The 1,153,433-nt window shown below is 45.1% G+C and overlaps 3 protein-coding genes across 6 annotated transcripts; 1 reads left to right on the top strand and 2 right to left on the bottom strand.

Moving 5' to 3' along the window:
* Positions 1-180,877: 180,877 nt before the first annotated feature.
* On the bottom strand, positions 180,878-230,155 carry LOC147750649 (uncharacterized). Its single transcript, XM_086936643.1, has 5 exons — positions 230,060-230,155; positions 185,216-185,653; positions 183,499-183,714; positions 182,323-182,538; positions 180,878-181,169 (listed from the first exon to the last, which is right to left on the bottom strand). The coding sequence occupies exons 2-5, from the start codon at positions 185,651-185,653 to the stop codon at positions 180,912-180,914; spliced, it is 1,128 nt and encodes a 375-aa protein (XP_086792769.1). The 5' UTR covers positions 230,060-230,155; the 3' UTR covers positions 180,878-180,911.
* A 17,515-nt stretch (positions 230,156-247,670) lies between these two features.
* Positions 247,671-768,395, top strand: CELSR1 (cadherin EGF LAG seven-pass G-type receptor 1). Of its 4 annotated transcripts, none has more exons than XM_086967271.1 (35): positions 247,671-251,297; positions 423,704-424,342; positions 471,161-471,383; positions 511,988-512,103; positions 546,150-546,238; positions 617,949-618,106; positions 619,473-619,636; positions 620,842-620,967; positions 633,389-633,555; positions 648,236-648,421; positions 649,761-649,874; positions 651,819-651,993; positions 652,802-652,943; positions 663,493-663,613; positions 666,764-666,947; positions 671,567-671,668; positions 686,635-686,729; positions 688,988-689,197; positions 697,056-697,239; positions 698,334-698,477; positions 711,304-711,499; positions 712,700-712,867; positions 716,631-716,757; positions 722,005-722,205; positions 725,307-725,481; positions 737,230-737,342; positions 737,836-737,915; positions 739,568-739,694; positions 750,240-750,365; positions 752,620-752,714; positions 753,110-753,219; positions 755,426-755,593; positions 758,192-758,440; positions 760,870-761,134; positions 767,492-768,395. In XM_086967271.1, exons 1-35 carry the CDS (start codon positions 247,769-247,771, stop codon positions 767,514-767,516), a joined length of 9,093 nt encoding a protein of 3,030 aa, XP_086823397.1. In that variant the 5' UTR covers positions 247,671-247,768; the 3' UTR covers positions 767,517-768,395. The 4 variants fall into 4 exon arrangements, with proteins under 4 accessions (XP_086823397.1, XP_086823393.1, XP_086823400.1 ...); XM_086967267.1 differs by having other exon boundaries at positions 752,620-752,756; XM_086967274.1 differs by having other exon boundaries at positions 767,525-768,019.
* A 208,879-nt stretch (positions 768,396-977,274) lies between these two features.
* On the bottom strand, positions 977,275-1,092,912 carry TRMU (tRNA mitochondrial 2-thiouridylase). Its single transcript, XM_086967264.1, has 11 exons — positions 1,092,769-1,092,912; positions 1,069,964-1,070,129; positions 1,067,931-1,068,037; positions 1,051,273-1,051,395; positions 1,037,221-1,037,393; positions 1,033,016-1,033,069; positions 1,031,984-1,032,050; positions 1,021,634-1,021,734; positions 1,006,956-1,007,100; positions 991,954-992,036; positions 977,275-981,278 (listed from the first exon to the last, which is right to left on the bottom strand). The coding sequence occupies exons 1-11, from the start codon at positions 1,092,848-1,092,850 to the stop codon at positions 981,123-981,125; spliced, it is 1,257 nt and encodes a 418-aa protein (XP_086823390.1). The 5' UTR covers positions 1,092,851-1,092,912; the 3' UTR covers positions 977,275-981,122.
* Positions 1,092,913-1,153,433: the final 60,521 nt, after the last annotated feature.

The following is a 1,153,433-nucleotide window of genomic DNA, read 5'->3' as shown; positions in this document are numbered from 1 at the left end:
TTTCACTTCTCCCGGCTTTGGCTAAGATCACTGAGAAACATGTCCATGGCGTCTTGTCGAGCTTCTTAGAATCCAACAATCTGCTCCATCCATCCCAATCCGGTTTCCGTCCTAATTTTAGCACGGAAACGGCGTTGGTGGAGGTCTCAGAGATCATCAGGGAGACCTTGGATGTGGGTGGCAAGGCCATGTTAGTCATGTTGGACCTGTCGGCGGCCTTTGACACTGTCCCCAATGAGGCGCTCCTCGCCAGGCTCTATGACATCGGCCTAAGGGGGACGGTGCTCAAATGGTTTACATCTTTTTTGGATGGCCGCCGCCAGACGATCTGGGTTTCCCAGAGCTCCGCCGAGATGCCGCCATTGGGAGTCGGGGTTCCACAGGGTTCTGTGTTGAGCCCGTCGTTGTTTAACATCTTTATGTCCCCTCTGGCGGCTGCGGTGGAGGCTTACGGAGCCCAGATCGTGTCCTACGCCGACCACGCGCAACTCCTCTTCACATGTGGTAAAGATCAGCCATTTGATGGGGAGAGAATTCGGGATTGCCTGGGAATGGTTTTTGGATGGTTCCAGCGGAACAGTCTGAAGGCCAACTCCAGTAAGTCGGAGGTTTTATTCTTCGGCTGTGCCACCGACCCCGAGTGGCGGCAATGGTGGCCGGCCGCCATGTGTCCCCCGGCACAATCCTCTTTGGTTGCCAAGAACCTTGGTGTTAAGCTGGATAACAAGCTCTCATTGAGAGCGCACGTTCTTGGCCTGTCCGGCACCTGTTTCGGCATTCTGAAGATGCTCGGCAAGTTCCTTCCTTTATTATCTGCGGAGCACAGGCGGATTACGGTGCAGGCGCTTATTGGATCCAGGCTAGACTATGCCAATGCCCTCTTCCTGGGCCTCCCGGATTACTTGGTCCAGCGCTTGCAGGTGGCACAAAACTCTGCAGCCCGTGCGATTTTTGGTCTGCATAGGCGAGCAGGAGCTTCTGGGCTGCTGCAGACGCTCCACTGGTTGCCTATCCGGAAGCGGATTATGTTTAAATCCCTGACGCTGATGCACAAAGCATTGTTTGGCTCAGGTGCGGGATATCTGCAGAAGAGACTGGCTTTCTATCGCCCTGCCCACTCACTGCGATCTGAATCCCTCTTCACTGCTGTGGTTCCGAGTGTGAGGAAGGCCCGCATCGGGGGGCGTTCTTTCAGCCTCAAGGCCCCCCAGCTTTGGAATTCGCTTCCGTTGGCACTACGCAGTACCCCCAATCTGCTTCAATTCAGGAAAAATCTGAAGACCTGGCTTTTTAATCTTTCTGTTTAGGTGGGTTTCTCTTTCTTTTGAATCTGCTTTTTCTTGTTATGTTGTTCTACACTTGAGCCGCCTGTGGAAAGCGCCGGGACACTCTTTTAGAGTAGCCGAGCGCTATACAAATGCAATTTAACATAACATAACATAACAGTAGAATATAATGAAAGCAACATTATTGCACTGTTTTACTTCATGTGGCCATGATGACTTTGTAATGATGTTGACATAAATGATTTGTGTTTTTTATGAAAATTGTTTGGTGCATTTTGGGTTCAAAGTTGTACGTACATAGGTAGGGTGTTGTGCAGTTCACGCAAGCTGTTTTTTATATGCATTGTATGTGATTATTATATGTATTATTGTTGATTTTTTTAAATAGATACATATTTTATATGTTGTCTGTATATTTTTAAAATTCATAGCCCTGATGAAGTCCTATTGGACGAAGCGCATTCGCTGGGCTGATTCACTTTTTGGTAAAGGAATCAATAAAATTGGATTTGAATATAAATACACAACTCCTGACGGACTGAATCTGAATGGATGTTATTTGTGACTTTTGGGTGGCAACATTTCATATTATGAACTCATATTACTCTTATTGAGACATACTAATTGTGATTATTTGCACTCTTTTTACAGATGTTTTATAAATGTTTTGATAGAGTATGATTTCTAAGCAGTGGGGTCGTTAATAGTAGAGTGTAACAGTTTATATATATAAAAAACAAAAACACACTATTGCGATGCTAAATAAGCTACACTTCATATGCTCAGTTTCTCATTATAAGGTGGGGCCGAGTTTACCAGGTTAAGTCAATGCTCTCTGACCAGGATGTTGAGATAGACGTCTCAGCCTAGGAAGTACTTGCACCAGTGAGTGCAAGTCACAAGGCAGAGCTTTCATTTATTTATTGGTTTATTCATTTTTTAATTATCTAGTTATATTAGTGTTTCTATTAAGCAAATAGCAGGCTGCACAGTGCATCACAGCAACGTGTGATGATTCAAGAGGTAATCCAAGATAAAACATATGACAGTATTCAAATTTTAAGTATGACAGGTGAATAGGTAAAATGAAATATTACACGGAGCAAAAACTTTAATTAAAATTCCAAAATGGAATGTAAACAATTTGAAAACAAGCATTGGCAAGTGCAATACTACTGGCCGGCTCAAGCTTGTGCGATCATTATATTTCTATTATTATTTTTGTAAGCTTTTGTCACAAACATAAAAAGTGGTGAAAAAGAAATGCTGCAACCTCCTAAACAAGATGGCCATACACTTGTATTAAATATTAAAAACTCAAAAATAAATATACCATTTATTATAATATAAGAATAGGCCATGTGCTTCATGGCTAGCAGATATACTTAGAGCAGATAAGGAAACCCTTATTAGTTTTAATGTTCATCACAGGGAATTTTGATTGTTAATGGTATAAAGAACATCTACTTTTGGTTTTCAATTATGGTAACTCTAGGACTACCCTGTGGACCAGTAGGTCTCACATCCAGCACCTAGTCGCGAATCACGAATGGCAGAGCCCACACCAGTAGTTGCACGGAGAGGAGTAAGAGGAAGATGCGGCTCAGTCCGGACAAAAGCCTGGTCACAGTCATGGAGGTGACTGAACACCTGGTGCCACTGAACCTGAACTACACAGGCCGGTGGGGCCACCAACCTATATCGGCGACACTCGGTGAAAGGCCACTGTTGAACGCTGCCTCCGGCCTACACTGCGGTCCAGTAGGTCACAGAGTCATGATTTAGCAACGACGGAGTTTGTATAAGTGTACCGGCATCATCGCAGACTGCATTCCATCTCACCCCCAGTGCCACTAATTCTGTTGCCCGACATTCATGGACACTCATTCATTGGTGGCGTCTGAATCTATGGACTAGGGCTAGTTTTCATCCTCATGTAGCTGATACCGAATTGGTTGTGAAAACGAGGCTTGGGCTCTCCACCCAACAATCTGCTGATTCCGGATTACTTATGGTAACTCCAGCCAGAGTATTTGTGTGCTCTATAAGTACAGGTCATTCATTCATCCGTTTGTTCAATCATTCATTCATTCAATCATAAGGCACAGGGGAGCATGTAATATAGGCTATATTTTCCCCTTCCCTCTGTACTGGCCCCATTTGGTCCGAGTTTTTCTGGATGAAATTCCAGATGCTATTTCCTTTAGACATTAACACTTTTGTTCACCACCTGCACTTTCATCCAGAAAAACTGGGACCAAATGGTTATTCCTCGTACTATGGGGATTAATCATGCTAGGCAGCTTTAGGTGTGTAGATACTAGGTCACATCTTAAATCCCAGCCACACTATATCTGCACCTAAACCCACTCTACTAGTCCTTGTGGCAGAGGTGGGTTATGGAAGGGCAACTTTGGAAGGTGTGTTAATGTGAGTGGGATCATGTAGATTCTCGGGTGTGTAGGGAACAAGGGTTGAAGGTAAAGACATCTGCAGAGTCAAGGAAGCCAGTTCTGCTTTGGTAACGTGGTCAGCATTGTTTTCTGGATCCTTGTGGCTTGAGATGAGAAAGCGTGGACAAGTATGTGGTGGGTGGGGGACTGTGCACACTGTTCTTTCAACCCCCTATGCCATTATTCATTTTCTTAGTGGATGACTCAGGGGGCTTTTTCTGCTAGCCGAGGAAAACCACTGAGCTGCTGATCTCAAGATCAGACGTGTCATGAGTTGCCTGTTCTGCATTCTCACAGAAACCTGTGTGGGCATGAACACTGCCTCCAACAAAAGTTAGGTTTTCTTACTCAGACGTTCTGTAATGTCACATTCAGAGACAAAATACTATGAATCACACTTTCGAAACATTTTGATAACCAGCAGAATTTGATTGTTTCTAGATTACAGACTCATTTAGATACAGTGGCAAATAAACGTTGTGCTTTCGGGTCTGCATTCTGTTCTTTTGCCAAGCTGGGGAAAGCAACCTTCAGAAATTTGGCCTTTCTAAATCTTGAAAATGACTGGTTGTACCAAGTTGTGTTCACATACCACAATTCCAAAATCCAGCCAATAGGGCCTCTGCCTTCATTTCATGTGAATTTTAATATATGCTCTAATCTGCTTAGTTACATCAAACACAAGGCAGCTGCCACTAAGAGGAAAAGTGTAGGACCTTCCTCTCTGCCTGGTCCAGGGGGGGGGGGGGGGGGGGGGGGTTGTTGTCGATTCACCGGTGACCAAGGACCATTTCCATCTGGGGTCATTAGCATCTAAGTGATCTATTAGAGAAAAAAACTGTTTATTGGAAAATGCCTTAGTCAGAGTAATGCATAGTGCATAGTAATAGTGGTTACTAAAGCAGCAGCAGGAGCAAAAACATGAACAACCGAAGCTCAACTCCTGCCCCAAGTCTGGTCATGCCTTGCACCCATCCATTCTACACCCTGCACAGTATCCACAATTGCTGTCCAGTGGGAGCAATGTGGGGCCTTTGTCCATGTGCACATTACAGACCGCGCCCCTGCCCTCCCATTGACCCCTAGACACATCCGATGAGGGCCCAATGGGCACTGGGTGTGACCTTTGGCCATGCCCTGTGCCCCATTCCAGTGCCCTGTACCATAATTCTCACTGCTCTTGGTCATGTCCATTGGGTTCTGAAAGCTGAGGACAGGACTTTTTGGCCTCATGCTGTTACCGCTCATCTTGATCCAACTGTACTGCCACAATGTCGGATTGTGTGTTTAGACGTTGCCCAGCACGCCCTGAAGCAATCCCAGCTAGATATGCCATGTGGCAATGGCCAGCAATTGCTAAGCCCAGCTTGTCACTGATAGTGGTTATCCTTGCCCTGTACCAAGCCTCAGGTGCACACCATGTGCCCAAGCTTTGCATGCACTGGGCTCAGGGCTTTCCTTTCAGCCACATCCTATGACCAGTCCCTCTTTACCAGTATCACTTGCATATGGTCTTCCGTGCTATTTTTGTGCATTATCTCTTACCAAGAACTTCACATACAAAATGAATTGAAATGCACCTCCGTGCCCCTTTTAACTCCCCCTTTGAACAATCTTCATAAATGTTCCAAAGATAAAACATAACTACAATAAACACATCTTTGGATAGTTTCATTCAAATGTACAAAGTTACAGGCAACACCAGTTCAGTTCATGAACCTGTCTGCAGTACAGACGAGAACCAGTGAAGGGACTTGGTCATGTTTGTTTGTGGTAGTTATTGTGTTAGGGTTACACTAAATGAACGCCATGGTACATTTTACGTGTAGTCTTTCGGCTGTTAGCAACCCATGGCTAAATATAGAATCTTTCATGGGAAAGCGGTATGACTGACTCCTCTGGAGATGTCTCAGACCTCATGGGGGTGGGCCACCCTGACCTTCCCCACTCCCCCTTCCCCATAAGCATAGTGAAAACCCAGCAGCCAGATTTACATGAATCCACTTTCAATTTAAAACCTCAGAGAGACTATGCAGGATAATATTGTGTTGGTTCTAATGACATAGTAGGGTTGCAGACAATTCACAATTTGACCAACATCACCCCAAATGTCAAATTCAGGAGTCTTTAAGGCTATATGTTGGAGAAAAGATGAATAAACTACTCCGAAGAAGCCCTAATCGTGATGCATTTCTAAAATACCTATGTGTTGCCAGAGTTTTCCTCCCTCAAATACAATCTTGTAGTGTGTGTTTACCTTGAGTCACGCCCTGAAGGGAGCGCCCATCTGTTCCGGACCTGGTGATCCTCCGGAATACGAGCCACTCCTCTCTGCGCGCGCTTTGTGTATGAAAGCGGAAGTAACCACGATAATATCTTATCTCTCATCGTTATGATATGACTGTCAAATATTTCTTTTTTCGAACTATTAAATTAGTGTAGCTTTAACAATATGGGGAACAGACCAGTGTAATACAACAACCAGCAAAGCTCACACACATTTTGCTATTATGTAAGAAGACATTTTCACTTTCTCATTTCTGCCTTGAATATATTTAGCCCTTAATATCCACAAACAGACTTGGTTAAACATAGTGTAATTGTGCATCAGACAAACACATGATTTAATTAGACTTCGGAGAATAAGTGCGGCCGTTTACAGATCTCTCAGGAAGTGTGTGATATTAGAGAGGTTTTGAGTCCTAAACGCTTCTTAGAGACACAAGTCACCAATTAACGCTAATGGACAGCTTCTTGACTCATAGAACGGTGCACTGCTTCCTCGCAGTGTAATAAGAATTGGTATAAATAAGGGTTTCAACTGAAACGTCAGCATGGTGAGTCATCCCTATGTTGTGTTTGCAAGCAGCAGTACCATTTCCCCAGAACCACTCAGTAGCGGAAATGATGTCATGCATTGACCCCGACAACATCATAGGAAGTGATGTCTCATAAACCTTGACTCTATTTACCTCATAATAATGGTCATCACTTAGTCCTAGGCCTTGGTTAAATCACTGAAAGGAGATAAAATAATAAAACTTGTAGATAGATTTAACATCTCGCAGAAGCAAATAAAAAGTAGGCACCTGCATTACGAGGAGGCACAGAGGTATCTAGTAGATAGATTTAACATCTCGCAGAAGCGAATAAAAAGTAGGCACCTGCATTACGAGGAGGCACAGAGGTAGCTTTTGCAAAGTCTGGTGAATTGTACATGATAGCCGTGTCCCAGGATTTGGTGCCAAAAAAGGCTAGCTCTTGCAGCTGGTGATTGAGAGTTTGCACATAAACACGGCTATTTCTATTATTTTGAGAACCACAGACTTAGGCGTTTGCTCACCTCAAGGCAATTTCTCATTGGGAGGTCACTATTATCACATATGTATCTTTCATGTACAGTAATATACACCGCTTAAATTGATCTCACATGCACTCTACACCTAACGGATCCAGTACCACAACATTATAGAGAAACACAGGAGCATATTCACAATGAGCCATCGCCGAATAAACGGCACTGTAACGCAGCAAAAGCCATGATAAATTAACCTCCCCATTCACAAATACAAGCTGGTGAGAACAGCCCACAACACCAGTTTACATGCGAAAGCAGCCGCAAAAAACATCACCACAGAGAATTCCCCCAACTATTGCTAATGAGATGCAGAGTAGGCGTTCCCGTGCAAAAAGCCGCGACAACACAACACCTCAACTTTAACAACGACCAGCCAGCTTGGCGGTAAGAACACAAAACCCGCGATAAGGCGAGTTAGCAGGAGGAAACTAACACCTGCTTTGACCCGGTGTAAAGTCGGACGGCAACCTGCACCACAAAAAGGACCCCAGCCCTGGGTTTCATCGGAAGGGCAAAAGATGCCATGGAGCCACTCATCATGCAGCCCGGACACCCAAGAGGACCCCAACACCCACCCGGAACCACCCCCCGCCTGACCATCACAGAGGCAGCGCAGACAAAGACAGCGGCTCCCCATGAATCACACCTGCCTCCCAGACCCAACATCTGACAATGTGACTGTCCACAACAGTCTGAAAGGGACAACCATCCTAGGCATCCTGACCATCATGGCCTAACAGGCCTATGGCACCAACACAGCGGACAACCAACATAACCACCCCACACCAAGCTGCTGGCTGTGCTGCACCTTTTGGCACCTGGCACACCTCAACCAACAACCGCTAGAGTTGGAGGAGTCTCACAGCCAGCCACATCCAAGTCCCCCACATCTGTCCTGGACATCACCATCACCCTGGCACCCCAGTCCCCATACGTCCAACACAATGCGCAGGAATCGCTGGAGACCAAGCAAGGACCATATGCCATAGCAGGATGCACGCACGTGTTGGGGGGCAATCCACAGCACACATTCCCTACCTGCGCCCCCTGGTGACACAGCACACAATCACCGCAACAGGAAGCACACGTCACACATCAATGAGCAGGCAAAATCAGAACACTGTGGGATCTTCACCAATGTCGTCTCCTAATTCACAGCCAATGTGCATGATCCCTTCATCAGTTCATCAGCAACCAGCTTTCCCACGATGGCACCAAGAGACATGCACAGCTCCTTGGCAAGTTCCAAATTAACACCCCACTCACCTCAACTCCACAACCATGCAATCCACAACTCTGGCAATGCACATGTCACAAAATCAGAACCAACATGCCCAACAACATGCCCACCCACCAGACACGACCGAACAACTTGCAATGGTAACCTGGGCAAACTGTGAATATGAGCCATCAAAGGCATGGCACCTCAGCCACACAATAGCCGAATGTGGGGAGAGGAGGTAACCAGGCATGTGAGAAGGATGCAGTAGAACCATGATTGGGAAAGTACACAGTGCCAAGAGTGGCAGCGATGTGCTGGACAGACCGCAGTATGCAGAACACACCCATATCCACGGTGAAATACACTTCTGGCGTATGCAGTGTAGTGTACAGTGGACGCAACCACGTCACCCCAGCCAGTGGGGGTCCTCTTGAAAAGGCTGCCTGTTACGCCCCCGTAAGCGTGAGCAGAGTGGGATGGCCCAGCGTACGCCAGGCCAGCGTAGGGATGTGAATAAAAAGCACGTAGCCCTGGGCGTGGTCCTCTTTCAGAAAGCCCAATGTCTCTGCCAGGGTGGCGCCACTCACATCGCCACAAGGCCTCTCAGACCTTCGCTGGCCCACATTACTCCTTCCTCATTCACATACACCACCTGCGTCCTCTGCGGCCCAGTAGGTCTCATATGTGAAACTGTGTCCTGGGTCCTGAATGGCAGTGACCCCAAATCCAAGCTAGCAGCAACAGCACCAGACTGCCGCAATTAGTGAGGCATAGTTCCATATGGGCATCTTAAGACAAGTGGTGCCACTAACCCTGTTCAACACCAGCTAACAACACATGCTGCCACAAACTCTGTTTAATGGCAGCCGGCGAGACGTGCTGCCACTAACCCTGTTCAACACCAGCTAACGACACATGCTGCCACAAGCTCTGTTTAATGGCAGCCGGCGACACGTGCTGCCACAAACCCTGTTCAACGCCAGCCGGTGACACGTGGATTAGGGACCAGTACTACCATGTGGACTAGTAGGTCTCACATCCAGCACCTAGTTGTGAATCACGAATGTCAGAGTCCACACCAGTGGTCGCACAGAGAGGAGTAAGAGGAAGATGCGGCTTAGTCCGGACAAAAGCCGGGTCACAGACATGGAGGTGAACGAACACGTGGTGCCACTGAACCTGAACTACACAGGCCGGTGAGGCCACCAGCCTATGCCAGCGACACTCGGTGAATGACCACTGTTGATCACTGCCTCCGGCCAACACTGCAGTCCAGTAGGTCAAAGAGCCATGATTTAGCAATGGCGGAGTTTACTGGCATCATCGCAGACTGCATCCCCTCTCAGCCATGGTGCCACTAAGTCTGTTGCCCGACATTCATGGACACTCACTGGTTGTACATTGGTGGCATCTGAATCTATGGACTAGGGGCTAGTTTTCATCCGCATGTAGATGACCCAATTAGTGGGGAAACCGAGGGTTGCGCTTTCCACCCCACAATCTGCTGATTCTGGATAAAATCATACCTTCCGCATCATGCTCTGGAGGACACCTTCCACTGTCCACTGCAACCCTCCGCAACATACACCTCGGTCATTGATGGGGACCCGCTCAAGTCGAATGGCCCATCTGACTGCAACGCAAGTCACCGACCCGTGGCTGGGTGCCTGTGCCAGCAGCAGTGCAACGGGGCCACTAACTCTGTGCCGGTCCGGGACCCCATCTTCTGAAATATTGGATGGCCACTGAAGCATTGGCCTTGGGGTCATCAACGCCATTTCTCTGTGGCCTTGTGCTGTACACAGCCTCCGGGCCCAAATGCGTCCCACCAGGGCTCACACACCAAAGCAAGTCCAGACCAGCCCGGACGTCGCATCACCGCAGGAGGCACACGCCACCACTGCTAGGACCACCTCAAACTGCCATCTGCCAGAGTTGAAACTGTGGTCCTGACAGACTTACGGAGTTGCTCAGACCTGTCGTGGATGCCATCATCGGCCTGATACCCTGCAGTGACTCAGTGCACCGCAGGCCATTGTCCGTTGCTGATTGTGTTTTGTGCTGTGGAGCGGTTGCGCAGCTATGTCACCTCAAACAGTGTGGGGGCCCTGAGACATTTATGGGGAAGATGATGCAGGTCTAACACACCCCACTGCATCTGCATTTGGAATATATCGAAGGGACACAATCTGAGACTTTTTCTTCACAGTGTCCCAACCCCAATGCACTGCGACTCACAGACACTTCTGTTTGCATGTCGGCTGTCCTCTGTCTTTCTCGGGCTCACTCCATGTTGCTCAGCAGTTGGCTCTGTTATGCAGATGTTTTCTGTTTCTGTTGCACTGGTGTACAATGTTCAAGTGGTTGCCAGCACCAGACATTCTGTGCGGAATATCTTACACTCACCCCACACACATCCAGCACAGGCATCACTATACATGTGACCCTGCCAATAAAGGGGCCAGGCGCATCTGCCCGTAGCCAGTTCAGCATGACATATGCGTGTGTCCCTGTGGTCTTGTATGCATGAGGGCCCTGGGCACTACGACATTACATTGTGCTGTGTACATCAGACGCAGACTTGTCACAGCAGGCAGTTGGTTGGAGCTTGGACAAGTAGCTTTGTCGTCACCCACTCAATTCGTAAGGTGAGTAGCCAGGGCCATCGTACGCAGAGCCAACATGGGTGTGTGACTGCTATTTAAGTGCCCCTGGGCGTGGTTCTGTACTGTGAATGTACATCTGCATGTGTCTTTAAGGCAGTGTGAGTCTCCTTAGTGGGGTGTGGTTGGGCCCTGAAGGGGATTGACACCTACGTATGTGTCCTAGTTCGCATTCCATGGGTTCAGCCACCACCAACACCTGTTGGACCACCTCCTTATGGCATACTGACACATGGCATTGGGGTGCCATGTGTGGCTGGGTAAAGTGTCCTGAGCCAGCTGTGCTTGCAGGTGCTTCCTGCTGTGTGGTCTGTTGTAGGCTCGGTGTTCTCCTCTGAGTATCTTGGCTGGCTGGCTCGTGCTGGGGGGTTGCGTGGGAAATCCATGAGCTGTTGTCGACAGTGTGGTGGTCCTTTCCGGCATCACAGATGTGCTGTATCTATTCTCTGCTGAGGGTGTTGTGTGCCCCTCTGCGATGTGAAGTGTTGACATGTATGTTGGCTCATTATGCTGGTTTGCATGCAGACTTTATGACAATGTACATCGTGACTGTTTGTCAGTTGCTGGTAGTGTTCTTTCACCTCTGTGACGCTGGTCTTGTTTTCCTGCGAGCTGCACCCAGTCTTCCTCTCCCTCTTCTCCTTGGCCTTCCCCGACCCCGTTGTTCCTTGATGGTAGTCTGTGGGGGTTGTGGGGTTGTAGTTGGCCTCTGCGCTGGGTCAGGGTGCATCCATGTTTGCTACGTGCTTTGGCTTGTTTCTGGTGTGTTTTTTCGGTGGTTTTCATGGTGCATTGTCCCGCAAGTCACGTGGAATTTGCAGGCCTATGGCTGGTTTTCACTACTTTTTTACCGCGGTTGGCCTCATCGCATTTTTTTGGGCCTTTGCGTATCACTTTTTTGCGGTGTGGCGTTGATTTAAACACGTACATTTCACGTGTTATCACACGTTCAGGACCACATATATATTCTCCTACACACATAGAATACAAAGATTAAAATCTGTTGAGTGCACGTCGTAGTTCATAGGCAGGGTCTATGCCAAAATATTGGTATTCCAGAAGGACTTCTTGTCATTGAAACTCTAAAGCCCTTATCAGGTCTGGTGGTGCTTCAGAAACGAACTATCATCCTTTAGTTAATTTCAAATTTAGCTAGGCATTCTCCAAATGGGGACAATGCTTTTCCTGTATGTGGCCACTTAGGCGGTCCCTTCTCAGTTGTAAAAACTAAGATTAAGCCACAGTTTCTTTCCTTAACTTTCATCAGCAGGGCAGATGCCAATATGTGTTTCTGTTTGCAAGGCAGTATACGGGGTGCTAAGGAAGACACAGAGATCCCAATGTCGACCTTTGACAGCTTCTACATGATATTAATGTTTATAAATATGAGCTTAATATTCTGCTTTTACTGTGGTCAGTATAAATACACAGGGCTTCTTCTGCATTTAGGTGTAAGTTAAGCTGGTATGGAGATGAACTTCATCCAATGTGTCCCTCAAAGACTTCAAGGAAGAGATAAGATTCTAGAGTGTGCTTTCCCAAAAACCTGGATGGCATTAGAGCGCGGAAGAAAGATGTTATGAGGTTTCCTTTTGGGGCCAGACCAATCTACTGAATGTAAGTCAATAGATTTAATAAGATTAAAATGGAAGTGGCTGGGTCACAATGCTGTCGATAATGAACTATTGTAAAAAAATAGGCGCATTTCAATTAAAATATTTTGAAACCTTAGGCAAAGGAAGCACCCATGCAGGCTCGTGCAACATGGCGCAAGGGAGCCTGTATTATCAGCAGGATTGTTTTTGTGAAGAAATTGGCACCTTCATGCACATAAACAATCCTGAGAGGCGTTTTCCTCTTTCTACATGTGTAGCATAAGGTATATAAAGAGGAAAAAACTAGGAGAAATAAATATATTTCTGCTTGTTAAGCCTGTCTTGGGGAGGCATAAGATGTTAAATCATTCCCAGGTTTACAAGTCCATGTAAATCTGGGAATACCGCAAAAACCATGGGCGTTGCATGGGAACACCCACCACAACGCCCATGGAACGTCTCCCTTCTACAGACTAAGGCTACACGATTTGAGCTACGTCGCCCTGCTCAAGATTTATGAGGCCACTCAAAGACATGCAGGGTGGCTTTGTGTGGCTTCATAAATCTAACTCAGAACCTTGCGTCACGCATGTACCACTTTGTGTGGTGCAAACATGACACAAGGTTCTCATAAATAAGTCCCTAAATATTTAGTGGGGCCAATTAAGTGAAACGAGTGGCAGCTGGCAACAATAATTAATGGTGAGGCACTCGCCATAAATGTTGCCGGCCTCCTGTCTCTCCAAACCGATGCACCTCTTCCTGCTCCGATCCTGGAGGTGACAAGCAGCAGGAAGGAAAGGGAAAGACTTCCCTCCTTGTGCAATGTGAATCTAACTGTGCAGCTCCAGGTTTGGTTGGAGCAGGCTAACCAAGCACTCGTTTTGAGGCTGGGGGCCTGTGCCTGCAATCCCTTGGCAGTTTTACAGCCCTGGGATTGCTGGCTTTGAAGTGCGCATGTCAGACTGGCCGGCTGTGGGCAGCTGGCCAATCTGACATGCGTACTGAGCACCTACAGCGTCATCCTGCAATCTGCAGGAATCTGCCCCAGCCCCAAAACATCCACTCGATACGGCCAACAACACATAAAATAATAAAATGCAAATGACCATTTTATTATTCCGTGTTTACCACTGCGCTTACAGCACGTAGGGCAATGTTCTTCCACCCACGAAGAAAAACTGCCCAAGTGAAGCACACCTGCTCACTGCAGGTTATTGGCATAGACGGCAAAATGTAGAGCTCAGGGCTCACAGGGCGGCACTTACTGGTGGGGCTGCGCGACGGAGAGCCGGCACACTGACCAGGTCTTGCACGTCCAATTACAAACACACAGTGGGGCACACACTTGGTCCTGTCCTCACAGAACAAAACAGCATTTCCTACAGCCACACCACTGAACTTCTTTGGACTGATGACCACTGCATCCACTTCTCCTTCAGAAAACCCACTGTGAACGCGCACCGCCTTCCCACGCAGAAGTTAGAACAAAGTCACTGATGAACATCTCAACTCTGCCTTCGCCAGCACTCCACCTCCAATGACACCAGACTCTAACAACGCATCACGCAACCTCCAATGATGGACCACAAACTGCACCGACAGACTCACCCCCCTCAAGAAAGCTACAGGACGACACAGCAAGAAAGCAAGCTGGTTCACCCCTGCACTCCAAAAATCTAAAGCTCCTGCCGACAACTCAAAAAGACATGGAAGAACAGCAAAACCCCAGAAACATGAACCGCCTACAGAACAGTCACCACAGCACACCACCAACTCATCAGATCCACAAAGAAGAACTTCCTCCTAGACAGAATCCTCACTAACGTTCACAACTCCAAAGAACTCTTCTCCATCATCCAAGAATTTGCCAAACCCGATAAGAGACAACAGACATCCCACCCTCCCAAGACCTCTGCAACAGACTCAGCACTTTTCTTCAACCTCAAGATTAAGATGCTCTAAGGCAACTTTGACAGCCAAGACCTCTGCATCGCTGTAGACCCCACCCCCAGCAATGCCACCCAACAGACCCTGCTCACAACAGAAGACACCCTAAAGACCATGAAGAGCATCCACTCTGGAGCACCCTCAGACCCCTGTCCTCCCCACATCTTCCACAGAGACACCTTGGTCATCGCATCCAAACTACACAGGGCGATCAACTGCTCCCTCAAGACTGCCACTTTACCCAACAACTGGAAACACGCCAAAGTCAACTCCCTCCTGAAGAAACCCTCCGCAGACTCCACAGAACTCAAGAACTTCCAGTCCATCTCCCTGCTTCCATTTGCAGCCAAGATTATTGAAACGGCCATCAACACTCAGCTAGCAAACTTAATTGAAGCTAACAATGTACTGAACATCTCCCAATCCGGATTTTGCTGCAACCACAGCACCAAGACCACCCTACTCGCTGCCACCAACAGCATCCACTCCCTCCTCAACCAGGGCCAAATGGCAGCCCTCATCCTCCTGAATTTCTCAATTGCCTTCAACACTGTCTCCCACTGCACACTAGGCACCAGGCTCCACAACGCAGGCATCTACAAAAAGGACCTTGGCTGGATACTCTAATTTCTCACAGGCAGAACTCAGGGAGTTAGACTCCCACCCTAACGCTCTGAACAAACCGAGACCAGATGTGGAGTACCCCATGGATCCTCCCTCAGTCCCACCCTCTTCAACATTTACGTGGCCTCCCTCGCAACCTTCGTCAAAAACCATGGGTTCAACATCGTCTCCTACTCTGACGACACCCAGCTCATCCTCTCTCTCACCAAGGAACCCATCATCACCAGGTGCAACTTCAAAAAAGGGATGAAGGCATTCGCCACCGTGATGAAGAAGAGCTACCTGAAACTCAACTCCAAGAAAATAGAAGTCCTCATCCTTGGCTTAACCCCCTCTGCATGGGAGGACACCAGGAGGCCTCCCGCCCTTGGAAACCCCCTCACCCCGATAGACCATGCCTGACACCTAGGCATCATACTAGACTCATCGCTCATGATGAACTACCAGATCAATGCCGTATCGTGAGACTTCTTCTACACCCTCCACATACTCCTAAAAACATTCAGATGGATCCCTTTGAATGCAAGAAAGCGGTCATGCACGCCCTCATAAGTAGCAGACTGGACTACGGCAATGCTCTCTACCGACCAACAAAAAGCTCCTTCACAAGCACCAGACCGTCCAGAACGCTGCAGCCAGACCGATCCTAGTCATTTACTGTCACAACCACATCACCAAACACCTCCGCAGTCTCCACTGGCTCCCCACCGAATGAAGAATAACCTTCAAGCTCCTCACACACGCATACAAGGCCTTCCACAACATCGGACCAGCATACCTAAACAACCGTCTCTACTTCCACGCACCGAGAGAAACCTCTGATCAGCCAACCTCTCCCTGGCCACCATCACACACATTTACAAGGCCAGAAGGGGTGGAAAGTCCTTCTCCTATCTGGCAGCCAAGACCTGGAACAACCTCCCCCTCCACCTCTTGCAAAGCCCTACACTGTTCTAGTTCAGGATGGACCTCAAGACCTGGCTCTTCAGGTGACCCCAGCACTAAACGAAGCTGCCCCACCCATCAGCAACTTGAGAACCTCACGCATGAGTATCTGCACTTTACAAATGTAAATGTAAATGTTTTTGTACTTGTATAGCGCACAGCTACCCGCAATGGGTTTCCCGGCACTTGTACGAATACCGCAAGGGAACCCTTCCTGGCTTTCCCTGTGAAGTGTCCACTACTGGGCACCCCAATGGTGCAGACCAGGCATCCCTCGCGTTGTGGGGGCCGTTGTGGAGACTAAACAAGCTATTGCCCAGAGTTGCAGCGTGGGACCCATGATCAGAATAGGCACTGAGGCGAGAATATCCGGTCAGGGGAATTAATGAGCCCGAGACCCGCTGGGGCAGGAATCGAACCCTGGTCCCTGGCCAGAGCTCTGTATCGAGGTCTGCCTGCTCTAACCATTGAGGCACACAAACCCCTGATTGATTGATTGATTGATTGATTGATTGATTGATTGATTGATTGAACGTAGCAAATTTGTTTGCATAATAGAGTTTTCATGTTTTGCACATGTACATGTTTTGCATATGTATGCAATGTTGTATCATTATGGTAAGATGATATACTGCATCCTATGGTGATCTTTTGTATGTTCTAGAGTGTCTCTTCATTGATGGATGTGTAGTGCAGTATTGGCTACTTTATAGTGAGGGTACAACTCTGTATTTAGCTCTTTCTCCAGGATGTTTCCTGTCCCAACAAATTCTAAATCAGCACAGAAGTAATCCTGGTCGTTTTGATATAACACAGTATGCATCTCTACGCTCTGTATCACTAAGAACCAGGGCTGGCGCTTGCTTGTTCCATTCAGTCAGTTGCAGACGCGTAGAGCTGGGTGCTGTGCGCGCCATATCTTCCACTCGATTATTCTCAATATCCTACTGGTTTTGACCTGGAACAACAATGCACTAAAAGCTAAGATGGGGAATGATGCATCACTTGACAAAGCATCAATGATTAAGACTGAAGATGTGTATGACTCATAAAGTAGGGAGGAGGAGTGGGTGTAGTGATTGTGCTTTCAGGATGAGATCTTTCTGATGTACCAAGATGTTTTATGTCATATAATGTAGCAAGGGTCACAGCAGTTTTTATAAAATCAATGAACAGGGTCACTCTGTAATGAGTGAAAGTTACAATTCTCAAGAAGACTGTCCGCTTGATAAATGGTACGCAGTGGTAGAGTTTAAAGCAACTAAAGCATGTATGCAAACTTATTATCAAGTTGATCTCGTTGGATAAACAATTGCAGGAAGATTGGAATTCAGCTCCATGGTATAACTGATCTGTGAACCATGATGAACAATGTTCCATGGATTGGCCTACGATGGGAAAACAGGAAATGCATGGGAAGATTACAATAGAATGATTGAAGTCACTGAAAAGCATAGACACTGTCTTGTCTTTTGTAACGAGACAGGAGTTTATGCTTTGGAAAATTACTTTGTCATTTGAATCCTTTCAAGGTACTCTCTGGCATATTATCAAGGACTGGCAATACATTATCACCGCTTTTATGGGCAGGAAACTGCCGATAAAGTGGCGATAATGGGCTTGATAATATGCTCTATGAATTCCAATCGAAGCCGATGTTAGATGTGAACACATCTAACATGGGCTTCGATTGGAATTCATAGAGCATATTATCAAGCCCATTATCGCCGCTTTATCGTCAGTTTCCTGCCGATAAAAGCAGCGATAATGTATTGCCTGTCCTTGATAATATGCCCCTCTGTCTCTCCTTATGGGGGTTGGGGGTATAATGCAGTGATCTCCCTCCAATGCGCTGTACTTAAATGATTCTTTTCTGGCCTCCATTTCCTGTTTTATGCACATAATATGATATCACGGCCAGTGTCAGCAGCGTTCATGCACTTTAAGGTCACTGCCTACTAGCAACACCATGGCTACCTCTTCTTGAAGATTAATTTCCCAGATGCTGCCTCCCCTGTAATTATATATATATATTTTATAATTTTATATAGCGCGAACTAGACTCGAGACATGAGCACCAGTTTTGTTACAGATGGACACATTCATTTTTGTTAAACACTGGAGATTAAGTGATTTGCCCAGAATCACAGGATGTTGAGCGTCGTTGCCGAGACTCAACCCCGGTTCCTCAGCTTCGAGACTGACAGCTCTAGCCGTAAGCCTACATCCACTCCCGTCTTCTAGAACAGAGACCACCAACTTTGATTTTAAGAAAAGGATCTTGCAGTCACTAGGGTCATGAAAAGCACCAAATCACACTTCTGCCTGGAGATGGGGTTAAACTCATGTTGTCAGCTAACACTGATGGAAGAATTTGATGACGAAGTCCTCACACGGCAAGGAAAGCTGTGCCATCTTGTCTTCTTTCTGATACTTCTGCGGTGTCCTGCACTTTTTCCTTGGTGAGTTCTAGAATCTTAGAGTGCGTTGCTAGTGCTCAATGTTTTCCCTGTTCCGCAAGCAGGGAATAAGGTCCTGTTGAGCAGGGAGTATACCCAGAGTGTATCCACAGGCATATTGGAGGGTGACTAATGCCCTCTTGAACAAGGCCTGTGGGGAGCCTATGATTTCTGGCAACTCTGGGTCCAGTGGAAGATACAGGCCTGCTCATAATCACACTGATTGAGGAGTATAGTGACCTTCTCCATGTAAAATTAATGAATGTACCCCTGAATGGGGCTCATCACTTACACATGAAATGCATGTCTCAGCTTGTGTGGGGTGTGCATGTAGACTGTATGTGGTATAAATGCTGTCCGCTCGCACCATATATTGGATGGGCACATGAGAGTTGGTCCTTGTTTATTGTAAGGCCATTCAAGATTTCCTGTATTTAGAGCAGTGCCTGAACTGTGCCTCAGTATCCCCATCGTCTGCCGGTGAGATTGCAGTATACTTTGAGCCTAGAGCCGAGCCTGAATAAAAATGGTGGTAAAATGAAATGCCTAATCAAGTATGCCTCCAGATATCTGACCACTGCTACCCCTATCTCACATAAGTGAAGACCAATCCACTTGCTGTGGTAACATGTGCCCACTTTTGTGGTCTACCAAGAACTCTATATAAATCCTTGGGTTCACACTCAGAGGGTCTACACTGCCTTCATGGGAATCCACATTTTCTTTCCAGGTGTAACCTTTCCTTACCCTCTTTGATTAGCTATTAGATAAATCAAGGTCCCTTGAGCAGTAGATTTTATTCATCTTGGCTGGTGCAACACCAGAGATTGACATATGCTCAGGAATTGTAGTTAATTACTGTTTTCCCAAAGGGTGGGAACAAGCCTCAGACTCTTGAGAAACTTATGCTGAAATACCCGGTGCATACACATAGCCAATCCCAAAAAAAGGACAGGAGGTAAGATTTGGCTCAGTGAATCCTAGGAACCTGCAACTCAGACTACAAGAACCAAGATGGATGCAAGACTGTGAGTGTGTTGAGCGTACATCCAAGGATGCTACTTGCAACCCTGGCACTGTCTTTGCAACACCTGACCTCAGATGTGACAGAATCAAATCCAAGAACTCAAGGGCAGCTCACCCTCATGGATACCTGGGCTCTGCACCCTTGTTTTCTACCTATTTGTCATTACACTAATTGTGGATAATATTCTGTGTAATAAAAAAATGGAGCATCAGGAGCTTGAACTGTACCTTTTCTGGCAGATGAAGTAAGTAAAGAAATGTTACTAAATGTATGTGCTTGCAGGTGAGAGTTTGTGTGTGTGCGTGTGTGTGTGTGTGTGTGTGTGCACGTGCATGGGTGCGTGCGTGTGAGGGTGTGTGTGTAAGTGTGAGAGAAAGTGAGTGGGTGACAGTCAGTGGCAGGTAGTGAGAAAGAGAGAGACTGGGCGAGTCCAAGTGAGTAAGAATGATTGAATGAGAGTATCAATAAGTGAGAATGAATGAGTAAAAATGAGTGTGAGGGAGCGTTAGTGTGAGTGAGTGTGTGTAGCTGTATTTAAGAATGAGTGAGTCAGAGTGAGTGTGTATAAGTGAGAATGAGTGAGCTAGAGTGATCTGGAAGATCTTGATGCAGGAAACTGCACTACCAAATCCTGGTGCTGTAGTCACAGCATGAGAGCAGTGCCAGGATTGGGTAAAGCAGGCTCCCTCAGCACTTGTAAGAGTACTATAGACCTGGGTTTCTATAACCCAGCTGACTAAGACCACTATGTTAGGCAGGCGCGCAATGCCCAAAGGGCTCAAAGGGCCTCAGCCCCCACGTCGTGTGTGTGAGCCCGGGCTGAGACAGCTTCCCGGGCATACACACAAACAGTTTTTGAGCTGCTGTAGACTGGCTGGTCTGGCGCCCGTCTTATTGCAGCTGCACCCGAGTACTTCACAGGTCTTTAAAAGACCATTTGCTTGTTAACGAGGCTTTGTTGTTTTTTTCACCCCTTCTTAGAGCCCTTGCATCTCCACTCTGCACATAGCTGGAGGAATTAGCCCCCCCCAAAAAATGTATTACCCCCCTCGAAATGTGGTTCTAGTTGCGCCTCTGATGTTAGGGAACTTTAAAATGTGCATGTCTGGTTGGCTGTCCAAGACGGCTGGTGAAAGAGGCATGTGAAAACGCTACAACGGAAGACGCCACGCGATGGAGCCGGCCGAAATCCACCTTTAAAATTTCAACCATACCGGGCTACCTTACCTGAGTGACTTTGATACTTGAAAATACATTCTCCTTCATTAAAAGTGAATAATAAAACATGAAGAAGTAGGGGAGATTTCACTGAAGATACCCAGTATTAATTGGACTGGACGCAAGGATAGATTCCTACATTGACATTGTAAGAAGAGCTTTCTTTATTTGCCCTGAAGAAGTCTGTGGAGGACGAAACGCGTTGGCTACAGTGCGTTATGAAGATTAAATAAAGATTGAACTTCAAAAATAACATCGTTGATTCTGCTACTGAATGCTTCACTACTTTGATTTTCTAAATTGTGGTGACCATTGTATATATTTTATAAAAAAGAACTTTGTGTGCTGGATCAATATTGATACAAATTGAAAGTTGGGACAATTAGTTGTTCTTGGAGATTTAGGGGACTTAGAATCTCCGATCCATGGCACCAATAAGATTGAATAAGGCAATACTTTGGATAGGTGCAATCGTGCTTGGACCCCTTTCCCCAGCATGGTCAGCGACTGGCTGCCGCCCCCTCCCATATGACCACACCAACCCCCGGACATATGAACATGAAACATGATTATCTTTAGAAGGCGGGGGGTCGCAAGACCCCCCGGCCGTATTTATTAAGGTATAAAATTAATACATTTTTAATTGCATGGTAAACAATTTATACAAAAATCAACAGGACATTAGATACACTATTGTCAACAAGTTTGAGACTAACCTTAACAGAAACTCTAATACAGATTGTTTCCTAACCGAATCTAACATCCTCATCTAGATTTTTGTATACTACATTTCTGGCCATATGGCAAGGTCGCTAACCGGTGGCAGGTCCTACTAGCTGCGCCTCACCTAGAGATGTGTGCATGCGCAGCCGGGCCAGGTAATTACCCGGTCCACGCCGTGAACTCCATTTACCCACTAAAGGAGGGCCCTTACTCTGCGCCATCTGGTGACGTCTTGAGTATGCGCGCGTGGGGTGGCTACCAGCCTAAGGAAAGCGTGACTACTCCAACCCGCGCTCCTTTGAAGCACCAGTTACCTTGCCCCTGAAGTTCTAGGAGGGTCCAATGTCCTCCTCCCCCTGGGCGGGAACCTCCATAGGATGATGCCCGCCCCCTCAGACCTTAAAATAGCTGCTCACCGGTCATGACCTTACCGCATGCCCCATACCTAATAAATACGACGACCTATGGAAAAAGATTCTAAAGGACAACTACACTGGCTAAATTATGCACGCATCAATGTATCGCTACAAAGGGAGAAAAGGCCTAAACACAATTGCAACATCAAAACACGTTTGCATCAATGTATCGCTACAAAGGGAGAAAAGGCCTAAACACAATTGCAACATCAAAAACACGTTTCAGCCCAGTTCACTAAAAGGGGAAAAATTCCTAAAGAAAGCATCATCAGCGTAATATACAAACCAGATAAAATTCACTTACGCATGGAAAATTATGGTCACAATATCCTAGCAAGTTACACCTAAACCAGACTAGTAAAGCATCAACCATTTAGTTCCAGGGATGGTGGGTGGGCAAACAAAAAGCCCCGAGCGCGGGGCACGACGCGATGTGGGGGGCGTCCAGGGAACAAGAGGGTCTCCCGGGCGCTCCCCGCCTCTTTATCCATGAGGGGCCGGATGGGGAGTGCTACGCCCCCAACCCAGCCCCTCCTGCGGCCCGCCCCCCTGACCCGGATGTCCTATAATGCCATCCGGATCAGGGAGGGCGCCAACCAATCAGTGGTGGGGCGCGCCCAGGAGGGCACGCCCCACCACCGAGAAGCACGGAGGAGGAGGCGGTCGCCGCGCCGCCATGCGGGCGGGGGGGCCAAGAGCCCCCCCATTTCATTCTTTTGCTCTCAATGGTGAAAGGGACATGTACATTTTAAAACGCACAGCTCCTTGCTGTTACCACTCGGCAGCACTGGCCCGCCCTATCCTGACACTTAGTTCCAGACGGGGTGCTGAAAAATAAAATGGTAATAAATAAACTTTATTTCCATTTAATTTTTCAGCTCTGGGGCTTGTTGGGCAATACTTCTCCACTCAAATGGAAGAACCGCCCCTGTGCTAAGAAATGTGTATGAACGGTCTAATGTCCTTTTTCACAATAGATGCGATTATGATCATACTCTGACCAGTGTGCAGATACTTACACCACACTATCTTCAAGCACATGTGACATTAAGGACAGAAGGATACAAGAAAGTACCTAGCCTGCCTTACCTCCATTGAAAACCAGCAGACTTTTTCAAAAGCAAAAACTCAATAAAATTCCATCATTGTTCCTTTGGCCGCTAGATGGCAACATAGTTACGTGTTTTGAAAAGTCAAACGCATAGTGGTGCTACTTCAATCTGTGACTTGGTCTCACCCTATTAACTGTTCTAATTATCAAAGTTCTTTGCAACATATTTTGTGCTGAGCGTAGAGATAAACATTATAAACAGAAGGATATTTTTAAGGTAAAAACTGTATTTTCTCTCTTGCCTGGTCTCTCAGTCTGGTATTAATTGTGCGATTGTAGTGGAATCGGGCGAATCATTTCGTGAGAAGAAAAAGACAGTTCTGTTAAATTGATGCACATTTACGTTTTTCCAAGAAAGATATGAGATATAATGCCAAGCCACATGAACAGGCAACCTCATTGGCTGAGAAGAATCTGTACTTCTAGTACCACAGATGCAAAAATGATGGAATATGCATCCTTTTCACTCAAAAGGCTTCTCTTGGACAATAGAAAGAACAGTAGAGAAAATGTCTGTAATGTTGTTGCTCTTTAGTTATGTCCAAGACGCACAGCTCCAGTCAATATTTAATAAACTCTTTTGCAAGCGCCAAGCTGAAAAGTCTGTAAATAGTGGATTGTGATGTGTTCGTTAGTACTTTAATTTGATTTGTAAAGGGAGTTCCACTTATCAGTTATTTCTATTGTTGAAATTAAAAATTTGAACAAAAAGTGATTTAGTGATTCTCTTGTTTTAGAAATTGAATGGCATGGCTGAATTCCAAGCAACTAAAAGACTTTTAATTGCTTGGAATTAAGTCATGTCATTGAATTTTTAGTAAAAGTGGTTGAAACATTTGACTTAAAAGCCAAAAACATCAAATCTATGCCATCCCTGTCGCGGGTAAACCACCTGCCCCAGCAAACGAGAGAGGGGAGCAGAATATTTAGCCGTCACTGATTGGACAAAGTAGTGACCAATCAGGAAGCATATAAGAGTAATATATATTTTTAAGTTTGTCCAGGAACGGGTGGACAAGAAAATTACCATGGTAATGTACCAGTTTGCTACTGCAAGCAGCGCACTTATCTCATACGTAGTGTGCCAAGGGTCTCGTCCACCGAAGGTGCCCTTGGTGGGATCTGGGGTCGGGGAGTGGGCACAAGACATGGTCTAAGGGCACACTCCGAACAAGAACACACTGGGCATGGCTAGTGGCCATAACCAGCAGGTTCTGAGGGCAAAGGGAGTGGGCACAAGTTATGGCATAGGGCCACAAGAAATGCCCGGCTGGCAATATGGGCATTGAACAAAGGTTATCATAAAAAAAAAAATACTATGATTATACTTTGTTGAGCTACAAACAGGGCACAAGTCGGGGGTACGCGCAGGCACACGGAGTCCACCCATTCTTTTCACAGGGTGGACGCCGTTCCTGCTGCCTAGAAGTCGGGCCCCACAGAAATATGCTGAACACGTCCTGGAGTGATTTTTAGACACCGGGACACGTTCAGCAGCGCCTGCACATTGTCTGCTTTCGATTCCCAGCAGCAACGTGCAGGCTGCAGGGAGCTTTTTTTCACCTCCAGCTGGGCCGAAGTTAAGGGACCATCAGGCCTTCTTTCGTTTGAATATCCTGACTGGTGGTGGCCTAGAACCTCACACTTCGACGTAAATGCCAGGGAGGGGAAACAAAAGCACACAGCTTGTTATCTCTTCACAAGTACTTAAGAGAGGCAGTTTTTGCCTTTGTTCTGTCCATGTATATAATAGATGCATGCACTGTAAGAATGTCAGGTGTGTTTGTCTGTCCCAGTATTTACACAAATAACAATTTCAATAGCACTATTTGATTTCTTTTATAGCGCTATGTAACCGGAGCCCTTTACGTAACATACACATTATAAATTGACAATAAATCATGTACATGTGTAAATCAATGTACAAGATGAGTTACATGAGACAGTGAGAGTTACAAGGTGTAGGAGCCACATGTCCCTTATACTTCACTGTGGTCTTTTAGAAGGTTTACAATTTATGAACCGCAGGCAACAAAAGGATATCTGTGTTAAAAGCTGTAACCCACTTTACTGTCTACATAAAATACAAATCTGTCATCTGCGTGTTAGATGATGTGCCTTGCAGGAGACACATTTACCTTCTCTACTACTTGAAATCTGGGACTTCACAAAACACAGACCTCTCCAGCAAGTGCATTAACTCACCATTATTACTATTCTCTGAGATTTACTGGGCACCTTCGCAGCAGATACATTAACCCAATCAAATATTTTAAAATGTAGACTTTGCAACTAATTAAGCATAACCTCTACTACCATGCTTCTCCTTGTTGCCAGTTTCCTTGTGGCCGGTTTAAGAAAAAAATGTATTGGTTGAGGCCCAGATTTTGAGTCAGGATTGTGCCACTTTTTTGGCAAAACCCCAACACCAAATCTCATTTGTTAAATCTCATAATGCACTTAAATGTACGCATGATACACCTGATAAACATGTGTGAGGTCCTAATATCTGATGCCACTTCTTGTGATGTCACTTCCAGTGAGGTCACATCCTGTGATGTCACGTGCAGTGTTACGCGTCATGACATAATGCGCTGTGATGGCACACGTCATGATTTCACTTGCATACTTTCTAACTTCTTTTTTTTAGGACTTGTGCCCTGGCTACAAAGTTTTCTAGTTAATGCATGTGAGAAAAAAAATATTTAAAAACTTAATTTAAAGGAACTTATGTTGGTGGATGTGAATCATAATGTAAAAACCATTGATAATTAAGGTTAGCTGTGCAACCAGAACACTCTCAAGTGCACTGGTCCGGACTTTGCATGCAGTATCACAGAGGACACCACAAATGGCACTTTCATATGTGATGCCACTACTCACATCACATATGACTTCACCAGAGATTTCTTGTACACCAATAGACAAGCTGAAAATATTTGTACTTTTTATATGGATTTGTTGGATTTGTTGGACTTTTCCTGTAATTAATCTCTGCAATGACATCTAGGGCTTTATGGTGGGACTGAGACCTGCCAGATAAATTTCATGTCTTTATAAATATTTATTGCTTGTGAGAATAACTGCAGCCGCATTTTCTCCCTGTGTAAACGCAGGGGGAGACATCTAGTTGCTGACATTGGTACAGCAGACTTGCATTTGCATTTAAATCCCATTCATATTTGTATTACTTTTGAGTGGAACAGCAGCATCATTTCCTCTCTATACAAACTTTGTGAGGACAGGAAAGAATACAAACTTTGTGAGGACATATAGTGATTAATAGTGGTATAGCAGGATGTATTCTCCATGCAGTATTCATAGGCATATCTATGCAGTGGAAAGGGTTTCTTTCCTCTCCATATGATCCCTCTGAGGACACACTGTTGACTGTAACATTCATCATATGTGTCGCCACTAGAGATATCAATGATGAGGCCATTTTTTAGCATTATCTGTGATGTCACAGGCAAGGTCTAGAGCAGTACATGAAGGAATGTGTTTGCATATCAAACCATTATTGAGATTTTTTTAAGTTTAAGGTTTTGGATCCCATCATTAGTCCCATTAAGTTGAGCTGTTTTAATATAATTCTTTTGTTAATGTGTGAGAAACATATAACTGTGTACTGTTGTTCCACGTGTACTTCACGAGTTACTGAAAGTAATTTTTCTGGTACACTGGTTTGAGTAAAAAAGATCAGTAAAAGTGAGAATTGTTCGTAATTGAGTGAAAGAGAGTGATTCTATTGATATTGGGGCAAAGGAGTGAGTGGTAGATGAGTTTATGGGTTGATGAGTGTGTAAGTGAACAGGGTATTTTTTTTTATTTTTTATTTGAAAGGTTTTATATAGCGCTGGCTCGACCCGGGGGTATCAAAGCACTTTACAAGAGTACAGAGGATTATAAGACAAGGCACAGTTATTCAATAGCAGAGCATTCAAATAAAACACAAAAATAAAACAAGAAGGGCAAGGAACAATATACTCGGAGGGCTAATTTAAACAGTAATCAGAGGCACAGGCTATATAGCAGCATATTCAGAGAGGTAATATTAAAAGGAGTACGTTCAGACAGAATGGGCAGGGAGCAATATATAAGTGAAAGCTCTCACGGAGGGCTATTTTGAGCAGTAACAAGAAGCAGGATAAGGTTACATAAAAGTGAAAGTCGGAGAAAAAAGATTGTGGATTGGGATAAGGAGTAGAAATAAATAGATGAGCATAGGGGGTGAGGTAGATGGCAAGAGATTTTTGGAGGAGTGGGGGGATGGTAGTAGACGGGTGAGAAAGGAGAGACGAGGGGAAGGGAAGGAGTGATAAGGGTGAACAATAAGAAAGAGCGGAGGAGAGGTGAGAGAAAGGAATGAGGTACGGTAGAGTCAGGAGACTAGGGATGGGTCAAAGGAGAGTCAGGATGGGGGAGGATGAGTGATAGAGATGGGGAAGAGGGAATCGAGGGAAAAGGGACGAGATAAAGGATAAGCGAGGCGGGGTCCCTGGGTGTAGGGTCGAAGGTGCCATTTATAGACCCCAATATTGGTTGAGAAGGTGAAGTTTGAGGTCTTTTTAAAGCTGAGGTAGGGGGGTTACATCTCAGGTACTTGAGGAGAGCATTCCAGATGATCGGCCCATTTCCAGAGAAGGAGTGAGATTGTCTGGTTCTCTTTTTAGACAAGGAGGGGGACGAGGAGGAGAGCGTTAGTACTTCTCATCGGTCTAGACTAGCCTGCTTTTTTGAGTTTGTGTGAGAGGTAAGATGGTGTATCTTGGTGGAGAGCTTGATGCGTAATGCATGCTGTCTTGTAGAAGGATCGACCTTCAATGGGCAGCCAATTAAGGGACTTAAGGACTGGGGAGATGTGGTCAAAACGCTTATAGTCAGTGATCAGTATGGCTACTAAGTAGAGCACAGATCTGAGAGGGGCTAGGTGTACTTTAAGGATTCTTGTGAGGATAGCGTTACCATAGTCAATTCTTGAGAGTACTAGAGATTGGACGATCCCTTTGAAATCTTCAGGTGGAATGAAGGGTTTGATTTTCTTCAAATGACGTAGAGTGAAGAGTGCTCATTTGGCTGAGTTTTTTATGTGGCCGTTGATAGTTATGTTTTTATCAATGGTGATCCCAAGAGATTTTACTGAATTAGATAGGGAGAGCGGACAGTTAAGGGCATTAAGGTCAGAGATCCAGGATTGGATAGGGAGCTTGTTGTTTTTCGGAGAGAAGAGGAAGATTTCAGTTTTTGGGGGGTTTAGTTTGAGATGATTGGAGTAGAACCAGGATTGGATCTTGCCCAGGGTATTACGAAGATGAAGTATGTCAGAGTGGGACCTAAACTTATAGTAAAGTTGGTTGTCGTCAGCATAGAGGTAATAATTGATTCCAGCTTATAATAACCTAATAACATAGTGAGTGAGTGACCAAGAAAGGGATTGATAATGAGGTGAGGGGGTGAATGTGCGTGTGTCTGTGCATTGATACACGGCATAGTCCCTGGTTATAAGAGGGCCAGAATTCCGTTCAGGGATATCAGGGGGCTAGAATTTACAATCTCGCCCAGAAACTCTGCACCAAATTCTACCAATCATGATTTGTTTTTTAACTGGGAATGGGGAATCACTGCTCAGAACTGGAGATAGCATATGCCTAACCAGGTATTCTTTTCCAATTCTGTGAAAAAACACTGAGATTTTCAGCCTGCTTCAAGCAGGGAGTTTGGGATCTGGACAGGCTTCAATCCGTCGAGGGTAAACATTGTCTGCTTCCCCTGTGCAGCTGCAGCAGGGGTCAGTCAGATCAAGTCTGTGCTGCTGCCCTGAGCCCCTGCACCCAGGGATATCCTAAGGATTTTTGGGGCCCTAGGCCAAACGTATTTTGGGGGCTCCTGTTCGGATCAGCTTTGAATTTATGATCCAGTCTCAGCTCTTTCCTGCCCTCCTTGGCCAGGTCACTAACAGTGCACAGGCACACTAGTCCAGAGTCTAAATGTGTTTATATCTAATATTGAGGGATAGTCACTTGTTTTCAATATTGTAACACAGCAGCAGCTCACTAATATTAAATGCAAATAATCTCTGTGACACCCTCCCATTTTTCATATGTGAAATCCTGTTTGCATCTAAAATAAACTTTTTTATGGATTGTGAGAGGTCACCCCCTCTCCCCGCCAAGCCTCCAACTTACCTGCAAACACACCGCTATGGTCTGCATTACTACCTGGTCCCGATGACCTCTACAGGGGCTGGAAAAATAAATCAATAGTGAAGACGGACTGTTGTTCCTCCCCACAGGAAAAGAAAGGACGAAAGAGGAACCAATCAGGAGAGCCCTGAGCAGGAGAAAAGGAGCCAGGAAGGAAGCAAGAGAGAAACTCATCATACGAAGGAGGAGCACATGTAACAACCCCAGAGGAACCAGAGACGACCCGGGAAAGCGAAGGAGTGCAGGAAGCAGGAAGCAGAGGAGGAAACCGAGGAATGGGGTGAAGAGTGGTGGCACTCTGGAGCTGACGCGCAGGAGCCGTTGCGGCAAAGGTGGTACGTGGCTTAAAGGGGAGCACCCTTGGGCTGGTTGGGAGTGAGGTTGGGGACTAGCGTTATCCCCTCCGCGTTCTCCTCCATTCCTCATTCCCACCCATATTCCATAGCCCAAAACCTCCCTTTTTCTTTTCTCGTCCGCATTTCATAGCTCAGAAAAAAGATCGTACTTTATTATTCTTTAATTTATGTATATGTGGGTGTCATTCATGAGTCCACCCAACACTGATGTAAAAAGGGAGTATAGCAGCCAAAAGAGAAGGCGACTCTAGGGGAATCCGGCCACTGATAGAAAAGCCAGGAACCAGGCACCAGAAGAATAGCCGAATTGTTTCATTTTGGCTTTTTCACCTGGGTGTGGTGACGGGATTCACGCTGCATTCCAAGAACATCCCCAGTGACTAACCCCTCATTTTTGTTCTTCTGCTCCTCTTTACAAGCTCCACAGGACCCCATCAGAAAGCCGGAACACCTGGAAAAGAGAGACAAATCAAATCATGAAGTGATTGAACCCTCATCAGTGAACAATATTGAGTACATTTCAATTAAGATTGTGTTTGCAATAAATAACCCCAAATATAACACATATCTGGCCTCCTCACTTCTGTTTCCGCCCATCCTTCCGACATGAATGTTGCATGAAACTTAAACACAACATTTGTCTGCAAAATGTCTGTAGGAGACTCTCACCTATTACCTAGATTAGAAATACATTAAAGGAAAATGTTATTTGCAACAATCTGTTTAAGAAATATTCAAGGTCATCAAGGCAAGACTCTCTACAGAACAGATCTGGCTCTATCAGTGGGCCCTGGGCCGGAGCCCACTTTGCCCATGCTTTAAAACATCAAGTTGGATCAGGTGTATGGCTCAACCAGAACTATCGGGACCAGAGGCTGTGGACCCAGTATTCTGGGTCCATAGAGACTTGTTTCTTAGTTGCAGAACTTTACCGGGAATTATAGCTCAACGCGAAATATCTAAACTTGTAATAACTAACGGCTTTAGGATAGAAACAGCTTTTTGCTGTGCGCATTGGTAATTGCTTGGAATAGAAAATATAGATGTGAGGGTCTGGGCAATCCTGCTCATGACAATTGGGTTATTAGTCAATTTGGAAACATTGATTTATTCATTCATGTTTAATCAAAATGTAAGGTATTTCCATAAAGGAAGACCCAGAACGTACAGATGCAGGATATTGCTCAATAAAGTATTTTGGGCTTTTTTAGACGTGAAATGTCACCTCAACAAAGAGGTTCAAAGTAGAAAGAATTTCTAATGCAATCTTTGAACAATATGGAGAAAAGTAACTTTGATACCCAGCTTGCTAAACAGCGAGCCATTCCAATGGCAGCCAGAAAAAGCCTGAACCACAGACATACAGTCTAGCTGTGTGTAATCTGCAGATGTTGCTAAAAGTAGGTGCATTGTAGCTCCAGATGAAGCGCTTTGATCATGTCTTAAAGTGAAAGGCTAAGTAGACAACTTAAGTGGGCTCTAGCATTCAGTAATCTGCAGAACACACGTTTGAACCCTGGGAAAACCACTTCTGCCTTCCATCTTAGGATGGTCAATTGAGCGCCATTTAATTGGGTAACAATAACAGTTATTATTTACCGTGCCTAAAAATCTCAAAAGTGAATTATGAAGGGCTTATAAAAACACATACTAGTATCTATCATACCGCACACATTATACATAATTGAAACATTCTTACAACTCCAAAAGACCCATAAATAATTCTAAAAATATTGTATGGATTAAATAGTCTTTTTTACACATTTATTTAATTTCATAAAGTGGCGTAGAAAGCTCACACAACTGAAATTATGTTGAAATCTTGTTTTAATAACGGTTCTAGTCCTGCTTCCAATTGTAGCCTTCAAAGGCCCAAGGCCTTTGTGGTGTATGGAGTATTATCAGCCATCGGGAATATTGGAGTATTGTTAGTCTGGTACCTTTAATGCAAGCTTTCCTCAAAACTATGGTTATTCTCCTTTTCAATAAGGTGCTTAAAATAGGACAGAGGATTGGAGGTATCTCCCATACTATTTTCTCGCCTTATATCCAAGGCAGTATTCAAATTTTGTAGGATCTACCATGGTCAAATTAACACCAATAAGAATGCAGTTTACATCAGCTAGGACAAAGAGTGTTTTCTCCTGTAAACTCATCGGAGTTTGCAGAGATTTTCAAATCTCTGTGGCAGGGTATTGGGTAAAGTGTACAATAAGCATTAATCATGCCTCGTTTAAACATCATCGCCTAAGATACTGCCATGAGAGTTCCCAGATATGATTGAGATAGCTCGAAATGTCTCCCTATGAATTCATCCCATAGTATTGGTCTTATAAAAGCCTACTTCTCGCTTTCTTTTTCCTCCAATGCACCTTGAGAACTACCATCTGTTGAAAACACAACTGCTGACATTTGACACAGACAAAAGCACTATCTCTTTCAGTGCCTGTTGGCTGTGTTTACTCCTAGCCTCCTAAAGATATTCTGTTTAATACTGGGATGGAACCAAATCATATTCTGAAGCCAATGTTGGAAATCAATGGCACACATTTAAAAAATGTCCACTCAAAAATGCCTACTTATGTATTTTAATGGTCCAGATCCCACATTTCAATGCCATATAAGAAACCTGCTCCCCCACACATACCTCTGAAGGAATGATTCATTTATGTAGGCAGGGATTTTATTCCAATGTTTAATTGCACACCTTGAAATTGCCATTGTATCTGATATTGCCTTGTTGAATGCCTTCTGCATAATGGTGTTCTAGTTTTGGTTTCGGAAAAACCAATGCCCAAATGGAGAACACTTCACTTCATTCATTTCATATTTATTTGATTCAGACCTCAACTGAGATCAACAAATACATACATACAATTATTATTAGTATTAAGATAACATTTTTAAAACTCTTTCTAAGATGGAGAAATAACAATGTATTCCGGTCAACTTATACAGCGTTTGATTGTATAAGTATATTAAAATTATGCACTTTACCTTTAAAACAGCTTTTAAAAACTTTTCAAAAACGTAAAAAGATTATAGCATACAAATTCATTAACTGGAGAATTACACAGCAAGATTAAATCATTTAATAAAATAGCATTGTACTTTAATTGAATTGGAATTATGTATCGTATCCGAGCCTCTACCATACTTGAGTTAGGACAAATTAATAAAACGTGATGCAAATCTTGTCGTCCACCATGACACAATTCACATATGCCTTTATGAGGAGATAATTTGATTCTCGTACATTATCTACACCTGAAGACTTGTTTAGTTTTTCCTTCCAAAATTCATACATTTTTTCGTTCATTGTTTTATATGTCTTCTTTAAGCGTCTATCTATTGTGATTTGAGATTCTTGCAGGCATTGTTGAATTCTCTGTATATTTGAGGACTGGTACCACAAACGTATGCTCCTTTAGGGTTTGCTTTGAGACGTGAGGGAGTTTTTTGGGTATTCGAGTAAGAAAAGTCACCACAAAAATGGTAAAACAAGCAATACTCTATCGATAGTGGAATTTCGGTATTCTGCAACATTTTATCCACGAACAGATGCCTGTACTGCATGACTGACCCAAGTTATTGTACAAAATACATCCGCATTTACAAACAAGTAAGTTCATCACGGGTCCGCTAAGCACGTTTTGCATGCGAACTGAAATCCATTACTAATTTTTTCCTTCCCCAATTTTACAGATGGTCTAAAAATATTGCATAACACATTGTAAGTGTATGCACGTTTTTCATACGTTTTTCTTCACCGTGTTTTTTCACGATTGAGGCACTAATGGGGGATTATGCAGGATCACAACACCATTCCATGAGCACAAGGGCCATGATAACCATTATGACACCCTGCACAGACAGTGATACTCTATACTGATTGTGAAACATAATACATGGTATGTATTAAAAACAGATGCTATGATTTCGTTTTTTAGATATGCTCCCCGAAGAAGGGCTTTCGAGCCCGAAATGCATAGGAGCAAAATACCAGTGTATGGATAATCACAGGAATATGGATCATTGATAAACATGAATAATGAAATGATGAAATTTCAGATAAAAGTTTGTGTATGAAAGGCATTAAAAAGAATTCAAACAAAACAAGAAAAGAAGTGATGGAGTCCTTTTACTCATAGGAACCCACAGGTGTGCCCAAAATGATGCAACCAAATTAGTTTGGAAGCACAGCACTAACCTATTGTACAAAATATAACATATTCATAAAAATATGCAGATAAAGTGAAAGTAAAGGGCATTTGTTTCGTGACAGGGTCTGTTTACACGACCCATGCATTCACACCCCGGAAATCATCCTATATTAGGATGCCTGTTTTTGGTCCCTTCCCTATCAATGATAATCCTAGAATGAAAATGAAGTTACCAAACCATCCGGTTGTATTTGTCCCTTTTGAAGCATTCTGATTCTTGTCACTTCATGTGTCCTCGACACCCTTCTGTTCTTGTTGATGAGGCACATCAAATCAAGGTCTTGATTTGGAAGGGAGAAACGGATCTGGCTTAAATGGACAAATCTGGGGTCTTGCAAGCACTTTTTCATGCATCTCAGACAGAGATGGCTTTAATAATTCATGACCCGTACTATCTACTAAAACCAGATTCCGATATCTTGTTCTTAATGAGTACATGGGGTGAGTGAAAATTGTAATTTCTCGTTTCCTATTCCATTTCCCAGGTGTTTGCTTTTCTCAGTGCTACTTATGTCGTTTTCTGGTATGCCTTTTGTACTAATAATACAGTATCATTTGCTTAGCTGTAAGAAACCTTCATCCTTTTACCTATCCATAGTGAGTGTTTGGTGCATTCTCCTGGCAAGTGTCAGGAACAAAAGCCTCGGGTCACAGTGCACATCCAAACACAAGTCACGCAGAAGCATACATTACCATCACAGTGGTTGTGGAAGCAGGGAGGTTGGCGCTCTAGTGTTCTGTGCTGGGCTGGTCTACAGAAAGCGGGGGCTGCTCACTTCCAGGTTACACAGAGGAGGAGTTCTGGGGCAAGATGGATATAGACACAATATGAATCCTCACTCACTTGGGTTGAGGGCCTGCCAACCGCACTTGGTTGGTCTCCCTTGCGCTTTGGCTAGTTCGCACCTGTTTAGAGCTGGTGCATGTTTTGTTCTACCTGGGGCTATGTCTGCATTTGGTTTCCGAACCGTCTACTTTTCCTCCACCTCCAGTTTCCTGATCTGTGACTTACTGAGGATACTGGGTCCTCTTCCCCTCTAAGAACTCCGGTCCAGAGTTTCTGAGTGCTGCCCGCATTCCTCTGTTTGGGTCTCTGGCTGACTCCAGGCAGGTAGGGGGGTAGTTACAGTGGTATTCCCCATTTTGGGGTGTCAGCGTATGCATGCATGCAGAGAGTTTCCAATCTTGCCTCATTTACCTCTCCTCATTTCTTCTTCAGACTGTCTACACTCAATACCCACTCCTCTTTCTCGCTGATCTGATGCTCCTGTGGATTCCTGCTGAAGGCAGTGCCGCTTCTCTCTCCTGCATGTCCCTTTGTCCCTTTACTGTTATCCCCGTTGTCTTGAGAATACCAAGCATAGGGCATTACCATCACAAGGCAAAAGAGGGATTCACTTCCCCCTGAGCTACTTACAAGCCCCTTCGGAATCCTGGCAGCAAGATGTCTCAGTGAGTTAATCACTGACTGCAGGCATTTATGTGACCTACAGATTACAAGTACACTTCCCAGCAGGGCTAGCCCAGCCTTTCATGTTTTCAAGGTAGATTGACCATGATTACATTGGACAGAACTGACATCTGTCATATTGCTCTCCCATTTCTGACAGCCAGTAATTAGTAGCATTTGAATAGGTGAGAATGAGGTGTGATTGGGTTCCCAGTACCGGGACAAAAGGCCTTGGGTGTGGGGAGGAGTTGTTGAGATCTTGACAGGATGACCTGTGGGATGGACCCAAGCTGGCACCCTTCTTTTGCCCACCCCCCCCCCCCCCCAACAGCTAGACCAACCCAATCACATTGGGCCGCTTGTTGACATTACAGTGTTGACGCTTCATCCATACCACTGATCATGGGTCCAATCTCTTGTATGTATTAATTGCTCTGGAATAAAATCTCAGAAAGTATGTGTAGGTTCCAAACACCATACAGCTACTAAGTTTTGAAGGTGCATACTAATGTAACTAAACCGTGAGCCCATGTGTGTGTCGGCGAGACCCACAAAAGAAATAGTGTTGGATTCCCATCAAATGTCTTGCGATGATCTATATTCTCATCTGGTCATTCAGAAAACATGGGGTGGAATGTCCCTCAATCATTGGGACAGTTTTCACACCCTAGTTGTCATAAGATCTCAGTGGGTCAAACCCACACACACTGTGCTGACCAAGAGACAAATGACAAAGTATGGGAATGTGTGCAGTGCAAAGGGAAGTGATTCGTGTGAAGGATAAAATAGAGTGGTGAGAACATAGGTTGCTACATTTTATTTAGATGATTGTTTCACCCTCTAATTAAAAACAAGAACAGTGCAAAAAGGAAGGGGGCAGCCCTAAACAAATATCGACTACCACCCAGACAAGGCCAACATGTTTCAGCCATTAGGAAAAAGAGGTTCCACTGGCTTTCTTCAGGGCCTCTGTTCTTAAAGAGATTGCTACTGCTATAGTAAGTGTCCTACCAATAAAGGTGAAAACAGAAAAAGGATATACGTGGACAATTTAGTCATTCATAGGTTCCACCCGTGTCGAAAACTGGAGTAGTCTCACATCTATAAAACAAAAGACAAACACAAGGCTCTCAGTATAAAATACATAGCACCGGTGTCTTACTACCTAAAAAACATTTCATTGAGGTGTAGCTCCAGTGGAAACATGAGAGGCTCTATGAGCAATTTAGTTTTACTCACCACACCCCATACTTCTCTCCCATAGAGCGGGGCCTCCGTCTTCCTGAGCAGGGTCCAGGAGAGGTGAGGTTTATTCCCCGGCCAAACTGGGTGAGTGCTAAATCAATGAAATGTTTTTTAGGTAGTAATACACCGGTGTTTTCCCTTATTGGCGAAGTTTATATAAAAAGGACAACAGAGGGATATAAAACTGACAATATTCGCCAGTTATACTTGGTTTTCCTCAGACCATGATTTAATCTTGGACTACACCACAGTTCCTTACTGATGAATTTACTTTCTATTTCAAATTCAAGGCGACTCCACCTCTTGTCTCGCCGGGCCATCAAGAAACACAATCCGTTAATCCTGCAAATTTGCCATTTGTACAAAACCAAATTTGAGATGAAATTCTTCCACTAATCACTAAACTGTTCCCTCAGTGGGTAACCATAGCTGTGCTTATCAAATCCCCATGTTGTCTAGGCCGCACCTGTTTTCAGGAGTCCAAGACTCTCTTTTGTAAAAATTATTCGTATAGCCTTCCCATAAATTGGTCTACTATTTTCCCTGCCCCAAATGTTGATAACATTCCAGTTTTGTGCGCCGCGTCTCCCTGCGTGGGCTGCAAAAGGTCTTAAGCTGCCACGGACCCTTCCTGAATCCTGATTGTGCCTTGCTGTGTGGTACTTGAAGTTCTGCATTTATAATGGGAAAAGGAAATCTGCAAGTCCCAGAATGTAAACATTTGCTATGACACGGAGTAAGATACAGCCGACATGATGATAATTCTACAACCACTAGAGGAAATAATAACAAGCATTGGCACACACAATAGATCTGGCCTTAGCAAACTTGTGCGAAAAAATGGCCACCTAATTGTTCCCGCCATAAGCTTGCATTATTAATTTTAAAGGTACAAAAAAATCCATTGAGTCAGCCATTTTACTGGTGATGTATTGTTATATAAAGGGCTTTCAGTTGTGCAGGACATTGTATTATTATTAGTAATTTGTGAAGGAGACAAGAATAAACCACCACCTAGCCAAGCACTCAAATCGCAGGCAGCTACAATTCAGTGGCGGATGGTGAGATTTGAAAGAGGTGTGACGTAAAATAATTATTGTACTGCACTCCAGCGAGCAAGTGAGCCCGCACAACCTACAGAGGGTTTGGGGGGTTCTCTCCCCGAGAAAAGTTTGAAAAACGGGTTGACAAATGGTTCATTTTCAAGCAAATTTGATAAAGCAGAAAGGTTAATAAAGCAATTGTTAATTGCCTTTCTATTTCCCTGTCACGCAGCATGACACCTCTGTACAGCTCCCTTCTATGTCCTTGCCTTGCTATGTCCCTGTCAAACACCAAGGGATTCTGTTTTTGAATCTGACTCAATAATTTTTTCTATTTTTTGGTTCACGCATTAGAACCTAACGTATCCTTAGGATAACTCATCAAAATAGTTAAATGTTTTTTTTTAAACAAGTAAAAAGCACACAGCAGTGGAAGGTTATGTTTAAAAAAATTTGTTTATATTGGTATAAATCACAAAATGAATTAATGGGGATAAAGGTTGAGCAAAACTATACATTAACCATCATGAATAGCAACATATACATATTTGATTGACAATTCATAACAGTAAGATCAACTCCAGTAAATAAATGAGGAAACCAAAGTCAAAAATGTATCCTGGTATCCTGTAGTAAAAATAGCTGAGGAGATGATGCTTATGTCGACGTTTCGGTCTTTTGGGTTGTCATCAACAAGACCATCATCAGGACTAGATTTTTCAAATGTAAACCCCTGTACAAAAAATTATATACAGTTAAATACAATTCGTTGATGTGGTAACAAAAAAAGGAACATCAACTGACTATTTACAATTCAACCCTAACCAAACTGCTGTGTGCGTCACATCCTATTGATGGACAACTAAACTAAAATAATATAATTTCAGAGAATTAAAAATGCTTTGTTTTTCGTGTCAATCATTTACACATGAATTTATTTTACAAAACAAATCAACTATTGCATTCCGTGACAAAGGTGGTATTTCACTCACTTGGATCAACACAGAATATATAGTGGATCTTCAGATTTGTACGGAAATTCAACCTGGGGTTATTCTGGATGTAATCTAGAGAGATATATACATTATGTCAATCTAAGAATTCAGAAAGAGGCGCTATTATTAGTAGCTACCATAGTGGCTGCTGTGAAACATATCTGAATTCAATCTCTTGTACAGTCAACGCTTGTACCTTCAAAGTGGACCCTTATCCGGCTAGTTCAAAACAATTATCAAACGGAAAAAGCAACCTGAAATGAAATGAATAGGGTTCCTTATGTCTAGATGCTCATAAAGCGATGAGCGTATCTTATAATGCAATCTCACAAGGACATACCTGTTTGATAAAACATTATAATACAATTATGCACAGCATTTTCTTCGAAAGTTCAGTAAAATAGCATTAAAACATCAAACAATATGAAGCATGCCTGTAGGATTCTGTGGGGAATGTAAATCTTTATAAATATGGTTGCACAGATGTCTTTTTCATTTTTGGATTTATTTTTAAAATGAAAAAAGTACGGTCTGATTTTTGTCTTTTGCAGTTTTGCCAATTCTGTGGATAAGATGAAGTGATTGCAACTGTCTGGCTTTTCCCACACCACAGCCCCTAACATTTCCATGTGTTGTTTTTCAGAAGCATTTATTTTAAAGCAGAATTACAGAATGACTGCTGGGAGTGAGTCAGACGTGGTGCATATGGATTCCTTCATTTAACGGTGCACTCAGTCAGACAGTATTACCAGAGTCACACCTGACTGTTGAGTGAACTGAGTGCAAATTCAAAATGTAGTTGTAGCACAACTACTGTATATCTTATTAAATAAAGTAAGCATTGGACTTCCTGCATAAGACAGAATCAGAACTGAAACGCCTCCAGGTGCCCCCATTTTGTTTTGGTACAAATTTGTAAACAGAGTTTACCTATTTGTCAGCCTATTTTGGCCGGGTTCACAGTTCATAGTTTGCTTTGTGGAAACAGTCAAACCTAGTTACCCAGGTCTTTAAATTAGCCTCATCAGATCTGGAAATCCTGTCTCATCATCACCAATAATGCAGACAGGCATCATCCATTCACAGAGGGGTGTGCTAATCCCCTCCCAGCTTAATGATGATCTACGGCAGTAAGAGGTCCCTCAAACGGATGAGATCCTATCTTCATTGCAAGGAAGCAAGCAAATACCTCTAAGAAAAAGAAACCAGGGCTTGAAAAATAACACTACTGCACATCAGACATCTTCTAAACATGTCTGATGGCGCCATGCTGGCTTGTTGCACCAAACACCCAGGGAGCTTCCTTACATGGGGTATTCCTCCCTCACCCCTTCGTCCTTGGGCCTTTTCAAGGCTGTATCTGTATTTCAGGTATCGTTCGCCCACAACACCCTGACACACGAGGAGGACAGAATTGTTTTTGTTATTGGCAGCTGCACACTCATGAAAAGAATGTAACTTTATGTTCTTTAGTTAAATAGCTGTATTACTTTTTACAGATCAGAAAATTGCAGGCTGATATTTGAGGAAGACCTCTACAGGTTATCTGCTCAGAATGAGTGGGCGCGGTCCAAAAGCCCATATTGAACTAGCCGCTGCTGCCTTTACCAGCAATTACGAAATTCCACACCTAAAATAATGAAAAACTGATATGCTGAAATCAATGTTTCCATGCTTAATACAAGCTAGCATTCGCCATTTTTAGTCATATTATACTTGGATATTTGACCTGCATGCAGCAGATAAAATATCTGGGGGTAACATTCCCGATAAATGGTGTTCCTGATTCAGCTGCTAATTCCGGTTACCAGCGGACTTTGATTTGCCACCGACTCTTCTCCTTGAGGCCTTCTGTAGTGCCCTGTTACCAAACAACTCAAGATAACGGGCTGACTAATGTTGCAGACTCTTGTGGTGAACCGTATCTAGCAATGCACATATGCTATATTAAGCTGCTCTGTCTTGTGAGGCTTTCATTGGTATGATAGATTATGTGGCAAATGCGGAAAATCTATAATTATGTGAAAAATGCTATGGCCGCAAAATCGCATAATTCCAGTGGCCCTGTCTGTGCTTCACTCCCATTATGCAGAGAGAATTGAGCCCTTCCCTTATGCCAGCACTTTTCACACCGGAGGGGATGTTTCTTCTAGAGCGCAAAATGTCTACCTAACCCCATCGCCTCGCCTGCCGTCCACACGCCAGGCGTGTTAGACTTCAGGCTGATCGTCTTCATTCTGCAATCAGCAGGAGATTGCTGCATACTCAGTGGTCCTTGAAGTTAACGTTCCTTACCGTGGAAACGTTGTTCATGCTGGACAAAATGCAACAATGGGATATGTTTTTGATGAGGCTTTTTATAGCATAGGAGCCTAAGAGGATCTCCAAAGGGTGGCTGTGGAGCCTCTACTTGACTGGGGATCAAAGGCCTTTGGTTGATCAAGCTTCTGAGCTGGCACCACATCAAGTCTGCAGCATTATAAATTGATGAACAAGTCTGCAGAAGAACCAAAGAAGGTTTTGCCTTTGAAGGCTTCAATATTTAGAAGCCACCAACACAGTCGCATGTGAGATTCATCGTTTAGAAGGATGATGTCCATGTACGGGAGGCTGTCGAAGAGAGGGTTAGTGTTCCAATACAAGAGGACTCAAAAGTGCAGAGAGGGTAGAAAGATTTCAAGGATGTAGCCTGCTGAGCTGGTACAGAAGGCAAGCCGAGGTCATCAGAGGAAGAGTATGGACTGACAAGATAGCTTTCAATTCCCTTCTGAAGAGGCACAAAACATTTTCTGTAAGTTTGATTGCACAGATGACTGTGCCTTCCAAAAAACCTAAAAGGTCTGTACTCTGAAATGGTATGCAAGATGACTTTTCATAGTTGAACAAGAGGCCTACACTGTAGAGAAGGAAACTGTCTGTTCTAAATGCTGAGAGGGTACGTGGAGATGCATCAGAAGGATTTCGTTCAGATAGACAACGAGGCAGATGTCAGGTGGAGGAAAGGCAAGCAGTACAATTGCCATCTCAAATGTCTCCATATAAACTTTATAAATTGGTTGATGGTTTCGGCAGATCATAATTAAAAAATAAGCACCTTTGAGGACTAGTCTAGATAACCAGTTCCCGGGGAAAAGATAATTTAGAAGAAGGTGGACACCCTTCATCATGAAGTGTTTGTAAGTGATCCATTCGCTGATAGCCAGGCCCTTCATGATGGTGCAGAGGCCCTTCTTTTTTTGTGGATGAGAAAAGATCAAGCTAACAGAACCACCCTCGAAGGATGCAGGCATGTTTGAGTCTTTCTGCACCATGTCTGAAACTTTCTGATCCATAACCAGACATCTGTATTGTGGGATTATGTGGGTCACAAGAGTCAAGCATTTAATGCTCTCCAGAATTCCAGGGGGATTGTAAATTCTTCTTATTCTTGCAAATTTGAAGATCTATAACTTGGCCTTTGGGCTTGAGAAGGAGCTTCTCCCAGTTTCTTGCCTTTAGGAGGGAGGACTGGTCAAAGAGAGTCCAACAGGGAACACAACAGTCAGTCCTGTTGAAGGAAGAATGGTGATGCGCACTGTCATGATTACCCTGATCACGCATAAACCATACATGGTTTCCCTTGTATTAAGCATAATTTAAAGTGTAGAGAAACCCACCCCATTCCCATGCATCCAGCACTACCACTGGTATGTGAAGTTTAACATATGTGTTGTGTTGCATTGCATTTGTATATATACGTCTTAGTACGTGATGTCTGTTTATGAAACTTAAAATGCTTTTGGGGAAATGTGTTTTTTGATTTGAGACACTGTTCAGGACATTGGACATTATTTGGTGAACTCAATAGTTGAGCCTTTGAAATCACCCTTGCGCGTGAGGAAATACAGTCGCAACATTGCCAAGAAAACAGACGCTCAACAAGACTGCAGAATCCAGGATCTGCAAGGGAAAAGTGCTCGCGAGTTGAAACGCTCCGCTTTGGTGCCAGTAAGAATGCTGTTTAGCCGCTTGTCACGTAAAGATGTGAACAGGCATGACGGCCATGTTGGGTGTGGTCTTCCTATTTAAGACCACACCCATCTTCTAGAAGTTGCTTAGCCTTCTTTGCGCCTTCCAGTGCAGACCTGCCTTGTGGAACCGCTCACCTGTAATCCATCTCTGAAGGTTCCGGATTTTGGATTTCTATTTCCTAGAGACTCTTGGAGCTCCTCACCGCGGTGAAACCTGTGACAAAGGGACAGAGAAGAAGAAAGTTAAGTACCACTTTTGTTTCTTTGGCGCCCATCGCAAGAAAGATCTTGTTAGTAAACAACATTCAACAGAATTTTGGTACACTTGTCTCATGAGTGGAAAAATACTTATTTTTTTCTTTTAAAGCAAGAACAAAGGACGTTTGGGAAAGGAGACTCTTTTTTTTTTTTTTTTTTTTTTTTTTTTTTTGGAAAACCTTTATTTATAAGAAAAAGTACACCGCTATTCAGCCGTACATCCCGGAGGCCAGGCAGCATTAAGGCAATAGGATAGGTCATGTACCATATCGGAAGCAGGAGCAATCAGGTTTAATTTTTAAATAACATCAAAGCTGTAACAAGTAAACCATAAGGTAAAAGGGCCCAGAAGGCCAAGAAAAAGAAGTGTGCAAGAAGCACAGGAGAAAAAGAAGGGAAGAGAGGGTAGGCTGAGGACAATACAGGTTCAGCGGACTTGCGTGGCGGCAGGAGGTCGGGGGCTGCACACCCAAGGTAACACACTGATAATGACAACAATGAGGCATGTGGGAAGTAGTACCACAGGATAAACAATCTGGAGCCACAGGTAAGGGGCACTACGGGGAAAGCTGGATCTCGGGATCAAGTTCAACGGGGGGGTCGCAAATATCACCTCTATAAGTGTTCCAGGCACCCCAAACAGACCTCCACATTTTAGGTTTACCCCTGGCTACATACACCGTCTTTTCACGCAGCATGCACCAGTCCATATTAGATTCCCATAGGCTGAGCGAGGGAGGAGCAGGCGCACCCCATTTCTGGGCAATGTCTCTCTTAGCCACCATATTGCCCAGGGTGATCCAGCGGGTCTGTGCAACATTGTAGTCGGTCGGGCCCCAGATGTTAAGGAGGCATCTCCGGGCCTCTGCCGGCAGGGCCACACCAGTCACTCCTTCCATAACCTCATGCACACGCTTCCAATACCGGGCCACATCCGGACACTCCCATATGATGTGCAGGAAGGTCCCAAGCATACCACACCCCCGCCGGCACATGCCGTCCATAGAAAGCCCCATACGTAGAAGTCTGGGGCCGGTGACATACACTCTGTGCAGTATCTTCAGCTGTACCAGGCGGAGCCGTGCAGATATGGCCACCTCCCTAGGGGAGGAGATCGCCGATTGCCACTCCTCGTCATCCACCTCTATACCGTCATGCACCCACAGCTCTCTCAGTCGCACCAGCAAATCCACTCTTACATTAATAAGTTTTTTATACGTTAGGGAGATAGCGCTGTCCGGCATATGGCCGTCCAGTACCCGATCCTCCAGGGGGGATGATTCAGGGATAGGCTCCCCTTCCACTACATAGGGAGAGAGGGCATGACTAAGCTGGGCGTGCCGGAAGTATTCCGTCGCCGCCAGTTGGTGTTCAGACTGCAGCACTTCAAACGACTTGACCCGTCCTCTGGACACCATGTCCCCCACCTTGGAAATCCCAATGGTGTCCCACCTGTCGAAGCCCTTAGTATGCCACAGCTTCCCCAGTATATCCGAATCAAACAGCGGGGTGGCCATAGTAACCTTATTATGCCAGCCCAGAGTTTTAGTAATTGTGCGCCATATACGCACCATCGTCATAGGACCTGTCAGCTTCCGATCCAGAGATCCGGAGTACAACGCTCTATAGTAATTCCCATCTCCCACTAGCCACCGATCCATAGCATAGCCCGGGTTGACCGCCGGGACGTAGAGGCCATGATTAATTGCCGCCAGCTGGGACGCCCAATAGTAGCGCCTTACGTCAGGCAGGGCAATGCCCCCGTCATAACTTGGTATAGTCAACTTAGCCAACGAGATTCTCGGCCTACCATCCCACAGCAACGCCCGCTGCAGTGATTCGATATCAGTAAAGTATTTCGCCGGTACAGGATCCTGTGTATTCTGCAGGGCATATAAGAAGCGAGGCAGCGCCATCATCTTAAAGAGCGCGGCTCTACCCATCAGGGAGATCGGCAACTTCCTCCAGCCCTCGACGTCCCGGCGCAATCGCTCCAACGGCGGGAGGAGGTTGTGCGAGTACCGGGCTCGGGGGTCCCGCGACACGTAGATGCCCAAGTACCGAAAGCCCTGCTGGGCCACCTGAATTGAGCACCCACGGGGGAGGCGCGGCGTGTCTCCGGACAGTACATACAACGAGGATTTAGACCAATTAATCGCCAAGCCCGAGTGGGTCCCGAAGGTCCGCAAGAGTTCAAAGGCCATTATGAGCGAGTGGCATGGAGAGGAGAGGTATAGAAGGATGTCGTCCGCATAGAGCGATATCCGGTCCTCGAAACCCGGGGACCACGGTATCCCAGAGATATCGGGGTGCGTTCTAATCCAGGCCGCCAGTGGCTCAAGTGCCAAGGCAAATAGGAGCGGGGAAAGCGGGCAGCCTTGCCTAGTGCCCCTGTGCAGCGCAAAGGAGGCAGACAACCGACCATTGACCGTCACATTGGCCAGTGGAGCGGAGTACAGCAGTCGGACCCAGCCGATGAAAGCGGGGCCAAACCCCAACTTGGCAAGAACTGCCCACAGGTAGTTCCACTCCAACGAGTCAAATGCCATAGTGGCGTCGAGGGAGGCGAGGACAGCGGGTTCTCGGAGCAGGTGGACACGCGCCATTACTGCGTGGAGCCGTCTCAGATTGAGCGCCGTATTCCGATGCGGGATGAAACCGGACTGGTCCGGGTGCACCAAGTCCGAGATCACTCCCACTAACCGATTAGCCAGTAGTTTGGCCAGAATTTTGGGTTCGGCGTTTAAGAGGGAGATGGGTCGGTAGGATCGACAAAGATCGCGAGGCTTCCCCTCCTTATGTATCACCACAATGGTGGCCAGCCGCTGGTCGGGGGGGAGTTCTCCCACCTCGCGGGCCTCAAGAAACATGTTCAACAGAGGTGTCGCAAGTGCGTCGGCCCTGAGTTTGTAGAGCTCAACCGGGATGCCGTTTGGCCCCGGCGCTTTGCCCGAGTGTAATGATTTAATAGCCAAGGCCGTCTCATCCACCGTTAGGTCCCTATCCATATCGTCGCGCTCGAGGTCCGAGAGGCAGGGAAGCTCAATGTTCTCCAAGAAGGATGCCGACGCAGACTCCGGGAGGGGGTCCGCCGAGGCGTAAACCTCCCCAAAGTAGTCCGCGAAGGACCCAACTATAGCCGCCGGGTCCGTGAGGGACAGGCCCTCCGCACTGGTCAGCTCCGGGACCACCCGAGACGCGAGTTCCCTTCTATCTAGCCACGCCAGGAGCTTGCCAGCCTTGTCACCCGCGTCATAAATTCTGCCTTGCTGCTCCCTGCTCAGGGCTTTCGCCGCGTCAGTGGCGGTCGCCCGAAGCTCAGACTGCTTGAGGGAGAGAGCGTGGAGTAGCTCGGGAGACGGGCCCAGCTCCAGCTGGGAGTTTAGTGCAGCAATGTCAGATTCCAATCGAACCACGTCCTCGTCCCGCCGCCGGCGGACCTCCGCAATCAGGGAGAAGGCCTCGCCGCGAAGCACAGTTTTGAAGGCCTCCCAAAGGGAAACAGACGAGGCAACTGATCCTGTATTCTCGACGAAGTACCGATCCATAGCCTTAGCCAGGAGCGACCTAGTCTTCGGGTCGCGAAAATACCAAGAGTTGATGGGAGCCACCCGCGAGGACACGGGGGTTCGAAAGTCAAAGGAGACCCAAACCGGGGAGTGATCCGAAATGCCCCTAGCCAGGAGACGCGCAGTGGACACGGACTGCGCCTGGGCAGCCGGAGTGAGGACGTAGTCCAGTCTAGAAAAGCTACCATGGGCGCCGGAGAGGAACGTGTACTGTCTCTGGGAGGGGTGCAACAGACGCCAACAGTCAACCATCCCCATGGAATCTAGGAAATCAGACAGCCAGGACTGGGAAGGACGCAGATCTCTGGATGGGAAGCTGTCCAGGTCCCCGGAAATGACAGAATTAAAGTCGCCACCCACAAGCAGCAGCCCCTCAGGGAGACCCAAAATGGCGCCAGCTAGATCCCTGAAAGTAGTCTCTTGTAGCCCCGGGGGAACATAAACCGAAACTAAAACTAGCGTGCGGCCCTCCCATTTGCCCACCACAGCAACATACCTGCCCCTCTCATCCGCAAGCACCGACTCCGGAAAGGAGACTCTTGATGAAAATTGCACTTTTTTTTCTTCTTTTGTCCTCATACACCATTAGATGTACCCAGAGTCCATTTACCATTTAAGAAGTCTTTATTCGATTGCTTCTTCATAAAAGACATACATACAGTATATACATCATAAAAGAGAATATATAATTTTGATAAAAACATCTAAAAACATATTAAATCAATTAACAGACTTTCTTATAAATGAGTACAAGAATTTAGGAAAACACAATAAATGCCAGGGAGACCAGAAAAATGCAATAAACTAATTACATATGGATAAGCATAAGTCATTAAAAGGGACTAGTTATTTGCTTTTGGTGAACCTGATTCTGAGCGTCCACGCCCATCCTAAGTATTTTGCCACACCTACTACAATTAATGGGGTTAGGTTAGTTGTTAGAATTCTACTGGCCTCAATAGCTGAGCGAGTACCCAGGCTTCTGCAGACCGGGCTAAGCCATTTGGACCTAGGGGTGGCATACAAGGGGCATACAAACAAAAAGTGATTTAAACTTTCACCCTGGCCGTGACAGTTTGGACAGAACCCTGACCCGCCAGAGCCCCATTTTTTGGTGAACTCCCTTAATGGAAGTGAACCACATCTAAACTGGTGGAACAATTTGCGATCCACTGGTTTAGTAATCAAATCCCAATATTTTTCAAGCTTGGGGGCATCTTTAAAATCAATAAATGAACTAGTAAGATTGCTTGAGGGCAGTCTCAGATGTCTGTTAGAGGTCACCCAGTCCCAATAGAGCACTTTTAGTGTTTTCTTTGAGGGAAAAATTGTGGATTCGGGAGCTAACCACAGTTCACCGTACCCTAGAGCATAGAGGGATGATCTTAAATCCCTAAACCAACCAATGTTCGAAGAGCCAGGAAGATCTCTGACATCTAAACATGCCCTAGCATAAAGGTTGAGTTCCGGCGTCGTCCATAGGCGTCTCCAAAACGCCATTGGGCAAAATCTTGCCTGGTCTTCCACCGGTTGACACCCTAGATCATACATAAGCAGGATCCGTGAAATACACTCGCAACATTGCCAAGAAAACAGACGCTCAACAAGACTGCAGAATCCAGGATCTGCAAGGGAAAAGTGCTCGCGAGTTGAAACGCTCCTCTTTGGTGCCAGTAAGAATGCTGTTTAGCCGCTTGTCACGTAAAGATGTGAACAGGCGTGACGGTCATGTTGGGTGTGGTCTTCCTATTTAAGACCACACCCATCTTCTAGAAGTTGCTTAGCCTTCTTTGCGCCTTCCAGTGCAGACCTGCCTTGTGGAACCGCTTACCTGTAATCCATCTCTGAAGGTTCCGGATTTTGGATTTCTATTTCCTAGAGACTCTTGGAGCTCCTCACCGCGGTGAAACCTGTGACAAAGGGACAGAGAAGAAGAAAGTTAAGTACCACTTTTGTTTCTTTGGTGCCCATCGCAAGAAAGGTGTTGTTAGTAAACAACATTCAACAGAATTTTGGTACACTTGTCTCATGAGTGGAAAAATACTTATTTTTTTCTTTTAAAGCAAGAACAAAGGACGTTTGGGAAAGGAGACTCTTGATGAACATTGCACTTTTTTTTCTTCTTTTGTCCTCATACACCATTAGATGTACCCAGAGTCCACTTTTGTTTGCTCTGCGGGCCCCCATTCAGTAGTTTGCACCCATGGCAGGGAGGCTCTGATCTTAATGGATGCACTTTACACATGCCTCTCGTACATGGGCATTTCGATTATTCTAACTGGATGACCCCAGAAACTGACCTGAGTGGTAAGTAAGACTGTGCAAAGGCATAATCATAGGACTGATGAATCTCTAACGTCACAGATTATCAAGCCAGCCCATACATGGGAACCAAAAATCCTTTTTCTTCTTCCAAGTAGCCCTGTCCAATGTTACTGAATATTTAATCGAGTTTACCCAATCCAAGAATGTTGGGGGGTCGCTCCTAATCTAATGTTTACAAATTTCTCTACGGGCAAGCAATATTAGATAGAGAGACAACTTGCTTATATCTCGAGGAAGCAAATCATAATTCGAAAAAATTCTAACGTTATGCTCACTTGTATATCAAAACCGAACATGGCTTTCATACCTTCAATAACCGACCCCCAAAACAAGTGTAACTTTGGACATCTTAAAAACATGTGTATATCATCAGCTCTTTCCTGCTGACACTTCGGACAGCAGGGTGTGGGTCCTCTCGCGAATTTGGAGAGCTGGAGAGGGGACCAGTAAACTCTGTGGAGAGAGAAGAGATGATTTCTCTATAAATTGGCAGCTGATATTGTAGAGTGTAGTAAATCAAAAGATACTTGCCATATTTCTTCTGCACTGGAGTCCGACAAGCATTCTCCCCACAGTAGAGATGGTAATGTCAGGTCGCCATCAGCCAGATCAATCATCATCCAATATAGGTTAGCTGTCTCTTTCTTATTCCGCGTCCTCATATTTAAGGCCTTCTCCAAATCATTTGAGCCACCCACCTTTACTCCAATTGCCTGGCTCCAACTTCTTATTTGGAAATATTAAAATTTTGATAATTTACTGTCTGTAATGTTACTCAGTTCTTCCCATATTAGCAAGGAGCCCTCCGACATGAGTTGAGCCCATCGTTCAATCCCGACCGATTTTAATGGAATTGCCAGTGTATCTTTAGTCCACTCCGGTGACCCCGGGGATTCCCATATAGGTGCCATAGCGCTATAATAGCTGATCTTTAAAAGTTTTCTAACTCTTGGAGCTCCTCACAGCGGCGAAACCTGTGACAAACGAACAGAGAAGAAGAAAGTTAAGTACCACTTTTGTTTCTTTGGTGCCCATTGCAAGAAAGGTGTTGTTAGTAAACAACATTCAACAGAATATTGGGACACTTGTCTCTTGAGTGGAAAAAGACTTTACTTTTCTTTTAAAGCACGAACAAAGGACTTTTGGGAAAGGAGACTCTTGATGAACATTGTGCATTCTTGTTGCTAAGGAAAGGTTCATTATATATATTTGAAGAATATTGTTATGCACAAAGGAAACAGATTTTGTGGAATTGCGGATTTGTTTTTTTCTTTCTTGTATTCTTTTCTTTGTATATTTTAGAAGCAGAACGCTCCAGTACAAGATTGAGGAATGTAAGCAGCACACCTAAAGGATAATAATTTCACTAAAGTGTATGTTAGCTTTTATCATTGTAATGAGAGTTATGCTTTGTTTCTTCAAAGGGTGAATCCTCACTAAATCACATCCTCACAACTCAACCGGTGTGCAATCAATCTTCAACCCCTAAAAGACATACTGGGACGTTAGTCACATGAGCAAGGTCAACAGCACGTGCCCACCAACGCCCAGTGTCCGACACTCTTCCCTGATTCCTATCACGTAACTTTAGCGGGCTAAATCACTGGTTATAGAATAGGGAACTGGGAAGTTGGTCCATTGCATCTCTGTGAAACCTCAACTACTCACACATAAGGTAAGAGTGCTTAGTTACCTGACAGAAGGCTAAGCCCACGAATTAGGTTTTGCCCAGACGTAATGGAACAACCTCAGCAAATTTCGTTACAGGATATAGCCCTTATTTTAGCTGATATAAAAGCTGAAAATGCAGCATTACATAGAGATTTGGTGTTCAAACCTGTTCTTAAGCATCCTAGTTTTCAGCCAAATTTCCAGTCCACCTCCCAAACTTTGCATAGTTCTACCTCTACTACGCCAACTCAAATTCAAGTGGTGACTCCAGTTTCCGTACCTTTAGCACCACCTGAGAGGTTTCATGGCGATAGTAATAAATTTACTATTTTCTTAAATCAATGTCACCTCCATTTCATTGGTAAATTTACTGCGTTCCCTGATGACTCTTCTAAAATAGCTTTTATCTTGTTCTATTGAGGAGAGGAAGCCGTATTATGGTCAGTCCCATTGGTAGAACGTGATGACCCATTGCCATGTGATTTCGGACGCTTTAAAAACATCATGAAAAAATGATTTGCCAAACATGTGTTTATATAATCTGTTGATAATGAGTTGCTTAACTTGAAGCAAGGCTCATCTGATTTGATACATTACATTTCTCAGTTCAATTGGTTAGTTATAGAAGCTGAGTGGCCTGAGGAAACAAGCATTGGAAATGCAATAGGTCTCGCACCATTAGAGTTAGTGCTTTTAGAATTGTTTATGGGTTTTTTTTGTAAATGTTTAGCATTTTTGTTTCCTGTAGCCAATGCTAAAGTATTACAAATAAAAAAAGCCATAAACATTTCTAAAAGCTCTAACTGAAATGGTCTGAGAACTATTGCACTGTGTGAGGGTGAGGGTGAGTGAGGGTGAGTGAGGGTGAGGGTGAGTGAGGGTGAGTGAGGGTGAGGGGTTGAGGGTGAGTGAGGGTGAGTGAGGGTGAGTGAGGGTGAGGGGTTGAGGTTGAGGGTGAGGTGTTGAGGGTGAGTGAGGGTGAGGGTGGGTGAGGGTGAGGGTGAGTGAGGTGTTGAGGGTGAGTGAGGGTGAGGGTGAGGAGTTTTGGGTGAGTGAGGGTGAGGGGGAGTAGTTGAGGCTGAGTGAGGGTGAGTGAGAGTGAGGGTGAGTGAGGGGTTGAGGGTGAGTGAGGGTGAGGGTGAGTGAGGGTGAGGGGTTGAGGGTGAGTGAGGGGTTGAGGGTGAGGGGTTGAGGGTGAGTGAGGGTTTGAGGGTGAGGGGTTGAGGGTGAGGGAGGGTGAGTGAGTGAGGGTGAGGGTTTGAGGGGGAGGGTTTGAGGGGGAGGGGTTGAGGGTGAGTGAGGGTGAGTGAGTGAGGGTGAGGGGTTGAGGGTGAGTGAGGGTGAGGGGTTGAGGGTGGGTGAGTGAGGGTGAGGGTTTGAGGGTGAGGGTTTGAGGGTGAGGGGTTGAGGGTGAGTGAGGGTGAGGGGTTGAGGGTGAGTGAGGGTGAGGGGTTGAGGGTGAGTGAGGGTGAGTGAGGGTGAGGGTGAGTGAGGGTGAGTGAGGGTGAGGGTGAGTGAGGGTGAGGGGTTGAGGGTGAGTGAGGGTGAGTGAGGGTGAGGGTGAGTGAGGGTGAGGGAGGGTGAGGGGTTGAGGGTGAGTGAGGGTGTTGAGGGTGAGTGAGGGTGAGTGAGGGTGAGGGTGAGTGAGGGGTTGAGGGTGAGTGAGGGTGAGTGAGGGTGAGGGGTTGAGGGTGAGTGAGGGTGAGTGAGGGTGAGTGAGGGTGAGTGAGGGTGAGGGGTTGAGGGTGAGTGAGGGTGAGGGGTTGAGGGTGAGTGAGGGTGAGGGTGAGGGTGAGTGAGGGTGAGGGGTGGCCAACATCGCTATCCTCGTTAAACCAGTTGGCTCATCAGTGTTTGTCAACAGTGCGCCTTGCTGAGTAAGCAGAAAGAGATCGACGGCGGTTCGATAATGCCACAGCTCTGTGCTAACAAAAATGCGGAAAAAAGTAAGCATTTAAATCATTGGCAAATTCTACGGAAATGATTGCAAATGGGAGCAGCTCTGCTTGCAAATCCTCCCTCCGTCGCCCAGGCTGCTGGACTGGAATTGCAGCAGCTAGAAGTGAGGAAGAAAAAAACAAGCAGCAGAGCACGGCGTCAGTGTTGGCATTGCTGGGGGGTAGGGGGGAAGTGGGGATTTAAAAAAAAAATGCGACACGGCGGGCAGGGGAGGGGGCGGAGCGGGTAAAATAAACAAAGCGCAGAAAAACACACAGAACCAGGGCTACATTTCACACATATTAAAGAAACCAGCAAACAACTACAACATAATGCAAGGCAAAATAAATACTAATTAGAGCAATGGTGCCAAGTACTAATCCTGCGTAAGCATGTGTACTACACTAAACAAGCATATGTAAAATGAAGAATGAAGGAAACAGTCCCAAATTTTGTGAAACTTATTAGTAGCAGCTTGGGTTGAAGACCGGAGATACAAGAAGAGAGATAACGACCAGGAGTTAGATGGTGAAACGTAATCCTCACGCTGCATCCAACACCAGCAACAACCAGAGGCCAAGCGTAGCCTGGCAGCCGGTAGCACGAGCCAATAGAGAGCTTGATTACAGACACAGGCAACAGCAGACAACCGCTGCAATCGCAAAGGACCCTGAGCTGAAAATAGCGTCCACAACCTCTACCTTCACTCTCATTTCAAAATCCTTCTTGGTTTAGTAATCCTCTGAGGGAAAAATGCTTGTGACGTGTGTTGTTACTATGTGCACGACGGGTGGCTGTGCGGTGCTCTTGCGTGCACCGTGGCAGACTGTTACTGAGTGCACCACGGGCTGGCGTGACTGCTACTGAGAGGACCAATGGCCGGGCAGAGATGAAGTGTCACTGAGTGCACCCAGGTATGTGTGCGGTGCTCTAGAGAGCACGACGGGTAGACGTGAGCTGTAGAGGTGTTCATCCCAGGTGGACGTGAAGTTTTCTTTTACTCACCACGGGCAGATATGATGTATTTTAATGATCCCTATCTACACCACGAGTAAACATGAGGTGTTGTAGTGTTTGCAAGACCAGACTTACCTCGCTCCCAGTGTAGACACAAATGTAGTTGAACCGTTAAAAGGGGGGAAGTGGGGATTTAAAAAAAAATGCGACACGGCGGGCAGGGGAGGGGGCGGAGCGGGTAAAATAAACAAACAAGACGGAGGGAAGTGAGGGGAGGGGGGAGGAGAAATGCGACACGGCGGGAAGGGGAGGGGGCGGAGCGGGTAAAATTTTGAGGTTGGGTAGATGGTTCCTGGACAGTTTGTTCAGTCAGTATGGAGGGGATCAGGTGTGTTTCTGGGGTTATGATTGGTGTCAGAGGTGGTGTGACGCTATAGTTAGGATGAATACTATATGTGTTCAGCACCAGGAGTTGACAGGGTAGTGGTAAGTGCTGTGTAACATAACTTCGTGGAGTGGTTGACGAAGGGGGGTTTCGGATTCTTTGTTGGCCTGGTGGCGATGGTAATGGTCGTTAGGCGCGTAGCACTAGTTTTAGGGTACTGCTCGTGTACCTTAGTGCCACTCCAGATGCTGATGAGTGATTTTTGTTGATCCATTCTGTCTTGTTCTGTGTCTTTGGGTGCAAGGTACCTACCCATGCACCAAGCCTTCCTGTTCGCTTTTAGGCTGCGTGGGGTCTCCAAGTACAAATGAGAACTGCGGGTTACGCCTGCCCCTCCTCCCCCTGGTGCCAATAGTCGTCGATTTCTCTGGACAGCATGCGCGCGACCATAGCCTCCAGCAAACACACAGGGTGGCATGTGCGAAGTGAGAGTCGTGGCTGAGCTGTGATCAGAGCATTCACGGAGGGGGCGGAGAGTCAGTCTGGCGAGCAGGGGGAAGCCCAATGCTGCCCGCACGACAAATCACTGCAGACTTCTGTTGTCTCAGTCCTAGATGAAATTAATAGAATCGAGGTGAACGGGGCAGGCGGGAGAGGATTTCCCAACCCTACGAAACGGGAAGTTTAATTGAGCTCCAGAATTTTGCCAAACTTGCTGCTTTCCCCTTCTTTGACACACGATTGTTGTGAGGGGAATGACACTTGCTCAAAGTCGTTCTTTGTAGGTTTGGCCTTAGCCACACCATATTATTACATTAACAATCTGAAAATGGTTGATTTGTGTTCTTGTTTTTTTTTTAATGCATTGTGCTTTCATGATTTAACACTTTTAAATCGAATAAAGCCTATTTTGATTGATTGTGTTCTTGTTATGAAGAGAATTGTTTGAGAAAGGCCTGTCTGAGATTTAATGCCAGTGTAATCTTAGGTTTATCGTGGCAATTGCATACTGTTCACTTGTTAAAGAAGAATGGAAATGTCACGCTGTTTAGACCATTGAACCGCAAACGTTACAATAGTTCATGTTTGAACACAATGGTCACGGTTCGGTAGGGAAAAATACTGTTCACTTGTTAAAGAAGAATGGAAATGTCACGCTGTTTAGACCATTGAACCGCAAACGTTACAATAGTTCATGTTTGAACACAATGGTCACGGTTCGGTAGGGAAAAAAACAAGACGGAGGGAAGAGAGGGGAGGGGGGAGGAGAAATGCGACACGGCGGGAAGGGGAGGGGGCGGAGCGGGTAAAATAAACAAAAAACAAGATGGAGGGAAGAGAGGGGAGGGGGGAGAAGAAATGCGACACGGCGGGAAGGGGAGGGGGCGGAGCGGGTAAAACAAGACGGACGTGCACGCGCTTTTAAGCTCAATGCGCATGCGCATTGAGCTTAAAAGTCACGGGCACTGCAAGGAATCGCCACGATTCCTTGCAAGTTGGGGAAAGAGTGGATAAGTCCCAATACTCTCGCTTGCTCGATGCGCATGCGCATCGACAGGCGAGACCTAAAAAGGGTGTTTTTGTTTTACAGAGGTTTACGAGATGAGCTTAAGGACATAGTGACTCAAATGTTAGATCCCCCTGATGATCGCAGTGAATTCATAGATTTAGTGGTTAAATTGAACAATTGTTTATTAGAAAGAATAGGAGAACGAGGGAAGTCAAATTAGTAAATATTGTTGTTCAAAGAACAAGGTACTCTTAAAAGAGAAACCACACATAAAACAGATTTAGGTGAACCCATGCAAATCGGTACAATCAGGGGACCCTTTACCAAAGAAGAAAAGGAGAAACATCCCAAACTTAATCAATGTCTTTATTGTGGGAAACCGGGGCACTTTGTAAAGGAATTTCCCACACATCCAAATAAGAGTAAAATAAAAATGCCTGAAGTAGCCATAGTCCAACAACAATTGGAAAACTAGGGAACTCGATAAAAGACGAGGTCAGTTTGTGGAGTCCTTCTTATACTTTGGCCTCCACAGTACCCACAGTAGTTTTTCAACATTTTAGCATTCTAGTAACTTTAAAAACTTCAGAGAAATCTACACATACCTGGAGTGTTGATGCTTTAATTGACTCCGGGGCTACTGGAAACTTCATTGACACCCAATTTTTATTGAAGTTAGGTTTTCATACAGTGCCAAAACCTCAACCTGAAATAGTACGAGCTGTGGATGGAAAAGAACTAATGTCAGGATTGATACAGAATCATACTGAGACTTTAATTATGATGAGTTCCACCATTCTCCAAGAGAATATAACATTCGATATTATAGATGCACCCCAGTTTTATCTCTTTTTGGGAATCACATGGTTAATGCAATATAACTCTCAGATAGATTGGGTTCAGAAAACTGTAACATTTACTTCACACCATTGTCGCAAAATGTGTTTTCAACACAACACAGAAGAGGATAGAGTTCAGGGATATGACTTACCTAAAGATTTAAAGAGTGTGTTGCTCATAGATTTAGTACCTAGATAGTATTCTGATCTTTTGGATGTTTTTGATAAAAAGGCAAATACTTTACCACCCCTTAGAGATTTTGATTGCCGTATCGATTTGGTTCCCGGGGTGACAATACCGTGTAGTCGTATACACGCCCTAACCAAAAAGAAAACGAATATCTGAGAACTTATTTAGATGATTATCTTGCAAATGGATTTATGCGGCATTCCAAGTCCCCGGTCTCGTCCCCTCTTTTTTTTATACCAAAACAAAGGGAGTGATTTACTTTTGTGTATGAATTACCGTGCCCTTAACAATGTGACGATTAAAAATCGCTATCCGCTTCCATTAGTTCCAACTTTATTAGATCAAATCAAACAAGCAATCATTTATACAAAACTTGATTTGCGCGAAGCATATCATCTTGTACGAGTCCGAGAGCGTGCTGAATGGAAAACCGCGTTTCGCACTAAATTCGGCCTATTTGAATATCAAGTTATGCCCTTCGGACTCTGCAACACTCCAGCCGCTTTTCAATTTTTTGTAAATGAGATTTTGCAAGAATCTTTGGATATTTGTTGCATAGTCTATATAGATGATAGTCTCATTTATTCCAATTCAGTATCTGAGCATGTAAAGCAAGTACGAGCCATTCTTGAAAAACTGCTGCAAAATTCACTATATTTTAAATTGGAAAAAAGCATGTTCCACATGACTAAAGTAGATTTTTTGGGGTACGTTATTAGTCCTTCTGGAACTAAAATGGATCCTAAAAAGATCGAGTCTGTCCTTACTTGGCCTAGCCCAACCTCAGTGAAACAATTTCAAAGTTTTTTGGGCTTCGCTAATTTTTTATAGGGGTTTCATTCGTGATTTCTCCCAGACCATAACGGCAACACAAAACTTCTTCAGAAAGGAGTGAAATTTGAGTGGACTGAATCTGCTAAAAAGGCTTTTCAAGACTTAAAAAGGCAATTTACTTCAGCCCCCATATTGAAGCATCCCGACCCTTCACGCCCCTTCATAGTAGAAGCTGATGCCTCACAATTTGCATTGGGTGGAATTTTGTCACAAAGAAATAAAGATACTGGACAAATGCATCCTATAGCCTACTATTCTATAAAATTGTCTCCAGCAGAGCAGAATCATGCTAATGCGGACAGAGAACTAAGGGCATGTATGAGCGTCACATGACACCTTTTGATTTTTCAAATAATGCTTTTTTGAAAGAATTCGCAACTTACCACCAACTAGAAGTTGGTGGTAATTTGCGATTCCTTAATGGCATTTTGGAATGTTTTTTTCCTCAATACATTGCATTTAAGAAATCGCAAAATATGCAATTCCTTAAATGCAATCTCAAAATAAGGAATGGCAAATTTAGCGATTCCTTATTTTGCAACCAAAATGTTTCATACATACCATTTAGCGAAAATGGGTTCGCAAACGCCAGAATTCTGCGAATCTCGGCGTTTGCAAACCCATTTTGCCTTGATACATATGGCCCTAAGAGAATTAATGGAAAAGTGTTTTATTTCGTGGACTGGAAAGGTTATGGTCCTGAAGAGCGCTCTTGGGAGCCTCTTGCTCATTTACAAAACACCCCGTGCTTAGTCAAAAAGTTTCATATTCATTATCCAAATAAACCAAAGCCCATCCCAATAGTTTTAGGGGGATCTTGAGATGGGAGCACTATCATGATTACCCTGATCACGCACAAACAATACACGGTTTCCCTAGTATTAAGCATAATTTAAAGTGTAGAAAAACCCACCCCTTTCCCATGCATCCAGCACTATTGTATTGTATTGTATTGTATTAGGTTTTTATATAGCGCTGCTATCGCCCTACGGGCATCCTGGCGCTCAGACAAACCCGGGACAACTGTACCTGCAGCTCAAGTGATGAGGACAGATTGACTAACTTCTAGGAAATAATAGGGTTTTCAGACCCTTCCTAAATTCCATCAGAGAGTCAGCTAGCCTAAGATTCTGTGGTAGCCTATTCCATAACTGTGCAGCTGCTACACTAAAGGCCCTACCCCTCATTCTGGCTCGTTTAAATCTGGGAACCGGTATTAATCCTGTATTGGCAGACCGTAATTGTCTAAAAGGCTCATACCAGTTGAATTTATCCTGCAGGGGCAGTGGTTCATATCCATGAACCGCTCTAAAAACAATGCATAGTGACTTGAAGCTTATCCGCTCTTTTATTGGCCACCAATGGAGATCAGTCAGTGCCATAGTTGTGGAGGAGCTCCATGATCTATTCAGAGCCACCTTAGCTGCTGCCGACTGCACCCGTTGCAGCCCCTGGATGATATACTGGGGGCCCCCAAATATAGGGAATTACAGTAATCCAGTCTGCTTAGCACTATGCTCCTCACTACCAATGCTCGGGAATCATCTGACAGAAGAAGAAGGATCTTTCGCAGCATGCGAATTAGAGCAAAGCAGACTTGAATGGTATGTGAAGTTTAACATATGTGTTGTGCTGCATTGCATTTGTAACTCTTGGAGCTCCTCACAGCAACGAAACCTGTGACAAAGGAACAGAGAAGAAGAAAGTTAAGTACCACTTTTGTTTCTTTGGCGCCCATCGCAAGAAAGGTGTTGTTCGTAAACAAAACTCAACAGAATTTTGGGAGACTTGTCTCTTGAGTGGAAAAAGGCTTCTCTTTTCTTTACAAGCAAGAACAAAGGACTTTTGGAAAAGGAGACTCTTGATGAACATTTGGCATTCTTGTTGATAAGGGAAGGTTCATTATATATCTTTGAAGAATATTGTTATGATTTTGTGGAATTGCGGATTTGGTTTTTTCTTTCTTGTATTCTTTTCTTTGTATATTTTAGAAGCAGATCGCTCCAGTACAAGATTAAGGAATGTAAGCAGCACACCTAACGGATAATAATTTCACTACAGTGTATGTTAGCTTTTATCATTGTAATGTGATTTATGTTTTGTTTCTTCAAAGGTGATGCCTCACTAAATCACATCCTCACAACTCAACCGGAACCCCTAAAAGACATACTGAGACGTTAGTCACATGAGCTTCAGATCGCTGGTAGGAAATCTCAATTAAAGGAATAACAGTTGAGTGTTTTTCTAAAGATTTTCTAAAAGTGACATTTTTCAAACATAGAAGTGATGTTTGTCTTGTTGCCTCGCAGGTCGACAGCATGTGCCCAACAATGTCCAATATCCAGCCCTCCTCCCCGATTCCTATCACGTAACTTAAGTGGGCTAAATCACTGGTTATAGTATAGGGAACTGGGAAGTTGGTCCATTGCATCTCTACCAAACCCCAACTATGCACACATATGGTAATAGTGCTAAGTTACCTGACACACACTGCTTTGAAAGATATGGAAGACTATAAGGGCTGGTGTGATGTGAGTTTAAATGATTAGATTGAGTTGCAGCACAGCAAAATGAACAACAGTAAAAGTAAAATTAAGAAATTTTGATTATGCCTGGTTATCCAGGATTTGTATATTTAATTTACTGGTAAGTCCTTAGTAAAGTGCACTGTGTGTGCCTAGGGCCTGTAAATGAAATGCTACTAGTGGACCTGCAGCCCTGGTTGTGCCATTCACATGAGTAGCTAGGTAAACTTGTCTGAGGACTTCCATTGCAGTGTCTGTGAGTGCAGTTTTAAACTGCCATGACGATCTGGCAAGTGTGCCCACTTGCCAGGCCCAAAGCTTCCATTTTACTACATGTAAGGCACCCCTAAGGTAGGCCCAACATACACCCATGGGCCGGTTGCAGTGTATGTGAAAAATAGGACATGTACTGGTGTGTTTTATATGTCCTGAAAGTGAAATACTACCAATTTCATTTTTCGCTATTGGAAGGACTATGTCTCCCATAGGCTATCATTGGATCTGCCTTGTAACATTTTACAAGTGTAACTTTCATTTGGGAACAGCTAGTGATTTAGAGTTTGGGCTCTCTGAGCTCCAAATTGTAAAACATATCTTTTAGTAAAAATTTGTTAAATTGTGTGTTTAAAAATGCCACTTTTAGAAGTGAGCATTTTCTTATTTAACCGTCCTGTTCCTCTGCCCGCCTGTGGAATCAACGTCTGGTTTAGACTCACAAGGGCTTGTTCGTGAATTGACTCTAGACAGTCATGCAAAAGGGGTTATGGTGTGCCCTACATATCCTGATGGTCCTTCACCAGGCTGATGAGCCTTCCTGAGCTAAAGTGGTGGAAGGTGTTGTCACATACACCACACTGCCTGCCTCTCAAAATGCTGTCTCCATTCCCCTGGAATGTGTCTGGAGCTCAGGCAAGGCAAGAACTTGTGCACTACAAAAACAATCATTTTAAGTAGGCCTAATTCAAAGGCCCAAAGGATATAAGTATTGGATCTAAAAACCCAGACTGGTAAACACTTCTGAATAAAGAGGAGACCCTGCAAAGGAGAAGAGCTTGAAGGAGGAATACTGCCCCTTTGCTGTGTGTTGCTTTGCTAGTTTGGCCTGCAGTTGCTGCTTCTACTTTGGAGAGGAAAAGGACTGGACTTTGCTGTGTATCCTGCTTGTGAAGTTTCTCCACGTGTGTGTGGTAGCCTCCTGTTAAGAAGTCTTAGGGCCGGAGGAGGAGTCTAGCCTGCAACCATGATGGCGCCTGACTCCTCGGCTCCGCCGACCCGCCCGCTTTCTTTCCGAAACACCGCTGATCCTGACATCCATCCTGATAAAGCGTCGGCGTTTCGGAACCTGGTGGCGATCCTGATTCCGATGGTGTGCTCCCCGCTGTATATCTTGCGGCAGAACTGGCGATACGTCCCTACTTTCGTTCCAGCGTGGCGCGTGAGCGACCGGGTCTTTGTTCCCGGAGACGGCTGTCCCAGAACTCGACAACAGCGGATACTTGCAGCGGGAGGGACCGGCGGCTAGCGAGTTACTGTTGCAATTCCTTTCTTGCTACAGTGTACCGCCCGGCCCTGCGCACCTCTACGCTTGCTACCTGCAATTGTTGCCGGCGCTTTATTGTACTTCCCAATTGACTTGTGGCCGGCACTGGGAGCCTTATTGTTCTTTAGCGCTACGGTGGGTGCCATCTTTCACCGAGCGCTCAATATTTGGGACTGCCGACCCCGGAGGACTGATCGGAGAGCCCATTACGGTGCATGCTACATTGTAGCCGGGTCTTGGTGGCCAGGGACAGATTTGCGGTTGTCAACCCCGCGGCTGCTGTGCTTCGTGGATCTAATACTGGCGCTCTGTTATTGCGATGGACACCGGTGGACATTTTCGAAGACAACAACATGGCGGCGCCCTGTGAGTGCATGTAACTGCTGCTGAGGAACCTCTTGGGATTGCTGCTGTTCTGGGCGCTCTGAATAACGTGCGAGCTTCTATGCGTTTAAATGCCCAGGACCTAGTGGGCCGACTGGACACTATATTGCCCGCTGTGCTCCCGCTTGGCGGTGCTGCTCATCATGCTCTGTGCGCCTTGCCCCATCCTGTGCTCGACGGTGGTTCCCAGTCTACCCAGACGTATGTGACGGCACTTGACGCCCAGGGAATAGTGGCCGCTGCGCTACCCATTCAGGATGTGGTGAGTTGCGGGACTCTAGATCCTATCCGTCGGCTGGAGGTTTCTTTTTGGACACCATGCTTTGCGTTTACTTTGTGGCCCCCCGGTGGGTCCCTTTGTATCATCATGGGATTGTTGCTATGGTCCTGGCCGGTCAACTTTCAGGTACTGCTGCTGTGTTTCCACTGTTACTGGGTAGTTCTGCACTGTTTGGCTTCGCGTTGGACAGACCTCTGTGGATGGTGTTTGGCTCGGTTATGGTCCTTACATTTGCGATTCCCGTCTAAGATGGCTGCTGCTCGACTGGACTTTATTGACTGGCTGGAACGACAGGGACAAGGCTGAAGATGTTTTCTCTTTCCTTACTTTGTTCTGCTGCGGACATTGCTGGTGATTAAATTGGACAGCTGGGGAGGTGAACGTTGGTGCGGTGTCGGGTTGGGGTCTGGGGAGGGGTGGCCGAGGGCGAATCCATTGATTGCTTGTTTGTTTTATCTGGCCCTCCTCCGGTCTTCCTTCTCCTCCGGGGGTTGTCTCTCCCCCGTCTTTTCCCTTATGTGGGTACTCTTGGGGCGACAGGCACGTTAGTAGGGGGGGTGGGCCGTAGCCTCTTCGACGTGCAGGGTGGGGGGGTTGGGGCTTGATTTTCCTTTCTCTTTTTTGTTTCTATGGCCTCTTCTTATCTTTTCTCTTATTTCTCTTTTTCTTCTTATGTATCTTGGGTCAGACGGGAGGTTGGGTTTGGTTCTTTACAGGACGTTTTTTTGTGTTTTGCGTCTATGTCTTTATCACATGGTTTATTGATTCTATGATCAAGATATCGATTTTAATACATAGTCACTGAATGATTACAGAACTTGCTTTTCCTTCCTTTTTCCACTACCGTTTGAGGGCGCATATCCTGTCACGAATTTTCCCATGTAATAAGTGTCCTTTTTATACGTCGTTAGATCCTTTATTGTTGCTATAGAATGATCCCTTCTATATCCTATCATACCGTGGACAAGCTAGATTGTAACTCCTGATGCGATATATTGATTGGGCGGGCGCTAATTGGGGCGACATCTACTTCTGTGCTTGTGTATCCTTATTGTAAATGATTCACGCCAGTATTTTGATAACAATGTATCACTTGTGGATATCCTTTATGTGGCTCGCCCACTCAGCTACCCTGTCTGACTTTAGGACGATTCGTCAAAATTATAAAATGAAACCCTCTTTATCCTTTTCCTGTGGCTCCTTGCAAGTCCATCGTAGTGTTCTTATTTTTGTCATCTGTTGCAGCGCAAGGTACCTCGGAATGGTTGTATATTGTCATAGCGGCCGGCCCGCAGTGGTTGTAGGCAGACGCTGTGTACTATGTTTACGGAAAATAAAGGTTTAAAAAAAAAAAAAAGAAAAGAAGTCTCAGGGCCATCAAAGACTTCACCTGCAGCATCCCTCAACTCCGCTGCTGGGAGTTCTCGCCTGCCAAGTGGTGGCAATTCCAGTTCTGCGCCCTTGGAGGTGGCTCCTGCTGCAAAAAGCTACAAAAGACTTGAAAATCAATGCTTTGCCCTTCCAGCTCCTGTTTTTCTGACGCAGCACCACTGTGCAGCAAAGGTTTCCATGCACCGCCGCAATGCGGTTAAAGAAATAGATGCAACACCTGCCCGCGGCCCAAGAAACAGCAGCATCCGAAGTTCAAGGCACCATGTCTCTGAAGTCAGAGACTCCCACACTGACTTTGACGTAGGCCCTGCTAGGTGGCTGAAATAATCAACACATCGTGGGGCGGCAGCTGAAGTAATCGACGCAGCACCTGTTTGCCGCCGCCGCATCGACCTCCAGCATGTCCGGATTTCCACACATTGCACCCGAGTGTCAAGTTTTCCACAGCATCACCCGCAGACCAGAACAATTTTAGATTTCAATGCATCGCTTCCCCTTACAGTCCGGGTTTGAGACACCACATCTCCTGCATGTAGCAGAACTGACTCTTCACCTTCCCAAGGACTCAGGAATCGACCCATCGGTGTGTTTTCCGAAATTTTTTCTTTGTGAATTTTGACCCCTCTAATGAACTTTCTGTAAAATCACCATTTCAATAGAGCTCTCTGGACTGAATTGCTTATTCATTTATTATAAGTGATATTTTGAGTTGTGTATGCTGGATTTTTGTCGTTTTTAACTTGTTTTGGTTTAGAATTTAGATAAATTTTCTAAACTGTTTTGGTATCCATTTGTAGTGTCTTCATTGTGTTACTGTATGTGTTATGTACAAATACTCTACACATTGTCTCTGAGATAGGCCGACTGCTCGTGCAAAGCTACCAAGGAAGCAAGCAGGGGTTATTTTGGTTGTGTAACTCCCTTGCCCTAACTAGAAGGAAGGGTCCTTACTTGGACAGGGTGCAAACAACCGCCAACTAGAGACCCCCATTTCTAACAATTAGTAATTCTAGAAATGTAGGTAAAATTGTATAGGCAATGCAAAGCTCTCAAGTTTCAGAAGGCCATGCGTGAATTACTTAGACTGTCAAAAAAATCGGTGGGGTGGGGGTTATGAAGCATTGTAAGTATATCACCTAAAGATAGATTAATTGTGCTTTACATAAAGGAAATGGCTGTGGTCCATGAATCAAAGTCATAATGGCGGAGTACTGTGAACAAGCATTAAACTATAATGACTGCTCATGTGGTCCCTCATCCAAATGTTGCAGGTAAAGCCTTGCAAGATTCAACGATGAGCAGGCCTGGGAAGTTGAAGGTGGAAGACCGCCTTAGACCCTGATTATGAGTGGGCCGTTATTGCATTAGGTGCAAAGAGTCCATCCTTATCTTATCTATCCTGCGGCAAACTCAGAATTCCGCTACCACTTGTGATAATTAACGCACCTGATGAAAGCCGACACCGGTGTTAAGTATTTATCTTAAGTACTGCCTGTCATAAGGTTTTGTGAAATAACATGCTGATTTCGGTGTAGTATTTACCAGGCATTTTTCCCACTAAATATTGATGGTTTTGACCTGCGGAAGAGAGACCGAGGGATCATTAACAGGGGGTACTGCCCATATCGGAATTTATTGGCCACTGGCAACTTTGTCCTTTGACCTCTGATTGGTAGGACAACAACGCCAAGTGGCGGGCGCACGGATAATGTGTTCAGAGAGAAGAGAACTATAGATAAGTCGGTTTATAGTCCTGATTTTAATGAGGGGTACATAAGACTGTGACACACAATCACACGCGGACATTAGAAACCTGAAGTGCCTTGGTAATCCCAGATCATTGGAATTCTTCTAAACGCTGATGCCCTTGGAACAGTACAACAACCATTAAAAAATACCATGATCTTGCCAGCAGATGGCGAGATTGCATTAATGTTCTTCTTTTATTCTAGTCGATGGTTCCTTTTCTCCCTATTTTGGTTTTTGACTGCGGACATTTTTGAGCTACTGCAATTCTTTAAGTGGAATGGCTTTAACCAGGGCTTTAGGTGGGAAGAAAACAACCGGGAAGTCTCTCAAACGGGCGTGGCCGATGTAATTAGGGCGTGGCTTAAAACACAAGCTAAAAATCTGTGTTTCGCATAGTGTGCCCCCTACTGGAATTTTGCTTCTGCTGTCATTGCATCCAGATATATAACACAACAAGTAACATTATACCTACAACAAGAAAGAACTACTGGCTGTGCCAATGGTTGTTGGTTGCTTAAGTTAAGTAATCAGCAACTATGGCTTCTTGTATGTATTGAAAACGCTTCAGTTCTGTATTGATTGAGACTGTGAAAGAGCTAAAACGAGTCTCTTCGAAGTTGCATCACAGGCACTGAAGGGTGGCACTGCTGCAGAGTTAAGATTTATTTTTCACCTTGAGGGTGTAGGCCAAAATGGAGAGCCCCATAGGGACCCGTCTCAGCCACTGCTTTTTAGAACTGTCCGTGCTGAGCACCGGCGGGACCCGGCTCACCTAATGCCCTGGTTTTACGACGCTCCAGTGCATGCGTTTCACCTTGGATTGTGTTTTTTAGTAGGCGGGTAGAAGTGGAGGAAAGGGTAAAGGTATCTGTTCTTCCCTTGATTGCTACACTCGAGCTTCAACTGCCCCAAAATTAGATTTTGACCGACAGAGGCGAAGCCCCCACATCCTGTTACATGTAGCTTGGCTGATCTTAAATGTAAAACCTGAATAACACATAGAAGTGCAACAAACAGTGTGCACGATCCAGACAAGTCAAAAATAAAAGTTCTGCCTAGGAGCGCGCTGCCAGTTCTGCGACTGAATAGCCCGAATGGCTTACTTTTAATCTTAATCTTTTTAATTTTTAATCTCCCCTCACCTCCGCTTCCTATCGTTTTACACTTGCCGGTTCCTCTTCCCCATTTCTGCCTTTCTCTCGCTCCCTCTGCATTGAGAAGGGGTTGGAGACCCAGTCTGGAATGTAACACATGGTCACAACGTGTGGCAGTTTTCTGATTTTTCCTTTATTTTGTGGCATGTTTAGGCATAAAACAGCATGTCAGAAATGGGAGACGTGTTGTGTGACACGTGTCACATGAGCTATAACGTGTTACATGCTAGAGTGATCCATGTCACCATTGGGTTTCTGCCGTCACTTTGTCAAGGTCTGATGACATATTTGTCGTGATCCCCAAAAGAGTGCGTGTGCCAGCCGTAAGCCACCACCTGCAAAAATCAAGCACCATTTCAAAGGAAAATTCCAAATTATGCGAGTTTTTCATCTAGCTGCTACATCAGAAAAAGCAATAATTCATCCATGGGGCTAAATATGGAAGAAAGTCGTCATGCAAAGTAATGGAGAGGGTCTGCTGATAAAAGCGCAAGGGGCCCTTGAGGTCTATGCAGACGAATGTTCGAGAATCGTGACGTCATGTTATTCTCGAGGTGGGAACTGGGAAGGTTCATAGGTGGGGCTGCCTGGAGGCCACCAGGCCGGCATGAGGTAGAGCTGGGGTCACTGCAGATAGCCATCTTCGACCTTCCAGATTAAGACGGGACAGAGATCTCCCAGGGGAGGGGCTAGCTGTGTGCAGACAGTGCACGGAAAGTCGAGCCTGCTCTGTGTCGGCTCAATGACTGGAAGAAGTCCGCAGACACAGAGCTATGGAATATCTTCTACACAGAACCGTCTGTGAACCCGCTGAACCTTATTGCCTTTTGTTACAAACAATCACTAGTTTTAAAATAAAACCCGGAAGTGAGGAAGAGTTTGCTCCGATGTCTCCCGGAGAATTTACTTGCTCTGCCCGCTTATCAGTGTAATATGGGGATTGTGGGAACGCATTTCCCAGCACTGCTATTAGAAGCCAGGCCCAGTCCTTCTTGTAAAGGGATACCAGGCAATTCCCTGGTCAGAGAAAATACATCATCACATACGTTGCCTTATGCATGCATGCATCGCACAATTTTACGTAATCCGCATTTAATCAGACACATTTTAGCTCAAAAAACAAATTATGAAAAGTTTTGGTGTTCAAGAAATGCAGGAACTAATCTTGCACACTGGGTAGTCCGGTGCAAAAAAAGGCCCCTGCTGTCCGTGGTCCAAAAACCCTTGCACGCGGCGTGCAAATCGGTGCCCAGCAGTCCACTGTCAGCAGACAAGGGTTTCACTGGCAGCATCCCAACATGATGGGTCATTGTAGCTCAGGCGCCGATGTAATCAAAACGTGCACCCCCATATTTACAGGCCAGCCACGAAACAAACGATGGACTATAATATCATTAGTAATTTAGGTCATTGCTGGAGTGAAGGGAGATTATAGAAATTCTTACTGGCTATGGGAAACCACAAAAAAACAGTGTCAATCGACAGAAGCACGAGAATTTTCACAAAGAAAGTCACCCGAAAGTAAGTGAAATATATTACAATCTTGAAGTTACAGGTTTCACAAAAATTCAACAAAAATAACACTGGTGATAGGATTACACAGTGACCAGTAGAATTCATGGCGTGTTATACTGTGCAGCTACACTCTTGTTTTATGCTGCTGTCATTTCAGAGACATTTGTACAGTCAAAATGGAGGACAGGATCAAGGGAGGCGATTCTGCAGGGGAGACGTGGCCGACGTAGACACTAGACGACGCACCTAATCCCTCGGCAGTAATTACAGTGATGACTCCACTCATACAGAGTGATAATTACTGGCTCTGTATCCGATGAGTGGGCTCAGCTACATTTTGTGATCCATGAAAACACAGACATGGTCTTACTGTCTCATCACTGTGAGAGCCGTTGAACGCCACCTTTACAAATTTGCTGTTTGTTGTGGGAAGTCCTACCTGGGCGCGCTGGCGCAGGCGTGGGTGATGAGAGAGCTGGGTCGCCAGGTGCATGTCCCAGAAGGCACACGGTTCAGCAAGCACTGCACTATCCGGGTGGTATTTCTCTTTAAAGTACAAAACCAAGGCAGGAGGTCTGGCGGACAGGTTGCAGATCAAGGATGGCAAAGCGTAATAAGTACATGAGGACACCATTGATCAAAGAGCAAATCACTGACAAGAGATTGACATGCAGGAAAACAAATAAACAAATAAAGGTTTGTTTGCCTGATAAGGAACAATGACAAAGGGATGAGTTATATTTAATTAGCAAGAAATCAGTTCATCACTTCACAACTCATTGAAAAATCTCGTGGAAAATCCCCCCGTTTGTAGATCAGGTGTTAAATCATCCATTGGAAGAGTCTCCTCCACTTTGGATTCCACGAGGAAATGGATCCTGTGGCGGAGGGAGTTCTGTGAGGGATTCCTCAACAAAGCGAGCGAATCCTCCAAATGAGTCTTTAGCACTTTCACTAGACATTGAAGGATTTATGTTATCAACCATAGGTGAAATCGATCCCGCTGTCAGTGGAATAACTTGGTCAGGTCGGTGATCATTGCAGTTGTAGATAGTTATTTCGTATTCTGTGGATTTGTTTGGTGGAATTTGTGAGCGACTTAAACCGAGCCACAAACTCCCTCATTCTGCCGCCAGCACCACCACCACCATGGACCTCCATTAGACACCACCTAGAAAATATTTGTCAAAGTAAAGAAAGGGTGCCTGCGCCAAGCATGATGTGTACCGTAGTAGAGGTTTTATTCTATGGGTAAACATCTTCCTCTTCTTTTGCTGTACAGAGTGAGGGTTTTGACGGGGATTGTGCAGGAGGAACAAATGAATGCACAGAAGTAGGTCTGTGCAATATCTTTTGGCACTTTAAGAAAACTTACATTTTGCTGCCTGCCTTGCTCAGGTAATGGAGACATATTTAATGCTTATATGGGCAATGTAGCCCCTTCTTGCTTGTTCTTACTACGCAGCAGTCTAGAATAACCATAATGTAAAAGTTGACCCTGAAACCAGGAACTGCTGCCACATGACTTTGAGCCTGATGCCATCACAATTATTGATGTCGCTATAGCCTAATGTACAACTCAAAGAGAACCTTTATTGATAAACCACTGGAAGATTAAAAAAAGAGCTTTAAAAAGCAATTGTGGTCGTGCCCACTAATATTAATGCATGTGGACAGTCACACCCACTGTTTTTATACAAAAACATCAGTGGGCGAGGCATAGAAAAGCGTTAGCAGTTTTTGTACCCTTATGTAATGAAAAAAATCATGCATAAAAAATGTAAATACCTATATAGAGGAGGGGCTTTGGGTCAGCTCTCTTGATCCACTGGTCTGGTAACAGTCATTCACATTGTGCTTCCCTCCTCTGCAGCGTAAAGCTTGGGGCTGGTGTTCAGTTCTCTTCATACATTACAAGCTTTGTCCTCTAGATGGCAGCATTCTGCCTCATCACATATGCACATACGCACATCTGCCTAAAAAGAAGTGAACCTTTGTTCCAGGAATGGTGGGCCAATGCTTCACCAACTTTTTTCTTTCAAAGGCAAATAATTCCCTTATTTCCATGGGACCACAGCATCATGCAAATTAGAAACCCCTTCGGGAATATGGTGTCCCACACTTCGCTCCAGCGAAATCCAAATAACAGAAGGGACAACACAATCATCTGTGGCCACTTCTGTAATAAACATGGTATCCCGGGGAAGCAAAAAGTGGGCCCAAACACCCGCTGTGCCGCTTAGGCACAATGTATAACATGGCCACAAGTGATCTGACCCGTCTCTTTCTGAGGTTGCAGTTCTTCTGCCACGTTGGCTATTGCAAAGCAAATCTTCATGCATGTCTGCATTATCATCCTCACACTAGTCTTCAAGTGAATATTTAATGCTTCTATTAACCCCTCCCCTGCTGGTGACGGAACCACTCCGTCATCAGCCGCGGTCGCGCTGTGCTGATGACGGAGCGGTTCCGACACAGCCCGCTCGGCATGCCTGCGCGGCACGGATTCCGCGCCTGCGCTGAGCGTTCCATTGAGCGGGCGGGGCCGTGACGGAACTGCTCCGTCATGAGCACAGCGCAACCGCGGCTGGTGATGGAGCGGTTCCGTCACCAGCATGGGCGCGCCGCATGGCCCCCCGCCCCCTTAGCACTGCGGCAGAATAGCCGCCTCAGTGAAGGGGTTAAACCACTTTAGCTCAATGCTGGGAATACCACCTGTGGTATAACCTCTACCAAGCACCTGCTTTAACCTTGCCTAATCATTTCCACTCATGTTGGGGTAGACCTCACCAATAGGAATAATTCTGGAGTTGAAAAGTAGGATGATATCAACCTAAGCAATGCATTTGTTTTCAGAGAGCTGGATTGGAGTCGCTTCGAAATGAGCACAGCTTTTAACTACAGGAGGAAATCTACAGCTAGTAAACACAACATAAAGCGTAGTGGACAACTTTCCTTGGAGCTTTTTGGAAAAAAAAGTGAGGTAGAAAATATACAATTGTGATATATTCAGGCAAGGGAGGGGGCTGTATGAAACCTCACAAGGATTCATAGCAGATTTATACCTCCTTAAGACTCTCCTAATAGATCACCTCACTGCCTTCTAAGATGGACTCCAAATCTATTGTCAATAAACCATAATGTTGAATAAGAGTCTTGCACAAGGCACTATTGTTATGCAAGTGTAATACGGATTTACTGAATGTCTCAAAACTTTCACAAGGCAAGACTTTGAGTCATGGGCTAATTGTCTTCCCAAATTTGAGAGTTTCGCTTATGATTTGCTGGGTTGAGGAATCATTTTTGTTCTTTGATCAGACCATTGAACAAAAATGGTAATATCTGAGGCAGGACATTTTTGAATCACTTAGAAAATATGCTGAAAATATATATATATTTTTAAAACTTTTTATTGATAATAAAAGTAAACATTGGACAATTTCAAGGAGTACATTGTACTCAGCAATCGTTCATAGGTAATATGATGACACATAGTGGACACACTATAAGCTCACAAGAGAAAACAATTATCACAATCAGCCCATCTCAGCAGCAGCAGCCTCTCAATCCTGAATACCCCCATCTTTGCTGAAAATATTTTTGCCTCTCTAAACTAAATCACCTTTCTAAATTTTAGATAGCCTAATTTCTCCCATAAGTTTTCCCACTTTGGGGGCGTGGCTTGGATGCCGAGGAGGTAGGCAGCGTGAGCTCGGAGCTCCGCGCCCGATCCTGAAAAATATCCTGAATATCTGGTCGGACCCCGACGAAACTGGTATAATCCGATACTGGAAGGTGCCACGGAGGGTCCGGCGCCGACGGCGGACGACTCGAGACCATTCCCAGCCCGGTACCTGAATCTGAAGGTTGGACTCAGGCGTGAAGTCATCGAGCTAAGATGGCGGCGGTGGCATGAGGCACGGAGACGACGGAGTCGCAGGCCCGGAACCACTTTAAGGGCTGCCACTCTTCTCCGATAAGAGGTGTAGGCGGCTGCATCGGACCTCTCTCGGGGTTCTGGAGTGGACCTTTCGCGCGCCACCGGCTGTGGATGGGAGCCGAACCCTTGGTAGTGGCGGCGACAACGTGGCGACAACCCAGTGACGATGACCCCGGATCTCTGAGCACGACTGGCGCCAGCCGGCTTAACGGTCAGTCGGAAACCCTGATTCCGAGAGGCAGCCTTGGCCCCAGAGACTAGAGTGGTGCTCAAGGCGTGGAACTCAGCGGGCCTTTCCCACTACTGCTACAGGGGGACCTTCCCAGGGGCGAGGCCCTGCGAAGTGCGGAGCGGGTGCAGAGGCAGCTTTGGAGGCCACCACTCGTTCCAGCCCAGATGGGGAAGCCGAAAGGGAAGGGGGATGGTGCGACTGACACCGAAGCCACAGAAGGAACGGATCGAGACCAGTCGGCGCTGCAGCGTATGCAGGACCGTATCCTGGAAGCCATCGCTACCACAAAGGACGCCTTGCAGCAGGACATAGCCCAGGTGGCGACGGGCTTGGGACTCCTGAAAGCTGACCACGATAAGCTCAAGGACAGGATGAAGTCCGTGGAAATCACGGTTCAGGAATTGGCCCCGAGCCATGCAGCGGTGAAGGCGCAGATGGCGGATGTGATGGATCGGTTGAAGGTGCTGGAACGGAGGGCCGAGGACGCGGAAAACCGGAATAGGCGCAACAACGTACGCCTCGTAGGCCTGCCGGAAAAAATCGAAGGAGACGATATGGTGGGCTATCTCGACAACTGGTTACGAACTGAGGTGGCACCAGAGGGATTGTCCCCCTTCTTCTCCCTTGAGCGAGCACATAGGGTTCCAGCGCGTCCGCCGGCCCCGGGCCTCCCGCCTCGCCCGGTGGTGTTCAAGTTGCTCCATTACAGGGACAGAGACTGGTTATTGCAGAGAGCGAGGGAGGCAGGACCCTTTCAAGTGGACAACAACAGGGTCACTATGTTCCCAGACTATACGTTTGAGACGCAGAGGCTCAGGGCTAATTTCCTGTCCCTTAAGCGGGAGCTCCGTGATGAAGGCATCAAGTACTCCCTGCTCTTCCCGGCGAAGCTGAGAGTGGTGGTAGATGAACAGACACTCTTCTTTACGTCCTCGGCGGACGCCTGGGCCTGGTGGGACACTTACAAAGCGGGAACAGATGGCGCCAAGGCCAGGGAGGAGGAGGCTAAGGTGGCACAACCGATCAGGAAATCTCAACGGATCAGGAAGAACCGCAGGAGGACCGGCAGGCCTTCGGTGTCGCAGACGGAGACGGAGAGGCAGGCGGCCCTACAGGCAGTGGCGAACTTATCCAAAAATACCAGGAGCCAGTCCGGGAAGGGCACGGAATCGGAGGACCTGGGCACGGGCTCAGAGACGGGACTCTCGGAATTTGGTGGAGCCCGAGGCCCCATCGTGACGCCGCAGACTTCGGAGGAGATCCTTGAGGCGTGTTAATCTGGACTAGTGGAGCGGACTCGCTGGTTGGACACCGGGGCGTTGGGCCCGTGGCAGCGGAACACTGTTACATGAGGTTTCGGGGCGCTATGATGTGGGGATTGTGGGGTGGAGTATGCGGGATTGATTTGCTTTCACAAACTTTTCGCATCGAACCGCGCCCTACTGGCCCTTAAGGTCATCGCAGTGGAGACTGCGAACATTACTGCCTTTCTTTGAGGGGTGGTTGGGAGTGTTGGTTTGGATGGGGATACTTCCATTTGCGGGGGGGCCTGTCCTGGGGGGGTGGGAATTGAGAGCAGTTGGGGTTGCTCTGGGTGTTGTTGTTGGAGGGGGGGTTTGGCTTCCTGTTTGGAGAGGGTGGGTGGGTCGGTCCGTGGTCGAGGAGCGTGCAAGGTCAATGATCTCTATTGTTCGGTCTGGATGGGCGAAGGGGAATGGCTAGTCACGGGGAATTGAAATGTGTGTCCTGGAACGTGCGGGGTATGCAGTCCATGACACGTAGGCATAAAGTTCAGGCATACCTCAAGCGTAGGGGGGTGCACATAGCGTTCCTGCAAGAAACACATCTTAATAAGCAAGAAGGGATCGCGCTACAGAGGCGTTGGAGGGGACAGCTGTTCAATACGACGTTCTCAGCTTTTGCAAGGGGGGCACTGATTTGGATACGAGCGGGGGTTCCCTTCCAGGTTACTAAAACATTGGTGGACCCTGAGGGCAGATATGTGGTGGTGGAGGGGAGGCTAAGAGGCAGGGTAGTGTCTCTCTGCAGTGTGTACGCTCCCAATGTGGATCTGCCCGCATTTTTGTCCGTACTCTCGGGTAAACTGGCGGGTTATTTGGCGGGGCCGGTGCTCCTGGGGGGGATTTCAATTCGGTTGAGGATGTGGTTTTGGATAGGTCCCATCCCCCACTGCGCGCGTCCCCAGCGCATAGGGTGGCCAAGCGCAGGCTGGAGTGGCAGGAGAGTTGGGCCCTCACGGATGCATGGAGGGCGTTACACCCCACTACTAGGGACTACTCCTTTCACTCGCAGTTGCATGATCTACATGTTAGGCTGGACGCATTTCTGTGTTCATCATATGTACTTTCTGCGGTGGGAGGGGCGGAATATTTGGCCCAGACGATGTCGGACCACAACCCTTTGTTGTTATCCCTGAACTGGATGGTGGCCGTTAACTGCGTACCAACATGGCGCCTGCAACCTGATACCATGGATGACTTGTTGTTCAGGGAGGCCCTTGGAGACTGCATAGAGTGTTATTTTGAGGAGAACAGTGGCTCGGCCTCCACGAGGGCGGTGGAGTGGGATGCGTTTAAGGTGGTGGTGCGAGGGCACTGTATTGGACACACGGCTCGGGCTCGCAAGACTTTGATGGATGATTTGGATAAGGCTGAGACGCGGTTGAGGGATCTGGAGAAGGGTCGCCCGAATCACCCTGAGTTGCAGGAGGGGCTTAGTGGGGCCAGGGAGGGGCTGGCAGTGGAACTGGAACGGCTGCGCAGCTTTGATCATAAAGCGTACATGACGAGGGCGCATGCGGAAGGCGATAAGGCGGGGTCTATGCTGGCGTGGCTTGCTAACCCAGTCAGGAGGGGTATGCCGATCATGATGATCCAGGAGACAGGGAAGGAGCCCTGCCATACCCAACCCGGGATACTGAATAAGTTTCGGGCGTATTATGAGGGTCTCTATGAGAGTGGAGAAACAGGGGGGATGGATGAGCTGGGCGAGTTCTTGGACGGCTTACAACTGCCGAGGGTGGAAGACACAGAGGCAGAGGAGCTGGGTCGGCCCATTACGCTCGGGGAGATAGGGTGTGCAGTAAAACAAATGGCCAGAAATAAGACCCCGGGTCTCGACGGACTTCCGATCGAGTTTTATAGTAAATATCTGGAGTACCTTGCTCCCCGGCTGCGAGCAGTCTACAACGAGGCACAATCGAGGGGTCGGCTCCCGGGCTCCATGTGTGAAGCCATCATGATCCCGCTCTTAAAACCGGGCAGAGAGGGAGCGGCCTTATCCTCTTACCGTCCGTTGTCCATGCTGACAACGGACTACAAGATCCTGAGTAAAATTCTTGCCAACAGGCTGCTGGTGCACATGACTGGCCTTGTTCATAAGGACCAGTGCGGCTTTATCCCAACGCGCAACACCGCCCACAATATCCGCAGGCTTACGAGATTGATGGGAGCAGACTGGCCGGGTGCCGTCTCTCCATTTGTTCTCTCTATTGACATAGAAAAGGCCTTCGACAGTCTTGAATGGGGGTACTTGTATGAGGTGATGCGGCGCTTCGGGCTGGGGGACGGATACATAAACTGGACCAAGGTCCTGTACACTGACGCGGTAGCGAGAGTCCGGGTGGGCACTCTGATCTCGAGGCAATACCCTGTCCGGCGAGGCACTAGACAGGGGTGCTCCCTATCTCCTCTCTTGTTTGCCCTGGCGATGGAACCCTTCGCTGTGGAGGCCAGGTCGGGCCGCCACTATGCCGGATTATCGTATAGGGGCAGGCCACACTTCATTTCTTTATACGCAGACGATCTGCTGATGTTTTTGGCTAACGCGGGCCCCGAGCTTGTGGGGGCAAGACGGTTGTTGGAGCGGTTCGGCCGGTTATCAGGCTTGAGGGTCAACTGGCCTAAGTCCTGCTTATTCCCCCTGCGATCAGGAGAACCGTGCCCACTCACGGCGCAAGAACTCCGATGGGAACCGCGCTGTCTGCATTATCTGGGAGTCTATATCTATCACACCCCGGCGGATCTGCTGGAAGGTAACATCACCCGTTGTATTAATGCTCTGCGGGGGAGCATGGATTTCTGGTCTACACTGCCGCTATCCCTGGCTGGTCGGATCTCCCTGCTTAAGATGGTGGCCCTGCCCAGGCTGTTGTATTATTTTAGGACGCTCCCGGTGTGGATCCCGTGCTCTATTTTTCGGCGCCTGAGGTCTCTGGTCATAGCGTTCTTATGGGGCACGGGGAGGAGGCGCATAGCGCTGGACACTCTGCTACGCCCCAAGGATGAAGGAGGATTGGCGGTGCCTGATTTTGAAGGGTATTATCTGGCTGCGCAGCTGCAGGTCTTCACTCAGGAGGTCGCGAGAGTGTATAGAGGCCCTGAGGAAGCGAGAGCAGAAGGTACCCCACGACACGTGCTGGCGTACATCACACTGCACCAGAAGCTCCTGGTTGGGGACCTGACGGTTGAGGAGCAGACGTTCCGACTCTGCTGGAACCGTGCACGTAAGCGAGCGGGGGTCCGCCTTATGTATGCTCCTGAAATCCCGTTGGGGATGGTCACGGCCCTCCCTCATGGAGGGGACTGGTCGCGCTTGCTGGTGTGGGAGGAGGCGGGGATACACATGCTGGGCGACTTATATGAGGATGGGGTACTGCTGCCATTTCAGGAATTGCAGGAGAGGTTTGACCTGCCGAGGGGCGACTACTTGTTGCACGCGGCAGTCACGGGCGCCATGCAGGCTCACTGGGGGGAAGGATTGCAGGAACCGGGCACCTCTATGGCATGTCAATACACGATGATGGCAGCAGGGACCTTTAAGGCCGTCACCTGCTTGTACTCCAGGATGCTGAGGGAGGCCCTACAGCCTCTGGTGGTTCTGAAGGCCAAATGGGAGCTGGACCTCCAATTGGAGATCCCTGATACGACCTGGGGCCAGTTGCTGAGGCGAGTACGGAAGAGCTCGAGAAACGCCAGGTTTCAGTTAATCCATTTCTACATCATTCACAGGGCATACCTCACGCCGGGGAAAATACGACAATATTTTGGGGTGGAACAAGCTGCTTGCCCCAGGTGCAATACAGTTGGGGCGGATCTGGGTCACATGTTATGGGATTGCCCCTCTCTGGGAGACTACTGGCAGGAAATTGGGAGGGCCCTCAACAGTGCAACAGACAGGGACATTCAGTACACGAAAGCAGTAGGGGTCCTCCATTGGTTTCCACACACGCCTAGAAATAAGACTACCAGCAAATTTATAGACTTGGGGCTCATTCTGGCTAAGCGGGAGATAACGAGAAATTGGAAATCAAGAACGGGGCCCACGTATAAAAGATGGTATGGGGAATGCCTGCGGTGGGCGGCGTGTGAGAGCACCTTGAGGTACCAGGTGGCCTGGAGAACGAATGATGAGAAGGCTATGGAGAGGGCGACTGCGTGGGAAATGATGGTGCAGGCGCTCCGAGACACAGCTGACGAGGAGCGGGAGGGCGAGGAGGAGCTGGATATGGCTAACCCTGTCACCTTACCGGGGGACACACCTTAGTGAATGTATGTACTTCCTACACCACAACAGACGTTCTTACGACAGTGATTTAGCACAGCGCGACCACGGGGGGGAAGGAAGCTGGAATTGGCGGGCTGTTGGGGATCGAAATTATGGGGCGGGGGAGGGGTGAAAATCACAAAAGCAACCCAGCATTACTTTGGTAATACTAGTGTCGGGCAATGTAAGGTATTACAAGGACTACTAATGGACGGAGGCCGAGCTGCGCCTAAGGAAGGGGCGGGCCTCCCGGACTGTAGTAAAATGGACATTGTCATTTCTTGTTTTAGGTGAACTTATAACTCTGGTACTACTGTCTGTACAATTATATTGGTGATGCAATAAAAATGATGTTAAAAAAAAAAAAAAAAAAAATAAGTTTTCCCACTTTTTAGATGGATACAAGCATTTTACACACCATACTGCTTCCCAAACAAGTTTAGATTTGGATTTGAAAAGGCATGTACTGGTTGATATATGTTTTGTTATTGTGGAATCATGAACAGGTTTTGTCACATCTCTAGACTTAAACGCCTTTTAGCTTTCTAATTTGTTTAGACTTTTTTCAGCATTTACATTTTTCAACTTTATTTTGTTCAACCCTCTTTAGTTTCATTCTATACATTTCAGTTATTCAGAATGGAAGTATCTACTATGAACCAATTATTGAAAATACAATTTGTAGTGAAAATATAAATGTGTCACAAAAATCCTGACGTCAAGGAGGTATATGCTTCAACTTCTGAAATGCTAAAACTACATGAGTGACTACATTGCCTGGGACATGATTGGATAATGAATTTCACTACTTTGGACTGGATCTAAGAAGCTGAACATTGGATTTCTGTATCCAAAGCATGAGTTACCCTTGCTCCATAAGTCAAAAGGTGACCTTAGAAATTAAACCCCAAAGACAAACATATGAATATATGTCTTTCTAGAGAATCATGATGGGCAAATGGATGCAGACGAGTGATATCCTTAGGTTATCTTTATTTAAGAGCAAACACCAGAGAACACTCAGCTATGCATGAATAGGCAGTCTTTTTGCAGACAGTCAATGAAGCATTTTTCAGCGCATTGACAATGGGGCATCTCATCTGCTACACTCCCAGGGACAGACGAGGGCATCCTCGGTTCCTGTTCTACTTCAGAACCTTGTGTCATGTTATGCAGTCTGCCTCAAATCTTGTGGGCTGGACTTTTTTGTTACATAGTTCTTCTCTTCACGTGCTTGTTTGTTGTCCCACAGGTGTGTGATTGAAGCGTTAAGCACCTTAAACCTCCCGCCCACCCCCGCATGACAGATGCGAGCAGGGGTGCGACTTTTCTAGACAATATCTCTCAGTTTCTTCCATTGATGGAAGACGCTGTCATTTAAATCCTAAAGGAGGCATCACAGGCAGGGCAGGGGTTTCCTCTAAGAGAGATACCTGGGGCCTCATTTATGAATAGGGACGCATCGCTGCGTGAAAACAGTGATGTGTCACTTTTCACTGCGCCCTCCTTGCAAGACCAATGATGCGTCATATTTATAGTATGACGCATCATGGCGCAAGGAGTTACAGATACGTCAGTGTTTCTGACGTATCTGTATGGCGCAAAAGTGACGCATTGTTGGAGTGTGTCACAAAAGTGACGCAACTCCAGCAATGTGTCCTTTCACATGGGGCAAGCCCCATGTGAAAGGGCCTGCATCAGTCTTACGCCTGCTGTGAGGCAGGCGCAAGAAATTGACGCATTTGCGTCCTAGAAGTGGCGCAGTGAAATCTTATAGATTTAACTGCGTCACTTCTATGACGCTGTCTTGCGTCAGAACGCCCCCCCTGCATACATTATATCTGGAGTAGGTATAATGTAGTGCAGGGGTTAACAAAGTGACGCATCTATGTAGATGCGTCACTTTGTAAATATGGTGCAACAAGGCACATTTTTTTACGCTGCTGGTGCGTGACAAAAAGTAATGCACCGGCGGCTTAAAAGTTACGCACGGCATCATAATTGAGGCCCCAAGTGAGTGGAAATTGTCCCTGCTTGATCCAGTGCAGATTGTGTAGCATCAACTGGTGGGTCGTCGGAGTAGAGGGAGCAGAAAGGTAGAACAGCTTCCATGGACTCATTTGATTGCACAAGCAGGGACCCTGGTATACATATGGAGGAGTGGAACCTGAGCCCCGATAAAGGGGATGCAGGGCACACCTGCCCCCCCCCACCTCCCCCCCCCATAAAGTAGGATATTTGAGGTCAGTGAACAAATCATTACACACTTGACTTGACTTGGTGCATGTGACTTCATTCCATCGCAAATCACTCAAAATTGTATCCGGGACAAAAATTGATATTTAGAGGACATATACACTGGAGTCATCTGCGTAATTTCCTCAAATGCATAGGGCAGGTATTCCACACTCCCACATCCACATCCAGGCAATGAATATAATTCACACAGCTAAAGATAGCTACAGGCGACCAGACGCAGGAAGGTTCATTCTCAGGAGCAACACGTAGGAAACTGTTTCTGGACCCCAGACTCAAATGGGTTCAATCAAGGTCAATGCTGGAGGCAAGACTATGATCTGACGATTTTAACATCTTAAAAAATAAATACACATGTCGAGGATGGATGCAATGGAGGTCATCTTCAATTGGTCCTAAATGCTCATCAGTGCTTTTTAACCAATTAAAATGCTGTTGCTTTATACGTTTTTGTATTTTTTTTTCTTTTTACATGACTGATATTTACTGAGTTCTGAAAGCAAGGGTCATATGTTTTGATTGCCCTGTTAAGCAATGTTTGGTTTTCTTGCTTTGCATTTTCGAAAATGTATTAAGGTGAATCTGTGCAGCAGTAAGGGACACCTGACCCAGCTGTAGCAGCATGAACAGCCTCTCTCAACTTAGTTTGGTGCGCTACTTATCTCACTTGCTGGTTTTCTTTATTTTCCCACTTCTCTGACCCATTTGCCCTTTTTACAATTCTCCACCACACTGCTCTATTTCTGCCTGATGTCAGTCATTATGGCTATTGTTTGCATTTTATGTATTTTCGTGTTTTATTGGCTGCCCCAAATTTGAACAATCATACACCCTTGTCTGGCGGTGGCTCGTAACCTCATCGCTGCTGCCGACCATCGCGTGCACTACCTTTAGAGTGCTGCGCTCGTCCGTTGGCCATCACGGCCCCGCCCGCGCAATAGAACCTTCCGCACTAGCGCGGAACGCTCGGCGCAGTTAAGAGTTAATGTCCTCAGAATCCCAAATTCGCCATTTATGGTGCACATTTAAGCACCTACTTGAATGCAAACCTACATACATCCCATCTCGTTTCAAAAGGACATTGATTGAGATATTAACTACATCAATGTTCCATTGCTAATTACTAGAACCTCCTTTGTCCTTAAAAGTCTCCCCTAGAGGAGTACTTGGCTGGGTAGCTGAAGTCCCATTTTCGAAATCAGATCATGGTAGGAAGGGCAATGCAGCTGCTCTCTTTACCGACCTCCCTTGCAGATCCTGTGAGGCCTCTCTCATAGAGCTGAGCTGTGATTCTCAAGATAGATGGGAAGCTAGCTCTGGTAATGAAGACGATTCAGAGGTCATTCTGGATAACTTGTGTCAGTCCAAAACTTCCATGTAAGAACCTGAATGTAGGTGGATCTTAACTAAGGCTATCAAGATACCTTGAAGCCATATGGAGCACCATACTCACGTCCTGGCTTTTACTTAGCAATCTGATTCATTCTGGGAGTTGGAGTTCAAGTTCACTTTTATCGAAAATATTATTCTAAAGTTTTACATTATCACAAAGAAAGGGGACCGGGAGCACTTGTAGGTCCAGCATACACACTCCTCAAAAATATCCTGATGAATTGCCACTTGATCTCTCTAAACCCGTGGTACTCATAGCATTGCCCACTGGCTGCCAGCAGTCCGGCAGGCCTTCCTTGGCGGCCCTTGGACCTTGCAGGTTATGTACCCATGGCAACCCAGAGAGAGAGTGGAGAGAGAGAGAGAGAGTGGAGAGGGGGTGAAGAGAGAGAGAGAAAGAGAGAGTGGGGAGAGAGAGAGAGAGAGACTGGAGTCTGAGTGGAGAGAGAGAGAGGGGGTGGAGAGAGAGTGGAGAGAGAGAGTGGAGAGAAAGAGAGAGAGTGGAGAGGGGGTGAAGAGAGAGAGAGAAAGAGAGAGTGGGGAGAGAGAGAGAGAGAGAGAGAGAGAGACTGGAGTCTGAGTGGAGAGAGAGAGAGAGGGTGGAGAGAGAGTGGAGAGAGAGAGTGGAGAGAAAGAGAGAGAGTGGAGAGAGTGGAGAGAGAGACTGACTGACTGACTGAGAGACTGACTGACAGAGAGAGAGCCTGACAGAGAGAGAGAGAGAGAGAGAGAGAGATAGACTGACTGACTGAGATTCTGACTGAGGGAGAGAGAGAGTGACTGACCGACTAAGAGAGACTGACTGACTGAGAGAGACTGACTAACTGAGAGAGACAGACTGACTGACTGACAGAGAGAGGGACTGACTGACAGAGAGAGACACCGACTGACAGAGAGAGAGACTGGCTGGGAGAGAGAGAGAGAGAGAGAGAGAGAGAGAGAGAGAGAGAGGGAGAGAGACTGTTATGGGATTGAGGTCAACGTGTGTATGAAGCTATGCAATGCCTCTTAAGATTGCTTTTGTCTGCTAATAAAAATGTATTATCAAAATGTGCGCTTTGTAGTTACATCTGCTTTTGAAATACAGCATTGTTGCATTGTCTGTTTTGAAACTGGTTTGATTTTTTTTTACTTTAGCCCTGCTGCCTCTGATCCGCCCCCCCCCCCCCTCACTGACCTGACCCCCCTACCCCACCTCTACTGGTGCGGCCCTCAGCCACAAACCACACTGTAATTTTGGCCAGACAGAAAGTTTGTGAGTACCCATGCTCTAGACAAACAGGGCAAGAAACATGTACACCTCAATTTGTAGCTCTCAGAGATCATCACATCCACTGCTAGCCACATTTAATCAGACAAAATAGACTCACTTATTAAAATTCCCGTTAGAGACCTACCTAGTCTATCTTATACATCACCACGCTTCTATTCACTCAATTACATCACTAATCTACACTTACTAGCCCTACACTTCATTTCACATAAGGCATTCAGGACTAAAAGATCTCCAATAAAGAGCCCCTTTGCGGGTGCCCATTAGGCATTGCAGCACTGGCCCGTCAGGCATTGCAGCACTGGCCCGATGAACAGCATTGCCCTATGATGAAGCATGACACCTCCTGGGGTGGGAGCGAGGGCTTCAGTTCCATGTACTTGAATTTTGACCGGCCTGCTAATCTTTCCCTCCCCTCACATCTTTTTAAAGGAACTGAATACTCTTCTTGAGATAATTAAAGTTCTACATAATGTAACTTTCTAGAAGAAAAAAATGGATTTGTATGTGGTAACCATAATGTCAAGGAGTCCTGTGCATCAATATAGCATATCATATAAGATGTGTGCCATGGACACTGATTCAGATAAGGAAAATGGACCCCCTGAATCCTGGTTGGGTATTACAATAGAATCATAATTGTCCTGCAGTTGGGCCATCCCATTAGTGTGCTATAGTGCCACTGCACCTGCTGCACCAATGACAGCTGTGCCTCTGACTATCTTTAGTCCTAACTGAACTGATGACATGCATGCCAAAGCGCAGTAGCCTTCACATGCACATGGGTTCCCAAAAAGTTCTAGAATTACATAAAATGTTGAAAACTAATTAGTATGACCTTATGTGTCAAATTCAATGAAGGGAGGGTTATAATCTAATGTTCATCCGATGCCGTAAGAAAAATCTCTGGGTACCTTTAATTACATTTCCATTTAAACATACTACTGAAAGCAACATAATTAAAAATACATGGCTTTTTAGATAACTATATTTTTTATTTCAATAATAATAGTTTTGTAGGAGGTTTAGGGAGAATGAGGCATACCTTCTATGAATTAACAGATAATTATTTAATAGAACCATGGTGTTCAAAATTTAGAGTCACAGATGGGTAGCCTAATCGTTTATGTTACGTTATGTTATGCTAGAGATGTTTGTAATGCGCATGTACACCATAAGGTTTCATGGCACTAAATAGCAAGAGATAACACAACAGCAGGACATGCTGTATCGAAAGAATGCACTAGTTGTACAGTTGTTGAAATAGTCAGGTCTTGAGTGCCTGTCTGAACTTTATATAATTTAGAGCCATCCATATCCTGATAGGAAGTGAGCTTGAGATATGAGGGTCCAAGACAGTGAATCTGATACTGCCGATCCTTTTCTTTTTGAACTTGGGGATGTAAAGGAGGTTCTGAGAGGTGGATCGTAATTTCCTATCCAGGTGTATTTCATAAATCTGGAGTCTATGAAGGTGGGACCCTTCTCAGCAAGGACTTTAAAGAGATTACACTCTGTTTTAAAGACATTCCAGCTATCTAATTTACTTTTGGTGATAACGATCTCAGTGTTATCCGCGTTGAGATTAAAAGGGTTGCTATTCATCCAGTCGCGGATGAAACTCGTAGGGCCATATTCATGAACACATTTTCCCTTAGACACAGAATGGGCAAAACCCTTTGATGCCTGTGGCCCATAGTGTTTTGAACATTTTCCTTAGACAATGGGGATTTGTCTACCCTAAAAAGTAACTGCAGGTCATTTGTGTAATTGTAGATTGTACAATTCGTATTTTTGTGCGGCTGAGTTGGCAGATATATATATATATTGAAAAGATGCGGTGAAAGAGCGGAATCTTGAGGTACTCCACAGTCTAGGTGAGCTTCGGTTGCCCTAAAAGGGGCAAGCCATACTGACTGGGATCGTTCCTTCAAGAACGATTTAATACAGTCTAGTGCAGAGGAGCAGAGCTCCGCAGCCTTGACACAGTCCACCAGGATATTATAGCCAACCATGTCAAAGGCTGCTGATAGGTCCAACAGGACTAACGCCAGGGTGGAATCTTTATCACATTCTCTGTGTTTTTCACCCACCACTGATAATATTACTGACTTAGTAGAGTGTGCTGGATGAAAACAAATGGGATTGGCACTGCAATGGAAATGTTGACTCCTCTAGATAGGAGCATAAGCACTGTGCCACATGAGACTCCAACAGTTTTGCCAGAAATGGCAATAGAGAAATCGGCCTATAGTTTTTCTGCAATAAGGGATCCTCACCAGACTTTTTCTGGAGTGGTATAACCCCTGCATCTTAAAGAATCTAGGCACACAGTCTCGAGAAATGGAGGAGTTCAAAAGGGGCAGAGCAAGATCCGTGAAAGTTGAAAAAACTATTTAAAAAACCTGGGGAAGGGGCACAGATTTTTTTATGAGCTTGAGTTTCAATGCTAATTGGTGAAAAGATAGCTAGTGTGGTGCGGTTCCTATACCGCAATTTGTGTTCTTACTAAAAGTTATGCTGTTTTTTATGGTTTTAATCTAGTCAACGAAAAGGCATTAAGTAAGTCACAAAAGTTCTGGGAGTGGCAGAAAGGGAGGGTCAGCCTATCAGGGTTGTATAATTCTGACACTATTTATAAAGACCCCCTTAGATTTGTTTGTGGATTGTAGAATTCTGTTGGTGAAGAAGGACAACCGGCCCTGGCAAAGTGCTCGGCCGGCTCCCCCACCCCACTCGGGGGAGCTGGAGGTGCCGCCGAGCTCTTTCCCGGGGCCGGTTTTCGGACGATTTTGGTACAGAGCCGATTTTGCAACTATGTTGCAAAAACATCCTTATAACAAAATCTGCCCCCACCCGTGTGGCGCACCGGGGAATTGCCCAGTGCCCGCTATGGCCAGTCCGGCCCTGAGAACAACTTTGCCTGCATACGTCGGGCTTTGTAATCATTATAGGTGTTTTTTGATAGATTTCTTTTTTTCAATAGTGTAATCTTTCCCCCATTTCCGTTCACTTTGGCATTATTCTAACTTGGCTAGCATAAATTCTTCCGAAAACCATTTAGCAGAATCATGGCATCTAACCAGTTAAGGTTCGCTGCATAATTTCCTATCGCCTTGCTTGTGGGTCAGGCTCTGTGGCAGCAATTCCCAGGGTTTGACCTTCAGGGAATATCACTGTTTTGAAGTTCCCTTGATTTACGAATGTCAAAGTAAAAGAGTCACATCGTCCGTAGTTTTCTGTCAGCATAAACCAGAAAAAAAGAAATATTTTACAATTTTCGATAAGGATATTTAAGGAACAAAAAGCAAGGGAACAATTAAAAATTCAAAAAACTTCTACAAAAAGTGTACGTTTCTAAACTGATCATCAATACAAAAGTGATCACATACTTGCTAACATTTTATAATTACACCTGGTTTGAAAAGTTTGCAGAGAACCAGTTAATGAAATATGAGGTTTCTGTTGTCATATATATATATATATAAGCAGAAACTCAATGATTAATATGAGATGAAGCTGTGTTGTGACCTTTTAATGCATTGGGTTGTAGTATTCTCTTTAAAGAGGGGAGCCTTCAATTCTTTCCTACATTTGAGTGGGGTTGGGGGCGGTTCTGATGGTATGGGGAGTTTGTTCCATATCCTGTGTGCATAGATAGAAAAGGCCTGCTGTCTATCTTTTCTTTTTTTACTCTAACAGTCTGAGGGTGCCAGGGCTGTGGGTGTACCGAGGACTGCTGTAGATAGTGTGCTAGGCTGCAAGATAAGCTGTGGGTTGGTCTTAATGGCTTTGTAAATGATGCAGCTGGTATTGAAGAATGTAATCGCGAAGGGAGCCAATGGAGTTCCTTCATGATTTTTTTAAATGGTTCAACGTTCTTTAGAAGAGACAGCTGGTACATTTTTGTATTTTTGGCAATGAGTTCCTTGAGGGCGGGGTTGGCGTTCTGGGTGAATCCAAGTGACTTGGAATTTTTTCAAAGTTGGCTTTTGTAGCCATCAAAGTTCATGTCATTGAGAAAGGCTTATACTGTATCTTGTTTGTTCTTGGCAAATAACAGGAATTCAGTTTCAGTTGGGTTGAGCTTCAGGTAGGCATTGGACACCCCGGTTTGTATAATGTGCAAGCTGTGTTTGAGACGTTGGCTGTCAGAAGCAGAAGAGACTTTCAAGTACAGCAAGTAGCCACCTAAGCTTTTACCTACATTTACCGTACAATTGCACAACATAATGGGTTTTGGTATTGACCTTTTACCTAGTTAAGCGGTGCATAACTGTTGTGTGGTTTACCCCGAAAACTATCCTCATTAATTATGCATGAGGATTCACAGAATCACAGCAGGATTACCATCTTCTGCATAATAACTATGTATAAGGGTCATCCCTTCCGTCATCATCGGCTGACATGACACAGCAAGGTAAAATTCCCTGAGGGTACCTTTTGGGTACATATACACCACACCTTTGCTAGTGTAGGAAGAGGAGAAAGACTTCCATGCTGACACACTGACGCAAGATGCTGAGATTCCTGCACATAGACACTCCAGCTTGCAGTGGTCTGACATCCCTCGCTGGGTGTCCATCTCAAGGCCAAGACGGGGTCCCACAGTCTCTCACTTCAAGTAATGGGGTTGGCCTCATCCTAGGGGGATTCGTGGCTTTACACCTACACACTTACTAGGTACCCTTGGGTACATATAGTTAAGGTTGCATCGTAGAAGTACGCATTATCACTGTCATGTATTTATATGCTTGCATATATTTCTTTGTTTTAGCACAATGGTAGAAATCTCCTATCCATTTACTCTATTGGTGCTTAGTATGGTTTATGTCTGTTTCTGTCTTATGGTTGTTTCAGCACACCTATTTTACACTGGAATGATGTTGGCTCAATAAATACTTATTGAAAATGTCCTCACTGTTTATTCTGTGTATCTCTCTGAGACCAACGTAAGCACGAGTGACTAAGCGAAAATTACTATACCGTTTCCACAATCCCTGATGGGACAGGGTTGTCAAGTTCGATAGTTGCCAAGAACTATTCTCCCCTTGGTAAGATGAGTTTACAGTGGCATTGTGAGCTAGCTGGTATACAGGCAAACATACCCAGCAGGAGTGTATGAAACCAGTCTGGACACCAATCGAGTTTGAGTTTGAGTTTAAAGCATTTGTAGAGCGCACGTTCACCTGGCGGTTTCATGGCGCTGTGGTGTACAGAACCCAGAGAACAAGAAGATCAGGAAGGAGGCAGAGAACAAGACAGTTACAGTGGAAAGGTTTGTGTAAAGAGAAAAGTTTTAAGCGCCTTTCGGAAGAGTATTGAGTAGGAGATCTGAGGTGGGCGGGGAGAGAGTTCCAAAATGCAGGGGCAAGTGCGGAAAATTTCGAGCCCCCCACTTTTTACGCCTAAAGCGGGGAACTATCAACAATTGTTGGGAGGATGAGCGCAGTTACCTAACGGGGGCGTAGGCTTTAATTTCTGAAGAAATAAAAGCAGGGGCTGCGCCAGCCCGAGCCTGAAAAGTAATAAAGCCCATCTTGAACTGAGTTCGTTCTCGGATAGGGAGCCAGTGCAAGGACTTGAGGAGAGGAGTGACATGGTGGAACATGGCCAGGTTATAAACCAGGCGGGCAGCCTGGTTTTGGACCAGCTGTAGTCACCGCATACTGTAAGCGGGCATGCCACAATATAGAGCGTTGCCATAGTCTAGGCGAGAGATTACCATCGCCAGGACTATGAGTTTTAAGGCAGAAAAAGAAAAGAACCGGGTAACTTTACGAATGGTGCGGAGTGAAAGAAAAGAAGAGGACACCACTAAATTAACCTGGGAGTGCAGAGTGAGTTGGTCGTTCAACTTAATCCCAAGTGTTTTCACAGAGGAAGATGGAGAAGGGGGGGGGCTAGGGAGGGGGGCCAGAAAAGAGAAGTCCAGGGACTGGAGCAGCCACCTGTCAAAACCAGCTCAGTTTTGTCTGGGTTTAACTTCAGGTGGTTGTAATTCATCCACGTTCCCACAGTAGTATATATTGTCTAAATGTGCAGATCCTATTTAAGTTTATAGGAACTACACAACGAAATTGTAAAGGATACAGTTGACAGGAGGCAGTATGGACTGATGAGGGACTCCACAGGTGACAGGGATCTCTTGTGAACTGGAGGTTCACTTATGAACATACTGGTGTTGGTTGGAAATGTAGGAGGAGAACAAGTGAAGGAAATTGCCAGTAAATCCCTTTCGAGACTCCAGTTTGCATATGAGGGTGGAATAGTCAATTGTGGTCAAAGGCACCTGCAAGGTCCAGCAATATCATGGGTCATCTCCAACTGTGGTCAAGATGGCATAATTTACGATGTGTAAAATTGCTGTCTCAGTGCTGCAGTGTGATCGTGGAAAAGATAGTTAGTTTTGGTGTTTTAAATTAAAATAGCTTTTTATTTTACTACTTTGTAATGGTAAAAAATACACATTTTAAAAAAATCACGAGTGTCAGTACTATCACTACTTTAGGCCAAAATAATACAAATGTATTTATGAACTTTGTATATGAAAAAAGAAACATACATTGAATGCAGAAAAATATATAATAAAAGAGCTTTACTTTAGGGGAGGAAACTCAGCATTTTACACATTAGAAATCAAAGATCCAAATTCTACTAAAACTAGCATCTGCCAAGTCGGGCTGTGTAGTTTATTTTACTGAGCTGTAAAATCTGGATAGAGAGGGATGGGAAAAGTCATCCCTCGCATCCTTGGTGGCTTGGTGGGTAACGGATTGCCTGAATTAATAGCTCTTCTTGGAGCAGAGATGTCTGTCCTCCCCAGTGAGAGGGCCTATGTAACTATCTTCTGGTGGTAAAAGTGGTCATCCTGAAACCCTCATATCCCAGCAGATCCTACAGAGACCATACACCAGAGACACTCCAATGCCACGCATACACCGCCTGCATTTAGGCCTACATGTGGGTTGTTTTACCACAAAATATTGTAAATAGCTTATTGGTTCTGAGTAGCAGCAGTAGGCAGATCTTATTAGAATAGGGTAGGTCTAAACACAAATGAGACCACACCCATCCGCCAGGTGTGAAGGGTGTTCGTTACATAATTGGACAGTGTGCACCACCCTGCTTTGGGCTCACATATCCTCCCTGTGGTGTACCACGCCACCTTTTTCCATAATCTGGGCCAAGACCTGTCAAAATTGCACTGTTTAAACTGAAGACTTTTTTGTTGAAAGGAGATTCAGTGGCCATTTGCAAATTACAGGGTAAATAAATTGTGTGTCATAATAACACAAAGCAGGAAAAACCTGCAGAAGCAGCGGATGGATTTCACTTAAAACCAGTAAAGGAAAGAGCCTGAAACAAAACTCCCTCTAACAGGATTAGAGCGAGGACCTTACCGTGACCCACCTCTTCACATTCGCAAGAGTGGACACACCAGCCTGTCAGAGCTCAACAGCCGAGGACCACAGGCGCTTCCTCCATTTCCCAGACACGTCTTCTGCATGTCAAGTGTGCTGACCCGGCCTAACCTTCAGGTATCCTACCATGCTGGAGGGCAGCTCACCGATGTCAGCCACAGTCATTCAGTCACAGAGCACATTTGTGGTCCAAACCGCCACAATGTCTCTATCAGGAGTGGCCTCCTTAAAAGGATTTAGAACGGTTTCCAAGATGGCCACATCTGCATGTGCACGAATGCATAGTGTCATTTTTGGAATGGGGTTTCTTATGTTTTGAGAAAATCCTTTCCAAGATGGCCAAAGTGCATGTACATGCAAGCACATTGGCCATATGTGAATGGTTTTTCTTAGAGAAAAAGATAAATCATTCTAGGATGGCCAGTGTGCATGTGCTGTTCAGGTATTGTCAGAGCAATTTAGCATTCCTCTTTCCATTTACTTAGTATTCAGATGTCTGGTTAAGCAGCCAGGGGCCGTATTATAGAGAGTGCCCCGGGGGCGCAATGGGCATGCATATGAGGGAATCTCTTTGCCTCTGTGTCTGACACTGGCGCAGAGGCAAAGAAGCTGATAGAAGCAACATGGACAGTGCGCCCATAAAAGGTGGCACACTGCCAGTGCTCCTCCCCTGATAGCACAATTTTGCTTACACTCACATTAGCACACAGCATGGAGCATTGTGTCAGTCCACTCTAACCAGTGACTCCCTTAATTTTAAGTACCTGCACAAAGTCTCTGTACTTTGTTCACAATCACAAAAAAATAGTTCCTTTCTCTTCCTTGATAACCCTGTTTCCAAGTGTCCTTTTTCATTGTAATTGGTTTTTTATATCAATTTTAAGTAATGGGTATTTATTATGCATGGACTTCTGATGTCCAAATAAATGATAATGTTGTACCTGCTTTTTAAAGGAGTTGGCCTAACGGCTAGGGCGTCGACCTCGAACCTGGCGACTCGGGTTCGGGTCTCGGCAATGACGCTGAACATCCTGTGATTCTGGGCAAATTAATTAATCTCCCTGTGCCTAAAAAATAAATTTTAAAAAAGGAATGTGTCCTCGTGTAATGCAACTGGTGCTATGTAAAGCGCTCTGATACCAAATTCGGGTCAAGTTCCCGCTATATAAAACTCTAAAATAATAAAAAATAAAAATAAAGGGCAATTTGACTGGTCACTTAGCTTGTGATTTAGCCTTACCTTCTTCACAAATACTAATAATAAAATGCATGGAAAAATGAAAGGATATTATATAAAAATACATCTCTAGTAGTGTTGATACACGTCAGTGAATGTTTTATAAATTTTAAAAAATTAAGTCAAGCACCTGGCAGCCCTGTTTAGGTGACCACATATTTTCATTTTTTTATTACGTTTTGTGGCTCATTCTTGGAATAAAAAAATTGAAAATAAATTAATCAATCAATCAATCAGTCATTTGTTAAGCGCACTACATACCCGTGAGGGTCTTTAGGCACTGGGGGGGGAGAGTTGGGGCTGCTACTGATCGAACAGCCAGGTCTTTCGTGTCCTCCTGAAGGTCAGCAGGTCTTGGGTCTGTCGTAGGCTCAGTGGGAGGGTGTTCCATGTCTTGGCGGCGAGGTGGGAGAAGGGTCTCCCGCCAGTGGTTGTTCTTCGGATGCGCAGGACGGTGGCGAGTGAGAGGTCGGGGGAGCGTAGCAGGCGGTTGGGCATGTAGAAGGAGAGCCGTCTGTTGAGGTAGGATGGGCTGGTCTTGTGGAGTGCATTGTGTGCATGGATGAGGAGCTTGAAAGATATCCTCTTGTTGACGGAGAGCCAGTGCAGGTTTCTCAGGTGGGGGGTGATGTGGCCGTGTCGTGGTACATTGAGGATCAGTCGTGCCGAGGCGTTTTGGATGCGTTGTAGTCGATTGATGAGCTTGGTCGGGGCTCCTGCGTAGAGGGCGTTTCCGTAGTCGAATTTGCTGCTGACGAGGGCCTGGGTGACTGTCTTTCTTGTATCTGTCGGGATCCCTCTGTAGATCTTGCGGAGCATGCGGAGGGTGTTGAAGCAGGAGGAGGAGATGGCGTTGACTTGCTTGGTCATTGAGAGCGTTGAGTGGAGGATGATTCCCAGGTTGCGTGCGTGGTCGGTGGGGGTTGCACCAGTGTGCCTAGGCCAGACCTTTTGGCGCTTGCCATGAAATGCAACCGAGTTCTAGTCCAAGGTAGCCCCCGCACATGCTCAGAGTGAACAGGCCCATAAGCATGGGAAGGTGGTGCCAGTGATGGCCACACGAAGTGAGAGGGGCTGCTGGTGCTGACCCCTCATCTGAGGACAGAAGAAGGCAGGTGTAGAATGTTTGCACTTTACTTCCCATCAAAGAGGGGTGCTGGGCCTGTTATGCTGGGGGTTCCGGCAGGAATGGGGCAAAGTCTGCAACAAAGGATCTGGGGCCAGCAAAGCTGCTCACCCACTGGGTTAGGTCCGCTTCATTGCATCTCTTAACATCGCTCCTTATTAACATCAATAGACAGAAAGACAAAAACATATCACTACAGATGTGCAAATGAAGATGAGGATGGGGCTGGGGGACATATGAGGATTGCTGCACAGTGGGGAAAGAGGCTATTCCTATTGCTCCAGGGCGCATACTACACACATGTGACTAGGTGTGGGGTTTCGGGTGGGATCTCAAAAAGGTTCGCAGACAAAGGTACTCTGGGTAGAGAGGGTTTTATTATTTTGTAAAGTCTCCGCTTTTGTACAGGCACTCTGTAATACGGGAGGGGATTGTCTGTGTCTTCCGTCGTGTCTCTTGCAGCTCCCAGCCGCCGTTCCCGATGCCTCCTGGGAGTTGTAGGCCGCTCTTCCGCCGCCTCGAGGGCCTCCCGATACCGATAATGAAAAGAAACCAAAGTCAGCCTGGTTTTGACGTAGTGTTTCCTCCGTCCTCCGATCTTCCTCCGCTCTTGAATACCACTCAGCTCCGTTCTCTCGCCACCAGTCTCCTTCTCCTCCTCCGGGTGTCTCGCACACCTGGTCCGTTGTCGGGCTGGGCTTTACCTTGGTCAGGTGGGCGGGGTCAGGGTCCAGCTCCGCCCAATTAAAGAAACACGGCTCATTGTCAGCCGTCCAGGGACTGCATGATGTCTCAGGTGTTTTCCAGGTGTCTGTGTGCTGTTTGAAAAGAGGGGAGACGTGAACAGGCAGTCCAGGTGGCCCCGCTTCCGGGTCCACCTCGTCACACCCCTCCCCCATAGGATTCTCCCGATCGGGGAGAGGATACCTAGACAGATAGTCGGCGTTGGGGTTGTCCTTACCCTTTCTGTGGCGTACCTGAAACCGGAACGGTTGGAGCGCCAGGAACCACCTCATGACCCTGGGGTTGTTTGACATGTTGCGGCTCATCCACAACAGTGGAGCGTGATCAGTGTATAAGATGAAGTAATGCCCCTCCAGGTAATAGCGGAGCTTCTCTACTGCCCATCGAATGGCCAAACATTCTTTTTCGATAGTGGGGTACCGCACCTCCCTAGGGAACAATTTACGGCTGAGGTAGAGTATGGGTTGGTCAACCCCATCCTCGGTCTCTTGTGACAACACTGCACCTATGCCAAAGTCAGACGCATCTGTGTGTAGCACAAAGGGTTTTGAGAAGTCTGGGGAGGTAAGGATGGGACTTGTGGTGATGGCCCGTTTTAGGGACTGGAAGGCTTTCCACATAGCTGGGGATGGGTTCTGTAGGTCTGTTTTTTTGGTTGTTTTCTTTAACGCGTCTGTTAGCGGGGCAGCTACGTCTGAGAAGGATGGAATAAATCTCCTGTAATAACCCACTAGCCCTAAGAAAGCCCTCATTTCTTTCTGGTTTCTTGGAAAAGGGGTATCTGCTATTGCTCTCACTTTTTCATGTTGGGGTTCGATGACTCCGTGTCCTAGAACGTACCCAAGGTATTTGACCTTCTGGAATCCCATCCTTGATTTTTTTGAATTGATGTGTAGACCGGCAGTGTATAGTTGGTGTAGTATTATGTGTAGATGCCGCAGGTGTTCCTCCCAGGTCGGGCTGAATATAATGATGTCGTCGAGGTAGGCTGAACTGTATCCTTGGTGTTCCCTCAAGACCTCATTCATTAATCTTTGGAAGGTGGCCGGGGCCCCATGGAGACCGAAAGGTAGGACGTTGAACTCATATAGTCCATCAGGTGTGGCGAAGGCTGTTTTCTTTCTATCTCTTTCTCGCAACGGGACTTGCCAGTACCCTTTGGTCAAATCGAGCGTACTGATGTACTTCGCCTCCCCTAGTTTCTCAATGAGTTCATCAATCCTCGGTATAGGGTAGGCGTCAAAGGACGATACTGCGTTTAAGGCCCTGAAGTCCATGCAGAATCTGCTACTTCCGTCCGGTTTAGGTACCATCACTATGGGTGACGACCATTCACTCCTAGAGGGGCGGATCACTCCTAGTTTAATCATCTCCTTCACTTCTTTATTGATAGCTTCCCTCTTGGCTGCTGGGATTCTGTAGGGTCGTTGTTTCACGGTGACTCCTTCCTGGGTCTCTATCCGATGCTCAGCCAACGTGGTCGTCCCGGGAAGATCAGAGAATATAGAGGAAAAGGGCTGAAGGACCCTCAGTAGTTCATCATGTTCTTTCTGGAGTAACTCGTCGTTGATCACAAGATCTTCTAATGTTGTTCCTGGGTTGGGGTCTGTGACGTCTACTAGGTTAGATGCAACAGGGGGAGTACCCAGCCATTTTTTTAGAATGTTTATGTGGAAGATCTGTGTTTTCTTTCCGTTTAGAGTTAGGCGATAGGTGGTTTTCCCTATTGTCTCAATGACTTGGTAGGGTCCTTGCCACTCATTATGAAATTTCTTTGTGGGGGAGGGTAGTAACACTAACGCCCAGTCGCCGACGTTGAGACACCTCCATTTCTTTCCCTTGTTGTAGTGTTTTTGTTGCTGATTTTGTTTGTTCTCCAGTTGCGTAAAGGCCAGGTCGCGTATCTTCCCGAGTTTGTTCTTGAGGTTTTGACTGTATTCCAACAGGGTTTTGGTTTCCCTTGAGGGCTCTGCTTCCCATACCTCCTTGGTCAACTCCAAAAGGCTCCGGGGCTGTCTCCCATACAGCATCTCAAAAGAGGAGCAGCCCAAACTACTCTGTTTCTGTCCTCTGATGACGTATAACGCCAGTGGTAGTAATAGGTCCCAATCATTGCCGTTTACCGCTAGCATTTTCTTCAATACGGATTTCAGTGTCCCATTATAGCGCTCCACCAGTCCGTCTGTCTGGGGGTGATAAACTGACGTCCGGATCTGGTGGAGACCTAACAATGTACATACTTCCTTCATTACTCGTGACATGAAGGGGGTCCCTTGGTCCGTAAGGACTTCTTTGGGAAATCCCACTCTAGAGAACAACTCCAGGAATTTCTCAGCGATGTTCCTTGAGGTGGGGTCTTTCAGAGAAAACGCTTCCGGGAAGCGAGTGGCATAATCCACTATTACCAGGGCGTATTGATGCCCCCTTCGGGTCTTCGGTAGGGGACCTATTAGGTCCATGCCGACTCGCTCGAACGGCGTTCCGATGGTAGGAAGGGGTTGGAGGGGCACTGCTGAAGGTCGCTGGGTGTTTTTTCGTTGGCATATGTCACACGTCTGACAATGGATCTTAATATCCTGGTACACCCCGGGCCAATAAAAGCACCTCAGTACGTTCTGGGTGGTCTTCTCGCTTCCAATGTGACCTGCCAACAAGTGCGTGTGGGCATAGAACATGATTTGTTCCCGGAAGCAGGTCGGGACCAATAGTTGCATGGGGTCTTCCTCTTTCGCTTGTCTATGTGAGAAGTTGGCCTGATATGCAGTGCTCACTATTCTAGTGATCACTATGTATCAGTCCAGACAACCCTTATTGATGATTGGTTGTAAGTCAACCTTATAGACCAGCTATCCTAGTAGCATGGATACGAGCAGTCTAAGGCTAAAGACTCGAAAGGGCGTGTTAAGCCAGCTGTTATACCACACATATACCCCTTGAACACCAAGTGAAAGGACACCGCACAAGTGTTATGAAAATAAACAGTGTATTTATTAAAATCACAACAGCCCTGTACTCTTTATGAGGACAGGGTACTAAGCACAAAACAAAACTCTTACGAAAATACTTAAGTTAGCACAGTATATACAAATGCCCGTGGGGCACGGAAAACCATATACTCTGGAAGTGGAATGCGAAATTACTAACAGGTAAGTACAGTACTAATAGGCTTTGGAATCGCTAGGTCTTGACTATAGAATCGTTAGATTACTTCTAGGAGGCCCAGGGGACTCGGGTGCAATGTGTGCACTCTCACGCGAGATGCGGGACAAAGTCTATGGTAGCTAGATTTCACAGAGTTAGTGTTCTCGGGCGAACCCGACCTGGTAGGAGGAAAACGAAAGTGGATTCTGACCCTTGGATAGTGAGGCTATGCTGGGGCACCGAAATGCCGAAGTTACCTAGCCCAGGGGCTGCAGCTGCATATGTCTCAAAAGACGTCGGGAATCCTCGTAGACGGACCAGGAGCCTGGAAGAAAGATGCTGGCAGGCGACCAGTGAAGAGAGTTCGAAGTGATCCAAGCCTGGATCTTGAAGATGGACGATACCTGAAAGCAGAGGGGACCAAGTTCGAGACTACTAGCCAGTAGTCAGGTGGCACCAGGAGGGCACCGGATGGTAGTCACCTCGACTAGGTGAGTGGGCGACGCTGGGCTCTGCAGATCTCACGGACCAGGAGGCGTTGTCGGCGACCAGGATGGAGGAGCGAGCTGTCCCACGATGGATGAAGCTGTCGGCGTCGCTAGACCCAGGATTGGGCAACAAAGCCTTGGAAAATTCAAGCCCACGCGGTGGACCTAAAATGGCGTCTTGAGTGGACCAGGAGGGTCCTGGGTGCTCCTCTTTTGGAAGGGAGCAAGGGCCAGTCTGGAGCAACCAGACCAGCAGCAGCGATGTCGTCGGGCGTGGTGAAGAAGGCCACAAGCCAGCGGGCTAGTAGCCAAACAACGCGGTGAGCAGGCAAAAGCAGAAGGGCCCCACGCAGATCGTGGAGATGCTGGAGGGCTGATCTTCGGTGCTGGAGCTGCTCAGGGTTGGGGCTTCTCGGACCCCAAAGCACTCACCTGAGGGACACTCGGCGGGCTTGTTGTGAAGAAGTCGTGCAGTCTTGGCGATCGTCGGTCCCACGAGGTCTCGTCGCACTCACGGTTCTCAGCTTGGCTGTAGAGGTGAGTAGAGGTCAGAGGTGCCAGGGAAGCCGGGTCTCGTCGAGCTGTGTCGTCGGATTCCTGAGGAAGGACTTGCAGCAGACCGCAGTGTTTTTAGGATGGTGCCTGCGGATGCAGGGTGACTACTCCTTAGTCACAAGGGAGAATCTTGAAGAAGAAATCTTGAGGGGCTTTCGCAGAAAGTCGTGTCTTGATTCCAAAGATGATCTAATTTGAACAGGGGGCCCGCTCCTATCTTTATACTAAGAAAAGGGGCTGACCCGGTGACTAGGTCCTGTCTATGGGTGGGACTAGGAGGGGCGTGGTCACACCCCTCTCCCATGCCGGACTTTCCCCAGGCCAGGGGCTGGTGTGCCCTTGGAACTGGTTCTGACCGGCCTATGCATAGTGAGCACCGGGGTGCCACTCAGCAGTCACCTTCCTGTAAAGCCCTGCCTACCCAGGATACACAAAACCCTGCCTGGGATGGTGCTAGCACCGCCCCGGACAGGAAACCTTTTGTCCAGGCTCTCCTCGCTGGAAGGACTCCCAGCAGCAGGAGGTCAGACTCGTGTCTATGGTGGCAGCATCCATTTTGTGGAGCTGAGGCTTCGTTTAACTTTAACCGGGGTTCACAGTTACATACATGTCGTGTCCCTCTAGAAGGGTGGAAGGCTAACCCCGTCGCCAGAATTGGCGAGGGGTTAGTATTCCAATTCGTATGACACCTTACTCGACATGTTTTGATAAAGCAATACCAAAGATAGCATTTAACCGCGAGGATTATAATGCACTTAAGAGTATATGGTATGCGTTATCATGGAACAGCTATTAGGACTTGGTTCCGCAAGCTGCAAACGGGCTCAGCTCATGCCAGAGCACCATTTCACACGATTCCACGCACTCTGCCTTCAGGATTGTCAAGGCCTGCCATAGGAGTGACTGATAGGAATCTGTGTGTCCATTTTTAGGGTTAGATATAGGTATACTATATCTATAGCAAAGGGTGATTACACGACTTTGCCCCAGCTGTCATGCAACCAGTTGTGTCAAATTTAGGAGGCCAGCCAGGGGTGGCATAATACATGCTTCAGCCCCTGGTAGGCCCTGGGTACACCTATGCCCTGAGTTACAGGGTCTGATAAGGTGGCCCAGTACCAATTGGTAAATGCACCTAGGGTACATGTTGTAATTTAGAGAGAGAACAGCCAGGCTGTGGGTCTGATTTGCAGGCCCACAGCCAGAGAAAGTCGTAAACCAGTGAAACAAATGCAAAAAAATCTGGGTGATCATAGGATTGCAGACCCTACTCTCCTACAGTCTATATAACAGGTCGTCTTTGATCACGAATCGAGGATAAACGACCGGCGTCATGTTCTGTCCCGCGTGTGCCTGCTCCCAGGCATTGAAAAGGTTGGAGTCATTGGCTTGGGCAAAACGAAAACTACGGTCTCCCTCCCAGGGATCAGGGGATAGCAGGGCCGTAATCGGTTGCGAGTCAGGGGCCCTGTCCCTTAGTTCCTGGCCCTTAAACATGTCTAGGAAATGAGGGTTGTCTGTCCCTAATATGAGTTTCTCTGGAAGGGAGTCTAACACACCCACCTTTACAACCAAAGTATCCTTTCCTTCTAGATCAATGGGGACGTATGCTACCGGGTAACCTTTGATGTCACCGTGGACACATTTTATGTATACGGTCGCATCTGGCATTACCTGGAGGGGTCTTACAAAACATCCCTGGATCACGGACTGCTTGCATCCTGAGTCTAGGAGGGCACTAACCACGGTTCCGTTGACTTGTACACTCACGTGATAGGCTCCTCCCAGTTTGGCGGTGAACATGACTGCTTTTGGTATATATCCGACTTCCATGGGTTCCTCTTGATTCCGTTTTTGGGGACACAAGCGTGCGATGTGCCCCCAAGCTCCCCAGTCAAAGCATTGGGGCCCCCGAAAGGGTTTTATCTCCGGATTAGGAAAACGGGGCCCAGGCAGACCAGGGGGTGGTCGAGGCCGCCGATCCGGCCGGTTTGTTGGTCTGCTTGTTTTCTCGGGTTCAGTGTTATGTAGACGCGGTTGAGCCCTGACAAACGTGGTTGCCATTTCCATGGCTTGTTTGGTGGATAGGTTAGAGTGTTGCCTCAGCCACCTCTGTGTCCCGTAAGGCAAGGCCTCAAGGAATTGCTTGAGGTAAATCCAATCCATGATTTCCTCCTTAGAGCTGGACATGGGGTTGAGCCATTTGTCGGCCGCGGTTTTTAGCCTGTAAAACAATGTCTTTGGATTGTCCCCGGGGAGCCCTCTCTCCTTGCGGAAGCGTACCCGGTAGGCCTCGGCATCTAGGCAGAGGTGGTCTAGAATGATCTCTTTAATCTGGGCATATGGGGTCTGTCCATTGCTGTTGGTGACTTGGTATGCCGCCTGTGCCTCGCCTGTCAGCAGGGGCGCGAGAAAGAACGGCCATTTCTCCAACGGCCATCCGCACGCTAACGCAACTCTCTCAAAGTTGGTCAGGAATGCGTCTGGGTCTTCGCCGGCGATGTACTTCTGGAGGGAGATCCCCGAGAGGGTCTGTTGAGGTCGGAAGTCCCTGGCCTGGGGGGTGGCAAGCGCTCCTGTTTGCTGTATCCCCTCTAGTCTTGTCACAACAGTATTTCTGAAAGTGTCTCTATCAAGCTGGGCCGAGGCGAGCTGTTGTTCCACAGCCCATCCTAATTGTTCCTGGCCCTTGACCAACGCTTGTAGCATTTCCTCCATCTTTGTATCCTGGATGGTTACTTCTGTGCCCGCATTCTCCACCACTTGTGGGGTTTCGGGTGGGATCTCAAAAAGGTTCGCAGACAAAGGTACTCTGGGTAGAGAGGGTTTTATTATTTTGTAAAGTCTCCGATTTTGTGCAGGCACTCTGTAATACGGGAGGGGATTGTCTGTGTCTTCCGTCGTGTCTCTTGCAGCTCCCAGCCGCCGTTCCCGATGCCTCCTGGGAGTTGTAGGCTGTTCTTCCGCTGTCTCGAGGGCCTCCCGATACCGATAATGAAAAGAAACCAAAGTCAGCCTGGTTTTGACGTAGTGTTTAGACAAGGGAAGGGGGTGAGGAATTCACACGTGCACAAACAATCGTATCCCAGTATTGGTGTAGGTAAATCGTGAGGGGGGGAAGTGCAAAGGGATCCGCGTGATTCCTCAGGGAGGTTTGTTCCACTTACGTCCTGCCCACCCACTGAAGCGTGACCGTACCTGCTCTAGCCACACTTCTCGGGAAGTGTGGCTGGGCGATGCGCTATCCCGTTGGCCTCCTGGCTTGTCGCGGTAGTCGCTGTCTCTGTCTTCTGCCTCCTCCGACCTCGTCTGCTCCTCCCTCGCTGCCTCAGTTCCGCGCTCAGCTACCCTCGCTTCCTCCGTCCTCCGATCTTCCTGCTTTAACTCTTCCGTCCTCCGCTCCGCTTCACTCGCCTCCTCCGTCCTCCGATCTTCCTCCGCTCTTGAATACCACTCAACTCCGTTCTCTCGCCACCAGTCTCCTTCTCCTCCTCCGGGTGTCTCGCACACCTGGTCTGTTGTCGGGCTGGGCTTTACCTTGGTCAGGTGGGCGGGGTCAGGGTCCAGCTCCGCCCAATTAAAGAAGCACGGCTCATTGTCAGCCGTCCAGGGAATGCATGCTGTCTCAGGTGTTTTCCAGGCGTCTGTGTGCTGTTTGAAAAGAGGGGAGACGTTAACAGGCAGTCCAGGTGGCCCCGCTTCCGGGTCCACCTCGTCACACTGGGCTATTTTCTGACTCCTCTACCGACCTTCCATAGGCTTACTGCAGCAGAGTTTCAGGCACGGGGGCTATCGGAATACTCTCCAATGAGGGTTACTCTCGTGACGACCAAACCGAGGGGAGCGTCATAATGGAGGATGGCGTCATGGTGCCTGCTAAATGAAGATGGACTGCCCTGGCTGAACAAGGCAACGGAGCTCTGCTTCAACGAAAACTCTGCATCAGTGACAAATGCGCTGATTTGATGGGAGGCATATAAGGCCATTCTCTGGGGGATTACTATTGCACATGAGGTGGGAGGCAAAAGGGAGCGAGCTCGCCGCCAATTAGATTTAGAGCAGAAACTTCTGGACCTGGAGTTGGACTATCAGACGGCGCCATCTGCTGGCAAAAGACTGGGCTTCGTGGCCAAGACGGAGGAATTTCGTGCATTGGTCACGGTGTGGTCAAGAGGGCACATATCGCTAAGCAGAAATGCACTTATGAGCTGGGAGATAAGGCAGGGAAACTTCTGGCATGACTGATCGAAAACAACCAGGAATGGAGCCATATTGCAGGCGTTATTGCTCCAGTTGGGTCAATAGTTGTAGTACGTGAAGCCGTTGCAGACATGCTGGCTGACTAGATTCAGAAGTTTTTTCACGAGAGTCAATTGGTGGTCCCAGAGCCAGAAATGTGGGTGTTCGTGAAGGACTGTCCCTGTGGATGATTAGGGGGTGCTGTGGTTCAGGAGCTGGTGGCTGAGCTTACACAGGAGGAAATTCTCTTTGTACTCACGCTGCTCCTTGCTGGGAGGGCCCAGGACCCAAACGGCCTTCGGTTCACACTGTTCGTGTGAATCTGCATTTAACAGAAACATGGCCAATCACTGTAAAGCTTAAAAATAAAGCCATACGGTGATTTGGCATGCAGTACTCCCACCCTCGCGCTGCCTTCTGAGCACCGGTCAATGGAAACAGGCAAGCCTAAACTGCTGTAAACACAACCAATCCGTGCATTGCTGTCATGCTGTTTTTAGTTGTAAAGGGCATAAGTGCAATGCAATGACTGGTGTGAGCAGGTGACCCCAGCGCCCTAAAGGAGACTTTGGGAGCTGTGCTGTGTTCCCCAGGCTCCTTTGCTGCATGGGTTCATGAAGCATAAAGCTCGCTTGTCGGGCTGGTCAGAGAAAGAGACCTGTCCAACCTGACATGCGTACTTGGCTTAATACCTGCTGTGTGCCAATCGGCAGGACTGGCTATGCCCTGCCTTGACACCTGACTTGTAAGCAACACAATGCTGTGGTAACAAAGAAGCCAAAAGGATGGTGGAACCTTCTTTACCAATGCACCTGACCACAATGACCAAAGTAATATTTTCCCTTTAAATCAGTTAAATTTATAAGCACAGGTGCACCACACATAGGAATTGTGCAAACTAGGTCACAAGTTTGTGACAAAAGATACTGAGAATCAATTCCAAAACGATTTTTATCAAAAAAGATTTTTCTTTATTATTCCATTTGTCAAAGAACACAGCCGACGCGTTTCGTCCCAGAGGGACTTCTTCAGGGCTGTATTTTAACAAAAAACAAAACATATAAACAAATCATTAAAATTGTGAACCATCTGTAAACTCAGCCGAGCTACACATAATTACATGCTTAAAACATACGAATGTCAGTGTTACTTTGTCTAAATCATATATTCTACATCAAAAAAGAAACATATGACATCAGGCCCAGATAATGGCCAAAGCTTTCACAAACCCCTTGTGAAAAAGTGTAGGCTAGAAATACCATTAACTATTGCCAACATACACTAGGTGAGGTCTCATAGGTAGATATTTACAAATACAGGGCAGATCCATTTGATGTGCCCACATCAGGGTCATCCTATTACTGTATTTGGAAGTACAAGAGTTGGTGTAATCAACACATATAAGAATCAGGAGAAACAATCCTAATGAGACAGCAGCGAAATTGTCATATTTCTTTATAATTCGATGCAACCGTCAATGTTTAAGTAAAAAGGAATTATATGTACAACATACAAGCAATGTCCTATAAGAAAAGCAAAGGTTATGGGAAAATTCAGTTCAATCAATGTCATATTTAATTTATGGTAATGCATGTGTCGCTCAGAGGGGGATGGGGCAAACACCCCTTTGCCCTAAAGAAGGAACCGCTCCTGTTCTCGGCCCTAGAGGAGGTATAGGACGCCGACGGGATGGTTCAATTCACATATATGCAAGCAGAATATGACATGGCCACTTCTCAAATATTGAAACACTTGCAGTTAAGGCATGTGCTGCAGGCTAGCATTCCTAAGGACGAGGAAACAAGGGAAGATTCCTCATTGGAGCTGTGGTTGCTGGATGGTCGCATGGTCACCAAGGCCATCGCCCTCAAGTATGCTACATTGATGAGGGTCACGCAGGGTGAGCTCACACTCTTACGGGAACAATGACAGGCTGATGTGGTGGAGCTAGAGGACTGGGACTCGGTGATGCCTTATAGTTTCTCTGGGGGTGGGTGTCTGGGCCAACTTTGGTCTTATTCAATTGAACATCCTGCACAGGACGTATTATACCCGGGTCCTGCTCTATATAATAGGTAGGGCTTCGGAAAATCGTTCTCTTCAGCAGTGTGGCCAGCTGTATACTTTCCTTCACATACTGTGGGGCTGTCCAAAACGTGGCCCCTTCTGGGAAGGGGTGACGATGTCCCTTGCAGAGGCCTCAGGACTCCGCTTGCCACTGCCCACATCAAGGGTGTTGCTGGGGTCACCTCTGACACTAAGCTCATGACCAACTTGGACCACATTGTAGCTAAGAGAGACATTGCTAGACATTGGGGCGGTCCGCATTGTCCGGAGCTGGCGGAGTGGCGGGACGGGATGGAATTGTGCAGAGTCAAGGAAAGAAAGATATATAAGAGTTGGGGTTGCATGCGCAAATGTGAGAACATTTGGGGAACTTGGGTGGGGATTGGTTTTTGCGCAGGTCATGGGGATAGTTAGGTCCGGGGTGACTGAGGCAATGGGATTAGGACGGGGGGGGGGGGGGGGAGGGGGGCTGGTTGGGTAAATTATCCATCTGTGAGAAAAGTGCCGGGGGTGGGACCCGAGCTTTGGTTGTTCCATGATGACTGGTGAGTTTGTTTTCTTTTGATATTTCACGGATGTTTTGGTCCTTAAAAAAAATCAATGAAACATTTTGGGTTAAAAAAGGAAGATGAGAGAGTGTCTGTGTATAGTTGTGCATATTGATCTTAATGTGTGCTTAATACAAGTGTGTAGTACGATGTTAATGTGATGCCCACGTACCCAGGAATTTGAACAACATCAGCTATTTGTAATCTGACAGGCATTTTTTTTAATTTTCCATGACTAACAATTTCTCAGTGTTTATCAAGTCAATATCCTAGTCACATCGAGGCATGTCACATATGCATTTGGATTTATCCAAACAACATCTTAAATATTGAAAAACGGTTCTTTTCATTTCTTTGCCTTTTTTAGGCATCACAGCCGCCTTGCCCTATGAAGGAGGGACACTCTTGTGAAGTAGTCAAACTACTGAAGTTTTAAGTTCTACTTACAGTGAAAGTGAATGTGATGCATGCGCACGTGGGCACACACACACTCTCTTTCTCCCTCTCTGATGGAGTACAACATTATGTGCATCACCTGATGTTAGAACGGCGAAATAAAAATAGTATGCATTCGTAAACACTGGAAACGTTTTTGGAAGTGAAATGCATAAACACCAATAACTACTTTTTTTTTAAAAAATGTTAAAACACTGGATACACACCCTACAATTAACGCAGACACGAGAACACCCTCTCAAATACTAAAATGTAAAGTTCGATTAAATTCAATATTTCTTGGGCAAAAATCTGGAAAAATTGTAGTTGGTCTTCACACTTTTCCTCACAGTTTAACCATCAACAAACTGGGAGTTGAAGGGTTGTGAAGTCAACCCTTGAAAAGGAGGTCATTGCAAGTGCAGAGAAATGATGGTTCGGAAGGCTGCATTTACTCCACACCTTTCATGCTGCACACCCATTTATGGCCACGTAAATATGTTTTATCCTGCCTTGTCAGCAGGATAGCTTACCTCCTGCTCTTCGGTGGAGTAAAAGTACAATTAAAGTATTTTAAGTGCCAACATTCCTATTCAATTTGGCAGTAGCGCACACTATTTCAGTGGGCAGCTTTCAACTTGCTGAGTCAGTGTTTCAGAGGCCCTCTTTTATCTTACAAAGACAGAACACCCACTTCCAAAATTAATTAGATATTTGGCAGTTATAGTTTAACATAACTAACTTCAAGAACCTATTTCTCTAACACTTATAAATCCAAGAGCAGGCACGCCACATGTTTCCTGCTACCAGTGGCACTAGCAGAGAACATCTGCCGACTGAGCACATTGCTCAGGATCATCACAAAACTGCATCCTCCTTCAACTAAGCATTGGCAACAGGTCTGACTGGTAAATTAAAGTGCCTCTTCAGCCACCTGTGAGTTAAGGCACCCAGTAAGTCGCCATAGTTTAATTCACCCGTAGACACATTCTTGCATTCAGCCACTTACACATGGACAATAAAACACACATACACAACCTCAACATACATGTGCAAGCTAGAAGTAGCAAAGTAGAAAACATAGATGCTGCCACCAAACATGGCGGCACATGCTTGCAATACAATATAAAATTGTGCCTTGCAATGATACTGCACTTATTTTTCATGGCAGTCATGTTAACAAGCAACGTGTTTTCCATCTTAAAACGGTGAAACAATAGTAGAATTTGTTAGTACCATTTCCTATCAATATGGCTACGCAGTAAAACTTGCAATGGGTAGCCATCATGGAGTGGTATTATGTATAGTATGCCTTTTTTGTACAGACCTATTTTGGCCAACATAATGCTTCTAAATGTGTCAATGTCAAGAACTGGATGGAGAAAAGAGGCGAAGGCAATATGCCTGACTGAACGGACGTGTCTGAGCGAAGCTCCGGCAACCTACCATATGTGTAACCCCACCTCGATCAAGTGAGCTTCTTCAGGGCATTGTAATATGTAATTTAGCGGTCCCCCATAAGATGAGCTACGTGGCAACAGAGAGTGACAAGTTGCGCTTTGGTGAGGCTTTCTTGAGAATATACAACATGCGGACCGGAGTGAGACTACAGCCGCCGATGAGGTACAAATTTGGCAGGATGCATGGCTAGCGTTAGCGGAGCAGGAACAGAGGTCAGCAGACGGTGAGTGACTCCGGCCGGGTCACAGTACGGTATGTAGACAGTGTATCGAGCATGGCCACTGTGGCCTACATCAAGGTCCGGAGATTGCACAAACTAGATTAGGGCCTACCTGGCCAATCCCGACATAGGAGGGAGGTGGGGAATGGGATATCGCCTCCTTTTCTCTTTATATGGCATTTACAGAGTGCTGCTTCTGGCGTTGGCCCAATACTGAGAAGCCTTGCCTTGAAGGGTAATCAGACATTGGGAAGAATTGGCAGTGTGGTCACAGGAATCAGCCTACTTCACATAAAAGACATCTATTGGCTTTCTTTTTTAGGATGAACATAGGAGATTGTTTCCCAGGATTACTGCATGAACTATCAACCGGATAATTTAGTGCTTTATACCATGGTGAATGAAAATGGCTGTGACAGACTGCACTAATGGCGAGGGTGATTTAGATCCCTAGAGGTAAGCCCTGGTCAGCGAGCTTGTCTATCTCGGCAAGTTTCTTGTGTTTAGTGTCTGGAAGGGATAGGGGGACCATATTGAACTTTGCGCTGTCTAGAAAGGCGCCTAGACCGGAATTGGATGAGTTGTGCTGTGTCGAGGAGTCAGTGTATGTATTCAGTGTACAGTGGAGGAAGTACATTGTTGAAAGGACACGCTGATTTATGATCAATAATAACAGAGCGGATCAAACACTATCCGATCCTGGTTGGGGTGTATACGCGACATAGAAAGGGGGTTTTACCTCTTTCCTTGTCTGTCTGTTGCCAAAACCTAAAGGGGGCTCGGACGCCACCTCGAAGACCCAGAATAATATTGAGGAGAGCATGGCTAAGATAGCGCAGACGTGGGTGGCAGGTGACAATGGTGCTGATGGAGAAGTTGCGCCAACCTCCAATTTGGACCTCAAACATCTGATGAGGAAAGGAGATAAAACCATCACTGAAAAGATAGATGGAGTTGCAGTCGCAGTAACTTTGCTCAGGCAAGTAATGGATAAGCGTGAACGAGTTTAAGATCTGGGATCAAGAACAGACATTTTGGAGGAAACATTGGGTGCTCACACTAGTCAATTGAGAAACCAGGAGCGACGTCTACAACAAAAGGAAATAAAGGCTGCAGATTTGGAAGATCAATCTAGGCGCAATAATATATGTATTCTTGGATTACCGAAAGGAACAAAGACGACACCGGTAGAACTGTTTTGGGAGAACTGACTTCCTAAGGTACTGCCGGGGCTTAATATAGAGGGGGAGATGCATGTAGATAGAGCACACAGAACCCAGGCGACAGACCCAAACCTGGTGCAACTTCACCTATACTGATTGCCCGCATGTTGAGATACCAAGACCAAGTGGGTATATTGGCAGCAGTACATGCTCAGGGTTAAATAGAATAAAATGGCACCAGAAACTCTTTTTATTGAGACTATGGTGTGGCTACAAAAAAAATGTAAATCCTTCGTGGAGGTTAAGCGGAAACTCAGAGAAAAGGGATGGGATTACCGCTCTGTTACCTCCGGCGTGCCTGAAAGTAGATTTGCATGACAAGAGATACTTTTTTTAATGATCAGGTGAGGCATTATAGTTCATGGGTAATCATTGGCCAATATGTCATTGGTGAATGTTTTGCTGGCTATATATTTAGTTTCTGATGTATACTGAAAAGGGGGCTAAACTTGTACCAAATCACAGCGAGAGGGTGTGTTACAACTGAATGAGACTAGAAGGGGCGTTAGCCGTAGCCTAGATAGGTAAGAGAAATAGAAGGTTCTCGACATGCCTGTCAGAGACTGTGATGCTGTTCCTGGGAGGATTCGTAAATGGAATTCCAGAGAACATTGCGCTATCATGGGGAAGGTTAATTGTGTTCTTGTGCCAGGGAGGGAAGACCCCCAGAGTGTCAGATGTGATGACCAAGTTGGGGTAGGTCCCACTGTAGGTGTCTAGCATGCATGGAGGGAGCAATTACAGATTGGAAAGACTTCAATATCAGAAGTATGGGTGCCAATGCATCGGCTAATTTACTCATTTACTCATGGAGGTAAAAATTTTGTCTTGCATTGTAAAGGGGATTTATAAATCAATTAAGTGTCAAACAATATGCTCTTATGAACGTAGGCAGCAGGCTACATGAAACGCATCTACTACCTCAAGAGGCTGAAAAACTGCGAGCCAGATTGGGGGGGAAGGATATGGTATTCGAATTTCACCTCCTCTGCAAGAGGGGTGTTGATATGGGTGGGTAATAGTGTTCAATTGCATGTAGATAAGGAGTTCAAGGCTGCTGATGGTAAATATGTGGGTGTGGTGGGGGAGATTGGGAGTAAACCCACAGTGTTGTTTACAGCATATGCACCAAAAATAGATACTCCTGTCTTTTTTGGGGAATTGACGAGTATCTTAGCCCTCTATGCCCATTATGACATTACATGCATGGGGGATTATAACTACGTGTTAGACAAAGACCTAGATAGCTCTAGACAGTAGACACGACCACTGGGCAGGGCGTCTAAAGCATTATCAGAAAGCATGGATATGTTACATGTAATAGATCTCTGGAGGATTATTTTCCACCATATGGTATGTTTTCTAGAATAGATTATATGTTGATACACCCACAACAGGCCACCAAGCTTGAGATGATAAGGTATTTTGACCATACATCAGATGATACCCCTTAATTAACTAGAATGCTGGGAATGACATCACTCACCCCAACATTGCAATGAAGAGTTCCAATACGTGCATTACATGATCAGGCCTATAAGGAGACAAATCGGGAAACAGTGAGGGAATATTTTGATATAAACACGGACACAGTCACCTCCTCTGGAATCTTGTGGGAGGCTTTCAAGGTGACAATTCGGGGTAAATGTATGGCCATTACTTATGGGGTGCGAAGGTCACTAATACGCAGGGGCCCATTAGGATGTAGGGCGGATCGCCACTGCCCCATGGCGGTTGTGATCCGCCCTACATCCAAGCCCGACCACCATCCATTTCCCCCGTCATATTAGTATGGTGGAGGGGACCGCGGCGGCGGGAAGACCGTCCACCACTATTCCACCCGCTCATTTAGTTGACCGGGCGGAAAAGGGTTTCATATGGTGGCGGTGTCTGCTAGACACCGCCATCCATATCAGTATGCAGGCGGGAGGGAGCCTTTCCGTGGCGGCGTTGCCGCCATGGAAAGGCATGTGGTTTTTGTGTTTGGGGACCAGTTGTGGGCCCCCAGGATAGTGGAGGGTTGGGGGGGCACATGGTGGGTACCTATGGTACCCCCAGCAGTTCCATGCACAACATGGCAGGCACCGCGCGGTGCCTGCCATGTTGTGCATGGAAGTGGACAACATGCCTTCCTGGCATTGTGGCGGGCGGTGCTGAGTGCACCACCTGCCACAATGCCAAGAATTCAGTATGTGCCCGCCACTGTGGTGGGTGCATCCTAATTGTCCTCACGGGACCCCCGCCCTTATGGCAGGCGGTCCCTTTTACCGTGAGGATGGCGGGCGGATAAAGTCTGCCTGCCAATCCTAATGATGCCCACAGTAACTAAATTGGAGTGCCAAATTGGAGGTATTGAAGGCAGGCACCACATACAGATCTGGTATGGGAAGAGCGGAGTAAATTACAAGGGAAACTTGATGAGACAAGGGATGCCCTGGGACACCATGATTACAAGACATGTTATTGGCATGGTGAGTCAACAGAGAACGAGGAGGGAATCCAGGGGTAGCGATAAAAGATGAGCAAAGCCATACCCATACTAAAAATGATGCTGTATTATAACTATTTCCCAGATTTTATTCTAACTTATATGTACAACCAGGTGAACATGATGAGGTGGGCATTACATCAATATTAGATGAAGCCTAGCTCCCAATATAGGATAATGAGTTGAGAGAGTTACTTAATACCCCTTTAGATGAAACAGATATATGATGGGTTATCAACCAAAGGAACACAGGGAATGCACCGGGCAGTGGTGGTCTGGCATTCGAGATTTACAAAGAATATGTTGATATCTTATGCAAATCGCATTAAATATGTATTAGGAGGCGTTGGAACAGAGGACACTGCCTGCTACACTGCGAGAGGCATATATAGTGATACCTAAATCAGGGTGCGATGTAACTGAGTGTGAATCCTGTCGACCACTATCGATGATCACTGTAGATGCAAAATATTAAGGAAGATTTTGGCTCATCGTTTAGCTGGAGAGACCCTGATCTGGTGCACCCAGACCAGGCAAGGTTTGTGGGATGCCGCACTATCACCACTAATATACGAAAGACCTTTCTTATATCAGAACACATTTTCAAAAGTAATGAGCCTTATGTGCTGGCAGGTCTCCATGCACATAAAGCATTTGACACTGTGGACTGGTGTTTTATATTGAGTGTATTATGGCTTTATATTTTAGGAGATACTTCTTTACAATGGGTGTAACTACTTTATACAGACAGAAGCATAGCCTGGGTGAAGGTGGGTAGCAGGATTTCAGAAAGCTGACCACTGGAATGAGGGACTAAAGAGGGTTGCCCCGTATCACCATTGATATTTGGTTTGATTTTTGAACCTTTGGCAAGATTGATTCGAACTGAATATGAAGGTGAGGGAGCACAGATAGGTCATATGTGGGAGATTATTTCTTTGTACGCCGATGACTTTTTGTGACATCAGAACAAAACATTACCAGACTCCCGGTCAGAGAGAACGCTACTCCAAATTGAGAAGGAGAATCGACCACAATTTAATAAAAAACGGTTAACCATATTCCATCGACAAAACTAGTTGTGGATGAAACAACAGGAGATGTACCAAAGAAAGAATTGATTAAACTTTGGGAAGACAACAAAAAGACAGAATACAACTGAATTGTCTAAGAATAAAAGCTCTGGCCTTGATCCAAGAGGCACTCCTTCAATATTTTAGAAATAGGAAATGCTGTATATGGAAAAGTCTATAAAACCATAGGTGTGATCGTGATTACCTCACAAAGTCAGAATTGGGATATTGTTGGTCTGGGGTTTTGAAATAAAGAATGTAAATAAAGTCCTGGGGAAGGTGTAGAAGAATAAAAAGGGACACCGAAATGCGTCGACATTTGGACAGATAAACATTGATTTTTAAAAATCTCTAATTGTGATGAAAGATATATATTGGTTTTTTAACAATTTTTAAATGTGTTATATGAAAATGGAGTATGCATTAACAAACTGAAGTTGGCCTTTTATGTATTAGGGGAAGGTCTTTGCTGGAGCAGTAAAGCTGGGCTCAAGCTTCGGATTTTTGACCAACTAAAGACAATCATTAATGTATTTGACTTTTTATGCAATTTCTTTTATATTGTGTATTGATTTTATGTAGTGAATTGTATGAAAATTTTGTAATTATAAATGCAACTTGAAAAACGTGTTAATAAAATAACATTAACTAGTGAAAAAATGTGTAATGATATTTAATATCAGTGATATTCTTTGTTTCAGTGGAAACTTTACTTGGTACTGTGAATGAATGCAGACACAAAAGTGAATTTCTTTTGACTGGTATTCAGTGCGCCCATTCTACCAAGAAGAACTCCAGCACTTTTCCCTCCAACACCAGTTACATTAAGCAGTCATCCAAGAAAAGCTGTACGTTTGGACTTCAACTCATTCGGGGAAGCCCAGAAACCTTACATTGTTCCGTCTTGAGCGGCCTTCTGTGTCCTACACTTGTTTGTGCAGGCAGGCAAGTTCTGCTCGCATGTCATCCACTTGTTTCCGAGGTCTTGCAAGTTGGGGCGTATGGACGACAGGGAGAACTCGGAAACATCTAGTTTAGGTGTCAAAAATAGTTTATGGTCGACAGCGATGGGAGGATGAAATTGGACACCCATTGACCGACAAAGAATGGGCCTTTTGTCTCGAACAAACTCACAGGATGTCCCCCAATCATTGACATAAATTGCTTCATTTCAAATTCATCCACAGGATGTACGTTGCCCCTAGTCAACTAGCTAAATTGGACCCCTCTAAACACACAAACTGCCCCAAGTGTAATGCCTTGGATGCCGATTTTGCTCATATGTCATGGACCTGTCTTCCTATTTTAGCTTATTGGCAGGAAGTGTTTGCTTCACTGGCACAAATAATTGAAACACCCCTTGTACCATCCCCTGAGCTAGGGTTGTTGGGACTGGTTCATCATATTAAACTTTGCTATCGGCGCTTTGCTGCGATAGAGTTACTGCTAGTGAAACGTGAGATTGCGGTTCTGTGGGGGGCTAGGGCTCGTCCAACTAAAACCACCTGGCTTCGTAGTCTGGCGTATTGTAGCGTGCAAACTTAGATCTATGCTACACTCTAACCCCCAACCTCCAGCCCCGGGACATTTGGTGAATCTACAGCACACACCTGCAATGCACACTCCTTGCAGCACAGGCTGCTCCCTCCTCACCAGTCTCCTTGAATGCTGAGTAGGCTGTAGTTAGGCTCCTTTCCAAGTTTTTTGGACAGATATCTCCCCCTGTACACCCCCCATTAACTGCAACACTGATATAGCACATTCCTTCTAGACACCTCCCCTGCTCAACAATTTGATGACTTTCGCATTTCAAGTACTGGAACCCAAGCATCCATTTGTTTTCTTTTCACTTCGAATGGTTTTTTGGTTATAGTTTTGTGTGTAATATTGCTTTGGTGCTTTATTGGTGTATTTATCTTTTAGTATACTTTTATGTTTGATATCGCACTGATTCATGAGAAATGTGGGTCATACATCATTGGAGTTTATTTCTCTTGATTTGCTGTCATGGGTGTCTTGTATTTTTGTTTCTAAATTTCAATAAAAACTTTAATTTAAAAAAATAATAGTTTATGGTGCCTTCTTCAATTCGGTGGAATGGTTGCGGAGAGTGGCTTCCAGTTGAGTCAATGCACCCAGATTATGATTAGAGGGAATGTTTGGTGTGCTTGGGCTTTACCATCAGGACTCCTTCCTATAGCGTATAAAATGTCCACGGACTCTTCCAATGAAGGCTCCAAGTCGCCAGGTGGAGTCGCACCTTATGGACTTGGGACCACCAAGTGACCATCGACATGGGGTCTCCAGGACTCTAAAGTGACGCTATGGCAGTGGTATGGGCATCACGGTAGGGAGTGAGGCTCAAGGCAACATGTCAGCAACAAAGGGCCCAGTCCGACAGCCTGGTAGTGTGGTCTCAGTTGAAAAAGTCTGGTATCCACAGGAATCCAACCCGGTCTCCAGGGACATCCTGTTACTTGAACAACCCCTATGCCCTCCAAACAGGGAGAGTGAACCACCAGTGTCCATCTCCCTTGCCCCAGACGCAGCCCAGAAAAAAGAGTGGGCCAAGGCCCAATTCACCTGCTAATGGCCTATACACGTTTGATTTTGCTGCAAACACAGGGTAAAGCAGTGCCCCCTCCTTCTCGGGCTCCCACTCCCTGAATGTGTACATTGGGCCTCTGCACAGCATCTCTCTGTTTACGCAGGCGTATCAGCTGATCACATGCAGGGGGCCTCTCAAGCATTTAGGCCACTGAAGCTGAGCCCTCTCAGGGCACAGGGGTTGGCCTGGTGCCTCGCTGGGCTATCTGCTCCCCAGCTACATATGTTTCTGGTTCTCTGGTGGTCTGTCAACAAGCACTGTTTGGCTAGGCACCTCTTCTCACCGCAAGCCTTGGTCAACATCACAGCTCAGTCCACTCCCTCTCACCGCTTGCCTCACCCTACCAGCACAAGTCAGGGCTCCCTGGTGCCGTCATCCTCAGGCGGTACAAAAGGGGTGGTGATGGACGGAGCATCTGAACCAATCAAACACTCACACCCAGTCAACAGATCTGGGTTTAATTCATCACCGTTCATTAGCCCACTCTTGCCACCCCAGTTCAGACATGGCCATATGCAAATCAGTCTGACCCTGTGCCTCATGGGAATAGTCCAGCCCTGTCCTAGGAAGCTTGAATCCGGTCATGGGAAGGCATGGCTTGGCAGTTCGGGCTGGACTGTTCCCATGAGGCACAGGGTCAGACTGATTTGCATAAGGCCATGTCTGAACTGGGGTGGCAGAGTGGGCTAAAGAACGGTGATGGATCAAACCCAGATCTGTTGATTGGGTGTGAGTGTTTGATTGGTTCAGATGCTCCGTCCATCAACACCCCCCTTTGTATCGCTTTGTTCACCATAAGTTGGCAGGGTATGCTCAGACGTGAGTCCCTTGCTCACTTTGCCACTGGATTCAAGCAAGCCTGGCTGAAGACGGCTGTAATGCCAGAAACCGGTCCTAGGAAGCTTGAATCTGGTCCTGGGAAGGCATGACTTGGCAGTTCGGGCTGGACTGTTCACATGAGGCACAGGGTCAGACTGATTTGCATATGGCCATGTCTGAACTGGGGTGGCAGAGTGGGCTAAAGAACAATGATGGATCAAACCCAGATCTGTTGACTGGGTGTGAGTGTTTGATTGGTTCAGATGCTCCATCCATCACCACCCTCTTTTGTACCGCTTTGTTCGCCATAAATTGGCAGGGTATGCTCAGACGTGAGTACCTTGCTCACTTTGCCACTGGATTCAAGCAAGCCTGGCTGAAGACGGCTGTAATGCCAGAAACTGGTCCTAGGAATCTTGAATCCGGTCCAGGGAAGGCATGGCTTGGCAGTTCGGGCTGGACTGTTCTCATGAGGCACAGGGTCAGACCGATTTGCATATGGCACTGTCTGAACAGGGGTGGCAGAGTGGGTTAAAGAACGGTGATGGATCAAACCCACATCTGTTGACTGGGTGTGAGTGTTTGATTAGTTCAGATGCTCCGTCCATCACCACCCCCTTTGTACCACGTTGTTCCCCATAAGTTTGCAGGGTATGCTCAGACATGAGTCCTTTGCTCACTTTGTCACTGGATTCAAGCAGGTCTGGCTGAAGTCGGCTGTAATGCCAGAAACCGGTCCTAGGAAGCTTGAATCCGGTCCAGGGAAGGCATGGCTGGCAGTTCGGGCTGGACTGTTCCCATGAGGCACAGGGTCAGACTGATTTGCATATGGCCGTGTCTGAACTGGGGTGGCAGAGTGGGATAAAGAACGGTGATGGATCAAACCCAGATCTGTTGACTGGGTGTGAGTGTTTGATTGGTTCAGGTGCTCCGTCTATCACCACCCCCTTTTGTACCACTTTGTTCGCCATAAGTTGTCAGGGTATGCTCAGACGTGAGTCCCTTGCTCACTTTGGCACTGGATTCAAGCAAGCCTGGCTGAAGAAAGCTGTAACCAGAAACTGGTCCTAGGAAGCTTGAATCCAGTCCAGGGAAAGCAAGGCTTGGCAGTATCGGCTGGACTGTTCCCATGAGGCACAGGGTCAGACTGATTTGCATATGGCCATGAACGGTGATGGATCAAACCCAGATCTGTTGACTGGGTGTGAGTGTTTGATTGATTCAGATGCTCCGTCCATCACCACCCTTTTTTGTACCCTCATCCTAAGGCAGCAGTGTTGGTGCAGCAAGCCGTGACTCAGATCAAGTCTTGTGCACCGACTGAGGCAATTATGGGCCATATCTGACAGAATGAGTAATTCACTGCAGTCAAACACCATCAGGTCACAGGGTTCAACCTGGTGCCTCACTGGGCCCTCCGCTCTGTAGCGGCATCTGTCGCTGGGTCTCTGGGGGTCTGCAACTGGCCGTTCAGCATGGCGCTTCTTACCGGTAGCCTTGGTTGGCCCAACGGTGTGGCCCACTCCCTCTCGCCAGGTTGCCTCGCTGTACCGGCACACGTGTCAGGACTCACAGGGGTCCTCAGCCCCAGGCAGCGGGGTCAGTGCAGCAAACCATGACTCCGTTCGAGTGTCATGTTCTGTCTGCGGCGATTACGGGCCAGATTGGGTAGAAATTGGATGATGATTTTTAGCAGGCCAGAGGCTGAGCTCACAGGGGTACCTCTGATACGCCTTCCACCTTGGGCCCTTGGCCACGCCCCTCCGTCATGACATTTCATTGTATTGTAATTGAATAGCAAACAAATCAGTCCTAAGACCTCTGATATAACATTTCCCAATCAAGCCTATTGCCGCTTACTACAGTAATCAGTGATAATCTATTTAACAGTATAACTTGCTACAGCCTTTAACATATCGTAATAACACCCCAGTCTTAAAGGCATGTTGGTTTTAGTACAGGCTTTTTACAATAACTATGACAGACCAACTGCTTTTGTTGTGACATTTCATAGCAAACAAGCCAGGCCTATGACCTCTGACATAACATTTCCAAAAGAACCAATCAAGCATATAGCCTTCATCGTTGGCTGATCATTATAACAAACTCAATGCGAATGAGCATTCTCATAAGGGAAGCATCAGGCATACCATCATAAAATTATAAACATGTACAGAAGATTACAGTTGGTAAGCTAATATTCAATCCTTCTTAATCTGTCATAAGAAGGATTACTACAAACTACCTTGGTGGGTCAGAGGGTTAACCCTGAGAGGTGTGGTGCAGCGGCCAGGGCAGCTGACTTAGGAGCACAGGGCTCACGGTTCGATCCCCGGCGGCAGCTCCTCTCAGCACCATGTAACTCTGGGCAATAGCTCACTTAATTTCCACAATGGCCTCCAGGGCCTTGAGACCCGTAAGGGTGAGTAGTTCACGCTTTACCAATACGGATTAACATTTACATTTACAACCAGCAAAAGGATCACTGACAGAACATCGACAATACTAATACCGACCTACAGAAATATTGGGACATAAATATCATTGTCAAAAATATTGACCTCCTATCTTCATAATTGGTAAGTACAAAAATATCGAAAAAAATATATAAGTGTTAAAAATATCGAAGTACATAATATTGTTTTTTTAATATGTATTATAAATAATGTAAAATAAATGAAATAATACATTTTACTTAAAAATGTTTTTAGATTTATTTCTACATTTTAACAATTATAAGTAATAAATGTAATTTAAACATACATAAATAAAATGTCATTTATATATATTTACTTAAAAATTATAAATAAATAATCATTTTAATTAATTATAAAATGTTAGAAATATAATAAAAAACAAAGATAAATATATATATATATACATACACCTGCAACATAAAAATAAAAACTACAAAACTATAATATAAATTAAAATATTAAAATATGTAATATTTTTTAAACCTACCTTTTACACTAAATTTAGTGCAACAGTAGGGAAAGTGTTGGATAGCGGAGGGTAACATTTACTATTCCCACTCCAGCAATTGCACCAATAGGGAAAGTGTTGGATAGCGGAGGGTAACATTTACTATTCCCACTCCAGCAATTGCACCAATAGGGAAAGTGTTGGGAAGCGGAGGGGAATAATTTACTGTTCCCACTGCAATGAGTTCAACAGTAGGGAAAGTGTTCAATAGCGGAGGGTAAAAAATGACTATTCCGACTCCAGCGAGTGCAACAGTAGGGAAAGTGTTGGATAGCGGAAAGGAATAATTTACAATTCCCACTCTAGCAAGTGCAATAGTAGGGAAAGTGTTGGATAGCGGAGCAGAGAAAATGACCATTCCCACGCCTGCAAGTGCAACAGTAGGGACAGTGTTGGATACCGGAGGGTAAAAAATTACTATTCCCACTCCAGCGAGTGCAACAGTAGGGAAAGTGTTGGATAGCGGAGGGGAATAATTTAGTATTCCCACTCCAGCAAGTGTTACAGTAGGGAAAGTATTGGATAGCTGAGGGGAATAATTTAGTATTCCCACTCCAGCAAGTGCAACAGCAGGGAAAGTGTTGGATAGCATAAGTATAAAAATTACTTTTCCCACTCCAGTGAGTGCAACAGTAGGGACATTGTTGGATATCAGAGGGAAATATTCTACTATTCCCACTCCAGCAAGTGCAACAGTAGGGAAAGTGTTGGATAGCGGAGTGATAAAAATTACTAGTCCCAGTCAAGCAAGTGCAACAGTAGGGAAAGTGTTTCATAGTGGAGGGGAATAATTTACTATTCCCACTCCAATGAGTGCAACAGTATGGAAAGTGTTGGATAGCAAAGGGGATACAATTAAAATTTCCACTCCAGTGAGTGCAACAGTAGGAAAAGTGTTGGATAGTTGAGGGGTACAAATTATTATTCCCACCACAATGAGTGCAGCAGTAGGGAAAGTGTTGGATAGTGGAGGGTATTAATTTACTATTCCCACTCCAATGAGTGCAACAGTTGGTCAAGTGTTGGGTAGCGGAGGGGAGAAAAATACTATTCCCACACCTCCAAGTGCAACAGTAGGGAAAGTGTTGGATAGCGGAGGGGTAAAAATTACTATTCCCACTCCAGCAAGTGCAACATAGGTAAAGTGTTAGATAGCATAGGGGTATAAATTACTATTCCCACACTTGTGAATGCAACAGTAGGGAAGGTGTTGGATAGCGGAGGGGTAAAAATTACTATCCCCACATAACAAAATTGAAATGTAAAAACAAACAAAATAACTACAATACAAAATATAATTAAAAAAGCATAACAAAAGATATATGAATATAAAAATTTACAAAAAACATATAAAAATATTTTAATGTAGCAAAAATCTACAATTGACGTAAAAATATACGTTTTTAATTTAAGAAACAATTTACAAACAAATAAATATTGTGTAATAGAAATCTTTCTTAATCCCAAAATTTTAAATTACATAAATGTAATATTTATTTTCCTACCCTATACCACCACACAGTTTACAACACCCGTCTAAATTAAACAAAAAAGTGTACCTCCATAATTACCACAATTAATTCTCAATTAAACAAATATTAATCATTATAAAACACATTTAAAATGTAAAAATGTATGTATAAACCAAACATTACAGCTATTGAACCTAAATCCGCAAACAAAATAAAAACTAAACAATTACCAAAAATATTCACCAATTAACAAATGAATATCAATGTTCAAGTAATGAATAATTAATTTAAACTAAATTACTTTCCACACTACACCCCAATAAACACCAAAACACACACCTAAAATATTTACGCAATTTCCATTACTAATTTTACATTAAAAAATTAATATCAATTAACAACAATCATTATTTTTTTTAAAAAATGACTTCACACCATTTACCACTATAACCCCCACAACCCACGCATCAAAAGTATTACACAATTGGCATATTTACATTTTTATTAATTAATTAGCATTAATTAACAAATCATTAAATAATTATAAATAAATTACCTCCCACCATATTCCCCTATAAATGCCACCACCAATTTCGTAAAACATTACAGTTAACATAATTTATTAACAATTAATTAATTAATACCAATTAACAAGCAATATATAAATCATTATTAATACATTAATTCACACAATTACTATATAATAAATTACATAATGATATTAAAAATTATAATTAATGTATTAAAATGAAATTACTTCCTACCCTACTCCCCTATCAACCCACAACCCGCTCCTAAAAAAATAACACAACTAACATAATTACCAATTAATTAATAATTAACAACCAATTAATAAATAGTTAATAATAAATTAATTCCCATAACTAATAAAAAAAAAGGAAATAATAAAATTTTAAAAAAAATTAATTATAATAAAAAATTACTTCCCGCCCTATTCCCCTATCAACTCACATTGCGCTATGGAACTAAAACGCAAAATTTTATTAGAATAAAATAAATAACACGTATATTAAAAAACAAATGCAATACTTAGACAAAAAAATAAAGCACATACATTTAAAATACATACTAAAATACATAACACTAACTAAAAAAACGATATTTTTCACAACTATATTTTTGCAAACGATATTAATGACTTTGATTTTTTCTTACCTCAAAATCGATATTCTTGACCACAATATTCTTGCAGTAGATATTTACGCATCTCAATATTTTGCACTCGATATTAGTACAAGTTAAAATTTACTACTTGATATTCTGACTCTTTACCCCAGCACAACAACCCTTTCTTACTACAGTAAACCATGTAACCAAATGCCTGTCTACAGGCCTTTACACAGTAGGATAAAATCCACTCTGAAATGTCTATTGGTTGAACATATGTTTTTCACAATAAATAATCCACGCCTCCTGCCTTTATCATAGCTTTTCATAAAAAGCAGATCAAGCCTATAGACTTAACCATAACCATCTCAGTTCTGCTGTATTGAGCATTCATTTTCCCACAAGGCAGAAAGTGCCATACAAACACTCAGTGGAAGCACACACCTTCTGTCCAATCAAATTCTGTACACAAGAAAATCCACATGTGGTTGGAAACAAAGGGCCTCATTATGGGTTTGGCGGTGTGGAAGCGGGACGATTTACTACCAAACCCGAAACGCTGCATGCCTGCCAGATTATGATACAAATCGTTGTCTGGCGTTGAGGCAGTGTGGCGGTCCCGGGGTTAGTGCATTAAAAAGGCTAAATGCACCTTTAATACTGCCCCATCGTGGGACCACCACAGCGAGTTCCAGCATGGCATGGACTATAAAGTCCATTTCGTGCTGGAACTGGGGGGTGCTTGCACACAGGGGGCACAACACGTGCCCCCTTGCCTGCACCCACCTGCATGGGGCAAGGGGGATCCTGTAGGACCCCTTTGTTCCCCTGCTGCTACCTTTTACATGGCGGTGCTGACTGCCATGTAAGGCTGGCGGTCGGGATACTGAAAATATGCATGAAGGTGCCGCAGCAGCACCACCAGCATATTCTAAGTCCCTGAACGCAGCTCCCTGGAGGTTGCTGCAGTCAAATGGTGGTCCAACCGCCAAACTTATAATACGGCTGTCGGACTGTCACCACCACCCCCGGCAAGTCTGGCAGTCCATGAACCGCCAGACTCGTAATAAGGCCCAAACCCATCTCTCAGAAGTACTTCATATAACTGCCCAGGGTCACACTATTTGGCCAGGGTTCATCCCAGGTTTCCTGATTTCACATTGCGCAAATGAATTCAGCCAGTAGATATGCATGTTTGGCTTCCCCTACACCCACTTTACAACCCTCTTTCCCCCGCTGGCATCAGTGCGGCCCTTGTTCACACCAAAGACCAAACTTTGTGGCCCCCAGACAAATGTTTAGGAGTACCCATGGTTTATATACTGCAGCTTTACATTCTAAGTTCATGCACAATTGGAAACCCCAAATGAAGGAGGTAAAAATGAAGTGTCCACAGCACCAGTAAATGAGGGTTCATGTGCCTCTATCCGACTTCTGATTTTGGATTCCCCATTCTTTTCATTATATGGCTGGGGATGGGAATCCCACCTGCCAGGTGATAGTTAATTGTGTCTCTGAGATCTAAGGTGGGATGTTTAAGTAAAGGTCTTCTAATGGCTTGTTTAATAGTGAGCTCCATCACGTACTATTGGTTGGACTCTGTCACATAATCTGATCAGGCACAAACGCAGAAAAATGGAGGGAAGATGGCACTATGGAGGGGTGGTCATGAAAAATAATGTACCACAGGTCATTGCCGGCATTCACAGACATTTACATGGTGGTACCACCCTAGCATTACATGGGAAATTACTCCTGTGAAAGGCCGGTTCCTAGAACAGGAGAAGGCACATCTTTCTATTGAATGGTAGTGCTTCTTCACAGGGAAAACTATTAACCGACTAGAGAATGAAATAACTTTAATAAAAACGTAAGATGCACTTCACACCCTATATTAAAATTTTAAAGTTGTCTGCCGTCTAACGATCTACCTACGTTAAATTTAGGGAAATCAAGTTACGTTTGAAAAACTATGAGAGTATTGATTAAAGGTGTGATACCACTAATTTGTTTATTAAAGGTGTGATACCACTAATTTGTTTATTAAAGGTGTGATACCACTAATTTGTTTTTTAAAGGTGTGATACTACTAATATGTAAGTTCAGAAGCAAGAGTAAATCCAGGACAAATAGACCTATTTCTACCCTCCATGATTTACTCATTGTTTTCTTATTGATGCCATATGTGAATATTTTGTACATATTAGATTTATACCCGACAATCTAGTAATTTTCAGAAAACTATGTTAAACCTCCAACCTCTTTTCCATAATTGATAGACGTGTGTCCAAAAGATGATGCTTTTGTGCTTAACGCCAGGAATGCATTTTTACACTTTTTTTAACTGACATTTAAAAAATAATCTGTTCTACTAACAGAGTAAGTGCATTCCTTTGTGCATTGGATTCCTCACAGCCTAGCTACAATAGAAAAGTCATAATCTCTTAAGATTCATGCTGTTGAAACATGACAAAAAGCCACGGACTTGGGCCCTTAGGAAATGTAGAAGTAATTCTGTTCTAACAAGAGCCTGTATTCTCAGACACCTTCTCGTTAAATTTTTCTGATGATTTTAATTCATCACAGGTCTACACATTATTATGGCAAACAGGTATCTCAGCAATGTAAAGAATTTCATATCAAAGTGGATTACCCCACGTACAGAAGTTCAAAGTGTGGCCTGCAAGTTCACTTTTGGCACATGCGTTATAAGAGTGTCATTGTTTTCACTCTACACCTGGGGCAAAACAATTCAGACGGATTGAATGACTTCACAGAGTTTCACACATAGTTCATAAAATAAACCCAAACTGTTTATTCAAATACCACATTTTAATTAATGGCAAAAAAACCTGGAGTGCCAAAAAATATGAATGCAGTCAAGGTGAACAACATTGATGCAAGAGGGTGGGATTCCTACTACCTTTTCAGGAAAACCACAAAAAATGTGACTGTGTCTTATTTAAATTCATTTGGACATATTTACTAAAGTAAGTTTAAAAGTGTTGATTTACTCATGTGGAAAGTTACTCTTCACTTAGGGGTAATTTTGTACTTTGTGCCATTCATCATTTTTGAGTGTAGACTTACCCCTAGCTGTAGACTTACTTATCCTCACCCCCTGAAACCAAGGCGCAAAAGCTTCTAAGAGTAAACTTACTACTAGTAACTTTTCACAGCAGGAGGAGGTCTCTGTCACTGTGGTGGAGATCTCTGCCAACGGGGTGGAGATCTAATTTCAGTAAAGTATGGGGAAAATTCATGAAGCTCATTCTTTTTTTTAATTGAAAAATTACTGTTAAATACAATTATGAACCAATTTAAAACTCGAAATAGTAAAATAAAATTGTTCATAGTTTCATTTTCTTTATTAAATATTTAAATAAATAATATGTGGATTTATGTGATAAATATTTTTTTTAAACAAAATGTACAAAAAATCCAACTCATACCAGCATATTATTAAAATACATTATTTATTTTTTGATCTACATTTGAACACTAACAAAAAAGAAATAAATATTTAGGGCCTGATTACCAATACAGTGATCCCAAGACTGTCACCTCCATGTTGGTCTGACCGCACAAATACGAGGTTGGCAGTCGGACCACCCCAAGCCCGATGCAAGACAGCCGCCACTGCCAGGATTCTTGATCATGACGGGGTGGCGATGGGGAAAGCAACGGTCTCTGGCATCGGTGCTGGTGCCGGCACCACTGTGACGATTATGACCTGCATTACCGCCGACTTTTTCATGGTGGGGATCCTGCCATGAAAAATTCATCTACAAGGACAAGACACATTTTTTTCTTAACCCGGAAGAGGCTTGGCAATGGCTGGAGGAACAACCCCTGTTGGCACGACCCACGACTGGTGCTCAAAAGTCACTTGCAGTAGAGAGGCCTCCAGGAGGCCCCAGAGGTGCACCCAAATCGCATAGGTCGAAACAGAGCCGAGGAGAGCATCTTTCAAGTGCAACCCCTTACCCCAAATCTGGAGCTGAACAATGGAGTCAACGAAGGGACGGATCCCTTGGCCTTAGTCGGTTGTCGGGGTCACGGTTTTCTTGCCTGGCTGAGAAGTCACGCTCAGATGTGGAGAAAGAGCCTCAGGGTTCAGATGAGGAGGAAGAGTTGGACAGGCAGTCACTGCATCCCTTGGCAGTTGAAATCAATGAGATGGAATAGGAGCCCACGTCAGAAGCTGTGGTGTCTCCGGGGGACCTCCAGGACTCTAACTCGTGAAGAGGGGACCGAAGTGGCTGCCCAAGTCTAGATAATGTCTTGCCTGGAGTATGCAATTTGGACACCCCCCCCCCCCCCCCCACCCCCCATTTCATTTGATTGTTTATCTAGTCTTTATCTATTTTAGTTCTTGCTTGCTATTGTTCACACTTTTGCATGTGGTGACTTTGAAGGTTTAGAGCGGGCCTCTTTTCTTTTGGGTGTTTGGGATTGGGTGGGCGACAGACATCCATCACCCGATCAGCTTATTCTTTGCCACTTGATGGAATATGGGACAGCGTGGGAGAGGGAGGTGGGGAGGAGGGAGATTGCAGGGGGGACGTCGACTGTTTTCAGGGGAGGGAAGGGGGAGGGAGGGGCTACACGTTGGTTGGAGCTGATTGTTAAATTTTTTAGGCATGTCAAAGTTGGGATCACTCCATAAAGGTGTATATTGAACACCCGACTCCTGCTACCACACGCGTATTTTACACCTGATGTCCTCTACAATGGTGGGTAGCCCCCAGGCGGCTGTGCAAGTTAGTGGCTGTGCCAAGATCCTTACATGGAACGTGAACGGCCTGGGCAATAAAGTGAAGAGGGGGTTAGTCTTGGCATACGTGAAGAGGGTAGGGCCGGATATTGTCCTATTGCAGTAAACTCACCTTCAGGGCACTCGATGTGGGTTCCTGGCGAGAGGACCATCTAAAGTTTTGGCCCATGCAGGTTACACCACAGGCTCCAGAGGGGTTGCTATTCTGATCAAGAAATCAGCACCCTTTGTAGCTACTCAGACATGGACGAACCCACAGGGGACCTACGTGGGGATAACAGAAACCTGGGGGCGCCAGAGACTCACGATAATCTCAGTATATGCACCACCAAAACTACAGACTAGAACCTTATCTGGTGTAACTGATATCCTCCTGAACACACCAGATACATTACAGGTGGTGGGAGGGGACTTTAATGATGATATGTCATCTCTGCAGGACACGTCAAGGAATCGACTCCACAATAACTCCCATAGCTAAGACCATCTCTACTCTTGGTCTAATAGATGTTTGGTAGGTGGCTGCATCCAGACGCCAACACTTACTCCTATTTCTCAGGGGCCCACAGGGTGTATTCCAGGTTGGATTATATCTTCCTGCCGCATTGTGCCCTTAGCGTGGAGAATGTGGTGGAGTATCAAGCACGAGGTATCTCGGATCATTCACCTCTTCTGGTGCAGCTGGGGGGGAGACATGCATCAGGGGAGGGGGATGGCATCTGCCGGCGTGGGACCTGCAGAACAAGGAATTGGTGAAGGGATTCAGGGTAGATGTAAAGGTATACTTTGCGGAAAATATAGGATCGGTCTCATCAGGTGTGGTTATCTGGGAAGCTTTTAAGACAGTTGTGCGAGATAGGGCCCAGAATAGGATAGCCTGGGAAAAAAGGAAAGTGCAGGAAGAGCTGAATACTTTGGAAACGCATATCCTGGAGCTAGAGCGCAGGCATGTGATAGACCAGGATGCACAGACTCTTAGACTTCTAGTGGACAAACAACAGCAATACAAGGCCCTAGTGACGGATGAAGCCAAAACGCAGGCACAGGCGACCTTTCATAGACTGTATGATGTAGGGGATATGTCTGGAAAGCTCCTGGCGTGGTTAAGCCGGAGAGAGCAGGATGCCGGCTGGGTGGAACAGGTGCTTGACAGGCACGGGCAAATTAGGCGGAACGACATCCAGATAGTTCAAGCATTGGCCGCCTATTATAAGGATTTTTACAAAGCTAGGGATCTAGGAGCGCTAGCAGATGCACTGACATACATTGACAGCATAGAGACCCCCGTTTTATCTGAAGAGGATCAGTTGAGCCTTGAGGGAGAGATAACAACCACTGAGATTAAAGAGGCCTTGGCCAGACTCCGCCCGGGGAAATCTCCTGGCCCGAACGGATTTCCTGCTGAATTTCTTTTAGAACTGCGAATCTCCTTGGTGGCCACCTGTTGGCCATGTTCGAGGAGGCAGTCCAAGAGGGCATCTTACCGCCTGATCTTCGTATGGCCACAATTATTCCGATCTATAAACATGGTAAACCCCCCGAAGAATGCGCGTCTTATCGCCTCATCTCACTCCTGAACGTGGAGGTCAAACTCTTGGCGACAATTTTGGCCCTTTGACTATGAAGGGTAATTCCCGACCTGGTCCATTTGGATCAGACAGGTTTCCTGCCGGATAGGGCAACTAGGTTAAATCTCAGGAGGACACATAACTGGCTGATGGAGGTGCCCAATCGCATGTTTTTATCCTGGGACGCTGAAAAAGCGTTTGACGCCGTGCATTGGCCTTTCCTTGAGGGAGTGTTAATCAAGTTTGGATTTGGTCCCAAATTCCGGAACAGGGTAAGACTCCTCTATACGGACCCACGAGCCAGAGTAAAAGTAAATGGGGTGCTGTCAGAGGACTTCCCCATAAGGAGAGGGACCCAGCAGGGATGTCCCCTGTCCCCGTTGCTTTTTGCCCTTACAATAGAGATAGCGGCATGTGAAATTAGGCAGGACAAATAAATAAGAGGGTTTAAAATTAAGCAGATGGACACGTATGAGGAAAAAATATCGCTACATGCGAATGACGTCCTCTTGTACGTCACCCACCCAGACACTACGATCCCAGTGATGTTTACCCTGTTGAGTCGCTATGGTGCCGATGCAGGTTATAAGATAAATTGGCATAAGTCGATCTTATATACCCCCAGACAGGGAGAGGACTGGCCCCTCTTGCCCGGTGCTCTTAGGGTCACGGACGAAGGGTTTACATATCTCAGGATAAATTTAACTATGGATAGAAATTTCTCAAACCAGAGAAACGTCAAGCGGGTGCTCGCAAACTTTGCTGAGGCCGCTACTAGGTGGAGGACACTCCCCCTCACGATTTTAGGGCATGCTGCAATGTTCAAAATGATAACGTTACAGCGGTTCCTTTATGCCCTACAAAATGAATATTTCCCACTCCTCCTGCAGGTTTTTAAAGATATAAATGCTGAGCTCCGGTCATTGCTCTGGTTGGGGAGACAATACAGGATAGCCCTAGGTACATTGCAAAGGAACCAGTGCAATGGGGGGAACTCCCTGACGAATATTGAAGCTTATTATTGGGCTGAACACTTATCGACGATCAACGATTGGCTTCACGCTCCAGCAGACCACCCCACATATAACTCCGAGAGAAGGACAATGGCACAGCGCACATGTTCAAATTATATATACGGGGGTCGAGGGAAGGAAAAACTGCACTCAGCAATGCAGGTTACAATGGAGGTATGGGAGAGAGCAACCAGAACGACTAGATGGACTCACAAACCAACGAAACAGACCCCGATATGGCACTGTGCGTGGTTAAAGGAATTGAATAAGCAGTGGGGGTTGAAAGGATGGGATGACATTGGAATTTCCGTACTGGGGATCAGGTGAAAAGGGGAGCCTAAAGTCATTCCAGACCTTGACAGACACTCCAGCATTTCACGATTTCCCGATTCACAAAAAAATAGCGAAATCAGCTAGCAAACGCGATGGCCGCGATATTTACCAAACTGGCCGCAAAAAAAGGTCTCCCGGCAGGTAAAAAAAAATAAAGCCAATTTATTGGCTGTAAGCGCCTACGTCACCACGTGAACGGCGCTGTACAACCGTGAGAGTGCCTACTTCCTCCATTACACTATTTATGAAATACGAGTGAGAAACGGAAAGTGTCGCTTCTCTGCGCTCCAGCTTTGCCGCTCGACTGCTGTCCTGTAATTGCAGTAAAGAATATAAAAAATTAGGATCCCGGCACGGGGACGGGCGGAAGGGCAGAGAAAGAAAAGGACTCTTCACTTCTGCTCTGCCGCTTCAGCTGACCTCCCCCTTTCTTTCTTCCTCCCTCTTATTCCCTCTGTTTGTCTAGCAGCTCCTCGTCTCTTCCTGAAAACCGTGACTCTACGAAACGGTTCTCACCCTCCCTTTCCTTCTTTTGTTAATTTGTTCCCCTGTGAAATGGATCTAAAACAGGAAAACACAGGGATTCTTTAATCTGTTTTCTAAATCTTCTCTGCATGTTTTTCACCCTCTGCATCTGTAAGTTTAAAGAGGGACTTGAGTTATACGCGTTTGGTAAACAGCCCTCCACTCCTCAACAATATGCAGAGGTGTACTGCTTGCTGGTACCCTCATAGGGCAGATTCACAAAATCAAACACTGATACATCTGAAATTTACTCCCATTAGTTTACCCTACCTATGGAATAGTTTTCTGACTTTTTGGAGATTGGCAAACATATTGAGGATGAGTTTTGGAAATCTATAGCAGTCTGACACAATTATTCCCATGAGACAATATTTACTCTCACCTAATTTCCGCTACATATAAAATCCAAGACTAAGGGGGTCATTAGACTGGCGGGCGGGCGTTGTCCGCCCGCCATACCCCTGGGGAATGGGACCGCCCGCAATGCACGCGGTGGTCCCGCACATACGATTAAGTTGCGCCCGCCACACTGGCGGGCGCATCCCGCATTTCTAACACTGCGGCGGGCGGTGCTGAAAGCTCCGCCCGCCGCAATGCCACAAATGCAAGTTAGGCATTTGAATGTACAATGTGACAGGCACCGCGCGGTGCCTGCCACGTTGTACATTCAAATTCAGGGGGTACCATAGGTAGCCCCCATGTGCACCCCCCACACCCAAAATACCTGGGGGGCCGCTACAGGCCCCCATTCGGGGAATGTCTTTTTCTGACATTTTTCTAGTCCAAACTCATGCAAATCAAGACACCAAATTGCCGACAGAACAGTCAGTGGCGTAACGATAATGGAGGGGGCCCCCCTGTAAGGTACCTCTGTGAATTAACATATACTATTCAAATCAAAGAAAAACTTTCACAGGGAGTTTAGACACTGCAGAGTCAAATTTTCTTTTTTGGGTAAGGACATGTTTTTCATTGTAGAAAGTAGATAATTGTGTGAGAGTGCTCTTATGTGCATCTCCTAATTATTTGCTGTTTCTGCAATTTTCGTTGACCATGCCTTCTATTTTCGCTTCAGCCCATCAGTGCTTCTGTTAAATGGACCACTCTTTAACCCACTCCTACATCATTTTTAGGGAACGACCCTTATTATCAGTCTCACAAGCCGTGCACAGTGCTTGAGGGGACCCCCTGGAGTTCGGGGACCCCGCACCGCAGGTTCTGCTGGGACTATTGTTACGCCCTTGCTAAGCGGAACTGTGTGACTGCACCTAGAGAGTGAAGGGAACTGTGTGACTGAAGCCAGAGAGTAAAGGGAGGTGAGTGACTGAAACCAGAGTGAAGGGAGGTGAGTGACTGAAACCAGAGAGTGAAATGTGCTGCATGACTTAATCCAGAGAGTGAAGGGAGCTGTGTGACTAAAACCAGGGAGTGGTGAAAGTGGTGCGCCGCCAGGGGGTGCATACATGGGTGCTAGAACATCCCAGGGAGAAATATGGCCTGCTCCCACGAGGTTAGTAGATTTGAGCTGTGCTTCCGCAGAGCTGCAAAAACTAAATATGCCTATTTCAAAGTGGAATACTATGCTAAAACAGGTTCCATTGATTTAGGGATGAAAAGGAATGATTACGAGTAAAATAAAGTGCTGCAATAATGCTGCTAAATTTTCATTTTTGTGCCGCTAAATTTAAATTTTTGTGCCGCAAAATTTGCAAATTTATGCCACAATATCCTGGGGGGTCTGCCTTGAGAGCGGAATACGGACTGCACCGCACTCAGTAGCTGAAGTATGCGCAACTACGCCACGCCTGGCCGGCAGAGAAGGCGATTGCCAGAGGAGGCCCCCGCTTGAGGGTCGTTTACTGCAGGAGCGCATCCCTTGCAAAGTAGTTTCCCTGACTTCTAAAACTCTGATCAATAATACACTGGATGGGCTAGTGAAGCTTAGAGATACAAGGGAGCAAAATTTGGGGGAGATGGATACAGTGGACTGGGAGACAGCCTTGATGCATCCAAGGGAAGACGCAATTAAGTCCCTTCTCCGGCTCATCCAATATAAAATACTTACGACTGACTACGGCTGCACCGTATGGGGCGCGCTAGCGACACTAACTGCCTGAGATGTGGTCAGGTGCAGGGGGACTTTTACCATACAATCTGGATGTACCCTATAATCCAGACATACTGGGCTAAGATTCTGAAGGAATTAGGTGAGGTGCTGAAGGTGGGTCTCCCGGTGGACCCCAAACTGGTGCTGCTGGGCATAACAAATGATGAAGACTTGAATTGCCCACTCTTGATATTCGTAGCACTAGCTCTGGTGGAGGCTAAGAGGGCCGTGGCCCGGGTGTGGGGTGCTCCCATACCTCCTCGGATAGATGATTGGAGAAGGGGCATGGATATGTATATGGCAGTAGAGAAGGTCACATACAAAGCAAGATGCCCTAAGAAATTCAATAGAGTATGGGGGAAATGGAGACAATATCATGGCCTAGACTGGGGACTGTGAATTGGACAGGAAGAGTTACCTGGCTAACCAGGTTGCATGAGGGGCGGTTTCGGAACGATTTTTGCACTTTACAGAATTATGGGGCACTAGTATATAGCCCTGTGGTGATGATATTGGGAGTGTGGGTTTGGCGGGAGGGAGGAGGGTGAAGGGGAGACTGGGTATGGGAGATGGTTATATGTGACATGCCTGTTATGTTTATGCACTTTACAAAAGAAAATAAAAATATAAAAATAAAAATAAAAGAATATTGGGATGTCAAAAATATTGTGGAAAATAATTTCGCAGGCAACAATATGGTTTTAAGTGTTGTTTTCAATATCGTTGTAAAAATATTTTAGATAAAATATCATTGTATAGAACATCGTTTTTATGTATTTGTGCTATCCATTCTTAAATATTTTCTTTTATTTTATTTATTTGTTAATCTGTATGATTAGCGTGATTATGTTGACAATTTATTTAGGTAAATTGTAAATGGATTTTTATACGTTTTATTAATGTGTATAATTAATTTTGTGTGATTGTGTTCTAGGAGCAGGGTGTTGGGTTTCAATGGGATTTTCAAAATGTGTATATTTAAATTTGATTTTACTTGTAATTTTTATTAATCTGCAAATTAATTATTTCATATTTTTGAACTGATTGTTTTCCTTTTAAAAATAATGTATTTATTTCCATTTTATAAGTATATTAAGTTTAAAACATGGAAAAATAAAATATATACATTTAAATTGCATAATGTAAATATGTATTTGAAATGCATTTAATTATTTATTTAAAAAAATAAATTGATAAATATATTTATGTAAACTTAAGTGAAATATATTTGTTTTGCTTTTTGATTTTAAAGTTGAAATATTTTATTTGTATTTTTAATAAGTTATGTGTTAAACGTGTTTTCTTTTAAATGTAAATAGTTTACAATACATGTATAAATTATTGTTAGCATACAAAATTTGAATAAATATCTATACTCAATGTGTATTAATTATGTTTTTAACAAAATTATATATAGATTTTTTAATATTTTACAATAAAAATGTGTTTATTTTTTATGACCAATGTTATATTTATTTCTAAAACAAGTAATTGAGAAAATACTTTTTTATGTTAAATGAATATATTTTATGAATTTTTATTATTTTTAAGCATGTTTTATGTAGTGTAAATATATTTTAGGAATTTTTACAGTTTCTTTATATATATATTTGTGTGTTTCTTTTTTTGTTTACATTTCGTTTCTTTACTAAATATTAGGTATAATTTAAAAATTTTGATTCAATAGAAAAATATTTAGGGCCTTATGACGAGTTTGGTGGTGTTCCACTGGGACCGCCACCATGGCGGTCTCAGGAAGACAATCAAGCCTGTGGTGAACCAGCCTGCCGGATTATTTGTTAAATCCAGGGTGGGAGGGCATGCTGCAGTGGTCCTATGGTGGCGGCAATCTGTGGCTGAGGCATACAGCCAGCAGTCATGCCGCCACCGTGGGACGGCAGCCACGTTAAGTGCACTGTGTGGCATGCACTATGTTGTGCATGCCCCACAGTGCATGCAGCAGTATGCACCTGTGGGGGGGGTGCATCTTGTGCCCCCGGCACCAACCCCCATGGCAGATTTGCCCAGGGGCCCTGTTGTGGGCCCCTTACCCTACTGTTTCACCAACTATTTAATGATGGGATCACCACCATGAAATGCTTGGTGGAAAGGCAGGGCATAATTTGCTGGGCAGTGCTGTGAATCTAGCCTCCTTTCCATACTGCCACCACCGCGGATTCCAGGCGGAGATCGCGGTCCCACCGCCACCATCATAATATGGCAGGCAGACAGCTGGGGTGGTGGTGATCAGACCGCCACCGCGAGTACAGCTGTCCCAAGGACCGTCATACTCGTAATAAGCCCTTTAATTTCTTATTGGTTCATTTTAAATATATAGATTTATTTTGGTAATAGTATGTTAGAAGTAATGTTTTTTATTTTATAAATAAATAGTTATTATGTTTTACTATGGATTATATATTTAGTAAGTAACTCTTGTAGTGTCGACTACCTGTGTCTATCTGTTTTCCTACCTTCCCTAAGATGTTTTATTTCGAGTGGGAATAGTAAATGTGACCCCTTTAGTGTCCAGCACCTTTCCCAAAATGGTTTACGTGCAAGTGAGAATAGTAAGTGTGACCACTTTGGTGTTCAAATCCTTCCCCAAGTTGGTTTTGATTGGAGTGACAATAGTACATGTGACCACTTTAGTGTCCAATCCCTTCCCAAAATGGTTACGTTTGGAGTGCGAATATTACATGTGTGCTCTTTAGTGGCCAACACCATCCCCAAAAGGTTTAGACTGGAGTGTGAATAGTAAATGTGACCCCTTTAGTGTCCAACACCATCTCAAAAATGATTTATATTGGAGTGGGATTAGTAAATGTGACCCCTTTAGTGTCACTCTTTCCGCAAAATGGTTTAGATTGGAGTGGGAATAGTAAAGGTGACCCCTATAGTGTTCAACAACTTTCCCAAAATGGTTTAGATTGGAGTTGGAATTTTATTTTATTTTATTTTTTATTTTATTTTTTTCGATTGTTGTGGGGCAAGATGGCGGCCGCTTACTTGAGGCCGAAAGCAGCTGAACAGTGGAGCCCGTGAAGAACCCTGCCAGACTCTACATTGTGCAGCTATGACGGCGGAAAGCAGAAAATAAACAGAAAAGTAACGATGGCAGCTTCAGAAATTTAATCTATGGCTCGAACGACTCGAACGGCTGGGAGAAACTGATGATCCTCCTGCTTAGCCGCGGCTCGGCGCTGCAGTTGATCCGCGAGCTGATCTGACTCCCCATCGCGGTTCATGCCTGTGCCTGTGATCGGGCTGCCAGTGAGATACTGCAGAGCCGTACGGAATTGGAGGCAAGGCGGAGGGTCGGGAAAGCTGATCCGGGGCGGACTGGAAGGAGCTCTCTGGTATCGACGCGGTCGGCTCGCGCTGTGTCCCGGCATCAGCAGTGGAGGAGGAGGATGAAACTCCGCGTAGTGGATCAACAAGTGCGAAGTCAGAAGCCGATTCAGGAGCTGACTCAGAATCGGCAGAGTCTGGAGCGGAACAGAACGCGAGGGAAGCAGTAACAGAGAATATTAAAAAGAACTACGGAGCAGACAGCAAAGTCAAAGCAATGGCTCCTAAAGTAAATACTGGAAACAAAACAGCCACAGAAAAGAAAAAGAAGACAGGGGGTGAGATGGCACCAACAGCACCAGCAGAAACAGAGCTGAAAACGTAGTCCCCTCAGGTATAGAAACAAATTGCATCCAGAACAAGACAAGCCATGGCTGCAGCCCCCACTGCCCCTATTGCTGACTTTTTCCCAAAGGTGGTTAAGGAAAAGGGATTAAAAAATACACCGCCGGCAATGGAAGGAGGGGGGAAATGACCTATCGATAGCTGAGAATGTAGCTGCGCTAACATCAAGTGCTCAGGAAGTGGCTCCTATGCCCCAAGGCGGACCAGAACAAGTGAAACCTGGGCAAGTAATAAGTACCAAGGCATTAAAGTCCAACGCTATCGAGAGCTCAGAAAGAGATGCTGTGAACAGCAACAAAATTATTGAAGGTGAGGTAATAGATATAAATGCCAGACCTCAGGACTTTGGTCAGTCAACCAACCAGGGTAGTCCGGAAACAGGGGATCCCAAGGAAGGAGATTTAAGTCAAGTGAATCGGGCTGACAAGGATGAGGATGAATGCACATCAGATGCTCAGGCGGAGCAGGAATCTGCTGAGGCACCAAAAGTATGCCAGGGGCATCCGGGAGGTCGTCCTGAGACTGAAAAATGTAAGGAGAACAAAAAAGTCCTGAGTGAATGCTTCTTATCTGTGTCGGAGGGGGGCAAATGGTCAGAGGAGGAGGACAGCTCCAACCTGGGATCAGATCTGGACTCAAAGAGCGATCATGAGCTGGACTTACCAGTGACGGCAGTAAAATCACATAAAGTTCGAGAGCACTCTCAAGGCGAGCTAAGTTGGGACCATTCGTCGGCAATGCCCCTGCAGGGTAGTCCGGGGGGAGCGGCGGCCCAGATGTCGCTTCTGGAGACTATTCACAAAGAGATCTTGGCCTATAGGGAGGAAGCCCGGCAGGATAGTCGAAAGTCTAGAGCGGCAGTAAGAAAAATGCAGGGTGTAGTAAGGAAGTTATCCAAGGTCTGCATCAACCTGGGGGATCGAGTGACTAATCTCGAAGATAGAGTGGTCTCGACAGAGGTGGAGGCCGCAGCAGCAACCAATAAAGTCGAAGCTCAAAGCTCGCAAATAACAGACATCCAGTGGAAGCTGGAGGACATGGAAAATCGGCTCAGGCGAAACAACCTCCGGATTCTTGGGATACCCGAGGGAATGGAAGGGTCCGATACAAGGGCCTATGTCATTAAACTATTCTAGCAAGCAGGGGATAAAGCAAAAAAAATGGAGATAAGGAGGTTTGAAGAAGAAATCGTCAGAGCTAGTAGTTTTTCGCAGAATATAATAACAATCCAGGCTCTACAGGGAGAATTAGATCAAAAGCATGGCAAGCACAGCAAGTATGGCAAGCATTAATATCTGCACAGCTAATGTAGGAGGCCTGAAAGACTTGAGTAAACGACATAATGTGGAGTATTTTGCAAAGTATAACAATATTGATATCCTCTGTATGCAGGAGACCCATCTCCCTTGGGCTAAACAAAATATGATGAAAATGAGGGGGTATGAAATCCTATCTTGCTCCACACAAAAGTCAAACATTAGGGGGGTCGCCATATTGGCTAAACCTTATCTGGGGGGCTAAACGACACAAAGCTGATAGTGGTGGTGGATGAGCGATAGCAGAACTCAACTTAGGGCTCACTATTTGTGTGGTTTATGGGTCAAACCAAGATGACCCAGATGTTTTTGATTTTCTGGAGGGAGAGCTAGCTAACTGGCCAATACCCATAATAATCTGTGGGGATTTAAATATATCAGTGGATTGGAACGATCCGGCGGGCTATTCCAGGCAGAAACCAAGGGTGTTCCGAGCCTTAGACTCCCTTAAGAATTCCCATGGGCTTAAGGACGTCTGGGGGGATAAGGAGCCTCTTGACCCTAACGTGAAATACACCAAGCTAGATTACTTTTTGATCTCCTCTTCGGAAATGAATAAGGTTGGCATCAGGAAGCTCCCTAAATCAATCTCAGACCACAATCCCTTGATTATAACCTGTGAAATACCAAGTATTGAGAGGAAACAAACCAGCTGGTCTTTTGAGCGGAAGTTATTGTTAGATACCAGATTTGTAGAACATCTTAGAAAATGGGCAGAGTAATTTTATGATGCTAACCGGTATAGCTCATCTAGGAATTTGGTATGGGAGGCCTTTAAATCCTCTCTGAGGGGAGAAACAATTAGCTGCTCAGCTAGGCTTAGGAAGGAGGATAGGAGAGAGGTCGAGAAGCTGATGGATGGGCGTGCTATGGCAGAAAAACAGCATATTAGGGAAATCAGTCTAGGGCAGGAGGGCCAGGGAAGCCTTACAAGAATCACAAATATCAAAGCTAACCTCCAGAAAACAGTTATGGAGAAGGAGGCTAGAAGCTATCAGGTATCAAGGGCAAGACGGTACGAAACAGGGGAGCAGGCAGGAAGAGCTCTGGCCCTGCATATAAGACAGGAAAGAACTAAAAACCTAATTTCGTGTATACAGGAAGAGGGAATCGAGTTTACAGAGCCCAAAGAGATATTGAGAGTATTTCATGATTTCTATCAAAAACTATATGATGAAGAGGAGCAGACCAGCAAGCTAAGTCCGGGCTATGCGGACGGTGGTCCCAGATTAAATGTGCAGGGTCGGGAAGAACTGGAAAAAGATCTACAGATTACAGAGGTAACAAAAGCCCTACACGAGTTAGCTGCGGCTAAGGCTGCAGGTCCCGATGGGATACCCCTTGAGGTATATGTGTGTTTAGAAAAACAGATTGCCATATTCTGCTTGACCTATTTAATGGGATTCTACACACAGGGAGAGTACCAGAATCATGGAAAGAGACGAAAATCATTATCTTCCATAAAAAGGGGAAACCAAAGGAACTACCAGGATCATACCGCCCCATATCACTGATTAACGCAGACACAAAGCTATACTCTGGGCGAGTAGGTTGGGGGGGATCATTGGCCAGCTCGTATCCCCGTGGCAGCATGGGTTCGTGCCAGGGAGGGGCACCACGGACCATATTAGAAGGGCAACAGCATTGTTCGATGCTCAGGGTGCCGCGGGGGAGGAGATGGCCATGATTCTCCTCGATGCGGAGAAAGCCTTTGACCGTGTGGTCTGGGACTATCTCTGGGGCATTTTGGTAGGCAGAGGGTTTGGCAGCAATTTTTTGAGGGCAATTAAAGCTATGTACCTTAATCCGGTGGCTAGGGTTTCAGTTATGGGGCATCAATCAGACAAAATAATAATTAAGAGGGGGACACGCTAGGGGTGCCCCTGCTCTCAGATTCTATTCTCTATGTACATAGACCCCTTTATACAAAGAATCCTGGCCTCACGACAAATAAGCCCGGTGGTGGTCAATGGATTCACCACTAAACTGTTAGCCTACGCAGACGTTCTGGAAATAACAACCGTGGACCCCCACCAAGCAATGTCGGAAATAGTACAATTGGCCAATGAATTTGGCGGCTGTTCTGGGTATAAGCTGAATGAGGGGAAAACCCAGATCATCTGTACAAAAAATATCAGGAAGAGCGATCATAGGTTTGCAGAGTGTGCCGTGTATCTCGGGGTCAAAATTAATTCATCTGTCGAGAAGATGGTTGAAGAGAACTATCTTCCACTGCTGCGCTCAATCGAAACAGAGTTAAGAAGAATTGATGTGCTGCATCTATCCCTGATAGGTAGGTTGAACGCCCTAAAAATGACCATGTTCCCCAAAATATTATATCTCTTTAGGGCTATTCCCCTATTTTTAGGGGAAACAATGATCAAGAAAATTGAATCTACATTTGTTAGGTTTGTGTGGCAGGACGGTAAAATTAGACGCTCTATTAACTATCTATCACTACCGGCGGATAGGGGCGGTCTGTCATTGCCGAACCTAAAATGTTACCATCTGGCATGCCTTCTTACACAAATGAATATATTGATTCAATCTGAACCCCTGCCAGCAGTAGGATCTAATGAGAATCAAGATCCCCTTCCATATTCGAGCTACTGCTGGGTAGAAAGGCATATGGATTATTGCAGTGCAAAGTGGATCGGAGATTCTATAGCAGGACAAAATATAAGATTATTGAAGGGGTTTGGTGGACGTGGAAAACCATTTGCAAAACCCTGGGAATCCCTAAAATAAATGCTAACACAAGTCTGTGGAAATCGAGCCTATTTGCTCACCTAGGCCAGAATGAGAATTGTTTAATATGGAGAGTACAGGGGATAAGATGTGTGGGTGATATCATGTTGGGCGAGGATATATTCAGCTTCAATGAACTACAGCGGAGGTTTGGGATCCCTGGAAATCACTGGCTGTTATATTGGCAAGTTGCTCAAACTATATCTGCAATAAGACCAAAATTAGTGTTGACACCAGATAGTCAACTGATTGATTATTTAAAAAGAGGGGGAAGGAAGATTGGTACTGCTTATAACTTTCTGGTGTCCGGGCTTCCAGATGATCTGGATAAAACTGAGGTGGCGTGGTAGCATAAGTTGGGGGACCCGGATGTAGACATAGATCTGGTCTTACTCTTAAGTAATAAAGTATTCCGAGCTTCAAACTTGAGGGCCCAACACTACAAGACGGTGTTTAATTGTATTATACACCCGCGAAACTGTATGGGTGGGGTTAAGGGAAGACGATAAATGCCCAAGATGTAATACAGGTCCAGCAGACTTGGTGCATATGTTTCATGGCTGTCCCAGTCTGGCCCTAATCTGTAGTGAGATAACAATGTTTTTGAGGAGTCTGCTAGGTAATAACATCAACCTATCCCCCACTTTGGTTCTTTTATGGTCGGACGCCAAACTCAAGGTTGGGAAACACACACAAGCATTGTAATTTATTGCTGTTGCAGTACTTTGAATGCAGATTTCTGCTGGGTGGAAAGATTCTAATGCCCCCACGTTTCAGATGTGGCTGTCTAGGTTGTTGGGTATTCACAACCTGGAAGCCTGCCTATATGAATTTAAGGGAAGAAAGAAGCAGGAGTTTGGTAGGAATATATGGGGACCGGTGAAGATCTGGAGGAATTTAGATTCTTGAGTCATGCTGGGATGAAATTCTTATGAACCCTGATTGTATGTTATTAACTTTTGCACAGCTCTGATTAATTTTATTGCATACTATGAATTTCTATATGTATATATCTCAATATGTATGGTATTATCTTTGAATAACGTCAACTGACTTATTGCATATTATGAATGTTGTATTTATATTTTTCTGGATATGTATTGGTTTTTTAACTGTAACTGCCTTATCTCTTAATAAAATAAATAAAATAAAAAATTAAAAAAAGGAGTGGGAATAGTAAATGTAACCCCCATTATCTTCACACTCTTTCCCCAAAATGGTTTAGATTAGAGTGGGAATAATAAACGTGACCCCTTTGGTGTCCAACACCTTCCCCAGAGTTGCTTAGGGGCTGATTACGATGTAGGGCGGATCACCACCACCCGCATGGCGGTGGCGATTTGCCCTACATTTCCCTCCACCCGCCACCCCAGTGGACGGAAAGACTGTCCTTTGCGACCGGGCGGAAAAAGATCACAATATGGTGGCGGTGTCTGTGGGACACCACCATCCATATTATGATGAATGCGGTAATGGTTCTTTCCAGGTTCTCAGTCTTTGCTGTTGGGGGCCCGTAGCGGGCCCCCATGGTATTGGGGGGCACACGGGGGTACCTTTGGTACCCACCTCATTGCCATGCACTACGAGGGATACATCTGAACTAGACCGCCTAATTTGCGTAACAACTTTCTCTACAAAGAGCAATGAGATAAAAAAAGTTGTGAACAAATATTGGAATTTGATCAGTGAAGATTTGGAAATGAAAAACCCGCCCATGCATTCATTTAAAAAAGCTAAAAATATACGAGAGCATGTGGTTTGCTCCTTCCTAGAGACACCTACACCACCATCACTTACATCTATATGGAATTTACAACCTATTGTAGGGCACCACCGATGTGGTAACTGCAAAGCTTGTGATTACACCTCACAAATCAAGGAGTTTGTGCAGAAAGATGAGAAAATTGCTCTTAAATATTACACTAACTGTAATACCATGAATGTCATCTACTGCATTGTTTGCCCCTGTCAGTTGATATATATAGGGCAGACCAAACAGAAAGTTAAATCCAGAATTCTACAACATTGTAGCCGTATCAGATGCGAAACAGTAGGTGCCCCCCTGGTGGACCATTTCAAAACGTTAAGACATACGCCTAAAGACCTCAAATGGACTGTCCTAGAGAAAGTCAATCTCGGACCAAGAGGTGGTAACATTTGCTCCTTACTGAATGTACGAGAAATGAAATGGATAACCCATTTCAATTCTATCAATGAAGGACTGAATGAGTTGGATAGCAGTTTCATACAGATGGCCACTATCTAGGATTAGGGTTACATTCCACAAAAGTCTCTGTAATTCCGAGTGAGATCCCAGCTCTCCATGTAAGAGTCCACTATGTAGCACTGTAGGGACCACTATAACACTCTGTGAGGTAGTTACGAGGTTCCGGAGACAAACTAATATTCTATAATGAGTGCACTCCAGACTATGAGGTGATTTGGATATGCTGTTCAAAATGTTTTTGTTTATATGAAATATGGGAAATGATGTCTATTCCAATCTTGACCACTTTAATACCCTGTGATGGTAATTACGTGGCCTTAATCTAATCTAATTCCAATGCTGAAATGATATATTGTGTTTCTAAAATACCTCCATCGACACAACACAGGATATTGGAAATGCTGTATTACACCCTATACCCTGTGATATTAATTACCTGGTCAGCAGACCTGATGTTCCCTGCAACATAATATAATTGTATTAGTCCAGCTGTTTAAGTCATCCCTAACCAATTGTAATTACTACATAATTCAAGCTACCGCGTTATTTACCGGCAACGCAATTTAATTTTAAATTTCAAATGGTGCAATTAATGCTTTACAAAGGCTAGTTTCCATGAAACTAGAACGCCGTACGAACGCGTCCCGGTAACCACGACAACAAGCGTAGGCTTTCTTCCATTGCCCTCGCGGTCACGTGGTGCGGAAGCGCCTTCATCGCAATCCCCGGCTAACTCGAACGCCACTCTTCCAAATGTTATGGGAGTTGCAGGATGCCGGGAACGAAGTAGCCTGACCCGCTCCTTTAGGAAAGAGATGCCCCCTTGCAATTTTAACCTATTCCATCGAGCCCACTGGTATACTTTGTACCCGACGCGGTCTGACAAGCTCCTCCTTTTCGTTTACAGCGACTGAGTCAGGAATGGACTAGGACCTGTGTCTTGATCGGTACGCTATTATACAGGTAACGACTGGGGCTTTTAATTTTAATTTTCTGTTCCTGTAAATTGTGAACATCCAAGTAATTTATCTTATGAGGCACACTATATCCTACCCCTTTCTAGATTGTCTACCCATGAGGAGCCTCGGCCATAGGATAAATGGCAGAGTGCTTAAACTAATCCACACTCAAAAAGAATCTATCAACTGTAGACACTCTGCCTCTCTATCGGGTAATTGTACCAATAAGGTGCCTTTAGCCCTTCTAGCGGAATTATCCGCAAAATATCCATCTCAAGCTATTGTATTTGTCTATCCACTTCTGTAGGAATGACTTTGTCAATCAAGTATTTTGTCTAACGACAGACCATAAAATGATCTGAACACAAGGTAATTCTATAAATTTTGTTCATGTATCAACAGCTTGATGTTTTGATTTGAACGCCCCATGTCTCCTACTATAATGCCGTGACCTTTTCAACTCTATTGAATTATAAGTTATGTCACCTCAGACTTTTCCCAGTCACATGCCGCAGTTTTGAATAATCCCAGTCGTGACACTATTCGCACTAGCCCTATGTGGGTATCGTTTATCAGTGATCCCGTACGGACAGAAATTAGCCTGCCACTCCATCCTATGGTACTCTTGGACCAATCATTGGATCTACCAATGTATGTTGTAATTTAATGTACCGCTGTGTAAATAGTCATCATTTAGTGATCACTAAGTAATCCCTTGTAAATACCTCTCTCCTTTAGGAACCGCCCACCCCAACACCCCCCCCTCTCACTGTCCTGAAGAAGACCTGCCATGTAAGGGGTAGTATCCCTACAATGAGGGTCGAAACATTAACTACCAGCCGCAGCACTTGATCGGAGTGTGACTTTGTACACCTGTCATTTATGATGCCATACTAATGTTATATATGATTTTTGATTAATTCCGGCTAGGCTCCCCTGGGAAGCCATTTTCAAATGTTGAAAGCAATTTACAATTGGATTGTCACTTGAACCTACCCACACCTTCCCAACACTGCACCACCCCCTTCCCCTTCCCTGTACAGTGGGCACTGCTAAGATGTGTATCAATTATTTATATGTATATACACCCTAAAAATGGAAAAATACAGTGAAAAACGTATTTACACTATCTGAATAAACAATAGTGTTTCATAAGTAATGTGGTTTAATAATTTTACTGAATCTAAATCAATCCCAATAGGTCTGGGACCACTCTTTCTATAACACATGCACTACATGGCAGGCACCACGTGGTGCCTGCCATGTAGTGCATGGGAATGCCATTTACACTGTGAGTGGGTCTGCAGCCAGCAGACCCACCCGCAATGTAAAGGGGCCAGGATGCGCCCGCCAGTGTGGCGGGCACATATAATTTACATGGCGGGACCGCTGCGACTTCGGCGGTAGGTCCCTGGCTCCCCTACGATGCATCATAATTTATTTATTTATTTTATCATTTTATAGAGCGCAAACCAGACCCCTGAGGGTATCAGAGCGCTTTACAGTATTAAGGGTGGTGTACAAAGCGATGGGAAGGGAGGGATCAATTGGGTAAAATAGGGGATACATAATGCAAGAAAACACGTAGTCTAAAGTCCCGGCTACACGTGGGAAAGAAATTAAAACAGGTAAATACATTGTACAAGAAGGCACATAGTCTCAACTCTTGGGGGAATGCCCAGGAGTGCAGGAATAGGTATCGTCCATAGAAAGATAAAAATGTAACGTGTTCATTAGGCGAGGTATTTACCCATTAAGAAGGTTTTGGTCTCCTTCTTAAAGTGTGCCAAGGACAGAAGTCTTCTAATGGCGAATGGGAGAGAGTTCCAAATCCTTGGCGCAGCCCCAGTGAAGGCCCGATTGTAGTTTTTTTTTCTGGAAGCGTGCAGGTTGCAGCAGTAGGTCTTTGGCAGAATGGAAGTTTCTCGGTCCTCCTAATATCACGGGTTTTTGTGCCAGGAATGTAGGGAAGTTGTTATAAAGAGCTTTGTGTGTAATGCAGGCCAGGTTAAATTTGATTCTGGCCTCTAGGGGAAGCCAGTTCAGCGCTTTGAGGTGGGGAGAGATGTGGTTGAATTTCTTTGAGCCGGTTAGTAGTCTGGCAGCGGTGTTTGGGCAGGCTTTCAATGGGGCCAGAGTTTCTTGGGTAGCCCTGCAAGAGTGGAGCATCTATATTCTAATCTGGAAATGACTAGTGCCTGTACTGCCGTTTTATGGTCGGACGCATCGAGGAAGGGTTTTAGGTTTCTTAGGTAACTCAGGTAGAATCTAACCGTTTTGTCCATCAAGTTTATATGGCCACACATGTTCAGGCTGCCATCCAGGGTTATTCCAAGGGATTTTGTCGAGTCAACAAAGGTAGGAGGGCAGTTTAGTGCTGACATGGTCTTGATCCATTCCTGGATTTCTGGATTGGGTTTGGGTGGAGAGATCAGAAGAAATTCAGTTTTATTTGCATTGAGTTTAAGCTGGTTGGCGGTGAGCCAGTGGACTGTCAGCTTCAAGGCCTCATTCAGGGAGAAAATGTCCTCAGGGGAAGAGATTTTTATGTAGATTTGTGTATCATTGGCGTACATATGGTAGAAGATATTGGCGGCACGTAGAACCTCAGTGAGAGGTTCAAGGTAAAGGTTGAAGAGGGTGGGGGAGAGGGTTGATCCTTGGGGGGACTCCAACAGTAACCAGAGAGGGGGGCGGATAGATTACCGTTGATGAGGACTCTCTGTGAGCGGTTTTGGAGGAAGGATCTAAACCATTCAAGGACGGTGCCCTCCAGCCCATTACTGAGTTTGAGGCGTTCAAGGACAATGATGGTTAACCGTGTCGAAGGCAGAGGAAAGGACAGGTTAAATTTGTTGATGTGTAGGCTCAGTTGCTGTTGCACACATTTTTTCAGAACTTTGGCTAGGAGTGGGATGTTAGATATGGGTCTATAGTTCTCGGCGGAAGCAAGGTCCAGCGTGTTTTTTTTAGGATGGGGACAACTTGGCCACGTAAGTTTGGAGAGGGGAAAGCAAATGTGACCCCTTCAGTGTTAATGTAATTTAATTAGTGGCCCCAGATTTTCAGAAAAATAATTCACAAAAGAAGTTGGCTGTGCACTTGTAATATACCATAGTTCTATTTAGATTCCTTATTATAATGAAGATACATAACACAGTTTGCTATTTTTATTTTTCTCTCATATTTAATGCAGTAACATATAACATTGTAATTATACAACAACATGTTATATTTATATATAGACAATATTTCTATACAATTTTAGTATTAAATAAGCCATATACATTAAGGGGTCGATTACAATGGCGGGTGGATCGCCACCGCCCGCACGGCGGTGGCGATCCGCACGCCATAATTCACCGTTTGCCACCCAATTCCCCCCGCCATATTATAAAGACCGTCCACCGGTTTTTCGGCCGGTCGATGAGTCGACCAAGCGGAAAAGGTTTTAATATGGTGGCGGTGTCTGGTAGACACCGCCATTCATATTAGGATACATGCGGGGATTTGCCTTGCCGTGGCGGCAACGAGGCATAAGGGCCTTGACATTGGGGGCCCGTAGCGGGCCCACAGGTATTTTGGGGGGTGGGGGTGCACATGGCGGGTACCAGGTACCCCCTGCATTTGTCACGGTCCAACGGCTCCTCCGGATCGAATGATGCTATATGGGTTCCACCTCCAGCTTTCTCCGTGCTCAGGGAATAATATCTAACAGAGCACGATAGTAAGCAGGCGAGGGATAAAAGGTCCGGGACTGGAAACGAAGGTAGATGAGGTCTCTGCAAAGATACAAAGAACACACAGTAAGACGAGAATCCTATGCTTCCTGTTTCCTATGAATTCTCTACCTTCTGACCTCTTTCCTACCTGATACGTCTCAGGACCTCTCTCTTCTACCTGTGAGATACTTTCTCTCAACGAATACGTTTTCTGGAAAACACAAGAATGTGCACACAGGTTACATACACTTCTCCCCCCCGCAAAGCTGAATACAAATCTTGGCGTGGTGTTCCTATACCTACCCGTTATTTCCCAGTCCCTTGCTTTAAAAGGTTCTACTAGGGTGTTAAGATTATGGATACCAATGCCACAATTCCCTCGGAAACCAAGAGAGGAAAATGTTCGACGGTTCTGGTTGGATATCAAGCACACTCTTCACCAGCTAATACGGATGGTATGTTTGCCCACACCCCATCAATTTGGCAACTCTTACCGGTTACTGGATCCGAAGAAATGTTCCTCCGAAACCTACCATGACCCTTTGACCATGAGAGGGTGCAATCCAGCGTCTCTCCCGTCAAACGGGTTCAAACGGGTTCCAGAACCGATCAACCTCTTGTCAATAGAGAGGGTGCAAATCCAGCGTCTCTCCCGAGAACTACAAACTCCCAACACCAGTGAACAAAATAATATTTCCCAAAACAGTGTCGCACTCGGGAGGGTGAAATCCGGCGTCTCCCCGAATGCAAAAAAAAGAATCGTGTCCAAACAAAGTTCCCGAAATTCACGAGAGGGTGCAATCCTGCGTCTCTCGGTTCGGGTAGATTCAATTTCCCAGGATAGGTAACCCCGCAGCCGCGGGTTACGATGACACACTATGGAGCACTAGTAATCCAGAACACAATCCCTGAAGCTCTCCGAAAAGACAAAATTACGTGCACCGCACTCCGGTTCTCACGGGTTTTTATGATCTCATCCCGACTCGATGCTCGCTGAGCTTTCTGGGAGTTGTAGTTCCACTATCACTGGGTAGGCACAGGTCGGATCCTGACAGTATGCCCCCCTCCACCGTGCCTCCTAGCGCCCGGCTTCCCGGGGTGTCTGCGATAGAAAGCACGAACGGCTCTTGGAGCATGAACCGCCGTACTCGGTTCCCACGAATCATCCTCAGGTTGGTATCCCTTCCACGAAATGAGAAACCACAGCTTGCCCTGGTGGAATCTCGAGTCAAGAATCCTCCGGACCTCGTACTCCAACTGCTCATCCCTCAGAACCGGAGGAGCGGCTGACATTTTCGCCTTCCCAGCGGGCTTCAACAAGCTGCAATGGAATACTGGATGTATTCTCAAATGCCCCGGAAGTTTGAGTTTGAATGCCACCCTATTGACCTTCCGAAGTACAGTATAGGGCCCAATGAAACGAGGATGGAACACGCTGTGATAGCGGAACCGGATATTCTTAGTCGAGAGCCATACTCTGTCCCCGACTTTGTATTCGGGCCCATCCTGCCTATGTTTGTCCGCCCAAACCTTATAAGTTGTTTTCGATCTTTTCAAGGTGTTTTGGATGACTTTGTGGATTTTGACCAACTCCTCCACATGGGCCGCCACAGAGGGATGATTCTGCACTTCACCCGGTATCACAATGGGCAAGGTCTTAGCATGAAACCCGTTGTTAGCCCTGAATGGTGTTTCCTGGACGGAACTGTGCCAGGTGTTATTATAAGACAGTTCCGCTAGCCACAACATAGAGACCCATGATTTTTCCGCCTCCTTTGCATAACACCTCAGATATTTCTTGAGCGTTTGATTCATCCTCTCCGTCTGACCATCTGATTGAGGATGGAAGCTGGTGGACAATGCATCTTCCACCTGTAGGGCTGTGCACCACATGTGCCAAAACCGGGCGATGAACTGGGGCCCTCTGTCAGATATAATGACTCGAGGAATCCCGTGCAGACGCACTACCTGCGTCAACAGTAGCTGTGCTGTTTGTTTGGCTGTTGGAAGATTGTGGCATGGTATGAAATGCGCCATTTTCGTAAGGCTATCCACTACCACTAATATGGCGTTACATTGTTGATCTGTTGGCAGCCCCACTATGAAGTCTACACTGATGGTATGCCAGGGATGGGAAGGAGTTGGAAGTGGCATGAGTTTCCCTTTCGCCCTACACTGCTCCCCCTTGGCCCTTGCACACACCTCACACTGTCCTACCCAGTTCTCCACATCTTTACCCATCCCCTCCCACCAAAAGTGTCGTTGTATCAAGAGAAGGGTCTTCTTTATCCCTGTATGGCCTGCCACTACAGCATTGTGACACCAATTAAAGGCTTGTAACCTGAGGGAATGCGTGGGCAGGTATAGCTATCCGTTCCATAAGGGCACCCCATGTGTCAAGGCTCGATTGGTATTCTGAGTCGCCCAAGTAACCCACTGCTGAGGGCTTTTCTGCTTCACCACTTGGGACACAAACTGCTCTATTGCATTCGCACATAACACTTTCTCTACGGGTATGATGGCCTGTGCTTTTTGTAGCGATGTTTCTTTTTCTGTCTGTCTTGACAGTGAGTCAGCCTCCTTATTGTCCGCCCCAGGACGGAACGTGACCACAAAATCAAAACCCGCAAAAAACAACATCCACCTCATCTGTCTCTGTGACAAATGGCGAGCAGTTTTCATGTAGACCAAATTCCGGTGATCCGAATACACCGTGATGGAATGTCTCGCACCCCACAAATAATGCCTCCACTCCATGAAGGCCTTCTTTATGGCGAACAATTCCTTCTCCGCCACGGTATAATTGGCCTCAGCGGATGACAGCTTTTTCGATAAAAAAGCCACCGGGTGCAATTGTCCAGTGTGCTTGTCCCTTTGTGAGAGGATAGCTCCGACCGCGGCATCCGAGGCATCCGCCTCTACCACAAACGGAACATCCATTTGAGGATGTTTCAAAATGGGAGCCGTACAGAACGCTTCTTTCAATTTATTGAAAGCCACGTCCGCCTCATTCGTCCACTCAAATGAAGTTCCCTTTCTCAGCAATCGAGTAATCGGAGCCGCCACTGCTGAGAACTGTGCAATGAATCTTCGGTAATAGTTGGAAAACCCCAAGAAACATTGCACTTCCTTCACACTCTTGGGAGTTGGCCACTGCTGAACTGCCTCCACCTTGCGATCTGCCATGCGGAAACCCAAGGGGCTCAATATGACTCCCAGAAACTCCACCTCCTCCACTCCGAACTCGCACTTACTAAGCTTGCAATACAAGCTGTTGTCCAGTAGCCTCTTCAGAACCAAAATGACGTGACTGGCATGTTGAGGGATAGACCTAGAATACACCAGAATGTCGTCGATGTACACGATGACAAACGGGTCTATATAATCCTTCAACACGTCATTTAAAAAGTATTGGAACGCCGCAGGGGCATTGCAAAGCCCGAACGGCATTACTAAGTACTCGAAGAGCCCGTATCGAGTCTTGAAGGCCGTTTTCCACTCATCCCCACTGCGGATCCTCACCAGATGGTACGCACCCCGGAGGTCCAACCGAGTGTAGATGTTGGCCTCCCTTACTTGATCCAACAGTACAGGGATGAGTGGTAACGGATACCGATTCTTAATGGTCTGTCTATTCAACAGGCGGTAATCAATACAGGTACGTAGTTCCCCGTTGGCTTTAGCTATGAAAAACAGAGGTGAGGCCGCTGGGGACCGTGATGGCCGAATAAACCCCATGGCACAAAACTCTCTCAAATACTCCTGCAGGTGTTTGGTTTCAGGCTCTGAAAGGGCGTATACTCTACATGAGGGTATCGCTGCTCCTTCCACCAGATCAATACGACAATCGTATTCCCGGTGAGGCGGTAAGGACGCAGCCTTGATTTCACTAAACACCTCACTATACTCTTCGTACTCCGAGGGGAGGCTAACCTCTTTCTCAACAGCTGTCGCTACGTGATACCCCTGTGATAGAGCAAGGAGATGATGGACCTTTTCCCTCATGCAGGTTTTTTGGCATTCTGTCGACTGAAAGCTAATGGTTTTCTGTTTCCAATCCATAGTAGGATTGTGCAGACCTAGCCAAGGCATGCCTAGAATAACCTCATATTGAGGTGCTTCGATAATATTCAGCACAATGGTTTCTACATGCTCCATAGGATCTCCCGGGAGGTGCAGCTCCACTTCCTCCGTGTGTTCGATGATAGGGCCGGACTTCAGCGGTGTGCCATCTACTGCCAGCACTCTCTCGGGTTTCTGCATCGCCACTCTCACCAACCCCAAACGTGCTACCAAACCTTCGTCTATGAAGTTACCCGTGGCCCCAGAGTCTACCATACTATGTACTGGGTATAGAGTCCCTCGCACCCGCAACAACATAGACAGGACGATGTGCGCTTCCGTGGTCGTGGCGGAACCCCCCGCTAGCGATGGCAACCGCCACCCTTGCTCCTCAGGGTTTTCCTCCAACACCAAGGATGCACTCTCTGAATCCCCCTTTACAGCTGGAACAGCCTGGGTCCTTCCCATCGAATACGGACGGCCTTTCTTGGGTTTTACCGTACAATCCTTAACATAATGGCCCTTTTTTCCGCAATACATGCAGAGGCCCAAGGTACGGCGGCTCTCTCTTTCTGCTCTCGATAAAGGAGCCCTAACCGCCCCCAACTCCATAGGCTCGGCTCCACCACCCTTCTCCGGGGGTATCCCACCTTCAACTTTCTTCTGACCCCCAAGGGGTTGATACCCACGTCTCCGTTCACCCACACGATCCGCTCGACGATGGTCAAGCCTCAGCGTCAGGTTAATAAGATCGGTACAATTAGCAGGCTGCGGATCGATTTGCGCCAGAACATCCTTCAACTCGTCTGAAAGACCATGATAATATAAGGCCATTCTCTTCTCCTCTGGCCAAGCTGTTTCTGCTATCAGGCGGTTAAAGGTGGTCATGTACGTAATTAAATCATTCCGCCCTTGTTTCAAATCTAGGATATCCGTGTCTGCACTTAGGGTTGTGGCTCTTCTATCGAAAACCCTTTCGAATTCTCTCCGAAAAGCCCCCCAATCCGATAGGAGAGGGTCATCATTTTTCACTAAAGGCCCTGCCCAATTCGCCGCATCCCCTGTTAGATACGAGATAGCAAAGGCCACTCTAGACATATTAGTGGGGAATGACGCAGGGCGACATGAGAAATGTAACGTTATTTGCGTCAAGAAATTTTGGACGGATGTAGGACTACCCGAATATCTCTCGGGACTGGCCAATGGAATAGGCTGAGGGACTGTGACCTGAACCTGCTGCACACCTGCAGAAGCATTAAAGGGATTCCTGCCTTGTCTCTCTACCTGTTCTTTCAGAGCAGCAGCTTCTGCTCGTGAAGTGACTAATTCTTGTTGTACCAGCAACAAGGCAGCCATTACATCTTCCAATGTAGCCATCACTACCCGATCAAGAGGAGGCTATTTCGTGGGCACGTAATTCTGTCACGGTCCAACGGCTCCTCCGGATCGAATGATGCTATATGGGTTCCACCTCCAGCTTTCTCCGTGCTCAGGGAATAATATCTAACAGAGCACGATAGTAAGCAGGCGAGGGATAAAAGGTCCGGGACTGGAAACGAAGGTAGATGAGGTCTCTGCAAAGATACAAAGAACACACAGTAAGACGAGAATCCTATGCTTCCTGTTTCCTATGAATTCTCTCCCTTTTGACCTCTTTCCTACCTGATACGTCTCAGGACCTCTCTCTTCTACCTGTGAGATACTTTCTCTCAACGAATACGTTTTCTGGAAAACACAAGAATGTGCACACAGGTTACATACACTTCTCCCCCCCGCAAAGCTGAATACAAATCTTGGCGTGGTGTTCCTATACCTACCCGTTATTTCCCAGTCCCTTGCTTTAAAAGGTTCTACTAGGGTGTTAAGATTATGGATACCAATGCCACAATTCCCTCGGAAACCAAGAGAGGAAAATGTTCGACGGTTCTGGTTGGATATCAAGCACACTCTTCACCAGCTAATACGGATGGTATGTTTGCCCACACCCCATCAATTTGGCAACTCTTACCGGTTACTGGATCCGAAGAAATGTTCCTCCGAAACCTACCATGACCCTTTGACCATGAGAGGGTGCAATCCAGCGTCTCTCCCGTCAAACGGGTTCAAACGGGTTCCAGAACCGATCAACCTCTTGTCAATAGAGAGGGTGCAAATCCAGCGTCTCTCCCGAGAACTACAAACTCCCAACACCAGTGAACAAAATAATATTTCCCAAAACAGTGTCGCACTCGGGAGGGTGAAATCCGGCGTCTCCCCGAATGCAAAAAAAAGAATCGTGTCCAAACAAAGTTCCCGAAATTCACGAGAGGGTGCAATCCTGCGTCTCTCGGTTCGGGTAGATTCAATTTCCCAGGATAGGTAACCCCGCAGCCGCGGGTTACGATGACACACTATGGAGCACTAGTAATCCAGAACACAATCCCTGAAGCTCTCCGAAAAGACAAAATTACGTGCACCGCACTCCGGTTCTCACGGGTTTTTATGATCTCATCCCGACTCGATGCTCGCTGAGCTTTCTGGGAGTTGTAGTTCCACTATCACTGGGTAGGCACAGGTCGGATCCTGACAGTATGCCCCCCTCCACCGTGCCTCCTAGCGCCCGGCTTCCCGGGGTGTCTGCGATAGAAAGCACGAACGGCTCTTGGAGCATGAACCGCCGTACTCGGTTCCCACGAATCATCCTCAGGTTGGTATCCCTTCCACGAAATGAGAAACCACAGCTTGCCCTGGTGGAATCTCGAGTCAAGAATCCTCCGGACCTCGTACTCCAACTGCTCATCCCTCAGAACCGGAGGAGCGGCTGACATTTTCGCCTTCCCAGCGGGCTTCAACAAGCTGCAATGGAATACTGGATGTATTCTCAAATGCCCCGGAAGTTTGAGTTTGAATGCCACCCTATTGACCTTCCGAAGTACAGTATAGGGCCCAATGAAACGAGGATGGAACACGCTGTGATAGCGGAACCGGATATTCTTAGTCGAGAGCCATACTCTGTCCCCGACTTTGTATTCGGGCCCATCCTGCCTATGTTTGTCCGCCCAAACCTTATAAGTTGTTTTCGATCTTTTCAAGGTGTTTTGGATGACTTTGTGGATTTTGACCAACTCCTCCACATGGGCCGCCACAGAGGGATGATTCTGCACTTCACCCGGTATCACAATGGGCAAGGTCTTAGCATGAAACCCGTTGTTAGCCCTGAATGGTGTTTCCTGGACGGAACTGTGCCAGGTGTTATTATAAGACAGTTCCGCTAGCCACAACATAGAGACCCATGATTTTTCCGCCTCCTTTGCATAACACCTCAGATATTTCTTGAGCGTTTGATTCATCCTCTCCGTCTGACCATCTGATTGAGGATGGAAGCTGGTGGACAATGCATCTTCCACCTGTAGGGCTGTGCACCACATGTGCCAAAACCGGGCGATGAACTGGGGCCCTCTGTCAGATATAATGACTCGAGGAATCCCGTGCAGACGCACTACCTGCGTCAACAGTAGCTGTGCTGTTTGTTTGGCTGTTGGAAGATTGTGGCATGGTATGAAATGCGCCATTTTCGTAAGGCTATCCACTACCACTAATATGGCGTTACATTGTTGATCTGTTGGCAGCCCCACTATGAAGTCTACACTGATGGTATGCCAGGGATGGGAAGGAGTTGGAAGTGGCATGAGTTTCCCTTTCGCCCTACACTGCTCCCCCTTGGCCCTTGCACACACCTCACACTGTCCTACCCAGTTCTCCACATCTTTACCCATCCCCTCCCACCAAAAGTGTCGTTGTATCAAGAGAAGGGTCTTCTTTATCCCTGTATGGCCTGCCACTACAGCATTGTGACACCAATTAAAGGCTTGTAACCTGAGGGAATGCGTGGGCAGGTATAGCTATCCGTTCCATAAGGGCACCCCATGTGTCAAGGCTCGATTGGTATTCTGAGTCGCCCAAGTAACCCACTGCTGAGGGCTTTTCTGCTTCACCACTTGGGACACAAACTGCTCTATTGCATTCGCACATAACACTTTCTCTACGGGTATGATGGCCTGTGCTTTTTGTAGCGATGTTTCTTTTTCTGTCTGTCTTGACAGTGAGTCAGCCTCCTTATTGTCCGCCCCAGGACGGAACGTGACCACAAAATCAAAACCCGCAAAAAACAACATCCACCTCATCTGTCTCTGTGACAAATGGCGAGCAGTTTTCATGTAGACCAAATTCCGGTGATCCGAATACACCGTGATGGAATGTCTCGCACCCCACAAATAATGCCTCCACTCCATGAAGGCCTTCTTTATGGCGAACAATTCCTTCTCCGCCACGGTATAATTGGCCTCAGCGGATGACAGCTTTTTCGATAAAAAAGCCACCGGGTGCAATTGTCCAGTGTGCTTGTCCCTTTGTGAGAGGATAGCTCCGACCGCGGCATCCGAGGCATCCGCCTCTACCACAAACGGAACATCCATTTGAGGATGTTTCAAAATGGGAGCCGTACAGAACGCTTCTTTCAATTTATTGAAAGCCACGTCCGCCTCATTCGTCCACTCAAATGAAGTTCCCTTTCTCAGCAATCGAGTAATCGGAGCCGCCACTGCTGAGAACTGTGCAATGAATCTTCGGTAATAGTTGGAAAACCCCAAGAAACATTGCACTTCCTTCACACTCTTGGGAGTTGGCCACTGCTGAACTGCCTCCACCTTGCGATCTGCCATGCGGAAACCCAAGGGGCTCAATATGACTCCCAGAAACTCCACCTCCTCCACTCCGAACTCGCACTTACTAAGCTTGCAATACAAGCTGTTGTCCAGTAGCCTCTTCAGAACCAAAATGACGTGACTGGCATGTTGAGGGATAGACCTAGAATACACCAGAATGTCGTCGATGTACACGATGACAAACGGGTCTATATAATCCTTCAACACGTCATTTAAAAAGTATTGGAACGCCGCAGGGGCATTGCAAAGCCCGAACGGCATTACTAAGTACTCGAAGAGCCCGTATCGAGTCTTGAAGGCCGTTTTCCACTCATCCCCACTGCGGATCCTCACCAGATGGTACGCACCCCGGAGGTCCAACCGAGTGTAGATGTTGGCCTCCCTTACTTGATCCAACAGTACAGGGATGAGTGGTAACGGATACCGATTCTTAATGGTCTGTCTATTCAACAGGCGGTAATCAATACAGGTACGTAGTTCCCCGTTGGCTTTAGCTATGAAAAACAGAGGTGAGGCCGCTGGGGACCGTGATGGCCGAATAAACCCCATGGCACAAAACTCTCTCAAATACTCCTGCAGGTGTTTGGTTTCAGGCTCTGAAAGGGCGTATACTCTACATGAGGGTATCGCTGCTCCTTCCACCAGATCAATACGACAATCGTATTCCCGGTGAGGCGGTAAGGACGCAGCCTTGATTTCACTAAACACCTCACTATACTCTTCGTACTCCGAGGGGAGGCTAACCTCTTTCTCAACAGCTGTCGCTACGTGATACCCCTGTGATAGAGCAAGGAGATGATGGACCTTTTCCCTCATGCAGGTTTTTTGGCATTCTGTCGACTGAAAGCTAATGGTTTTCTGTTTCCAATCCATAGTAGGATTGTGCAGACCTAGCCAAGGCATGCCTAGAATAACCTCATATTGAGGTGCTTCGATAATATTCAGCACAATGGTTTCTACATGCTCCATAGGATCTCCCGGGAGGTGCAGCTCCACTTCCTCCGTGTGTTCGATGATAGGGCCGGACTTCAGCGGTGTGCCATCTACTGCCAGCACTCTCTCGGGTTTCTGCATCGCCACTCTCACCAACCCCAAACGTGCTACCAAACCTTCGTCTATGAAGTTACCCGTGGCCCCAGAGTCTACCATACTATGTACTGGGTATAGAGTCCCTCGCACCCGCAACAACATAGACAGGACGATGTGCGCTTCCGTGGTCGTGGCGGAACCCCCCGCTAGCGATGGCAACCGCCACCCTTGCTCCTCAGGGTTTTCCTCCAACACCAAGGATGCACTCTCTGAATCCCCCTTTACAGCTGGAACAGCCTGGGTCCTTCCCATCGAATACGGACGGCCTTTCTTGGGTTTTACCGTACAATCCTTAACATAATGGCCCTTTTTTCCGCAATACATGCAGAGGCCCAAGGTACGGCGGCTCTCTCTTTCTGCTCTCGATAAAGGAGCCCTAACCGCCCCCAACTCCATAGGCTCGGCTCCACCACCCTTCTCCGGGGGTATCCCACCTTCAACTTTCTTCTGACCCCCAAGGGGTTGATACCCACGTCTCCGTTCACCCACACGATCCGCTCGACGATGGTCAAGCCTCAGCGTCAGGTTAATAAGATCGGTACAATTAGCAGGCTGCGGATCGATTTGCGCCAGAACATCCTTCAACTCGTCTGAAAGACCATGATAATATAAGGCCATTCTCTTCTCCTCTGGCCAAGCTGTTTCTGCTATCAGGCGGTTAAAGGTGGTCATGTACGTAATTAAATCATTCCGCCCTTGTTTCAAATCTAGGATATCCGTGTCTGCACTTAGGGTTGTGGCTCTTCTATCGAAAACCCTTTCGAATTCTCTCCGAAAAGCCCCCCAATCCGATAGGAGAGGGTCATCATTTTTCACTAAAGGCCCTGCCCAATTCGCCGCATCCCCTGTTAGATACGAGATAGCAAAGGCCACTCTAGACATATTAGTGGGGAATGACGCAGGGCGACATGAGAAATGTAACGTTATTTGCGTCAAGAAATTTTGGACGGATGTAGGACTACCCGAATATCTCTCGGGACTGGCCAATGGAATAGGCTGAGGGACTGTGACCTGAACCTGCTGCACACCTGCAGAAGCATTAAAGGGATTCCTGCCTTGTCTCTCTACCTGTTCTTTCAGAGCAGCAGCTTCTGCTCGTGAAGTGACTAATTCTTGTTGTACCAGCAACAAGGCAGCCATTACATCTTCCAATGTAGCCATCACTACCCGATCAAGAGGAGGCTATTTCGTGGGCACGTAATTCTGTCACGGTCCAACGGCTCCTCCGGATCGAATGATGCTATATGGGTTCCACCTCCAGCTTTCTCCGTGCTCAGGGAATAATATCTAACAGAGCACGATAGTAAGCAGGCGAGGGATAAAAGGTCCGGGACTGGAAACGAAGGTAGATGAGGTCTCTGCAAAGATACAAAGAACACACAGTAAGACGAGAATCCTATGCTTCCTGTTTCCTATGAATTCTCTCCCTTTTGACCTCTTTCCTACCTGATACGTCTCAGGACCTCTCTCTTCTACCTGTGAGATACTTTCTCTCAACGAATACGTTTTCTGGAAAACACAAGAATGTGCACACAGGTTACATACACTTCTCCCCCCCGCAAAGCTGAATACAAATCTTGGCGTGGTGTTCCTATACCTACCCGTTATTTCCCAGTCCCTTGCTTTAAAAGGTTCTACTAGGGTGTTAAGATTATGGATACCAATGCCACAATTCCCTCGGAAACCAAGAGAGGAAAATGTTCGACGGTTCTGGTTGGATATCAAGCACACTCTTCACCAGCTAATACGGATGGTATGTTTGCCCACACCCCATCAATTTGGCAACTCTTACCGGTTACTGGATCCGAAGAAATGTTCCTCCGAAACCTACCATGACCCTTTGACCATGAGAGGGTGCAATCCAGCGTCTCTCCCGTCAAACGGGTTCAAACGGGTTCCAGAACCGATCAACCTCTTGTCAATAGAGAGGGTGCAAATCCAGCGTCTCTCCCGAGAACTACAAACTCCCAACACCAGTGAACAAAATAATATTTCCCAAAACAGTGTCGCACTCGGGAGGGTGAAATCCGGCGTCTCCCCGAATGCAAAAAAAAGAATCGTGTCCAAACAAAGTTCCCGAAATTCACGAGAGGGTGCAATCCTGCGTCTCTCGGTTCGGGTAGATTCAATTTCCCAGGATAGGTAACCCCGCAGCCGCGGGTTACGATGACACACTATGGAGCACTAGTAATCCAGAACACAATCCCTGAAGCTCTCCGAAAAGACAAAATTACGTGCACCGCACTCCGGTTCTCACGGGTTTTTATGATCTCATCCCGACTCGATGCTCGCTGAGCTTTCTGGGAGTTGTAGTTCCACTATCACTGGGTAGGCACAGGTCGGATCCTGACAGCATTTACATGTACAACGTGGCAGGCACAGCGCAGTGCCTGTCACGTTATGCAATCAAATGCACAACTTGCATTTTAAACCTTGCGGTGGGTGCTGCTGGTACCACTGCCTGCCGCAATGTTAAAAATGTGTGATGTGCCCACCAGTGTGGCGGGCGCATCCAAATTGCAAATGCAGAACTGCTGCATGCATAGCGGGCGGTCCCATTTCCCGGGGCTATGGCGGGCGGCGGGTGGATAAAGTCCGCCCGCCTTGCTAATCAGCCCCTATATTTGAACAATTTTGTGTTTTGTACATTTTTGTGTCATTTTTTCATTTTTTATAAATTAATACAGTTCTTTTAATTACTTTTTTCAACATAATGTTTACATAATTTGTTTCGGATATATTAAATATTTGTACATTTTAAATACCATTATTTGATTTAAACGTTACACTTTTTCAGATATTTTTACGTTTAACATTTTTTAAACATTTTTATATATTTAAATTTTTTTGATCTTTTAAAAATATATTCCCATTGTTTTCTTTGGGAAGACAGTCTCTGGTCTGTTTCATTTACCTGACATATTTTTTCCGCTACCTTCTTTTTTGTAGTCCGCTTGTCTAATTTTTAGTCTTTTTTCCTAGAAGAGGTTGCGGGAAGTTGCTGCTGTTTGTCTGAACAGCTATGACCATTTTAAAGTTTGTTTTTAGGGATTTGAAGATAGCAGGATATAAGGGGGAGTTTAGTTATAGTGTTGTTTTTGGGTTTGTTATAGATTTACTTGTATTTTTTGAAATTTTGTTCACTATTGTGTTGGCCCAAGTGTAGGGAGAGTTTGTTAGTAATATGTCATTGTGTTATTTTATATTGTGTTATGTTATCTGCTTTTTGACAATTAAGATTCAGAAAAGGGGGTGGTGATGAACAGAGTGTCTGAATTAAGCAGACCACTCTTACCCAGTCCAAAGATCAGGGCTTGATCCATCACCGTTATTTAGCTCACTGCACCATCCCAGCTCAGAACCTGGCTATATGCAAATTAGTCTGTCCCTGGCCCAGTGCATCATGGGAACAGGGCAGACCAAACTACCAAGCCAATTCTTCACCAGAAAGGAGACAAGCTTCCGGGGACCGGTTTCTGACATTTCAGCCGTCGTCGGCCCGGCTTGCTTGAATCCTGATGGTGCAGTGAGCAAGGGACTCATGTCTGAGTATACCCTGCCACACCTATAGTGGCCAAAAACGATTCAGAAAAGGGGTTGGTAGTGAACAGAGTGTCTGAATTAAGCAGACCACTCTTACCCAGTCCAAAGATCAGGGCTTGATCCATCACCGTTATTTAGCTCACTGCACCATCCCAGCTCAGAACCTGGCTATATGCAAATTAGTCTGTCCCTGGCCCAGTGCATCATGGGAACAGGGCAGACCAAACTACCAAGCCAATTCTTCACCAGAAAGGATACAAGCTTCCGGGGACCGGTTTCTGGCATTTCAGCCGTCGTCGGCCCGGCTTGCTTGAATCCTGATGGTGCAGTGAGCAAGGGACTCATGTCTGAGTATACCCTGCCACACCTATAGTGGCCAAAAACGATTCAGAAAAGGGGGTGGTGATGAACAGAGTGTCTGAATTAAGCAGACCACTCTTACCCAGTGCAAAGTTCAGGGCTTGATCCATCACAGTTATTTAGCTCACTGCACCATCCCAGCTCAGAACCTGGCTATATGCAAATTAGTCTGTCCCTGGCCCAGTGCATCATGGGAACAGAACAGACCAAACTACCAAGCCAATTCTTCACCAGAAAGGAGACAAGCTTCCGGGGACCGGTTTCTGGCATTTCAGCCATCGTCGGCCCAGCTTGCTTGAATCCTGATGGTGCAGTGAGCAAGGGACTCATGTCTGAGTATACCCTGCCACACCTAAAGTGGCCAAAAACGATTCAGAAAAGGGGGTGGTGATGAACAGAGTGTCTGAATTAAGGAGACCACTCTTACCCAGTCCAAAGATCAGGGCTTGATCCATCACCGTTATTTAGCTCACTGCACCATCCCAGCTCAGAACCTGGCTATATGCAAATTAGTCTGTCCCTGGCCCAGTGCATCATGGGAACAGGGCAGACCAAACTACCAAGCCAATTCTTCACCAGAAAGGAAACAAGCTTCCGGGGACCGGTTTCTGGCATTTCAGCCGTCGTCGGCCCAGCTTGCTTGAATCCTGATGGTGCAGTGAGCAAGGGACTCATGTCTGAGTATACCCTGCCACACCTAAAGTGGCCAAAAACGATTCAGAAAAGGGGGTGGTGATGAACAGAGTGTCTGAATTAAGCAGACCACTCTTACCCAGTCCAAAGATCACGGCTTGATCCATCACCGTTATTTAGCTCACTGCACCATCCCAGCTCAGAACCTGGCTATATGCAAATTAGTCTGTCCCTGGCCCAGTGCATCATGGGAACAGGGCAGACCAAACTACCAAGCCAATTCTTCACCAGAAAGGAGACAAGCTTCCGGGGACCGGTTTCTGGCATTTCAGCCGTCGTCGGCCCGGCTTGCTTGAATCCTGATGGTGCAGTGAGCAAGGGACTCATGTCTGAGTATACCCTGCCACACCTATAGTGGCCAAAAAGTGGTGCAGTGAGCTAAAAAACGGTGTTGGATCTAGCCCCTGATCTCTTGACTGGGTGAGAGTATTCTGCTTAATTCAGAAACTCTGTCCATCACCACCCCTTGTTGTTAAATATTTTGTCCACCCTAAGCGTGGAAGGCTATACTCAGATGTGAGTCCCTTGCTCATTGCACCATCAGGATTCAAGCAAGCCGGGCCGACGACGGCTGAAATGCCAGAAACCGGTCCCCGGAAGCTTGTTTCCTTCCCAGTGTAAGAATTGGCTTGGTAGTTTGGTTTGCCCTGTTCCCATCATGCACTGGGACAGGAACAGACTAATTTGCATTTAGTCAGGTTCTGAGCTGGGATGGTGCAGTGAGCTCAAAAACGGTGTTGGATCTAGCCCTGATCTCTTGACTGGGTGAGAGTATTCTGCTTAATTCAGAAACTCTGTCCATCACCACCCCTTGTTGTTAAATATTTTGTCCATCCTAAGCGTGGAAGGGTATACTCAGATGTGAGTCCCTTGCTCATTGCACCATCAGGATTCAAGCAAGCCGGGCCGACGACGGCTGAAATGCCTGAAACCAGTCCCTGGAAGCTTGTTTCCTTCCCAGTGTAAGAATTGGCTTGGTAGTTTGGTTTGCCCTGTTCCCATCATGCACTGGGACAGGAACAGACTAATTTGCATATAGCCAGGTTCTGAGCTGGGATGGTGCAGTGAGCTAAAAACAGTGTTGGATCTAGCCCTGATCTCTTGACTGGGTGAGAGTATTCTGCTTAATTCAGAAACTCTGTCCATCACCACCCCTTGTTGTTAAATATTTTGTCCACCCTAAGCGTGGAAGGGTATACTCAGATGTGAGTCCCTTGCTCATTGCACCATCAGGATTCAAGCAAGCCGGGCCGACGACGGCTGAAATGCCAGAAACCGGTCCCCGGAAGCTTGTTTCCTTCCCAGTGTAAGAATTGGCTTGGTAGTTTGGTTTGCCCTGTTCCCATCATGCAATGGGACAGGAACAGACTAATTTGCATATAGCCAGGTTCTGAGCTGGGATGGTGCAGTGAGCTAAAAAATGGTGTTGGATCTAGCCCTGATCTCTTGACTGGGTGAGAGTATTCTGCTTAATTCAGAAACTCTGTCCATCACCACCCCTTGCTGTTAAATATTTTGTCCACCCTAAGCGTGGAAGGGTATACTCAGATGTGAGTCCCTTGCTCATTGCACCATCAGGATTCAAGCAAGCCGGGCCGACGACGGCTGAAATGCCAGAAACCGGTCCCCGGAAGCTTGTTTCCTTCCCAGTGTAACAATTGGCTTGGTAGTTTGGTTTGCCCTGTTCCCATCATGCACTGGGATACGAACAGACTAATTTGCATATAGCCAGGTTCTGAGCTGGGATGGTGCAGTGAGCTAAAAAACGGTGTTGGATCTAGCCCTGATCTCTTGACTGGGTGAGAGTATTCTGCTTAATTCAGAAACTCTGTCCATCACCACCCCTTGTTGTTAAATATTTTGTCCACCCTAAGCGTGGAAGGGTATACTCAGATGTGAGTCCCTTGCTCATTGCACCATCAGGTTTCAAGCAAGCCGGGCCGACGACGGCTGAAATGCCAGAAACCAGTCCCCGGAAGCTTGTTTCCTTCCCAGTGTAAGAATTGGCTTGGTAGTTTGGTTTGCCCTGTTCCCATCATGCACTGGGACAGGAACAGACTAATTTGCATATAGCCAGGTTCTGAGCTGGGATGGTGCAGTGAGCTAAGAAACGGTGTTGGATCTAGCCCTGATCTCTTGACTGGGTGAGAGTATTCTGCTTAATTCAGAAACTCTGTCCATCACCACCCCTTGTTGTTAAATATTTTGTCCACCCTAATCGTGGAAGGCTATACTCAGATGTGAGTCCCTTGCTCATTGCACCATCAGGATTCAAGCAAGCCGGGCCGACGACGGCTGAAATGCCAGAAACCGGTCCCCGGAAGCTTGTTTCCTTCCCAGTGTAAGAATTGGCTTGGTAGTTTGGTTTGCCCTGTTCCCATCATGCACTGGGACAGGAACAGACTAATTTGCATTTAGCCAGGTTCTGAGCTGGGATGGTGCAGTGAGCTCAAAAACGGTGTTGGATCTAGCCCTGATCTCTTGACTGGGTGAGAGTATTCTGCTTAATTCAGAAACTCTGTCCATCACCACCCCTTGTTGTTAAATATTTTGTCCACCCTAAGCGTGGAAGGGTATACTCAGATGTGAGTCCCTTGCTCATTGCACCATCAGGATTCAAGCAAGCCGGGCCGACGACGGCTGAAATGCCAGAAACCGGTCCCCGGAAGCTTGTTTCCTTCCCAGTGTAAGAATTGGCTTGTTAGTTTGGTTTGCCCTCTTCCCATCATGCACTGGGACAGGAACAGACTAATTTGCATATAGCCAGGTTCTGAGCTGGGATGGTGCAGTGAGCTAAGAAACGGTGTTGGATCTAGCCCTGATCTCTTGACTGGGTGAGAGTATTCTGCTTAATTCAGAAACTCTGTCCATCACCACCCCTTGTTGTTAAATATTTTGTCCACCCTAAGCGTGGAAGGGTATACTCAGATGTGAGTCCCTTGCTCATTGCACCATCAGGATTCAAGCAAGCCGGGCCGACGACGGCTGAAATGCCAGAAACCGGTCCCCGGAAGCTTGTTTCCTTCCCAGTGTAAGAATTGGCTTGGTAGTAGTTTGGTTTGCCCTGTTCCCATCATGCACTGGGACAGGAACAGACTAATTTGCATATAGCCAGGTTCTGAGCTGGGATGGTGCAGTGAGCTAAAAACGGTGTTGGATCTAGCCCTGATCTCTTGACTGGGTGAGAGTATTCTGCCTAATTCAGAAACTCTGTCCATCACCACCCCTTGTTGTTAAATATTTTGTCCACCCTAAGCGTGGAAGGGTATACTCAGATGTGAGTCCCTTGCTCATTGCACCATCAGGATTCAAGCAAGCCGGGCCGACGACGGCTGAAATGCCAGAAACCGGTCCCCGGAAGCTTGTTTCCTTCCCAGTGTAAGAATTGGCTTGGTAGTTTGGTTTGCCCTGTTCCTATCATGCACTGGGACAAGAACAGACTAATTTGCATATAGCCAGGTACTGAGCTGGGATGGTGCAGTGAGCTAAGAAACGGTGTTGGATCTAGCCCTGATCTCTTGACTGGGTGAGAGTATTCTGCCTAATTCAGAAACTCTGTCCATCACCACCCCTTGTTGTTAAATATTTTGTCCACCCTAAGCGTGGAAGGGTATACTCAGATGTGAGTCCCTTGCTCATTGCACCATCAGCTAAATGAGCTAAAAAACGGTGTTGGACTGGGTGAGAGTATTCTGCTTAATTCAGAAACTCTGTCCATCACCACCCCTTGTTGTTAAATATTTTGACGATTAAGGGCCTTATTACGAGTTTGGCAGTCCAACCGCTGGAGAAACGCATCCACCCCCGCCAGTAGCTAACAGCGGTGGTGGTCCACAGACGGCCGTATTACGCGTTTTGACTTCCTGTGCCATGGTGCTGTCATAGACATTCCAGAGCGATGCAGTCTGCCAACCCAAGGGGTCTATTAGGATGGAGTGCGGACTCCAGTCCGCCTACCACCCTAGCGGTGCTGGGACCAGCTGCCAGTAGTGCAGAGGTCCTGCACCACCAATTAGGATGCCGCAGTGGCAGTGGCATCCCGTATATATTACATTGTGGCAGGCGGTGCTGTAAACAGCACCCGCCACAATGGAATATATGCTTGTTGTGCATTGTTATGTACAACGTGACATGCACCGCGCGGTGCCTGCCACCTTGTGCATGCCAATGTTGGGGGGGTACCATGGGTACCTCCCAAATGCTGCCCCCTATCCCCCCTCACCTGTGGGGGCCCGCAACAGGCCCCCAAAGAAAACTCTGAATGCCTTTCCATGGCGGGTTGTTTTGGTGGGTGGATCACCTAAGTGTCTTCAAAATAATCCATTAGGTGGCTTAGGTTGTGTCCTTTTCGTTAATTGAAAGGACATTCTATAGGTAAATTGTAGTTACCTCTCTGACAGGGACATAGGCTAGTGCAATAATTTTCTTAATTTCAAAGGCAAACTGACTGTTTGAACTATATCCTACAATTAGTACAGATTGCTGGAGATGTCTTCTCATGCTTTGATTGAAATGGAAATACCAGTGTTGTATAGCTGTGTGTGGATAAAGTTTTACATTATTTTGAAAAATGGTTTGTTCAAAATCCATTATTACTTTATGTGGGCAGTGTTAGAATTGAGGGTCTCTAGTTGGCAGTGGTATGCACCCGGTCCAAGTAGGGACTCTTCCTTCTAGTCAGAATAAGGAGATTGCACACCTATGATAACCCTTTGCTCGCCCCTTTGGTAGCTTGGCACAAACAGTCAGGCCTATCTCAGACGCAATGTGTAAAGTATTTGAACCAAACACCAAGAGTAACACAGTGAAATCACTACAAATGGACACCACACCAGTTTAGAAAAATAAAGTATCTTTACCTATACCAAACAACACCAAAACAACAAAAATCCAATGTACACAACTCAAAATATGACTCTTGAAAGGTTTCAAGCAATTCTGTCCAAAGGAATCTATGGATGTGTGATTTTTACACAAAGAACCTCAAATGCGTCAAAATCCACAAGGCACACGGCGGAAGAGGAGGAAAGTGTTGAAAAACACAGCAATGTGTCAGTTCCTGAGTTCTTAGGGAGGCTATGTCACAAGTCTGCTACACACAGGAGAAGTGATGCACTGCATCAGAACTGTAGGGAGAAGTGAGGTGTCGATTTCCCAGTCAATTCTGGTCTGCGAGTGTTGAGTCGGAGAAAATTGGTGCACAAGTGCCATGCATGAGAAAATTCAGGAGCTGCGGGTGCTGCGTGGATTTCCGTATGCACTGACCGGGGATGCATCGATTATTTTAGCTACACAGTGGGCCTGCTTTGAAGGTGGTGTGCAGCAGTTTCTCGGTCCGTGGGCAGGTATTGCATCGATTTCTTCTGCTGCAAGGGAATATCTACTGCGCAGCAGTGCTGCGCCATAAAATTCAGTCGCAAGAAGAGCGAAGTATCGATTTTGGAGATTTCTTCATTTCTCCACTGTTTTTTGTAGAAGTAACTACCTTCATGGCCCAGAACTGGAATAGGCGTCTCCAAGCTGGTAAGAACTCCCAGAAGTGGAGCTCAAGAAGGCTTTAGGTTAAGTCTCTGTGTCCCTGAGACTTCAGAAGAGGAGGAAGGCCTACACAAGCCCTTGAAGGCTCTTCTTAAGAAGGTTTCACAGCAAAGTCCAGTCTAAGTCCTCTCCTTGGCAGAAGTAACATTTGCAGGCCAACCCAGCAAAACAACACACAGCAAAGGGGCAGTTTTCTCCTTGCAGTGTTACAGCTCTTCTCCTTTTCAGAGGTTACTCTTGACTCCAGAAGTAATATAAAGTTCCGGGGTTTTAGGTCCAATACGTATACCCCTTTTTCCCTCGAAGTCTCTGTTCAGAACATCTCTCTTGCTCAGTAAACCAATTCTGTCCTCCCTGGTCCAGTTTCAACACAGGAGGTGGAGACGACATTGTGTAGAGCAGCCTATTCAGGTGACAGTGACAACTCCTCCCACCCTGCAGCCTAGGATGGCCCATCAGAATATGCAGGCACACCTCAGCTCCCTTGTGTGAGTGTCTGGAGTGAATGCACAAACGGCCTCTGTCATTCTAAAACCGGAAGGTTAATCCACAAGTAGGCAGATGTACACAGGATGGGTAAACAAAAAATGCCCACTTTCTTATGGTCCATTAAGTGTAATGGGGTAACCCTGTAAACCTCAGAATCTGGGCAGGTAATTAAACAAACAACAATGGTTCTGTCGGAAAACACGATTCAGATAAACATAGTACTTAATACATGGCTATAGTCATAGTATCCCATGAAGGATATATGCAATAATTACACACTGACCACAAATAAAAGGAAAAAATACGTCTTTAGTATTCAATTTCTTTCAAACGTTTTGTTTCTGCAATGAATCAGATATGCTGTCCAATTTACATTTATTTACATAGGTTGTGAATACATAAAGTGTCTCGGTCGTGATTGGGACTGAGTGTTACAGGTGACAAAACATAAATAGATAAAACAAAAAACTTTTTCAGAATATCCAATGTAGGGGAACATATTCACAAAGAGATTTAAATTGATCCTTAAGTTCAGTGGGACTTTGTGTAGGACTGGTATATGACATAGAACGTCGCCGTTTCGACCCTGGGGGATGTGCTGATTTATGCGCATCTAAGGCTGGTCTTCATCTGGACTGGAAGGTGGTTGACAGCCTTATTATTAGCTTTATGATTCGTCTGGTCTTCTAATGTTGATGGTGCATGTCAGCCGACAAGCACCTGAGGTACTCCCTGGTTCTTATTATTTCATGGTGGTTCTTCTGCACCAGCGGGTGTAACGTATTTAAAGGTTTGCGTCGCCTTGGCGATTACTCTGGTGTGCAGAAAAAGACATCTGACTCCTTCGGTCAAGAAACAGACCGAAGGAGTCAGACGTCTTTTTCTGCGCACTAGAGCAATCGTATTCACAGAAACTTCAGTGGCAGATCTGAGACACATTTGAAAAGCTGCTTGTGTGGCTACCAGTGCTGCTGGCCCACATGTATCAATTGATTTATGACCCTGGGCACACACAGTGCACTTTACTAGGGACTTATCAGTAAATCAAATATGCCAATTATGGATAACCAATCATAATCACAATTTACACAGGGAGCTCTTTCACTTTGGCACTAATCGGCAGTGGCAAAGTGCCCAGAGTACCTAGACCAGCAAAAAATAATCCAGCACACAGTCAAAAATACAGGAGGTAGAGGACAAATGTCAGTGGAACCCATGTCGAGAAGGCCAGGTCTAAAAGGCAGTAATTGTTTGTTTCAAAAATTAATGTGGTTTTAATAGTGCTTAGTGAGTGCTACTTGTTGATTAGATAGTAGGGCATATATGATTGGTATACTTGTGTTTTGATATTCACCATGTATAGTGTATTTTTCAGTGAAGGGTTTTGGGCACATTTGTAAGGTCCAATCCATCATCCATGTTTGACAATTGCTTAGTTTTTTGTAAGAAATCTGTTGTAGAAAATATAAGATTTGTTAATCATTGTTTAGATTATCATGTAAGAGGGAGAGTTCCTCGCTATGAGGCTGATTACAATTTCGAGCGGTTGGACCACCAACGGCTGCTGCGGCAGTCAGGAGACTGCCCGACAAACAGTTGGCAGTCCGACTGCCTAACTACGACTTGACTGTGGAGGTGGCGGGCAGAACGTGCATTTTTACAGTGTGGATTGTGCTGCCGCCCAGGAAAAGAGCTAATATACAACATCACCTTTTGTAGTGATCCTCTCAGAGTAATATTTTTGCTTGTAGGTGTAGCCCATGAGAGATAATAATTACTTTCCTTTTTATGATGTGCTGCATCTTGCACTTTCTGACATTATGTCATAAAATTGTGTAATAGTATAAATCATTATAATTTAAAATGCATAATGTGTTTATTTTACAAAATTATGCATCACTTTTTTTCTGTTTTATACACATGTAAGTTCTTGCTAGATGTTGCACACTTTCTTTGCAGATTTTCCTTTGATAGTGTTGTAATGTTAACCAGGTGATTTATTTTCTGTTGGTTTAAAAAAAAGTGCACTATTTCATTTTAAATGTTTGTTGATAGGTAGCGGTGGTTGAGTTTGTTGGATTTAATTTTTTTTGATGTGTTAGGGTGATTTCCTGTTTAGTAATACATTTAATTTACTTACCTTTGACATGTCATATTCCAGATATGTGACTGGTTTTGTTTTTCGGTAGATTAGCAGTTTAACGATGCTGTAGTAATTTGATTATAGTAAGTGAACTTAAAGAAGTAGAAGTAGTACAGTGTTTTTATTAAATATTTGTTATTTCACATGTGTACCTTCAATTCATTTTATTTTTTAGCTTACATATTGTGGGTGGGATGGATAGAAAAAGAAGTGAGGAGGCTGTAGGTGTTTCTTAATGATGGATTATTTTATCGTTATGACAGTTTAACCCTTCATTTTAGTTGAACCCAGGTCACCGAATGGAGAGCTGAGCGTGTCATGCTACTGCCGCTGCCTGTGCTGAGTGCAAGCACTCAGCGCTCTTTGGAATTCATTCAGTGACCTGGGTTCGACTAAAATAATTTACCATCCCTGATTTTCGTAGCTGAACAAAACACAGCTGTTCCTCGAAATTCATTCAGCTTTCCCATCTTTACAACGCACTAACGTGAAGTCTACTATATTTCCTTGTTGTCCATTCAAACTGCAACAACACCCGAGTAAGTCTCTGATCTATTCAGCTTGCTCACCTGTTACATGTCCTGAAGATGATCTCGAACAATTGAGATTGAAACGCTGTCGACCCCCTACAACATAAACTCCCTCACTCCGAATTCTTTTGGGAGAAGCCATTATTATTGTTGTCAATGCGATGTCTTTATTTTAATATCACCATCACCTTTCACGTCACGCTTATTTTCACTTACTGTGTGAGCACCTGAATACTATTGTTTTGGAAATAAATATCTGTCATAAACGGACCTATATGTCCCTGTGTACATTGTTCATCGCTCCCTAGAGGAATTCACTTCCTATTCTCAAACACAGTGCCCCCCACAGGGTCACTTTTTGTATGGACCTTTTGGCCACACCAGAACCATTGTTTTTTTAAAGCACATGGTCAAAAGCCATGCATAGTGGGGGGTTTGCTACCCAGAGGGGGTATAGGGCTTGGCCACGGGCCAGGTCTCATCAACCAACACTACGCTGTACAGAGCAAAAGGTTATGCCAAAGGCTGTGCGCAGTACTGGGTTGGCTGCCTGCCGGGCGATGGGTGTAGGGCCTGGCCACATGCTAGACTCTGTGGCCAACCCAATGCAGCGCACTGCTGAAGGCTATGTGCAATGGGGTGTGCCCGCCCAGGGGATGGGCAGGCCCTCTGGCCAACTTCCTACAGCACAGCGGGTGGTTGGTCTAGTTATATACTGTAACTCCAGAAGCTGTGCATGGCACTGGTTGGTATAGTTACACATTGTGATAAAATATTACTTTAAGTTAAAAAAAAACTTAGAAATACACTGAAACCAACATGGGTTAAAGTGACATTATAGTTAAGTTAATATATCAGTTTAAATGTAACAATTTAAAATAAAAAACACTGAAATTCACTAGTTATATATCACTAAATTAACTGTAACTCGCGCCCTTGCCTTGCATTGATTATGACCTCACATATTATATCACTCATGACATGTTTTATGATATCAATGATATACCACTAATGGCAACTGAAAATACATACTTTATGACAACAATGTGCATGGCAGGGCGCAACGTATAGTTACTTCAGTAAAAATGAAGCTTAGCAACAGCGCATAACCTGCATCCTGGGTGATGAAGTTGCATCTGTACTCTGTATTCTGGTCTCAAATTGACCTAAAAAAACACTATGTTTTATTTTTAGCATATCATGTATTCCTGCTACAAGGATATGTTCCTGCTATAAAGATGTTTTCTGTAGTGAACAGCTGTTGTGGATAAGTGTGTGGAGTCTCAAATAACTATGACAATAGAACAGTGTGCATTTTATCAATTTGATTGAAAACCTACCTTTCTCGGTACTAGATTGCATTTTGACCGCCTTAGACATAGAATCATTATACATGAATATACCACAATCAGAAGAGATTGAAGTTATGTGTACTGTTCTTAGCACCAAACCTAGATCACATCAAGTCCCTACATACTTCATTATCTCTTTACTCGACATTCCAATGAACAAATATTTCTTTCAATCTGATGGGGAATTTTCACTCCATATAAAGGGGCTTCCATAGTAGGGGGTTTTGCTCCCACTTTCGCCATTATTGATGATTTAGAAAGAAAATCATCTTGACAACTTTAAACCCTTCAGAGACGACATCCTTTTCTGGAGAAGATATATTGGTATTTTCTTTATTTGGAAAGGGACACACTCTCCCCTTTTACAATTCCAGAATTGGTTAAATCAAAACTGTGATGTTTTGAGATTTACTTTGCAAAGCCATAATACAGAGATGTATTTTCTAAACCTTACTATAAATGTTCAAAAGTATACACACTGCTTTATACTGAAAACCAAGTGAAAAAACACTCTGTTAGCATACAACAGCATTTGTCCTCATTCCTTACAAGACTCATTACATTACAGCCAATTCTTGCAAATCAGATGTATCTGTAAATGTAAAGAACATTGCTTTCAAGAAGTTGAGACACTAGCTATTAAACTCCTGGCACGTGGCTACCCCAAACAGATGGTAGAGTGTTCCTGGTACTACTCTAGAGACACTTTATTAAAAGTCACCCCAAAATAAAAAATAACCCAGAGAAGCTAGTGTGTCACATCCAGGGCACGAGTCGAGGGTACACGCGGATGGACAGCGTCCACCCACTATTTTCACAGGGTAAACGCTGTCCACCCTGCCAAGAATTTGGGCCCCACTGAACAATGTGCTGAACTCGTCCTGGTGTAATTTGCAAACACCTGGGAAACTTTCAGCAGCGCCTGCACGTAGTCTGCTTTCCATCTGCAAAGCAACAACATGCAGATCTGGACAGGCCTTTTTTATTTAAGACTACTGCTGGGCCCATAACAAAGTCTGAATTTAAGGGGTCATCAGGCCTCCTTTTGTTCGAGTCTCTTGGCTGGGAGCAGTCAGGAGCCTCACACCTGATGCAAATGAAGCGGAGGGGAAACAAAGGCTCACAACTTGTTAGCACCTCACACATAAAAAGAGAGGCAGCTTTTCACTTTATTCTGTCCCTGTTTAGGGGATATGCACTCACTGTAAGAATATCAGATGTGTTGGTCTTTCCCAGTACTTACACAAAGCAAATTGCTTTGGCCAATTTTTGGCTTAGAAGAACAACATTAGGCATAAAGGTCTTGGCTGGCTACCTCCTTAAAAACATTAAATACCAAACTAAATGGACCATCGATTCTGCTTTTGGTACAGCTACTGCCAACAATCACCTATGGCAGTGGGGCACAAAAAGGAAGAGATACCACAATACTTGATGCCACAGTAACAACTGCATACAGGGGTATCTTCGGGCTACCTAAATACACCTCGCTTGAACAAATTAGATTAGAGTTTGGCATACAGAAACAATTGATTGCAAGACAAGGGGCTTACATCATCACCTGGAACAAGGTGCGGAAAGCCCCCCAGGGAACTTTAAATAAACAGTTATGGAAGGAGATACAACTACACACTGCAACACCTGCTGGGGTGGCGTAGTGAGCAAAAGAATGATGGATTTAACCCAGATCTTTTGACTGGGGGAGAATGTTTGCATTGTCAGCATTCCGTCCATCATTTGTTTGCTGTAACACTTTTCGCCCTAAGTGGGATGGGTATGCCCAGACATGGGTCCCTTACTCACTGTGCCACTGGATTCAAGCTAGCCTGGCCGAACAAGGGGGACATACCCTGAAACTGGTCCCAGGATGCTTGTTTCTGGTCCAGGGAGGACCTGGCCTGGCAGTTCGGTATGGATAGTTACCATGGGGCACATGGTCAAGGCTGATTTGCATATGGCTGGGTCCAAACTGGGGTGGCGTAGTGGGCAAATGAACGATGGATTTAACCCAGATTTTTTGACTGGGGGAGAATGTTTGCATGTCCGCATTCCGTCCATCATTTGTTTGCTGTAACACGCAGAGTATCTCAACAGCAGCTTACATAACATGGGGCTAAACTAGCTTTGAGAAACACCTACAACAGCCACCACTTTAAAAAAAACTGGTGTAGAAGACAGTGAAAAATCTTTCATGGCTGGAGGACAAGGCTTCTTTATAAAAAAGGTCCCATGGATGAATGACTTTGAAAACCTATACGAAGCCTACAGCGCAAAACTACTTTAACCAGGGCTATGCAAAAAACATAAAAATCAGCTTCATGAAATATAGGCTCGGTCTGCTACACTGTATACAGCATATACCACCTTGGCTAAAGGAGAAAGTGGGCTCTACGTGCCGCTTATGCGGATCAACATCAGAAGACCTGTTGCATATACTATGTTCTTGTAAAGAACTTTTAAAAGAACAGAAGCAATTGCTAAAACGACAATTTAATCTACGAGGGGTTTGCACCAGGAGGCAAGCAGCACTGGCATGCTTTGCATCTAATGATCCACAACTGAATTGCCGTCAAAAGTAACTGAGGTTATACGAACAGAAAATGCCAGTAATGCAGTTATAAAAGAACCTAGCTGTATGAAAGATAAGCAAGACCGCGAGAAGGAGGTGATAAGAACTCCTCTATATTCATCGCTTTCACAGGCACATCTGCGCTCTGTTTCCGGAGTCGAACTTCTCCTAACCAAACTAGTGAATAACCAGAGAAAGAAATAAATAACTGGAATACGTTATACCCCCCTAGTGAACTAGAACTGATTTGCGGGACATTATAGATGTCGAGGTTATTGCCACAAGGAGGTGACAGCATATTTAGCCGAAAATGACTTTAGCTGGAGAAAAGTGAACACATACCCTGTCGCTTTACTTGCTGAAGTAGAGCAATGTTTTTAGAAACAATTTATAAATACAAGCAATGTGAAGAAAGGAGTTTTATGTATGTACATTTCTGCTTTTAGTTGAAATTTTTTGTATTGCAACGGTTTTAATTAACTATGAAAATAAAATTAAACCAAAAGCATTTATATAAAGCTTACTACACCTAAGTAGGCATTGAAATAATGTAAGTACCACTATTTTTCTTCTATAGCACTACTCATTCCAATGCAGAGTGTCAGCGCGCTTTAGGTGAACACGTGCATATTACATGTACAATAAATTATATGAGTGTGTAAATTAATCTAAAGGATGTGTTACATAAAACTTGGGGATTACAAAGCGTAGAAGTCACATAACATCTTCCATAGCTCACTGTGCTATTATACCCGCAATGTCCTCAAACGTACACATGATAGACCTACTAAACATATATGTTAGGGCTTTAGATCTGATGTCACTTCTTGTGATGCCACTTACTGTAAAGTCGTGGCTTGTGATGCCACTTTCTATGATGCCATGTGTGATGTCACGTGCTGTGATGTCACGTGCTGTGTTGTCAAGCGCTGTGATGTCACGCTCCGTGATGTCCCTTGCATACTGCCTAACTAGGTTAGTCCTCCCCACTTCTTTTTTTAGGACTTGTGCCCTGGTCACAACATTTCCACTTGTATCAAATGTGATCTGTAAATGCACTTAAAAACATTGGAAAGTGCTTGCAGCAGGGGGCCTTACATTTTAGTCTCTGGTGTTTACCTACAAAAAAGAAACAATATTGAATGACCATTTAGTTTGTGCTGCCATACTTAAACGGAAAAGAGTGCTGACTCTCACTAATCATTAAAGCATCCCTCCTATCATCGACCATTACAAATGTGAATGTTGCAGCATGTGTCAATTTACTCTTGAGACAAAGGTGTTCAGTCACAACACTGCAGTACAATTACAAACATTCTCTAACTGCAACAGCACCAATGTCATATACTCCATACTCAGTCTGTGTCACTTACTTTATATTGGTCAAACAACAAAAAAGGTAAAAACGTAAATATGTCAGCATTGGAGAAGGATCAGATGCCATGACCTCACTGCCCCTTGGTTTCTCATTTTATTGAATACTAGCAGCCCGTCCCGACGTTGTCCGGGTATGAATTGCTGCCGGCCAGTAGTATATTGTTTTGTAGGATTTCGTTTTGATAGCATTTCTTATTCGATTCACAGTGCACTGCTGATCCACTTAAGAGTGCGCGTTCAGTAGTGTGTGAACTCGAGTTTCCCTACTTTATTTTTCCTTGCAATATTATATGGCGCAAACTCGACAACATGGCATGAGCACCATTTACATTACAGAAGAACACATTCATTTGTGGTAGGCAGAGAGAGACAAAGCGATTTGCCTGGAATCACAGGATGTTGAGCTTATGCCGAGATTCGAACGTAGCTCCCAGCTCTAAAGTTCGCAATTCTAGAACTTGTGGCGGGAGGTGTGTCTAAAAGTGTATGTCGGTGCTGGCCATCAATGAGAGAGACCTGTGCATTTTTCTAATCGGTGGTGAAAAAATACGAGTATGTTGCTGGAGATGTGGGCCGCCGTGCCACCAATGTACTTACCGGGGGGGGGAGGGTAAACACCCATTATTCCGCAACTTTCTTTCCGCATACCATCACTCCGCATACTTTCATTATGAAAGTACCATGACTCCACAAAGCCATTATATAGCATTGCATTACATTTTATATGCTTTTACCACGCATACATTTACAACAAAATTTGTTGTAAATGCATGAATGGTGAAAGCATGTGTTTTTTTAATGTTTGGATAAGGTAAGTATGGGTTTAGGGGTATAAGTTTTTGGGTACTGAGGTATATGTTTTGGGGTGTTTGGGTATTTTAAGGGTTCAGATATAGTTTTGGGGTATGGGGTACAGGGGTAGTTTTAGGGTTTAGGGAAAGGTATGGGTTTTGGGGTAGAGGGGTACTTTTAGGTTTTAGGGCTAGGTTTGGGTTTTGGGGTATAGGAGTATTTTTAGGGTTCAGCGGTAGGTTTGGGTTTTCGGGTACAGGGGTATTTTAAGGGTTCAGGGCTAGTTTTGGGTTTTGGGGTACAGGGGTATTTTTAGGGTTCAGGGCAAGGTTTGGGTTTTGGGGTACAGGGGTATTTTAGGGTTATGGGGTAGGTTTGGGTTTTGGGCTACAGTGTTATTTTTATGGTTCAGGGCTAGGGTTGGGTTTTGGGGTACAGGGGTATTTTAAGGGTTCAGGGCTAGGTTTGGGGTTCAGGGGTATTTTTAGGGTTTGGAAGTAGGTTTGGGTTTTGGGGTACAGGGGTATTTTAGGGTTCAGTGGTAGGTTTGTGTTTTGGGGTACAGGGGTATTTTTAGGGTTCAGGGCTAGGTTTGGGTTTTGGGGTACAGGGGTATGTTTAGGGTTCAGGGGTAGGTTTGGGTTTTGAGGTACAGGGATATTTATAGGGTTCAGGGCTAGGTTTGGGTTTTGGGGTACCGGGGTATTTTTAGGGTTTAGGGATAGGTTTGGGTTTTGGGGTACAGGGTATATTTATAGGGTTAAGATGGGTTAGTGTTTAAGGGTGTTGGGGTATTTTAAGGAGTAAGGCTGGGTTATGATTATGGGGTGCAGGGGTATTTAAAGGGAGCAGGGTGGGATTAGCACACGATAAAAGACATGGCATGAAGGGCGGAACATACCACACGCCCCCAGCATTTGTCACGCCCCCAAGCACACGCCCACAGCACAATGCAGACACGCCCACAAGGGACTACTTTGCTGGCATGGTTCTTTTACCTTTTAAATGTATATGGTGGGCGTCTGCATACCCTATGTGTGGCTCAATGATTAGAGCGGCAGACCCTGATGCAGAGGTCTAGCCCAGGACCAGGGTTCAATTCCCTGCCTCGGCGGGTCTTGGGCTCAAAATTCCACTGACCTGATAATTCTCGCCTTGGTGACTATTCCAATCATGGAGTCCCACTCTGCAACTCTGGGCAATAGCTTGCTTAATCTCCACAACGGCCCCAACAACGCTAAGGATGCCTGGCCTCCACCTTGGGGGTGCCCAGGAGTGGACGCTTCACAGGGAAAGCCAGGATGGGTTCCACAACGGTATTCGTACAAGCGACTTGAGACCCTTGCGTGTGAGTAGTGCGCTATACATGTATCAATTTACAATTTATGTCCTTCTGCTGCAACTGCCCTTTCTAACGCTGTATTCGGTGTTGTGATTGGTGCTGTACTTTTTGATTTTAACCACCTCAAAAGTTTAGACTGTCTATTTATATTATTAGTATGGATGGACATTCTGAGGATGATTTAAAATGGTGATCTGCCCTATGTTGGTACCAGAGAGAGACGAGGAAATTTGGAAAAACTCCTGAAAAATAGGGTGCTAGAACGGATATTAAAAATGATGGACTCCCAAAATTGTTTTTGAAAAAAATTAAAAAATGGTGGACTCCTGGGGGCCAGCCTGCTATGAGCACTGCACATCATGGCCTAGTTCAGCTCAGCCACAATATAAAGAGTTTTTTTCTAAAAAGTACTACTCGGCCATCACTTGACTCTCTAGGGTAGAGCAGGTAGAGGAGTCCGAGTCTTTCAAGGGGGAGGTAGGGTGTCACTGTAGGTGCAAACACACAACTCAACATGCCATCAGGAACCCTAAAAAATCTGGTCCAGCCCAATACTGAGTTTTAAGGGAAAACAAATATTTATTAAACAGGACACTTTAAATCTACCACATTGAAATGTGTACTCCGGTGATTTGAGCACTGGGATGGAAGTGCTGTGGGCTGATGTTGGGCAGAGTACCTTTGGTAATGCAGGAGCCTTCTCTGGAGGAGAAGGACCCCTTCGGCAGGAGTCGGCAGTCTGGCAGGAAGGCAGGAGCCTTCTAATCATGTAGAATACTCTTGGCAGGCTGGTCAGCAGTGGACGCAGGTAAGCAGCTCCCAGGCTCCTTCGGCTTGGGGATACACACATGGGGTTTCATTCTGTGACCCAGACGTCTAGCAGGCCCCTCTCCTCACAGATGGAAGGGTCTTCACTAGTCCGCTTGATTCCTTGGCCGACAACCCCTTTGAAGCACTTGGGCAGCGATGCGGTTGCCCTATAGCAACATCCACAATCTGTGCGAACAGCTGCTGGCCCCAAAGATGTCTCTGGGTGATGGCCCACAACACACAAGCAATCAGCCCTTGGTGCACTGCAGCAGGCCCATAGGAAAGGTCAGTCATGATGGACCTTCAGCCTCACACCTCACTCAGTGGAATCCAAGGCTCTGGAAACCTGCTAGGCCTCGCTCCCTCCAGGCTCTCCTCCTCCAAAACAAGGCACACTAATCTTGGCAGGCAGGCAGGCTGGTCCAGTTGTTCTTGACATCCTAGCCAGTGCCCCCCCGCCCAGCTCGTAGACCGTCAGACTTCAATTCCTGGTGCTGGTTGCAGAAGCTCTAGTTATGATAATCTTATAACAGCTCTGAACAAGTGGAGGTTTTCAGCTTCCACTTTTAGACTCCAGACACAAATGCGAGTTAGGGCTTGGCCCTTTGAACTTCATGTTGTGGGTGTCAGCCTCTTTCAAGTGCCCAATCATGGTTCCATTCTTTGTTCAGGGGCCAGTCTGACACAGCATTGGTGGCCCCAGAACTGATGGACCCACAACTCAAGACATGGATGCAGCAGATTTACTACTGGGTGTCAGCCTTAAGGGCACATATGCTTCTCGAAGGTTGAAAGGTAACCCTGGGCACAGTACTACTCTACACTCGCAGAGCGTGTGTAGTTTGTGCTACTACGGGCCACGCGAATTGCACATAGCAGAGTGCAAAAACGCGTAGCATAGCGGGCATTTTTTGCTTGCTCGCGGTCTTAGACTTCAAGTTGGCAAGCGAGAAAAATCTACATCCCGACAAGACTTTTTCCTCGTTCGCGATCAGCCACATCAAGTAGCAGATCGCGAGCGTGGAAGATAAACCTCCCGACGAGATTCCCAAAGTGGGGAGGTCAGGTTTCTCATTGCCAGTGGTCGCGTATGCTCACGACTGCTCGCGATGAGAAACTACCAGTCCACATTGAGAAAGCTGCTGCTCAAGCACAAATCTACTCGAGCGGCAGAAAACAACTGCTTGCACTGTGCAAGATGCCATTTGCAATGATTGCACAGTGCGGAGAGGCATCCCGCACTGTGTAATCACTCTCTGCAAAGCGCTTAGAGACCCCTGGGTGATAAGGCGCTATAGAAATCAAATATACAATACAATACAATACAATACTACATTTTCCCTACCGCACTACGCAGTTTGTGTAGCTACGAGTAGCGTGCGTAGTGCGAAGTGCACTTTGCGGAGCTAAGTGTATCGCAACTAAGCAAACTACGCCCAGGGTTATTTAAAGGATCAAACTTCAATTTTTTATGATTCTGTGTTCCTGAAGTGTGAACCTTAGCAGTCCCACGCTCTACCATAAACACTCTGCTCTGGCCGCCCTGCCCAGTATCCTTCCTGAATCATAATGGGCCTTTGATGCTCACAAGGGATGCTCTGCTCCCTGTCTTGACCAGCGCGACCAGCACAACCTATATCATATACCCCAGTAGTAGTCCATCTCAAACTCCACATTTATGTTCACCCCAGATTAGGACCCCCACTTTCATCAAGAAAATGGAGATCGGCACCCAAAATGCCCCCTTTTAGCCCCACACTCAGATACCATACCTTTTCATTTTAATGTTTATCTTTGAACTGTATCACAGGCAAATCTTCCATGATTTGCCTTGGGCCAGGTGAAGCCACGCCCTACAGCCACACTCTTACTTGGCTATAAAGACGGTAGGACAAGTAAGGGACTCAGGCAGGTGCAACAAGCATCAAGATAGTTTCCGGTGCCGATTGCCCAATTCTCCATATCAGCCTGGGCCCCTTCAGATGAAGCAGCTTATACCAGTGAACAATCAAATAATGCATAAGATCCCCAGGCGGTTTGTAACGCACATCTGAGTCTCAACAGCGGCTTGGAGTGATCCCATATGTAGCCTCCACATCGTGGGCATATATTGCTATTCCACCCACACTAGTGCCATCTCCCCTGGGACACCAACTTATACTTGCTGTACTGGCATCATTTACTTTATCTGGATGGCTACAATATTATCAAGGTCACGTATAGTTCCATGATATCTACTGCGTAATAAGCAAAGATAGTTCTAGTTCTACGACAACCTTTTACCCAACCACATCATACTCTCTTCCTCAACTGAATCATGTGCATAATAGTATGTACTACGACGAATTCCTGACAAAGGCTTTGCCGAAATGCGCTTAGTGTCAACAAACCGCCAGCTTTTGTCCATCGTTTTTGAAGAACCTTCATTGGTTCACAGAATGATGTGATGTAAAAGTTAAAAAAAAGTGATAAGATTGATTGTTGTAGTCCAAATGCAAATATTTATATATTCACTGTGTATTTGGGCACTTAAAAAAACAGTACTGTAATTAGAGAAAAAAAAATTGACACGTTGTGAGCAGCCGCGTACACCCGGAGCACTGCTCTACTGTCCCGCAGCACTGTTTCCGCCCTACCTTAGTTCTGCTCGATGAATCCCCGGAGAGCCAGCTGAGCCTTTTTTCGGTTTCTTTGAGGATTTCTGGGGATGTGCATGAACTTTGTCGGTCTCCTCTCTTCCTGCCTGCCGCACTGGTGCGAGGCTGCCCTGGAGCTTAGGAGGAGCTGCAGAGCAGCGGCATGCAGGCTCCTCCAGGTCAGCAGAGACGGTGGGGGCAGAGTCAGCATCAGCCAGTTTTTGGATGTGGGGAGCCGGGTGGAGGAGGAATCTTTTCCGGCGTCCAGCGTTGGCTTTTTCTCTGCCGTTTCGGCCCCTCCTGAGTGTGTTGCGGCAGGGGGACCATTCCCAGAGGCAGAAATGGAGCTACGGCGGGAGCCGCTTGGGTTGGAGGGATCCCAAATTGTGCAGGTTTGCACACCATCGCAGGTGAGAGGGAGCTTGGATGGTCTTGGGGGCCCAGTGGTGGCTGAAAAGGAGAGAAACAAAAGAAAAACAAGCATTTACAATGCAATGGTTTCGCCTTTGGAAAAGTTAGAGCTATTGGCATTGTAAATGTTAAAATTTGTATTTATGATTTGGTTTTGAATACAGATAAATAAATGTAATTGGCATTTACATTGTCATTAGCTTAATCTTTTGCAAATGTGAGACCTATTGTACCCTACGGACGAGCTCAGTAGACAGCAATTACTACCACACACACATCCAGAGCCACACACACACACACACACACCCAGAGCCACACACACACACACACACCCAGAGCCACACACACACACCCAGAGCCACAGACACACACACACACCCAGAGCCACACACACACCCAGAGCCACACACACACACCCAGAGCCACACACACACCCAGAGCCACACACACCCAGAGCCACACACACACACATACACCCAGAGCCACACACACACACACCCAGAGTGACACACACACACACCACAGAGCCACACACACACACACACCCAGAGCCACACACACACACACCCAGAGCCACACACACACACCCCAGAGCCACACACACACACACCCAGAGCCACACACACACACACACACACAGAGCCACACATACATACACACACCCACAGCCACACACACACACACACACACCCAGAGCCACACACACACACCCCAGAGCCACACACACACACACCCAGAGCCACACACACACACACACACAGAGCCACACATGCATACACACACCCACAGCCACACACACACACACACTTACCCAGAGCCACACACACACCCAGAGCCACACACATACCCAGAGCCACACACACACACACAGAGCCACACACACTCAGCCAGAGCCACACACACACCCAGAGCCATACACACTCCGAGAGCCACACACACACCTAGAGCCACACACACACCCAGAGCCACACACACACATACCCAGAGCCACACACACACACCCAGAGCCACACACACACATCCAGAGCCACACACACACACCCATAGCCACACACACACACACAGAGCCACACACACACACACACACACCCAGAGCCACACACACACACACACCCAGAGCCATACACACACACACCCAGAGCCACACACACACACCCAGAGCCACACACATATCCAGTGCCACACACACACACACACACACCCAGAGCCACACACACTCACCCAGAGCCACACACACCTACCCAGAGCCACACACACCCATCCAGGGGAGTAAACACATGCAGGGGAACCAGGGGGCAGATGGCCATTATGTGCAGTGGCACACCTTTGCTGTGTGCCGTCACAGATACACGGTACAGGACAAACAAGAACCAATTAGTAGAGTAGTAGTAAGTAAAGCAGTAGAGAGTTGTAAGAGAAAGGAATGTGACAATACTTATGTACTTTTTTGAGTGCAGGTAATGTTAAACCTGGATGTGTTTGACTTTAACTAGAAAGATCTATTGCATTTGCAATGCAATTAGTTGCAGATGCACAGTGAATGAGAAGACTAGGTATTTCAAAAAGCATGAGAGCATTTGTTTTTGAGTTTTTACATATATATATCCTTACACAGTTATATATCTTTATGTAGTTTGTAAATAATAATGACAAAACAACATAAAAAGTTTAACAAGTTTTATTAAAGTAAATATATTTATTAAATTTGTTTTCTTCAGTTTTTAAAAAAGCAAAGTAATGTGCACTACGTTATTAATCAAGGATTTGTATGATGTATCCATTTTGGAAAATTACATGAACTGTTTTTGGCAGGTATTGTATTAGAGCTTCTTCAAAGTCGTCAATGTCGGGTGGGATGTTGAAGTAGTCCATTAGAATTGTATTATTTATTTCAACTGATTGACAGTTTTCTGCGTTTTCAATTTGGACAGTAATCGTACTTTGTTCTGTATTAGAACTTTCCAGTCCATATATGGTTAGATTAATTTCTTCCTGTGGAGGTTGTATTTTCTGTGAAGAAAAAAGAAAAGTGTTATTTTGTTAAGTCTTTTCCTGTTTTTTTTTCTTTTGGATTTTGTTTGTGTTGACCTAAATAGAAAAATGATTGTTATATGCAGGGACAAATTAAGTTAATAACTGGTGAAGGTAATTGAAGATAGCATAGATGTGAGTAAACATAGTAGAGAGGTATTATTGTAGAGTGTATAGTAGAGGAGTAGAGAGTGTGCTGATAATGGTAGAGTTATTAGTCGGTAAAAGAGTTATTAATAGAGAGTGTGTAGTAGGTAGTAGTAGTGAGTTTTAGAGTAGTATAGTAAGTAGTGAGTATAGTGAATAGTGTATTGTGAGTAAAGAGCAGTTTATTTATTAGTAGAGAGAGACTAGTATAGTTGATACTGATTTTTTGAGTGGTGTATAGTAGTTGAGGGACTAGTACAGTAATTTTTAGAGAGTTAGTATTAAAGTGTGAGTTTATATTTAGGAGTACTTTTGAGTGTATAGTAAAGATTGAGTAGTAAATAGTTAATAGTGGAGTGAGTAGTAGAGAGTACTAGTGAGTCTAGTGGTATGGAGTAGTAAAATGAGCAGCATATATTTTCAGTTGTAAATAGTGAGTAGCATATAGTGTTGATTTATTAGTAGAGGGTGAGTAGAGAGTAGTAGCAAGTTGTTAATAGATTTGGTAGAGAGTGAATAGAATTTTGTGTATGGATTATTAGATTTTTGTAGTGTATGTAGTAGAGTGAGTAGTATAGAGAGTATTAGAGAGGGAATTTAAAAGTGTGTGTAGTAAAGTGTGAATATTAAAGTGTGAGCAGTAAAGTAAGAGTAGGTAATTGATAGTTGTTAAATGTGAATATTAAAGAGTGTTTATTACTTTTAGTGTAGTAAAGTGTTATTTTGATGGAGTGAGTAGTAAAGAGCGAGTAGTAAACATTGAGTAGTGGATTTAGTAGGAGAGAGTATTAGTGATTTTTGTAGTAGTTATTAGTAGAATGTGTAGTATATAGTTATAGTTGTAGTTATAGTTGTAGATAGTGAGTATTAGATCGGAGAGTTATTAGTAGTGTGTTATTTGAGTATTAGAAAGTGGTTAGAAAAGTTAGCAGTATACATTGACTAGTAGAGTAAGGTATAATATTGTTTAGCATTTTGTACTTACTTGAAATTGTGTGTTCTGCGTCGTATTTAATATTTTATTGTTGTTGAATTCGTGCACTGTTAGGTGAGTCATTTTTATGTAGGAACCGATTTCTACAGTGAAGTCTGTGGCATCTCTCCAAAGCGTTATTTTGACTGAGTCTGTTGTATCCTTAACAGTTATTGATTTTAGTTTTGTTTCTTGCCCAGCGATAAAGATAATTTTTGTTTCTTCTTCCTGTAAGACAAACATAAATATTTTATAATTTTTTGTATAATGTTAGAGTGTTGGTGTGCAAGAGTGTGGGTGTTAAAGAGTGGGTGTGAGAGTGTTGTTGTGAGAGAATGTGATTGTGAGAGAATGTGATTGTGAGCGAATGTGGGTGTGAAAGAATGTGTGTGTTAAAGAGTGGGTGTGAAAGAGTGCAAGTGTGAAAGAGTGAAAGTGTGAAAGAGTGTTTGTATAAGAGTGTGTTTGTTAAAGAGTTTTGTTGTGAAAGAGTGTTGGTGTGGAAGCATGTTGGTGTGGAAGCGAGGTGGTGTGGAAGTGTGTTGGTGTGGAAGCGTGTCGGTGTGGAAGCGTGTTGGTGTGGAAGAGTGTTGGTGTGGAAGAGTGTTGGTGTGGAAGAGTGTTGGTGTGGAAGAGTGTTGGTGTGGAAGAGTGTTGGTGTGGAAGAGTGTTGGTCTGGAAGAGTGTTGGTGTGGAAGTGTGTTGGTGTGGAAGTGTGTTGGTGTGAAAGATTTTAGGTGTGAAAGATTGTAGGTGTGAAAGAGCGTGGGTGTGAAAGAGCGTGGGTGTGAAAGAGCGTGGGTGTGAAAGAGCGTGGGTGTGATAGATTGCAGGTGTTAAAGAGTGTGGGTGTGTAAGAGTGTTGTTGTGAAAGAGTCTGTGTGTGAAAGATTGTGTGTGTGAAAGATTGTGGGTGTGAAAGATTGTGGGTGTGAAAGATTGTGGGTGTGAAAGATTGTGGTTGTGAACGATTGTGGGTGTGAAAGATTGTGTGTGTGAAAGAGTGTGTGTGTGAAAGAGTGTGTTTGCGAAAGAGTGTGGTTGCGAAACAGTGTGGTTGCGAAAGAGTATTAGATCGGAGAGTTATTAGTAGTGTGTTATTTGAGTATTAGAAAGTGGTTAGAAAAGTTAGCAGTATACATTGACTAGTAGAGTAAGGTATAATATTGTTTAGCATTTTGTACTTACTTGAAATTGTGTGTTCTGCGTCGTATTTAATATTTTATTGTTGTTGAATTCGTGCACTGTTAGGTGAGTCATTTTTATGTAGGAACCGATTTCTACAGTGAAGTCTGTGGCATCTCTCCAAAGCGTTATTTTGACTGAGTCTGTTGTATCCTTAACAGTTATTGATTTTAGTTTTGTTTCTTGCCCAGCGATAAAGATCATTTTTGTTTCTTCTTCCTGTAAGACAAACATAAATATTTCTATAATTTTTTGTATAATGTTAGAGTGTTGGTGTGCAAGAGTGTGGGTGTTAAAGAGTGGGTGTGAGAGTGTTGTTGTGAGAGAATGTGATTGTGAGAGAATGTGATTGTGAGCGAATGTGGGTGTGAAAGAATGTGTGTGTTAAAGAGTGGGTGTGAAAGAGTGCAAGTGTGAAAGAGTGAAAGTGTGAAAGAGTGTTTGTATAAGAGTGTGTTTGTTAAAGAGTTTTGTTGTGAAAGAGTGTTGGTGTGGAAGCATGTTGGTGTGGAAGTGAGTTGGTGTGGAAGTGTGTTGGTGTGGAAGCGTGTCGGTGTGGAAGCGTGTTGGTGTGGAAGAGTGTTGGTGTGGAAGAGTGTTGGTGTGGAAGAGTGTTGGTGTGGAAGAGTGTTGGTGTGGAAGAGTGTTGGTGTGGAAGAGTGTTGGTGTGGAAGAGTGTTGGTGTGGAAGTGTGTTGGTGTGGAAGTGTGTTGGTGTGAAAGATTTTAGGTGTGAAAGATTGTAGGTGTGAAAGAGCGTGGGTGTGAAAGAGCGTGGGTGTGAAAGAGCGTGGGTGTGAAAGAGCGTGGGTGTGATAGATTGCAGGTGTTAAAGAGTGTGGGTGTGTAAGAGTGTTGTTGTGAAAGAGTCTGTGTGTGAAAGATTGAGTGTGTGAAAGATTGTGGGTGTGAAAGATTGTGGGTGTGAAAGATTGTGGGTGTGAAAGATTGTGGTTGTGAAAGATTGTGGGTGTGAAAGATTGTGTGTGTGAAAGAGTGTGTGTGTGAAAGAGTGTGTTTGCGAAAGAGTGTGGTTGCGAAACAGTGTGGTTGCGAAAGAGTGTGGTTGCGAAAGAGTGTGGTTGCAAAAGAGTGTGGTTGCAAAAGAGTGTGGTTGTGAAAGAGTGTGGTTGTGAAAGAGTGTGGTTGTGTAAGAGTGTGTGTGTGTGTGTAAGAGTGTGGGTGTGTAAGAGTGTGGGTGTGTAAGAGTGTGGCTGTTAAAGAGTGTGGCTGTTAAAGAGTGTGGCTGTTAAAGAGTGTGGCTGTTAAAGAGTTTGGCTGTTAAAGAGTTTGGCTGTTAAAGAGTTTGGCTGTTAAAGAGTTTGGCTGTTAAAGAGTTTGGCTGTTAAAGAGTGTGGCTGTTAAAGAGTGTGGCTGTTAAAGAGTGTGGCTGTTAAAGAGTGTGGGTGTTAAAGAGTGCAGGTGTTAAAGAGTGCGGGTGTTAAAGAGTGTGGGTGTTAAAGAGTGTGGGTGTTAAAGAGTGTGGGTGTTAAAGAGTGTGTGTTTGAATGTATGTTTGTGAAAGAGGGTGGGTGTGTAATAGTGTGTGTGCTGAAGAGTATGTGTATGAAAGAGTGTGTGTGAATGAGTGTCTTTGTGGAAGTGTGGGTGTGAAATAGTGTGTGTGAAATAGTGTTTGCGAGTGTGTGCGAAAGAGTGTTTGTGAAAGTGTGCGTGTGTAAAGAGTGTGTGAAAAATATGTGCACTTTTATTGAGCCTACCTCAGATATTGTTCCTGATATGCTCATTAATGAACATAGTTTTGCTTCTCTGACAGTTTTTATGGGCGAAATTGGTGGAGCAGGTTGTTGTAGTATATATTCTGCCTCTTGCATAATTTCCTGAGGAATAGTTAAGGGTATCATTCTTGATAGTTTTGTTTGCTTTGTGATGATTAATACATTGTTTTTTGTTAGGAAATTTCGAATTATAATTGCATTTCCTTCTTTTGTTAGTTGGTAAAAGTCCTCATTGTAGGATGTTGCTTTAATTGAAGCACTTTCATCAGCTAGAGCAAGATGGTATAATACTTTGTATTCTTGTTTTGAATTCTTATAGTTAGTTTTGCTCGAACATTTCACAATGTTAGCTCTGATGGCTTTTTGGTACGGTTTGCTTTCTTCTTGTTTTGTTTGTTTGAGTTCTTGTATGGAAATCATCTGAAACGAGAGTAAATGTTAGTACACATTCTGGGCAATGTTTTCCCCTTTATAATTATCTGGAATAAAAGAACATGTTAAAGGATGCTGTTTGCATTTTAAACTGCTACCCATAATGCTTTGCGATCACTAAAATATGATTCTAATGTACCATAGTGCATTAAATCTACATTACTATATATATGATCTAGTGTTGAATTGTAGTCTGTTGTGTATTGTTGTATTTTTTGGTGACATTGAAATTGTTCTAGCATATATTCTAATAGTAATGTTGTGTTTTGTGACATTTGTGTTAAATCTATGTTGAAGTCTCCCATGATTACATATTTATAATTAGGATAAAAGTTTATTATGCTAGTTAAAACTTGTAATAATGTCTGTAGACGTACATGTGGTGGTTTGTATAGTATAACAAATAAGTAGTCACAATTATTAAGATGGTGAGTAAAATATAAAATGTCAATTTCATGGTGTGTTTCATATATTGGCAATAAGAAAATGTTTTTCCTGTAATAAATGTCAATTCCATGTTTTGTTTGCTGATTATGAAATGTATCAAATATTATTAGATGATATTGTTCTAGTAAGAAACTATTGCTATCTGCTTTTCTAGTTGTGTTTATTTCAGCGAGGCATATAATATCACTATTCATGATATTTTTGTCTGATTTAATAGCAGTGTAATTTCTTTGCAAGGACCGTATGTTTTATGGACAATTATATTACACTGTTGGCTATAGCTATCTAATTGTGGTACTGATATTTGCAATTGCATGTCTGTTCGTAAGCGCGTCATTTCTTCATGTACTTTTGAATGTACAGCTATTTTGTCTTGCTGAAAGTTTTTAATATATATGTTGGCTAAAGATTTTGCTCTGCTTAAAACTACGTAATGCAAATGATGTACCTTGCTATTGTTAAAGTGGATGTAAAGGGGTTCAATAGTTTCTCCTTGTGTTCTATGTATAGTACGTGCAGACGATTGTCGCAATGGGAATTGTTTGCATATAATTGTTATATATGTTTGTGTAAATTGAAAATGTTGTGTTATAGCATGAATTTGTGTCCAATGAGGCAAAATGTTACTGTGATATATGTGTCTATTTTCTTGCCTTGTTAATTTGCCGACTGTTTCTTTATCAAAATTAATCCAAATTACACTTGGGCTGTTATTGATAGCTTCTACAAATTCCACTATACCTGTTGCCCCATTTGTTAATCCATCATTGACATTTATATCGCTAGTTAAATCATACCTTAATTTTAATGCAATATGTAATATGAATGGCAGGCCCATTGTTTTAGTTGTGTCTGTGGGTAACTGTTTTAGTATTTTTTTGACTACTTCACTTAGGTCTGATGCAACTGTATCTATTGCTGTAGCTGTGTAAACTGGGTATTGTGTTATATGTTCCAATAAAACTGCACTATTAATGTTATTCACTTCATTGTTAGATCCCATAATATAAGGGATAGTTTTGCTAATGTTTTCAGGCGGTTCTATTTCTCGTGTTTGTATCTGTATTATATCTTCATTAGTTTGTTTCCCTTCTCTTAATCTGTTTAGTAGTTCAGCAAATGCCAAGTCATTTTGTTGTCTCATTATTTTAGTTAACTCAAATAACTTAAAATGTGTTTGCCATAAATTGCTACTTACTGGCCTGTATGAATGTCTTGGATTTTCAAATATGTACGAGTCAAAAACTGGCTTTAATTGGTAAAAATTTCCAATTGCTAAAATTGATATTCCGCCAAAAGGGAGATTAGACATTTTTATTTCTTGTAATCTATTATGTATGAAATTGAATACATTAGCCCCTACCATTGATATTTCATCAATTATTAGCAATTTAGGATTTTTTAGCTCACTCTGTAGTGTACTTCTATTCTCATGAGTTAGCTGTTTATGAGTTAGTGTTTGCGAAACTGGTATTTTAAAGGTACTATGTAGTGTCTTTCCCTGAATGTTATGTGCTTTTTTGCCTGTTGGAGCAGTAAGCAATACATATATGTTATCTGGATTTTCTCCTGCTTTTGTATTGTAATAACGTAGTAATGTTTGGTATAGTGCTGTAATAAGGAAGCTTTTGCCTACTCCTGCACCACCTGTACAAAATGTGTAGCAGGGTGTTTCTTTTGTTTTTACCCAATGCAAATGATGATATATAAAGTTAAGTTGTTCTGCTTTAAGATTTTGCATTATACTGTCATATTGCTCCTTTGACATTATGTTATTGGTTAGTGCTTCTTCTATATTTGTACTTCTAATGCCTAAATCAAATGATAGGTCATATAATGGCCGTTCATTGTCTTGTACTTCATGGGATATGGTGTTATCTGTTTCTATATCTATTGGTGTAAGTAATGTATCCAATATACTGTTTTCATTGCTATCAGTTGTTAGCTGTTTATTATGCTTATTATATTTATTATGATTAGAGTCAACTAAGTTGTAGATATCGTTCATACTATGTTTCCTTATCATTAATTATCTAATCTTCATTTCGCCATGGGTAATATAGCATTAACAATTCTCAATAGTAATTTTCTGAGTCATTTTTGATGTTAAATCTGCAATAGCGAATTACTCTTGCTTTTTTTCTTTTTATGTAGTCTGTTTCATGTTGTAAATTAATCTCAAGTTCTTCTTCATCTGAGCTATGAAAGTTATTTTCAGTAAGGAAATTGTCATGTCCTGTTTCTTGTTTTTTCTTACATTTCTTCTTTTCATTATACATAGATGCATAGTCTGCTAATGTACATTTTTCTAATTTTTCAGGGCGTTTGCTGTACCTCACTATAATATTATCATATTGTATTTTACAAGATGCATCTGGTAACACATTTATAGTTTCTATGTCTTTTAATAAGTATGTACGCTTTTCATTCGGACTTGTATTAATAAATACAAAAGATCTAGAACTTTTCCGTAAAGGAATTTGTAGTATAAGATAGGCTGCTTCTTGTGCACTTATTTCTGTACAGTTTAAGAATTTGTTACCTATATGCTTAAGTTGTTCTTTAATACTTGGATTGTGATATACTTCTTTAGCAGCTTGGGCAATTAATTTGCTCATTCCTCGCTGTGATTTACTAATATATGAAACAATATACACTGCACATGCATATGCATCTAATATGTATTGTATATCTATATTTGCTTGCCATGCTTGCAAAATAGTAGGATTGTAGTTATTTATAAAGCATTCAGCTGGTGTCCTTTTTAGGAAAATAGTATTTTTTTCTATAACAGATTGTATACATAAAGTATATTGTTTTAGATCTATATTTATTGAATGTAAAAACTGTTCAAAAGTATAAGTTTGGAATTCTTGGGTGTTTATAGTTAGATGTATTAGTTCAATTTGCTGTAAGAGCTCTCTATCTGTTTTGTCTAGCTCTATTGGTTATAGTATCAAAGTTTCAGGCATTGGATATCTGGGATAATGATATTTGCATTTTCTTTTATGTTTGATACGGCAGTTTTTTGTATGGCTGTGTCTTTGTAGGGGTAGTAAAGGCTCTATAGCTGGATCTTGTGAGTTTGCACATGTAACATACTTATTTATAAAAGTAGTGACTTCATTTATATCAGAACTTTCATATAATGGAGCATTTTCTATCCATATTATAGCATGTATATGTGGTGATCCACGTTGTTGGAATTCCACTCTATAAAAGTAATCAATAATCTTGCCAATTGGATTACTTTCATGCAATAAAATACAATTGAATAATTTCCTAACTTGGAAGTCGAAATGTCTTGCACATGTAATGGGATTTTGCTGTATTAATTTGCATTTTGTTTCCCATGACATATTTTCAAATTCTTCTTTTGCGCATTCTGGTCTTTTTTCTATACGCAATAATATGTTAATTAAGTGATACCATTTAGTTTCTGCAGCTGATAATGTTAAAAAAAAGGTTGGTAATCCTAATTGTCTAATCATAGCAAAGAGGTATTTTTTGCATTGTTCCCAATATGGTGGTGAACTACGTATTGTTTTAAGTATTTTGTACCCTTCATTAAACTGTAAAATGGTATCTAATTTTTCTTTTATGTCTTTGGCAGTTATAATGTTTCCATTATTAAAGTATTTTCTAAGAGAGATAAATATTTTGCTCTGTATTTGTTTAATGTGTAATGCTTTTACTTTAAAGAAAATATTAGTAATAGACTTTGCTACTCTTAGATCATTACTTCTTACTTCTGCTTGACAGATTGTGCTGTAATGTATTGGGACATGCCTTTCTTCATTGGTTGGCCTTCGTTTCCCGCAAAATATAGTTGGGAATGCTAAATATTCTGAATCTTTGTCTTCATATAAGCCTCTTGGTGTGTTATTTTCTGCAGGTGCTAAACTTAAAATATTATTTGTTTCAGTAGTAATTGTTTGATTATCTAACATAGTATCTAAATTTCCTGCTGGAATGTTGTCTGAGGAATCAGATGTATTACTTGTATCTGAAGTCTCATCACAACAATGTATATCTTGTGTTGTATAATCCCAATCTTTATTAATAGTGATTCCATATTCTTGAAACAAACTGCTAGTAGTTGCCAAATATAAAGCTGCACATTTTACTTTGTTAGGTTTAACATTTTCAAAATGGGTATAAGATTTATAACTTAATTTCCTTTTTAATTTTATTGGAATTGTCATGTTATCATTAATTTGCCTTGGTAAAACAGTTACAGTTGTCATAACATCTGCAGGTACATTTACTACTGCACCTGATAGAGATTTTTGGAATCCACGTGGTAATGTTCTAATTTGTAAAAAAAAAAGGTATTCTTGGTGATACTAATCTTTCTTTTAAGTTATGCAAGTGTAAGACTGCTGGGATATCAGGAAATGTCATCCCATTATAAACTGAACATGGAGGTATTTTGTCCTTACAAATATATGTGTAACATGTTTGCCATATCTCATCTGTTGTGTATTTACTAATGTTACTTTCTATGAATCTTTGCTCGCTTACTGATAAGGTTTGTTTTTTGTAGACTTTGCTTATGCCATAGTTGATTGCAAATAGTGCAAGTGTACTCAGGACCATATCTTATTTCTGCATGAAATATACTAATTATATAATTTGTTGTTTGACCTGTAATATTTATAGTATTATTAAGTGCATTTTCTCTGTCTTGTGTATGTTTTCTTTTCCTATTACTGATATTTTGTAGAATTTGTATACTATTTGTTGTTTGAGTTTGTGATTCAACATCAGGTGTTACTGTGTTAATTGTATCAGTATTGCTATTAGTTATGTGTGAAGCCAAATAACTGTGTGTTGTTAAATGCAGTCCATTGGCTTGACTATTACTGTTTTGTGTGTTAATAATTGTACTTTCTACTTGTAAGTTTGTTGAAGGAATCTCTGGTAATGCATTTAGAGATATATGTGTCGTATGGACATATATGTTTTTTATAGACTTAACATTTCCTTTTATATGGTTTTGTTGTGTTTTCTGAGTTTGTAATCTTTTCTCTATCAGCTAACTTTATGATGTATTCCATAATAAGATTAATAGAGTCAATTGGTATAGCAATACATGTTCCATTAGGATGTGGTATTGCATTTTCATTTTGGCTATGTGAATCAAATATAAAGTATGGATGTATAGTTTTAAATACAGAAATTGTATATCTACCTATACAGATCAATACACCAGTTTGCAAATTAATTGTAGACGTTAATGTTGATATAAATTTACTTTGTAAAGTTTGTGCTGATTTTGTTATTTCTTCTCTAAAGCAATTCTTGAGCTTAATTGCATATATTATGTTATTGCTATGTATGTAATTTGGTAAATGTTGATATTGCATACAATGTTGTTCATTAACAGAGTGCATTTCTGCGTACAAAGCATCTCCGAGATTAATAATACAATGTAAATCTACACTATCCCAAATATATGCTGGTTTACAGTAGTTCTGTAGAATCGCAAATGTACTATTTTGCAGAGAATGTGTATATTGCATACTATTTGTAATATGTGTATTTTTTTCCTGTGTATGTGTGTTATTTAAAAAATCTAATTTTTGTTGTGCTTGTGTTAAAATATTTGCATCTATGTTGGTATTATGTGTGTTAGTTTGCTTGTTGTGCAATGTGCTATTGTCTATACTATCAGGAAGTATTATGGCATTTCTTTCAGTAATCGGTGTATATGTATGATAGCAATTACTTGAACATGTGTTGGTATGTAAATTACTTGTTGATATTGTCTGTTTTTGTACATTTATGTGTGTGTTATTAATATGTTCTCTTTCTGTGTTGCCCTTAAGTGTTTTCTGGAGTATACTTGCATATGTGTTAGTAGAAGTAGTCTCTTGTGGTGTATTAGTATATTGTGTTGTACTTATGTTCCTGCTGTTGGTTGTAGACACATTCTTAGGTGTTGTTGTTGAAGTTAAAAGTGTACTGGAATATGTACTAGTACTGGGAGTATTGTCAAAAGATGCTAATGGCTGTTTCTCATAAGAAAATATGTTTGCTTTAGATTTAGACCCCTGAATGAATTTTTTTGCAGCTTCTATTCGTGCTTCAAATGCCTGTGTGAAAAGAATTTGACATGCTTTAGTAGAATGCACATACAGATTTTTGGGTGCTATTGCATTCCTATTTTGTTAATTAATCACCATTGCTTTTTGAAGTGACTTTTTTTGAATCGTACTCAGTTTTATTGGAGTTAATTCATAGAGTACGCAATTCATATTTGGTTTCTTTAGATAGTGTGCGAGTTTTGTGATGTACTCTATACGTTTTTCAAATATGAATTGTATGGTAATACATGTTCCATTTGGGTGAGGCATCCCAGTGTTATCACGACTATGTGAGTCAAATACAAAGTATGAATTGTTATTTTAAAAAATGGATATTAAATAAATTTCCATGCAAAGTAAAACACCTGAGTTTAAATCAAGTGCCGGTTTTAATATTTTTTGCAAACTTGGAAATGAAGGGTCAAATTGTTGTCATATGTTCCCATAAGAAGGTTCTTTAAGCTTAAGTGAATATATAGTTGTATTGTGTTCTAAAAAATATGGTAAATCATCTGGATGCATAAGTTGTTCTTTATTAATAGAATGCATATCTGTATATAAAGCATCACCTAATTCCATAATGTAATGCAAGTCTTCTTTAGTCCATGTATTTGCATCTTTGTTATAGTTGTGTATAATTGCAAACGTACTATTTGGCAAGCATTGATACCCTCTTGAATTAGCTGAAAATTTGTAATGCCCTTGATGATAATCTGCTGGCAGTATTGGCATCATATTTTTTGAAATTTAGAAAATATTTTGTTTTTAATCTAATTTTTTTATTGCTAGAAGTTTGGTTATAGCTGTGTCCTAGCCTTTTATTTTGTTACATATTTATACAATATTTTAAACAACTTATTTGGCTATATGTGAAGTTAAAGAAAATATTAATCTACTTTATTTGCAAATATGTTTTGCCAAATCTTTTTTTAACGTATGGAGTTTAATTTTTTGGGTAAAAACGGTAAATTAAGGATTTAGTAAGAATATATATACATTTGATCTACCATTAAGTATGTATATATATATATATATATATATATATATATATATATATATATATATATATATATATATATATATATATATATATATATATATATATATATATATATATATATATATGTTCATCCAAAGCCCTTGCGCTTGAGAGGGCACTCGATGCTGCTGTGTCCATAAGGGATTGTGTAGCTTAAATATTGTACAGTGGCATGGAGCCTACTAAGGAAATACAGTACTCACCTATGGGACTACGAGAGCCATCATGCTATGCGGCATTAACAACAGCCACGCCCACTAAAGGCGGTTCATGTTGATTTAACTAATAAAAACAGGTGATGTTTTTTCCAATGCCTCTGCACAACAGCTCATGATTAAGAGGCGAAATGCCTCGAAACGCGTCGAGCATGAACAATAATTGGACGACAGGAGGGTGAGCTGCAGCGAGGCTACATAATCCCTGATGGGCACAACAGCATCGAGTGCCCTCTCAAGCGCAATGGCTTTGGATGAACAGAAATATGAGGCTGCCCGAGCCGCGGGAATGAGATGAGCACCATTCCTGGCGTGTCAGGAAGGCTGTGGAGGACAATGTTCCATTCCAAGAAGCATGCTGTTGTTTCTGCAAAAACGAAGCCCGCCTTCCCTGGGATCCTTTCCTACTAAAGGTTTTTACACAAGCTTAAATATTGTACAGTGGCATGGAGCCTACTAAGGAAATACAGTACTCACCTATGGGATTACAAGAGCCATCATGCTATGCGGCATTAACAACAGCCACGCCCACTAAAGGCGGTTCATGTTGATTTAACTAATAAAAACAGGTGATGTTTTTTCCAATGCCTCTGCACAACAGCTCATGATTAAGAGGCGAAATGCCTCGAAACGCGTCGAGCATGAACAATAATTGGACGACAGGAGGGTGAGCTGCAGCGAGGCTGCACAATCCCTGATGGGCACAACAGCATCGAGTGCCCTCTCAAGCGCAAGGGCTTTGGATGAACAGAAATACGCGGCTGCTCGAGCCGCGGGAATGAGATGAGCACCATTCCTGGCGTGTCAGGAAGGCTGTGGAGGACAATGTTCCGTTCCAAGAAGCATGCTGTTGTTTCTGCAAAAAGGAAGCCCGCCTTCCCTGGGATCATTTCCTACTAAAGGTTTTTACACAAGCTTAAATATTGTACAGTGGCATGGAGCCTACTAAGGAAATACAGTACTCACCTATGGGACTACGAGAGCCATCATGCTATGCGGCATTAACAACAGCCACGCCCACTAAAGGCGGTTCATGTCGATTTAACTAATAAAAACAGGTGATGTTTTTTCCAATGCCTCTGCACAACAGCTCATGATTAAGAGGCAAAATGCCTCGAAACGTGTCGAGCATGAACAATAATTGGACGACAGGAGGGTGAGCTGCAGCGAGGCTACACAATCCCTGATGGGCACAACAGCAACGAGTGCCCTCTCAAGCGCAAGGGCTTTAGATGAACAGAAATATGCGGCTGCCCGAGCCGCGGGAATGAGATGAGCACCATTCCTGGATTGTCAGGAAGGCTGTGGAGGACAATGTTCCGTTCCAAGAAGCATGCTGTTGTTTCTGCAAAAACGAAGCCCACCTTCCCTGGGATCCTTTCCTACTAAAGGTTTTTACACAAGCTTAAATATTGTACAGTGGCATGGAGCCTACTAAGGAAATACAGTACTCACCTATGGGACTATGAGAGCCATCATGCTATGCGGCATTAACAACAGCCACGCCCACTAAAGGCGGTTCATGTTGATTTAATTAATAAAAACAGGTGATGTTTTTTCCAATGCCTCTGCACAACAGCTCATGATTAAGAGGCGAAATGCCTCGAAACGCGTCGAGCTTGAACAATAATTGGACGACAGGAGGGTGAGCTGCAGCGAGGCTACACAATCCCGATGGGCACAACAGCATCGAGTGCCCTCTCAAGCGCAAGGGCTTTGGATGAATATATATATATATATATATATGTATATATATATTTAATTCCAGTCTCCCGTTTCAGGGAGTTGATTCCTCGTGCACTCTCGTGATTCTTTTTCGGAAATATACCACACGTTTTGTACATCAATCCAGTTTATTTTCTTGTATTTTCAGCAAGCCAGCAACACGAGGTGTCATCAGTGATGTCACTGACCATGTCATGAATGATGTAATATGTGACATCATCAGCAGTGGATTGTGGGTGCGCGATATATAGTTAGTGCAACTAACTATATATGCGAATTTCAATGGTTTTGTGTGAGTAAAATAAGGTTTTGTAAATGCTAATCCCTAACTATATATGGTCTATAACCTTTGGTTTTTTAATTGAATTTTCAAGGTTTTGTAAATGCTAATTCCTAACTATATATGGTCTACAACCTATGGTTTTTTCAGTGAATTTCAATGGTTTTTTAATAGCAAATATCAAAAGCTGTAAAATGTATTATTCTTTTAAATAAAAAATATATTTTATATGTTTTTAATATAATTTGTTTATGCATCTGCCAAACCCTGACCTCTTAGTAGTGACTGTGGTGGAAATGATTTGGGCACTATGACTGGGGTTGGTCTGGAAATGCTTTTAAAGGACACCTTTCATCAATTGATGACACTTTTTCCCCAAACTTCCTTGGTATATTCCAATATATACCAAAGACAGAAATGAAACTGGTCCAACCAATTTTGTCCACAATTTGAGAAATCACGGAAACATGTGAATAAATCTGTTTCTGCTTACATGAGAGACTATGGAATGGGTTCAATAATCAACAATAACTTGCGTTTCAACATGCAAGACATCTACAGAGGAGATGGTGTGCACTTGTCAGATGAGGGGAATAGAATATTCCTCCTGAATTTAAGACTGTGCATTGTAACCTACTTGAAGGTACCTAAATCAGCCACAGAACCCAATAGCTCTTTTCCAGAGCTACCCTACCTCTGATCATTCTAAACATTTATCTTTTTCTAAGTTTTATCACTATTTTTCACCAAAGTACGCTCCCCGGTACGCTTACCGGTGCGCATACCGGGCGCTCCCCACACGTTTTTTTTTTTTTTTTTTTGCCTACATGAGCGTCCTAAGCCCCACTCAGAAAACCTAGAGGGTCAGGAAGTGTCTACCGTGCCCCCTTCTACCCATTCCGAACATTGTTTGCCCTCCATCTTGTGTCTCAATTCTACCGAAACACAAAATGGAGGACTCCCGTAACGCGAACTGGTAAGCGCTCGATAAAAAAAGGTGGGAAAATAATTTACAGAAAAACCACTTGAGACACTTTCGTCAAATATAGAATAGGCCCTACTACATAGCACTCCCTACCATTTACCCAAATTTGATGGAATTCCATTGAGACATTTATGCTGTAGGCCTGACTAAATATCCTGAGGTAAATTACATGACAAAAACACATATGAAGTGTTAGAATTGGCAACCAATTAAAATGTTACTTTCATTTTCTACTATTATATCATGACATTTGATTGGTTATGTACCTGAATATATATAAAGAAAGAGAGAGAAACACAGCCATTTTGACTACTACTTTCTGAAGTACATTTGATGAGCATTTTCACTGACAACTTAAACTTCTTTTTGAAAGGTAAGAAGTTATTTAAAAAATTTGAAATGAGAACTATGTTATGGTAATTTGTGAAAACGTTTTCAGATAGTTATATACTGTTCCTCTGTACGAGTTAGAGATTGAGATAGGCTTCTCTGTTATAATTATGGATTGAGTTTGGCTTCTATGGTATAATTATGAATTTACTTAGTCTTCATCACAGGCACTTTTTAATAGTTCTACTTCCTGCCTGAATCCATACAGTGCCCAAAGATAACTTCACTGTTAAAAACTCACAAGTACCTGTCTGAACTTTAACCCAACAGTAACCTATCTCTATTGATATGTTTATTTTTTATGCAATTTACAGCAAGAAAATGGAAGAACAACAGAAAGAAAATAAAATTTCCTTTCAAATTAAGATTGAAAACAATCCAAATGAAGAAAATGATGAAATTGACTTTTTGGATGACACATTAGACGAAGAATTAATTGAATGTGTAGAAGAATATGAATCATGGAATGAAAAGGAGGACATACCTGATGAATTGATGTTACAAATTCTTTTAGATTTTGAAAAATCTGAACAATAAAATTAAATTTTAAAAGTTAAAATTGTTTGAGACATTATTCTTTTTTATTTGAAAATTATGAAATAGTACCCAAAAAGATATAATAAAAAGTGAGACTTAAAATATACTGTGCAACTTTTTTGTGTTACATAGTAAGTTTGCTCATAGTTACTTCCTTTCTCCAACTATATTATCTCCAATGTGTATTTAACATCTCTTTATCATCTCCTGCCTCCATATTGTTTCTGCTTTCCTGACAGACTATGGTATGAATTCCATATACCACAAAAACTTCTGAAACAACTTGCAAGATATCTACAAAGGAGACGGTGTTTATTTATTTTTAGACTCTGCATTGGTACCTACATATTGCTACGTAAATAAATAAATAAAAAAAAAAACAACAAAAAGAACAATCAATCAATGATCAATCAATCAATTGGCTGAAATTTTCAGGAAAATGGCACATTTTGTTTCTGAGCAACCCCTGAAAATTTGTCGGGGTTTCGTCAAGGGGGGGCCGAGGAAAAAGGGGGGTCCCAAAACGCATTTTTCCCATTCATTTTTCCATAGGGCGGTTGGACTCACTTTTAGCTCGAACGGCTGAATGGATTTACATGAAACTTGGCAAAATTGTAGATATTGTTTGCCTGACGTGCCTTTGCTATGTCTCAATATATGTGCTCCAGTGGATTTTGAGAAATTAACGTTTTAAAAAATATATATATCTGTGACAGCGCTCCGGTTAGCGCCCCGGTTCGCGTAAAGGACGCGTCACGGAACTTCGCGAAGCGAAGCTGATTGGCTCTCCGGTGTCTGTCAACATTCTAAACAGTCCGGAGCGGCCGCCATCTTGTCTCTCGGTAGGATCGAGAGACAAGATGTGGTGAAAAACGAAGGGGGAAATGAAGGAAAGGGGGCAAGGTAGACCCCTCCTGACCCCCTAGGATTGATGAGGGGATATTAAAGTGCCCCGCGGGGCAAAAAATAAAAAAATGTTTGTGATTTTTCGCCATAGAGGCGCGTCCCGGTACGCGAACCGGGCAGCTCACCGGGCAGTTAACCGGCAGCGTAACGGGAGTCTGAGGAGAAGCTGATTGGCTGTCAACATTGTAAACAGTCCGGAGCGGCCGCCATCTTGTCTCTCGGTAGGTTCGAGAGACAAGATGTGGTGAAAAACGAAGGGGGAAATGAAGGAAAGGGGGCAAGGTAGACCCCTCCTGACCCCCTAGGATTGATGAGGGGGATATTAAAGTCCCCCGCGGGGCAAAAAATAAAAATAATAAAAAATTGCGGTTTTTCGCGGTAGAGGCGCTTCCCGGGACGCGAACCGGGCAGCTAACCGGCAGCGTAACTGGAGTCCGCCATCTTGTGTTTTTAGAGCGTCCGGTTCGCGTACCGGGTAGCGTCCCGGTAAGCGTAACAAGGGGAAAACCAAGAGAAACAGTAAAAAAAAAATTAAGGGAATAGATTTCCAGCAAACTTGGCAAAATTGTAGGGACTGTTTGTTTGAGGTGCCTTTGCAAGGCCTCAAGATATGTGCACGTGTGGATTTTGTCTAATTAAGGTTAAAAAAATATATATATCTGTAAGCGTGCTCCGGCGCGCTTACGTTACGGGTTTTGTTTGCGCTGCAGAGCCGATACGTCACGGTTATGCGACGCGTCATGAGGCGTCTCACGTGGCTACGTGATACGTCACGTAATAAAGAATATATTTTACAGCTATAGATATTAGCTTTAAAAAAATCAATGAAATTCACTGAAAAAACCATAGGTTATAGACCATATATAGTTAGGAATTTGCATTTACAAAACCTTGAAAATTCAATGAAAAAACCATAGGTTAGAGACCATATATAGTTAGCTGGACATTTTATTGACATAAAACCAATGAAATTCCATATATAGTTAGTTGCACTAACTATATATCGCGCACCCGCAATCCACTGCTGATGATGTCACATATTACATCATTCATGACATGGTCAGTGACATCACTGATGACATCACTGAAATCGGTTAGGCCTTCTTTGAATATTTTCAGGACATCTACCAGGAAGATCGGGTAGAAAATAGTTCTGAAGTCAAAAACTGGTTGGACATCTATGAATCTTAAACAACAAGAGGATTTGGAACAAGATATCACTCAGGAGGAAGTGGAGAAGGCTTTAGCTGCCTGTAACCGATGGGTTACCTATCGAGCTATATAGATCCTTGGGCTAGACGATAATACCAGTATTGACACAATTATTCAACATGATTTTAGCAGAGGGCATAAGGCCCCCTAAATCTTGGAACAATGCTACTGTGATTCTGATCTTGAAACCTGGTAAAACCCCAGTGAGTTGTGGATCATACCGGCCTATTTCGCTCTTAAATGGGGATTATAAAATCTTCACCTCAATCCTGGCAGAAAGGTTGGGGTTTTCGACACGTATATAGAACCTCTTGCTCAGAGCCTTAGAGAAGATCAGTGTGTTTTCAACAACAATATCTCAACCGGATTCAGTACGAGGGGCAAGTAAAAATATATGTACAAGGCATTATGAGAACACAGTAAAGAGAGAGAGAGACTGGATTTCAGTTTTTAGAAAGTGCATGTAGCATCATACATTTGAGAACACATTTCATACAGGACAGTTGAAACAGCACCGTAGGCATAAAATGCGGTGGCAACCCAAGGGGGCTTTGTGCACTAGTGTTAGTGAAACAAAGAGTGACGGCGCGAGTGACAAGTGGGTGAATACAGCGAAGGACGCAAGGTGACAATGTGACAAAAACACAATATGTACAAAGGTAATGGTTCGTCCTCAATCAATGAGTGATGATTATTTGCTTTGAGAACCAATGTTGATGGTGTGCCATGAGTCGCGCTGTAAAAAGGTCGACAGCGTTTCGATCCTATCTATTCAGGATCTTCATCAGGGCCGGGTTGCCAGTTAGGAGAGTGCTGCATGGGGAGGAAAAGAAACGATGAGGGCTGGGTGGTGGACTTGGGGCGCTGTGTGGCAGCAGGGGAAAAAAGGGGCGTATGTGGGAAGAGAAGGTGTGGGTGCGCAAAACCAGGTTCATAGGGACCCTCTGGCAGGGATAGGTAAGGGAAAACAAGGGTCTATGTGAGCTGGAGTAGACAAGGCACTGGGAAGGGGTAGAGGAGGGAGTGAGCTTGCTATATAGGAAACGCGGAATGAGCAGAGGTACTCTGAGGTACTAAGTAAGAGAGGGGGAGGCAAGGGTGCACAGGATGGTTGGTGATTGACTGCGATGTTAAACTAGGGAAACTAGTGTGGGTCAGTGGCCGTCCAGGATGGTGGTCAAAGGAGCAGACCCAAATCAATGTCAGGGGGTGTGGTCATTAACTAGAAGATAGGTGCGTGGGGAGAGAGATGGTACATGGGCCCAGAGGCCATACCTTAGATGTGGCAGACAGGTGGGGCAGTACGAGTACCAGCGAGCGTGGGTGTGTCAAGGCAATGCGGGGAAGCGCGGTCAAGCGGCAAAGGAAACTTACTGTGGCTATAGTAGGCGGGCGGGGTGATGTTGGAATTCAAGGTGATATGAAGGAGTTGGTACGGTGGCACAGCATGAGGTGGCCTCAAGGGTCCACAAGGTTAATGCCTCGGCTGGGCGGCGTCCGGAGCACGTGTTCCTGGAAACCGGGGGTGAAAGGGCAGGTGAATCAAGGCTCGGTAGCGGTGAAAGCGAAAACAATGTAGGAAGGTGCGAAAGAATGGAAGCGCGGTGCAAGAAAAACTCACAATTAAACGCGAAGCATGGGCACAAATGCGGAGCCCCGATCTGGCCTGGGGGAAGAAATGTCTTTGCTGGCTTTGTGATCAGAACACAGGGTCGTGCAAATTAGATACCCTCGTCAGTGGTTGATGCCAGATACCTGGAATCATGAGAGAATGAAAGGGTCGTTATCAAAAAGTGGGGGACACTTGAAGGGGAGGGAGTCCGCACTCGGGTGTGCAGGGTGCTTACCTAAAGTGTGTAGAGGTCTGCCGTCAGAGTACGGGAGCCGGGACATGGTTCCAAGTCAGATTAGTTGAGGGAATCCGCGTTGGGCAACAGGGTAACGGGGAATGGTGTGTGACTGGTTTAGTCAGTTCCGGGGTGGGCGTGGCCCGTGATGGGTGTGGGAAAGGGGGCGTGGCCTCGTGGGGACAAAAGAGGCAAGAGAAAAAGGACTGTGGGGAGTCTCTCTGAGTGAGTAAGCGCGCCTGTGCAAGAATCTGGGGGATGGTTTAAGCACTGGTTCCTATGGATACACAATGTTTACACAACGAGAGGTTCATTAACGGTGCCTGTACGCAAAAACCCACAGCCTGATGCATTAGGCCATTTACGGAGTGGTATGCAATACAGTAAATCAGTGGTATTAAACGAAATATTAAATTGCTGAATTCACAATTGTTTTCGAGTGATTTACATTATTGGGTTTAGTAAAAGGATTCTAGGATTCTTTGGACGAAAATGGTGGTACAGACACGGCGTACAATTCACAGTTTATGCATACAAACAAGGCAAATAATTTACAATTTTGTTGACATGGTATATGATACAAAAGTGAGGGAATCTAAGGATGCTGCACACTGATAGGGTCAGAGAGGGCCCCGGGCGTAGCTGTGACTGGGAAGGCTAACGTGTTGTATTATACACAGGATAGGGCAGAACCAAGCCGGTATGGCGTGGTGTGACTCAATAAACAAGGGGGCAGAGCGGTCTGGTCGGTTAAGCGTACAGCTTAATGCTGGTCATGTGGAATGTAATTAAGAGAGGGATGTCAGAGGGTGCCAGGCGAGGGCATAAGCCTGGGTCAAGGGGACCGCAGGGGGCCTGGGTCATAACGGTGGTGAGGTTGGTGTGTTGAATTTAGATGGTACTGTTCCACTCATCAAGTGTATTTGGTCCAGTGTGCACAGAGTCACAGATCGTGATCCATTTGCATTCTCTGCAGTTTAAGAGGCTTTGGAGATTGCCTGCCTCTGAGGGGCAGGACTGGTTGTTCGACCACTTGCCAGGACATTTCGAGTTCAGTGTGATTCTTTTTGAAGTAGTGGGAGACCAGTGGTGCAGTCAGAATCTTGCAATGGATTCTGCTCTTGTGTTGTGTTATCCTTTGTTTGATCATCTGCATGGTCTGGCCGATGTACAACAAGTCACAGGGGCAACGGATAGCATAGATCACGTTTTGAGATATGCAGTTTGTGGGGGTTTTCAGGGGATAGGTCTTGTTGTTATGTTTGAACTCTTTTTTTTTTTCTTTTTTTTTTAAAAAATCCTCATATTGCGAAAATATTATGTATTTTGGAAAATATGAATTCTACCTCTGAAGCTTTCCCTTTTGTACCGTCACTGCCCAATGGTCTCTCTTTTCTTGGGAGTTTTTTTTTTTTTTTTTTTTTTGCTTAATCAGAGGAGAACCTTTTCCAATTACATATTAACATATCTGTAGTCGAGAGGGGGGGAGCTAGCCACCTTGGCTACTTCTATGAGTATCATACTCATAACACAGAATACGCTTTCGCATTAATCATAGGACAGTGTGTTACGCTCGATCCTCGGAGGTCAGATGTTTCTCCATGATTTCCCAATACTTAAACCTCTTACTAATTTTTCCCCTTCTGTCTAATTTATTTATTCTGATGGCTGAGTTTAACCACTCTGCATGTGTCGGGGGAAGAGGACCTATCCACTTAATGCAGATCTCCCTTCTGGCTATCACCATTAGTACAAAGAGTAGTTTTGCTTCCATTACTGTTAGTTTATCTACCCCCGTTGTGTTATCAATCCCGAAAAGAATAAGAGTTGTACTTACATTTAGATGTTTTTGAAATATTGAGTTCAACGTCTTACCCACTCCTTCCCAGAATGTTCTCAAAGATGGGCAGTTCCAGAACATATGGACGTCGTCCGCCTTCTCTTCCCCACATTTAGGGCATTTTTTGATTCCCGCATTTTTAAATTTTGAAAGCTTTTTCGGTGTCCAATAAGCTCTATGCAGGGTGTACAGATGATTTCTTTTTAGTGCCGCTGTTTTTAATGTTGACCAACACTTCTCTATGGAGTTTTCCCATATATTTACTAGGTCTTCTGAGACTAGATCTTTTCCCCAGATTTGCTCTGCCATCTGGGAGCTTTCCTCTTCATTATCTATAAAAGTCCAATACCATTTCGCTACCTCCTTCTTCATGGGTAAGATTTTTATAATTTCTTTTTCTACAGTTTTGTTTTCTTCATCGTCCTTTGGCAGTGTCTTTGCCCAACTGTTTAGTTGATAATATTTGAATTTTGATATTCTTCTGTTGGAAATCTTATTCAGTTCTTCCCATGATATTAGTGTTGTTCCCTTCAGAAGTTGACCCCAATATTCGATGTTGCATTGTTTTAAGGGGGTAGCCATGACATCTTTTAAACATTCCGGAGTTCCGGGAGAGTTCCATATCGGTGCCATTGCACTATAATAGGGGATTTTTAAGATCAATCTAATTTGCGTCCAGAGTTTAGCCGCCTCCTTCAGAACTTTTAGTTTAATTTTCTTGAAGTACTTTTGGTGACCAAATTTGAAAAGAAAATGATCCTCAGCTTCTGTCATTCCTTTCAAATGTTCCGGATAATATTGGTGTATTCTAAGAAGAGACCGAATGTTTTTAAATTGAAATGCTCTGCAGTATTCTGTTAAGTCGGGACTTGCTATTCCTCCTTTCTCTTTTTTCCTCCTAAGTTTTTTCCAGGAAATTCTAGTTCCTTTGGAGGCCCATATGAAACTTGCTATTTCCCCTTGCAGCTTTTTTAGCTCGGTTTTTTTAAAATCCAAGGGGATAGTGTTAAAAAGGAAGGTATATTTTGGGAGTATACTCATTTTATGACATTAGATCTCCCTATAAAGCTTAAAGGAAGGCTAGACCAAACTTTAAGCAATTTTCGCACCTCTCGAGCTACTTTATTCAGGTTAATTTGGGTTATTTTGTTAAGGTTTTGATTAATCAAGATACCTAGATATCTTATCTCTTCCCTTATATTGGGGCTATCAAACTGTGTGTTCCATGTCATTATTTCTGTTTTTGTATGGTTAGCTAAGTAACCTGAAACTTCCCCGAATTTGCTGATTATATTTTCTATCGCTGGCTTGGATTTTACATATTCGTCTGTAAATAGCATCAAATCATCTGCATAAAGAGCCAGTTTTTTCTCCCAACCTTGATATTCAAAGGGAGAGATTTCTTTGCACTGTCTAAGTTGGTTTGCTAGGGGTTCTATATATAGATTAAATAGCAGGGGTGAAAGAGGACACCCCTGTCTAGTGCCTCTACCAATTTTGATATTGTTAGTAAGACTACCATTAACCAGAATTCTTGATCTTGGATTTTTATAGATTTCTCCTGTTGCATATAAAAAAGAATCCCCTAAGTTATTTTTAGTCATTATGTTGTTCAGGAATGACCAGTTCACTCTATCGAATGCCTTAGCTGCATCTATTGTTAATATTGTTAAAGGAATATTCTTTTCCGTAGCTATGTCTATAGCACTTATAAGTTCATGCGTTAATTCGTGTAATTGTCTTCCTTTTGTGAAGCCTTTTTGATCTGAATGTATAAGTTGAGGCGTAAATTTTCCCAGTCTTGTTGCCAATATTTTAGTAAAAATTTTATAGTCTGCATTAAGCAGAGATATCGGTCGATACGATTCGCATTTTTTGGGATCCTTCCCTGGTTTTAAGATGATTGTTATTATAGCATCATTCCAGGTGTCTGGCATCGTTTCTTTTTGCTTAAAAACCATATTTATTAGCTCTGTTAGATGTGGAACTAAAGTGTTTATTAAGGTCAAGTAAAGCTCGTTGGGCAGTGCATCTGGGCCTGCTGCTTTTCCTTTTTTTAGGGTTTTTATTGTGTTTTTAACTTCAGTTGGTGAAATTTCTTTATTTAACTCCATCTTCTCTTCTTCCGACAATTTTAACACTGGCATGTCTACTAAATATCTCTTGATTTGTTCTTCAGATGGGTTGACATCTTCAGTGTATAAATTTGAGAAGAAGGTCATAAATTCGTTTCTAATTTCGCCTTCTGCTGAAGTTAGAATTGTCTGATCTTGATCTTGTCTTGTTAGAGTTTTTACTCTATTTCTTGCCGTATCAGTTCTTAACTTCCATGCAAGCCATTTTCCACAGCCCTCCCCATACTCGTGGTTTGCCAGTTTGCTTGCTTCCCACTTGGTTTTTAATTTTTCTTCTAGTATGTTACTCAGCGAATCTTTTTGTTTTTGTCTGTCTTTTTGTAAGCCTTCTTTTCTGTCTGGATCTTTTTCTGTTAAAATTTGAGTATCTAGGGTTTTTATATTTTTTTCTAAGTCTGTTATCTCTTGTTTCTCCTTCTTTGATTTATGTGCAGCAAGACTAAGTAGTTTTCCTCTCAATACGGCCTTATAAGTGTCCCAAACTATTTGTTTTGAGGTTTCTGTTTTATTGTTTTCGAAAAAATCTTCTGTTTCTTTTATAAGAGTTTGTACAATTTCCTGATCTGAGAACATAGCCCTCTCCACCGTAAACCTTCTATTTATCTGGGCAGTTTTGATTTGTAATGTTAATTGTACAGCGGAATGGTCTGATAGGTGGGCTGGTATATGACTTAACTTTGTTACATTTTCCATTAATCTTCCTTCTACTAGGAAGAAATCAATTCTAGATTTATGTCCCAATCTTTTATTGTGAAGAGTGAAAGGTAGGCTCTTATCTCCTTTTTCCTTCCATATATCCATTAGATCCAAGTCTTTTTTATAAATACCGATCCACTCCCTCATTTTTGGCAAATTAGGAGAATTCGTATTTCTTCCAGGGGGGGATCTATCGGTTTTAGGATCTAGGATGATGTTAAAATCTCCTTCTAAAATTATTGGGGCGTTGGTTAATAGTAACTGTGTATATAGTTTCTGTAAAGGCTCAGAATCATCAAGATTTGGACCATAATACCCTGCTATTGTCAATGCTGAATGTCCCACTTTTATTTTCGCTATTGCCCATCTGCCTTTGATGTCTACTTCCGAAGATTCCAAAGTTGCATTTAGGGATTTTTTTAAAATGATAGCTACACCTTTGATATTGCATCCTTGATTTGTGCAAATATGTATATCTGCCCATTTTACTTTTTTCATGATTTGGTCCCATTCCTCTTTCACTAGATGGGTCTCTTGTAGGATTAAAATTTCGCTCTCAGATAATTTAAGGTAAAAATAAAAAAAATAAAAATGTTTGAACTCTTTTGTGTTGTGGGTCATTTCACAAACAATACAGTATTGGCACCGATAGTGTCCGATCAATGGCAGCAGTCCCCAGGCCGCTGTGAGTGAATCAGGATTCATTGGTTTGGTCTGCCATGTGATCGCATGTACAAGGTGATTGGCAAGGTTTTGGCCACGTTGGTAGGAGAACAGCGGGGGTTCAAGGAAGGGACCTTGTGTGCGTAAGATAGGCCAGTTACGAGTAATGATTGTCTTGACTTAATTGCTGCAAGGGCTGAACTTGGTGACAAAAAGAATGCGGGTGTTGGTTCTTTTGGGTTGTGGTGTTAGTAGGTCGTCTCAGTGGCAGTACCATGCCCTCTTGCATGCCTGTTTCACGAGTCGTGCTGGATAGGCCCTGGGGGTTAGTTTGTTCTGTAGGATGTCTGACTCTCTGAAATAGTCCTTACGCCATTTACAATTTCTACATATACGTAAAAATTGGCCGAAGGGTAGCCCATCCTTGAGTCCTCGTGGGTGATAGCTCGAGTAGTGGAGCAGTGTGTTGCGTTCTGTAGGTTTGCGGAAGAGGGCAGTCCCGATCCTCCCATCCTCTGCGTGGATGGTAATATCTAGGAAAGGGAGATCGTTAGTTCTGCATTCTATGGTAAATTTGAGGTGGGGTTGGGAGTTGTTAAGCCATTCCACAAAATTGTTCAATGTGTCAGAGTCACCTGCCCACAGCAGCAGAATATCGTCAATATATCTACATCAAAGAAGTATTTGGGCCTGGTGTGGATTGGTGGGGGTGAGTATATGTGTAATTTCCAGGTTATAGACGAAGAGGATGGCAAAGTTGGGGGCAAAACAAGCGCCCATAGAGACTCCTTTGATTTGAATATGGTAGTTGTCCTTGTACAGGATGTAGTTTTCTCCAGGGCAATGCGTAGGAGGCTCATGGTGAAGGAGGTGTGAATCAGGGTTGGTCGTGGCTTGGATTCAAGCATATTCTTGATGACTACGAGTCCCTCCTCATGGGGGATGTTGGTATAAAGGGACTCGGTGTCGAGACCCACCATGAGTTCTGTGCTGGGGTCGAATGGCCAGTCTTCTATGGTTTTGATGAGGTCCATACTGTCCCTGATGTAAGTCTCGGTGTTTGGTACGAATTCCTTGATGACAGCATCTATATATTTACCCAGAGGTTCCAATATAGACCAACAACCGGAGACAATTGGTCCTGATGGGGGGTTGGGGCTGTCATTATGGATCTTCGGGAGGACATAGATAACAGGGGTCCGAGGGTTTTGGTTGTTCAGAAACAAATGTTCCTTGTTTGTGATAATCCCATCCAGTTTAGCTCGGTTGGTTAAAAGTTGGATCTTGATTTTCAACTCTGGTAAGGGATCCCTCGGCAGTTTGCAGTAATGGAGTGGGTTGGAAAGTTGCCTCTTTATTTCAATGTCATATTGGTCCTGATTTATCACAATGCCTCCGCCCTTGTCCGCTGGTTTGCTAATTACGTCTGTTCATTCCTTCAGATGTTGCAGGGCTTGTTTCTCGACTAGTGGGAGGTTGTATGGGATGTATTCGAACTGTTTTTGGAGGTCCGCTACCTCACGGAGTACCAGTCTTTCAAATGAGAGTATCTCAGGAGGCATCGCTGAGGATGGTGGATTAAAGGTGGAGGGAGGATGGAAACTGGGTCTGGCTGTGAAGTCGGAATACGGACTGTCCTTGAAGAATTGTCTAAGTCTGATCCTTTGGAAGAATTGAAGTAGTTGGGTATGAACTTCGGAAAAATTGCTGCGTTCAGTGGGTACAAAACTGAGGCCTCTGCTGAGTAAATTGATTTCGTCACTGGAAAGGGTATGGCAGGAAAGGTTAAAGATGGGAATGAGCTGTTGATTTTGTGTTGTTGTGATGGTGTTGACTGCCAGTGTGGGAGGAGCCTGGTCGGGTTGTTGATCTTCTGTTGTTATGATAGCGTTAACCGCTGGTGTGGAAGGAGCCTGGTCGTGGGGGGTGTTGTTTATTATGGAGGCCACCATTGGTAAAACTTGTTCCTGGTTTGTCTTTCTCTGTAGTATTGAGATTGGTAGTTTGTTCTGGTTCGTGTCCGGTTCTGGCCACGTCTGCCTTACCCTAGAGAAGATCAGAGCATTGTTCCCTTTAGATTTGGAGAGTGGGAGAGAAAGGTGGCCCTGTATGCAGACGACATGTTGGTCTTTTCAACAGATCTAAAAACAACCTTTCCGGCAGTGATTAGACTGGCACAGGAATTTGGGCAGGTCTCAGGATACGAGGTGAATGCCAGGAAACTGACATTATGACGTGAAATCATGAGACAGGCCAGCAGCAGGTCAGCCCTAGTATACGATGCTTGGGAGTAAGAATCATTCAAGATATATCTAAGATAGCAGATGTCAACTTAGCACAAGTCACAAGGGAGTGTCAAAAGCTGATGAAATCTTGGGCTCTCCTCCCTTTAACCATTCTGGGGAGGGTGAATCTAGTTAAGATGGTGATACTACCCAAAATAACCTTTCTCTTCAATTTGATCCCCCTACATTTTGATAAATTAGACATCGACAAAATTCAGCAGGCTGTAAATTCTTGTGTCTGGGACTACAAATCCACTAGAATAGCCTGGAAAAAGCTAAGACGTAGGAAGGGGGGTCTTGCATTACCCGATATACAGTACTATGAGGCTTATTAGGATGGAGGATTTTCCGCATCCTCCGGGCCGGCGGAAGCCACCGCCGGCCCGGAGGATGCGGAAAATCCTCTGCGGACCCACCAAGACCCACCGCCACATTAGGATGGCTGGTGGGTCCTGTTTTCCGTTCGCAGCTTTTCCGCCGTGGCTGGCTTACAACCGCGGCGGAAAAGCATTAATATGGTGACGGTGTCTCTCAGACACCGTCAGCCAGATTAGGATGTGCTCGGAAACATGCTTTTCCGCGGCGGCTTTTCCGCCGTGGAAAAGCATGTGCAACTTCACTGCGGGGGCCCGTTGCGGGCCCCCTAGGTGAAGGGGGGCTGGGGGGTGCACATGGGGGGTACCTATGGTACCCCCCTGCATTTGTATGCAGTAAGCGGCAGGCACCGCGCGGTGCCTGCCACTTTCTACATACAAATGCAATGCGTGCATTTTTAACATTGCTGCGGGTGCAGCTTGAAGCTCCACCCGCCGCAATGTTAAAAATAGAGGATGTGACCGCCAGGGTGGCGGTCACATCCTAATCTGCACAGAGGGAACGCCGCAGCCCATGGGGACGTTCCCTCCTACTCAGGTGTCGCGGACGGACTTGACTCCTAATGACCCCCTATGTTTTGGCCTTTCTGTTTGCACACTCGCGAATGTTGTTAAAAATTCCAGTAAATACCAGGGCAGGAAATATGTTTGTGGCCATGTTAAGAGGGGCTAGTTTACCCATGGAGGGCTTTATGTTTACGTTCGGGAATCCAACCTTTTTCAAAAAGGTTAAACTCAAAGTCCTCCAGTCAATGGTCAGAGCATGGGTTAGATTAAAGCACCTGGTGGGCCTTAATTATTTTTCAAGCTTAGCCCCACTCTGGGACTCACCAGGTTCGCCCGAATGTTTGCAGGATAGGCTGGCACTACCACTCAGAGAAGCTGGCTTGAAGGTATGTGGGGAGCTGGCCTATGAGGGCACTCTCCTTTCATGGGAACAACTAAGAGAGAAAGTAGGAGTGGACCTTGCAACTTCAGAGCTGGATTAAAACCCAAACAAACCAGAAGAAACCCATAGGTGGGGGCAATAGTCTATAACAACAGCTCGTAGTCAGGCCAGTAGGAAGGCGAGAGGTCTCCTATAGGTACTGAGCAATTGAAGAGGCCATGTATGGTGGATTTAAACTCGCAGATGAAGTATGGAGTGAACATCTTTCAAATGTACAGTGTGAGCATTTGTGGCAGAACTCATTTAAGACTCTTTTTGGCATAGTGAAACCTGCTTGGCTGAAAAGAAATCACATATTCACGGTACACTAGGCCTATTTGTCTCCTCTAAGGCTGTCTAAGTTATCAAGGGGGAGGCAAGTATGCTGTAAAAAGTGTGGTCTTGTCGAACCCTCTGACATCCATATGTTCAAAGACTGCCCTGCTATCGCTCTGTATTGGGATGAAGTCTAGAAGTTGTTGGAAAGTATTTTGAAAGCCCCAATTCAAATTGACTTGGCCCTGATAATTTTCGGCCTTACAAATCAAGTTACTGGCCTTTCCAGCTCCCTTGTTTTCTATGCTATCTTGTTAGCTAGGAGGCAAATATGTAAACACTGGATTGATCCTGCCCCTCCTACACATTCTGAGTGGTTGGCATCGATGTTTGAGACTTCTAAGATAGATCGGTCCAGAGCCTGTAGCAGGAACAATACAGCATTTTGGGATCTGTTTCTGAATTGGGTTAGGACATTAATATAGGGAGGCACACCTTCGATTTAATTTTTGTTTTTGTCTCTTGTCCTAACAATATACCTAAGAACATCGGGCCCTACGATTATGCAGTAGTAGTAGTAGTATGAGCTTTATTCAATACATAAAATATCATAAAAGCATATGCAAATATTTACAAGATAAAAAAAATATTAAAAAGGATTATACAACAATTCAAACTACACATACATCATACTATACTATACATTTGTAATTTACAATATAAAATACCTCATTTTAAAAAGTGAAGCAACACAATATAAAACAGCTGGACAATTCATAACCCAGAGCACTATAACAAGAGCATAGCAACAGTTAAGGTGGACATCTGGCACTCTAAACCCAAACTCTATTCTCATGAAGGGGCTGAGCTGGTAAGGCATATTGTCTTTTTTGTCAGAATCTTGTTCCTTATCAGCCATGCACATCCTAGAAACTTTGCCACCCCGCAGATCAGTGTCAGTGAAGATATGTCTGTACACAAAATGCGGAGTGCGGCTCTATGATTCATTGGGCCAATCAGTTGACAAACCGGTTTGAGACACTTGGCTCTAGCCGATCTGTAGGCGAGGCAGGCAAATAGAAGGTGCGCAGTTGACTCGTTGTGATAGCCACAACATGGACAAGGCAATGGTGTCATATTTGGCCCTTTCCAGGAGGCACTCACACTGTTAGTGGGGAGAGTCCCTAGCCTCAGCTTCGCATATAGTGTCCTGTCCCTGGGCACCTGTATAAAGTCCAGGTAGGGTTCCAGTCTGCAGATCACTTTGTGTTCGAAGAACCCCTTGGTAAGTTTCCCTAATTGGGGTTCAAAATCTCATATGCCTGGACCCAATCCCAATACGCCCTTTTCAAAACCTGCTTTGCGGGGGGGACCTGACTCACCTAGGCTTCCCTGAGGCCTATATCTGTTAGAAGCTGACGGAGGTCGGATATCCACTTGATCTTGTCCCCTGTATCGGCTACTATCAGTTCATCAAGGGCTCTCGCATAGTTGGACAATTCAGCGGTCCTTCATATGCGTGCCCAAAAGAGGAGGGGGCGCAATCGCGCAATATCCTTGATGGAGCACCTTCCCAAATCATAAAACAAGGGTTTCAAGGGGGTCGAGACCGAGAGGGAAATAAGTTCTCTCATCAACTTATTTTCAGATTTGGCAATCTCATCAACGTTCTCGAAGCCCCAAAGTTCAGACCCATAAAGGGCCGAAGGGAGTGCCTTGCCGTCGTAAATTGCAAGCACAGGGGCTACTGGCCTACTTCTAGCTAAACGATTCTCTCTGCCGATGGCCCCTGAGACCCGCTTATGGTTTAAGAGCATCTTGGCTAGTTGAGAACCCCACTTCATATTGTGAGAGAGACAGATTCCTAAATAGTCAAAAGACTCTACAGTGTCCAAGGGGCAGTCGTTCAGAGTAATTCCATTTCTAAAACATTTTGATGGGTTGATACTAATAATTTTTGTTTTAGCCATATTAATTATCAACCCCAGAGAGCTGCAGAAGTTAGCAAACCTGGTCCAAAGTTTTTGGAGTCCACCCGGGGTTTTAGAAATCAGGAGGGTATCGTCGGAGAACAGGAGGGTTGGAGTTTTCTCCCCCGCCAGAAGAGAAGCGTTGGCTGGATCTTGTCTTAAAAAAAATCAACCACCCTGTTGGGGTGGGAGCCAGCATGCATCCCTGGCGGACCCCCCTGTTCACCGCGATCCTCTCTGTCAGTTGTCCCTGGAGTCCCCACCTGATTTTAGCATAGTTGTCGTTATGCATACGTTGTATAATGTCAAGAACCAGGGGGGGGGGGGGGGGGTGTCTAGTTGTTGAAGCACATGCCAGAGTTTCTCCCGGGGTACCAGGTCGAACGCGGTCTTCAGCTCTATAAAAGCCATGTACAGACTACCTTTCCCTAAGATTATGATTTTCCAGTAGATCATGAAGAATCTGAACACCTGGTCCATTGTTCCCACTTTTCGTCTAAACCCCGCTTGGAAATGGGACAGGATGTTGCTGTCCTCCAACCAAGTTCGAATCCTAACAAGGAGGACCCTGCCAACCACCTTCTGTATCACATTGATTAAACTAATCAGACGGTAGTTTGCTGTCACAACGCCAATGGTATTTGAATATAAAACCACTAACCTCGGAGAGATATCAGCAGGAACGATGGTACGTAGAAATTCCCCCTTCTTCCCCAGGAAGCATGTACCCATAGAGTGACGCTAACACTACTACGTACACAAGCACCACGGGGAAAAGGGAAGTGGATAAAATAATAAACGACTGCCGATGAGGACTTCTCCTGAGGATAGATTCTGATGTCATCTAATTCGGACCCTTGCAGAGGCACTAGGAGTCGTCTCCCATAGGGTAACTGCAGGTGAAGGATAAAAAATATATATATATATTAGAGATTCTTAGTAGTAGCAGAAAACCCCTGATATTATAAGTCTTGCAACACTCACTATGGATGAAGGCAGTATTCCAATGAAGGAGGGTCTCTTTACTGGCAGAGCTACTTAGATTCAGGAAGTAACTTAGATATAATGGTTTGTATTGAACTCCCAAATAACTTGCTTAGGGACTGCACACGTGTTATGAAGCACTCTTGCGCTTTAAATAAAGAACAGCCTCCAAATCTCGTAACGCAAAATCAGCAAGGTACAAAAAGGTATAAAGCAAAATCATCAATGGCAAAGGAGGTGAAGCAAAATCATCAAAGGCGATAAACGTGGAAGCAAAATCATCAAAGGCAAAAAAAGTGCAAAGCAAAATCATCAAAGGCAAAAAACGTGCAAAGCAAAATCATCCAAGGTAAATCCACTAGGGCGGAGCTGACTGAACTTCTATTCCTACAAAGAAGCTCAAACTGATTCACTCGTGCATAATGCGGGTAATATACCTGATACCCCACGACGAGTTCTACCCTGACTTTCAGTGACGGTGAACAGCAAACGCGCTCCTGCGCGGTTCTTGCAGTCACCGAAATCCAGGTAATACCAAGCAGGGCTGGGGAAACCGGAACTGGGACAGGTAGAGTAACAGAGGCCCCTAAACCCCCAAAGGCAGCTCCAAATTACCGCCGCTGGGAAAGAAACAGTAGAATGATGCAGAGGCAGACTACGCGGCTCGGTGTCTCTCCGGTCAAGAAATGGAAATACCTGGACGCCGATAATTCCTCGACGGACGTGTCCTGAAGCGGGAAATCCTCTGCACACAAGGACGCAGCAATACAGGGGAAGGCTCTGCAAGGTTCAAGATTGGCAAGCCCCGTATAGCTGACATGGAAGGGCTTTGTAGGAAATGCCGATCCTGGTACTTCCGGGTTGGAGACCTCGAGGCTTCTGGGTAATGTCGTTTTTTATGCTTCTTTTGGCTTTTGCTTGCCGCAAAAGCCTTGCGATCGCTACAGAGACCCCTCTTGAGGACCGACTGTAGGAGAGTAGGGTCTGCTATCCTATGGTCAATCCAAATTTTTGCTTTTTGCTTCACTGGTTTATGACTTAATGTGGCTGTGGGCCTGCTAATCAGACCCACAGCCTGCTGTTCTCTCTCTAAATTACTGCCAATGCACTTTAGGTGCATTACGAATTGGAACTGGTTCACCTTATTGGCCCCTGTAACAGTGTACCCTAGGTACCCAAGGCATAGGTGTTTCCAAGGCCTACCAGGGGCTGCAGCATGTATTGTGCCACCCCTGGCCTGGCCTCCATATTTGACACAACTGGCTGATCACTCAGCTGGGGCAAGTTGGTGTAATCACCTCTTGCTTAGGTATAGTATCCCTATATCTACCCTTAAACTGGACACATATGTTCCTATCATCCACTCCTATGGAAGGCCTCATCAATCCTAGAGGCAGAGTGCTTGGAAATATGTGAAATGGTGCTCTAGCATGAGCTGAGCCCGTCTGCAGCTGTCGGGAACCACTCCCTAAGCGGTTCCGGGATATTGCCATACCATATACTCTTAAGTGCATTATAATCCTCGCAGTTATATGCTATCTTTGGTTTGGCTTTATCAAAACATGTCGAGTAAGGTGTCATACGAATTGGAATACTATCCCCTCGACAGTTCTGTCGACGGGGATAGCATTCCACCCTTCTAGAGGGACACGACATGTGTGTAGCCTTAACCCCGGTTAAAGTTAACCAGAGCCTCAGCATCACAAAATGGATGCTGCCACCACAGACACGAGTCTGACCTCCTGCTGCTGGGAGTACTTCCAGCGAGGGAGGCTTGGAGAAAGGGTTTCCTGCCTTGGGAGGTGCGAGCACCACCTCAGACAGGGTTTTGTGTGTTGGGTACGACAGGGCTGAATAGAATCAGACATGCCCGGGGCACACAAGGTGTCCCCGTGCATAAGCCAGTCCAAACCGGTCCTGGGACTTTCCAGACCCAGGCCTGGCGAGGAGCTGGACAAAGGAAAGGGGGTGTAACCACCCCCCTTCCTGGTTCCTCCCAGAGGAGGGACCTAGTAGGTGATCCACCCCTCAGATTGGGAATAAGAGTGGGAGCAGTGCCATTGCACAGCAGATCATCCTGAATCAACTTTAAACAAAGAAGAAGACTGGACTTCGACATTCTGCTGTTCAGAAGACTGAAGAGAATCTCCCTTGTGGCCTAGGAGTGGCCACCCTGTGAACACAGGCACCAACCAGCAACTCGACGTCTGCTTTGCCGCCGCCTCCCGCCGGAGCCCGAGCCCAGAGCCTGACAAGACCCAGATTCCCAGACTTCTCAGAGCCCGATCCACAGTCCCTGCAAAGAAGGGACCCGTGGAGGCACCGAGAGACGTGGGACCGGACATCTTGGAAGACACCCGAAAAGCTGACAGCGCAGCAACCGAGGCACCCTCGATGTTGTGCTTTGGGGACTGAGAACCCCTACCACCGAGCAGCTCTTGCACCGAAGATCAGCCCCCCAGCATCTCCACGATCTGCGTGGGGCCCTTTTACATTGTGCCACTCGACGCACCATCCCGGCCACTAGCCACGTGGTCAGCGGCCATCTTGGCGATGAAACCGACAAACTACACTGCGGGTCTGGTTGCTCCAGACTTGCCCAAGCTCCTGTGAAAAGGAGCACTCGCTCTGACCTTGCTGGTCCGAGTGTTAAGCATTTTATTTATTTATTTTTTAATTTTTGGAAGACCTTTATTGACAAAAAAAAGGGGGGTTACACATACATCCAGGAGCGCAGCCCGAAGGCGTTGAAATACAATACAGGTCAATAAGGCAAATCCGTCAGGATCAATTACAGGATCATTGAGGTCTAATTTTTAAATTTAAAGTCTGAAGGAAAATTGGTATCAGGATATCAAGAACAAACCATCGGTCCGTTTACGTGTAAACAGGATTAAACAGTATGCAATACAGTATGTCGCCGGAACCACTACCCGCCACAGTTAGGAATCGTCCTGGGAAGGGCACGAATCAGGAAGCCAAGTGAATCACAAGTAATACTCTAAAACACAATGGTCTACCTACAAGTGGCTACAAATACACCAGTCCGCAATGGCTCAAGGTGGACACCCTCCCAGATTACGCGAAACCCAGTCCCACTGGAGAAGAAGACAGAGAAGAAAAGACTAGAAAGAAGAAACGTAGGGCCATAGAGACAAAGAAGCACAAAAAACACGTTATACCCCAACCCCCCACCCTGCATGCAGCGGAAGGCCACGGCCCACCCCCCCCCCCCATAGGCATGCTTGGTACCCCAGAAAACCCACAAGAGGGAATACGAAAGAAAGGCTTAGCCAAGAAACGGGCCATAGAACATAAGAAGAACTAACCCACAGGTCCCTAACCCCCCACCCTGCACGTCTAACGAGGCTATGGCCCACCCCCGACTAGCGTGCCCGTCGCCCCAGATGGTCCCAAAGAAGGGAAAGAGAACGGGGGGGAAAGACACAACAAATAGACCCCCCCCCCCCCGCCCGCACTAATTAGCTCAGCGTCGATCTTAAAGAAGCCAGCTCTTTGAACAGAAAGCAGCGGCGTCACCACACAAAACAATAATCAAGGTCTTCACACTAGTCATCCGGGGAGCAGTCCTGGTTACACCGATGGAGGGGTCACCCCTGGCCCGTTTTGTCCCTGCCATCGAGGCGCAGCAGCTGAAAGGCGGCAGTGCAGTACATTAGAAAGTCAGGGTGGTCGGGCAAGCAAGGCAGGACCAACCGCACGGGTGATCTCTCCACCCAGAGGCCAGGAAAACGATCGATCCAGATATGTAGGGACCGCAGCAAAGTATCAGGCCATCTTGCCAAGTCACAACACAATAAGGGCAAATCGAAGTTGGTTGTCCCAGAAGCAGGGCCGTGAACGAGATCCACCTGCGGCGCTGCTGCGAGTCCCAAGGCCACACTCACACAGTCAGGCTGCCCAAAGCCACCACCATCACTGGTCCGGGTCTCCCACAGGGTCAACCGCGAAGTCGTAGTCGGTGCATCCACCTCTTGCACAGAGCTGTCCGTGACCCCACTCTCCGCCCGATCCTCGGGGCTATCATCCAACGGTGAAACTATAATGGCATCCAGCCGTTTCCCAAGGTCTTCGGCTTCCCTCACCCAGGCGACACAGAGAGAGTTCAATGCATTCAGGACGTGTCGAAGTGAGGGCTCCATCTTGCGACGCCGGTCCGAGCAATACCCCCACAGAGAGACGCCCTCGCAAGACAGCGTCGGAAGTTGACACTGTGTCTCCCAGCCAAGAGCCCCTGGTGGAATCAGCATGCGGGAGCCGGCAAAGCACACATTCGTGGGGTACGAGTCATCACGCTGACCTCGGCCGTGGGCAGGGAGTGTTAGTCAGCAAGCAGTCCATGGGGTTCTCCGGAGGTATCCGCTATTCACGGTATGGGGTCGCAATATACAGGGTAAACAGCGCAGGAGGGTCGGTCCCCGTGCCACTGAAGTCCAGGCACTTATAGCTCAGGGCTCACTCCGACAGACGAGGTCCACACCGGACAGTCCGCTCCAAAATGGCGCCCCACCAGCCTCTCCGAGAACAAAGGGACGACTCAGCAAGCCGGTGCGGCGGGCTTCGCAATATGTGCGCCCGCTCTCGGGGTTGCGCCGGTCGCCGCGCTCACCCGTGCGTCCCCAGTGCCATCAGCGACATTACGGACCTCCGGACGTCCCGGCCTGCACAGCCGCGGTCTCTAGTGCCTCCAGCAGCCGGCGTCAACCTCCGGACCCTCGGCCAGCTGCCCGTCTCCGCAGCGGCCTGAACAGCAAGGAGCAGAAAAGGGGGATGCCGGTCACTTCAAGCCCCAGGATTTCGGCCAGTAACTCCCCGGATCTTCCGACGCCGCAGAAGATCAGCACCAAGCCGATGCGAGCGGGGGAAGGCAGGAGAATTTCAGGATTGATTCCGTGGCGAGCGGAGCTCCCAGCCTAAGCGGCCATCTCGCTTCGCGCTCGGCCACGCCCCCCTGTTAAGCATTTTTTGATTCCTGCGTGGCTTGCATTAGCCAAGGCCGGTTTGCTCCGATCAAGTTGCCAACACCGCCAACAGCGAGAAGCCTGCGTGGGACAGCTTGTGATTGACTCCTGGACGTCCTCGACCCCCGGTGTCCACGTGGCTGCAGAGAGAAGCTACACCTCAAACGCCTGTTTGCACCCGACATCGCCTGGTTCCAATCTGGTTCCACGGTAGTCACTGGCTAGTGACTTTGAACATTGTCCCCTCTGCTTTCAGGTCTTCACATCTTCAGATCCACCCTTGGATCCACCGGAACTCTTCACATCGAGCCGCCTGCAGCATCCTCAGCTCCAAGCACCATCGACCAGCGTGACGAAACCCGACACTACTTCGACCCTGTGCACCCGCTTCCTGTGGGTGAGGTAACTCAGCTCCGCCAGTGTTCCTACACTGGTACACATCTCAAGGGCCTGTGTCTTAAGTTTCAGCATTCTAGGTCACTCGGAAGGTTCCAAACTAACTAACTTTGTACTTTTTACGCACCATAGACTTTACATTGGAAAGTGCGTGCACTTTAGACACTGCACCCGAGTCCCGCGGGCCTTTCCCGACTTAGTCACTGCTAGTCTCGAATAGCTCCAGCGATTCCCAAGGCCCTAGGCCTGTTCCCTTTCTGATTGGTATCTCTTATACCACTTTCTTAGTATATGGTTTAGGTGGCCCCTAGGGCTCATCCATATTGTGCAGCTTTTGTGTATTTTAAACTGTCTTGTGATTTAACGCTTGTGCTTCTGTGCTCATAAAGAGTCCAGGGGATTTTATAGTTAATAAATCAATATATATTTTCAATATATATCTGTGTGGTGTCCTTTCATTTGGTATTCAAGGGAGTTGTGTATGGTAATACAGCTGGCTTCACGTGCCTTTCAGAGTTTAGCCTAAGACTGCTTTGTCCACATTACCACTAGGATAACTGGTCTACAAGGTTGAATTACAACCAATCATCATAAGTGTTGCTTGGCATGGTACAAAGTGATCACTAGAATTAGTGAGCATTATATACCAGGCCAACTTCTCACATTGGTGAGCAGCGGATTGGGATCTGAGCTTGCTGTTGTTTTACCATTACAATCTTTGAGATTATCATTTGAAAGATCATACAGGTACCTGCTAGGTAAATATAAAACAAGACTTGTATACTTAAGTTCTACTGAACTTAGTTGTTGTAGAGCAAAGGGAGTAGCACACCCTGACTACAACTACTAGATAGGTTTAGTAGGTAAACACCAGTGTAGGTAGATTGCAACACATCCACCCACACTAGAGCAATGTCTGGAGCAGAGGGTTCCACTGGGAACATCCCTGTTGAGAGTGACCCTCCAAGGGCACCATCCAAATTTGCTATTTTTTCCTTTAAGGAATTAAGACAGCTTTGTGTCTTAAGGGGTCTGAAGACAGGGCCTTCCCCGACTACAGACCACCTTAGAGAGCTCTTAGACCAGTCTGAGACTCTAAAGACCTCTAAGGCAGACCCCACAGGGAATGCTGAAGGAGGCCATCCTTCTGAGGATGACACTGTAGAAACCCCTGTCCCTATAATCCTAGTAGATGAGGAAGCCCCCATCACTGGAGCTCCTCAGGTAGATCCAGAGGAGGAAGAGGAAGAGGAAGAAGAGACAGAAGGGGGGAGCAGTGAGTCAGATGATGACAGAAATAGTCAGGTGCTGGTCAGTAGACTGAACCAGGCTAACTTAAGCCTATTTGGGACTGAATCAGGTAACAACCCATTCAGACCCCCAGGTGGACTTAACCAGAAGCCTAGGAGGAGAAGGACTCACTCAGGTGACTCTAACAACTCCCATGCTTCTAGAGGCTCTCATGGTCACTCCAGAAGGGAGATGACTAGCCCTCAGAGAAGGGAACATGAGGCCAAGATGAAAGAGGCTGAGCTTAGGATCCAGAGGCAATAATTAGAGGTTGCCCTGGCCCAGGAGAAACTTGCTAGAGCAAGACAGCCTAGAGAGAGTGGGGTAATAGAACCCACTGGTGGCAGCAATATCTACAAGGATAAAGACAGGTCTTTTGATAACAGAAACCTGAGTAAGATTGTGCCCCCCTACAAAGCTGGGGATGATATCCATAAATGGATAACTGCAATGGAGAGAGCCTGCAGAGTACAGCAGATCCCTCAGGAGCAGTGGGCAGCAATCTTGTAGCTCTCCTTTGAGGGTAGAGGCCGAGACAGACTCCTCACAGTTAGTGATGGGGATTCTAGAAACTACCTGGTCCTGAAGAGTGCTCTGATTGATGGGTTAGGCCTAACCACTGAACAGTACAGGTTAATGTTCAGAGATACCCAGAAGACACAGACTCAGGACTGGTCTGAATTTGTTGAGTGTGCCACTAAGGCTCTGGAGGGATGGTTGCTGGGAAGCAAGGTTACAGACTATGAAGGATTGTATAATTTGCTGATGAGAGAACACATTTTAAATAATTGTCAGAACCAGCAGTTGCATCAACATTTGGTTGACTCAGATTTGACCTCTCCCCAAGAATTGGGAAAGAGGGCAGATAAATGGGTAAGAACCAGAGTTAAGCAAAAGAACCAGAACCAGAACCAGGGTGGTGACCAGAAGAAAACAGACCAGAAGGGTGGGGAGCAGAAATCTAAAGACCAGAAGTCTTCAACAGGGCCCCAAACTGATACAGAGGGTGGGTCCCAAACTTCCAAGAAGAAGAAGAAAGAAGGTCAGAAGAAACCCTGGTGTAAAACTTGGAAAAACACCTCTCACTGGACAAGTGAGTGTAAAAAGGGTGGAGCCCCCAGCACTGCAGCCCCTTAGGCACCTGCACCCACTAGTACAGCTAGCAGTGCTGGTCCACAAGCCAAGGGGGTAGTGGGTATCACCTTGGGAACTGAAGGAGAATCTGACCTAGTCAGAACCCTTACACAGGCTGTTCTGATTTGTGAAGGGGACATAGATTTGACCCCTGACATCAGTCCCAGTAACCTGGGCAAATACAGACAGACGCCTTTGATTAATAACAAAGTGGCTCAAGCTTACAGGGACACATGTGCCAGTGTCACAATGGTGACACCTAACATTGTGGACCCTGGACAATACATGCCAGGTGATAATTACCTGGTGACCAATGCCAGCAATGTCACTACTACACATAGTGTGGCACTTGTTAACTTTTCCTGGGGAGGGGTAACTGGCCTAAAAAGAGTTGTGGTTAGTGCTGATCTCCCAGTTGAATGTTTGTTGGGCAATGACCTGGAGAACTCTCTATGGTCAGAAGTTGAGTACAGGACTCATGCAGAGATGTTAGGGATATCATCACATGTCCTTGCTGTGACCAGGTCACAGGCCAAAAAGTGCCTCTCTGAACCTCAGGTCTTGGATCCTGGAACAATGGACCAAGCACCTTCCAAGAAGAAGAACAGGAGGGTCAAGGCTGTGCCTTCCCAACTGCCTACAAGTGAGGATCAAGCTTCACAGGAAGCTGGTCTTGAGACCCCTGAAGGAACTGTCTCTGAAGAACTTGAACCTGATCAGGTTGAGTTTCTGGGGACAGGGGGGCCTTCTAGGGCAGAATTGGGGCAGGCTCAGTTAACCTGTCCTTCTCTTGAACCCCTCAGACAGCAGGCTGCTGCTGAGGCTGCTGGGAATGCTCAAGGTGCCCATAAAGTTTATTGGGATGAAGGACTCCTTTACACATTATAAATCCCCTTCATAACCAGGAGGTTGGTTATACCTCTGCAATTTAGGGGTTTCCTTCTCACCTTAGCCCATGATATTCCTTTAGCAGGACACTTAGGCCAGAATAAGACCTGGGACAGGCTTGTCCCTCACTTTCACTGGCCCCACATGTCTGAAGACACCAAGGAGTTTTGTCGCTCCTGTGAAACCTGCCAAGCCAGTGGTAAAGCAGGTGGAACAACAAAGGCCCCCCTGATACCACTACCTGTGGTGGGGGTTCCCTTTGAAAGAGTGGGGATTGATATTGTAGGTCCAATGGATCCCCCTACAGCATCTGGGCACAGATTCATACTGGTGGTGGTGGACCATGCCACCAGGTACCCAGAGGCAATTCCACTTAGGACCACAACAGCTCCTGTTGTGGCCGGGGCCTTACTTGGAGTTTTCTCCAGAGTGGGGTTTCCTAAGGAGGTAATATCTGATAGAGATGCCAACTTCATGTCAGGATATTTGACAGCTATGTGGAATTAATGTGGTGTCAACTACAAGTTCACCACTCCTTATCATCCACAATGTAATGGGCTTGTTGAGAGATTTAACAAGACCCTAAAGGGCATGATCAAAGGATTACCTGAAAAGCTCAGGCGAAGATGGGACATCCTACTGCCCTGCCTTTTGTTTGCTTACAGAGAGGTCCCTCAAAAGGGGGTTGGCTTCAGCCCCTTTGAATTGTTGTTTGGGCACCCTGTAAGAGGACCCCTGTGTCTGGTGAAGGAAGGATGGGAGTTACCTCTCAAAAAGCCTAAGCAAGACATAGTGGACTATGTACTTGGTCTCCGCTCCAGGATGGCAGAGTACATGGAAAAGGCATCCAAAAACCTTGAGGCTAGCCAAGAATTACAGAAAGCTTGGCATGACCAAAAGGCTGTCCTTGTTGAGTTTCAGCCTGGACAGAAGGTATGGGTGTTGGAGCCAGTGGCCCCAGCAGCACTCCAAGACAAATGGTCTGGACCCCATACAATTCTGGAAAAGAAGGGAGAGGTTACCTACTTGGTGGACCTAGGAACTCCCAGGAGCCCCCACAGGGTGCTCCATGTTAACAGACTAAAGGCATATGTCAACAGGGAAGACATGGGCTTGCTCATGGCTACAGATGAGGGACAGGAGGAAGAGAGTGACCCTCTCCCAGACCTGCTCACTCAGAACCCTGAGGATGGCTCAGTTGATGGTGTGGCCTTAGGTGGCAGCCTCACTGAACATCAGCAACATGACTGCAGACAAGTTCTACAGGCATACAGGCATATGTTCTCATTGACACTCAGTCAGGCTAACTGGTGTACCCATGTGGTGGACACTGGTGACAGTCTTCCTGTAAAGAGCAAGATTTACAGGCAACCTGACCACGTCAGGGACTGTATAAAGACTGAGGTGCAAAAGATGCTGGAATTAGGTGTCATTGAGCCTTCAGAGAGCCCCTGGGCTAGCCCAGTGGTTCTGGTCCCCAAACCTCACACCAAAGATGGCAAGAGAGAGATGAGGTTCTGTGTGGATTACAGAGGACTCAATGCTGTCACCAGGACAGATGCACACCCTATTCCAAGGGCAGATGAGCTCATTGACAAGTTGGCTTCTGCCAAATATTTGAGCACATTTGACTTGACAGCTGGCTACTGGCAAATCAGGTTAGCTGAGGAGTCTAAAGCCAAGACAGCATTTTCTACCCCTAGTGGGCATTATCAATTTGTGGTAATGCCCTTTGGTTTGAAAAATGCACCTGCCACCTTCCAAAGGTTGGTGAATCAAGTCCTCACTGGGTTGGATGACTTGTGCAGCTTATCTGGATGATATTGCTGTCTTTAGCTCCACCTGGGAGGATCATCTGGTCCACCTGAAGGAAGTGCTTGAGGCTCTGCAAAAGGCAGGCCTTACTATCAAGGCAACAAAGTGCCAGATAGGGCAGAGCAAGGTTGTATACCTGGGCCACCTTGTAGGTGGAGGCCAAGTTCAACCACTGGAGAGTAAGATCCAGACCATAAAGGACTGGTCCCCTCCAACTACCCAGACTCAGGTCAGAGCTTTCTTGGGCCTGACTGGGTACTACAGGAAGTTTGTTAAGAACTATGGATCCATTGTGACCCCTCTTAATGCTCTGACCTCTAAGAAGATGCCCAAAAAGGTTCAGTGGACAGAAATCTGTCAAAAGGCATTTGATGACCTGAAGAAGGCCATGTGCTCTGCACCTATCCTGAAGAGTCCTGACTACTCAAGAGAGTTCATTGTCCAAACAGAGGCTTATGAGTTGGGAGTGGGAGCAGTGCTTTCACAGCTTAATGTAGATGGCCAGGACCAGCCCATTGCTTTTATTAGCAGAAGGCTGACCCCCAGAGAGAAACGTTGGTCAGCTATTGAGAGGGAGGCCTTTGCTGTGGTGTGGGCCCTGAAGAAGTTGAGACCATACTTATTTGGTACTCACTTCAAGATTCAGACCGACCATAAGCCCCTCTTATGGCTTAATCAGATGAAGGGTGAAAACCCCAAACTACTCAGGTGGTCCATTTCCCTACAAGGGATGGACTTTACAGTGGAGCACCGCCCAGGGACTGACCATGGCAACACAGATGGTCTCTCCAGGTACTTCCACTTAGAACATGAAGACACAACTGGTCAAGGTTAGTCTAATGTCCCTGCGTTTGGGGGGGGGGGGGGTTGTGTAGGAGAGTAGGGTCTGCTATCCTATGGTCACCCCAAATTTTTGCTTTTTGCTTCACTGGTTTATGACTTAATGTGGCTGTGGGCCTGCTAATCAGACCCACAGCCTGCTGTTCTCTCTCTAAATTACTGCCAATGAACTTTAGGTGCATTACGAATTGGAACTGGTTCACCTTATTGGCCCCTGTAACAGTGTACCCTAGGTACCCAGGGCATAGGTGTTTCCAAGGCCTACCAGGGGCTGCAGCATGTATTGTGCCACCCCTGGCCTGGCCTCCATATTTGACACAACTGGCTGATCACTCAGCTGGGGCAAGTTGGTGTAATCACCTCTTGCTTAGGTATAGTATCCCTATATCTACCCTTAAACTGGACACATATGTTCCTATCAGCCACTCCTATGGAAGGCCTCATCAATCCTAGAGGCAGAGTGCTTGGAAATATGTGAGATGGTACTCTAGCATGAGCTGAGCCCGTCTGCAGCTGTCGGGAACCACTCCCTAAGCTGTTCCGGGATATTGCCATACCATGTACTCTTAAGTGCATTATAATCCTCGCGGTTATATGCTATCTTTGGTTTGGCTTTATCAAAACATGTCGAGTAAGGTGTCATACGAATTGGAATACTATCCCCTCGACAGTTCTGCCGACGGGGATAGCATTCCACCCTTCTAGAGGGACACGACATGTGTGTAGCCTTAACCCCGGTTAAAGTTAACCAGAGCCTCAGCATCACAAAATGGATGCTGCCACCACAGACACGAGTCTGACCTCCTGCTGCTGGGAGTCCTTCCAGCGAGGGAGGCTTGGACAAAGGGTTTCCTGCCTTGGGAGGTGCGAGCACCACCCCAGACAGGGTTTTGTGTATTGGGTAGGACAGGGCTGAATAGAATCAGACATGCCCGGGGCACACAAGGTGTCCCCGTGCATAAGCCAGTCCAAACCGGTCCTGGGACTTTCCAGACCCAGGCCTGGCGAGGAGCTGGACAAAGGAAAGGGGGTGTAACCGCCCCCCTTCCTGGTTCCTCCCAGAGGAGGGACCTAGTAGGTGATCCATCCCTCAGATTGGGAATAAGAGTGGGAGCAGTGCCATTGCACAGCAGATCATCCTGAATCAACTTTAAACAAAGAAGAAGACTGGACTTCGACATTCTGCTGCTCAGAAGACTGAAGAGAATCTCCCTTGTGGCCTAGGAGTTGCCACCCTGTGAACACAGGCACCAACCAGCAACTCGACATCTGCTTTGCCGCCGCCTCCCGCCAGAGCCCGAGCCCAGAGCCTGACAAGACCCAGACTCCCAGACTTCTCAGAGCCCGATCCACAGTCCCTGCAAAGAAGGGACCCGTGGAGGCACCGAGAGACGTGGGACCAGACATCTTGGAAGACACCCGAAAAGCTGACAGCGCAGCAACCAAGGCACCCTCAACGTTGTGCTTTGGGGACTGAGAACCCCCACCACCGAGCAGCCTTTGCACCGAAGATCAGCCCCCCAGCATCTCCACGATCTGCGTGGGGCCCTTTTGCATTGTGCCACTCGACGCGCCATCCCGGCCACTAGCCACGTGGTCAGCGGCCATCTTGGCGACGAAACCGACAAACTACACTGCGGGTCTGGTTGCTCCAGACTTGCCCAAGCTCCTGTGAAAAGGAGCACTCGCTCTGACCTTGCTGGTCCGAGTGTTAAGCATTTTTTGATTCCTGCGTGGCTTGCATTAGCCAAGACCTGTTTGCTCCGATCAAGTTGCCGACACCGCCAACAGCGAGAAGCCTGCGTGGGACAGCTCGTGATCGACTCCTGGACGTCCTCGACCCCCGGTGTCCACGTGGCTGCAGAGAGAAGCTACACCTCTAACGCCTGTTTGCACCCGACATCGCCTGGTTCCAATCTGGTTCCACGGTAGTCACTGGCTAGTGACTTTGAACATTGTCCCCTCTGCTTTCAGGTCTTCACATCTTCAGATCCACCCTTGAATCCACCGGAACTCTTCACATCGAGCCGCCTGCAGCATCTTCAGCTCCAAGCACCATCGACCAGCGTGACGAAACCCGACACTACTTCGACCCTGTGCACCCGCTTCCTGTGGGTGAGGTAACTCAGCTCCGCCGGTGTTCCTACACTGGTACACATCTCAAGGGCCTGTGTCTTAAGTTTCAGCGTTCTAGGTCACTCGGAAGGTTCCAAACTAACTAACTTTGTACTTTTTACGCACCATAGACTTTACATTGGAAAGTGCGTGCACTTTAGACACTTCACCAGAGTCCCGCGGGCCTTTCCCGACTTAGTCACTGCTAGTCTCGAATAGCTCCAGCGATTCCCAAGGCCCTAGGCCTGTTCCCTTTCTGATTGGTATCTCTTATACCACTTTCTTAGTATATGGTTTAGGTGGCCCCTAGGGCTCATCCATATTGTGCAGCTTTTGTGTATTTTAAACTGTCTTGTGATTTAACGCTTGTGCTTCTGTGCTCATAAAGAGTCCAGGGGATTTTATAGTTAATAAATCAATATATATTTTCAATAAATATCTGTGTGGTGTCCTTTCATTTGGTATTCAAGGGGGTTGTGTATGGTAATACAGCTGGCTTCACATGCCTTTCAGAGTTTAGCCTAAGACTGCTTTGTCCACGTTACCACTAGGATAACTGGTCTACAAGGTTGAATTACAACCAATCATCATAAGGGTTGCTTGGCATGGTACAAAGTGATCACTAGAATTAGTGAGCATTAGGCAAAAAACGTGCAAAGCAAAATCATCCAAGGTAAATCCACTAGGGCGGAGCTGACTGAACTTCTATTCCTACAAAGAAGCTCAAACTGATTCACTCGTGCATAATGCGGGTAATATACCTGATACCCCACGACGAGTTCTACCCTGACTTTCAGTGACGGTGAACGGCAAACGCGCTCCTGCGCGGTTCTTGCAGTCACCGAAATCCAGGTAATACCAAGCAGGGCTGGGGAAACCGGAACTGGGACAGGTAGAGTAACGGAGGCCCCTAAACCCCCAAAGGCAGCTCCAAATTACCGCCGCTGGGAAAGAAACAGTAGAATGATGCAGAGGCAGACTACGCGGCTCGCGTGTCTCTCCGGTCAAGAAATGGAAATACCTGGACGCCGATAATTCCTCGGCGGACGTGTCCTGAAGCGGGAAATCCTCTGCACACAAGGACGCAGCAATACAGGGGAAGGCTCGGCAAGGTTCAAGATTGGCAAGCCCCGTATAGCTGACATGGAAGGGCTTTGTAGGAAATGCCGATCCTGGTACTTCCGGGTTGGAGACCTCGAGGCTTCTGGGTAATGTCGTTTTTTATGCTTCTTTTGGCTTTTGCTCGCCGCAAAAGCCTTGCGATCGCTACATTTGCAGGGTCCTCCCTGTTCCCCATTTTAAAGATAGGAACAACCTCAGCTCCTTTCCAGGAGTCTGGGACAGGTGATCCCCTCGCTATTAAATTCTATATCACTAAAATGAAAATGGCCCAGGGTTTCGGATCATATAGAAGGAGGTCTCCGGGTAGGCCGCCGGGACCCGACGCCTTACCGGGAGCAATGCCATTTATTGCTAACTCCACCTCTTGTAGCTCAAAACAGTCTGCGCTGGAAGCGGGCCCAGTGGGAATTACAGGGAAATCAAGTACTGAAAGCAAAGGGATTTCATCATTACCCGAGTAAAGATTAGAAAAGTGTTCCTGCCACTGTCTGGACGTGATGTGATTGGGGATTGGGACAGAACTGCTTCTAGTCCACTATTAATTAGATCCCAAAAATATTTAGAGTCCCTCTGCTTAGAGGCCTGCTTTAATTCCTGCCAATGGTTCTCTTCCCAATTTGGTTTGACTTCCACCTGCGCCCTAGAGTACTCCTTTCTTGCTATTCTAGTCGCTAAAGAATCTTTACTCCTGACTGCACGGTTTAAGGCCACCCTCTTTTCCCTACAGCCCTGCGAATACCAGGGATTAGAAGGCTTCGCATAGTCTGGTCTTGGGCCCACCTTCCCTTCCACAATGAAAAAGGAGCTAAGCTAATCAATAGATTCTTGATAAATCAATTGGAGGTTAGGGTGTGATCCCATTACCCTAGAGAGCACCGCGAGTTCCTTATTCTCAGCCTCTAAAAATCCCTTAATACTTTCCAGTTTGTGATCCTGCTTTGCAACTTTAAGCCATTTAAGGCGTCTGCTGCAATTGGAGGGTGTAACCTCTCTGGTAGACAGGGTGGGCATAGGTCTCTGCACCAGGTAGCTGCCAGATATTATTAATTTCTAAACACAAGGGGTTATGATCACTATCCAAAGTGGATTTAACTTCCATATCTATCAAATCTCCCCAAAGCCGAACATCCATAAGAATGTAGTCTATTCTGGACAGGGAACTTATCCTATTAAAGGTATTTGCCCTATGAGAGTCCAAACCTGTTCTCCCATTTACCACTCTTAAATTAAATTCCAGTGTGAGGGCATTAATTTGGATAGCCCTCTGAGACCACTTCTTAATAGGGGCTAAGTTGAGAACAGGTATACCCCATTTTGCATCCACCTTGGCTAGGATTATGCCTTTTTGTAACTCCTTGGATAACGTTGGGCACCACCCGTCCATCAGTCAACGAAAGATGTCCACCAGGTTCTTCTGGCCTAGTAGGAGAGTAACCTCTTCCCCTGGTTGGGGAAAGTAACGTTCACATCTGCTAATGTACTGTATAGGCGGTAGGTACCGTAAGAACTCAATTGAACGCCTATTTCCCCTCAGTTTGAGGAGATATGTTACGGGTGGCTTGTGCATTCAATGAGGTTTGAGGCAAATGAGGATAAAAAATAAATTTAAAAAATGTTAATAAAAAATACATTTTTCAACAAAAGGTCAACAGTATATTCATATACATTTTAAGAAATTAAAAACTTTTTCTATATATAAAAGAATGACGAACGAAACATGTAATAATAAGAACATATGTTACATTGTATATGTGTTTTAACTTAGTTGCAATTGCATTATTCACACACTAGATTTTTTGCCTACATATATAGATTTATTGTGATTTGCCTTGATTGCTTTTCCAGTTTATAAAACCATGCCCTACAGTCAAGTCCTACTGCCATGCTCTACAGCCATGCACTTGTTTGGTTTTGGCTATATAATCCAAGCCCTGCAGCCACACCCTTGCTTGGCTTTGTGAAACCTGGCTGAGAGGAAGTCTCTCTTACCTGAACTCCTCTGTCCCTCGATCCTCGAATCAAGTATGAACTCAATGGAGCGATTCAACTCTCCTTCCAAGATGGGGGCGGCTCTCGCCCAATACATCAACCCTGTAAAAAGAAAAGACAAAACAAAAGGCAAGGTTAGTGGCTCATGTTTATTTCTGATGGCCTCACAATGAGGAAAGATTTTCAAACATGCTCACTTGAGTTCTCTTAAGGAGAGAGATGAAGGCCGGTTGGGTGTTCTTGGTTTCTTGGCTGCCTTTTGGACCGTTTTGAAGCTACTTTTGCTAATCATGTCTCATCTGGAGACAGAAAAGGAAGCTGGAGGATGCAAAAGAAAATTTTAATTCAGTGAGAAGAAGGTAGAGGTTCTCACTGAAGAGCGTGTGCTTCATCATGATGAGCTATTTGGCAAAAGCTCTCTCTAGGCTGCAGGTAGAAAAAAAATATGAAAGAACATTCAAAACCAAATAAGTGCATTTGGAGTGTCTCAGTCAACCACCAAGGACATAAGGAATTGCTGGTGCGATCTGTGTTCGAGTACATAAGAAAATGTTCCATCTCAACTTGCTGGGGCCTGTGGAACAGGTAGGGAGGGGACCCTCAACTGAGGCCCCTAAAACACTTCCAGAAGAAATGATTGAGAGCACCTTCGAAACCATAAACCGTAGTTGGACTTTCAGAAATCCTTATCTCTGCACCGGTAAACAACCTTTACAACAAAACTTTTACAACGCACTACTATTACGACGCAACTTTTACAACGCAAACCATTACAACGCATTGCGCTGGGGGGCGCTCTAGGATAGGGAATAGGTTTAATGTACTATCCAACACCTTCCCTACTATCCACGGGGACTGGAGTTGGAATAGTAAATTAAACTATTCACTATCCAACGCCCCAAAGCACTATGCGTTGTAAAGGCATGCGTTGTAAAAACCGAGTTGTAAAGGCATGCGTGGTAAAAGCATGCGTTGTAACGTCATACATCCCTCTGCACCACCTATTAATTCAAAAGGTAAGTTAGTCAATTGAACAATATTTTTAAATGTAATTTTTTTTAATGCTTGTAGGAAAACACTTCTGGTCAATGCTTAATATCACCTTTATTATGATTTATTGGAGGTGCATTACATACAGCTTATACTTTTAAAAGACGTTAATATTTTAGATATGTTTACGAAAAAACGTTTTTCAATAAAAATATTTGATTAAAAAATGGCATTAGATTCTGCATCCTTGTGTTTTTTTACATAACACAGATGTGCCACCAAGAAGACCTGATGATTCTGAAATTAAGGCACATCAAGACGCTTTGTCAGACATTGAGCAAGGTAGTGCTACAACACCACCACCACCCAGGGACATAGCTTGGTCAGTAAGATTGGAGGGGTGTGAGCTTCAGATTTCTCAACATTCACACTACATATCTTGTTAAAATACATTATGAGAAGCAGGACAAGATGGGGGCTTAAGAGGCAGTGGAAAAAGAGAACGCAATAGTTTTTTCAAACTAATCAAGTTTTAAGGCAGAGGCGAGATAGAGAGTGTGTGTCTTTTTTTCTATGTAAGTAAGAGAGACTGCCCTGCTTTCTTGTTTTCTTTTTTTCTATGTGTGCATGTAAAAATCCAGGTTGAAATCTGACAGACCACTCACCATACTTGACTGAAAGCACCTGTACCCAACTATTTACTAAAGAATACATTTTTGAGGGGGTGTAACCAGCGGCGTAGCTTGAGTAGCCAGCACCCAAGGCAAGGCCAGTATCCTTCCACTTTTCTTTTAAGATGTTGCACCCCTAAAAATGCCCCTACGAATTTTGTGCCTGAGACAACCGCCCCTATTGCCCAGCCCATGCTACGCCCCCGCCACCACTTGTGCCTGCCAGGCTCAGAGCAACAGTCCCTCCACTGCCAAATTTTACGCAGGACTCAGCGGACCAATCAACAGGCATGGATATATAACAACATGTTACAAGAGGCAGACACATGGGTAGGAGGCTTCTTGAGTGCATAAACCATGCTTCAAGATAGATTGATCCGTCTCTGTTTTTAAGCTCCGTTTTTAGGCTGTAGATGATCGGCACACATCCATACTTTTTGGTGGTTTGGAGAAATAAATGTTGGCAGTGCAAGATAACATCTGTTAATACACAGTTATTGTCAATGACTGCAAATGTTCTTAACTTGAAAGATGGCTTACACAAGCTTAATAAAACTGTTAAGCGGTGACAAAAACGTATTGCTGAGAATTTCTAACAACTTACAGATGCTGTATCAAATGTATGTACAGTATGACAACAGAATAATATTAATGGTAGGTGCACCATCGTCACCTTCTGTGCCGATTAGATGGATTCACAAGGTCTATTCATACGCTGACATATAGAGATGGGTCACTACAGTGCAAATGTTGCACATGGACTTGTTCGAGTCAGCAGTGCCCTAGAGAATATCCACACTTCAAATATTTCTGCAAAAAGTGAATTATGGGGGAGGGGTGAAAGTGAAGAGGCCTCAAGCCTCTTTTGCATCTCTATACCAGGAGCAATAAGTCTATGTCGCACTCGCAGACAAAATACTGGAAGTGATGTAATAAGCACACATCATGTTCAAAGCACAAAAAGATCAAGCTTTGTAAGAGGGAGAAAAAAGCATTTAAACATGTTAACAATTTTACTTATTTTATTTTTTCACTGTAAAAATATTTGTGAATTTTGTTTTTATATTTCTTTTAAAACCATTTCAATAATGTTTGAGAATCAAAAACATTTAGAAGAAACATAAAACCTCAATCAACATAATAAAATGTTACGTTAAAAGTAATATTGCTGTGTGGTTTTACTTTTTACATTTCAATGTTCAACTTTAAAAATAATTTCAAGTGACCTCTGCACTTTCAACAATGCTGCATGTTGAGTTATGGGCAACATTGTTGACGCATTCACTTGGCATTGTAGGGTTCATAAAAGGGGTTAAAATCCAGAAGTGCAAAGCATATCAACTGTATCCTAGAATGTTAAAGTTTAAAAAGTATATCAAACATAATTTATGAACATATCTATCATACGCGTATGTAAATATATGTTAATTTACTAAGCAAATGTAATCTCCAAAATTCTCATTTTAGAAGGCACGATGAGTAAATCTCACTATGTGTAAACAAAAAGGAGTTATGGGTACTACCAGGAAATCTTACAACTATATCTATTATGAAGTTACATGCATTGCAAACATCTTGAATGTTAAGTGAATGTGTACATATTGGAACATGAGTTCCATCAATACAACAAATTACATGCATAAAGTGTACAACATGATCAAAGTGAAACTTAGTTAACTGCAATTAATGAGCAGCTGAAGAAAAGTTATATAAGTATTATTTTCAAGAACATTGCTTCCAGTATAGCTCTGAAAAAACGTGAGGGTGCACTTTGGGATACTCCGCCGGCAGCAGTAATCACACCTTGGTAGCTCCCAGAGGCTAAAAGGTGCAGTGAACATAATACCGGCACATGGGTAGGAACAGAATAGCTCCTTAGAGTGTCTATCTCTAGGTGAGGCTCTTACTTTCAGAAACAATATCTAAAATAACTGTACTGCTCAGCCTCTATTTATCAAAGGTGTCCTCCTCTGTCTGGTGCACAAGACTCAGTCTGACTCTAAATATGCACTCATGTCTCCTCCTCCTGCTCTGCAAAAATGCCGGTATCCTCCTCCTCCTCCTCCCTGCCATCACGTACCAAGCAGTGGTTAATTTGTGAAAAAATAAATGCAGGGGCTTTCGTCAGGAGGCAGCTTCCACCAGCCCATTGCTCCTACTAACGACTAACTGTGAAACCCTACAAGTGGAGAGAGGATTTATTGATTCAGAGCGTTCACGAACACAAAACGTTTTGTACATCTGCCCTTAGTTATTACTCTCACCTGCAGCAGCTTTGGCTATTTGGGCTCCATTGCCTCTCAATGGAATTCACACCAAAAAAAATCAGGAAGTACTCTTGAACAGCTACAACTAGGGCAAATCTCCAGGGGTAATCCTGTTTATCTGGTAAACTAAGTTAACTGCAACAAAATGTGGAAATGTACCCTAAAATTAAGAGGAAATCTATGAAAGTAAACTTCAACGATTTTTAATTGTTTTCTGGGGGGGTTCTATCTGCAATGCTCCTTTCGTTGCAAACTGCTGCAGGGGCAAATTTAGCCTATTACACAATATATATTTTTAGAGAAAGACCCCCTACTCTCCTTGCATTAGGGCCTTCTCGTTCAGGGCGCTCCCCTCACATGAGTTGTTTGGTGGGGAAAGCTGCACCGCCGGTTGCGACCGCTAGGTTCCGCTGTAGAGCTGTCAGCCGTCTGGCCCGCTCAACGGGAAATAAGTTGATTTGTAGAAACTCAGTGATTTAAACTTTGTAAATGCTTTCCATGAGACACGTTCTAAGAAGAGACAGAAATAGTATTGCAATGCAAAAACACTGCATTCGAGTCAAAATCAATATAGGCTTGTCACGGGGTAGCCACTAGCCACTTGACAAAAATGACATTATTCAACGCCTCGTCGGGGTTAATAAACGCTATTTTTAAGCACTGTATGCATATATATATCCACAGACGGAGACAATCATTTCAGGTGTTCGCGTTGAAGTGGAAGCGCTAATTATTTGAAATACGCTCTTACCGAGTTACAATATGTGTCTGATTTTCGGGATGGGTGTTGAGAGTGAAATTGTTTATAATGAACAGCGTCCAATTGAAACAAAGCATTTGCTTTTCCTAGAGCAGCACCCTATTGAAAGTGAACGAAATATAGTGCGTAATAAATATTGGACTTGAATGTTTGCTATCTTTCGAGAGTCTCTTCTGGAAAGAAGAGCAAACATTATTATTTGTAAAACACATAGTGAGTAAAACGTTGTGTCTGCTTTCAGGGGGCACATGTTGGAAAGGAAACAAAACATGATAATTGCAAATATACCCTGTCCGAAAGAAAGAGCTTTGTGTGCGTTGCATTAAGGTGAAGCCGGAGAGCTGGGGCAGCGGAGGTTCTAGGCTCATGGCGGCCCTGGGCAGGGAGCGCGGGTAGGGGGCCCCGAAAGAGGGGGTCTGGGCGGGGCGGAGCCCCCCCCCCCCCACCCCCCCAGCTCAGGAAGGAGGAACAGAGCCAGAGGCTGCCAAATCCCTGCCAGGGGCCGCCACGCAAATATGTATCCATCCTCAGAGGATTATTATATTAAGGATATATATTGGCGTGGGGGCCCCTGGGGTTTGGTGGCCCTGGGCAGGTGCACAGCTTGCACATGCCTAAGGCCGCCCCTGGCTGTGGGGCTGAAGCGGGGGTTCTGCACTGTGCACTAAACTGTTTTCGCGGATGTAAATAAGAATGTAATAGGACAGAAGTTATCTTGTATGTTACATTAGCAAACGCACAAGACATACAAAAAGACACGCCTACAAAGAACAGTAAGAACAAAACACAATACAAATCCATAATACAGACAACATACTCACGTGGACGCATTACTTGAACAGCCTCGAAGTCAAGACCGAACAATAGGTGGCTGGTCGCTCTGAACCGTTTCATTTTAATTAAAATATGGACACTGAGGGGCAGATTTATGTTAACTGGCGCATCCCCAGGGATGCGCCAGTTAACGTGCGCCACAGTGCGCCAAAGCTCCGCAACCCATGGTGCGCGGCATTTATAATGCGGCGCACCATGGTGCAAAAACGGCACAGATGCGTGACGCATCTGTGCAGGAAATGTGGCGCATTCCTGGAGTTGCGTCGCTAGAGCGACGCATCTCCAGCAAGGCTCGGGGGTACACCATCTACACAATGCTGCGTCAAGACCTACGCCTGCTTCAAGCAGGCGCAGGGTTTTGACGCAGCATTGCCCTGAAAGTGACTGAGTGAAATCTCATAGATTTCCCTCAGCCACTTTCAGGAGGCGTCCTGCGCAGGAACGCCCCCCCCTGCGCAGGAACGCCTCCTTATGGTGCAGTGCTTTACAACGTGACGCATCTCCTAGATGCGTCACGTTGTAAATAGGGTGCATTGTATGCGCCGCAGTTGCGTCAAATAAAGTGACGCAATTGCGGCGCAAAGAGGCGCAACGGCCTCATAAATCTGCCCCTGAGTATTCTTGCAAGGTGTGCACCCGCAGTGCATGCTGTGGTCTCACACTCCAGCTGTGTGCAAGCGCGTGGGACACGGACAGCACCCGGGAACCCTTGGACAGGTAGGAGCACTGTGGCGCTGGTGACCCACCCAAGGCTGTGCAGAGCTGTGCCATATTACCACCGGCTCTACCCCCTTTACCCGACAGCGAGAGCTGCCATGGGCGAAGAGCCTGGCGCTGAGACTGTTGCTGTGCCAGGAATGTCCGGGGTGAGAGTCGGGGTCTTAGGTGCCTTTGTGTTCGCATGGGCTCAGGCCCCAGGGGTCGAAGTGGGTGGGATCAGAGGGGCACGATGTGCCCATATATTTTTAATTTATGTAAAAACGTTCCCCTACTTTTTGCGTCATTTGTTGTAGTCTACCTTAAACTGTGTAAAATGCAAGTTTAAAATAATGACTTACATATTCACGGTGCTTTCTTAGGCTGCATCAACCAAGATTTAATTATGTGGCTCTCTGGTTACACCCATGCCTCTGCAGTGCATTAACTACTAGAGGTTTTATAGTGTACTATAGTGCATGTGCCACAATGAACATCTTAATGTTTTAAATGTGCACTATATTATATGTAGCTACCTGGCGGTAAAAGACTAAAAACACTTACAGAATATTTTGGGTTTTTTAGCCACACCTTTGACTCCGCCCCTTCGCTCACCTACCCACCCTATTGCATGCAGCATCACAGTTCCCCTACTTTTATTTAATGCACTTGGATCACTGCGTGAGCTACACCTGTATGGAGGAGGTGTCTCAGGCACCACAGAAGGGTGTTGTGGAGGATATGTTGCTGAGGCGCAGAGTGACTGCTAACCGAGGGTAGTGCTGTTCCCTATAGAGCATGTGCTGGCTGGTGGAGCACACTGGGTGGCTGCTGGCTGGTGGAGCACACTGGGTGGCTGCTGGCTTGTGAGGTGCACTTGTAGTTTGCTGGCTGGTGGAGCACACTGGGTGGCTGCTGGCTGGTGGGGTGTACTGCGTGGTTGCTGGCCGGTGGGGTGTACTGGGTGGCTGCTGGCCGGTGGGGTGTACTGGGTGGCTGCTGGCCGGTGGGGTACACTGGGTGGCTGCTTGCTGGTGGGGTGCACTGGGTGGCTGCTGGCTGGTGGAGCACAATGGGTGGCTGGTGGAGCACACTGGGTGGCTGCTGGCTGGTGGGGTGCACTGGTAGGCTGCTGGCTGGTGAAGCACACTGGGTGGCTGCTGGCTGGTGGGGTGTACTGGGTGGCTATTGGCCGGTGGGGTGTACTGGGTGGCTGCTGGCCGGTGGGGTGTACTGGGTGGCTGCTGGCCGGTGGGGTACACTGGGTGGCTGCTTGCTGGTGGGGTGCACTGGGTGGCTGCTGGCTGGTGGAGCACAATGGGTGGCTTATGGAGCACACTGGGTGGCTGCTGGCTGGTGGGGTGCACTGGTAGTTTACTGGTTGGTGGAGCACACTGGGTGGCTGATGGCTGGTGGGGTGTACTGGGTGGCTGTTGGCCGGTGGGGTGTACTGGGTGGCTGCTGGCCGGTGGGGTGTACTGGGTGGCTGCTGGCCGGTGGGGTACACTGGGTGGCTGCTTGCTGGTGGGGTGCACTGGGTGGCTGCTGGCTGGTGGAGCACAATGGGTGGCTGCTGGAGCACACTAGGTGGCTGCTGGCTGGTGGGGTGCACTGGTAGGCTGCTGGCTGGTGGAGCACACTGGGTGGCTGCTGGCTGGTGGGGTGTACTGGGTGGCTGCTGGCTGGTAGGGTACACTGGGTGGCTGCTGGCTGGTGGGGTACTCTGGGTGGCTGCTGACTGGTGGAGTACACTGGGTGGTTGCTGGCTGGTGGAGTACACTGGGTGGCTGCTGGCTGGTGGGGTGCACTGGGTGGCTGCTGGAGCACACTGGGTGGCTCCCGGTTGGTGGAGCGCAGTGGGTGGCTGCTGGCTGGTGGGGTGTACTGGGTGGCTGCTGGCTGGTGGAGCGCACTGGGTGGCTGCTGGCTGATGGAGCACACTGGGTGGCTGTTGGCAGGTTGAGTGCACTGGGTGGCTGCTGGCTGGTGGAGTGCGCTGGGTGGCTGCTGGCTGCTGGAGCACACTGGGTGGCTGCTGGCTGATGGAGCGCACTGGGTGGCTGTTGGCTGGTGGAGCGCACTGGGTGGCTACTGGCTGGTGGGGTGCACTGGGTGGCTGCTGGCTGGTGGAGCACACTGGGTGGCTGCTGGCTGGTGAGGTGTACTGGGTGGCTGCTTGCTGGTGGAGCACACTGGGTGGCTGCTGGCTGGTGGAGCACACTGGGTGGCTGTTGGCAGGTTGAGTGCACTGTGTGGATGCTGGCTGGTGGAGTGCGCTGGGTGGCTGCTGGCTGGTGGGGTGCACTGGGTAGCTGCTGGCTGGTGGAGCGCACTGGGTGGCTGCTGGCTGGTGGAGCGCACTGGGTGGCGGAGCGCACTGGGTGGCTGCTGGCTGGTGGAGCACACTGGGTGGCTGCTGGCTGGTGGAGCGCACTGGGTGGCTGCTGGCTGGTGGAGCACACTGGGTGGCTGCTGGCTTGTGAGGTGCACTTGTAGTTTGCTGGCTGGTGGAGCACACTGGGTGGCTGCTGGCTGGTGGGGTGTACTGGGTGGTTGCTGGCCGGTGGGGTGTACTGGGTGGCTGCTGGCCAGTGGGGTGTACTGGGTGGCTGCTGGCCGGTGGGGTACACTGGGTGGCTGCTTGCTGGTGGGGTGCACTGGGTGGCTGCTGGCTGGTGGAGCACAATGGGTGGCTGGTGGAGCACACTGGGTGGCTGCTGGCTGGTGGGGTGCACTGGTAGGCTGCTGGCTGGTGAAGCACACTGGGTGGCTGCTGGCTGGTGGGGTGTACTGGGTGGCTATTGGCCGGTGGGGTGTACTGGGTGGCTGCTGGCCGGTGGGGTGTACTGGGTGGATGCTGGTCGGTGGGGTACACTGGGTGGCTGCTTGCTGGTGGGGTGCACTGGGTGGCTGCTGGCTGGTGGAGCACAATGGGTGGCTTATGGAGCACACTGGGTGGCTGCTGGCTGGTGGGGTGCACTGGTAGTTTACTGGCTGGTGGAGCACACTGGGTGGCTGATGGCTGGTGGGGTGTACTGGGTGGCTGTTGGCCAGTGGGGTGTACTGGGTGGCTGCTGTCGGTGGGGTGTACTGGGTGGCTGCTGGCCGGTGGGGTACACTGGGTGGCTGCTTGCTGGTGGGGTGCACTGGGTGGCTGCTGGCTGGTGGAGCACAATGGGTGGCTGCTGGAGCACACTGGGTGGCTGCTGGCTGGTGGGGTGCACTGGTAGGCTGCTGGCTGGTGGAGCACACTGGGTGGCTGCTGGCTGGTGGGGTGTACTGGGTGGTTGCTGGCTGGTAGGGTACACTGGGTGGCTGCTGGCTGGTGGGGTACTCTGGGTGGCTGCTGACTGGTGGAGTACACTGGGTGGTTGCTGGCTAGTGGAGTACACTGGGTGGCTGCTGGCTGGTGGGGTGCACTGGGTGGCTGCTGGAGCACACTGGGTGGCTCCTGGTTGGTGGAGCGCAGTGGGTGGCTGCTGGCTGGTGGGGTGTACTGGGTGGCTGCTGGCTGGTGGAGTGCACTGGGTGGCTGCTGGCTGATGGAGCACACTGGGTGGCTGTTGGCAGGTTGAGTGCACTGGGTGGCTGCTGGCTGGTGGAGTGCGCTGGGTGGCTGCTGGCTGGTGGAGCACACTGGGTGGCTGCTGGCTGATGGAGCGCACTGGGTGGCTGTTGGCTGGTGGAGCGCACTGGGTGGCTGTTGGCTGGTGGAGCGCACTGGGTGGCTACTGGCTGGTGGGGTGCACTGGGTGGCTGATGGCTGGTGGAGCACACTGGGTGGCTGCTGGCTGGTGAGGTGTACTGGGTGGCTGCTTGCTGGTGGAGCACACTGGGTGGCTGCTGGCTGGTGGAGCACACTGGGTGGCTGTTGGCAGGTTGAGTGCACTGGGTGGCTGCTGGCTGGTGGAGTGCGCTGGGTGGCTGCTGGCTGGTGGGGTGCACTGGGTGGCTGCTGGCTGGTGGAGCGCACTGGGTGGCTGCTGGCTGGTGGAGCGCACTGGGTGGCGGAGCGCACTGGGTGGCTGCTGGCTGGTGGAGCACACTGGGTGGCTGCTGGCTGGTGCAGCGCACTGGGTGGCTGCTGGCTGGTGGAGTGCACTGGGTGGCTGCTGGCTGAGGGCAGTGCTGTTCCAGCAGATGGGGAATAGTAGAGATGTGTTCTGATCTCCGAAATTTGGCTGATGCCCGTTATAACAAGCATTTACAATGCAACGGTCTCGCCTTCGGAAAAGTTAGAGCTATTGGCATTGTAAATGACAAACTTTTTATTCATGTTTTGGTTTTGAAAACAGATAAATAAATGGCATTGTCATTTACAATACCATAGCTTAATCTCTCGCAAATACGAGATCTATTGCATTTGCACCACACCCACACACAGAGAGCCACACACAGACACACAGAGCCACACACACATAGAACCACACATACACACAGACCCAAACACACAGAGCCACACACAGAGAGCCACAGACAGAGCCACACATACACAGAGCCACACACACAAAGCCACACACACACAGAGCCACACTTTCATTTCAAAAAGCTTTATTCGATCATTTAAAAAAATCATAACAGTGCACAGAGAAATATACCAGTATTACATAACAGCTATAAAATTTAAAGGTAAAAAATTCATTACAATCAGTAAAAGGGAGTGATATCAAATGAACAATAGCAACTAATTTTAAGAGAAGCGGTACATTCACATTTGGGTCGTAAAGTCCATACTTTTCCTGGTGGACACGGATTTCAAGATAAATATTGCTGTGAAGAAACACACATCCGGTACATCAAGTGCAAATAAGACTCTCATGGCAGTTGCAACAGTTGACACAGAATATTTTTTTTTAAAGCGGTTTAAGGTAGGCAATACGGAGATGCCGATACAAAGGACAAATGAGCAGAAAGTGCAGAGTGCTCTGCTTCGAAATCCTGTCACATGGACAGGGGATTGACGTATGCTTTTTTGTCAGAGGGAAAGCCACCAGATTATGCACAATATCTAGTCTTAGTCTAGTAAAGACATACTGGTGAGATTGCTTAGTGACCACTTTTAAATACTTTGAGAAGCCATAGCTTGCCACGTTGTTAGAATGGTAAAATTGGTGTGTTACAAACAGGCAGCTGGCTTCACTAAGCAATTTTGCTTTAACCCCCAGATAGACATGTTTAAGCTCCTGTTTTGAAATGTCAGTGGCACTAGCTGGGGACTCAAAAAACAACCATATCAAACACGTCTCTAAATGATGATATAACGTATTTGAGCCAAAGGATCAGACTATATTTATCCAAGCGGAGGCAGTCATTAATGATTCTCCTAGTGAAAGCAGTTTCTTTTTTGGCCCAGATAGATCTCCAGAGCCAAACACACACAGAGCCACACACACACAGAGTTCTCAGATAGGAGCGCGCAGTCAGTAGTTATCTTGAAAATCTGCTATGGATCAGCCTTGTGTAAAAACACGAGTTCTAAGTGTGATGCAGAAGCTTGTATGTGCGCTCACTTAGCAGCATTCGAAATCTGGATGGAAATAAAGCGACATGTTTTACACCTATGGGAGGGGTTTTGGTTGTACATTAACGTTTTTGAATAAGCAACTGTAATAATGCAAGGCCCTCTAGCAAGCGAGTTGCGTTGTTGGTGCAAGGTTGCCTTGCCTTTGAAGTTTGTGCGGGAACAGCGGCCTAGTACTCAATGACCGAAGAATGGAAAATCTAAGGTTTTAAATCACACGAGCAGACCCTCGCTGATAACACTGTTAAAGTAAAACGTTAAAATGTACACAAACGTGGATGAATTATAGGTTTGAAAATTGTCCTGCCTGTCACACACAGGGAAAACAGTATTAATCAACTCTCCAAGGACATGACACAAAACTTGCCACTGTGCAAACCAAAATTTGTAAATGGCGGATTTTTCTCTACTTCAAAACACAGAAGTGTTTGAATGAATAATACCGAAAGTCAAATAATAAAAATGCTTTACATAATAAAAATCTGGGACTAGACCTAAAGACAGGGAGGCGAAAGTTATCCGGCGTGTTCTCACTTTTATAATTGTTCAACACCCTCATGCTTAAACTGGATCTATGTATTATGTTACTTGGTGAAGACAAGGAGGGTAACTCGGTACCTACCTTTATAGGTAGGAACTGTGCGACGGTTATTGATTACCTCATCGTCTCCACCAGTATTACTGCTCTGTGTACCACCCCTGAAATAGTAGACATAGCCCTTAGTGACCACAACTGCTTAACAATGTACCTATCCTTGTGGGGGGATAAGATAAAGGCGTCACACGGTACAGTGTCAGACGTAATTCCACACAGACCAAACGGCCCCAGAATCAAATGGGGTAGGCACAATGAGGAACGCTTATTAAGTACCATAGTGTCAGCCTGTTTAGTTGAGGTAGAGTGCTGTCTTGAACCTGATATAGGTAGTGCTGACATATTAGCTAGCTTTGACACTATCAATAAAAATATTGCAAAAATTTTAACTGGTACAAAACCTAAGGGCACCAGGTCCACCTGCGGGTGGTTCAATAAGGAATGTACCAAATCCTTACAAAAATTAAAAGCTGCTCTCAACTGTAAACCCAGGGATAGGGAAGTAGTCAGGGCCCTGAGGAGGAACTATATAACTCACCTGAAGGCTAGAAAACGGGAACTAAGGGAAGAAGCCTGGGACAACCTGACTAAGGCCGTGGATCTTAGGGATACTAAGTTATTCTGGTCCACGGTCAATAGTCCTTTTCTTCAGAAGGATGATTTCCCGGTACTGTCTGCACAGGTGAGCGAGGAACAGTGGGTGGCTCATTTTTCTAGCATCTTTAACCCCGATGGATTAGATGTAGGGAGTGATAAGGATGCTGTGGGTGACACCCCCCTACCCCTTAATATTACAGTCACCGAGGTGGACGTAGCCATTCGGTGTAGTAAGGGGGGGAAGGCACCGGGCCCGATGGGGTACCTGTGGACCTTTATAAAGCTGATGTATCCCTTTGGAGCACACTGCTGACTAAGGTGTTTAATGCAGCAGCAACTACTTCGGCCCCACAGGTTTGGGGGGAGTCCATCATTATCCCTATCTACAAAAAAGGAGCGAGAGGAGAGGCAAAAAACTATCGCCCCATCTCACTCCTTACTACCTCCCTCAAAATCATGAGTAGGGTGTTGAGTCGTTTGGAGGACTGGGTTGAAGAAAATGGTGTCCTTGCGGACTCCCAGTTTGGATTCCGTAAGGGGTTAGGCACAATAGAACAGTGCATAAACCTGGACCTTATTATAGGCAAATATACACGCACTAAGCAAGGCTCACTGTTCCTTTGTTTTGCGGACCTCTCCAGTGCCTTCGACTTGGTCGACCATGGTCTTTTGTGGACAACTCTATTGGATATGGGCGCCCTATGGGAAATCATTTACTTTCTGGCACAATTGTATAGGAAGTTATCGGCAAAGATACGGTATGGGCAACAGGGTGAGTGTTCGGCTAATATCCCTGTAGGCTCTGGTATCAGGCAGGGATGTGTCCTTGCCCCCCCTCCTTTTCTCCCTTTTTATCAACGCCATTGAGTCCGAACTACGTGCTGTCAGTGCTGATGCACCGACTGCTGACGGCATACCCATTCCGGTATTGCTTTATGCCGACGACACGGTCCTACTTTCCAGAACCCCTGTCGGGCTTCAGAAACTCATGGATAAATTTGTGGATTTTATCAATGGGAGAAAATTTTAAATTAACAATTCAAAAACTTTTATTATGGCCTGTGGTAAGAAAGTCAAAAATGTAAGACCTTTTACAATTAGGGATCAAATAATACAAGTGGTTGACAAATTTTGCTACTTAGGTATCACTTTTAATAGTGGGGGCATATGGGCATCCGAAGTGACTAATGTAAGAGCTAAAATGGGCAAGTGTGCCTTTGGCATTTTTAAGTTTGCATCTAAGCTAGGCTCTAGGCGGATATCCGACATGTTGTATTTATATCGCCATAAATGTGTTGCCTTGGCCCTCTATGGTTCAGGGGTATGGGGCCACTGTAATCATAATATGCTCCAGGTGGAGGAAAATAAATTTGTTAAAAATCTTCTTTGCTTACCACCCTCTGCCTCAACCAAGCTGATCCACCTCGAGGTTGGTCTGGAACATCTTTCAGATTTGATAAGTCTTAGACCACTTTTAGTATGGAGATCTATTTGGGTCAAGGAGCAGACAGGGTTTACAAAGAAGATCATCCTAGATTGTCTCCACATGGACAAATGTTCCTGTATCCCCTGGCTCAATTACATTATCTGTGTATTTAAGGATGTCTTCAAATTGCATGTTTGTGATAACCCACTTGGTGTTATAGACATCCCTAAGAAAGAACTTAAATATGTTTTTATGAGGGCTAGTATTCTAAAGCGTAATGCTGTTACTTCTCTGTACTCTACACATGTGTTTTATGATAAGTATAATATGTTGGGACCGGGCTTTGCAGGATACCTTAAAATGGTTACCATTCGTTCTCACCAATATGTATTGACGAGACTGCGGATGGGGACCGTTCATTTGCTTGTTGCGTGTCCGCATATTAAGACTCACACTATTGCCCCTTGCCCATGCGATGGGACATCAAAGCAAAGCTCGGACCATTTTTTATTGATTTGCCCATTTTATCTTCATCTCCGTAAAACCTATTTGAAACCACTTTTTTAAAAATATAATGTATCCACTATTGAATCTGCTATGAGGCTTTTATTTGGACTTGACTCGCAGGACATTTGTTTTTTTACCGCTGTTTTTATTCTAAAGTCGGTGCACCTGAGGAAAAATATGTCCTTTGTTACATGAGTATTTATAAATTAGCCGCATTTTATATGTATTTTATTGTATCATGTATGTATGTACTTTTATGATTATTGTTAACAAATGATCGAATAAAGTTTTTGAATTGAATTGTTCAGTTCCTGGAATGGTTACTAAACCAGGCAAGCCACTTCAAGGAGATTAATATAGGAGGGATAAGCAAGCAACAAGGATGTGGAACGTGGGTAGAATATGCAGAGGGAATTAGAACCTGCAAGCGATAACGACAGGTGCGAGAATTTAGGGAAGAGCGGGAGGGAATTCCCTGGCCGGGCGTGCAAGCACACTGCTGCATGCTCCGCGCTGCTGCCTTGTGGCGCCGCCGCAGTGTGCGCAGCACAGGCCGGGGGAGGGGCCGCATGCAGCCCTCACACCAGCGGAAAGGGAGCGGGTGGAAGACCACCTGCGAGGTTTTGTGCAGTGCGAGCGAGTTTTGTCATAGGGGCGGTCGGCAGGCCACGGAGTCCTGGGCCCACCGCTCGCAAAGTGGGGATGCGCAGCGGCAAGCCGAAGGAGACGATCCTGGTGGCACTGCCCCTCCCCCCTCAAGCACTGCACTGCCTGCCTCTTGCTCCTCCAACAACTTGGAGGCCGCACACCCTGCACGGCCACAATCCCCGCAGTACTAAAGATGCCTGAAGCAGCGTGGCTTGCGTCCCAAACAAGGGAAGCGGGTGAGGGCGGGCACCCGCCCATGTGTAGCGCACTGCGGCAGCCCCGCCGCACAAAAAAACATTGATGTAGATTTCCAAAGAGGGTACAAATGAAAGCATGTTACTATTTAGAAGAGTAGTACTGGGAAGGGGATGAGGCTCCGCAAACGAAACACGTTGCCAGATAAGCTTTTATGTGCAAGTTCCATTTGCGTGGGAACATGAAACTAGAAATGGCAAAACAGCCCCATCCTTTTCAGACTGGGGGGTGTGTTTTTCTTTCTCCCCTCTTCTCCATTGGCTGGAATGTAAACAACGGGTGTGTTTTTGACTTGTTGTTTACCATTTCAGCCAATGGAGAAGAGGGTAGAACAAACCTAAAAAATACGCCCCCCAATCCGAAAAAGACAGGGCTTAGAGCGAGAGAATGACGTAACTGAGACCTGTCCTCCAATGGCTGGCCGCCGTTTAGGAGGCCAGCCAATGGAGAAGAGGGGCGGGGTTTACCCTCGCTACTCAGAGTCATTAAATCTCGCCAGCGAAACTGTGCATTTGCGCAGCCTACGCTAGCCGAGACCTAAAAAGGTGGTGGATCCTTGCGGCTGCTGCAGCGCCCGGGGTGCCACTTGTGTGCTGTGGTAGTCCTCTTGACTGCTTATTTTGCCAGGACAGTCCCGGGGAAGGGTGTTGTAAGGCACGCGGGTGTCCAGACTGCAGATGGCTACTTACCCTAAAAAGGTGTGATGAGTGACCAGGGTGAGGTAACCCGCCAGCCTGCCATGACTGCCATTGGAAGACAGTGGTGAGTAAAATACTCTAGACATGAAAGGTGGCAGTTGTCTTGGGGGCTTCGGTGAGTGACTAGGGTGAGGAACCCTGTGCGCCTATTCTGCCCTAGATCTCCTGGAGAGGGCAGTTGCGAGCGAGGTGTCTAGACACTAAAGCTGGCTGGTGAGGTACCCCGTGCGCCTGCACTGTCCCGGTTGTCCTGGAGAGGGCAGTGGGGAGCGAGAGGTGTCTATACTCAGCAGATGGCTACTTACTCTCAGAAGCTGCGATGAGTGACCGGGGTGCAGCCTGCACTGGACAGGGCTGCCCTTGGAGGACGGTAGTTAAGAAAATATTCTGGACGTTTTTAAAAGGTGGCAGGTGTCTTGGGGGCTGTGGTGAGTGACCAGAGCGAGGTGCCCCCTAAAGGGCAGTGGTGATGAGTGAGGTACCTACAGGTGACTTCTCCCGAAGAAGTCTGTCGAGAGAGCACCAGGGTGAGGTCCCCCGGGCGCCTGCAATCCCAGGGCTGTCCCGAGGAGGGCAGTGGTGGCGAGTAACCAGAGCGAGGTGCCCCGTGGAGGGCAGTAGTGGAGAGTGAGGTACCTACAGGTGGCTTCTCCCCAAGGAGTCTGTCGAGAGAGCACCAGGGTGAGGTCCCCCGGGCGCCTGCACTCCCAGGACTGTCCCGAGGAGGGCAGTGGTGGCGAGTAACCAGAGCGAGGTGCCCCGTGGAGGGCAGTAGTGGAGAGTGAGGTACCTACAGGTGGTTTCTCCCGAAGGAGTCTGTCGAGAGAGCACAAGGGTGAGGTCCCCCGGGCGCCTGCACTCCCAGGGCTGTCCCGAGGAGGGCAGTGGTGGCGAGTAACCAGAGCGAGGTGCCCCGTGGAGGGCAGTAGTTGAGAGTGAGGTACCTACAGGTGGCTTCTCCCGAAGGAGTCTGTCGAGAGAGCACAAGGGTGAGGTCCCCCGGGCGCCTGCACTCCCAGGGCTGTCCCGAGGAGGGCAGTGGTGGCGAGTAACCAGAGCGAGGTGCCCCGTGGAGGGCATTGGTGGAGAGTGACTGAGGTACCTGGAGGTGGTTGTTCCCACGGAGGCTGCAGTGAGAGAAGGTCCCCCGCGCCTGCACTGCCCCGGCCGTCCCAAGGAGGGCAGTGACTGCGCAGGTGCCTCTGAGTCAAGTGTCCCGCAGTTTGTCGGCCGGGCAGGTTTCTATGCTAATCCGCCCTGAGAGGAGGCGGAGGGGGCGTGCGAGCCGCGGCTCCGGAGCCATTTTGAATCAGTTTAAAGTTTGCTGCTCTGCTCCGAGGGTCCAGGCTGCTCTGCTCGGCTCTACGGGACGGGCGGGGGCGCTGCCGCCCCGGGAGGTGGATGGGTTGTGCGGCCGCGGGGCAGGGCTCCCGCGGCGGGCTCTGGAGATGCGGCCGCAGCTCCTGTGCTGCGGTCTCTGCCTGCTGCTGGCTCTGCTGCCGCCCGCCGCCTCGGACCCGCGCCCCACCAAGGACCGCACACTGGACTGGCTGCAGCGCATAGACACCGGGGGCCGGCCGGTGGGGCTGGACTGTGAACTTTGGCGCCCCGAGCTCCCCCGGCGGCCGGACACGTTCACCTGCCTGCGGCTTGGGGTGCACATGCACGGCCAGGACTGCTTCATCAAGTACCGGCGGAAGCGCCTCACCGTCCGCTGCCTGCTGCAACCCGGCTGCCTGCGCGCCGGCCGCCTGCTGCGGGGGGTGCTGGCCGCCCTGCCGGCCCTGGGGGGCGCGGGCTGCCGCTGCTCCGGCGGCTGCGGGGCGCTGCGGGGCCGGGACACCTGCCTGCCGGCCGGGGCCAGGGCGCAGGTGGATCTGCGCTGCGGCGAGCACGGGGACGTCCGGCTCCGGCTGAAGTTAAAGTCCGTGCACGGCGGAGGGCAGTTACCACTGGTTGCGGCCCCCCGGGCCCGGCTGAGCAAGAGGAGCGCCAACAGCAGCCCCCAGTTCCAGCTCCCCAGCTACCAGGTGTCCGTGCCGGAGAACGAGCCGGCGGGCACCCGGGTCATCACCCTCCGAGCCTCCGACCCCGATTCCGGCGAGGCCGGGCGCCTCGAGTACTCCATGGAGGCGCTCTTCGACAGCCGCTCCAATGACTACTTCGAGATCGACGCCGAGACGGGGGCCGTCAGCACCAGCCAGGCCCTGGACCGCGAGACCAAGGACACCCACGTGCTGAAGATCAGTGCCACCGACCTGGGCGCCCCGCGGCGCACGGCCACCACCTACCTCACGGTCACTGTCAGCGACACCAACGACCACCAGCCGCAGTTCGAGCAGTCCGAGTACCGGGAGCGCATCCGAGAGAACCTGGAGCTGGGCTACGAGGTGCTGACCATCCGTGCCACCGACGGCGACGCGCAGTCCAATGCCAACATGCTCTACCAGCTGCTGGGTACAGGCGACGGGCCGGCGGTCTTCGAGATTGACTCCAAGACCGGGGTGGTGAGGACACGGGCGGTGGTGGACCGCGAGACCCAGGCCAGCTACCAACTCATCGTGGAGGCCACCGACCAGGGGAAGGACCCAGGCCCCAAAAGTGCCACCGCCACAGTCTACATCACGGTGGAGGACGAGAATGACAACTACCCGCAATTCACAGAGAAGAGGTACGTGGTGCAGGTGCCCGAGAACGTGCCTATCAATACCCAGGTCCTGCAGGTGCAGGCAACTGACAGAGACCAGGGCAACAATGCCCAGGTCCACTACAGCATTGTCAGTGGCAACATCAAGGGGCAGTTCTTCATCCACTCCTTCACCGGCAACATCGATGTGATCAACCCACTGGACTACGAGACGAGTCGCGAGTACAGTCTGCGCATCAAGGCCCAAGATGGCGGGAGGCCGCCTCTAATCAACACCACGGGGATGGTGGTGGTGCAGGTGGTGGATGTCAATGACAATGCACCCATATTTGTCAGCACCCCCTTCCAGGCCACGGTGCTGGAGAATGTTCCCATTGGCTACTCTGTGGTCCACATCCAGGCCAATGATGCGGATTCTGGGGACAATGCCCGCTTGCAGTACAGGCTCGTGGACACACCGCCCAACTTCCCTTTCTTCATCAACAACCACACTGGCTGGATCAGTGTGTCTTCTGAGCTGGACAGGGAGACCGTGGAATATTACAATTTTGGGGTGGAAGCAAGAGACCATGGGGTTCCAGTCATGACCTCCTCGGCTAGCGTGACCATCTCGGTCTTGGATGTGAATGACAACAACCCCACGTTCACGGAGAAAGTCTACCACCTGAGGCTGAACGAGGATGCTGCGGTGGGCAGCAGTGTGCTTACCCTTACCGCCGTGGACAAGGACGTCAACAGTGTGGTGACATTCCAGATCACCAGCGGTAACACCAGGAACCGGTTTGCCATCACCAGCCAGAGTGGAGGTGGACTCATCACACTGGCTTTGCCGCTGGATTACAAGCAGGAGCGGCAGTATGTGCTCACCGTCACTGCCTCCGACGGGACACGCTCCGACATGGTCCAGGTCTATATCAATGTCACTGATGCCAATACCCACAGACCTGTCTTCCAGAGCTCCCACTACACGGTCAGTATCAGTGAAGACAAGCCTGTGGGGACACCCATTGTTACCATCAGCGCAACGGACGAGGACACGGGTGAGAATGCAAGGATCACGTACATCATGGAGGACAACATACCCCAATTTCGCATTGACCCAGACACTGGAACGATTACCACCCAAATGGAGTTGGATTATGAGGACCAGGCTTCATATACGTTGGCAATAACCGCCAAGGATAATGGCATTCCTCAGAAGTCAGATACCACCTATGTTGAGATTCTTGTCCTGGATGCCAATGATAATGCCCCTCAGTTTTTAAGAGACCGGTACCAGGGCTCTATTTTTGAGGATGTGCCCACATCTTCCAGTGTGCTGCAGGTCTCTGCCACTGACAGGGACTCTGGGCCCAATGGGAGGGTGGCATACACTTTCCAAGGGGGGGATGATGGGGAAGGAGACTTCTACATTGAGCCTACGTCTGGGATCATCCGGACTGCCCGCAAGCTGGACCGGGAGAATGTCCCTGTCTACACCCTGAGGGTTTTCGCTGTGGACAAGGGCAGTCCACCGCTAAAAGCTCCTGTGGATATCCACATCACTGTCTTGGACATCAACGATAACCCACCCGTGTTTGAGAGGGACGAGTTTGACATCTACGTTGAGGAGAACAGCCCAGTTGGGTCGATTGTGGCAAAAATTGTGGCTTCTGACCCCGATGAGGGGACCAATGCTCAGATCATGTACCAGATTGTGGAGGGCAACATTCCAGAGGTTTTCCAGCTGGATCTCTTTAACGGAGACCTTATTGCGTTGGTGGATTTAGATTATGAGTTGAAAACGGACTATGTCATCGTGGTCCAGGCCACCTCGGCACCCTTGGTGAGTCGGGCCACCGTCCACATTCGTCTTTTGGATAAAAATGACAACGATCCAGTGCTGGAAGACTTTGAAATCCTCTTCAACAATTATGTAACCAACAAGTCTAACAGCTTCCCATCTGGAGTGATCGGGAAGATCCCGGCATATGACCCAGACGTGTCGGACAAGCTGCACTACACCTTCATCCAGGGGAATGAGCTGAACCTGTTGATCCTGGACCCAGTGACGGGGGAGCTGAAGCTCAGCCGAGACCTGGATAACAACCGGCCCCTGGAAGCTTTCATGAGGGTCTCCGTCTCTGGTAAGAATTCTGACTTTTTTTCATGGTAGAGGTGGGTGGAGTGGTCTAGCTCAGACTGACCTATGGTGAGGAGAATTTCAAAAGGCTGTTAACTGTGCCCTAGCCACTATGGATTCGTCAAACATTTACGATATTCGTGTAAACCTTTCTGAAATGGTTGAGTGTGAATTTCATATAAATTAGTTTGAAGCTTCTCTGTGAGCTTAGCTGGTGAGACCAGAGACAATTGTCTGATCATCAAAGTGAATTAATGGGCTCTGCAGTAAGCAGGCCTTGTTATAAGTGCATTTCCTTGTGATCTGTGGCTTTTCTGCTGTGGCACATGGAGCGATGGCAAGCTAGGCTCGATTGGAAGCTTCTAGAATCCATCTTTGCATGCTTGGGCATTGAAGACTCAGGTTAACCCCAAGCGAAAACCTCTCAACATCAGGAAGTCCTCGGGGATTGCACAATTGTTAGAGAAGTAAGTGTTTTTTAGCTTGCAGCAGAGTTATGTGGTCCGGGTTTGAGCACACTTATGTGGTTTCAACACATCTAATTGAAACACGCAGAGACTCCCACGTGGGTGATTATGTTTTTGTTGATGGTGATGACGCTGTTGCACTTGGGCTAGTTTCTGTTGAGAATGGCAGGCAGCCATTATTCCCCAGGAAGTCGTGGTATGTTGGTTAATGGTACAGCTAAAAAAAACATGAAGTGCAATGTTTGAATCAATCTGAGAAACAGGTGCTTATTCAGGAAGTATTCCATTTCATCATTCTTCAATCTATTGGTCCCATGAATCTATCGGGGATCACCATGTGCAATGGATGCTCTGGCCACTGTTTTCATATCTTTACTTCTTTCTTTCTCTTTTACCTGTCTTTCTCTTGATTTCTCTGGGTCAAAGTCTGGTGATGAAAAAGATGTCCTGGTGCCCACCACCTGCCCAAAGTTAGCACTGCTTAATATACCAAAAATGTTAGACTCCATGATGCAAAGTGCCTTTGGCTACAAAGTCAGAACTGGTTGACGGTGCCATACATAACTTGGGGCCACTTGGCAGCACATAACTGCTTCCCACGTCTGCCCAGAAAGTGTGGCTTTTGCTGAGTTCTCGGGATAAAGATGTCGCGAAGAGAGCTTGATGTGTTGCCTGTTTGTCAGATGGAATTCAGACACGTGGCACCTGAAATAGCAACATTGTGAGCTAAGTTTTCTGTCACTGGGGGTCAGCTGACGCCACACCCACCCCTGCACTGAGTGATTGTGTTCGGAATCAGTAATGCTGCAAGTACCAGTATGAAAAATGGAAAAAAAATGCCAGTAGCCACCTGGCAGGAGGTAATTGTGGGTCTCTGTTGCTCAGTGTTTATTTCGCATCACACATTTCCTGGTAAACACTTTCTTTAGTCCCAATGTCCACTTTCTCCATTCCTATGCCTTTCGGCCTGGGGCACGTGTCACTAGTTCAGCCAGATGTAGTGTTTTACCCACCAAATGTTTTAGGTTGTGAAGTCATAACTATTATGGACACATTTATTGACAGGGGTAAATTGTACCTTTCCACTGTCACTTTGGGTGGTTTACCGGGGTGAAAAAAGTCCCAGTTGACCTGTCACAAATGGACTCTACAGGACCCAGTTGTCCCACGTGGATTTATAGATCTGTAAAAAGTGCCAGGTGCAGCCAACAGACACCAGCGAGCAGGTCTACCACCCTAAAAGCTGCAGACTTGATTCAGTACCACTCTCTGGGCTTACCAAACTCCGAGGGGGGGGGTGGGGGGGGGGGGGGGAATGCACAGGACCGATAGGAGGCTGAAGAGAAAGAGGGCAAAACCTTCAGAAAAGTAGAAAACAGGAAATTCCTGAAGTGGAATAATGTGGAGGGAGTGTCCGTTGGTGGATTAAAGCGGCTGTTTTAAAACTTCCAGTCCTGGAATTACACGCAACGACATTTAGATGCAGCCGACTTCTAACGAGTTTCGGGCATCGGCACTTTTTCTTTCACAATGAAAGCACTCGGTTGGTAATATGGTTTTGTTAGCAGATATCGTGAAATGGCGACCATGGAGCGATTCCCTCAGTGGGGGCACTCTCTCCGACAAAAAGTTACATTTGGTTGGACCAGATTTGAGCAAAACTTGACTTTTGGAAGAAGCGCGTCAGTAGACTTTCTGTGACCCCGTGCTGGTGGTAAGAGTTTCAATTGGCTGGCTCTGATAAGTTGATTTGTTATTTGTACAGCACGCGTTAGCTGCTCTGGCCTTGAACTGCCGCGTGTTTTCTGAAGGCTGCGAGAGACTCGTAGGTGCCAGGTTGCCCCATGTAATTTGTGGCATCATCACATGGGCATACATTTTTTTAAATCGATTTTTAAGCATAAGCCCTTTATTGTTTCATGATAGTATAATTTGCATAGCAATTGTAGAGTGTCGTAGCACTTGGGTATCCGGGCGAGCCATTGCATTGTGGGACTCGTAGTTTCTTATAATATCATTGTAAATGTGGGCTGCAGCATGCAGGAACGGAGTTGGTGGGCGAAACGTTTAGAATGGCAGAAGGCAGGTAGATGGCGTGGGCCTCCCTGGTAACACCCTCGTCTGGTGATATTGCCCGTGCCACCCCTTATCTACATGTCACTGCTGTGGCTTTGCGAGTCTGCCAACAATAAATTTGGGTCCTATTTCCCTCAGCCTGGTAGTAAAATAAGACTCTTCGGCCACCGCACCTGCTGCACTAATCCTCACTATGCAACCCTGAGTTAGTGGCTCCAGGTGTGCATGTGACTCCGTGTCTGTGTATGGGTCCATGTCAGAGATGGACAGAGTTTTCCAGTCTTGCCGAAGTTTCTTGGCTCACTGTGTGATTCCGGCCTGGCAGAGGCATCAAAAGAGTGCCTTTGCTGCAATTCAATTGTATAAAATGTACTCCTACCCCCTAATTTGGTAGTAAAATACAGCTATGATTGGGGTCCAGTGGCCCCTCGGATCCATGAGCCCGGTGCCACTGAACCTGCAGCACTCCTGATGGCTACCCCTCTCATGTCATGTCTCCTGATCTTGTCGGTTAGCACCCACCCCTCCACGCCGTCCACGTCTGACGAAACGCAGTTATAGTGAATGTAATTTTAAATGGTATTTAATGTGTGAAAGACTGACACCTGATGAATACTGTGCAGAGGAAGCACTAAACCTTTATGGCCGTCGTTATCATCATTGCAATAACTGTTTGCCTTTCCTGGGGCGAATATTGCTTTTGCTGAGTCAACTGTTTCTTCTTATGTGCCCCTTGCTTTTATCCAGCTCGAACCAACCCGACCGTCCCGAGCGAGGAGCAGGTCTCCGCCTTCTTCGGGAAAGCTGCAGGCTTCTCCCTGCCCCCATTCCCCAAACCAGGGTGCACCGGACCCGCTCATGGCAGCAAGGGGACCGGGTCGTCTGGTGGTTCATGGGGATTTACAGAAACACCTGATCCACTAGGCACCGCACCAGCATCCATAATGGCACTCGGGTTAAGTGACCCCAAGTTCCGCAGCTGTGGAACTCTGCGCGCGGGGCCTCCCTGGACACCCTGGGCGGGCGCGCGTCATTCCAGGCTCCACCTGCCTATCAGGAGCGCGCGCGGCGGGCTGATGCGTCAACGTGCTACTGTTTTCTCTTTCCACTGTTTAGGCTATGGGTTATATAGGCACAGTGCCCGCGGGCGAATCCAAGTAAATGCGCCCTTGGAATGCACGTTTGCACACGTGAAGCTGCCCTCGTTACACAAGAACAGGCCTCTTCTAGTGACAATAAAGGTAAAGGATAGCTACAAGGGATTTTGTTTGTTTCTTAATTTTGTAGAATTCTTAGGTTAATTGTCAAAGATCTAACCCCAATGTGTCCATAGGACAACACTCAAGCTCTTGTATGCTTAAAGCAATCAATACCAAGCAGGAAGATGGAAAACAGAAAAACAAGGAACACACATACACACACACACACACAGGAAAATGATTTTCAAAAAAGGTATTGTATTGAACAAATCAATGGATTAATATACGGGGATAAGGAGAACAAATCAATGTTAGCAAAAATGTTATGGACAGACGTTTGCACAAATCAACATGTCGGGTAACAACAAGTCATCATCTCTCTAGATTGATGAAAGAAAACCAAGTCCAATGATGTGCAATGGTTTGCTTTTGATGCAGATGAAATGCTTTGGAGTTGATGATGGGGTCGACGTTTCGGTCTTGTTAGCTGAAATCTATGAGACCATCATCAGGTCAGAAATAGTTTTTGCAAAAGATGCCCCCTAAGTAAGAACAATGTATTGTAATTACTAAATGTGCCAACTCAAATGAAAACAGATAATACCAATACATTTCAAAATAATACGAAACCGTGTGCTGCACATCCTAATGATGTGATATTAAAATATTTACATTCCCATTTTATTTATAAACAAAACAATTGTTAAAAATTAGTATCTCTGGTCAATTATAAATCAAGAGACACTGGTGACAGACACCGATGCCACTTGTTTCCAGCGCACCAGGTGCTTCCTTTCTGCTCCATTCAGACACACAAGGTTGTACTTGGCATAGAAGTGGCGGGGAGAGGTCTGATGTCTCATTCATGGACCTAAACACGGGGAGAACTGAGGCCCACTCTCGACTTCCCTCCCCTACATAGCCAGACTATGTCATCCTGGGAATTTCGGTTCTCCTGCCTTTTGCCTCGCTTCTGAAAAAGTGTTGACTACTCCATTAGGTCGCATCTTTGTGACCTATGGCTTTGCCAATGTTTCTTTTAGCCACACCGCACAGCATACGTAATGTTGTGTGGATAAAGTTTTTAAAAAATACCTTTGATACAGACTAATATAAGAGACACAATAATAAATGGTCAGGAAGAGTTCATTGTTAAACCGAGTATATGAGAGAGAGATGGATGAAAAAGAGAGGGGTGATATGGGGACAACAAGGAGGCACGTAAACTAGAAAGAAAACGAGACCACTGGAAAAAGTGACTGAAAGGAAGAGAAAAGTGGACAAATGGGAGGCAGAGATACTGAAAAGTGAGAGCAAAATAGAGAAAGAAAGCAAGGGAGTGATTTAGACTGGGAAAGTGGGGTGAAGGGCAAAGAGAAAGAGGGAGTGATGGGGAAAAGATAGAGAGAAGAAGCAAAGGGGGCTCAACATCTAGAAAGGGAAACCTTTTATGATGTATAGCACTGTACGCCACAATGTTTCATCTGTTTAACACGATGGGAACTTTGATCTGTCTATTTAGTTATACCTTGGTCATACAGAAACTGGAAATACACCAACGTGCCCCTAGGTGGGTCCGCAATATATTTTGTGCTGACTACTGTTTCTTTTCGGCTTGGTTTAATTGAGCGAGAGGGAGGGACAACATCTGTAAGTTCTTTCTTTCCACCTGTGACACTTGCAGTGCCTACTTTTCATTGCCCCGTCCTTAAATTGTTTGCACTTTAATCTCTGCCATGACAGCAAGAGTTTCCCGCGGCAAAAAGCCACTACTTGCCTGTTTCCGTCGCAGAGCCACAGAGGAGCAATTTTACCAACCATCAAGGGGAGGGTTCTTCGCTTCACGCACCAAGGGGCTCTGACACAAACTTACCTCAAACGAGGCTGGTGACAATAGAAATATTGACACGTGTTTCCCTTTGGGGCAGGGTGGCATCACCTGAGAAGAAAACTTGGAAGGAGGTAAAGTGCCCTAGCTTAAATGTACATTTAGTTTAGTATCTTATTGATACAGCTCACTGACAGCCAGGCCGAACTCTTCCAGGCACTATAGGCCTATGAACCTCATACAAATCATAAATCAGATGGGTTAAAAAATCAAGGAGGTGAAAAGTCGTGGAGGGAAGGCTAAAATATGCCCTGCGGAAAATCACCAGTGCGATTTTATGAGCACCAGGAAGTCAAACACGAATATTAAACTGTACTTAAAGTGCCAGGCAGTGACGTCCACACCAGCTTCTTTCAAGTCTTAACAGTAGCTTATCTTTCATCTGCTGATATGTGTCTAGCCACCGGGGAACGAAGCCACGTCTAATAAAAAATGATTCGTGCTGGCTTGGTTTTATTCCAGCTGTGCATGCGCGGTTACATAAAGCAAAACGACGAAAAGTACAATGATCGAGTTTCCCTTTAGGGTGCGCGCATGTACATGCTGAGTTCACAACAAGCATTGACAAGGCCAATAGCTCTTACCTAGTGAAAGAGCAATTGTATCCGTTTTTTTAGCCATGTTGCGCAGCAGCCCGGATGCTCTGCAGCATGGCTGAAAGTACAAAAACCACTGTCATAATTATAGCAATTTTTTTACTAAGTAAACCAAATGTCTTGCAAACGACTTTCCATGTGAAACGGTTGTGCAAAGGGCTTGTGCAGAATTTGCTGACTCGTGTAGTTCGCCTGGCACTCTCTTTTCTGTCTGTGTTTGTCAGACACCCATGCCTAGTGCTGAGTCCTGGGCGGAGCGCTACCTCCCTAAATGTACAAGTCATTTCAAGGCAGATATTTTAAGCTGCAACCCGCTTTCAAGAAACAAAGTAGGCCTACATTATTTATAATGTTTTAAATATGTATGGCGGTACACTTTTGTTTCTCTTGCTCTTACCTTTGTATGGAGGTATTAGGTCAGGCGTGCGCATTTAACTATCACACCAGATTGTTGTGATATATTTCATATAGGTCCAGAGGTATAGTCTAGACGTTTTTACTTAAATAAAGTATGTTGCTGTTACACAGACAGGGGAGTGGGTTGCACTACTTACACCACATAAATAAATGATGTTGTGCGGCACTTGAATTAAATTCACTTTTTTGTGTTTAGTTGTAGAGTATGTACCATATTGTTTGGATGACAAGCAGTACTGCCAGTCATAAGCTTTTTCTCCCTTCATAACACGTTTGTTTATAAGTAGGCGTCTGGAGACGGAAAATGGTACACTACCAGAAAATTGAGGTCTAGATATTGTACTACAAAAAAAGGATGATGTATGTCTGTAAGAGAACGTAGATGGTAAGTTAAGAATAACACATCTATACTTGTATACACTGACAGACCTAGTTGCACATATATGGCACTGCTTTCTCTCCAATGCCACTCTTAGAAGTGCCAATTTAAACCTGTGCTACTGCTCACACTTCACTCAGTTTTTTCGAACCACATGGCTAGCATTTACCTCCATTGTTACTACTTACAGGGTGTGATTTTACTCCAGTATAGAGCATTCAACTGCCATCTTGAATTTTAAAGTAATCATAGAATGACTATTTCTGTTATTGAGGCCTTGTTTTCACTTGGTAAAAAAATACATGGCTTTCAGGCGGTTTTCTATTGTTTCCCAACCACTGCCATGTTGAAAACGCAGTTTGTCTACTGAGTGCTCACTCTCTTTTCATGGTGTTGCTGTGAAAGGGAACACAGGTTCTCACATTTGGCAGTACCACAGGATGCTGCCAACCAGAAGTTATGTGCAGACTAAATTTAGAGCTATGAAAATATTGTACTTTCAGTATGTCCCTTCATTTAGCCTCTTTCCAAAAAGTATCAAACTGAGGAATACTGAGGAGTGTGCGATGACCAAACGATGACCGCAATTAGGATTGTCGTCTTGGTCAAGCTAACCCAATGGCCCCAGTTGACTATTCCAACACTGACACAATAGTGCAAGTGTTTGTCAGCTGTTTTACTTTCCATCCAGACGTTCTTTAGGTTTTTGGAGGAGGCCTGGTTGTGCTGTTATAGGGACAGGGTACCAGTGACTCACCTGGAGTAGCTGAGTGCCTCGCTCTTTCCTGGACAGACTGTCCTGCCCTCCCCGACCTGTCCCACCCCCTGAAACTTTACTTAACATGTTCAGGTCCTGCACAAATTAGCCAGACTGAATACACCCTTACGCTTCATTCAGCGGATGCCCGGAGGTCTTGAATGATACTTCATCACTTCTTAAACTCAATAGTGGCAGGATGGAAGCTGTTGAGGTGAGATCATCCTACCTAGAACGGTAGCCAGCCCAAGCACTTTTCTACGTCTCTGGCCGCACTTTACCTTTCCTTGACGACCAAGGCACTATATATAGATGAGGACCATTTATGTGGCACATAAAAGATGAGAAACTCCTCTTCCCACTTGTGGTGGTTGTTACTGTCACCCACCTCCTCAAGGGTTCATGAACTTCATAAAGATGAAAGGCTGAGTCAAGCATGAGTAGATTCAAACATGAAGCCTTTAAATTGCACGGACATCCAATCAGCGTGTGCCTTCACCCGGTGCTTCACCTTGCAGGAGGCGGCCCTGAATGAATCCATCTTGAAGTTGTCCTTCTTGGGACAGAAGATTGTTATTCAGAGTGTTAAAGTCTGCCCCATCTGTTTTCCTTGCTTGAGTGTGTGGAAGGCTTTTGTACTCTCAAAATTCCTGAGCACTTAAGCAATTTCGCCATGCAAGAGCTGCATTGTTGTTCCTACAGAAAGCTAGTGATACCCATACTTTATTTGCCATTTTAAGCTTTTTAAAAGTAGCCGTAAGATTGAGGAACACAAGAAATTAATTTATCTTTGTAAATAATCAGACTCTCTTTATGGATTGTACCCTCTCTTTTTCAAAGTTTTTATTTACTAAAAGTTCAGGAATGATCTATAATGAAATTTTATTATGTAATGTGTTTTTATGAGGAATTTTATTCTTCGAAATAAAGATTTACTGAAGTGCTTCACCTGTCATTGGTCTGAACGCTGCTTTGTGGTCTAAAGGTGGAACATCTGTGTTGGAAAATCCCATCGAGTGGTGTGCGTATTTGTGTGTGAGACCTCTGTTTGTCCTAGAGAGGGATTTGGTATATTTGTACACATTAGTATCATCTGTTGTAATTATGTTACAACGACTTAATTATTTGACATGCAGCATTGATGTTGAAGTAAATTGTGCATATATGACCTTATTAAACATGACGGGGACTCTTTGGCGTATTGTTATTAATGATAATGTGAATAAAGGTTTTACAAAAATGCAGTTTACGACTATGAAGCCGCCAAGAGAATAGTTGTGGTCTCGGTTTTGTATAACTACCACGCCACCTTGACTGGGAGACCCTTGGGAACGACAGACGTTTTTGGTCGCCGCAGTAGAAGAATAATTAATTCCATTTCCCACTTAAATGGCTAATAGAATTGTATGGTTCACTGACCTGCATTAGATGCTTATGATAAATTAGAGATAATAAGTCTGTTCACTGGAATTGTACGGCACTGAGTGGCCAAATTATGCAGCAGGGTTGGCTAAATTATGTGGGATGAAAAGGCAAAATATGTGGCACATTTCCGTGGCAGTATTATTTCAATATTTTAGCACAATTAATTCTGTGTGGGCGAAAGTTTCACCCCACTATTACACTTTCAACACATAAATACAGCAATCAGCAAATGAAGTGGGACCAGTTGACTTTTGCAGTGGCTTGGCACTATGCATCACCACTTGTGGCGCCACATTTTTTTTTCTTTTTTTCTTTTTTTTTTAGTAACTTTTGATCGGTTTTGAGCTGGAATTTTTTTTGTTGAAATGAGAATTACATAGAAGATGGTGAATTATGTGAAAAGTGTGGCAATTTCAGAACTATGCACTAAAGGCCGCTGGCACAGAATGACGTTATACCAATTTTCTTGACTAGAAGTAAACCCCCCCCCCCCCCCCTTATCAGACTTTGCCAGCTGTAAGAAGTGTTTACTCGTTAAAGGAACTTTTTGTGCTACAGTATTACTAACTCTTGGTCCGGTTAAATTGGTATTCCTTTTAAACACATTCCAGGTGCACAATTTGTGCATGCTTGGCATACATTACACCCACATTTCGCGCATTCAAGCGAATGTTCTTAATTCGGACTAACTTTTCAATTCTAATTGTATTGTATTGCAGCATTTACATAACGCTTAATACCCCTACTTGGGGCATTGAAGCACTTGCCTCCATGGGTAGCATGTCACACCGTGTAGGGTGTGTGATTGGACGTATGTTGTCTTTGTTTTGGTCCTATGTGGGAATTGCTTCCATGACCTGCGTGATGACCACGGGGTGCAGTTATCGTGTTATGGGGTGCAGTGCACAGCAGTTTGGTGGATGGTGAAGTGTGAGAGAGACGTGCAGTTTTATGGTTGTCCGTTTTCTGGTTGCTTTGAACCGCTAATGCTGCGGGGAGTTCTTGCAAAGGTTGGTGGTGGTGGGAGGGCGTAACTTCAGCTACCTCAGTTAAAAGGTGTGATGAGGTAGGGCTCGAACTCCTTGTCCTGCCCTACTCACCATGACCACCCCTTCCAGCTGCCATGAGTATCACCCGTGGGCACTGGAAGCCGCTGTGGGACATGAGCATCTTTTTCCCCATCCACCCATCCCTTAAGTCAGTGGAGTTGATGGAGCATAGATTTGTCATGTTAATTTATATATATCATGATGTTTTTCAAGTGCTGAAAGGCTATATCATATTTTCTGTTCTATTTGCAGAAAAGTGCTACATTATATTTTTGCCTTTTGTCGTATTGGGGTGGGGTACATTCATGGTTGGCTGAGACAGTTCAGGTCCCCTGGGCATCTCACATGGATTAAGGCACAGAGAATACCGGTGTCCCATGGACCTCAAAGAGGGTGCTTGCGGCAATAGGTAAAGAAGCTGCAACTTTGCAGGGGGCTGGGCGCCGTCGTGGACCTTACCCACCTTCCCTCGCATGCACAGTTGCACTAAGGGACAGTGGCCCTTTGGAGGATTCGCTCTGTGTCAGGGGACCAAGACATGGCCTGGCTGCTTAGGGTAGCTGTCTGGTAGGAGGTGGGGGTACCCCAGGTAATGTTTTGCTCTGGGGTGAGCGGGCCTCCAGCAAAAGGAAAGATGGCAGGGATTTGCATAAGAGCGATTGTCCTTTTCCTGCTCTAGGATAGGGCCTTAGCGGGCCCAGAAAGATCAGAGGTGCTAGGGTACCTGGACGAAGTGCAAGCAATGCATTTATGCTAATGGTTCTTTATGCACGGGAATGTGGTGTTGTAGATCACTTGAATGTTACGAGTAGACGGGGTTGTGTCAAGTGAGAGGTCATTGACGTGTCCCCTTCATAATAGTCTGCTTAGTTTTTAGGTCTCGCCTTTACCATTCCGCAGGAATGGGAAATGGGGAGAATTCAAGTCGGCTATTTTCTCTTCAAACCAAAGGGCTTTCAGCCGCGGTTTTCTTGCAGTTCATGTGAATCACATGATCAAACATGCACGAGCATTCACGTCCAGGGCTTCTCCTCCCCTAGCAGCACTCCTCCCACACCAGCAACTCTCCCCTCCCACACCAGCACCTCCCCTCTCTCTCTCCGCAAACACAGCCTTGCCCTGGCAGCACTCCTCCCACACCAGCAACTCCCCCCTCTCACAACAGCACCTCCCCTCTCTCTCCGCGACTTCCCCCTCACACATCAGCACCTCCTCTCTTTCTCCCCGCCAACACAGCCTTGCCGTATCAGCACTCCTGCCACACCAGCACCTCCCAGGAAAAAAAAATGGCGGCCGCGCATGTAGTTTGTTTACATCTCTGCCACATGCGTTCTTAAATAGCATACCCTTCGTCACTACCTTTTATCTACACAGTATACTGCTACTGTCTCTTCCGAACCACACCTCTACCTGCAGCACATTTCTGACACATCTTTGTATTTATTTTCACATTAAATAATGTTGGACGCGCATTTCTTTGGAATATATATCTTATGCTGACTTGGCCTGTCACCTACAACGCCCTACATGTTACTTCTGAGTAAACACCAAGCACAACTCACCATGCCTCTCCCCTCTCCCTTGCACACACTCTTTCAGAGACACGCTTTCCGTTCGTGCAGCAGGTGCAGTGACACCGGACTCAGCAATCCATACTATCAAATTATTTCTTACATCTCTGCCACATGCGTTCTTAAATAGCATACCCTTCGTCACTACCTTTTATCTACACAGTATACTGCTACTGTCTCTTCCGAACCACACCTCTACCTGCAGCACATTTCTGACACATCTTTGTATTTATTTTCACAGTAAATAATGTTGGACGCGCATTTCTTTGGAATATATATCTTATGCTGACTTGGCCTGTCACCTACAACGCCCTACATGTTACTTCTGAGTAAACACCAAGCACAACTCACCATGCCTCTCCCCTCTCCCTTGCACACACTCTTTCAGAGACACGCTTTCCGTTCGTGCAGCAGGTGCAGTGACACCGGACTCAGCAATCCATACTATCAAATTATTTTACAATATTTAAATGGCTGGGACACATACACGAATAATACATCTCTGTTCGTGTCTCTTTGTTATCCTATCCCAATCACGGACGACAACATGCACAAACAGACAACAGACTTTCTCTTTTGCATTCACGCACAGAAACACGTACACCACAGCCATCACACTCTATCTCTTTTCCTTTCATCCACGGAAACATGCACACGTTCACAACATTTACACGTGCATCTTGCAAGCATACCCACCCTGCCTTAGCTTATCCCTCCCTGTCTTAACTTCAGTCTTTTCATTCATCTGGCCCTTTCGTCCTTTTACTCGCGCAAATACGCACTAAGACAAACAGGGTAGACTCTTTCACTTTCATGCACGACTTTCTTTTCCCCTCTGTAAGGTGGGGAGGGGGCCAGAGTCTAACGTCTGGGGCCTAACCACCCCAGGAGACTAAATTGCTTTCAGCAGAGTCGTAAAGATTGTAATCTGTTGTAGGCCATCCGCGGGGAAATGCAAATGTTAACTACAGAGACCGAAAGGCGCCTTTTTTTTCCGCCAAACCATAAAGCAAGGGAAGCAACTTTAGAAACAAGCGGCACGTTCTTTTACACTGTCGATGACATGCACGTACAATGGTCTTATTGTTGTTTATTATTTTTTTATACTTACGTTTCATAGTGGAAACTTTCACGTTCACAACATTTACACGTGCATCTTGCAAGCATACCCACCCTTCCTTACCTTATTCCACCCTGTCTTAACTTCAGTCTCATTCACAACACACATTCGTCACATAAATGCACACCCTCGAAAAACAACACTGCTGCTCACTCAGTTTGCACATGCAGATCACACAACTTCGCAACATCTTGGCAAATATTTTGCGTGAAAAATAACAGGAAATATTACACGGCATTTTAGATACATTTGTCCCATGACTCCATAGGCCATCCTTCCTACTACGCTATTCCATCCTTTCGTTTTACATACAACTCACAACACTTTCAATAAGTGAGGCATTTGACGACAAACAAATTATTTATAACATGCATCTTCAATACTATATACCAACTACAGCTGTACGTGCTCTTAAATAGCACACCCTTCGTCACTACCTTTTATCCACACAGTATATTGAGCCAATTCTGCTGCTCCCTCCTAATGCACGCACAGATCACAACACTGCGACACATATATAAAAGTCTGTGTCATCGGAATTGACAATGTTTGCCAAACTATACACAACTTGGCCATACATCACACTAAATGTACACTACTTCTCAACACACATTAGTGACATGCATCTACACAATCGTGATCCGATTCGGCTACTCACTCATTAGGTACAGGGAGCTCATACCACTTTGCCACATCTCTTGAAGGATTTGACCTGCAAATATGAAACGAAAGTGCCTATGCTTTGTACATATAATAATTCCATGCCTGCATACACTACCTTTCAGAATCCGCAGCTCACTCCTTTTGCAAACACACAGGGCACACTCATTCTAAACATATCACTAACGCATTTCAATCAAAATAAAACTGTAAGCAAGTGCGTTACTCAGTGAAAGCACCTCTCAGTCACTGATCACAGCAATTACTCACACTGCACACAGGCCTCACTCAAAGTGCACACAGCCCTCACTAACACTTTACACAGACTTCAGAAAACACACTGCATACAGTACGCTATCAGTGCGTACTGCACACACTTACTGCACACAGACAGAACTTACAGTGCACCCAGCACTCACTCAAAAGAACGACACACGTCTTCAATACTATATAGTAACTACAGATGTATGTGTTCTTAAATAGCACACCCTTCGTCACTACCTTTTATCTACACAGTATATTGATCCAATTCGTCAGCTCCCTCCTAATGCACGTACAGATCACAACACGCCGACACATATAGGAAAAAATCTGTAGCATCGACATTTACACGTGCATCTTGTAAACAAAATCCCCCTGCTACTGTCTCTTCCGAACAATACCTCTACGTCTAGCACATTTATGACACATCTTTGTCTTTATTTTCACAGTAAATAATGTTGGACGCGCATTTCTTTGGAATATATATCAAAAAACAAGCATGCTTTGCTGCTGTACAGTACTGCAGTACTATATCTAAATGACACTGGGGTTGTGCTAAATACGGCTCTAGTGGGCAAGAGTGATGATCTGATATTGCTCAATGGTACTGTGGGGGTGCCGAATGTTAATAATGTGCGATTGCTGCGTGCTGCAGTAATGGACTTCAGGGATGCCGTGGAAGAGAAAATTACTAAACACAAGCCAAGTGCGACCGAAAAACACGTACAGGCAAAACGGAACTCAATCCATGGCAACAAATAAACCGAAATAGCAGCCATTGATAAAATCCAAAACACACTCTAATGAAAGGAGACAGACAGAAGGTAAATGCGAGCAAAACAAGACCTAAAACAATAATGACATTACCTTCACAATAAGCACATTCATAAACAAAAGTATAAGAACTCACAAATACACTCTTTAAGAATATGAAAATAAAATTGTCATTACCTGTCGATCGTAGCAGCTCATTCACTGAAATTTAGAAAATATAAAAAACAAAAACACAAAGAGAACAGAAACAGTGCATACATAATAATTTTAACTACAACAATCAACAAACAAAAAAAATGCATAGCAGCGAAACAAGTCGCATACGGGTCCAAAAAACACAAGCAAAAGCCAAGTCAGAGAAAAAATAAACATCAGAGTGCGACCTCACTACCTCACCCTCACTCACCCTCAACACCTCACCCTCATTCACCCTCAGACCCTCACCCTCAACAACTCACCCTCACTAACTTCACCCTCAACACCTCAACCACAATTACACACCCTCACTCACCCTCACCATCACTCACCCTCACTCAACCTCAAGGCCTCAACCTCAGTAAGACACACTCACCCTCAACATCTCACCCTCAACCTCAATCACCCTCAACACCTCACGCACACTCACCCTCAACACCTCACCCACCCACAACACCTTACCCTCACCCTCACTCACCCTCAACACTTCACACTCATTCACCCTCAGACCCTCACCCTCAACAACTCACCCTCACTAACTTCACCCTCAACACCTCAACCACAATTACACACCCTCACTCACCCTCACCATCACTCACCCTCACTCAACCTCAAGGCCTCAACATCAGTCAGACACACTCACCCTCAACATCTCACCCGCAATCACCCTCAACCTCAATCACCCTCAACACCTCACGCTCACTCACCCACAACACCTCACCCTCACTCACCCACAACACCTTACCCTCACCCTCACTCACCCTCAACACTTCACACTCACCTACACTCACTATCACCCTCAACTTCACTCACGCTCACTCTCACTCAACACCTCACCCACATTCACCCTCACCCACACTCACCTTCATGAGCACAAAAACACACCCTCACATGCTCCCACACTCACACACCCCCACCCTCACACACACCCGCCCTCACAAACAATAACACATCCTCACACACCCACACACATTCTCAATAAGTCTCACACACTCACACTCGCCCACCATCATTCACCTTCACCCTCACACCATCATCCCTTAACACTAACTCACCCTCAACATGACTCACCCTCAACACCTCACCCTCAAAAACTCATTCACCCCTCATCCTCACTCACCCTCAACTCCTCACCCACACCCACCATCAACATCTCACCCTCACTCACACTCAACACCTTACCTTCACTCACCTTCAACACCTTACCCTCACTCACCCACAACACCTTACCCGACCCCTCACTCACACTCAACACATCACCCTCATCTACACTCAACATCACCCTCACTCACCCTCAACACCTCATCCTTAACACCTCACTCACCCTCACTCACCCTCAACACCTCACACTCACTCACCCTTAACACCTCACCCTCAGTCACTCTCAACACATCCCCCACTCACCCTCAACACCTCACCCTCAATGACCCTCCCTCACTCACCCTCACTATCACTCACCCTCACTCACCCTCAACACCTCATCCTCACCCTCAATCACCTTCAACACCTCACCCTCACCTTCACTCAACATTACACTCACTCACCCTCAACGACTCACCCTCAGTTACCCACACTGACCCTCAAAAACGCTACAGCACTCTGCCTCTCCATCATTCACCCACTATCCATCATTCACCCACTATCCATCACTCACAAAGTCTGCATCATTCACCCACTCTTTATCATTCACCAACTCCCCATCATTCATCCACTCTCCATCATTCACCCACTCTCCATCATTCACCCACTCTCCATCATTCACCCACTCTCCATCATTCATCCAATCTGCTTCATTCACCCACTCTGCATCATTCACCCAATCTCCATCATTCACACAATATGCATCATTCACCCACTCTGCAATTTTAGGAATATTAGGCCTTTTTCATACACATAAAAAAATTTCACAACGGAAAACAAGGGGGTCGACGGAGTACTGCATCAGATACGTTAGACACAAAAAATACTTCAAAAAATTGACCTAAAAGGATGCAAGGATGGTAATCAGGCTTCGGCCCAAAAAGAAAATCTAATTCGTACAATATTACAACAATATTACACAAAGGAAACACATACAAATATGTGCCAGGAAGCGAGGACGAGGATGTACAAAGACAAAAGTGAAACAGCCAACTTTTTCGTGGGGCAATAAACGAGCACTATTCATCCGGAGAATGGGACAGATTAAAGACAATAGTCAACTCTTACACTAAAAACCGTACGCATACAACTATAGCAATTCTTCACACAGAATTGCATCTAATATAAAACTATTTTACAAAAATACAACTATTCGGAAACAGTCAACTTTTTCTGAGGGCAATAAACAAGAACGATTCATCCGGAAAATGGGACGGATTAAACACAATAGTCGACACTTACACAAAAAGCCATACGCATACCACAATAGCAGTTATTCACACTTAATTTGTTCTAATATAAGAAAGATCTTACGAAAATAGAACTATTCTTTCACAAAAAGCAAACAAAAAATACATTACATCACTGTACATGTAATTCATACATTGCTACGAATACTAAAGTCAGCAAAGACACAAATTTTCATTTCATACATCAAGTACGTCAATAACATATTATCCGACTACTTCAGCATCACACTAAAACATAATGCAGACACAACTTACATCAATATATTACAACAAATTTAGCACTTCAAATTTAAAAAAAAAATCTTTTGTACGTCGAATTAACAAAAAACCAAAAAAAAACATTACATTACAGTTGAACAAAACATATACATTACATATCGCCAATAAAAAAATATACTTTACGTTACATTACAAACATTTACAAATATTACGATCGAAATAAAAACATTTCGCAAGTCTTTAACTTAAACATAGTATATATACTACATTACATTACATTAAAAAAAACTTAGGATTACATTCTTACCTGTCAAACGACGCAGCAACACCACAGGAACAAGAACACGCCTTCCGCGCACCAACATTCTCGAGTTCTGGGGAATTCCACCGTTGACGTATGCAAATCGGAACGCTACGTCAAAAACGTCGCGCTCCGATTGGCTAAAAAAAAACGTAAACAAAAAACACACACAACTCAAAAAAAAACTAGACCGCTAAACAGAGCCGACGTCGACGTGACGCAAAACGTCGGCCATTTTGAAAAAAAAAACAAAAAAGGGACTCCACAAACACGTTAAAAACAGAACACACAGTTAGTACAAAACATACACACTTACATTACATACAAATATACACATAAGACAGAACGAATACAAAGGGAACATCTGACACCTTTTGTTAAAAACAACACATTACTTAATTAATATTAAAATACACACACTCATAACATCACCCTCACACACCAAAACTATCACACTCCTTCACACACGCTCAATAACGCTAACACAACATCTCTCTCATACACCATCACACACCTTCAACCTCACACACACTTACTCACCCTCACACTCACACACTCACACCCCCTCACCCTCACACACCATCACCCTCACACCCCCACTCAATCCCAATGACTCAAAATCACCCTCACACACCCTCACCCTCACACACCGTCAAACACCTTCAGACACACTCTGAATAACAACACCTCACACACCCTCAATCACCCTCACACACACCCCCTCATCCTCAAACACCTTACCCTCACACAAACACGCTCCCCTAAAACTCATCACAACACTCTCACACTCACGACACTTCACACACTCTCAGACGCAAACAACATCACTCATCCTCACACCCTCACACCCCCTAACACTCCCACCCTCACCCTCACCCCCTCAACATCACCCCTCACACACTCACACTCACTCCCTCAACACCCCACCCACACCCACCCTCACTCACCCTCACTCACCCTCAACACCTCACTCACCCTCAACACCTCTCCCTCAACACCTCACCCACCCTCACCCTCACTCACCCTTACAATCACTCACCCTCAACTCCTCACTCACCCTCAACTCCTCACTCACCCTCAACACCTCACTCACCCTCAACCCCTAACTCACCATCACTCTCACTCATCCTCACTCACCCTCAACACCTCACCCTCACTGACACTCACTCACCCTCACTCATCCTCACCCTCACTCACCCTCAACTCCTCACTCACCCTCACTCTCACTCATCCTCACTCACCCTTAACACCACACACTCACTCACCCTCACTCACCCTCAACTCACTCACCCTCAACACCTCACCCTCAACTCCTCACTATCAAAACCTCACCCACCCTCAACTCCTCATCCTCACTCACTCACCCTCACTCACTCACCCTCACTCACCCTCAACACCTCACCCTCAACACCTCACCCTCAACACCTCACACAAAAAACCTCACCCTCAACACCTCACCCTCAACACCTCACCCTCAACACCTCACTCACCCTCACTCACCCTCACTCACCCTCACTCACACTCACTCTCACTCACTCTCACTCACCCTCACTCACCCTCACTCACCCTCACCCTCACACACCCTCACTCACCCTCAACTCCTCACTCACCCTCACTCATCCTCACTCACCCTCAACGCCTCACCCTCACCCTCACCCACCCTCAACACCTCACCCAAACTCACACTCACCCTCACTCACCCTCACGCTCACTCACTCTCACTCACCCTCACTCACCCTCACGCTCACTCACTCTCACTCACCCTCAACACCTCACTCACCCTCAACACCTCACTCACCCTCAACACCTCTCACCCTCAACTCCACAGTCACCCTCACTCACCCTCACACGCACTCACCCTCAACTCCTCACCCTCACAATCACACACTCACACCCCCTCACCCTCACACCCCATCAGCCTCACACCCCCTCACTCACACTCACTCACACTCAATGACAATAACTCACACTCAGACTCACACACCCTCACGCTCACACACCCTCACCCTCACACCCCATCACCCTCACACCCCCTCACTCTCACTCACACTCAATGACAATACCTCACACTCACCCTCACTCACCCTCAACGCCTCGACCTCAACTCCTCACCCGCACTCACCCTCACTCACACTCAACACCTCAATCACCCTCAACACCTCACCCTCAACACCTCACCATCACTCACCCTCAACACCTCACTCACCCTCAACTCCTCACTCACCCTCAACACCTCACTCACCCTCACTCTCACTCTCACTCATCCTTACTCACCCTCAACACCTCGCCCTCATCTACGCAACGCCACTCATCTACTAAAAGACACTCAACTACCCAACGCCACTCAACTACCCAACGCCACTCAACTACGCAATGCCACTCAACTACGCAATGCCACTCAACTACGCAATGCCACTCAACTACGCAACGACACTCAACTACGCAACGACACTCAACTACGCAACGACACTCAACTACGCAACGACACTCAACTACGCAACGACACTCACACATGCAACGCCACTCACACATGCAACGCCACTCACACATGCAACACCACTCACACATGCAACGCCACTAAACAACGCAACACCACTCAACTACGCAACGCCACTCAACTACGCACACATGCAACGCCACTGCCACATGCAACGCCACTGCCACATGCAACGCCACTGCCACATGCAACGCCACTGCCACATGCAACGCCACTCACACAGCCAACGCCACTCACACAGGCAACGCCACTCACACAGGCAACACCACTCACACAGGCAACACCACTCACACAGGCAACACCACTCACACAGGCAACACAAATCACACAGCCAACGCCTCACACACACGCAACGCCACTCACACACGCAACACCACTCACACACGCAATGCCACTCACGCAACGCAACGCAACTCACACACGCAACGCCACACACACGCAACGCCACACACACGCAACGCCACACACACACAACGCCACTCACACACGAACAACACTCACGTTGCCAATAGATCGCGCAGTACGACAGGTGGAACTATTACAATGACAAATAACAATGCCTTTCACTGTTGTTATCATTTAGAATACATAAAGGGCTTTGTCATTTACACAACCAATAGCTCAAACTTTCCTACTGCGAGACCTATTGGCAACGCCAGTGCTTGTTTAATTCAGTGGGGTTTCCAATGAGATTTTGTATGTTGTTTTGGTGCTGACCTGGCATGGCTGGAGGGAGAAAGAAGTGGAGACATCTGTTGGAATAGACACTTTTATTTTCACGGCATAACTTGAGTCATTATGAGATGTAAAGAAGTGGTTAACTTGTATAGATATTTGGGACCTGCAGTGGTGGAATATAATAAAGTCCTCCAAATAGTCCATATGTGTGTTACAGATCGCTTCAGTTTTATTCCTTGTCTGTTTGTTTGGAGAGATGTTTTTTGCTTGTACAGTGCTGGTGATGGACTAACGTCGTAGCATGTATATGCACATATTGTAATAAGAAAGGGTTCCTGTTACTAATCAGCCATCCCCAATTTTCCATGGTCTTGCTCCTTAAAGCCCATTCTTCTGCACCATGAAGAGTTTGTTTCTCTAATTTTTTTTCATATATTGTCACATACCGTAATTTTTGCTGTATAAACAGCAGGTGTTACTGTCACTGTTACCCAATTTAATAGTGTTCAGATTGTCGGCCTGGGAAGCGGGACATTTTGATTTACCCCTGCTTGGATCGGATCTCTGAATTCTCAAGTCATTAGTCATTGCAAATGGATTTATAGAAAATGCTCAATCACTACTTGGTTGTGACTAGTTCTTAGCTGTCCTAAGTTCGCTTAATTACAGCAGATTTTCAAACTTCATTTCTACATTGCAGATGTAGTGGAATCATGTAAAAATGAGCTGTGACTGTCACGCTGTGGTGACTTTTTTTTGTAAGGGTTGAAGTTTAATTTATTGGCTTTCTGAAAATAATTGTTGCTAATCTTTTAATAATATTTGGTTAGTGACAAATGACTCAATCTAGTTATGTTAAAATGCATGTAGTGTAATATAGTACAGACTTTCTATTGGTTGTAGTTTGTATTTATGATTTCCACATACATAAAATAGTGCTCCTTGAAGAATTGGTGACAAAGAATTATTCAATTGGCCCAATGACGTCTAAATGGAAAGAAAATGTGATTACTCATGGAATAGTTCTATATAATTAGAACAAATAGAAAGGGCTGCTCCCTCTTTGCACTTTTACTAATGTTTGACGTTTTAGATAGAATTCATAGAGGTTCTTAATACTTAAGAGTAGCTAAGAGAGTACTCCTTGTTGGGCTCGTAAAATGCTTTCTTAAATTGCCCCCTTATGCACTTTGCTGTTTTCCGTACTATGCACCTGCTAGAGCGTGAGTGCTCATTAATTCTGCAGAGTAAGGCGATAATATTTGCTAAGAGGGAGTTGGCCGTTTCAAAGTCAATTCACAGAGAAATGTAAGAATACATAAGAGTACTCCATTCCGTACTCATAAATGGTTTTGTGAATCACCCGCTTACTTTTGCCTTTTGATGCATTTTGCTGTTTTCCGTACTAAGCTCCTGATAGACCGCCAGCATTCATTAATTCTGCAGAGTAATGCGATCACATGGCACCACACAGCAAGACTTGTATTCAATAATTCACCAAAGGCCTTAGCTTCCTCAGTCCAGAAAAGTCAGTCTCGGAAAGCTGATATAGGATACTTTTTCTGCAGAAATATTATTTGTTATGGCGGGCCTGCCAGCCAGAAGTCTCTAAATATTGATTGTTTATTTTCTGCACTTCTAAATGTTATAATGAATAGATATGGCCTCGTGTTTCCAGAGTATGAAGATCTCTTGTGAAAGACAGGCCTGGTAGCCTGCAGACAACAGACTAACTAAGTATCTCGTACCAATAGTTCTTCACCTAGTGCCACAAGTTTATCTTCTCACTGTCGCCTGGAGGGATAGCCAGGTGGATGGATGGACATGCTGCATAGACCAGTGTGCAATCTATGGGTTAGACGTTCAAAACATGCTGATGCCCATTCAACCCTTTATCCTTTGTGACGTTGTACAAATTACTACCATTCACTTGGGTGATGGTACATGGTAGTGTCTCTTATGTGTTCATAATGGAGTATTTGACTTGGGTGCATGATGGCTAAACACATGACACATTTTCTTAACTGAATCATTTGCATTGTACTGGAATCTCCCTAAATGGCTTGCACAACAAAAATCTTGCAAACAGACTTCTGTTAGGTCTACCTCTTCTCTCTCCCTCTTCTCTCTCCCATTTCCACCATCTTAGAGCACTCCATTGGCTTCCTGTGTACCACCACATGACCTTCAAGGCCACGTGCATACGTCACAGAGCTCCCTATCTGTATATATTGTTTTGGATTTCTTTATGTTGTTCGTGTGATACTTCGTATACTGTCACCTTCACTCATTCACGTTACGCACCTTTTTCACTCATGTGAGCACCTGATCCTATGTATGTAAATATCTATCTGGAAATTAGAATGATTAAAAATACATATGTTGCCCTATCTGACCTGCTCCCCAATTGATTCAATCATTAGATAATAAAATAATACATAACCTTGTGTTACTGGACCTAGTCAGGCCACCTTGAACCATTGTTCTCCCTATAAATATACGTCACAGAGCTCTGCACAACTGTGTCACACCATTATTCGCTCTGGAATCATCCGCTGCACTCCCAGACATACACTTTGTTCTGTTGGATCTTTTTTTTTTAGCACTGTTTCCTTGTATTCTCCAGTCTTGCCTGGGAGGCAGGACCTTTTCCTATCTGTCCCTTTAATTTTTGCTTCACACTATCTATCCATTTGGGGACGAAACCTATTATTTCAAACTTTGCAGGGCTTTGAAATTCTGATTATTCTGTTAACGCCCTGTAAAGCTTTCTGATGGGTGGAGGGCCTCAGCACCTATTTTTGAGTAGCTGCCACGTGCCAAGAATATTCATTCTCAATATTCACATGGTGGTTACACTGAAAACCTAGTGAAATTGTGGCCTTTTGCACCATTTGTTTTTAAATTCTTCTCGTCTACATAGTCACTCGGTTTCCTTCCCAGCATATTGTCTGCTGGGGGATGTCAGTTTATGATCTTTAAAGCAAGCCAGTTTAGAAATGGGAAGCATTCCATAATTCTCAAAAACAGGCATTAACGCTTTTGTGCGCTCGAATAACTTAGCACAGAACCAGCCAAGTATGCTGTGCTTGCTAAGACTTCATAAACCAGGCCCAGAAGCCGAGGAGGCCGTATTGCTTTACTGCGCATGTGCGTGTGAGGTGCGAGGAACCCAGCAAGCTCCTTTTGGGCGATTGAATAAAGCTCCCACATCAGAATGATTTAACAATGGCTCTAAACGACGCCCCCCTTGGCTACGTCTCACCCAACACTGGGGCCTTTGTGTAAGTGAGAGAGCACAAATTTGAATAAAAATTATGTATAGGCCATATTTACAAGCATATCATGAAATGTAGGAATGAAATGTATATCGTAACATGAAGTTGACGCTTATAGTATAAAGGTCAACGGAAAGTGACAACATGGTATAGGAAATGTATAACTGTATTCATATTAGAATGTATTAGATCTAGAAGGCCCGTATACGTAGTGGGCTAATGTAGAAATGCCTACGAATAGTAGAACGTGCAGAGCAGAATTCATGTACGTGTGTAACTTTAAATGCAGAAACGGCAAGAGAAATGTAACATGGAGAAATGTGCAAGAGTATATATAGCATAATGTAATGAAGAATATAAAGTTATGTTCTATATATTAAGGTTTATATTCTACGTAATTGTATTCTAGGTAAGATGTATTCACACATGAGCAAAGTATTTGCTAAAAGCAGTCATATATGAATGTATGTTAAAGGTTATACAGTGTAGAAGAAGTTTGTAAGTTTGTTAGAAGAGTTTAGGTCATTTGTGATTATAACCTGACTAACCAAGAGTTCGCAGGAGCATAGTACAATGTATGTAATTTAGTGGACTCGCAGGAGTCGTGAATAGTCTTCACTTGAAGGTGCGAGCCGAAGAGTCTAGCATTTGTTAGATTTAAGGTGACAAATGTCGAACGAAGTTTATTGCCTAAACATGAGAGGAGGCGATTGGAATTTGAGCTTTGTTTTGAATGACCATTCACAGGATCTAGTAAGGTCAAAGAAATAATTGTAAGTTAAAGTCTTGTTTAAGTTCATATGACTTTTGATCTGAAAGTGTCAAACTAAAGTCACCAACAAGAAGATGAAGATGACATCTAAGGAGAAGGGTCAACCTAACGGACGACGCAAAGAGATGAAGCAATGGAAAGAGCCAGAAACTGACATCATCGGGGAAAGTCCATGGTGGGCGTCAAGGGGCGTTCCACCCACACTGTGATTGTGTATTTTAGGGACAGCACCCCGGGGAGGAGAGAAGAGAAGAGCAATGAGCAATTGGGGATTAGGAACAGTGAGGTGAATTGCTCAGAGCGAAGGCAAGGGTAGATGCCTTGAGCAGATGCGCTGAGAGAGATCAGAGCGCAAGGGAGCAGTAGGCCGAGGACCCGTAGAAGAGCGGATGGGTAGGCAGAGAGGGTACTGCTTCTTAAACTTAAGTTACCTTTAGAGGCTAAGAGAGTTTGAACTTCTTTGGAAGTCAAACTGCTGACACCTTTTTAGGGAAGAAACTTGCGACATAGGGATGTCACCTAGTATAGAGTAGGGACAGATTTAACTTGATTATTTTTCTCTTTCTGTAGATGACGCAAAGGAACCACTTTACATCGAAGCTTTAAATTGCTGAGTTTGGAATTGATTTTGTATTCTTTGTATACTTTGAGATTTATCCTGAGAGGATTGTAATTTGCATTCAAATTCGATTTTATATAAAACTTTTAAACTTTATCAGTTGTAAGTGGTTCTTCAGAGTGGCGCCATTTAATGGGGCTGAACTAAACCTGTGTGGGGGTGGTCTTTTACTCAATGACAGATACTAGCGGTCCAAAATTAACGAATGAGATAAATTATTAAATTGATTATAAATTGATACCAAAATCTCATTCCCCGCAGTTGGTAGCAGAGTAATGATGGTTATCTTCTTGAGGAAGACGACCTAGGCCAGGTTTAGTTTACCCCAAGGTCCCTAGTCATCGACGACCAGAAGAAAAATCCCTGCCGAAGAAGGTGCTGACGGTGCGTCGAGAGAAAAGCAGCAGAATCGGTCGAGAGTGAGTATAAGGGTCATGCGTTGTAAGATTGCGGTGTTTTATGTTGTTCCTGTGTTGTAATGTCAAGCGGAGTTGAATGCCTGTAGTGTGATTGAGGGAAGGTTGTGAGCGCGCGCAACCGGATAAAATCTTATGTCCAGAGGGCTTAAGTGGTTCGGGTGTATCGAACACCCAGAGTAATTTGTCTACCATTTAATGGGGGTCATGAGGTACCATTGATCGCCCACAGACCGATGATAGGGGGAGCGTTTGAGTGAGTGTATGAGTAAACGCATGCTGGTCGTACGTTTACTGTGTGTAAGTAACCTATCAGTTGAGGTGAACGTCTGACCGTACGAGGAAAGACGTCTCGCTAGTTGAGGTGGCAATTACAGTTAGACTGTGGCCGTACAGTCAGAGAAAAGTGATCGCTTGGACGGAAGTAGTCATTTTTCGGCATATGAATGAAACGCATGTGAGATCGCGAGACGAGTTGAGAAACGAAGGAAACTGCTGTAGAGGGAACAAGTGACGTCAGCGTAGAATCGCGCTGAGATTGGTCGGTTAGCGTAGAACAGCGTTGGGATAGGCTGATTAGCGAGAATCGCACAGGGATTGGTGGTTGTCATCAGGACGTAAATAAGGAAGAGAATTAATAAGAGAAAATCGTAGATCAAAAATGAAGTGCTTTAAGGGTTTAAGAAAAATCTTTAGGAGGAATAGAAGAAACTTATATGCTGGAGAAGAAGCTCCACCAGAAGGCACACCAGCTTATCATATGGCAGTAAATGTCGGATTACACTCGATAATGTGGATCTCCGAGTGGAATAGGCTAACGGAAGGGGAAAAGGAACTGACGTTTCCGAGATTCGGAACGTTTAAACTAGACGTGTTGAACCAACTGAAAGCGGTAATGCTTGCAACAAGACCTCTACCGAGGCCAACACAATTCGAAGCTCTTAGTGCATGGTTTAGAGCAGCACACGAGAAGAGTTTAAAGAGACGTCAGGAACGAGTGAGACGATCAGTAAAGGCAGTGCAGGATGCCAAATGGGATGAGGAAGCTAAGAAGTGGAGAGTGCAAAAGATAGAAGCAGACAAACTGTTCACGATGATAGAAGCCACGGGAGAAAGGAAACCTCTAGAGGAGGAAGATGAGGAAAGCGAGACGGAGGAGGATGTGATAGAGAGGCTATTAACAGATAGACCACCTCCATATAGTGGCGAAACCGCAAGTCCCATATTACAGCAAGGGGACGGAGCTAGATGGGGAGAATATAAATCGATCCCAGTAACAGAATGGGACTCCAACAAGAGTGAGGAAATACCCCAAACTAGTTCCGAACAGAGAGTAGTGGGAAGATTCGTGGTCCAGAAGGTGCCAGAGACGCAACGTGCAAGGTCGTACCAAATGCCAGACGCTTTACAAGTACCTGTTACCATAGGCCCTATAGTGTCAATCTACAACCCAGAGGGGGTCCAGCAGGAGGAACAGGCACGATGGGACAGGGAAAGGGCAGAGATGGAGAATAGGAATAACACGATGAATTCTCAAAGACAGAGATTAGCACCAGTGAGTCGGAGTACCCCATTAGATTCCGCAACGGGTCCCTGGATAGAACAAGGGGGTCAAAGAGGATCGATGGATTTGAGGGGACCAAAACCGAAATCCTATAAGGAATTAAGGGAATATCTGAAAGAATGGGATACTGCCGAAGAGGCTCGTAATAAAAGTTTAGAAACAGGAGCTGAATGGAGAGATCAGGATAACAAGATCCTCTCTCATTGTGGAGCTGGCGAAAGCAGCCCGGAGTGGGAGAGAGGGAGTCAAGGAAGCAGAAGAGATACGAGTCCTACCATTAGCGGCAATAGGCAAATGTGCGATGACAGGAGTGCAGGGTGTGGCGAAGTGCCTCGCGTCACTTTTAGTGAGGGAGAACGAAGGACGCAGGAGTACCGGAATACCTTTAGGTGCACACACCATGCTCCGGATGAAAATGTCCAACATTGGAATCACGGGAACATGGAGAGTCGCGAAGGGTCTCGCCATGCGTCCGGTGATCAAGAACAAAGTCATGAGAATATAGGGAGTCGCGAAACGTCTCGCCATACATCCGGTGATCACGAACGAGATCGCGGGAGCATGGAGAGCCATGAAGGTCCTTACCATTTGTTGAGCGATACCAGACAGCAAGCAAGTTACAGTGGTTTAGAACAGCACGGAGGATCCTATCTTGTATCTGGAGAAACCGAATCGAAAAGACGGAATGTAGGGTTAAAAGATGGAGCATTGTTCCACCACACCCCAAGGGAAGATGGAAAGGCTTGGGATTTAGAGAGGTGGGAACAAAGAGATGGAAAAAAGATTCCTCAAAACTCACCTGTGCTTAGGCGTAGGGCGCATAGTGGAGGAGAGAGGGATGTAAGAGAACAACCTAGGACTGACGTATTGAGAGCCGAAATAAAAGCAAGACGCATAGATGTAATGAGTTTAAAATCAGACTTAGACGAAATAATTGACGGCACAGTGGCAATCGAGAGGTTAGAGCTGTACGCACCAGATGAGATACTGTTTTTATCGAAGGACGTTACTCGGAAAGCGAGAGCAGCTCATGAAAAGTTATCTGAATTGGCAGAAAAGTACATGATAGACATATCGCGAACTAAAGCTTTGCAGGCCAATCATAGGTTGAATTGCACGGATCTAGATCTAGATGAGCGCAGAACGATTGGGCTGAGAGTACACATAAGGGAATTGGTCATGTGTATTAGAATATGGAGAGATCTGGATAGATGGGAGGAAAGATGGTCCAAGAAGGGATCTGTCAGACGGAGTACACTTGTGAAGTCTCAGGATACAGACCTAATGCGAATGGAAGCTTTTCCTTTGCGAGAAATCGCGAACGGAAACTACGTGCATGTACCATGGAGTAGGGGGGATTTAGCGGCATTCACTAATTCCTTCCCGAAGCTTAGAGAAAATCCCGTAGAGTGGTACAAGCAGGTAGAGAGATTCGTGAAGATCTCTAAGGTACTGTGGATCGATTTGAACACATTGTTCGATATCGTAGTACCCGGAGACTTGTGGACGGCATGCAAACTTAGTATTGAATGGCCCACTTGTGAGCCTCAGAGAGATACACAGACAGGTGGTCCATCAGACAGGGTCATGGAAAAATACGAAAGAGTAATAACATGGCTAAAAGAGAAAGTGCCGGTGCAAGACATAGACTGGGTTAAGATAGATCGAACAACTCAGGAGCCTAAAGAGACAGTTCACGAATTCTATGAGAGGTTACTGAAAGCATTCAAACAGTACAGTGGATTAGACGTAATGGATCCCAAAGACATAGGACAGTTTGTGTCAAAGTTTGTTCTCGGATTGAGACCAGACATAAGCCTAATGATTCAACAGCACTTGATCTGTTGGCAGAACAAACCTTTAGACGAAATTCTGAGGTATGCAACATACTGTAGCGATGAGATAGACTCGAAGGCAAAGAAGCTCAAGGAAAAGTTAATGTTAGTACAGATGCAAGCAGCTGGAAAGGGTGGACAGCGACAGCAGGGAACAGGAGCGCAGGCAAAGAAACAGAATAACCAGAGCAGAGAAGAGGAAGAAAGACCGAGACCGAGAATGGATATCGCAACACTGAAAAGGACAACCAGGTGTCATCAGTGTAACGAGGTGGGACATTGGAGACGCGAGTGTCCTTATAATATTGAGACAGGGGAATTAGAACAGGAGGAGGAAGAGGTACAGAATAACGTGGTTAAGGGAGCGACAGTCCCGAAGGGAAAGTTTATCAAAGGGGGGACTCAGACTCCTCGAGCCCCGTTTCCTCAACCACCTCGCATTACGAATGGAGGGAAAACCTACAGACAAATGCCATTATTCGTAGGAGGGGAAGAATGCTACTTCGTTGATCCTCTTACAGGGCAACGAGTGAATAGGGAAGAAGACTGTACTTTAGGAGCAGCCCTGGAAGTGGATCAGAGAGGACCATACGTAGAGGCTGAAGTAGCTGGATGTCCTACGACCTTTTTGGTGGATACGGGAGCCACTAGATCCACATTGAGATCAGCGGTAGTCCCAGGTCTGCCGATATCAGGAGAAATGATTCAGGTGGTAGGAGTCGCAAACAAGAGGATGACGAATCCTCTGACGGAACCAGTGTCAGTAAAGATAGGGAATTACAGTGACGAACATCAGTTTGTGATCTGTGATTCTAGTCCGGTGTGTTTGCTAGGAAGAGATCTGTTGTGTAAACTGAATTGCACAATACATTGCACACCTGAAGGAGTAGAAGTACAGACCAACGATGAAGATGCCGACTTCAAAGTTGTAAATTCGCAGGAATGTGTGGAACTATATCCTACCCTGACAGTGGAGGAGCTTCCACAGGATTTGAGGGAGAAAGTGTCAGCTGAGGTGTGGGATTTTACTGGAGAAGAAATAGGCTTGATCAAAGGAGTAGAACCAGTAAAGATCATGGTAAGACCCAATGCCGAATACCCAAGAACACCACAGTACAAGTTGACACCAGAGACGATTGCAGGAATAAAGCCTGTGATCGAATCCATGATTAAACAGGGAATACTGAAGGAGATCGTGGGTAGCCCATGTAACTCACCGATTATGGGTTTGCAGAAGCCTAGTGGAAAATACAGAATAGTGCAGGATCTTCGAAAGATCAATAATATCGTTGTCTCATGTTGTCCAGTGGTACCGAATCCATCAGTGATATTATTTCAGATACCGTTCCAAGCTGAATGGTTTACAGTGATAGATTTGTGCCAGGCTTTCTTTTCGATACCTTTAGGTGAAGATAGCCAGTATCTTTTTGCTTTTAAGCTGGAAGATCGCGTTTTAACATGGTGTCGTATCCCTCAGGGGTATACAGAAAGCCCATCGATTTTTAACCAGCTATTAAAGAGAAATCTCGAAAGTCTAGTACTGCCCAAGAACTCAGTTCTAGTCCAGTACATAGACGACCTCCTAGTTGCGTCAGAAACAGAGGAAGCTTGCAGAGAAGACACCATCACCTTGTTAAATCACTTGGCCGAGAATGGACACAAGGTGTCACCAAGTTAATTGCAATATTGTAAGACTGAAGTGCAATACTTGGGCCACAGGATTGAAAAGGGGAAACGGAAGGTGTCTCCAGACAGAATAGAGGCGATTATGAAAATGAACGCGCCTACAACTCAAAGAGAGGTCAGGATGTTTCTAGGCATGGTCGGTTATTGTCGACAGTGGATAGCCAACTTCTCACTGAAGGCAAAGCCGTTATTACAACTGACGCACAAAGGAGTGAGTGATCCGGTACCATGGGACAAAGACTGTTTGATGGCGTTTTTGCAGCTGAGGGAGGACTTATGTCGTGCCCCGGCTTTAGGAATGCCTGATTACACAAAACCATTTTTGCTTTACTGCTGCGAAAGAGAGGGATGCGCTTTAGCGGTTTTAGCCCAGATTCACGGAGATGCGCGTAGGCCAGTGGCGTACTTTTCGGCTACATTAGATCCAGTAGCCGCAGCGTTGCCCGGATGTCTCAAATCCGTAGCTGCAATGGGTGTCAGCATTGAAAGATCGGAAAGTGTGGTAATGGGACATCAGTTAGTGGTGTACGTACCGCATTCTGTGGAATTGTTAATGACCAGGACTAAGACTCAGCATCTGACGAATAGCAGGCTCACACGCTACGAGCAAGTCATACTGGCTGCCGAGAATGTGACCCTAAAAAGATGCTCTGTCTTGAATCCTGCTACGTTGATGCCACTTCCAAATGAGGTGGATGATGAAAATTGTACAGATCATGACTGCCTTGATGTGACTGAACTATGCACCAAACCGAGACCCGATATCGTAGATGAGCCATTGACTGACCCTGATGAAATTTTCTTTGTTGATGGTTCATGCGTAAGAGACGATATTGGTCAGCTGAGAGCAGCTTATGCAGTTTGCACAATTACCAGAGTTATAGAAGCCGCTTGCCTGGAAGGAGTACACTCCGCTCAGGTAGCTGAAATTGTTGCTTTGACTCGTGCTTGCTTAGCAGGCGACAAACTTCGAGTCACCATATACACCGATAGCCAGTATGGTTTCGGGGTAGTTCACGATTACGGGCAGTTATGGTCTCAAAGAGGTTATATGACCTCCTCGGGTTCTCCCATCAGGAATGGAGAATTCGTGAGACTATTGTTAGACGCATTGCAAGGACCGTCAGCTATTGCGGTTGTCAAATGTGCTGCGCACACGAAGAATGTAGACTTTGTGTCGCAGGGCAATCGTTATGCTGATGAAGTAGCGCGTTACTGCGCAGAGCAAGGATATTCTCACACTGATGTGAAAGTGGGGGGAGTACAGGAAAGAACTGAATTGACAATGTTGTTAGACACTGTAGATACGTGGGATGAGTTAAGGAGTGTTCAGGAGAATGCACCAGATGTTGAGAAAAAGGGCTGGGAAACAGCGGGTTGTGTGAAAGGCGAAATGAATTTTTGGGTCTCTGCCGATGGGAGAGCAGTTTTACCAAATGAACTTGTTAGTCCAATGGCAAGGAAATTGCATGGATCAGCACACATAGGAAGAGATGCCATGGTGAGAGTATTCAGACAAACGTGGTTTAATCCTAAGTTTAGAGTAGCGGCAGAAGCAGTATGTCAGCGATGTGCGATTTGTCAGCAACTAAACGTGGGAAAAAGAACACCAGTTACATTGAGTCACATTGGGAGGTCTGGGGGGCCTTTCAATAGAATGCAGCTTGATTTTATAGAAATGCCTCCATGTAACAGACTCAGATACGTTTTAGTGATTGTCTGCATATTTTCTAGATGGGTTGAGGCTTACCCTACACGTAGATGCGATACACTTACAGTAGCGAAACTGTTACTTAGAGAGTTAATACCGAGGTTTGGGGTGCCATCCTCTTTGGAATCGGACAGAGGAACTCATTTCAACAGCGAAATAGTGAAGATGTTGTGCTCAGCTTTGAATATTGATCAAAAGTTACACTGCAGCTATCGACCCGAAGCTTCAGGGATTGTAGAGCAAATCAACAGTACAATCAAGTCCAGACTGGCTAAAGTTTGTTCATCGACATCCCTGAGTTGGCCAGACGCACTTCCAGTGGTTCTTATGAGCATACGTAGCACACCTGATAGGAAAACAGGCCTCTCTCCACATGAAGTGCTAATGGGGAGAGCTATGAGATTGCCATCGGTTCCAACTGCAGCGCTATTGAACATCACAGACGACTTGATTTTGGACTACTGCAAGGGACTATCTGATGCCATTAATTCTGTGTCCCTCCAGGTCCAGGCTGCAGAGGTTCCATCAGCACAGGACTTGTGCCATGACCTGAGTCCTGGAGACTGGGTCCTGGTGAAAAAGCATGTCAGGAAGAACTGCTTAGACGTGCGTTGGCGAGGACCATTTCAAGTTATACTTGTCACGAACACTGCGGTGAAGTGTGGAGGCCTGCCAAACTGGATACATGCCTCACACACCCGAAGAGTGCCAACACCTCTAGAAGAAACAGCTCCTCTCTCGGATGAGAATCCAGCGGAAAACGGAGAAGCCACAGAGGGGGAAAGCCAAGCTGTAGAGGTGATCGAAGAAGCTGAGACTGTGTCAGAACAAGTCGACGAAGGTCAAGACACTAGCGAGACCGAAGTCGCCTCAGGAGAAGAAAGTAACTGGGAGAATGAATCGGATACCGAACAAACTGAGAGTGACCAAGAGATAGGTCCCAGAACAAGGAGTAGAAGAACAAGGAGTGACGAAGCCAGTTGGCCGGAGAGAAAGAAAAGGCCAAGCTCGGAAGAAAAGCAAGAAAGGACTCTTGTCCCGATCGCTGAAGAATCGGATCAGGAGGAAGAAACGACAGACTCAGGAACTGAGAGTCCACGAAGATCGAGAAGGGTACGTGTGCCCTGCAGAAGGTACACCACCCCAGAGTGGACTTATCTAGCAGATGTCTTGGGGACAGAAATCTGGGAGAGTGAAGAGTGTGAAAGTAATCGATCTCGATCCATTTGTGGCAGTGGAGATATGGATGTTGACGCCTGGACTCGAGACTGAGGGATTACTGACTTTCACACTTCCCATACCCCCATACTTGAGTCGGATTAAGGATTTAGTGTTGAACAGATTACAATTTCCAACATTTGGTCATCAAATATCAGAGGAAGAAGACAAAGTCATTCGTTTTGAATTATTGGAACTTGTTGCAAGAGCTGCAGGTGCAAGAATAATTGTTGATGTATAAAGACTTTTGTATATAAGTTATAAAGAAGAAAATAACCTAGCGCCGAGTGGAAAGAAGAAAAAATTAGGGTTTACATTTAGAGGACGGAGAAGGGTTAGGGTTGTCTGTTGTTAAAAATAAAGAGACACTGTTGCGAAAAAGAGACTTTGTTGATAAAAGAGCTTTACAAACTGAGAAGAAAACAAAGCAAACGAAGGACTGAACTGATAAACTTTTTCGCAAAAGAAAGAGTCACGCTGTTTTGACAACATGGAGAACGGCAACCCAAACAGAAAAGCTAGATGTATAATAGGTACACTTATAGCGGTAGTGATATTTCTCATAATTACCGTAGTGACAATATCATACATAGTAGGACATGAAGCAGATAAAGAAATAGCAGATGTTAAGCTTGTAACGACTTTGAAACCTGCTCTTGATGGAAAGAAGGAGGAGAGCAATGTTATACGCGAAAAGACGTTACTAGCAGATGAAGTTCGTAGATTACATGTAGATGAGTCACAGGGAAACTTTAGGTCAAACGCATATGCTAAACTGTTGTACGAATATATCGATGCCATGGAGGCCAAAGATTGCTACGTTTGTATGCAATTGCCGGCTTCTGTAGATGAGGGCATCCGATATCATCATCTCCCATTGACTTATGGGATAACATGTAGTTTACTGCTAAGTATATTTTATGGTAGAGAAGGGTTTGAGTACTACTTTTCAAATTATGATTCGGTACTGCCTGAAGTTCCGAATTATAAGCAAATGAATAAGTGGGACTATTACAAAAAGGAGGATAGACTAGCCAAATTCTTTCTTCCTTGGGATACACTAGATACTTCATATGCACGCAGAAATAATCTAACTTGCAAAGTGTCAGAGACTGAGAAAAAGTTTATAGCACAAGTAGATGACCGATACAGAAGGCAAAAGATTCTAAAAATGTCAGGACAGTGGAAAACTGATTGGACCGAAGAAGAGAAGGCACATAAAAAGAAAGGTAGCAATGGTCCAATAGCATTGGATAGAACGCAGAAAGGAAAGTTATGTTTAACTCGAAGCAAGACATATTATGAGAGTGAATTCGTAGGTGAAGTTAATTGTGAGCATGCTTTTAAATTAGAGTATTATACGAAAGATTTTATGAAAGGGATGCAGGCTATTCCTAATGTATATTTTGTATGTGGGAGAAGTGCCTATGTAAAACTGCCTGACAATTGGTATGGTTCGTGTTACTTGGCAATTGTCTTCCCCAAAATATATCATGCAAGGGATCTAGCGGTCATAGAAAGACAGGCTTCGATAAGAACGAAAAGAGAAATGGAAGATGCAGAAGTAGTAGGAGACGTATTTGGAGCGATGTTTCCTATGTTGGGTTTAATACTTAACGATGTTAAGATCAGGAGACTAGCTACAGTCGTAGATAGATTATCTGCAAGTACTGCAAGGTCATTAATGCTAATAGAGGGTGAGATGCAATCGATTAGAGCAATGGTTCTTCAGAATCGACTTGCTCTTGATGTAATATTAGCAAAAGAAGGCGGAGTTTGCAAGGCTTTGAAGGTTCAGGAATGTTGTACTTATATTCCTGATAATTCAAAACCACTAGAGAAGGTTATAAGAAACATTACACAGATTCATAAAGAAATCGAAGACATGACAAAAATAAATGTTTGGGAAAAAGTAGGTAATGGAGTAGGAAAAGTTGGAAGTTGGTTTGCTAACCTTGGCAAAAGTATAGTGTGGTACATATTAAAACCTGTATTAATAGTATTAATTTGCATAATTACATTGTTAGGATTTATGAAACTATATAAATGGTATAGGACGAACCGGTTACAAAGATCTATGAGAGAGCAGGAAAGGAGATTAGCTGCTTTACAAGATCAACAGTATAAAAGCTTGAGAGCACTTGAAATGATGAAAAGAGGGAATGATATAACTAGTTCGGTTTAAAAAGGTGTTATTCAAATTGCTTTTAGTGATGACTCCTAAAAGTCATCAAAGGGGGGACTGAGAGAGCACAAATTTGAATAAAAATTATGTATAGGCCATATTTACAAGCATATCATGAAACGTAGGAATGAAATGTATATCGTAACATGAAGTTGACGCTTATAGTATAAAGGTCAACGGAAAGTGACAACATGGTATAGGAAATGTATAACTGTATTCATATTAGAATGTATTAGATCTAGAAGGCCCGTATACGTAGTGGGCTAATGTAGAAATGCCTACGAATAGTAGAACGTGCAGAGCAGAATTCATGTACGTGTGTAACTTTAAATGCAGAAACGGCAAGAGAAATGTAACATGGAGAAATGTGCAAGAGTATATATAGCATAATGTAATGAAGAATATAAAGTTATGTTCTATATATTAAGGTTTATATTCTACGTAATTGTATTCTAGGTAAGATGTATTCACACATGAGCAAAGTATTTGCTAAAAGCAGTCATATATGAATGTATGTTAAAGGTTATACAGTGTAGAAGAAGTTTGTAAGTTTGTTAGAAGAGTTTAGGTCATTTGTGATTATAACCTGACTAACCAAGAGTTCGCAGGAGCATAGTACAATGTATGTAATTTAGTGGACTCGCAGGAGTCGTGAATAGTCTTCACTTGAAGGTGCGAGCCGAAGAGTCTAGCATTTGTTAGATTTAAGGTGACAAATGTCGAACGAAGTTTATTGCCTAAACATGAGAGGAGGCGATTGGAATTTGAGCTTTGTTTTGAATGACCATTCACAGGATCTAGTAAGGTCAAAGAAATAATTGTAAGTTAAAGTCTTGTTTAAGTTCATATGACTTTTGATCTGAAAGTGTCAAACTAAAGTCACCAACAAGAAGATGAAGATGACATCTAAGGAGAAGGGTCAACCTAACGGACGACGCAAAGAGATGAAGCAATGGAAAGAGCCAGAAACTGACATCATCGGGGAAAGTCCATGGTGGGCGTCAAGGGGCGTTCCACCCACACTGTGATTGTGTATTTTAGGGACAGCACCCCGGGGAGGAGAGAAGAGAAGAGCAATGAGCAATTGGGGATTAGGAACAGTGAGGTGAATTGCTCAGAGCGAAGGCAAGGGTAGATGCCTTGAGCAGATGCGCTGAGAGAGATCAGAGCGCAAGGGAGCAGTAGGCCGAGGACCCGTAGAAGAGCGGATGGGTAGGCAGAGAGGGTACTGCTTCTTAAACTTAAGTTACCTTTAGAGGCTAAGAGAGTTTGAACTTCTTTGGAAGTCAAACTGCTGACACCTTTTTAGGGAAGAAACTTGCGACATAGGGATGTCACCTAGTATAGAGTAGGGACAGATTTAACTTGATTATTTTTCTCTTTCTGTAGATGACGCAAAGGAACCACTTTACATCGAAGCTTTAAATTGCTGAGTTTGGAATTGATTTTGTATTCTTTGTATACTTTGAGATTTATCCTGAGAGGATTGTAATTTGCATTCAAATTCGATTTTATATAAAACTTTTAAACTTTATCAGTTGTAAGTGGTTCTTCAGAGTGGCGTCATTTAATGGGGCTGAACTAAACCTGTGTGGGGGTGGTCTTTTACTCAATGACAGATACTAGCGGTCCAAAATTAACGAATGAGATAAATTATTAAATTGATTATAAATTGATACCAAAATCTCATTCCCCGCATAAGTGCATTAGGAGTGCCCAGGCTACAGGGGTGCAGCTTTTACTTTGGAGAGTCGGCTGAAATTAGATCATTTGTGGGGCGGTAGTTCGCGGAAATGATGTACATGGTTTTTAGGCCTTCCAGTGCTTCAAGAAAAGTGGCGCGGGTTGGAAACGGCACGCTAAGGCTTGAACTCTGTGTGCAGGGGTTCTGCGCCTGCAAGGGGCACGAAGAGCAACCCCAGGGGCAGGGCGAGGCTGCTTGTTGTGATAACAGAGGTAATGGCATTTCTGAGGTAAAAGCATTTATTCAAGATGCCTTTGTCGGAGAGAGACTCCAATAGAGTACTAGAACGAGGAGCAGTCGAGCCATGACACCCCCTTCTCCCCACCCTACATTTCATTCCCACTGCAGTCATTCTACGTGGATACGATATTTAGGTGTGTGGCAAATAATGCACTTTCCCCAAGTAAGCATGGCCAATATAGAGTTTGCAGGGCGATGCAGGTGCTATAAAGTACTTATTTGTCAAACTTCTGAGTTGTTGAAATATTGAGCTGTAGAAACCTTCAACACTGTAAATATTGAACTGTAGAACTATTCTCAGGTTGTCCATCTATAAGGCTAGCAAAGCAGGAACTCTGAAAATGTTAGGGTGCTTGAGTATAAGCCCCTGACACTGCATATTAAGGAGCTGAGCATTACGCACTGGCTTAAACCTGTCTGTTTGGGTCCATAGTAGCCAAAGACTTCAAGGCTCGTAAAGTCTATGATGAATTATCTAGTGATCACGAATGTGGAAAAAGAACTCTACAGATAATACAGCCCAGATTGTATTCTACCCTATCACCAGCCAGTGCAACATTTGCATTGGTTTGACATGTTCTTTTACCTGATACAGGCTAGCTTTAACCTGAAGTGGGCAAGCTTTGCTAATGATATGCTCTCTCTGGCACCCTCTTGTGGTAGTGTTCTATGTGGCTGCTACGTCTTGACATGGACATAGCTTTGGTATGGTAAGAATTTGCTATAGTGGCTAGTCTACAGAACATTGCACACAATTGGGTGTGCTATTTACATTGTGCTTCTGTGTCCATGTGGCGTGCTTCCCCAAGGCATGTGTGCCTGTATATAGGGGTATTTGTATTTGTGGGCCTAGCTGGGGTGCCACGGACGCTAGAGAAAAGTCAGTCCTGTTCAACAAGTAGCCAGAAAATGTTCACGTCAAAATTAGGTTCCACTGTAACTCTCTCTAAGTATGAGTGAGCAATGTAGTCGCTATCCAGTGTTCCTTATAGAATTTGTTAAACATGTTAAGGTATGGGCATTGGCTAATATTTATAGAACCAACGTAAGCCAAGACTTTCTGATTTTTTCCAAAAACATTTATATATAATATACTTACATAAAAGGGCTTTCAAGCAGCCCTATTCATCATTTGGTCTATTCTACTCTCATTCACATTTTAAGTTTGCCCACAACAGAATACAGCCTGAGGAAAGGTCAGAAATTGTGAGCCTTTGGTACCTTTCTCTCAGAGTGACAGAAATGTATCTAAGCTCAAATGTTTCCACCTACTGAGAAAAAAGTATTTTCATTAAAAAGATAACCTTTTTTGTTTTTTTCCTAATTTTCAAGTTTGCAAGGGCCTGGTAGCTCCCCAGACACTTCCACTGAGCCTTCACCATTGCTTGATCGCAGTGGGTCGCTTTCCACGGTGCATTGCTTGTGCCTGTCCTGTTTTAAAATGGGCTTTTCACTCATCCCAAATTGTCCACCATTGTGTGTGCATGTGTGCTCATGGAAGGACGGCAGTCTTTGAATGGCTTTTTAACCCATTGAAAAACTGGCAACTTGCAAGCGCGCACGAGCACGCAAAAGTAGCCATCTTTGTATGCTTTTGTGAAAACTTTATTACAAAAACATTTAACATAACATTAAAAGATGTTGACTTGTGGACACTCCTGCAGATGCAACGGTGGGCCATTCTTTCCATGTTCTTGTTAATCTTTATTACAAAATAAATATTTTTTAAACATTTTTTAATTAAGCTTTGTAAAAACATTTTTTTTAAATAATGGCAAAGTCAAAAGAGCTTTGTCAATGATTGTTTTTTCTCAAAATGCTATCAACAGGGCCAGCGTGAGATCTGCGACGTTTGCTCTTATCGGTTCAAATATTCCTTTGTTCATAATAATATCAAAGCCGTGGGCAGTTGATAATGAAGGCCATTAGGAAGAGAATAACTGTAAAATAACCAGGTCTGAATTGCATAAGAAATGCCAACAGCAGTAAATTACCACTCTCCCCACTAGAATGCCCCTGCAGTTCCGTATTGCTGTCAGTAGTGTGTAATTAGTGCCAGAAGTATTTTCTGTGGAGTGGTAATAAATACAGCCGGCGAATTGCTTAATTATTTATTTACCAGCTCAGTAAATGCTGCAGTCCCATTTCCTTCATAGTTTTAAACCTTCAACAGGCAAAGTATGCATTCTAAAAACAGGCTGATTTGCATTGTAAGGGCAAACTATTCCTTCTTCAGGGTGTTTTTTGTTCTTTGATCATGTACTAACCTTTACCTTGAGGAAGTTGGAGTATTCCATCTTTTTTGGTAGCATTGTTTCCTCTCATGAGGGCTGCTGGTAGCAGTGGAATTACTTGTGATGATAATTTTACAGTCTGTTGTGGTCTGGAGGAGTGAATTGCATAGCCAGTGCTGTTTTCTCCTTCTATAATTGGACGTATTTACCATCCAGTGGTAATTGTATGGTGCTGCCAGTTGTACGCGAGCCTGTTCCGTAAGAGGTGAAGTGTTTCCGCACACTGATGAACTAGCTGCCACACTTGTTTTTACTACGTTGTTTAGTTTGATAAGTGCCAGTTTCATGAAGGAGGTTAGAGTAGCGACCTTTCTCTTTGGAGTGGTTTCTTTATACTGGATTTCAGATGGGGAGGTGGTTGTTTTTAGGTTTTGGATATTTTGTTCAATGATGAAGTGATTTGCCATTAGGACACATCATTTTTGGGACTGAGAAGTTGACCAGCAGGTGCATTTTGGATTGTGCAATTCTAATAGTATTTTGTGAAGTTCCTTTGCGGGGCACTTGGTATTGGAGATCGTGTTTGTGCGTAGTCAGCACTTTTGATATTTATAGATTCTGGTGTGTCATTGGAGACATGATTTAGTTCAGAACAGTCCAACAAGTTCTAAATTTGAGACAGGCAACAAAAGGAGGTGTATTTATTACTAAACATGAAAGTAACAGAGAAGTGACAAAGGCTGTGGATTTCATAAGGTCCATAAAGGAAGAAGAATTTTGAAAAATGCATAGCTGGTTAGTTGAATGAAAGTTACCCCCGGGCTCCTGTCTGACCTTCAAGTGCAAAGGTTATTGACCTTCTGTAAGACAGATTGTGGGTTATCCATTTCACAGTATGTTGGCTCCATTACCGTGCGTAACTTAGAATGCAAAGCAAGCCATGCTGAGATTGTTAGTGTGATGAGGAGGGAAAGAAGGATTAAATAGGGCTGAATAGTGGTTCCGATGGACCTCCCATGGTTACCAGCCCTTTAAGTCGTTCCTGTTGGCTGTTTCATTGGCTTGTCTGACTTGTTTACTATATTATTACTTAATGTAGCATTTTATACTTATTTTTTCCATTTTTGGGGGGGAAGGGGTTTATCAAGAAGGTGCGTATTGCACGCTGTTCTATTTTTTCCACCGTATTTAGTCATAGTATCCCATTGAATCTCATTGATGTTGCTGTGCATCACAGCAGTGTGGGAATATCTTCAATTTTGCTGATGTCACATCAGGCTTGGTAGGATTGTACATTATTCTTTTAAATTTAATGTTAATCTAGGTGTAAAACATAGAATCTAAATGCAAGAATTTTGGGGGGGGGGAAATGAAATAAAAAACTTACATGGTTAAAAGCAACTAAACTTAAACGAATATAAAAGTGTGCGAACGGATAAAAATAACTATAATTTATAAACACATTTAACTTACTATACTTAATCACTTTAACAATTTATACAAGAAATACCAACATTTGCACTTGAATAATGGGTTTTCTGATCTCTCAGCTCAATGGTGCTTCTTTTGCAGTCCTCTAAGTGGAGAGGTGATTTGAGCCCATTGATCAGCTAGATATATGGCGATCTCTATAGTCCCAGTCAACCAGCGTGTCTATCCTTACTGACCTAACTATCGATGTATTGTGTTGCATATATGCCAAAAATGGCATGATGTGTATTCGTGCTGGTAGTTTATTACCAGTCTGTCAGGGACCCTCTTGATCTTAACCATGTATTCATCCAGCTCTGTAAAGTCAAGCGTTTCTCTGAAGCGAGCAAAGTCATTTAAATTCGCTTCAAGAAAGGCAGTCCAAGTGAGCAAATTGTGGAACTCCTCTCCATCAACATACACAAATCACAAAGCCACCTTGAATTCCGGAAGGCCATAAATACATGGCCCTTCAGGATTCTGATTCTCTGCGTGATCGTCATCCCACCACAACGATAATGACCAAGTTATGCTGACCTCTAGCAGAAATGAGGGTTTTAGATACACCATGTGATTATTCGAGGACCATCTTCGTTAAAATAAATGCTCACATGGCTTAAAAACATCAGCACACATTGGAGATACAAGTTTGCTGCAATATGACTAGAACGCATGCCAGGGCCTCACACATCACACACAGCTCTTCCTTCATACATCAGACTACAGACACACACTTTGCACCTGCAGCTGAGCTGCAAAGTTTCAAATAAAAAGATTACACGCAATTGGCAACTGTGCACCGAAGATAAAGCTAAATACCATAGAAACATGACCTGATAGGTGAAATTAAACATTTGCGTGAAGAAACCCCTGCAAGTGTGATGTAATTTAATCAGGCATTGGTGCAGATCATGATTATGTTCGTGACTGGATTAAAGTCAGTACTACAAAAAATATAATTGATTTTTTTCTTTAGTCATAATCATGTATTATTTAAATATCAACAGCCCCATCGTCTAACAGTGATACCCGGCTTGTGTCATCTACCTGTTGCATAGTAGTGGATGTATCCATAATTCCTTCTCTTATTTTCTATGTGTAGCTAATCGAAACGCCGGCGATGGGAACAAATATGAAAACTGATTACTAATATAAAACTGAGATCTCCAGTTTAAGAAATGAGGTCTATTTTGCTTATCATGGTTTATTGAAGTTAGACTATCCCACGAGGTGTCTGGATACAAAGATGCCCAGCCCCTTGTGCGGCTGTGATAGCCACTTCATGGCAACATTTTGACTGTACTTTGAGGCCCAAGTTTGAGAGGATGCTGACTTCAATAGCCCATGAGCCCAGTCGGGGTCACACAAAGCTGCACCAGGTGGGTCAAAGGTCTGCGTAATTCGTTCATATGTGATTGGTAATGGGTGGCTATTGTTTTTCGCTCCTATTAGGTGATTGAAAATACCACAGAGGAGCGCGTCATGGATTAAAGAAACTGGAGGTGTGCGGGTAATCTGCCCAGGAACAGTTTTTAGAGACTACTATCTTGTGTGCGTATGAGGGTATGATGTGCCACCGCTTTGGATGTCTATGTGTACTTGACGTTCGTGCACTGGCACCAGTAGGTCTGTTAACATCCACAGACACTGATTTCCTCATGCTACTCCATGCCTGCACAAGCGCCTCTCTCTCTCTTGACTACGAGGGCGTCTTGTCTCATGTCCTCCTCGACCTCTTCTAGAGATCCATGGCCAATGTGCCGACTGTGGTAGTTGTGGCGAGTGGTGAAGTTGCCTCCCGCTCACTGGACTGGCTGCTACTGTCACAAGGCTGTTGATGAGAAAATAGCTATACATTCGAGCCTAGTTCTTGAGCTGTAAAGTATCTTGTGTGACGTCTTCAAATGTTGGGCCATCTGGTACCCGCCATCTTGAAGAGCACACAGTGCTGCAGACTTGTTTAGGGCGCTGTAGAACATACTTGTCTCAACACAGAGAAAAATGCAGGTGACCCTGTGACGGGTGTGATTCAGACTGACTCAGCCGTGATCTTTACCAGAAAGTCCTACTACGGGAACACAGTTTCGAGACCAAAGGCAAAGCACTGGGCTGTTTTATCTCTAATCTTGAAGACGCCTTGATGTTTAGTTTCTGGTCTCTGTGCAGCACTCAGGGATGGTCTTTTTTTACTGAAAGATTTGTGTTTAGAAGAGGATTGTATTATGCAGTGGTAATTAATCTGCTAGACAATCTAAGGGGTAGAAAAACCAGCGTGAATCTGATTGAGTGTGCAATATTTTATTACACTGTACTTCTTGTAACTTTATTTGCCCTGCGTGGGTCGCTGCATAGTTGCGATATTTGACTTCTGTTTTGAAACAAGTATGTTTTACAATGATAACTTCAACATTTTACAACAGTCTTGATAGAGATGACTGCAAACAAAATAGTGATGTATGATTTAAATATAACTGTCTACTGAAGCAAATAGTATCTCTAACACTTTGGTAGCAAGTCGCCACCTCATTTTGGGAGGGGTCTCGCCATAGTAAATAGGTTACCACCTGTCAATCCTTTAGTTCACTAAGGCTTTTACTGTCTCCTTTTCCAGGATAGCCTACCTTGTTCTCCCTACTGTAAGAAACCACGTTTAGCGATGTTATTTATTCTGTGTAAATGCTTTCTACGTTGGAAACCCCACCTCCATCTAATCTGACTGCTATCCAGTGGCAATGTTCATATTGTAGGTATTTGCCGTCTCGAAGTTTACATAATTCAATGATATCTGCAATGCCTGCCTAGTCTCCTCATTGCCTACTCAACCAGAAGGTAGAAGGTGACTGTCGGATGAAATTTGGACCAGCCTATTTCAAGGACTCCGGGCCAATGGAAATGTAGTGAGCCACAGCCCCCACCTAATCAATGATGCACTGAAGAGTTGGTGCAAGGAGATAAGAGCCAAATACTTCTGTGTTGGCATACATTGAATTTGTGGACTGCAAAAAAGAAGTGACTTGACTTGTCAGCCTTTAGTCTGCACCTGAGGCATCATTTATAAGGAGGAGTGAGTGATTATGATATTCTGGCAATCCACATTTTTATGAAGAAGCATCAGGGTATTGGCCTCCACTTTCTTGAGCAAATTCAATCATGGTCTCCAAGTGTTGATACGGAGCACCTGTACAGCTATGAAACGTGTATCACCGAAATAATAGACAACTGATAATACACAGACAGGAGAAATAAGGATGATGCATAGGATAGCGCAAATGGAATTCTCACAAGACAAGGAAATAGGTCCCCCAATCTCGCTATCTAATCGAAACTGCTCAAAAAACCCAAGTTAGTTTTACCGTTATTTTATAGACTGATTTGCGAAGATTCAGGTAACCATCGTGGACAGGGCTAGGGTGGGACCCGGGAGGGGGTGGTTTTATGGGGTTGGGGGGGGATCGGGTACTTCAAAGTTAATGTCTTATCCTGTTTGTAGCGTTGATTGCTTTGCATTGCCTCTTGATTATCTGCTCACAGCCCCTCCGGTGTTCGGAGCGCTGTGAATGTCTTGCAATCATATCTGAAATGCCAATAAAATCTAGTTCTGAAAAAAAAAAAACCCAAGTTAGTTTCTCATCCAACTCCTTAGACACTCGAAGCTCCAAAACAGTGTACACTAGGAAGCCAATCTGGCCCTGAGTGTTAATTCATGATGGTGGGTGTGGATTTTCAAAAGCGTTTGCAATGAAACCTAGTGACTATCCAGCTTGAAGATAAAAATGAATCCGTCTGGAGAACATTATTTTTCTGGGGATCATGGAACTAGCCATTTTACTCTTCTCATAAACACACCTGGCATCTAGTCAGTTGGATGATATTTTTCCTGTTTCTCTTGAAAAAAGGAGAAGCCTCCTGAGGTGAGGATGAATGTTCCATTAACACGCAAAATCGGTAACTCGACTTCCTCTTACCTTATCTGAACAAAGTTCTGGATAAACATGACAGCAAACATTTATCTGATCATATCAAAGTGGCTGGTTACTTGGACCCGGCTCAATCGGGTTTCCGACCCAAATATAGTACAGAATCGGCCCTAGTGGCAGTCACTGATACCATCAGGCTTGCTCTAGATCAGAGCCAACCCACCCTCCTAGTGCTGTTAACCACTTCCTTTAGCTGAATGATGGAAAAACAGAGTTCCTGCTCTTCGGAGACACCCTACTTCTGTGGACACCTCACTGGTGGGCTTCGGAACTGGGTAACGCCCCAACCCCCGCTTCCACAGCCAAGAACCTGGGAGTGTGCCTCGAACAGACCCTCACCATGAAAAAGCATGTAACACACACTGTGGGCTCATGCTTTCACGTAGTGGGCCTGCTGAGGAGAGGCTTCCCCTATCTTCCCGACACCGTGAGAAAGACCATGATTCGGACCCTAGTACTGAGTAAGCTAGACTATTGTAATACTTTATTGATTGCAGCCAACAAGGCCTCATTTAACCGTCTACAGATGATACAAAATACTGCTGCACGTTCAGTCTTAAATGCGACCCACAGATCAGCTTCACTCCCCTCCCCCTCCCCCCCCCTCCTCCACCAGCTACATTGGTTGCCCATACGGAAGCGTGTGAAGTTCAGCATCTGCTGCCTAACACACAAAGCAATATGGGGAAATGGACTCTCCTACCTGGCGGAGAGGCTCCACCAGTACACCCCACACGAGCTCTGCGATCAAGCTCTAAATCCCTACTTAAGATCCCCAGAATAAAAAAAACGCAAACAGAAGGCAAGACCTTTCCATACCAAGCGCCACTAATATGGAACCAACTCCCTATTGCCTTAAGACAATGCCCGGACCATCGAAAATTTAGGAAATCCCTGAAAACAGCTCTGTTCTAGACCAGCCCACTGCCGTTACCTCTGTTGCATGTCCCGAGTGCTGAGATACCCTTCTGAGGGCGCTATTTAAATCTGTAAACTAAACTTAACTCCACCTATTCAACCCATGGTGAGGGTTATTGATTTTAGCAGTGTGACCTCTAGGGCAGGGGCATGTTAGGCGGTGGCAGAAGAGAAAATGTATTTCAGTGGGAGGCTGAAGGCCAGAGTAGTACCAGTGGCTATTCTCATTTACAAGATGGGAATGCTTGTAGTCGTAGGTGACTGGGACTGTCGAAATGAAGGCTGAATATTATTCAGCATAATTGCAAAATTTAAATTTCCGTGGAGACTGTAATAAAAAAAAGAAACAATTGGAAATATATATTTCTACGGTGAAGAAAAGGTACCCTTCTATATGTCTTGGCAAATTGCCTTGCACCGTAGTAACAACTACTGGCAATTTTTGAAAGCTTCTCAAAATGACTACAGATTAAGTTTTATTTCAAGCACAGGGACCTGCTTCTCAATTTTCCCATTATGTATTGTATACCGTACTATGCTGGCAAGTGACTAGATATTAAGGTTTGAGAAATCTGAAGACATTCCAACATACACCACATGTTAGAGAGACTCTAGTAAGACCTGCAAAACAAAACTACTGATTGGTTGCGGCTAGATACATTAATATACATTTATTTTTTTCAAAGTTTGTGTTGTCTAACGTGCAAAAATCGAATTTTGCAGTCATTGATAGGTGCAAACATCCGTGCCAAAGTCAGTACAAAGCTGCATCTGCATTTGTGGTGCAATCTATGTAATCCGGCCCTTCAAAGCCAAGTTTAATTTGTTTTGGCAAAAAGAAAAACGTGTGGTGTAAACGTTTTTTGTAATTAGTGTTTGGGTAAAATTCATCGCATCTGATTTTTTTATTTACAATCTAATAATCTCTGTATGTAATGTCATGTATGTTTAAAAAGAAAAAAAAGGACATGGCTAAAAAAAATTATATTATATGTACAAAAGATGAAAGAGGGACGCAGCAGACCATAACAAGATTAAAGTTTATGAACCGACAATCCCACAGTCCTCGTACTGCACAACATCAGATTTAAACGAAAGAAAGTATTTAATAGCTCTGTTTAAAAAAGAAGGAAAATCACTTACGAGCTGCAGAGCAGTTCAGAAGTATTGATTTTTGTCACATGCGGGTGCCCTGGTTTCCTAGTGTGAGGCCTGGCAATACCCTTGTATTTGCAGTCGGGACCAGGCAGACCAAGTTCTGTAAACCAAAGACGCCACAAGTCCACAAACAAGTAATTAACACTGCAGATGTTTTTGTAATGGTAATTTAAAATGGCTGCATTATTTTCCTAGTCTGTGTGCCACCCTTTAATCTAGCTAGTGACAGTGGTGTCTTTGTCTCCTGCCACATAGTGATTAGGCTGGCATGTGTCCTCCCGTGCAAGTGAAGGCCTGTGCCGGAATTATTCTGGCTCCCTCACAAAAAGCATTTTAGTTGGAAAATTCATTTTCCCCCATTGCGCCATCCAAAGATCCTTATTGTGAGCAGTCTTACTCAATGCTATGCATGCAGTTATTTAATCACCCTGCAAATAAAAACAGCAATCATGAATGTTATGAATTTTTTGTTGCATTTTTAAAAGAAAACAGGGTGTACGCACATGCATGTTCCTCCCTCTTTACCAGTCGCCTCGCAGTGGGTGTAAAAGTGCATGTGCATCTTTGTGACTTTGAGAAAGCTGTTGAAGTGAATCCATTTGTTGCGGGTCTGGGAAGGGCTGACCTTGCCCTCATTGCTGGAAATGCAGAAGACCATGCATTTATGTCATCTTGTGCCCTCTGAAGTCTTACAAGATACAGGTAATCGCAGAGTATTGAATACTAAACAGCGCATGCATTACTGTATGATTCTTGCAGTGCCTTCCTGTTTACAACAAAAATTGGTAATGGGGATCAGGGTATTAACACATTTTTATAGTGAAAGTGAAAAGCACTTATAGGAGTCAATGGGACATCCAAACTCACTGTGAGCCTATAAGGAGTGCGTGAAGGGGTCCAGGATCCTTTTGTAGCCAATTGCGATGTAGACTGGTGGGATGCAGTCTAGTGATTTACACTGGTATGCAGTTTTAGTTTTGGAACTATTCGCTCAGAAGGAAGTCAAAATTCTCCAGAAGACTTGACCAGGGCATCGGGAGGTTGAGTGTCTTGACTTTGTAACAAGTGCGGCCTACTTGAAATCTGCAGCTGCCAAGGTGGATCGTCCCCTTTTATTCATTGGTCCCCTTTGCCAACTGTTACGCTCTCAGTTCTGTCTCAATACTTTTCTGGAGCTCGAAATCCATTGTGGTAGTAAGACCAGATGTAGTGACCAAGAATGGAACCATAAACTGAATGTGTCCGAATCGAAGTTCTCGTGAACACTTAAGTTTCAACACCCAAACCTCCTCGGCAGACTCAAAAATGTTAACTTCTCATTGAGATCAGCTATAACCTTTGCCCCTTTCTCTTTCGGCGATGCAGCAAGTGAAAGGTTAAGTGGTTTGTTTATTTATTTATTTATTTATTTATTTACTTTTGACTAACCCCTCGTATGTCGAATTGCACCACCACCCACCCTTGCCTCAACGCGTTTACCTGTACGAGCCGCCACTGTTAGTAGTCAACAGCTGTGTATTTGCTGCTTTCATAACACCGACACTGGTAGGGAAAAAGTTTTTTTTTCTGAGTGAACTTTCTCTTTCCCATGAGATGAAGAGTATGCTGGGTGAAGATAGCCCAGAGTGCTGCTTCTTCAAGTACCTATATTCCTTTAGAAGCCAAAGCTACAAAAGACTTTTTGGAACCTGAGCCACAATGAAGTTGTTCTTCTGCTTTTAGGCACCAGAAGCAAGATCTGTGGAACGTCTTATGTGACACTACAGACGGATACGCATTGTTCCTTTCCTCCACAAACTTACTATTTTACCTTCTGTGTTTTGGCAGCTGGATTATGCTATAAGTACAGTCAGACAAGCGAAGGCCATGTACCTCTCTAATTAATGCCTTTCTTCAGAAAAAAATAAAGGCAGTTTGTGGAGTGAGTTGGCCTGAAAATGAGGAGCTGAGGTAAACAGCCAAATGAGCTGTAATTTCTAGATGCGTATGCTATACTTCTCGTAAGTACAACTGCTAACTCTACAAGTCGTAGGCTAGCAACTACGATTTTTATAATATTGCTAAAGTTTATGGAATCACAAGCCTATATCTTCCTAAACACGACAATCAGAGGTGGGTTGACACATGCCTAATTACTAACTGGTTAGATATGCCCTCCCACCCCCCATAAAGTCATCAAACTATGTTTAGAGGTAAGGTTACATGAAAACGATTTCTCCCCAGTAAAAAGAACTCCCTTGCCCCAAATGGTTGATGATTACAGAGAGTTTGAGGCAAATTCATTGCAAATGTGGATACTGATTCCCAGCAAGTAGTGTTTTTCCAGTGCAATCCAGTAAGTTGAAGTATCCTAGGATCTTGGCGGACACACTTACATCTTAAGAATCTGTAGTGACAACAGTGTTTTTCATTATTTGTATTTTTAGGATCACTGGGAGCGGTGCATAGTGTGTTGATATCTGACAAGGTCCGGATGAAGGTCTAATCTCCTCTATACCACTGAAACGCGCGGCGACCCTGTGCTGAGCCTTGTGCTCTAAACTTTTATAAACTGGGTTATGCATAGGTCTCACAAGACATCTGATTGCATCTACCATGTACAGATGTAAGGTGTATGAGGTTTTGTGAATGTGTGAATGTGTATGATTGAGTAGGAGATGTATGTATTTATTGTATACAGTCCAGGGATAGTGTTGATTGTGCTTTTTGTATAGGTTTGTTCAAATAATATTGTATGGAAATGATTATCTTTTGTATCTGTTAAATTTATGACTTTGAAAAAATAGAAAAAAGATAAAAACAAAAAATAAGAAATGAAATGAAAAATAGAATAATGAAGTGACATTAAAAAAAATAAAGACAATGGGTAAAATAATTTTTATTGTTGTGTGATTCCATATACAAATGATTAATAAGAACTACGTCTGGTTGTAAAGCATATATAGACTATGAGGGAGTATATTTAGCAGCAAGGTGCGGTGCCTTCAACCAGGGTTAAGTGAAAAGAAAGTTGCCTTCCATTGCTGCTAGTTGCAGTTTCCATCACAAGCACTGGATTTAAAATCCCAGCATGAAAGAGTTGTTGGCTGATAAACCAGGAGTGGTTTCTATTCATGACATGGTGCTGCATGGGCAGCTTTGAACTCGGACTTTCAAGCTGCTGTGTCCTGCTGCGGGTCGGAACTTCCGGCTTCGGTATAAATCCCGCCCCTCCCTTCAAGATCACTGCTTTGAGTTAGTCAATGTGAAAGTGATGTATTAATGGCCTGATGGTGACGCAGCACACGGTGCCTGGTTGAGAGCTCCCGCCAGGCCTGACTGATCTGGGCGCGCTCCTTTCCTCAGCCTGTCTTCGTGCTTGCGTGGCGTTTAACGCTTTGGTGTTAAGTACACAGCTCTGGCCGTTCTCTTACCTTCGCGCGTTTCATTATTTGTTTGCAAATTGCCATTCTCTCAGCTGTCCTGGTAAAGAGAAGGAAGAGTGTCTCGGTATTTTAGTTTACTGTGAAATAAAAACACAAGTGCTTCGCACTTGCACAAAACAAGTTCAGAAAGAGACATTTAAAACTAAACTATAGTTGTAGTTGATTGGAAACATGAAATCGTCCGGATGGTGCTGAAATTCAGGAAAACAAACAGGCAGAACAACAACGTGCGCGTAACCATAACTGCCTGTCTGGGTCCTCTGGCCTCGAGCAAGAGCCCTCCCCGTGACCCCAGGCAGGTGATCCGGAGTTCGCCGCTAACCCCTCATTAAAACCTCATTGGAAGATGACTCCTTTCAGGAGTATTTGGCGGGGTTGCCGGGCGCTGCAGCAGGGATGCTGACGGCTGGGTTTGCCCCCAGGCTGCCCAGGGCCCCTTTCAGTTTTCTTTTGTGGTGGAACTGAAGAGATTAAGTATTGCTTTGAAAGAAATTCTGCTTTCACTGTACTGAATTAATCGAGTTTGAAGTGCTAAGAAAAGATCACAAGAATGACGTTACTTTCCTTTTTCATAGTTTCTCGTTTTTTCTTGGATGTGTGAAAATGCACCTTTTGAACTGTGCATACCTTTATATTTTACTACAGGTTATTTGTCAGGAGGCAGTGGTAGAAGTCCAGTGCTTAATTTGTAAAAAATTTAAATTAAAAAAAGTGCCAGGCCCCTCTTTAGGAGGCGACTGCAGCTTGTATCACCCATTGCCCCTGCCAGCGCTGCCAATGAACGTACTGACCCAACTACTTAATATCACACTATGAGTGTGACAATTCAGACTATTCCAGGCCGCAAAACATAGAAGAATGAAAGTGGCGGCAGACATTAGTCAGTTTTAATGAACATCGAATTAACAAACATCTGTTATTGTACTCGTCTCTAAATTAAACGGTGCCACCATGTATGTGTCAGACCATCAATTAAGGGCCAGTACTGAGCCGCACCGGCTCAAAGTAAACACTGGGTAAAACTGTGGCATTATCTGCCAGGGCTGATGGATCAAAACACTAATGCATCCACTGCAGGAATCTATATTTGTAACCATTTTCTAAAGTTCTAATCCTGATGGGAACACTTAAAATCCTTCCAATGCCAGTAACGTGAGAAAAAGCTTAGCGCTGGGATGCTCTAGGGTTACTATGCGCTCTACAAAACCTTAAAATAAATAAATAAAAAATCCAGGTGGTAGTAATAGACAGCGGTTATCTGTCTGTAGCACCAAGAGATACCATTGGGAGTGAATGTATGTTATGTCAATATGGCTTTAGCTAGTAATCGTGGAACAAAGGGTCTCATGTACAGCACTCTTTTGCAATGATAAAACTGCAAATCTCAGAAAACAGGCTTTAAAACTGCAGAATATATATATTTTTTAAATGTACAAATCTGTTCTTAGTAGTGAGTAGTATGCAGGAGTGGACTGGTCATTAAAGAAACAGAAAAAAACAACAGGAAGCCTGAAATTGGCAGCCCCTTCATCCCAGAAAGCTACCATGTAACAGCTGCTTACAATTCTTTTCCAAGTTCATATGTGGCTTGCTGCTGTGGCGATAGGTGCTTCTGGCTGCTCCCTTTTCATTTCGTTTAGTGTACATTTCTAATGCAGTTTCTTTGCAACACATTTTTTTTAATTGTTCATAATTTGCTAATGTGACATAGAGCCTTTGAAAGTTTATAATTGTGACACTGTGGAATTGCAGGGTTTAAAGGGTAAGACTAAAAGTTATTTGATGCTATATTGCAAGAGGATGGGAATCGCTTCACCGAGGAGGTGATGTGGGTCTGAAGATGCTCAGAGTGCCGAATGTAGGTATTGTTGTCAAGTCGCTTTCTTAATTTTGATTTGAAACTAATGTCCCAGCGTGGGATTTCAGTCCCACTGTGGGAATGTGATTGTGAAATGACCTGTGTTTCTGATGACCCACTGGAGGGAAGAGGCTTCCGTAAATGCACTTCTTTCTTAAATCATCTAATTCCCTTTATTAGGGTTGGGGGTATTATTAGATGCAATGGTCCATATTCCACAAAGTAGAGTCTGGAAAGGCATTTTGATGTCTTACTCACAGTAGGTAGATGACTCTGAATGAGACAATCCACCCCATGCTGGATAGGGCCAGAGATTCTTGGGAGTTCGGGAGAACCATGTTTACCACCGCCACTCTAAATTCCAGTGCGCGCCCCCGAACAGGAATGCAGTCCCTTTACTGAACCCTCTTGTGAATGCCACGCCTACTATTCCTCTCCTATTCAAAACCAACTGATATCACACACTCCATCCCCCTGTGTTGAACATCCCCTACATTTTTATTTTCCTGTTTGCAACCAACGGACAAAGTAAAGTCTAAACCTTTCTCCACAACGATGGCGCGATGTGTGTCCGTATTTAGGGAGGAGTTTAGTGCGCGACAATTTCAGCAACTTTCTTTGTCAATGTTACTGTGAACAAGACCATGACTTTGCACAAAATGGCACACTGACAACTAAAATGGTACCAAAAGGCAGCCAAACATCTCATTGTCTTCTTTCGCATTATGGGCGCAGAGTGGTTCTACAATATAATTTGCTGCATGTTAAGTGGGCATCCCAAAACCGTGTATCTTCCAGAACTGGAAGATGGAGCATCATATGCTGCAATTACTAAATGTAATGTCCGTCATAGAAAGCACTTTTTAACAAGGGGCAGTTTAGGAGCTCTAATAAATACTTTAGTAGGCACTCAAAGCTTAATGGGCCAATAATATTTGTTAATGGAACAATAATTGTTTCCTCCCCCATGTTCTTTTTCTATTAGAACAATTTAATGACTCATTATCTGGAAGGGGGCGTTTCCTTTTGAAAAGATCTTTTAGAAACTATTTCTGTCTCTTGTTCGAAAATGTGTCCCTTGGGTGTTCCACCAAGAGCTATGATATTATGCTTGCATCTGTCTGATGTGGCATATTGTTCTACATCAATATACAACAAGCATTTGCAATGCAATGGTCTCGGCATCATTAAAGGTAGAGCTATTAGCATTGCTCATGACATTTTTTTTCTTTAAATCAAAAATAAAACTCTGCCCTCACCACTCTGCACTCACCACCACTCTGCACTCACCACTCACCACTCTGCACTCACCACCACTCTGCACTCACCACCACTCTGCACTCACCACCACTCTGCACTCACCACCACTCTGCACTCACCACCACTCTGCACTCACCACCACTCTGCACTCACCACCACTCTGCATTCACCACTCTGCACTCACCACCACTCTGCACTCACCACCACTCTGCCCTCACCACTCTGCCCTCACCACTCTGCCCTCACCACTCTGCCCTCACCACCACTCTGCACTCACCACCACTCTGCACTCACCACCACTCTGCACTCACCACCACTCTGCACTCACCACCACTCTGCACTCACCACCACTCTGCACTCACCACCACTCTGCACTCACCACCACTCTGCACTCCCCACCACTCTGCACTCACCACCACTCTGCACTCTGCACTCACCACCACTCTGCACTCTGCACTCACCACCACTCTGCACTCACCACCACTCTGCACTCACCACCACTCTGCCCTCACCACCACTCTGCCCTCACCACCACTCTGCCCTCACCACCACTCTGCCCTCACCACCACTCTGCCCTCACCACCACTCTGCCCTCACCACCACTCTGCCCTCACCACCACTCTGCCCTCACCACCACTCTGCCCTCACCACCACTCTGCCCTCACCACCACTCTGCCCTCACCACTCTGCCCTCACCACTCTGCCCTCACCACTCTGCACTCACCACTCTGCACCACTCTGCACCACTCACCACTCTGCACTCACCACTCTGCTTGGTCTCTGTGGAAGTTTGTACTCCCTCTCAGACAGCACACAGCGTAAACTTATAGACACTGTTGGCTGATAAATCGGCATGGTGTGTATCACTTTCACCTACCGAATTAAGTGATTTCTATGGTCTTTTCTCTTTCTGTTGCACGAACCGGTGATACTAAGTGTCATCTTTCAACCTTCCGTGAAGTGAGGGGCGCTAGGTGATGGCCGCACTGTAGTGAGGCTCCTGCTGTACTCCGAGAAACACGCATCATAAACCCCATCCCGGCAGCAAAACTTGGACCCCCGACATCACTGATCGAAGCAGGATACTGGGCTGCATCTGTCCCCCGACATTGACGCCGATCAAAGATAGCGGAGGGAAGCGACGAGCAGCGGAGTCTGGTGGCGAGGTGAGGGGAGGATTGACTGGAGCGCCTGCCTGGGAACATCACGCGAGCCCGAGGAGGTGTAGGCCGTGCCACGAGGCAACCTGCGGCCTGGTGTGCCCATCGGGTGAAGTCTGAGCTGCTCGCTGAGGTTGGTGTTTCTCCCCCCCACCCCCCCGTGGGGCACAGAGACCTACCCGCAAGCCCTGAAAGAACTGCCCAGGGTGCCGATTGCAAATTCGGCCCAAACTGGTAGATGGAGCACGAAGCTAGCTGAGGCCTACTCTGCAAAGGAGGTGAGAAGTGGCGGCCGCTAGGCGTGTGGAGAGAGCCATAAAGCGAGGCAAGCTACCGCGAGTGGGTTGGGCATGGCGAGTATAAGGACCTGCTACAGGCCCCTGGGACCGGACATCAGCAGCGCAGCTTTGAACTCGCGGCCGCCCCGGAAGTCAGGCACGCTCGCCTGTGACGGGGGCGGGGCCACGTTCACACCGGAAGAGGAGGCAGGCGGAGTCGTAGCGTCTCGCGGCCCGGGGCTCCTGTGAGCGGTGTAGAGCCCCGGGGCCGCGCCAGCAGGAGGTTGGGCGCCGCGTGCTGAGGTAAGGTAAGTTCTGGAGCGCGATTGGTGCACTTGTGTGTGTGTGTATGCTCGTGTGTGTGTGTATGTATGTGTGCGACGGTGACGGCGGGGGAGGGGGGGGCCTCGGTGCACTTGTGTGTGTGCGCGCGTGTGTGTATGAGTCAGGGGTGGTGTCTCTGTATGTATGTATGTATGTGCGTGCGTGCATGGGCGCGTGTGTGTGTGTATGCGCATGCGTGTGTGGTGCTTGCGCTTCCCAGGAGACAGCGCCTGGCCACAGCGCGCGTTCCAGTTACAAATCGCCTGGAAGGATGCGCGTGGCCAGGACTGTCTCCTGGGAATGATAGTCGCTGACAAAAGATCTCGGCGGAGACGCGCTTCCGCGCGTTGACGCCGAGACCTAAAAAAGGGGGACTGCGGGGCTTTTTCCTCTCTCAACATAGAGGGGGTCCAGCATAAGCGCCCCAGTTGGAGTTTATAAGAAAAGAAAGTTATGCTGTTCCTCAGTAAAAAAAAGTGTCTGTGCAAGGGAAGTGATACCAACCTGACCGTTTGGTTCAGAGTTCGAAATCCATTTGTTGGATTGTAATGCCCTTACACACCCAAATGGGTGTCATGCTTCATCATCTGGGCTGCTCCTCGTTGGGTCGGCGGTGCAATACCCAACCGGCTGCCTATAATAGGGGCACTTTAGCTGAGATCTTTTTCCAACTGCCGTATGGAGAAGTGTGGGTGTGGGACCAGAACTGTGTAGATGTATGATTTATGTGTGTGGTTTAAAATAGGCTTAGCTAAGTATGTCTCAGGTCAAAGCATCTCTATTAATATAATGTTGTCCACATGTTTCTCGCTCTACGTAAAAGTCTACATGCGGTTCATCAGGACCTCTATCGTGAAGACTATTTACAAATATGGTTGGCGATATGGCAACAATCTCACATCAGCCAAACAAATACCTATATGTACACCTGTCAGACCTGGAACTACCTATATGGGCAGAAAAAGGTTGACAATGATCATGCTCATAAGGTACATATTGCAATAATTAGGCAGTTACATTTCCCTTGTGACTCTAACTTGGCTTATCTGTGAATGTGTAAGCAAATTGTGAAGAAATTAAAAACAGTAAAAGCAGTGCCACACAGTGATTGCCGGTAACGGATTAGTGTGTGCTCTAACCCTTGTGGCATATATAAAATGCAGCAGATCTATTGCAATCGAACTCACCCAATGTTAACCAGGTGTCATCAGCACCCGGTAGGTCAAACCGGAGAAGTTCCTCTAGTATTAGACAAGCTCTGTTTAAGCGGGGGCGGTACGGTGCGCAGAGATTTGGTCACACTGGTATTGTTATACATCCCATCACCTAAATGAAACCTCTAGAGTAGGGCCTATGTATCGTTTCCAAAGAATCTATTTAAAGGGCTATATATCGATGATGGTGGATACATTAGGAAACTCTTCTGACCAGTGGCGGCCTGCAAGGATTGGGGTTGGCGGGCGGGAGGCTTTAGGCGAGGATGGGGGAGAATAAAAAATTATTTAAAAACGTACCCTTTCCTGCGTCTCTCCTCCGCATTGGGAACGGAACAGGAAGCACCCAGGCTCCGCTGACCAATCGCAATGCAGCATTGTGATTGGTTTGAGCCCACGGTTTGGCTTTCAGCCAGGAAATGAGAGCCTGAGCATGTTCTATACCCAGGCTGCAATACCTCCTGGGTGGTAAACATGTAAAGTGTGCATGACTGTTTGGCCGGCCCGAGATGGCCGGCCAATTAGTCATTGCACACTCACAGAATGCCCACCATTCCTCCCCCTGCTCTGAGAGCAGAGCAATCCCGCCCCACCCTGCAAGGACGTCTCAGCAGGAACAAATAAAATGATAATAACGTTGTGTTAATATCATTTTATTTTTCCTTTATTTCACTGCTAAAAAAGCAGTGGGCTAATGCCACTGCTTCTGACCTTTCCCAGATCAAAATTTAATTCATTCGGCTCAGGAAAGCATCTGACACGTACTAAATGAATCTCATCAAAAAATGTATATTTGCTGATCATAATTATGAACATTATTTCGTAGTATTTCAGAACAAACTCCTTGTTTTGGAAAGTAAATACACACTTATTAGGTCTGGCCTTAACCAAAACCTTTTGATTTTAAAAATGTATTTGCACGATTACTTACTGATGGAGGGTTTCAGCTAGACCTTTCATTCATTGTTCATTTTTTGTCATTCACTCTTTTCTTCTGCCCACTGCAGCATGCACCATGGAGCAGTGGGCCGGCACTTTTTAGGCATTAGCTTACTTCACTTTTATTGATGGCATGCTGCCATTTCAAAAGGGAGAAAATTACAAAAAACAATTTGATGGACAGAATGTAGATCAATGTCTTACATTCACCCCAGTACAAGGATCTGGGCCTAAATCCATCGTTTTTTGCACTCCACACCACCCTGGGTCAGATAATGGCTTTATGCAAATCAGCTCTGACCCTGTGCCCCACGGGAACAGTCCAGTCCGAAATACAACAGCCATATCTTTCCCAGACCGGAATCAAGCATCAGAGGACCTGACCGGTTTCGAGGTAACACCTCTCATCAGCCCGGCTAGCTTGACTCCAGTGGTGTGGAGGCTCTGGGACCCACGTCTGAGCTACCCCAGTACACTCAGGGAGAACATTACAAAAAACAATTTGATGGACAGAATGTAGATCAATGTCTTACATTCACCCCAGTACAAGGATCTGGGCCTAAATCCATCGTTTTTTGCACTCCACACCACCCTGGGTCAGATAATGGCTTTATGCAAATCAGCTCTGACCCTGTGCCCCATGGGAACAGTCCAGTCCGAACTACAACAGCCATATCTTTCCCAGACCGGAATGAAGCATCCGAGGACCGGACCGGTTTCGAGGTAAGGGCCCATATCTTTGGACTGGGGTGAGTGTGTGACATTGATCCACATTCGGTCCATCACCTGTTGTGTTTTCATATTCCGCCCTAAGTGCGCTGGGGATGCCCAGACGTGGGTCCCAGGCACTCCACACCACTGGAGTCAAGCTAGCCGGGCTGATGAGAGGTGTTACCTCGAAACCGGTCCGGTCCTCGGATGCTTGATTCCGTTCTGGGCAGGACATGGCTTTTGTAGTTCGGACTGGACTGTTCCCATGGGGCACAGGGTCAGAGCTGATTTGCATATCGCCATTGTCTAACCCAGGGTGGTGTGGAGTGCAACAAAAACGATGGATTTGGGCCCAGATCTTTGGACTGGGGTGAGTGTGTGACATTGATCCACATTCGGTCCATCACCTGTTGTGTTGCCATTTCAAAAGGAGCACATCCACACATAAAGTAGTTTCCTTCAGTACCATAGACCACAATGGCAATGTGTGCCGTTAGAGAGAAAAACATATTTCAATTTTTAGCTGCTATTTTTTTTTCTTCAGTCTGACGAGGGTTAAGCAGCTTCCTCAACAAAAGGTTTTGCAAAAACCCTGGCAAAACAAGCATTGACAAAGCCAAATTAATGGCATCCTATGCCGAGCCTATTGACTATTCAATGCTTGTGATAAACCAGGCTTAAAGGGAGAGGGACAGAGTCTTATTAATTGCCATGGGTGTTCTGCTAAGCATCTGAGATACTGGGACATGTGAATAAACTTCAGAATATTGTGGCCTACAGAAACTAGGCAGAACAGTAAAATTTGCCCATGCAATCAAAAGGCATTATTGAGATAAGCACTGTTGATCACTAGTTACGCAATGTGAATAGCCCAATAAAATGTTATTCACACTTTTACTGTACTTGGAAAATTCTCAGTTAATCTGTGACAGAGCTATGGCATTACGGTGGACAGTACTGAAAAGAGGATGCACAAGGGATGTTGGACATATGGTGGGTTGAAGTATCCATTCAAAGAACTTTCTATGCATATATAGATAGATAGATATAGATATATACCCTGGACAAAGGGAAGTGACTTAGTTGTGGAAAACCGTTCATAGCAAAGATCAAGAAGAAGGGATGGGTCATATATTATTTATGTTTAAAACCTTTAAAACACCTTTTTCTACTGAACCATAATAGTAATGTCCTAGTCTCCTGCATTAGGATTAAAACTGAAAGTTAAACATTGGAATTCGACGTATGTGACTCAAGGCTGCATGTGACTCTTAGCATAAAAACACTTCCCATTGCGAGAATGATTTATGACTGTAGAAGAACTATTGTTGCTTCTACCTGGTCATCAAAGAGGACAAAATATTCAGTTATGCACTTTGGAATGTATGCGAACTCCTTCACAATTTGTAGATCATCCACCAAATTTGTTTTCATACATCCTTTCAGAAATGTTCCTCGACCAACCAGAAAACTTGGGAACACCCTTGCCAAGCCTGTCTCCCTTACTCCATAAGCCTTATGGTTACATTGACTAGGATTGTGAGTTAACAAGGAAGCACCACCACGTCTCCTGTGCATTGATTTCCCCCATCAGCCCACACTTGGGGAGATTAAACAGGACAATGCAATATAGAATTGATTCTATATGATAGCCACGGTGCAGATAACAAGGCCCTTGCCCAAAGGAAATAAAACAACATTTTGACCTTCCCACTACCAAACATTTGACCTAAGCAGTCATCTCCATCATTTACAATGAAGGAATGAGTGGGTGGGGAAAAAGGGAGTTGCCCAATAATAATCCCACACCCACACTCTACTTACAAAGGTGGCCGAATTGGAGGTGGTGGCCATGCAATATGCTGGTAATAGGGACTGCTGCCGGTTGTATTGTAGTGAAGCATTGCAAAACCACACTGTCCCTCTTGCTAAGGACCCACAGTGCTCTCCAGCCTGTGCAATAGGCACATATTGAAGAAAAGTGGTGTTCGCATCGCCGTCCATTAGTGTTGAGTTCTGATGTGTGTGAAGTCCAGACCGTGTCTTCCAGACTAATTACAGACAAAGCGTATATATGGTATAGCTTCATGTGCTGCTTCAATAAACTGCTCAAAGCTGGAGTGTGGGAGTCACTTGGGAGTTCAGAAAGCGAGGCCATTTTGGGTTTTCTGAATTCAAAAGGTTGTGAGTCTGTATTCTATTTGAAAGCATATTTCACAGCTTCCACGTCTGTACTGTGAAGGAGTTTCTACCCTTGCTTGTGTTTTTTTTTTTTTAGGGGGGAGTGAACAGGAGGGGAACCATTATTGATCTGGTGTTTTTTGTAAGTACAGATTGAGTTTAGATTTCGGGAGAGTTAGTCCTAATCCATGGACCATAAAGTGTTCTATACAGAGGGATTTGAATGACCAATTTCTTGCAACTAACTCCCTGTGCAAAGCCTTAAGCACCTATGTAATGTGGCCCCTGTGTTCATGCATATGACTAGACTGGCTGCAGCATTCTGGATTATTTGTTGCTTGCACACTAGTTAGTTTCCTGGAGAGCCCAGTCTATAAGTCCTTGGCATCATTGAACCATGGTTTCAATTTTCACTGGTGATAGTGAAGTATGCATCCTTGGAGAGTCTTGGTAAGGGGAGATATATCCATGTATTCTCATGGTGTACAATATGTCTGTTTTCTGAATTTTAATTTGGAATGAAAAGCCGGAATCCATACCTGCCCAAGGTTTTTCAAATTAATAAAAAATAGTGGGGAGAAGGGTCTTATTTTATGAGGACAAGAGGGTACAAAGCTGCGATTTGCAAGGATGCAAAAGTTCATTTCAGTATTTTAGTTTCAGAACTATTCTCTTTATGATGGTTCTTTTGCATTCGCTGTTCTACTGCCCTAGGCATGTAACAACTCTTGATGTTTTGACTTCATATGGTCTTTCCAATTTAATGACGATCTGAGTGTCATCTGCATAGATTTACCCCGTAAGGTTGAAGGAGTTTGCCACATCAGAAGGATGGGGAAAGGTACATTTTTAACAGGAAGAGGCTAATGCTGACCACTGTGGAACATTTACCAAAGAGGTGACAGATGAAAAAATGAACAGAGGTAATGTGATCTCTTGTGGCCTATCCTGAAAATAAGATTTAATTCAAGTAAGGATTCTGCCCTGTATTCCTGCGTCATATAGTCTTTGGACTAGTTGTTCGTGGTATACAGTGTCAGATGCCGATGACCGTGCACTCCACCAAGGCAAAGGAAGCTTCCACAGCTTCTTACAAACGTTTGCTGTTTCTGAATTCTGCACGTCATCCACATGGGCAACTCTGCTTACATTATGATCACTGCGGTTATTCTGTTCCTGGAGTACGTCCACATGATGCCTTCTCAAATGATCAGTAATCTCCTGATCTTTTCTCCTTGGTTAGTTACTCCATGAGATTTAGGATCTGCATGCAAGTTAAAGAAAACTTACTCGCCTCTATCCCCAGTTAGCACCACCTTATCACCTTCCTTTCCATACCATGGGCCTAGCCAGCGGTCTATGGCCATGATTTACAACTACTAGACAATATATGTCAAAAATGATAAATCCAGTGAAAACATCTATGCTAGCCAGTTTTTAAGTATTTTGAACTTCCCAACAATTTTTAGGACTAACCAGTGTGAACGCTGGTTCTGCTGTTTGTTGCCACTTGAGTCCCCAGTGCAGCGAAGATTGTTAGAGACGAAGGCTCCTGTAGAGGCTGTACTCCTTTTCGTATTTTAATGGTAGAGTTGCATGTTACCAGCACACCTCTTGTTAATTTCTTGGAAGTAGTTGGAGTGATTCAGTTGCAAAGATGACGAGACCTTTTTTACTTTTGAACAGTAGCAATAGTTGTACTTGAGGGGGTGTGTTCAAGCTCAGGGATGGGGCACAAAGTGGTATGAAGAAGATTTTTTATTGAATGAGACTATTTTCTGCAGGCTCAACAGTGATTTGTTAACAGAAAAGACTTCTCTGCCTTTATAAACGAAATGTTTCCAGTTTCCTTAGTTTGGACTGATTGTGTTTGCCTTCTGGCTATTTATATCCTTTATTAAATGTTTTTTTTTCTGTTACTGGTGTCAATAATAATCCTATTTAGGAGTTTTATCCAACATTTCACTGGCAGGGAGCCACCTCGTTATGTAAGGGGTACTGTAAGATATTTAAATTAATTCAAAAGTCCTGGGATATAGATTGGAACAAGTAGGGTTGTAAGGTAAAGCTGGAGACCATGTAGATTCTCCTTAGTGTGAGAGTGGTGCCAGTAGGCAGACTGAACAGTCTTAAGTCTCCTTGTTGCCTGTCACATCCTATGAATGTGTTCAGCCACTATTCCAGGCTTTGCCAATGAGTAGCTTATGAGCTACTGATAGCAGCTCTCCTGCGTGCAGCTTAGCCTAGTAAATTAGACCCTTTTACTTGTTTGCATTAATTAGCGTAACAAATTATTTTCACGCATTGGAGATGAAAATGGGTGTATTTTCAGAGCTCATTAGCTGACGTTTCGAAAAAAATGGTTCAATTTTCAATTCCCATTTTAAGCTGATATTTGAGTGATAAATCAAGTGCCTTTGAGAAGATTTATTATTACTATTATCACAAACCTTGGTGCCAGGGGCATATCAGCCATCGCTGCAATGTAATACCCATGTTGAGACATTCCAAATTGATAAACACCTTTTTAGGTCTCGCCTGTCGATGCGCATGCGCATCGAGCAAGGCGAGAGTATTGGGACTTATCCACTCTTTATCCACACTGCAAGGAATCGTGGCGATTCCTTGCAGTGCCCGTGACTTTTAAGCTCAATGCGCATGCGCATTGAGCTTAAAAGCGCGTGCACGTCCGTCTTTGTTTACCCGCTCCGCCCCCTCCCCTTCCCGCCGTGTCGCATTTCTCCTCCCCCCTCCCCTCTCTTCCCTCCGTCTTGTTTATTTTACCCGCTCCGCCCCCTCCCCTTCCCGCCGTGTCGCATTTCTCCTCCCCTCTCTTCCCTCCGTCTTGTTGCCTATGGGCGGCTGTGCTGGCAAGCAGCGCTGCTTCCTCTCCTCTTTCTGTTGAAACAAACAGCAGGGCAGGGAGGCGTTTCCAGGGCCAGCTCACTCTCGCTCTCTTCGTCTTGTTAGGGTTTTCACCACCAGAATCAAGGAGTGACAAACCAGCCAGTATGTACATTTTCAATTCAGAACGCCACCTTTTTTATGCACACTGATTTACACAATATTTCAGCGCAGTGCCCCGTTATTATTTCAAGGCGCTACATTTGCTCGTGACAAACATCTCGCAAACCATTTCAGCGAGCAAAGACGCGCCTCGCGCTGCCTGCGTCTATGTGACAGCGCGAGACGCTTCTTAAAATAGAGCAGCGGTCGCTGAGCTCCGGTTCAAGCCCTCGTAAACTTTATTTTTTCAATGCAATACGTCTGTTCCAAAACAAGCAGGCCCTCGGCCCGCCGCTGCCGCTGCAGGAAGGCTTGGCGCTCACCAGCGCGCCCTGTTATGAATGCTGCCTGTACCCAATGTGCCCTCGTTCCTCGCCTGTGCCCGGACCCCGTCTTTTGCCTCTGGCTGTGGAGCGCTTCTCTCTGTTTCCACCTCGTCTCCCCGAGCGGGGGCCGCACCTGGTACCCCCTCCAGCCTCACACCCTTTACGCTTCCTGTCTAATGAACTGTGTTTCCATCACTGCTCTCTCTCCCTGCCAATGTCGCCTTTCTCTCCCATTGCCCTCTGTCTATGACCCTTCACCAGTCGCTGTCTCTTCTTCTCTGCCCGTCACCTCTGCAAGGGGGTCTCCTTTCTTCATGCCCTCCCGTCCTTTGTTGACATTGTCACTCTCAGCTCTCCTCACGCGCCCTCTCTCCTGAAGTGTCAGTAATCGCGGCCGCCGTTTCTCCCTCCCCTCACCTCTCTCCCTTCTTCCCTCGATCTGTCTGTAACAGAGTCACTGCTCCTCCCACTCTCTCTCTCTGTCTGCCTGACGCCCTCTCGCCTATCCTCCTATCCTGCCATTTCTCTCACACTCTCTCCCATCCTGGCTGCTCTCTCCCATCGGGCCACCTCCCTCCCATCCTACCATCTCTCTCCCATCCGGCCATTTCTCTCCCATCCTGCCATCTCTCTCCCATCCTGCCATTTCTCTCCCATCCGGCCATCTCTCGCTCCCATCCTGCCATTTCTCTCACGCTCTCTCCCATCCTGCAATTTTTCTCTCCCATCCTGCCGTCCCTCTCACCGTCTCTCCCATCCTGCCATCTTTCTCCCATCCTGCCATCTCTCTCTCTCCCAACCTGCCATCTCTCTCACCCTCTCTCCCATCTCTCTCTCCCATCCTGACCCTGCCGTCCCACTCACCCTCTCTCCCATCTCTCTCTCCCATCCTGGTATCTCTCTCTCACCCTTTCTCCCACCCTGCCGTCTCCCTCACCCCCCTACCATCTTCCCGTCTCTCTCACCCTCTCTCTCATCCTGCCGTCTCTCTCACCCTCTCTCCCAGCTCGTCAGCCAGGCTCCCTCTGACAGCCTCCCGCCTTCACTGCCATCTTCTCTTCCCCCCACCCCACCCCTGTTATCCCCCTCTGCTAGCCCGTCTGTCCCTCTTTCTTCTCAGGGCCTTTCTTTCCCCTCTGTCCCAGCATGCCCCCTTAACTCTGCTCAACCCCTCACCCTCACTCACCCCCTCACCCTCACTCACCCTCAACCCCTCACCCTCACCCTCACTCACCCTCAACCCCTCAACCCCTCACCCTCAACCCCTCACCCTCACTCACCCTCACTCACCCTCACCCTCACTCACCCTCACTCACCCTCAACCCCTCACCCTCACTCACCCTCAACCCCTCACCCACCCTCACCCTCACTCATCCTCACCCACCCTCAACCCCTCACCCTCACTCACCCTCACCCTCACTCACCCTCAACCCCTCACCCTCACTCACCCTCAACCCCTCACCCTCAACCCCTCACCCTCAACCCCTCACCCTCAACCCCTCACCCTCAACCCCTCACCCTCAACCCCTCACCCTCAACCCCTCACCCTCACTCACCCTCACTCACCCTCACTCACCCTCAACCCCTCACTCACCCTCACTCATCCTCACTCACCCTCAACCCCTCACCCTCACCCACCCTCAACCCCTCACCCTAACTCACACTCACCCTCACTCACCCTCACTCACCCTCACCCTCACTCACCCTCACTCACCCTCAACCCCTCACTCACCCTCAACCCCTCACTCACCCTCAACCCCTCACTCACCCTCAACCCCTCACTCACCCTCAACCCCTCACTCACCCTCACTCACCCTCACTCACCCTCACCCACCCTCACCCTCACTCACCCTCACTCACCCTCACACAGTGCAATAGGTCTCGGAGCATTTGAGTTAGAGCTTTTAGAATTGTTTATGGCTTTTTTTATTTGTAATTCTTTAGCATTGGCTACAGGAAACAAAAATGCTAAAGATTTACAAAAAAAACCCATAAACAATTCTAAAAGCACTAACTCTAATGCTGCGAGACCTATTGCATTTCCAATGCTTGTTTATGTTATTGTTGGCAATCCTGCCTGATGTAGTGACATGATCACAGCTTGCATATGGTGGCCACTAATGTCATTGTGTCTGCTTCGGTCACTATTACAACACTAATAATAGTAGTAGCGTGGGATGATACATGTTGAACATAAGTAGCTCTTGTTACAGAAAAGTTTGTAGACCCCCTGCTCTAATATAACACGGATGGCTGTCATAATGTTAGTTATCAAACATGTGTCTGGTTTTTTTTGAGAGCTTACTTTATTAGGAAGTGCTTAAAATGTTTTTTTTTTGTATATGGTCCGTTTTTTCATTCATTCTGCATGGATATCACTGTACCCAAAATAAATAAATCAACATAACCACGCACTTCTAAAAATAACCTCCTGTTAGTTTGGCAGTTATGTAAGGAACTTTTCTTTGACTTAAATGTTGCTATTGTTTCCTGTGCCAAGCGTTCAGCGCCTTCTTTTGTTTTTGTTCATTAGAAACCGATGTCAAGTCTCTGGTCTTGAAGAATGTGAGCATACGTTGTCGTCATTCTTTTAATTGCTCAACCCTTAGGTTACTTTTTTTCTTTCAACACTAGGCCCGTGACAGCCTAACCCAACCTCCTTGGCTCGAGGGATCTTTCTTTCCAAACACGTGAATCTCCCAAGCTTTTTGTGCACACAAGAAAAGGGTCCCTGGTTTGCCAAAGCTGTCACCCCACAGATTGCACCCTTGTCAATAAAGCTTTCAGCCTCCTTTTGGCAGCAGCCCGAATATTGCCCTTTCTCAAGGCCTGGTTGCCCAGGCTGGCAGAGGGTTGGCATGAGGGCGTGTTGTCATGGTAACCAGTAGTCTTCAGGCAAACTTCTCTCGCCCTCGCCGAGCGCAGGATGTCCCTCTGTGGGAGCAGGGCCCCCTTTACACTGAGGAGCTCTGCGCATTGTCCCTATGCAGATTCGGTGTCCCCGAAGACAAAGGCTCGGCGGAGCACTGTTTGTGTATCAATGCGCATTTTAATTACTCCTGACAAGAAGTGCCTGAATGGGAATTAGGCTGCCGTTTCCACAGTGGTAAAGAGCTTCGTGAGTTTGGGGGTGACAGATTGCCCCTTCACCCCACCCCCTCCAAACACTTAAGTAAAAATGTTTCCCTTTAAAGCGTGCTCATAGTGTGCCGCTCAGTGCATGAGTGAACAGAACAGCCTGTGCACCGCTCAGTGCGTGATGACGTTTCCCCCGAAGGAGACAATGGATTGATTGCAGGCCTACGATTTGTGGGCTCATTTACATTGAGAACGAGCAGGACTTCTCTGGTAGGGAAACCGGTTTGGGCCCCTCCCCCGCTACTATGACAAGCTCTTCTTTAGGCACCTTTAAAAGATTGCGCAGAATCTTTCTCTTCGAACGCAAATTCCAAGTACAGCATCTCTTCAATGGTTGCACAGTCTGAATGTGGACAAAGTTCTACTCTAGAATTTGTGTTTAGAAGATCTGTTCTCTTTGAAGTTATTTTCTTTCTCCTCGGTGTGCTGTCCATTTTGGCTGACCCTTGGGTGGCCATTCTGCTTCTGTGTTGGTCAGTAGGATCCTGAAGCCTTGAGTGAGTGTTTATGCTAAAAGTGTAATAGAATTGCACCTTATGGACGGACATGGTCTTGGCATTCCAATAGTGCATTGTATACTCTGCAACCGGTCTAGAGTGCTCTGGTGGGTCTGGGTTGCACTCTATGAAATCTATAAGTAACCGTGAAAAAAACTTACTTGCTCTCTGGTACCTCGGGCACTGCTCTTTCTTTCCCTGGTATCGGCCTCGCCTCCCGCTTTTCTTTTCCCTGCACAGGCAGTGTCTGCACGGCCGGCCACGCACTCCGGCACTACCAGAAGGGCCAGCATCAAAGGGCCAGTGTGGGCATGTTTCTGGTCCTTTCACTGCCCATGGGAGCACAAAAAGCGGCCCACTTTGAAACTGGCTCACTTGGCAGTGCCCGAGAGGCCGGTCCAACACGGAGCTCGAGCTAACCCCAGCAGACTTGCAAGGAGGGCGGCGGCACCAGATGGTGGGCGGTCGGTATGTATCATCCTCCAACTGCTGGCGGGTGTGTAGATTCCCACTGGGAATGCTCGATTTATTATTTCACAAAAGAAGAACTCTGAAGTGGGGCAGACTGTGGCAATGGCAGTAGATCTTTACTCTGAACCTGAGTTTTATATACAGGTATGAAATGTTTTAGGCATGCTTTAACCAAACGTTGCCACCCTGTGGGCACACATTTAAGTCTGTTGGCAGTGCATAGCTCCTTTCATTCAGTGTCCGGCCTCTGGTAATTTGAACCCGTGTTCCGCGAGCTCCATTGTCTCCTAGTTACTCATAAACAGTGGCCCTGGCAGCCCTGCCTCGAGGACGGGCCCGAGCTTTCAGCGGGCTCGCGGTCACTATGGCGACCGGCGTGCTGCGCCACATTTGTAAATGTGCTCTCTGACCGAAATTAAGAGGCGTGGAGGAATGTTGACGACCTTGGGATGAGACGAAACCTTTTAAGAGCCGAAGTGTAACGATGTGATACACACCGGGCGAAATGCAGGCGGGGCCCGTTGAAATGTCAGGACAGCAGTCTGGGCAGAGAACTCGACAGAGGCAGACTTCTCCTTGTGGCTCTGCATTTCACCCATTGACAAGGTAAAACAAAAGTTTCTACTCTAAAGCCAACGGACATGCAACTTAATGTTGTTGCAACAACATCCGTCAGTCATGTAGAGTTACTTACTAAGGAGAATTTGGCCCCTCTTGCCAGAGGATTATGGAGCCGCCAGAACTGTGAAACTCCAGAATCAAATACTGCAGTTTTGTTTCACTGAACCGCAAAAAAAGAGTATTAAAAAAAGTTCACATTCCGCAAAACACTGCAGCCCCAGAAGTTAATACAATCCGAATAACCTTGTGAGAATAAATTCCCCCAAGAATAAAATTGAAATCCCAGCCACTAGAGCAAAAATCCTATGATTCTTACATAAAATTATAGCTAGTCAGGGACCCAGCATTTAGTAACCGGATCGAACTATGCAATAGTTACTGAAATTTAAGATCACGTGGTAAGATGCTGTTAGAAGTGCATAGAATAACAAGCATTTGCAATGCAATAGGTCTCGCATTTCCAAGATTTTAAGCTATTTGTATTGTAAATGGCAATGCCTTTTATCTGTTTTGATAATTAACACATAAATAAAAGGCATTGTCATTCACAATGCCAATAGCTCAAACTCTTGTAAATGCCAGACCCAATTCACTTCCATGAAGCAGTCACCATTGTCCAGGGCTGCTTGGAGAGTAAAATCGCGCATGGCCCGGTGAATGTTTGCAGGAAAAGCAAGCAGGAAGAGAAACTCATTAAAGAAAATAGCGTTTATAGACTAAATAAGACATTCCGTGTAACAACAGAAGTAAAAGGGCCAGGTCTGGTGGGGTTACAAATGAAGACAAGGCAGTACTAAGGAGGGACTCCCAAGTCTATTAACGAATCAGAAGCCAACATTTACAAAGGACAATGACGCAAGGCAATGTAAAATACGGCCAGAGAGTGATCGTAGCTTCAAGGCTATAATCGAATACAGCATGACTCGCAGTGCTTGCGCTGCCCAGGCTTGACCTAAAAAGTGCTAGGCAGGTGGGAAGTCCTTTGTTTCACAGGCGCCTAACTCTACAGGTTTTTGTCTGTATGAATCAAGGAAACACAATACTTTCTTTCAGGAAGCTGATCATGGCATAATATTCTAATCGCACATCTCCATCTAGAGTATACAGGCCACTAAGATAGCACCGCCAAATACATTTATGACGATGGAGAAAGTTAGTCTTATAATGTGTTGGACTGGATGTGCTGGAGCTGTTTTTGTAGTTGTCTACTCTGTCCATGTTGATCTAAGCACAGGGCCGACATGCCCAAACTTAAAAGGTTTCTCTGCATCAAGTGGTTGAAGATTGTAGCATACCTGGATGTCATTAGCTCAGTGGAAATCCAATCTAGACCCTGTTGTTTTAAGTTTTGTTAAATCAATCACTACAGATGTAGGAAGCCTAAAGTCTGACTAGCATTAAACGGCATCCATATTTGATTAGAAAACATCTAGTGCTTAATGTGTAAAAGAATGAGTACAGATGCCAAAATATCTGCTCCATTGGTGCCAAATTCAGTTGGCGGGTTAAATGCCAAGGCAGTGCTGGATTGTATTCACCTCCACTCTTTAATCCATTACCACACACTCTAGCACCACCGGCTCAAATTAAGCACTGAAAGCATCAATACATTATTGATCATATATGTAAAACAGCAATTCTGTAATACATAGGAAAGAATAGGAGTACGATACAAACACGATAGGCTTTCAGAGTCTTAATACGTTTCCCTTGGGGGCAAGAGGCTGCTTGAAAACTAAACATAAAGGCGCCTGTCCCTGTAACAATGTTAATTATAAGCTTGGTGGACTAGGGTATATTGAAGATTTAATACATTTTATGCCCTTTATTCTGCAATATAGGCACAATGATGCACTTGGATATCCACTCCTAAGACCTGTTTTGAAAACATTGAATTTGTGTTGTAGATGGGAATCGGTGTAATTTCTTAGCAGCAATTCACGCAAATGGAACTTTGAGGGAAGTATTTTTAGTCTACTCTAAATGCTTAAATATCTGCTCTGCCTTGTTGTATTCCTGCCAGCAAGATATTTAAGAAAATTGAATCTGATCATGACTATGTTCTGCTTTCAACTTGATTTTTACTCCTCTTTAATTAACGTGTGTCTTCTTTTATCGAGCAATCCAAAAGATCTTTTTTATATTATTATTGGGCCTGATGTGATGGATCAATTCCATAATTTTCAGGACACCGACTGACTATGTGAACAATTCAGATTCAGATGTATTGGATGCGATTTTATGCAATTGGAATAACTGGAAAATCTGGTATTGCTCTGGCCCTCGTGACCTGACATAGAACTCCTTCTTCTTGGGAGACAAAGTAGGCCCAAATGTGGTTGTGCACGCTGTGGCGGGATTATCATAGTGTATTTTGCCAGTGTATAGTGTTAGCCACGTCTTTCCATCTTACCTGGAAATGTAGAAATAATGCCACCTGGCAGTAACATGTTGGGTACACTAGCTCCTATTGTGCTCCTTGATAATGTTGATAGGTTACATGAATATCCAGTTGTCTTTACTGACCTGCATTTTTGGAATCTTGCATGCACATTTCTCTTTAACATGATTTCTAAAAAAGCACATAGTAGTCATTTCCTGTTGTATACATTTGTGTGCATTCTTTTTTCTCAATAGGAAGGAGCATCCATATATCTATTTCAGATTTTCACTCAGAAATATTGGAAGAAATTGAGGGAGTTGTTTATTTTGACTAGAAAAGACCTACTTTTTCAACTGGACTTTTATTCTGTATTTAATTCCCTTTCTGACGTTGACATCATTTTATGGTGGGCTAGTTTATTCTGTACTTGGGTAGCCTTCTATCTACATACACGCATACACTCTTTGAACACTTTTCAAACTTGAGTTTCTGGTGTCATCTAAGGTACTTCACGTCAATTAAGTTGCAAATTGATTGGATTAGTAAGGAATGTTTTCACAGCCATCACAGTCTGCAGTAGAATGGTAAGAGTGTTGCTTTTAGATGAACCTTAAATAAGGTGGAATGAATTATTAACCATCTCCCTTTAGACAGGTGATCATGTTCCAATTCTATATGTTCATTTCTATTAGTATCATGATCACTATTTTAGTGTTTTTATTAGCTCTCTCCATACATCTATTGCAAGATTAAATCTTTTTTTGGGATAAGAAGATTGCCACTAAAGTCCCAGGTGTCCTTTCTCTACTCATGTCTTTGTTATAAGAGCAACATTGTGTCTAAAATGCCTTTATTTCCCCTCAGTGTCTATATTTGGTATGCTGAGCCCTTTATGTTCATCACATGCCTTTAGAAACCTGAGGTTTGTGCTGATGAAGTAATTTTGCATTTATCTTTGTAGGCAAAGGCCCCACATTCGAAACAGTGTTTTCTAGGAGTTGCTCGAGCGAGCACAACGAGATAGCTGCCTCCCATTAGCTGTCTCCGATACCTGCGTTATTGACTATATTTTTTCATGTTTGGCTAGCATTACTTCATTTCATTTTTTTTTTTTTTTTACCTCTTGTGACTGTCTATGACCAGCGCTTCATAAGAATTCCGCAGCTGGTACATTTCCATGGTTTTTTCAATGCGTATTCGACGAGACCCGGTTCTGAGGGCGATCAGGTTTACCTGCAGGAGACGGACGCCGTGGGCGATGTGCCAAATGCGCCGTCCCCTCCCTCCCGCGGTCTATGGGGTGGATTTTCATCCCTGGTCAAGTGCTTTTATTTTTGGTCTCTAAAATTTAGAGCCTGGAGGTGTGTGCGTCCTACCTTCGGGTGGTGAAGCCCGCCCCCCTTGTTTTTAGCACTTCACAGACTTTTAACTTTCAAGTCCTCTGGTTGGGTGGGCCTTAGAGTGCCCATACCGCCAAGGTTTTACACCATAGGTCCTGACGAATGCCAGGTTAATGATACCACACCGGCTGAAACATGCTCATGTTGACCATTCACATTTTCACCTAATGCTAGTGGGAGTAGACCATTCAATTAGTTGGCCCTACTCACCAACACATTTTTTAACCTTGCCCTTGATGATCTTTGATTAAAATAAATTTTTGATACATACAAGGCAATTTTAAAATCACCACTTCACACTACTCACGTAATTTCTCACATAGCCCTCCCACCATCACAAAACCAGCTCCGCAGTAATTCTGGCGTCGCAGCACACCGGGGTGGCATTCGGTCACACCCGGTGGGGCCCGATGATGAAGCAAGTCACCGACCAGGTCGGTGAGTGAGGGCTTTCCTAACAAACCAATGGGCTTTGTTGTTTTCTTGTGCTCTGTGCCTTTTTTCCACCCTAAACAGAACAGGAACACTCTTTTGTTGTTGATGCATATTTCCTCCTGAGCTCATCACTGCTCTCTCCTCCATACTGCTGCTGAAGTTTTTGTTAGGAAGGCGGGACTGCATGAACGAAAGGGTGCGGCTGGAGCCTAGACCACTCCCACAGCTGATTTTAGCTACTTCAGCTTCTACTATTGCGGTGACGTTATTTTATTCCTTTTATCATCTTGTATTTTCTGTTTTCTTGACTTTATTGTAGTATTTTATGATATGGAAGGGAATAATGTGCATGTTATTAACAACATACCAAAAAACAGGAGAATGGTCCTCCACACCAAAGGGACAGGACGCGATACTGACACCAAGTCAAAGCAAATTCCCTTTTGGGACTCCTCAATAGCATACAGTGGAACCCAAACCTCATTCACACCCTACTCATATGTTAAATTATTGAAAATGCCAAAGTGAAGTATATAAATGTTTTATTCACCAAGTGAATGCAATAAAAAAAATATATGTTCTACTATTTCCTATCCAGTAAGATAAATCAGCTGATATACAAAGGACCAAACATATATTATGGCACACAATCTTAATAATGACTAAATAAAGCACATCAAAAGGATGACTATTTCACAATTCAACATCATAATCAAAAGACATTTAATACACAGTTAAAAACTTATTATATGTAAGTGAACATTTCATATAAGAGAATCATAAAAAAGAATATATACCATAACAAATAATTTAAAACGACCAAAGCCAACGCGTTTCGTTGGTAGTAACTGGTCCAAACCACCTTCTTCAGGCTTTGTTAAAAAAATGTGTCCTGGAATCCTAACCTCTATAGAAAAAGAAGATATGTGTATACATAAGGATATGACACTTGGTTAAAATACAGCAACAGTATTGCAGTTAAAAAGATGGCAAACCATCCCCTTTCAATAAACCACCCATATACAACCCAATGGCATTTATATGTGCTGTAACTTAAAACCAACCAGGGTTTTATCCATTTCACTTGTGCTAACTCACCAATCTATTCACACACATACATGAATCACTTGGAGCATTGGAACCAATGCTGCTGAGAGGTTAATAAAAAACTCCCTCGGTGCATAAGCTATCAGAATATAGCTTATTTACTTATATTCCCAGTATCACTGCCATTTTCTTAAAGACCGCATAGGAAACCATATAAACCCACAGTAAAGTCAGCGTGTAGAATCAATTGCAGGGGGACATCACTATCTATCTCCTCCTGCTTACCGATAGCAGATTGGTTACTAATGCGGGAATCTAGTTTAAAAAACATATATATAGCAAGATTAAATCCCACATAGATCTTAATGTCCAATTACTGACTGATACTTATCCTACTGGCAATGATAGACAACACACCTCCCACAATCAAACCGGACAATTGAAACACTTGGTGGTCACGAGTAATCTTTTCAAGTGTCCTGTCCAAAGAAATGTTCAATTAAAATATAAAGTGGGCACAAGACCCCTCCATGGGTTGTCCTGAAAAATGATATCAAGAAGACATGTTTTAGGTCTAAAAAGTGAATCCTAGAATTGGATCAACAATAACTCATAATACTGTTGCTGTATTTTAACCAAGTGTCGTATCCTTATGTTTACACATATTATCTTCTCTTTCTATAGATGTTAGGATTGCCGGACACATTTTTTTAACAAAGCCTGAAGAAGGTGGTTTGGACCAGTTACTACTACCGAAACATGTTGGCTTTGGTCGTTTTAAATATGTTAAATATTCTTTTTTATGATTCTTTTATATGAAATGTTCACTTACATATAATATGTTTTTAACTGTGTATTAAATGTCTTTTGATTATGATGTTGAATTGTGAAATAGTCATCCGTTTGATGTGCTTTATTTAGTAATTTTTAAGATTTTGTGCCATAATAAATGTTTGGTCCTTTGTCTATCAGCTAATTTATCTTACTGGATAGGAAATAGTAGAAAATATATTTTTTGAATTGCATTCACTCGGTGAATACAACATTTATATACTTCACTTTGGCATTTTCAATATTTTAACATATGAGTAGGGTTTGAGTATTAAATGTCTTTTGATTATGATGTTGAATTGTGAAATAGTCATCCGTTTGATGTGCTTTATTTAGTAATTTTTAAGATTTTGTGCCATAATAAATGTTTGGTCCTTTGTCTATCAGCTAATTTATCTTACTGGATAGGAAATAGTAGAAAATATATTTTTTGAATTGCATTCACTCGGTGAATACAACATTTATATACTTCACTTTGGCATTTTCAATATTTTAACATATGAGTAGGGTTTGAATGAGGTTTGAGTTACACTGAATGCTATTGAGGAGTCCCAGAGGGAATTTTGGTGTTATTAACAACAAACAACTTCACCAGTCAAGCAAACAATTGTGGATTCTAATTAACTTTTTTTATCCACTTTATTGGAAGAATTACACGTTGTTTGTTCGAATACTGGCAATATTGCTTCAAAAACGAAAAATATTTGTAAATATATGGAAAGTCTCTTTATGAAAGTCTCTGACTACACAACAAAAATTCAGGCTATCAAATCAGTTTACAGTATTATGCCCAGTAAAGCAAAAGTTGTTCTGATGAGTAATCCATTTAGAAAATCGCAATCCGCAGTATAACTTGCAAATTTTTATTTTTCCAGAATACATAGAAAGCAATGACTGTAGGTGCTATTTGGAAAACTTATTACCTGGTCCAGCTCCTTTTAAAGTTCCCTGAAAAATTTGAAATTGATAAGGCGCACAGAATTCCTTTGCAGCAAAAACCAAGTCATGCTAAATCTTGTCAAGTGATTTTTAAAGTACTTCATCATTATCACTAAGCAATGATCTAGAAAGCGGCAAGAGAGATCCAGTCTCCAATGGTTATTGGTAACAAAATCTTCATCCATCAAGACTTTGCCAAGTAAACAGTAAATATGCACAAAGAGTTTACGGCGCTTTGACCATGGCTAAGAAGCTCTGGTTTTAAATACGCCCTTTTTGATCTGCCTACTATGAGAATTTCGAAAGATGGTTTCTCCAAATCATTTCAACGTCAAGAGGATCTTCGTCCCTTCTTGGACCAACACTCTTCACTCATGATGAATATGAATGAGACTGATACTTGGTTCTTTTGTTCTAATAGTATTTTTTATAGCTAGCCTATTTTTACAATTTTTCTTTCGTAGGGCATAGTCTCCACTGGTCACTCTTACACACATGCATGTATGCAATTATGTTAAATTATGTATGTTTTTATGTCATCTTTTCTATGTTTGCCCTTATCTTTTCTTTTTCTTTATTCCTAGAGCTACTTTTTACTTTTGCAGCTTATCGTTTTTCTTCTATCTTGTTCTCTCTTTTTAGGTCTCGCCTGTCGATGCGCATGCGCATCGAGCAAGGCGAGAGTATTGCGACTTATCTACTCTTTATCCACACTGCAAGGAATCGTGGCGATTCCTTGCAGTGCCCGTGACTTTTAAGCTCAATGCGCATGCGCATTGAGCTTAAAAGCGCGTGCACGTCCGTCTTTGTTTACCCGCTCCGCCCCCTCCCCTTCCCGCCGTGTCGCATTTCTCCTCCCCCCTCCCCTCTCTTCCCTCCGGCTTGTTTGTTTATTTGACCCGCTCCGCCCCCTCCCCTTCCCGCCGTGTCGCATTTCTCCTCCCCCCTCCCCTCTCTTCCCTCCGGCTTCTTTTTTGTTTATTTTACCCGCCGTGTCTCCGATCCTTTCGCTTGAGGAGAAAATATCAGTTATCGAAACCTTACTCTCCATTCATTGCCTAATGCAAGTCCTCAGAAATCTCAAAGTCTACACTGCAACTCTGTATCTGTGATCCCCTCAACAAAAGAGGTAGGTAGTCAAATGGAAATGCGTCCGAGCACACATTTAGCTTCAAACCGTCTCCTTTCCATCGTTTGAAGTACTCACAGGTCAGTGCCACTTACAACTTCCAAAACTGCCTCCCTCATCCGACATACAGTCCCCAGGCCAGATAAAGATTTCACTGACCAGGTCACGAAATCCATCTCCCCTACTGACTTCTTCCAATCCGCTCCAACATCCCAGGGCATTTCAATTTCTCCACAACTCGTCCCAGAAATGTATTGGAGACTCTCCTTTTAACACTCGGAGCTTAGACAACTTATTTAAATAGAAACCCATCCCAAAAAAGTCAATCTCTAAGACCCAGTCATCCCTCCAAACCCAGTCTCTAAATTTGCCTCCCACAACTTCCCTGTTGCTCCCACACATTGCTCTTTCTTCAAACACACTGTAAGCTTGCTCTTCCACCCCCCCCCCCGTCTGCCCGAGGCGCGTGAAATACGACCGCCTGGCATGCGTCCGAGCACACATTTAGCTTCAAACCGTCTCCTTTCCATCGTTTGAAGTACTCACAGGTCAGTGCCACTTACAACTTCCAAAACTGCCTCCCTCATCCGACATACAGTCCCCAGGCCAGATAAAGATTTCACTGACCAGGTCACGAAATCCATCTCCCCTACTGACTTCTTCCAATCCGCTCCAACATCCCAGGGCATTTCAATTTCTCCACAACTCGTCCCAGAAATGTATTGGAGACTCTCCTTTTAACACTCGGAGCTTAGACAACTTATTTAAATAGAAACCCATCCCAAAAAAGTCAATCTCTAAGACCCAGTCATCCCTCCAAACCCAGTCTCTAAATTTGCCTCCCACAACTTCCCTGTTGCTCCCACACATTGCTCTTTCTTCAAACACACTGTAAGCTTGCTCTTCCACCCCCCCCCCCGTCTGCCCGAGGCGCGTGAAATACGACCGCCTGGCATGCGTCCGAGCACACATTTAGCTTCAAACCGTCTCCTTTCCATCGTTTGAAGTACTCACAGGTCAGTGCCACTTACAACTTCCAAAACTGCCTCCCTCATCCGACATACAGTCCCCAGGCCAGATAAAGATTTCACTGACCAGGTCACGAAATCCATCTCCCCTACTGACTTCTTCCAATCCGCTCCAACATCCCAGGGCATTTCAATTTCTCCACAACTCGTCCCAGAAATGTATTGGAGACTCTCCTTTTAACACTCGGAGCTTAGACAACTTATTTAAATAGAAACCCATCCCAAAAAAGTCAATCTCTAAGACCCAGTCATCCCTCCAAACCCAGTCTCTAAATTTGCCTCCCACAACTTCCCTGTTGCTCCCACACATTGCTCTTTCTTCAAACACACTGTAAGCTTGCTCTTCCACCCCCCCCCCCCCCGTCTGCCCGAGGCGCGTGAAATACGACCGCCTGGCATCCAAGGTTATTAAAAGGAGCGTTTTCTTTAATTACCGGAAAACAGGGCGCGATCGGCCTTCCTCACCTCTTTCCTACGCGCAATCTCTCTTTTGCTTGTAGTCAAGGTATGGGGAAATATGTCCTTTCGATATACAATTAATAAAATATATCGCCTGCATCGTCATTCATGGTATATTTCGCAATATCAGCAAGGGAAACTGCACATGCAAAATATGCCATTCCATTTGTTTCACGAAAAGATCACACGATATATATCTGATAAAATGCATATTTTTATATTAGCAGGCCGTTTTAGTTCGAAAATATTTCCTATAGGTGGATGTACATCTCTCTCGAGCAGGCGGTGCCGTCTCCCACCCAAAACTCACATTGGTGTACAAGCTCCAGCCACCCCCCCCCCCCCCCCCCCCCACCCCCGTCTGCCCGAGGCGCGTGAAATACGACCGCCTGGCATCCAAGGTTATTAAAAGGAGCGTTTTCTTTAATTACAGGAAAACAGGCGCGATCCGCCTTCCTCACCTCTTTCCTACGCGCAATCTCTCTTTTGCTTGTAGTCAAGGTATGGGGAAATATGTCCTTTCGATATACAATTAATAAAATATATCGCCTGCATCGTCATTCATGGTATATTTCGCAATATCAGCAAGGGAAACTGCACATGCAAAATATGCCATTCCATTTGTTTCACGAAAAGATCACACGATATATATCTGATAAAATGCATATTTTTATATTAGCAGGCCGTTTTAGTTCGAAAATATTTCCTATAGGTGGATGTATTATATTCTCTAGGTTCTGCTTTTTTTCTAAATAAAATAAAGTACAAGAAAGAAACGCGAGGGTCTGCCATGGTTCTTCAGGGAGGCTGCGGTGGGAGCAGGGTATGGATTGATACAATGCAGCACACCTATCCAGTCTGAGCTGGCTGCAAGGCTCTCTAGGGGTGCCTGCGGGGCTGCCCAATATGAATGCGGGGGCTGCAGCACTACACCTACAGAGACATGTACGCAGACGCACGCCCTCACTCACCCTCAACTCCTCACTCACCCTCACTCTCACTCACCCTCACCCACACTCACCCTCCCTCACCCTCAACCCCTCACCCTCACTCACCCTCAACCCCTCACCCTCACCCTCAAACCTTCACCCTCAACCCCTCACTCACCCTCACTCTCACTCACCCTCACTCAGCCTCAACTACTCCCCCTCACCCTCACTCACCCTCAACCCCTCACCCTAACTCACCCTCACCCTCACTCACCCTCAACACCTCACTCACCCTCACCCACCCTCAACACCTCACCCTCAACCTCAACCACTCACCCTCACCCACCCTCACCCACCCTCACTCACCCTCACTCACCCTCACCCTCACTCACCCTCAACCCCTCACCCTCACTCACCCACCCTCACCCTCACTCACCCTCAACCCCTCACCCTCACACAGTGCAATAGGTCTCAGACCATTTCAGTTAGAGCTTTTAGAAATGTTTATGGCTTTTTTTATTTGTAATTCTTTAGCATTGGCTACAGGAAACAAAAATGCTAAACATTTACAAAAAAACCCATAAACAATTCTAAAAACAATACTCTAATGGTGCGAGACCTATTGCATTTCCAATGCTTGTTTAAGAATATGGATAACTTTAAAAGAATTAAAATAACATAACGTGTATTTTTAAAGCGCACATTCACCTAAATATATATTCTGATGCAGATGGGCGTGCTCAAATTAGGTAATGTTCTGTTTGTTGTTGTGTGTGATTTTAAGACACTATTATTCCCCAATTAGACAGAACATCCTTAGCTAAAATATCGTCATGCAGAGCTTTTTATACATTCAAATGCGTTCTTTAAAACTACCAAACCAGTAGATATTTGGCTCTTACGTCAACCAACAGATAAAAATGTTAGTTTTCTCCAATTCTCATAATTCTTTTTCCAGAATAGATTTATTACGATCCCGGCAATTAATCAATTCAATTTCTGATCCTATTATTCATCTATACTACTAGTATAAAGAGAGAACAGAAACCTTTTGGCAAGGTGAACTCGGGAACCACAGCGCCAATCCACACACCCAATACATTGTTGGAATCCTCAGGGTGTGTAGATGGACATAGGCGACCTAAAATAAAAATAAAACATAAATTAAAAAATTAAAATTTAAAAACAAAGTAGCCCCCTAAAACTTGCGCCGGCCGCGACGTAGCGCTGACCGCGACCTAGACGTGCGTGATGACGACAGGCGGGGAGGAGCGGTGACGAGCGGCGAGGAGTGGCGGTGAAGGAGCAGTGACGAGCGGCAAGGAGTGGCGATGAAGTCCGGAGCGCGGGGAGGAGCGGAGGCTTAGGTAAGGCAAAGGCGAGGCGGGAGGCGGTCTGGGCAATGTCGGGGTGGGCGGGGGCCCGGGAGTGGCGGTGAAGTCCGGAGCGCGGGGAGGAGCGGCGGCTCAGGTAAGGTAAAGGCGAGGCGGGAGGCGGGCGGGAGGCGGTCTAGGCAATGTCGGGGCGGGCGGGGGCCCGGGCGGAAGTGCACAGAAGCCTAAAATGCTGCCCCCAGCTCCCTTCTGCCCCGGGCAACGCCGGGGCGGGCAGCTAGTAATATAGATATTTTCGATCATGCAATCATTTAGTTTGTTTTACATCTTGAGTCCACTCAACAATTTCAACGTAGATGGCTTATTACTGTGAACGTTGCCCTCTGTGACAATATTAAAACTATTATTTGCAATACATTACTATTTTTCTTTTAATCTAGAAGGCTCTACTTCGATTGTAAATCTTTGTGGGCACTCGAAGCGCACATCATAGGTGTAACCATATCTATTATGGCCCATGATAATAAGTCATTTAACTGTAAACTTAAATATTTGGGTAAACAGATAGCTAAGTATGAATGACTATTTATCACTTCAATTGATATCATTTACAAAATACACTTACAAAAACTAAGTTATGAATTAAACTCCCTATTAAGGAAAAAGGCTGGCATTCATAAAACTGCACTAACACACAAAGAAATTGTTAATGAATTTTTGAATTATTATTCAACTTCGTACAGTAATCCCCTATCTACTGATACTCTTAAAATTAATAATTTATTGGAGTTTTGTGGTTTACCAAAATTAATAATTTATTGGAGTTTTGTGGTTTACCAAAATGTTTTCAAACAGAGTTCAATCAGATTTACTGATCTCTCTTGAAGCGATTGAGTCAGCCATTAAATCCCTTAAGTCACTTAAATCCTCTGGTCCTGATGGTATCCTTGCTGAATTATACAAAGAATTTTCTCCTTGCCTTCTACTTCATCTACTCAAGGTATTTACTCACTATAGTAGTTCAGGATCAAGTTGTGAATCCTTCACTGACGCCTTGATTAGCATTCTTTCGAAACTTAAAGATCCCACCTAAAGTTGCAAAGTGTTGTCCTATATGTTTAATAATCAGGACTGTAAGCTTAATGCGAAAATTGTACCAACCAGGTTAGCATCTTTTCTTGACTCTATTATTCATGTTGATCAATCTGGTTTCATGAAACTTCGACACTCTGTGAATAATACTAGATTATTATTCCATGCAAGAGAAGCTAGTCCATCCTTTTTGTTTTCCTTCCAGAGTAATGGCACTTGATGCTGAAAAAGATTTTGATAAAGCCCATTGGGTTTATTTATTTCGTACTTTGCATTTAATTTTGGTAGTGCGTTTATTCCCATGATGTCTGCAATCTATTCAGGTCCTTGAGCCAGACTTTTCATTAATGGCCAAATCTCTAGTAATTTTTAACCTTGTAAATGCACCAGACAAGGATGTCCCTTATCGCTATTGCTTTTTCTCCTTGCTGTTGAACCTTTGGTCACTGCCCTCAGAAATTCTACTGAAATAAAAGGCCTTATTATTAGTGATGTTACTATGAAAACCTCTTCCTATGCTGACGATGTACTACTTTATATTTGTCAACCTGACTCTTACATTCCTCCTCTGCTAAACCTAATTCAAATGTACTCATATGTTTCAGCTTAAACTTTAAACACTAATAAAACAATATTATTTCCTTTGAATGTTCCCTGTACCCCAGAGATGCTTCCCAACAAAAATATAATACAGTAAAATTAAAAGCATAAATATCTTGGTATCATATTTTCTCACACTATTAAATCAATTACATTGAATTGTGAATACATTCTTAGGCATATCAAAGATACATTTCATAAGTGGTCTGTCTTATCTCTAATTTGGTGGGGAGAAATTAAATCCATAAAAATGATTATTGCTCCCCCCAAAAATATTTTACCTCCTTTCTATGATACCTACTCAACTTCCTTTTCAGTTCTATAAAAATTTAGGTAAACCCATATCTAAATTTATTTGAAATAACAAAACTCCTTGTAGAAGTTATAAAACATTAAAAACTGCTAAAATTAATGGTTGATTTGACTTGCAAGATTTTCTTAAATATCATGAAGCTTTTGTTTTTAAAGCAAGATTCTTTTTGGTCCAGTCATACAGATCTCAATAAATCACCTTTGTGGCTTCTCATTAAACAAGCCTTTGCAATGCAATAGGTCTCGTATTAGGAAAGTTTGAGCTATTGGTCTTGTAAATGACAATTTTTTTATTTATGTGTTGGTTTTGAAAATAGCTAAATTAATAGCTTTGTCATTTACAATGCCAAAAGTTATAACTTTCGCAAATGTGACACCTATAGCATTTGTAATGCAACATGTTTTGTATTTACGTGACTTAGATGTATTGATATTACAAATTACAATGGCTTTTAATTTTTTAGAATAATTAATACTTAAATAAAAGTGATTGTAATTTATAATGGCAATAGCTTAAACTTTTGTAAATAACTTTTGTGAAGATTATGTTCAGTGTATTTTATTGTGACAAATTCAAGAACAGAAGTGAAATATTAACATCTTTTTGTGACATTTGTAATAAAGCTTGAAACATTGAGAACATATTTTAACCAGTTGTTGAATGGTTGCGCAGATTGATGCTGGGGTGGCACTGAGTGATGCTGTGGTGGTGCAGAGTGGTGCTATGGTGATGCTGATTGGTGCTATGGTGATGCTGAGTGGTGCTGAGTGATGCTGGGGTGGTGCTGAGTGATGCTGGGGTGGTGCTGAGTGATGCTGGGGTGGTGCTGAGTGATGCTGGGGTGGTGCTGAGTGATGCTGGGGTGGTGCTGAGTGATGCTAGGGTGGTGCTGGGGTGGTGCTGAGTGATGCTGGGGTGGTGCTGAGTGATGCTGGGGTGGTGCTGAGTGATGCTGGGGTGGTGCTGAGTGATGCGGAGTGGTGCTGTTTTGGTGCTGAGTGGTGCTGTTTTGGTGCTGAGTGGTGCTGTTTTGGTGCTGAGTGGTGCTGTTTTGGTGCTGAGTGGTGCTGTTTTGGTGCTGAGTGATAATGTGGTGGTGCTGAGTGATCATGTGGTGGTGCTGAGTGATAATGTGGTGGTGCTGAGTGATAATGTGGTAGTGCTGAGTGATAATGTGGTGGTGCTGAGTGATAATATGGTGGTGCTGAGTGATAATGTGGTGGTGCTGAGTGATAATGTGGTGGTGCTGAGTGATAATGTGGTGGTGCTGAGTGATAATGTGGTGGTGCTGAGTGATGCTGTGGTGGTGCTGAGTGCTGAGTGGTGTTGTGGTGGTGCTGAGTGGTGTTGTGGTGGTGCTGAGTGGTGTTGTGGTGGTGCTGAGTGGTGTTGTGGTGGTGCTGAGTGGTGTTGTGGTGGTGCTGAGTGGTGTTGTGGGGGTGCTGAGTGATGCTGTGGTGGTGCTGAGTGGTGGTGCTGATGCTGAGTAATGCTGTGGTGGTGCTGAGTGATGCTGTGGTGGTGCTGTGTGATGCTGTGGTGGTGCTGTGTGATGCTGTGGTGGTGCTGTGTGATGCTGTGGTGGTGCTGTGTGATGCTGTGGTGGTGCTGTGTGATGCTGTGGTGGTGCTATGTGATGCTGTGGTGGTGCTGTGTGATGCTGTGGTGGTGCTGTGTGATGCTGTGGTGGTGCTGTGTGATGCTGTGGTGGCACGGAGTGATAATGTGGTGGTGCTGAGTGATGCTGTGGTGGTGCTGAGTGATGCTGTGGTGGTGCTGAGTGATGCTGTGGTGGTGCTGAGTGATGCTGTGGTGGTGCTGAGTGATGCTGTGGTGGTGCTGAGTGATGCTGTGGTGGTGCTGTGGTGGTGCTGTAGTGATGCTGTGGTGGTGCTGAGTGATGCTGTGGTGGTGCTGAGTGATGCTGGGGTGGTGCTGAGTGATGCTGGGGTGGTGCTGAGTGATGCTGGGGTGGTGCTGAGTGATGCTGGGGTGGTGCTGAGTGATGCTGGGGTGGTGCTGAGTGATGCTGGGGTGGTGCTGAGTGATGCTGGGGTGGTGCTGAGTGATGCTGGGGTGGTGCTGAGTGATGCTGGGGTGGTGCTGAGTGATGCTGGGGTGGTGCTGAGTGATGCTGGGGTGGTGCTGAGTGATGCTGGGGTGGTGCTGAGTGATAATGTGGTGGTGCTGAGTGATGCTGGGGTGGTGCTGAGTGATGCTGGGGTGGTGCTGAGTGATGCTGGGGTGGTGCTGAGTGATGCTGGGGTGGTGCTGAGTGATGCTGGGGTGGTGCTGAGTGATGCTGGGGTGGTGCTGAGTGATGCTGGGGTGGTGCTGAGTGATGCTGGGGTGGTGCTGAGTGATGCTGGGGTGGTGCTGAGTGATGCTGGGGTGGTGCTATGTGATGCTGGGGTGGTGCTGTGTGATGCTGTGGTGGTGCTGTGTGATGCTGTGGTGATGCTGTGGTGGTGCTGTGTGATGCTGTGGTGGTGCTGTGTGATGCTGTGGTGGTGCTTTGTGATGCTGTGGTGGTGCTGTGGTGGCACTGAGTGATAATGTGGTGGTGCTGAGTGATGCTGGGGTGGTGCTGAGTGATGCTGTGGTGATACGATAGAGTGTAATTATGTGGCTTGTAACTATGTGGCACTGAGTGGTATTGTTTGAAGTGTATGTTGCATTGAGTGCATTGTAATTATGTAGCATATAATTATGTGGCACTGAGTGGAATTGTGTGGAGTGTGTAATGCATTCAGTAGAGTGTAATTATGTGGCGTGTAATTATGTGGCACTGAGTAGTTTTTGGAGTGTATGTTGCATTGAGTGCAGTGTAAATATGTGGCGTGTAACTATGTGGCTCTAAGTGGTATTCGGAGTGTATGTTGCATTGAGTGCAGTGTAATTATGTGGTGTGTAATTATGTGACACTGAGTGGTATTTGGAGTGTATGTTGCATTGAACGCAGTGTAATTATGTAGCATATAATTATGTGGCACTCAGTGGTATTATGAGGAGTGTATGTTGTATTCAGTAGAGTGCAATTGTGTGGCGTGTAATTATGTGGCACTGAGTGATATTGTTTGGAGTGTATGTTGCATTGTAATTATGTAGCATATAATTATGTGTTCACCCAGTGGTATTGTGTGGAGTGTGGTATTCAGTAGAGTGTAATTATGTGGTGTGTAATTATGTGGCACTGAGTGGTATTTGGAGTGTATGTTGCATTGAGCACAGTGTAATTATGTGGCGTGTAATTATGTGGCACTAAGTGGTATTTGGAGTGTAAGTTGTATTGATGGTATTGTAATTATGTGGCATGTAACTATGTGGCACTGAGTGGTATTTGGAGTGTATGTTGCATTGAGTGCAGAGTAATTATGTAGCATATAATTATGTGGCACTGAGTGGTATTGTGTGGAGTATGTTTTGCATTCAGTAGAGTGTAATGATGTGTGTAATTATGTGGCACTGAGTGGTATTTGGAGTGTATGTTGCCATCCATCTGCGGGGCCCTGATTTCCGAGAGCGCGTGTACAGAATCAGAGCGCGTGGCACTCCCAAACGCAGTAGATTGGTTGGAAGCGCACACCGAAGCACAGCACAAATGCGTGCGCACAGGACACTTCCTGTGTGTAAGTGCATTGGGTTTCTAGATTACGTATTCACAATAGTACCAAGTAAAGATAATCATTCACCCATTGTGGCTTCCAAAAAGGATGTGCGTCATCTGGTAGGATACAAGGTCACACAAACCCTGGAAAGGGTGGAGAGCGGCAGGAAGATTATATGTTTTATGAAATGCCTGAAGCACTGTAGAGACGAACATTAAAGCAATACTGAAAAAAAGAGTCGACTACGTTTTCTGCATTCCTCCTGGCCTCAATGTCTGACTTACCACTGGAATATTATAATTACAAAGCTGGCATAAAGCAGGCTGAGGATCAAGTTACTAATTTCTTGCGAGCAAGCGCTGTAAAGCGGTTTCTGCCAGTAGCGGCTCTCCAGACAAAAAACGTGTGTCTCGTTCATGATGTGACCTGTGGGGAAAACTGGCTTTAATCAAGCAACCTAAAAATGGTATGCAGTTGTGGTCCTGGCTCAAATATCTGACAGCAGGGGAAGAAAATGAAGGGGTTGGAAAAAGCTTTCAACGCAGCAACATATGAAAACAACGTTCTTAACCCTCTCTGCCGTCCGTGCTTGTACAGAAACTGGGACGGAACATAGGCCAGGGCCAAAATGAAAGTGGCCCCTGTTACAGAATTAGATAGTTTAAAAGTTGCCTGCGTTTGCAAATCAGTGCAGTTTTGAATATGTTAAGACAAGCGGTGTGCGTGTTTTGCAAGGAATGGGAGGGTGTATGCATTTGTCCTCGCTGCGGGCAATATTTATGTCAACAGTAAACCAGGCACGTCCTGCAGCCGTGAATAAATGACGGCGGGGGGCGGGACAGCTGAAGCCTTTGATGTGGCAAATGCTGCTGGCAGGGGGAAGCCTGTGGGGAAATGCGAGGCACGGCCGTGAATAAGTGACGGCGGGGGGGGGGGCGGGGCAGCTGAAGCCTTTGATGTGGCAAATGCTGCTGGCAGGGGGAGGCCTGTGGGGAAATGCAAGCTTGTGCACGAAGGAGCTTGTGGTCACGTGATTTCACGTGAACTGTTGAGAATCCTCATCATAAAAAAGTGGATGGATGGCAAAAGGTCTCTCTACGAGACCTAAAAAGGGTTGATATCACCCTTCCATTTAGCTGCATTATTAACTATGTCCAATTCTACCAACGTAGTAAAAGTGTGTATGTACCCTTCATAAATCAAAACTAATATTATTGGACTTAGACAGTCTTTTTCAATCTCCTGTTTCGCATACCTCAAATCTGTTATGGTATAACCCACTAATAAAACTTGCTCGAACTACAAAATGTTGGCAATCTTGTATAAAAGTAGGTATTTTATACTTAACCGATATATATCATAATAATAATTTTAAAACTTTTGATGAATTGCAACAACAATTTATTGTACCTCCGATGGATGATTCCAAATTTGAGCTTTTGTGTAATTCTATTCGAGATTAATTTTCTAACAATTTACAGCTGAGTGCCAATTCAGATTTAGAAATGTTTTCGAATGGTAGCTACAACTTCACATGCTGTTTCAAATTTTTTATAAAAATAAAAATTAACAATTTTTTGGGGAATAAGGAGCAAGACATTTGATTCTCATGATATATGGATGAATACTATTTCTGGCTGGCTTCCTGTTACTTTATACCATACCAATTATTTTATACAAATTAATTGATTATGGACTCCTTTAAAGTTATACAACTCAAAGCTTTTAAATTCTCCAATTTGTTGGCATTGTAATATGAATCTTGGCCCTCTAAGACATATGTTGCTAAACTCTGGAAGGAGGTTTGTGATGTTATTACAAAAACCTTTAAAATCTCAGATAATCTTCCTTCTGATATGTTGATTTGTAAATCTATTTCACTACCCGTAAATATGTCTGCTTTAAATAACAAACTACTAGACTTTCTAGTCTCTGATGCTTTAAAATCATTTATAACTAATAGGGAAAAGGCTTCATTATTATCAATCCATTAGTGGTGGTCAGGGATACGTTTTACTAGAAGAGGAGCTAATTTAACTCTTTTGGATGTTGTTCATAATATTTCTACTAGTTATATAACCTGTTAATATTTAATAGGTTTTAGTTTGAAGTTGATAGCTCTCTTTTTTTGTTTTATTTGTATTGAAATTTTTTTCTTTATCCCCTTTTATTTAAAACATTACAATGCAATTTTTAATATAAAGGTACGTTTATCATAATATTGCTATTTTGCAATTCTGTATGCATCTCTTTAGGTGCTCTTTTTTGTACGGTCTATCATCCTATCATAAAATTCAATAAAATATTTTGAACACAAGAAGTTGTGTTTTCTGTATTGAATTTCAGTGTAGTGGATTCTCTGCATTGTGGAAATGTGCACATTACAATACTATAATGGAGTAATGGTTAGACATGTAATTCATTGATTGAAACAGAGCGGTAAGGTTGATATGTCATCACCCACAGACATAAACCTGACTACATATGTAAGCTGGGCTTTACATGGTGCTACAGTATATGGTAGGCTGAGAATAACGAGAGTTATGATTAAGGCTCTCAGTTTTCTGTTTTTACTGATTTTTACAGATAAATATAGACAGAAAATAATGTGTTTCCTGTCCGTATTTATTCTTAAAAGCAGAAAGATATTGAAAAGTGTGCTCCTTATGTGTGACCTGTCATGTTGTCTTTTGTGAGTTCTAGGCCAACAGCTGAGCACTTAGACAGCACAAGGAATTAAAAAACTGGATGAGACCCAATCACCAGTTACCTTTTCTTTGAGAATATTTACTTTCTTCCTGGATTAGCCTAAAAGGCAAGGTTGAAAGGCAGAACAATTTCAAATGTTGGCAAGACTGCAGCTGGATGGTTAAATATTTAGGACTTATTTTTTTGTTTGGTTGAAGTGAGGGAAAAACATATAAAGAGGTTTGTGTGTCCAAGATCTCAAAAGGAATTGTGGTTTTCTCACTCTGCAAGCCAGGTAAATAGTACTCATGACAAATATCAATGAAACCACATACAGCATTTTGTGTGAAATGATGGGAGAAATCTGGTTTCTTATTTGCATGTCCACGACGCATCCCCAGGACAAGAGAAGAGGATCTGACATTAAAGTTTTGGTTTGAGCAGTATCTTTTTTTTGGGGGGGGGGGGGAGTTTTATATAGCGCAAACTAGACCAGAAGGTACTAGAGCCCTTTGGGAGCAGTACAATTGATTCCTTTAATTTGTGTAAATTTACATGGCATGGTCTGTGCCTTGCTCTGACTGCCAACACTTGCATGGGGCACAAGAAAATTGTTTGTTTTTAAATTTTCCATAATATTTTCAATTTCAACCAATAAATAGCTGTAGTATCTCCGGTCTAAATCAGTACAACTCAGTTCCTCTCAACTAATTGCCCAAAGGTTTTGAACAATTTAAAACATTGAATAATTGGATCTGTAGGATTCAACTAGACAGTGCATCCAGTGTCTCTGTGAGACATGCAATGGGCTGACACCGTCACTCTCTTTTCCTTCGACCCCATTTGTCACAGCACCGAACGTGTCTTATTCTAGTGTTCTACTGCTTCTGCTCTTGGAGCTACGTTTTTATTTTGTGTTCAGCACTCCATATGAGTACTTGTTTTAACAGTCTGTTTCCAATATCCCTGTCCATGTAGCATCAATTCCCTCCCACCTGTCCCCCTTCCATATTGCTTCTTTTCCCTTCCACCCCTACTCTCTACTCTGCGCAACTGCACTCTACTCTATGCCACTGCACTCTACGCCACTGCACTCTATTCTATGCCACTGCACTCTATTCTACGCAGCTGCACTCTACGCCGCTGCAATCTATGCTACGCCACGGCGCTCTGTCGCTGCTCTCCACTTTGCACAATTCTACTCTATGCCACTGCACTCCACACCACACTACTGTATGCTACTTCACTCTACTCTATGCCACTGCTTTCTGTGCTACTGCACTCTACACCATTGTACTCTGCACCACACTACTCTACAACACTGCACTCTGTTACTGCACTCTACACCAATGCACTCTACTCTACTATATTCCACTGCACTCTATGCCACTCTGCTCTGTGCACTGTATTATGCATCAATCTTCTCTGCTCCACTGCACTCTACGCCACTATTTGCCACTGCACTCTGCACCACAGCACTTTACTCTGCACCTCTCTATGCCACTATACTCTACGCCAATCTTGTGTACTCTGTATTATGCTATGCCACTGCACTCTTCGCCACTACATTCTACTCTTCAACATTTTTCCACTGCACTCTATGCCACTCTACTCAGCACCACTGTACTCGGCACCACTCTGTTCTGCACCACTTTACTCTATGCCACTGCACTCATCTCTGCACCACACAGTGCCACTAATCTGTTAATCATTTTTTCTTACATTAGGGTACAAGCATTTATTTTAAGGTAGCAATTGCTGTATTACTATTTATTGCCATTTTTAAATGTGGAGTGGGTATATGACTCTGAAGAGGTGAACCTCGTTGTCTGGAACCCCCCAACATCAGCAGTAGTAATAGAGAACTTTCTCTATCCATATCTGCATATTGAGTCTGTCATCTTCTTTTCATGCTTGTAGAAGTTGAAGCAAATATGTTTGACTAGAATCAAGACACACGGTTTAAATTTGTCCTGTGACAAAATAACACTTGAAGTGGACTTGTGAGTTATAGCAGGATTGTTTTCCCCCTGAATGGTAATTATAAAGTGCAATATGTGAGTGAGCAAACAGTGTCTCCTCATAGTACTTACGCTTTCCCTGGAGTTTGACCCTATATGTGGACGAGTGTTTGTTTATATCTACATTTATTCCTAATGACGTTTAATTGAATTGCATATATTTTCACTAGCACAGAAACGCACACACTCCACCACACATTGCTAAATTATTGCTTGTCGGAAATGTTACATTTCAAGCTGGAGTACATGTTGAACTTGGAAGTGCCTGGTGGTGTGTGTACGCGGTAACATATGCGTTAGATTTCTGTGCAGTTAACTAGTGTTTCACAGTGTCTGTCTTTGCCTGTATAAGTACTGGCTGTTTATGTAAGGTCTCCAGTACGCACACTTGGGGCCCCTTTCCACTTGTTACATGCACGTGGACACCTTTATTGACAGGTTTAGTGTGTGTTTCTTTAGTAAGCTGACCTCAGCTGGCGCGAGTGCCTCAAACCAGGTCCTCGGCTTCCTGGGGTATCTTTGCCACATGTTGGGAAAGGAAACTTTCAGAAAGGGCTGACTTTGGCAAACAATATAAATTAAAGGCAGCACTTCAGTTTCACACACTTTAAGCATAACTAACCATACAGGCTGGACGTAGTTTCCCTTCCTAGTTTGGTATGGTTCATGGCAGGATCTTGTTGATAAAGACAGAGGGAGGCAGTATTTTAGGGCCTGTTAGCTATGAAATTGTTCGAACGGTAAGATGGCAGTATTTTCGACTGAAAGGAGGCTCTTATTTTTATGCCAGTTTTTGCTATATATTTAATATGATTGTGAATTGTAAATACTTTGTTATTAGTCTTATATGTGTTGTGTTTTAATGTTGTACTTTTTATGGTTATTGTAACTGAAATTAAAGCGGTTTGATAAGATGGCAACTAATTTAACTGTTTTTGGTGCTCACGCTCATAATGGAAATGGCCTTTTTCCCATAATTGCTAATTAATAAGAACCACAGGAAGTTTGGGGTCAGCGATTGGTCTTTAGTTTATTGACAACCTAGCTTTGATTGTAACCAGTGTCCGCAGTGTGACCAGGGCAATACGAGGACGTGCTTACACTTTTCAGGTCCTTTTTGGGGCATTTGTGTTTTAGGGATGCTTTATACTGCTTTATTTCCTTAATTGGAACACCAAGATCAAAATAATGCAAATTTTCTGTCAGTGGGCTTGTTTAAGGCAGTAGTGATGCAGTTTTCAAGTGAACCTTTTGTAAATGTTAAACAAGGGAACAGGAGCTCCAGTTAGAGGGGATTGTGTTAATGAAGGAATATTGGGGCAATTTGTAAGTCACAGAAGGAATATCTGTGCCATACTTACATTTCCGCTCAAATATTATGGAAGCATAACTGGTCAGACCATAAAAGGGAAACACCAATAACATCGAAGTGAAAACATCGCGGTGCCATCGCACCGTGACTTTTACATCGCAGGATCGTTTGCATCGCATGCGAGCAGGGCGCGATGACATTAACATCGCATGCCATTAAAACGATCCTGCGATGTGAAAGTAAAAATAGCACGGAGGTCACGGGAAATGTCACTACTTGCAGAGACACGGATGCACAAAAGTTATTCAAATAAACACCATCTTGCAGAGACACGGATGCACAAAAGTTATTCAAATAAACACCGTGTTCCTGAGTAAAAAGCACGGAGGCACTAAAGCGATGGGTAAAAGCAGGTGTCATTCTTCTCATGGGCTTTATAACACCATGTTCCAGAGTAAAAAAAGCACGGAGGTCACGGAAAATGTCACTACTTGAAAAAACATGGATGCACAAGAGCCAAAGCTCGAGCCGAGACATCAAAAGATGTAAATCAGGCAACAAATGTCATGAAACATATGACAGACTCTTTACATTTGAAAAAAAGAATGGTTTTCAAAAAATACCCTGTCAAGTACGGGAAATACCCATCGCATAGCACAGAAATAGCTGGACTGCCTCTCAGAGCACCTTAATCATTAGCGAGCTCAGACCCAATGCAAGCAAGGTAAATCCTTCATTGCACGCTGGTACTTACTTCATTACCCTGAGGGGTGATCTGCTTTCTCAGAAGAGTAGCTTTATGGTCTAACTCGGAGAAGGGAGAAGGGTCAAGCTGTTGCCGCCGGGAAACACCCATTACATCGATGTAAATGTCGCGCGATGTAAAGTCGGCGATGTGAAACGCTGGCCCATTACATGCCCACATTTGCGTCGCAACAACGTTCGATGAAAAAAATGCCGCTGTGATTGCCGATGCGATGTAAGTGCCGCGATGTAAACGCCCGCGAAGTAATTGTCGGCGATGGATCTCATACAAACTTTTGGTTTTATTATTTTGGTTGTTCTAGGTTATTTTGTCCATGAAATATTGGAAGCTTTTGGTCTTTATCATGAAAGAGTTGCACAAGTTTAAAATGTGTATTTTTGGCATGATCACACTCTTTATTTCTGAAATCGAAATCTGAGGCGCAGGCACTCCGGATCCCTCCTGCACTGGCACTGGACTCCCCACCCCCGTCTGAGAGGAACGATGAAGTTTCTCTCACTCCTCTGGTCGCTTCGCTGCTATGCCTCCTTAAAAAGAGCCTTTTGTGGTAGATGTGGCGTCGATGCTTCAAATGGCTATACATAATAATCGTAAATATATTCTTGAATAAAAGAAGTCCTAATCCCTCTCTGAAAAGAATTTCGGAGAAGGTCATTAGTGGCGCCCAAACTATGCATGTGCGCACCCTGAACAACAATGGCATATTAATCTGTGATATATTGCTTGTTCGCAACTCTGGTGATGTCAGACTCAAGACCGGCTGCCAATTTTTGTCTTATTTCTTAATACATCCGCTTACTTCACTTTTACAGCATAAACTAGATATTAAATTGCTTCTAGGCACTTATCATAGCATAAAACAAAACCAGAGAGAAACCAGCATTGGCATAGCTCAATGTCTGGCCTTGGCAAGATTGTGTTTTTTTGTTTGCAAACAAACGCAATTAAAAGTGGAAACGAAATAGAGAAACAAAAACTGCAGTTTAGAAGTGGTATGCATTTCCCCTCAGAATAAGTGCAAAATTAAACCTTCATAATCATTTTAAAAAATGGCCTACGAGACCTGCTGTGTCACAGCACTACTACTACAGATGTGGATATGCAGGAGTACATAAGGCCACCACTCGCAATGCAGAGAGCCAAATGGCGAAGTCAGCCAAACCATTGTCGCAGTCTGTAGGTTGTGGTGGGATAAAGCAAAATATAAATGACACTTGAGCAGTGTCAACGTGTGTGGGTGGGTTTTTTCGTGGAAAACATGAAACTGTTGAGAAAGCTAAAGCTGTCTGTAGGCCAGATCTAATGATGCCATGCTACACCAACAATAAACCACATAAAACGATGAAAACCAAGGCATGATAAAGCACCTTACTGCAACACCTAGCAGTCAATCTCTGTGCAATAAAGAAGGGACACTTCTCTTTGGTGTATGTGGAAGCATATTCGGGGTAAAATCAAGCAACACAAAAGCGACAATCCTCTTAAAGTACAAGGCCACAGTCACTTGTAGCAGAATTCAGGCTGGCAATGCAGTATGTTTCCTTTTTGGATTTATAGGTTTATTGGTATTAGGATATGAAGTAATCATCCTGACTTTGGGACATCATCTGTGATGACATGTTACCACAAGCATCTATCGGGAACTGCAGAACTCATTTGTAAAAATTGCTGGGTTGTCTTTTTTTAAATAATTGCTCGTGTTATTCTGGCATTGAGAGTTTTGGTCACTTGATGATTTATACATTTAAAATGAAGCTGGGGAAGGAGGGCTGGATCCCTACTATATTGACCGATATCAACAAAGGCGCACTCATAAGATTAATATAACTACTTTATTTAGTAAGTATTTCCATGAAAACAGTGCGGCTCCTCTGCTATGGCGAAGGAGTATCACCTCACTGCTTTCAAGTAGTGCGAGAAGCAAAAACATAATATGATAACTTTCAGTTATTATCATTTTATGTTTGTGCTGCTTTGCAGGCAGGTGGGTGGCGGGCTGCTCTGCTCTCGGTGCAAGGCAGGGGAGAAGTGGTCTGCCCACTCCTAAGTGCGCAGTGACTGTTTGGTCGTCCCTCTCGAGCCGCCCAAATAAGTCACGCGGACTTTCCGCAAACATGCCCACCCCTCCAGCCCCTGGTTGAGTGCTGTGTCGAAGCGCTCAGACCAATCCCAACGCTGCATTGCAGCATTGTGATTATCTTCGGGAAGGGAGCCTGGCTGCCTTCTTCATGTTCCTGAAGTCGAGGCAGGAGAGCATAAGCAGCAATGCGGGACCCGGCGGCAAGGTGTCAATTTTTTTTTATGCTCCCTCCCGCAATTGCGCCCCCGCAACCCCCCTGCAACCTCCTCCCACACAATCCCCCTCCCCCTAACTCCACCCGCCTCCCCATCTGCAAGCCATGCTGGCCGCCACCGCATGAAAATATGACCTGGATCTGGACAACATGAACCTGCACTAGTCAACCCTGCTAAAATCAGTCTTGTGTATGACCCAAAAAGGGACAGGCCAACCTTGCACTTACCCTACTCCATTTCATCGAGATTGTCTGGGTCTTAATGACCGCAAACTAAAATAATTGATGGACATCCAGTAATGGACTGTTTTACCCACATTCCTTAGCCTTGTCCCAACTCTATTTGATCAGAGGGCACAGGCACCCAAATCCTTGAGCCTTGAGTCTCTATTTACTCCAGGCACATTCGAATTCATCTTTCATTTCTTGCTTTCATTAAAAACCGGGGCTGACCCTAGGCAAAACAGTCTTAGCCCATCCCCGAAATGGAAAATGTATCCAGAACTGCTGTGAATTGGAGCTTTGGCAATCCCAAACTACCACCATCCACAAATAAATAGCATGTCTAATGCTACCTCTGTGCTCGGTTTCTTATAAATGCAAAATTCTCTGTTGTCATTAATGTGCCCCATTGTCCATATTCTGGCTGCATGGAATTGTACTTTCTCCTGCAGATTGGAGTCTCCCACTACCTTATTCTTGATTTATAACCCAAGAAACAAGCTTTGACAAAGCGAATCGTTTTGGCAGTTCACAAAGATCCCAAATACTGTACAAGTTTCCCTCAGACCAAGACCATCGTCGGAAGATGTGCACGGTTTTGCATGTCAGGTGGCTTCACCTCGTATGCGATTCCCTTTGCCTTAAATCTACCAGCTTTTAGAAGGGCAGGTATTTTGGGCACATGGAACTAATTGTTAAAAACAATCTTGAGTGGTGGGGACTACCAAAGTGGACCTATTACCTTTAAGCACAAATATACCTGCAATTCGCAAGTCATTATGCTAAAGCATGAACGTTCGAAATACACTGTACAAGTGTTGCCACTGGTTCAAGTCATGTCATCATTCACATCCGCAAAATGTACAAGAGGATGTGTGAGGCGCTCGTAAAGGTGGAGTGGCCATTTCAGAACGCAATAGAGTCTTGGGCTGGTATTGGAAAAAAAATTGAAGGTTTGTCACCATAAAGTGTATTGTGGGAAACCAGCTTTATACTGTATTTTTTTTTTTGTACCAGCTGTGCGCAGTCTAGAGGAGTCAATCACAAACTTGTACACTCTTAAGTGAGCAGAGGAAACCTTTGTGTCCCAGTAAATAAACACTTTGTATTAACTTCCCTTCGAGATTTCATCGTGTGTCAATAGAATAATAAAAGAGATTTGAGATTTTTGAGTGGTCTCATTCATGAGCAGCTTTGAGAAACTAAACCTCCACATAATAATGGTTGCAGAGCCAGAGTTGGCTACTTGCTGGTTTTCCACAACTTACCCATTCTGATTAGAAGCAAGTCTTTGATTTTAGTTTCCTATGTCTTGGATGCGAGAATTCTCTGGCAGTGCCGGATATGTTCATGGAGTTCTTGCTAAAGGTAGATTCACCATAGAAGTAGATATGTAATCAACAAAAAGATGTCACGGATTATGTGAGAGACAAAGTCCATGAACTATGAATATTTAATAGAATTTCCTTTTAATTGTCACAGATAAATATCCAATTTGACATCGTTCTTAAAAAAAAAAAAATATGACCACCATTATTCTTCACACAGAGTACGTGATAATAGCTAACAGGTGTTTCAGGAATAATTGTTTCTTCAGTGTTGCCACAGTGGATGCGCTATTTTCGTTCTGAGTCTGCTTTAGAAAATGAAGCGTTCCATACACGTTGAGTTCTGTAGACGTCATCCAGCACTCTTAATGAGTTTAGCACTCTAGACGTTCAAAATGTTTGCATTGTCATAAGCACAGCCAGGTCCTTATACTATTGACAAAGGGAAAGCCCTCCCTAGGGATTTTAAAGGGCATGACTGATTTGCCACTTGAACGGGCTAAGGTGCCCAAGAGATTGTTCGAGCGATGTGGCTTACCGTCGCTGGGCCAGAAGTGGTATCCCATTGTTAAGCATCTCCTATATTTAGGCCACAGTGTGGGTATATCTAGAGGGGGTGGGGGAGGGGTGCCCACCATTACAACATTCTGCTGGAATATTTTTCGTTGAAGGAATCGCTATCTCATGCTTGCACCAAAGTGTGTTGTGATGACACGATTTGCTATGGGCAACCTTTTTGCGTTGCCAAAGGCATAAATGAATACTTGGCCACACTGCATTGTTGCAGTATAGTTGAACTGGTACCTCTAATGCACCACCACACGAAGTGCTACAAATCAGGCCTGTTTTTAAATTGCCTCCTACATTTAGAAACGCATAGGCTCCCAAACACTGAAACACTCGAAACGTGGAGACACTCCAAAATGCAAGAGCAGGAGACCTGTTCATTCACGAAAAGGCAAGTTTTAACTCTGCTTTGAAATCTTGGCAGCTGAATGGGATTTGAAGAGGGACAAGGAAGAAAATATTTGAAAATGATCAGCTCTTTGTTCCAAAATCATGATCTCTGAGGAGAAACATCATGGGAGGTACCTCACTCCGCTTCAACTCTTGTAAACACTTAGTAATCCTGCTTAAAACCCTAATCATGGTCGGATTCCCAGTGCCTGTGGTGCTGCTGTCCTTCCTGATTGTGACTGACAGGTGAACCGAGGCGTACTCTCCAACGTCACACGAGTGATGAGGGCTCGCGTTAATGGCCGGCTCAAGTACCTGTCAACCCACAAAAACATGACGCATGTGCTACCATGCAACGGAGGCCTGTCTGTACTTCCGGGCGGATAGTGGAGTTCTGTCATTGTTATTAATTCGCGTTTATAGCCATGGCCGAAAACTGCTATCTTGTACCATATTCCACTACAGGCAGGCACCCTTACAGCTCCGCCTTAACAGGATGTAGAGAAATTCTGTGGTTTGAGCTACCAGCACGTTTTCCAATGTTGCCATGTCTGTGATTTGCTGCTGTGGCGAAAAACTATGCTCATGGCTACAGTGTCTTCTGCAGAAAATGGGGTCAGATTAAATCCCATGTGCTCTACATAACGCAGCAAGGCTATTAAGACACTTTCCAGGAACTTTTTGTACCACCCACATATGCATGTTAAACATGAAAATAGAAAAGGCAATACACAGTTTTTACCTGACTGGTTAAAATTTGGAAGAAATTACTTGATTTGTGAGTCCCACCCATTTGTTTATTTATTGTTTGTGTACATGGACGCTGGGCAATGCTAAAGCATAAGTATGTCTAATTTCAAATTGACAGTAACGGGGGCTGCAGGCACTCTCTATCAGGTTACTACAGTCAGCCAATCAAAACCTCTTGACTTTGTGACTTCTGTGAACTTTTTTTTTTGTTAAATATTTTTTATTGAAGGTAAAAACATAGGAATAGAAATAAACAATGATCTATTCTGATATAGAAATTAGTATACAAGTAAATATAAATAGGAATCATAAATTAGATGAAGTAAAAAATAAGGAGGCACACTAAGTTATACATCTCATACTAAAATGCCATAACAACGACCAAGTAAAACATTAATACATAATAGACAACCATATATCATATTTTACTAATATAGAAAATAACCTGTGTAAAAACTAGAGTGAATATAATGCGAAGAGAAAGAAAGTTATTTTTTTATAGAGAAAGAAAATAGGAAAAAGAAGCAAAGAAAAAGAAAGACAGAGAAAGAAGAAAGATAGGAAAGTGAGGAAAAGAGAAGGGCGAAAAGGGAGGAGATATGAAATGTAAAATAATAAACTGTAAAGATTAAGATGATGATGATGATGATAGAAAAGTAGTGAAAGGTAACCATAATAAATCAGATTTAATTTGTAAATGAATTAGAGATTGAGCTACAGAAGCAATTCTATGTTAATCACATATTAAGTTCCACCAAAGTAAAAAAAAGATAGTTTAGAATTATCTTTCCAGCTAGTTAATATAATTTTAAAAGCCACAGCAAGAAATACATTGAGTAACATAGATTTGGAGGTAATTTGATCAAAATCAGGAGACATAGTACCTAGGAAAACATTGTGAATGTTAAATTGAATGGTTTACGAAAAAATCAACATACGTTTTGACCATATAGCTTCTCAAAAAGTATACACCTTAGGGCAATAAAATAATAAGTGAATTAGGGAACCTTCAGCATTAAGACACGACCAACAACTTGATGTGATAGAGTGGTTGAATTTATTTAAAATTAGGGGAGTAAGAGCAACTCTGTTATAAATAAAATATAAAGATTGCGTGATAGTTGCAGCTTTGGCAGTCTTGAACAATTTTTGCCAGAACCTGTCCCACTGAGATACAGATAGTGTGTGGGATAGACACTGTTCCCATTCCATATCAATCTTTGACTTACTCCTTGTGCCATCTGGTGTAGATAACATTCTATATATAAAGGAGGCACTAGGAATAATATCAGTAGAATTTTGATATGAAGGAGTATCGGGTGTGAAAGAAGTCAGGATTGGGTGACAAAGAAATTTGTGTAAACAATCATGTAATATTGGAACTAGAGTATTATACGAAGTGAAAAGACTCCTGTAGCTGATGGAAGGATAAAATCACATTATTAACAATCATTTGATGGACATAAAAAGTCCCTTTTCTTTCCATTGTTTGTAGTAGAAAGATTTGTAACAAAACTTAATGATTTATTAAACCATAGTGAGGAGGCTAAAAAGGATTGGTACTGGTCAAACCTTTTAAAGAAAAGAGTATTCAAGAGGTATAGAGAATGTTTTAAAATTGGGTATCTAGAAATAAAATTACAATTAGTCATATATGCAATATCTTGCATTGAAAAATATTTTAGCAACGAACATTCCACATTAATCCATGAATGTTTAGGTTAATCTTGATAGTCTTTAGATAGAGCGTAAACTTGACGAATGTGAAAAGCATTGTGGTACATCTCGAAATCAGGAAATCTTACACCCCCCTCGTTCTTGGGATGAGTCAATTTGGCTATAGCAATACGTGCATGTTTATTATTCCAAAGAAATTTAATACATAACGAATTGATCTGAGTAAAGTAATATTTAGGGATTTTGAATGGTAGCATAGAAAATAAAAACAGTATTTGGGGAACAAGCAACATTTTAATTGTATTGAGCCTGCCCCACCATGATAAAAATAAAGGTGACCAAAGATTTAACAAATTAGTAATTTTAAGTTTTAAGGCAGTAACATTATAGAGTAATGTAGCTCGAAAGAGGAGAACCAAGTGCCTAAATATTTAATGTTTTGAGAACACCATGTGAAATTGGTCAAATCAAAAATATGTTTGTAACATGAAGGGTTTATGGATAGAATCTCAGTTTTAGAAAAATTTTAATTATAGCCTGAAACCTTAGAAAAAGATACGATCTCCTGTAGAAAGTGGGGTAAGTAGGATATAGGATTGGACATATAAATAAGAACATCGTCTGCATATGCCGACAATTGAATTTGATGGGATTTTATTTTAAAACCAGCAATGAGAGTATTACTTCTGATGCGTTCCAAAAAAGGTTCTAAACACAATAAAAAAAAAAAAAACGGGAGAGGGGACAACCCGGACGAGTACCTCTTTGGTGCGAAAAATAAGAAGAAAAAAGACCATTAACAAAAACACAAGCTTTTGGATTCGTATATAATAATTTGACATATGGGATACATTTTGGGCCAAATCCAAACCATTTTAGTGTATGAATCATGAAGTCCCAATTAATTCGATCGAAGACTTTTTCTGCATCCAAAGATAGTGCTGCCAGTGGAGAAGGATATTTTTTACTAAGGGCAAGAATATTGGAAAACATTCTAGCATTATCTGAAGCCAAACGCCCCTTAACAAATCCAGCTTGATCCGGGTTAATGATATAGGGTATGACTTTCTCTAAACGAGAAGCCAAGATCTTTGCAAAAATTTTACAATCATAATTGATTAGGGAAATAGGACGAACATTTTTGCAAAAAGATGGGTCTTTATCTGGCTTAGGGATTACAATAAGGGCTTACAAAAAAGAACCAAATGCTTTAGAGTTGGATATGAAAGAATTAAAAAGTTCTAATAATTTAGGGATAAAGATTGAAGAGAAGGCTACTAATAATTCCACTGAGAAACCATCAGGGCCAGATACCTTTGCTTTTTTCAAGGATTTGAGAGCATCAGAAAGTTTTTGAAGAGATATATCCTCCTCAAGTTGTTTGAAAATATCCGGAGGGGTATTAGATTTGGGAATATCTTGGTAAAAAGAGGTAATCTCTTCTTCAGAGGGATTAGTAGTTTCTGTATATAAAAGATTGTAATTTGATTGGAATGTAGTAATAATAGGAGTGAGTTATTCAATTCTGAGTGAATAGGTCCGATAGTTTTCCGTTCTGATTTGATTTTTAAATAATTTGCTAGCATTTTCCCTGCTTTGTTCTGACCACCGTGATATTTCGATTTAATCTTAAGGAGGATGTTACAGGCATCTGTAGTAAGTATTTTATTTAGGGTGGACTTAGCTTTAATTAATTCTTGTAGAGAAGAAGTGGATTTGGATGAGTGATAATTGTGTTCTAATGTTTTGATACGAGCTAGCGTTTACTTATATTTAGCCATCATTAGTTTCTTTTTCTTTGAAGAATATGCAATAGAAAAGGCTCGGAAAGATGCTTTAAATGCATCCCAATTGTTATGTAATGATGTATCGGACGAATTATTGAATACAAAATATTCCTTAATAAAGGATTCGCTTCTGACATAAAAGTACAATCTGATAAGGGGTGGTTATTCAAGCGCCATCAACCTTGTTTGCAGGTGGAGATAGAAAGGTCAATAGAGGTAGAAACAGGAGCATGGTCGGAAATAAAAATAGAACCAATTTCAGATGTTTGTAGACAAGGTAACAGCGATTTGGAAATTAAAATATAATCAATGCGAGATCTAGTATGGTGTACAGGAGAATAAAAAGTAAACTCTGTGGTATCCCGATTACACGTTTTCCATGTATAAAATAGGGGACGGAAGGAAATGTCTGATTGAAATGATTTATGAGTTTTATCTGGTTTAAACTTGCATTTAGATTGTCTATCTGAAAACGGGTCTAGTTGTTAAAATCACCACCAACCACAATGTTAGAATTCAATACAGATAATTTCAATTTTATAGATTGCCAGAATTACGGATCTGGTTTGACAGGTCCATAAATATTAAAGAAGGTAACTTGTCTTTTGTTTATGATAACATCAGCCATTACCCAACGACCTAAGGGATCACAATCTGATGAGACAATCTGTGCATTGATAGATTTATGAAACAATCTAGCAACACCACCGTGACTATCAATAGCAGGAGAAAAAACAAGTTGATTAACCCATTGGTGTTTGAGTTTAAGAGACTCTTTATCATTACAGTGGGTTTCCTGTAAAAAAGCAACTTGGGTATTCAGTTTAGCTAAATGAGACAACACCTTTTGACGCATGACTGGATGACCAAGACCACAAACATTCCACGAGACCCCATTAACCATGATGTGTGAGGAAGGGGTACACAAAGAAACGGGGACACGAAACTGCATAAACAACAAGAGAGAAGTTGGAAAGAAATTGTTCAATATGTAAGAAGGATATATTGTTAAAAATAAAGCCGGTATTAAAAAACAGGAGTAAAAGTGAGAGAAAATGTGATGTAATTTCAGAGGAAAAACATTTATCAAAAGTTGAAACTAATAGTGAGAGAACGAGAAAAGGAAAGAAGAGAGAAGGAGAAAGAAAAGAATCAGAAGAAAAAAGCAAGCAAACAGATCAAGGCATAACAGCCAGATCTGTAAAAAAGAGAGAAGGCGAAAAAAGAGGAGCATAGTGGCGCCGGAGAACACGGACCTCGGCAATAGGTATAAAGGAAAAGAAAAGAAAATGGAGCTTCATGAAGAGAAGGAAAAACAAATAATTTGAGAACATTGAATGAAGATATACTTTGGATTCAAAGCATTATTCCTAAAAAATAGAAAAGTCCAAGTATTGGTATCCATTCCATTGGATAAAAAATTCTGGAGATAAAGTTTGTTTTTCCGGGTCATCAAATGAGCGTGACCGTCCACCATTTGTAATCTTGCAGAGACAAGGATGGAGGATTCCATATTGGATGTTGAGGTGTCTCATTTGAGGATGTAAAGCAAGAAATTCTTTGAGACGAGCGTTTGTTACATTAGAGATATCCTGGGATATGAAAAGATTATAGCCAGACCAAATGAGACGACGTTTAAGTCTTACCGCCTTCAGCACATGCATCCGCTCTGTAAATTCTAGACAAAGCATGATAATTCCACGTGGTTTGGTAGTGTTAGGGTCTAGACGTCCCAGGCGATGAGCTCTTTGTATGTTGAGGGGACTTGCTGACACTTGAAGAACTAGAAGTTCTGGAAGGAATTTATGTAGAAAGGATCTGCACCTTCAGTGTTTTCCGGAAGTCCATAAAGGCAGCACATGTGTATTTGGCTTTTTCCATCCTATGTTGTATATATTATGTCTATATTTTTATTTATGTTTTGTGTGTAGTCATTGTATGTAATCAATGTTTTTATGGTTGTTTCAGCCCTGACGAAGTTCCGCCATAGGAACGAAACGCGTTGGCTGTTTGTTTTATCTGGTATAATTACCACAATAAAGAAGATAACTATTTGGACTAAAAGCATCGTCTCCGAGATATCCTAATGAGTGCGCCTTCCGTCATTTGTTAAAAAAAACCCCATATTTTACATGTGTTCGGCACTTGCGTAGGGCGAGAGCACTTTCGGTGGGGGGGCACACATTCGCGGGGTGACGTAGCAGCACTTCTCTGGAGGAGTATGTCTCTTGCAAGGGAAGGCAGCGTCCACTGATATGCTGTGTCGTCGCGGGCGTGGGTATGCTGTGAGCAGGCCTGAGCTGAAGCAGCAGGGAGGGCAGCCTTCTTTAGGTGAGAAAAATGCACATTGATTAGCACTCTATTCCGAACCCATTAGTCAGAAATTCATTAGGTTTACAAAATAAAACCTACCACAGGCCAAATTTAGCAATTCGTATACAGATTCCTTACTTTAGGAGCGTGAACACGCATATTACGTTATTGATCCCAAACAGACGACAAATAAATATTTAAAGCAATCCCCAAGTGAAACAAGCTGCTGAAAGTTAAAGTTTTGCCACACTTGGCAGGAGACCCAGGCTGCTTTCCGTAGAGAACACGTGCGGGTTCAGATGCTAGGGCACAGACGGGCGAAATAAATGCAAAATTTATTGAAAGAACAAATACTCTAAAAGAGAGGCAGCGCAACACGCATTCCTGTGGCCTGAAGCAGAAGCGAGCATGGGAGCAGTCTTTGCACCGAGGGCCCCTTTTACATGTGTTCGGCACTTGCGTAGGGTGACAGCACTTTCGGGGGAGGACAACACATTCGCGGGGTGACGTAGCAGCACTTCTCCGGAGGACTATGTCTCTTGCAAGAGAAGGTAGAGTCCACTGATATGGCCGCAGCAGTGTGGTCGCGGGCGTGGATATGCTGGGAGCAGACCTGAGCTGAAGCGGCAGGGAGGGCGGCCTGAACTGAAGCCGCAGGGAGGGCAGCCTTCTTTAGGTTAGTAATATGCACATTGATTAGCACTCTATTCCGAACCCATTAGTCAGGAATTAATTAGGTTTACAAAAAAAAACTACCACATGCCAAATTTAGCAATTTGTATACAGATTCCTTATTTTAAATGAAGAAACGCCATGTCGGAGCCCTGGGAGCGTGAACACCCATATTACGTTATTGATCCCAAAATGACCACAAATAAATATTTAAAGCAATCCCCAAGTGAAACAAGCTGCGGAAAGTTAAAGTTTTGCCACACTTGGCAGGAGACCCAGGCTGCTTTTTGTGGAGAACACGTGCGGGTTCAGATGCTAGGGCACAGACTGGGGAAACAAATGCAAAATTTATTGAAAGTACAAATACTCTAAAAAAGAGAGGCAGCGCGACACGCATTCCTGTGGCCTGAAGAAAAAATGAGTAATGAGAAAGGAGGAAATGAAGGCAGAGGGTGTTCAATGTGGAACAGAGGGCAGAAACCGAACAAGCTCTCGGCATTGCGTGGCGTGGGGGGGGGCGAGGGAGGGGGAGGTGCTTCCTTTGAAGTCTGATGGTGTGGGATGTGGCTGGTGATGTGCACGCGCCTGGCTCACATGAACTGTATCGAATCCACAGTTTGGGGAGACTTTTCGGAAGCCTTACTATAAATCTCGCTTGCCATCCCGGGGAGACTTTTCGGAAGTCTTACTATAAATCTCGCCCACCATCCCTACGGGATGGCATAGGCTCGACCTAAAAACCTATTGGAACAGCGGACACTTGTGTAATAGGTTTTGTCACTATTCACAATTGGATGTATTGCTCTTAAAATATCTTCAAAGATGTCTTTTCGAAGGTCTTCAAAGATCTCATTTTTGTGAAGGGTGGCCTTAGTTGAAGTGCTTATAGTGCAACAGGGTGCATTTACCCTGCCGTATCAGGCGGCTCTCTAGTGTGCCTTGTACCGTGAGGTGGCCACACTCTCCTGACACTCTGGCAGCCCTATTGTATGTAGAGAATTGTGAGAGCAGAACAACCTTTTAGCTAGCGTGACACTGCAAAAAAGGATGAAATAGAAATTAGGAATAAATAACTGACTGAATAGTTCAAACCACCTAATTATGCGGAACTTTCAGATTTTACAGTCTGAGACCACAATATAAGAAAACCTTTACTCTTTATTGAAAGACAAACTGCGAATTCCTGAAATTTTTGACTCAAAATGTAAATTCCAGTGATGGGGGAACCTCATATTTAACATTTCTTCAGATGAGGTGCTAAACACAGTGGATGTTTAAAAATGTTATTTTGGTCAACTACATTTCAAAACCAATGTATAATTTATGAGACCAATCTGGAAGATTTACTGCACAAAAAATCCTTTCACATCCACAGGGTTTCTTGGTTGAGCTTTGAAGCACCAACAGTTTTCTCCAATCTTAAACTTTAGATTTCTAGCAACTTTGGAATGCGGAATGGGCTTGAAGGATAGAAATTTTAGAACTAATAGTTTTACTAGACGCTAAGAATGTATTGCACTGACTGCACATTATAAAAACAATCTGGGAAATGGATCTCTTGAAAGCACTTATACACAAACAATAATTGCTGCTGCCAATTTAAATGTGGCCTATTGCTCGCCTGTAGAAAGTGTTCATCTTATGTTTTTGAAAGCTTGTAGTGCACAACAAAGTACTCATTGTTTGGGGCACCACAGGCACCAATTATATGTTTGAAGAAGTTGTCCTGTTGTTTGAAAGCCAAGAGCATTGACTGACTGACCTGTTGGTGAAGAGGGTTGTTCCCCCTACTTATTGATCTGTAGGAATTATCAGGCTATTGCTTGTTTAAAAACACATCTAACACGCTACCACAGTGATGCACCTAGGCGGGGATAGACTTTCACTTAGCACAATAAAAATAAGTTATGTTTGGTCCCTTCAAATTGCCACTTGTGGCTCCAAACAGATAAGTGAATATGGTCATCCTATGTGCTGAACTATCTTTTCCTTTAATGTGACCGCAAGATTACTCTGCACATGTTCAAAGGCTTGTACGCCTGCGAGCTCCAGAGGCCTGATGCAGCCATAATAGGGATGTCTTTGTGGTGGAGCTTTATGCCTCCATCAGCACAGCTGTGGAGCTCGTGGCCTGCCACATTCCATTATTGTCCTCATTTGCTTCCTGGAACGTGTGTTGCCTGTGCTGGACACTTTTAAGTGGCCAACTTGGCGGCAAAGTTGAACTGAATAGAAGTTGTGGTGGCACTATTTTCAAATATACTGTTCTTCAAATGTGCATATCTTGTCCCTTATTGTTAAAATTGAACCCAATTGGTTATTGTCCTACAAGTTTAGCGTTATAAGATATTGGATAGTAGCAAGCTAGATCCTTCTATAGATCCGTGTGTAGCATTATGTGCAAAGATGCGTGTTTCTATGGAAATTTATTTTTGGTTGTTTTATTTTTGGTTGTTTTATAGAGCGCGAATTAGACCCAAAGGTATCAGAGTGCTTTACATGAGCACCAGTTGCGTTGCAAATGGACATATTCATTTTTGTTTGGCACAGGAAGATTAAGTGATTTGCCCAGAATCACAGGATGTTGAGCTCCCTGCCAAGACTCGAACCCGGTTCCCCAGCTCTGAGGTCGACCGCTCTAGCCATTAGGTCACGTCCTTTCCCCATACCAATTGTTTTGTTATGGCATCCTTGTCTATTGCAGGACATTGATATCATTCTACGGTTATCTGGTGTCGCTGAATCCTTTAACCATTACCCAAGTAACATAAACCTAAATGCTTAAAACATTTCTCACTCTTGTCCATCACTGAGAGGGGAAAAGAACGCCACCTGAACATATTCTTCTTTCCTTGTGCAAGTATCCCTACCCACTCCTCTCAAATATTAATTTTAACATACCGACTTCCTGGTTTACCAACCATACCAAATCCTAACTACTTGCCCTACTCTGAAATACCATTTGCTTAGTTTGCAAACTTTTTTTCATGAGTTGGTGGCAATATACATTGAATGCTTTTGATGCAGTATGCACATGAGCAGACACAAACACCTTTGTTCAGTAGTACAATCGCTTATTGTTCTTATTTTTTATAATAAATTGTTTTTTTCACAGTCAAGTTTATTGCGAAAGATTTTCAGGTTTGTGTAATGTCTTGGGAGTGACGAGTGATGTGGTTTGTCTTGAAAGGTAATGGCACCGCCTATGTATGCTTGAGGGGTGGTGAGAGAGTGCTAATTTATTGTAAGTACACTCCTTATCAGTTTGTTAATCTTTTATAATTTAATATAATGAGTGATGGAGGATTGGAAGTCCGGGCCCCCTGGGATCAGATTTCACATTTAATAATTGTCCTTGCAATTATTTTATTTTAACTTCCTTTCTGCCTCATTGATGTCATCTGTTCTGCTCTGACTTGTTTCCTCCTGCTTTCTCTGTTCCCCAGTCTTTTTTTTCTTACGAGTTTTGTGCCAGGTGCTTGTATATGTGGTATAAATAGGTAACCTGTGTACACTGGTGAATGTAAATGTAATCTGTTTATCTAACCAATGTCTGTCTTTTAGCCAACATTGTAAACCTGGTGTTTCAGACTTCCTTCTCGATGGCATGCTTTGGACTCAGTGCAGACCCTAGTTGTGTAGAGAAACATACTGAATATCAGTTTGAATTGGTGCATGGACATCTTTGACCATTGATAGCATCATGGGGTTGACCAGCTGTCGAGTCATGAGCCTCACAGCAGCCTGCCATTTGCAGCTGAGGGGCTAGCGGATGAGCAAAGAGTGCCATTCACAGAAACTAAATTGTCTACTTTATGTTCCTGACGCTGCCTTAATGATCTGTGGGTAGCACTATAGCAGGGCGATACTGTGGGCAGCAAAGAATCACCTAATTGATGCCTACAATATTCCTCTGATGTGACCGAAAGGACTTTGCCAACTTCTTTAAGGCCATAGACCGTTTGGTATATTGTTTGCCTTTGGGTCTCTTTACTTCTGGCCACTTGGTTTGTTTTTGAATCGTCCCACCTCACCTATTATTACACTAACTCATTTTGGGGGTCCTGTAGCCTCATTTTGTTTGGAGGATCCTTTCTGGCTTATGGTGCTTTATACTATGTGTTCCTTCCCATTGTATTGTATTGCAGCATTTATATAGCACTTACTAACCCTATTTGTAGCTCAGAAGTGCTTAGCAATCTACACCATCTAGGTTGTGTAGCTGAAAGGGTCTGCCTTTGTTTTGTGATCCTATGTGGTAAGTGGTTCCATATCATAAGTGAGGATCACAGAGTTGCGGTTAACATGTTATGGGATGCAGCACTTAGCCATGTGATGGATGATGAGTGAAGATTGTATTGTTTTCACTCTGCTGTAGTGACCGCTTTGAACAGCTCTGTTGAGCCCTTTATTGTATTTCCTGAGTATGGTTACTGCACTGAGTTGTTCAATTTTGTGTTTTTGTATATAGTTGTGGTCTTGAGCTGGCATGGTTGGAGGGCGAGGGAAGCGAAGAGATATGTTGGGATGGACATTTTACTGTCATCCTATATCTGACTGTCATTGTGAGATGTAAAGAAAATGATCATAGTCTATAGATTAAACTCCTCCAAATTGTCCAACAGTGTGCGACAGATCTCTTTTATTCTATGCCTGCTCATTAGGTGAGGTCTGTTTATTTTTGGCTGTATAGTGCTGGTGGTGGATAACCCTTGTAGCAGCTATGTTTAATGTGAATGTAAGGGGTATAATTATCAATTGGCTACTGACCACAGAGTAGTATGGTCTTAGTATTATTAAGGGTAATACATTTTATATATGAAATTACATAACCATATCATGTCGAACCATAAGCCAGCCCTTCTTACATTACCTGCATGTCGAAAGCAGTTTGCTGGTTGTTTCCAGTCTGTGGTTTGTAAGCCGATGACTGTGATTTAGGGTGCACTGTCTTTCTGGGTTCTGTAGGCGGGATGTGGGAAGATGTAGTTATCTTGGAAATAGTCATGTTTTCAGCTGTCTTCTGAATTGTATATGCTCCTGGATGTTCCTAATGCTGGCTGGTAGTTGTTTCAGAGCTTAGAAGCTTGTAGTGAGAAAGCGCTGCCTCCTCTGTATTTCTTATGGTTAGGTGGAATGATGGATGATAAGTGATGCAAGCTTGGAGTGCATTGTTCGGTTTTGTTCATATTGCTTGAGTATAACTTGTAGATATAGTGGTCCTTTTCCTTGGGAGGGGCTCTGCAGACAATACAGTGCCTTGATAATTGTCCTTATACCTATAGGTAGCCAGTGGTGCAACTGCAGGACCAGAGGCATGTGTTCCCTTGGGTGAAGGTAGAGAAGAAGCCTTGCTGCAGCATTTTGGATGAGTTGTATTTTGTTTCTGATGAATACGAGTGGGCCAAGTTATAGGTTGTTGGCATAGCCAAGCATGGAACTTACAAGTGAGTATGGATTGCAGTTTATAATGATATAGAAAGTTGCAACATAGTGTTTTCATTGTGTAAAAAGGCACTCTTCCTGACTTTGCTAACAACTGGTATTAAGGATAGATCTGACTCCATAGTTGCTCCTAGATTTCGAACTTCTCGATGTTGTTGGAGGAGCCTCAAGTTCCATTGGCCATAAGTAGGAGGTATTTTTGCCACTGTCCACAGCTGAGGCATTCTTCAAGTTTTGAATTGTAGAAGCCATCCTGGATATCCATTAAAAAAAAATGGTTCCCTCAATGTATGCACCTTTTAACTGATCTTATGCCCTGTGTTTGTTACATAAAACAATAAAAAAAAATGTTTGTAATTGGGTTCCATCTGCATAATTGTAATGTGTGATGTTGAATGATTTAGTCAAATTTGTTAAGGGGGTTAGGTAGATAGCTAGGGCAGTCATACCAGTATTTTGTCTGTTGTCCTTACACATAATTTGTCCAACCTTCCAAATATTGCTTCACAAATGATATTGGACAACGTGTTAATGGAGAAACATCCTGTACATTGGCTGCCTGCTGTGACACTACAGCGTGGTTAGAGCGCTAATACCTCATAATTTACAGAGCCAAATACTCTTCTACTCTGCTTCACACATTGCAAACCGTTGACTTTGTATCTCGTCTCATCCCAGAAGTAGGCAGCCAGACGTGCTTCAAAACCCAGATCTGTGACTGGGGGTGAATGTTTTGCCATTGTCCAACATTCCGTCCATCATCTTGTTTGTTTTTCAGCCACGTAGTAGCCACGACTCTTTATGCAAAGTTCAGCAAAATTGTGCAGTGTCATTTACCGGCAAAATCCCCAACAGATGACACTCCTCCGCTTTCCTGGATGGTTGAAAAGATGTCAAAAACAAACTTGGTGTCATAGACCCACCAATAGAAGGTGCATGGCCTAAGTTTAGTCAACCATTGTTTGGACTAATTCCCAAAATGTTGTGCAGACGCACTAGAGGGTCTTCCATTGTTCTTCAGAGTTATAAAGGGTGTAGTCCTGACCGAAACGTAAACTTTCTGACCAGCCCCTTTGCTTAATCTCAGTACTCTGGTAGAAGAACTAGTTCAACAACAAAAAAATCTGCCCACGCGAGTGGAGATAGATTACTTCCTGCGATTCCTCTCAGAGGTCAAAGGTATTTCTCACATGATGAGGACATAAACATTTGCTTCTTCAACTGGATGGTGTAAAATCCTCGTGTTTACAGTCTGTTATTTCCCTTTCCCACGAGTTTTACAAAGTTTAATCAAGTAAGGAAAGTCTGGCTAGTTATTGATCCGGCTCACGCATAGTAGCTTTTGTTGTTTCTTTTTTTTAACTTTACTGAGCAGATCAGTGTTTGGGCAAGCTGAGGCGGGTAGCTTTCAGACAAGCAGTGTTTCGTTTAGCATCGTGCCATCGTTGGTACAAGAGTGTACTCGTGCCCTCCGACGCCCCTCCTGTTCCCACACATGTCCCTGAACTGCTTTTAACAATGCTGCTGTGCCCCAGTAATTTATGCAATCCTGGGAGAAGCTGAGAGCTCGCAGGCGTCGGGCAACATTCGCCCATTGTATTTTTGTGTTTCAAAATCTAGGAAGGCAAGACGAGGCACGCGCCCTTCCCACAGGTGCCACAATCCCACCAGTCTCGCTTCCGGGTGCAGCGTGTGCAGGGAGCCTCTGCCTTTTGAATTTCAGGGAATTTGTTAAATTGTGTGATGTATACTTCCGAATGGCCCTTGTCCCTTTTATGTGGCATGAAGTATATCCTCGTTCGTTAAATGAAATACAATAAATTGTGAATGCAAATATGCTTGCCTTCTACATGAGAGAAACTAACATTTCACAATTCATTTTTTTTTCTGTCATACATTAAGGGTTTGCTTTTGTTTGTTTTGAGGGTGTCCACCTGTCACTGTTATTTCTTGCATATTATTATCTGAATGGAATTGGTCGACAGGAATGTGTTGGGGCATGTCGCTCCTTAAATGTTTGTTTTTCATTATAAATGAACGCTGCCACTCCCGTGTCTAACAGAACAGTATTCAGATAGTATTTATCTGTTAACGTATAAGATATGAAATCCATCGAGGGGGCGTTGATCTCCTGTCAGAGAACGCAGCTCCTCCCATATGCAGGATGAAACTGGAAGATGTCACAAATGTCCACTTTTGTTGAGAGTGGACATGCTAGAAGCTTGCAAACGGAGATACGTATACTATGCTTTAAGATTAACGAGGCTCTGAGGATGTGTCTGACCCACTCATGCCGGGACGCACCTGAAATCAGAAACCAAACCTATCTGGTGAAGCATGCTGCTTCACAAAGGATCCCTCACACTTTGAGATTAATGGACGTGCCCTCGAGCACTAAGGGTGGAGAGCAGTGCTTGCCAGCAAATTGCAGTGCAAGGGTTACCGGGGACTGTCATTTGCTGCACTAAGAGAACTGAAACCCGAGGAACAGCTCCACTAACACTTTTCATCACTTTGCCTGCTCCTGTATCCTCAGATGTTCAGTCTCAGGACTTTGAATACATTTTGTCTTTACAAGAATGTGAGGACCAGTTCTCTAAAAATTGCATATCCACACCTGTAGAGGCATGATAGTGTTTGAGTAGACCCGCAACCTCTGCATCAGCCTTGACAACTATTCATGGGAAAAGCAAGTCGTCGCTATCTCCACCGCCTGCTTTTTTCATGCTCCATATGCTCAGGATGGTTTTCAGATGGCTCTCAACCAACACCACCAGGCAAACTGTCACGCAGGCTCTCGTCACCATCAGACTTGACTACAACAACTCCCTCTACTTAGGAATAACAGCCCAAACTCATGAGGCAACTCCACTCTGCTTACTGATGTCATCCCTCCTTTATTAAAACAGTAACAATTATTGTGAACTCAAGGAAACTACATTTTGCTTTACCATTTGTTGAGCATCTCTTTTTATTTATTTATCAGACCTAAGCAGGAGTAACTGGACCCAGTAGTCTGCTTTATTTTAACCCTCCCAACCTGTTCTTTGCCGAGCGCTACGCAACGCTTCATGGATGAAGCCATGACTGCCGCCCCATGGTGGGTTTTTCAAATCCAATAGGAAAACGCCTGCAGATCCTCTAGCCTTGAGAAGGATCAGCTCTCCAGCACACTCTAATGTGGCTCTACCCACTGTGGGCAACCTCAACTGTACAGCATTTCAATTCTTTTAGAAGGTGCCTGCTAAACTGAAAATTGGGGCTATATTGGAGGATCTTCCCGGTATTTTATGAGTTTATCTTTTCACACTTTTTAGTTTGTTTGTATTTAGATTCCATTATACTTATCTGATAGGGGAAAGGATGAGCCTTTGAGAATAAGTAGGAGTAGCTGGTTGCCCTTTATTTCAACCGCCACCCCCTTGCTCTTTGCCAGACGTGACACATCATACCTTAAGCTACCCCCACTTGGCTGGTCGCTTTTTAAACCCAATGGGAGTGCGCCAAGTGCAAGAACCCCTAGCCCTTTTTAACTCAGCCTGCCCACGGAGAACTACCTATTGTAAACTAGCACTGATTGAGATGATAAATTATGGTAAACTAATATGTGTTGTCCTGTTTTAATTTCTCTTTAATGACCAGATCATAGAATGCAATTTTTCTGGATTTCATTTTTTCAGTTGATCAAGGGGGAGTTTGTCCTCTTGTAGTAGGCTTGTTTCTTAAAACAAACCCTCTGCTGACCCTAAATAACTATAGAGCCATATCGTTGTTGCCTCTTCCTGCTGAAATACTGGAGTAAGCTCTGAATTAACCAGAATATGTAGAGCAACATTACCTGCTGATTACATCATAATCAGGTTTTATAACTGGATATAGCATTGAATCTGCCCTTGTGTCTGTTGCCGATGATATTAGACTTATCCTCCATCAAGGAAGTTTTGCTACCTTGATTTTACTAGACCTCTTGTGGCTTTTGACACTGTATCCCATTTACAGTTATCTGCCGTCTGGTCTGGACCATCTTGACATAAAAGGTAAGGCTTTAAAGCTTCTCTTTTCTTGTTTATCAGACAGACCCGAAACAGTGTCATGCCCCCGTATAAGTCTAAATCTCTATCCTCACCATGCGGGGTCCCACAGGGATCCTCTCTCAGCCCTACTTTTTAATCTGTGTATGTCTCAATTGGCCAAGTTGGTGAGATCCGTTGTGGTCTTGGTATTGACATACATATAGGATACCCAGAATGTGATCTTAATCACTGAAGACATTCAGACCACATCACCTAATTTTCAGAAATGTATGACCGAGGTAGCGATCTGGATTAATTCAAACTGTCTCAAATTAAATGGGGAAAGACAGAGGTCTCGATTTTTGGGAATGACCCAACATCGTGGTCCAGCTCATGGTGGCCGCACTAACTAAAACACTCCCAGCATCAGTTAAATCAGCTCGCAATCTCTGAATAATGGTTGACAATCTGTCTTTACTAAACATATCAGTCAAGTCTCTGCCACTTGCTTCTTTATTTCATCCCTATTTCTTCATGTAAGTCAGTGGTACAGGCATTGATAGCTATGCACCTCAAACTACTGAATTCCATCTGTTTAGGCATCATTCAGACCCTTTGTTAAATGATGACAGGAGGTTTAGAATTCGGCGGATCCCTCATCCTTAACACACTCAAGCATCATTCTGTTTCGGGGGCTGTCAAAATGTTGCGCTGGCTTCCAGTCTTATGCACGGCCCATAAAACCTTTCATAATGGTGGACCTGGTGTGATTTCTGCTAACTTTTCCTGGTATATGCCTGTATACAATCCAGGTTTGCCACCTCTATGCTTCCCTCTAAACTGGGAATCATTTTTCCAGGCTTCGCCTTTGAAAACCTTTCTAGGGACTTGATCGGTATTGTTGCCAATGTATACCAGAATGGCTCCCGTGGTGTATCCAGAAGAAAAACACAGTTAATTTATGAGGGTTGTGACTACCTGAGTTACCACATTGGTGACCGCACCATCCTCTTTCTCCAGCTCTCGCTCCTTTGCCTGGGTTTAGGCATCTTGGGAAGGAATGTGACAGTGTAAAGTGTACATCTTAATGTGCCAGGCCTGGAGCTATAAAGCGGTACATGCAGCCCAATATGGGCAAAGGGTGGAGAAGAAGGATATGTTGAAGGGATCAACTTTCCCAAAAGGACTAAATATAGTAAAAGAATTGGATATTTATCAGAGTAAGAACTCCAAAACCCAAAGGTGTGACTTGTGACTGGGGAGAAAAGCGTCCATGAGCAAAACCACAAAGGAGGAGAATGCATTGAAAACTCAATCAAAACTCAGTGTACCGAAATGTTAACATGCAGAAAATCTCCAGTGTTTTAAACTATATTTTCCTGCAGGCAGGGTCTGACTGTGAGAGAAAATAGGCCCAGGCTTCAAAATAAAAGTTGCCCCTATTAGCTAATCATAGGGCGAAAAAAGTGCCACACATTTGCAAATCGGGAAGTTTTCAGCTTGTAAACACTGTGTAAGTGTTTTGCATGGTACAGGAGGCCGCATGCATTTATGCTTGCTGCAGGCAATGTTTGTAGTAATATGAGGAGATCAATTTACAAAAAAAAAGACAAACCAGACCATAAAACAGGCCCACAAACAGCCAAAAACTGGCCCACGAGCTGGCCTGTCAGACCAGCCCTCCTGGTACTGCCAGACTGCCCTAAAGGCTAGTCCAACCCTCCCTACAGTGCCTTGTGTAGATCTGTTTTTGAGGAGTGTTGTGTGTAGAGACATCCCTGTGTTCCTGCGTAGATTTCAGGGTGAGGCCCCTACCGATGGCTGGTGATAAATGACTTTGCAGCAGCACCAATCTTTCTGCCTCGTCTCCTCTGAAAAGCTTAGAATGCACGAACAGCAAGTCTTCAAGAATGCAAAAATGCATGGAATGCCTAAGATGCCAGCCGCTCCCCTGACCATTCTGTGTCCTGCCCCATAGCTGCAGAGTTAACGGACAGGCTCTGATCTGCGTCATGATGTTGTGTGTAGAGGTCTGCTGAAGTGAGCGCTACGAGGCCACACAAGTGGCAGCTGTGCGCTATGCAGACGTCGTGACAATAAAAATAACTTTGCCCCTACCTTCTTTGATTTACCCTCGTTGACTCTGACCCTTTGATGACTGTGCACTTCCACTATGCCTTCCCTGACTCCCTATGACCTTAATGACGTCATTTCATCGATTTGCTAATTTACTAGTTCAGACAGAGTGGGGGTAAGGATGGTTGAAATCGCAGTGGCTGAAGCAAAATGGTTAAAATGAAAGGGAAGCACTACTGAGAACTAAAATTCAAATAATTTGTCGAAATTTTAATTCCGGCGGTTTGAAAAAAGGATTCGTTTGGCGGTTAATATTCAGGGAGTGAACCATGTTTTAAACGACTCCGGTGGGGTAGTTGTCTGATAAACCTAACTCGTAAAATCTGCAGTGCTTGTCCAGATCAGTCAGGTATTCAGGGCTGGTACTACAGAAATCCACTACTTGGCAGTCACTAAGGGTGCCTACAGGCCGCTAAAGTCTGCAAGATTACCAATTGAAGCATCACATGTAGTAAGTAGCATTGCCAGGGAGGGCCCTTCACTGAGGCTGGCAAAACTCTTTGCACCGACTGTGCCAGTCTGTCTAGTTTCTGAAAGGGGATATGTCAGTTACTCCGAGGCTTAAGGGGTCTGTGACTGCCATAATGAAGGCATGTTGGGGAGTGCAAGAAACACCAATATAACAAAGAAAAAAGAATACATTTTACTCTGATAACACAGCATTCTGCACAAAATAATCCCTGGCTTCAAAAAAAGGGCCAGTATTAAAACTAATTCTACACAGTGAGGCAACTCTGAAAACACAAAAGTTAATAAAAATGTATTTGCAAGTTGCGTGTAAATGTGTAGATGGTGTGCTAGCGATTATTATGATTCTGAAATAATACTTTATTCTTTTATTTAAAACCATATTGAACTGCAATCTCCAGAATGTATTGAAATAAACGGAACTAAGAAAAATCAAACAATTCCATCATTCACCGTAAACAATTGAATCAGCACGAATAACCAGTGCCTAATTTGTTCCAGTGGAATGAGGCGTAATCCATTATATTGTCAATACGCTCACTTTTAAGCTAAAAAGACTTGGTATTCGGCTAACTCTGGTTTGACTGTGCCCCTGCCCTTATTTATGATTTTATTTTTTAAAATAGTAAATAAAGTCAATTAAAGTATCAGGATGTACCATTGTGTGTCCACCTACACTTGTGCAGGAGGCCCTGTGGGAGAGAGAGTGGCCATAAGACAAGGAGAGTTTAACATCTCTTCATAGGTGTGTTGACTATAGACTGAAATGTCTCACATCAGTTCCATAGTTGTTGAGGGGTTCCATGCCGCCTGTGAATTTCGCTCAGTCAGTCCTAACTTTTTTTTAGCCAGCAGCCAGTTGCATGCTGGGAGATGCAGTTCTATACCTGTAATAGGAGCAATAAGGCCCTGAATTACAATTAGTGAAACAAGTTTGGGTTAGGCGATTATATGCTTCACAGGTGGCCCCTATACCCGCAAGGGATCATCAATTTGAGTAGGAGAATTCGGCCGAAGACGTCATGTGTCTACTCTCTAAATCCACCTATCACGAGACGTTCCCAGCTCCTGCAATAGCAATCTGCTAATTATATGCGAGGCACCGGCAAGATGAGACTGGGACGGAAAATAGACCTCGGCATCAAAATAAAAGTGGCCCATTAGTGAATGACGCCGCTAAAAAAGCGGCCATGTTTGCAAATCGGAGCCGTTTTGAACTTGTGAAGACACGCTGTATAATGGTTTGCAAGGTATGGAAGACAGCATGCATTTGTGCTCGCTGCAGGCAATGCTCGGTTTTAGTATCGGGGAAATTAACGGGGAAAACCGGCCCAACAGACCGTAAAACCGGTCCACAACCAGCCACATAAGTGGGCCACACACTAACTACCCTTCGGCCCAGCCCGTCAGACATTGCCAGGTTGCCTTGCAGGCCACCCTGGGCACCAGGACAGGAAGCAGCATGTTCCCTACTTTGCATGTCACACATAACGCTCTCTGACCCCAGAGCAGTTGTTCTTGGCGCCTGCTATGCTTGGTTAGTGTGGAGTGCGCGCCTTTGTCGGGGTGTGAAAATGACAACCTCTTGCGGCAGGGGGAAGTCAACAGTGCTGACTCTGTCTGACCCTGGTCTCGGGGAAACCAGCTCCACCGGTCGGGCGGGGAAGACTGTTATACTGAAAACAAAAAATGTGCCCGCCCGACCTCCTGCTGCGAAGAAAGATGTTGAAAAATGTAACCCATCAGACTGACAAGCTGAGGCCGAACTGCACCGCGCTGCACGCACGCTCGACTCACCTGCCTCTCCTAAGCCGAGTTATCAAATTCCCTATCAAGCAAAGGAGACTGCAGGTTTAAAAGAAGTGTCAGTATAAAATGGCAGAATAGTGACTGGTTTGGGTGGTTTTACCTATTCATCTACGCTCGGACTACTTTTCGAACATTAGGAAATACTGCCCTTTAGCTTAGAGTTGGTAAGACAGCTCGGTGAGATAAGGAACCTGCCGCACAGATTTGTACACCGTTCGAATGTCACAAGTTTCAGACATGGTTGGAACCGCTTAACATTTCAATGTCACCCCTTTAAGATGGGCAACGGAACTGACGTTTAGTGCTGTCTCGGTGACCCATGCTATTTACAATAAAAAATGTTGCAAAGCATTTTTCCCTCCCACGATCTGAAACGAGATGTTACTGAAGCCTATGTAAGCCCAAATACATTAAATGTTGAGTTTACCGTGTGTCCTTTTACACCAAAATCTTTAAAAAAAAGTTCAGGTTAGCAACGAGTAGAGGAGAGAACGAGATTGTCTTTTAGTCAAAAGGACTGCACTTTTAAATATTAGATTTGTACATTTTTGGGTTTTATAATTGTTCACTTTTAGATTTTAGAATAGGACATGGTTTATTTTGATTTTCGTGTTCGTTTGAACATTTCACATTTTTAGATTTTAGAATTGTACACTTTTATTTTTTGCACTGGTACCATTTTAGACTATTTCCATCTTAAGTTTTAGTATGGTACATTTTTAAACTTTAGCATATTTTAAATAAACAATTAGTAATTTACCTATTTATTGTTACCTTTGTTTTTAGAAACTGCCTGTGTGTACGCATGTGGTATCCATATTCATTATTCAAAGATGGCCACTACGCCAGCATGTTTACACGGTTTCAACATCTGGGTGGAAAAAATGAGCATTGACGAAGCCAGTAGATGTCACGGCTCACGGGCAAGACCTATTGGTTGCTTGTTGTTCTATTTTTCATCTTACATATGAGTTTCTTTAGTTTTTCTTGTTGAATATAATAAAATATACATTTGCAAAATAAACATTTCGCAGAATTGGCAAAGGCTTTCTGCTGCATATTTATCCATAGGGATACACATAAGCGAATGCACTTCCTATTTCTGAGTGGTAAATCCTGGAATGCATTATGTTAAAGATGCTGGAATTTCTTGACTAATTCACATAGGGCTCTTTCTACCCTTATAGCGTTCCACTTAGGGCATGTAGGGTGACTTGTTACATAATGGGAATATAAAATTGCATGCATTGGATCTAAATAGAATTCAATTACATAGTCACTGGTTATTGTGAAAGTATGGCACTGATCCGGCAATCTTAGCATACTGTGGACACCACTGCTCTAATCACAATTGGAGGGATAATGAGTGCACAGGCTAATACTGTGCGCACAGAAGCTGAGATTTCCCCAAGTCCTGGCACAGGGAAAAGCGGGAGCTTCCTATATTCCTGGCACCGGAGAAAGATGGGGCTTCTTTGAATCCTGGCACTGTGAGAAACTCAGTCGACTTGGAATCAAGGCCCAGAGTAAGATGGGGCTTTGCAAGATCCGGGCACAGGAAGATGCTGGGGTGGTTCCGAATTCAATTACGGGGAGAACCTGCTGCTTTTCAGAATCCAGACACCGGGAGAAGCTCAGTCGCCTTAGAATCCAGGTACGGAGGGAAGATGTAGCTTAGCAGAGTCCTGGCACAAAGATAAGCGGGGACTTCTCAAAACCCTGCAGAGGAAAAAGCTTGGCTGATATTGTTGTGACTTTTTGGTTGCTCTCATATCAAAATGTCCAGTAAATGGTGGTCTAATTTGGTTTGTGTGCATGTAGCAGCAAAACAAGCCACTGCAACGCCCACTACGCACAGACTATCTCGTGACCAGTGTAGGATGTCCTTTAATGTCAATCTCCTCGATATATATGGTCAAGACTCCGAATACCCACAGCAGCGCTAACCTTGGTAGGAGGGGGGCGGGGGCAGTTATGCCAGGGCTGTTGATCCAAGGCTTTTCTCCAGTCAGTTTATTTGAAAACAGGTCTGATTAATCATTTCTCTGCCCAGTGAACTCTTTCACTGACCTGTCCGTCAAACATTAACAGAGCCTTTTAGTCGCTCATTCCCCGCCTTTAGATCACAGATGAAGAAAAGCACACCTTGGATCCAGTGTGCACAGGTGGAGGTGTCAAGGGAAAGTAAACACAAGGTTTCTGGTCACTTTCGAGAAGCAGTGACTCATTTTTGCAATGTTTGCGCGAGCCAGGAGCACTAACACGCCAGGTTTACAACTTGGAGCTGGTGATCACTATTGTGAAGTAGAACAATTATGCATAATTTTGGTAAAAAGGTAGAAACCCGAGCCAATGACTCCCATAGTCGCACATGTTGTTAGTTTTGGGATAATACCTTTGGTGGCACATCTAGGGACGCAGGGGTCTTCTGGCATCTTGTGCCCGCCTGCCCTGGCACCCTGTAGGAGATTCTACTACAGAATGGATTTGAAAGGTATTTGTAAAGCGCATGGCTACCACAAGGCCTCACAGACCTCAATCATGGAAGAATGTGATCTCTTACCTTAACAAGTTTGTTGGTGCCTCCATGTTCTCTGAATTACCATTGGATTAGCAATAGGATGGCTCTCAATCGAAATATTGGGACAGTTGGAAATCTGTGCCACAGAGCTCGCCATGGAATTCTGATTAACTCGTTCCTACACTTGTGGGTTGTTAGATTAAAACCCCCAAAGATAACGTTTGGAGAGTAGAGCTGCTAAAATAAAAAAATAAACAAATTGACTTCATCTATTGACACTGAAGGTCTAGTTCTGACTTCATACATACTCGTCACTGTGCTTTTCAGGAACATCACCTACACGAGAAGAGACTTGTAGAAATAATATATTGGACGTGTATTGCTCGTTTATGCAATATTTCTCAAAGTAGCAATCTCTAGCAATGGCCACCATGAAATCTGAAAATATGTTTTTTATTTATAAGGTAAGCATGTCTTCCAGAAACGCGGAACATAACCAAGACAGTACAATAGATATTAGGCTTCGGAATTGTTAAAAAAAATTATTTATGGAGGTAAAAGTTGATGGATGGGAGCAATGCAATTACAATATATTACTTACAATGTACATGGTACCTTATCACCTTAATTGTATATTATACACATTTTTTATTTCAGAGATAGAGAGATCAAGTGACTTGCCAAATGTCATGCAATGTTTGGTCAAGTGGCAAAGCCTAGATTAGAACGCACGTCTATGGGTTCCAGGGTCAGCAATCAACAACCTTTCTTCCTTCTTTGTGATTGAGGTCTCAACTAGGAGCCGACAGTCAAGTTTAACAGAGATTTGCAAATTTGTCGCTCAGCAGTTACTTGCATCTCTTCTTGCCTACATTATGACAAGAACCAGACAAAGTGATTAAAATTTGCCATGACATTCGTTCACTGTTCCTTCATATTGTATCCGAATTATAAATGCCCGATTACGAAGCTGGTCGACCTGCCACCAACAGGCCATCAGTGGCGTTCTGACCAATCAACAGGCCTTCGGTCCGACTCCCAAATGACAATCCAGGTAGTCAGATCCAAAACAGTGTGGGGGGGGGGGGAGATGGGGGGGACTGCCTCAGACTGGATCAGTGATCCCGTCTGGCCGACATTCGTAATCGCAATCCCAAATGGAGGCAGTGCTGAGCCAGGCACCGCTGTTTGGATTAAAATATCCCTTTCCGACAGCCTGTCAGAAATGGATTTTGGAAACCCCAAACAGGACCCCTCCATCATGGGCAGAGGGAGGGCACATGTGCCCCCCACGTACCTCCATGCATCGTGTATGGTGCATGGTGCATGGCACATGGTGCAGGAGGTCCTCCATGCATCATAATGTGTTGGTCGGACCGCTAACTTCTTGTCAGGCTGTCTGTCTCCTGACTGCACAATAGCGGTCGGCGGTCCGACCGACCACCACCATCATAAGAGCCTAAGAGTTTTTTGTAGTGGAACCCAGGCCTATAGATTTTGGAGTACACCACATTGCGTTGGAAGAAACAGGGGGATAATGGGGAATGCAATTAGATATTAGTTTACATCTGTTTCAAACCCCCTGGGAAGACCTACATTTCCTTAATGTGTAGTTCTCTCCATGTTAGGCCATTTGACCCAAATTACATGAAACCTTCATGCACATGAGGCACACGCATGTTATGTCTTCTTAAAATATAACTGACTTGTTTCTTAATATGCACTTTTTCTACTCCCATGGGTAGCCCAATATAGCTCTCATTATGGGGACATTAGCTTGGATTTCCCCATCCTCAGGATTTCCGAAACCAGGAGTATTGGTATTACCGGAGCTATGGAAAATCCCGGCCATTACGAGCTGGACCCTAAGGGTCCCCTTAGAAATGAGAAATTAACCGGGACTTGGTAATTACGGGTCCAACTCCTCTGGTAATTTCTTTTGCCCATATTTTGACAGAGAATTTGGGTGCTGAAAATGAACAGATCTGTGGACACTGCGTGGATCTAATGCTTCCGGCCCTAATACAATTAAGAAGCCACTCTTATTAAGGGTCTCCTAATTTAAAATAGCAATTGAATTATTATACACCATGCTGTATGGTTAAATAGTTAATATCTCGTAGACAGTTTTTACCATACATTACAGGTCAGAAAAAGACATCATTAGAAATATTGAAAACCTTTAAATTAATCTGTAATCCAAAGGTTTTTGTGGTTCCTTACTCGTACATTTCCCCTTTTTAATATCTGGACTACTCGTGCCACAAAATGCCCATTAAAGGAAATTCCTCTTACAAACAAGCTAATTACCATTCCTCCGCCTCCCCACCATTTCAACCTTTCCAGAAGCCATCTTGTTCCAACTTTAAGGTGTGGCCTAGTAAAAAGTCGACTTCTAATTGTTGCCTCACTTTGAACCAGTTAGTGCAATCAACCAGAATCGGAGGGCAGTGTGTAAATAGCAATCCCCTTTTACAACAGTGCGCCACATTATATGCTCATAATATGGGCTGGAGTGTGTACATACAAAAGTTTATAGTGAACAAATATAGCCAGATGCACGCTGTCCAGAAACCATTATAATTTGCTTGCTAAATAAACTACATTTATCTAATATTTCATTTATTTTTGCTGCCTACGTTGTTCATCACAGTAAATAAATAAGATACGAAATCTGTTGTGGTATATCTTGTGATTTTCTTTAACCCCTTAACTGCGACGGCTATTCCGCCGCAGTGCTAAGGGGGCGGGGCGGAAATGCGGCGGGCGCATGCTGGTGGCGGAACCGCTCCGTCACCAGCGTCGGTTGCGCTGTGCTTATGACGGAGCGGTTCCGTCATGGCCCCGCCCGCTCAATAGAACGCCCAGCGCAGGCTCGGAATCCGCGCAGGCGCGTCGGGCGGGCCATGACGGAACCGCTCCGTCATCAGCACAGCGCCACCGCAGCTGATGACGGAGTGGTTCTGTCATCAGCAGGGGAGGGGTTAATTTTAAGATAAAAACCTTTTTTATTAACTTAAAATTCAAGTAGAATAGTTGCTTATAACAACCGTATGAAGTATCGAAAATATCCGGGGGTGCAGGTACTCCGTTTAATAGAAAGTTAGTTTTTTAGAGCTTGTCTAAAAACAGCCTAACTCTAGAACTATTGGGGCTGTATTAGGCATGACTGCACCGGCGCTAGTTGTCGATGTGCGCCAGGGTATGCGCCCAATCGCTTTACAGAGGATCGGTTTGCAATGCGCCGGGATGTTGGCGCAGACTTTGAGCTCTGTGTTTGCGCGTTTGCGCGCACAGACACAAACGCACATAAACACAAACATATTCTGGCGCACATAGACAACTAGCGCCGGCACAGCCAAGCGTAATACGACCCCTGGTGTACAGGTTAAGGCTAAGCTTGAATCTACAGTGCACACATTCCTTACATGGTTCCATGTGCACTATGCCTTTCGTGTATGCATTTGACTTTAAGAAGAGTAGTTCAGTGAATTATTTACGCATGGAGTCATCGTGCATTCCACCTGTGTTTATACAACAACAGCAGCCAAGAGAAGTGCTTCAAAGCTGGGATCTACCAATTGTAGGCCCTGGTAGTACAAAGTAAGTACCGCGGCGCCCTCCTAATAATGCTGGTATCTAACACCACAGCGGAGACGTGTTCACACCTTACTGGAGACATTTTGAAGTCTTTGGCATGTAGCACTTTGTAGGAAGGCATGCATGAAGCTCTCCTGAAAGGGAGTAAGGGCAAAAACCTCCTTGACGGATGAGGGCTTGTGTTCACACGGCTTCTTGCCTCTGTGAGGTGTGCAAGCCAAAGGGACGGGTTATGGAGTGAGCTCAACCTGCAAGGGATTCAGAGCCTGCGCTTAAAACCTAGGAGTGCTAAAGGTACATCTCTCCCAGCATGTATCCAACGTGATATGTGTTCTTGGGCTATCTTCCTTGGTGTTCCACACAATGGAACGCGCTATACCTTCAACAATGCGACAAGTGATCACTTTGGTTGCTTACACCCTTCCTGGTGCAGGTATACACATTATTTTATAGAGTAGCATTACATATACTTTGTTTCTACATAAGAACCATGAAACATGGCCTCGCTGTCTGTGCTGTTATCTTCTTCCCTAGTACGTCTTTGAGGACCTTTTCTGAGTGGGCTGCTGTGCTCCCTCTAACATACGTCAGCCCTCTTTGTCTCATGCCTCTTCTATTGGGCCTCTTCCTTCGTAGGGGTGTGAATAACTGACATATACCTATTTGGGGTTGGAAAAAACCACTACTTGTGCAAGAACCAGCTGGGCATTTGTTGCTGCTGGTCATCAGGGTGTCTGTTGATGTCTGTGCTGTCCCTTCCTAATAAGGGACTGCAGACATGCCCAGGCACTTGGGGCTAGCAGTCTGTGTTCTGGTGACTGTAACACTGGGAAGACTGTGAGGTGTCACTGGCAGCTTTGAGAACCATTCTTTCCTCATTGCACATGACTTCATGTTGTGGAACTGTTCTGCTTGGGCATCTGTCGTGCAGTCAGAAAAGCTCAGGGCAGATTGGAGCCAAGGCATTGTTTTGCTCTTAGGGTTGTTGCCATCGCCATTTTAGGGCCTAAGTTCTGAACAGAGTAAGGAGTGGGGGCAGACAGATCTTTATACTCGGAACACCAAAATGAGAAAACAGTTCTGTAGGTCACCCAGAATAGAAGGCAAACTTACTATTAATTTCTCCATAAATCAGGGTAACAAGAGAATCCTCCTAATTTCTCCTCAACAACCACCTGAGTAGGTGGACCTCCCTAGGCCTTGAAGCCAACCACGACCAATCCTCAACCCAGAGCTAGCACTGAGGTGCCATCCAGTACTCTTTCCAAAGCCAGCTTGAAGCTTCAGTCTGAAGGTTCAGCGTTTAATTCTACTTCAAAGTAAACAACAAGCCTAAGACTGAATACCCAGGTGAGATGGGCAAGCAGGACATTTAGTCTTATGATCCTGGTGTCTTTTGTTGAAGAAAAATCCTGTGTGTTTACTTACTGTGTACTTATCTGTCAGCATTTTTCCTAAGTGATTTTGCACAGCCCCTTTGCATGAGTGTTTGCTGGAGTACTCTTTGGCATTCTGTACCAAAATCTAGTTCTATGGTGAATGCCTTTAGGGTGTGAAGAGCAATGACTCGTTGATTGCAGTTAGCTCAACACGAGAATGTTTCTGTAGGTTCTTATGGCGTTCCTCCTTATCCCTGGCGTATGTGGTTTAGCACTGTTGTTGATTTTTGGTTGTAAAGCTTGAAACCGAGGGGGTGATGCTCTGTGATCCAACTATAGTAATCGGTAATGGAGCTCTGTTGTCATCTATGGCACAGACTTTACTTAACCTCTTGTTGAACAGGAGTTGGACTATCCAAAAATACAGGTGTATGAAGACAATATTCCTAGGTCAAACTCAACATTTCCAGGAACTGCTTATAATAACTGTTGCTTTTCATAGACCACTGTTGAAGAATGTGGACTTTTTGTTCTAGATCTTCTGCAAGTGCTGTTACCTCTCAAGTGAGGTACGTAGGATAATTCTTGTAACCTACTACTTCCCTGTGCACACGAACCAACGCAGATGGTTGAAGTGAGGAGGCAAATCACATTTTGTAAACATGGTGCCATGTAGACTCCCAAGTCAAGGAGGCAAAAAACATCCTCCTTAGGCCCCACCAGAAAAATAAATTCTTACTTGAAAACAGACGGACGGTTGTACTAAGCATTTTAAAACCTGCAAAATCCCCAGTTCGTCATTTGCGTTAGTATGCTTTATCTGGTGTACTACTCAGTTTTTTGGAACGGAAAAGGTTTTCCTGATTCCTAAAATGCACATGATCGCCAATTTGGTATCTGGAAGGGCTGTCTTGTAGGCATCTCTTCCAAATAAATGTTTTGTATCTACTGTATCAATGTTATGGGCCTGAAATCCGGTCATAAAACATTGATATTTTACTGACTCTTCAAAAGACAGCGTAATGCATTTGCAAAAGGTACAAAGCCTCCTTGGGGTGGGTCCCTTTCCCTTTGTGAATGCAACTGAAACTGGTGTTGAAGAGTAGGCTCCGGTCCCATGGACCATTGACATAAAACAAACAAGAACAAACAAAACAGTAAACTTTTCTTTTTACATGATTTCCCCTTCAATTTAAGGGGAAAAAAGCTGTGTTTTAAAAAACGATTTACTTTATTGAAGGACAATCACAGACATGATGGTCCACTGGCACCAGCAGGCCACCATCCCTGTGATTGCATCCAATCATAGTGACTGGCAATATGTGACCTTCCTCACTAACATTCATGAGGTAGGTCAGATTGCAACCCTCTACAATCAGATTTTTAATAACCGACCTATTAGCACAAATCTTTAGTGGCCGCAAAAACACTGGTTGGTTTCAGTTTACAACCACTGAGTGCATACATCTGTCCTTGTGTCTCTCCAACAACTTTCAAGAATGTCCAGTCTAGTTTAATGCACTCTCATTTTAAAAGAACTGCTAATTTAGAAGCATGGAAAACAAAAGTAGACCATGCCTCTTTTACATTTGCACATTTAATGCAGAGGCATGTTTGTCCAGGTAAAGGATATACTCAGTTTACTTCCTTTAAAATAGGTTAATTTGCTTTGAAGTTTCTTTGTTTACTTATGTTGTCTCGAAGGTACACTCAGTGTTAGAGTTTAATTTACATGCAAGGTGTTACTTATGATATTGACTACAAAGTCGAAACTATTTATTGAATTTTGTTATAGTGTTTACTCTGCAAAATACTCACACACATAGTTTTGTTAACAGAATTTTTGCATGCGATTACCCATTTATGAGTGTGGCGTGCTGAATTTTCAGTAATTCTGCACATGGCTGTATCAATATTGCATGAGCTGTTTTTCGTGGGTTTGGTAGGCCCCTGTAGATGAGGACCCCATTGTAACCTAGTAGGTGTAAAGACCAGCACAACACCTCATTTAATACTAATTAGAAGTTAAGAATTCACATCGATTCTAAAAACACCAAATAGGCTTTACACTGCTAAAAAATGTGAATCAAAAAGCCTTATCTTTAAAATTCCTTGTCTTTAAAAGTATGCAGAAGTCAGTTGCTGCATTATGGAACTATGTATACATTATATTCTGTAGAGTATCGATTATTTCCTGAAAACCAATATTGTTTACAATTGTTTACAGTTGGATGTTACATATTTACTTCCTCTATTCCAATAATCACTTTATTTGGAAAGCAAATTAAATATTACTCATCTGATAAGGTCCTCTATAAAGAACTAGCTGCCACTGTTGTGCAGTTTCATAATACTGTATATGTCACAGGAAGTAGTGATAGCCTATCAATGGTGAAAGGCTGAGTTACCCTACCCACCTTCATTCAAGTTTGAGCTGGGTTTGAGGCTGTTCTGAGATTTGTAGCAAATGTAATTCAGGCTTTTCTGCTTCAAAAGAAAGGTATAACAAATTTTGGATTTTGCTTGAAACTTCATCTGATAACAGTACCAAATTGTAGGATTCTATTTACATGACTTACTTCTGGCAGGGAGTTGTTTGGGGATGTGGTAGCTAGCGAGCCCTTGAGGCGGCTGAATATTTCTGAAATTGTGTTGTCTTAGCTTTGTGCAACAGTTCTCAAAAATAAATTGTATGGGAAATATTGCAAACCCCAAGGTGAGTGCTCAGTTTGGAGCAATTAGAGCCGGTCTTTTTCTGGCCCTACGGCTGCTGTATGATGTGTAAGCCTGGTTTGCGGCATGTCAACACGGCAAGTGCCAGATGATATCCGTCGCTCTGGTAATGAACCTTGGCACATTGACTAAAACACAAATTCAGATTTTAGAAGAAGTCTTCAATGGTATTCTGATAACCTTCAGCACTTAGACTTTTATGCTTCACAGGAGAAAATAGCCGACTACCAGGCATTTCATGAAATGCAGGAGAATGCTATGGAATATCGTGGCCTCGACCATCACCAGTATTCATCACCACCTCACCCATGCCAACTGATTGTATAGGCTATGAGTTTGGCTTTGATTCAGGTGGCACCAAGTAGGTCCCTGGTGAGTAGAAGAAAGTTTAGTTGAAAGAGGAGTGACATACTGATGCAAACCTGTAAAAATCTTATCACTGAAAGGAGCAAGCACAACTGTTTATTTGCCTTGATTTGGAGTCCTCCACGCCAGTGTTTAATGAAATCAGTGATCTTCATGGATGTCCAGAATTCCTCTTCCTCCAAGGCTTAGCTAAGCATTATTTTGACATAAGATATCTCATTGGTAATGGCTTGCTAGGGGTGTGATACCCGGAAACCTTCGGTAGCTGGCCTCTACCTAAAATTTATGCAGGGATGTGTGGATGTGTAATAGTTTCTCCATTCGAAGCACAGAACCCCACCAGGGTTTTAACTTTGCATAAAGATTGACTGTATTAGCAGGTGATGGTGGAAAAGGAGCAAAAACGTAGAAGGCCAGAGGGGGCAATTTGACAAAGGTCCTAGAGAGTGAAGAGAAGGGCTAACTCTGCCTGGGTTCCATATCTGCTATCACTGTGACCAAGATATTACTGGTTCAGTTGGTGTTGGAAGAGCTGTCACAAGATCACATGTCTGTGATTTTTATGACGTCGCTCTCTTGTCAGTCTGCCCATTGTCACAAAGTTTATTTACAAAACATCTGCCACAGGCTATTGCTGCTAGCAGGCAAAGGGATTGAACCTCAATCTTGTTGATCACGCCAGACCACAAAAGCAGTTCTTCTGGAGACACGGGGTTTAGAAACTCACCGCACCCCGCCTTAATCCTGTGCTAGGCTGCATCGCGATCATTTGGAATTCCTCCTACACCGTCCTGGTGGCGTTCAAAAAAATCCCTAAAATGCTTCTCGTTTTAGAGACCGCTTTAATCTGTGTCCCTTAAATGTCCTACCATCATAGTAAGTGGACAATGAAATTATCTTTATTCTTACTTGGCTTCATCTGCTACTGTTCGACTTTCTGTCCTTTTAATTCTCTATAAGCAAGTGTTCCGTTTGAGCTTCAAGTTTTTTCCATTTGTAAATCGGAGCTTTTTAAAAAAAAAGATACTACTCTTATTGTTGCATGTAGCCTTGCACCAATATTTTGCCTCTGTAGAGCACTGTGATCGCCCCCACCCATGGCTAAATTGTGCCTAGGAAAGCTATGAACAAATGGCTTAAGTACATAATTAAATAAAACAAAGGTCAAAAATAAAAAGCTATTGGGAGCTACAGATCTCATACAATACAGGATGTACATAGAACCAAACCAAAAGTCAATCGGTGCGAGTCTACCTAAATGAATGTATCTAGAGATTACGTTCTCTGCAAGGAGAATTAATATACACATATTTTCCAATCCGTTGTTGTATCTATATTGGTGTAACTTTGACATCTGATTTCCACCCACGACTCTGCAACCGGTGACTGAACCCTCTGGGCTGTTTTAATGGCTGTGCATGATCCACCTTCCAGTGGCTAACCTATATTATCCTGTGAGGAATGTACATTAATTCTTGGCTCCTGAACATGCAACTTTTTCACTGTATAAATCCCAAAGACATGCTCTTTATAGATCAAAGCTGCCCTGTCGAACTTTCATCCTAAGAGAAGGAATTGGTTGCCTGGATTGTTTATTGTGGAACACTACATTGTTTTTGTTGGATTGATGCCCGTATTAAATTGACTTGCCTAAAGCTCCATAAAGTCAAGCCGCAGAAATATTGTGCTACCTTTTTATAGTTCATCATAGGATTGGTTAACCACGAGTATTAAAGGACTCTCCGGCAGGAACAGTAGCTCTGGTGGTGTTTTTATTTAAGATTTTGCACTTTGGTTGTGTTCACTCTGTATGTTTTATCGGCCATCGCGTAGCGAGCACCCTTCAGCTGTAATCTAAAAATGGACTGCAGTGACTTAACTCTTGATATAGTTCTCAGCTTCTTGCCAACCTAATAATCCACACAACAAATGTATTATTCTTGGCAGGAGTCTAAAAACACTTTACACCTAATTCAATCAATCCGTGGATCTCAGCCAGTGAAATTTTTGTATTGTAATGCATTAACATCTCTACATTTCCAATGCTTATGAGCTGTCACTGATATTTGATGTATTTGCTAATTATGGTCTTTTATGATTAAGGCTCCCAGTTTTCCGTTTTTACAGATCATTACAGACTGAAAACCATTTATTTCCCGGTCTTAATTTATTTTTACAAGTGGATAAAAACAGAAATGGATTTGTTTTTGAGTGATTCTAAATGCTGTCAATCTGGACTTCCAGGTCAATTGCAGTGTCTATTGACAGGCAAGGGGGTTAGGAAAAAATAGGGATTTTAGTAACGTCTTAAACAGCAATAGATTTGCACAATCTTGATTCTTAAATTTACATATTTTCTTATAAGTGCATATTTTATCCCCTGAGTGTGTATATATTATTAAAACCTGTCAGCCGTTCAGGCACGAGCGCATATTAACTGGTTAAATAAATGCAGAAACATACACATTTCAGCTTCATTATTTTTTAAAAAACTTAAAATAAACAGGGATAAATACAAGTACAATGTGCAAAAAATAAATATGGATAAATAGACAGAAATTACAATAATATACATACCATAAAACCGGGAGCCCTATTTATATTTGAATATTCATAACGTGTAAGGTTTCAGAGATGAGCTCAAACAATGCACAACAATGTTCAGAGTAACTGTGCTGAAGTGTTGAAAGGCTGCCCAGATTGCTGATTTATTTTTTTGACAATAGAAAATAAGGGTACTGAGTACATCAACCATCACAAATTACAATAAGTAAAAATAACATTTGGCAAATTGGTTCATTAAACTGGTTTAATCTTGAAAAGAACTACATGAGCCTTGTTCAGATCAAGGTTGTTTCTACCCTGTAACGTTTGACATGTAGGAGGCTTCATCGGCAAAAAGCTTGCATATAAAGATAGGTTTGTCCCTATATCAAGAAGCATTAAACAACGTAAACACAAAGTGCATCATTTGGAATACATTGCAACAGAGTTAAGCATGTGAAAGTGTGGATGGCAGTTTGGTTTCCATTTTATAACCAACTTTTTCCAATGATTTTCTAATCGTATGCTACTTAATCTTTCAGGAAGTTACTGGTGGACTATCTGAAAGACCGAGAAAGGGTGATGTGATTTAAATAAGTCCCCTTTAATTTTGGTCCATAAAGGCTGGTAAAGGCAACCCTCAGTATATCAATAACCCATTTACCTCATGGAATTATGAAGTGGTTAAAGTAAATAAAACTCACCAAGTCTGATTGGTTCAAGTCATAGCTATGTGTAACTCATGAAATCAATGTCTGTGACATTTAAAAGCCTGAATTAAGGAATCCAATCCTCTATGTGGTGTCTTTTGATCTCGATTATGCAGAGATTATTAATATTGGTGCGTCCCTACCTTATTTTACCGCACCTTGTATATCTAGTGTCTTAGCCACCTTCAACTCCTGCCCCCTTCTCTCTCACAGGTTGCCTGGGGGTCCAGGTGCATAGCTTCCATTGATCCAGCACGTCCATTGGCACCTAGGCAAGGGGCCTATAGGTCCATGATTACGCCTTATTCTTTAATTCAAACAGTGCCAAGGGGCCCATTCCCTACTTTGCAACAGGGCCCATGACGCACTGGTCGATGCACTATCTCCTTTCGGATTAGGTTTTCGTTTCGCTATATCTCAATACAAATGGATAGTAAGGTTTCCATTGGTTTTGTGCCGGGTGAGAAACAGCTACTGGTGCCTTTAAAGCAGAGTGTTGTGAGGGTGTCTTTCAAGTGCGGCTTACGTAGGCTGACATTCTTCCGTACTCGCCGTTTGCAGTGTTGTCTTAACAGCACTTAGAGGATTTCCGTATACCGCACCTCTCTTAACCGGAGGGGTGCATTTCTACTCCTCTCAATCCCTGAAAGCAAAACATCTTAGCATTTTCTGCCACTTTTATCATGATCCTTGTTGATTTAAATAAGACGCGCTTTCATTATAGCTTAAAATGTCGGTGGGTGGGACAAGACACACTCGTTTACGAGGAGAACTTCACAAGCAAGAACACTGCAATATCATTACTTTAAGATAGGCAAAAAGCATACACGGTGCAGTCTACTTTAACTGTTGTGAGATTGTCAGGGAAAGTACACTTTCCAAACACATAGACAATCTTTATTTATTAATTAATGTGCAGTCATGGGGTGCCTGCCTTTTTTTTTATCTTGGTGGCCTCTCATTGCACTCAGCACAGTCCAAAACCTTAGAACATTTTTGTGATCTGGAACTTAGAAGCTGGCCAATTGTGCTTAAAGCAGACTAGGAATATATTGTTATTAATTCGATAATTTTAAAACTAGTGAACACTTCTGTTGCGGAGTAAATAGGATTTTATGCTGGAAAACGCAGCGTTTTGTGCAAACCTCTGTTATTGTCTCTATTTTTAAGTTGATTCCAAGTGGATCTTTGTCTGTTGTGCTCTTCTAATTACTGTTATTGCTCCCTCAATAATTTTGTTGCACTTTACATGGAACAGTCTATTCGAGATCTTGGATAGTTATTTATCTACATTTTGTGTGGCACATGCCCTGTGGTCTGAGGTGCCTGTGCCTTGATAAATAAACAAGCATACTTACACTTAAAAGTGGGCTAATCTGTATCTGGGATACTTATATGCCTGGAACCTCCTTTAGCTCACCAGCAAATGTGGGTGTGTGTGCATAGTTAAAGAGGATGAGGGAAGCTAATGATATGTATATGTAGTAATAGTTAGAGTTGTATAGTCAAGGTAGAGGTGGTCGTTGATGTTGAAGTGTACAGTTCAGTCATCATTGGTCAGGTCAGGTTACTTCTTCGCTGTCTTCTCTGAGTATCATTTGGATATGTCCTTAATTAGCTTTCTGACTGCCGCTAATTGATATTGATGGGGCATCAGCTGTGAGCTGAGCTCTTTTCAGATCCTGTTAAAACATGCCCTTGTGATTTATCTAATTTGGTTAGTGGTTTAGGGACATATTAGTTATGTGGAAGATCCTAAGTCCAGAAATGTATATTTCATTCTGTGTCACACCAAGAGGCAATCAATGCTTTTTAAGATGGTCTTTTGTCTTCATGCTTTTTTTCATGAAGACCGCCTCTGGATCTCGTTTTCACTTCACTGTTTCAACATCTTTTTGGGGAAACCTGAATGGAGGATGATGCAGTAGTCTCGACTTAAACAGACAATGATGTAGTGAATTTCACCTGATGGCTGGCTTTTTGGACTATGAGATACGAAACACTGGGATAGTAAGAACGATTAATAAATACCTCACCTGCAATACTTCTTATGCAGTATATTGTCTCAAATGTCTGTGTGGACTGCTGTATATCGGGAGCACGATTAAACCTTTAAAACTCAGGATTTTAGAACTGATCAATCGTATCCTGTCGCCCGACATTTCCAGGAGAAGCATTCTAGCAGTAGACATCAATTACAATACTTTGGCCTGGACTATATACCCGAGAACCCCAGAGGGGGAAACAGACTACACAGGCTAAGAAGACTTGAGTCTCGATATATTATAGACTTAATGACCAAATATCCCAATGGATTGAATGCGGGAGAAGAACTGGTATCTCATATTGAATTTTGAATGAAAAACATCCAAATCAGTAAAAAACTGAGGGATAATGGACTAAAGTAAACCTGTATTACTGTGTGACACCAATAGGAAAATAATGAAACTAACCAACATATGAATTTCTGGATTGTATAATCAATGAATTACATGCAAAGTGATTTACAGAGACATTGAAAAAGAATTACCGATAGGAAAAAATTTGTGTAGTTTTTCAAATATCCTCAAATACTTTGAAATTTATGATCAATTGTAGTATGACATAAGAGTGATCCTTCCATAGTGAAACTTTTTTGAACTAATGTAATACGAACAGGAATAATTATAAGGAAGATTTTGGTAAAACAATTATAAGTCAAGGGAGATTTGCCGATCCACGGCCGAATTAATTGAAAATGTCACTTATTTTGATAAAGTACAATGTTCACGCCAGTGAATGGCTAAACGGCGTATTTTAGACTGAGTATGAAACTTCAAAATGGCATAGTGATTAACAGACACTGTCACTAGATAAGATGTTAGCAGCTCAAGTCTAATTTTATTAATGTCAAATGTCGAGATGCAAGCAGTTACTCAAGTATATGCGAGAATCAGTAACCCAGGCAATGCTGAATAACTTAGCCGATACACGGCGTGACAACATGATTGCAGAAATGTGCGCGCAATTTAAAATTTACATTGCACGCGTAATAAGCTTTGATTTTTGTGCTTACGATATAATTCAGGCATAAATTGTAGCGGAATCGAATAGATGAGCTACTATGGTATTATTAGTGTAGTGGAACAAAATGTGACGTACAATGCTAACAACATCCAATATGGTGCATGATTATAGTCCCTTATTTGTTTTTGCCACCGATGCACGCGAGATTGCTGTTAAAACATGGCGCCTACCATCAATGTTTGTAACATTGAGGAAGGCGGAGCGCCGAAACGCATCTGTTGCGAACTTTAAAATAAACATCTAAGAACTACCCCCGGAGTGCGTGGTTTCTTTGGCGAACCTGGTGGAAACCTTGAGATATATATATATATATATATATATATATATATATATATATATATATATAGATATAGATATATATATATAGATATAGATATAGATATAGATATAGATATAGATATAGATATATATATATATATATATATATATATATATATATATATATATATATATATATATATATATATATATATAATATACACACCTACCTACCTACCTCTCTTTGGGCACCCCGCCCCTGCTCTACACTTCGCTCTGCTGGAGAGGCTGACAGTCTGAGGGGGCCCAAGGAGTGACTTTGTTTACGGATCAAACCGAATCAGCCCATCATACCCTGCCGCTTTTTCCTCGCCTCCGACTCATCACACCAATTGGAACATCATTCACCCTTCCCCATTTCACCGACCCGGATTGTGAGAACATGTTGCATCCTGGGAGTTGTGGTGCGTAGATGCACAGCGCGCCGCAACAGGTGAGCGGAATCGCATGGGGGAGGAGCGGAGTGGCGCCTACATCATCAAGCGGCAGGCAGGCGTTTCGAGACTTTCTGTCAGGTGCTGGGCGCTGAGGAAGGCCAATATGCCGAAATGCATTCGCCGCCACCAGACTGTCAATTGGTTTAATAAAGCCCCTCCTTACACTTCCCCTCGTGGAATGCTGCGTCTGTTTCTTCTTCTGAGGAGGGACTCACTTGTACATATATATATATATATATATATATATATATATATATATATATATATATATATATATATATATATATATATATATATATATACTGCTTACTACAGCTACAGAGTGCGCTTAAGAACTTACCTACTAGGTAGCACTCTACACCATTCAGGGTGTGTCGCTGGAAGTGTACACCATTCAGGGTGTGTCGCTGGAAGTGTACTGTCTTTGTTTTGATCTTATTTGGGTAGTGTTTCCATGTTGAGCGTGATGACCACTGAGGTGCACTTGTCGTGTTATGGGGTGCAGCGCTTAGCAGTGTGATGGATGAAGTGTGATAGACAGTTGAGGTGGCCTACATTGGTCCATGATAGCCTGATTGATGCAAGACTTTAGGCTATCCACATGATATACATGGACAATCATGAATCTAAATGGAGTTCATTCAAATAGTGGTTATCCTGAAAACATGGCATGGATCTAGCCCTCATGAGCTAGTGTTGGTCACCATGGTTATGTTTAACCCCTACACATAAGTATATTTTCTGTGTACTACTGATAAACGCTGAAGTATCAGTCTGCATACGCTGACGTGTCCGAAGACTGTTATGGTTTTACATTTAAGCGTTGGAAGGGGTGACCAGGCTGGATACATGCACATCTAATATCCGCCCTAGAATCCTCAGAGGGGGTACATTCCTGTAGGCAATCAAAGATGCAACTCTCTGTTGTGTCAAAGTATTGCCTTGAGCACTAAGCAATAATCCTCTGGTGAGTTGCGCTCTGCATTCTTTATCATGACGGATACATAGTCCGTGTCATACCTGTCATAAGTGGAGGTGAAGTCAAGAATGGTGAACGATTAACAGCTGCAGAAGCTTACCTAGTGACTAACTCGATCTGACTCACCAAGCACATGCAGTCTCATCCCCCCAAAAAGACCTAAGATGAGTGTCCGGAAAGATTCCCTTAATACCTGCATGAAGGAACTTCTGATTGTGATTGGTGAAGAGCTGTAATTTGCATGTATGTTTCTGTGCAGTACTGTAAGCAGCACTCTGGGCTTTTTGTGCAGCATCCTAATATTATTGCAGCCTTTTCATTTGATTTGATTTTAAAATGTATATAGCACACAAATGCCCAAAGGAGTCTAGCCACTTTACCGAGGGTTTGCCGAAAACAATAACCGAGACCAAGACTTTAGTTGGAAAACAGCCAGGTTTTTAGAGATTTTCTAAAAGAGTAATGCAGAACTAATTTCAATGTCCATTGGGAGAGTTCCTCAATTTCACTGTGCTCAGAATAAAACTTCTGCCACCACATTGCGCTTTATTATATTTGGGCGTTTTGAGTAGTTTGCTTTGTGATGATCTGAAGTTTCTGACTGGCTGGTACCAGGCAAAATGTTGTTTCAGGAACAAGGGACCGGTCCCGTGCATAGCCTTGTATGCCAGGCATACGGATTTGAAGTCTAGCCTCTTTTTCACTGGAAGCCAGTGAAGTTTTTTAAGACCTTGGGAAATAGACTGGAATTTGGGGATGTCCAACAGCAGTCTAGCGGCTGTGTTCTGCACCCGCTGGAGTTTGAGCAGATGCTATTTTTGGAGGCCCGCATACAGCTCATTTCCAAAATCTAGTCTGGCCAAGGCTAGAGCAGTTACCAGTGTTTTTAATGCATTTGGAGGGATAAAAGTGTGAATTTTCCTGATTGTCTTAAGTGTCAGGAAGATCACCAATGAGATCTTATTAATCTGATGATGAAATGTTAATTAATCATCAAAAAATTATGCCCTGATTCCTCACCTTATTGACTGGGACTGTAAGAACTCCCATACAGGGAGGCCTTTTGGCACTGCACGGGCAAATACTGGCTGTATCTGACAGAGCCTTGCGGAGTGTCTACAGGTTGAATGTCTGTGTAGTTTATTTTATGGAATCTTTTACCAGTCTGAGTTAATTGGGTGGTTGATTTTTGAGAGTATGTATGTATGTATGTATGTTCTTATATAGCGCTCGATTTACCCTAGGGCAGAGGTCTTCAAACTTTGTGATGCCGAGACCCCCTTGTAAAACCTTTTTAGGCGTAAGGATCCCCTTCCAACAAAAGTTTCTAGAAACTGGTACTCCTCATCATCAACTTTTGACAACCATAAATGCGCCTGTTAGACCTCATCACATCCGTCCATCATTCATCCACCCACACTTTCACACATCCATCCATCCACCCTTTCATCCTTACATCCATCTTTCACCCATCCACCCTTTCATCCTTCCATCTATACATCCATCCTTTACCCATCCACCCTTCCATCCATCCACCCATCATTCATCCAGCCACCTTTTCACACATCCATCCATCATTCATCCATGCAACCTTTTATCCATCCATACATCCATCCACCCTTTCATCCTCCCATCCATACTTCATCCATCCACCCTTTCATCCATACATCCATCCACCCATCCACCCATCATTCATCCCCCCCAGCTTTTCACACATCCATCCATGCATCATTCATCCATGCAACCTTTTATCCATCCATCCATCCATCCTTCATCTGCCCACCCTTTCATCCTTCCATCCATACATCTATCCTTCATCCATCCACCTTTTCATCCTTCCATCCATCCATACATCCATCATTCATCCATTCACCCTTTCATCCACCCATCTTTTTACACATCCATCCAGCCATAATTCATCCATGCAACCTTGTATCCATCCATACATCCATCCATCCTTTAATCCGTCCACCCTTTCATCCTTCCATCCTTACATCCATCCTTCATCCATCTATCCATCTCCCATCCACCCTTTCATCCTTCCATCCATACATCCATCCTTCATCCATCCATCCACCCTTTCATCCATCCATTCACCCATCATTCATCCACGCATCTTTTCACACATCCATCCATCTTTTCACACATCCATCCATTATTCATCCATGCAACCTTTTATCCATCCATCCATCCACCCATTCATCCATCCACTCTTTCATCCATCCATCCACCCTTTCATCCATCCACCCTTTCATCCACCCACCTTTTCACACATCCATCCATCCTTCATCCTTACATCCATCCATCCACCCATCATTCATCCACCTACCTTTTCTGTGCCTCTCTCATGGGGGGGGTCAGTATCTCTCTGCATCTTCTTCCTTCTTCTTTCCCGCTCATGAGAGGGCATCTCTGTGCCTCCCTGCTGGGCGGGTGTCACATGTCACGGGACCCGCAGCTCCAGGCGCTCAACATCCATTGAACTCAAAGGGCTACACTACAGCCTGCTCCCCCAGGCCCCCCCCTCTCAATTTGTAGTCCATTCATTTTTTCGATTAAATTACGTACCATTGCTAATATCTACCAGACGTGCAGCAAAATAGATTTAATTAGAATATCCGTGTTCCTTTTCAGATCCAGCATTCATTGATTTTTTTTAGTTACCCTTTGACACTACTATAACTTTAAATATGCTACAATACAAGAATTTTCAGCAATCGAGGAAAAATTCTGTTTTGCCACTGAAAACCTTTTAATTCAAGGAAAATGTGTTCGTATATTTTTTGGGGACTTTTGCTGTTATTTGGCGCCACCACTAGATAGAGCCTGTAGTCTGCTGCCTTACCCCGCTATATTGAGGCACCAACCCTGGTTATGTGGAGGAAGAGTGACTAATTGAACAATTCAGTAATTCAGCACAGAAGAATAAAGATTATCCCAAACTAATAAAGCTTACCTTTAATATCAGGATAATGCTTTGCATGATGCACACTACAGCCTGCTCCCCCAGTACCCCCCACACCCCCACCCCCTCCTGCCCAGCTCGTGTATGTGAGCCCGGCTGAAACAGCTTCAGGGACACACACACAGCCACACCCAAGTACTTGACAGTTCTTTAAAAGACCTTTTACTTGTTAATGAGGCTTGGATGTTTTTCAGACCTCGGTGTGAATTCGGCCTCCGCCATGAGCACCCTCGATCAGCCCAACGCCTGAACTGCACTCTGCAGAATCTGCGACTCCCTTTCAAAGACTCCACGACCCCCCTGTGGGTCGCGCCCCACAGATTGAAGACCTCTGCCCTAGGGCATCTCGGCGCTTGCCTTGGGAACCCGTCCTGGCTTTTCCCTGTGAGATAACCCGTACTGGGCATCCCCAAGGTGAAAGCCAGGCATCCCGCGTGAGGGCCTAAACTGAGAAGGTTCCTCAGCCCGCTGTGGTTTTCTGGTAAGAAGGTGGTTTGCAATGGCATAGCATTAGAGAAGTGTAGTGCCATTTTTTTGTATGTATCTGTGCGTTTTTTCTTCGTATGAGTGGCCTTGAAATGCACTCTTCGAGACTGCCAACATAGTAAGTGTTAGAGAAGCAATGAAATGTGGAAGCTCGGCAGAGCGTGATAAGTATGGTCCATACTGCTGCATTCTGTCACACCTACAAAAGTCTCAGCCAAGGGTAGGCTACTCTTGTATAAAATACATTCGCGTAATCCATTCTGGACACTATACGAGCAAGCACCAAATGTATGCAAAACACAGGAAAGGAACAGATATGAAGGAAACTGCAACCCACCGACTTCTGCACCCATTACACCCCCATATTAAAATGCATAGCATTGTGCAGTTTCTAGAGCGCTGGTATTTCTGGAGTACGAGTCTAGCTGTGGAGTAAATGGGTGCTGCACAAGTAGTAAGGGGCTGATGGAGGCTATGACTGAGGTGAAGGAATATTCAAAATTGTGGACCATAGTATAACAAAAGTGGGTGCAAACGATTCGTGTTGTTGTGATGGCAGGCCTATCACGAACATGCCTTCTTCTCATTGGTCAGTGGGATGTCCCTTCAAAAGGTGGGACTTTGCATTGTTGTCAAATTTCAAACGTTATATTTAGCTGTGTACATATAGGTGCATCATGTCCATTATCGCCTTCGCTGTAACGCGCCATGTATGGGTTGGATTGCTGAGGACCTTACAGGCTCAGCTCCTTCAGTGCCCTTTACTTGTAGGCACATACCGACGCCTGCCGCCTGCTCCTGAGGAATTAAACAACTCTGGCAGGTGCTGCGTGTGCTCGACTGTCACAAAATGGCCGCTGGCGCTTTGTGATTTCTCTTGCAGAGGCGCTGCGTGGGCCTCTCTGCCCAGGGCCGGCTTTGTGGAGAGGATTAGTTAAGCTGGCCCCAAGCAGTGGCACGTGCAGCAGGAGCTGAGGCCAATGCGCTTAAAAGTTGTCGTTTTAAGACAATTAAGAGAAGCATGCTAAGGCAAAGGGCGGGTCCGGCGATTGCACGCAATTTAAACCTTCTATGGTGTGCGAGACACCCACCCCACCAATGCACCAACAGGTGCCCCAAAAAGGGGAATGCTACTGTAGTGCTTTCCCAGTACTTGACACGCGCCGGTTATAGGTGAGGTAAATAAAATGCTTGGATTTAAACAGTGGCAATCAGTGCTTCCAGGTCCTGTTTACTGAGTTCCTCTAAAACTGCAGTCATGTTGGTGAACTCCTTCACATTATGTGGTTAAGAGTTCAAAGACGGTGTTTCTAGAAATCCTAGCCAGGCCATTAAATGTAATGGTCCCTTTAGGCCTGAGAATACAATTTGGCACGTGTTTTAACCTGCATGATTAAGCAACATCAGAATTTACGTTGGAAAAACAGATGACAACTTCCTTTTCTAGAGACTTATTATGGATATAGTAAACAGCATATTGGTATTCCACAGAGAGTGATAATCGGCAATGCTAGCTAACCTTTGGCCTTTCCAGGGTGGAATTTCCAAAATGATATGTTAGTTTAAAACGAAAGTGACTGGTAAGATACGCACACTTCCATGGTAATGCATGCACTGCCTACCTTTACAAAGTGTAGACTAACATCACTTTTGTATTTGAGCACCGAGGCTGTATGGTAAACCCCCCTGGTGCATCAGTGAAATAGACCAACTTTGGGAAGACAAGCAGCAGCCCCTGAGCATCTCATAGGCACAAGCAGCAGCCTTGGGGTAGGTGAACAGCACCACTGGCATAGTGAGATGTTGAATATTGAACATAATTAATGAGCATATTTGAGCATCACCCCAGAACTGCTGACATACTGGCATCACATTGTTTGGATTGGCCCAGACTATTTCCACACCATCTCAATATGGTTGTTAGCACCGTATGTTATTTCATCAGCTCGCAAATATATTTGCTGGATTTTTAGAATGTGTTCTACCCTGTAAAAAAGTACGTATGTTAAAAAATAACGCTTACTGCACTGCCCATTTTCTATTTTTCCCTTCGCCACCATCACATTTAAGTTTCAGCAATCTGACCTTAGCCAAACCCAATGCACCCTGCTGCTCTATGTGCTACAATTCATGATTCTGATGCTGTTGCCACAATGAAAACATCAGCCAAACAAACAGATCTAAAATAATAAATCAAATATCATTTGACAAAAGTGAATACCGAATAACACATTTTAGAAAGAATGTTTTGATTATTTTTTTGAGAACCCTTGAGCCTTTCCTTGTCTACAGTGGTTTCTGATCCATCCCCTCTGGTCTGTACGCTTGCCGAACTGTGCAATGTAAGTTACCAATCAGACACCAGAAAACCCGGTGCGCACCCCTAAATTGTGTTTTTTCAATGAATGCTTAAGATGAGATCCGATCTGGTATCCAGCTGAGGGTGTCACTACTAGAGCAAGTGTCCCTTTCTTCAAAAATACAACTCAAAACTTTGATCCCCCTTACCTTTGAATGGAAAGAGCAGCGAGGAACTCTAGTTGCCCTGAAAGACTTTCACCACATTGTCGTCACCCTAATAATGTGGAATGTCGCTGCCTCTCTAGCCTTCTGCAAGTGTCTAGTTAAGAAGGTAGCCACGGCTAGTTGAGGCTCATGAATGATGCTAGGTGCGCTGCTGGTCCAGTGGGCTGCACCCCTAGTCACTTTCATTGTTACGCACCCATAGACCGTTTGACGTCTGGAGGGTGAGGATTAATGGACTGGGTAGGGCACATGGAATGGTGCATTTTGTGTTTTTCAAACTGTTAAAATTTGTGGAGTCATGTGATAGGAAAACATGTGACCTTCTTGGCCAGGAAGGCCCATTTTTCGGCCGCTCTAAGCATTTAGCAAACTTTACATGTCAGTCAGAGTTGGGTAGGCTGGTTTGAACTGCATTCCTTCCCCAGCTTATTCAGCAGAGGTTTGTTTCTGCTCAACTGTAACAACACCTGTGCACTGCCAGAAGAGGGGCAGGAGAGTTGCAAATCCACAATTTGCTTAAAAAAATTATATATTGAAAATTTGCCACCAGGATGAAATTGAAGCTTACTTTCCACCTCCAAACGCCCTTTGCTTGCTCTATTTCCTTGTGCCTTTGCTACTTGCTTTCCTGGAGTGATTTATGGTTTGTGATTGTCCACCACTGGCCTTGACAGCTGTTGTGGTAACACACACAGTGACTAGCATTGGGGTTTCGGTTGTTGGCTGCATGCTTATGCAAACAGTTACAGTCAACACTAGTCCTTTGTGAGGAAACACCTGTGTGCACCTTCTTATCCTTCCGTGTTGTCTCTGGCTTACCTGCTTTTGTGGCCTCGGTGTGAACGCCTGTAGCGTTCTGGATTTGTGTAGAAAGTTGCTCCTGTGGGTGCAGCACTTTTTGTTGGAACTCTCGACTTTGTCCTGCCAAACATATCTGTTTGTGGGTATTATTGGAGTAAAATAGGCAGCAGAGAAAGCAGAGTTGGGAAATGAAATAGGTAATCCATCTTATTGGTCAGTAGGTAAACCTAGCCTGCCTGCACCACTAAAATGGACTGCATCGCTTCTGAGTGCGCTGCCTCCTGACTGCCTGCAGCCTTACCTCAACTGGTGGCGACAAGTCTCCCTTTCCCCCTTCTTCCAAATTCTGAAGATGAATGAATGTGTTTTCACCTCATCCCCGTATTGATTTTCACGTATTCGGGTCATACTGACGAAAACCCAAAATGTTGCTCTTTGTATTTTTCTAGTGCTGAGGTTTAGGCCCGACGCTAATGTTTTCTGTTTTGTACATATTGATATTTTCTCTTACCTCTGTTTGCTCTACTCTCTATTTGCGCTGAACTCAAATTGAACTGATCTCTGTTCTGTAATTGTTTCAGACACCCTGCCCCTAAAAAGGTCTGTTGCTTTATTGGTTATCTGCCCTAAGGGTACAGTGCATTGATATCCCAGAGGTTTTCTGGTGGACATTCCAGTTGTCCAATTACTAAATCTTTCTGACTGGATCCAGTGTGCAATAATATTTGTGGATTCAAATACACAAGGGCCAGATAATATAATCTTTGAACTAAAGCAGGGTTCTCTGATGTCGGTCCTGGTGGCCGGATCCATGCCAGATTTTTAGCACAACCACATTTAGATAAATGTAGTTATTTAAAAGCATGGATCCGGCTCTCCAGGACCGACACTGGAGAACCCCGCACTAAAGAATAAATTTGAGCACATATGCCTTGGGACCATATTTTCTTCTATAACGGGAGAAGGTATAGGGTGTTTGTTTCCGTGCATGTTAGGTACATACTTTCACACCAGAGAAAACTGACCATACTTTCCTGTTTCTGTGTTTACACTGTATGGAATTGAATTAAGATACTTGTCACATCTTTTCAAATGTGAAAATGAAGTTAAGTTTAAGGACAACGCTTTATTATGTTGATTACGGTGGGGCATAAATAGTTTAAACTGTATGTGCTTACTTTTATAATAAAATTTGCCCACGGGTCAGGTTTGTCTTAGTAATCATTTTCCATTCCAATGAAATTTTGACAAACAGGAAATGCGTTCTTTGCAATTGCTTCATCTTCTGTTTTCTGCATTTGCCCTGATGCAAAAATGATTATATACAGTGGAATGTTGCAAATTCTATTTGCTCCATTTCTTATTTTGCAAGATGATGCAAATGATAATTCACTGAATATTCGCACCAGTCGATGTTTTTGTAATCCAACCAGATCTGCCCACGGGGTAATATAAAAAGAATTGTCATTTTTAAGTGCTAAAGAACCAGTATACAGACCAGCACAAACAAATCCCCAGTTGTTAGTTAGATCATCCAACAGCCTATATGCTACATGGTGGATTCAGTGGAAACTATTTGCAACTGGTTACATTGTATTTAGACTAATCTTTTATATTCATTTATATATACTCGGGAGATTGATCGCCTTCAGGAATAACAACTATATAGAGAGAAAGACTTTTCTTTTATTTTCATTATATTAACTTGCATCCTTGGTGTAATCTAGGTTTCCAGTAGTTTTTACCCCTTTTCATACTTTAAAAATGAAAGTAAGGAGAAGGAGTGAGAAGGAGTGAGGCTGGATAAGCTGTTACTTGCTTAGACTTGCACGAAAAAGGAAAATCTGAGAATACTTTCAAACCCAGCACACCGTACTTCTGACGTGTCACACGATGATCCGCTTGGGCTGAATCCGTGGCAGATATTCCGGATAGGCAGATGAGATGCATTGGATCCAAATGGGAGGGATTTACCTCATGAGCTTCCCTAAACCTCTGGCAGTGATCTGCTATTCAAAGTCCAGCATTGGACAGCCCAAGCCTGGCTTCATCACTGCTTCCCATGTCTGGCAGACACTCGCGAAATATCCAGTGGGGTGATGACCGACCACAAAATAGCAGTTTATTTCTAAAAAAATAAGTGCCGGGGCTCTCGTCAGGAGGCAGCTTGCACCAGCCTATTTCTCTTGTTAGCGCCGCCGAAAACGGAACCAATTGCTAACCATGTTGTGGGGAGAGGATGTGGCATAATGACCAGAGTTGCCGACTTTGGAGCTGGGGAACCAGGTTCAAGTATCGGCTTTGGCTCCACATCCTGTGATTCTGGGCAAATCACTTAATCTCCCTGTGCCTACCATGAATGTCCTTAACTGGTGCTCATGAAAAGGACTGGTGTTGATAATTAAGTGCAGGTGCTGAGCACCAGAAACCACTGCCACAAGCAGAACTTTGTTACCTACAATGTTGTGTTACGTTGATGTTAACTTGTGATGTTCATGCATACTTTAGCAATTCTACCACCGTCCTCTATTAGGTACTAGCAATGTATATAGGACTATTTGGTTAGTGGTTATATTTAAATTCTGGTTTGTACCCAGTTCATCTGGACCTACCTTGGCCCAACACTCCTTTTGTGCAAAATGTATTTGGGTTAGTGTGTCAGATTGTGTAGTGTGTGATTCCTCATGCGACTTCATGTTACCGAGCTTCCAGGTTTCCTATCACATGCATGAATAGCTCATGCGAGCTCTGAGGCAACATGGAGAAAAGATTCAAGATGCTGTTTGTATGTTCCTAGAGCTAAAGTTCAAGCCTGACGCTAATATTTTCTCTTTGGTACATACTGAGATGTTCTCTTATCTCCATTTGCACTGCTCTTTATTTGCACTACTCTTTATTTGCACTACTTTATATCTGCACTACTCTATATTTGCACTGAACTCGATTTGAACTGATCTCTGTGCTGTAATTGTTTGAAACACCCTGCCCCATAAAAGGGTTACGTTTTTTTACATAGCTTTGTTTTCTGCTGTAATAGTTCAGTGGGCCCAATTGTTCTGAACTGAGACTACAAGTCCCAGAATGCACTGGTGTACTAAATGAAACCCGTGGACTGGAAGCAAGTGTTCTTGTGACACGGATCCAAATAGTAATCCTGACTATTCTCTACAAAGTAAGACAGTGTAGATCGTATATGATCTCAGGATCCCCCAAAATCATGAAATTAACCTCTCTTGGTCTACAAGCAGTACAATACATTGCTTCCATTGAATGTGTGTTGGTCACATGTTGAATATACACATTTATATTTGCATGTTTGTTGACGATGATAATTAGTTTTTATATAGTGCTCAATGTCACAGCTTACGCATTGATTAGGCTGCAGCGTAATTGTGTGGAAATATGTCCCCTGTGCAAATCCTAAAAAACGTGGCCACCCGTGCCTCTATCCATAAAGCAAGATGGTTTTCTTTATTCCCTTGAGCAATCGCGGTGTAAGACCAAAATCGCTGCTATTTCCTTTCATCTTTACATACCTCCTTAGGGTATAAGACACATGCCTATAAATGTACGACATTTGGTTGTATTTAGTTCCAAGGTACTTTGATGGAAGAGGTGTGGCACAGCGGCCAGGGCGGCTGACTCTGGAACACAGGTCACAGTTACAACCCTGGCGGCAGATTAGTCCAGCACCATGTGACTCTGGGCAATAACTCGCTTAGTCTTCCCACTGGCCCCCAGCTCCTCGACACCCTTAGGGGTAATTAGTTTGCGCTTTACCAAATACCAGGTTTAATATATTAGGATGAAGGGCAATGTAGCTTAATGTTAGTGGTTTGCAGCATGGGTCATGGAGGGCTGGAGTCCTGAGATCCCCAAGAAATGGGAGACATTTGCAATGATTATAGAGTAACTGATAATCTTGAACTCCTGGTGTGGGTCTACCTGCGGTGAACCAGACCTGGACATCCTTCCTACAAAGCATTTGCCAGGAGTCATATTCCCTATGTTGGCCAAATCACAGGTGCAACGTCATTTGAAATTCTTTGCCCCTCGCCCTGTATGGAAGAAATGGAATTGCCCATTTCTTGATAATTCAGGTCCTCTGTGATTACAAACAAGACTAAGTTATATGCAACATTTTAACAGGGTTACACAGTAGTTGAAATATGCCTTACCTGTGACCCTAAAAACCCTTAATATGACACCAGGTAAAGAGACTGAGTCAAGGGTAGAGGTAGGAAGAGGGGCGAGGCTTAGAGAGAGGAATAACATAGACAGAGATCAAATAGAGAAAGGTCACTTTCACTCCTCAATAATTGCCCACTTTTCCCATGCCTTAAAACATCTCTGCGCAGGTCTTCTTTTGGGGAGCTGGCAGTATTTGTGAATTTGCAGTCCCAAACACAGTAACCGTGATGACTGTGCTTAAGCTGGACTGGCAAGAAGAAGTATTAATTCAAAAAAATGTGGCGGTTGAAAGCAAATAGGAGTGGCCCTGCTGATCCTGTTTCACACGGCAGCAGCAGGCTATTAATTCTTTTCAGCTCGGTCCCACCACCTTCCTTTGCTCTTGTGAACCTCACACCACTCTGGCTAAACCACAGACTTTGAAGTTTGTGTCTTCTGAATTTATTGACCTTTCAGATATTATCAAAAGATTTTTCTGATTCTATACTCATTGTGCACTGCCAAAATAGTTGTTCCAGCTTTTCAAAATGGATGCTGCCCCTTGAAAGTGGGCGTACCAAGGATTACGCTTGTGTGTTAAATCGAGGGTGCAATACGTCCATGGCTGATGGCACCAAGGCTGCGTTGTGTGCAGATTATCTGGGGGATATTTCTCTTATACTTTTGAAAAAATTGTGAAACTGATTTAAAATCTATTAGAAACATATTTTTTTTGTATTACTTTAAATGATTAAATCAAGTATTAACATTGATTGATTATTTTTAAGTCTGGCTTTATATATCAGCTGTTGCCTGACCTTTTGTGATGAACTAAAAAAAGAGCTCGAAGAAGCACTGCTGAGAGAGAGGGGCTTTGACTCCACACAATTGCTGATTAACTTGAGTACAGACTTTGAGTAGGCAGAAGTTGTTTATTTCACTGAAAAAGAGTGCTTGTATTGCAGTTGTTTTGTAGGAAAGCTTATGCTCAACACTGGAAAACAGAAGTTATGAGACAAACTATTGATCAAGGCCTTAGACCACTCCTTATTTGAAAAAGTTCTGACAAAGCCAGTATGTCTAACCTATTTGTCAGCCTGCCACTTGCCTTTGGGCTCCAGTTCTGTCATGTGTTAGAATGGTCCAGTAACACCACCACTGCCCAGGTTTTCCCGCCCTGGTTTTCCCACTCATAGTTCTTCCGCCAGTAGAAGCCCCACCCACCCCAGGACCTACTGAAGGAAGGCGGCAGGGCGACCGCACTGTGGGTGCGCCTACTGACGCGTCAATGGCAAGCCAACTGCAAGCCCGTCCGTGCCTGGACTGTGCCCAGCACCACGACCGCCCAGCACCCGACGCTAATATTTTCTCTTTGGTACATAGTGATGTTTTCTCTTATCTCCATTTGCACTGCTTTTTATTTGCACTACTCTATATTTGCACTGAACTCGATTTGAACTGATTTATGTTATGTAATTGTTTGAAACACCCTGCCCCTAAAAAGCGTTACAGTATTTTACATAGTGTTGATACACCATCGCCAAGCTCTACATCCTCTACCCCAAAAGTTGCAACAAACACTGCCACCACGCCAACCCACACTGCATGGTAGGACCTTTCACTTGCACCCACTGCCACTTCACCTGCCACAGCGCACACACCAGCCCACCGACCAGCCCCACCTCGAACACACTACTGACACCATCTGAACGGAAACCCCAACTCGCAGGCTCCCTTCTCAACACACACTCCGTATACAAGCATTCTACGGAATCGGTGGGCAACATCGCCACCCTCATATCTGACATAGTCTTCCTCACCGAGACCTGGCACAATCACACATCTTCCCCAGACATTGCTACAGTAATCCCTGACAGATATAAAATCACTAACCAGGACTTCACCAACAAGCCGTTGGGAGGAACAGTTATCCACAGAGACCATACAGTGCACCACCACCACCAACACCACCACCCCCATGGCGCATCTCAACTTCAAGCTCTACACGGGCGACAAGACAACCAACAGGCACCCTCGCATACCGACCCACATGCCCACGCTTCTGCATCACCGTTGCTGACTCCATTGCACCTCTAGCCTTAGACTCCAAGACTACATCTTCCTCTGCAACCTAAATTTCCACATTGACTGCCCCAACGACAACAACACAGCACACCTCCTCAATAGAATGAGCATCCTTGGATTGACCCAGATCATCCATGACCTTACACAGACTGCAGGACACATGCTGGACCCCATATGCACCTCTAGCTATCGCTTCAAATACAGCCACATCCCAGAAATCAAATGGAACGATCACTCCATCGTCCACTTCAGTATCTCCAGCCCCCACACCACCACCCCCAAGATGACAAGCGCCCACCACCGAAGTGGAACAAAACCTCAGAGACCAGCTGAACAGACGCCTCCAACCCCGCTACACCCAACAACCTAGAACAGGGAGAGAAGAACTTCAACACCTGCATCACTAATTGCGCTAGCAGCATCATCTCCATTAAGAGAAACATCTAGAGAAAAGCTTCCAAAAAGGCCAGCTGGTATACCCAAGACCTCAGAACAGCGAAAAGAGACGGCTGACAGCTGGAGAGGAGATGGTGCCAGCAAGGACACCCCTGACAGGGCAGCCTTCAAGACCTCCCTCTCAAACTCTACCACCACCTGCTGAGGGCAACAAAGAAAATAGACCCTAGCCATATGCTTCCAAACCAGCACCAGCACCAGCATCATCCAGGAACTTTTAAACATCTTAAAGCTGGCAACATTCTCCAAACTGGCTGCCAGCAAAACCAACATGGCACCCTCACAGGAGCTATGCGATAACCACACTGACTTCCTCCATGACCAGATCGCCACTATATACAGAAACTTTGAACCCCAACCCACAACTTCCTTGACAGATACGCCATCACAGCAACTGACATGAATCACTGACTGACCATGAGGCACCTCTTCTCCACCCAGAGCACAACCTCCAGCATGAAATGCAACCACTCTGAAGCTCCCACAGACCCATTCCCCCACCACATCTTCAACCCCGTAAACCAAAGGATCGAACAGGAACTTGCCACTTTGCTCAACACCGTTATCACCACCGCAACATTTCCGATGCCATGGAGCATGCCGATGTCAGACCATTACTCAAAAAAAATCTCTACCAACCCCCACAAACTTAAAAACTACCGGCCAATCTCCCTGCTCCCATTCCCAGCAAAGGTACTGGAAAAGATCATCAACCAGCATCTCATGACTCATCTGGAGCAGAGCCAGCTATTAAACGCCTCCCAATCTGGCTTCCCTAGCAGTTGCCGTACCAATTCCACCCTGATCTCAGCCACCAATGACATCTGAACCCTCCTTGACCGAGGAGAAAGAGCAATCCTTGATATCGTATCCCACCACATGCTGATCAAAAGACTCAACCACATCGTCATCCAAGTGGACAAACTCAGGTGGATTACCTCCTTCCTCACCGCAAGAACCCAGAGGATCCCACTTCCACTTTTCACCACTGAACCTAAGGATCACCTACCGTGTTTTTCCCAGGGATCATTCCTCAGGCCCACACTCTTCAATGCATATATGACCCTGCTGCCCAACATTGTCAGATCCCATGGTCTCAAAATAATTTCCTATGCAGATGACCCCTAACTCATCCTCTTACTCACAGACAGCCCCACCACCAACAGCACTAACATCCACAAATACATGACCAGCATCACCGAGGGGATGAAGAACATCTGCCTGCAGCTAAACACAGACTAGACTGAATACTGATCTTCACAGAAACATATGAAGTGACTCATAGTGGCCATCAGACCTAGGACCCATGCACCCACTCTCTTCGACCACACCAGAAAACCCTGGAATCATTGACCACTAGCTCACCATGAAATTACAGATCAGTGCCGTCTCCTCATACTGCTTCCTCACTCTGCGAATTCTATGTAAGATCTTCAAGTGGCTACCCTGCACACGAGATGCACCGTGACACAGTCCCGCATCATCGGACAACAGGACAATGGCAACACCTTCTCCATAGTAATCGCCGCACACCTCCTACAGAGACTTCAGACCTTACAGAAAGAACACCGCAGTTAGACTCATACTCTGCCTTCCATGACCAACCTACATCACAACCCATCTCTGGCAACTCCACTGGCTCTCCATACAGCAGAGATGCCAATTCAACCTGCTGACCCATGCACACAAGGCTCTACACAACTAAGACCTGCCTACATTAACCACCGCCTGAATATCCACCAAACTTCAAGAAGACTATGTTGTTCTTCCCTCTCACTTGCCCATACTCCCCGCATCTACCAAAGCAGGAGTGGAGGACGCTCCTTCTCCTACAATGCAAAAAAGACCTAGAACAGCCTGCTCATGCAACTCCCGACTATCACCTCACTTCCGAAATTCCAAATGGCCCTCAAGACCTGGCTGTTAGGTTATCCAGGTTTTTGCTGGTCCTGGAGGATTATTCTATAGGGTGATTAGCCGTGCTTTATAAATCCTGAGTGATTGATTCATTTATTCTGAAAATCATATTTTAGTGCCAAGAGTCCTTTAAGGATGGATTAATAATAACCTTGGGTAATGCCTGTAGACAGGCAATTTGCAATTGGTTTTATTTTATTAAAAACAACCGAACAGATTACTGTAGAAAGCAAGGATTTTCTCTTTTTGACAAATTTTCCATTGAAAAGATTTGCACTGTGATAATTCTGGCTAGGCCCTCTTAGGGTGGCTTGGCAGGTGTATTAATGGATTTGCCCATTTCTGTATTTAACTCTATCGCTCTGTGAGTAACAACATTTTACCTTTTCACCTGTGCAGATCCACCTGAAAATTACTGCACTTCAATGTCTAGACTGGTGGCTTGTCGCTTGTCCTGTCCTTCTCCCTTTGTTTTTATTTGTTCCATATTTTTTTAGAGTACCTTGCACTGCCAAGAGTCCTACAGGGCCTCTTGATTGCTGCTGATTTCAGTTTGCTGCATCCTGTGCTGCCTCTAATTCTAAACTGGGAGCCTAGCTGGGAATGATTGACCTTCTGGTCTCATTTTTTTACAATTTCAAAATGGGCAACCTCTTTAGAAGCATTTTTTTGGCAATGTTGTATAGTACAACCGTGAAATACCATACACTTTATCATTTGAAGATTGCGGTCCAGTTCACTCTTTACTGAGCGGCAATCTTGGAATAGTATTGTGGATAGTGTATCATTTGTTGTACTTCTCCAGAATGGCAGGCAATTTGCTTCTAATGTGATATTTTTGCCCTACCTTTATTCTTTTAATTTATCTTGCATACGCTCCTTGAGTTTGTGTGTGTATTTTATTGTGGATTGCTGAGTGAATGGAATAACGAGTTAGTGGTTAGATGAATGGATACGTTGAGTGCAAAGCTGAGTGACAAAGTACATTTATAAAGATAAACTCACAATTGACTGAAGAGGCATATTCTGTTAGAAGTCAGGCCTACTGGTGTTAGCAATGCTTGTGTGCTTTTTAATTTTTTTCATATACTTTATATCATTTTAATTTGTGGGCTATATAACCTAAGGAAAAAGATTAAATTCCCACAATGTATAGCGCCTACTACAAAACCTCACTTCATTCTGGTTGACTGGAATGGGTTATGTTAAAATATGTTTCCTGCATATTTTTATCGCCACTGTTTTTTATGCAAATATGGAAATTGTCACCCTTGCCACAGCTGCAGCATATGTATAAGGCTGCATCTGAAACTTTGTAAAAGCTAGCTGGACACCTTGAAGATCTTGGTTATTGTATTCAACATTCAAAGAACTAACGTCTATATAATGTAAATAACTCCAAATCACTACCCTTGAAAAGCTGTAGGTACAGCAAAAAAAGGTTTATTACTTGAATGTAAATTAGTGAAAATAATTATTCTTTGACATTAAATGTTTTCTTACCTTCCTCACGTAAACTAAAGGTTAAATCCGAACCAAGTTGTCTGAGTAGCAGTTGTCTCAAAGGTGCACTTAAACTTTAGCAGAATCCATGACGCCTTGCTTGTCTTTTGCAAGCCTAGTGTCTTGAATCCAAAGGAGCCACTAGCGAAACATGTCTGTCAAATGTAAATACACTATACTGTTTAATTTTTCCTTAATAAAACGATAGAAAGAGGTGCTTTTTGAAGTCTTATAGTGTGAACTCAGGGAAAGCTGAAGACCGGTTTTAGAATATAACTGAGATGTGTTGACACACTGAGGCACGCCTTTTGCAATAAGTGTGTAGGTGTAGGCTTGATTTCTGCTGAGAGCAACATTTATACTAAATCTATTGGAGGTTGAAGGGACCGTGTTAATAAAAGTGTGTGTCTAATATTAATAACACTTGTATCACCCTTTACGATTTGCTTTTTTTATGGACACTGATTAAAATTGCTGGTATTACCTAATTCAATGGTGCTGATTGATCAAACTCACAGGAAGAAAGGCTGAGTGGACTTGATGGGATATAAAGCCCTGATCTTTGGGTTACACATCTCTCTGCGGTGGATACATTACTCCTCTGAGCTATCTTACGTCTTCTGTCAATCTGTGAGTAATTGGCTCTTGCCTCTGAGGAAGGCAACGTTGTGTGCTTACTCATAAACAAGTTATGGCTGGGGTGAGTGGGCCAGGGTATGCTGTCCCTGAGGGTGCCGCCAGCCTGCTCCTCCTCTCATCCACTTGCACATGGTCGGCTCAGGCTACCTCAGTACTGTTGCCCAGTGCGCTGTAATGACTCCTCGATGATTCACTCGTCTGTGGGAATTACAGAGTACAGGTGCCAAGAAGCTTTCCTTGCTGAGTGCTGTGCTTCCTCTGCGGTGAGCCTGGAGCTGGGCCTGTGTGCAGGTTTGGTCACGCTTCAGAAGAGTGGGATGTGTGTGTGAGCCTAAAAACCCCAGCTCTGGAAGTTCCCCTGCAATGGCACCCAAGATCACTGCACAACTTCTCTTTGGCTCAGGGTTACTCCTAGATGGAACTATTCTGGTTAACTACTGTTTCGTTTCAGTAACATCCTTTACTTTCCTGCTATCAGCTGTAATTCTGATCCAGTGCCATTATTGGATGGCTGATATACACAACCAGCAGCATCTCTGGTAGGTACGCGTACAGGGCCTGATTCATTCAGGGGCGTAACACAGGCCTCTGCAGCCCTTCCTGAGGGGTTTATATATCTGGGTATCCCCATTCAGCCTCAGGAGTATGAATATCCTTGACATATTGGAGTCTTGGGGTCCCCTCAACATTCTGCAGGGGGATCCCATCATTTTGTGTAGCACCACTGGATTGGTTGTAGGTGCAGATTTAGTGCAGATCTGCCTATAGTCGGGGAAAAAATGTTTTTACTGTCGCAGTTCACAAATCCTGTTGGACTAAAGCTGGATTTGCAGATTTGTCCAGGTTTAAATTCTCCTACCAACAGTGGATAATAAGCCATGCTACTATACTGGTGGGAAAATAGGAGTTCCCGGTAAGGGGCGATCTTTCAGACTACTAATAACACCCACAAAATAGGAGCATTGGGAGTAGTCTCAAACATCCCAGTCGTTCAGTACCACCCTAAACGCATGCGCACAGATGTGTCAAAAGAAAGACTGGAGTAGATGTGCTTTTAGTGTGTAACAGTCCCTTAACACACCCTATCTAAAGCGTGGCCGATGAAAAGGACGTCCCCTTAAGGATAAAAACCTTTTTTTAAACTATTTTGCAGCTGCAATTGAATAGAATTTCAGTCTTGAGAAGGCACCAATGCACTTCTAGGTAGAAAAGTAGGTACCTACTCGATGTTTATTTTTTTTTTAGCTCAGCCAAGAAAATTGTGCATAGAGCTTTCAGATCCTGTTTTGAAGGATTATCCCTCTAAAGAGAATTTACGGGACGGGCCTAGGTGTATGAAACACTGATTTACACTTTTTTGTGTGAAAGTGACTCAGAGTGTCTGGGGGCTTCTACACACGACATTTGAGGCCAAAGTGGTGTAACATAATATAAAAAGTCTGTGTAGGGTGCACATTCACCAAGAGGGTATCTTAGCGCTATTGACAGTTGGAGGGTGCCTGGTGACACAATGTAATGGGGCTCATTTTATCGACCTATGAAGAATAAAGGGCTGAGTGGGAGAGCTGGGTTTTATTCTCACTCTTTTACTGATTTCATTCTGTTCCTCAGTCACTCCTCTTTCCGGTAATTATATCATAATACAGAAACTTTGCACTGCTGCCGAACAAGAGAGAAAAATTATTTGCACCATTTTAGCATCCTTTCTGTCAGATTTGTGGCAGTAGTATTGGTCTTAAAAACTTTCACAACTGTTCTACTGTATTTACATAACGAACACAGAACTACACTTTTTTTAAACAAATTTGATAAATAGGTCTAAGCTTGTGACAGTTATTTTTCAGCACAAATGCTGCAAAAATTGTGCAAAATAATTTTGTTCCAGCTGTATTTTTATTTAAAGGGCAATTTGTATACCAGGATGTTTAATAAAATATTTATTAAAGAAAAAAAAATTAATTTAGCGATATGTTGTATTTTACATGCAAAGGTTCAATAAACCATTTGTTTATTTTTTGCCCCGGAGCAAACTATAGTTCTCCGACAAGGAAGGCAGTAATTTGTATGCTTTTATGCCCCCGTGACTGGGCGCAGAACTCCAGGTTAGACGCCTAAAAACCAGCCGATGCCCTCCTGGGTTTATCTCGGCATTATTGTCCGCTACTTTTACGATCTGTAATCAGCTTGAACGTTTTTTTTTAAAATAGTTTTGTTGTTATGAGCATGTCTAGGACTTAGAACCTAACCTTAGTTTATCTGATCAATCAATCAATCAATCAATCATATCATTTGTAAAGTGCACTACTCACCTGTGAGGGTCTCAAGGCGCTGGGGTGGGGAATGCTGCTACTGCTCGAAAAGCCAGGTCTTGAGGAGTTTTCTGAAGGTCAGCAGGTCTTGGGTCTGCCGTAGGTGGATTGGGAGGATGTTCCAGGTCTTGGCGGCAAGGTGTGAGAACGATCTGCCACCGGAGGTCGCTCTTCGGAAGCGGGGGACTGTGGCGAGGGCTAGGTCGGCGGAGCGGAGCTGGCTGGTGGGGGTGTAGAAGCTGAGTCTGTTGAGGTACGTTGGTCCGGTGTTGTGGGGTCCCTTGTGTGCGTGGGTGAGGAGCTTGAAGGTTATCCTCTTGTTGACCGGGAGCCAGTGCAGGTCTCTCAGGTGGGGTGTGATGTGGCTGCGGCGAGGGATATCGAGGATCAGGCGTGCAGAGGTGTTCTGGATGCATTGGAGCCGTCTCAGGAGTTTGGCCAAGGCTTCTGCGTAGAGGGCGTTTCCGTAGTCCAACCTGCTGCTGACGAGGGCCTGGGTGACCGTTCTTCTCGTTTCAGTGGGGATCCACTTGTAGATCCTGCAGAGCATGTGGAGGGTGTTGAAGCAGGAGGAGGAGACGGCGTTGACCTGTTTAGTCATGGAGAGGGTGGAGTCGAGGATGACCCCTAGGTTGCGTGCATAGTTGGTGGGTGTTGGAGCGGTTCCCAGTGCGGTCGGCCACCAGGATTCGTCCCAGGCCGAAGGGGTGGATCCGGTGATGAGGACCTCTGTCTTGCCAGAGTTCAGCTTCAGTCGGCTGCTCCTCATCCATTCAGGGACGGCCTTCATTCCTTCTTGAAGGTTGATTTTGGTGGTGTGGAGGTCCTTGGTGATGGAGAGGATCAGCTGGGTGTCATCGGCATAGGAGATGATGTTGAGGTCGTGCTGACGGGTGACGTGGGCGAGCGGTGCCATGTAGATGTTAAACAGAGTTGGGCTGAGGGATGAGCCCTGGGGTACGATGCAGATGATCTTGGTGGCTTCGGAACGGAAAGGGGGAAGGCGGACGCTCTGTGTTCTGCCAGAGAGGAAGGAGGTGGTCCAGTCCAGGCGCTCCAAAGCTACCTCGTGGTGGCTAATAGTGCTTTAGGAGTACTCTATAATAAAAAAAAAACACATTTTTTAAAAACTTTGTCCATATTTAAATGAAGCAAAAGTTTGTTTTTTGGACAACTGCATTGTTTCTATAGTTGTCAAATGCTGTGTGTGACACTTTGTGTGCTGGGTGTTAAAACCCTTTACTTGTAATATACTGATAAATGTAAAACTACAAAACCCAGAATGCGAAGCGTAGACAGCCAAAATACTATACCTGGCTGACAGTGCTGTAGCACGACATGGGCCACTTGGGCCAAGTGACTTTGCTACAATGGGTTTATGTAATATTGTAATATGAGCTCGAGGGCACGTGCTCGGTAGGCCTTGATCACGCCGTTGTTGTTGCACCAGAACAGCTGCAGATGGCGAGTGGTCACTAATGGTCGAGCCAGATCATAACTCGTGGCAAGTAATTCAGTGGGCACATTTCATCGCGCCCGCCTGGGGCAGCAGCTGTGGGGTGCAGTATCTGACCCCAGCAGTGAACACACAGTGGATCATGTGAGAGGAATGTTAGTTCTGCCTCCATTTTAGGAGCTGGGCTCCTCTTACAGGCACCTGCTGCAGAGACAAAACACTCCGAGGTGGAAGCCTTCTGCAGAGTGAAACCGGGGGAGTGGGGGGGGGGGGGGGGGGAGCAGATGCCAGGTGGGTGAGGGCAGCCGGGGCGTGACTGCAGCGTCATAGATAGTGCTTTGCGGTCTTGGATACTTAGATCATTCCAGTCTCTGTGGTACAGATCTAATGACTGGGGGAACACATTACAAAGTCATGAAAAATTGATGTGTGTTGTGAGCAAACTGGTTTTGTGGCCAGTGGATCAACGCAGAAATACAGACTTTATTTTATGCACACGTACTCTGATCAGAAAGAAGGCCCCGTGAGAAGCTCGCCTTCATTCTATCTTCAGTGTAGGGTGGTTGGGGTTTTCTTTTACGGGTTGGGAAGGTGAGCACCATTAAAACGTTGTTAATATTCTAAGGACATTCTGCAGTCTTATCTTCAGATTGTATACCCACCTGTCCCTTTCACCATTTCAGTTATGCTGCCTGACTGGATAACTAATTAATACAAGGGGGGGGGGGGGTCCAACGTTGAACCACGAAGGCTGGATCTGTTCCAGATTTTCAGACTATCCATATGAGATGAATGTGCATAGAAATCATCTTAAAGGAAATCATTTAGAAAGTCTGGGTTAGCCTAAAATGTGCCTTAGTCACAATTCCTCCCTTAATTGTATTTTTAGTTTTGGCGTTACCCCATTTTACTTAAATCATATGTATAATAGGGACTTTCTGACAGTCCTCTTGATCCATTGGCCTATTATTGTGTCATTTACATTTTCTTCCACCCTTTACAGCGTACAGAATGGGGCAATGAACCAGCCCACTTCAGCCATTGGCTTTCTTCACTGTGAGTGATTGATAGGACCCCCATTTCACAAGGAGTGCGTCCACACACACACACACACAGTAGTTCTCTTCCGTGACAGGGACTACTTTGACAAGGCGTGCTCTTCGATAGAAAAAAAAATGTTTTTAGATGTTTTTTGTTTAGATTGATGAATGACATGTAGCTTCCTCATCAATAAAGTTTTCCAAAACCCATGACAAAACAAAATGAGCACTGACTAAGCCAAACGGCTGTCAGGCAGTTTCCCGACCCATTGGCCTTACCAGTGCTTGCTTGGATGTGACTGTTTTAAATAATTGAGTCCAGCTATTTTGATTCTACCTGAAACCGTTATGCATAGTTTTAGTAAAAATTCTGGAAAGGGATGCTGCCGTCAGCAGAAGTCGCGTTTCTTTAATCATATTTTAGTATGTTCTTTAACAAATAACCAATGCCGTGCAGATTCTTTTTAGCAGGTAATTTAAATTATTTGATAGAAAAGATGCGGTCGGTCACTCCATACCTTATTGCGGTGATCTAAGTCCTAGCTCAATACAAAGAAATAAACGGTCAATCATTGACCTACAAATTTAGTCACAACGTCAATCGGGCAATACGTGGCATTGTATCGCGACAAAGGTGTGCTGGAATGTGGAGGGGTCCTTACTTCCTCTATTGGGGCATTGAGTGCACGCGATTCAGGCACCATAATCTCCTAAATGAGTACCTAGTAAATCAGTAACAGTACCAGCTGGTGAACTCGGGCCAGGTGATTATTACCAGCCCTGCTTGTCCTGAGCCAACAGGACACCTCCAACCCAACACCCCCTCCCCCCACGCCCCCGTCCCTGCAAACTCGTGTTTCCACTCCTACTTTGTGTAGCGCAGATGTCTCTCATCACAGTGTTGAGAATACTCAATCCTGTTTCCATTTTATGTTTTCTCAGTAATGTTTCTTCACCACCTTGTATGTGCCTTCTTTTATGTCGCTTTTATCCCGCGAGCACCTCTTTTTAGCTGGCATTGGATGTCCTGCTCGTCCCCGGGCTTAATTGTCAATAAATACTTCATTGTAAGGGGTAGCCGAGAGGTTCAAGTAGCGTAGATAGGGTGGACCTTACCTCTTCCAGTATTTATTTATATTTGTTGTGGTCTTACTCCGTGTAGACTTGGGCCCCTGCTGTCTCAGAGGGGGGAGATGAGATGTACAAATAATGCACTTTGCATTAAGAGTTGAGGATAAAACCAAAAAAAACACCTTCTCCGCTCTAATTGCGCAGTCTTTCAGATCCCATCTTCACAGTAATGCACCTGTTCTCCTGGTTGCCTAATGGAAGCAGAGGGCAAAGGTCAGCCGGTGATTGTTGGGGAGGGCTCTGGCGATTGGGAATCCTTCATGCATGCGTGTCATCGGAATCCACGGAGAAGGCCTGATTGACAGACGGGGGCTCCTGCCTCTGACAGGCAACAGCAAAGGGGGGCGGGAGCTCCGAGGGGCAGCTGCGGACATCTGTGTGCGGGTGCCGGGCGGCAGCTGCAGTGGCCCCTCGGTGGCCGGAATGCAGGGAATGTCGCCCGATGGGATGCAAGGAGGGTAGGGAGGCGACCAGAGGGACACGCGGGCATATCTTTGTGTCACTGACCTGAGTATCTCCTTGGTTTCAGGACATCCTCAAGGCACGTTCAGTAGTGATTCATGGAGCTGGGTAGGCTGTCTAAAAGTGCTGGCGCCCGCAAACTCAAATGATATGTGATTGTATCTATCTGCTTTTTTTGTTTCATTTTGAAAATATTAACTTTCAAATTTTTGCCACATGGAATGTAAATAATATATTGGCCAGAAGATGAGCCTTGCTTGACCTATTTCCTAGTTTATTTACACAAGTTTGGACAATACAATATATGTTTCTCTTTGAAATATATTTTGATGGAAAGTGCTACACACAACAGCACCACTGCACTGGACATTAACAGTTCAAAATATGCCATAATTAGCAACTTAACAAGATGTATGCAAAATCTGATATTAACATGAATTGCATTACCAATGTATATGTATGTATTCTTGCAATGCACACTGCACACCTAGGAGCGCTGTACATTTTGAGAGTATTGGGAGGGATACACAATTGCATATATCAAATTGAAATGTACTTCTTTGAATTCAACAGTAACGTTTCACTTTCTTAAAAGTGGATTTTACGTACTTCTATTTTTAGACATAAAGTGATTTACCCAAGATCTCAGGATTTTGAGACACATGTGAACACCAGGATTTGAACCCAAGTTCCCAGTAGTTGGATGGTTTGCAGATGATCATGGAGACGAGTCTGCTTTGGCTGTCCTGCCTCGCAAGTCTGTTCAATACAGTTTGCGTAACAAACAGAAATTACACTAATCAGTTTGCCAGTCAGACGCAACCAATACCTTGCAGTGCAAGGCGTGTCTTTATGTATGAATGTAGTACTTCTATAGCACACACCTAGCCAAAAGACTGGGTGCAGACGTACAGGGTCAAAGACAAGCATACAGTCCACAAGTGATAGGAAAGGAGGCTGGGTTGTGAATGGTTGTCATTGTGGTGGTGTGTTCTTCCATGAGGTGAGTCTGCTGCTCTTTCCTAAACTAGAGCAGCGTTGGGGCGATCCTGATGGGTCCAGGGATGCTGTTCTACATCCTGTGTACATAGATGGAAAGGGCCTGGTGCCTTCTTTTTTCCTCTTGTACACTTCTTGGTCTGCAGCCTGACGGCGTCCTGGCTGCAGGTGTGCTGACCACTCCCAGGGATGGTGGACATGTCTGCACGATGGTGCAGTTTAGGATTGCTTTGTAAGTGCTGCAGCTGGTACTGAAGATGCTGTGGACCGGGAAGGGGAGTCGATGGAGGTTCGACTCCGTCAGGAAGGGGGTGATGGGATCATATGTGCTGCGGCATGTAGGAAACTCTTAAGGGGTGCCAGTGTGGATTCTGGAGCAGGAGTTGCCACCATCTGGCCGGTCTATTCTCAAGGGTTGTATAAAGCCACCCAAAAGGCATAATTTTTGGCTGCAGGTGAAGTTCAAATTGTAAAATAGTTTGAGTATTTTATGAAGAGTGGGGTTTAAGCATGGAGTGGCCAATAATGCTGACTTTGTTTTGTTTTCGTAGTAATGTGCAGCCGCTTTCTTCCACTGATTGAATTGCATTTGAGAGCCTGGCTCTGGCAGTGTGCCTTCATCCGCCGCTCCCTCCACACTCTGCTCTTCTGAGCGTGCCCAACCCCATGGCATGCCTGAGAGTTTCACTTCTGCTGGGGAGTCACGGGCCGTGTAAACAAAGCTATTATCGGCGGTCTGAAAATGAATTGTTTCCTCAAAGAGGCCGCTCCTGGAGGCAGATTACCACTCCAGCCTTGGAGGGCCACTGTTGACTCCAGTCTGGCACTTGGAAGATGTTACTGTGCTGCAACCCAGGCCAAGCCGGAGTGCGGTTCAAAACCAACCCTGCAATACTGTTCACGTCACTGGAAGGTAGCATGTGGGCTTTCTTAGTGGGTCATGGCAGCCCGGACAGGGGCGTAGCTTCCCTCTGTGCAGCAGGTGCAGTGGCACCGGGGCCCTGAGTGTCCCACTGAACCCTGGTTATTTCTGTATTTTTTAATTCAAACTGTAGCCATGGAACCCTTTACTTCCTTGACACGCTGGCTAAGCTACATCCAGTTCGCGAAGCAGCCTCCCAGCTTGCAAACCTGCTTGGAAAACGCCAGAGTGGCACAGTGGCCAGTTCGGTCCTGAACCCAGTGCCAGAGGCACTGCATAGTTTCATGTGTTGGAGTCCTTTTTCGTTCAGGGTGTGAAGGCTGTATCTTATGCTCAGCTTCCAGCATGGATAAAAAGTGCCTAAAGCAAACAAAACATCTGGCACCCCTTGCATTGTACAGCAAAATACAGCCTTAATTCCAGTTCTGTGACCACATTGAGAGCCTTGGGGCCCCTGCTCCTGCTGCCTTCACAATAGATACTTCTGAAAATGTCCATTCTGTAGGTGCCATTCGAGAGATGTACTTTGTGTTGTCCTTCACGGGACTATATTGCCTGAGGATCATGTATTTTGTGCAGTGTCTGAGGGCCATGTCCTATGCTGCGTGCTGTCTGCTGGTCATCGTTTTTCTTGAGGGTCGAGCATTGTGTCCTTCCTAGTGTGTTTTGCGTCGTTTTCTTGATGGTCGAGCATTGTGTCCTCCCTAGTGTGTGTTGCGTCATTTTCTTGAGGGTCGAGCATTGTGTCCTTCCTAGAGTGTTTTGCATTGTTTTCTTGATAGTCGAGCATTGAGTCCTTCCTAGTGTGTCTTGCGTCGTTTTCTTGATGGTCGAGCATTGTGTCCTTCCTAGTGTGTGTTGCGTCGTTTTCTTGATGGTCGAGCATTGTGTCCTTCCTAGTGTGTGTTGCGTCGTTTTCTTGATGGTCGAGCATTGTGTCCTTCCTAGTGTGTGTTGCGTCGTTTTCTTGATGGTCGAGCATTGTGTCCTTCCTAGTGTGTTTTGCGTCGTTTTCTTGATGGTCGAGCATTGTGTCCTCCCTAGTGTGTGTTGCGTCATTTTCTTGAGGGTCGAGCATTGTGTCCTTACTAGTGTGTTTTGCGTCGTTTTTCTTGAGGGTCGAGCATTGTGTCCTTCCTAGTGTGTTTTGCGTCGATTTCTTGAGGGTCGAGCATTGTGTCCTTCCTAGTGTGTTTTGCGTTCTTTTCTTTAGGGTCGAGCATTGAGTCCTTCCTAGTGTTTTTTGCGTCTTTTTCTTGAGGGTCGAGCATTGTGTCCTTACTAGTGTGTTTTGCGTCGTTTTTCTTGAGGATCGACCACTGTGTCCTTCCTAGTGTGTCTTGCGTAATTTTCTTGAGGGTCGAGCATTGTGTTCTTACTAGTGTGTTTTGCGTTGTTTTTCTTGAGGATCGATCACTGTGTCCTTCCTAGTGTGTTTTCTGTCTTAGTGCGGCCCCTATAGGTGGGGATGTAGGGATTTGTGGGTGTGTAAATTGCTAAATGTCCCTCGTCATGTACCTGTTGCCTGAGGGGTTGTGTCGTTTGCAGGGTATGGTATTATTTGCTTGTTGTCCTTTGCTGGATGTCCTGGGTTTGAGGCCTTTCCTCTATGTTGGGGGAATCTAACGTTGGCGGCGCATGTTGTTAGCTTGGCGTCACTTACTGTGTACCCAATGTTTGAAGGCAGTGGCCTGTCTATACCTGCTGTCCTTCCACGCTTCCCCCTTGCCGGCTGTTCTGTGTTTGTTGTCCTTTGTTTTACCGGTGGGTTGGCCTGCCTCTCTGGGTTCGGCCCCTTGCCGGCTTTTCTGTGTTAGTTGTCCTGTGCTTTACATGTGGCTTGGCCTGCTTGTCTGGGTTCCGCCCCTTGCCATGTGTTTTGTGTTAGTTGTCCTGCTTTTTACCTGTGGGTTGTCCTGCCTCTCTGGGTTCCACCCCTTGCCGGCTGTTCTGTGTTACTTACTTGTCCTGTGTTTTATTTTACCTGTGGGTTGTCCTGTCCGTCTGGGTTCCGCCAGCTGTTCTGTGTTACTTGTCCTGTGTTTTACCTGTGGGTTGGCCTCCCTCTCTGGGCTCCACCCCTTGCCGGCTGTTCTGTGTTACTTGTCCTGTGTTTTATTTTACCTGTGGGTTGTCCTGTCCGTCTGGGTTCTGCCGGCTGTTCTGTGTTAGTTGTCCTGTGTTTTATTTTACCTGTGGGTTGTCCTGTCCGTCTGGGTTCTGCCAGCTGTTCTGTGTTAGTTGTCCTTTGTTTTACCTGTGGGCTGGCCTGCCTCTCTGGGCTCGGCCCCTTGATGGGTGGCCGGTGCTACAGGGCTCTGCTGAGTGCTGACTGTCCTTACATGGCGCATTCCTTTGCTGCTGAAGTAGTCCCGGAAAGGGACACTTGGCGACCAAAATAAACCCCCTCCTTGACCCAAAGAGAGTGATCCAAGCGCGATGGAATGTGCCGAGAGCCCCGCACAATGGCGCTCATTACCCGCAGCCTTGTCATCTTGCCGTGAAGGCCCTCGCATTTGAAGAGTCAAATTGGCATCTCTTTGGAAACGTGCACGCCCACAGCTTCTGCGTGTGCCTTGATGTGGGGTCGTTTTGAGACTGAAATGAAATGGCTGAAAGGGGGTTGCAGTGGCACTGCGGGGGCGGAGGCACGATACTGAGGAATGCGCTAGTTTCTGCTGCCATACAAAAAATCGAAAATGTCCCGAAACTGCGTTGCAAGTGTTGTCTGTCCTTTTACGCAGTGAGACGGCTTCGACTTATTTGCCTCATGTTATTAGGGTTACTTTCTGCGAGAGAAAGTTTTTCAGGCAACCGCACGAAGCCTGCTGGGACTTGTAGGCCAATCCATGTGTGTCTGGAAAAAACACAGCACTGGCTTTAAGTCACCAACAATCGCTGCATGGAACCACTTGACAGCTGTGTTTATGTGAGCATTTAATTAGGTCTTAAACTCCAAAAATAAAAGACTTGTCTTGCTGGGGTATAAGAATCCAAAAATGCATAACTAAAAAAATAATTGGCAATATTGAAAATGTATCACCGAAAAAAGCTGAACTGTTAATGTGAACTTAAAAACGCAGTGCAGTGTTTTTGGTTGATCGTTGAAGGATGGAATGTAGATTAATCTATCAACTCTGATTTGCTGAGCCCGGGTAATCGCCCGCAAAGGTATCCAGGCGCTGGGTTCTAGCTAGGATGAGTGGATGAGCCAGGTTTTAAATTCCTTTCTTAATTCAGGGACAGAAGATGATGTACGGAGGTGCAGGGGAAGCGCGTTCTAGGACTTGGCAGTGAGGTAGGAGAAGGAACGTCCTCCACTGTTGCTTCGGCGTATGCGGGTGTGTGAGCCAAGGCGAGTAAGGGAGAGTGCCGGTGTCCGGAGGGTTGGTGGAAGTTCAGGTGGTGGTGGTTTTATTCTGGTCCTCAGTGGCGTAACATAGGCCCCCGCAGCCCCTCTGGAGCAGGGGGCCCCAAGCTACAGGGCCCCCCTCGTCACAGTATCCTGACATGAGAATTCCTGATTAAGTCGGGAGGGGGGCCCTTCCACGTAACTTGCAGGGGGCCCCCCTCAAGTTTCGTTATGCCACTTCTGGTCCTAGGCCATGGGAGGGCCTTGTAGGCATCTTGAATTTGCATCTTTTCTCTTTTAGAGCCAATGGAGGTTCCTGATGTGGGGGGTGATGTGGGTCCGTTTTGGATGGTTGAGGATGAGTCTAGCAGCAGAGTTCTTTATTGTCTGGAGACTTTTTAGGAGTTGGGTGGTGAGTCCTGCGTAAAATGTGTTGCCATAGATTCAATTTATGAGTCGAAAGAACAATCTCATTCTCTGGTATAATTAAGAAAAATATTTTTTCTGTTTTTTAAAAATATTTCTTATAAAATATGGGAGCAGCCAAAATATTTCAAATTAAATATATTTAGCTTGTTATGGAAAACCAGAAGCAAAACCCACTGGAAATGAAGGAAGACCTAAGTTTTTGTTTCTAACATTTGAGTATTAATGACCTCCTCTGTAAATAAAGTTCACATTTGCTTTGTAGGGGATTAGTAATGTGCGTGTCATGAAGTGAAGCACAGCGAAGGGCTTTTTGGTGCAACTGGACAAGACATGCTCTGGCCACAGTTTCTTACTGTTGAGAACCAGAGATACTCCGATGTTTACTCCTAGTGTAGGAGGGGTTGGGCTCATTACAGAATTAAACACCTCCACTGCTATCTATTTAGCACAAAATCTGCTCAGAGGTCATTCCGCCTTCAAAAAATAGCACATAAATGTTTGCAGAATGATCGGGCAAGAATTGGGGATGGTTCTGTGCTGATGGGTTAATTTTGTTATTCATTGTACTAAAGAAATAACTTCTCGTCCAACGTTATAAATTGTGCCAGATTTAATGGAACCATAAGGATGACTTAGTGATTTAGACTAGTTGGCTGTTTTGTTTTGAGGGGAAAGGAAAGAGTATTGGTACATTTTTTGAGGAAGTTATAGGTATAAAGCTTCCTTATTGAGACAATGGTTCAGGTCCTCCATCAAGAAGGCAACTATTTGATTACTTATAGTTGTGAATGCACTTGGGAGAAGATTTAAACCGAGAGTCAGGAAATGGAACAGGGAATCTGATTTAAAAAGTGGTTGGGCGCTACCACTGCATTAAAGGGTTTGCAATGACCAAATCAGCCAGCTAGATAATGTGTGGGTTTATTGATTCAGGAGGGGAAAATGATGGGCTAAAGTTAGACTAAATGTTTTGCAAAAATGTGCATTAGCATTTTCCTTTTTTTCCTCCACCATCGAGGTATTTTACCTGATGAGAAACGATTTCCCTACAGCCCCATTTTTTGGCGGTTGTTCACTTTCCACAGCATCTCTGAAAACAGACATACACCAACCTTTTTTTCTGAAGTAGAATTACAAGTATTTCCATGATGGGATAAGCCTTACAAATACGTTTATGAATACTCCAAAAATTCTGGCCTTGTGGAGATTTCAACCATTTTGCATTGTTGCACTGTCTTGCCTCTGACATTTTTTCCTCCCCACTAAACCTAAACTCTGTATTGTGAAAAACCTGCAGCATTAGCAGATTTTCTCCTTTTGGAAGTTTCACCATTGGGTGCAAATCTCTACAAATCCTCTAACTCCGAATTCAGAAAAGTTCACAATAATGGTTTTATTTTTTTCAAATGAGTTGAACTTGAATACAGAAAACAGTTTACAACATCATGGCCACATTCTATATGATTGATAATAAACTGAACATTGAATTGCTGCATAATGGGTATGGTAGCAAACAACATTTTCTTTGTTAATGGGTCAGATGTCTGAATCTATATTTTCGAATGGTTTACTGCAATAGAATTGACAATGTTGTTAGTGATCACCGGACGGGTTTTTAAATCGCAGGGTTAATAATACTAGATACGTGCACTGATCAAACCACACTTGCACCAAACATTTTCAAACGTAATTTTGTGTGCATTTATCAAACCAAATTTCATAGGGAATATTAGTCCATCCCCAACATTTCCATTGACAGAAAATTGGCTAACCTTGATGATTTCTTGCTATCTTTAGTGAAATTTACAGTCTCAAAATTCGGAATTCCGATCTTAAAAAACACACCACCACAGGGTTACTCATTCAGTGGGGAAATGTTTTCTGAATCGGGTCCCAAGATGTGTCTTTAGTAAGCCATGCTTTTAAAACGATTGATTTGGTTTACATTTTAAAACATTTTTGCCCTGTATCGTCTGGCCTTTCCCCATCTAGTGCAAGAAATATCGGAAAGCGCCACGGTCTGCGATGGAGCATATTTGTTCTCAGCGCCTCGGTATCCGGAAAAAGTGTCCCTCGTGGCTCTTTCAAACTACACCTGAGTGAAAAGTGCTTCATATTTAAACATGTGAAACATTAAGCCATAGACTAGCCCACGATAACTTGCTATTGTCCAAAGTTTTTTCTGAGGAGCCCGCTGCCGAATGTTTGGGTTGTCCAACACCGAGGCTGTCTAGTCTTGCTTCCATCTCATGCCTCTTTCATCCACTACCACACACTGCATACCCCTTTGTCTCAAGTTTGCAGGTTCATTTTCATCCTTGCTCTCTACCCTTTTCATGTTTTTCCTGTCTGTCTCTTCCTCCTCCCATTGCCCCATTTTCTGCCTTTGTCTCTTATTCTGGGTCAAAGTCTGCTGATGAAAATTAAGTGCTGGTCCCCAAAAATGAGTGCCGGAGGCCCCACCTGCAGCCATCGAGTCAAATGAGGTACTGCTACTACAGTGGCACAATAAAGCACCAACCCTATCTCCAGTAGCTGATTATAGGCAGATAGCATATCAGTTATTACTGCCTTAGCAGTGGAATTGTGTACATTTCAATTCATTATGAAAGGCGTGTTTGTAGATTACAAATCAGCTAATTTAAGTAGATCTACACAGGCTGCAGGGCACTCCTTTGCAGCCAAGCGAGACCTCACTGATAACACAGGCGCTCCATTTGGAGACACGTTTACAGCCCCCTGGGTCATAGAGACGGTGTTCCAGCAGGCTGATAGGTACATGTTGGGTTTCCACTGACATCTGTGGCTTGCAAGAGGGCTAACTTCAGCCCTTGCTAAGCACGCGTTGCTGTTTTGCATGGGGTCTGAGGGGCGCAGCTGTATGGGGCTCAGAGAAGCGGCAAGGATTGAGGTGCCGTGGATATTAAACCGCAACACAAATAAATAACTATAGATCTCACAATCCTTTTTCTCATATTAAGACACCGGTTTGTTGGATATTCTGTTTCATGTTTTAATGTATTTATCTGCACAAAATTCCACCTTCTCTATGGCGAGGGTATTGACTTCCGGTTCAGTAAGAGTTGTCCATGCCATATTTTCAGGGCATCCAAATAAGATGCATTTGCATACAATGAATAAAATAAAAGAAACCCATTCATGTGAGTGTTAGTCGGAAAATCTGTCATGGACCCTGCTTATGTGAACCTGGAAGGACATCTCAGGTGTATGAATTGTTGACACAAATATGGTGACAATCACATAGAGATGCTGCAACATGCACCTCCAGACAACAAATGGCTCATTTAGAAAGAGGTTCCTCTAACAAAAACTTGGATCACGAGGGGGCCTCTTTCTCTGTACCTTGAAGGAGAATGGCATTCCACTAACCCCCTCTCTTCCAAAGGTTGGTTCCAAAGTCCTCTGAGAAACATTCCCTCCTTTTCAGTTTACAGGCACAATGTTTGCTCATTGAAAAACAGCCTCTCGTGTAGAAGTGACTAGGAGGGTGGATCCTGTCCAGTGTGGGTGCAAGATGATGTCCCACTGCGAGATTCTATCTGCTACTCGTTTGCTGTATATATCTGCTCCAGTGTTCATACATTGTTAGTGTAAGTTTTGTATAGCAGTGCCTCAACAGTGCCATTGATGTTATTTCATGTGCATTTTTGGTTAGTTTCCTTCACAACTGGTCTAATTTGATTATATTTATGGCTTCACTGATTTTATTCAGAGCCTTATTGCAAACATTGTCACTACTACTTAAGTGGGACTGCCACAGTCAATGTGCAGTAGGACTGACCTGATGTCTTTTTCGCCTTTTGCATCCGCCTGCTCTCATCAGGTTGTTGAGTGAAAATTCCTTTCTTTAAAATTCTGCCTTGCCCAGGATTCGTATGTAAAACTTTTTATGGAAGTGTAAATTTTCAGAATTTTGTACCCGATTGAGTGTTATCAAAAACATTTCCTAGATTTATTGTTGGGGTCCGACTTAAAATTCTTTGTGTTCAAGGGGGTTAAGCACCTCTATATTCTTGTCTGAAACTAGAGCATGTGAGGTACTCTAATTTGCAAATACTTGATTTGTTGATTTTGTTAAACATTTTTCATACCTGTTAATAATCTTTAATGTTAATGTCTGGTCGATGTAATTTTTTCTAAAAAAAGAATTGTCTTATAAATGCTATATTGTCTAAGCTCAACTGATGATTCCAAACTACCTTGGTAATAGCGCTCCAGCTCTGAGACATTATTTAATAATGTAATGCATCTGGTAGTGGTAATTTTGAATCCTGTAAATGAAGCCAGTTGGACTATGTTGGCAGAAAAGATTGGTGTGCAAAAGGAAAGCCCAAGCCCAGAATCATTGGTCCCTGGTCATAATCGAATACACTCTGCTCTATGAAGGCTTTGTGTTAAATTGTAAGTGTGCTACTAGGATTAACAACAGAAACAGCTCGTCAATACTGTGGAAAGCATAGTTGTTAAGATACATTTTTACTTGGATCATTGTGCAGCATTGATGTTTGGTTGATTTTGTCTTACATTGCTCTTTTCCTTTGAATCCTTAGATGGAGTTCACAGTGTCACTGCATACTGTACCCTTCGGGTGACCATCATCACTGATGACATGTTGACCAACAGCATCACAGTCCGACTGGAAAACATGTCCCAGGAAAGATTCCTCTCCCCTCTCCTCTCACTCTTTGTGGAAGGTGTGGCGACAGTACTGTCTACCACCAAGGATGGAATATTTGTCTTCAATATTCAAAATGACACTGACGTCAGTACCAACATCTTAAATGTGACCTTCTCAGCTTTGCTTCCAGGTGGGGTTCGGAATAAGTTTTTTCCATCAGAGGATCTCCAGGAGCAGATCTACCTCAATAGAACTCTTCTAACCATGATCTCCACCCAACGGGTCCTACCATTTGATGATAATATCTGCCTCCGGGAGCCTTGTGAAAACTACATGAAGTGTGTTTCTGTTTTGAAATTTGACAGCTCTGCTCCGTTTATCAGCTCACACACAGTTCTTTTCCGCCCCATCCATCCGATCAATGGATTGAGATGCAGGTGTCCACCTGGATTTACTGGTGACTATTGCGAAACTGAGATCGATTTGTGCTACTCCAACCCCTGTGGACGGAATGGTTTGTGTCGAAGTAGAGAGGGCGGATACTCATGTGAATGCCATGAAGAGTTCACAGGTATGGGCACATTTAATATATCTTCTATTTTGACAGTCATTTGATGTTTCAATTATGTTATTCAATCACAAGTTCATGTAATTTTTTTAAATGTTGATCCTGAATAGGTCATTTATCAGCTGTTATTCTCTCACAGAAAAAATATTCCATGAACTTTGATTTTTAATTCATAAAATGTCCACAATATTTATATTTGTGATAAGATTCCGCCAGATTTTACCAGCATTTAATGTTCAACTGCATATTAAAATACGAATGAGGCTATTCAGATTGTGCCCCTGCTTTGCTATTTAGAATTGTATATGTACTTTTAAAACGTGTCATGCCTTTTTATTTAACAAAAGGAGCATTTCAATGCATATAGATTATAAAGGGTATTCCTTCTGCTAGATGAAAAACTTGGTTCCAATATAAGTTGTCCTCTCATAATGGTAGTTAAATATGATAATCGCAAAGCTTCAGAGCTACAGTTATCCCTACTTAATGTTAAAATGTGTTGTTCAAGGACACCCTTGCTGCACTTTAAACCTGTGCAAATAACAAAGTGGAAGGTTCTGCATTCATAGACTATACTGTATATTTCATGTGCTGTCGAATTGGAATTTACACAGGGATTGGAATTTAGATTTGTTCGACAACTATCTCACCACTGCAGTGTTGCACCTAACCGATTTCACCAGCAAAAATTTCTAAAACGTATTGCTGGAAGGATGCCTTGAAAACAACTAAACACTTGGAATACAGTGAAGTAAATACAGACTCTATGTGTAAAGCGCCACATTCCCACTTCAATAACTCGGAATAACATGTATAACCTGTCAAAAATACCACTTCAGGGTATGAGTATTTGCCAAGTATGGTAAATACTCTCTCTGTTCTGCACAACTTTGGAATGATGACATTTGTGTTAGGCCTTGTGTGACTCCACATTTGAAGAAAACCTCAAAGGGAGGTTCAACATGTGTAAAATGGAAGTGCATCCTGGGGGTAATGGTAGAACACCCATAAAATGTTGGGGTATTTTCATTCTTGTTTGGAACTAAGTAGAAAATACAAGATTGCTAAGATATATATTTCAAACAAAGGTGAAGATAGGGTGGCATCATCAATGACTGTTAAAAGTCATGTTGAATCTCAATGCCAGTCCTCAAGAGGAACTAAAAGAAATCGAGCAATATGTGGTTGACTTTGAAACTGAGATTGAATGGGTATTTCATAATGAATTGGGTTGAGTCCTAGGATACAAACATATCATTAAATTAAATAGGGATGCAAAACCTGTTGTTGCAAAAGTAAGACGTCTGCCTGTAAGTGTACAGGACTGTGTGAGTACTGAACTAGATTTTCTCAATGACATGTTAGTAATGTTACCTTTAGAGGCAATGGAATAGTTGGCACTGATAGTTGTAGCCAAGTAAGCAAATGGCAATATTTGTTTGTTCATAGATGTTGGAGCTCTCAGTAGGAAAGTGACAGTAGAGTAGATAGGTTTCCTTTTCCCAACATTGATAAGATTGTGACCATTATTCTTGGGTCATTTTTTCACAATGCTTGATTTAACTTTTTTCTATCATCGATTGAATGTAGACTGTTGCTCACAAGATTTGACAGCCTTTATCACATATAAGGGCATATAAGTTCACAAACATGCCTTTTGGCTTGAAATCTGCAGCTTCAGTTTTCCAGAGAGTGATGTCATACGTTTTGAGTGGAATACCTGGCATTCAATGTTTTCAGGATGATCTTTTGATCTGTGGTGAGACCATGAGTAAACATGATGTGAGAGTACATTTGGGCTTGAGTATGTTGATGAGAGCAGGTTGAACGTTCAGAAAAGAAAAATGAAAGTCTAGGATGCATTAGGTAAATCTTGTAGGGCAACATATATCCGTCTTACCCAAGAAAGATTTAGTTGATGCCATTGTTGAATTAAAAGAGCTGTGTACAAAAGGTGCACTCTTGTCATTGCTAGGTATGGTGCAGTATTACAATAAGTTAATAAAGGAATATGCAGATGTCTGTCCACCTGAGGAGTTTGTTGTGCAAGAGGGTGAACTTTAAGTTAAACAAAGGATGTCATGGGGAATTTAATGCACTAAAAGAAGGTCTGTAGGATGCAGTTATCTTGCACGTCTGCCTGGTGATTAGAGTTTTTTTGTACTTGATATACGTTTCAAAGGTGTAGGTGCTTTTATTACAAAATGGCAAGTGTGGGATAGTTGATCACTTGCGCATCAAATTGTTTGAGAGGGTCGGAGTTCAATTACTCTGTCATTGAGAGAGGAGTTCTGGCTCTCTATTCAGAATTGATGAAGTTTAGGAATTTGTTGTGGAGCACGACATTTAAAGTTCATTCAAACCACAAACCTTTGAGGGGGCATTCATGAAAAAGTGGCTATGTTCTATTTCTTCAAGACCAAGGAGGTGTGGGTGATTGCTCTTCAAGAGTTTGATTTCAATATCGATCATCTACCAGGAGTGAAGAATTGTCCAGCATATTGCTTGTCCCACTTAGCTTTGAGTGATGCCAATAGTGATGTCCAAGATGAGTTTAGAGAAGAAAAACGTAACTTTCTGTGAGGACATGATGGGACCTGTAGCTGAAGAAGAGAGGAAATTTGAATTGGAAAAAGCTTCTGTGCTGTCCAAAGTGCTAGAAGTGTTACAATTTGTAGAGTTAGAATAGTTAGAAAAGTCATGGTATATGGTTAAAGAGGATTTGTTTGCAGATAATGACATTTTGTTGCGGGGAACAAGACTTGTACCTCCAGAAGATTTAAGAGGAACATTATCTTTAGCTCATTAGGGTTACTCAGGCATAGTTAAGACCAAAGAAAGATTGGGCTCAAATGTATGGTGGTCAGGTGTAGGAACAGAAGTAGAATGAATAGTAGGGGTTGCATGGAATGCAACAATAGCACCAAAGTGTTACATGTCAGACAAATGCCCATGGTGTGTAGAAAACTTCTAACATTTCCATGGGATGAGGTAGCAGTATGGTGAAACCTTTGCTCGCAGAACATCTCACGCCCTATCTGAGTGTGTTAATGTATCTCTACTCAAGCTGGGTAGAGATTGCATGTGTACAGGACATCTCTTCCACAGGCAGAAGCACATTTGTGCAAGAAATATTTAAGAGAGTAATCCAAAATTATTTTTGGCTGATAATGGACCTCACTTCTGTTCTTTTGAGATGGACAGTTATTTAAAGTGTTATGGAATGCAACAAAAGAAGACTTCAGTCTATCATCTTGAAACAAATTGGGCAGTGGAGAGGATGAACAAGAGTTTGAAAGAGAGCATACAATTGGCTAGAGTAAATAATTTTGGATTAGAGGGTGGAATTACAGGAATGGATCACAGCATATCACGTCTCTTCGTTGATCCACTGGAAAAGCTTCCTTTTGAGCTTTTCATGGGAATGTCTGCTAATAACAAATTGTGTCCAGGGTGGATGGGGTGGGGTAAAAGCGTGAAGTTCAATGAAGTGGGAGAATGAAACGGGAGGAACTGCATATGAAGAGAAACTTGTATTTCGAGAAAAGAAACGGTGTGAAAGACATTGAAATTCAAGTTGAAGATTGGGTGAAGGTGAAGGCTCCTGTGGGGTGTGAGCAGTGCTCAAAGTTCTCAGTGGCCTCAAAATGGTAAACATGTTTAAGAATGCAATACAAACTGATGATGGGTCGATTTAGAAGAGTTGCTTGCTTGTACTACTCTCCTATAGCCCATACACTCGTAGGAATAAAAAGGCATATGTGAGCAATGACACAAGTATTCTCAGTGATGGTAGTTAAGGTATGGTTGGTAGAAAAATTGTATGATTGCATAAGCATCCCAGTTATTTGAATGGTTACACCAGTAACTGATCAATCTTGTGTTTAGAAAAGATTATCGGATACTAAGGCTAAGAGGGAAATTTTACAGTTTTGAATTCTGACTGTTTAATTTACTTTAGTATATATTTACCTAATTTGGTAGTGTTTTATGTGAAGGACAGAAAAGTGTGAAATGCCTCTCTCCCTTTCATATGGCATTCTGTGTTAATATTCCAACCAAGAACCTAGTGATGTAACAAGAAATGTTTGAATGTTATTTGAGTTGGCTGCCAGTTTCCTGAAGCTGTTGATGGGTGAGTTGTTCATAATAACTCATCTAGCTTTTAGTCTTCAGAAACTCTGTGTCTACAAGAAGAAAGTTACTCATTGTGATTCAAGTGATGCGTATGCATACTGTAATATCTTAAAACGCAGATAACACCTTGCATTTGCCTTCATTTTTTAAATGACTGCTGCATTCAAACTGAAACGTTTCACACAGAAATCGGCAAAAAACGAATTATATTTTATTTTGTGGGATGGAATATCTTGCATTCTTTGTGCGCAAAATCTGGACCTTTTGTCTAAAGTGCACAGAACGGTCAGGGATTGTCTTCCACTAAGTAAAGTTATGCGAAACCTTTTGGGTGGAAGATGGGTATTCCTTTCACAAGGTTACCTTACCCATCCAACTCCTTCTCCAAACATTTTGACCTGCTGTAATATGCTTGGTTTAGGACTGGTCCTCAAGGTCTGTAGTGCTTTGTTCTCATAACAGGATGGACAAGCCTTTGAACAACTTTTTCCCAACATTCTTTCCAGTTGGACATATTTCCTGACACGGTGTATATTCTGGAGTTTCAGTTGAAAGGAAGATAAACCTTTTCATATGTTCCTCACTTTCTTCTTTTAGAAGTTTGTGAAAGGTTTCGTCGAATTCAAGAGGAGTTTCATTGATTAATTTAGGTTCTAGTAATAGCTCCATTTAGGGCATGTGAGTTACTTGCATTCATAATGCCAAATTGTGGAAGACTTTACTCAGGGCTTTAAGTGGGATGAAAAAACTGGGGTGGTCCTCTCAAAAGGGCGTGGCCAATGTAGTTAAGGGCGTGGCTTAAAAAGACTTAAACAAAAAATCTATGCATTGCATAGTGTGCCGCCCGAATTGTATTTTGCTGTTTCTGTCATTGCATCCAGATATATGTTACAAGTAACATCATACCACCAACAAGTCATGACTATTGGCTTTGTCAATGGATGTTAGTTGCATAAGATAAATAAACAGCAACTATGGCTTGTATGTAATTTTGAAAAAGCTTCCACTTAAAACCCTGGTGATACCATGACGATGCTGCTCCTCCTGAATTTTAAAAAAGAGAAGGGAAATCTGGAGAGAAAATTCATCTCTTTATAAAGGATTCCCCTTCCACTAGAATGCTCACCTGGCATGACGTCATGCCTTAACTTCTCCACTAGTGAGAAGTGAGCAGTGATGCATGCGCACATCCTGTCCCTGCTATCACTGCAGTCTGGAAAAAACGGACCGCTTGTGCCAGGGCCCAAAACGTTTCGAGGCCCCCTTCATAAAACTGCCGGTGCTCCGCACTGGTGAGATCCATCCCACTTAAAGCCCTGACATTACTGAACGTTTTTTGGATCCTAAACTACTTGTCAGCTTAAATCCTTCTGGTTGTCTCTGAAATATGACACATTGCTTCTAGATCAAACCAGCCTATTGCCTAACAGATCAGTGGGCCAGTAGCAGTCCACTACATCACTGCTTAACACTTGGAAACGTCTTTCTGGTGGAAAGTAAGTGCCTTTAGTAGATTGAAATTCAAAATGAAGGACCCTCTGGGTACCATGCCCTGTAATCATGAAAGTAAGAAAGTGTGCCCATGAAACCCTAGGTGTCACCTGGGGATACTAGAGGAAAAGCTCAAAGAAGCCCCTATAGCTATTTCTCTAAGCTTTGGAAGTGAAATTCCATATGAGCTGCAAGTTTTTCTCTGCAGTTGGTAGGCTCAAAGTAGTAGTATGCAGAACTTAGGCCCTGATTATGAATGGGTCGGAGTTCCGAGTTGGGTGGTATTTATTGCATCCAGTAATCACTGCGTGCATTAAATACCTCACTTTTCGCTACATTTTAAGAGGTCAAGTCTGTAGAAATTTAACAGTGGAAAAGTCTACGGCATTTACAGTAACCTGCTGTTTTGGTGCTTTAAGCACCAAAATCTGTATGTTATTTCCCAAGGACTTATTGCACACGATAAATAGCGTACCCTGGAGTATCAATATTCATGAGGTGCATTCGCTAGCACCTTGAGTCGTACAAACTCGTAATCAGGGTCTTAGTCAATTGACTGCATTGAAGTGCAGAAACCTAAGTGCTCAAATGTGTGAATAATGATTGTGTTCAAGAAGAAGCTCATTAATGTTAGTATGTTAATAATTATTATTTTTACAATACGTATTCTTGTTATGCATCAACTCTTTACAACATGCATTTAAAATCTTGTGGAAATGAATACATGTAACATAGTGTGCTATTCCCCCAATGAATGTTGCGCTTGTCAATCCACATAGACTCATCACCAAAGGTGTTTGTTTCCTGGGCACCTTCAGAAGTAGTTCAACTTTGAGGCCGTCTTATTCGTCATAAAAGAAGTGACCCACCAACAATGGGGTATAGATCTAAAAACCTTGCACCTGGCACTTTTTTAGGCCTTCTGCAGGGCCTGCACTCAAATAGGGGAGCACGATAGTGCTTAATTTGAGCCAGTGGTTTCCAATGCTCAGCACCGGCACTTGGTTGTCAACACCGGTACTTATGACAGGCTGCCACATGGTGACGCTGTCTGTCTAGCTTAGAAATGAGCAATACAACAATTCTTTGTTAATTCACTATATGTTATAAAGGACTAATACCTGCCACCAAGCCATCCTTGTAGTTGTGGGCGCCTAGAATAGTCTGAATTGTCACACTTGTAGGAGTGTGATGGTTATTAGTTGTGTTGGTTCTGTCGCTGGCAGGGGCAGGGGCAATGGGTGACGGGTGGCCTCCGGACGAGTGCCCTGGCACCTATTCTTTTACAAATTAAGCAGTGGAGCGCAAGTTATTTCTGTAAGGGTGGGCTGGTGCCCCATGCTGGTGGCTCCCCCCCCCCAGCTGTCAGAGAAGCTCCATGACGAGCCTGCGCTTCTGGGTCCGTCCATGACCGCAGCAGAGGCCTCGCAGGCGCGTGAATAAATCAATCACGTACTTCCTAGTGCAGCCGGGTCAGAAATGGAGATGTCACGGCCTGCTGGTTTCACCCCAGGCCCGCAAGATGAAAAGAACAACACGAAATGTAATTTAACAACTGTCCTGCGGGTTTAACTGCTAGTGTAACACTGGCATGCAGTGAGATCGAGTGAGCGATTTGAAAGTCCAGTGATTGAAATGTGTTACTTTAAGGGTCAGAGCAAACTACAAAGCAAAAAGATATGTCACACCCGTCCGGAATTTCACTTATTTCACTCCTGTCCCTTCACCTTTCCTCTGTCAGCTACCCTCGTCTGAAGCTGGAAATAGACATTGCACAAAAGCAAACGACTGTGTGAGACCGTCATGTGGTGAAAAGAGTGACTGTCATGTTAAACGTGAATGGCATTTTTTATTGATAAACAACCCATTTTTTGTCCCTTTGATCTTGGTCGGCATATGTGACATTTCAATTAGTGCAACATTTGCAAAAAGGTTATTTATGCAATTATGCCTAATTGTTTGATTGAGACATTTTATGCTGTAATAGGCTTCACTCAATGAGAAGTGTTTTCTGCTCTAACTACTCTTACTGGTATCTTAGGTTTTACGTGAGTTCCCCGCGTGAAAAGTTAATATAAGATACCAGTAAACCGCTTTTCATGCCATTTGCGTATTTTGTGTAATATCACAGTATTTGTTACAAGATACCATTACAGTTTATACATTTAAATTACTCCATTTCATAGACCGCTATTAAAATTATTTAATTGTACCATTTTTTCTCAAATTTAGAACCATATGGTTTAATATGGGAATGTGCTAAAAATGGAGTGAATGTATTGTGCACCTTTTTGCTACTAATGTATTTGGTGTGTAGGATGCTGTAAAACAGTTTGTATATCCATTTTGGATCAGAGAAAATCATGGACATCACTGTGCACTATTTATTTGCTGTGATGACAATCCACAATGGAGCAAATACTATTTTGGACACTTTTCCAATGTGAAAGACTGGGCTGAGCATGAGGATGCTCCATTTTAGGCTAAGGTTTTCATAAATTAGGATTTTTTGTTTAATAAAACAAACCTTTATTTAATACCTAAAATGAGCTGTAAGAAAAACGTCATTATACATATATCGTATGTAGTGTGTCTGCTTTCGCCCATCCTTTTCTTTCCAGTTTTCCACTGGTGCAAAAAAGGATATCTAATATAAACTGGAGAAAAATCGGTTTATTTAAGTCACGTTTAGGTAACTTCAAAAAGCAAAAATTACCTATTTTATAGCAAAAGTGAAACGTTTAGAAAAATGGGCAAAAATCTGGTATGCTTAGTTGTCCGAGTTCGCTGTGTCAGTCAGTCCCAGGAGGGGCCAGATTCGTCAAGCTGACCAATTCAGTTGAATTAGGCTTTAGATTTGAACCAATTTTTCCCCCACCAGTCCTTGCTATGGCATCTGAAGGATGATACCATAACAGGTGTTCAAAATCTTTAGAAATTTGCTCATCGAAAAATACTTAAAACTGTGACAGAATCGATAAACCACTCAAATGAATTGATATCTATTATATCGATCACTGCTGATACTGTTTGGATTTTTTTTAATCATATCTTTTCTATACACTTCTAACCACTTTTTTTGCTTCTCATGTAGTCCTCATATATGTGTCTGTCAGTGCCTTGACCCAAGGGCAAAGCCTATCTTCCCATATAATACTGAAGACGGAGACCCTCAAAAAACCCATTAATTGGTGCGACTTCACCCCAGGACCTTATGTTTTTGTTCAGACAATTCTACAACTGTACCAAATGTGAGTGCTGCCATTTTCACCACTCCTTGGCCCAAAAACACATTTTGTTGCTACCCCTAGCCACATGTAAACCAGAGGGCACCTGCTCATCTTCCAATATGTACAGATTCACTTATGTGACAACAAAATTAAAATAGCAAAACAACTCAATTTTACCAAATTTTTATTGGAATGTGAAAAATGAGCAGGCCTAACCCCATTATTTGTAACCCCCTCTGTTTTCCTACTCCTGCATAGGCGAGGTAAAGTGCCATCCTCGGTACTACACTGAGGGTCTTACATGCCTTGCCTTGACCAACATATCCATTAATGTATTGTATGCTATTGTAATATGCATGTAAATATTTTTTGTCTGCTATGCGACCACCTTTTTAACTGCCCTATGTAATTATTTTACTAGCTGTATAGAACTTTTGTCAAATTCCACTCCATATCAGGCAAAAACAGCCCAGAAGTCAGTGTCCATGATGAGGGGACTCAAACATCCACTCTCCTCTATGTGTGAGGTCAATCTCACAGGCACCATAGGTGCCAGCCGCTGCCCACTGTACGGGACACTGCATTCATCCATGCTCCAGGGCAGAAGTTCATAAGTAGTTCTTCACGCCAAGGGGGACTCCTAAATCCACAGTGCATGAGGCCGCAACAGCTGACACAGGCACCAGCACCTGCCAGCAGAAAGGGGTGCACTTGGGACATGTGCAAGTCCCGCCCTGGCGAAACCTTGGTCAAGGGTGGGATTGTCCAAGGCCTATCAAATGCCAGAGGAGGATGGGTTTGCTTCCTATATTGACTCTTTCCTGTGGCCATCTGTTGAAGAGAGGAATTGAAACTCCACAATGTGCCTGTCTTTGTCAGGTTCACTCAGTTCCCAACACCTTTGACTTCATTCATGGGAGGAGAGGCTGTGTTGGAGAACAAGCCTCAAACTTTGCGTATTGGCTAGGTGAGTCAACACTCTTGCCTCCTCATATTTGCCTCTTCCATATACATACCTCTTAATTCGCCCAATCTTTAAATTGTCTTCAAGAAAACCTGAAAAACTTTAAAGCCACTGTGAAAGGACCGTAAAGATTGATAGGCGTTCTTGAACTATGGGAAAGCAGTAAAATTACTTTGGCCTGAAGGAAGGGAATAAACAAAGTCACATTTCTTTAGGTGCCTCCTCTCTTAATAGTCATTGGTTGTTGATGAAGTTAAACCACTGATGCCAGATGCTTTGTTAAGTGCACAATCCTAAGAGTCTTCCCTACACCAGAAATTGATGGAAGAAGCATAAACAACTGCAGCGCATACTCTTCCAGGCTCCGAGTGTGCTATGGTTAGGTCATCTTGTTCATCCTCAAAATTCAGAAAGGAAAGGAGGATACGTCCCTAAAGTGGTAATGACAAATGAAAAACAAATCAATCTGAAATTTACTAAGAAAGGCAGGGTAGCTAATGTTTTGGGGAAGTCTTTGGGATAAAAGACTAGGGAGCCACTACTCACCACTTCCACTAACACCATATAGGACAAATAAACATCATTTGGCTCTAATCACTCCTCTCTCCTCTCTCACATGATAATGTGGAGAATAAAGGCTGAGCCAATAACTATAACCTGTGTCACTTGCTTCAACCCGTTTTTACCACTAGTGAAGTCAAAAGATAAGGAGAGCGCAAAAGGGCAACTGATTACAAGTGGTGGTAACAACTCCTCTCTCCTAGGGAAGAAGCCAGCAAAGAGGGTGCACAATGATGGATTCAATGGATGAAAATGGTGCAACTGCAGACCCAAAGTCAATGATTTGTTGGAATTGGTCAAAACATATTTTGGAGTGGCTGTGATGGAATTAAACACATTAAACAGCATAGTGTTAGGGAACAAAAAATGTAATCTAGAGGGTGTTTTTCCTCCGGTAATCCTTTATAAGATACAGATAGATCACATGGGTTGGGGGCCAAGAAGGCAACTCCTCGACATAATTTAGTAAATGATGTAATTGCTTCTCTCATTGTACCATGGATCATTCCTCGTAAGGATTAGCCTATGATCTAGGAAGGAACATTTAAGACTTTAAAATCACCATCCACAGCTCTTTTTACCATATAAATCACTTCTAATTATGATGTGACATAACAAAGTAGACTGTCAAGAAGAGGCAACTCTTCAGTTTTCCTGGTAGGAGTTGCTAAGATATTAAGTAGGAGCCAAAGTGAAAATCCAATGTCCCTGACACATTACCCTTTGCACTGATAGAACCCGGGACTCTGACGGCTGAGCAACCTCCTCCTTTTACGGGAGTATCCTCCTGACTGGGTAGTACACCAAACCTGGACCTAGATCATTGGAACCAACCGTACTGACTGTATGCAAATAATTGTGCATATACATTTACCATTTGCAACCAATGCAATTTTTGCCTCTCACTTTGCTGTATGCTGTTTTTCTAAAAAGCTAATAAAAACAATAAAAAAATTAAGACCTAAGGTCCCTTATAAATCAATCTATTGGATACTCTGGGTCACACTTTGCTACTCTGTTATTAGATCGACTCTAACTTGGGCTAAAAGAGTCAGCATACAAGACGATCATTTGTGTATATTCATCTTAGAATGAGGCAAATTATTTTATTAACAGAGGACTTATACAGTGTGTCAGTTCCGCTCTATGGCACACAAGTCAACTTTCCTCGAATTGAAATATAGCCACCCCTCTGTAAACATTCTTTCATGAGAGGCACCAAAATGTCCACCACAGCTCCGTGGAAAGCACCCTCACTGTCTTGATGCTTCATCCATTCTCCTGGTCACTTCTGATGGATACAAAGGGACAGCGGGAAGAGCCTCTTACCTTGATCAGCTAGATTAATTGAGGTCATTTTGGAAAGCTGGGGCAACTATCAGAGTGGGAGAGAGTAGTGAGGCTATCTCTCGATACCATTTATACCACTAAGCAGGCAACACCAGGAAGGACATTTCTTTAAAACAATTTTTAAAATAAGGCTACTTTCATGAAGTATAATGGGATATGCATTGAACCGCAAGATGCAGAATGAATTAATCAATAATTACCAGATCTGAATATTTGAGGAAATCCAGATCGTGACCCCAACTTTTAGGCAGGGTTACTCTTGCTATAGCACTAAGGTTCTGCCCCAGAGGATGCCTATCAGGTGCCCTGACAATCTGGGTCAAAGTATAATTAAACTTCTTAGTTCATGATACAGACACCAAATCTGTGAACATATGACAGCTTGCCCTCACCTTTTCCCCTGACGACAAGTTAATACTATTGAATGTGTATAACTGAGATCTCCAGCATAATGTAGAATCCACCACCTGGATGAAATCCTTACTAAATTAGACACAAAAAGGGGTTTCAAGAAGGTTATTGGTAGTTGCAGGGGATTTTGAAGCCACCTTTGAATCTATTGTTAATATTTGTAGCCCTTATGGATGAAGATAAATTCTGGTGTATACCCAAATCATTGTGGTCAGAAATCCCTTGAGACCTGCATGGTAGTTGACTCCCACACTAGCCCGGTTATGAGCACCTCCAACTGCAGGCTTGTATTTAATAATCCTACTCCTATTTTAAATCGGGGAAGCATGGCAGCACACTAGAGCGTATAATAATAGGGTGGGATACCACAGAAGATCTGGAATTGATACAGTTTGTGGAAAGTGACCATGACCCTTCATCTCACCTTTTCGATTTACTTTTGGGATGGCTGGAATACTTAACCAGAAAGGGCTATATTAACGAATACCTTACAAACGGCATATAATAGGAAAATAATGAAATGCCCCCCACATCACCAAGGAAAATGTATTGCCTCAGTTATAAAGTAATTCTCCCTTCCCTTGTACATTTTCTTGAGGCCACTCTGGCTCTAGATCCCCATGTCATCCTACGTAAGGGATTTTTCCTTTGTCATGAAATCTGTCACATAATGGACAGGAAGCAAGGAATCCATACCTGGTATGATGTGGTTTATTGAGCAAATAACGAGGTTATTATTGTAATCAGCAAGAGACGGTGCTTGGGGTGGGGTAGGAAAGTCATTATTATGCAGTGGACAGCAAATTAAAAAAGAAATTGAAAGAAAAGAAATTAGATATTGTCCGTTAATAATTGTCTGGTCTATTGCAAGCCGGTAATTTAAAAGTTGCCTAGGGCACCCGATAAGGCTCTACAGTAAATCAGCCATTGCTGACCCCAAATCATACATTCATGAGGACCCCTGGTTTAAAAGTTTCTCAACAGTATATGCCTGAGACATATCTCAACTAACTACACAATGAAGCAAGAACCATGGTACATACATGGTCTAATTTACTCAAGCTGTAGCTCTTCTGGCAATTTGAAGCCAAGAAGAGGGAGGTAAGCACCTGAACCCGTCGAGATACCTGTTGACTTATTTAATTCAGAGCCTTCTATATCGACTTGCTTTTTTGCCACTTGTACGGTGTTGCAGTCCTCCTCCGCTTGACTGAGGCTGAAATTGTGCTCATTTACAAATAAGCAGTGACAAAGGTAATCGCTTTTGTCTTCAGAGCCTTTCCCCTATGCCATTTTTTTGTGTGATGATGTACAGCATGAGTAAAAAGTAAACTTATTTTTGCTGATGCTGGACAGCATCGTCAAAAGAAGAAGAAAAAATGCTTCGACACTAATGTATGTGTGCTAACGCTACTGGCACCCATGTTCTTCAGTAGCCGTAGGCATGCAGGATGACAGGCGCACATGTCACTATGCATGCAAGCACCTACTGAATGGCATTGGCAGCATTAAAAAAAAAAATACAAATGTATTTACCGATCCCCGGACACCACTTGGTGCAGTAAATAAAAACAAAACTAAAGTGGAGAGGTGGCAATTGGGAGTAGATGACCCTCCTAGAAATGTAAAAAAAAAAAAAAACTGGTATTCATTTCCTGTCTACATTAATTCAGGGAGTTTGCCAGAGGTCTGTTTACAGTCAGAGGGATCGAGACGTTTTGAAACCTATCTGGATTTTCAGATCCATAATTGGCAACGTGTCTGATGATAACATTTAGATTAAGAACCTTGCCCTTGCAGACTTTAATGTATTCTTTGGGTCCTTCAAGACCAAATCACTGTCTATTCTGCCCGAGAATGTTGAAATTGACCCAGTTTTTTTTTTTGTTTGAAATGTGTTTATTAAGGTTTTTCATTTATACAATACTGTGATAATGCAAGTGACGGGTAGTACTACTTACATTGAAAGACATAATGGCATGTAATTCGGGTTAGATATTATGATAAGCATAATATGTCAATAACATAGTTGGGTAAAATTAGTGAGTAAGCTCCAGCAAACCTGTAAAAGAAGATAAACACCAGATCTTAGCCCTGAAGTAGGACACTTATGTCGAAGGTACATCTCTGTGTGTCTAATGAGACATCTATAAGGCACCCCCCTGCAATAATAAACAATAGAGGCGGAGGGCCAGGTGAATCACTGGTGAGGTTGGGAACAGATTAATACATTGTGATAGAAATAAAACAATAATAGTTCTAACTAACATGAAAACTTAGAAAACCACACAACTTGGCAACAAACCCAAAGCTTCTCTCGCCCACCCTCGCTAACAGATGCTTTATTAATTACCCACTGCTAAGTATCACGAAAAGTGATAGTGAGGGTCGTGATGATGAACAAAAACGATGAACATCGGCCAGTAATCCTAGTCTAGGTGTCCATGACCCCTACAAGGGCTCAGCACCATCGTCTGATTCGTACACGTTATTAGACTGCAATTCAGATAAGATAGTATCCCAGTATGTGGCAATGGGATATTTCCTCGGTCCAAGTGTGTCTCCTCTACACTTTCGGCTTGTGCCCAGTTGAGCATTGAGCGCGCCCAAGCTACAAACGATGGCGGTTCAGAGGACATCCCCTGCGGGTCATTAGGCACTTAGCCTCTATGAAACCTAAGTCTAGAAAGCAGGAAATTGGCCTATGTTTCTTGTTCCTGCAATACAATCCCAGGAGCATATTTCCCATTTGTGCCGGTCTGGGTGCTTAGTTCATGCGGATAAACTTGATGCGATAGTGGTCCAGTAGATATGTAAGTTGGGGCAGGTTCAAAGCCTGTGCAGACAGCTTCTATAGGGTATAACATGGGCTAGCTGCGTCCTCTCTGTGATGATAAAAATTCACATTGGCAGGCATGAGTTAAGCCCTGTGACTATATAAAGCTGAATAAGCTTAAAGCAGGTTACGAGATTATCCTTTTGATGAACTTGAATATTCACTGCCCTTTAGTAGGCATCAGGGTCTGCAAAAGAGATAAACCAGAGCATTTGATTTTTGGCTTTTCAAGATATGAATTTGTTTCTTGGAATATCCATGACTGTTATGTCTCACAGCTTAGAGACATACATTTTAGCTGAGAGTCTACTCGATTTGAGACGTTATTCATTTAATATGGACTAATCACATGATGTGTGGTATAATACATTTATATTATGTAAAAAGTCTAAAGAGTTGTTTTTTTCTTTTGTATTCTTCCTATAATGCAACATTGATTATTAAACATACTTGTAGATTATTTTATAATATTCATTTTTAATGAGTTACATATGGTTCGCTTTTATTAACGATTATTTGTGGAATTGCTTCTGAAATAAACATTTATAAGTGCAATGTTTTAAATAAAATTGCTGCTTGTTATACAGCCTGCTTGGATCCAGTCTGCCTGGTACAAAACCACCGGCGCGTCACGCCGGCTGGAATGTCTCTTTATGGAAAGCTAGACCTTTCACTTTACCAATTACTAAAAAAAAGCAATGGGGAAAAACGATGACTGGAAAATGGAAAATTCTGTCATCTCAACGATAAGAACTACAGAAACTTGTTGATAGGAAGTGACTAAGAGAGAGTTTTGGGGAAAAATATTTCCCTGACCAGTCAACACATTGACCTATTGCCTGTGTTTCCTGTGGTGGGCAATGCAAGTCTGATATAGTAGATGGTTTTGTATTTGTTCTTGCTTTGAAGCTTGTAGCTTGCCTTGGTGTAATTACTGGTCATTTATACGTGATGAAAGTTTGCCTATCTTCGTGAGGCTTTAGTTACTTGCACAATGGGTAGCTGACCTTCCAAGGAACCACGTTTGAACTCTAAATCCCCACCAATTAGTTGGTTTTTCAGACGTGGGCTTGCCTGTTGTGGTTAAAGGAGGTGGGAGGATGTCAGCCCCAGCAGCAGAGGAATGTGCATTTACTCCAGTAAGCACGCTAGAGGAGTGTAATACTAGTTAACTGCAGCATTTTTACAGATTGTAAATTGTACTTAAATGCCTTTTAGCCCTTCAAATGTTGTGAGGCAGACGTGTTTTTTGGAAGCAGGCAGGGCTGGCTTTTGAGCATGCATTAATATGCAGCTGCCATGGGGAGATGGCAGCCCAAGATTGCTCCTCCTAACCACAAATGTATCTCTGTTGCCTGGTGAGGAGACGGCAAAGTGCTACATCACTTGGGGCTTTACAAATCCGTGCACTGGCCGTGGAGCCAGCCGTTTGCAACAGCTGGTGAGCTTGCAGTAGAATCACTTTTTCATAGTTCAGTGTACAATATGAAGTTCTCAGTAGTAGGGCTGGACTGGCCTTGGCAGGCACGGGCACCATTGTTTTTCCAGCGGGGCTGAAACGTTGGGGGCTGTTCAGGAGCGGCGGCTGTGGCCCTGTTCAGGAGCGGTGGCTGTGATAGGTGTGGAGCTGAAGAATGGAAAGAAAGCAAATATTTTGAGAACCCGTTACCTACAGAGTCCAACAAATTCAGTTTGAGGGATTCTGCACGATCTAAACAGTTGTTAAAAAAATTTGCTTTGTAGACCTGCAAATATACAGACAGCATATCCTTCAAAGCTCCTACTAAATGACTTTTAGTCACCAGTAGTTGAGGGCAGAATATTGTTGGCCTCATCGTTTAATTGCATTGTTCACTTCCCTGATGATGAGCATCTCACCCCAAAGTAATAAAGTGCCGCAGCTTGTGAAATTGCATTTATATGGAATGCCCTTCTCAGTTTTGTTTGGATCCACACACTAGCATTTTCTAGCTTACAAACATAATAGTTAACTTGATTTTTAAACAATATTCTCAAAACTAGACCGTGGCTAAGCAAAGCCATTCATTCTTGGTGGTTAGAAAAAAATCAAAAAAGTCTTCTTCATGGCTTTCAAATCCTTGTAGTTAGATTGGGCAGTTTTAATAATTCCTTTAGCTAAAGTGTTACACTTATGACAACATTCTGATTTCTTTTTCCTGAAATCACACTTGTACCAATAATTTTGTTGCAGCGAAAACTTCTTTTTGGTTTTCTAGCACTGGGCCCATCCAGATGTGGTGGATGTGGTGTTGGATGTGGATGTGGTGGTGGATGTGGTGTTGGATGTGGTGTTGGATGTGGATGTGGTGGTGGATGTGGTGGTGGTGGTGGATGTGGTGGTGGTGGTGGATGTGGTGTTGGATGTGGTGGTGGTGGATGTGGTGGATGTGGTGGTGGTGGTGGTGGTGGTGGTGGTGGTGGATGTGGTGGTGGTGGTGGTGGATGTGGTGGTGGTGGATGTGGTGGTGGTGGTGGTGGTGGATGTGGTGGTGGATGTGTTGGTGGTGGTGGATGTGGTGGTGGTGGTGGATGTGGTGGTGGTGGTGGTGGTGGTGGATGTGGTGGTGGTGGTGGATGTGGTGGTGGTGGATGTAGTGGATGTGGTGGTGGATCTGGATGTGGCGGTGGATGTGGTGGTGGTGGATGTGGTGGTGGTGGATGTAGTGGATGTGGTGGTGGATCTGGATGTGGTGGTGGATCTGGATGTGGTGGTGGATCTGGATGTGGTGGTGGTCGTAGTGGATGTGGTGGTGGATCTGGATGTGGTGGTGGTTGACGCGGATGTGGTGGTGGTGGTGGTGGTGGATGTGGTGGTGGTGGTGGATGTGGTGATGGTGGTGGATGTGGTGGTGGCGGATGTGGTGGTGGCGGATGTGGTGGTGGCGGATGTGGTGGTGGCGGATGTGGTGGTGGCGGATGTGGTGGTGGCGGATGTGGTGGTGGTGGTGGTGGTGGATGTGGTGGTGATGGTGGATGTGGTGGTGGTGGATCTGGTGGTGGATCTGGTGGTGGATCTGGTGGTGGTGGATCTCGTGGTGGATCTGGTGGTGGATGTGGCAGTGGTGGATGTGGTGGTGGTGGTGGATCTGGTGGTGGATCTGGTGGATCTGGTGGATCTGGTGGTAGATGTGATGGTGGTGGATGTGGTGGTGGATCTGGTGGATCTGGTGGTGGTGGATGTGGTGGTGGATGTGGTGGTGGTGGTGGATGTGGTGGTGGTGGTGGATGTGGTGGTGGTGGATCTGGTGGTGGATCTGGTGGTGGTGGATCTCGTGGTGGATCTGGTGGTGGATGTGGCAGTGGTGGATGTGGTGGTGGTGGTGGCAGTGGTGGTGGTGGTGGCAGTGGTGGATGTGGTGGTGGTGGTGGTGGTGGTGGTGGATGTGGTGGTGGTGGTGGATGATGTGGCGGTGGATGTGGTGGAGGTGGATGTGATGCTGGTGGATGATGTGGTGGTGGATGATGTGGTGGTCGTGGTGGATGAGGTGGTGGTGGTGGATGGGGTGGTGGTGGTGGATCTGGTGGATCTGGTGGTAGATGTGATGGTGGTGGTGGATGTGGTGGTGGTGGATCTGGTGGTGGATCTGGTGGTGGTGGATCTCGTGGTGGATCTGGTGGTGGATGTGGCAGTGGTGGATGTGGTGGTGGTGGTGGCAGTGGTGGATGTGGTGGTGGTGGTGGTGGTGGATGATGTGGCGGTGGATGTGGTGGAGGTGGATGTGATGCTGGTGGATGATGTGGTGGTGGATGATGTGGTGGTCGTGGATGGGGTGGTGGTGGTGGATGGGGTGGTGGTGGTAGATTGGGTGGTGGTGGTGGTGGTGGATGTGGTGGTGGTGGTGGATGTGGTGGTGGATGTGGTGGTGGTGGTGGATGTGGTGGTGGATGTGGATGTGGTGGTGGATGTGGTAGTGGCGGTGGATGTGGTAGGGGATATGTGGTAGTGGCGGTGGATGTGGTAGTGGCGGTGGATGTGGTAGTGGCGGTGGATGTGGTAGTGGCGGTGGATGTGGTAGTGGCGGTGGATGTGGTAGTGGATGTGGTAGTGGATGTGGTAGTGGATGTGGATGTGGTGGTTGATGTGATGGTGTATGTGGTGGTGGTGGTGGATGTGGTGGTGGTTGATGTGCCTCAAGCTGGGGCGGAAGACGGCAGCACCTAGCAACTACACATCATCCTTCAGAAGACTGCGTGTTAACTCTTACACTTCTCAGGTGGCACTTGGGGCGCTTTCCAAGTGCAACCCCTCCGTTCGTAACAGCCACCTCGCACCCCTACCATGAAATATTATGAAATCCAGCCTTCGGCCCACACTCTGCCTTCAGTATCGTGATCCTGGCAAGCCGCCCGCGAGCTCCAGAATTCGCCACCTCAGCAGACATGGCTCAGTCAGACAGCCACTCTCTTGGAACCAAACTACTGGCCAAACTGGCACTGTGTTGCAGCAGTCTGAGACAAGTCTATTGTGCCTGGACCTTCTTCTGAAACCGCGGCACCTAGAGTAAACAGGTGCACATCTCAGACGGAACTTTATTATAGCCAAATCTCTATATCATATATTGCATTTTTAAGGACCAAAGGCACCGTTTGGAGACTGAATCGCTTTTCCGCGTCCGAATCGCTTTTCCCCGACCGGAAGCTGAGGGGCAGTGCTTCAAGCCTCAGTTTGATACACATTTTGTGCGGGTCACGCCTCTCTTTGAAACAGCCTTTGCGCCTCAATTTTCGTTCTGCTTCTGTGCTTATCAAATCGATTTACAAAAGGGGGTGGTGATGAACAGAGTGTCTGAATTGAGCAGACCACTCTTACCCAGTCCAAAGATCAGGGCTTGATCCATCACCGTTATTTATCTCACTGCCCCATCCCAGCTCAGAACCTGGCTATATGCAAATCAGTCTGTCCCTGGCCCAGTGCATCATGGGAACAAGACAGACTAAACTACCAAGCCAATTCTTTACCAGAAAGGAGACAAGTTACCGGGGACCGGTTTCTGTGCTTATCAAGCCTCGGTTGAGGCAGCATGGTTCGTGTCAAGCGTTCCTCTTCGGTGCAGTCGCGCCGCACAATATTCTAAAGCAGAGATGGAAGTCATTCGGTCTTTGCTTAAGATCTATCCCCACTGATGATTCATAAACAACTGCAGCGACGCGGAGGCATTAAGAAATGTGAGTGTTTCGAAAGCGCAGACAGTCTAGTAAAATCTTTTTTTTTTTTTTAATTTTATTTTATTTTTACAATTGGTGCGGTGATGTCCTTCACAGGTCTTGCCTACCAGACAGCTTTTGTGTAGGCGAACGTCTAAAACCAACAAGCGCTCGCCATGACACAGCCTTTTGTCTCTAAGCCCCCTCCTTTTCAGACTGGGCGCCGACTTCCTGCTGGGGTAAAAGGTTCCTTATCTTCTTTATGGGGCCATCTGGACCCATAAAGAAGATAAGAAACCTATTACTTAAGCAGTAAGTCAAGGAACCCTCTCTGAAAAGGACGGGGCTTAAAGAGAAAGAAATACGTCATGGCGACCTCTTCTCCAATGGCTGACCACCGTTTAGGAGGCCAGCCAATGGAGAAGAGGGGCGGGGCTTAACCCTCGCTATTGAAACTCACTCTAGAACATAAAATCTCGCGAGCTTGACTGTACATGGGTTCAGTACGCCACGCGAGACATAAAAAGACAAGGGGCATGTAAAGAAAGTCTGGTAGGCAGTTGATGTGGCTCGCAGCCAATGTAAGGTTGCTGAGCGGGCATGGCGCCTTCAGTACGATGGGGAGGCCAAACTTGCCTACAGGGCAGCTGTGAAGGCCTATCACCGGGACATCCTAGGAGCTAAGAAAGAATATCTTGCCAGGAGGATTGAGGCGTCGGCGAACTCCTGTAAGGAGATCTTCAACGTTGTGAAGGAGTTCACGACACCTAGCTCCCACTCACCCCCGCCAGTATCATCGGATGCGTGGGCGTGTGATCTCGCCAGTTTTTTCACCGACAAGATCAAGGCGATTCAGGCCTCCTTCTTGGAGAGCTCGGAGGAGGGTGGCTGCGGCCCCGTGGCGGGACATGGGTCATCATCCACGCCTGTCGCAGTGCTGTCAGACTTTCCTGCCGTCTCTAGCGAGGCGTCTCGGGTGCTGCTGGCCAGCCTTAAATCAGGCTCGCCACTCGACCCCTGCCCTGCCAAATTTTTGGCCGGGATGGCGGCGGTGGTGAACCCCCTGGTCAATCCCATCCTCAATGCCTCCCTGAGGGAGGGGAGTGTCCCTCGCACCTGGAAAAGGGCGATGGTAATCCCCCTCCTGAAAAAGCCTGGTCTTGATGCCGAGGTTCTGGCCAACTATAGGCCAATTTCACTTCTCCCGGCTCTGGCCAAGATCACTGAGAAACATGTCCATGGCGTCTTGTCGAGCTTTTTAGAAGACAACAATCTGCTCCATCCATCCCAATCCGGATTCCGTCCTAATTTCAGCACGGAAACGGCGTTGCTGGAGGTCTCGGAGATCATCAGGGAGACCTTGGATGCTGGTGGCAAGGCCATGTTAGTCATGTTGGACCTATCGGCGGCCTTTGACACCGTCCCCCATGAGGCGCTCCTCGCCAGGCTTTATGACATCGGCATTAGGGGGACTGTGCTCAAATGGTTCACATCTTTCCTTGAAGACCGCCGCCAGACGATCTGGGTTTCCCAGAGCTCCGCCGAGATGCCGCCATTGGGAGTCGGGGTTCCACAGGGCTCTGTGTTGAGCCCGTCGTTGTTTAACATCTTTATGTCCCCTCTGGCGGCGGCGGTGGAGGCGTATGGAGCCCAGATTGTGTCCTACGCCGACGACACGCAACTCCTCTTCACGTGCGGTAAAGACCAGGCATGGGACGGAGAGAGTATTCGGGGCTGTCTGGGAATGGTCTTCGACTGGTTCCAGCAGAACAGTCTGAAGGCCAACTCCAGTAAGTCGGAGGTCTTATTCTTTGGCTGTGCCACCGACCCTGAGTGGCGGCATTGGTGGCCGTCTGACATGTGTCCTCCCGCACAGTCATCATTGGTTGCCAAAAACCTTGGTGTCAAGCTGGACAACAAGCTTTCATTGAGAACTCATGTCCTCGGTCTGGCCGGCACCTGTTTCGGCATTTTGAAGATGCTCCGCAAGTTCCTTCCATTGCTGTCTGTGGAGCATAGGCGGATTACTGTGCAAGCGCTCATTGGATCCAGGTTGGATTACGCCAATGCCCTCTTTCTTGGCCTCCCTGATTATCTGGTCCAGCGCCTGCAGGTGGCACAAAACTCTGCTGCCCGCGCCATCTTTGGCCTACATAGGCGAGCACGTGCTTCTGGGTTGCTGCAGACGCTCCATTGGCTGCCCATCCAGAAGCGGATTATGTTTAAATCTTTGACGCTGTTGCACAAAGCATTGCATGGCTCAGGCGCTGGGTACCTGCAGCGGAGGCTGGCGTTTTATCGCCCAGCCCGCTCACTGCGGTCTGAATCGCTCTTCACTGCTGTGGTTCCGCGTGTGAGGAAGGCCCGCACTGGGGGGCGCTCTTTTAGCTTCAAGGCACCCCAGTTGTGTAATTCGCTCCCACTGGCGCTACGCAGCACCTCCAATCTGCTTCAGTTCAGGAAGAGCCTGAAGACTTGGCTTTTTAATCTCTAGTTTTTTCGGTGGGCCTTTTCTTTTTCTTGTATCTGTTTTTCTTTGTTATGTTGCTATACATTGAGCTGCCTGTGGAAAGCGCCGGGACACTCTTTTAGAGTAGCCGTGCGCTATATAAACTTACTATAACATAACATAACATGAGGAAATGAAAGAGAAGGGGGCTGCCCTCCTCCTAGGAGAGTCCCTTTTTATGCTCCAAATTGTCCATTTGTGACTTCAGTTGCCGTCATACGATGGTATGATCGTCATGTGACCAATCGTCCGTTCACCAGGTACAAAAGTGATACTCCAACATATTTCCCATGTTGCTTATGAGAAACGACAATCCATTCTATCCTCACAGGTTAGTTGACAAAGAGCTTATTTACTTTGTTTCTTTTCATGGGTTAACTTGAGAGGTCGAGTTCCCTCCATATCACATATGTATCAAAGGTCCATTACAACAGGCTGTGAAAAAATGCAGCCTAAGGAAAAAGGCAGTTCAGTGCATTTTAAAGTTAGCATTTCTTATTTAGTAAAATAAACCCGTAATTAAGTTCAAACGTAATGAAATCAGTCAAGAATATCATATATGGAAATATTTCTAATGTTGCCAGTGATTATTGCACAAACATGTTCAACTCTTAATTATGACCTACTACCAAAATGTTAAAAATACTTGCGTGCAGAATAGACCTAAAAATCATTAAAATCTTTTTTTTTTTAACTATAAGATCCTACTAATGTCAAGCACTTATACTGAAAGTTTCAGTGATATAGCGCATTGCATACATCTTTTGTTCCACTTTTCATTTCATTGTGGTGCATTACAATGACGGCAATAAAAATGCTATGTTTCATCATCAATTTTCCGTAGCGACTTTGTTAAAAATATATGGTAATATGTTAATAAATATGTTAAATTCATTAGTTTATTAATCCTGCTATTTCTACATATCCAAGCACTCTTATGGTGCTGGAACTTCAACTTTTCTTAGTTTCAGTGTTGTTTGTCTAGACGTGTGCAAAGTACACATTAGAGTTTTGTTGTCATAATCAGTTTTTGTGTCATGGAAGGAATAATCAGCTTTTACCCTATTACAGTTTTCTTACTCTCTTTGCCAAACTCAGTTACAGTAGTGAGTTGATCTAAATGTTTTGCAAAGATTTGGGGAATAACTTTATTCAATTCAGTTGAAGTCTGTTTAATTGACATGTGGCTGGATGCAACCTGACTATAAGAAGAAAGGAGCAGCCAACCATACCACAACCACCCCAGTATCAAGAGAAAGATTTTGTAATAAAACAAAGGATCTTGATTGATGTCCATCTCCTGGTCAAGTTCAGAAGCAGTCAGATTCAGGAGCAACCGTTATCGGCTTCATATGCTGCCTTTGTCATGTTCAGGTGTTCTTATTGTCCTACTCAGGAGCTGCCCGTGTCCGATTCAGGAGTACACTTTGTGATGTTCCGTAGCAGCCATGATCAGGTGCAGGAGCGGCCTTGGTCATATGCAGAAGCGATCTTTGCCAGGTTCAGGAGCAGCCTTTGTCAATCTCGCGAGAGGGCTATGTCAGGTTACGAAGTGGACTCTGTCAGGTTCATGAGCATTCTTTGTCAGGTACAGGAGAGGTTTTTATTCTGTTCCACAGTGTTGGTCCTGGCCCTTTCTACAGGGTTATCCCCAAACCTTTTGCCTTCCTCTGCCTATTTTTCTGACCTTTTTATTGATTTTAGTTCGCTGGGCACTTTACTACTGCTAATCAGTGCTAAAGGGCATGTGCTCGCACCTCTAAACAATGTATGATTGGTCTGCACCTGTTTGGCAAATTTGATTTTCTTGTAAGTCCCTTGAAAAATTGTATCCTATATACCTAGGGCCTGTAAATTAAATGCTACTTGTGGGCCTGCAGCACTGCTTATGCCACCCTCAGAAGTAACCTGTCTCTGGCCTCCCGCTACAGGGCCTATGTTCACAGTTTACTGCCATAGTGACTTGCCATTTAAAACTACTCGCCCAGCCTTAAACACCCCTTTTATTACACATATGTCACCTCTAAGGTATGCCCTAGGTAGCCCTACGGGTGGGGTGTTGTGTAGGTAAAAGGTTGGACCTGTGTCTTTGTGTGGCATGTCAGGGTAGTGACCAAGCCTATTTCATTTTTCACTGCTGTGACGTCTACTACTTCTCATATGTTAGCATTGGAAATTCCCTTATATAGTTTTAAGTGGTAATTCCTGATCAGAAAGGAGTGGTGTTGCCATGCTATTCAGAAAAGTGGTAATAAATCCTACGTACTTGTGTAGATGGACTTTACATTACTATTTTAGAAATGCCACTTTTAGAAAGTGGTCATTTCTCTGTGCTTATGACTCTTTGTGCTTTGCAGCCTGATTCCAATTGGCTGGGTGACAGCTACACTTGGTGCATAGCTTTCAGACTGCCACAACACAGGAAGGGCGGGGTGTTACATGAGATACATTTACATTCTTCTGCATACAGATAGTCTTCCTGGGCTGGTAGAGAGAGGGGTGGTCACACTTTACATTTGTATAAGTTGTGTCCTGCCCTCACACAAAGGGCTGATTTACCTCCTACTGATCATCTGATCTGGAGCTAGGGCTGTGTTGAAAGCGATTGTTGCACACTTATAAGGGTTCCTGTGAAGTCCCCCCTTGATTAAGGACATTTTTTAGTATAAGTACTGGGGCTCTGACCCCATCTTTTTAAACTGCATAGAGATCTGCTGTGCTGCCAGTAGGAACCGTCATTTAGACTACTTTCTTTGTTGTGCTAGTCTGCTGGTCTGCTGGAGAGACTCCCGCTCTGCACTTGGACGTTTGTGCTGGCCTGCCTGCCTACTTCTCTCTTTGTACCCCAGTGTTATTCAAGGGCTTGTTGCCTCCCCGCCCCCATCTCGCAATCACAGGGCCACCAAAGATTGCCCCCGGAGCACCATTGCCATGTGTCTCTATTCCCTGTGAGTCCGGCAGCAGCATTCTCTAACAAGCATTTACAATGCAATAGGTCTCGGGTTAATTAAGTTTGAGCTATTGGCATTGCAACACTAATTGCACCAAAAGTCTATAAATTGTAGGCCAAAAAATGTGTATTTATTTTTGTAGCAGTGGTGGCATGCTGCGCTTTAGATGAATATGGTTGAAAGTAAAGTGCGCCATACTGCGATTGCTACAATGGTTATTTGTGGCTGCGTTAACAATTGATGTGTGCACCGATGGCTGGTGGTGTGTGTGTCTGTAGAAATTGTGCACTGATGGCTGGTGGTGTGTGTGCCTGGTGGAAGTGTGCACTGCCGGCTGGTGGTGTGTATGCCTGGTGGAAGTGTGTACTGACGGTTGGTGGTGTGTGTACCTGGTTAAAGTGTGCACTGACGGCTGGTGGTGTGTGTCTGATGAAAGCATGCACTGACAGCTGGTGGTGTTTGGGCCCGGTAAAAGCGTGAACTGATGGCTGGTGGTGTTTGTGCCCAGTGAAAGCGTGCACTGACGACTGATGGTGCCTGTGCCTGGTGTAAGTGTGCACTGACAGTGTGGTTGTGTGTGTGGTTGTGTGTGTGTGTTTGTGTGTGTGTTTGTGTGTGTGTGTGTGTGTGTGTGTGTGGTGCGTGTGGTGGTGTGTGTGTGTGTTGTTGTCTGTGTGTGTGGTTGTGTGTGTGTGTGGCTGTATGTGTGTTTGTGGCTGTGTGTGTGTGGGTGTGTGTATGTGGCTGTGTGTATGTGGCTGTAAACACTTGAACTTGTTCACCAGCTACACGTTGTTGAAATCTGCTCCCAAAACTTTGTTGATGTCAGCCGTAAACGAGATCAGAGCCAACGTTGAGTTTTGATCTTAGCAGAGGCGCTGTTTTCAGGAATGCCGGTTAATAGGGTGCAGTTTCTGATTATTGTTGGATTGGTGTTGATGGCGACAACCCTGTATTAGCACATCAGTTACTGAGCGATGCACACAAGCAAATGTTCAGAACCAGTCCACAATCTGACGCAGATTAACCAGAAGTGCAATGAAAATACACACGCAAAAGTCTGCAGAATCCAGAGCCCTGCTTTCATGGTGGCTGCCCAAGACCTGTCAAAATTAAAGTCACTCTCAAACCACACTCCTTACATACCAGCAACTGGAAAGCAACAGAAAATCACCTCTACAAATCAGCCTTCAACTTGACAACCCCTCAACCCGACTTCAAATCTGAGGGTACACACTGCACTCCCTCATCACTAGCTAATAAAATGTAAATGCCCATAACCCACTGATTTCATTCCACAGATACCAGTGTAGTGCATTACATTGCACCATAAAAAGCTACACTGAACAAATAAGTTGTCTTTGTTTTGAAGTACTAATGCACAAATCGCCAAAAGACAAATTGCTTTCATATTGTTCTCAGTCACGACTCTAGGCCTGTGAGCTATATTTTTTCAGTATAGTTATGTGCATGTCAGGTAGGTGTATGTCCTGTGAGGTTGCCAGTATGTTATAGGTCCTAGGTCAAGGAAGGAAATCTGCCCCTTGGCCACAACTTGAACTGTGAAATACAACAACAGCCAGGGTTCAGTGAGCCCTCCCGGGCCTCTGTCCCCGGCACCACTCCACCTGCTAAACCAATGGAAGCAACACCCATGTAGGTTTGTAAAGACGGGGCAAGGATAAGCATTTACAGAAGATGTCAGAGTACGTATGTATGCTGATATGTGTGCATATTGACATATGTGACGCATGACTGTCAGTAAATCTATGTAAACATTGCAGGTCTCGGTCCACAACATGCACATTGCTGCGCTCACCAGAAGACCACGTTGGCGCATATGAAGGTGACGGTGCACAAAGGCCTATGCCAGAGCCAGCCGGAGCCCGGGAACCATGCAAGCAGCACCAAGGCGGCCCGTCAGTCGCCGCAGTGACCCCCTGGACGGGCTGCCCATCCTTGCCATTGCCAGGCTCCCGCGCCTCCTCCGCCTCCCCCATCCACGATCAAGATGATAAGAACAGCCAGTGCTGCGCAGGGCTGTCAATCATTGGTAGCGCTTTCACGCGCTACAAGATTGACAGAGCACAGGGACAGCCTTTCAGATGCTAATCAGAGCATCTAACTGCTAACGGGTTAAAAATAACACTGTTTGGCAAAGTGGCAAAATACATTGTTACTCCCCAACAATTAAACGTGCCAGGAGGCACAGAGAAAGGAAAAATAACTTCCGGTCACCCTTCTTCCCTAGCACACCCTGGACCTAGAAGCTGGTGCGCTCTGTGTTGAAGTGCATGCAGCACATGCAACAGGTGCGCCTCCATGAAGGAAGACAGTGATGTGCGTGGACATGGAGAGGTGTGTGGCGAGAATAAAATGAGCTCCATTAACTTTTAAAACAGATACGTGGTAAGAAACATTACCTAAAGGGAGTATACGTTGTATGTTGAGAAACATCTGAAATTGAAATGGACGTTTGATTGTGTTTATATATTGTGGGTATAATATACTGTTTACTTGTATTCCGCGCTCGGTGGTACAAAGCGCCTATGCGTGCTTCACAGGACAGTAGAACACGTAGCACCTAACTGCCAACTTGCAAAAACTTTGTTCCTGATATCAGGTTTCAGTGCTAAGACCTACCAGAGCCTCCTTGCCCACAGTGAGGATGGATGTGTAGGACTCCAGGTAGACCCGGCTGCACTGCTTGATAACCTCCAGCCCCTTCACTGTGATGTCTGTAGCGTCGCCCAGACCCAAACCCATGAGGTAGAGCATACTGGAGTCGGCGGGGGGCAGCGCGTGCCCCGCAGTGAGGAGTGCACCCAGGGATCTGAAATAGTATGGGCTGGCCACCAGTAGACCGAGCACAGTATGATGCTGACAGCAGGCTCTGCTGCCGCCTCAGCTGCGGGGGCGCGCGCGCAGCCGTGGACGGCGGCTGCGTGCGAGCACTGGCACGGCTCCCATCATGACCTGAGGGCGAGAAGCTCCAGTTACAGGGTGAGGAGAGCGCGCACGTACGGCCGTGTGAGAGGCAGGGGCGGCACGCGACTGAGGCAAGCCTGGTGTGTTCGGTTGAGGGTGCCCCTCCTTAGGCGCTTGGTGACTTGTTGGGGGCCTGTAGACGACTGTGCACCTGCCCGTCCTTGTGCAAGACAGTCTGCCCAATGCTCACCCTCATTTGGCGAACGTCACCATATTTAAACAAGACACGCCGAGACGAGGTACGAAGGGGAGGGGGGGCTCTGTGTGCGTGCGTGTGTGTATGCGCAGCGGGGGGGGTTAGGGGTTCTGTGTGTGTGTGTGTGTGTGTGTGTGTGTGTATGCGCGGCGAGGGGGGGTCTGTATGTGTGTGTGTCTGCTTCCAAGGAGCCATGGGAGACAGGAAGCGCGCGCGACCTGATCCCAGTTCCAAGGTTGCGCGTGCACCTCACTTGTCTCCTGTCTCCCTTGACTCCTTGAAAGCAAGAATGATTGCAATAGAGTCTCAGAACGACAGATCGCTTCGCGATCTGTTCGTAGTTCCGAGACCTAAAAAGGAGCAGTGATGGATTGCTCCTTGTGTTTTGCATCAGCACTTGGTGAGCTCTGTTTGACTCCTGGTTTCTCGGTCAGCGTGTGGTGAGCACTTCAATGTCGAGGGATCTGCTTGTCCTTCCTTCGCTTGTGCCTGTGAACAAGCACCTCAATTTTGGTCTATACACTGCTAGCGTGCCCGGGCTCTCAGTCTACCCCTGGTGGCTGCGAACGAGGCGCTCCGCCTCAGAAGCAATTAACTGCTGTGCCCGGCCCCCATGGAAGCCTCGCTGCTGGGGTAATGAGGGAAACACTACCAACATCAGTGTTGTCGCACCTCACCTCCAGAGAGTCGCATGGCTTGTCGCTGATGTCACGGGCCCCGCTGTAAATGCCTGAAGACCCCTAGGAGAGACGAGTGGCAGTAGGGAGCCCCCCCCTTCTCTGCACAAGGTACTTTCTACCTGCCGCTACTTAGCATGCTCTGTGGGCAGCACTGTGTCTTCCGCAGCTGCAACGCGCATGGGCAGCTGCACTGGATTACCCCCAACCCCCCTTTGCCGTACCTTGGTGCTCTTGATCAGGGGTGACATTCCCGGCTAAAACCTCGACTGAGCCCCCGAACGCCACTAAAAACGCGCCACATTTAGCAGAACTATGAATTACCATATTATAAGTAGTAGACGAGCGGGTACTCCTGTGCCCTACGGTGGATACCTAATTTTCATATAAAGTTTAGTAGGAGCACCGGTGTGCTGCGCCCTATGTGTTTATGGTGATATTTTGTGATTTATGTGCTCTTTCCAAATCTAATTTGTTCCGTTCTGTCTCTCTGAGAGGCGGTCGCTCCCCACGCTCCCTGCCTGAATACCGAAGCGCTTTGCTTGCACTGCCTGCTACGAATTGGTGCCTGGGTATCGTAGCGCTTTGCTCGATTTACTTATTTAGTATTGCTGCCTGCTATTGCTCACTGCTGCTGCTCACATTTCATTCTGTGCTAACCCATTTATTATTGGAGCGCTCGCATAGCCTGTTTGTATAATTACAAATTATTGCCTGATTGTGCCAGTGCCACTGCCCATAGCGACTTCCAACTTTCTGCCCCCAATCTTGTCCTGTTTGGGTTTTGCTATCTCTGCCATATTTGTTGTTGTGCCTTGTAGCCAGCCTCTCCACCCCGCTCCCGCCTCCCAGCTGCTCCTCCCTCGCTCCGCCCCCCTCCACTATCTACATATGTCAATGCAACAGACGTGCAGCGTCCACGCGCAGCGGTCGCGCCCAATGCGCGCCCAATGCGCGCTGAAGGTGCGCCAAAGGTAAGCCCGTCTATGCCCGTCCGCGCCTGGACCGCGCCCAGCACCAGACCCCCTGGCCCCCGCAAAATCCACCCCGGCCGCATAACGTACAACGCCGCAACCCTCTCAGCCCTTAACCCCGGGCGACCACCTAACTGCTACCAAGCCGCCCCAGGACACACCCATGGACCCTTCACCTGCCACTCCTGCAAGTTCGGCTGCATCAGGACCCACACCAAATCCACAAACTCCAAACAGAGCTCCGACACTAACCACCTAAAGTGCATCCTGCTCAACACCCGCTCGGTCCATTGAACTCTGGAACCTACTCGACACTACATCGCCGGACGTCGCCTTCCTTACAGAAACCTGGATGAACGCCTCATCAGCGCCCGACATCGCCATAGCCATCCCGGACGGCTACAAGATCATCCGAAAGGACCGCACCAACCAAACAGGAGGAGGCATCGCCATCGTCCATAAGAACACCATCCGCATCCCGACCAGTTCCGACGATTACTTCGCAACCGCCGAACACCTTCACTTCCAGATCCACACCGACCCCAAGACCACACTCGGAGGCACCCTCATCTACAGACCACCGGGACCCCGCACACAATTCAGCGAAACATCACCGACTTCATCAGCCCACACGCCCTCCCCTCCGAGGACTACATTCTACTGGGAGACCTCAACTTCCACCTGGAAAAGAAAAACGACGGCAACACTACCACCCTTCTGGCCAACCTGGCCAACCTCGGACTCGAACAACTGGTCAATACCCCCACCCACTATGCCGGACACACGCTCGACCCAATCTTCACCTCCAGCAAGCACATCTCCTTCAATCACACCACAGCTCTCCACTGGACTGACCACAGCTGCGTTCACTTCAACTACAAAAAGACCACGACCCACAACCCCCCACAACCTATTCCCCGAAGAAATTGGAACAAAATCACCACCGACCAGCTCTTCACATCGCTTCACCAAAACCCTCCCGCCAAATCATCGGACCCAAACCAAGCAGCCACCAACCTCACACAATGGATCACCCACAGCGCCGACGAACTAGCACCCTTGAAAAACCATCAAATCAAGCAAGGTAGCAAAAAAGCCCCCTGGTTCAACGATGACCTTAAGAAATCCAAGAAGTTCTGTCGTACCCTCGAGAAAGCCTGGAGTAAAAACCCAACCACTGACAACCTGACCACCTTCAAGAACGCCACCCGCAAACACCACCAACTGATCCGATCCACCAAGAAATCAGCATTCAAGGATCGTCTTGACAACAACGCCCAAAACAGCAAGGAACTATTCAACATCGTCAAAGAATTTACCAACCCCACCGCCGGCACCAACGACATCACTCCCTCCCAAGTCCTCTGCGACTCCCTTGCCTCATTCTTCCACAACAAAATCGCCGACATACATAACAGCCTTGGAAACCAGTCCGAAGACCAGTCCACTCCACCCACCTCCGAACCAAAACAGCCCTCTAACATCCTTTGCGACTGGAACCCAATCACCACCGAAGACACCATCCGCCTGATGAACTCCATCCACTCGGGATCGCCAACCGACCCATGCCCCCACCACATTTTCAACAAAGCAGACTCCATTATCGCACCCCATCTCCGTGACGTCATCAACTGCTCCTTCAACTCCGCTACCTTCCCGGAAAGCTGGAAACATGCCGAACTCAGCGCCCTTCTAAAGAAACCCACAGCAGACCCCACTGAACTTAAGACCTACCACCCCATCTCGCTCCTCCCATTCCCTGCCAAAGTCATTGAGAAAGCCGTCAACAGTCAGCTCGCCGCCTTCCTCGAATCCAACAAATCCCTCGACCCCTCACAGTCCGGCTTCCGAGCCAAACACAGCACCGAAACCGCCCTCATCGCAGCAACAGACGACATTCGAACTCTACTGGACAACGGAGAAACAGCTGCCCTCATCCTACTCGACCTCTCTGCAGCCTTCGACACAGTAGGTCATAGCACCCTCATACAACGCCTTAGCAACGTCGGAATACAAGGAAAAGCATTGGACTGGATCATCTCGTTCCTCGCCAGAAGAACCCAGAGAGTCCGCCTCCCCCCTTTTAGATCAGAGGCCACCAAAGTCATCTGCGGCGTACCACAAGGATCATCACTCAGTCCCACACTCTTCAACATATACATGAGCCCCCTCGCATCCATCGCACGCCAACACAACCTCAACATCATCTCCTATGCAGACGACACCCAGCTGATCCTCTCCCTCACCAAAGACCCAAACACCGCCAAAACCAACTTACACGAAGGGATGAAAGAAGTAGCCGAGGGGATGAAGAACAGCCGTTTAAAACTGAACTCGGACAAAATGGAAGTCCTCATCTTAGGTTCATCTCCCGCTGCCTGGGACGACTCATGGTGGCCACCGGCCCTGGGAACCGCACCCATACCTACAGACCACGCACGTAACCTGGGCTTCATCCTGGACTCCTCCCTCTCGATGACCAGACAAGTCAACGCCGTCTCATCATCATGCTTCAACATCCTACGCATGCTCAAAAAAATCTTCCGCTGGATACCCACCGAAACAAGAAAGACGGTCACCCCCGCATTGGTCACAAGCCGAATGGATTACGGAAACACCCTTTACGCCGGAACCACAGCCAAACTACAGAAAAAACTCCAACGCATCCAAAACGCCTCAGCCAGACTCCTACTGGACATCCCCCGTCAAGCTCACATTTCCGGTCACCTGAAAGACCTCTACTGGCTCCCTGTCAACAAGAGAATTACGTTCCGTCTCTTCACCCACGCACACAAAGCCCTCTACGACCTTGGACCCGAATGCCTCAACACGCGACTGTCCTTCTACACCCCCACCCGCCAACTAGGATCGTCCAATCAAGCCCTCGCCGCAGTTCCGCGCATCCATAGATCCACCATGGGGGGAAGATCCTTCTACTTAGCGGTCAAAACCTGGAATTCTCTCCCCACCCACCTCCGCCTTACACAGAACCACCTCTCCTTCATAAAGCAACTAAAAACGTGGATATTCGATAAGTAAAGTACCCTCCCTCCCCAAGCGCCTTGAGACCCTCTGGGTGAGTAGCGCGCTATACAAATTTCCGAACTTGAACTTGAACTATTAAATGCTCTAAGGATATGATGTATTTTGCTCGTATTCTTGCCTTGTACAAGATAACGAGTACTCTCTGACTAATTGCATCGTATTCATTTTTCATGTCTTTTTTTTGTCTGGTGTGATGCACAATATACTATATACATTTGATATAATCCTGTGTGGAGTCCCTTTTGTGATGCATTTATTGTGTTGCTGTGTGAGTGTTTTGCAACAAAGCTTTACACATTGCCTCTGATATTAAGCCTGCCTGCTCATCACCAAGCTACCAGAGGGTGAGCACAGGTTATCTTTGGTGTGTAACTAGCTTGCCCTGACTAGAGTAGTGGGTTCTGCCTGGCTTAGGTGCATGCCCTAGCCAACCAGACACCACATTTCTAACACAGAGCAGTCTTGGTCAGGTTCAGGATTGGTCTTGGGCAGGTTCGGAAGCAGAGCATTGTTTGCCAGTTTTAGGAGAGAAAGGTGTCAGGGCCATGAGAGAGCAATGTCAGGATTGGGAGTGGGTTTTACGGGATTTGGCGTGGGCTCTGAAAGCTTTTGGAGTGGACATTAAAAACTTAAGGATGTCTCGGCTTTAGGAGTCTGCTGTGACACAAAGTTAAGATTGGACTCTCTGGCAAGTGGAAAATTAGAGGATTGACAGGGAGAGATGAAGTAGAAATAGCTCAAGCTTGCAAACGAAGAGAAAAACCAAACAGGTAGACTGGGAGAGGTCATGAAGCTTGTTTTGGGTACCAACGAATTCGTCTATAAATGACAATACATAAAAGTGCTGTTTGAGAGAAACATAAAGAAGTACTCCTACGTAGACGTTTGTACAGGGAAATCTGGTGTTGGTGCATGTTATCTAAGTTTACATTGAACAATTCAGTATGCTAGTGCATCGCTGTTTGATAGAATATAATGTGCAGATGCAGTAATTGCTTTCCTGGTACAGTTTGCAATGGTTTCAGCAGTTCAATAATATAGGATTTTTTCAATATTTTTTTATTTTGTATGTAATCGTTGGTTGATGCTCAGCAATGCTGGGCTGAAAATGTGATGCAATCTGTCTTTCCTTCTGGAATATATGTGTAATATTAATGTATCACTAGCCATAGGTGAAAGAGACAGTTTGACTAGATCCACTAATCAGGAGCATAATTAAAGGGATATACTCCAATATACTACTCAGGGTTTGCAGTGAAGAACATCTTACACCGCTTTTTAATCAACCCACCATAGACGGCTTTGTGAAGAATTACATATTGTGCTTTAAATACTGTAATTTTCCAAGAAAGTTTTCCAGTGAACTTCTTCTAACCATACGCTGAGTCAAGAAACGTGTTTAAGGCTACACATTTTGCTGTTATTTCTAAGGCTGTTCTGTTGGTCTGTTTAAAGAAGAGATTAATATATTGACATAAGTATCATGTGAGCACAAGTGTTTTGAGTTCTGTTGATTTCACAACCAAGACAGATGCTGAGCTAGCTCATACTGATGATAGATAAGATGAAAAGTACATACATGTTTAACACGAAAACTGGATTTTTCTAATTCAAAACTGTCTATTAAGAGTCATGGAAACAGCACAGCCCAATTGTTCCTGCGTTGGCGCAGGGCCTAGTTTCACTCCTGCATGCTTGCAGGTTTTGTTTTTCTGCGGTGTGATCTGATGCATAATGCCTATTGCATTTTGGTGGTCGGCCTGTTTCTCAACACTTATGAAGGAGACAGGCTAGCCACATAATTATATTTTTGTTTAAAAACAGAGATTTACTTTTGTTGATTTTTAGATTACATGGATGCTCCTCTTGAAGCAAAATGTATCATCTCTCACTTGTTACTCATGGAAAATGCGTCCCTTGTAAACTTGTGTTCTGTATTTTATTCGCTTGTTTGCACAGTACAGGTAGAACCTGTCTAGGACAACTCGTGTGTTTCCCACTCTGCTTCCATTTCACAGTGCTGAATCCATAGGCAGTGTTCAAAGAGCTTTCATCTGGTTTTATGGTGGAAATGAGGAAAGCGATGGGTAAAACTTTAATATTGTCATCGTTGGACGTCAATTTATCTCTATCCAGGTTTTGATTAAGACAAGGTATGTTGCCAGCCTGTTGCAGTTAGGCCAGACCAAACAAACTAGGGTCAGCTGAAATTTGGGGTGATTGAAAGGGCCATCAAGTTGTCAATATTTCGTGGCTCCAGTTCGAGGTGGTGCAGTCACTAAATTCACCTTGCTAGGTGTGTTTTGCACCCATAAAGTTTTTTTAAGATGCGTTTTTGGGAAGACAGAGTTTGATGTCAAACTGCCTTGAAGCCCCTCGTATTTATTATCATGAAGTTAATTACATAGGATTATATTTTAAGCAGTTTAACCTCCAACAGACCGGTATTGCGAACCAAAATGAAACAATATGGGCCTTGACTATTGCAAGCAAGATGCCATATTAAGAATCCGATACTAATGCTATTCTGAAGCTATGGGCATTTTCTAGGCATACATTAGAAAGCCTAGGGCCAGATGTAGGTAAATGAGAAATACTGATTTCTTAATAGCGAATTTTACCGATTTGCTATTAAGAAATCGGTATTTCCTATGTAGGTAAAGATTCGGTAAAAAATACTGAATCCTTAATATTCCTTATTACCGAATCGGTAATTGAGATTCGGTAATAGGGAATACCTACCCATTCATTTCTATGGTCTTGGAGGCCAATGGAATGAATGTGAAGACATTCAGCATTAGCTGTTCGGTATTACCGAATCGGTAATACCGGGAGGTATTTCAAAGGTGCCAGGGTGCTGTTGCACCCCTGAAATGTGCATGTGTACACATGTGGCGCACATACATGCCCTAAGGGCTTTGATGTGTACCACATGGTACTTTAACAAAAGCAAAAATGTGCTTTTTTAAGGGAAATCAGTAATTACCACCAACTTGAAGTTGGTGGTAATTACCGATTTCTTAAGGCTCAAAAGCACTCTTCAATGTGCTTCCTACATTGCATTTAAGGAATCGGTATGCAAGAGCAATAAGGAATCTGTATTAAGGAATCTGTATTTACCGATTCCTTAACTACATTAGGAATGACTAAATACCGGTCGGTAATTCTGAAATTTACCGAATTTCAGCGTTACCGACCGGTATTTACCCACCTACATCTGGCCCCTAGTTACTTATGTTTCTGAATGTTCCTTATAATAGGAATATGTGGAGGTTTTGCAAACTTTGTCTGGCCGAGGTGCCGTAGCATACACAAAAGAAAGATAACATGCTACATCAGAAATCTGCACCATTTTCCATTAGTGAGAAATAGTGATGGAGATTTAAGATAACTAGGCTTCGGCACAAGAATGGAAGGCACTGTTTAAGAAGCATGGGCATACTGGCCCCAAAAATGGGCATCATCTCTGGATTCTTTCTAAAACTCCGTTGGTATAATTTGATCATTTTTATATTGGACGTTTATAAAATATTCCTGTAAGACTACGAGCATCTTTCTGATGGTGTAAAGGTAGCAGGCAGCAACCTTGGGGCATGTGTAGTCAGAACCTATCCGTAATAGGTTTTTACAGGCACGTTCTGACATCATTTCTATCAGTATTTTCAGAGTAGACCGAATCTCCGATCGAATCTGATGGAAAAAATGACCTAGACTGTAGTATATGATAGTTTTTAGTTTGCTGTATGATTATATCTTGTGGAGCATCTCACACCTTTCTCTGCCTGAGATGGTAACCGAGTACATTCAGCTGGTTTGCTGAAATAGCTGTATATTCTCAACCCTTATTTAATGGATGAATATATTATTTAGTGGAGGCTAGGATAAATTAAATAGTCCCCATATACATAAGAATTACTCGCTTGCAAATAAACAAAATGTGGTTGCATCTCACTAAATGTATCAAATTGAAGTATTGTTTTACAGTATAACACATAAGAGCCTGCAATTCCCGAATACATGCCCATCTTTCATTCCTTTTTACAGGTGACGTCTCCAGGCATCTGTAATAAATCAGTGACATAGCTGCTGAACTGTAATAAGGTATCACAGTTGAGTTCTGACATCATAATGCCTCCTGCGGTAGCAAGCAGCCATTGAGGCGAGACACAGAGCATCAGTACAGCTGTAGTTTAAACAACGTAAATGAGAACTGACTTTTCCGTCTAATGATTCATTATTTTTTTAATGAACCCTGATCAGCAGAAAGGAGCTATGTATGGCAGAATGTTTATTTTTTTGCACACAATAGTTAATTACAGGAAAGACAGAATCACTCTGTATACCTCTATACATGCTAACCCACGACAGTTTAGAAATCTGACGGGAATTAAAATTATTCTAAAATTTTTGATAGCAAGTTACTGTTTATTGGTCAGTTTAATTAAACTGATTCTAAAATTGTGGATAGCAAGTTACTGTTTATTGTCAGTTTAATTTTCCTGTACAGTTTCTACTTTTATTTAACATTCTGGAAACATATATCTTTCCCATGAAAGGACCTGACCGCACCAAGGATTTAAGTAGTTTGTAGTAAGGGTGTTGCTGTGATCATGTATAGTAAGGAGTAAAATAACCTTTGCCGTACGTTAAAATGATATTGTAAGTCACCTCGGAGGTCATCAACCTCCTTCAGCCTCGCTCCTTTATAACACCATGTAATTCCTCAGTGACTTGCAATATCCCTATATTATAGGGCAGGGGGTAATGTATCCCATATATGACAATTTTAGCCTTACCTACTGCTATTCTTGGGAGATGCTGGCACAGTGGTCAGTGCCCCCCATCCAGCTCTTTAAATGGGCTTTTAGTGCCCCTAAGAATACAATCTAACTTTCAGGGATGGCCAGATTTCAGCTATAAACTACAGTTCAGGTTTAGGTGTGCAGTGATTAGTTTATCAGGAAAAACGCTGGACCTTACTCTGGCCAGCAACATAAAATCAATGTTATTTTGATTTGGGTCACCCTTGAAGGTTAAATAGTGGAATTTATGTCATGATTTTCTAACAGAGTAATAATAACCATTATTCCTCCTGTATTCTTACCTCTGCATCTAGCTGACCAACTTGCCTGTATTCAAACTCTGTTTGCTTTTTGCTCCTAACCTGATGCTCTACTCTAAGGCCCTCAGTACAAGTTGGCTGGTAATTGGAGATGGAGGCATTGGGGCTTAGAGGTACTGATGATGCTTGCTGCTACCTCCACCCCAATTACAAAACATATTATGTTTCTGCGACTAGAATCAAGACAAACATCTGGGTCCCAGAATTACCATAACCACTCTTGCAATCAGTTGACCAAATCCATGCCATTTGCCATGACCATTTTCCACCAGCTTTCAGACGATGAAAATGTGAGCTTTATGAGGTGCATTCATGCACCCAGAAAAACCCAGTGGTTCTAGCCCACAGGGGTACCCCTCCGCCTGACTTGTAGTGCAGTGCTACTGTGGTGCCTTTTTAGTAGTGAAAAATACATTCTGAAATTCCATTGGAATCTAGATTTTTTTGGGACTGGCTCTATGGGAGTTTTTAAGAATGTCACTGACTATGTCAAATAATACCATTTAGGATTTAGATTCAGTGAAAGTAATTGTATTCCCTATATATGGTCCAACATTACAGCCATGGGTTGTGGAAGGCTGTGTGGATCAAGGACACATAGTTAAAATGCATGTGCTTCTGGATGGATAACCATTGTAGGTTTCAACCTGTTTTACATTTCTTAAAATGGCTTAACCACATATTGTGGCACACTGTTTATTTGCTGTTTAAGGTCCAATCAGAGCATGTTTGGGTTCAGGTACTTATTAGCGGGTTTAGGGTCATGTCTACGTTTTTGTTTTGAAACCTAATGTATTGTAGTTATTGCGACAATAGATGGTTTTGCATTCTACATTTATGCAATTAAATTTTTTGCATGCTCACTTTTATTTTTAGCCAGCACAACTTATCTGTATTTCTCTGCAAAGGGCTAGCCGTATCCGAACACCTACTTAGTATTCTCCTTTGTGTCAATCTTGTTCACTCAAGTAGGAACCTTGGGCTTTGCATCCCCTTTTCCATGGACGCAAGAATCTGTGTACCTTTGACCTCCAACCAAGCACGTGGTTTCGGGGGAAGTTAGTGACGCACTATTAAAAGCTTACTCTGCCGCCTTTTCTCAGTTTACTTCAGGTGGCAGGGCTCGTGAATTTTCGAAGAATAGCCTAGAATGTAATACCTCTGGGAACGTTTTTCTCACATTAGTGTTTCTATTGCTGAGGTAACTCGCTGAGCTAGCAGACACCTTGAGGGGGAAGTCGTATGTGTCAAGCTTGTAGAAAGCTTATGTTTCATTTGCCTGTATTGGGTTACAGGTGATCGTGAGACTCTATAGCGAGGTCAGGGAATGCCAGGTAGAAAGGTGTACTAGCATATGTTACCTAAGGCTAGGATCATTTAGAATTTGAGTAGGCTAGACACTTGACAGCGAGTACAGGCAAGGCACAGACGGGCCCAAAAACACATGTACAAGTCGCTCTTCACTGATCCGAACTGGAAGTTGAAATCTCTATTCAGAACTTCTCCCTTTTATAGCACTGGCAGGGCCTTAGACGTGCTCTGGGCGTTTCCACCTGTTCAGTACTGCTGCTTGCATAAGATCAGAGCCAGCATAACATGTGTTAGACCTGTTTGCCTTATGGTGGTCTTCTCCCCTACAATTTGCCTGCTCGCCTACAATTTTGCTGGATTCTTTTTGCTGGCCTTAGGACTCTAAGCAATTTACCACTGTTAACCATTGCTATAGTGCATGTGTTTCTCACCTAAAACATGGCTTGATTGATTTAGTCACAATTGGCATATTTTATTTATCTATAAGTCCCTAGTAGAGTGCACTGCATGTGCCCAGGGCTTGTAAATTAAATGCTACGACTGGGCTTGCAATGCTGATTCTTCCACCACCCACACAAATAGTACTTTGAACATGTCTCCAGCCTGCCACTGCAGAGCTTGTGTGTGCAGTTTACACTGCCATGTCGACTTGGCATTTAATACCCCTTGCAAATTCTTAACCTCACCTTTTATTACTTATAGGTCACCCGGCCTTGGGTAGCCCATAGGGCAGGGTGCTGTGTCATCAAAAGGTAGGACATGTACTTTTAAGTTTTGCATGTCCTGGTAGTGAAAAACACCCATATTCCTTTTTTACTACTGTGTGGCCTACCTCTCTCATAGGTTAATATTGGGAATCCCTTTTTACACTTCTAAGCTGGATTTCCTGATTGAGAAGCAGTAGATCGGTCATGTCCATGTCACTGGAATGGTAATGATAAATCCTCTTTATTGATAAAGTTGAATTTATTATTATCCTTTTAAAAATGCCGCTTTTGGACAGATGGCATTTTTCTGCTCTTAGCCCTGTGTGCCTGCAGCCTGTCTCCAATACATGTCTGGGATGGGTGACAGCTGGACTTTGTGCTTTCCCTCCAGACAGCCCATACAAAGGATGTTTTGGTGTGAGTGAATGAGTGTCCATCCACATCCTGTTGGTTCATTCTGGGCAGGATGGGAGTGAGGAGCTGACACTTGAATAGCATGTGTCCTGTCCCCACACAAAGGGCTGCATACCCCCCTAGAGTGCGTCTGGAGCCAGCGCTGGAGGAGAGGACCTCTGTGCACTTCAAAGTCCCTTTTTGAAGTCAGTCCTACTTCAAAGGCACAACTGGGTATAAGGACTGGGTCTATGACCCAACCAAATCAGTACACCTGTGAAGAACTCTGCCAGGAGGAAGGACTGCTGTGCTGCTACAAGGACTACACCTCTGCTGGACTGCTGCCTTGGAAGAGCTGCTTTTCTGTTGTGCTGACCTGCTGAGGAAGGACTGGACTCCTCTCACTTGGGCCCAGAGTGACTTCAAGGGCATGCACTCTTGTGACCTATTCTAAGTCTCACGGGCATCAAAGACTTCTCATCAACATGCAACAGCACCTGGACTTTGCTTGCTGCAAGACTTGCCCTTCCAAGTGGTGCCAATCCAGTCCTTGGCCCTTGAAAGTGGGTATAAAGTGCTTGCAACTGCCAGAATCTACACATCGATGATATTGCTCAGATTGGAACTGGCGCATCTCCCGCCACTCGAATGCATCGCCACTGCTGCACATATTGTGGACATCGCATCTTCGAGTTTGCAAGGCTCAACGCCGATGCGGCGCCTTCAGTCCAGTAGTTTGATGGCAACGCATCACTTTGTTGCTTCTCACATCTCGACTGATGCATCTAAGGTACTTTGCAGTGGGCCAAGGCTGGTTTCTTTATCTGACCTGCGCTCCATCGCAGTCAACCTGAGGTTTTGGATTTACCCTGGTCTAGCATGATCAGCTATTCCCGGTTAGCGCTTTAAGCTTTTAAGCACTACATTTAAATGTATTCTTTAAAAGTTCATAACTCCTGCCATACTTGTTGGATTTTTGTCATGTTTGTCTTGTTTTGTTCATAAAAATATAGCCAATTTTCCAAACTTGGTGTGGAGTCTATTTGTTGTGTTTTCCTTGTGTTACTCTTTGAAGTGTTGAACAGATACTTTGCACATTGCCTCTTAAGTTAAGCCTGCCTGCTCTGTACCAAGCTACCAGAGTGTGAGCATAGATTAATTTATGGTGTGTATTTGACGTATCCTGATTAGGATTGTGGTTCTTGCTTGGAAACGGGGCCTACCTCTGCCAAGGGGGCATACTTCTGCCAACTGGAAACCCAATTTCTATCAACATGAATTACTTCAAGTGGTTAGTGGAGCAACATACTGGAAAAGGATAACATGAATTGGGCCTCATTTAGAATTGGGTAGGGTGGTAGAAAGGTAATCTCTCCCCTTGCATAACCACATTTCCCCAAGCCTCCTATTTAATCTGTAACTTTCTTCCATCCTCCTAGCTCATACCAACTCGTCCTGGCACACCCATATCTCAAGTCCTTAATCACTTCTTCCTCTTTCCATCCTCTACCTCCAGATCTTCACCTTCTTTACGCTACACCTACCTAGCAGTTTAAACTGTACACTACCTACTCTGCAGATCCATCTACATAACATCAAGGCATTATCCACCACTTCTGCCAGATTCACCCAACCGAGAACACTGTTCTCCTCTTCTCCTCTGTCAGGATGGCCCAACTTCCAGTCCAAGGCCCCTGTCCTCCTCTGACAAATTCTTTCTTTTCTTTTTCTGCACTTGAACTTGACACTTGTCTAGGGACGGTTAAACAACGGTTAAGTCAGTCGGCCACAACTTGTTAATAGGTTCCCCCTGTGACCTGTAATTTTAAACTGCAGGGTGGAATGCCAAGTGGTTATTTCCCTCAATCCTGTCATTTTAAATTGCAGGTTCGAACTAGAGGTAGTGTTTTACCTCGACGCATTTGCAAAATCTGTCTTCGGCTTCCGTGAAGGAAGACTTGTGGACAGATTCTGTTCCTGTCCTGCTGTCTCAGAGCTACAAAAGGACTGAAGAATGAATGAAAGGAGTAGAACAAGAAGGCGCCAATTACCTTAGCTGCCACATTATGCAGAGAGTGAATGTGAGAAAGGAATGCCAAGAGAGGCTGAGGATTAAAGTGCACTATCAGAGCTGGGCGTTGGTTTAGTGATGGACTGTCAGCAATGAGTGGTTGGTTGATCAGCATTACACCGTGTTGGCAGTTCTGTGTGGATCGTAGTACTGGCAATGGGCTGCTGTTGCAATAAAAGTGTGTTATTACCAGGAAGATTGGACCAGTGTGATATAAAATAAAAACTTTATTTGGCGCTCCTGCAGCCTTCCCAGATGTTTGACATTACAAGCACCAGGGGAATTAGGAGGTAGTGGGGTGAGAACAGACGGGAGAGAAATGGTGGTTACTGGCTGGGGAAAAAGATGACGGAAAGCCAGGTGACTGCCTTTGATTCTAAGGTGGGCCTAGTTCTGTCTGACTAGTGAGAGTGTAAAGATGGCCGAGAGATATAATACATCGAGATATTGTCCAGATGAAGTGGAGGTAACCAATGAGGTTGCGTGTCTTCGCTTGGCGAGCCCTATAGGATGTAGTAATTGTGAGTCCACAATGTGATGCTCTTCCTTTCAACAGCCAACAAAGGGGACCACAGACTAATGAAAGTGGTGATAAGACCACAAGTGTGAACCACAATATTGTGACCCAGTGATTGGCCTAGTACTCCTTTTGGAGCAAACTCTAGCACATTTGTTTTATTTTTCATTGGTTTTTCTTCGTGTATTTAGTTTTCCTGGACTCATTTCTTTTTTTCTGCATGTCTCATGACCCAGTTATCAGGCCGTAGATGCTTCTGAATGGACTAAGAATAGGGGTGGCACAGTATGATTAGCATTGAAAAAATAGGAGGGGGTTTTGTGAACCGTTCTAAATTTTATCGGCTTCACTGCCTTTGCAAATGTGATAGGGGTTGAGTTTCATCGTTAGTGTGAGTAGGGAAGATTATTCATCCTAGGTTATTTTGTGTAGAAATGACAAAAGATGAGCTGTGAAACAGTTCCCCATACTTGTGAATATTGGTAAATTAGTATCTCGTGCAGTGCAGGTACATATCGGACTAGCAACTTTTCCAAGCAATCTGTTTTGATCTTGAAATTAAATGTGCCCAATTGTTTCTAGATCGCAAAGATATGTTTTGCTCGGTACGTGCGGTTCTGCTTCTTCTTTTTGGGAATTTCTCTGCAGTGTAGGCCCACAGATGTATTCCTCTTATACTTCCAACCGCAGGGAACTTATCAGGAAGCAATTCCAGAACATGGTTAATAACTCTGCTTAATGGGGCAAGCAAAGGTTGGCCAACTGGACAAAGGCTGCCCTTTTTATTGGACGTCAAAATAGAAAAGGTTATTTAAGGCCATGGCCGTAACCATAAGGATTGCTGATCTTGTGGAGGGAAAGCTTCATTAGTTGGTATTGTTGCAGCAGAGATTTACATGGTGTGTTTTGTTGGAATTGGATCTCTTTTAACTAATAGCACATGGGTGCCATCTTAATTTAACATTTATTGCCTGTGAGCTTCCAAGAAGTCAGTATATTATGGAGGAGACGAGAAGAAAGTGCAGTAAAAAGCACTCCAGGAAGTAGATAGATAGTGAAGCACGTGGTAGGAACCATATTAGTTTAGTGATCATGAATTTGGCTATTAAAACCACAGTGTGAGATATCTGCGGCCACCCTTGGACTGAGCTGCTAACTGACCTGAAGGCGTAAAGGGAGCACACAGAACCATGGAAGGCTCAGAAAGGATGGTATAAGTATGGCTATAGCAGGTTTGCTACCGAAAGCCCTCATCAAAGTGCTGAAAGTCTTTTTTTTAAAGTGAGAGCATAGGAGCGAGACAGATAACGTTATGTTAATTTATGTTGTCATTTTTCCTTTTAAGCATGTTAATTAGTGCATTTACCATTGAGTAGGGGAACAGAAAGATCAGGCGACCAAGCAGGGGGACAAGGAGGGTCATTGGACTACTGACAGTCCTGGGTCAGTGCATTGATTTTGAGCATCTGTTTATTATTTACGTTAGATTATACATTGCTTTTTAAAATTCACATAAAACTATAATCTGCTCTAATAGGTACCTGTTTATTCCAGACAACTATTTTGATCGACAGGTTGAAAATAACATTCTTTACAATACATAGTTACCTTTTCCCAAAAACGTACATCTCCTCTTTCTTAAACAAAGGAAAAAAATAAATCTTGGGATCCAGGAGAGCCAAATCCCTGACAGATGTACCCACAGGCGATACATTTTCATCAAATGAATCTTAATGCAAATCATTACCATAGCAGTTAGCCCGAAAACCTGGCCTGGATCCAGGCCTCCTGGATCTAGGTTACATAAATTTCAGTGCATCCTTCATTTTTTTCTGCGCCTGGAGCTACATCAACAGCAGCTTAGTAATTAATAATGTTTTCATCCTCCACGGCTGCCAGTATTTACAACTCTGCAAGTTATTCACGTTTCAATAGGATGGCGCTCTATAAAAAAACAAGCATTGGAAAGCAATAGGTCCAGCGTTGGCTGCCAGCCCTTTGGTTTTGTCAATGCCTGTTTTGGTTAAAAGAAAAAATATTTTTTGGGTCTCAAAAAGCATAGATTTACATTTTAGTTTCTGGTGCTCAAGGCTTCTTTGTGTGTGGATGTGCTCCTTATTAAAGTGCAGAATGCTGTCACTCGAAGTGAAGTAAGCTATTGGCTGATGCGGGCTGGTCTATTGCTTCCAGCTTTAGTGGGTGGAAGAAAATTGTGAGTGACCAATGACAGATTGATGGGTGAAGAGGGCTGGCTGAAAAAACCTCTAAATAGGCATTTTAAGAACATATATTTTTTGTAAAGTGATAAGGACCTAGCTCCAGACCTAAACAGAGCCATTCTTTGATGTCACCACAGGCCTTTGATATTTATTTTGCATAAAAAGCTGTACAAATCAAATTCGTTTAATTTCTTTTATTTATGTACAGTTTTATCTAGCACATAAGGGGCTTTAGTGTGTCACAGTGCTTTGCGTAGAACATTCATTGTAAAGATATGCTGTAATAGGGAATTTAAATATCACCAACAGGGAAAAGAGTTCGAAAGTAGCAATTTTCAAAATGGGACCATAATAAACGAATATAAAACATCATATACAGAGTTACGAATCTGGTCCTGAGTAAAGTGTGAGTAAAAGCTAATATTCTATGTAAGACTTGCGTGGGGGAGCATATAATAAAACTGCGATAAAGATCTATGTGGTAAACAGAAAATGTGGTGTTTGTATGCTCTCTCCTAAGGATATTGCTTTGTCAGACCCTTCTTATTAGGCCAGAGCTACAATACAATTTCCAGACCGGATACATTTCCATATACAGATTCTAAATTGGAATCATTTGCGTAGTTTAGGGTTTTCCTGAATAGGTGGTCGTGAGTTTGGAAATGCAAATTTTAGAAGTCGTCATTAAATTTTAGAAGAAGTCATTACATTTTCGGATCACTGCGCAATATTTATGAAACAAAGTTTAGCTTTTGAGGTGGAAAGTTCTCTGGTTATGTTCTAGTGTTATACAATAACACAGATGACCCACAAAGCTTCATGAAAATAGTGCAGTATTTAACGAGATGCAGATTTATTTACGAGGGTGTTTTTTAATACGATTATGAACAAACATCTTCCTGTCTATGCCTCTGAGACCTCTTTTGGATTTCTCTGTGCTATGTTTGTGAAGCACTACGCAGGTAGTATAATCTCTATTTCTTTTTCGTGTTTAGGAGAACACTGTGAAGTGAGTTCCCGCTCGGGCCGCTGTGCTCCTGGAGTGTGCAAGAATGGGGGGACCTGCGTCAATCTGCTCATAGGGGGCTTCAAGTGCGAGTGCCCCCCAGGAGAGTACGAGCGACCCTACTGCGAGATGACTACCAGAAGCTTTCCTCCGCAATCTTTTGTCACATTTAAAGGGTTAAGGCAGCGATTTCACTTCACGGTCTCACTCATGTAAGTAGCTTCTCTTCCTCTAAATTCATTACTCTTTCAATACTTCTACATCTGCTCAGAAGTTAATTCGGTGTCCATGCAGAACACACGCCACAAAAATCCATATTGTTAGTACTAACTGATTTGATATCACTTTCCCCCATTTGGCATTTCAGGATATTTGTTTTTCTTTAAGTCTTTGTGGGAAACCCTACTGTCACCACTGCTGTATTTCTCTAGTTCGCACACATGACATATTTCTGCTATGCCATTTACCTTAACAAAGGTAAACCTAGACCTGAAGTGCAAGTTTAGACATGAAGTCTAAGTTAAGATCTGAAAGTCTAAAGTTATACTGGGGTCTAAATTTACACTTCAGATCAAAACTTAGACTTCAGGGGCCGTATGATGGTAATGACGCCTTTAAAAAAAAATGTTTTATAAACTTTGTTTATTGATCATAATCACATTAGTACATTACATGATTGAACGACACATTGCATATTTTCATCAAGGTGTTACAGGTAAACGACAGTAATCAAGAGTTGTTCATTACATATCTCCTACCTGTCTCTCTTGCCTTCGCATTTCCATTTCAGTTTTGGGTGACACACATAAATTACCCCTATGTTCGTTCCACCGTGACCACTTCTTATCCCATTTTTTGGGGCATCCCGAGTCTTATAAACCACTGTCTCTGCCGTCATACATCTATCCATTTCTCTGGCCCACAGGGAGACCCGTGGCGGGCGCCTGTCCCCCCAGCCCCTTCTCTCTTAACCAGTGTGTAACCAAGCGTTATAAATTGCCTTTCGACTTCTGTCAGGTCAGTAGCTTCCCAAATGTTCAATAACCCAAGCTGTGGTGTAAGTGTTATATCTTTCCCCAGGGCTGTATGCATATGAGGTTGGTCCCTCCCAAATAGGGCGCATCTTGGGGCAGGAACACAGTGTATGATAGAACATGGCCTGCTGCCCACATCCACTCACACATCTGTCATCAGGCTTGGATCTCATTCTAGCCAGTACTGTCCCTGTAATATATGATTGGTGGAGTATTCTAAGTTGGATTAGGCAAAATCTCTGGGTAATAGCTGCTTCATGTGGGGACATCAGTGCTGATCGCCAATCGTCATCTTCTAAAGGGCCTACGTCATCCTGCCATATCTACCTAAGCTTCGGGAAGGCATCTGGGTGGTTGTTACTCAGCTTCTTGTAGGTTAGGGATATTGCCTTTGAGGTTAGAGGTCTGTCCAGCAGGCGATCTTCCAGGGGCGATGATTCCGGTATATCTTTAAAAGATGGGAAAGCCGCATGTAGTGCATGTCGGATCTGTAGATATCTATATATTTCTCCCTGTGCCATCTGATACTTCATCTGGAGTTCACTAAAAGTCAGTATAGCCCCTTTTTTAATCCGATCCCCCACTTTTGATAGTCCAATTAGGTCCCATTTGTCGAATCCGGGCTGATAGTCTAGTCGTCCCAGCCGCTGAGCAAACCATAACGGCGTGGCCAGTGAGAGAGTGCCCGCCCATCCCAGTCGAGAGGTAACCATATGTCAAATTTCAAGTGTATGTTTGGTCGGTTCAAAGAATTTCCCCTTGTTTTTCCTGTCGGTCATATACAAAGCCCCCAGATATCCAGAGCGGTCAGTTTGGTATCTGTTGAGGGCGTATGCTGGGTCATCTGGGGAGTGGTAACAGTAAGTGATTGACTGTCACCAGCTGCGCCGCCCAATAGTACCTCTGCAGATCCGGGAGGGCAATGCCCCTGTCGTACCAACTTTTTGTCAATTTTTGTCTCTCAATTCTGGGGGCCTTACCGTCCCATAGCAGTGTGGTTAGCTCGCTCTCGATCGCCCTAAAGTACGAGTCTGGGACCTTGTGGGGACAGTTTTGTAAGACATAGAGAAAACGTGGAAGGGCCAGCATCTTGAAAAGCGCCGCCCTCCCCACCAGAGTCAAGGGCAGGGTCCTCAAATGTTTCACATCGGCCCTCAGCCTGGCTAGAGGTGGGGCTAAATTCAAATCGTGAAAACGGGCTTGGTCTGAGGTGATAAAAATCCCCAAGTATTGAAATCCTTCCTTTACAACCGTTATCGCACACCGTGGCTGGAGGCGCGGAACATCTCCTTTCAGCATGAACAGGACTAATTTGTGCCAGTTAATCGCGTATCCCGAATATTTACCGAAATTTGTGAATATATCCAGGACCACACTGATAGATCTATAGGGGGAAGCCAAATAAAGCAGGATATCGTTCGCATAGAGCGATATGCGGTCTTCCACATCAGCTGCCCAGCGCATGCAACAAACCATCACAACCCTCCGTACCAAGGCCGCAAGTGGCTCCGGTACCAGGGCAAAGATCAGTGGAGACAGTGGGCATCCCTGTCTCGTGCCTCTACGGAGTTCAAACGTACGGGATGTAAAGCCATTCACTCTTGCATGGCCCAACATTCCAGTATAGAGGAGTCTCACCCAGGCCACATATTTAGGGCCCAGCCCGGCCCTCTGTAACACCTCAAATAAGTATGGCTATTCTTTGGAGTCAAACGGCAAAGAGGCGTCAAGGGACAGTATGGCTGCGTCTTCTTCAATATATTATCTCCAGGCCATCAGATTGTGTACTCTCCAGAGGTTGAGGGCTGTGTTGCATCCTGGCATAAAGCCTGATTGGTCAGAGTGGACCAGTGAGGCGATTACTGTTGCTAGTCTATTTGCCAGAACCTTGGCTAGTACCTTTGTCTCTACATTTATCAATGAAATTGGCCTATAGGAACCACATACGTCCATCGGTTTACCCTGTTTGTAAATAACTAAAATAGTAGCTAGTCGCTGATCTATTGGTAGCCGACCCTCCTCCAAACTTTCCTCATACATGACTTTCAAATGTGGCACAGTCAGAGAGGCCGTAGCCTTCAGAAATTCTACTGGGATGCCATTAGGCCCCATCGCTTTTCCAGATTTGAGTTGTCCTAGGGCCTTACCTATTTCTTCCGTCGAGAGGTCTGCCTCCAAAGTTTCCCTATCCTACTCTGATAGGCTTGGGACATCACTGTCTTTGAGGAGCTGGCGGGAGTCTTCTGCCGTATAGTGGGTAGAGGGGGAGTATACCCTCTCAAAGTGAGCGGCGAATTGTTCCGCTATGTCCTACGGGTGAGTTACCATGTCCCCTTTCCGGCGTCACCAGCTTATGGACCCACCGAGAACCCTGTTCGTGCCTCTCAAGCCATGCCAATGTCCTGCCTGTCCTGTCCCCGAGCTCATAGAGTCTGTACTGAAGTGCGTGGTGCTTGGCTACCATCTGTTCCCTAGTCTTAATTCCAAATTCGTCCTGTTTCAAGAGAAGCCTGTGTCTGGTGTCAGGCGAGGGGTCCAGTGAGTACTCCCGCTCTAGTTCAAGGAGGTCAGCCCCTACTGTGGTCAGGAGCTCCTGTTTTTTGGCAACATATCCAGATTCCAACGACCGGGCTATCCCCTTAAGTACCACCTTGAATGCCTCCCAGATTGTGCACTTGGAATCAACAGAGTCCACATTCTCAACAAAGTTGTTCTATTTTGAGTACGGAGTTCGCCTCTAATGTCTGGGATGTGTAAGAGCCATGGGTTAATCACTATCGTGGCTGGTGTTTGGCGTGCCCATTGCATGTATTCCGTCCAGACCGGAGAGTGATCCAATATCCCTCTAGGTAGGACCCTGTATTGGGCAAAGTTGCCTATAGAGGACTGATGTGTGAAGAAGTAATCAATACGTGACAAACTACGGTGGGCATTGGAGTAAAAGGTAAACAGTGTGTCGGTGGGATGGAGTATCTGGCCCACGTCTGTCAGTCCCAGCGCCTGTACAAAACCAGGGAGGAGGTTGCTAGATTTGTCTTGTGGCCTCGGTGGTTGTCGATAGACCGTATCGTCTAGTGTCATGTTGTAATCACCCCCCATAATCAGTACACCCTCCCGAAGTCCAGTCAGCTTAGTGCCCAGGTCCTCCAGTGCAGTCTTGCCCAGAGCGGGCGGCAGATAGACCGAAAGTATATTAAGGTCTGTCCCGTCCCATTGGGCCTCAACCCCCGTAAATCGGCCTGCAGCGTCTGCCCATGTCTTGTGTACAATAAGGGGTGTGGACTTTTACACCAGTATAGCTGTACCCCTTGAGCCAGTCGTGTAGTCTGCATGTGCCAAAAGTTTATACCCCCATCTAGTGAGGGATTGGCCTTCCAGGCCTGGCCTACATTAAGACCACGTCCAGTGAGTGCCTCTTCAGGTATTGTTGCACAATTCCCCTCTTGGTTTTATCCCCCAACCCATACACATTCCATAACATTACTGCCAGGGAGCGCTCCCTATCCTTCCCCATAGTTACATGTCACCCTTCGTCCCATTACACGGATCATGGCCACGTAGGAGAAAGCATAAGCCCACACATTTAGCAATTGTCGTCCAATACTCAATATGTCATTTGATCTCTTTGAATGCTTTAAGTCTAAGGACATACTAGTACGCATTCCTTCATACAGTATCCTTCCTGATATCAGTGAAGCAATCATCACATCAATAAACCAAACAACCTTGAAACAACCACCCAATCCCCTCTCCCCTTCAGCCTCCCCGCCCCCTGCCCCCCTGCCCGTGGATTCAATACTACCCACCCCCAAATTTGGCAGAGTGCTTCTCTCCCGCCTAGAATATTGATAATACACGGGGTAAAGCAGCCGCTCTTCCCATTGAATTCAAAGCAAAATAATTGGAATTATTGCCATCCACTATGAGCCACATGCGTCCCTCCCAAATCACTTCTAGGTAATAACATAGTACGTGAAACAGTGGTAGGAACCCTTACATTAACAAATCATACTGTAATTAGTATCATCACTCGTCCCGTTCCCCCGACCCCACTACTTGCGCTTTTACTAGAGTCCCAGCTTGAGTGCTCCATTCTCGACACCCTTGTCCATTAGTCCTGTTCCTCAAGCTGGCTAGGAACATCCGCTGGGCTTCCCTGGCTCGTCTCCACTGGAGCTCCATGTCGATGACCCGGATTACTCTTTCGGCCCCTCCTCTGGTTCCCTACTGTAGTCCAGCGATCCATCTATTCCCAGACTGCCTCTGGGGAGTCAAAAAACCATGACTTTCCATCAGATTCAACTCTCAGGCGTGCCGGAAACAGCATCACATATCTGAGCTCCCTGTCTCGGAGTTCCTTTTTTACCGCCTGGAAGCTGCTCCTATGGGCCTGCACCTTGGCCGTGAAATCCGGAAAAAAAGGCCACCTCGTAGATGTCCCTGTCGTGGTAGTTGAAAACTCGCGCAATAATAGGTCTCGGTTGCGCACCAGGTCGCGGCCTACCTCCCGATACTCTGTGGGCCCTTACAATCGAAAAGTAGTTGGATAGAGTCTTGGGTTTAAGGTGTTTCGTTATGAGGTCTTTCACATATAGGTCCGCCGCCGGCCCCTCTGTTCTCTCCGGAACCCCCAAAATGCGAATAGTATTGTGCGGGCCCGGCCTTCGTAGTCGTCGAGTTGCTGCGACATTCTTTCCTGCTTTTTTGCAGTTCACGCATTTGCGTTTGCAGCTCTGAGTTGTCTGTCTGTAGAGCAGTAGTGACTATTTTTAGCTCCTTGACTGTCCCATCCATCCTCCGGAAATTGGCCCGAAAGAGCGAAACCTCAACATTAACCGAATCCACCAGCGTCTGCACACCACTGATAGTCGCCATAACATCATGAAGGGTGGGCTCTGAATCGTGCGTCGCTGCCGCTGCGTAACCCTCCTTTCCCGATCTCGGGGAGATGCTTGTATCTCCAGCCTTGGACTACGCAAATTTTGCCAGTTGTTTTTGGGGTTATTCCTGGGACCTCTCCCTCCCGTCGCCATTGCATCGTTCCATCAACCAGCACACCTGGCAGGGGAAGGGGAGCTGTCAAGGTAGCTCTATCTCAGCATTGGCTTTGCAATATAGCTCAGTTGGTTGAGTCAGCCCGACTGCCTTCACTGAGCCCAAAGTCCAGCCATATGAGAAGTGTGCCGAGTTCTTCTCTGGGCAGTCTCTGTAGGAACCGTCTCGGTCCCACAGAAGAAGTTGCGCTGTCTATGCCCACACCCAATCAGCTCCCAAGGGGGGTACCCACCTCAGTGCTTCACCATCCACCAGTCTTCCTCTGTGCCCTGCGGCTCTCACGAGTCACCTGTACGCTGGCAATAGGGCCTTCCAAGAACATGCAACTCCACTTCACCGCGGGTCACGCAACAGCCTTCTCCCCGCGTCTTTCAGGGCACTTCACATTCAACTGAATGTAAGGAGGCCTCCCGAAGTCCAAGGGATCTCCACTGCTATGGTATGCCAGGGACCATCGCCAAATAGTACTCCAAGGTAATTGCGCCTTTTCATTGTATGCACCGTCCTCACCTTTAAAAAGGTGCGCCGGGCGCAAACTGTGAAAATGCGCTTTTTTTATCATGAATGCGCTGCCCCCAGGTCAGCCGCAAACTCGTGCTGCCCTGGGGGCAGCGCATTCCTGTGAAAAACCGAGCAGCTGCTTTGAAGCTGCTCCATGTTTTCACAGTGCATGCCTCAACCCACCTGCACTTTTGAAGGAGATGTCTGGGGGGTCCATGGGACCTCCCTTTCCCCCTCCAAAGGGCTGCCATCAGGGGGCGCACTGACAGTGCACCACCTTTTAGATAGCAAACTGTCAGTGCGCCTCCTGAGGGCTTCTTTGCCTCTGCGCCCACGTCAGTACCATGGTGCGGGTGTTAAAGCAAAGAGATTCCCTCATTTGCATGGGGCACGCCCCATGCAAATGAGCAAACCGCTCCCTTGAAGATAGCACTTGTGTTTTATGTGCGCCAGCGCTATTGGTATTACAGAGGGGCGCACAAGTGTCTGCAGCTCCTTCTGTAATACAGAAGTGCCTCGGGGCGCGCAAAGCTGGCGCAACTGCCTGTTGTGCCCCCAGGGCACTTTATGTAATTCGGCCCAAGGTCTAAAGTTAGACTTCAGGTCTAAGTATACCTTTGTGAATCGTTCCCAGGCTATTTTGGATGTAGGAGAATTTTGAGTCAATCGAGGCTCAAATTTGTGGGCTATTCCGTTAAAGCTAAGTCATTTTGCCATCATGTCCCACAGGTGCCCAATGTAAGTTATCCCATTGGGAACCTGCAATGACCATTGCACATAATAGCATTCCCAAGAAGTGTGATGGTTGGTAAATGGTCCCAGCTCAAACAGGCCGCACAGTACAGAACCAGTTGCTGAAATGCATAATGATAATTCTACTGATGATGTTGGGCAAAATTAAAATTTTGCAGTTTTGTGAAATTTAGAATTATATTTTTAGTTATGCTTCCAGTGAAGGTACCTTACATTAGAGGTAAAGAATTTTCATCAAAAGGCAATTTGAAATCATTTTTTGCAAAAACATTTTGTAGAGCAAACGTGCAAAGTGACGTTGATTTATTTCCAGCAACGATTTTGCTGAGCAAAATGTGCAAATTAACATTGTGATTGCATAGATGAATGCCATAGAATATTGTAACTTGGGCTTCGTATTTCTAAAAATAGAGTAAACAGTGGGAGTTTAAATGTCCACCTTTGGTGGAGTGGTTTTCAAATCTTAAACGTTATGGCCATCAAAATGGAGCTATAAAAAATCCCGAAGTGTAAAAAAGGCATAAACCAACTTTTGTAATAGAATTTTCCCACACATATTTTTTCAAGACTTTTCCTCTCAAAATAACGTTTTTATTACGAAGTTTCTCCTACAGGTGAAGTTGTCCAAAGTTCACTTCCTTAGCAGCGTCACAAAGCACGACAGTAATAATTTTCTGCCAGTTTCACAATGGAATTTTAATTCCGTAAACTCGTAGAGTGCTAATTTTGAGCGCACAGTTGTTAACTGATACTTCCCCTCAGCGGTTGACCTTTGGTGACAAGCACGCTTCTGCTCATCAATAGTTTGCAAAGATGAAAAGAAATCTGCTTCTTTGTGCTAGCAAGTCGCAAATACCTGTCAGCTTGTTCTACCTGTTGATGGTAACAACCCATGCTAACAGTACACTGACTTACTTGAGGTTCATTGTTGCATGTAAGAAAAGCAAAAAATCGTTGCTGCAATCTATCTGTTTATTAAATTAATACACGTATTAATACACGTATCGGTTTTCTTAGTCATGGAAATAGATCAAACAAAAAATTAACATATTATTTTTTGGGGCAATCTCGAGTTAATAATGTTACTTGGGTCAAAATAATGTGCAGATATTTGGCAGAGACATAGGAACAAGAGAGTAATACACTGCTTCGGTTTTGTTCTTAAGTCTGTCTGTCTGTGTGCCCGCCACGGCGCTGTTCTCGGGGCCTGATGTTAGTTATGAGTGACATTCCCATAGAAACAATGCGGATCATCTGCGTATTTCCGAGTATCCCAGTAACTTGGCCTCAAAGGTTCTACTTGATTGAATTGTGTGTCTACCTGGATGGCCCTTTGCAATACTGCACGATTGGTATTGGGAGAGACACGTACTACTCAGATGCCCAAAGACTGCTGGGTTCACTACTTCTCTATCCACTCTCCTCCTCTGCCCCTAAACCACATCCCTCCTCCCTCTCTATGCCCCATTTAAGCATGGGCGAATTTTGCGAATCTCGCACTCGCAATCCGCAAAATCCGCGAATTCTCGCGAATTTGCGGATTTTTTTTTTTTTTTGTTTGCCACTCTGTCACCACTGCCACTCTCTGACTACTCATGCCACCCTCTGGCCCACCCATGCCACCCTCTGTTTCATCACAGCACCCTCTGGTTGTCCAGTTTTACATTATTGTGGCAAAGCAAAGCACACCTTCCCTGCCTCAAGTGACCTGAATTAATTTGGGGCTGATTAATGTGTCACAGAATATTTTTTTAGCTGGCACCTGCTTCCTTAGTGCTTCCTGATTAGTGATCTTTTGCACTTGCTAAGTGCTTTCATTGTTGCAAAATTAGTTACAACACCTGCCCTGCCCCAACTGACAATAATGAATTAGGGGCTGATTAATGGATTTGAACTTCCAGCCTGGCTCCTGCTTGTCTCCCTTAGCTGTAATTCAGGACCTTTGTGGCATATGTGTAACTATTCTGAGGTTCAGAGCAGGGTCACATAATAGTTGCAACTGGCAACTGAACTCTGGAGGGGCCCCTCAGGAAGCACTACAGGAAATGGCTACTAATGATGAGCCTGAACTTTTGAACCTGGTAAGTAGTTTCAGTTTTGCTAAAATCGTATTTCTGCAATTTAGCACTTATTCGCGGGGCGCGAAGTTGTACTGGGAAGCCGCGAACTCACGCGAACAGTGCGAGCAAGCCATAAAATCAGCTGCTCGCGGATTTGCGGATTTTGCGGGAGATTCGCGAATCTCGCGGATTGCGAATTCACCGAAAATCCGCAAAATCCGCGAGCGAAACGGATTTTCCGCCCATGCTTAGCCCCATTCTCATTTTATACCTTGTTTTGAGGAAGTTATTACGAATATAGTTATCAGGTGTTAGTAGTAGTTTTTCGCCCAGTGCATCTCTCCTATGATGTTATGTTCCCAGTTTCTTCCCTGTACCCGTCACTCTGTTAAAAACAAAAAAAAGTGACCACCTTGTCAATTAAGATCTTCATTAGGTTTGATGTTAAATCAATTTCATAAGCCCCCCCTTCTGACTTGCTAAATTTAATATTTGTCTTTTCAGATCCACTAGCTTAATAAACTAGTTAGCTTTTCTAACTTTTGCAACAAGAGGGGCCATTTTTAGGATTTAACCCCTTCGCTGCTATACATTTTGCCCCCCTGTGCTAAGCCTTTTTTTGGCTGTTTGGGGTAGTTCGCGATTAGGCCCCTGTAACTTTTTGACAACCTAAGGTATCCACGTCAAATTTGTGTCCTTTTCATCCAATATCATGGGAATTTTAAAGGTATTCAAGGTTTGTTGAGTCCCCTGAAGGGGACCCAGAAATTAGCCAAAATACAGATTAATTTAGGTTTTTGGGGGGGGGAATGGGAAAAAAGGGATATAGATGAAAGCATCTGTTTTTTCCCTGCAAATGGTATCAACAAAGGGGCTGTGGTGCTGAAATCACCATCTTCCCAGCTTTCAGGGACAAGCAGACTTTTGTCAGTCAGAATATCTTTATTCGACTTATTAAAGTCATACAAAGAGAAAAAAAAAAAACATTAGCACAACACGTTAAAAAGTATACATTATATCAATACACGTTTAAAATACTATTTACACTTAGATAAAAAGGTATGTATATGTAAAAACCATGCCTATACTGTGATTTCATACATTTAATAAACTTTTAGGGCGAAGATTGACCAGCAACTTTCGCCCTAGCTGCCGCGACCAAAAAATTTGCAAGACCAAATGCAATACATGGATTAGCCATTAGCTGTAGATAGAGCAACGCGGGTCTCACCTGTGTGAACCCAGCGTTTTTTAGCAATGGAAGTAAGTGCTTCTTTCTCTGCTCGTGATATAAACTACAGAACATAATGAAGTGCATGGTGTCCTGCACAGAGAAATTGTCGCAGCTGCAAGGGGCGGCTAGTTCTGGCTTCTGCCATCCCTTAAAAGAACCTAGGTGGAAATGAATAAGGTTAAACCTTAGCTTGGTTAATAAAAACCTATGATAGGGAATAGTTACAAAACGTAGGTATGGGGCCAATTGAAAATCACTCAGCAATAGGTAATGAGCCCTAACTGCAGGCTTCTGAAGCTCAACTGCCTCACGGCTTGCTTCCTTCTTTTCTAAAAAGGCTTTTTTAGTTTGGGCTATGTCGCTGGTCGTGATTTTCTCAGGAGAGCGAAAAAGTTCTGGGCGACCCAGATCTGAAAATGATTTACATAGATAGGCCAGCCAAGGAATTTTACTCTGATTGTCCAAGGATAGGACATCCCTCAGAATTTTATGATTCAGAGGTAAATCGGCGTTTAGCCATATTTTCAGCCACAAAATCAGGGGTGCAACGCTCAATAGGTCCGATACATATGGCAAACCAACCTCCTTATGAATAGAATAGGTAGGGGTTGATTGGGGGACAGAAAGAAGGGATCTTATGAATCTGTTTTCTGCTCTCTGAATGGGGTCAAGATTTGCATAACCCCACAGAGGGGATCCATAAGATGCGATGGCAACAGGCTTACTTTTATATAACTTCAACAACGCTTCCATGGGTCTGGCACCCAATTTCCCGGCAAAACCCACTATAGCGGAGGAAGATCTAGTTACTGCCAACCTCTTTGCTTTGATCTGTGGACCCCAAGTGCATTTTTGATCGAACAGCACTCCCAGATATGGAAATGTGGTTACCTCGGACACGGCGGTCCCCCTGCAAAAAAAAGATTTGTGTCTTCTCTTTGCGCCCTCTATTCCCATAACCATAGTATGGGATTTAGATGCGTTAACCTTTAGGTCCAGATTTTCCATAAAGGAGCCAAAGGCGTCAAGGAGAATCTGCAGGCCAACACCCGTGCGGGCTATCAACACGGCATCGTCCGCGTACAAGAGTGCCGGAATATGGGTGTCTCCTGCACGTGGAACATCTGTGCCCCTACCCCTCAAATGTGCCCCAAGGCCGTTAATATAAATGGTGAAAAGCGTAGGGGCCAGAATGCAGCCTTGGCGTACTCCTTTGAGGGATTTAAATGAGGAAGTACACCTACCATTGTTGGACACTCTAACAGCGGCGAACAGCTCCTGGTGTAGCGAGGCCATGTACATGACTAGGGCTTCGTCAATTCCCATATCTAACAGGATTGGCCATAGTTTGGACCTGTTGACGAGGTCGAAGGCCGACGAAAGATCCATAAAGGCCAGAAAAACTGAGCCCTCCTTAGCCATTGTATACTTAGAGATGAGTAAATACAAATTAATGCATTGCTCAATCGTGCCTTTGCTCTCTCTGAAGCCATATTGTAAGTCACACAGCCCGCCACAGCCCTCAACGTTCTCCCTCAATCTCACTAGAAGAACTTTCCCCAGAATCTTTACGGTAGAGTCCAACAAAGATATGGGCCTATAAAAAGCTGGATCGTCCCTCTGGCCTTTGTTTTTATAAATGGGGACAATAATAGAACTGGCCCATGAGGCGGGTGCTGTGCTGGAGTTAACTGCATTAAACACATTAGATAACACTCTTGACCACATTTTGGGAGAGAACATAAAGAAGTCGGCCGGGACTCCGTCCGGGCCCGGGGCCTTATGTTTGGTTGTATCCATAAGTGCATTTTCTACTTCTTGGGGATTAAAAACAATAGGGTTAACCATCCCATAAGAAGGTAAATATCTATTATTGTCCTCAACGGCTGCATTGTCCCCATACACGTTTTTAAAGAAGGATAGCCATTTTTCTTCAGTGATCACACAGTCCATCGGTAAGTTATCATCTTCCATAAAGAGAGGGTGCTTGATGATTGCCCAGAATCTTCTGCTGTCCTTAAGCACCGAGGCTGAGAGGAGTTCCTCCCATGTTTCGCGCTTAATAGCGTCTTTACGGCTCTTTACTGCTGACTTGTAGATTTTTCTAAGCCTCACAATCTCCTCTTTTGGTCTTGGAACAATTTTAAGAGCCGCCAGCAGGTCTCTATGTGCCTTCGAACATGCAGCGTCGAACCAACGCTTATGAACTTGGGTTCCTGGAAGAGGTTTAGCTTTAAGATCACTCGAGACCTGTGCACAAATTTCCTCAAAAGCAGATACCAGTAGGTTCCCTTGGGTGTCGGAGTTCTGACATAGCTCGGTCTGCATTTTGATTTTGGGGAAACATTTTTTGTAGAAGTCTTCCGGGATTACCTTTGCCCATTTTATTCTTCTATCTTGGTCTGTAGGCCTCAAAGAGGAGGCTTGGTTTACAGAAGATGGTGCTGTGCCCATTTTACTGCCCCACGCCACTTCGAGGAGCACTGGATTGTGGTCGCTGAAATGGGTTTCCACCGTCCTATATGCTATGATGAGGGGTAGAATACCAAGGGAAACAAAAATGTAGTCTATAACGGAACCATTCTGACTGCCGTTGAAAGTTGGCGTTCTGGCACCGAAATTAGGCTCGTAAAGGTTATGGTTAGCCAGTAGGTCTTCGAGCTCCTGTCCCTCTATGGTATGTTCGAAGTGGGGGGCATCCAAGGCAACATCCTCATCATCACATATTGCTCTTCCCTTACAAATTAAATTACATAAATGAATGTTAAAATCACCTAGTAAAACTAACTCAAATACAAAGGAGATATTCTGTGAGACTGAATTTAAAATGCTATCTAAGTTAGCAATGTTTCGACCATTATAGGCGCTGTTACTTGAATTATAGAAGTTGACGTATAAGGTCCTACTAGTTTTATTGATATACCTTTCAACAATAAGTATGTTGTCAGATTCGGACCTGATCTGTCTATAACTTCCTTTTAGATCCACGGAGAATAAAAGCACCAGGCCGCCTTTGGCTCTACCCATGTTACTAGGCACTGCTGGAATTGCAAAACTAGTGTATCCATCCCACCAGAAATTGCTGGCAGTATCCCATGTTTCTTGCAGCGCAACGATATGGTGCTTAGAGATGAAGCTGCGCCATACTGGGTCCTTGCGTTTGGTACTCAGGCCCGCCACGTTCCAACTTACAATCCTACATGACTCCCTGGTAGTCGTGGGTTCACTGTCACTCCCAGAGTTGCCTTCCTCAAAAACTTGCGCTAAAGAGGCACCATTGGAGTTCACGTGGCGAAGAACCTGTCTTGTCCCGCTGGTAGTGCCCGTGTCAGGAGCAGCGTCTGACCCAAGGGCGAGTATTTGCTGACCACGGGTGGTAGGTATATATGAATCTGTGACTGCATTAGGCCTGTAAGAGCTTTGTGGAACATTAATGTTTTGACCCTCTTTGTGTGAGTTTAAATTGGATGGTCCAAGATTGAGTGGATTGAGTCTTGGTGTAAGTCAATCACAGGTGTTGAGGTCTGATAAAGGGCCAAACCTATTTCCTGTGGCAAAGCCCCAAGCAGAAGGGGTGGCTGGGTGAATCTGAGCGGCGTGAGCTTGATTCCACTGATGGTGTGGGGTGAATGGGTGGCCCATGGCCGGCTCCATTCTCTGCCATCGTGATGACCTAATGCCTCGAGCGCTAAATTCGTAGCCTGGTTCACCGTTCAACCACCCGTTAGGTCCAAACCCGTGTGGGTAAGCCGGGGGGATAAACCTCTCATAAGGATAGATGATTCTTCCTGACATATGCTGCGGTGCAGGAGGAAACCGATCACTAGTGAAAACCAAAATGTTTTACAGTTTTGGCATTTTTCTAGGACATAGCCTATTTTTGCTATTTTTTGGGCTTTCAACTTCCTTTCAGTTAATGATAAAAATGGGTATGAAAGCAATGATGGATCCTGGAAAGTCATACATATCTGAAAAGTAGACCACATTTTGAATTCAGAAAGGGGTCATTTGTGTAGAACCTTAAAGGTTTTCATATAGAAACTAACAGTTTAAAATGATTAAAAAATCAAAATGAGTTTTAAAAAAAAACAGCCATTTGTGCCAACGTTTTCACCTGTAGCTTCTACTAAATATGACAGATGTTTGAAAGCCATATACTGTTACATCTGCTGTAACCTTCTGGTTGTGGGGATATATAGGACGTGTAGGTTCAACAAGAACCAGAGGAACCCAGAGCCAATAACTTAGCAGCGTCTTGCAATAGTTTTTTATTGTGTACCGGGTATATAGCAATTCATTTGGGAAAATATAAACAGGGAAAAATTGGTATGAAAGTCACCTATGTATTTCTAAAATGGGAACAAAATATAGAGTTTATAAACAGTCGCTATTTTCACATCTCCGAAATTGTGGGTACCCATACCAGCATGTGAATTATAGGTCATTTTTCAAAGTGACTTATTTTTTACACATTGCCTTACATTTGGAAGGCAGAAATGCGATGAAAGTCAATAGGTAATAACAGTTGCTCTACCATTTTGTGTTCCACTCAGTCTCCCGATAAAAATGGTACCTCACTTGTGTGGGTAGGTGTAGTGCCTACGACAGGAAACGGCCCAAACCGCAACATGGACGCACCACATTTTCACAGTGACAACTGACCCTTTTTTTGCAATGTGCCTAGCTGTAGATTTTGAACCCTAGCTCTGCCGGCACCTAGGGTAACGTAGCAAACTTATACATTTTTGAAAACTAGACACCCAGGGGAATCCAGGATGGGGTGACTTGTCTGGATCTCACCAGGTTCTATTACCCAGAGTCCCTTGGAAACTTATACACTTTTCCAAAAAATCACATTTTCCTCACATTTCTGTGGTGCAAAGTTCTGGAATCTGCGTGGATCCCCAAAGTCTTCTGAGAAAAATTGTACCTCGCTTGTGTGGGTAGGCCTGGTGCCTGCAACAGGAAACGACCCAAAACGCAACATGGACACACCACATTTTCACAGTAAAAACGACCCTTTTTTGCAAAGTTCCTAGCTGTAATATTTAAACCCTAGCTCTGCCAGCACCAAGGGCAATGTAGCAAACCTATACATTTTTGAAAACTAGACACCCAGGGGAATTCAGGATGGGGTGACTTGTCTGGCTCCCACCAGGTTCTGTTACCGAGAGTCCCTTGCAACCTTCAAATATTGTCCAAAAAAACCATGCTTTTTGGGCCATTTCCTGTCGCGGGCACTAGGCTCACCCACACACAAGTGAGGTACTATTTTTAGCGGAAGACTTTGAGGAATGTGCGGTGGGTGGAATTTTGTGTATCCACACAGACTTTCCATCGCACAAATGTAAGGAAAATGTGTTTTTTTAAACTAAGTTTGAGGTTTGCAAGGGATTCTGGGTAACAGAACCTGGTGAGAGGCACACAAGTCACCCCACCCTGGATTCCCCTTGGTGTCTAGTTTTAAAAAATGTACAGGTTTGCTAGGTTTCCCTATGTGTTTGCTGCGCTAGGGCCCAAAATCCACAGGTAGGCACATTGCAAGAAACAAGCCCATCCCTAGTGGGCTTTCTGCCGCCCTGGTGGAAAATCAGGGGGTGCCCCAGGCAGAAAGACTGTGGCTGTTAGTTTGGGGGGTGGGGGCATTGGTATGCCCAGGTTGGGCAGCCCCAACCCCCTCGCATAAAAAAAGCTAGCATAATCACTGGTGCCTAGTGTGTTCTCTGACGCCCCCTGGGAGGCAGATCAGGGGCTAATGCCCCAGTCTGTCCCCTGGGGGGAGCAGAAAGCCTGTGGCATTGTTTTGGGGTGTGGTGGGGGCATTGGCAGCCCACACCCCTGAATTACAAAAATACATATTCCCTGATGCCTATTGGTCTTTCTTCCCCCCCAGGAGGCAGGCGCAGAAAGACTGTGGCAATTTGGTGGTGGGTGGGGGCATTGGCATACCCATTCTGGGCTGCCCCCACCCCTACGTACATAAAAAAAAATCCCTGGTGCCTTGTGGGCTTTCTGCCCCCCCCCCCCAGGGGGGACAGATCAGGGGCTACTAGCCCATCTTCCTCCTGGGGGGGGGGGGGCAGAAAGACTGGCATTTTTCAGGGGAGGCGACATTGGCAATCTGGGCAGCCCCCAAATTTGGGGAAAAAAATCCCTGGTGCCTAGTGGACATTCTGCCCCCCCCCCTGGGGGGGGGGCAGAAAGACTGTACCATTTGGGTGGGGGCGTTGGCATGCCTATTCTGGGCAGCCCCTATCCCAACATATATATAAAATAAAAAAAATCCCTGGGGCCTAGTGGGCATTCTGTCCCTCCCCTGGGCAGATCAGGGGCTATTGTCCCAATCTGCCTCCTCAGGGGGGGCATAACGTCTTGTGCTTTCTCTGGGGGTAGGGTGGGGGCATTGGCATGCCCATTCTGGGCTGCCCCCACCCCAGGCATATAAAAAATCCCTGGCACCTAGGGTGCTTTCTCCCCCCCCCCCCCCCCCAGCCCCCTGGGGGGCAGAAAAGCTGTCTGACATAATTTTATAGGGGGGAGCAAAGACCCTTGCCCAAGGGGCCACTCCCTCTTCCCTGGTGGCAAGTGCGTAGATCCCTGCTTGTGGCAATCCCCAAGCAGAGTTCCACTAGGGAAGGGTACCATTGAAAAGGGGAGATTCTCCCCTTTCCAACGATACCTCTCCCATGCTTTTCGTTGCTCGGGGGGCTGAGATAGCCCCACAAGCACCAAAGCTAAAACTGAAGCAAGTTTCAGTTTAGATTTCCTTGTGATGACGACAGTGCACCATGCGCGCAATCGTCATTACAATAAAAACAGCCAGTGTGCTTTGGAAAAAGGGAAATCCTTCTACTGTTTACAGCAGAGGGAGGAAGTTTTTCATGTGTGCTCATGACGGAATGGTTCCTTCATGAGCACACTGCCACTTATGCTCATGACGGAACCATTCCATCATGAGCACAGAAGGGGTTAATACCCCCTGGTCCTCTGTCTCCTAAAAAGAAATTCAGTATAAAACACCAGACTGATCATTTTTATTCGCCTTAAAGATTCCGTATCTGTTTTGTGCCCAACTGTTTTCTTGGTCCCTTACGTACAATTCTAAGAAAATGGTACACTAAGTCACTCTATCTTCCTTAAACAGCCCACAAAGTTCATATATCAGTTCTCGTCTGATACTATAGCATACAAGTGATCTGAATGCAAATCCATGCCTTCCTAATCGAGCAGAGCAAGTTTTTCGCTGCTGAAATTTTCTATCATCAACAAGAGGCGGGACAAAGGTGCCAGCATGACATCTGGGTGACAGGTCATTAGTAGACAATGAATGAAATGCCAGGCAGTCTCCACTATGTCTGCCTTTTCTACGATTTGCAGGTGCACTGTGAAGAGAAATTGACAAGCAACAGGAGAATATTGTGTAAATATCTTAATGCAGGGTGAACACTTTCGCAAAGGAATATATTTGTTTAGGAAGAAGCAGTGTCTTTCCCTTATATGTCTTATTTTTTGCCAAAGCAATAATCTGAAAGCAGGTTTTCAAGTTCTTGTCAGCTATTGTGATCCTGTAATTTTCAGGTCCTTTATAACAAAGCTGTGTTTATCCTATTGAAAACATATGTTGTAATAGGGTTTAGGCCAGTTCTGTCTGCTATCAACACATGAAGGCAGAATCTGCGCCACTCGATAGCCACATAATGTAAATTTGTATACAACAAATCTAAATTGGCCTTCATTTCAATATTGAATGATTATCCTAAAAATATTGCTTTATTCCTAGTTGTCGTGGACCTACAATGGACACCCTGCTTTTAACATTTACACCAAAATTCAGTTCCAAAAGTGGGTAGTAGGAAGACATGGTAAAGCTGGTGACCTGATGGGTTCCGCTTTATTTAGAGTCGCCCAGGAAAAAAGTACATAGCCATATTAAATTTGAATCTAAATCTAACTCATTTACATTTAGCCTGGATCCGGTGTATGTTTGACTCCCCTGATCTATATGTCTGTGTTAATCCTCTTTCTCTAAAACATAGTAACATTGATCTATACATAATTCGCCTAATTGATTTACTTGTAAGTCCTTAGTAAAGGGGCACTACATATACCCAGCGCCTTTAAATTGAATGCTACTGGCGGACCCGCAGTACTAGTTGTGCCACCCACTTAAGTAGCACCTTAAACATGTCTCAGGCCTGCCATGCAGCCTGTGAGTGCAGTTTAAACTTCCATTTCGACCTGTCAAAGTAAACCTTTTTCCAGGTCCAAACCTTGAGTTTTAATACAAATAAGTTACCCCAGGGTAGGCCCTTGACAGCCCATGGAGCAGTGTGTAGTGTATTTGAAACGCATGACATGTACTTTTAAGTTTTACATGTTCTGGTAGTGAAAAACTCTTAAATTATTTTTTCACTGCTTCAAGGCTGATCTCTCTCATGGGTTTAACATTGGAGTTGCCTTATTACATTTTATAAGGGACATTTCCAAATGGGAAGAGATAACCAGTTCATGTATGGTATCTCTGGAATCACAATTTAAAATCCTAACTTATGGTGAAGTCAGATTTTACATTGCAATTCTGAAAATGCCACTTCTAGAAAGTTGGCATTTTCTTGCCTTAGCCATTTGGTATCTAAATCCTGTCTCTGGCCCACCTTACTGAGTGTAGCTGACAGTTGTGCTTTGTGTAATCCTCCTAGACAGTCACACACAATGGGGAAATTAGGTATGACTAAATGGGTCCTCATTGACAGGATGGACGATATGAGCTTGACCCAGCCCCACTCACACTTGAATACACTGTTCCAAGTCTTCACACAAATGGCTGCATAACCCCTGTAGTTAGTCTGGGGCCAGGGCCTTGAAGGCAGGGCATCTGTGCACTTCAAAGCCATGCTTCTAGAAGCTTCTTCCAATATCAAAGGCACTGTTGTGCTGCTGAAAGGACTGTCACTCTGCTGGTATGCTGCTCTAAATGAACAGGCTGCCCTGCTGTGCTGACCTGCTTGCCTGGGAAAAAGAACTGGACCTACAATGTCATCTTGAACCCAGGACCCCAGAGTGACTCCAAGGGCTAGTCTGTTGCTTCCTAATCTGAGCCTTAGGGACATAAAAGGCTTCCCAACCTGCTCCTGGACCCAGCTGCAGCAAGTTCCTGACCTCCTAGTGGTGCCTCTCCGGTCCTGGATCATTGGTGTTGCTCACAGGCTCTTAATTCAAGTTTTCCGGCTCTTAATAACCTTGAACGGATCCGTTCACACTGAGACCGCACCACTCGCTCCGAAAACCAATGCAAGCCTCTGCCAGTCCATCTCCTCGCACAGCAGCATCCACCACCCGCAGCATTTGCCAACGTGAGGAACCAGCCCACCCTCTGCAACACCCAGACTGCTCTTCATGCCATGCTGTCAGCCCCCCGCGACACTCTTCTTGCTCCTCGTGGCCCCCTCCAATGCAAACGGGACTCTTGGTACCAAACTTGAGAAGTTAAGCCTTCAGCCGGACTAACATGGGACTGTGTCTGAACTGCGCTTCATTGTGGTTGTTCTGACATTTTTAATTTGACATTGTTCAGCATGACCAGATAGCCGCTGTTGTCTCTTTGTGCTATTTTACATTTTATTCTTTAACATCTACTGATTGAATTTTGTTCGTTTGGTTTAGTTTCATTTATTAAATTAAGCTCAATTTTTCTAATGTTATGGGATCTTTTTGGGTGGTGTTTTCGCTTCATTACTGTTTGAAGTGTTGCACAAATACTGTACACATTGCCTCTAAGTTAAGCCTGACTGCTCTTTGTCAAGCTACCAATGAGTGAACACAGGTTAATTTGGGGTTTGCTTGTGCCTTACCCTGAGAAGCATTGTGGTTGCTGCTTGACCAACGCTCACACCCCAGTCAACCAGTAACCCTATCTCTCACAGTGTGTAAGAAATTGAATTATTTTTGTTGTAAGTAACTACAAACCTCAAGTAATAATCAACACCCTTGTCAGAATAAACTCTCAAACTAACTAAATTAACCAAAGCTGACCCCACTGGTAGCTATGGCCCATGGCAGACAATCTTAACTTATGAGAATGTATATAGTATTTATCCAGTACCAAAACAGTCATACAGGCAAAATGCAAAACAATAGAATTCTCAAATTGAATTAGGGAAATAGAGTAAACAGTAATAAACAACATGACATCAAAATGATAAAAATCCAATAAGGGGAACCAGAGATATGATTTTTATGTAATTCAAAATATCGCCAAGAAGCAAGCACAAAATGCAAATGATAATCAATGTTTGCAGTAGACTTAGGCATGATTTGAGGCTGACGGCAATGTTGCATGTGCATCTTTTGCACTGAAAGATTTTAAATTCTGGCTTAGTCTTTTTAGTCAATATCCACCACAGGAGTTCACTTCTAAAGCCCTCCCAGAAATTAATGGGAGGCACTTAGAGACTTACAGGGTGTCAGGCATAGGCCAACGGCAGGGTCCAGTCCAGGTCCAGTTTCCACTGGTCTGCTGGGTGCTTCTAGGAAAAGGCCTCTAGTAACATGTCACCCTGTTGCCATACCAGAGGTCAGCCAACTTGGCCTTTGAGTGCCCTTTTCTGTCCTGGAAACAAAACTGGTCCAGTTCTTCAGAACTCCTCTCAAATCGCAGACAGCAGGTTAAGTCCTCTTCTATAATTCCACAGGTCCAGAAAGAGTTATGAAGTGGGCCGCTGGAAGTGCCGCATTTATGCCTGGTCCTAGCTAGTGGGTGCGAAAGACTTCGGGTACGTCCCAACCAATGTGGTAAATGTTTCCCGGTTCAACCCTATCCACTTTGGATGTTTTCAAGATGGTGAAAGTCTTCGGCCACGCTCATATTGGGCTCTGAGGACTGGGTGTGTGTGAAGGGAGTGTACTACAATGATCCTAGTGTCCTTTCACATAAAACAATAAAAGAAAGGTTGGAGCAGGTACCGTACTCACAACAAACCCAGAGACGATGTCTGGTAGGACAAAAGCAGGGTCCTTCAGTAATCCGAAACAGATTACAGAAGAGATGTCTTGGCATCCTATTCTGTATCTTTCAAGTGTGCCCCAGTGTTACACGTGGCTCCACAGACCTGTCAAGCAGGATGTGGCACAGTACTGTCTAAAGGAGGCCCACAGTCCCCATTCTTCTTATTCAATGGAGTTCAGTGGATTACTCTTTGTCCATTCAGGTCAGTCTGTTGTCTGCTTCTGGGAGGCATGTCATACCTTTTTCACACCTGTTCTAGGCAATTCACTGGCTGGATGAAGCTAGGGAGCCAATGCAAATTAGCCTCCAGGAACTTCAGGCAGAGAAATTTAAATTTTCTAAAAGTAAATTTTCCTTAATATGTATTAAACATCCAACTTCACCATTGAATTGGAATTTGAATAGCCATTAAATTAGTTGAACAATTACATTTCTAGCTGGTCCCATTTGCAATATACAGTATTAGTATTTTAATCTGTACTCTAGTTTTCTATATAGTACAGCTAGACATGCCACAGTGAAAAATTGCTTTTATGACCTTCTCTTTGTAGGGACATTGTAATATTAATCCTCTACATGTCCCACTTTTAAACACCCTGCACCCCATCTCGTGGGCTGCAAGTTTTACTAATATTTAAGAGTTTTTTTTTGTCAAAGATTTATTTTGACAGGTCAGTGTGCATGTTTTGCACTGTTACAGTAAGACATGATTGGCCTGAAGCCATGTTTTCGCTGCCACTTTACTGAACGACACAATAGGTGCTGTGGACCATTAGTGGCATTTAACTGACAGGTCCTGGGGGACCACAGGCACTTTACAACTAGTTAGCAGGAGTAAAGTGTACAGCGTTATAAAGACAGCAAACCTATACGGCCCAACAAAAGGCAAAATAATTTTGGGATAGTACCGAAAAGGCAGATTTCCTATGCAGTAACTTTATTTTTGTATACCTTACCTAATCACTTTGCATCCTGTTACTTCCTGGTACACCAGTTTCCCATCGCTACAAAATTCCTCAAGATGTGTCCCTCCTGTGCCGTACCTTTCCACTTTTGCTGTCAGCATGACTTTGATACCCAATATTCCCATGCGGCTAGTGTTACCCATGCACTGTTGTACAGAGCAATCTGTGTGTATTGTTGTAAAGAGTTGAAAGACTAAGGCGTCATTGAGAACTACAGTAGGAACTGCATACAACTACTGTCAGTTCCAGTCTTGGCTGGTTTTGTAGACGGTGCGATATAATTTGAACTCCTACCAATGCAGAAACATGTTCACACAACTCTGACTTGGCACCGTAACATTTAGCTTAAGGGCTGTTGCCAATCAATACACATTGTTTTGAAGTTCTGTGTTGGCATTACATCATACTCTGTGTTCATCTGATGTTGAATTTGAATGAGCGCTGCTTAAAATTAGGTTTTATTTTCATGATCTATAAACTTGGTAATGTAACCTTGTTTGTATACCCAATATTGATCAGTGGAAAATTGAACTAGCAAGTGACACTATTGTGTTGAGTGTCTTTGTGTGGTCTATGAGCACCTCATGCAGTGCTTAATTTGTTAAAAAAAAAGTGCCAGGGCACTCATCCGGAGGTCACTGCAGCTTACACCACACATTGCCCCCTTCATGCTGCTAATGATAGTAAAAACACAACTACTAACCATCACACTCCTACAAGTGTGACAATGCAGACTATTTCAGACCCCCAAAGCTATAAGAATGGCTTGGGCGGCAGGTAATAGTCTTTTTTAATGTATATTGAATTAATAAACAACTGTTGTGCTCATCTCTGAATTAGCCAGACAGTGCCACCTTGTGGCAGACTGTCACAAGAGCCGGGGTTGACAAGTAAGTGCAGATGCCCAGCATCAGAAACCACCGACTCAAATTAAGCACTGGTTGATGCAATTTTATGAAATTACAGATTGGTCAAGTGTAAAATGGCTCAAATTTGTTAAACAAATATTGGCCGTGCCACAGTGGTGAAGTTTCTTGCTATAAGAAGGACCCTGTATTGTGTCCCAAAGTGTATGAACAGAAGACACAACATTCTTCTGAAAAGGGGTGTGTAGGGCAGTCACAGGGGAAGAGCAGAAAAGGGCGGCTCACTATGTGAGGCGAATGTTCTTTGTGTGAAACTCCGCTTCTTATATTTGCCTCGTCAACCTCTTCTCTACTCGTCTAGATTAAAGCATGAATCCAATGGCCATACCAATTTCCTTCAAGGTTTTCATGTACCACAACCTCCTGAGTGCCCAAGAGACCTCCTCGGTATCCCCATGGTAACTGATGAAAACTACAGCATAGCTAAATCCAGTGTCCTACTCTCTTCAAAGGGCAGAGGGATGCAATGTTTTGCATCTAAAAGGACTTGCCCTGGCAGAGCCTCTCTATTGCCTCGCCCAGTCTCCATTCACATATATATGTGGCATACCTATTGATATGATGTACAGCACAAACACCACCACATGTATAACCCCACGTCATTTAGTTTCTAGATTGTATGCTGTGTTAAGAAGCGACATACATTATTGTACTTGTAGCACATGGTAAGAATGCCTCAGGCAGGTTGGCAGTTCTGAAGTGCTGGAGACTTTTATATGCTCTCTAACTGAGTTCCTATTACACTCTTGCCAGGAAGACTTTAGACAGCATTCCAAAGGTCGCCTTACTGTATCCATGTCTCCCATTTAGTAGAATAGGCAAAGCCCAAGACTAAGGGGCTTATCTAGTGTTTGGTGGGCTGTACTCTGTTCTGCCAGGTCAGCAGATGGGTGTGCGCTGCTTCCCTGGCAGAATGCAGTCTCTTATGTAGAATTCTCCACTAGGTAATCTTTACTGTGGTTGGTCATGCTCTGGGGACCGGCACAACAATGTTTTTTTCAAGAACAGTCTCCTAAAACGGAAGTAAATTTTAGAAAAACAAAAGAAAATCCCATGGTAGCTAGCCAGGACTTAAGCATCTTGTGGAATTCAAGACGAGAGGAGGGAGAGGCTCTGATGTGGAGTGGGTGCTTGCTCCATGCTTTTGGAGCTCTGTACAAGAACACCTGTTCTCCTGATCTGGTTCAGTGTATGCCTGGAACGTGTGCAAATAGGAGTCATGTAGAGCAGAGGTGTCTAGGTGGTTACTGGAGGGAGATGGGAGTTTAGGAAGGAGGGGCCCAAGTTGTGTTGTACCTTGAATGTGTGTGATGAGTTTGAATTGAGCACTTTTGTGTATCAGGAGCCAGCGTAGCTCCCTTAGGTGTGGTGTGATGTGGGTTCAGTGTGGGAGGGTCAAAATCAGTCTGGCTGCTGAGTTCAGAATGTATGCCTTCAATAGGGCAAATGGTTCTACATCCATTGACCAAACTGATCAATATTAGTCAGGCTAACGTTCAAAGGTGTTTTCACGCTGGGCACCGGAGGCTCTTCAGCAGAACAGGGCTATTCCTCCAACTTTAAGTACGGTATGGGAACTGTGAGTTTGTAGGGCAAAATATTACAGCATGTTTGTGACTGATTGCCTGTGCACCACACTCTAAATAAAGCCCTACATTTTAGGTCCTTATAACCAGTGTCCCATTAATGGGACCAGACATTTCTGTGCCTGGGTTTGCTTTAACAGCTGGTATCATAACTGAAGATTAGAGTAATGCGGCCAATATCATTTAGTCCCTGAGAGTCCACTAAGAAATGGGAAATTATTAGAGATAATGACCCCCCCCCCCCCCAATTTATCTTTTTTGGCTGCATTTTTGCCTTGAGATTTTGGCTGCTTTAAGAAGCCAGAGTCCTTGGTGGAAACTGTTATGGTTTGCAAGTGTGCCGCATTATTCATTTTAATACTGATGGGCCTGAAATTCCTGTTACTAGACCATCGGAGTGATTGGGCTGTAACGCCCATACTAGGTCAATCTGGAGTATGAGCAGCTAGTAATGGTGGTCCTTACTTGTGGGCTATGGAACAGAATTACAAATTGGCTTAGTAACTTGGGAGGGGGCCACCCTAGCATATTAATCAGAATCTGGTTAGGCCAAGCCAAGATCCTAGAGAATATCTGCTCAACCCCTGGTATCTAGAGCACAAGTAGCATTCTAACACCAAAGAAGTGTGCATTAAGTGCAATCAGAATGAACACTTGTAACGTAATTCTAGATTTGTTGTCATCTCTGTATACTCTGCAGCCCACTTATGACATTTCACTTCCATACCATGGATGACTTTAGTGTCCCATTTAATATGGCCTTACAGGAAAGTTAAACTAAATCGGGTAATCCGTTGCAAAGTACTTATTTTGGGGGGAATGTCCAGGTGCTTTTTAGTTGTGGTACAGTGCAGAGTTCTATAGCCAGCAAATTTAGGCTGGAAAAAATTTGAGAACCATGACAAAGCTGCTGCACTTACTACAGATACAATGATCAACAGTATATAAAATAGAATAGCCGAGGCCCTGGAAAGGTGCAGTAGTGAAAGACAAAATTATGCTGCATGGCTGACTAAATTATGTAGCAAGAATATGCAAATGATGTGGCATTGTGTGGTGCATTCTGTCGCAGCATCATTTTTGTAATATGCCCTTTTAACACACATTGATATAAAAGGAAACCAAATTCTTTGCAAAATACAAAAGCTCCTTTGGAAAGAAAAACATACACATTCTCCATATCCTACTGAAAATATATTTCTAACACATCATATTGTATTATCTGTTAATGCAGGTGTACGTGGTAACACTATTCCTTCAAACTCTAAAATTAAAAAAGCCTGTGTAACAATAGTTTGCACGTGTGGTTTAATTCCGAGTGAAGCAATGCGGATTCACTCTTAAGAAAGCAATGAGAGATGTGCACACATATGGTGTGTCTGTATTTACTAGATTTCTTTAATAAATTGTCTTCAGTTTTGGATTTGCTCCGTCACTCCACTTGCTCCTTTAAAAACACCTCTCCCCATTATAAAAGCTGTACATTATTGTGTTCTGCATATGTGTGAAATAAATCCATTGTTAGGAAGTGTTGCGAAATTCAAGACCTCAGACCCTCAAAATAGTAGTAAAATCTTTGGGATTTTTCTGTGCTGTCACTACCCTTTTGAAGTAACTACTAATGTGAGAACACTGCCTATGGTGTAGCATTATTTTGCATAAACCATAAAATAAAAGATATTCATGACGAAGAAGAAATAATGGATACCACCCTCTTTCAATTGCATTAAATAAGTGAAATATTTAATTACACAGACAAAACCCCTCCCCAACTTCATCCATTGGATACATTAATACTGTCTGGGCAATACTTTCTCTTTGTTAGTCTAACTTTAATACGTGTTTGCAACTGTCAGTAATTGAAAGGTGACTGGTTAACTTTTGCAGTGACTACCAGTACATTGCACCATGAGGGCCTTGTTTCTTTCAATAATTTTTTTGTTGAAATCCACAAATTGTGCAGCAAATGGTAGACTATGAAGCAAGTGAGGCAAATCTACAATTACCCGCAAAACAACACAGCTGCAAACCCAGTTGGCCCAAGCATATGTAAAGAAAATACATACTTGGTCCAAATAAAATTGATGCAAACAGCAAACATTTATTTTTTGTATCACTAAAAACAAAGGTTCAAAACAGCTAAGGATAAGTATCATCGATTCAATTCAAGTTATTAGTCACAGCTGCTCATGTAAGAATCAGTGGGAGTGATTGTACTCCTACTCCCATTCCACCCAAAGATACGCGTCGCTTTGGTTCTTTTTAGTGGACTGAGCTGAAAAGTTAGGCCAACTCACGACATGAAAAGGTAAGTTGACCTGGCGAATAAAGGTACCTTTAGAAGTCTTTTTGGAACCCCAAGATCTGTGTAGATGGTCTCCTGAAACCTATATCTGATGAAGTCTCTGCGAATGTGGACAAGCTGAATCCTGCATCCAAAGGGAGGAAAATCGCTTCTGCAGGAAAATGTTGGGCGCACCAATCTCCTCCTCCACTTTCATTTGTCATAGTGAATTAACCCTATCATACATTAGTGATTTCATTAGAGCAAGACCGGCACTCTTCTGGATTAGAATCTGGAGGAATGAGGCCGCTGCTCTTACTCAGAATATTATCAAGGATTGCTTAAACTGCGACCATGGCATGAGAATTCCATGGTTGTCTGAAGTCTCTAAAACACTGGATGAAGTTGGAAGAAGTACTTTGTTTACTGACCCGATAACTATAAAACCCCAGGACAAAGTCGAGGTTAAGAATGCACTATATGTACTTTATAACAGTGAAAGGCTCAGAAGTGAATCACAAAAATCTACTGTAATGAAATATATAGGCAACGGACTGTGTGGACAGACTTTGCCGCCCTATCTCTCGCTGCCTATGACTAGCTGGGAGAGATCACTGTTGTTTCGTCTAAGGGCAGGAACAGTAAAACATATGTTGTCTTTTCCACTAGGCCATTGTCACAGTATTGATTCTCTTCTATGTCCCTGTGATGGCGTGAGCACCCAGGATGATTTGCACTTTTTATTTTTCTGTAAATTTTATCTTGTGTATATTAAATGGTTTTTAACACCGTATTTTAAAAAATCCAGACCACTGAAGCTCCAAGATTCATACAACATGTTGATTGTTCTGGATAGTGATGAATTAACATTCCGGGTTAGCTCTTTTTTAAGATTGGCTATACGAGCTCGTAAGATGATGGAAAACCCCTGAGTATTGTATATCTGCTGTTTACTGGTGTTAATATGGCAGTTTAGTATATTGCTTAGAAATGTATTGTATTGTCATTGTATAGAATATAATGTCATATGTATGTCCATTTCACTTTTTTACTGTATGTATATTTATTCATGATGTGTTGATGAATTGTGTTCGGTACTTTTATGAATTTTAAGGAATTCGAATAAAGGTCTTTTGAACTTGAACTTGACAAGCTGAATCAGATGCTGCGTGTGTTAGACTTATTGTAGTATTCCTGTTGTAGTTTACATAGAGCTTGAAACCCTTCAGTAGCAGCTAAACGCCCGTTTAGGTGCACAAGAGATTATAACAAAGAGGGTGTCATGTGATCCACCCTTTATTATATATTTACGGTTTTTGTTTTAAGCTGCTGAAAAAAGCCTTACCCAAGGCCATCGAACTGAGATGTTTACACTATCAGGCCACGTTGTCACCTGTTTGCATAGCTAATTAACAGCAACCAACGCCTGAAAGTGCTCAGTTAACTTTTTCAACATGCCTCGTGCGGAATTGCACACTGAATGCAGCAATTTTAATAACTTGTGTTTGTGCTGCAAATTAAGCAGCAGGTGGTGTATTATGTGTCAAATAAGACAAATTCATATTTGAGGAAAGCGTTACAGACGCACAATTACGTTTTCCATGTAGCCAGTGCGTGGCTTTTTGTAGTATTGATACAAAATTGCTGATCAGCTCATCTCAGGGAACCTCACTTCCTTATAGATGTAATGTCAGTTACTGCGCTAGTCTGAGGGGTTTGTGAGAATGAATCACTTTATTTGCACGATTTATAAGAAACATTGTAATCCGCTACAAAGAAGGAATAAAAAAGATTGGCAATAAATTAGATACATCATGAATAGGCTTTCCTGTTTTCAGTTTCTATTTTTGGTAAATTCTGGTGGGGGTTTTTCAGTGTTTTCAATACCTTAAAAAAAAGTGTTTATCAGTGGTTACAAATTTTCGGGAAATTAAGAACAGAAACAGTGTTTTCCAGTGTTTATGGAACATTTTGCTTTTATTATTGCTTGCTTTCTGCACTGATAGTGCATGTGTATAGACAGTGTGCATACAGGGTATATGAGGTTCAAATACATTTTTTTAAATCAAACTTATTGTAGTGCACCATACAATACTTCTTTAGTGAGTCTTTGGTCATGCACACTCGCTCTTTCCTTCCCATGTAAACATTTATCTGTGAAAAGGCCCTCTCAACATTGACACTTGAGACAGGCAGCGCCAAAACAGCCAGTACACAATTTGCTAACTCTGGCCACTGACATAGCTTGCCATGCCAATACTGGTGCACCTGAAGATTGCGATTCTCAGGAACAGGGTCTGCAAAATATGCGTTGACCTGGGCACATATGCCCTCAGGTATTGAAGCAGTCAAAAATTAAGCAGTTCTTTACAAAGTCCGGAGAAAATTCCCATTTAAGGAAAAGATTTAGAACCTGTACAGGGTACCTCAGTGAGGCTTCATTGACTTCAATTGCCATGGTTGGAAAAGGGACATGTTTATTCATCATTGCCAGCCATTTCTCATGCACTGTAAAATGAAATTTCCTGAATTTTTCCTCAACATTTCTTTGCTTACCAGGTGGCAAGAATTGTAACATGGAACATGTTGCAGTGCCAAAGTCACTAAAAGTGTTGCCCAGCCAACTCACAAGGAGAAGTTTCACATCTACACTAATTACGCTGAACACTTGGTAGACAAGGGTGTTTTCAGACTCTAGTCTTTTTATTATGTTCACTACAGCAATCATGTTTTCCTGTAAAAATCTAAGAATGCAGTAGAGTGTACTTCTTTTCACGTCAGTATAAATATGTGACCAAAGTTCCTCACATTTCTTGACTTTTGGCATCATCACTAAGCACACATTCTGTAAACGGTTGCAACATGGATAATATAGCATTCATAGTCTTTAGGCCGGAGAACCACCGGCTAAAAGACACAGTTGGGATTACTTTTTCATTGATGCCACACAAAGCACAAAATGAGAAATATTTGCGCTTTAGCTCCCACACATAATGAAACAGTGCACCAGAATGGACTACAAAGTCAATAGCATTTTTCATTAACTCTGAAGTTTGTAAAGATGCTTTCAGCATGCCATATGGCAAATGGCAAGTGGCAAGGATCTCTTACAGGGAAGCACTTCAGCACAGGTACTGATTTTGACAGGTCTTCACACATCTTTTTCATATACGTAGCTGAATTACTTCAAATAAAAACAATATCCTCAAATCTTTGTTCAACTTGGTAAGAACTTTAAGCAGCAGCATGCCAAGTGACACTGCATTCCATGTTTTCCCACTATCCCAGATTCTTGGGGACAGCACTCTTTTTACATATACCTGTCACTACACCTTGCATTGAATGTTTAAAGCCTAGAGTGTTTGGCAATTCACCTACTATCAATAATGACTCACTGGAAAAGGGGCTGATGTATCAAAGGGTTTCACCCATTCTTTGTCAGTGGGTAAATGTGATGGTACATATTGGGAAGGATGCGTATGAAACCAGCCATTTTACCTATCAGTGAAAGAATCAAATGTATTTCCTGATTCTCTACAGTCTATAAAATAATTAAATAAGACCTAAAACATGCTTCTAGCCCCTGCATCATTAGGACAAAGACCACAAAACGGAAAAAAAGGAAGACTAAACAATATTTTAGTGACACATCTAAGCAACAAAACTCCAGCAGAATAATGCTAGCTGTCTTTCTTGCTGCTGCCTTGCGTAACAAAATTACATTGTTTTGACACCTTCAGGAAGAAATAGAAATGACATTCACTCACTTTTTCCTTTCTTTGAATGGCATTTAGTTTGTGGTTGCAAAGGTGTTTTTTCAGTGTTTATATGTTTATACTGGTGAGGGCTATTTTCCTTTTAGTGGGGTTTTATCAGTTATTATAGGTTTAAACCTAAAACCGGACAGCCTAATCATGAACCATGAGAGTAAAAAAGAGAACAATTAAAAAAGCAAAACTTATTAGAATCACCATGGTGGGCTAAAAAATGGAGTCTGGCATAAGCCAATGGAGTCAAAGTGCTGAGCTTCCGCCAGAGGTGGTATGCCGCGGAGGGGTAGAAGCTGCCGAATCTCCGCAAGACCCGGCGGTGTACATTCCAGAAGTCGATACTTTAGTTTGTTGGATGGGCCCGAGAGCATAGTATCTGGGATGCACAATGATCGGAGGGTTTAAAGTGCAGTGCATTTGGCATATGTCGTGTCATTGACCAATAACAAAATAGGGGAATGGGGGTCAATCATGAGCAAGGGAGTGTGTTTGTGCTAAGTAAGTAATATTTTTCTAAAGCGCATGAATGCAGATGTGTCTTAGCGTTAAAGAGAGATATCACCGGGAGACATACTTCAAACCCTGTAAAGAAAGAGCCAAGTCTTCAAAGGTTTTCTAAAGACCAGCCTGCTTGTTTGAGGGAGGGATTGTGTTTGTGCTCTATTCTGGATTCCCACATGTTTGGTTACGGACTGTTTAATCAGTGTCCACTTTTAGGAGAAATTTTGCAAAGCATGCCATGATTTGAGGAGTTGACCTCTTCGGCAGAACAGGATTGCTTGGCAGCAAGATCTGATGCCATTGGCGTTAAAGATGTTTCAAAGGAAGATTGTGTGCCAAGGTAATAGAACTGGGCTTATGCAAAGTATGTGAGGATCTAGGTAAAGTCTGAATGCGTTGTCCTCTGGAGGTTGGTGCCATTTTGGAATGGCAGCGACAGAAGGGAGCAGCCCAAGTCTGGCATGGAGTGCTTTTATTTTTAGGTGCTTTCTTAAGTAGGCGCCCATGTACGACTGCCCGGTTGGAGCCTTGAATGTATTGATTTGCACCCATGCATGGTTGCGCAGTCTAAATTTAGCTTTGTCTTTACGCCAGGAGAGCTACTTGATTTGTTTATTCAGTGCCAGCTTGAAAGCCTGACGAGGTAGGCTTTTTTGCCAAGGTTGATCCGCCTGCAGGTATTTAACTGCTGCTGCTATTGTCTCTGACCAAGAATTTGGATTTGGGGGCGTTAGAAACTATTTCTTGCCATAACAAGGCTCTTAGTGAGTTTGGATGAGCCTCCTTTAGCATTGAAGTGTTATTGAGAAAAGAGCCCTCTTGTACTTGTTCTTTATCCCGGAGCCAAATTCCAGTCTAATTTGTGCCGGAGAGGCACTTTGTGGTAGTAAAAAACTAAGGTGGAAGACTGCTCTGTGTAATGTTGAAGAAGCTTGCAAACTTGCCAGGAAAACTTTCCAGGCCGTATGTTAGCACTGGAAGGCACTTTGCCTTAATCTCTGTTAGCAGTGGCAGCCAGGTTGGACTTGGCAGTTTGGTTGCCAGGACTTTGAATGCAAGGATGGTGTCGCGAATCTCAGTACTCCAAGTGTTTAAATGCAATACATGGGACCAGTGATCCGGTGGCGAAGCACCTCAATATTATAATTTCCACTTGATTACCTGTTTGCCAAAAATGACTATCTTTGTTTTCTCAAGGTTAATAGATAACTCCTTGGTTAAGCAGTATGGGTGGTGGGCGTTAACAGGTTTTGCAAGCCTAAACCAGAGAAGTTCAATAAGACAATGTCGTCTGCATATAATAGTCAAGTTATTCATTTTTGGCCCAACTTTGGAGAATGAGACCTGGTAGAATCCAGTTGAAAACACAAATCTGCCTGCTATAAGTTAAATAAGGTCAGGGCTGTCACACAACATTGTTTAATACCTTTAACTATCCAGATTTTGGCTGTTACTCTATTGTTGCAGTCAAGTGTGAGCTGGGCCCAGTTCTCAGAGTATAGAAGTAGAATTCCTTTTAGCAGGTTTCGCAAGATATTCAAATGCACTAACTTTCTCCAGAGGCGATGTCTATCGACCGTTTAAATGGCCTGGAAAGGTCTACAAAACCGGTGTAAAAGGATAGTTGTTTCCTTATATATTTTCCTGTTAGCACAGCCAAAGCTTTCAGATTGTCGGTGGTGCTCAATGTTGGGCAGACACCTGTTTGATTTAGCAGAATTCCATTTTATTTTGTAGCCCAGGATTCCAGGTCCTCTAGTAATAGGCCCCCAAATAACTTTGCATTGATATCGAGCAAGGCCATCATGTGGTAGCTGCTGAGGTTCCCGTATTGGTCCTTCTTATAGATGGGGTGTATGACTGCCCCTTTCCATGAGTCAGGGACCCTGTTTTCCTTAAGGCAGGAGTTGTTTATTTTACCTAGTTGAGTGCTCCAAAACGCTAGATCATTTTTTAATACCGCTGCAGGTAGGCTATTTGAGCCGCAGCTTTTGCAGGACCATCATCTAGCTTTGATCTTTTGTTCCGTTAAGTTTAAAGGCGGTACTCCTCTGGGTGTGCTCAGTGACGGTTCATCTGTGTTCCGGGTCTGGTACAGTTGGGAGATGTTCTCTACCCACTGTTCCTCAGTCGCTGTGTTTCCTAGGGCTCCAGCGGGCCCTTGCTCGAGTTGATTAATGATGGACCATACCAGCTTTCTCTTTTTTGTATTACATGCCTCCACAATTCTTACCCACCCCTGCTCCATGTTGGCTGCTTAGCCTCCCATTTCAACTTTTAGTACTCCTTTCTTATTTCAAGAAACAATTTGGGGTGCGCGCTTTTCGTGTATTGGGTCTTTAGGTTTCTGGCTGTTTTATTGAGTCGCTGCTTCTGTTGCCTTAAGACCTGGGTGCACCAATGCTTTTTATTAGGCATTTGCACGAGGTGTTGCTGTTGTTGGGGGGCCTAGCAGTTTTTTTTTCTTCAAAGAAGCCAGCATAGTCTCCCAATTTGAAGTCATGTTCAGGTTTGCTCCTTGCACTGTTGCTAAAATAGCTATCCATTTCTCGTCATTTTTCGTGGATAGTTTAGACAATCTTATTCACAGCCAGTGACCTCCTGGATCCTGTGTTCCGAGATTTTTCATGTGGTAGACTTACTGGTTGTGATTTGGTGTTTTTGTGATCTGAGGGTGGTGATCACTCATATCGGACCTCTATATGGAAGCTCTGTATGTCGTGAAATATGGAGGTGAACGTGTAATCCAATGTCAACTCTGAGTTCCTAGATTTGTGTGTTGTGGATATCGGTGAGTCAGCTGGCAATCTGCCATTGAGGGCCTCAACGACTCCTACTATGGTATGATCGCATTTATTGATGGTCGTACAGTGCGACACCTGCAGTGGAATTTCCAGCCTCCGATCTTGGACCCTTTCTGTAGTGCTACTCTTGCACTGATTGGCCATATTTAGATAGAAGTCTCCGGTAATGATCCATGATATCTCACCGTGTATGGCTCATAGTTTTAGTAATTTGTTTCCTATAGAATTGATTAGATTTTATGATAGAGGTTGCTTGTGATCCTGATTTCCAGTTTTGATGATGATTGCTAGCATGTTCGCAGTTGTCAGATCTTGTTGACTTGCATTAGAAAATGTTGCTAGTTGTCATGTAGGTTGTTTAAAGGTTTGTATTCAGAGCGATTACAGTAAAAGAGCAATTTTTAACATTTCCCAAAGTATTTTTTGGGGACATTATTCTTAGAAGGTGCGAATGGCAGCCCATCACTAGAGACTGGCCCTTATAGCATGTTACCTCACTTTTTTGAGCGGTCTCATATCCCCTGGGTGGGACAGTACATAGTATCCAGCAATAATCTAGGATAAGAAGTTTCTTGCGCTGCAACCTTTCCAGATGGTAGCATGCTTCCTGGATGCCATGTATTCCCTAGCAGCAGAGGTGTCTGATTCCTCACTCCCTCTTACTATATATTGAAGCAGGATGAAAATAACCCTTTCTTAGAACTTTTGGTAGTTTAGTTTCTTCCCATTCCTGATTTGTTTTCTTTTTGGCAGAAGACACTGGGGTCAACCAACTCCAATGTGACCCAATTCTCTTCAGTCTCTCTCCAGCAAAGGCACCGAAACATAGGTGTCTGTTCTTTCAGTTCCAACATTACTGTAGCTTTGGACCACAGCAGCTTGTACTTGCCTATTGATCCACCTCTAAAACCACTGTATTCTATCTAGGTATTTCCACAATCACTTTTGCCCTCATTTCTTTACCTAAAATCCTCCTTTTGTGCCTCAGTACACTTTTCATCCAACAAATGTTTACTACTTTAGCTGCTGGGGTTTCCCCATAGCGATGATAAGGTTGAAACTGTCCCCGGGAGAGTCATTTACAAGTGTCAAGTAATGGGGTTGAAGAGAAAAGAGGTGGAAAATGAATCCACATTTGCCCCAGAAGATGATGATAGCTGTTTGTGTGAGAATCTGGTGCTAACCAGGTTAAAAATGCAGATGGTGGGCACTGTGAGTTTAGGATGAGGCCCACTTTTGTAAAAATGCAACTGGCAGGATATGGGGTAGGAAGATTGGATCCATACAGACCTGAATGCAATTACATGCACATGTTGGCAGTGGAAGCATTGGATAAAGACTATGGTGCGATCCTGATTGGTCCAGAGATATAGTGATGAGAGACAAGTGGGAAGTTGGTGCCTGACACATTGGGGTGATCAAAGGTGGTTTCAGGTCCAACGTAGAAATTGAGAATTTATGTTGGTCCAACTTGCCCGGGAGATGTAAATAGTAATCGGAACACAGCAGTGCCTGTTTGTGTGCATATGATGGTTAAAAGGCCTCTGCCTTTGCAAGACAACTGTGAAATAAATGTCCCATCACAATGTTCATGGGCACATCGGCGCCGTTTACGTCCCAGAATTACACCGTCATAGGATAGATTCCAACCAAATGGGACAAAAAAGAAGCATTAAGTAATTTCAGACCCTAAATATATGCCATTAGGTATTTGGTTGTCAAATGTAAGCCAACTAGGGACTATTAGATGTATTGAGGTGATCGAGCTTGACATGCAGGTGTGGTTTACTTGTGGTGATTGACTATTGGGTACGTATATCACTTGCCAAGCCTTCATTGTGATATTCACATGTCCAGTAAGGTCCTTAATATCTCTTACAGTAGAGGCCAGTAGCTCGTGTCTGACTGTTGGTGGCAGAGTCTGGTGAGCACACACACCATGCCAAGCAGTAGCATACTTTTGGATGTGTGATATGGAAGACTTTAGGTGATCGGTGAAAGGTTTGATGTCAGGTGGTAGATGTGCCAAAAGTCAGAAGAGGGTGGTATTGAAACATGTGATAGTCTATCCGGTTGCACAAGAGTTGTCAGTGACCATTTTGAGAAATCGGAGGTTCAGCAGTGGAAACACATCCTCTCCAAACCCAACACAAATCAAAGAGACCGTTCACAACATAGCAGCCATTCTTCGACAGTGTGTGTTTTTGTACCTTTGTGAAATCACCTGCCAAATGTTACAATCTAGGGTGGCACACTCACACCACGTCATTAGGGATGCTTTTTCCACTCTTGAGCTTTTCATCTACAGATTATTGTGGTGGTTTAATTTAATTTATTCAATGGATGCAAAATGAGTTCAATACCCAAAATGCATTCGGCTATCACACAAGAACCCAGGACTGGAAATAGTGTCCATAATAACCCATAGGAAATAGGCCACCCTTTACAAATCACATGGGAGTTGCTATTATATACATGTTCCACAAAACCATCCTCGATTAGAAGTTCTATCCTGAAGTGTGTAAAGAGGACCTCAGCTGCACACCTGCCCCAGTTCCATAGCAATCTGTACCTAACTAACAAAATTATTCCGAGCCAAGACCAGTGCTCCCGGTTGGGGGCACAATTTTCATCTCCTGAGTCTGCCATCACCACCCCCTTTTGTACCGCTATTGGCCGCCATAAGTGTGGCAGGGTATGCTCAGACGTGAGTCCCTTGCTCACTTTGCCACTGGATTCAAGCAAGCCAGGCTGAAGACGGCTGGAATGCCAGAACCCGGTCCTCGGAAGCTTGCTTCCGGTCCAGGGAAGACATGGATTGACAGTTCGGGCTGGACTGTTCCCATGAGGCACAGGGTCAGACTGATTTGCATATAGCCATGTCTGAACTGGGGTGGCAGAGTGGGCTAAAGAACGGTCATGGATTAAACCCAGATCTTTTGACTGGGTGTGAGTGTTTGATTGATTCAGATGCTCCGTCCATCACCACCCCCTTTTGTACCGCTTTTGGCTGCCATAAGTGTGGCAGGGTATGCTCAGACGTGAGTCCCTTGCTCACTTTGCCACTGGATTCAAGCCAGCCGGGCTGAAGACGGCTGGAATGCCAGAAACCGGTCCTCGGAAGCTTGTTTCCGGTCCAGGGAAGACATGGCTTGGCAGTTTGGGGTGGACTGTTCCCATGAGGCACAGGGTCAGACTGATTTGCATATAGCCATGTCTGAACTGGGGTGGCAGAGTGGGCTAAAGAACGGTGATGGATTAAACCCAGATCTTTTGACGGGGTGTGAGTGTTTGATTGATTCAGATGCTCCGTCCATCACCACCCCCTTTTGTACTGCACTACAAATGGACATATTACCTTGGAAAGACTCTTCGTGCAAGTGACAAGGCCACTCAAGTGCATAACAAATAATGTTTTACATCACTCCCACGGAAGAGTTCTCAAAATCGAAAAGCAAACAAAACCTAATAAATCGAGAAACCACTGACAGATAAAATGTCATGTTAAACAATTCGGGGCATGTTAAGCTTTAAATCACTATTGTACCTTGTCTGCGTGCATCATCTTGTGTGCATCCAGTTCAGGCTGGGGATAGACGTGGCATTCTTGGGTGAGGGTGTGTGGTGTTAGTGAGTTTTTTATTTTATTTATTTTCTTTACTTGAGTTTTATAAAGCGCTGGCTAGACCCTGAGGTATCAGAGCGCTTTACATGAGGAAAGTTACATAGGTTACAAATTACACTTTGTTACAGAAGGTACAAGTTACAGTTACATCTGTTGGTTCTTGGCATGTAGAGGGGTAAGGGGGTAATGTAAAAGAGTGAGGGGGAGATTAACAGGAGTATAGACATAAGGATAAACAAAGCAGGTAAATGGAGAGGAATTCAGGGGAGAGAGGAAAGGAAAAAGGGAGGTAGCCAAATAATGATGGAGGGAAGCAGAGACGCGTAAGTGACTGTTTGGTGAACACATGGGCAACGGTGCCGCCAAGCTGTGCACGTGCAGTGATGACTGTAACCAAGGGCGCGAGCAGTACATTCCTTGCGTTTCCAGGCAGAGCCGGCCTTTGGTGATCCATTGTCTCTTCCATAAAGATGCTAATTGCCCCTTGGATCCCTTCTCGGCCTGTTATCTGCTGCGGGACAGCTGGAGTCTGCTGTTACCCTGGAGAGGGCAGTTACAGTGATGAGCGGGGGCTGACCAGATAGTCTCTCGTCCGTCAACATAATGACTCCCATAACAGTGCGGCAAGTAGAGTAGTGCAAAATGACAAGACCCCTACACACAAGTTGTTATTCCCTCTACCCTTCCTCTCCTCCACTCACTCAGAAAAGAGCCACTTCAAAAAAACTTCAGTTTTGATAACCCCGTAGATCTGGTTTCTTGCCAGAGCTTGGGACGCTCTGGTCTAGTGTCTGTGTGGACCAGGCTTGCCGCCAGCACTCATGGTTGGCATACAGAACCAGATAACGTGGACCAAATATCATCTGACCAAGATGTGACTCCTAAACATCGATCTCAGAAATATCGTCCCATTGGAGCTAATAATAGAATTTCTACACCCAGCTGAGTAAAAATGTTATCAAAGATATTTAGGGAACAATATTTATGCTAGACAATATCTTTTGTTATCAATATTCTGATACAGCCTTGACTTTCAGGGGCTGACACAAGAGGCTCCTGGCCCCCTCCCCTGTCAGTGCTCGGGCCCACTGGCGTTATGATGGTGTTCTGGAATGCTTCCAGCAGGTGGCGCCACCCGTTCTGAAGACATTAGGGCAGTGGCGGCTCCTTGAGGGAGTGCGGTAGGGCAGGGCAGGGTGGGGGGTAGCAAACTCCGGCATACAGCCGAACGGAGGTAAGAAAATAAGTAAAACTAATTACATTGTGCGCGCTGCATCGCCATTTGGCGTTGCAGCGCGCGCAGTGTAATAAGTTTTCTTTTTTTCTTTTCTTACCTCCGTTCGGCCGTATGCTGGCGTTTACTACCCCCCACCCTGCCCCGCCCCGCTGCCCCGCAGCACTCCCTCGAGGAGCCACTGCTGCATTAGGGTCCTGGCCTGCGGACAGTGCTTGGTGCTCTTAGGTTTATAAGTAGGGGTTGTTGTCTGTAGCGGTACTCCTGAGCAAGATCGTGTCAGGGGTTGGGCGCCCTCTGGGACTGAAGGGGTGCGTGTTATTTCCCCTTTGGGCATCAATGCAACTTTTCATAGTGAAGAACCTAACATATCATTGGCTAATTCTTGTTCCAGAGTCTGGTTGTATGAGCCTATTTGCACGCTCATTTTTTTCAATAATGATGATAGTAATTTTATAGATGGTCCCTACTCAGCACCATGTTGCCCTTTCTTAGGGCTGCAAATAGTAGGTGCTGTTATTACCCTAATGATGAGTACACACGGTATCTCCTCTCTGCCTGATTCCGAGTTGGCCGGGGTTCCTGCATCCAATTCTTCTCGGTGTTGAAACACTGGACCTGATTTTAATGGGCAGTATTTCCACCTTGAAGAATCTAATAGGGCTTTGACAGCAGGCAAGCTCCTTTCTCTTCTTCCTTTTTTGGCAGAGGGAAGCATACAGTGCTTCTCTTGATAGTACTTCGCTTCCCCTTCACTCAACCTACTCACCCCAACCCATTTCTCTCCACCCTCCACCCCAAAGAGAGGCCAGAATATGCATGTACCACCTGCTCACACATTCATGTCCACAGAGAGCATTTAGATGAAGATATTGTGGAGGGGCTGTTAATTAGGGACAGACCCTATCATGCATGCCAAACCGCCCGATTCAGGCGGGAGACTACCGACTACAAGGCTAGTTTCCCGAAAATCCGATTCCTTAGCGGGATTCTGCCGACAGGGACTGGTCTTGTGTGATTCGGAGTATTTACTGTCCGTAACCTGCTTCCCCACACCAGTGCACGTCATATTGGTCACACCCTCTTTGCCTGGCATAGCGCTTTCTCCATGCACCTGACAAAGTAAGGAAAGAACTTTGTATTTTCATTTAGTACCACTACATGACAGTAGACCAGATTCAGGCCTCAATAGAATTCATTGGGAGAAATGCATTCTCCTGGTTATTTTAAAAAAAATCTCCCACTTTACTCTTCTAAAATGTTGGCATGTATGCCGTATGTAGAACCGAAAGTTATTGAATCGCACTCCGTGGTATTCAAATTACACATTTGTGATTTAGTGATTAATCAAGTTGGAGGGCGTGCACTGAGGTATGGTCCCCTAAACCTGGGCGTATGAAAATAACTGCACTATGTAGAATCTAACCTTTCCCTGTGCGCTACCTCATGCGTGACATGCCCGTCTTCTTGTGGTTTCAGGTTTGCCACCAGAGAGAGGAATGCCCTGCTGCTCTACAACGGGCGCTTCAACGAAAAGCATGACTTCATCGCCCTGGAGATCATAGAGGAGCAGATCCAGCTGACCTTCTCAGCAGGTAAGGCGTGAAGTGTTTTTTCTGACGTCACTTCGGCAGCGTTCGGATAATATGATGCCTTTCCACGTAAACTGTGAATTTGCACCTGGTACAAATACAATTTTTGCACTGGTAGGTCAACACAAGTGCGTATGCGCTGTTGTTATGCCCCTGTTCCTTATCAGAAATCTCATTAGTGTAGAAGATTTTTCTGCCTCCAAAAATATTCCTTTTTTAGGTCGAGGGACCGTTAAGCTGCGAAGCAGCTTCCGGTCCGGAGAATTAATGTCATCTAGTGGGGCTTCAGAACCCGCCTCCCTGCCCTGTCTCTCCACCATTGGCTGGCTTCCTAAATGGAGGCCAGCCATTGGAGGAGAGAGCCGTCCCTCCAAAGAAGCTCCGTCTTTTTCGGATTCCGGGGGCGTGATTTTTTGCATTCTTTAGCCCTGTGACGTCGTCTGTCACTCAGGGCGCAAAAAACACGCCTCCGAATCTGAAAATGGCGGCGCTTTTCTTTTGGCCATTCCACAACAACAGCCGCCCCAAGAAGTCGCAGCCTCCTCCACCTGGCAGTCTCTGTGTGCCCAAGAGTACACATCGCGCCTCTCGTTTTCTGCTGCCCACCGCAAATCGAAGGGGACGTCCACCGCTGCCCATCTGCACCCCACGCACCCAGGAGCAGTGAGAGTCAGGACGCAGACCTCACCAACGTTGTGCTTTGTTTTTCTGCTTCTTCCCGGCACACAGAGAGTGCCCCCTGCGAGGCGCCGAGACGCCCCCCCCTCCCCCTGAGTGGAGGCAGAGACAGAGGCAACGCCAGGGAGGAGCAGAATATCCGAAGGGAGAGAAATCCTTTGCATTCCAAAGCGCAAGACTTCACCCATAAGCCCCTGCTCAAAGCTCGCACCTGAGACCATCGTGGGCTGAGCAGAGCAGAACAGCGCAGTGAGAAGAGCATACCGGCAGTTATGTCCAGGATGTTACTGTTTATGTGCCCGACGTTATTTTTCCACGCGCTTAAAGGGATGTATATTTAGGGAGGGATGGAGGGCGCATGAATATACGCTTGATTATTAGGTTGCATTTTTGTTCATCCGTGTTGTTTATCTTCCTATTGTTGTGGGGCAGTTTCTAACGTGCCATTATTTTCGCAAAAATGGATTTCCCCAGTGTTAAGTTCTCGGAACTCCGCCACTGAATGAGCCGTGCAGGCGGAAACTTTACTATAGCGTTATAAAATTGAATTTGTTATCCGGCTGGTGTTTGTGTACGTCTCCATCTCAGATGGTGTTTTTTCTTGACCCTATCCGTGGCTTTATTGAAAATGGGGAGGGAGGGAGGGGGGAATGGACGCCGACATCATTTAGAGGGTTTTGAACGGCATCCAGTAAGTTCTTGCACCGATTCCTCTGAGATTATGTGGTACTTAACTCCTGTTTCTTGTGTGTATGAGCGAGCACTTTCAGACTTATTTAACATGTTTAACCCCGTGGAGTTCTGTATCTCTGCCTATTGAACGAGGAAACTCCATTTCCCAGGTGTGTGTGCAAAGAGCTGCCGACCTCCCGTCTTGGGCTGTGAAATACCTGTCCCGTGGGGTGCCTTGATCGTCCTACCAACGCCAAAGGAGGCTGCCATGGCATCGGCATCCCACGTGGGGGGCGGCCACGTCGCTTCTTGGCAGAGTGTGAGTGCAGAGTGCGAGTGCAGAGTAGTTAGTGCAGAGTAGTGAATGCAGTGCAGAGTAGTGAGTGCAGTGCAGAGTAGTGAGTGCAGTGCAGAGTAGTGAGTGCAGTGCAGAGTAGTGAGTGCAGTGCAGAGTAGTGAGTGCAGTGCAGAGTAGTGAGTGCAGTGCAGAGTAGTGAGTGCAGTGGTGAGTAGTGAGTGCAGTGGTGAGTAGTGAGTGCAGTGGTGAGTAGTGAGTGCAGTGGTGAGTAGTGAGTGCAGTGGTGAGTAGTGAGTGCAGTGCAGAGTAGTGAGTGCAGTGCAGAGTAGTGAGTGCAGTGCAGAGTAGTGAGTGCAGTGCAGAGTAGTGAGTGCAGTGCAGAGTAGTGAGTGCAGTGCAGAGTAGTGAGTGCAGTGCAGAGTAGTGAGTGCAGTGCAGAGTAGTGAGTGCAGTGCAGAGTAGTGAGTGCAGTGCAGAGTAGTGAGTGCAGTGCAGAGTAGTGAGTGCAGTGCAGAGTAGTGAGTGCAGTGCAGAGCAGTGAGTGCAGTGCAGAGCAGTGAGTGCAGTGCAGAGAGTGCAGTGTGCAGAGTAGTGAGTGCAGTGTGCAGAGTAGTGAGTGCAGTGCAGAGAGTGCAGTGTGCAGAGTAGTGAGTGCAGTGTGCAGTGCGTGCAGTGTGCAGAGCAGAGAGTGCAGTGTGCAGAGCAGTGAGTGCAGTGCAGAGTGCTGTGTGCTTTTGAGTGCAGAGTGCTGTGTGCTTTTGAGTGCAGAGTGCTGTGTGCTTTTGAGTGCAGAGTGCTGTGTGCTTTTGAGTGCAGAGTGCTGTGTGCTTTTGAGTGCAGAGTGCTGTGTGCTTTTGAGTGCAGAGTGCTGTGTGCTGTTGAGTGCAGAGTGCTGTGTGCTGTTGAGTGCAGAGTGCTGTGTGCTGTTGAGTGCAGAGTGCTGTGTGCTGTTGAGTGCAGAGTGCTGTGTATTGGCAATGTAAATGACAATGCCATTTATTTATGATTTAAAGAAAAAAAAAGAAATGTCATGAGCAATGCCAATAGCGCTACCTTTAATGATGCCGAGACCATTGCATTGTAAATGCTTGTCCTCCTATAGTTATAGTAATAATGAACAGGTGCCACGTGCTGACTTTTATGCTAACCCTGTGAATTAATTTATAGTCTATTTTGCATTAATTTGCAACATATTTACACTCTTCAGATGCCGCTTGAGTACTTTAGAAATAGAACGGCCATTTTAGCTTGCAAAATCTCAGTAATGATGGCAGTTACTTACTTGTGTTGGAGTGACCTGCTCCCAGCAGTATTTAAACACCATATCCATTATAAACCCAAATGTACATGTGTATACATTTCGTGTTTGCAGGCGTTGGCTTTCTTCTTTGCATTTTGGTATCGTTTATGCATTCTCTGTTTTTGTGATGTCTTAAAGTGCCCACAGGCGACAATAAAGTGAGAGATTTGTGTTTTTTAAAGCATTTGTTTAAATAAAGCTACATGAATATTTTGGTACAATAGCAAACTGTCACTACATCCAACTCCCCTCTGATCTTCAAGGAGCCCTTGAAAAAGCTCACAGCCTTCAATCGGTTCTAAAGTCTCCCCAGTGCCAAGATGCTGCGGAGTTGGGGTACGATGTGATGAACAAAAAAAATCACAATGTAAAAACAAAGCTGACCATATCTTCTCTTGGTGTGCAAAATAGCCTTTAAACAAGCCAATATTTTTGGGGTTGGGCGCCAGCCTTTGGCTTGGTCAATGATGTTATTTCCTGGTTTTTATAAAATTTAGGGGGAAGCTACTAGACACTCATTAACCTAAAAATTCACTAGAATATTTTTGGAGTCTCAGAACATGCGCATTGTCCTAGTTGTATCTTCAAGTGAGGGGAACTACTTTGTGTGTGAATGTGCTCCTTGTGAAAGAGCAGAATGCCATCAATCACAACAAAATTCGCTAATGGTTAAAGTGGGCGAACCATTGACCCTTGCAGTAGTGGACAGACAAAAAATGTGCATGACGCAATAATAGTGCAATGGATGAAGCGAACTGGCTGAAAGCCTATGTAGCTAGATATATTATACATATAATTTTAGTAAAACCAAATGGTCTTTGCTAACGCCAGTCCTAAAGAGGTTTGTGCTGTTATTCCTGTGACTGTTAATCTCCTCTTTGAGTGAAAGTACAAGGCAGTGAAACGTAGAGTGAGTGGGCCGTGCTTTCTGTGGCAACCTGCCTGAAGGTGTAGCGTGGATGTTCAGGCTGCAACTGGTCCTGCTATGCAAGCGGCCTCCCCCCTGTTTGACCTGTGCGCCTAGACGTTTTTGTGCTGGATTTTTTCTTAATTTTGACGAGGAGCTGTGAGGGTGTGTGGTGATGTGGTTTCGTATTCTGGCTGAGCCTTCACTCTATACTCTGCTAGCCTTCCTGCCTGTCTCAACCTGACCGGGATTGCAGCAGAGACACCCTGAGGATGCCTCTGGGTTCTCCTTCAGCTTCTGTGCCTGTGATTGATGCTGTCTGCTGCACACTCTGTTTACTGGCTGGATTATTCTTAGAAACGACATCTGTCGGACCAGCATTAATGTATGTTCCTAAATCCCTACAGCCCACATGACAAAATAATTAAAGAAGTGTGAGCGCGTGCTGTCACAGAGCGCTGTTGTCCTCAGGCTCACATCGGTCAAGAAATCCAACGTGGATAGCACACATTTTTTAAAGGAGTAACTGCCAAAATGCGTTCTTCTCTTGTGCAGAGTTATCTGACTGTCCTATTCATATGTCAATGATAGGAGAGTGACAGGAAAACATGCATAGCTTGTCAGAACTCTTAGATAATCACAAGGGAAAATTTGATTTTTAGTCCTTCTAAATTTCTAATATTGACGTCTGATAAAACTATTTAGCTTGCACTAGAGTCGAAAATGTGATTGCTCAAGAAAAATGCTAAGAACATATTTCATCCCCCACAGTCCCTCTTCCTTTGCCCTGTTCATATCTCACCAATGTGGGACTGTAGATGGAGTGTGTCACACACACACACACCCTATTACTTATTTGCTGCATCCATCTCTAAGGTAAACAATGCCACACGCACACACCTGAGATAATCACTGCTCAGAAACCTAATTCTCACACTATAATCCTCAGATGATGGCTGTAGCTAGGCTGCTGACCGACCACCTTCTCTAATACTTTACTTCTCTCCCTAAAGTTAACAATGTTCCATTCTCACATCACAGCACCAGCCTCAATTCATGGCTTTAGTGTGACTGCTTGACTCCCATCCTCATCACCACAAATAAATCACATCTATTGATCAGTTTATTTTTGTTCGAATTTCCAATGCACACACCAGCACCTTGAGATCACTGCTGTAGTGTTGGTGCATGCCACTCACAGTCACTCATGCTTTGCAACCCACCTTAAGGAAACAATCTTCAATTCTTTTGTTCCCACATCACCACCTTGAGAACATTCAAGGTTACTGTCTGCTGTGTCTGTCTTTCTGTCTGTCTGCCTATCTATACATCTATCTATCTATCTGTCTATCCATCCCAAAGGTGAATGGTGTTCTTAGTTCTCACACCATATTCCTCAGATCATTAATTTAGAGTGGCAGCTTGCCAATCGCTACTTGTAAACTACTTCTGTTGGTAAGGTTAGCTATATCTATTAAGACATGGCCCTGTTCAACTACTTGAACATGAAAGACTTCTATTATCATTACCAAAGTAAATAACAAGCCATGCAACAAACTACTTTTTCAAACCATAATCCAACAAAACATTTTCCATGATATTTTGAATAGTAATTGATTTTAACTTGGAGGTCAAACTTGAATATAGGCGTAGTTTTACAGGATTACCCCTCTGTCTCAGTGGCCGCTCCGCAACCCCTTCCCTTTCCTTCGCATCAGAGGAAAGCAGCCACGTGCTTTACATGCTTGAAAGTACAGGCATCTGCCAGCCTGATCAAAGGCTTGCTGGGCTGAAGATCTCACAGCCCTGCTGGCCGTGACGGCATCAGTCCAGAAAAAAACATGTAAGGAACCTCCACCTATTGCTGCATGGGAGTGTCGCTGATATCCCTGGATGCTTTGGGTTTAACCCTTGAAGACTGTCTATCAGTGATGTCTCACATCGCTCGTTCTCAACTCTTGAGATCAACAAGTCTCACTGACTCACCCCAGAATGTGAAGAGTGAAAGAAGGTTCTCTTATCATTGGCTGTCCTCTGACAAGATTAGGCATTGTGAGTAGGTGGTGGAGTCTACCGTTTCCTTCTTCCCTCCTGAAGCCTCCAGCTCCTTTCTGGGTCATTTCTTCTTCCTCCTGCCACCTGTTGGTCCTGCCTTCACCACCGCAGCCCTTTAGGTACGTGCTTTATTGAATGTTTGAGTGTGTATGTATGCTTTTAAATGTATGTGTATTTGCACATGTGCTTGTTAATGGTTGTGTGCAAGGGTATCCATGTATATGCTTGTGAATGGGTGGGTGTGTGTATGTGCCCTCATGCGTGCTTGTGAATACATTGGTTGATGCGAGTATGTGAGCACGGGTGTGATGGTAAAAGGATGGGTGCGAGTCAGTGCTTAAGTTGAGCCGGTGGTTTCCGGTGCTCGGCAATGGCACGTAATTTTCAACACTGGGGCTTGTGACATTCGGCCACAAGGTGGCGCTATTCGGCTAATATCGAGATAACCACAACAATAGTCTATGATTAATTCAGTATACATTAAAATGACTATCAAATGCCACCCAAGCCATTCTTTTCGCTTTGGGGGCCTGGAATTGTCCAAATTATCACACTTGTAAGAGTGTGATGGTTAATGTCATTGGCAGCATGGCAGGGGCAACGTGTGATGCAACCTGCAGTGCCTTCTGACGAGAGCACAGCACTCTTAAAAAATGTTTTATTTTACTGTGAGTGTGTGTGCCTGCATTTGCTTGTGGATTGGTGACAGTGAGTATGTGAATGTGCCCACCCCACTGGCTATTGTAATTAACCGGCTGCCACTGCCCTGTCTCTCCCTTTGATGACATAACATGGTGAGGCTCGGTAAAATAACTGAACACAAATCATGGAAGTTTCCTTTCAGGTGAGTAGACTGTAGATTCATAAACCTATTTTCGGAGACACCTTTTTATGCAGTCAGTTTTTCCAAAATAGTGTAACATTTTTGTCTGCCTAGGACCAGTATTCTCAATTTAGGCCAATGACCATCTCCAGGCTGGAGACAGACAAGTCATTAGATTTTGAGGCAGGTGGTGTACTAAATAGATAACCGATTTATTCCTTATATGAAATACTACACATGCAGTTGTAATGGATTCAGTCGTAGGTCTTAATGTTCATCACAGCCATAGCCCCATGTTCGGTGTGGTTACCCATTGTCAAAAACGTCCAGACTTATAAAAGGGATGAATAAACTGCAGTGAGGTGTGTCTAGTCTACTTTTGATATTCAGCTTACAATATATTGATTACTCATTGAGGTGCTGCATGCTAAAAAGTGGAACACTTATGGCACACCTATTGGTACTGCTACACACCAGTGTATTATCCTCAACATCAAAAAAGAAATTGTATTAATCTCAATCTTGTTTTCTTTGTGGGAAACTCCTATCGGGTTTCTTTACCAACTTTTTTTTCCGCCTACTCTTGTTTCTACTAATAATAATAATAATTCTGTATTGCCAAAGTGGGACTTCTCACCCCTATGGGGGTCCTGGTGCTGGGGGCCGTCAGGGTGATTAAGTGAGCTATTGCCCAGGGTCAGATGATGCTGAGCTGCCGCCGGCGATCGAACCGCGAGTCCTTCGATCCGGAGTCAGCCGCTGTGGCCACCCACCCCACGCCTCTCTCCTAACACACATGATGTGTCTACTGATCTATGGCATTCCAATCGTGCTCAGTTCATCTGAGGATTCAGTATTCAATCTGTGATGCTTTTCAACCAAACTGGGTACTCCAGTTGGAATTGAAGTGTTGGGCATTGTCGGATCTACAGAATGAACCAGGCTTGGGCCCGATTATCCAGCCTTGGAGGTTCATCTCCGAGCTCGGTATCCCTCAGTAGTTCTACGTGCATGACTTCTGAAGCAGTTTGGTCTCAGCCAGTGCTTGAAATGGAAAACTATAAGTGCAGGTACTCTGTACCAGAGTACCTGCTTGTACCTGCTTGTTTCCGAGAAGTGCCGGTACTCTACAAATTAAAGTATAGCATTTCTCTTGAAGTGCCGGTACTCTCGCAATAAAAAAGTGCTAGTACTCCGTACCAGAGAGTACCGGCCCATTTAAAGCACTGGTCTCAGCAGTAAGTAAAGCTGTGGGGTGGGGGCAAATGTTGATTTAGACCCCAACTGCAGAGTGCACACTTCTTTTGTGGATTTAGGTGGGGCAGGTTTTTGCATAATAATTCCTAGATCTTGCAACACGAGCTCCACCGCTGCCTCCAGGGTCTGAGCTGCTTCCTGTGGGCCAAATTCTGTAGAAGATCAATATTTATCTGCCCATTTTTCTCCCCTGCATACTTATTTACTGATGCAATGCTTAGCTTTGGGAAGAGAGAATTCCTGTCACAATATCCTAATTGCGATAGGTCTTATTGGTTTCCTATATTCTGGTTTCCTTGATATATTACACAATATTATAAGGATTTTGTAACCAGAGACATTAACTATAACCGCTTCATGATGTCCTCCAAGCCAATATCGCCGAAGTTCTCCCCCTGCTCAATAAGATGTGGGCACACCCTCATCAGAAAGATGCTAGTCTTGCATCGTTCATCCTCCTCGAAAAAGCCAAGTTGGATTTATACTCCAGCGTCATTTGGCAAGGCAGTGGGTAGACAGCGTGGAGTATTGCGCTGCATTTCTATCAGTAATTCATATTAATAGTTCATACTTTCAAAACACTCAGAAAACCAAGGAATACGCCACAGATCTGGCCTTCAAGATTCCTACAGATCCATGGGCGGGCTCTCCATTTGAATGAATACTGCCATTGCTTTTACATAGCAGAACTGTAAAGAATGGCAAAGCAATGGTTTCATTTCAACCACTATAAATCTCTCTTAGTATCATTCCATTGTATTCCATTCCATCATGTTTCAGCGGTCCACCATGGATGTACCAATTTAAGCCACATGAACTCTGAATGGGAGCACAAGTAACTCTCGATATAGGTCTGCGATACTAGGCTTGGCTTACAGTTAGAAAGGTGCAGCTTGAGAGTCTACCCCCCAAAATGGAGGCACAAGCAATCTCACACAATGCAACGGAACCGGAAATTCCGGCAGATGTGTAGCTTGAGTCCTTAATGCCATGTGAGCTTGAGGCCCATCACTGGGCACACCTATTAATGCCCTGTGAGCGTGAGGCCTATCTATGGGCACACCTATGAATGCCCTGTAAGCTTGAAGCCCATCTCTGGGCATACCTGTTAATGCCCTGTGAGCTTGAGACCCATCTCTGTGCATACCTGTCCTGTTTAGAGTGACTCAACTATACAATAAGAGTGGGGGATGCAAATAATGAAATAAACATAATCAGTGGCATCTCCCCTGGATAGAAATCAATGCCCTGTTTATCTTAGGGTGCCTGTGCCATTACAGGAGGGGAACAAAGCAGAAGATACAACTGTTGCAGAGCAATTAGGATGCACTACACACCACAGTAATTGACCCACTCCCCTAACCCAAGCAAAACATTTGTATTTCATTTGTCAAGGAAAAGCCAATGGCATCTGAAGTTCTGCCCTGGGTGTCTTTTTGGACCTCGTAATATATGAATGTACGTTTCAACCATTTACTACCTGGCTTACTTTCACATTTAATCCCCCATATTTGGGAAAAGCTGGGTGAGGGTTCCACCACATGTCTTGTCATAACGCAACAGTGAGCTCCAGAATTACGATGACTGTCTTGGAAATCCTTTGTGGGTGAGATGTCAGTCATTACAGAGTATTGTAGACACAGCTCAATGCAGAGGGACTTGTCTCGTCAGAAAAGAATCTCCTGGAAATTCCTGATGCTGCAGAGGAAGCCATATCTGTGATGCCAGACTCTTGGAAATCTAACTAAAGCAAGACAAGTTCATATTGTTACTGGCTGTGATAACTAGAACAAAAGAATGCCCTGCCTGGTGATGCTGGAGAATCCCTGGTTTACCAAACATCTGGCAAAGAATGACCAGAAAACCCTTCTTATTGGTGTACCCTCTGCCAGTCTAATTAGCTCTTTACATCAGGCTGGAAGGTTTCAACGACAATGATGGCATCCTTTACTACTTGTGTACATTTAAACGGGGTGGCTGAGCAGGTGGTTTCATATTCTCATATTATGGAGATCTAAGAGGAGATTTTTAGATTTGTTTTGGCCTAGTTATTTGGGCTTAATCACTCAAATAAGAATAGTACTCATTGTAAAAAAAAGTCTGTGTGCAATCATCTATGCTGTGATCCTCCGATGTATTTAAGTTATAAACTCGGGTCAATAAACTGATTTTATGTGCAACTTCTGGCATGAGTTCAGTAGCTTTGACATTAAGCGAGGGGCAGCACAGCAGCACTGGATAGCAATTGGGTTATTGCCCGCTCACCTACCTGGTATAAAGGGCAGGGGATGCCGGCTTCTATATGCAGACTCCTGTTATCTTCCCACAATAATCCATCACTCCGACTGATCTACAGAGGCATGAAGCAATACATTTCCTCGGGCATACCCACTGTAAGTGCATTCTGCACCTTCTACTCCGTTGCTGTGCTCCCTTTAGGGACTATTGCGTCCGTTTTCCCTGAATGCCCGAGCGGAAAAATTATGTTTACTAAATTGGTACCATGATCATTTCTAAGCTGTTCATGGCAAATATATGAGATGCTCATAAGGAATTACATTTTCTTTGGAAGTGGTCCTCTACCTGGCGCACAGTAATAGTTTGTGGAATATGCATAACCCCACTAGTTAAGAAGAGGTGTTCCCACCCCATTGTCATCATCAGAGTATTGAACCTTTCAATCACTCTATCCCCCCAACCATTCAGTTAATTTAGACTGACCTCCCGTCGCGACTGTGGCTTTCTTTTTAACCCCTTCACTGCGGGGCTAATTTCCCCGTGGTGCGGGGGGGAGGGGGGCCGCGCACGGCGCCGCTGTGCTCATGACGAGCCCAGGCTCGTCATGCAGAACGGTGCTCGTGTGCTCATGACAAGCCTGGGCTCGTCATGAACCCGCCCGCGCAATGGAACGCTCAGCACAGCGGGGGAATTAGCCCCGCGTGTGAGCGTTCCACGGCTCATGACGAGCCCAGGCTCGTCATGAGCACACAAGCACCGTGCTGCATGACGAGCCTGGGCTCGTCATGAGCACTGAAGGGGTTAATTCATTACGGTCTCAGTTTTTGTTGACTTTGTTTCCCACCCCATTTCCTCCCATGCAATCTTCAGCAATTCCTATTTTCTTTTTCGAACTGTCATATATCGCTGGCATGCTAGTAGCCAATTCATTACCCTTTACAAACAAATGAATTCAATGTGAGCTACTGTTGTTTACTTTTCCCAGTGGACCGTGCCTCACATACTCTCTACTACTGGGTTTCTTCACTATTGTATCTGCTGGCCCGCTTCGGTGAGGAGATGACACAGTTGCCTCCAAAAACTATATGTTAAAACAGAGAGAAAATCCAACTTGCTAGAGGCAGAAGTACATTGGATTTGGGAGGTTTAACCCTGAAATTCTGGATGCGTGACTCGTGGGAATATGATGGTGGGAAGACGTGCACCTTCTGGTTGAGGTGGGTTTGGAAACGTTGCATGGACATCAGTTCACTAAATTGCCTTGAGTAGAAGAAGTGACATCACAAACCTTTTGACCACTGAAGACATAACAGCGATGTTTGTCTCATCCTTAACCCTGCAACTGCATCTCGTTTGTTGGTGATGGGATAGTGGAAGGGCAAGAGCTGGTAAGGACAGAAAACTAAAGAGCACCCGTGCACCTATATACAGAGTGCTTAGAACCCTGCTTACATTTAATTTCCGCCATCCCGCCCATGGGCAGGAGAGCAGGGGCAGCACAGGCAGACCTATGATCAGGGCCACCCGAATTATGCGATTGTGCGGCCGCTGCGATTTTTGACTATTTAAGGATTTGCCACATTTGCCACATAATCCATCATCTGCTGCATAATCTGGCGATTTTAACAGCAAAAAAATTTGTTTCGAGTTCAAAGGCTTTACAAGTTACTAAAAATTGCAGCAGCATGTGCTAAAAAGCGGTTGAAAAGATTTTGCAAAGGTTGACTGGTCACCTTTCTGTTGCTTATTGCTAGATTTGGTTATTAAACTAGTACGAATAAGGTGCACCCAACTACCAGACCGCATTAACGAGTGTAAAAAGTGCAAAATAATAACTTAATACTATTTAAAAATGTGCTGCATTATGCCAAGTAATTTACTCAAACCTGCCACATAATTTGGCCCGCGCCTGCTACATAATTCTAGTGATTCAGAAAAGGGGCTGGTGATGAACAGTGTCTGAATTAAGCAGACCACTCTTACCCAGTCCAAAGATCAGGGCTTGATCCATCACCGTTATTTAGCTCACTGCGCCATCCCAGCTCAGAACCTGGCTATATGCAAATCAGTCTGTCCCTGGCCCAGTGCATCATGGGAACAGGGCAGACTAAACTACCAAGCCAATTCTTCAACAGAAAGGAGACAAGCTTCCGGGGACCGGTTTCTGGCATTTAAAAAACGGTGATGGATCAAGCCCTGATCTTTGGACTGGGTAAGAGTGGTCTGCTTAATTCAGACACTCTGTTCATCACCACCCCCTTTTCTGAATCATATTTGTCCACCATAACCGTGGAAGGGTATACTCGGATGTGAGTCCCTTGCTCATTGCACCATCAGGATTCAAGCAAGCCGAGCCGAAGACGGCTGAAATGCCAGAAACCGGTCCCCGGAAGCTTGTTTCCTTCCCAGTATAAGAATTGGCTTGGTAGTTTGGTCTGCCCTGTTCCCATGATGCACTGGGCCAGGGTCAGACTAATTTGCATATAGCCAAGTTCTGAGCTGGGATGGTGCAGTGAGCTAAAAAACGGTGATGGATCAAGCCCTGATCTTTGGACTGGGTAAGAGTGGTCTGCTTAATTCAGACACTCTGTTCATCACCACCCCCTTTTCTGAATCATATTTGTCCACCATAAGCGTGGAAGGGTATACTCAGATGTGAGTCCCTTGCTCATTGCACCATCAGGATTCAAGCAAGCCGGGCCGAAGACGGCTGAAATGCCAGAAACCGGTCCCCGGAAGCTTGTTTCCTTCCCAGTATAAGAATTGGCTTGGTAGTTTGGTCTGCCCTGTTCCCATGATGCACTGGGCCAGGGTCAGACTAATTTGCATATAGCCAAGTTCTGAGCTGGGATGGTGCAGTGAGCTAAAAAACAGTGATGGATCAAGCCCTGATCTTTGGACTGGGTAAGAGTGGTCTGCTTAATTCAGACACTCTGTTCATCACCACCCCCTTTTCTGAATCATATTTGTCCACCATAAGCGTGGAAGGGTATACTCAGATGTGAGTCCCTTGCTCATTGCACCATCAGGATTCAAGCAAGCCGGGCTGAAGACGGCTGAAATGCCAGAAACCGGTCCCCGGAAGCTTGTTTCCTTCCCAGTATAAGAATTGGCTTGGTAGTTTGGTCTGCCCTGTTCCCATGATGCTCTGGGCCAGGGTCAGACTAATTTGCATATAGCCAAGTTCTGAGCTGGGATGGTGCATTGAGCTAAATAACGGTGATGGATCAAGCCCTGATCTTTGAACTGGGTAAGAGTGGTCTGCTTAATTCAGACACTCTGTTCATCACCACCCCCTTTTCTGAATCACATAATTCTAGTGGCCCTACCTATGATAGAAGGTGCCACCCTGGCTAGTTCCAGCTGATGGCCATGGCTGGAGAAGGTCGCCCTTTTAGCTCGAAGAACAGTGGAGAGCACACCGCACCGAATTAACACACCTCCCGTGTCAGAGTTAGTTCAGGTGTTGTGGGTGTTTGAGTCACTTTGTTTCTAGGTGCATGAATGCAGGTGGGAGGGGACCTGTCACACATGAAGCTCGCATTTCTAATGCAAACAGCTCATAATGTTTTTCCTTTCTTCCCCCTCTCGCTGGGTCTTTTGTCGCAGCGTTTTACGCCCTGTTTAGGAGGCCTCACCTTTATTTGCTTCCGAGATTTAATCAACCTTCGGTAATGTTTACTTTCTTTTAACTGAAGAAAAGCAGCACAGAACGACATACTTTTTTTGAAGCCGATTATTATCTTTTCCATTATTAAAAAAGTCTGAATGTGGTGGGAAGAAAATCTGAGTTATTAAGGTGTGGAGCCTTCATTAAAAGCAAAGTACAGGTCAACGGATGGGCGTTAAATCAGTTTTATGAAGGGCGGGAAAACTGCTTTCTTTGCTGCCCTTGGCTCCCGATTTCTGTACTGTATATTTATTAATGCACATTGTCCAGTCAACTATTTCCAGGCGTAAAAATAATAAGTGACACAACAGCTTTCTCACTTTGTTCAATGTAAATTCCTCCCAGCCCCGGGAATTTGACTGATATCTCAAACCTGTCTCGTTAAATGAACTTAAGGGGTATCTTATTTCTTTTGGCCTTAAACTTTCAGTCATAGTAAATCATGTCTCGCAGTGCGAACCATAAAACAAGACAGTCACATGAAAGACACACATGAGAAAGTGCAGAGTACATGCACCCACCTTGAATGTATATGTCAAAAGTAAGACGCTTAATGATCCATGAATGAGGCTTCGGGGAGCTATCTGTGTCTAGTCTGTTACTAGGTAGCCTTGGTACACATAAAGTTACTCAAAACACTGATAAAAAGCAAGTGTATTAAGTGTTTGCTTCATATGTGCCTGTTAAAGAACTGGGACTGGATTAAAATACTAATTTAATACCCAATGTAATAACATCTACAGCACACAAGTATTCCACCATTGAACTTTTCACTGTCCAGGAGTCTGGATTTATTTTTCATGAGTCTGAATGGGAGCCTTTGTTAGTGAGGTTTTTCAAGCATTAAAAAAGCATGGACACTCCAGTTGTGGAGTATTTATTACAGCAGCCATAAATCCTAAAGTACTACTTATTAGAGGCGGGTTAACTTCTCTACTAAATGTTGTACCTGTAATCTTAGAAACTCAGCTTGTCTTCTCTGAAACACTTTGTACATACTGTCTTGGCTTTGGATTTAGGCTGTGTAGACTTAGTGGTGCTTTTGGCCATTTGTGATCCAGCAACAGAATGAATGAATAAAACTGGTTTGTATAGCGCTCTGAGACGTGACGAGAAATCCCGGCACTTGCTCAATAAGTATAATGGAAAGCAGAGGAACTAAGCAGGCATAGTGGAATTGAAATGCCACGCTTGAAGGGTTTTTGTGGAAAGCAAGATGATTGGAAGGAGACTGCAAAGATAGATGAAGGGTTCACCAGTTACTTCATAAAAGAATCTAGCTCCAATCATAGGGACAACCGAAAGAAGTCCCTAAGAAGAAGGAAGAGCGCAAAACCATAGTACCTATTTAAATTACTATGCATGAGAAAGGGGCCTTTGTGATGGACAGCCCAGAGCCTGTTAAAAAGAATCCATCTGTGCACACATCGCCAGTGAAGCGAAACGAGATGGTCAGCGACGGGCTCTTTTCGCGCAAGACCCAATGCCAACTGGACTGCCACATGCTAAATATGTTGCAGTTAATGATTAAAATATTTAGAAAGATTAAGGCAAATGGCATTCTCATTATCCAATCTAGATGGGATAACTGCTTTGGTGATGGTCATTGTTGGCAGGATAAGTGAAGGATCTTTTCCAATGGTCTTCAGACCAAGTAAGGTGAAAGCCGTGAAGATTGGTAGCCTGTGGGGGAGGGAGATTTTGTTTCAAAAATGCTGCCCGATTCTATTACTTGGTTAACATGAATCAACGGTGCGCTCATGTTCCTGGGACCCCAAGAATTGGATCAAGGCCAAGACGCACCACGCAAGACAATGGTATAATTGTTATCTGTATTGAGTTCCAGACTATAGTTCTGCGATGCATATGTCATTTGAAACACCTTTGTGAGACTGGGAAGAGTGCTTCAAACTGAAAGACCAGCTGGATGCTCTTTGATCTTAAGGATGGCAAAGGGTGTCCTATAAATATTAAAGAAGATAGGAGTCAATGGCGAGGCCTGCGGTACCTCTGCCGGGTAGCTCACGGAAGGAGGATTGAAATGGAGGTACAGTCACTGCTTGTTCTCTGTAGGAGTGGGTTGTAGCAGGCACAAAGCTTTATATGTGTTCATACTCCTTCAATCTAGAGGCAAAGATTTATTGGGAAATTGAATTAAAGGCCGTCATTAGGTTCAGTAGGACAAAGTCAGCTGGAATCCGGAATGTATAAATATCATCTAGATTGGCCACCGGGCACAAACCCGTCGGACTGGTTTCAGACGCGAAAGCTGTTGATATTGTTTGGAGAGATGGATTGTTGGAGCAGCTTCCACTCTTCTAGAGGGAAATGGAAGATGAAAATTCAGTGAGGTTGGAATCTGATGACTATATCTGCAGTTTGAGGCAATAGTCCTAGTTGAGTTAGGGCTCAGTGACTGTAATGCAGGCTGAGATCAGAAAAACACATATCTCTTGAAAATATTATCAAGAAAATGTCTATCCGAAGGAATCTGTGTCGCTATAAAGCTGATTGTGGAGGAACAGTTGATGGAAATGTACAGCATTGTTAGACATAACTGTGACATTCATTATGCACATCCGCTGAGTAACAAGAAAGCAACAAATGCACCGAACAGTACCACAGCCAAACACGTCACTATGGGATACACGTGTGTGTCTCTATGGTTCTTCTTGTATTTTGGAGACCCCTTCCATCTATTGTGGATGGCAGAGAGCCTCATATTATGTTCGTAGGGATGTTGATTTTAGTACTATTTTTCAAGTTCAAGGAGGCATGCCCATATATGGACTTGTGAACTAGTGTTGGAACCTCCTTCTACACCACAAATGCTGGGCTGTACGCTTGCATACATTGAGCGTTAATTGCCTCGAACTATTCAACTGCTCTCCTTTATAAAATCCTACACTGCTACCAAAGAAAATACCCGGTTGATGTAAATCTTTACTGAAAGTATGCTGCTTTTGTTTTCTAGTTTTTTTAACATTCTTATTTCAGTGTTCTTAACTGCCGCCTAGGGGTTTAAAGCCACTACAACATATGGATGGCAGATGTAGCTTTCCTCACTTGCTCTCCACTTCTGGATAATAGGAAGGTTAGCGGTATAGCTGTGGGGCTCTGCCGAGCACTTCTGCCTCCTCCGCAATAAAGATCCAGCATGGCGCCATCGCGCAGCGTGCTGGAAGGTTAGCACTGTTGGTCAAATTGCTTTATTTTACTCCGCTTATAGTCAGATTGCTGCTAGCTTGCTTTTCCATATTTTTTACCTTTCTCTGTTTTTTTTAATTTTGGTGCCTTATCTTTTTAATATTATACGCTGCTATTTGCCTGTTTTTAAAATAACTTGTGCCCTCTCACCTGGCATTTTGACCGCATTCTTCTCCCTGGTCCTCCGCAGCTTTAGGGGCGGCTTGTGCGGAGGGAGGGAAGGCGGATGCAGCTTTCCTCACTTGCTCTCCTCTTCGACATTATAGGGCGGTTAGAGTCATAGCTGTGGGGCTCTGCCGAGCACTTCTGCCTCCTCCACAATAAAGATCCAGCATGGCGCCATCGCGCAGCGGGCATGCCGAAGGCGTGCCAAAGGCAAACCTATCTGCACCTAGACTGCGCCTAGTGCCAGGTCCCCTGGTCCGCGTCGGTCAAAAGTGCAGAGATGCCAAATACACTATACCAGTAAGCAATTAAGGGCTATCGAAAATGCTGGCAAGGGGTGTAAGCTGGTATGTGCCCAACTAGATCCAGTGATTCTCCCTAACAGGGTCACAATTTCATGTCCTACCTGTGGGTTTAGACTGGAGGCCCATGACAGAATATAGACTAACATGACTGAAACTGTATTCATAAATACACAGCCAAAACAGTATAAGGGAAAGGACAAGGTCTTCTCGGCCTTGATTAATGATCACTCTCTCCCAAAGTATAAATACGAAATCGCAGAACTCTTAGATAATCATCATCTTGATCTCCTATTTATTACGGAAACGTGGGCCGACCCCTCAGCAGACCCAGATTTCTGGATTGCTACTCCATACGGCTTTGCTGCTTACAAATGCGACAGAGTAAAGAAAAGAGGAGGAGGTTTGGCTGTCATACACAGAAAAAACTTTTTAGTCAAGATAGAGACGATTCCCTCTATGGTATGTGAGGCATTTAATTTCAATATAATGCTCACTAATGATCAATCATTTAAGGGGATCCTCCCATATCGTCCACCCGGCCCCAGGTGAGATTTTCTATCAGTAATAGGAAACATACTGGAACCCACTGCTGGTGAATCTAATTTCACCATTCTTGGGGATTTTAATTTTCATCTGAAGGCCGCCGAAGATAAGGATTCTATAACCCTTACCTCGGAGTTGGAGATATTAGGACTATCTCAAAAAGTCATGAGTCTATTGCACTCCGCTGTGTAAACACTGGATTATTTTTCCCCAAACAATGAGCAGATCTCTATAAATGAGATCCTCCCTCTGAGGTGGTCTGATCACTATGCAGTTTTAATTGATATTAAGATATTGGACCCTTCCTTCCTACACTCCAGCTCAATTCCCCACAAACGGTTTTTAGGCTTGGAGTGGTATAGATCAGGCCCGTCTTAAACAGCATCCAATTGACACCCAGCCAGAAGAGGTTCCAGACCCAGAACTGACCTTCATAAACTATACGGAATGGCTCCAAAATGCTTTCACTAGGCTAGTACCATATAAAACAGGAAGACTCCCTCTGCCCCTTGGTTCTCGAAGGCATTGAGGTTAGAGAAACAACGTTGTATAAAACGTTGTATAAAACAAGAAAGGTACTGGCGCCTAGAGTATGGCAACCAGGAGAAATCCCTTTACAAGCTGGCACTAGTAAATTATAAACATTTAATACTTACAGAAAAAAGTAATTACTATTCCAGGAAAATAGAAACTGCACAAGACTCAGCGAAACAGCTGTTTCAGGTAGTTTCTAAGTTGACAAGGCCCTAAGTTAGCATTCCAAGTACTCTGCGATTCGTTAGCCAGTGGCTTTCAGGATAAGGTGGGGCAAATGTATTCTAACTTCACTGCCCCCACAGTGGGCTGGAATCAGCTGGTTGGAGTTAGCAAGAGTAGGGACATTTCCAACTTTATGGAATTTAGGCCAGTTTCAATAGAACAGATCACTGATCTGGTTAACACAGTCAAATCAGGTTCACTGTTTGACCCCTGCCCCCCTTTAGTCCTGAAACTGTTCCCTGACCTTATGGGTACCAACCTGGCCAACATCTGTAACTCTACGTTCAGTTGAGGCCCCTATCCCTTCCTATGGAAAAAAGCATCTGTTTTGCTGCTGTCAAAAAAAAAATAATCTTGATCCAGGAGAGACCAAAAACTAGCGACATATTGCGCGCCTCCTTCTACCAGCTAAACACTTTGAAAAGATTATGAATAATCAGCTGGCTCAATTTATTGAGGAGAATAACCTGTAGGACGACGCACAGTTTGGCTTAGAAAAGGCCATAGCACAGAAACTGCGCTCATTAAAGCGTCTGATGAAATTAGGTTTGTGTTGGACAAAGGAGGTGCTGCAGCACTGATGCTATTGGATCTATCGGCAGCATTTCACACGGTTGATCATGCTACGCTGAACAATCGTGTCTCATCCTTGTTGCGTGCTTATCTAGGTTCCTGATCGATACTGTGACCTTATGCCCCTATTCGGCTATAAACCCATTTATTCCCTATATTGGCATAACCGTTCAAGTGCGATTTTCTGAAAAGTCATCTCTGGCCTCACACGAACAGAGCCACATTCCAGCATGACTCTCTGCTACTTCCTTTGCGACCAATTAGTGCAATGACAGAGCAGCAGTCACTATCTGATATTCCTAGATAACACTCTGAGTTCTTCAACAAGATAAAAACTTAGCAAACCTGGAAATCCCCGCTTGCTATGTTTTGATTAGTAATGGAACTCTAATGAGCAACTGATAACTATCACTTCCTAGTGACATCTTTAATTGACGTCTTATGTCCAGCAAACTTGCGTCAAACCCGGCACCTGTCAGGTATAAATATTACCAACGTTGCCTTAAGCAATGAGCTACTGTTGCTGATGCCAGCTGCCTGCGTGACCCTGTGTTGGTAGATCTAGCACTCTGTCGCTGCAGCCTGCTATCCTGTGGTGGTGAAGCTGCTGATTACCATTATCGCCGCTACAGCGCGAACTATGGTACAGTACGCTTGAGGAGCCGAGCAGCCGTCCTCTGCGAAGACATCCAGCCCAGCTGCCCGCGGACGCTGTCCCCCGCCTCCTTCCTCCTCCAAGCGCTGAGAGAAGCCGCTGCCTTTCTCGTGCAGAGAAATCCAGTCCCGGCGCTTCCGGTTTACCCTCGCGGGTGACTGGGATATCGAGAGAGACCCCTGAAGGAGATACCAATCCTCCATCATTCTATTCAGAGGTATGGTGTTGACTAAACCCTTAGACGAGAATTCTTGAAACAAACCTTGGCAAAACCAACTTAACTTAAGCTACTTACTTACTCCCCTTCTCACGTGTTAGGCTTAGGTCAGGCACACTGGGGTAGGCTTAGTTAGAAGCACCAGTTGAGTATGTTAGCCTAATGTATATATGACTGTATATATGTTTTATTACTTTTAAACCATTGTATGGCTAAGAAACCATATCAATGCTTTTACAGTTCTATTTCGCAATACTTATCTTACTGTACGTACTTTTTATAATAACAGTTATTGCAATTGTGGCAATACATTTCTCTTGTACGAGAAGAAAGACTGTTCAATAAATGTTAACCCTTTATTGATACACGCCCGTCTCTCTATTCTCTACATCTCGTGAAAGTAAACTGCACTAGACTGACTGAGTGAAACACATGTCTATTGTTTCACACGACCCTAGAGATTGACTCTTGATCTGAGGAGCAAAGTTGTCATGTTGCACGGTTGTTGGAAAACTGAATCCCTTCTTGTCTGTGCCAAGGAAGCTGATCACTTCCTATGCAGAGAAGAAAGTTTCCAGTGACCTCTGAGCTAGTTGGTAACACAACCCAATTAAGTTTAGCATAGTCAGTGGAGGCCTGGAATATCCGCAGTTCCACGTCGATACTACTGTTTATGTTATTCCAATGCGCAGGGCCTAGTGGGAAACTAGGAACTACACTACATGGCGCCCAACGTTTTGGTAAGGCGATAAACTAACGCAAGACTTATAGAGTAACTCAGTCGTGCATATTTCACACCCCTTTCTCCCGTAAAAACTCCAATAGACGTCTGGAGTGGGTGAAAGGTTAAAATCCGCCCGACCTTAGTAGGAAGAGATTCCTATGTAAAGCTCTGGTTTATTCAACGTTGAAGGATACAGTGTTCCAAAATATTGTGCACCTAATCTTTGTCTCCTTGGAGACCTACTCTGAAAAACCTGCATTTTAAAAAAAAAAAAATGTCAGTAGAAAACGGAACCTCTGGGGCCGCAGTAGACGCGACTCACAGACCCGGATGCTATTATCATCCCGGTCCACTTAAGAAGATCTATAACGTTAAAACTTATAGATAACGGACTGACACCACAAGGTGGTACAGTAGTTTTCGTGATAGAGGCTCACGAGTATCGGCAGACAGAGGTATTCTATTCATGGATAAACTTTCCAGCGGCAAACGCTACAACACAAGAGTTTCACTATTACAAAATAGAGAAACCCCCGGAAGAGTACGCTCCTTTCGAGGAGATTGAAATTCCACTTAAATTTCAAGAGCACCTGCTCTGGTTTAATGGCGCCCTAAAACACAATGATCACATTACCAGGCTCGGTCCACTAGGTAGACCAGGAGCCACGTGGCCGGTTCTAGCCAGCTACACACCACATCCGGACATTGTAAAAATGTCTAGAGAAGAGCTGTTAGTACAGCTAAACACATTAATAAAAATACATAGGCAATTAGTCCAATATGTAATGCGGATTGCTACAATCCAGCCAGCTGTTAATACACCACAGCTGACCCCTCATCAGGGGAACACAAATAAAATTACACCACAGAACATACAGTCATGTCTTGGTAAAACACCCGTAAAACGGGAACAAATTCCTTTCTGGTTAGCCCAGAAAATCACTCAAATAGAGGCAGTATTTCCTGATACTACCCCTATTGAGAAACACAGAATCTTGACCATCTGCCTTCCTATGGGAATCGCACCACACGTGGAGGACTGCGACACTTGGGGTACAGTCTTTGCTTCCATTTACACAAAAACACACGGTGTTCCGTCTATGGCGGTAATACCAGAAGTGCTAAAACAGATTCAAAATGAATTCGGTCCAGAGCCCGCTTTAAATCTAGGTATGAAATTACTGAAAGATTTCAAGCAGGTCACGGCTATATTATTAGCCAACGTAAAGGGAGAAGCAGCATCTGTGGCGATCCGCCAGAAGTTGAGGGAAACAGATATAAAAGATCCTGTTGAGCTAGCAAAAATCATAGAAAAATGCTATGAAGAATTAGGTAGAGACAGCTTGGGTGGGAAACCAGTAAAGCCCCAACTGCTCGAAAATCCAGAAAAATTATTTATTAAAAATAATTTAAACACTCCTAAAAAGAGCTGGGATGGAAATAAACAATCCACTCCCAAGGAAAAAGTTTTCCAGTCCAGAGGAAGGTCTCCTCGACGGAGGGAAAGAACTCCGACTCGAGAACGCCAGTCTCCCCAACGGGAGCCCTCTGAGAAAAGATATAACCTTAGAAATAGGGATAATCTGAAAAAACCTGATAGATATCAAAGTATTGATACACGTCCCTCTCGATCTCTTCCACAGAATTCGGAAAGAAGAGGACGGTCAGACCCAGGAGAGCACACCAAGTCCAAAGACAAGGAATCTGCTCAAAATAAGAAATCTCAATTTCAGAAAAAGAAGGTAGCCAGTATTAGAGTAATCAACCATGCCGAGAATACTGAGGACACAGTTGAAAAACGGGGAGTGGGCATTGACAATGTTGGACAGTGCAGCAGAGATCAGTATAGCGCGCAAGATCTTGATGAGTCATCTGGAGACAGTGGACACGAATGAATACATTCAGGTTGAAACTGCCGACACCAGACTTAGCGAGCCCCATAAAATATGCGAAATAACATTGCGTATGGAGGGTGATAAGACTAGGAAAATTAAGGGTCTATTTTGGGATAAGCTCTCAAAAGGCTATGATATTCTGTTAGCTGAAAAAGATTGGCCCCCGGAGTTTGTCAGGGAGTGCCCTCGTGGCGAAGAAGTGATTATGCCTGCCTTCTCGAATCACATACCGATTCACAAAAAATATACATATGCAAGGAAATGGGCAGTAGCCCAGGCACCTGCATTGTATAAAAATCATGTAGGATGGGATGAGGATTCACCTCCTCACAAAATCCAACTAAAAAGTGAACCAACTGCCCAACGGCAGTATCCCATAAAGCAAGAAGCTAAAAAACAGGTCAGGGAGATCTTAGATCAACTTGAATACCAGGGGGTGATTGAAACATGCACCTCTCAAATGAACAATCCTTTGTTTCCTGTCTCCAAGCCAGACAATTCATATCGTCTAGTTTTGGACTACAGACACCTTAATACATGTTGCAAAACTTTTGCAGTACAAAACTCGCATAGTGCAGCCCTAATGAATAATATAGTTAGGAAAAAATACAAAACGACATTAGACATATCTAATGGTTTCTTTTGTCAAAACATTGCACCAGAAAGCAGATATTTGACCGCTTTCTCCGCATTTGGGTCGCAGAAAAAATTCTGTGGACTCCCACAGGGGTTCAAGAACAGCCCAGGACTATTCTCAGCTAGGGTAACAGAGTTACTACAAATCTATGATGATGAAGCATTATCTTACGTGGATGATATTTATCTCACAGATGACGACTTGGATACTCATTTGAAAAGAGTGAACACCATTATACTTGGGTTCGCAGCAGAGGGTTACAAATTCAACTTTAAAAAGTCTCGAATTGCCCATCTGACAGTACTGTTTTTAGGGTACGAATTATCAAGTGAAGGGAAAAGCCTAGCGGACAACTTCTTAGAGAAGTGCGCTGTACTCCAAGTTCCAAAAACGCTGAAGAATTTACAATCTATTCTAGGTTTTCTGAATTTCGGAAGAACTTATATCCTAAATTATGCAGAGAGGGTTAAACCTCTCTACGAGTTAATTAAACCTGATTTTAAACAAATCACTTGGACTCAAAAACACACAGAAATTTTGAGATCACTGCAAACAGACATGTTAGCAAAAACAAAATTAGATACACGTGACAACACGATCGATCTTGTAATCCGAGTCATCCCAGGAAGATGCGGATTCACGTACCTAACCTCTAATGAGGGAGAAAAGGTACCCATTTCAATTAAATCTCACTTGTACACACAAGCAGAAAAAGCATTCAGTCACACAGAAAGAACTGTGAAAGTAGTGCAAATCGCATTAGCAAATGAACGAGAACTAGCACACGGCAAACGGATTAATATCCTTACAGCGGAATCCGCCTTCGAAGCGCTATTCAGCCCAGTAAACCTGCCTACAGTGTCACTGGATCCGAAATGGATACAGTGTATAGATTCTCTAGGAGCGGAAGATGTGAAATACTATTTCGCCCCGCAATACAAAGAACTGAATGACTTAGAATATGAAGAAGAATATCCTCTGCCAATCGAAATTCTACCTCTCCCACAGTACGCCTGTATAATCTATACAGACAGCTTTGTACAGCATTTCAACGTAGAGAGAAAATCCTACGATGCAGCATGTGCGATCATTAAAGGTCGTTGGCTGTGCGGTAAATTCAGACCGAAAGTAACAAAAACTGAATCAGTAAAGTACTGTTCGGTTCAAAGAACTGAAATCAGATGTTTAAAGATGGCGCTCGAAAATGCAGAACGCGAATTCCCCACACTTATAGTGTGCGATTCTCATTTTTGCGTCAATTCTTACAATAACAAACTGCAGAGTTGGATCGAAAACGACTACAAAGATGACACAGGTGCCACAATAAAGCATAAATTGCTCTGGAACGAGGTAGCTCTTTTAAGTAAAGAACTACAAAAGACTCACGTGATTCACGCACAGAGTCTTCAACGTGATGGCGTTCACGTTGCAGGGAATTCATTGGCTAATACAGCCAAAGCGGAAGCAACTAAACCGGCTTCCGTAGCCACAAAAAAGCGTACAGATAAATACATAGACGGGGAAACCATGCTAGCAGTAAAAACGACCGTAAAAGGCGACTGTGCAGCACTACCCGTAAACTATCCACTCAATTATGCATACATAATCGATGCAAACTCCGTTCCTTTTGCTCGAATCCCTGGAGTGGGGGATAGAGTAATTCCAAACATGAACAGGAGAATATTTTTAATAGCAGACGCACATATGGGTTTGGGTCTAAGGCACAGAGAGATCAAGGAATCACTGACTGAATTGCAATCAGTATTCTGGTGGCCGGGAATGAGTGTAGAACACCAAATATATGCAAACAACTGTGACAACTGCAATAGGGATCGCAGTAGCGAACCTTGCTACCGGCTACCAGTCAGAAAGAGCGTAACGCTGCCTGCACCCAAACCTGCGTCCTATTAATTAGTTAAGACGAAAAGCACTTTAAAAATGAGTCCTCCAGCACTCGGCTGACGCCTAGAACTGTTATAAAAGATTTGCGAGTCCATATCGGCATATACGCAATTACCACGTTCCATTCTGACCAGGGTCCTGCTTTCAGCTCTCGAGCCTATAAGGAGGCCATGGCCAGCATGGGAATTGGGTTGCGGTATTCTTGTCCGTCGCATCCCGAAGGGAATAGTGTGGTAGAAAGAAAAAACCGGGGCATAAAGCAATCTATAACAGCGAAGGTATTAGGTTCAGGTGCTGGGTGGGTCAAACATTTAATAAGTGTCCAGACTAGTCTTAACAACATGCCAAGAAATTCTCTAAAAGGTTTCAGCCCATACGAACTATTGTTCGGAATTAGAATGCGAGTTCAGGACCTCGATAGTCAGATGTCAGTGGTACAAGAAGAAACAAAGCACTTTGATGTAAAGGATCGTTTGGCTGTCTTACAGGAACTGAATGAAACAAGAAAATCATTAAGCAACATAAAGTTAAAGCAACAGCCAAGTACCACTGACGAGGCACCACCCGCAACAGCCCCAGCAAGGCCTGTCTGGATTCCAAAGATTGGGGATCTAGTCAGAGAAAAGATCGCGGTTAAGAAGGAATTTGGGCCTTCTTACAGAAAAGCAGTACCTGTCTTGGCAGTCACCGGAACAAGATCAGTTGTGCTACCGCCCCTTGCTGGTAAAAAGGAGAACAGAGTCGTGTCCATCGATCTGGTAAAACCACAAGCATGTGGCCTATAATCAACAGTAGGCCCAGTGGACTCCCAAGAAACAACAGAATACCCAAACTTGCAACAATCCAAGAGGTTCAAACTGAAAGACTCATCACATTCGATCAGCCTGCAGTGCACAATGAAGGACTATGCAATAATGCCATGGAACTCGTGCCTCTTGAAACACAGATTGGAACAGTTCGTCAAGAAACACCAGTCTACACTAATGTGGCATCAGATAGTGCTACCGAGAGACAGATTGAAAGAACAATCCCATCAATTGACAGAACTGCCTCTGGTTATTTCATCAACTTCGACAACTTCTCTGAAGATGAAAAAGACCCCGAAGTGATGCCAGAAACTAAAAAGTCTTTTAAAGAAAAAGCAACAGAACTCTTTCATCAACTAAAGGAAATCTACCTAATTTCCCCTTGGCTAGAGTTCTGGTTCGGTCTAGGTGTATTTTTCCTCCTGCTTTGGCTCATCATGGTACTGTGTTTGGGAAAATTCATTGAAGGAAAATATATTACAATGGACACAGCAAGTCAGAACATCAACCTAGTCCTGAAACCACACAGATCATCCCACGTGAAGAAAAGAGAACTGTCAACAGTAAACGTCACAGCAATTCCAATACCTGGTGGGGTAGTATGGGAGAAAACAGACTATGAGATCTATGGTCCGGTCGAAATCCTGAAGTATCCTCATCAACTGAAGGTTTCCTTAAGTGACTTTGTGACTCCTAGTACATTCTCTGATGATTGGGACTTTAACAGTATTAATGACATGATGTCTGATTTAGTAATGTCAGCTAGATTCACAGATCATGATTATTTACAAGGTTCATCTAGTTATGAGCAATTATTCTGTTACACCCACTATGGGGATCATTACTTGCATAAATCTGCACAGCCTAGAAATGTTTTTATGTATAATCAATGGGAACATTGTTCTACACCACCTAAAAGCAGTTCTAAAGCATTTTTTGAGAAATTCAAATACTTCTCAGGGTTTAACACAAGTGATGCAGAAACATTTTATTACAAACTGTTAGACAAAACAGGGATGAAAACAATGCTGACAAATTCTAAATTGATATATTCAGAAGCATTTTATGACAAAATGATGACATTTGGTTTTGATTATTGGAAAAATAATATTGAAACGAAAACAATTTGGGGTACAAAAGATTGGCAGGTGCAAGGCATTGAAGCACTATTTAGAAACTGCATGATACCAGAACAAATGTTATTTTTAAATGACACTGTACACCAAACATCTTGTCTTGGCTTAGCTAAGAACAAAGACCTTAAAACACCGTCTATACCAAAGCCAATACCTGAAAATGTAACCACAGATATTGAGTTAGACGTTTCACAAATTTTACATTTCAACAGAACACATCCTGATTGGAAAAAGTGGTTAATCTGGCCTACAGACACGAATAGCTGTCAAGATAGGTTCCTGAATAAAACACAGGGTTTCAAAATGACCAGATTAGACCCTAGATACTCCCAGAGACAACATCCAGGGATTATAACAACATACAGTGTAGGGAAACTCTGCCTAGAATGGCTAACCTCGTCCACACTGGCTGAAATTAAGCAACACTTGTCTTTATTAGAAGATGGTGCTGATTTGCGCGATTTCATTCTTGGACCACGCAAACAGCGTCAAAAGCGTTTCATAGCGACCAGCATCTATGCTGCTTACAACGAGGCTTGGAAAGTAAAGCAAATTGAAACTGCTGAAAAGATACGAGAAATTGATCGTATTAATTTAGAGAAATCACTTTCTGTGGTAGACAATGGGTTAACGACTCTGTCTTCCAGAATATATTCGTTGGACAATATTGTATCCTCTGCCTTTGATGTGATAGACAGAGATTTGCTTATGTTACAACAAGGCCAGTCTCAATTGCGCTCTATTATAGAATTAGGCTGGACGCTGCAAAATCTTCGTTCAGGCTATGTGCCTTGGCGTTTAATCAACACAACGTCATTATTTTCCAGTTTTAACCTTACTGATAAACAGATCAGTTTGGCACAGAAAGGAGCAGACTATACAATCCTGAGCATCGAAAAACTCAAGCGATTACCATTGACAATGTCAGAGAGTCCTGTCATTGAATGGATAATACACGGAATTATCACAATTCCGATAACAACTTTCCGATTTAAAAAGTGCCTTGAGTACATACCTGCTGGCCAATATGAACAATTGGGTAAAGGATATGTAAAATCCGAATGGAAATTACCATACACTCATTCTTGCTATAGTGACAGCGACAACAATGTATTTCTTAGTGGTGAAAATTGTAAACATACACTAAGCGGTATACTTTTGTGTCAGGGTATTAATTTACACGGAGCATGTGATGGAAATTCAAACAACCTTTCATGCCACCAGCTAGTCACACCTGCAACTCAGATAGAGCCCTTCTTTATGCAACTCGCAAACGGGAGTTACATTCTTAGAGCGAATCACAGATGTTGTGGCCTGACGCCAGGAAAAAGTTATCTAATAGAAGTAACGTCCATGGTCAAATGTTGTATGCAAGCATTGTTCCCGAGCGGGCCTCCAGACATAGTGACTCCCCTCTGGCCTCGTCTGAATCTCTATTCTATACGAATTGATACATTAAGCAAAATGAAATCTGTGCTTTTACAGACAACAGTGCCTATAACGTCATCTAAAGAGACGTATGATCTTCTAGTCGCAAGGACGGCTACTGAGGTCCATGACCTTTTATCAACAAATTGCCCCGTGCATTTCGTAGAAATGTTTAGCCAACTCCTTAACATGTCTAGTGCAACAAGCATCCCAGGCATATTTAAGACAGTCTTTACGGGACTGCTAACACCCTTCCAGGCAATTTTGGGAATCTTTCCTAATTTTGTACACTCCATTTTTGGCGGCATTCCACTATTTTTGGGACTCGTTGCAGGGATTCTATTTTTGACCATCCTGCTACGTTATGGCAAGCCTCGGCTCAGACATAGCTCCCATGGGAATGGAAGAGACAATCCTAGCAATGCGCTACAGGGACAGGATAACTAACGTCCTCGGATTGGCCAGGCTGAGAGATCTGAACATGACCTGGTTCCTTTCATTCAGACCGATATGGCAAAATTGCATTTTACCTGTGCTACGGTGTATGCTTTGCGGAGATGAATGCGTGTTGGACATCTGTCTTTCACTTCCATCAGCAGTACCAATGGACGTCAATACTTTGCTCAGTCCAATAACGGCTCACGCATTGTGTTGTCCCCAGCGGCTACCAATCCTGATGACGGCATTTGTGGAGACTCCTGTACTACGACTAGGTGGTATCAGTGGAGCGAGTGACAAAAGCAGCATCACCCAGGTACAGCCATCTGTGAGCATTGCTGGTCCTGCCTTCGATGACAGCAATCATTCTCACACCTGCCAAGTTACAGCGCTATCTAATTTGGTTGAACTATCACCTGATTTTGTAGACCAATTCTTTGCGAGCCTGTCTGATACGATGTTCTCACCCATAGAGAAACAATAACTTTTTGAGAAGCTTTCCGACACACAGCGTTCCCATGAACTCTGAATTCGGCCTTCAGTTTTGATCAACAAAAAACTGCCATGAGCTTTGGAAGTCTATTTTCTTTGAATTGGACAATTTTTTCTAATATTGACCTTTTTTGGCACGAACAATTCTTTGCTTAACGTAAAAACTATTCTTAGAGAACAGAAGCTTCACACTTCTATTTCTAAACACTTCTAGAGACATAACAACATAACACCAGCCTCTAGCACACATGTTATTACAATGCATTTTTATGTGATGATTTATCTCGCATTTCTTCTGTCAGAGATACTTCATGTGTAATTCTTTATGCGGAATCATTCATTGATTTCATATGCAATAGTTTTTGAATGATTACTATGCTTTAAAAAACGTACAGTACCTAAATTCCATGTATTACAAGTACGCCTATTTCGAATGCATTTATGTATTTTGGGGTGGGCAATGTTACACATGCATCTAATTGCTTAGTTTTAGTAATTTTGATGGACATTAACCCGTGGAGTGGGTGTTGCGTGCTTATCTAGGTTCCTGATCGATACTGTGACCTTATGCCCCTATTCGGCTATAAACCCATTTATTCCCTATATTGGCATAACCGTTCAAGTGCGATTTTCTGAAAAGTCATCTCTGGCCTCACACGAACAGAGCCACATTCCAGCATGACTCTCTGCTACTTCCTTTGCGACCAATTAGTGCAATGACAGAGCAGCAGTCACTATCTGATATTCCTAGATAACACTCTGAGTTCTTCAACAAGATAAAAACTTAGCAAACCTGGAAATCCCCGCTTGCTATGTTTTGATTAGTAATGGAACTCTAATGAGCAACTGATAACTATCACTTCCTAGTGACATCTTTAATTGACGTCTTATGTCCAGCAAACTTGTGTCAAACCCGGCACCTGTCAGGTATAAATATTACCAACGTTGCCTTAAGCAATGAGCTACTGTTGCTGATGCCAGCTGCCTGCGTGACCCTGTGTTGGTAGATCTAGCACTCTGTCGCTGCAGCCTGCTATCCTGTGGTGGTGAAGCTGCTGATTACCATTATCGCCGCTACAGCGCGAACTATGGTACAGTACGCTTGAGGAGCCGAGCAGCCGTCCTCTGCGAAGACATCCAGCCCAGCTGCCCGCGGACGCTGTCCCCCGCCTCCTTCCTCGACGCGCTGAGAGAAGCCGCTGCCTTTCTCGTGCAGAGAAATCCAGTCCCGGCGCTTCCGGTTTACCCTCGCGGGTGACTGGGATATCGAGAGAGACCCCTGAAGGAGATACCAATCCTCCATCATTCTATTCAGAGGTATGGTGTTGACTAAACCCTTAGACGAGAATTCTTGAAACAAACCTTGGCAAAACCAACTTAACTTAAGCTACTTACTTACTCCCCTTCTCACGTGTTAGGCTTAGGTCAGGCACACTGGGGTAGGCTTAGTTAGAAGCACCAGTTGAGTATGTTAGCCTAATGTATATATGACTGTATATATGTTTTATTACTTTTAAACCATTGTATGGCTAAGAAACCATATCAATGCTTTTACAGTTCTATTTCGCAATACTTATCTTACTGTACGTACTTTTTATAATAACAGTTATTGCAATTGTGGCAATACATTTCTCTTGTACGAGAAGAAAGACTGTTCAATAAATGTTAACCCTTTATTGATACACGCCCGTCTCTCTATTCTCTACATCTCGTGAAAGTAAACTGCACTAGACTGACTGAGTGAAACACATGTCTATTGTTTCACACGACCCTAGAGATTGACTCTTGATCTGAGGAGCAAAGTTGTCATGTTGCACGGTTGTTGGAAAACTGAATCCCTTCTTGTCTGTGCCAAGGAAGCTGATCACTCCCTATGCAGAGAAGAAAGTTTCCAGTGACCTCTGAGCTAGTTGGTAACACAACCCAATTAAGTTTAGCATAGTCAGTGGAGGCCTGGAATATCCGCAGTTCCACGTCGATACTACTGTTTATGTTATTCCAATGCGCAGGGCCTAGTGGGAAACTAGGAACTACACTACATCCTTAGGCATTGAGCATAATGCTACAGACCTTTTTTCCTCATTTCTATCCAATCACACCCAGTTAGTTATTTTAGGCGACTTCAACTCAACAATATTTTCACTCCCATGTTGAGTTCCACAAGTACCGTCGCTAAGACCAACTGTTTAACATTTACATCACTGACTTAGCAGGAGTAATTAAATAATTTGGGATGGGTCTCGCGTCGGATGCGGATGACACTCAATTGGTGCTCGCTGTGCATAAAAACGGAGACGCGGTTTCGGCCAGCTTTCATGATGGTATGCTGGCCATTAGTACCTGGATGACAAATCACGGTCTTAAACTAAACTCTGCCAAGACCGAAGTAATGGTCTTAGGAAATCTCTCCCCAGGATGGTCTCCACCCTGGTGGCCAGACACTCTGGGATTACCCCCAATCACAGTCGAAAAAGCCAGGCACTTGGGTGTCATTTTTGACAGTAGACTATCTTTTTTACATCATGCTAATGCAGTGGCCTCTTCGTCCTTTTCTGTTTTAAGGATGATAAAGAAATTGTTACCTTTAGTCCCAGATAGTACCGGGAAAAAAGTTAATTGGTGCATTGGTAATGTCTAAGGTTGACTAGTGCAATGGCCTTCTAATTAATGCCCATGAAAGGGTTCTGGGTAGGCTACAGTTGGTTCAGAACGAGCCACTAGGATTCTGTCAGGTACCCCCAAGTTTAAGTCCATCTCTAAGGTGGTGTGACAACTGCATTGGCTGCCCATAAGCAGCAGAAAGAAATTTAAAGCTTGCTGTATTGCCTACAAAGTAATTCACAATGCTGGACTGGAATACTTAAAGAAAGCCTTTTTGGCTTACACACCCATTAGATCTCTTCGCTCAGCAGACACTAAACTGATAGTCATCCCTGGAACCAAGAAAGCCAATTGGGGTGACAGTAGCTTCATAGTTTTCACAGTCAAACTGTGGAATTCTCTTCCTGTGCAGATTAAGGCTAGTCCCACGCTGCTATCATTTCGAAAACAAATAAAAACTTGGCTCTTCAAGCAATATGCTTTCTGACCAGATTTTACATACCCTTTCAGCATATGTAGCGCCGAGACACCTACAGGTGTCTGTGGTGCACTATACAAGTTGCTAAAATAAATAAATAAAATAAATAGATGGCACCTTCCTACATTTGGTGCAGGGATGACTATGCTGCTACGAGAGGGACAGTACTGAAAAATTGTTTGTTTACACAGCTAGAAAAGTTTACCACAGGAGGTCCTGAACTACATTTCATTAGTTAACTTGGTTTCCATGCATATTATATTTTGTGAGCATATTAAATGAATAAGTGGGAATAGGGGGGAATACGCTGTTTATAAATTGGTGTACAATAAACATTTGCTATCACAGAAACAGATTTTTTTGGGCAAATGCAACACTTGCACAAGTGACAAACCAATACCTGACAGTCTATAGGCATACAACACATCCACCGCGTAGTGTGACATAGTGGACATTAATGGTGAATGATTTCCTTTAACCTGTTATTGACCTCATCAGCTACTAAAAGCTGTTTCCTGTGTATGGAAATTTCCTCCAGTGAATGATACCCAGCTGCAGCGTCTGAGATTTGCTCTGGGCAAAGTTGAGTTCACCATGTGTCTCATGATGTTTTTAGCCCCACTTCTCAATGTTGAGGCAGGACTACCTGTAGTAATCATGTAGATGAGATGGACTGTGGACAGCAGGGCCGGACTGGGAACCAAAACCGGCCCTGGCAAAGTGCTCGGCCAGCCACCCCGAAACGGCACCCCACCTGTGCGGCGCACCGGGGGATTGCCCGGTGCCCGCTACGCCCAGTCCGGCCCTGGTGGACAGACGGGCAGTCATCAATGATTTGAAGACCTTGCTAACAGCCCTTTCTGGGCGACAGAAAACATCAATAAGGCAGGTGACCCCAACCAGTAAGAGATGCTGGAATGTAAAAGGTCGCTTTTTGGGTTTGCAAAAGAGTTATCAGGCAAGAGGGCCCCCAATTAAACTCATTTAAAAATCATTTTTTATAGTTCCCTTTTGTCCTGTTGCCAAAAGAAATTCAGATGGGTGGTATTACTCTATGGTGGGTGGCATTGGGTGCTTTCAAAAAAGGAAGCAATCACAAATCTGCCTTTGATTGCGTTTGAACATTGACTTTAGAACTCCCTGTGTTTGTTTCAGTACTGAGATTTAAAAATCTTTCTTTTGTGTTGCAGGAGAGACGAGCACGACCGTTTCCCCGTATGTTTTAGGCGGTGTGAGCGATGGTCAGTGGCACTCTGTCCAGGTGGACTACTACAACAAGGTAAGATCCTGGACCTTGCTGCCATGCTTCACTGTGTAGCGGGTGGAGAAGGATGACTTATGATCTGCGGTGTCATGCTTTGTATATATGAATCTCTCTAATAATTTGACAGCATTTGAGAGGATACGTGCCCTCAGACAACCATCTCAATTCAGTTATTGACTAGTACATGATGAAAAACCTCCCTTTAATAAAATGTGGCTGTTTTTGTTTGGGAATTTATTGAACCCACTTTCTACATTTTCATTTTCTCTTTAATTTAAGCCCACTGTTTGTAGCTTTCACCTTTGCCTTGATGTGTGTCTTTTAGCACTCTGCATCTACTCACTTTATCACACTCGGACCCTGGAAAAGTACTGCATGTGAAATGTGAAACATTTTTCTTTGATTTCCACTCCGATAATATGTCATATTTTTTTTACAAATGAGGCATTTCATTACTGGAATGTATCAAATCTGATATCTGTTTATGGGTGCCTTTGATTTTGTTTGAGTCATCCCATGTTGGTCTTTTATGCCACTCTCGGTTTTCATTTCTCTCGCTTCTATGAAGTACAATGCTTCGTGCAATGCGAAGGATCGGCAGTTTCATAAAGACAAAAAGTTTTCATTTTGATGGGGACATCTAAAATACTTTGTCTGGCCAGACATAACTAGGACGTGTGCTTGGAAAAGTTAAACCAGTATTGGAACTCAAATTATTCCAAAACCACATGATAACGTTGTAGTTGTCTTATGTAACGGTGTCCTGTAGTCCTCAAATGATTCCCGGCAACAAATAGGCTAGCATGTACATTTATAGTAGAGAAGAATTCAAATAACATTGTAAGATTTTCAGGTTTATTTTGGAATGCGGTATCATTATATGGTAGACATTCAAATTATGAATCCCACAAATAGATGCTACTAACTTACAAACAAAGTTCTCTTGTTCTATGAGTCTACTAAATGTGTTTCCCTTTAAACAACTAAGTAAGTTGTCAACTTTAGACTAATAGTCAAAAAGTGGGATGATCAAAAAAGTGGAAAGATGGCGAAGGAATATTTGAATCTTCAAGGCACCCTTTTGATTACACATTAAGAGGAAGAGTTTGCTTATATAAAGGTGTCTTTGAAAATATATTCTTGAAGGTCGGTGATTTACCAAGGTATGTCACGGATATGAGCACTCTATCACTGAAACAAAATCTACAGTACCAAATGTCTTTGAAACCCAATAGCTCCAATAAAGACATTTAAAACATACATATAGCTGTGTTTGTACTGCGATTACTAATATTATTAAACTCATAAGCAGTCTCGATTCAAATTTAAAAGATTCCTTCAAATACATTCAATGCTTAGTTCATATTCTGTGGTGGAAAAGAAAAGAATTCTTAGGAAAACCTAAATTTTGTTCTGTTCAATCTTCTTGGAATGGGCATTATGCAGGGCATTTAAATTTGTGTGTTCTTTTGGCTCATTTTGTTTAGCATGAAATATGCATTTGTAAATAATTACCACGCATTTGTATGATAGTTTATTGCACAAGCAGCAAAGCACATTCCAACACCGTCGCCTCTACCTATAACGTGTATGCCCACACACAGGCAGTGCCAAACACAGACTTGTTCTGTTCCAAGAGTTGAAGAAACAAACAGACTCGGTGCCTGGATAATATGGTAATTTTGACAGCTCTCTACAACTCTGGCAGACGGTGGCTGGGACCTGGAGGTATACATTTCCATCAAGCTTGGAAAACTGACAGGGCTGTTTAAGCTCTTACCTCATACTCATCCAAAGACTGCTTTAATTTGTGACTCAGAGGAGTGTACGCTAGTAGACACCTACCACAAACAAAACAGACGGAATGTACATTTAACTGACAGGTTGTGCCAAATAGTTCCAAACCATAACATCTTGAACACTTACTTTGTGTATAGTAACCATGAATTTAGTTTTCACCTACAAAATGTTTATTTTCTACCTATTAAGAGACGTGAATAGCTGTAGGGGATAGGTTTTTATGTAGTATCGAGCGTTCTTGAAGCAAACAGAGTATCTGTTTGTTTTTTAAATTAGAAATGGTACAGTGCAATGAGGTGTGCATGTACACTACAAAGAAACAGTACTGTTGAAACCTAAATATGGCATGTTATGCCTTTTTGGAAAGGTTGAGTCCTACCCGCAGTCAGGTATACGCATGAGTCAGTGAGATTGAGAGCCCGTACAACAAAGATTGTCCAAGTGTTGCATAAAGAACCATGCTCTCACCAAGTGTGTCCCAGGCCAGAGTGCATTGTTTGTGTAAGGTATATAATATGAAAACAAACTGAGGGCTGAGAAGCAGACGTGTGTCTTAGAGACACATGTTTGGGGTGCATCACAAACACGAAGTTTTAGGCATAGAGTAATGTGGTGTGTGTGGAGTCTGGGTGAGACTGGATTACAAAACCGTGAGTAAGTAGAAGAGGAACAGTTGGGGGCACGGAATTCAAAAAGTACGTCCGTTACTTTTATCATTATATGTAGGTATAACTTGAGGTATATGGCCATAGAGTGACCTTCCAAGATTACCCAGATTTTTGCCTCCTTGCTAGAACTCTGATTAAAATCCATGTCTCTGGATTTCAGGGTGAGCAGTCAAGCCACTAAACACACATTTACGAATATAAAGTATTGTGAGTCCAATATTGTAGTATTAAAGCTGTTGTTCTAGGAAGGAGGGTTGTCGTCGTGTGGCTTATATTGAATGTAATGTAATTTTTTTAACTGATCTCGGAATCTGAGGGGTTACTTATTCGACCCTTAAATGAGGGTGTTTTTAACGCCCCATGGGGGTTAGTCTGGCAGAAGAAACATTAAGCTATACCCAGAATTAAGTATTCCAAATGGCAACGTGTCTTTCAATTAAAGAGGATTTTAATAAGGCCCATAAATCATATTAAAATAATATATTTAAAATATGTGCTAGTGACTGTGAAGTGCAATGCATGCTTAAGAACCTTTGAATGTACCCTAGGTCAAGGTGAGGTGCTAAGGGACAAAGGATATTATCAGAAGCACGGGACCCATCTGTGCCTTTACTACATATTTTGTATACAGAGATAGGGGAGTTGTGTACATTTCACTCAGCGCGTGGAACAGTTTTCCATCTTGATTGCCCCACAGAGATGCCATCAGTCACTATACACAGAAGGTGCAAAGCTCATATGAATCCATGGACGGTCGGTAAGTGGCCCGGCCTTCGATTTTAACGTCAATAAAAGTTCTAGGCATACATTGCTGGGGCTAGCCAGAATGATGCTCTAAAGGTGAGTTTGAGGTGTTTCGTGACTGAAGAGAAGGCTCCGGTTTCAGGCGCACACTACAAGCCTGTCAGCCGTACATTATCGCCGTATCGGCTTACCCTTTTTAATGTTTTCTGCACCCGAGTGTGGCTTGCTGTCTCTTTAGGAACGTTAAGTACTTTTCTTGCTATGACATTTTTAAAAGCTTTATGGCTCCCCCAAGGACCAACAGACTGTTGGGCCCAGCTCCACATTTGGATAAAAGCGGGACCTGGACGCTTGTGTGGTAGGCAAGCATCTGGTAGAGGTTGAGGGGCTGATAAGGGGGAGCCGACGGTAGCCATTTTGTATCATCGCTCTGATAACTGGAGCCTCAGATTATCCAGCATGACGTGTTCTACAATTAGGGAAAGAAGATCTTTTACGAGGTGGAAGACAAAATTCCTACATTTTGCCCCCCAAAACTATCCTTAAATAATAGTTAATTTTAAGTCCTTCGCAGATTTCCAATTACACGCATGGCTCCGCGTCTCCCTTTCATAATCCTCCAATAGGTTATTTGGTTTTTATTTTATTTTTTTATAATTTTTGTTGTTTTTTACAGTAAGTAGTACTGCTTGCTGGAATCCGAAATTGACATATTGTACAAAATACACAGCTGTGCCGATCACCTATACAACTCCAGTCCAAGTTAGCACTGTTCATAAAGGTTATGAGGTTTTAATTGAATCGTGATTTGCTTCGAGACGTGCTATCGATTGTAACCAATAATATTTTTGATGTGTGAGCCTGTTTTTTCTTCCTTTCTCACTTCATACAGCGCCAAGAAGACCTACGGCATGTGTGCTTTGTACAGTAATTTAATACTACATGCTTATTGTTCAGTTTCACTGAAACTTGCTGTAGTGCATGACTTCGTTATTAAACCTTCACCCATGCGTTTCATGGGCTTTCGTTTCGTTTGCCTTTACCAGCATTGTTAACAGCTCTTTAATTCACTCAGTCTCTAAATGTTTATATTGCCCAGTCACCATTGTCACTTGAAAAATGATTCCGTTTTCATCCAGTATGTCCTGAAATCATATTACCATCTGTTGAGCAATCTAATACCCCTACTCAGCACTACCGGGTCTTCATGGCACCTTCCTATGGCCTTCCTTACTCCTTGTTAGAAGACCTGTAGCTTTAACAATGCTAGAACACTCACCCCATACAGCTGAAGGTAAAATAGAATCCTTTGATAACATTCGGCATAGGCTAATTGAGATTTATGATACTGAGGATGTGCTTTCAAAATAAATAAGTTCCTACTTGTAGCTTTTGGAACATAGTGCCCTTTCAGGGTTCCTCTCTCTATCTCACTATGCACCCTCTTTGCTGTCTACCCATACCCCCTCCTGTTCTAATAATGTCTAATGAGGGCTATGTAGATCATTGTGCCTCATCAGGGTGTGAAGCGGTATATAAACGTAAATACAAACCGCATCATGCATAAGGATGTGTAGTTCACTGTGATACTGGGTTATGCCATGTTCTGTATAAAAATGCTTCACGTCAGCACTGCGCCATTATGATCCCTCACACTTTGAATGGAGTTCCTGATGGCAGCCCGGTGGGTTGGTCTCAATCCATTATGAACTCAACTTGTGGCATATTACAAAGACAAGCGTTCACCTTGGAGCCTCTTTTGCTTTCCTATATACTATAATCTAATGCTATGAGAACTGAGTTTCATATCGTAGGCTTTCCTTTAATATACAAGCGCACCTCTAATATTTTCAGGCGAATTGTTTCTGTTGTGAGGTAAGACGTCAGTTCCCTAAATGCATTGGTTGAAGTATTTCATTCCACAGGCTTGGCAGTACATCTCTTTCTGATATGGCCCTCCGTATGTCGCCCATGTTTATCCATTTGAAACTTAAACATTGCAACACATCATTCAATCCTGGAATGAATCCATTGCTTACAACACAACAACGGTGTTTTCAGCTTTCTTTTAATCAGCCTTGACTCTGAGCATCTACTGCAGTGTCATCTTTACCGGTCTACAGTAAAAACAACTGCTTTGAAAAGTGAGAATCCGATTTTACAGCTTTTATTGTGTCTAGCGTTGCAGTGTATTGACTCTGCGTTCAAGGACAGATTAGACATGTCAGTGCAGCAATAACATAGTTTCTGAAACAGGCTCAACCACAGTGGGCCTGATTCACAAAGGTAAAGTTAAATTTTTGTGTTAGTATGATTTTTTGCAATTCATAAAGCAGTTTTATAAGTAATATCTTTACAACTGCCTATCTTTATGTGCGGCAGGGCCGGCTTTAGCGGTGGTGGTGCCTGATGTGACAATTTTGGTGCATCCACAATATGACCTCCTATTCGGATTCCCTCCGTAAAAGTGCAGCTCATCTCTTCATAACCCCTCTCTCAAATACATTTCATTTGTTTACAAGCGCTGGTAAAGGCTGGTTTTACTAATCCAGTTAGCTATCCACAGAAAATACAGATCTGTTCTTCGCCGCAGGCATATTAACTCCCTACACTACTTCATGGTGAGTTAAAACTGCCACTAGATAAAACTCCAATCTCTCTCAGTAGCATATTAAATCATACATTATTGCTGCACTCAGCCCCCACCCCGAGGTCAGTGCCCCCCCCTTCCTTGTCAGTGCGGTCGCCGCACTAGAGCCGGCCCTGAGGTGCAGAGTCTCCGCTGAGAGTGCAGGGACTCTGCAGTCCTAAAGATAGTACTCCTAACATTTCTTTGTGAATTGCAAATAATCGTAAACTTACACTAAAGTGTGGTTTTACCTTCCTAAATCAGGCCCTGTGTGTTTAGAGGGTTCTGTCTTTGCTGTAAGGAATCATGCTATCGGGGCCGGACTGGAAACCCAAACCAGCCCTGGCAAGTCAGCAGGACCCCAGTGGGGGTTACTTGGGGGTGCTATTGAGAAGCACTGCTGCCGCTTTTATTACAGGGGGCGATATTGCAGCACTGCTGCATAATTGACCCCCAGTAACAAACCGGGCCCCCCCACTCGAAAACCAGCCTTATCGGCCCTGCATACTATGTAGCATATTCACTCATGTAGATTCACCAACCTGCCAATGGGTAGGAAAAGAGAAGTAGCCTGCCCTTTGAGCCTCCTATGACATTGCATAGTTTACCCGTTATTCCACTTTAAGCCCATTACAGACCCTTTTTGCCTACTGAGGGAGAAGGGAAATGTAAGGATTGGAAATCACAGAAATTAAACTGGGCGAACAGAGCCCACTTTACTTACACAACCCCTGAAACCAGAGGTCTCAATGGAAGTGTCATTGGTGCGAGAATGTCATGCCCCGCCCCCTTAACTGAAAAATGTCTCGGGCAATCCATGTCTGAAGGTGACCTTGTGGACAGGAAGGAACGTAGGGAAGCAGGTAGCTGTCGGGGCTTCATTTCAATAAAATAGCTGCTGGGCCTTTTGGTAGTGGGTAATAGTCCTACAGTCAAACAGTCCGCAACGCAGAATGTGCTGTCACACAATGCAAAAGGCTTCAAGGAAGGCAACAGGTCTTTAGCCCCAAGGGCACGGAACAGGGACAGAAGGCAACACAGAATGTTCACCGAATATCAGGGAACCATTAATGTCACTATCCCCATCCGAATACCAGGCAGCCATAACTGCCAAGAATACAGAATCGGAGTCACACCCTGACTCTATTGCTCCTCGAAACACTCCCAAGAAAACATGCGACCAGAACAGCAACACGCCAGGAACCAGCCCACTGGAATAATAGGTTCCATATCAGGATCTTGAACGTTCTAGCTTTACTCACAATTGACCTGTTTTAGGCCACACTTTACTCCGCACCTACCAAGAAACAAACTACACAGAATACACTCACTAAATCCCTCTGTAAACTAACCCCTGGCCCCCCGTGAAATCCCACAGCCATGCAAAAACTCTTTGGAGGCAGCCCACTTGCTTTGAGATCATGACAAAGGCAGGTGTATTCCTTGGAAATACCATTAATAAAAATATCTTCATATAACCACATAACATAAAATCACTGTGCAAGCCATGTTCTCTTTTTTGGAGGATACTAGATAATTGTTTGTGTTTTGCTGTAGTGGATGTTCTCTGCGTGGTCCATCTCTCCTTTCAATGTTCTGTTCTTTCCTTATGGCGACCCCTGTTTTCCTTTTCTTTTCATAAGCATCCTACTCAGCATTTCTCACTTTGTTCTTTACCCTATTCCAGAATGGTTCTTCTTAGCTCCAAGCACTTCTTTTCCAGAGGCATTTTCCAGGTTCCTAGTTTCTCTTCTCCAATCTCAACTTCTTTAATGTGTTTCATTCCACCTCTCCTTCTTCGCACTCATCCTTTCTCTCTGTTACTTTCACTTTTTTTTCTCTGTTGCTGCTTTCCGCTTTCTCTCAAATTCTTCACTGACTGGAACTACGCTTTGACGGTTTACCTATTGATAGCCCCTTTTCTTTACTTCCCCCTTCATGAGGGCCACTCGAATTAAGCGATTTTGCTTCCACAGCGTTTACGCATACTAATGTACTTGCACATAATCCATCATCTGCTACATAATCCTCAGATTTTAACTAAATTATTGTTTCCAGTTTAAATAGATCAAAAGTTACTAAAAAATGCCGAGACACGTGGAAGGGACTTTCCAGAGGCCGACTGTACCACTTTCTGTTGCTTATTGCTGTACTTGAGTGTTAAACTCGTAATAATGTGGTGAAGCCTTTCCCCAGACAGGGTTTAATCTATGTAAAAATGAAAAAAGAATGAAGAAATACTATCTCTAAATCTCAGCACTGCGCAATTTGCCTTTTCTTGCTACATAATTAAGGCAGTTATGTGGCATAATTTGGTACTCTCCTGCTGCATAATTCCAATGTCCCTGCCTATCCTATTCCCAGCTCCACTTCTCCATTATCCTTCACTGCTCTGACCTCATGTGCCTTTCCCCGGTGTGCCCTGTACCCTTCTGCCTCTTTTGGTTCTAAAACCTCTTGTGTCTTAATTCTGGGCTCCCCTTTCCAGTCGCTCCTATCCATGTCTCTCCCCTTCATATTACATTAACCTTTTCTATTTGGGATGCAGTTGCGCACAATTTTCTCAGAAAGCCGCCAGTACGCAGGTCAGTGGCAGTCCTAATTTGGGATGTCCCTGTTGTACATTTTCACTCTTCTCAACATGGCTCCCTGTGTGAATAAAGCCTTTCTTTGTGTTCCCTCGTCCATGTCCCTTCTAGAATACTTGCGTGTATTCACGTACAATTACCTCATCAGAGGAGAACTATTCTGTTACTGAAAGGTAGGCACTTGCGGCTGCATGGGGCGTCCAATATTTCCGCACTTAGTTGTGGGGTACAACATTTATACTTAAAACAGATTACAAACCCTTAGTTAAGATCTTTTCTCCCAGAGGTGCGGGCAAAGGCTCAGCCAGGTCGGCAAGACTAGTGTCCAAATTACAAGAATCTCAATATGAGATTTCTCACATTCAGGGTTGGAAAAATCTTCAAGCTAATGGTCTTTCTAGGCTATCTATTACATGGGAGAATGTGGATGATTTATCCTTGTTGCAGCCAATGAGGAAGGAGCTGTTGCTTCCTATCAGGATGTGGTTGTTGTTGGTGAGGGAACCTTATCTTATAATTAATGGTGCAAAGCTATGGATGCTGATTATGTAGTTAAAGCAGTGATGGACCTGGTTAAGTTAGGTTCCAGACATGAGGGTTATGTTCAGGTTTTTGTGCGTCCTTTTCTTAACCACATGGCTGCTAGGCGTTTTCCCGTCCTGTGCTGAGATATGCAGGATGCCAGTGTTTCATGACGAGCTGGCCTTGTCATCAGCGCACGGCAGGTAAGCGCCATGACGAGCCCAGCTCGTCATTAGCTTCGAAGGGGTTAAGATCTTCGATGGATTGTCTATTTGTGGTTTGAATGTTCTCATGAGAGGTGATAGATGTATTCCTCCCACTGGTTTGAGGTCCAAACTTCTCAATTTGGCTCATGAGGGGCATTTGGGTCAAACGTTTACCCAACACTGATTAAAAACTGATTTCTGGTGGCCAGGTATGGACGAGGAGCAGGTTTCATCTTGAATTGAGAAATGTGCGGTCTGCAATGAGTGGGAGAAAAACCTTAAGGTTGGGTTCAAATCAGTCATGGGTCAGATTACAAATCCAGGTAAAGCTTAGCATAGCCTGTGTCTGGATTTCATAGGTCCCATGGACGAACTACCGCTTAGGCAACGCTTTGTCATTGTGGTCATCGATGTCTTTTCTAATTGGTTATGTGTGAATTTTGTTAAAGACATTACCACAGAGAGCACTATTGTCTTTTTGAAGAATTTATTTCAGGAGGAAGGGTTTCCTTCTGTGATAATTACGGATAACGGCACCCAGCTTGTCTCTCGTAACGTGCACTTTTTTTGCGGAGTATGGGGTGGTGCATCATTTCACTTCCTTATATAACCCACAGGGGAATGGTTTATGCGATAGAACTAACCGTGTTGTTAAGGGCATTATTCAGATGGCATGTGCTAGTGGAATGTTTGCACACAATATGGTACATGACATTTTTTGGGCTTATCGCACTTCGTTTCTTCCTCTGCTGTCGCTCCAACACAAAAAAGCCATCCTGCAGGCCCTTATAGGGTCGCGTTTGGATTATGCGAAGGCCCTCTATTTGGGCCTACCCAAATATCTTTTGACCCGCCTGCAGGTGGTGCAGAATTCGGCGGCTCGTGCCATCTTTGGGCTCCCGAAACAGGCCAGTGCCGCTGAGTTGTTTAAAGCATTGCACTGGTTGCCCATTCCCAAGAGAATCCTATTTAAAAGCCTGACCTTGGCTTTTAAAGCCCTGCACGGTGTAGGCCCCAAGTATATTGGGAAACGCCTATCTTTCTATCTGCCTAACAGGGCTTTGCGGTCAGCCTCCTTGGCCAAAGCGGTAGTGCCTGCCATCAAGCGTTCCAGAATAGGTGGCCGATCATTTCGCTATCTGGCTCCTCGGGGCTGGAATGAGCTACCTCTGTTTTTGAGAAAGGCAAACAGCCTTCTCGCTTTCAGGAAAGCACTGAAGACCTGGCTCTTTGGGTTTATCAACTGGGGGCTCTTTCTAGAAAAAGAATATCTATCCTCGTAGAGGAATCACGTACCCTTCGTAAAGGTAAGAAGTACGATACTGCATATCTATGCCTCATTTGCCGAAAGGTATAATCAACTAAAGCCCTGCTCTCGCCTAAACTATTTCAAATCCTACCATAGAGACTATCGCTTTTAAAATCACGCATTTATATGCTACTTCTGATAACTATAGTGCATCTCCTACTAATGTTTTTTTTGACTGGTAAGACTTGTGATACTTAAAGAGCACGGTCCTTACCTATGACTCAATTGACCACGTGTCCCCCTTTTCTTAATCTTACTCATTCTTTGTGTAGTTCCTGTTAAAACATATCAGTAGACACAGGCACTCTCATGACTCCCTCCATATGAATCCTTTCTCTGAACCCTTAGCGATAATGTAAGCTTAAATTTCACAAAAACAGTTTTTTTGTATATCCCAGAAAGATGTGCTGTTATACATATGTACAAGCTTTCCTGCAAATACTTGCTTGTCTCCTCGTTTCTTCTCTCTCCCTACAGAATTGAGGGGAACTATCCCAGTGTTCGCATTATAACACTGCTCATTACTACACAAGTAGTGTAAGTAATCTATGTTTGTTTGTCCTGACGAAAGCTCCATAGACCCGGCTGGGCACTAAGGAGCTGAAACATGTCGACGCTATTTACCAAGTAGTATAGTGAGATCCTATAACTTGTTCTCATACCTATACCCTCCATTTTTAAGGACACTCTTAACCTTTTCTATTAAAGTTCTTTCCCAGGTTAAGTTTTGTTTTTTAATCATTTTTTCCCCCTTTTCATTTCTGGACACTGCTGCCAGAATCTAAGGTTGCCTCTGGATGATGCAGGCATACAGCACGTTTATTGGACATCCGATGATAAATGCCACAACGCTAATGTGGGGCGGAGTACAGTAATATACCGCATTCGAACAACATTGCGTTTATGAGGATGTTCCAAGCTAACCTAAGGGTTTAGCAGTAACAAGTGTCCATTCCACCTTCTTTGATTACCGACCTGGCTCTTTGTTCAACAGTAGCTCTAGGTTTCCTCAGTTTTTAGTTGTTGTGTTGTTACTCTGCACTTAGCTCTCTTCGCCAAAGCGCCGGGATGCTCTTGTGAGTAGCCGTGCGCTATAGAAGAAAATAAATAACAAGCAAATAAACACAATCAGGCCGATAAAATCCCTTTTGAACTCATGCTGGTAGACTTCCTGGTACCAAACTCACTCCTTCTTGGATTAAAGAGTGGGTTGTCAAAGGGGGTCATTTAGGTTCTTCCCCTGTCATGGTTCCACAAAGCGTTCATATCGCCAAAGATGATTTGGTTAAAGTCAAGCTAAGAACATCATCTAGGGGTCTTTCTAAATTTAGAGGACCTTTTACAGTTAAGGATGTTTTTCCACACTGTTACGTTGACAAATGGTAAAAAATTGAATCTTCGATGGGTGACCTTGTATCAAAGTAACAAGGCCTCACATTCTCTTGACATTGCTGACTCTATTTTGGACAACTTAGAGTAGTTCTGGTTACATGCTGTCCGAAATGGAAGATGTTGTTCCTGATTCGTTGGTCAGCAAGAAAAGTAGGTGGTGGTGATGCCTGCGATTTAGGTTTTAATTCTCAAAACACACCCAGTGTGACCAGAAGGGTAATATGTCGCATACCTCCTGCTTATTTAAATGATTACTGTTGTTGAATATTTTCATGAATTTGTTTTTACAGTTTTTTTTGATTTGTCTAAAGGAGGAAGATATGTTGTACATTATCACTCTTCTCAACATGGCTCCCTGTGTGAATAAAGCCTTTCCTTGTGTTCTCTCTTCCCTGTCCCTTCTTCTGGCATGTTGCTTGATGGATTCTATTCTTGTCAGTTGCTTGTCTGATCAGTAACGGAGGTGTTCGCTTAGCTGCTGTCTTTAATCAGTCTTTGTATCTTACCCTAAGAAGCTTTCGTGCTGAATGATTTCTCTACGACAGTCTCCCTTTACTATTTATACCAACTTTCATTCAAACGGACCCTTTTCTTAAAAAAAATATTTTTATTAGGGAACCAAAGCAAGTTAATGAGTCTGAAAGGCAGTCTTTAATCAATTTGTAGTCCGCTAAATATTTAATAACCTTTAGAGAGGTCCTGTGCTAACACTAATTATGAAGTAAAAACATCTTTAAATCAGTCACAGATGCTGAATACCACTAAAATACTGTAATAGTGAATGGTGTTTTAAAACAAATATAAAAAAAATACTGTGAAAGAATTGCTAAACAGTGTGCAGCTAAAAATATCATACCCAGCAACATTGCAAATGTGTTAATAAAACCTTTAGATAATGTGAAATTAATTGAAAAAGAAACAAACGACTGATTTTTCCCTGATTAAATAATATAGGACTACTGTATCAAAGGGTCTTTAGACTCTGGAACGCAAACTTGCAAAACTTTCAATTTCAATGAACTAAATGACATGAGCTGTCGCAAATGGATTTGTAACTTGCAGTGTCAACACTGCAATTAGTTTAGATTTGAAAGGAAAATGGGTCGTGAAAGGGGATTATTTAACATTGCAAATTGGGAGATTATATGATTTTTAAAAAGTCCTTCAAATATAGTAAAAAGACCACAATTACTGATAATGCAAATTGAAACAGTCCTTTTTCTATGGCAAGACATTCCAACTAGGAATGGCTCATATTTCGCATATGCGTGTCTGATGGGAAACGGGCACTACAACGCGGCCGTATCCACGCAAACCTTAACCACGCATGCATTACAACGCGTGCGTGGTTACGACGAATAGCGTTTACCATGCATACCTTAGATACGTAGTAAAGGCATGTGTGTTAAAGGCTAAAATGAGAAAAAGGGGGCTAGGTGGGTCCCCCCCCCAAAAGCGTGCGGAAAAAAAGGGGCTTGGGGGGAGACCCATCAAAAAAACGCACCTGTTTCCGTCGCGAAGTGGAGGCGATCGGCGTCGTAAGAGGAAACGGAAAGACACTTCCGCTTCCTCTTTACGACATGCAACGTCACCTCGGAAGAAGAAAGGAGAGGAGACGACGTGGAGAACTAGGTGGAATTTAAGTTAAAAAAATATATATATATATCAATCAATCAGCAACTCTCCGAACCGCCTCCAGCCCAACCGAACTGGCGAAGAAGGAGAACAGACCATTGGAGTACGGCAAGATGTTCCTTTCTTTCTTTCTTTATTGGCAAGTATTTACAAGTGATGCGTTTTGGGTGCGAAAGCCCTTGATCATATATATATATATATATATAACTTTTTGGGGGCTGGGGTTGCACAGGGGAGGGGTATTTAATAAAAAAAATTAAGAACTTGAGAAGGAAGGGGGCAAGGGAGCAGTTACAGGAAATAGGCAAGGGGTCTGAGATAACCTTTACCAAGAGTATGCCATTACGATGCATGAATTTACAATGAAAATCGTTGTTAAGGTATGCGTGGTAAAGGAATTTTCGTGGTAAAGGTTATGCGTGGAAATAGCATTCATGTTGTAACGCATGCGTGGTAAAGGCATGCGTTGCCACGGAATGCGTTGTAACGTCTTACAACCGTGTCTGACACATGCAGTATAGAAGTTGGCATTCTTTAGCGAGGATGCAGAGCCCACACTCTAGCAAAAAAGGAAAGAATACTTTTTTATTTTTACTTTTAAGCAGGCCTGAGTAAAACTTTAGTTAAACCGGGGTAATCTTGCATAGTGCTGTATTACTCTTTTAGACCAAATACCCTACATTACACTATTAAGCCATGCCAGCTACCTATGCACAATTCAAGGCAAAAATTTAGTGCAAGCAGTGCTTCTGTTTTTGTACCAAGCGACGGTCTTATATTTACATAATCAGGCTGAATTTCACACAATTACACAAATGCAAATTACACTAATTTTGCACACTCCTACTTTAACGCTCCACCACCCTGCTACATCTAGCTCAGCTTGCTGGATAGTAAAATGAAAAAAAACCTACCTCACAGCCCTGCCCTCCTCTGCATGGATTTTGAAAATGGTGAGGGCCTGATGGAGAATTTTCTACGGAACCACAAACATTTTTAGATGGTAGAAGCAGAGGTTTGTCCAAACATACATAGGTGAAGCACTTTACATTAAAAGGGCTTCATTTGTCTTTGAAAGATTCCACAGTATGCATTTTTTATTTTAAGAACATACCTTTGCATTATTTCCCATTCATCATTATAATAATTCATCTTTTAGGCATTCTTTAATTCAACATGAAGTTTATAAAAGCTTAGGCAGTTCTATGAGAAATATTGCCCTATTGTATTGTTAGCTTCCTTAGGCCATAGTATGCCATTTGGCGGGAGTAAAGGCTTTTGATGACCGGACAGGTTTGAGTGATGGAAGACGCTCTTGAGCAGGTCTGTCCATCTCATGTGAATAGGAGACCACGGGTATCAATTATCCCTTTGGATCTACAGGTGCTGGGGTCGGGGTAATCCCTCTTTGCCGTTTAGGCTGATGCCCGTTTCCTGAACATGCCTCAGGGTTGGGCCGGTTCACCTGTGAACAACATGATACCCAGGCAGGCTTTGATGCTTTCCATCAAGGGCGCTGTGGCAATTTGTCGTCTTTGTGAGTAGGATCAGCTTTGGGATGTTGAACTTGCTCTCCATTGTAGACGCAGTTGTGTCAGCCGTGTACTGATGAACTGTGAGCGGTATTTGCTTTGTGTATGTTTCTAGGATTTTGTAGCGTGCCTGCTGTGAGGAACCTCCCCTCTCTGTATCTGCGTTCAATGTTGTTCGCGGAGTGTCATTTGCTTGACTTGTGAGTTGTGGATCCATCTTTTGTTCTTCACGTACACTTGCCCTTGCTCCAGAAGTCTTCGAAAATTCAACCAAACACAATCGTGCACGTATTTAGCATTGTGATGAGGAAGTACATTTTCAAATGTAGAATCCAGGTGAAATCGATTTAAATGCACATGTAGCAAAATCAGGCTTTTGAACGTATTCATTGCCGTGTACCCTCAATTCTTTTTCGAACAGCAAACCTGCGCATGAACTGTTCATACTTATTTTGCCTCTACTAAACATGAGCAGTTAGCAAGTTGTATGCGTGTTTTCTTTGTCTTTTACTTGCCGGTGGCTGTTGGTTGAAACATGGGAGCAAGTTGGGGGAATTTTTTTTTTTGCTGTACTCCGCAAACCTTCCTTCAATAGCAACAGCTGTAAGCACCTTCCCACCGCAAGTGGGCAATATGATTTTCTTTTCTTTAAGATATGCAGATGATCTCATTTTATTTGACCGTGCCCCAGTTGGAAAACAACGCAAGCGAGCTGTTTTTGGGGAGCGTATCAATGGCCTACAACAAGAGATTTCAGTGGCTTAAGCTTAGTGATGTCACAAAGGAGCTACTGTTAGTAACTAAGGAAACCCAAATAAGTTTGGTCAGCAATGTGGGTTCGTTCCTAAATGCTCATTGGCTCTGCAATTATATGATGTAATAAAGCCATTGCTGCAAGGCAACTCTGGTAACCATGGCAATCTTCAAATGCATCAACAGCGCGTGTCACAAAGGTGAACTGGTATACTGTATGATTATTGGCTCTGCCAATGTATGACTTAACAGAAGCACTGCTACAGAGCACTCCAGATAGCCACAGCAACGGACAAGAAAGGCAGCAGCGCGAGCAGAAGGACACAAAGGTGGGGCAGATAAAGGAGAAACAAAAGGACACTTGCCAGCACTAATACAGCGGGTGAGAAACTAAGTGATGGAGATGTAGAGCACAGCTTGACAGGTATTGAGGGGTTCGGGCAGTCTAACAGATTTTTCTGTGGGAGGGGGGAGGGGGTGGACAAACATTGGTGAACAAATTCAGCCATATGTGGTCAGAGGAGCCAATCACATACTTGGGGTGCCAACTTAGAAGGGTCAAACATGGATTCACCCAGCAGATCCAGGATGGAGGATTTAAGAGTGGCAGGTATAGGCGTCGAAGCGGGGACATCCAGAGAATCGTGGGGGAAAACACTGGCACAATATCATCATGGTATGAGAGTGAGGCACATGAGGAGAAGTCATCCTTCAATACATTAGTCACATCCTTTTCAACCTCCACGATATGGCCATTACATCTGTGACTATTGCATCCTGTTCTTCTGGAGGGGGCACAAGTGGATGATGCCCTGCGTAACCTGGTGAAAGGCATTATGCAGGTGTTTTTGTTTATAGACAGCTTTGAGCAGATTCCCAGAGGCTCCTGATGGTGCTTTGGGATTAGAGATGTCAAAGAAAAAACACCAAAGTGATGCCACTATACCCAGTGCTCTATCTAAGGTAGGCGATAAGTGGTCACTTGAGGCATTAATCCGCTTCTGCAGCTGGCACTGCAAGACTGGGTGTGGGGGAATGAGAGCAGTCCCCATCTGTGACATCATTGCCTTTATTATGTCACCTCCAGTTCCTGCTGCCAGGCCAAATGTTCAAAGGGTGTGCATATTATTACACACCTTTTATTGCCCTTAATAAAATCCTAGATGTCCTCTTCAATGACACAGGGAAAATCTCATTCACATTGATAAAAGTGGATTTGTTTAGCGGCCCCTCCTCCACCCGAAACCTGTAGCATATCATCGGGACGCCAGAGGAGAATGTAAGGTCCTGTACTTATTTGAAAGTACAGATTGAAGCAAATTTAACATGGCCAACTCACATGAATATGCAAGTTGCTACGGTCAAGTCAGGTCGGTAAAGAGATTGCCTGAGACTTTATTGGGGGAACAGATTTTAAATGCTGTAAAGGCGATTTATGAAGGAAAGGTACTGCTGATACTTCTATTAGGAGATACATTTGCATATTTTGGTTTGCTAAAGAATGTTAATGTTGTTGAAGGGCATTTTTGGAAGCTGCTGATTCACATGAGCTCTTTGTGTAGGCAACGAGATCTGATGTAATCTGTATGGAAATGTATCAGGTTTGGCACTCAATTGTATTTGCTGATGAAGGTTCATACTACATAAGTTGTAAAATGTCTGCTGCTTTAGGTTCAAATTAAAAGGTTATCACACAGTCGCGATGAACCCGTTCTTCTTTAGTATTAGAAAGGAGGGTGTTTTAATATAGACCTCGAAATCCCTATTGAAGTCACAAATATGAACAAGGATGAAACATGTATGCCTTAATTTCGATGGCAACCATGAATGAAAAATAGTAATAGTCTTAAATTCCTTGCAGACAGGATCTCCCCCTTAGATCTGCAACATTAGACTAAGGTCATAATGGATGATGGTGTTTGCATGTGTTTTTTAATGAATTTGAAGACTGGTGGGCTACCTATCACTTCTAGTCTATCGGCGAACAGAGGTATAGATTGGAGTGTTGGGTAACGCCACAGGATGTAATGTACTAATTGTGTGTCTCTCATTGAAATGATTCCAATAGCAAAATATTTATTTTGCCATCACGGTTAGACCTCCTTGTAGGAGTGTTAGACGGGGACCTGGAGGGTCGGCCGAGGACACGGGGAGAGGCCTCCGGGGAGGGCCGTCTCCAGCGATCGTACAGACAAGTAACTTCCCTCCCACAGATGGACACCACACAAGGATAAGGTTAACTCTCTTTATATGCTGTTCCTGAAGTAAAGTATCACGGTACAGTGAGATCGGGACACGAGGGTCCTCTCAATTCTAGTCTCTGGAAGGGAAAGGGGTAGCGGGACAGTCTTAGTACCGGTCCGGTACGGGTGGTAGGGTGGATAGCTCACAATCCTCGAGCTCGAAGTTCCGGGAGGTTGGGCCGCAGCAGCACCAGCGGCTCGGATGGTAGTTCACACAAGGAAGGGCCGCGGCAGCGCCAGCAGGTCCCTTGGAGGCCGTAGATTACAGTGGGCCGCGGCAGCGCCAGCAGGTCCCGACGAGGATGTAGGTTGCAGTGGGCCGCGGCAGCGCCAGCAGGTCCCGACGAGGATGTAGGTTTGCAGTGGGCCGCGGCAGCGCCAGCAGGTCCCGACGAGGATGTAGGTTGCAGTGGGCCGCGGCAGCGCCAGCAGGTCCCGTCGAGGATGTAGGTTGCAGAGGGCCGCGGCAGCGCCAGCAGGCAGGACGATAGTTCACAAGGCAGGGCTGCGGCAGCGCCAGCAGTCCGTCAAGGATGAGTTCTTCAAGGTGTCTCTCGACTCCAGGATACAACTGCCTTCCTGCTCTGGAGCTGCCCCAGTTATAGGTCTGGCCTCCTTTGATGTCCGGACCCTCGCTCTTGGAGGTCGGGAGGTCCGGGATGAGGGAGTCCAGACACCCAGCAGGGGGGTGGAGCCAGCGCCCGGGGAGGCTGGGGGCGATCGCCACCTGGCGGGGGAGAGCCATCGACACTCCTCTCCCCCATTGACCTGCCAAGTGGTCCGTTCACCTCCTGGGTGGATGGTGGTGCCGGGATGTCGGGGCCAGGCCCAGGGTTGGGGTCGAGCTGAGGCCACGCGGCCTCGTGGTGCAGTGTCCAAGATGGCGGCTGGGCCGGGCAATGGTGCTGACGGTGGCCCGGGCCAGTGATACAGAGATGTCTGGGAGCAGGCGTCCCGCAGGGGACGGGTTGCGGGTTGCTTCTGTGGGTCGTCGGGGTTGTTCTTCTGGTGGCACCGGGAGAGCCGGTGTCCGGGCTCTGTCATGCGGGGAGGGAGCGAGCCCTTCACGAGGCCTGTCCAACATGCGTCCCCCCCCAGCTGAAGGCGGGGAGAGTCACCCATCCTCTTGGGGACTCTCCTCGTCGAGGCGGAAAAAGCGTGACAGGCCGTCCGCGTTGGCGTGGTCCTGGCCTGGACGATGCTCCACAGTGAAGTCCATCCGCTGCAGGGAGATGGACCATCGCAACAGTTTGGGATTCTCCCCCCGCATCTGCATCAACCATTGCAGGGGTCGATGATCTGTTTGTACCCGGAAGTGGGTACCGAAGAGGTAGGGCCGGAGCTTCTTGAGGGCCCACACTACTGCAAAGGCCTCCCATTCGATGGTGCTCCAGCGCTGCTCTCGGGCCAGCAGGCGTCGGCTGATGAAGGCCACTGGCTGGTCGACTCCCTCGGGGTTTAGTTGGGAGAGGACTGCCCCAATGCCATGGTCGGAGGCGTCTGTCTGGAAGATGAACTCACGGCTGTAGTCGGGGGCCTGGAGCACAGGGGCGGTGCACATGGCGGCCTTCAGCTTCTCGAAGGCCGCTTGACAGTCTGGGGTCCAGTTGACTGTTTTGGGGTGTTTCTTGGATGTGAGTTCCGTGAGGGGCCCCACAATGCTGCCATAGTCCTTCACAAACCGCCGGTAGTATCCGGTGAGCCCCAAGAAGGCTCGGACCTCGGTTTGGGTGACGGGTGGCTGCCAGGACTGGATGGCAGCGATCTTGAGCTAGAGAGGGGCCACCAGACAGCTCCCCACTTGGTGCCCGAGGTAGGTCACTGACCCCTGGCCAATTTGGCACTTGCTGGCCTTGATGGTGAAGCCGGCCTGTTGGAGGGCGTGCAGGACCTCTCGGAGGTGGTGAAGGTGGTCTGTCCAGTGGCGGCTGTACACAGCGATATCGTCCAGGTAGGCGGCGCTGAATTCTTCGAGGCCTGCCAATACCTGGTTCACCAGTCGTTGGAAAGTGGCGGGAGCGTTTTTCATGCCGAAGGGCCGAAGGGCATCACTTTGAAATGGTAGTGACCATCCGGGGTAGAGAAGGCGGATTGTTCTTGGGCTCTGGGGGTGAGGCCGATCTGCCAGTAGCCCGCTGTCAGATCAAAGATGCTCAGGTAGCGGGCAGCCCCCATGCGGTCAACCAGTTCATCTGCTCGGGGAATGGGGTGAGCGTCGGTTCGGGTGACAGCGTCGACGCAGAATCGGAGCTCGGGGGTGGTGCCCGGGGCAGCAGCTTTGGGGACCAGTACGACTGGGCTGGCCCAGGGGCTGTCGGATGGTTCGATGACTCAGAGTGTGAGCATTTTGGAGACTTCGTCTTGGATGCAGGCGCGCACCCGATCTGGCACCCGGTACGCCCGGTGTCTGATAGGGGGACTGTCCCCATTGTCCACGTCGTGAAGGCACCAGGGGGTGACCCCGGGGGTGAGGAAGAACAGGTTTGCAAATTGCAGCAGGAGAGCCTGACAGTCTTGGCGCTGCTCCGGGGTCAGGGCATCGGAGAGTCGGACCCCGTCCACCGAGCCATCTTTCTCACGGGTCCTCAGTAGGTCAGGGAGGGGCTCGGAATCTTCCTCTGTCCCACTATCTGTGGCCATCAGTAGAATGAGCTCCGAGCGTACGAAGTGTGGTTTGAGTCTGTTGGCGTGAAGGACCCGGAGGGGGTTCCGGGGGGACTCCATGTTGATTAGATAGGTGACAGGGCCCTTGCGCTCAACCACCTTGAAGGGTCCTGTCCATTTGTCCTGCAAGGCACAAGGCTCGATGGGAGACATCACCCATACCTGTTGACCAGGCTCGAACTCGATGGAGGAGGCATGTTGATCGTACCATTTCTTCATGTCCTCCTAACTGGCCTCGAGATTGGCTTTAGCGAGTTCCCTGAATCGCCGGTTCTGGTTGCGGAGGGTCAGGAGGTGCTTGTACACGTCCGGAGGGGTCTTCTGGGGGGCCATTTCCCACTCTTCTTTAACCAGGCTGAGGGGCCCCCGGACAGGGTGTCCGTACAGGAGCTCGAAGGGGCTGAAACCGAGGGATTTCTGGGGGACTTCTCGGTAGGCGAAGAGGAGGCACGGGAGCAGCACGTCCCACTGGCGACGTAGGGGTTCCTCCAGGCCCATGATCATCCCCTTGAGAGTGCGGTTAAACCGCTCGACCAGTCCGTTTCCTTGCGGGTGATATGGGGTCGTGAATCGGTAGGTAACCCCGCACTGCTGCCAGAGAGATTTCATATATTTGGAGATAAAGTTCGTGCCTCTGTCGCTGACGACTTCCCGGGGGAATCCTACTCGAGAGAAGATCCCCATTAGGGCTCGGCCTACCACAGGCGCTGTTACAGTTCGAAGAGGAATGGCCTCGGGATAGCGGGTGGCGTGGTCCACCAGGACCAGGATGAATCGATGCCCTTGTGCTGTTCGGGGGTCCAGGGGCCCCACAATGTCTATTCCCACCCGTTCGAACGGGGTGGTGACGACGGGAAATGGTTGCAAGGGTGCTTTTATTTTTCGTCCGCTCTTCCCGCTGGCCTGGCAGGTGGGGCAGGCCCGGCAGTGGTTGGAGACGTCATTTCGCATTTTGGGCCAGTAAAAGTGGGTTACCAGGCGGTTATACGTTTTGTCTTGCCCCAAGTGCCCAGCAAGGGGGACATCGTGTGCCAAGTTCAAAAGGAAGTCTCTGAAGCGGAGGGGCACCACCAGCACCCGACTGGCCCCCAACTCTTCAATTCTTTGCTCGCTATATAGTAGGTCATTGTCCCAATAGATCAATTGGGACCTGCGGTGTCTCCCGCGCTCTGGGCGAGTGCTTGCTGTCGGAGTCCCTCGAGGGAGGGACAGGTCTTCTGCTCCTGGCGGAATTGTTCCTGGGTGGGTCCCCCTTCCTGACGCCACTGGGCCAGTTCTGGAAGATCTTGGAGCTGAGTGGGCCCCTCTTGGGGTTGCTCTGGGGGATCAGTACTGAGGGTGTCTTCCTCTGGGGTGATCGGGGGAGGAGGTGCTGGCCATTCGGGTTCTTCGGGTCTGGGGATGGCGCGGGCGGCCATGGACCGGGTTGTTACGCACGCCCAGTCCGGGAGGCCCAACATCCCCAGGTGCTCTCTTCTCTCAACGGCTGCCCACGGGGAACTCTCAAGGTCGTTTCCCAGGAGGCAGTCCACTGGGGCATCATCGCGGACAGTCACTTTTAGCATACCGGACACTCCTCCCCATTCGAAGGGGACGCAGGCCATCCGACACAGGCTCTCTGAATTGTCGGCTGTTCGGACGGGGCAAAGAATGTTTGGCAGGATTTGTTCCGGGGTCACCAGGTGACATCGGACTGCCGTCACACTGGCCCCGGTGTCGCGCAGGGCTTCGGCCTTGCGCCCATTTATGTTCACCCACTGGCTGTATTTTCTGGTGTTGGCGGGTAGGGGAGCCCGCGGGATCATGTCTCTTTCCCCTAGGCAAGCCAGGATCATGGCGGCAGGTTCCCACTCGGGCTGTTCCTGCTCGTACTCTTCGTACTCTTCGGAGGTTTGCTCCTCTCCTAGGGCGGCGGCCGCGACCTGGCGGGGCACGGGAGTCTGGTTCTTCGGGCAGCTCGGGTTGCTGGCATAGTGGCCGATTAGCTGGCACCGGTGGCAAGTAACGTTAGCTCGGAACCCTGGGCGCATCGGGGGGTTTCCCCGACCGGCCGGGGGCGGGGTGTTGCTGGCGGGGGTTGCCGGGACGGCCTCTCTGCCCCGGCCCTGGCCTCCTCCTCCTCCTCGGGGGCGATGGGGACCTTGGTTGGTTCTGTTTTGTTCACTTGGCCCACTCCGGGCCACTCGAGTGCTTTCCCATCGGTCATTTTCAGCGGCGAGCTGCCGAGGTTCAGTCAATTTACTGTCGAGGAGGTGCTGCCTAAGCTCAACGAAACAATTGTTGGAAAGGTGCTCCCACACAATAAGGTTAAAGAGTTGCTCGTAGGTGGTTATGTGGCTGCCCTTGATCCACCCCTCGAAGGCTCGGCTGAAATAGTTCACATACTCCACTCAAGTTGTACCCGGGATCCGTTTGCAGTCGCGGAACCTCTGGCGGTACATCTCGGGCGTGAGTCCGTATCGAGTGAGGAGGGCGGCCTTCATGTGGTCATAGGAAGTCATCTGATGGTCCGGGAGCTGTAGCAGGGCATCGCGGCCTTCATTGACGAACCTTCCCCATAGCCCGGCTCCCCAGTCACTTCGATCAATCCGGTGGGAGGTCATGGCGATCTCGTAGGCCTTGAACCACTGCTGTATGTCGTCGTTCCGATAATATTCTCTGACGACATCCTTGGGGATGTGGACCTTTGGTTCGGTAGTGCCCGGGGTGTGCGGGCGCTCGGTCACCCCTAGATCTTTGTTCTGTTTCCGCATTTCTATTTCTGCTAGCTTGCGCTCGTGTTCGTATGCCAGTTTTTTCTCTTCGAGTTCTCTCTGCCTTTGTTTCTCTTCCCGCTCCTCTTGGAGCCGTAAGTGTTCTAAGTTTATCTTTTGTTCCGCCAGTTTCAGCTCTCCGTCCAACCGGAGCCGTGCCAACTCTAATTCATGTAGTCTGCTTTTCTCTGGTTCTTGCATCTCTTCCAGAGAGAGCCCCGCTCTCCTTTCTTCCGTCGGAGTGGTGTTTGTTTCTGGTGTCTCGCTGTTTTGGTTCCGGGGTACAGCCGTACCCGTTTCTGCCCACGATTCTAGGGCGTGTTTGAAGTCGTCTTTCGTGCTTAGCCCGGTGGTAGCAATGCCTAGTTCCATGCAAAATTGCTTTAGCTCTCGATGATTGTACTCTTCTAGTTTCTCCATCTGGAATTTCTCCGCGGATCCGCTCTCTTTTGTTGTCATTGTGGTTGAGTCGTGGGGTGAGTTACTCTCTGTACGATTACGCGTTGGTTCTGATCGCGCCGCTGGCCACCAATGTTAGACGGGGACCTGGAGGGTCGGCCGAGGACACGGGGAGAGGCCTCCGGGGAGGGCCGTCTCCAGCGATCGTACAGACAAGTAACTTCCCCCCCACAGATGAACACCACACAAGGATAAGGTTAACTCTCTTTATATGCTGTTCCTGAAGTAAAGTATCACGGTACAGTGAGATCGGGACACGAGGGTCCTCTCAATTCTAGTCTCTGGAAGGGAAAGGGGTAGCGGGACAGTCTTAGTACCGGTCCGGTACGGGTGGTAGGGTGGATAGCTCACAATCCTCGAGCTCGAAGTTCCGGGAGGTTGGGCCGCAGCAGCACCAGCGGCTCGGATGGTAGTTCACACAAGGAAGGGCCGCGGCAGCGCCAGCAGGTCCCTTGGAGGCCGTAGATTACAGTGGGCCGTGGCAGCGCCAGCAGGGCCCGACGAGGATGTAGGTTGCAGTGGGCCGCGGCAGCACCAGCAGGTCCCGACGAGGATGTAGGTTTGCAGTGGGCCGCGGCAGCGCCAGCAGGTCCCGACGAGGATGTAGGTTGCAGTGGGCCGCGGCAGCGCCAGCAGGTCCCTACGAGGATGTAGGTTGCAGAGGGCCGCAGCAGCGCCAGCAGGCAGGACGATAGTTCACAAGGCAGGGCTGCGGCAGCGCCAGCAGTCCGTCAAGGATGAGTTCTTCAAGGTGTCTCTCGACTCCAGGATACAACTGCCTTCCTGCTCTGGAGCTGCCCCAGTTATAGGTCTGGCCTCCTTTGATGTCCGGACCCTCGCTCTTGGAGGTCGGGAGGTCCGGGATGAGGGAGTCCAGACACCCAGCAGGGGGGTGGAGCCAGCGCCCGGGGAGGCTGGGGGCGATCGGCACCTGGCGGGGGAGAGCCATCGACACTCCTCTCCCCCATTGACCTGCCAAGTGGTCCGTTCACCTCCTGGGTGGATGGTGGTGCCGGGATGTCGGGGCCTGGCCAGGCCCAGGGTTGGGGTCGAGCTGAGGCCACGCGGCCTCTTGGTGCAGTGTCCAAGATGGCGGCTGGGCCGGGCAATGGTGCTGACGGTGGCCCGGGCCAGTGATACAGAGATGTCCGGGAGCAGGCGTCCCGTAGGGGACAGGTTGCGGGTTGCTTCTGTGGGTCGTCGGGGTTGTTCTTCTGGTGGCACCGGGAGAGCCGGTGTCCGGGCTCTGTCATGCGGGGAGGGAGCGAGCCCTTCACGAGGCCTGTCCAACAAGGAGACACTGTTGTTGCAGTATGTAAAGCCGAGAGTGTGAGCATCTGCTGCCCTTTGCATTCTTTTAGGCTGCACAGTAGTACAAGCTGAGTAAAGGCTCTTCAATAGTTACTACAAAATGTGGTGGTCTTTGCCAACACAATATTCATGGGTGATTCTTACTCCTCACTGCAGTTTTGTTGTACCACGCAGATTCATAGAGCGCACTATTACCCTGGAAGGCATCTCTGCATTGAGCAAGTGTGAATCTAGCCACACCTATGGCCAAGCGGGACTACTTGAAAAGCCAGGGCTTCAGCTTCTTGCAAAATTCAAGCAGTGAGGGGGACGCTCTTATGTGTAGTAGTAGGTCGTTCCATGCTTTAGGAGCTATGTAGGTGAAGGCTCGACCTCCTGATCTGGTTTTCCATATTTGTGGGATGTTTGCAAGTAGGAGTGCGGATGAGCTGGGGTGTCTGGAAGGTTTGTGAAAGCAAATGCAATTGTTGAGGTATGATGGGTCACGGTTATGTAGTGCCTTGAAAGTGTGGGTGGCTAGCTTGAATTGTGCTCTTTTGTATATGAGGAGCAAGTGCAGCATGGGAAGGTTTAGGGTGATGCTGGCCGCCGAGTTCTGAATGGTCTGAGCCTTCTGGTGAGTTTTTTTTATTGACCCTGGCATCAAGATTGTTCACATAGTCCTGCTTGCTTTTGGCCAGGGTGTGCATGATGGTTTTCCGGGTGCTGATTGGGGGGCATTGGAAAATCTGTCTCCGCATCTTCAGGGTATGGAAGCATGTGGCAGTGACGGCATTGACTTGCGCCTTCATGTTGAGTTTGCTGTTGATTTGATTTGTTACTTGTAGACTGCTCAAATGCCGTGGCGTCTTGGCGCTGATTGAGGTACATGAGAATATAGAGCTCTGAAATGGATTATTGGATCGCTTAAAACAACCAGGTTTTCAGTGCTTTCCTAAACATCTGTAGGTTTAGTTGGAGTCGTAAGGTGGACGGCCTCTGGTTCCATAGGTTAGCAGCACAAAATAAGAGGGTACGCCCCCCCCCCCCCCCCCCCCCCCCCCCCACCAACTTACTTTGCGGAATTTTCAGAATGCAAACGAGACCCATCGTTATGGATCTACCTGTTCTAGTGGGAGAATACCAGGAGAACAGCTTTTGTATCTCCTCAGGGATTCCTCCATAAAGGGCCCTATGCACCAAACAGGGACTTGAATTCCGTTTGTTGCTGAACTGGGAGCTAATGCAAAGTCCTGATGGCAGCCGAGGTGGAGAAACCCTTAGGAATGTTCATAAGTAATCTGGCTGCTGCATTTTTCAGGGATTGTAATTTCATCCTCTGCGCCTTATCAATTCTTAGAAAGATCGCGTTGCAGTAGTCTAACTTGGAGAGAAAAAGTGCCACTACAACAGTCTTTTGGAGTTCATATGGAATGAATGGAAAGATTTTCCTTACATTTTTCAAAAGGAAAAAGCAGGAGGAGGTCAGATGGTTAACTTGGGCAGAGAGATTGAGTTAATCATCGAAGATCAGACCCAAGTTCCTAACTTTAGAGACAGGGCACGGGCAGTTACCTGCCTCTGTTCGCCACCGGTTGTTATTTCATAGCGAAGGTCCCTTGCCAAACTCCAGGACCTCAGTCTTGTCAGTATTTACTTCAGAAAATGTTGGCTCATCCAGCTCATGATATCTTCCAAACAAGCATGAAAACTGCTAGCAATGATTTCTGGTTGTTTAGATACTGATATCATGAGCTGGGAGTCATCGGCATATGTGATCAAGGAAAAGCCATGTTTTCTGGTAAGATCATCCAGCGGGGATACATATATATTAAAAAGCGTCAGTGACCAGGCAGATCCCTGTGGAACTCCGCAAGGGAGGTGGAAAGTCTCAGACTGTAGACTCTCCCAGTGAAGGTTCTGCTCCCTGTCTTCGAGGAAGGAAGAGAGGAGGGTCAGAACGGTATCCTCTATTTCCACGTCCCTCAGCCGCTGCACTAATACTGTGTGGTTCACGGTATCAAATGCTGCCGATAGGTCTAAAAGGATGAGGACCGCTCTGCCCCCCATCCACTGTCTTCTGGATCTCCTCAGTGGCTAATATCAGGGGAATGACAAGTCCTAAAGCCATGCTGTGTCAGGTCTAGCACGTTATTTTTTTCAAGGTATTGTATTCGCTCCTTATTGATTGCTCTTTCTAGGATTTTTGCTGTCAATGGCAATCTAGAAATTGGCCGGTAGTTTTTTTGTCTCCCTGGGATCAAGAGCTGGTTTCTTAAGTATTGGCCTATTACAGGCTTTTTTCCATGCACTAGGATATATGCCAGTTTCTAAAACCTGGTTTAAAAGAGGGGTAAGGTGAGCACAGATAGTTGTAGATACTAATTGAAATATGGCCGGGGTCATTAGGCAAGCCCGACTTTGTTGTTAGCAGGAGCTTATTGACCTCCTCTTGGAAGAGTGACCTAAAACGTGAGAGTCTACAGTGTACTGGCCTAGCTTCCATAGGTGAAGCATTACTGCCAGTCATAGCAGTAGCTGAGTTCAGAAGATTATAAATTATTTGCACTTTGCTTTGAAAGAAGGTGGCCAATTTGTTACAGAAAGCTTGATCTGGTCTGACCTGATTGGCATGCTGCGGTTTAACTAATGTATGGGTGGTTTTAAAATGTTCATAAAGAATAGTTTATGGCCTTCTCGATTTTAGCAGTAAAATATGCCCGCTTGGCTTCAATGATGGCCCTCTTGTATTTTTCTAGATTTAAGTTGTAGGCTGCCTTATGCTCCGTACTATAGTCAGATCTCCAGGTCCGCTCACTTCTTCTACAGTTCATCTTTTCTCTGTTAAGGTCGGGACCATACCAAGGTGCAATTGCTGAGGCTCTTTTAGTTAAGGAGTTTACTTCTGGAGCAATGCCATTTTCAGCTACCGAGATCCAGTTATCAAGCTGATCAGCTGCTAGATCATTGTCCATAACCAGGATTGGCAGGCAAGACAAAATCTCTCCCTTGCATCTTATTCCAATGCCAGAACCCCTCCCCAGTGTTGATGGAAATCGATCGGCTAGACTTGATTTTCACTACCTCAAAGTAAATGGCCCTGTGATCGGTCCAGGGTATAGGTAGGGTCAAATCCAGTGGGCGATTTCAGTCATGCAGACATTGAACTTGATCCAGGTAGGTACTCAGCTTCTTGCCCATGAGGTAGAGAGTGAGTTGCGTGTCTTAGGCCTAGGAGAGGACATTGATGCCACGAGAGCTGATGATGCTGGCTACAGGGATCATGTATGCATTGAAGAGAATCTGGCTCAGGGAGTTATACGATGCCAGGCTGACTTACTGGGTCCTTCTAGCCAGGAAGAAGCAGATCCATCGGAGTGTTTCTTTGGATTCTGATGTTGTGTAGTTGTTAGATGAGGATAGCGTGGGAGAGTGTGTCCAATGCTGCGGAGAGGTCCAGAAAGATTAGAGTTGCAGTGCCGTGTGAGTTGGCAGCTCTGGAACTTCCAAGTGGAAAGTGACAGCATACAGATAAAACTCTTAACATGGTAGTTCTAGTGCATATATCTAATATATGTTCAGTGCGTATTTTGCATAAGAACTTGTGCCACAGCTAAGGAGGGGCATAGTGTTTTCATCATACAGCACTTGCACCCATGCTGAAGTGTTAGAGTAAGATATTTCTACAAAATACAGTTGAGTGCTCACAGTAACACTTCTCTCTTTCAAGGCCTGTTTTAGATTAAGAGCTGGCTTCCATGAGTGAATGAATGAATAATTCTGGTAAAGTACTCTGCTATCCTACTAAAGATACTCCAGGCTAGTTCCTCATTCTACGCAGCCCCACTAGCATTCCTGAGCAGGAGACACACTATTTCTTCATAGATGCATACCTTGTTTTTGATTGTTACCTTTCTCTATATTTGTAAACCGCTCTGATATCCTTCGGGATCAAGTTTGCGCTATATAAAACTTTATAAATAAATAAAATAATTACGTAGAAATAATGCTCCCAGATCCTGTTCCAGACCCTGAATTATTGAAATATGTTTATCAACAAAGTTGTCCGTAAAACCTCAAATTTGACAGTCCTCTTATTTTAAAATATGCATATAAAATGGATAATGCGACCCTATTGAAAAAATATAAAATTCCGAGAGGGCTCTGTACTTCACCCCAGCCCTCTACGTCCTTGGTAAGGTTCGGTGAACTCAGTGTGCTAGTTCGTTGCCACTGTTAGAAATATGAAATAATAGATACAACAGACACTGACATTGATCATCCAAAAAGACTGCCCATTTTACACTCCATTGCTTGGCAGATTGACAAATTGGGAAACTGTGAAATGGATTTTGGCTGTTACGCGTCCAGAGATCAGTAGTGGATTATTCATGGACCAGCTAGATCATCTCTGAATAACACCAAGACGTTAATGTCGTTCTGCATCAGAGCAAGAATGATTAACGTTCCACACAAAATTATATTTTGTCATTTAGGTGCTCCCTTTCTCTATCAATAAGGCATTTTTTGTGTGACTAATTGCAATCTGGCACCTTTAGTTACCGTATGTGATGGCAGAGGGCAGCTGCTCTCAGTGACGGCTGCCTCGAGTAGTGTCGCACTGACACTGCATTACTAAACCCTACATCTAGCTTCTAAAACTGAGCTTCTTTCAGTACACCCTTCTCTCTCACTCTACTGCTCCACTTTAACGCCCCTCTCTTGTCGGCCCCTCGTCACCACTAAAATGTGTTCCTCTGTACCATGATATAATTTAACTGCCATTTGCAAAAGAAAAGGAGAGCGGAATGTAAAACCTTTAAAAATGGAAAATCTGGCCTGTCCCGTATATAAAATGCTCCAACAGTACATGAAAATAATATTGAAAGCGGCCTTGGAGTTCCATGACTTTATAAAGAAGCGCAGTCGGCGTCCCCGAACCCCTATGTATTAACTCGAAATCCTCGCAGTTTACAATATCCTTATTATGTACCACTGGGTTATTTCCACCCCTATATATGAAGTGTGAGTAACAAACGACCTAATCCGCATTAGAAACCAGAATCTCAATCCAGTTTTTGTAAGCGAAGATATTCACTGCAATAACTTAACTTTTATGAAGGGTTAGTTCTGGTTTGTTTAGAGGGAGGTGACCTTTCAGCTTCACATACTCCACTTTGTGGCCTGTTGCATCAATTGAAGAGAGAGGTATGTAACTAAAGCTATAGCTAGGGCCACTGGAAATATGGAACAAGAGAAGCCTAAATTGTGGCAGGGTCGACAACATTTTGTGCCAAGAAAAGAAAAATGATGTGGCATAATGCAGAACATTTTGTTGCTGTGTTATTACTTTATCATTTTTACACATGCTAACAGAGACTGGGCAAAGGTTTAACCTCATAAATACCAGTTTAATACTCAAATGCAGAATAGACAACTGAGAGGTGGCCATCAGTGTTTTTGAAAGGTCTTCTACTCTGTGTTATTGTGTTTTTAATAACTTCATTCTTTTGCACTAGAAACACTTTTTTTGTTAAAATCTGCAAAGTATGCAGCACACGATGGATTATGTGGCAAGTGCAGCCAAAATATAATTATGTGGAAAATGCAGCAGCACCAGAATGGCATAATTCCAGTGGCCCTGGCTATAACTCTCCATCGCAGCTTGGACTATCCACACAAGCTGCATCCTATGTGTCATGCACCGTGCAAGGTTTAACTGGTACTCAACACGAGGTTGGTAATAAAGATAAGGATTTATCTTAAAGCTTCCAGAGTGATTAATTGCATGGATATCACTACATAAGGCTCCAGGTGTCCCCATAACCCCTACTGCCCTGCTTGGTGCAAACCAAGCATCCTTGAAATGAAAATGCAGGCAGAGGTAGCTGATGAATTGTGTGCATCAGCGTATCTTGGTACGTTCCTTTCACCCTCCCCAAGAGTATGTTGGTTTATCCCAGCTGCGTTCTGTCGCCTGATTGATTGACTCAGTCTGAAGCTGGTTTTTAGTACAACATAAAAGGAGCAGTCCTGGCGCAAGTGGTGGCTGTCGGATGACAATATGTAGATCTGATGGAAGATGCAGACCGCAGCAGAGCCCGGAGTCTCCTCCTGCGCCATTTTGGAATGTTTTATTGTTCCGAGTAAGAATTAAACGCACCTGCGGGATTGAAGAATGCTGCATTCCTCCGCTCAAAACATTGTATTGTCTGTTAATATAAGAAGGAGGCTTTGTCCGGCGTCCTGAATGAGCTGCAACGCAGTGGTCAGCCACGGGAGAAAGGCCTCTTCTTGCCCGCCTCTCACTAGGGGTGGCATCAAGGTCTATTGACTTCTTTTCTTCTCAAAAATAGCCAAGTGATTAAAACTGTTGCCATGACTTTCGAAAGAGATGGTTGCAAGACACAAAAATGCCAACAGTCGGAGAAGCTTGAAACTTTCCTTTGTACAAATTCAAAATGCTTCCTCCAGGGCAACATTTGCATAAGGGAGTGAGTGCCTTTAAAGTGCAGCTGAGCTGTCCGGGTTCCCGTTGTTTGAACAGAGCTTAAACCCAGCTCAGTGACGCAGCTAAGAAGCCACGCGATTGGCTGGTCACGGACAATGAAGTGTGCCGTGTCCCGCAGAGAATGACGGGTATTCATTTCCTTGGTCACTGATGGAAAATGGGTATTTCAGTTCTGTAAAAGACCAAAGAGCAAGTGGATTGTTAATGAGCTCCAAAAGAGAATGAAAGGGACTTTAGACATTGGACAACTTGTGTGTATTTTATAATATTACGTTATATTTTAAAGAATTGTGATTCGCTGCATTGCAAGGTGGCAGTACTATACATCATTGTGTTTATTTGGGATTCAATATTTAAAGTTTTTGTAATAGTACTTTAATTGTATACTTTAACAAGCTTTGAGGGACTTAAACACTTTTTGGAAAAACATTCGGCTGAAGTATAACATATTTTGATCTCGACATGGGTATTAGCCATAATTCCTGCATTTTTAGGGTAGTGGGGAGAGTGTTTTATATTCTAAATATGAGTGTGTCTGTGTGTAAATCCATGCCTACACGCACACATCATTTGTCAACTTCTTCGGGAAAAATAAACCATTGGAACTTGGTGCCTCCCTTACGGGGAACCACCAAAATGTGAAACTAACTTAGTAAAGGGATGCTGTGATTCTCTGCTAAACTCTCATACTTACCTACGTTAATAAACAATCATTGGCAAAGGTAAAAGGATTGACATTTGCAAATTTTTTAGAAAGGTTTCCTTTGTGTTTGCAATGCATTGATGAGATAAAAAATTAAATGTGTGATTACAGAATAAAGCTTTCGGATATCAGATATTTCAACATGCATTCCAGTGGATCGGAAGGCCATATAAAAAGACAATGGAGAGAAAGAAAGACAAAATTACTCTTGTTGGATGATCTCAAGCCGTGACTCGCAAAGTCTGAAGCCAATGTCTTAAGGGTCCTCAACTTAAGATACTGATGGAGGCAGACCTGAAGCCTGTTAGAGTATGTGTAGAATACAATGTGTTCATCAAATCTAAAGGCTTTCATTCAAAACGGTATTATAGTAATGATACAGAATCTGAAAAACAAATAAATAAACATGTCTTCATTAACCATTCTCACATAGCTCCCCCTAGAACACAGCTTCAGACATGGCTGATGACTTCACAAATATGAGGTCAGAAACTGCACCAGGGGTTGCTAGGGTACTGCTTCGAACTCTAACTAGTGAATGTGGGTTTTTTTTTTTAGATCCAATGGGCAGACAAGTAACTATTTAAGTACATTTTTTTATTTGTTTATGGTAGTATTCAGCCTAAGTAGAGAACCAAGAACCACAATGTTCCATTCCGTTAAAAAAAAGTTGTTTCATGTGATGTTGGAAATCGCCAATCGGCAAATTAGCCAATGCTCATGGGCTGATTGATCATGAATGTGCTCAGTGCAGCCTCGAAACAGGCTTGAGATGCCAAGTCAGGTAAGGGACATGGAACAGGTCCCGTGTTGTTTAACGTTATCATCATGAAATCCACATCTCTTTGCTGGTAGAGCATCTCCTCTCCTTAGACAACAAAACTGTTGTGTCTGACTGAAAATCCACCAGTCCTAGTGCCTTTGACAAAGGGTGGACCTTACTCTGTTCAATCAGAGGAGCTAATGATATCCTACTATCCAAAGTCCATGGTCAACCGAGCTCTTGACGACTATAGGATGCTTTCGATGAGTACCTACAGAAGAACCAAGCACCATAAATCCCCCCCATGTTCCTGCATTCCCCTCTTGTGGGGTGACATCCCCTCTGGATTTACCCTATATTTGGTATTTACCCAAGACTTACTCCTATATTGCTCAGTGTAGCCATACCCTCCCATCTTCTCTCCTCCCAACCCCTGTCTTTCTATTACTCTTTTCTATCCTGAGCCAGAGGACTTTGATTGCGGTACATTCAATTCTTATGTCTCGATTAGAACTGATTTGATCTAGGAATGCTAGATCTAACCATTTCTATGCCTATCTTGACATGACATCCTCTTGTTTTCTCCCACCCATGCATTATTTCGTACATACTGTGATGATAGCGTTATATGGACATTGATGTTTTATCCTTTGCGACCTAGAACACCTGGAGTGTACGGCTTTTTGATGTGCTCTATTTCTTGGTTATTTTTTTTGTAAATTGAATTACAATTTTCTGAACTAAACAACATGGTCATCATACAGCTAGACAAGACACGCTATGCTATATTTTGTGCAATGTGGGGGCACAGGACCCTTTATCTGAAGCGGGTATCATTTCACTAAGGAAGAAGGGTACAGATTTCATTCCTCCGAGAGACGCACGTAAACCTGGAGAAGAGAGCTACAATAACAGGAAATAAGAGGCTGTTTTTAGGTCTCGCGACCTATCGATGCGCGCAAGCGCATCGAGCGTAGCGAGAATTCATGTCGGCGAAAACATCTTCAAACCAAAGGGCTTTCAGCCCCGCGGTTTTCATGCAGTGCCCGTGTACATGCACGCGCACTCCTCCCACACCAGCAACTCCCCCCTCCCACACCAGCACCTCCCCTGTCTTTCCACACAATCACAGCCTCCCCCTCCCACACCAGCACCTCCCCCCTCCCACACCAGCACCTCCCCTCTCTCTCCACGCAATCACAGCCTCCCCCTCCCACACCCCTCTCTCGCATTCACGCCCACCCACCAGGCTCTCCCGCCCCCATCAGGCTTCCCTCCCAATCCGCCTGCCTCCCCTCGCGCATTCACTCTCCCCCACCGGGCTCTCCCGCCCCCATCCGGCTTCCCTCGTAATCTGCCTGCCTCCCCTCGCTCGCATTCCCGACCCAGGCTCTCCCGGCGGCTTTCTTTTTCCGCTTGTTTTGAACACGTTAATATGTCTACACGTTTTTCATTTCACAACTGTTATTATCAGCACAGTAATATTCAAGGGCAGTGTTACAAGTTCGCTTTTTTATCGGATGTATATTTTAATGCGGCCTCTTCTCCACAATCTTATTTTATCCTCTACTCCACTGTAAAGCGCTTTAACGTGGACTTCACACGATCCGCGCTATACATAACCGGAAATAAATACATTAAAATAAACAAGGGAATGGGTAGCATATAGGGCTACCAGTTATTAATGCCCCTCTACCACCTGCCCCTCCCCCGCCCAATTGCTTCTCTCACTGCACAGGAAAACAGTGCCAACCCCCCCAGGGGGCCTGCGTGCGCGTGCAGCAGCTTTCACGCCAGGCCCAGGATGACACGCCTTCCTCCAATCAAACGGCGCGCTCACTTTTCAAGACAGCCTCTTTCCACCGCCGCCATTCTCTGATTTTACTCCCAAGGTGCTCCGTGTCTGAAACAAACACAAGTAATTGCCGCCACTTCCTTCCCACCATTGTCCGCATCAGCGCTGCTGGAGGGGGAGGGCTTCTGCCCTTAAACCCCGCGTTTCTTCACATGTTACTCTTCCGCAGCAGCGTTTGCTTGTCAACGTACATTGGTTTATTTCTCAGGAAATACTTCAAGGGTGTTACTATCCTTAATTTTCAAAACAGGGCATTTCTGGCACGAATTTTACATCTTGGCGTGCACCTCGACGCACGGTACAAAAGGAGTGTCTGTGGCCCAATAACAATTATTCCCATCAAGTATACCAATATAGACACCCCCATTACAAAACTGTGGATGTCACATTCCATTTGACTAGTATTATTACAGCACTGCGAAATGTACATGAGAAAAAACACTGTTTACCTCCTCACAGACTGCATGTTACAATGACCCTACATGTCTTCTAAGAGTGGGAGGCCTCTTCAAAGGGAGATTTTCTTACTGCACACATTTAACCCCTTGCATTCTGGTCTCACCCTCACTCACCCTCAACCCCTCACCCTCACCCCTTCACCCTCACCCCTTCACCCTCAACCCCTCACTCACCCTCACTCTCACTCACCCTCACTCAGCCTCAACTACTCTCACTCACCCTCAACCCCTCACCCTAACTCACCCTCACCCACCCTCACCCTCACTCACCCTCAACACCTCACTCACCCTCACTCACCCTCACCCTCAACCCCTCACCCTCAACCCCTCACCCTCACCCACCCTCACCCTCACTCACCCTCACTCACCCTCAACCCCTCACCCTCACTCACCCACCCTCAACCCCTCACCCTCACCCTCAACCCCTCACTCACCCTCACTCTCACTCACCCTCACTCTCACTCACCCTCACTCTCACTCACCCTCACTCACCCTCACTCACCCTCACTCACCCTCACTCACCCTCACTCACCCTCACTCACCCTCACTCACCCTCACTCACCCTCAGCCCCTCACTCACCCTCACTCATCCTCACTCACCCTCAACCCCTCACCCTCACCCTCACACACCCTCAAACACTCACCCTAACTCACACTCACCCTCACTCACCCTCACCCTCACTCACCCTCACTCACCCTCACTCTCACTCACCCTCAACCCCTCACTCACCCTCAACCCCTCACTCACCCTCAACCCCTCACTCACCCTCAACCCCTCACTCACCCTCACTCACCCTCACACACCCTCACCCTCACTCACCCTCAACCCCTCACCCTCACACAGTGCAATAGGTCTCAGAGCATTTGAGTTAGAGCTTTTAGAATTGTTTATGGCTTTTTTTATTTGTAATTCTTTGGCATTGGCTACAGGGAACAACAAAGCTAAAGATTTACAAAAAAAAATCATAAACAATTCTAAATGCACTAACTCTAATGCTGCGAGACCTATTGCATTTCCAACGCCACTGTCAACTACGCAACGCTACTACTCAACACAACTACGCAATGCCACGAAAAGACGCAACACTACTCAACTACGCAACGCCACTCAACTACACAACGCCACTCAAGTACGCAACGGCACTCACATACGCAACGCCACTCAACTACGCAATGCTGCCCACTCAACTACGCAACGCCACTCAACTACGCAAAACCACTCACCTACGCAACACCACTCACCTACGCAACGCCACATACCTACGCAACACCACTCATCGACACAACGCCACTCATCTACTAAAAGCCACTCAACTACGCAACGCCACTCAACTACCCAATGCCACTCAACTACGCAACGCCACTCAACTACGCAACGCCACTCACACATGCAACGCCACTCACACATGCAACGCCACTCACACATGCAACGCCACTCACACATGCAACGCCACTCACACATGCAACGCCACTCAACAACGCAACGCCACTCAACTACGCAACGCCACTCAACTACGCACACATGCAACGCCACTGCCACATGCAACGCCACTCACACATGCAACGCCACTCACACTGCCAACCACACTCACACAGGCAACGCCACTCACACAGGCAACGCCACTCACACAGGCAACGCCACTCACACAGGCAACGCCACTCACACAGGCAACACAAATCACACACGCAACCCCACTCACACACGCAACCCCACTCACACACGCAACGCCACTCACACACGCAAATCAACTCACACACGCAACGCCACTCACACACGCAACGCCACTCACACACACAACGCCACTCACACACGAAAAACACTCACGTTGCCAATAGATCGCGCTGTACGACAGGTGGAACTATTACAATGGCAAATAACAATGCCTTTCACTGTTGTTATCATTTTGAATACATAAAGGGCTTTGTCATTTACACAACCAATAGCTCAAACTTTCCTACTGCGAGACCTATTGGCAACGCCAGTGCTTGTTATTACAGTTGCTATACTACCTACTCTGGGGTTTGGGTTGCCCTTGCAATACCATTATCAGTACAAATACTGACCTCATGATTAGATATATACATCTGATGGCAATGTTAAATGGTTCAAAGGTTCAAAATAAGCTTTATTCGATATTTAGACAAAATATCATATAAGCATGCCTCATATACATAATTAAAAAAATAAGAGTACATTTATATAAGAATTAGTTAAAAATCTTTCAGTTTAAAATTCCATTGAGAACTTCTGGGAGAATTAAAAAACATGTACGTTGGACAAGACAATTAAAAGGCAGGAAGGCGTTGGTCAATGTCACCAGTCTCAATCCAAAGTTTTCCTAAATTTTATCACTAATTTTAAAAACTGTTCCATTTTGGCTATCACCTCCTTATCCTCAAGTTCCTCTAAACGCTCAAAAGCAGTTTTACATGTGCGAATATTCCATCTCTTTAGTAAGGGTAATAAAAGGGCTTTTCTCAAAGCTCCATAGTACTTGCAAAACAGGATGGTATGAATATTTGACTGTTGTGAACTAAGGTCGCAGGGGCAAAGACAAGTGATCCGTGACCAATCATTAGATTTGGGGAATGTTACGTAACGAAAAAAGGAGCCCATTCTAAAACTCGTCAGTAACATCCTTGAATAGCATGGAATGTCTGATGATAGGTATAATTGAAGCCCCTTGATAGGTGTCACCCGTTGGTATGCCAGGATCATGTCAGAAATTTTTTGTTTGTTCCATCTGACTGTTTCCAAGTGGTCGATTAAAATCTTTCTCAGATGTTTTCGCGAGATGTTTTCTAGTAAAGGTGGATTTAAGAACCACTCTTGGCGTCCGATTTCAAAAAAGAAGTTTCTCACATAGTTCAGCCAATTAGTTTGTTTAAAAAGTTTAGCCCCTTCCAATTTAAAAATGTCTTGTAACACCTCTCTATTAAAGGCAGTTTCATGAGTAGTCCAAATTTTGTGCCAAAGAAGGAGGGGTTCCGTTTTGATGATGTCTGTTATATACGGAAGATCTAGCTCGATGTGCATTTTATATACAGAGGTTCCCTTTGAGGCAGCAAGGAGATACCTTAGAAATTGGTTTTCCAAAGTTTGTATTGATGAGATGTTTTTATCCACGCCCCACAGGCCAGCCCCGTAGACAGCAGTGGATACACATTTCGCTCTGTATATGATTAATAATTGTTTAACAGGTCTGCCCCCTATCTTGGCAGCAAAGTCCCGGAGGGCTCCAGTCGCTCTTACAAAGGCCAGTTTTCTCTTCTCTATTGCAGCCTTCCACGCTAACTTTCTATGTAGACAGATTCCCAAATATGTAAAAGCCTCTACTGTCCCCAGTTTTTGGTCCTCAATATAAATGGGGCATTGGGCTTTTTGTCTTTTATTGCATAGCATAGTGTACGATTTTGCTATGTTCACTCTAAGGCCCCTGTCTTTCATAAAAGTCGTGAAGGCTGTTACTGCCTTTTGTAGGCCCATTCTGGTCTGTGATAGAATTGCAGCATCATCTGCATAGAGCAGAATTGGAATTGGTTGGCCCCCTATTTTGGGGAAGTCGCACTCAAAGGTTTTGAGATGCTCGCCAATTGCGTTTATATAGAGGGAAAAAAGCAGAGGGGCCAAAATGCACCCCTGTCTAACCCCTCTATTAATATTGAAACGTGGCGAGCACTCTCCCCTCAGTCCGTATCTCACTCTAGCTCCTGCCTCCTGGTACAAAGCCTTAATAAAAAGAAGGATTGAAGGATCCATCCCAAGCTGGGTTAGAGTGTCCCATAGTTGGTCGTGCATGACACAGTCAAATGCAGAGGTAAGATCTATATATGTTATATACAGACTATTCCTTTTAATGTCAATATATTTTGTCTTGATTAGATGTAAATTGAGGACCTGTTCAATTGTACCTCTGCCTGACCGGAAGCCGTATTGTAGTTTCGAAAGTACGTCTTGGTCCTCTATCCAGGTTGTTAATCTTTTGAGGATTATGCGACCAACAATTTTCATTAAGGTGTCGAGAAGGGATATAGGCCTATAGCACGATGGCAGGTTCCTATCTCCTTTCTTAAAGATAGGTATTACTATGGCCTCTCTCCAGGTTGGCAGGAGCTTTGTGGTATTTATAGAGTTAAGTACGGTGGTCAACAGGGGGGCCCAGAACTCCAACTCTGCCCTATACACATCCGCAGGGATTGCATCTGGTCCAGGAGCCTTCCCTGGGGGACTTTCCTTAATAGCTGATTCCACCTCCTCTAGTGAGAAACAGATTTGGGACGGAATGTCCTGAGTTAAAATTATAGGAAATGGATCAAGGTTAGAGTTATTTAAAAATGCAGGTTTAGTGTAAAGGTTCTGAAAATGATCTGCCCACATCTCTCCATCTATTGCCATGTCCAGATTCCTTTCTGGCATTTTTACCCATGGCAAAGGGGAATTAATGAATCTCCAAAAAGCTGACATGTCCCCTGACTTTGATGTTTCCACCAATTTATGCCATGCTTCCTGTCTCAATTCCCTTTTTCTTTGTTTAATGGCTAGGTGATATTGTTTTCTTGCCTGGCGTACTTCTAGAAGTGGTTTGGGATGAAGACGCAGCAAGTTCTTTAAGGAATTCAACGCCTTTGTACACTTTGAATCAAACCACCCATTTTGAACGAAAGTAGTTGTTTTGTACTGTCTTGTTAGAAGTTCTTTGAGGGTGCCCTGAATTGTGATAAAAGCTTTACAGACTTTTTCGGAATTCTCCTTAATTGAGAGACAGGTGTCAATCTCCTCCCTCCTTTTGTTGACTAGATTCTTGAGGAGGTTATTTGGGTTGATTTTATCCCATTTAACACAGTAACCGTTTTTGGCTCCCAGCATGATTGGTTGTTCGTAGGTATCTTTGTATGAGTTGGGACTCACCGGTGATCCCAATAGGTCCATAATCATGGTCAAGGGGTAGTGGTCGCTATATAGATGGTCAAGTGTTTTCCAATCTCGTATTAGCAACGCATGTGCTTTTGAGAAGAATAAAAAGTCTATGATTGTGTTCCTGCCTCTCCCATGAAAAGTTGGTTTAGGGAGGCATGGGGTCTGGAGGAGCTCATTTACCAGGTGTAGATTAAAAGAGGTCAAGAAAGTATTGATAAGATCTCCTGATTTTGTATGCATGAAATGGCTAAAGGTAGAAGGTCCTGGGTCTGATGCATCGGTATCATAAATATCACAGGCATCTCTTTCTGTGTTTGGGCAGATATGGCAGTTTAGATCGCCCGCAAAAAGAATGGCAGACTCTCCACCCATATTTTCTTTGAACCTAAGCAAAGCGTGATGTAAATTTTGCATAACTTTCTCCAGTTGATCTACAGGCAGGTTATTATAAAAATTGATAATTATCAATGACAATGACGGGGCGATGTTCAGTACTATTATTTGGAAGGAATCTCTCAATAGTATTTTTCTAACCCTGTGGCCGATTGCTGTACTAATGTAGGTACATAAACCCCCTTTGTGTCTGCCTTGTTTGGTCGCTGCGGCCGGTGAGTGGAAAGTCTTAAACCCTTGAAGGTGGATGGGAGAGGTCGCCCAAGTTTCCTGAAAACAAAGGATTGAAAATTCATTTACTAGCTTTATCCAATCCGGTAAACTAGTTTTAGAATGGAGTCCTGCTAGGTTCCAAGAAAGGAACTGTAAGTTAGAGGTTTTTTTCCTGTCTGCATTATTGTTCAAATATGAATTGAGATTGGTACTGATGGGACTAGAAGTTGGACTTTTCTTTTTGCCCCTTTCAGTGGGTTGGGAACCACTTATTACCCAATTTGAAGGGGAATTTTTATTTTTATTTAGAGCCCTTTGGTAATTAACCTGCGTATGATTGGGGTCAATGATAATACTCTCAGGTCTCTTACAGCCGTCCTTTGCTTGCTTCTCTTGAACGAGTCATTCTACATCCTCCATACCACAAAGTGGCTCAAAGAAGTTATAACAGGGTAAGTTCCAATTTGAATGGAAAAAAGAGGGATGATTGACATTTCCCTGTGGGAAGAACTGTGGAGTAGGCTGTAAAAAAGGATCGTTTGAGGGGAAAAATATCTGGTTTCTTGCTTGCTGGATAGGGTAGTTTTTTTCCATGCTGTGCAAATGAGTGTTTAGAGTTGTAGGATTTGTGTGTCCTCGAAGCCATTAAAGGTTCTGGGTAGAAGTAAGCTAAGGATTTTGGCAAAATCGGTCCCTTATGGAGACCCGAGAACCAATCTGTAATATGGGGAATGACCCTAGGATCTTTAAAGGTGATAATGACCACATCCCCATCTATATCTTTCGGGCGAATGCCAACCCAGTTGGTTCTCCTCACCATGATTATGTCCCCATTTATATGAGGGGGTAGGGGCCTATTTTCCCTGAGCCAGAAAATCACCTTATTTTTTAGGCTATGGTGATTTTCATATCCTCCTGTACTTGATAGTGGTGCGACCCCCGTTAGTATGATAACATTTTGCGATGCAGCCGGAGGAAGATCGACATGTCTTTTACCTGGCCCTTTATCCTGTGACACAAAAGAATGGATTTTTCCCCGAGTAGGAGTGGTGTTACCTATTTTTGCTGAGGCAATAAGAGAATTAATTTGTGTCACATTTGGCTGCATGTGAGGAGGCGCTTTAGAAGAAGGGGCTGTTCCTTGAATTGTTAGTGACTTCTTTGTGGGACCTGACGTTTGGGCATTATTTTGATTTAGTGCCGGAGTTGGCTTCTTTGGGGTCTGATCTTTGATTGATTTTTCACCAGTGGGTTTCCCACTCCCAGTTTTGGTGGTATTGTGATTTACTGTATTCTTTATAGTTTTTGCTTCTTGCTTAGATGTTTCCCCAGTTTTTAACATAGGGTTAGACTTTATTTCTTGGGGTTGGGTCAAAGTCTCAGAGAGAGTGTGCAATTCCGTAGCTATTCTTTTCACTCTCTCGAGTATTGGTGTTAATAATGCTTTTACAAGATGTTCCATGGCTTCCACAAAGTCTTTAATTGTGGGAGGGACGCACGATGTTAGTTTTTCCCGTGGTGGTTTTGGTAATCCTTCTACAATTTGTAGTAGTTCTTTTGTGAGTGTGTCCTTAGCCAAGGGTTGAGACTTGGTGTTGTTTTTTGTTAGCATTTTTTTCCGTCGTTTATTTGGTGGGGATCGTATGATAACCTGGTTCTTCTTTGGTTTATGTTTCCCTTTAGAGACTTTATCAGACTTTACTACCACTGGGGAGGGGTGAAACATAGAGATCTTTGGAGTGGCCTGGGAGGAAGGAATGTCTATTATATCAGGCCCCACAAACTCCGCTGTTTTTGGGAGGTTTGGCGTGACCAAATCTATTAAGTCAGCAGACTCCTTAGTTGTAAAATTATCTGTTTTTAGAGGGGATGGAGGCGGAGATCCATTGTTTGGGGGGAAATAGGATTGGAAGAGCGAGGGCACATTATCTGTATTCATTAAATCCTCTAACGTGTTTTTTATGGTAGAATTAAGTGGGCTGAGCTCGGGAATAGGTGTCGGAAGTGGTATGAGCACATTGTTTTTAAGTAGCTCAATAGATTGGCGTCTTAACATGCGCCTCTCTGCCAAGGCGGGGTCTCTATCAATGTCGCGTTTTACTTTGGTGAAATATTTATCCAAAGGGCCGGAAATTGAGCTCTCTTCTCCCATGCATGGAGCTTCGAATCCTGAATTGGCCATAGTTACAAGTCTTAGGAATGGGACACAAGGTTATGGGGGGTGTCCCGGCCCGGCCTATTCAGGCCTTGGAGGGCCGTAGAGGGCCCGCCCTTTTCCCGGGCTTAGCCCCGGGCGTCCCGCTCGCGTCCCGCGACGCTGAGGGCTACCTGCTTTATGCAGCCCCTCCCGGCGCGTATGACGCGTCGGGGAACGCGCCGCCGCTGAGCCTGTCGGGATTTGGAGTCCCGAGGCGGCGGCGCGGCTGGTGGCGGTGTTTGGCGTCCTTTCCTCTGGCGCTGCTGGCGCTGTTGGCGCTGTGTCCACTCAGGCCCTCTGGCTCGGTACAGTAAGTGAGCTGCTTGTCCTCCTTAGAATCAGAAAGGGCTCCCCCCGCTCCACCGAGGGCTACCTGCTTTATGCAGCCCCTCCCGGCGCGTATGACGCGTCGGGGAACGCGCCGCCGCTGAGCCTGTCGGGATTTGGAGTCCCGAGGCGGCGGCGCGGCTGGTGGCGGTGTTTGGCGTCCTTTCCTCTGGCGCTGCTGGCGCTGTTGGCGCTGTGTCCACTCAGGCCCTCTGGCTCGGTACAGTAAGTGAGCTGCTTGTCCTCCTTAGAATCAGAAAGGGCTCCCCCCGCTCCACCGAGGGCTACCTGCTTTATGCAGCCCCTCCCGGCGCGTATGACGCGTCGGGGAACGCGCCGCCGCTGAGCCTGTCGGGATTTGGAGTCCCGAGGCGGCGGCGCGGCTGGTGGCGGTGTTTGGCGTCCTTTCCTCTGGCGCTGCTGGCGCTGTTGGCGCTGTGTCCACTCAGGCCCTCTGGCTCGGTACAGTAAGTGAGCTGCTTGTCCTCCTTAGAATCAGAAAGGGCTCCCCCCGCTCCACCGAGGGCTACCTGCTTTATGCAGCCCCTCCCGGCGCGTATGACGCGTCGGGGAACGCGCCGCCGCTGAGCCTGTCGGGATTTGGAGTCCCGAGGCGGCGGCGCGACTGGTGGCGGTGTTTGGCGTCCTTTCCTCTGGCGCTGCTGGCGCTGCTGGCGCTGTTGGCGCTGTGTCCACTCAGGCCCTCTGGCTCGGTACAGTAAGTGAGCTGCTTGTCCTCCTTAGAATCAGAAAGGGCTCCCCCCGCTCCACCGAGGGCTACCTGCTTTATGCAGCCCCTCCCGGCGCGTATGACGCGTCGGGGAACGCGCCGCCGCTGAGCCTGTCGGGATTTGGAGTCCCGAGGCGGCGGCGCGGCTGGTGGCGGTGTTTGGCGTCCTTTCCTCTGGCGCTGCTGGCGCTGTTGGCGCTGTGTCCACTCAGGCCCTCTGGCTCGGTACAGTAAGTGAGCTGCTTGTCCTCCTTAGAATCAGAAAGGGCTCCTCCCGCTCCACCGAGGGCTACCTGCTTTATGCAGCCCCTCCCGGCGCGTATGACGCGTCGGGGAACGCGCCGCCGCTGAGCCTGTCGGGATTTGGAGTCCCGAGGCGGCGGCGCGGCTGGTGGCGGTGTTTGGCGTCCTTTCCTCTGGCGCTGCTGGCGCTGTTGGCGCTGTGTCCACTCAGGCCCTCTGGCTCGGTACAGTAAGTGAGCTGCTTGTCCTCCTTAGAATCAGAAAGGGCTCCCCCCGCTCCACCGAGGGCTACCTGCTTTATGCAGCCCCTCCCGGCGCGTATGACGCGTCGGGGAACGCGCCGCCGCTGAGCCTGTCGGGATTTGGAGTCCCGAGGCGGCGGCGCGGCTGGTGGCGGTGTTTGGCGTCCTTTCCTCTGGCGCTGCTGGCGCTGTTGGCGCTGTGTCCACTCAGGCCCTCTGGCTCGGTACAGTAAGTGAGCTGCTTGTCCTCCTTAGAATCAGAAAGGGCTCCAATGTTAAATGGATGTTGCACTGCTGAATGTATAAACCCCCCCATGGAGTGTAGCCTTTTTACTTTAAACTGGTTAGGCTTTGTGCAGTGCTTAATTTGAGCCGGTGTTGGCAGGTGGGGCACACTCATTTCTGGGGACCAGCACTTATTTTAATCTTGAGCAAGTACGAGAAAGACACTAACATTTTAAAGGAGGGGGGAAGAGAAAAAGCAGAAAATCAGTGACGAAGGGAGAAAGTGGGTGAGAAAAAGAGTGTGCAAAAGTGAGGTAAAGGGGGTAGGAGAGTATGGAGGAGGGTGAAAGAGGCATGAAGTGGACTTAAATGTACGCAGCCTTGGCATTCATCAGATCTGAGGTCTGGAAGGGCCAGCTACAGGTTTCTGAGAAACCTTTGGAAACCAGCACTCCATATTTGACAAATTAAGTGCTGCCTGTGTGCCATGTTTTTTTAGAAGCCCATGGCCCATACACTGAAGAGACCTGTTTATGATCTGGGAATGTTCAACGTGTGCAGGGAAAAACCTGGTGTACACTCACGACTTGGTGATCTTTTTGTCTCGAGTAGACCTGCAGTTGGACTTGATGGGGCGCAGTATCTTGTTAGGACTCTTTCTGATCATTCCCCCTTGTCTGTGTTCTTTAACTTAGAAGTAACGAGACCCATGGCGCCCATTCTCTGTCTGATTACGTGAACTAGGATTCAGCATGGTTTGCATAATCTTTCATTTAAACTGGATGATTTATGTTTGTATCTGTGCTGCTGGGGTATGTATGGCCATGTCACTGTCTTTAATAATAAAAGGTCACAATACAGTTATTTTAATATATTTCCCGGCTTTGTAGTTGCATAAATTGTCTGCTGTCTGAAAAACCTAAGAACCGGGCGATATTTTGTGTGCATCACACATAGGTTAAGGCCCACGGTATGCCCTGCGCCCAGCCCCCATGCCCACCAGGCGCCCAGGACATGCTTGGCTGTGGCTTGCAATAATGCGCAGCCCTCAGCCGACAACCCATATTCACAATACACTCCGCGCATGGCCTATTGGCCGGCTCAGCAGCTACGGAGCACCGGCATTGCTTTCAGCCTTGCCTCTGCAGCCTGATATACAATTGGGTATACATTTCCGTGTTCTGTTAACACAAACTGTGTTCCAGTACCATCTAGCACTATTTTAATTTAACTAGCTTAGAGTGCTCAAAATTGTGCCTGTTACTGAGTTGGGAAGATTGTGGAAGGTGCTTATTACCCTTACCCCACAGAAACATTGTGTTTGTGTGGTGGCGTACGCATGCTCGTCTACTATTTTCTAGACCAAACAAGCAGTGGCAAAGGCAGTAAGCCAGGCCTCGGCAACCTGGTGCAATGGTTATTTCTTTAATTTTGATTGCAAGCATATACCATGAAAATAAAAAGAAGAAAAAAAATGAACATGCACTGTCTAGTTGTGGCAGCCACATTCTTGCAATATTATGGTTAAATGAAAAAATGTTATTGTACTATACCAGTACTGGTGATTCCTAGCAGGCAGGTGTACTTAGAACAGGTGTAGAAACCATTTTAGATTTCATTTATATCACAGGAAAATATTAATCATATTTATTGGCCCAAAGAAAAGTTACTTTTGGCTTTGAATTACTCAGACCTGAAAAATAGTTTGAACACACACGGAGGCCTAAAAAATAGAGAGTATAATGATTGGAAAAAAGATGTTTTTAACTAAATTATTGGCCCACTAGCCCTGAAGATCCCTTCTTTTCAGGTGAATGGTCACGTGATCAGGAAAAAATGCCATCAATAACAGTGGAAAAGAGCCATTGCCTAAAGCGGGTCGACCCCTTGTGAGGGCGGGATAAAAATGTATTGACAGTTGAATAGACAAGTGGATAAATAAGGGCTCGGCTAAAGCCAGTGCAAATGTAAAGACTGCTGCAACAGCGGCAAAATTGTTCATTGCTTGCCATCCAGTTGGGTGGTCAGCTCACATTCAAATTGCATTCTGTAAAATGGTGTGCAAACCCAACTGCTATATATTTATCTATACCAAAGAGTTTTAAGAGGTTTAGTATGTGTCGAGGAATTTCACCCAACAACAAAAATAATGGAATGGTGTACTTAAAACTAATGCTGATTCAAAGCATGTTAAAACGCTTTTCAACTAATAGTGGATAAAATGATGAGGCGCGCCTCTTGGCTTGTGGACTGTGGTGAGTCCGCCAAGGTCATTAGCGTGTAGGGATAAAGGTTGACCAAAACACAAAATTCATTAAAGAAGGTCAGATAATAAGCAGTGTTACAACATGTATGTATGTAGTCTTATTTGCATAGGATGAACCTAGCGGAGAAGGAAAGGAGCACTGGCAACTGGCGAGAGCCCTATGATATCATTTAGTATTATTTGGAATGAGGCTGGTCATTTGTGGGGTACTTTCCTGCTTGGGTTATAGCCCTCTGCAGTCAGTGGGCTGGCTCATACTGTGGCACTACCCGCCTAGTAGTTTAACTTCTTGGGCAGAAGTGGCGAGTGTCATTTCTAAAGAATTTGTCGGTGCTTCATCTGGTCTTGAAGAAGATTTGAGCCAGGAGTGGGAGCATCTGTAGTGACTTCAATCAAGAGGTGGTGGTGTTGTACTGCTTCATTCTCCTGACGAGACACTCCAACCTGTGGCCTTTTAGAGGTGCCACTTTGTTGGCAGGAAAGACTCCACCTGAAGGGTTTGTGTTTAAGAGGTTTAGGGCCAGATATAGAGTTTGATGGTGAATAAAAATCCTCCAATTTCTAGAGAAAGCTGTAGATATTGAACAGAATCGACTGAATGTTCTTCTTTTCGTGGCCTGTACTTTGAAGGGAATTCAGCTGGCGAATTGTACTTTCCACTTTGTTTCTTTCATTAATAGGAGGACATTCCTTTACCACCACATTTTAAATCCAGTCCTTTCCAGCTATTTGTAGCGGAAATAATGGCAGCTCCCCGTTGTCTCCTTCCTTTAATATGTATACAGACACACATTCTAAACAGCATTAAAGTAAAAAAAGCCTGCTGGGGAGCATCATCTGCAGGGCGAGCTGATGTGTCTATCTAGATGTCCATCACACCAAGTATGGGACTGACTGGGTCACAGATGGAGCATCAGCGTATAAAGGACAAAAGAAAGATGGTGTTCTCTGTCTGATTTGTGCAGTACTCCCATGTATATTTTGTAGTGGACGTGTAGCTTTGGGAGTGCGTCAAAGAACATTAAGCTCTTAGAGTTACTTCACAATGATGCCAAGGCTACTCGACGTGGAAACGATTCAGAACATTCTGAAAGTGTACTGGTTTAAACCCAACAAGTAATTCAAGAAGTCAGTCATAGTACAGAGTTGAATTGGCCGCCCCTGCTCAGAATATTGATGTGTTTCTATCATTTCCTGGATGTCTGATATGTGATTAGACCTTATGTGGTACCCTGTACCGGCATACAAGAGCAGAATTAAGGTTATATGAGTCAAAGTATCATAATTAAGTTTTTAAAAGAGGTAAATGTTGGGATAAGTGCATTTACTATTAGGAAAGCTGACAGCCATTTTATGCTTGAAGGAAGATTGTTAGATACTGGTATTATATCAAAAGCCGATGTAGTCGTGATTTGCAGGAACATCCTATTATATGACATACCTCGTGGGCACATGAGTTACTACCACACATACAAGTGTTTAGTGGAAGGCTCAACTCCCAGCCACAATCTGGGTCTCCCACCTTACAGAAGCCTGCACATGCCAGAGAACACACCCTTCAGTCATCCAGCCAGAAGCAAAACATACTGCTTAAGTTAGCATAAGAAGCTAAAAGGGCTGTGTTATAAATGTGCATAGTGCCTAATTATCTTTTAAATGCTTGTAACCCAGACCTATATTGTTTACGTCTTTTGTAGATGTTTAAAATGGTGTCTGCCCAAGCTTCAAGCCTTTTAAGTTTGGTTTCTAACAATAGAATAGTCTTCTATTTCGCCTCAAACAGAAGGTCACCTTACTGTACTATTCAGAGAGGGGCTTGCTTTGAATCCACAATATAGTGGTATTAAATAGTTGATCTGCCAAAATAAAATAGTTCCCTTTTCTTACAGATCTTGACTTGTCAAGAGCAATAGTCGACGCATTAGTCAGTCTCGGTGTCTCAGTTTGACAAATCGCCCTGGATTCTGAAGGGTATCAAATGTTGTTGACTTGGCAGCTACACATATTTTCTCAGTACGCTACTGTATGGGAGTCGTTTGCATTTGGTTTGGGGCGCTTTCCGTCGTCTGGCACACGTCCTATTCTTATTTAGTGCTCAGCCCAAAACTTAAGGATGAAAGCTGCCATGCCTGGGGTCGAGTGGAATATGTAGATGTTCAGGGCTTGCCCGGTATCACTTTTCACCTCTCAAGGCTGCTTGAGGGCTCTAGCAGATGTTATCTTGGCTTTGTTATTTATCATTACCTTAAATCAGATTTGTAACATCTGTAACTTTCCAGCAGTTAAAATATTGCCTGTGCAGATTATACAGGTACAAGCCAAAGGAGATTGTACAGGTACAAGCCAACGGGTTTGATTTTTGTTTTGGGTGTACGGCAGAATTTACCAAAAACTCAGGGTGCTCAAAAACTACTTTTATTATCAACACAAACAGTGGAAAACAACATGATTCCAAAGGTAGACTAGTAACAATAAGCACTGACGTAATCACGAGCGCAATAAAAAAGAATGGACCACGTGACTACAAATGACTTGTGTATGGAAGAGTAAAAACTAAAGCTGATCTATTCAACATTAGAAATGTTTTTGACTTATTTGACTGCTCAATCTCAGATATGGTTTAATGGACGTGCCTTTTTTTCTCAGCAATATTTTCATTTTGATGAATACAGAATGCTTTCTAATTTAGTGCTCGTTTAACTCAATATCTGTCTAAATGTTTTATAAATATTTTGGAATAAAATGTAAAGATGTCTCTTCAAGAGCAGGCAAAGGAGTATGAGCGTCACTCTGATTACACTTCCAAAGCTGTATGGTTGTTTTTCCTTATTATACATTTATTTCTAGAATGCATGCGCAAAATTGTTGCAAACATAGGCGCATAATAAAAATCGAACCAAGGCACCATTATATGCAGTATATTTCTGCCACCTTGGGGATGTCAACGTGTTATAAGTCACTTTAAGACTCCATTTCCATCAGAAAATGACAATAATCCGAAAACCCTGATATATTCTAGTCTTTACTTTGGATATCCCCATCGATCAAGCATATGGCAAAGGTACATTTTTCCTGTAAAGGTGTGGGTACCTTACAAGATTCAATTTGTTTGCAAATTATAACCTCACCAATAGGTAAGCTATTCTGCAAAAGAACGTGTATTCAAAATACCTTGCCTGAAAAAAAACATGTCTTTATGGACTTTTCCTCTAAACGTGGGTATTGCATTGAGATTTTTCTGAAAATGTACTTTTGAACAATTTATTCTGCCATTTCCAAAGGTATTTTTTTTCAAGTTCCTAGCCTTAAGTAGCGAGCACATTTTTGAATAAAATGTCACAGGGTTTGTGGAGGACGAACCTTACTACTTGTCAAAGCCACTTAATGAGTTCATTTGACCACGAGTCATTTTCCCTCGTCGTGCTGATACCGCCAGCTGTTTGCCAGACCGTTATAAATAGCGCCCGGTGTGGCGCGTCCTCGCGCCGGTACGGTGTCGGTGCGTGCATCCGCATCCCATGCTCCTCGCCTGGAGAGGCCCCGCCCACAGCCCTGGGTCACGTGATAGAGGGCCTCGCGGACCTTGACCACTCACGCAGTGACCCGCAGCCTGGGAACCTGGCTCTGTTGCCCTTTTCATGCAGGGGGCTGTTGAGCCGGGGCCAGCGGGTTAATGAATCTCCTCTCCGAGCCCGGCCGGCTGCCTAATGAGACGCGCACATCTGAAGGGAAGGGGCGGCCGGGCAGGCCACAAACGCCTCGGCGAGGGCCCGTATCCGGGGCGGTCTCGCCTGCGCTCATTAGACCAGCAGCAGATATCTGAGGCAAACGTCAAAGATGCAGTTGTGTACTGTCTGTGTGAACATTGTTGTGGAACGTGAATCACTCATACACACAACAGTCCTTTACGTTCTGAAATTACACTTACGGTGGTGAAAAACCATCCTCTAGTTTGGTATATTTCCAGCGTCATAAATTACTGGCAGTGTTTTAAACACCCACAAACTCATTTCATGTGAGTATTCACACATGCATGCGGATTACTTCACACCTTGCACACTCAAACTCAACTACTGTCAGTGGCAGGATTGGGTTTCTAAATGTACAAAAATAAGGTAGAAGTAGAAAGAAAACGTAAAGTTACGCGTGTAAGCTAATAAATATATGATTGGACGCTGTAGGGCGTGTGCAGGAGTACTTTTCGCCCAGTAGGAGTACACCTGGAAGTTGGCACTCAATGGAAACTTCTATAGTATTTTGGGGATTCTTTAGTGATCGTCAGACACGAGCTCCGAACATAAGACCCTATATCGGTAGATTTCAGATTTGTAAAGCTCTGGCTTGTGAATTTGTTTTGCAGATGCTAATGATTTACCAGTGTCTGAGAGACTGGTGATGGGATTAGATATTAATAGGCAGTGGCTTCCCCCTGTACTGCGCTTGTTTTCTGCCCCCGCGTGCAATTTTTTCTCATAAGCCTCTGATGGAACCGACCGTGCCTCTCTGCATCTCCTCCCACCCGATGGCAGATGCCCCCACCCCATGAAGCATCATGATCTGGTTTTAGCACTAAGGCAACTAAAAAGTAAGGGTGGAAATGTTCGATCTAAAGTACCAGACATTTCAGAGGATAACATTACATTCCATCATTTTAGACCTCGACATTACAAAAGGTAGCAACCTATGCACATTTGTCTTGTCCTTGCTCTAAAAAGGATCATGTCGCTCATTGACAGACAATGTGGCATCTTTCTGTAGGCAGTTGGCCAATGTCTAGAGTCGGTGCATATGTTGGCTTGCTCGGTTTAACCCCCATCCTGCTCAAAGATCGAGCTGCTGTCTTTGGAAAACAGGGTATCGGCTCAAATCTGATGTATGGAAGTAAACATCAGTGACTTCGGAAAGTAAGAACATTTTAACACCTGCCCGCTGCCACGGTCAGATTGAGACCTCTGTTTGTTGTCTTAGATAGAAGTGGGCGGAACGTGCAGAGTTTCACTCCGCACAATTCCACAGTTACATAAAAAGTCCTCAAAATTCCGCAGAGTTCCACCAACGAGCGGAAATTGGCACATCGTGCTGCTCCTGATGAATTTTAGTGCGGGGAGCTTGTTCTGCGCTGTAAGATCAGAGCGAGCGGCACCACAAAGGTTGCCAGAGGGCCCTGCTGCTCAATTGATTTTGCTGCCACTCAAGTAGACTTTCTACTCCAGCAAAAACCACAGTTGATGGACAGAATGCAGAACAATGTCATACATTCACCCCAGTACAGAGATCTGGGCCTAAATCCATCGTTTTTTTGCACTCCACACCACCCCAGTTCAGACATGGCCATATGCAAATCAGTCTGACCCTGTGCCTCATGGGAACAGTCCGGCCCGAACTGCCAAGCCATGCCTTCCCTGGACCGGAAACAAGCTTCCGAGGACCAGTTTCAGGCATTCCAGCCGTCTTCAGCCCAGCTTGCTTGAATCCAGTGGTGTGGAGTCCATGGGACTCACGTCTGAGCATACCCATCCCACTCGCGGTGACAAATGCAAAAACCACAGTTGATGGACAGAATGCAGAACAATGTCATACAATCACCCCATTACAGAGATCTGGGCCTAAATCCGTCGTTTTTTTGCACTCCACACCACCCCAGTTCAGACATGGCCATATGCAAATCAGTCTGACCCTGTGCCTCATGGGAACAGTCCAGACTGAACTGCCAAGCCATGCCTTCCCTGGACTGGAAACAAGCTTTCGAGGACCAGTTTCTGGCATTCCAGCCGTCTTCAGCCCGGCTTGCTTGAATCCAGTGAAGTAGTGTGGCTCACTGGTTAGAGGCGGCAGACCCGAGAGCAGAGGACGGCCCGGGACCAGGGTTCGATTCCTGGCGCGGCAGGTTTCTGGACCAGGGTCAGCGGACTCGATAATTCTCTCGCCTCGGTGCCCACTCTGATCAGCGTTCACACTCTGCAACTCTGGGCATTAGCTTGCCTCATCTTCACTAACGGCCCCACCAGACCGCCGGGGATGCCTGGTCTCACCCTGGAGATACCCATTAAGGGACCATCTCTCAGGGAAGCCAGGAAGGGTTTCGCAGCGGTCGAAGCGCCTTGGGACCCTCCGGGTAAGTAGTGCGCTATATAAATGCCTATACATTTACATACACACACAGTGGTGTGGAGTGCATGGGACCCACGTCTGAGCATACCCATCCCACTCGGGGTGACAAATGCAAAAACCACAGTTGATGGACAGAATGCAGAACAATGTCATACATTCACCCCAGTACAGAGATCTGGGCCTAAATCCATCGTTTTTTTGCACTCCACACCACCCTAGTTCAGACATGGCCATATGCAAATCAGTCTGACCCTGTGCCTCATGGGAACAGTCCAGCCCGAACTGCCAAGCCATGCCTTCCCTGGACTGAAAACAATCTTCCGAGGACCAGTTTCTGGCATTCCAGCCGTCTTCAGCCCAGCTTGCTTGAATCCAGTGGTGTGGCGTGCATGGGACTCACTTCTGAGCATACCCATCCTACTCGGGGTGACAAATGCAAAAACCACAGTTGATGGACAGAATGCAGAACAATGTCATACATTCACCCCAGTACAGAGATCTGGGCCTAAATCCATCGTTTTTTTGCACTCCACACCACCCCAGTTCAGACATGGCCATATGCAAATCAGTCTGACCCTGTGCCTCATGGGAACAGTCCAGCCCGAACTGCCAAGTCATGCCTTCCATGGACCGGAAACAAGCTCCCGAGGACCAGTTTCTGGCATTCCTGACTTGGTGTGAGTGTTTGATTGATTCAGATGCTCCGCCCATCACCACCCCCTTTTGTACCGCTTTTGGCCGCCATAAGTGTGGCAGGGTATGCTCAGACGTGAGTCCCTTGCTCACTTTGCCACTGGATTCAAGCAAGCCGGGCTGAAGACTGCTGGAATGCCAGAAACGGTTCTCGGAAGCTTGTTTCCGGTCCAGGGAAGACATGGCTTGGCAGTTCGGGCTGGACTGTTCCCATGAGGCACAGGGTCAGACTGATTTGCATATAGCCATGTCTGAACGGGGGTGGCAGAGTGGGCTAAAGAACGGTGATGGATTAAACCCAGATCTTTTGACTGGGTGTGAGTGTTTGATTGATTCAGATGCTCCGTCTATCACCACCCCCTTTTGTACCGTTTCTACTCAAGCAGCAGCTTTCTCACCAGGAGCAGTCGCAACTGTCCGCAGCAGGAAAATCTCACCGGGTGCCCTTAGCGCCCGAAAATCACACTAGGGGATGCCAATGCTCATTCCATTTGCGAGCCAAGAGCAAGAAAACACTCCACCACGTGGTGGTTGGCGTAGTTTGGCCGTAACTCCACGTTACAAGAATAACACGGAGTGGCCAAAACTGCGCGGCGGAGCGGGATTTATCGCCTAACATTAATCTTAGCTAAACCACCACCCATCCATGGGGATGATGCATGGGATCAGAGCATGGGCTCTGATGTGCGATGGTGTCATCTATGGCGTATCTCGTGGATGTAAAACCTTAAAATCCTGATCTTTTATTTAAAAAAAATGAAAATGATAAATGTATTCAGGGTATGCCCGAGAGGTCAGTGTAGCAGCCAGTTTACTATACTTGTTGAAACTGGGGGTGTTATCATGTGTTGTGAAGTAGCAAAGGAGTATCCAAGACTCACCTCTCCAACATTCCTGAAACCAGTGTTGACTGGTGACAGCCACAGGCTGTGCTCCTGGTAGGGCTTTAAGGGGGTGGGTCCTGCAAGGGCTCAGACCTGGTAGCAATTAAAAATTGAGAGCTCTGGAGCAAAGCTGATGTCATTTTGAGTTTCTCACCATGCTCGTCACTGTATCATGAAGGTGTTCAGACTGCATGCACATCCATTTCTTGGCACCTCAGCAGAACGCTCACACGTTACAGTCGTGTATGTACCATTTGTAATTACCTCTTTTTATGTTATAGTGTGTAGGAGATATAAAAGGATGTGAAATATTGATTGTGCCACAGGAAAATAACATTCTGCATATGAGTAAAGAGAAGTGTGTGCTGTGGGAAGAAAAAGGGCATAAGTGTCTATCATAGCTTGGTGCTCCACTCTCTGCGTTCTTGTGTTTTTTTTTTACGCTAACAGTGAATAATGTCTGATTATTTAATATTAGTATCATTAAAAATTAGTATAATTAGCTGGAATATGACCCTCCCTGGCAGTAGAGGTAAGTAAAAAAAAAAAATGCTTTTCAATGTAAGTTGTGTGCGTGCTTGCAGGTGAGTGTAAGTGTGAATATGTATGTATATGTAAGCTTGTGTTTGTGTGAGTAAAACTGAAGTTTTTTTCCTGAACTCTGTCAGGGAGGGTGATGTTCTGAGTTGGAGGGGGAGGGCGTTCCAGGACTTGGCGATGAGGTGGAGAAGGAACGTCCTCCGGAGCAGCGAATGTGCTGAGACTGTGCGAGGGTGAGGTGGGCAGAGCGGCGGTTTCTGGATGGTTGATGGAAGTTCAGGTGGTGATTCATGTTTGCAGGTCCCTGGTCGTGAGGGGCATTGTAGGCGTGGGTCAGTAGCTTGAAATGGCATCTCTTCTGGAGGGGGAGCCAGTGGAGTGCTCCTAGGTGCTGGGTGATGTGGGTCCTTTTTGGCAGGTTGAGGATCAGTCCGGCTGTTTTGTTAGGTATCATCTGGATTCGTCGTATGAGCTCACTGGTGGTGCCTGAATAGAGTGCATTGCAATAGTCCAGATGGCTGGTGATGAGGGCCAAGGGCAAAGGACATGTTTAAGCCGTTTTGGAGAAGGGTTTTTCCGGGGAAGTAAATAACAATTTTAAAGTTCACAGGTTTAGTATTTTCCATGGTGCATCAGATTTTCTTCTGAGGTGTTGGTTAGTGATGTTGAGTTGGTATTTTTGTTAACGGTTCTGTTTGTTTTGCTGCAGCTTCAATGGGATAAAGTTGTAATGTGACTACCTTTGTTTTACTACGCAGAACGTAAACATGTAACACCACCATGTCATCTTAGGTTGTTACCCTGTGATATATGGTTTGTCAATATTTTTAGTTCAAAGTCAACTGTCTCTGTGATTTAAGTTACATAGGTATGCAGCCGGGAACGATAGACACAACCCCACATAGGCTGCTATCGCACCAGCAAATCACATGCTTCTATAATTGTGTGTGTAACTGAGAAGGTAATACTTTTGTGGAATGTAACGTAGACACATCTGCTTTCTTTGCCCTACAAATATGGCTCTGCTAGTCCTCCCTTAGATTTACAAATAAGATATATTTTTTACTTTTCTAGATTTACAGAGCACCAGTTTGTGTAGGAAACCGTAATTCATATAATCTTGTCTTCAGATATGTGTATATGGGAAGCCGGGTCGGTGTTAAGCTATGGCCAGTGCCAGCTGTCTTACAACAACCCCTTTACAAAAGGCCACACAAATGAAACAACTGGTCAAAGAGGGCTCCTTAACGCAACAGGCCTCCAAATTGGCACCTATTAGGGAAACGGGAGCATTCATCTGAATTTTTCCAGGGGCTCCCAGATCTTTTCACGCACGCCAATATGTGCATTGTGACCCTGGCAAAGAAATCGCTTGCAAAAGGAGTAAGGGGAATCGTCATTGCATGTTTAATGTAGGCGAAGCAGCATTTTGTCATTTCTCTTGCTTATGAGAGACTTCCTACCAGTCTGAAAAAATGTGCGTCGCTTGCTGATGGCAGCCCTACACCGGATTCGGGCGCCCATGCAACCACACCCTGGAACTGAAGCACAGTTTTAAAATGTACACAAGCAATACACCATCTAGTATTTCGTAAGCACAGGGGCGTAATGCACGCCCTTGAAGCCCTTGCGGCACAATAGGCCCCCCCACCCTCCAGGGGCCCCCCAGTCACCCGAAGGTCTGTACATTTCTGTGAGCCTCACATGATACAAAGGGACCCCAGTATTCTACCCCACCGCTGCCTAAGCATTTATATGAAGTCATTTCGTGCCTAAGCATTATTTATGCCTGTACATCCACCAACATTTTCAATTAGGGCCTCTTAAAATAAGACAGACTTTGGCGTCATACGAGAGCCCCTGTCTTGTTCCATAATGAGCAGCAGCGCAGATCTGTTTTCCGGCTGAGATGAGAAAAAATATGTGTCTGAAGCCCAAATGGAAATCTGACAGGGACATTAGTAAAGAGAAGCTGGAATGCTCCATTTCGGGAGGAAAAGCTGGCCCTGGAGAGATGCCAGCTTGCATGATTATTTCAACTATTATTGCTACAGGAAATGGAACATTTTGCCCTGGTAGTGCTGGCAGATATAAAACCAGTGGTGTCATCTGTTTTTTCCTACTTTTAAAAACTATTATTAGTTCACCTATGTAAAAGAATCAACAAATTACCTTCAACCTGAACAGTTAGGTGCAAACACCTCGTGTTTTTGAGATTCTTGGCCTGTATCCCAAAGTTAGGATTTTATTGTTTCATGGGAACAAGAACAAAGAAACAACAAGTCACCAAAGGGCTCTTTCGATATTCTTTAGTAATGACATCTAGTTTGAAGAATAACAAAAAATTTAGTTCTTAAACAATACTTCTGTTAGTATGGACAGGGCAATATAAATCATGGTCCATTGCTGCCAATCCTAGGTTTAATTCTTTTTTATGAGTTAAATGAGTTAATGAATAGTGCTTAGGTGTTGCAACCCTGGGGCATATCTTGATGGGCTTTGTTGGCAAGGCGCAGGGCTGAACGCCTGTTGTATGTGCCCGCTAAGGGTAATGTGAATTCATTTAACCCGATATTTCTCTGAGCTCGTGTTTTATTTTTAGATAGTACGGCTAGGAATACAAAATTTTCTAGCTATCGCGACAAGAATTTTAGATTCTATTAAAGACACGGAGGCGAGGATTATGCTTTCTCATTTCTTTACTGCAACAACAGCAGCCAATGAAAATGAAAGTACACATGTAAAAAATAACATTTCTCACGAGGCTTTGAACCACGCCTCTCTTACAACAACCAATCACAAAGGTATCAAGTCTATAAATCCTGGAGACACTACTCCGGCCTCCTCTTTCTTTGCGCGAACAGTCAGTAACAGTCTCATCACACTGAAAAGTTTAAAACTGCAACGGAAAACAGATCCATCAGAAGTCCCAACGGAGAATCTTGAACAGAAAAGGAAAACCTCCATCCGGAAGGAGCGGTAGCCAAAAGCACAGGCGGTCTTCAACTCTTGTTGGAGTCGTTTCCTAGAACAGAAAAGGAAGTTTGAGAAAAAGTTCCACCACAACCTAGATCATTGCAAGGGTGGGAAAACTGTTAGATAAAGTCACGTAAACAACAACAGTTGTATAACAGTCCCAACGGGTGGGATAATCCTCGCCTCCGTGTCCTTAATAGAATCTAAAATTCTTGTCGCGATAGCTAGAAAATTATGTATTCTATGGCAGGACCGGAGGCTTCTGATTATGCTGGTTCAAAGCTCACATTAAAGCTCGTCAATCACAGCATCAGAAACATGAGGAATCGGTTTGTAATAAAACACCTTAAACATTGAATCTGAGGACCAGTCAGCTGCCTTCAGAATGTCCTCCAAGCGGGAACCCAATAAGTAAGCCTTAGAAGCCATCGCACCCCTCGCAGAGTGAGCCCCATAAGCAGAAATATCAATGCCGGCTTCCGACATGATCCACCTGACCCATCTGGCTAAAGTAGCAGCAGCGACTGTCTTGAACGGTTTTTGAATAGAAATCAATAACTGCCCCAGAGGATCTGCCCTGTGTACACTAGTACGCTCCTCATAACATTTAAGACATTGAAGAACACACAGCCTGCCGTTATGAGGAAAGGCAGGATAATCAACTGAACGGGACATGGTCTTAGTACGTCTAGTAATGACAAAGGATACACCCTGGGGTGAAAACATCCTCCCAGCCAAATCCAAAGCTCTGACATCCGAAACCCTCCGACATGAAATAAGGCACAACAGCATAGTAAGCTTGGCAGAGAGCTGTTTCAGCGACAAATCACCATTATCGGGCCAGGATTCCAACAAATTCAGAACCTTATTAGCATCCCACATGGTGGAATACCTGGGCCGAGGAGGGTTGGCCACACTCACACCTTTAAGCAACTTACATACCAAGGGATGCATCCCCACAGGTTTACCATCTATGTGGTCGTGACCAGCAGAAATAGCAGACCTGAAGTTGTTAACCGACCTGTAAGCCAGGCCAGAAGTCGCACATTCTGACAAAAAGTTCAGTACCTCTGGTATATTTGATCCCACGGGATCCACCTGTTTTGAAAGGCACCAACCCACCCACTTCTTCCACGAAGCAGAGTATCGTTTTCGGGTGGAAGGAGCCCACGCTTGCTGCATAAAGCTGGAAGCCTCTCGTGAAAGTAGACACAGAAGGGGGTTCCCCAAGGGTAACTTTAGGATGTAGGCAGGTAGTAGGGGGAAAACCAATGCAAATAGAAAAGAAGAACACCCTGCCTTGGGATATACAGGCCCTAACACAAGGGTCCAACAAATATGTATAAAGGGGTGATTAGCCTAGGGGTTGACACAACACATAACAATCACATGGTCAAATCAAGAATGAACAATACAATTCATATTTGAAAATATATATGTTTTTTTATTTTTAAGGACAACACGTTAAACCACCCTTATGTTGTATTCGCCAGGATTAGATGAATGAATGTAGCATGAATGGTGAATGAGATCAAATAGGAAAGAGTGGGTAGAGATTGAAGTAAGTGAGTTAGTGTGTGTGTAGTGTGGCCGTTACTGGGCAGGATAGAATCTTCCTTACTATGTTGTTTGCTTACCCATGTCTGTTTTATTTATGATCTATTTATACATGTGATACCTAAAAACTCTATATTTATATCATTGTTATCCTTAAAAATAAAAAAACATATATATTTTCAAATATGAATTGTATTGTTCATTCTTGATTTGACCATGTGATTGTTATGTGTTGTGTCGACCCCTAGGCTAATCACCCCTTTATACATATTTGTTGGACCCTTGTGTTAGGGCCTGTATATCCCAAGGCAGGGTGTTCTTCTTTTCTATTTGCATAGCCTCTCGTGAAAGGCCTGCAAGGCGTTCATGTCTCCGGAGAGCGTCCATACCATCAATGACAGCTGGTTCTGCAGGACCAGGGGTTGGCACGTTCCCACTGGGTCCTGCAGAAGCGTTGGAAAGACTGGGAGCCGGAAGGGGAGGTCTATTGATAATTCCAACAGTGTGGCAAACCACGACTGAGTCCACCAATAAGGCGTTACTAGCATCACCATCGCCTCCTGACGGCGCAGCAATGCCGCTACTCTCGGGATCAGTGCAAACGGTGGAAACGCATAATTCCTCTGGTGCCCCAATGGTGAAGGAACGCGTCCGTCCCCAGTGCCATCGGGTCCGGTCTCCAACTGTAAAACAGGGGAAGGTGGGCATTGAGGCGAGAGGCAACAGGTCTATCCGACATGGGCCTCGTAGTGACATGATCCGGGAAAACAGCGATGGATGTAGTCTCCAATCGCTGGAGTCCCGGAGAAATCGGGAATGCCAATCCGCTACCTGATTGAGTTTCCCGGGAAGGTATTCCGCCACTACGGAGATCTTGCGATCCAGGCAGAAGTGCCAGAATTCCTTCGCAATGTGCACCAGCATCTGGGACTTCGTCCCGCCCAATCGATTGATGTATCGCACCGCGGAGACATTGTCCATCCGAAGGAGGATACAACAATTGCTCTTCAGCGGCGAGATAGATCTGATGGCAAAGGACCCTGCCAGAAGCTCTAGACAATTGATGTGAAGTGATAGTTCGTCTGCAGACCAGCGTCCTCCTGTGGCAAACTCGCCGCAGCGAGCGCCCCAGCCCCACTGGCTGGCGTCGGATTCCACCACCACATCCGGGGCCGTGCCGAATATAGCTCGGCCGTTCCAGGCCGACATGTGGTCCAACCACCACTGAAGCTCTTCCCTGGACTCGGAGGAGAGAGGGATCAAATGATCGTAGTGAAAGTTTCTTTGCAGGTAGAAGATCTTGAGCCTCTGCAGGGCTCTGTAATGCAAAGGTCTGGGAAAAATGGCCTGAATCGACGAGGCCAGAAGGCCCACAATCCGTGCCAAAACCCTCAAAGAAATCTTCTCCTTGGCCAGGGTAGCTGTGATCTCTCTCTTGATCGACCTGATCTTCGACAGGGGAAGGAGAAGCTGGGCCGAGACTGAGTCTATCAGGAAGCCCAGGAATTCCATCTGCCGATCCGGTATCAGCACCGATTTCCCGGTGTTGATCACGAATCCCAGATTCTGCAATAAGGACGTCGTCACCTCCAAATGCGTGAGAAGGAGGGACCGGTCCTGTGCCAGGATCAGCATATCGTCTAGATAGACAATCAACCGCACTCCCATCTCCCGGAGGCGGGAGACCACCGGCTTGAGTAGTTTGGTGAACACCCAAGGGGCCGAGGACAGTCCGAAAGGAAGTACCTCGTAACGAAACCAACGCCCTTTCCAGGGGAACTGCAAAAACTTTTGATGTGATGGGCAGACTGGGACCGTCAAGTAGGCATCTTTCAGGTCCAGTCTGACCATCCAGTCGTTCTCCAAGAGAAGGTCTCGCAAAAGATGGATGCCCTCCATCTTGAAATGGCGATACGTGACAAAGGGGTTGACATCCCTCAAGTTTAACACGAGGCGCTGACCGCCTCCTTTCTTTTGAACAAGAAAGACGTTGCTGCAGAAACCTCCCAGAAGGAAGGGTCCTACAGCAATGGCCTGTTTTGCCAAAAGCTCGCCCAGTTCTGAGTCTATAAAACTCTGTTCGAGATGGGAAAAAAGGAGAGGACGGGGGGGGGGGAGGGCTGAAAGGGGCAAGACACCATCTCTATCTCGTAACCCTGGACGGTCCGAAGGACCCACACATCTGAAGTGAGAGCTGCCCAATTCTTGACAAAATGGCGCAATCTTCCCCCTAACGGAAGTAAAGGAAGAGAGAGTCTTACCGGAAGATTGGTTATCGAAGTTCTTGTAGCCTCGTTTGATTCCTTTGTTATAGCGGCCCCTGAAGCCGCGTGATCGGGACGGGTAAAATCCGGCTTGATCCGGTTCTTGTGTGTACCCTCTTCCCCGTCTAGGGGCGTAGCCTCTTTGAGGACTGGGGTTTGAGTAGCGGCCGGTCGAGCGTCCTCTGCCACGCCCGGCCCTACCAGAGACCTGCAGAACCCGTTTCAGCGAGGCCTGAGACTTGTCCAAGGAAGCAAAAGTGTTCACAAATTTTGCAATATCTTTAACGAAATTGTCCCCAAACAACTGTCCTTCCGCCAAAGGACCCGGTACCGAGGAAGCCAATTCCACCAGTTGGGGGTCGATTCGGAGAAGGACGGACTTCCGTCGTTCAGAGGCAAGGGCGCAATTCGCGTTGCCCAGCATACAAATGGCCCTCTGAGCCCAACCCGCCAGAACCTCAGGGTGTATGGCGGCACCAGTCTCTTGCGCCTGCAGGGCCAATTCCAGGATCTTGGCCAACGGGCCCGAAAGGTCGAGGACCTTATCTTGGCACGCTCTGAGCGCGCGATCAATCCCTTTCTTCGGGTCCTTTTTATACTTTTTAAGAAAAGTGGTCATGGAGGGGTCTATGTCCGGTGTGAGAGCCACTTTGTGGGGTAAATCCGGGCGCGGGCATTCAGATTTCAGGCGGGCACGAACCTCCTTGTCGAATCCCTTGCGGAGATGAGTCTCCAGATAGGCCGCCACAGCAGGAGGGGGGACCCAGTCGGATGATCTGGGGTGGACAATGTCCGTCGGATCAAATGAAAAGGGAGTGGGAATAACCGGTGAAGTGTGCTTACGCTTTTCAGTGCGCTTGCGCGGAGCGGCATCCGAGGAATCGGTATCGGTGCCAGTATCCGTAGTGGTGATAACTAGGGGGGAGGTGGGGGGAGGGGTAACAGGTTTGTCCTGGGATCGGGACTCCTGGAACTTATACATGTTGTCGTAAGACTGGGCATGAGGCCAGGAAAGGTCTCTTTCAGGGGTGAGAGGGGGGGGGGGGGTTGAAGAGGATCTTTGCCCGGAGCGAGCAACGGCTTACCCGGGACCAGCAGGTCCAACTTCTTGGCTAAAGGGGAGAGGGCCGAGGAAAGGGCTTTACTCAATTTGGCATCGAGTTTTTTGTCTATGATCTCCTCCATGGAGTCCCCTTCATAGAATTCTTGTTGTCCTTGATAACCATACGCAGCATCCTCCTCTTCGCAGTACTCAGCGTCTGCCATCGCACTCAGGAATCCGAAATTCCAACTCTAATCCCCAGCGGGAAGCAAAGACCAGCCCAAGCAAGGGCGTCGAGGGTGGGGGGTGCCAGGCGCAGGAGCCGGAAATACCAGGAAAAAACAAGAGCAAGGTTTTAGTCCCACTCTAGGACTAACGGAGGACAAAGGGTATGCCGCCTGAACCAATATAAGCTGCCAAAAGCACGGAATCGCCCACGGCTCCTGGCCCAAGCTGCGTCGATCCCCACTTCAGCCGGGGGCAGAGCGTCAATCTGGCACCTTCGAGAACTGCGCGTGCCAACACGGCGTGCGCGGGCTCCCCGAGACGTGCGTAAGGCCTCAACGACTCCTACGTACGCTCGTCCCCGAGGGGGGGCTAACCCTTCACTAGTGCGGCTAGCCGAAGCGTGCGCCACGGGCAGCGACGACTGGAAGTCGGGGGGAAGGGTCGGACGGGCCTAGGTGCGCAACACGCGCCACCACGGGGAAGCGAGTAACGGAGCGAAGCTCCGGCCCCAATCTAAGAGCAAATCGGACAATGTATGAATAAACCGTGCCAAGAGAGCGTAAAGCGATCAATCAAATCATGCAATATACATGAATAAGAAGAAATAATAATCAATGGCACCAAACAATGCAAGGGCATAAATCACAAGTAATAGAGCAAACATGAAAGTAAAGAGCACTTATCTGGGCTGCGGAGCAGCAAAGAAAGAGGAGGCCGGAGTAGTGTCTCCAGGATTTATAGACATGATACCTTTGTGATTGGTTGTTGTAAGAGAGGCGTGGTTCAAAGCCTCGTGAGAAATGTTATTTTTTACATGTGTACTTTCATTTTCATTGGCTGCTGTTGTTGCAGTAAAGAAATGAGAAAGCATAATCAGAAGCCTCCGGTCCTGCCATAGAATCAGTGAGCAAGGTTAGACTCTTTCTGTTTCTAAGTTGCGTTGTCTGAAAGTAGGGTATGGACTCGGAAATATTTGGTTAAATGAACTCACTTTCTGCACTGTAGTCGCAAATACTACTTGCTCAACTTAGCACTGCAACAGCAAAGCCAATGATAATACGGCCTCTTGAGGGTAACAATCATGAATTGGTGGTGGCTTAGATTTCAGAGGGTCTGCAGGCTTCATCCTGTCTTTTTGTGATTTTGCTACAGATAACTTTAGCTATATGTCGCAGAGAGCATCGTATACCCTACTACATAGAGTGGGCTTTTGGTCATCCTCTTGCTCATGATTGGAGCACTTTCTTATCCTTTTCACTTCCTTGCTCCTGCTTCAAGGGCTTTTCTCCCTATCCTGTGGTATTCCAGACCCTGGAGCATTGCTGCTTTATCCTGTTTTTTGAATGAATGACTTGTAGCCTTCCATTGCTGACTTTAGGTAACTATTTTTGTCTCTCTTTATGTCTGACCATGCATGCAGCATGGTGCATTTGGTCCACCCACTTTAGCAGTTGGCTAATTTCCATGGTATACACTCCCCATATGGAAAAGCAGCAGGGCACTAAGAGTAGCTATTAAAGAACATTCCAAAAACAGGAGCAATAAGACGGTGCAACAATGACTAAAAGCCTTAAACTTGCATCGTAGACTAATGTGGACAGCCAAGGTTTAATATTGTGAAGCGGAATGGATCCACGTACACGTTTCTACAAACCGGCTTCAGGCAAAAATCATCCACCATAGACAACGCAGTTGCTTTATCTTACCTCATTCATCACACTTTTCAGGCCCCAATCCTTCCTCTTTTTACCTGGTTAATAGACCACTCTGCTTCATTTAATGCCGTGGATCAGAACATACTGTGGTCCAAGCTCACAAAATGGAGTATCTCCGATATTCTTTTAAAGGTGATTGTTTCTCTTAATTCAAACACTTGGGTTCATGTTAAGTTTCAAAACAGGAAAATGGCCACCTACAAAATACCAACTACATGAGGTCTGAAATAAGGATATGTGTTAGCTCCAACTTTGTTCAGTCTCAGCACCGCAAACCTCAGCAATGCCATTTCCAAATCCATAATGGTATCTTCAAGGCTGGGCACGTATAGACTATCTGTACTGCAGTATGCAAATGATTTGATCATTTTGGATCACACTAAAATAGGCATGCAGCCAGCACTTGATCAACTAAACCTTTATAACGAAAACAAAGACCCTATTGCTAATGCCAAGAAGACAGAGGTTATGGTGTTTGGAAAATATAAAAAAAAAGCCAACCAGTCCTGGAGGCTTGGGCAGGTAAAAATTGGTCACACGCTCAATCATAACTACCTAGGAGTATGGTTCTCCGAAAATGGAAAGGCCGACTGGCAGTTGTAGTATCTGACACGGAAAGCCAGAGGTGTGATATTCACACTTTGTAAACTCAACAACAAACTACACAACCTCATGACTGAAGCAATAATAAAAGTAGTGTGAGCAGTTATTGCCAACCATTTCCTATGGTCACCAAGCCTATTCAGGGAAGTTTTCCATTATTTTTGGTAAGTTTCATTGTAAAGCCTATAGAAGAATTTTCATTCTACAAAACTATTCTCTGCAGTCGCTGCTGCGACTTGAGTTTGGCTTGTCTAGGCAAGACCTAGAATCTAAGGCGTAATTTATCAAGTATTATCACTCTCTTGTTGCAGCGAACCCCGGAACTTTAAAGACGGCTCCACTGGAGCTTGTTAGAGCATCAAACAACCCATGGGCAACATATTTAGCAAGCACAGCCAACGAGCTAAATGTTAACTTGGACATAGTAACTGCAATGTCTGCTGCACATCAAGCCATCAAATTGACCCTTAAAAACAGACCCTGCCCAAGGCAAGAAATGCTGACTTGGTGAAGGTTCATGATGCGTGATATGACAATCTAATCGCCCACTCGTATGACACGTCAAAGATGCAGACCTAATTAAAACATGCATTAAGCAGAAACTGTAGACACTCAATTCATCGAGCCAAACTAATGGTTCATCTGATATCTGAGAACAGATCAAAGTGGTTAAACCAATGTGGCCGAATGAGATGCAGATTTCTACGAAAACAGAAAGGAAACCATGCTCCATCGTGTTTGGTTTTGCCCAGGATTTTTAATTGCATGTTGCACTTTACTTAAGCCAATATTTTTAACTTCGAGAATTTTAAACTTCCTAGAAGCCTGGGGCTACTATCTAAGAACCAGAAGGTGGACGAACTAAGGGTGGCTTAGGAAGTCTGTAAACATTGTGTGCATTGCCATAAAAAACCTTGAAAATAGGGTGCAATAACAAGTTGTTTGTAGACATTTTAAAGTGACTAATCGTAAGAACTACTTTTTTTGATTTTAAACCAATCTGGCTGCTACATTATTCCTTTGATATTCACATTTTTCAAAAATAATTTGTATTGCATGAATGAAATTGTGTTTTTATCCTGTTGCATATGGTACCAATTTTTAGTAATTGGCACATTACAGATTACTTCCTTACATTGACTAATTTCACTGTAAATGATGGCGTTCTGCTCTCTCACAAGTAGGAAATCTGCACACAAAGTAGTTCGCTTCAGAGCCAGGACTACTACCATGGCAATGTACACGTATTGAAAAAAAAATTTTTTGTTGGTTTTAGAATTTTTTTTTATTTGGAGATGAGACTCCCCCACCCAAAAAACAGATCTACAGAAAACTGGACAAAATAAGCATTGAGAAGTCAACACCAGACTTATTGGCTTTGCCGGTGCCTGTTTTTAACAGGGTGTGGGAAGCACTCAGTAGAACAAAAACTTCACATTGCAATGTGCATTGGGCAAAAATGGCACCAAAAGGAAGGGACAGAGATTAGACCCTTTTCATTCAGCTTGTGTCTGGACATTGGCTCTGCAGCATCAGCTTGAACCATGAAACCAGAGTCATAGCTGTTCTCAGTCCTTCCTAGTAGTTGGTAAAGTGGGACGACCCATCGGTTTACAACAACAGGATTCGGAGTTGTTGAATCATATGATTTGAAATTGCACTTATAGTTACACAGTATATGCAAATGTTCTCTATTAAGTACATTTAGGGGTTGAAAGTGAGTAATATGGGAGGTTGCTTTGAAAAATAGACTGACACCTAGAAACTCGTAGCTTCCAGGATTATTCATAGACGTAGTACAGATAATATCTCAGTCGAAACTCAGACAAATTTAGCGGTCTAAAACTCAGTATTGAATGACTTTCGATGGTGAAAAGTTAGACACAAACACCCATATTCTAATGTGCTGTAGGAGAAAGAGTCCTCTGGCAAAGCATTTTCACTTTGGAGAAAAGAGAACAAAATTACTCCTAAAATGCTCGCTTTCTCATAGTTCTCTCCTGTATCTGTTCCATTTTGTGGAAACTGGCATGAGTAATCTTTTATAAGGCGTAATACCCCTGGACATCTAGATGTGGAACTGGTTCTAGATTTGCGAGACTACACAAGATATTCTTTGTGGATTCCCTAGAAAAGTTATAAATACTGTCCATGCTCAAAGGAAGTAGATGTGACTTTTTCATCCTGACCAAGGCATGTCCAGCCTATAAATTCCCGGTGGCTAGGATTTTCTGAAAGTGTGCAGTGAGCGATTATCTCCGTTTCAAAGGAGCATGTATCTTTCTTTCATGGGTGGATGAGCGGCCTTGAAGTCTGCTGTGGAATTTCATAAACACTACTCACTGTATTAATCTACTTCTTATTGAACCTACTTGTTTATTTTGATGTGGAAATGGATATTATTCAATAGGCATTGAGGCAAGTGTAATTCGTAAGTGTAATTCGTGCATCTATGTAAATTAGGTGCACTTTCACACTTCACACCTATTGAAATACCTACCTGCACAAGCACAAATGTATTAGGCCAGTGGTTCCCAACCTGTGGTCTAGGGACCCCTGGGGTCCACGAAGCCTCAGCAGGGTGTCCACGACTACTTATAAAATTAAATAATAATAACAGATTAAAGTGTTTATAAAGAAGCTAAATGTACAATTTAACGTTTTAAAACGTTCTGTAAATGTGTAGGAATTTGACATTGTTGGCTAAAAATTAAGTTGGTATCCTCAGATTGATTTGTGGGAGCAGTACAGGTGCATCAAACAGAATATAGTATGGATGATGAGTGGCTTCAATTGAATTTAGAAAAACTCCAACCTTTCTATTGAAGTTAAAATTGTGATTTCTGTTTTTTTTATTTGTGTGTTTGCAAAGTAAATGAAATGTCCTCTGCTGTGTATTTGTTTAATAAATGCTTTTTTCTATATTATTTTGTGGCTCAAAACATCGACAATGCTTAGGCCGGGGTCCGCGGCTTCCAGAAATGACTCGGTGGGGGGTTCTCGGATTCCAATAATGATTTAGTGGTGGTCCCCAGGTTCCAGTAATTATTTGAGGGGGTCCCCGAAGTCAAAAGGTTAAGAACCGCAGTATCAGATAAGCACGCACTTATCTTCGTGAATTTACTACCAGGGTCCTACTGGCCTAAAGGGCAATCTGGCAGTGCCAGATAGGCTAGTCTGACAGATCAGTGTGTGAACTGGTTTATTAGCATTTGTGGGCTGGTTTTATGGCCAGTTTTTACTGTTGATTTCAGTGATAATACCACTTTTTTTCGCTGTCTGCTTCGCTAACGGGGGCGAGGGGGCACTGTTATTTTGGTGCTCTGGCCTATTTTGTGTCCTAGTACGACCTTGTTTACCACATGCAATGGCCATATACTTATGACTGTGTTACGCCACATAGTTTTTAATTCTGTGTAAGCCCTACAATAAAATGTGAATGGCTGTAATGTCTTATGATCGGGTATGTTCTATCCCTTCCTTTCTCGCATCGTAATGAAGACAATTATGGAGAAGGGACCATGTATCAACGCACAAATGAACAGGAGCCCTTACGGATTTGTCAGATAGTTTTTATTATTTTGCCAATAGGTCATTTTAATGGGCAAATGGTACCATGCCTGGGATCATTAATGTTTGATAACACACACATCTTCACCAGATCCAAGTTGGCATCCTGTGGAAAAGCGCCAACTGATGCACACTCTGTGTACGTTACAACAGTTCTATGATATCGCTCTCTTTTGTTGGGTCGTGGGGATGCTAGTAACGTCCACAAACTATTGAAATCCCCTCTGTTAGTGAAAAATACAAATTCCAACAATATTTTGACATTTTGTGAACAGAATTCACGGTTCACGTATTTTCAAAGTTTGTCAACTTCGCAGAATTTCACATGCAAGTGGAATTTCCTGCAAAAAAGTGATTGCTTGAGTGTTTTTCCTGGATTTTTGTGTGTGGAAGAATTCTGCTAAATAAACGATTGTACAAGTTTTCCCTACAAAGCCTAGTTTGTGGGATTTTGTTAAAAACGCAGCCAACTTCATGATTTTGATGACGTTAAAACAGAAAACTTTGCAAAGCTAGGTGAAGCCAACAATCACATCTTTAAATACTACTGATCCCAAGGAACATCGCGGTTAAGGCCACTTTAGGATGTAGGCCAACATTTGGACAGTTCATATTTCAATTTTTTTTTAACCTCTGGGTTTTTGTAGCAATGTCCCAGATGCTATGGGAATTTGAGGAAAAATGTTGTATAGGTTTGCCTGTTTTATTTTAAGAGTAACTTTGTAGGTATATTGAACCTTGGTGCACAAACTTTGTGATCTATTGTTTACACCCATGGAAACAAATCCTGCACAAGACCAGCTCTGTCTGTGTGATCCAGCACAGGAGCAGCCCTGTCTGTGTGATCCATACAGGAGAGCTTGGAAAATATGAACAACGAGGCCTGTCCAGTATCCGAGCTGCTACCTGCCTTTCTATCTTTCTATCTTTCTAGTTTTTCTCTTTTCTTCTTTTGTGTGTGTCAGTAATGTCTTACAATACAAACATTTTACAATGGCAAACACGCTGGCCACCCAGCGAACAACCCAAAAAGTAAGGCATAGGTTTGAAGGCATATTTGGGAGAGGATGTGGTGTTACGGCCAGAGCTGCCGATTTTGCAACTAGGGATACACTCTCGAGTCTGCCGTCAATTTAACACCCTGTGATTCTGGGCAAATCACTTCATCTCCCCGTGCCTAAAAAAAGAAATGAATGACGTTTTGTAATGTACCTGGTGAGCATGTAAAGCATTCCAATGTCCATGGATAGAGTTCGCACTATGTAAAATGTTAAAACAAAAAAAATAATACTGGGGCATAATATTTAGTCCATATTAAAGCCCACCTGGGGAAGTTGACTTGAGGGTCACCAGCTGCCTGCCCCTATATGATCCTCTCGCCCTTCAAAAAAAGAGGATGTGTATGTTCACCCTTGTGAGATCTGCCATGGCCCGGGCTGTGATTAGGGAAGTGAGCAAATAAACAGGGGTGTAGCTTCAGGGGGGTATTTGGGGTGTTACACCCCCATGAAATATATATTCTGTAGTAAATAGTTGGGTGCAAGTGCTTTCAGTCCGGCAATGTCGCTAATGTGAAGTGTCTTTCGGGTTTCACATGAGATGTTTACATGCCCACTCTGACAAAAACACACACACTCTCTTCTATGTTTTGAAGGGCTTAATGTGCATTTTTTTGAAAAAGATTGCGTTTGAAGTACACTTGCCCTTTAAGCCCCCATGATGTCCTGCATCTCATATAATGTGTTTTTTAACAAGATGTCCCAGCGTAATTGTTAGGACATCTGTAGCTCACATCCCCCTAATCATACTGACCAAGCTACGCCCCTGGCAATAAAATAACAGACCGGTTGGATGAAATGATGGGTACGTCTCGGAGAGGTAGCCAATAGCTGGGGATTATTATAAAGTGCGTTTTTCTGTACTGTCAAAGTGACCAGCATTTTCTGAAATTACTGGAAAGTTGTGCATTTGTGTGGGTGAAATATCTTGCCACGTAAATATATCGCGATAAGTGTGGTCCAGATTCTTTACAAGGTATTGGCTATTTGATATCACATCACAAATAGTTGTTGGTCAGAGTAAAGGGTATGTTTCAAAATGTATATGTCGGTCTGCAAGCATTTAACTCCCCCTACCCCGGGTGGGAAAACATACCGTGGGCATTGATGTACTGCAGAATGAGTTGTAATGAAGGAGTAGAAAAATGTCAGAATTCCAGCAATGTGGTGTAATTGTGCAAGTACTGCACAGGGAAGTCATTTGATACCAAGTTCACAAACCTTAACATTCTACTTTTCTCTCCTCTTGGCAGCCCAACATTGGAAGACTGGGTATCCCCCATGGGCCCTCTGGCGAGAAAGTAGCCGTTGTTACAGTTGACGATTGTGATACCGCTGTGGCTGTGCGTTTCCGAAATCTCATTAGGAACTACACCTGTGCTGCTCAAGGAACCCAGACAGGATCCAAAAAGTAATGAACCGCTAATCTGAACACTGTAGTGATTTGTTTGAGAACTGCATTATTAATTCCAAGAATACCAGGCAACAGCAACCTGGACTTGTGCCATCTTGTTGACTGCAAATTAGGAAGATATTATTTTAAAACAGTTTTGCCTTCACAGACCGTGTGATGGTTCAGCAGAATTGCTGAGAAAAGCAAAATTCATACACATGCATGTTAGAACTAATCATAGAGAGTGTCAAATACAGTTCATATATGTTTGCTTCACTGTAACAGTACGTGGATGGGCTAACCAAAAGCAAATCAAAATTGGTCCCATCCCAAATGGTGCAGTCCGCCACAAAAGGGAGACCCTGTCCCCTGTGAGGGGCAGCACTTTCAAGCTCAGATCAGTTTGGCATTGTTGTGCCTCATCAGTGCAGTGCAGCCTATGCTCCTGTGGCACATGGAGCTACAGCGCCCACATTTGGACATGCTTAAGGCTACTGAATGTGAAAAGCAAATAGAGAGAAATTGAACTAATCATAACCACTAGTAACAAGTTTAGGAACATTTTATTCCATTTTTGTTTTGCTCACTGAGCCTTCGCTGAGCAGGACCAGTCATATGCAAAATAAACTGGGACTCTCCACAAAAAGGAAGTGCATCTCCCTTGATTGTGAAACACAGGAAACCCATGACATGTTTTGGCCACCTTGGTCTGCATCTGGTTGGTTCCATTGATTTCTTATGTAGAGCCTGCAGTACCACAGAGGACACCCAAGATACATGTCGGTCTCTTGTATCTGCACTGCAGGAATCTCCAGAGTCAATGTGTTTGTCCCTTTTAGGGAGTGGACCCCAAGCCTTGCTGCCAACCATAAGATATATGAACCATTAAGAAACTACAGTGACTCTAGCGTCTCAAGGATTTGACTAGCTCACTCTGCGCTGCTACGAAGCACTGAGGTTGAGCTTAAGGATATATGTCCTGGAATAACAGCTGTTGTGAACCCCACTAGCCTCTCACAGTTCATGAAAAGTTTTTTCTAGTTGCTCTCTTTTTCTAGTCTAGTGACCTCTCTCCACCTGTAACTGCGCTGTCTTTGTTGTTACGCAATGACGTACCCTGAAACAAAGTATTGCAATAATGTTAGTGCTGATGAAAACCATCCAAGATGGATGGTTCCGGGATTTGTTTCAGTTCAAGATCATATCCGCATTGATTAAAAACATGCAACATTGAAATGTGATTGTTTCTTGTTTTTTATGGCTTTTACCATTTACAAGTGTTTGTTTAGACCTACGAAAAAGATCTGCTAATTTATGCACAAAATAATTTCTGAACACAATGTCATACATGTTTTTCCGTATTATTTTCCTTTTTTTACCTTAGGTCTTTGGATTTGACTGGTCCTCTGCTGCTTGGAGGAGTTCCAAATTTGCCTGAAGATTTTCCGGTACAGAATAGACAGTTCATAGGCTGTATGAGAAATCTGTCCATTGACAACAAACCAATAGACATGGCTAGTTTTATAGCTAATAATGGCACTATTGCAGGTAAGGACAATTCAATATTTACTTTATAGGAAACCTAACTCAACTGTAGGGAGAGATGGCATTCACAGCAGTGGTTGTGAGGTTCTGCAATTAGGTCTCGTATTAGGAGATTGGTAGATTATTGGATGACTTAAACGAAGATCATGTAAAATAATCAGTGTCCCCTACATTTGCAGGGGTACGAATAGTCCACCATATATTTCAAAGACTAAAAGTCAGGTATCAATTTCTTGCGGCAGCTGTGTTTCAGTTTTATACAGCCTATAGATTATCTTGAGAGGATCAGTATTTTCTGGAAAAAAAGTTATATTTCTGTTTTCCAGTGAGGGTTAGAGGGTCGAGTATTCTCTATACCTTAACTCATTGGGAAATACCAGTCATGTGTTCACCTGCAACCAGTTCGTACTGTTGACGATGGATGTGGCGCATTTACACCCGAAGTACTTGCAAACTACTGGGGTGTGCTATGCAACTTACCCACATCAATTGTCTCTTACTAAATCCCGTTTAAGATCTGCAAAACTGACATATTGCTCGTTACTGCACTATACCGCCCCTTTCCTGTGCCCTGAAGAAAAAAATAACCCGTACATTTTTGTGTAGCCTATTCATGTTTCTGTCTTGTTTAGATTAACTTATTTATTGGAATTCACACAATCCCTTGGAGTATGTTTGGAAATATGCACATTGATATGCTTCTAGGCATATTTTCATTGAGGTCCTAAAAATCAAAATTGCCCATGGGAAGACAACCTGCACTTTTTATTTTTTACATCATTTTTCTCCATATGAAAATTATAACATGAATATAAAGACGACACTCTTACATAGTTAGAGGTTATACTGAACACCTGGAGTGGGTCATGCCCTCTTGACCTTTACTGTAGAACATCAACTAGATAATCTGACTCTCATTTAATGTTCTAGTACTAATAGACTGTATGTTGTTGCCACTAAAAAAAGCCGAACAGAAAAATAAAATTATTTTGAATACTTTGGCTTAATTGGTCCGTATAGCATATTTTTATATTACCGTGTTCACAAACTTAGTAATCTAGTGCTCACTTTGCTATTGTTCACCTACATGCTCAAATGGTGTGAATTGAGGCACATGAATGTGTGTAAATTAAAAGGTTTTATGTCGTATTAAGATAATTGCTGGACAACGAGACTGAGCCTAACAGACTCCCTTTTTCAAACAACAGGGTGTTCGGCAAAGAAGAACTTCTGTGACATGACAATTTGTCAAAATGGCGGAACATGTGTCAATAAATGGAACACCTATGCCTGCGAGTGCCCCCTGCACTTTGGTGGGAAGAATTGTGAGCAAGGTATGATAAACGCCATCTTGTATCGTACGTCTGATGGCAAATGTTTACAATCTATATATAGTGATTCCCTAGGAGGCCACTGTGTCATTCTGAGACTGGGTGTTTGTGCAGGGGAAGACTATAAGAGGCAGTCATTGGGTAACAGCATAGGCAAAGGGCTTGAAAACAAGTATAAACCTTGCCATTCTTACTGAGAGCAGCAATTTGGAACTCTTTAATGTGGAACTGATGTTCTAATGAACCCAAAAAACAGATGAGGGATTATAGAACACAACAACGCACCAGTGGCAGTGCACGTTTTCACCAGCTTGAAGATCTCACTTATCAGTCAGTAAACATGTAGCTTCTGCCCTCATCACTGGATGCAAATGAAGGGCTGAAATGGCAATTGTATTTAATCTGACCCCTTACCAAATGGATGGAGGCCTTATAATCAGTGGTGGAGTGTTAAGGAGTGGTGAGAACTGTGGCAAGGTTTGAAGATATCTGTTACTGATGACAACAGGCCTCTTAACATTGTTGCAGAAATGTGGACCATCACAAGGTTATGATTGAGGATAAATCCATCCTGTGCCATGAGGTCTTTATCTTGACCTTTTTGACATATGCCATTGTATGCGGCCCAAGTAGTTACCTTTGGCCAAGACTAATTTAAGCCGTCTATCCATCACCTTTTTGTATACTTCAGTGCTACTCTCTGCGTGGGAAGGGTATGCCCAGATGCAGGTCCCATGCGCACTGTTCTACTGGAACCATGCTTTTCCCAACTGATGAGCGCTAATAATGGCAAAACCAGTCTTGGGTTCCTTGTGGTATGGTTTGGGGAGGAGCAGGCCTATCGGTTTGGGCTGTTGGAGAAGTGTTAATACTTATTTGCATATGGCAAATAAGTATTTATTTTGCACATGGTGTGCAAAATATAGATATACCGGGATGCAGTCCGAGCAGTTGCCTCTATCTGGGATTAATTCAAGCATCCCATATGTCACTTTTTGCATACTTTATTATAAGTGAGCAGCTGTCAACAATAGGGATTTTTTCACTGAGTTGACAATGAGTGAAGTTAAATGTCTATGATGTCACTCGATACATGGTGAAAAAAAATTTCCATGTCACTAATAGCTACTTATCTGCAGCGTACAGGAGTCCTACATGGTTATTACTGACTACACTATTTATATTTTTTTGTAAACACGTTTTGGTAACATGCTTATATGCTACATATATGCCTACCTATTGCTTTAAATTGGTTGGTTTTATTGTCACTGTAATTTGCTTACTTTTTACTGGTCAGCTGCTGTAGGCTTCCTTCTTCTTTGTGTGTTTGTCCCTCCCTTGGAACATCAATGCATTGCTTGTATTCTTCTACTGCTCATTTTGATAGGTGCTACTTTTTCCTTTTTGTTAAAGCACAAGAGTGTGTCTTTTCAGCCAGCTCCAATGTGTGCTTCTCACCCGTCCATCTTCCTTCTTCACCCCCCCCCCTGATAATCTCCCGCCAACATCTGTGTGGCTTGCCATACCCCCTTGTACCCTCCCATGTTGTTTTCCCCTACAAACCTTCCTTCTCTCCCTCCTTCTAGTGTCGGTGTTGTAGCTTGCCCAACTCACTGTCCCACCTTTTGTTTTCTGTGTTGTTGCTAGCCCCAGCACCTCCACCCTCTGTAGTCCGTCTGCTTGCTCCCAGCCCCTCCCTCCCCGGTTGTCCTTGCTTCCGCTGACTTGTCCTCCCTTCTTCCGTGCTATCTCCTCCCTTTGAGACCTCCTCTCCCCTCCCTCAGTGTTGCTCCATCCCTCCGTTTTGCTTCCCACCCCACAGTAAAAAAAAAAAAGTGCTACAAAGTGGACAGCCCTGGCCATGTTATAATGATTTTTCCCACACCCATCGTTGGCTGTGTAGCTCCCTCCACATGCCCTCCGTCAATGTTGCCTCCCATCTTGCCGACAGTAAGAAAAATACCGCTGGCAGGATTATATCACTTTTTTATGTTTTTGCTTTACTCTGCTGTACTACATGGCTAAAAACCATTGACAAAGCCAATAGTTCTATTGTAGGCGAGGCCTAGCTTGTTACAGGAAAAGGACCTCATGATGTGCAGTTGGCTAAGCGACCACATCAACACCTTTCAAAGTGTATATAGCAGGATGTCTTATTCCCCATCCCCCCTATGATTATTCATCATTAGAAACACCAATACAAGGAACTGGACTCTTTCCAGGATTTGCTAGCTGCATGGGTTGTAGCCTTTCCCAAAACAACTAGAGTTGCCTACTTGACCTGGGTATTGCTACACTATTTACTTCTGGTGAAAATATACAGATACCGTTCTTTGACGTATTATGTAAGGAATGTTTCCTGACCTTTGGATGCTTTGACACTGATGCCTCAAATCCTCTATGCCCTGAAGATGTCCAAGGTTTTACTGGATGAATCGTGTTGGCTGATGTTTTTATGAATTTTAAATGATGCACCAATAAAGGAAGAAATGCAACTAGATCTTGCCAGAATCTGTTATTCCCAAATAGTTTTATACTTTATTGTAACATAACACCTCTTGATCTTTTATGTGGTGCAGCTCTGCTTTTGCTTATGTGTACTATTACGTTCCTCACCACAAAAGAATGCCTCTCTTTGCATGTTTGAGCCTGAAAACCAGGCTTAATACTTCGCTGATGCTCGTTAGGTCTTACCTACCGACAAATTCAGCGGTAGGTTGACCAAAGACCCTTTGAAGACAATGCATACATTGGACTTAGTATAGCCCATTGCTGAAGATTGGTTGTTTTCTTGATTATTCGACGACTTTCCTTCTCCTTGAATTTTTCCACCCAATGGAGTTTAGCATATTTAACATCCTTTTGATTGGGTAACCTGTATGCTTGTATCTCTTGCATTTAGGGAACTTTGTTTCTTGTGTTTTTCACACTTCATTGTAAAGCTTGTGTTTTCTTGCTCTCTCCTCTCTGTGCTGTTTCCATCAAAACACCCTGCCCCACCCACACTCTCTGTAGTCCCTTCCCACCCCTCCGCTTGTCATTGCTTCCACCACCCATCCCTGTCCTGCTGGTTTTTTTTTCTTTTAAATAACTCCTTCCCCTTTTGCTCTACTGAACACTGGCCAACAGCATTTACCCGATTTCCTCACACCAGCTCCTCCATTATTTGTCCCATTTTTTGTTTTATTTTGTTTTTGTTTTAGGAGGGCCCATCAGTTAAAATTTCCGTGTTACTGTTTTAAGAGTGTTTCTCATCTTTTGAAGAGTAAATAAAGTGAACGGCCACTGCCTCATGACATACATATGCATGCTTGGTGACATATGCGCCTATATACATCATCATGCTGAGGCTGCCGTAGCGTCATAATGCATCGGAACACATGCACGATGACTCATGTATGCTTATACATTATCACGCTTTTGCTTATTGTTTTATTTAGTTTTAGTTTTTTTTTTGTTTTTTTTTGCTAGTGCTGAAGAGCATCTACAGAGAGCAGTGGCAAAGCCAGAAGGTGATACTAGTGGATTTGCCACTGCATATCTATTGGCCTTGCCAGTGCTTGTTTTTTCCACTGACTTAATACGTATTAATCCCACGTCACCGGCTGGTTGACATACTTTCTAACGGGGAAATGTGCCAAGTTTTTGTGTGTGTTTGTTTTGATAATCCCGACAGTGGTGGCTGTTTTTGAACTCTCTTGATAAGTTCGAACAGCTGGTTGGAGACCTTTTGCCAGATGAAAGCTTTTCAGAAATCACAGCGCCAAAGAAAAACTTTTTCATATCGCTCAGAAAAGCACAAAGGCGGCAGATCTTGTCTAATCTAAATGTGTTGCCGTCCAAATATTTAGTTTCTTTTCCCACAAAAAGTGACATGTAACCTGAGTGCCCTGCAAGAGAAAAAATTATTTGCCTCATGTCTTTATTGGCGCAAATCGACTTTACATAATATGACACGTGTTCCCAGAGCTGGGGCATTGAAAATCAAGCTTTATTGTGCTAAAGATAAAATATATACATTTTTCATATCTGGCTCCTCGATGCCTTAATTTTTTTTACCCTCAGGTAATTTCTGCACTTTAAAAATTCTTAGTGGTTCAACACCTTGTAAGATGTTTTCTGGCCTGCTGTGGCCAACAAGAGCTGAATTATTCTGGCCTACAACTCTGTTGAATGTGTAGTGATTTCCTATGTTTTCTATCCAGCAGGCACACATACGCCAATGTTATCTTGGTGTAAGAGGGCATACATGCATGTGTACATTAGTGACATGCACATTACAGAATGGACCTAAATAAAAATCTTTTGTGAATCAGGAAACTATTGCAATACTGCTCTCCTCCGTCCCCACACCCCCAGAGAGCTGGGCAGAAGGGATTTCTTCTTGAGTAATCCATGTTGAAAGACCTGATTTGAATTTGTGACTTGAGATTTTGATTTCTTTCCTTTTACACATGTTAGTGAAAGATACAATTTGGAAAAGTGATTGTGAATTAAACATGCATTGACTTGTGTCCTGTTTTACAAAGAATGTACATAAAATCAAAACTTCTAAACCCTTTTCTGTACTTATTATTCTGCATAAACGTATAAAAAATAACTCTGCAAGGTGCACTATGATGTTGGATCACACAACTACTGTGAGTATTTCTCACTACCTTACTAGCTTCACATGCTTCAGACAGAGTAAAATGAAATATCCACTGTAAACAAGTGGTAAGAATGTAAGAGAGATGACTTGAAGCTGGGCAAAGGGAGTGTAAGAGGTACACAACACTACAGACATTACTGATTCTTAATGGTGGACTTAAGGACAGACTGCGAGCCATGGTATACAATTTAAGGAATCGACCTCATGTGCTTTAAGAAAGAAAGTAATCAGATTTCCATAATCTCCTTTATACTTTCCAAGGTGACAAGCCAGCGATAAAGGCCAGAGACCTGATTGGTTAATTGTAAAAACTGATGTCGGGTGCATTACGTTTCTATGTTTATTATAAATAACCTATGACAAAGGCAGTAGGGCAAACGTTTTTGTAGGGAAAACATGTTAAAGGCAACAGAACTGTATGGGTGGATTTTATACCTGTTTGCCATTTTATGCTTAGTATATAGCAATGGGTGTATTAAAGTCCTTTTTAGATCCAGTTTGACAGCTTTAGCGGTCTACCTGGTTTTTGTCAGCATATATTCATTCACACACAAGAGGGATTTTGGATCCGCCATCATCAGCCATTGGTAGATTTGAGTGTCATTCACATTCTGTTTTTGACCAAGACAGCATACAGCATCATGCAATGGATCAGTCCACTTCAGCCATTGACTCTCTAAATCATTTAATTATGCCTCATCAGGTGCGCCCCGTCAGTGAAACGGAGTACGCTATAGTGCCACGGCTTGAGTGCCAGTTCTGCATTTTCTCCTTTTATAGGTCTCTCTAGTTTCTTTCCTGATTTATTTTATTATTTTAGTAAAGCACCATGTAGCTCTCTAGACAATGCTACTAGGTTGCTGATTTACTTATTTCATCTGCTGCACACTACGTTACACGTGGCTACTGAGTCTACCCCGGGCAGCCTTCTTGAAGTGTACTTTCCATAGTATGTAATTATTTTACCATTCTAAGATGGCTGCTACAGTTAGAAGCTGCACGTCATCGATCTTGGAATTGTGAAGCAATTAATCACTTTATGCAATACCATTCCAAGAAGGCTGCTCACTGCTGCTTATTTTTTTCACTTGTTAGTTGCAAGCACATGCCCTCCGTCTTTACATAGTGACATTTTTCTCTTTTCTTTTCTATTGTGCTTACTTGTTGAGTTTGTGTGCCTTATTGTGGATGAATGTAAGAATGAACTCAATGGGTGGATGAATGTATGCATGTGCAGAAGTAAGAGTGACAGTGCATATATGATGAGGTTTGAGTACCAAAACCCACCCGTAAATAATGGCACTTTGAGTTAAAAGCTAGACCTACTAGCATTGTCAATGTTTATTTGGTAAGGCAATCTTACGAGACCTGTATTGTTTCATACACTCAATGTACATATTGTGACACCTAGTACCCAGAGGAACTCACCTGCAACCATCCCAGTGAGGCATTCTGAGCCATCTGCAAAAGTTAGAATCAGACAATCGTTAGCCGAAGTGTAAAGGGCTATCAACAGTTTTAAAAAACAAGCATTTACAATGCAATGGTTTTGCCTTTGTTAAAGTTAGAGCTATTGGCATTGCTCTTGACATTATTTTTATTTGTTTTTTTTTTAACATAAATAAATGGCATTGTCATTTACAATAGCAAATTCAACCACTCATCTAAACACCCAGCCACTGATCCACCCGCTCATCTATCTACGCATGCACTTGCCAATCTCTTCATTCACCCACCCAGCTGCCCACTTGTCCATTCTGGTACCCACTCATCTATCAAAGCAGGCGCCCGCCGACCTCATCATACATCCGCTCCCTCGTCCCTCCCTCGAGCTGCCCACCTACTCATCCATCCACTCATCCTTCCACCTATTCATCCATCCGCTCACACATCCATCCGCCCACTCATCAATCTGCTCATCCTTCCACCCGCTCATCCATCCTCTCACTCATCCGCCTGCTCATCCTTTTACCTACTCATCCACCCACTCATCCTTCCACCTACTCATCCACCCACTCATCCTTCCACCTACTCATCCATCCATCCGCCCACTCATCCTTCCACCCACTCATCCTTCCACCCACTCATCCTTCCACCCACTCATCCTTCCACCCACTCATCCTTCCACCCACTCATCCTTCCACCCACTCATCCTTCCACCCACTCATCCTTTCACCCACTCATCCTTTCACCCACTCATCCATCCGTTCATCCTTCCACCTACTCATCCTTCCACCCACTCATCCAACCGCTACAGTGAACTCTGCGTGACCTACAGGTTATGGGCTTGGATCCCAGCAAGGCCCACTACGTTTTTCTTTCTTCTGAGGACGATATGGTGTGTATCCTCTAGTTTGCTAATAACAACATTACTGTTGAGGCCTACAAAACCCCCACTTAATAATTGTGTTTTGTATAAAGAGGTGATATCAGTATTGTTAGCAAATGCCCCGGAAATATTATCCTGGAGGTTCTTCACAGCTGTTCACTTAACTGTGACACAGCTTTACAAATATTGAACAACAATTGAAACTACAGAAGTCAGATATTCAAAAGAAATGTCCTCCTTAAACCCAGGAGTGAAATCACATGAAAGACAATGCTAGACTAGAACAAAGCATGAGAAGAATTAGTGGTACAGCAACAGAGAAAAACTGAAACGCGCCGGGGTAGATACTGTAGACCGCCACCAAAGAAACATATGCAATGATTTGGACAGTAGAGTAATTAACAAAGGACAGAAATGGAAAAAAAATGTGCTCATTCTACTGGCAGCAGGAGATGGTGAGATGAAGTAAGAACTAGAGGTCATGCAAAATAATAATATTCTGAGCGGATTACTAAAAAACTGAATTACCAAATAAGAACATTATGTTTGAAGCCTGGGAGAGTCCTTTTTCACAATGCACTGAATTCCACATTACAGTGAGCGCTAACCTGACATGCTTACAAATGCAAAGAACATGAAGAGATATACCTTTATCAACGAGGATAAGTGTGGGCCTACAGTATATTTAAATGTACAATTTCTTGCCCTAAAGAATTAAAAGGTCATGTATAAGCACAGGTACAAAATAATGTATGGTGATACAGAAGAAAGATGCTGCCGAGATAGCAAAAGGCTGGAGTATACCTTTTTATTAACTTTAATCAACCGGAAATGGATGAACTCCTACATCTTTTAAGAATTCACATCTAACTGACCAGGAAATAAAAGTTACAGGGTATCATTGTAAAAAAGTTCACATTTAAGACGGTGGTATCATATATCGGACATGGTTACTCTTCCCAATGGGTTTTAAGATTGTTCATTTCAAAGATTAAAATTCCGAGATCTTTTCGTAAAAGCAAGCTGATGTGAACAAATGGTTTGTGAAGCAGGTTTAAGCTTTCCCAAGCTGTGGTAACGTAGCAGTATTCGGTAGGGGTAACACGAGGTGAAAAAAAGTCACTATTTGGACCAAAGGTGCTAATAAATCTACATTTTCACATTTGTTTCAAAATTGCAAAGTTGACAATCCGTGCGATTCCCACAGTGCAGCTGACCTACACTGACACACCACTGTTTACTGCCTTACAGGCTGCATGCTTCTCTTGTATTACCGAGGAAAGCGGCTCGTTCTACCCTGGCCAATGAGACTAAATGAGATTTTAACTTACTTCGTGGATTTAACTCCTTGTATCCTGGGTACACTGATTTATTTATAACTTTTACATATGAAAATCAGCATAGCCTAAATCATATGCCTCTTAAGAATCCTGATTCCCCCTCTAAACAACGGCAATAAATATCATATTACATCCAGTGAATCCGAGTGTGATAGCAGGTGTGGGTATAAATATATATATATATATATATATATATATATATATATATATATATATATATATATACACACACACACATATATATATATATATATATACACACACACACACATATATATATATATACACACACACATATATATATATATATATATATATATATATATATATATAACACACACACACACGTATATATATATATATGTGTGTGTGTGTGTGTCTGTGTGTGTGTGTGTGTGTGTACATCTCTAGCTATGTTTATATACTTTCACTGAAAAAAGCCAAAAGTTAACGTGAAATTAGTGGTAGCTTTGGTTATGTCAACAGTGTTAAAATAGAAATTCACTTCAAAGAAACACAGTCAAAGTGAAGTCCGGTTGTGAATTAGAACTAAAAACACCTCTGAAATTCAAAAGTCCATAATTCAAAGCACAGCCACGCAAACTGTAACTCAAACACCAAATACGACGCTGAGGATTTCACCCATCATGCAATAACAAATGTTGTAAACAATCGTCGAGATGACATTTCATATTGCAATAGCCCCTAAACACTATGAAAGAAATGGCTAAGAAGCCAGTATTACCTAATGGTTGGAGTTCGCATTGCTATGTAATTGCATTGTGCTTTTAGGTGTTGTTACTAATTAGCATAAATATTGTGCGCTCATAAGCGCTGCATCTGATTAAACAACGGACAATAGATATGCTGTGCATAGTAGCATCATTATGACCGAGAGACCCATATTTCCCACGATATAGTACAATACATGCATATCTAAGAAGAAGTGTAAACACAGAAGTAAGGGGTGGAGGTTAAGGGATGCGTTGGTTCTCGGATCACTAAAGGCAAACGGGTTGTATAGATTACTACAGAAGAGGTACACGGATTGTATAGTGACTTGGAAGAGACTGCTGTGGTCTTTTACATGCACCACTCTTTCTGTGAGTTGGTCCCACAGGCGGGATAGTATTACGAGCCACGCTTTACATTGCAAGAAATAAATGACATCAGAGCAGCAGAAACTGAGGGGGTGCAGATAGTAGAACACGTGCTTCTCAACCCGGCTCCCTGTCCAGCCTTGCAAAACACAACTGCGTGTGTCAGGTGTACTAGTATAGTGCCGACCGCGAGAGCGCTGGCTTCTAAACGCTGTGAGGGTCTGCTGACGGGAAAGTAAAGCACACGAGAGATGGGCTCTGAATTGAGCAGGGCTCCAGTGTCTCTGGGTGTGCCTTATTTTCCTTGAAAGAAGCCACTTACAGAATAGTAACCATGTGTACGGTTTTAAGAGGGAGCTGGGCGTAAAGGCACAAAAACCAGAGCACATGATGAGCCAGCGCACTTTTAGAAAGGACGGACCTCTCGGCGCACCCAGGCTCAGCAAAATTATACCGGTTTTATTCAGCGAAAGTGAAGCAAAGGACGGCAAACAAATTCGCCGAGGATCACACTGTTCATCAAGCGAGGATGCTGGCTTTAGAACCCATATACCTGGACTACACCTGTCATTTTAGTCATTTAGTCACATGATCGCATCTCACCCGAATTATCAACTCATCAAAACTATGAGGTCATTTTTGTGCTAAGGATCGACCTTTAGAACCCCCGCCAATTTCACCCAGTGAGCTGTGCACGTAAGCGCAAAATTAAATGTAACTTGATTGTGTTTATTAGAATAGATAATACATTCGTTGAAACCAGCGCAGAGGTCTAGAAGTAATGCACACCCATATCTGAATTTGCTAAAACTCTCCCTATGACGGCAAAATGAAGAGCTATCAGCCCACCTCTTCAACAACCAATAACCATTACAAAGCGCATGAAGACCACTTTCTCCCGGGGTTCCCTCCAGGCCACGGGAGCCCCGCGGGCGCCGCCATACTGCTTGCCGTCTTCCTTCTTGTTGCGGGGGGCGGGCACTTCCGGCCGGCCGCGCTAGGATTGGCCGGCCGGCCAGTCACGGGGTTAGGAGAGACGCAGAAGTGCCGGCAATGCCGGACCAGACACGGGGGCGTTCCCGGCGTCCCGTGACGTCGGCAAAAGCCAAAGAATGTCGGGAACGCCCCCGTGTCTGGTCCGGCATTGACGGACAGGCCCCTCGTCCAATGGCAAGGCTCCGTTTACGGAGCCAGCCAATCAATGACGAGGGCCGAACCAAGCCACACTACAGTTCTCATCAGGTTTTCGCCTGCGCCGAAAAGATGCGCAGAGCGCATCTTTGGCGAGGCAAAACCTAAAAACGGCTCTTCAGGAAAGAGTGAACCGCGAAAGAGCAGGGGGTCCCAGTTTGTAGCTGAGCAGAGTAACTTAGTAAAGTTGAAGGGATAATGTAAACATTTTACACTAGCTAAAGTTGAATAAATTAACCATAAACACAAGGATTCCTTTGCACTTGTGCAAGGTAGAAGGCTTCAGAGAAGTTGCGGATTTAAACCAAACTTTTTATACTTGTTATGAATTGAAAAGTAGACCTAATCAGGCAGTGTTGAAAGACTGGGAGGGGGAGCAACAAAAGAGGAATACACAAGACTTATAGGACTCTGAAGATGAATGTGACTAAAAATCTGAAGAATGGAGTGGAAAATGTATTGGAAAACAGCCGAGAAAGAATAAAAAATACAAATGAAGGGAAGCCTCCCTGTCATCATAGTCCAGCAGGCAAATTGTGCATAGAGATGCACAGCACCAGACATAGAGATGCACAGCACCAGACATAGAGATGCACAGCACCAGACATAGAGATCGACAGCACCAGACAATCGTTGAGGAATTGGGAGAAAAAGATGTGCAGCAACAGATAATTAGCACAAGGCAAGAAAGTGGGCAGTAGGACGTGCATCAATTGAGAATCATTAACCATTCAGGAAGGAGTGACAGATAAACATAATCAGTGAGAAAGGGAAGTCATAGAAATGTACACCAGTAAAAATCAATTAACAGTGAGGACAGGAGTGGTAAAGACGCATAGCAAAAGGCAATAAGTTATCAGTGGGGAATGCAATGTAAAAGACATTCCTGGCCCAGGAAATATAATAGGTGTGTCCAGAGCACTCGATTGTCTTCATTTACCAACGTTTGCCCCAAACATAGTTGTTTGTTTCAGAAGGTGAGGAGTGAGGAAAGAATTGAGTATTGCAGCTTGTCATTTTGCGCAGTAGCAATCGCTACAGGGCAGAAGTGGTGGTGCGGGGAGGTGTTTAAAAAAAAAAAAAAGCTAAATCCACTTACCTGCCATCTGCTGCCTCTCCTCCATCTGATGCAGGAAACAGAAAGTACACAGGCTCCCAGACTCCCCTAGCCAATCACAACGCCGCTGTCATCCGCATGACAGCAGTGCCATGATTGTTCTGAGTGCCGTGGTTCGACGCTCAGACAGGGACTGGGAGCCTGAGCATTTTCTCCACCCAAGCTGTGCAATACGGCCGGGTGGAGAACATGCTAAGTCCGTATGACTGTTTGCGCACTTAGAAAGTGCCCATCACTTCTCCCCGTGTTCTGTGGGCAGTCCTGCCCGCCCACCCCACACCTAAACAGAGCCAGTATGGAAAAAATAAATTATAACAACATGATGTTCTCATCATTTTATTTTTCCTGTGGGGCGATGCTCTTCTGCCTTAGCGGAGGAGCCGCCACTGGGTTGTCGTTGCCCTGGAACAAGGCAGTGGGTATCAATAGGAGTATGGTCTAAGGCAGCGTTCTAGATAAGTATACTTCAGCAACAACTGTTTGTTAAAGATGTCCTAACTGATACTTGAAGAGTGTATGTTTGCAGCCGAAGATTTGGATGGGTTGGTTGAAGTCTGAGGTGTGATGATAAATGGAGTTCTCAAAGTTGAACCTTTGGTGAAAGAAAAATACAAAGTGATGGCCAAACGTCCCTATATTTAAAAATGCCTGTGTTTCATCGCCAAGAACCTGACGTCTTGAACTATTCCTTTCCAGCCATGCCGTTTCCCAAGCACTTCCACGGGGAGGGCATTATCCTCTGGAGCGAGCTGGATATCACCATCTCCGTGCCGTGGTACATCGGGCTCATGTTCAGGACCAGGATTGTGGATGGGCTGCTACTGCAGGCGAATGCTGGAACTACCTCCAAGATAAATATCCAGGTAAAGCCAACGTGTCGTATACCCTACTCCATACCGTTGGGCTCCTTCGCCGAGTACTATTGGTCCATGCCGCACTGAGCTAGGTCTTCAGTCTGCATAGACCTCCAGGCAAAGGTGCAGTCTTCAATGCACTAGTAAATCCGAAGGGATCCTTTCACATTGGCCCTTTTGTTCTCCTCTCCGGTTAAAAGCTTTTGGTTACTACTCTGACTTTTTTTTTTTTTAAAGGTACACAATAAGGAAATACAAGTATGCATTACCTTGGGCGAGAACAACCGGTCTATTCAGAATGAAAGTGTACTGCGAATTAGTGCAGTCTCTGGGTTTTTAATTTCCGCCCTATTTACCGTCTCTCCTTCGCTATGCCCCTTGGTGAGGGCAGCGTTAGCTGGGAGGGTCGGCTTCCTGTTGCATGAATTGCAATTGTCAAATTATTGTAAACTCATCAAAATATTTGTGTGATAATTCCATGTTTAAAACTTTGAGTGCCCATTTATTTTTTTTAGTAGAAAAAAAGACTGCTCCAAATTAAGCATATGATTGATTACCTTTCCAACGGAAAATGTTTTCTATAATGATTTCAAGAAAGCTTCCTTGAGATTTTAAACACCTTCTCGGATCTCAGCAGGCGCCAGTACACTCCTGTCCTCGAATCAGCAACTGGGGTGTCTGGCAGAGAGGGGAGGCAGGAGCAAAATTGGGACAACGGCTAGTTGCTGTCAATTATAGCATCGAATTGTTTTGAAGACCTTCTCAGCCTCTCATTAGTATCTTTTGGCGGTCGCCAAGAGAAACCGCAACATGCACTGGATGAAACGTGTTAGTGGACTGAATTTGGCATATGGATGACAGACGAACCCAGTGAATACATTTAGCTATGCATCTGTTTTCATTTGTATTAAATTGTTCATATTGGCTCAATGTTGTTCGTTCCAAAATGTTTTGGGGTACCCACAGCCATTTGAGGTCACCCGTGAGTTGGCTGGCCAGTGGCTAGGCTGCTTAACTTTAGGGAGACAGCCTGCTGAGAAAACCATGGATCATGTGCTCAGACCTCGAAGTGACAATAACAGTCCGTGTCGTTCAGCGTGCCCTCAAGCTAGCTCTTTTATGCCAAACTAAGGGCCTTATTTAGGTCTTGACAGATGGGATACTTTGTCACAAATGGGATAGATATCCTATCCAGTGTATTACCAGTGCCAGAGGATATAATGCACTTGTAACAGCGTACGGTATAAGTTACCCCATCTACCAAGGTCTAAATCAGGCCGTACGTATTCTAAGTGATTGTACTTCACCGGAACACTTTGTTGATGGCTAACACATTTGTTGTGCCTGCTTTTTTATGCTGTTCAACTTCATTTCATAAACGCGTGCCAGGGTTTTGTCATAGTAAAATAAAAAGTGCCTTTTGGTGAATAGCTCTGTCATTCGTGTAAAGTAATGGTGCGAGACCAATAGAGATGGACTGTGTTTACTTTGCTATGAATGCTCCTAGCTTGTACTCTCAATTATTCCTCGTTTCATTGGTCAATTCTGTCCTTGCATCCTGTCTTGAATCATTCCACCACTAAGGAGAGGGTCCCTGGAAGAGATAAAGTGTCACCAGGAAACTTGCATAGATCTAAAGGAACTACTCCGATGTGATTGATTTTTTTAAGTGCCGCTGTCAAACAGACCTATTGCTAACAATATAGGTAGAGTTTTGAGTCTGCCCTTCAACCACTGGCTTTCTTCCACTGGCCTCTCTCAGCCACTGGCTTGAGGCTTTGTCAATCATGTTTTGCCTCCAAAAGTTTCTATCTCCTACTTAATGCTATTGGATGTTTGGCTGTATCCTTCCATCTTCAGTATAGTACTTGTATCTAACTGAATGAGCAACTACTTTACAAATGTAGCCCTCTCTGTCTGCTCCTGCGGCTCATGCCCTAGCGTGCCAATGCTACTTGTGTTGGCTTATAAAGCCCAGACCTACCAATGCTTGTCAATACCCTGTTCCTATGGTGTCTGTCCGTCGGCGAGTCAGATGTTGATCAGTTTTGTCAGTCTTCAAAACTGGCTGTTCCCCAAAGACACCCAAACGCAAACTGTTTTCTCTCTGTCTGTTCCTTAATATCGATCACCTGGTGTTCATGAGCATTCTTTTCTTCAGTATTTTCATGTTTCACTTTTATTTTTTACCAGTTTCACATCTGCAGTCACTGTTATCAGGTTTCACTTTGGAATGCCCTTTTCCCACATCCTCTAAACACCCTCATAGTTCTATTATTGTCTAAAGTTCCTCCTTTCTGTGTTTGTCTGCAGTAACCTTACCCTTTGACGTGACTGGCGGCATTATTGATGGACTGGTGACAAGCGCCTTGATTCTGCCTCTTTCTCTTTGTCCATTTAAAACACTAACTTGTTTTCCCTCCATTCTCCTTTGTCCTGGAAAGAGGATAAGGCAAAACCTTGTGTATGGCTTATAGTATAAATACATTTCCATTGCACTCAATTTAACCCCAGCCTTCCAGTTCTTATAACGATTAAGCATAATTGTAATGTGCTACTTACTTTGACAGAATATCTTAGCATCCAAAATACGTGTGTCTCTTTAATTGTGTGGTTTGTAAGTTCTGAAAGAGCCAGTTTTTCCCTGATGGCTGTCTTTATTCAAATGTTGCTAAATTTGAGCCCGTGCCATTGGATTTCTCTCTACCCGATTGTTCTAATACAATTTCCGAGAAGACTCCAAGTCTGCTCTGCAGCCTGTCCAGGTCCATGCTGCCAAAATCAAAAGCTTCACTACCATTGCTTTGATGCTTGCCTACGCTGCTCCTACAGCAGGCCTCCGAATGGTCTCCGCATCCGTTCCAAGAAACCCAGGCAGATTGGGCCCACTCTGCCCATTCATTATCTGCCTCTTTGCTCCTCGTGCTTTGTGCCTGTATTAAAGATTCCCCGAAATGTATTATTTCTTACCCCACCCCCCTGTAAATCTAGTAAACAGAATTTTGGAGGGGGTCTGGTCGTCACCACTTATGTTTGCAGAAAGCATTTGCTAGATTTTGAGGTTTTGTTTGAAACCCTTTGAATTTTTTTAGTGAAACTATTTATTTTGCCCCCTTTTCAACAGGACTAATTTTTCTTCTTGATGTACCATCTTTGTACAAAGTTCAGTTGATAACAATTTACATTAGCTATTACCGCTTTTTGAAAATATTGTTCTTGAAGTATTTTTGGAGCTTGCACTGCTAGCCATTGTTTGCCTCCAGCAGCACTGATCCTGAAGTTTGGGCATTTACTGAACACAATTTATTATTAATTTAGGGGCTTTGTGTAGCTCCTCAGTGCTGCTTCAGTGACAAAGCAACAAGCCTTTTGTTCAAGGAAATCTCTGCATTATAAGACCCCTGGTGGGTGTCATCAGTTCGTGCTCCTATTGAGGTCCTTTCAGACTTAAAAGATAGAGTCCAGGCAGTTCTCCCAGTCTACTCATAGTTTCAGGGTGCCCTCTGTTAGAGTCCAATACCTGAACTTCAATGAGGTGACATGGTTTTTCTTTTTCACAATATATAGGAGTTGCCCCTGAAGCCCTCAACATATCACCATGAGGTCCCACATTCCCTTTTCTCCTGCGGCCAGTGATGAGTGGGAGCTAGGCAGCCTACCATCACATGTTCATTGTCTGATGATGGGTTAGCCAGTCTCACCGGCGGGTTCCCCCCGCCCACTTTCCTCATGGTGTGCCTCCACACAGCATTCCCATTTGTCGATTCTGAAATGTGTCTGCTGTGTATGTCCAGAATGTTTCACAAAAAAAACATACAGGGAAAAGCCCATGTTCATTAGTTTGGCCTTTAAAGCCATACATTAAAATCCACAAGGGTTTCCTAGAGTATGCTTGCAAACCTGTGCCAGTAGGAGGATTCAGCCATACTCCTGAAAAATTATTAGAAGCCTGACAATCGAACTGGTAGAGGTATTTCAACATGCACAATTGTACATAGGGTAAACCTGCAGTTGTGAAAATGCCTTCCCGCATGCATACCTTTTCCTCTATTCTTTTATTTATCCACTGGGAATACATGATCTCCTATGGAAAAAAAACCTTATCTTACACTCCCACCAATTTTGATGGGGTTGTATTCCCATTTCTACCTCAGGACATTTACTCAACCCCTCATTATTAGCAAATCTCTATCCATCATTATCGTGGGAATGCATTTGGAATAGTTTGATGACACACATATCTATATTAGTGAGTGTGCACACACTTTCAGGGTATTCCTACTCTGGAACACACACTTTGCACCCCTCTGAATTGCTGTAACCATATTAAAATATTTGTGTGTGTAAATGCCTTTATAGGTGTTAAACTACTTCTGTTGAATTGCAAATGTTTTACTTTTGGATAAAAAGTTCAAATACCTTTGTGACTCACACCCACTCTGATTTTCCTGAGCCTCCATTGGTTTTCAAAGAGAGAGCGGACATGTCCGCTAGTTCCTCTTATGTAGCTGATAGACTTGGTCATATATAATTGAAGTATAAATGAATTAATGTTGCCACCAAGGTACACTCCATTGGTCACTTCCAAGAGTTCATTTAATCCTCCATGTTTCTGTATCGAACAGATGTGTCACACACGCAAGAGGTATCTAATAATTGCATTGAATGCACTGCTGAGATCAATAAAGCTCAATCACGATGGGCTTTTCTGCCGAGTTACATACCTGCTAGCACCCACAGAAGACAGTCCCAAAAGTCAATAGGTCAATAGTTGAGACTCCTTCCATCAAACCTCCTTAGACAACACAAAGTATTGTGTGTTTACCAATCCACTATTTTACCCGACTCAAATGTTTTCTGGTAAGTTATCCATGAATCAAAACCGTGATACAAGCCAGTCATGTGCAGGATCTTCTCTCCTCTAGCCCTTCCTATACAGCGGCATTAGTTCTGTCTCCATCCCATTATCATGCACACACCAGACAGCCTCAAACACACAGCGCAGAAAGAGTCTCCAGGAACATAGGATCCGATTTAAAGAAGTAGTTCTATATTTTACTTAGTTCTGCGGTTGTACTTTTTACCAAGCCCAGAAATGCCACCTAGTCTCCTATTTCACTATTGACAGGAAAATAAACCTTGACTTGAGTGTGACGTATGACAATGTCCCCCCGCCCCCCCAACTACTATGCCTTTAATTCGCTATATAGCGTTAAGAAGTGGTTCCTTCACTCAATGCCATTCATTACACAATGTTGTCTCTGGTGGTCTATCAGATAAGTCAAGGATTATCAACAATAAGGAGTAAGCCTTGGGGAACATTCTTAATTCAATGCATTAAGAAGTTAATCTCCGATTTATTCCATTATGTTTTCTATCAACTGCTTATGGCATTTCCCTTTAATTGCATAGCTTCCACTTCTTTGTTACAGACTGTGCTTGAGAGCTTCTGACATGCCTTTACTTGTTTCCAAGTATTCTACATCCAACCAGCCACACCTTTGAGCTGCAACTTTATTGTCATTGTTTAAGTTACATGCAAACATGAGTGATCTCTATTGGGTCATTTTAAGGCTTAAAGAAGCTTTTGAAATCTTCACATTTCTAAGACGTTATAGATGTATCCAAAAACACCAAAAGGTACAAGGGCACGCTTTCCTGCTTCTTGTTCTTTAATGTGTGTACTGACCTGCCTTCACCTAAAAACATCTCCTATTTCCGATAATTAGATTTTTCCTCAAACGGAATACATTCTTGGACAAGTGCTTTGAATTTTCCATTACCTGTTTTTTAGGTGAAATTGCAATTATAAACTGGTCAGAATATACCCTACACGTAATAAGTTAACAATTATAATTGAATGCACAATTGGTTAAAACCACTGCATTTCTATAAAAATATTATAAACAGCATAAATATACTTAATTAAGTCAGAGTCTAAGCAGAAAATCTAAAAGATTACTCACTTTCTCTTGACAAAATAATACATGCATATTATGTAGGTCTCATTGCACTTGATGGGTTTTTGCAATTCTGCAATATTCAATCCTGCAATATGTAGTTTTCATACTGTTTCAACATCAAACTTAATGAAATAAAACCCTGTTATTATGCGGTTTAGTTAATTTGTATGAAATAGCAGCGTGATCTATAAATTTTGTTTTATACCTGTTATATTAAAACAACATCTCATAAAGTCTTGATGCAAGGCTGTTGAGTAATTAGTCGCTCACATTTGTTGCCATCTTGTCAGATTGAAGCAAAGTTTTTAATGGCTTGATCTGTAAATTGGAACACGCAACCTGTAAGTTGTGGGTTTTTGTTTCTTAGGCAAGCCTCAACAGCTTCCTTACTGTTTCTAATCCCAATCTTGATAAAAACACATTTCAATGTGTTTACACTCAGTTATCAATGCGCGCCTCACACATACAGCATATGTTAGTTTCTTGTTCTTGGACCCATAAAGCTGAAAAACAGGCTCTGTGTCCAACTCATTCCAGCCAGAGCGCAATTCCTGCAGTGGTAACGAGTAAGACCCAAGGCAAGAAATTATAGTCTCCAAACCAAGTGGCACAATATCCGGGTATTCTGGTGGGCGAACCATGGTAGGTGTCTGGAGTTAGTCATCATTTTTTCGTTTTTAAAAGTAAAAAGGCCTTCAGTGATGGAGAATTTCATAGCCTGAGTGGCAGATAATGGTCTAAACTGACTGTAGGATGACTCAGTTGTGTACGTAGAGCCGACGTGTAAATTAGTTAGGGCTTTGCTTAGATACGTTGCTCAGGAGTTATCAGATGATAATGACCTTCAATTGAGATCTCCCTACTAATCAGCTGCTTTTGTGACCCTTCTTGCGTCTTGCATATCTTAAAGCACACATTCTCTAATCTGGTTTCAAATGCTATTTGTTGGGGGGCGTGGCCAAGATGGCGGGGTGAGCGGACGCTTCCTCCCGTAGCTCCTCCGGCCCAGCTCAGCTCGAGCCCCGATTCCTGCGCTTCTCTCCCCCCGCGGCTGCACTGCGGGCGAGAGAACTGTGCCGGAGTTCTTGGGGCACATTTTGATACCACTTTGACTTCTGTTGCCCCGGGGGAAGTCCCCGAAAAGTTTGTTCAACGATCGATCGGAGGAGTGGAGCCTGGGTCGCCCCGAGGAGAAGGGCCTGGAGGCGGAGCATATTGCGGCGCTGTCCGCGCGCCTCGGCTGGGCCGAGTGCTGAAAGCTGGAGATCCCGAGGGAGCGGACTAGACGGACTCCGCGGAGTGTGGAGGCTTCCTAGCCGGCGCCCTTGTGGCCAGAACCATCGCTGGACGACAGACCCCAGCCCTGCGACGGCGATCTACCCCCCTGCCATGGGTGTCGGTGTGTGACGCCTTGCGGACCCCGAGCCTGGAAGTGAAGGACGGTGGAGTTTGAGCGGTGCCCGAGCCGGGCGTACTAGTCGGTGAAACTGGGAGACATTGGTTTCGCACTTTCCCGACCCATTGCTGTTTGAGGGTCGCCCATAGACTTGCTGGCCTGGGTTGCCCTCCTAGGTTCCGCCCTCCCGCCATCTTGTCTTTGTGGAGCTGATACTGGTGACCCTCGCCCGCGCCCTTGTCATGCGGGCGCCTTGGTTCATCCTGGTGCCTACACATCTGCCGTCCTCCCTGGGAGCACACGGCAGAAAGCCTCCGACCTGAACATTGATGATCGCCCTGACTGACTTAATGGTCGTCTCGCCCTGACCCGGGCCGCCATTTTGTCGCCTGTGACGCACTACCCTTGTCCTCGGCGAGGACTTCACATCTGGTGCCCACGAGCGGCTGGGCGCGTCTACAGCGGCCAGCTCTAGGCTTAACCCACCGCGGAGGCCAAGATGACTGGGAGATGAGGCGCGGCACGGGGAGATCGCACTCTGCCGGACATGCTCGGCAGGGCCCAGCAACTACGAGACAGGGCACAGCCGTCCCCGGGGTCCTCCCGGGCCTCAACGGACGCCACCGGAGGCGAACCACCAGTCACGAGGTCCTTCATGGAGGACTTATTCAGCTCCCTCAGGAGGAATTCCAGACTCTCAAGACCGAGGTGGCCGGAGAGGTCCGTGAAGTGCGTAGAGAAATCGAGGGCCTGGGCGAGCGGGTCGACACTGTGGAAACGGCGGCCCAGCGTCGCGACGAAGAGATAGTTCATCTCCAGCAGGACGTTCTCCGCCTACGGGAGCAGTGTGTCGAGCTCCAGGCCCACTCGGAGGACCTCGAGAACAGGTCCAGGCGGAATAACATCCGGGTGCGAGGCGTTCCGTCCGCGGATGAGGGTGCGGACCTAGTGGCCTATCTGCAGGACCTGTTCCGCGACATCTTGGGAGAAGGAGCGGACTTCCCGATCCGCATCGACAGAGCACACAGGGTGGGCCGCCAGCGCCAGTCATCGGCACCCCCACCTGATATCCTGGCATTCCTGCCGGATTTCCCCCTAAAGGAGCGCATTATGACAGAGGCCCGCAGGAAGCAGCCGCTGTCCTTCCGAGAACGACCTGTGGCGCTCTATCAAGACCTGTCCGCCATCACACTGCAGAAGCGCAGGTCTTTCCGCATCGCTACAGACTTTCTGCGAGAGCATGAGACGGCCTATTCCTGGGGTCACCCCTTCCGTCTTATCTTCCGATGGAATGGGGTGCTACATCAGCTGCGCTCCTTACAAGATGTCTGTGGGGTACTGGGACTCACAGCTACAGAGGAAGAAGGGGCTACACCCGCATGGAGGCGCCCCGAGCGGCGGGGCCGACGGAGATCGAGGAGGCGCCAATCGTCGGCGACGGCGAGTCGCCCTGACTCCCCTACCATCAGGGCGGATATGGCGGAGGCCCTGAGGACTGCGGCCAGGAACTTGCCTGAATCTAATGGCATGGCCCAGACGGCCTAACTTTACTCCGGGGGGAGAGACTCTTAGCTTCTACGATGCTGGGTTGGGGCTGGGGGTTGGGGGGGGAGAGGTTGGAGGTGTGTGGCTGGACGTCCACTTGACTGTTTTCTGCAGACTCGCCCACTTGGGCTAGACTGAGACAATGGGGTGTTTTTTCTTGTTTTTGGTTTTGGCTGGTTGCCATGGGTTGGTTTTGGGGGGGGTTTAAGAGCGGGTTTAGTGCTGGGGGGGTCCCGTCCGATACTGTCCGAACACATGCGAAGCCGACTCTGGCCTTCCCTGCGCCCCTGCCCCGCGCGCCCCTTCCACTGATCCCTCGCTTGCTGCATAGCGCTTTGCTTCCCTGGGAGCGATGCCGCCCCTGAAAGTAGTGACCCTTAACGTTAAGGGTCTGAATAATCCTGTGAAGCGTAGGGCGATCCTTTCCCTGCTAGAAGGGTCGCAGGCGGATATCTGCCTCCTGCAGGAAACCCATTTGCTCTCTAAAGATTGCCATAGGTTGCGCTCTGCCAAGTTCCCCACGCAACTCTTTTCCTCGGCTGCGACTAAGACTGCGGGGGTAGCCATTCTTCTGGCCAGCTCCTTCAGGGGTGAGGTGTTGTACAAACATGCCGAGCAGAAGGGGAGGCTTCTAGTGTATCGCATGCGTTTGGGGGGTGTTGCCTTTACGGTTGGTTCCGTGTACAGCCCAAATGACCACCAGGATCGCTTCCTGGAATCTGTGTTGGTAGACGTTACTGCCTCGCCCGATCGCCATGTCATCTTGGGGGGAGACCTGAACATGGTCTTCGACTCCACCTTGGATAGGTCTGCCCAGCACTTTCCGCAGACGGGGGAGCTTTCTAGGGCGGTACAGGACCAGATTGCAGAGATGGATCTGCATGACCTCTGGCGCACCATGCACCCCGCCGATAGGGACTACTCATATTTCTCCCACGCACACCGCAATTATTCGCGGTTGGATTACCTCTTGGTGAGCGGACCGCTTCGCTCGGCCGCCACGGCGGCAGACATCGGGGTCTTGTCCCTGTCCGACCATGCGCCGGTTTCCGGAGTCTTTGCTTGGCCGGCGGCCCCCCCCTCCAGAGGGATGTGGCGGCTTCGGGACACGCTTCTCCATAAGAAATCGGTGGTGAAGCGAGTGGAGGAGGTCATCCAGGAGTACCTGACCCACAATAACAACTCCGACACGTCCCTGGCAACGCAGTGGGCGGCTTTGAAAGCAGTCGTCAGAGGGGAGTTTATCTCCATTTCCTCGGCGGAGAACAGGGAGCGTCAACGTAAGAGGGAGGAACTAACGGCGCAGGTCAGGGAACTTGAACAGGTTCACCGCCGGACGGGGGCTCCCCTGGTTTGGAGGCAGCTGAAGGCGGCGCGGAAACTCCTCTCTGCGTTGGACCTGGACCAGGCGGAGTATGCGGCGTTGCGCCTGAAGCATGCCTTTTACACCGGCGGAGATAGATGCGGTAAGCTCCTGACCCACCGGCTCAGGGCTGCGCAGCAACGCAACGTAGTAAAGGAGCTAGTGGGAGTGGATGGGGTCCCGGTTTCTGGTGACGCGGAGGTGGCGGATTCCTTCCGTGCCTTTTACGAGGCGCTGTACGCTGCAGAGCCCTCCCCACCGGGAGAGGCTGAGGCCTATTTGGAATCAGTAACCCTCCCGGCCCTGGATCCCGCCCAGGCGGACCACCTGGAGAGGGATATTCACGTGGAGGAAGTCATCTCCGCTATTGCACGGCTAAAGCACGGCAAGGCCCCGGGCCCGGATGGCTATACGGCCTTGTTTTACAAGACCTTCTGTCCCACTGTCGCGCCTCTCCTGGCTCGCTTATTCAATTCTTTCTCCGAACCGGGAGCCATCCCACCGGACCTTCTCTCGGCGACTGTGTCGGTTATTCCGAAACCGGGGAAGGACCGGACTCTGTGCGGCTCGTATCGGCCCATCTCGCTTCTAAATGTGGACCTCAAGCTTTACACAGGGATCTTGGCGGCCAGACTGGGTCTGCACCTACCAGGTTTGGTGGAGGCGGACCAGGCCGGTTTTGTACCCGGTAGGCAGACGGTCGACAACACCAAGAGGGTGATGCACGTGCTAGAAAAGGCATCGCGCGTCCCGGGGGAGCGGATGCTGCTATCGGTCGACGCGGAGAAGGCCTTTGATAGGGTTCATTGGCCGTACCTCGAGCTGGTTCTCGGGAAACTGGGGATCGGCGAGAAGTTCCGCACTATGGTCTTTAATTGTTATAGGAGGCCGTCAGCATCGGTGCGTGTCAACGGGCACAGCTCCAGCAGCTTTGCCATTGAGCGCGGCACGAGACAGGGTTGCCCCCTTTCGCCGCTCCTGTTTGCCCTCTATATGGAGCCGTTTGCCCAGAGGATTTGTGATAACCCGGACGCTATTGGGGTGAAGATGGGGCAATACACGCATACTGTCAGCTTATATGTGGACGATGTCTTGCTGACCCTGGATGACCCCAAGCGGTCGCTCCCTGCCTGCGTCCAGGAACTGGACTCCTTTGCCCGCGTGGCGGGCTTCAAAATGAATATGTCTAAATCGGCTGCCCTGGACGTGTCACTCTCTGTCGACACCAGGCGGGACCTCCAGCGTCTTTTTCCTCTGCAATGGTCCTCCTCCACGGTGCCTTACCTGGGGATTTTGCTTGCACCCTCCCTACCTGCAATGGTCGCTGCTAACTATTCCTCTCTGGGCAAAAAGATCAAAGAGGAACTCGGCCGATGGAACAAAGGCCTGCTCTCGTGGCTGGGCCGTATCGCAGCGGTGAAGATGACGATACTGCCTCAGATCCTGTATCTTTTTCGCGCTCTACCTCTCCAGCCCCCTGTAGGTTGGATACGGCAGGCGCAGGCAGACATCTCCCGCTTTGTGTGGCAGGGCCGTAAGCCTCGGATGAAGCGGGTCCTCTCCATGCTTGCCCCGGAGGCGGGGGGTCTCGGTGTCCCGGACCTCCGGAAGTACTTTCAGGCGGCGCAACTTCGGTATTTGGTGGAGTGGAGCCGGTGGGAATCGGACAAGCACTGGCTCTTTCAGGACCAGGCAGTTGCGGGCCGTACCCTCCAGGAAGTCCCGTTCCTGCGGCGCACCCACCGCCCGCCTAATCTCTACGCCTCTTTTATCACCCGGGTTCCGCTGAGAGTGTGGGACGCGGTGTGTGAGCTTCGTGAGCTCACCACCTTTCCATCGCCGTTCACTCCCATTGCTGGCAATCCAGACTTCACTCCGGGTCTGGAACCGGGAGCCTTTTCCCACTGGGTGAGCGCGGGTTGCAGGGCGCTTTTCCAGATCTACGGGCCGGAGGGTGTGCTCCCCTTCCAGCAGCTCCGACAGGAGTTTGGCCTGACGGAGGGGGACAGACTGCGTTATATGCAAGTCCGCCACTGGGCTCTTCAACCCCCAGTGCGCGACGTCGCTGCCCGTTCGATTACGCCCTATGAGCGATGGCTGGTAACCCGGACCTCGGATGCCAAGCTTATCACCGACTTGTACAAGTTTCTCCAACCCCCGCCGTTTCATTACCATAACCCAGGGAGGGAGCGCTGGCACAGGGAATTGGGCAGGACCTTGAGCCACAAGGAGTGGGACAGGATCGCGTATCGGGCGAGGCACTCTGCGTACCACACTGGGCTGACGGAGACCTTTACTAAGGTGTCCACCTATTGGTATTACACCCCGGAGAGGCTCTACGAGATGCGCAAAATCGGCGATAAAGGTTGCTGGCGCGGCTGCGGACAGGAAGGTACTCTCACGCACATTCTCTGGGAGTGCCCGGTGCTGTCGGCCTATTGGAAGGAGGTCTTGGATGAGGTGGATAGGCATTTTGAGATCGAACTCCCGCGCTTCCCTGCGTATGTCTTGCTAGGCCTCCCCAATGACCTGATGTACCCGCTGAAGTCCCGCAGGGAAAGGCAGATTGCGATTGCGCTAGGCTCCGCGGTTCAAAACATCCTTGTACTCTGGGGTACCCCCACTGCCCCCTCTATCACTGGTTGGCTACACAGGCTCTGGCAGGTACTGGGCATGGAGAAGATGTCGCTAACGGTGGCTGGGAATGTTGACCAGTTTGAAGAGCTCTGGCACCCCTTTTTAGCACTGCTTTCCACGGAATTTCGCGAGCTCACATGTCCACGGTACCTGCGACTCCTTAGGCTGACGCCGCCGGCGGCTCCAGCGGAGTGAATGTGCGGGATCGGGGGTCTGGGGCTGGGGGTGGGAGGCGGGGTTACATGCTTCTAATGCTGACTTTCGGACGGGGATGTTGGGGTATTGTTTTCTTCCTTTTCCTCCTTTGCATCTCTTTCTTCTATTTTTCCAAGGACGGGGGGTTGGAGGGATGGTGTTTTTTTTTACTGTGTTGCGGGACGCTATTCCAGCTCGGCCTTGCTCAGGGAATGGGGGTCTGATGGAGGGTCATTCACAATGCCTTATTGCCTTATGACTTATGCCTTGTTACCCTCCGGGGCTTCCTGCCTCCCTACTTTCCTTCTGAATCGCTGCAACGTTTCGCTTCTTGCACTGTATGTTCGCTTGACCTCCTATTCCCTTCCCCATGTTTTTTTTTGTACCTTAATAAAATACTTTAAACCCAAATGCTATTTGTTAATCTACAGCAAACTGCAGGCACACCTGCCCCTTTACTGTAGCTTCATTAAGCCAAGCAGTAATCTGAAAGTTCGGCACTAGAGAGGAGCTTCAGAGCCCCACATGGAGAGGGGAAGTAAGTGCTGTAACTATGCTACAGTCCAATACATTGCGTACGATTTACTTGACATCCATGTCTACCTGATCCACTGTAGAGGGACCATGGGTGGATCAAGCAAAGTAGCTTAAAGGCAGAATTTGTAGATCTTTTCTATAACAAAATCGGATACCAACATTTCCAATTTAATTCTGTGCTTATTTGATTATCTTAATGGCATTTCTTTCTATGCTTAGTTGACTGATGGTGAGATGTTGTGGCTCGGAATTGGATGTCACTGTTCAGGAAATCCACTACTCGTATAAAAGGATTGTTGTTCTTGAGTCAGGAGAACCACTCCCTTATACACAATTATCCTTTATCTACTTGTAAATGAAGAAAACAATGTTTAATGTGGGGCTAGAATTAATAGGCGTTAGGCAGCAATTTTTTTCTTAAGGAGTACCATAAAGCGCTGTTGCGTCACCTTGTGGCCACTTGAGAGCACCAAGTGATGATGCAAGTATTCTAGTTGGGAACAGTGCTGGACTCCAGTTATTATAACAGATCAGGATGACACAGTTTAACAGTGAATCTCGAACAGACGTCAAAGTGAGGGATCAGGTCTAACAGTGATGCGCATGGTGCCTCCTCACCACAGTGGTAGAAATACCAGGAGTACACTAATTTTGTCATGGGCTACTTCGGCCTCTTTTTTTATGTGTTTGAAAGATTAACACCATGTTTTCTTTAAAAGAAGATTGCTCTTCATTTTCCGGAACTAGGAGTAGTGCACCTGATCAAGAATCGTGAAGAGATGGTTCAGTAGGATAAATAAGTGGGTGCAGTGGTGAAAACATAAAGCAAAAACATGGTGCACCTCAATTTAAAGTTTTTTTCTTTTCTTCAAACATATGTAAGTAGGCCTGGCAAGCAACCTTTGACTACTTTATATTTATACTAAGCGTTGATATGTCCCTCTTCCTCCTTTCATTGGGTACAAGTGAAGCTTTGGCGATTTTAATGCACTGACTAACAAGGACTACTATGAATATGAGCTGTGTGACTCATTGTGTGTTCCTTTCCAACAGATAGCAAATGGCAGCCTGCAGTTTGAAGTGTACAGGGGCTTCAGCTTAGTGGCCAGTTTAAAGGTGACCCAGACGCGTGTGAATGATGGTGAATGGCATCACTTGCTAATTGAACTGAAGAGTTCCAAAGACGGCAAGGACATCAAGTACCTGGCGGTCATGTCCTTGGATTACGGAATGTATCAGGTAAGGCAGGATTACACTTACCTTCAAACCATGGTGCTTGACGTGTTCCGTCTGTACTGCATACTGGAGAATGGTCCTCCACTCTCAAACACTACCTGCACCTCATCCAAACCTGACTGCCTAGCACCCACATGAAGCTCAACCCCACCGAGACAGTATTCTGTTATTTAGCAATATCAAGCAAGTAATAGTACATCTACGACTCAATGACCTGAGTTTTGATAGATTTGAACCCCAGTTTTTTACCCAGTGCATAGTCTCTTGGTTTCAGCCCGGAGAGCAGCCTCAAAGAACACATTGCCTTGAAAACAAAGAAGACCTGGTACCAACTTTCCCTACTGAAGAAAGTGAAACAATTCCTCCTAGAAACACTTCAGAACTGCTATTCAAGTTCTTGTACTCTTGCATCTGGATGGTGGAAACACTTTGCTCCATGGGCCTCCAGATTCCAAACTGCCTCCCTTCAGGGCCTCCTACACAATACAATAAGTGTTTTCCAAGGCCTGGAGTAAGATCACATCACCTCATCCTGATAGAACTCTACTGGCTCTCGTTGCTAGCCTGTACAATCTTCAAAACCAGCTGCATCATTCTCAAGGCCATTATGACCTGCACCCCACCTATCTGGCTGAGGAGCTCAGCATCTCCGGTCATTTTCGGCACTCTCGCAGCCAGGATTCCATCAAAGTGTAGGCAAATCAGTGTAAAAAAAAGACAAGGCAATAGGCGATTTCCATCTATGCTGCCATGGCCTGTAACATCATCCCTGTATCCAGGGCCGGACTGAGAACCGAAACCGTCCCTGGCAAAGAGCTCGGTCGCCCCGGGGGGGGGGGGGGGGGGGGGGGGGGGTCAGGGTGCTAGCAGAAGCCACTTTTGTTGCTGGGAGGCCGATATTGCAGATATGCTGCAAAACGGGCCCCTGGTAACAAAAAAGCCCCCCCATGGGTCCGAAACCGGCCCCCACCCTGGCGGTCCACCGGGGAAATGCCCCACCAGTCCAGCCCTGCCTTTATCTATCACGACGGCCTAAGCTCTGCTCTAATTCAGTAAAGGTTTGAAGACGTACATCTTTAAAAACTACATTACGAAACAGCAACAGTTCAGAAACCAGCTACACCTCACCTCACTTGTTGACTGTATCTTTGCCTCTGACTCTTGGCTAGGTTTGCGCTATACAAATAGATACGCACATACATATATAAAATAAAACGAATGCTTGCTTCGTGTGCTTTTCTGCAGAGGTGGTAGAGAAAGGCCACTAATGCATTAATTAAGTTACTGTTAAATTAGATGTAGCCATCATTTTTAATGCTTACATTTTGATTCCCTCTAACAGAATGTAGTAGAGATTGGAAACGAGCTTCCTGGTTTAAAACTGAAGACCATCTATGTTGGTGGCCTCTCCGGGGAAGATGGATCAGTCAAGCAGGGGTTCAGTGGCTGTATGCAGGTAAGGAGTGGCTGCAGGGGCGTGACACAGGCCCCGCTCCTGGGGGCCCCCTCAGCACAGCACTCTGGCTGCAGAGCTTCTGATTGAGTCCGGAGGGCCCCTCCACATGCCTTGCAGTGAGGCCCCCTCTAGTTTCGTTACGCCAGTGAGTGGCTGTATGAGAGGAAGGAATGGCTTAAGCTGGGTAAGGAGTGGCTGTAGCACGATAGGAAGTGACTATATTTGGGTATGGACTAGCTGTATGGGGGTATGCTATGACTACGCAGGCAAGGAATTACTAGGTTTATGCAGGGTTTAAGAATTGCTGTAAGCAGGTAAGGAGTGACTATATGCATGTAAGACATTTGTTAATGCAGAAGTAATGATGTCATATGCATATAAGGAGGAAGAACACGTGGATAAGATCTAACTATGTAAGTAAACAAAGACTGTATGCAGATGCAAAATAGAAACGTTTTGAAAACATGCCTGTTTTTAAATTGAGTCCAAATGATGTGCCTCGCCCAGGGACCACCGTGGTTGCACAGCAGTGTGATTTGTAGTACATACAGCATGTTCACCTGCAGGTAAGGAATGCCTGTGCTCTGGCAAGAAATGGTTGTATGTAGATAGTTCGAGAAATGGCTGCATTCTGGAACTTGACGGCCCATATAGGTAGAGGGTCGCTGTCGGTAGGTATGGAATGTTGTCCACAGGTTCTGAGTAGGGTTGATGGAGGCGAGGGCGACTGCATGCATGAAAGGAATGGGTATCTGCCTGGAAGTAAGATGGCAGGGTCATTTATTATTTCAGGAAACAAAGTTATAATGCTTCTTTCAAACCATCAGTGCACGGACCAAATATGTGTTATTTTGTTAACGAGAGTGAGATGACAACTAACCAAATACCCCTTCTTTCTTTCAATCCATTCCATACACATTCATAATAGCAAATTGAAATACAGCAAATTTGTTCTAAATTACCATAAGAATAGGGTTCTCTGTGTGCCAAAGGATAAGAATTCTGCTTTTATGGTTTTGTGATTAGAATGGCATGATACTAGTCCATACATTGAGATGCTAGAAGCAGAAAACAGCTGTTGGCTCAATTACTTTGGCATTTAAAACTGTGATATGTGGTCTTGTTCTTTCATATGGAATACACACTTCGGCATGTGCTATGCATCTTTTGTTTACTATTAAAAAAGATACGATGAATGGTCTTGAAAGCGCTGCTGTGGATTTAATCATATTGTCTTGTATATATGCCTGTGTATACACACAGAGCCTTCAATAGCTTTTGTGGTAATACCTTCAGTCAGCACAGTTTACATTGGCAAAGCATTGGTAACTTGTAAACTGCAATCTATTGAACTTTAAACAGTTCTGCACGAAAAAAAGAGAGGGGTGAGAACGAAACGAATAGAGTGAAAACAAGCGTGGCTGCCAGTAGGACAACAAAGTCCATTCCAGTACAGGGGAACTTAGATTTGGCAAACATTGCAGTTTGCTTTGAAAGTCACATGATCCCATAAGGCTACCATCTTTTTATGTACATTTCATAAGATAGGGAGATAAAGTGTGAAAAACAAAGTACACCATCTTAAGATTCTATGGCTTTACATATTACTTAATATCTAAACTAAATCTCATCCTCATAAACTTTATTTCGATCACTTGGATCTTAAAAGTACGTCACATAAATAATAGACATAAATATACATGTAGTCATGTAAAAAAAGATCTATCACAAAGTTAAAATATGTAACAGAATAAAATTGGAAATGGCCATGTAAACTCCCTGGCAGTGTCTTGGCTCTTCCACAATTCCTGGTTGTTCATGATGTGTGGCTCTTGGCCACACAGATGCTGGGCCCCTTAGCGAGCTGTATGAATGAATGGGTGCCTGAGGTGCTTGGGTGGATTGCATGCTGTTCCTCACAAGAAAGTGTCTGCACTGTTCCAGGGTGTGCGAATGGGGGAAACTTCTACGAACATCGCAACTCTAAACATGAACCATGCAACAGTGATCAACGTGGTGGACAACTGTGAAGTGGACAACCCATGTGATGCTAACCCGTGTCCTCACAACAGCTTCTGCAACGATGATTGGAATAGCTTCACCTGCAACTGTTACCCTGGTAAGAACAAAATGAAGGATATGCATGAACTGTGAGCTGCACCAGCTACAGAAACAGCATGTGGCATAGCTTGAGAGCCATCTAAAGAATCATGTGATTTATTTGAGCCTCTATAGGTGGGAGGATTGATAGGGGCAGGGAAGCACTTAAAATTGTTTGGACCGAAAAACACTTCTTGGTTGAAACATAGCTTTATCCATCCCTCTGGGTTCCCTTTGAAATTGTCATCTGGCAGAGCAACAACCCTCCATCATTAACAGCACGCGTAAAAGTAACGCTGAGTCAAATCGGCTTCCTCTTTGCAATTAAAAAAATGCATGTTCGATTCTGACATTCCCTGTAATCGGGTTAGAAGTCATAGATGTTTCATGAATGCTGAACAGGGGCATCAAAGAAGTAACCCCTCTATGGCCACAAACAATTAATGCATATCTGTGGCTAATTTTCCAGCTTTTTCTAATGCCTGTTGCAGAACATTGACGTATAGTGGCATTCCACCCTTGAACATCACATAGCCCGCAATGCATGCCCACATGCCCAACGTGCTAAGCACTTTTCAGATGTTGAATTAGAAGCATGGAGCATTCTGGGCTGCTCTGTTAGCACTATTTAATTGAGAAACTGTAGCCCTTTGGCATTTTAAGTAACCAAAACGGTATATATCTTTTTGACACTATCATTGAAAAAAATCTGTGACTGTTGAAGATGTATAAAACCGTGTACAAATCTGAAAAATTACAGTCGTTTCTAGACATGTCAGGTCATATATTACAACAATGGATGTAATTGTATCACCTTTTCCCCTCAGGGTACTTTGGGAAAGACTGTGTAGATGTATGCAACCTGAACCCATGCGAACATGTTTCTACCTGCACTCTAACACCTAGTTCTTCACATGGATACACTTGTGAATGCGGGCAGAACTACTACGGGCAATACTGTGAAAACAAGTAAGGAGAAAGCCAAAGTAGTAATATGTGTTAATGCTGTGTTTGGCCACCACCCTTGCTGAACTGTGAAATACTAATGATATTAGATGCTTTGCTGGGTACTTGTACGTACGTACGTACATATAAACATACATACATACATATACCTGAACCAATGTTATAATTACTCCGTGGTCTAGCACATCTGAACAGAAGCTACTATTACACTTTCGAATCGCATAGATTGCAGTTGCTTTTGTATATGTGCAATGACTGAAACGCTCATGTATGCATTTGTTGCTTTTTGGTAGGTTTGTCAGAATGGAGTCACTTGAAGAGCGTTGCGACATGTACTATAATAATTATACAAGAGTGACCCGTATCGCATCACCTTTATTTTGAGGTTGAGGATGTATGAATTACTGGGGTAGTTGCTACTGGAGAAGCAAGATGTCCAGTGCAAGCAAGCCACTCTTCACAGCATATCTCTGATGCACAAAGCCAAAGACAGGTGCTTTTCAAATGCATCTGAGTGCTCTAAACAAGCCAGCCATTCAAACTGTGAGAACTGCTCCAAGAGCTGCTGGCTGATTACTTCAATGGATAAGCAGACAGCTTGAAGTCTCACCTTCAGTTGAGCAGTCAGTGACACTCCGTTCCTGTATGTTCAACATCTCACAGCTACCTGACCAAAACCCCGCTCCTTCGGTGTACGCTACATAAAAGCCTCCGCTAAACTAGTAGTCTATGGTTATCGCTGGCATTGCGAAAGAGTCAAAAATACATTTGATAACATCCTCAAGTCATTGGCTGCTCTCCTGACCCAACCACTCAATAATCCATTCCTCTTTGTGTAGAGTTACCTGATGACCTATGTCTATTTACATAGAGCAAACACTAAAGAAACAAGGTCTTGATGAATGCGCCTCTGAAAACTTTAGGCCAGTTGCCTAAATAAGGTCATTGCAATAGCATTCTTCACGTAATTCTCATGCTACCACGAAAAACAAACCCATTCCTTCTAACAATCAGACAGGCTATCGACCAATTAACGCCACTGAATTCATGTTAATAGTACTTGTGTACGATCTAAACAAAAATGTTCGATTCCAGCAGACTGGCTGTCTGTCCTTCATTTAAATAAAAAGAAATTATCTGCATAACACTTTCCAATCAAATAGCACTAGTGACTAAGACCTGGTGTCCTAAAATGGCTCCAAACTTAACATAAAAGTAGAACTTTAGTCAAGGGTGTGTCTTTGCATGGTCTAGTGTAAAACTGGTTGCTAGAATTTGTGCTATTTACGTTATAAAGTTGTTGGTGGCTACGTAGGGTTAATTACAGAGATGTATTGACAGTTATTGATTTGATTGTGATGGATATGCACACAATTTAGCAGAAATGTAATATGTTTACCTTACTGGAAATATTTTCAATTCTATTATGATTGCTCAAGGGGGCCTAAAATATAAGGGGCGATCAAAATGAGTGTGGGTTTAAGAAGTGTAAATTTGCTTTGATATTGTTTTACAAAACCACATTATATTTGGCAAACTTTGAGCCTATTTTGCTTTCTGTTGGAATGTTTTTTAGGTGAACGTATTAGCCTGAAATAGCACAGACCATTCACTTGAAAGCAAAAAGCATCACATGGGAGGAGGAGCCTAGCCCGCAACCATGATGGCCGCCTGACTCCTCGGCTCCGCCGACCCGCCCGCTTTCCTTCCGAAACGCCGCTCATCCTGCTTTCAATCCTGAAAAAACGTCGGCGTTTCGGACCCGGGTGGCGATCCTGATTCCGATGGTGTGCTTCCCGCTGAATATCCTGCGGTGGAACTATCGATTCGTCCCTACCCTCGTTCCAGCGCTGCCCGCTGGAGACCGGGTCTTTGTTCCCGGAGACTGCTGTTCTAGAACTCGACGACTGCGGATGCTTGCAGCGGAGGAACGGGCGACTGGCGTGCAACTGTAGCAACTCTTTTCTGGCTACATTGTATCACCCGGCCCTGCGCGCCACTACGCTTGCTACATTGCAATTGTTGCCGAAGCCTTCTTGTACCTCCAAATTGCCCTGAGGCTGACACTGGGAGCCATATTGTCCTCCAGCGCTTCGGTGGGTGCCTTCTTCACCGGGCGCCCGATAATTGTAACGGCCGACCCCGGAGGACTGATCGGATACCTCATCGAGGCGCATGCAACATTGTAGCCGGGTCTTGGTGTTCAGAGACAGATTCGCTGTTGTTTGATCTCGTGGCTGCGTTGCTTCGTTGATCTACCTCTGGCGCTTTGTAATGGCGATGGGCACCGGTGGACATTTTCGAAGACGACAATATGGCGGCGCCCTCCGGGTGCATGAAACTGATGTAGGTGACCCGCCTGGGATTGCTGCTGTCCTGGGCGCTCTGAACAACCTGCGATCGTCTATGCGCTTCCAAGCCCAGGACCTAGAGGGCCGACTAGATACAATACTGCTCGGCGGTGCTGCTCATCAAGCTCTGTGCGCCTTGCCCTATCCTGAGCCCGACGGAGGCGGCCAATCCACCCAGATGTATGTCACGACACTGGATGCCCAGGAACTAGTGGCCGCTGCGCTATCCGTTCAAGATGTGGAGAATTTGCGGACTCTCGACCCTATTTATCGGCAGGAGGCATCTTTTTGGTCGCCACGTATAGGGTTTACTCTATGGCCCCTCAGTGGATCCCTTTGTCTCATCATGGGGTTGCTGCTATGGCCCTGGTCGGTCAACTTTGGGATATGGCTGCCGTGTTTCTACCGTTACTGGGTAGCTCTGCTCAGTTTGGCTTCGCGTTGGACAAACCACTGTGGATGGTGTCATGCCCGGTCATGGTTTTTACAGTTGCGACTCTCATCCAAGATGGCTGCTGCTCGACTAGACGTTATTGACTTGCTGGAACGCCAGGGACAAGGCTGAAGCTGCTTTCTCTTTCTCTCCCGGTTCTGCTGTGGACAAGGCTGGTGTTTGCATCGGACAGCTGGGGAGATGAACGTTGGTGCGGGGTCCTGGTGGGGCCAGGGGAGGGGCGGCCGAGGTGCGAATTCATTGATAGCTTATTTGTTTTTTCTCTGGCCCTCCTCCGGTTTTCTCTCTTCTCCGGGGGTTGTCTTCCCCCCGTCTTTCCCTTATGTGGGTACTCTTGGGGCGACAGGCACGTTAGTAGGGGGGGGTGGGCCATAGCCTCTTCGACGTGCAGGGTGGGGGGGTGGGGCTTTATTCTTTTCTCTTTTCGTTTCTATGGCCTTCTTTTTATCTTTATTCTTATTTCTCTTTTTCTTCCTATGTATCTTGGGTCAGACGGGAGGTTGGGTTTGGTTCTTTAGGAAACGTCTATTCTCTCTGTGTTTTGCGTCCACGTCCTTAACATTTGGTTCATTGATACTATGATATAGATACTGATTTTCATGCATAGTCATTGAATGATTACAGAACTTGCTCTTCCTTCCCTTTTTTCCACTATCGATTGAGGGCGCATATCCTGTCACGAATCTTGACATGTAATGACTGCCTTTTTTATACGTCATTGGATCCTTTATTTCTGCTATATGATGGTCCCTTTTATATCCTTTCTGACCGTAGGCAAGTTAGATGTAATTCCTGATTTATACATTGAATGGGCGGGCGCTATTTGGGGCGACATCTACCTCTGTGATTGTATATCCTTACTGTGAATGATTTACGCCAGTATTTTCATAGAGATGAATCACTGTTGAACATCCTTCATGTGGTTCGCCCACTCAGCTACCCTGTCTGACTTTAGGACGATCCGTCAAAATTATAAAATGAAACCCTCGTTATCCTTTTCCTTGGGCTCCTTGCAAATCCTTCGTTGTGTTCTTGTTTATATCTGCTGCAATGCAAGGTACCTCGGGATGATTGTATATTGTCATAGCGGCCGGCCCGCAGTGGTTGTAGGCTGACGCTGTGTACTATGTTTACGGAAAATAAAGGTTTTCCAAAAAAAAAGCATCACATGGAATAAAGGTAGAATGAGGGCAAACAAGTATCTGCACAGTATCTGAAGAGGACTGGAGAACATTAACCAATGTTGCCTTTCTCTTCAAATCACGGTTACTGAGCCCCACTCTGCTGCTCATCACTCTGAGTTGAGCAGCACACAGTTTCTCAGACACTTGTGTCCCACGGTTGTGTGTTAACCGTATTAGACGGCCTGTGAGAAGGACTGGTGTAATTTCGTTGATATTAATAACCAGGTGCATTGTTCTCAATTAGAGGTACCTTAATAATAGCCACTTACCTGCAGACCACAATTATCTGTAGACTGCAAACAGGTAGGATTGGTAAGCAATGAGCTGCCACCAGACATGTTTGCCCACCATCTTAAGAGAAGAAAGAGGTTCCCCTGTTGGAAGCTGTATTGCTTCCCCTTTTTTGTTTTTTAAGAAACTTTAAGTGGATTTTTATAATCCCTCCAAGAGCTGAATGTTAGCACAGTGGTGGTCATAAATGTATTTGATGTACCTTTTTCTTTGTTCTGTCTCAGAGGACAGGCTCTATGTGTGTGTCTGTCTGTGGCTTTGTTTAATATGCTTTCGAATTCACAATTTGGGTGGTACAGTGAAGTCAGGCCAAGCCATCAGTGGGCTGAGGTCCAATTTTATTAAGACCTGCTTTAATTTGGAATGTGCATTAGCACCTTCTATCTGATGGTGACAGATTGGAGGAATGGATATACATTACTTTTCAGTAGGGATTGGATACAGATTACCTAATGTTTCCTTTGATGCTGTTCCATGGAGAATAGTGGACCGTTTAAGAACTTGAATATAGTTATCCATGAGATGCCTTCTAGAAGTGCCCCAATAATGTTTTCACAGTTCAAATTCAGAAAGTAGAAATATGAAAAAGATAAAAGGGATAAGCTTATCATCAGCCTCTTAGACTATGAGTCGCTAGTGGTACTCAATTCATAAAATAAAGGTACAACAATCTTTGGTGGAAGTAGCAGCACAGAAAGTGCACAAAATTGCTCCACAGTGTCATCTTTACCAGAGGTTGTGGGGAGGGACCTTGAGGGTTATTTGGAGCCTTGCACAGCTCACTTCAATTTGAAGCCTCCTCCCAGCCATGACATGCGTGGCAATAGACTAGACTTGTATCGAAGTGTTGAGTGGCTCTCTCCCATTTTGTTTTCTTTAACTAAAACACAGTACTGTTCTCAGCATGGCGTTGTTCGAGGGATCATCCATGCTCATCTTGACAAGAGCCTGGGGTCCACCTGACCAGGAATCATTAATACCCTTCCCCCGCCCCTCCCCCGGAAGGCCCACCCACCATGTGAAGACCGCTGTGGCAGACTGAGGAGCTGTCTCAATAATGGTTCCCTTTCTTGCATTGTTAATTCCTAGGCCGACTGTTTGAACTTGACTCACAAGTGTGAGCTATGGCTGTAAAACGTGCAGACCCCTACATCCATGACTTATAGCGATTCCACAGCATTGAGACAACTAGCTTATGTCTGAAGAGGTAGTGTCTTTATAGACAGATTTTTTTGTAAGCAATGTAGAAGTTCCACTATCATAAATTCCACATAGAGGAGGACATTCAGAGAGGAGTGTCAGGTAGGAAGTCAATGGAAATGCAATGTACACGATGCGCCTACATATGATAACTTTGTACTTATCTTCAAATGTTTGCAATGTTTGCAGACATGTAGCTGCACTTTTATACTTGAACGTGAATTAATCAGGTGAAAGCACGCTATTGCACCACAGTTTCACAAGGATGGCAAGACTTTGCATTTTCAAGTTTGTTTTTCATGAAGAAAATAATTCATATCGCCTGAAATGTCATGGATGTCCTACTTCTAAAACCTTAAGCATGTGGAAGCTCCATGTTTGTTGGGTTAGGGCATAAGGGCATTTGTCAAGGAAGTTACTCGAATCTTAACTTAGCTTGCAAAGTTGTTGATTTGGGTAGACAGTTATATATCTGAACAGTGCACCAGTGAATGCCACACATTTCAGCTATTAGTGAAATCCTTTTACATGGAGCCCAGAACAGGCAATTAATTCCACAGCTGAACAATAAGCAGTGGCTTTCAAAGACTACCATTGGCGTTGTCAACACCTCTGAAATAACACACCTTTATCCACGCATCTCGCAGTTTTCATCTACCAAGTAGAATAACTTGTCCCTATTAATTGTTTCCTTTATATTAAACAAGTAGTCACAAATGTGTGGGATGTAATCTCAGCCACATCACCACAGTAGTGTAGTCTTGGGAGATGAAATAATCAGTCCTTCATGGTCCAGCAACCAGAACTTGAGCGGAGTATCCAGCCCTTCAAGTAGTTCTACCTCATCCAGCCTCACGGGGTGGTCCCTTGTAGACATATCCCTTCCCAGCCCCCATTGATGAATGTGGTGGGTGCTTTCCATGCATCTTTGCTGAAATCCCATGATAGAACATTAATAAGGTATTCGCTTTTGTCCCCAGCACGAGGTCCACCATGTATTGCTCCAGAATGTGGTCGTATCAAGGCTCATTACCCAGAGACTTTGGTGGTCTCATTTCGACGTACAGAAAGAAATATATTAAAGGTCGATTGATAGCCTTTTCCTATTGTAAGCAACCATAGAATATGTGCAGTTTATGGATATGCGTGGACATGATTAAACAAAATGCATGGGGTAGCAAAAGTGAGATGAGGGACTTTTAGATTCGAATGACACTATTATCCCGATATAAGGACCTAAATAGCTTCCTGCTCTCTACTTTGGGGTAACGGAAAGGGCAGGAAGCAGAGCCCACAAACCTCTAACTTGATTCTTAGAGCCCTGAAGGCGAGCTAGGGCTGCGCTTTTCTTGCTCCTCTTCACACCCTAAATTCGTGTCTGGCTCCGATCAGTGGTTAATAAAGCAACAGAGATGCAATTGATCACTGTACACGAGATTTGCTTGTAACTTTATTACATGATTATCTCCAGTCTTCTAGCTGCTACTCTCCTTTCGTTCTTTCCTTTCTCAATTTTTTATAATGTTCCTAGTGCTGCTTTTCCTTGAATGTCTCTCACTTTGTCTTTACCTGTCGTCATATCCTCTAAGGCATACACAAGTGTGTTCTGTCCCTGATGCATTTCCTTTGCCTGTTGATCACTTAGATTACTTTCATATTAGGCAGCTCTTGCCTGCAGCAGGTCATCCATACGCTGATGCTGCCACGCACTATGCAAACATTATCACAAACGCAAATTCTCTACTTGGTTTGGGATAAAGACTTTCTTTGTAAGAAAACATAATCATTTTTTTAAAACTTTTTATTGAGTTTTTCACATTTTTGGATCAAAACAGCTTGTTGCTGACTGATTACATACAAAGTAATGGGTGACAAATCATAGATACTGAAACGTGGTTACAAGCAGTATATCTGGGGACTGACATTGGGACTGGGTCAAGTGATGTAAACTGGTTCTACCCTCTTAGGGGGACTGACCTCCTGCATATGTAACCTCTGGTGAAAACAATTAAGAAAAAAACAAAATTGGTAGAGGATAACTAACTGTGAACTCTGGGACAAACCAGGGAGGGATAACAGGGGGTGCGGTGTTGATGGGCGGGTGGGTGCGTGTCAAATGTATCCATGTTCATGGGTTAGTGGGCAATGGTAAGGCGCAGTCTTGACGGATCCCAGCGGAAGCTATCAATGGCAAGTGTTCGTGTTTAGGACTTCGGGGGTTGGGGGGTCTGCATGATGCCCCGGGAGGCAATGTGCAACATAGCACCTCAGTTGGGCTGGTTGGCACAGGGGAGGACTGGGTATTTTTGGTTGTTTGTCAGAAGCTCTGAAGAAGTGTGGCCGTAAGAAAACATCAAATAGCACTTATATAGTTCAAACTTAAACTGTGCCCACGAGAAACATTAGTCAGCTTGTGTACATATCTAGTACAAGTTGGATCATCATAACACTGACTGAATTACCTTTCATTCCTTCTCTCTTAAAACGTACCTAGTCCAGGCAAGAGCACTTCCACCATAAACAACAGAACTTTAATCAACTATCTTGCTACTCAAAATAATTATATGACCACTGTAAGTCTTTGAAATCGTTGGTTACTAATAACAATTGACCTAGAACTACCTAACTGCAAAATAAACGCATAAGTTGATGTAATGAGCTGGAGAGGTCTCATCCACGAGAAAGAGTAGCCATTCTCAAATATCCGAAAATCCCACCAAGTCATGTATTCACAAAAGAATGCTTCGCCAATACATTCGACGAATAGAACACATTGGGCTATGAGCAGGTTTTTTGTATTATAAATCTTTTTGTAAATTAATATTTATTATAATGTCTCACGCTTAGGACTTATGAATGGCAGCCCTAGAATCCACAAGCAATCACATCACTGTGCAACTTAGTTGTACCAGCTTTACTATCAAATATTCTATATTCCAATATGCTACTTCAAGTGTAACTTAACAAAACATTTCTTTACTCCACATATGTAATACTTTCAAGCACAGTAGACCAATAACTTTTTACAGACTTATTCAGCAAAATCCAGTCTATTCCTGACTTTAAATGAAAATCTTTCTATTAGTGTAGGCTTGGACATCTCATCTATTTATTCACTTTTAATTAACTTATGTTTATCCACTTCCCAAAATTAATATTTTTAGCTGTTGGTGTGCCTTATTTATCCAAAGTGCCATTTGACACTGATTGTCTCTACATATTTTGTAGGTTATTAAACATGATTCCCTTGATGCTTATCTGTATTTATCAATTATCCATTTGATACTCCCTAAAACTTTGTGCCAGAAATATTATGGAGTAACATTATTATCGGCGCCGGGAAACCCTTTGTGGGTAGCTGTGCGCCTTACAAGTGTTATAAAATAAATAAAAAATATTATAGCTTCTCACTTCTTTTGACTTGTCTAAATTGCAACTTCTTCATCTTCATTGGAGTCCATTGTAACCTGGGGCAGATTTTCTGTGAGGAAAGGCATCACCGCATATCAATGTGTATATCAGACCATAAATAACAAAAAATATTCTCTGACCTAAATGTTGTGACCTAAATAAAATTGACAAAAATATTGTTCCATTGAATGAAGATTTTCTGTTATTAACTTCAGTAGTGAAATATTTTAGTAAATGATTTTTATGGCACCTCCGAGTGCACGAGAAGATAGTGTTGAGGCTATTTGATTCCTACCCACACAGTGCCCTGGATCATTGAGGGTGTCACCGTTTCTGCCCCCCTCCTCCTTGTCCTCGCTCCTCATCCTTCCCTCGCTTTTTTACCCTTGTCCTTCCCTGTCTTATCAGACATGACTATCGCATAGTATTATGCACCACAGCAGCAATAGTTTTTCTTTGTTGAATGGTTTGTTTAGGGGGTGGGTATATGATGGGAGGGGGGTCTAGGGTACTGAGAAATATGCCACTTAGCACAATATTACAGTCTGTTACCTTATAATTAGACTATGCTCATATTACAAGCATGAAAACAAAACTGTATACCATTGGAACTACGCAGTCATCAACACATGTGGGAAATCTGATACAGTTGTAACCACTATATCATTGCAAACATCTACAAATGTATAATTTGTGTAATTGAATACTAGACATGTATCCGCAGTACTCAAAGTTTGTGTGAAAAAAAAAGATTTTTAGGGCACAATATTGTCTGGTGATGTTTAAGCGTCAATATTTTAACACCATACAATTACTGCTTAATATGTATTTTCCCAATTCCTATTTCCAATCTTTTAAACATTCGGGGAACACCTTAATAGTAATTTGCCCAAAGAGGATACAATGTAGAGCAATATCTAAAAATTGGGCTGCACAAAATATACTACTTCATATTTTAAGAAGAATTTAGATTGAATTTCTCTTTTCAAAAGTTGATCGAGTGCTGCTTGAATTTTCTATGCTCTCTTGATGCATCCTAAACTCTGTGATGCAACAGTCACACAAATGGCAGGGTGTACACAGCTCCTTAATGGGGAATGAAGTTGGCAACCCCGTTCTGCTCTTTGAAAAAAACGAACTTTGTGATTAAATGGCAGGTTTGTTATGTCTCCTGTTACACTTTTCCTCTAATGTCAATATTAAAATCTTGAAAATGGGTGGTTTGTACATTTTCAGTTGGTCTTCTGTAGTAATGAGCAGTGGAAAGAGACTTAGGAATTGTACAAAGCACCCTCATGAAGTAGACACAGAGTAAAGTTGCCTTTTATTGACAAAGGACTAAAACTTTCTTTTTAACCCCCACTTAACTAACATATTGTAGGGATTGTTTAGAACTATCTACTTGAATGCCTGAATTAGCTCTAAGAATTACCAAGAGTTTTTCATCCATAGAATCTGTATTTCTAAGAAACACTTAATGTTATAAGTCGTTTGGCATAATTAGTTTGTAAGTGGCTAATAGTTCTTGCTTTCGTTTTTGTCTTTGTCCTAAATTACTCAAAATATATGCAATTAAACGAAGCATAAGAGGATTTCAATGGAAAAATCAGTACATCAATTGCACAGTGACAACAAATAATCCTAAGGTTTATTTTGTCTAGGATTGACTTGCCGTGTCCCCGGGGTTGGTGGGGAAACCCAATATGTGGTCCATGCAATTGTGAAGTGAGCAAGGGGTTTGATCCAGACTGCAACAAAACCAGCGGAGAGTGCCGGTGCAAGGTAAGCAAGTACACCATCCATGTGCTCAGAGCAAAATTACATTTGCTGAGAAGTAAGATTACGAAATCGTAAGTGTGCACTTGGTCTTACAGCCTTATTTAGAATTTCGCGTATGGGATAGACCATCAGAGAGTGGAAGATTCCCCGTCTGCCGTATTACAAGTGCAGTATAGCCTATGGCTCTTGTAATCCTGAGTACGGGACATATGTTGCATTTTGACAGAGTATCCTATCCCCTAAACTCTAAAAAAGGCCCCTAGTCTTGTCCAGGTACAATTATTGATGCCAGAATTGAATCCCTCTGTGAAAGACTGTGTTGCTTTAATACAAGATGCCTGCTAAATGGTTCAGTTGAAGTAATGGTAAATTAACATATGAACTATGTAGAAATGCCGATGCTGCTTTAAAGGATCATAAAAGGAAAGTCGAGATTCTTTGTTTTGGCAGCAGCTTTTTTTTTCAACATTTCTAGACCCATCCAGACCAGTAAGTAATGTAATCAAATCTTTCAAGCTGTTATTACAAGATTTATAAATAGCATTTATTGTAACCTACTCAAAAATGTTTAATAGATAAAGGCGCAGATATAGGTTTCTAAGGTCTGATCCTTGCAACACTTAAATGCTTTTGAATAAATAACAATGGTGTTTAGAAGGCTGTAGGTTTGGGGTATTAGGAAACAAACAGGCATCGCAAATCTGGGACTCCAGACCTTAGGACCTATAGATAGTGAGCGTATGTTCTGGATCCGCCTCCGCCACATCCATGCGTCCTCTCACATTGTACCTTGCTCCATAAACCTTGAGGTACATTGCGATTGTTAGAAAGAAGCCTACGGGACTTTACAAAAATGAATGAAGATGAATCTGTCCATCAACTCCTTTATCTGCTTCATGATTTGCCTCTGCGGTTGAACATGATCTCTTTGGTGCACTGGACGTCAGTCCTTCAGTTCCGCACTGCACTTTAGTGGCACCCAGTATGCCTCACAATATTGCCATTGGCAGCCTGATTAAAGCAAACAAGCGGAACTGGAGTGAAACGCAGATGCAATAGATGACCCTCTAAGCTGTAGATTCCCAACATAAGTTCCAGCAAGACCACCTACCATGAATGGCCTTATTCAAGCTGCAAATGTGAGGGTTAAAATGATGGTGTTTATCCTGAACCTCCAGTTTACCGTGGAGCCGGTATTGACTTGAGTGCTTTTCAACCGAGGTGTCGCAGAAGCAGGAGTGATCTTCTTTTCGAGGCTGGATTTAAAGGCATTATGACACCAAGGTATTACGTCCCCATCAGCTATTGTAACTATTGAAAAATTCCTCCGTATCAAAATGTGCCAAACCATGCAACTCGGAGGACTAAGAAATTCAGCCTTAATGCCCTACAGTTCCCAGAACAACTTAACTGACCCCTTTGCTACAGGCTTTCATACATGAGTACCTGTAATAAACAAGCATTGGCAAAGCAAATAGGTCTGTGTTAGCTAACAGTTTTTTCATTTGTCAGTGCTTGTTTTGTTATATCCTGTTTGCTGGACTTTAATCGATATTAAAAAGGACAGACTGCTGTACTAGTCCGTGGAAGAGAAGGGGACTACTTTGTATGTGGATACCTTTGTGGCAGAATACCATCCCTCACAGTGAAGTTAGCCAGGGGCTGAAGTGGGCTGACCCACTGCCCCATGCTGTATGGTGCAGTGGGCAGAAGAAAATTGTGAATGACAGAAAAACAGACCAATGAATGAACAAGACTGGCCAAAAGCCTCTATAACTAATTTTGAGGAAAGTTAAGTGTGATCAGTCTCAAGTTCCTTTGTAAATTGCCCCTAATGTATTTTGGATTTGCACCAGGCACAACTATTTGTGCTACCAAAACATTATTATGTAAAGATTTTGCTAGTTGTAAGAGTTAGGAATTCTCATTTTCGCAGTTGATTTCTCTCCACAATGCACTGCATTTCGTGATTGGAAATACTAATTGGTACAGCCATCGCCTAAAACATGACCAGGTTAAAAAGAGGCTAACCATGAGCTACATTAGAATCTAGTAAGTCTTTTTTATTCATTTTCATGCTAGTATTTTGGGGACTAGCTCGAATAGAGTACTTACACAAACCCAACTGTACATGTTACAAGTCACATATGAAGTGTGCCTTTTTTTTTGGCGCAAACTTGACCCGAAGGTATCCTGTATCAGAGCGCTTTACATTAAACCAGTTGCTTTACATGAGGATACATTCATTTTGTTAGTCACGGGAAGATTAAGTGATTTGCTCAGAATCACAGGATGTTCGTCGTCTTTGCCGAGACTCCCTTGATGATATAAGTCACTGGGCCAAATTCAGTAGCAAATACTTGACACTAGGCCCGGAGGTCTTTACACAAGCCATTCCCATAATGCACCTGGTGAAATAAATAAAAATAAATGACGTTCACTAGCCTCACACATCACACCACCAGTTTAGATTCTGCCCAACGTTCCACAACACTAAGGTACAGGTACTAGTTCACATTCCTCCTAACACTTGAGTCATGCAGTGATACAAAAATGGCTGACACTGGAATGAAGTAGTCCTACATCCCTGCTGCTGTCCTGTTCCATGAGATACTTGGGGATGTAGGCCTGACACAACAGGTCTCAGCAGTGGTGCACCTCTACGAGAAGGAAGCTCTGAGATTACCCCATCAAGACCATGCATAATTAACTGCACAGAATGATTAACACGTGCTCCCCCGGAGGCGTGTGTACACTGCTCCTCTATGGATTTGAATGTATGTGTACCCAGGGTAGGGGAGTCAAGGAGGTAATGCAATATGTTAACCTTGTACCAGGGGTGCAGGGGTGACTGAGACCCATTTCCTTTCTCCAAGCTCGTCCCCATGGGCAACTTAGGGTATCCTAGTGGCATGCCCAGCCAAGTAAGTTCCCATCGGTTGTCCATGGTTGGGAGACCCAGGAGTCGCTCATGAGCGGCTTTTGTTTTTTAAGAATGCAATAAATATGTTAGTTATTTAGTAAAACATCTTCTCATGTTGTGGTGTAGTTCAAGCTAATTAACGTTCATTAATTTTTATATTTGTTTTGTATTTTGTTGCTTTCAAATATTCCTTGATAACAATCATTTTGTATTCATCTTTGTGTTTTCAGGATAACTACTACCGGCCTGAAGGCAGTGACACGTGCTTCCCCTGCGACTGCTTTCCATCCGGGTCTCACTTGCGTGGCTGTGACATGGAGACGGGCCAGTGTCCTTGTAAGCCTGGCGTGATAGGCCGGCAGTGCAATCGCTGCGATAACCCCTTCGCTGAAGTCACCAACCAGGGATGTGAAGGTGCAGTAAATTTCCTAGCTAACAGTCTAAAAGCAGAAACTGAAGAACTGTGCGGTGAAACTGAGGAGACTTAGGAACATATTCAGAGTTTTGCAGATGGGATACTTCATCAAAACCTGATGGACAACCTGTCCTCCAGAGTACAAACACATAGGCTATAATGCAGTTGTGATGCAGCAAACCGAATATCCGCCACATTTGTGGTGAAGTATCCTGTCCACCATACTCTAAAAGTGGTGGCTGGTGCCATTTAAAAGTGATGGGACCTCATGTTCCTTTTGTGCTCTGCTGCAAAACCAGCACCCAAGAATGACGGAATGCAAACTATTATTGCCAATATTGAAATATGTAAATTGACTGAAAAGAAAGCATACAGTATATTCCCTATTTGGTTAATTCACATATTTCAGTAATGCAGGGAGAGGCAATAGTAGTTTGCATTTCATAATATTCTAGGAGTGGCACCAAAGAAACTCAAACTTTGATTTGGCACTGTGGCTTCATGATATCTACCTTTCATCAAGATGTTTTTAGTTCCCCATCCGAACTGCGTCACTCTTACCACAGCTGCTTTACTCTGCTCGCTTGGCCCCCGCTCCTGTGATTCCATTGCCCATGCTGTGTTGCCCATTTAGTTAGGTGAACTCGGCAAGAACATGTATAATAATGCCTCTTTTCAAAGTTCACGAGTCCCCATTAAGAGTGGGGTGTGCCTCCTTCTCAACGGCCTCCTCACTCCGAGCTGTACCTGAAGCCAGTGTGATGCAATGACAGTGCCTGCCCAGCGCAGCCTAGCCAATCCCCACGCTGCGCATTAAAATAAAGAGTATTCGACGGTCAAAGTGTGAGAGCAGCTTTGGGATTGGCTTGAGTAGGGCAAGCCAGCGCTCCAAAAGAGATCTTCCGTCTCTTCCCCACAGGCTCTCCAACGGTGTGGAATCAAGGACTTTAAAGTGCACATGTCAGATTGGACTCACTCGAGCTTTTGTCCTGCCTGACTTGTGCACTTTTAATTTATGCAGCCTTTAATCATAGCTACGTTACGAGAGGAGGACCACGCCTCCTCCTGCTGCAGTGCAAACAGTGCGGTGCGGGCTTCGCCGCATTACATTTGCACAATGCACAGAAATTATCTGGCATTGTGTGGCAGCTTCTAAGTGGCAAGGCCACACTCATTTGCCCATATGGTTGAGCCTCCGCTGACTCTAAATAGGGCGCTTAGTCATACCATCCAACCTAGGTCAGAACCGGACATGTCAGCTAAACATGAAGGCAGGAAAGCCATACCGAAGCTGTCCAATCCGTAGTCTATAATACTTTTGTGTGTTGTTGGTCAGTTCCATCACTAATTTTTGTAGACAGAGACACATTTTTTACTATCACACTTTGACCCATAGTGAGAGGGAGGAAGAAGGATGAAAATGAAATGAAAATCAAAAAATACATTTATAGACCGCATGGCTACCCGGGGGCATCCCAGCGCTGATAGCGGCAACTAATAGAGAACCAGCCAGACTAGGGGAAAAGCCAGGTTTTGAACAATTTACGAAAGGCAAGATAATTGGGTTCCTTGCGCAAATGAAGAGGATGAGTGTTCCAGAGTTTGGCAGCGTTGTGGGAGAGCACACGGCCCCCACTTCTAGCTTTCAAAACCCTAGGAACTGCAGCAAGATGCAGATCGTTTGAGCAGAGGCATCTGTTAGCACGTTAGGGCTGAGTAATAGAAAGATTGATGGAAGAGCCCTTTCTGGCTATTGTCTACATGGCCTTGAAATTAACTGTCTCCCTGATTGGCAGCCAGTGAAGAGATTTCAGGGCAGATTTTGCAGATTGGCATTTCGGGATATCCATAGGAATTCTGTCTGCCCAATTTTGTGCCGTCTGGAGTCATGAGAAGGTCGTGCATGGGGCCCCAAGGTAAAGGGCAGTCCCATAGTCCAGACACGATAGAATAGGTGCCTGGACCATGAGCTTCCTTGCCTGGAAGGGGGGGAGAGGGAGGACTTTGTGGAGCACCTTTAAGATGCTATAGCAGGAGGCTGCAACATTACGTGCCTGGACCTTGAAAGTCCGATCTCGATCCAACCAAACACCCAGGCTTTTAATTTGGGTCTTGGGCACTGGCACGGGCCCAGGTCGGCCGGCCACATTATATTGGGATCAAAAAGAGACGGGTTCCCCAAGATCATCATCTCAGTTTTTTCTCAATTTAATTTCAGGAAGGAGATATTCATTCATTTGGCTACCTCTTTCAGGCAGGGAGAGAGGAAGGGAGAGGAGTTGTCTGCTTGGTTGAGTCCCACCACAAGTTGTGTATCGTCTGCGTTTGTCACTGTGTTTCCCAAAAGGCAGCACGAGCTCCTCTAGCGAACTCAAATAAATGTTAAATAGGTTGGGACTCAGGGATGATCCCTGGGGGACTCCGCAGTGGAGAGGCACCTGTTTTGAGGTCACCTCAGCATCGAAGACCTGGAAGAATCTTATCATCCAGGTAGGACTGCAGCCATGACAAAGTGACACTGGTCACCCCCAGTCTTGTAACTTTGGACCAAGATTTGGTGGTTGACCTTGTCAAAGGAAGCACTGCGGTCTAGGAGGATAATCACAGTAGTGCCTCCAGCGTCCAGGATTTTTCTAGACTCTTCAATAAACTGATTACAGGTTTGTTTCTTTTGCTTGAAGTGGTCGAAAGCCAGCCTGTGACGGGTGGAGGAGATTGTGTCTCTAAGAAAGCAGACCACACTATATTAACATATTTTCTGCTATTTTACTGATCCCTGGGAGAAGTGAGATGGGGTGATATTTTCCCAGGGAATCAGGGTCAAGTTTAGGCTTTTGTAGGAGTGCCTTCACCATTGCTTTGTTCCATGGAGGGGGACCACTCCAGAGGCAAATGAGGCATTGATCAATTCCAATATTGTGGGGAGATGGTTAAAGCAGCTTGTTTCAGAATGTAAAGAGGTGCTGGGTCTCTGGGGGAGCCACTCTTTACCTGTGCTGAGATGCTTTCAAGCGCCTCAAGGTTCATCCGGGGAATTGCCTCCAAATGGGATTCCAAGCTGTGGGGACCGGGATCCCACGTTTGCCCGTCTTGTATTTTGTTGAAGAAAAAGTCTGCTAATTTATTGCAGCGTGATCCTGAAGTGGCGAAGGTCACCGGGGGCGGTAGGACTCTTAGCAGAGTTTTTGCTGTGCGATAAAGTTTGATCCATCTAAAATTACAAATAATTAAAATAAAAGGAGAAAGCAATCATAGAAAGATCCTGCAAGGGAGAGCTAAAGACCAGGTGTCTACAGTGGTGAAAGAAAGAGAAATGAGGTGGAATCAGGCTGGTCAACGCCTCTATTCACCGTCAGAAACCTGCCTGCATGGCGAGCTGCTGTTTTATGAAGACTATGGGCCTTATCATGATGCAAAAAAAATTCTCCAAGACTTTTCGCAGTTAAATAAGCCAATGCTAGCGATGACTCCTGCATGTGGGTAAAGGTCTTAGTTGTGAGTTTATGAAAGGATCAGCTTTTTGTCATCCTGTTATGTTTGAGTTTTAACAGACAATGGCTCTTAAGTACACCCCATAAAGCTGTTGTTCTCCTGTCCAAACAACGTCATCAGGAGAAAGCATGGCTGCTGTATGGTAACCAGATGCACAGGGCGCCTCTCGTGTTGCAAAGCAATCCTGCGGCAGGATCCTTATTTCACAACTTTCTCAAGTGAGACTAGACCAATATAACGTAAGTGCCTGGGCACCCGTCAACCAAAGGGCTTCTGGGCGCTAAAGCAGAGGGGATTTGTCATTTTCTAGCATGCACTTCAATCTGAATCTCGCCTGTAGCAGCGCAACCTTCCGATATTGTGGGAATTAATGTGATCCAAACCTGCTCAGAACATCAAAAGGAAATGCACATCCCTGCAGTCCTTGGCCTCGCTCTGTGGTCTGTCAACAAGGATGCCCGCTCCTGCCTATATCGATGGTGGAGACATGTTCTGCTGCAAGGTCAAAATGCAGACAAAAATACAGAAACCATTTTCCAAATCGCATGACTTTTGATTCTGAAAAACTATTTTCACAGCAAATGAGTGTTTTACCGCATGTTTATTGTTCAGCACATGATGTGGTCTTACACTGCAGACTGGACAGTCTGATTCAAGTATGATTTTGTCATTTAATAATGTACAATCTGGTTTAAAGGGTGCACACTTGCTTATCGTCCCGAAGTGAAGAGAAAACGCCAATCAATCTATGCTACTGCTGTCAATTCAATAGGGATGCGCAACGTTCACTCCCACGCCCACATTCTCTCAATGAGAATGAAATGGATCCTTCTTTCCAACACCCTACATTGTACGCCATTTCAAACGTATTTTTTCTGAAAATTCTTTGGCAATAGCCTTATTGCCCTGAATTACCCTCCCTTCATTATGTACCTGAACTATATTGTGGAGAGGGTAATTAACGGGGGTTATTGACTGCTGGTATTGGAAATAACGCTCAATTAAAAAAAATCAGTTTGTGGCATGCAGTATACAAATATTATTGACTTGTCTTTAATGAGCATGATCGATATGTCTTAGGATGTTTTTTTACATTTCTGAAACCGCTGTTATTGTTTTTCCCCAGTTATTTACAATGGATGTCCAAAGGCGTTTGAGGCTGGTATCTGGTGGCCGCAGACCAAGTTTGGACAGCCAGCAGCCGTGCCCTGTCCCAAGGGCTCCGTGGGTGAGTGGTGGGAAACACTGTAGCTAGGGAGCTGTAAATGAGTTCATGTTTAGTTTAAAATTATGAAAGCCTTTGTATGGGCATAGAACAACCTGTTTTTCTAGCAAGGGGCTGTCCCCGGAAGCGTTTCAAAATTTGGAAAATGTGGGCGTACTACCGGGGCCTGGACCTAGACCCGCCACCAGAGGAGGCTACCCTCCTGACGATATGAGGACATGCGATATGAACGATTGCAGCTGGTTCGGACTGTACATGGCATGGTACTGTACTGTTATCTTATGCGTTAGGTGGGGAGCAGGCACGCAGAGAGGGTACGGGAGGGGGGTGGGAAGGTTGTTTACATATTGACTACATTCTGTGTTCGACATTTTTCCTGGAAGGGATTCAATTGTTTCTTATGTTTTGATTGTACCTGAAGATTTTTGCAGATACATTGATGGTGGCATTAGCCTCCGGGTGACGGAGCTGTGCACAATATGTGACCTCAATTAAAAAATAAAATTTGTTTAAATTTTTTTTTATGAAAGCCGGGCTAGAAGAGAGTAACATTTTAATGCAGCTTCATGTGTCTTATACTCTAGGTAACCCAACATGCTCTGAATAGTATTTTCTCTGAGCCTAATGTGGGTACCTTATTATTAAAAAGAGGTAATGTTTTTAAACAATTTTAAATTATTGTATTTTTTTTTCACCACTATAACATGTAAGCCATATTTGTTGGCTACCACAGTTTAATCACACGCTCACTTTAGCGTGAATTTGCTCATGGATAGCAATATGTGCATTTTTCTGTCACCTTCTTCTCCTGAAATGTGTTGTTTTGCAGCCAAATAAGCACTTTAAAACATGCTGCTAAGTTCTTGCAAATCGAGGCGCCTGAAACATGTGTGGGTACGTGTGTGTGTGCGTGCACGCTGCCACTGGCAGAAGTCTTAACTTAAATATTGATACCATTCAGTTCAAAGTGCTTAACTACTATATAAACATTTCCATTGTTGCTCAGCAACACACTAGAAGCGAGACTCTGAAAGCCCACTATGTGAATGTTGGAAATCTACTCTCAAGATTTTCACCCTACATTTGCAGTAGACTTCCAACCTTTTAAGGCATGTCAAATAAATATGTGATACCCCTGGATCTCTACACCACCTGCCATCTTTCTGGGTTTACAAAAAGAGCCCAAAGAATGACCCATGCATCTTTTGCTCGATAGCATTATTAGATTAACATGGTAAAGTAAATGCCTGATTAATATTAAACCATCTAGCAAGCAGTCTTCGGTGGGTTGCTCTATGTCTAGCAACATAACTGCCTTGTGTTGCCTTGCCAGGATAGCCTTGTCATATTTTTAATAATAACGCATCTTCTCTAGCCTGTTTGTCCACTATGCATACCAAGCCTATGATTTCCCTCTTTCACATTCCTCTCAGTAACAACAAAGTTGACCAGTGAGCTTGGAATAGTATTATATTCCCACCTATCAAGGGGAAATTTGCATTTATATGTGGCTATGTTCCCTGTTAGTGGTAGCAAGCCTGATGATACCATTTCGAATAAGGAATACTGTCCCATCTGATTTATTCACATGTGAAATAGTCCAAGGTCTGCGGCCTAGGCGGGAATGAAAGAGGCAGAAGACTCTCTGATAAAGAACAGAGCAAGTAGGTCTTATATTACCTTGAAATCAAATCAGGTGTTTGTTAAGCGCTACTACTCACCCTTAAGGGTCTCAAGGCGCTGGGTGGGGGGGTGGGGTTGCAGGTTCCACTCCATCAAGGAAAGGGTCCTTCGAAGAGCCAGGTTTTGAGGTTTCTTGTGAAGATGGGGGGCGATGTTATCTGTCTGAGGTGGAGTGGAAGGTCGTTACAGGGTCTGGCCGCGCGGAAGGAGAAGGAGCGGCCTCCAGATCTGGTCTTTCTGGTGCAGGGGACCATGGCGTAGTACAGCTGGGCTGATCGTAGGTCCTTAGGGATGCGTGGAATTTGAGCCGGCTGTTCAGGTATGCTGGTCCTGTGTCGTGGAGGGCCTTGTGAGTGTGGGTTAGCATCTTGAAGGTGACTTTAGTTTAGATGAGGAGCCAGTGAAGTGTGCGCAGGTGCTGGGAGATGTGGCAGTGCCTTGGCAGGTTGAGGACCAGTCTTGCGGTGGTGTTTTGGATGTTCTGTAGCTTGCGGGTGAGGTTTTTGTTTATTCCGGCATAGACTGCTTTGCTGTAGTTGAGCCTGCTGGTGACCAGGGCGTGAGTGACGGTCTTTCTGTGTTCGAGGGGGATCCATTTGAAAGTCTTACATAGGAGTCGGAGGGTTTGGAAGCAGGAGGACAAGATTGAGTTGATCTGGCGGTCAATTTTGAGCTCTGAGTCCAGGATGATTCCCAGGTTGTGTGCGTGGTCCGTGGGGGTGGGCAGGCTTCCGAGGGCGGGGGGCCACCAGGTGTTGTTCCAGGCGTCTGGGTTTGGGCCCATGATGAGTGAACAGCCATTTCCCTGTAAGAGTCTAAATTTCTAATCTATTACAAAATCAAACAGAACTGTGCCTTTGAGTTACATGTTTGATATTCTGAGGCAATATACTAGTCGCCAATTATTGAAGTGGAAGGTGACAGAGTGGGTGTGAAGACAACAGTCATGTTGAATAAGCATGTGCACTGACAGCGGTGAAATTAAACCCATCTGTTTTGTCACTAGAGTGGTGTATGTGATGGTGCTGAGATAGACATTAAGAGGCCTATTCTCTTTAGACTTCCATGCCAGATCTTTAAGTGTTCTTCCTTCCATTAAACAGTCCACATTTGGCTACAATTTATTGGAGGGGACCAATCCAAAAAGACGCACACTGTACCATTCTATAATACATTAGGACATCCAGAAGTTTTTTTTATTATTATTTATTTAAGTTTTGCTATTTGTAACTTAAACATTTTTGTAATCTTTTTAATATCATGTTTATTTTAATTGTGATTGTTCTTGCGTTTTGCTACAATGAGTATAGCTTTGTTATTAAATGTGATTTTTTAATTACAAATATAACACTTGCATATTTCCAGGCATATTCCTCCTTACCATACTTTATCCGTGCAGATTTCTAAAGAATGAATGTGCAGTCTCATACTTAATTTTTTTATTTTATTTTTCATAGGGAAAATATTTTCCATTAGGGAAACGCCATACCCTCCATCTCCATGAAATATATTGGTGTTTTCTCCCATTTTGCTTACGCCATGCATTTCTTATTCAGAAATCTACTTGTGAAATGTTTGAGTTACCACAGGCCAACACATTTGGGTGTGCTTAATGCACTGGTCATTGCTCCACTCCTGTAAAGGCCCCTCTTACGACCATCAACTAATAATGGTTCAGAATCCACCATTATACTGGTGGATTTTCCACTTTTGTAAACCAACTCTACACTTAATCGATTCCAATAACCCTGATTCTGTAACTGAGAATGTGGAGTTCAAATTGAAAATGACTTTTTGGTGTACATAAGTTACCTCGTTCTACACCCAAAACATTAATTGGGCATGAAGTTATTCGAAATTAAATAAAATGTTCTTCAGAATAAATTAGGTATTCCTGTGGGTGTAGCAATCGATAGGTTATACCGAGGAGTCAGATAATTGCACGCGGTTATATATCATATGATGACAATTGGTCTACTGCGCTTGGGAACTCTTTCATTACTGTTGAGTCTGGCCTGCGGTCATCTTTCAGTTCCAATTGGTAAGTGCAGACTGAATCTCACAGTCCTTGGACAGAGTGTCTGCAAGCTCCAGGGGCAGCTCTTGGATAATGATCCTGAAAACACTGGCCCATTGTGGTTCCTGGCACCATCAGTTCTTCACTTCCTTGTCTGTCGTTTAGCTGTTTCTAGCTCATAGAAGCGGATGGATTATGAGATGCAGTGGACTGCACTTTTAAGAAAAGTAGCTTTTTTCATTCTTCGTTCTTGCCAAATACCTCCTGCAAGCAGGGCATTTTGTGAGCTTGTGCAAATATCTTTAGATCAGCCACTGATGCTTATGTGCTGGAACCAGGATTTTTAGAGCAGGAATTGTAGGTCAGAAGTATACACGCAGATTTACCTCTGCTCGCTCTATGTAGTAGGTTTCATTATTTTCCAAGGACCACTAAAAATGTGCTCAGATGGTTTCACAATTGATGACCACCACTCCCCATAAGAGTGCACAAAACTCAAGTTTCTGAAACAATTATCAACACAACTCCCCTTTCCTGCTTGTTTTACCTCTCCCTTTCGACGCGGACATTCCACTGGCACTCCACTCTGCCTTGTCACTCCGGTTGGAATCTTCAGCATTTTACCTAAATCTATGCACATAAATCGTGTGATTATAAATGTAAACCCAAAATGGTGATATGGAGAAAAATTACATAAACCAAGTTACCAGCACATAGTAATGACACAATTTGTGCTACACAAATCACTCAATATGAAATCAGTGAAAACATCAAATTGTTTGGGTATTTTGTTTTACTCCGAGGTTTTCAAAGCATTTGAGGGATACACAGAGATATGGAGAAGGTGAAGTGAAGCATAGCAGTGTCTCGGGACACAGATTTAGGCAGTGTTTCGGAAACCAGATTGAAAGAAAGTATTTGGGAAATGAATGAACGTTGAAAAATGTGCCTTGGTGCAACTCAAGGCTTTTAATAGCCGGGTTGAGAGGAGCAGAGGAGGGTAGGAATCCACACACAAAAAACTGTATTTCAAGGGAGAAGCATGGCCTTTTGTAATTGCTGCAGTACCTCACATACAAAGCCCCATAATCTTCCAAGATCTGACGCATCTCTGATTTCTTCAGGTAGAACCAAAACTTCAGCAATCTATAAGGGTGCATAGTGCATCTATATAGTGCATAGTGTCAGAAGCCTTCTACATTAATCAAGAACATTTATAGAGCGCGCTACTCACCCGTGAGGGTCTCAAGGCGCGGGGGGTGCTGCTACTGCTCGAATAGCCAGGTCTTGAGTTGCTTCCTGAAGGAGAGAAGGTCCTGGGTCAGACGTACGTGGGTGTCGGGGGGAGTTCCACGTCTTGGCAGCCAGGTAGGAGAAGGATCTTCCGGTGGTGGTTCTGCGGATCTGTGGGACGGTGGCGACGTGGGTGAGGAGCCTGAACGTGATCCTCTTGTTTACGGGGAGCCAGTGCAGGTCTCTCAGGTGGGAAGAGATGTGGCTGTGTTGGGGGATTTCCAGGATGAGTCGTGCCGATGCGTTCTGTATGCGCTGAAGTCTTTTCTGTAGTTTGACTGTGGTTCCAGCGTAGAGGGCGTTCCGTAGTCCTGTCGGCTGGTAACCAGGGCCTGGGTCACAGCCTTCCTGGTTCTTGTGGGGATCCAGCAGAAGATCTTACGGAGCATGCGAAGGGTGTTGAAGCAGGAAGAAGTAACGGCGTTGACTTGCTTGGTCATCGTGAGGGAGGAGTCAAGAATGACTCCCAGGTTGCGTGCGTGTTCTGTGGGCTTGGGGGCGGTGCCCAGAGCCGGGGCCCACCAGGAGTCGTCCCAGGCGGAGGGGGATGGTCCGAGGATGAGGACCTCCGTCTTGTTTGAGTTCAGTTTCAGACGGCTGAGCTTCATCCATTCCGCGAAGTCCTTCATTTCCTTCCTGGAGGCTTGCTTTGGTGGTGGCGGGGTCGTTGGTAAGGGAGAGGATCAGCTGGGTGTCGTCTGCGTAGGAGATGATGTTGAGGCCGTGTTTGCGTGCGAAGGCCGCGAGGGGGCTCATGTAGACATTGAAGAGGGAAGGGCTGAGTGAGGTGCCTTGGGGTACGCCGCAGATGATCTTGGTGGCCGCGGCACGGAAGGGCGGGAGAAGGACTCTTTGAGTTCTGTCGGAGAGGAAGGAGGTGATCCAGTCCAGGGCCTCTTCTTGGATCCCGGCGTGGTGGAGGCGGGTCGTTAGGGTGTGGTGGCAGACTGTATCGAATGCGGCCGATAGGTCGAGGAGGATGAGGGTGGCAGTTTCCCCATTGTCAAGCATGGTCCTGATGTCATCGGTTGCTGCGATGAGGGCGGTTTCGGTGCTGTGGTTCGCTCGGAAACCAGACTGCGACGAGTCTAGGGAGCCGTTCGTTTCGAGGAAAGTGGTCAGCTGTATGTTTACGGTCTTCTCGATGACTTATGCGTGAAGCGGAGGAGCGAGATGGGGCGGAAGTTCTTGAGGTCCGTGCGGTCGGCGTTGGGTTTCTTCAGGAGGGCGCTGATCTCTGCGCTATCAGTTGGTCGTGTCATCCTGCAACAAGTGTCCGTGAATGACACTGGTGAGAGACCAACCCTGCGAGTGACATCATCCTAGGATTGCATAGGCAGTGGTGAGGCGTGTGCTGTTCCTTACTGGTCATCCTAGTGTCTTTCCTGGTATTAGAGTGCTGAGGGCCACTGGCCTTCACAATAAATCCTCCATCCCATCGTAACTTTTAGACTTGGTTACTTTTGGGTTGGGGTTTGCAGACGCAGCATAAGAGTGTCTGAATCCAGCAACACAGTACCTGGCACCTGTGTTTTTCTAGGCTCATTGCTTTATCTTGTACCAGGCCATTTCTATGGATGCACCTTTGTCTTCTACACACTGTCATACTGCCTGTACAAAGTTTGGTAAAACTGTGCAGTTGTCTGACAACATAAATGTTGGGATGGTGCGGGTCGGATTCCCCGCACCACCTCAGGAGATGTTGGCCTATAGCCCTGCTAGCTCACAGTGCACCATCCGAACCCCTAACCATACAGGGTAACAAGTGTGTGCAACCTCAGAACATGACAACACGGACTCCCAATGAAATTGTGGTAACAGATCTAGAACTTTTTGTTTGGACTCTCGTGCATACCCAAAGAAGTACAAAAGAATAACTCCGTAGGCTTTACAATATTTATTGTAGCACTATTATTCTTGCATAAAATACGTGTGCTTCGATTATGAATAGAATGTAACAGATTAGTATTATTAGCATTACAAGAACAGTGAAAAGAATAAACATATAAGCCATTGTTCTAAGTCAGTGTTTATATGCAAGCACATAAGTACTGGGTATAGATGTTCCCATAACAAGTAATTACATTAAAATGTGTTGCTATTTTGTTTGTGCTTTGTTCTCACATTAAGGTAGCATTAGCAACACCATTTTAGGTTTAGCCGCCATTGTGAATCATGTCATCAGCTATGTATTCCCTGACTCAAGTAGCAGGCTGTGGAAATGTTCATTTCTCCAAGGTTAGGCCTTGCTCTGCTAATAAATACACTGTTCTTATTATCACGTTCCTTTCCCATAGATAGAGGCTTTCTCCCACTAGCCTAGCTGTAGACTCGAACAGAATGACATTGGTATGAAGATAATGTGTGCCCAGCCTCCGAGTTGAAACTCCTCTTTCTGTACTACTTTGTTTTAGCTGCACCTACTGGTAGATTTCCATTATGGGCGGGACTTTCTTGGTTTAGACATGTACATAATGTATCTCTATGTGGGGTGAAGTCAGTCCATCTGCAACAATCCAAGTAGGCTGGTCAGACTGGATTCCGCTCAAGTGTACTGGAATTAAATATACTTGGTTTGTATTCTCTACTGTCTGACCGACTCTTCATTCGTATGGAAGGCTGAGTGGTGGTCGTGAGTGACCCGGGTGGCCTCGTCAGGTCACTTCATTCACAAGCACTCCCTAACCTAGTCTTGCCTAGGGTGGGTCATCCGCCAAATCCCTGCCGGGTGGACTATGTGTCATCAAGCTTTCCGTCTTGGTGTAGAGCTGGACATCCCTCCTGTTGGTATGCACGAATCCGTTGAGCTGGAATTCCGACATGTGGTAACCCCGCAGTGTCATCTGAGTTTCCCTCTGTCTAAAGGAAGTGGCTGTGTATTTAACAGTAGAACCTATGTGGGCATGTTGCCACACCTGTTTCAGCCGCAGTCAGTTATTCTAGTTGGATAGCAGTGTCGCCAACCGGACAAATAACAAATATGACATTTGCGAATTAAACTTTATACCTTGTACTGAATGTTAAAGGTATCATGATAGTGCCTACGAAGTTAAAATGTAAGCAATGAAGATTCAGAGGATGTTATCCTGCATTGATACCCATACAAATGTATGTCTAACGTCATTGTGTGTAAAAGAGAAGGCAACTTAAGAAATGTGAGCATGTAAATGGTGCTGTTTCTGCTAGCCCTATCCTGACCACATGAAAACAGGTTTCCCAATTTTTCCACCATGTGTGCCTGCTTTTTGTGCACTCAGCAGTCTTTTTCAGTTGTGCCTTTGGTACCGGTCCCAGCCCCTTAAAAACTGGTTTCTGGATTCCGCATTAAGGTGAAGATCTTCCATAGCCTGTAGGTTTAGGGCTAGCCTCCTCTTTCACCTACGTCTGACTGTAAGTTCTTAGTGTAATTTAAGTACTAAGTTTCTAGACTAGACCAGGGCTTAATTTGAGCTTGTGGTTACAGGCGGTGCCCACCAGCACTAATTTTTGGGGACCAATACTTATTTTTTATTATCAGAGATTGGCCCAGAACAAGAGAGAAAAATGCAGAAAAGGCAGAAAGGGGGAGGAAAGGAAATATAGGTAAACAGTGGCAAAGGGAGAACGCAGGAATTAGAAGAAGGGAGTGTCTGGTGGTGCATTAAAGAGGCATGAGCCAGAACAAGACCAGACTTTTGTATGGAACATTCCTGAAATTTGGCAGGGCCAGTGGTCTGAGGAAATTTTTGAGTCTCTGTACATAATCTTTCGCAAATTAAGCACTAAGCTTGTGGAAGGCATGATAATAGTTTTAAATTAGTGCTTTATTTAGTACAAGTCAGTGACTTGGGTTCTGCAAGACTTTGACACAACAATCATTGGTATTGAAAAGCTCCAGGCTGGTTATTTCTGGCTGGGTTGTTCTTGTGGCTCCCAGTAGGTTGGAGATGTGAGAAGGACGTCCTAGTATAAATTCCTATGGTAATTAAAATATTTCAAGGAGATGACATAGGATTTAGAAATCTTCATGGCGAAAGTCAAATGTCACAAGTTCTATCAGATCACATAACTTGAACGTGTAAATCACATACCGTTACAAATTTAGTGATATCAGCTTGGAATTATCCTAAAAGAGTTTCTATGTCTAAAACTTGAATTTATTCAGATGTAAAAAGAATGGAAAGTATTCTGTTCATTTGGTTCTGAAGATCTTTGAACTACATTTCTGATCTCATTCAATCACAAACACTGACATGTTCGGGAGAAATCTATAGCTGGGTGGAAAGCATATGCATTTTTCTGAAGTCAATTTTGTGGGATTGAGGCAATCATTCTCGATTCTGAGTCAAACATTTAAAGGTCTAAAGTATGAATTTTTTCCTCCAAAGGCACATACTATGTATTTTATGTTTTATATGGGCTCATGGATATTCTCAAATATTAATGACATTGACTTCTTCTTTACCCTGTTTGTTTCTGTCAAACAACGGTGTTGAAAACATTGTCTCAGCTCAATAAAGTCTAGGTGTACAGAAAAAAAATGCCATTGAGGGGCGAAACTCCATTGTATCATCTGTGGAGGAAAAATGTGTTGGGTAGCAGTGTTTTATTCACCAAAAAGAATTGCTGACAAAACATTAAAGCTCTTGCCCCAGTGACAGAATAAATAAGAATAATGGCCCATTACCCCCAGGTCCCTCCTGTCCTCGTCCCATTCCTCAACAAAGTGGAGATGACCATCTCCGCGAAAGAAAAAAAGAGCAGGAGCATGCTGGTATACCCAACCCACTCCTTCCCACTGGGAGTACCTAAGCCCAGCATGCTGCCTCTTCTTCTTTTCGGTCTTCCGACAGAATGGGACATGTTTGGACTTACCTGCTGGGATTCTTCACTGGACGTTTCATCGAGGCTGTTGGGATGTCCTCGCTGTCCTCTTTCCGCGTTCTCCTGGTCTGCTGGGCTTGCCTGGAGGTTGACACAATATTTCAGTGGGACAACTATTTATTATTATTTTTTGGACCTATATGGATTCGCAAGGTATAACAATGTCATCTGCATAAAGGGATATTCTATCTTGGCACTCGTGGTACCACCGCAGACCCCTTGTCATTACATCACGTCGTATCCAGGCCGCCAAGGGCTCCAGCATGAGCGAGAATAGCAGCGGCGACAGAGGACAACCCTGTCTGGTGCCTCTCGTAGAGGAAACTGCCTGGATGTATAGTTATTCACTCTGACCTGTCCTAAAATGTCTGTATAGAGTAGCCGTACCCACCGTATCAATTTAGGGCCCAACCCTGCTCTTTCCAGAACTTCAAACATGTAGGGCCATTCAATTGAATCAAACGCCATCCAGGCGTCGAGGGACAGTATGACTGCATCCTCTTCTCGATATCGCTGACAAACCAACACATTATGGAGCCGGCGGATATTAAGAGCCGTATTCCTCCCTGGCATAAAACCAGATTGGTCCGGGTGCACAAGTGAGGATATCACTGTTCCTAGCTGCGTGTTGAGTACCTTCGCCAAGACCTTCGCCTCTACATTTATCAATGAAATCAGCCTATAGGAACGACAATCATCCACCGGTTTGCCAGCCTTGTGAATTACCACAATACTTGCCAGCCGCTGATCCGGCGGTAGGGTTCCTTGCTCCCAGCTTTCCTGATACATTCATCGCAGGTGCGGGACCATTTGGGAAGCCACTATCCACCGGGGTACCATTGGGCCCCATCGCCTTCCCAGATTTAATTTGGCCAATGGCCTTTCGAATCTCCTCATCCGACAGGTCTGCATCAAGAAGCTCTCTATCTACTTCTGAAATAGTCGGCACGTCTCATTCTACCAGCAGTTGACGTGAATCCTCCGCAGTATATGACGCTGAGGGCGAGTACACTGTTTTGAAATAATCAGCAAATGCTTCCGCTATTTCGCCTGGGTGGTAAAGAACGTCACCAGTCGACATCGTCAATCGGGGCACCCACCTCGCACCTTGCTCCTTCCTTTCCAACCATTCCAACGTCTTTCCTGCCCAATCTCCAAGTGTAGTGTAGTTCCTATTTTCCCTATAGGCCCTGCGCATTGGAATAACATAAACAGCAGTGTAGACGTAGAAGTGCGGTCTTCCAGGTCTCTACTGACTATGTTAGACTTAATTGGGTTTTACCAACTAGCTCAGAGGTCACTGGAAACTTTCTTGACTGAATAGGAAGTGATCAGCTTCCCTGGCTCAGACAAGAAGGGATTCAGTTTTCCAACAACCGCATAAACATGACAACTTTGCTCCTTAGAATAAGAGTCAATCTCTAGAGTCGTGTGAAACAATAGACAGCTATTTCACTCAGTCAGTTGTGCAAGAATTACTTTCACCAGGATGCAGAGAATAGAGAGACGGGCGTTTTCAATAAAAGGTATTATTTATTGAACAGTCTTTCTTCTCATGCAAGAGAAATGAATTGCCACAATTGCAAGACTTGTTATTATAAAAAGTGCGTACAGTAAAAGGAGTATTGCGAAATAATACTGTAAAAGCATTGATATGGTTTCTTAGCCATATGATAGTAAAATGAATAAAATATATACATTCATATATATATTTGGCTAACGTCCTCAACTGGTGCTTCTAACTACGCCTACCCCGGTGTACCTGACCTAAGCCTAATACATGGGAGGGAGTAAGTAAGTAGCAGTTTAAGTTAAGTTAAGTTTTGCCAAGGGTTTGCTTCAAGAATTCTCTCTAAGGGTTTAGTCAACACCATACTTCTGGAATAGAATGTTGGAGGTCTGGTATCTCCTCTCAGGACTCGATAATTCCAGTCACCCGCAAGGGTAGGCTGGAAACGCTGGAGCTGGATTTTCTCGGCAGGAGAAAAGACAGCGTCTTTCTCAGCGCATCAAAGAGGAGGAGGGGCAGCGTCCGTGGGCTTCTTGCATCTGCTGGGCTCTGCAAGGGACAGCTGTTCTGCTCCTGTATTCACCACCACCATCGCATTTGCTTAAGGCAACGTTGGTATTATTTATACCTGAAAGGTGCCTTGTTTGACGTAAGTTTTTGGACATAGGACGTCAATAAAGATGTCACTAAGAACTGGTCGTTCTTACAGTGCTCATTAGAGTTCTATTACTAATGAAAACAAAGCAAGCAGGGCTTTCCCAGGTTGCTGGGGGTTTTATCTGTCGAAAGAACTCGGTGTGTAATCTAGGAATCTAAGATAGTGGCTTCTGCTGTGCCATGTTCTGTAATGAGCTGCAGAGACGAGTTTCTGAAATATGGCTCTGATCGTTTATGCCATTATAGGGGTATGAATTGATTATAGCCGTATAGGGGCATAAGGTCACAATATTGATCGGGGTCCTAGATAAAACACAACACAAGCTCATACAACCTGTGGTGGGTAGCCGCCTGTTTAGCCAACATGTGCTCCCGAGCCTTAAGTTTGTATACCTCCTTCTTGAGCGTCAGGCTATGCAGTGCCCCATCTGAGGGATGAAGTGCATGTGCCGCCTCAAGTTCCCGAAGTGCTTCCTCCAATTGCGCCAAAATCTCATGCCGCTTTGCAACATATTGCACTTTCAGCGACAGGTCATATCCTTTTAAAACCACCTTATAGGCCTCCCAAATCGTCTGTGCCGACTCTACTGGGGACAACTATTTTTGATAAATGTTTTTATTTTATATTATAACAATTCTTCAAAAAATAGACTATTACAAACAGCACGGTCAAGATACCTCTTACAATGTCATGATACATACAGTGCAATACCAGCGTCTCACGCTCTAGAATGTACAGGTAATCTTGAGAACTATTTTTGATAGACTTAAGCAAAAGGGTTGAATGTTGTAATCCCCTAGGGGCACAGCTAAGGATTTCTCTTTATAACATACGTTTTCGCATTTGGCTGACACCATCAGCATTAGTGACTGCACAAAAATGTGGGTATCCATTTCAAAGACAGGAATGATTATGCCTGTCCTGGAATTGTGACATTTTAGCGATATTCGTACTTAGAGTTTAAAATACTCATGCAATGGTGAGTCACAAAGATTCTTTAAGCGCGCTGCAAACCAACATTTTGTTTTAAATAGTAGAGAATAATTTTTTTTTCAAGATCAAACAGTATAGTGCCTAGAGGTAAGTAACTTACCCAATTCATGAAAAAAAATGCTTCATATTCATATCCTGGAAGCAATGGGCTCTTTAGTCTTAATGTTGGCCTTTGTATCCTATCTTTGTTGAGCGGACAAGCTTTTCCCAGTAGAGATTAAAATGGCGCGTACAATCATATGCAGTGTCGGATTGGCCTTTTAGCGCAATCAGGAGGTGCCTGGCGGGCTGGTCTGGTACGTCTGTGCGTGGACTGCTTTTTTGTGGGCCTGTTTAATTGTGTGCACGGTGGGTGTTTACTGATTATTTCCCTGGCATTGAAAAAAGAAAGCATTGCCTACTGTCACATCCATGCTGTCTTGCATACCTTGCAGAACACATACAGTATGTCTTTACATGTGCAAAACTGTCCCACTTTGCAAACATGGGCCAATTTTTTTACCTTTCTAATTCACTTATCGGGTCACATACTGCGCCACTCTTGTTTCTGATCCCTGCCAGTGCCACGCTTATTTTCATGTCTTTGAAACTTATCACTTAACCAGTTATTCAATGCCACCAGGAAACTGGCCTTTGCCACAGTAGGCTCTCTGCACCTCTGCTCCACCCATCACCTCAAGACGTCTTCATTTATAGAACTATCAGCTGAAGATACTCAGTAATATTAGTCCACTGCTTTTTCCTAGCTCTAAGCCTACTTTTCAGCCCCTCCTTCATGATAGGCATGTAAGGGCAGGACCGGGCAGTCACAACATTACTGTCCACTGCATCAGTATATTGAGGTGTGTGCAATTACGAGAAGCCCACTATGGCACGGAACTGATTATGAAATGTACTGTCCTTAAAAATGTGGTTGTGGCTCTACTGCACAATTCAAGATGCACAGAAGGTACGTAGGCATACTGCCAATCCCCACACATCGCTGCAGTTCGTACAAAAAATGTGGTCTTCCTGCTAAACAAAAGGGTATCAAAAGATCACTTTATCTATGGTGCAAACATCTTTGCATCTGCCATGAGGCGGGCTTTAACCCTGGGAGGAAAGCCCCCCAGATTACTCCATGGGTTGCTGCTATGGCCTGGTTCAGACCTGCAGACTCACGCGGTACCACAGTGTGTCGCACAATATTGGGTTTCTTCACATAGTCAAGCCGTGAAGAGCAGATATCACGCAGGTGAGCTGCAAAACTTTGCACTGTGTTCACATCTCTTACCATCTCGACTTTGGAGGAAGTCCAAACCTGAAAACCCTCACGAGTGTTTAAACCTATCCGGACATCATCAGCAGTGGTCCTAAGTGCTTCTTATGGAGTGCTCAGCAGAAAGCCCCTCCCCTCCTCACACAGTGTGCGTTTGTGAAGCTGGTTGGGTAGGTGACTGTGATTTCCTTAACACTGCAACACCATTTAATGTGGAGTTTGAGCGCCTCTGAGTTGCCAAAAAGGGCGTTGTCACTTCCCGTGGACCACATTTCATGCTAGCATCTACTTATGAATCGAGTCCTTGAACCTGCGCGTCTTCATGCAAAGTGCAGCCAGTTTGAGGTTGTTGCCGCCTACTCAGCTGACATTCTGTTTGTTGTTCATTTATTCAGGGTGTGTTAAGTTTATAGTTTATTTACTACCATCACATACTTGTCATAACTGCAGAAACTGCTACATACATCTGGGTAAGACTGAATTTTATATAGACACTGTTGCACGTGCTGCATTCGACTGTTTCTAATTTGAATATACACCTACCAAAACTGTTAGAGTTTTGCGGATGTTCAAGGTGTATTTGGCTGAAAATACAATGTTGGAAAGAACAGTCAAGGCAATGAATTAACAGGGCTTTATTTGCTGTGAATAATGTGATCGATGCAAATTCCAACCCACATTTCGTTCTTTTCAGGGAACGCCATCCGCCACTGCAATGAAGAGAAAGGCTGGCTCCCCCCTGAGCTCTTCAACTGCACCACAAATGCCTTCGTCTACCTCAAAACAATGGTAAGCATCATTAGTGTTTCCTGCTGCAGAACTGACTGGTGCCCTGCTTTCTGGGACAGGGCGGGCAATGCCTTGCAACCAAATGCTTTGTTGTTGATGCCAGTGACAGCGAAAGCCACCAAGCATTTCCAAAACTGGCAGTACAGCCCTTAACTTACTAGCAAATGCCCTTTATTCGGCACTGGTGCTCCGCTACTAAAGCATTCTGGTACTTGTATTGTTCCGTCTTCATGGTTTAATTCTGAGAAAGTTGGCTTGAAGAGAGTATACACAGTCATTGGGACACCTTCTAGTAGTGTTTAGCTCACATGTGCAGCCAACTTTAGCAAGTACTTTAAAACTTACTATGCATGTTTCATGATGTTTGACAATCATCGGACAAGGCGTTCCTTTCAGGGCGAGAGTGGCAGTACATTGACCCTTTACTCAATTCTAATGAAAACCCCGCAACGTTTAGCCGTACAGATTTTGTCTGCGCACGCTAAAACCTGTTGGCACTTAACTTTTTATCTGACGCAGCTGCTTACCTCCCAAAACTTTCTAGTAGATTTTTTAAAAATAGTGAATAAAATGTATTGTATCAGCCACTTTCATTAAGGTACCTTCACCCACCTGGTCACATATCACTAGATGTAAAGGAAACACAACCAATCACTGCTACCTACAATGAGCACATCTTTACTTTCACAAACTACTCATGACGGCTCTTGCTTCATGTGTGTGAATGTTATAATAATAATCGGTCAAACCATGCTCCTCCGCAGTCAGATCTGAATGCTGCTAAATACTCGTTTTTTTTTTAACGGAGTTGTATATAGTGCAAACTTGAGCCGAAGGTTTCGGGTATCAGAGCGCTTTACACGAGCACCAGTTGTTAGTTGTGTTCATTTTTGTTAGGCACAGGGAAATTAAGGGATTTGCCCAGAATCACAGGATGTTTCGCGTCCCTGCCGAGACTCGAACCTGATTCCCCAGCTCCAAGGTCGACCGCCCTAACCGTTAGGCCAACTCCTTTCCCAATTTGACTAATCACGTGAGATTACAAGACAATGCTCCTTCATATCACTTTGTTACTGACACAGTTATTACATGGTAGCCAAGATCCCAGACGTGTACCTGTAAATCAATTTGATTGTTGAATCTTGATGGTTTAGGTACAGAATATGATATACTGAATGTCGCTTGAAAGGAATGTTTTGACCAAAATATCGAGGACCAAAATTGATACCACTAGGAATATATTTTCTATGCTTTAACTGCGCTTATGCATAACTTGACAATATATAGATCTTCAAGGTATACAGATGTGGAGTTAAGAATAGTAAATCTATACTTGCCTATATGCATTTACCTCCTGAATATTTTGGTCCTTGGTATGTTGGTCACGATATTCTTGCAACTCGATATTCAGCACACAGTATTCCGGACTACAACCAATCCCTTTAGTAGAAGACACAAACCAATGGGACTTCTCGCTGCTATCCTGACTGCTGCAGCTAGGAGTTACCACCTGAAACATTACCAATCTAAACATTTTTGTTTCAGTACCTCTGAAGAATGTTTTTTCTGAGTACTTATTTATTTTCAGCACAGTCTGAGATCATTAGCTCATAACCCCTCTGAACTATGTAGACTGTTGTATGTTTACACTGTGTCATTGCCTTGTTTGAGTTGGTGCCAGGGAGCTGCCAGACAGTAGAATGGTTTAAGTTAAGCTCAAATATTCTTTTATGTTCTTGTAAGCATAGTACATCGTTTCTTAATTTGGCTGGTATGTTAGGTGGAGGTGACATTCCATGTCTGACTATGTCTGCTAGAAGTCAGACAGTATAAGAACATCGTTGATAAATACACAAAATGGAGGGTTTTTTCTCACCCATTCAGACAAAAATAATAGCTACATTTCATAATGTAAAAGGGTTTAGGTACAACATCTACAATTTGTGATTTAAATACATTTTATGTAATTATATACACATATTCAACAGTATTTTAAATTGTAGCAGTATTGCAGTTCTTTGTGAGGAGAAGTAGAATGGCATTGACTTATAATCTTCACCTAGGCAGAAACAAGTTGCTTATTATACAACTGCCCTTCGCATAACTTCCAAATTGCTTCTATCCATGTAATATGCCCTCTCCGATGCCAACTTTGTACCAGGTTTCAAACAAGGCTACTGTTTTTCTGGGGGTACATGCATTAATTCAGGATCTCGAAGCCCAGTCCCTTCATGTGTTACGTTTCCGTGTCCATACAGAATGAGAAACTGCATCGCAATGAAACCACGCTTAATGGTGAGAAGTCCATTCAGATTGCTCGAGAGCTGCAGAACGCCACCAACTACACCAAGCCATTATATGGGAACGACGTGAGGACCGGGTACCAGATGCTCGTCAGAGTCCTTCAATTTGAGAGTCAGCAACAGGGCTTTGACCTCGCGGCCACAAGGGATGTCGATTTCAATGAGGTGAGAGATTCTCTTAAGGTTGGTATTTCACCCTTCACAACTTAATGTAGTTGAAGGGAAAGAAATCTAGATTTTTGAAAAGAGAGGATGTCAATCTTTTTTTTCTTTGTAATCCGTCATTACAGATAGGACAGAACTAAAACAAGGTAAAAGTTTGCCTCTCTGAAAAGCTTCTCCTGTTGGAAGGACCAACACAAACTAAACAAGGACAGGGAGCCCATACTGACATTACCCTTAGTTAACGTTGTATAACAGACTCCCCACTTCATGCATGCTTTAAAAAGCAGATTAATTCGGAATGAAATATGTCTGCCGTTGCCAAGTTACATATTAGAACTCATGAGTGTTGTTCTAATCATGGGGATTATGTCCCCAGGAGATAAGAAAGAAACAAATCACTTACTATAAAAACCTTCAAACCTAAAACATTGAATTACGTGGCCACTTTGTGAGCTCCCGAGGAAAGTGCTTGAGTGCAGATTCTAAATCTAATTTGTTTAGAATTCTCTCCTGGGCATCCGAGTCAAATCCAGAAGAGCGAAGCAATACAGCAGTCTTCAGGAACAACCAGGGGAGTCAGTTACAGGCAGTTCCAATCTACGTTAATCAACTTGTGACCCAATGATGAATAATGGTGCTTGAATACCCCCCTGGTGACTCCCACACTGGGTGGTCCGCGCCTGAACAGAGCTCCAATGCATTCAGATTTCTTCCTATTCCGGCCTATAGACTCTTCAGGAGTTCTTGTTTTCTGGACAGCCTTCATTTATTCAATGAACGCTGTGTTCTCCACATCACTAACTCATGAAGAGGTGCATCAGAGTCAATGGTAGTATATTTTCATCTAGCCTAGGAAGTAGAATACTATCATATCTGGGAATGAACTAGCAAAGAAAGGCAGGCAGAAGAGAATTACGGAATCAAAGCACAAAATCCAAATTACAGGGAAACGACACTGTGAAGTATACTCCAATACTGGTGGAAGTTCCTTCAGCAAATGTCCCCAGGATGTTACCTCTGAGAATGTCATAGAATAGACTCCTACGATCAAGGCTGGTTCAGGGAGAAAGCTATATTAGCAAGCGTCCTTCTGTGGAGCCACCAGGAAGGGAGTACCTGATAGAAGAAAGACACAAATGTGTCTGCATTTTTGGTACCATAATGTGACTTTTCCTATTGGACTCAAAGTGCTAGGACCAGCCGCGCCTATAGTTGACCTAATTTCCATCCTCGGAGAGACTAGGCAAATATATTGTCATATCATCTTAGATGCCACCTGGCAGTAGCCCGCGTAGCAACAGTATCCATGGCCCGCTTTTGTTACTGCTTGTGGCAGGGCTGTGTATCCCTTCGGCAGCTTGCTCTGCTTGCCATTCCCTTAGCCCCTCAGATTAAATTTAAGCGCAGAAAATGAGTCAAGAGGTTAAACCAGTGATGACACGTCCAGGGAGGTGTATTACTCCATTTTTTGCTACCCCGGGGGCTTTAACAAATTTTTTTAATGATCTTTGCGCAAGGGGACAGATGGTTGGTCACGTTCCAGAAGCATTACATGCCAACAACATGGAACTGGTTGGACTCCTCTTTAACCATATCCATTTATTTTAATGGAGCTAGGGCACAGAGAGCAGGCAACCTTTCAGCACAGGAAAGGGATGCCCAAAGGAATAGGTGCTGTGAGGCTCGAGCTCTGATTGCTGTGTGCTCCGTGTATTTCTAAGTCAAAGACTGTTGGTACTCATGTTCTCTGCATGGGTATTAGGTTCCCCGGTGACCTCCTTTCAATGAATATTTTCTGTGTTTGTGAAATGGAGTTTGCAGGATGCAGGTTTATACCTGAAGGCAGCCCTCGCCTTTCCCACGTTCGGCAGACGGCGAGCTGGTGCAAAATGTAGCACCCTTAACAAGCGGACAAGTTTAATTAAATGCCTACAGATGTGAGCGATTAAACATTTATAGAGGCTGTTTGCACTGCAATGTCTGCAGGAGGAGGGAACATGATCAGGGTGGAGCTCAGTAACAGGCAGGAACAAAAAGAAAATTGACTAAACATCGTCCAAGATTCCAGCTTTATTGTAGGGATTATTAAATAGTTATTAAAGACTACTGAATTAACTTTTGGCAAGTTTAAAACTATACTTGCCATTTCTTGAATAAAAACTCGACTAAACTCTTGGAGTGTGAAACTCTAAATTGTTTTCGACTAAGAGCTATACTCAAGATAATGAGTGAAATGCTTCACGAAAAGTGAAGCCATTGAATGAAAGCACATTTTATAGCAAACAATTGAGCCTTAATAAAATGTTGAAGCACTCCTATCCCGACTGTATCAATTAAAACACAAAAGAATAGCTCTGGCATGCCTACACAAGCCAACAATCAAAGATTCAGTTTCAAGGCATTGTTCTCACTTCATGTGGCAGTTGATGGAGGTGCAGTGGACAACTTCACAAAGGTACTCCCTACTTACTGTTTAGATGCCAAACCTTGGCCTCCAGAAACATCTGACAGGCTGTGGCCAAGCACATTGGTAGTAGATCTTCGACACAGCAGTTGCGACACTATGAAACTGCAAACCCTTCCATCCCAGAATCAGATTAGACTGCCAGAGATTCTGCAGATGATGTATTTGTCCGCCACGACTCTAGCCTGTAAATGGCCTGAGAGACTAAAGAAAGGGTCTGCGAATTGTCCTCAGTCCTGCCTTACTTGGAAATGCATTGAAGGAGATGCAAAGTCCCACATATGCTCTCTAACTCACTAATCCAATACATAAATAAACAAGCATTGGAAATGCAATAGGTCTCGGATTTATTTGAGTTAGAGCTAATGGCATTGTAAATGGCAATGTCTTTTAGCCATGTGTTATGGAGTGTATGCATGTGGTGTGTCGTGGAATTGTGTGGGTTGGATTGGAATTGTAGCAATGGTGGCATGCTGCGCTTTAGATGAATATGTTTAAAAGTAAAGTGCACCATACTGCGATTGCTACAATAGTTAATTGTGGATGCGTTAACAATTGATGTGTGCACTGATGGCTGGTGGTGTGTGTGTGCCTGTAGAAATTGTGCACTGCCGGCTGGAGGTGTGTGCGCCTGGTGGAAGCGTGCACTGACGGCTGGTGGTGTGTGCACCTGGTGGAAGCGTGCACTGATGGCTGGTGGTGTGTGTGCCTGGTAAAAGCGTGCACAGCCGGCTGGTGGTGTGTGTGCCTGGTGAAAGCGTGCACTGACGGCTGGTGGTGTGTGTGCCTGGTGAAACCGTGCACTGACGGTTGGTGTTGTGTGTGCCTGGTGAAAGTGTGCACTGCTGGCTGGTGGTTTGTGTGTGTTTGGTGAAAGCGTGCACTGATGTCTGGTAGTGTGTGCCTGGTGGAAACCAGCACTGACGGCTGGTGGTGTTTGTGCCCGATGAAAGCATGGTGTGTGTGTGGTGGTGTGTGTGCAACACAATAGGAGAGAGCAGTGAGTGCTAGGTCTATACCAAAGAGCATGATGGGTAGTTCATTCCAAGAAGCAGTGAGCTGAACCAGTGCATACTGTCCGCTCAAGCAGCCTGCCCTTGAAAGTAGTGCTCAATGGCTGCAAGTCATCGGTGACAAAATCCGAAAGCTGCACGTCTGACCTATGGCCACTCTAATTATACTGCGTGGCTCTCAGAGGCAGAAAAGGAAGGGGCTGCCGCCTCGGCTCCTGGACTCAGGGCTGGAGCGCCGGAGAGAAGTCTGCTTGCAGTCTGTACTGGGGACGTGGCATAACCACCAGAGCTGCCGACTTTGAAGCTGGGGAACCGGGTTCAAGTCTCTGCGCCCGCTCACCATCCTGTGATTCTGAGCAAATCCCATAATCTCATCATGCCTAAAAAACGAATGCGAACTTCTGTAATGTAATTGGTGCTCATATATAGCGCTCCGATACCTTCGCTTCGAGTCCGAGCTATAGAAAACAGCAACACAATAGGAGAGAGTAGTGAGTGCTAGGTCTATACCAAAGAGCATGATAGGTAGTTCATTCCAAGAAGCAGTGAGCTGAACCAGTGCATACTGTCCGCTCAAGCAGCCTGCCCTTGAAAGTAGTGCTCAATGGCTGCAAGTCATCGGTGACAAAATCCGAAAGCTGCACGTCTGACCTATGGCCACTCTAATTATACTGCGTGGCTCTCAGAGGCAGAAAAGGAAGGGGCCGCCGCCTTGGCTCCTGGACTCCGGGCTGGAGCGCCAGAGTGCCCTGTCTGCTGTTTTGCCCGTGGACCGAAGGATAGGAGGGGAGGAGGAGGGCAGGCGCTGGGGAAAGGTCCTGTGAGAATTAAACGGCCGCGAATGGTGCACGCGCGTGCCAGCATATGTCTTCATTTATCCCGCCCTTCTCTGGGCGGGATAATTGAAGACATATGGGCTTGCGCGTAACAGACACCAATAGGCCATAGGCGGAGCTACGCAACACCCCATGGCCTATTGCGTGTTCTGTTTAAAAACAGCACGCACGCCAAGGCCAATGAGAATGGACCTTGGAAATAACAAGCAGAAATTCTTGGAATTTCCAGGTCCATTTTCAATTCCCCTCGGAAAAGGACTCGCTGCGCGACACTGCTGCGCAGTGTTGTAGGCAGGCCCGAGCTCTAAAAAGGTGTACCTCAGGGAGCATATTTGTTTATATAAATGCAGTAGCCATTCCTTGACGTCCTTCCTTATACCAGAACACTAAAAAGTTTGAGAGTTGATAGTAGGCGTTTGTTTTCTTTCTGAAAATGCACAAATATCTCCTTCTACCCCGCCCTTTCACCCTTTATGTATAATGATGTTCTACAGTGCATCATTCTAGTCATCTAGACGTTTTTTGTGCACACTTGTTGATACTTCAAAAATGTTTGCACCGCTTTATACCATTCGTTCTGTTACTCCTACTTCCTGCAGTTGTGAAATGTTACTTTAAAGCAGATCACCATAAAGTTTAATTTTCTGTGGAGCATTGCAACAGCTGAGAGCACGTCTGCTCACATGTTTACAATACATGGGGTCTGTGCAACAGTTTCAAAAGATGAGTGGCAAGTATCCACCCTTTCTAGTGAAGACAGACTCCCTGTTATTTTTTCCCTCTCTGAATCTTTGAAGATCTTCCTTTTGAGAGCCTTGCTTTCACTGACTTAATGTGTCAGAATGACACTGTACCTGGGAGCTGGACACAAAAGGCTTAGTGTCGGGGCATTGTCCCACAGTGAAATCTGCAAAGGTATACAGCTTTTCCAATGACTTCTTACTGGTAGCATGTAGGAGCTGGGCACTGAACAAACAAACCTGCTGTGATGACTAATGGGGGTAGCTGATAACAGGTGCCAAGTTGAACCAATTTCAAAAGTCATTGAGCTGCATCGACCTGGTTTAAAGCTAATAAAACAAATGTAGGCAAAGTCAAAACGTCTTTCTTATGCGAAAGATATTGGCTTTTCCCCATGTTTTTCAGCCATGCTTATGGCTGGTGATGGTGGGCAACAAAGACATTAGAGGCTGGGTGGGAGGCAACGCTCAACGCAAACAAGAGGAGGAAGGGTGGGAGGGCAACGGGACAGTAAAAACAAAAAAGCAGGCTGCTAACCTTGATGGGTCTTTTCTGGAAGAGGCCAGATTAACCCCTTGAAGTATTTGAGTTTTGTTATTAGGCCCCCTCTCTCACTGGTATTGATGTGATTTCTCCATAATCATTCTTGTGCTGGAAAACAAGGCAACTCTAAATTCGCTCATAAGTCTCGATTGGAAAGAGTTTGACCTTGATCAAATTTCAATAGTTTCCACTAGCGCCTAGATATTATTTCCATGCAATGACTACATATTCTATTTTTATCAGAAATAAATTAAGATTGTGAAAGAGGATTTTTTGCAGTGAATTGTGAGAATGTGATATTTTGAACCCACGTGATAGCGGTGCTTCTCCATCAGCAACAATTCCACTTGCCTGTTCATGGTCAATTTAGAATGTTTCAGTAGCTATCACTTGCTATTGTCCAGTTATAAGATGGTGGACTAATCCCACGTTACTAGGGCTACTCCCTGATCACCGAGGGGTTACAGTTTTCAAACCATGCATCTGTCTCAAGGGCAGCAGAGTTATGCTTCACAGCACAGATCAAGAAACCATCGGTCCAATCAAAGTGAAAAACTATAGTACAAGGGCTAAGCAAGAAGGATTTGTTACAATCAAAATTAGTATCATTATGACCATGTCGAGGTCATTGTGGCCTATCACATGCATATCAGAACTTATTTCAAGATGTGCAGGCGGTAAAACACTGGCCCAGCACAAAATTAGGACTCTAAACTACACATGCTTTTTATGCACAGTTTAATTACAACGAAAACATCTTTTGCAAGGTGATCTTAACAAGAATAACTTAATCCTGCGTGCTTTCTACCATGTTTTTTAGCCACTAAATTGGGTTCACGTTACAACTGGTTTTGGTTCTTTTGCCTATTGTAGGAGGTGCACTGATGTGGTCTGCACTTCCCATAACCACAGAAGCATCCATCGAGTATTCATTCACTTCGAGGGACTTCCTCAGTTGTGGATTCCCTGTGTCTTCTTGGAGTGAAAAGATCTATTTCACCCTAAACTTTTTTTTTTCTACCAACCAGCAGACTATCTTTCGAAGAATTACCTTGCATTCACTTTATAATCTCTCATGCCTTGTGTGTCCTTTTATGTTTTAAGGTTACTGAACGGGCTACATGCTGCATATTGTGTAGTTTTCAACATAAACTATATTCGCTCTTTAAATCAGTGAATCTATGTGAACCCCTATGGAATTAAAAAGTAATTTTTCCGCATAGAAAATGAGTCCTATTACAAGTCGGCCTTTGCAAACTCCGATCTTGTTTTTCTTCCATTGTCTGAAGATTAGCGAGCAAGCTGCTGTGATCTTTCAGCACCTGGCAAAGATAACCTGCTTAGGGATCTACTGTTGCATATGTGAGGGCTGTATCCCAGCAAATCCATGTTCTGGGTCCTTTGCCAAGGTTGATAATGACAAACTCAACCGGATCAGTCGCAAGTAATCCATCCGGGTGCTGATTAAAAGGTGTTCACTCTTTGATAAAGTTGGGAGAAGAACATGCCTGAGAGATTGGTGCGCTTAGTGAATGGTATGGGCTGGATGCATTTTTTCTCATCTTGTCTGAAGTTGCTTGACAATAGTTCTATCAAGGGTCTGATTACAAGTGTTTCTGGACTCCGCCTGCGTACTCACATATCCTGAAGTACTGATATCACAGTGATCAATACTTCTGAGATGCAGAAATACTGGGCCATAATCAATCAATCAGTATTTATAAAGTACAACACTATCGCGCCTAGGGGTATCTTGGCGCTGTGTGTCTGTCGAAGAGCCAGGTCTTGAGTCTCTTTCTGTAGTCTGCCAGCGAGAGGGCCTTTCGGAGCTTGAGGGGAAGGTCATTTCATGTCTTTGCAGCAATGTAGGGGAAGGAGCAGCCCCAGCTGCAACGGAGGCGGGGAGTGTGTGCAAGGGCGAGTGAAGAGGAGCGCAAGCGTCTGGAGGGTTGGTGGAAGTTCAGTCGATTGTTGATGTAGGCAGGTCCAAAGTTTTGTATCATAAATATGGGATTACCTCTGTCCATCCACACCTTTTATCAGACTCGTTCAGGTGGCTTTTCAGAGTTAAAAATAAAATGCAAGTGAGGGCTATCCTACAATTTTGTTTTTCAATATCGACAAGCTAATCGAACTGTCAGCCGAACGTATAATTACTCAGCGCTCATAGTGGTGGTCTGAGTTTCTGCACTCAGAATATGACCTCAGCTTCTCTTTCTGACCATGCAGCTGTCCTTCTTTTCTCCCCTTAACCTCTGCAGAACATCATCCAAGCAGGCAGCGCAATTCTGGATCTTGAAAACAAGGACCACTGGGAGCACATCCAGCGAACAGAAGGAGGCACAGCCCATCTGCTTAAACACTATGAGGAGTATGCCAATAACATGGCGCGAAACATGAAGAGCACTTACATGAAGCCTTTTGTAATTGTCACCCCCAACATGAGTAAGTAGCTTTGTAAGGAGCTTGAGGCTTGGGAGAAATATTCATCTACTGTTACCATATCACCCGAAATCCTATAAAAAAAGTTACATCTACTCTTAAACAGATTGAGCAAAACATCACTGCACATTAATTAGTGACACGCTACATTTTAATTACTGACATCAAGTGTGTGTAGGTTTTACGCAGGTTGTGATAACACAATCTGCTGTGTGGTTGAGTTGAGCAGTCCATGGGAAGAGCATTGTATGTTTTGTTAGAACATTTGTCTCCCTTTGAGGAAAATGTATGAACATTTGGGCAACTAATTGGCCTCTGCTTTTTTGTTTTGAATTGGAGTCAATCTGCCCAGCGTTTTTTCATAATTTCCCCAAAAAGTGTGGTAAATATCATGGATTAATAGTTGACCGTATGCAAAACTTAAATCAAAATTCAGAATTTCCTTGGCTGTATAGAGCTGGTCGTCTTGCTCAATCCACAACATCTAGGGTGTACAAACCTGGGGAAAAGATTGTGGGCCCCATTGTGGAAAACATTGTGGAGGCTAGAGAGAACTGAACGATTCTCAGAGGCGTAGATAGACAATGTCCCTTTGGCCCTCGAAAATATAGCTAACTTTAATCATCATATCAGCAGATGCAACACCTAGTCCACAAACCAATATTCAAATGCTTTGAATGCCTGAGTGTTTGGGTTAGATGAATTATTGCCCTTCACTCCCCTGACCTTATTGTAAACTGGGCACTGGGAATTGTATGTAGATGGCAAAGGCATTTATTTTCACATTTGGGATGTAATCACAAAACTCCTTCAATGTGTTCTCGTAGACTTTATATGTATGTTACGTCTGTCACACTGCCCACTGGTTTTGAGAGCTCAGGGAGTAAGTTATTTTGCAACATTAGACATTTCCTGTTATGCAAAAGGTTCTGCATAGGAAAGTTAAACCAAGAGATGGTGGTCTAGAAAATACATTACCTTATCTGTTTTTTTGACATTTTATGAATTCCTTATCTTAGTGCTGTTTTTTAAATATTTCGTGCATTACTAAATTTAAATCTCTGTAATAATTTAAATACAACATTCTTTTGAAACAGTTATTGCTGTTGACATCTTCAACAAGCTCAATTTTTCTGGAGCCAAGGTACCAAGGTTTGATGAGATTAATGAAGATTACCCCAAGGACTTGGAATCATCTGTTTTGTTTCCTGACACTTTATTCAGACCATCCGATGGAAAAGGTAAAACAAACAAGCAGACTTCTTGTCCAGATATTTATGAAATCACTGTTTATGCTAATGTACAAAACTGAAAAAGGTGATTGAAGCTAAAACACCAGGCAATCAACGTTGAAACTACCATAGATAAGAATGATCAAAAATATATTTTACTTTTAGATCTTCTGTAGTGAATCTTTATAGACACGTGACTGTCATTATGCCTTTATGAGCTCTATTTGTCTTAAGTTTTTTATTGAAATTTGAGATGCAGATTATAATCCACGTGGTGGCAATTTTAGCCTTCATTTAGGGCAACTGGTCGTTGACCTGGCTTTTGCTGGTCCTGTACTTAGGCCTCCCTTCTCTATTCATTCATCTGTGATCTATTTCTGTCTCTATTTCTCAGTCTGGTTGTTTCCTTAATTTACTGTTAAATTTTGTTTTCTATGTTGTAGAAGTATTTCTGTGGTATGTCATGTGTAGTTTGGATTCTGTCATACCCTCTCCAGTATTCCAGCAATGGTGTTCTCATCGCCATTCTTCATACATTCACTCATGCACCCTTTGATTTCAATCTCCCCCTTTCAGTCTTTATTGTTCATTAAATCTGAAGCTTTAAACCTATTTTTCTTCTTTCTTTTCTCTCTGAATAGGAATTCTTTTGCATACTACATGGGTTTGATCCTCGCTGAGAGGCTTGACCGTAAGGTTTTATTTATTTATAACAAGCCTGTATAGAAACGGAGGGAAGATCTGTGTAGTTGGTTTATAAAACATTTATCTATAATAGATTTTGGTTAAGTGCAAAATAAATTAAGCAAGTGACCCAGTATCTTTCTGTTTGGAAGGTTACTCATTAGATCTATCAAATGAGGTAAAACGCTTGGCAAATTTGATTTTAAGAGTTGGAAAGGTCCTGATTTTTTCAGGGGTGTTGTTCCAGAACATGGGTGTTTAGATGATGTAATTAACACAAGGTCTTGTGTCTTGGTGTGAGGTTTCTTGGTGGTTTAATTCCATGTCCATCACTAAAATTATCTGCAAGTATGGCATTCCAGTTGATGATAGTCCTGTATATGAACAGGTCTTGTCATAATATGTAGTTTTCCGAAGTCACTCGATTATGTGTTTTGATATTTTGAAACATGTTATGAGCAATGTGGTTTTCCTTCAATTGTACATTAAAGTTTTTGTGACTAATCAATCTAAAACCAAACTGACTGCGCAAAAGAGGCTTCTGAATGCTTGCCTAATGCATACATCTGTGATGATTTGAATAGACGGTCTAGAAGACCTACTTTTAAAATATGCCTTCAATGAGTCGCTCCTTCCAACATATACTTAGACAATGGCGATATGCAAATCAGCTCTGACCCTGTGCCCCATGGGAACAGTCCAGTCCGAACTACAAAAGCCATGTCCTTCCCAGAACGGAATCAAGCATCCGAGGACCGGACCGGTTTCGAGGTAACACCTCTCATCAGCCCGGCTAGCTTGACTCCAGTGGTGTGGAGTGCCTGGGACCCACGTCTGAGCATCCCCAGCGCACTTATGGCGGCAATTGCAAACAAAACAGGTGATGGCCGGACAGAACGTGGATCAATGTCACACATTCACCCCAGTCCAAAGATCTGGGCCCAAAAAACGATGGATTTGGGCCCAGATCTTTGGACTGGGGTGAATGTGTGACATTGATCCACATTCTGTCCATCACCTGTTTTGTTTGCAATTGCCGCCATAAGTCGCTGGGGATGCTCAGACGTGGGTCCCAGGCACTCCACACCACTGGAGTCAAGCTAGCCGGGCTGATGAGAGGTGTTACCTCGAAACCGGTCCGGTCCTCGGATGCTTGATTCCGTTCTGGGAAGGACATGGCTTTTGTAGTTCGGACTGGACTGTTCCCATGGGGCACAGGGTCAGAGCTGATTTGCATATCGCCATTGTCTAACCCAGGGTGGTGTGGAGTGCAAAAAAACGATGGATTTGGGCCCAGATCTTTGGACTGGGGTGAATGTGTGACATTGATCCACATTCTGTCCATCACCTGTTTTGTTTGCAATTGCCGCCATAAGTGCGCTGGGGATGCTCAGACGTGGGTCCCAGGCACTCCACACCACTGGAGTCAAGCTAGCCGGGCTGATGAAAGGTGTTACCTCGAAACCGGTCCGGTCCTCGGATGCTTGATTCAGTTCTGGGAAGGACATGGCTTTTGTAGTTCGGACTGGACTGTTCCCATGGGGCACAGGGTCAGAGCTGATTTGCATATCGCCATTGTCTAACCCAGGGTGGTGTGGAGTGCAAAAAAACGATGGATTTGGGCCCAGATCTTTGGACTGGGGTGAATGTGTGACATTGATCCACATTCTGTCCATCACCTGTTTTGTTTGCAATTGCCGCCATAAGTGCGCTGGGGATGCTCAGACGTGGGTCCCAGGCACTCCACACCACTGGAGTCAAGCTAGCCGGGCTGATGAAAGGTGTTACCTCGAAACCGGTCCGGTCCTCGGATGCTTGATTCCGTTCTGGGAAGGACATGGCTTTTGTAGTTCGGACTGGACTGTTCCCATGGGGCACAGGGTCAGAGCTGATTTGCATATCGCCATTGTCTAACCCAGGGTGGTGTGGAGTGCAAAAAAACGATGGATTTGGGCCCAGATCTTTGGACTGGGGTGAATGTGTGACATTGTCCACATTCTGTCCATCACCTGTTTTGTTTGCTTTTACTGGTGTAAAGCAGGATGACTACCTGCAGTATGAAAGGGAGCCCAGCCCAGAGCTACATCTGAAGACCAACACACGTCATGGAGCTACTGATCATGCAGCTCGGAGACTCAAGAGGTCCACAACACCCACCGCCACTACCCTCATGGCCCCCCCATCCCCACCCCCACCTGACTACCACCGAGGCAGCGCAGAACAGGAAAGTGGACATTCGGAAAACGGCATGGCCCCTCAGCCACACAATAGTAGAATGTGGGGAGCGGTGGGAACCAAGTATGTGTAAAGGAGGCAAGTCACCCATGAATAAGAATGCACACAATGCCAAGTGTGGCGGTGATGTGCTGGACAGACCTCAGTATGCAGAGCACAGACCTGTCCATGTGGACATATACTGCTGGTGTTTGTAGTGTTGTGGACGGTGGACGCAACCATGTTACATCAGGCAGTGGGGAAGACCTCGGTCATGTAGCTGTGTCGTTCCCCCCCCCCCTGTAAGCGTAAGCAGAGTGGGCTGGACTGGCGTATGCCAGTCCAGCGTAGGAGTGTGAATAAATAGGCCGGGGTTCTCCCAGGATTGCCAACGTGTCTCCCAGGGCGGCGCTCCTCACCCTGCCACGAGGCCGCCGCCGTGACCACCGGCTTCCTCAGCCGATCGCTGGCATCCATGACACAGGTCCCCAGTGAACCCAGCGGCACAGCACCGCTGAGTCATGTCTGTGCTGACTACTGCCTTCGACCTACACTGCGGTCAACAGGGCTCACAATTGAGATTGAGTCGCGATGGCAGATGAGGCAGTCCAGTAGGCAACAGACATTGCTACCAGTGCGGCCCGCCCGGACCATGCATCATCGCAGGCTGCGCTCACTCTGTGCACCACAAGTCAATGCCACGTGGCCTTATTGAGGCAGAATTCAGTAGGCAAAAGACATTGCTCCCAGTGCAGCCCACCCGGATGACGCATCATCGCTGGCTGCGCACCCCTAAGCTCTTCAGGTGCCACTAACTCTGTGCAGCACAAGTCAACATCACGTGGCTGTGGGCTCCTGCTGCCCTCTGGCTCCAGCCTACTCTGCGGTCAGCAGGGCTCACACACATCAAATCCAATCCTAACCTGCTGAGCGCCACAGGTGCCACTAACTCTCTGCACCACAACTCATGGATCCTTTACGATTAAGTGCTGTGGATGCAACAACGTCACCTCAGGCAGTGTGGAAGGCCTGGGACGATGATGATGAAGATAAGGCAGGTGTAACACACCCCACTGCAGCTGCAGAAAAATATCCTGAAGGGACACAATCATTGACAATTTCTTCACATGAGCACACTCCGCTCTGGTGCCCCTACCTCAGTGCGCCACAAGTCATGGACCCTTCTGATTGAATATTGGGTGACCTCTGTGCTTGCTCTGGCTACCTCCATGATGCTTCCCAGTTGTTTGTGTTATGTTGGTGTTTTCTGTTTCCGCTTTAATAGTGATCACTATTCAAGTTGTTGCCAGCACCAACCACTCCCTGAGGGCTGGCTCACACTCACCCCACACCCATCCAGCACAGGCGTCACCGGATATGTGATACTTGGTAATAAAAAGGGGCCGGGCGCACGTGCCAATAGCCAGTTCCACTATCTGTCCAAGTGTGTCCGTGTGGTCATTATGTGTGAATGATGGCCCCAGGCCCTACCACATTCCATTGTGCTGTGGACAGTGGACGCAACGATGTCACCTCAGGCAGTGGGTAAGAGCTTGGACATGTAGCTAAGTCATTTCCCCCTGTAAGCGACTATGTTGCAGGTGATGCAAGTAAATGGGTCGGGGGAGGGAGGAGCAGCTGTGGGGCAACGTAACACACAGTGATGCCACTCATATGCCACATGCAAGACATGTCAAAAATGAATCCCAAAGTCGCGCTCATCCCACCCCACTCCCAATAAGCTACTTCATATTTCATAAATGCATGCAGATTACAAACTTACACTAGGGATGAAATCTCCTTCGTCTGAACTATCAGGGCGGAAGCACCTCCGACCGCGTAATTGCATGTGCCCGGCAACCCCTGACAGATAGTATAGCAGCTGATGCGGACTCCCACACTATGCCCAGCCCGACGAGAGACCAACGTATACACACCCCACACACAGGAGTCCTTGCTCGAAGTTATCTCGCATACAATGGCCTTCACACTTACTCCCACAACATTCCAGGCGTACAACCAGAGGCACACTAAAACAACCCATTGATCCGATATGTGGCATTTCATCCACAGACCTGGTGCAGGTCAGAATAGTGCCGCTTCAAAAAGAGCCACTAATGCAATGGCCGAACATCCTGGACACATGCACAACCCCTGTCACTTGGAACTGTACCGTGCACGAATGCTGCATTTACTGGGGGCACTGCCATTGGCAGTACTGCGGATCAGTTACTGGCTAAGCTTCCTCCTTGCCAACGTCACCTGCGTTCAGCTTGTGTTGCATTGCCGATCGTGCATATTCGCGTCGTCCATGGATGTCTGCCTATACAACAGGACGGTAGCTGAACTGGATTTTGACATGTGTATGTGCACCCCCTGTTGGCCCACGACCAAGACTGTCACCATGATACCCGTTTATGGGATGCCTTGATACTTGGGCATACATGCTGGCAGCTGGACCGAAGAGATTGCACAAATCCTTGTGTGCAGTGACCACATTGAACCGCTCCCCTATTGGGCTATAGTGCTAATTGGTGTAAGGAGGTGGAGGCAGCACATCTGTCCTAACATGCTAATGGATCGCCTCGCCGTCCTGTTTGATGAATTTGACAACGACATGATGTTGGAAATGTTAGCCTATGAAGCTGCAATCGCTGTCATGGACGAGTAACTACTTACTTACCTGCAGCCACAACAGATTGAAACACATTGCCCATGTCCCGCCACCTTGTTGCATCTTGGAGATCTGGTCCCGTATCCCACAACAAAGGTGGACATGGCTGCATTCGCCTGGACTCCGAATACATGAGCGGACAACAACGCTGCTTAATGCACACCTGTGTAAGGTGAAGCACTCCCCCGAAGTGGACAGCGGCGCTTGGGAACGTTCCTCATTCTGACATACTGCTGCATTGGTCTGCATGTTGTGGCACTTGTCTTGCCTGTACTGACAAGCATATGCTAATAAAGTCTACACACCTTCACTTATATTCAACTGTGATGTGTGTTGATTTGAATGACAATGTGTGTCTCAATGCCTATCTGTGTCACGGCCATACATGCGCTTTGATAGCATTACCCAAGGAGTACCTTTTTGTGGAATTACTGTCCCTACATTGATCCATACTTTCATTTTTTTTTTTTTTGATTTTTCAAAAACCTTTATTGAGAGATTCAGCACTACCAGGATACAAGTTTGCATGAAATCAGAGCATCATACATGGTGGATCATTTACAAAACACATCACAAATAAAAGTAGACCGATCGGGCAAAGGCATTATCTAGCACAATGCGGCAAACGCATCATTAAGCCATACATAACTGAATAGTGTAATGTCAGCACCTTAGAGGAGGGAGCAGGTCCGGCTCAAGAGCGTTGGGGACAGGGAAGAAAGTGGCTACTGACCAGCACCGGCGGCCGCCGCGGGCGTTGTGGAGACGGGGAGCATGGGGGAGGCAGTCCGGCTAGGGTGTGAATGGGTATGAAGTTACATCACCAGGGGACCCCATATGTCAAGAGGACTAGATCTAGCAGGCATAAGGTCCCAGAATTCCAATAGTAGGGTCTGACATCTAGAGGCATCTTCAAGCTATTGGGCAAACTTAGGAGCAGGTCTGCACCCCCAACACATGGCCACCCTACTACGTGCAAGGACGAGCAACATTGTGACCAGTCTGCGAGAGGCGTCTGGACAGAATTTAACAAAGCCCAGCAGGCACAACGGTCGGTCAGGCCGAACTGGCGTAGAGGTAGTCTCAGAGATAGCTGCACAAACCTCCCGCCAGAAATCAGACACCCTAGGGCACAACCAAGCCAAATGAACGGAATCTACAGCAGGGGCAGAGCAGCGCAGGCACCGGTCATCAAGGATGAGTCCCAGTTTATGTAGCTGAGCAGGGGTGCGATATACCCTATGTAAATATTTAAAGTGTATAAGACGGAGGCGATAACTGGGAGATCATTTTTTTGTCTGATTACAGCAATTAAGGCAGTCGGCTTGGGAAATGTCCTCACCAAGAGCCTCGAGAGTGGGCATCGACGAGGGAGGCTGGGGAAACGTGGGATGTAACTCCCTGCAGATCGCTCGCAACTTATAAAAGAGCAAAGTGTCCAGAAGACCAGAAGAATCTGTAAGAGAATAGAAAAAATTTCCAGGATATAGATCCGCCAGTGTCGCGAGTCCCAGACGGGTGGTGTGCTTAGACATGCCAGATGGTTGGAGAGGAGGGAAGGTAGGGTAACGTACAATTGGGATAGCATTATCTGATAGCATAGGGAAATTGGAGAGGCAACGCAGTCCCAGCCTGGCCCAGTGCAATGTCTGAACCGTGTCCACCTCAGCTCGTAGGCGAACGGCCGGGGCGAACAGGGCGGTGTTCAGCGGCCAAGGGGCCGCAAGGTCAGCCTTGACCACGACATGCGGCTGATAAGGGGAGGGATGAATCTAAAAATGCAAGAAACTGGCCTGGGCATCCATTCTTTCATTCTTGATTGATCATAGCCATGACACATCTGTGTGAATTGGAATGTTTTAGTCACATTCAGTGGAGTGTTGAAGCTGGACCAGTACAGGGCTATGCAAACCCCACTTTACATTGTTGGCCCGTGAAGGGCCAGATAGAGTCCTTTCGTGATTGACAAGTTCATAGGGCGTGGAAGACTACAGTCCGCAGTGTGATTGCTGTGTCATTGGTAGCCACACCAAATATGGCAGTCAATGTCGAGGTCCAAGGTGAGTGTCGCTCAGTGTATAGGGGGACAGTGGGAGGTGTTATTCCAGAGCATGATGCAGAGGGCAGAACCAAGCTGAACCTGGCCATATGGCGGAGATGAATGTTACCACTTCATTCTAGCCACAAAGCCAGATTCATCCTCATCTTCGTCCTCTGATGTGTCAGGTGCCTCACATGCAGGTGGTGGTGGTTTGTCTGCGTCACTGTGTGGCAGTGACACATGGACGGAGGTGGAAAATCTGCTGCATTGTGTGGCACTAACACATCAGGGGGAGGAGATGTGGATGTAGTAGTAGAACCAGCATCCATCAGCACCAGGCCTTGTGGTGGCAATGCCATGACGAGGATCTGCAGAGCACGGAAGATCCCAGCTACATCTCACTGGTGTGCAGCCATGGCAAACATTCTTTCCGCCTGCATCCGCTCCAAGCTCTCCATCATTCTCCTTATGTGTCCCAACTCACGGAGGACATCGCTGGGGTCACTCTGACTAGACAGTTGTTCTTTGCTCAGAGTCATGACTCCAGCGATGTCAGCCATGGCTTGTTGTAGAGCAAGAAGCAGACAGTGGGTGTCCTTTAGGGACTGTGAGTGGACCTTGATGGGACTTAGACACCCACGTATGGCATCTAGTTTGGCTGCCATGAGGTCGAAGCCTACCTGCAGCTGGTCAGACATCTCCTCCTGGCACCCTAACACATGACGTTGGAAGGCCATGTGTTGGTCGTGTTGGTCCTGGGAGACCGTTGTGGTGGTTGGTGCTTCCTGCTGTGTGGTCTGTGCAGGGGGTGGGGTCTCATGGGTGCAGCTGGACTGCCCTACTCCTGGAGGTGGGGTGCCGGAGCTGTCCCTGAGCTATTGGAGTGCGTTGGTATGGTTGTTGGGGCAGTCCTCTTCATCATCAGTGCTGAGTTGTTGAGTCTGCTCTGCATGAGGTGTTGATTCTCCCTCTGCAATGTGAAGGGGAAATGCAGATTGACATTGTGTTCACATGTATGTTTGCACATTGTCCAAGTTTACTGTCGGACTGCATGGTAAGGTACATTGTGACTGTTTATGAGGAGACGCCTTTTTGAAGTGGGACACTTGGCATTTCTATACCATCAGGGATGTGAGGTTGTACGTGTACATTTTCATCTCACAGTTTCCTGCTATGCCAAATGCGAATGACCATTTTCTACACACAAGCGGCAGCAGTTGTGTCCTCTGTTCTGTTGTGAAAGTGTTGCATTTTGTACCACATTGTTTTCAATGTTGGGGTGCTCTGCATCTTATGGTTGTGGGTGAGTTGCCCCTTCGGCTCTGATTTGGCTGGCCCGTGTCCCTTTCAGCTGTTGTAACCTTCACTTCTGTGCTTATACAGTGCTGAGATGTTGCAGACTTGCATAAATTGGGCTCTTGGTCGAAGTTGTGACTCTTTGGCATGGTTTGTCCGCAGATGTGCTATACTTGTGCATGCGTGCCATTGTGCCCATCTCTCCCCATCCACCCAGCCCCTGGTAGTTACTCACCCTGTTGCTGTTGGCTCAGGTCATGTTGTGCAGTGTCTGGTCCCCCAACTCTTGCCACCGTCTCCCCAATGAAGGTCCTCCGTGGGGCTTGTGGGGTTCTGGTTGTCCTCTGTACTTGCTCCGGCTACCTGCATGGTGCTTTGCATTTGTTTGGGTCTTGTTTGTGTTTTTGGTTGCTGCTTTTATAGTGATTTTGGCCTTCTGACTTGTGGGACTTGCAGGCTGGCGCTGTTTCTCGCTGGATTTTTTTTATCGCCGTTGTGCCAATCACAAGTTTTTTCACGTTGGGTTTAGTTTTTTATTGCCGTCCAGGGACTTTTATCGCAGACATTTGACGCGTTGTCGGGGAAACTATAGCATGTTACCGCCGTATTGAGAATAAGATGTTGACACAGAGTTATTTTCCTGTGATAGACGGCGATATGAAAGATTACGTTAACCGATTTTGGCACTGATTATCGCATGTTCTTGAGAATGTTCCCCCTCAGTTGCTTCATTGTGAACATCACAAGTGTGTATATTAGCACCATGGAACCATTACTAAAAAGGTCTTTTCTTGTAATCCTGAAAAGCTTTTCCTTCATTTGGGGTTATCTACATATTAACATGGGAAATCATTGGCATGGTCTGATCAGATAAGGCAGGGAGAAAAGTAGTAATTTCTGAAAAATTGTATCCAGTGGCAAACATTTACCAGACGTCCAAACAAATACCTTCCATTCTGCGATGGCTCCCTTGAGCCAATTCCATTTTTAAAATTTAAGCACTAAGTCTAAATATAACAATTTTTGAGAGGTGCAGAACTGTCAGTGGATGAGCTTTAAAATGGTTGACAAATTCTAATGAAAATGCTTATTTCTATGCTAAGAGGACCTGATCGAACGAATCGGGCCTCTGCTTCCAATTCTGCTGCAGTATAAAATAGACTTGGAAGACACACTACCTCATTTTAAACTAAAAAAAAGGTTAATATCTATTGATCCACAGTATAACTATTTCCTCCCTGCATGTTCTGCTATTGGTAAAACATTAGTTAAACTCTTTTCTTTCCAAGTACATATTAATTGACTCTAATATATTGTAAGTGATGGCAGGTTTTGTCTCTTAATGCTATGGCCCCCGTTACAGACTGCCTGGTGCAATATGTATTGCATCTGATAAAATGTGATAGCTTTGTTAGAATTTTATCGGGTGTGAGAAATACCACCCAATTACAAGTTTTTCGATGATAATGGAGAATAAAATGTGGATCCAAGATCTGCATGTCCCGGTGTTTCCCTGGTAATTTTTCACTGATAAATATCAGCGGATTAAATTTGCTGAAAGATTGCTTCATAGTCAATTGGAAGAGTTTGATATTTCATTTTCTGAGGGATATAAATATTTTCTAGCGAGATTGCTATCTGTGCTACCCCTAGCTTAGATAGATGAGACGGGAAGTTAGAATAAGGTATATTTGTTAGAAGAAAAGAACATTGAAATATATAGACTTACTAAGTAGTTAAAATTCTGGATAGGGTTTAATGAAATTTGTTAAACTTCTACACATTGAGACTTCCATTGTTGGAAACACAAGTAAAGTGCACTGTCCTTATATGATTGAAAACGTTCATGAAATGGGTAGAGGAAGAGAAAATACCTTAATAGACATGGGTACCATATTATTGAATAAGATGCGGGCCCGAATGATATTGACTAGAATAACTAGGTTACTGCAAATCATCTGAACGTTCAGGCTGAAGAATCTTGTTTGATGACTGCTCTGCTACACAGAAATGTATATTTCAGGAAAATGTAATCCTCAATGCTGAATCTAAAAATATCTGCCCGAGACCTTTCTTCGTCGAAACACAGCGACTCAAAGGGATGAAGTAACAAATACATTTGCTACAAGTCTGCTAGGCACTTAGGGGCCGATTATGATGGAGGATTTTCCGCATCCTCCGGGCCGGCGGAAGCCACCGCCGGCCCGGAGGATGCGGAAAATACTCTGCGGACCCACCAAAGACCCACCGCCACATTAGGAAGGCTGGTGGGTCTTGGTTTCAGTCCGCCGCTTTTCCGCCGCGGTTGGCTTACAACCGCGGCGGAAAAGCCCTAATATGGTGGCGTGTCCCTCAGACACCGCCAGACATATTAGGATGGCTGGCAAAAAATGCTTTTCCGCGGCGGGTTCTCCGCTGTGGAAAAGCATATGGATCTTTACCTCAGGGGCCCGTAGCGGGCCCCCTGGGTGAAGGGGGTGTGGGGGTGCACATGGGTGGTACCTATGGTACCCGCCTGCATTTGTATGCAGAAATCGGCAGGCACCGCACGGTGCCTGACGCTTTCTGCATACAAAGGCAATGTATGCATTTTTTAAGTTCAAAATAAGCTTTATTGAAAGTTTTGAAAAAGTCATATAAACAATTTAAATACACGAATGCATGAAATTGATATAGAAAGAATAAATGAAATACATGGGAACGAGAATCAAAAATCAAAAATTAGATAAGAAAAAACAGTTTGCGGCGGGTGCAGCTTGAAGCCGCACCTGCCGCAATGTTAAACATAAAGGATGTGACCGCCAGGGTGGCGGTCACATCCTAATTGCACTTGAGGGAACGCCGCAGTCCATGCGGACGTTCCCTCTTACTCAGGGCTCTTTCACATCAACCCGCATGGATGCAGGTGGGGTGGAAGGCTCTGTCCGTTGCTTACCATTTGGCAACCCTGTCATGGCCCATGCTGCCAGTTTTATTTGGTATCTTTTAGGGAGCAGCAGTTGATGAAAGTAAACTTGTTTTTCAATGCCCTGTTCACTTTGTATAGCTTCCAATTGTTCACCTTCCTTAGCGATTCAGCAGCAAATGAGTGACTTTGGCTACGGGTCAACCCTGTTATGTGGTCTGAGCTTAAAGAGTGAGTGATGTCACATTCAGTACTCCGGCGATGGTGAATTGACACAAGTTATTGCAGAGGGCACTCACCTAAACCAGAACACGTGGTCAAGCACTTTCCTTCTGAGGGTGCCAGAAGCCCACATCTAGGTGCCTGTGGCCTGAAGTGGCTTTATAAGTGCTTTATAATTCATTCGACTATAAAGCATATATGGCAGACACTTTGACTGGTCATTAACTGACAGCTTATTGACAACAAAAAGTTCACTTTTCTATTTGTGTTTCAAACCAAGGTCTTCCTATAACTGACAACACATACAAGGTGTATCTGTAGGACATCTATTCCCCTCCAAGTGTCTCGTTGTGCAATAGAGAGAAAGCAGATGTTGTATTGGGTAACTGACTGTCTTTTCTGTGTTCCAGTGAACACTACATTTGAGCCTCATTAGCCCCATTGTGAGCTGCACTACTAGCCTGGCACATTCTTTATACCCTCTTTGTTAATCTTTGATATGTGTCCTTCCAAATTTCAAGTGAAATGACTTAACTAAGACATGGTTGGTGGTTATTTCCAAAAATTTGTGTTAAAAGTTTCCGCTGACTGCTGCTCCTGGTGAAGATAAAATCTTCAGACTGCTGTTCCGACACATCAAAATCGGAGTTTAAAGCTTTGAAAAATGTTCTCATCAATTAGTGGATATAAAACTAGAACATAGATCATCAGTCTCTTTCAAGTATGTGGCGTTTGATGTTTTAAGTTTACTCTGGAAAGCTCACCACTGGAATGGCAATATTTTCTGTATTTTTTCTAGTGATGTTGGCAACAGCAAAACCTTCCCGTTCAAAACGATTCGCTCGCTCTGCTAGAAGCTCGGGTAGTACCTTTGCTAGGAGGAGAAAACGACAGCCAGATGTGCCTAGTCAGTCAGCTGTCGCCATGGTGATAGTATACAGATCGCTGGGCCAGCTGTTACCAGAGCACTACGATCCTGACCGAAGGAGTTTGAGGTATGGCTCGTTTCATTGTTAATTCACAAGGTTTTCAGCACCCCGATTAATAACTAGCATACATTAAATTGACGTGTCGAATGGGTATTCTCATATTAAAAATGACATTGTTTGCATTAAAAACCCTTTATTCATTTTTTCATATTAACTTTATCTACAGTCTTAAGCACTACATTTCTGCTGTTTCTAAGCGCTGTAAATACCATATGTTAGTATTCTCTATTTTACGGTACTCCATGTTCCCACCTTGGAAGGAGGAAAAGCATGTCTGCCTTGCTTGGATTTTAAACTCTTGACCTCCCGAACTCCTCTTTTGTCAGCAGTGAGCATTTAGCTCACTAGGCCGTATAGTTGGTGTCCTCCAGTGGAAGGATTGCTCCATAAACCTTACCTTCTGCGAATGTAATATTCTTCAGAGTCAAGTGCGGTCCTTTACGGTCGCATATGGACATTTTGTAAGTTCTTTATGATAGATTTAATAATTACACAACGAAATCTCAGTGGAGAGGGGTTAGAGGTTTGACACCAAACCCAGTTATGTGGAGCTATTTCTGGTGCAAAATATAAAGTCAGCTTGATGGTGTTTGGGTTGAGGTTGACGAGGGTTTTATAGTGCAGTGGGCCCAATACACTGAGGGTGGAGCTCGTTTGTTATTTTTGAACATATACACTCTTAACTATGACCAGATTTAATTTTTCTGATGATTTTTCACTATGAGGGACCTTTTCTTCAGGTAGCGTGAGCCATTTCCCAGAATCTTTGTGCATGTTGAACCTGCTTCACCTTTGGCTTCGTGGATTTGGCTCCCATTTGCAGGGCGGACATGCCTTAACCCTTCAGACAGTCTGTCTTAATTCAGGACTATGCAGGATTGGTACCTTACCAGTAAATACGAGTACAGCATGATCAAATGCATCAAATCTTAAATTATGTGTGTATTAAACCATTCAAACTTGTGATCAATGGTTTTATGATGTCAGCAATTTTCATTTGACAGATAAATGGACATAAGTGGAGAAGAGATAAAATGAAGCCAGATGTGATCATAGCTAAAAAAAAATCTTTGCGGTGTCATACCTTTCATATAGCCTTGGGCCCATGGTGTTAATTCTCTCAGTTTTAGAACTCATAATATCTAGAATAATTTACTCATAATATAGGTTTTTGCTTATTTTTGTCTTTGCTCTTACTGTCCTTAGACTACCGAATCGACCCATTATTAACACTCCCATTGTGAGCACCACGATTCACAATGAAGGAGAACCAATGCGAAGTCAACTGGAAAAGCCAATTACTTTGGAATACGCAATGCTGGAAACCGAGGAGAGGACTAAGCCAGTGTGTGTCTTCTGGAACCACTCCATCGTGTGAGTTATATCATGTGACATGTATTGTGGAAAGTCGATTTTTTGGTCGAGCAACTCCCTGAGAAGATGGAATATCAGTGGTGTTGATCATACAGGCAGTAGATTGTAGACTTGTCGAATGGAACAGTGTGCAATAGGTCCTTCTGTCCTGTACCTTTCAGAAGTTCAGAAATCTATGCTATATTAAATTAATTAATACACCATTAACTGTAAGATTGAAGCTTTGTAGTAATGAGTTTGCAAGCAGTTCAGACAGGAGATACCTTCTCTATTATGGCATTTGTCACAACGCCCTAGTTAAACAAAATTAAGAATGTAGTCCCACAGGTCCATTGCTCTGGTCTCTGTTTGGGGGGAGGGGGGGATTTGTAACTTGTTAGGAATTCACCAAGAAGCATGTGCATTAGCACAATGCTTTTTTATTCTGCAAAGGAAAAGTATTTATCTGCAGAGAAAACATTTTCCCTAGATCTCCATAAAAAATAGTCCTACTCCTGATCCGCTTTCCCCTGAAAAGGTATTTGCTATGGCCTTTGAGAGGAGCAAATTTGTGTGTGTTTTCCGGATGAGAAAAAATACCAGTGTGTGCATGCTCATGAACTTAGACGTTTGTGAGTGTCCTCTTTCTTAAGCATGATGACCCATCAAAATGCCCACCCCTACAATGTGAATGTGAGAATCCTGTGACTCTGGAAACGTTTCCACATTTGTAAGTGAATGTAGGAGCTTAAAATCCCAATAATCTTCAGTGAATCAAGGCATAGTTTTTTTTGCACCACTTAGATTCTGGCCCTTAGTCCTTAATCATACGGCATAGCATTCAGGACTACTGTTTTGGGATGTTTCATGTATTTCTGTCAAGTGTATCAATATATTTTTGTACTATGGTGGCCATACTGGTCTGACAAAAAGGTATGGAGAGAAATTACTTCTTTCTCTCCACTTGTTATACTACTTTTGTCAATGCCCGACACTTAAATTAAATTCTTAAGCAGAATCGTTCTTTGAGAACAAAGTTTTATTCAGCTGAATAACATGGTAGATGTCAGACAAAAAACTCAAAGCACAGGTAGTTATACCCGCGTCCAGCAATGAAAATTTACAGAACTGTTCACTTCGCAGGAATGGGAAACAGATGTGCATTCAATATACGTGTAACTCCTTACTGGTACATTCATAACATTCGTTAATCGGTACACTCTTCCCACTGCAGATTCAACCTTGAGAAGTTCTTGCAAATGCCAAAACATCATATCTCACTCCCTAGTCTTCCCATACCACCTGGAGCATAGCTCTGCAAAGCATCATTAATTATTAGTCACTGTGATTCATCCTGTTAACCTTACGCTTATCCCATCTTGTCTTTTTCAGCTGTTGGTATTTATCCGCATACATAGAGGGGGTCCTTTTTAGCCACGCTCCTGGTTGTTGTGGTTTTTTGCTAACCGTTTTAGATTAGTGAATAACCTCTTAGAGGGGTAGTTGGAGGTTTGGGGCCTTTGGGGCGACAGATGCTTCCACTTCAGAAGTGTAGGGTGGGATTGGTTGGGGGGTGAGGGAGACCGTTGTCTCCCAGCAGTTGGTTATTTTAAGCCGCCTAAGGGACGCTGTTCGTTGTTCTCACAGGCAGCCGTAACTCCCTAGTTGTTCTCGCAGTTGACAAGCAGATCACCACTTTGTATGTTTTTCCCCTGGGTCCTGGGCCCGAATGGGTAACCCCCATGGCTGGAACGGTCCCACGCCTATACCCGCCCTTCCACACATCACTCTTTTCGATGGCGAACACCCTCAATAGACCTATCCATGTCCTTTCCTGGAACATCAATGGCCTCCTTGATCGAATCAAGCGCACAGCTGTCCTTCGCGCAGCCCACCGCCACGGGCCGGACATCCTGTTTCTCCAAAAGATGCATCTCCTGGGTACACAATGCAATTTCTTAGCCAGATATGGATTTGATAGGTTCTGGCACTATGGGTTTGCGCGAGGTTCCCGAGGGGTGGCTATCCTACTTAGGAAAGGGTTTCCCTTTGCCCTGGCTAGAGCCGAGACCGATGCACAGGGCCACTATGTGGCCGTCTCTGAAACGATTGAGGGACGCCCCATGAGCCTCTTATGCACTTATATTCCACCTGCACTACTGCCCTCCACCCTTCGGCACCTTACGCTTGTCTTCTCCTCCTTTCCACAGGGCCTCACGGTGGTCGGGGGAGATTTTAATGCCGTCCTGCAAGCCCTGCGTTGGTCATCGGCCTTGGGACTTTGTGATAGATGGGTAGGGCAGGGGTGTCCCACATATACCTGTCACTAGTTAATAATGGCCCCGCATCCCAAGAGGGGCTCAGAGCACGATGGGAGGGATGGTTGGGCCCCTTAGTAGAGGCGGATTGGCGAGATGCCCTTATGGCGCCCAAAACCCTGACCACTTTCTCCAAGTTGCGCCTGGTACAACTTTATTACCTGCACGCTGTCTACCTCACTCCACTGCGCCTTTTCCAGGCCCGTATGAGATCATCCCCAGCAAGCACGCGCTGTGACGCCGCACCAGCTGACTTCTATCACATGGTATGGCAATGCCCGGCTTTGGCGCCGTTCTGTAAAGGGGTTGAACTTGAACTTACGCAGGCCCTGGGATGGGAGGTTCCCCAAGACCCGAGACGTATGCTGCTGGGGGTGTTTGATGGCCTAGATGGCTCCAGGACAGATAGGAACTTCCTGGGGACGGCTGTAGCAGTGGCAAAAGGGATATTGTGGCGCTTTGGTCCCAAGCTAAGGCGCCGACGGTGCAGAAGTGGAGGAGGGGAGTGGACTGATGTGGGATGCAGGAGGAGTCTCTCTTCAAGGCCCGGGGTTGTCCGGAGTTATTTGGTAAAGTGTGGGGTACATTATTTAATCTGCTGCCATTGTAATAATCGGTCTAATTTTTTATACCTGCAATGCATATTTGTTCTGCAGTACCCGATTCGACCGGTTAACCCATGTCCTGTTGACTGTGACTAACGCTACGTTCCTTTTTCTCATGATCAACCTGCTGCCAATGAATTTCTCGTGTTTTGAAAAATGCAATAAAATTGATTATAAAAAAAAAATTGGTCACTGAACATTGAGTGTGCATTAGTGCTGTAGTAACGCGCTTAATGACTAGGGCAAGATGGAATCGGTTTAATGTTTGCGTTTAAAGCCTAGGCACCTACACACTTTTGCCTAGCTCAACTACTTCTTTTGCAAGATACTTGTGTTGGTTGCATATATGAAGTGGGTTATCCAACATTATGCCCAAATGTATCTCTGCGTTTCTCTAACGGATCCATACGTTGCTCATGTGTCCGACCCACAGCACACAATTTCACATTAAATTTAATACCACAACATTTGTATGAGTTCAGCATTCCACTCTTGTCGGAGTGTTGGTCTCATCTTGGCTGGTTCATCAAAGGCTAAAGTTTATTCCATCCTTTTTTATATTTTAAAAACAAGATGCGTGTTTGTACAAGGCATGAATACTGTAGATATTTTTAAGCAGTCTCATTGGTTTGTTATTTACATTTTAGCAATAAATGCAGTCACATGAGCAGAGCACATGTAAGACTAACACTATCTAGACAATTGCTCTCATCAGAGGAAGGGGAAAGTGAAGGACTTTGAATAAGGGATGATGTGAAACTGTTTTGTAAGAACTCATGAATAATTGTAGGGAAGTCTATATTACCTGATGGGATTCTGAAATAGTCATCTCTGACACACGCTTCTTTCTTTCTTCAACAGGATCGGAGGAACAGGGGGATGGTCTTCGAAAGGATGCGAGCTTGTGTCTCGAAACGAGACTCACATAACCTGCCAGTGCAACCACATGACCAGTTTTGCTGTGCTGATGGACATCTCAAAGCGAGAGGTTAGTTATCAGTGGGAAATAATGCACTCTGATGCTTCTGACCATATCTGTAGCAAGGCCCTGATCTGCACAAAAGACATCAGGACTATTTTTGAAAAGCACTTGGGCATACTTTTCATATGGTGCAGGTTAGCAGCCTTGTGAGTTTTCCCTTCGACCCCCTCCAATTTCTGGGCATATCACTATAATTTTACGGAAGTCCGGCATGGGGTGGGTAATGCACGTCCCTCATCCTAAAGCCCCAAGGGGTTCCGAAAGGAGATGGCTTACACAGATTTGGCCATTCATAGCCCAAGCATGAAAGTAGGCTTGTAGATTTTTGGGTTTCATTGCAGAATCATTAGTAAAGAATGATTTTCTCCTGTGGACCGCTCCATTAATAGCAAGTTTTATTTTATTCTTTGGTGACTATGGTACCCCTTAGATTACAATATCTGTCCACCAATGCAAGAATGCTGTGAACTCAGATTACGTTAATTAACATTGTTGTGTTTGGCCTCACCCTTGAGAGTCCTTGTAAAGTGAATCAGAAAAGAAATTCTCACGTTATAAGTGTGTGATGCAAAAAAAACATACCTGGGTGATTTCTGACAGGACATTGACATATTTGAAACAGCTAACTGAAAGTACATGGTTGAAACGGCAAACATGCAAGATTTGACTTTGAATGAAATAATAAACCAACATATGTGTGCATACTGCTTGCCAGTTTAGCTACATTTTAGGCGCATAAGTGTACTACAAAGCTTAGAAAGTACCTTAACTTGCACATATAAATTACTTAAAATCCTCACCATTATATTGTGTTCATCTGTGACCACTGTCAAACTGAAATTCAGTGTCAAAGGTGCCCTTCAAAAGAGACAGTTGTACTTTATCTTCACATGGTTAGCTTGTCCATTGAAAGAAAGGTCATTTGCAAAGTTGCATCAATAAATATTGTTTCTGCTTCAAAGCAATGATTCACTGGCATTCTTTACCTGTTAGTCGGACATGCAGAAATGTAGGGCATAGTTCGCAAACATAAATTACACTTTTGAGTAAGTTTACTACCTTTTGCTAATACACAAAATCAAAGTGTAAGGTACAACAAAAATATAGCAAGTTCAGCACCACATATGGCCAATGGCTGGTACTGCAATACACTCCCGTCGAAATGAATGCAGGGAATTAAAAGTAAAACCTCAAAGGCAATAAGACTAAATTAAATTAACATATTTAAAACAGGTATAAATATAAAATACAACAATTTAATGTTAAAAGATGTATAACAAAACTACACATGTATTTAATTATTTAATATTTTAATAACTTTTTAAATGAAATTAGTATAGCAATGTTTTTTTATTAAAATATAACTTAATTAATTTAAATTTAAAAATTGCTATTCAACACATTTTACAATCATTAATGCATATTGTTTTTCTTTATGTGGGACTTTATTTTTTGTTTTAAAGTTCAGAAGCCTCATTTCAAGTATTATATATCTATTATGTAGTTATTTCAAAATTAAGTTAATAATGTTATTTGTATTTTATTTTACAGTTGACATAAATGTATAACATTTATTTACATTAATATTTAACATACAATAATTTTTTATATTTATTTTCAAGTCAAATATATATTTTTTAATTTTCTGTATACCTGACGTAAGGCAGGCTCTATATTTGGGGCGGAGGTACCTTCATGGTAAAGTATAGGGAACATTTTTTTAACTCCATATCTTCATGCTACCATTGCGGTTTTACAGCCCTGGGCTATCGTTTTTAACCTGGGTCCATATTACAGATAGGGCACACTTTCCCTGTTTGTACCAAGCACAAAAGGTTAAATTGTGCCATATTATGATGAATGCACAACCCTCAGGGTAGTTTCGGATGTTTGCTGCCCCTGGGACAGTGCATTCAAGTGACACATGGAGCGACTGCTTCATGGCCTTTGAGGCAACCCACTAGTACTTTAAAAAGGGATTAGAGATCCTCTTGCAGGCAGATGCAGTGAGTGAATGCACGTCCTGCATCTGAAAGTCTGGAGGGTCCATGGAAACTCCCGTTCTCCTCTCAAGAGGGCTGCTCTCAGTGGGTGCATTAACAGTGCGCCAACTTTTTGTGGCGCACTTTTAGTATGTCCCATTCAAATGAAAGAACCTCCTCTCTGTAGCGCTGGTGCTACATGAGCGCAAAAGCAATATCACAGAAGGAGGTGCACATGCGTCTGCAACCTCTTCTGTAGTACCAAAGTTCCCCAGGGGTGTATAAAGCAGGCACATGTGCCTGTTGTGTCTCTGGGCACTTTCTGTAATAGGGCTCATGATTAGTAACTAAGTATGGGTGCATTTTGCGGATCTGCGGTCCGCGAATTCGCACAAAATCGCAAAAAAATCAGCGAAATCAGATTTTTTGCGATTTGCACTATACTCAACTGGAGTACTTTCTACTGGCTAATCAGTAAGTGCTACCTCGTTGGGTAAATGTATAGTGCGTTTCCTACACTGCAGCTGCGTAAAGGGCCAGAAGATTTGTCTCCACTGACCATGTGTGCCTGTAACTTTGCCACTGCGCCAAAAGGCACCGAGGTCCCTTGAGTGAGCTGTCCATCATAGTTGGGAAAGGGTGGGAAGACGTTTGATACCGCTAGTGTGTGGTGCAGGGCCGAATGCCAGTGCTGCTATGCGTGTTCACATGCCTCTTGTGTATAAAGGGTCTGAGCGCGAACAGGGCAGCAGGTGAGGAGAAAGCAGCCTCCTGGCCACAGGAACTACAAGGGGATCATGCTCGAGAAACTCATGGATGCAAAGACCTCCCCGAAGTATTACAGCTAATTTTTGACGGCAGAGACGGGGTTAAAGCACACTTGGCCAGCCTCGACCGTGCTCACTAATGTATAGTGCTTTTCCTACACTGCAGCTGCGTAAAGGGCCAGAAGATTTGTCTCCACTGACCGTGTGTGCCTGTAACTTAGCCACCGCGCTAAAAGACGCCGAGGTCCCTTGAGTGAGCTGTCCATCATAGTCTGGAAAGGGTGGGAAGACGTTTTATACCGCTAGTGTGTGGTGCGGGGCCGAACGGGCGGGGCTGCTATGCATGTTCACATGCCTCTTGTGTATAAAGGGTCAGAGAGGGAGCAGGGCAGCAGGTGAGGAGAAAGCAGCCTCCTGGCCACAGGAACTACACGGGTATCACGCTTGAGAAACTCATGGATGCAAAGACCTCCCTCGAGTATTACAGCTAATTTTCAATGGCAGATATCGGGTTAAAGCACACTTGCCCAGCCTCGACCGTGCTCACTAATGTTTTGGGCTGATTAAAACGTTACTGAATTTGAGCTTCAACTCGGGCACCTGCTTCTTCTGTAAGTGCTTCCTGTTGAGGTTTAATTTTTGTGACATGAGCCTCGTGCCAGAATGAATCCTGCCCTGCATAGTTATCCACGAAGATGCCACTATGATGGACGAAGCTGTCCATCATAGTGAGGAAAGGGCGGGAAGACGTTTGATACTGCTAGTGTGTGGTGCGGGCCGAACGGGCGGCCTTGCTATGCGTGTTCACATGCCTCTTGTGTATAAAGGGTCAGAGAGCGAGCAGGGCAGCAGGTGAGGAGAAAGCAGCCTCCTGGCAACAGGAACTACACGGGGATCACCCTCGAGAAACTCATGGATGCAAAGACCTCCCTGAAGTATTACAGCTAATTTTCGACGGCAGAGACGGGGTTAAAGGCAAGCACACTTGCCCAGCCTCAACCGTGCTCACTAATGTTTTGGGCTGATTAAAACGTTACTGAATTTGAGCTTCAACTCGGGCACCTGCTTTATTCATATCTGTAAGTGCTTCCTGTTGAGGTTTAATTTTTATGACAGGAACCTCGTGCCATACTTGTAACTATTCTCTGACCCTACTTCAAGGGTCAGAGCAGTGTCAGAGAATAGTTGCAAGTAGGCAACAAACTCTGGAGGCGCCGCTCAGGAAGCACTTACAGGGTTACAGCAGGTGCCCAAGTTGAAGTTAATTTCTTTGTAACCATTTTGTAAATGGTTACAAAGAAAGTAGCTTCAACTTGGGCACCTGCTGTAACCCTGTAAGTGCTTCATGGAAAATATGTCCTGCTCGCGGATTCGTGGATTTTTCTGCAATTACGCGAGATTCGCGGATCGCGAAATTTCCAAAAATCGGCAAATTCCGTGAGCGGAACTAATTTTCGGCCCACACTTATTAGTAACAGAAACTTCCAGATTTGGAAACATGATTGGCTGCATGTGGGTTGGATTTTATATTTTTATGTGCATGAGTAAATTTCCACAGTGTTGTTGAATATAAATGCCCCCATGATCACCTACACAATACCCTTGCAACATTTTATTAACAATATTAACTCCCGGCAATAGTATGCAGATATTTAGGTGGCTAAGCACACTTTTAAGCTACTGTGACGTCAAATCAAATTTCTTCATAATGTCATAGTACTAAAATTCAAAGGCAATGCAACCTTAAACTTTCAAAAGTCATAGGTATATCAGTTTGCTCAGTGTCTACTGGATGATTGGACGTAGAAAGGAAGAAGGCTACACATGATTGGTTGAGACGGTGTTATCATCAGTGATTACAAGACACAACAGTGCTGTGCCTTTGTGAGATTCTTCCACACAGGCATGTATTTCACATGATAAACCAAACATTTTCTGGACTGTAGTTTCTTTGTGATTGTATAGGGTGTGATGTTTGAAAATATAAACTGATGGTGTCAAGTTAAGTTTGGATATACATCGTCAGTTTCCAAATTATGTGGTGGCTTTCAGTATTGCTTTCCAATTACATGTTTGCAGTTAGGGCTACGATCAAAGTCTATGGCTAAGAGCTTCGATTTCAAGGTAGTTCTAAAAATGGTTTTGAAAAAATAGGGGACAAATATATTCCTAAAGGAGGAGGAATATTCGCAGAATATAAATAGATATTTTTATGTAAGATTTTTCAACGTATTATTTTCCCTTGAAAAGTCAATTGCAACCCAAGGAAATAGAAAAATGTGACCTTCATTAAAAAAGTTGGCAATGAAAAAATGAAATGAAGTTGTATTTTTTCGAGCTGCACTAAAATAAAAGTCAGTGGAATACTGTTGTATATATGTTATGTTTGTGACATTTGATTTGATGGTTTGTTAATTCAAAATGTCCTTCTTATTCAAATATGTATGGTTGCTCCAAAACCAGAAATGGAGATATCTTAATATCTTTTAAATGTGTCTTTACAGAACGGTGAGGTGCTTCCACTGAAGATTGTGACATACACCACTGTGTCAATCTCACTGGTGGCACTGTTTGTGACCTTTGTCTTGCTTGTTGTGATCCGAGCTATGCGCTCCAACTTGCACAATATCCACAAAAACCTGGTGGCTGCGCTATTCCTCTCAGAATTGGTCTTTCTCATTGGAATCAACCAGACTGAGAACCCGGTAAGAAGCTTAACACAATCGTCACCCCATCCCTCACCGTATCCTCATGAGATGTGTGCAAGGATAGGGCGGCATAAACTCAGTCGTGTGTAATTTCAACAAATGTGACTCCATTTCTCAAAATATGCACTGTAAGACCCCTAAATAACCATACATGTAATTTCTTGTGGTTGGCTGCCGAGGATGACAACAGTTCTCACCATGTTATCGACTGTATCAAACACTGTGTATCAGAACACTGCATTTGAATTTCCTGCTTCAAACAAGCCCATTGACCTCTATGGATGCTTGTATACATTTGTTGAAGTAATAGGTATGGAAAGTAAAGTAGAATAATACGGAGACTACAAAAAATCATAAGTATTGTTTGTATTATGTACAATTTGCAGGCCCTTCTTTTCACACTGGCACTCAAAACACCATGGCTTGGATTTGAAATGTGTCGATTTTGGTTACAAATGTTTCTAAAGTGAATCAACTAGATTTCCCATAATCCGGTTAAATCCCTTAAATGTCCGCCCGCAACATGCTCTACTTCCCATCCCGGCCCTGTGTCTAGCGAAAAACAAAACCCATACACGTGTTTTAATGCACATGTTGCCAGCCATGTGACACAGGGGCAGGGTGAGCACAGAGTGTCTGATAAGGACAGCAGACTTGACCTCAAACGTTCTGCCATGGAGTAATGGTGTCAAGAGGCAGAAGCCTGCATGCTTCAGCTTCTGGGAGGCGCGAGCAGATTGCAAACGCTGCAGCAAGTTGTATAGTAAATGTTTGTCGAATGGATTAGTCCATTTTTGACCCCTGACCTGCAGTGGGAGGCAGTCTGCGAAGTTCTGCACGGATGAACTTGTGAGCCAGCTTTATTCATTGGTGTCTGGCCCTCTGCCTAGTCTTCAGGAGTGCCTTTAAACTAACAATACAGGTGCAAGAATAGGTTTTAATCCCACAATGAATCATCGGGGACCAGAAATGAATTATTGCACGTTGGCTTCACCTCCTTTTGTCCGGTAAACGCTCTAGTCCTGGCACCAAGGAAAGAGAATGCGCGAGTGGTTTGGCGCATCTCCACCGAGCTCTCTCTAACTGCAATACCTGTTTATCTTGAAAACACGGACACACACAGTTACTCCGCTCCCCATAATGTGGGTGGGCCTGAGCAGTGAAACTAAGTGAACGGCGTATTGTCAGAATATTTTTTCTAACTGATAGAAAAAAAATACTTTTGTTTTTGGTAAAGTGTGTAACTTGGCAGTTTTGGATGTTTCTAAGTCCTTTAAATAACAGCTGTTGCACAATTTACAGTACTGGGTTTATCAACCAGGGAACGATGAAAGTCTGAGTTGGCCAGGCCCAGGATTAAATCTCGTGACATAGTTGGCTGCACCAGATGTCAAGACAGAGCGAGTGATTGGCTTACTAAGCCATCTAGCTGGTGACCTCTTTCTTCGTACGTAGTAATGTTTGTCTTCCTGTTGCCTTTATTTGTCCCCCAGCTGTCCTAACTCTGGTGGTTTAACTCCGTGCAGTTATGGAAGGTGTCCTACCAGCTCACTGTCCGTGATGGACGTCGATGTGGCGGACCCATAGAACCCTGATGACCTCCGTGTTCCCATCCTTAACCTCAAAACAATCTCCCATTTGCTGCAGAGGAGAAAAGGGAAAACAGCAAACAGCACTATTTCTTTCCCGCCATGCGCTTGACTTCTTAAAGCCGAAGGTAGAAAGTGCATCCTCAAAGGAGATCAAAGCAATGTCACTAACATCAATCAGCTCCAGGTATATCGCCCCTCCTTGCTGGAGCTGAGAGCAAGGGCGCACTTTTCAGAAAACCAATTGCTTTTCTACATAATGACAGATTTCACTATCCGTGCTCCATAATAGTGGCCAGACATCTGCATCTAAAAATTGGATTCCCCTGATAGTAGAGCAATCAAGTCAAGCGATGCAGTCAAATCGCCACCCACATTTCACTCACGCATTTAGGTAAACGCAGGAAAACAAACAAAATAAAAACACCCTGCATTTGTTAAATCTCCTGATACTCCTCTGTGCTCTTGTTTTCACGAATGGCTACCATCACTAAGTCTCTCTCAAAGAATTAAATCCCAGATGCCTTTGTATGCAGAGAATCTGCCATTTTCTTCCTTAGGGCAAGGCCCTGAAATCATGCAAAATGCTTGGTGCACTTACACTATGGTGCGGACAGTACAGAACTGCATGTACATAAGAGTGTCAATTTTAGAGATGACATTGAGGCAACAGAAGAAGTCAAATGGAGGAAAAAATCTGGTCTCAAGAAATCCATAAATCTCGTGGATTAAACATTGATTGACTGGTGAGTCATGGGTGAGTCTAGCTCGATATACCAGTCCGCTGCAACTGGACATATACAGACAGGATCATTCTTAAAAACCCGTCCTAACCAATCACATCTTCTTTCTACTATATCACGTAGCCCCTCAAAAAAGGACTGAGTCCTTTATTCATGTAGGACTCTAGCCATGCACATTTCTGCATGCCCTCTTTGTAGCCATGCACGCCTATAAAACCTTCACTTGAAATAAATTATATTAAAAAAAATATGGGTGTGTGAAAATTGTTTCAAAGAGACGTATGTGACTTTAAGTGGCTTTATTTAGGATGGTGCAATCCTCTTGAATTGTGTGCATCACTTTAAGACCACAGTTGAGGGAAAAGGTTTTCATTTTAGGATTAGTCGCATCCAGTGAAGTTCTTGGCTCGACGAGAGCTCGGCAATTGAATTATGGTGCTCAAAAGTGTTTCGAATGTAAGAATAATTCAAACTTGCCTGTCACCGTTGACTGTTGGGGAAGAGAAACGATCCCGGGCAACGGGCAATTCAAAATAACGGCCGCAGATGTGCTCGCGAGCCTCCAGAGCACTTAATAACTTGTGACAGCAAGTCATTTATACTAAAACAGGGACAAAGAATCCATTGTTTCCATGTATGAAATAAGAGTTTTCTTGCGTGCCAGGGCAGGTTGTTTTTCATCGCACTAACTGTGTGTGTGTTTGTGTCCACCACATACTCTGTATCCCTCATTGATTGCAGCTGAACCCGTTCCTCTGTCTTCCAGTTTGTGTGCACTGTCATCGCCATCCTGCTGCACTACTTCTACATGAGCACCTTCGCCTGGATGTTCGTGGAAGGCCTCCATATCTACCGCATGCTAACTGAAGTGCGCAACATCAACGCTGGCCACATGAGGTTCTACTACGTGGTTGGATGGGGCATCCCGGCCATTATCACAGGTACACAGTTACAGCTCTATCCGGAGGTGTTTAGCATCCCCAGGCTTATCCTTACAACCTCCATCTATGAAGAAAGATAAGTGCTGAGGGTGGATTACAGTACTGTGGCATTTACTCTCCCATATGCTCACGTACCGTCTATACGCGACGCAGTAATTCTCATTTCTCACCTTGTTACGCAGACGCTGGCAGCACCCACAGAGGGTCCGATCCCACCGCCTCAATGCACACAAAATGGACGCTCTGTTTTTCTATCTCAGCACGATCACTAGTTACGATATGATGCACACGTGATTCTTGCATTACTTAACACGCACATGACTTGGATAATCCAATAGTACACTGCATCCAGAAACTCTTTTGTAAGGACTATCCCAGCAGGCTTGCCTCTTCATAAGACTCTTGGATGGCCATTCACTTCACTCAACATATATTTTGCTTATGTACCTCACTCATGCAACTCATTCAGTGGACCATTCCTTTAATCATGTCACTACAGTTAAGCACAGGGATACTCCCATCAATGTGGTACTTCACATAGCTGCAACCTCCAATGATGAACCGAATTCTTCAACCTCAACATTCCCTCAATGTGCATTCCTCCAATTACAAACTTAAACTTGCTCTACTAACTCAGTAATCTGCTCACTTTTTGGTGAGTTTTCTTTTTATCAGCATTTGATTATATGTCTGTAGATTGTTTGTTATTCGGTTATTTTGTGTGCCTTGCTTATTTTACCATTTGCCTATTTATTTTTTCTTTGTCAGGCTGCATGGCATTCTATGCATGCATGCACTACAGCCTTAATTTAGCCTGTTTGAGAGTCTTTTTAATTTATGCAAAGTGGGAAACATAAATTATAGCTGTGAGTGTAATAAAGCTGTATGTAAGCCAGATGGGCGAGATGCCATGCACGGAGTAGAAGAAATAGTTGTTAGCTGTGGTGGAGCCATCTACCGGAAGGACTACATGAGACCCAACAGCAAATATCTGCAGAAGAAGAAAATAAATGTGGAGTGGGTAGATGTGGGTAAACAAATCGAAAGGAATAGACGGAGGGCAAATCACGTGGAAGCAAACCGAAGACATAGGTGAGGAACTCGAAGCACAGAAAAGAACATGTTGCAAACAAGCATTGGCTAAGCCAATATTGTTTGCCTACCATTTGGCTTTGCAATAGTTTTTGCTGACGTGGTTCAGCATCGTGGGGGAAAAAGACTATAGCTCTATTGCCGATTTTTAACAGCGCTGGTACAAATAGGAAAAATAAAATCGGGATGATACATATATGCTCATGCATTTGGACACTGGTGCGTGTATGCATCATGATGCAATGGCTGCCCAGCATCAAAAAGAAAGTATAGCTACAACTGTGTGGCGGATGGTGGAGGAAGTAAGGGACATGCTGAAAGGGACGTGGGTACCAACACAGAGAGCATAGGGTCAGGGATTTTAGTCTGGAAGCAGCTTGCCTGAAGTGTTACAAGAGAAAGACAAGCGTTGACATAGCTAAAAGCTCTAGGATCAGCAAGCTGGTGCAGCGCATATTATTTTAATTATCTCTTCATTGCAAGCATATGGCACAAAAATAAAGAGAGAAAAAAGCTGCCACTTAAGCTTGGCTTTCACATGCTTGCAATAAATACTTGAAATTAAAAAACACATTTGGCTATTTTACTAATGATGTTTTTGTAAAACAAAAAGGTTACTGTTGTGCCATCTGCGGGTATTTAAAATTAAGATAAAAGTTTGAATCAAGTGTGTCACTAAAGAAAAGGAAAATATTTTAGGCGGTTGTGAACAACGTGCGCAGGCTTTGTGCAGTCACTCAAAATAAAGGCAGCCAAATGTGTAAAGCGGGCTGACTCGCTGCCCTAAGCGGTATGCAGTGGTTGGCAGGAGCATAATATGAATATAAACTAAACAGACCAATAAATGAAGCCCGCTGACCAAAAGTCCATCTATGTATGTATTTATGCATTATGTTTTGGAAAAACAATAGCTCGACAACCAACTCAAGCTGTCTCAATGGCCAAACCAACAAAAAGTAATTCTCTTCTGTGGATTTGTGGAAGAATAAGAGTAACATAATAAAAAAGATGGTAAAGAAACTGTGCTTCAGGGTGAGGGACAAATCCAAGAACAAGAAGAAACATAATTGATTATGAAGCAAGCCAAGCGCATAAGATTTACAAGGAAACAAACTAATGGTATTGTCCACAACAACAGATGGCTAGAAGCTGTCTGTAGGAGAGACCTGAAAAGGTATTCTAGCACTGCCTCTCAGTTCAGCATGAGAAGAAGCAGAGGCTGCAAACCCAACTGATTGTTGACATTTTCAAAGTCCTGTCGCAGAAGGAGACCCATTCAACTTTGATCCAAAATGACAGTGAAGCACTCTTAATTACTTGTAGCATACAGCATATTGTTTATTTCGGAAAACAGCTCTTAGATAATACAGCAACACAATAAAAAACACACTTTCCAGAGTCCTTTAGTTTATATGATGTCATGAACACTTAAAAAAAATAAAATACCAGAATAATATATTGATTCTTTAAAATAACTGCTGCTTTCAGACTGCACTGAATACAGTAGTGGGTGCTCTCTCCCAAGGGGGAACCAAGAGGCTGTCATAACATTTGTGAACCCATAGTTTTGTATAATTTATTTTTACATTTTGGCACATTCAGCTTAATGCTCTATTTCCACATTTTCAAGAATTATGCAAGGACAGTTTTGTAGAAAAGAAGCATTATTGTATTGCGTGGTCTTTCAGTTAGGTGGCACAATATTCAGGCACTTCTACAAGTAATATGCCATTCTGTTTTATCGTTAATTAAAATGATCATCCGATTTTCACACTGGTTAAATTTATAGTTAATGGTTATTAAGCTAACCGTGCTTAATTAGCTGAAATGAGATTAATGGCACCTGGCGGATGCTGCATTGTGGCTGCTCAGGCCCTAAAGCAAAATATACCCATTCATGTGTTACAGAAAACACAGCTTTGTGTCGATTTAAGCTGCATTACATGGTTTGTATGGATCACTGTTTATATGGCTAATGGTGGATCACCAAAGTGGCAATCATCCAAGTGAGCGATGAATATCTTTTGTCAATTAAACCCTCCTTGCTTAATGTGCATCAAGTACGGCGGCCATTTTGAGCCAGTAAGACTGGATTATCATTCCTGTCTTTAGGCTGTGTTTGATGATTAGTTTTTGCTGCAAGATACTGAATGTGTTCTAAATAAGGACACAGTACAGGATCACAGAACATATCTAGACAAGTAACAGCGAAGAAAGACTAATTTATGTGCAAATAGCTAGAGCTACAACATGTCTGATGTCGCACACTGGTAACGCATGTGATACGGGTGCTCCACGAGCACAGTCTTCTCCTTGCTTTAAGAAAGGACCCGCATAACAAAGATACATGATAGGTGAATTTCCTTACTTATTTCTTCTCCCAAAAACAACTTTTGCCTTCAAAACAATGCATACTCCATATGTGAGTCCACTATTACAACCCTCCGTGTATCTTTTTCTAAAATGACAGTGTGTGACTGGTGAAGGGTTCCTGTTGTGCTTCCCTCCATGGGGCCCATTTAAATACCTGTTAGGGGTATGATGAATTGATGAGCATGATTTTGAGTAGTCCTCACTTGAGTGACCCTGTGTAAGGTGAAAAATGATGTACTGAATTTTATACCACTGTGTTTGCAGGGATTGGTGTAAATGTCTTTGGTGCACGAACCTTTTGTCACATAAACATTTGCACAGAGCATTAATGACCATCGGATAACTCTGATCAACTGTGTAGGTGTGTCATTTCTTTTGATATGTATCTTTGCACAGTCATAAACAGACAGGACTCAACGTTTTATGCAAGTATATAAAGTATGTGCATGAGCATGTGCATTTGAATGAATGTGAAAGGATCACTATTAACAATTGTGTTCCATATATAGGGCCAAATTAGGCAAAATTACAAGCCAGGATGTAGCTGCTGAAGAAAGCTGTGGACCTTGTATGTGGCTGAAGACGAACAGCTGAAACATGTCGACCAGTGGGATGTAGGACTGATAAATATCCACAACTCCCAATGTTCAATGCTTTTAATATTCCTTAGTCAAGCCAATAAATCATTTTGGTAATCTATAGGACATTTTATCTACTTGTGACGGAGGCCCATATAACACCAGAAGGAGCCATTCTTACCTCCATTAAAAGAATTCTCAAACATTTGGGAGCTCATCCGTCCCTCTAAAAAATTGCGACCTAGGTTGGTGAGTGAGGGTTTTTGCCACCAATTTGTGTTGTGAACCCCACATCTTCCTATCGAGAGTATACAGATAAAGTTGGTAAATACATCTGGGTACTCCAGCATTTAGACTGATCATTTGATTTGGTTATGACTGCCACAAAATGTTCTGTAAAGAACTGTGTATGCAGACTTGAACAGCTGATTGTTTCTGACTTATGCATTTACTTGCAGACATTACAGAATCTATGCACAGGTCATACACGTCGATGCAAGTCGGCTTTTTGCTTAAAAATAAGGACTACTGTGATGCACTTTTCGTGAGTGTTATGTGATGCACCTTTCCTTTGTTTTGAGTCACTCATGAGGAAAGCTGTGAAACGTGTGCACTGACAACCAAACACAAGCATATGGTGTCACAGTGTTCATGAGCTAGCTAACACTCAGGAGGAAAAACTGCACTGGAGCATTAGTGAAGGGAAAGCAGGAAACACTGTGAATCTCGGGACCAGTTTCAGTGCTACAGCTAGTGGCATAAATGGTTCGCTTTCCAAAACAATCTCACATACTTATTCACATAGTTATTCTGTAGGTGCAGAAATACCAAGATGGCCCAGCTGAAAAAAATCTGCGTTAGCCGGGATGTGGAACTTTAATGAGGCTTACGTGGGCCAAAAAGTGATGGTAAGACTAGTTAACAACAGCAATGTTTAGCACTCTGTGACGTGGGCATCTCATTCTAGGTAAAGAAAGCACGTCACAGGATGACCCAAAACAAATGATGACTTTGTGTTTATAATTAAAGACTGAGTCAATGCCATGAAGAAGTACAACATGTATGGGGATGAAACACATTGTTTGATGACGGAAGATCTAAAATATAGCACTTATAATGCAAGATTCTTTAAATTAACTTGAAGAAACATCACAAGAAATCTTTGATCCAGTTTTTCCAAATTGAAAGGGCTTTTTACCACGTGCAATGTGATTGCTTATACAATACAGCACAAAACGCTGCAGTCTCTGTGAACTTTGTAAGGCTAATAATCAGGAACTACACGATTTAATGATAAGAAAAATTGTTTGCAAAATCCTAGAAGTAACAGCATCATTTCAAGTTAATTTAACCCACTGAAGAAAAAAACCAAGATCTCCGTATCAATCAACATGCTATTTCTGTTTTCACTCTTTCCATGCAGGTTGTTTTTCCCTGGTTTGGAATGTCTGTAGATAGTAGTCCGACTAGAAACACACCGGCTGGCAGGATATTTGGAGACTTAACAAACTGTGGCTTTGATCAAACCATGTTGTAGCTTTTCTTCTTTCGATTACAATGCAATCTGGTTTCATGCATTTCGAGGAGGGCTTCGCATAGGTTATAAAGTGTACCTGTCTTACACAATCACGCAACACATTTAGAAGAAAACGAATGCCATTTTCTTGCGCACTTTTGCCCAAGTTGTTTTTCTCTAGCTCGGTGCGTCCTGAAGGGAGTGAAAGAAATGCAGAATGGAATGTGCAGGTACGGGAGTGACGGAGATTCTAATCGTTGCTTGTGGCCAAACACCCTTCAAACAAGGCATGCCTGATGGTCTGCGGTCTACTGTATAAATATAGATTTTGCAAAGAATCGCTCGTATCAGTGGGGGCGAATCCGGGCTGCTAAGTGCGCAGGTTTCACTGAGTGAGCATTTAAGGTATGGGAATCATGCGAAATTGGCCTGCAGATCTTCCCCGAAGACACATCTGTTCTTTCAGAAAGCATCCTGCTTAGCTGCATCATGCCTTCTATGTCATGACATTTTCCTGGCTCTCCGTGAATGCCATGCATTGTGTGCACTCTTCTGGCCTTACAGAGGTGGTACAGCGGCATCATTCGTTTCCGAGAATATTGATCGTTCGGTTTTATTATGCTGACTTTGTTAAAGAGACAGCTTAACTAGCTCAGTGGAAGTGAGTGCAGGCTCCTCCGCCATGGTGGAGGAGTGTCGCCCCACTGCTTTCCAGCAGTGCGAGAAGAGGAAACATAAAATAATAAATGTTAGTTATTATCATTTTATGTTTTCTGTGTCTCTGCCAGCGGGTGGGTGGGCGGGGCTGCTCTCGGAGCAGGGCAGGGGTGGAGTGGTTTGCCCTGTCCGAAGTATGCAATGACTGTTTGGTCAGCCTCTCGGGCCACTCAAACCAGTCATGCGCACTTCCCCCATTCTGCATGCAGGCTACATCGCAGCCTGCATGGAGAACAAGCCCAGGCTCCCATTTCCTGGTTTAGCGTCCCATCAGGATGCTCAAAACCAATCGTTGTGATTGGTCATGGGAGCCTGGGTACCTAACAATTACAACAATGCATTCCAGCATTGTGATTGGTCAGTGGGGCCTTGCTGTGCTTCCGTCAGAGAAGAGCAAGAGCGCAGACGCGGGAACAGGCACAAAGAGAAGTTTATTTATTTTTGTTTTTAATTATTTTTTTTAAAATAATGTACGCAACCCATCCCCAAACTCTCCCCCCCCCCCCCCCTTCAACCCCCCTGCCCACATCCCAGTCCATCTGATCTTACACACCATGCCACCTGGACCCAGCCATATGCAAATCTGTCTTGACCCTACTCCAATTAGAATAGTCCTACTTGAATTGCCAGGTGAAGCCACCTATAAACTGGAGCATATTCAGCCCAAGGCCGGTTTCATCCTGATTGGAGCTCATCATTTGGATGCAGTTAGGCTCCAGTGGCAGATTGTGCACAGGAACCAACCTGTTGCATTTAGGGCATCACACTGAAGTATACACACAAACTGATGGATGGAATGCTTGAATTAATCTCACTGGTAATTACTTGGGCTGTATTAAATTCCATAGTTCGTTTGCACACCATGCCATCTCAGTATGAATCCAGCCATATGCAAATTAGTCTTGGCTGTGCTCCAATAGGATCAGTCCAACCCAAGCTGCCAGATCAGGTCCTCCTTGAACCAGAATACAAACAGTCCTAGACTGGCTTTACCCTGATTGGGGCTCATCTGTCGGCCGCAGCTTGGCTCCAGTGGCACAGTGAGCAGGGGACCCATGTCTGTGCATACCTGTCAAACTTAGGGCATCACATTGAAGAATACGAATAAGTGGTGGATGGAAAGGTTGAATTAATATCAGCCACTGGTATTTACTTGGCCCACATCCCAGTCCATCTGATCTTGCATAACATGCCACAGCAGGTTGGACCCAGCCATATGCAAATCAGTCTTGACCCTACTCCAATAAGACTAGTCCTGCTTGAACTGCCAGGTGAGGCCATCCCTGAACTGAAACAAAAGCAGCCCAAGACCAGTTTCACCCTGACTGAGGCTCATCATTCGGATGCAGTTAGGCTCCATTGGCAGATGGTGCATGGAGACCAGCCTTGAAAAACCTGTTGCACTTAGGGCATCACACTGAAGTATAAACACAAACTGATGGATGGAATGAGGTAATTAATGTCACTGGCAGTTACCAGGGCTGTAATAAATTCCATCACTTTTAGCCCACTTTGCCATCTCTGTATGGACCGAGCCATATAGTAATTAGTCTTGGCTCTGCTCCATTAGGAGCAGCCCAACCCGAGCTGCCAGACCCGGTCCTCCTTGACCCAGAGCACAACCAGTACAAGACTGGTTTTAACCTGGTTGAGGCTCATCAGTTGGGTGCAGCTTGGCTTCAGTGGTAGAGGCAGCATGGAACCCATGTCTGTGCATACTTGTCGAACTTAGAGTGTCATACTGAAGTATACAAAAAGTGATGTATGTACTGTTTGCATTAATCTCAATGACAGGTAATTAATTGGGGCCGCATACCAGTCCATCGTTATTTTGCACACCAAGCAACCTCAGTTTGGCATGAAGAATAAAACTTAGGGTAAGGCTTTTAGCCTATTTGCTGTGATTCATCTTCTCAGAAATGGCTTGATTTGACATGTATAGATGTCAGAGTTGATCTGAATAAACCCCATCAGCAAGAGTTATGTGACCTTTAAATACACTGTCAACCAAACACAGGTCTCAAATGGAGATGTACAAAATTTCTGCAATTTGAATTTATGTAATTACAATTTTGGACAAATTATGCAAAATGCAAAGCTGGCATTTGGTGACAGGTGTTACTTGAAAATGGGCATAAGCATGCATTTTGCAGCAAAAAAGGTGCAAAAAAGACTAGCATTACAAATAGTAGTGGCTTACATTCTACTTGTTCATATTGCTTCTGTGCATTCGCGCTCAATTTTTGTGGTGTAAATATTGCATAATAGCGAAATATCTCGCAGCAAATATAATGCAAAATTTCCAAGAATATGCCAGCGTAATGGAAAGTTTTCCCAGGCCTAGTATCAACCAGAGCCATTCCTTCTAATGTTTGCAAATCAAGTTCGTCCATTTGAGGGTACCCACCTCCCCATGTTCTTTACCAGTACATGGATGGTCATGTATTTGTATGGCCTGAACCCAGCTAAGACGCAAGGCAGGGTGGATTCTTACTGCTAACTGCTGACGTGTTATTTTCTAACTATAGGGAAAAGGTGGCAAACCTGATAAATACGAAGGTGCTATTTCACTTTCTTGTTGCAGCATGGGAAGAGACCTGACTCTTCTATTAAATTCTCTTTTTCTGGTGTGCAAATGGTTTGACTTTCTATGTTATGCGGATGTGGCTATTGTCATAGTTCGTGTTTTGATACGGGATGCTAGGTCACCAGTTGATGTAAGCAGATTGGATGCTGTCATCTTGGGAGTCCTCTCCACTCTTAGGATGTCTTTGATGTCTCATTTTAAATGTGCCATGTAAATCAGAAAGCCATGGAATTCTTTTGCCACAAAATAAATGGGGGATATGACTAATGGTCTCGCCTACCCCTGCCATAAAACCCTATGCTTTGTTGGGGTATACTATCTCCAGTGGTGGTGAAGTGACACTTTTTTGGCAGTGCAAGTCTGCCAATTTATGTTAATCGAGTAGTTTTATGCTCAAATGCCCCCTCTGCCTTTCTTATGGGGTAGTTAGCTGCCGCTTGTAAATTAATTTCTTTGCTATTGAAGGTTCACATCGTGCTATCTTCATTGGTGATAGGACAAATCCTCTTTCCTAACAAAAAATAAGTGTTTCTTGTGAAGTTAATGTATTGTAGTAAATAAAACTGAAGGCACATGCCCAGAGTTGATTAGGACAGATGTTAAATAAACTCTTCATATGAGAAAATCAAAATGGTTCCAGTTTCTCAGTTAGGTGCTATGAACGTGGTGTAGTGTTATGCTACTGATACCCTAGGTTGGCTTCAATGATGTTTTGCGGTACTCTTTAGGATCATGAGGCATACAACTATCCCTAGTTAAAATGCCTTCTAAGGACAAGCCCAGGGAGCCATTTCCGCAAACTGGATAACCATCTGTAAAGGTGCTGTTTGAAAAAATACTCTGCAACTTCACTGCCAATGCCTAATCTCTGTGTGGCACTGTTTTGATATGGGCCAAGACTCTCATGCTTTCTTTCAGAGGGGTCACAGAGCCCATGACCATGGTTTCTCCACTCCAGGAAGCACAATAACATCAAAATTGTCTCTTTTCAGATCAATCTCTCGGCCTTCATCTCATTCATGCCATAATGGCACATCCAGCCTCCCTTTATCTAGACTAGTTGGATGCCATGTGTGCCAATCTACGAAATGAAGATTTTTTGCCCACCACAAGATCCAGTTTTCAATAGTTTTTATCCAGAATAAAGACCCCTAAGTGATGCAGTCTTGACTTTCCATGAGTCCGCACGATAGGAGGCCAGGAACTGCTGTTTCAAGCATCACTAAATTGAGTAACATGCACCTACCCTTACACCGCCCCCTATCTAACTGTTGAGGCTTATCACTAAATGAGTTCCCAATAAACCAAAGCTTCTTCTGTCGACAACTTGAGTGCGGAGAGTTACTCGGAGAGAAATGCCTTCTGTGAGAGGGCCCGGGCAAAGAACTCTAGAAGAGCCGCAAGCCTCCGTTGTTAAGCCACTGTCGTGGCTGGTGAGGCTGTGGTCGACAGATCTTCACTGACTGTGTGTGCAGTAATGAACTACTTGGTCACTTCATCAAAACCTTAGTGCAAAAGTCAGTGGCACAATGTAATCATCAAATGCTGTTGCCCTGAATATTTACAGTATCCCTCGCAATAGACAGCTAAAGCTGCCTGGAACAGTCGCTAAAGGGGTTTCAATCTCTGCTGTAGATCTTATACAGCATAGTATATCAGAAAGGAAATGCTTTTATTTTAACCAGACTGTCATGTTTTCACATGATCATTGTTGCATGATTTAGATACCAAATATTTTCAGGGCTTGGCACATGCGCAAGGCTCTTAAATCCCAACTAGACTCTTGGCTCGGTTCTAGCGCTGCTCCCCTGTTAGTTTGCAGACTTGCCCATCTCCTCTTTTCTGGACTCTTTTGGGTAATGTAGCTGCAGAAAGAATATGCATCCAATGAAGAAGACTTATCTACTTATTTGTGCTTTTGGAGAAAATATGTATAGAATAGAAGACAGCCGTATGAGAAGAAATGTTAAATAAGCAAATAGAGGGCAAAAACATATGCACCCTATTAAAAAAAAAAACACTAAAACCTCTTCTCGCTGAAAAACCCCTCAGGAACTCCATTTTACTTGATTCATTTCCCCCTATGCTTTTATTCAGCAGACGTAGGGTAGGGTTGTCCTAAAGCCTTTCACTATGGATCTTAAAGGCAATTGTAGAACTTCCAGCTGGTCTCAATGGGCTTTGACACAAGGAGGTTTTCGGACCGAGTTTTCTTTAAAGTGCCTCCATGCAGACTCCCATCAGGACATGTCATAATGAGGATGAGGATGATGGTCTGGTGCACAGGACATGCAGCGCAAAAAGAGGGGGGCAGGAGGAAGGTTCCTGCCTTCTTTTGTTGCATTTAACAGCCTAAGGCAAGGAGGAGGGGCTGGAGTTTGACACGCGTATTTTAAATGGTGCATCATACTCTATTGTGGGATGCCAATGCGGGTTTTCAGATGGCTAGCGTGCTATACCATGGGTGAGTGTGCGGTTGGCAGATTGTATTTGTTGTGATCCTATGTAGGAAGGATATTGGGCACAGAAAGGTGATTGGAGGGAGGCTTTTGCACAAAGAGATGTACTCTCCTGAAATGATGGGTACAGAAAAGGTAATCGAATGAACAAAGAACTATTGACAAGTAAAGATTTTATTTCAAACAATAATAGTATGTCTTTGTGCATTCTAATTTCGTGCGAGATGTGATGTTTGATTATCAATATAAAAATGCTTTAGTTTGTACACATTTTGTTTATTTAAAAAATACTATTTAATGGCCATTATTTAATCAACACATGCACAAGACATACTAAGCAGAATGTCAAACTGATGTTCAAGTTGGTCAAACAGTGATCTCCCTTCTCATTGTGTTGGTTTTTGTATTGTTTATTTTATGATTTAGGCCTTGCAGTGGGGCTGGATCCACAAGGGTATGGGAACCCAGACTTCTGCTGGCTTTCTGTGCACGACACCCTGATTTGGAGCTTTGCTGGACCCATCGTAGTGGTAGTGACTGTAAGTATGGTATAACCCACACTGACTTCAGAACACTGGACCTTTTAAACGCTACCTAACTTGATCGACAAGAACAGCACGTTCTTTAGCACAGAACCAAGACATTGTGTGACTCTAGAGACTAATCACATAATGTCACAGTGTTGATAATGGCTTAGAAAACTCGACTTCTGCAATAGCAGGACTTTCAGCCTACTGTAATTTGTATTGGTCACTTACAAACATTGTGCATTTTTGCCACAGGCTCATTTGTTGAGTGATATCGTTATTTTCTCTTTCCTGCTATTTGACATGCTAAGGAACAAAGAAAGACGGAAAGATAATATGTTGGGTTGGGTTCGGTTAAGTCAATGCTCAAAATACTCCGAAACCACCATTGTGAATTATTCAAAACACTTGCAGGCCAGATCGGTGGGACTGCCATTGAATGAAATACGCCAAAATAATTTGTAATTACATACATTGAAAGATGTATTTTGCTTTTTTCTCCCAGGTCAATATTATCATTTTCATCTTGGCAGCAAAAGCATCGTGTGGACGAAGGCAGCGGACATTTGAAAAATCTGGTGTCATGTAAGTTTGAATATAGCGCTAATTTTTCAAAGTGAAAGTCAAGGAGGTTCTTGTGTCAGATTTGCTGCACTTTAGATGGACGGAGGAGGCCAGCTAGTAGAGAATGCATGATGTGGATGTTTGCTCATTCAGTCCACCATGTCATGATGCGGGGTGCACTGATGTTAGGGAAGTGCTTTTTTAAAGGGAGTGAGTTAGTAAAAGGTTATTGATTGATTTCTAAAAATCATTACAATGTGTATTAATAAGACAGTTACTACACTCATCACAACATTACATCAATTAAAAACAGGCCAACATAAAGTTTATGCAACCATTAGAACTCCTAACAATTACCTGCTATTCTTAAAACCAACAATACCACAATTAGGGAGAAATAATCATAAGCAGCAATGCCAACATTCAACCAGTTAGATCATTAAAGTAATATGGACTGTGGTTTCAGGACTTATAGCAGATTGATGCTAAAATGCTCAAGCCGTCAGTGCATACTATATGTTGCTAAGCAAAATAATCACTTAAAAGAAATGCTAGACCGAAAATAGTTTGAAGTTGGTATTATGGTACATTTAGGTTTGTCAATATAATCCAAACATTGCAACTAGGGCAATCTTTCTAAATCGTTTCAAGGTTCAGGTAATGAAAGAAATACAAACAATTTAGACAGCAAAATCAAAAGTCCATCAATGCAATCGACCTTGGTACAGACGATGCAAGTTTATGTTAAAATACATAAAGTTCAACAGATTTTATATCTATTAATTTCACCCACCATAATGATGGTCAAAGAAGAAATGTTTCATAAGCCAAAAGGCTATTATTAAATAATAATAATATCAAAAAAATAAAGCATATAAATCGTGTCGTGTCACCAGATTCGGCAGCATTACACAGTTCATCCATGGGTGGCCTGGATTTAAGCAGAATTCATCATGTTCTCAGCCAGTGAAAAAACTTCACCAGCCGACAAATTACCGGAATTGTCCTGTCCGATGAATAGAATTTGACAGCTTTGTGGCAAGTTCTCACTTCTGCTACTAAAATTAATGGTTTCAGCAGGATTAGTAGTGCCTGTAATTATCATGGTCAAGTACAGATTATGTGCGATAAGGATTCATTATCATAACCACATAATCTGCAAAAAAATGTTGACCATTGTGGAAACCACCTTGTATACCGTCCTTAGTGAAGTATCTGCCAAACCTTAGAAACCTGGCCTTAATATGAGCTGAAAAACGAGAACTTAAATAGGGCTGGACCTCAAGTTATTTGTCTGTATTGATGACAGTCCTAGCATGCGTCTTCCCTGTCGCCTCTTTGTCTGCTGCGAAAGATAATTGTTTTGTTACGCGGTTTAAAAAGGTTTTTAAACTGGATGCATTAATTGTTTGGAATCCAGATAGTTTAAAGGGGTTGTTATTCAGGCAAATGAAACAAGTGGCCCCCTCCAGCCCTACTAAGCTACCTCCAAATGGAACACATGGTATATGCCCAAGAAGAAAAATGCTTCTGTTCGAAAAGATGTTCTCGTTAGCAGTGTTTTTGAATGATTTTCCTGTATTTTTCCCTTTTGATGCCTTTTGTTTTTAATATTTTAAAGATTTTGTGAGTGTCTTTAATACTGCAGAGTGATTAATATTATTTTTCCACAGTTCTGTTCTGCGGACAGCCTTCCTCCTGCTTCTTCTGATAAGCGCCACATGGTTACTTGGCCTGATGGCAGTGAACAGTGACGTCATGACGTTCCATTACCTATTTGCCATCTTCAGTTGTATGCAGGTAGAGCATGTTTCCTTATGGTGTCCTTGGACCTCATCTTTACACGTTTGTCTCATAGCGCAACATGTGATTGTTCATCTCAGTAGCTCAATATCTCGCTCTGTTGTAACAAAATACATTTATACTCTTTGATGCAACAGAGTTAGAAAGGTTTACCTAATTTAACCATTGGATAAATAGAAGGTGACAAATTTAGCGCTAAAGATTTTAAATACAAATTTGTGCTCAGTATGAATATAAGGACCCGTAGAGAAAGGAAAAAGATTGATTTATAGCAGCTTGTAGCTTGAGACGCCAAAACTGTGTATGTCCTGATGTACGCGAATAGAAACAATCTGACACTAAGTACTGCATTAATGTTTTTAAAGTACACCTTACTGTCGCACTATCATCATGGTTGAAAAAAAGGTTCAGTCCGATGATGTTTGTATGTTGGATATTTGTGGGTATATGATATGGATGATGTGTGAATGCAACAAAATAAGAGCTTTGGATATGGGTCGGTGTATGACAAAACTAGATATCTGTGAAGTGCATTTCTTTGGACATGGTCTTTATAACTATTTGATCATCATACACACATTAATTAAACTGGCATTGAATTTAAGAAGACTTCAAACACTTTTGAATGAACACTGTTAGACATGGCATCCTTGGTGTGGTTTCCCCTTATCTTTTTGCCTCTACTTCCTGTATTTTTTACGCTGTGCTGGATTTCATTTTTTGCTGGTTTAGATGCTTTTGGCACTTTGCCACTGCTGATCAGTGTCAAAGTGCAAGTGCTCCCTGTATAAATTGTTATTATGATTGGTTATCCGTGATTGGCATATTTGTATTACCAAGAAGTCCCTAGTAAAGTGCACTGAGTGTCAGGGCTGATGATTCAAATGCTACTATTGGGCCTGCAGCACTGATTGTGCCCCCCACATGAGTAGCCCTAAAATGGTGTCTCAGGCCTGCCACCGCAGTGCCTGTGTGCAGTCTGTTAACAGCCTTGTCCTCCTGGTCAGTGTCCCCACTGACCAGGCCTAACCCTTCCCTTTCTGTGCACATTGGTCACCCCTACCTACCTTGGGCAGGGTGCAGTGTATGTGAAAGGTAGAGCATGTACTAGTGTAGTTGACATGCTCTGGTAGTGTGAATCACAGCCATTTTCGTTTTTCACTATTGTAAGACTATCTTGCCCATAGGCTATCACGGGGAATGCTGACTACAGTGGCTACCAGCATATCTTTCCATAGGAGCAAGATAATAAAAGTCTGGTATTCCTGAACTCAGAATTTAATAACACATCTTTTAGGAAAGGTTGTTTATAAATCCTGTGTTTGAGAACAGCACTTTTAGAAAGTGGCTGTTCTCTTGTCTAACCTTTCTATGTGCCTTGGCCTGTTTGTGAATTGACTGTCTGGGTTGTGAGTGACAGGGGCTGGGTGGTTCCCAGAGGCTGAGTGGGCCATCCCTGGGCTGAATAGCTCCATCTGCATCTAGAGTGGTGGAAGGGGATAGCACCAGGGCCTGAATAGGACTGTGCCTGCCTTCCACAATGCTGGCTCCACCTCCTGCTGGGCGGCTGGCGACCCTGCCCCTTTCGCTGAAAGGAAAGGAGAAGCCAGGAAAACAAAGTGCTCAAGGAACATGCAGAACTGGTTCAGACCGGGCTCAGAGCCCTCCTGCACAAAGGGATCAAAGACTTTTAGTGGTATAAGTATAGGACCCAGACTACAGAAAATTAGATCCTCCTGGAATCAAGAAGAAACCTCTGCCAAGGAGAAAGCTGGAAGACTGAATAAGGAAGACTGTCCTGCTGTTGCTTTGCTGGACTGACCCTCAGTTGCTTTGCTCCCAAGGAGAGTAGAAGGACTTTGTTGTTGCTTTGTGCCCTTGTTTGAAGAGATCTCCAAGGGCCTGTTGTGAGCTGGCCTCCTGTTAAGAAGTCACAGGAACAAAAGGACTTCACCCCCAGCTTTCCCTGAACTCTGCCTAGAGAGTTCTGCCCTTCCTGAGTGCTGAATCCGACTGAGGGGCATCTGGAAGTTGTGGCCTGCTGTTTGGAAAGCTGGAGAACAAGAAACTAAGACTATCTGCAAATTTTCACGCATTGCTTGCTTGCGGAGCGCACCCCCGTCAGTGCAAGGAAATTCCCGCCGCCGCGAAGATCGAGATCGTCGCAGCGCCTGTTGCCGCAGCAAGAACCGACGCATCCTTCGCTTGCCGAACGCATCGCTCCGGTGCGGGAAAAGTACCATCGCTGTGAGTATCGTCGCAGAGCCTGTCATCGCTGGGTGAGATTGCTGCACCGCTTGCTTGCTTGCGGACCACATCACGTCGCTGCAGAGCCATCGCATCGAGGGGCCGTGAGAGGAGAAGATCGACGCTGCACCGCGCATCGCCGCCGCACCTGAGATCGTCGCCGTCCCGAAGATCGTCGCATCATGCCTTTGCAAGATGCTCCCTACGGAACCTACGCACCGGAATCCATACAAGGTATCGCCTCCCTCCCCATATAGACCAGATTTTTTTTGCAACACGCTCGCTGCATCCAGCGAGGCTGTCGCATCGACTCCCCAGGGTCTCAGGAGTGACGCATCACTTGTTTTCCACCGCACCAGTTTCTGTTTTGTAACTTTGTCGCATCTAAAGGTACTGCTGGCTAAACGTGATGCAACTGTGAACTATTTTCACGCAACTGTGGATTATTTTAACGCAACCTTAAGAACTCTTTTGAACCCATAATCTTGAACTGTGTATGTTGGATTTTTGTCGTTTTGGTCTTGTGTAGTTTAGATTAAATACCTTTATTTTTCTAAACTGTTGTGGAGTCAGTTTGTGGTGTTTTCACTGTGTTACTGTGAATGTTGGTACAAATAATTAGCACATTGCTTTGATAAGCCTGACTGCTCGTGCCAAGCTACCAAGGGGGTGAGCGGGGGTTATCTAAAGAGTGGTTCCTCCCTACCCTGTCTAGAAGCAAGGGTCCCTATTTGGACAGTGGTACCTACCTCTGCTAACTAGAGATCCCCAGTTCTAACAAACAGCAACTGAAAATGTAGTGATGCTCAATGCCAAGCTTGCACCCTATAGTTCTGCACCCACCCAGTAGGGTTCTGCTTGCTCTGGGCACTTTCTTGGAGGGACAGCTCATGAAGACAGCTGTTAGAAATGGGATCTCTGGTTGGCTAAGGCTTGCGCCAAAGCCAGACAGAGACCACCACTCTAGTCAGGGAAAGGGAGTTACACTCCAAAGATAACCCCTGCTCACCCCCTTGGTAGCTTGGCATGAGCAGTTAGGCTTATCCCGGAGGCCATGTGTAAAGCATTTGCGCACACAGCAACAACATCCCAGGCACACTACAAAAGGAACTCCACACAAGGTTATATCAAAAATAGCCTTTGAATTCTCAAAACCCATTAGAATAGTCAACACATAATGTACAGGGTGCCACCTGGCACTGGATCATATCTACAAGGGAATTATTTACACATGACAAGGCCCACTGGACCACTGTCAGAACTATGACAAAGCGAACTTAGTAGAAGTAAAACAGACCATAAACGTACAACCAGTAACCACTGGTAATCACTGTACTTAGCATCTGCCTGTCACATAAACTACATTATGCACAGTATCACATCGGGCGCGAATTACATTCTGCGCCAACCTCACCAGCATAAACACATTATGTAATCTTCTCACAAGTCTAAACACATTAGACCCTATCCTTCTAAGTATAACTCACATTAGGGGCGTAAATCACACAGTGAAACATAATCTAACTAGCATAAACCATAATAATCAAAAACAACCACATAATCATACAACACATTTAGAGGTATAAAGCAGGGTGCATAAAACATACTACACACATTACATTTCCTAGCACCACATCACATTAGGGTCTGGACCCTATAATCCTAACAGTCCCCCCTGGCCAACTGGCCATCTCAAAAAGGGGCTCAAATGCCCTATGTCCAAAGAGTTAGGGCACGCTGCCAAAGCAGCGAAATTCTAGGGTACGCAATCTACGCAGGCGTAAACGTAGCAGCTGGCAATAAGTGCTACGCAGCTGTGACGGGATGAGGGCGAGGGAGTGCGTCTCACTCCTAACTCAGACATGTCCCCCAGGGAATTGCGGCCTAAACGGTGCAGCTGCCCACTACTTGCTGGGCAGCTGGGTATCTCAAGATGAGGCCTGGCACCACTGTGCCTTCTGGAGTAATCTGCCAACGTTGCAGCTGCCCGCGCTGGTGGGGCGCAGCTGTGAGTAGGGAAAGAGCCCTGGCACCACTGTGCCCTCTGTGCCTTGCTGGGGCTCTCTAACACTGGCCCCACATCGTTGCCCACTGGTAACTGGGGCAACTGAAAACAAAACCTGGCACGGGCCACTCTGGGCTCCCTCGTGCCCAAACAAAACTGCCTCTAAGCAATGGAGTGGCTCGCAACGGCGGGACTGCTCAGGGACCAGCACTGGGCCCTCAAAGTCGCCAATTCACGGGGGCCCTCGGGGCCTATTACTGAATGAACTTGCTCCCTCGTTGGAGCGGCCCGCTTCAGGACAGGACCGCTCAAAAATGTAGAAATGGCCCTGTGCCCTGAAGGGCACCAACAACATAAAGCCCCCACTTACCAGGCTCACTGGGGCTCCTCAGTCGGACTCCGGTCTCCTTTTCACCCGGTCCCGCTCCTGGGGGCCGGGACTTCTCACAGGCGGCAGGCGGGGCTCTCTCACTCATGATAGCCTCGCTGGGGGAACCGGCGGAGTCTCCCTTGCGGCGCGGGGCTTCCCCTTGCTCCTCGGAGCCCCGCGCTGAAGCCTTTCATTCTTCACCCGGGCCCCCCTCCTGGGAGCCCCCGGACTTGTTGCGGGCATTCGAGGAGGTAGGGTAGGCTCCCGTCCTCCTATCACGCAGCCCAGCTTTCGCACTTTCCTGGCAGGCAACAGGCCCTGCCCATGTCCCCGGCAGCGCCTGCCTCCCGGTGAGAAATTCTTTAGCGGCTCGGGCCGCAGCGGTGAAAAGCAGGGTGGGCACCAGCTTTGGTTATAAAATGGAAAACAAAGGCACAATGAGGGGTAGGTTCCCTCCAATCTAGAATATAAAGCAGGGTGGGCTCCCGCTAGTAACAACTCACGAAAGCGGGGTGGGCACCCGCTATCCTCAGCGTCACAGAGAGCACCACAACAGCAGCTCCTCTCATGATTGGGCAAAAGTAAAAATAAAGCGCTCCCAAGGCGCTAGAAGTAGCATCCATAGTCCTGGATCAAATTAAAGCATTCTCAGGGCGCTGGGTCCATCAAAAAGTAAGTCTTTAGGAATCTAGGGGCAATGCTGGGCCCAGAGTGGCAGCCCTCCTGGCAGGTCCTCCTGGGCTCCGGCAGCAGCACGATCCCCTCAGCATCAGGGACAGTACCCATGACTGAACAATTTCATGGGGTCACAGCCCCTTCTTTTATACACCATTTTCCTTTATTTAAAGTGTAGGCAATGGGAGAACCAGATACAGATGGTTCAGGGGATCTTTGGAGCACTTTGTTTTGCTCAGCTCCTCTCTCCCTTTCACAAGACAGGCTAGGTGCTCAGAAGCACCACAGGGGGTGGCGCCAGCATTGTAGAGGGAAGGCACAGCCCTATTCAGGTCCCAGGTGCAACTCCTCCCTCCCATCTACATGCAGATCTCCCTATTCACCACCGGGCAGACCCATCTTGGCGCCACCCACATCATCCAGTACCTGTCAATCACAAGCCAGACATGCAATTCACATCAGGCAGGCAGACACACTGCACACAGAAATGCCAGCTTCTAAAAGTGGCACTTCTCCACTAGTCACAATAAATCTGCGCACACCATTGCGCAGCATTTATTCTCACGAGTTTGCACATACTAAACGCGCCCCTGCACACCTCTCATACCAGGAACTACCAGGGACACCCATATCCCCCATGCATTGCTATGGGAGGGCAGGCCCATCTCACCACACATACACAGAGAGCGCACGCACTTTACAATGGGCCACAGTGCTAAAGTGCGCAGAGGCCTAAAATCACCAACACCAGGTTACAGAAACAGGCTAGAACGTACAAAAGGTTTCGGGGTGAACCTGCCAAATGGGCCAAGTCCAACAACAGATATCTGTAGAAGAACAGTGTGTTAGGTCTAATTCTGATTCTCTTTGTTTTTTAATGGTAATAAATTAGACCTAGAAGCCGAAGCTTTTCAGCCATGGCAGGTTTTGGGCACTGTGTTTTCACAGATTAGCTTCAGGCTATCAAAAAAAGTCTTTTAACTGAAGCATGTGCCATGTGAAGCAGTTTTACAGAGATTACAAATCCAGACTTCTTGGCTTCAGGAAATTGTAAATGTGTGATGTTCATACATTTCATCGTGTCTCAGACAACCCTTATATACATCCTTCTTTTTTATAGCGCAAACTTGACCTGGTATCAGAGCGCTTTACATAGCACCAGTTACGTTACATGAGGACACATTCATTTTTGTTAGGCGCATGGAGATTAAGTGATTTGCCCAGAATCACAGGATGTTCAGCGTTATTGCTGAGACTCGCACCTGGTTCTCCAGATTCGAGATCGACCGCCCTAGCCGTTAGGCCAACTGTAAGTCATCCTGCTTCCTTTATGCTTTTAATGAATGGCCTTCAGTGAAAGATGCAAATTTAAACCCCAATGTTTCCTAGTTTAGGAACAGAAGTGGGGGAAGGGAATCCCACCATAGAAGATCCTGAAAGCAATATTACCTTTTGAAATCTCTGTAATTTGTGCTCCAAGCTATGTGACCCTGCTCCTGGGCAAAACTGCTGTCAGTCAGTGGGTAATAGCTACAATAAAAGCATGGCATGGGCAGAGGCAGGATACAATGTTAGTGTAGGAAAGTGCCCTTTTTGACTTGGTCGCCCCTCACTTTTTGCCTGGAATTTGATGTGCTTTCGACTGGAAGTGCACTGGATTCCTAATAATCAGGTGCACAGTGCCACATCCCAAAAACTGTGCAAGTATACCCCATTTGCAATACCTTTCGGTTCCCTGTAAGTCAAAGTAAGAGCTACCCCTGTTACCTAGGGCAAGAAGGCTAAAGAGGATCCTTAAGGGCTGCAGCACGAATTGTGCCATTTTAAATGATCCCTTACAGACTGCTTGTCTTGGTGCAGACAAAAGTGAAAACACAACATGGCACATATCCCTGTGTTCCATATCCACAAACATTACATGCAGTATGTCATACCCACAGCAGGCTATACAACCCTAAGGCAGGGTGCACTCTACTACATTTGAAGACCTATCTGCATGAGCCGATATGCCCCTGTGCTGGTCAGCTTTATTGCTTCCAGTACAAGTGACGGGGGAGACATTTTAGCTACATGAGCTGGACAGTGGTGAAAACGAGTTCCCCAGCCACTTTATGGCTTCACTGAAAATAGGGATGTTTGGTATCCAACATCTCGTTTTTTTAAATAAAACTTTATAAACCTTAGCGGTGACCCTGAAAACCTACCAGCTACTGGGGTGCTGACTCACTGGTCTTGCCAGCCTGCCACCAGAGACACGTTTCTAACCCCAGGGCTTTGCTCTCAATGGGCCTGAAATCAAGCCTGCTCGGGCAGAGGTTGCTTACACCACCACCCACAGGATGGCCCGCAGATTAGCATTCAAAAACAGGGAAGCTTCAAAGAGCCCACCACCTTTTGGAATGCAAATCTGGCTTCTCTCACAGGAGAAGAAGCTGAACCCCTTTGTCCAGGACCCTTTGGCAACTGGACAGGTAGGATAATTAGCTAGTCAGATAGGTGTGTCCAACCTCATGCCAGTAGGCCTAAGGCGGGCAACCTGAAATGGAGGCGTTTTTTTGGTGCTGGCCATTTTGGTGATGGCAAACTAAGGAACTCTGGGACAGGGTTATGCCCATCCCCCACAGGAAGTGACCATATAGTGGGTTTAGTGATCCCCAGGTTGATAGCCCATTGTCAACTACCCCAAAATTCAGTATTTAAGGGAGCCCCTGTCACCAGAAAATCAGATCCTGATGACCTACGCAGCAGACGGACACTGAAGAGCTGTGAAAGCAGAAGACTGAAGAAGAACAATTAACTGGGTACCAGCCCTGCCAGCCTGTCTGCTGTTAGCTGTCGAAACTGCCCCAAAGACATCTTGTCCAGCAGCTGTTGTGCCTCCAAAGCCTGGGAGGATGGCCTGCCTTCAATAAAGACTCAGGAACAGGTGTGGAGTAGCGGAGCTGCTCCCCTGCATTCAGCAGGCAGCCCAAGAAGAACTGTGATGACTCTGGAACTGACAAAACATAACTCCTCAAAACACCACTGCACCTAAGCCTGTGTTTAGCAGGCCAACAGTGTCCACGTGGTTCCCAAGCCCTCAAGAGACCTAGTCCTCTTTGGCTTCACCACTTGTGAACTCCCCTACATCGCATGCAGCCTCTGTTTGCAGGCCCCTTTAACCGCATGTGCTCGCGGACGAAGAAATCTGATATCTCAAAGACCCTCTGCAACCAGCGGAGTAGAGGACTACCAGTGTCCACACGTCGCCTAGCAGCGCAAGACTTGAACATTCCTGTTGGTTCAACCCTACTGGTCTCCCAGTCAAAACCTGCAATCTATTTTCATAAAGTCCGATCCTTATTGGCTAACGTTGGGCACCCGATGCTGTATTTCCCCACTGCACTAGGTCGCCTTAGTGCCGCTGATGGCGACCTGCTGGTGCTGCCTTGGACCTTGCCCGATACTCGCCTTTAGTCCTCGAGGTTGGTCTTGTAAGTCACTCTACTGTACCTGAATGCCATACCTCTTTTTCCTCCCCTAGGATAACATTGTAGCTTCTGAAAAATGCACTAAGTGTCGACTTTTTAAAAAGCGAAGTATTTCTCCCCTAAAACGTACTTACCTGATCGTATTCATTCTGGTGCCTAAACATATATAAAGATGCAAGTTATTTTTATAAGTTGTAGTGGATCTCCTTATTGAGTGGTGTGCATCATTTATTGACAATTGTGTGTATTTGCAGATGTCTAACACTCCTCTCTGATAAGCCTAAGAATGCATGACCACACTACCCACTAGAAGAGCACCTTGGGATTGCTAGAGCTCATAGGGGAACCATTGGATTGATTGTGTGGTATGCCTCATGTTGGTATATCATATCAGGAGACAGCTTTTTACAGTTCTCATTAACGGATTGAGATTTCATGCTCAAAGAGTTCATTTTAAAATGGGGACGTTTTTGGTTAGTTAATCCCTGCTGGCAGTGCATTATCTCTTTTTCAAGTCTTTATTCAAACACTGTTGCATTCTAAATATTTTCCTACAAGCCAACCTTGTTATGCTAATGTCATGAGGTGTGGTGCAGTTGTTGCAGAGGCATACTAGGTTCTGAGCCATCTGGAGAACTGTTTTTAATTGGGTGTTCTTTTTCACCATTTAATCATGCTTAGTTTGGCTTCCATATGTAAAGAAGAGGCGGGTGTGTAATCAGCAATGTGAATTTGTTATATTGTTTCCGAATAAAATGTTACTATAAATGATTTGGTTGGGGTATTTATGTAGATAAAGTACAAAGAACTATAGACAAGATTTTATCATCAATAGTTGCGACTAAATTGGCTATTACGAATATAGAACCTAACTAACAATGGGAAAGCCCAACAGTATATTATTGTACAAGAATTAAAATTATCAATTAAAAGGATACACTATTCCGAAATGGGTTTCAGAGGTAATTTAAGTGGCACCATAGAGTAGATAACTATTACAATCCACTATGTTAAGGAACAACAATCACTATGAAAAGCAAATATTTAATTTTGTGATTCTATTTTGTCAACTAGGACCTTTAGCTTCTTTAACCCATTGCGTGCTGCCATTGGCCGTCGCGAGCACTACCTTCGTAGTTCTGCGCACGTCCAACGCCCGACGCGGCCCCACACGCGCACGGAAACTCCCGTACCGCGGCGGAATTACCGCCGCGGTTAACGGGTTAAACTAATGAGCCGTTTTCATTTGTTAATTATCACAGTGTGCATAATAAACAAATGCTGCCAAAGAGCCTCTGGAATTAGCTGAAGTGTCTGCTGTTATTATAATTAAATGCATAAAATGTGAAGGATTATTTATTTGTACCTCCTTGGAGCAGTGCAGCGGGGTGTTGTGGTTCATGGGGTTGGCTGACTTTTCAAGTGTGTAATTACTTTGGTTAATGAAAGAAAATGCTGCATGCATGTAAAGGGAGCAGAGGGGTATTTGTTGTCAACATTTAAAGTGAGTTGATGCAAGCTAGAAGTGGTACATCTCTCATCTACACATCTACCATTAAAGCCTTAGTAAAAAAGTAGTTTTTTACTGTTAATGTTACCTGGAGAAAAGATGTCCTTGGTGAGCAGTAACTTAGCAGCTTTGAGAAAGTAATGTTTTTTTCACATGTTTTTTATTCTTTGATTTACAACAAATCTTCTAAGAGTGGAACAATCAGTCTGATGGATTAGTATTTTCGTGATACGGTTTAATTGAAGTTTCTTTTTCCACCAATCAGGGTCTCTTCATTTTCTTCTTCCACTGTGTATTCAACAAAGAGGTTCGGAAGCATCTGAAGAATGCATTAACAGGAAAGAAGCCATTTGCAGATGATAGTACCACGACAAGAGCTACGTTACTAACAGTAAGATAACACTATGCAGTGTTATATACCAAACTTAAACACTAAATGTAGGAATTCTGCCCATTCTTTTAACCTATAATAGATTCACAACGCATAGCTACTGCAACCCTTTTTTCCATAAAGCTAGTTTTAGTAGATGAGAGTGCATAGTTTATAATTAATTACTTCTTTGGGCAATGTTTGGTTATAGTGCACACTGACACATATTTTAGTCACCAATGGGGTGTTGTAGTGGATGGGTTGTGCTTCCAGTAACACATAATTAGCCTTCAAAGCTGCACACGTTCCATCTGCTGTATTAAGTGTACATGATCGGATACCGTTTCACTCTTGTATAGTCCATTAACATGTTTTTTTTTTACTGCACCTATTATGTAATTTGTCACTTTACTTTAATGTCTGATTCCATAACAAGGATTTAGAGAGCAGTTTGTTTGGCAATAAATCAGTCAAAGCCCATACACACATTTAGGCAAAATACATATTAACACAAAACTGTGCACAGTATACTCTGAGAAATGTCCCTTGATAAGAATCCCAATTAATCTAACACTGATAGGAAACAAAGATTTTGTGTAGCATCTTATTTTGTGTAGGTGAGGGAGCTCTTTTAAAGAGTGTTTTCGTTAATTCATACAAAAGACAACGTTCCTCCTCAATTAACACATTCTTGTAATATACCTGTTCTTGGTAACGTCAAAATTAGGTAAATAAACAGCCTACTCACTGGACTTGAACCCAAATTTGAGAAAAAGTGTAAGATGCATTGTTCTTGCTTATGATCAATAATGGCTGTAGTGACTTGGACCAATCCAACATGTTTGTGTGGAGTTTTTAAAATAAAAATGGTAGATCAACCTAAATAATTTACGTTTTAGAAAGCGGCTAAAATAAATTACATTTTAGAAATCTGCTAAACCAATTTATACCAAATTACTTACAGTGTGATACATTTCAGAAACCGAAAGCAAGCTATAGTAAAAATCCTTAGTCTTCGGTATGTTCTACTTCTGTGATGGTCTGACATCAATTTAAATCAGGACCAGTCATGGCCTCCTGGAAACATGAATGCCTAGTCCAATCAGGCTGATATTTCGAACTGCTACCAGGCACAAGGGTGAAATTGGACCTATTGCAAAGAAGGTAACTGGATCCCTGTGTCCAAGTTGGAAAGTAAAAGACCCTCATAATTGGGGTGCAGAGAACATGGATGGTAGGTCAACAATATGCCAGGGGTTGTAGAAGTGGCATCACATGCCTTGTCGTCTCAAAGACATCACAAGACGTGACATTGTATGACCTTCGAACCTGAATCCTAGGGGGTGATGTCATATGACCTTCCTCCTAATGACAGCACAATATGCCCAAAGTCTAGTGAAGACCTAACAGAACCAAATATTGCACAATGTGAGATGCATAAAATGGATTTAAAAATAGGGGTCAAGTCCACCCGTAAATATTATGAACTACATTATTGAATTGATATACTCCTGATTATTGTTAATACGTTTTAATTTATGTCCACGTGTAAGGAACGTGCAATGGCCACCGGGGGCAAGTCCATGAGTAGCAGATACTACCTCTGGCGACCCTTCAATAACGCCCATGGTGGATAGCCATGGACGCGCACCTGCTACTTTAAGGATAGCTATGCCCCTGACTATGCATACATCCAAAGCAAGTCTCAAGATGTCAAACCTTTGCATACTCTTATTCATAACCTGTTTGCATATCTTTTGGTGTAGGCGCCTACGTATCTTCACTTCAACTAGTTTCAGAACGAGAATAATTAACTCTAATTGTGTGGCGGATGCTCATATTCGGTAGTTTGTTTTGCCTTAAAAGTAACTGTTTGCCATCCCCCGCTCTGCCAGAGCCATTTTGTCTTAGACCTGCGAGAACTGTGGCTGAATCCATACTATGCTTGTAATAAGTGTCATACTGCAAGTCTGCCTGTTCATCGATTCCCCTGGTGTGGTCACTTTTAAACACATAATGGAGATCTCTCAAAAATATTTAACCGTTTTAACAAATGAAGTGGTTGATGGACCTATATTATCAGAGGTACAGTTGCTCGTTAGGTCGAGTCCATCCATGAAACTGGTACATTGCTTGAAATGAAATGGAAAAATCCACAGATATTGCAATGACACAATTTTGGATGCTGTCCGTATCCTAAAAGGACCAATGCATCCTTGATCCATGTGTCTGTTCACAAATACACGTTTATGCTTATGCTTAACTTTTTTCCCAGCGTTCCCTGAACTGTAACAACACGTACATTGATGAGCCAAATCTGTACCGGACAAACATCGGCGAGTCCACCGTCTCCCTTGAAAGCACCGTCAGGTCAGCCAAGAGCCACAGTAGCTACCTTGCTTATGTCTTCAGGTAATCAGGTGGTGGAAGCTTGGCTTTGCGGTGTATTTTAATTGCTTGCTGTGCTTTCTGCGAATAGTCCTGCGCGGTAACCTCTGCTCCTGCATCAAACCAATATGCTTGGCACATGGCTGACTTCGTTGCATGGAATCTTTTGCATGCCCATGTCTGCATTTCTTTCGAATTTTGCATGTGCCCTTAATCTTGGCGACATTTGCTCTTTCTGTTAACTGGTGTCCCATGATTTACCTTTTCACTTTGTGACGTACACTGTTTTGCCTCATGAAGAAGGGAGATGGGACCCTCACCTGATGGAAAGATGAGAGGCATAGAGACTTAGACGGATGTCATTTTCCTTCTTCTAGGGATGAAGCTGCTCAGAAACTAAGCATCTCTTCCAGCCAAGCCCGTGCCGGACACACCGAAGGCGACTCTTCCATATTCCACAGGAAGTCAGGTAGCCGTGCTGGTAAAGGTGAGTATTTGTTGTTGCATGCACATTGGGTGTTTACCCACAGGGACATGCCTTCGTTCGTCACTTTAATTTTTACATTTTTACATTTTTTTCTGGTTGATTTGCTACCACAAGCTGCGATTGTCTGCACTTGGATCAGACCGCGCACCGTTTAGCTTTTCATTCTCTAAAGTCACGTACCTTTTAACTGCTGTAAACCCCCACGGAGCCATTTCTGTAGTCTTGGGAACCCCACTGAGTCCGTATTGGAAGCCCGGGACTCCCAGTAAGCAATTTCCATGATTTGAACCTCAAAACAGTGCACAAAAATACAAAAACATGTATACACCAAACAAATGGGCAAATATTGGAATATGTATTTTCTGGGCAAATCACTTACTGCCAGATTCATCAAGCGAAATTGCGCTCGCAAAGGGCCAGAATCTGAGAATCTGGCCCTTTGCGAGTTCAATTTTTGCATTTGGGATTCGCTATTTAAGAACTCGCAAATTTGCGAGGAATAGCATTTAAGGAATCTCTATTAGAGATTCCTTAAATGCTATTCTTGAAACATTTAAAAATTGCGAATTCACAATTTAGAACCGCTATTTACCACGAAGTCAAACCTCGTGGTAAATAGCGAAAACTTAGAAAAATGCATTTAAATGCATTTTTCTAAGTTGCATGTTACACTTTGGACATGTGTGTGTGTAACATCTGTGTAAATTTACACCCCTGCACCCAAATAAGGAATGACTCCCCATGCCTTTAGGCCCGTAGGAATGAATGGGGAGTTATTCCTTATTTGCGATTAGCAATTAGCTAATCGCAAATAAGGAAGCTGTAGGAATCGCAATTTATTTTGCGATTCCTACATGAATCCCGTTTTGCAAGTCCTTAATAGCGAAACGGGACAATGATGAATCTGGCTGTAAATCTCCTTTGCCTAAAAAAATAAAATAAAAAATTATTGTGTTCTCATATAACGCAACTGGTGCTACGTAAAGCGCTCTGATACTTGATTCGGGTCAAGTTTGCGCTATATAAAACTCTGTTAAAAAAAAAAATTGGAAAGGTTTTCACATTTTCAATTTTGCCTCGTTATTTGCATAAACGTTATTAATCGTATTTATTATTTTTAATGGTAATTAAGTTTGCAAAACATCTGCAGACCCCCTGAAGAGGACTCTCGGATCCTTAGGGGTCCCTGGTCACAGGTTAGGGAACACTGAGCTAAAGTAAGGGGACTTTGAAGCAGGGGGAAGGTGCCAGGAATTCCTGATAGGAGCCGGCAATGGCTCAGGCATGTTGTGAGTTAGGAAAATACTTACTTTTTCCATACTGTGCTTTGATTTGGCTAGATCTGTCAATACCTGTGCTGCAAGGGGTTTCTTAGCATTATAGAAGACAAACACATAACAGTCACTTAAGAGAGCTTCTGGGGGGATAGTGGGAGTGGCGGAGACTTGTCATTCGTCACCTTTATGCCACTGAATCAGGAACCAGTGATTTATTTACAGGACTTTGCCACCTGCATCGAGTTTACTTTCCAGTGTGCTGATAGACAAAGTCAAGATAAATATGTTTCTATCTTAAGCAGAGTATTATAAATATGCTAAAATGTACAGATGCTAATAGGATATGTGTGCTGCATCCGGAGAAGAAAGTCAGGGTTGACAGAAGCCACATTCTATTGCAGATGAACTTGCAAAAGAAGTGTACTTGTTTTGCTCTTTTGCAGAAACGAGAGTACCACACATGGAGCTGCTGATATTGGTGTGAACTTGTTTCTGAATGATGCCTATTAAGGATGTTTAACTATCAATCATTAAAAAGAAATACAGACTGTCTCGCAAGAAAAAAGCAGTAACAAATTTGAAGAGCTATGCATACATTTTGAAATCTATACTCTCCAACTGCTGACAACCCTGTAGCTCCCAGCAAGCATTTCAGAAAAAATGTGTGGTGCTAATCCTTCCTGCGGGGTAGCTGGCTCCCACTCCTTATCCCAAGATTGTGCCTGAACTCGACGTGTATTGGCAGGGGTTCTGTTTTCTCTTCAAATTCCTGATGCTTTTCATACAGTTCCCTTCAGGGTGGGATCAGCTTCTTTTGAGCTTCCATTCCCCTTTCTTTTATGCTTGTCGCGTCACCAGGTAGATAGGTTTTTTTGCATGGCTTTATTTCAGTGTGATAACGTCCGATTCTTATTTTCATCCTTCTGCAGGGCGAGATTCGGATTCTGATAGCGAGCTGTCGGTCGACGAACACAGTAGCTCTTACGCCTCATCCCATTCGTCGGACAGCGAAGACGAAGGGGCAAGCAGAAAGAAAAAGTGGAACCCTACCACTCCCAAAAATAACGAACGGGTCCCTGTCCACAGCACGCCCAAAGGTACAGTCCTTTTTTTTTTTTTACTATTGGCTGAGCTCTAGGCCCTCGGCTTAGCCTTTATACCGTGATTACATGTGAGCGGCAATGGGCCAATCCACAGAGGCAAGTTGATAAGAGTATGACAGGAGTATTACTTTATGTATTCCAAAAGGCCTATGTGTATTGGCCCAAAACGTCAAACTACCTATTAGTGAAAGTGCATAGAGGACACATGCCTTTCTATTTCTACTAATTGCTTATGACTATTCTCTTAATATTCACATTTTATTTGAATTGTAGAAGTTTTGAGGTCGATTAAGAAAAGAATGTGAGAGTATGTTAAAGAGTACTACATGGGTACTAATTTAGATTCTCTAAAGGACTAGGTCCCTAAATCTTTGCCAATGATTATCCGATCTAAATATCCGTATGGCGTTAGAAACAATTGTGAATTAAAGTTTTTGCAGAGTAGCTGGCCAGTGTGTTTCATATAGTATTGATAATAAAACTCTTACTTCGATCTCAGCATTACTATGAAGCCAAACAATTGTCTTCTAGAGTCCTCGATTTTAAATATGTGAAATGTAAAGTCATTTCAATTAATTTAGACTTTTAGTGAGTCTAAGCTGTACTACGCATTCACTGGATTAAATGTATGCACCACTAACCTAGTGAAAGCATCCTTGTGCCACCATTTTACCATGGATAGTAACGTTGTTTAAATGTGTTTTGGATGGTCTAAATTGTCTTATAAGAATTCCTCATATGAAAAGATTCCTTGGAAGAGCATGCTGTGTGCTGCTGTAAGGATGCATGGGTTGGCATTGAACGGAAAATAAAAAATATAATGGTATCGGATTACTCAGCACTTTAACCTATTGTGTTGTCTGTATTGTGAATCTTAACCGTTGAACTTCACTGAAAGTAATATTGTGCGTTTGACTTTGGTGTGGGGAGGAAGGATTTTGCTGAAAGTAAAGTGGTTGTGGTTTCAGTCTCACACACATGTACTTCTCTCCACTTCACGCCTATCCGCACTAACTGACTCCGGTGTTCACATCAACTAGCCCTCTGTAGCTATGTTGGTTAATGGGCAGAGCAAAAGTATGTGGGCTTGTACGTTTGAAAATTGTAGTTTTTATTTGTATTTCCCCCATGTTCTATTTATTCGCATTTCTGTAATTTGAGTGTTACTTTCACAATATTTGTTTTTGTATGTGATGTACTTAAATAGGAAGACATGATACTTTGAGTTCCACAGGGGTTCGAAGCCTTCTAGCATTTTTTTTAAACCACCTTTCACAGGTCATAAAGCCTCCTTAATTTCCTTGTAGGCTCGCCATTGGCCCTCACGCCTACTTCCCTCTTCATGCAACTGATGTCAGGAACAGGGAAGTTCTATTGCAGCCTGTCCTTCAGTAGAAGTCCTTCTCTGTCACAGCCCCTCTGATAACCACTTCCTTTGACAGACATGGCTCATTCTCAGCACTACGACAGACCCTGTCCTGTTGCAGTCACGGTCTCAACAACTTCCCTTACCACGCTTTAGAAGAGCGGGAGGAGAGAATCTACAGCTAGATTCATCATTGTCCCGTTTTGCAAGTCTTAAATAGCGATTATTAAGGAATCACTATTAAGGACTTGCAAAACGGGATTCATGTAGGAATCGCTAAATAAATTGCGATTCCTACACGTTCCTTGTTTGCGATTAGCAAATTGTTAGGCCCATAGGAATGAATGGGGAGTTATTCCTTATTTGCGATTAGCAATTCGCTAATCGCAAATAACGATGCGATTTCAAGGGTGCCAGGGGTGTCCAAAGGACACCCTGTAGCACCCCTGAAATGTAAATTTAGACTTATGTTGCGCACACACGTCCAAAGGACATGTGTGTGTGTAACATACAACTGAGAAAATGCACAAAAGTGCATTTTTCTCGGTTTTCGCTATTTACCACGAAGTCAGACTTTGCGGTAAATAGCGGCAAAAAATAGCGAAATCGCAATTTTTTAATGGTCCATGAATAGCATTTAAGGAATCTCAAATTGAGATTCCCTAAATGCGATCGCAATTTAAAAAAAGCCATTTTTTGCGATTTTTCAAATTGCGAGTTCATGACCCATTGATGAATTCCAAATGCCATTTTTGTGGGCGCAAACGTCCGAATTCAGCGATTCGCACTGTTTGCTCCTGCAAAAATGCTTGATGAATCTAGCTGCTAGTTCCTTCACAGAACAGGAAGAGTCCATTGTAGTTCCTGGTCCACCGTTACATGGCGCAGGCATACATTCCTATATTTCGATCCTGCAGCCACATTGCAGCCAGTCCTACACTGCATTACCTTGTGTTGCCTGAAACAGCCACTCAGGATTAAGCCTGAAAAATAAGTGTTCAAGATTAGGTGTGAGATCGCAGTTAGCGTGCACAGAGAAAGTTGATAGAGAAAGGTGTCAAATAATAAGCAATGTACAAAAAAAGACCACAGATCTGATATGAAATAATGCACAAGGGACGACAAACGATCTAGAGCACACACAAAAGAGAGGGTCTTTGTTCGGTCAGTTCCTGAAAGTAGTTTTGGGTTTGGCTGTGTAGTTCATGCTGTTTCTCCCTTTTCAGCTCCAATTGACGCTGTACCCAATCATGTCAAGCCATACTGGCCAGGCGAGGGCTTATCAGCCAGCGACAGCGAAGACCCTGGTGGGAAGCGGAAGCTGAAAGTGGAGACCAAGGTTAATGTTGAACTTCATGCCGACAACAAGGGCAATCACTGCAGCGAAGCACCAAAAGACAAGGAGAATGAAGGACAGCAGAAGGAAAACAAACCTGCATCAAACCAAAACAACCAGCAGCCGGAACAAAGAAAAGGTAAGAAAGGAAACAAACAATTCCTGGTACTGCTTACAGATTGTGTCGACTTGCCTGACACAATATGTATGGTAAAAAAATTGGGGGAATTAGCATTGTTGCCATAACCTCGTGATTAATTACAAACATTCACAAGCAAAACATGGTTGCTGTGTTTTTTCAATGTTTCTGTTCTTTTTCGTTGCAAATTTGAACTGTGCGCTGTAAAAATTGACTCTCATACACCAAAGGCGTTAACTTGCCAGGAGGCATCTCAAGACATTGCACGAAGTCCTTTTGAGAAACCAACAAGCACACCTTGGACAAATATACAGCAGACTTGGGCAGAGGTGATAAGGACATGTCTCCAATAGCTGGTTTTAATATAGGAGATGAGATGTGTACTGTTTAAATGAAAGCAATGACATGATGGGTGGGTAGCCTGTATTCAGTTTGTTTCTAAGAAAACACACACTGCTTTCCTGACGTATTACGCTGATTCTTAAGTAATTTGTTAACCCCGCCGCCCTTGGTTTAAATAATTTCTAAAAATCAATCACTCTTAAAATTCAAGGAAGGCCATACAAACAGGTATACACAACGAACCACATGTCTGAAATTGCAATGTAGCCCTTGGAGACGAATAGTTCTTCCAAAGTTTTTAGGCATTCCTCCATCCCGGTGTTGTTAGATATTCAGCCAAAGAGGTTGAATGAGATCATGTAGTCTGCCTAGCAATGTCCTCTTCGTGGCATCCAATAAGCAATCATTTTGAACACCTACAACTATCAATTTTATTTGTCAACCTGCCGAGGCAAATTACAGTACAATTCGGTAATATTATATTACTCACTGCTCGGAGTGTAAGCCTCTGTTGAAAGCATTAACCACGGTTTATTGCCCCTTTCTGTAGTTGTTGGCCCAAAGGAATGGAAAAGGCGCATAAAGAAATTGAGAGCAATTAACAGCGGTTAATGCCTGACAGCATGCTAATAGACTATTAACCTTTGACCCCCTGTCCGCTTCTTGTCCTTAAGTTACACTTCCAACAACAGTTAGAATGCAAGCTAACATGTGGGCAATCTAATCAGTCTGATTTTCTAGGTCAATCTCAACTTCCATACAGGGGGCTAATTTATGCTTAGATCATTCTTCACACTGCCGAGGCATTACAGAAATCAGGACAACCATTTAAAGACAAATTAAGAAAATAAGATTCAGATCACGGAATGTTGGTACTAAGAACCTTCTGTGCCTCCACACTTGCTAGATGCATTGGCCATTTGCAAATTGGTTAGCAAAAGAAACTGAACAGGTTTAAACCAGTCCAATAGGACAACTAATGCAAACAGCAATGTTCTGCAATCATTATCCTCATTTTTTGTTATCTAGTATAAAATGCTCAATTTAAACAAAGAAATGAATTGAGATTAAGACCTAGTGGCAGACCTAGCATAGTGTGTGCGGAGGGGCCCTGTGGGAATGATGGAAGATTTTCAGCACTACAGACAAATCTGTTTCCAAACACTACATACATTTTGTTGACTGGAGACTTCCAGGAATCCAGTGCACTCATTCATGAGCTGCATTTTAATCCAGCAATATGAGGCAGCTATCAGCCCATGGTTCCATTTTTTAAAGGGGGATACAGTGAAGCGTTGCAGCCATGACCATAATATTTTTAAAGAGCTTAAGAATACAGTGTTGATGGTTTGTGGAAATGCTGCGCTTTCTGAAGTTTCTGGCTTCACCAAATTAAGAGATCCTGTGCTGGCAAAGCCAAAATGTTAGGCCACGGTAATCTGGTGGGATGGCTATTTTTTATTTTGTATTGCAAGTCTATGCAAAAAAAAAAATAAGGAAACATGTTGCAGAAAGAACTTGGCAGTTGTAGACTTGGAATAACATCTTTGCCAGCTTGTCTCATGTTTTCAGGAAACTTCAAAATAAAATTATGCGCACACGCACAAAAATATAAAAATTCATACACACATATAAAGAGGGTTTTTGGTCCGCCTTCCTATGGTCTGTTCAAGTAGCATTCACATTTTTCTTGCATGAAACAATGGGTCCACTCACTTCAGCCATTTGCTCTTTTCACTCTGCTTTCATTTCATGTTTTTTAAATTTCTTTTTGTGATGGGTCTTTTTTTAATTTTTTGTGTTGGAAAGATATGCATGCCACCTTTAGAGGGTAGTATGTTAAATATGTATTACCTTTATACTTTTAGTGCATTTTGCATATGTTTTTTTTTATATAAATACCAGGATTACCAATGCCAGACCTATTGGTTTTGCCACTGCTTGTTCTATAAAAGCATTCACTGAACAGGACAATTGTTCACTTGTTTTAAGTGCAATTGGTAAACATTGTATTCCTAACAGGTGATACAACATGAACACACCTGATGGCAAACTAACATTCGATTTACTCCCTCCTGTTTTCCCAGGCATTTTAAAGAACAAAGTCACCTACCCTCCCCCTCTAACAGACAAAAACATGAAGAATCGTTTGAGGGAAAAACTGTTGGACTACAACCATACGACGATCTCGTCGCGAGCTTCCTCGCCGGGCTCCAACGATGGGTATCACTCTCCGGCAAACACCGGCATCATCATCAAAAATACACGCCAGGAGCAACCTTCAGAGCAACTCAACGGCATGGCTCTGAATGTCCGGAAAGGTCTCATTAATGCAGAAACATCTGACTCTGAGTAAGTGCATCTCCGAATACTGTTGACTAAAAATAGTCAAATTTAGAAATATTGAGGAGGCTTGATTGAACCATCCTGTCTTTCTGATTGCCTGTGTGAGTGTGGTGAAGTTTTTGGGTTTCTGCTCTGTCATGCGGCACACTAACTCCTAACAAGTCTTTTTTTACTAATCGCGGTCAGTAAAATATGTTGACCTCCACTGTGCATATTTTGAAGAACCCTTTCAGTGACAGGCTGCCTGGCTCTCGCGTGTACAGAGAAAGACTATATGTGTGCTGCACTTCCTAACAATTTAGTTATGCAATAATTGAGCTAACTTCGCACTTTTAAGATTAAATGATTAGTCACTGTGAATTGGTTAAGGATCACATTCAGATCTACGGATATTGTCACATGCCAAATTGAATCCAGGAGTTGGTAAAACATGACATAAGGCCATGCTTAAAAAGACCCTCACCCACACATTTGCCCAATCGTGGCAGTAAATGAGTTTCCCAGTAAATATTGAAGGAGTGATACGCACCACGGCTGAGCAAACCTGAGAGAGAGTTGGTGGCCTCAGCACAGCTTTGCATTAGAGGAATGTTTTATCTACCATGGTTATTTAGGACTCTAAGGCAAATTTAGCATAAGGCTTATCAGATTAGTGTGAAGCAAGTAGAGAAAAAGATTAACCAAATTCCAGTTTTACTTCCCTGGCATGTGCGAGAAGGGCGTAACTTGATTAGTGACCATAGTTTTCAGAAAAGTGCGGGGAGCTTAATAAGTAGTGCCAGTTCACAGGCGTGCTAACATAAAGCGACTTCCGACAATATATGCTTGTAATATATTCACATTGTCCGAGACAGCCCTCACAAATGTTCAGTCGGGGTATGGCAAACCCTCTGAAACAAATTGTCCCAAAATGTGTTTGAGCTGTTAAAAGGCCAGAGCATTCTACCGTGTTTCTTCAAAACAAAAAGTTAATGAAATTGAGGTTCAGATGGCTGTCGTTTCAAATGTAAATTACAAACCATAGTGCAAAGCTTGATTAACCGTTTCTAAACATATGCTATGGAATGGTGCTTTAAAAATTACTTGTCATCTAATAACTACTTTATGGAGCAAAGTATTAACTAAAGCCCATTCAAATATTGTTCAGGCATACCTTTCTGACAAAATCTGAGCTGTGTAGTAGCAAATATATGCTGTGGTTCACTGTGTACACATCTGTTAATTTACACTCATGATTTCCTTGGAGAGAAACGATGCTATGCCCAAGGCCGCTGGAATTATGCTGCAGGGTTGACTAAATTATGCAGCAAGAAAAGGCAAATCAAGCAGCACTTTTTTTGATCGTATTACTTAATTATTGTGCCATTTTTACACATGGTAGTACTGTCTTCACGTCATTTACAATTTAAAAAACAAACTTGAGAAAGATGACCAGTTATTGTTTGCGAAGAGCCTTCCACTGTGTGTGAACAGAGCTCACAACATTTTTAGTAACTTTTGATCCGTTTGAGCTAGAAACTATATTTTCCTTTGATAAAATCTGCAGATTATGCAGCAGATGAATTATATGGTAAATGCAACTAATCCTTAATTGTGCGAAAAACACTGCAGCCGCCAAATCACATATTTCCAGTGGCAATTGCTATGCCTAACAAACAAGTTCCCTTTGCTGCCCACGTGCATATTAATTTGTACAGTGAAGCTGTAGTATTCACACCCTGCGGATATCTGTTAAGTAATCCGTCACTGCAGGAAAGTGGAGTAGCGACCGTTGTTTGGGACTAGTAGCGGCGGGAAGGGGGCATAGGGGTTGCAGGGTGGGGGCAAAAAGAAAGTACCTGCAGCCAACCCTGTCACGCTCTCCTGCTCCTCTTCACTGCAGGAAGGGAAGACCCAGGCTCCCAGAATGCCCTGTGGCCAATCCTGAAGCTGCTTTCACGTATGAGAGCAGCTTCAGGATTGGCCTGAGCGCCCTGCTTTGCACTCCAGGACACACCTGGAGTCTGTGCCTGCTCGCTCCAACCCAGCTGGTTTGGAGAGAGTTTTTACAGCACCATGTCCGTGAAAGCCTTGGAATATGAAATTGTGACACAGATTATTCAAGATAGAGATGTTAAATCCTTTGTTTCAAAAACCATTCCTGGCATCCTTTACCAAGTGCTTTCCTTAGGCCATAGGATTTGATAGTACGGTTTACCTAGGAGCAATTCAGAGCGATAATCAGCAGCAAAAAAGTAAAAGTAATGTTATGGATGTAGCTCCCATTGGTGGGTCTCCCAATGCCTATTGTATGCAGTTCAAGATTCACATATTTGTTTCCATTCTTTCATAAATATCCTGGGACTGCCCCTCCTTGTTTAGAGACAAGAAGCTAAAAGTAAAGAACAGCTAATGAGGAAGACACACCTGAGCAAAGTCAGTTGATGACCAACTGCAGTTTGCATGAATCCATCTTTGGGGACATAGGCTTCCACAAACGTCTCTGTGCTGCAAACTTGGCTATGCAGTGTTTCCCGTCACACGCTCCCATTCTCAGAATATTTAAATAACTAAGGATATAGAAAGAGGTACCAGGATGTTGTATAGTTTCCGTCAGAAATTTTACGAAGACATATGTACACCCAGTCTATAAGAAAGGGGAAATATAGCAGATTTCTAAGTAGCTCTGGTGTTCGCGTGCTTCCCATAGAACACCTCAAGGGCTCACAAATAAGGCTTCTTTGGCAGAGACCCAGACACAGCATGGAAATATCTACACCAAAGGTATGGTCCATACCTTCAGGAGTGTTGATGGGGACTCTTTCTGGAAATTGTGTGCAGGTCTAGACGCCCCACATCCATATGGTAAAGAAAGAAATATGGCACTGTGTACGGGCTCCATTAGTAATCACAGGAAGAGAGATGTTTGACTGCCTCACATCTATCTGAAGAGGCGTAGATCTAGCTCAAGCCGTCATAAAAAGGGCACCAATGGCAAGGATCCAAGGCTAGCCTGGAAATGGCGATCCTCACACACCAGGCATGACAAATTCTTGCACGAGTATTAATGGAAATAATTCATCAGTCAGTCATTTGTTTTTGTTAAGCGCACTACATACCTGCGAGGGTCTCAAGGTGCTTGGGGGGAGGGGGCCGCTACTGATCGAACAGCCAGGTCTTTAGTATCCTGGTGAAGGTCAGCAGGTCTTGGGTCTGTCGTAGTCTCAGTGGGAGGGTGTTCCAGGTCTTGACGGCAAGGTGGGAGAAGGATATCCCGCCGGTGGTTGTTCTTCGGATGCGCGGGACGGTGGCGAGTGAGAGGTCGGCGGAGCGTAGCTGGCGGTTGGGGGTTTGGAAGGAGAGCCGTCTGTTGAGGTAGGCGGGCCGGTCTTGTGGGGTGCCTTGTGTGCGTGGATGAGGAGCTTGAAGGATATCCTCTTGTTGACAGGGAGCCAGTGCAGGTTTCTCAGGTGGGGGTGATGTGGCTTGTCGTGGTACATCGAGGATCAGTTGTGCCGAGGCGTTTTAGATGCAATGTAGTCGATTGATGAGCTTGGTCGGGGCCCCCGCGTAGAGGGCGTTTCCATAGTCGAGTCTGCTGCTGACGAGGGCCTGGGTGACTGTCTTTCTTGTATCTGTCGTAATACCATTTAAAAAATGGCTTGAGTACACCTCTGAAACAACCTTGCACAGATATAGTGCAGGAGCTAAGAGGAAGTTGTACAGCAGAGGGACAGAAAAGGAAATTGGCAGACGCAATGGGCCCAAAAGCCCATATCTATTGTCCACATCTACTTATTTACCAGCCAGGTGTTATCACAATTGAATAGTGGCATTGTTCATGCGCTCACTTTGATCTTGATTTTAAAACGTCGTATATTATCAACTGCAAAATTGTATTTGTTTTGAGTCACCTGAAGGTCGTGCATAACAAAGAGTAACAATATCGGGCTGGCTCTTGAATACTGCTAATGTTGTGCTGGAAAGTAAACCTGTTTGGAAAGGCAGGGCATACAAAGTTCATAAAAAGGTACCAGGCTCCTATTGTGCAACAAGCTGTGAGTAGAGACACAAAAACAAACGAGAAATGCTTTCTGCCCTGAGAGTTATCGCAACCAGGGTGTGTGATATCTAGGCCTGGGTGAAATTTAAATTGATGGCGTAATTTTTTTGGAATTTCATATTATGCTTGTCCCACAAAATTCCTGAAATAATTCCGTTAAGCCGAGTGCGTAATTGCTTGCCATTTGCAGTAAAAATGTACCGCACATGAAGGGGGACAACAGAACGAGAGCGGCTGTTGCTGTTTTTGCACTTTCTTTTAGCGCAAAAAGCATCCTTGCATCAAAATTGATGTAGAGATGCATCTCGTACTAAAATATAGAGCTAAATGGTGGATTTGAGTTAAATAAATATGTGTAGTATCATATATTTTTGTTTGAGTGTTACATAATTACACGAAAGCAAAGTATGCGAATTTCTCACAGCACTAGTAACATCCCTAAGAAGAAAGAAAATGAAATTATGTATTACTGTCCTTTAGGAAATATACTACCACCATCAGTCCAATGCTTTATTTCGATGCTCGAGCTCACTGTCCCCGATTCTTAGATTCCTAAGTTGAAGTGGACTAGTCGTAGGCAGGGAGTAGCAAATCTTGTCAAATTTAAAACACAGAAGGTTCTGATTACAAAAGAGCCAAGTGATCTAGAATTCCTCTAGCTTACTCACATTAAAACAGCTGCCAGACTGTATAAAGAACACCAGCATAGAGGGGGCTTCAAGTGAAAGGGAAGTTGCATGAAAAGATCCCACATATCTAACCATAAATAAATGTAATGTTCACGACTGCGGTTTTGCAGTGTCAAAAGGTACACTGCTTTCAAGTTCGAACTATATAGGTAAGTAGTATAGTTAGAAATATGGACGGGTAGCGATGTCTGCAAAATGCAATCCAATTACTAGCATTAGCAAAGGCTCTAGCAATGGCTGCCATTTTTGGCTTGGTCAGTGCTTGTTTTGCCATGGTTAAAATAAAGCTCTTTTGTAGGAGCGGTTGGGCCCTCACCAATAAAAAAATCAAATAGGAAATAAGAAAAACAATCTTCCACTGAAAAGGCACAAAGTACCATGTTAGTTCCTTACACTGAAGAGAACTACATTGGGTGTGGTTGTGCTCCTTGTGAAAGAGCGGAACGCTGTCACTCACAGTGAAGTTAGCCAATGGCTGATCTGGGCGTGCCTATCCATCATCAGCTTTACATGGCTTTTGTTTTTAAATTCTTATTTCATTGTAATGGTGCTTGCCCACGCTTGTAAAAACCAAACAGTACTTGCTCATTTCCTACTTTTAAGTCATTGCAAGTTTTGCTTCTAAAATGCTAGCCAAATTTTTTTTTTGTAATACTAAAAGCGAAGTGTTTGGCAAAACCAACAAAGGTAACCAATTTCTGATATGTAGAGGCCAATGCCACTGGTTCAGGGCTCAAATCTGATATGAAAAAAATCTGTGGACACCTGAAAATTTCCAGTTGTTATGGATGCAGAAGTAATGAACATGCCCGTCTTCCAATGCAGCTGAATGGAGGCTGTACATTGAGGATAGTTACAAGTTTAGCATCTACACTGCACTCTCTTGCTCTCTCGTACAGAACATAAACCATAAAGAAACCGGAAATACCGCTGAAAACACTCAACATTAATTACTACAACCTCTTTTCAACGTTCAAGGCTTTGCATTGCTTGCCCAAACCACTGAGAGACATTTGCGCTCTCCCATTATATCCCAAATCTCGGATACCAATTTATAGGTCCCATCGAGCCACTTCAACCTTGTCCAGAGATGCAGCATGTCTAAAGGGCCAGGAAAATTAAGCAGTAGCAAAGCCAGTAGGCCTGGCCTTTGTAAGTGTGCAATTATTTTGTCTTTTTTTATCTTTCCAAAAAATAAGTTGGCAAGCATATAGAAATTAAGGATTTGCCCGGCAGTCCGGGCACACTAGCTCCGACACTGTAGTGCACCTCTTTTCAGACGGTTGTTCACATGTACAAAATGTGCCCCATGCTGTTTATATAGTAAGTGCTGATTGCTATGGTAGACAGTAGCAAAATCTGAATCGCAATGAATTATGAGGCTGACCAAAAGCCCCTCTATTTATATGTGTCTGTGTATTTTTGCTTTTGTTAAACATGAAAATGTGAGAGCAGCATACCATAGTAATAATTAACATTTCACTACAACTACCCTCTTGTGTGGCAGCTCTGCTGTTTACTGCTGGTGATGGAAAATTGACAATGCATGCATGTTTACTAACCTGGAATGCCTATTCTTGTATGCTTGTTTATACCTAACCCTAATATTGCATGCTTCCTTCTCATGAACAGCGGCAGTAACGAAACTTCAATTTGAACCATCAGGAAACCATGAGGGCCATTGCTCCCACAAAGTAGCTGCTGAAATGCCCCTTCGTCGGAGCTTGCGGGAAAGGACATGCGAGCTGAGGGTGACGCCACTTCCTGCATAGTTGCACATTATGGCGCTTTCGGACAACCTGTAAATAAATGAACTGTGCCGACGAGATGTACAAAATGGCTGAAAATGGATGTTTTATCAGCTGGACTCCGCATTTGTTTATGTGACCAGTGCCAACACTTCTGGAGATGCGCAAGATGGCTGTGGTGCCATGGCTAGAGGATTTTTATGACTGCGCTCAGAATGCCTACATAGGCATATGCAGCACAACTGCTTATTTGTAGGTCCTGCACTAATGGTCATCTATTGGGCGTTCCAATGAGCGGATGCAATCTTATTCTGTCACCATGTGACCTGTTTGCCTAATGAACAATAAGTGCAAAGAATATTACACCAAGTGCCCTTCCTAATCACCAGAAGACTATTTTTGGACACTGCGTAAACAAAAAAAGAAAAGTCTTTTATATAAAATTTGTAGATAACTTTTTTATATATATTTTGTATGGTGACTCTAAAAAAGAAAATATGCTTCTTTGTACATTTTAAATTTTTGATGAGTTTGTTAATTTGATGCTCTGCATCTGCTGAAATGGTCCTCTGATATTTTTATATAAAGATTGCACAAATGTACTTGAACTTGGCTTGTTTTAAATAACCGAACCATGTGTTGTGAGCAAATACAGGTCACCAAGAACATTCTCAAAAGGTAGCATACTTCAGTTTAGACCTCACATTCATCATCACACAAATGCATTGTCATTTCTTTGTGCTGGTTTCTGCTTCCAGTTGTAACCATTTCTTAAACAACATCCAGAATTTTTTTTTTTTTTTTAAGAATTTCGATTTAGTCCACTTTTACCAATCTTTCCTTTTTCTATTTTTTCCCTGATGGGTGCACGAATGGGAAATTTGGAAGAAAACCCATTCCTTTTAATTAGTTTTGAAAACTTTGAAGCTACAGTGAAAAGTTTACCGCCAATCCTGGAGCGCTTTCAGTGAGTGCTCATGGAATGAAGGTTGAATGATTAACATGTCAGCTGTTCATGCATTCTTCAAAGTTTGCAGTCTGCATGGCAGTATACCACCATGGACAACTGGATGACTCCCAGGAGCAAGCACTCTTCTGCACTGTGTAAATGTTGTCATGTTCCATTAACATTTGGTAACACATTTAGCAAGGCACTACAATTATTTCTCTTTTTATCCAATAGAGCTGTGAAGCACTAATTGTTTGTGTTTAGGCAGGAGATGAGGTTTTGTATTATGTCGCTATTATCGAAAGTCAGTTTTTGGAAATGGGAGGTGTGCCCGATTAGCATACCACTTTCACAAATTCGTCCGAACAATTTAGATTCCTACAGGAATTACTAGACTGACCAGGGCAGGGTAAATGTTTTGAAAAAAGATGTATGCCAAAAGGGTATCCTTTGTTTTACAACACTATGATGTGGACATAAAATATTCCCCTTGGTCTTTCCCTTTCCCCACACACCCGTAGTGTCATAAAGGAGTGGTTTGGCCTAAGATACACAGTAACCATCTTTTATGAAACCCTGAAAAGTAGTTTAACCATATTTCAAGTGCAATGCCTTGCCTACAATCTAATTTTAGTTAAAGCAAGATGTAGCTCAAAAACAGTAACACACCCTGGTTGAGTCTCTTCTGTGATGTGTTTACACAATACTGGGAACTGTGATGGTTTCTTTGATAATATTTTGCATCAATTTGGTTTGAATCGCAATTTGTTTGAATACAATTGTTTGGTGGCAGTTAGTTTGACATTATAGTTACTCATGAAATTCGGATTCGTTTGAATGAATTAGTTTGAATATATACTTTGGGAAACATCCTGATTTTATTAACCCAAGGTGAGACACTTTCTCCTTGAAAACTTCTTGTAACGCACCATTCTCATTTGCCTATCCATCTCCTCTTTGGATCACAGTCCCCTTACTACTATTTCATTTTTTTTAATTAAAAGGTGTTTGTTTTAAAATGCCTTATTTTAAACTCCTTGCCAAGCAATAAACATATTTGGTAAATACATTGGTATGTGGTAGCAACTGTTGCAAATTGTGTGTGCTTCTCACTATTTGATTCAGAGTAATCACTGAGTGTTCTGTGATCTTAGCCTCAGAGCTTCTGATGCAAAAATATGGATGCACCTCGTTGAATATTGCCATGCAAGTACCTGCTGGTCTACTGTGAGTCTGTGGTGTAACCACTGACAGGGAGTAAAGTTCCATGCCTACTTTTTGTTACTTAGTGCATAAGATTTCAATTTTTTTTTACTCCCCTGATTCATAATATTGCTTTATATGATTCAATTACGAGCTTCTGTCTACTGGAAAAGACATTGTGTTGGACCACTGTGTCATGGATGCAAATCATACGCTCTACCTCAATTCAAGACTCTCTCCTTCTCCAACTTTTAAAGAGACTCTTCCGCTGTGTGCTAAAAACAAACGGAACATTTTTCACTTTCTCCTCTAGAAAAATATGCCCGACAGTGCAAACTACAAGATTGTGAGCAAATGTATTCACGCAAAACGCTTCTAGGTCATAGATATGTAATATTTAATGATCAAATCTACTCTAATTTCAATCTAACCAAAGTAGGCTGTGACTCGAATTGCCCAAATCCATTGACCCTAAGGTATATCATTGAGGCTTCCCCATTGGTATTTCCGTGTATTTATAAGTATGCCCCATCTGGTAAGGAGGAAATGAGTTGTGTGAGAGGTAAGCAGAAAAAAATAAATCATTGTTGAGTTAACATCCACATCGGCTTTGAAAACGTGATGAGTTGAATTGGACCTAGTTGATGCAAGCTCCTTAGTGCCCTTCTATTGAAAACATTTGGAATGTATGTTATGATGCATAAACAGATTTGCAAATAAATGAATTGTTTCTATTACAAGTTGGTACTACTGAAACAGCAAATGATTTGTTCAGAGCAGGATTTTGACTAGCAATTCAGCCACTTCAGCACACCAGTCAGTGTAAGACGAAGCAACTTGCACTGTGTTGTAATTTTTTGTGGTGGTGAGAAAGTGTAGGTTACTGAATGAAGCCATCCACCATATTATATATTTGGCATATTGTAAAAAATGCAGATCAGGTATCTTGCGCCTTTGCTTTATATATCACAAATGAAATAAGAAATCAAACAAATTATTAGATGTAAAGGGTTTCTGCACATATATATGTCAGATGGTGAGATATGTAAATAGGCTATTTAAGAACATCAGACATCTGTATAGGGGGCACTGAAGTGCATTATTTCACAGTATCAATTTGGAAATTGCTATAAAAATTGGATATTTATACAACTGTACTACCAAGTCCCAAAGTAAACGTATATCAAATGAACATTAATATCGATGGGGTCAGACAAACTAGATGAAAATTTAACTTTTTTTCCAACTGGATAGAAAGGTTATACTTCAAAAAATTCTTGAAAAAAGATTGAACTTGTGTTTGCAGCGTGAAAGTAAGGGGAAGAAAGTGCTAAACTTTATTTTGATTCTTTAAGGGCCTGTGAAAGTTTCAACTTTGCTGTACATCCTCCTGTGCTTCACTTACTCTGAAGTGCTCTTACATTGAAAGTATGTATATATTGCCCCTAAAATGTAGTTGATTTTAATTTGATCAAAGGTGTTGAGAGCACCCATCTTTATTACTGACCTACAAATGTAACATATTTTATGACTTTTTGACAGATTAGACACTGGATTTTTTTAAAAACAAATGTATATTTATTAATGCGCAGAACACTGGAAATATAGCACAGATGATAAATGTTACCATAAATTAAGTTCTGAATTTGTACTCCTGTGTGGTTTCTGTTTTTTTATCCAGACATGAGAATTGCAAGGAGATTCAGTTCATAGTAGCCTAAGAAACGAGCCAGCACAGTATTTATTTCTTGATTCACCCTGTGGTAATCCTTATTGCATTAATATCTACTCTTCCTCTTCACTGTTCGTATAGGAATGTGAGAGAATCGTCGAACTGTTCTATCCCTTAAAATTTCACATTTGTTCTAACTCTGGCGGACATAAATACCTGGTGGTTCACATGGAAGTGCTGCTTGTAACACGAAAACAGGACCACAATGGAAGAGTAAGAGCTTGAGTCCAGCTTGACTAAGGCATAGCACGGATGTTAGCCAACACAGAGCAGTGCATGCTATTTACTATCCAGTGCAATAGGTGTTTTGCACTATACAGGGGAACTTTCTACAACGCATAATCGCTGCACCACTTTGCGTCGCTTTACTTCAAGTGGGCATTAGAGAGGTGTTACTGGTTTGGATCAATGCAAACACCCATACGTGTAAACGGAATGCCCAGTCTGCAAAAAAGTTTAATTACATAATTGAAGCCTTTGTGAAGCAGAGTACAGACGGGGATATGTGCATATATGTCAATAGGCCAGATTCAGGCATGAGACTCCCGATCTTTTGGAGCCAAAAATTGATTTTTTTTGGGCTGCTTCCCACCTCAAATTTCCTCTGCTTCAATAGAAGTCAATGCGGGTAATACATGCTGAGAGTCACTGGTGATGGTGGGATTGTCAGTCGGAAGGGTGGGGGTGCCAGCCGTGATATGCTTGTAAGTGATGCTGCTAATTCTGAAAAAGTTGTTGGCTGGCAATGGAAACAACTGGAGTTCTATGGGGATTTGGGTGATATTGTCATATTTCTTCAGGCCAAAGATGAGACTTGCTTTTGCGTGCAATATGCCCTTGGGGAGGAGGGTGAAGGAGGTGGGGAGGGTCATGGAGGTTAGTGATGAGTGTTGGTGGCAACGGAGCAGCACTTTGCCACCATCCACATACAAAAGTGCAAGGGCTTGAACAGCATTTCTGAAGTTATTTTCTGAGAGCATAGATTTACTTTCTGCAGTAGAGAGTGCTGATACCAGGATGTCTTTATTTTCTTGGCAGTTTGTTCCTTGAGGGTGAGGTTTCTTTTCAGGGTGAAAACAAGTGACTTGTCAGTGAGTGAAAGTTTGAGTTCGAAGCTTTGAAATATTGTCATTGAGACACTTTTGGATCCATTGTTTCTTGTTCTTGGCGAACCACAAGAATTCCGTCTTCAGATAGCTGATGGACATTCAGGTCTGGATGAAATGCATGCTGTTTCAGGTATTGGATGTCTGCAGCGATGGAGACGATCAAATAGAGTTATGTACCGTTGGCATATCTGTGTATTTTAATGCTGCTATTGGTGGCTTTTAATGGTAAAATTGGGCAGCGGTGTCACAAGGGGATCCATGCAGAAGTTGAAGATGGTAGGATGCAGAATGGAACCTAGGGGACTCAACAAGTAAAAGTGGTTTTCTGCGGCCTGGAAGGCATATAGTAATGAACTATTGTCTGTTGGATAGATAGAAAGGGAACCAGTAAAGGAGGTTGCCAGCGATTCCCATTTCAGGCTTCAGGATGTGGTCGAGGATGCTATGGTTGATGGTGCTGAAGGTTGCGCAGAGGTCCAGCAAATATCAGGTAGCTGCAGTCTTCTTCATATGTTGTCATGAAGGCATCCTCTATGAAGTATACAGGCATAGTCTCTGTGCCGTTGCATAATCTGCAGCCAGACTGATTGCTGTGCAGAGATGATTTACATTGATGTGATCTGGAGTTACAGGTTGATGAGTTTGCCGATATATGATAGGTGAGTGATGAGCCAGTATTTTTTTATGTCATCTGGGTTAAGAGTGTGTTTCTACAGAAGTTGGAGGATGGGCCCTGGCTTGATATTGTTTAGGAAGCTGCCTTGAGTGAAGGATGCATTGACAATTAGAGAGCTTTAAAATATGTGAGTAAGGCTATCTTCCAAGGTGGTGGCTTTGAGGGAGTTGAGTAGGCCGGTGAGATGTGCAAGATGTAGGTCTTTGAATGATTGCCATTACAAGATGCCATAAGAATAGACGTGTCTAACAGAGGAAGCAGACTTGGTGGTGTTGATGTGCATCTATGTATTTTTTCCACTGAAAAATGGGTTGTTGGCATTGCATTTATCTGTGGAGTTTGAGATAGGATTGTCAGTATGGAGTTGAAGCAGTGCTTGACTTTCTTAAAGAGTATTCTGCTTGGGCTTGTACTGGCAGCTTCATTTGTGTACTGGGCTTTCTCCTTCCTCCCATTAGCCTCCTGTCTTTCTTTATTAAACTTGCTGACCAAGAACCAGACTAGGTCTTTTCCTTTCAGTGCTTTACCTACCAATCCTCAAAGAACTTACTGGGTCTTTCCCCTTTCTGTTGCTTTCTAACTTTTAGTTTCTGCCCATACTCCCCTGTCTACCTTTTCTGGGGGCTGCCCTGGGTCACCTGCTTTTTCCTGCTGTCCTTTAGGAAGTTTTACCCAAAAGTGCTACATATGAGGTACCTCCTGGGTCTTTCCATTTCCCTCTCAGAGCATTGCTGTAATTCTCTCGGATGGTTCTCCTGTGTTTCCTTCCTGTGCTCTCTTTGCGCATCTTAACCTATACATTCTCCCCTTTGTCCTGCTGTCCCCTTTTATATTTTGATGCCTATACTCAATGAGGAGTCCCCTTGTTATTTATGCTTTCTACACCTTCCCATATCTGTTCTCCTACTCCTGACATTACCATCTGGGCTTTCCCTTTCCTCTCACTTGCCCTTTGTGCATCTATTAATGCACATCTTCACACATGTGTTCCTCCTTTATACCACTTCCCATCCTGATGCTCCCCAAGAAGTGCCTTTTAGCTTGCTTTCCCTCTTGTAAGGATTAGCCCACCCATGCTCCTCAAGGGCTCCCACTGGTCTTCCAAGTCCTCTATTTACCCCGATCAGGTTATCCTGCTATGTCTACTTTGGGCTCTTCTTAAGTCTCCCCTTTGGATCACTTCCACTCTCACCTACCCACCACCATTCTCCTGTGTAGTTATCTGGGTCCACCTGCTTAACCTTTGTATTTTTTCCTATAACCATGCTCCCAGAGAGATCCTATGTATATGCAACTTTTCTAACATTGAACCTTCCAGGGTTTAGTTTTATACACTTGTATAGCTTCCATGAGTCTTCCCCTTCCTTTGAATACCTTCTTAGGTCTTCTGCTGTCTAATCATTCAATGAGTATTTAAATCTTCTGACCCTTCAATCCCAGTACTCTTTGCCTCCCTTTGCACCTTTCTTATCCACATTCAACTCCACTATGTCTTCTTTTCCTCCACAGACACTGGTGTATCTCTGCTGGTGAAGCTGATTGCTCATTTTGTCTTCCCTTGTATACCACTGTTCCATACATTCTGAGTGACTCACATGGTTTTTCTTATTTTTAAGTTCCTTTTCTAATCTTCAATCCTTCTGTTCTTTGAGGGATTCACTTGGTTTACCTAATCTTAGTAATGCTCCTAAGTCTTACCCCCACCTAAGCTACCAAAGGGTCCACTGGGTCCTTTATCCAAATTCTCTCCTCTCCGCATCCATTTCCCTGCTCCTCTGGGTATCTACTCACCCATGAGTCTCACCCAGTTCCTGACCTTCTAGGGTCTACCAAGGTCTTTCCCTCATTAGTGGTGTGGCTCACTGGTTAGAGGCGGCAGACCCGTAAGCAGAGGACGGCCCGGGACCAGGGTTCGATTCCCGACGCGGCAGGGTCGTGGACCAGGGTCAGCGGGCTCGATAATTCTCGCCTCGGTGCCTACTCCAGTCAGGGACCACACTCGGCAACTCTGGGCATTAGCTTGCCTCATCTTCACAACAGCCCCCCAGACCGCCGGGGATGCTTGGTCGCACTTTAGAGATACCCATTAGGGACCATCTCTCAGGGTGAACCAGGACGGGTTCCCCAGCGGTCGAAGCGCGGAGATACTCCTCCGGGAGTCGATGCCTAGCGCTATATAAACCAATTAAATTACATTAAATTAGGCTTCACCCAATGTTTTTACCTTCCACCTAGTGTCCCTTTTTGTCATATCTCATTCATTATCCATAAGTGATGTCCTGATTCCTTCTTCCCAGTTAGACTATGTTCCCCTACTTTCAAATATCTCCCTCCTCCTTTCCCCTAATGAGTCTTCCACTGGTCTTCTTCCTTCCTTCCCATCTGAACTTGCTAGGCCTCTCTCTACACATGATCCTTGGGGGTCTTCATTTGGCTCTTCCCCCAACTCCTGCAGCTTTAATATGGTTCTTGCTTGTTCTTCTTACTGCGGCCCCTTTGTGGTCATGCTCCCAGAGGGAACCCTTGGATTTTCCCATTCCTCCCTTAGTCACCTTTCCTTTGCTCATGCTACATGAGGGCTTTACTGGATTTACCACCTCTTCTGCCCTTTTTGGTGTCTTACCCTGCATTTGATCTAAGAGGGATCCCTTGAACGTTTAACTTTTTCCTAATGTCACTTCTGTGTTTCACTTCACCAGTGCCTCCAAGTTGTCCTATTTTTCTTCACTTTCTTCTGTTTCTGCATATTGCACCCTTGTCTTCCATTTCCTGTCCAAACTGCCTGAGATATACCATGGGTGTTTCCCCTTTCTCCCACATCCCCACTCCCAGTATGTCTTTTTAGGCTCTCTATGTAGCACCCCTGTGCCTTCTCCGTTCTCCAGCAGCTCTACAATGTATGCTCTGAAATATTACCATATTTCACCCCTGAGCTTTTGCACTAACTCTGTTGTGTGTTTCCCTTAAAATTCTTCCTGAGGCATCCCCGAGTAGATGGGGCAACAGTCAGCAAGATGAATGAATAGCATAAGCGTACTGTAGTGGATGTATGACCAACAATTCTCTGAAATGGCACCTACAAATAATACTTGACAAATGAACTAGCACACATGAGCATGAATTCGCAAGTAGTAACTGTTACCCCTTACCTTTCGTATATCCCTGCTCCTTTTGTGCCCCTTAGGCCTCACCAAGTCTACCAGTTAATTCCACTATCCCCTTCGTCCTTCAGCGCAGGATACTCAAGATCTTTCCCCCCATTGTCCCCCTTCTAAACCCTTACTCACTGAAGCCTAATCTAGGTCTTCCATCTCCTTAGACTGCCCACAAATGCTTCTTCCACTGTCCATGATCGATGTGTGCTCCTTGGGTGTTTTCTTTTTTACCTTCTACTTTGCCTTTATCCCTATGCTCCCTGTGGGCTCCCCTGAGATGTGCCCATCAACCACTGCCCATTGCTTATCTGTTCTCACGTATGTTAACCAAATAATTTCATGGGTCTTTCAGCATCTTTACTCACTTAGGGACCCAGTGGTCTCTTTCAGTCTTCCATGATCATTAATCGCCACTTTAGTTCTTCTTTAACTAAGTAACTCTTTGTTTGACTTGCCTCGCCCATGCATCTTGTGAAATCTCTTGGTACTAACCCTTTCCACTCATTTCTTCCTCATAAGCTTCTGTATACTTGTCCGCTTAGGGATCTGATGCATCATCCCAGTCACATTGTTGCCCCAGCTGTGTCTCCCCACCTATGCCCCCACAAGGTCCTCTTGGGTCTTTCCCTTTCTAGTTCCTCCCACCTCTGAACTTTCATTCAATAGTTTCCGGAACACGCATGTCTTCCCTTGCCTCCTGCTGCCCTTTTTGCGTCTTTTTCAGCATGTGCCTTTTTGGGGGGTAATCATGTTACATCTGTTTCCCCCTTATGCATCTTCCTCCAGCCAAGCTCCATGAGGTGTCTTTGTGACTTTTCCCTTTATCCTGCTAACATGCAAACTTACATTTTCATGTTTCGTGGTAGTTGATGCGAGTCCTACCCGCCCTCTGCTGCCAACTTCTCCCTTATACTTCTAAACTAAACTGCCCATACTGCCAAAGCAGTTCTCCCACTTCCCTCTCTGAGATTCCCATCCCATGCACCTCGAGGGACACATCTGGCTCTTACTCTTCATGTTCCTGCCACTTGTGCATCTTTAACAGACCATGACCCTTCAAGGCTCGCATGGGTAATGGTTTTCCGCATGTGAATCTTTACTCAACCATGCTCCTGAGGACTTCGCTGGGCCACACTCCTTCCTCAAACTGGCTCTCTGTTCATCTTCCTCACCGATGCTCTCAGGGGATTCTTATTGTCATACTTATTTATTTGGCCAATCTCAGAAATTCTCTTGCTCAGAACCCTCCCCTTTTTCCCTGAACTTCAATGGTGATATTCCCTTAGATATCTACTGGGTGATCCTTTTGCTCCTGCTGCAGTCATTTTGACATGCTAATGATCTAAATTCCCTAGGTTTTTGCACAAGTGCGTCCGATCTCACCCATACTCCCGAAACACTGCTGACCATCTTTTCTTGACCCAACATTTGCTCCCTGAGTGATCCTCTATATCGTGTCCTTTTCTTCTACTGCCCTCCTATTTTGAATTTCTATCACACACTTCCTGGCCAAATGCCTACAGATGATTTTTCATACAACTCTGCTTATTGTATTATGAATCAAACAGATTCTGTTTCTGAGCTACCTGTGGTGCCACTAGGTCAATCCCTTCTTCCGCTTCCCTGGATTGTTCCCGTTGGGTGATCCTTTTCCTGCTCCTTCAGGTGCTATTCTTCCGCTCATGACTACTCTCCAAATAGGCCTACTTGCTGTTTACATCTTCCCACCATTAGCTTTCACTCTCAAGCTATCTGTTGTGCTTTTTAGGTCTCGACTTAAAAGCATTGCTTTTAACAATGCTTGTTGTCGAGAATTATATTAGACAATCCAAGGCCTGGAACCATCGCGGATTTTGAACAGTTCCTGTGAACTAGTGGAGCGGAAAGCTCGCCCACATCAAAGCCATCTGTTGCTTCCCCAGCGCGCTCGGCTTCACTTCTCCTCCCCCTAATTAACATCCCTACTGTTTCACACTTCTTTCACGGCCGCAAGGCCGTGCTTCAAAGGGATCCGCTCCCCGCCCCTAAAAGCTTCTTTCGGCGATGTTCTTGTTCACAACTTGGTTTCTTTCCTTTTTCATCAGACCCTGCGTGCACGGGTGTTTTAAAATTAACTTTGTTTGACTTTCTATGCTTGCAGCTCCACCTAGTGGCTTTTTTTTAAATATACGCTTTGTGATAATTAAAACCCCCGTAAATGAAACACCCACTATGTTCTGAGCTGCTCAGTTCAATCTGCATAGAAATGCCATGATTGCGGACACTACACAAATGCTTAAACTGCCAGGAATACAGGGATGCAATAAGGCAATATCTACATTCTTGCGCAGTGGATTAGACTTGTTCCTATCTCTTAATCCAGCCGGAGATCCTCTGGTTCTTTAACCGTTTTACTATATGCACCCACCCCTGCCCATGCCCCAAGATAGATTTAGCAGATGCACTTGTGCATCTACCCCTTCCCCTTAAACTCAAGGGAATACCAGGGACTTTCTACCATTTTTCCTCCTCACAGTTTCAATTTCAATACTCGCTTGGGACCCCCCTTTTTGTCATTTACTCTCACAGCTCGGTTACGTGTCTTTCTATACATCCTCTCTGATGGTTGCCTCGGTTCTTTCCCTATTTCCCCACTCACCTCGTAACTTCTATTCTCACAGGTCTTCCCATTTGCCCTCCACTACTGCCCCTTGCATGTCTTCCACTGCCCATGCCTTCCCGTGGTTCAATAGATGTATCCCTTTCTGGAATTGCCCCTTGCAAATTGTTCCATGCCCAAGCTCCCAAAGGGTTTCAAATGTCTTCTTCTTTACTCTAATCTTCCTTCCCACACTCCAAAAAGGCTCTTTCGTGACTTCCTTTCCCTCCCACTTCCCCTTAGGTAGCCCTAAAGTAGTAGAAAGTATACTATGCATTTGGGGGTGGTGTGGAGGGGAGCGTTCCATGGGTAGTACATGGATGTTCCCATGCTACCCACCATAGATATTAATGCAGAGTCCTATCTACTTAAAAGCGTAGACAGGACTTTGTCCTAAATATGAATGCTTCCTCAAAACGGGCATTAAGTTTGAGAACAGTTTTCTTCTCTTAAGACATTTACAACGTTGCATGTGTGCTGCACTGTACAGCACAGATACAAAACTGGAAAAGTGTTAAACTAGATTTAAGCATGGGATTGTGTACTGGAAAGTTACCCCTTCAGTACAAAACCATACATGACATGATGATAGAGCGCGCAGGTCACCCGACTAACTTTGTTTACCAAATAATGCACACTTGGACCCATAAAAATAATCTTTCACCAAACTTTAATCAGGTAACCTACACACTATTATCAGTAATTCAGTTCACTTCTGTTTGCTTCAGTGTACCTGACTTACCAATCCTCGAAACAGGTACCTACGATCACAATGGATCAGGGAGCTAGCTGTGGGAGTAAGACAACACAATACCATATACCATTAAATAATGTTTGCACTCTTTATAATGCCCACAGACGCAAGAAGTTTTAAACACCTTTATCAAATCATCATCATCATCATATGCCATGAGCAAAAAATTTACACAGATCAAACTATCTATAACTAGAATTAGAAATATCGTATAGCTATGAATGAGAGTAAGAATCATTTAGAAATCGAAAGTAAAGGGAGGGAAAAATAGGGAACGCGCTATTTAGATCAGCAGACTTTCACAAACTTCACTAAAGGCGGGGAAAGAAAGGGAACATACTAATCAAAGTAGACTTTCGAAATTCACTAACGGTTCAGAGGAAACGAAACTTATGCAATTTGATTTATCCAGATATACTTATTCCCAATAGGGAGGGTAAGAATGGAACAAACAATATATGCAAACGATTCTGCATTTGACTAAAGGTAGGTAGAAAGTGGAACATGCTAATAGACAAAATGCATGAAAATCTTATTTATGGAAAGACCGAGAAAAAGGACGTATGCAATTACGCTTATTTCAGGACGATAGGAAGGAAGGGTAGATAAACGAACACCCACAGAGAATTATATTTACCTAGGATAGATTGAAGACTAACCCTGGCCACGGGTCAGTTGGGAAAGGCGGGAAAAACCCTCAAGGACTTAGGTTGCCAGTAGGCGAGCAGGTACAGCTCATGGACAGTCAGGACAGGATAACCCCAGGATTGGGTCATGACTGGGTTCACCAAAGGGTACGACCAACACCCGCAGCTTCGGTTGCAATGCCTGCGCTACTCCTTCTCTGCAAGGAATCTGCCAATAACCCCGGTTGGGTTCTCGAATCTCCCAGCAAAGTGCTTCGCTAGCACTTAAGGTTCCCCTAAAACCCCGACTGGGTCTGTGGAAAATACGGACAGAGTGCTCCGCAGCTCTCTGTATCAGTCACCTATAGAGTGCGTTGGGTCAGTGACAGGTCAGCTATTCGGACAAGTCGGACAATTTCTCTAGCTAAACCTAGGCTAGTTATACTGTTTTTCGGGTCAGTGTAACACCCACCAATGTTGCAGTTGAAAGAATCCCCAAGTTCTGATTGGACAAAGGAGGAGGTTAAGTCATCACACCACCTAAATTCTAGACTTTCTCAGGCTTAATATTCATTTTCGTACCCACCCCCTTAAATTCTAACTTCCCATGACACATGATTTACAGTGAACAATAGAGTATACATAAGTTAATACAATTGTATCAAAATTAGGTACAAGTCAGCTTCGTCTTGCTGGGTTACAGGTCGATTCCCAGGAGCATCTTGGCTTTGGCTTCCAGGTGGCTGGGTTCCACTGCTGCAAGGTTCCTTTCCCTCATCACATGACAAGTACCATACGGGCCCTTCAAGATGGAGTAGCAAGGGCCTCCCAGGCCCAAATAATACGATACATGAAAAGCAATCAAACAATTTAGAAACACAGAATAAAAGGTTACACTGTATACCATGAAATGGCTTTACTATACCCCTTACTTTATAATAACTATAGCATTAGGATAGGTGCAGAACAAACAGCTTTGCAAAAGCGGCAATGCAAGCTCGGAGCATATGAGAAAACAAAGCAGCCATCTTTAAGTGCATTGCGCATGAGCAAGAAATTCCCACCAGAACTGCGAGTGCGTCACATCACGTGGTTATGACCGATGCATGCGCAGTCTAAATTCCCGCAAAGCAGCGGCCATTTTAGAGGCAAGCGTATTAGTGTTAGTAAACACATAGGCAGGCTTCACTGGGACACCCCGTATAGTGTAAAATGTGCAATATTAGTAAGACAAACATATTGATTACAAAGTTAAGGTTATTTGAGGTTCTTGAATACAAGCAAGTCGCTTAATGTGCGAATACTATGACACACACCCATGCATCAAGGTGCAAGGGTTTGTACATTGGCACAGGGCAATCAATAGTGCAACATGACAGGGGGAAAGAGAAACAGTACCATATCTTTGTAGCATTGCATGAAAACTTAAGTTTGCCGTAGCCGTGGCCAAATTCAGCTCATGATATTGGATCGAATTCAGAACCAGTGTACTGAAATGAACTATGGCTGTTGAGCAAAAACACTCTGATCCACTACCTATATAGTGGAAAACACGTTGGTGGAATCCCCCCAGCATCCGAGGTAGTGTTTGTTTGAAACTTGGACAGCCTCGCTCTCACAGATGGGCTGGGCGGATAAACTCACAGTGAAAATACCATATGGGGAGGAGCTACGCGGGCATCCAAGATGGTCGCGTGAGCAGAGGGCTCCCGAGACCCGTGTCGCCCTCTTGCATCTATCCTTTTAATATCCTGATTATTTCGATGGGCTTTTGAAGTTCTACTCCTGCTGATCCTGGCACACTTTCCAGGGCTGAGATCGGACTTCGGGAACCGTTTCTACATCGTCATTTATTTTCTGGCCTTACCCCGGACGGGACCGGGGTCTCCGCTGCCCTGGCTGGCCGAGACGTAATTCAACAACAGCGGTCACAGGACGTCTTCTCCACCGCTGTCATTGTCACTTTCAGTTTCGGTTTCCCTTCTACCTCCTAAGTGACTGTTCTGGAAGTACTCCTCACTTCGGACCACGGTGGCCTGACCCGCTGTGCATTCCGGCCATAACCCTGGTCTCACAGGCTACGATTTTGGACAGAAGTACTGCTTTGGCGACCTAAAGATCACTGCCATTTACACCAGGTCCAGAGAGGCCCTTCGGGGCGCGGCTTCCAATATGGCGACTAAACCTGAAATTGAGAAGCGCAAGACGAAGGTGCCGACCCGTGGTGGCTCAGTCCAGACTAATGTTATGGACCGCTATACACACCCGAAAGGTTCCCCCAGTGCTGCTGGCCGTAGTCTTGAGGACCCGAAGACAGACCTGGCGGCGACATCGGAGGTCTCCCTCCAGGATCTCATGCGCGCCATTGCTGGGATCAGGACTGATATGGGGCTACAATATGAGGCCATCGTCTCGAAGATATACACGGTGGCGGTTGATGTTACCCTCATTAGAGCGGACTTGGCTAAGACCAATGAGAGGGTCAAAGCCTTGGACCTTAAGGCCTCCAGTCTTGTCACTGATATGGCGGACGCGCAGTCGGAGATCGGTAACCTGCGGTCATCGCATGATCTGATGGCCAGGCGTCTGGATGAGTACGAAAATAGGGCCCGACGTAACAACATCCGCTTAGTCGGGGTACCTAAGAACAGTGGTGACACTACCGTTGACCTACTATTGGAGGACTTAATTGTGACTCATCTTGCTCCCGCAGGCCTCAGTAAGTTTTTTGCGGTTGAGCGTGCGTACCTCTTCCCGGGTGGACAGACCAAGCCGGGGGCTCCCCCGAGGCCTATTATCGCTAGGCTTTTCCACTTTCGGGATAGGGACGCTATCCTCCAGGCCTCTCGTAGACATGGCCCACTGAAATATGAGAACAGTTCAATTTCTATATATCCTGATTTCACTCCTCAAGTGCAACGGATGGGGTTCCAGGGAGTGAAACGTCGATTGCGGGACTCAAGTATGCGATGCTGTTTCCAGCTCGACTTCGCATAGAGTATCAATTTCGCACTTTCTTTTTTGATCGACCGGACAGTGTTGGCGACTGGTTGGACTCGCTGCCGAAGATGGATTCTGGGAGTGGAGGCCCCGGCGGTGCGGACGGAGGTGCATCGGCACAGGAATGACATTTTGGTTCTCAGTGTCTGGTTTTGGTTCGCATTTACCGGCTGAGTTTTGCTTTTATTTCCTTATTATTGCTTTAGGCCCGATGGTGGTGCGGGGTGGGGCTGTCTCTTCTTCTTCCTCCTCCGGGGTTCTTTGTGTAGTGTTTTATGAAGGGGCGACAGGCACACTGCAGTTTGGGGTGGCTTTTTAGTCAGCAGGGGTGCAGGGTGGGGGGGTGTTGTAACGGGATGTTGGTTGGGGGTGGAGGGGGGGTTGTTATTGTTTTTGTCTATGTTTTTCTCACATGGTACAATTTCTCTCGCTATTACCCTTTTGCTCTTGGGTTTCGAGGGGGGGGGGCTCTGGGCTGTGCTGGGACGGGGGGGTGATTTGAAACTGTTGTCTTGGAACGTTAATGGTCTGGGTGACGAGATCAAACGTGGTGTTGTACTCCAATTTATTAGACGTCATTCCCCTGATATAGACCTTTTGCGGGAGACCCATCTAATAGGGAATGCTTGTAAGGCTCTTGATCGACGAGGTTATCGGTTGCTAGCGCACGCTGGATTCACATCTGGCTCCAGAGGAGTCGGCATAATGGTTAAATCCTCTTTACCCCTTGAAATTGATGAGGTTGCCCTCGACGATAGGGGCCGCTATGCTGCTGTTTCTGGGCTATGGGAGGGGAAGATGCTTACAATTGTTACTGTCTATATTCCCCCGGGGCTTCAGGCTACCACCTACGCTGATCTTGGAAGAACTCTCCTAGGACTTCCGGGTGGTATTCTTCTACTGGGTGGGGATTTCAATTCTGTGGTATCGGGTGAGTGTGACCGGCTACCCCCCAGGGTCCTGCCGGCGTCTCAGTTGTGGCTACCTGAGTTGCTTGAGACTCTTGGGTTGGTGGATGTCTGGCGGATGATGAACCCCACGCAAGCGCAATACACGTTCCACTCTGGAGCTCACGGCAGCATCTCGAGGATTGACTATTTTCTGATGTTGGCTGCCCATACCCCCTTGGTGCGTGGGGTTAGTCATCTTCCCAGGGGCATCTCTGACCATTCACCCTTGATGCTTGAGGTTGCGGTGGGATACTTTGTGGGAGTAGGATTCCCCCTATTCATCCCTGGCATTTTAGGAATCCCAGGCTCCGCTCTGACCTTCTCAAAGCTGTTGACTGTTATTTTAATGAGAATGAGGGGTCCGTCTCTTTCCCCTATTTCCTTGTGGGAGGCCTTCAAGACTGTGGTAAGGGGCTCTGCGCTGTCCCTCATTGCTGCTGATAAGAGGGCCACAAGGGAAAACTTGTTGCTCCTTGAGGCCGACATTACCTCGCTTGAGAGTGACTTGGGTGGTGACGATACCCCTGAAGTCTTGCACTTGGCGTTGAAGCAGGCTGATTATAGGGCACTGGTGACCGATGCTGCTAAGGTTATGCACAGGAATCAACTGGGCAGACTCTATGATGTAGGAGATAAGGCTAGTAAGCTACTGGCATGGTTGGATAAGTCTGAGAGATTGAGTCGTGTGGTGCCAGTGATCACCCGTGTGACTGGGGAATGCGTGTCTGACCCAGGAGAGATTGTGGAATGCTTTGTGGATCATTTTCAGACGGTATACCGATCGGTGAGCGATAGAGACGAGTTTGATTCCCGTCTGCTCTTGCGTGATATTGCGCTGCCCTGTGTTTCGGACGAGGATAGGTCCGCTTTGGATGCGCCTATAACAATAGATGAGGTTGCTATCGCTATACGGTCCCTTCGTTCGGTTAAGGCTATGGGGCCGAATGGTTTACCCATCGAGCTCTATAAGCTACGGCCTGATAAGATGGCGACCCATTTGCGCAATATGTTCATTGATGCCTATGAGGCGGGTCTCCTCCCCCTTGATCAGCGTTAGGCCACTATAGTTGTCATCTACAAGGACGGCAAGCCTCGTGACCAATGCACTTCTTATCGCCCTATTTCTTTGCTCAATGCCGAGCCTAAGATCCTGGCTGAAGTACTAGCGAATCGCTTGCTAACGGTGATCTGTGACCTGATCCGTCTGGATCAGTCCGGTTTCATTCCTCATCGGAATACGGCGCTTAATCTTCGCAGACTCCACGTGTTCTCGCGAGAGCTGGGACGCTGACCGAACCCGCCATCTTGGCCTCGCTCGACGCCACTATGGCCTTCGACACCATTGAGTGGCCCTATCTGTGGGCGGCTCTTTCGAAGTTTGGTTTTGGCCCTTACTTTATTGCGTGGGTGCAGCTCCTGTATGAACGTCCATTGGCCCAGGTGGTTGTTAATGGCGGAGTCTCTGGATCGTTCCCGCTTGGGCGTGGCACCCGACAGGGTTGCCCGCTCTCCCCCTCCTTTTTGCATTGGCATTGGAGCCGTTGGCGGCGTGGCTCCAGTGGGAGCCCTCGATCAGGGGGATCCGGTGGGCCCCGGATTTTGAGGATCGCGTCTCGTTATACGCAGACGATATTCTCCTTTACTTTACTTCACCTCAGAAGTCCCTTAACGTGCTCTTTGATGTCCTCATCTCCTTTGGGAAGAACTCTGGTCTCGTCATTAACTGGAATAAATCATGTATTTATGTTATAGCGGGGGGGGCTGCCTCCGCTGCCCCGTAGATTCCCGATCCAGGTGGCGGAGACTGGGTTCCAGTACCTGGGAATTTTCGTCTCCCTGGATCCCCCTGTACTTTATGACCGCAATTTATATGCTCCTCTTCGGCGCCTTAAACTGGACATCCAGCGGTGGCGCGGCTTGCCCTTGTCCCCATTGGGGCGTGCAGCTCTTTTTAAAATGATGTCCCTCCCTAGATTTTTGTATGCCCTGCAGAATTTTTTTGACCCTGTTCCCTCTAGTTATTTTCGTGAGGTTGAGGGGCTCCAGCGGCAACTGATTTGGGACGGACGGGCTCGTATCTCCTTACCTAAACTTACTTTGCCATGGTATGACGGTGGTATAGCCCTCCCGGACCTCAGGCGCTACTACTGGGCCTCTCAGTTGAGCGCGGTCAATCATGTAACGTACTCCCCGGGTCCTGCCCCAGCCTTCGCAATGGACAAGTTTCTATTGCCGGGCGGTAATTACAACAGGGCTTTGTACTCGAGGGAGCCATTCCGACTTCTGACTGGACCTACAAAATGTGCTGTACGTGCGTGGAGAGATGCGAATGTGGCTACGGGCTGGAGTGATAAGATGACACGACTGACTCCATTGTACGACTCTGAGAGGCTGAGCAGCCTGTGGGACGAAAGAGTTTGATAAATGGGATAGATCGGTATTAGCAAGGTGGAGGATCTTTGGTCTAAGGGCACAGTTAAGTCCTTTGATGCCCTTAAGGTGGAGTACCAGCTTGAGGACAAGGAGTATTTTCGATACTTTCAGGTGCGCCATGCTCTGATCTCGGTGTTCCCTCCCGGGATGGAGATCCCCCAGTCGTCACCGCTCGAGGACCGTATTCTGGATGGCCATGTGCCTGACAGTACGATATCCTTGATTTATAAAAAGCTCATCAACACCAGGGCTGATCTTCTTGTGCGGCTTCGGGCCTCTTGGATCGCGGATGGCCTGGAATTAGACGACGAGGATTGGCAGATAGCGATCGCCTCCCCTAAAGAAGTGGCTATTCCAGCTCGCCTTCGTTTTGTGCAACTGAAGATCCTCCATCGAGTGTACATGACTGGTACGCGTCTGGTACGAATGGGGTATTCGACTGATGTGCTGTGTAAGCGTGGATGTGGCATGAGTGGTACCTTTCTACACATCATCTGGGAATGTCCGGTGGTATCCGCTTTTTGGTCCAGAGTGCATGACATTATGGGGCGGGTCACCGGGGTCTCTCTTTTGCCTGAGGCTCGTCGTTGCCTGCTTAATGTCTGGGAGCCTACGGACTGCACGGCCGCTCAGACCTTCTGGGTAACTCTTGGCAACACGGTTGCCAAGAGGGACATAGCGCAACTCTGGGGTTCTCATAGACCGCCTGGGATAACAGCCTGGAAGGAAAACATGGACTGGTGCATGTTTTGGGAGAAGACGGTCTGAGGCTCGGGGCCGTCCCAGGAAGTGGGGCAGGATTTGGTCACAGTGGAATGAGTATCCTGGAGATATCTGCACCCCTCCACTCGATTATACCATTGATGTTCTCTCGTCCCCGTAATTGACGTTCCTGACGACTGGCAAATAAAACCTTTTTGTAATCCTTTTCACCATTCCCCCGCCCCTAGATATGAGTCGCTAAATTCTTTAGAGTCTGGCTTCCTCCTCCTCTCCACCCCGAACCCTGGGTATTACTCCTACCATGTGAGTGTATGTGATGTTTGTTATTCGTTTTCCCCAAAACTATAAAAATGAAACCTGGTTTATTCTTTGGGTTTTGTTGCCGGTGCACCAATACGTTGCTACTTATGGTTTCACTGTAATGCCTCGCTGTCTGGTATCCAGATGTTTCTTGTCATAGCGGCCGGCCCAATTGGGTTGTAGGCAGACGCTGTGTACTGTGCAATCCGAAAATAAAGGTTTTAAAAAAAATAAAAAAAAATACCATATGGGAGCGAAGTCTCCTTCCCTAAGTAGCTGCTTTACAAGAATTTGGAGGATGGGGCAAATTGGGACTCTCCACACGAGGGGGAATATAATTCTTTCACCAGGTTGTCTTTGCAGAGTTGTCAATTTTACCTGTAACTACATGTTTGAAAAGGTGTTCCTTCTTAACTGGCCAACATCAATTAGGTTCCTGCCTTCCACTTACTATAAACAAAATTAAATGTCCAAATTGTCAGAAAAGGGTAAAACCTCAAGGGTGTGTAGATCTCTAGTAATAAGCATCCCCAGAGATGTGGCAGACTGAGACAAATATAGGAGACAGACATTAGTGCCTTAGTAGACCTATGCACTAATGGCACCAAAGGAGGTGGCTATCTCTACTAGGTACTGTCTAATGTAATTTAAATACCTATATAGAATCTATCTTTACCCTGCAATGTTTATGCATATAAAAGTAGGCTCCGATCCGGCCTGTATGCCAGACAGAGGAAGGAAATATCTTTCATACGACCATGTTGTGTCGGGATGACAAAGCAGACCCAGGTATTTCTGGTTCGCCCAATTGACATGATCTCCAAAATGGAACTGCTAAGCAACTTAGAAGACAAAGGTTACACGAGGGCAGAAAAAGCCCTGCTGCGATTAGGTCTAGTATTGATTAAAGAGCTTTCTTACAAGAACGGCAAAATATGACAGCGTCCTCTATTTCTAAATGGAAGGCTGGGCTGGATATCTGCCGCATTCTAGAACACCCCACCTTTGAGGCCAGGGGCTGCCCCTAGAAACATCATTGGATATGGAAGAAGTGGATGGCATGCCAGTGCTGGGAGGGAGAAGTAGTTTAGCCCAGCAGAGTGAAGCACTCCCAGCTTTGTGGCAATTAAAAAAAAAAGATACAGCCACAGAATTTAAGGGAAGAGAAGGTGGGCGTACACTGTTAATAATCTGTAAAACACTGATCGCTGAATGCAACAGTGCCAATTTTTGGCTGTTTGTATGTATTGCTTGAACATATGAGCACGTTGCTTCTTGTTTTGTCTAAATGCCCATAAAAAGAGTTATATAGTTACGAAGGACTGCCTGGTCGACTGTGGGCTTTTTTAGAGGTGGATTTAGAAACATCAGAAAATGGGGGATACTGATTACAGCTATTTTAGTCAGAGTAAGAAAGGGTTTAGGGATAATAAGCAGACCCAGATGTTATAAAAGGCATCAAGCTAGATATGATAACATTGGCAGGTCTTACAAAACTTTCAAGACGGGGCACTGAGTGTCTGGTGTGAAGTTTATGAAGAACGGAAGAATCTCCTGCTGAAAGAGAGTAGGAATGGTATATTAGGTGACTTTTTTCAAGAAAGTTAGGATTGTGGTGTCATTCTTTACATGCCCTAGCTTCCAGAGTACAGCCCAGAGGGCTATCCTGGGTTCTTCATGCCTTTATTGTTCCCAATTTAGTCTTGCCCAGTCATATTTCCTAAAGGTTCCTATGGGCATCTGCAATCCCCCCCCCCCACCCCCCATCCCTTTGTGTATCTTACCCAGCCAATGTCCTTCAAGCGTGTTCCATTTCTTCGCTGCATCCCATTTTCCATTTTTCCATGTGGACATGTTTGGGTCCTCGATTGATCCGATTTGTATCTCGTCCCAGCGAGACCCCCAGGGGTGCTACTATTTCACATTCCTCCTGGTTTCTACTAACGTATCTTCCCAGTCATGCTCCATGAAGACTCCTGTTGCTTTCCCCTTCTTCAAAAGCCCATGCTTTGTCAGAGTTTCATTGGGTCTTTCCCTTTTCTCCCACTTTCCAATCTTAGCATATATTCTCATGGTACGTGATGGATTCACCCTATCTAACTGGAATCTAACTCTTGCTCTTGATGAGAGATTAGTGCCACTTGAGTGTCTTCCCTACCCATATACTAAGAGCCCATTTTTCCTAAAGCACCGTACACACACTTTATTGCATTGAATTATAGTACTCCAAATAGATTTTGTTTCCATACTTTGCAGAATGCTGCATGATCTACTCCTTCCTCCCACTACCCCTTGTATGTTTTCCCTGGTAGCCCATTTGAGTATTTCACTTCCACACACTATCCCTTAATTCTTTTTTCTGCTGTTTTCTCTTACCTCGATTCCCATGCTCTGTTAAGTCTCCCAACTGGTCTTCCTCCTGCTAACCCTTTTACATTTTCCCCTCCAGACCTTCAATTAGATTTTCTAGCCTAGGCAGTCCACTTCCCCCTTTGAGCATATTTAATCCCTGTATCCCCCACAGGATCTCCTGGATATTTTCCTTTGCTCCTAGCGTCCTTCTCTGAGCTGTAATTTCTATAGTTCCAATAGGTGCTTCTGCTTTATCCTGCTGCTGTCGCGCTCTGACCTTCCATTCTTATGTACTATAATGGCTCACACAGGGTCTTCCTCCCACTGCCCTCTTGTGAATATTCTCCTCCAATGCTCTTAGGAGGTTCCCATTGGTCCTCAACTTTCTCTCCCTGCCTCCTTTAGCATTTCACCATTATCATTCCCTTTTCTCATGGCTACCTCCCCTAACGTTTTATTTATGCGGTCCCAGGAAGCAGACCTTTGCTCCCAATGCCTCATAGTGTGCGTTTCCTGCCATTGCTCCATGCATAATCCCTTCATCCTTTGTTATTCTGAGTTTCTATTTCCATACTTTATGAGGATCTTTTTTGCATCTTTTATTTTCTCCTGGGCACCTTTAAACACGTTCCTCTCGAGATTGTCCAAGAGATCTCGTACGGCTTTCCCTTTTCTTCAAGTTCTCACATCTGAGCTCCCATTCTTAAGTTTCACAAACCTTCCCCAGATCACAAAAGAATTTCCGATCTTTTTCTTTTCCTTTGGCTGTCCTTTCATACATCTTCATCAACACATCTACCTATGGCTGATTTTTGTGTGTGCCTAGTTTACTATTCAAATATCATTGAATAATGTTGTTTCATATCATACAGCCTCTTCTAAATGTTGCCTGGGATTACCACTGTACATTCTCATCTTCCCTATGTTTCACTGTTCACACTCCCCAATGTTTCCCTTTCGTTTTATCCTTCTACAACTACATCTTTGTGTTTCTCTCCCTAACCATGCCCATAAGTCCAGAACTGTTTCATTTTTTTTCACTCCCTTACACGCTTCTGATCCAATGCTCCCAGAGGAATCCTCTGGGTCTACTCTTCTTCATACTCTCATGGAGCCTTTCTGTATTTTCCTTTATCCTTCCTATTGAGGGCTCACTAGGATCTTCCCCTTCGTGTTAAATTGTATATTCTCATGTTCATTATACAAAGAAATGTCCTAGGTCTATTCTCTTTATCCCACTTCTTAACTCATAACTTGTGGTCCAAGCCTTCCCTGTGCCCTACACTTCCTTCCAATGAACCCTTGGTTATATCGTCTTCAACCATGCTTGAGAAGTACTCTGCTGCTGTTTTTTGTGTATTTGTCCAGGCACAAGTTCTCTTAGAAATCTTCTGGTTCTTTCTTCATCACTTGACCCCCTGATGAATCATAGATGATGCTGTGCGAGTGCTATTGTACTCTAGCAGCTATATTTCCATGCCATGCAGCCTGAGGTTACCAGTTGGTATTTTTCTTCCTTCTGATGCCTCCACATGAACCTTCCCAATCCCATAGCCCCTTAGTTACTCCCTCCTCAAAGTTTCTGATCTCCTGCAACCAGAGAGTACACCGTTTATTTACCTTCCTACTCATTCCCCTTTGAGCTTCTATTTCCATTTTCTCTAATTGTTCCCCGAATCTTCATTTTCCCAGCTCTGTATGTCCATGCTTGCCAAGAGAAACCCAGGGCTTCTGGCCTTCCTACCAAATACTCCAATTACTCTGCTCCCTTACGGACTCTTCTGTGTCTTATTTTTTCTCCTTCAGCAATCGATGCACCTGCAGCCATAAATGTTCTCTGGGACCTCCCTTGGGCCTTTATCTCCCCCCCCCGCCCCCATTCCCTGATATGTTTCTTCCCTAGCCATGCTCCTTGAGAGTTTCCTTTAGGCTCGCCAGTTTCTTCAGCTCACCCTATAGCTTTTGTTCCTTTGCTCCCTGTGGACTACTGCTTGCTCCCTGTATTCAATCCCTTTTTTCCCACCTGCTACCCCGTGGACTACACCTTTTTTATCCCGCTGGCTTTCCTAAGTATTGCCATGCTTCACACTGTCCCCTTTTACATCTTCCCCTATCCAAGCCCAGATTCTCTAGATGATTCTCTCTCATACCTGCTCTGAGCTTTGATTCCCAAGCCATACTGGATCTTCCCCTTTTCCCTACTGCCCAAGTGTGCCTCCTTCCTTGCCTAGGCTTCCGGAGGACTGTGTTAAATTTACCTCTTCCTCCCGTTGCCCCCTTGTGCATCTGCTTGGGTATATGCTCCAGAAGGCTCTTCTGTATTCTCCCATTTGTCCTCCTGCCCAATTATGATTCTTCCCATAATACTTGAGGGCTCACCCGGGGCACCACCTTCTTCTTGCGGCCTCTAATGAATTTAAATGTCCATGCTCCTTAAATGCTGCCCTAGATGCCCCCCCCTCCTCCTGCTGTATGTTTCTACAGCCAGGATACCCGAGGGCTTCCAATGTGCATTTCACATTTTTCAGATTTCACCTGCTTAAGATTCAGTTCCCATGCTCTGCGTGGGCGCCCAGGTCCCTCCCATTGTTGCATTTCCCAATTTCTTTTTCTAATGCCCCTAGAGTTCTCTCCATGGTCTTTTCCTTCATTTTAGAGTCCCCATCTTCCATAATAATGTTACCACAGGGCTCCGAAGAAAGTGCTAGAAACTGCTTAATTGACTCAGAAACTTGGCTGTTAAATTACCTGAACTGAACTGTCAGACCACAGCAAATTCTGCACCCAGATTAACCAAGGACTTGCACCCAGATTAACCAAGGACTTGCACCCAGATTAACCAAGGATTTGCACCCAGATTAACTAAGGACTTGCGCTATCCTTGCATGATGCAATTCGACATAAATCTTATCTGGGATTTGCTAAACCAAGCTCCCTTGTGTTATGTGTCAGCAGGCATTCCACAAGTTGAGCATGGGTGTTCACAGGCATTCACCCATTGATTCTGACACAATCCCATATTTCCTCGTCATTAGCATGGGGGCGCTGTGCGTGCCCCCCAGCACAGCGGGGGATTAACCCCTGCAGCGAAGGGGTTAAGCATTACTCTTATCATAAACACTGCTGTGTCAGTGACAAAATCAGGGTAATCCTAAATCCCCATACAACACCGAATGCTTCCCACATAACTCATACTACAACACACTTTTGCTATCTCAAACGGCCGATTTTTGCAAATCGCACCGTTTGCGAGCCCAGCAATAGTAGGAAGATTGCTTGGTATCCCTGTGAATACATCTCCATCTATCACACAGACCCACTGAATTGGCAAATTCACATACTTTCTTCATCCCATCGCATACTCCCGGCCTACCGACTGGCCAATCACAACAGTTATTCATTCAGGAAATCAAAGAAGGCCTGGTCTCGGTTGAGGTCAAAGGTGCAGAGACACTGTTACTCCTGGGACAGATCTTGTGAGTGTTTATCTTTAAAGTCAAGTAGCCCGGGTAAGTCCAAGAAATAAAAAAAAAGCAAAAGTCATTGATGCATGGTCCCCTTCATCCTGTGTCACTCCCATCACTCGGAGCACCTTTGGTAACCCCATTCAGAACTTTGGTACTAAATGCTAGGGTTTTTGTATAGAGGATTAAGGTGCTCTGCTTAAATTAACGGTAGTCTGTTGGACAGCGTTCTATTTATAGATGGTGCTAACAGGAAAGGGGTGACCCTACTAACCCCTTAGATATGATTGTGAGCCAACCACATGAAACAATTGTAATAGGTACTGTGCACACATACACTAGATAATAAATAAAGTACATTTGTTATCCAAAGATCAAAACAGATCTCGTGTTGCTTTTTCTTTTTTTGTTCCTTTAATACTGCATTGGTACAGAGAACAGCCAGCCGACACGTGTTTCGTCTAAGATACAATGATCTCTAACTCTTCAGGGCTTGAATCACAATGGACAGTACCGTGTCGTCCCAGAGCCGGAGATAATTCCAAACCAGTTAGGTTCAAAGCGAATTAAGAGAAAGGCAAAATCAATCTTCGTGTATCAGTCGTGGTGCTTTACAGAGTAATGCGAAGATCGGGAAGCCGATATGGGGTCAGTCAGAAATGTTGAATTCACGTAGAATAATATTGGGGAGCGGACAAAATTAATTCCGCATGATGTAGACACGTGTGAGTGTCTTCTCAGAATTGACAATTTGCAGATACTGGACCCCGCGTCTCGGCAAATTCACACACTCTCTTCATCCCATCCCATCCCATCCTCCCGGCCTACCTACTGACCAATCACAACAGTTATTCATTCAAGAAATCAAAGAAGGCCAGGTCTTGGTTGAGGTCAAAGGTGCAGAGACACTGTTACTCCTGGGACAGATCTTGTGAGTGTTTTCAGATCTTGTGAGTGTTTATCTTTAAAGTCCAAGAAATAAAAAAAAAGCAAAAGTCATTGAAGCATGGGTCCCCTTCATCCTGTGTCACTCCCATCACTCGGAGCACCTTTGGTCACCCCATTCAGAACTAATGCTGCAATTAATCTTCATGCGCCCCCAACTTCTTCGGGCCATTGGTGACACATCAAGAGCTCCGTGAGTTCAAACAGGCCTTAGACAGAATCTTTGGTACTCTATTGTATCCCTCTGCATTGCCTTCAGACCATAAGGATCCAAGGAGGCTTCCAGTCAACTTACTTCTGGCGGATCCATCCCTAAAGGTGAGTGTGCACCATTTGACCTCACTTCGAGGTTGGGGTCGTTTGTGAGCTAGCCTCTGCTGACTCCAGCGCAATGTCTGACACCATCTTCAGTGCCACGGCCAGCACTGCAACCATGTATCTTGAGCATAGACCACCATTTTGATGATCAGCTGTTTGTGGCTTTCTGTGGGGCAAAACAGAAAGGAGAAGGCGGTAAAAAAGAGAACGATCTCTTAATGGATTGTTCTATGGATTAAGATCTGCTATGGACTAGCCAACAATCCACCCCAAGAAGGATTGCATGCTCATTCACTTGAGCGAAGGCTACTACCACTGAGCTGGCACATGGTTTGCCATTCTCGGACATCTGCCAAGTTGCTACATGGGCATTCCTCCACACATTCACAAAGCACTATTGCCTGGACAGCCAGGTCTGGCAGGACAGTCACTTTGCCTGATATGTTCTGCAGGATTTCCTGGTCTGAGCCATTTCTCAGTCGCACCAACTGGGAGGTAATGCTTTGGTATCTAATCGCAAGGTGAGGAATCTGTGGTTAGAAGTCTCGATCACTCGGTAACACTTCTGAATGCAGACTCCTTACCAAACCACTCACCCTCCCCGTTCTGTGGAATGGACTCATACAGCCCATTAATAAGACCCCCATCTAGAAACCTGCACACTGGCATAATCGGATTACTATGGACTATGCATCCAATGTAGCAGAAAGAGTTCAGAAAAAAAAGGCTTCAGTGCGCTGATGTCATTTCCGGGGTGGGACAGATCTGACACGGAGCTGCATGACACCACCTCTCAACATTTGAGGGAATTGGTATTGAAATTCTTCTGATCCAATTTGGAGCCTGAGGGAATTCACAAGGTTAAGTATCTGCAGTTAAAAGTCTCTATCAGAAACAGATATTATTGTACAAACACTCCACTGCGTCTTCCCCCATTGCTGACAGTTGTTGAGAGGCAGATTGCAACCTGTGCCTCTCTGAGATTTCAGCTCTTGGGTGTCCTTCTGTGAAGTCTTCTCCACTCTACCCACTATTTTGGACATTTTATTAAAGTCACAAGCCTTCCCTCAAAGGCATGAGATTAGTCGCTACTGTGTTTATTTTGTTGTTGTAAAGCTGGATTTAGTTGCCTCCTGCATGGCAGAGATTCTCAGGAAGACATCCATTTCTGGTCTCATCTCATCTTTCTTAAGGGGACGGAAGTGAAAGGGCACATATTGTGCTTGAATGGCCACCTGCCCATTATCTCTTCTGTTACCCGTCTTGAGGCCTCTCCAAGCTATATACACTTAATATTCCTCTTTAGAGTCTGCTCACTGACATGCACTGGGCCTTACTACTCCATCCACCATACTGTCTCCCAAAAAGCACCCTGCACTGCTCAATACTAGAAGGGCTCCTCAGTGTCCTGTCCTTTCTGTGACCTGGGAAGTCCCAGATACTAAGTCTCACTCCATGCGGTCCACAATACACAGGTATATCTCCTCTTCCAGTGACAGTCCCTTCTCACCACAATTCTTTCAGGTGTCGGCCTAGATCCTCTAGCCAACTGACTGCCACCCAACAGCTCCTGTGCTATGGTGTGTGAGAGACACACACACACACTCCTCCTCCCCCAAGGAACTAGGACCGCACAAGGCTGTTGCCAGTCAAGGACCTCCATATACCTACAAATGGCTAACCATTCGTCCTACCACTCACCTGATTCTAAAATCACAACCTCCTAGTTGGGTAGATCCTGCAAGCTACACTTGAGCATTGGTGCTACTACACTCCCTGATAGTGTCTCATCTTTTATACTGGGGTCGCCAGGTTAGCTCTGGCTGCTTCTCAGGCTGGGCCTGTGTCCCCAGACAACAGTCACCTGACATCCGTCACCACTCTCTAGGCCTCAGGTTTCCATCCAGGTGGAGAAGTGCCTCCTTTACAACAGCCTTTCCTTTACTTGCATGGCTCCTCCTGGGCTATAAGACTACTGTCGGCTTCCCCAAGATCTCGGTGACACAGGATAACTAAAACGGCCCCTTCCGTGTTAGGATTCTGTATGATGGTAACAGCTTAAGCTCTGGTGGCCATGAGCTCTTCTATTTCGTAGCCCTCTTGGTTGTCATCAGAGGCAGGCTCCATATACAATGAGAATCTTCAACGACATTCGGGTATCCACCAGGACTGCCCCAACCCTACTCCTATTTCGGGGATCTTTGAAGCCACACCTCTTCAAAGAACATGACATATGAACTAAGTACCAGTCAACCTGCACTCTCAGAGCCAAGCTATCCATCATTCACAATTTGGCTGTATCTTTCCGTTTGGTCATGTTCGGTACTCTGTGCCATTCAGTTATGGTCACTGTATACAAATAGCACATATATATATACATACATACATGCACCCCAGTAGTATGAAGGGCTGCACAAATTGTACAATAGAGAACAGCAGAAGGAAAAAATTGCACTGTAGTCAACATGAAAACGTATACACAACGCAGTTTAATCATTTTATGCCTATCCTATCGCAACCTTCTCAAGAACGCATTCCATGGTTTCTCATGTCACTGGAGCTGAAACTTTTTTAATTGCTGCTCCTTCGATATTCTAACAGCCTAATTATAACTCTGTCATGCTGGCCCAAGGAGAAGGGGCAAGGATAGAAGTAACAAGCAGGGTGCTGGTTGATTTGGTCTGTACTAATGCCTCCTGACGTTCATTCATCAACTCTCTGCCCCGGACTCTGCAGTATCGGCTCCAGTGCATTTGTCAATATAAAAGAGCAATTCCCTTGAACAAGGTCATTTACATAAACACAAAGAATAAGAAAAAAACAATAACTATAACAACTAAATCTGAAGTAAAAAACTGGCAAAATTTATTGTATACAGTAAAGTTAAAAAAGCATAAAACATAGTTGGCTTTCTTAATACACAGCGCTTTATTTTCAAACGCGTTGTGTCTGACCAGAGGCGCCTAAGTCTTGCCCCAGAGACTTGTCTCTGGGGCAAGACTTAGGCGCCTCTGGTCAGACACAACGCGTTTGAAAATAAAGCGCTGTGTATCAAGAAAGTCTGGCATTACATTGCCACCTTACTTAACAGGTATGACAACATAGTATACATTAGGGCCAAGTTAGGCTTAATAGAGTGTACTGTAGTGAATAATAAAATCATTTCATGGTATTAAGTTGCAGGTAGATTCAACAGCAAGGCTAGAATAGAAGCCACTTCAAAAGGGGTAGAAGGAACCATATGCGTTACCCACTCTGCTGTAAATTCCCAACAAATTAAGGACAAGGTAAAATTTAAACCTAACATGTACAATTCAAGTATTAGCGTAAGATATTTCAGCCATTATACACAAATAGGGTAATCTCTCCCCCTTGTATATTACCATGTGTATCTCCCTATTAGGGACATTAACAAAGACAAAGCTCGAAAATTCATCACGAGTACCCTCGGTCTGAGTAACAACGCCTTTACAGAGTACGACTGTACTAACACTGTACATCGGTCCTTCACACCGAAGAGGTAAAATTATACGTTTACGTCCTTCCGGCATATGAAAATCATCCCTCTGCATCAATGTTAAAACCAATATAAATTAATGGGTCATAGATACCTTAAATAGTGAATTTAACCAATCATACCCAGGCATAAATTAGCATCTGGGGTAATAGCCTACTCATGTTAGGCGGGAAGACTAACAAGCTCGAACCATTGCAGGGGCTAGCCAAGACACAGGGAATAAAAACATCATCATGGATTTGATACGAGGAACAAACCCTGCCCCCCGGGATCCTGGAACAGCTGGGCTTAGATACATATGGAATACCTGGCCCTACACTATGATGGTAGGTTACCCCTAGAAACCAATATAGGACGCTTATGAACCAATACAAAAGACAGATCCTTTACTAAAACCTGTGTTAGATCTGAAGGGCATAATGTGTTCTAACTGTGTAGTCTCTCATGATGTTATGAAACCTGCACCTAGAGACGTATTGTGAATATTAGCCAATTAATGTGAACAGAGTCTTTTTGAAAATGTAAATAGGCTTATGTTAATAACGATTCCATTGCCATGTAACTAATTCCACTGTGTATCCATCTTTTAGGAACATATGTACACTACGACAGAAATTAACTCTTTGTCTTGATAAAGGTGGATAGAATTTCAACAAACCACCGAAACGCGTTGACGCCCTAGTGCAGTGTGATTCACGGCTCAAACACCGTTGTTGACATAATAATATCTCAATGTGCATAACACCGGTGCTTTAAAAGAATATTAGAACACACACCTTGTATTGCACACATTGTATGTCTTACTGTTTTTTCTGTCTGTTTTCAGCAATATTGCTGGTCAATATTGAATGTGGATTGTTATTTTATTGTTATTATAACTTTTTTTAACTTGTGTCAAGCAGCCAACTATGTTTTATGCTTTTTTAACTTTACTGTATACAATAAATTTTGCCTGTTTTTTACTTCAGATTTAGTTGTTATAGTTATTGCTTTTTTCTTATTCTTGGTGTTTATGTAAATGACCTTGTTCAAGGGAATTGCTCTTTTATATTGGTTGGTGAACCCCATTTCCCTTGACTTTAGTTAAGGGGTACCTCTCCTATTTTAACCTCCAGTGCATTTGTGCCAGTGGATGCAGGTAGAGGGTTCCTGTACTTATCTTTGAGAACCAGGTCTTATTTATTGAACTAGAGCAAGAAGAAAAAAAGGAGAAAAAGGGGAGACAAAAAGAAAACTGTGGAAAGGGAGACAGTAGTGATGAAAAAGAACCTGTAACAAAGGCCCAAAGTGGCCTAATATGTAGAGCGATCGAAGAAAGAAACAGGATGTGGAACCAAGAATATTCACCCTTGGTATTTGGTGGCCTGACATTCTGAAGTGTCGGCCACAGACTCCTAAGAAAATCTTTCGACACTTGAACTTTTTAGGTCGAGCCTAGGCAGAGCGCATCCGCGGTCTGGAAGGCCTGCTGTAATCACTGTACAGAGTGTAATCCCGCCTGCTGCTTGCTACTGGTTCACTTCTGCGTTGCCCTTTTTTCCTGGCTCCTATTGTTTGGTGCTCCTGATGCATTATTTCTGTTTTATGCAGAGGAGCACCGGCCAACTACAGTTTACTTACGCTGTAGAGAGTTATGTGTTCCTTTAGGGACTACTTGTTTTATTTACTGCTAGTCATTCACTGTGGCGCCCACTTCATGGGCCTTCGCACGCATTACTTTTTTTGTACACAGACGCCACGCTTATGTATCAGCATGGCGCCTGCTTTCATGTTTGCAACACTGGTACCCTGCTTAATGTTTCAAAACTAACCAAAGAGTGCCAGTACTGACAGTAATCTTAACCACATGGCTGCTGCAGGGATTTTTGCGCTGTGCTGCAAATGATCATTTTGCTGTTTACATGACGAGCTCAGCTCGTCATCAGCACACGACACCCGTGGGTGATGACGAGCTGAGCTCGTCATCAGCATCGAAAGGGTTAAATAAGATTCTTTTTGTGGTCATGGCTGTGGATCAACGTGATCACTTTATATTATTTACAGTGAATCAAACATATTTCTGTTACTCAATTTAAAATACTGTCAAACACGTTAAGTCACCACAAATTGATAACATACACATTTTAATGCTTTTTTTCAAGAAACTAAAGCAAATCGCCTGAATAAACATATATAAACAAATTATACAACAGGACAAAAAAATTCAAATGCCAATATGAACAAAAGAACATCAAAGAAGTCCCAGTTAAGACATTTTCAAGAGCAATGAGCATCAGGTTTCCGAACTACTAATAAAGTCTCCCTTTGCTATTGTGAAACCACAGAACATTGCTATGCCTCTATTTTGATATTTAGGCTTTATGTACAGGGACCCTCCAACAAAGTTAATCAAAGTCCTTCTCAGTGTTCCCTAAAAGCCAGTCAATATTTTGGAGAAAAGACCTCCTATGGCTTTTAAATTGTCAACGTGTTTCAAACCCTTAAACCATTAGAGGGTTCTCTCAGGACATCGAACTGAGGGACACTGTAGCAACAAAAATAGGGAAAGCTACTATAGTCATCTATTTTGTTAAGTTATTTATCTCTACTTTTCAATCAAAGGCCACCAAGCTTAAAAAGCCAGCCCACTTACTTATTTCCTTATAGGCTCTCACTAGGGTCTTAAAAATAAATTCCCCCTTCCTTAACAGTGATTGAACATCTAAAAAGAAAATATGGAACATGTAGATGGAACTTCCAAATACTTTGAAGCAACCCAATTGACATATTATCACATTAGAAAGATTCTTTTAAACTCAAATGTCGGAAAAGCAATAGCTGTAAATCTTTCCTTTTCCTTTCTGTAGTGCCAATTCAAATCACTTCAAACTGTGCCGGCACAAGTCTGGTTTATTTACTATATTCGCTGTGCCTACGAAAGAAGCATGGAAAATAATTAGATTACAGGATTGCAGGCTCAAACAATGTTGTGTTTTGCTTCTGTTAGGGAGTCAATCCGAAGTAGAAAATAATTTGCCAGCTTCAGCTGCCTAAATAGTCAGTCGCTTAATGTTTCAGCACGGCGCCTGCTTTTATGTTTGCCATCTCAATAGCTCTAAGTCTTGCAAATGTGAGACCTATTTCATTGCAAATCCTAGTTATCTTTTGTAATGTAAGGGTGGGCACAGACAGAGCTGGTATCATTTTGGGGTGTTACACAAGATCGGTTCTAGGCATGGGGCTCAGTGAGACCGTAAAAGAGGCAAATGTAGCCCCCTGCTAGTCAGGCAGGGGTAAAAACGTCACTTCATTTTTAGCAACATAAATAATTGTACCAATCCTGTTGGTGTTACATACAGACATCACATTGTGGCTGACCAGCAGACCAGATCTGGGTAATGTTTTCCACTGCAAGCCCAACTCTAGCTGTATTTGCTTTTACTTGAACCAATCAGTCCAACCCGCCCTGTTCAGGATGGCTGCCTTCTTACAATTCAATGCACAAATGTCAAGACTGGCATACATAATTGGGATATAAATCGACTATTTCATTGTTCCTACCTGTAACTACTCTGGCATATCCCTCAATGTCAACTTGACCTTGTCCCACTATAATGTTTTTTTTTTACATTTCAAGTGAAACTTCAAAAATACGAGATGACAATATATTTTGTACTTGTTCATGACTCACAAGTGTCAAAAGATATTGAGTGAAGAGGATTTTTTTTCCATTCAACACTTTCTATGTTTGTGACAGTGTATTGTGAACCTAGCAGAACCTAAGCTAATACGTTTTGGGGGGTGGCCTAAAACGTTTAATACCTCACACTGTGTAATACAACATATAAAAACAAGCCCCTGACATGCTAACATATAAACGCATGTATTCACAATTTGTATTAGCATATGTTGCCCACAAATGCGGATTGCCACATTAACATCTGCTCTCCTGGCTTTGCCAAAGCTGGTGAAAAAATGATTGCTTTCTGTATAGAATGTGTGTGGAAGATAAAGAAAAATACAATTTGTTTTTCTGAAGTAAAATAGTCCCTAATGCATTCAAATGGAAGCACGTCCTGGAAGGCGAAGGGATACAACAAAGAACCAATAGCATGAGGCAGGAGAGTCGTCGTCCTGTGGATGAAGCCAAAGCCCAACCTATTCGTATTTATAAAAAAATATTTTTTTAGCAATACGTATGCGGACAGCCGCACTATCAATCCAGGCCTAAAAGCATTGTAACACTTCACGGCCAGCAACAATCAGTATCGACAAATGCCACTTTTAAAGTATAACCACAGCGTGGTTAATGTTGAGCGCCCCGTTTGAAATGCTAAAATTGGCTCAGCCGATCCGAATGGTTAGAATGGTGGAGGAAACGTCCATTTAACTGCACTCTGTGTTCTTAGGTTTCTAATGGACTTATTGAATAAATGTTACGCGTTAACAGCTGTTACTTGCTCTTCTTTTAGTTATGTCCTATTGTTTTAATCTGGAGCCTGTAATTGGCCGGCGATTAAAACCCTCTGCAGAGGACGGTACCCTTGTCTAATATCTTCTGCAAACACCCACCCATTGTGAGTGGCGATAACGCTTAGTTATGCAAACATTCGTGACAGAGGCAGATGGAGGCAAGCAACATTTTCAGATTTAAAGTGTGAGGATTTGGGTGTATTATATGATATGGCTGAAGGGCCTTACAGTGGAATACACTCTCAAAAACTGTCTTGGGTCCAGTCAGGCTCTTTTGCAAACCTTAAGCTCAACCCTTGGTAGCAGTGGCTTCAAGCACCAAAGCTTAACAAAGGAACTTAGGGGCCTATTTATTAAAAAGTAATGCAGCACAGGAAGTCACCTTACTGCGCAATACAGGGAAAGGGAAGGAATGCACCGTATTTATTACAATACGGCGCATTCCTGTCCTTTCCCCAGCACTGGTGCTCAATGGGCTACCTAACGCCGAAGAAGGCATTGTTGCACCTTGGTGCAAGGGTGCCTGTGTTGCATTCAAGATTGTTTTGTGCCGTAAGCAGCACACATAGAAAGAGGAAGTAACAAGGAGAAATGAAGATATTTCTCCGTTATGCCTCCCTTGGTAAGGTGCATCATTTTGGCACATTTTGAGCTCTACCAGTGGTGGTAAATCTGAGAATGCGTAACAAATCCTTAGAGGTTTCATGGATCACCCACGCAATGACTTCCCAGGGAAAATTGTTGTGTTGCATTTCTCATGATTTATAATGGTCTTGCGTGGCTTGATAATTTTGATTTTAGGGTTTGCATCATGCATGCACCACGTTGCATTGTGCAAATGTGACGCAAGCCCTTGATAAATAGGGCCCTTAGTATAAAGCACATAACAGCACCAAGCTATGAAATATGAAAGTCACACGACAACAATTTATAAAAATACGGCATATTTTTATGAATTTGTAGAGCCCTTGATCATCAGAATCCACTGGAGGGTTCCAGGGATACAGATTTTTTGAAGATATAAATATTTTAAATGCAAGCAAGCATTGCTGAACAAACATGAGTTTGAAACTGTTAGTTTGGTGACTCCGGCCCAACTTGGGTGACCAAATCAAACAGGGCGACCAAATCCAACAGGGCGTAGGGCTAGGAGTCCAGTAAGTTTACTATGGACAGTTACCTGGCCACCAGAGCATTTTCAGGTCCAGTTTCTGCCTTTAGGAAATTACCACAATATATGTCAATGGAGTGGTCCTAATGCTGGGGATGCAGGCAGAAAAGATGCTCAACGATGCTCCTGGAGCTATGCGTTCGACTGGGCTAAGTTGGGGGTGACTCATCTGTCCACAGGTGAGGTGGGGTGACTTTGGCCACGGTACTCGGTGTCCCACAATGCCCTCTTTAGAAGGCCAGCTGTGGCTGGGCTACCAATTTCGCGACACAGCGGTCACAGGGAATATTCTTGGTGGGGTCCAGTGTCCGCCTGGGGTGATGAATCTGAGCTATGATAGCACTTCCAGGTCCAGCAGATCTGGGTGCAACTTTTGACAATGTCAGATTTGTGCTTGGGTGCGGGCGGCGGCCACCAGGAGCAGTACTTGTGAAATGGCTACTGCTTTGCCAGTTTGGGATTCTTCAGCTCTTGTGTCCCTGGAGATGGTTGCAGGGGATCAGTCAACTGATCCTTGGAGTCACTCCTTCGATCAGGAGCCAGAAATCAACTTCACCCTGAGCCAGGAACTACAGGGACAGTCCAAACGTCCCAAGCCCAAAGTGCAGTAGGTGCAGTCCTCCCAACGATGCAGCCTATCTTTGTGCAGTTTCAAGAGTAGTCCTTTTTCCAAATTCAACATGTACTGATTTTCAGGGTGCCTATTTTATCTTGGGAAATTCCTCGATGGCGTAATGCAGTTACTAAAGAGGTATCTAGGAGTCAAGCAGTAAAAAAAGGGAACCCTATTCACCAACAGACCTTGACATGACAAAAAACAAGTATTGTAAGTTAGATCATTCGGTAACACCACGTGATTCCATATAACACAGTGCACGTGATTACTCTACTGGGAAACACAGACCCAAGGATAGGTGAGAATTTTCCCATCAGTTGTCGATCTGTACCGCCACTTTTACATCATATAGGTTCTCCTTACCCAGGAGCTAGTGCGATCACAGTCACAAGAGTGTAGAAGGACTGTGAGAGCCGAAGACCCTTTGTTAATATCTAGTGGGTGGTGTCAGTGTGATAGGACAACTGAAAAAAGCAGTGCAAATATGTGATTAGTGATAGAATATGTTATATTGAATCACGTGGTGTTACCGAATGATCTAACTTACAATACTTGTTTTTTGTCATGTCAAGGTCTGTTGGTGAATAGAGTTCCCTTTTTTTACGTGCTTGACTCCTAGATACCTCTTTTGTAATTCATGTCTTTGTTAGGGGTGCGTATCTAGTGGTGAGTCTTTAAACCAGCCCTTGGACCCTCTTCTATGTAGTGTGTTTTATAGTAACGCAGTTACTAGCCAATGGGCTAGGGGGTCTCCTTCTCTTTGGTGACAAAGGTCTGGCAATGTGTGGCATTTGGCAATCCTAGAGTGCAATCCTGCCACTCTCAAGATGTCTGAACCTTCACTTGACTGTGAGGAGCTTGATAGCTCATCCCAGAGGTGTGGCTACCTAAGGGCTACACACCCACGGGAAAACAGGTTTGGGGTTGCTTTTTCTCTCTCTGACCGTGTCTCCAACTTGTCTGCATGAACAAAAGGCAGCCTGCCTAGGAGTGTTGACATAGGCAACCCTTCAGAGGTGGTTTCCCCTTTGAAGCTCGCCTTTTGGGCTAACAGGAGGTCCCACCTCAATCTGTGGCAACTGACTTCGTTGATACGCCTGGGACTCATTCACAAGTCTCCCCAGGTGGGCAGAAATCTGTCTGTATGTTAGGGCTTTTGTAAGGAATCCCATTCAGAAGTTAGCCATGTGGAGATGCCAGCTGGGAACCCTGTGTTAGCCAGTGGGGCTACTAACATTCCTCAGCAAAAAATACATTTTAAGGGTGTTGTTTGAACCCATCGATCTGGATGTATTTCTTTACTACAAAGGGTTTTGCTGCTAAGACATATATAAACCTATATGTCTTGCTCAACAATATACAGCTCCCTGCCTTAGGGCTCTGTAGGCCTTTTTTAGGGGAGACTTACATACATTGTTAAGGGAATTGGTGGCTTTGCCGTTAATGGTAATGGCAAAGTTGAACTTGCAGTGTGATAACAAGATGGTGCAAACAGTGCTGCAGCCCTGTGTGGGCACTCTGCCTTACATGCCCTTGAAACCCTGAGTACCATATACTAGGAACTTATAAGCAAGTCAGTACTGGCCAATTCGGGACATCCAATTAAACAAACCTTTTGTAAAGGGGCAGAATATGGTCACTGAGGTCTGGACAGCTGGCCTCAGTGCACTCTGAGTCAAAAAACCAGCAGCTAGTAGTCAAAATGGGGGCAAAAATGGGCCGAGGCCTGCAAAAACCCTGCTTCCTTACATAAAGGAACAACCTTTTGACCAGCTTCAAAACGTACCTGGAAACAGAAAGGAATAACGAAGACTTTCTACACATGCGTAATTAAAATACGAAACTAGTCGCTCACACAAGCCAAAGTTTGTCGTGACAAACTGTTAATAAAGCATACCTGAAACGTTATCGGTCAGATCTAGTTCTCTCTTCTATTGACTCCTGGCCTGTGCGCCAACGAAAGCTGTTTTACTGGTTTTGCATTTCATATTCATTTGCCTATATTCCTGAGTTGCCCTGCTTTTGTATTAATGCATAATGCTTACCGACTCCCTGATACCTGACCCCCTGAGTGTTCCAGCAAAAATCACAGAGGCCTGATGAATATTTTATTGAAATGAAGTGAAAGAAAGCCAGCTAAATCTGGTAACATTCCAATTAGTTGTTTTAATAACAATCACAATTAAAACTCAAGTCTACATTTTTATTATTTAAATGTGTTGTTGTATGGAACTTTTCCTGTTTTCACACAAGCATCGAAAGTTACCTACAGTAGAAATGTGTTTTCCACTTTTGCAGTGCTCATGCAGTGGCAGAAGTCCTGTTAGTTAGCCAGCAGGACGGCTTGGCAAGGTTAAACATTTGCTGCTGGTACATAAGTTGATCTGCGGATCATAAATTTTAATTTTTACAATGCAGATTAATTAAGGGGCATATCATCAAGCCCCGGAGATAAAATTATCGCCGCTTTAGCGTCCGTTTTCGGACGGAAAGCGGTGATAATTTTATTGCCTAATCAGCAAGGTCACGCTATTGCGTGAATCCTTGCATTATCGCCCTTTCCCCCCCAACGCCCATCTTTGCATCTCTAATGAGATGCAAAGTGGGCGTTCCTGCCCTGACATAAATGGAGAAATGGCGCTAAGCGCATTTCTCCAATTATCAATGGGCACGCTAACTTGCAGAGCGACAAGCAAAGTAGCGATAACCTCTGTTATCGCTACTTTCCTTACGCCTGCTTCAAAACTGACTTAGCCATGATATCCTATGTAAGGTGGATATCATTGCCAAGTATGCCTTGCCCTATCAGCAAGCTTTCGCCAAACCTTGTGCGATTATCACTGTATTTTCAGCGATAATCGCACAATTGGCAGCTTGGGCTCTGAATTTTATTGCTTTGGAGATAAGCGTTGCTGATAGCACGCTATCTCCGTGATAAAATTTAGAGTTGCCCGGCGATACTTATCCTCGCGCTAAGAGCGCGGAGCGATAATTATCGCACGGCCTTTATGATATGCTATGATGAAGTTCTCATATAATGTAGTACAGCACACCAACAAAAGTTGTAGCACTGAGTTACTTCAAAGGAAGAGCTGAATAGTGCAATATCTGCTACAATATAGCGTTCTTTTTCTATCCACCCTTCACCGGTGCATTATAAGCTTGCTTGAGCCAGTGCACACATACTTGCATCACAGCGCTGGAAAAAGTAGCAATTTGGCCAGAACCGGCCCCACAATACCCTTCAGTCCCACAGATAAGGGCTGAGAAAATTAAGTGAAATTCCAGCTTCATTCACAGCCTCTGCAAGGCCCAGCCAGTGCTTAATATTTAACTCCTCCACCTGCTGGTGACGGAACTGCTCCGTCACCAGCCACGGACGCGCTGTGCTGATGACGAAGCGGTTCCGTCACGGCCCGCTCGGCGCGCCTACGTGGCGCGGATTCCACGCCTGCACTGGACGTTCTGTTGTGCGGGCGAGGCCATGACGGAACCGCTCCGTCATCAGCACAGCACACCCGAGGCTCGTGACTGAGTGGTTCAGTCACGAGTATGGGAGTGCCGTGCGGCCCCCCCACCCCCTTAGCGCTGCAGCGGAATTGCAGCTGCAGCGAAGGGGTTAAAAGAATGAGTGTTGGGGCTCAGAGCTATGCTCAAATGCCTGCAGCCAGTGCTATTAAACGTCGGCGGACCGAATGGTAGTTTTGAAAAGTGCTTAATTTGAGCTGGCAATTCCTGGTGCTCTGCAGGGCACTTACTTGTGGTTGTATGCTAGAGGCACGCATGGTTAAAGCACACGTGCCTCTATCATGTAGCCCAAACCACAAATGCGTCTTAACCACACATTCCTTTACCATGCATGCCTTTACTACACAATTTTGTGGTATAGGCAGGAATAGTAAAGGGTTATGTGTGGCTTCGGTCGCCACTACCCTGCCCCCAGCCTGATGCTGTCCCTAAAACCCTGCCCCTTTACAAACACTATCCCGACCCCCCACCCCGCACTGTGCCTAAAACGACCCTGTCTACCCATTCCCCTTCCCCTGACCTAAGGCCTAAAACCCTGCCCCTTTATTGGAACTACCTCAACCCCCCCACACTGTCCCTTAAACTGCACCAACCCCTTCCACTGCCCTGAAACCTATCCCAACCCCTACCCCTAAAACTACCCTGATTATCCAGTCCCCTCCCCCTGCCCTGGTGCCTACCCACCCTAAAGCCCTGCCCCTTTGGTACACTACCCTGATCCACCTCCCACCCCGCGCTGTCCCTAAAAACTACCACGAACCCCCAGCCCTGAAAACTACCCCCAAGCCCCACTCAACTCACAGCGTCTCTTCGTGGTGTCTTCCTGCTTCCGCCTTCACCACCACAGCAGCAGCAGCCAGCAGTTAGACAGCGCACTGCCTTAATCACCCATATGCATGGTTAAGGCATGCGTGGTTGAGGCAAGCGTGGTTGAGGCAAGTGCGGTTGCGCTTGCGTGGTCAGACACCTGTGGTTAAGACCACAGTGTTCAGACTGTTTTGTCTAAATTGTCAACACCGCTTGTAACAGTCTGCCACATGGTGGCGCCGTCTGTCTAATTTAAAGATGAATACAACAGTTGTTTATTATTTCAATATAGATTGAAAGTTACTATTACCTGCTGCTTAAGCCATTCTTCTAGCTTTGGGGGCCTGGAAGAGTCTGAATTGTCACATTTAGTCGGAGTGTAATGGTTAGTAGTTGTGTTGCTACTATTATTGGCAGGGCTAGCAGGGGCAATGTGTGGTGCAAGATGCAGTGGCCTCCTGATGAGAGCCCTGGCACTCATTTATATTTGCAAATTAAGCCCTGGTTTTGAATCCATATCAGGGCCCTTTAATGCACTACCTAACACATCCTGTCCTTTTATCTCACTCTTGCAGGTTCCTGCTTTGTCCCTTTGTGATGGTGTTTCTTCCTCCATTGGGTGTTATTCCCTATCTTGCATGTGGTCAAAGTCTGTTTAGGAAAAATAAGCACTGGTTCCCAAAAATGAGTGTCAGTGGGCCCCACCGGCAACCAGAGCCTCAAATTAATCACTGGCAGCGAATGCTAGTTCCAGTTTCAAAGTAATTAGCAGGTTTCCCTTTGAACGCGCTGCCTGCTGACACAGCGCGCTTTCAGCCCAGCTCACCTCTTGGAAATCCTGCAGGGCTTCGCGGGTCCCGCATCGCCCCCAATCACCGGCAACAGCACTCCAGACCACCAGGGGCAGCTCTCTGACATCCGGCAGGGCTGCGAGCAATTGCAGGGACTCCGAGGACCAGGAGTCCCTGCGCACCCTTTGGACCACCTGGGCTGCTCTCCCTGCCGGCCCCGCCCGCAGCTCCTGAACTAAAAGGCGGCCACACCTGAGAGCGAGTGTTTCCCTTTGAACGCGCTGCCTGCTGACACAGCGCGCTGTCAGCCCAGCTCACCTCTTGGAAATCCTGCAGCACAGGACCTCGCCGGACCCGCTTCGCGGGTCCCGCATCGCCCCCAATCACCGGCAACAGCACTCCAGACCACCAGGGGCAGCTCTCTGACATCCGGCAGGGCTGTGAGCAATTGCAGGGACTCCGAGGACCACGAGTCCCTGCGCGCCCTTTGGACCACCTGGGCTGCTCTCCCTGCCGGCCCCGCCCGCCCGCTAGGCGTTCTACACATTTAAAGAAGGCGTCGATCCCGCTGCGCGGGAGCGCGCGGGAGGGCGCCGGGAGAAGCCCGGGACAAGGGCGGGACCGTCTGTGGCCGTCAGGGGCTGAAGGAGGCTGGGCTGGGCTGGGCTGGGCTGGGCCCACTTTCTTTCGCCTGCACCTTCTTGATACTAACTGAACCAAGGAACAGGTCACGGACATGCCCTCACCGGCACCATGTGAAACTCCATCAAGGGTGGGGGGAAGCAACACTGGGACTCTGGCCAACTATTTTAAATCCGCTAAGGGAGAAGGGGGAAAAGAAAGCTCCTTAGAGAAGCGCAGGGCAGAGCGCCGCCGCTCCATTGAAATTATGAAAATTAGACCCCTTAGTGAGATAATTCCTTATCCCATCTCCCAAGAGGAAGGCACCCTCAATGATAGCCAGGATCCATCAACCCAAGATGGTGTCCCCCTAATATTACGTGACAGCATTACCATCCCCGGTACATTGTCCGAACAGATCACGGAGGCCATTCCACCCTCAATCTCTACCAATATGGCTGTTGATTTGGTCACCCAACCCCCCCCCCCAGACAAAACCAAGAAAAATAAGCCTAAGCAAATTGTTGTGGCGGAACTGCATGGCCCCCCACCCAACAATCGCAGAAGGAAGACGAGGGGGGGACAGGGGAAAACCAAAATATCCCACTTAGACTTTGGCAAAAAATACAAGCTTGCACTCGCTCCCGTCAGGGTCAGAGAGAATGTGCATACTGTTACTTCTCCTAAGGACACAAGTGCTATCACTGTTGTTACTAACAGTGATCCAGGGGTCAACCCGCCCAACACAGCTCCCCCCCTTACATCTCTAGGGAGTATAGAATTCCTACTCGGTTCACTCTTGCTGCCCATTAGCGAAAGCTTGAAAAAAGTCGAGATCAGGCTTACTATCCTAGAGGCAACTCTAACTACCCTGAACACCTCGGTTAGTAAGCAGACTAGAACTACGGGGCCTAATCCACCCTTAGGAACTCTCCCTAACAAACAAAATCCTCCCTCTAATACAGGAGACTCACGGGGTGCTAATGTAGGTGCTCCACAGGGCGCCGCCACTGCCCCCCCTTTGCAGCCACTTATGGCTATCCCTGTTCCGACCCCACGAAGCACTTTAAATATCATGCCTCCTTAGATAATAGACCCTTCCCCCACAGTCTAGAGCCAGGCATAAATCCTGCGTTCCCCCCCATTGCTAGTAATTCCTCTCCCCCTCCTGGCCAGCCCGCTCAAAGACCACGGAGACCAGATCTGCCGCCGGAGGCCAATAGCCTTATGGTGGTTTTAGCGGGTGCCCCCTCTTTACAAAGGGGTGAAAACGAAGATTTCCAATCTCTCAATAAGAAAGTCATTAAATGGCTGAATTGGAACAGACCCCTACCACCACACTTTAATAACGAGATTATTATGGTCAGAAGGGTGCCATGGTTGGGGAAGACGAGGAAAACAATAATAGGGGACTGCATAATGGTGACCTTCAGGGACCCTGGTACTGTTTTACATATTTGCGCAGGGTCAAACAGATCATTGGATTCCACCATACAGACCTTGCCAGTCTCCTTCTTTTTTCCACCCATCCGCATGCACTATGACCCGCCGCAAGGCAATTGGACAAGGGTGGAACGGAGACCCAGACACAAAGAATATGTCCGACGTCCAAATTACCAGCCACCTGAAACACCCTATTTCCACTTCAACCGCTTTAACTGCTTGAGCGGGCTTGATGGGGTTGATTGACTGTCCTCCAACAATCTTGCGACCTTGGACAATGGTTCCTGTGATCTCCCTGAGCCATCTGGATTCACCGTTGATAATGTTCCCGATGCAACAACTGGTGTAACACCCGGAATTGTCTCCCCCCACTCTTCCATCCCGGCAACTCCCATCATTGAACATTTGAGACTAATCTGGTGGAATGTGGCCGGATTAGCTAATAAGCTGGCCGCTCAAGACTGGGGAACTTACATTGAGACTGGGGACGTTTGCATGTTCCAGGAAACCTGGGCAAGGGAAGACTATGGGCACCAAGGCTATCAATCATTTTACATCCCGGCCAGGTGGGAGGGCAAAGGACGCCCTTCAGGCGGGCTCACAACCTGGGTGGCATCCCACCTAGGTTGTGAGGCCACACGGTTACCGACCCCCTCCGACGATATCCTTGTGGTTCTATTGTCCTGGCCAAATCAAGCGAAACTCGCCTTAATAAACATCTACTCTAGGCCAGTTGGAATTGCCAGGGAATCGCCCACCATAGACGAACTCTCGGATTATCTATCCGAAATACCAAGAGATCCACCCTATGTTGTGGGAGGGGATCTAAACTCCCATTTTGAGCCATTGCCAGGCCTTTTAGAGGGCTTTCCAATGGAAGAAGAGGTGAGGTGGTCAGTGCCTTCGGTAGAAGCTCCCCCCCGAAGGCATGGACTCCTGTAGCATTGCAGATCACAGCTCTTACCCTAAAGTTTGGAATTAGAGCCTGTAACGGGCGTATTAGATCTGACATACCTAGCAGAACCACCTATAATAGAGTAGGAAGAGAATCTCGCTTGGATTATGTCCTGGTACAGATAGCGAACTGGCCAGCTATTCGGGATTTTAGGGTTATGGAAAGGCTAGACAGCGATCACAATGCCCTTGAACTTGACCTCATTCACCCCGGCCTTCAAACCTGCATAACGTCTGGGGAGGAGAGCAAACCTGAACTTCTACTGGAAAACAACAGGAGAAGAATCAGGTGGGAACAACTGGCCTCAAGCGAGGAGAAACTCCCGAGGCTTTACGCAGGATTAATTCCCATTCTAGAAACTGTGGGAGATTTAGCCACCGGGGTGGGCAATAAAGATTCACAGGCCAAATTATATCAGGCCCATGAGGATCTTATAAAGGCTGCGGCGCCCAACCTCTTCAAAAATGTACAGAATTCAAGGAGGGGGCAGCCATATAAATCCTCATGGTATAACAGCCTGCAGAAGGGCAAAGGGGGAACTCCTTAGATCCATCAAGGAGGGTCTAGGTGGGGAGCAGCTAAGAGAAAGCAGACGGGCATACAAAAAACTTATTGCCCACGCTAAAACCGAATGGGAGGAGAATCAATGGGAAGAGCTCACTAAGTCCTTAGCGATAAAAGATCATCGAATGTTCTGGAGAATAGTAAACGGGGGGTCGGGGAATCTCCATTCGGCAATTGAGCCAAACATTGCACCAGAGGTGTAGCAGGCACACTTTCCATCCCTTTATAGCTCTGAGCCGGGAGAACCTACTAACGACACCGGCGTTGGTTGGCCTGATTACGAGGGGGATCCAATAACATTGGACGAGGTCAAGGTTGCAATCGCAGGACTCACCTCGGGAAAAGCGCCAGGATTGGACGGCCTACCCGGGGACCTGTTCAAGCAGGAGCCCAATGTCTGGGCCCCCTACCTTGCCGCTTTGTTTAATGGAGTTCTCAGCGGCATGGAAATCCCCAGTACTTGGCTGGGGGCGGAGGTGGTCCCCATATTCAAAAAGGGCTCGCCTCTTCTCCCAGTCAACTACAGACCAATCAGTCTAATCGATGTGTCGCAGAAGCTGTTTGGTAGGGTATTGTTGAACCGGCTCCAGGATTGGGCAGAAGAGTTGGGTGTTCTTAGCCCGTACCAGGCGGGATTCAGAAAGGGAGTCTCCACAGTGGACCAGGTTTTTCGATTGAATATTATCTACTGGAGGGCAGCGATATTCGAGGGCGGCAGCCTATACACAATTTTTGTGGATCTGCAGGCCGCCTTCGACCTGGTGCCCAGAGGGAAACTTTGGAGCATTCTGGCTGAGATAGGCGTTCCCCCGGATATCCTGATAATCTTGCAGAGATTACATCACAACAACTATGCTCGAGTGAGGTGCGGGAGGTCCGGGGCACTGACGGATAGATTCCCCGTTGACCGAGGGGTTAGACAGGGTTGTGTGCTGGCACCAACCCTGTTCTGCCTCTTTGTCAACGGGGTAATCGCCCACCTAAATGCCACTGAATATACTGACGCCCCCAAATTGAACGGCAGCAGGGTGCCTGCAATCATGTTTGCAGACAACACCCTGCTGCTGTCCAAAACCCCAATGGGGATACAGAGGATCCTCGATTCATTCGTGGCCTTTTGCACTGATAGGGGCTTAGAAATTAATGCGGCTAAAACCAAGTTTATGGTCCTGAACCCAAGTCAAAAATTGCGGCTGAATCCACTATTGGGAGCCTCACGGCTCGAGAGAGTCTCCACCTTTGAATATCTTGGTGTAACTCTCAATGAAACTATGTCTTGGGGATCACACCAGAGCAGGGCCAACCTCAAATTGGTACAGACTACAGGGGGTATCGCGCGGATGATGAATGGCTCCACATACCGTCCGCTGGGGCCGCTCATCCAGATCTATAAGGCACAGGCCAGGGGTGCTACTATGTATGGGGCGGAATTGTGGGGACATACATCTTGCCGCAGTCTGTCCTTAACTGAGAATAATTTCATCAGACAGATAGTTGCACTTCCGCCCAGCACCCCGCTCCTCCCCCTGAGGCTAGATCTGGGTCTGCGACCAATAGCTGACGAACTAGGTTTGAGACCCATAGCCTTCTGGCGAAGGCTATGGAGTAGCGAAGAACTCTTTGCCTATAGGGCGGAACTGATGGAGCTATTAACTCACCCGAAAGCGCTATTGATCCCCTGGATAAAATATATCCAAAAATCCTGTATGAACCTGGGGCTTCCTGACCTTTGGTCCAACCCTGCTAATGCCTCATTAAACATCTCAAAGAGAGCTCTGGCCATCGCTTATCACGAACAAAAACTAGCCATGGCCCTAGACAGCCAGGGTAAAGGGTCACTAACCTCTGTATTTGCGCAAAGTAAGGACTCGTACAGGTTGGAGAGGGTTTTAGACGCCATCTCCCCCGTGCTGGCCAGGAAGCTGTTTCTCCAATGGAGATATGGCACATTGCCCCTACGATCTTTTACCAGCTTCTGGTCATCACCCCCCTCCACTAAGCAGTGCCCGGCCTGCGCTGGTGTGGAGGAAAGCGATTTACACGTGATCCTGTTTTGCCCAGCTTACAAGGCAGCGAGGAAATATTGGCTCCTACCACTGATTAGAAACCTGGGTTGTAGGGAGTACCTCCCAATGTACAGAATTTTAAAAACCGATGCTTCAAGCCTAACTGTGTTTGTATTAGCGAAATTCCCTCACCAATGTCTGGCACACTCGCACCCGTATTTTGAAGACGCAGGCTCCCTCCTAATTTTAAGGTCTACAGTTTCAAATGTAATTTTATTAGCACGCAATTCTAAGGTTTTACACTGTATAAGTATGCATTGATTGATTATGTATGTTGATTTTATAGTGATTATATATGTTTTATTGTATATCTTTGATGGCCAATGGCCGAAATAAAGATTGAATGATGACAATTAGCAGGTTGTGGAGAAAGGCATCACCCAGGGAAGGACGCAAGAGCGAAATTTTATGTATCTTGTGAAGAAATTGCTTCAATTCAGCCGACAAAAAACATTCATTAGCTGAATAATGAAACTTTAAGAGGTGTAAAGCAGTAAAGATGCACCACAAATGGCAATAAATGCCAAAATAGAAATATTTCCGTTTCAGAAAATGACAACGGCTGGAATATTAATTGGTATTTTCCAATCTTTAGACTTCCCTCTCCGGGGATCTCAAAATGGGTAAGCCTAACCAGGGCCGGCGCTAGGCATGGGCAGTATGGGCAGCCGCCCAGGGCCTCGCGCTCAGGTGAGAGGCCGGGGGCCCCCCTGCTCCACCAGGGCCCCCTCCCCACACATTACAATACACATCAGAGATGTCTGGTGTCGACGACCGTGTGGAGGCATTCCTGGGGGTGCAGGGGTGGGGGGGGAGGGTCAAACAGAGTGGGTAAGTCACAGCGGCAGGGCCATCAATTAGGGCTCAGAGTGTCAGGGGCAAGGCAACACCTCTATTAAGTACCAGCCATTCCCTGTCTGCATTTTGTTGCTAGGTGACAGAAGGCCCCTTTGTTTCCAGGACCAGCCGGACACAGGTAAGGAGCAGTGGGTGAGGGGAGGAGGGAGCAGCCAGAGAAACTGGTGCTGGGGCAGTGTTTTAAGAAAGGCCTTGTTACTGCTTCAGGCCCAGGGGAGGGGGCCCCCTTTCCCTGGGCCTCGAAGCACTAGAGCAAGCTGCAAGGTCCAGGTGTGGGGCCCCCTTTCCCTGGGCCTCTAAGCACTATAGAAATCTGCAAGGTCAGAGTATGGGGCCCCCTTCCCAGTGCCTTGTAGCCACTACTCCCTCTTTCTTTTCCTTTCCTTTATTTGTTCCCCTGTGAAATGAATCCAAAAAAGAAAAACTTTTTTGCTGGAAAGGTCATCTTTTTTGTGACATTTTTCACTTTCAAAGTGCAGCCTTGGGAAAGAGAGAAATAAAAAATTCAAACCGTTAAAAATAACTAAAGCAAGACAGAGTGGGTCGAAAAGGGGCCAGATTGATTTTATTCACACCCAAATCACATTAGTGCCAATACACAGAGTTTACCAGTGAAGCGCTACTTTTGTTTTCTTGTCTTTCTCTAAACAGCATTGTTTTCCCCAGGTGGGGAAGTGCACCATTTCTGGATGTACTGCAATACCTCCTTGATGGGCGGACTGGAAAATAAAGTGCATACCGCTGCTCTGTATTCACAAATGTGGTCTTTTTAAACCATATTGCTTTTGTTTTGTAAGGATATATTCAATGGGCATTGAAGCAGGTCCGTTCCGGCCCTGTAGTCATGGCCTTAACTTTTCATGCAAAAGCACTCATTCATTTCTGAATAAGTGCTAAAGCGTTAAGGTAACCATGTTGTTCCTGCTTACATTTCACATGCTTTAATTAATCTTACATTCCTTATGAGTGTTTGCTTTTTCCAGAATGTTGTCACTTTTTTTTTAGGCAGCATATTGCTCTTGTCTAGTGCGTAATTTGAAATGAGTCGCCTCTAGGTGTTAGTAGCGGGGCACAATTGGGTTGTAGTTGAAGGCAGTGCGAGTTTCTTTCAGTGGGGTAGTATGGTGTTCAGTGGAGAGAGGATGTGGCACTATGGTCAGAGCTGCCGAATTTGGAACTGGGGAGCCAGGTTCAGCCTTCATGACCAGTCCACCAGACCAATCTCCCTGAGGGAGCACATTTCCATACTAGACCTTGGAAGGACCCGCACGACCTTAGAAGCCCTGGTGTCTTAGCACCAGCAGGTGAACCCTAGCAGTGGCAAGTGAGGGTTAACCTTGAAGGCCTGTCTACCACAATCCCGATTGAAGCCCACTGCAAGTCTTTTGGGCAAGCCTACGAAGCAGCACACCCTAGAGCAACAGTGACTCTGTCAATGAGGTCACAGGACCCTAGAGCAGGGAGGCGCAAACGGTGAGATCGCATTGAGCGCTGACTTTGGGTCATGTTTGCGAATATATTATGTTTCTAAAAGCACTTGCTGCCTCCTTCCTGGTCTCCAGGAATTTTCGGCAACAACAAAAATGTCATGAAACTCCGGTGATCAATAATATACATCTTTGTGAGACCTGCACCTAGCTTTTCCATCTAATGAGACAAATGTAATCCATTTAACAGTTTTAAAATATATGGACTTATTTCATTTGTATATTTATCTTTTTGTCCATGTTACTGATATCCACGTTAGGTCTCTTTAGGGATGCCAAATAAGATCAATAGTCCTGCGATTTCACTTTCTATGATGTCACTTCTTGTGATGTTACCAAGGACGGCTCCTTCACTAGGGCAGAGGAGCGACGCCCCACTACTTTCTCGCAAAAGCAGAAACACAAAATGCTAAAACGACCATTTTATGTTTCTGCTTCTAGCACTGCGAGAAAGCAGAAGTGTTTCGTTGGGGGCGGGCGGGTCTGTTTTAGGGCAGGAGAGGATTGCCTTGCCAACTGCTAAGGGCGCTGACTGTTCGGCCAAACCAGTCATGCGCACTCTGGTCTTTCTCTATGTAGGCTGCAATGCAGCCTACATGGGGAAAATAACCTCCCCATAGGCGCCTGGCTGGTCGGCGTCCTGATCAATCACAACGCTGCCATTGCAGCATTATGATTGGCTTAGGGGAGGGGAGGGAGGCTGCCTGCTTCCTGTTCTCCACCCCCCCTTCCGAACTCCCGCGAGTCATGCCGGCTGCGACTGGAAGATATATGCAAATTAGAGGGGCCTCACATCTTCTCTTTCGCCCGGGGCCCCAGGAGTTCTAGGACCGGCCCTGAGCCTAACTCAAAATGGGTAGGCCCACGGGTGTATGCAGGAGAAGGAGGGGGGGGGGGGCAAGGAGGGGCGCTTGCCCTCTTCTCCACGAATACCCGGCCTGCCATACTGGTGCCGACGTGATGTGTTTTAAAATGTAATTGTGTGGGCAGTGGCATTTTTATTTCCTCTGTAAGAATGGACGGATCTTTTAACTTTGTGAGCAGGCCTCTTCATTATATGATTTTAGGCCAGCAGCGCCAAATCCCTACGAGTTCATGACGAGTGCTGCGCCACCTATCTTACACTGTAAAGAACTGCACGTAAGGACAGTGGTGTTAGTCTGCAGGGCCGTAAAAAATATTAAGAGCGGGAAAACTGCTACTGATCGGCAAGATCAAGAGAGAAGGTCCGGGCCTGCCTGCTCCCGCAGCTTGAAGTAAGTCTTTACCTCTCCTGTTCTCGGTCTCTTTCTAGCACGACTCGGGACGAGTAGGAAAGTGACATTTGTTTTCGGTGCGCTTTCTGAGCAAAGGCCAGCCCTGCCTGACGATATTCACTGGATGTAAGGATGCTGCAAGTCGCAATGCACATTCGGAAGCTGGAGTGGAATGTTTTATATAACATCAGCGTGTGTCCTGGAAAACCCCAGATGGTAATGTTCATGACAGATTTCCAGACACAGAGCGACTGATTTCGTTAACACTTAAGCACTAGGGAATCAGATATTGTGAAACTATGGTTTGACGGGGCTGACGTGTAAACCGGGACTTTCACCTCAGTGCATTATTAATTAGTTACCAGTATTCGTACAGGCTACTGCCACTGTCTAATATGCAAATCGACTATTTTAATAATTATTTATTTAAAAGCTTACACTTTTGTTTAACAGCCTCTCGCTCAAAAAGAATGCAGGTCTTTTTGAGCAAGGTGTATTATCTGCAATAAGATAAGAAATTAACTACTTGCTAGATCCTCCATTGCACCGCAAGATGGGAAGCTCGTTTGTTGCAAACTGCACAAGCTTCAACGACACATTGGGTACGTTTGAAAGTAAGGTGAAATGTACACATTTTCTTTTTATTGAGGTATTGAAGCCACATAAAGCTGGACAGGCGGTCTATAGGTCAGGTTAGGGCCTACAGAGCAAGACACCATTACTGTAGTCTCATTTATACCTCTTAGCTTTGTGTGATCTTGGGCAGCTCACTTCATCTGGGGGAGGGGCCAGGCAGTAGTGTGTACACAAGGCAACGGAGTCATTGAGAGAAATAATTTGGACCAGCTACCTTTCACGATTATGTCTCTGCTGAATCTGCTGGAATGTCTTTCATGAACTTCCCTTTTGAGTATTAGATTTCAGTTATGGTTTATGTTGCACCAGCGTTTGTGTTCAAATTTACAGCTCTTGATGCCACATAGCAAGGACCTTGAGTCTCACACATCTGGAAGGAAGGTTGAGAATGAATTGGCTTGTGTCTCATTTGCCCTTAATCCATTTCTTGTTACAACCTGTGCTTGCTTAAATTAAGATCTGTGTGGCAGTGAAAGGCAGAGACATGGGGTACAGGGCTACAGGGCTGTTGCCGTGAGCCCCGAGACCTGCTGCCGTGATTTGCCGCACCACTTTCAAATGTCACTAGCCGCCACTGAGTGGAAAGCCCCAAATTCCAAACGTAATTTCTCATTTACATGAAGAAAACTCATAATTGGAAGCATTTTCCTCACCAGATAAATCACTCACTCTCAGTCTTGGTATTCACACGGTTTAGTAAAATCTCAAAACACTTTACCCTATTTGTAGTCAATGCCAAAGTCATAAACTACATTTCCAGCAAAAAGAATTAAAAATACTGGCTGTGATTAACTACAGCGCTATCAAAATGAAGTTTTCAGCAACAATGTGCAATGACGACGCTTGAATTAACTGACATACATTGTGAAGTTTATTTTTCCCCAAAAAGTATATTATATATTATTGATGGAAAAAATAGGAATGTGTCCATCTGTAATGCAACTGGTGCTAATGTAAAGCGCTCTGATACCTTTAGGTCGAGTTTGCGGCATATAAAACTACAATTAAAAAAAAGCGTTGCAGATGTTGTAGAGCTCTTTCAGTGTTTGAGGCGCTTCTAGGTTCAAATGCGTATACCTTAATTGGCTAACATTTCATCTCTGGAACACCTTTCTTACTAAAAATAATAAACACCTGGCTATTCTCTACATTATGATTTCAAGTGATTTCTGCTACAAAGTGTAGTGGTTTGTTTAAGCAAATTGAGACCCTGCCTTTCACACTCCACAGTTCACCTTGTGCAATAATGTGTTGCGATACCCCTGCCTCATCACTGTTGGAGCATGCCTCCAGATCGCACACACAAGACCAAAACTATTATTTATAGGCTGAACCTCAACCCACAGATGTAGTAGCTTAAAGTAAATACTTTAAAGCAAGACAGAGTGGTCACAAAGTTGCCAGATTGGTTTTATTCACACCCAAAAACATTAGCGCCACTAAACAGACTTTCCCAGTGAAGCTTTTTCTTGTCTTTGAGTAGCATTTTTTTCCACAGGTGAGGAAGTTCACCATTCCTGGAGGTAATGCGTGGTGTAGAAAATGTATCCTGTGATCCTTATCAGCTGTTTTTCTTTGATTAGTTTATTAAATGTGCAGTGTACTGCAGCTTTATGTTCATGAATGTGGTCTTTTAAAACCATACTCATGTTTTGTAAGGATTTAAGCAATGGACATTGAAACAGGTCCCTTCCGGGCCCTGTAGTCATGTCCTTAGCTTTTCAGGCAAAAACACTCATAACGAGTGCACAAGCATTAAGGTAAGCCTGTTGCTCCTGCTTACATTTCACATACTTTACTCAGTCCTGCATTCCTTGTGAGTGTTTGCTTTTTCCAGGCGGTTGTTAATGTTTTTTCAGACAGAATATTACTCTTGTTTAGTGCATAATTTGAATTGAGTTGTTTCCAGCTGTTTATAGTGGAACACAATTGGATTGCATCTAAAGGCAGTGTGAGTGTCTTTTAGTGGAAGAGTATGGTGTTCAGTGGGGGAGAAGATATGGCACGATGACCAGAGCTGCCGAATTTGGAACTGGGGATCCAGGTTCAGCCTTCTCTCCTAAGGGAGCACATTCCCATGCTAGACCTTAGAAGGCCCGCTAGACCTTAAAAGCCCTGGTGTCTTAGCACCAGCATGTCCCTAGCTGTGGCAAGAGTGGGTTAACCTTGAAGGTCTGTCCCCCACAATCCATACCGAAGTTCACCTTCAGTCTTCTGGGCAGGCCTACGAAGCAGCACACACTAGAGTGATAGTGACTCTGTCACTGAGGTCACAGGACCCCGAGACTAGTCCGCCTCACCCATTGGTACCTCCGTTGGCCTTGTTTGTGCAGTAATGGCTGCAACTCAGCAGGGATCAGCAATGCAGGATTTGCACGCACACCAAACTAGGTTTGCAAGCTTTAGGGTCTCTGCTTCATGCACAAACACTTTTAACATGTGCTGTCTGCTTTGGGGCCACAGAATTATGCAGCAATGGAGGACAAAATTATGTCGCAGTGTTAACTAAATTATGCAGCAAAAATAGAGCTGTAGCGTAATGCGGTACATTTTCTGATGCCACCTGCTAGGAGTAGTAAATGATATGTACCAAAAGCCACAAAAGAAAGAGATGGCTGCCTACAATAACCCTTTGGTATATGAGACCATATGCAGCCTGCCCCCTGCCCCCTATGGCTCCTCCTGCGCCCCAGTGTTTCTTGTGCCTCACCTGGCACACATGTCGGAGGATGGTGATGACTTTAACATTTCCATCCCCTCCCCCCCCCCCCGGAAAAATTTCTGCAGACGCCCATGCATGGATAGGCCTAGCTCAAAATGGGTAGGCCTTTTGCAAGATTCTGCTTTTTTGGCTCCAGGAACCAAATGTGCCAAGAAGTCTGTTAGGACATCTTGGCTTCACTGGTGTCTGGAATTAAATGGGAATCCCCTTGCTCCGTTTCCTTCTCTTCGCTCTTGAACTTTTTATCCAAAACTGTGTCCAGAGGATTTTGCTATACAACTTTCAATGTGTGCTGTTCAGTAATTGTGGCCCACCTTTCCCCATGTAATGCCTTTTCGGTCAGGAGAGGACCCCTGGGGTACAACACCACACAATGTATTCACCTTCGTGACCTCCCATTACCTTGCCCAGAGGATGTTTTTTATGCCTATCCTTTATTTCAACGAGCCCATACAATGCAACACGCTCTCCTTGTGTTCCCTCTCTCAAACCCACGTTTCTCCTTTGCTCAAGGAGTACTTGTTTTTGCAGTCTCCTCTGATCAAGAAAGTCTAGGAAGTGGTTTGTTGAGCACTCAACTCATCTAATATGGTTTTCTCCCAATACATAATGACATGTAATATGTCACAAGGTGAACCCTGGAAGACTCAAAGCTAAACTCATGGGTGTTTGGAAACTTCCATGACACCCTTTGGGCCCCACAGAACTCCTATGACTGTCCCGCAACGTATTAGTAACGTCTGTAGGGTCTTTAAAAACGAAAATCCATTTCTAGCCCAGAATTTACCCCAGATTAGGATTCTTAATGAGAAACTAGTTTGCAGAATGTAGTGATTTTACACTTTTGGAAATGCTACCTGTTTTTAAGGCTTGTGTATCTACTATTCTGCATTGTTTTAACAATTGCTCGAATTCCTATGGCATATATGCTAAGCAATAAACATTTAGAATGACAGATGTCTATAGGCTTGTAACCATAAAGGTACCTTAGTGATGTATGTGCTTCCACTGAGATCTGTGTATAGCATGTAGGTCTCTGCTTCAAATCCAAGTAGGGCCAACTCAGGTTGTGATCCTTACTAAGTGGATAACAAGCGTGCTTATGCGCTGTCTAGTAGTAACGCCTCTTATTTGCAGTGCTCTGAAATGGAAAACAGTTACAGCAGGAATTATTTTAAAACACAACTCATTAATAGCACTGAGTGCTGGCTATCTATGTCATCTTTCTTAATGAATCTGCAGTATTTTTATAGAAGAATAAAGAACATCAACAACTCTTATGTTTTCAACATCATGACAACACATGCCTTACGCCATAAAAGGTACATTTATGATCAATCAGGCCAGCATTGATGACGTGATTGAAGTGGTACCACCTGACCGCTACGTCAGCAATACTTTTGGATTACTGTCTACACAACACAGAGCATAATAGGTTATCTGGGCTGTCACAAGTCCTCTTTGATGATGTTGCATAGAACCAGTTTGCTATTGTTTTGTGAGTGTATGGTCACATGTCTTTGTTAAGTCTTTGTATCTGTTCATGTACTTAGAATGCTTGGCTGTTTTTACATGCAAAATAGTTAAATGATATTATCAGTCTATATTTTTGCAACGGATAATCTGATTATATTTTATATAAAGATGGCAGTTATGCATTTAATTCTACTCAGCCACAGCTAATTACAGAAAGGATTTCTTTCAACAGGTCTTCTTAATCTAAATTGAGGTTTTGTAAGGCAAAGGGAATTGACAATTTCTGGCCTCGAAAAAGTTCTGGGAAAAAATGTATCCGAAAAGTCCAAGTGCTACCCACATTTCAAGTTGGACGCTTGCAGTATTCACCCAACTTAGTAGATACAGGCAGAGACCCTCAGCCAATGAAAGTCAAGATCTGTTTAAAATCTCAAATATTGTTCCTATTGGAGTGAAGAGCATCGTGTCCCTTTGGCTGAATTTTCGCGGACTTTGTGTATAATCACTCACAGGTCAGATGAGGCAGAACTGGTGAAGGTCAAGGTAAGTATCAAAGTCAGACTGCTGCAAGTTGAAACATGGTGGGGAGGCCACAGAAACAAGGAAAAAGGATAACATAGATTCAACAGGGAAACCTACAGAAACAATGTAAGGGATGGAGAATCCTTACCCCAAAGCCCCGGGTCCTAAAGCAGCAGGGATATGCAGACTGTCACTCCCACCCCTGAGAAAAGAACATTCAGGAATACATCAATTCCTAACGCACAGCAAATTGTGTATGCGCACAAACAAAAACATATGCACAGATAGGCAAGCACCTAAGAGAGGACTGCTGCCGGCAAAATGCCTTGAATTTGCATGTCGCTGCCATCAGTGTTGTCATAGCCTGGTCATGGTTGGGGAGTAGTCCTCTTTACTTGGGATGAACATACACACTGAAGGCACCTCCTTTAAAAAGAGGCATACTATGTTACAGGCACTAAGGCTTATTTATGAAAGCCCTGCGTCCCTTTTGCAGTGCAAATCACTTCATTACCTTACTCTGCACCAGGGAGGCGTTAAATGGGCGTACCAGGGAGGCGTTAAATGGGCGTACCAGGGAGGCGTGAAATGGGCATTGCAGTGGGTTTTCCCATGCAACACCCATGGAATTTGATGCTGCTCCTGATTTACAAAGTGATGTAAACCTGCGGAAGTGCCAAATCCTTACACCTCCTGAGGTGAGGTGTAACAAGAAAAAATATATTTATTTCTCCTCGTTTTTTCTAAGCATGGGCGAATTTTGCGAATCTCGCGTTCGCGAATTTTGCGGATTTGCGAACTCGCAATCCGCAAAATCCGCGAATTCTCGCGAATTTGCGGATTTTTTTTTTGTGTTCGCGCGGGTTTCTGCCAGTTCGCGAGGGTTTTGTACAATTTCGCAAACGCGTACTTACCTGTCGGGTCGCAAGTTTTGCGAACTTGTTGTTTCTACGTGTCCAGCCTGTTTGGGACACTCTTCTTCATCACTGCCACTCTCTGTCACCACTGCCACTCTCTGACTACTCATGCCACCCTCTGGCCCACCCATGCCACCCTCTGTTTCATCACAGCACCCTCTGGTTGTCCAGTGTACATTATTGTGGCAAAGCAAAGCACACCTTCCCTGCCTCAAGTGACCTGAATTAATTTGGGGCTGATTAATGTGTCACAGAATATTTTTTTAGCTGGCACCTGCTTCCTTAGTGCTTCCTGATTAGTGATCTTTTGCACTTGCTAAGTGCTTTCATTGTTGCAAAATTAGTTACAACACCTGCCCTGCCCCAACTGACAATAATGAATTAGGGGCTGATTAATGTGTCACTGGATTTGAACTTCCAGCCTGGCTCCTGCATGTCTGCCTTAGCTGTAATTCAGGACCTTTGTGTAACTATTCTGAGGGTCAGAGCAGGGTCACATAATAGTTGCAAGTAGGCAACTGAACTCTGGAGGGGCCCCTCAGGAAGCACTACAGGAAATGGCTACTAATGATGAGCTTGAACTTTTGAACCTGGTAAGTAGTTTCAGTTTTGCTAAGATCGTATTTCTGCAATTTAACGCTTATTCGCGGGGCGCGAAGTTGAACTGGGAAGCTGCGAAATCACGCGAACAGTGCGAGCAAGCCATAAAATCCACTGCTCGCGGATTTGCGGATTTTGCGGGAAATTCGCGAATCTCGCGGATTGCGAATTTACCGAAAATCCGCAAAATCCGCGAGCGTAACGGATTTTCCGCCCATGCTTAGTTTTTTCCTCTTTCTATGTGTGCTTCAGAATGCAGCCCACATAGAAAGAAGAAAACGCCTCTTAGGATTGTTTGTGTGCAGGAAGGTGTCCCTTCCTGCACAAAAACAATCCTGTATGCAACAGAGGTACCCTTGCCCCATGGTGCAAGGGTGCCTAAGTTGGTACTAGGCGGCTTAAACGGCACCAGTACAGGGAGAAAAGACAGGAATGCACTGTATTGCATAAATATGGTGCCATCGGCCCCTTCACTTTGGCATAGGGCAGCGCAGCAAGGTGCCTTGCTGCGCTGCCCTACGTCAAAATCCCATAAATGAGTGCCACAGGATTAAACTAGCATTAGAAATGCAAAAGGTCTCGGATTTATTTGAGTTAGAGCTAATGGCATTGTAAATGGCAATGTCCAAATATTGCAACACCAACTGCAACAAAAGTCTATAAACTGGAGGCCAAAAAAATGTGTATTTATTTTTGTAGCAATGGTGGCAGGCTGCACTTTAAATGAATATGTTTAAAAGTAAAGTGTGCCATACTGCGATTGCTACAACAGTTAATTGTGGATGCATTAACAATTAATGTGTGCACTGATGGCTGGTGGTGTGTGTGCTTGGTGGAAGCGTGCAGTGACGGCTGGTGGTGTGTGTGCCTGTTGAAAGCATGCAGTGACGGTTGGTGGTGTGTGTGCCTGGTGAAAGCATGCACTGACGGCTGGTGGTGTGTGTCTGATGAAAGCGTGCACTGACAGCTGGTGGTGTGTGCCTGGTGGAAGCGTGCACTGACAGCTGGTGGCGTTTGTTGCCGGTGAAAGTGTGCACTGATGGTGTGGTTGTGTGTGTGTGTGGGGGGTTGTGTGTGTATATGGTTGTGTGTGTGGTTGTTTGTGTGGTTGTGTGTGTGTGTGTGGTTGTGCGCCTCGAGCTGGGAATCCTTTTAAATAAAAGGAGAGGCGTGTGCACTGGTGCAGTGTGCGCCTCTGCGTATGCACACAGACACATACTCTCTTGCTCTCTCTCACACACCCATACACATACCCATACGAACACACTCTCACATCACATACACACGAACACAGACTGTGCTGGGGCAGGGCACAGGACATGCCGCTCTTGCCTTGAGACTCCATAGTGTTAGAGCGCATGTACCCCAGGAGACACTCACAACACAGGCGTGCATGTGTGCCTCAAGCTGGGAATGCTTTTAAATAAAAGGAGAGGCGCGTGCACTGGTGCAGTGTGCGCCTCTGGGTATGCACACAGACACATTGCACCAGGTCTCGCTTTAGTTAGAGTTAGAGATTTTGGCATTGTTTATATTTAGTTGGATATGTTTGCTGGTTTGAGTACTGTGTGTGTTAGGGAATGGCAGGTTTGTATGTATCTGTGGAGTAAGTATGTGTATTATAGCATTCCCATGTAATGTTTACATTGGCAGTGAGGCTAACAGTAGACATATACACAGAGACAAACATACAGAGAGACACATGCACCGATACGCACAGAGACAAACGCACACAGAGACAGACACACACATTGAAACATACACACAGAGACGCACAGAGTGTCACGCACACATAGAGACTGACACACGTATAGAGAAGCACACACAGACATAGACAAACATAGAAACAAAGATGCACACACAGAGAAGAGACGTACTTACAGAGACAAATGCACATATAGAGACGCACACACAGAGATAGAGACGCACACACAGAAAAATACACGCAGATAGAGACACGCACACCGAGACAGAGATGTGCACCGAGTGACAGAAAAACGCACATAGAGATGCACACACAGACACAGATACAGAAACGCGCATAGAGCAAAAAACACACGCAGACAGAGATATGCACACAAGAGTGGATGTCACTGTTAGGGGATGCCATGACAGAGAGGCGTGGGAGGTGGGCTGGCATGTACAGGGAAGGAAACATACATTACATTTTTTTTTAAATTACAAAAGAACAATGGGAAAACACAGAGGGGGTGAACAAATACAAAAAAGTAAGTGAGGGAGATAGATAAAAACGAGACCTATTGGCAATGCCAATGCTTGTTTTACTAGTAGGTGTTGTTTATTGGCACCCGGCAGTTAGGGTTTCTTAACTGAACTGCGCATGTCAGGGTGACTGTTATTTTGCTTCTAGCCTGCCCGACATGTACAGTTCAGGCTTCCCCAGTCATAGCTGTCAGGGAGGTGGGGAAGCAAATACACAGCTCCATCGTTCTCAGATGGAGTACTGTGGTTGCTCTCATTCTACCCAGTGTGCCCTGGAAGTTATACTGTGGGTGTCACACGAATAACAGCTGATTTTTAAAAGTGACTTTCATTTCTTTATTTCTGGGAATCATGCTGTTGTTTCTAGAACATGAGTCGGGTTGATCTTGCCCTGAAAGTGAAGCCCTGGCGTGTCCTCTGATAGAACAGTGTTTGTTGCATGTGGTGTTGGCAGTCAGATAGCTACAGCATTGTACGGTTCTTAGCGTGTTTTACTGTTTTGTTTTCTATCAATGGCGCCAGGCCAATTGAAGGAAGTTAGTTGTATTTTACATAAATTTCTACTACCAGTTGAAATAGGAAATGCTGCTTGGCTGAAAGGTTGTTGTGTTTGTTCATATAAACAGTCATTGTCTGTCTCTGAGCTTCGCTGAGACAACACATCCTTCCTGTCACACAAACGCTCAGCTCCAAATGAAACCATCTAGGCTAAGAAGTGTTTCGCCGGAGCCTGCGGCTGACACCGTGTGCCGTGGCGGGGTTTGGTATCGGCGGCGGAGTCCATGTCGGAGTTCCCATGACAGAAGAGGGGTCCACCGATGGGCGTGGCGTGGCGTGGCGTGGCACCCCTTCCATGATCTCTGGTTCATTCTTTTGCGAGTGACGTATTTTGGAGCACTTGAGGATTTGGCCAGCTGAGGCTTCTGCGGCGGGGAACTGGCGTTGCTTCAATGTTTCCAGCTATTTCTGGTTCGCGTTTATGAGAACCACCCGTGCAACCATCCAGCGTGTTGTACTGCTGCGTGTTTATCTAGGTTCCTGATCGATACTGCGACCTTATGCCCCTATTCGGCTATAAATCCATTTATTTCCTATATTGGCATAACCGTTCAAGTGCGATATTCAGAAAGTCATCTCTGGCCTCACACGAACAGAGCCACATTCCAGAATAGTTCTCTGCCACTTCCTTTGCAACCAATTAGTGCAATGACAGAGCAGAAGTCACTATCTGATATTCCTAGATTAACACTCCGAGTTCTTCAACAAGATAAAAACTCAGCAAACCTGGAAATCCCCGCTTGCTGTGTTTTGATTAGTAATGGAACTCTAATGAGCAACTGATAGCTATCACTTCCTAGTGACATCTTTAATTGATGTCTTATGTCCAGCAAACTTGCGTCAAACCAGGCACCTGTCAGGTATAAATATTACCAATGTTGCCTTAAGCCTGTTGCTGCAGCCTGCTACCCTGTTGCTAGCTGTTGTATGCTGTATGCACCCTGCTGCTGCAGCCTGCTGCCCCGCTGCTGTTGGTGAAGCTACTGATACCATTATCGCTGCTAAAGCGCGAACGATGGTGTGGTGAGCTTAGGAGCTGAACAGCCGTCCCTCTGCGAAGAGCCCAGCAGATGCAAAGCTGCCCGCGGACGCTGTCCCCCCTCCTCCTCCTCGACGCGCTGAACAGAGAAATCCAGCTCCAGCGCTTCTAGTCTGCCCTCGCGGGTGACTGGGATACCGAGTTCCCCCTGAAGGAAATACCAGACTTCCATCATTCTATTCAGAGGTATGGTGTTGACTAAACCCTTAGAAGAGAATTCTTGAAGCAAACCTTGGCAAAACCAACTTAACTTAAAGCTACTTACTTACTCCCCTTCCACGTATTAGGCTTAGGTTAGGCACACTGGGGTAGGCGTAGTTAGAAGCACCAGTTGAGTATTTTAGCCTAATGTATATATGACTGTATATATGTTTTATTACTTTTAAACCATTGTATGGCTAAGAAACCATATCAATGCTTTTACAGTATTATTTCGCAATACTTATCTTACTGTACGTACTTTTTATCATAACAAGTCTTGCAATTGTGGCAATTCATTTCTCTTGTGCGAGAAGAAAGACTGTTCAATAAATGTTAACCCTTTATTGACAAACACCCGTCTCTCTATTCTCTACATATCGTGAAAGTAAACTGCACTAACCTGACTGAGTGAAATACCTGTCTATTGTTTCACACGACCCTAGAGATTGACTCTTGATCTGAGGAGCAAAGTTGTCATGTTGCACGGTTGTTGGAAAGCTGAATCCCTTCTTGTCTGTGCCAGGGAAGCTGATCACTTCCCATGCAGAGAAGAAAGTTTCCAGTGACCTCTGAGCTAGTTGGTAACACACCCAATTAAGTTTAGCATAGTCAGTAGAGGCCTGGAAGATCCGCACTTCTACGTCGAGACTACTGTTTATGTTATTCCAATGCGCAGGGCCTAGTGGGAAACTAGGAACTACACTACATGGCGCCCAAACGTTTGGTAAGGCGATAAACTAACGCAAGACGTTAGAGTAACTCAGTCGTGCATATTTCACACAGACCCCTTTCTCCCGTAAATACTCCAATAGACGTCTGGAGTGGGTGAAAGGTTAAAATCCGCCCGACCTTAGTAGGAAGAGATTCCTATGTAAAGCTCTGGTTTATTCAACGTTGAAGGATACAGTGTTCCAAAATATTGTGCACCTAATCTTTGTCTCCTTGGAGACCAACTCTGCAAACCTTGCATTTTAACAATGCCAGGAGAAAACGGAACCACTGGGGCCGCAGCAGATGCGACTCAGCAGGGTCCCGAACACACAGACCCGGATGCAATTATCATCCCGGTCCACTTAAGAAAATCTATAACTTTAAAACTTATAGAAAACGGACTGACACCTCAAGGTGGTACAGTAATTTTCGTGATAGAGGCTCACGAATATCGGCAGACAGAGGTATTCTATTCATGGATAAACTTTCCAGCGGCAAACGCTACAACAAAAGAGTTTCACTATTACAAAATAGAGGAACCTCCGGAAGAGTACGCTCCTTTCGAGGAGATTGAAATTCCACTTAAATTTCAAGAGCACCTGCTCTGGTTTAATGGCGCCCTAAAACATAATGATCATATTACCAGGCTCGGTCCACTTGGTAGGCCAGGAGCAACGTGGCCGGTTCTAGCCAGCTACACACCACATCCTGACATTGTAAAAATGTCTAAAGAAGAACTCTTAGTTAACATAAGAGAATTAACAAAAGCATATAGAGAGTTAGTAAAATTATTTATTAAAAATAATTTAAACACTCCTAAAAAGAGCTGGGATGGAAATAAACAATCCACTCCCAAGGAAAAAGTTTTCCAGTCCAGAGGAAGGTCTCCTCGACGGAGGGAAAGAACTCCGACTCGAGAACGCCAGTCTCCCCAGAGGGAGCCCTCTGAGAAAAGATATAACCTTAGAAATAGGGATAATCTGAAAAAACCTGATAGTTATCAAAGTATTGATACACGTCCCTCTCGATCTTTACCACAGAATTCGGAAAGAAGAGGACGGTCAGACCCAGGAGAGCACACCAAGTCCAAAGACAAGGAACCTGCTCAGAGTAAAAAATCTCAATTTCCTAAAAAGAAGGTAGCCAGTATTAGAGTAATCAACCATGCCGAGAATACTGAGGACACAGTTGAAAAACGGGGAGTGGGCATTGACAATGTTGGACAGTGCAGCAGAAATCAGTATAGCGCGCAAGATCTTGATGAGTCATCTGGAGACAGTGGACACGAATGAATTCATTCAGGTTGAAACTGCCGACACCAGACTTAGCGAGCCCCATAAAATATACGAAATAACATTGCGTATAGAGGGTGATAAGACTAGGAAAATAAGAGGTCTATTTTTGGATAAGCTCTCAAAAGGCTATGATATTCTGTTAGCTGAAAAAGATTGGCCCCCGGAGTTTGTCAGGGAGTGCCCTTGTGGCGAAGAAGTGATTATGCCTGCCTTCTCGAAACACATTCCGATTCACAAAAAATATACATATGCAAGGAAATGGGCAGTAGCCCAGGCACCGGCATTGTATAAAAATCATGTAGGATGGGATGAGGACTCACCTCCCCACAAAATCCAGTTAAAAAGTGAACCAACTGCCCAACGGCAGTATCCCATTAAGCAAGAAGCTAAAAAACAAGTCAGGGAGATTTTAGATCAACTTGAATACCAGGGGGTGATTGAAACATGCACCTCTCAAATGAACAATCCTTTGTTTCCTGTCTCCAAGCCAGACAATTCATATCGTCTAGTTTTGGACTACAGACACCTTAATACATGTTGCAAAACTTTTGCAGTACAAAACTCGCATAGTGCAGCCCTAATGAATAACATAGTTAGGAAAAAATATAAAACAACATTAGACATATCTAATGGTTTCTTTTGTCAAAACATTGCACCAGAAAGCAGATATTTGACCGCTTTCTCTGCATTTGGGTCGCAGAAAAAATTCTGTTGACTCCCACAGGGGTTCAAGAACAGCCCAGGACTATTCTCAGCTAGAGTAACAGAGTTACTACAAATATATGATGATGAGGCATTATCTTATGTAGATGATATCTATCTCACAGATGACGACTTGGATACTCACTTGAAAAGAGTGAACACCATTATACTTGGGTTCGCAGCAGAGGGTTACAAATTCAACTTTAAAAAGTCCCGAATTGCCCATCTGACAGTACTATTCTTAGGGTACGAATTATCAGGGGAAGGGAAAAGCCTAGCGGACAACTTCTTAGAGAAGTGCGCTGTACTCCAAGCTCCAAAAACGCTGAAGAATTTACAATCAATTCTAGGTTTTCTGAATTCCGGAAGAACATACATTCTAAATTACGCAGAGAGGGTTAAACCTCTCTATGAACTAATTAAACCTGATTTTAAACAAATCACCTGGACTCAAAAACACACAGAAATTTTGAGATCACTGCAAACAGACATGTTAGCTAAAACAATATTAGATACACGTGACAATACACGCGATCTTGTAATCTGAGTCATCCCAGGAAGATGCGGATTCACGTACCTAACCTCTAATGAGGGAGAAAAGGTACTAATTTCAATTAAATCTCACTTGTACACACAAGCAGAAAAAGCATTCAGTCTCACAGAAAGAATTGTGAAAGCAGTGCAAATCGCATTAGCATATGAAAGAGAACAAGCACATGGTAAAAGGATTAATATCCTCACAGCGGAATCCGCCTTCGAGGCGCTATTCAGCCCAGTAAACCTGCCTACAGTGTCACTGGATCCGAAATGGATACAGTGTGTAGATTCTCTAGGAGCGGAAGACGTGAAATACTATTTCGCCCCGCAATTCGAAGAACTGAATGATTTAGAGTATGAAGAAGAATATCCTCTGCCAATCGAAATTCTGCCTCTCCCACAATACGCCTGTATAATCTATACAGATGGATTTGTACAGCATTTCAACGTAGAGAGAAAATCCTACGATGCAGCCTGTGCGATCATTAAAGGTCGTTGGCTGTGCGGTAAATTCAGACCGAAAGTAACAAAAACTGAATCTGTAAGAAACTGTTCGGTTCAGAGAACTGAAATCAGATGTTTAAAGATGGCGCTCGAAAATGCAGAACGTGAATTCCCGACACTTATCGTGTGCGATTCTCATTTTTGCGTCAACTCTTACAACAATAAGCTGCAGAGGTGGATTGAAAACGACTACAAAGATGACACAGGTGCCACAATAAAGCATAAATTGCTCTGGAAACAGGTAGCTCTTTTACACAAAGAACTACAAAAGACTCACGTGATTCACGCACAGAGTCTTCAACGTGATGGCAACTAAACCGGCTTCCGTAGCCACAAAAAAGCGTACAGAAAAATACATAGACGGGGAAACAATGCTGGCAGTAAAAACGACCGTAAAAGGCGACTGTGCAGCACTGCCCGTGAACTATCCACTCAATTATGCATACTTAATCGATGCAAACTCCGTTCCTTTTGCTCGAATCCCTGGAGTGGGGGACAGAGTAATTCCAAACACGAACAGGAGAATATTTTTAATAGCAGACGCGCACATGGGTTTGGGTCCTAGGCACAGAGAGATCAAGGAATCACTGACTGAATTACAATCAGTATACTGGTGGCCGGGAATGAGTGTAGAACACCAAATATATGCAAACAACTGTGAAAACTGCAATAGGGATCGCAGTAGTGAACCATGCTACCGGCTATCAATCAGAAAGAGCGTAACGCTGCCTACACCCCATCCTGCGTCCTATTAAACAGTTAAGGCTAAACACACTTAAATAATGTAGCCTCCTGCGCTCGGCTGACGCTAGAACGGTTATAAAAGATCTGCGAGTCCATATCGGCATATACGCAATTACCACGTTCCATTCTGACCAGGGTCCTGCTTTCAGCTCTCGAGCTTATAAGGAGGCCATGGCCAGCATGGGAATTGGGTTGCGGTATTCTTGTCCGTCGCACCCCGAAGGGAATAGTGTGGTTGAAAGAAAAAATCGGGACATAAAGCGATCTATAACGGCGAAGGTATTAGGTTCAGGCGCTGGGTGGGTCAAACATTTAATAAGTGTCCAGACTAGTCTTAATAACTTGCCAAGAAATTCTCTAAAAGGTTTCAGCCCATACGAACTGTTGTTCGGAATTAGAATGAACATTCAGGACCTCGATAGTCAGATGTCAGTGGTACAAGAAAAAACAACAGACTTTGACATCAAAGATCGTTTGGCTGTTTTACAGGAACTGAATGAAACAAGAAAATCCTTAAGCAACATAAAGTTAAAGCAACAGCCATCTACCACTGACGAGGCACCACAAGCAACGGCCCCAGCAAGGCCTGTCTGGATTCCAAAGATTGGGGATCTAGTCAGAGAAAAGATCGCGGTGAAGAAGGAATTTGGGCCTTCTTACAGAAAAGCAGTACCTGTCTTGGCAGTCACCGGATCAAGATCAGTTGTACTACCGCCCCTTGCTGGTAAAAAGGAGAACAGAGTCGTGTCCATCGACCTGGTAAAACCACAAGCATGTGGCCTATAATCAACAGTAGGCCCAGTGGACTCCCAAGAAACAACAGAATACCCAAACTTGCAACAATCCAAGAGGTTCAAACTGAAAGACTAATCACATTCGATCAGCCTGCAGTGCACAATGAAGGACTATGCAATAATGCCATGGAACTCGTGCCTCTTGAGACACAGATTGAAACAGTTCGTCAAGAAACAACACCAGTCTACACTAATGTGGCATCAGAAAGTGCTACCGAAAGACAGATTGAAAGAACAATCCCATCAATTGACAGAACTGCCTCTGGTTATTTCATCAACTTCGACAACTTCTCTGAAGATCAAAACGACCCCGAAGTGATGCCAGAAACAAAAAAGACTTTTAAAGAAAAAGCTTTCATCAACTGAAGGAAATCTACCTTATTTCCCCTTGGCTAGAGTTCTGGTTCGGTCTAGGTGTATTTTTTCTCCTACTTTGGCTCATCATGGTACTTTGTTTGGGAAAATTCATTGAGGGAAAATATAGTACAATGGACACAGCAAGTCAGAACGTCAACCTAGTCCTGAAACCACACAGATCATCCCACGTGAAGAAAAGAGAACTGTCAACAGTAAATGTCACAGCAATTCCAATACCTGGTGGGGTAGTATGGGAGAAAACTGACTATGAGATCTATGGTCCGGTCGAAATCCTGAAGTATCCTCATCAACTGAAGGTTTCCTTAAGTGACTTTGTAAATCCTAGTACATTCTCTGATGATTGGGACTTTAACAGTATTAATGACATGATGTCTGATTTAGTAATGTCAGCTAGATTCACAGATCATGATTATTTACAAGGTTCATCTAGTTATGAGCAGCTATTCTGCTACACACACTATGGTGATCATTACTTGCATAAATCTGCACAACCTAGAAATGTTTTTATGTATAATCAATGGGAACATTGTGCTACACCACCTAAAAGCAGTTCTAAAGCATTCTTTGAGAAATTCAAATACTTCTCAGGGTTTAACACCAGTGATGCAGAAACGTTTTATTACAAACTGTTAGATAAAACAGGGATGAAAACAATGCTGACAAATTCTAAATTGATATATTCAGAAGCATTTTATGACAAAATGATGACATTTGGTTTTGATTATTGGAAAAATAACATTGAAACGAAAACAATTTGGGGTACAAAAGATTGGCAGGTACAAGGCCTTGAAGAACTATTCAGAACCTGCATGATACCAGAACAAATGTTGTTTTTAAATGACACAATACACCAAACATCCTGTCTTGGCCTAGCTAAGATCAAAGACCTTAAAACACCGTCTATTCCAAAGCCAATACCTGAAAATATAACTGCAGATATTGAGTTAGACGTGTCACAAATTTTACATTTTAACAGAACACATCCTGATTGGAAAAAGTGGTTAATCTGACCTACTGACACAAACAGCTGTCAAGATAGATTCCTGAACAAAACACAGGGGTTAACAATGACCAGACTAGACCCGAGATACTCCCAGAGACAACATCCAGGGATAATAACAACATACAGAGTAGGGAAACTCTGCCTTGAATGGCTAACATCATCCACACTGGCTGAAATTAAGCAACACTTGTTTTTACTATAAGATGGTGCTGATTTGCGCGATTTCATTCTTGGACCACGCAAACAGCGTCAAAAGCGTTTCATAGCGACCAGTATCTATGCTGCTTACAACGAGGCTTGGAAAGTCAAACAAACTGAAACAGCAGAAAAAATATGAGAAATTGATCGTATTAATTTGGAAAAATCACTTTCTGTAGTAGACAATGGGTTAATGACTCTGTCTTCCAGAATATATTCGTTGGACAATATTGTATCCTCTGCCTTTGATGTGATAGATAGAGACTTGCTAATGTTACAATGTGGCCAATCTCAATTACGTTCTATTATACAATTGGGCTGGACGCTGCAAAATCTTCGTTCAGGCTATGTGCCTTGGCGTTTAATCAACACAACGTCATTATTTTCCATTTTTAACCTTACTGATAAACAGATCAGTTTGGCACAGAAAGGAGCAGACTATACAATCCTGAGCATCGAGAAACTTGAGAGATTACCATTGACAATGTCAGAGAGTCCTGTCATTGAATGGATAATACACGGAATTATCACTATTCCGATAACAACTTTCCGATTTAAAAAGTGCCTTGAATACATACCTACTGGCCAGTATGAACAATTGGGTAAAGGACATGTAAAATCTGAATGGAAATTACCATACACACATTCTTGCTATAGTGACAGCGACAAAAATGTATTTCTTAGTGGTGAAAATTGTAAACATTCACTAAGCGGTATACTTTTGTGTCAGGGTATTAATTTACACGGAGCATGTGATGGAAATTCTAACAACCTTTCATGCCACCAGCTAGTCACACCTGCAACTCAGATAGAGCCCTTCTTTATGCAACTTGCAAACGGGAGTTACATTCTTAGAACGGATCACAGATGTTGTGGCCTTGTGCCAGAGAAAAGTTATCTAGTAAGCATAACATCCATGGTCAAATGCTGTATGCAGGCATTGTTCCCGAGTGGGCCTGCAGACACAGTGACTCCCATCTGGCCTCGTCTGAATCTCTATTCTATACGAATTGATACTTTAAGCAAAATGAAGTCTGTGCTTTTACAGACAACAGTGCCTATAACGTCATCAAAAGAGACGTATGATCTTCTAGTTGCAAGGACAGCTACCGAAGTTCATGAACTTTTATCAACAAATTGCCCCGTGCATTTCGTAGAAATGCTCAGCCAACTCCTTAACATGTCTAGTGCCACAAGCATCCCAGGCATATTTAAGATGATTTTTACGGGACTGCTAACACCTTTTCAGGCAATTTTGGGAATCGTTCCTAATTTTGTACACTCTGTTTTTGGCGGAATACCCCTATTTTTGGGACTTGTAGCAGGGATTTTATTTTTGACCCTCCTGCTTCGTTATGGCAAGCCTCAGCTCAGACATAGCTCCCATGGGAATGGAAGAGACAATCCTAGCAATGCGCTACCGGGACAGGATAACTAACGTCCTCGGATTGGCCAGGCTGAGAGATCTAAACATGACCTGGTTCCTTTCATTCAGACCTATATGGCAGAACTGTATCTTACCGGTACTTCGATGTATGCTATGCGGAGATGAATGCGTGTTGGACATCTGTCTTTCACTTCCATCAGCAGTACCAATGGATGTCGATACTTTGCTCAGTCCGATAACGGCTCACGCATTGTGTTGTCCCCAGCGGCTACCAATCCTGATGACGGCAAAGCAACATCACCCAGGTACGACCATCTGTGAGCATTGCTGCTCCTGACTATGATGACAGCAATCATTCTCACACCTGCCAAGTTACAGCGCTATCGAATTTGGTTGAACTGTCACCTGATTTTGTAGACCAATTCTTTGAGAGCCTGTCTGATACGATGTTCTCACCCGTATAGAAACAATAACTTTTGCTTTCCGACACACAGCGTTCCCATGAACTCTGAATTCGGCCTTCAGTTTTGATCAACAAAAACTGCTAAAAGCGTTGGAACTCTATTTCCCCGTTCAAACAATTAATTCTTTTGAATTGGACATTTTTTAATATTGACCTTTTTTTGGCACGAACAATTTTCTTTGCTTAACGTAAATACTATTCTTAGAGAACAGAAGCTTCAAACTTCTATTTCTACACACATCTACAGACATAACAAAATTACATCAGACTCTAGCACATTTATTGCAATGCATTTATATGTGATGATTTATCTCGCCCTTCTTCTGTTCAGAGATATTTCATGTGTAATTCTTTTTGCATAATCGTTCATTGATTTCATATGCAATAATTTTTGAATGATTTCTATGCTTCAAAAACGTACAGTACCTAAATTTCACGTATTACAATATACGCCTATTTCGAATGCATTTATGTATTTTGGGGTGGGCAATGTTACACATGCATCCTATTGCTCTAGTTTTAGTAATTTGATGGACATGAAAACGTGGAGTGGGTGTTGCGTGTTTATCTAGGTTCCTGATCGATACTGCGACCTTATGCCCCTATTCGGCTATAAATCCATTTATTCCCTATATTGGCATAACCGTTCAAGTGCGATATTCAGAAAGTCATCTCTGGCCTCACACGAACAGAGCCACATTCCAGAATAGTTCTCTGCCACTTCCTTTGCAACCAATTAGTGCAATGACAGAGCAGAAGTCACTATCTGATATTCCTAGATTAACACTCCGAGTTCTTCAACAAGATAAAAACTCAGCAAACCTGGAAATCCCCGCTTGCTGTGTTTTGATTAGTAATGGAACTCTAATGAGCAACTGATAGCTATTACTTCCTAGTGACATCTTTAATTGACGTCTTATGTCCAGCAAACTTGCGTCAAACCAGGCACCTGTCAGGTATAAATATTACCAACGTTGCCTTAAGCCTGTTGCCTGTTGCTGCAGCCTGCTACCCTGTTGCTAGCTGTTGTATGCTGTATGCACCCTGCTGCTGCAGCCTGCTGCCCCACTGCTGTTGGTGAAGCTACTGATACCATTGTCGCTGCTAAAGCGCGAACGATGGTGTGGTGAGCTTAGGAGCTGAACAGCCGTCCCTCTGCGAAGAGCCCAGCAGATGCCAAGCTGCCCGCGGACGCTGTCCCCCCTCCTCCTCCTCGACGCGCTGAACAGAGAAATCCAGCTCCAGCGCTTCTAGTCTGCCCTCGCGGGTGACTGGGATACCGAGTTCCCCCTGAAGGAAATACCAGACTTCCATCATTCTATTCAGAGGTATGGTGTTGACTAAACCCTTAGAAGAGAATTCTTGAAGCAAACCTTGGCAAAACCAACTTAACTTAAAGCTACTTACTTACTCCCCTTCCACGTGTTAGGCTTAGGTCAGGCACACTGGGGTAGGCGTAGTTAGAAGCACCAGTTGAGTATTTTAGCCTAATATATATATGACTGTATATATGTTTTATTACTTTTAAACCATTGTATGGCTAAGAAACCATATCAATGCTTTTACAGTATTATTTCGCAATACTTATCTTACTGTACGTACTTTTTATCATAACAAGTCTTGCAATTGTGGCAATTCATTTCTCTTGTACGAGAAGAAAGACTGTTCAATAAATGTTAACCCTTTATTGACAAACGCCCGTCTCTCTATTCTCTACATATCGTGAAAGTAAACTGCACTAACCTGACTGAGTGAAATACCTGTCTATTGTTTCACACGACCCTAGAGATTGACTCTTGATCTGAGGAGCAAAGTTGTCATGTTGCACGGTTGTTGGAAAGCTGAATCCCTTCTTGTCTGTGCCAGGGAAGCTGATCACTTCCCATGCAGAGAAGAAAGTTTCCAGTGACCTCTGAGCTAGTTGGTAACACACCCAATTAAGTTTAGCATAGTCAGTAGAGGCCTGGAAGATCCGCACTTCTACGTCGAGACTACGGTTTATGTTATTCCAATGCGCAGGGCCTAGTGGGAAACTAGGAACTACACTACAGTACACCAGCCTCGCGCTGCCGGGATTGATGGCCTGTACCAGTGCTTCCGTCTGCCCGTGTCTGCGCTGTGAAATGGATCCCCCCCCAAAAAAATAAGCCGGCGAGTGGTGCGCGCGCGTGCCACTGCAAAGCATATGTCTTCAATTATGGCGCCCGTGTTGGCACGATAATTGAAGATATATGGGCTTTGGTGCGCGTAACAGACACCAATAGGCCATGGGCGGAGCTACGCGACAGCCCATGGCCTATTGCGTGTTCTGTTAAAAAAGTACACGCACGCAAAACCCAATGAATTTGGACCTAGGAAATACACACGCACGAGCTGTGTGGAATTTCAAGGTCCATTTTCAAAATGCCGTGAACAGGACTCTGGCTGCTCAAACACTGCTGCGCAGTGTACGCTAGGCCGAGACCTAAAAAATTGAGCAATAACAGTGGGCAGGTGGTCTGCTGGGTCCACTGAGGAACAGCAATGGGCAGTTCAGAGAAAAAGAGTGGTACATCTTGCATGTCGAATACTTCTGTCCCACAACCAGGGCGTTCAGAATCAAACAAAACATTGAACGCTAAACAATGGCCAGAAGCATGTGATATGAATGTTTGAAAGTTTATAGTAGAATTGAAACATGCTTAGATCTTCCACCTGTACAGCCAATTTCATTTTTGCTGGTTCCCTTCGAAGTAAACACTCCGGTTCCCCACGCCGATCTATCGATTATCAGAGAAAACATGCCCCCATCATGACTCTATCCCTCACATTAAATCCTTACTGCTCTTCCAGTAAGTACCCCTGCAGTTACTCCTAACCACTTTTAAGACACAGAATACCATCAGAAAATAAATAGTTATACATATACCTCTAACTCTGAAATCCTTTTGCTACATATCCAAAATAAATTTGATTTGTCATGAAAACCTACAATAGTACAACTCTTTCACATCATTCAGTCCATCTGAGCAGCTCCGGCAAGTGTTGAAGCACTTGCTACCTCCTTAGAAACTGTTACCAAAAAGGGTATACCCAATAATGTCGCTGGGACCTGGATGAAAAGTAGTACATATATAAAGGGTCCCAGTACAGAACCATTGAGGAAAAAAGAATATTAAAGAAAAAAAGTTATTGAAGAGTAATACATAGAGCTTTGATTCACTGTTATTTAATCACAATGAATCTGAACAGGGAATGTAAACACATTCCTTTGATCATAAATTATTTGTTCACAAACATGACAAAAAGAAGTGCCCCAGGATGGGTGGAGAGGGGAAGGTAAGGTCAGTGCAAGGTAGGTGAAGGGTTACTGGGATTTTGAGGGAAGGTGACGGTCAAAGTGACCTAATTCTCTAAATATATACAAATGTGTTGGCTTGAAATTACAGCCACACTCACAACATAAGTGTTTATACAATTCCATCACAAGCCATCATAAAAAATTGTGAATCAATCCGCACAGTGGTCGATGCTGGCACATAAGATGATTGTTGACGTTTCGACCCCAAAACGTTATAGGTAGCAGTATGACCTTAGCAGGGGGTCTTCTTCAGGACGTAGGGGATGAGGGAGGGGCCGGGAACCTGCCGAGCAGGTACAGATATTGACAAGAGACACAGCAGCCCTGAAAGTGGGAGATACCACTCTGACTAATGCAAAAGACGCACTCCAGCGTTTGGAGGCTACTCTAAAAGATTTTGAGACGACTACGCAGACATGGAAGCTTGAGAAACCTGCATGTGACGTCAGAGTGTACAACAAAAAGAATACGTAGCTATACCTATTGGGGGACTATTACAAGCAAGATAACCAAGGCCGCTTTTCAAACCGTGGCAGAGGAAACTATCGTGGACGAAGAAATTATACAACTTTCTCGGACTCTTCATACAGCTCTGAAGGCGAAACTGACCAGGCTGGCCCCAGTACTGGGTACGGGCATCAAGAGTAGGGATTCCCTCAACAGGGTTCTTTTTTAGGATCAGGCAGATGGAGGCCACCGAGAGGACGAGGGAACAATTGGTTGCGTGGCCAACAGCAATCCAACATGAACTGGGATGGGGGACGAGGACGAGCCTCGAAACAGGTTCGGTTGCAACCAGAAGAGCACAGGGAGATCTCAACCCGCAGGAAAGAATACAGTTGGTGAATCCTGCACTCAACCCAGTGGTTAACATCTCAACATACAGCCTGAAGAACAAGGAACTACGACTCCTGAGCAAAGGTCTGTCCTTCGTGCCCACGGCTTTTCCCAATAAATTCATCATCAAAACTGAACTGCACAGGTTATTCCGGAAGATACGTCTCCGCTATTTCTTCAGGAACTCTGTTTCCCAACCAAAGACCTCACATACTGGACTGAGGATTCCATCCATGTTTGTCCTACCTGGATATGCAATGAGCAATAAAATCTTGGCATATGAAAGTGTAGTACTTAGAGACGTGAGCAAACTACTTGAGGAACCCAAACACACAAGTTTCAACATCAGCAGGATCGAGAATACAGCCTTCAAATCCTTGAAAGACAACAAGTGTGTCATCATCAAACCCTCCGACAAGGGGGGAGCCATTGTGGTGGTACAGGATAGAACCAAGTACAAAGAAAAAATACTGAGACAACTACAGGATGGGGTCAGTTATAAGAAACTCAATTCTGATCCTTCAAAGTATTTAGCCCTTGAAATAATGTCGGTCACTCGATCAGGTTTGGAACAAGGCTTTCTGAGTGATCTTGAGAATGAATACTTGAATCAGAAACATCCGAGATTGCCTACTATTTACACATTGCTGAAGATACACAAAGACATGATCAATCCCCTGAGACGTCCAATCGTGTCCGGCTGTGGTTCCATCTTGGAGCCTTTATGCAAATACATTGATCATTTCCTGAAGCCCATTGCAGAGAGCACCCAGACATACCTCTGTGACACAATGCAAACTATCAACTTGGTGGACGGTCGACCTTTTGACACTACTAAACAATTGATAGCAACATGTGATATTGTTTCTTTATATACTAGCATTCCTCAACAATCTGTTTTGGATGTGACAGAAGCCGCTCTTAATCACAGACCTGCCCCCTGTGCGGTACCTACGGACTTTATCATCGCCCTTTTGAGAATTGCTATGATGCGCAACTTCTTCATTTTTCAAGATGACTTCTACCTACAGACGAAAGGAGTGGCTATGGGGGCTACTTTCGCCCCAGATCTAGCCATCATTTATATGGAGCATTTTGAGCGAAATTATGTGCTGAATGATGTTAACCCATTCAATTCCAACCTTGATCTATGGAGGCGCTACATAGATGACATCCTCATTATTTGTACAGGCAGCACCACTGAACTTGAAACATTCCACGTGTGGCTCAATCAACGAACCCCTGACATAAAATTCACTATAAAGTCTGACACTCACAACATTGACTTCTTGGATATTACCGTTTATGCAGAGAATGATGTGCTGTGCACTACACTCTATCGCAAACCTGCGGAACGGAATTCGCTTCTTCAATATACCAACCACCACCGCGTGGTCTGAGGGACAATCTCCCCTTTGGGCAATTTCTTCGAATTCGGAGGAATTGTTCCAACAAATCCAACTTCATGATAGAATCCGAAGATCTCATGAATCGTTTGATTGAACGTGGCTATCCTGTGAGATTGGTCAAGAAGGCAAGAAAAAGTGCTTGGTTCAACCCCGAGAAACTTTGTTACAACCTAAAGAACGAGATGACCCCACCAATCAAAGAATGATCTGTGTCACGACCTTTTCAACCCGTAGCAACGCCATAAGAAAAGTTATAAACAAACATTGGAATCTTGTGTCGGATGACATAGACCAACAGGCACCACCTATGCACTCCTATAGGAAGGCGAAAAGCATTTGTGATCACATTGTTCGATCCTTTCTGGACACTCCAAAATCTCCAACAACACAATCAATGTGGAACCTACCCTCTATCCTTGGCCACCACCGCTGTGGACACTGCAAAGCATGCGGTATGACCATACAAACTAAAGACTTTGAGAACAAACAACTTAAGATAACCCTGAAGAATTTCACGATCTGTAACACAAAAAATGTTATTTATGGGATCATGTGTCCTTGCAGTCTGGTATACATTGGCCAAACTCAGCAAAAAATCAAGGCGAGGATACTACAGCATTGTAGTAGGATTTGTTGTGAGGTTGTGGGAGCACCCCTTGTTGAACATTTCAGAATGATGGGACATGCCCCTTGTTAGACCTGCCTGCCTTTGGGTAGTCCCTCCTATTTTTTTTTTCCCCCTTTTTGCCCCTCATACCCTTTTTAACTTTTTGTGTCCACTGAATTTTTATGGTGTTGTCCTGGGGGATAGATGCTCTTTCGCCCTCATAGTTTTTTCTGAGGCCTAGGCGCCCTTTTTATGACTAGAAAGTTGGGTCGTGTAAAATGGTGGCTATTAACTGCCACAACTGCCAACTCAGGGACTGGGCCCATCTGATAGAATAGGAAGCTTCCAGAACATTCTGGCTTGTTCTGGACCTTGGGAGCTAAGGGTATAAATAGGACACCTGTAGGGCGACCATTTTGTCTTGTCAGAGAGGGACAGCTGGAGTATAGGCTGAGGTCTGGAAGGGGTAGGGCCTTCATAGGGTGGACTACTTTTTAAGGGTTGCCTCCCTACTGGGATCACCACCCCCATTCCTGTTGACCTGACCTAGTTAGTTACGTCCTGCTGACCCTGGACAGGGAGTTACCTCAAGTTGGGTGAAGGGACTGACCCCGGCTAACGGTGGAACTGAAGAGATCCCTGCTGAGGGGGAGGGAAGTGAGAAATACCCCTCCTCTTCCTCTTGTCCAGTATGGAAGGATAGCGTGATCTTTGCGGAAGATAGAGGACTGGGGCCCAAAAGCGAGAGACTTCATCTCTAACCCCCCTCCTCTAGGACTGTTGTGCTATCTGCTGCCTTCGTATAAATGTGACCTCTCACCTGTGTCCAGAAGTGCAGCCAGAGATTACACCCCCCCCACGTGTGAAGCCCGAGGTGAGGAGAGTCGGGGCTCCGGTGGGTGGTCCACTCGTCCTGAGGCCATTGTGGACGGGCCAGGCGGGGGATCGTTGGCGCTGCCGTGATAGCGCGACTGAACAGAGTGAAGGGCTGACCGAGCCTGAGGCAGCGCGCTTCTGCGCATATTCCAAGCCGAGACTGCTTTCCCTGTCAGGAGGGGCCTAGGATCGGGCAGGCCCAAAGGAGAGCCACTTCCGGCGCCAGTTGTGTGGAGCAGCCTCCGTTTTGGGGCCGCTACTCTCCCGCGCCTGCGCAGTAGTGCCGCCGGAGAGAGAAACGACAAAGCGGCCTGAGGCGGGATTCGGGAGGAGCGATCTTCGGAGGCAGTCCTAGTGTGACCACTCCTCGGGGATGGCTTGTGTAAAGTATAGCCGGGCCCTCGAGGAAGGCTGCTGCCGGGGAATGAAGGAGCCCACTGAGGGGAGCTGATCCTCGGGGCTGGAGCAGTGTTCAGGAATAGTCCTCATGAGCCTGACACAAGTAAGGAGTGAAGCGGGAACTGTTGGGGGTCTGAAGTCTTCCTCCTAGAGGGATCCCAGAGAGGAGAGACATCCCCCAATTCTTCTGACCCTTGACTGAAAGCACAGAGAACAGAGGCGGGGGAAAGTTCCTGGCACCCGGTGGAGTACTGATGCATACCTAATTCTTTGCAGAGCTAGGGGGAAGTTCTTCAACTTAATTGGTGTATTGACGCCCTGTTTCAAGTTGCTTATGTCATGTCACCTAATATGTGCCTCATCTAATAGCCAGAGAATGCTTAACAAGGGAACCTCAGTATAGATGGTAACCCTGAGGTTCTTAGAAGTTTGATACCAGGAACCCTCCTCTTGTAAGTGCAATCCTTTGCTGTAGGGGGTGCCGCTTCTGAGCATTAAGACAGTGTATCCTATGTAAAATTTCTATAAGAGGTTGAAATGCTAAGAGGTTGCTGACCTGGGTTCTATTGATGTTACAGGATATGTTTGAAGAGGTCAGGGCAAAATGTACAGTGTGTTAAAATTGTTGAACTACAGAAGAGCGAGACAAGATAACAGAGTATTTTTATAAAAACAGCTCTTATTTTTCCAAAATTGGTGTAGTGTCCTTATTTTTGTGTGGAAGTGCATTGAGTTACTGCTGGGTGGTGCGCAAACTTTACACTTGTGCTTCTAGGAACTGACTGTCTTAACCTAGGCCAGGCTACCCTATGTGACTTGGTAACTCTAGTTCCAACATATTGGTGTCTAGTGGTGGGATGAGAACTGTGGTTGAGACTACTCTGCAGTAACTAAGTGTAATCCACTGACCTACACCAGGAGTTTTCTCCTGGCGGACTTCCTAATTTCTACTTTTGCTTTTTCTAAAATTCATTCCTGGTGGTGGGTGGAGGTAGCTTCAAATTGCCCCTTGTGAATCTATTCTTTTTGTGTGCTTGTCCCTAAATTGCTCTTTAGCAAAATGGAATTTGCTTTGGAAGAACTGGACACTTATTCTGTAGCCCAGCTTAAGGACTTTTGTCAACAGATGGGAGTGTTCTTTAAGCGTGGTGCCAAGAAGGGGGAACTCCAGACCAGTTTGAGGGCTTGGGTGGCAGCACATGGAGAAGGGAAGGAGGAGGAAGAGGGGACGGACCGGGACACAGTCATAGGGGTAGAGGGAATGTTCCATCCTGAGATGGGAAACCTACTTCCAGGACCAATGACCTACTCAAGGAGGGGCAATAGTGTCTCCGGAGGAAGCTTGACCGAAGCGGAACTAACAGACAGGAGGGAGAAAAGGCAGCTGAAGTGGGAGTTAGCCAGGTTAGAACAGGAGAGGGAGGAACCGAGGATGGCTCATGAGCTTAAACTAAAAGAGCTAGAACTCCAGGCCCTACAGTTAGGACCTTCCAACTCTCCGAATGGTGGCAGCGAAACCAGAGAACCAACCAGGGAATCCAGACCCTACCTACCCAAAGACATAGTTGCCAGCTATAGCCAAGGGGATGACATTGCCAAGTGGCTGGCTGTCTATGAGGTCTCTTTAAGAGCCCATGGGATCCAGGAGAAACACTGGGGGGGTGGGTTATATAAGTATATGCCTCCCACTGGTCGGGACACATTATTGGCCCTAGAACAGGAGGAGCAGACCCATTACCCCACCATGAAGGTAGCGTTACTCAAAAAGTTTGGGCTAACCCCGGAAAAGTATCGCCAAAAGTTCAGGGGGAGCCACAAGTTAAGCACCCAAAACTGGGTGGATTTCCTGGACTATGCGAGGAAGGCATTGGAGGGCTGGGTACAGGGCAGCGAGGTGAAGGACTATGAGGGGTTATATGACCTTTTTCTTAAAGAGCATCTACTCGAGATATGTTTTCCCAAGCTGCGCCAACACCTGGTGGACAGCAAGCTGACCAACCCCCGGAAGCTTGCAGAGGAGGCGGACATCTGGGCAAGTACCCGACTGTCCTCAAAGGGGACTGGAGGGGATTCCCAAAGGGCCGGACAGGGCGCCCCTCAGAAGAAGGAGGGGGGAGATAAAAAGCGGGAGTTCTCTAAAGGTCCCCAAAACAGTTTCCTGGGAAAGGGAACAGGTTTCACCCCTAAGGCTAACCCGCCCAGAAACCCTCATCCTGGCCAAAGCCAGCAGCCAAGGGTTGTCCACTGCTTTGAGTGTGGTGGTGTTGGACATTATAAGGGAGATGTCAAATGCCCAAAGAGACCACCCCCTCCCACCGGAGGAAAAGCCCCGGGAGTAGCTAGTGTAGCGCTCGGGGAGGAGTTGCCCTTAGATAAGGGGGGTGAGTGGGCGGGTGTCACCTTCGTGTCCCTGGGAGATCGGGAGATGGTTCCTAAGGTCCAGGTGCCCCCAAATACTACCAAGTATGGGCAATGGATCACCATCAATGGCCAGAGAGGGGAGGCTCTGAGAGACACAGGAGCCAGTATGACTATGGTGAGGAGTCAACTGGTGTCTCCAAAGCAGGTGATTCCCAATGTACTCCACCCCGCCGCAATGGCTGACGGCAGAATGGGCCACTACCCTGTGGCCGAGGTTCCCTTTGAGTGGGAAGGGATTGCAGGTTCACTTCGAGTTGCCGTAAGCCCTGCCGTGCCAGTCAATTGTCTGCTGAGGAATGACATGGAGCACAATGTTTGGAGAGAGGTGGAATACTGGACTCACTCAGAGATGCTGGGTACACCTGACTGGGCCTGTGTAAGCACAAGGTCAGCGACTGCCCGGAGAGGGAGTTCGCCCAGGTTGGAGCCTGGAACAATGGCCCAGCCCGCTGCCAAAAAGGGACAGACCCGAAGACAGGAGAAGCCTGCTTCGGCTTCCACGCCCCATGTGACAGATCGGCCGCCTGCGGTGGTGAGCCAGGAGTCCGTGGAGGGGGAAGTAGTCTCTCTGGAGGACCTACCCATCCCCGCTGAGTGGCATGTGGAGGGAGGGCCTACCAGGGAGGAGTTCTGTGAGGGCCAGAAGGAGTGCCCTACCCTTGAGGGACTGAGGCGACAGGCCGAAGCCCAGGCAGCAGGGAACGTTGCAGGACACTACCACATTTACTGGGAGGACGGACTCCTCTACAGTGAACCTAAGGTACCCTTACCCGGTTCATCAAGGGCCTTGGTAGTCCCGCAACGATACCGAGCCTTTCTGTTGGAACTGGCTCATGAGATTCCCTTGGCAGGACACTTAGGTCAGGACAAGACCTTTGCTCGGCTTGTCCCCCACTTTTACTGGCCTCAAATGAAAGTGGCGTCTGACACCTACTGTCGGACATGTGTAACCTGTCAAGCCAGTGGGAAAACAGGGGTGAAGCTGAAAGCTCCCCTGGAACCACTACCTGTCGTTAGCACCCCCTTTGAAAGGGTGGGCATCGACATTGTGGTGCAATTGGATCCACCAACAACGGCTGGTCACAGGTTTATCCTGGTTCTGGTGGATCACGCCACGCGGTACCCAGAGGCAATTCCTCTGAGGACTGTCACTGCACCAGTAGTGGCTAGGGCCCGGATGGGGATCTTCACCCGAGTGTGTTTCCCCAAGGAAGTTGTGTCTGACAGGGGGACCAACTTCTTGTCAGCGTATATGCGGGCAATGTGGAAGGAGTGTGGAGTGACCTATCGGTTCACCACTCCCTATCACCCCCAGTCAAATGGACTGGTAGAAAGGTTCAACAAGACCTTGAAGGGCATGATCAGAAGTCTGCCTGAAAGCCTGCGGACGTCCTCCTACCCTGTTTGCTATTTTCCTACAGGGAAGTGCCACAGAAGGGAGTGGGCTTCAGCCCCTTTGAGCTTCTGTATGGGCACCCTGTACGCGGTCCTCTCAGCCTGGTGAAGGATGGATGGGAAAAGTCTCCCAGGAAGCCTCCCCAGGATGTGGTGAGCTACATGCTGGCCTTCAGGAGCCAAATGGCGAAGTTGTGGAAGCAAGCTTCTGACAACTTGGAGGCCAGCCAAGCAGTAATGAAGGAGTGGTATGACCACAACGCTCACCCGGTGGAGTTGGAGCCTGGCCAGAAAGTGTGGATGATGGAGCCTGGAGAGCTAAGTGCCCTCCAGGATCGCTGGACAGGCCCCTTTGAGGTGTTAGAGAAGAAGGGTAAGGCCACACACCTGGTGGACCTTAAGACCCCTCGACAGCCCCTCCGGGTGCTACATGCTAATCGCCTCAAACCCCACCATGAGAGGCCTGAGGTCATCTTGATGATGGTGACTGATGGGGGAGAGGAAGCGGAAAGCCAACCTCTCCCAGACTTGTTTTCGTCTCAGGAAAAGGATGGGTCGGTGGAGGGAGTGATTCTCTCCCCATCCCCAACTCCTGAACAGCGAGAGGACTGCCGTCAGGTATTGGAGCAGTACTCTACACTGTTCTCCCTTGTCCCGGGAAGGACCCCCCTGTGTACCCATGATGTGGACACAGGAGACAGCCCACCAGTGAAGTCGAAGACCTACCGGCTGTCAGACAAGGTGAAGGCCAGCATCCACGGTGAGGTTACCAAGATGCTGGAGCTAGGAGTTATAGAACCTTGCAGTAGCCCCTGGTCCAGTCCGGTGGTTCTAGTGCCAAAAGCAGCTCCACCAGGCACCACTCCAGAACTGAGGTTCTGTGTGGATTACCGGGGACTGAACTCAGTTACCAAAACTGATGCTCATCCGATCCCTAGGGCGGATGAATTAATTGACCGGTTGGGAGCTGCCGAGCTGCCCAATACTTGAGTACCTTTGACCTCACTTCAGGGTACTGGCAGATCTCCCTTACAGATGGAGCAAAAGAAAGGTCAGCTTTCTCCACACCTGAGGGACACTTCCAGTTCTGCGTGATGCCCTTTGGGCTCAAGAACGCCCCTGCCACTTTTCAGCGGCTGGTGAATCAGGTCCTCTCCGGAATGGAGGGTTTCTCCGCTGCTTACCTGGATGACATTGCTGTCTTCAGCAGCAGTTGGGAGGACCATTTGCAACATTTGCAAGCAGTTCTCCAGGCCTTGAAACAAGCTGGTTTGACAATCAAGGCCAGCAAATGTCAGATTGGGCAGGGGTCGGTTGTGTACCTAGGACACTTGGTGGGTAGGGGAACAGTGCAGCCCCTCCAGGCAAAGATTGAGGCAATCATGGCCTGGGAACCCCCCAAGACCCAAACTGAGGTCCGAGCTTTCCTGGGCCTCACAGGTTACTACCGTCGCTTCGTGAAGGGGTATGGCACTATTGTAGCGCCCCTCACAGAGCTAACCTCAAAGAAACAACCTCGATGGGTAGTTTGGACAGAGGCTTGTCAGCAAGCCTTTGAAAAATTGAAGCAGGCAATGTGTGCAGCACCGGTCCTGAGGGCCCCAGACTTCTCCAAGGAGTTCATTGTCCAGACCGACGCATCAGAACATGGCATTGGGGCAGTGTTATCGCAACTCAATGAAGAGGGTCTGGATCAGCCTGTAGTCTTCCTATCCAGGAGACTGCTTCCCCGGGAACAGAAGTGGAGTGCAATTGAGAGGGAAGCTTTTGCGGTGGTGTGGGCTCTGAAGAAGTTGCGGCCATACCTGTTTGGCTCGCACTTCCTGGTTCAGACTGACCACCGACCCCTTCGTTGGCTGATGCAAATGAAGGGGGAAAATCCCAAGTTGTTGAGATGGTCCATCTCTCTACAGGGAATGGACTTCCGGGTGGAACATCGGCCTGGAGTGGACCACGCCAATGCAGACGGTCTCTCTAGGTATTTCCGCCTTAGTGATGAGGACTCCCAAGGGGTTGGGTAGCTCTCCCCACTTTCAGCTGGGGGGGACGCGTGTTAGACCTGCCTGCCTTTGGGTAGTCCCTCCTATTTATTATTTATTTTTGTCCCCTTTTTGCCCCTCATACCCTTTTTAACTTTTTGTGTCCACTGAATTTTTATGGTGTTGTCCTGGGGGATAGATGCTCTTTCGCCTTCATAGTTTTTTTCTGAGGCCTAGGCGCCCTATTTATTAGAAAGTTGGGTCATGTAAAATGGTGGCTATTAACTGCCACAACTGCCAACTCAGGGACTGGGCCCATAGAATAGAATAGGAAGCTTCCAGAACCTTCTGGCTTGTTCTGGACCTTGGGAGCTAAGGGTATAAATAGGACACCTGTAGGGCGACCATTTTGTCTTGTCAGAGAGGGACAGCTGGAGTATAGACTGAGGTCTGGAAGGGGTAGGGCCTTCATAGGGTGGACTACTTTTTAAGGGTTGCCTCCCTACTGGGATCACCACCCCCATTCCTGTTGACCTGACCTAGTTAGTTCCGTCCTGCTGACCCTGGACAGGGAGTTACCTCAAGTTGGGTGAAGGGACTGACCCCGGCTAACGGTGGAACTGAGGAGATCCTTGCTGAGGGGGAGGGAAGTGAGAAATACCCCTCCTCTTCCTCTTGTCCAGTATGGAAGGATAGCGTGATCTTTGCGGAAGATAGAGGACTGGGGCCCAAAAGCGAGAGACTTCATCTCTAACCCCCCTCCTCTAGGACTGTTGTGCTATCTGCTGCCTTCGTATAAATGTGACCTCTCACCTGTGTCCAGAAGTGCAGCCAGAGATTACACCCCCCACCTGTGAAGCCCGAGGTGAGGAGAGTCGGGGCTCCGGTGGGTGGTCCACTCGTCCTGAGGCCATTGTGGACGGGCCAGGCGGGGGATCGTTGGCGCTGCCGTGGTAGCGCGACTGAACAGAGTGAAGGGCTGACCGAGCCTGAGGCAGCGCGCTTCTGCGCATATTCCAAGCCGAGACTGCTTTCCCTGTCAGGAGGGGCCTAGGATCGGGCAGGCCCAAAGGAGAGCCACTTCCGGCGCCAGTTGTGTGGAGCAGCCTCCGTTTTGGGGCCGCTACTCTCCCGCGCCTGCGCAGTAGTGCCGCCGGGGAGAGAAACGGCGAAGGTGGCCTGAGGCGGGATTCGGGAGGAGCGATCTTCGGAGGCAGTCCTAGTTTGACCACTCCTCGGGGCTGGCTTGTGTGAAGTATAGCCGGGCCCTCCAGGAAGGCTGCTGCCGGGGAATGAAGGAGCCCACTGAGGGGAGCTGATCCTCGGGGCTGGAGCAGTGTTCAGGAATAGTCCTCATGAGCCTGACACAAGTAAGGAGTGAAGCGGGAACTGTTGGGGGTCTGAAGTCTTGATCCCAGAGAGGAGAGACATCCCCCAATTCTTCTGCCCCTTGACTGAAAGCACAGAGAACAGAGGCGTGGGAAAGTTCCTGGCACCCGGTGGAGTACTGATGCATACCTAATTCTTTGCAGAGATAGGGGGAAGTTCTTCAACTTAATTGGTGTATTGACGCCCTGTTTCAAGTTGCTTATGTCATGTCACCTAATATGTGCCTCATCTAATAGCTAATAATGCTTAACAAGGGAACCTCAGTATAGATGGTAACCCTGAGGTTCTTAGAAGTTTGATACCAGGAACCCTCCTCTTGTAAGTGCAATCCATTGCTGTAGGGGGTGCCGCTTCTGAGCATTGAGACAGTGTATCCTATGTAAAATTTCTGTAAGAGGTTGAAATGCTAAGAGGTTGCTGACCTGGGTTCTATTGATGTTACCGGATATGTTTGAAGAGGTCAGGGCAAAATGTACAGTGTGTTAAAATTGTTGAACTACAGAAGAGAGAGATAAGATAACAGAGTATTTTTATAAAACAGCTCTTATTTTTCCAAAATTGGTGTAGTGTCCTTATTTTTGTGTGGAAGTGCATTGAGTTACTGCTGGGTGGTGCGCAAACTTTACACTTGTGCTTCTAGGAACTGACTGTCTTACCCTCGGCCAGGCTACCCTATGTGACTTGGTAACTCTAGTTCCAACACCCCTAAATCTCTACGCTGGCTTGTGCTTGAAAAAGCCACCCTCGGTCCCAGGGGCGGTGACATCCAACTTATACTGAACACTAGGGAAACAAAATGGATGTCCCTTTTTAACTCGATGAAGAACGGTCTCAATGAAATGGATAGCAGCCACGCCCAACTGGCGACACTATGCCCATAAATCTATCTTTTCTGAATCTTCTGCAATTCTATCTTTCTCTCTCCAGTGACATCATGTCATGTTCTTAAAGTTTGCTAAGAGTGTGACTGCTTACAGTCCCGACAGACGCCTTACCCTCCTGTGACGCGAGGTACGCGCCTTTCATGTTTTCTGTATGCCCGACCTATGTTTTTTTCCTTTTTCCAGTGACCTCATGCAATGCTCTTTAAGACCGTCATTGAATGTGATTGCATTCAGCTTAATCAGTGGCTGTGTGTGTAGGAAGCTTTGTGTGGCTGTGTGTGGGGGGGGCTCTGTGTGGCTGTGTGTGTGGGGGGCTCTGTGTGGCTGTGTGTGGGTGTGTGTGTGGGGGGCTCTGTGTGTGTTTGTGTGTGTCATTTGCGAGAGATAAAGCTAGTGGCATTGTAAATGACAATGCCATTTATTTATGTTAAAAAAAACATAAATAAAAATAATGTCAAGAGCAATGCCAATAGCTCTAACTTTAACAAAGGCAAAACCATTGCATTGTAAATGCTTGTTCCTAAATTAGGCTATGTCCCGTTTGTACACATCCACTAATAAGTCTGACAAACTGTTCTTATCCCATTCATCGCCTCGGTTATCCATTACCTTTCCGGTTTACTGCGGACCAGTTCTGCTCATCTTTGTTGACAGCGTTACCATGGTAACAGCATCAACCAGATCATCAGCTGGATCGACGCACAAACACTCCCCCTGCCGGGAGTTCCATTGGTTTCACGCATCCAGCGTGGCGTTGCGTGCATGCGCTGAGCTGACACCGGCCGGCTTCATCTTCAATCTCCTCTGTCCGCGCATCATTCATTGAGGAGAAAGGCACCAGTACGGATCGAGAATTCCAGGTGAGCGACCACTGTGAAGCCTCCTCTTCACTACACTGTGCGGTTTTTGTAACTGCGGTTTTCGTAACCGCGAGCAGTTTTGTGATCCAAGTTTTGGCTCCTTTGATTATAGATCACGTTGTTTGCCGACCTGTTCCTGACGGCGCCCGTTTCCCAAACTAATTGCGATTGTTACGCCTGGGAGATTAGTGAGTATTTACTAATTTCCTTTCTACTGACATTGTCCTGTCTGTATAAACATACCGAGAATTTGATTCCGGTTTCTTCTTTTTTCAGACACTCAAGTGAGTCCTCTCTTCTCGCTTTTGGAGCCCATGTGCCCATCAATACCATCTAGTATTTCACTGTGAAACTGACAGTCACAGTAATTAATTAATTCCTTCTGTCACATTCATCACCATTCATTGTTAATATAGTCAGCCATTGCGTGCATTGATTTTATGCAATCTGTCTCCCAGGTTCCCGGCCCCTACCTCATCCCCTATGTCCTGAAGAAGACCCCCTGCTAAGGTCATAATTCTACCTAGAACGTTTTGGGGTCGAAACATCGACAATCATCTTATGTGCCAGCATCGACCACAGTGTGGATTGATTAACAATGGTTGTTTTTATGATGGCTTGTGATGGACCTGTATAAACATTTATGTTGTGAGTGTGGCTGTGCTTTCAAGCCAACACATTTGTATATATTTAGAGAATTAGGTCACTTTGACCATCACCTTCCCTCAAATTCCCAGTAACCCTTCACCTACATAGCACTGACCCTACCTTCCCCTCTCCACCCATCCAGGGGCACTTTTTTTTGTCATGTTTGTGAACAAATAATTTATGATCAAAGTAATGTGTTTAAATTACCTGTTCAGATTCATTGTGATTAAATAACAGTGAATCAAAGCTCTATGTATTACTCTTCAATAACTTTTTTTCTTTAATATTCTCTTTTCCTCAACGGTTCTGCACTGGGACCCTTTATATATGTACTACCTCCTTTGAAACAACACGTGCATCCCAAAAGCTCTCATTTACCAACATTCTATGGTACAGCAGCTTGCCCTACTCTTCTTCACATTGCTCTATCGGCCTCTATATGCAACACACCATTCACCCAAACAATATCCATCATTTACGTTTGTAGACAAAACATAAGGGTTAGTTACAGTTTGTAAATCCTCCATAAAATGTCCAATTCTGTCACCCTACATATCGCACCTTCCGACCTCCCCTCCATCTCTTTTAAATCATCACCTTCTCTGTCCATTTAAAAAATCATCAACCACGACAACCCCGTCCATGACCAGAGCTTCAAACAATACTCATCTTACTTCTCAAGCACCATGTCTCCTTCCAACTTAGACACACTCTACCTGGGAGTCTGTAATGTATGCTGCAACAACCCGCGAGTAAGCTAACAAGTGTGTAGAGAAGTAAGTCAATTCTTTGGCCTTCTACAATACTGCATCTTCAACTCCCACAACATATCTGACAGCATAAACTCAGGGCCTCAATTAAAGTGAATTTTACGATCTATGATCCTAACTTTCAGACACATGGACCATGCTGTTGGCTCAAACTTTATGAGGAGCAAGAACATAGGAAAGTCGACTATCTATCAATCACGCAATCAATCAATCAAGGGCTTGTAGAGCGCAGCTACACACCCGTGAAGGTCTCAAGGCCCTGGGGGTGGGGGCTGCTGGTCGGACTGGGTGGAGGATCATTCGAAGAGCCAGGTCATGAGGTACTTCTTGAATTGGGTTAATGACGCTGATTGCCTGAGGTGCAGGGGCAGGGAGTTCCATGTCTTGGCGGTGAGTTAGGAGAACAATCTTCCTCTGGTTCTGGTCTTGTGGATCCTGGGGATGGAGGTGAGGGCGAGTTGGGAGGATCAGAGTTGTCTGGTGGGTACGTGGAATGTCAGATGGTGGTTCAGGTACGCTGGGCTTTGTAGGCATGAGTTAAGACCTTGAAAGTGACTCTCTTGTTGACTGGGAGCCAGTGGAGTTGTCGGAGATGTTGCATGATGTTGCTGCAGCGGGGGATGTAGAAAACCAGTCTATGGCGTTTGAACATAGTGTCATTCATTGAGCTGTTAATGGGTGATGCCGGCGTAGAGTGCGTTGTCGTAGTCGAGTCTGCTGGTGATGAGTGCGTGGGTTAACCTCCTTCTGGAATCTGTGGGGATCCAACTGAAAGTCTTTCTGAGCAGGCGGAGCGTGTGGAAGCAGGCTGAGGAAACTGCTTTGAATTGGTGGTCCATAGTGAGCGAAGAGTTCAGTATGATGCCAAGGTTGCCTCCGTGGTCCGTCGGGGTTAGGCGGGCACCCAGAGTGGCTGGCCACCAGAAGTCGTCCCAGGCTGATTCGGTGGGTCCCAGGAAAAGAACTTCGCTCTTGTCTGAGTTGAGCTTGAGGCAGCTTTCTTTCATCCATGTTGTGACTGCCTTCATTTCAGTGTGAAAGCTGGTTCTAGCGGTTGAGGGTTCATTGGTGAGGGAGAGGATCAGCGGAGTTTCGTCAGCATAGGAGTTGATGTTGTCTTTGACTTCTGATGATGGCTGCGAGGGGGGTCATGCAGACGTTGAAGAGGGGTGGGCTCAGGAATCTCCTTGGGTCCTGAGAGGATCAGTGATAGTTTGACTCGCTGGGCCCTTCCGGTTTCACTCGCTGGGTCCTGCCGGCGAGGAATGAGTGGATACAGTCCAGAGTCTTGTAGAGGATGCTGGCTTTGTGGAGTCTGGTGATTAGGGAGTGGTGGGAGACGGTGTTGAAGGCGGCCAAGAGGTATAGTTGGATGAGGACTGCTATGGGTCGAGGAGGGAGCAATGTCATCTGTGACAGCAAGGAGTGTAGTATTTATTTATTTTTATTTATGTATTTATTTATTTATTTTTACAATTTGTAAAGCGCAGCGAATGCCCGTGGGCGTCTTGGCGCTATGACTTCAGTTAGTGTCTCAGAGAAGAAACGGGAGGAATTCTGTCTATGATAATTGGAAACAAGAAGGCTACTGGTCGAATAACCAGGTCTTCAGCAATTTCCTGAATTGAAGAAGCGAGGGAGTTGATCTAATCACTAGCGGAAGAGAGTTCCAGAGTCTAGCAGCTGTAACCGTGAAACGTCTGTCTCCCCAGGTGACAGTCCTGGTCAGCGGTACCACTAGTTGATGCAATGTCGTGGATCTTAGCTGTCTGGTAGGACAGTATGCAATAAGCTGCTCTTTAAGGAACTCCGGCCCTTGTTTGTGAAGGGCTTTGAAAGTTAGGCATAAAGTTTTAAAGGTAATCCGATTTTTAATTGTCAGCCAGTGGTAGTTCCTAATAGTTTGCCTAATCGGTTTAAATTTGGGGGTCCCAGAAAGCAGTCTTCCTGCCGCGTTCTGAATCGTTTGTAGTTTGGCGACCAGCCGGGATTGGGCATTGGCAAATAAACCGTTACAATAGTCCAATGAGGAGAGTACCAATGAACTCACCACAGTTTTTCCAGCAGTTTCTGGGAGAAAAGGAATTATTTTTCTTATAAGCCTAAGCTTATGAAATGCAATGGACGCTGTATGGTTTGCATGGGTGACAACATTCAGCTTTTCATCAAAGATTACTCCCAAGTGCCTGACCTTTTGAACAGGACTAGGTAAGGCTCCTAGTGATAAAGGCCACCAGACTGATGACCATAACAGGGAGATTCTCCCGAAGATGACCACCATGTCTTCTCGGAATTGAGCCTAAGACAATTACAGGCCATCCAAACTTTGATCGCTAGCATGCCTTCTTGGAAACGTGCAGCCACCTCTTCTCCATCATTATTGATGGCGAGCACCAGCTGGGTGTCATCGGCGTAGGTGGTAAGGCTCATCCGCTAGGTTTTAATTACTCTTGCTAAGTCCGACACATAGATGTTAAAGAGTGTCGGACTTAGGGATGAGCCTTGGGGGACCCCACAGGGTAAAGCCAGATCATCCGACTTAAATGGTCCTAGCGTTACAGCCTGTGTTCTGCCAGATAGAAAGTAAGCAAGCAAATCCTTTGCTCTGGATTGAATGCCCAGATTTCCGACACGGTCAATCAAAATAGAGTGATTGACCGTGCCGAATGCCGCAGATAAGTCCAGCAGTATGAGCACTGATGTCCCCCCCCCCCCCTGGTCTCTGATGACTCTAATATCATCGGCGGCTTTGATAAGGGCAGTCTCGGTGCCATGAAGTTTGCGAAACCCAAACTGTGAGTCATCTAGCAGGGTATTTTGTTCGATGTATTCGGACAGTTGACCATTCATTGCTCTCTCAACCACCTTGGCTAGAAACGGCAAGCTGGCTATAGTCCTGTAATTCTTCAGCACATCTTTATCTAGACAAGGTTTTTTGAGAAGATGTTTTAAAAGGGTGCTCTTTAACATGTCCGGATAGATCCCTGACTTGAACATCACGTTACAAACGTGCGTAATGACTTCGCTTATCAAATCCATTACAGGAGGAAAAACTTTCAGAGGGCAAGGGTCCAAAGCTGACCCCGTTCTTATAAGTTTCATGATGTCAGTTATTTGATCCTCCTCCATTTCTGTAATTGAGTTAGTGAGCAACCAGGGTGTATAATGTGAGGGATGGGAGTGGTGTGCTCGTCGTTGGCTGAGAACTCAGAGTAGATGTCATTTACTTTTGAGAAAAAGAAATTGGCCAAGGAGTCACAAAAGGCCTGAGAGGGAGAGGGAATCATATCTGGAGAATTCCCAGCCAATTGTTTCACTACGTCGTATAGTTGTTTACTAGAATTTTTGGCGTTGTCAATTTGTTCCACAAAGAACTTCTTTTTTGCTTCATTAATCATCTTTTTGTAGTTGACCAATGTCTCCTTATATCTCAATTTACTGTCCCGGTCATAGGACCTTCGCTAGTATCTTTCATGGTTCCTACAGACTTGCTTTTGTCTTCTTAGATCTTCCGAGAACCATGGTGCAGAGGGAACCGTCCTATTTCTCGATGTGGTCTTGGATGGTACCAGTGTGTCTATCGCACTGCCTATCCAAACAGAGAATTGTTTTGCAGCAATGTTGGCATCTGCGGAAATAGTTGGGCGAGTGTTAACCAGCAGCGCCCTAAGAGCTGCATTATCTATGTCCTTCCAAACTCTGAAAGGCTCTTGACTTGTATCTGCGCTGCGGTTCCTTCGGAAGCCAGATTGGGAGGTGTCCAGGACACGGTTTGCTTCGATGAACTCGGAGAGTTGGGCATTGATGGCCTTCTCCATGACCTTGGCTGGGAAGGAGAGGAGGGAAATGGGTCTGAAGTTCTTGAAGTCTGTTGGGTCTGAGGATGACTACTTCAGCAGGGGGTTGATCTCGGCTTGTTTCCAGTTGCCGGGGAAGGTAGCGGTTTCAATGCAGCAGTTGATGATGCAGCAGAGCTGGGGTGGCGAAGGTGATGGCTGCTTTGTGTGGGATTTGGTATGAGCATGGGCCCATCGGGCCCCTGAGTAGATGCTATTCATGGTCTTGAGCGTGTCCACTGCAGTGAGCGGGGTCCAGAAGAGCATTGCCTGTTGAGAAGCGGCTTGGTTGTCTGCGATGATGGCAGGTGTGGCATCTGGGTTAAGGGTGTCGAAGCTGTTCAAGGTCTTCCTGATCTTATGGTGGAAGTAGGTGCAGAGTTTGTTGCAGAGGTCTTGGGAGGGTGACTGTGTTATGTTATGTTATGTTAAGTGTAGCTTGTAAAGCGCACTGACACCGAAGCTTCCTGGCGCTGGTAGACAGAACAGAGTGAGAAGGAGGTAGAAGTAACAGAATCTACGTGGGGGTAGGGAAGAGATAAGTTTTTAGCATTTTCCTAAAATTGAGAAAAGAAGAGCAGGATTTGATAGAAAGAGGGAGGGTGTTCCAGAGTCCAGGGGCCAACTGGGAGAACCGGCGTCCGCCGAATCTCTTAGTTTTGCCCCTGGGGATGATCAACAAGTCAAGGTGAGCGGATCGGAGATGGCGTGTAGGACAGTAAGGGTGGATGGTAGATTTCAGGAAGGCAGGGGAAGGGCAATGAAGTGCCTTGAAGGTAAGACAAGCCACCTTGAAGGCAGCCCTTCGCTCGACTGGGAGCCAGTGCAAATTCACAAGCAAAGGTTTAGCTGATTGCCATCTGGATGTTCCATGGATCAAGCGGGCAGCCTGGTTCTGGACGATTTGGAGGCGTTGAGTCAGGTATTGTGGTAGACCGTGATAGATGGCGTTGGAAAAATCCAGACGGGAAAGTATCAGCGAGATAACAGTTTGGGTGAGTGCTGCCGGGGGAAGGAAATGGCGGATTTTGCGGATCCTCCGAAGTTGAAACATGCAGGAGGAAACCACCGCTCCCACCTGAGCCCTGAGAGAAAGCTCGGTGTCAATGATGACACCTAGACTTTTTACTGTTTTTGCAGGGACGGGGGGGGAGCCAAACTCTGGAGGCCAGAACTGTGGACCCCAGTAGGTGGAACTGAGTCCAGGAAGTAGGAGCTCAGTTTTACCGGGGTTCAGCTTCAATTGGTTCTGGTTCATCCAGAGTTGGATATGAGTCATGGCTCCATGAAAAGTTTTGATGGCATTCGGTGAGTTGAGGGGGAAGATGATCTGGAGATCGTCAGCGTAGTTATAGGTGACGATGTCCCATTTCAGAAGTGATTGAATAAGTGGTCGGAGGTAAAGATTAAAGAGGAGCGGGGAAAGGGAAGAGCCTTGGGGAACACCACAGGATGTGAGAGTTTTTTTAGCAGTGTAGGGGCCCAGGCGGACCACCTGCGTTCTCCCCGTAAGAAAGGACCTGACCCACTCAAAAGCAACGCCCTGGATGCCCGCCTGGCCGACACGGTGGAGAAGGATGTCATGATCCACCGTGTCGAACGCGGCCGACAGGTCCAGTAGGACGAGGGCTTGGGGTTTTCCCGCGTCCGCGTTGCCTCTGAGTGTGTCAAGGACAGCCAGGATAACGGCTTCAGTAGAATGGGCGGGTCTGAAGCCGGCCTGAGTAGGTACAAGGTAACCAGAGGATTCTATGAACCTGGACAGGCAGCGAGTGACATGAGCCTCCATAAGTTTAGAGAAATAAGGGAGGAGGGAAATGGGGCGGTAGTTCGATGACTCCAACATGTCGGCGCCAGGTTTTTTTAGTAAGGGTACCAGGATGGCTTCCTTGAAGGAAGTGGGGCAGATGCCACTACTGAGGGAGCTATTAAGAAGATGTAGGATACTGTCAGGTAAATTGAGACAAATGCTCCGCAGAACGGACGGTGGGCAGCAGTCATTTGGGGAGCCAGATTTTACACGAGTGGCCAGTTCCGCTAGAGAAGAAGAGTCTAGAGCTGGGAAAGAAGTGAAGGACAATGGGTTGTTAAGGGATGTATCTGGTAGTGACGGTAGGGGGAGTGAAGGAATGGATTTTTTAATTATGGAAATTTTCTCTAAAAAGAACGAGTTCAGGGTGTCACAGGCCTCCTGAGTAGGGGTCTGGGCTGGTAGGGTCCTGTCGTCTGTGGTTAACTTGTTCAAGACTCTGAACACCTCCTTAGATTTGTTAGCTGCCAGAGAGATCCTACTGGCGAAGTGTTCGGTTTTTGCTGAACGGATGGCTGTCTTAAATTCTTTACGGGCAGTTAGGTAAGATTGTTTGGCTAGGTCAGAATAATCATGTCTCCAGATGCGTTCCAACTGGCGAGTTTTAAGTTTCCGGGCTTTGAGGTAGTCGGAAAACCATCTGTGGGAGTTCCTGTGTCTGGTACAGGGGAATTTGACCAAGGGGGCAAACAAATCGCTGTGGTGGCAAACTCATTGATGATGGTGAAGAGTTCTTTGCTGTTGTGTGTGTTGGCATGTATTCTGTCTTGGACGGCCGTTTTCTTATTGGTTTTGAGGAGGAGGTAGCATCCGTTGACGGCGGATATGAAGGTTGCCGAAGCTTCTGGGGTTTTATTGCTCCTCCATTTCTTCTTGAGACATGTGAAGGTGCGTCCGAACTCGTGGAGGACAGGGGTGAACCAGCTGGCTACCTTGGATCGTTGTTTGCCTGGTATTCTCATGAGGGGTGGAAGGGAGTCAGCGCTGTTGGAGATCCATTGGTGGAGGTTGCGTGCTGCAGTGTTGGCGTCCATGGGCATTGGCGGAGTGATTGTGCTGTTGGAGTTGATGACTTCAGTAAAGTCCAAAATCCAAAACAATAAACTAGGCCTCTAATGTAAAGCACGTGGGATCAGCAAGTATGGGCTTCATGTACTGAAGGTTTTTGCTGTTACAATGCCAGCAAATCAGGTGAGTTACCACTTCTCAAGTTGGGGTGATGACTGATTTGCAAATGAGATGGTGTCCTTCAGTGACAGATTCCACTTAGTAAACATGTTGGATGCCTTGGGGGTAGCGGGGACAGCTGCCTGCTCTATCAATGTATTCTAAATTGTTTTATAACACTTATTAATTATTTATTTTAAGGCCACCACAAAACAAAACATTGCACGGACAGTGACGCATTGTGTGGCTAGCATTTTCTAGTAAGCAGGGTATAGCTAGTAATTCAACAGTCATGTCTTCATCTGGGCACGTGTATTTATATATAGTCAGGATAGCACTTCCTGGAAGTACTTCCACCATAGACCCCAAAGTTTGTCCTGATTCCTTGAGCACCTACTAGCCTTAGATACAGTCTCTTCTGCTTTGGCGCAGTAGTTCCTTATTGCACCATTCGCTGACCTGTGAGGCTCTACATGACCGCAATTGCATGTTATAACATGTTTAGCCACTAGGAATCACATTCCCAGCAGCTTTTAAGCACTCCCTGGAGTTCCTCAATTAGCTCCTGATTGTCAACTTGGATTCCAAGACAATGTGCCACCCCACTCCCATTTCCAAAATGTGGTGGATTGTGGACAAATACTCTCTAATTATAGTTCAGTCCCAAACTGTATTTCTCAAAGTAATTACTGTGGTATCACATCTAGGCAGTTCAGGTTGTGGATTTTGCAAATTCTCCTTACTCTCTCTGTGATGTAGCAAACCCCATAGAAGCATTTAACATTGTTCAGGCATTGACAAGGTAATCTTGCCAGAGTGTGGGAGGCCATCTTGTCCTCTGTCTACTCCTCCTTGTAGAGGGTCACTACATGGCATTCCAGCCTGGAACACAAGTCCAGTAGAGGGCCGGCCGTGTATAGCACCAATGATCTGTAAATTCCAGAAACCACTTTCGTGCTCAGGGTTCATGGTCAGCTTGGGGTCCATCTTAGTAAAATCAGGGATGGCAGCGAAATCTGTTTTTTTGTGCCTCTAACTCATGCCATCTTTGCCAATAGCATTAGAATTGAGACTTATGTAGGGCAAATTACTCTTGCGATTCCTCTAACGATTTAATATGACTTCCATCTCACACATCTCAGTTTTGGGATCTCGATTAGAATGCATAGCCAGAAGCCCTCAAGTGTTGTAATGTATATGAGTCATGTTTCATGCCCTAAAGGGGTTTCTCATGTGAGTGTGCAACCCCACTGTATCCATGCCAGGGCCGGTGACCAGCATTCCAGGGAAATTCTGGTGACAGAGGGAAGTGCAATGGGAACTGCAAACCATAGCGCAAGCCAGTGCCATAGGCCCTTGAAAGAGGTTGTTATGAAGTCTGCATGCAGGATCATCTGCGGCTCCAAACAGCCAATAGTTAAAGGGGATCATTTCAGCTGCCCAGCAGTAAAGTTAAACTGTCTGCCACTACCAAACCACAGACTGTACACACTTGCTCAGGACAACCTTAGCTTGATCATTGGCCCACAGAAAGTTCTGATTAGAGGCATGCAAAATGGCGAAGAAGCCGTGTGAGATCTCATAGGAATAGCTTTGTCCCAAGTTTAATAGTCCAAGGAATGAGATCATCTTAAACTGAGTCCTTTACCCATGATGGAGAGTGGGAGCACATCCAATGCCCTAATGTCCCTGCGCACCCAGTCAATGAGGGTGTTCATGTCCCAGCACATCTAAGAATCAATGTTTGAAAGAAAAAAAATGAGAGTGGATAAACTGAGAAATGGCCCTGCGCTAGTGTCACCCACAAATGCCAGGTTATCCGGCTGACAAACCTTATATGAGCTTTATAGTGGATCGTAGGGAGTACAGAAACAACATTCAGAATTCAAGTTATTGAAATACAAACGAAATCATTGATTTGGTATTGCTGTATTTACTTGTTTGAACAAATGACATGCCTCAGTTTAAGGCTATATCAGTTACAGAAATTATTCATATGAAAATCCTGAATCATTGAGCAATTATGAAAACCGAAGTTTTACTTGAATATCACTTTGGTTTTCAAAAATGTATCACGGATTCATTATCTTCTTATGAGGAATTTCTGTAACTGATATAGCCTTAAATGGAGGAATATCATTTGATAAGTGGATTTGTTATTATTATGATGTTCTTTTATTGAAACAAGTAAATACAGCAATACTAGATCAATGATTTCATTTATGTTTCAATAACTGGCATTCAGAATGTTGTTTGTGTGCTCCCTACACTCCACTATAAAACACCTAAGAATCAACCGAGATGAACAAGCCTAAGTAATTAAAGTGGTTGTCTGCTATACACATCTTTGTTTGACATCTAGATGCATCGTTGTCATCCCAAACCAGGCCATATGTAAACTTTTTTTGAACCCTGAAAAATGTCCTTGATTCTGGCGTAATCTCACTTAATTTCTGGTATTTTCAGTGCTTAATTTGTGGCACTGGTTTCCAGGGCTCAGCACTGGCACTTAATTGTCAGCACCGGCTCTAGTTACAGTCCACCACATGGTGGCACTGTCTTTTTAATTTTGAGATGAGCACAACAATTGTGTTTATAAAGTCAATATACATTGAAAATGATTAATATCAGCCTCTCATGCCATTATTATAGCTTTGTGTGTCCTTACATTTTCTGAATTGTCACACTTGTAGGAGTACCATGGTTAGGTGTTATTATGGTACTGCCATTGGCAGCGCTAACAAGGAATGGGTGGTGCAGGCTGCAGTGGGCGTTCGAGAACGGCCCTGGCACCGAATTATGTTACAAATTAAGCACTGGGTATTGCACATTACAGAGGTGACGTGTAGTCCCTTAGATGTTATCATTATTCCATTTCATGTAAACAAGATTTTATTTAGATAAAAATCCTACTGTACTCACGCACACAACACAAAGAAACCAAAAGCTAGCATCTGTGTTTTTTAAGGCAGGGCACTTAAAAGGGATCTGGAAAACTTATTATGAATTTCATTTTTACTCAAGTGACATGGAACTACAAAAACACAAATACAACAACCTATTATCAAGGCTACGTTCAGCAAGTAGTAAGCATACCACTTGCCTATCTATACAATGTGAAATTCACCAGACTATTGACACTCGATCTCCTACCCTTTCATTCTTTTTCCTTGGTTGAAGCAGGAGTAGTTTCTCAAATACATGAAGGCACTTTGTCCAAAATGGAAGGTTCTAAGCTTGACCTCTTTTCATTGCGCACAGCTGCATCATCAAGTGCTGGAAATGGTTGCTGACACAATGAAAGAGAACGCTGTGCAGTCCATACATATCAATAGAGACCAGTTATCAAGCTACAGAATGCATCTGTATTTTATTTATTTATTTATTTATTTTTATAGTTTTATAGAGTGCGTACCAGACCTGTGAGGGTATCAGAGCGCTTTACAGGATTAAGGGTGGTATACAAAGTGTTAGGAAGGTAGGGACCAATTGGGTAAAACAGGTGGATACATTATACAAGAAAAAGCACGCAGTCTAAGGTCCCAGGTACATATAGGTTAAAAATTAAAACAGGTAGATACATTATAAAAGAAGGTGCGCAGTCTCAACTCTTGGGTGGGTTGCTCAGGAGTGCAGGAATAGGTATCATCCGTAGAAGCTGTGGATAATTCCGAGGTGGAGGGTGGAACATGTCGCTGAGGTGATTGTAATGTAATCGCTAGATGAGGTATTTGCCCATTAACAAGGTTTTGGTCTCCTTTTTAGGGCTCGGGCCTAAGCCACCACGAAGTGGAGGCGGAGCTTCCGAGCTCTTATGTGTTAAAAAAAAAATGCAGAAAGGGCTCCGGCTGGCACATTCCTTATTTTTTTATGGCATCTGCCTAGTGATTCGTCTTCGCTGTGGTGTGTATTTAGTAGCCTTGACGTGATAGGCTGTAAGTAATTTACGCGTGCCTGATGTGGCATATTCTGTGCGCGAACGAGCACGGCAGAGTGATTAATCTTAATTAGGAGCTGTCAGAGTGCCCGTGTAATGCAATCCAGATGGTTAAGAGAGGTGTCCTGCTTGAACTTTTCACACATCACGAGCGCTGACTCCTTCTCAGTTCTTATCTCTCGCTGTGTGATTCACTGCCGTGTGAAGTGGAGGGGGCAGCCGGGCAGAGCGTGTGCCTAAGGCTCGGAGATTTCTGGACTCTATGTCTGGCGCGGGGATGCTTATCTATGCCCCTGCGGAATGTGCTCGACCAGCCAACCACGGAGGGCCGGCGCAGCGGAGGCCTGGCCTAGGGCAATGTGTTAGTTCTGCAGATGCTGTACCTGTGATTGCCCGAGTAGGACCGGAGCCTCATCAGCTGCATGTCATTCGGCCTACTACAGGAAATTTATAAGTGTGGGGAACAGTCGACCGCATATTAGGCGATTTCGAGAGCACAATATGCGTCAGAGCACTTGAAATGGTATTAGGGCTGGGTCAGAGTCAGTCTTAAGGGAGATAATAGTTTCAGAATCAGCACTGTCAAGGGCTAGTCTGCAAAACCCCTCCCTGTTTTTCCGAAAATGTGCCCCGATTCTGAATGGCTTAGTCGGTCTCTGTCCAGAGGAACGTGTTCCTGCTAACCAGGAAAAACGTCCATCCTGTCCCACTCTGCTACCGGCCCATTAGGCGCAGTGCTCAGAAAGAGCCGTTCCCAGCAATCTCAGGGGTCGGCATTACTTGGCTGAGCACGCTTGTTTGGAGGGCAGAGGAGAAGCGGAAGCAATTAGGACATTCTGCAAAGAAAAAACACACACAAATTCATAGCAGGAAACAATCACCATCAACGCATCAGCCTCCCACCTCGATAACACACACAAAATATTCTAGAAATTGTAAAGCCAGTAACTAACTTTTTAGGATTGCCATTACCCAAGACCTACTGATTTGAACAAACATTTTATGTTTAATACACTTACTAACAGGAGTTTTTAAAGAGCCCTCTTCATGCATTACCCCGTTATTGTGTCATTCACGTTTCTTCCCGCCCACTACATATGACTTTGCAGAAATTGACCCACTAAAGCCGATGATAATGCATATCTACAGGCTAGCGATGACAGCGCATATCTACAGGATAGCAATGACAGCGCATATCTACAGGATAGCAATGACAGTGCATATCTACAGGCTAGTGAAGCCAATGCATATCTACAGGATAGTGAAGCCATAGCAATGACAGTGCATATCTACAGGCTAGCGATGACAGTGCATATCTACAGGCTAGCGATGACGGTGCATATCTACAGGCTAGCGATGACAGCGCATATCTACAGGATAGCAATGACAGCGCATATCTACAGGATAGCAATGACAGTGCATATCTACAGGCTAGTGAAGCCAATGCATATCTACAGGATAGTGAAGCCATAGCAATGACAGTGCATATCTACAGGCTAGCGATGACAGTGCATATCTACAGGCCAGCGATGACAGTGCATATCTACAGGCCAGCGATGACGGTGCATATCTACAGGCTAGTGAAGCCAATGCATATCTACAGGCTAGTGAAGCCAATGCATATCTACAGGCTAGCGATGACAGTGTATATCTACAGGCTAGCGATGACGGTGTATATCTACAGGCTAGCGATGATAATGCATATCTACAGGCTAGCGACGACAGCGCATATCTACAGGATAGCAATGACAGCGCATATCTACAGGCTAGCGATGACAGAGCATATCTACAGGCTAGCGATGACAGTGCATATCTACAGGCTAGTAAAGCCAATGCATATCTACAGGCTAGCGATGACAGTGCATATCTACAGGCTAGTGATGACAGAGCATATCTACAGGCTAGCGATGACAGTGCATATCTACAGGCTAGCGATGACAGTGCATATCTACAGGCTTGCGATGACAATGCACATCTACAGGCTAGCGATGACAGTGCATATCTACAGGCTAGTGAAGCCAATGCATATCTACAGGCTAGCGATGACAGTGCATATCTATAGGCTAGCGATGACAGAGCATATCTACAGGCTAGCAATGACAGTGCATATCTACAGGCTAGCGATGATAATGCATATCTACAGGCTAGCGACGACAGCGCATATCTACAGGATAGCAATGACAGCGCATATCTACAGGCTAGCGATGACAGAGCATATCTACAGGCTAGCGATGACAGTGCATATCTACAGGCTAGTGAAGCCAATGCATATCTACAGGCTAGCGATGACAGTGCATATCTACAGGCTAGCGATGACAGAGCATATCTACAGGCTAGCGATGACAGTGCATATCTACAGGCTAGCGATGACAGAGCATATCTACAGGCTAGCGGTGACAGTGCATATCTACAGGCTTGTGAAGCCAATGCATATCTACAGGCTAGCGATGACAGCAATGACAGTGCATATCTACAGGCTAGTGAAGCCAATGCATATCTACAGGCTAGCGATGACAGTGCATATCTACAGGCTAGCGATGACAGAGCATATCTACAGGCTAGCGATGACAGTGCATACCTACAGGCTAGCGATGACAGTGCATATCTAAAGGCTAGTGATGACAGTGCATATCTACAGGATAGCAATGACAGCGCATATCTACAGGATAGCAATGACAGCGCATATCTACAGGCTAGTGAAGCCAATGCATATCTACAGGCTAGCGATGACAGTGCATATTTACAGGCTAGTGAAGCCAATGCATATCTACAGGCTTGCGATGACAGTGCATATTTACAGGCTAGCGATGACAGAGCATATCTAGGCTAGCGATGACAGTGCATATCTACAGGCTTGTGAAGCCAATGCATATCTACAGGCTAGCGATGACAGAGCATATCTACAGGCTAGCGATGACAGCGCATATCTACAGGCTAGCGATGACAGTGCATATCTACAGGCTAGCGATGATAATGCATATCTACAGGCTAGCGATGACAGCGCATATCTACAGGATAGCAATGACAGCGCATATATACAGGCTAGTGAAGCCAATGCATATCTACAGGCTAGCGATGACAGTGCATATCTACAGGCTAGTGAAGCCAATGCATATCTACAGGCTTGCGATGACAGTGCATATCTACAGGCTAGCGATGACAGTGCATATCTACAGGCTAGTGATGACAGTGCATATCTACAGGCTAGCGATGACAGTGCATATCTACAGGCTAGCGATGATAATGCATATCTACAGGCTAGCGACGACAGCGCATATCTACAGGATAGCAATGACAGCGCATATCTACAGGCTAGCGATGACAGAGCATATCTACAGGCTAGCAATGACAGTGCATATCTACAGGCTAGTGAAGCCAATGCATATCTACAGGCTAGCGATGACAGTGCATATCTACAGGCTAGCGATGACAGAGCATATCTACAGGCTAGCGATGACAGTGCATATCTACAGGATAGCAATGACAGCGCATATCTACAGGCTAGTGAAGCCAATGCATATCTACAGGCTAGCGATGACAGTGCATATCTACAGGCTAGTGAAGCCAATGCATATCTACAGGCTAGCGATGACAGTGCATATCTACAGGCTAGCGATGACAGAGCATATCTACAGGCTAGCGATGACAGTGCATATCTACAGGCTAGTGAAGCCAATGCATATCTACAGGCTAGTGAAGCCATAGCAATGACAGTGCATATCTACAGGCTAGCGATGACCGTGCATATCTACAGGCTAGCGATGACGGTGCATATCTACAGGCTAGTGAAGCCAATGCATATCTACAGGCTAGTGAAGCCAATGCATATCTACAGGCTAGCGATGACAGTGCATATCTACAGGCTAGCGATGACAGTGCATATCTACAGGCTAGCGATGATAATGCATATCTACAGGCTAGCGACGACAGCGCATATCTACAGGATAGCAATGACAGCGCATATCTACAGGCTAGCGATGACAGAGCATATCTACAGGCTAGCGATGACAGTGCATATCTACAGGCTAGTGAAGCCAATGCATATCTACAGGCTAGCGATGACAGTGCATATCTACAGGCTAGTGATGACAGAGCATATCTACAGGCTAGCGATGACAGTGCATATCTACAGGCTTGCGATGACAATGCATATCTACAGGCTAGCGATGACAGTGCATATCTACAGGCTAGTGAAGCCAATGCATATCTACAGGCTAGCAATGACAGTGCATACCTACAGGCTAGCGATGACAGAGCATTTCTACAGGCTAGCGATGACAGAGCATATCTACAGGCTAGCGATGACCGTGCATATCTACAGGCTAGTGAAGCCAATGCAGATCTACTGGCTAGCGATGACAGTGCATATCTACAGGAAAGCAATGACAGCGCATATCTACAGGCTAGTGAAGCCAATGCCTATCTACAGGCTAGCGATGACAGTGCATATCTACAGGCTAGTGAAGCCAATGCATATCTACAGGCTAGCGATGACAGTGCATATCTACAGGCTAGTGAAGCCAATGCATATCTACAGGCTAGCGATGACAGTGCACATCTACAGGCTAATGATGACAGAGCATATCTACAGGCTAGCGATGACAGTGCAGATCTACAGGCTAGCAATGATAATGCATATCTACAGGCTAGCGACAACAGCGCATATCTACAGGATAGCAATGACAGCGCATATCTACAGGCTAGCGATGACAGAGCATATCTACAGGCTAGCGATGACAGTGCATATCTACAGGCTAGTGACGCCAATGCATATCTACAGGCTAGCGATGACAGTGCATATCTACAGGCTAGCGATGACAGTGCATATCTACAGGCTAGCGATGACAGAGCATATCTACAGGCTAGCGATGACAGTGCATATCTACAGCCTAGCGATGACAGACCATATCTACAGGCTAGCGGTGACAGTGCATATCTACAGGCTTGTGAAGCCAATTTATATCTACAGGCTAGCGATGACAGCGATAACAGTGCATATCTACAGGCTAGTGAAGCCAATGCATATCTACAGGCTAGCGATGACAGCGCATATCTACAGGATAGCAATGACAGCGCATATCTACAGGCTAGCGATGACAGAGCATATCTACAGGCTAGCGATGACAGTGCATATCTACAGGCTAGTGAAGCCAATGCAGATCTACAGGCTAGCGATGACAGTGCATATCTACAGGATAGCAATGACAGCGCATATCTACAGGCTAGTGAAGCCAATGCATATCTACAGGCTAGCGATGACAGTGCATATCTACAGGCTAGTGAAGCCAATGCATATCTACAGGCTAGCGATGACAGTGAATATCTACAGGCTAGCGATGACAGTGCACATCTACAGGCTAACGATGACAGAGCATATCTACAGGCTAGCGATGACAGTGCAGATCTACAGGCTAGCGATGATAATGCATATCTACAGGCTAGCGACGACAGCGCATATCTACAGGATAGCAATGACAGCGCATATCTACAGGCTAGCGATGACAGAGCATATCTACAGGCTAGCGATGACAGTGCATATCTACAGGCTAGTGACGCCAATGCATATCTACAGGCTAGCGATGACAGTGCATATCTACAGGCTAGCGATGACAGAGCATATCTACAGGCTAGCGATGACAGTGCATATCTACAGGCTAGCGATGACAGACCATATCTACAGGCTAGCGGTGACAGTGCATATCTACAGGCTTGTGAAGCCAATTTATATCTACAGGCTAGCGATGACAGCGATAACAGTGCATATCTACAGGCTAGTGAAGCCAATGCATATCTACAGGCTAGCGATGACAGTGCATATCTACAGGCTAGCGATGACAGAGCATATCTACAGGCTAGCGATGACAGTGCATATCTACAGGCTAGCGATGACAGTGCATATCTACAGGATAGCAATGACAGCGCATATCTACAGGCTAGTGAAGCCAATGCATATCTACAGGCTAGCGATGACAGTGCATATCTACAGGCTAGTGAAGCCAATGCATATCTACAGGCTTACGATGACAGTGCATATCTACAGGCTAGCGATGACAGAGCATATCTACAGGCTAGCGATGACAGTGCATATCTACAGGCTTGTGAAGCCAATGCATATCTACAGGCTAGCGATGACAGAGCATATCTACAGGCTAGCAATGACAGCGTATATCTACAGGCTAGCGATGACAGTGCATATCTACAGGCTAGCGATGACAGTGCATATCTACAGGCTAGCGATGACAGTGCATATCTACAGGCTAGTGATGATAATGCATATCTACAGGCTAGCAATGACAGCGCATATCTACAGGCTAGTGAAACCAATGCATATCTACAGGCTAGCGATGACAGTGCATATCTACAGGCTAGTGAAGCCAATGCATATCTACAGGCTTGCGATGACAGTGTATATCTACAGGCTAGCGATGACAGTGCATATCTACAGGCTAGCGATGACAGAGCATATCTACAGGCTAGCGATGACAGTGCATATCTACAGGCTAGCGACGACAGCGCATATCTACAGGATAGCAATGACAGCGCATATCTACAGGCTAGCGATGACAGAGCATATCTACAGGCTAGCGATGACAGTGCATATCTACAGGCTAGTGAAGCCAATGCATATCTACAGGCTAGCGATGACAGTGCATATCTACAGGCTAGCGATGACAGAGCATATCCACAGGCTAGCGATGACAGTGCATATCTACAGGATAGCAATGACAGCGCATATCTACAGGCTAGTGAAGCCAATGCATATCTACAGGCTAGCGATGACAGTGCATATCTACAGGCTAGCGATGACAGAGCATATCTACAGGCTAGCGATGACAGTGCATATCTACAGGCTAGTGAAGCCAATGCATATCTACAGGCTAGCGATGACAGTGCATATCTACAGGCTAGTGATGACAGAGCATATCTACAGGCTAGCGATGACAGTGCATATCTACAGGCTAGCGATGACAGCGCATATCTACAGGATAGCAATGACAGCGCATATCTACAGGCTAGCGATGACAGAGCATATCTACAGGCTAGCGATGACAGTGCATATCTACAGGCTAGTGAAGCCAATGCATATCTACAGGCTAGCGATGACAGTGCATATCTACAGGCTAGCGATGACAGAGCATATCCACAGGCTAGCGATGACAGTGCATATCTACAGGATAGCAATGACAGCGCATATCTACAGGCTAGTGAAGCCAATGCATATCTACAGGCTAGCGACGACAGTGCATATCTACAGGCTAGCGATGACAGAGCATATCTACAGGCTAGCGATGACAGTGCATATCTACAGGCTAGCGAAGCCAATGCATATCTACAGGCTAGCGATGACAGTGCATATCTACAGGCTAGCGATGACAGTGCATATCTACAGGCTAGCGATGATAATGCATATCTACAGGCTAGCGACGACAGCGCATATCTACAGGATAGCAATGACAGCGCATATCTACAGGCTAGCGATGACAGAGCATATCGACAGGCTAGCGATGACGGTGCATATCTACAGGCTAGTGAAGCCAATGCATATCTACAGGCTAGTGAAGCCAATGCATATCTACAGGCTAGCAATGACAGTGCATATCTACAGGCTAGTGATGACAGAGCATATCTACAGGCTAGCGATGACAGTGCATATCTACAGGCTAGCGATGACAGTGCATATCTACAGGCTTGCGATGACAATGCATATCTACAGGCTAGCGATGACAGTGCATATCTACAGGCTAGTGAAGCCAATGCATATCTACAGGCTAGCGATGACAGTGCATATCTACAGGCTAGCAATGACAGAGCATATCTACAGGCTAGCGATGACAGTGCATATCTACAGGCTAGCGATGACAGTGCATATCTACAGGCTAGCGATGATAATGCATATCTACAGGCTAGCAACGACAGCGCATATCTACAGGATAGCAATGACAGCGCATATCTACAGGCTAGCAATGACAGCGCATATCTACAGGCTAGCGATGACAGTGCATAAATACAGGCTAGTGAAGCCAATGCTTATCTACAGGCTAGCGATGACAGTGCATATCTACAGGCTAGCGATGACAGAGCATATCTACAGGCTAGCGATGACAGTGCATATCTACAGGATAGCAATGACAGCGCATATCTACAGGCTAGTGAAGCCAATGCATATCTACAGGCTAGCAATGACAGTGCATATCTACAGGCTAGTGAAGCCAATGCATATCTACAGGCTAGCGATGACAGTGCATATCTCCAGGCTAGCGATGACAGAGCATATCTACAGGCTAGCAATGACTGCATATCTACAGGCTTGTGAAGCCAATGCATATCCACAGGCTAGCGATGATAGAGCATATCTACAGGCTAGCGATGACAGCGCATATCTACAGGCTAGCGGTGACAGTGCATATCTACAGGCTAGCGATGACAGTGCATATCTACAAGCTAGTGAAGCCAATGCATATCTACAGGCTAGCGATGACAGTGCATATCTACAGGCTAGCGATGACAGAGCATATCTACAGGCTAGCGATGACAGTGCATATCTACAGGCTAGTTAAGCCAATGCAGATCTACAGGCTAGCGATGACAGTGCATATCTACAGGATAGCAATGACAGCGCATATCTACAGGCTAGTGAAGCCAATGCATATCTACAGGCTAGCGATGACAGTGCATATCTACAGGCTAGTGAAGCCAATGCATATCTACAGGCTAGCGATGACAGTGCATATCTACAGGCTAGTGAAGCCAATGCATATCTACAGGCTAGCGATGACAGTGCACATCTACAGGCTAACGATGACAGAGTATATCTACAGGCTAGCGATGACAGTGCAGATCTACAGGCTAGCGATGATAATGCATATCTACAGGCTAGCGATGACAGCGCATATCTACAGGATAGCAATGACAGCGCATATCTACAGGCTAGCGATGACAGAGCATATCTACAGGCTAGCGATGACAGTGCATATCTACAGGCTAGTGAAGCCAATGCAGATCTACAGGCTAGCGATGACAGTGCATATCTACAGGATAGCAATGACAGTGCATATCTACAGGCTAGTGAAGCCAATGCATATCTACAGGCTAGCGATGACAGTGCATATCTACAGGCTAGTGAAGCCAATGCATATCTACAGGCTAGCAATGACAGTGCATATCTACAGGCTAGCGATGACAGTGCACATCTACAGGCTAACGATGACAGAGCATATCTACAGGCTAGCGATGACAGTGCAGATCTACAGGCTAGCGATGATAATGCATATCTACAGGCTAGCGACGACAGCGCATATCTACAGGATAGCAATGACAGCGCATATCTACAGGCTAGCGATGACAGAGCATATCTACAGGCTAGCGATGACAGTGCATATCTACAGGCTAGTGACGCCAATGCATATCTACAGGCTAGCGATGACAGTGCATATCTACAGGCTAGCGATGACAGAGCATATCTACAGGCTAGCGATGACAGTACATATCTACAGGCTAGCGATGACAGACCATATCTACAGGCTAGCGGTGACAGTGCATATCTACAGGCTTGTGAAGCCAATTTATATCTACAGGCTAGCGATGACAGCGATAACAGTGCATATCTACAGGCTAGTGAAGCCAATGCATATCTACAGGCTAGCGATGACAGTGCATATCTACAGGCTAGCGATGACAGAGCATATCTACAGGCTAGCGATGGCAGTGCATATCTACAGGCTAGCGATGACAGTGCATATCTACAGGATAGCAATGACAGCGCATATCTACAGGCTAGTGAAGCCAATGCATATCTACAGGCTAGCGATGACAGTGCATATCTACAGGCTTATGAAGCCAATGCATATCTACAGGCTAGCGATGACAGAGCATATCTACAGGCTAGCAATGACAGCGTATATCTACAGGCTAGCGATGACAGTGCATATCTACAGGCTAGCGATGACAGTGCATATCTACAGGCTAGCGATGACAGTGCATATCTACAGGCTAGTGATGATAATGCATATCTACAGGCTAGCAATGACAGCGCATATCTACAGGCTAGTGAAACCAATGCATATCTACAGGCTAGTGATGACAGTGCATATCTACAGGCTAGTGAAGCCAATGCATATCTACAGGCTTGCGATGACAGTGCATATCTACAGGCTAGCGATGACAGTGCATATCTACAGGCTAGCGATGACAGAGCATATCTACAGGCTAGCGATGACAGTGCATATCTACAGGCTAGCAATGATAATGCATATCTACAGGCTAGCGACGACAGCGCATATCTACAGGATAGCAATGACAGCGCATATCTACAGGCTAACGATGACAGAGCATATCTACAGGCTAGCGCCGACAGTGCATATCTACAGGCTAATGAAGCCAATGCATATCTACAGGCTAGCGATGACAGTGCATATCTACAGGCTAGCGATGACAGAGCATATCCACAGGCTAGCGATGACAGTGCATATCTACAGGATAGCAATGACAGTGCATATCTACAGGATAGCAATGACAGCGCATATCTACAGGCTAGTGAAGCCAATGCATATCTACAGGCTAGCGATGACAGTGCATATCTACAGGCTAGCGATGACAGAGCATATCTACAGGCTAGCGATGACAGTGCATATCTACAGGCTAGTGAAGCCAATGCATATCTACAGGCTAGTGAAGCCATAGCAATGACCGTGCATATCTACAGGCTAGCGATGACAGTGCATATCTACAGGCTAGCGATGACGGTGCATATCTACAGGCTAGTGAAGCCAATGCATATCTACAGGCTAGCGATGACAGTGCATATCTACAGGCTAGCGATGACAGTGCATATCTACAGGCTAGCGATGATAATGCATATCTACAGGCTAGCGACGACAGCGCATATCTACAGGATAGCAATGACAGCGCATATCTACAGGCTAGCGATGACAGAGCATATCGACAGGCTAGCGATGACAGTGCATATCTACAGGCTAGTGAAGCCAATGCATATCTACAGGCTAGCGATGACAGTGCATATCTACAGGCTAGCGATGACAGTGCATATCTACAGGCTAGCGATGACAGTGCATATCTACAGGCTTGCGATGACAATGCATATCTACAGGCTAGCGATGACAGTGCATATCTACAGGCTAGTGAAGCCAATGCATATCTACAGGCTAGCGATGACAGTGCATATCTACAGGCTAGCGATGACAGAGCATATCTACAGGCTAGCGATGACAGTGCATATCTACAGGCTAGCGATGACAGTGCATATCTACAGGCTAGCGATGATAATGCATATCTACAGGCTAGCAACGACAGCGCATATCTACAGGATAGCAATGACAGCGCATATCTACAGGCTAGCAATGACAGCGCATATCTACAGGCTAGCGATGACAGTGCATATATACAGGCTAGTGAAGCCAATGCATATCTACAGGCTAGCGATGGCAGTGCTTATCTACAGGCTAGCGATGACAGACCATATCTACAGGCTAGCGATGACAGTGCATATCTACAGGATAGCAATGACAGCGCATATCTACAGGCTAGTGAAGCCAATGCATACCTACAGGCTAGCGATGACAGTGCATATCTACAGGCTAGTGAAGCCAATGCATATCTACAGGCTAGCGATGACAGTGCATATCTCCAGGCTAGCGATGACAGAGCATATCTACAGGCTAGCAATGACAGTGCATATCTACAGGCTTGTGAAGCCAATGCATATCTACAGGCTAGCGATGATAGAGCATATCTACAGGCTAGCGATGACAGCGCATATCTACAGGCTAGCGGTGACAGTGCATATCTACAGGCTAGCGATGACAGTGCATATCTACAAGCTAGTGAAGCCAATGCATATCTACAGGCTAGCGATGACAGTGCATATCTACAGGCTAGCGATGACAGAGCATATCTACAGGCTAGCGATGACAGTGCATATCTACAGGCTAGCGATGATAATGCATATCTACAGGCTAGCGATGACAGCGCATATCTACAGGATAGCGATGACAGCGCATATCTACAGGCTAGCGATGACAGTGCATATCTACAGGCTAGCGATGACAGTGCATATCTACAGGCTAGTGAAGCCAATGCATATCTACAGGCTAGCGATGACAGTGCATATCTACAGGCTAGCGATGACAGTGCATATCTACAGGCTAGCGATGACAGTGCATATCTACAGGCTAGCGATGACAGTGCATATCTACAGGCTAGCGATGACAGAGCATATCTACAGGCTAGCAGTGACAGTGCATATCTACAGGCTTGTGAAGCCAATGCATATCTACAGGCTAGCGATGACAGCGATGACAGTGCATATCTACAGGCTAGTGAAGCCAATGCATATCTACAGGCTAGCGATGACAGTGCATATCTACAGGCTAACGATGACAGAGCATATCTACAGGCTAGCGATGACAGTGCATATCTACAGGCTAGCGATGACAGTGCATATCTACAGGCTAGCGATGATAATGCATATCTACAGGCTAGCGATGACAGTGCATATCTACAGGATAGCAATGACAGCGCATATCTACAGGCTAGTGAAGCCAATGCATATCTACAGGCTAGCGATGACAGTGCATATCTACAGGCTGGTGAAGCCAATGCATATCTACAGGCTTGCGATGACAGTGCATATCTACAGGCTAGCGATGACAGAGCATATCTACAGGCTAGCGATGACAGTGCATATCTACAGGCTAGCGATGAAAGTTCATATCTACAGGCTAGCGATGATAATGCATATCTACAGGCTAGCGACGACAGCACATATCTACAGGATAGCAATGACAGCGCATATCTACAGGCTAGCGATGACAGAGCATATCTACAGGCTAGCGATGACAGAGCATATCTACAGGCTAGTGAAGCCAATGCATATCTACAGGCTCGCGATGACAGTGCATATCTACAGGCTAGCGATGACAGAGCATATCTATAGGCTAGCGATGACAGTGCATATCTACAGGATAGCAATGACAGCGCATATCTACAGGCTAGTGAAGCCAATGCATATATACAGGCTAGCGATGACAGTGCATATCTACAGGCTAGTGAAGCCAATGCATATCTACAGGCTAGCGATGACAGAGCATATCTACAGGCTAGCGATGACAGAGCATATCTACAGGCTAGCGATGACAGTGCATATCTACAGGCTAGTGAAGCCAATGCATATCTACAGGCTAGTGAAGCCATAGCAATGACAGTGCATATCTACAGGCTAGCGATGACAGTACATATCTACAGGCTAGCGATGATGGTGCATATCTACAGGCTAATGAAGCCAATGCATAGCTACAGGCGAGTGAAGCCAATGCATATCTACAGGCTAGCGATGACAGTGCATATCTACAGGCTAGCGATGACAGTGCATATCTACAGGCTAGCGATGATAATGCATATCTACAGGCTAGCGACGACAGCGCATATCTACAGGATAGCAATGACAGCACATATCTACAGGCTAGCAATGACAGAGCATATCTACAGGCTAGCGATGACAGTGCATATTTACAGGCTAGTGAAGCCAATGCAGATCTACAGGCTAGCGATGACAGTGCATATCTACAGGCTAGTGATGACAGAGCATATCTACAGGCTAGTGATGACAGTGCATATCTACAGGCTAGCGATGACAATGCATATCTACAGGCTAGCGATGGCAGTGCATATCTACAGGCTAGCGAAGCCAATGCATATCTACAGGCTAGCGATGACAGTGCATATCTACAGGCTAGCGATGACAGAGCATATCTACAGGCTAGCGATGACAGTGCATATCTACAGGCTAGCGATGACAGTGCATATCTACAGGCTAGCGATGATAATGCATATCTACAGGCTAGCAACGACAGCGCATATCTACAGGATAGCAATGTCAGCGCAGATCTACAGGCTAGCAATGACAGAGCATATCTACAGGCTAGCGATGACAGTGCATATATACAGGCTAGTGAAGCCAATGCATATCTACAGGCTAGCGATGACAGTGCATATCTACAGGCTAGCGATGACAGAGCATATCTACAGGCTAGCGATGACAGTGCATATCTACAGGATAGCAATGACAGCGCATATCTACAGGCTAGTGAAGCCAATTCATATCTACAGGCTAGCGATGACAGTGCATATCTACAGGCTAGTGAAGCCAATGCATATCTACAGGCTAGCGATGACAGTGCATATCTACAGGCTAGCGATGACAGTGCATATCTACAGGCTAGTGAAGCCAATTCATATCTACAGGCTAGCGATGACAGTGCATATCTACAGGCTAGTGAAGCCAATGCATATCTACAGGCTAGCGATGACAGTGCATATCTACAGGCTAGCGATGACAGAGCATATCTACAGGCTAGCAATGACAGTGCATATCTACAGGCTTGTGAAGCCAATGCATATCTACAGGCTAGCGATGACAGAGCATATCTACAGGCTAGCGATGACAGTGCATATCTACAGGCTAGCGGTGACAGTGCATATCTACAGGCTAGCGATGACAGTGCATATCAACAGGCTAGTGAAGCCAGTGCATATCTAATCTACAGGCTAGCGATGACAGTGCATATCTACAGGCTAACGATGACAGTGCATATCTACAGGCTAGCGATGACAGAGCATATCTACAGGCTAGCGATGACAGTGCATATCTACAGGCTAGCGATGATAATGCATATCTACAGGATAGCGACGACAGCGCATATCTACAGGATAGCAATGACAGCGCATATCTACAGGCTAGCGATGACAGAGCATATCTACAGGCTAGCGATGACAGTGCATATCTACAGGCTAGTGAAGCCAATGCATATCTACAGGCTAGCGATGACAGTGCATATCTACAGGCTAGCGATGACAGTGCATATCTACAAGCTAGCGATGACAGTGCATAGCGATGACAGTGCATATCTACAGGCTAGCGATGACAGTGCATATCTACAGGCTAGCGATGACAGTGCATATCTACAGGCTAGCGGTGACAGTGCATATCTACAGGCTAGTGAAGCCAATGCATATCTACAGGCTAGCGATGACAGAGCATATCTACAGGCTAGCGATGACAGTGCATATCTACAGGCTAGCGATGATAATGCATATCTACAGGCTAGCGATGACAGTGCATATCTACAGGATAGCAATGACAGCGCATATCTACAGGCTAGTGAAGCCAATGCATATCTACAGGCTAGCGATGACAGTGCATATCTACAGGCTAGTGAAGCCAATGCATATCTACAGGCTTGTGATGACAGTGCATATTCACAGGCTAGCAATGACAGAGCATATCTACAGGCTAGCGATGACAGTGCATATCTACAGGCTTGTGAAGCCAATGCATATCTACAGGCTAGCGATGACAGAGCATATCTACAGGCTAGCGATGACAGCGCATATCTACAGGCTAGCAATGACAGTGCATATCTACAGGCTAGCGATGACAGTGCATATCTACAGGCTAGCGATGACAGTGCATATCTACAGGCTAGTGAAGCCATAGCAATGACAGTGCATATCTACAGGCTAGCGATGACAGTACATATCTACAGGCTAGCGATGATGGTGCATATCTACAGGCTAATGAAGCCAATGCATAGCTACAGGCGAGTGAAGCCAATGCATATCTACAGGCTAGCGATGACAGAGCATATCTACAGGCTAGCGATGACAGTGCATATCTACAGGCTAGCGGTGACAGTGCATATCTACAGGCTAGCGATGACAGTGCATATCTACAGGCTAGTGAAGCCAGTGCATATCTAATCTACAGGCTAGCGATGACAGTGCATATCTACAGGCTAGCGATGACAGTGCATATCTACAGGCTAGCGATGACAGAGCATATCTACAGGCTAGCGATGACAGTGCATATCTACAGGCTAGCGATGATAATGCATATCTACAGGATAGCGACGACAGCGCATATCTACAGGATAGCAATGACAGCGCATATCTACAGGCTAGCGATGACAGAGCATATCTACAGGCTAGCGATGACAGTGCATATCTACAGGCTAGTGAAGCCAATGCATATCTACAGGCTAGCGATGACAGTGCATATCTACAGGCTAGCGATGACATTGCATATCTACAGGCTAGCGATGACGGTGCATAGCGATGACAGTGCATATCTACAGGCTAGCCATGACAGTGCATATCTACAGGCTAGCGATGACAGTGCATATCTACAGGCTAGCGGTGACAGTGCATATCTACAGGCTTGTGAAGCCAATGCATATCTACAGGCTAGCGATGACAGCGATGACAGTGCATATCTACAGGCTAGTGAAGCCAATGCATATCTACAGGCTAGCGATGACAGAGCATATCTACAGGCTAGCGATGACAGTGCATATCTACAGGCTAGCGATGATAATGCATATCTACAGGCTAGCGATGACAGTGCATATCTACAGGATAGCAATGACAGCGCATATCTACAGGCTAGTGAAGCCAATGCATATCTACAGGCTAGCGATGACAGTGCATATCTACAGGCTTGTGATGACAGTGCATATTCACAGGCTAGCAATGACAGAGCATATCTACAGGCTAGCGATGACAGTGCATATCTACAGGCTTGTGAAGCCAATGCATATCTACAGGCTAGCGATGACAGAGCATATCTACAGGCTAGCGATGACAGAGCATATCTACAGGCTAGCGATGACAGCGCATATCTACAGGCTAGCGATGACAGTGCATATCTACAGGCTAGCGATGACAGTGCATATCTACAGGCTAGTGAAGCCATAGCAATGACAGTGCATATCTACAGGCTAGCGATGACAGTACATATCTACAGGCTAGCGATGATGGTGCATATCTACAGGCTAATGAAGCCAATGCATAGCTACAGGCGAGTGAAGCCAATGCATATCTACAGGCTAGCGATGACAGTGCATATCTACAGGCTAGCGATGACAGTGCATATCTACAGGCTAGCAATGATAATGCATATCTACAGGCTAGCGACGACAGCGCATATCTACAGGATAGCAATGACAGCACATATCTACAGGCTAGCAATGACAGAGCATATCTACAGGCTAGCGATGACAGTGCATATTTACAAGCTAGTGAAGCCAATGCAGATCTACAGGCTAGCGATGACAGTGCATATCTACAGGCTAGTGATGACAGAGCATATCTACAGGCTAGTGATGACAGTGCATATCTACAGGCTAGCGATGACAATGCATATCTACAGGCTAGCGATGACAGTGCATATCTACAGGCTAGCGAAGCCAATGCATATCTACAGGCTAGCGATGACAGTGCATATCTACAGGCTAGCGATGACAGAGCATATCTACAGGCTAGCGATGACAGTGCATATCTACAGGCTAGCGATGACAGTGCATATCTACAGGCTAGCGATGATAATGCATATCTACAGGCTAGCAACGACAGCGCATATCTACAGGATAGCAATGTCAGCGCATATCTACAGGCTAGCAATGACAGAGCATATCTACAGGCTAGCGATGACAGTGCATATATACAGGCTAGTGAAGCCAATGCATATCTACAGGCTAGCGATGACAGTGCATATCTACAGTCTAGCGATGACAGAGCATATCTACAGGCTAGCGATGACAGTGCATATCTACAGGATAGCAATGACAGCGCATATCTACAGGCTAGTGAAGCCAATTCATAACTACAGGCTAGCGATGACAGTGCATATCTACAGGCTAGTGAAGCCAATGCATATCTACAGGCTAGCAATGACAGTGCATATCTACAGGCTAGCGATGACAGAGCATATCTACAGGCTAGCAATGACAGTGCATATCTACAGGCTTGTGAAGCCAATGCATATCTACAGGCTAGCGATGACAGAGCATATCTACAGGCTAGTGAAGCCAGTGCATATCTAATCTACAGGCTAGCGATGACAGTGCATATCTACAGGCTAGCGGTGACAGTGCATATCTACAGGCTAGCGATGACAGTGCATATCTACAGGCTAGTGAAGCCAGTGCATATCTAATCTACAGGCTAGCGATGACAGTGCATATCTACAGGCTAGCGATGACAGTGCATATCTACAGGCTAGCGATGACAGAGCATATCTACAGGCTAGCGATGACAGTGCATATCTACAGGCTAGCGATGATAATGCATATCTACAGGATAGCGACGACAGCGCATATCTACAGGATAGCAATGACAGCGCATATCTACAGGCTAGCGATGACAGAGCATATCTACAGGCTAGCGATGACAGTGCATATCTACAGGCTAGTGAAGCCAATGCATATCTACAGGCTAGCGATGACAGTGCATATCTACAGGCTAGCGATGACAGTGCATATCTACAGGCTAGCGATGACAGTGCATAGCGATGACAGTGCATATCTACAGGCTAGCCATGACAGTGCATATCTACAGGCTAGCGATGACAGTGCATATCTACAGGCTAGCGGTGACAGTGCATATCTACAGGCTTGTGAAGCCAATGCATATCTACAGGCTAGCGATGACAGCGATGACAGTGCATATCTACAGGCTAGTGAAGCCAATGCATATCTACAGGCTAGCGATGACAGAGCATATCTACAGGCTAGCGATGACAGTGCATATCTACAGGCTAGCGATGATAATGCATATCTACAGGCTAGCGATGACAGTGCATATCTACAGGATAGCAATGACAGCGCATATCTACAGGCTAGTGAAGCCAATGCATATCTACAGGCTAGCGATGACAGTGCATATCTACAGGCTAGTGAAGCCAATGCATATCTACAGGCTTGTGATGACAGTGCATATTCACAGGCTAGCAATGACAGAGCATATCTACAGGCTAGCGATGACAGTGCATATCTACAGGCTTGTGAAGCCAATGCATATCTACAGGCTAGCGATGACAGAGCATATCTACAGGCTAGCGATGACAGCGCATATCTACAGGCTAGCAATGACAGTGCATATCTACAGGCTAGCGATGACAGTGCATATCTACAGGCTAGCGATGACAGTGCATATCTACAGGCTAGCGATGACAGTGCATATCTACAGGCTAGCGATGATAATGCATATCTACAGGCTAGCGATGACAGCGCATATCTACAGGATAGCAATGACAGCGCATATCTACAGGCTAGTGAAACCAATGCATATCTAGAGGCTAGCGATGACAGTGCATATCTACAGGCTAGTGAAGCCAATGCATATCTACAGGCTTGCGATGACAGTGCATATCTACAGGCTAGCAATGACAGTGCATATCTACAGGCTAGCGATGACAGAGCATATCTACAGGCTACCGATGACAGTGCATATCTACAGGCTAGCGATGGCAGTGCATATCTACAGGCTAGCGATGATAATGCATATCTACCGGCTAGCGACGACAGCGCATATCTACAGGATAGCAATGACAGCGCATATCTACAGGCTAGCGATGACAGTGCATATCTACAGGCTAGTGAAGCCAATGCATATCTACAGGCTAGCGATGACAGTGCATATCTACAGGCTAGCGATGACAGAGCATATCTACAGGCTAGCGATGACAGTGCATATCTACAGGATAGCAATGACAGAGCATATCTACAGGCTAGTGAAGCCAATGCATATCTACAGGCTAGCGATGACAGTGCATATCTACAGGCTAGCGATGACAGTGCATATCTACAGGCTAGCGATGACAGAGCATATCTACAGGCTAGCGATGACAGTGCATATCTACAGGCTAGTGAAGCCAATGCATATCTACAGGCTAGTGAAGCCATAGCAATGACAGTGCATATCTACAGGCTAGCGATGACGGTGCATATCTACAGGCTAGTGAAGCCAATGCATATCTACAGGCTAGTGAAGCCAATGCATATCTACAGGCTAGCGATGACAGTGCATATCTACAGGCTAGCGATGAAAGCGCATATCTACAGGCTAGCGATGATAATGCATATCTACAGGCTAGCGACGACAGCGCATATCTACAGGATAGCAATGACAGCGCATATCTACAGGCTAGCGATGACAGAGCATATCTACAGGCTAGCGATGACAGTGCATATCTACAGGCTAGTGAAGCCAATGCATATCTACAGGCTAGCGATGACAGTGCATATCTACAGGCTAGTGATGTCAGAGCATGTCTACAGGCTAGCGATGACAGTGCATATCTACAGGCTAGCGATGACAGTGCATATCTACAGGCTTGCGATGACAATGCATATCTACAGGCTAGCGATGACAGTGCATATCTACAGGCTAGTGAAGCCAATGCATATCTACAGGCTAGCGATGACAGTGCATATCTACAGGCTAGCGATGACAGAGCATATCTACAGGCTAGCGATGACAGTGCATATCTACAGGCTAGCGATGACAGTGCATATCTACAGGCTAGCGATGATAATGCATATCTACAGGCTGGCAACGACAGCGCATATCTACAGGTTAGCAATGACAGCGCATATCTACAGGCTAGCGATGACAGAGCATATCTACAGGCTAGCGATGACAGTGCATATATACAAGCTAGTGAAGCCAATGCATATCTACAGGCTAGCGATGACAGTGCATATCTACAGGCTAGCTATGACAGAGCATATCTACAGGCCAGCGATGACAGTGCATATCTACAGGATAGCAATGACAGCGCATATCTACAGGCTAGTGAAGCCAATGCATATCTACAGGCTAGCGATGACAGTGCATATCTACAGGCTAGTGAAGCCAATGCATATCTACAGGCTAGCAATGACAGTGCATATCTACAGGCTAGCAATGACAGAGCATATCTACAGGCTAGCGATGACAATGCATATCTACAGGCTAGCGATGACAGTGCATATCTACAGGCTAGCGAAGCCAATGCATATCTACAGGCTAGCGATGACAGTGCATATCTACAGGCTAGCGATGACAGAGCATATCTACAGGCTAGCGATGACAGTGCATATCTACAGGCTAGCGATGACAGTGCATATCTACAGGCTAGCGATGATAATGCATATCTACAGGCTAGCAACGACAGCGCATATCTACAGGATAGCAATGTCAGCGCATATCTACAGGCTAGCAATGACAGAGCATATCTACAGGCTAGCGATGACAGTGCATATATACAGGCTAGTGAAGCCAATGCATATCTACAGGCTAGCGATGACAGTGCATATCTACAGGCTAGCGATGACAGTGCATATCTACAGGCTAGCGATGATAATGCATATCTACAGGCTAGCGATGACAGCGCATATCTACAGGATAGCAATGACAGCGCATATCTACAGGCTAGTGAAACCAATGCATATCTACAGGCTAGCGATGACAGAGCATATCTACAGGCTTGTGAAGCCAATGCATATCTACAGGCTAGCTATGACAGCGATGACAGTGCATATCTACAGGCTAGTGAAGCCAATGCATATCTACAGGCTAGCGATGACAGAGCATATCTACAGGCTAGCGATGACAGTGCATATCTACAGGCTAGCGATGATAATGCATATCTACAGGCTAGCGATGACAGTGCATATCTACAGGATAGCAATGACAGCGCATATCTACAGGCTAGTGAAGCCAATGCATATCTACAGGCTAGCGATGACAGTGCATATCTACAGGCTAGTGAAGCCAATGCATATCTACAGGCTTGTGATGACAGTGCATATTCACAGGCTAGCAATGACAGAGCATATCTACAGGCTAGCGATGACAGTGCATATCTACAGGCTTGTGAAGCCAATGCATATCTACAGGCTAGTGATGACAGAGCATATCTACAGGCTAGCGATGACAGCGCATATCTACAGGCTAGCAATGACAGTGCATATCTACAGGCTAGCGATGACAGTGCATATCTACAGGCTAGCGATGACAGTGCATATCTACAGGCTAGCGATGACAGTGCATATCTACAGGCTAGCGATGATAATGCATATCTACAGGCTAGCGATGACAGCGCATATCTACAGGATAGCAATGACAGCGCATATCTACAGGCTAGTGAAACCAATGCATATCTACAGGCTAGCGATGACAGTGCATATCTACAGGCTAGTGAAGCCAATGCATATCTACAGGCTTGCGATGACAGTGCATATCTACAGGCTAGCAATGACAGTGCATATCTACAGGCTAGCGATGACAGAGCATATCTACAGGCTAGCGATGACAGTGCATATCTACAGGCTAGCGATGACAGTGCATATCTACAGGCTAGCGATGATAATGCATATCTACAGGCTAGCGACGACAGCGCATATCTACAGGATAGCAATGACAGCGCATATCTACAGGCTAGCGATGACAGTGCATATCTACAGGCTAGTGAAGCCAATGCATATCTACAGGCTAGCGATGACAGTGCATATCTACAGGCTAGCGATGACAGAGCATATCTACAGGCTAGTGATGACAGTGCATATCTACAGGATAGCAATGACAGAGCATATCTACAGGCTAGTGAAGCCAATGCATATCTACAGGCTAGCGATGACAGTGCATATCTACAGGCTAGTGAAGCCAATGCATATCTACAGGCTAGCGATGACAGTGCATATCTACAGGCTAGCGATGACAGAGCATATCTACAGGCTAGCGATGACAGTGCATATCTACAGGCTAGTGAAGCCAATGCATATCTACAGGCTAGTGAAGCCATAGCAATGACAGTGCATATCTACAGGCTAGCGATGACGGTGCATATCTACAGGCTAGTGAAGCCAATGCATATCTACAGGCTAGTGAAGCCAATGCATATCTACAGGCTAGCGATGACAGTGCATATCTACAGGCTAGCGATGAAAGCGCATATCTACAGGCTAGCGATGATAATGCATATCTACAGGCTAGCGATGACAGCGCATATCTACAGGATAGCAATGACAGCGCATATCTACAGGCTAGCGATGACAGAGCATATCTACAGGCTAGCGATGACAGTGCATATCTACAGGCTAGTGAAGCCAATGCATATCTACAGGCTAGCGATGACAGTGCATATCTACAGGCTAGTGATGTCAGAGCATATCTACAGGCTAGCGATGACAGTGCATATCTACAGGCTAGCGATGACAGTGCATATCTACAGGCTTGCGATGACAATGCATATCTACAGGCTAGCGATGACAGTGCATATCTACAGGCTAGTGAAGCCAATGCATATCTACAGGCTAGCGATGACAGTGCATATCTACAGGCTAGCGATGACAGAGCATATCTACAGGCTAGCGATGACAGTGCATATCTACAGGCTAGCGATGACAGTGCATATCTACAGGCTAGCGATGACAGTGCATAGCGATGACAGTGCATATCTACAGGCTAGCGATGACAGTGCATATCTACAGGCTAGCGATGACAGTGCATATCTACAGGCTAGCGGTGACAGTGCATATCTACAGGCTAGTGAAGCCAATGCATATCTACAGGCTAGCGATGACAGAGCATATCTACAGGCTAGCGATGACAGTACATATCTACAGGCTAGCGATGATAATGCATATCTACAGGCTAGCGATGACAGTGCATATCTACAGGATAGCAATGACAGCGCATATCTACAGGCTAGTGAAGCCAATGCATATCTACAGGCTAGCGATGACAGTGCATATCTACAGGCTAGTGAAGCCAATGCATATCTACAGGCTTGTGATGACAGTGCATATTCACAGGCTAGCAATGACAGAGCATATCTACAGGCTAGCGATGACAGTGCATATCTACAGGCTTGTGAAGCCAATGCATATCTACAGGCTAGCGATGACAGAGCATATCTACAGGCTAGCGATGACAGCGCATATCTACAGGCTAGCAATGACAGTGCATATCTACAGGCTAGCGATGACAGTGCATATCTACAGGCTAGCGATGACAGTGCATATCTACAGGCTAGTGAAGCCATAGCAATGACAGTGCATATCTACAGGCTAGCGATGACAGTACATATCTACAGGCTAGCGATGATGGTGCATATCTACAGGCTAGCAATGACAGTGCATATCTACAGGCTAGCGGTGACAGTGCATATCTACAGGCTAGCGATGACAGTGCATATCTACAGGCTAGTGAAGCCAGTGCATATCTAATCTACAGGCTAGCGATGACAGTGCATATCTACAGGCTAGCGATGACAGTGCATATCTACAGGCTAGCGATGACAGAGCATATCTACAGGCTAGCGATGACAGTGCATATCTACAGGCTAGCGATGATAATGCATATCTACAGGATAGCGACGACAGCGCATATCTACAGGATAGCAATGACAGCGCATATCTACAGGCTAGCGATGACAGAGCATATCTACAGGCTAGCGATGACAGTGCATATCTACAGGCTAGTGAAGCCAATGCATATCTACAGGCTAGCGATGACAGTGCATATCTACAGGCTAGCGATGACATTGCATATCTACAGGCTAGCGATGACGGTGCATAGCGATGACAGTGCATATCTACAGGCTAGCCATGACAGTGCATATCTACAGGCTAGCGATGACAGTGCATATCTACAGGCTAGCGGTGACAGTGCATATCTACAGGCTTGTGAAGCCAATGCATATCTACAGGCTAGCGATGACAGCGATGACAGTGCATATCTACAGGCTAGTGAAGCCAATGCATATCTACAGGCTAGCAATGACAGAGCATATCTACAGGCTAGCGATGACAGTGCATATCTACAGGCTAGCGATGATAATGCATATCTACAGGCTAGCGATGACAGTGCATATCTACAGGATAGCAATGACAGCGCATATCTACAGGCTAGTGAAGCCAATGCATATCTACAGGCTAGCGATGACAGTGCATATCTACAGGCTAGTGAAGCCAATGCATATCTACAGGCTTGTGATGACAGTGCATATTCACAGGCTAGCAATGACAGAGCATATCTACAGGCTAGCGATGACAGTGCATATCTACAGGCTTGTGAAGCCAATGCATATCTACAGGCTAGCGATGACAGAGCATATCTACAGGCTAGCGATGACAGAGCATATCTACAGGCTAGCGATGACAGCGCATATCTACAGGCTAGCGATGACAGTGCATATCTACAGGCTAGCGATGACAGTGCATATCTACAGGCTAGTGAAGCCATAGCAATGACAGTGCATATCTACAGGCTAGCGATGACAGTACATATCTACAGGCTAGCGATGATGGTGCATATCTACAGGCTAATGAAGCCAATGTATAGCTACAGGCGTGTGAAGCCAATGCATATCTACAGGCTAGCGATGACAGTGCATATCTACAGGCTAGCGATGACAGTGCATATCTACAGGCTAGCGATGATAATGCATATCTACAGGCTAGCGACGACAGCGCATATCTACAGGATAGCAATGACAGCACATATCTACAGGCTAGCAATGACAGAGCATATCTACAGGCTAGCGATGACAGTGCATATCTACAGGCTAGTGAAGCCAATGCAGATCTACAGGCTAGCGATGACAGTGCATATCTACAGGCTAGTGATGACAGAGCATATCTACAGGCTAGTGATGACAGTGCATATCTACAGGCTAGCGATGACAATGCATATCTACAGGCTAGCGATGACAGTGCATATCTACAGGCTAGCGAAGCCAATGCATATCTACAGGCTAGCGATGACAGTGCATATCTACAGGCTAGCGATGACAGAGCATATCTACAGGCTAGCGATGACAGTGCATATCTACAGGCTAGCGATGACAGTGCATATCTACAGGCTAGCGATGATAATGCATATCTACAGGCTAGCAACGACAGCGCATATCTACAGGATAGCAATGTCAGCGCATATCTACAGGCTAGCAATGACAGAGCATATCTACAGGCTAGCGATGACAGTGCATATATACAGGCTAGTGAAGCCAATGCATATCTACAGGCTAGCGATGACAGTGCATATCTACAGGATAGCAATGACAGCGCATATCTACAGGCTAGTGAAGCCAATTCATAACTACAGGCTAGCGATGACAGTGCATATCTACAGGCTAGTGAAGCCAATGCATATCTACAGGCTAGCAATGACAGTGCATATCTACAGGCTAGCGATGACAGAGCATATCTACAGGCTAGCAATGACAGTGCATATCTACAGGCTTGTGAAGCCAATGCATATCTACAGGCTAGCGATGACAGAGCATATCTACAGGCTAGCGATGACAGTGCATATCTACAGGCTAGCGGTGACAGTGCATATCTACAGGCTAGCGATGACAGTGCATATCTACAGGCTAGTGAAGCCAGTGCATATCTAATCTACAGGCTAGCGATGACAGTGCATATCTACAGGCTAGCGATGACAGTGCATATCTACAGGCTAGCGATGACAGAGCATATCTACAGGCTAGCGATGACAGTGCATATCTACAGGCTAGCGATGATAATGCATATCTACAGGATAGCGACGACAGCGCATATCTACAGGATAGCAATGACAGCGCATATCTACAGGCTAGCGATGACAGAGCATATCTACAGGCTAGCGATGACAGTGCATATCTACAGGCTAGTGAAGCCAATGCAGATCTACAGGCTAGCGATGACAGTGCATATCTACAGGATAGCAATGACAGCGCATATCTACAGGCTAGTGAAGCCAATGCATATCTACAGGCTAGCGATGACAGTGCATATCTACAGGCTAGTGAAGCCAATGCATATCTACAGGCTAGCGATGACAGTGAATATCTACAGGCTAGCGATGACAGTGCACATCTACAGGCTAACGATGACAGAGCATATCTACAGGCTAGCGATGACAGTGCAGATCTACAGGCTAGCGATGATAATGCATATCTACAGGCTAGCGACGACAGCGCATATCTACAGGATAGCAATGACAGCGCATATCTACAGGCTAGCGATGACAGAGCATATCTACAGGCTAGCGATGACAGTGCATATCTACAGGCTAGTGACGCCAATGCATATCTACAGGCTAGCGATGACAGTGCATATCTACAGGCTAGCGATGACAGAGCATATCTACAGGCTAGCGATGACAGTGCATATCTACAGGCTAGCGATGACAGACCATATCTACAGGCTAGCGGTGACAGTGCATATCTACAGGCTTGTGAAGCCAATTTATATCTACAGGCTAGCGATGACAGCGATAACAGTGCATATCTACAGGCTAGTGAAGCCAATGCATATCTACAGGCTAGCGATGACAGTGCATATCTACAGGCTAGCGATGACAGAGCATATCTACAGGCTAGCGATGACAGTGCATATCTACAGGCTAGCGATGACAGTGCATATCTACAGGATAGCAATGACAGCGCATATCTACAGGCTAGTGAAGCCAATGCATATCTACAGGCTAGCGATGACAGTGCATATCTACAGGCTAGTGAAGCCAATGCATATCTACAGGCTTACGATGACAGTGCATATCTACAGGCTAGCGATGACAGAGCATATCTACAGGCTAGCGATGACAGTGCATATCTACAGGCTTGTGAAGCCAATGCATATCTACAGGCTAGCGATGACAGAGCATATCTACAGGCTAGCAATGACAGCGTATATCTACAGGCTAGCGATGACAGTGCATATCTACAGGCTAGCGATGACAGTGCATATCTACAGGCTAGCGATGACAGTGCATATCTACAGGCTAGTGATGATAATGCATATCTACAGGCTAGCAATGACAGCGCATATCTACAGGCTAGTGAAACCAATGCATATCTACAGGCTAGCGATGACAGTGCATATCTACAGGCTAGTGAAGCCAATGCATATCTACAGGCTTGCGATGACAGTGTATATCTACAGGCTAGCGATGACAGTGCATATCTACAGGCTAGCGATGACAGAGCATATCTACAGGCTAGCGATGACAGTGCATATCTACAGGCTAGCGACGACAGCGCATATCTACAGGATAGCAATGACAGCGCATATCTACAGGCTAGCGATGACAGAGCATATCTACAGGCTAGCGATGACAGTGCATATCTACAGGCTAGTGAAGCCAATGCATATCTACAGGCTAGCGATGACAGTGCATATCTACAGGCTAGCGATGACAGAGCATATCCACAGGCTAGCGATGACAGTGCATATCTACAGGATAGCAATGACAGCGCATATCTACAGGCTAGTGAAGCCAATGCATATCTACAGGCTAGCGATGACAGTGCATATCTACAGGCTAGCGATGACAGAGCATATCTACAGGCTAGCGATGACAGTGCATATCTACAGGCTAGTGAAGCCAATGCATATCTACAGGCTAGCGATGACAGTGCATATCTACAGGCTAGTGATGACAGAGCATATCTACAGGCTAGCGATGACAGTGCATATCTACAGGCTAGCGATGACAGCGCATATCTACAGGATAGCAATGACAGCGCATATCTACAGGCTAGCGATGACAGAGCATATCTACAGGCTAGCGATGACAGTGCATATCTACAGGCTAGTGAAGCCAATGCATATCTACAGGCTAGCGATGACAGTGCATATCTACAGGCTAGCGATGACAGAGCATATCCACAGGCTAGCGATGACAGTGCATATCTACAGGATAGCAATGACAGCGCATATCTACAGGCTAGTGAAGCCAATGCATATCTACAGGCTAGCGACGACAGTGCATATCTACAGGCTAGCGATGACAGAGCATATCTACAGGCTAGCGATGACAGTGCATATCTACAGGCTAGCGAAGCCAATGCATATCTACAGGCTAGCGATGACAGTGCATATCTACAGGCTAGCGATGACAGTGCATATCTACAGGCTAGCGATGATAATGCATATCTACAGGCTAGCGACGACAGCGCATATCTACAGGATAGCAATGACAGCGCATATCTACAGGCTAGCGATGACAGAGCATATCGACAGGCTAGCGATGACAGTGCATATCTACAGGCTAGTGAAGCCAATGCATATCTACAGGCTAGTGAAGCCAATGCATATCTACAGGCTAGCAATGACAGTGCATATCTACAGGCTAGTGATGACAGAGCATATCTACAGGCTAGCGATGACAGTGCATATCTACAGGCTAGCGATGACAGTGCATATCTACAGGCTTGCGATGACAATGCATATCTACAGGCTAGCGATGACAGTGCATATCTACAGGCTAGTGAAGCCAATGCATATCTACAGGCTAGCGATGACAGTGCATATCTACAGGCTAGCAATGACAGAGCATATCTACAGGCTAGCGATGACAGTGCATATCTACAGGCTAGCGATGACAGTGCATATCTACAGGCTAGCGATGATAATGCATATCTACAGGCTAGCAACGACAGCGCATATCTACAGGATAGCAATGACAGCGCATATCTACAGGCTAGCAATGACAGCGCATATCTACAGGCTAGCGATGACAGTGCATAAATACAGGCTAGTGAAGCCAATGCTTATCTACAGGCTAGCGATGACAGTGCATATCTACAGGCTAGCGATGACAGAGCATATCTACAGGCTAGCGATGACAGTGCATATCTACAGGATAGCAATGACAGCGCATATCTACAGGCTAGTGAAGCCAATGCATATCTACAGGCTAGCGATGACAGTGCATATCTACAGGCTAGTGAAGCCAATGCATATCTACAGGCTAGCGATGACAGTGCATATCTCCAGGCTAGCGATGACAGAGCATATCTACAGGCTAGCAATGACTGCATATCTACAGGCTTGTGAAGCCAATGCATATCCACAGGCTAGCGATGATAGAGCATATCTACAGGCTAGCGATGACAGCGCATATCTACAGGCTAGCGGTGACAGTGCATATCTACAGGCTAGCGATGACAGTGCATATCTACAAGCTAGTGAAGCCAATGCATATCTACAGGCTAGCGATGACAGTGCATATCTACAGGCTAGCGATGACAGAGCATATCTACAGGCTAGCGATGACAGTGCATATCTACAGGCTAGTGAAGCCAATGCAGATCTACAGGCTAGCGATGACAGTGCATATCTACAGGATAGCAATGACAGCGCATATCTACAGGCTAGTGAAGCCAATGCATATCTACAGGCTAGCGATGACAGTGCATATCTACAGGCTAGTGAAGCCAATGCATATCTACAGGCTAGCGATGACAGTGCATATCTACAGGCTAGTGAAGCCAATGCATATCTACAGGCTAGCGATGACAGTGCACATCTACAGGCTAACGATGACAGAGTATATCTACAGGCTAGCGATGACAGTGCAGATCTACAGGCTAGCGATGATAATGCATATCTACAGGCTAGCGATGACAGCGCATATCTACAGGATAGCAATGACAGCGCATATCTACAGGCTAGCGATGACAGAGCATATCTACAGGCTAGCGATGACAGTGCATATCTACAGGCTAGTGAAGCCAATGCAGATCTACAGGCTAGCGATGACAGTGCATATCTACAGGATAGCAATGACAGTGCATATCTACAGGCTAGTGAAGCCAATGCATATCTACAGGCTAGCGATGACAGTGCATATCTACAGGCTAGTGAAGCCAATGCATATCTACAGGCTAGCAATGACAGTGCATATCTACAGGCTAGCGATGACAGTGCACATCTACAGGCTAACGATGACAGAGCATATCTACAGGCTAGCGATGACAGTGCAGATCTACAGGCTAGCGATGATAATGCATATCTACAGGCTAGCGACGACAGCGCATATCTACAGGATAGCAATGACAGCGCATATCTACAGGCTAGCGATGACAGAGCATATCTACAGGCTAGCGATGACAGTGCATATCTACAGGCTAGTGACGCCAATGCATATCTACAGGCTAGCGATGACAGTGCATATCTACAGGCTAGCGATGACAGAGCATATCTACAGGCTAGCGATGACAGTACATATCTACAGGCTAGCGATGACAGACCATATCTACAGGCTAGCGGTGACAGTGCATATCTACAGGCTTGTGAAGCCAATTTATATCTACAGGCTAGCGATGACAGCGATAACAGTGCATATCTACAGGCTAGTGAAGCCAATGCATATCTACAGGCTAGCGATGACAGTGCATATCTACAGGCTAGCGATGACAGAGCATATCTACAGGCTAGCGATGACAGTGCATATCTACAGGCTAGCGATGACAGTGCATATCTACAGGATAGCAATGACAGCGCATATCTACAGGCTAGTGAAGCCAATGCATATCTACAGGCTAGCGATGACAGTGCATATCTACAGGCTTATGAAGCCAATGCATATCTACAGGCTAGCGATGACAGAGCATATCTACAGGCTAGCAATGACAGCGTATATCTACAGGCTAGCGATGACAGTGCATATCTACAGGCTAGCGATGACAGTGCATATCTACAGGCTAGTGATGATAATGCATATCTACAGGCTAGCAATGACAGCGCATATCTACAGGCTAGTGAAACCAATGCATATCTACAGGCTAGTGATGACAGTGCATATCTACAGGCTAGTGAAGCCAATGCATATCTACAGGCTTGCGATGACAGTGCATATCTACAGGCTAGCGATGACAGTGCATATCTACAGGCTAGCGATGACAGAGCATATCTACAGGCTAGCGATGACAGTGCATATCTACAGGCTAGCAATGATAATGCATATCTACAGGCTAGCGACGACAGCGCATATCTACAGGATAGCAATGACAGCGCATATCTACAGGCTAGTGAAGCCAATGCATATCTACAGGCTAACGATGACAGAGCATATCTACAGGCTAGCGCCGACAGTGCATATCTACAGGCTAATGAAGCCAATGCATATCTACAGGCTAGCGATGACAGTGCATATCTACAGGCTAGCGATGACAGAGCATATCCACAGGCTAGCGATGACAGTGCATATCTACAGGATAGCAATGACAGTGCATATCTACAGGATAGCAATGACAGCGCATATCTACAGGCTAGTGAAGCCAATGCATATCTACAGGCTAGCGATGACAGTGCATATCTACAGGCTAGCGATGACAGAGCATATCTACAGGCTAGCGATGACAGTGCATATCTACAGGCTAGTGAAGCCAATGCATATCTACAGGCTAGTGAAGCCATAGCAATGACCGTGCATATCTACAGGCTAGCGATGACAGTGCATATCTACAGGCTAGCGATGACGGTGCATATCTACAGGCTAGTGAAGCCAATGCATATCTACAGGCTAGCGATGACAGTGCATATCTACAGGCTAGCGATGACAGTGCATATCTACAGGCTAGCGATGATAATGCATATCTACAGGCTAGCGACGACAGCGCATATCTACAGGATAGCAATGACAGCGCATATCTACAGGCTAGCGATGACAGAGCATATCGACAGGCTAGCGATGACAGTGCATATCTACAGGCTAGTGAAGCCAATGCATATCTACAGGCTAGCGATGACAGTGCATATCTACAGGCTAGCGATGACAGTGCATATCTACAGGCTAGCGATGACAGTGCATATCTACAGGCTTGCGATGACAATGCATATCTACAGGCTAGCGATGACAGTGCATATCTACAGGCTAGTGAAGCCAATGCATATCTACAGGCTAGCGATGACAGTGCATATCTACAGGCTAGCGATGACAGAGCATATCTACAGGCTAGCGATGACAGTGCATATCTACAGGCTAGCGATGACAGTGCATATCTACAGGCTAGCGATGATAATGCATATCTACAGGCTAGCAACGACAGCGCATATCTACAGGATAGCAATGACAGTGCATATCTACAGGCTAGTGAAGCCAATGCATATCTACAGGCTAGCGATGACAGTGCATATCTACAGGCTAGTGAAGCCAATGCATATCTACAGGCTAGCGATGACAGTGAATATCTACAGGCTAGCGATGACAGTGCACATCTACAGGCTAACGATGACAGAGCATATCTACAGGCTAGCGATGACAGTGCAGATCTACAGGCTAGCGATGATAATGCATATCTACAGGCTAGCGACGACAGCGCATATCTACAGGATAGCAATGACAGCGCATATCTACAGGCTAGCGATGACAGAGCATATCTACAGGCTAGCGATGACAGTGCATATCTACAGGCTAGTGACGCCAATGCATATCTACAGGCTAGCGATGACAGTGCATATCTACAGGCTAGCGATGACAGAGCATATCTACAGGCTAGCGATGACAGTGCATATCTACAGGCTAGCGATGACAGACCATATCTACAGGCTAGCGGTGACAGTGCATATCTACAGGCTTGTGAAGCCAATTTATATCTACAGGCTAGCGATGACAGCGATAACAGTGCATATCTACAGGCTAGTGAAGCCAATGCATATCTACAGGCTAGCGATGACAGTGCATATCTACAGGCTAGCGATGACAGAGCATATCTACAGGCTAGCGATGACAGTGCATATCTACAGGCTAGCGATGACAGTGCATATCTACAGGATAGCAATGACAGCGCATATCTACAGGCTAGTGAAGCCAATGCATATCTACAGGCTAGCGATGACAGTGCATATCTACAGGCTAGTGAAGCCAATGCATATCTACAGGCTTACGATGACAGTGCATATCTACAGGCTAGCGATGACAGAGCATATCTACAGGCTAGCGATGACAGTGCATATCTACAGGCTTGTGAAGCCAATGCATATCTACAGGCTAGCGATGACAGAGCATATCTACAGGCTAGCAATGACAGCGTATATCTACAGGCTAGCGATGACAGTGCATATCTACAGGCTAGCGATGACAGTGCATATCTACAGGCTAGCGATGACAGTGCATATCTACAGGCTAGTGATGATAATGCATATCTACAGGCTAGCAATGACAGCGCATATCTACAGGCTAGTGAAACCAATGCATATCTACAGGCTAGCGATGACAGTGCATATCTACAGGCTAGTGAAGCCAATGCATATCTACAGGCTTGCGATGACAGTGTATATCTACAGGCTAGCGATGACAGTGCATATCTACAGGCTAGCGATGACAGAGCATATCTACAGGCTAGCGATGACAGTGCATATCTACAGGCTAGCGACGACAGCGCATATCTACAGGATAGCAATGACAGCGCATATCTACAGGCTAGCGATGACAGAGCATATCTACAGGCTAGCGATGACAGTGCATATCTACAGGCTAGTGAAGCCAATGCATATCTACAGGCTAGCGATGACAGTGCATATCTACAGGCTAGCGATGACAGAGCATATCCACAGGCTAGCGATGACAGTGCATATCTACAGGATAGCAATGACAGCGCATATCTACAGGCTAGTGAAGCCAATGCATATCTACAGGCTAGCGATGACAGTGCATATCTACAGGCTAGCGATGACAGAGCATATCTACAGGCTAGCGATGACAGTGCATATCTACAGGCTAGTGAAGCCAATGCATATCTACAGGCTAGCGATGACAGTGCATATCTACAGGCTAGTGATGACAGAGCATATCTACAGGCTAGCGATGACAGTGCATATCTACAGGCTAGCGATGACAGCGCATATCTACAGGATAGCAATGACAGCGCATATCTACAGGCTAGCGATGACAGAGCATATCTACAGGCTAGCGATGACAGTGCATATCTACAGGCTAGTGAAGCCAATGCATATCTACAGGCTAGCGATGACAGTGCATATCTACAGGCTAGCGATGACAGAGCATATCCACAGGCTAGCGATGACAGTGCATATCTACAGGATAGCAATGACAGCGCATATCTACAGGCTAGTGAAGCCAATGCATATCTACAGGCTAGCGACGACAGTGCATATCTACAGGCTAGCGATGACAGAGCATATCTACAGGCTAGCGATGACAGTGCATATCTACAGGCTAGCGAAGCCAATGCATATCTACAGGCTAGCGATGACAGTGCATATCTACAGGCTAGCGATGACAGTGCATATCTACAGGCTAGCGATGATAATGCATATCTACAGGCTAGCGACGACAGCGCATATCTACAGGATAGCAATGACAGCGCATATCTACAGGCTAGCGATGACAGAGCATATCGACAGGCTAGCGATGACAGTGCATATCTACAGGCTAGTGAAGCCAATGCATATCTACAGGCTAGTGAAGCCAATGCATATCTACAGGCTAGCAATGACAGTGCATATCTACAGGCTAGTGATGACAGAGCATATCTACAGGCTAGCGATGACAGTGCATATCTACAGGCTAGCGATGACAGTGCATATCTACAGGCTTGCGATGACAATGCATATCTACAGGCTAGCGATGACAGTGCATATCTACAGGCTAGTGAAGCCAATGCATATCTACAGGCTAGCGATGACAGTGCATATCTACAGGCTAGCAATGACAGAGCATATCTACAGGCTAGCGATGACAGTGCATATCTACAGGCTAGCGATGACAGTGCATATCTACAGGCTAGCGATGATAATGCATATCTACAGGCTAGCAACGACAGCGCATATCTACAGGATAGCAATGACAGCGCATATCTACAGGCTAGCAATGACAGCGCATATCTACAGGCTAGCGATGACAGTGCATAAATACAGGCTAGTGAAGCCAATGCTTATCTACAGGCTAGCGATGACAGTGCATATCTACAGGCTAGCGATGACAGAGCATATCTACAGGCTAGCGATGACAGTGCATATCTACAGGATAGCAATGACAGCGCATATCTACAGGCTAGTGAAGCCAATGCATATCTACAGGCTAGCGATGACAGTGCATATCTACAGGCTAGTGAAGCCAATGCATATCTACAGGCTAGCGATGACAGTGCATATCTCCAGGCTAGCGATGACAGAGCATATCTACAGGCTAGCAATGACTGCATATCTACAGGCTTGTGAAGCCAATGCATATCCACAGGCTAGCGATGATAGAGCATATCTACAGGCTAGCGATGACAGCGCATATCTACAGGCTAGCGGTGACAGTGCATATCTACAGGCTAGCGATGACAGTGCATATCTACAAGCTAGTGAAGCCAATGCATATCTACAGGCTAGCGATGACAGTGCATATCTACAGGCTAGCGATGACAGAGCATATCTACAGGCTAGCGATGACAGTGCATATCTACAGGCTAGTGAAGCCAATGCAGATCTACAGGCTAGCGATGACAGTGCATATCTACAGGATAGCAATGACAGCGCATATCTACAGGCTAGTGAAGCCAATGCATATCTACAGGCTAGCGATGACAGTGCATATCTACAGGCTAGTGAAGCCAATGCATATCTACAGGCTAGCGATGACAGTGCATATCTACAGGCTAGTGAAGCCAATGCATATCTACAGGCTAGCGATGACAGTGCACATCTACAGGCTAACGATGACAGAGTATATCTACAGGCTAGCGATGACAGTGCAGATCTACAGGCTAGCGATGATAATGCATATCTACAGGCTAGCGATGACAGCGCATATCTACAGGATAGCAATGACAGCGCATATCTACAGGCTAGCGATGACAGAGCATATCTACAGGCTAGCGATGACAGTGCATATCTACAGGCTAGTGAAGCCAATGCAGATCTACAGGCTAGCGATGACAGTGCATATCTACAGGATAGCAATGACAGTGCATATCTACAGGCTAGTGAAGCCAATGCATATCTACAGGCTAGCGATGACAGTGCATATCTACAGGCTAGTGAAGCCAATGCATATCTACAGGCTAGCAATGACAGTGCATATCTACAGGCTAGCGATGACAGTGCACATCTACAGGCTAACGATGACAGAGCATATCTACAGGCTAGCGATGACAGTGCAGATCTACAGGCTAGCGATGATAATGCATATCTACAGGCTAGCGACGACAGCGCATATCTACAGGATAGCAATGACAGCGCATATCTACAGGCTAGCGATGACAGAGCATATCTACAGGCTAGCGATGACAGTGCATATCTACAGGCTAGTGACGCCAATGCATATCTACAGGCTAGCGATGACAGTGCATATCTACAGGCTAGCGATGACAGAGCATATCTACAGGCTAGCGATGACAGTACATATCTACAGGCTAGCGATGACAGACCATATCTACAGGCTAGCGGTGACAGTGCATATCTACAGGCTTGTGAAGCCAATTTATATCTACAGGCTAGCGATGACAGCGATAACAGTGCATATCTACAGGCTAGTGAAGCCAATGCATATCTACAGGCTAGCGATGACAGTGCATATCTACAGGCTAGCGATGACAGAGCATATCTACAGGCTAGCGATGACAGTGCATATCTACAGGCTAGCGATGACAGTGCATATCTACAGGATAGCAATGACAGCGCATATCTACAGGCTAGTGAAGCCAATGCATATCTACAGGCTAGCGATGACAGTGCATATCTACAGGCTTATGAAGCCAATGCATATCTACAGGCTAGCGATGACAGAGCATATCTACAGGCTAGCAATGACAGCGTATATCTACAGGCTAGCGATGACAGTGCATATCTACAGGCTAGCGATGACAGTGCATATCTACAGGCTAGCGATGACAGTGCATATCTACAGGCTAGTGATGATAATGCATATCTACAGGCTAGCAATGACAGCGCATATCTACAGGCTAGTGAAACCAATGCATATCTACAGGCTAGTGATGACAGTGCATATCTACAGGCTAGTGAAGCCAATGCATATCTACAGGCTTGCGATGACAGTGCATATCTACAGGCTAGCGATGACAGAGCATATCTACAGGCTAGCGATGACAGTGCATATCTACAGGCTAGCAATGATAATGCATATCTACAGGCTAGCGACGACAGCGCATATCTACAGGATAGCAATGACAGCGCATATCTACAGGCTAACGATGACAGAGCATATCTACAGGCTAGCGCCGACAGTGCATATCTACAGGCTAATGAAGCCAATGCATATCTACAGGCTAGCGATGACAGTGCATATCTACAGGCTAGCGATGACAGAGCATATCCACAGGCTAGCGATGACAGTGCATATCTACAGGATAGCAATGACAGTGCATATCTACAGGATAGCAATGACAGCGCATATCTACAGGCTAGTGAAGCCAATGCATATCTACAGGCTAGCGATGACAGTGCATATCTACAGGCTAGCGATGACAGAGCATATCTACAGGCTAGCGATGACAGTGCATATCTACAGGCTAGTGAAGCCAATGCATATCTACAGGCTAGTGAAGCCATAGCAATGACCGTGCATATCTACAGGCTAGCGATGACAGTGCATATCTACAGGCTAGCGATGACGGTGCATATCTACAGGCTAGTGAAGCCAATGCATATCTACAGGCTAGCGATGACAGTGCATATCTACAGGCTAGCGATGACAGTGCATATCTACAGGCTAGCGATGATAATGCATATCTACAGGCTAGCGACGACAGCGCATATCTACAGGATAGCAATGACAGCGCATATCTACAGGCTAGCGATGACAGAGCATATCGACAGGCTAGCGATGACAGTGCATATCTACAGGCTAGTGAAGCCAATGCATATCTACAGGCTAGCGATGACAGTGCATATCTACAGGCTAGCGATGACAGTGCATATCTACAGGCTAGCGATGACAGTGCATATCTACAGGCTTGCGATGACAATGCATATCTACAGGCTAGCGATGACAGTGCATATCTACAGGCTAGTGAAGCCAATGCATATCTACAGGCTAGCGATGACAGTGCATATCTACAGGCTAGCGATGACAGAGCATATCTACAGGCTAGCGATGACAGTGCATATCTACAGGCTAGCGATGACAGTGCATATCTACAGGCTAGCGATGATAATGCATATCTACAGGCTAGCAACGACAGCGCATATCTACAGGATAGCAATGACAGCGCATATCTACAGGCTAGCAATGACAGCGCATATCTACAGGCTAGCGATGACAGTGCATATATACAGGCTAGTGAAGCCAATGCATATCTACAGGCTAGCGATGGCAGTGCTTATCTACAGGCTAGCGATGACAGACCATATCTACAGGCTAGCGATGACAGTGCATATCTACAGGATAGCAATGACAGCGCATATCTACAGGCTAGTGAAGCCAATGCATACCTACAGGCTAGCGATGACAGTGCATATCTACAGGCTAGTGAAGCCAATGCATATCTACAGGCTAGCGATGACAGTGCATATCTCCAGGCTAGCGATGACAGAGCATATCTACAGGCTAGCAATGACAGTGCATATCTACAGGCTTGTGAAGCCAATGCATATCTACAGGCTAGCGATGATAGAGCATATCTACAGGCTAGCGATGACAGCGCATATCTACAGGCTAGCGGTGACAGTGCATATCTACAGGCTAGCGATGACAGTGCATATCTACAAGCTAGTGAAGCCAATGCATATCTACAGGCTAGCGATGACAGTGCATATCTACAGGCTAGCGATGACAGAGCATATCTACAGGCTAGCGATGACAGTGCATATCTACAGGCTAGCGATGATAATGCATATCTACAGGCTAGCGATGACAGCGCATATCTACAGGATAGCGATGACAGCGCATATCTACAGGCTAGCGATGACAGTGCATATCTACAGGCTAGCGATGACAGTGCATATCTACAGGCTAGTGAAGCCAATGCATATCTACAGGCTAGCGATGACAGTGCATATCTACAGGCTAGCGATGACAGTGCATATCTACAGGCTAGCAGTGACAGTGCATATCTACAGGCTTGTGAAGCCAATGCATATCTACAGGCTAGCGATGACAGCGATGACAGTGCATATCTACAGGCTAGTGAAGCCAATGCATATCTACAGGCTAGCGATGACAGTGCATATCTACAGGCTAACGATGACAGAGCATATCTACAGGCTAGCGATGACAGTGCATATCTACAGGCTAGCGATGACAGTGCATATCTACAGGCTAGCGATGATAATGCATATCTACAGGCTAGCGATGACAGTGCATATCTACAGGATAGCAATGACAGCGCATATCTACAGGCTAGTGAAGCCAATGCATATCTACAGGCTAGCGATGACAGTGCATATCTACAGGCTGGTGAAGCCAATGCATATCTACAGGCTTGCGATGACAGTGCATATCTACAGGCTAGCGATGACAGAGCATATCTACAGGCTAGCGATGACAGTGCATATCTACAGGCTAGCGATGAAAGTTCATATCTACAGGCTAGCGATGATAATGCATATCTACAGGCTAGCGACGACAGCACATATCTACAGGATAGCAATGACAGCGCATATCTACAGGCTAGCGATGACAGAGCATATCTACAGGCTAGCGATGACAGAGCATATCTACAGGCTAGTGAAGCCAATGCATATCTACAGGCTCGCGATGACAGTGCATATCTACAGGCTAGCGATGACAGAGCATATCTATAGGCTAGCGATGACAGTGCATATCTACAGGATAGCAATGACAGCGCATATCTACAGGCTAGTGAAGCCAATGCATATATACAGGCTAGCGATGACAGTGCATATCTACAGGCTAGTGAAGCCAATGCATATCTACAGGCTAGCGATGACAGAGCATATCTACAGGCTAGCGATGACAGAGCATATCTACAGGCTAGCGATGACAGTGCATATCTACAGGCTAGTGAAGCCAATGCATATCTACAGGCTAGTGAAGCCATAGCAATGACAGTGCATATCTACAGGCTAGCGATGACAGTACATATCTACAGGCTAGCGATGATGGTGCATATCTACAGGCTAATGAAGCCAATGCATAGCTACAGGCGAGTGAAGCCAATGCATATCTACAGGCTAGCGATGACAGTGCATATCTACAGGCTAGCGATGACAGTGCATATCTACAGGCTAGCGATGATAATGCATATCTACAGGCTAGCGACGACAGCGCATATCTACAGGATAGCAATGACAGCACATATCTACAGGCTAGCAATGACAGAGCATATCTACAGGCTAGCGATGACAGTGCATATTTACAGGCTAGTGAAGCCAATGCAGATCTACAGGCTAGCGATGACAGTGCATATCTACAGGCTAGTGATGACAGAGCATATCTACAGGCTAGTGATGACAGTGCATATCTACAGGCTAGCGATGACAATGCATATCTACAGGCTAGCGATGGCAGTGCATATCTACAGGCTAGCGAAGCCAATGCATATCTACAGGCTAGCGATGACAGTGCATATCTACAGGCTAGCGATGACAGAGCATATCTACAGGCTAGCGATGACAGTGCATATCTACAGGCTAGCGATGACAGTGCATATCTACAGGCTAGCGATGATAATGCATATCTACAGGCTAGCAACGACAGCGCATATCTACAGGATAGCAATGTCAGCGCAGATCTACAGGCTAGCAATGACAGAGCATATCTACAGGCTAGCGATGACAGTGCATATATACAGGCTAGTGAAGCCAATGCATATCTACAGGCTAGCGATGACAGTGCATATCTACAGGCTAGCGATGACAGAGCATATCTACAGGCTAGCGATGACAGTGCATATCTACAGGATAGCAATGACAGCGCATATCTACAGGCTAGTGAAGCCAATTCATATCTACAGGCTAGCGATGACAGTGCATATCTACAGGCTAGTGAAGCCAATGCATATCTACAGGCTAGCGATGACAGTGCATATCTACAGGCTAGCGATGACAGTGCATATCTACAGGCTAGTGAAGCCAATTCATATCTACAGGCTAGCGATGACAGTGCATATCTACAGGCTAGTGAAGCCAATGCATATCTACAGGCTAGCGATGACAGTGCATATCTACAGGCTAGCGATGACAGAGCATATCTACAGGCTAGCAATGACAGTGCATATCTACAGGCTTGTGAAGCCAATGCATATCTACAGGCTAGCGATGACAGAGCATATCTACAGGCTAGCGATGACAGTGCATATCTACAGGCTAGCGGTGACAGTGCATATCTACAGGCTAGCGATGACAGTGCATATCAACAGGCTAGTGAAGCCAGTGCATATCTAATCTACAGGCTAGCGATGACAGTGCATATCTACAGGCTAACGATGACAGTGCATATCTACAGGCTAGCGATGACAGAGCATATCTACAGGCTAGCGATGACAGTGCATATCTACAGGCTAGCGATGATAATGCATATCTACAGGATAGCGACGACAGCGCATATCTACAGGATAGCAATGACAGCACATATCTACAGGCTAGCGATGACAGAGCATATCTACAGGCTAGCGATGACAGTGCATATCTACAGGCTAGTGAAGCCAATGCATATCTACAGGCTAGCGATGACAGTGCATATCTACAGGCTAGCGATGACAGTGCATATCTACAAGCTAGCGATGACAGTGCATAGCGATGACAGTGCATATCTACAGGCTAGCGATGACAGTGCATATCTACAGGCTAGCGATGACAGTGCATATCTACAGGCTAGCGGTGACAGTGCATATCTACAGGCTAGTGAAGCCAATGCATATCTACAGGCTAGCGATGACAGAGCATATCTACAGGCTAGCGATGACAGTGCATATCTACAGGCTAGCGATGATAATGCATATCTACAGGCTAGCGATGACAGTGCATATCTACAGGATAGCAATGACAGCGCATATCTACAGGCTAGTGAAGCCAATGCATATCTACAGGCTAGCGATGACAGTGCATATCTACAGGCTAGTGAAGCCAATGCATATCTACAGGCTTGTGATGACAGTGCATATTCACAGGCTAGCAATGACAGAGCATATCTACAGGCTAGCGATGACAGTGCATATCTACAGGCTTGTGAAGCCAATGCATATCTACAGGCTAGCGATGACAGAGCATATCTACAGGCTAGCGATGACAGCGCATATCTACAGGCTAGCAATGACAGTGCATATCTACAGGCTAGCGATGACAGTGCATATCTACAGGCTAGCGATGACAGTGCATATCTACAGGCTAGTGAAGCCATAGCAATGACAGTGCATATCTACAGGCTAGCGATGACAGTACATATCTACAGGCTAGCGATGATGGTGCATATCTACAGGCTAATGAAGCCAATGCATAGCTACAGGCGAGTGAAGCCAATGCATATCTACAGGCTAGCGATGACAGAGCATATCTACAGGCTAGCGATGACAGTGCATATCTACAGGCTAGCGGTGACAGTGCATATCTACAGGCTAGCGATGACAGTGCATATCTACAGGCTAGTGAAGCCAGTGCATATCTAATCTACAGGCTAGCGATGACAGTGCATATCTACAGGCTAGCGATGACAGTGCATATCTACAGGCTAGCGATGACAGAGCATATCTACAGGCTAGCGATGACAGTGCATATCTACAGGCTAGCGATGATAATGCATATCTACAGGATAGCGACGACAGCGCATATCTACAGGATAGCAATGACAGCGCATATCTACAGGCTAGCGATGACAGAGCATATCTACAGGCTAGCGATGACAGTGCATATCTACAGGCTAGTGAAGCCAATGCATATCTACAGGCTAGCGATGACAGTGCATATCTACAGGCTAGCGATGACATTGCATATCTACAGGCTAGCGATGACGGTGCATAGCGATGACAGTGCATATCTACAGGCTAGCCATGACAGTGCATATCTACAGGCTAGCGATGACAGTGCATATCTACAGGCTAGCGGTGACAGTGCATATCTACAGGCTTGTGAAGCCAATGCATATCTACAGGCTAGCGATGACAGCGATGACAGTGCATATCTACAGGCTAGTGAAGCCAATGCATATCTACAGGCTAGCGATGACAGAGCATATCTACAGGCTAGCGATGACAGTGCATATCTACAGGCTAGCGATGATAATGCATATCTACAGGCTAGCGATGACAGTGCATATCTACAGGATAGCAATGACAGCGCATATCTACAGGCTAGTGAAGCCAATGCATATCTACAGGCTAGCGATGACAGTGCATATCTACAGGCTTGTGATGACAGTGCATATTCACAGGCTAGCAATGACAGAGCATATCTACAGGCTAGCGATGACAGTGCATATCTACAGGCTTGTGAAGCCAATGCATATCTACAGGCTAGCGATGACAGAGCATATCTACAGGCTAGCGATGACAGAGCATATCTACAGGCTAGCGATGACAGCGCATATCTACAGGCTAGCGATGACAGTGCATATCTACAGGCTAGCGATGACAGTGCATATCTACAGGCTAGTGAAGCCATAGCAATGACAGTGCATATCTACAGGCTAGCGATGACAGTACATATCTACAGGCTAGCGATGATGGTGCATATCTACAGGCTAATGAAGCCAATGCATAGCTACAGGCGAGTGAAGCCAATGCATATCTACAGGCTAGCGATGACAGTGCATATCTACAGGCTAGCGATGACAGTGCATATCTACAGGCTAGCGATGATAATGCATATCTACAGGCTAGCGACGACAGCGCATATCTACAGGATAGCAATGACAGCACATATCTACAGGCTAGCAATGACAGAGCATATCTACAGGCTAGCGATGACAGTGCATATTTACAAGCTAGTGAAGCCAATGCAGATCTACAGGCTAGCGATGACAGTGCATATCTACAGGCTAGTGATGACAGAGCATATCTACAGGCTAGTGATGACAGTGCATATCTACAGGCTAGCGATGACAATGCATATCTACAGGCTAGCGATGACAGTGCATATCTACAGGCTAGCGAAGCCAATGCATATCTACAGGCTAGCGATGACAGTGCATATCTACAGGCTAGCGATGACAGAGCATATCTACAGGCTAGCGATGACAGTGCATATCTACAGGCTAGCGATGACAGTGCATATCTACAGGCTAGCGATGATAATGCATATCTACAGGCTAGCAACGACAGCGCATATCTACAGGATAGCAATGTCAGCGCATATCTACAGGCTAGCAATGACAGAGCATATCTACAGGCTAGCGATGACAGTGCATATATACAGGCTAGTGAAGCCAATGCATATCTACAGGCTAGCGATGACAGTGCATATCTACAGTCTAGCGATGACAGAGCATATCTACAGGCTAGCGATGACAGTGCATATCTACAGGATAGCAATGACAGCGCATATCTACAGGCTAGTGAAGCCAATTCATAACTACAGGCTAGCGATGACAGTGCATATCTACAGGCTAGTGAAGCCAATGCATATCTACAGGCTAGCAATGACAGTGCATATCTACAGGCTAGCGATGACAGAGCATATCTACAGGCTAGCAATGACAGTGCATATCTACAGGCTTGTGAAGCCAATGCATATCTACAGGCTAGCGATGACAGAGCATATCTACAGGCTAGTGAAGCCAGTGCATATCTAATCTACAGGCTAGCGATGACAGTGCATATCTACAGGCTAGCGGTGACAGTGCATATCTACAGGCTAGCGATGACAGTGCATATCTACAGGCTAGTGAAGCCAGTGCATATCTAATCTACAGGCTAGCGATGACAGTGCATATCTACAGGCTAGCGATGACAGTGCATATCTACAGGCTAGCGATGACAGAGCATATCTACAGGCTAGCGATGACAGTGCATATCTACAGGCTAGCGATGATAATGCATATCTACAGGATAGCGACGACAGCGCATATCTACAGGATAGCAATGACAGCGCATATCTACAGGCTAGCGATGACAGAGCATATCTACAGGCTAGCGATGACAGTGCATATCTACAGGCTAGTGAAGCCAATGCATATCTACAGGCTAGCGATGACAGTGCATATCTACAGGCTAGCGATGACAGTGCATATCTACAGGCTAGCGATGACAGTGCATAGCGATGACAGTGCATATCTACAGGCTAGCCATGACAGTGCATATCTACAGGCTAGCGATGACAGTGCATATCTACAGGCTAGCGGTGACAGTGCATATCTACAGGCTTGTGAAGCCAATGCATATCTACAGGCTAGCGATGACAGCGATGACAGTGCATATCTACAGGCTAGTGAAGCCAATGCATATCTACAGGCTAGCGATGACAGAGCATATCTACAGGCTAGCGATGACAGTGCATATCTACAGGCTAGCGATGATAATGCATATCTACAGGCTAGCGATGACAGTGCATATCTACAGGATAGCAATGACAGCGCATATCTACAGGCTAGTGAAGCCAATGCATATCTACAGGCTAGCGATGACAGTGCATATCTACAGGCTAGTGAAGCCAATGCATATCTACAGGCTTGTGATGACAGTGCATATTCACAGGCTAGCAATGACAGAGCATATCTACAGGCTAGCGATGACAGTGCATATCTACAGGCTTGTGAAGCCAATGCATATCTACAGGCTAGCGATGACAGAGCATATCTACAGGCTAGCGATGACAGCGCATATCTACAGGCTAGCAATGACAGTGCATATCTACAGGCTAGCGATGACAGTGCATATCTACAGGCTAGCGATGACAGTGCATATCTACAGGCTAGCGATGACAGTGCATATCTACAGGCTAGCGATGATAATGCATATCTACAGGCTAGCGATGACAGCGCATATCTACAGGATAGCAATGACAGCGCATATCTACAGGCTAGTGAAACCAATGCATATCTAGAGGCTAGCGATGACAGTGCATATCTACAGGCTAGTGAAGCCAATGCATATCTACAGGCTTGCGATGACAGTGCATATCTACAGGCTAGCAATGACAGTGCATATCTACAGGCTAGCGATGACAGAGCATATCTACAGGCTACCGATGACAGTGCATATCTACAGGCTAGCGATGGCAGTGCATATCTACAGGCTAGCGATGATAATGCATATCTACAGGCTAGCGACGACAGCGCATATCTACAGGATAGCAATGACAGCGCATATCTACAGGCTAGCGATGACAGTGCATATCTACAGGCTAGTGAAGCCAATGCATATCTACAGGCTAGCGATGACAGTGCATATCTACAGGCTAGCGATGACAGAGCATATCTACAGGCTAGCGATGACAGTGCATATCTACAGGATAGCAATGACAGAGCATATCTACAGGCTAGTGAAGCCAATGCATATCTACAGGCTAGCGATGACAGTGCATATCTACAGGCTAGCGATGACAGTGCATATCTACAGGCTAGCGATGACAGAGCATATCTACAGGCTAGCGATGACAGTGCATATCTACAGGCTAGTGAAGCCAATGCATATCTACAGGCTAGTGAAGCCATAGCAATGACAGTGCATATCTACAGGCTAGCGATGACGGTGCATATCTACAGGCTAGTGAAGCCAATGCATATCTACAGGCTAGTGAAGCCAATGCATATCTACAGGCTAGCGATGACAGTGCATATCTACAGGCTAGCGATGAAAGCGCATATCTACAGGCTAGCGATGATAATGCATATCTACAGGCTAGCGACGACAGCGCATATCTACAGGATAGCAATGACAGCGCATATCTACAGGCTAGCGATGACAGAGCATATCTACAGGCTAGCGATGACAGTGCATATCTACAGGCTAGTGAAGCCAATGCATATCTACAGGCTAGCGATGACAGTGCATATCTACAGGCTAGTGATGTCAGAGCATGTCTACAGGCTAGCGATGACAGTGCATATCTACAGGCTAGCGATGACAGTGCATATCTACAGGCTTGCGATGACAATGCATATCTACAGGCTAGCGATGACAGTGCATATCTACAGGCTAGTGAAGCCAATGCATATCTACAGGCTAGCGATGACAGTGCATATCTACAGGCTAGCGATGACAGAGCATATCTACAGGCTAGCGATGACAGTGCATATCTACAGGCTAGCGATGACAGTGCATATCTACAGGCTAGCGATGATAATGCATATCTACAGGCTGGCAACGACAGCGCATATCTACAGGTTAGCAATGACAGCGCATATCTACAGGCTAGCGATGACAGAGCATATCTACAGGCTAGCGATGACAGTGCATATATACAAGCTAGTGAAGCCAATGCATATCTACAGGCTAGCGATGACAGTGCATATCTACAGGCTAGCTATGACAGAGCATATCTACAGGCCAGCGATGACAGTGCATATCTACAGGATAGCAATGACAGCGCATATCTACAGGCTAGTGAAGCCAATGCATATCTACAGGCTAGCGATGACAGTGCATATCTACAGGCTAGTGAAGCCAATGCATATCTACAGGCTAGCAATGACAGTGCATATCTACAGGCTAGCAATGACAGAGCATATCTACAGGCTAGCGATGACAATGCATATCTACAGGCTAGCGATGACAGTGCATATCTACAGGCTAGCGAAGCCAATGCATATCTACAGGCTAGCGATGACAGTGCATATCTACAGGCTAGCGATGACAGAGCATATCTACAGGCTAGCGATGACAGTGCATATCTACAGGCTAGCGATGACAGTGCATATCTACAGGCTAGCGATGATAATGCATATCTACAGGCTAGCAACGACAGCGCATATCTACAGGATAGCAATGTCAGCGCATATCTACAGGCTAGCAATGACAGAGCATATCTACAGGCTAGCGATGACAGTGCATATATACAGGCTAGTGAAGCCAATGCATATCTACAGGCTAGCGATGACAGTGCATATCTACAGGCTAGCGATGACAGTGCATATCTACAGGCTAGCGATGATAATGCATATCTACAGGCTAGCGATGACAGCGCATATCTACAGGATAGCAATGACAGCGCATATCTACAGGCTAGTGAAACCAATGCATATCTACAGGCTAGCGATGACAGAGCATATCTACAGGCTTGTGAAGCCAATGCATATCTACAGGCTAGCTATGACAGCGATGACAGTGCATATCTACAGGCTAGTGAAGCCAATGCATATCTACAGGCTAGCGATGACAGAGCATATCTACAGGCTAGCGATGACAGTGCATATCTACAGGCTAGCGATGATAATGCATATCTACAGGCTAGCGATGACAGTGCATATCTACAGGATAGCAATGACAGCGCATATCTACAGGCTAGTGAAGCCAATGCATATCTACAGGCTAGCGATGACAGTGCATATCTACAGGCTAGTGAAGCCAATGCATATCTACAGGCTTGTGATGACAGTGCATATTCACAGGCTAGCAATGACAGAGCATATCTACAGGCTAGCGATGACAGTGCATATCTACAGGCTTGTGAAGCCAATGCATATCTACAGGCTAGTGATGACAGAGCATATCTACAGGCTAGCGATGACAGCGCATATCTACAGGCTAGCAATGACAGTGCATATCTACAGGCTAGCGATGACAGTGCATATCTACAGGCTAGCGATGACAGTGCATATCTACAGGCTAGCGATGACAGTGCATATCTACAGGCTAGCGATGATAATGCATATCTACAGGCTAGCGATGACAGCGCATATCTACAGGATAGCAATGACAGCGCATATCTACAGGCTAGTGAAACCAATGCATATCTACAGGCTAGCGATGACAGTGCATATCTACAGGCTAGTGAAGCCAATGCATATCTACAGGCTTGCGATGACAGTGCATATCTACAGGCTAGCAATGACAGTGCATATCTACAGGCTAGCGATGACAGAGCATATCTACAGGCTAGCGATGACAGTGCATATCTACAGGCTAGCGATGACAGTGCATATCTACAGGCTAGCGATGATAATGCATATCTACAGGCTAGCGACGACAGCGCATATCTACAGGATAGCAATGACAGCGCATATCTACAGGCTAGCGATGACAGTGCATATCTACAGGCTAGTGAAGCCAATGCATATCTACAGGCTAGCGATGACAGTGCATATCTACAGGCTAGCGATGACAGAGCATATCTACAGGCTAGTGATGACAGTGCATATCTACAGGATAGCAATGACAGAGCATATCTACAGGCTAGTGAAGCCAATGCATATCTACAGGCTAGCGATGACAGTGCATATCTACAGGCTAGTGAAGCCAATGCATATCTACAGGCTAGCGATGACAGTGCATATCTACAGGCTAGCGATGACAGAGCATATCTACAGGCTAGCGATGACAGTGCATATCTACAGGCTAGTGAAGCCAATGCATATCTACAGGCTAGTGAAGCCATAGCAATGACAGTGCATATCTACAGGCTAGCGATGACGGTGCATATCTACAGGCTAGTGAAGCCAATGCATATCTACAGGCTAGTGAAGCCAATGCATATCTACAGGCTAGCGATGACAGTGCATATCTACAGGCTAGCGATGAAAGCGCATATCTACAGGCTAGCGATGATAATGCATATCTACAGGCTAGCGATGACAGCGCATATCTACAGGATAGCAATGACAGCGCATATCTACAGGCTAGCGATGACAGAGCATATCTACAGGCTAGCGATGACAGTGCATATCTACAGGCTAGTGAAGCCAATGCATATCTACAGGCTAGCGATGACAGTGCATATCTACAGGCTAGTGATGTCAGAGCATATCTACAGGCTAGCGATGACAGTGCATATCTACAGGCTAGCGATGACAGTGCATATCTACAGGCTTGCGATGACAATGCATATCTACAGGCTAGCGATGACAGTGCATATCTACAGGCTAGTGAAGCCAATGCATATCTACAGGCTAGCGATGACAGTGCATATCTACAGGCTAGCGATGACAGAGCATATCTACAGGCTAGCGATGACAGTGCATATCTACAGGCTAGCGATGACAGTGCATATCTACAGGCTAGCGATGACAGTGCATAGCGATGACAGTGCATATCTACAGGCTAGCGATGACAGTGCATATCTACAGGCTAGCGATGACAGTGCATATCTACAGGCTAGCGGTGACAGTGCATATCTACAGGCTAGTGAAGCCAATGCATATCTACAGGCTAGCGATGACAGAGCATATCTACAGGCTAGCGATGACAGTGCATATCTACAGGCTAGCGATGATAATGCATATCTACAGGCTAGCGATGACAGTGCATATCTACAGGATAGCAATGACAGCGCATATCTACAGGCCAGCGATGACAGTACATATCTACAGGCTAGCGATGATGGTGCATATCTACAGGCTAGCAATGACAGTGCATATCTACAGGCTAGCGGTGACAGTGCATATCTACAGGCTAGCGATGACAGTGCATATCTACAGGCTAGTGAAGCCAGTGCATATCTAATCTACAGGCTAGCGATGACAGTGCATATCTACAGGCTAGCGATGACAGTGCATATCTACAGGCTTGTGAAGCCAATGCATATCTACAGGCTAGCGATGACAGAGCATATCTACAGGCTAGCGATGACAGCGCATATCTACAGGCTAGCAATGACAGTGCATATCTACAGGCTAGCGATGACAGTGCATATCTACAGGCTAGCGATGACAGTGCATATCTACAGGCTAGTGAAGCCATAGCAATGACAGTGCATATCTACAGGCTAGCGATGACAGTACATATCTACAGGCTAGCGATGATGGTGCATATCTACAGGCTAGCAATGACAGTGCATATCTACAGGCTAGCGGTGACAGTGCATATCTACAGGCTAGCGATGACAGTGCATATCTACAGGCTAGTGAAGCCAGTGCATATCTAATCTACAGGCTAGCGATGACAGTGCATATCTACAGGCTAGCGATGACAGTGCATATCTACAGGCTAGCGATGACAGAGCATATCTACAGGCTAGCGATGACAGTGCATATCTACAGGCTAGCGATGATAATGCATATCTACAGGATAGCGACGACAGCGCATATCTACAGGATAGCAATGACAGCGCATATCTACAGGCTAGCGATGACAGAGCATATCTACAGGCTAGCGATGACAGTGCATATCTACAGGCTAGTGAAGCCAATGCATATCTACAGGCTAGCGATGACAGTGCATATCTACAGGCTAGCGATGACATTGCATATCTACAGGCTAGCGATGACGGTGCATAGCGATGACAGTGCATATCTACAGGCTAGCCATGACAGTGCATATCTACAGGCTAGCGATGACAGTGCATATCTACAGGCTAGCGGTGACAGTGCATATCTACAGGCTTGTGAAGCCAATGCATATCTACAGGCTAGCGATGACAGCGATGACAGTGCATATCTACAGGCTAGTGAAGCCAATGCATATCTACAGGCTAGCAATGACAGAGCATATCTACAGGCTAGCGATGACAGTGCATATCTACAGGCTAGCGATGATAATGCATATCTACAGGCTAGCGATGACAGTGCATATCTACAGGATAGCAATGACAGCGCATATCTACAGGCTAGTGAAGCCAATGCATATCTACAGGCTAGCGATGACAGTGCATATCTACAGGCTAGTGAAGCCAATGCATATCTACAGGCTTGTGATGACAGTGCATATTCACAGGCTAGCAATGACAGAGCATATCTACAGGCTAGCGATGACAGTGCATATCTACAGGCTTGTGAAGCCAATGCATATCTACAGGCTAGCGATGACAGAGCATATCTACAGGCTAGCGATGACAGAGCATATCTACAGGCTAGCGATGACAGCGCATATCTACAGGCTAGCGATGACAGTGCATATCTACAGGCTAGCGATGACAGTGCATATCTACAGGCTAGTGAAGCCATAGCAATGACAGTGCATATCTACAGGCTAGCGATGACAGTACATATCTACAGGCTAGCGATGATGGTGCATATCTACAGGCTAATGAAGCCAATGTATAGCTACAGGCGTGTGAAGCCAATGCATATCTACAGGCTAGCGATGACAGTGCATATCTACAGGCTAGCGATGACAGTGCATATCTACAGGCTAGCGATGATAATGCATATCTACAGGCTAGCGACGACAGCGCATATCTACAGGATAGCAATGACAGCACATATCTACAGGCTAGCAATGACAGAGCATATCTACAGGCTAGCGATGACAGTGCATATCTACAGGCTAGTGAAGCCAATGCAGATCTACAGGCTAGCGATGACAGTGCATATCTACAGGCTAGTGATGACAGAGCATATCTACAGGCTAGTGATGACAGTGCATATCTACAGGCTAGCGATGACAATGCATATCTACAGGCTAGCGATGACAGTGCATATCTACAGGCTAGCGAAGCCAATGCATATCTACAGGCTAGCGATGACAGTGCATATCTACAGGCTAGCGATGACAGAGCATATCTACAGGCTAGCGATGACAGTGCATATCTACAGGCTAGCGATGACAGTGCATATCTACAGGCTAGCGATGATAATGCATATCTACAGGCTAGCAACGACAGCGCATATCTACAGGATAGCAATGTCAGCGCATATCTACAGGCTAGCAATGACAGAGCATATCTACAGGCTAGCGATGACAGTGCATATATACAGGCTAGTGAAGCCAATGCATATCTACAGGCTAGCGATGACAGTGCATATCTACAGGATAGCAATGACAGCGCATATCTACAGGCTAGTGAAGCCAATTCATAACTACAGGCTAGCGATGACAGTGCATATCTACAGGCTAGTGAAGCCAATGCATATCTACAGGCTAGCAATGACAGTGCATATCTACAGGCTAGCGATGACAGAGCATATCTACAGGCTAGCAATGACAGTGCATATCTACAGGCTTGTGAAGCCAATGCATATCTACAGGCTAGCGATGACAGAGCATATCTACAGGCTAGCGATGACAGTGCATATCTACAGGCTAGCGGTGACAGTGCATATCTACAGGCTAGCGATGACAGTGCATATCTACAGGCTAGTGAAGCCAGTGCATATCTAATCTACAGGCTAGCGATGACAGTGCATATCTACAGGCTAGCGATGACAGTGCATATCTACAGGCTAGCGATGACAGAGCATATCTACAGGCTAGCGATGACAGTGCATATCTACAGGCTAGCGATGATAATGCATATCTACAGGATAGCGACGACAGCGCATATCTACAGGATAGCAATGACAGCGCATATCTACAGGCTAGCGATGACAGAGCATATCTACAGGCTAGCGATGACAGTGCATATCTACAGGCTAGTGAAGCCAATGCATATCTACAGGCTAGCGATGACAGTGCATATCTACAGGCTAGCGATGACAGTGCATATCTACAGGCTAGCGATGACAGTGCATAGCGATGACAGTGCATATCTACAGGCTAGCCATGACAGTGCATATCTACAGGCTAGCGATGACAGTGCATATCTACAGGCTAGCGGTGACAGTGCATATCTACAGGCTTGTGAAGCCAATGCATATCTACAGGCTAGCGATGACAGCGATGACAGTGCATATCTACAGGCTAGTGAAGCCAATGCATATCTACAGGCTAGCGATGACAGAGCATATCTACAGGCTAGCGATGACAGTGCATATCTACAGGCTAGCGATGATAATGCATATCTACAGGCTAGCGATGACAGTGCATATCTACAGGATAGCAATGACAGCGCATATCTACAGGCTAGTGAAGCCAATGCATATCTACAGGCTAGCGATGACAGTGCATATCTACAGGCTAGTGAAGCCAATGCATATCTACAGGCTTGTGATGACAGTGCATATTCACAGGCTAGCAATGACAGAGCATATCTACAGGCTAGCGATGACAGTGCATATCTACAGGCTTGTGAAGCCAATGCATATCTACAGGCTAGCGATGACAGAGCATATCTACAGGCTAGCGATGACAGCGCATATCTACAGGCTAGCAATGACAGTGCATATCTACAGGCTAGCGATGACAGTGCATATCTACAGGCTAGCGATGACAGTGCATATCTACAGGCTAGCGATGACAGTGCATATCTACAGGCTAGCGATGATAATGCATATCTACAGGCTAGCGATGACAGCGCATATCTACAGGATAGCAATGACAGCGCATATCTACAGGCTAGTGAAACCAATGCATATCTAGAGGCTAGCGATGACAGTGCATATCTACAGGCTAGTGAAGCCAATGCATATCTACAGGCTTGCGATGACAGTGCATATCTACAGGCTAGCAATGACAGTGCATATCTACAGGCTAGCGATGACAGAGCATATCTACAGGCTAGCGATGACAGTGCATATCTACAGGCTAGCGATGACAGTGCATATCTACAGGCTAGCGATGATAATGCATATCTACAGGCTAGCGACGACAGCGCATATCTACAGGATAGCAATGACAGCGCATATCTACAGGCTAGCGATGACAGTGCATATCTACAGGCTAGTGAAGCCAATGCATATCTACAGGCTAGCGATGACAGTGCATATCTACAGGCTAGCGATGACAGAGCATATCTACAGGCTAGCGATGACAGTGCATATCTACAGGATAGCAATGACAGAGCATATCTACAGGCTAGTGAAGCCAATGCATATCTACAGGCTAGCGATGACAGTGCATATCTACAGGCTAGCGATGACAGTGCATATCTACAGGCTAGCGATGACAGTGCATATCTACAGGCTAGCGATGACAGTGCATATCTACAGGCTAGCGATGACAGAGCATATCTACAGGCTAGCGATGACAGTGCATATCTACAGGCTAGTGAAGCCAATGCATATCTACAGGCTAGTAAAGCCATAGCAATGACAGTGCATATCTACAGGCTAGCGATGACGGTGCATATCTACAGGCTAGTGAAGCCAATGCATATCTACAGGCTAGTGAAGCCAATGCATATCTACAGGCTAGCGATGACAGTGCATATCTACAGGCTAGCGATGAAAGCGCATATCTACAGGCTAGCGATGATAATGCATATCTACAGGCTAGCGATGACAGTGCATATCTACAGGCTAGTGAAGCCAATGCAAATCTACAGGCTAGCGATGACAGTGCATATCTACAGGCTAGCGATGACAGAGCATATCTACAGGCTAGCGATGACAGTGCATATCTACAGGCTAGCGATGACAGTGCATATCTACAGGCTAGCGATGATAATGCATATCTACAGGCTGGCAACGACAGCGCATATCTACAGGTTAGCAATGACAGCGCATATCTACAGGCTAGCGATGACAGAGCATATCTACAGGCTAGCGATGACAGTGCATATATACAAGCTAGTGAAGCCAATGCATATCTACAGGCTAGCGATGACAGTGCATATCTACAGGCTAGCTATGACAGAGCATATCTACAGGCCAGCGATGACAGTGCATATCTACAGGATAGCAATGACAGCGCATATCTACAGGCTAGTGAAGCCAATGCATATCTACAGGCTAGCGATGACAGTGCATATCTACAGGCTAGTGAAGCCAATGCATATCTACAGGCTAGCAATGACAGTGCATATCTACAGGCTAGCAATGACAGAGCATATCTACAGGCTAGCGATGACAATGCATATCTACAGGCTAGCGATGACAGTGCATATCTACAGGCTAGCGAAGCCAATGCATATCTACAGGCTAGCGATGACAGTGCATATCTACAGGCTAGCGATGACAGAGCATATCTACAGGCTAGCGATGACAGTGCATATCTACAGGCTAGCGATGACAGTGCATATCTACAGGCTAGCGATGATAATGCATATCTACAGGCTAGCAACGACAGCGCATATCTACAGGATAGCAATGTCAGCGCATATCTACAGGCTAGCAATGACAGAGCATATCTACAGGCTAGCGATGACAGTGCATATATACAGGCTAGTGAAGCCAATGCATATCTACAGGCTAGCGATGACAGTGCATATCTACAGGCTAGCGATGACAGTGCATATCTACAGGCTAGCGATGATAATGCATATCTACAGGCTAGCGATGACAGCGCATATCTACAGGATAGCAATGACAGCGCATATCTACAGGCTAGTGAAACCAATGCATATCTACAGGCTAGCGATGACAGAGCATATCTACAGGCTTGTGAAGCCAATGCATATCTACAGGCTAGCTATGACAGCGATGACAGTGCATATCTACAGGCTAGTGAAGCCAATGCATATCTACAGGCTAGCGATGACAGAGCATATCTACAGGCTAGCGATGACAGTGCATATCTACAGGCTAGCGATGATAATGCATATCTACAGGCTAGCGATGACAGTGCATATCTACAGGATAGCAATGACAGCGCATATCTACAGGCTAGTGAAGCCAATGCATATCTACAGGCTAGCGATGACAGTGCATATCTACAGGCTAGTGAAGCCAATGCATATCTACAGGCTTGTGATGACAGTGCATATTCACAGGCTAGCAATGACAGAGCATATCTACAGGCTAGCGATGACAGTGCATATCTACAGGCTTGTGAAGCCAATGCATATCTACAGGCTAGTGATGACAGAGCATATCTACAGGCTAGCGATGACAGCGCATATCTACAGGCTAGCAATGACAGTGCATATCTACAGGCTAGCGATGACAGTGCATATCTACAGGCTAGCGATGACAGTGCATATCTACAGGCTAGCGATGACAGTGCATATCTACAGGCTAGCGATGATAATGCATATCTACAGGCTAGCGATGACAGCGCATATCTACAGGATAGCAATGACAGCGCATATCTACAGGCTAGTGAAACCAATGCATATCTACAGGCTAGCGATGACAGTGCATATCTACAGGCTAGTGAAGCCAATGCATATCTACAGGCTTGCGATGACAGTGCATATCTACAGGCTAGCAATGACAGTGCATATCTACAGGCTAGCGATGACAGAGCATATCTACAGGCTAGCGATGACAGTGCATATCTACAGGCTAGCGATGACAGTGCATATCTACAGGCTAGCGATGATAATGCATATCTACAGGCTAGCGACGACAGCGCATATCTACAGGATAGCAATGACAGCGCATATCTACAGGCTAGCGATGACAGTGCATATCTACAGGCTAGTGAAGCCAATGCATATCTACAGGCTAGCGATGACAGTGCATATCTACAGGCTAGCGATGACAGAGCATATCTACAGGCTAGTGATGACAGTGCATATCTACAGGATAGCAATGACAGAGCATATCTACAGGCTAGTGAAGCCAATGCATATCTACAGGCTAGCGATGACAGTGCATATCTACAGGCTAGTGAAGCCAATGCATATCTACAGGCTAGCGATGACAGTGCATATCTACAGGCTAGCGATGACAGAGCATATCTACAGGCTAGCGATGACAGTGCATATCTACAGGCTAGTGAAGCCAATGCATATCTACAGGCTAGTGAAGCCATAGCAATGACAGTGCATATCTACAGGCTAGCGATGACGGTGCATATCTACAGGCTAGTGAAGCCAATGCATATCTACAGGCTAGTGAAGCCAATGCATATCTACAGGCTAGCGATGACAGTGCATATCTACAGGCTAGCGATGAAAGCGCATATCTACAGGCTAGCGATGATAATGCATATCTACAGGCTAGCGATGACAGCGCATATCTACAGGATAGCAATGACAGCGCATATCTACAGGCTAGCGATGACAGAGCATATCTACAGGCTAGCGATGACAGTGCATATCTACAGGCTAGTGAAGCCAATGCATATCTACAGGCTAGCGATGACAGTGCATATCTACAGGCTAGTGATGTCAGAGCATATCTACAGGCTAGCGATGACAGTGCATATCTACAGGCTAGCGATGACAGTGCATATCTACAGGCTTGCGATGACAATGCATATCTACAGGCTAGCGATGACAGTGCATATCTACAGGCTAGTGAAGCCAATGCATATCTACAGGCTAGCGATGACAGTGCATATCTACAGGCTAGCGATGACAGAGCATATCTACAGGCTAGCGATGACAGTGCATATCTACAGGCTAGCGATGACAGTGCATATCTACAGGCTAGCGATGACAGTGCATAGCGATGACAGTGCATATCTACAGGCTAGCGATGACAGTGCATATCTACAGGCTAGCGATGACAGTGCATATCTACAGGCTAGCGGTGACAGTGCATATCTACAGGCTAGTGAAGCCAATGCATATCTACAGGCTAGCGATGACAGAGCATATCTACAGGCTAGCGATGACAGTGCATATCTACAGGCTAGCGATGATAATGCATATCTACAGGCTAGCGATGACAGTGCATATCTACAGGATAGCAATGACAGCGCATATCTACAGGCTAGTGAAGCCAATGCAATATCTACAGGCTAGCGATGACAGTGCATATCTACAGGCTAGTGAAGCCAATGCATATCTACAGGCTTGTGATGACAGTGCATATTCACAGGCTAGCAATGACAGAGCATATCTACAGGCTAGCGATGACAGTGCATATCTACAGGCTTGTGAAGCCAATGCATATCTACAGGCTAGCGATGACAGAGCATATCTACAGGCTAGCGATGACAGCGCATATCTACAGGCTAGCAATGACAGTGCATATCTACAGGCTAGCGATGACAGTGCATATCTACAGGCTAGCGATGACAGTGCATATCTACAGGCTAGTGAAGCCATAGCAATGACAGTGCATATCTACAGGCTAGCGATGACAGTACATATCTACAGGCTAGCGATGATGGTGCATATCTACAGGCTAGCAATGACAGTGCATATCTACAGGCTAGCGGTGACAGTGCATATCTACAGGCTAGCGATGACAGTGCATATCTACAGGCTAGTGAAGCCAGTGCATATCTAATCTACAGGCTAGCGATGACAGTGCATATCTACAGGCTAGCGATGACAGTGCATATCTACAGGCTAGCGATGACAGAGCATATCTACAGGCTAGCGATGACAGTGCATATCTACAGGCTAGCGATGATAATGCATATCTACAGGATAGCGACGACAGCGCATATCTACAGGATAGCAATGACAGCGCATATCTACAGGCTAGCGATGACAGAGCATATCTACAGGCTAGCGATGACAGTGCATATCTACAGGCTAGTGAAGCCAATGCATATCTACAGGCTAGCGATGACAGTGCATATCTACAGGCTAGCGATGACATTGCATATCTACAGGCTAGCGATGACGGTGCATAGCGATGACAGTGCATATCTACAGGCTAGCCATGACAGTGCATATCTACAGGCTAGCGATGACAGTGCATATCTACAGGCTAGCGGTGACAGTGCATATCTACAGGCTTGTGAAGCCAATGCATATCTACAGGCTAGCGATGACAGCGATGACAGTGCATATCTACAGGCTAGTGAAGCCAATGCATATCTACAGGCTAGCAATGACAGAGCATATCTACAGGCTAGCGATGACAGTGCATATCTACAGGCTAGCGATGATAATGCATATCTACAGGCTAGCGATGACAGTGCATATCTACAGGATAGCAATGACAGCGCATATCTACAGGCTAGTGAAGCCAATGCATATCTACAGGCTAGCGATGACAGTGCATATCTACAGGCTAGTGAAGCCAATGCATATCTACAGGCTTGTGATGACAGTGCATATTCACAGGCTAGCAATGACAGAGCATATCTACAGGCTAGCGATGACAGTGCATATCTACAGGCTTGTGAAGCCAATGCATATCTACAGGCTAGCGATGACAGAGCATATCTACAGGCTAGCGATGACAGAGCATATCTACAGGCTAGCGATGACAGCGCATATCTACAGGCTAGCGATGACAGTGCATATCTACAGGCTAGCGATGACAGTGCATATCTACAGGCTAGTGAAGCCATAGCAATGACAGTGCATATCTACAGGCTAGCGATGACAGTACATATCTACAGGCTAGCGATGATGGTGCATATCTACAGGCTAATGAAGCCAATGTATAGCTACAGGCGTGTGAAGCCAATGCATATCTACAGGCTAGCGATGACAGTGCATATCTACAGGCTAGCGATGACAGTGCATATCTACAGGCTAGCGATGATAATGCATATCTACAGGCTAGCGACGACAGCGCATATCTACAGGATAGCAATGACAGCACATATCTACAGGCTAGCAATGACAGAGCATATCTACAGGCTAGCGATGACAGTGCATATCTACAGGCTAGTGAAGCCAATGCAGATCTACAGGCTAGCGATGACAGTGCATATCTACAGGCTAGTGATGACAGAGCATATCTACAGGCTAGTGATGACAGTGCATATCTACAGGCTAGCGATGACAATGCATATCTACAGGCTAGCGATGACAGTGCATATCTACAGGCTAGCGAAGCCAATGCATATCTACAGGCTAGCGATGACAGTGCATATCTACAGGCTAGCGATGACAGAGCATATCTACAGGCTAGCGATGACAGTGCATATCTACAGGCTAGCGATGACAGTGCATATCTACAGGCTAGCGATGATAATGCATATCTACAGGCTAGCAACGACAGCGCATATCTACAGGATAGCAATGTCAGCGCATATCTACAGGCTAGCAATGACAGAGCATATCTACAGGCTAGCGATGACAGTGCATATATACAGGCTAGTGAAGCCAATGCATATCTACAGGCTAGCGATGACAGTGCATATCTACAGGATAGCAATGACAGCGCATATCTACAGGCTAGTGAAGCCAATTCATAACTACAGGCTAGCGATGACAGTGCATATCTACAGGCTAGTGAAGCCAATGCATATCTACAGGCTAGCAATGACAGTGCATATCTACAGGCTAGCGATGACAGAGCATATCTACAGGCTAGCAATGACAGTGCATATCTACAGGCTTGTGAAGCCAATGCATATCTACAGGCTAGCGATGACAGAGCATATCTACAGGCTAGCGATGACAGTGCATATCTACAGGCTAGCGGTGACAGTGCATATCTACAGGCTAGCGATGACAGTGCATATCTACAGGCTAGTGAAGCCAGTGCATATCTAATCTACAGGCTAGCGATGACAGTGCATATCTACAGGCTAGCGATGACAGTGCATATCTACAGGCTAGCGATGACAGAGCATATCTACAGGCTAGCGATGACAGTGCATATCTACAGGCTAGCGATGATAATGCATATCTACAGGATAGCGACGACAGCGCATATCTACAGGATAGCAATGACAGCGCATATCTACAGGCTAGCGATGACAGAGCATATCTACAGGCTAGCGATGACAGTGCATATCTACAGGCTAGTGAAGCCAATGCATATCTACAGGCTAGCGATGACAGTGCATATCTACAGGCTAGCGATGACAGTGCATATCTACAGGCTAGCGATGACAGTGCATAGCGATGACAGTGCATATCTACAGGCTAGCCATGACAGTGCATATCTACAGGCTAGCGATGACAGTGCATATCTACAGGCTAGCGGTGACAGTGCATATCTACAGGCTTGTGAAGCCAATGCATATCTACAGGCTAGCGATGACAGCGATGACAGTGCATATCTACAGGCTAGTGAAGCCAATGCATATCTACAGGCTAGCGATGACAGAGCATATCTACAGGCTAGCGATGACAGTGCATATCTACAGGCTAGCGATGATAATGCATATCTACAGGCTAGCGATGACAGTGCATATCTACAGGATAGCAATGACAGCGCATATCTACAGGCTAGTGAAGCCAATGCATATCTACAGGCTAGCGATGACAGTGCATATCTACAGGCTAGTGAAGCCAATGCATATCTACAGGCTTGTGATGACAGTGCATATTCACAGGCTAGCAATGACAGAGCATATCTACAGGCTAGCGATGACAGTGCATATCTACAGGCTTGTGAAGCCAATGCATATCTACAGGCTAGCGATGACAGAGCATATCTACAGGCTAGCGATGACAGCGCATATCTACAGGCTAGCAATGACAGTGCATATCTACAGGCTAGCGATGACAGTGCATATCTACAGGCTAGCGATGACAGTGCATATCTACAGGCTAGCGATGACAGTGCATATCTACAGGCTAGCGATGATAATGCATATCTACAGGCTAGCGATGACAGCGCATATCTACAGGATAGCAATGACAGCGCATATCTACAGGCTAGTGAAACCAATGCATATCTAGAGGCTAGCGATGACAGTGCATATCTACAGGCTAGTGAAGCCAATGCATATCTACAGGCTTGCGATGACAGTGCATATCTACAGGCTAGCAATGACAGTGCATATCTACAGGCTAGCGATGACAGAGCATATCTACAGGCTAGCGATGACAGTGCATATCTACAGGCTAGCGATGACAGTGCATATCTACAGGCTAGCGATGATAATGCATATCTACAGGCTAGCGACGACAGCGCATATCTACAGGATAGCAATGACAGCGCATATCTACAGGCTAGCGATGACAGTGCATATCTACAGGCTAGTGAAGCCAATGCATATCTACAGGCTAGCGATGACAGTGCATATCTACAGGCTAGCGATGACAGAGCATATCTACAGGCTAGCGATGACAGTGCATATCTACAGGATAGCAATGACAGAGCATATCTACAGGCTAGTGAAGCCAATGCATATCTACAGGCTAGCGATGACAGTGCATATCTACAGGCTAGCGATGACAGTGCATATCTACAGGCTAGCGATGACAGTGCATATCTACAGGCTAGCGATGACAGTGCATATCTACAGGCTAGCGATGACAGAGCATATCTACAGGCTAGCGATGACAGTGCATATCTACAGGCTAGTGAAGCCAATGCATATCTACAGGCTAGTAAAGCCATAGCAATGACAGTGCATATCTACAGGCTAGCGATGACGGTGCATATCTACAGGCTAGTGAAGCCAATGCATATCTACAGGCTAGTGAAGCCAATGCATATCTACAGGCTAGCGATGACAGTGCATATCTACAGGCTAGCGATGAAAGCGCATATCTACAGGCTAGCGATGATAATGCATATCTACAGGCTAGCGATGACAGTGCATATCTACAGGCTAGTGAAGCCAATGCAAATCTACAGGCTAGCGATGACAGTGCATATCTACAGGCTAGCGATGACAGAGCATATCTACAGGCTAGCGATGACAGTGCATATCTACAGGCTAGCGATGACAGTGCATATCTACAGGCTAGCGATGATAATGCATATCTACAGGCTGGCAACGACAGCGCATATCTACAGGTTAGCAATGACAGCGCATATCTACAGGCTAGCGATGACAGAGCATATCTACAGGCTAGCGATGACAGTGCATATATACAAGCTAGTGAAGCCAATGCATATCTACAGGCTAGCGATGACAGTGCATATCTACAGGCTAGCGATGACAGAGCATATCTACAGGCCAGCGATGACAGTGCATATCTACAGGATAGCAATGACAGCGCATATCTACAGGCTAGTGAAGCCAATGCATATCTACAGGCTAGCGATGACAGTGCATATCTACAGGCTAGTGAAGCCAATGCATATCTACAGGCTAGCAATGACAGTGCATATCTACAGGCTAGCAATGACAGAGCATATCTACAGGCTAGCGATGACAATGCATATCTACAGGCTAGCGATGACAGTGCATATCTACAGGCTAGCGAAGCCAATGCATATCTACAGGCTAGCGATGACAGTGCATATCTACAGGCTAGCGATGACAGAGCATATCTACAGGCTAGCGATGACAGTGCATATCTACAGGCTAGCGATGACAGTGCATATCTACAGGCTAGCGATGATAATGCATATCTACAGGCTAGCAACAACAGCGCATATCTACAGGATAGCAATGTCAGCGCATATCTACAGGCTAGCAATGACAGAGCATATCTACAGGCTAGCGATGACAGTGCATATATACAGGCTAGTGAAGCCAATGCATATCTACAGGCTAGCGATGACAGTGCATATCTACAGGCTAGCGATGACAGAGCATATCTACAGGCTAGCGATGACAGAGCATATCTACAGGCTTGTGAAGCCAATGCATATCTACAGGCTAGCTATGACAGCGATGACAGTGCATATCTACAGGCTAGTGAAGCCAATGCATATCTACAGGCTAGCGATGACAGAGCATATCTACAGGCTAGCGATGACAGTGCATATCTACAGGCTAGCGATGATAATGCATATCTACAGGCTAGCGATGATAATGCATATCTACAGGCTAGCGATGACAGTGCATATCTACAGGATAGCAATGACAGCGCATATCTACAGGCTAGTGAAGCCAATGCATATCTACAGGCTAGCGATGACAGTGCATATCTACAGGCTAGTGAAGCCAATGCATATCTACAGGCTTGTGATGACAGTGCATATTCACAGGCTAGCAATGACAGAGCATATCTACAGGCTAGCGATGACAGTGCATATCTACAGGCTTGTGAAGCCAATGCATATCTACAGGCTAGTGATGACAGAGCATATCTACAGGCTAGCGATGACAGCGCATATCTACAGGCTAGCAATGACAGTGCATATCTACAGGCTAGCGATGACAGTGCATATCTACAGGCTAGCGATGACAGTGCATATCTACAGGCTAGCGATGACAGTGCATATCTACAGGCTAGCGATGATAATGCATATCTACAGGCTAGCGATGACAGCGCATATCTACAGGATAGCAATGACAGCGCATATCTACAGGCTAGTGAAACCAATGCATATCTACAGGCTAGCGATGACAGTGCATATCTACAGGCTAGCAATGACAGTGCATATCTACAGGCTAGCGATGACAGAGCATATCTACAGGCTAGCGATGACAGTGCATATCTACAGGCTAGCGATGACAGTGCATATCTACAGGCTAGCGATGATAATGCATATCTACAGGCTAGCGACGACAGCGCATATCTACAGGATAGCAATGACAGCGCATATCTACAGGCTAGCGATGACAGTGCATATCTACAGGCTAGTGAAGCCAATGCATATCTACAGGCTAGCGATGACAGTGCATATCTACAGGCTAGCGATGACAGAGCATATCTACAGGCTAGCGATGACAGTGCATATCTACAGGATAGCAATGACAGAGCATATCTACAGGCTAGTGAAGCCAATGCATATCTACAGGCTAGCGATGACAGTGCATATCTACAGGCTAGTGAAGCCAATGCATATCTACAGGCTAGCGATGACAGTGCATATCTACAGGCTAGCGATGACAGAGCATATCTACAGGCTAGCGATGACAGTGCATATCTACAGGCTAGTGAAGCCAATGCATATCTACAGGCTAGTGAAGCCATAGCAATGACAGTGCATATCTACAGGCTAGCGATGACGGTGCATATCTACAGGCTAGTGAAGCCAATGCATATCTACAGGCTAGTGAAGCCAATGCATATCTACAGGCTAGCGATGACAGTGCATATCTACAGGCTAGCGATGAAAGCGCATATCTACAGGCTAGCGATGATAATGCATATCTACAGGCTAGCGACGACAGCGCATATCTACAGGATAGCAATGACAGCGCATATCTACAGGCTAGCGATGACAGAGCATATCTACAGGCTAGCGATGACAGTGCATATCTACAGGCTAGTGAAGCCAATGCATATCTACAGGCTAGCGATGACAGTGCATATCTACAGGCTAGTGATGTCAGAGCATATCTACAGGCTAGCGATGACAGTGCATATCTACAGGCTAGCGATGACAGTGCATATCTACAGGCTTGCGATGACAATGCATATCTACAGGCTAGCGATGACAGTGCATATCTACAGGCTAGTGAAGCCAATGCATATCTACAGGCTAGCGATGACAGTGCATATCTACAGGCTAGCGATGACAGAGCATATCTACAGGCTAGCGATGACAGTGCATATCTACAGGCTAGCGATGACAGTGCATATCTACAGGCTAGCGATGACAGTGCATAGCGATGACAGTGCATATCTACAGGCTAGCGATGACAGTGCATATCTACAGGCTAGCGGTGACAGTGCATATCTACAGGCTAGTGAAGCCAATGCATATCTACAGGCTAGCGATGACAGAGCATATCTACAGGCTAGCGATGACAGTGCATATCTACAGGCTAGCGATGACAGTGCATATCTACAGGCTAGCGATGACAGTGCATAGCGATGACAGTGCATATCTACAGGCTAGCAATGACAGCGCATATCTACAGGCTAGTGAAGCCAATGCATATCTACAGGCTAGCGATGACAGTGCATATCTACAGGCTAGTGAAGCCAATGCATATCTACAGGCTTGTGATGACAGTGCATATTCACAGGCTAGCAATGACAGAGCATATCTACAGGCTAGCGATGACAGTGCATATCTACAGGCTTGTGAAGCCAATGCATATCTACAGGCTAGCGATGACAGAGCATATCTACAGGCTAGCGATGACAGCGCATATCTACAGGCTAGCAATGACAGTGCATATCTACAGGCTAGCGATGACAGTGCATATCTACAGGCTAGCGATGACAGTGCATATCTACAGGCTAGTGAAGCCATAGCAATGACAGTGCATATCTACAGGCTAGCGATGACAGTACATATCTACAGGCTAGCGATGATGGTGCATATCTACAGGCTAATGAAGCCAATGCATAGCTACAGGCGAGTGAAGCCAATGCATATCTACAGGCTAGCGATGACAGAGCATATCTACAGGCTAGCGATGACAGTGCATATCTACAGGCTAGCGGTGACAGTGCATATCTACAGGCTAGCGATGACAGTGCATATCTACAGGCTAGTGAAGCCAGTGCATATCTAATCTACAGGCTAGCGATGACAGTGCATATCTACAGGCTAGCGATGACAGTGCATATCTACAGGCTAGCGATGACAGAGCATATCTACAGGCTAGCGATGACAGTGCATATCTACAGGCTAGCGATGATAATGCATATCTACAGGATAGCGACGACAGCGCATATCTACAGGATAGCAATGACGGCGCATATCTACAGGCTAGCGATGACAGAGCATATCTACAGGCTAGCGATGACAGTGCATATCTACAGGCTAGTGAAGCCAATGCATATCTACAGGCTAGCGATGACAGTGCATATCTACAGGCTAGCGATGACATTGCATATCTACAGGCTAGCGATGACGGTGCATATCTACAGGCTAGCGATGACAGTGCATATCTACAGGCTAGCGATGACAGTGCATAGCGATGACAGTGCATATCTACAGGCTAGCGATGACAGTGCATATCTACAGGCTAGCGGTGACAGTGCATATCTACAGGCTAGTGAAGCCAATGCATATCTACAGGCTAGCGATGACAGAGCATATCTACAGGCTAGCGATGACAGTGCATATCTACAGGCTAGCGATGACAGTGCATATCTACAGGCTAGCGATGACAGTGCATAGCGATGACAGTGCATATCTACAGGCTAGCAATGACAGCGCATATCTACAGGCTAGTGAAGCCAATGCATATCTACAGGCTAGCGATGACAGTGCATATCTACAGGCTAGTGAAGCCAATGCATATCTACAGGCTTGTGATGACAGTGCATATTCACAGGCTAGCAATGACAGAGCATATCTACAGGCTAGCGATGACAGTGCATATCTACAGGCTTGTGAAGCCAATGCATATCTACAGGCTAGCGATGACAGAGCATATCTACAGGCTAGCGATGACAGCGCATATCTACAGGCTAGCAATGACAGTGCATATCTACAGGCTAGCGATGACAGTGCATATCTACAGGCTAGCGATGACAGTGCATATCTACAGGCTAGTGAAGCCATAGCAATGACAGTGCATATCTACAGGCTAGCGATGACAGTACATATCTACAGGCTAGCGATGATGGTGCATATCTACAGGCTAATGAAGCCAATGCATAGCTACAGGCGAGTGAAGCCAATGCATATCTACAGGCTAGCGATGACAGAGCATATCTACAGGCTAGCGATGACAGTGCATATCTACAGGCTAGCGGTGACAGTGCATATCTACAGGCTAGCGATGACAGTGCATATCTACAGGCTAGTGAAGCCAGTGCATATCTAATCTACAGGCTAGCGATGACAGTGCATATCTACAGGCTAGCGATGACAGTGCATATCTACAGGCTAGCGATGACAGAGCATATCTACAGGCTAGCGATGACAGTGCATATCTACAGGCTAGCGATGATAATGCATATCTACAGGATAGCGACGACAGCGCATATCTACAGGATAGCAATGACAGCGCATATCTACAGGCTAGCGATGACAGAGCATATCTACAGGCTAGCGATGACAGTGCATATCTACAGGCTAGTGAAGCCAATGCATATCTACAGGCTAGCGATGACAGTGCATATCTACAGGCTAGCGATGACATTGCATATCTACAGGCTAGCGATGACGGTGCATATCTACAGGCTAGCCATGACAGTGCATATCTACAGGCTAGCGATGACAGTGCATATCTACAGGCTAGCGGTGACAGTGCATATCTACAGGCTTGTGAAGCCAATGCATATCTACAGGCTAGCGATGACAGCGATGACAGTGCATATCTACAGGCTAGTGAAGCCAATGCATATCTACAGGCTAGCGATGACAGAGCATATCTACAGGCTAGCGATGACAGTGCATATCTACAGGCTAGCGATGATAATGCATATCTACAGGCTAGCGATGACAGTGCATATCTACAGGATAGCAATGACAGCGCATATCTACAGGCTAGTGAAGCCAATGCATATCTACAGGCTAGCGATGACAGTGCATATCTACAGGCTAGTGAAGCCAATGCATATCTACAGGCTTGTGATGACAGTGCATATTCACAGGCTAGCAATGACAGAGCATATCTACAGGCTAGCGATGACAGTGCATATCTACAGGCTTGTGAAGCCAATGCATATCTACAGGCTAGCGATGACAGAGCATATCTACAGGCTAGCGATGACAGAGCATATCTACAGGCTAGCGATGACAGCGCATATCTACAGGCTAGCGATGACAGTGCATATCTACAGGCTAGCGATGACAGTGCATATCTACAGGCTAGTGAAGCCATAGCAATGACAGTGCATATCTACAGGCTAGCGATGACAGTACATATCTACAGGCTAGCGATGATGGTGCATATCTACAGGCTAATGAAGCCAATGCATAGCTACAGGCGAGTGAAGCCAATGCATATCTACAGGCTAGCGATGACAGTGCATATCTACAGGCTAGCGATGACAGTGCATATCTACAGGCTAGCGATGATAATGCATATCTACAGGCTAGCGACGACAGCGCATATCTACAGGATAGCAATGACAGCACATATCTACAGGCTAGCAATGACAGAGCATATCTACAGGCTAGCGATGACAGTGCATATTTACAGGCTAGTGAAGCCAATGCAGATCTACAGGCTAGCGATGACAGTGCATATCTACAGGCTAGTGATGACAGAGCATATCTACAGGCTAGTGATGACAGTGCATATCTACAGGCTAGCGATGACAATGCATATCTACAGGCTAGCGATGACAGTGCATATCTACAGGCTAGCGAAGCCAATGCATATCTACAGGCTAGCGATGACAGTGCATATCTACAGGCTAGCGATGACAGTGCATATCTACAGGCTAGCGATGACAGTGCATATCTACAGGCTAGCGATGATAATGCATATCTACAGGCTAGCGATGACAGTGCATATCTACAGGCTAGCGATGACAGTGCATATCTACAGGCTAGCGATGATAATGCATATCTACAGGCTAGCAACGACAGCGCATATCTACAGGATAGCAATGTCAGCGCATATCTACAGGATAGCAATGTCAGCGCATATCTACAGGCTAGCAATGACAGAGAATATCTACAGGCTAGCGATGACAGTGCATATATACAGGCTAGTGAAGCCAATGCATATCTACAGGCTAGCGATGACAGTGCATATCTACAGTCTAGCGATGACAGTGCATATCTACAGGCTAGTGAAGCCAATTCATAACTACAGGCTAGCGATGACAGTGCATATCTACAGGCTAGTGAAGCCAATGCATATCTACAGGCTAGCAATGACAGTGCATATCTACAGGCTAGCGATGACAGAGCATATCTACAGGCTAGCAATGACAGTGCATATCTACAGGCTTGTGAAGCCAATGCATATCTACAGGCTAGCGATGACAGAGCATATCTACAGGCTAGCGATGACAGTGCATATCTACAGGCTAGCGGTGACAGTGCATATCTACAGGCTAGCGATGACAGTGCATATCTACAGGCTAGTGAAGCCAGTGCATATCTAATCTACAGGCTAGCGATGACAGTGCATATCTACAGGCTAGCGATGACAGTGCATATCTACAGGCTAGCGATGACAGAGCATATCTACAGGCTAGCGATGACAGTGCATATCTACAGGCTAGCGATGATAATGCATATCTACAGGATAGCGACGACAGCGCATATCTACAGGATAGCAATGACAGCGCATATCTACAGGCTAGCGATGACGGTGCATAGCGATGACAGTGCATATCTACAGGCTAGCCATGACAGTGCATATCTACAGGCTAGCGATGACAGTGCATATCTACAGGCTAGCGGTGACAGTGCATATCTACAGGCTTGTGAAGCCAATGCATATCTACAGGCTAGCGATGACAGCGATGACAGTGCATATCTACAGGCTAGTGAAGCCAATGCATATCTACAGGCTAGCGATGACAGAGCATATCTACAGGCTAGCGATGACAGTGCATATCTACAGGCTAGCGATGATAATGCATATCTACAGGCTAGCGATGACAGTGCATATCTACAGGATAGCAATGACAGCGCATATCTACAGGCTAGTGAAGCCAATGCATATCTACAGGCTAGCGATGACAGTGCATATCTACAGGCTAGTGAAGCCAATGCATATCTACAGGCTTGTGATGACAGTGCATATTCACAGGCTAGCAATGACAGAGCATATCTACAGGCTAGCGATGACAGTGCATATCTACAGGCTTGTGAAGCCAATGCATATCTACAGGCTAGCGATGACAGAGCATATCTACAGGCTAGCGATGACAGAGCATATCTACAGGCTAGCGATGACAGCGCATATCTACAGGCTAGCGATGACAGTGCATATCTACAGGCTAGCGATGACAGTGCATATCTACAGGCTAGTGAAGCCATAGCAATGACAGTGCATATCTACAGGCTAGCGATGACAGTACATATCTACAGGCTAGCGATGATGGTGCATATCTACAGGCTAATGAAGCCAATGCATAGCTACAGGCGTGTGAAGCCAATGCATATCTACAGGCTAGCGATGACAGTGCATATCTACAGGCTAGCGATGACAGTGCATATCTACAGGCTAGCGATGATAATGCATATCTACAGGCTAGCGACGACAGCGCATATCTACAGGATATCAATGACAGCACATATCTACAGGCTAGCAATGACAGAGCATATCTACAGGCTAGCGATGACAGTGCATATTTACAGGCTAGTGAAGCCAATGCAGATCTACAGGCTAGCGATGACAGTGCATATCTACAGGCTAGTGATGACAGAGCATATCTACAGGCTAGTGATGACAGTGCATATCTACAGGCTAGCGATGACAATGCATATCTACAGGCTAGCGATGACAGTGCATATCTACAGGCTAGCGAAGCCAATGCATATCTACAGGCTAGCGATGACAGTGCATATCTACAGGCTAGCGATGACAGAGCATATCTACAGGCTAGCGATGACAGTGCATATCTACAGGCTAGCATTGACAGTGCATATCTACAGGCTAGCGATGATAATGCATATCTACAGGCTAGCAACGACAGCGCATATCTACAGGATAGCAATGTCAGCGCATATCTACAGGCTAGCAATGACAGAGCATATCTACAGGCTAGCGATGACAGTGCATATATACAGGCTAGTGAAGCCAATGCATATCTACAGGCTAGCGATGACAGTGCATATCTACAGTCTAGCGATGACAGAGCATATCTACAGGCTAGCGATGACAGTGCATATCTACAGGATAGCAATGACAGCGCATATCTACAGGCTAGTGAAGCCAATTCATAACTACAGGCTAGCGATGACAGTGCATATCTACAGGCTAGTGAAGCCAATGCATATCTACAGGCTAGCAATGACAGTGCATATCTACAGGCTAGCGATGACAGAGCATATCTACAGGCTAGCAATGACAGTGCATATCTACAGGCTTGTGAAGCCAATGCATATCTACAGGCTAGCGATGACAGAGCATATCTACAGGCTAGCGATGACAGTGCATATCTACAGGCTAGCGGTGACAGTGCATATCTACAGGCTAGCGATGACAGTGCATATCTACAGGCTAGTGAAGCCAGTGCATATCTAATCTACAGGCTAGCGATGACAGTGCATATCTACAGGCTAGCGATGACAGTGCATATCTACAGGCTAGCGATGACAGAGCATATCTACAGGCTAGCGATGACAGTGCATATCTACAGGCTAGCGATGATAATGCATATCTACAGGATAGCGACGACAGCGCATATCTACAGGATAGCAATGACAGCGCATATCTACAGGCTAGCGATGACAGAGCATATCTACAGGCTAGCGATGACAGTGCATATCTACAGGCTAGTGAAGCCAATGCATATCTACAGGCTAGCGATGACAGTGCATATCTACAGGCTAGCGATGACAGTGCATATCTACAGGCTAGCGATGACAGTGCATAGCGATGACAGTGCATATCTACAGGCTAGCCATGACAGTGCATATCTACAGGCTAGCGATGACAGTGCATATCTACAGGCTAGCGGTGACAGTGCATATCTACAGGCTTGTGAAGCCAATGCATATCTACAGGCTAGCGATGACAGTGCATATCTACAGGCTAGCGATGACAGAGCATATCTACAGGCTAGCGATGACAGTGCATATCTACAGGCTAGTGAAGCCAATGCATATCTACAGGCTAGTGAAGCCATAGCAATGACAGTGCATATCTACAGGCTAGCGATGACGGTGCATATCTACAGGCTAGTGAAGCCAATGCATATCTACAGGCTAGTGAAGCCAATGCATATCTACAGGCTAGCGATGACAGTGCATATCTACAGGCTAGCGATGAAAGCGCATATCTACAGGCTAGCGATGATAATGCATATCTACAGGCTAGCGACGACAGCGCATATCTACAGGATAGCAATGACAGCGCATATCTACAGGCTAGCGATGACAGAGCATATCTACAGGCTAGCGATGACAGAGCATATCTACAGGCTAGCGATGACAGTGCATATCTACAGGCTAGTGAAGCCAATGCATATCTACAGGCTAGCGATGACAGTGCATATCTACAGGCTAGTGATGTCAGAGCATATCTACAGGCTAGCGATGACAGTGCATATCTACAGGCTAGCGATGACAGTGCATATCTACAGGCTTGCGATGACAATGCATATCTACAGGCTAGCGATGACAGTGCATATCTACAGGCTAGTGAAGCCAATGCATATCTACAGGCTAGCGATGACAGTGCATATCTACAGGCTAGCGATGACAGAGCATATCTACAGGCTAGCAATGACAGTGCATATCTACAGGCTAGCGATGACAGTGCATATCTACAGGCTAGCGATGACAGTGCATAGCGATGACAGTGCATATCTACAGGCTAGCGATGACAGTGCATATCTACAGGCTAGCGATGACAGTGCATATCTACAGGCTAGCGGTGACAGTGCATATCTACAGGCTAGTGAAGCCAATGCATATCTACAGGCTAGCGATGACAGAGCATATCTACAGGCTAGCGATGACAGTAATTATCTACAGGCTAGCGATGATAATGCATATCTACAGGCTAGCGATGACAGTGCATATCTACAGGATAGCAATGACAGCGCATATCTACAGGCTAGTGAAGCCAATGCATATCTACAGGCTAGCGATGACAGTGCATATCTACAGGCTAGTGAAGCCAATGCATATCTACAGGCTTGTGATGACAGTGCATATTCACAGGCTAGCAATGACAGAGCATATCTACAGGCTAGCGATGACAGTGCATATCTACAGGCTTGTGAAGCCAATGCATATCTACAGGCTAGCGATGACAGAGCATATCTACAGGCTAGCGATGACAGCGCATATCTACAGGCTAGCAATGACAGTGCATATCTACAGGCTAGCGATGACAGTGCATATCTACAGGCTAGCGATGACAGTGCATATCTACAGGCTAGTGAAGCCATAGCAATGACAGTGCATATCTACAGGCTAGCGATGACAGTACATATCTACAGGCTAGCGATGATGGTGCATATCTACAGGCTAATGAAGCCAATGCATAGCTACAGGCGAGTGAAGCCAATGCATATCTACAGGCTAGCGATGACAGAGCATATCTACAGGCTAGCGATGACAGTGCATATCTACAGGCTAGCGGTGACAGTGCATATCTACAGGCTAGTGAAGCCAGTGCATATCTAATCTACAGGCTAGCGATGACAGTGCATATCTACAGGCTAGCGATGACAGTGCATATCTACAGGCTAGCGATGACAGAGCATATCTACAGGCTAGCGATGACAGTGCATATCTACAGGCTAGCGATGATAATGCATATCTACAGGATAGCGACGACAGCGCATATCTACAGGATAGCAATGACAGCGCATATCTACAGGCTAGCGATGACAGAGCATATCTACAGGCTAGCGATGACAGTGCATATCTACAGGCTAGTGAAGCCAATGCATATCTACAGGCTAGCGATGACAGTGCATATCTACAGGCTAGCGATGACATTGCATATCTACAGGCTAGCGATGACGGTGCATATCTACAGGCTAGCCATGACAGTGCATATCTACAGGCTAGCGATGACAGTGCATATCTACAGGCTAGCGGTGACAGTGCATATCTACAGGCTTGTGAAGCCAATGCATATCTACAGGCTAGCGATGACAGCGATGACAGTGCATATCTACAGGCTAGTGAAGCCAATGCATATCTACAGGCTAGCGATGACAGAGCATATCTACAGGCTAGCGATGACAGTGCATATCTACAGGCTAGCGATGATAATGCATATCTACAGGCTAGCGATGACAGTGCATATCTACAGGATAGCAATGACAGCGCATATCTACAGGCTAGTGAAGCCAATGCATATCTACAGGCTAGCGATGACAGTGCATATCTACAGGCTAGTGAAGCCAATGCATATCTACAGGCTTGTGATGACAGTGCATATTCACAGGCTAGCAATGACAGAGCATATCTACAGGCTAGCGATGACAGTGCATATCTACAGGCTTGTGAAGCCAATGCATATCTACAGGCTAGCGATGACAGAGCATATCTACAGGCTAGCGATGACAGAGCATATCTACAGGCTAGCGATGACAGCGCATATCTACAGGCTAGCGATGACAGTGCATATCTACAGGCTAGCGATGACAGTGCATATCTACAGGCTAGTGAAGCCATAGCAATGACAGTGCATATCTACAGGCTAGCGATGACAGTACATATCTACAGGCTAGCGATGATGGTGCATATCTACAGGCTAATGAAGCCAATGCATAGCTACAGGCGAGTGAAGCCAATGCATATCTACAGGCTAGCGATGACAGTGCATATCTACAGGCTAGCGATGACAGTGCATATCTACAGGCTAGCGATGATAATGCATATCTACAGGCTAGCGACGACAGCGCATATCTACAGGATAGCAATGACAGCACATATCTACAGGCTAGCAATGACAGAGCATATCTACAGGCTAGCGATGACAGTGCATATTTACAGGCTAGTGAAGCCAATGCAGATCTACAGGCTAGCGATGACAGTGCATATCTACAGGCTAGTGATGACAGAGCATATCTACAGGCTAGTGATGACAGTGCATATCTACAGGCTAGCGATGACAATGCATATCTACAGGCTAGCGATGACAGTGCATATCTACAGGCTAGCGAAGCCAATGCATATCTACAGGCTAGCGATGACAGTGCATATCTACAGGCTAGCGATGACAGAGCATATCTACAGGCTAGCGATGACAGTGCATATCTACAGGCTAGCGATGACAGTGCATATCTACAGGCTAGCGATGATAATGCATATCTACAGGCTAGCGATGACAGTGCATATCTACAGGCTAGCGATGACAGTGCATATCTACAGGCTAGCGATGATAATGCATATCTACAGGCTAGCAACGACAGCGCATATCTACAGGATAGCAATGTCAGCGCATATCTACAGGATAGCAATGTCAGCGCATATCTACAGGCTAGCAATGACAGAGAATATCTACAGGCTAGCGATGACAGTGCATATATACAGGCTAGTGAAGCCAATGCATATCTACAGGCTAGCGATGACAGTGCATATCTACAGTCTAGCGATGACAGTGCATATCTACAGGCTAGTGAAGCCAATTCATAACTACAGGCTAGCGATGACAGTGCATATCTACAGGCTAGTGAAGCCAATGCATATCTACAGGCTAGCAATGACAGTGCATATCTACAGGCTAGCGATGACAGAGCATATCTACAGGCTAGCAATGACAGTGCATATCTACAGGCTTGTGAAGCCAATGCATATCTACAGGCTAGCGATGACAGAGCATATCTACAGGCTAGCGATGACAGTGCATATCTACAGGCTAGCGGTGACAGTGCATATCTACAGGCTAGCGATGACAGTGCATATCTACAGGCTAGTGAAGCCAGTGCATATCTAATCTACAGGCTAGCGATGACAGTGCATATCTACAGGCTAGCGATGACAGTGCATATCTACAGGCTAGCGATGACAGAGCATATCTACAGGCTAGCGATGACAGTGCATATCTACAGGCTAGCGATGATAATGCATATCTACAGGATAGCGACGACAGCGCATATCTACAGGATAGCAATGACAGCGCATATCTACAGGCTAGCGATGACAGAGCATATCTACAGGCTAGCGATGACAGTGCATATCTACAGGCTAGTGAAGCCAATGCATATCTACAGGCTAGCGATGACAGTGCATATCTACAGGCTAGCGATGACAGTGCATATCTACAGGCTAGCGATGACAGTGCATAGCGATGACAGTGCATATCTACAGGCTAGCCATGACAGTGCATATCTACAGGCTAGCGATGACAGTGCATATCTACAGGCTAGCGGTGACAGTGCATATCTACAGGCTTGTGAAGCCAATGCATATCTACAGGCTAGCGATGACAGCGATGACAGTGCATATCTACAGGCTAGTGAAGCCAATGCATATCTACAGGCTAGCGATGACAGAGCATATCTACAGGCTAGCGATGACAGTGCATATCTACAGGCTAGCGATGATAATGCATATCTACAGGCTAGCGATGACAGTGCATATCTACAGGATAGCAATGACAGCGCATATCTACAGGCTAGTGAAGCCAATGCATATCTACAGGCTAGCGATGACAGTGCATATCTACAGGCTTGTGAAGCCAATGCATATCTACAGGCTAGCGATGACAGAGCATATCTACAGGCTAGCGATGACAGCGCATATCTACAGGCTAGCGATGACAGTGCATATCTACAGGCTAGCGATGACAGTGCATATCTACAGGCTAGCGATGACAGTGCATATCTACAGGCTAGCGATGATAATGCATATCTACAGGCTAGCGATGACAGCGCATATCTACAGGATAGCAATGACAGCGCATATCTACAGGCTAGTGAAACCAATGCATATCTACAGGCTAGCGATGACAGTGCATATCTACAGGCTAGTGAAGCCAATGCATATCTACAGGCTTGCGATGACAGTGCATATCTACAGGCTAGCAATGACAGTGCATATCTACAGGCTAGCGTTGACAGAGCATATCTACAGGCTAGCGATGACAGTGCATATCTACAGGCTAGCGATGACAGTGCATAGCTACAGGCTAGCGATGATAATGCATATCTACAGGCTAGCGACGACAGCGCATATCTACAGGATAGCAATGACAGCGCATATCTACAGGCTAGCGATGACAGTGCATATCTACAGGCTAGTGAAGCCAATGCATATCTACAGGCTAGCGATGACAGTGCATATCTACAGGCTAGCGATGACAGAGCATATCTACAGGCTAGCGATGACAGTGCATATCTACAGGATAGCAATGACAGAGCATATCTACAGGCTAGTGAAGCCAATGCATATCTACAGGCTAGCGATGACAGTGCATATCTACAGGCTAGCGATGACAGTGCATATCTACAGGCTAGCGATGACAGTGCATATCTACAGGCTAGCGGTGACAGAGCATATCTACAGGCTAGCGATGACAGTGCATATCTACAGGCTAGTGAAGCCAATGCATATCTACAGGCTAGTGAAGCCATAGCAATGACAGTGCATATCTACAGGCTAGCGATGACGGTGCATATCTACAGGCTAGTGAAGCCAATGCATATCTACAGGCTAGTGAAGCCAATGCATATCTACAGGCTAGCGATGACAGTGCATATCTACAGGCTAGCGATGAAAGCGCATATCTACAGGCTAGCGACGACAGCGCATATCTACAGGATAGCAATGACAGCGCATATCTACAGGCTAGCGATGACAGAGCATATCTACAGGCTAGCGATGACAGTGCATATCTACAGGCTAGTGAAGCCAATGCATATCTACAGGCTAGCGATGACAGTGCATATCTACAGGCTAGTGATGTCAGAGCATGTCTACAGGCTAGCGATGACAGTGCATATCTACAGGCTAGCGATGACAGTGCATATCTACAGGCTTGCGATGACAATGCATATCTACAGGCTAGCGATGACAGTGCATATCTACAGGCTAGTGAAGCCAATGCATATCTACAGGCTAGCGATGACAGTGCATATCTACAGGCTAGCGGTGACAGAGCATATCTACAGGCTAGCGATGACAGTGCATATCTACAGGCTAGCGATGACAGTGCATATCTACAGGCTAGCGATGATAATGCATATCTACAGGCTGGCAACGACAGCGCATATCTACAGGTTAGCAATGACAGCGCATATCTACAGGCTAGCGATGACAGAGCAGATCTACAGGCTAGCGATGACAGTGCATATATACAGGCTAGTGAAGCCAATGCATATCTACAGGCTAGCGATGACAGTGCATATCTACAGGCTAGCGATGACAGAGCATATCTACAGGCCAGCGATGACAGTGCATATCTACAGGATAGCAATGACAGCGCATATCTACAGGCTAGTGAAGCCAATGCATATCTACAGGCTAGCGATGACAGTGCATATCTACAGGCTAGTGAAGCCAATGCATATCTACAGGCTAGCAATGACAGTGCATATCTACAGGCTAGCAATGACAGAGCATATCTACAGGCTAGCGATGACAATGCATATCTACAGGCTAGCGATGACAGTGCATATCTACAGGCTAGCGAAGCCAATGCATATCTACAGGCTAGCGATGACAGTGCATATCTACAGGCTAGCGATGACAGAGCATATCTACAGGCTAGCGATGACAGTGCATATCTACAGGCTAGCGATGATAATGCATATCTACAGGCTAGCAACGACAGCGCATATCTACAGGATAGCAATGTCAGCGCATATCTACAGGCTAGCAATGACAGAGCATATCTACAGGCTAGCGATGACAGTGCATATATACAGGCTAGTGAAGCCAATGCATATCTACAGGCTAGCGATGACAGTGCATATCTACAGGCTAGCGATGACAGAGCATATCTACAGGCTAGCGATGACAGAGCATATCTACAGGCTTGTGAAGCCAATGCATATCTACAGGCTAGCTATGACAGCGATGACAGTGCATATCTACAGGCTAGTGAAGCCAATGCATATCTACAGGCTAGCGATGACAGAGCATATCTACAGGCTAGCGATGACAGTGCATATCTACAGGCTAGCGATGATAATGCATATCTACAGGCTAGCGATGACAGTGCATATCTACAGGATAGCAATGACAGCGCATATCTACAGGCTAGTGAAGCCAATGCATATCTACAGGCTAGCGATGACAGTGCATATCTACAGGCTAGTGAAGCCAATGCATATCTACAGGCTTGTGATGACAGTGCATATTCACAGGCTAGCAATGACAGAGCATATCTACAGGCTAGCGATGACAGTGCATATCTACAGGCTTGTGAAGCCAATGCATATCTACAGGCTAGTGATGACAGAGCATATCTACAGGCTAGCGATGACAGCGCATATCTACAGGCTAGCAATGACAGTGCATATCTACAGGCTAGCGATGACAGTGCATATCTACAGGCTAGCGATGACAGTGCATATCTACAGGCTAGCGATGACAGTGCATATCTACAGGCTAGCGATGATAATGCATATCTACAGGCTAGTGATGACAGCGCATATCTACAGGATAGCAATGACAGCGCATATCTACAGGCTAGTGAAACCAATGCATATCTACAGGCTAGCGATGACAGTGCATATCTACAGGCTAGTGAAGCCAATGCATATCTACAGGCTTGCGATGACAGTGCATATCTACAGGCTAGCAATGACAGTGCATATCTACAGGCTAGCGATGACAGAGCATATCTACAGGCTAGCGATGACAGTGCATATCTACAGGCTAGCGATGACAGTGCATATCTACAGGCTAGCGATGATAATGCATATCTACAGGCTAGCGACGACAGCGCATATCTACAGGATAGCAATGACAGCGCATATCTACAGGCTAGCGATGACAGTGCATATCTACAGGCTAGTGAAGCCAATGCATATCTACAGGCTAGCGATGACAGTGCATATCTACAGGCTAGCGATGACAGAGCATATCTACAGGCTAGCGATGACAGTGCATATCTACAGGCTAGTGAAGCCAATGCATATCTACAGGCTAGCGATGACAGTGCATATCTACAGGCTAGCGATGACAGAGCATATCTACAGGCTAGCGATGACAGTGCATATCTACAGGATAGCAATGACAGAGCATATCTACAGGCTAGTGAAGCCAATGCATATCTACAGGCTAGCGATGACAGTGCATATCTACAGGCTAGTGAAGCCAATGCATATCTACAGGCTAGCGATGACAGTGCATATCTACAGGCTAGCGATGAAAGCGCATATCTGCAGGCTAGCGATGATAATGCATATCTACAGGCTAGCGACGACAGCGCATATCTACAGGATAGCAATGACAGCGCATATCTACAGGCTAGCGATGACAGTGCATATCTACAGGCTAGCGATGACAGTGCATATCTACAGGCTAGCGATGATAATGCATATCTACAGGCTAGCGACGACAGCGCATATCTACAGGATAGCAATGACAGCGCATATCTACAGGCTAGCGATGACAGTGCATATCTACAGGCTAGTGAAGCCAATGCATATCTACAGGCTAGCGATGACAGTGCATATCTACAGGCTAGCGATGACAGAGCATATCTACAGGCTAGCGATGACAGTGCATATCTACAGGATAGCAATGACAGAGCATATCTACAGGCTAGTGAAGCCAATGCATATCTACAGGCTAGCGATGACAGTGCATATCTACAGGCTAGTGAAGCCAATGCATATCTACAGGCTAGCGATGACAGTGCATATCTACAGGCTAGCGATGACAGAGCATATCTACAGGCTAGCGATGACAGTGCATATCTACAGGCTAGTGAAGCCAATGCATATCTACAGGCTAGTGAAGCCATAGCAATGACAGTGCATATCTACAGGCTAGCGATGACGGTGCATATCTACAGGCTAGTGAAGCCAATGCATATCTACAGGCTAGTGAAGCCAATGCATATCTACAGGCTAGCGATGACAGTGCATATCTACAGGCTAGCGATGAAAGCGCATATCTACAGGCTAGCGATGATAATGCATATCTACAGGCTAGCGACGACAGCGCATATCTACAGGATAGCAATGACAGCGCATATCTACAGGCTAGCGATGACAGAGCATATCTACAGGCTAGCGATGACAGTGCATATCTACAGGCTAGTGAAGCCAATGCATATCTACAGGCTAGCGATGACAGTGCATATCTACAGGCTAGTGATGTCAGAGCATATCTACAGGCTAGCGATGACAGTGCATATCTACAGGCTAGCGATGACAGTGCATATCTACAGGCTTGCGATGACAATGCATATCTACAGGCTAGCGATGACAGTGCATATCTACAGGCTAGTGAAGCCAATGCATATCTACAGGCTAGCGATGACAGTGCATATCTACAGGCTAGCGATGACAGAGCATATCTACAGGCTAGCGATGACAGTGCATATCTACAGGCTAGCGATGACAGTGCATATCTACAGGCTAGCGATGACAGTGCATAGCGATGACAGTGCATATCTACAGGCTAGCGATGACAGTGCATATCTACAGGCTAGCGGTGACAGTGCATATCTACAGGCTAGTGAAGCCAATGCATATCTACAGGCTAGCGATGACAGAGCATATCTACAGGCTAGCGATGACAGTGCATATCTACAGGCTAGCGATGACAGTGCATATCTACAGGCTAGCGATGACAGTGCATAGCGATGACAGTGCATATCTACAGGCTAGCAATGACAGCGCATATCTACAGGCTAGTGAAGCCAATGCATATCTACAGGCTAGCGATGACAGTGCATATCTACAGGCTAGTGAAGCCAATGCATATCTACAGGCTTGTGATGACAGTGCATATTCACAGGCTAGCAATGACAGAGCATATCTACAGGCTAGCGATGACAGTGCATATCTACAGGCTTGTGAAGCCAATGCATATCTACAGGCTAGCGATGACAGAGCATATCTACAGGCTAGCGATGACAGCGCATATCTACAGGCTAGCAATGACAGTGCATATCTACAGGCTAGCGATGACAGTGCATATCTACAGGCTAGCGATGACAGTGCATATCTACAGGCTAGTGAAGCCATAGCAATGACAGTGCATATCTACAGGCTAGCGATGACAGTACATATCTACAGGCTAGCGATGATGGTGCATATCTACAGGCTAATGAAGCCAATGCATAGCTACAGGCGAGTGAAGCCAATGCATATCTACAGGCTAGCGATGACAGAGCATATCTACAGGCTAGCGATGACAGTGCATATCTACAGGCTAGCGGTGACAGTGCATATCTACAGGCTAGCGATGACAGTGCATATCTACAGGCTAGTGAAGCCAGTGCATATCTAATCTACAGGCTAGCGATGACAGTGCATATCTACAGGCTAGCGATGACAGTGCATATCTACAGGCTAGCGATGACAGAGCATATCTACAGGCTAGCGATGACAGTGCATATCTACAGGCTAGCGATGATAATGCATATCTACAGGATAGCGACGACAGCGCATATCTACAGGATAGCAATGACGGCGCATATCTACAGGCTAGCGATGACAGAGCATATCTACAGGCTAGCGATGACAGTGCATATCTACAGGCTAGTGAAGCCAATGCATATCTACAGGCTAGCGATGACAGTGCATATCTACAGGCTAGCGATGACATTGCATATCTACAGGCTAGCGATGACGGTGCATATCTACAGGCTAGCGATGACAGTGCATATCTACAGGCTAGCGATGACAGTGCATAGCGATGACAGTGCATATCTACAGGCTAGCGATGACAGTGCATATCTACAGGCTAGCGGTGACAGTGCATATCTACAGGCTAGTGAAGCCAATGCATATCTACAGGCTAGCGATGACAGAGCATATCTACAGGCTAGCGATGACAGTGCATATCTACAGGCTAGCGATGACAGTGCATATCTACAGGCTAGCGATGACAGTGCATAGCGATGACAGTGCATATCTACAGGCTAGCAATGACAGCGCATATCTACAGGCTAGTGAAGCCAATGCATATCTACAGGCTAGCGATGACAGTGCATATCTACAGGCTAGTGAAGCCAATGCATATCTACAGGCTTGTGATGACAGTGCATATTCACAGGCTAGCAATGACAGAGCATATCTACAGGCTAGCGATGACAGTGCATATCTACAGGCTTGTGAAGCCAATGCATATCTACAGGCTAGCGATGACAGAGCATATCTACAGGCTAGCGATGACAGCGCATATCTACAGGCTAGCAATGACAGTGCATATCTACAGGCTAGCGATGACAGTGCATATCTACAGGCTAGCGATGACAGTGCATATCTACAGGCTAGTGAAGCCATAGCAATGACAGTGCATATCTACAGGCTAGCGATGACAGTACATATCTACAGGCTAGCGATGATGGTGCATATCTACAGGCTAATGAAGCCAATGCATAGCTACAGGCGAGTGAAGCCAATGCATATCTACAGGCTAGCGATGACAGAGCATATCTACAGGCTAGCGATGACAGTGCATATCTACAGGCTAGCGGTGACAGTGCATATCTACAGGCTAGCGATGACAGTGCATATCTACAGGCTAGTGAAGCCAGTGCATATCTAATCTACAGGCTAGCGATGACAGTGCATATCTACAGGCTAGCGATGACAGTGCATATCTACAGGCTAGCGATGACAGAGCATATCTACAGGCTAGCGATGACAGTGCATATCTACAGGCTAGCGATGATAATGCATATCTACAGGATAGCGACGACAGCGCATATCTACAGGATAGCAATGACAGCGCATATCTACAGGCTAGCGATGACAGAGCATATCTACAGGCTAGCGATGACAGTGCATATCTACAGGCTAGTGAAGCCAATGCATATCTACAGGCTAGCGATGACAGTGCATATCTACAGGCTAGCGATGACATTGCATATCTACAGGCTAGCGATGACGGTGCATATCTACAGGCTAGCCATGACAGTGCATATCTACAGGCTAGCGATGACAGTGCATATCTACAGGCTAGCGGTGACAGTGCATATCTACAGGCTTGTGAAGCCAATGCATATCTACAGGCTAGCGATGACAGCGATGACAGTGCATATCTACAGGCTAGTGAAGCCAATGCATATCTACAGGCTAGCGATGACAGAGCATATCTACAGGCTAGCGATGACAGTGCATATCTACAGGCTAGCGATGATAATGCATATCTACAGGCTAGCGATGACAGTGCATATCTACAGGATAGCAATGACAGCGCATATCTACAGGCTAGTGAAGCCAATGCATATCTACAGGCTAGCGATGACAGTGCATATCTACAGGCTAGTGAAGCCAATGCATATCTACAGGCTTGTGATGACAGTGCATATTCACAGGCTAGCAATGACAGAGCATATCTACAGGCTAGCGATGACAGTGCATATCTACAGGCTTGTGAAGCCAATGCATATCTACAGGCTAGCGATGACAGAGCATATCTACAGGCTAGCGATGACAGAGCATATCTACAGGCTAGCGATGACAGCGCATATCTACAGGCTAGCGATGACAGTGCATATCTACAGGCTAGCGATGACAGTGCATATCTACAGGCTAGTGAAGCCATAGCAATGACAGTGCATATCTACAGGCTAGCGATGACAGTACATATCTACAGGCTAGCGATGATGGTGCATATCTACAGGCTAATGAAGCCAATGCATAGCTACAGGCGAGTGAAGCCAATGCATATCTACAGGCTAGCGATGACAGTGCATATCTACAGGCTAGCGATGACAGTGCATATCTACAGGCTAGCGATGATAATGCATATCTACAGGCTAGCGACGACAGCGCATATCTACAGGATAGCAATGACAGCACATATCTACAGGCTAGCAATGACAGAGCATATCTACAGGCTAGCGATGACAGTGCATATTTACAGGCTAGTGAAGCCAATGCAGATCTACAGGCTAGCGATGACAGTGCATATCTACAGGCTAGTGATGACAGAGCATATCTACAGGCTAGTGATGACAGTGCATATCTACAGGCTAGCGATGACAATGCATATCTACAGGCTAGCGATGACAGTGCATATCTACAGGCTAGCGAAGCCAATGCATATCTACAGGCTAGCGATGACAGTGCATATCTACAGGCTAGCGATGACAGTGCATATCTACAGGCTAGCGATGACAGTGCATATCTACAGGCTAGCGATGATAATGCATATCTACAGGCTAGCGATGACAGTGCATATCTACAGGCTAGCGATGACAGTGCATATCTACAGGCTAGCGATGATAATGCATATCTACAGGCTAGCAACGACAGCGCATATCTACAGGATAGCAATGTCAGCGCATATCTACAGGATAGCAATGTCAGCGCATATCTACAGGCTAGCAATGACAGAGAATATCTACAGGCTAGCGATGACAGTGCATATATACAGGCTAGTGAAGCCAATGCATATCTACAGGCTAGCGATGACAGTGCATATCTACAGTCTAGCGATGACAGTGCATATCTACAGGCTAGTGAAGCCAATTCATAACTACAGGCTAGCGATGACAGTGCATATCTACAGGCTAGTGAAGCCAATGCATATCTACAGGCTAGCAATGACAGTGCATATCTACAGGCTAGCGATGACAGAGCATATCTACAGGCTAGCAATGACAGTGCATATCTACAGGCTTGTGAAGCCAATGCATATCTACAGGCTAGCGATGACAGAGCATATCTACAGGCTAGCGATGACAGTGCATATCTACAGGCTAGCGGTGACAGTGCATATCTACAGGCTAGCGATGACAGTGCATATCTACAGGCTAGTGAAGCCAGTGCATATCTAATCTACAGGCTAGCGATGACAGTGCATATCTACAGGCTAGCGATGACAGTGCATATCTACAGGCTAGCGATGACAGAGCATATCTACAGGCTAGCGATGACAGTGCATATCTACAGGCTAGCGATGATAATGCATATCTACAGGATAGCGACGACAGCGCATATCTACAGGATAGCAATGACAGCGCATATCTACAGGCTAGCGATGACGGTGCATAGCGATGACAGTGCATATCTACAGGCTAGCCATGACAGTGCATATCTACAGGCTAGCGATGACAGTGCATATCTACAGGCTAGCGGTGACAGTGCATATCTACAGGCTTGTGAAGCCAATGCATATCTACAGGCTAGCGATGACAGCGATGACAGTGCATATCTACAGGCTAGTGAAGCCAATGCATATCTACAGGCTAGCGATGACAGAGCATATCTACAGGCTAGCGATGACAGTGCATATCTACAGGCTAGCGATGATAATGCATATCTACAGGCTAGCGATGACAGTGCATATCTACAGGATAGCAATGACAGCGCATATCTACAGGCTAGTGAAGCCAATGCATATCTACAGGCTAGCGATGACAGTGCATATCTACAGGCTAGTGAAGCCAATGCATATCTACAGGCTTGTGATGACAGTGCATATTCACAGGCTAGCAATGACAGAGCATATCTACAGGCTAGCGATGACAGTGCATATCTACAGGCTTGTGAAGCCAATGCATATCTACAGGCTAGCGATGACAGAGCATATCTACAGGCTAGCGATGACAGAGCATATCTACAGGCTAGCGATGACAGCGCATATCTACAGGCTAGCGATGACAGTGCATATCTACAGGCTAGCGATGACAGTGCATATCTACAGGCTAGTGAAGCCATAGCAATGACAGTGCATATCTACAGGCTAGCGATGACAGTACATATCTACAGGCTAGCGATGATGGTGCATATCTACAGGCTAATGAAGCCAATGCATAGCTACAGGCGTGTGAAGCCAATGCATATCTACAGGCTAGCGATGACAGTGCATATCTACAGGCTAGCGATGACAGTGCATATCTACAGGCTAGCGATGATAATGCATATCTACAGGCTAGCGACGACAGCGCATATCTACAGGATATCAATGACAGCACATATCTACAGGCTAGCAATGACAGAGCATATCTACAGGCTAGCGATGACAGTGCATATTTACAGGCTAGTGAAGCCAATGCAGATCTACAGGCTAGCGATGACAGTGCATATCTACAGGCTAGTGATGACAGAGCATATCTACAGGCTAGTGATGACAGTGCATATCTACAGGCTAGCGATGACAATGCATATCTACAGGCTAGCGATGACAGTGCATATCTACAGGCTAGCGAAGCCAATGCATATCTACAGGCTAGCGATGACAGTGCATATCTACAGGCTAGCGATGACAGAGCATATCTACAGGCTAGCGATGACAGTGCATATCTACAGGCTAGCATTGACAGTGCATATCTACAGGCTAGCGATGATAATGCATATCTACAGGCTAGCAACGACAGCGCATATCTACAGGATAGCAATGTCAGCGCATATCTACAGGCTAGCAATGACAGAGCATATCTACAGGCTAGCGATGACAGTGCATATATACAGGCTAGTGAAGCCAATGCATATCTACAGGCTAGCGATGACAGTGCATATCTACAGTCTAGCGATGACAGAGCATATCTACAGGCTAGCGATGACAGTGCATATCTACAGGATAGCAATGACAGCGCATATCTACAGGCTAGTGAAGCCAATTCATAACTACAGGCTAGCGATGACAGTGCATATCTACAGGCTAGTGAAGCCAATGCATATCTACAGGCTAGCAATGACAGTGCATATCTACAGGCTAGCGATGACAGAGCATATCTACAGGCTAGCAATGACAGTGCATATCTACAGGCTTGTGAAGCCAATGCATATCTACAGGCTAGCGATGACAGAGCATATCTACAGGCTAGCGATGACAGTGCATATCTACAGGCTAGCGGTGACAGTGCATATCTACAGGCTAGCGATGACAGTGCATATCTACAGGCTAGTGAAGCCAGTGCATATCTAATCTACAGGCTAGCGATGACAGTGCATATCTACAGGCTAGCGATGACAGTGCATATCTACAGGCTAGCGATGACAGAGCATATCTACAGGCTAGCGATGACAGTGCATATCTACAGGCTAGCGATGATAATGCATATCTACAGGATAGCGACGACAGCGCATATCTACAGGATAGCAATGACAGCGCATATCTACAGGCTAGCGATGACAGAGCATATCTACAGGCTAGCGATGACAGTGCATATCTACAGGCTAGTGAAGCCAATGCATATCTACAGGCTAGCGATGACAGTGCATATCTACAGGCTAGCGATGACAGTGCATATCTACAGGCTAGCGATGACAGTGCATAGCGATGACAGTGCATATCTACAGGCTAGCCATGACAGTGCATATCTACAGGCTAGCGATGACAGTGCATATCTACAGGCTAGCGGTGACAGTGCATATCTACAGGCTTGTGAAGCCAATGCATATCTACAGGCTAGCGATGACAGTGCATATCTACAGGCTAGCGATGACAGAGCATATCTACAGGCTAGCGATGACAGTGCATATCTACAGGCTAGTGAAGCCAATGCATATCTACAGGCTAGTGAAGCCATAGCAATGACAGTGCATATCTACAGGCTAGCGATGACGGTGCATATCTACAGGCTAGTGAAGCCAATGCATATCTACAGGCTAGTGAAGCCAATGCATATCTACAGGCTAGCGATGACAGTGCATATCTACAGGCTAGCGATGAAAGCGCATATCTACAGGCTAGCGATGATAATGCATATCTACAGGCTAGCGACGACAGCGCATATCTACAGGATAGCAATGACAGCGCATATCTACAGGCTAGCGATGACAGAGCATATCTACAGGCTAGCGATGACAGAGCATATCTACAGGCTAGCGATGACAGTGCATATCTACAGGCTAGTGAAGCCAATGCATATCTACAGGCTAGCGATGACAGTGCATATCTACAGGCTAGTGATGTCAGAGCATATCTACAGGCTAGCGATGACAGTGCATATCTACAGGCTAGCGATGACAGTGCATATCTACAGGCTTGCGATGACAATGCATATCTACAGGCTAGCGATGACAGTGCATATCTACAGGCTAGTGAAGCCAATGCATATCTACAGGCTAGCGATGACAGTGCATATCTACAGGCTAGCGATGACAGAGCATATCTACAGGCTAGCAATGACAGTGCATATCTACAGGCTAGCGATGACAGTGCATATCTACAGGCTAGCGATGACAGTGCATAGCGATGACAGTGCATATCTACAGGCTAGCGATGACAGTGCATATCTACAGGCTAGCGATGACAGTGCATATCTACAGGCTAGCGGTGACAGTGCATATCTACAGGCTAGTGAAGCCAATGCATATCTACAGGCTAGCGATGACAGAGCATATCTACAGGCTAGCGATGACAGTAATTATCTACAGGCTAGCGATGATAATGCATATCTACAGGCTAGCGATGACAGTGCATATCTACAGGATAGCAATGACAGCGCATATCTACAGGCTAGTGAAGCCAATGCATATCTACAGGCTAGCGATGACAGTGCATATCTACAGGCTAGTGAAGCCAATGCATATCTACAGGCTTGTGATGACAGTGCATATTCACAGGCTAGCAATGACAGAGCATATCTACAGGCTAGCGATGACAGTGCATATCTACAGGCTTGTGAAGCCAATGCATATCTACAGGCTAGCGATGACAGAGCATATCTACAGGCTAGCGATGACAGCGCATATCTACAGGCTAGCAATGACAGTGCATATCTACAGGCTAGCGATGACAGTGCATATCTACAGGCTAGCGATGACAGTGCATATCTACAGGCTAGTGAAGCCATAGCAATGACAGTGCATATCTACAGGCTAGCGATGACAGTACATATCTACAGGCTAGCGATGATGGTGCATATCTACAGGCTAATGAAGCCAATGCATAGCTACAGGCGAGTGAAGCCAATGCATATCTACAGGCTAGCGATGACAGAGCATATCTACAGGCTAGCGATGACAGTGCATATCTACAGGCTAGCGGTGACAGTGCATATCTACAGGCTAGTGAAGCCAGTGCATATCTAATCTACAGGCTAGCGATGACAGTGCATATCTACAGGCTAGCGATGACAGTGCATATCTACAGGCTAGCGATGACAGAGCATATCTACAGGCTAGCGATGACAGTGCATATCTACAGGCTAGCGATGATAATGCATATCTACAGGATAGCGACGACAGCGCATATCTACAGGATAGCAATGACAGCGCATATCTACAGGCTAGCGATGACAGAGCATATCTACAGGCTAGCGATGACAGTGCATATCTACAGGCTAGTGAAGCCAATGCATATCTACAGGCTAGCGATGACAGTGCATATCTACAGGCTAGCGATGACATTGCATATCTACAGGCTAGCGATGACGGTGCATATCTACAGGCTAGCCATGACAGTGCATATCTACAGGCTAGCGATGACAGTGCATATCTACAGGCTAGCGGTGACAGTGCATATCTACAGGCTTGTGAAGCCAATGCATATCTACAGGCTAGCGATGACAGCGATGACAGTGCATATCTACAGGCTAGTGAAGCCAATGCATATCTACAGGCTAGCGATGACAGAGCATATCTACAGGCTAGCGATGACAGTGCATATCTACAGGCTAGCGATGATAATGCATATCTACAGGCTAGCGATGACAGTGCATATCTACAGGATAGCAATGACAGCGCATATCTACAGGCTAGTGAAGCCAATGCATATCTACAGGCTAGCGATGACAGTGCATATCTACAGGCTAGTGAAGCCAATGCATATCTACAGGCTTGTGATGACAGTGCATATTCACAGGCTAGCAATGACAGAGCATATCTACAGGCTAGCGATGACAGTGCATATCTACAGGCTTGTGAAGCCAATGCATATCTACAGGCTAGCGATGACAGAGCATATCTACAGGCTAGCGATGACAGAGCATATCTACAGGCTAGCGATGACAGCGCATATCTACAGGCTAGCGATGACAGTGCATATCTACAGGCTAGCGATGACAGTGCATATCTACAGGCTAGTGAAGCCATAGCAATGACAGTGCATATCTACAGGCTAGCGATGACAGTACATATCTACAGGCTAGCGATGATGGTGCATATCTACAGGCTAATGAAGCCAATGCATAGCTACAGGCGAGTGAAGCCAATGCATATCTACAGGCTAGCGATGACAGTGCATATCTACAGGCTAGCGATGACAGTGCATATCTACAGGCTAGCGATGATAATGCATATCTACAGGCTAGCGACGACAGCGCATATCTACAGGATAGCAATGACAGCACATATCTACAGGCTAGCAATGACAGAGCATATCTACAGGCTAGCGATGACAGTGCATATTTACAGGCTAGTGAAGCCAATGCAGATCTACAGGCTAGCGATGACAGTGCATATCTACAGGCTAGTGATGACAGAGCATATCTACAGGCTAGTGATGACAGTGCATATCTACAGGCTAGCGATGACAATGCATATCTACAGGCTAGCGATGACAGTGCATATCTACAGGCTAGCGAAGCCAATGCATATCTACAGGCTAGCGATGACAGTGCATATCTACAGGCTAGCGATGACAGAGCATATCTACAGGCTAGCGATGACAGTGCATATCTACAGGCTAGCGATGACAGTGCATATCTACAGGCTAGCGATGATAATGCATATCTACAGGCTAGCGATGACAGTGCATATCTACAGGCTAGCGATGACAGTGCATATCTACAGGCTAGCGATGATAATGCATATCTACAGGCTAGCAACGACAGCGCATATCTACAGGATAGCAATGTCAGCGCATATCTACAGGATAGCAATGTCAGCGCATATCTACAGGCTAGCAATGACAGAGAATATCTACAGGCTAGCGATGACAGTGCATATATACAGGCTAGTGAAGCCAATGCATATCTACAGGCTAGCGATGACAGTGCATATCTACAGTCTAGCGATGACAGTGCATATCTACAGGCTAGTGAAGCCAATTCATAACTACAGGCTAGCGATGACAGTGCATATCTACAGGCTAGTGAAGCCAATGCATATCTACAGGCTAGCAATGACAGTGCATATCTACAGGCTAGCGATGACAGAGCATATCTACAGGCTAGCAATGACAGTGCATATCTACAGGCTTGTGAAGCCAATGCATATCTACAGGCTAGCGATGACAGAGCATATCTACAGGCTAGCGATGACAGTGCATATCTACAGGCTAGCGGTGACAGTGCATATCTACAGGCTAGCGATGACAGTGCATATCTACAGGCTAGTGAAGCCAGTGCATATCTAATCTACAGGCTAGCGATGACAGTGCATATCTACAGGCTAGCGATGACAGTGCATATCTACAGGCTAGCGATGACAGAGCATATCTACAGGCTAGCGATGACAGTGCATATCTACAGGCTAGCGATGATAATGCATATCTACAGGATAGCGACGACAGCGCATATCTACAGGATAGCAATGACAGCGCATATCTACAGGCTAGCGATGACAGAGCATATCTACAGGCTAGCGATGACAGTGCATATCTACAGGCTAGTGAAGCCAATGCATATCTACAGGCTAGCGATGACAGTGCATATCTACAGGCTAGCGATGACAGTGCATATCTACAGGCTAGCGATGACAGTGCATAGCGATGACAGTGCATATCTACAGGCTAGCCATGACAGTGCATATCTACAGGCTAGCGATGACAGTGCATATCTACAGGCTAGCGGTGACAGTGCATATCTACAGGCTTGTGAAGCCAATGCATATCTACAGGCTAGCGATGACAGCGATGACAGTGCATATCTACAGGCTAGTGAAGCCAATGCATATCTACAGGCTAGCGATGACAGAGCATATCTACAGGCTAGCGATGACAGTGCATATCTACAGGCTAGCGATGATAATGCATATCTACAGGCTAGCGATGACAGTGCATATCTACAGGATAGCAATGACAGCGCATATCTACAGGCTAGTGAAGCCAATGCATATCTACAGGCTAGCGATGACAGTGCATATCTACAGGCTTGTGAAGCCAATGCATATCTACAGGCTAGCGATGACAGAGCATATCTACAGGCTAGCGATGACAGCGCATATCTACAGGCTAGCGATGACAGTGCATATCTACAGGCTAGCGATGACAGTGCATATCTACAGGCTAGCGATGACAGTGCATATCTACAGGCTAGCGATGATAATGCATATCTACAGGCTAGCGATGACAGCGCATATCTACAGGATAGCAATGACAGCGCATATCTACAGGCTAGTGAAACCAATGCATATCTACAGGCTAGCGATGACAGTGCATATCTACAGGCTAGTGAAGCCAATGCATATCTACAGGCTTGCGATGACAGTGCATATCTACAGGCTAGCAATGACAGTGCATATCTACAGGCTAGCGTTGACAGAGCATATCTACAGGCTAGCGATGACAGTGCATATCTACAGGCTAGCGATGACAGTGCATAGCTACAGGCTAGCGATGATAATGCATATCTACAGGCTAGCGACGACAGCGCATATCTACAGGATAGCAATGACAGCGCATATCTACAGGCTAGCGATGACAGTGCATATCTACAGGCTAGTGAAGCCAATGCATATCTACAGGCTAGCGATGACAGTGCATATCTACAGGCTAGCGATGACAGAGCATATCTACAGGCTAGCGATGACAGTGCATATCTACAGGATAGCAATGACAGAGCATATCTACAGGCTAGTGAAGCCAATGCATATCTACAGGCTAGCGATGACAGTGCATATCTACAGGCTAGCGATGACAGTGCATATCTACAGGCTAGCGATGACAGTGCATATCTACAGGCTAGCGGTGACAGAGCATATCTACAGGCTAGCGATGACAGTGCATATCTACAGGCTAGTGAAGCCAATGCATATCTACAGGCTAGTGAAGCCATAGCAATGACAGTGCATATCTACAGGCTAGCGATGACGGTGCATATCTACAGGCTAGTGAAGCCAATGCATATCTACAGGCTAGTGAAGCCAATGCATATCTACAGGCTAGCGATGACAGTGCATATCTACAGGCTAGCGATGAAAGCGCATATCTACAGGCTAGCGACGACAGCGCATATCTACAGGATAGCAATGACAGCGCATATCTACAGGCTAGCGATGACAGAGCATATCTACAGGCTAGCGATGACAGTGCATATCTACAGGCTAGTGAAGCCAATGCATATCTACAGGCTAGCGATGACAGTGCATATCTACAGGCTAGTGATGTCAGAGCATGTCTACAGGCTAGCGATGACAGTGCATATCTACAGGCTAGCGATGACAGTGCATATCTACAGGCTTGCGATGACAATGCATATCTACAGGCTAGCGATGACAGTGCATATCTACAGGCTAGTGAAGCCAATGCATATCTACAGGCTAGCGATGACAGTGCATATCTACAGGCTAGCGGTGACAGAGCATATCTACAGGCTAGCGATGACAGTGCATATCTACAGGCTAGCGATGACAGTGCATATCTACAGGCTAGCGATGATAATGCATATCTACAGGCTGGCAACGACAGCGCATATCTACAGGTTAGCAATGACAGCGCATATCTACAGGCTAGCGATGACAGAGCAGATCTACAGGCTAGCGATGACAGTGCATATATACAGGCTAGTGAAGCCAATGCATATCTACAGGCTAGCGATGACAGTGCATATCTACAGGCTAGCGATGACAGAGCATATCTACAGGCCAGCGATGACAGTGCATATCTACAGGATAGCAATGACAGCGCATATCTACAGGCTAGTGAAGCCAATGCATATCTACAGGCTAGCGATGACAGTGCATATCTACAGGCTAGTGAAGCCAATGCATATCTACAGGCTAGCAATGACAGTGCATATCTACAGGCTAGCAATGACAGAGCATATCTACAGGCTAGCGATGACAATGCATATCTACAGGCTAGCGATGACAGTGCATATCTACAGGCTAGCGAAGCCAATGCATATCTACAGGCTAGCGATGACAGTGCATATCTACAGGCTAGCGATGACAGAGCATATCTACAGGCTAGCGATGACAGTGCATATCTACAGGCTAGCGATGATAATGCATATCTACAGGCTAGCAACGACAGCGCATATCTACAGGATAGCAATGTCAGCGCATATCTACAGGCTAGCAATGACAGAGCATATCTACAGGCTAGCGATGACAGTGCATATATACAGGCTAGTGAAGCCAATGCATATCTACAGGCTAGCGATGACAGTGCATATCTACAGGCTAGCGATGACAGAGCATATCTACAGGCTAGCGATGACAGAGCATATCTACAGGCTTGTGAAGCCAATGCATATCTACAGGCTAGCTATGACAGCGATGACAGTGCATATCTACAGGCTAGTGAAGCCAATGCATATCTACAGGCTAGCGATGACAGAGCATATCTACAGGCTAGCGATGACAGTGCATATCTACAGGCTAGCGATGATAATGCATATCTACAGGCTAGCGATGACAGTGCATATCTACAGGATAGCAATGACAGCGCATATCTACAGGCTAGTGAAGCCAATGCATATCTACAGGCTAGCGATGACAGTGCATATCTACAGGCTAGTGAAGCCAATGCATATCTACAGGCTTGTGATGACAGTGCATATTCACAGGCTAGCAATGACAGAGCATATCTACAGGCTAGCGATGACAGTGCATATCTACAGGCTTGTGAAGCCAATGCATATCTACAGGCTAGTGATGACAGAGCATATCTACAGGCTAGCGATGACAGCGCATATCTACAGGCTAGCAATGACAGTGCATATCTACAGGCTAGCGATGACAGTGCATATCTACAGGCTAGCGATGACAGTGCATATCTACAGGCTAGCGATGACAGTGCATATCTACAGGCTAGCGATGATAATGCATATCTACAGGCTAGTGATGACAGCGCATATCTACAGGATAGCAATGACAGCGCATATCTACAGGCTAGTGAAACCAATGCATATCTACAGGCTAGCGATGACAGTGCATATCTACAGGCTAGTGAAGCCAATGCATATCTACAGGCTTGCGATGACAGTGCATATCTACAGGCTAGCAATGACAGTGCATATCTACAGGCTAGCGATGACAGAGCATATCTACAGGCTAGCGATGACAGTGCATATCTACAGGCTAGCGATGACAGTGCATATCTACAGGCTAGCGATGATAATGCATATCTACAGGCTAGCGACGACAGCGCATATCTACAGGATAGCAATGACAGCGCATATCTACAGGCTAGCGATGACAGTGCATATCTACAGGCTAGTGAAGCCAATGCATATCTACAGGCTAGCGATGACAGTGCATATCTACAGGCTAGCGATGACAGAGCATATCTACAGGCTAGCGATGACAGTGCATATCTACAGGCTAGTGAAGCCAATGCATATCTACAGGCTAGCGATGACAGTGCATATCTACAGGCTAGCGATGACAGAGCATATCTACAGGCTAGCGATGACAGTGCATATCTACAGGATAGCAATGACAGAGCATATCTACAGGCTAGTGAAGCCAATGCATATCTACAGGCTAGCGATGACAGTGCATATCTACAGGCTAGTGAAGCCAATGCATATCTACAGGCTAGCGATGACAGTGCATATCTACAGGCTAGCGATGAAAGCGCATATCTGCAGGCTAGCGATGATAATGCATATCTACAGGCTAGCGACGACAGCGCATATCTACAGGATAGCAATGACAGCGCATATCTACAGGCTAGCGATGACAGAGCATATCTACAGGCTAGCGATGACAGTGCATATCTACAGGCTAGTGAAGCCAATGCATATCTACAGGCTAGCGATGACAGTGCATATCTACAGGCTAGTGATGTCAGAGCATATCTACAGGCTAGCGATGACAGTGCATATCTACAGGCTAGCGATGACAGTGCATATCTACAGGCTTGCGATGACAATGCATATCTACAGGCTAGCGATGACAGTGCATATCTACAGGCTAGTGAAGCCAATGCATATCTACAGGCTAGCGATGACAGTGCATATCTACAGGCTAGCGATGACAGAGCATATCTACAGGCTAGCGATGACAGTGCATATCTACAGGCTAGCGATGACAGTGCATATCTACAGGCTAGCGATGATAATGCATATCTACAGGCTAGCAACGACAGCGCATATCTACAGGTTAGCAATGACAGCGCATATCTACAGGCTAGCGATGACAGAGCATATCTACAGGCTAGCGATGACAGTGCATATATACAGGCTAGTGAAGCCAATGCATATCTACAGGCTAGCGATGACAGTGCATATCTACAGGCTAGCGATGACAGAGCATATCTACAGGCTAGCGATGACAGTGCATATCTACAGGATAGCAATGACAGCGCATATCTACAGGCTAGTGAAGCCAATGCATATCTACAGGCTAGCGATGACAGTGCATATCTACAGGCTAGTGAAGCCAATGCATATCTACAGGCTAGCAATGACAGTGCATATCTACAGGCTAGCAATGACAGAGCATATCTACAGGCTAGCGATGACAGTGCATATCTACAGGCTAGCAATAATAATGCATATCTACAGGCTAGCGACGACAGCGCATATCTACAGGATAGCAATGACAGCGCATATCTACAGGCTAGCGATGACAGTGCATATCTACAGGCTAGCGATGACGGTGCATATCTACAGGCTAGTGAAGCCAATGCATTTCTACAGGCTAGCGATGACAGTGCATATCTACAGGCTAGCGATGACAGTGCATACACTCACAAGGAGACCACAGCCAGCTGAGGTGCAATCTTCTCCCACTCACAAGAATGACATCACAGGCAGCAGCAGTGCAAGCTTCTTACACTCACAAGGAGACCACAGGCAGCAGAGGTGCAAGCTTCTCACACTCACAAGAAGGACATCACAGGCAAGTGGTGCAATATTTGCACACTCACAAGGAGATCACTGGCAGTACACACCACATGAACACACTCCATAACACATAGCAACAATACATTGGCATTTACAATGCCATTAGCTCAAACTCAAATAAATCCGAGCCCGATTGCATTTCTAATGCTTGTTAAAGTGTGCCAAGGACGGAAGTTTTCTGATTGCGGGTGGGAGAGAGTTCCAAATTCTTGTAGCGGCCCCCGGGAAGGCCCGATTGTAGGTTTTTTTCTTCCGGAAGCGTGCTTGGTGCAGCAACAGGTCTTTGGCAGATCGGGAGTTTCTGGCTCCTCCGGAAATCACAAGTTTTGGGTGAGAAATGCAGGGGAATTGGAGTAAAGAACTTTGTGAGTAATACAGGCCAGTTTAAGTTGGATTCTGGCCTCTAGGGAAAGCCAGTTCAGAGCTTTGAGGTGGGGAGAGATGTGGTTGATTTTCTTTGAACCAGTTAGGAGTCTGGCGGCGGTGTTGAGGCAGGCTTTAAATGGGGCAAGAGAGTTCTTGGGTAGCCCTGCGAGAGTAGAGCATCCATATTCTAGTCTGGAAATGACTAGTGCCTGGATTGCTGGGTCGGAAAACATTGAGGAAGGGTTTTAGGTTTCTTAGGTAACTTAAGTGGAATCTGGCTGTTTTGGCCATCGAGTTTATATGGCCACGCATGTTCAGGCTGCCGTCAAGGGTTATTCCAAGGGATTTCACAGAATCAACAATGGTAAGAGGGCAGTTTAGTGCTGTGATGGTCTTGATCCATTCCTGGATGTCTGGGTTGGTTTTGGGTGGGAAGATTAGAAATAATTCAGTTTTATTTGCGTTAAGTTTAAGCTTGTTGGCGGTGAGCCAATGGACTGTCAACTTGAGGGCCTCTTTCAGGGAGAAAATGTCCTCAGGGGAAGAGATTTTGATGTAGATCTGTGTATCGTCAGAGTACATAAGGTAGGAGATATTAGCAGCCCGTAGCACCTCGGTGAGTGGTCCATGGTAAAGATTGAAGAGGGTAGGGGAGAGGGTTGATCCTTGGGGGACTCCAACCGTAACCAGAGAGGGAGCGGATAGATTACCGTTGATGAGGACTCTCTGTGAGCGAATTTGGAGGAAGGATCTAAACCATTCAAGGACGGTGCCATCCAACCCCATCCTGAGTTTGAGGCGTTCAAGGAGAATTTTGTGGTTAAACCATATCAAAGGGAGAAGATAGGTCTAGGAGGATTAGGAGATAGGTTTTGCTTTGGTCGAGGGCTTGGAGGGCGTCATCCACGATGTGGAGGAGGGTGGTTTCCCTGCTGTGTCCAGGTCTGAACCCGGATTGGAAGTCATCAAGAAGGTGGAAGTTGTTGATGTGTAGGCTCAGCTGCCGTTGCACACATTTTTCCAGAACTTTGACTAGGAGTGGGATGTTGGATATGGGTCTGTAGTTGTCAGAGGAAGCAGGGTCCCGCGTAGGTTTTTGTAAGATGGGGACAACTTGGCCAGCCTTGAGAGAATCAGGAATTGAGTCCTGTAGGAGGGAGGCGTTGATTATTGAGGTCCAGAAAGAGATGATAGCCTGAGATGCGGCAGTTAGGTAGTTAGAAGGGAGAGGATCATTGAAGTGATTTTTCGGGTTTAAGGAGGCAAGAATTCTCGAGATAGAGTGTTCGTCATAGATTTTAAAGTTGGACCAGTGTGCTTGGTTTTTGGGTGAGATTTGGGAAGACAACGTGGAGAGAAGAGGTAGGGCTGACATATTTTGATTTTGGTGGAAAGTTGTGGATTTAAGTTCATTTCCTAGGGCAGAGATTTTGTCGCAGAACAAGGATGAAAATTCCTCACTTGATATTAGGGGTTTAGGTGTTTCTTTGGAGGGTTTCGCTAGTTTGTTGGATTGGTGTTTGACCAAGTCAAACAGCTTGCGAGGACGATTTTTGGCATTCTCAAGTTCACTGTATAAATGCACATGGGGTCTCCTTGAAGCGTGTTAAGCAAAGGTTAGCCACTGGGGTCAGTACTGGTGGAACTTGATCAATGGAACTTGAAGGCCATCCACCCCACTCCCCAGAAAGTAGGTACACCTGTGCATGAGTGAGCATGATTAGCACAGATAAAACCCTGGAAGGGATGAGGAATGGAAGTGAGAGAGTGAAGAGACGGTTGGAACGGTGCAAGTTTGTCGAATACCCATCTCTCAAACTTTGGGTGACTGACATTAGTGTTTTCTAAGGTGAATAGAAAATGTATACTAATGATACAAAAAAAAGGTTTAGTATATTGCATAAACTCTAAAAGAAGGTATTGGTGATTATTCTTACTGGCTTTGTAATGGCAATCCCTAGGGACCTAAGCCACAATCGAAGGAAGCCGGTAACAGTAAGGGTGGAATCCCAGGTCGATAGTAAACCTGGAATTCAGGGAAGGAGAAGGAGAAAAAGCACAGCAGGCAATACTAAAATAGCATTCAGAGGCAGGTCAAATTCATGCAAAGGTTCAGCAAACACCAAAAAATCATAATTCAGAGAACCAGTGACACTTCAGGCAAGAAGGTCAAAGAACTGGTCGAACCGAAAAGGGAAACAAAACAACAAAGGTGAGGGATGCAAATAGGTGAATGAACTGAAGTAATAGCAAAAGTGCTAATACAACACAGAAAGTTGGCAGGCACCTGGACTGCTAACAAAACCCTGCTACCACTCATGGCCTGAAAGTCCCTCCTTTTGACATCCACCAGTGTTGATCCTGATTGTCCCAGTTGCCAAACACCGGTCCTCCATAACCTTACTGGCTTTCTAATGCAGATTCTATGGTGACCAGTCCAAGAGCATGAGGGTGCACGTGACCTCCTTATTCGAGACAGTAATAAGGGCCGACTCTATGGCGGTGCAACTGGTGCCATAACACCCGGTGCCAACTTCACATGGGGGTGCCTGTTTGCTAGTTTATATTGTGCTTCAAATCACCTGCTGCCTAGTTCGTGACCTCCAGCAATTTTCAGTCAACAATTAAAATGTCAAGAAAACTCAGGTGATTAATGTTCTTCCTGGCAGATCGGAGTTTTGTCTAGTAGAAGTTTTGATTCATAGTAAGGTAGCGCAGAGGGTTAATATGCCTGCTGCAAAAAACATGCACCATGCAGATCACAAAGTGAATATAATGTAAACAGGTCAGTGGGTTACTGCTTTTGTCAGAGATTTCCTTTTGTTAGTTTCAGTTTACAGTGAGCTATAACTGTCATCAAAGTACTGCATGGAGACTTCAAGATATAGAGCGTAAGAATGTTTTTCCCAGACTTTCGTTATTCTAATGTTGCAAAAGGGTTCATTTGGGTACAAATCAGTTCTTGTTATTAAAGAGAGCTCCAATCCATTGTGTTACATTTAAATTTAGAGTTTGTGCTTCTCCAGACCAAGTACTCTTCAACTATACTGCCTACCTGTATGGATGACATGTGAATCCACCCCTTGTTGTCCTGTCTTACGTAACATTTACTATACACTGATTTACACACCTTTGATAGATTGTCTATGTGTAATGTGTGTGTTATGTAAAGTGTTCTGACACCCTTCATTTTTATGAGTGACGCTATAAAATTAATTAAATACATATAAGAGAGAGGTTATGGAGACTACTAAAGAGTTGTAGGGAGGGAAACCGTGGCGGAGGTGGTCATTGGGGGCGCCAAAAAACATTGTCACACTGGGCGCCACGAGTGCTAAAGCCGGCCCTGACAGTAACGACCCACCTTAGGACACTACCATCTTGGAGCTGGCTTTTGAAAGAACCTTTGGGGAAGGAGGCTACTAATCAATGGGTGTAGGCATATGTGAAAGGTTAACAGAAGCATTCCGTCAGTCTTTAATACTTCCATGCCACTAGGTATTGCAATTGACCTTTATTTCTAGAATCAAATACAGCCTCAAACTCCAGGGACCCAATATGGATGATTGGAGGAGGGGGATTAGTTGTTTTACACAAAGCAGGTTTAACTCTGTAAATCTAAAAACAAAAACTGGGTGTATTCTCTAACCATTACGAAGGCCTAATGCCACTGCGCTTTCAGCCCTCACTAAGGTTACTGAAAAAGGCCCCACAAATCTAGGTGAAAACTTCGGTTGGAGAAGCCAGGAAACTGGTAAACTACCAAAACATAACCGCTTTTTTATAATTTAGATTCTTTTGTCGAAGAAGCCTGCAAATCGTTTATATTTAGCCTTTGCTTGCAGCAAAGGGAGTAGGTTAGTGGACTATACTGAAGAAATAGTAGAAAGGAGTGCTGTAACAGAAAGGGCTGAGTTGACCTTTATGTTTTCTGGAAAGAATTGCGGTTAAAAAGCAAAGGACTAAAATAAGAGAAAATGGCCCATTGTAGTGAATTGTCGTAGGTCAGAACAGCTACTGGTAGCCACAAAATCATTTTTTCTTGTTTATTCATAGTACAGCATGTGATAGATTGCGCAGTGGACTGATTAATGTGCTTGGTCAACCATCAATCTGGGGAAGGTGTGTCTAATTGACTGTTACCAACATCCAACGTTATTTGATCTAAAACAAGGTTGGAAGCAGGGTCAGGTCTATGACCAATCAATCAATCAGTACATTTGTAGAGCGCGCTACATACCCGTGAGGGCCTCAAGGTGCTGGGGGGCGGGGCCGGCCACTGCTGCTACCGGTCGAAGAGCCAGGTCTTGAGAAGTCTTCTGAAGGCCAGCAGGTCTTGGGTCTGCTGTAGGTCGGTGGGGAGGGTGTTCCAGGTCTTGGCAGCGAGGAAGGAGAAGGATCTGCCGCCGGCGGTGATTTTCCGGATGCGTGAAACCGTCGAGGATCAGTCGTGCCGAGGCGTTCTGGATGCGTTGAAGCTGTTTCAGGAGCTTGGTTGTTGTTCCTGCGTAGAGGGCGTTCCCGTAGTCCAGTCTGCTGGTGACGAGGGCCTGGGTGACGGTTTTCCTCGTGTTGGAGGGGATCCATTTGAAGATCCTGCGGAGCATATGAAGGGTGTTGAAGCAGGACGCGGAGATGGCGTTGACTTGCTTGGTCATTGAGAGGGTGGAGTCGAGGATGACTCCCAGGTTGCGTGCGCGGTCGGTGGGTTCTGGGGCAGTTCCTAGAGATGTAGGCAACCAGGAGTCGTCCCAGGCTGATGGGGTGGGGCCGAGGAGGAGGACCTTCGTCTTGTCTGAGTTCAGTTTCAGCCTGCTGTCCTTCATCCATTCGGCAAAGGCCTTCATTCCTCTGTGGAGGTTGGCTCTGGCGGTGTGAGGGTCTTTTGGTGAGGGATATGATCAGCTGGGTGTCGTCGGCGTAGGAGATTATGTTGAGGCTCTGTTGTTGTGCGACGTGGGCGAGTGGTGCCATGTAGATATTGAACAGTGTAGGGCTGAGGGAGGATCCCTGTGGGACTCCGCAGATGATCTCGGTGGTCTTGGAGTGGAAGGGTGGGAGCCGGACGCTTTGGGTTCTGCCCGAGAGGAAGGATGTGGTCCAGGCCAGGGCCTTCTCTTGGATTCCAGCGTCATGGAGTCGTGCTGTTAGGGTGCGGTGGCAGGCCGTGTCGAAGGCTGCCGAAAGGTCCAGGAGGATGAGGGCGGCTGTTTCTCCTTTGTCCATAAGGATCCTGATGTCGTTGGTGGCGGCGATGAGGGTGGTCTCGGTGCTGTGGTTGCAGCGGAAGCCGGACTGGGAGGGGTCCAGTATGTTGTTGTCTTCGAGGTGGCAGGTCAGCTGTCTGTTGATGATCTTTTCAGTGACTTTCGCAGGAAAAGGGAGCAAGGAGATGGGCCGGAAGTTTTTGAGGTCTTTGGGGTCCGCCTTTGGTTTCTTTAGTAGGGCGTTGATCTCGGCGTGCTTCCAGCTCTCTGGGAAGGTTGCTGTCTCGAAGGAGAGGCTGATTGTTTTCCGGAGATGGGGTGCGATGGCTGTACTGGCTTTGTTGAAGATGTTGTGAGGGCATGGGTCCGATGGGGATCCGGAGTGGATGGAGTTCTTGGTCTTGATGGTGTCTTCGTCGATGACGTTGGACCAGGCGGTCAGGCGATTGGTGCGTGTGGGGGTCACAGGGGTGGTGGTCTCGGCGGTGGAGGTGGGAGTGTCGGTGTTGAAGCTGTTGTGGATGTCGGTGATCTTGCGGTGGAAGAAGGTGGCCAGTGAGTCGCACAGGTCTTGTGATGGTGGAATGTCGTTGGTGTTGGAGCCTGGGTTGGAGAGTTCTTTCACGATGTTGAAGAGCTCTTTGCTGTTGTGTGCGTTGTTGTCTAGGCGATCCTTGAAAGTGGTCCTGATGAGTTGGTGGTGTCTGCGGGTGGCGTTCTTGTTGGCTGTGTGGCTGACTGGGGTTCGGTCGTGGAGCCAGTTCTTTTCCAGCCTCCGACAGGTGCGCTTGGAGGTTCGGAGATCTTCAGTGAACCATACAGCTTTCTTGTTGGTGTGATTGGTTGCGGAGATCTTGAGTGGGGCGAGGGCGTTGGTGCAGCTGCTGATCACTGTTTGAGGTTGATGGCGTAGGGGTCGGAGGGGGGTCCTAGGGCGAGAGTGGTGGTCAGTTGGTCCTTGGTGATCTTGCTTCAGCAGCGGCGTGGCCACTGTTGGGTGCGATGGTGTGTGGTGGGTTTCCTGAAGGTGAAGTGGACGCATCTGTGGTCTGTCCAATGGGGTTCGGTGGTGTGGTTGAAGGAGACGTGGGGGCTTGCGGAGAAAATAGGTGTCCAGTGTTTGTCCAGCGGCGTGGGTGGGAGTAGTCACGAGCTGTTTGAGTCCGAGGTTGGCGAGGTTGTCGATCAGGCGGTGGAGTTGGCGTTGTTGTTGTTCTCGAGGTGGAAATTCAGGTCCCCGAGGAGGATGTAGTCCATGGAGGCGAGGGCGTGGGGGCTGACGAGGACGGCGATGGTGTCGCTGAACTGTGGTCGGGGTCCGAGAGTTCTGTAGATGAGTGTTCCTCTGAGGGTGGTGTTGGGGTCGGTGTGGATCTGAAAGTGCATGTGCTCGGCGGTGGTGAAGGTGTCTTCAGTGTTGGTCGAGACTCTAAGGGTGTCCTTGTGGATGATGGCGATTCTCCCTCCCATTCCGTTGGTGCGTTCTCTGCGGGAGATCTTGTAGCCCTCTGGGATGGCTGTGGCGATGTCTGGTGCCGAGGTGGTGTTCAGCCAGGTCTCCGTCAGGAAGGCAACGTCGGGGGCGGTTGAGTCTAGAAGGTCCCAGAGTTCAATGGCGTGCTTGCAGGCGGAGCGGGTGTTGAGGAGGATGCATCGGAGGTGGTTGAGTTCTATGGTTGATGGTTTGGCTGGTCGGGTGCTGGTAAAGCTGCAGTTCCGGCAGGTGAAGGGTCCTTGAGTGCACTTCGGGATGGCCTGGTAGCAGGAGTGATTTCGGCCGGAGTGGAGTGCGTGGAGGGTGCTGGAGTCGTAGTGCAGTCTGGTGTTGTAGCGGCTTCGGGGTCCAGGGGTTCTGGCGATGGGCGCGGTACAGGCGCCGACGGGCGCAGACGGGCACAGACGGGCTTGCCTTTGGCGCGCCCGCTGCGCACGTCCTCTGCGCGTCCTGTCGGCGGTCGCCATTAAGGCGAGGAGGGAGGGAAGAGCAGCTCGGAGGCGGGAGTGGGGCGGCGGGGGGCGTGTCCTCAGGAGGAGGTGACTGGAAGGAGCTGGGATACAGAAGGCAAAAGAGGGGTAGTGGGGGGGTGAATACAGGCGGAAGTGCAGAAAAATACAAGTGAGAGCGAAACAGATTTAAGAGAAAATAGCGCAGTACGGCGGGTGAAAATGCAGTGAAGAACAATGACCAGATCCCTCTACATTTTGTTTTAATGTTTTTAGTTTGGAACTGCAGTGCCACTCAAGAAGACCTCATTGGGTACCACAGATCCACCCACTGGAATTGTGGTTCCAGCAATCAATTTATTTTTTTTACAATAAAATCACCTCAGCTGGTAGCACCCAGACAGACACCATGGTAGATTACTCACCGGCTATATCTAATGTACAGACGTTCAATAACTTCCCTGCACTTAAGCCTGAGGATGTAGAATCGTTACTAAACATAGTCAAATCAGGCTCCTCGCTGGACCTCATTCCGGCTAAGACCACCTCACTGCTCTCCAAACAACTTGCTGCTCCTATCTGTTCAATCCTCAACTGCTCTATGAAAGAAGGTCATCTCCTCCACGAATAGAAGGCAGGGCAAATAATTCCGATCCATAAAAATCTTAAGGCCCCATGGAGGATTTATCCAATTATCGCCCTTTGTCATTGCTACCTCTCCTGAGCAAGATATTAGAAAAACATATAAATAAACATCTGTCGGACTTTGTTGAAGCTTCATGCTGCCTGAGTCCATCTCAGTTGGGTTTCGACCCAGACACAGCATGGAGTCGGTTTGGTTGCGGTCACCGACAATATCAGAATGTCCCTGGACAACAGACAAGCAGTGCTTCTTGTGCTGCTTGATTAATCGGCCGCCTTCTATACAATCTCCCATCAGACCCTGCTCTGGAGACTCAGGGTAATTGGCCTCCAAGGGAATGCTTTACACTGGATGTCGAGCTTTCCGTCTGTTAGAACTCAAACCATTAACCTAGGCCCTTTCCGCTTTAAGACTACAAGACTGACTAAGGGAGTACCTCAGGGCTCCTGTTTCAGCCCCACCTTATTCAACATATATGTTACTCCCTTAGCAGGGTTATTGAAGAATTTAGGATTTGTTCCAATATCCTATGCAGACAACACTCAACTCCCATTTATTTTTTATAAAAACAATCAGAATGCCCAGTCTACTTTTTCGATGGGCATGACGGCCATCGCTGGCTGGATGAGGGATAATTTCCTCCAACTTAATGCAGGGAATACTGAGATCATGTTGTTTGGAGATGCTTTGGTGAGGTGGTCCATGGGATGGTGACCAGAGGAACTGGGCATCGCTCAGACTCCCAAATTGGTGGTGAAAAATCGGGGAGTCCGCCTGGATCAGAAATTGACAATGAAGGAGCATGCCATATCTACGGTCGGCACATGCTGCCATGTACTAAGTCTTCTCCGCAAAGTATTCCCCTTCTTACCTTTAACCACTCGAAAAACTCTTATCTGGGCACTGGTGCTAAGACCGCCTAGACCACTGCAATGCTTTGCTGATTTCAACTAATGAAGCCTCCTTAAATAGATTGCAAATAGTCCAGAACACCGCTGCTCATCTAGTCTCCAATGCTCCCCAAACACCCTCTCTCCCCCTTCTGCAGCAACTGCATTGGCTTCCGGTGCGGAAGCGGATCAGATTTAAGATCTGCTGTATAATCCACAAATCTTTGAATGGCCACGGTCCTAGCTACCTAGCAGACAAATTCACCAAATATCTGCCACCTAGATCCCTTCGATCAGGGTCCAAATCTTTACTTTGGACTCCAGGCTATGAAAAAGCCCATTTAGGCAGTAAAGTTTTTTTCCCATCTGGCCCCTTCTTATTGGAACCAACTTCGATCCATCTGCGACAATGTCCAGATCATTTACGATTCAGAAGGCTTCTAAAAACCTCACTGTTCTAATTCGCTCCTTTTCTGTGGTGGGCTGTAGTAACTCTCTAGCGCGGAGATACCCCTGGCGGGTTGATTCAGCTGCTTTATAAATCAATAAATATCAATTTCAAACCCTAAGAAGACTGGGGAATTACTTTGCAAATGAGGCAAGTCTTAAGGTTTTTGCCTCCGGCATGTTTTGTGGCTAACCATAGGAGATTTCTCTTCTTGAACAAACTCAGTGCAGGAATATGGTACAAACGAAACCGTTCTTTATATTATGTTAATTGGTTCTACTGAATAATGGTTACAATAGTGCGCTGGATAAGTGGTCGAATTATATACATATGAATATTCTTCAGTATTACTGGACGTTGACATCAAAATCCTTTTGTGGAAAGTGTATCGGCCAAAAGTGTATATGCTACTTTTTTGTGGGAAATAATTGGAATTTTTTTTTTTTAAACATATTTCCCTGTGTAAACACATAATCGGAAAAATAGTATGCTGGGTTGTTCTCCTGTAAAACCAATGTTTCTATATTTTCTCGTCTGCACCTAAAAAAGGAAAAAATATTTAGAAACTATGAAGTTTCACAAACTTAGTGGAGTTTCCCCACAAAGCAAAGTGGGCAGAAGCTAAGCCTGTGAGTGCACACACCTAGTAATTAGGATCTCTTCACTCTTTTCAGAGTGAAGAGATCCGAATTACTAGGTCTGAAAGTGTTTCTTTGCCCTGAAGATGAAAGTCAATGTGGGATGGCCACAGATTTCTGGTATCCTTTGTAGACAACTTCACTGAATCGGAAGAGGGTGCTTGGGAAGAGCTCTGATAAACATCACATGCAATGCATGGATCGCTTTAAGAAAAAAAACAGTAGCTAAGGGAATCACAAAAGCAATGTAATATTTCATAAACCCTTTCCCAAAAAATAGTAACATAAAAGTATCTTTAACCACAGCCACTTCATGAATCTAATAGCGACTAAGGGAGGAATTATAAAACAAAGCAAACAAGTCATGTATAGAAACAACCTTTTTTTAATTAACTTACATAAATATGCACAGTTTCAGAACTGCCAAGATATTTAAATACATGTTTTCTATTAAAAAAAACGTCACATATAAATTTGAGGTAAATCTAGTAAATAATTTTTCATCACTTGTAGATGTACTAAAATAAGTCACCCCCTCATTTGCACATGTGGGCAGTCCTTCGTGCCCCTTTCACACAGGCCCCTGAGAAGTTCTAAGCAGATCGCATCACAGCGAGGTGGGCTTATTTGCCAAGGGTGGAAGGGGGACTAAAGACCACCAGTATGAGCCCAATCTCCCTTCCACCCAGTTCATGTGAAGACAGAAAAGAAACATACATCGGGACAGGGCAACCATAATACTCGCTTTATTATGGACCAACACGTCCTTCAATTAAACTCGGCTAAACTGCCCAACCCCTCAAAGACAGCTATCTGGGGGAGACCTGCCTTCCAAGACCTCCAAACAAGGTATTGAGATATTGGAGGTCTCTTATACAATGTGTTAAAAGGCTACTCGGAATCAAAGTATAGGGAATAGGGAAAAAGAAGAGAAAATAATTTCCAGAATGACATTTAGGGCCAGATTATGATGGCGGCGGACCACCACCGTCAGGCCGTCGGTAACAGTCCCACCGCCATCCAGCCCATTTGTCCGACTGTCGTATTAGGATGCAGGCAGTCATAGCTCGACTGTTGACGAGGAAAGACCACCACGTCCAACAGGATCCCGTCAATGCAACAGTTGGCCTCCCATTCCCTCAATGAGGGTGCTGCCTGCTCAGGAACCGCTGTAGGGATTACAATGTCCCTTTCTGCCTGTCCTTTCATGGTGGTTCACCCTCCATGAAAAGGCAGGCAGAAAGTGACTTTGGGTGCCCCTAGCAGAGCCCCTTCCCACCTGGCCCTCCACTATGGTGCCTGGGAGGCACCTATGGTACCTCCCTAAACATCCCTTCACCATGTGGCAGGCACTGCATGGTGCATGCTACATAGTTCAGAGATGTTTTAAATGTGTATATTTTGTATCACGGCCTGTGCTGCACAAGCCACAATACAAAATATACACTATGTAATGCGGGCAGCGGGTCCGCGACTTCTAGTTGGGCGTTCCTGCTTCCACCACAGTGCCGGTCAGACGAGAGTCTGACTGTCTTCATTATTACGCCCTAAATCACAAAAGAACAATGGGAAATGTACTGATTAGCCTTATGAAAAAGCATTGAGGGCTCAAAGAAGGAATCCCCCCGCGAACACAGGCAACAAAAACACAAACTTCAGAGTTACCACTTTCATGTCATTGGTGGCCAATGGATTGAATGGTTTAAGCGCAAGAACTCAAAAGTTTGTGACTCTGGATTCCCACATCAATCAGTCCCTGATAGGTCCATGCTCACCGTGCCGGGTAAGACAGAACACACTAGTAATTCTGGCTGAGTGTAAAAACGTTTTTTGCATCCAGGTTGGACTGAAGGGTCTTCTCTCTTAGACAGAACAATCAAATGACTGAATATGAGGTAGATCATTTGTTCAGCTGCTGCCTCGTTGGGATGTACGTGTTTGTCAGTCTGCTTAGTCTATTCACTTAAGATATGAAAAGTGGTTGACGTGTGATTTGTACTGTGTATTAGGCAAAATGACATGAGGTAGTTTGAATTGCGTCCTTGCAAATATAAGTTATCAAAAGATAGTTTGTGGTAGCGGTGCCTTTTGGAACTCCTGAATCCAAAAACAGACTATAGAAACATACACCACATCCAATGCTGATGCACATACCAAAAATATATCTTGATAGTATGTGGTGTGCGCATTAGCATTCTTTGTAATATATGCTCAAGTAGTCTATGTCACCCTTAGATGACCCCCAGTAGATAATTTCGGAAAGCCATACGCTCTCAGATTTTCTACAGGCACATAGGCCAATGGCAGATCTGGTGAAAGCATATGACAACTCTCCAGTTGCTAATGAGCACAGTGGTTGTATTATTTATGAACAATAACATCCTCTTGCTCTTGCCCTGCAGCGAAGCCAACTAGGATTTCTGCTGTAGAAAGCCTCCTTCATCTCCAGAATGCTGACGTAAATGAAGAAGTCCACCGAAGGCGAGAAGAGGGCCCATGAAGATGTGCAAACCATACTTAAACTATTGAGCTGTGGTCAACTCTGAGTGCCAGGAGGAGTGATGGGGAGACTCAACATGAGGTTAGTTCCCTGCGACCACTGATACAGGTTATACAGGACTTCCATCTAAGGATAAGTTGGGATCCATCTTCTGATACCAGTGAGCAGTAGATCACATCGGAATCCACTGTAACTCATAAATACCAGAGATATGACCTGGAAAAATAAGGCTACTAGACCAAAGCTCTTTGGAACCACTGTGAAGCAGCCATTGAAGTGAAACTGGGCCTGGGCCTTGGCCTAAAGTAGCGAAAGAAAGATGATTTCAGAAAGATTTGCCGCCTTGACTCCCATCACTAAATTGGCAGCATCAACATTTCCACGGCAAACAGCAGCGGAGGAGTGGACGTCTACATGCTTTTTCTTAAGTCAATCAGCATTTCTGCTTTATGTTCATTTGGGAGGGAAGGAGGAAGGGAATCTGCTAGGTGCACACACGCACTTCTTGTTGTGCCTCACCAGTACAGCATCTGTTAAAGTTTAACAACAGTGCTTGGACAAATTAGGGTGCAACTTAATGTCAGTATGGCAAGGGAAATTGTTTCTTTATTGAAAGACATAGAAGTTGAGGATGCTGCAGCAGCCACAAAGAATCGTACTGGAAGTTAGGTGGCTACACAGACTGCTTTATCTGGCCTCAAGTTGTACTAGGTAGTAATTTTCCTGGTGAGCAGTAAGAAAAATACCTCATAGGCATTGGGTTGCCATTTACGACCATAGGGCACCCGGGTCCAGCAGAATTCCTTTTCCTCACCATCCAAGGTTTATCACCAACCAATATACAACACCATCAGTGCTAGAGATCCCCTCCAAAATATATATGTTATTACTCCTCTAAGTGTTACAGGTCTCCCAAAAGATATGCGTAGGTCACCTTCCCACTTTGTATTGTAGCATGTTTCATCACTAGTGCCTTTCCACACAGAGGTAAGTGAAATACCCCCTGTGCATAAACAACTGTTGTCCGGGAGCTCTCAACAAAATTGTACAACAATATATGTACTAATGGTGATCCCCAGCACAAATGGTGAGGAAACCACATGGTACGCCTGCTTTGTGCCAGAAAGACTTGGCAACGCTATAGAGGGGGTCACCGGTATCAGGAGCAATAGACCTGCGAACACTGCTCAGACTTTCCTCAAGCATTTCAATCACGAGGTGTTCCGAGGCTTCACGGTCCCCCTCATCAATGGACAAGACACAAAGTCTTGGAAATATATGGTTGTTGGTCGGGATACCTTTTAAAATCAATTAGGACTAAGCTGACAAAAGCGATGTCTCCATGCAGAGAAAGACAAGCTATGCAGCCATCACTGACTGCCTTGGGTGTAAGTAAAGGCATGATGTATTGGAGTCAACGACTCCATAAGTTAGGGGAACCTGTGGTGTGCATGTTCCAGAATCTCAACCATTTAAGTCGGAAGAGGTAAAGTTATGTTCCAGGACTTGCATGTGGATTGGGACATCCCAAATACCTTGAAGGAAAGGAGACTCAACATATGAGTAAGTTGCATCAATGTTCTTAAATGCCTCTCCGGAAAAAAGTGTATTCCAACATGTCTTGTCCTAGAAGCAAGTCTTGCCTGCCACCTAAAATGGGTGCTTAGTTCTTAATATTTTCCACAGCCAACAAAGACCAGATGGGAAGAAGACTCAATCAGGACAATGGACCACATGTCTCCACTTCCTCTTTTGACACATTCGTTGAAGGAGTATTTTCAATTTTACTTTGCCCTAATGTGTACAGAGATGGACCCAGTCTCATGATTTTCCCACTGCCGAGGCATTCATCGCCTTTGTAGAATACAGCAAACTAAAATAAAAAATACAAACAAAACAGCAATTAAAAAGCAATTCTTGAACAAAATACGTACAGTAAATTGGACATTGCTGTGCACATATGATTGTTACTGTAGGTTAATGTTTTTTTTATTGACTAATAGGATTTTAAACATAATACTTAGCAATGGGCCTCCAGGTTCTGTTATAGATAGTAACTGAAAATATTCTATGTTTTGGTTGGTAACTCGCTGAAATGTTTAACCTCCTTATGTAACGAGCTCTTATGCTCAATGCACCAAAATGATTTAGGAGGAACCCAGTGGCTACTACCATTCCACCCTCATTCAAGACATTATTTGACAATCATGCATTCGCTCCTGTTCTAAAGTGCGCTATTTGTTCAATTCAAGATCAATAATATCTTTAGAATCGTGTAAGTAAGCCACCAGCACTGTTGGAGAGTTTGAGAGAGTTGAGTATGTCCAGATAAGGCACTGGGTTATGGATGTCGAGACATGGAAGAGAAATAAGTGGGCACACATGTCATTCAAACAGAAATCCCAAAAAGAAACAATTTTAATCTCTAAACTTCACAAACCTACCAGGGTGCCTTGATAGGAGAGGCATGGCCCGGCCAAGAAAAACTGTCACAGGAATTACAATTCGCCCTTGCTGATGCCGACCCGTCCCACACATGGGCTAGGGCATTTAAAAGTGCCATGAGTGCACATAAGGTAGATGCATAGTGAAAAGTCTTATACTCCAGCCCAACTCAAAGACATGGATGCTTCAAAGTCTGACTTATGTTGAAAGGGGTAGCCAAAGGGGTGCCTTACATCATATAATTCAGGGTTGCCCAAAAATCTCACACTTCTGACCTGAGAGACTGTATGAAATGCATTGTATAATGGGGTCTAAAAGCCTGAAAGTGGTATTTAGCATTGAGCTGCTTAGTAAGAATGTAGAGTCATGTAAAGTCAGGTCATTCTAGCCGAGCTATGACATGTTGTGGGTTCCATGTGCCAGTGAAAGTTACAATGACCTGGATTTGCAGCCTGACATGCAGATGGAATTCTCTTTTAATAAAGAACCTACCAACATCAAAAAGGATGTATTCTACTTTGTTACACTGGTGACAAGCAGAGCAGGGCATCTCAAGATACTTCTACAACTTGAGGGTTTATTCTACTTTGTTACACTGAGTGAACGGAATTCAGGGTCTCCCTTGACCGACATCGTACCTACTCCACCAGAGTCAATCAGCAACCTACTTCTTATTGATCGCCAATTGCCTACATTACCTAAGTGGAGTACAGCATCACGTCCAGCGTTCAATGGATGGTATGAATGATCTGGGAGATGACGGCCATGGGAATATTGACTTACAATTCCCACAACAACTTTTCTGCAATATGAATGACAACAATATGATGCATGTCCTCACAATTTAACTAGATTCCATATGTTCAAGGGATGATAGGGCTTACACCAGTTGAAGATGCTTGGCCAAGTACTCTTTGAAAGCCTGGGCAAGGAATGATGTTGGACCAGGGACTGTTACATGTTAAAAGCTTCAGTGCAAATGCAGAATAGATCCAATGCAGGAGTTTTGGCTAAAGTAGAAAGAAGTTCAAGTTTTACATAAAAAAAATATGTTTTCATTTTATCATGTGTAAAAATAATAGCCCACTCAAGATTACCATTGTTTGCAAAGGAAACAATTAGCAGCCAGTTTGTATTATGGTTAATTCTGTTTTATGCTTTGCAAAACACCATTACAATCTGCCTGGAAAAACAAGTAAGATACTTGGAATAACATATAAATTAGATGCATACGTGTAGTGAGATACATCACCAAGTTTAAGATTAAAACAACACTGATTCTTGACTTCCAGAGAATGATATCCTGCTACAAGCCTATTCAAAACTGAAAAATAAACACTTCTTTGCATCATGCCCGAGATGTAACTATGGGTGGTACAAAACTAACAGTACACAGCAGCAGCTTCTCCATTAGGGTGGAGGAGTGTCACGCCACCTGCTGAGAGCACAGCAAATATGAACAATAAAATGGTAATAGAATTAGTTGGACCTAATCGAGGTTCTTTAGCCACCACTGCAGATCTTTTGCAGTTCCTTCAGAGATCTGCACCTTGTTGGAGAGATTTCCCCTGATGCCACGCCCACTTGGCCTTCAGGTCCCACTGCAGAGCCTGCATATGCCAGCGGGCATGGTTTACCAGCAGGATGCACGTGGCTCAACAGCCTCAGTCAGTCTTACTGAAATCCAGGATAGAAGCTGAAACATCGGTATCATACCCTGAATCTCCTGGACTCTCCATTCGGAGGATAGGCCCGAAACCGTACCATGTCTAGAACAGCTCCGATAAAATGGAGCATCTCAGAGGCAGTAAGGTGTGACTTCGGCATGTTGATAGTGAACGTCGGAGACAACCGCCACCTTCAACAATCAGTCTGCAAGGTAGGGGAAGACTGAAAATCACTGACCTCCACAAACAGGCGCTGAATACTGCCATCACCTTGGTGAACACCCGGAGTGCTCTAATAAGGCCAAAGAGGAGCATAGCAAACTAAAAATGCTTGCAGCCCACCATGAACCACAGATAATAACTGTGGGCCGGTAGGACGGGGACGTGTAAATAAGAGTCCTAAAAGTCCAATACTACCATACAGTCTCCTGGATCCAGGGCAGACAACACTTGGATGAGAGTGAGCATTTTGAATTTCTCCTTTTTCAAGAAGAGGTTGAGAAGGCTAGGTCAGAGTTCTTCACCCATCTTGGGCACCAGAAAGTAGCTAAAATAGCAACCACAACCTACTTCGGGTGTCAGCACCCTTGGCCAAGAAAGCCTGCACTTCTTGACGGAGCAAGGAGAGATGGTCCACCATCGTCCAGTCATAAGTGGATGAAACGGACGGAGGAGGTGTCTCAAAGGGGACGGTGTAGCCCTTCCGGACGACCTGTAGTCCTATAGGTCTGACATTACTGACCGCCACTGTTGGAGGTGATGGCTTATTCTGCCTCCCACTGGGTGCCCATGATGGTCTGAGGGCGAATTAAAGAGGCTTGGAGGCAGCAGCTGCCGAGGGAGTGGTGGACTGTCCTAACCGCTGGAAACCTGTCCCCAGTCGCAGGGATCTTCGGCCATGAAAAGGACTGTAGTGGCTAAGAGGGTAGGAGTGCAGCTGGAGACCCCTTCCATACCCACAAAAGGGATGGAAGGTGGATTGAGGTAGACGAGGGGCCATAGACAACCCCAGTTACCTGGCGGTAGCTCTGCTGTCCTATGTTCTTGGCCTGGTGAGAGTAACCCTGCTCTTAATTACTGGCCCATCATCCTGAAGATCCTTAATTGTTCCACGTAATTTTGGCAACTCCAGAGGACCTCTTACTGATGGTAGGAAAAAGAGCACAGGTAAGCACTGAATGACTGTTCCTTCAAATACGAGACAAAGAGATCATGCTATGCTAATGTTGCAGTATAAGCTACAAGGCTGTAAGAAGAAGAGGATGATCTAAAAAAAAAAACAGAAATAAACCCAAAAAACCTGAAGTATTGGGGCAAGCAGTGAAAGAGCATCGCTAAGCAAGAGATTAAATAGGAGCTAGCAATGGTCCACATACAAGCAGAGACAAGGGCATGAATGTGCTCATGGTTCTGATGTTGCTTTAACAACATTAGAAGCAGATTTCAGTCCTGCCCCTAGCCAACGGAGATACCAACAAGCTAAGAATGGAAAAGAACCAGGATGCAAGAGTAAGTTTAAATGCACATTCTTTGAGAAGGCGCAAGCAATATTTGTCGTCTATGAAGTGGTGTAATAGGCTAGGTGTGCTACTGCTACAATATGAGAGAAGACTGCTCACTACTGCAAAGGTAGAAAAGCCACAGAGGTAGACAGACAGAGAGAAGTGAATGTCTCTGACATGAATTCCATCATAAGAAAGAAAGCAGCTTTGAAATGAAGAAGAACCATTAAAATCAGTAAGTATCACCAGCAAGAACATACATTGAAATCCCTAACTATTTTGAAATCTGGGACAGTCCCAAGAGACACGTGAAAAGAGTAAAAGAAAAATGTTTTCAAGAAAAATAAAAAAATAAGAGAATTAAAAAATCTATTTTGTGGGCAAGTAATTTAGACGGGGCACAATCATTTCTTGAATCGTGGTCACTGTAGTAAAATATCCCAAAAATGAAAGATGTCTTGAGGATTTCTTGAGGAAGGCTGCGTTTATTATATTATACCAGTCAAAATAACAGTTTTTAAACTTTTTATTGCTCTTTTGACATATGAATTCGTAGAACATGTATGCTACATGCCCTTATTAGATATTTATACATCATGGGCATGAGCCCACATTTAATCTGATTAGTGCTACAATTTTGCAGTAACTGCTTAAAACACGACTGCAGACAGCCGGGTTTTCCATTCCATGACATGGCCCACATCATTATAAATCACAACCATAAGCAAGTGCTTATTATCAGCTGGGAATATACAAATATGAGAGCTACATGTGGGAGAAAAGGGCTTTTAGCATTAGCCCATTGACAAGCTATAACTAGTGAGACTTTTTAAACTACCGGATACTGTGTACCGTGAGCATAAGTTGCTAACATTGCTCCAATAATGCCCCTTTTGATTATAATTGCTAGCACTGTTTTAAAATGTGCGGTGTAAATTAACAAGAAATGTTTTTCTACAAACCTAAGTGATAAACTGATGCCTGGGTGACAGAATAGGTGCGCTTGGAAAGTCAATAAAGTGAAAAGGATATATATTCATTCAGAATGAACAATATAATTAGGGTTGATGTGCAGAAAAGTAAATGCAAATGTAAATCATTAGACAAAGAACAAATAGGAAAAAGTATTAGGAAAAGGGTATTCCTGATCAAATGTTTACTGTAGCGATGCTTTGTCATCTACACCGAAATCTGCATTATAAACATGGATTTCTTTCTGCTGCAGAATGGCAAAAGTACTTTACTTTAAAAGACAGATAACTGACCCTGTTTTTGGTGAGCAGAATGGATCAGTCACATTTGGTGACATGCACATCTGTGGCCAGACCCTGACAGCTACATTGGCAGATCTTAGCTTAGCAGCCCATACACACTGTATGTGCCATCAACCATGTAAAAGTCAATGTTGTCAGCTTCAGCAGTTAACATTTGCATGCGAGTCATTTGCCTGCCTGAAAGTAAACCAACACTACTTCCTTTACTTGTTTGGTGGTGATACAGTCATCCACTCTGGGTCTCTCCGTCTAGCTTAGGTAACTGATGAAACTCAATGAATCATTACATGTGTCGAAACACAGACCAGTTCAGTGTCTTGTAACCTAAGCAGTATGCTAAATGGCTTTAATGTAGAAAATGTAAACTTTTTTCAGAACGACCACGAAGTCCATCAGAATGCATCAATCTTATTAAAATGTTTATTAAAAACACCAAGTCGAAAACACATTTATCAAGAGATCTGTTTGGGTCCTTCACATCAAGGACTAGAAAAAACTCTATTGTTCTCGAAGGTCTTGAGCAAATTAATGTCTACAGCTTCGTAGAAGAAAGATCTGTCATAACAAACTATTTTTGAGGATGATTGATTGTTAGACCTGGCATCCTTGGTGTGATTTCCCAGTCTTTTAGCCTCTACCTCCTGTATTTTTGATGTTATGCTGGACTTCATCTTTGCTAGTTTATGTACTCTAGGCACTTTACCACTGCTGATCAGTGCTAAAGTGCAAGTGCTCCCTGTGTAAATTGTGAATCTGATTAGTTCTACATGATTGGCATATTTGATTTACTTGTATGTCCCTTGAAAAGTACCCTATGTGTGCCCAGGGCCTGTAAATGCTACTAGTGGGCCTGTGTGCTCCAGCAACAAATGATGGATGGAATGCTGAATGAATCAAACATTCACCACCAGTCAAGAGATCTGGGTTAAATCCATCGTTCTTTTGCTCACTATGCCACACCAGTTTGGACTCAGCCATATGCAAATCAGTCTTGACCCTGTTCCTCATGGGAAATGTCCAGACCGAACTGCCAAGCTGGGTCCTCCCGGGACTGGAAACAAGCATCCTGGGACCGGTTTGGTTGTAACACCCCTCATCATCCAGGCTAGCTTGAATCCAGCGAGCAAGGGAGCCACATCTGGGCATACCCATCCCACTTAGGGGGAAAAGTGCTGCAGCAACAAATGGACGGAATGCTGAATGAATCAAATATTCACCCCAGTCAAGAGATCTGGGTTAAATCCATTGTTCTTTTGCTCACTACGCCACCCACGGTTTATACTCAGCCACATGCAAATCAGTCTTGACCCGCTTCCTCATGGAAACAGTCCAGCCTGAACTACCAAGCCGGGGCAGGAAACAAGCATCCTTAATTGTAATTATGATTGGCTATCCATGATTTGCATATTTGATTTACTGGTAAGTCCCTAGTAAACTGCACTGAGGGTGACAGGACCTATAACTCAAATGCTATAATGGCCCTGTAGCACTGTTTCTGCCACCCACATAAGTAGCCCTGTAAACATGTCTCAGACCTGCCTTTGTAGTGTCTGTGAGTGCAGTTTTAAACTGCCATTGTCGAACTTGCAAGTGCACCCACTTGCAATGCCCTAACCTTCCCTTTTATGACACGTAAAAAGACCCACCCACCCTCCCCCTCAAGGTAGGCCCATGGTACCCCCATGGGCAGGGTGCAGTGTATTTGAAAGGTGGGGCAAGTACTGGTGCGGTTTACATGTTCTGATAGTGAAATACAGCTACAACACCCAGACAGCCCCAACAGACAGCAACACAACAGACCCTCGACACACCATCGACCACGACCCCCTGCTAGCCTGGGCCAGCGTGAGCATCGATGACACCATCAAGACCATGCGCACAATCCACTCCGACTCTCCGTCACACCCATTCCCTCACCACGTCTTCAACAGAGCAAGCAGCTCCATCGCACCCCACCTGCGCAACGTCATCAATCTCTCCCTCGAATTCGCGACCTTCCCAGAGATCTGGAAACACGCAAAAATCAACGCCCTACTCAAAAAACCGAAGGCAGACCCAAGAGACCTCAAGAACTTCCAGCCCATTGCTCTGCTCCCCTTACCGCACTAGGTCATCGAGAAAACCATCAACAGACAGCTAACCCGATACCTCGAAGAAAACAGAATCCTGGACCCTTCCCAGTCAGGGTTCCGCAGCAAACACAGCACCGAGACTGCCCTCATTGCCGCCACCGATGACATCAGGACCCTGCTGGACAATGGCAAGACCGCAGCACTCATCCTCCTAGACCTCTCTGCCACCTTCTACACCGTCTGCCACCGCACACTACGCACACGCCTCCACACAACAGGGATCCGAGACAAGGCTCTGGATTGGACCACCTCCTTCCTCTCCGGTAGAACCCAGAGCATCCGCCTCCCCCATTCGGTTCCAAAGCCTCCGAGATCATCTGCAGCGTACCCCAGGGATCCTCCCTCAGCCCGACGCTGTTCAACATTTACATGGGCCCGCTCGCACACGTAGCCCGACCTCAACATAATCTCCTACGGCGACGACACTCAGCTGATTCTCTCCCTCACCAAGGAACCCATCACTGCCAAAGCCAACCCCACGAAGAAATGAAGGCCGTTCCTGACTGGATGAAGACCAGCCGTCTGAAGCTGAACTCGGACAAGACGGAGGTCCTCATCCTCGGCTCCAACCCTTCAACATGGGATGACTCCTGGTGGCCGACGGCACTGGGGGCAGCCCCGACACCCACCGACAATGCACGCAACCTGGGAATCATCCTCGACTCAACGCTCTCAATGACCAAGCAAGTCAACGTCGTCTCCTCCTCCTGCTTCAACACCCTCCGCATGCTCCGCAAGATCTACAGATGGATCCCGACAGATACAAGAAAGACAGTCACCCAGGCCCTCGTCAGCAGCAGACTCGACTACGGAAACGCCCTCTACGTGGGAGCTCATCAAACTACTACAATGCATCCAAAAAACGCCTCGGCATGACTGATCCTTGACTTACCACGCCACGGCCACATCACCCCCCACCTGAGAATCCTGCACTGGCTCCCTGTCAACACGAGGATATCCTTCAAGCTCCTAACCCACATACACAAGGCACTTCACAAGACCGGCCCAGCCTACCTCCACAGACGGCTCTCCTACATCCCCAACCGCCAGCTACGCTCCTCCGACCTCTCACTCGCCACCGTCCCACTGAGCCTACGACAGACCCAAGACCTGCTGACCTTCAGGAGGATACTCAAGACCTGGCTGCTCGATCAGTAGCCCCCCCCCGCCCCAGTGCCTTGAAACCCTCGGGGGGTATGTAGTGTGCTTTACAAATGATTGATTGAGGGCCCCAACAAGTTTCTCATGTATTCACCTGTATTAGCCTGAGAAGCTGGAAAGACAAAAGAGAGAGGGAGTACGAGAAAGGAGCAGACAGTCATTCTTTTAAACTGGGCAAGGGGCTTCCCTTGGAATGGAGCTGCACTCCGTATTCTGCTGACATGGCACAGACTTATTAGGCGGAAAGGCACCTACTCCCTTGTGATGTGGTTATTGAGAGATTTTTAAAATGAGCCTTGAATGGGCATATCCACCCTATGTTGACTATCTAACAGGATGTCAGCCAGTCGAAGGCTAAGATATAAGCACCCTTCCTCACGGTACAATCATGACTTCTAGTTGCTTAAATGTTTTTATTGTGCTTCTTTAGTATTGCTAATACCACTCCAGCTTTTGAAAACTACTTGTACATCGCAGGGAAATCTCCCCTAGTAAAGAAAGCATTGCTTATTTGGTATTCAAATACAACCCAAATTGTAAAAACTATTTGTTTATCTGGGATTTTCCCTGACTGCTCTCCTTACTCATGTAGAATGTCTGAAATCATACAAGTGGGCAACATAAGGCTGCCTAAGTATGATAGTAAGGCGATTCTGTTCTGTGCGTCTTCATATTTAATGTAAAGCTTCAACGTAAAATGTGGAGAAATGGCATCCAGAAGACGAAAACCTGTCTCCTGTATTGGACCAAACAAAGCTATCCCAAATAGCCACAGAAACATACCTGGAAATCTATACTACTATTATAAAGAGAGAACTTGCACCTTTAGGCAAGGTAAACTCGGGAACCACAGCGTCAATCTACACACCCGATACACTGTTGAAATCGGCAGGGTGTGTAGATGGTCATAGGCTTTAAAAATTTTTTAAATAAACGTTATATAAAAAGTTACATTTTTACAAAAAGTAGTACCCCCAAAGTAGCGCCGGCCGCGACTGTGCGTCATCACGTCAGGAGCAGGGGAGGAGCAGCGTCCCAGGAGCGGCGGACATGGCGCGCAGGGGAGGAGCGGTGAAGTGAGGCCAGCGGGGGAGCGGAGAGGCGGATATGGCGCGGGGAGGAGCGGCGACGGACAGGTGGTGAGTGGCAGAGCGGAGGAGCGGAGAAATATGGACCGGCGGTGTGAGCAGCAGAGCAGCCAGGGTCGATGCGGGCTGGCAGGCGGGGCACGGGCTGCTGGGGATTGTCAGGGCAGGCGGGGGTAGGGGAAGCCAGCATTTCAGGTTTGCGTGCTCTCCCGCCCCGGCCCCCGCCCGCCACAACATTGTCCGGGACACAGACAGTGTCGTGGCGGGCGGGGGCCTGGGCGGGAGAGCACGCAAACCTGAAATGCAGCCCCCAGCCCCCTTCTACCCCAGGCAACGCTGGGGCGGGCTGCTAGTAAAGTATAAAGAAGGAAGTGACTTAAGTTTCTTTTAGGGTATCTTGGGTGTGTGCTGGGGAGCGGAGTGTAAGTGTGACTTTGTGTATATATATATCTTCAGACATTGCTAGTGTGGGGAGGGGGGAGGGGTGGAAGGCATGGCTTCTGGCACTGGGAAATTCTGAAGACTGTGTTAATCCTTTGTCTTTTTTGCTGCGCTGTCATTGTTTGTTGCAGAGGGTGACCAACTTTCTAGAGCTGCACATGGCATTTTGATGCACCTTTTCTGTGGCAGCTATAGGGCGAACTTGGGAGTACTCAGGGTGACAAAATAGACGAAGTGTTGTTATTGCCCCTTAGGATCAGTTAGCCTGACTTCCTCATCCTGTGTGAATCCTAAGGCTTGTGTACCAATAGCCCTGGAAAACTGCCAGAGAACAGTTTATCAGAACTACACCAGAAGAGAACTGAGAGAGGTGAAAAAGAGTTTTGAGGGGTTTTACTTTGAGTATGACTGGTTCTCACTCATACTCTTTAATGAATATCGGTTTGGCCTCATCAGTTTAATATCAACCAACAGAAGGGAACCTGTGGAGGGAATAAGGAAATATTCTTTAAGTGTTCCGCTAAAATAGGCGTAATAAAATTTGATTAAATGGCCTGGATGCGAGTCAAATATAGGAGAGGACTAAACACCACCATTATGTCCAGTGGAGCAAAATTACAGAATGTAGGTGTATTCTCACACTTTGTGCTGTTCTGCTTCCCAATAAAATTCTGAGACACTGAGTGCAGGCGACACGTCAAACTCTCCAAGTGTGTGCCATCCCATGGTTGTTCCATGCAAAGTTTTCAGTAGCAAATGAATGCCACAAACATCAAACAATATGCAAAAGTACAACTATTGCCAGCACTGGGAAAAATATTCAATTGCACAGACTCACCTGCCCCAGTGTCAGTGCCCGAATTGGGTTGTTTAATGTCACCCATACTGTCCCGTCCTGGTTCAGAGTTAGCGTGCAAGGAACTGCAAGGGTAAGAACGAAAAGGAACTGTGAAATGTACATTATAATAAAATTCCTTTTGCCAAACAAATATGTAATAAAAATTCAACATATCAAAGACATGCTGCCCCTGGCCCTGCGTAGCATTCAAAACCCACTGCTGTTCAAGAAGAAATTAAAAACGTTGCTCTTTTAACCGGATTAGTGTGCATCTCTTTCTTTTCTGAAGTAAGCACCGGGACACTCTCGAGTAGATTCGCGCTCTATAAATTAAATATAACATAACATATCAGTGAGGGCAAACCGATATGTTCTCTTCACAGCATTTACCACCCTCCCAGGGACAACTTCACCTTTTCCCAACAAATCATGGATATGATCTCAACCAATTCCGGGCGGCAGCTCACCCAAATATACCTTGGGGACTTTAACCTCCACTGGAACGATCGCAATGACGCGGTGGTAAATAGTCTTAAAAATGTCCTCGACGCCCTTAACCTCACCCAAATATGCAACAGCCCGACCCATGAGAAAGGCTCTATCCTTGACCTGATCATCTCCAAAGAGGACTCTATCCTACTCGAGTCCATCCAACCCTGTGATTGGTCAGATCACCATACTATCACATTCTTCATAAATGAAAAAGTTAAAGTTAACCCGGCTCAATTCTCCAAGCCGAAAGTCTGGAAAAGAGACATGAAAAAACTCAACCCAGGCTCTTTGCCCCCTAACAGGTGCAATCTCCTACTTCCACCGACAGGCGATACGGACGTTCAAACACTGACTGACCACTACCTCAACGCTATGACCTCAATAATTAACGAGGCTGCACTTATGCAGCTAAAAAGAGTCACTACTAAAATTTCCAACCCATGGTACGACGGGAGTCTCAATGAGGATAGACGAGACATGCGAATGGCTGAGCGTATCTGGAGATCAGCTCCCTCTGCAATGCACCTAAAAGACCTGAAGAAAAAGAGAAACGCCTACTCCAGGAAAATAAAACGTACAAAATCAGACTTCTTCAGCCTCCAGCTCGACCAAGCAAAAAACCGCCCGAGAAAACTGTTTGAGCTAATCAAATCACAATCCAAGGAACAACCCCAACCACTTAACACTGTGAGTAAAGCACCCTCCTGTGAAGACTTCGCCGCCTTCTTTATCCAAAAAACTGACAACATAAATAGGGATCCCCTTATTGACGCAAGCCTCCACTCCAAACCCCAGTGCCTAGCACCCGCTGAACCAAAAAACAATGCTACATGGTCAACCTTTGGCACATACTCGGAAGAAGAATTTGGCAAACTGCTCAGCACCCTGAAACCTTCCAATCACCTCACGGACCCCCTTCCTGCTTCCGCAGTAAAAGACTTTACCCCTTTGTTTCTCCCTCTCTGGACTAAAATTGTCAACAGCTCTCTCCAACAAGGAAGCATCCCTGACTCCCTCAAAGTTGGTCAAGTCACACCTCTACTAAAGAAACCCACAGCCGACCCCTCTGATCTCAACAACTACCGACCCATTACCAATATTCCCACCCTCGCCAAACTACAGGAAAAATGCGCACAACTGCAATTGACTAAACACATTGAGCAATTTGACCTCCTCAACCCTCACCAGTCAGGCTTCCGAGCAGGACACAGTACAGAAACGGCCATGACGCACATAATTGACGACGCACTTCAAATGCTAGACCAAAACGACACTTGCCTCCTCATCCTTCTTGATCTCTCTTCAGCATTTGACACCGTTAAACATGAGAAGCTGCTAGAACTCCTAAACACAAGAATGGGTTTATCTGGAACTGTTCTCAAGTGGTTCACTTCCTTTCTTCACAACAGGTCGCAGAAATTCAAGAGCAACAACCTGATGTCCTCACCAATACCTGTAACGTTAGGCGTCCCCCAGGGCTCCTCTCTATCCCCAACTCTGTTCAACCTAGTCATGGAACCACTCACCACCTTACTACAAGCATCCAATGTACACTTTCACATGTACGCCGATGACACCCAACTTTATCTCAAATTACAATCCCCCAATGACATCCTGCTCCTGAACTCAACAATCAGATGCACCCAATCCTGGCTTGCCGATAATCACCTCAAACTCAATGCCCTGAAAACAGAGTTCCTTCTGATCTCACCTCCAGCTAAGATCTCCACCACTCAAACCTGGCTTAAACACCTAACTGCACTCAATGTCCAACCCACCATCGTGGACTCAGCAAAATCTTTAGGCATAACACTCGACACCAATCTCAACATGCAGCAACATATCAGCAAGGCAACTAAGGGAGCGAACTTCCAGATCAATACTCTGAGGAAACTTAAACCCTTCCTCCCAGCCAAAGACTTCCAAACCGCAGTACAAGCAATAGTCATCCCCCGAATTGAATACGGTAGCACCGCCCTATGCGGACTCCCCCTAACCACAACCGCACCACTAAGAGCCTCCCTAAATGCTGCAGCGAGACTCATTACTGGGTCAAAAAAGCACTCCCACATTACCCCTGACTTGAAATCCCTGAATTGGCTGCCATTTGAAGCCAGAATACACCTGCAATTCGCCTGCATGACACACAAGGCGGTTCACCTAAAATCACCCGGCTACCTCGCCCAGAAACTGACAATCTCTGGCGGAACCAGAAACACTAGAGGCACAAACAATCTTCTGCTGAAACCGCGAAGATTCCGGAAGGAAAAAACATATAAGCGCTCCTTCTCGGGAATGGCACCTAGGATCTGGAACTCACTCCCTTCAGAAACCAGGCTTATCTCTTCCACTACACTCTTTAAAAAAGAAGTAAAAGCTATCCTCATGGCTAAATACACTTGAACCAGTATCTAGAACTCTGTTAACACTCAACACCGATCTGTATTACATGCTTGACCCCTTTGCCTACTTGTATGAGTTGTTTCATTGCTCACATGATTGGCTTTGCAGTCGCCCATTTGTACTGTTTGATTTATTGACTTATCTATCTGACTATGATCCCTCACATACCCCTTTATGTAACCTATTTGTACTGTTAGATTTATTGATTTATCTATCTGACTATGCCCCCTCATATACCTCTCTATGTAACATATTTGTACTGTTTTGATCTGCTGATTTATTTGTATGATTGCGCCCCCTCATGTACCCCTCTATGTAAAGCGCTCTGATATCTGCAAAGATCTTGTCCGCGCTATATAAAACTTTTAAAATAAATAAATAAATAACAGAACATAGCAAGGAGTATATTTCTTTAGGATGATTAAATGGCACTGATGAATTAGTATACAAAAGACGAAAGAAGCCCAATAATTGCTCTGAAGAGGAGACGTAACAAGCAGATGTGCATTGGAGAGATGAGTCAAGACACATTGAGCACAAGCAAGATTACCAGCTAGCTTATCCCAGTTGTGGACCAGAGACTAAATTCCCTTCTGTAAACAGCCGTTAACAAGACGCTCTGTGCATCAGTGTCAGGGACTATGCTTCATGACATGCTTGGTGTGCGTTATAGCTACTGTTGATAGCCAGGAAAACATAGCTCCTGCATTCAAGGGCCTCGGGCAGTGAGATTATGGTTGACATCTTTTCAGAGTACCTTTTAAAATAAACCATGCAGCACTGCTCACAACATAGCTCCTTCAGGGACCTTCAGTGCCAACAGAGTGTGATATGCAATTAGGTACTACCTGATAAGCTCCTTCTACCTTGATGTGGTGACTGTTTCCTGGGGAACACTGAATTTGAACAGGATTAGGAGGCTTCCTAATGATTCACATTTTTTATTTAAAAAAAAGGAGAGGTCTACTGGCAATAGTGTGTGTGAGATCAGGTATGTCTCCTTGTCATTGGGACTCACATCTGAAATTGCACATCATTTTGTTGTTGAGTTTGAGCATGTGAGGTAGACTTAGTGTGCAGTAAAAGGAAAAGAAAAGAATGAATCTGCAGACACCCTGAATGTACAGACACCTACAGCAGTCTATAGTAGCAGCCGAAATTCTCGAAAAAGCTGTCAATAAGGAGTTAACTTTATATCTCAACTCCAATAACTTGCTTGACTCTACTCAACATGGTTTTGGGTCGTGCCATTCCACTGAAACGGCCCTGATCATGGCAACGGAGGAGATTTGCAGAGTGAAAGATGGGGGAGGCAGAGCTGTTTTTATCCTCCTTGACCTATTGGCAGCATTTGACACCGTGAACCACATGGTGTTAGTACAGCAGCTGAAGGACGTGGGAATTGAGGATACAGCTCTGGCCCTTCTTCCTCCTTTCTAGCAGCACGGGAGCAGAACCTACATTGGGATAGTCTACGATCTGACACCTTTCATCTTCTGTGCGGAGTATCGCAGGGCTCTGCCCTGTCTCCGACGCTTTTCAACATATATGTCACTCCTTTGTCCAGACTCATCACAAACCATGACTTCACCTTGGTCTCGTTAGCTGATGATTCTCAGCTCGTAATATAGGTGTCTAATAAACCAGAGACCGTTGCCAGTAGCTTTCATGCCTGTCTCACAGAGATTAAGAGTTGGATGAGTCGAAACTTCCTCAAGATAAACACCAATAAGATGGAGGTACTGGAGTTTGGCAAGGGCCAATCACTGTAGAATTAAACCTGGTGGCCTATAGAGGCAGGTGAATGCCCCCACTCAACTGCTAAGTTTAAGACCCTAGGAGTGATCTTTGATGATCAGGTCAATCGTCTGACTTCCTCCTGTTTCTTCTTATTGAAGAGCTTATGGAAGATCTTCCCTTTCATCCCGCAGGAGTTTCGGAAAAATGTAGTAGTAGCTGTTTTTCTCTCAAAATTAGACTACTGCAATGCTCTTTTTATGGACATTGATAAATCCCAGAGGATGAAATTGCAATCACTACAAAATGCTGCGGCACAATTGCTACTGAATATCCTCAAAGGTCGTTCTACTTCGGCGGGCATAAGATCACTTTATTAGCTCCCTATCCAACAACGAGTGGAATTTAAGGCCCTCTGTTTAGTGCACAAGGCACTTTATGGAGGTGGTTCGGCAGAGATCCAGAAAGTGTTTTCATGGTACACCCCCTCCAGAATGCTTAGATTCACTAATATGGGCCTCATCCACACTCCTAAATTCGGAGAGCAAGATCGGGTGGTCGGAGTCTATCACACTGTGCATCCAAACTATGGAACCAACTACCATCTACCATGAGACTACAACCCAACTGGCAGTTTTTTAGGAAAACACTGAAATCCTGGCTCTTTACCCCAAATTAAATCATTGGTTCTAATGCCCAGTTTTCCTCCGTACACTCCTAGCGCCAAGCCGCTCCGGCATTCAAGCGCTTTAAAAAGGACTATCCTATCCTATCATATACTGTTGGCTGAACACTGGTTAACTGCATTAAAATGCTGTTCCTGGAAAAAAAGGTTTCTCCACATGCTCATGGCACTCTCCAAGCAAAATCTTTCTTATCATATGACTTGGTCCTTACCCTTATATTTTTCAGTTTGGAAGGCAGAGTGCATACAAGGGTTCCTTGGCTTCATAGATCAGGCAGGAAACAGTGAAGCGTTGAATGAAACTGAAGAATTTTGTAAACAACTACAATTTTTCCTCAACGTTTTTGACAGCGTTGTGCGGGTTTTGCAGCAACCCACACATTTGATGAGAAGTATGAGAGATTTTTAGGATCAATTCATGTGGAGGTATAGAGAAAAAAGGACAACGTTTACTTGAAAGGGGACGCCAGGTTGGAGGCGGTAATAGGCACTGAAAATGAGTGAATCCACCTCAGAATGTGTAAACGTTTGGACGTGTAAAAGAAGAGGGGAATTGCACAAAATACATTTGATAAAGGTAAACAAATAGGGAGGACCCAGTGGCATCTCATCCAAAAGCGAGGCAAGAAAATGAAAAGAAAAAAATGAGTAGTAACGAAAGATTATTTTCCCATTCTGCAAGCCAGACATTCTGCAAGTGCAGACAGTGACCTGGATGGAGGGTGAACTGCTATATGTGTGGCAGAAGATGGAATGTTGCCAAATGTTGGAAATAAAGCGAAGGTGTGATACACGCTGTGAGGGATTTATCAGAGGGAAGAAAATGGGAGGGTAGATCTTTGAAAAGAAAGAAATAATTCCAAGCATAAGATTGCATCCACAATTGTGCAACTAGAGATATATTTATTTATTTAAAGAGGTTTACATAGTGCTGGCTAGACCTGAAGGTATCGGAGAGCTTTACATTAAGGTTCCACAATGTAAAAGAAAATGATCACAATTACACATTATGTCAAAAAATAAGCAATACATTGAGAGAGGAGAGAAAACAAAATATTGGAGGGGGAAAGGGGAGGTGAGAAGAGGGAGGATGAGGGAAGAGATGACAGAAGAGACTAAAGAAAGTCTGTCTAAAGACAGACTGGGTAGGTGACGTCCAAGGAGGGTATCCACGGCCCGTCTCCCCTTTAGCTAAACAAGGTAACTCCATCTGGCATCAGTCAAAGTAGCTAGGCATCAAGGGGCGAGGGAAAAGTTCACAGAAAAACAGGGTGGGGACTAAGGGCAAGGACAGCTGAGGGCAAAGGTCAGTAGCTGGAAAGAGGGGAAGAGTAGAGCAGAGAGGGGTGGGGGGTAGGGGAAGGGGAGGGGAGAGATAAGGTCAGGAGAGACCCAGGAGAGTTTGCCCAAAGTCCAGCTGGGTAGGTAGGTAGGTGATGGTCAAGGAGGGAATCCAAAGTCCATCTCCCCTTTATCACGCGAGGTAGCTCCACTGGGCATCAGTCAAAATGGCTAGGTCTCAGTTATCAAGGGAAGTTCGTAGAGTAAAGGTCCTGGTGGGTGGGCAGGAACAGGGTTGGGTGAAGGCTAGTCGAGGTCCAGACGATGATCAATGATTATAGACCAGGGGAGGAAAGAGCATTGTGGGGGGTCTCACTGAGTCGGCCATCTAGAAGTCAGGCAAGGGGGACAAGTCCTTGAAAGTTCGAATTCAGTTGGCCCCCATGAATGCTTTACAGATTCAGCGGAAATACTGAAGGTGTACGTTTAGGATGTGAAAAGATGGCATTTATCCAAGGTTTCCAGGAGTAGGGCGTATGGTGAGGTATAGGTGTGGTGAGAGGTCCCCCTCCCCCCTCCCTACAATCCCCACCAAGGTAGGCTTTTCAGAATGTGAAGCTAACGGAAGAGTAGATGAAATCAGTGAGTCGTTTTAGGCTCATCCAACCAAAGACAGCTATATTCTATTGCATTATATTTCAGGACTTATGTAAAGCTGCACGCGCGTGCCAAAGCTACAATTTAATGGACATCAGGGATGTATGTCATTACTACGCATGCTTTTACAACGCATGCCTTTACCACGCAGGTTTTACAACGCAAGTCGTTACAACGACTTGCGTTGGGGCACGCTGGATAGTAAATAGTTTAATTTACTATTCCAACTCCAGTCCCCGTGGATAGTAGGGAAGGTTTTGGATAGTAAATTAAACTATTCCCTATCCTACAGCGCCCCCCCCAGCGCAAGTCGTTGTAACGACTTGCGTTGCAAAAGTTGCGTGGTAAAGGTACTGCGTGGTAAAAGTTGCGTTGTAAACGCTGTTCCCCGACATCAGTAATAAGGAAGGTATCTACCAGAGAAGGGAGGGTCAAGGATTTATGAAAGCAGTATGTAAGCATTGAGGAAGACCATGAATGAAACTCTGTAAGCAATATTATTCACAAATATGTTTAGGAAAGAGCAGGGCTGTGTGAATGGGTTTACTCACCAGATTAAACAGCAAAGTCTCTAACCGGTGGTGTGTACATTGAGAAATGTTTTGGTGAATTTGAAAGGAATTTTACAGGCCTGAGCAGCAAAGGGATCACAGAACCAACTACTCTAAACAGAAGTTCCCAATACGTAGTTAGTGATAAGGTTGGTGAGCCACAAGCAACATGCTGCTCTCCTAGCCAGATTCATGTTTTTTGCACCCCAGTCATGCATTGCTTTCACCGACCCCTGAGGAGTGTGGTCTGATAAGTGTGCCTGGCTGGAACTGGGAGGAGGGGATTCGGAGTTTGGAAATCTGATTATGTGAAAAAGGAAAGGATTGGCTACAAATAGGGGAGTTTGGGAAGCAAAGAGAAACGCTAAAAGGTAACAGACTTACAGATTTTTTGTCATTCATGTGGAATACGCACTGTGTCAACTACTCTCTTTCTGAGCAATGCAAGACACAAGTCAAAGTACTAATGAATGTATAAGTACCTTCACATGGAAACCACCACTATGGTTCTGAATTTATTTTCAGAACCGTGCTAAAACATTTAATGTATCTCTAAAACCAAATATAAAAATGGAGTACTTAATCTCTTACTAACTGTAAGAAATTGAGCAACAGAAAATGCAGTTGAACAGATAGTTTCAGCAAACACAACTGTATTCTCCTGAACAAGGTTTTCATTGCATCTCACTTTATATTTACCCCTCTCCCGTCTTTTAGTATCACCTTTCTCCCCCTGTCTCCTATGCACTGGTGTACTCCTGCAGAACCCTTGATCCTCTATATTTCACACTGTCAGTTATGACAGTTGAGGGGTGTCAGTAGCTTGTGATGTTATGTTAAGATTATTCTGAATAAGTCGTTGTAGTGATTTCTCTTCCGGGCCCACTTTGGTTCCCCCTAAGTTTTGCTTCCTAAGACGTTTTTAGGCTACATCTGCTACGTGTACAAGTTTGTTATTCAGGGACTCTTCTTGGTATTTAGCCTATACATTTTGTACAAGGTTGCTTGGAAAACATAACAACATAGTGTACTGTTTTCTCTGATTGTTCAGCAACAACTCCTAACATTTTAGACATAACACGGTCAACACAGCTGCATCTTGGGCACAATAGTTTTTATCATATAAACTGTGTACCGTCACCCTGTGGGCTAGAAAGGAGATTTCCGGCAGAAAGAACTGTTCTGGAGCGATAGCAGTACCCGACATGCAGCCCTGAGTAAACACTCATGATTCGGACCACCTACTTACATAAACCAGGTATGGGGTCCGAGGCCAATCCCAGAGATCACAGGTATATCCCTGTGCTCACAGAGTAAGGGTGGACCTAGTCAGATTTATAATGTGCCATGGTTGGGATGTTTGTCCTATTCACCTACTCAGTAATATTAATTACTTTATTTAGTTGCATCCGCCTAATGATGGCAGCACATTTGTGTCATAATAGACTATGATAGTTTCAATAAATGTATTTGTAAACTTTCTTTGTGTCTTTCTTCTGTTTACCAATGGCATTCATGAGTGAGTCTCTGAGTAGCAAAAGGAAATTATCTGTTTCCATGGTTCCATTGAGGACTAGAGGGTCATGTTAGAGGTTGCCGAAATCACCTGTTACTCTAGGAAGGTTAGGAGTTCAGGTGAGGCACTGTGAGCTAGCCAGGATTGAGCTGACAGGTACTGACATTGTAGAGAAACTCAGTCCCTACATTCTGACATCCTGTCATCCTAAAAAACAGTTCTGATTTACCAGCAGAATCCGTGCAACAGAGTTACTTCTTACTTTATTTCATGGTCAATACTACAAACTGGCGACCAGTACTCTAGACTGTACTCTGCCACTGTTTTTAGATGAACGGACTCCAGCAGAATCTTTCCTGTGGAAGTGCTCTACCTTACTTCTGTGTAGCAAGTCAGGCCAGTTGTGGCACCATCATTAGACATTAATTGCAGGACAAACAGCGGCTGCACCACTGACATCATGAAGGAGGAACAACTTTAACTCCTATCAGGGCGGGACTTGAAACGCAAACCAGCCCTGGCAATTGAGTTGGGCCGTCCACGCTTAGTCTCCAAGAGAAAAGTCTTCAGGGGCCTGGCAAGTCTTTGTTCAGCGCAGTTTCACCCGACTGTCTCCAATCATTAAGGGCAGAATTCTCCGCCCTATTACCTTCTGCAACCAACACGTCTGTTGTCGAGAGAATGGAGAGGGGCGATCAGTAACAACATCCAACTCTTTACCCAGTGACATAAGGTGAAAGCACCACTGTTATCTCCTATAACCTTTTATTCAGTGGGAGGAGCCGTAGCATCATATTAATCCGCACCTCTATCGAGAAGATTCCTATGAGAGAGGTGGCCATCTTAGAATGATGTGCTCACTGATACTTTTGACACCACAACTTGTGTGTATGTTATCAGCAATACAAACGCTTCTTAAGTTACAGGATTTATGACGGCCTGCATACAATCCTTCACATCCTTACTGTGATGTGCACACATGAGATTTAATGGTTAAAAAATAAAAAAAAGGAAAAACATGTAATGTCTACATTTAAAGAGCACTCTGTTTATTAATAATATAGGTTGCAAGCTTTCAAAAAGCTTGTTTCCCTCACCGTCATTTTCTGCCCCATGCACCTTGATTTTGATAAGGATCTCAGGGCACTCCAGACACAAAACTCTCTGTTGTTATATACTTACTATTGTTAATATTTACATGTGCACTATTGCCTTAATACGAGTTGCTGGTATTGTTGCAATTGTGGTTAGTGTCACTGTATTAATAACCAAGATGTATTGTAATTATTTAATTTAATTAATATCTTGTTAATCGGTTTGCAATATGCACTTTAGAAACTCCTTCAATGTAGGGATAATCCTCACATTCCTTGGCAAAGATGGAAAGACGAATTTGCAAGTTGTTTTGTTGCTATTGAGGATGATCAAATTTCAGGTGAAAGGAAGAAATGCATTTTTTTACATTGTGTTAGGAGAGGCATAACATTTTAAGGACCTTACCAAGGCTTGTTCCTCTGCACTGGATAAGGAAGATTTAAGAGACTTTAATGATGCACCAGAAGACTTCCGCAGCGGTTAAAGCCCTGCATTAGTGTAACGTTAGAAGCGACTAGTTTTATATTCATTCACAATAAACCAATGAGACATTTGATTAATTTCATACTGCTCTAAATGAATTGATCTCGATGCCCGAAAGGGATTCACTAAATCTTAAAATGGTGGAACATTAGTCGATGACAGGATTCGACACCAACTCGGGGATAACACTATTTCTAAAATGATCCAGGAAACTTAATGGGTGATCCCACTCTAGAGGAAGTCATTACAATTCTAAGGCAATACTGCAATCAATCTCATGGGTAAAAGAGGTCAACGAACAGGGAGCTAAGAGGAAACAATCTGAAGTCTGTGACCAGGGGAAAAATACTAAACAACTTGCTATGGAGATGAGAAAGAGCCATGTGTTTTGGGTACAGGAGTTCTTTCCATGTTTCTTGCCTTAGAGGGTGTTCTGTATTAAATAAGAATTGAATCAATTATGGCCAAAAAGGCCATTTTTAGGTTTCGCCTGGCGTTGGTGCTCCTAGCTCCGCCCAGGAGAAATCTTATGTCCCTACAGTGTAGGGCTTAGTCCCGCCCTCTGTTCCATTGGCTAGTTCCATAAATGGAGGCTAGCCATTGGAACAGAGATCTGTCCGTCATGGCCGGACCAGATTCGTGGGCGCTCCCGAGATTTTTTCGCTCTCCGCCTCTGCGATGTCGTCATCGCGGCCGTGGGCGGGGTTTATTTTTGTTTGTTGTCCAGGTTTGTGTTCGTCATTCCACGGCCGACCACCGCCCGAGGAAGTCCAGGTGAGTGCGTTCCTTTCCCACCCCCCCTCCCGCTGTCCGTGTGCTTTCCCGCCCCCCTCCCACTGTCCATGTCTTTCCCGCCCCCACTCCCGCTGTCCGTCTTCCCGTTCCTGTCCCCCCCCCTCCCGCTGTTCGTGTCCCCTGTCTTCTCGAAGGAAATCTAGCAATGATAGCGATGTGTTTCGGACACTACACTGGGTCTGGGAGCCGATTTTCATGATTGCACTAGGCCATACGGCACCGCGGGTTGCCTGTAGGACACTGTGTTCAGTTCCCGCCCACACTGTTCATCTTTGATAAATGTTCGGCTTCACGTGCCAGCCAGAGCTAAATGGGCGTTGGGCGGGCTGCCTTCCCCCGGAGAGCGTAGGTACGGGCCCTGTACATTTTTTACGACCCAGATTGCTGTTTATTTTCCAGACTCTGTTTAATACAGGCTGCCACATTATTACGGTCCGAGCAGATGATCCGCGGTGGTTTTCGACTGCGGCGAGCGGACGCGTGGTAATTTGTTGCTGCTTTTGCACTCTGGTGTGTTGATAAACACGCTCAGCAGTTTTGCAATTAATTTACCCCCGTGAAGGCTGTGTGCGGATCCCTGAACAGGTTTAATTACGCATTGGGCGTTTGGATGCCTTATTATAAAACAGGCTCGAAGCAGGTTGGGGAATTGAATTATTTCATTGGCGCGCGGGCTGCAGAGGAGTTTGCGTACAGCGCGTGTACAGCACGGGGCTCTCCACGGATGGCGCGGAATGTACCACCGCGAAGCGGCCGTGCCTTGAACTAATGGCCACCCTCGTTTCCTTGTTTCATCCAGCCACGCGCACCTCCTTCATGTACCGGCGTACCAAACGAGCCCCCCGGGCTCCGACGCAGATGTTAATAAATTGAATTGGTTTGGGGGTCCGGCAGTCCAAGGAAACAAAGCATATATGAAACTTAAATGGGGAAAAAAGCGGGAAGGCTTTTTCACTCGCGAGCCAGAGCTGTGCTTCCAAATGGGGTCTTCACGGCTTCGTCTTGTGTAGGCTTACTTCTGAATCTATCTACACGTTTTACATAAATGTCTGTTGTATTTTTGTGTGGCAATATTTAACCGGAGCAATACAAGCGCTATTTAAACGTAATTGTAACTGTGGGTGGCTCTGTGTGTCTGTGTGGCTCTGTCTGTGTGGCTCTGTCTGTCTGTGTGTGTGTGGCTCTGTGTGTGTGTTTGTGCTCTGTGTGTGTGTGCAAATGCAATAGGTCTCGCATTTGTGAGAGATTAAGCTATTGGCATTGTAAAGGACAATGCCATTTATTTATCTGTTTTCAAAACCAACACATAAATACAAAATTTGTCATTTACAATGCCAATAGCTCTAACTTTTACAAAGGCGAAACCGTTGCATTGTAAATGCTTGTTCAAGGTTTTTACGGAGAAGAAGAGGATGTAGAAAAGTAAGGTATCCCAAATTAGACAAGGCAGTCCGAAGAGGATTGTTAGAAGCACTAAGTTCTTATTCTACTGGGGACTAATGAAATAGTATTGCCGAAGATCGATTTGGGACCTCCCATGTGCATTACCCACACAAGAAGCAGGATTTAGAGGTTTGCCCGGCAGTCCTAAGCCGGCCAAACATACATGCGTACTTCTATTTCTGCAACCCAGCTGTGTTCACAGCCAAGTAGGGGAAATGCCGCAGGCTAACAGGCAGTGTCTGAGGGCAGAGCAGACCGCTCAGACCAATCCTGGCAGTGCTCTCCCAGAGCAGTGCCAGGATTGGCTGAGCGGCCTCTGTCTTACTAGACTGCTGGGAGAGCTCCGAGGCTGTGAGGCCCGTCGGAGGCTGCGGGGAAAAGTACGTATTTAAAAATGATTATTTCTCCTCCCTACTCCCCCGCATGTCCGTCCCACGCACCCACACCTTCGTATAATGGTGGCCACCACGGTTTGATTGCAGACTTAAAGATGTGGTTGATGCGTTACAAATCCCAGACATGAAAACGTAATCAGTTGATGTTAATAAGATAGAATTTGTGAGGAATTTTGCAGGTGAAGTGCGCTTCAAGAAAAGAATTCCGTAGATCAAAACGTGTGCCACCGTGAAAGAGGCTGGTGTACTGGGATGGGGCGATCAACGTACATTAGAAATACTAATTAACCTGTACGCACTACAAGTATTGGCAATTTAGAAGGAAACAAAAGTACACTCCGTAGTAACTGTTAGAGAGAACGTTGGCATAGCATTTTCATGTGCTCTAGGGAAGCTGTCCATTGACGATCAAAACGCTTATCATTACATTTGAGCAACCACTCAATAAGGAAGTCATTGGGAACAGAGTTTTGGAGAAACAAACCATGTAAATGCAGAATGACTCACGGGAAAAATAGCAAAGCTAAATCTTCTGAATTTATGAAAGGGGACCTGGTGGAAATCAGTTTAAGGCCAAAGGCAAATTTTCACATCCAATAAGAATTATGAAAGTGATTTAAGACAGTATCGTAACTATCAACAGTATATTAAAAATAATGACCCCTATCAATGGTTCGTATGGGAACATTTGGGGGGAACGCAAGGATCTATCCAGAAAGTGGGTAACGCAAGCTCCCCGCAAGTTGATAGTGCAGCATTCACGCGCGATGATCCTGCATGCGCCACGATACCCTTCGTGTCGGTGGACACCAGGCCTGGCGAAGGGATTGTGCATTCTGCTGAGGACTCCATTGCCGCAAGAGTAAAAGACAAGGCAAGGCCCAGGAAACCCTCTTCTGGACTCATGCCGGACTGATTCTCCATTTTGATCGGAGTTTGTTTGGGTTTAGTCAAAGGGAAAGGATGCATAATGTTTTATCACATACCATCACTCCATTTAGGAAAACCTTAGCTGACCGTTCTCCCTCGCATTGGTGCATTCCTGTAATACCCTTGTTCGTCTAGATTGCATTCTGTCAGTTATGACTGGTGGGGGTGTCAGTGGTTTATAGTTGTGTGTTTATGATTATTCTAAATAAAACGCTGCACTGTCCTGTCTTTCCAAACGAGTGCCTGGCCTCCAGACGTCTCCACTACATGTAACCCAGGAGCTGTAACAATAAAGCTGCAATCCTGGTCATAGCTGGGGCTGTAAAAGGACCTGCAGGCCACTTTTGGTCATTAATACATTTTAGGGTACCAGTAATGAAGGAATGCCCGTGAGGGATAAGACTAATTGGGCAGCAAAAGGGCTGTATTACAAACAGGTGCTGCTTCTGGTTTGCATTAGCATGCACTTCTCGGAAGTTAATAAAGAAAAAAAAACACGCCAATAAGACGGACAACGTGAAATTGTGCAGCACGCTCACCTAGCGCCATCTGGTGCTGAAATCGAAAAAGGCACTCCATCATCTTATTAGCCACAAGCTCTGCCGGAGGCTCCTCCGATATCCAGTGCACGCGGTCCGTCCGCAGCAGGGCTCTGTACAGCGCGGGGTGGTCTCTGGTGGGAGCCTTAAAACAATGACATGCCTCAGGTCACAAGAACGCTGGCTCTGAACTTAAAAGTACATACAGTACACGTAGTCCTTATTGTCGGTAGCATACACTAGTGCAGTAACAGATGAAGGCAATTATTAGTTCATAAATTAAAAATGCAGTGTTCCGTGAGTAACGTCTCCTCGTTCAATGCGATAAATCAAACATAAATAGGTGGAAACTTAGTGTATATAATTTAACATATGAAAACAAATTAAGTTCCAATTATGAAAATTCGTTAAACCGTTTCTCTGATCACGATAAAAATTAAAAATCTATATAACATCCTGCATCGATGATTGCATTTCTTGGAGGACATAATCAGCAGGGTGTTTCCTGCTATCCATGCCTTCAGGGCTCGTCCGAGCCAACTGCCCTGGGCGAATCTCCGTTGCTTCTGACAGTCGCCGCCAGCCAGGGTAGGACTGGGGCATTAAAAAAATAGTAGGCCGGGCACCTAAATAAAAGTGCGCCACATTAGCGAACCAGATCGCTAAAAAAAATGTGGCCATCATTTTTAAATCAGGACAGTGCTGAACAGGTAAAGATACACTGTAACAGTATTTTGCAAGGAATGGGAGACGGCATGCATTGTTTGCTGCAGGCAATGTATGTGGGAATATCAGTGAAATCAACAGTAACAAGCATTTGCAATGCAATAGGTCTCGCTTTTACGAGAGTTTGAGCTATTGGCTCGTAAATGACAATGCTTTTTATTTATGTGTTGTTTTGAAAACACATAAACAAAAGGAATAGTCATTTACAATGCCCATAGCTTAAACTCTCGCAAATGCAAAACCTATTCCATTGCAAATGCGTTCGGTGCCCGTGCTATAGAGATTTTTTTTGAAGCGTTAGGAGAGAAAGTGTCCTGCCTGCTGTTGCAGGGAGGACATAGCAATTTGAGAAAATAGTGCTCGGAGGCTGTAATTAAAGCCTACAGAGTTGCAAAATAACGGGGTGTCCTCATGGGCGGTTACAAAATAAGACAAAGCGGTGCTAAGGAGAGACTACTAAGCCTATTGACCAGTAAAAAGCCACAGTTTACAGTGGACAATGACACAAGCCAATGAAAAATATGGGCAGCGAGTGGGTGGAGCTTCAACTCCATATCTGAATACAGCATGCCTAGCAGAGCAGCGCAAGCGCTACCCAGGTTCGACCTAAAAACCTAAATAAGCATTTGCAATGCAATTGGCCTCGCATTTGCAAGAGTTTAAGCTATTGGCATTGTAAATGACAACGCCTTTTATTTATCTGTTTTGATAAATCAACAATAGCCAATAGCTCCAATTCGTGTATATGCGAGACCTATTTCACGTAAAAGAAACAGCCGCCATTGTACCGGGCTGCTTAGAAAGTGAAAGCCCGCATCGCGCGCTGAATGATGCAGTAAAGTTTGTTGTGCCTGCAATAGGAGAAACTTGTAAAAGAAAATAGTACTTACAGATTAAATAAGACATACTGTGTAACATCTGAAGTAAAAGGGCCAGTCATCATTGGGAGGTTACAAATTAAGAAGAGGCTTTACTAAGGAGAGACTAACAAGCCTATTAACGAATCAGAAGCCAGCATTTACAAAGGGACAATGAAACAAATCAATGACAAATATGGGCGGAGAGTGGGCGGAGCTTTAAGGTCATACTTGAATACAGCATGCCTCGCAGAGCAGCGCATAAGCTGCCCAGGCTTGACTTAAAACTGTACCAGCAGACTCTAAAAATAGGCCCACAAACTCCATAAAACCAGCCCACACACTGACCTGTGAGAACAGCCAATTGGGCACTGAGTGCTCTAGGTCAGACCTACCGTGGTCGCAGAGGCAGTAATCAAGCTGCTGACCAGTGGCAAAATGAAACGTGAGCCCCCCCTGCAAAGTACATGAGGGGTCCCAAGACTTCTCACCCAGTCAGAAGCTTTCAAGTCTGGGGCCTCCACCCGTGCATATTGTGGGAGGGCCACCTGCATTGCAGGGGCTGCAGGGGCTATTGTTATGGCACCGCTGATGACCTGATCTATACTAAAACCATAAGATGACATCTACTTACATGCACAGTGCAGGGGGCATGTGCAGCAGTACTGCTCTGCTTGAGATGTGTACACACTGGTACTGGCAAAAGGGCTCTTGCATCATTCTTCCTGTTCTGAAGGTGCCATCAGCATAGGTAACACTGTGCACAGTTCCCCTCTGCTCCGCTCACTAACTGAGCCTGACAAACAGCATGACCACAGTTTATACAGGGTTTTTTCCGCCCCTCCTGTTAAGGGTCTTATGTGTGACCTAAAAGGCAAAGAAGTGTAGCCCAGAGAGCTTTACTTACAAGACCCAGGAAGTAAAGTGGTTCCGCATCATGTGGTTGAGGCCAGCTCCCTCACCCACACCCCACTGCCACATGGTGGCATGGACGCACACAATGCGGTAACTGGAGCACATCAAGGCATGAATGGCACAGGAGTGGAATAGTTGTGGTATCCTAAGGAAACTCCTTAGCAGGCATCTTCAGCTAATGAGAGACTGAGCTTCACAGTCAGAAGACAGAAATATCACCTGATTGAGCTCGATCATGGAACGCTACTCTTCATAATTTAGCGACAAGTGCATTGATGTCTATTCACTCCAGCGCCACCCTGCGCTTTGAAATGACTGTCAAACGGCATTAGTGATATACAAAACCCATATATAAATGAAATAGTAGTCCAAACACCTACCTCTAGGTCAGAGAACGGTTTAAATCAGAATTATTCAGAGAAGCATTTCACTAACTGTGATATTTGAACTTCATCAAGCACACGACAGGCAGCAAACATACCAGTCCATCTGATATATCACTGAAATACAGATTACATAACTGCACCCTCACCTGCACTCAAATATACTCTTAATAATAAGGCCTATCCCAAATGAAAAAAAAATAATTAATGGTGGTGGACTCTCTAGTCCTTAAACTTAAACTTAACAGGGTAACACATTTTCAGATCGTACATTGCATGTGGAGACTGACAAAGTTCAATCCAGAAATAGACTTTAGACATTCAACAGCTAGTCATAGTCAATTTCATCCAACCCAACCTCAACCTAAACTAAAACATCAACACTCTCTCCCAATCCTATGTCCATGCTTCTTTCAGGAATTGTAATCAATAACAATAAGAATGAAGTGATGGCCAGGTGTTGGTGGAGGAAATTAAACCGGAAGCGCCTAGGTGCACCCTTTACATCTGGGAACCTACCGACCTCAAAAATTACGCTACAACATGGGTTACGCTTGGCTGCATGGTCGCCAAAAGAAATATTGCACAGCTCTGGGGAGTCCCGCACCCGCCCACGGTCCTAGCTTGGGAGCGAGACTTTGACTGGTGTATGCTAAGAGAGAAAACAGTCTATGTGGCCAGGGGTTGCCATCGTAAATGGTCCAAGGTCTGGCCACCCTGGAAAGCATACCGGGGCAATATTTGTGCCCCCCCCATGTGATGTCGACGATGATGATCCCCCATCCCCGTAGACCTCAATGAATGTGCTACTGTATTGTATGTAACCTGATTCCACTGTAACCTTTAACTGATTCTGTGATTTTGTACCTTATGTCAAGACTGTTTAATAAAAACATTTACAAAAAAAAAGTGAAGGGATAGTACCGCTGTAATAAACATACAAAAAGATGATGGAAGGAATGCTTGAATTAATCTCAGCCACTGATGATTGCTTGCTACTGTATTCCAGTCTATTGCTGTAGATGCCCTCAACAAGATGGGGGTCCTGTGCTCACTGTGCCACAGAATACAGCTGTACTTCCTGCTGTGATGTCTATGTGGCTTCAAGCGGATCAGTAAAACTTCATGGCCTCCCACCCATCAGTGTGTCCGAGAATATCCTTCTTAGAGCCCTACAAGGAATTATCTATCAGTTATTCAACACTCCCATATGTGTAGGGTAAGGCTGGTCAGAAAGGCTGCCATGTCTGCATGCCTACCTTCTGGAATATGATTTTATTATCAGAATCATTGTTTCCTCTCTAGTAAGGATAAAGAGTCATACATTCAGAGTCACGCTACCATTCCTGGAACATCATGGAGGACGTTAACTGAGAGAATACACCCTAGTGACCAGAAGGTGATGATATGTGAAGCCATAATGGAAGAGAAGAGTCTTGCCGGTGGCAGTGGCAGGCTCTATCCGCTCGCGCTCTGTGTTTTACAAGTGTCACACTGTTCTAGATAAGATTACAGCGGTGTATTTTAACTTTTAGCGTTCAGGCTAATTTTAAAGCATTCTGTGTGCTGATTTAATTTTTCTGTGTGACTCACTTGCCTGCCGTCTCCCGCCCCGGTCCACCGCGTCCATTTCTGGGCGTTTGCTGCGGAGGGCGAGGAGGAGCCTACCACTTCCGGGCTCGGGCGGCCAAGTCAGCGGTCTAGTTGCGCTGTAGGAGGCGTGGGTATTTATTCTGCAGCCTCTCACAGGCGCGCTGTGGAGAAGAGTCTTGCCGGTGGCAGTGGCAGGCTCTATCCGCTCGCGCTCTGTGTTTTACAAGTGTCACACTGTTCTAGATAAGATTACAGCGGTGTATTTTAACTTTTAGCGTTCAGGCTAATTTTAAAGCATTCTGTGTGCTGATTTAATTTTTCTGTGTGACTCACTTGCCTGCCGTCTCCCGCCCCGGTCCGCCGCGTCCATTTCTGGGCGTTTGCTGCGGAGGGCGAGGAGGAGCCTACCACTTCCGGGCTCGGGCGGCCAAGTCAGCGGTCTAGTTGCGCTGTAGGAGGCGTGGGTATTTATTCTGCAGCCTCTCACAGGCGCGCTGTGGAGAAGAGTCTTGCCGGTGGCAGTGGCAGGCTCTATCCGCTCGCGCTCTGTGTTTTACAAGTGTCACACTGTTCTAGATAAGATTACAGCGGTGTATTTTAACTTTTAGCGTTCAGGCTAATTTTAAAGCATTCTGTGTGCTGATTTAATTTTTCTGTGTGACTCACTTGCCTGCCGTCTCCCGCCCGGTCCGCCGCGTCCATTTCTGGGCGTTTGCTGCGGAGGGCGAGGAGGAGCCTACCACTTCCGGGCTCGGGCGGCCAAGTCAGCGGTCTAGTTGCGCTGTAGGAGGCGTGGGTATTTATTCTGCAGCCTCTCGCAGGCGCGCTGTGGAGAAGAGTCTTGCCGGTGGCAGTGGCAGGCTCTATCCGCTCGCGCTCTGTGTTTTACAAGTGTCACACTGTTCTAGATAAGATTACAGCGGTGTATTTTAACTTTTAGCGTTCAGGCTAATTTTAAAGCATTCTGTGTGCTGATTTAATTTTTCTGTGTGACTCACTTGCCTGCCGTCTCCCGCCCCGGTCCGCCGCGTCCATTTCTGGGCGTTTGCTGCGGAGGGCGAGGAGGAGCCTACCACTTCCGGGCTCGGGCGGCCAAGTCAGCGGTCTAGTTGCCCCTACGTCCTATAAATGTGTGTCGGCCTGCGTCCGCGCAGCGGACGCGTGCAGCGGGCGCGCCCGAAGCGCGCCGAAGTCGAGCCAAAGTCCAGCCCGTCTGCGCCCGTCAGCGACAGGACGGGGCACGGGGCTAGAGGCTCTGGACTCTTATCACCATCCATTGTGCGCTATGATAGAGAGGAGTTGCTTGCTCTGCGCCCTGAGTCCTCCCGCAGCTGCATGCACTCCATGGAGGTGCTATCATTACATGCTTGCCCTCTATGCACCTTTAAACCCCTCAATCCAGTGCGGGTAGTGCCTGCAAATAGTCAGGCCAAGGCAGGATTTATCAATTGCCGCTCTCTCGGTGGTCACAGTCTTCAAATCTACCATCTACTCGAAGATGAGAAACTCGATATACTGTTCTGTACCGAAACGTGGCTGGGAGAACTCTCTGATCCTGACATCATAGAGGCTTTGCCCCCTGGCTATTCCCTTGCTAGACTGGATAGGAAGGATGGCAGGGGGGGGGGGGTATTGCTATTGCTACTAGAGCTGCAATACAATGTACCCTACTGCCTCTGAATATTGATCATTGTGAAGCTGGTGTTTTCACGATAAATATGGGACCACAAACCTCCCTCTCTGGCATCCTTGTGTACAGACCTCCGGGCAGGATGCATGATTTTATTGCCAACCTGCTGGAGGTCACTGCTCACCATGCGATCAGGAAAAAGAGCTTCCTTGTGCTTGGCGATCTAAATGCCCACTTTGATGACCCTTTAGACAGGGAGGCGAGCGACATTAGGTCCGCACTCCATTCTCTACAGCTTGATCTTATAAATCATGACCCCACTCACAGACTAGGGCATCTCCTGGATCCCATCTTTGGTAACCTCTCTAGAGTACAATCCTCTACACCGATCCCGGTCCCTTGGTCCGATCATTTTGTCATTCCTTTTGCCATCCAGTCTTCCGAGGATGTCTCTAAGAAAGACTCTGAGCAGCGTTACCCGCGGCGTAAATGGAAAACCTTCTCCCAGGCTACCTTCAATGAACATCTCACAATGGGTGGTCCGCTAGGAGGGACAGACTGTGAAACTGCATATAGTCACCTACAATCCCGCATTTTAGGCGCCCTTGATAAAACCGCCCCCATCCGTAATGGCAGCAATCCAAAAAATATGAGGAAAACCTCTTCTTGGTATACTCCTGAACTCCAAACGCTCAAATCTTCCTGTAAAAAGCTGGAGCGTGCATGGCGTGTTAACTTTTGCCCTATGATCAAAACAAAATATAAAAAAATGCAGAAGGAATACTACAGTGAAGTCCGCATCTCTAAAGCCGCCCACTATAAACACCGGATTGATGCGGCAGAGAACTCCTCGAAGGAGCTCTTTAAAATCTTTAAGGAGATTTCTGTACTCTCGACTGATAATAGGTCCTCCAATGACTCAGTAGACACCTGCAATCGGATTGCGAGATACTTCTCGGGAAAGATCTCGGATATCTATGCAAGCTTCTCTGGAAACCTCACCGCCACCTACGATCTTTTGGAAAACAGTGAGGCCAGCCCCACGGAGCTATGTCTCCACAGCTTCCTGGTCCCTCCACCTGATATACTGGTAAAGGTTTGCCAAAGTGTCAAATCGGGCTCTCCTCGAGATCCTGCCCCTCCTAAAGTTCTGACTGCTGGTTTGGAAGTACTCGAGCCCCATTTTAGGCACATCATTCAACTCTCGTTCTCGTCGGCCTCTCTCCCGAGAGAATGGAAGAAGGCTATAGTGCTGCCTATAAAAAAGAAACCGAATGTTACTTAGGACACTCTAGAGAACCTAAGACCCATTTCCCTCCTGCCCTTCCTTGCAAAAGTGACTGAAAAACTAGCTAATATACAGCTCATGGAGCACCTAGAGGCAAAAAAAGCTCTTCACAGCTCCCAATCGGGCTTTCGGAAGAACTATTCGACCGAGACGGCCCTCCTGCGAGCGACCGAAACACTGCGGATGGGTGCAGATGAAGGGCATACTATGGCTCTCATTATGCTGGACCTCAGCGCTGCGTTTGACACTGTGGCTCATCCCATCTTGCTACAGTGTCTGAGCAGTGCTGGGGTCACCAAGGCGGCATTGGGCTGGCTCAAGGCCTTCCTCTCTGACCGCAGTTTTCAGGTCCAGAGTGGCTTGTTTCTTTCTGACAGCATAGCCTTAGAACAGGGGGTGCCTCAGGGCTCTGCCCTGAGCCCCACCCTGTTCAACCTTTATATGGCTCCATTAGCAGAGGTGGTCCAATCATACGGCATAGAACTGGTATCATATGCCGATGATACTCAACTGCTCATTTCCCTCTCACAGGCACCCACTTTGGCAGCGGCTAACTTCAAAACCTGCATGCAGGCGCTTGCTGGCTGGATGGACCAACACTGCCTGAAGCTTAATGGCTCCAAAACTGAGGTCCTAGTGATAGGGGGAAAGGATGCCAGCTGGACTCAGGATTGGTGGCCTCCTTGCCTTGGCCCTACACCTATCCCTGGCAGGGAGGCAAAAAATCTGGGAGTATGGGTGGACCCGAAACTGTCTTTTGACAGCCATGTCAACAAAGTAGCAGGGAAGTGCTTTGGAATAATGAAGACCCTAAACCGCACTTTGGACCTTCTGCCCTTGGAGGCTAGAAAGACCATGACCCAAGCTCTAATTACCTCCCGCATAGATTATGCGAATGTACTGCTACTGGGGACCACTGAGAAAAACATGAGGCGGCTCCAGGTGCTACAAAATACTGCAGCCCGGCTAGTTCTCAGACTCCCCAAAAGAACGGCATCTAAACCCACTCTGTCTGCCCTTCACTGGCTACCTATAAAAAAAAGGATCCTATTCAAGGCACTCTTAATCTGCTACAGGATTACCGCTTCAAACGCCCCTGAATATTTGAAGGACTTAGCTGTCCCCTATCAACCCAACAGAGCACTTCGCTCCATGGGCATGGGCCTTCTAAAAGGTCCCCGCATTAAGAAGGCCAGAATGGGCGGTCGCTCCTTCCGAGTGCTGGCAGCCAACCAGTGGAATATTCTGCCCTATGAAATTAGGCAGGCCAAGACTGAAACGGTATTTAGGAAGCTGTTAAAAACACACTTGTTCATCCAGTAGCCTCGTATACGGTCTGCTCCGTCACTCTCCTCCACAGCGCGGGGACACGCCGGGATGGCGTCACCATTGCGCTTTACAAGCCCCTTTATTATTATTATTATTAAAATACACATCTTCAGACGGAGCTTACCATTTCCAGCTCACCATCCCAGACAAGGATTGAGTAAACCAGACGCTTCTTTCTGAGTAAAGGCTAAAGCTGGCCTATGCCAACAGTGACCAAAGGCTAGTCCAGAAGGTTATGCGCCGCCTCATCTACATCACTGGCATCCAAGCCGGAGGATCAGCAGGGACATACCTTGGAGCAGGATAATACTTTCATGGACAAGAGACGCTGATGGAGATGCACCCTTGAATAAGGTTTAGCTTCGCCAGCAGAGCCTGTAGGATAGGCGTATGTATGTATGTGGCTGAGTGGACGCCCCAGCTAAGAGCTATAAAGAACTCGCTCATGATCAGGGAATTTTTGAAGGCCACAAAGGAACCCACAGTTCCTTGAAGGAAAGGTTACACCAGAGAATGATATGAAGGCAGAGCAAGAAAATTAACAAATTAACACACATTGAGACCATTAAGGGAGCCCCTTGCTCTTTTTAATTAGCTCTTTTAGATAAGTCTTTAAATCACAATTACTTGACAAAGAAAGGCGCAAAACGCAGTCTGTTTCATAATGTAATAAAAAATAAATAACTGCAAACCGACCACAAAACTGAAAAGGCAATTGGAACAAGAATAAGATAATATCAATGTGATATGTGTGCATATATTGTGCTGCTTCTGATTAAAGCCTTTATAAAAATAAATAAAAAACTGACTGGAGCTGTCTTTCATTGCCATGAAGCGGACATGCTGAGAATCAAGTGAGGTAACAGTAGACCCAGTTATTGGCATACTGAGGAGTATTTGTATTCTGTGTTATGAATGAATGAATATGTAAAGGGCTCAGTTACCCCCAGAGGGCCATCTTTGTGCTGCAGGCTGTAGATGAAAGGTATGTCTATAGAGTCAACAGTCAAGTCTTCAGCTTTTTTCTCAAGACTGGCAACTAGGGAGACTAGTAGAGGTCCAGCAGAAGCTTCCTCCAAAGTCCTGGCGCTAACAAACTAAAACAGCGACTCCTGTAACTGATCCTCAAGACAGAGATGGTGGAGGCCAGTTTGCCGTGGGTGAAGCTAGATCATTCGTAAAAGCCGATCAAGATACGTAGGTATCTAGGACCTGTGTTAAGCTGCTCTTTGCAGAAGAAACAGCGGGTGCCGCTCGTAGACGCGAGGGACAGACTTTAGTGCGCGGAGACCTTTTGGGAGTGCCTTTCCTCAGCAAGGACCCGGGAAGCAGACCGACCATCAGCGCGGGCGGAGGTACTCACAGTGGGACTGCGAGTCCCAGGATTCCTGGCGGCGTGTGTTCGTGCCGCACCTGGAGACTCTTCCCCTGAGACCCCGCCTTCCTCCTGGGCGTTCAAAACCGCGACTCGCGGCCCCCGCTGCGCGGGTGCCGCCGGTAGACGCGAGGGACAGACTTTGGTGCATGGAGACCTTTTGGGAGTGCCTTTCCTCAGCAAGGACCCGGGAAGCAGACCGACCATCAGCGCGGGCGGAGGTACTCACAGTGGGACTGCGAGTCCCAGGATTCCTGGCGGCGTGTGTTCGTGCCGCACCTGGAGACTCTTCCCCTGAGGCCCCGCCTTCCTCCTGGGCGTTCAAAACCGTGACTCGCGGCCCCCGCTGCGCGGGAGCCGCTCGTAGACGCGAGGGACAGACTTTGGTGCGTGGAGACCTTTTGGGAGTGCCTTTCCTCAGCAAGGACCCGGGAAGCAGACCGACCATCAGCGCGGGTGGAGGTACTCACAGTGGGACTGCGAGTCCCAGGATTCCTGGCGGCGTGTGTTCGTGCCGCACCTGGAGACTCTTCCCCTGAGACCCCGCCTTCCTCCTGGGCGTTCAAAACCGCGACTCGCGGCCCCCGCTGCGCGGGAGCCGCTCGTAGACGCAAGGGACAGACTTTGGTGCGTGGAGACCTTTTGGGAGTGCCTTTCCTCAGCAAGGACCCGGGAAACACCCTGCTCCTGTTGGCGAGTTACTATCGACCAACCCTAGCGATGATCCAGGGAATCTGGTTCTTAGCTCCAACAGACGAAGGGGAAAATAATTAGCGCAGAAGAAAATATAAGTAAAATCTATGAAGTAGCACTCCCTAAGCTCACAGAAATGGATGATTTAATTAATCTGCCCAGACTTCCGGATTTTAATGAGAAACTAGGTCAAATCCATGCTAACCTAGTGGGAGCACTAGGTGAAGTTTTTTACCCAGTGGCAGTTCCGCGACGTAAAAAGACCCGAACCTTAACCTGGTACAATTCTTCCTGTAAAAAGGTCAAGAAAGAGTTAAATGCTTCAATTAAAGCAGGCGCAGACAAGGGTAAGGTCGCTAAACTTAGGTGGGAGTATAAGGCAGCCTTGGCATTGGCAAGGTCTGAGTGGGACTGGAACCGGTGGCAGGAGCTCTCCTTAGCACTGGAAGCTAGGGATGCTAAAAAATGTTGGTCCCTGGTAAACTTTGGCACAGGAGAGGCTAAAGCTGCAGTGGAGCCTAACATTGCATCTTCTGCTTGGGAAGATCACTTTGGCAAATTGTATCAAGATACCAAACAGTTTGCCAATGATGAAATTGCCCCAGATGATATACACATTCCTGCAGCTGGTGTGGAATTTACCCTCGGGGAGGTGGTCAGTGCAGTGGAGAGACTAACAATGGGGAAGGCCCCGGGACTGGATAGATTGCCCGGTGACCTTTTCAGACAACATCCTGAGATCTGGGGCCCGTACCTCCTTATTCTTTTTAATGCCATCTTGGGAGGCATGGAGATCCCCTGTACTTTGCTGGGGGCGGAGATAGTGCCCATTTTCAAAAAGGGTTCTCCCCTTCTCCCAGCCAACTACAGGCCGATCAGCCTCATAGATGTCCCCCAAAAACTCTTCTCCCGTCTTCTCCTGGACCATCTTCTGGATTGGATGGAGGCCAACGAAATTTTGAGTTCCCTCCAGGCTGGCTTCAGGAAAAACACGTCCACCATGGATCACATTTTCCGCCTCGTCCTCCTGTATTGGAAAACGGTTTTCCGCCTCGTCCTCCTGTATTGGAAAACGGTGAGGATTGAGGGGGGAGGCTATACATGGTGTTCGTGGACCTGAGGTCAGCCTTTGACTTGGTCCTACGCAAGAAACTATGGGAGGTCCTAAAGAAGCTGGGTGTTCCAACCCAAATATTGCATGCCATAATTAGGCTTCACAATAGCAATTACGCGCAGGTTAGGTGTGGGAGGGATGGAGTGCTGTCATCAAGGTTTCCTGTTCTCAGAGGGGTGAGGCAGGGTTGCGTCTTGGCGCCAACCCTGTTTTGCCTCTTTGTTAATAGTGTCATATCCCATCTGGACAATGTTAGAGACAATGACGCCCCCCTTTTGGCAGGCAGGAGGGTGCCAGCTATCATGTTTGCTGATGACACCCTGCTGCTTTCCAAATCCCCGATGGGGATACAAAGGATTTTAGATGGATCTGGTCTTTTCTGTACACAACATGGTCTAGAGATCAATACCGAGAAGACCAAGTTCATGATCTTTAATCCATCCCCAAAGACTAGACCTAACCCCACTTTGGGTGCAGCCAGCCTGGAAAGGGTTACAACCTTCCAATACTTGGGGGTTACATTACATGAGAACCTATCCTGGGACCCCCAAATAGTAAGATCCCGGCTAAAGCTGTGCCAACTCTCAGGTGCAATTTTGAAGGTTGTGAACACCTCAACCTTTAAACCCATAAGCCCGGCACTAGAATTGTACAAAACTCAAGCTAAAGCGGCCGCATCTTATGGCAGCGAGCTATGGGGGCACAAAGCAGGGCCTGATCTTGCCAGAGTGGAAAATAATTTCCTCAGACGCCTTCTGGCCATCCCTCGTGGTACACCTCTGCTCCCCTTAAGATTAGACGTGGGTTTACCCTCCATCGCTGTAGAACTGGAGTCAAAGCCAATAAGATTCTGGCATAGGCTCTGGTCCACCAGCGAGCTCGCACACTATAGGTGCGATCTCACCCATGTAATGGACCTGAACCAGCGCGATAGAATTCCATGGTTGGCTTTCGTCAAGAAAGAATTGTATCGCATTGTATTTGCCTGAGCTATGGGAGGATCCCGAACAAGGCTGTCGAAGGATTTCCCGCAAAAGACTGGTCCAAATTTATAAGGAGAAAAGTTTAGCTCTTCTCCTGTCCGCACCTAATAACGGCACCCTGACTGATTGTTTTTTGGAATCTAAGAATTCTTATGAATTCGAAGGTTTTATGGACATTATTTTCCCCATCTTAGCAAGAAAATTGTTTATACAGTGGAGGCTAGGCACTCTGCCCATTAAAACCTTCACTTGTAAATGGCTTAAGGGGGACGATAAAACTTGTCCAGGCTGCAACACTCATGATGAGGAGGAAATTCATCTTTTTTTCTTTTGCCCTGCATGCATATAATAGACCAAGGAAATACTGGTTGGTGCCCTTATGCAGGAACCTGGGATTTAGGAGTCATCTGTTTGCGTATAGAATATTCAAAACCAGTACTTTGCCCCATATAGTTTTTGCAGTGGCTAAATTCATTATGGTTATGTGGCAGATAAGGAAAAAATCATTAAATGCACAAATGCCGAAAACATGAATTGTTTTTTTAAACTATAATTATCTCTTCTAATTATGAATTGTCCCTCCTAATTATGAACTGTTTTTTCCAATCCTCATTTACCTCTGGAATAATATGGAAACTATTTTTATGTATTGTGTTTTTATAATTGTAATGTGTTTTTTTAACATGGATGTTTAAAATGTACTATGCAATGTATCTTTTATGGTCTAAAGGACCGAAATAAAGAATTTTTGGATTGGATTGGTTTTAAACTTATAACTTTTGCCCATTGGAAGCACATGGAGGAGAGAGAGATGTCCATTTGTTGTTGGTGATGAGGAATGCTATATAAGTTGCGTCACAGTGCTAGTTGCTGTGTTTAAAAAACTAGAATACGGAGATAGAAAGTGGACTACCAAAAAAAGGTAATTACAAATTATCATTAGTTTTAAAAGGTTTCCTCTTCTATGTAATATTATCAAGGATTTGCAAGAATACATCCATCAGATATTTCTCAGCACGCGTCCACTTAACAGACATCAGAAATAGGAAGAGGCAATTTTTTTTCTTCCATTAGTTAAACTCTGAGGGCCAAACTGCAAAGCTACCTGTAAATCAGCAGCCAAAGGTTTATGTCCTACCATGTTTGCAAATTAGCAAATGGCAGGAATTCCAAAAGTTAGCAAGAGTAGTACACAAAACGTTTTATGAATTTCAATTTAGGTCCATGTGATGGGCTTTCTGCATGCATAATTTTTGCCTACTATTGCCCACGGGTTAATTCCATGTTTCCACCATCAAACACCAAGAATTTACATCTCCTCTTCACTGAGGTTGACACAACCTAAAATCGGAACATACACATTCGCGGATGGATAACACATTCCTTGCAAGGTGAATCAGATTACGGTCTTGAGATGCACATTTTATTTGTAAAGTCACCTCAGGACTATAGAAAGTGCTACAATTCCATTTCAACTCCAGATTGAGCGCTATACAAATGCTAATAATATAATGTCACAGTAACGTAACATAAAAATGCAATAATACCAGTAAAATGACAATCCATGCCAACAGGTGGTAATCAAGAAATGGTGTCCCTTAGTAGCCACTGCCCACACTCAAAACTCATTGTATTTTAGTCAACTACGTTTACATTTATCTAAACATTTATCAGAGATTAAAAAAAAATAAACACAACACTTGTGTATGTGCCAGTGCTGTCCCATGTCAGAAAACAGAGGTATAGGTAGTTGCAGCTGCTTCCTTCCTTTGAGAATGTCACAAACACTTACCACAAATACAGTTCTGGAGGCAACATCTTTATCCACAACAAACCACGGATCTCGCAAGCCCCCTATTCTGGCTCTCTGCCCCAAAGTAAACAGGAACCAACCTGTGTGAACACCAGAAATGAAGGAAGGTTATTTATTTTTTATATACGTCTGCACATGTTTGCATGGGCTGGAAATCCATTTCTACAACAGCATAAAACGCATTCAGAATTAAACTCCGATTCTGGGCTCAGCTGTGAGACTTTTTATAGGTTTAACTATCAAAATCTCTGTTCTGGTGTTTAGGTACTTGCACTACTGAAGATTAAAGAAAAATGTTCTGGGTGAAGAAATATTCTGGGACATTGCTGAAAGTGTCAAGTAGGTGATGCCAAATGCTGTAAGGTGTTTGGGGGAATGAGTGAAAAGAGACTAACCACTAAGATAAGATTAGATAGATAGATAGATAGATAGATAGATAGATAGATAGATAGATAGATAGATAGATAGATAGATAGATAGATAGATAGATAGATAGATAGATAGATAGATAGATAGATAGATAGATAGACAGATATCATTGAGGTAGATATTTCAAGAAGAACAAAGTTAAAGTATGTGAATTGATTTATTCGCATAGTAATTTAAAACCTTAATATAACGGTAAAAGTGAACTATATTGCAAAACATAAAATTGTGCTTCTCAAGTTCATGTCACAAAGCCAATTTAAAAACCAAAAATCCAATAACTGCAATCAAACATACAATAAAGCATTCTACTCGTTGCAAGCAATCCCAGCCCTACTGTACATAAAGCAAAAGACCACATATTATAGAGCATGGCGAGTGGATTTGCATAACAAATCCAAAAATTGGATTTATTTTGCCCCATACATTGATGGCTGCAGTTAATGACGACTGTGTTCTGATCTGCATCTTTCATATGCCACAGTTTTCAACATCGACCAAGAATCTGACAAATCTGGTTGTCAACTGCGGGTGATCACCTATAGACAGGGGATCAGTGCCTGTTAACTCTCAGGTAATTTAATGGATCACAGAGCCATCTCTTGATCACATAAGAGAGTGGGGAAGATGCATAAAATGTGTAGCTAGGACTCCTGCTGTAGTTCACAATCCGCAGCTTTTTACCGCATGTGCCTCAAACCCATGAGGCACAAACTCAATTGTAGGTATCAAACCAAAAGGGTATTTCATTAACTTTAGTTTGAAACTTGCCGGGCATCTTGTTTCCAGATAAGATTTTTTAGGATGTTTTTAACACTGGTGTATGCATTTTAAACTGTCCACACATGAGACTGCTTACTCCACACTATTTTGTCCACGGCATACGACATAACTTTAAGAGATTGTTTTACCTAAAGTATGGCACATACCTGCGTTCCATTGCTCTTTAACCTTCGAACTCTAATGCAGATTGTAGGTAAATGTTTCCTGGACGATCCCTGCTATCCCTCTCTAGCACTATTTCTCTCCATATAAAAGTGGTCAATAAGAATCTGGAGCATATTTTAGACTACAGCACCTTTTGACATATGTTTCTTGCAGTGAGTGTGCCTATTATTCCATCCTTAACTCCATGCGCGCTAGCGGAATTCCGCTCCTGCGCTGAGTTTTTCTAAATCGCACTTTGCGTGACGAGCTGGGCTCGTCATCAGCGTGCGAGGAGGCTACACCATGACGAGCCCAGCTCGTCATCAGCGTCGAAGGGGTTAACTAAGTCTGTGACATGGAGGTCCGTAGTCCGTATATCCTAGGAAGGCTACAATAAAATCCTTGCAAATGTCACCAAAGTCATTTCCAAAGGTTAGTGATGGTAAAAGTTTGCTTTTAACGACAGGCAACAGAGGTTCTCATGAAGGGCTGTTCAATTTATTTGCTAAGAAGTTGAAGGAACCTCCAGAAGTTTAGACCTTTTCTCTTAGTGACAAGAGATGGTAATAAACAGTACCTTTCTTGTTAAAAATAGATTACAAGGTACTTGCAAGAAGACCTAGATCAACATTCTTCTTCTTTATATATCAAAAACCTTGTTTCTTTATTTGTGAAATAGAGAGCTAATGCAGTTATCAGACCCTGAAGTCCAAATGATTTTTGACTCAATAATACTGGATCGTCAGCATACATTAGTGACGTAATAAGTCGGCCACAGAGTTTTGGAGGATGAGATATCAAGGTATTGAGACTGATGTTCAGACCAGCTATATACAGGTTAAATAAAAAGAGGGCTAGCACACACCCTTGCTTGAGACCACCCACTGGTATGCTCTAGCAGAGAAGCTATCCCCAGTGCCCACTTTCTCCTTCATTCACGTATTAAGGTCAGTGGTGCGGCCAAAATAAGAGGGGGGTACCCCACAGATCAAGTTTACACCATAACGATTTATACATACCCTGTCAAAACTGAATTAATGTCGACAAAGCAGGGATAGATGTGTGTCATAGTCGCTAAAGTTATTCCTGCAACTAGGGGTGAAAGCTAAACAATTGCCATTCGTGACCATAGTACATTGGAAACCAGTTTGTGAGAAGGGAACACGTTGGAGTTAAGAGGTCCAGTCTTCGAACTCTAGTAATGGAGCTTTAAAAACAGCTCAGCTTCCACATCTTGCAGAGGTATGAGCCCCTAGCTTGCTAGATTTGAAGCAGAATCCTTCTTAAATTAGGTGAAAAATCGAGCCTAGCCAAGACTCTAGTATAACTTGGGGTTGGATACAGTGAGTATACAGTAGACAAAGGAGTCTAGCCCAAAATCTGCTTCATGTTTTAAGAGGCTGGTGGGAAAGCCAATGGGATCTGGAGCCCAATCACATCTATAGTTTTTAATAAGACCATAGACTTGACCCACATGAAAGTGGCTGGACACAACAGATGCGACTTTCCAAGCTTTCACATTTGCAATGAACTTGCAAGTATAGCCCTGATATAAATGACGTATATAATCCAAGCATCAACTGAAACCTTTCTGACATGCTCGGAATTGTCACCTTTGGCTATCCTATTTACAAATAACCAAAATTCCTTCAGGTTTTTGTTGATACAGATTTTAAAGATTCACATGTTTTTTTAATGTCTTTCTGCTGTCAAAGTGGATATTTACATACGTTTTCAAGTGTTTTTACTGTTGTTACGAATTACAATTTCTGTTTGTAGCTCTAAATTCACTGTCCAGTACTTTTTCTAAATTGGACTGTACAGATTTGGAGAACCATTTGTTACCAGTTTTCACTGAGCCAAAAGGAACTCCATTCTTATTTAATTGTTGCACTAGTTTATCCATTATCTCGCTGTCCAATTTCTCAACAAGAATAGGCGTTCCAGTCGATTAATGTGGTTCCTCAACCAGAGATGTTAACCTCCCACTTTATTCTCTTTAGTGTTTCTATACTGAACTGGTCATCTGGAAAATTGTCTAAAGCCAGTGGCACATTCGAATTATCGATGCAGAAAACCTGAGGGAGTCCCTTTCCTAGCTTTTAATACTGAAAAAGAAACTAACAAACTTCAATAGTGGGAGACTAACCAATGAATAATATAAAACTGCTTTTCTGCTGAAAAACAAGGGTTATGGTAATCAGCTGGTTTGTTAAGATCCAGCTAAGACCTCTTAGCCTCTGATAGGCGCATGCAGGTCACACTGTAGCCTGCCAGCTCTTTTGTGGAGGCAGATAGGCTGTCACCTCTCCCACAGAGGGGAACCGGTCGCAGAACCGGTTTCCAGGAGGGGTGGCTCATTACACTGGACACACCTCAAGGGTGTGCCTATAGCTCTGACCCAGCAGTCCTGACATTTTGGATTTGGGTAAAGAGCTACACTGTCAGATTGCTCAGTGCCAATCCCAAAGGAATTGATGTTAAGATGAGTGGATTTGTCGTGTGGGAATTGTAGCTCCACTGGCTAGGGAGTCCTCCCCCACCCACAAATTATAAAGAAATTGGCACAAAAGTGTTACTCCTGGCTACCAGCCTCAGAAAACTGCTGGACTCAGAGGGAACAGAAAAAAGACTGCACCTGCTTAACCCGTGGAATTTAGAAACACAACAAAAGGATGCACCAAGGAAGACTGCACCAGCTACAACCACTGTACCAATCCAGGACTTTAGAAAGGGAAGGCTTGTCCTGCTATTGAACTGGGGTGAGAGACCCAAGGGCAGGATCTGCTCCCACTTGTGCCAAGGACCAGTGAGCAGTCTCCAAGGGCTAGTTTGCTAGCCTCCTTTTAAGCCTCAGCGACACAAAAGCGAAATAAGCTTGCACCAGGACAGTGACCAGCTACCAATTCACACTGACCAGGTCTACACTGTTGTAACCCATGGGATCAAGTCTTAGCTCCCAAGAGGTGTCTCTCAGGTCCTAGATCACTGGCTGGAGCTAAAGTGTACTCTTTCTCCCCACAAAACTGCAATTTGAGTCCACAGTTCATACACTACTGTCACTTGCCAGTTCGTAGATAGCCTTGACCAGTGCAGAGAACCAAGCCTCTTCGCTAGTCTTCGGCTGTCCATCGATGTTGAACACAACATTGGACTCAAGCTTCAGAGGACTTTGCCGAACTAACTGCTGACGAAAAAAGAACCAGGGAAGTTTTTAAGTCCAAAGCTAAAATCTTGACTGGGATCACCACAATGCCTACATCTGACCCAGACTTCAATCGAGTCAGGCTGAAACTTTCACTTTGCCCCAGACTTTCACTTTGAGGCTCACAGACTACCTCTCAGAATAAAAAGCAGTGATTTACAAACTTTTAAATGCTTTTTGTGTGAAAAGCAGTGATTTCAAAATCTTGCAAAAACCATAACCCCGGTTCCCTTCATTATATTTTTGTTGTTCTGATTTCGATTTAAAGATAAAAGCATATATTCGTTTTATACATTGGAGTGGGGCTTTCATTGTGTCATGTCTCTTAACTGTGTTGATACTGAATAATACTTTACAGTTATTTTCCTTTGAGTTTAGCCTGACTGCTCTATGCCACAGCTACACAGGACTAAGCTAAGGTTTATTGTAGAGAAACCAAACTAGACCCGCTATGGAATGGCATTATTATTATTAATATTATTATTATTATTAGGGTTATTTGTAATGCGCAAAGGGATATCTCGGTGCTAAAACTTGGTGAAGTCTCACTACCACCTCAACCAATAATCCACTTTTCTCACAGATACATTCACCATTATCCCCAAAACTAACTTTAGCAGAAAGTTCAGCATGCAGACATTGCAGATAGCTGGATCAACACCCTTGTTGTCAAGACTGACCTTACCACAAGTTGGACATGCTTACATGATTCAAGGGGCTGCTAAGGACCATAAAGCAGGCCTCGAGAAATCCACTCGCCCACTCGCTATGGCGAATCAAATTTCAACAGAGAGAGCTATTTTATAGGGCCTAGTGGACAGGTCTGGAAAGCTGACAAATAATGGTTCTGCTCCCGCACAAAGTGAATGAGCCATAAAGATGCCTTTAAATCTTGTTTATATCCTGTCACATTTGGCTTTCGGAGACAGAGGTCCAAAGTCAGTTTGTCTTCTGACTGCGAACTTAGAGGATTTTTTAAAGTCGACTGTCTGAACAATCATGCTGTGAAAAGCATGTGAAATGAAAGACTGTCAGATGTTGGGCTTTTTTTCTAATGCAGCATTTAAAATAGCTAATAAGTGGACTGCACAAACATTTGAAGATATATTTCAGTAATTATTAAAGCACATTTTTGAAATTTTATGTGGTATAAAAAGATTTTTATAGGATGAAAACAAATCAGAACACTTCACTTGGCGATGTGTTGATGATAAATATTTTTGCTGAAACCCAATTTCCAAACATGGTTTTAATCAGTAAAACTGCATGTTAGAGGGAAAGTGTGTCGCCATTACACTGGAAAATGTGCTCTCTGTAAAAAACAGCGCATTACTACATAATGATTTAGCAATAATTTATTAAAAGTTCGTTTTCTAACATGAACTGAAAAATATTCCTGCCCTTCCCTGATGACAATGTTGTTAGTGAACTAAGAGGCACATCAAGCTTCATGTGTACCCTATATGTGGGCCAGATTCGTATTATACATACAGCAAATGCTTAGAGTATTAAATCACAAAAAAGAGGGGTTTTTGTACTGCAGAAATGCTGAACTTTCATATTTGAAGGTACTCTCATATGTGATAATGAAGAAAAAGACGGTTCCATAAAATAATATATTTGTCTAGGATCACACAATTTGAGACCGGTTTACAGGTCAAGGACATGACAGTTAGGTTGAGTAGATTAATCAAGTTACTAGACCAGTAATTCTAGTAACATTTTTATGAGTTTCCAAGGCCTGATAAAGCCCAGATCAATGACACCCTGCCAACAACAGTGCGTTTAATTATGAGTAAATATAAACTGAAAAATGGTAAGGTTGTCCCTAATGCCAAACTGAACATCGACGAGGGTGTTACCAGGATGAAATTATTTCAAGGATAACCCTACAGGCAATTTAAACTATTGACTTGATCAGTGATTTAGGCCAGTAACTACAGTGTACTTTCTATTGCCTTTTTAAAACACAGGAACTATAACAGAAAGACCAGAAAACTGGCAGGGTTGGAGCTACTGGATGCAATGAATACATTTGTTTTTAAGGGAACCCAAAGTCCCCTGATGGATTTATACATATTCATGCAGACCCAATCCAGACCAGGTGCTTTGTCCCAGTGGCTATTAATTATTGACAGGGATACCTTGACAAGACTTAAAAGGTGAGTACCTACATTTCTCAATGTACATTAATTGGAACATCACTGAAGGAGGATCTATAAATGTTAGTGAAATGGGAAACCCAATGTTAGGGCAAAATGCGAGCGTCCCCACAGTGAACCAGGAGAAGACTTTATAAAAATGCAGTTGATCATCTTCCAAAACAAGGAAACACCTTTCAATTTATTACTTGCTTCTTGCAGTCGATCAAGGCAAATCATTCTGATGACAGATTTCCTGTGGCACAGAGCTATTTTATAAAGAGCTCTGCAGTGGACAACCTCTTCTTTATCTTTGGGGGACCACTTCAAAGCAGTGCAGTATAGAGCTGTCAATTAGTCAATCAAAATCAAACTATTTGTGTAGGTTGGGTAACTTATTTCTTTAAAACAACATCTATTGAGGGTTTTTTTTAAAAACAACGAGATGTGGCTTAAACAGTGGAAATAACAAATTATAGATTTTTAGGAGCGTGAGGGCTCATGCCATAGAGCATTCTCAGAGATATGGAGAAGCCCTTATCTGGTGGAGATTCGCTATTGTGTGCACAAGAAGCCGGAATTTGGGTGAAAAACAGCTATTGTGGGGAAGAAACTGAGGTGTACCAGATCTGATATGGGCAAGTCACAGGCGGGCTGGGGGAGGGTGTCAGAAGGGGGCCCTGTTGAGTGTCGTTGTGCATGTCACAAGGGAGGTAGTGCCTCTGGTGGTCCAGACCGAGGCGTCAGGGGAGGCTGCGTATCTTCTTAGTTGATAATTTTATCAGAAATGTATAAGTCGACTCACAAATTATTCAAAAATAACCATGAATTTGGTACTTGTGAAGGCTAGAAGATAAACAAATATTAAAATCATCAAGCCTTGTCGTTACCAGTTTCTTTTTAAAATTTCAAGAGTCCACCATGCTCTATTTCGGGAGATGAAATATCCCAAGGAATAGGTTTAATAAGGGTTTGTGAATGGACACATTGATGATTGTCTTTTTAAAGAGCCAGTGTACACATTTATTAAGCTGAAATACAAAAATCAGATTTGCAAGTAGCTAATCAAGGAACATTAGTTAAAACCAGCACAGATGGAGCATGCGTCTGAAGGATGTTGGAGAGTAAATGCCTGTCTTAAACTTGAACTGAAGGGCACCGGTCATCTACATCCTGGTTGAACAGCCAGCTTCTATTCAAGTAGGCAATGTTGTGTGTAAATATATTATTGTGTATTGGTGCACTGAATTCACCTATGGTACTTCAGCACCACTGGGACACCTGCTGGTGGTCCTGGTGCAGAAAAACTACAAAAAGGACCCCATGGCAGACAGGGCATTCTTTCATTCCAGCGAGCAAGAGCTTAAAGGACACTTTAGCCGATCCTGCCAGCCTGAAATAGACTGGATTGTGTGAGCTGAGTCTGCTTCAACCTTGGCAGCTGGCCTGCAATTGCAGTACTTCACCTATCACAGCAGCAGACCTTTTACCTGCTAATTGCTAGTAATAGACACTCTGTAGGAAATAGTAAGAATACTATGTAATCTCGCTGCATAATTTTGAAGGTCCTTATATTTTCTTCTGCCACAATAACAGCGATATTTTGCTATTATTGTTTTTATATATTTTGTTCTAGATTGGTTTCAAAGAACAACCTCTAATAGCACTACTAGTACACGTGTCTTCTCTGTGAGATGACTTGGGATAAAGGGTGACAGGCACCCAGAAAAATAAACCAATAGTCTATGGTGGGTTTGCCTGTAGTGACACAGATCCCGTCCAGGCAAGAATGTGGCGTAACAGCCAGAGCTGCCGACTTTGAAGCTGGGGAACCAGGTTCGTGTGTCGACGTCGGCTCAACATCCTGTGATTCTGGGCAAATCACTTAATCTCCTCGTGCCTATTATCAACAAAGAATGAATGTGTCTTTGTGTAATGTAACTGGTGCTTGTGTAAAGCGCTCCCATACCTTCGGGTCTAGTTTGAGCTATATAAAATTGCACAAAAACATAAAAGTTAAGGGAGTGGCTCACAGGACCCAAAACCATTTTCAAAACTTCACAAAGCTCTTTTTTAAAGCTTTATTTAATCGTTTTCATAATTATCGAGAGAAGAAATATAAGGAAATTACCGAAAATAGAAAGAGCGCGGTTACAAGTATTACAGTGATAGATTATGTTCACATCTTCACTCAGTTGTACATTGAGGCAATGCCTCACATATAGAGCAAGAACAATAGATGTTTGTTGGGGAAACATAAAAAGAGAAGCTGTATGTCAAGAGCGGAGTAGTGAGGGCTTGTGTATATTCAGGTAGCAGTGTCCTGGCGGGTATGACATGAGGATAGTGTGTCAATGGGTGTTGGTGGAGTTGAGATCGAGGAATTGGGGTCTAGTGAGAGCAAGTAGGAGCGGTATGGTTGCCAAATACCTTTGGGCCGTGCAAAAGGGTGTTGCAATGTTGTGTAGACCTCGCTCGTTAAGTCGCAGTATGACATGCTGTAAAGCCAAGCTCTAGTAGTGGAGTGTATGGCGTTACCCCGATTAATTGCTATCTCTCCTTTTGCTAGTAGCAAGGCAATGGCGGCCGGGCTGTGAACATTTTTTGGAATGGATGAAACATTGCCAAGCTACGCCATAAACCGAGAGGGATCTAGAGTTAGTAAAATCATCTGGGAAAGGATACCAAACACATCTCTGCGGCCTGCCTGTATGAGTTTTTCGGTCCTAGCGCAGGGACACGCCAGCTGAGCGTAACCGCACGCTTTATAAAACTCCCTTATTATCAGTCCAGTATTTAGCAATGGTGGGGCAGGTCCAAGTCATATGCAGGAAGTCGGCTCCAAAAAAACAGCATTTAGGGTAGAGGGAAGACCTGGAGGCGTCAATCCCAATAGGGGTAGTGTAGGATGCGAAAATTGAGTAATTTAGGACGGTGATTGGGGGATACTAGTTTAATCTGTGCACAACAATACGCCCACTCCTTATCGGTTATGGGATGGCCAAGATCCTCTTCCCAGCGCAGTCACATCCCGCTGTCATGGGAATGTTTAAGACTGAAGCGGAGGGAAGTCCTCAGGAGCGAGGGGATAGGAAGGGGCATGAGAACACAGTGTACCATGTAGTCTGTTAAAAACAAATCTGTCCATAACACTTCACATAGTTAATTGGATATCCTTGCATTGCCTGGGGGCTAAGGGAAATCTACAGGATGTCACAAAAATAGTTTGCTAACCACATCAGGTGTAAGATTATCACACTACATTGTTGCAAATACCCCTCAAGAACAAATTCTCTCAGTACTCCAGAACCCACCGTGTGTACTCTCAGTTATGGTAAAATAGGGAATGTGTCAAACCAATTCGCTCAGTGTGAAACAATGGCCCCTGAACATTCATTCTTGCATACTCCAACCTCATTTCATCCTTCAGATCTGAATAGTTATCCACCAAATTGATCCAATTTTCGAGTCTGCCCTGGATACTGTTAATTACATCCACAAGCTACGGTCATTACTAGAACTCTAAAGAGGAGGTTAGCTACAGTCTGTTTGGACCTGTGGTATCAAAATGTATATATTTGCACAGACAAACTATTTGATTAAGAAACGAGAAGAGAAATAGATTCTTACCATTGTGTGTTCCCATGATTTTTCCATCTTCTATAGAAACAAAATTACCCGGCTGAGGATGTAAATACTAAAAAAACAAAATAAAAAAAAACTATAAATTGCCATAATTGTAAGGCATTTAGAGGCAAAACGTCACTTGATTTATTTAAAGACATCTAAGCATTTACTAATACTCCAGCAATTTCACATTCGTAATTGGGCGCGCATTACGAGTTTGACTTATTGCGAATGACTCTGCCCCAGAGAGCAACAGTCACTGCACCATGCGTTTTTGTCCTTGGTTATTTTACCGCCCTTTACGAATTTGACCTGTCACAATGAGAATACTGCACTCCAAAACCCTGCGCATTCTCCTTGTCGATAACAATTTCCCTCGTCAATTTGTGTCGGGTAGAATTATTGGAATCCTCTCATTTTGCACAACTCAGCACCCATATTGAGGCATAAATACTGTTTAAAGTGGAGTCTGCGGTGCCACCAGGCGGAAAAAATGGTCTACCAAAGTAGAGGGTGCCCCGCAAAATGAGAAAAGATTTGGACCTCGTGGGAGAAGTACAGAAACTAGTTGTGTTTAATGGGGGGCGAGGGGGGGGGTCTGATATGAGAGGGACGTGCATCTCGAGATGCAGTATTAAGATATTGTAAGCGCTGTATAACTTCTTTCTGCTCATTGCCGACCGATGACACACTATTTCTGTATTATTAGACACTATTTCTGTATTATTACAAAGGTGTACCTAGAAATTGTTTAATAAAAAGAACGTTTAAAAAAAGAAAGGAGAGTCTGATTTCAGAAGGAAGGTGTAGGAGGCGGGACTGCAATCCCAAGCTGCAGGTATGCGGTGACTAATTCGGACCCTAGCACTTGGGGTCGCCAAACTCATATTTTTCGACTAACTTGACCTTGTAGCAAAACCGAAGGTCACTTTATGTTTTCTTTTCATACCTTTCACGTATCGGCCAACGATATGACGCTGAGTTCACATGAGAATTGTTTTACATGCACATTAATAGAAGGAAACAATCACTCACCTCAAGAATAAAGTCTGCAAAATGCCTTTCGCCAATAAAACAAATCCCCATGCTCTAGAGAGGGAGCAAACACAGATAACACATTAGCCAAGTGGTAAAACTAGGGGAAAGAAACATAATGTTACTTTATCATTCACAGTGGAACTATGGTTGATGCTAGGGTCATGGATCCGTAAAATCTGAATAACAATCCACAGTGGGAAGACCACAGAGCTCTTCAGAAAAGAACTGAAAACCTGGCTATTCGACAAATAATTTACCCCTTCCCCTAGCGCCTTGAGACCCTCTGGGTGAGTAGTGCGCTATACAAATGCACGAACTTGAACTTTCAAACAAACATTTCCAAAGCCAATGGTTAGCCACGTGTAGAGTGAAGAGATCTTGACAAGTGTCATTACCCATGCATACCTGGTACACCAGAGCCAGAAGTAACGTAAGCTAACCAACATTCACACATAAAAGATACATCAGTGCAAAGTCCCCTCACAGATGACAATGTACACAAGCATATGCACAGCTCAGGCAGCAGCAGTGCATGGTCTGCGTACATGCAGAGGCCTGGCAAAGCTCATTTTGATCCTCGCTATTCTGTCCAATGACGCGGGCTGACCAAGCTATAGGGTGCAAATATTCTTGCGACAACCTCATTTCACAGTTTTTCAGCATTGCAATTCGATTGGCTGGAATCAAGAGGAAGTCCAGTTTTTAGGCTATAGCCACTTTTCCATCCTTGGGTTCATCAATGAATGCAAAGGATAGTTGGAACGCAATGACTCTTTGTCCATACTCTGTGCTCCACTCATTACATCAGTCCGGCTAAGCTCATTGGTTGTCCTTGGTGTACCGCTCATGCTGCACAGATTACTTACAATCAAGCTATCTGCAATTACTTTCTTGATACTCTTGTGTGCAATGCGTGCTCAAACTCAGAAGTTTGTCAGGGGCCCTTCAACGACAGTTCGGATAAACTACAGCAGAATAAGTTATGTTAATTACTCAGGCTTTAATAGAATAGACATTTATGGAGACATTCAGCTTGGTCTGTGGATGCCATTGTGGCAATCAGGCAGCGCCATATGGCCTGGTCCGACAGGTCAGTGTGTGGAGTAGTTTTCTATTGATTTCCCGGATACTAAACCGAACATTGCCTGCAGCATGCTCAAATCCTTACAGTCTTCCATACCTTGCAAAACACTTATACAGAATGTCTCTACATATTCAGAACTTGCCAATTTACAAACACGGGTCACACTTTCAGCTATCCAATTTACTAAAAGGAGCAATTTTTTTGGGTACCCAGACCTATTTTCTGTCCCAGGCAGACCCTAAGAAGGAGGGATGATCTGTGCAGGTTCCTGTCATTTTTTATACGTTTGTTGCAGATATCCGTTTTCTTCAGTGGCTCAACATATGTGAACTCACTGGGGATGGTCATGTTTGTTTGGTCAACTAGTAGAGCTCAGGGCACTGCTGGGCTCAAGCTGCCACCACCCTTAGTGGAGGGTGGCCAATGCACTTCCACAGACTATGGGAAACTGCGATTGATGGCTGCTAACTAGTAAGCGGGAGCACAGACCAAAACTGACCTTCTGTATGCTGCATGAATGGGTCCATTGCATGTGGCTCACAAGATGGAGGGAGCTTGCAATAGAGTTATCCCAGCTTCTCTGCTTGTCAGAGACCACACAGTGCTTTCATTAATATCTAGTTTCTGGGTTGTTCATTTAGACACAACGTCATCTGTTTAGAACCTATTTTGTTTCCCGAGCAGGAGAAGGCCTTATTCTGCCCAGCTAAACCCACTTGGGATGACCAGCCGACATCCAAGTGATAGTTTGTTTCCCGTCTCTCAAGTATAGGAAGCCCAATTAAATACTGGTGAAGATGATCCAATGTTCTATCTGGCTGACTGTATGAATTAAAAAATTGCACTTCTTGTATTGAACTTTTGGAAATTTAGCAGCGCCAACTCTGAATATGGCGTACCATAGCAGAAAACCCTTTGCTGCTTGCTTAAATAGATGGGACTATGCCTAGAATAAGACAATAATGCTAAACAAGTTGCCCCACCTAGGGAGGCAAGGAAATGAAATGACCATTGTGGAAGCCCTCGTGAAAGGCCCAGCTAACTCAGGCGTGCGTTTAGAACAGAATTACAGAAAAAGCCTGCTCCGGATCTTAGAGGATAAGTGGCTGAGCTGATCTGGACAGAAACCGAATGCGAAGAGCAATATCTGCATCTTAGGAGGGTCGAAGATTTGCAAGAGACAGCAAAGCTCTCTTTCTTCAGTTCCGACTGCACTGTGCTCTCGGCCTGGCCTCTTGATTTATGTATTTATTTATATATAAAGTTTTTATATAGCGGGAACTTGATCCCGAAGGATATCGGAGCAGAGTATAATAGGCATTGAATCAAATGGTGCACACATAACAGCTCATTTATAAATCCTGAGTGAACGAGGAGTGGGCTATATGATGGAGCGTAGTGATATAAGAGGAATAAGTGAAATAATCATATACAGGAATAATAACCAATACCAAAATAATAATCTAAACAGGAGTCAAATGGGGTTCTAATAGGCATTAAATCAAGTGGCTTGGTTGAATGATGCCCATTGGGCTCCATTATGGAATGGATCCAAGTTGTTTTTGGACAAAGGAAACTACAATAGACAAATAAGAGTGATCTCGCAACACACATGATCGATAGGAGCACTGTAAGAAGCATGGAAAAGAGATCAAGGATTAGGACAGACTTGGAGCAGAGAAGGACGAACATTAAGAGGTACCTCTCAGCATAAAAGGACTATTGAACGGCTGCGATGATTGGTCACACATGTAACTCTTAGGTAGGACAGACAGACAGTAATAAGGCTTGATACTATATCACTTTATTCTGTTTTATTTGATAAAATTGTTATTTGCAACCCAGATATATTATAAACCTGTGGACCCTCCCCATGTAGGTGGTAGGAAATATATTGAAACTGACCTTCTGTAATTCTTGTATATATTAATAGTGTTTGATGCACACAACTTCAAAATCCTTTCTTTAACATTGCTGAAGTAATTACGTGTTATTTCGCAAATCAAAAAATATTTAATGAATTAACAAACTTCCAGTGAATGTAGGCATTAAATAGCTTTCAATCGCTCGATTGTATAAAAAAGCTCAATACTATTAGCTGTGTAGAGTGGGTCTGAAGAGAAGCTTTCTCTTAAACAACTGTTCATTTTTCTTCTGATCATGAAATATGAGCGTATGCCTAAAAAACTAAACGTTTGAAGTGATGTTATGATTAAGTAACAAAACTTTAAAAATACTGAAATTTGCCAGTTATGATTATCCGCACAAACTATAACTTGCACCTCAATGCTCTGCTCGTGACTTCACATGTGACATGACAACAGACAAAACTGAGGTGATCATACAGCACATCACCACTGTCATAATCAGTGACATCACTATGAACAACATAGGCAGTGTGGCTAGTCTACCAGAGGACTTAGAAGAAAGCAATGCAGACGTAAGAGGCAATTTTTAACAGTGGAAATAAGGTGTAGGTCCACAAAGTGGCTAGGTCACAGTTCCTTCACTCAACCAATCATTTGCATGTCCAAAGGCCATGAGCACGGGCTATGACTACATTGGACTGACCACTAAAACCCTCCTGCACACAGCCACATGGTATACAGGAGTTTGGCAGAAGGCCGGAACTACTCCCAACCCTGTGCATAGTCGCAAACCAAGCACAGTGGGTTATATCTATCAAAAGGTACTTGCACAGGTCAGCCATGCCCTGAAATCAATCCCTACTGCGCAAGGACAGAGCCCAGGCAGTGGGTTAAGTCTACATGAAGGCTCTGTGAAGAGATGGGCCGAGATCAAGGCCCTGTGGCCAAGCCCTGCAGCGTATGGCCAACGGGCCATTTGCAGAGGTTTATAGCCATAAGCATGGCGTACTGAGTGCTTAGCTAAAGACAAGGTGTTATTTTGCATGAAAAATGGCACTGAATAACAAAACATACACAAATAATCAAAGCACTGAGTATCTACAATGATGGCAGTGGTAAGGTGATGTGATGTCAATGATATCATTTGCAATATCTTCTGTGACATGTATCATGAGCTACTGCTATTACGTCTACAGCAACGTAATGTGAACAGTAACACAATCATTGCAAGACACTGACTGTACACTCACCTCCTTCCTCTTCAGTACATGATGAAAACCAGCCTCAGCTGCCATCTTTTTTACAAAACCTTTTGTTAATCCTCCAAGTGGGAAAATGGTTCTTCTCAAAGCATTCTGGGAAATCTGACTGAGGAAGAAGGTCTGGTCTTTAAAATGGTCTGCTGCCTGTAGAAGGTGGACAACTGTAGTCGCAATAATTATCATGATGAAAATAGTGAATAATATTAATAACAAATACTAAACTATAAATGTATCTAAAACAAATTACACACAAAGAAAAATGAAATAACTAACTTATTTTACAAAAAAATATTTTCTAAAAAATATTCCAGTGTAAAATCCTGCATAAAAAAATCATTACAGCTATTTAAATTCATAACAATTGGAATAACATTTTTCCATCCGTTCATATTAATTGTATAATTGGGTCGAACAGTTTGTTTCACCAGTGAAATAATTGGTAACAATGAATTGACTAAGGGCCTGATTACGATGTCAGTCACACTCTGGCGGATTAAGAACCAACCAACTGGACTTCAGCGGTTCCGACTGCACCATGTGTGGATACACTCAAATTTGGCGATGATTTTAAGAATCCCTCCAATGCGTAGCAGGTACCACATGGTGCAGGAATTTTCAGGGTGTACCATAGGTGCCCCTCCCAGACCTCCAACCGTAAGCCGCTGAGGGATGGGGGCCCTACAAAGGGCCCCCAAAGTCACCTTCAGACAGCCTTTCCATGTTAGAAAGGCAGACATGGAAAGCCTGTCGGAAAGCGGCATCATAATCCAGACTGCGGAAACGACACGCGTAAGGGATTAGGAGCCCTTTCCAACTGCCAGTCGGAACCGTGCCAGAATAACCGGACGGCTTTTCAATCAAAAGTTAATTAACCACAGCCCAAAAGAGTAGTATATATAATATATCTGTGATGAATAAATGACTTGTACATTGTATTGTTGCAAGACCTTGTCAATTACAAAGAATTTAACTGGGATAGAGTGCCACACGTCTTGCCAAGATGGAAGTATATACTTACAGCAATTGTATCAGACACATGTATGGCCAGTTATATTATTTAATAACCAGAAGAATATGAATCTTACAAAATAATTATTTACCTAGTATTGGATTTCATATAGCAGGTAAAGTTGTACTTTGATCCACACTTTATTTTCTTTCCTCCAGAGGCAGGATGCTGAAACCCTAAGGTCTTACAAATTAAAAAGTGCTGCACATACCCATGCACATCCACAATACAGTGTAAAATTGCAATGCATAGTTTCACCTCAAATCGGTTCCAGATTTGTCCTTTCAGGAGAATAAGCCAATGGGAAGAGCACAAGTCAGGGGGAGAACAATGCTTAGTTGGTAGGGTTCTTCCATTTTATGAGGCTGGTCCCTGTTAATCCACTCTCATCAGCAGAATCAGGTCAGCAAGGTCAGCAAGGAGCTAATCAAAGCAAACCTGGGGCAAATGATTTATCCAAATCCACCTTAACCTGCCAGGCATTGGCATTACAAGAATTGTCAACACAAGTATATCTACAGAAAATGTAAACAGGGTAGCAGATAATATCTTTATCTGGCACTTGTATAATGTGTGACTACAGATCTCCGTAGACCTAAAGTCCTTACATATGTCACAATACATTGCTTACTGTGACCATACTAGAGCCTAAATCCTTCAAGACAGGACTTGTATGCCAAATCTTTATATAGAACTGTTAGACCGGTCAGCTTAAAGGTGGTATTCCCCCAAACATTTTGCTTATTCCCCTTCTATTTATGAAATTCATTTTTGTTGGCATTAGGACTCTCAGCTCTTTACTACTGCTAACTAGTACAAACGTGCTTGTTTTCTCGTCTCTAAACATGGTAAAATTGGTCGACACCTGCAAAGTATGTTTAATTTACTTATGTTTACATGTTTAATTTACTTATAAGTGGCCTACACTGGCTACCCGTCAACAAGAGGATCACCTTCAAGCTCCTCACCCACGCACACAAAGCACTCCACAATGCCGGACCAGCATACCTGAACACCAGACTCAGCTTCTACACCCCCACCCGCCAGCTCCTCTCCGCCAGCCTCGCCCATGTCCCCTGCATTCAACGAACAACCTCCGGCGGCAGATCCTTCTCCTACCTCGCCGCCAAAACCTGGAACACCCTCCCTACCCACCTACGGCAAACCCAAGACCTACTCGCCTTCAGAAAACTCCTCAAGACCTGGCTCTTCGAACAGTTGCGCCCCCTCCCCCTTCAGCGCCTGAGACCCTCACGGGTAAGTAGCGCGCTTTACAAATGCACTGATTGATTGCTTAATTTTTTAGTCGCTAGTAAAGTGGTACAATATGATTCCAGGGCCTGTAAATTAAATGCTACTAGTGAGCCTCAGGACTTGTTGTGCTGCTGCAGTCTGTGTGCAGTTTTAAACTGTCAATTAGACTTGGCAAAATAACCTCTTTGCCAGGCCTAAACCTTTCTGTTTTATACATATAGGTCACCCCTAAGATAGGCCCTAAACAGCCCATAGGGCAGAGTATAGTGTATTTGAAAAGTTGAACATGTAATTTTAAGTGTTACATGTCCTGGTAGTGATAAACAGATTTGTTTTTCACTACTGCAAGGCCTACCTCAACCATTGGATAACCTTGTGTTCCCTTATTACATTTAATAAGTGATAACTCATGTTTAGGAACAGAGAGAAAAGTCTTGTTTGGCCCCATAAAATTGTAATTTAAAATTCTCATTAATGGTTAAAGTCACAATTCTGAAAAGGCCACTTTTAGAAAGTTGGCGTTTTCTTGTCTAAACCATTTGGTGCCTGCCGCTTGTGGCATAGGTAACATGATTAGCATGGCACTTGGCCGTTGTATATTCCTCCCAGACAGTGAGACAAAGAAGAACTAGATGTAGGCAGGATGGGCCATCCTGCCAGGATGCAAGGGGCGGAGCTGTTGCATGCCCTACTAACATTTTAAAGGAGCTGCCTTAGCACACTCACAAAGAACTTCACTCCAGTATTTTGTCACCCCAGACCTCTTGAGGCTTGAGCAGAGATAAAGGAAATTCCAGAGCAGACTGTGGTGGGAAAGTTCAAGAATTTTCTTCCACTTCAAAGCTGGAACCAGGTATAAAAACAGAACCCTCAGACCCACTCTTCAGTTTCCTCCCGGGCCTGTGGAGGACACTCAGAAGGCCTGCTTTGCACTTCAGAGAACTGCCCTACTGCTTGAGCTTGGTTTGTGCTTCAGAGGACTGCCTTGCTGCTTGAAGCCGGACTTGAACCCTCAGATGACTGCCCTGCTGCTTGAGATCTGCCTTGCTGCTTGAACCCGGGCTAACAGAGTGACTCCAATGGCAACCGGGCTGGCCTCCTATTCTTAGCTGCAAAGACACAAAAAGCTCCAACAACATGAACCCTGCCTAAAGTGAGTTCTCCCTACCAGGTGGTGCTTACCCAGTCCTGGATACTTGGACGTGGTGCTAAATGTGCCCAAACAGACAAAATCTAAAACTTGGGAAATTTCAGCCAATAAGTGCTCTGAGAACCGACAGGAGACTGGGACATACCTGCTCTTCAATCCACATAAATCAGTAAGTAAGTAAGAGATTTATAAAGCGATTGATTGCCAAGGAGTCTTGACGCTGAAATAGCAAAGATGTGTGATGAGACCAAGAAGAGCGGGTTGTTACGGAGTGGGAAAGAGCCAGGTTTTCAGTGAGGCCCGGAATTGTGTATGGACAGATTGGGATCTAATGTTCAGAGGCAACTTGTTCCAGACCTTCGGAGCTAGATGGGAGAGGCATCTGCCTCCCCATTTTGATTTTCGGGACATTAACAAGTGCTTGTTTTGCTTATCTCAGAGCGTGTACCATTGGAATAGTTTAAGTTATTCCATAGGTCCACCACCATACAAGGTTTTATGGATCAGACATAGAGCCTTGAATTAAATCCGCTCTTTGACTGGAAGCCAGTGGAGTTTTCTAATAGCCTCAGATATATGATCATATTTAGGGATGTTCAGTAGTGTTCTGGATGCGGCATTCTGCAGGGATTGCAATCTAATTAATTGCCGTTTATCCACCTCTAGGTAGAGTGGGTTGCAGTAATCAATCCGAGACAGCACAGGTGCTACCACAACCATTTTCCTTAACTCCATCTGGAGAAACTGTAAAATCTTCCGCAATATCTTTAGAGTGAAGTAGCAGGTCGAGGTTACCTGGTTTATCTATCCTGCAAAACTGAGCTGAGTGTCACACACAACGCCCAGGTTTCTCATTTTGGTCACTGGCAAAGGACAGACTCCTGCCACTGCCGGCCACCAGGCAGAGTTCCAAATTGGAGGACCAGTGCCAAACTCCATAACCTCCGTCTTCTGAAGGTTTAGTTTTAGATAGTTAGGATGCATCCATAGTATGATGTGATCAAGACAGCTGTGAAACTTAGCCGATAACGCGTCCTTCGTGGAGGATATGGAAATTATGATTTGGTATTGTCGGTGTACGAAACAAGCGTTTGGCCAGCGGGTTCACATATATGTTGAATAATGTGGGCGAAAGCGCCGACCCTTGTGGGACTCCGCAAGGAAGAGGAAATTTGTCTGACTTAAGGTTGTCCCAGCAGACCTTGCATTCTCTCCCTGCCAGGAAGTAGGTGAGTAGGGCAAGAGCGGTATCCCGAATCCGAATTGCCTTCAGCCGTTGCGTGAGAACAGAGTTATGTTATGTTATGTTATGTTATAGGCTGATTTGTATCGCGCACTGCTAGTCGAGACTGTCCTGGCGCGTAGAGGAAACAAAGACAGCACACACCGGGAATCTAGAGGGCTTGTTTAAACAGGTGTGTTTTTAATAGTTTTTTAAAAATGGCCAGATCCATTTTATGCCGTAGTTGGTTTGGCAGGGTGTTCCACATATTGGCCGCTCTAACCGCCAAGGATTTGCCCCCTAGGCGAGTTTTCCGAAACCTAGGGACAACCAGGCTTCTAAGTGCTGCCGAGCGTAATTGTCGCGTCAGCTGGTAGAACTTAAACCTAGCCCTCAAGTAGGCTGGACAGGGACCATGAAGGGCCTTATGAGTCAGGACCAAAGCCTTGTAGCATACTCTTTGGGTCACCGGAAGCCAATGAAGTTCACATAGAAATTTGCGGACACTTAGTCTCCTAGGGATGTCAAAAAGGAGCCTAACCGCCGCGTTTTGTACCACCTGCAGTTTCCCAAGAAGAAACGCAGGAGAGCCAATATACAAAGCGTTGGCATAATCTAGGCGCGAGAGTATAAGAGCCCTGGCCACAGCCTCCTTAGCTGCTCCAGGGAGGAGGGGGAAGAATTTCCTTAGGGTTGTAAGGGTGCCAAAACATGTTCCCGCTAATGTTTTGATCTGTTCTCGGAAGCACATATCAGCCCCAAACCAAATCCCTAAGTTCTTGGCTATCCCACAGTCACCCTTTGGACAAGGTGATCCTGTGGGCCACAGTGATTCCCTAAAAGCCATCGGGAATTGTCCGTAAATAAGTATTTCGGATTTCTCCTCATTACATTTCAGGCTGGCCTGGGCCAGCCAGGCAAATACTGACGCCAGACAGTGCTGAGCTTTCCCAGTCTGTAAATCATTACCTTTCCAGGTGAAGAGGAGTTGGGTGTCATCGGCGTAGGCCATAATTTTGGCACCCAAACTCTCTGCCAGGTAGATCAGGGGGTCATATATATATTAAAAAGTAGGGGGCTGTGTTGAGCCCTGAGGGACCCCAGTTTCCACTTTGTTATCAGACGAGTGGAATGGAGGCAACCATACTTGTTGGAAGCGGTCTTCAAGAAATGATTCCACCCATCTTAGTGCCGAGTCTGCGATGCTGATGTCCGACAGCTTGGAGAGGAGCTGGAGATGGGGGACCGTATCGAACGCGGCAGAGAGGTCCAATAAAATCAGAGCCGCTCTGCCGCCCCATCTAGGCATTCTTTGATGGCCTCCGAGACCTCTACAAGCGCCGTCTCGGTGCTACAAGATGATCTAAAGCCCGATTGAGCAGGGTGCAGGGCCCCTGAAGCTTCCACAAACTTCTGATTCACCGAACGCGGCGGATAGGTCAAGTAGGATCAGGACTGCCCTACCACTTCTATCAATTTGCCAGCAGAGTTCCTCCGTGGCCATGAGTAATGCCAACTCAGTAGAATGGCCGGAGCTAAAGCCATGTTGAGTACTGTCAAAGAAGTTATTGGAGTCCAAGTTATTGTTTAGTTCTTTGTTCATAGCCTTCTCCAGAACCTTAGCCCCCAGAGGCGAGCAGGAGATAGGACGGTAACAAGTGAAGTCATAAGGGTCCAAGGAGGGTTTCCTTAGAATAGGTCTAATGCACGCCTTCTTCAAGGTAGCGGAAAGTCCCAAAACCTTATGGTAATGTTTAAGAGGGGGGTGAGTATCGAGCTAATTTGGTTCGAGAAACCATGAATGATGTCCGGTGGGCATGGATCATCTGGAGATCCTGACTTGACGGTTAGTAGAAGATTGTTCACACAGCGTTGACCGTAATTGGTGAGAAACTGGCCAGGTGATTAGTATTTGCTATCCCATCCTCCATTGAATGCAACAATTGAATTTGGAGGACGGAGTCTGTCCTTTCCAATTATCTGTAAATTGTTTTGACTTTAGATTGGAAGAAAGAGGCCATTTTCCCACATAAGGTTTGATCAGGAGTAAACATATTTCCCTGTTGGAGCTTTGATAGCGCAGAGACAGTCTTAAAAAGCTTTCTAGTAGAGTCCTTTGCCAACTCTATTATACTGGTGTAGAATTTTTTTGGCTCTCATAATAGCAGCTTTATATTCTGTTAGTGCCCGATTGTAGTTGTTTTGACCCTCTATGTTGTAATCCACCCTCCATGCACGTTCTGAGCGTCTGCATTTGGATTTTAGGATTTTTAGCTCTACGGAGTACCAAGGAGCGGTGGTATTGTGCCTTCGTTGGTTGGCCGATCTTATAGGAGCCAGTTGGTCTATAGCAGGTCTAATCCAGTTATCGTAACTGTCTGTATCCAAATTGGAATCCAATGCTGGTGTTAGTACATTTTCCCCCCAGCAGATTGGTTAGGGCGTCAGAGCTAATATTCCACCAAGACCGTGTACCTGTTGGGGGTGGGCGCACTGCTGAAGGGGTTGGAGTATGCCCAACACAAAGTGAATCGCCAGTCGCAATAGCTCCTAATACATTCTTCTCCTGAACCAGTCTTGCTTCCACAAGTCTCCGCCAGATGGAACCATAGCACAGGTGTCACCTGCTCTTGCCCACACACATGTAGTCTGCTCCCCCTGCAGGGCTGGCTAGCTTCTTCCCTCTTCTTCTAGACTGGCTCCTCCAGGCATTTCAGGACAAGGAACAGCTCTTCCTTCAGGTCAGACTCCATGTGATATCCCGCCACCTCTGGAGAGCTTCCTGTCAGTATAACACTAGCCATGGTTGATTACTTTGTGGATCACCCTCTACCTTGGTCAGAGAACTTGGAATTGGGTCAACAGCTCCAGGCGGCAGACCCGAGAGCAGAGGACGGCCCGGGACCAGGGTTCAATTCCCGGCGCGGCAGGTTTCTGGACCAGGGTCAGCGGACTCGATAATTCTCTCGCCTCGGTGCCCACTCTGATCAGCGATCACACTCGGCAACTCTGGGCATTAGCTTGCCTCATCTTCACTAACGGCCCCACCAGACCGCCGGGGATGCCTGGTCTCACCCTGGAGATACCCATTAAGGGACCACCTCTCAGGGAAGCCAGGAAAGGTTTCGCAGCGGTCGAAGCGCCTTGGGACCCTCCGGGTAAGTAGTGCGCTATATAAATGCCTATACATTTACATTTACATTTACACCTTTATAAAGGTACAGCATAAAAGGAGTGTGAATTCTCACTCTGCACTTACAGAATCAGTTTGGGTGACTTCTTCCATGTGTCCTCCGCAGGCTTTTTTTCCAGAATGAGCCTTTGTGTAGCACCCCCCAACAGAGGCACAAAGTCATGTCGGTATTCAGCACCTGGTTATTACAGCCACACAGGACAGGACAGTGATCAGGAAGAGCAACAAAAGGCTGAACCCCCCTTTTGTAAAAGATGCTTCACACTAGGATAACAAAACTGTAGAGCAGTCCTTCATCCCTATCATCCACCAAATGGCAGTATTTAGGGATATTAATCAATAGCTCTCTGCAGCAAAAAGACCTCACTGAATTTCTCAGGTAAGTGTGTCTCCTCTGTCCCTACTTCAAATGTCTAGGTATCCTCTCTACAGTCTCAGGAAAGTCAGAAATACACTTTCACTGCATGGGAAAGTCACTTTACTTCTGTTTCATGCACATTAGCATGCCAGAGGCTTCTAAAATGCAACACACTGGCAACCATGTATCAAACATACCCAGTGAGCATAATATGCAAACCACATATATACATGCACACTTAAGTAAGGGACATCAGAATACTGGTGGGTTCCATGTCTTTACCAAAGCAATATTCGGAACTACAGGTTAGTGGTGACGTTAGTCTGACAGGAAGCAAAAGGTGTCTCATTCAAGGAACATTGATTGGAGGAAAAAGCCATGCAGCATAAAGAATCCTCCAGGTAGACAGAATATCCAAAATGGAAAACTGTTGAGGAATCTGACACTCATAAAATCCAGACCACAGTAGATGAGGACTGGATCCAGCAAGAACAGGATTCCAAGCGAAGGAGCAGTATTCAAGGAGAAGAAGAATGATTCCAGAAGATAGAGCATGACAATACAGGAAAACAGAAGCAAGTAACTGAGGAAAAACCCAAAACCTCAGCTACTGGAACATACTGAAAGTTCCAACTTCTTTTATAAGGTGAAAGAGGACTCAAGATGTGACTTACAGTAAGTTGTACAGACATGACGGGTTTGCATGCAACAATATTACAGACTGGAGCAGTGACCATGATGGTTTTAGGAGGCACCAAACGTGTTACTTCCTGTTTCTTCATGTACAATCTGAATGTTCCAACACAAAACAAAAAAAAAGAAGATGATGGACGGAATGCTCAAGATTGTCAAACATTCACCCCCAGTCACAGATCTGGGTTAAACCCATCAGTATTTTGCTCACCTTGCCACCCCAGTTTGGAATCAGCCATATGCAAATCAGTCTTGACACTGTTCCTCATGGGAACAGTCCATCCCGAACTGCCAAGCCAGATCACCCTAGACCAAAAACAAGCAACTGGGGACCAGTTTCGGGGTATCACCTCTCATCAGGCAGGCTACCTTGAATCCAGTGGCATAGTGAGCACAGGACCTACCTCTGGGCATACCCCTTCCCACTAAAAGCGACTATAGAAACACAAACCCGGTCCTAGGATGCTTGATTGCTGTCCGGGGAGGACCTGGCTTGGCAGTTTGGGCTGGACTGTTCCCATGAGGAGCAGGGTCAAGACTGTTTTGCATTTGGCGGGGTCCAAACCGGGGTGGCGTTGGGAGCAAAAAAACAATGGATTAAACTTAGATGTTTTGTGACTGGTGGTGAATGTTTGCATTGTTCAGCATTCCGTCCGTCTTCTGTTCTTTTCAGTTTGAATAGGAGCCCTTTTCTGAAGGAAAGATTTTACAGATGTGGCCTGAAAACTAAAATCTGAAAAAATGCTGAAAACAGGACTAGAGGTAACCGAACTGCTATTGTGGTGTTTATCATCGTTACAAGTGGAAGAAAGTGCAGAGAGAATAAAGAGTGACTTCCGGAGACAGCATTGTGCACATGCAGGGACAAACAAAACATAAGAGTCTTCCTATTACAGAGTACCCAGGGCAGGGAGACTACTACGATCCACGGGCCACAGACAGAGTGAGATCTGCATTGCCTGTGTAACACAAGACCTATCTCAAACCATGATTTGCTATGCCTGTACTGAATGGAACTCAGCGCTTATTGTGCTCACCCTCATGGCTGCTTTCACACCCTACAACATCAGTTTCTTTATGATATTCTTGTTCACACCTTCTTTTTGAGATCTAGTAGACTTGTGGTTTCCCATGGAGCTCTTCTCTCCTAATCCATGGGTACATGTGCCTTCTTCTTGTGGCAGTATTAGGTCATTGCATACATTTACTAATGAATGTCAATGGCACGCAGCTCGTGGAAGACTTGGTATAGTACTCAAATGCTCAAGTAATATACAAATATTTGTTGCAACAATGCATACAAATAAACTATCTTTTGCTTTACAGCTCCAAGATAGAGGATACATTATTTGGCCCAAGTTCTGTGCCCTCAGCTTTGAATATTCTACTCCAAAGGATGAGTTCCAAGGGAGCGAATCGAAGACTAGAGCAAGTGCTAAAAACAAGTATTTGGAAAGCCAACATATCTCGTTTATGAGAGAGTTATTGCCTTTGCCAATTTCTTTTAGGCATGTTGAATAGCAGCATGGCTGAAAGTTAGAAAAAAAGCAATTTAACACTGCCATTTCTGACTGCAAAGGGGCAATGATCAATTTTCTCAGTATGAGATTATTTCTGCCTTTAAATTTTTTTTTTAATTATCTTACATCCAAACTGAATTTCGCAGTTTTGTACCTGCATGAAGGGAGTGCCGTACTGTTTGCATCTTTGTAGCATCTTGACACCTGACGGCTACCTTTTGGGCTCTTTTTTTCTGGCAGAAACGGAGGGGGCAAGCAATGAAGAGGGAGGAAGTGGATGGGCCAAGCAACCACAGGGGCGGCGCAGACAGGATAAACAACAATGCAGTAAGCGAGGGGGGGGCAGGGCAAGCAACAATGCGGGAGAGGCAGGAGGGGTTACGAGTAAAAGGAGAAAAAAACTGAGAGAAGTGCAAGAACGATGGGCAAGGGAAGCAGTAGTTGGGCCATGCTCTAGAGTAGGGAAAAACAAACTAAAAGGAAGTAAAGCTGGTACTTGCTGACCAAAGTTAAGCAAGGAAATGAGAGAGACAATGAAGCCATCCATTGGTAAGCAATGATAAGAACCCTAAGCAAACAAAACTGTTATGCAAGCAATAGCCCATATGCTGACTCAGGCAAGACCTAAAGTATAGGGTTAGGGCGGGAGAGAGGAAAGGAAATGATCAAGCCGTCAAAGAGGCCAAGGTGCCCACCAAACATACTGACTGCTTAAAAAAACTTCAGTGTCCCTCGAAACATGTGTGTCTTATATCAGGGGAAACAACCTTTACTTCACAGCCTTTTCCATGCAGGACCTTTACCACGCTGCCTTTACCACGCAGGTAAATACCACAGAGGTATTCTTATCTCTACCACGCAGGTAAGTATTTGTGTTTTAAATACCAAATATTTAATTTGTTTTTAAAGGTTTTTAGGGATAGGTAGTGGAAGGGTGACTTTAAGGTTCAGAGGTGGGTAGACATAAAAGGAGGTCAGGGTGACTTGAGAGTTATGGGTTGGGCAGAATTCAAGGGAGGTCAGGGTGACTTGGGGGTTGAGGTGTGGGGGGACGTAAAGGGAGGTGATGGTGACTTGAGGGCTCAGGGGTGGATAGAGGTAAAGGTTGTGAAGGAGGCCTTTGCTCTGAGCCGTGGGTAGAGGTACAGTGAGGTGACCGTGACTTCAGGTTTCAGGAGGGTAGAAGTGAAGGCAGGTGAGGGTGACTTGAAGGTTCAGGGGAAGGTTGCGGTACATGGAGGTGAAGGTGACTTGAAGGTTCTGGTTATGCAGTAAAGGGATGTGAGGGTGAGTTGAGGGTTCAGGGATGGGTAGAGGTAAAGGGATGTGAGGGTGACTTGAGGGTTCAGGGTTGAATAGAGGTGAAGGGAGGTGAGAGTGAATTGAGGGCTCAAGCATGGGTAGAGGTAAATGGAGGTGAGGGTGACTTGATGGCTCAGGGGAGTGTAAAGGTAGGGGAGGGCAACTTAAGGGTTCAGGGGTGGGTAAAGGTGAGGGCAGCTTGAGGGGTGGTCAGAGGTAAAGGGAGGTGATGGCGACTTGAGGGATCAGAGGCGGGTAAAGGTGACATGAGGCTTGAGGGTTCAGGGGTGGGTAGAGGTAGAGGGAGGTGAAGAGGACTTGAGGTTGCATGGGTGGATAGAGGTAAAGGAAGGTGATGGTGACTTGAGGGTTCAGCGTTAGGTAGAGGGAAAGGTGACTTTAGTGCTCAGTTGTGGGCAGAGGTAAAGGGAGGTGAGGGCAACTTGAATGTTTAGGGCTGGGTAGAGGTAAATGGAGGAGTGGGCTGAGGTAAAAGGAGGCGAGGGTGAGCTGATTGGATGGTATGACCTGCCAATATACAGTATGGTATGGCCTGTCATTTTATAACCTGGGATGTTATTGTGTTTATAGTATAGCCTGTTATTGTATAGCATGGTAGAGTATGGTATGATATGATATGAAATGTCATTGTATGGTAGGGTAAGGGCTGTTATTGTATAGTATGTTATGGTATGTTATTATATAATAAGGTATGTTATGGTCTTTTATGGTATGTCATAGACTGTTATTGTACAGTGCATTATGGTAGGAGGGATTATTGAAGCACACAACCTATGCACTGTTAACAGCACGCATACATATGATTAAGGCAAGCGTTGATATACCAGTTGGTACCATTTAAAATCATGTAACTTAAATTGGCTTTCCAAACTCGGAAGGGGGTCACCATTACACCAGATGGGACCAAAACGGGGACAAGTCATAAACAAACGCATCCTTAGTGAATATTGCAACAAATACCTTTATTAAAATTTTATGAACTTTTTTGTGTTGTTATGTGGCTCAGATAAGACCGGCCTGAGAACATCAGCTTAGTGTAAAGTGAAGTTTTGAAAAATTGTGGAAACCAAAAAATGAGCGACAGGAGCAGCGGGTCCAAGACGAAAAAGCAAAAACAAATGGCTGCTACAAAATAAGATAGAGCAGTATAGGACCGTGTAAAAAAAAAAAGAAAGAAACTAAAAACAAATTCACAAAAAAATAACACAATCTGACTGCAAGCAGCACAGAAGAACACTAATTAAGAAATCAATCAGTAGTTGGTCAATTGTACAGGGAAGAAAACAAAAACAACGTGAGGCCAACATGCACAAACACACTTTCAACTAATGAAAAAGAAGAAAATAAGTGTGACAATGAAGCCAGCCAATTGCAAGTAGTGGGCGGGCTAAAATCCCCACCCCCTTTTGTCTTTTCAAGAAACAATAGATTGTCGCAAGTGACAGCTGTGTCAGGCGTTAAAGAACCAGGAGAGGATCCTGGCTTATAATAAGAATCATCTGAAAGTCCTGAGTAATAATCACCAAATGCATTCCTTAGAGATCATGTTTATCCAGAAATCTGGCAAAAGTAACACCTAGAAGGTTAAACCCAGATAGTTTGAGGTAGTGGAACCCGCTACCTCTGCCACTACTTTAGTGCAGCATAAACCTTTTGCAGTTTCTCAGTCTTATAAACATATTTGTCTTAAAATGTGTAACCTTTTGTCAGTGTCCTTTTTGCGTGTGTGAAACTAGCACCTAGCAATATGCAATCTGAAGCTGCCATGGCAACACAGGGCTCCATATTAAAACAAATATTAGAAAATGCCAACTAAATTCGCCTGCATTCTGAATGTACAGCCAGTAATACACATACAAGAGCACAAGGTGGCGCCATTACTCAACGTTCTATTGTAGGCTTACTTTATGTCACACAAAAAGTATTTAAAGTCAAAGGGACAGTGTGTGGCCTTATGACCATCCGCAGGAGGCATGCGCTCTATGAAGAATGGATTACACAGGTGGTAGGAAACAGGCAACGAAAGATTTCTGTGTTCAGATGCCAAAATATGTATGAACCTCTGAAAGCACACATGAATTTAACCTCACATTTCATTTTTGCAACTCTAACGCACCTTTGAGGAAGCGCAGGACATCAAAGGCAAGGTTTGAAGCAAAAGCTTATAAATGTGCCTGTAACAGACGCAAAGCTGACACAGCATCTCTGTCTGACAACAAAACTTTTCATTTACAGATTCAGGCACCTATAAAAATCATGCTAATTCCCACTCTTTATATTGACATGAAGGTAAATGCAAATACGATCATGCTACTTACCGTTCCGAACTTCAAATCTGTTCCTAAAAAGTCCCTCAGGCCTCGTGATGTACCGCTGCTGAAAAACATCATCGTCATCTTGCGACGTTCTTGCATAATGACCTGTAGCCACAGCATCTGCTTCTGTGGCATACAAATAAACGATGTTGTAGATGTCAATACTAGTCACAGTTGAATGTATCATATACGGATGCCAGACAGGAGAAAAGGAACTGCGGCAGTTTTGAATCATTATTAAGAAGCACACATAAATACATTCTCATATAACTCTAACAGTGCAATGTTCAATGTCTATGTTTTTACCATAGCAAACATGAAGATTCACATCCACCCGCCGCACTTCACCTATATTGACTTAAGTACCAGCAAACGTACATTTGAATCAGACAAGTCAAGTCGCCAAAATAAAAGTGCAGCACCTGAGAAACATATCAGAACGTCTACCAGCATCTGCTTTCACGAGCAGTAAACTGCAGTTCAAACTATCAGCAAAGCAAGCTAAGAAATAAAAACTCGTGAAGCGCCTTGAAGACAAGTGACATCTGCCAGAACTTCACAGCCAAACAGCCTGTGAGGATTCTGTCCGAACCCGGTCAGATTGAGAGATTTTCAACGACATGCAAAGTAAGAACTTCACCATTGATTAGGGAGAAAGTCAAGGTTAGAACAGAAGCAAGAAACCAGAAGCACCGGAGACTGGTCCTGTGGAGGTTGGGGAACGGATGAAGGAGTGACTCAGGTCAGGTGATAGGTACGTACAGCCCTACCAAGAGCCACGCATTTTGGGTTAACCTAACGCATGTTAGTTTAAGTTCCGCATTAGCGCACTTCAACCTTATGTCACACATATTCAGAGCTCCTGAGCTCACACCCAGTCACAGGGAATGTGCTAGGCCAGGTTATTTTCCAGCGCGGAGCCTGCAGACTTTCTTTCTGTTGGCAGTCACTTCATTCAGCTGCTGGATCTGAAAAGGCGTGTGAGGAGGTGTTTTCAAAGGGCTAGGCGCAGCCTGCTCAGCGTTACATTCCTGTGTGGGGCTCCCACTTGCCTCAACTTTACTGCTGGCAAAGGGGGCTGTGTAAGATTGCCATCTGCCCGGTTTTATACCGGCATGACTGCTATTTTAATGTTCCAACTGGTACAAAAATGAGAAAAATCACTTAAAGCTGGCATTCCCTTATGGGTACATACTTTAAACAGTAATTGTATTAAGAAAACACTTAAAAATATGCTCTACAGCAGCCCTAATTACCCATAGCCGACAATGAAAGTAAACAAACACAGAAAGGCCATGTTAAAAATGAGTCCAGACAATTTCATATGAAATTCTACCCAAGAATCATGTCCGGGTCTTTGCAGAATGTTAAAAAGTGAACAGGAGGCCGGTAATTTACTATGGGAAAGTTTGCAATCCTAGGGATGTGTGATGAGGATGTGACTTGCGCTATGGAGCTGGACCCACCCACTGAGGTTCATCTCATGGATGTAGCACTGGCAGCCGAAGAATAGGGTGGACGGTCACCAGCAGCACAGCACGACAGAAAAGGAAATAAGTGTCCAGGCCACTAAACACAGACTGGTAACAGGGTTTGAATGGTGGGAACGAGATGAAGGAGAATCTAGTTTCTGTTGCAGAAAAAATCATTGGCACAATCTTTATACTTACCATGTCATGAGAAGCAGCCATAGACTTGTGCAATAAACCTGACAACATGATTTTTTCATGTCATTACGGTTATATTTTATTGTCCCTTTTAAAACCTATACTGTTGAGCGTTCCAGTGATCAATCTGCCAATAGTTGAACACGAGATATTTGTGTTACTAGGTCTTTCCCGGCAATGTCGCACTGCTGCAAGCGGTGCTTTTGAAGTGTTACTGTACACTGTATTTTATTTTTAACCCGTCCTGAGTGACACGTTCACCAATCATATTACTCCTCACAGAAACTTTGTTGATGAATGAGTCTATGCCAGATATTCTGGCTGCCCTCCCCGAACATTCCTACCTACTTAACTCAAATAGACTTCAGAGTAAAAAGGGAGAAGGAGTGGTGGCTGTTATAAAAAAAATATATAAAAAAAAACACATGATTTTTAACAAACTCACTTCTTTTTCAATTCCCACGATGGATAACTTACTAATAAACATCTGCATCTGCATCTTCATCTAGCCCCCTAATAATCACCCTCTTGTACAGCCCTCCAGGCTACATGCAGCAATTTCAATTATTTGTAAATATTTTTGTCCACCCTAAGCGTGGAAGGGTATACTCAGATGTGAGTCCCTTGCTCATTGCACCATCAGGATTCAAGCAAACTGGGCCGAAGACGGCTGTAATGCCAGAAACCGGTCCCCGGGAGCTTGTTTCCTTCCCAGTGTAAGAATTGGCTTTTGTAGTTTGGTTTGCCCTGTTCCCATCATGCACTGGGACAGGAACAGACTAATTTGCATACAGCCAGGTTCTGAAACTGGGATGGTGCAGTGAGCTAAAAAACAGTGTTGGATCTAGCCCTGATCTCTTGACTGGGTGAGAGTTTTCTGCTTAATTCAGAGACTCTGTCCCTCACCACCCCTTGTTGTAAATATTTTTGTCCACCCTAAGCGTGGAAGGGTATACTCAGATGTGAGTCCCTTGCTCATTGCACCATCAGGATTCAAGCAAACCGGGCCGAAGACGGCTGTAATGCCAGAAACCGGTCCCCGGGAGCTTGTTTCCTTCCCAGTGTAAGAATTGGCTTTTGTAGTTTGGTTTGCCCTGTTCCCATCATGCACTGGGACAGGAACAGACTAATTTGCATACAGCCAGGTTCTGAAACTGGGATGGTGCAGTGAGCTAAAAAACGGTGTTGGATCTAGCCCTGATCTCTTGACTGGGTGAGAGTTTTCTGCTTAATTCAGACTCTGTCCCTCACCACCCCTTGTTGTAAATATTTTTGTCCACCCTAAGCGTGGAAGGGTATACTCAGATGTGAGTCCCTTGCTCATTGCACCATCAGGATTCAAGCAAACCGGGCCGAAGACGGCTGTAATGCCAGAAACCGGTCCCCGGGAGCTTGTTTCCTTCCCAGTGTAAGAATTGGCTTTTGTAGTTTGGTTTGCCCTGTTCCCATCATGCACTGGGACAGGAACAGACTAATTTGCATACAGCCAGGTTCTGAAACTGGGATGGTGCAGTGAGCTAAAAAACGGTGTTGGATCTAGCCCTGATCTCTTGACTGGGTGAGAGTTTTCTGCTTAATTCAGAGACTCTGTCCCTCACCACCCCTTGTTGTAAATACATGCAGCAATTTCCACAGCTCTTGGCGGACTCAGTAACCCCTCCAATCATTGATTATGCAAACATTTTGCTTCTAGGGGGCTTAAACTACGGGGAGAATGAGGAGACAAGTGGTCATTGTGCCATGGAATTATCTGACACTTTCAACAGTTTTAACCTTGCTCAACATATGCATGAGGCTACACACATAAAATGTCATATACTGAACAAGGTCTGGTGATCATCCAACCCGAACCATTTTTGGCCTTTCGGTTTTGGCTAGCACATGGTCAGATCACCACCTTATTAGGTTCTCACTTGGTGGAAACCTCCTTCTTGTCCAAATTCCCTCTCTAGGAACTAGAATCGAAAAAACATGGAGACATTTTGTGATACCCTGGCACTCTCCCTTCCTGCTTCCATGCGAACCTGGAAGAAGCTGAGGTGGCATTGACAAACTGGCTGATAGTAGCCAGCGATACTCATGCCCCCTTACAAGAAATAAACAAATCTTGACGCCATGAAGCATCCAAATGGTTTTCAGAGACTTTAAAAATTGCTAAATTGGATCTTCTCAAGCTGAATGGAAATGGAAAAACTCCTACATACATGAATTTAGAGAAGCTTTTGTTCAGCGTCAAAAAAATTATAAAAACATTAATCTTACAGGCAAACAAAATTGCGAACTCTGAAAATAAAACCAAGGTTATATTTGAGACAGTCAAGGAGCTTTCAAATCAAGACACAGTAACCATACAGGTGGTCCCCTCTCAAGAACTATGCAATGTCTTGAACTCCCTCTTTATAGAGAAAATAAAGATGATAAAAAATAGTATTCATCCCAGCTCTTTGATAATGGCAACTTTACCTGAAGATACTAACCCTTGGGTTCTATCGGCCTTTCCAGCAGAGATTGCTTACAGGAACTGTTGGCTAAAGTCAAATCTGGGTCTAGTAATATCACCTGTCCCCCCATGATTCGGAACACAATAATTTCCCATTTTCCAGATACTGCCATCTCCTTTCTTAATCAATCTCTAAGGCAGGAGAAGATCCCTCATTCCTTCAAGAAGGCTGTGGTACTTCCCTTCCCAAAAAAAGCTGGAGAGGATCTTACCAATCTGAAAAACTACAGCACCATTTTTTAACTTCCTTTTTTGGCAAAAATACTCGAGGCACGTATGTCCCAACACCTTAGTAGGGGGGGGGGGGGCTTGTGCACAGATTACAGATTATACAAAACCAGGAAGCCAGGCTGGCCTTTCGACAGCCTAGATATTCTCACCTCAAACCTTTGAGGAGAAACTGCACTGGTTTCCGGTATCTCAGAGGTCCAAACTGGGTGCCTAATCTTCAAATCACTCCACGGTAAAAGCCCTGCTTTCCTTTCTAACAAAATTCAGCATTATATCCCTACCAGTCAGCTTAGATCAGCACATTTAAATATTTTGGTTGTTCCCAGAAGTAAAAGTAAGAGACTGGGCGAAGCCAAATATTTTGTGTCGGCTTCCCACACTTGAAACTCCTTTTCCCTTGAAATACGGTCTTCTGTGACCTATGAGGGATTCAGGAAAAACTGAAAACTTGGCTGTTTAGACAAGCTTATTAACAACTCTGACAGCAACCTCCATCTACCCCAGAACCAAGAGACCGTTTTGATGTAGGTGCGCTTAACAAATGCTCTTTAACAATACAGGTTTTTCTTTTTATATGTGCATGAGTCTAAACCATCTCTTCTGTTGTTGGAAACCATTGGTCAGCACCTAGTGGTGCGGCAAGCGTGTCATATACCTTCTTAGCCACAATTGGGCGCCAAATAGTGCTGCAGTAATACAGGGTCTGCCCCTGACGCAGCACCTTGCCCAATTTACATTCATCAGGAAACACTGTCAACACCTTAGTTTAAGTCTGGACTTCCACATATCTTGCTTTCTCTGAATGATGTGGAGGGTTGTCATGTTTTTAGTGCCTCTTGAGGCAAGTGTCAAATCTGTCAATGCCTTGCAGAGCTTTCTCAAAGCAGTAAACAGAACTCATTTAACCTCTTTGCTGTGGCCGCGATTTCGCGGCAGTGCGCCACTTACGCAAAATGGGCGGGCCGCGTCGGCCATTGGGCGACGGCAGCACTAGCGAGGTAGTGCTCCCGTCGGCCAACGGCCGATGGGAACACGCAAGGGGTTAATAATACTCATCCTGTTTCCTGCAGTGCTGGCCTGGTCAGTGGGACAGTGAGTTTCCAGATTTGTAATTAGATTTTTTTCAGAATTTTAAGGGGAGCTGAAAGTACATATTCAACAATAGAGAAAGAATCTTTGGCAATTTGGTGGGGAGTGCAACATTTTAGGAACTTTTTGTGGGGAAATGAATACATTCTTAGGAGGCATCAAAAACTGTTGTTGGATCTTTTCATCCCAAAATGGAGTGGAAGAGCTACTCCATGTGTTGCCAAATGGCAATACAGATTGCAAGAGTTTTATTACAAATTGTAATATGTAGCAGGGGCCCAAGAATTATGGGGCTGATTGTCTCAAGATTACCTCTGGACTAGAGTGAAGAATGTGACTAAACACTGAATGATCTTGAAATGGAATGTGCTGTGTGTTCAGTAGATGACACCATGAAAGGGGCTCTATCAGAGCAGAAGTGGCTGAAGGCAGTGTCCGACGACAAGGCGCTTGAGGATGTGGCAAACTTTGTTGTGATACATTGGCCCAAGAATACAGATACCCCTGCCGAATTGATTCCTTACAGGAGATGGGAGAGGAATTGTTCGCTGTTGGAGGTACTATGCGCAGAGGCGGAAAAATTGGTAGTCCTGGGAAGCATGTGCAGGAAAGTTATGGATATAGCCCATGAAGGTCATCTTGGGATTCATGCTATGAAGCATAGAGTAAGGGAGGATTTTTGGTGGCCCAGGGTGGACAAAGCTATTTAACATTATGTCTGGGAATGTTGCAGGTGTGTCCTTAGTGACAAATCGCAAGTGACGTGTCCCTTCCCGGTCGACCCAGTCATGGTTAAAAAACAAACCTTGGTGTAAGCTGGTATTTGTTGTGGCTGGACCTTTGGGAGCTGCTGGTAGCTTACCAAAGTATGTTCTAGTTTTAGTAGACTACATGACTAAGTGGCATGGAGTGAAGTTTGTGGACAACTAATTCAGGAGTAGTCATTAAATTATTCAGGCAAGTATTCTTTAGAGAGGGGTTCCCTGAAAACATGATGACCAATATTGGCACGCAGCTTGTATCCCGGGAAATGGAACATTTTCTGACCAAATATGGCATAAAACATATTCTAACTTCATTATATCATATCCGTAGTAACGGTGTAGTCGAATGTGCGAAACAAGTCATTAAGGACCAGTTGCAACTGGCTACTATCAATAGGTTGCATTGGAAGGAGGTGATTGAGGATATGTAATGGGCCGTGAGAACAACTCCTCACATAAGCACAGGGATATCCCAGGTACATTACTAAGAGGTAGGATTGCAGGGTCCAAACTGAACAAAGATTTGATTTCCAGAAAAGCCACTGACTTGTAATAAATGGCAGAAGTAGTGGATGTGACAACTGCGGTACAGAAGAAATGTAGTACTATGGATAAATCAACATACAACCTTCCCGGGTCAGATTGGGGACTGGGTGAGGATAAAGAGGCCTGGGTTTGTTTGCAAAGGTTTGTCATGGCTTTCTGCGCCTTTTCGTGTGAAGGGTGAAAGATCACGTGGTACTATCAGAAAATGGCAAAACGTGACACAAGTGTTTGGTCTCAGTGGTGTCTGAATCCAAACTGTAAGATCAAGTCTTGTGGAGTTTAAGGATTATACCATGTACTAACCATATTTGTATTTACATCTAGACTAAAATCAAGTCCTGTGAAGTTTAAGGATTATACCATGCATTAACCATATTTTTATTTAGTTCAGTTTACCTACGTATATGTTGTGATTCGGTTGTTAGTATCCTGGAACTCATGGCATTTACTGCATATTATTTTCTTCATATTACATTGTATTCTTTGTACATTTTATTTTCTTAAAACTGTTAATTTTTTTAATTTTTGTGAAGGTATTGGGTGTGATGGGTTATGTGCTGGGGTGGAGGTGGATTGGTATGGAATGGAATATGGGTATCCGGAGTTCCCTGCGTGTAACTCAATGGGGGTGTTCTTTTGGCAGTTGCTGCTGGGCGTTGGAGCCGATATGAGAATAAAACATTTGCTCCTTACAGCCGTGTCCAGGACCTCCTTTCAGAAAACCAGGCAACATATAGCTAGGGAGCACGGTTGTCCTTTCTTTTTTTTAATTAATTGACCACAACAGGAGAAACCCATAGACCAGTTGAAACCTGGGTGAATTATAGTAACATACAACAATGTCTCAATGGGGAATAGTAACACAAATGATTTAGAAAATTAAATGAATCATGCATTTAAAATGTGTTATTTTTGATAAGCAGCAGTCTCCAATATGCATGTCAATATTTAGTCCTACAGCTCTGTTGTTATTTTGAAGATTCGCTTAATGGAACAATATGCACATCAGGTGGCACTAAATGAGGAGGGGGAAAATAGTAGCCCCTTCAGTATGCGTCTTTCTTGTTAGAGTTGTGGTCATACTGTGGCGGCGCTCTGGACAACGGAGGTAAGAGGCATCATATAGTTTAAAGAATCTCTTAAGAAGATTTATTTACAAAATGGTAAAGGGAGCTGATTAGAGTCTATATCCCGTCTTCTTTTTAGTTATACTGAGGACAGAAGCAACATTAGAAGGATAACAGTGGCTCCAATTGGATGGTCTCATGTTGGTGGTGTTGAGGAGTGTTACACCACATTGAAGACACTGGAAGTGAGCAGTATATGTTTTTGGAATGATAAGGGGTTTCAAGGTGATAAGATATAGTGAGTGAATACAGGTTTTGAATGATTTTAGATTTAGAACTAGGAGATTCCATACACAATGGACATAACTCATGGAATAACTTTGAGGTGAGTATAAGCGTAATGGAACGATTAGAGGTTTAATAGGATAGTATTTATGGAATGGATATGTGTTTTGAATTATTTTAGATTCCAAAAGATGGGTTGCAATAAAGAACGAATATAAGTCGCCGAGTGATCCCTACTGTTCAGTGGTTGGTTGTTAAAGGATTAGCTTGTAGCAGTATTCAGATTACCTACAGTGTTTATTAACACTATCACGCCACATTTGGGTTTTTTAAATATGAGACGAGCGGCCAATAAACATGTGATGATGTGAATAAGTCAACTTAATATTGGGAGATTATGAGTTTCTCTTCCCAATAAGTGTGATTTTTTATTTCCCCATATTCGGATATCGTAGGCAACTTGAGGAGCAACTGCAGAAGAATGCTTTAGTAAAAGATTATTCGATGAGTGTCAGAGTAATGGGAATGAATGGCACAAGAGCATAGTGATGGTGTGGTGAATATGAAGCATGATGGTATGGCATGGAATGTATACGGATACCCGGTAAATTCCTAATCTCCTAAATTAAGATGGGGCAGGTTGGTTACCAAATAAAGTTTAAGAAACCTTGAAATGTAAGGTGGTGTTTGTGTGTGCCAATATTTGGTTGATGAATGGGACATAAGCAAAATGAATGATAATATATTAGTTACGGATATAGTTTAGAAAACTGAACAAAAATAGTGGAAGATAGGAAAAGGGGTTATGGTCTGGGGTCCATCAGTTTTGATAGTGTTGCATTTAATTTTAAATTGAATTTAGTTTCAATAGGATTTGTTGTATTTGAAAAGAAGAATAGTGTTGTTACATATGTGTGATGGTAATGTTTTTATTTGTAGGTCTGGTATTCATATGTACAATATAAGATCAAAAATATTTTGATGGTAAGGAAAATAATTCAAAAGTATGGAAGATGGTAGTTTCAAATATTTATTCCAGTGAGACACATAGACTAAGAATATCCGCATACTCCATTAGCACTGATCAATTGCATATAAAAATTGATGTACCTACAGTGACATTGATCAATGGATATGTATTCATTTTCAAAAGTTGATATATGACCTTGATTTTATATTTTTTTCTACTTGTCGGGAGAATTGATTTAGGTGTTTTTAGACAAATGAGTCTGAAAACGCTTGTTGTCAGAGGGTGGTAGGTCAGTCCTTTGGTATTGGGGAAGTCATTCTACAATTAGGTAAAAAATGTGCAAACAGAAGTAGATTTGTCAGCCCAACTAGAACTCCGCAAGTGCTTGATTGGCCAAATGTCAATACTGACAAAGGGCAAGATTAAACAACAGTTTGCTATGCTGGGGCTCTTGTTGGCCAAAAGGTTCAGTCTTACACACTGGCTTCAGATCCACAATCAAAATGTGGGAAACTGGCTCAAGAATGTGTCAATATGGGGAGGAGCTTCGCGCGCATCCGAGATGGCCGCGTGAGCACAGGGCTCCCGAGACCCTCGCCGCCCTCCGCATAAATCCTGAACGATATCCTGACTACGAAGACGGGTTATTGGAGATGAAACTCAGCTGATGGAATAGTCGCTTTCAAAAATTGAATCGGACTTCGGGAACCGCTACTACGACATCCTGAACTTTCGAGGCCCACCCCATGGCGACGCCTGGGGCTCGAGTCGCAAGGATGCCCAGGCAGTAGGTGAACAACAACGGCCCACTGGGCTCAGCTTGCTGCCTGGAGTTAGCTTTCGGTTTCGCTTTCGGTCATTGGCCCTGTCCTGTCTCGAGATCAATCTGGTCGCCCGAGGTCTAGCTGAACTCTGTGAACACTGTGTGCCAACGGTCCCGGGCGACTATGTGCTGGGCCACGGCTGCTGGCGCCTGCTTCTGAGGACTCCGGTGGGTTGACAACGAAGGGCCATTATCACCAGGTCTCACAGGCCCCTCGGGGGCACTTTGCCCAACATGGCGGGCAGGCCCGATAATGAGAAGCGGAAAACCAAGACGCCTCTCCGGGGGGGGGGGGGGGGAGCAACTCAAACAAACGTCATGGATCGTTATACCCAGCCGAAGGGGCCCCCCGGTGCTACGAGTAAGACTCTGGATGAGGCAAGGGAGGACCCGGCTGCGTCGATCGAGTTGACCCTGCAGGATGTCATGGGCACCATTGCTAGTATCAAGACCTCCATTGGCCAGCGATATGAGGCTCTCGCCCTTAAGCTCGACACCGTGTCCATTGACGTCAATTTGATTAGAGCGGACTTATCGAAAACTAATGAGAAGGTCAAATCTTTAGATCTGAAGACCTCCAGCCTCACGACCGATGTGTCCGACTTACAGACGGAGGTCGGCAACTTGCGATCCTCCAATGATCTCATGGCTCGTCGTCTTGAGGATTTTGAAAACAGGGCCAGACGTAATAATGTACGTATTATTGGGGTCCCTGAAAAATCTGACAATTCTGCTGCAGATCTACTTGTGGAGGACCTCATTTTAAATCATCTCGCCCCCAGAGGCCTAAGTAAATTCTTTGCCGTGGAACATGCGCACCGGGTACCGGGTGGGAAGCCGAAGCCGGGTGCCCCTCCGAGGCCGATTATCGCCAGGATTTTCAACTTCAGAGACAGAGACGCTATCCTGCAGGCGTCGAGGGCGGGTGGCCCAGTGAAGTTTGAAAACACAACGGTGAGCTTCTACCCGGACTTTACCCAGTTCGTCCAGAGATAGAGGATGGGGTTTCAGGGGATGAAGCGACGCTTGAGAGACATGGGCTTGAAATATGCGATGCTGTTTCCAACCAGGCTCCCTGTCGAATATGAGGACCGGACGTTTTTCTTTAACCGCCCTGAGAGCGTGAGTGACTGGTTGGACACTTTACCAAAGCGGAGCGATCAGACGGAACACTCGGGTGGAGCTGAGGGTGGTGTGCCGGAGCAAGAATTACAATGTGGTTCCCGATTTCCGAACATTTAACATACCATAAAGCTGGGTTTGATATCTTTCATACTTATGTGACTTATGGCGGCATACCCAAGGGTGGCGGAGGGAGTGGAACTCTTTCCTCCCCTGGGTTTCTTTTTGTAGACTAGTTTAATGTTAGGGCGACAGGCACACTGCAAGTTGGGGATTTTTTTGGAGTTTAACGCAGGGGTGCAGGGTGGGGGGTGTTGTAACAGGATCATGTTGGGGGGTGGAGGGGGGTGTTTGGGATTGTTTTATTTTTTCTCAAGGCAACGTCGATTCTTCTGTCTGGGCACTGTGTTCGCCATGGGGTGAATTCTGCATTTGTTTCTGGGATGGGGAGTAGAGGGTTGAAACTGCTGTGTTGCAATGTCAATGGGTTGGGGGATAGGATAATGCGGGGAGTAGTGTTGCAACTGTTGAGGCGTCTCTCCCCTGATGTTGTATTGTTGCAGGAGACGCACTTGATTGGAAACACTTGCCATGCCATGAACCGGCGAGGATATCGTTTGGCTGTACACTCTGGGTTCACTACTGGCTCTAGGGGCGTGGGCATCCTTGTCAAGAACTCCCTCCCTTTGGAAATAGATAACGTGGTCCTGGACGATGGGGGGCGTTTTGATGCTATCACGGAGAGGTTGGAGGGGAGGACGGTTTCGCTGGTTTCTGTATATGTCCCGCTGGGTCTACAGACCTTGACTTTTACTGATCTTGGGCGCATGGTACTGGGGCTCCCAGATGGTATTCTGGTGATGGGTGGAGATTTTAATTCAGTTGTCTCCGGTAGTGTAGATCGCTACCCCCCCAGAGACCTCGCCAGGTCGCAGTCCTGGTTAAGTGGGTTTTTTGAGACTCTGGGCTTGGTAGACTGTTGGAGGTTGATGCATCTGGGACAGACACAGTACACTTTTCACTCTGGTGCCCACGGCAGTTTCTCCAGACTTGACTATGTCTTGGTGCCGGCGGCGCAGGCCTCCTCTGTCAGGGAAATTAGACATCTGGCTCGGGGTATATCAGATCACTCCCCATTGTGGCTCCAGATCGGCACTAGTATGAGTGTTGAGGGACGGGTTGCCCCGATCAATCCCTGGTATCTCCGTGACCCCAAAACCTGAGCCGACCTGATTAAGTCCCTGGATCACTACTTTGCTGAGAACGAGGGGTCCGTGTCCTCATCTGTGTCATTGTGGGAGGCATTTAAGATGGTCATCAGAGGACAGGCATTATTGTTAATTGCTGGTGCCAAGAAAAGTAAAAATGAGGAGGTGGTCCGCTTAGAGACTGAAATAACTGAGCTAGAAAGGAACCTGGAACTGGGTATGACTCGTACCAAACTTCATGCCCTCAGCCTCAAACAACTGGATTATAGGGCCCTGGTGACGGACGCCGCCAAAGACATGAGTAGAGAAGCAGGGCAGACTGTATGACGTGGGTGATAAGGCTGGGAAATTGATTGCTTGGCTGGATAAAAAGGAGAGGGCAAGTCGTGTGGTTCCTGTGATTGAGAAACTTGATGGAGTGTGTGTGACTGATCCGGCTGAGATTGTCGAGTGTTTCGCTGAACATTTCCGTAAGGTGTACTCCCCAGTCTCCGATAGACCGGAGGAAGACTCCCATCTGTTGCTGCGTGATATTGCGTTACCTCGCCTGTCGGATTCGGATAGGGACTCAATGGATGCGGTATTCTCAGCTGACGAGGTGGCCCCCGCTATTCGCTCTGTGCGCTCGGGCAAGGCCATGGGCCCTAATGGCCTGCCCATCGAGCTCTACAAGCTGCGTCATGACAAAATGGCGCCCTGTCTCCGTGATATGTTTCTAGAGTCGGGAGACATCGGCTCCCTTCCTCGTGATCAGCGTCTTGCTACCATCGTGGTGATTCACAAGGAGGGGAAACCGCGAGATCGATGTGCGTCGTATAGACCCATTTCGCTCTTAAACGCCGAACCAAAGATTCTCGCAAAGGTGTTGGCAAATCGCTTGATAAAAGTGATTAGTGACTTGATTGATCCGGACCAGTCCGGTTTTATCCCACATCGCCATACAGCGCTTAACCCGAGGCGCTTGCATGGTGTTCTTGCGAGGGCGGCGTCGTTGCGTGAGCCGGCCATTTTGGTTTCTCTGGATGCTACAATGGCTTTCGATACGGTGGAGTGGCCATATCTCTGGGCCGCTCTTGCAAAATTTGGTTTTGGTCCTGGTTTAATTAGCTGGGTGAAACTTTTGTATGAGGAACCGGTGGCACAGGTGGTGGTGAATGGTCGAGTCTCTAAGCCTTTTGTTCTCGGGAGGGGTACGCGACAGGGCTGTCCTTTGTAACCCCTTCTGTTCGCCCTTGCCCTGGAGCCCTTGGCCGCCTGGCTGCGATGGGAGCCTTCTATGAAAGGTATTCAGTGGATCCCGGAGTTTGAGGATCGCATATCGCTCTACGCTGACGACATTCTGTTGTACCTTACGTCCCCTCGTAAGTCGTTGAATGTATTGTTTGATGTGCTCACATCGTTCGGCAGGAACTCCGGTCTTGTGATCAACTGGACCAAGTCCTGTGTCTATGTCCTTTCGGGTGGAGCCCCCCCCTTTGCCGCGCCGTTGTCCTATCCAGGTGTCGCAGTCAGGATTCAAGTACCTGGGGATATTTATAACCTTAGATCCTGTGGCTCGTTATGATCGTAACCTGCTCCCTCTCCTCCAGAGGTTAAGAACTGACGTTGCGGGCTGGCTTGGGCTACCGCTCTCACCGCTTGGGCGCGCGGCCCTCTTTAAAATGATGTCCTTACCGCGATTTTTATATGCGCTCCAGAATACTTTCGATGTTGTTCCGGCGAGTTATTTTCGGGAGGTGGAGAGTTTGCAGAGGCGATTGATTTGGAATGGACGCTCGCATATTGCCCTCTCCAAGCTCACGCTTCCTTGGTACGACGGAGGTATAGCACTTTCGGATATCAGGCGATATTACTGGGCCTCTCAGTTGGGAGCGATTAATCATGGAATGTATGGACCTGCCCCTAATCCTGCATTCGAGATGGATAAGTACCTGTTACCGGGTGGGGACTACAACAGGGCCCTTTATACCAAAGCGGCGGGTAGGGAACTCACGGGACCTACCAAGATAGCGGTGCGAGTGTGGTATGATGTGAGTGCGGCAACGGGATGGGGGGACCGCCTGACCCGTGCAACTCCGCTGTATGCGTCTGAAAGACTGGGTTCCCTGTGGAAGACTAAAGGATTTGAAAAATGGGATATGATTGGCATTAGCAGGGAGAGTGACCTATGGGTCAAGGGTAAAATCAAGACCTTCGAGGCACTTAAGGTAGAGTATGAGCTGAGTGATAGAGAATTCTTACGTTATGCCCAGATTACCCACGCACTGAGGTCGGTTTTTCCTGAGGGCAGTGACATTCCCGAATCCTCCCCACTAGAAGATCGGGTGCTTGACGGCCACGTGCCAGACAGCACCATTTCTTTGATATACAAGAAATTGATTAATAATCGAGCGGATCTGTTGGTGCGGCTTCGAGAGGTTTGGACTAGCGATGGTTTGGAATTGGATGACGAGGACTGGCAGTCGGCGCTATCCTCGCCGAAAGAGGTCGCGATTCCGGCCCGTCTTCGATTCGTTCAACTTAAAATCCTACACTGGATATATGTCACCGGCCCGCGCTTGATTCACATGGGTTATTCAGTAGATGGGTTATGTAAGCGTGGTTGTGGATTCGTTGGCACCTTCCTCCATATAATTTGGGAGTGCCTAGGAGTAGTGGAGTTCTGGAATCGAGTGCGGAATCGAGGGCATGCTGTGATGGAAAGAGTTTCGGGGGTGGCATTGCTGCCCGAAGCAAGGCGTTGCCAGTTGAATGTCTGGGAACCGAATGATTATGATGTGGCACAGACTCAGTGGGCGACCCTTGGGAATATGATTGCTAAGAGAGATATCCCACAGCTGTGGGGCTCCCAGCGGCCGCCCACGGTCTTGGCGTGGAAGGAGAACATGGATTGGTGTATGTTTCGGGAGAAGACGGTGTATGTGACACGGGGTAGGCCCAAGAAATGGAACAAAATTTGGAGCCAGTGGAACTCCTACCGTGGAAACATATGCACGCCTCCATTCGTGGAGACCCCAGAGGTTCCTCTCTCCCCCTGATCAGACATTCTAAGTATTATGTAATCATCATGTTTACTGCTATTGTTTCCTCACTGCCCCCCCCCCCCTGTGCCGATAACGTCTGTATTAAATTGTTCTGCGGTCTCCTTCCTTTCTGAACACATGTCCGAATGTAATGTCTTATTGCCTTGTGCGCAAGTTCTTTTTCTTTAATAAAATAAAAATTATATCAAAAAAAAAAAGTGTCAATATGGACCCTGGCACAGAAAACTCACATGGTGAATTCAAGGAATGATGAATATCTACAGGAAGACCTAAATGCCTGGAGGAAATTTGTGCATTTGCCCCTGTATCCACCTGGCACTAAACCGCAGTAAACTGTACAAAGGATATAAAATTCAGCAATTTCCTGACGGGACCCTGAAATTGATGGTGAAGTTGTGATGTAATAAATACAATCTGTTGGCATGACACCTGTTGGGTGGAAATATAATGCTGAAATGTAGTGTGCAGAATTATGTTCATTGTGTCTTGTTTGCTGTGCAGCACACACAAGCTCAGAGGTTAGTCAGTGTGATAATAATGCACTTATAAGCATTGTAAGCACTACCCTGCCAATACCCCTATGTTGTAATATAAATTAATAAGACCATCCTTAAAAAAAGAGTGAAAAGTTTCAAGTATTGATGGGAAGACTTTTAAGGTAAATAGGAGATTTGCGTCATCTTTAATTCTAGGTGTCTTAGCATTATTAGATTAAGACTGAAATCAACACATGGTACCTGCCCTTTGGAGTCAAACTAACATTTTATTGATTCATAAAAGAAAAACTGAAGGCGTTTTTCATTCCAGCCCATCACATACATCAATTTAATTATTATACATTTTATTGATATATATATTAATAAAAAGGAGGAGGAAATACAGTTTTTTTCAATACTGGTCGTGTGCCCATGATTGTCTCCCTACCCAAACAAAGATTGTTCATGTCAGGGCAAAACCTTTCATACCCTCGGCACATTCGGATATTGAGGTAGACATTACAACACAGACAAGAAAGATCCTCCTATCATGAAATGGGGCTCAGGGGCCAGAGCGATGCTTAAAGGTCAGGCGCATGGCCAAAGAGAAGGTCCAGAGGCAGATTAATGAAGAATCATGGGTTAAAGGGGCACTCCATGTTGTGTGAAATACAATCCCCAGAAGAAATTCAGGTGGAACCAAGAGCTCCTAGGGGACTAGGGTTTTAGTAAAATACAGGTCTTAATTGGCCAAGAACAGAAAACTTTGAGCACAGCATTTCTTTTCAGATACTCCTTCAATTGGCAATGGGTGAGTATAAGGCATATACGTTCAACTAGTGTACCATTTATCAAAACAGTATGCTTACCTAAAGACTCCAGCGCATGGCGAAAGAAGTAATTGAACTTAATATGTTTGTTACACACTATGTCTGGATTAGGGGTTCTTCCTCTTTCATATTCATTAAGTAAATAGCTGCAATAAAGGGGAGAACAAGGTAAGAAGTCATATCCATATTTCTATCTATCTACATTTTTATGGTACCTGGCCACTGCTTTGAAGAGACTATTGAAAGCATAATGTGTAGAAAACCATGGGTGCTGTAATACACTAATGGATTTTATGGTAAAATAGAGTGCACCAATTTCAGGTGAATACATTTGGTCAGCCTTGCATGTCAAAGAGTACATATTTAATAGTATGGCCTCACCGCCAAGATCGAAATCTGGTGGCTTGATAATGCACAAAATCCCTTTCCCCAGGTGACACATCAGAAGAAAATGCTGAAAACCACGCTACGAGATGGTGCAATCTACACCAGAGTTTCACAGGGTTATCATCTAACAAATCAATGGTTTTACAGGCATTTAAAATATTCTGGATACGCATGCGAAATGTTTCAGACACCACATTCTCAGGACTTAGGCAGAAGTGCTATTCCTCTGGTTAGAGAGATATTATAGGGTCTGGCAAGACAGAGCTAGGTTATATTGATCTCACAGGCTCAAATTTGAAGCAGCATCTGCACGTATAATATCATAAAAATCTATCAATGTAAATCATAAAGTGCCTCTACTTCTGCAAAGGACAGAGAGCAGCAAGAAAATTATGTAAGGGTTAAGAATATGAGTTCATAGCGTCATCAATAAGCGTCTAAAATCAACAGGTTGTAACTCAAAATTCATTTTGTAACATTTTGCAAAAGTCATCAAGAATATCAGCTTGTCATAGTAAGAATATACACTCATTTCAGTTCATAGACTCAAACATCGGCTTGTCATTTTCATGTCCCGCAAATACCATCTTCCATTTTTAGTAAATAAATACATTTCTTGCTTATGACCAGCTGTCATTTTCTTAACCCCTTCAACGCTCATGACGGAGCGGTTCCATCATGAGCGCCGGTTGGGCTGTGCTCATGACGGAACCGTTCCGTCACAACCACACCCGTTTTTTAGAACCTTCAGCACAGCGCGAAAATTCGCGCCAGGCGGAAGATGTTAAAATACTATATTTTAATCCTCAAATATTAATGTAACATTTTTAATAAATAAGCACAATAGCTTTCAAATACCCACATTTTCAGCAAATAACATCAATTTGTGCAAAGGTTACTGATTTAATTTAATAAATGAATATATGTTCATCATCACCATTAAGGCCCTAATTACGATGCTGGTCGGACGACTGTCCGACCGGCATCGTGTCAGAATGGAAACCGACCGACTGGTAGTGGGCGGATCCACCCGACGAATTTGGATGCAACCGCCCCTAAGGCGGTCGTAAACATCCATTTCTCCTTTGTGGCTTGTGCAGCGGCCGGAAAAGGGCAGCTGCACAATCTGTATTAGAAAAATGGGTGTTTACAAACATCCATGCACCGTGTGCCAGGCACCATGTGGTGCCAGGCACACGGACTATGGATGTTTGGCCTCTTAGATGAGGTCACAGATGGACAGGCACTCTGCTAGGGGCCCCCAAAGTCAGTTTCCGACAGCCATTCAATAGCGGTTGGACCATCATTGAAAGGTTGCCTGAAAGGGAAATTGTAATCCCTACGGCAGTGCCTGAGCAGGCACCGTCCGATTGTAGGGTATCACTTTCCGACCGCTGCCAAGATGGGCTCCTTGGGCCCGTCGGTAAAGCAGCGGTCGGTCCCTTCGCCCCCTGCCTACAACCACTGTATCATAATGCAGCAGTTGCTCTGCATAGCTAGATGTCGGTCAGTCGGACCACAACCGACAGGCTGTTGGTTGCAGTCCGACCGACATAATATTGAAGGCTAGTGATTATCATCAAGTCATGGATTCTTACATGTCTGTATTTCACAAGCATGAGTCATATATTTTGAAATAGGTTTGTTCCATAGTTATAACACGTAAATGAAAACAATGCAACTACCTAAAAACATCATGCCAGTATTCTTTAATATATGAAACCTGATGAAAGGGTATGTCGAGCTTCTGGCAAACTTGGTAAGCATCGTCACAGTCCTTGTCAGCAGTGCACACCCCGTGCTCATCCACCAGATCCCAGTTCTTCATGAACACTCCAATCACCTCATAACCTATGGTGGGAAGGGGACATTTCCAAACTTTATTAAGAAAATCAGATGGTTTTGACTTTAGGCAAATCACCATTTTACATCATGCCACCGTTATATTTAAATGTTTATTTTCTTTGCATATACATACATTAACATTGATAATCATAAATGTATTATGCTTTGAATTTTAAACTACATCAATAATCAGAAATGTATTGTGCTTTAACCTTTACTAAATAAAAACATGTTACTCATCTGCGATAGAAACTTAAAAAATGTATGTCTGCATTAGTTTTTTTGTTCAGCTGAGCATTTGGAAATGCAGCGTAGCCCAAGAGAGATAGAACACCATATATATCTGAAGAAGAAAGTAACACAATAAATAGTAGGTATAGTGCAAGTGTGGGAAAATTAAGAAGTATAAATGAAACTTCATAAGTCAAGAATTGCGAGTACTCGCGTTGGCATCTCCAGTCCTACAGGGCACACGTTTATTACATGCCAAGTTGGCCACAGATTTTAAAGAGTTCCTAAGGTAAATAACAAGCATTGTCAAGACCAACAGGTTCAGTTTTTGTATAGTGCAGGCACGCACAGTCAAACAACATATGGACAATCATACAGTATGGTTAAAGACCAAAAACCTACAGACACCCATTTCCACAAAGCCCACAGACAGAGATCCATCTCTGCTAACACAACCATGCATGCATCAATGTACAAAGATCAACAGCCATACATAATCCTTTTCTTAAGGATGCATGGGCTAAGTAATCCCGTTGTTACTAACGTTTTTTGGGCTGCTGATGCGGAAATAAAGGAGAGAGAATAGCATAATCCTCTACTAAAGTCATCTATCAAACTGAAACTTTCCTCAAAGCTAGGAAATTGTACATTATTTATAAAACTGACAAATCTTCTTTATAAAATTTAAGATTTATAATTTTTAATAAGGTAGGTGTGTGTTATCCTACAGATTAAAAACAGGCAGTATAATAAATTTTATTTTATTTTGCCATACTATAGCTCAACCAAACTTTCGGGATGGGAATGCCCTCTGCACAGTATACAGTTTTGTCCCCCTGCCCCAAGTGCCCGACTGGGAGTATCTGGTATCCTAACTTTTGATTTTCTCCCTACCTCTTACTAATCTAGTGTTCGCGCAGAGGCCTAGACCTGTATCTTGACATGATCGAGGTCTCGGCCCCGCCCTGTGATCTCCAGGGGCATACCCAGTGTACCCTCATTTTACTGACTGCAGGTTTAGCATGCAGAGAGGTGGTGGCAGCATACCATGTTTTGTGAATCTATAGCTGTAACCAGACCTTCATGTATGTGTCAATGGAGTAGAGGTCTACTAGTCCACTTGTGTAAATTACAGCTCCTATGCATTACTTTACATGATGGTGTTTACTTCCCAAGTGTTTGTAGTGCATGTTTGAGTATGGGGCCTGCATGGCACATGCATTGTGTCTATGAGTCAGCCAGAGTAATGGAGCTCTGTGGATTCCATTTTGGAAGCCTCCAGTCTATTCCCAAGTACAGGATGAAAATTAGATTGTTTTGTACCTGGAGCGCAAGAGATCAGCAGGTCCTCTCAGATACCCATTTGCTGCAGCACATGCCATAAACATCACAATACAGCGATACAGACAACCCACTAGTGCAGAGAACGCGTACTAGTCAGCTGTTCCCGACATGCACAGTTTACTGGCTATTTGCAAAAGATATAGTGCCCCATACACAAACATATGTGCACTTGGCAGGCTACTCTGACCACTCTCCTGTAATATTAGATCGAATCATATCAGGTAAACAATCTAGTGGATTCACTTGGAGATTCCCATCAGACTCTATTAGACACTATTTTGCACATTGAACTAGTCGTTGCTATTAAAGAATATTTTGATCGTTGAAAGGCAGTTAGGCGCAAATGGAGAGAAATAGGAAGTTAATTTGTTCTCACAGAAGATAAAAACATTCTTGGGGCGATATGAACCAAGAGGAGAAAATATGAAGAATTGAAGGATAGGGAGGTCAAGCATACGGGGAAATTTGCAGTTGAAAAAGTATATGTGGAAGGGGAAAGTCCCGTTGTGACGCTGGCATCACTACTGCATCTTAGATTGAATAATAATCTACAGTATCCGCTCAGAGAATGGTGAAATGATATACAGTCTGGAATGAGCCGCGCAAAGATTTAGGGAGTGCTACGTAGAATTATCCACTAATGCGACACAAGAAGTGAATGATTACTTAGAAACCCCGATGATGGAGTGATTAGAAAACGAGCATAGGGAAATGCTGTTTGCCCCCTTGCACCAGAGAAAATCATAAGCGCAACCAGAAGCTTGCGGTCAGGAAGCGCCTGGCACGGACGGACTGGACTCACTGTAACTTTCTATACAGAATTAAATCCCCTCATGATAATATTTTTTGAAACTATGGCCCAGACTGGTTGCCTCTTGCTTACCATTCAAGAAGCATTAATAGTAACAATACTGAAACCGGACAGGCCGTCAGATCAGTGCTTGCATTATCGCCCACTGTCATATTTAAATACAGACACCAAAATATTTCCGAAGATCCTGGCTAACTGTATCAGCCCATAGACACCTGGGCTGGTCCAGCCAGAACAAGCTGGGTTTGTCCCAGGAAGATCCACATAGTTTAGCACCATTATTTGCTTGATCTTAAACTAAAAGTGGTAGCAGTGTTTTTAGATGCGGAAAGGCATTTGATTAAGTGGAATGGAAGTTCATGTTTGATGTGCTGGCTAAGACTCAAGTAGGGGACATTTTTCTAAAACTGATCCATCTATAATCTAATAGCCCCATGGCTCAAATGGGAGTAAATAATGGAGGCAATTCTGATTGACAGAAGAACCAGGTACGGGTGCCCAATGTCACAATTGCAGTAGATACTAGTGGCGGAGCAGCTGGCATGCACACTTAGGGAGTACAGGTGGACAGGGGATTGAGACTGTTCACATATGCAGGTGACATTTCTATCTTATACGTAAGAAAGCCAGACACTGACTTATCACCCATACTTAGAGAAATATTGCACTTTGGTAAAATTTTTGCTTACGTATAAATTGGAAGAAATCAATAATGTTACCTCTTACTAAAGCCACCCGGCGGTGCACGCCAGAGTTTCTGCTGGGGTGGATGGAGGATTCGGTGAGGAACTTAGGGATCCGGGTGCACAATAATCCTAATATAGTCATATTAGTTAACTATGGAGTTGCGATAGACAGGCTCACAGAAATGATTAATAAACGCATCAGGCTGCGCTTGTCCCCGGCTGGCAGAATCAGCATACTGAAAATGATGGTGCTGCCAAGATTCTTATTCTTAAGCATACCGATCATTTTACCGAAAACAATGTTTCATATATTGCAAACATTAATGGTTACGCTGGTATGGGTGAACCAAGAACAGCCCTTAACCGCGGCGCGAATTCCGCCGCGGTTTAAAGGAGTGGGCATGGCCACGCGGCTAACGGACGCGAGCATCACTACGGAGGTAGTGCGCGCGAAGGCGTTGGCCGACAAAAGCAGTAAAGGGGATAAGACACTCAATGCAGGTGTTTCCTTATGAGAAGGGGGGACTAGCAGCCCCACATTTGGAGCTGTATTTTAGGGCAGCAGAAAGTCACTTTGCACTTAACTGGCTGCATGGGCCACCACACCTAGCAACTAGCGGACGAGCCCCCGTCCACAACCAGACGGGGCCGGGAACCCGTCATTATGCCAAAAACCCCACTTACAAGCTAATAGAACTTAAAAATGTGGTCCCGCATGACAGGCAACTGCATGATCTCCCTCTCCAACACGAACTAGTAGAACTTGGTCTCTTTCATCCTGGCCAGTTGCCAAACCTCCATAAACATAGGTCCACTTGCCAGGCCCCAAGCCAAATCACTGTTCTCACCCAATCAAAACCTAAACAACCTGTAAAAGAATTAAATATTATGTACCTAAACACTTGTTCCATGGTTCTAGACACTGACTTTCCTGATACGTTGTTCCCAACAGAAACTTGGCTGAGAGAGGAATCTACCCCAGATATACTAGCTGCACTCCCAAATAATTATTACCTCCTACAAGCAAATAGATCGACGGAAAGGAAAGGAGATTGGATAGCAGTCGCTTTCAAAAAAGTGCTATCCTTCACTGCCATCTCTCCGCTAGAGATAACACTAGTAGACAACCTTGTTATCAAACTTGACTCCCCAAATAGCACTGTAGTATGTGTCCTCCTGTATAGGGCGCCCACCTCTATGCCGGACTTCCCTAAAGGTTTTGCAAATTGTATGACATCTCTGATAGTGGACTATGATAAAGCTCTGATCATTGGTGACATTAACTATTGAGCCAATAAGGTGGATGGGGGAAAGAGCGCTAAGGAACTGACCACTGCTCTTCAAAGTTTGAACCTCGATCAACACATCCAAGGAGCCACACACATCAAAGGTCATACTCTAGACCAATCCTGGTCCATCAACCTCAATCTACAGAAACTAGTCATCCAACCCTGCTTATGGTCTGGCCACCATACAGTTAGTTTTACTATATGTGATATCACTCTGCGCAATACTACATCCTTTAAAGAGCGCTCACCCAGGAACTGGAATCGCGTCAATTTAGAATCCTTATGCGAGACCCTGAACCATAAATTGCCAGCTAGCCCGGGCAATATAGATAAACTGGAGAAAGCAATCAATCAACGGGCAAATGAATGCTTTTAACATACATGCTCCTCTACAGAACCAAACATATTGTGTCAGGCGGCATGAAGCATCCAAATGGTTCACTGCTGACCTAAAATCTGCCTAACTCAGAACATGACAGGCAAAAAGGAAATGGCGAAACACCTACTCAACAGAATCTAGAGAACACTACTACACAAATCTTATGCACTACAAAAAAGCCATCTTTTACGCCACAAAGACGTTCTTCTCCAACAAAATACTAAATTCTAACAACAAAACTAAAGACATCTTCAACACAGTAAGGGAGCTAGCCAACCCAGATTGTGTAACACCCTTCCATCCTTGCCACACAGAAGTTATGTAATGACCTACATTTTTTTTTATAATAAATTTCTCAGAAAAAAAAAATCTGGATTCTATAGACTCTAATAATAGCAACGTGATGGAACCGCCTGGAATCAACAACACTCTCTCTATGGCCACTCTCTACTGCCGGAGCAGTGAACAGTTCTTGGAACTTCTTAAATAAAGTAAAATCAGGCTCCCCAAATGACATTTCTCCCCCTCACATATAAAACGCCATATGCTCAGTATTTCAAAAGCATATCCTCTCTCCATTGAACCTATTCCATAGCCAAGGGACAGTTTCCACAAGCCTTCAAAGAAGAAGCGGTAATCATCCCTCTACAGAAAAAAACAAGGGGTCGACCAGCAGAGGTTGGAAAACTATGGACCAATCTTATTTTTGCCACGCCTGGCCAAGGTAGACATAAGTGGCTAAACTTTTCAGCACCTTTATAGAAGACACTACATTTTTAGAACCACATCAGGCAGGTTTTTGCTCTTCCCACTTTACTGAATCTGTCATTCTATCCGTCATGGATGATCTTAAAGGAAAAGCTGATGTTGACTGCACTCAAGCCCTGATCCTCCTGGATCTGACGGCAGCGTTCGATACCATCAATCACGACATCTTGATGGAACGCCTTGCCGCGGCAGGTCTCAGAGGAGCTGCTCTAAAGTGGTTTCAATCCTTCTTAGTAAATCGTAAACAATCAGTGTAGCTCTCACCTTATAAATCAGACACTTGCAACCTCAATTGTGGAGTTCCCCAGGGTTTATCACTGTCTCTGCACCTTTTCAACGTATATATCCGACCAGTCATAATCACGCTCCGTCAGATGGGTGCACAGATCTATAACTATGCGGATGACATGCAGCTGATTTTCTCTAAAGATGAATGACTCCATAAACTCCAAGGAGTTCCTTAGGAATACTATGCTTCTTATCAGGAACTGGGTGAATAAAAATCAGCTAAAATTTAAATTCTGATAAAAACCGAAATCATTTTCCCCAACAATAAACTTCAGCATTGAACCCCCACTCATTGGCCCGAAGAATTAGGACCGGCACCTGCCCCTAAGACCTCGATTAAGAGCCTAGGCATTCACATTGCCTCTGAACTCACCATGAACTCGCAGATCGGGGCAGTTAGCTCTGCCTGCTTCTTCCAACTTAGGAAACTGCAAAAAATCAGAAGGTTTTTCAGCAATCAAATCATCATTGCCTTGATCCTATTCAAAACTGACTATGCCAATGCAATCTACCTAGGCCTCCAGCATAACCATATACACCGCATGCAGCTGATACAAAATCAGGCAGCAAGAATCATCTATCAACAAGGCAGACTCTGCCACGTTAAACCACTGCTGAAGGAGCTGCACTGGCTCCCTGTGGATCAGCAATCCATGTTTAAAACAGGTTGTATCCTGTTCAAAGCCATTCATAGTACGGGCCCTCAGTTCATTTCCAAAATAAATTCATAGATACTCCCCTACGTGCATGCTAAGATCCATGCACAAGAATCTACTAGTAGTACCCGGTTTCAGACGTAAATGCATGGGAGTTTCGCGCTTTTCTATTTAGGGACCCAAGTTCTGGAACGCCCAGCCCATGTCATTGAGAATAGAAACGGAGCATCTGCGTTTCAGCAAAAAGCTGAAGACCTGGCTTTTTCAGAAAACTTACAGTTAGACTTGGCTTTCTCTTACATTGTCTCCAAGGATGGAATAAGGCATTATTGAGCTCCAAGAAACCTGCTGGTGAACGTGCGCTCTACAAATTCTCAATAACATAACATGTTTACGGCTGGAGCAGGACGTAACTACACTGTTGACGCTTAAGGCAGCTAGCTCTGTTTAGTACCCCAGCTAGACACCATGGGCACTACAGTGTGTGCACAGCACGTTATTTGCTGCTCAGGCACTATAAGCTCCAGCGAAACCAATGTACAGATGAGCTTGGCTTCCGGTTTGCCTGGAAAAATGAACTGCTGAACAACTGTGTGAATTAAAGATATATATCACTGACAACATGCTTCAGGATAAAGCTACTAACACTTGACCAACTACATGAACAAGGTGGTACCGCCACAGCAGGGCAAGAGGCGGGGGTACACGCGGGTGGACGACGTTCACCCACTTTTTTCACAGTGTGGATGCCGTTCTCCCTGCCAAGAAGTTGGGCCCCACTGAAAAAGATGCTGAATTCGTTCCGGTGTTATTTCCAATCACCAGGACACTTTTAGCAGTGCCTGCACATTGTCATCTGCTTTCGACCACAACAACGTGCAGGCGGGGACAGGACGGGGCTCTCTTATTTCTGACTCCTGCTGGGCATAACAAATGTCGAATTTGAGATGTCATCTGGCCTCCTTTTGTTCGAGTCTCCTGGCTGGCAGCAGTCAGGAGCCTCACACCTCAAATGTACTCATGAGAGACCTGCTAAACATATATGTGAGGGCTTAAGCTGTGATGTCAATTCTTGTGATGCCATTTCCTGTGATGTCACACGCTGTGATGTCACACGCCGTGATGCCACTTGCATACTGATTAATTAGGTTAGTTCAACCACTTCTTTTTTTTTTAGGACTTGTTCCCGGCGTCACAGCTTTAGATGTGTTTGTATATTACAGAACACGACATGCACTGACGGATATTCTGAGTGATTCCACGAGTGAATACAACTCTCCTAGCTTATTTACATATGCTGTCCAAAATGAGAATCCTGAATGTATCATTACCCAACTGATTGTATGTATTAGCTAAAGAAGCAGGAACCCCGGAGGAATGCAAGAGTCGATAGGACTGGCAAGTAGACCTGCGCAATCAGACTGCAGATGCTTGGTAGTATTTCCCTAAATATCCGTCACAAGTTGATACACTTTAAATAGATTCAGAGATACTATTACACTCCTGCTAAACTGTTCCATTATGGACTTAAAGAATAACCTCAGAATATTCACTATAGATGCCATGCGGGTACGGCAGGCCTTATGTGTCTTGGGATTGTCCAGGCATACGAAATTAGTGGGATTTGATTGTAACAAAACTCAGCAAAATCATAGAAAGCAGAAGACCGCGTCGCGTCTTAAATGGTATACGTCCACTCGTTATTTGTTAGTTTTTGTAGTTACATAGTCTTTGGCTGTGATATGCCCCTTTTAAAATCGAGACTCCCTCGTGGCGCAGTCGTTCCGCATTTGACATGCAACCTGCATGTCAAATACTGAACTAACAAATAAAGAGTGGACGTATACCATTTAAGACGTGACGCGGTGTTCTGCTATAAAAAATATACCTAGGGACAAACAAATCCCCATGACAAGACTTGGACATGTTTATTTTACTGTTTGGTCATCCATGCAAATAATGATTGAAGCCTTGAAAAAGTTTCTATGAAACGAAACACGTGTTGGCTGCCGGTTCAATGCTTGAAAGGAGGATTGTCACATCAAGCTGCTTAATCCTGTTTATATTGTTACTGTGTTTTAACTTTGTAACTCAATATTCTGGCAATTATTCATATTAAATTGATACGGCAAGAACGATATTGATGTCCTGGTGGTATATTGAATTGATTTGCTTAAATAACTTTATGAATCAACATAAAATTGATTAGGAGTGCCAAGGTTTATTTCTGTTTCAGGACTGATTTGCTTACGGCTGGGTCCAAACTGGGCTGGCATAGTGAGCAAAAGAGTGGTGGATTAAACCCAGATCTGTTGAATGGGGTGAGTGGTTGAAAATTTCAGCACTCCATCTATCACCTTGTTGTGTTTGCTAGCTTAATTTTTAACCAATAGGACACAGGCTGTGTCACTAGCCAGTTTCTCTTCAGCAGTGAGTTCATATCACAAGGTGTGCTTCAAGGCTCTTCTGAGTTCCACTGTATTAAATATCTACATCACTCCACTGGCAGAGTTAGTGCGATCCTTCGGCCTGGGGATTATCTCATATGCAGACAATAGTCAGATAATCAGTACCATCTGTGAGAAGGTTTCAGCAACCCAAGTTATGTTTGGTGAATGGATTAGAGTTGTGGCAAGATGGTTGCATTGCCAACTGCCTCAGTTAAATTCTGACGAAACTGAGGTTCAAAAATAATTTTGGACTACTGAGTTGTGTCTGGCAGAATTAAGTGTCACCTTCTCCTCGCTGTCCCATCTTAGGAACCTGGGGGGAATTATTGTTGATAGTGATCTGTAATGACCACCCACGTTGGTAAATTAGTAGGGATCGCATTCTCTATCCTTAAAATGGGTTATAGAATATTCAGGGTTCTTCCTCTCAAAGCTCACAAAACTGTGAGTCGAACCCAGATGGTGTCCAGTCTGGATTATGAAAATGCAATTCAACTAGGCACCTTGGAGAATCTTCTTGTTTGCCATCAGGTAAACCAAAATGCCACAGCCAGACTGACTCTCAACCTTCCTAGAAACACACAAATGGGGACTTACATAAGGGCACTCCATTGGCCCCAAAGTCGCAAGAGGGCCTTTTTGTTAAGTCTCTTTGTCTGGGACACAGGACCCTCCATGGGAATGGTCCAGGATAGTTCACCAGACTATTGTGCCCTACCATCTGAATTGGAAGCTGCCTTCAGTCAATGCCAATTTTGGTGGTTCCGCTAATATGGTGAAGTCAGGTCAGTGGCTATGCCTTCTTCCTGTATGTTCCAAAAGCGTGGAACGTTATACCTATTTGCATCATAAAGGAGTATGGTTTCCCGCTTTTCAGAAGAAAGCTGAAGACCTGGCTGTTCAAATAGGTTTCTCTTTCTTTCCTTGATCCTGGGAAAAAATTTGCAGTCTAGTGTCAGGTAATCGAGACTCAAGGTATTAGTGGACGCTGCATATTTTTACAAAACGAAATAAATAAAATTGATGACACAAAATGAGGAACCTGTTTTGACTTAGACCTTGTTAAAATCATGGTGCTCAGGGCAATGGGGCACAGGTAGAGATTAATGACAATGTATAAATAAAGGTTCTTCTTAATAAAGTTATAATATTGTGGTTCTTATAGGTTCTTGAAGGCTTTAAGGGTTTCAAGTTGTTTGCAGAACGTTGTTGAATAGGACAGACGAGAAAGACGACACATTGCAGTATGGCACTGACTAAGGCCCTGGTACTTATTTGTTTACAAATTAAGAACTGGGTATGTGGGAAACATATGGGGCCCATGAGAAATGTTTAATTCAGGAGCAGGGTGACACAGAGCATCTGTATGCGGGACTTTCCAACCTACACTGACAGAAATCATGAAAAGTTTATTCAGGGCCTCGAATGTCATGCGTGAGATATACTGCGTGTATCGCATACTTCTATCAAATTTGCATTCACATAAAACTGTGGCAGGTACAAAGTGCACAAAGTCGCAGGTAAAGACGTAATGATGGAAAATTGGTCATGAACTTTGTACAAGGCATCTTTAAATGATTTCACAACAATCTTAGGCATTCCCGTCCCCCTGTCTTGACGCTGATATATCTAATCAGAAGGCGGTAGAGGAAGTTAAGTGACAGTGAAATCAAAAGGTCTTCACTTTATTGCAAAAATGCAAATACAATGGAGTATTTCTAAGTTCTGTAGATAATTTGTTACACAGCTGTGGTGCAAAGGACGAGAAAACAAACCATGAAGAAGAATGTTAGTGAAGGATCGAAGATATGTACTCAGAAAATACCACGTTAATTGTTTGTCATTGAATGTATGAAGTCGAAAGAAAAAAAAGCATTTTGAAGCTCATACAAGCTTTGACTGGCAGCCGAAGACATGATTTTGAAGTCTGAGTGGTGTGAAAAAAATCTGGAAGCATCTGTTACCAGTCTGAAGCTAAGTTTTAAATCAACTAGAGGCTGCTGGTCGGGAACAATTAGTACCTAACTATAGACCACTACTGTAGTCCAGTCTTTAGATGGCCTTGCAGAAACCATCAGTTCAGAAACAGATGAAAGAACAAGTGGGATTTTCCTTAAATAAAAGGTGCAGACAGACAGAACTTCTGCAACCTATCAAGTCTGCTTGTAAATCTTCCAGAATGTCATGTTGCTCAACGAGAGAGCATAGCAATGGAGCTACATGGGTTTCCAGAGCTTCGGCTAGTTCTGGAAGCAGCATACTTGTCAACCATACCAACATAGGTTTTTTTCGGTTGGCTGCACCACTGCTGCCTACCGATTTTTGACTGCCCTGCCACTGCTTTTTATGAGGTCAGAGAAAAGACCTTAGCATAACAGACCCTCTCGCGTTCCTTCCAATGCCGGGGTTAGGGCAGCCTCCCATTGTTGGGGCCCGGCTCCTCCACATCTTTTCTGTACTAGGTTTCTTTACTATGGAGCTCTCCAATTGGACTGTCCTGGGCATCACTCTCAGCAAGCCCCACACTGTAAGGCCTAAAGACAACAAAGTAACAACTTGATGTAGTGGATGAAGGGACGTTTTCATTCATGAGCACATGAAGGTTGGCTCCTTGTGCTGAGGTCCAGTGGTTTGCTGTTGCTTGCTATGTGTCTACTCTTTACAAACATCCACAGCGGCTTTTTGGAGAGAGTGTGAAAACTGTTGACCGAGTTCCTGATTGCTAAAAAGAACACAAGCCCCAGACAACAATGATCAACCCAGCCCGCTCCCTCCATCTCCTCAAGTAATCTCTGCCTTTCCAGTCTCTCTTTCCTCTCTGTTCGCTTTCAATCTACCTTCCCTCGCCCTTCCCCCTTTCTCGCTCTTTTAAAGCCTCACTGTGCATGCTGCAATTAATATCGGGGGGCAGGGGAAAGTGACAAAGGTACCAGGAGTGGCCATGGGCTTTCAAAACCAGCCTGTAGGAGCTCTAGCCCACCGAGGGAAGGCCCAGTGGAATAAAAGGCCTGCCCTGCCTCGATCAAAACACATTTTATTAGAAAGCAAGTCTTGAAGCTGGTTTTGGTGAGCTTGCTGAAAGAAAATGAAGCCATTCTCCTTCACTACTGGATATATCATAAGGAACATCTTGTCCATTTATCAAAGGTTATGCACTCTACTTTTGATCTGTTGTAGGTCGTATGTCAAGTGTGACCTTTGTGATCATGGCCAGGTTAAATGTCATGCAACGTCATTTCCTAGCCTATTTGAGTCAAAAAACATCCCACCTCTTGTTGGTCATAGAATGCGGACAAGTCTGTATTAAGGCAATGGTGCAGTATTTTGGATATCACTAGGAGGAAGACCGCACATTGCAATGCCCGGTTACTCACGGGTAATATTCAGTGGTCTTCCCGTCCCATTCCTTAACAGTGAGCAGCTAGTCTGCTCCCCAAAAACCTAAAACCTAGCAAAGCTTTTACTTTCCCCAATATGGCCCCACCAATCCGGTGAGGATAAAGGGGGAAGTGCACAACATCACATCCTGAGAATACTAAGAGAAACCCAGAAACAAAAAAACAATCACCACAAACAAAACCCCAGGGAGGGAGGGAAGGGCACAGGAATGGGACGGGAAGACCAGGACTCGGAGTAATGAATATTACCGGTGAGCATTACCTCCTCATCCTGTCTTCCCGTCCCATTCCTTAACAGTGACACCATACCCAAGCACACAGAGATTGTAAGAAGAAAAAAAAGACAAAGTGTCAAACAGGTCAATCCAACAAACGAAAGCAGTACAAACATAAACCATGTACCGCAGACAAAACATGAGCGCCAAAGGCAGTCGAGGCCGCCATCCCCAAATGAAGACGACAACGGAAAACAAAGGAAAGGGGAGAAGCCCACGTGGCAGCACCAGAAAGCCACACAAGGAGGTATCCCTGAACAGGGCCCAGGAGGAGGAGACACCCCAGTCGTACAAGCTCCGGACCGAAGAAGGTAGAGGACAGTGCGGGACCCGTAGGCCAAAACAACAGCACCCTCAACCCAACGCGCCAAGGCGGACAAGGAAGGACGAATACCCTTCCCAGAGAGGCCGTAGGCGACATACAAGGAAACAACCGTCCGTAAACCACAGATCCCATCCAAAGGGATGCGGAGAGCCCTCAGCACACCCAAAGAACGGAGAATCACCTCCTCCGGGGAGGAAGGGTCCGGATAAAAGACATAGGTGCAATATCCTCCTGACAGTCGAAAGAAGACAAAACCTTGGGCAGAAAAAACTGACCAGGACAGAGAATGACCGTGCCAGAGCAGAAACGCAAAAAACGGGAGAGGGGGGGGGGGGGGGGGGAGAGACGTGAAAGCACCAAGCATGCCAACCCGCCGCCCAGAAGGATAGGCCACCAGAAAAAGAACCTTAGCAGAAATGAACCAAAGGACCACCAAGACAGGACGCTCAAAAACGGGGGCCCGACAAGACCTGGAGGACCAGAGGAAGAACCGAGGCCAGTCACAGGAAAGTTAGAGACAGGTCGCCAAACGAAAAAAACTCCACGAGAGGCGAGCCACCAAAGGGGAGACAGAAGACACAGAGGAACCCCGAAAAGCCAGAATCGCAGTCCATTGTGCCCGGAGCGTGGAAACAGCGATCCCCAGGACAAAACCAGCCGGCATGAAGCCCAGCACCAGCACAGCCCCACAGGAGGAGGAAGACAGACCCTTCCCAAGGCACCAGAAGGAGAGGGTCGTCCAAAGACGGCTGCAGGACTCCAAGGCAGAAGGGCGCCTAGACAACCGGATGCAGTGGGGAACCACAACAGAACAACCCTGACCCAACAAACTCAACCTTACCAAGTGCCAGACCTCCAGGGAGGACACGCGGAGAAGAGGAGCCCGCAGACAGAAGGGACACAGGGGGAACTGCCAATGGGGGCACACAGTCAAAAGACAGAAGAAGGGGAAACCAAGGCCGACTGGACCACTCGGAACCACCAGAAGAACCACAGCCCGGACCAATCGAATCTCCCGGAGGACCCGGGGGATCAAAGCAAACGGCGGGAAGGCAAACAGGAGGCCCAGAGACCACTGAATGGAGAAAGCGTTGATCGACAAGGCCAGCTGAGAGGGGACGAGGCTGCCAAACTGAAGAAGAAGGGCCGACCCCCATTGAGGCAAACAGAACCAGCCAGGGAAGGCGGAACCGGAGGACAACCTGATTGAACAGAAGAGGAGACAGACACACTGTCACAGAGGATGGGAACATCCGGCCCAGAGAGCCTGCAGGCTCATCCACCGACCCCGGAAGGCAGACAGCCATCAGAGAGAAGAGAGTCAGCTCGGCCCAAAGACCGAACACCCCGGAAAGGAGAAACAGACATCAGCACATGCCCCCAGATGATAAACAGAAGCCCGAACAACCTGGACGCTGGGCTGAACAGAGACAGCGCCGACCAGAAGGAGAGGAGCAATCCACAGCAGAGCCAACCAACCTGCCCGAAGCTCCCTCCAGACCGAGGACTGGAGAGACACGAATCGGGACCACTGACTCTGAGCCGTGGATGCACCCAAGACTGCACCCCGGCACTTGCATCGGACAACCACCAATGGAGAGCAGCCCAAATACCCAGCGGGACAGGAAGGAAGAGCGCCGGAGGAATGTATGATAGTACAACGCGATCATTTTGATCGCGGTACTTTACATTGCGGATTTTACAACGACTTGTGTTGGAGGTCGCGGATTGAGGATTATTATAATTTTCTATTCTAACACTAGTCCACGTAACAGCAGGGAAGGTGTTGGAATAGAAAATTACAATATTCCTTAACCAACAGCGCCATCCAGCGCAACTTGTGTTGTAATGGCAGCGTGGTAAAGGTCGTGCGGTGTAAACACCGCGTTGTAAATGACGTTTCCCGCGCCAGAGTCCCGAGAGGCAGGAGCCCGGAGGGACAGGAAGAAGAGCGCCGGAGCCCCGAGAGGCAGGAGCCCAGCGGGCCAGGACGCAAAACAGTAGGGGATACAAATGCAGACAGGCCCAAGCGAGGAGTTGCAGAGCGGAAGCCATCTCCCCCGGACACCTCAACCAGAGCCAGTCAGAAACCTGGGACTGGGACAGAAGCCATGAAAGGGCATGAAACAAAGCCAAAAAGGAACATCATCCCCAGAGCCATACTGAAGAGAGCCCCTAAGAACTCCAGAGTCCGGGAGGGCAGCAGGGAGGACTGCCCGAGAATGAAGTGAAAACTTCTGGCGCTGAAGAGAGGCCGAAAGGAGGCGCCCGGAACTGAAAGATCTGGGAGTCGACAGAAAAACAGAGACACCGCCGAACCCCAGGACGTGCAGAGAGGCCCCAGCAGGGCCAGCAAAGCAAGGAAAAACCCAGGCAACACCAGATGCAGGATAGGCAGCAAAGTCACCACTTTGAAAGCATGTCTGGAAACGAAAAGAGAGACCAGACCCCCTGCGGAACCAAAACAGGGCGCAGGACCGCCGAAGCCTCCCCGTAGACCAGGAAGAGGACAAAACAAACCCAGCCTTGCAGCAGAGGAGGGACTTCCACAACAGCCGTACATCCCAACAGAAGGCGCACAACCGCCGGCAAAGCCAGCAGTGCCAGAGGGTGACGAGGCAGAGGAGTTTCCCGGAGGCCAGGAGAGAAAAACCCGACCCTAGAATCGGCCAACACAGTCAGCACCGCCCAGGCATCCAGAAGAGGCAACCACTGACGTGCAAAAAAGCGAAGGCGACCCCCAATTGGAAAAGGCAGACAGTCATTGCACTGGAGAAGGAGTTGAGGCAGAACCACCGGCCTGGGCCTGGGACCAGGCAAGAAGCAGCCGCAGTGTCACACAAAGTGTCAAAAGAAACGTCCAACAAAAAGCGCACCTGCAGTTCCAAGAGGTCCAAGAGAGAGGAGGCACCCTCCCCGGCTTGCAAAAGAAGAGCCAGGGCCTGGAAATCCAGCAGCAGGGACAGGACCAAGCAGCAGGATTAGGACATCGCCCTGGGAGCAACGTATGGAAGCAGCGTAGGAACACCCCACCGCTCCCACCATCCGCCGAACAACAGCGGCAGAAGGAAGGGCATCACCAGACAGACGCATGAACCCCAATCCTGTGAGAAGCGTTGCCACCAAAGGCACAAGACTTGCTACTGAGCGACAGCACAGTGGACCTAATAAGCGAGGGAAGATGGATTACTCCACACCCAACCTTGCATGAAGAAGCCTCGTGCGCACAGCGCCATGCCAATGAAGGACCCAGGAGCCTGCTGGGGACAGTGAGAAAAAGAGGCATCCGGCACAGGAGGAGCGAAATCCAAATCGCCATGCACATGGTCAAGCAAAGCAGAGAGCTCAGCATCCCGAACAAAGTGACCATGCAGACAACACCCACAGCGACAGCCGAAGGGACATGCAGAACAAGAGACCCACGAAGCACTCAGACAGGAGGGCCAGCCGCATCCCGGGCCCAGAAAGCAGCAGCAATCGCCCTAACATAAAGAGGCACAACCAAACCAGGAGCAGCAGAGCCATAAGCACCAAGAAAGAGCCTATATCACCTGGTATTTCCAGGAGGTCCCCCTTCCAGCTACTAACCAGGCCTGACCTTGCTGAATGTCTGAAAGCATACAAAATCAGGTGTTCACGGGCTGGGTGGGCCATAGACCCCACGCAACCAGGAAAAAGGCGTAAGCACAAAAAGCGCAGCCTGCCCAAAACCCCCCTAAGGGAGGCAGGAAACCCAACAGGACGCTGTGCGCCCCAGGGGAACAACAGAGGACCCGCGCCCACTAAAGCAGGGTGAGACTGGACCATCAGCAGAGAAGTGGCCGCTAAAGCAGACCGTGTACATGCATAGCAAAGAAAAGCAAGCGTCAGCTCCTCGCCGAACTGTACGTGCAACAAAATGGAGTATGAAAAAATCACACAGCTGTGCCAGATGAGGCACAACCCCGGCATGACTCAGTGCAAGTACCGCTGTATAAGCACAGCGAGGCAGTCGGAATGGAACACTAAACCTCGAGTCTAAGCGTCCAAGACCACAGTAAGCCACAGTAACTCTCACCAAAAGCCCCACAGGGGAAAGTGAGGGGAAAACGTCTGTTGAAAGACCAGGGATTGAACACCCAAACTGCAGCATAAGAGTCAAAGACCCTAACCAGCAGCCCAGAGTGACCCATTACAGCACAAGGCAACCCCAACAGGGAAACCAAAACCCAGCCGAAGCAAGAGGAACTGGCACAAGAGTGGGCCACGCAAAGCGGCAGTGCAGAGAAAGGAACATTTCCTACTCATGTAACTGAGCACACAACGCCATGAACATGCAAAGTAAAAAGAAAAGCGGCCGCTCCAGCAGGCCTCCATCGAAAAGCACAAAACATGGAGAAACAGTACTCACCCGACCAACAGCTCAGCTAGGCAAAAGGAAACTAACAGTCAGAAAAAAAAGGAACAGGATGTGATGTTGTGCACTTCCCCCTTTATCCTCGCCGGATTGGTGGCGCCATATTGGGGAAGTGCTGAAAAGCTCTGCTAGGTTTTAGGTTTCTGGGGAGCAGACTAGCTGCTCACTCTTAAGGAATGGGACGGGAAGCCAGGTTAAAGAGGTAATGACTGTGAAGAGTTCAGACGTCACTTCTACGCACAAGAAAAGAAAACATGCAAAGAATGAAAGCAAGTAGATAGACATGAAGAATCGATCCGTTTAAAAGACGACCACTCAACTGAATACTGTATGGGTGGGACCACGTTTGTACTACATGGACGCGTAATGCTAGACCTCTCCTTGAGCGCTGTTATCATACTACATATGTGTATGGTTATGTTATTTTGAAAACCACATTTGTTCATTTTTTACCCTCTTTAATGCATCTGACGGCCCCCGGCAGTCCGACGTCAAGCTGGTCATGTGCGTCAGGCGGCCGGGGGCCGTCAGAACTGCGCAAGCATCAAATTCCGCCGTACTGCGGGCGAATTTGCACCGCGTCAAAGAGGTTATACCTGTCCTGTAACTGTGAAACTGAATAAAATTTGTTAAAAAAAAAAAAGAAGAATGAAAGCAAGTAGATAAAAATCACAAAACGTTAGGCAAGCAGAAAAGTTTAGTTATGACAGAAAACTTTATTTACCATGTCAATCTTTCTAACTTGTTTACAAAGTTCTCTTGTACGTTATCCCACACGGCCCCTGAGTGAATCATGTTTGCCTTCCAGCCATTACGCTTTTTATCACCTTATGGCCTGCACCTTTGATTATTGAATGCTTTTTAGGGCTCGGGCCTACGTCACACACTGCGAAGCAGTGTGGGCGGAGCAGAGTCCTATAATCAGGGTCTCCTAAAAGCTACCCAAACATTCCTGAATGCTCGTGATTTTTTGTGTTCGTTTTTTGCCATCTGCATGGCAATTGGGCTTCGCATGCCTGTCTTTTTAGAAGACAGAACGCAATAGGCCATAGGCTGTAGAGTTGCTCCACTTCCTGCATATTCCGTGCGGACACGAGCAGCAGAAAGGCATATATCATCAATTACCAGCTGTCAGGGGCCGTGGTAATTGAAGCCAGATGCTGGGAGCGCCTTCAGCACTCTCCAGTTACTTTTTTTTCAGCTCTGTGTGCGCGCATGCTGGCTCCCTGCCAAAGCTTGTGTGTCTAGTTTAACAGATGTTTTCATTCTATTTTTTTATTCTGGAACATTATTGTGCATACTGTTATAATGCATTTGTAGAGTCAAATTACACTTTGTGTGTGTGTGTGTGTGTGTGTGTGTGTCTCTGTGTGTCTGTGTGATGTGTGTGTGTGTGTGTCTGTGTGTGTGTGTCTGTGTGTGTGTGTCTGTGTGTGTGTCTGTGTGTGTGTCTGTGTGTGTGTGTCTGTGTGTGTGTGTCTGTGTGTGTGTGTCTGTGTGTGTGTGTCTGTGTGTGTGTGTCTGTGTGTGTGTGTCTGTGTGTGTGTGTCTGTGTGTGTGTGTCTGTGTGTGTGTCTGTGTGTGTGTCTGTTGATTAGCCCAAGATGACATGACTGTATGAAACCGAAAACGAAGACTTTGTTTTCATGAGTTTATATATATATCAAGTTGAACGTATGATGATTGCATATGTATTATTCTCTGGATAGCCAAAATGTATTGTAATAAGTAGTCTTAGAAAAAGCTGGAATGAGTATGGTAAAAGACTAATTATCAAAGGATATCTTGTATGCCTATTACTTTCACAATCTAAGTCCATGTAAACATAGGATAGCGCCAACCGTGATCATGGCCTGTTTTTGAGTGCAGAATCAGAGTGCAAAATCAGAGTGTAGATTCAGAGTGTAGATTCAGAGTGTAGATTCAGAGTGTAGATTCAGAGTGTAGATTCAGAGTGTAGATTCAGAGTGTAGATTCAGAGTGTAGATTCAGAGTGTAGATTCAGAGTGCAGAGTGCAGACTCAGAGTGCAGAGTGCAGATTTAGAGTGCAGAGTGCAGATTAGAGTGCAGAGTGCAGATTCAGAGTGCAGATGCAGAGTGCAGATTCAGAGTGCAGATGCAGAGTGCAGATTTAGAGTGTACATTTAGAGTGCAGATTTAGAGTGCAGAGTGCAGATTTAGAGTGCAGATTCAGAGTGCAGATTCAGAGTGCAGATTCAGAGTGTAGAGTGCAGATTCAGAGTGTAGAGTGCAGATTCAGAGTGCAGAGTGCAGATTCAGAGTGCAGAGTGCAGATTCAGAGCAGAGTGCAGGTGCAGAGTCAGAGTGCAGAGTCAGAGTGCAGAGTCAGAGTGCAGAGTCAGAGTGCAGAGTCAGAGTGCAGAGTCAGAGTGCAGAGTCAGAGTGCAGATTCAGAGTGCAGATTCAGAGTGTAGAGTGCAGATTCAGAGTGTAGAGTGCAGATTCAGAGTGTAGAGTGCAGATTCAGAGTGTAGAGTGCAGATTCAGAGTGTAGAGTGCAGATTCAGAGTGTAGAGTGCAGATTCAGAGTGCAGATTCAGAGTGCAGATTCAGAGTGCAGATTCAGAGTGCAGATTCAGAGTGCAGAGTGCAGATTCAGAGTGCAGAGTGCAGATTCAGAGTGCAGAGTGCAGAGTCAGAGCAGAGTGCAGGTGCAGAGTGCAGGTGCAGAGTCAGAGTGCAGAGTCAGAGTGCAGAGTCAGAGTGCAGAGTCAGAGTGCAGAGTCAGAGTGCAGATTCAGAGTGCAGATTCAGAGTGCAGATTCAGAGTGCAGATTCAGAGTGCAGATTCAGAGTGCAGATTCAGAGTGCAGAGTGCAGATTCAGAGTGCAGAGTGCAGATTCAGAGTGCAGAGTGCAGAGTCAGAGCAGAGTGCAGGTGCAGAGTGCAGGTGCAGAGTCAGAGTGCAGAGTCAGAGTGCAGAGTCAGAGTGCAGAGTCAGAGTGCAGAGTCAGAGTGCAGATTCAGAGTGCAGATTCAGAGTGCAGATTCAGAGTGCAGATTCAGAGTGCAGATTCAGAGTGCAGATTCAGAGTGCAGATTCAGAGTGCAGATGCAGAGTGCAGATTCAGAGTGCAGAGTGCAGATTCAGAGTGCAGATGCAGAGTGCAGATTCAGAGTGCAGGAGTGCAGATTCAGAGTGCAGAGTGCTGATTCAGAGTGCTGATTCAGAGTGCAGATTCAGAGTGCAGAGTGAGAATGAGTGCAGCAGAGTGAGTGCTGCAGAGTGAGTGAGTGCTGCAGAGTGAGAGTGAGTGCTGCAGAGTGAGAGTGAGTGCTGCAGAGTGAGAGTGAGTGCATGTAGAGTATGAGTGAGTGCTGCAGAGTTTGAGGGAGTGCAGAGTTTATGGTTTGCAGCTGAGTGCTGCAGAGTGAGAGTGAGTGCTGCAGAGTGAGAGTGAGTGCTGCAGAGTGAGAGTGAGTGCTGCAGAGTGAGAGTGAGTGCTGCAGAGTGAGTGCTGCAGAGTGTGAGTGAGTGCAGAGTGAGTGCAGAGTGAGAGTGAGTGCAGAGTGAGAGTGAGTGCAGAATGAGTGCAGAGTGAGAGCAGAGTGAGAGTGAGTGCAGAGTTAATGCAGAATGAGTGCAGAGTGAGTGAGTGCAGAGTGAGTGCAGAGTGTGAGTGAGTGCAGAATGAGTGCAGAATAAGTGCAGAGTGAGAGTGAGTGCATAATAACTGCAGAGTGAGTGCAGACTGAGTGCAGAATGACTGCAGAGTGAGAGTGAGTGCGCAGGATAAAACCACACACATAAAACCACACACCTAAAACCACATACATAAAACCACACACATAAGACTACACACATAAGACCACACACACACACCACTCTCAACACCACACACACACACCACCTCACACTCACCACCACACACTCACCACCACACACGCAACCACACACACACCACCAGCCGTCACTGCACACTTTCACCGGGCACAAACACCATCAGCTGTCAGTGCAGGCTTCCACTAGGCACACAACACCAGACATCAGTGCACGCTTTTACCAGGCACACACACCTCCAGCCGTCTGTGCACGCTTTCACCAGGCACACACACCACCAGCCATCAGTGCACGCTTCCACCAAGCACACACACCACCAGCCATCAGTGCACGCTTCCACCAAGCACACACACCACCAGCCATCAGTGCACAATTTCTACAGGCACACACACACCACCAGCCATCAGTGCACACATCAATTGTTAACGCATCCACAATTAACTATTGTAGCAATCGCAGTATGGTGCACTTTACTTTTAAACATATTCATCTAAAGGGCAGCATGCCACTATTGCTACAATTCCAATCCAACCCACATAATTCCACTACACACCACATGCATACACTCCATAACACATGGCTAAAAGACATTGCCATTTACAATGCTATTAGCTCTAACTCAAATAAATCCGAGACCTATTGCATTTCTAATGCTTGTTTTCTTTTTTTGCAGTTTTATATAGTGCGAACTCGACCCGAAGGTATTAGTGCGCTCTAAATGAGCACCAGTTACATTACACAAGGGCACATACATTTTTTTGGTAGGCACAGGGATATTAAATGATTTGCCCAGAATCACAGGATCGTGAGCCGACAACGAGACTCAAACCTGTTTGTCCAGCTCTCGCCGTTACACCGCATCTTCAATATTTATGTTAAAACCACCTTTTTGTCTTTTTGATATTTTTTATGACTTTATAAAGTTCAGTCTTTTCTGAATACATTAAAGTCTCTCGTGCACTTTATAATTCATTCACATGTGCAACTAACACATTATGCGAGTTGCCATACTGCGTCTATATTGTCTTACATGCTGCTCCTTTGATTAGTTGACACTTAGCCTCAATGTTATTTTTTAACTATTTTTTAGTTTATTTGATATTTTTATATGTTTGTAATGCCCAGCCTTTTGAAGGTATTGAGGTCTCTTGTGCACTTCATAATTAGTTTCAAAAGCTCCAAACACTTTACGTAAATTGTAATTGTTTTAACTAATTGTACAATATGCGTTATTTAATCGCCTTGCTTTTCTGGTGTTTGCTATGGAAACTGATAGTACTTAAATTTATTTATAATATACAAAAAAATGTGGTCGGTCTAAAAAGGGGAAAAGAAAGTATGATGTTATGGTTACGAGTGTCATTGGCTGAATACGTCAAGTAGTGAGATCTGGAAATACCAGCAGGAGGCGCTCCAGGTCATATCATTTGCTAATGCTGCTGACAAAATTAGATGTAGTCTTCCAATAACTAAGCCAGCCTCTAACTCTAATTCTGAGAATAGTTCGTGGATTCTCTTCCGGCATTCAAGGTTTAAGGTTCTCACCTCTGCGCTTCAGCAGCAGAGCTGCCACCGAACTGTCCACCCCGCCGGACATGGCGCACACCACCCGTCGCGCTGCCTGCATCTTTTCCTGTCCCGCACCACCCGACTTAAGTCACACTTAGTTTAGATCAAAAGCTAGGCAGCAAGTAACCTAGTGTAATAGACACTCGCAGCCCACACTTACGATTGTATATTTCCGCGCTGACGTCTAAACCGGGTGTAGCGACATGTGTGAATCTGGGCGGCCATATTTGATTAGTCTGTTTTTTTCTTAATTTTCGAAAGATACATGGAGGCACCGGCAACTTTTGAAGACTTGCACCAGGATCTATGACTTTGTACGAAGTGAAGCACATTTTCCGATAAATACAATCAACCAGGCTCGTGTCTTTGTGTGTAATTTTATAGACTTATGACAAATAAAATGCGCATGTTAATGCATGGTAAGCTGTAAATTAGAATATATATTCGTTCCGTATTTTGTAACTGAGGTTCTGTTTTTTGATTTAGCTTTGTTGTGCTGAGATTTAAATATCTGTTTCGTTAAATGTGAAAACGAGGAAGTCAAATGCAGTCTGTCTAAGCACGTGTCCTCTTCAGACAGCACGTTTAGTCCCACTTTCCTTTCCATTACTCGGGACTCAGCTAAGGTCAAGCAGTATTACGTTCCAGATTATCAAGGGACACATGAAATGTGCTGCTCCTGCAATACATAAATGCTGGGTGCTAAATTCTTTTTTTTTTGTGGTAGGGGTAGCTTGAGTTTAAACCTTCATAATAATTTAAACTAAATCTGCCCCCCCCCCTCCCAACATTCTGGGAATTCTAATAATACCTGTAGTGTCCTGCTGGACAATTCTTGTGTCCCAGCATGAACTAGTTGATCAGCCACTCCAATGAGGGCTGTCCTCGACCCCCCCACCCCACATCCATCCAACATATCACGGGTCAGGCATACATGTGAACATTTTAGGAAAAAAAGTGCGAGATTAAAAAAATTATAATTGGGAAAATGTATTTCCCCCATTGACTTTTATGAGGCTTGAATCTGGTTATTGTTATGCATCAATCAATCAATCAATCAAGGCATTTATAGAGCGCACTACTTACCCGGAGGGTCTCAAGGCGCTTGGGGGGGGGGGGGGGGGGGCCGCTACTGCTCGAACATCCAGGTCTTGAGTTTCTTCCTGAAGGAGAGGTGGTCTTGGGTCAGGCGAAGGTCGGGAGGGAGGGAGGGTGTTCCAGGTCTTGGGACGTGGTTGGTCGATCGGAGGTGGCGTTTGGGAGCGTAGAAGTTGAGGCGGTTGTTGTGGTAGCTCGGGCCTTGGTCGTGTAGGGCTTTGTGTGCGTGGGTGAGGAGACGGAAGGTGGTTCTCTTGTTGACGGGGAGCCAGTGCAGGTCTCTCAGATGTCCGGAGATGTGGCTGCTCCGGGGGATGTCGACAATGAGTCTGGCTGAGGCGTTCTGGATCCGCTGGAATCTCTTCTGGAGCTTGGCGGTGGTTCCGGCGTAGAGGGCGTTGCTGTAGTCCAGTCGGCTGGTGACGAGGGCCTGGGTGACCGTCTTCCTGGTCTCGGTGGGGATCCACCGGAAGATCTTCCGTAGCATGCGCAGGATGTTGAAGCACGACGAGGAGACGGCGTTGACTTGTCTGGTCATGGAGAGGGAGGAGTCCAGGATGAAGCCCAGGTTGCGTGCGTGGTCTGTCGGTTTGGGTGCGGTGCCCAGGGCGGGGGGCCACCAGGAGTCGTCCCAGGCGGAGGGCGAGGAGCCCAGGATGAGGACTTCCGTCTTGTCTGAGTTCAGTTTCAGGCGGCTGGTCGTCATCCACTCGGCTACGTCTTTCATCCCTTCGTGGAGGTTGGTTCTGGCGGCGGCTGGGTCGTTGGTCAGGGAGAGGATCAGCTGGGTGTCGTCGGCGTAGGAGATGATGTTGACGTTGTGTTGGCGTGCGATGGCCGCAAGGGGGCTCATTTAGACGTTGAAGAGGGTGGGGCTGAGCGAGGAGCCCTGAGGAACGCCGCAGATGACTTCCGTGGCTGCAGATCTGAACGGTGGTAGGCGGACTCTCTGTGTCCTTCCAGCGAGGAAGGAGATGATCCACTCCAGTGCCTTCTCCTGGATTCCGGTGTTGCTGAGGCGCTGCACTAGGGTGCGGTGGCAGACAGTGTTGAACGCCGCGGAGAGGTCTAGGAGGATGAGGGCCGCATGGGACTTGCAAGTGTGCTACTGCACGATCAAATATTAGAAATGCAGATATCCTTTTTTAGGGCTTGCATAGCGTTGCAGCACATGCGTTGCTCGCTCAAGCGAGACCTATAGTGAGAGAGTAGAGTTGAGAAGGGGACTTGAAGCCCAGTCCCTCATTTTCATTGGCTGGCGTCACCGTTTATGCTTAACGGTGGCCTGCCTTTGGAAATGAGGTTTTTTGTTGACGCCTTTTCATCCAGCCAATCCGGACTGGGCCGTCTGCTTTGCTGCTGTCGCAAAGCAATTTCTTATCCTTATGGGGGCCACCTGTTTTCACTCAGCCCCGTGTTTACTTTTACGTTTATTTTTACATGGCGCTTTCACTTTAAGTGAAAGTGAAAGTGCGATGCAAATATAAACAAGCGGCTGAGTGAAAACAGATAGGGAGCGCTTGTCTCACACTTCCCCTTGCTTTTACTGGGGCTGCTGACACATTTGCCTGCGTTGGACCTTTCTCACTCCCGAGCTTGTCGCTTCTGCCCGATGACGGAGCTGGCAATGGCAGCCGCCATAGCAAATATCCCCTAACAAGCCCAGAGACCACTAGTTCAGGACAAATGTTGTGCTGTCCAATGCCTTGGTGACAACATTGCATGATCATCTGTGAGCAAGGATGTGGAATTGACTGTGCATCTGTGCCGCTAATAAGACCAGCCAGACAACTGCAAGATGCCTCTCTGCTCTGCCAAAACAGGAAGAGAGAGGCAAATTGAAGCTAATATGCCCACAGCGTGTCATTTTCTTCTTCCATTAACAACATTCCCATTTCCGACACCTGTTAGACTCTCCAAGGCTGGTATTTCTTGACGCTTCTCTTTCCCCTATCCTATTCAGAAGCTCTGGATCCGCTGTAGCGAACACACGGAATAGCAGTCTTCTCCTGTCCTAAATTGAATAGTTGGAGTACAGATCAGCTTGCGTGATTAATTGCCATTCGGTGATGCTGGACGCAGCGTCTCTCCTGCGCGGCGCGTTTCTATCCCAGTGCAACTCTCTGGCGTTCAATAATAAATCCCTTCAGGATTCCGCACTAAAGAGATGGCGCTGCCGCAGTCAGCCTCCGTCTTCAGGCACCAGACCCAATTGTAACTGCGAGCAGGAGGCAGAGGAGGAAGAGAACGCAGCCAGGTGGACCCCCTCCTGCCCTCAGGGAGAAGCAAAGACAATCTCACCTGTGGGAGCAGTGCAATCATGGGACACCTGGACCCGCAAGGTAGTAGAGCGCCGCAAGAAGAGTAGCGGGGGCCGTCAGCGTGCGGGGGAGGTTCGCGAGGTCAGGAGAGAGAGAGAGAGACGCGCTGGCTATTAATGACGGGCAGAGAGGCCATGGTACTAAAAAATGGCTGCCGCTTACGCGCATGGATGGGCTCGAAAAGGGACAAGATGGCGCCAATAATGTTGACGTCTTCGGCCTATCTTTTAACAGTCCTCCCTTTTCAACATATCTAGCCAACTTGCCTACTCAATGTCAATCTTCATCAAATTCCTAACCTCGACATCATATAATGCTCCCATGCGTTTGTTTCCAAAGTCCGCAGTCTTGGGGCAAATACAATTTGTGCATAGTGAACACAGAGGTGGCAGACATTGGATTCCTAAGCATAGACCACATATCACAACTACAGGGATCAGGATAATGGAAAACAGTCTCCAGCCCCAGTTCTTAACAGTACTCCAGAACCAGCCACCAAGCGACCATTCTTCCTGTTCCTGGTGGACCTCTGAAGAGAGTCTGTGGAGATGTTCGATGGCCTTGTACACTGAGGGTGAATTGTCTGGTATAAATGTACAGCAGCTGGACCCAATAATGCGACATGCTCCACCACGGTCCGCAAGAACCACATCTAGCACAAGGCGGTTCTGGAGTGCCACCAAGCGGACCGCTTGAAGCTCGGCAGTGTTGTTAGCAAGGATACCAGCTGTAATGTTCATTGTTGTCTCGACTGCCTGAGTCAGATGTCGGATGGCACGGCTGTTTGCCATCGGGCCCTAGAGTGGAACAAGTCCCTTCATGGCATCGAGGAACTGTGCTCCTGTTGAGTCGGCTTGTTCAATGTCCTTGGCTCGTTTTTGTCTATGACGGTTCGCCGGAGCCACATAAGTCGGTGGAAGGATGAAGGAGATGAAACAAATGCCCCCCCAGCCTTTGGGGAGCCAGGTGTAAGCCTTTGTGCCGCAAACAAAGTACATATTTGGGGAGGATACAAAGGAAGGTGGGTCGGTGGAGTCCAAAGTTCTGGTGAAGCGGCAGGCGCTGCGGCCTACCAGCTGTGCCCCAAGCCCTTCTATGCACATGTGGCCTGTGACGTTGATGACTGACAGGGCCACAGTCAGAGTGGCAGCCGTTCGTTTCCGCAGGTAAGAAAAGGTGGGTCTGGTTGGATTGTTGAACACCTGCATTTCAATTCGTTCTTTAGCAGGGATGTCCAGGTGGATTGAGTCGTTGGAGGTCTGCGGGCAGAAGTGCGTCTTTGTCCGGTTTCGCCAGACCCCATGATAGAAGTGTGTCATAGTTTTGCCGGAGGTAGCATTGTCTTTATAGCTTTCTTGCAGGAGGATCAGCCACGCAAGGCAGGAGCCGTGGACTGAAAAGGGTGAAGGGATGAAAGGTATCGAGTGTCCAGTGGCGTGAGGTAGCAACCCACAAATCCAACAGTTGGTGGCGTTGGTGGCAAGATTGTGCTGGTGCAGCAACTGTACAAAGGAGTTGTTCCAAAATTCCTTTCGTCTCTCTCTGAGGTGAGGAGAGAGCGAAATCAGGTAATGTTCCTTCATGGTGGTAGGCTGAGCAGTGGTCAGGAATGTTTCGTGAGCAGGTGTATTTTCTTCCACAATCCAGAGCGTGGTCATGAGGAGAAAGCAGAAAAGGATCGTGATAAAAAGTGCAATTGTCTTTGAGCTGTGGAGTCCGTCTGCTTTCGGGTTTCTGTAGTGGGTATTTCCTGTTGCTTCCATCATCAAATCACCATCGACCAGATCTCCTCATCGCTTCTTCTAAACGCCCCTACCCACTCCTCAAACCCCGACCAAGCCGCCACCAACCTCACCCTATGGTTATCCAACAGCGCTGACATCCTAGCACCACTGAAAAAACGACAAATCAAACTTGGCAGCAAGAAAGCCTCCTGGTTCAACGATGATCTTAAGAAATCCAAGAAACTCTGCCGCTCCCTTGAGAAAATTACAAAAAACAATTTGATGGACAGAATGTAGATCAATGTCTTACATTCACCCCAGTACAAGGATCTGGGCCTAAATCCATCGTTTTTTGCACTCCACACCACCCTGGGTCAGATAATGGCTTTATGCAAATCAGCTCTGACCCTGTGCCCCATGGGAACAGTCCAGTCCGAACTACAACAGCCATATCTTTCCCAGACCGGAATCAAGCATCCGAGGACCGGACCGGTTTCGAGGTAACACCTCTCATCAGCCCGGCTAGCTTGACTCCAGTGGTGTGGAGGCTCTGGGACCCACGTCTGAGCTACCCCAGTACACTCAGGGAGAAAATTACAAAAAACAATTTGATGGACAGAATGTAGATCAATGTCTTACATTCACCCCAGTACAAGGATCTGGGCCTAAATCCATCGTTTTTTGCACTCCACACCACCCTGGGTCAGATAATGGCTTTATGCAAATCAGCTCTGACCCTGTGCCCCATGGGAACAGTCCAGTCCGAACTACAACAGCCATATCTTTCCCAGACCGGAATCAAGCATCCGAGGACCGGACCGGTTTCGAGGTAACACCTCTCATCAGCCCGGCTAGCTTGACTCCAGTGGTGTGGAGGCTCTGGGACCCACGTCTGAGCTACCCCAGTACACTCAGGGAGAAAATTACAAAAAACAATTTGATGGACAGAATGTAGATCAATGTCTTACATTCACCCCAGTACAAGGATCTGGGCCTAAATCCATCGTTTTTTGCACTCCACACCACCCTGGGTCAGATAATGGCTTTATGCAAATCAGCTCTGACCCTGTGCCCCATGGGAACAGTCCAGTCCGAACTACAACAGCCATATCTTTCCCAGACCGGAATCAAGCATCCGAGGACCGGACCGGTTTCGAGGTAACACCTCTCATCAGCCCGGCTAGCTTGACTCCAGTGGTGTGGAGGCTCTGGGACCCACGTCTGAGCTACCCCAGTACACTCAGGGAGAAAATTACAAAAAACAATTTGATGGACAGAATGTAGATCAATGTCTTACATTCACCCCAGTACAAGGATCTGGGCCTAAATCCATCGTTTTTTGCACTCCACACCACCCTGGGTCAGATAATGGCTTTATGCAAATCAGCTCTGACCCTGTGCCCCATGGGAACAGTCCAGTCCGAACTACAACAGCCATATCTTTCCCAGACCGGAATCAAGCATCCGAGGACCGGACCGGTTTCGAGGTAACACCTCTCATCAGCCCGGCTAGCTTGACTCCAGTGGTGTGGAGGCTCTGGGACCCACGTCTGAGCTACCCCAGTACACTCAGGGAGAAAATTACAAAAAACAATTTGATGGACAGAATGTAGATCAATGTCTTACATTCACCCCAGTACAAGGATCTGGGCCTAAATCCATCGTTTTTTGCACTCCACACCACCCTGGGTCAGATAATGGCTTTATGCAAATCAGCTCTGACCCTGTGCCCCATGGGAACAGTCCAGTCCGAACTACAACAGCCATATCTTTCCCAGACCGGAATCAAGCATCCGAGGACCGGACCGGTTTCGAGGTAACACCTCTCATCAGCCCGGCTAGCTTGACTCCAGTGGTGTGGAGGCTCTGGGACCCACGTCTGAGCTACCCCAGTACACTCAGGGAGAAAATTACAAAAAACAATTTGATGGACAGAATGTAGATCAATGTCTTACATTCACCCCAGTACAAGGATCTGGGCCTAAATCCATCGTTTTTTGCACTCCACACCACCCTGGGTCAGATAATGGCTTTATGCAAATCAGCTCTGACCCTGTGCCCCATGGGAACAGTCCAGTCCGAACTACAACAGCCATATCTTTCCCAGACCGGAATCAAGCATCCGAGGACCGGACCGGTTTCGAGGTAACACCTCTCATCAGCCCGGCTAGCTTGACTCCAGTGGTGTGGAGGCTCTGGGACCCACGTCTGAGCTACCCCAGTACACTCAGGGAGAAAATTACAAAAAACAATTTGATGGACAGAATGTAGATCAATGTCTTACATTCACCCCAGTACAAGGATCTGGGCCTAAATCCATCGTTTTTTGCACTCCACACCACCCTGGGTCAGATAATGGCTTTATGCAAATCAGCTCTGACCCTGTGCCCCATGGGAACAGTCCAGTCCGAACTACAACAGCCATATCTTTCCCAGACCGGAATCAAGCATCCGAGGACCGGACCGGTTTCGAGGTAACACCTCTCATCAGCCCGGCTAGCTTGACTCCAGTGGTGTGGAGGCTCTGGGACCCACGTCTGAGCTACCCCAGTACACTCAGGGAGAAAATTACAAAAAACAATTTGATGGACAGAATGTAGATCAATGTCTTACATTCACCCCAGTACAAGGATCTGGGCCTAAATCCATCGTTTTTTGCACTCCACACCACCCTGGGTCAGATAATGGCTTTATGCAAATCAGCTCTGACCCTGTGCCCCATGGGAACAGTCCAGTCCGAACTACAACAGCCATATCTTTCCCAGACCGGAATCAAGCATCCGAGGACCGGACCGGTTTCGAGGTAACACCTCTCATCAGCCCGGCTAGCTTGACTCCAGTGGTGTGGAGGCTCTGGGACCCACGTCTGAGCTACCCCAGTACACTCAGGGAGAAAATTACAAAAAACAATTTGATGGACAGAATGTAGATCAATGTCTTACATTCACCCCAGTACAAGGATCTGGGCCTAAATCCATCGTTTTTTGCACTCCACACCACCCTGGGTCAGATAATGGCTTTATGCAAATCAGCTCTGACCCTGTGCCCCACTGGGACCCATAGCAAGAGCGGTACTGTAGTATTCTGCCCTTGTTATTGTTATGTGATTTACACCTTTTGCTCAGCCAGTGTTTGTGCTGTGTGCTCAACCGGTCCGGTCCTCGGATGCTTGATTCCGTTCTGGGAAGGACATGGCTTTTGTAGTTCGGACTGGACTGTTCCCATGGGGCACAGGGTCAGAGCTGATTTGCATATCGCCATTGTCTAACCCAGGGCGGTGTGGAGTGCAAAAAAATGATGGATTAGGACCCAGATCTTTTGACTGGGTTGAATGTGTGACATTGATCCTCATTCGGTCCATCACCTGTTGTTTTTGCAGCTCCCTTGAGAAGGCCTGGAAAAAAGACCCAACCACCAGCACCAAGGAAGCCTTCAAAAACGCCACTCGCACACACCACCAACTGATCCGAAAAGCCAAGAAAACCGCCTTCAAGGACCGACTAGATAGCAACGCCCACAACAGCAAGGAACTTTTCAACATCGTCAAGGAATTCACCAATCCCTCGGCCAACTCCAACGACATCACCCCCTCTCAAGCCCTCTGCGACTCCCTAGCCTCATTCTTCCACAACAAAATTGCAGACATCCACAACAGCTTCGACAACCAACCCGGAGACCAACCCACTCAACCATCTGCTGGACCTTCACCACCCTCGAACATCCTTAATGACTGGAACCCAATCTCCACTGAGGACACTATCCGCCTGATGAACTCCATCCACTCAGGATCCCCCACAGACCCATGCCCTCACCACATCTTCAACAAAGCAGACTCCATCATAGCACCGCACCTCAGAGACGTCATCAACTGCTCCCTCAACTCCGCCACCTTCCCGGAAAGCTGGAAACACGCAGAACTCAGCGCCCTTCTGAAAAAACCCACAGCGGACCCCACCGAACTCAAAAACTACCGTCCCATTTCGCACCTTCCATTCCCGGCCAAAGTCATCGAGAAAGCTGTCAACAACCAGCTCGCCGCCGCCTTCCTCGAAGCCAACAACTCCCTCGACTCCTCACAGTCCGGCTTCCGAGCCAAACACAGCACTAAAACCGCCCTTATCGCAGCAACAGACGACATTCGAACTTTACTGGACAATGGAGACACAGTCGCCCTCATCCTCCTCGACCTCTCCGCAGCCTTCGACACAGTCTGCCATAACACCCTTCTACAGCGCCTCAGAAACATTGGAATCCAAGGAAAAGCACTAGAATGGATCACCTCTTTCCTCACCGGAAGAACCCAGAGAGTCCGCCTTCCACCATTCAAGTCAGAGGCCACTGAAGTCATCTGCGGCGTGCCACAAGGATCTTCACTCAGCCCCACCCTTTTCAACGTATACATGAGCCCCCTCGCGACCATCGCACGCCAACACAACCTCAACATCATCTCCTACGCGGATGACGCTCAACTGATCCTATCACTCACCAATGACCCTAACACCGCCAAAACTAACCTACACGAAGGAATGAAAGAAGTAGCCGAATGGATGAAACATAGCCGTCTGAAACTGAACTCAGATAAAACAGAAGTCCTTATCTTAGGTACCTCCCCCTCTGCATGGGACGATTCTTGGTGGCCAGAAGCCCTTGGAAAAGCACCCATCCCGACAGACCATGCACGGAACCTAGGCATCATCCTGGATTCCTCACTTTCGATGAACAAACAAGTCAACGCCGTCTCTTCATCCTGCTTCAACATTCTTCGCATGCTCAAAAAAACATTTCGTTGGATCCCCACCGAAACTAGGAAAACAGTCACCCACGCCCTGGTCACGAGCCGACTGGACTATGGAAACACCCTCTACGCCGGTACTACCGCTAAACTCCAGAAAAAACTCCAACGAATCCAAAACGCCTCAGCCAGGCTCATATTAGACATCCCGCGTAAAGAACATATCTCTGGTCACCTGAAAAACCTCCACTGGCTTCCCGTCAATAAGAGGATCACCTTCCGGCTCCTAACCCACGCACACAAAGCACTCTACGAAATCGGACCAGAATGCCTCAACACACGACTGTCCTTCTACTCCCCCTCCCGCCAGCTACGATCATCCAACCAAGCCTTTGCCACTGTACCTCGCATCAACAAAACCACCATGGGAGGTAGATCCTTCTCCTACCTGGCAGCTAAAACCTGGAACTCCCTTCCCACTTACCTTCGCCTTACTCAGAATCACCTAGCATTCAGAAAGCAACTTAAAACGTGGATATTTGACAAGTAATTCCCCTCCCCTCCTCAAGCGCCTTGAGACCCTCTGGGTATGTAGAGCGCTATACAAATTCTTTGACTTGACTTGACTTGACATCTTCTTATTTGGCGCTTCCATCATCTTCTTATTTGGCGCTTCCATCATCTTCAAGGTGCTCGGTAGCGGGCAGAACCACAGACTTCGTTTAGCGTCTCTCCGGGTGACCCTTGGAGATGTCTAGGTCACCGTTCTGAGATTTAACTTAGTCCGTGGTCTGCTTAGCCGAAGCTCCCTCCTTTCGTCGCAGGAAATACCCTTCTCTGGATGGCACAGTAGGATCAGAGAAATTTGCAAGTTCAAGGGCTTCGGAATCAGGATAGCAGGCTAAAGACGGTCGGTCCTTGTTCAGGAGCTCTTCTTGGTTGTCGATGCTTTCTGTTGTGGTCAGGGTCGAGGAGACCTTCTTGCAGTGGTGCGCGTGCAGCCAGTGCAGTTTCCCCTCCACACGAAGAGCCGTCCGGGTGGTGAGCAGCACTTGCCAGGGGCCCGTCCACCTGGGTTCCAGACTTTTCGTACGCTGAAAATTCCGGATCAGCACAAAATCTCCAGGTTGGATGGTGTGACCCGGACCCCTGGAAGCATCGGGGATGGCCTGCTGCACCTGTTGATGAATGACAGACAGAGTTTCGGTTAATTTATACAGATAATCAGACATTAGGACGTCTGGGACATCATGAATGGAAGTCGGTTTTGGTGCAGACCAGACGCTCATGGGTCGGCCGAAAACGACCTCGTAAGGTGTCAAGTGGTGCTTGGTGGGGGTAGAGCGCATCGATAGCAATGCCAGGGGGAGAGCGTCTGGCCATTTCAGTCCTGTGGTAGCTACTATCTTGGCTAGTTTAAGCTTCAGTGTGGCATTGTGTCGCTCAACAAGTCCAGCAGACTGGGGGTGAAAAACTGCGTGGAACTTCTGCTTGATGCCCAGCCCCTTTATGATGAGCTGGATGACTTCGGCTATGAAGTGGGGGCCATTGTCGCTCCATAAAATTCGACAAAGGCCGTAGCGGGGGAAGAATTCCTTTAATAGTACCTTTGCAGTGGCCATGGCGGTGTTGTCACGGGTTGGATATGCCTCTACCCACTTGCTAAATGCACACACCACAACGAGTACGTATTTCAGGCCTTGGCATCTGTCTAGTTGAATATAGTCCATCTGCAGGACTTCAAACGGGTGATTTGGGACCCCAAACCCTCCCCGGGGTACTACAGTTCCTTTCCCGGGGTTGTGTTGTAGGCATATCAAGCACTGTTGGACCAGGCGTTTGGCGGAGTCTGTGATTTTATCATTGTGCCAAACTCTGGAGACAAGTTCGATCATAGGGGCTGATCCCATGTGGGCAGGGGAGTGTGCCATAGTCAGTACGGGAATCAGGTACGAGTCAGGTAGCAACCATTTGTTTGTGTCTTTTGTTCGCCAGCAGCCTTCGTCATCCTTTAACCCCTTCCATGCTGCTGACGGAACGGTTCCGTCATGCACTACGGGTGAGCTGTGCGGATGACGGAACCGTTCCGTCATGACTCCGCCCGCGCAAGGCGGAGTCAGCATGGGCGGGGAAAACCGCCCGCACGGAAGGGGTTAATCCCACCCGTGTCCATTCAGTCAGTTCGTGTTGTGTGCTAGCCATTTGAATGTCTCTAATAGTGTCCCTAGCGTCAGTCCATTTCTCTGCTTGTGACCTGGTCACGTACATACGTGTTGTCGTCCTGTTTTCAGCTGTCGTTCGAGCGGTGATGTCGGCTAGTGCATTTCCTTGTCCAATGATGTCTGTCACCTTTTTGTGTGCCTGGCATTTGATGACTGCAAGCTTTTTGGGGAGAAGGACAGCTTCGATCAAGGCGGAGACTAGATCCCCATGCAAGATGGGTGTGCCGTGTGAGGTCAAGAATCCCCTCTCCCTCCAAAGGAGCCCAAAATGGTGAACCACCCCGAAGGCGTACTGGCTGTCAGTGTAAATGTTCGCTGTGGTTCCTGCTGCTAGAATGCAGGCTCGGGTGAGGGCAATCAGTTCCGCTGCCTGGGCAGATCGTTGTGTGATGCGGGCTGTCTCGACTACAGTTCGAGCCGTGGTGACTGCATAGGCAGCTGAAGTGGTGCCATCGGGGAGTTTGATGCAAGAGCCGTCCACCCACAGCTCTCCGTCAGGGTCAGGAAAAGCCGTGTCTCTGAGGTCAACCCTACTTCTAGTCTGTTCGTCCGTAAGAGTAACACAGTCGTGTACAGGGGGCACATTGGGATCGTTCTCTGTCAGGGGTAACAGAGTTGCCGGGTTCAGTGTGGTGCATCTTTTTAGGGTGATATGGGGTGCTAGCAAAGTCAGCTCGTATCCAGTCAGTCGTGCACTCGTCAGGTGTTGCGTCTTGGTTTGGTTCAGGAGGGTGTCAACTGCATGGGGTACCAGTACCGTGAGGGGATTCGAGAGTACGATTCCCTCACTCTGTCGGATAGAGATAGCAGCGGCAGCTACAGCTCGAAGGCAGGCAGGCAAGGCTCTGGCTACAGGGTCAAGAGTGGCAGAGAAGTAAGCGCACGGTTGTTGCTTTGGGCCAATGGACTGGGTCAGGACAGATAAGGCGCACCCCTCCCTTTCGTGAGTGTAAAGGGAGAAGGGCTTTGTGTAATCAGGGGTACCTAGGACAGGGGCCGAACAGAGGGCGTCCCGTAATTCCGTGAAGGAGGTTTGGCACTCGGGGGTCCAAGGGAGTGGGAAGGGGACGTCTTTAGCTAGCAGAGAAAGCAGTGGTTTTACAACGAGGCTAAAGTTTGGCAACCACTGTCGGCAGAAGGAGGTGAGGCCTAGTAGAGAGCGAACCTGTTTCTGAGTCTTAGGGACAGGAGTTTCGAGAATGGTTTGGATCCGGTCGGGAGTGAGCTTCCTTCCGTCTTTGGACAGGAGGTGGCCTAAGTATGTCACTTGGGGTTGGCAGAATTGCAACTTCTTCCTGGAGACCTTGTGGCCATTTTCCGCAAGGAAGTGTAGGAGTTGAATGGTGGCTGTGACTGCTAGCGGAGTGGTGTCGGCCGCCAAAAGGATATCATCGACGTATTGCACCATCACCACTCCATCGGGTAACTGGACTTGATCCAGTTGTCTCTTGAGGGCCTAGCTGTAAATGCTAGGGCTTTCTGTATAGCCCTGGGGTGCTCGACAGAACCTATACGAGCGGGCTTTTAGGGTGAAGCCGAAGAGATATCGGCTGTCTGGGTGAATGGGGATGGAAAAGAATGCGTTTTTGAGGTCAATGACAGTGAAGGTAGTAGCAGTAGAAGGAATCAATGTCAGGATGGTGGTGATGTCTGAGACCACGGGGTACTGGGGTACCACCACTTTGTTGATCTCTCGAAGGTCAATGATAAAGCGGTATGCTTTCTCATCTCCTTCTCCTTGTTTCTTGATGATGGGCAAGATAGGGCTGTTGCAAACATTGCTAACCACTTCCTCTACCACTCCTGCATCTATCAGTGACTGAATAATCTTTACCAATGCCTTCTCGCCCTCGGGCGATATCCGATATTGTGGAAGTTTCGGGAGTGTTGCGTCTGGGCGGACAGTAATGTGTATTGGGTCAATCATCATGCGCCCTACGTCCGAATCTGTCTTGGCCCACAGATACGGAGGCAGGGTGTCAAGCAGGGATGCGTCAGCGTCAGTGATGGAAAACATGCGTCGGGGAGGGCAATGTCTAAGCAGAACGGGGTTGTCGTAGAGGAAAACTCGAACTCCGTCTTGAGAGCATCTAATTGTTGCTCGGAAGTGTTTCAGTAGGTCAAGTCCCATAATGGCGTCAGGGCTATTGGCAGAAAGTAAAAACGTGGTGTCAGTGGTGTTGTTTTCTAAGTCGAAGAGGATTGGGGCGGACAAAGGGTTAGTGGAGGGCGTTCCATCGAAACCTGTCGATGTTATAAGTGAGCCAGACAAGGGTGCCCTTGGAATCAGTCGTTTAGATAACGCACTACGTGTTGCGCCAGTGTCTACCAAAAATGGAGACTTTGTACCCAAGACCTTAGCAGTGACATAAGGGCCTTGCTGGTCAGCATAGAGCTCGACTGGATCCCTTCCTTGCCCTAGGCAGTCCTATGCAAAGTCGTGGGCGTCGTCATAGTCAGACTGTTGGCATTGGTTCTGTCTGGGTCGGTCAAATGTATTTGGTCTGCCTGATCTGTCATTAGTCGTGTCATTTGAAGGCCCTCGCTGCTGTCCCTTATTTCTTGGTCCGTTTGCTATGTCCCTGGGGTCTTTGTTTCTGATTATTTCCGAAAGGATCGGGCATTGGGATTTCCAATGGCCAGTTCCTTTACAGAAGGCGCACTGATCCTCTCTAATGTCCGTACGTCCAATGTGGGGAGTCGAAGTACGGTCCTTGGGTGGTGCAGTCTTAGGGACGTTCATCTGATAGTTCCCCCTGTATTGGTCGCGTCCTATAGTCACCCCTTGCAGTTGTGCGATCATCACCCTCTCTTTCAAATCTTTCTTCTTTTTCTCTGTTGCTCTATCGTTTTCATTTTTCTGATGTTCGTAACATTGGGCCATCTGGAGGATAGCCGTGGGTTTGGAGGCTGCCCAACTACTCTCGCTGGCCTGCAGTTTCTGGGAGACCTCTGGGGACAAACCCTTAACATAATTCTGGACGAACAGATGGTGTCCGGTTGCAGAGGTCATGTCCTGGCCGCTGTAATCGGAGAACACCGTTTCAAACCGGGAGAAGTAATCCAACACATCCTCTTGGGGTTTCTGGCGACAGGCCGTTACTATCGACCAGTCCACTTTCTTTTCTGGAATCAGGGTTTTTAATCTCTGTACGATTTTGTCTGGGAGGTCCAAAATAGATTTCAAGGGCTTTTGCCCAGGCTCTCGCTGTTTATCAATGCCATCGAGTTGCGACCAGGTATGTCCAAACAGCTCAAGGTGGTCGACTTTCTGGATTTGCTTCCACACATCAGCTGGTAGACATAACCCGAAGAACAAGTCGATGTCAGCCAGGGTCATAATCGTTGAACCTAGGGCTGTAGCTAACTCAGTATAGAAGGCAGTGGGGTTTTTACGTAGATCAGTCAGAGATTTCCGAAACGTCAGAATCTCTTGCCGGTCCCACGGCTGGTAGACCCAGTTGTACACTACCCTTCCTTTTGCATCTTTGTTGTTTGCGTCATCATGAGTCCCTTCACCTCGTGGGGGAACCCAGTAAGGGGCAGCTTCTCGTATCGGCATCATGGCGTTAGATCACTCAGTTTGTGGTTCTGTCACTACGGATGTCGTGGTTTTAGTTCCCGATTTTTGTTCAGTGAGGTGGCGGAAAACCTCAAGCGTGCGCGTAAGGAGGTCCGTCACATCACACTCGCCCTCATCCCCGATATCGACCTTCCGGTACAGAGTCGTTAGGCTCTCGGGACCTTTGTCTCGATATCGGTCCTCGTATGCGTTCAAGACATAGTAACACAGTCGGACGGTAAAGTGTTGTCTGTGACTTCCTGTATACGATTTAAACATATCTGTGATATACTCTTCGTCTTCCTTTCTTTCTACCAACGTCCTTGCTATCTTGTCAATCCCTGCTCGCTCATCTTTGCTTAACCTGTTCGTTCTTGTAGAACCAGCCCTTCTGGTCTCAGAGTCGCCTAACATTGTCGTTTGTGTAGTATCTAATACAAGGAGTTCGGCTGGCACAGAGGTCACGGGGGCCGAAGCTGTGGTGCTACTTTCGTTCGTGCCCGGGGGTGGTGGGTGCTGAGCTAAGGGTTGGGAAGGGGCATATGGAGGGGGCATGTAGATGATCAGAGGACCTAGCAGCAGATCATCATTGGCTCGCTGTTTCACGGGTAATTCAGGGTAGAGTGTGGAGGGCGTTCTAACCGGACACTGGTTTGATGTTTCTATCTCTGGTTTCTGATCGGCTTCTTCTCTTTCCTTGATCTCTTCTTCTAGTTTCTTAGCAGCTAGGTGGGCTGCTTTTCGCAGCTCTTTTCCCAACCTACTCTCATTTCTCTTCTTACGCTGTTCGGTTTCTTTGCGCCACATGCCGAAACTATCAAGCATAGTGGGCGTTGTCTTGTTTTTACCAAAGGCTGTTTCTAGCGCGCTCATTTTATCGGCATCGAAGGATCCTATCAGTGGCCACTGACTTTCTCGATCCTTTTTCGTATATTTATGCCACAGCTTGCTATAAGCTATAGCGATCAATCCATGCTTCATGAACATGTCCTTATTAGGGGTGCCTTCCAGTGGAGCCGGATGGTTCATCTCTAATAAGCGGTCCGGGCTAAACAGGCTACCAATCAGTGGGGAGAAGACAGGCATGACGGAAATGGGGACAAGAGTCAGCACTACCTATCTTATCACTGTGTGCAAAGACTAGACAGAATATTTCTATTCTACGTTGTTTGCAGGCAGTGAATACCTCATGAACCAATATCGAGCAGTCAATGTTCAATCAAATAATCAGTGGGGAGAATAAGTAGGTCCGCAAAAGTCTGCGTTACCTACCCTTTCACCATCTGCAAAGAGGGAACCTGTTCTTTCCTGTTTGTAGACAGAGAATCTCCAGAAAATAATCCGCGAACGGTAGTCCGGGTTCAATCAATTAATCAGTGGGGGAGAAGGATAGGTGCGGTGGACGAAAAAATGGGGACAAAGGTCTACGTTACCTATCCTTCACTGCTTGCAAAGGGAGAGCCTGTTGTTTCTCCGTTTGCAGGCAGCGAATCTCCAAATGAATCAATCAAAGAGTAATACTAGTATTTTTCAAACAATCAATCATTTCGCAATTTGTCGTGTCTACACGACCTTACCCGGACCGCATGTACAGTTTCTTGTCTTCGGAATCCAGCGCCCGATCGTCCTCTATTCTTCGTAATCCTCGCGGCACTCCTGATGGTTCCCAGTCAGAACCGTAGATCACTCGAGAGAGGTCCGTTCGGAACCAGTGAAGTTCGGATGATCGGCTGTCAGACGAGGGTCTATCGGACAGGTGCACTCCCGATCGTTGCAGTCGTTCACTCTGTCGTCAGGACCTCTCCCACTGGATCCACGAGTCGCTGATGGGCCCCACGTTTGGGACGCCAATTGTTAGAAAAAGGTACAGGCAGAAGACCCTTTTCCGCAGTTGCCCGGCGTTAACCGCCTCTATACCCATTCAAGTTACCAAACAAAGAGGCAGGCGCTGGAGACCGAAAGGCAGGAAACAGAAGTTTTATTCAGACGGAGCAGAACACATCAAATCAGACAACAGGGTATCTTCTCGAGGTGCTCTAACCGCATCTCTGAGGCCTGGCCTCTTATACATGAGTTTATTGTTTTATTACGTTAAACACATCCCTGTCATTACTTTGATGTAAGGAAAGACATCCTCGGAATCCCCGCTTTAGGCCCGTTCCCACACACATTTACAGTTGAAGTCCCCACCCCGGTTACATCAGATAATGATTATCGCGCAGCTGGACATTCCGCCGATTCACGGAATGTGTGAGGTTGATCGGATCTCATGGGGTGGGGGCTTTGATCAGCTCAAGAATCCTTTGATGGGGAGGGGGTTTTCTACTGTACGGGAGGAAGGGGGTAATGACAGTATCCGCAGAGCCAGGTGGCGGCTTGGGAACGAATGAGACAAACGGGCACAAAGGAAAGAGGGGTGTTATCAAGGGATCCGGGACCATGAAAGGGACGGAGGGAAGTGTCGCGCTGGGAACAGGATGGGGTTCCGAGGCAGAGCTGCGTGGAAGAGAGGTTTATGACCCAAGGCATGTGAGAGCGGGGGCCGTCAGCGTGCGGGGGAGGTTCGCGAGGTCAGGAGAGAGAGAGAGAGACGCGCTGGCTATTAATGACGGGCAGAGAGGCCATGGTACTAAAAAATGGCTGCCGCTTACGCGCATGGATAGGCTCGAAAAGGGACAAGATGGCGCCGATAATGTTGACGTCTTCGGCCTATCTTCTAACAACCCCTGGGCAAGGCTGAGAAAACGCATGCTGGCAGAGGCGAAGAGCTGCTGTGTCCTTATGAGTTGACTGCACTCTAAGTAAGGCAGCCAGATGAAGCTGACCATCGCTGGATAGTATGAACCAGCCCTGCCGTTCAGTAGAAGACTATCATTCCCCACAACCTTGCCTCTGATTCACTCACCTGTTTCTTACCACGTGCTGCCTGCTGCTCCTCAGAGTGGCCAAGCTGTCAGGCCTGTTGGTGTCGAGGACTTGCCTGCAAGTGTAAACAGCTGCTTTTAGGCCCAGTGGGCCGTGTCTGTTCCTGCGAAGTTGCAGCGACCGCTCCACGAGGCGTCTGTACAGCCAGCGTGCAAATACAAGCAGTGAGGAAGAGGAGGACCACAACGCTACGTAGTGGTGGCTTGCTACATCACACATAGGAACAGTGAGCTGTATAAAGCAGCCCAGACAGGACTAAGACTTTAACAAGGGCTATGCTGCCTTGCCGCCTGGCATGAGTAATGAGCCTGCAGTACCTCAACTCGATGCCTACAGCAGTGGGAGTAGCCTCCCTTGATTGCAGCCGTTAGCCACACCACAAGCAAAGTTGAGGCCAAAATAGCACTCCACTCCCCCTGGTGGCCCCCTGCCACCACTACAGGAAGAAGAAAGACTGTTTTACCTTCTGTGCCGCTTTTATAAAGCCTGCAATGCCCTGCAGTCTCACCCTGCACAGTAAAACACACACCAAGTGAGATGCCCGCGGAGAGATGCATCCCCCTGGGGGTCCTCTGATGATACTGCATGCTGCCAGATAGGGCCTGACACTGCAGAAATTAAAACAAACATTGGCATAGCCAACAGGTCTCGCCTTTGGGCCCCTATAAGAGTTTATTCATGCAGCACACATCCCAAAAATAATAAAATTAAGCTGTCTGAATATAGTAGCCCTAATGCGACCACACTAAAGTAATTTATGTTAAAAAAGACTTGCGCAGTGCATTAGTGCCATGTCCTTTTGGCGCTATCGAGTGCACGTCTCCAATGTTGGCCTCTGTGTGGCACAAAAATAAAATTATCTTTCTGCACTTAAACGGTCGAAGAGCAGTGACAGTACTTGCTGATAAGCCAGTGCCTCACCTGAAAGCCCTGCTCTGATGTTGGGCTTCAGAAGAACCTGTCTGAGCAAGAGTTACTACTGGAGAGAAAGCATGCTGTGTACGCGTCACACCCCTGCACCGAATTCCTAAATGTGAAGTCAGCGAAGAGGAAAGTAGCCTAGCTCGTTGCCCGGAGCCTCAGCGGGTGAGTGCAGCATCTGCATGGACAGAGAGGTGCACCAGTGAAAGCGGGTGATCTGCTTCAAATCATGCTATCTGCCTACAGCAGGTACTAGTGCACACAGACAATCTGCATAGAGGTGTACAGGTGGAAGATGTAGTGATGTGCAGTCAGCACACCAGTGTTTTGTAGTATGCCCTACACTGTGCATCCACCCACCACTGACGTCGCTGGTCAGGTGACGCAGCTATAATAAAAGGGGCCGAGCGCACGTGCTCTGGGCCAGTTGCACCCAGAGCGTGTGAAGAGGTCTATGGACGGGACCAAGAAAGAGTCTGAGGATATCAACAAGAAGAAAGATGCAACGCCTGGTCCAGTCAATAGAAGACAAGCAATCGTTGTGCTAGGGGTAGGACACAACCAGGGAGACGCATGTGGAGTGCACACCACATGGAGATGGCCTGGATGATGGAGATAAGAGAAAAGAGACCGACCACGTTGCAAAAGGAAGAAGGAAGAAAAGAAGGGAAGTGAGTGGCATATCACCACCAGAAATAACAACAGACCGACCACGTCGCAAAAGGAAGAAGAAAGAAAAGAAATGAATTGAGTGGCATGTCGCTACCAGAAATAACAACGCCCAGGGCGAAGAAAAGAGGTGTGCCAAGTCAACATACACCAGAAGAGGGAGGTGACATGCGCTGAAACATCAGAGTGCATCGGAGCACAAATCCTGGGAAGTACATCAGCGGCATGGAGCAAAAGACATCTACCGACGAGGACCCCATCCCCAAGGCGATCGCAGATGGGAGCAGGCTGAACTTTTAGCAACACCTACCTCTGGGGTTGAGCGGAAGGTTGGATGGCGAGAGTGCTCAGACATCCAGAAACAAAGGAAGTGACCAGCCCGTGGAAACCCAAGGGGCAGAGGCCTCAAGGGACTCTGGCATCAGAAGATCCCGGACGAGAGATAGATCCACAGCCGCTCATCTGCAGGTCCCAGAAGGGTGAAGACCTCGCATGCAATGACAGGCGCCATACAACACACCCTTTCGGTGGAACGAAGGACAGAGCGGTGAGGCTCGTAGTGCGCCCCACTCACGGCCCGAAGGCTATGGTGGAGCAACGCGCCTGAAAGCACCAGTCCCGTGGAAGCCTGACAAAGAGGGCCTCCCAGCCATCCTGTGAGGGAGGAATACCGGCGAGAGGGGCATCCTAGTGAGAGGGATGTTTTGACCTACTCTTTTCATTTGCCTAGAGACACCGCAAGAACCAGGAACTGAACGGCGGAAAGCAACACCCAGAAATCCACCGTCTCTCCAACTGATGGTTGTCACCACAAGAGCGAGATTGAGCATGACTGCAGAGCAACGTCCAGTTACCGAGCCAAGGGGAGTCCGGACCAACAGAGCACTCCTGAACTGTGCCAACGTAAATTGGTAGTCCAAGCTGCTGTTTGCCAACATAGCTATTCTGCAAGCAGCCGAAAGGACTTAGCGGAAGTTTCAGCTATTGTATTTTGTGTTTCACTTTCCTCCCACAGGTTTTTGGACTTTTCCCAAGGTTTTGATTTTTCACCAATTTTGGGAGGGATATAATGATGTGCAGTCAGCACACCAGTGTTTTGTAGTATGCCCTACATTGTGCATCCACCCACCACTGACGTCGCTGGTCAGGTGACGCAGCTATAATAAAAGTGGCAGAGCCCACGTCCTCTGGGCCAATTGCACCCAGTTACCAGAGTGTCTGTGTCACAGTCCTTTCTCCAGCATGCGGGCCTAGCGCCCGACCTTACAGAAATGAGAGTAGGAAAGCCAGCACTGGTGACACTACAGGCAGCGTTCACAGGTGAATACGGGTTCACTACAGGCAGCGTGCACTGGTGAATGTGGCCATGACGCCCCTTGGCTTACTGAGCACTTCCTGCTCTGCAGTCAGCTCTCTGCCCGGCGGTACTCACACAAGAGGCTTCGGGCACTCATGGCAGTCAGGGCCTCCGCTGCACTCGGGGTCTGTAGAAACAGCCGCACGGCTGCGGCGGACAGAGGGATGCGGATTAACTAGAGCAGGGAGCTGGAAACAGAGCAAGAGACAGGCTGGGATCACTAGCCGCTGGCGGAAAGCAGCTGATTTATAGTGATAAAAAAGACCTGTAGCTAAAGGGAGGAGGAGGGAACATGAAAGAACAATGTCGAGGGACCCAGAGGGAGGTTGCAGTCTACGAACGCTCTGCCCCAAATGAGATTGTCAGACAACTTGTATGTCTTTTGGTTTCTTTTTATTTGTAACTGTTAGAAATGGGATTTTGGCAGATTAGGGCACATGCCAAAGCCAGGCAGAAATCACCAATCTAGTCAGGAGAAGGGAGTTACACTCCTAAAATACACCCTGCTCACCCCCTTGGTAGCTTGGCACGAGCAGTCAGGCTTATCTTAGAGGCAGTGTGTAAAGCATTTGCACATAACCAACAGTAATACAGTGTAAGCACTACAAAAGTTTAGAAAAATATCCAATATTTTTTTAAAACAAGACCAAAAACGATAAAAATCCACAATACAGTATTTCAAAATCTTCACTTATCAAAATATGCCTTAAAAATAGTTCCTTGATGTCGATAGCTCCGTCCGGAGCTATCACGGCATCGTGAGCAAACAAATCCAAACTGTTCTGGCTTACCGCGGTGTCACGGGCCAGCTACGGTGTCGGGAAGACCCGCAAACAGTACATTTTAGAAATGCAGGGTGCAGTGACCTCTCGTTGAGCTTCAGAAAACACGGCATCCGCAGGCGTTGCAGGTCGATCTCCTCTCTGATGGAGTCAGGAGCGTTGGTGTCGGCATGCGTCATGTGCTGCAGTGCGAAGTGCAGCTGTGCGGCATGCGGTGCCTTCAGGTCGCGGTGCGAGCATCGGTTCGGTGGAGGCGTCAGACGGATTCGTCGGTGAGACCAGGGTCGCAGTGTGATATGAAGGTGGTGCTCGTCCCGGTGCTGGCAGGTCACGGTGCAAGCAGCGGCGTCATCGTTGCTGAAGCGCTGTCGTCGGCTGACAAACTGAAGTCGATGGTGCTGGCAGGCCAAGGCTGTGGTGCGGGATGGGGCGGTGCATCGTGTAACTTTATGAGCGGTGCCCTTGAACCAAGTTGCAAGCAGCGGCGTCAATTTTTGCGTGGAGTGTCGTCATCAGGGAAGCCAAGGCATCGTCGCGAAGCAAGGCGGTAAGGAGTGCGGTGTCCACAGGTCGCAGTGCGAGCAGCAGCTTGGTGGCGGCATCCGCAGGTGTTGTCGATGAGACCAGGGTTGCAGTGCAGCATTGTGGTGGTGCCCTCTGCAGTGCAAAGGCATCACCATGAAGCGAGGCGGTGCGGAGTGCGGTGCCCACAGGTCACGGTGCAAGTAGCGGCTCGGTGGCTGCATCAGCAGGCATCGTCTGTGAGACCAGGGTTGCGTGCGGTGTTGAGGCGGTGCCCTCTGCGGTGCCTTCAGGACACGGAGTCGTCAGCGGCGCCGTAGACGTCGTCGGGTTGCTTCTCTTCTGTGGCAGCACAAAACACACAGTCCCCAGTGTTTAGGGCAGAAGAGCTTCAAGTCTTTGCTGTTCCTGAGACTTCTTGAACAGGGGGCAAGCTCTACCTCTAGCCCTTGGAGAAACTCACAAAAGTAGATTGCAGAAAGTTCAGTCCAGTCCTTTCACTACCCAAGACAGAAGCAGCCACGACAGGCCAACACAGCAAAGCACACAGGAAAGTGGTAGTCTCTCCTCACAGCTTCTCCAGCTCTTCTTCTTGGCAGTCTTCTTGAGCCAAATGTTCAGGGTTCTGGGCCCCAGTATTTGTATCCAAAAACCCTTTGGTCCTCTAGGCAGAGGGTGTCTGTGCCTAGCCAGAACCCGTTCTGCCATCTCTGGTGTGATTTCCTGGCAGGGGGTGGAGATGGCATTGTCAGAGGCAGACCAAGGAACCTTTGAGGTGCAAGGAAATCTCCTACCCTTCCCCCATCGCAGTCCAGGTGTATTCAGCCTATTCCTGACCCATCTAGACTATCTGGAGCCCCCCTGCTCCCCCAGAATTCTGTTATCCAAAACCCAGACAGGCAATCCACGTTCCAGCAGAGGCACACGGGATGACTGAGCAAGAAAATACCTAATTTCTAAAAGTGGTAGTTTCAAACACAGAACGTAAAAATCACCTTCACTAAAAGATGCATCTTTAGATTCTGAATTCAGGCATACTAAGTTTTATTTTCCTACCTAGTTTCCAGGGCCTGTTATGTTGATAAGATGTTATAAACAAACTTCCCATTCAGTCCTATGGGGAAAAGGTAGCCTTGCAATAGTGAAAAATGAAATGGGCTGTAATTCACTATCAGGACATGCCACACACACTACCTTTCACATACGCTGCACCCTGCCCATAGAGGTACTTTAGTTTAGGGCCTGGCAAGTGGGTGCACTCGCCAAGTCGACATGGCAGTTACAAACTGCAAGCAGACTCTGCAATGGCAGGTCTGAGTTACCTTTTTAGGGCTACTCATGTGGGTGGCACAATCAGTGCTGCAGGCCCACTAGTAGCATTTGATTTTCAGGCCCTGGCACACTTTACTAGGAACTAACAAGTAAATCAAATACCCAATCATGGAAACACCAATCCATAACACAATTTACACAGAGAGCATATGCACTTTAGCACCGATTAGCAGTGGTAAAGTGCCCAGAGTCCTAAGACCAACACAAACAAGTTAGGAAAAAATAGGAGGAAGAAGCAAAAAGTTTGGGGATAACCCTGCAAAAAGGGCAATTTCCAACAGTAATTTTGAAAGAAAAGAGGATCCGGTTTGAAGGAATTATTCCTGCTCTTCACTGGGTCACGGAAGGTCTGGCTGGTGCACACGGAGCTCCGCTGTCCTCCAGGCAGTCGTATGACGTATATAAACACAAATAAAACAAGCCACGGGTCAGTGGAACGTACTGTGGACTCCTTTATACAAGGAAGGGAATGTGAGGGACCACCGAGTGCCGCCACCATATGAAGCCCGTCGGAGAAGCGAAAAGCGGTATCCACCCTCAAAGAGTTACCCGTTCCCTCCCAGTGCTCTGGAGAACCTCTGTATGTGGCGACATACCTGTTATAGCCACGCTCCTCCTGGAGAGTGGCGGGCGATGTGTGTTGTTGTTGGCCTCCTGGCATTATCCTGCTTTCCGGGACCTCTGGTGGGATTCCGGGACCTTTTGCGATATGGCAGTCTATCCACAGCTTCTCTGGCATTTTCCTCTCTCTCCCAGTTTCACCCCCTGGTTCTCCGGAGTGCGTCTTCTGATGTACGGCTTCTTCCTCTTTCCGTCCGGCGTCTTCCCCCCGATAGGAAGGTAGAGGCTGACGTCCCACCTTCGGACTCCTCTTCCCGTACTCTCCATGGTGGTTTAAAGGGGCCATCCACGCCCTGTACACGGAGCAGCAGGACATCAGTATCGGAATATGTCAGCGAGTCCTGTTCTACGGGGTCCTCCTGATAACCCCTCCCCTAGGGTTTCCCCGATTGGGGGAAGAGGATAGCGGGGCAGAAAATCAGCATTCCCCTGTTCCGAGCCCTTACGGTGACGGACCTCGAACTGAAAAGGCTGCAAGGCCAAAAACCACGGAGCACCCGGATGTTACAGCCCTTATACCATTGAAGCCAAGTCAGAGGGGCATGGTCAGTATATAACTCAAAGGGCCTACCTTCAAGGTAATACTGTGACTTCTCAATTCCTCATTTCACACCTAGGCACTCTATCTATTTTGGGGGATAGACCTATTCCCTAGGAAAGAGCTGGTCTTTCAAAGCCCCCGTTGTCATGCTGGGACAGTACTGCACCTATACCCACTATATACCTATACGTCTGTTTGGAGGATAAATGGCTTCCGGAAATCGGGTGTCATTAACACAGGGGAGGTGGTCAGGGCAGTTTTTAGGTTCTGGAAGACCATGTTCTCAGGGGCTGAGGGGAAGCGGAGCTGTGAAGTGGTGGCTGATTTTTTCAATATGTCTGTGAGGAGGGCGGCAATGTCAGAAAACTGTGGGATAAAGCGCCTATAAAATCCCACTAACCCCAAAAAAGGCTCTCAGCTCACGTTTAGTAGTGGGGAATGGGGTGTCCTGCATGGCATTCACTTTTTCTGTTTGTGGCTCTATCATGCCCTTTCCCAACACATATCCTAGGTATTACACCTTCTGAAAGGCAAACCTGGATTTCTTTGCATTGATGTGCAAGCGACCAGCTCTGAGCTCATAAAAGATAGCACCAAGATGAGCCAGATGCTCCTCCCATAATTTACTGTACACTATGATGTTGTCCAAGTAGGCTAAGGAGTAGTGTAGATGTTGTGCTAGAATTGTGTCCATCAATCTCTGAAAACTGGCCAGGGCTCCGTGTAAGCTGAAATGCAGGACAGTGAAATGGTACAGGCCATCAGTTGTGGAGAAGGCCGTTTTTCTTGATCGTCTGGGTTTAGTGGAATTTGCCAATAGCCCTTAGTGAGGTCTAACGTAGAGATGTAACGGGCCTCACCTAGGCGTTCTATTAATTCATCAACCCTGGGAAGGGAATAGCCGCCTTGTTTTGATATGCGGTTCACTGCCCTAAAGTCGATACAGAACTGGATACTGGCATATGGTTTCAGTACCAGTACAATAGGAGAGCACCAGTTACTATGGGATTGGACTATACCTCCCGACTCCAGCATCTGGGTTACCTCCCGCTGGAGGGCAACACGACGTGCTTCAAGGACCCGTAGTGCTTTTGTTTTACTGTGACTCATTCTTTGGTTGGGATAGAATGCGTGGCCAAATGCGTTCTTCCTGGCTAGTCTGAGAATATATCCTTAAAGGAAATAAGGAGGATGTGTATCTCCTTCTTATCGCTCTCAGTCAGATCTGTATTAATGATGGTGGCATCAACAGTGTGTGACGGGGTTTCCACGGTAGAGACAATATGGGTGGAGGCCCTAGCCATTTCTTTAAAAGATTTATATGATACATTTGGGTCTAAGAGGGGGAAAAGCTCAGGATATATGTGGTTTTACCTATTTTCCTCAGAACTTAAAAAGGTCCTTGCCACTCCTTTTTAGGTCTCGGCTAAAAGACGCGCGTAAGCGCGTCTCCGCCGAGATCTTATGTTAGCGAGTAGCAGTCCCAGGAGACACTCCTGGCCGCACGCAGGCGATTCTAAACTGGCACGCGCATTAGCACGAGCGCTGCGCGAGGCTCCCACACAACACACGCATACATAGAAACAGAAGCGCTCACGCACGCACATACATACAGAACCCCCCCACTCATACACACACACACACACACACACACACACACACACACACACACGCGCGCGCGCGCGCGCACCGGCCCCCCCTCTCCCCTTTAACTTACTGCTCCGCACCGGCAGGGAGAGTTGACGCTGCGGCTCCTATCCCGGGACTCCCTCTTGGTCAAGGGAGCCCCGCAACACGCGTACAACGTCCTGTTGTCGGCCCCGGGGGCTCTCCACGCTCGCAGGAGCCCCGGGCCGCTCCACGCATTTCCTCCGCCTGCCTCCTCTTCCGGTCCGGACGCGGCTCCGCCCCCGTCACAGGCGACCTTGCCTGACTTCCGGTGCGGCCGCGGCGGAATTCCGGGGGCAGTAAGTTATTGTATATTTGGCTGCTAAATGAAAGCGTGTCCATCTGCCACTGACATTTAAATTTACTAAAAATATGTGAATATGCCCTAAATCCAAATGTAAATTTAATTTAGCTAAAAACTATTATTATTTTAAGTGAAATTAATGTTTTCATGTAAATCAAAACCCATGCTGAACAGTTTGTTTCGGCATTACTGTTTGCATGTCATATTTTTATCTTTTTGAAGGAAATGTACTACTTTTGAGTAGAGAAGTAGTCTAAAGCGTGATTTAACACATGCTGCTCGAAATGTGAACTTGGCGTGGTACAGACAGCTTCAGTGTGTTTCCTTGTTTTCTCTGTTTTGACATTATGCACTAGTTCTAGCTGTGGAAGGAAGCTGTAGTGAGTGCAGAGTAGTGAGTGTGAGTAGTGAGTGTGAGTAGTGAGTGCAGAGTAGTGAGTGCAGAGTAGTGAGTGCAGAGTGCAGAGTAGTGAGTGCAGAGTAGTGAGTGCAGAGTGCAGAGTAGTGAGTGCAGAGTAGTGAGTGCAGAGTAGTGAGTGCAGAGTAGTGAGTAGTGAGTGCAGAGTAGTGAGTGCAGAGTAGTGAGTGCAGAGTAGTGAGTGCAGAGTAGTGAGTAGTGAGTGCAGAGTAGTGAGTAGTGAGTGCAGAGTAGTGAGTAGTGAGTGCAGAGTAGTGAGTGCAGAGTAGTGAGTGCAGAGTAGTGAGTGCAGAGTAGTGAGTGCAGAGTAGTGAGTAGTGAGTGCAGAGTAGTGAGTAGTGAGTGCAGAGTAGTGAGTAGTGAGTGCAGAGTAGTGAGTGCAGAGTAGTGAGTGCAGAGTAGTGAGTGCAGAGTAGTGAGTGCAGAGTAGTGAGTAGTGAGTGCAGAGTAGTGAGTGCAGAGTGCAGAGTAGTGAGTGCAGAGTGCAGAGTAGTGAGTGCAGAGTGCAGAGTAGTGAGTGCAGAGTAGTGAGTGCAGAGTAGTGAGTGCAGAGTAGTGAGTGCAGAGTAGTGAGTGCAGAGTGCAGAGTAGTGAGTGCAGAGTAGTGAGTGCAGAGTAGTGAGTGCAGAGTAGTGAGTGCAGAGTGCAGAGTAGTGAGTGCAGAGTAGTGAGTGCAGAGTAGTGAGTGCAGAGTAGTGAGTGCAGAGTAGTGAGTGCAGAGTAGTGAGTGCAGAGTGCAGAGTAGTCAGTGCAGAGTGCAGAGTAGTGAGTGCAGAGTAGTGAGTGCAGAGTAGTGAGTGCAGAGTAGTGAGTGCAGAGTGCAGAGTAGTGAGTGCAGAGTGCAGAGTAGTGAGTGCAGAGTGCAGAGTAGTGAGTGCAGAGTAGTGAGTGCAGAGTAGTGAGTGCAGAGTAGTGAGTGCAGAGTAGTGAGTGCAGAGTGCAGAGTAGTGAGTGCAGAGTGCAGAGTAGTGAGTGCAGAGTAGTGAGTGCAGAGTAGTGAGTGCAGAGTAGTGAGTGCAGAGTAGTGAGTGCAGAGTAGTGAGTGCAGAGTGCAGAGTAGTGAGTGCAGAGTGCAGAGTAGTGAGTGCAGAGTGCAGAGTAGTGAGTGCAGAGTGCAGAGTAGTGAGTGCAGAGTGCAGAGTAGTGAGTGCAGAGTGCAGAGTAGTGAGTGCAGAGTAGTGAGTGTGCAGAGTAGTGAGTGTGCAGAGTAGTGAGTGTGCAGAGTAGTGAGTGTGCAGAGTAGTGAGTGTGCAGAGTAGTGAGTGTGCAGAGCAGTGAGTGCAGGTGCAGAGTGGTGTGTATTGGCAATGTAAATGACAATGCCATTTATTTATGATTTAAAGAAAAAAAAAGAAATGTCATGAGCAATGCCAATTGCTCTACCTTTAATGATGCCGAGACCATTGCATTGCAAATGCTTGTTTAATTTGTGATAGAAGGAGGGAAGTAAGACCAATGCCCAATCACCCACACATAGTTCTCTCCACCGTTTTCCCTTGTCATAGAAATATTTTTGTTTCACTTGGGCCCTCTCTAGGGACTCATGAGCCAGTGTTCTCAGCTTATGGAGACGGACCTTGATTTGGTTGGCGTAGTCTAATAAGGACTGGGCTTCGTTAGCACCGTCCTTTTCCAAGCTTTCTTTTATTTATCTCCAGAAGCGTCCGGGGTTTCCGCCCAAAGAGGAGCTCAAAGAGAGAAACACGAAGGATGCTTTGTACCTGGCTTTTGAGTACGAACAGGGCCAAAGGGAGGAGTTGGTCCCAGTTCTTCACATCCCCTGTTAACAGTTTCTTGAGGGTGAGCTTAAGGTTGCCGTTGTAGCGTTCTAAAGGCTGTCAGTCTGTGGGTGGAACACAGATGTTTTTATATGTCTAATGCTCAGTTATTTACAGACCTGTTTGATCAATCTGGACACAAATGGGACACCTGATCTGTAATAATTTTGCGGGGAAGCCCCATTGTTGAGAACCCTTCCATCAGTGTCTGTGCTATTGTGGTGGTTGTTGCAGACCATAAGGGAAGGGCTTCAGGGTATCTGATAGAGTAGTCTACGATTACGAGAACATACAGGTAACCCTGGGTGGACTTTGGGAGGGGACCTATAAGATCCATGCCCACTCAGTCAAAAGGTTTAGCAATAATGGGAAGGGGGTTTAAGGGTACTTTCGGAGGGGTATAAGGGTTCCTCCTTTGGCAAATTGCGCATTCTTGGAAATATTTCTTTATTTGGGCGTGGACCCCTGGCCAAAAGAAGTTCTGTAGTATGGATTGTGCTGTTTTCTCCGCCCCTCAATGACCCACAAGGAGATGGGAATGTGCAAAGAAAAGGATCTGGTCCCCGAACTCCGCTGGAACCAACAACTGGGGTTCCTCACCCTCTTTGGCCACTCGATACAGAAGGCCATTTTGTTCAATAAAGCACGGATATATTCTTTGTGGGGAATTAAGTGTGTCTCTGGCGCTCTGCATGTGTTGCTAAGGCTGCTGTCATTTATTTGGGTGGTTCTGAAGTATGTGTCTATGGCCCAAGGCTCGGAGGTCAAGAGGCTGTTGTGGGGGTTTTTAGTGGATGTATGACGTTACAACGCATACTTTTACCACGCATACCATTACAACGCGGTTTTTACAACGCATACCATTACAACGCATAGCCCTTTGGGGTGCTGGATAGTGAATAGTTTAATTTACTATTCCAACTCCAGTCCCCGTGGACACTAGGGAAGGTGTTGGATAGTAAATTAAACTTATTCCCTATCCTAGAGCGCCCCCCAGCGCAATGCGTTGTAATGGTATGCGTTGTAATGACTGCGTTGTAATGGTAGTGCGTGGTAAAAGATTTGTTGTAAGGGTTGTATACCGTTTTTGGTTCCTGAACTGTTCTTTAGGTTCCCTAACAGGAGGCTAGCAAAACAGGGATTATCTATTCCTATTATGAGGGGTTCAGGAAGGGTAGGGAATGGGGGCGATGCGTGGTGTTGTTGGGCTCCTGACGTTACTCTGCTTTCCGGGACCTCCAGTGGGACTCTGGGACCTTCGGCGATATGGCGATCTCTCCACGCCTTCTCTGGCGTTGTCCTCTCTCTCCGAATTTTGCCCGCTGGTTCTCTGGAGTGTGTCTTCTGACGTACGGCTTCTTCCTCTTTCCGTCCGGCATCTTCCCCTGATAGGAAGGTATAGGCTGATGTCACGCCTCCAGACTCCTCCTCCCGTACTCTCCACACAAGTTTAAAGGGGCGGTCCACGTCCTGTACATGGAGCAGCAGGACATCAGTCTCGGGATATGTCAGCGAGTCCTGTTTCCCGGGGTTCTCCCGACAAACAAGAAACATCAAAGACTCCTACAACCGTAAAACCCTCAGAAACAGAACAAGGAATGCACATCAGACACTCCTATAGTAGGCCCAAGGTACCCCCATGGGCAGGGTGCAGTGTGTGTGAAATGTAGGACAATTACTGAGGTGTGTACCATGTCCTGACAGTGAAATACTGACAATTTCATTTTTCACTATTGCAAGGCCATCTTGCCCATAGGACAACATGGGCAATGCTATGTAACATGTTTCCAGCATATCTTCAAATTGGAATAAGATGGAGAGATGGAGTTTAGTGTGCCTGAACTCAGAATTTAATAACACATCTTTTTTTGTGAAGATGTTTTTTAAATTGTGTGTTTAGAAACCACACTTTTAAAAGTGGCTGGTTTCTTGTCCTAACCATCCTGCATGCCTCTGCCTGGTTGTGTACTGACTGTGTGGGTTTGGATGTGACAAGGTCTGAGGAGGTGTCCTGAAACAAAGGGAGGAGTAGGTGAAACAGAAATAGTCTGGCCTGCATTTGGTGTGGTGGGAGGAGTACCTCCCTGGATGTGAAGAGGGCTGTGCTGCGGCCACAAATGGATGGCTCCTCCTTCTGCGGAGTGTCTGAGGCCCACACCCTCATTATCAAAAGAAGAGTGTGTGCACTGGCAGTAAGACACACAGAACAGGTTTGGATCAGGCTCAGAGCCCCCTGAGTAAAAAAACTTTAAAGGCATTTAGGGGTATAAATGTGAGAGCTGGAACCCCTGAACTGAAGACTAAACTCAAGACTGAAAAAGGATTGAAACTACTTTGTGATCAAGAGGAACCTCTGCCAAATAAGAACATCTGAAGAGACTGAAGAGAAGGACTGTCCTTGCTGTGTGTTCTGGGACTGGCCTGAAGTTTGCTGATTTAACTTAGGAGAGAACAAGGGACTTTGCTGTGTGCTGTGTCCTCCTGCTTGAAAGGACTTTGCTGTGTGCTGTGTCCTGAAGTAACTTGTCTCCAAGGAACCGAGGAGAGCTGGTCCAGTCCCCTGTTGTGGAAACTCAGGAACATCAAAGTTTCCAACCGTGTCTCAGCGACGCTTGGTGTGTGTGCTTTTGCACGCATAAGACTGCTGTGTAGTCTGTGGTACTGTTTACGAGGTGCCCCGTGACCGCATTGCCCCGCAGCGTGAAAGATCATCTACATAGCTGCATTGCTGTTTGTGGCCCGAGCCGTCATTGTAACTAAGGCTGTGAGTAGGATCGCAGCCGTCGGCCCGAGCCACACCGTGCTAAAGAATTTCTGGATGCTAAGGAAGCTGCAATGCGAAAGGAATTGTGATCATTGTTCGCCAAGAAGAATCTTAGCAAGATCGTCATCGAAGGACAAGGCAGCGCCGTCACCTGTCCGGCTACAGCGTTGCCTTGCAACGGAGCTGCAACGTCATCGGGACCATCCAGCAGGATGTCCAACGAGCGGGGAGAGAGAGAGAGCGAGGCAGTGCACTCCCCAGGAAACGCTTGGACTCCGGTCGGGAGCCGCAAGCGTGTGTGGCCTGGGGAGGCATGCAGGAGGAGTACAGGTTCTCCGATCTCTCTACCGCTGCACTGGGTTAGACTCGCTGAGTCCCCGAGCGGCCCGTACCTGCCCAGCAGTAGCGGGTCGCCCCTTTAAGTTTAAGACCGTTGTCTCTGTTGTTGGCGCCTAGTGGTGTCATAGGTGACTTCGCAGATTGGCTTATAGCATTATTCATTGCCTTAAGAACTGCATTATTCTTGCATTAAGAACTGCATTATTCTTGCATTAAGAACTGCATTAGTCCTTGCCTTAAGAACTGCATTATTCTTGCATTACGAACCGCCTCATTCTTGCATTACAAACTGCATTATTCCTACGTTACAAACTGCATTAGTACTTGCACTAAGGACTGTTATGTTATGTTATGTTATGTTATGTTATGTTATGTTATGTTATGTTATGTTATGGTATGTTATGTTATATAGGGATTTGTATCACGCTCAAATACTCTAGAGTGTCCTGGTGCGTGCGCAGACTGTGGGAGAGCGGACAGAAAGTTACAGAACCATTTTGAAGAGATACGTTTTTAGAGTTTTTTTAAACGACCGAAGTCCTGTGTATGCTGTAACGCGACAGGAAGGGAGTTCCAGACAGCGGCTGCTTTCACAGAGATGGACTGGCCACCTAACCTTGCCCTACAAAACCGTGGGATGACCAGCCGGCACTGAGTGGCAGATCGTAGAGGACGGTTCGGCGTATACAGAACAAACGTCTCCTAAGATACGCTGACCCTTGACCATGAATGGCCATATGAGATAGAATAAGGGCCTTAAATTGCACCAGCTGGACCACTGGTAGCCAATGCAGATCACACAAATGTTGCCAGACACTGGATCTCCGCGAGATGTTGAACAGGAGTCTAGCCACGGCGTTCTGTATGATCTGGAGTTTCTTAACCAGATAGCCCGGAATGCCAGTGAACAAAGCATTGGCATAATTGAGGTGGGAGAGGATGAGGGCGCGCGCTACCATTTCTTTAGTCTCCCTCGGGAGCAGGGGGAAGAACCTTTGTAGGGCCTTGAGGGTACCGAAGCAAACTCCTGTACGTTTTTTAATATGCTCTTCAAACCGTAGATTTTCCCCAAACCATACCCCCAAGTTTTTTGCCTGATCCCCCACAGAGCTGGGACAGGGAACATTGGGAGGCCACAATGATTCTCTGAAAGCGGGGGGGAACTGACCATATGGGAGTACCTCTGAATTTTCCTCATTGCACTTAAGATGGGCATGTGCAAGCCAGCGGAAAACAGATGAGAGGCAGGTCTGAGCGATCTTAGTATCCAGGTCCAAACCCCTCCAAGTAAATAGCAGCTGGGTGTCATCCGCGTAGGCTATCATTTTTGCACCCAGTTTTTCCGCTAAAAAATCAGGGGGGTCAGATAGATGTTGAAAAGCAGAGGGATTAACGTTGAGCCCTGAGGTACTTCAGTGGAGAGTTTCCTCACAGAGGACGAATTGGGGGGCACCCAGACCTGCTGAGTACGGTTGTCTAAAAACGATTCAATCCATTCCAGAGTAGAGCCGGAAATGCCAATAGATGACAGCCGGGCAAGAAGAAGTTGATGGGGCACCGTATCGAAGGCTGTCTTATTTCTACATTACAAACTGCATTACAAACTGCATAGCATTGCATTAGGACTGCATTAGATCATCGTGAACTGCTCATTAATACCGCAAGAACCTACAAGTGATTGTTGGCCTTATAACCGGCAAAGTGAAATATTACGAATACACATATGTTGGATTTCTATTGCTTGGTCTCATCGTATTTCTTTTGATAAAGATACCACTATTTTTATAAAATGCGTATGGTGTCCATTTGTGAGGTTATCACTGTGTTACTGGGAGTGTGGTTGCAAATACTTTACACATTGCCTTGGAGATAAGCCTGGCTGCTCGTGCCAAGCTACCGGAGGGTGAGCAGGGGTTATCTAAGAGTGTGTCCCTCCTTTCCCTGACTAGAAGCAAGGGTCCCTATTTGGACTAAGGAACCTACCTCAGCTAACTAGAGACCCCCAGTTCTAACACTCACCAAGGCACACCCTATAAAGGAAAGAAAAAGACTGACAGACTGGCACATGGCCTAGCGAGGCAATCCCTCAGAGAGGAATATTTAACGCTCAAACACAAACTAGTTGCAACCACATTCCCCCACACTAAACTGGCCAAGAGAGCATTCCACGGCCTCTGGAGGTGAACGACCGTCCTTTCATGCTGCCTCCACAATGGAGGAGGAATTTACTGGCTCTCTCCATGATAGGGGAGGAGAGCATCGCACGTCACCTGGTGGTAAAATGCCACCACTGCAAGTGAGAAGGTGCAGGACTACAGAGAGCCAGCTAGTACCCTCCAAAGACAAGAGGGGAGGAAAGGCCTAGCGTGGGCCAAATGCAAGAATGAGATTGCACATACCCTAACTGCACCAGCACTGCCCTGTAGTGGGTCTAAGACTGTACATGGAGTGTCCTCCCCCACACTGCCTTAAGACTGAGTTGATCACAGACCCATTACAGTTATAAGGAGAGTCGCAAGTTCCAAAGTGGCAAGCCGCCAACACTTCAACTAAAAGGAGACCCTCCTCCTTCATCACGGTTCTGAGTTGCATCCGGAATACCCTATCCAGGAGAAAAAAGGTGTTGAAGAGGCTGCAGTCCAGATCCATCGAAGAAAATCTACCTCCACTGCCATCCATAAGGTGGATGATGCACCATTGAAAAGATACACAGTCCTACCAACAAGACAGTACCTGTGATTGGTCAAAAATGGGAAAAGATGTGCAGTCCTGTGGCCAGGATGGAGCTGGCATGAGGTCCCAGTTCAGAAAAACTATGAAATGTGGCTTGACGCTACCTCGCACAAACTGAAGAGCTGAACAAGTGCGATGCGTGGCAGGACGCTACACTGCAAGCAAGAGTTATCAAAGAGAGAAAAGCTTGTGACCAGACTTGTCACACTGAAGGACCGGACAAACATAGGTGCGCAAGAGGGCAAGATCAAAGGGTAAAGAGACTGAGGACTCACACTACTACCGGAGAGTGCACCCACAGACACAAGCCAACCACTGAGGTGGAGCGACGTCCCTGGCAACAACTCAGTGGGAGAACCAAACGAAAGACGCCTGCAAGCACTAACCGTGTCTCTGCCCCAAGCTTCCCAGTGCAACCGTCAGTTCCCAAGCGTCAGCTGCTTGTTGAAAGATAGCATCCCTGCTAGCAACCACACATGCTGTAAGGAGAAGAACCGCACCACAAATACACTGAGCTATGTAGCTGCGAAGTCCCTCCAGTCACCCTCAGTCCATGCAAGTCATCAACACCTGTTATCCTGGTCGTCTAATGGCAAACACACCATCATTGCCATGTGCATCACCCGAATCAAGGAGAGAGCATCTCATCACCAGGGTGGACCCTTAAGCTTGCAAACATCCAGAGACCAATGAGACACCCCTGGCACTGTGAGAGACCAATTGTGTAGAGGTTAGCCGACAGCCCATCGCACCTGGGTACTGTTGTCAAGCACACTGACCGTGAATCATCCACCCTTGCAGTTGCACAAATGACTTGGCCGTGATTTCTGTAGGCAAACCTGCAGTGGCCCCCAAGCGGCCCACAAGCAGCCCTGCAGAGTCCACACGGGCATTTGATGACCCATCGGAACGAGCCTCCAGAATCCCTGCATGAGAGATGGTCTGGAAGCTGCTCTACCAACAAGGTACAGGAGGCACCAGGGTATCAGAGGAAGACATCCCAAGCATTGTCAACAGCATCCAATTCCTCACAAGGCTTTCCTTCATGGAGTCAAGACGCCCCAAGAGTAAACGCCGCAGCGGGCTTCACCAACGTCCCTGATACACCAAGTTTGAACTGTATACACCAACCACAACACTGCAAGATCAACCAACAATGTGTGAGTGGACAGTCACCAAACTGACATGCAGTTAAAAAAATCCAGACTCCATCTACATAGTGCTCAGGCCCTGTAGTAGCTGGTTAAACCATGGACGCGTGCAGAGATGCACCTGTCCAATGTTGTCCTGTGGACTGCCTCTCAAGGCTGAGAGACTGAGTGATGTTTTTGTGTGTTTTATTTGGACTTGTTTTTGTTTTCAGTAACTTTTGGGAGAAATGTAGTGTTCTGCTGGACACGTTCTAGTGTCCCAGCATTGACTAGTTTACCAGCCACTCCCTTAAGGGCTGGCCTTGACATCCAACTCACACCCATCAAACACAGGCGTCACCGGTCAGGTAACCCTGCCAATAAAAGAGCCCGAGTGCACATGCTCGTAGCCAGTTTAGTAACTCTACCCACAGTGTTTGTGTCACTCATTTACTAGTATGTTCCCGTGCAGTGAACTGAGGAAATAACCAAATATAGCTAACTATTGCATTTTGAGGTGAAAAATGGGGGAAAGTGCTGTGCAAATAAACTTTGTTTTTCTGTTAAAATGATATCAACAAAAGGTTTGATCTGTGCTAGGACCAACATCTTCCCAGCTTTCAAGAACAACCAGAGTTGTAGCAAAAAATATTTTTTAGCCACAGTTTTTGCATCTTTCTAAAATGTAGTCCATTTTCCCCACTTTTCGCTGTTTGAGCCTGCTTCCAGTGTGTGGTGGAAACAATTGTGACACCCATGCAGATCCCAGAAAGCTATACACTTCTGAAAAGTAGACAAAATAATAGATTCAGAAAGGGGTCATTTGTGTAGATCCCTCAAGGTTTTCACAAACAAACTAACAGTGGAACAGAAAAAATAATGATACGTTGGAAAAACCAGTCATTTGTGCCAAATTTTTTATCTGTAACGTCTTGTCACAATAGGAGATTTACAAAAGCAATATACCATTATGTTGTACAGACCCTACTAGTTGCGGAAATGTATGTGGTTTATAGGTTTTCCAAAAACACACAATATCCAGTGCCACCAACTGCCCCTAACAATCACTTCTATTTGTGTACCAACTATACAGGAATTCATGTGTTAACGTATAAAGATTGAAAAATTGATATGAAGGAAACCTATATATTTCTGAAATGTACACAAGATACTGAATTTAGGAACAGTGTTTATTTGTACACCTTAGAATTTTAAGCTACCCATACAATCATGTGATTGAGTGGGCAGTTTGCAAAATGTCTTCTTTCTTGCACATTGGATTACGTTTGAAAGTCACAAATGCAGAAAAATCCAAATGATAATAATAGATCTAATATTCTGTTCTTAGACATGTCACAGATCTACTATTCTGTGCTCCAACAGTCTCCCGGTAAAAACAGTGCCCCACTTGTGTGGCTAAGCCTAGTGCCTGCAAGACAACATGAGACCTGGAGCCATAACATTTCAGCCAGCAAAATCAATGTGGTTTTTTTACAATTTGAGAAGCGGCAGATTTTGGGTCCTAGTTTAGCTGCCACCTCGGGAAATCTACCATACCCAGATATTTTTTTTAAACTAGACAACCAGTGGAGTCCAGGGTGGTGTGACCTGTGTGGTTCTCATAATGTTTTCTTACCCAGAAGCCTTTGCAAACTTCACATTTTGGCTAAAAACACATTGCTTCAAATTTTTGTGAGGGAAAGTTCTTGAGTCTGCAGGGATCCACACATTTCCTGCTACCCAGCATTCCCATATATCTGCTGATATAAATGTTATTCCATTTGTGTGGGTAGGCAATACAAAAGGGTGCAAAACACAATGGGGAAACATAGGTATTAGTGGTAGTTGTGATAATTAGCCTGGGCTTGGTTGTCACCTAGGGAAACTTACCAAGCCCAGACATTTCTGAAAAATAGACAGCCAGGGCAGTCCTGGGTGATGTGCTTCACGTGGAACCCACAATTCCCTGTAAACCTCAAACTTTGTCTAAATTCACGTGTTTTACTTGCATTTCTGTGTTGTTCCATTGACCCTGGTTTGATCAGTTTCTGTTGCGGGTACAAGACCCACCCACACAACTGGGGTAGTGTTTTTATTGGGAAAAACGGGGGAACGTTGGGTAGTAAGAATGTTTCGGATCCCAGCAGATTTCAGAAGTTTAAATCACAGAAATGCCAGGAAAATGCCATACTTTAGATAAAGTTTGAGGTATACCACCATGGACTCCCTTCCATGTCTAGTTTAATAAAATGTCTCAGCTTGGTAGGTTTTCCCTGGGTGGCAGCTGACCCAACCCCAAAAAGTGCAGCCATTGATCATGTCAAGTGGGATGATATTGGGGTTTAGCCACATCCTGCTGGTTCATATATAAATCAATGCACAAAAGAATTGAGATTTCCTCTCACTTGCCATTGGAATGGGAATGCTTTAGTCCCCAGAGGAGCAGTTGAGTCTTTAGAGGTGAGCGTGGGGCCTGATACCAGGGTCGGCCAGATTCCACCCCATTATTTTATGGAAAAAATATTTCTGGGATCCAGTGGCCTTTCTTCCCTCCCCTGTGCGGCTATATGAGGTAAACCACTTCTCTGCCCCCCCCCCAGGGGACAGAAAGAATGGTTTGTTCCATTTTGTGTGGGGGTAGGGCATAATGCCAGAGTGGCACACACACACACCCCTTTCTTTTTACTAAAAGTAAAATCCTGGCCCAAGAAGCATTAGCCAACAAGTCAAATTCAAATTTTCAAATTATCTTTATTCGGTACTTAAAAAGATACCATTAAAGAACATGAAAATACATACATACAATGTTTAAAAGCATTTTAAATAACAACATTAAAATTTTACAGTTAAAAAGTAGATCTAAAAAAGAGAACAATACATCATTGGGGGTCTCATACTGACATTGGTTCAGTCTATGTAGTGGTGGTATGGACAGTTATTTCCCTGGTATTCCTCAGTCTTATGGCAACCTTAATAAAGCTTATAACACATAACAAAGTATATGGATCTGGGGCTTTTTGTAGAAAAAGGAGGGCTGCTTTAGCATGATTCAATCTTTGGTTTTTCAGAATCCTTACTAAAAACTTCCTTCTAGGGTCTGAATAAAAAGGACATAATAAAACAAAGTTAAGGGTATCCTGCGGAGACCTAGTGTCGCAGCCGCAGGTACCCTTCAACTCTACCGTACGTGTGAATCCTGCGGGAACGGCCAATAAATGGTGAAGGAGATTCAAACGGAACCTAGTCATGTAAAATCTTTCCTGCGCATTGTACATTACCGCTAGGTATGGTTCCATTCTGGGTGTTGTAGTTGTTAATGAGCCATGGGCCACCACGGATGTTTTCCTGTTTTCGGCGTGGGCCCTTCTGGCTATTACCCATGCACTAAATAGGTTTTTGGCCAGGGTTTTGTTCTGGGCGGTCATCAACTCCGGTTCAGAGAACAGATTCTTACAGCCAATACATTCTATGGTGTCCTTTACATATTTGAGCCATGGAATCTGCCCCCCTCTGTCCCGACTCAAGTAATCCTTGATGATCTGTCTGCTGAGGCTGGCCTCGGGATTTGTCCAAATCTTGATCCAGGCTTGGAGGGGTCGAACCATGATTTTGTCCTCAATGTATGGCTCGCCCAGTTCCATATGTGTTATGTGTGAGGGGGTGCTCTGAGGAACCTTTAGTAGTTTTAAAAAAAAATTGTTTTCCTCAGCTTGTATCTGGTATATTTGATTAGTTTTACAACCCCAGACTTCTGCTCCATATGACACCTTGGCACAGGAGACTGCCCTATAAAGGTTCAGTATCTGTTCTGGTGACCATCTACCTAGCCTCCTTCCATATGCCATTATGGCGCCCGTTGAGGCCACCAATTTAGTTGCGTGTTTTTCCGCCAGGTTCTTAAATTCCAATTTCTCATCGAAGAGAACACCTAAGTAAGAGAAGGACTTAACTCTTCCTAACCTATGTGAGCCTATGCAGTGCGAAAAAGTCTTTTGTGAGTTTAAGCCTGTGGACATGACAAAAGACTTGTCCAGATTTGCTGAGAGATCCAATGAGTTCATAAAATTAACAAAACCATCTATTAACTTTTGTAAACCCAATGGAGTACGGGCTAACAACACCGCGTCGTCCGCGTACAAAAGGACGGGTACCGGACGCTGGCCAATCTTGGGGGAGTCCACTCCAAGTTCTTGATCCAAATTGTTAATATATAAGGAAAATAAAAAAGGGGCTAAAATGCAGCCCTGCCGCACGCCACTTGTGCAAGGGAATGGCTCTGGCTTCATTCCTTCTTTACTATAGCGAACTGCAGCTGTGGTCTCCCAGTGTAATGCCTTCAAGGTGTCCACTAGCCCATGATCCACCCCCAGAGAGGTCATCAGGGCCCATAACTTCTGTCTGTTGACGTGATCAAAGGCCGCTGAGAGATCCATAAACCCCATGTGGATAGTCCCCTTAGCGGCAATGGTGTATTTGGTGGTCAGGAGATACAAGTTTAAACATTGGTCTGTTGTGGATCTTCCTTCTCTGAACCCATACTGTACATCTGTTAAAATGTGATTGTCCTCTGCCAGATTTGTAAACGATTTAGAATCACTCGTCCCAGAACTTTGGCTGTAACGTCTATTAATGAGATAGGACGGTAGCATTGGGGGTCGTCTCGGCTGCCCTTTTTATGGATAGGGACAATAGTTGCCAAGGACCAAGAGCGGGGCAGTCCTGCCACTACTGCCTCGTTCAAGACCCTAGTGAGAATAGGTGTCCATAAGTCCGTGTTACTCAGATAGAGGTCGGGGGGGATACCATCGGGGCCTGGCGCTTTATTTTTTGAGAGCCCTTGGATAGCTGATTTTATTTCTCCCAGCGAGAATTCTAAACTCACGGATGCTGCTGGTTTTGCGCCTTCTTCTTGTGATGCTATCCCAATGTGGGTATAAAGACCACAATAGTGATTATACCATTGATCAGGGAGAATGGCATTCACTATGTCTGGCCCCCTTGGATCTTTAAAACATGGGTCATTTATAACTCTCCAAAAAGCCGTCATGTCGCCCCTCTCTGCTGCTTCCCTTAGATCCTCCCATGCTTGGTTTTGTAGGGTTCTTTTGCGCGTTTTCAGGGCTTTTTTGTAATTGGATCTGCTCCCTGCTATTTTAGCTTTGTCCTTTGGTTGATCAGTGAGGCATTTCTTAAGGTCTTTCAGTGCCTTGGTGCAATCATGATCAAACCAACGTGGAGTCTGAGGCCCTGTGATTCCTGTTCGGGGAGAGGATTTCAATAAGGTATCTACAAGTTGGGCAATTTCTTCAAAGGCCCTGACAACAGTTAATCCACCCATATTTTCGTCCAGGCATACTTGTATTTGTTTTTGGCCCTTCGTTACAAGGTTGAAGTAAAACATTTCTCCATTAATCTTAGCCCATTTCAGCCTTCTCCCTTGAGCTGTCACCTGTTCTATGGCCTCGGGTGCATCCTCTGCCGTTCTGAGGTTCATACCTTTAAGATCCAATACCAGCGGGTTGTGATCACTAAAGGGGCTAATTACAATTTCAAAGTTTATAATCCATTTTTTGAGTGTTGGGGACATCATGACAAAGTCTATGTAGGAGTGGCAGCCCCTTCCTTTAAACGTTGGATTAGGTTCCCTCATGTTGCCTATCATTATTAAATCCATTATAAATGATAGGTTGTTCCTCTTTATAAATTTCTCCATCTCCTTGCCTTCAGCGGTGTGAGCAAAGTGTGGCCCCTTTTCATTCATGCACCGTGACCAATCCTTATTTATTGGTCTTAGTTTTTCACAAAGGTGGCAGTTAAAATCTCCAGCTAGAATAGTATACGGTGACCCCTTGGACTGATTGAGTGAAGGCATATTTTTAAAGTGGTCATCTAGTTCTTTCATGGTGTTATTTCTGCCACATGGGCCCACTGCGTTGTACCAGTGTAATTTTCAAACCCTTGTGGAAGAAGCCGATCGCTTGCATGTTTGTAGAGTCCCAGCTCAGGTTTGACCAACACCCCTGGATGCGAAGATCTACATATGTGATGAGTCCGCCAATGGCTCTTCCGGAAGGCGCCCTTACTGCGGGGACCCCAAAACTTTTGAACCCTTCCAGTGAGAATTGATTGGGTTCGCGACAGCCCAGGTCTCCTGGAGGCAGATGATGTGGAAACTGGTTATAAAATCTCTCCACTCCTTCACATTGTATTTGGCTGCCACCCCTGCAATGTTCCAGGATATAACTCTTATGCCAGACTCAGACTCAACCTTATTTGAGTTAGCCGCCATAGGCCTACTGACTAGTGCCTCCCCCAATGCCACTGGGGTGTCCATCTTATCTGGCAAGAGTCCTCTCCTTGACTTGCTTGTCTGCCCAGTCCTTAATGTGTCCATTTGGTCAACTGCTATGGGTTCATGAGTGGATACCATCAAGGCACAGCCTGTCTCTACTGGGGCAGTAAGTGGCAAGCGCCCTATTTGTCGGGTTCTTTTCGCTGAGCTACCCTCGATCGGGTGAAGTTGGCACTTTCTGTTCGGTTCGAGTCAGTCGACATTGTCCAAGGCACAGAGCCTGTTCCAGTGTGCATGCATTGCAGCTACAGGATCATAAAGGGGGAATGCCTGCCATGGAGTCTGCCAATTGTCTACTCTATGTAGCTCCAGAGGGTGTGGGGTCCTATTTACTCGAGCCCTGTTTGGTTGTATTGGTCTGTGTGAAGATGGTAAGGGGTAGAAATAGGATAAAGGTAAGTGGTATATGTTAGTATGTGGTCCCGACGAGGGAGAGTTACATATTTGGGTAACTACAGAGGTATCCCTGAAGTTAATTGCGATAACATCCCCCGCAATAGTTTTCACGCCATTTCCTATCCATTGCCCCCTTCTGACAGACAATATTTCCCTAGACATATGTAAAGGTAGTGGCTTGTTAGATCTTAGCCATTGTACGCACTTGTTCCTCAACTCTACTTCATTTTCTCTTTTGCCTTCCTTTAGGGGCGGTACGCCTGTTAGCACAACCGCATAGGGTAGTGCTTCAGGTGGTAGATTAACACCTTAGCTGCGTGTAAACATTTCTCCCCAGTGCTGCGCTGTCCATTAGAACTAGTGCTGAATGGACGTTCAATGGTCGTGCGCAGCACTGGGGTGGTAGCGCTGCTGACGACCATTGGCCGTCAGCAGCACTTAAGGGGTTAATTGAGTGGAACCGCACTCCCGTTTTAACCCTTACTGCAGGTATTGGTATGGGGGTCTTTGCTTGGGTGGGGTTCCCTATTTTAGCGTTACTTTCAGTGTCCTTACCCAATGGTGGGGAGCTCTTTCCTTGATTGTTACTTGCCTGCGGGGCTGTGCCATTTACGCTAGAAGGTGGGTGGTCATGAGATTTCGCCGGCGTTTGATTTGGTGGGGCAGCGCTTTTTTTTTGTTTAATAGAATTTTTATCAAGCGCTGTCTTGCGGTTATTTGCAGTCTTTTCAACCCCTAGTCCAGCCTTGTCCTGATTGCCTGATGTTAGAGTTGATGCTTGTGTCGCCGGTCTAGTTGGACCTATCACTCTGTTGTTTATTGCAGATGTTAATCTGTCCAGTTTGGACATTAGGGGCTTAAGCTGCGCGCTAATCGTCTCCTCCAATTCTGTCTTAAGATCTGACACCATATTGGCTACCCAACATGGTATGCCAGATGAGGTGTTGGCCATTGGGGTTATAAGATTGTGATTGGACTTTGGATGATCTTTTCCCCCCTTTTTGCTAATCTGCTTGCCAGCACTGTTCTTCCTAGACCTCTGGGCAATTTTGCCTGGGTTTCTAGTTTGTAGGGCAGCCCGGGGTGTCGGCTCTCGAGTTACAGAATCTGCATCTCTAGCTGTGTTTTTGGGCGTATCTGTGGTTGGCTGTGCACATGGGAGATCTACGTAAGAGGATGTTAGCGAAAAACTTATGTCCGGATCATCTGTTAAAGTTATCACCGGGCCATCCTCTGTGTCATGAATAGCTACTGTAGATGCTATCGAGAGTCGCCTTTCGGTGTTTTGAATGGCGGTTGCCACGACCCCAATAGTCTGTTGCAACATTTTATCTATTGCAGTTAAAGTTGGTAGTGGCTGCAACTGTGGTGGATCGGCTTTCTTTCTAGTGTTGGATCTCAAAGTAGGCATTCTGTTTGTTTTTGTCCCCCTCCTCATGATTTAGAAGTCAGTCAATCGGCAGTACACACGGGTCACCCCCCTCTGCTATGTGGACCTAGTAGTGACAGATAGGTTTATAACAGTGGTAGTCGGGTGCAGGAGACAGTACCGCTACTGTCTCCCCATACGCTTTGTAGTGAGCCAAACAGTACCTTAGGTGTGACGAATCATGGCAGGACGACAAAGGTTGGTGGTGTGGCCCAGCCCAGCCTCGTTTGGCCTTGGAGGGCCGTAGAGGGCCCGCCCTTTGCCCGGGCTTCGCCCGGCACTCCCGCGACGCGGATGGGGCTGCTCAGTTTTATGCACCAGCAGGCGCGCTCTCTCGTCCCGCGGTCTCTTCCTGGTCACAGGGCAGCTGGGAAGGGTCGTTTTTCCAACCCTCTCGGTCCCCCCCTCTCGGCGGCTGCTCCTAGAACAACGGCGGAGGGAGACCGGCGCGGTACACCCGCAGGGGCTCCGCCTCCAGCAGCACCACGCCTGGGAGCCTGGAAGGTGTTAATGTAATCTCGGCAATGCTTTGTGTGAGGACCCCAACAAGTCAATGCGAGCAGGTGGTGCTCCTGGCCCAAGTGGCATCCCGACCACAGTATCCAAATGGGCCCAATCCTGATGGGCCTCATGTAGAAATGCAAGAAAAATGATGAGCTGAGATGATGTTATATCCAAAAGGTAGATTTATTCTTCAGTTCTATCAGGTGTATAAAGTTACAGGAACATTAGATGATAAGATAGTTGCAGCAGTATCAGCCACACCGGGTGCAGCAACCCAGCTGCTCAGCCCACATACACCAACTCACATTTCACTCAACCATACATACAGGAACACTCTATGACATCACTCACACACGGCTGAGCAGCAGGGCACAGAAAACAGAGAAAGGACTAAACATAAATGAAAGCAGGATACCACACACCTTCCTCCCTAAAGAAGACAATAACAAACAATGAAGCAAAAGTGATGGAAATGAGAACAAATTAGTAAAGAGAGAGGAAATACAGGACGAAAAAAACACACACACCCATCCAACAATAGAAATAAGTGTGCGGTAAAGAATACAATACATACATCATAAAGAAACGGTGCTCTTCAACCCAAAAAATAAATGTCCTCACACAAATGCAACACACATTCGAAAGTGAAAGTTGGTGCAGAACCAGGGTGGCAAAGGTACACCCAGTGAAAAGTAAACAAACTGCAAATGTGGGCGCAAGTGTCCAAAACTATTACATGCAAACTAAAAGAAACTTAACCTCGCAAATGTGCTTGTGATAATCCAGACCCTAGTTTCTCCACCCGATGTGAAATGGAAATTTAAATCCCAAGCGGCGCGGAGGTTTATGTACATAGGGATGGTTGTCCGTTGATTGACCAGTTTTTACAATCCGTACAGCACTGTATAGATCTTGTTCACATTTATCACTTTTTTCGCACCTTTTTCACCATATCACTTGCTCCGTTTGAACAATTTGTATGTTCATGAACTATAACAGCCTTCTAATGTTATCTCAATACCATAAAATGTAAAAGAATATATTGATTTATCCCTCAATACAACTTCACAATTTATTTAATTTTCTGGTGTGATTTTTGTCTTTATTTTATTTATTTATTTATTGACATTTGTAGAGCGCGGCGAATACCCGTGGGCGTCTCGGCGCTAATTAAGGGATGGATCAGCAACTTCACCACTTTCCTTTTCAATGATTATTACTGAAAGGTTTGAGTACTGCTTTCTATTTGTTATTATTCAGTAAACCAAGATTCAATTTTGTACCCGACAGAACTAACATTCTCCACATTCTTATACACCCAGGTTCTGAGGGGCACTGGGTACCCCATTATACTAGATTATTAAACAACCTAGGCTAATATCGACGGTTCTTGATGTACAAACTATGAAGAAATTGGGACACAGAGGGTAGACTCTATATTGTACGAGCCAGGGTCCCTCCCATCCCTTCTTTCTTGGCCTCTCAACTGGACTATGAAACGTCAGCTAATGAGCTTGCGCTTCAGATTAGATTACGTGATTTCCTATTGGTATTACCAGAGGAACCCACAATGTCACCTCTGTGTGAAGGGAGAGGAATTACTGACCTATGTACTCTGTATCTGTGATGAGCTGTTCCCGCTAAGGAAGATTTGGCTTCGACCAGTCTGGCGCATTTGAAATGTCCTGATCGCTGAGGCACCATAGAAACGTGTCTGAGGAGTGAATCCGCACAGTTACCGGTCCGCTTTGTAAAATTCATGAAAGCTGCAGTTGCTTTACTTGCCTCTTGGCAAGCTCCCAAGACTGCCCCCATGCCGAATTTCATACTCTCACAATGACTAACTGGTCAGTTTCCATTTGCCCTATATACTGTAACTGAAGCGTAGCCTTTTCATTTGTGTAGGAACAGTCCGGTCACTAATCCTCTCAAAGCATTTGATTGCCTGAAAAGTTTCAGCGCTCTGTCAGTCATCTCCTTGTGTTTGCTTTGTTTGCCCTAAGTTGGCATGGTATTCCCAGACATGGTTCCCTTGCTCATTTTGCCACTGGATTCCAGCTAGCCTGGCTGTTGACAGTTGTTACCCCAAAACCGGTCTCAGGATGCTTGTTTTCGGTCCGGGGAAGACCTGGCTTGGCAGTTCGGGCTGGACTGTTCCCATGCGGAACAGGGTCAAGACTGATTTGCATATGGCTGGTCTGAACTGGGGTGGTGAAGTGAGCTAAAGATCGATGCTGATTCTACCCAGATCTGTGACTGGGGGTGAGTGCCTGATAAGTTTCAGCGCTCCAGTTATGATCTCCTTGTATTTGCTTTGTTCGCCCTAATTCGGCAATGTATCCCCAGACGAGGGTCACTTGCTCACTTTGCCACTGTAGTCAACCTAGCCTGGCTGATGTTACCCTCATTCCCCATTAGGAACAGGGTCAAGACTGATTTGCATATGACTGGGTCTCAACTGGGGTGTTTAAGTGAGCTAAAGAACGATGTTGGACTCTTCTGGGGTGGGTGTGGCATGATGCAGTTCAGAACACCCCATCCTTTTGGTTGTTTTGGCAACATTTTGGTGTCTTGCGGGCTCTCTGCCCCCCAGGGTATTAGAAAGATGGTATTGCACCTTTTGGAGTGGTGGCAAGGCCCTGTGCCAGAGTGGAACATCCACACACTTTCGTTGGCCCAAAGGTAAAATCCCTGAAGCATAGTGAGTGTTCTGCCCCACCCCCGCCTGAGGGGTGAGATTTGGGCAACTTCCTCAATCTGGACAAAGCTCCTATATGACCTCCGATCGGCAAAAATAACCTAGTGCCGCATCAGGGTTTGGTGTGTGGCTTGATGCTAGGGTAGGGCGTCCCCATCATATCTTTTGTTTTGGCACCATTTCGAAATCCCTGGACTCCAGTGGGCTTCACCCCTCTCTGCTCTCCAGGGACACAGAATGGCTGGTTTGCCCCTTTTGCAGTAGGGGTGTGGCACAATGCCAGTGAGACACCTGCGTCCCTTTCATTTACCCAAATGTACAATACCTTGTGTCTAGTAGGCTTTCTACTTCCAGGAGTGGGAGATTGAGGCAAATCCCTGAAAGATTATTGTGACTTTTTTGGAATGGGGCATTGCCCCGTGCATGGTGAGCCTCCCTCACCCCTTAGTTTATTTCCTCTTTATTTTGCCTTTTTTCTAGTGGGATTTCTGTCTCAATGGGCCGAGAGGGTCAGATTTTGGGCAAATCCTAGGGGGCAAGAGCAGAAGCACTGTTTAGCCCTTTCTATGATGAGGACTAGGCTCTGTACTTCATTCGCTGCCCCACCCTCCTATTTAAAGTTTAGCCCTAGTGTCTAGTGAACTTTCTGCCCCCAGTGGGTGGGGGGGTGGGGTGAAAGACTATAATGCCTCTTTTTGAGGGTGGGGTCATGGCCTTGTGCTTGGTGGACAGCCCCTACCCCTTTGTTTTTTTATTGTTTTTATTCATCCCTGGTGTTTAGTGGGATTCCTGCATGTGTCCCATCCCCCCAAGGTAGCATAAAGAATTCAGTTCCTTTTTGGGAATGGGAGTGTGGCCTGTACATTTTAAGCCACCTTCACCTCACCCCGTTTTTATTAATTTATTTTTTCACTGGTTTTGAGTGGGCTTTCTCCTGGTCCTGCCTGATGGTGGGTAGAAATATTGTAGTGTAGTGCCCTTTTGGGGCAGGGACATGGGCCTGTGCATGGTTGGCCTCCCCATCCCTTCATATAATTTTTTTTTATTCATCCCTGTTGTCTAGTGGGATTTTGCTTTCTAGAGGGGGCAGATCAGGCCCAAACTCCCAATGTAACCCCCCAAGGGACGGGTGGCTAAAAGACTGCAGAGTATTTTTGGGGAGGGGGCATGCCCTGTGCTTGGTGCCCCCACCCTTTTTTTTAATCCATTAATCCATGGCAAGTAGTGAGCTTTCTACCACCCATGGGGGGGAGGCAGATTTCGGTAGTTACCGCTATCCGCACCCCGGATAGATCTTGGGACAGCGAAAGGAGAAGTGTGCTGCTATGACTCGCTTAGAGGAAGAAATCTCATCTTTGTAGGAATCCCTTCGGCTTGACAATTCGACGGAGGGTCAGCAGAGATTGCGCATTAAATTTAAGGAATATACCGACCTGGCAACTGAGGCTGCCAAATTGCAGTACTGGGCCATACTCAGTAGAATCTATGATGTAGGCGACAAGGCTGGCAAATTGTTAGCCTAGCTAGAACGTAGGGATCAGGCCCGTAGAGTTGTGGTTGAGATGTAGACGGACTCCCACCTTACTGCCCCCCAGGACATAGCGGATGAGTTGGGCTAATACTACCAGTCACTCTATACGTCTTGCACCCCACACACGGAGGAAGAGGCTTCCTCGCTTCTGCAGATATTTGTATGCCCTCACTCACTGACGAGGAGCGCCCGACCTTGACATCACAGTTACAGAGGTTGAAAAAGCCATCCAGGATTTGCATGGTGGGAAGGCATCAGGCCCTAATGGCTTACCCATTGAACTGTTTAAGCTCACCGCGAGCAAGACAACACCATATCTCACCTCAATGTTTTGTGATAGTAAGAAGGGGGGGTTACTGGTCAATGCCCAGCGGCTTGCTAACATTGTGGTCATCCATAAAATGGGCAAGCCGAGTAACAAATGCTCCTCTTACAGACCCATCTCGCTGCTCAACTGTGAAGCTAAAATCCTTGCAAGGCCCTTGCCTCCCGACTGCTTGGAGTCATTGCCAGTCTGGTCCATCCAGACCAGTCGGAATGTATGCACACTAGGAACACCTCCCTCAACCTGGGCAGGCTCCACTGAGTGCTGTGCCATGCTGACATGATTAGAGAGGATGCTGTTTGTGTCTCCCTTAATGCTACTTCAGCATTTGACACCATTGAATGGCCTTATATGTTTGCCGTCCTTCACAAATTGGGGTTTGGGCCCGGGTTTACAAGCTGGGTTCAGCTTCTCTATCAACAGCTGCTCCCTCAAATAGTGGCAGAAAACAGAAAAACTCCTGTTTTCACTCTTGGTAGGGGCACCAGGCAGGGATGCCCTTTGTCCCCGCTTCTCTTTGCCCTGGCCCTCGAGCCTCTGGCAATGTGGGTCCCTAACGACCCCGCCATAAGGGGTCTTAAATGGACATTTGGCTGGGAAGACCGTATTTTGCTGTATGCAGACGACATCTTGCTCTACCTGGCATCCCCGGCTGCATCCCTCAATGTGGTCCTCGAGATAGTCCAGGTGTTTGGTAGATATGCTGGCTATTCTGTAAATTGGACCAAATCGGTGTTATATGGCCTTCATGGAAAGTGGCCCGTTGTACCTCGGGGATATCATTTGGCGGAAGCGGTTGATGGCTTTGAATACTTGGGGATCTGGGTCTCTAAGGATCCGTCCAGATTTTATGATCGCAATCTCCTGGCGCCCCTCACGCGTCTTAAAACGGACGTCTTGCATTGGAAATCGCTACAGCTCTCTCTTTTGGGGCGTGCTGCCCTGTTCAAAATGATGTCCCTTCCCAGGTTTGTATATGCCCTCCATAACACTCCACACTTCGTTGCACACTCGTATTTTAAGGAAATCGATCGCACCATACGGACCTGTTGTGGGAGGGTAAGCCACCTCATATCGTGATGCACAAGCTTACGTTGGGTTGGTTCGACGGCGGCAGCAGACTTCCAGACATTCGGAAGTACTACTGGGCAGCACACCTTGCGGCGATTAACCAATGTATGTATAGGCCACAGGGCGACCCAGCCTTCCAGATTGACAGAAGGCTCCTTCCGGGAGGTAGTTTTGAGGGGGCTCTTTAGCTGAGGTCACTAAAACCTGCCCTGACTGGGCCGACAGGACATGCGGTGCAAGTGTGGAAGGCAGCTACCAAAAGTCTGGGATGGGAGGGGAGAATTACACAGGCCACACCACTCTGGCATAGCGAGCAATTGGGCAGGTTGATGCTCTCAAGGGTTTTGATCGCTGGGACCTTATTGGCATATCCAAAGTGGGCGATTTGTAAAAGTCAGGTGAGGTGGTCCCTTTTTCTAGGCTGCAGCAGGAATATGAGTTAGTGCAATCGTAACACTTCCGATATCTTCTAATTAGACATGCTCTACTGGCGGTTCTACCTAGGGGTAGTGAACTCTCTGAGTCCTCCCCGCTTGAGGATAGAGTACTGGATGGCGATCTGCCGGAGAAGGCCATATCACTCATCTACAGAAAATTGGTCAACAACTTGGCGGATCCCCTGACTCCTCTTAGGGCTAAATGGGACCACGATGTAGCTGGATTAGATGATGACGAATTGTTGGCGGCTGTGGTATCCCATTGGGAGGTGGCTTTATCTTTCAGGCTACGCCTGGTGCAGCTGAAAATTCTCCACTGATCCTATCTGTCTGGGTTGGTGCTGGTTCGCATAGGATATGGCTCAGACGGTTACCGTGTTAGGCGGTGCGGGCAGGAGGGAACCTTTGTTCATACACTTTGGGAGTGTGCGACTCTCCAGAGGTATTGGGAGGCGGTAGTGAACCTTATGGAAGAAGCGTTGGGGCAACAGATAGATTGTAACATTAACCTGCCTCTTTTAAACATCTGGAGCCCTACTGATTTAAGTTCCAGGGAGCGTACTTGGGTCACCTTGGGGCTGGTGGTGGCAAAACGCAATATTGCAAGATTGTGGAGGGTTCAGAGACCACCAGGTATCGAGGATTGGTGCAAAGATATGGACTGGTATATGGTCACGGAAAAATCCGTACATGAAGCTAGAGGGTGCCCAAATAAATGAATGCAGCTCTGGTGACATTGGAACGCGTACAGAGGAGAGATATGTGAGCCTCCAATATCAAGGGAAGATAATATACACAAGACCTGAAATTGACTTAATAGGAACAGAAAGTATTGTTTGTGACCGCTATGCCTTCAGCTGCATCTATAATATAACTGTATTGCCACTGAATATGTACCGAGATACCTTCATTGTTCATGCCTTGATTTCAATAAAAAGATGTTTAAAAAAAGAACACTGTACTTCACTCCTGGAGAGTAGTTGAACTACAAATTGGATTTTGGGATTTATAGAACATCTGCTTCACTTCAGTTGTTCTAGTTGACCTTACCTGAAAACATTGATATGCAAAAGAAACACCCCATAAGCGTGATTAAGGCAGTTAGTGAGTTAGTGTTCTAGCTGTGTGAGTGAATGGGTGGGGAGAGGAACCTGAAGGATCGCAGCAGGTAGAAGGACTGGGACGCAGCTTAGTATGTTGGGCTGGGGTCTGGGGGAGGTGGAGGTAGGTTTTAGGGCTGGGGGCTGCTTGCAGGGTAAAGGACGGGGGGGGCTGGCATCAGTGTCGTTTTTAGGGCAGTGGGCCGAATTTTAGGGCTCAGGGCAGGTGGGAAGGGACAGTTTCCAGGGCTCAGGGAGGAGGTGCTGGTTTTTTGGTAGTTTTTAGGGCAGGGAGCCGAATTTTAGGGTTCAGGGCAGGGGGGGGGTGGCAGTTTTCAGTGATGGGGCAGTTTTCAGGGCTAGGGGCAGTTTTCAGAGCTCAGTGCAGGGTTGGGGTGCTTGGATTGGGATTGTTTTTTTTTTAACTATGGTGGCCGAGTTTTAGGGACTCAGGGCAGGCGGTCGGGGTAGTTAATAAGCCTGGGGCGGGATTGATTACAATGCAGGAAAGCTGAAATTTAGGGCTCAGGGCAAGGGGGCTGTGGTAGGATCTTTGCCACACATATACCATCATGCCTTTGTAAAGCATAGCTGCCAAGGTTTCAGATTGCTATGTGTGACATTTTAAAAAATTCAGTGTAATTATGAGTGACATTTCAACAACTATGAGTGACACTTTCTCACGAGCAAAATTAAGCAAAGAAGATGAGGGAAACATTTACATATCAGAAATTGCACCCATTTGAGCAACGAGAAACTCTAAGATCATAAAACTGCTGGAAGGCACCAGAAATGGAAGGGTACACACATAACTAGGGATCACAAGCCGGCAGCAGAATATAATTTATTTCAAAAAGACACATTGAGCAATTTAATAAAAATCAATTCGCTGATTATGGGACGACACTCTCAGCCACCCACTATTATTAACCTGAGACTTAGAGTAAGTTGCATGCATAGTCTAAGCAATTAACATTACAATACAAGGAGGCATAACTGGGGGGGGGGGGGGCAGGGCAAGCCTCAGGAGAAAAAGCCTGATTGAGGGACACACAGCCATAGCTATGTAGGCTGTATTATTTCAAAAAGACACTCTGAGACACTGAGCAGTAATAATCCTAAAGCTGAGTGTACAACTGTCCTGACAGGGGCCGGTGTGTCACCCACGCTACAACCTAAGAGTACTTGTACCAGTGTGTGTCATGCAGCTGGCAGTAAGACTAGTCTAAAAAACAAATGCCACAGAATTGTTTACTTTAAGACATACCAGCTATTCAGTAGCAACATGTCCAGCCGCCACTAGCCCGGGCCAGTAACCTGCACTACTAGACAGAATGGCATCTTTAGTACAGTTTGAGCATTCCCAGGGAGATCCTATCTATGCCTGAACAAGCTGGGGTGTCTGTTGCTTTGCTAGAAAACATGTGTGTCCCCCAAACTGCTTGCTTCTGCCCACTGGATATCACGCCCTCCTAGCTGTCCTGTCTATAGCTGCCTAGGACCCACACGGTTTGAGGGGCTCTTTGTAAACTTGCTTTGCCACCTTCCATCAGTCCCTGGCTAGACTCATAGACTCACTGTGGTTGCACTGTAGTGTTGCTCTTCATCTCATGCACAGATAGATCAATACATTGGTATACACTGCACAGCTTCAATTAGTAATATAATACTTAAATGTCTCTATATCTAGAACATAGAAGAGCATTGAAAGCAAACTAGAAAGCCACACAAGTAGGATATTCAGACTAAATTGGTTTAGATGTGTAACTGTAGTCCTGAATTAAAATACATGTCAACATGATATATAGGTGTGCAGTTATAAATGCACTTCATTGGGTGTATACTACAAAATAAGATAACTCTGTAAAGAACAGTTTCAAATAGACATACTCTGGTATACTTTAAAATAGCAGCAGCCAGATAAACAAAGGCCACTCCAAAAGGAGTTTACAACAGCATTAACAGGATGTGGGAACTGAAAAAGCAGGAATTTGCTCTGTGCTCACATCTGGTAGAAAGTGTCCTGCTATCACACCAGGCTGGAAACAGAAAGACAACACTAAAGTCATAATAAATTAAAGGCAAACACACTGGCACTGAAGGTACCTACTTTGTGTGTTCCATGTGAAAGAGCAAATTGGACTCACTGAAAGTGAAGTTCGCCAGTAGCTGAAGATGGCGTGCCCTTTTCCTGATGCTGTATGCGCTAGTGTGCTGAAGTAAAAGGTGATGGCACAACAACTGACCAATGAATTAATTGCTCTGGCTGAAAGCCTCTTCAATTAGTACAATATTCATATAATTTAACTAAAATCAAAAGGTCTTGGCTAATGCCAGACCTAATGAAAGCAAACATTTGTTCTGCTGTACAAGTCTTAGAAAAGTTGCAAAAACTGCGCACCAGTATGGGAATAGGTGTGTGCAGGTAAACAGAGGCCAAAGAAACGAGAAAATACATACATCATGACCGAAGTGTGCAATATATAAACAGCATGCGAAAATATACACGAACAAATCTTGTTGCGCCTGGTTAAAGATTCAAGTAGGCAGGTGTGATTGGTATACAAACAAACCCATGGTATAGTTACACTTGCAACAAACAGAAAAAACCCTTTAACGTTGCTAGTAAAACCACAATTTAATTTAACAGAATCTCTTCCACAGATAATAAGGTAACAGCGAATACACTGATTCATTATTGTAGGAGACTGAAATCCCAAGACGGCAAGTGATTTTCTGTTTTGCGCAGATTTACATTTTTTACTGGATGAACTAAGACTCAACTTGAATTTACAGTTCTTCCGGAAGTACTTGTACTAGCTGTGGGAGTGAATGGGTGGGGATGTTCGGAATGTACTCCAGGATCTAACTTTCCTCCCCTTCAATTCCTCGCCTCCATCAAGGTTACTTTCTTACTGCATTGTGCTACATTTTTTGAAAGTACATTGTTGCTCCTGTAGTTGCTTCTGCGCTTCATACAATGTGTAATTAAATACATTTTCCCAGATGATTTTCAGTGAGCAACATTTGTTTGTGTTCATTTTGTTCCACTTCTGACCTCAGGTAAATAAAGGTGCAAGGCAGCATGGAATAACAATAACAATAACACCCACACGCACGCACGCACACTCACGCAAACACACACACACACACACACACACACACGCACACACACACACACACACAATTACTTACTTTTTGGGCCTCATTTGTAAAAGCAGACCATCAAAGCTCACAGACAGGGGAAGTGATATTTGATTAGGACTGATTGCTGCAGCATTGTTTCAAGAGTAAAACTCGACATCATTCAATTTGTAATTTAGCGCTGGTGGCACCCAGTGCGACATTCATTTTTGGCACCACCACACACCATGACCGCCTCCTTAGATTTTCTCACTACCACCGGGCAAAAGTGCCCCTCATCTCTCCAATCATAAGTTATTGCTAAACACAGTGCCCAGAGGTCAGCTCCCCCTCCACAGGTCAGCGCCCAGCGCGGCTACACCGGTCACACTACCCTAAAGCCGGCCGTGTATGTTCACAGCGGTGGCCTTGACAAAAAAAAAAAACAGGTTAAAGGCCTTATGGTGGAAAAGTAGAACAACCTAATTAATGACAAGAATTTCACACCCATCATAGATTAGTTGTCACACACTCCCAGGAGCACTCTCACACCATTCACTGAGACCCTGCCATACAGCAGTAGAAGCAATCTTACACCAATCACATGCTAGCAGTCTCAAACAGGAAACAGCACTCCCTCACTCATGAAAGCAACACATAAGTTGCAGTCTGATACTACTGAGTGAACTATAACAGCCATATCACACCACTCAAAGGCTAGCAGTAAATCACATAGGCCTGGCTGATAACCGAAAGCGCCTCACCACTGATTGGTGATTTTGTATGCCATCGCGGTTGGGAGAGTGGTGCGAATGCAAATAAACACATGGATGGGCAAAGAGATAAACTAATGCAAGGATGAGTGACAGGGTGCATGTATGATGAGTTATTGAGTGCACAGACACAGGGGTGAGCAACAAGCCAAACATCTTTAGGTATAACCCATACTTATTGAACTCGCTTGATCTGCAAGATGCTACGTACTATAGGCGATGTAACAACAGTGTGCCTAATACAACTTCAGCTCAGGTTCAATTGTTGGTTGCTTTTCCAGTAAATATCTCTAGTGCTAGTAAAGTCTTGTTTACCCCAGCACATGGAACAAGTAACAGAATGCAAGAAAGAACCCTTTTTAGGTCTCGTCTAAGGCAGGGCTTTAGCAATGCTTTGGCCTAGATATTAAGTAGGGGTCTCAGAAATGCTCCAAAAGGCAGATTGCCTACTGTGCATGTGTGTGGGCTCGTGCACATCGCACACCATTTAGTTTGCTTGAAGCCAGCATCAGACTTCAAACACTTCAAAGGAATCCGCTCGGGTGCTCCTACTAACATAAATTAAAAAATCGTTGTCACAAAGCTTAACAAGAAAGACCAGTGACGCCATAAGGACAGCAGGCAACCACAACACATCTTCCCCACTACTCTTTTCCTACCATTTTTTTTATGCTTTCCAGCCGCTCGACTGACTTCCAAGAAAATCAAGATTCCCAAGTGAACTGCAGTCTTCTTTATTATTCTAAAAAAAAAAAATAGATAGAAACATATCTTGGAAATCGCAATGGGAATAATTTGAGTTTTAGTAACCTTATTTCTTCTCCCATTCGGTTACGCTTCCTGTCCTCTTCTGTTTCATTGTTGCCTTCTCCCCTAACTCTGCCCTCTTTGTTCTCCCAGGTTTTTTATTGAATCTCCTCCACCCATCCTATCTCTTTCTCTTATTCTTACCCTCTACCTATTCAGATTACTTCTCTCCTTCTTTTCCCCCTCCCTATTCTGTTCTCTATCTTGTCCTGCCTCTTCATTCTGCCCCAACGCCCCTATTCTGTACACTGTTCTCCTAGAACTACAACTACATCATGGAACTAGGTGCAACCAAACACCAACAAAACTTCACACACAAGGTCATGCCAAGGACTGCCTCAGCGAAGTTTCACCTGATGTGTATGTCTAAGAGCATGTACATATTGTTTCTGTGTGTCTGCGAGCCTTCACCAGTGTTTGTGTATTTGAATGTGTGTATGCATGACACTACTTTAGTCCACACACACTGCGCCCTCACACTACTTTAGGACACACTCACTGCGCCCTCACACTACTATAGGCAGGGCTCGAGTCGGGGTACCATGCGGGTGGACGGCGTCCCCCCACTTATTTAACCGGGGGGACGCCATCCCCCCTGCCAAACAGCTGGACTTCACTCTTTGGCCTCTCTGGGACGAGGAGCTCGGCACCTTTGTGATGTCACTTCCTATTGTGATGTCACTTCCGGTGACAGCATCCCCCCACTTCTTTTTTTACGACATGTGCCCTGACTATAGGCCACACACACTGCGCCCTCACACTCCTTTAGGCCACACACACTGTGCCCTCACACTACTTTAGGCCCCACACACTGCGCCTCACACTACTTTGGGCCACACACACTGCACCCTCACACTCTGCGCCCTCACACACTGCACCGTCCCACACTCTGCACCCTCACACACTCTGCACCCTCACACACTCTGCACTCTCACACACTCTGCACCCTCACACACTCTGCACCCTCACACACTCTGTACCCTTACACACTCTGCACACTCACACTCTGCACCCTCACACACTCTGCACCCTCACACACTCTGCACCCTCACACACTGCACCCTCACACACTCTGCACCCTCACACACAATTACACTCTACTGAATACAACAAACACTCCACACAATACCACTCAGTGCCACATAATTATATGCTACATAATTACACTGCGCTCAACACAACATACACTCCAAATACCACTTGGTGCCACATAATTACACACCACATAATTACTCTCTACTGAATGCAAAACACACTCCACACAATACCACTCAGTGCCACATAATTATATGCTACATAATTACACTGCAACATACACTCCAAACAATACCACTCAGTGCCACATAATTATACGCCACACAATTACACTGCACTCAATACAACATACACTCCAAATACCACTCATTGTTACATAATTACACTCCACATAATTACACTGCACGCAAGGCAACATACACTCCAAATACCACTCAGTGCCACATAATTACACTGCACTCAATGCAATGAGTTCACTCCAAATACCACTCAGTGCCACATAATTACACGCCACATTATTACACTGCACTCAATGCAACATACACTCCAAACAATACCACTCAATGCCACATAATTACAAGCCACATAATTACACTGCACGTAATGCAACATACACTCCAAATACCATTCAGTGCCACATAATTACACACTGCATAATTACACTGCACTCAATGCAACAGACACTCCAAATACCACTCAGTGCCACATATTTACAAGCCACATAATAACACTACAATCAATGCAACATACACTTCAAATACCACTCAGTGCCACATAGTTGCATGCCGCATAATTAGACTGCCCTCAATGCAACATACACTCCAAATACCACTCAGTGCCACATAGTTACATGCCACATAATTACACTGCACTCAATGCAACATACACTCCAAAAACCACTCAGTGCCACATAATTACACACCACATAATTACACTCTACTGAATGCAACACACACTCCACACAATTCCACTCAGTGCCACATAATTATATGCTACATAATTACAATTCACTCAATGCAACATACACTCCAAACAATACCACTCAGTGCCACAGAATTACACACCACACAATTACACTCTACTGAATACAACATACACTCCACACAATACCACTCAGTGCCACATAATTATATGCTACATAATTACACTGCGCTCAACGCAACATACACTCCAAATACCACTCAGTGCCACATAATTACACGCCACATAATTACACTGCACTCAATGCAACATAAACTCCAAATACCACTCAGTGCCACATAAGTATATGCTACATATTTACACTGCGCTCAACGCATCATACACTCCAAATACCACTCAGTGCCACATAATCACACTGCACTCAATGCAACATACACTCCAAATACCACTCAGTGCCACATAGTTACACGCCACATAATTACACCCTATCTATCTATTGCATCACCACAGCATCACTCAGCACCACCACAACATCACTATGCGCTACCACAGCATCACTGAACGCCACAGCATCACTCGTTGCGACCACAACATCACTCAGCGCCACCACAGCATCAATCTGTGCAACCATTCAACAACAACTGGTTCAAATATGTTCTCTGAATGTTTCAAGCTTTATTACAAATGTCACAAAAAGATGTTAATATTTCACTTCTGTACTTCGATTTTGGTCACAATAAAATACACTGAACATAATCTTCACAAAAGTTATTTACAAAAGTTTAAGCTATTGGCATTATAAATTACAATACCTTTTATTTAAGTTCCACGGGAACATTTGGCTAGGACACACCGCGCGACTCTGATGATACAGGTTCGGAGGGATGGACATCTGTACTATATAAAAAATTTGGATCATGCACACTTCAGGCTCATTTCAGTTACACGTTACCCGTGGACCGGCACCGGGAGGATACCAACCTGGGTACATCAACGCAAGTGCACGTTCTTGGACACTACCACCCATACTTTTACTAGCTAACGTGATATTCAAGTTTTCGGTCTGCCGATTGAAGAGGATACATACCAGTTTAATTCCTCTGCACCGTCTAATACGCTGATTGTTGTCTTTGGATATCCTGGATCGGTTAATCAGAAGCAAATTTTCATTCTTCAATGAATTTGAGCTTGAATCTTTCCACTGCTGTTGATATTCCACAAATGCTATTTGGACGCTGCTAAACTTCCAGGATCCATTTGGAAGGACGGCAGGTCCGACTATTACTGATATTGCTGCCCAGGACCGTAATAACAGTTGTATTCCACTGATTGATTTTATGTACGGAATTGACTGATTGCAGATACACCTTTGTGCCCCGAGGAAGCTCTCATCTTGGGAGCGAAACGCGTTGGCTGTTACTCTGTCTCAACTGATTTTACATTTTGGAAAAATTCCGATCCAATAAAGAGGTGACTGTTTTTCAAACTTCTTTGGTCTACTGGACTATGTTAAGTTGTGCACCTCCATTTGTTTTCTAACTTTTATTTAAGTATTAATTATTTAAAAAAATTAAAAGCAATTGTTATTTGTAATATCAATACATCTAAGTCACGTAAATACAAAACATATTGCATTACAAATGCTACAGGTGTCACATTTGCGAAAGTTAAAAGTA

The sequence above is a fragment of the Lissotriton vulgaris genome, chromosome 1_1 (assembly GCF_964263255.1).
Source record: "Lissotriton vulgaris chromosome 1_1, aLisVul1.2, whole genome shotgun sequence".
NCBI classification, from domain to species: domain Eukaryota; kingdom Metazoa; phylum Chordata; class Amphibia; order Caudata; family Salamandridae; genus Lissotriton; species Lissotriton vulgaris.
The sequence above is the reverse complement of the archived record's forward strand: the minus strand, read 5'-3'. Positions and strand labels throughout refer to the sequence as shown.

Coding starts and splice junctions, on each gene's coding strand:
- LOC147750649 (XM_086936643.1), bottom strand. CDS start 185,653: ATGATTTCCATACAAGAACTCAAACAAACAAAACAAGAAGAAAGCAAA. Junction 183,715..185,215: donor TATCAGGAACAATATCTGAG/GTAGGCTCAATA, acceptor TTTGTCTTACAG/GAAGAAGAAACAAAAATGAT. Junction 181,170..182,322: donor CGCAGAACACACAATTTCAA/GTAAGTACAAAA, acceptor TTTTCTTCACAG/AAAATACAACCTCCACAGGA.
- CELSR1 (XM_086967267.1), top strand. CDS start 247,769: ATGCTAATCCGCCCTGAGAGGAGGCGGAGGGGGCGTGCGAGCCGCGGC. Junction 725,482..737,229: donor CATCCCGGCCATTATCACAG/GTACACAGTTAC, acceptor TTTATGATTTAG/GCCTTGCAGTGGGGCTGGAT. Junction 737,916..739,567: donor TTTGAAAAATCTGGTGTCAT/GTAAGTTTGAAT, acceptor ATTTTTCCACAG/TTCTGTTCTGCGGACAGCCT.
- TRMU (XM_086967264.1), bottom strand. CDS start 1,092,850: ATGCAGGCAGCGCGACGGGTGGTGTGCGCCATGTCCGGCGGGGTGGAC. Junction 1,007,101..1,021,633: donor CCTCCAGAACTGTATTTGTG/GTAAGTGTTTGT, acceptor CATTGTTTTAAG/GCTCCCACCAGAGACCACCC. Junction 992,037..1,006,955: donor TCAGCACCAGATGGCGCTAG/GTGAGCGTGCTG, acceptor TTACCCTTGCAG/TTCCTTGCACGCTAACTCTG.